This window comes from Ranitomeya imitator, chromosome 6 (assembly GCF_032444005.1).
Source record: "Ranitomeya imitator isolate aRanImi1 chromosome 6, aRanImi1.pri, whole genome shotgun sequence".
Lineage (NCBI taxonomy): Eukaryota > Metazoa > Chordata > Amphibia > Anura > Dendrobatidae > Ranitomeya > Ranitomeya imitator.
The window spans coordinates 32646621-33800053 of record NC_091287.1 but is presented as its reverse complement, the minus strand read 5'-3'; the positions used below and the strand labels follow the sequence as shown (position 1 = coordinate 33800053).

Sequence of the window (1153433 nt, the reverse complement as noted above, 5' to 3'; positions counted from 1 at the left end):
ATTGTTTTGTTTTTTTTCCCAGGATGAGTTGCAATTTTCAGTGACACCATTCATTTTACCATATAATGTACTGAGATACGGCAAAAAAAATCCAAGCAGGATGAAATGGAGAAATATATAATTCCACCATGGTTTTGGGTGTTTTGATTTTCCGTCATTCATTATGGGATATAAAACAACTGGCAATATGATTTTTTAGGTCAGTATAATATACACTGCTCAAAAAAAATAAAGGGAACACTTAAACAACAGAATCTAACTCCAAATAAATCAAACTTCTGTGAAATCAAACTGTCCACTTAGGAAGAAACAATGACTGACAATCAATTTCACATGCTGTTGTGCAAATGGAATAGACAACAGATGGAAATTATTGGCAATTATCAAGACACTCTCAATAAAGGAGTGGTTCTGCAGGTGGGGACCACAGACCACATCTCAGTACCAATGCTTTCTGGCTGATGTTTTGGTCACTTTTGAATGTTGGTTGTGCTTTCACACTCGTGGTAGCATGAGACGGACTCTACAACCCACACAAGTGGCTCAGGTAGTGCAGCTCATCCAGGATGGCACATCAATGCAAGCTGTGGCAATAAGTTTTGCTGTGTCTGTCAACATAGTGTTCAGAGGCTGAAGGCGCTACCAGGAGTCAGGCCAGTACACCAGGAGACGTGGAGGGGGCCGTAGGAGGGCAACAACAAAGCAGCAGGACCGCTACCTCAGCCTTTGTGCAAGGAGGAACAGGACGAGCACTGCCAGAACCCTGCAAAATGACCTCCAGCAGGCCACAAATGTGCAGATGTCTGCAGAAATCAACTCATGAGGATGGTCTGAGTGCCCGACGTCCACAGATGGGGGTTATGCTCACAGCCCAACACCGTGCAGAACGCTTGGCATTTGCCATAGAACACCAGGATTGGCAAATTCGCCACTGGCGCCCTGTGCTCTTCACAGATGAAAGCGGGTTCACACTGAGCACATGTGACAGAGTCTGGAGACGCCATGGAGAGCGATCTGCTGCCTGCAACATGCTCCAGCATGACCGGTTTGGCAGTGGGTCAGTAATGGTTTGGGGTGACATTTCTTTGAAGGGCCACACAGCCCTATATGTGCTCGCCAGAGGTAGCCTGACCGCCATTAAGTACCAAGATGAGATCCTCAGACCCCTTGTGAGACCATTTGCTGGTGCGGTTGGCCCTGGGTTCCTCCTAATGCAGGACAATGCCAGACCTCATGTGGCTGGAGTGTGTCAGCAGTTCCTGGAAGATGAAGGCATTGAAGCTATGGACTGGCCCACCCGTTCCCCAGACCTGAATCCAATTGAACACATCTGGGACATCATGTCTCGCACCATCCACCAACGTCATGTTGCACCAGAGACTGTCCAAGAGTTGGCGGATGCTTTAGTCCAGGTCTGGGAGGAGATCCCTCAGGAGACCATCAGCCACCTCATCAGGAGCATGCCCAGGCGTTGTAGTGAGGTCATACAGGCACGTGGAGGCCACACACACTACTGACCATAATTTCTTTGTCTTGACGTTGGATCAGCCTGTAACTTCATTTTCCACTTTGATTTTGAGCATCATTCCAACTCCAGACCTCCGTGGGATATTAGTTGTGATTTACATTGATCATTTTTAGGTTTTATTGTTCTTAACACATTCCACTATGTAATGAATAAAGATTTACAACTGGAATATATCATTCAGTGATATCGAGGATATGGAATTTTAGTGTTGCCTTTCCTTTTTTGAGCAGTGTATTTATGAGGTTTTATATAGAGCAGCTCGTACTGTTGTCCATCATGTCTATCTGATCTAATACTGAAGATACCAGGTGCTGAGGTAAGAAGAGGCTGCTCACACTGCTGTCCACACTGTGTATCTGGTCTAATACTGAAGATGTCAGGGGTGCTGAGTGAAGAAGGCTGCTCACATTGCTGCCCACCCTGCCTTTCTGATCTAATGCTGGAGATACCAGGGCTGAGGGAAGAAGAGGCTGCTCACACTGCTGTCCACCCTGTCTGTCTGATCTAATATTGGTGATACTAGGGGTGCTGAGGCAAGAAGAGACTGCTCACACTGCTGTCCACCTTGTCTATCTGATACAATACTGGAGATTCCAGGTGCTGAGGGAAGAAGAGACTGCTCACACTGCTGTCCACACTGTCTATCTGCTCTAATACTCGAGATACCAGTGGTGTTGAAGGAAGGAAATGCTGCTCACACTGCTGTCCATCTTGTCTATCAGATTTAATGCTGGAAATACCAGGTGCCGAGGGAAGAAGAGGCTGCTCACACTGCTGTCAACCATCTCTATCAGATCTAATGCTGGAGATACCAGAAGTGCTGGGGTAATAAGAGGCTGCAAACACTGCTGTCCATCATGTCTATCTGTGTTATCTACTGTACATAAACTTTTTGAATGGTGCATTCAGTGTTATCTTCTGTATATAGAGGTGTTATCAGTCATTGTACAGGAGGAGGAGGTGAGCTTTGACATCATTTTTGTGAATGGTATATCATGTGTTATCTACTGTATATAGAGGTGTTATCATTCACTGTACAGAAGGAGGAGGTGAGCTGTGACATCACCTATTGTGAATGGTGGATCCTGTGTTATCTACTGCATATAGAGGTGTTATCAGTCATTGTACAGGAGGGGGAGGTGAGCTCTGATATCACCTATTGTGAATGGTAGATCCTGTGTTATCTACTGTATATAGAGGTGTTATCAGTCATTGTACAGGAGGAGGAGGTGAGCTGCGACATGATCTATTGTGAATGGTGGATCCTGTGTTATCTACTGTATATAGAGGTGTTATCAGTCATTGTACAGGAGGAGGAGGTGAGCTGTGATATCACCTATTGTGAATGGTGGATCCTGTGTTATCTACTGTATATAGAGGTGTTATCAGTCATTGTACAGGAGGAGGAGGTGAGCTGTGACACGACCTATTGTGAATGATGGATCCTGTGTTATCTACTGTATATAGAGGTGTTATCAGTCATTGTACAGGAGGAGGAGGTGAGCTGTGACATCACCTATTGTGAATGGTGGATCCTGTGTTATCTACTGTATATAGAGGTGTTATCAGTCATTGTACAGGAGGAGTAGGTGAGCTGTGACATCACCTATTGTGAATGGTGGATCCTGTGTTATCTACTGTACATAGAGGTGTTATCAGTCATTGTACAGGAGGACGAGGTGAGCTGTGACATCATCTATTGTGAATGGTGGATCCTGTGTTATCTACTGTATATAGAGGTGTTATCAGTCATTGTACAGGAAGAGGAGGAGGTGAGCTGTGACATCACCTATTGTGAATGGTGGATCCTGTGTTATCTACTGTATATAGAGGTGGTATCAGTCATTGTACAGGAGGAGGAGGTGATCTGTGATATCACCTATTGTGAATGGTGGATCCTGTGTTATCTACTGTATATAGCGGTGTTATCAGTGACTGTACGGGAGGAGGTGAGCTGTGACATCGCCTACTGTGAACTGTGTTACCTTTAACTGTAATCATGTCTCTGATGATTATGACGAGACTACTGAAAAGGAATTATGAATCTAGGATTAGTCCTAGTGGCCAGTGTGAAAATTGCAAGATTCCTGATTTTTTTTATGATACACAAAATTGAAAAGAAAAAAAAAATAACAAATTTATAAAAAGATATATTTAATATAAACATCTTACTTAAACATTAGAATATTAGGTTATTTTCTCATAGCGGAGTATGTTTCTATATGTGGGACGTGTTCTAGAAAACAGATTTGACTGTATATCACTGTGATCACTGTGTTTCTATCTAATGAGTAATATTAACTCCAAGTGTGATAATTAGCAGCACTGACATTAGTTTCTGTGCACCTGTCTTATGCACAAGCCTCAAACAGAAAAGTGTGCTATAATTAAGAACATTGGTGGTTCGAAGCGCGTAGGAAGGAAGCCTCCTAGCATTTATATCACTGATGTGGATGTTTTTAACAAGAAGAAATCAACATTCCTGGTTTCCTTCCCAGACCAGTTGCTGGATTCTTATTTCCTTTTTGATAAAAGTATTTGACCGGCAAACCCTGGGGCAGATTTAGGTGAGATCCGTTGATGAAACCATTGAAGAAATTTTTACTTTAAAAATTTTTCAGGTACTTTTTCATTTTGGGGCCAGAGATACTGAAAAGAAGCCAGGAGTGTGGAAGTGATTCAAGGGGTCAGATCAGCGGGGGATGATTTTTTTTAAAGTCTGTTTTGGGGTCTAAATATTGAAGATTTAAATTTGTAGAGCTAATATAATAGGTCGGTAGCCCACTCTTGCACAGGGGTCCACCAAAGGATTTTTCTGCTCTCCTGTGGGCCAGTCCAAGCCTGGATAGATCATTGACATTCATGTTTGCATTGGCAAAATAAGGAGTGGGGTAAAAGCCCAGGAATGGTGAGTATAGGATACTTTTTATAATTACCCGCTTTTCTCCCATCTTTTTATTGTGCTTTGGAGTCTGGAGAGACTTCAGAAGATGATAAATGCTTTTTTATGGCAATTGGGGGCACTTTCGATTCAGAATGATTTTATTGGGTCGAAATAGAATCTGCAGATGAGCCCGCAACTCATTTTTCGAGATTTACTCACCTTTAGTTGAGCCTTTATAGTTGAACGCAATTTCCTCTTTTTACCCTGTTCTTACTTTTGGTCTAGGAGGCAGGTGTTACCTGTTGAAAATTTTTGTGTAACTATCCCCCCTTTTTAGTGATCTCACCCTAAATGTTTGATTCTGCACCTCTCCATTCTTGAGATATGGCCCCTTCTTTCCTGTATATAAATCAATTCTCGATAGCCAATTGGGTGTGGTTCTTACATCTATTTTAAGGGACCCCGCCCATTTTGATATCAAGATTAGATTTATGTACAAAGAAGAAGGAGCCATATCTAAATAAAGGAAAGCCACAGGAACAAAAGAAGAATATTACTGTATTCAGGAGAACATGCTACGTACTATACTACAAAGTGCATACTGCATTTTCTGGATAAAAAAACGCACTTTATTTTCTTCAAAATTTGAGAGGAAAATTGAGGTGCGTCTTATAATCGGAATGTAGGTAGGAGTGGGGCAATGCTGCGGACCACTGCGTCGCTATCTCCAGCTATCTGACCTCTTGCTACGTCCTGACCACCCTTTACGTCTGACCCTTTGGATTACGCTGACCTCCCGGCTTGACTTCATCACTTTCTGACTACTCTCCAGCATCTCCGGCCACAGCCGCCACTTGACGTCTGGCTCCACCTCCGGTAACTCCCCCCGGTGGTCACGTGTTTCAAGTCCAACATGGCGGCAGGTAAGCTTGCCGCAGCTCTCCGCACACACCCTCAGTCCACTTGGAACACGTGCGCAGACTCCTGCTATGAGTCTGGAGCAGGGTTCCTGATAGGTGGTAGCGGCATCATGCTATGGGGGTGTTTTTCAGCTGCAGGGAGAGGATGACTGTTTGTCATTGAAGGAAACATGAATGCAGCCAAGTACAGAGATATCCTGGATGAAAACCTCTTCCAGAGTGCTCTGGACCTCAGACTTGGCCAAAGGTTCACCTTCTAACAAGAAAATGACCCTAAGCACACAGCTAAAAAAACAAAGGAGCGGCTTCAGAACAACTCTGTGACCATTCTTGACTGGCCCAGCCAGAGCCCTGACCTAAACCCAATTGAGCATCTCTGGAGAAACCTGAAAATGGCGTCCACCAACGTTCACCATCCAACCTGATGGAACTGGAGAGGATCTGCAAGGAAGAATGGCCGAGGATCCCCAAATCCAGGTGTGAAAAACTTGTTGCATCATTCTCAAGAAAACTCATGGCTGCACTAGCTCAAAATGTTCTTCTACTCAATACTGAGCAAAGGGTCTGAATACTTATGACCATGTGATATTTCAGTTTTTCTTTTTTAATAAATTTGCAAAAATTTCTACATTTCTGTTTTTTTCAGATATCACATGGTCATAAGTATTCAGGCCATTTGCTCAGACACTCATATATAAGTCACATGCTGTCCATTTCCTTGTGATCCTCCTTGAGATGGTTCTACTCCTTTATTAGAGTCCAGCTGTGTGTAATTAAACTGATAGGACTTGATTTGGAGAGGCGCACACCTGTCTATATAAGACCTCACAGCTCACAGTGCATGTAAGACCAAATGAGAATCATGAGGTCAAAGGAACTGGCCAAGGAGCTCAGAGACAGAATTGTGGCAAGGCACAGATCTGGCCAAGGTTACAACAGAATTTCTGCAGTACTCAAGGTTCCTAAGAGCACAGTGGTCTCCATAATCCTTAAATGGAAGTTTGTGACCACCAGAAGTCTTCCTAGACCTGGCCGTCCAGCCAAACTGAGCCATCGTGGAAGAAGAGCCTTGGTGAGAGAGGTAAAGAAGAACCCCAAGATCACTGTGGATGAGCTCCATAGATGCAGCAGGGAGGTGGGAGAAAGCTCCACAAAGTCAACTATCACTGCAGCCCTCCACCAGTCGGGCCTTTATGGCAGAGTGACCCGATGGAAGCCTCTCCTCAGGGCAAGACATATGAAAGCCAGCATAGAGTTTGCTAAAAAACACATGAAGGACTCCCAGACTATGAGAAATAAGATTCTCTTATTCTCTTGTCTGATGAGATGAAGATAGACCTTTTTGGTGATAATTCTAAGCGGTATATGTGGAGAAAACCAGGCACAGAATCACCTGCCCAATACAATCCCAACAGTGAAACATGGTGGTGTCATGGTTGTGGACAGGGTTCCTTTCCTGTCCTCTCAGGGTTAATTTTGCATACCTCCTTTTGGTTTGGGGAGAGCTATATTTACCCGCCTCCATTTGGGAACCTTGTCAGTGATACATTCGTTCTTGTCTGTGAATCTGACCCCTGGTGTGCTTACAAACTGTTTCGTCCATTTGCCTTTTAGTGTATGACCTGGTCTGTTTTCTCGTCTATGTATTTTCTGGTTTTGAGTCTTGGCTTGGTACTCTTTCTTCCCGTCTGCCTGCCCCGTTTGTACTGCATCGCTATCTCTGGCTATCTGACCTCTTGCTACGTCCTGACCACCCTTTACGTCTCACCCTTTGGATTACGCTGACTTCGTCACTTTCTGACTACTCTCCAGCATCTCCGGCCACCGCCGCCACTCGACGTCTGGCTCCACCTCCGGTAACTCCCCCCGGTGGTCACGTGTTTCAGGTCCAACATGCCGGCAGGTAAGCTTGCCGCAGCTCTCCGCACACACTCTCAGTCCACTTGGAACACGTGCGCAGACTCCTGCTATAAGTCTGGAGCAGGGTTCCTGATAGGTGGTAGCGGCATCATGCTATGGGGGTGTTTTTCAGCTGCAGGGACAGGATGACTGGTTGTCATTGAAGGAAACATGAATGCAGCTGGATCGCCCCCAGACACAGGGCCACAAGTTCTCGGTACCGCGCCTCTCTGGTTCGGTTCTGAGGCTGTCACGGTGGCTAGACCCAGTCCGCGACCCTGCTAAGGGGCGTCCAATAAAGGTGGTACAGTCTATCAGGGATTCGTGACGCCACCTGTGGTGTTCGGTCAGGGTGACCGACGCTGCTGTGGGGTCCGCTGGGGTGATGGAATGGCAGCTGGATGGTATACCTTCCCACAGGTGAAGTTGTCCCCAGGGCTTCCCAGTAAGGTGATGGTGTGAGGTGCAGTCAATAACGAGGACACAAGGTTGCAGTCTCTTTACCTCTTTACTGAAGACTTCAGGATCCTCAATCCAGAGCACGCTTAACAGGGCTATCTGAGACCGGCAGGTCCGATGGACACATCCAGAGTTCCCTTTGCAGGTGGAAATCAGTGCCTACCAATAGCGCCTGTGTGTTGTAGTCCTACCCTGCTGAGCATTCGGAATAGTCCTCACAACTGCTGTTCTCGTTCGTTCGTTCTTTCTAATTTTCTCTCGCTTGTTCCAGATGTTACTAGTTTCTCGTCCCCCAGTATGTTATGGCTAGGACGCACCCGTATGACGGGAAGGCTCGGAGCTCTTCCGGGACCCTAGAGACGCCCCTCTCCACGCGTTGCCCCCTATGTCTTCGTAGGAAATTTAAGGTAGACAGGCAACCTATAATTAACTGTCCTGCGGAGTTCGAAGTAAGGCCTAGAGTCAGTTACTCCCGCGGTGTTCCAGCCACCGGCTACGCGCCTCAGTAGGATGTTGCCTCGGTCTCACGGCACAACTCCTACTGGCTCTCCTTTGTGCTTGATCTCGTTTCTCACTGTTCCACAATATCCTTCCCTTCGTGTCACTTTCTTAGGATACCGCCGCGGGGTGTGCAGGCGCGGTTCCGTAACGTTCTGCTCTGTTCGCTAGGCACCTGCCAGGTTCCCACGCCCAACAGGGACCCCCCTGTGACTTCTCCCTGCAACACCCCCTGCCACGGGATGTTGCCTGAATCCAACCCAGTCAGCTTCTGACTAACTTCCTATCCAACCCCTAGTTTTGTGTGAGGAGTGGCCCAATAAATAAAGCCTTTTTCTCCCCTTAGTGGCCGGAGTGTGAAGTGTAATGTGTGCTGGTGATACCTGGTCAGTAGAATTCCTTCAGTGCCATCAGACGTACCATCACTCCCCTTAGTGGCAGAGTGCCATACTGCAACGACCAGGTCTCTGGGGCGCTGCACAGCCAAGTACAGAGATATCCTGCATGAAAACCTCTTCCACAGTGCTCTGGACCTCAGACTTGGCCGAAGGTTCACCTTCCAACAAGACAATGACCCTAAGCACCCAGCTAAAAAAAAACAAAGGAGTGGCTTCAGAACAACTCTGTGACCATTCTTGACTGGCCCAACCAGAGCCCTGACCTAAACCCAATTGAGCATTTTTGGAGAGACCTGAAAATGGCGTCCTCCAACGTTCACCATCCAACCTCACTGAACTGGAGAGGATCTGCAAGGAAGAATGGCCGAGGATCCCCAAATCCAGGGGTGAGAAACTTGTTGCATCATTCCCAAGAAGTCTCATGGCTGTACTAGCTCTAAAGGTGCTTCTTCTCAATACTGAGCAAAGGGGCTGAAGACTTATGACCATGTGATATTTCAGTTTTTCTTTTATATTAAATTTGCAAAAATTTCTACATTTCTGTTCTATTTCAGTCAAGATGGGGTGCAGAGTGAACATTAAGGAGAAAAAAATGAACTTTTTTGAATTTACCAAATGGCTGCAATGAAACAAAGAGTGAAAAATTTAAAGGGGTCTAAATACTTTCCGTACCCACTGTATATGTCACCGTAGGAGCCTACAGTACAATAAATAATACCGCCTTTTTATACAACCTTTATTCACATGTTTGCTAAGCTGGCGTCCCACTGCCTACAGAAATCCTTCATCTGTTACTGCCATATTTACCCAATAACATAAAGACTCCAGTAATACAAAGACATCTCTAATACTAGAAGAGCCAAAACAGTTTCCAAAGCAAACACAACTTTATTGACTTGACACATTGATCTACCGTGGCATGGGACGCCGTTTCCCAGGGAATATGAACTCTGAACACCCACAAAAAAGAAACTCGTAGTTTATTAACCCCTCTTGGACCAGGCTATTTAACCCCTATGTATCCCAGAGTTTTTTTATTTGATTTTTCAAACAACTATTTATTTTCGCAAGACCATTTGATCTTCATTTTCGATTTTTTTCCACCTCGCTTTCCTAAGCTATAAATGTTTTTATTTTTAAAGTACGGGTTGTTATTTTTATTATGGCTATTTTTAAGTCCCTATGACTTTCTCGTCTCTTTTTATTCCATTTTTTAGCATGCAAATTGACTAACAAAATGCTAAATCCTGTCATTTCAATTCTTTTTTTTTCCCGCTTCGTTGAATGAGATAATTATTGTGATATTTTATTAGTTTGGACCTTTACACATGTGTCAATACCAACTAGGTTAATTTTTTATTTTCTCATTTATTTATTTTTATTTTTTCTTTACATGTTTTTTGGTATTGCCCTTTATTCATTGGATTGAACAATACATTGCAATGTTGTAATATTGCAGCGTAATGAAAAAAAAAAAAAAAACACTTAGGGCCTAATTTACCAAAAGTGTCTAAAAGGAAAACAGTATTTGTTACCCATGGCAACCAATCACAGAGCACCTTTCATTTCATAATACGGTCTGGTCAAATGAAAGCTGCTCTGTCATTGGTCGTTATTGAGTAACAAAGACCGTTTTCCTTTTAGACATTTTTGATAAATATGTCCCTTTTTTCCTATGAAGACCACATGCTTGGCTTCATAAGCGAGCACCTCAAAACTTTTGAAGAACAGAAAAAGGGACAAGTTATTGCACCCCAGCTAATGTTGGTCACGCCCCTAGCCACACCCCTTTTACCATTTATTTCTCCCCTTGCAGGAGGAGATGTCAGAGGGGCGGTGACAGTGAGGGACATTCAGAAGACGCCCGAGACTGCAGGTTGTAGAGTCACCAAAAACCCAAATCCGGGACTGTCCGCTGTATCCAGGACAGTTGGGACAAGAGAGGAGCGGATCGATTCCCGGGTCTAGTGTTACCTGGCGGCTGGACGGGAAACCGCGTATCTCTAACCGCACAGTTCAGCAGCGTCTTTAGACCACAGGGGGTGCTGTTTTCATGAAATTACATCCACTTTGTTTGGACAGTTAAGCACAGCAGAATTTTTAGCCGTTGCATTTTTAACCGCAGAATCAAAGCTTCAAAACGACACCAAAAACACATCAAATATGGGGGAAAACATGCAATCAATCAGAGAAGGTTGCTATTGGGTCGCGTGGTGCGGACACCTGCAGAAAACGTGAAGACAAAAACGCAATAGAAAAAACACAGAATTTACGCTAGATGTGAACACAGCCTTGGCGTTACAGTTTTATTACTTTTTATGGGTTTAATAGACAAAAATAGCAATGACGCCACTTTTTACCAATCTCCGTTAATATTCTGATCGCTGTGTTGTGCGGGTCATTACGTTTACGGGAACACCAAACATGTTCATGTTATTTGCTGATTTGTGATGTTTATTTATTTATTTTTTAAAAAAGCTAATTAAAACTAACATTATTGTACATGTTTTTCATTATTTATTTTTTAATTTTATGTGAATAAAAAAAATTACTTCTATTTTCCCTCTAGAATATGAGGACGTAGAAATCCACTGCTAAATACAGATGCATCTCTATGTACAAGTATAATCTACCTGTACGGAAGTGGTTGCAATGCAGATGAAGTATACAAAAGTCTCCTAGGTACTACAATAGGTTCGGCCGAACAGTTATAAAAAGTTTAGGCTCGGGTACCAGAACCCAGAACCCATTCACTTGAGTAGGGGGCCGAGACATCCAGTGTTTGCCTCTCTATTACTAATCTGTGGGCTTGATGTCACCAGACAATACAAAGGTGACATCAACCCCACAAATATTTACCCCACTTGCCACTGCTGCAGAGCAAGTGGGAAGAGCCGGGCAAAGCGCATCTAATAGATGTGCCTTTTCTGGGTGGCTGCGGGCTGCTATTTTTAGGCTGGTGGGGCAATATCCATGGCCCCTTACCAGCCTGCGAACACCAGCCCCCAGCTGTCTGCTTTAGCAAGGCTGGTTGTCAAAAACAGGGTTGACCCAACGCCTTTTTTTTTTAAATTATTTATTTAAATAATTAAAAAATACAACTTTGGGACCGCTCTATTCTTGATAACCAGCCTTGCTGAAGCTGACAGCTGAGGGATGCAGCCCCCAGGTGTGAGTTTTGCCTGTCTGGTTATTAAAAATACAGGGGAACCCACATTGGGGTTTTTTTTTTTAGTTCTTTACCTACAGCGCAGGAGCTGGCTAATCAATACTCCTATCAGCAGCGCCTGTGCTTGCTGTTATTGGCAGCAGACGTCAGATGATGGGAGCACTAGTCCCATCAGCTGACACCAGTGACTGGAGGTAAACTTTATACCTCAGGTCACAGCTGAGCGCTCACGCTGTCTTTTGACAGCTTGGAAATTGCAGGGATGATGTCACCGCCGATCAGAAGCAGTGTTTGTGGATGGATACCATGTTTTGGCATAGGTTGTTTTCCTTTTTGGATGCTGCCCTTCCCGTGGTTGTTCCTTCCCGGTGAAAGACCTGGCTATTTATTGCTTGCGTTGAGAAACACGTGATGGTGTCTCCGCAGCTTTTCTACATGCATTTGCATATTTCCCATAAGGGATGGGGGCAGTGTTCTGGATCACTGCGTTGAGAAACACGTGATGGTGTCTCCGCGGTGTTGGATGTTTTGATCTCCCCGAAGTCATTCATCCTTATGTTTATAGTCCTTTTACTAGGCACTGCTCCTAATAGCCAGTTACCTACTCCACACTGATGAGGGGCAAATACCCCGAAACAGCTGTCTGTGGATGGATACCATGTTTTGGCATAGGTGGTTGTCCTTTTTGGATGCTGCCCTTCCCGTGGTTGTTCCTTCCCGGAGAAAGACCTGGCTATTTATTGCTTGCGTTGAGAAACACGTGATGGTGTCTCCGCGGCTTTTCTACAAACACAGTGACCTTGTCACACGCTTATTAGATGATTCAGTATAAAAGATAAGGACTAAGTCAGTCTATTGCTGCTAATGTAAGTGTGGGTTTCCTAAAACAACATAAAAAGCCAGTGAGAGGAAAATTGCAAGATTTCTATTTTTTTATTTTATTTTATTACAGATTGTGGTTTAAAAAAAAATAAAAATAAATGTTGCCAAAAATAAAATAAAAATACACTTAACACAAACATCTGACTTATACAATAGGTCATTTTTTGATGATAGCTTCCCCTTAAGCTTTGCATGGTCCGAGGATCCTGCCCACCTGCCGGAGGCAAATGAGTGCAGAAGTGTCGCTAATCCTGCAGTCATTCACTGGTGAATTGACAAAGCGATATCTGCATCCACGGCGTATAGGACACGCTTCATGTGATGTCTAATTTGTTTTTAGGATGTTGGATGGATATCTCATTGTTTCCCTCATCCTGGGCGGGATGCGCTCTGCCTCTGTCCATTAGTCTTCAGGATAAATTATGGAATTGGTTGGCATGAATTGAATGGTAATTTCATGCAAAGAATCCCAATGTATCACTTTAAATAAAACATTAGTGTCGTACTTTCCCATTAGGCAGAAATCACTTTGAGAAACAAAAAAAACTTCTTGATGTGAGCGCAGATTGACATATATATTAGCTCCGCAAATCAGCAGGAACTGTTCTCAGAAGCTCTTGTGTCTCTTTTCCATAATTTCCCCGGGGATTAGCGGTGGTTTCTACTGTGCGTTTAATACAAATCTGCCTTCTGTATGATTATTATGATGTTGGTAACCCATGCCAATATGTTGTATATCAAAATAGAGGAAAAGACATGTTGTCCATATAGAACCGCAGAATGAGCAATCTCCTAGACTCGGTCACTAAAGTTGTCCCTACAGTCTAATTATCCAATGCCCAGGAATGAGAAATGTTAGGAACACACATGTACAATTGCAGGTCACATTGGACAGTGACCACACGACCTTCATTGTCAAGATCTGTGGGTGTCCCAGCCAGGGTTAGCTTCCCAAATACCGGGATCTAATGCACTTTGAGAATATTTGGCCCAAACTTTCATTGGTCACAGTCACTATACTTGTGTAATGCAGGTGATCTGAATGCAACAGCGGAGACAACGGGGGGGAGGGGGATCAACAATCTACTTTGTTCACTAAAGGTACCGTCACACTAGACGATATCGCTAGCGATCCGTGACGTTGCAGCGTCCTCGCTAGCGATATCGTCCAGTGTGACAGGCAGCAGCGATCAGGCCCCTGCTGTGCTGTCGCTGGTCGGGGAAGAAAGTCCAGAACTTTATTTGGTCACTGGACTCCCCGTAGACATCGCTGAATCGGCGTGTGTGACACCGATTCAGCGATGTCTTCACTGGTAATCAGGGTAAACATCGGGTAACTAAGCGCAGGGCCGCGCTTAGTAATCCGATGTTTACCCTGGTTACCATCCTAAAAGTAAAAAAAAACAAACACTACATACTTACCTACAGCCGTCTGTCCTCCAGCGCTGTGCTCTGCACTCCTCCTGTACTGGCTGTGAGCATCGGTCAGCCGGAAAGCAGAGCGGTGACGTCACCGCTCTGCTTTCCGGCCGCTGTGCTCAGTCAGTGCAGGAGGAGAGCAGAGCACAGCGCTGGAGGACAGACGGCTGTAGGTAAGTATGTAGTGTTTGTTTTTTTTTACTTTTAGGATGGTAACCAGGGTAAACATCGGGTTACTAAGCGCGGCCCTGCGCTTAGTTACCCGATGTTTACCCTGGTTACCGGCATCGTTGGTCGCTGGAGAGCTGTCTGTGTGACAGATCTCCAGCGACCAAACAGCGACGCTGCAGCGATCCGGATCGTTGTCGGTATCGCTGCAGCGTCGCTAAGTGTGACGGTACCTTTAGCAAGGTTAAATGCAAGAAAGATTATCACAGATAAATCGAACAAGAACAATAGTCACAGCATCATTTACATGGAACAGGCAATTATATGCATAGAGATATATTGGTTAGTACATTACGAGACGTATACAGTATCTTCAAGATCAGTTTGGGGTCTACAGTCCAACCTTGGTCTAAACTGGAAGGGGCAAACACTGTATTTAATAGCAGGGACACTCTCTAGAGCACCCTTGTACCTTTTCAGGTCCTGACAAAGTCTAATAATACTTTCTGGGACGCTGGGCCCCATCTCATCTGCAGCCTCCTCCTACCCACACTCAGTACCGTGAGTCTGTGCTGAAAGCAACAGCCCTGCTTACTCATTTCCTCCAATCACCAGCTGATGTGAGAGTCTCTGGTCCTCGACTCTTGACTAGCGTTGTCTGAGTTCCGGGTCTTGACCGGTGTTGCTCTGGTCTTCGGTACTTGACCAACATAGTCTGGATCCCGGGCCTCGACTGGAGACGTCAAAGTCTTGCCCACTGGATCACAACGTCCCGCCTGTCTTCTTCTCCAAACATGTTCCAGTAACTCGGCCACGGCCACTGGAGCAGGGCAAGGATCATCCTCACAACTCGGACCTTCTCCTGTCATCTGACCGCTCTCAGACTTTTCTGTGGCAATGGTGGCTCAAGCCCACTTTGCAGGCATACAACCTGCCCTGTTGCAGGTTCTGGCGTCAACTGCTCTCCTAAGCCTAGGTAGCCCTTTTATATTCAGGAAATTTTCCTGTATGTCACTTTTGATCAGATTCAGCAGGTTAATTCACTCCCCCTGCAAATCTCCCAGCACAATTTGGTTCCTGCTAACATAATTCTTTCTTTTTTAACTTTTACTTTCAATTTGGTCCAGCAGATGATGGTGTTTGCTTACAGTTACCCAGTCCCTCTTGACCATCTCTCTACTCATGTCGCTACACAGTGCTCTAAAATTACCTGGTAAACGGCTGCACTGACTTTGGTCTTTATTAAACGCAGTGGACCTCCACCAGCAGATGACATGGCTCCCAAAACAATCACTGATTGTGGAAACTTCACACTAGACCTTGGAAATCAAGGTCCCAGAGTCTTGAGTAAGAGTGGAGAGGCCACAATCCAAGCTGCTTAAGGTCTAGTGTGACATTTCCACAATCAGTGATGGTTTGGGGAGCCATGTCATCTGCTGGTGTAGGTGCAGCGCCCCAGGGTCCTGGTCGTTGCAGTAATACCATTCTCCTCTAGGGGGGGTGATATTACGCCTGGAGGCAAAGAAGGACAACTGAATCCAGGTATCACAAACATGCAACACATTTCATGCTCCAGGGAGCCAGGGGGAGCTCTGCTCCTATTTATTAGGGCACTCCTCACACTTAGATAAAATTGGTTGCCTGGGGAGGAAGTTATTTGCTGGCTGAGCTTCGCTCAGGTAGTTGGTCCCTGACAGGGGTGGGATCCTGTCAGAGATCGAGACAGAAGGACACGGAGCTGTGCATGCCCTGAGAGCTGCAGCTTCTAGAAAGAGACACTGAAGGAGGACTGTATTGCAGAGAGAGTGAAAGAAGTTGTAGCAAAGGAGTGGATTCCAGGAGGGGAACAGCCCTACACAGGCTGCCTCCTTCTGAAGTGCAGGATCCCGGTAGCCAGAACACCGAGGGAGCAATGATCCTTTATGCCTTGCTCCAGAGACCGGCAGGACAGCTAATTTCACGTTACCTGCCCGCCCCTACACCCAGGAGGCAAGATGGCACCCCTTAGAGGCTGGGGCATGATAGAGTCCCTGTAAACCACCTCAAGCCACCGGTCATACGGGTTTGTCCTATCCATCTGGGGGACAGAGAGAGAGACATAACATCTACAACATCTTCAACAGTTGTGAGGACCTTATGAGACGCTTAGCAGTAAGGTACTACAGCACCAAGGCACTAGAGGAAGGCTACTGATTTCTACCTGGACAAGGGGACTCTGGATTTGCCTCCAAACCGGCCAGACTCTGTCTGCCCTGTGATCTGGTCCTCTGGACTGTGGATGCTGAAGCCTTCAGTGAAGGTAAAGAGACTGCAACCTTGTGTCCTCGTTCTTCACTGCGCCTCTCACTATCCACCATTTACACACTGGGAAGCCCTGGGGACATACTTCACCTGTGGGAAGGTATACCATCTAGCTGCCATAACATCACCCCAGCGGACCCCTTAAAGCAGCGTCGGTCACCCTGACCAAATACCACAGGTGGCGTCACGAACATATCCCTTTAAAGACCTTTCCCTTTTTACACAGACGTCCCAGGGCTATAGACCTGGTCAGCAACCGTGACATCCCCCTGTGAACCGCAGGACCCGGTACCGAGTACCCCTTGGGGGCGCTCCATAGGTCCACTGTGTTTTATCAAGACCAAAGTCAGAGCAAGCTATGGTATCTCCCAGGAAATTTTAGAGCACTTCATGCTTCTGGATCGCCCCCAGACGCAGGGCCACGGGTTACTCGGTACCAGGCCTCTGCTGGCTCAGTTCTGGGGATGTCACGGTGGCTGGGCCCGGTCCGTGACCCTGCTAAGGGGCGTCCAATAAGGGGGTGATGGTGCGTAGTGCGAGGAATAACGAGGACACAGGGTTCAGTTTCTTTACCTTTTACTGAAGGTTTCAGGATCCTCAATCCAGGGCACTATCAACTGGGCTGTCTGAGATCGGCCGGTCCAAAGGCACATCCGGAGTTCCCTTTGCAGGTGGAAATCAATGTCTACCCACTAGCGCCTGTGTGTTGTGGTGCTTCCCTGCTGAGCATTCAGGATAGTCCTCACAACTTCTGTTCTCATTCTAAATCTTTCCTTTCTCCGTCCCCCAGGTATGTTATGGCTAGGACGCACATTTATGACAGGTAGGCCTGGAGTTATTCTGGAACCCTAGTGTCGCCCCTCTCCCACGATTGCCTTCTATGTCCTTCTTAGGTGTTGTATGGTAGACAGCCAACCTGTAATTAACTGTCCTGCCGCTGTTTGAAGTAATGCGTGGAGACTGTTACTTCCTCGGTGCTCCGGCCACCGCTATGCGCCTCAGTAGAATGTTGCCGTTCTCGGGGCACGACTCCTACTGGATCTCCTTTGTGCTGATTTCGTTTCTCACTGTTCCACAATAACCTTCGCTTCGTGTCTCTTTCTTAGGATACCACCACAAGGTAGTGCAGGCGCGGTTCTGTAACGTTCTGTTCTGTTCGCTAGGTACCTGCCAGATTTCCCAGTTCTGACAGGTCCTCCCTGGAGCTCTCCCAGGCTTCGTTCTGACTAACTTCCTGTCCAACCCCTAGTTTTACCAATGTGAGGAGTGGCCCAATAAATAAGCCTTTTACTCCCCCTAGTGGCCGGAGTGTGAAGTGTAATGTGTGCTGGTGATACCTGGTCAAAGAACTCCTTTAGTGCAGTCAGACGTACCATCACACCCCTTAGTGGCAGAGCGACGTTACTGCAACGACCAGATCTCTGGGGCGCTGCACTTCCCTCTTCTGACAATCTATTTGGAGATGGGAATTTCTTTCTCCAGCAGGACTTGGCACCTGTCCATACAGCCAAAAGTACCAATACCTGGTTTACAAACAACAGTATCACTGGGCTTGATTGGCAGCAAACTCGCCTGACCATAACCACGTAGAGAATCTATAGAGTACTGTCAAGAGGAAGATGAGAGACACCAGACCCAACAGTGCAGACAAGCTGAAGGCTGCTATCAAAGCAACCTGGGCTTCCAGAACCCCTCAGCAGTGCCACAGGTTGATCGACTCCATGCCACGCCGCATTGATGCAGTAATTGATGCAAAAGGAGCCCCGACCAAGTATTGAGTGCATTTACTGAATATACATTTCAGTAGGCCAACATTTCGGATTTTAATATCATTTTTCAAGCTGCTGTTTAGAAAGTAATCTAATTTACTGAGATAATGACTTTTGGGTTTTCATTGGCTGTAATCCATAATCATCAACATTAACAGAAATAAACACTTCAAATAGATCACTCTGTAATGACTCTATCTAAGGCCGGGGTCACACTAGACCGTAATACGGACGAGTGCAATGCGATAAAAAATCGCATAGCACTCGTCCCAATGTTAATCAATGGGGCAGCTCCCATCATCCGATATTTTCTCGGCCGTATTCAGGATCCGAGTGAAATCGCAGCATGCTGCGATTGTCAGTGTTTCTCGGCCGAGAATCGCCAATGAAAGTCTATGGAAGCCCCAAAAATACGGATCACACACGAACCAGCAGTGTAACTTGCGAGTAATACGCAGCGCTGTTAGAGAGAAAAGCCGGTAATTCAGTGCGGTGTACAGTAAAATCACACTGACAGCTTAGAATAGAATAGGTAGAATAAATGTGTACACATAGAATAGGTATATATATATATATATGTCAGTGAGACACATATATATATATATATATTAATATTTCTTCCAGCGCTAGACAGCTTTAAAGCCGGTAATTCAATTACCGGCTTTTGCTTTCTCCTTCCTAAACCCGACATGATATGAGACATGGTTTACATACAGTAAACCATCTCATATCCCCATTTTTTTGCATATTCCACACTACTAATGTTAGCAGTGTGAATGTGCAAAATTTGGCCGTTCTAGCTATTAAATTAAGGGGTTAAATGGCGGAAAAAATTGGCGTGGGCTCCCGCACAATTTTCTCCGCCAGAGTGGTAAAGCCAGTGACTGAGGGCAGATATTAATAGCCTGGAGAGGGTCCATGGTTATTGGCCCCCCCCTGGCTAAAAACATCTGCCCCCAGCCACCCCAGAAAAAGCACATCTGGAAGATGCGCCTATTCTGGCACTTGGCCACTCTCTTCCCATTCCCGTGTAGCGGTGGGATATGGGGTAATGAAGGGTTAATGTCACCTTGCTATTGTAAGGTGACATTAAGCCAAATTAATAATGGAGAGGCGTCAATTATGACACCTATCCATTATTAATCCAATACTAGTAAAGGGTTAAAAATACACAAACACATTATTAAAAATTATTTTAATGAAATTAAAACAAAGGTTGTTGTATTAATTTATTTAACGCCCAATCCAATCACTGAAGACCCTCGTTCTGTAATAAAAAAAACATAATAAACCAACAATATCCTTACCTTCCGCAGATCTGTAACGTCCAACGATGTAAATCCATCTGAAGGGGTTAAAATATTTTGCAGACACGAGCTTTGCTAATGCAGCAGCTCATGTCTGCAAAACCCCGGGGAATGTAGGTAAAGTAGGTCAATGACCTATATTTACCTGCATTTGCGGTGAGGCGCCCTCTGCTGGCTGTTCCTAGATCGTGGGAACTTTCCTAGAAAGCTCCCAGGCTCGAGTTCAGAAGAGGGCGCCCTCTGCTGGTTGTCCTCATATGATCTTGAGCCGGGGAGCTTTCTAGGAAAGTTCCCACGATCTAGGAACAGCCAGCAGAGGGCGCCTCACCGCAAATGCAGGTAAATATAGGTCATTGACCTACTTTACCTTCATTCTCCGGGGTTTTGCAGACATGAGCTGCTGCATTAGCAAAGCTCGTGTCTGCAAAATATTTTAACCCCTTCAGATGGATTTACATCGTTGGACGTTACAGATCTGCGGAAGGTAAAGATATTGTTGGTTTATTATGTTTTTTTTGTTACAGAACGAGGGTCTTCAGTGATTGGATTGGGCGTTAAATAAATTAATACAACAACCTTTGTTTTTATTTCATTAAAATAATTTTTAATAATGTGTTTGTGTATTTTTAACCCTTTACTAGTATTGGATTAATAATGGATAGGTGTCATAATTGACGCCTCTCCATTATTAATTTGGCTTAATGTCACCTTACAATAGCAAGGTGACATTAACCCTTCATTACCCCATATCCCACCGCTACACGGGAATGGGAAGAGAGTGGCCAAGTGCCAGAATAGGCGCATCTTCCAGATGTGCTTTTTCTGGGGTGGCTGGGGGCAGGTGTTTCTAGCCAGGGGGGGGCCAATAACCGTGGACCCTCTCCAGGCTATTAATATCTGCCCTCAGTCACTGGCTTTACTACTGTGGCGGAGAAAATTGTGTGGGAGCCCACGCCAATTTTTTTCGCCATTTAACCCCTTAATTTAATAGCTAGAACGGCCAAATTTTGCATATACACACTACTAACATTAGTAGTGTGGAATATGCAAAAAAAAGGTGATATGAGATGGTTTACTGTATGTAAACCATGTCTCATATCATGTCGGGTTTTAGGAAGGAGAAAGCAAAAGCCGGTAATTGAATTACCGGCTTTCTGCTATCTCGCGCTGTATGAAGCAATAATATATATACATATATGTGTCTACTGACATATATATAGAGAGAGAGAGAGAGAGAGAGAGAGACAGTATATATGTTTTTTTTTGTCACATGGATCCCTTGTATAGCCGTATGTCGGTTTTGCAAGCCTGCGATAAAAACACGCAGTACGGACGCCATACGGATGTCACACGGATCATTTGATGCGAGAAAATCGCATCCTCGCACTGCACACGGATCAATGTTTTGGTAACATTTGTGCGATTCTCGTCCGTCAAAAACGGTCCGTTTTTTTATACGTTGTGTGTGTCCCCGGCCTAATATAGGAGATTCACTTTTTGTATTGAACAGCTGAAATAAATTAACTTTTTGATGATATTCTAATTTTGTGAGAAGCACCTGTACCTGCCAAGTTCCTTTAAAAATGGTGCACAAGTGACAAGGGAGAATTGATGCTTTGATACTGTTTTTGTTGTACCAAATATTGATGTGATTTAGATTTCTTTTTTGTTCACTCACTTTGCATTTTGTTAATTAATAAAAATAAACTATTTATCACTTCTATATTTGTAAGTATTCTTACTTTGCAGGACTTTTTTCAAATTTGCCTAAAAAGTATGCACCGGACTGTATATTATATAAAATCCTCGTAACATTACCCATCATCCCCACGATATCTGCTTTTACACCTACGCTTCAATAAAAGAGTCTGCACACGGTGCGATTTGCCACATATAGAATATAGAGGAGAGTCACACTGGAGACCTTTGTTCTAGGGTGTTATAGCGATGATATCAGTTGGGCAAAGTGCATAATATAGAGAAAAGGATCAGGACTCACCTGTAAATCATTACATTCAGCTTCATAATGCAAGCACATTAGCAAGGGAGTATGCCATGCCGTCTGACTTTACCACCAGCCATTCTGTCATACACGATACCAGTGCGGTCCTGTAATAGACCCAATACTGAGATATTGCAGTATATAGTGTAGTAAGCAAAAAATAAACAAAAACATACCATAAAAAAAAAGTTTTTAAAGATATGAAAAAAAATTACAAAAAATGAGAAGCTATCTAAAAGTTTTTTCTACCCCAAAATGAAATAAATAAAAACGTAAATTTGCCGTGCATAAAAAGAAGCCATCAAACAGCTCAAAAAAAATGTTACAGGTGTCGGAAAAAAAAATTCACATTTTTTTCACCACTTAAAAAAAAAAAAACTATATACATTTGGTATTGCCATAATTATACCGACCTGGGAAATCACATTTCCAGTTCATTTTTAGAGCACAATGAAGGCCGTAATATCAAAACCCATCACTGCGATCAGCTAAATGCCGGTACAGCTGATCTTCCGATGACAGTGGGGGGCCCCACTGCTGGCACCGGGCCCCCGCCTGTTCAGGGGCCCCATAGCGGCCGGGCTGCAGAGCAGGCTGCGCGCGCCGATACAGTTACAGTAGCGTAGCTCCGGGTGGGCCCCCTCTGAGCACCGGGCCCGGGGCGACCGCACCCTCTGCCCCCCGGTAGCTACGCTACTGATAGTATAATGCATCATGCATTATACTATATGAAAGGCAATGTGACATCGAGGAGAAAGTGGAGGTCATTACTGTCAAGGAGAAGAAGGTAAAGGACTTTGAGGACATACAATGGGGAAAATAAGTATTTGATACACTGTCGTTTTTGCAAGTTCTCCCACCTACAAAGAATGGAGAGGTCTGTAATTTTTATCGTAGGTACACTTCAACTGTGAGAGACTGAATCTAAAAATAAAAACCAGAAAATCACATTGTATGATATTTAAATTGCATTTTATTGCATGAAATAAGTATTTGATCACCGACCAACCAGGAAGAATTCTGCCTCTCACAGACCTGTTAGTTTTTCTGTAAGAATCCCTCCTACTCTGCGCTCATTACCTGTATTAATTGCACCTGTTTGAACTTGTTACCTGTATAAAAGACACCTGTCCACACAATCAATCATACTCCAACCTCTCCACCATGGCCAAGACCAAAGAGCTGTCTAAGGACACCAGGGACACAATTGTAGACCTGCACAAGGCTGGGATGGGCTACAGGACAATGGGCAAGCAGCTTGGTGAGATGGCAACAACTGTTGGCACAATTATTAGAAAATGGAAGAAACACAAGATAACTGTCAATCTTCCTTGGTCTGGGACTCCATGCAAGATATCGCCTGGTGGGGTAAGGATGTTTCTGAGAAAGGTCAGGAATCAGCCCAGAATTACACGGGAGGACCTGGTCAAGATCTGAAGAGAGCTGGGACCACAGTCTCAGACATTACCATTAGTAACACACTATGCCATCATGGATTAATACCCTGCAGGGCACACAAGGTCCTCCTGCTCACCAGCACATGTCCAGGCCCGTTTGAAGTTTGCCAATAATGATCTGGATGATCCAGAGGAGGCATGGGAGAAGGTCATGTGGTCAGATGAGACCAAAATAGAATTTTTTGGTATCAACTCGACTCGCTGTGCTTGGAGGAAGAAGAAAACGATGAAAATTACAGAACTCTCCTTTCTTTGTAGGTGGGAAAACTTGCAAAATCGGCAGTGGATCAAATACTTATTTTCCCCACTGTAGATATTGGTAAGGAGAAGGACATTGAAGAAGCTAAGAAGGATGTGGAGGAGAACATCAGAGAAGAAGAGGAAACTCTGGAAGAGATGTGTTGTGTATCTGGAGGACGCCGTTCAAGCGTGGAAAGCAGCCGTGATTCTGAGGTAACCACTGTGACCTGGGGCTGGGACTGGAACTGTCTGGTAACTGAGAACATATAGTAGCGTAAACTACACTTTTCTGTAATATACAAATCGGCTCACAATTACTTTCTCCCCTTTCCCCCCCGGAAAACATCAAGATAAAGCATCCGCCTTAATGTTCTTATGCCCCAGCCTATAAGTCACAACAAAGTTGAATCTGGTAAAGAATAATGACCATCTTGCCTGTAGAGGTGTCAGGCATTTGGCGAATTTCAAATACAAAAGATTTTTTTATCATCGGTGATTACCATGACCAAATGAACTGCCCCTCCAAAAAACGATGCCACTCCTCAAAGGCCCACATTATTGCCAAGAGTTTCCTATTACCAATGTCATAGTTTCTATAAGTGGACGACAGTTTTTTTGAGAAGAATGCAAACGGACACCATTTACTTGGCGATGAACCCTGCGACAGTACAGTCCCAACCCCCACCTCTGACGTGTCAACCATTGAATCCCTTGAACTAGGAGCCCTCTAGTCTATCCTTGTCCCCCGGATTACTACTGAAGGTGGAGATGCCGGGGCCATGCTCCTATATTTACCCTTATCTGTTCCCTCCCCAACCCAGGGACGTGTGAGACCAAAGTGTATTGGATAACACTAACCAGACAAACAAGGGAAGACAGACAGGGATAAATGAAAACTATAATCATACAAAATATACTCGCTATACAACAGAATGGAACACAGGGGAGGTATAGGAAGGTGAAACTAAATAGGAGAGAATGAGGATAAACACACAATCTCCACGCAACTATCAATCTGTGACAGCAGCATTTAACACACGCCAGCAGGGGGCACATCATGCCACCTGCCCACCGGTGACACAATTGCGGGGCGCAGAAGGGTTTTCATGACAGCTGGAGGTCTGCAGATAAACCCAGTGCCTGTCATTACGATACTCCTGAAGAAGTAAGTCCGTGGCCGGCGTTCATAAGAGATTGAAATCTTAGCTGTACATAGCAGAGCTGAAGCATTGCTATGTACAGCACAAGAGACAGGATGATCGCAGCTTCAAATCCCCTAAGGGGACTATTATATACAACAAAAAAAGTTAAAAGTTAAAAAAAAAAAAAAAATTTTAAATATGGAAAAAAAAACAACAAAAGTTCAAATCATCAAAAATAAAACAATAAAAAATGCACATATTTGGTATAGCTGCGTTTGAAAAAGTCTGATCTACACAAATATAAAATGACGAGAGAAAAAAAACGCCAGAATTATGTATTTTAGCCGCCTAAATATTACAATAAAATACAATAAAAGGCGATCAAAACATCGTATCTACCCCAAAATTATGTCAATAAAAACATTAGCTCAGGTCACAAAAAATAAACCCTCACCAGCCCCAGATCAGGAAGAATGAGAGCGGTACGGGTCTCGGAAAATGGCGCCTCAAGAAAAGAGGGTTTTTTTTACGAATGTCCAAATTTTTTTTCACCTTTTACATAAAAAAAAAGAACCTAAACATGTTTGGTATCTGCGCACTCGCACCGACCGGGGGAATCATATTACCAGCTCAGTGAGCATGGTAAATGAAAAACCCCCCAAAACATCGTGGAATTGCATTTTTTTTGCAATTTCAACGCACTTGGAATAATTTTTCCCCCGTTTTCCAGCACATGATATGGTAAAACCAATGGCGCCATTCACAAGTACAACTAATCCCGCAACAAAGAAAAACAACAAAGCTGTGGCTCTTGGAATGAAAGGAGGAAAAAAAACAAAAAGAAAAGAAAAAACTTAAAATCGATCGAAAGGGAGAGAAAACGTGAAAAATTAAAACTTTTGGAAATGACGCTCAGGGACCCGGACGGAGGGTTTTAAATGTCCTAGAATTCGGTGGTGTAAGTTTATCCCAGTCTTCAGTTTTGGTCCCATTGACAAAATTCAGACTATCCCTTTAAGCCTGTCCTTAAGGGGTTAAAAATAACGGCGGCGGTTGTGACCATAGCAACGAACTGACGCGTGAAGAGGGCGGGGTGATGCGACACCTGTCACAATACTTTGAGGGCGGGGTTTCCGTTGCTAGCTAGTTTACGTTCTTGCCGCATTCCACCAATCACAATGGAGAGCGTGGTTTCTCTTATTATTTTACAGGCTCGAGTGGGGGCGTGGTTTCACGTTGCTGGTTAGTTTACACGCTGACAACGCTCCGCCCATTCAGGAACTTCAAAGGCGAAGAGGGCGTGCTTAATTTTACATGATAACCGCGCCCGCGCCAATCACAGCAGCCTCATAACATAACATGGGCGTGGTTTCGCTTTGGGAGCTGTCAAAAGGCTGACAGCGCCCCGCCCACGTCCGTTCCCCGGGGAGTAGTGGGCGGGGCTTCGCTTGCTGCTTTATCAGGGTGAGGCTCCGGGCAGTGCACCCAGTCCTCATCTCTCTCTCCAGCCTGCAGCTATGGCATTTCCAGGAGGAGGCTACTATCCGGCCCCGGGGGTGAGTGCTGCGCCGCGGCCTCTGTGCGCTCACTGACTGCCTGTGGTTAGTGATGAGTAGGATGGGAGGGGGGCTGGCTAGGTATAATTGCATGCGGTACCGCGTGTAGTCTGCACGGGGCGCTCACAGGGCGGTGTGCAGGGATGCACAGGGTGTGGTGCCTCACTTGGTCCCTGGAGGAGAAGTCACTTTTAGGGCAGTTCCCACATTTTGTAAATTGGACCATAGTCCTGTACAGGAGGTAATAATGCAAAAAAGGAAGTTCTAGGAGCCACGTAACGCCCTTCACTGGCACCTGTGCCAATGACAACGATAGATCGCAATGGCACAATAGTAACTAAAGGGATTCGCATGGCTCCTATAACTTCATTTTTGTGCAAAAAAAAAAAAAAACATATTTTTTATATTATATAAATTTAATTTTTTTTACAAATAATATATTATTTATTATTATTATTATTATTATACCCTGCTTGAAATGCTGGCTGATGGGCTCCAGAGTAATTGAGATGCTGTTGTCGGAGATTGACAGCAGCCATTGTGGCTAGGTAGGGGCAGGCGCTGGCTGTATAGCGCAGCTACACCCCACCCCGTCCGCTGCAGATGCAGCTTCTGCGCCCGCTCCATGTGCCTGATATTGGATGCCTCACTACATCCTAAATGGGGAAAGAAGAAAAAAAAAAAAAAAGGGATTACCGGTATTTTTTTCTTTTTTAAGTATTTGTGCAGTGATGAGGTTCTGGGATCAGATTGTAGAATTCTTGGTGCGCGCCCATTAGATCTGTCAGTACTCTTTATATAATGGGGATTGTCCACTTCCATCTGATAACCGCTGCTCTAACAGAGGATATCCAGAGAGACTGACCCTTCTTTGGGACTCCTCGCTTATTAGCCCCTGCATGAAAATACATTTTCATGCAACCTTTTATTTTAATAAATACAAAGTGGATGACCTTCCTATAGTAAAAATCTTCATGCTAATATCTGCGCGTTTCAGGAACTCGCGGCACCCGAAGTCATCACCAAGATCCTGAACCGTGTAGCTATTAGCATGAAGACTTTATTGTATGTCATCCGTCTTCGCACGTTTGTGCAGTTGGGTTCCTCCTTCCCTTGCCTATATTGTTGCGTTGTGGCGGAATCTCTGTCCGCGACCCGGACTGCGGTGGGATTTCGTAACTGAATTGGACGCTTCTTGCTACTTTATGAAAATTGAATGAATACAGGATGACCTCCCAATTTGAAAATGGCCCTTGAAGGCTTAAAAGGGGTTGTCTTGCCCTCGGCATTTATCACCTATTCAGGGCAGTGTTGATTTAAAAACATGTCTGATTGGACCGCGGCTGGTATGAGTTCGATCCCCTCCCGCACATTCTCGTTGTACACTTACAATGGGGAGGAGTTAGAATCCGGCTATTGGTCAAGCATGTGCTGCTGTATTGAAAGTCTGTGGGACTAATGAAGCTTTCGTCGGAGATTATAGTGCTAATCTTTAAGGGGAACTTTGAAAATAATCCCCCTTTATACCGATAAGGGGGGGGGGGTATTTTCAAGGTTCCCCTTAAAGATTGCTGGGGTTATTCTGAGATCCAGGCTCTGTGGAGTCCTTGACTTGAATCGAGCAGTGACTGCGCAGGCCCGACCTCCTCTCCAGTCATTGTCTACAGTGCATGTATTTCTTCTTCAGTACCATAGACAATGAATGGAGCTGAGGTTGGACACCTGTAGCCAGTGCTGGATTCATGATGTTGCTCTACAGATCCCTGTTCTGGAGATCCCAGACTCCTCAGTAAGTTATCTGCTGCTATCCTATAGATAATATATCTATTTTAGTTTTGGGAATACCGCTTTTGAATCAGGTGGCAGCGTACGTGCAGAGAGGAGGAATGGTGGGCTCGGGGCCTTTTAGTCCAATGAGAGGAGGAATGGTGGGCTCGGGGCCTTTTAGTCCAATGAGAGGAGGAATGGTGGGCTCGGGGCATTTTAGTCCAATGAGAGGAGGAATGGTGGGCTCGGGGCCTTTTAGTCCAATGAGAGGAGGAATGGTGGGCTCGGGGCCTTCTAGTCCAATGAGAGGAGGAATGGTGGGCTCGGGGCACTTTAGTCCAATGAGAGGAGGAATGGTGGGCTCGGGACCTTTTAGTCCAATGAGAGGAGGAATCGTGGGCTCGGGGCATTTTAGTCCAATGAGAGGAGGAATGGTGGGCTCGGGGCATTTTAGTCCAATGAGAGGAGGAATGGTGGGCTCGGGACCTTTTAGTCCAATGAGAGGAGGAATGGTGGGCTCGGGGCATTTTAGTCCAATGAGAGGAGGAATGGTGGGCTCGGGACCTTTTAGTCCAATGAGAGGAGGAATGGTGGGCTCGGGGCCTTCTAGTCCAATGAGAGGAGGAATGGTGGGCTCGGGGCATTTTAGTCCAATGAGAGGAGGAATGGTGGGCTCGGGGCCTTTTAGTCCAATGATCGTGGTGTTCCCGCAGTGGGAGCCCCAGCAATCGGAGATTTATCTTTTATGCTGAGTCAATTGTGGAAAAATCCCTCTTCTATTGTCTTGTTGCTAGAAACACAGTTACAAGCTCTAATCGTATTTGTCTTCATGATAATGGGTTAGTTTACATTCCAAAGGTCTATTGTCGTCACATGGGCTGTTATCAACGGCTGTAACTGTGGGGACATCATATAGGTGCGTTGTCCTACCCCTGAGCCGCACCTAGAGATCTCCTCCAGATGCCCCATAAAGCCCTGGTGGATGTGGTCACTTCCTCTAGTAATGGACCTCATACAATAAACCATAATGTCCCTTTATGGTGTTTCTCCTTATCTTCTGGAGATAAGCACAGGCTGATTCATCTGTTGGACTTTGGCTTTGGGTAGGTCCTCTTTTATAGTTTATTGGAGCCTCTCCCTATAAGTCATAGTCGGGCGTAGTTCATGCATCGGCGTATTTCAAATAACATTCATCACCTAAACTGAAAAACTTAGTAAATTATTGATTTCTGGGCTTTGAAAGTCCCAAGATTCCTCACCCCATTCCCTCACTGTATGAAGGGGACAGATGGGGATCTCCATGGTCTTCTTAAATCCCTGTGTGGACTTGGACTACAACTGTGATTGCCCCTGTTGGGCCAGGACCCGTTTTCTAGGGTGCAACTTGGAGACCACTTGACTTCTCACACCCTTGGGAGATTGGGGATCCATGTATGGTTTTTGGTCATAAAGACTCTTGACAGAGTGGGCCCTTGTCAAGGTGACGGGGAGGACCACATCTACTTGACACCCCTCAATCACTCCGCCAACCCTGGTCAAATGTTTTTTTTCAGGACTTTAATATTAACAACCGAACCTTGGGCCAGAATTATAGTTCCATGTTTCACATTTCAAGTGCGTATTGGCCACCTTTCACCTGACCTTTACTAGACAGGCGTATTTAAGGCTGTCGCATTCAGGTCAGGAGACCCTCAGCCGATCTGTGCCCGGACTGTGAAACATGGATGTAGGAGTGCAACCTTAAGGCCCCTCATAAACATTAGTCTAACATAGGTCAATCCTGCTGATATTGATGGGTTCGGCCAACGAACTAATGAATGTGGCCCTTATTATCACATGTTGGGGGGGAGATAAGGTTCTGGCATGTCACATTTTGGACCTACAAAACTTTTGTTCTCTAAGTGATAGGTCACCGGTAGAGGGGTTTGGCAGCATCTCTGAGTACAGAGAAGTCCTATTTGATCTGTGGGGGTTGAATTCCCACTGATCCGGTGCTTGAAGGGCCCTCAGCTCCTTATGGGTGGTACTACAAGTTCTCGCCCACTCATTTATTAGCAGAAGTCGTCAGTAGTAAAGTCCTAGCGCACGTTTCATATTACTGGACTTTGGATGCACTGATTGATCATTTACATTTTCTATTAGTTTAGTAGCCATAATTGGGGGAACACCAATCACATACCTTATCTCCTCGCGCAATGCTGATATGTGACACTTATGCAGTTGAGGTTCCACTGGTCAGGGTTACCATAGGGGACGTGGTGTGATTCCACCAATCTTATCCTTACCTTTTGTAGTGTTGTCTGGTATTGTGATTCAACTCCATTGAAATTAATGAGAATGACCTGCAATGCCACACACAACCTGTGGACAGTTGTAGCGCTATTTCTTGGTCAAAGTTGAGAGAGAGATATTATTTCTATTCAATTTTTTCCCTTTTGGTATCTTCCAGCAAGAGACTGATGTATGATTTAGGGTCCTGAGACCTTTGTTGCTCCCCCTGTGAGCTCCTTCAGACTTGTTATACTTGGACATGAACGTGGTGTGTATGTATGTATGTATGTATGTATGTATGTATGTATGTATGTATGTATGTATATATATATATATATATATATCTATCCTTCTCAAAAAATTAGCATATAGTGTTAAATTTCATTATTTCCCATAATGTAATGATTACAATTAAACTTTCATATATTATAGATTCATTATCCACCAACTGAAATTTGTCAGGTCTTTTATTGTTTTAATACTGATGATTTTGGCATACAACTCCTGATAACCCAAAAAACCTGTCTCAATAAATTAGCATATCAAGAAAAGGTTCTCTAAACGACCTATTACCCTAATCTTCTGAATCAACTAATTAACTCTAAACACATGCAAAAGATACCTGAGGCTTTTATAAACTCCCTGCCTGGTTCATTACTCAAAACCCCCATCATGGGTAAGACTAGCGACCTGACAGATGTCAAGAAGGCCATCATTGACACCCTCAAGCAAGAGGGTAAGACCCAGAAAGAAATTTCTCAACAAATAGGCTGTTCCCAGAGTGCTGTATCAAGGCACCTCAATGGTAAGTCTGTTGGAAGGAAACAATGTGGCAGAAAACGCTGTACAACGAGAAGAGGAGACCGGACCCTGAGGAAGATTGTGGAGAAGGACCGATTCCAGACCTTGGGGAACCTGAGGAAGCAGTGGACTGAGTCTGGTGTGGAAACATCCAGAGCCACCGTGCACAGGCGTGTGCAGGAAATGGGCTACAGGTGCCGCATTCCCCAGGTAAAGCCACTTTTGAACCATAAACAGCGGCAGAGGCGCCTGACCTGGGCTACAGAGAAGCAGCACTGGACTGTTGCTAAGTGGTCCCAAGTACTTTTTTCTGATGAAAGCAAATTTTGCATGTCATTCGGAAATCAAGGTGCCAGAGTCTGGAGGAAGACTGGGGAGAAGGAAATGCCAAAATGCCTGAAGTCCAGTGTCAAGTACCCACAGTCAGTGATGGTGTGGGGTGCCATGTCAGCTGCTGGTGTTGGTCCACTGTGTTTCATCAAGGGCAGGGTCAATGCAGCTAGCTATCAGGAGATTTTGGAGCACTTCATGCTTCCATCGGCTGAAATGCTTTATGGAGATGAAGATTTCATTTTTCAGCACGACCTGGCACCTGCTCACAGTGCCAAAACCACTGGTAAATGGTTTACTGACCATGGTATTACTGTGCTCAATTGGCCTGCCAACTCTCCTGACCTGAACCACATAGAGAATCTGTGGGATATTGTGAAGAGAAAGTTGAGAGACGCAAGACCCAACACTCTGGATGAGCTTAAGGCCGCTATTGAAGCATCCTGGGCCTCCATAACATCTCAGCAGTGTCACAGGCTGATTGCCTCCATGCCACGCCGCATTGAAGCAGTCATTTCTGCCAAAGGATTCCCGACCAAGTATTGAGTGCATAACTGAACATTATTATTTGTTGGTTTTTTGTTTGTTATTAAAAAACACTTTTATTTGATTGGATGGGTGAAATATGCTAATTTATTGAGACAGGTTTTTTGGGTTATCAGGAGTTGTATGCCAAAATCATCAGTATTAAAACAATAAAAGTGACAAAACAAAGAATATAGACGGCACCAGGCTCAAAATGCACCCAATCTTTGACGCAAAGCAGCACAATGTCTGCGCAGGATTCGTGTAGCAAGCACAGATAAAGCAGACTACGGCGGTGCTCCACATAGAAAAATCAAGTCCATTCCATATAGTAAAAAAGAAGAATATGTGGCACTCACCCAGAAAAGCTGCTGAATTAAAGTCCTTTATTCATGATGCGATAAAACAGAACACTTTTGGAGAGGCGGCTGGGATCGGGAGATGGTGCTGGGAGGAGGAGAGGTGGACGACGATCGTTTCGCGCAAATGCGCTTCAACGGGTCCAGGTGCCTGGACCCGTTGAAGCGCATTTGCGCGAAACGATCGTCGTCCACCTCTCCTCCTCCCAGCACCATCTCCCGATCCCAGCCGCCTCTCCAAAAGTGTTCTGTTTTATCGCATCATGAATAAAGGACTTTAATTCAGCAGCTTTTCTGGGTGAGTGCCACATATTCTTCTTTTTTACTATATTAAAACAATAAAAGACCTGACAAATTTCAGTTGGTGGATAATGAATCTATAATATATGAAAGTTTAATTGTAATCATTACATTATGGTAAATAATGAAATTTAACACTATATGCTAATTTTTTGAGAAGGACCTGTGTGTGTGTGTGTGTGTGTGTGTGTATATATATATATATATATATATATATATATATATATATATATATATATATATATATATATTTATTTCTCCGTTCCTAATGTGAGTTGCATGTACATCACTCATATGGAACGGGCTTTGGGGTTAAGGCAGCGCTTGCCTCTAACAGCAGCAACCGGACCTAGCTCTGATTGCTGCTGTGTAATCCTTAAATGCCACCGTCGTGCTCTGAAATAAACATTTCAGGCCGCACTACTCCACGTCCCCGCGATGTGAGCACATACACTGATGGCTGCCATCTCGGAACTTCTGTGAAGTTCAGCCACAAGTCTGTAATCTCTTCTCAATAGGAGACCCGTATTGCCGTATATAGTAGAAAATCATATCATTGCAGTATGAATGATGAGACCACTGCAAGTTTAAGTTCCCTATAAGGACTATTAAAAAAAAATGGATAATTCCAACTTTCTTTTTTTTTATATTTTGTTCTTGCAGCTTCCCAAAAAAAAATACGATAACTACTTCCTGTATGTTTCCCAAAATGCTACTCAAAAAACTACAACTTCTTGCTCAAACAAGATCTCATACATCGTCATTGATGGGGAAGGGGGGATGTTATGAGTCTCAATGTTTTTTAAAAACCTAATATTTAAAAAATAAATTAAAAAAATGGCATCGTTGCACCTGTACTGACCTGGATAATCATGCTTCTTGGGTCATTAAAAAAAGTTATGATTCTTGGTAGATGGAGGATTATTTAAAAAAAAAAAAAAAAAAAAGTGCAGAAAAATGAAAACTAGTCAAGTCTTGTTACACAGAATTCTTCCTCAAATGTCCAGATCTGTGAGAAGTCTGTGAGCACGTGCAATAGGAAGATCGGCTGCTGTGACCTAGAGATTACCTGCACCAAGTTCGGTCGATCACTGCAGCGGAGCTTCTGCACATGCTCACAGGCTCCTATCCTCTGTACTGTCCATCACTTCCTTCTGCACAGGCTCCTATCCTCTGTACTGTCCATCACTTCCTTCTGCGCACACTCGCAGGCTCCTATCCTCTGTACTGCCCATCACTTCCTTCTGCGCACACTCGCAGGCTCCTATCCTCTGTACTGCCCATCACTTCCTTCTGCACACGCTCACAGGCTCCTATCCTCTGTACTGTGGATCACTTCCTTCTGCACAGGCTCCTATCCTCTGTACTGTCCACCACTCCCTTCTGCACACGCTCACAGGCTCCTATCCTCTGTACTGACGATCACTTCCTTCTGCGCACGCTCACAGGCTCCTATCCTCTGTACTGTGGATCACTTCCTTCTGCGCACGCTCACAGGCTCCTATCCTCTGTACTGTGGATCACTTCCTTCTGCGCACGCTCACAGGCTCCTATCCTCTGTACTGTCCACCACTCCCTTCTGCACACGCTCACAGGCTCCTATCCTCTGTACTGTCCATCAGTTCCTTCTGTGCACGCTCACAGGCTCCTATCCTCTGTACTGACGATCACTTCCTTCTGCGCACGCTCACAGGCTCCTATCCTCTGTACTGTCCATCACTTCCTTCTGCGCACACTCTTGTCCTAACATTTAAGGACTGGGTTCTGTCGGTGTAACAAAGGATAGGGATGAATTTATTCATAATAACTGTATTAATAATATCCTTGCTGGGGGTGTTTTGTTAGTTGACAGCACATTAATTTCCATTATGTTCCCGTTTATTTTTGCAGTATGGCATGCCTCAGGGTGGCTACCCCCAGCAGGACCCCATGTACGGCTACTTTTTAGCTATTGCAGGCCAGGTAAGTGACTGTTCTCATCCTTTCCATGTGTGCACATGACATTCCATGTGTGATATGGGCCTCACAACCCTCCCCTCCCCCCATAATGTCCGCTGAGATGGCCACTTCAGCCGTGTCCATGCAGGGTATGACCAAGGGGGCAACGACTTCTGTATTCACTCTTAGAGGCGCCATGGAAACGGCTGTGGCTACCTATTTATCTATGTCGTGACCACATTTATTTCATTTTTAAGGACGGTCAGATTGATGCTGACGAGCTGCAGAGATGTCTGTCGCAAGCTGGCATGTCGGGAGGATATAGTCGTAAGTGTCCAGAAAAAATACAGATAATTGGAGATCTACAAAAAAACAATGAAAAGGTAAAATGGTGCAATTGCCCATAGCAACCAAATTTTTTTTAATTTTTTTTTATGCCCTTTGGAAGATGAAAGCGGCAATCTGATTGGTTGCCGTGGGTAACTGCTCCACTTTTTCTTTTTTCATCAATTCTAATACTTCTGATTTCAGTCTGGGATTTAATTCCAATTTCTCATTTTGCAGGGAAAAAAAGACGTAAGGAACCTTCATTGTTGAAATAAAACCTGTCCTAGTCATGTGAAGGACATGGGTGCACGGTTCGTGACCGTACCGTAAAGTCGCACACCGGAGCGTTGTTGCCTGTAGCGACCAATCATCACTCAGCTTTTATTTCTTAAAGGAATTGTCTCATCAGGGACAACAGCTGTAGCTCCAAAAAAATTTTTATTTTATTTTTATCTTTTTTTATTTGTTGCTGGAGAACCCCACCGATGGGCAATGTGAGAAGGACGTACACATGGCCTTTATATGGTTAAATGAAGGCTGCACCGTGATTGGTGGCTACGGGGAACAAGGCCATTTTTTGATAATTGAGGTCCACAATCTGCATGGCAGTATCTCACTGATGCCTACCGTGTTTCCACGAAAATAAGAACGGGCCTTATAAATATTTCTTGCTTCGAAAGATGGGTGAGGGTTAGTGATGAGCGAGGGTGCTCAGATAAAGTGTTATCTTGGCATGCTTGTGCGTTGAGTATCCTCAGCGTGCTTGACTACTATGTTCGAGTCCACGTGACTGCATGTCTCCTAACAAACAGGTTATCCCTGCATGTGTTGTGGCTGCGAGATATGCAGCTGCTGGGACTTCAACATATTATTTGAGCACGCTGAAGATACTCTATTGGCACACGAGCATGCTCAGATAACACCTTATATTATTTTTTTTTTTTTTTTTGAGAGGGGATTTGAAGTCATGACTGCCACATTGCGATCTCCTGTGGGGCCTGACCACGGGAGTAGTTTCATGCCCCGTGCCTGCCGTTATCACACTATCTGCACTACACGGTCATTGGGCAACAAAATCCTCCCGCTTGGCCCTACCCTTCATCCATATCTAAACACTTAAATGCCGCTAGCAGCAAAATCTAAGGGGTCCGATATTTTATTTTTTTTTTTTTTTTTTTCCCCTCTGGCATGTGATGTACATAATTGAGGTGATCTTTAATTTGCAATCCAATATACATATTAGTTGAACAAAAATCATTTCGGTCAATAACTCAAACCTTCAGGTACACGGATTGTATATAAGAGAAGCGCTGGTGGAAAGGCGGCATGACCGCAGTGGTGAATAAATGGAATCTGAAGAAGGTCTAAGTTATTGACTGAGACGATGGCGTCAAGAGGTTGTATAATTGGTGACAATTCCTTTAGAGTAAACTTTTTTTTTTTTTTTTTTTTAACTTAATCTTGCAATACCTTGAGTATAACTGAATTTTATTCTTCCTTTCTCCCAAGCACTACGATGTACTGCCAAGTCCATGCTCCTTTTAGAAGCTGCTTTCAACTGCTGCTCAGTAAGGAAATGGGGCAATTCCTGTACTCTTGATGAGTCAGAGTACAGCAGAGAGGCTCAGACAGGGAAAGACACACACACACACACACACACACACACACCTTGAATACAGTGTACAGATGTTGCTGAGCAGCAGATGAAGGCCACTTCTAAATGATCATTAACTCGACATGTGAAACACTGCAGCATAGTGTTCAGAACTGCAGAAGGCAATGGCGTATATCACACAAATTCATAACTTTGTGGTACCTGGAGGATGATTAAACATTATATCATTTAACTGCTTTCTAATTGAGTATCTTATTAATTATTAGTATTACCTTATTTTTGACAGCCTTTAACTTGGAAACCTGCAGAATTATGATCGCCATGCTGGATGTATCCTTCTATAAATGCCACCGCGATCCTCATAACTTGGGGGGTCACTGATATACATCTTTTAAGGGTGGGCATAAAATGACACTTTATTGGCCACACACCAGTCCTTTATTTCTGGTAGCAGCGGCCCATTGTGTGTTTTGACCATTCATCTGATAATCGCTCGGTGTCTGGTGTGGGAGGAGATACGTTTGTTTTCGATGGAGGTATGCCGTCGACAGTGACCCCCGAAAGGGAATGCTAGGGCAGATTGTGTCCACCAGTGATGAATATGAATAGGGGCCAATAAAGCTGGAGGTGTACTTAATTCATCCAGGAAGAGGGCAGTCCTGTATCTGCAGGTTGGTAACGATTCTTCCCCATGCCTTGGTTTTCTTCAGATACGGGTGACTTGGCGTAAAGACGCTATATAGCGGCACACAAGTCCATAATAATAACTGATAGCCGTGGCACATGTCCTGTATGGTTCCTCCATGAGGTGCTGTATTGTCCCCCTAGCAGTCGAAAAAATATTCAGAAGCAGGTGGGTAAGTATTAATGCCCCCGGGGCCCTTGTCCAAAGGCAAATCTTGCAAATGTGCAGTTCCTTAACATTGTCTTCAGAGGGACTACTCCGGCAAGTTGGGTTTTAATGAGTTTAAGGAACTGGGGATGGCATTAAATAGCTGGAGGCAGAACTTCATGACCTTCGATGTGGACAGAAGTGGGACAATTGGTCCGATGGAGCTGCACAGCGCGGTGGCGACCATGGGTGAGTATGGGAACTGGATTCTGCTAAATGACCAAGGATATTTCGTGGTTTTTTCCATCAATATGGCCATGTGAGGGCTTGTTTTCTTGCAGGACAAGTTGTACTTTTGAACGACACAATTGGTTTTATCATATCGTGTATTGGAAAATGGGGTGGGGGGATTCCAAGTGCGGTGAAATTGCAAAAAAAAGTGCAATTCCACGTGTGTGTTCACCAACTTCAAAAACTAACTTACCACTATGATTCTCCAGGTCATTACGAGTTCGTAGACACCAAACATGTATAGGTTTTTTGTTTTTGTTCAAGTGTTGAAAAAAAAATCCAAAGTTTGGTGACTAATAAAAAAAAAAAAAAAACTGTGCCACTTTTCGTGGGCTGGGTGAGGGCTGATGTTTTTATTGTAACCTTTTTGGTGAAGATATGATCTTTTGATCGCCCGTTATTGCATTTTAGTGCAATGTTGCAGCGACCAAAAAAAAAAATAAATTAATTCTGGCGTCTTGACTTTTTTTTTTCTCTCTCTCATTATGCAGTTTACCATCGGATTCTTTTTATATCTTGATTGAGGGATTATGAACGCAGTGATACCAAATATGTGTAGTTATAAACGATTATTTTTTTTTTTTTTTTTACTTTACACTTGCTTCAATAGTATCCATGGGAGATTAGAAGTTGCGATCATCTGATCCCTTGTGCTACACAGAGCAGGGCTTCACCGCTGGGCGGTGCTCATAGCTATGACAACTACAGAGGTCTGCTGCAGACCCCGTGTTGTCATGCCAACCCATCGGCGACCCGCCATCATGTGACATAGGCGGGATTAGTGACGCGCTTCAGATGGACAGCGGCATTTAACAGGTTAACAGCTGCAGGTGGATCGTGATTCCACCCGCAGCTGTTTTAAGGGCACATGTCAGCTGTTCAAAACAGCTGACATGTGCTGGGAAAGATGTGGGCTCAGCGCTGGAGCCCACAACAAAGGGAGAGACGCGACATGCGCCGTACATGTACAGTGCAAGCCGTGAAGGGGTTAAGTATGCTGTGGGAGTGTTGTTTCTGGCACTTGCGTGCCAGATGTCGAGGGCAGAACAAGGTTTGGTATGGCGCCTGCGCAATATAATGCCAAGGTCCATATATAAGTTCCTGACTTTTCAGACTGAGGTCCGAAATCGGTCGGCGCCTGTGCCGTAGTTCTAGTTTAACAGCAGGTGTCATGCGCACTGGTCCTGGGAAGTAGCAGATATCCGTCTTCTATATCTACAGCGGTGTGGATGCGAGGTATGCTAGTCACGAATGAGGATGCATGTGTCAGATCCTGAGAGGGAAAATTGTAGGGAAGCAGTTTATAGGTAATGAGATTGTATAGCTGTGGGCAGGATATGATCAATATTAGAACAACTGAGGACCCTTTGGCAAGAAAAAGAATAAAAAATAAAAAAAAAACTGAAAAAAAATGGAGTATAATTTAATGAAATGGAAAATAAAAAAAATAAAATAACAAATCTTAAAATAAATATAAATGGAGACTATTGGATCCGTATGGGTATACTTCCCCTTGGGAGGTATGGGTATCAGTGGGCCTAAAAGGGGTAAAATGAAACATACATCATTATATTCTCACACAGGAAAGAAATATATCTTGGTACCCTGTTAGCCAGTGGATAGAAAAATATTTAGAATTGAGAGTCCTCAGTGGTTGATACCTTTTAATGGCTAACTGAAAAGATGGTAACAAATTGCAGCTTTCGAGACTACATACGTCTCTTCATCAGGCAAAGACTAAAACAAATTCTGAAGAATCACATATTTATGCACAACATAGTGTAAATATGTGATTCTTCAGAATTTGTTTTGGTCTTTGCCTGATGAAGAGACCTGTGTAGTCTCGAAAGCTTGCAATTTGTTACCATCTTTTATTCGGATTCCCATGACAGCACTACGAGAGAGGGGATCCGCCCTTCAGGAACAGGAAACCTACAGATACAAAAGGGCGGCACCTCTCCCCATGCATCAGTTGGTTTCCTGTTCCTGAAGGGACAGGATCCTACAGATGAATCTCGTAGGAAAGGATCCCAGGCCGGCCGGTCGATTCAGGTAGCGGGGGGGTCTCCTACCTCGGCCGGTGCGGAAGCCCCTGGAAGACGTCACGGTGGTCCTGGCTGGACTGCACGTCAGTGACGTAGACAGCAGGGAGCAGAGTCCGGAGGATTCCTGATCTCCTTCAGCGCCGGTAAGTATAGCGCTCCTTTGGTCCATGTGGTGGTGCAGCGCGGTGGTGAGGTAGCGGTGCCAGGAGGGGAACGCTATCCGGAGCGCTGCTGAGTGCTCTTCGGCGTCCTGCATCGCTCTCAGCGTTAGCTGGAGCGTTTCCGGGTGCAGTGACGTCGAGGGGGCAGAGTCAGCAGGCGCTTCCGGGTCACTGGGGAACTGCGCATGCGCAGTTCATCCAAGATGGCGGCGCCCATCGATCCTGAACGCCGGACTCCTCACACACTGCGCTGACCCCCCAGCTGTAGCCTCATCAGCAGGAACCAATGAGAGTGGCGCCAGGCAGCCTGCTGACCGGATCTGAGGGGGATTTAAGCAGGAGCTGGATTTAGAGCTCTGCCTTTGGTCACATCCACATCATGGAGAGTGATGGTGAGCGGCAGCTTCAGCTGTCGGAGGAGGTGTGACAAAAGCCCATAGAGAATGAGCATGCCAGGAGTGACTAGTCCAGCCGTAAAAGCTCGTCCAAGCAGGGATCTAGAGCATCGACTGGCAAAGAACCCCCTCGTGTTCCGGTACCTTTTTTGGCGTACACTGGTAAGTGATCTACGTGAATGCTCTCAGTGACGCGGGCCCCTTATACTTTGTCATTCTAGGGGAAGAAAAGTGCAAAGTCGAAACATAAGGAGTGTGCCCTGTGTGAAGTCCCGTTACCAGATTCTTATACTAAAATATTATGCGCCTCCTGTATACAACAGACGGTGAGGTCTACAGGAGTGGAGGGGTTGAGTGTCATCAGGCTAGATAGATGGTATCACCCTTATTGTCCTCCCCTAGGTAGCGGAAGAATCTGCTTCTACGGCTAATCTACGTGAGATGATCCGTACAGAAGTAAGGGAATCCCTGCGGTCTATGTCCCAGGCGGGGAGTTCAAAACAGAGAACCTCGGTGATCTCTGATTCATCAGAGGAAGATAAAGAGGAAGGTTCTTATGGCTCAAATCTCTCTTCCTCGTCATCAGAAGAGGAATCTGGCCGATTCTGTCTGCCTCTGGACCGGGTGGATAAATTAGTTAAGTCGGTCAGAGGTACGATGGGCCTAGAAGAACCTAAGACTCAGCTTTCCCGTCAGCAGTTAATGTTCAGTGGCTTGGAACACAAGAAGCGTAGATCCTTCCCGGTGAATGATAAAATTCAAGACCTGATTCTCCGAGAATGGAAGAAACCGGAGAAGAAAGGCTCATTACCACCAGCTTTAAAACGCAGGTATCCCTTTGAGGATACGACTGTGGATACCTGGGACAAGGCCCCTAAATTAGATGCCGCGGTGGCAAAGGCATCAAAAAGAGCCGCATTACCTTTCGAGGACATGGGATCCCTTAACCCCTTTCTGACATCGGACGTACTATCCCGTCCATGTTGGGTGGGCCCCTATGACCATGGACGGGATAGTACGTCCAGCGCGATCGGCGGCGCTCACGGGGGGAGCGCGGCCGATCGCGGCCGGGTGTCAGCTGCCTATCGCAGCTGACATCCGGCACTATGTGCCAGGAGCGGTCACGGACCGCCCCCGGCACATTAACCCCTGGCACACCGCGATCAAAGATGATCGCGATGTGCCGGCGGTGCAGGGAAGCACCGCGCAGGGAGGGGGCTCCCTTCGGGCTTCCCTGAGCCCCCCGCAGCAACGCGATGTGATCGCGTTGCTGCGAGGGTCTTACCTCCCTCCCTCCCTGCTCGAGCCCCGGATCCAAGATGGCCGCGGATCCGGGTCCTGCAGGGAGGGAGGTGGCTTCACAGAGCCTGCTCAGAGCAGGCACTGTGAAGCAGCCTGCACTGCTATCAGATCGGTGATCTGACAGAGTGCTGTGCACACTGTCAGATCACTGATCTGTGATGTCCCCCCCTGGGACAAAGTAAAAAAGTAAAAAAAAAAATTTTCAAATGTGTAAAAAAAAATTTAAAAAAAATATTCCAAAATAATGAAAAAAAAAATAAATATTATTCCCATAAATACATTTCTTTATCTAAATAAAAAAACAAAACAATAAAAGTACACATATCTAGTATCGCCGCGTCCGTAACGACCCGACCTATAAAACTGGCCCACTAGTTAACCCCTTCAGTAAACACCGTAAGAAAAAAAACGAGGCAAAAAACGCTTTATTATCATACCGCCGAACAAAAAGTGGAATAACACGCGATCAAAAAGACAGATATAAATAACCATGGTACCGCTGAAAACGTCATCTTGTCCCGCAAAAAACGAGCCACCATACAGTATCATCAGCAAAAAAATAAAAAAGTTATAGTCCTCAGAATAAAGCGATGCCAAAATAATTATTTTTTCTATAAAATAGTTTTTATCGTATAAAAGCGCCAAAACATAAAAAAATGATATAAATGAGGTGTCGCTGTAATTGTACTGACCCGAAGAATAAAGCTGCTTTATCAATTTTACCAAACGCGGAACGGTATAAACGCCTCCCCCAAAAGAAATTCAAGAATAGCTGGTTTTTGGTCATTCTGCCTCACAAAAATTGGAATAAAAAGCGATCAAAAAATGTCACATGCCCGAAAATGTTACCAATAAAAACGTCAACTCGTCCTGCAAAAAACAAGACCTCACATGACTCTGTGGACCAAAATAAAGAAAAATTATAGCTTTCAAAATGTGGTAACGCAAAAAATATTTTTTGCAATAAAAAGCGTCTTTCAGTGTGTGACGGCTGCCAATCATGAAAATCCGCTAAAAAACCCGCTATAAAGGTAAATCAAACCCCCCTTCATCACCCCCTTAGTTAGGGAAAAATTAAAAAAATGTATTTATTTCCATTTTCCCATTAGGGCTAGGGTTAGGGCTAGGGTTAGGGCTAGGGTTAGGGCTAGGGTTAGGGCTAGGGTTAGGTTTAGGGCTAGGGTTAGGGCTAGGGTTAGGGCTAGGGTGAGGGTTAGGGCTAGGGTTAGGGCTAGGGTTAGGATTAGGGTTAGGGCTAGGGCTACAGTTTGGGTTGGGGCTAAAGTTACAGTTAGGGTTTAGATTACATTTACGGTTGGGAATAGGGTTGGGATTAGGGTTAGGGGTGTGTCTGGGTTAGAGGTGTGGTTAGGGTTACTGTTGGGATTAGGGTTAGGGATGTGTTTGGATTAGGGTTTCAGTTATAATTGGGGAGTTTCCACTGTTTCGGCACATCAGGGGCTCTCCAAACGCGACATGGCGTCCGATCTCAATTCCAGCCAATTCTGCGTTGAAAAAGTAAAACAGTGCTTCTTCCCTTCCGAGCTCTCCCGTGTGCCCAAACAGGGGTTTACCCCAACATATGGGGTATCAGCGTACTCAGGACAAATAGGACAACAACTTTTCGGGTCCAATTTCTCCTGTTACCCTTGGGAAAATACAAAACTCGGGGCTAAAACATATTTTTTGTGGGAAAAAAAAAGATTTTTTATTTTCACGGCTCTGCGTTATAAACTGTAGTGAAACACTTGGGGGTTCAAAGTTCTCACAACACATCTAGATTAGTTCCCTGGGGGGTCTAGTTTCCAATATGGGGTCACTTGTGGGGGGTTTCTACTGTTTAGGTACATTAGGGGCTCTGCAAACACAATGTGACACCTGCAGACCATTCCATCTAAGTCTGCATTCAAATGGCACTCCTTCCCTTCTGAGCCCTCCCATGTGCCCAAACAGTGGTTCCCCCCACATATGGTGTATCATCGCACTCAGGACAAATTGGGCAACAAATTTTGGGGTCCAATTTCTCCTGTTACCCTCAGGAAAATACAAAACTGGGGGCTAAAAAAATAATTTTTGTAGGAAAAAAATTTTGTTTTATTTTTACGGCTCTGCATTATAAACTTCTGTGAAGCACTTGGTGGGTCAAAGTGCTCACCACACCTCTAGATAAGTTCCTTAGGGGGTCTACTTTCCAAAATGGTGTCACTTGTGGGGGGTTTCAATGTTTAGGCACATCAGTGGCTCTTCAAACGCAACATGGCGTCCCATCTCAATTCCTGTCAATTTTGCATTGAAAAGTCAAACGGCGCTCCTTCCTTTCCGAGCTCTCCCATCCGCCCAAACAGTGGTTTACCCCCCACATATGGGCTATCAGCGTACTCAGGACAAATTGTACAACAACTTTTGGGGTCCAATTTCTTCTCTTACCCTTGGGAAAATAAAAAATTGGGGGCGAAAAGATAATTTTTGTGAAAAAATATGATTTTTTATTTTTACGGTTCTACATTATAAACTTCTGTGAAGCACTTGGTGGGTCAAAGTGCTCACCACACCTCTAGATAAGTTCCTTAGGGGGTCTACTTTCCAAAATGGTGTCACTTGTGGGGGGTTTCAATGTTTAGCCACATCAGGGGCTCTCCAAACGAAACATGGCGTCCCATCTCAATTCCAGTCAATTTTGCATTGAAAAGTCAAATGGCACTCCTTCGCTTCCGAGCTCTGCCATGCGCCCAAACAGTGGTTTACCCCCACATGTGGGGTATTGGCATACTCAGGACAAATTGTACAACAATGTTTGGGGTCCATTTTCTCCTGTTACCCTTGGTAAAATAAAACAAATTGGAGCTGAATTAAATTTTTTGTGAAAAAAAGTTAAATGTTCATTTTTATTTAAACATTCAAAAAATTCCTGTGAAGCACCAGAAGGGTTAATAAACTTCTTGAATATGGTTTTGAGCACCTTGAGGGGTGTAGTTTTTAGAATGGTGTCACACTTGGGTATTTTCTGTCATATAGACCCCTCAAAATGACTTCAAATGAGATGTGGTCCCTAAAATAAAATGGTGTTGTAGAAATGAGAAATTGCTGGTCAACTTTTAACCCTTATAACTCCCTAACAAAAAAAAATTTTGGTTCCAAAATTGTGCTGATGTAAAGTAGACATGTGGAAAATGTTACTTATTAAGTATTTTGTGTGACATATCTCTGTGATTTAATTGCATAAAAATTAAAAGTTGGAAAATTGCAAAATTTTCATAATTTTCGCCAAATTTCTGTTTTTTTCACAAATAAACGCAGGTACTATCAAAGAATTTTTACCATTGTCATGAAGTACAATATGTCACGAGAAAACAATGTCAGAATCACCAGGATCCATTGAAGCGTTCCAGAGTTATAACCTCATAAAGGGACAGTGGTCAGAATTGTAAAAATTGGCCCGGTCATTAACGTGCAAACCACCCTTGGGGGTAAAGGGGTTAAAGACCCTCTTGACAGGAAGGCGGATACCTTCCTTAAAGGTACTTGGGAGATGGCAGCCGGATCCTTGAGACCGGCAGTGGCTGCGACTTGTACAGCCAGATCCCTAATGGTCTGGCTGGAACAGTTGGAATCCCAGCTTAAAGAAGGCGCTTCCAGAAGTTCTATTCTAAGTGCGCTTCCGGTGATTCAAGATGCTGCGGCTTTCCTGTCGGTCGATTCGGTCAGAATGGCGGCCAGAGCAGCAGGACTCTCCAACGCGGCTCGTAGAGCCCTGTGGTTGAAGTGTTGGTCGGGTGACATTCAATCAAGGTCCAAATTATGCGCTATTCCATGCAAAGGGGAATATCTCTTTGGGCCAACCTTGGATTAGCTGCTTGAAAAGGCTGGAGATGACAAGAAAAAATTCCCTAGTTTGTCATCAGCCTCTTATCGGCGTCCATTCAACAGGAGGAGATTTGGTCGCGGAAGGAAGCGCTCATCCTCGCCCTCTAGAGAGAATTTTAGATGGGAGGATAGACGCAGGAGAGGTACGGGTTACATGTTCCGCCGTTCCTCAAAAGAACGTAAGAAACCGGACCAATGACTAGCAATCACTGTGGGAGGGAGATTGTCAGCCTTCTCTTCCGCATGGACTAACATCTCAAATAGTGACTGGGTCCGAGGTATTATTTCAGAAGGTCTGAAATTGGAATTTATTCACTGGCCTCGGGATAAGTTTATGTTAACCCCCTTACGCTCCTCCACTATTGAACAGACGGCTTTAGAGGCAGAAGTTGTGAGTTTATGCCTTAAGAACGTGCTGATTGAGGTCCCAGAGTCAGAAAGAGGGAGTGGATTCTACTCTCCTCTATTTCTGATTCAAAAACCAGACAGGTCATTTAGGACTATTATTAACCTTAAATCCCTTAATGAATACCTGGTTAAGGCCACATTTAAAATGGAGTCAATCGGCTCTGCAATAAAAATGTTGTTCAAACACTGCTTCATGGTAGTTGTGGACTTAAAAGATGCGTATTATCATGTTCCTATCCATGAAAACTTTCAGAGGTTTCTACGTGTGGCGGTGTCTATGGGGGGTATTGTTCGACACTTTCAATTTAGAGCCCTTCCCTTCGGCCTCTCAACGTCTCCCCGAGTATTCACTAAAGTTGTTGCGGAGGTCATGGCGCACTTACGTGAATCTGATATCCTCATAATCCCTTATCTGGATGATTTCCTGATAGTTGGAAACTCAGCAGACCATTGCCTTGCTCAGGTAAAAACAGCTATGTCTAAACTAGAACATCTGGGCTGGATTATAAACTATGAAAAATCCCGATTACAACCCCTAAAAACCCAGAGATTTCTAGGGCTGCTGTTAGATTCCGAGTCCCAACAATGCCGTCTTCCACCTGATAAACTGCTCCATATCCAACAACAGGTATTAAAAGCAATTAATAAACCAACCATGACTCTTAGACACGCTATGTCTTTATTAGGTTCCCTAACTTCCTGTATTCCCGCCGTCCGTTGGGCACAGTTCCACTCCAGACCTTTACAGTTTGAAGTACTGAATTATGATAGTCTTACAGGGTTCCTTGCAGGGTCAGATGACATTGAGTCCAGAGGTTCTGGCATCTCTTAAATGGTGGCTAGAGGAAGACAATCTGTCAGCAGGAGTTCCCTGGGTGACTCAAGTGACTCGGGTAATTACGACGGACGCCAGCCCCACGGGGTGGGGGGCACACATGGGTGACGTAGTAGTCCAGGGGTTATGGGATCCCCAAACATCAGCCTCTTCCAATCAGAAGGAGTTAATGGCAATTGAATTCTCAATTAAAGAACTCCTCGTATATCTACAGGGTCACCATGTCAAAATCCTCTCCGACAACCAGGTGGCAGTGGCCTATGTGAATCACCAGGGTGGAATACGCTCCAAGTCCCTGATGGAAGTAGCGGATCGCCTGCTCCAGACAGCAGAAAACCATTTTCTATCTTTATCCGCAGTTCACATAAGAGGGAGAGAGAATATAAGAGCAGACTTTCTAAGTCGAAGCACCTTAAAACAAGGAGAATGGTCTCTGAACACAAAGATCTTCAACCGGATTGTCCGCATGTGGGGTCATCCAGAAGTGGACTTATTTGCCACCAAGCACAACAGAAAGACGATAAATTTCTGTTCCTTAAATCCCAGGGAATATCCACTGGCAGTGGATGCCTTCCTGATCAGATGGGATTTCCGATTGGCATATGCGTTCCCCCCGCTCAATCTATTGCCGCTGGTGGTCAGAAAGATAAGGGAGAATCAAGCGAGAGTCATACTGATCGCTCCGTTCTGGCCCAGAAGAGCTTGGTTTTCCTGGCTCAGGACCATGTCCGTGAAAGACCCCTGGGTGCTGCCGGACATTCCGGACTTACTTCATCACGGTCCGATCAACCATCCACAAGTGAAGGGTCTCCATTTGACGGCATGGTTTTTGAGAGGTCATTGTTAAAAAGCAGAGGTTTTTCTCCAAACCTAATTGATACCCTTATGAAGAGTAGGAAAAACATAACAACTATGATCTACTCTAGAACTTGGAGGAAGTTTCTGGCCTCTTCAAATTTTAATATTGAAGAGGGTATACCAATCAACCAGATTCTAGAATTCCTGCAGAGGGGGCTAGAGCTAAATCTATCCACAAGTACACTAAAAGTACAAGTATCAGCCCTGGGGGCTCTATTTTCTTGTAACATTGCGGGTAATTATTGGGTATCAAGGTTTATCAAAGCATCTAGTAGATCCAGACCTATACACAGGAATAGGTCAATGCCTTGGGATCTCAATCTAGTCCTTTCAGCCTTGACTAAGGAACCATTTGAGCCCTTACATTCAGCCTCACTTAAATTACTATCCCTCAAAACAGCGTTTTTGGTGGCAATTACATCTGCTCGTAGGGTAGGAGACATACAGGCTCTTTCTAGGCTGTCCCCTTATACAGAATTTTTACAGGACAGAGTAGTCCTCAGACCAGATCCAGCTTATTTACCAAAAGTGGCCTCAGATTTTCACAGATCTCAGGAGATAGTGTTACCGTCATTTCTCCCTAATCCTTCTAATTCCAAAGAGGAGTTACTCCATACATTAGATGTTAGGAGATGTCTATTAGAATATATATCAGTCACTGATGCTTGGAAGAGAGAGGATGCGTTGTTTCTATCCTTCCAAGGTCCCAGGAAAGGTCTTAGAGTTTCAAAGTACACGCTAGCGAAGTGGATTAGGGAGGCTATCTCTCTGGCTTATACTGCAGGTGGAGGTCCAGCTCCGCAGAATCTGAGGGCACATTCCACCCGCGCCATGGCTACATCCTGGGCTGAAAGATCTGGAGTGTCGATCGACCAGATATGTAAGGCAGCTACGTGGTCATCCCCTTCCACCTTTTTCAAGCACTATAGGTTGGACTTGGGGGTTCTCTTCTGATCTCACCTTCGGGTTAAGGGTGCTGCAGGCTATAGTCCCTCCCTAAGGTAGTTTACATCTCTGTAATTCTCTCGTAGTGCTGTCATGGGAATCCGAATAAAGCATTAAGCTACTTACTGGTAGCGGCACTTTTCGGAGGCCCATGACAGCACCCTTAGTTCCCTCCCTATTCACGTGGGGGTTACACTTCCTATAGTATATATAATGAGATAGATATATCTCACGTGTGGTATATAGTTCAATATGATGGATTATTTTTGTACATAAACTGTATATAATGTATATTTGTGTGCTACTAACCGCGGTAGTCCTCTCAGGCTCTGAAATACAACTGATGCATGGGGAGAGGTGCCGCCCTTTTGTATCTGTAGGTTTCCTGTTCCTGAAGGGCGGATCCCCTCTCTCGTAGTGCTGTCATGGGCCTCCGAAAAATGCCGCTACCAGTAAATAGCTTAATGCTTTCAGGTAAGGCCCCTTCACATTAAGCGACGCTGCAGCGATACCGACAACGATCCGGATCGCTGCAGCGTCGCTGTTTGGTCGCTGGAGAGCTGTCACACAGACCGCTCTCCAGCGACCAACGATGCCGGTAACCAGGGTAAACATCGGGTAACTAAGCGCAGGGCCGCGCTTAGTAACCCGATGTTTACCCTGGTTACCTTCCTAAAAGTAAAAAAAACAAACACTACATACTTACCTACAGCCGTCTGTCCTCCAGTGCTGTGCTCTGCACTCCTCCTGTACTGTCTGTGTGAGCACAGCGGCCGGAAAGCAGAGCGGTGACGTCACCGCTCTGCTTTCCGGCTGACCGACGCTCACAGACAGCACAGGAGGAGTGCAGAGCACAGCGCTGGAGGACAGACAGCGGTAGGTAAGTATGTAGTGTTTTTTTTTTTTTTTACTTTTAGGATGGTAACCAGGGTAAACATCGGGTTACTAAGCGCGGCCCTGCGCTTAGTTACCCGATGTTTACCCTGGTTACCAGTGAAGACATCGCTGGATCAGTGTCACACACGCCGATCCAGCGATGTCAGCAGGAGTCCAGCGACGAAATAAAGTTCTGGACTTTATTCAGCGACCAACGATCTCCCAGCAGGGGCCTGATCGTTGGTCGCTGTCACACATAACGATTTCATTAACGATATCGTTGCTACGTCACAAATGGCAACGATATCGTTAACAATATCGTTATGTGTGAAGGTACCTTTAGCCATTAAAAGATATCAACCACTGAGGACTCAATTCTAAATATTTTTATATTCTCACAGGGAGTTGACTCTTGATACTCACATTTAGCTTGTGTTGCGTAGGGATCACTATTCGGTATGTATCATATAACTTAAATGCAATCAAACTCAACAGTGCAGAATCATAGAAATTAAAAATGGTTACAAAGAGGAGAGGATGTAAGCGGTTGTACCACTTTCATTAGGTTAGCGAGTCCAATTCTCTATTGACACCCAACGGTGCCAATGTTTAATGTGTGAATCCAAAAGGATTTTCTTTCTTTTGAGCAGTTTAGTATGATTGTGCGTGCGCCGCCCCCCCCCCCTTCTTGTTCTGTAAGATGAAATCTGAGTTGTGATATTGACTGGTTTGCGGCAATGGAAGCCAAACTTTTTTTTTTTTTTTTGCATCTGATGGTGGCTTTCTGTGGCTTGATATTCTGTCCCGAACGTGCTGTGTGGTTTCCCCTATGTATAAGAGACCGCAAGGGCACTGGATCGTGCATACTACAAAATTTTGTCTCGCAGGTATAGAAGCCTTTTATTGCATTTATTTTTTTCTGGTGTGTGAAAACATTTGATTATTTATTTTTTATGACATTGTACAGGAGGCACATCGTAAACAAGGGAACGTGCCAGTGCCCTCTGTTCCCAGGAAACTCTGTTTTGGCTGTTTAGTGAGGCTCCCTATATCTGCTCTTACGAGATGGTCCTTGATGTTTTTGGGTCTTGTGCAAATCACAGCTGGAGTTTTAGGCCACGTTCACACGCTGCGGATTACTCTTTCCAGACTGATTTTAGTAAATCCGCACTGCCAGCTTTTGGCGTGCCTTTTGTAGAGGTCGTTAGTGTAGATGTAATCGCCTTCAAAGGCGTCCATGTAACAATTGGCATATGCTGGTGCCACATTTGACCCCATAGCGGTTCCCCAAATCTTTAAGTAGAATTGATCAGTAGAAAATAATTCTCATGCAGTATCGATGATAGGAGATCAAGGACCATTTGTTTAGAGTTGTAGGAATGATTAGAAAGCTCCAATAACAAATGGACTACACTGATGCCCCGTTCGTGTTAGCTAGATGCCTACAGACTGTTTACGTCAAGCGTGACTAGTAAACAGTCAGGGGTAATATCAACCGTCTGTCTGATGTCCTGTGTTCAGGATAAAAGAATGGGTGCTTTTGATTAGTGGAGTGCACAATAACTTTTAGATATTTCTCTTTAAAGTTTGAGAGCAACCCAGGCTGGGTCGACGCGTAAAATAAACCGAAGCTTTATTTATTATTATATTTTTATTTTTTTTGCACCGTTCTTCCAATGCTTGTGGTGAATTATCAATGTAGTAATTAGACACTTATTTGTAAGAGACTGTACGTGAGTGCGGCTGATTTCTACTTTCTTGGTTCCTTCATGAGGCGCTGTATAGTCCCCCTAGCAGCCAAAAAAAATAAATATAAATTCAGTGGTTCCTCATGGGTCTGCGATATGGCAGTGTATATGATGAGGGAATGTATTGATGACCTTATCCAAAGTCAAATCTTGCAAAAGTGTAGCTCCTTAACATTGTCTTCAGAGGGACTACTCCGGAAAGTTGGGTTTTAATGAGTTTAAGGAACTGGGGATGGCATTAAATAGCTGGAGGCAGAACTTCATGACCTTCGATGTGGACAGAAGTGGGACAATTGGTCCGATGGAGCTACACCGTGCTGTGGCGACCATGGGTGAGTATGGGAACTGTTCGAAGCCTAGAGCAATAGAATAGGCAAACATTGACATATTACAAAGTTTCTTAATGGAGAAATGTCTTTCCTTCCCCTTTTATGAGCCGCCTCTTGCACAAAAAAAAAAAAAACAAGTCGCTATAAAGCCGCAGTCAGACATCCGTGTTCGGATTGGCCGCTGGTCTTCTTAACTGATACTCGACAGCCTCGTTTATGTCTGAGGCTGGCGAGTTTGTGTTGGGTGACCCTTGGCGTGTTTCTTAACCATTTTTTACTCTATTGGGGTTAAAAAAAAATAAAAAATACAGACAATGATTCATTCTGGATGGATAACGTTTTAATTTGGCATGTTTTTTTTTTTTTTGCCTGAAAAAAAAAAAAAAAAAAAAAAATTGTAGTGTTCAGAGATATGACATATTGTACTTTAGAGGTGGGATTTCAGCAGTTTTCTGCCTACATTCTCTCCCCCTCAGTAGTGCCTCCATATTACATAGACTTATTAATAATTGCCACCTAAAATGTCAAGCTACAGAATAAGACCCCTATAGAGAGGTCCGAGCCTTGCTAGAAATCAATCACAATATTTGTTCCAGAAATCTCACAAATCTCTAAGCTGTGCCAAAGGGGTGTAACTGCTCTTTAAAGAGGACATGTCACTTGCACCAAAAAAATAAAGCCAAGTACCTGAGCTCCCCCTGAATCTGCTGCTTTTTTCCGTTTTGTGCTGCATCGCTCCATTGCCGAGAAAATCACACTTGTTTCTTCTGTAGTACGTCATGTGAAATCTCTGCATGCGGTTCAGCTGGGTGCTTCTTCGGGCTTCTCTGAGGATTTGTGCTTTCTCCCCTCCGTCTAAGATGCTGATGTGCTTGTGTCTGGGAGGCAAGAAAGCGCAAACCCTCAGTAGAGACTCTGAAGAAACATCCAGTTGGACTGCAAAACAGAGATTTCACATGCTGCGCTCCAAAAGCAACAAATGTGAATATCTCTGTGATGGAGCGACGTGGCACAAAACAGAAAAAAGCAACAGAATCAGGGGAGCTCATGGATTATTTTTTTTTTTTTCTCAACATTTGACGGCTCCTCTTTAAGCTGCTGTCTCTGCAAAGGCTCTGGGAGCTGTGTGTCTTATGCCAGAGAGTAATACTCTCAGTATCTTCTTCCTATGAGCATTGTGAAGGGAGCATCCAGAAAAGACCTGATTATTCTATATTCTAGGATATCGGCTGAGCCCCCAAGCACTGAATATAATCGCTAAAAGATACAGCACCCACGGGAAGATAAAGTTTGACGATTACGTTTCTTGCTGTGTCAGGCTGCGAGCGATGACAGGTGAGTGGCGGCGTTATATTATAATTGGGGAAGTTATACTTCTTCATTGGTTTCTAACAAATGTCGTCTTCATTCTCTGCAGACTCCTTCAGGAGACGAGATGTTGCCCAGCAGGGGATGGTGAATTTCCAGTATGATGATGTGAGTATTGCCATACTTCTGGGTCACACCGTTGTGTAGCGCTAGTAAATACAGTAGTAGTATACAGCACAGTCACGTAGTATATAACACTGCCCACGCAGTATATAACAGTGGCCACGTAATATATAGCACAGCCCACGGAGTATATAACACTGCCTATGTAGTATACAGCACAGAGCCACACGGTATGTAACACAGCCCACGTAGTATACAGCAGTGTGGGCATCATATCCCTGTTTAAAAAAAATAAAAATAAAATAAAATAAAAAAAGTTACATCCTCACCTCGTGGGGTCCAGCGGAGCACCGGCGATAGGCGTGCGGCTGCTGCCATCTTCCGTTCCCAGGATGCATTGTGAAATTACCCAGATGACTTAGCGGTCTCGCGAGGCCGCTAAGTCTTCTGGGTAATTTCGCAATGCATCACCGGGAACGGAAGATGGCGGCCGGCTTGGCGGACAATGGAGGGTGAGTATAGCAGGTTTTTTATTTTTTTTAAATTATTTTTAACATTACATTTTTACTATTGATGCTGCATAGGCAGCATCAATAGTAAAAAGTTGGGGACACATAGGGTTAATAGCGGCGGTAATGGAATGCGTTACCCGCGGCATAACGCGGTCCGTTACCGCCGGCATTAACCCTGTGTTAGCGGTGACCGGAGGGGAGCATGCGGGAGCCGGGCAGTGACTGCGGGGAGTAAGGAGCGGCCATTTTCTTCCGGACTGTGCCCGTCGCTGATTGGTCGCTGCAAAACAGCCACGACCAATCAGCGACTTGGATTTCCATGACCGACAGAGGCTGCGACCAATGAATATCCGTGACAGACAGAAGGACAGACGGAAGTGACCCTTAGACAATTATATAGTGTGTGTGTGTATATATATATATATCTCTATCGAAGCCTTTATAGACTGCACAAGCGCCGGCGCAGTCTGGACCGCACAGTGTGACGCTCCCAGGAGATCGCGGTATGCGTAAACACTGAACGCACACCGCGATCTCCAACGGAGAGGCAGGGACGCGCCAGGAGGGTAAGTATATTCACCTGTCCCCCGTTCCAGCGCTGCGTGCGGCTCCGTCTCCCGGGTCCTCTGCTGTGACGTTCACAGTTCAGAGGGCGCGATGACGCGCTTAATGCGCGCCGCCCTCTGACTGAACAGTCACAGCCAGAGGACCCGGAACACGGAGCGGACGCAGCGCTGGAATGGGACAGAGAGGTGAGTATAGCAAGTGCTGGGGGGCCTGAGCTAGCGGCGACTCCGGCACCTGACCCCCACAGCGCGCCGGTGTCCCCGCCTGCTCAGGCCCCCCAGCACTCGGCGCCCAGCGACGATAGGTGAGTATGTTGTTTTTTTTTTTTATATATATATCGCACCAGCATATGGGGCATATAATACAATGGAGCATCTTATGGGGGGCATATAATACTATGGAGCATCTTATGGGGGCCATAAACCCTTATGGAGCAGCACATGACAGGATGGAGACCATATACCAATATAAACGCTCGCCACCCGGGCGTAGAACGGGTTCAATAGCGTATGTATATGTATGTATATATATGTGTGTGTGTGTATATATGTGTGTGTGTATATATATATATATATATATATGTGTGTATATAATTTTTTTTTTTTTTTTTTTTTTTTAATTATTGGTAAAAAAAAAAATAAATTTATAAAGTATGTATAATCTTTTCTTGGGCCAACACTGAAGATATGACAATGTACAGTAGTCGGTGTACAGGTGTGTAAATTTGCACAGAGCTGCAGCACGATGGCCGAGACCATAGAGCAGTGTAACAAGACAGGTTCTGCTCAGAACCGGCCTCCCCATGGTTGACCAAAGAAGTTGTGTGCATGTGCTCAGCGTCATATCCAGAACTTGTCTGCTCACAATGGACGTACGAGTGCTGCCTGCCTTCCTACAGAGGTTACAGGGGTGGGGGATCCACCTGATGGTGCTCAGACCATACGCCACCCTACACTGCATAAAATTAGTCGGCATGATTGTTGTCCCAGAAGGAAGTCTCTTCTAAAGATGATGCACAAGAAAGCCAACAAACACTTTGCTGTAGACTGGCTGATTTAAGGATATGGATTTCTGGAACCATGTTCTGTGGTCTGATGAGACCAAGAAACTTATTTGGGTCAGATGGTGTCAAGTGTGTGGTGTCAGCCAGATGGAGCACAAAAACTTGCCTACAGTCAAGCATGGTGGTAGCAGTGTCATGGTGTGGGGCTGCCTGAATGCTACCAGCTGTGGGGATCTATATTTCAGTTAGGGAACCATGAACCTCAACATGTAGGATTACTACGTGGAACTAGAGTTCTAGTCCCTTCCACACTGAAGAGACAATTTGTATATTTCCCAGAGGAGCATGGAGATATGTCTCCTCACCTTTGGCATGTCAGGTTTGAGGCAAGGAGAAATGTTACCCCCTTGGATCCCGGTCAGATGCCTCTCAACCAGCCAAACAAGATCTCATACTTTGCACTGATGAGGGGCAGTACCCCAAAACAGTATCTGAAAACTGAGATTATGATTTTGGCTTTTATCTTAAGTCATCTGACAAGGCTAATTAGAGGGTTGATATTGATTGACTTTTAGGATTGCTACTTCCAATAGGTGATGCTAGATTTCTAGTCCTCTTCTCTGACATGTTCTGTGACATACTGAAGCAAAGCATACCCAAGGGAAACTGAGCTGCTGGGCAGTATTCCATCATAACGAACACACACACCACTGCCTCGCTAAAGAAATGGAGTATAAAGGTGCTGAACTGGCCATGTCTAAAGACTAGTGATGAGCAAGTATACTCGTTGCTTGGGTGATCTCAGAGTATTTGTTTGTGCTCGGAGATTTCGTTTTCCTTGCCGCAGCTGGATGGCCTACAGCTAGTAGCCAGGCTGAGTACATGTGGGGGTTGCCTGGTTGCTAGGGAATCCCCACATGTATTCAAGCTGTCTAGTAGCTGCAAATCATCCAGCTGCGGCAAGGAAAACGATCTCCGAGCAGTCATAAATACTCGGAGACCACCCGAGCGTGCTCTGGAAAACCCGAGTAATGAGTATACTCGCTCATCACTACTAAAGCCCTAAACCCTATTGAATACCTGAGGGGCATCCTCAAACGGAAGGTGTAGGAGCGCAAGGTCTCGGCCATCCACCAGCTCAATTATATTGTCATGGAGGAGTGGACGAGGTTTCTAGTGACCACTCGTTGCTCAGGTGACCTCCGAGTATTTATGACTGCTCGGAGATTTAGTTCTCATCGCGGCAGCTGAATGATTTACAGCTATTAGCCAGCTTGATTACATGTGAGGATTCCCTAGCAACCAGGCAACCCCCACATGTACTCAGCCTGGCTAGTAGCTGTAAATCATTCAGCTGCCCCGATGAGAACTAATTCTCCGAATACTAACAAATACTCAGAGACCACCAGAGCATGCTCGGGAAAACCTGAGCAACGAGTATAGTCGCTCATCACTAGTGACCACCAGTGAAGCTCTAGCGCCCTGTATGGCCAAGAGAGATAAGGCACAAAAAGATGGTAGCCACTCACAATATTGACTGTTTGGGCACAATTTGGCCATTTTCAGTTAGGGGTGTACTCGCGTTCATTGCCAGCGGTTTAGACAGTGTAAATTTGTGCCCTCTAAATAACTCGCACTGTTAGTTTTAAAGCTCGTATGACTACTTTACGTTGTATCTTCGGTGTTGGCCCAAGAAAAGCTTTCATCCAAATTGCGTCACAGATAGACGGCTCCTTGAAAGGCCGTTTTCGTTTGCAGTTCCATATCAGTGACTTATCAGCCTCCAGGATGAACACAATCCACGTTATTCACTGACAGCAAGCCGAGATCCAGTAAAAGTGTGAGAATTAGAGGATGCACAACTTGGATTATGCAAAAAAAACCTGAAAATTGTGTGTGCATAAACGATACCGAATATCTCTTAATGCCGCCAACTGGATAAAGACCTGTGTTGCTAGATCATACAGTACATAGATGTTTTAGACCTGATGACACTGATGTAATTACTCTGAAAATCCATAACTGAATGACTAGTGTTTATTTTCAAAGGTTTTAAAATTAGAGCATTTTATGACTGAAGCTGAACTCTGAACATAAAGCCTCATCAGCTCTTGAGACTTATTATACCAAGCTGAAATCTGGTTGTATGGTCGCACCCCTCCAGACACTGATTAGGGGTCAAGTGATACAAAAATCTTTAATTCTAATATACAAAGGGGCTCCTGCATTGGATAACACGTTACATCTTCCAGTGCGTCCATGCACACAGCAGCGTCGGGAAGCTACGAAGTCATCATGATCTGCGTGCTCACCCCAGCGGCCATATTTAGTGAGGGCACATCCAACCCCAGGTATTTCCGTTATATTGAGTAGTACGCAGCCTAAGGACACAAGGCGCAAATGGAGACCAGAGGACGACTTGTGAGGGGTCTCGCGCTGCTCCTTGCATAACGCCGCTGTTTATTAGAAACCGGGAAAAAGAAAAAGTTCCAAACTTTCAGCAAGAATTGTGAATTGGAATCTTTGCAATGATGTCTGCAGTTTGTGTTGACTTCGCCTTTTCTTTTCTCCGCAGTTCATACAGAGCGTCATGTGCATCTGAAAAAAAAAAAAAAAAGTGAATTTCCTGAAAACGGATCCCTTAGATTCCGCCTGTACCCAGCGCCGCTCTGATTTTAGCCCTGAACACTAGTTTCTATATAAACGCCTTCTGTCTGCAGTTTTGTAACAGATTTTGTTTTTTTTTTCTATTTTAATAAATGCAAAATATTTAGAGGCGACACCGAGGATTTGATTATTTAAATACAGATTAATATAATTGGACCTGACTGTGGAGAAGTAGGAATTGCATAAACGGGCAAGAACCCTTCTGTCTGTGCTGATCAGTGTGGTGGGGGCAGTATTGTACTGCACGTGAGCAGAGTGCTTTCTGGCAGTGCTGTAAAATGGCCACGTATCTTGTTTGTATGCGATTTCTTCTTAGCTGAAAGCAAGATGGATCCTAAGCCGTATAAAGACCACATCGTATACAATTGTGTGTGTAGTTGTACTAAAAATTGGCGGTATAGCGGAATCTGTCGGACCATTTCAGAAAAGTAATGTGTATTTTTGCTGCATCAAACAAGCTTACACGATGCCTATGTTCACACGGTGCATTTTTTTTTTTCTGCAGGCAAAACCTGCTGTCTTGGAAGAAAAAAAAAAAACAGGTTTTTGCTACGTTGTCTCTTGTACGTGCCGATAAAGTTTAACGCCCCTTAAAAAAAAAATCATGATGCAAACTTCCTTAAGGTTTTTGCAGCAAAACCGGATGCCTGCAATTTGGCACTTACTCATTGCTTTCTATGGGTGGAGAAAGTGACATGCTGCAGTTTACAAAAAAAAAAAACACAGCAGTTCAAATCAGTGAGGCAATCCCTTCATGTGTTGCGGCCATCGAACATTCGTGATACATGCAGCGGCAAGAACTTTTTCGAGCGCTAAAGTCACACAGCACCCAAGCATGCTCAGATAACGCCTTATCCCAGTACGGTCGCTCATCACTAACTCAGTGAACAGGTGACCAACAATTATCTTCATTTATGAAGCAGTCGTTGTATGACTGGATACAGGAGGTGGTCTGCGTTCCTCTACGGTCTTAGTAAGAAACAAAACTACGGCCTGTGGGACAATCTACGGAAGTTCAAAAGGGTGAGGTTTTTGGAAAAATTCTTGCCATGCAACTTTCCTGGTGCACAGCAGCTCGGCAATCTTCTTAAACCTAATATATCATCAGGAGGAGGATGCCATGGAGTGAACTGGGTACGTTTTTGAGAACGTGAGCACTGAGGCCCAAAAACCGGATGAGGAGAAAACCGGCACCTTATACTGTAATCCCACTCCATCCAAAAGTAAGGGAGGGAAATAAATCCTGTCCAAATACTGTTAGGCTATGTGCACACGTTGCGGATTAGGCTTAGGAATTTCTGGTGTGGATTCTGCCTCTCCTGGCAGAAAACGCAGCTGCGGATTTGTCGTGTTTCTTGTGCGGTTCCGCAACATTTTTTATGCGTTTTTGCTGCGGTTTTTTTTACCCCTGCGGTTTTATAAAATGGAATAGGTACAAAAACGCTGCAGATTCACAAAGAAGTGACATGCTACTTCTTTTAAACCGCAGCGTTTCCCCAGCGGATTTTCCGCAAAGTGTGCACAGCATTTTTTTTTTTTCTCATTGATTTACATTGTACTGTAAATTAATCGCGGATCTGCAGCGTTTCTGCACCTTAAAAAAAAACTCTGCGGATCCGCAGAGAATCCGCAACTTGTGCACATTGCTTAAGGGTATGTGCACACGTTACGGATCCACAGCAGTTTCCCGTGCGTTTACAGTACAATGTAAACCTATGGGAAACTAAATCCGCAGTTCACATGCTGCGGAAAAAAAACGCGCGGAAACGCAGCAGTTTACATTCCGCAGCATGTCAATTCTTTGTGCGGATTCCACAGCGGTTTTACATCTGCTCCAATAGAAAACTGCTGGTGTAAACCCGCAGCGGAATCCGCAATAGAAACCGCGATAAATCCGCAGGAAAAACCGCAGCCCTCACGGATACGTGTGCACATACCCTAAAAGTCCTATTACATACAGCATTGTACATCCATCGAGAGAGACTTCTGATCACTATAAATCTTGTGTGGCCCTCCTAGATCTTGGGAGTGTGGGTCCCAAAATTCACTCCCTATGTATGTGTAAAGAGACCTATAAACTGAGGCGTGGGAAATCTGCAAGGAACCTTCTAGGACCTGGCCGTTATCTTAGCATGGTGCAAGCTGCAATAACCATGAGCCTGGGGTTCCGGAAGCATGCATATGCCAACAGCTTCTTCAAATAAGTTCTCATAAGACAACGCAACATTCTAATTTCTATCATTAAAACAACTCTGCTTCCTAGAGCAGGTGGGATTTCCAAATGTTATAGCAGCCAGTCTCTTAGGCAAGGAGCGCAGCGCTTCCAAACCCCTTTTTCTTTATCGCCTCTCATTGGGGGACACAGGAACCATGGGTGTATGCTGCTGCCACTAGGAGGCTGACACTATGCAAATAAAAAAGTTAGCTCCTCCTCTGCAGTGTACACCCTACCGACTGGCATTATACTCTTCAGTTTAGCTTAGTGTCAGTAGGAGGTGGACACGGGTCTTTCATTAGACCCTTCTCTACCTCAATGTGCGTCGTTTTTCTTTCAGGTTTTCGGATGGGATACAGGGTGAGCAGTCACACCTGTAGTCCCACATTATGGACTATGAGTACGGCGTGTACTGCCACCCCGTATCCTCATAGATCCCTATCCAGGACCAAGATCCTAGCACACAAGCGTGCTTAGAAGTCCGGTCCTGGCTCCGTCCCCCACCCACTCGCCCACCAGAGCCTGTCGGTTGTGGAGACGAGGACGTCCATCAGCTCCCTGGACGTCTCATCCCCCTTTCAAGGTTAGTACCGGCGTGGGATTTTTGAGGTAAGTATCCGGCGCCGCGGTTTCCCCCCATCCCTTCCTAGAGTTTTCTGGGGGTCTTACTAGGGGCTCCCATATCCCGGGTCGCTGCTTGCATGGATTCCCGCAGCACGACCTGGGCTTGCAGTTTTCTCTGCAGACCCTCTCTTACGGACGCGGGGCCGTTATAGGCTGCCGCGCTGTTTGCCTACCAGTGTGGGCTCCGCGTTTCTCCTCCTTCGATAGGGGCCACATCTTCTCCCCGCGGCGCAGAGGCAGTGGGTTTTCCAGGGGGCACACAGGCGCTGCGGCCCTGTCGGGCCGGCGCGCCGCAGTTTTTGCCGGGGGCTCTCCGGCGCTGCCGCCCTGACAGGTCGGCTCGCCGCGTTTTCCGGGGCACTCAGGCGCTGCGGCCCTGACAGACCGGAGCGCCTCTTCTTCCTGCGGTGCGCTGCTCTGGTGCCGCAGGGGGCTTCTCGGCAGCAGGTTTCTCTAGCGGCGCAGCCTAGTAGGCTGCTGCGCCGCCTGTGTTTATGGCGGCGCACCTTTCCAGCGCATCTTTCCGGCGCCGCGGTTATCCTCCTCAGCCGCTGGCTCCTACTTTAGGCCCCGGCTTCTCCCGGGGCCTACTTCCGGTTTGCGCGCTCCCTCTCTTCCGGTCTGCAGGCGGGCTTTTTTCCCGCCCGACATATTTGTCCTGCCCACCGGCGCCTCCGTGGCTGGCTCCGCCCACTTCCTCCAGGGATTAGTCACTCTTCTGGTGTGCACTCCGCAGCAGCACCTGCTCAGCCCCGCACGTGTTTTTTACTGTGAGCTCAGTGATCTGCGCAGAACACGGCCCCTCAGGACAGGAGTTCTCCGCGGACTTGTGGGACATCTTCCAGGACCGGGTCCGTGAGTAGCTGCACTGCAGACTGACACCCTTCTCTGCCCCACTGTCCCCTAACCCACTGGCATCTTCAGGGATCTCTCAAAATGTCTTCTAAAGGGGGCCGCTCTCGTCCCCCTACTTCTTCATCTTCTGCCTTAGTCACGTACTTTGCATGTTCGTCCTGTAACAGCAAACTTCCCTCAGGTCAGTCCTCCCCGCTGTGTCAGTCCTTCAGCAACCCAATTGTTCCCACCGCCCAGGATCCTCCGGCTGTTCCGCCCGAGAGTGATCCCCCCCATCCCAGGCTGGGCCGCCTCTCTGTCCCAATCGGTGGCCGATTTAACACGGGTATCTCAAACCCTGGTGTCCGCGCTGGATCGGTTACCCCTGCAGACCCCTGCCGTGGCCAGCGGGTCGCAGGAACCGCCGCCCGAGACCTCCTTGCTAAGCTACAAAAGGTCCAGACAGGAACGTCGGTCTGAGTCCTCTTCGCGTTCCATCTCGCCGCACGGCCCTCCCCCGCGGTTGGTGTCCCACCGATCCTCCTCCCCTGAGTCAGGCGAGGCATTATCTGATGCGCCCTCAGAGGATATTTCGGAGCTGGATCCTAACCAGATCGCCACCATGAGTGAGACGGTCCAGAACCTCATTCGGGCTATAAACCAAACCTGTGGCATTCAGGATCCCTCTACGGAACCCGCAGATCAGGCGGTTTCGTTTAGACTGGCCAAACCACCTTCAAAATTTTTCGCTCCTCATCCTGAATTCGAGGAAATCCTGGCCAGAGAGAGAGAGAGAATCCAACCAGACGTTTTCAGAGGGGTAAACGCCTGGGGGTGTTGTATCCGTTTTCACCAGAACTTACCGCTAATTGGACGGTCTCTCCCTCGGTGGATCCCCCTGTTTCCAGGCTGTCCACCAACACGGTGCTTCCACTGTCCGGCGGAGCGTCTCTGAAGGATTCTAACGACAGTTATAGAATCCTTCGCGAAATCTGCCTTTGAAGCGGCTTCAGCAGCGCTATGTCCAGCCTTTGCTTCCACTTGGGCTTCAAAATCCATCTCAAAATGGGCCAAGGATCTACGGCGAGGTATCCTGGACGGGACACCTCCCGCGCAATTAGCGGAACGTGCCAACCAGATTTCTCACGCTGGTGAATACCTGGTTTCCACCTCCCTGGATGTCGCGTCTTGTGCGGCTCAGGCTTCCAGCAATGCCGTTGCCATCCGCTGGACCGTTTGGCTCAAGGCCTGGCAGGCGGACTTGTCCTCCAAAAAGTCCCTCACTAGTCTGCCCTTCCAGGGCTCTCGTCTCTTTGGTTCCCAGCTGGACCAAATCATTAAGGACGCCACCGGGGGTACAAGTTCTCTTCTCCCCCAGGCTAAACCTCGCCGCCCTCCTCCTAGACGGCAGTTTCGCTCTTTTCGGCCTTTTCGTCGCTTCGCTGCATCAAACTCTTTTTCCCAGCAGCAGCAGAGGCCACAGGCACGTCAGGAGAAGAAGGCGGTGTCCTTCAGGCCCACTCCATCCTGGCGTCCTCGCTATTCCCAGGGTAGATCGTCCAGGCCCAGGACTGGAAGATCCACCTCCGCATGACTCGGCAAGACTCCAGCCCAACTCCCAGGTTGGGGGGCCGTCTTCTCCGTTTCAGGGACGTCTGGATTTCCGCAGTAGAGGATGCATGGGTCAGGGAAGTTGTATCCTCGGGATACAAAATAGAGTTCGCCTCCCGACCCAGGGATCGTTTCTTCCAATCCCGTCCTCCAAGAGATCCCGCTCTAGTTCCGGGCTTCTTTGCAGCCATCGCTTCTCTGCTCAAATCCGGCGTAATCGTTCCCGTCCCAGAAAAGGAACGGTACACGGGTTTCTACTCGAACCTCTTTGTGGTACCGAAAAAAGACGGCAAGGTTCGTCCCATTCTGGACCTCAAATTGCTGAACAGGAGGGTTCGCCTGAGACACTTCAGGATGGAATCCCTTCGTTCAGTAATTGTTTCCATGGAGGCTCAGGAATTTCTATGCTCTATAGATATCCAGGATGCCTACCTACATGTTCCGATATTTCCCGGACATCACCGTTTCCTGCGCTTCGCAGTGCAAGAAGATCATTTTCAGTTCGTCGCCCTGCCGTTCGGTCTCGCAACCGCGCCAAGGGTGTTCACGAAAATCATAGCGGCGCTGATGGCCATCTTGAGAGTCAGAGGCTTGGTCCTGTTTCCATAGCTCGATGACATCCTCATCAAGGCTCCGTCCTTTGCTCAGGCCCACGAAAGCCTGTCTATTGTTCTCGACACCTTATCCCGTTTCGGGTGGCTGGTCAACCGGAAGAAGTCCTGCCTTATTCCTTCTCAGCGCATCATCTTTCTGGGCATGCTTTTCGACACTCGTCAGTCCAGAGTCTTCCTTTCCAAGGACAAGAGATCCACCCTTTGTCGGGACATACGCTTGCTCCAGGGTCCTCGGCCTCCCTCCCTCCGATCGGCCATGAAGGTTCTGGGGAGGATGGTAGCTACCTTGGAAGCGATCCCCTTCGCCCAATTCCATTCTCGACCCCTTCAGCAAGCCATTCTGTCTCAGTGGGACAGGTCGGTCTTCTCCCTGGATCGGCCGATCAGACTCTCCTTTCGGGTCAAGCGGTCTCTCAACTGGTGGCTGACGTCACCTCTCATCTCCCAGGGCAGGTCCTTCCTTCCGGTTCACTGGCAGGTGGTGACAACGGACGCCAGCCTGATCGGCTGGGGTGCGGTTTTTCGCCACCTGACGGTTCAGGGCCGTTGGTCGCCGCAGGAGTCTTCTCTGCCGATCAACGTCCTCGAAATTTGGGCCATCTTTCTGTCCCTCCGCCATTGGGAAAGGATCCTCAGGGGCCTTCCAGTCCGGATCCAGACGGACAACGCCACGGCTGTGTCATATGTCAACCATCAGGGGGGGACTCGGAGCTCCTTGGCTCTTGCCGAGGTATCCAAGATCCTCCTTTGGGCAGAGGCAACGGTTCCGGTGATATCCGCGGTGCATATCCCCGGCGTGGAAAACTGGGCCGCCGACTTCCTCAGCCGCGAGGGTCTCGCAGCAGGGTATTGGTCCTTGCATCCGGAGGTCTTCCATCAGATTTGTCTTCAATGGGGAACTCCGGATGTGGATCTCACAACGTCTCGAATCAACAGGAAGGTTCCGCAGTTCGTCTCCAGGTCCCGCGATCCTCTCGCAGTGGGCGTCGATGCTCTGGCCATTCCTTGGTCACAGTTCGAACTGCCCTACCTGTTCCCACCCCTTCCATTACTTCCCAAACTGCTGAAGAAGATCAAAGCGGAAGGGGTGCCGGTCATCCTGATCGCCCCGGATTGGCCCAGGAGAGCTTGGTTCGCGGAACTCGTCAACCTTCTCGCGGACGCTCCCTGGCGCCTTCCAGACAGGCCCGATCTGCTGTCCCAGGGTCCGATCTGCCACCCGAATTCTCGGTCGCTCAGTTTAACGGCGTGGCTGTTGAGACCGCGGTTCTAAGAGCGTCCGGCCTTTCGGACCGGGTGATTCACACCATGATTCAGGCTCGGAAGCCTTCGTCTTCCGGGATCTACTACCGCACCTGGAAGGCCTACTTCCGTTGGTGCGAGTCCAACCGCGTTCCGCCTATGGTTTTTTCCCTGCCTTCTCTTTTGGCCTTCCTTCAGGCAGGACTGGATTCGGGCCTGGCTCTTAGTTCCCTGAAGGGTCAGGTCTCTGCGCTTTCCATCCTCTTTCAGAAGACCTTGGCCTCTCGGCCACAGGTTAAGACCTTCTTTCAGGGGGTAGCCCACGCCGTCCCGCCGAACAGGGCCCCTGTGGAGGCATGGGACCTAAACCTGGTACTGGACGTTTTGAAGGTTTCTCCCTTTGAACCTCTTAGGGAGATTCCTCTATCAGTTTTATCTTGGAAGGTGGCCTTTCTTGTGGCCATCACGTCCATTCGCCGCGTTTCCGAGCTGGCGGCACTGTCTTGCCGCCCTCCGTTTTTGGTCATTCACCAGGACAAGGTGGTCTTCCGACCCCCACCTTCTTTTCTTCCTAAGGTGGTTTCCACCTTCCACCTCAACGAGGACATCGTTCTACCTTCCTTTTGTCCAGCTCCGACTCATCCTCTGGAGCGATCGTTGCACAAGCTAGACCTCGTCAGGGCAGTGAGGATTTATCTGGATAGAACATCCTCTTTCCGGAAGACGGATTCCTTTTTCGTCATTCCTGATGGCACGCGCAGAGGCCAGCCGGCTTCTAAAGCGACTATTGCTCGATGGATCAGAATGGCAATTTTGGATGCTTACCGGGTCAAGAACAGAGTGCCCCCTCCTGGGATTAAGGCTCACTCTACCCGGGCAGTCGGCGCCTCCTGGGCGGTGCACCACAGGGCTTCCGCCCTACAGCTTTGCAAAGCAGCAACTTGGTCTTCCATCCACACGTTCGCCAAATTTTACAAGGTCCATACCTACGCATCGGCGGACGCCAGCCTAGGCAGAAGGATCCTGCAGGCGGCAGTGGTGAGTCCTCTGACCTGATGGAAGTCTGTTTTTCCCGCCCTTGGGACTGCTTTGGGACGTCCCATGGTTCCTGTGTCCCCCAATGAGAGGCGATAAAGAAAACAGGATTTTTGGTTGCTTACCGTAAAATCTGTTTCTTGAAGCCTCCATTGGGGGACACAGCTCCCTCCCAATGGTTTTCTGTTGTTATCTGTTCTATGACTGTTCTCATGTTACAGTTCTCAAGTTTGTGTTTATGGTTTTCAACCTTGTTTCATTATCTCCTACTGCTTTCTCACTAACTGAAGAGTATAATGCCAGTCGGTGGGGTGTACACTGCAGAGGAGGAGCTAACTTTTTTATTTGCATAGTGTCAGCCTCCTAGTGGCAGCAGCATACACCCATGGTTCCTGTGTCCCCCAATGGAGGCTTCAAGAAACAGATTTTACGGTAAGCAACCAAAAATCCTGTTTTCTCTAGAGCTTGTAAGCGCTGCTCTGAAGCTGGGTGGATCGACCTGTCTTCCTGCAATGCAGTCTCTGGAGGGTCCACCGTTTGGGCCAGCATAGCAATCAAGTCACTGGTCCAAACTGTCAATCATGCAGGAGCCCACCGCCTCCACACTGGGAAGGCAAAGAAGCGGTGCGCTCCCGAAGAGAATGAAAACGATCTGCCAACTACTCGGACAACTTGTCAATGCCTTTTTGTTTTTCCAACCAACATACTTACCTGATCGCACCGACCGCAAACACAAAAGTTTCCATTCTATGGCATCCGCGATCATTCATGAAAAGAACAACCCAATGCGAGACCTTACGTTACCGCATTCTGTCCTACAACCAGTTCTTTACCTACGTACAGACATTGCCTTCCAGTTTCAGCATCTGTAGCTTCTTGTACAAGACCGTCGTGTGGCAGACGTAGCACACCGTACCTGGTCAGACGACACTTCACGCTAAACAGCGGCGCTCGCCTTATTCCCACGCTGTGGATAGTTCCTCAACTGTCCCATTCATTGACTCTAGATGAATGCAACCGACTTTCAGAAGCAGAAGTTTCTACAACAAATTCTCTTAAACTTTTCAATATGCAATTAATAGTATCTCATGCGTCTGCAAAATCCAGATCCATAGACCCGGTTTCATTAGGGAGAAGGAGCCATGTATAACCAAAAAAACACAGAGAACACTTTGTAAGGCCTCCTCTTCTGGCTCACTCGAGCTGTTCATCTGAATGATAGGAGAAACCATATGTGAGACCCTACAAAAAATTCTGGCTACAGAAGGCTTCTCTGGGAAAAAGAGAATTCACAGCAGACAATTCTACGGCAATCAGGTCTTTCCTAGTTGGGAAAGGTTGGAAGTCATTTTCTTCAAAGGTCGGTAGTTACCAGGTGCTACCCGTGTGATGTTTAATAATAGAGAGAAAAAAAAGGTAAATGATCACCCATCCTCTGATCCTGCAGCACTGACCCAGGTATGAGCAGTTCGAGCTGTTAACATAAAGGGGTATTCCCATCCCCTATCCCAATATGTACTAGATATAATAATAGCGCCAATTAGAAATGTAGTATAGTTCTCCTGATAAGCTATGCCACTTAGGGCATGGCACTAGGTGAGGTATCCATGGTTATGACCACTAGCAACTGTCACTATATGAGTGCTCATAACCATGTAAGGCTAAGCTACTGCAATGCCCTGGACATGGGCTAAGCGACATAGCGAATCAGAAGAACTATACTACATTTCTAATTGGAGGTATTTAACCCCTTAATCACATATGACGTACTATCCCATCGAGGTGACCTGGACTTTATTCCCAGGGACGGGATAGTACATCATAGGCGATCGGCCGCACTCACGGGGGGAGCGAGGCCGGGTGTCAGCTGACTATTGCAGCTGACATCCGGCACTATGTGCCAGGAGTGGGCACGGACCGCTCCCGGCACATTAACCCCCAGAACACTGTGATCAAACATGATTGCAGCGTTCCAGCGGCATAGGGAAACATTGCGCAGGGAGGGGGCTCCTTGCGTGCTTCCCTGAGACCCTCAGAGCAACGAGATGTGATCCTGTGAAACACCTGAAGGGTTAATAAACTTCTTCAATGTGGTTTTGAGCACCTTGAGGGGTGCAGTTTTTAGAATGGTGTCACACTTCATTATTTTCTATCATATTGACCCCTCAAAGTGACTTCAAATGTGATGTGGTCCCTAAAAAAATGGTGTTGTAAAAATGAGAAATTGCTGGTCAACTTTTCACCCTTATAACTCCCTAACAAAAACAAATTTTGGTTCCAAAATTGTGCTGATGTAAAGTAGACATGTGGGAAATGTTACTTATTAAGTATTTTGTGTGACATATCTCTGTGATTAAGGCTATGTGCACACGTTCAGGAATTCATGCAGAAAATTCCTGTGGAAATCCAATGTAGCCATTAAAAGGTATCAACCACTGAGGACTCTCAATTCTAAATTAGCCATTAAAAGGTATCAACTAGAGTTGAGCGACCTTGACCTTTTTAGAGTCGAGCCGGGTTTCGCGAAACCCGACTATCTCAAAAGTCGGGTCGAGTGAAATCGGCCGATTATGACGTAAAGCCGGGATCGACCGAAACACGAAACCCAATGCAAGTCAATGGGGCAGCATAGTCGGCAGTGAGTGGGGACCAGGAAAACACCTAGAGTGCCCATTTTAATGTCAAAACCATCCATTCTTCTTAATGAAGCTTGTCAAGCGTAATTTACCTTATAATAATTGGAAGGCATTTGAAATTGGGGTTCATTTGGCTAAAGTTGTGGTGGGTAGGGCTGGTTCAAGTAATTAGTGGGCCCAGGAAATCTGGACCACGTCACGGCAGTGGAGCAGGGAGAGGTAAGTATTTCAACTTTGCAAGTGCTGTGAACCTGAGCAAGCAGGGGGGGCCCACTCGTTGGCATTGGCACTGGCACAGGGCCCCTCAAAGTACAGCGGTGTGTTTGCACGGCGGGGGCGCCTCCCACCGGCAGCAACACTTTTGCGTACTATGAGAGGCCCTGTGCCAGTGACGTCGCCAACTAGTATTCCTCCCCCCACCTGATGAAGGAACCTGCACTTTCATCTGCACCTTCCTCTTTGTCCCCGTGTAAGGTGGTATGGTATGCGGGAAGAGCAACCTGACTTTCAGCAGGGTCACAATGTTGTTGTGTAGCGTGCACGGGGAATGTTGCGTTATGGGTCAATGTACCAGCAGACTCATCTATCACTGGCTGGGCAATGGGCAGGATGAGGAGGAAACACAGATATAGGCCCAAAGAATAAAGTTGGCTAAATGCAGTTCAAAATTGGTAACACAGGAATAACCAGGGGGCATTGCAGTGGAGGACAACTGGAATGAGAGGCTGACACAGAGAGTAGGCCCAAATCAGTAAGTAGTCGAAATGCAGTTCAAAATTGGCAACCGTAGTAAACAGGCGGCACAGCTTTGTTCAGTGGAGGAGAACAGCAAGGAGTGGCAGACACCGATAGTAGGCCCCAACCCAACTAGTAGGCCAAATGCAGTCTAACATTAACAACTACTTAACGAGCGCCTGAAAACGGAATTTCAGGACAGGAAACCAGGAGAACAGCAAGGAGCGGCAGACACCGATAGTAGGCCCCAAACCAACTAGTACGCCAAATGCAGTTGTTCCGTTTAACCACAATTTAATGAGAACCTGAAGATAGAAGTTCAGGAAAGGCAACCTGGAGAACACCTTGGAGTGGAACACACCATCTCTCTACACATTACACACCATCTCTCTACAGATTACACAAGAAGGAAAACACACAGCAAGTCAGCAGGATCTAGGAGCAACATGGCAGATGTGACAACCTACATGGTGAGCTGCAGCATGTGCTACATGTTCACAGATCGACCAGAAGAAGAATCCAATTTCACCTGTCAGAAGTGTAGACTAGTGGCCCTTTTAGAAGAAAAGGTGCGGGGTCTGGAAGAAAGAATAGCAACTTTGAAACTCATCAAAGAGAATGAAGACTTTCTAGACAGAACAGAAGCATCTCTACTGGTCACAGAAGGTGCAAAAAGTGTCAGAGAACCTCCAAAAGCAGATGAGTGGAAGCATGTGACCAAAAGAAGCAAGAAGACCATGGAGAAATCACCAACCACACAACTGAAGAACCGATATCAAATCTTTGTAGAGGATGAAGATGGCACACCTAAGAATGAAGCAATACCAGCAAGCAAAAAAGAAAAGGGCACACAGCAACAAGTGACAGCAAAAAGCACAGCCAAGAAGCAACGAAGAGTGGTGGTGGTGGGAGACTCACTACTGAGAGGCACAGAAGCAGCCATCTGCAGACCGGACATAACTGCAAGAGAAGTATGCTGCCTTCCAGGTGCGATGATCAAGGATGTGACCGATAGGATACCAAAGCTCTTCAGCTCCAAGGACGTCCACCCATTTCTTCTGATACATGTTGGCACCAATGACACGGCAAGGAAGGACCTACCGACAATCTGCAAGGACTTTGAAGAGTTGGGGAAGAAAGTAAAGGAACTGGATGCACAGGTAGTTTTTTCTTCTATCCTTCCAGTAGACGGGCATGGCACCAGGAGATGGAACAGGATCCTTGATGCAAACAACTGGCTAAGACGATGGTGCAGACAACAAGGATTTGGATTCCTGGACCACGGTGTGAATTACTGGTATGATGGACTCCTCGCCAGAGACGGACTACACCTCAACAAACCTGGGAAACACACATTCGCCAGAAGACTCGCTACACTCATCAGGAGGGCGTTAAACTAGAAGAAGAGGGGACGGGAAGAAAAACATTAGACTCGAACAAAGACGACCCAGGAAAACATACTCTGAAGGGAGGTAAGAACATTTCTAAAACAATCCACAGTGAGGAGATTGGAACAAAACAAAATCCTCTAAACTGCATGCTCGCAAACGCCAGAAGCCTGACAAACAAGATGGAAGAACTAGAAGCAGAAATATCTACAGGTAACTTTAACATAGTGGGAATAACCGAGACATGGTTAGATGAAAGCTATGACTGGGCAGTTAACTTACAGGGTTACAGTCTGTTTAGAAAGGATCGTAAAAATCGGAGAGGAGGAGGGGTTTGTCTCTATGTAAAGTCTTGTCTAAAGTCCACTTTAAGGGAGGATATTAGCGAAGGGAATGAGGATGTCGAGTCCATATGGGTTGAAATTCATGGAGGGAAAAATGGTAACAAAATTCTCATTGGGGTCTGTTACAAACCCCCAAATATAACAGAAAGCATGGAAAGTCTACTTCTAAAGCAGATAGATGAAGCTGCAACCCATAATGAGGTCCTGGTTATGGGGGACTTTAACTACCCGGATATTAACTGGGAAACAGAAACCTGTGAAACCCATAAAGGCAACAGGTTTCTGCTAATAACTAAGAAAAATTATCTTTCACAATTGGTGCAGAAACCAACCAGAGGAGCAGCACTTTTAGACCTAATACTATCTAATAGACCTGACAGAATAACAAATCTGCAGGTGGTCGGGCATTTAGGAAATAGCGACCACAATATTGTGCAGTTTCACCTGTCTTTCACTAGGGGGACTTGTCAGGGAGTCACAAAAACATTGAACTTTAGGAAGGCAAAGTTTGAACAGCTTAGAGATGCCCTTAATCTGGTAGACTGGGACAATATCCTCAGAAATAAGAATACAGATAATAAATGGGAAATGTTTAAGAACATCCTAAATAGGCAGTGTAAGCGGTTTATACCTTGTGGGAATAAAAGGACTAGAAATAGGAAAAACCCAATGTGGCTAAACAAAGAAGTAAGACAGGCAATTAACAGTAAAAAGAAAGCATTTGCACTACTAAAGCAGGATGGCACCATTGAAGCTCTAAAAAACTATAGGGAGAAAAATACTTTATCTAAAAAACTAATTAAAGCTGCCAAAAAGGAAACAGAGAAGCACATTGCTAAGGAGAGTAAAACTAATCCCAAACTGTTCTTCAACTATATCAATAGTAAAAGAATAAAAACTGAAAATGTAGGCCCCTTAAAAAATAGTGAGGAAAGAATGGTTGTAGATGACGAGGAAAAAGCTAACATATTAAACACCTTCTTCTCCACGGTATTCACGGTGGAAAATGAAATGCTAGGTGAAATCCCAAGAAACAATGAAAACCCTATATTAAGGGTCACCAATCTAACCCAAGAAGAGGTGCGAAACCGGCTAAATAAGATTAAAATAGATAAATTTCCAGGTCCGGATGGCATACACCCACGAGTACTAAGAGAACTAAGTAATGTAATAGATAAACCATTATTTCTTATTTTTAGGGACTCTATAGCGACAGGGTCTGTTCCGCAGGACTGGCGCATAGCAAATGTGGTGCCAATATTCAAAAAGGGCTCTAAAAGTGAACCTGGAAATTATAGGCCAGTAAGTCTAACCTCTATTGTTGGTAAAATATTTGAAGGGTTTCTGAGGGATGTTATTCTGGATTATCTCAATGAGAATAACTGTTTAACTCCATATCAGCATGGGTTTATGAGAAATCGCTCCTGTCAAACCAATCTAATCAGTTTTTATGAAGAGGTAAGCTATAGACTGGACCACGGTGAGTCATTGGACGTGGTATATCTCGATTTTTCCAAAGCGTTTGATTCCGTGCCGCACAAGAGGTTGGTACACAAAATGAGAATGCTTGGTCTGGGGGAAAATGTGTGTAAATGGGTTAGTAACTGGCTTAGTGATAGAAAGCAGAGGGTGGTTATAAATGGTATAGTCTCTAACTGGGTCGCTGTGACCAGTGGGGTACCGCAGGGGTCAGTATTGGGACCTGTTCTCTTCAACATATTCATTAATGATCTGGTAGAAGGTTTACACAGTAAAATATCGATATTTGCAGATGATACAAAACTATGTAAAGCAGTTAATACAAGAGAAGATAGTATTCTGCTACAGATGGATCTGGATAAGTTGGAAACTTGGGCTGAAAGGTGGCAGATGAGGTTTAACAATGATAAATGTAAGGTTATACACATGGGAAGAGGGAATCAATATCACCATTACACACTGAACGGGAAACCACTGGGTAAATCTGACAGGGAGAAGGACTTGGGGATCCTAGTTAATGATAAACTTACCTGGAGCAGCCAGTGCCAGGCAGCAGCTGCCAAGGCAAACAGGATCATGGGGTGCATTAAAAGAGGTCTGGATACACATGATGAGAGCATTATACTGCCTCTGTACAAATCCCTAGTTAGACCGCACATGGAGTACTGTGTCCAGTTTTGGGCACCGGTGCTCAGGAAGGATATAATGGAACTAGAGAGAGTACAAAGGAGGGCAACAAAATTAATAAAGGGGATGGGAGAACTACAATACCCAGATAGATTAGCGAAATTAGGATTATTTAGTCTAGAAAAAAGACGACTGAGGGGCGATCTAATAACCATGTATAAGTATATAAGGGGACAATACAAATATCTCGCTGAGGATCTGTTTATACCAAGGAAGGTGACGGGCACAAGGGGGCATTCTTTGCGTCTGGAGGAGAGAAGGTTTTTCCACCAACATAGAAGAGGATTCTTTACTGTTAGGGCAGTGAGAATCTGGAATTGCTTGCCTGAGGAGGTGGTGATGGCGAACTCAGTCGAGGGGTTCAAGAGAGGCCTGGATGTCTTCCTGGAGCAGAACAATATTGTATCATACAATTATTAGGTTCTGTAGAAGGACGTAGATCTGGGTATTTATTATGATGGAATATAGGCTGAACTGGATGCACAAATGTCTTTTTTCGGCCTTACTAACTATGTTACTATGTTACACCCCATACCCAATTTGTAGGCCTAATGCAGCGTAGTTTCCAACAACTACTAAACGAGAGCCGGAAGATCGAAGCTCAGGAAAGGCAACCTGGGGAACACCTTGGAGTGGAACACACCATCTCTCTACACCCCATACCCAATTTGTAGGCCTAATGCAGTGTAGTTTCCAAGAACTACTAAACGAGAGCCGGAAGATCGAAGCTCAGGAAAGGCAACCTGGAGAACACCTTGGAGTGGAACACACCATCTCTCTACACCCCATACCCAATTTGTAGGCCTAATGCAGTGTAGTTTCCAAGAACTACTAAACGAGAGCCGGAAGATCGAAGCTCAGGAAAGGCAACCTGGAGAACACCTTGGAGTGGAACACACCATCTCTCTACACCCCATACCCAATTTGTAGGCCTAATGCAGCGTAGTTTCCAACAACTACTAAACGAGAGCATGATGATCGAAGCATTGGCGAGGAAACCTGGGGAACACCTTGGAGTGGAACACACCATCTCTCTACAGTGGAACACACCATCTCTCTACACCCCATACCCAATTTGTAGGCCTAATGCAGCGTAGTTTCCAACACCTACTAAACGAGAGCCGGAAGATCGAAGCTCAGGAAAGGCAACCTGGAGAACACCTTGGAGTGGAACACACCATCTCTCTACACCCCATACCCAATTTGTAGGCCTAATGCAGCGTAGTTTCCAACAACTACTAAACGAGAGCCAGAAGATCGAAGCTCAGGAAAGGCAACCTGGGGAACACCTTGGAGTGTAACAAACCCTCTCTCTACACCACGGAAGGGCTGATTCTTAGGAAGGAAGGCTGTCGGAAAGAAGCAGGGCGCGTCCGAGGGTGATTATATTCTTATTAGGTATACACTCACCCTCGGACGCGCCCTGCTTCTTTATTTGTAATGAATGTTTATTTGCAATGTGGTTTTGACTTACTCTATTTTTTTGGTAAATAATGATTTTATTATTTTCATTGTTTTGCATCTTCTTGGCAATAATATAAAGAAGACGCGACAGGACAACACTCGGTGGATGCCATATCTGTGTTTAAAATTGAAAAAACCTTTCAGTTAACTACTTGCAGGAGAAAGTTATTGTAGCTGGTGGCCATTTTTAGTACTGTACCAGATTTTTGTTGTATGTGTTTGTTTTTAATGTTAAAATGTCTGCATTTGATATCTCTCCAGTATTTTCTTTTTTATAAGCAAAATACTTATTTTTATATTTTCTGATGTTGGTTCCAGGGGTACACGGGCAGCAGTGGTGTGGTCAGTGGAGGCCTAGTGGAAGGAGTGACCGCAGACAGGCATCGAAGGCCTAAAATAATAACACATGGCTGTAGGCAATTTTAAATTGGTTGCAGGGGTACACGGGCAGCAGTGGTGTGGTCAGTGGAGGCCTAGTGGAAGGAGTGACCGCAGACAGGCATCGAAGGCCTAAAATAATAACACATGGCTGTAGGCAATTTTAAATTGGTTCCAGGGGTACACGGGCAGCAGTGGTGTGGTCAGTGGAGGCCTAGTGGAAGGAGTGACCGCAGACAGGCATCGAAGGCCTAAAATAATAACACATGGCTGTAGGCAATTTTAAATTGGTTCCAGGGGTACACGGGCAGCAGTGGTGTGGTCAGTGGAGGCCTAGTGGAAGGAGTGACCGCAGACAGGCATCGAAGGCCTAAAATAATAACACATGGCTGTAGGCAATTTTAAATTGGTTCCAGGGGTACATGGGCAGCAGTGGTGTGGTCAGTGGAGGCCTAGTGGAAGGAGTGACCGCAGACAGGCATCGAAGGCCTAAAATAATAACACATGGCTGTAGGCAATTTTAAATTGGTTACAGGGGTACACGGGCAGCAGTGGTGTGGTCAGTGGAGGCCTAGTGGAAGGAGTGACCGCAGACAGGCATCGAAGGCCTAAAATAATAACACATGGCTGTAGGCAATTTTAAATTGGTTCCAGGGGTACACGGGCAGCAGTGGTGTGGTCAGTGGAGGCCTAGTGGAAGGAGTGACCGCAGACAGGCATCGAAGGCCTAAAATAATAACACATGGCTGTAGGCAATTTTAAATTGGTTCCAGGGGTACACGGGCAGCAGTGGTGTGGTCAGTGGAGGCCTAGTGGAAGGAGTGACCGCAGACAGGCATCGAAGGCCTAAAATAATAACACATGGCTGTAGGCAATTTTAAATTGGTTCCAGGGGTACACGGGCAGCAGTGGTGTGGTCAGTGGAGGCCTAGTGGAAGGAGTGACCGCAGACAGGCATCGAAGGCCTAAAATAATAACACATGGCTGTAGGCAATTTTAAATTGGTTCCAGGGGTACACGGGCAGCAGTGGTGTGGTCAGTGGAGGCCTAGTGGAAGGAGTGACCGCAGACAGGCATCGAAGGCCTAAAATAATAAACACATGGCTGTAGGCAATTTTAAATTGGTTCCAGGGGTACACGGGCAGCAGTGGTGTGGTCAGTGGAGGCCTAGTGGAAGGAGTGACCGCAGACAGGCATCGAAGGCCTAAAATAATAACACATGGCTGTAGGCAATTTTAAATTGGTTCCAGGGGTACACGGGCAGCAGTGGTGTGGTCAGTGGAGGCCTAGTGGAAGGAGTGACCGCAGACAGGCATCGAAGGCCTAAAATAATAACACATGGCTGTAGGCAATTTTAAATTGGTTACAGGGGTACACGGGCAGCAGTGGTGTGGTCAGTGGAGGCCTAGTGGAAGGAGTGACCGCAGACAGGCATCGAAGGCCTAAAATAATAACAACACATGGCTGTAGGCAATTTTAAATTGGTTCCAGGGGTACACGGGCAGCAGTGGTGTGGTCAGTGGAGGCCTAGTGGAAGGAGTGACCGCAGACAGGCATCGAAGGCCTAAAATTATAACACATGGCTGTAGGCAATTTTAAATTGGTTCCAGGGGTACACGGGCAGCAGTGGTGTGGTCAGTGGAGGCCTAGTGGAAGGAGTGACCGCAGACAGGCATCGAAGGCCTAAAATAATAACACATGGCTGTAGGCAATTTTAAATTGGTTCCAGGGGTACACGGGCAGCAGAGGTGTGGTCAGTGGAGGCCTAGTGGAAGGAGTGACCGCAGACAGGCATCGAAGGCCTAAAATAATAACACATGGCTGTAGGCAATTTTAAATTGGTTACAGGGGTACACGGGCAGCAGTGGTGTGGTCAGTGGAGGCCTAGTGGAAGGAGTGACCGCAGACAGGCATCGAAGGCCTAAAATAATAACACATGGCTGTAGGCAATTTTAAATTGGTTACAGGGGTACACGGGCAGCAGTGGTGTGGTCAGTGGAGGCCTAGTGGAAGGAGTGACCGCAGACAGGCATCGAAGGCCTAAAATAATAACACATGGCTGTAGGCAATTTTAAATTGGTTACAGGGGTACACGGGCAGCAGTGGTGTGGTCAGTGGAGGCCTAGTGGAAGGAGTGACCGCAGACAGGCATCGAAGGCCTAAAATAATAACACATGGCTGTAGGCAATTTTAAATTGGTTCCAGGGGTACACGGGCAGCAGTGGTGTGGTCAGTGGAGGCCTAGTGGAAGGAGTGACCGCAGACAGGCATCGAAGGCCTAAAATAATAACACATGGCTGTAGGCAATTTTAAATTGGTTCCAGGGGTACACGGGCAGCAGTGGTGTGGTCAGTGGAGGCCTAGTGGAAGGAGTGACCGCAGACAGGCATCGAAGGCCTAAAATAATAACACATGGCTGTAGGCAATTTTAAATTGGTTACAGGGGTACACGGGCAGCAGTGGTGTGGTCAGTGGAGGCCTAGTGGAAGGAGTGACCGCAGACAGGCATCGAAGGCCTAAAATAATAACACATGGCTGTAGGCAATTTTAAATTGGTTCCAGGGGTACACGGGCAGCAGTGGTGTGGTCAGTGGAGGCCTAGTGGAAGGAGTCACCGCAGACAGGCATCGAAGGCCTAAAATAATAACACATGGCTGTAGGCAATTTTAAATTGGTTCCAGGGGTACACGGGCAGCAGTGGTGTGGTCAGTGGAGGCATAGTGGAAGGAGTGACCGCAGACAGGCATCGAAGGCCTAACATAACAAAAATGTCAATACAATGGTATTGTCAGTGGCAGGCATTGAAGGATGTCAGCGCATAGACTAAACATTGGTGGAGCTGTGAGATAATTTTGCAAGTGGTAGAGCACTGTTTGAGCTGGGGGGGGAACTGTCTTGTGGCCGGCGGTACAGGCCCAGGGCCCCTCATATTACAACGGTGTGTCTGACGTTGGGTGCGCACCACCACCGCCAGAGGCACTTTATTGTACTATGAGGGACCCAGTGGCAGTGCCGTCGACCAAAAGCGGGCACACCCACCTCTTCAGACAAACTGCACTCTCACGGGTGCTGTCGCCAAGTGTCGATACCACGGCCCCGTGTGGGGAGTTTGGCCATTTAGTGAGGTGTAAACATGTCGTATGCTGGACAATCAGGTGCAGAAAATTACGAGATTGGAAAAGGCATTCAGAATAGTCCACAGGCAAGACCTTTTCATAGGAAAGCTAGGTGTCAGCCGGGCAAGGTGGGGCAAAAGATTTCGAAATCCAGTTGTGGTTCATTTTAATGAAGGTTAGATCATCTACATTTTGGGTAGCCAGACGAGTCCTTTTTTCTGTTAGTATTGAACCTGCAGCACTGAATACTCTTTCTGATAGGACACTAGCTGCCGGGCAAGCAAGCTCCTGCAATGCATATTCTGCCAATTCTGGCCAGGTGTCTAATTTTGATGACCAGTAATCAAATGGGAATGACGGTTGAGGGAGAACATCGATAAGGGATGAAAAATAGTTTGTAACCATACTGGACAAATGTTGTCTCCTGTCACTTTGAATTGATGCTGCAGTACCTGTCCTGTCTGCGGTCATAGCAAAATCACTCCACAACCTGGTCAGAAAACCCCTCTGGCCAACGCCACTTCTGATTTCTGCCCCTCTAACTCCTCTGGTCTGCTGGCCCCTGCAGCTCGTGTGAGAACGATCACGGGCGCTGTGTGCAGGGAATGCCAGAAGCAAACGGTCAACAAGAGTTGATTGTTTGGTTGCTAATATTAGTTCCAAGTTCTCATGTGGCATTATATTTTGCAATTTGCCTTTATAGCGAGGATCAAGGAGGCAGGCCAACCAGTAATCGTCATCATTCATCATTTTAGTTAAGTTATGCGTGTGTCCCTTTTGAGGATACGTAAGGCATAATCCGCCATGTGGGCCAAAGTTCCAGTTCTCAAATCTGCGGTTGTGCTTGGTTGAGGGGCAGTTTCAGGCAAATCCACGTCACTTGTGTCCCTCCAAAAACCAGAACCCGGCCTTGCCGCGCCACCAATTTCCAGTGGCCCCGGAAAAGCTTCCTCATTAAAAATATAATCATCCCCATCATCCTCCTCGTCCTCCTCTTCGCCCGCTAACTCGTCCTGTACACTGCCCTGGCCAGACAATGGCTGTCATCAAGGCTTTCCTCTTCCTCAGCTGCAGACGCCTGATCCTTTATGTGCGTCAAACTTTGCATCAGCAGACGCATTAGGGGGATGCTCATGCTTATTATGGCGTTGTCTGCACTAACCAGCCGTGTGCATTCCTCAAAACACTGAAGGACTTGACACATGTCTTGAATCTTCGACCACTGCACACCTGACAACTCCATGTCTGCCATCCTACTGCCTGCCCGTGTATGTGTATCCTCCCACAAAAACATAACAGCCCGCCTCTGTTCGCACAGTCTCTGAAGCATGTGCAGTGTTGAGTTCCACCTTGTTGCAACGTCTATGATTAGGCGATGCTGGGGAAGGTTCAAAGAACGCTGATAGGTCTGCATACGGCTGGAGTGTACGGGCGAACGGCGGATATGTGAGCAAAGTCCACGCACTTTGAGGAGCAGGTCGGATAACCCCGGATAACTTTTCAGGAAGCACTGCACCACCAGGTTTAAGGTGTGAGCCAGGCAAGGAATGTGTTTCAGTTGGGAAAGGGAGATGGCAGCCATGAAATTCCTTCCGTTATCACTCACTACCTTGCCTGCCTCAAGATCTACAGTGCCCAGCCACGACTGCGTTTCTTTCTGCAAGAACTCGGACAGAACTTCCGCGGTGTGTCTGTTGTCGCCCAAACACTTCATAGCCAATACAGCCTGCTGACGTTTGCCAGTAGCTGCCCCATAATGGGAGACCTGGTGTGCAACAGTGGCAGCTGCGGATGGAGTGGTTGTGCGACTGCGGTCTGTGGACGAGCTCTCGCTTCTGCAAGAGGACGAAGAGGAGGAGGAGGGGGTGCGAACGGCTACAGCCAATTGTTTCCTAGACCGTGGGCTAGGCAGAACTGTCCCAAACTTGCTGTCCCCTGTGGACCCTGCATCCACCACATTTACCCAGTGTGCCGTGATGGACACGTAACGTCCCTGGCCATGCCTACTGGTCCATGCATCTGTTGTCAGGTGCACCTTTGTGCTCACAGATTGCCTGAGTGCATGGACGATGCGCTCTTTAACATGCTGGTGGAGGGCTGGGATGGCTTTTCTGGAAAAAAAGTGTCGACTGGGTAGCTCGTAGCGTGGTACAGCGTAGTCCATCAGGGCTTTGAAAGCTTCGCTTTCAACTAACCGGTAGGGCATCATCTCTAACGAGATTAGTCTAGCTATGTGTGCGTTCAAACCCTGTGTACGCGGATGCGAGGCTAAGTACTTCCTTTTTCTAACCATAGTCTCATGTAGGGTGAGTTGGACTGGAAAGCTGGAGATCGTGGAGCTAGCGGGGGTGCCGGTGGACATGGCAGACTGAGAGACGGTGGGAGATGGTATTGTTGCCGCCGGTGCCCTAGATGCAGTGTTTCCTACTACGAAACTGGTGATTCCCTGACCCTGACTGCTTTGGCCTGGCAAAGAAACCTGCACAGATACTGCAGGTGGTGCGGAAAATGGTGGCCCTACACTGCCGGAAGGGATGTTGCGTTGCTGACTAGCTTCATTGGCCGAGGGTGCTACAACCTTAAGGGACGTTTGGTAGTTAGTCCAGGCTTGCAAATGCATGGTGGTTAAATGTCTATGCATGCAACTTGTATTGAGACTTTTCAGATTCTGTCCTCTGCTTAAGGTAGTTGAACATTTTTGACAGATGACTTTGCGCTGATCAATTGGATGTTGTTTAAAAAAATGCCAGACTGCACTCTTTCTAGCATCGGATACCTTTTCAGGCATTGCAGACTGAGCTTTAACCGGATGGCCACGCTGTCCTCCAACAGGTTTTGGCTTTGCCACGCGTTTTGGGCAAGATACGGGCCCGGCAGATGGAACCTGTTGCGATGTTGATGCCTGCTGCGGCCCCTCCTCCTCCGCTTCAGAACTGCTGCCGCCTGCACCCTGTTCCCCCAATGGCTGCCAATCGGGGTCAAGAACTGGGTCATCTATTACCTCTTCTTGTAGCTCGTGTGCAACTTCGTCTGTGTCACCGTGTCGGTCGGTGGTATAGCGTTCGTGATGGGGCAACATAGTCTCATCAGGGTCTGATTCTTGATCATTACCCTGCGAGGGCAATGTTGTGGTCTGAGTCAAAGGACCAGCATAGTAGTCTGGCTGTGGCTGTGCATCAGTGCACTCCATGTCAGATTCAACTTGTAATGGGCATGGACTGTTAACTGCTTCACTTTCTAAGCCAGGGACGGTATGTGTAAAGAGCTCCATGGAGTAACCCGTTGTGTCGCCTGCTGCATTCTTCTCTGTTGTTGTTTTTGCTGAAGAGGACAAGGAAGCGACTTGTCCCTGACCGTGAACATCCACTAACGACGCGCTGCTTTGACATTTACCAGTTTCACGAGAGGAGGCAAAAGAGCTAGAGGCTGAGTCAGCAAGATAAGCCAAAACTTGCTCTTGCTGCTCCGGCTTTAAAAGCGGTTTTCCTACTCCCAGAAAAGGGAGCGTTCGAGGCCATGTGTAGCCTGACGACGAACCTGGCTCCACAGCTCCAGACTTAGGTGCAATATTTTTTTTCCCACGACCAGCTGATGCTCCACCACTACCACTACCCTCATTACCAGCTGACAATGAACGCCCCCAGCCACGACGTCTTCCACCATACTTCCTCATTGTTTTAAAAACGTAAACAAACTAACGGTATTTGTTGCTGTCACACAAATTACACGGTGAGCTATAACTTCAGTATGATTTAGCTACCCCTTTACAGGTGAGTGAGACCACAACGAAAATCAGGCACAATGTTACACACTCTGTTGTTGGTGGCAACAAATGAGAGAGATGCCACACACGCAGGACTGTCACTGAAGCACAAATGTAAATATTAATCTCCCACTGATTTGATTTTTTTTTTTTTTTTCAGGGAGACTTTAGGGAAAAAAAATAATAGAATAAAATGATTTTTTCAGGAAGAATTTAGAAACCAAATAAAATAAAATGATTTTTTCAGGGAGAATTTAGAAAACAAATAAAACAAAAAAAGGCTTTCTATGGCCCACTGAGTGAGAGATGACGCACACAGGAGTCAGGAGTGGCACACAAGCCCAAAGGCCAATATTAATCTCCCTTTTTTTTTTAAGGGAGAATTTATAAAACCAAAAAAAAATAAATAAATAGGCTTTCTATGGCCCACTATTTGTGAGAGAGATGGCACGCTCAGGACTGGCACACAAGCCCAGAGGCCAATATTAATCTCCCACTTTTTTTTTTTTTTTCCAGGGAAAATTTATAAACCCAATAAAAAATAAATAGGCTTTCTATGGCCCACTATCTGAGAGAGAGAGATGGCACGCTTAGGACTGGCACACAAGCCCAAAGGCCAATATTAATCTCCCACTGATTGATGTATTGATTTTTTCAGGTAGAATTTAGAACCCAAATAAAGCAAAAAAAAAAAAAAAAAATGGGCTTTCTATGGCCCACTATTTGTGAGAGAGATGGCACGCTCAGGACTGGCACACAAGCCCAAAGGCCAATATTTTTCTCCCACTGATTGATGTAGTGATTTTTTCAGGTAGATTTTAGAACCAAAATCAAGCAAAAAAATAAATAGGCTTTCTATGGCCCACTGAGTGAGAGATGGCACAGACAGGGATGGCACTCTAGCAGAAATGCCAATCTTAATCTCCCACAAAAAAAAAAAAAAAAAACAGGGAGTGTCCTTCAATTACTATCTCCCTGCAGTAATCTCAGCCAGGTATGGCAGGCAGCAATAAGGAGTGGACTGATGCACAAATTAAATAAAAAGTGTGGACAAACAAACAAGATAGCTGTGCAGAAAGGAAGGAACAAGAGGATTTGTGCTTTGAAAAAAGCAGTTGGTTTGCACAGCGGCGTACACACAGCAATGCAGCTATCAGGGAGCCTTCTAGGGCAGCCCAATGAGCTACAGCGCTGAGAGGGGAAAAAAAAAAAAAAAATGTAGCTTCCACTGTCCCTGCACACCGAGGGTGGTGTTGGGCAGTGGAAATCGCTACAGCACAAGCGGTTTGGTGGTTAATGGACCCTGCCTAACGCTATCCCTGCTTCTGACGAAGCGGCAGCAACCTCTCCCTAAGCTCAGATCAGCAGCAGTAACATGGCGGTCGGCGGGAACGCCCCTTTATAGCCCCTGTGACGCTGCAGAAAGCAAGCCAATCACTGCAATGCCCTTCTCTAAGATGGTGGGGACCAGGACCTATGTCATCACGCTGCCCACACTCTGCGTTTACCTTCATTGGCTGAGAAATGGCGCTTTTCGCATCATTGAAACGCGACTTTGGCGCGAAAGTCGCGTACCGCATGGCCGACCCCGCACAGGGGTCGGATCGGGTTTCATGAAACCCGACTTTGCCAAAAGTCGGCGACTTTTGAAAATGAACGACCCGTTTCGCTCAACCCTAGTATCAACCACTGAGGACTCTCAATTCTAAATATTGTGGAAATCCGGTCATTTCTGCCAGATTTCCGCATGAAATCCGCATGCGTTTTTTTGCGCGTTTTTGTAAAAATTCGCCCGGTCATTAACGTGCAAACCACCCTTGGGGGTAAAGGGGTTAATATTATTATACCTGATACATATTGGGATAAGATCTTGCCGATGGAAATACCCCTTTAAAGCCCATCACAGGGGTCTGTTCCCGATTACGGTAAAATGAGAAATAGCCGTTTCCACGGTGTTGACTCCCAATAACCAAAGTGAAGAACACGCTCCAGTAACACGTTCTAAAGGATTTATTAAAAGAAAGCAATAAAATAATCTGTTCCATGCCGCTCCCGATAACACCTCTCACTTATAGGAATTGGCTTTGTGCTTCGGCAGGAACGTGAAATTAGGAGGAACGGGACCCAGAAACATTTCACTGCAAAAGAAATAAATAAAATAAATGTCACTGAGAAAGTGATCGATGGCGGACAACTCAACAGTAAACTCAACAGTGTCAAATGGCCATATTGACGGAAAAATATAAAAAAAAAAAAAAGGTATGGCTCTGGTAGAAAGGGGAGGAAAAAATGAAAACCAAAAAATGGCCATGGCGCGAAGAAGATGAAAAAAATTGTGAACCTGGAAAATGGTGACACAAACAAAAAATGTTTTTTCCGTCAACATCTTGATTGCTTTTGAAAATGGCACTTCCTTGTTTTTCATTACTTCACGTGTTTCCTATTTTGACAGATCAGACTTTTACAGATGCGGCCGTGCTTGAATCTGCCTTTATTTTTTCCATTTAAACGCACGTACCTGATCTTTATCCAGTCATTTACATTCTGACTCGCCATTAATGTCTCCATGTAGTCTCTTCCCATATAGTACGGGGGTCTCTCGTTCAGCTTCTGAGGTACGCGTTCCAATAAACCAACCGGAATGTATCTGTAAAGAGAGGATTGACAATGTATGGATTCAGGAAAGTTCCACTTCCAAGAACTTGGGTCTGCCACCATAACACCCAACACCAAACTTTTCTAAAATACCAAGCACGTTACCTGCAGAGGAAGGAGAGCCACTCGAGCAGGAACCTCCTGGTCCTCTCCACCCCCTGCATGTCTGAGCCCCAGTGCTCGAACCCAAAGTTAGTAAAGTCTCGGAGGATGTCAAGTCGTTCTGATGAGGAGATGTCACAGTGCCGCTGCTCTTTTATCTCTGTGAACAGCCAAGGCTTTACCAGAGCCCCCCTGCAATCAAGAAACAGAACATGAGGAAGTCATCAAGAAGAGCAATTATTCCAGAAGACGCAAGATATCGGGAGGAAACTGTTAAATCCGCATAGGTCCAAGGGATCACAAGAACAGGGGGGCTGCAGACATTAGGCCAGGAGGAGTTGTGTGGTCGTGATTCGACCCTTCGGCTCAACTCAAAGGCTACGGCAATGAAGATATGAAATAGCCGTGGTGCACGGCCATCTTTCTCCGTGACATAGACTTTGACTGAAGCTGCTTCATTTGACCCAACAAGGCAAGAGAGAGTACAAAGGAGGGCAACAAAATTAATAAAGGGGATGGGAGAACTACAATACCCAGATAGATTAGCGAAATTAGGATTATTTAGTCTAGAAAAAAGACGACTGAGGGGCGATCTAATAACCATGTATAAGTATATAAGGGGACAATACAAATATCTCGCTGAGGATCTGTTTATACCAAGGAAGGTGACGGGCACAAGGGGGCATTCTTTGCGTCTGGAGGAGAGAAGGTTTTTCCACCAACATAGAAGAGGATTCTTTACTGTTAGGGCAGTGAGAATCTGGAATTGCTTGCCTGAGGAGGTGGTGATGGCGAACTCAGTCGAGGGGTTCAAGAGAGGCCTGGATGTCTTCCTGGAGCAGAACAATATTGTATCATACAATTATTAGGTTCTGTAGAAGGACGTAGATCTGGGTATTTATTATGATGGAATATAGGCTGAACTGGATGGACAAATGTCTTTTTTCGGCCTTACTAACTATGTTACTATGTTAAGGCCTCTGTCTTGCAGCCAGGGGGGATACAAGTTCCCTGTTCTGGGGATTAGTGGTCTAAAAATTATTCTTCTCTTATGGCTCAGAGATAATTTTTGGACTGCAAATTATCACTCTTCTCTTGTGGTTCGGTGATAATTTACGTAGACAGGAATAACACTTATAGGCCAAGCTGCAGAGGTTTCTACTATGGGACTTCATGACACTTAGCTCCTGGATTTACGTGAAATGTTACCAATGTCTTCCATATAAAAACCCCCTATGTACTGGTCTTTAATCATAGTGATATCTCTGATCACCCCATAATACTGACCTGGCCATCATGATCCCAGAAACGCCGGTCTCCAATGCTAAATTCGCATCCTCAAACGAGAAGATATCGCCATTCCCTGCAAGAAAATGGTTTATACCACAATTAATCGTACAAATAATCCAACTTACCGACGGCTGGCTCCACAAAACTCTCGATGTACACAATTTACGGATCCAGATTAAATATCGGAACATTAAACATCAAAACAATTATGTAATAAAGTGGTTCAGAGTAATCAGGGACCGGTACAATACTCGTCCTGAATTCGGCCCCCAATATACACCGGCACCAGGGGAGTAACTGAAACTTGTGCAGCGTCTCTGATTCCTCCGTTCTTCCTGCAATTCTGCAAATTGGAGGTGATCATTCACATTTCTCCAGCTTCCTGCAGATGTACTTTTGTAAATGCTGACGAGCCCTAGGTCGGAGATCCCCGCTACAGGGCAATCAACTAGAATCACTCACCAAAAAAGGGCAGCGGGTCGGCGATCTCAGCACATCGCTTAATATATTCCCAGTCGGCCAGTTTTGTGTATCTCTGTTCCCTGGATCTACCATGCAGCTGAAATGAAATAACAGAAAATAATTATTAGAAGAAAAAAAAAGGGAAAATAAAAAAATCTGTTCTCACAACCTGGAATTACATATTTCCTGAATTTTTGTCTATAAGGGAAATCTTTCCATTTTAACAATTGGGTCACATAGCTCTTTGGATCTTTCAATAGACCCGGAGCATCAGCAGCATTCAAGGGGTTAAACAGTGGAGATCAATGGGTCCTGGGGTGTATAAAGGCCTTTGGCCCGCTCCTCATCACAAGCCCACACCAAAATGGGCTCATCATGATAAGGCAACTGCGTGTTTAAAGATTATGGACGCCTGCCTAAAATGTGAGTATTTGTGGCTGCACAACCGGATTGGACTACACAGGGAACGGCCATGGACCTCCTGGTCTTGAGATCCCCGGCCGGTCCTTGTACAGATCACAAAAAAAAGTGTGAATCTGGCCTAAAGTATTTTTTTCAGACAGAGTTTTAGTAAAAAAAACTGTTAAAACGTTATGGCTTCTACATCCTCTTATCAGTTTACATAGACTGCAAAAATGAGTTACCAGTGAATCGGTCAGCGAGCTCATCTGATGGTTCCCGGATCTGTAACACCCGATCCCTTCTCTCAACCAATTTATGATCAAATCAAAAGATTAAACTTTGATCTTGTCATAAATGATACAATTAATATAGGGATTTTTGTGTGTACTCACCGTAAAATCCTTTTCTCCGAGCCACTCATTGGGGGACACAGGACCATGGGTTATGCTGCTGTCACTAGGAGGCTGACACTAAGCTGAGACAAAAAAAGGTTAGCTCCTCCCCTGCAGTATACACCCTCGTACTGGCTTCCAGACACCCAGTTTAGTGCAAAAGCAGAAGGATAGTAACAATATAACAAGTAACATTAGAATATAACATGTCAAACAAACAGTCAAGATCAAAAAAACAAGATCACGAGCCGAAAGGCTACCAGGGTGGGTGCTGTGTCCCCCAATGAGTGGCTCGGAGAAAAGGATTTTACGGTGAGTACACACAAAAATCCCTATTTCTCCTTCGCCTCATTGGGGGACACAGGACCATGGGACCAAAGCAGTCCCTGGGAGGGAAACAATACAACCAAACTAACTCCGTGTACCATCTGACTACAAATGCGCAACGGCCGCCTGCAGGATACGCCTGCCAAGGGCCGCGTCCGCAGAGGAGTGAATGTGAACATTGTAATGCTTTGTGAAAGTATGCAGGCTGGACCACGTTGCGGCCTTGCAAACCTGCTCCGCTGTTGCCTGGTGCCGGATGGCCCAGGAAGCACCCATCGACCGAGTGGAGTGAGCTCTAATCCCCGCCGGGATAGGACTGCCCCTGACCCGATAGGATTCCTGGATAGCAGATCGGATCCATCTGGCTATCGTGGATTTAGACGCAGCCAAACCCTTTCTGTGACCTTCCGGGAGCACGAAAAGGGCGTCCGATTTCCTGAAGTGAGCCGTTCTGGAAATGTACCTCCTGAGGGCCCTTACCACGTCCAGGGTATGGAGAGCCTTCTCGACCCTATGTTTGGGCTGCGGGCAAAAGGAGGGAAGAATGATGTCCTCATTGAGATGGAAAGATGAGACCACCTTCGGAAGAAATGCCGGAGAAGGACGTAGGACTACCTTGTCCTGATGAAAGGCAAGGAAAGGAGCCCGGCAGGATAAAGCGGCGAGCTCTGAAACCCTTCTGATGGACGTCACCGCTACCAGGAAGGCAACCTTCCAAGAGAGGACAGAGAGCGGAACGTCTTGAAGGGGTTCGAACGGAGGTTCCTGAAGAACCCCCAGAACCAAGTTGAGATCCCAGGTCTCTAGCGGCATCCTGTAGGGAGGAACCACATGGGAGACTCCCTGGATGAAAGTCTTGACCTGAAGGTTGGTGGCGATCCTACGCTGGAAAAGCACGGATAACGCTGAGATCTGACCTTTGAGGGAACTCAGGGCCAAACCGGAGTCCAGACCAGACTGAAGGAAATTCAAGATGCAAGAGATAGAGAAAACGAGCGGAGGGTGACCCCGGAGCCTGCACCATGAGAAGAAGGTTTTCCAGACGCGGTGGTAGATGGAGGCGGAAGACGCCTTGCGAGCACTTAACATGGTGGGGATGACCTGCTGAGAGAAACCGGCACGAGTTAGAATCCAGGTTTCAACAGCCACGCCGTTAAACGTAGGGCCCCTGAGCTCTGATGGTAGATCGGTCCTTGGCGAAGCAGGTCTGGGCGGTCTGGCAACCGCAAGGGAACGTCGGCTACGAGCTGAACGAACTCCGCGTACCAAGCGCGACGAGGCCAGTCTGGGGCGACCAGGATGACTGGAACTCCCTCCGTCTTGATCTTTCGGATCACCTTCGGCAGTAAGGGAAGGGGAGGGAACACGTATGGGAGCTGAAATTGATGCCACGGAGAGATCAGCGCGTCCACTCCTATGGCCTGGGGATCCCGAGATCGAGCAATGAAGTTGTGGACTTTGGCGTTCAATCTGGACGCCATCAGATCCACGTCCGGGGTCCCCCAGCGAAGACAGATCTGGTGAAAAACCTCTGGGTGGAGTTCCCACTCCCCCGAGGCAAGGCCCTGGCGGCTCAGGAAGTCCGCCGCCCAGTTCTCGACTCCCGGAATGTGCACCGCAGAGATGATGGAATGGTTGGTTTTGGCCCAACGAAGGATGAGGGAGACTTCCTGCATCGCCGCCCTGCTGCGGGTACCCCCCTGGTGGTTGATGTAAGCCACCGCCGTGACGTTGTCCGATTGGACTCGTACTGGGTGACCCGCGAGCAGGGCGTGAAAGCGACTCAGTGCAAGTCTGATAGCACGAATCTCCAGGATGTTGATGGGGAGTTTGGATTCCCGAACTGTCCAGCGGCCCTGGGCAGAGTGGTGGAGGAACACCGCCCCCCAGCCAAGGAGACTGGCGTCGGTAGATACCACTAACCAGCGGATCGGGAGGAAGGACTTCCCCTGGAGAAGAGATGGGCCCAGGGTCCACCATACGAGAGATTGTCTGACCCGCGGGGACAGGAGACAAGGGCGGTCGAGAGATGAGATACTCCTGTCCCAGATGTCCAGCAAAGCCTGTTGCAAGGGACGGAGATGGAGTTGAGCAAAAGAAACTGCTTCGATTGTGGCAACCATCTTCCCCAGAATCTTCATGGCGAACCGAATGGTTCGCGGGCGGGGATGACAGAGCGTTCGGGCTCCCTTCTGAAGTGCTTGGGCCTTGGACCGAGGAAGCAAGACCAGTCCCCTCGAAGTGTCCAGGATCATTCCCAGAAAGGAGATCCGATGGGCCGGAACGGGAGCGGATTTGTCCCAGTTGATCAACCAACCTAGGCGCGAAAGAGAATCCAGGGTAATGTGGACGCTTGACTCGCAGGCTTGAAAAGACGGGCCCTTTATGAGGAGATAGTCTAAGTAAGGTAACACGACGACTCCTCGAGAATGAAGGATGGCCATGACAGCCGCCATGACCTTGGTAAATACCCTGGGCGCCGTGGCGAGACCGAAGGGTAAGGCCGTGAACTGGAAGTGGTCCTCCCGAATGGCAAAGCGGAGGAACCTCTGATGAGACGGAAAAATCGGAATGTGAAGATTAGACATCAAGGATGCCTATCGAGGCCAGAAATTCCCCTCTTTCCATCGAAGAGATGACCGATCTGAGCGATTCCATCCTGAAGTGCCGGACTCTTACGCACTTGTTCTGGAGCTTCCGATCCAAAATGGGCCGCACTTTTCCGTCCTTCTTTGGCACGACGAAGAGGTTTGAGTAGAAACCTTTGAACCTCTCGTGTTCCGGGACCGGGACAATGACCCCGCTCTGGCGGAGGGAGTGGATGGCGCAAAGAAGGGCGTGAGACTGAGCTGCCGAGCTGGGAAGACGAGAGGGGAAAAACCGAGTTGGAGGAGGAGAGGAGAACTCTATCTTGTAGCCTGACGATACCAGATCCCTGACCCATTCGTCGTGCACGACGGAGAGCCAGGCTTGCTGAAAAAGGAGCAGGCGTCCGCCTACTCTGATGGTATCGACTGGCGCCGTTCCCGAGTCATTGAGACGGGAATCTGGGAGGTCTGGACCCTCGGGATCTGGGTTGTCTCGGTTTCCTGCGCCAGGAAGGAATAGGCCTGAAGGAGGGACGAGCGTCTCTGTCTGTGCGAGCGGAACGGTCCGATCTGGGAAGACCGGTAGGATTGGACCAGGCTGGGCTGGTACGAAAGGGCCGAAAGCGAAAGTAAGGCTGGCGCTGGAAGGCCGCCTTGGGCCTCTGTTGGGGAAGGAACTTGCCCTTTCCCCCTGTGGCGTCGGAAATAAGCTGGTCAAGCTTTTCGCTGAAAAGACGCCCGCCTTGAAAAGGGAGGGAGATCAGAGATTTCTTAGAGGAGGAATCTGCGCGCCACTCCCTGAGCCAAAGAGCCCTTCTGATAGCGACGGCGTTGGAAGCCGCGGATGCTGCGCAATTCGCCGCGTCGAGGGATGTGAACATCACATAATCGCTAGCCATGGCTAACTGCTTGGCTAGGTCTGCCATATCAGACGGGAGGTCCTGTTCGTTAATGGATTTCGCTAGAGCATCCGCCCAGGAGACCATAGCCTTGGACACCCAAGCCGCTGCGAAGGAGGGGGACAGGGAAGAGCCAGAGGCTTCATACACCGAACGAGCTAGCGAGTCTATCTGACGTTCGGTGGGGCTCTTAATTGACGCGCCCTCCGGAACTGAAAGAAGCGTTTTAGAAGCTAGGCGTGAGACCGGCGGATCTACTAAAGGAGGATCCGTCCAGTCTTTCACGAGATCCGCTGAGAAGGGGTACTTAGATAGCAGATCCTTCTTACCCGTGAACCGCTTATCTGGATGCTCCCTGTGACGCCTGACTATATCCAGAAAGGATGGATGAGAGGCAAAGGATTTGTGGGAACGTTTGGATCTGGTAAAAGAGACCGCGTGTTCCGGAGCGGAATTAGCGTCATCCTCCACCTTAAGAGCGTGATTGACTGCTACAATGAGGGAGTCGACCGTAGCTCTGAACCCCGGAGCCTCCGGGTCCAATGATACCTCGGACTCATGTTCAGAGTCGGGAACGCTGTGAGCCCCCAAAGAGGGTGAGCGAGAGGGGGAGCTGCCAGATTCTGAGCGGCGAGGAGAGCGTTCAGGAGAGGAAGGGCGGATCCGCTTTCGGTCATCCCGACCGAGCCTCTTCATGGAGAGAGCGGCCCCTGCTAACCGACGACTCCCCTGCTATGGAGGGATCTCTTAACGCCTGTAACGGGTTACCTCGTTCCCCGGGAGGATTTTGAATGGATTTGATGGCGTTGGCTAAAAAATCCACGGATTGAGAGAGAGAAGCGACCCACGGGGGGGGGGGGGGGGGGGTGGGACTAGGTACGCCAGAGTCGGTGGCGGTGGAGGGCTCCTGGGCACATGGAGCATCGCAGGCAGAACAGAGGGGGGAACTTTGAGGCCTAGGAAGAGGGGCCTGACAGGTGGTACACGCAGAAAAAAAGGTCGTATGCACCTTAGAGGATCTTTTAGATCTAGTCTGCGACATGACTCTAATGCACAAAAAGCCACAGGGGCTATAAATTGGCCTGGGAAGCAGAGGGCGGCGCTGCAGAGGAGAAGCTGACGATGTCTCCTTACCCCGGTCCTGTGTCCCGCTGTCCTGGGGAGCCGAGCTGTGAATCCAGAGATAGGGAACTAGCTGCACGTGGGCGCTGTGCCTCCGGGATGCGGCAGAGCTGGAGCTGCGGCGTGTATGTGAGGACCAAGATGGCCGCCGAGATCAGGGGAGAGATCTCGGCGGCTGCGAGAAGCGCCAGGGACTGGGGGGCGGCGCCGCCGATGACGCGCAGGAGTGGGCGGAGCCTATCGGCAGCGACCAGCGGCCAGGCCGAAGCCGGGGACTAAATTTGCGGCCCCGGCCCGGCGCGCGGCCGCAAAGGGCCGACGTCTCGGCCCATCTGCGCTGCAGCCCGCCAATGTGCCAAGTTGAGGAGGAGCCCTCCGGACCGCTGTGACCCCCCCATCCCCCACGGAACACTTACCCCTATGGAGGTGAGAGGAACCTTAGGATGGCTGGGACGGTGCAGGGATTGGGAAGCCTCAATCCACCAGCCCCTGAGAGAGAGGGGTGGAGAGGAACCGTCCACCACCTGAGTCACACAGAACATTGGTGATGCAGCGTGGTCTGCACGGACGCCACGGGGATAGGGCCACTGTACAGCCGAGGGTAGAACCTGGTGGACAGGGCTGAATGTCCGGCAATAAAAAGGCCTGGCTGCAGAGGAGGATACTGGAGGAAAACACCAGTGCTCGTCTGTATAAAAAAAAGGGGAGATCGGGGCCCTTTTAGGGGAGAAACCGTCGCCCAAAAAATGTCGCTCAGGCAGTGGCTCCCACGTCGCAGGAGAGGATACGGAGAGGTAAAACTCCCGTGCTCGCCTGTTGTTGGTTCGGGGGAGATCGGACCTAGAAAGGACCCGTCGCCCCCTTCTTCCGGAATAGATTAAAAAGAAAAAATTCGAGAAATTCAAAATCAGTGTGCCTCCTACGGACACTAAGCTTAAACTGGGTGTCTGGAAGCCAGTACGAGGGTGTATACTGCAGGGGAGGAGCTAACCTTTTTTTGTATCAGCTTAGTGTCAGCCTCCTAGTGACAGCAGCATAACCCATGGTCCTGTGTCCCCCAATGAGGCGAAGGAGAAAATGTCATTTTCTTGGGAACGCTACTATTTATTACACCAGAAATTTTCAGGTTCATACACTATAGGAACTTGGAAAAGGTTAATGGATGGGTAAGAGCAGGGCGTTAAGATTTAAACAGGGCGAGTTCCTACAAGTAAGGGTGGCATCCAGTGCCCTCAACAGCCCGTGATGAGGACGGAGTGCGAGAGATTACAAAGAATAGAAAAAACATAGCTGCCCATTTCCAAAACCAGCACCACACATCTCTACAGGTCGTGTGCGGTATTGCAGTTTAACCCTTTTCATTTCAATGGAGCTGTTCTGCAATACTGCACACAACCTGAGGACAAGTGTGGCGCTGTTTCTGAAAGTAAGAAGCCAGGTTTTGTTTTCTTTTTAATTCATGGACAGCCCCTGTAAATTCATATACTAGTTCTATAAGACCCCTTTAAATCACATTCCCGGTATTTTCTAACGGGGGGATATGATGGACGCACGGTCGCAGGGCCGTGTAATGTCCCACGCAATGTCTCGATCTGCGACCAGTATGTCTGACGCCGGGATGATAAAGAGGACTCACAGTGACCAGCGACACCCCCCAATCCCGCAGCTCCGGAATAAGTTTATGGGCCAGGTTGACTTTTTCTTGCACCCCGGTTCTGATCTTCACAGTGAGGGGAACATCCAGAACCTGCAAATATGTAAAAAAAAAAATATTAAAAAAAATTAATACATTTTAATATATCATGGTAAGATTATCTACGCCCTTATATCATAGCACTTGAGAAACAAAACAATTTAAGGACTATTGGCCATCTCTATTCATAGCCCTCAGCTCCTAATGAAGTGAATGTGATCTGAGCTGCAGTACCTTAAAACAGCCACTAGATGGCATAAGGAGCTGTGATGTTCTTCCAGCAGTAGCAGGTGATCTGAGAACCCTCACTAACCTATTCACTCCGCACCACCCCTTTAACAGCCCATTAGCTGGATTGGTCAGTCACACTACAATAATCATCTCATCGTCAGGTAAAGCTGCTGATGTGATGACCAGGATGACTGGGCAGAGTTAAGGGGGTTCACAGACTTTTAGTAATACAGTATACAGCAGAAAGTAGAGGGGGCAGGTGCAAGGGAATTTGGCTGTAGGATCTGACTACACAGAATTTCTTTGTAGTCTGTTACCATGGAGATACATAGTTATGCTTAGGAGTTGTAGCCACAGAACAGTAAAAAAAAAAATTCTAGGTATTTTTAATAAAATCATTTACAAAGCTGCTTAATTTTAGATCAACTGGAGTGGTAAGAAATAAAAAAAAAACTTCTACAGTGCGTCCCTATACACACTGTACTTATAATTCCACACACTCACCGACTTCATTCCTCTTACGATTTGCTCAAATTTGTTCATTCTCGTCATTAATCCACATCCTCCACCCTTGTAATAAAAAAAAAAAAAGGTAGAAATATTTTCCATTTTCATTTTATCAGAAACAAAAAATCATGTCAAATATTTCTATCAAGAAAAAAAAAAATTACACCCTAAAAACATTCACAAAATCCATGATGAAGTGTAAGGGCTTGTTCACACACAGACTTTTTTTTTTTCCTGTTTTTTTTTTTTGTTTGTTTTTTTAGTGCACCGTTTTATAGTAGCAGCAAAATGAACGAGATTTATAAAATCTCATTCACATGATGCATTTTTTGAATGTTTTTTTTTTCCCTGCAATAGCAGAGCGTCCATTCTTTAAGCATGTTTTGCTGCGGTTTTTATTTTTACGCATTCAATTGGATGCATAAAAAAAATTGTACATAATATATGCGCCATTTCTTGAAAAACAACATTCTGCGGTTTTCATGCAGAAAAAAAATTAAACCTGATGAAAAAAAAAACAAAAAACCTTCTGGGTTTGTTTGTTTTTTTGTGTATGGATTTTATTTACAAGATCTCTGCTTGCTGTCAGGAAATATATTGTACAGGCTCCTTTTTTTATTATTATTATTATTATTTATTTATATAGCACCATTAATTCCATGGTGCTGTACATGAGTTTTTTTTTTTTGCTTTCCCTTAGGGTTTTTGATGGGAAGATTAATGTAGGCTGGTAGTAGCCTAAAGCGCGGTGTGAACAGAGCCTTACACCTAGAGGATGAAACCGGTTACAGAACTTCTGAGGGAATCAGAAGTTTTGGTGATCGGGGGGTCCGCATCCCAATGTTTAGAAGTTTTGAGAAGTTTTGCAACTTCGGTTGCTCAGTTCCTACAGAGGTTCCGTGGACACAAATCAGAACCTCACCTTTTTATAGAACAAGTCGATCGGACACCCGACATTAATATCCACAAAGTCGACCTCGATGGTTCTGTTCAGCAGCTCTGCACATTTGATCAGTGTGTCCGGGAAGGCGCCCTCTAGCTGAAGAAAAGAAGGAAACTCGTAAATCAATGATTAACCCCTTCACCCCTGGGCAATAATCCGTTTGTCACTTTTTTTTTTCCTCCCCTTCTTCAAAGAGGCATAACTTTTGTTTTTTAATTTATTTTTCCCTTGCCCATGGCTGTATGAGGACTTCTCTTTTTTTTTTTTTTTTGCGGGAACGAGTTGTACTTTTGATCATCATTCATTCTGGCACATAGTGTACTGAAAAAGGGGAAAAAAAAAATTCTAAAAACAGTGAAATTGTTAAAAAAAAAAAAAAAAAAAAGATGCACTTCCACAATGTTTTTTTGGATTTTTTTTTATTAATCTTGTTCACTGTATGCTAAAACTGACCCAGTAATATGATTCCCCAGGTCAGTACATGTACAGATACCAAATATGTATAGGTTGTTGTTTTTTTTTTTTTACAAAAAAACAGGATTTTTGGTTGCTTACCGTAAAATCTGTTTCTCGGAGCCTTCATTGGGGGACACAGAAACCATGGGTGTATGCTGCTGCCACTAGGAGGCTGACACTATGCAAATAAAAAGTTAGCTCCTCCTCTGCAGTGTACACCCCACCGACAGGAAGTAGGATATTCAGTTAGTGAGAAAGCAGTAGGAGAAGCAACGTGTAAAAGAGAAGGATAATATAATAATAATGAACTTTATATAGCGCCAACAAAATCCATGGCGCTTCACAGATTAACAGCTTCAAACACTCAGTGTTCAAAGAACTCAAACGTAGACAGTAAACAGAGCTGTTCAACTTGGGAGGGAGCTGTGTCCCCCAATGAAGGCTCCGAGAAACAGATTTTACGGTAAGCAACCAAAAATCCTGTTTTCTCTATCGCCTTTCATTGGGGGACACAGGAACCATGGGACGTCCCAAAGCAGTCCCTGGGGTGGGAAAAAACAGACTTCCATCAGGCCAGAGGACTCACCACTGCCGCCTGCAGGATCCTTCTGCCCAGGCTGGAGTCCGCCGTAGTTCGGCGAAACGTGTGGATGGAAGACCAGGTTGCCGCTTTGCAAAGCCGTCGGCGAAAGCCCTGTGACGTACCGCACTGGAAGCGCCGACTGCCCGGGTAGAGTGAGCCTTCATCTCAGGAGGGGGCCTCCTGTGCTTGACCCGGTAAGCTTCCAAAATTGCCATTCTGATCGAGCGAGCAATCGTCGCCTTGGAAGCCGGCAGGCCTCTACGCACGCCATCAGGGATGGCGAAAAGAGAATCCATCTTTCGGAAAGCGGCCGTGCTAGCCAGGGAGATCCTCACTGCCCTGACGAGGTCCAGCCTGTTCAACGATCGCTCCAGAGGATGAGTCGGAGCTGGACAAAAGGAAGGTAGAACGAAGTCCTCGTTGAGGTGGAAAGATGAAAACCACCTCGAGAAAGGAAGGGAGGCGGAGGCCTGGGACCACCTTATCCTGGTGGAAAAATCAAGAAAGGAGGACGGCAGGAAATGGCCGTCAACTCAAAAACGCGGCGGATCGAAGAGATGGACCTGAGAAAAACCACCTTCCGAGATAGAACTGACAGGGAAAACTCCCTGAGAGGCTCAAAGGGGAGAACCCCTAAGAACAACCAACACAACCTTTAAATCCCATGAATCCACAGAGGCCCTGAACGGAGGGACAGCGTGGACTACTCCTTGAAGGAAAGTCTTAACCTGTGGCTGAGGAGATAAGTCTTCTTAAAGGGAAGAAGAGCGCAGGAACCTGGCCCTTTTGAGAACTGAGAGCGAAGCCCGAATCCAGTCCTGCCTGAAGGAAAACCAAATGGAAGGCAGGGAAAAGGGACATAGGTGAAAAGCGGTTGGACTCGCATCAGCAAAGTAAGCCTTCCAGGTACACTAGTAGATCCTGGAAGAAGACGAAGGCTTCCTAGCCTGGATTATAGTGTGACTCATCCGGGCCGAAAGGCCGTACACTCTTAAAAACAGTGGAGTCCACATCCACGCCGTTAAACTGAGCGACCGATAATTCGGGTGGCAGATCGGACCCTGAGACAGCAGATCGGGGTCCGTTTGGAAGGCACCAGGGGTGTCCGCGAGAAGATAGACGATGTCTGCAAACCAAGACCTCCAAGGTCAATCCGGGACGATCAGAATGACCGGCACCCATCCCGCCTTGATCTTTTTCGACAGTTTGGAAAGCAAGGGAAGGGGTGGGAACCGATAGGGGAGCAGGAACTGCGACCAAGGAATGGCCAAAATATCAACACCACTGTGAGAGGATCACGGGACCCTGGGCCGACCCGAGGGACCTCCTGTTCAATCGGGACGCCATGAGGTCCACCTCTGGAGTCCCCCATCGAAGAGCAATCCGACGGGAAACCTCCTGAAGTACCATTCCCCTGCCGCGAGGCCCTCGAAGCCGAGGAAGTCGGCGGCCTAAATGTCCACGCCGGGGACATGCACTGCGGAGCTCACCAGGACCGTTGCCTCTGTCCAAAGGAGGATCCTGGAATCTCGGCCGAGGCCAGAGAACGCCGAGTACACCCCTGGTGGTAGACGTATGCCACTGCTGTGTCATTGTCTGTCTGGGTTCGAATTGGCAGGCTGCTGAGAATCCTTACCCAGTGAAGGCAAGACGGAAAGATGATCCGGAACTCGAGAACATTGATCGGCAAAGAGGACTCCTGCGCCGACCAACAACCCTGAAAGAACAGGAGACAAAGCCCCGCGCCTCCGCCGAGCGGGCTGGCGCCCGTCGTCACCACCTGCCAGGGAACTGGAAGGAAGGATATGCTGAGAAGGATCTACTCTGGGATAAGAGAAGTGACCTCTGCCACCAGTCGAGGAACCATTTGACCCGGGAGAAAACCGGATCGGACGATGCAGGGAGAAGACAGACCTGTCCCCTGTGATAGAATAGCCTGCTGAAGAAGTCTTGAATGAAACGCGCGAAGGGAAAATTGCTTCCGATGTTGCAATCAACCTCCTTAGGGCCCCTAAGGCCCATCGGAAAGGAGGGGAGCCGAGAACCCTGGAGCAAGTGAACTTCCTGACAAAGGAGGGATATCTTGTCTTCGGGAAGGAAGACTCTGGTCCGACAAGTGTCGAAGAACATGCCCGGAGATACGAGGCGCTGAACAAGACGGAACTTCTTCCTGTTGACGAGCCACCCGCAACAGTTAGAATGTCGGGAAAGATGGATAGACTTTCGGGTGCCTGAAACCGAAATTCCTGAGCCTCCATGGAAGCGATTACTGAACGAGGGGATATCGTCCTGAAGTGTCTCCGACGAAACTTCTTGTTCAGCAAATTGAGATCCGGACTGGGACGACCCTTGTCGTTCTCTGTCAGTACAAAAGGATTCGAAGAGAAGCCTGTGAACCGTTCCTGTTCTGGGACGGGAACGATTACTCCGGATTTAAGGAGGGAAACAATGGCAGTAAAGAAAACCCGGGACTAGAGCGGGGTCTCTCGTAGGTTGGGATTTGAAGAAAACGATCCCAGGACCGTGAAAAGAAGATTTTGTGTCTAGAGGGAACAGGTGCCCTGGCCCATGCGACCTCTGCTGAGGAGACCCAGACGTCCCTGAGGAACAGGAGACGGTTGCCCAGTCTGAGAAACGGGCTGGGGTCTAGTCGTGGGTCATGCCTAGGTGGAACTTCCAGTCCTGGACCTGGAGAATCCACCTTAGGAGTAGCGGGCACGCCAGGGAAGAGTGAGCCGAAGAAAACCTTCTTCTCTTAACATGCCTGTGGCCTCTGCAGTTGCGAAGAAGAATCTGATGCCGCAAACTACGAGAAAGGTCGAAAAGACCAAAGTAGCCGCCTAAGGGGAACTAGGTGAGGTCTGGAGAAGGGGACTGGTGCCCCCAGTGGCGTCCTTAATAATTTGGTCCAGCTTGGAACCGAAAGGACGTGAACCTTGAAAAGGCAGGCTAGTGAGGGACTTCTTCGATGACTCTTGAGTCAAACAGTGCGACAGCTGGCAACGACATTACTGGGCGCCCGTGCGGCAGAAGACGCGACGTCCCGGGAACAAATTATTCCCCGGCATGAGTAATCTGGGTGGCAAGTTCCGCCAGCCGGCCTGACGGAGCTCCAGCTTGAATGCCCCAACGGAGTTGTTTAGCCCCTCAGATACAGACTTCGAAACCCATGAGGAAGCCAAAGCCGGGCATTGGGATGATGCGGCAGTTTCGAAGGCCGACTTCACGAAGGATTCCATGATCCTATCGATGGAATCTTTCAGAGCCGCCCACCGGACAGCGTAAGGACTGTGTTGGCGGCAAGTCTAGCGGCCGACGGATCCACAGGGGAAGAGGTTGTTCTCTAACGCCTCTCATTCCGGTTGGCAATGAGATCCGGAGGAAAGAGATATGAGCGTCTTGCTTGTCTCTTTGAGAACGTCTGGTCGAATTCGCTCTCTCTGGCCAGAAGCTCCTCGAATTCAGGATGAGGAGCAAATACCTTGGGAGGTAGTTTAGACCGTCTAAACGAAACCGCCTGATCTGCGGGTTTCGTAGAGGAATCTTCGATGCCACAGGTCTGATTGGTCGCTCCAATGAGGCTTTGAACCATATCCCTCATGTTAGCGATTTGGTTCGAATCCGGCCCCAAATTATCCGCCGAAGGCGCATCAGAGAAGCCTCGCCTGACTCAGCGGATGAGGATCGGGAGGACGCCGACCGCAGAGGAGGACCGAGTGGCGAGATGGAGCGAGAAGAGGACTCAGACCGGCGTTCCTGTCTGGACCTTTTGCAGCTAGCCTTGGAAGGCTTGGACGGAGCTTCCTGCGACCCGGTGGCTACTGCGGGGGTCTGCAGGGGTAACCGATCCAGCACGGAAACCAGGGTTTGAGACACCCATGTTAAATTGGCCACCGATTGAGACAGAGAGGAGGCCCAGCCTGGGATGGGTATCACTCTGGGGCGGATCGGCTGGGGGATCCTGGGCGGTGGGAACAATCGGGTTGCTGCAGGACAGACATAGCGGAGTGTCAGTCTGCGGTGCAGAGCTACTTACGGCAGACGAAATCCGGAGGAAGCTGTCCGGCTAGATGGTATGGACCTCCGGCGAGAAATAGACCCTTAGGCAGGAGGGTGGTAAGGCCTGCTGCCGTAATCTTGATCGATCTGCGTTGCTTAAAATTAACTTTCATTGCTGGGGTTCGAACTCACAGCTCTCTGTTTGCAAGCCTGCACACCTTACCACTGTACTATCTCACTCTCTTGTTCCGGAGGAGGGGACTCGTGGTTCAGGAGTCCCAAGATGGCGCCGGTGGGAGGAGAAAAGGCGGTTCTCAGTGAAATTGTCGGGCGGGAGAAAAGCCCGCCCGACGAACAAGGAAGGGGGGCGGAGTCCGGCACCGGAAGTAGGCCCAGGCAGAAGCCGGGGCCTAAATTAGCGATCGGTGACCGGCATGGAAGGGCCGCAGCGGAGAACCGTGCGCCGCAGAAGGCGATGGTAAGCGGCCGCCTACAGCGGCGGGAGCAGCGCAGCCGCAGGTCCCAAGCGGTGTGGCGGTCTGGCAAGCCGCCGCGCTGAGGGAGGATGAGCGGCACTGTAAGCGGCCAGAGGGACGCAGCTGCAGGGGGCCCGAAGCGATGCGGCGGCCGGCAAAGCCGCCGCGCTGAATAGAAATGAACAGCCGCATACAGCGGCCGGAGCAGGGAAGCCAGAGAGGGCCGAAGCGATGTGGCGGCTGGGAAGCCGCCGCGCTGAAAAGAACGGCCGCATACAGCGGCCAGAGCGATGCGACGGCTGGCAAAGCCACCACGCAGAAAAGAAATGAACGGCCGCAAACAGCGGCCGGAGCAGGGGAGCCACTGAGGGCCGAAGCCACCGCGCTGAAGCTGGGGCTGGGAAGCCTGCAGGACCCGAGGTGGAAATGTCCCCCCCCTGAGCAAGGCCACGCAGATAGCGTGCCTGGACAAGAAGCGGCGCGGTGGTCCGTAAAGGCAGCCGCGCCGGAACAGGGAGGCCGCATCCACGGAAGTGGCGCGGCTGAAAAGAGATGCGATTCGCATCAGAAAACCCCCCTAAATAGGATTTTTTTTTTTTTTTTCTTCTCTGGGATCCAGGGAAGCCACAGGGTGGGGCGGGAAAATACTCACCTAAAGATCCCCCGCCGGTACTAACCTGGAAGGAATGAGACGTCCACGGAGCTGATGGACGTCCTCGTCTCCTCCGACCGACAGGCTCTGGTGGGCGAGTGGGTGAGGGACGGAGCCAGGACCGGACTTCTGAGCACGCTTGTGTGCTAGGATCTTGGTCCTGGAGAGGAATCTATGAGGATACGGGGTGGCAGTACACGCCGTACTCATAGTCCGCATAGTGGGACTACAGGTGTGACTGTTCACCCTGTATCCCTCCGGAAAAACCTGAAGGGAAACGACGCACATTGAGGTAGATAAGGGTCTAATGAAAGACCCGTGTCCACCTCCTACTGACACTAAGCTAAACTGAAGAGCATGATGCCAGTCGGTGGGGTGTACACTGCAGAGGAGGAGCTAACTTTTTTATTTGCATAGTGTCAGCCTCCTAGTGGCAGCAGCATACACCCATGGTTCCTGTGTCCCCCAATGAAAGGCGATAGAGAAACCTGAAATTGGTAAAAAAAAAAATAATAATAATAATAATAATAATAAAAAATAAATAAATTTGCTTTTGTTGCCAATTTCCGAGTCCCGTAATGCAGAGGTCCCCAACTCCAGTCCTCAAGGCCCACCAACATGTCATGTTTTCAGGATTTCCTTAGTTTTGCCCAGGTAATAATTGCATCACCTGTGCAATGCAAAGGAAATCCTGAAAACATGACCTGTTGGTGGGCCTTGAGGACTGGAGTTGGGGACCCCTGCCGTAATGTTCTCATTTTTTTCAGGATCTGGGGCTGGGTGATGGATTATTTTTTTGCGCCCTGAGCTGATGTTTTTATTTTTGCCATTATGGAATAGACACAATGTATTGATCACCTTTTATTGCAATGTTGCAGTGACCAAAAATAAAAATTGCAATTCTGGAGACTTTTTTTCTCGTTACACCATTTACCAACCTGATACATTTTTATATTTAGATAGATCGGTCCTTTCTGAATGTAGCAATGTATGTGAATTTTTTTTAAAATTTTTAATGGGGCAAAAAGGGGGGTGATTTGAACGTTTGTGTGTTTATTTTTTTCTTTATTTAATCGTCCCCTTAGGGCAGAGGTCCCCAACTCCAGTCCTCAAGGCCCACCAACATGTCATGTTTTCAGGATTTCCTTAGTTTTGCCCAGGTAATAATTGCATCACCTGTGCAATGCAAAGGAAATCCTGAAAACATGACCTGTTGGTGGGCCTTGAGGACTGGAGTTGGGGACCTCTGCCTTAGGGGACTTGAAGCTGCGATCGTCTGATCGCTTGTGTTATATACATAGCAGGGTTGAAGCATTATACTTCTAGCCCCATTTCATGATTAAAATAAATGACCTATCCTTCAAATCAGATTCTTGAGTGACTATATATATATATATACATACATACATACATACACACACACACACAGGATCCACCGTTCACAATAAGTGATGTCACAGCTCACCTCCTCCTCCTGTATAATTGCTGATAACACCTCTATATACAGTAGATAACACAGGATCCACCATTCACAATAGGTGATGACACAGCTCACCTCCTCCTCCTGTACAATGACTGATAACTCCTCTATATACAGTAGGTAACACAGGATCCACCATTCACAATAGGTGATGTCACAGCTCACCTCCTCCTCCTGTACAATGACTGATAACACCTCTATATACAGTAGATAACACAGGATCCACCATTCACAATAGGTGATGTCACAGCTCACCTCCTCCTCCTGTACAATGACTGATAACATCTCTATATACAGTAGAAAACACAGGATCCACCATTCACAATAGGTGATGTCACAGCTCACCTCCTCCTCCTCCTGTACAATGACTGATAACACCTCTATATACAGTAGATAACACAGGATCCACCATTCACAATAGGTGATGTCACAGCTCACCTCCTCCTCCCTTCACAATGACCATTGCACACGCTCATTAGATGCTTCAATACAAAAGACACGGTCGGAGCCTGATCATTGTGGCTAATGTAAGTGTGCTGTTTCCTGAAACTACAGGAAGTAAAACTTTTAAAAACGCCCCAGTGGCTGGCGGGAAAATTGCAAATCCGAAATAAAAATCCATTTTCTGATTATATATTCGCTATGACCAATATAATTTGTTAAACAATTACGTTTTTACATAAGTTTAAATTACGCCCCACACTTTCTTTTCCCAATTTTTTTTTTTTTTTTTAAATAGATTTTTATTGAAAGCGAATATGAACAATACAATTTATGCATTTTCCAGTATATTACAAAATTTTTACATTTTCCAAACCCCCAACAATCCCAACAAAACCCAAACCTCCCCCTCCCCTGACAGCTCATACCCAGTTATACTTTGTTACCAGTATTGATGGCTCTTTGAGCCATTTGAATCACTTATGTCCGCTTGTTCTTTAGCACTCTCTTCCTTTCAGAGGCCCTCATCCTCCCATTTCCCATACCTACTATCCCAGCTCGAGCCACGGAGACCACATTTTGTCAAACGTTTCTATTTTCCCACGTCTTTTGTATACCCCCTTTTCCAAATTGAGACCATGTTTAACATATTTCAGGAATTCACCCCTTGTAGGCGGCTCATCCTTGATCCAGTTCCTTGCTATTACCTTCCTTGCCATGTATAATAGCCTAGCTATTGCTATCTTCCAGATGTTATCCACTCTAATTTCCTCTACATGTCCCAGTATACACACTATCGGATCTCTCGGCACTCTGCATTTATACGCCCCTTCCACACGGCTCATTACCACCAACCAGAAAGCAACCAGTCTTGGACATGTCCACATCATGTGGTATATTCCTGCATTCCCAGTCTTACATCTCGGGCATTCAGAGTCAGCACGCAACCCCGCTCTGCACAACACTTCCGGTGATTTATAGACTCTGTGCAAGATGTACAGCTGCGATAGTCTATACGGCTCGCTCAGTGACACTCGTGGAACCGACTCCAACACCGACTCCCAGGTTTCATCCTCCATTGGGCCTAAATCTCTTTCCCATTTCGCTCTCGCTTTTAGAGGGAAGTCTAGTAAATATGCATGTAGAAGGTCCTTATAAAGGGTGGTAATGACTCCCCTTGTGGACCCTTCCCCACACACGTATTCCAGAACTATGTCCTCCTGGATCTCAATACCACCGCCCTTGTTTTGCGCTTTAAAGGCATGTTTCATCTGAGCATATTGATACTCCCCAGTCGGTCTCAATCCAAACTCCCCCTGCAGCTGCGAAAAGGACTTTAATCCTTGTTGTTGAATTATCTGAGCCACCAAGTGGATTCCTTTGGCCTGCCACTCCGCCAGCACTCCAAGAGCCGCAAACTCAACCAAATTATTATTAAGCCATATCGGTGTAAATTTAGTCAGCCCCGTAACCCCCCGAATATGTCGCAGTCTGGTCCATAATTTATGTATCAAAAACATAGTTGGGTATAATTTCCCCAATACTCCCAAGGAGCCATCCTCCAGACACTGCGCCACCGGTCTTCGGTTTGTCACCCTCTCCATCAAGTGTTGTACCGCACTGGTAGACGCTCCCCGCGCCCAGCCCTTCAAATGCTGGCTCTGGGCTGCAAGAAAATATAACTCAGGATTGGGTAAAGCCAATCCTCCATCTTCCTTGGGTCGCTGAAGCGTCTCCAGGCGAATACGTGGGTACCGCCTCCCCCATATCAGGCTTCTAAAAAGAGCATTAATCTGCCGGAATTTCCCACGTGGAATCCAAACTGGCGCATTATGTAGGACGTAAAGTAATTTGGGCATCAGAACCATTTTAATGAGATTAACCCTACCCACCACCGATAGGTGTAATTTATTCCACGCATCCACTTTTGCTTTAAGGGCGCCCATGAGAGGAGTCAAATTCCTATACAAAAACTCTGTAACTGGGATCGAGATCCATATTCCCAGGTATTTGAAAAGGGATGCCACCTTAAGCCGCCCCTCCCCCAATGGCTCACTTCTGCTCTCCTCCACCCCATCCACCTCGAAGAGGACCGATTTATCCCAATTTATCCTCAATCCCGACAAGGCTCCAAATTTCCCAATGATCTCGATAGCCCCATTCAAGGCTTCATCCGGGTCCGCCAGGAACAGTAAGATGTCATCTGCATATAACGCGATCTTCTCCTCAACACTCCCATATCTGAACCCAGGAACCTCATCCGATTGTCGGATCTTAGCGGCCAGTGGCTCCACAGCTAAGGCAAACAGAAGGGGCGACAGTGGGCAACCCTGCCTCGTACCTCTGGCCAGCTTTATAGGCTGAGAAAGTTCCCCATTCACTCTAATTCTAGCTGTTGGTAGTGAATATAACAGTTGAGTCCATGCCACAAATTGCGGACCAATACCCATACACTTCAACACCCGCCAGAGATATCCCCACTCCACACTGTCAAACGCCTTATGGGCATCCAAGGATGCAATAACCCTTCGGCCACAGTTGTCAGACTTCAGCTGTAGGTTCATATGCAGCCTCCGCAGATTAACCGCTGTAGACCTGTCAGGCATAAAACCAGACTGATCCGGATGTACAAGGCTAGCAATGACGCTGGACAAACGGGTAGCTAACACCTTGGCCAAGAGTTTGACATCGATGGTTAACAGAGAGATTGGTCGATATGACTCAGGCTTCCCCAGATCCTTATCCTCCTTCGGAATAACCACTATAATAGCCTCCCTCATAGATGCTGGGAGATACCCTTGGCATCCAGCCTCCTCCAGTACTAACTTTAATCTGGGAATCAGCACTTCCTCCAAACTTTTATAGATTTCGGCTGGTAACCCATCAACCCCAGGTGCCTTCCCATTAGCCATAGACTTCAGCGCCCGACTCAGTTCCTCCTCGGTGATAGGGGCATCGAGGCTCACCCCATCCTCCTCACTCAATTTCGGAAGACCCAGACTCTCAAGGAAAGTCTCCGTATCTCCGGCTGACTCATTGACCCTGGAGGAATATAAGTCCGCGTAAAAGTCCGCAAAGACCTTTATAATTTCAGGTGTTTCAGATACCCTGCTCCCCCCATCTGAAACCAACGAATGTACATACGAGGTACCACGCTGAGCCGCGGCTACCACCGATAGCATGTGTCCCACTGTTTCTCCCTCCTGAAAATAAGCCACCCTCTGAAACTCCCGCTTCCTTTCAGCTTTTCCCAGCAGAATCTTTTCCATACAATTTTGCGCTGTTCTCAACCTTTTCTCTGCCTCAGAAGTCCCCAGCACTACCATCTCGTCCTCTGCGGCTTTCAGCTCCTCCAACGCCACTCTCTCCGCTTCCCTCGTCTTCCTCTTACACCTACTAATGTCTCTAAATAGTAACCCTCTCAGGTACGCTTTCATTGCATCCCAAACAGTCAGAGCATCAGTACTCCCATCATTTAACGCAAAGAATTCCGTCACCTCCTTCCCTATACCGTCCAAATCAATACTCTGTAACCAGTTAGGATGGATCTTCCATTCTCTCCCACTTGCGGTCCGTGTCCCCAACAACCTAACCTCCACCTCAATTGGACTGTGATCCGAAAGGGCCCTCGGCAGATAACGCACCTCTCCCACCATTGTGTCCAACAGGCGATTACCCAACGCCATATCAATTCTGGATAGCGTAGCATGAGCCGGCGAGTAGCACGAGTACCCTCTCTCCCCAACATGTCTAACTCTCCATAGATCAATCATGCCTATTTCACGCACATAGGTACCAAATGTTGTAGTGTGCCCCTCCGACCTGTTCTGGGTGTTCTTATTTTTATCCCAAAAGTCATCACAGATATTGTTCAAATCCCCAATAATTAAGAGTGGTAGTGGTTCCCATCGTTGCACCCTCTCCAACACCTCCCTGATCTTCTTACTTGAATATGGAGGTGGAATATACATTGCCGCAACACACAATCTCACTCCATACAATATACATTGTATCACCACATACTGACCCTCAGCATCCACGCATACTTTCACCTCTTCATACTGCACTCCCACCGGCACCAACACTGACACACCTCTTGAGTACGTCGAAAAGGTAGAATGATACCCTTTCTGTATCCAACGTCTATTCAGTACGTCCACTTTCTCCTGTATCAAGTGCGTCTCTAGCAAGCATATCATAGAAGCCCGTTGATCCTTCGCATACTGCAAGCTCGCAGCTCTCCTAGATTTATCCGCCAGACCTCTCACATTCCAACTCAAAATCTTAAAGCGGTCCCCTATTATGTGACTCATCATCCTTAGTTATGTCAATACTCCCCGTTCTGAGCTGTCTAACTTCCCTCCCCACCCTTACCCCTACCCCCCCTCCCCCACACCCCCCAATACTATACATTCTGCCTCTTATCAAGAGTGGGGCACCATCACCCATTGCGAACACTCTTGTTAACGTAACCTTCTCCTTCCGCCTCCCGCTACCGTTTATAACAGAATTCGGCGCAATTCTTAGAAGAACAATATAATTCAACCTGTATTAAATTACAACTGCAAGAAACTAAATAAACTTTTAGTACGCTGCACACCCTTCCTCCCTCGTACTTCTCCGCCGCATCAGCACACCCAGTACATTCCCTGAATAATACCCAGCTCCACCCTCCAACCTTCACATTTCAATTACCAATGTACTGTCAGTCCATCTCTTTTTCCCCTTTTTGAAAGAATTAAAATACCTCCCGACTAACCCACCCCACATTTTCAATCTCCTTTCCCTTTAAGCTTTTTAGCGTTAAGATCTATCCACTGGGTAGCGTCCTCCGGCGTCTGGAAAAAATGAATCTTATCCAGCGCTACCACTCTCAGTCGTGCCGGAAACATCATGGAGTATTGCACTCCCAGTTCTCTCAGCCGTCTCTTGATACCCGTGAACATCATCCGTTGTTTCTGTACCAGGGCGGAATAGTCAGGGTAAATAGCAACTCTTTGACCTCCAATTGTCAGATCCGTCATGTCTCTAGCTTTCCTCAGGATAATGTCTCTGTCTCTGTAGTTTAGGATTTTGGCAAGCATGGTACGGGGACTTGCTCCAGGGACAGGTGGTTTCGGTGGGACCCTGTGGGCTCTTTCTACCGCAAATACTTTTGTCAGTGCTGCATCACCAAAGGTCTCAAGGAGCCAGCTTTCAATATACTCCGTGGGATTCCTCCCCTCAATTTTTTCAGGGACACCCACTATACGAATGTTATTTCTTCTGGACCTATTCTCCAGATCCTCATTTTTTGCAGCCAGCTCCGATATTGCCTGAGTAAACTTCCTCTCCGCTTTCTGCAGCTGCACTATATGGTCTTCTGCCGTGCTCACTCTTTCCTCCACAGCCCCCACACGTTTGTCAATTTTCTGCAGGGCTGCATTTATCTGGGCTGTATCCCCCTTGACCTCCTGTAGCTGCTGGGTGAGGGATTGTTTGCATGCTGATACCAGTGCAAAAACATCTCTAAGGGTGGGCTCTGCTCCTGACTCCTTATCTTCAGATCCCCCTACTACCACCGCCATGTCACCATCCCTGCTCCCCTGTTGTACCTCCTGCTCCTCTGCTGGGCTTTCCTCCTCTCCTTCTGTGTCTGTGTCTGCTCCGGCATCCTCCTCTGCTTTTCCTGTGTTCCCTGCGGCCTCCACTCTAGCAAACTGCTGGAGCTTTGCCGCCGCCGCCATTCTCTTCTGGCATGCCGCGTTGTCCTTCTCCGCCTTCTCTCTGGCGTCGGCGCCATCTTGACTGATCCCAGCCTCGCCGGCTCCTGCATCTCTTTGCCTCCTCCTGGTCATATTTGTTGACCTCGAGGCCGCCTCTATTCACCGCCGCACTCCCGGGACTTTCCTGCAGCCGGTAAGCGCCTTGAATCGCCGCTCAGCTGCGGCTTATAAGGATAAATTGAGCGTTAGCAGCGGGAGCGCTCTGTCACACGTCCGCTCACATGGACGTTCAGGCCACGCCCCCTTCTTTTCCCAATTAGACAAGAGATAAAAAAAAATTCAGAGCGTCTGTAAAAGTTGCTCTGTACGGACGCTCTGAAAGTTTTTTATTTATTTTTAATCTCTATTTTCAAATTGGGAAAAGAAAGGGAGGGGTGTCATTTAAACTTATGTAAAAACGTAATTGTTTAACAAGTATTCCAACGTAATTTTTAGCTCCCTTAAGGACAAAGAAAATTAATGATCACAGACTGAGCTTCATGGGAGTATAAAGATGGCAGTATGATCGTTTGATCTCATCAACGCCCTAGATTGCAACCATTTAAAGGCGGCTGTCAGAGATCGATAGCTGCCAGAGATGAGAGAATTGATTGACAGCACCCTGTGTTGCGCCGCACACATGACGTCACGCCGGGTTGACTAATCAGAAGAGACATGGGAATGCAGGCAAGTAGTCGGAGGCTCGCCGGATTGATGTCCATGGGGTACTCTCTTGTCTGCTGCAAATCAATTCGCTCATCTTTAATAGTGGCATTGAAATGATTAAGCCACAACGATCAGCACTAGCTCCGATTACTGGTTTTAGAGGCAGGTATAACACAGTCAGCCCCTACAATCAATATAGCGAGCGCAGCTCCTGAGCCGGCGCGAAACATCAGCTAGACAGGAGACTCGTCTACGCAAGGTGCGGCAACCACAAACCTGGACGCCGAACAGATCCTCGGTATGATGCCTTTTCATCAGCGCCCATTCAGACGGCTGGCCTTGAAGGAGGTTGGTGCATATGGCCATCTCTCCACACGTGATGTCCGCTCCGTACCGCTTGCATATTCTTCGAAATGGAAGATTCCCACACTTGTAGCAAAAAAAAGAAAAAAGAAAATGATATATGCGATCTGGGAAACAGAAAAGAAAATGAAAACCCATAAAGTCCTAATAACTGTATGAGGTCTGGACAAGCCAATGTGAGGGTGCACAGCCCGGGACTCCAGACCGGCACGATCAGCGCTGGACATAGGCTGGTGCTGTTGGGACACGCAGGTCACGAAGGATTGCCTACACTGGAAGCCACTGGTGCAAACCCTCAGCTATGAGAAGTAAGACATGGGCCGCCTGTGTTAGCTGCAGGATGGAGACGAGATTTTGTAAAATCTACTCCTACACTTTGTTGGATTTGGGTTTTGTTTTGAAAGTGATATAAGTGTCAAAGTGATCTAATGTGTCCGAGTACAGCGTGGATCTATAATGGAAACACAACACTTACCGTCGTTAGTGGAGCAAGGTACAATTTGCCTCGGAAGTCAATCTGCACAGAAAAAAAAATCAGCTATTCGTGTTCTTTGGTTTAGGGATTTTTGGCATTTGAAAAGGGTTGTCCGGCGACAGTTATCCACAGGATAGGTGATAACCTAGAGATCGATGGGAGTCTGAGAGGGATGAGCGGCAGTGCACACGTTCAGCTTCTGCTCCATTTATTCCCTATTGGGCTGCTGATTGGTGCGGGTCCCACAAAGGCGAACTTTTACCCCATCGATCGAAAAGTTACCATCAATCCAAAGGATTCATTTAATTATACAACTCCTTTACAGGCTGACAAAAAAGTATTGGGGTCATGTTTTGTCCCTATACGACGTCCTGTTATCAGTAGCACATGACCCCCCTTACAAGGGGCGACGTGCTTCCGACAACGAGGCATAAAAATCATCACAAACAGCGTTTTTGCTTGTGCTCCAAGCGACCGACAATCCTAAAAACACTATTGGCGTTTCAAAATGGGCCATTAAAATAGGTAATTAATATCAGACTAGTGGGGGTCCGACTCCCCGGCAGACCCTCTGATCAGATGATAAAGGGGCCGTTTTACACTGGAAGTGACACATAATACTGGTGGATAGTATCGCCAGCTCTTTCTCAATCATGTGAGTAGTAGAAAGCTTCGGGTATCACACGGAGCCAATGTGTGAAGTGCAGACAGACCCTCTAAATACCCTACATCCCACCACAAGTGCATTTATATAAGCTAGACCATTCTTGGGATCCTCACCGTTTTTTTCTCGCACGGCCTGAGTTTTATGATATCTTCATCTGTCACTGCTCCCATAGACACCCGCCTGGCCTCCACGGAGGCCTCCTGGGCGATCGGCTCAGTTTGACCCATTGCTCCCGCTGCAGGGTCCACACACACATCATGGTCACCTCCTTTAGATGTGGCATCCTCCGGTGTGCCCACCTGGGACTCAGCCTTGACCACAGTCTTCTTTTCTTCATTCCTGTTTTTTTGGGATTGGTTTAAAAGTTTCAGGTATCCCTCAGCCTTCTCAAATAAAAACCTCTTCTTACGCAGCTGGATCTGCAGCTCTTTGCACAGATTATTCGTCACCAGTTCTTTTCCTTCCTGTTGTTCCACCAGATCCGGGTTTACTAGATTTTGGAAACTGTCACCCAAGTGAGATTTGGCGAAACGGCAGGTGACCCCGTAGGTGCATTTGCCGAAAGTCTCGTACAGATAACATTTGGGGCCGATATCTTCAAGCTTCCCGGACATATATTTCTCAATGCTGTGCAGAAATTTGCATTTGTCACCGAAAAAACATTTCCTGGGGCATTCCTGTTAGTGAAAGGAAAACTGATTAATTAGGTGTATAGAATGTACAGAAAATTTAAGGGGACCCAACAGATTATTAATGGTGCTCAAACTGCAAGAAAAACAGTCAGCTGCAGCTCAGATTCACCAAGCTGTTGCACAACTCTTAGGGTAAATAGTATATAGCAGCTAGAAGAGTATAACCCAATAATATTAAAACATAACCTTTACTGATAAGATTAAAAAATGGACAAACAAAACACAACACATATCAAAATAAAGTGCTCTTGCCGAAAACTGTGCTCTAATAAAAAACTGGTTTGATCTCACCAATTATGGACGAAGGGTACCCACAAAGGTAACATAGGGTCCCAGGGAGGGTCCAGCAATAGTAGGGTAAGGTAGAGGGGACGGCGACCTTTTTCCTAAACCTCTGTCGTGCCCCAGCAATGACTCCTGTCCTTACAAGGACAGGCCCGAATGAACCCTACTATGGACGCCCCCCACCATGTAGAATGTAGTTAACGCCTCCCTACGCATTTCTTCTCCAATCACGGAGATTCATCAGGGGAGTTTTCAGTGCCCAAGAGGCCCAAATATAAGCTCAAATGTCCATGAGCAAAAATCAGCTCAGATGTCCATTGATCAGGAGTATCAGCAGTGGCTGTATAGTATCCGACAGATGAGCAGTCCTCTGTGATGGTGTGTCACAGCAAGTGAGTCAGCTCTGTATGGCGCCCGCTGCCCCCTTGTAAGCTTTCAATGCGAGGGGCCCCTCCCCCCGGCGTCTGATGTAATTAAAAGCCACCCCTACCCACCTGTCACATCGGACCAACACCAGGCAGGCTCCGTGCTGCGCTCCACCGCTGAAACGCACGCCGCATTCCCCCATGTCACAGGGCTCCTGTACCGCTTGATCCAAGCGTGCTGGCGAAACCGGAAGTACCGACGCCATATTGGTTATGTCACTTCTGGTTCGCCGATGATACTACTATGCGCTCCATCAGTGGAACGCAAGCGCTCACAGTCCACAGAGCGCTTAGTAATGACATAGCCCATGAACAGATTCGCTCCCATACTGAAGCGCAGTACCGCCCACTCCATGCCGCACAAACATTGCGGATAAAGTAAATGACCTCAACCCATACGAATACTAAAGAAAAAACACCATTATAGATTCCAAATGATGTATAAGTGGCTGGAAGTGTCCATGCCTACATTTATTCTTCAACTACGTGATGTTTTGTGGCTGGAAGTGTCCCAACCATATATACTAATGGGGACGTCTCTCAAAAAACTAAAGTAGCGGTAGAAGGGGAGGGGGGAAAAAAAGACCACAGAGGAAGGAGGGGAAAAATGATGTACCAATATATATGCGGGAGTGCTGCTACCTAATAGTACCAGCAATAAGGCCATATTCACATAGGGCTGTAAAATTTGTCCAAATATAACAAATGCACCCCTCGTTCCAGGAAAGTCATTCAGTGGCGTTAAAATATTTAGACCCACCGATACCAGGAATAGAGTCAAGAGGGGAGCTAAGGGACAGAGTATTAACCCTGTGCCGACATATTGCAATTGTTTTGTTTACTTTGACTGTTTTCAAGGAGCGGGAATCAAGACACAGATTAGCAAACCTAAAGGTACCTTCACACTAGACGATATCGTTAACGATATCGTTGCTTTTTGTGACGTAGCAACGATATCGTTAAGGATATCGTTCTGTGTGACAGCGACCAACGATCAGGCCCCTGCTGGGAGATCGTTGGTCGCTGAACAAAGTCCAGAACTTTATTTCGTCGCTGGATCTCCCGTGGACATCGCTGGATCGGCGTGTGTGACACCGATCCAGCGATGTCTTCACTGGTAACCAGGGTAAAGATCGGGTAACTAAGCGCAGGGCCGCGCTTAGTAACCCGATGTTTACCCTGGTTACCAGCGTAAAAGTAAAAAAAAACAAACACTACATACTTACCTACCGCTGTCTGTCCCCGGCGCTGTGCTTCTCTGCACTCCTCCTGTACTGGCTGTGAGCGTCGGTCAGCCGGAAAGCAGAGCGGTGACGTCACCGCTCTGCTTTCCGGCCGCTGTGCTCACAGCCAGTACAGGAGGAGTGCAGAGAAGCAGAGCGCCGAGGACAGACAGCGTTAGGTAAGTATGTAGTGTTTGTTTTTTTCACTTTTACGCTGGTAACCAGGGTAAACATCGGGTTACTAAGCGCGGCCCTGCGCTTAGTAACCCGATGTTTACCCTAGTTACCCGGGGACCTCGGGATCGTTGGTCGCTGGAGAGCGGTCTGTGTGACAGCTCTCCAGCGACCAAACAGCGACGCTGCAGCGATCCGGATCGTTGTCGGTATCGCTGCAGCGTCGCTTAATGTGAAGGGGCCTTAAATGTATACTAGATACCAGAGAAGTGAAAAGGGAGGGAGGAAGGGGACCAACATACGTAAAGTACAAAAATAATAAAAATATAAAGAACAAAGGAGGAATAAAGGTATTAAGAGGATCTGTTTGCAATACTCAGATGGGCCTAGAGAAAACAGCTGAAATTGAGTTGGTCATTGAGTCCATGGGGATGGCAGGTGTCTAGCAAAAAGATCCACCTTGTTTCTCTCTGTAACAGGATCTTATCAAAGTCACCTCCCCTCGACGGTGGGGCGACCTTGTCTACCAAATAGACCCAGGGGGTGTTATAGATGTGGTACGTGCGTTGCGTGTGAATCAATACAGATAGGTAAGGAGTTCTGCAACACCCACACGCAGAAGACATATACCATAAAAGAGTTCATTAACTGTAAATCAAAAGGGGTTATCTACAGAGCTATCTGCACTTGTGGCATTACATATATCGGCAAGACTATTAGAGGATTCAGAAGACGAGTAGGGGAGCACCTGGGGGACATTCGAAATCGGAGAGATACCCCCATTGCAAGACATGTTAACATCAGTCATGGTGGAAATGTTAAGGTCATGAGTTTCATGGGGATTGACAAGGTCGCCCCACCGTCGAGGGGAGGTGACTTTGATAAGATCCTGTTACAGAGAGAAACAAGGTGGATCTTTTTGCCAGACACCTGCCATCCCCATGGACTCAATGACCAACTCAATTTCAGCTGTTTTCTCTAGGCCCATCCGAGTATTGCAAACAGATCCTCTTAATACCTTTATTCCTCCTTTGTTCTTTATATATTTTTATTATTTTTGTACTTTACGTATGTTGGTCCCCTTCCTCCCTCCCTTTTCACTTCTCTGGTATCTAGTATACCTTTAGGTTTGCTAATCTGTGTCTTGATTCCCGCTCCTTGAAAACAGTCAAAGTAAACAAAACAATTGCAATATGTCGGCACAGGGTTAATACTCTGTCCCTTAGCTCCCCTCTTGACTCTATTCCTGGTATCGGTGGGTCTAAATATTTTAACGCCACTGAATGACTTTCCTGGAACGAGGGGTGCATTTGTTATATTTGGACAAATTTTACAGCCCTATGTGAATATGGCCTTATTGCTGGTACTATTAGGTAGCAGCACTCCCGCATATATATTGGTACATCATTTTTCCCCTCCTTCCTCTGTGGTCTTTTTTTCCCCCCTCCCCTTCTACCGCTACTTTAGTTTTTTGAGAGACGTCCCCATTAGTATATATGGTTGGGACACTTCCAGCCACAAAACATCACGTAGTTGAAGAATAAATGTAGGCATGGACACTTCCAGCCACTTATACATCATTTGGAATCTATAATGGTGTTTTTTCTTTAGTATTCGTATGGGTTGAGGTCATTTACTTTATCCGCAATGTTTGTGCGGCATGGAGTGGGCGGTACTGCGCTTCAGTATGGGAGCGAATCTGTTCATGGGCTATGTCATTACTAAGCGCTCTGTGGACTGTGAGCGCTTGCGTTCCACTGATGGAGCGCATAGTAGTATCAACGGCGAACCAGAAGTGACATAACCAATATGGCGTCGGTACTTCCGGTTTCGCCAGCACGCTTGGATCAAGCGGTACAGGAGCCCTGTGACATGGGGGAATGTGGCGTGCGTTTCAGCGGTGGAGCGCAGCACGGAGCCTGCCTGGTGTTGGTCCGATGTGACAGGTGGGTAGGGGTGGCTTTTAATTACATCAGACGCCGGGGGAGGGGCCCCTCGCATTGAAAGCTTACAAGGGGGCAGCGGGCGCCATACAGAGCTGACTCACTTGCTGTGACACACCATCACAGAGGACTGCTCATCTGTGGGATACTATACAGCCACTGCTGATACCCCTGATCAATGGACATCTGAGCTGATTTTTGCTCATGGACATTTGAGCTTATATTTGGGCCTCTTGGGCACTGAAAACTCCCCTGATGAATCTCCGTGATTGGAGAAGAAATGCGTAGGGAGGCGTTAACTACATTCTACATGGTGGGGGGCGTCCATAGTAGGGTTCATTCGGGCCTGTCCTTGTAAGGACAGGAGTCATTGCTGGGGCACGACAGAGGTTTAGGAAAAAGGTCCCCGTCCCTTCTACCTTACCCTACTATTGCTGGACCCTCCCTGGGACCCTATGTTACCTTTGTGGGTACCCTTCGTCCATAATTGGTGAGATCAAACCAGTTTTTTATTAGAGCACAGTTTTCGGCAAGAGCACTTTATTTTGATATGTGTTGTGTTTTGTTTGTCCATTTTTTAATCTTATCAGTAAAGGTTATGTTTTAATATTATTGGGTTATACTCTTCTAGCTGCTATATGCTCAAACTGCAAGCAGCATAAATCAGAGTCTGGCCGGCTCTTGCCAGCACCAATACAGGCGACTGAGAGGTATTATCCATCATGACAGAAATATCAATCACCTCTAGCAGCGCTGAGAAGAGCCGGCCGTGGAAGTGGCAGTGTCGGACCAGTCTCGTTTAAAGCTATGGTCCCTAGCTGGACATCTAAAGTAAATATTCTCTGACATGCTGGATCTGTTGACCTTTATGAAACATTGGGAATCAGCAAAATTATTCTACATTGCCTTTCAGCCTCCACTCATTGCCCCGGCGTCACCTTGTCGCTCCTTCTCCTGGCCCCAATGTTGCCTTGCCACCACCTCTCCTTGTCCTTGCTGCCCCCCTCCATGTCGACGGCATCACCTTGCCACCCCCCCCCCCCCCCCGTCGACGGCGTCACCTTGCCGCCCCCCCCTCCTGTCAACGGCGTCACCTTGCCTCCACCTCTCCTCAACTATGGCGTTGCCTTGCCGCACCTCTCTGCCTGGTGTCACGTTACCGCATACCTCTCCCCGCCCATGCGTCAAATTGATGCACCCTTGTCCCCGCTTTGTCACACCCCTCTTCCCGCCTTGGCGTCACCTTGTCGCACCCCCCGCAATTTCAAGTACACCATATTCTGCACAGGACTCTGCATATGGAAAGTTTATTCCATTAGGCATTTTCTGCTTTTTGGGTCCATTTTTCGGCGGCTCTTCCATACCTGTATGATAGATGGACACAGCCGCTGCTGCTCTAGCTGGTGATACTTGACATAAGGACGACTCTTGTTCTGCCCTCTCGCCCTCTTCTGGTCTTGCTTGTTCTCTTCGACTTTCGTTCTTTGCTCATCCCGATTTCCTACAGCATCATCCAATTTAATTTTTTTTGCGTGAGGTCCGTCCACGGCATTGCTATTCACATCCTTGACCTCCTCCTCGGTAACAAAGGGCCCATCCGCGTGTATATGAGCGTGGAAGGCGTCCTTTGTTGTTAAAAACCTGCAGCAATAAAAGCACGAGACGCCTAGATTATTCTTAAAGTCCCAAATATTAGGTCTGAAATACTAAAGACACAACGCTCCTGTGCAAATCCTGAGGCCTCGATTAGACATCCATTTTTTCAGTCTATATGGCTGTGGTGCACACGGCGCCGCTCCAATCAAAAGGCCCATTAACGAGTGCTCATCAGCTATATACACAAGTCGATCCACACTAGGAATTATAGGCCGCACTTAAAGATCACTACTTCCACTTTCAGACCTGCCGTGATAACAAAGAAGCTTAAAGGGGTTGTCCACTACTTGACAACTCTTTATTAATAGTATAAAATAATAAGAAAAAAAAGATTATATTAACCTCCTGGCCTGGTGGTGAGCCTTCGATCTTAGTGCAGAGCATTCTGACAGTCACCAAACAATGTCAAGTGACCACTGCAGCCAGTCAGCATATTCTGATTGGCTGCAGCATTCACTTCCATTAGAGTGGTAAAATGGTGTTTCCACCTTGGAGACAAAGTTTATTTTATTTTATGCTGAACCCCGGAGTCCGGTAGTGGACAAACCTCCTAATTATGATTAGTTGCTTTGAGAAACAACTCCAGTTCTTGTCTGCACCACTTTCCATACAGGAGATCTACAGACATCAGTATAATTATACAATATAAACACTTACTGGGATTTAATAGCAGCGACTCCTCTATCAGAATTCACATTTACTACACCGTCGCTCTGCTTGCCGTCATCTGCCATTCTGGAAAAAAAACATTCAAATAATAATTTTAAAAAAATTAATTCAAGAGTAAAAAGAAAAAAATAAAAGAAAAAATAATATTTGTATCATCATTATATAATAATTGCTCAAAGTACTAAAAAAGTTGTAGGTCTAAACATTAAATTAATAATAAATACATAAACCATATTCCTAAATTAAAAAGAAAGAATTTTAAAAAAGGATGAAATCTGCAAAAGTCCGATTTATAAAAATAAAATTAACTCATAATGCAAAACACCACAGAGAAGAAAAAAAAACTGAATTATCATTTTTCAGACATCCACCATCTACCTAAAAAAAAAAAAAGGAATTAAAGCGACCAAAATGTTTTATGCACGCCCAAAACAGTACTAATATAAATAACAGCTCGCACAAAAAAAAAAAATCTAGGCCTGATAGAAGTGTACCCTCGGAAAAAAAAAAAAAGTTAAAATGTTCCATGTCTCAGAAAATGGCGAAACAAACCGAGTTATTGCGGGTTACGTGTCCTGCAAAATGAGCGGCATAGAGAGAAATAAAACAATGGTGGAATTGCAATTTTTTTTTCCATTTTTCAAAACATTAAATGGTTAAATGAAAAGAGTCATTGAAAAGCACAACTGGTCCTGCAGAAAAACAATCCCGGATATTAGGCAGAAAAATAAAAAAGGAAGAAAAAAAACAAAAGAGTAAAAATGAAGATTGGCTGCAGGGTGAAAATAATAACTACAACTCCCATCATGCCAGGAGAGCTGCTAGGGCATGCTGAGAGTTACAGTTTCACAGCAGCAGACCATCACTAATCCATTCTGTAACATATAGGAACCACATTGCACTGAATTGGGGAGACAAACACCCCCCATAACTATACCCTGCACCCAGAAATCCCCATCACACGTGTCTCTACCCTGCCACTGCGCTGCTCTCTCCACGCTCGACCAAGGAAAGGAAATATTTCCTGTGCAACCTTGAATACAATCCCCCATGCCCAGTATTGTACGTCTTAATCTTAGTCCGTGCAGCAACAGAGGCAAAACAAAACGTTCCGCGGTGGAATGTTTGTGTCCCGATGCAGCAGCTGTGGCAGGTGGCGTGTCACGTGGTGCAGCAGTGTGATCAGGAAGCAGCAGGCGCCGCCTCCCGGAAGTCAGGGGCAGTGATCGCGGCGCTGCGGAGTAGGACGGAGCCCGGATCACAGTCATCACATGACAGCCATGGAGGAGACGAGGATGCAGCATCTCTGTGCCCGGGGCGTGCTGCTCCTCCTCGGCCTGGCCATGGTGGCGACACAGACCAGTCCTCCAGTGCCGGCTCCCGTCACCAGACGTAAGAGTACGGGGCAGGGGGAGGAAAACCGTAACAAATGGTGGGATAATGCATTGATGTGCGCAGAGCTAGTGACAGGTTTACAATACAGGAGTCTGTGTGTGTGTATGTATATGTGTATATATATATCTCTATCCTGTAGTGTGGGGGTGTTGGGCGCACGTTCCTGGGGTGTTGGGCGCACGTGCCTGCCGTGTGGGGGTGTTGGGCGCACGTTCCTGCGGATTGGGGGTGTTGGGCGCACGTTCCTGCGGATTGGGGGTGTTGGGCAAACGTTCCTGGGGTGTGGGGGTGTTGGGCGCACGTGCCTGGGGTGTGGGGGTGTTGGGCGCACGCTCCTGGGGTGTGGGGGTGTTGGGCGCACGTTCCTGCGGATTGGGGGTGTTGGGCAAACGTTCCTGGGGTGTGGGGGTGTTGGGCGCACGTGCCTGGGGTGTGGGGGTGTTGGGCGCACGCTCCTGGGGTGTGGGGGTGTTGGGCGCACGTGCCTGGGGTGTGGGGGTGTTGGGCGCACGCTCCTGGGGTGTTGGGCGCACGTTCCTGGGGTGTGGGGGTGTTGGGCGCACGTTCCGGGGGTGTTGGGCGCACTTGCCTGTAATAAGGATTGTGAAGAATATTGGAGATGTAATTTCATGCCTTTAATTGGCATCGTATTTGGCCTGGGATTATAAACCCCCTTTCCTTTGTCCAGTGGGGTCAAGCCTCCAAAGGCTAGCTTGCAATATAGAGTCATGCTGAAGCTGCCAAGGAACATTCTAAAAACATAATTCCATAAGGAGTTATGCAGATACCATCTGTCCTAGCCATGCATCGTGTATATTTCCGAGACCTCCAGAACATGGCGAACGCCTTCCAGAGTCTCTCTCCATTCTAGCTCCTTAGGGACGGGTTATACGTAGAATGGCCAGTAGGAACCGGATATCAAAGATGTAAAGATGTTTAGTCTCAACGCATAGCAGGTGCCCAGCTGGATCAGATGGCGGCAAAAACGCCTCCCTAGGACCGTCCATTCAAGAGTTATGAGTCCTTCTAGGTTTTGGAGTTTTCAGCTGCTAGAGGCGAGGAGACGAGATTTAGGTTCAGCCCCAAGGGCTGGAGTTGAGTAACCCAAAGGGGATAAAGGCGAGAGTAAGGTCATGTGGTCTTTCTCTGTTATGCATGCCGTCCACTTCGAAAGGGGGGCATGTCGATTAACATGCTGTGAAGGACCTAGGAGCCAGCTGGTAGCCCATGCACCCTACGGCCCAGTCCACACATGGTCGAGCATCAACCCGTTAATGGACATGATCCATCTGCTTATGGCTTTTGTCCTACCAGTATTGTATTTGCGTATCTGACCATTGTATATGTGTAATCATAGTTTGTGTAGTGCTCTTTTCCTTCGATCCACGAATCCACACATCTTAATTATGTTTAACTTTCCATGCTACCGGGGTTGATTTCTGGCCCGATATAATCCCATTAACGGACTGGGCTTGTATCTAACGAGGAATTGGAGGCAGACTTACCGGGCTGGCAGCACTCTGTTTCACTGGTGTTAGTGAAAAGGGGGCTGTCAGGGTTGTGAGCGAGTGTGGTGCCACGTCAGTGACTGCGTGAGCAACATGCTGTCCATCCCCCGGGCTGACCTTACATGTTCCCAGGGGTGGGGAACGTCAGGTTGGTGAAAGTGGGGAGACCCCATTATGTGATCCATCTGGCATAAGTGATGTGGGCGGGGTGGCAAGGTGCGGGTTCATCACACAGATATTAGGGTATGTGTCCACGTTCAGGATTGCATCAGGATTTGGTCAGGATTTTCCATCAGTATTTGTAAGCCAAAACCAGGAGTGGGTGATAAATACAGAAGTGGAGCATATGTTTCTATTATACTTTTCTGCTAATTGTTCCACTCCTGGTTTTGGCTTACAAATACTGATGAAAAATCCTGACCAAATCCTGATGCAATCCTGAACGTGGACACATACCCTTATGTGTACTGCCTGTAATACAGATTAGTTTTGTGGTAGTGTTTGCCCCCTTCCTGATTTCCTATTCTTTTGCGTGTTTGTCACACTTTAATGTTTCAGATCACCAAATATATTTAAAAACTACACAAAGATAACACAAGTAACCATAGAATGCAGTTTATAAATGAAGGTTTTTACTAAGGGATAAAAGAAAATAAAACCTACAGGGCCCTGTGTGGGGAAAAAAAGGTTGCCCTCCCCCACCTCTTTAAAACACAAATTATCTGTGGTATATCCTATCTTTGGAAAGCTGAGTTTAAATTCTCTAGCCACACCCAGATCTGATTACTGCCACACCTGTTCTCAATCAAGAAACCACTTACATAGGACCTGCCTGACAAAGTGAAGTAGACAAGAAGTTCCTCAAAAGCTAGATATCATGCCGCAATCCAAAGAAATTCTGGAACAAATTAAAAACTAAATATTTGAGATCTAGCAGTCTGGAAAAGGTTATAAAGTCTTGGGACTCCAGCGATCCACAGTGAGAGCCATTATCCACAAATGGTGGAAACATGGAACAGTAAAGAATCTTCTAGGAGTGGCCGGCTGACCAAAATTACCCCGGGAGCGCAGAGACAACTCCTCCAAGAGGTCACAAAAGAGCCCACAAAAAATATCCAAAGAACTGCAGGCCTCAGTTAAGTCAGTGTTTGTGACTGCACCATAAGGCTATGTTCACACTTTTAGTATTTAATCAGTATCTCGCATAAGTATTTGTAGCCAAGACCATGGAGTGGTACAGTCAGAGGCAAAGTAGAATAGAAACCCGTCACCACTTCTGCATTTATCACTCACTCCTGGTTTTGGCTTGCAATACTCATGTGAAATACTGACCAAATACTGATAGTGTGAATGTTGCCTAGGAAAGAGAATGAACAAAAGTGGCCTGCTTATCAGAGTTACAAGACGAAAACCACTGCTGAGCAATAAAAACATTAACCCCTTAAGCCCCGAGGGTGGTTTGCACGTTAATGACCGGGCCAATTTTTACAATTCTGACCACTGTCCCTTTATGAGGTTATAACTCTGGAACGCTTCAACGGATCTTGGCGATTCTGACATTGTTTTCTCGTGACATATTGTACTTCATTTTAGTAGTAACATTTATTCGATATAACTTGCGTTTATTTGTGAAAAAAACGGAAATTTGGCGAAAATTTTGAAAATTTCGCAATTTTCCAACTTTAAATTTTTATGCCCTTAAATCACAGAGATATGTCACGCAAAATACTTAATAAGTAACATTTCCCACATGTCTCCTTTACATCAGCACAATTTTGGAACCAAAATTTTTTTTTGTTAGGGAGTTATAAGGGTTCAAAGTTGACCAGCAATTTCTCATTTTTACAACACCATTTTTTTTTAGGGACCACATCTCATTTGATGTCATTTTGAGGGGTCTATATGATAGAAAATACCCAAGTGTGACACCATTCTAAAAACTGCACCCCTCAAGGTGCTCAAAACCACATTCAAGAAGTTTATTAACCCTTCAGGGGTTTCACAGGAATTTTTGGAATGTTTAAATAAAAATGAATATTTAACTTTTTTTCACACAAAATTTATTTCAGCTCCAATTTGTTTTATTTTACCAAGGGTAACAGGATAAAATGGATGCCAAACATTGTTGTACAATCTGTACTGAGTACGCTGATACCCCATATGTGGGGGTAAACCACTGTTTGGGCGCATGGCAGAGCTCGGAAGGGAAGGAGCGCCATTTGACTTTTAAATGCAAAATTGACAGGAATTGAGATGGGACACCATGTTGCGTTTGGAGAGCCACTGATGTGCCTAAACATTGAAACCCCCCACAAGTGACACCATTTTGGAAAGTAGACACCCTAAGGAACTTATCTAGATGTGTGGTGACCACTTTGACCCACCAATTGCTTCACAGAAGTTTATAATGCAGAGCCGTAAAAATAAAAAATCATATTTTTTCACAAAAATGATCTTTTCGCCCCCAATTTTTTATTTTCCCAAGAGTAAGAGAAGAAATTGAACCTCAAAAATTGTTGGCCAATTTGTCCTGAGTACGCTGATACCCCGTATATGGGTGTAAACCATTGTTTGGGCGTATGGCAGAGCTCGGAAGGGAAGGAGCGCCATTTTACTTTTCAATGCAAAATTGACTGGAATTGAGATGGGATGCCATGTTGCGTTTGGAGAGCCCCTGATGTGCCTAAACATTGAAATCCCCACAAGTGACACCATTTTGGAAAGTAGACCCCTTAAGGAACTTATCTAGAGGTGTGGTGAGCACTTTGACCCAACAAGTGCTTCACAGAAGTTTATAATGCAGAGCCGTAAAAATAAAAAATCATATTTTTTCACAAAAATAATCTTTTCGCCACCAATTTTTTATTTTCCCAAGGGTAAGAGAAGAAATTAGACCACAAAAGTTGTTGTGCAATTTGTCCTGAGTGCGACGATACCCCATATGTGGGGGTAAACCACTGTTTGGGCGCATGGCAGAGCTCGGAAGGAAAGGAGCGCCATTTGACTTTTCAATGCAAAATTGACTGGAATTGAGATGGGACGCCATGTTGCGTTTGGAGAGCCCCTGATGTGCCTAAACATTGGAACCCCTCACAAGTGACACCATTTTGAAAAGTAGACCCCTTAAGGAACTTATCTAGATGTGTGGTGAGCACTTTGACCCAACAAGTGCTTCACAGAAGTTTATAATGCAGAGCCGTAAAAATAAAAAATCTTATTTTTTCACAAAAATGATCTTTTCGCCCCCAATTTTTTATTTTCCCAAGGGTAAGAGAAGAAATTAGACCACAAAAATTGTTGTGCAATTTGTCCTGAGTGCGACGATACCCCATATGTGGGGGTAAACCACTTTTTGGGTGCATAGCAGAGCTCGGAAGGGAAGGAGCGCCATTTGACTTTTCAATGCAAAATTGACTGGAATTAAGATGGGACGCCATGTTGGTTTGGAGAGCCCCTGATGTGCCTAAACATTAAAAACCCCCACAAGTGACACCATTTTGGAAACTAGACCCTCTAAGGAACTTATCTAGATGTGTTTTGAGAGCTTTGAACCCCCAAGTGTTTCACTACAGTTTATAACGCAGAGCTGTTAAAATAAATTTATTTTTTTTTCGCAAAAATTTTTTAGCCCCCAGTTTTGTATTTTCACAAGGGTAACATAATAAATTGGACCCCAAAAGTTGTTGTCCAATTTGTCCTGAGTACGCTGATACCCCATATGTGGGGGGGAACCACTGTTTGGGCGCATGGCAGAGCTCGGAAGGGAAGGAGCGCCATTTGGAATGCAGACTTAGATGGATTGGTCTGCAGGAGTCACGTTGCATTTGCAGAGCCCCTGATGTACCCAAACAGTACAAACCCCCCACAAGTGACCCCATATTAGAAACTAGACCTCCCATGGAACTTATCTAGATGTGTTGTGAGAACTTTGAACCCCTAAGTGTTTCACTACAGTTTATAACGCAGACCCGTGAAAATAAAAATTCTTTTTTTTTTCACAAAAATGATTTTTTAGCCCCCAGCTTTGTATTTTTACAAGGGTAACAGAATAAATTGGACCCCAAAAGTTGTTGTTCAATTTGTCCTGAGTACGCTGATACCCCATATGTGGGGGGGAACCACTGTTTGGGCTCATGGCAGAGCTCGGAAGGGAAGGAGCGCCATTTGGAATGCAGACTTAGATGGATTGGTCTGCAGGCGTCACGTTGCATTTGCAGAGCCCCTGATGTACCCAAACAGTAGAAACCACCCACAAGTGACCCCATATTGGAAACTAGACCTCCCATGGAACTTATCTAGATGTGTTGTGAAAACTTTGAACCCCCAAGTGTTTCACTACAGTTTACAACGCAGAGCCGTGAAAATAAAAATCCTTTTTTTTCCCACAAAAATGATTTTTAGCCCCCCAAATTTTTATTTTCCCAAGGATAACAAGAGAACTTGGACCCAAAAAGTTGTTGTCCAATTTGTCTCGAGTACGCTGATACCCCATATGTTGGGGTAAACCCCTGTTTGGGCGCACGGGAGAGCTCGGAAGTGAAGGAGCACTGTTTTACTTTTTCAATGCAGAATTGGCTGGAATTGAGATCGGACGCCATGTCGCGTTTGGAGAGCCCCTGATGTGTCTAAACAGTGGAAACCCCCCAATTATAAATGAAACCCTAATCCAAACGCACCACTAACCCTAATCCCAACTGTAACCCTAACCACACACCTAACCCAGACACACCCCTAATTCTAATCCCAACCCTAATCCCAACCGTAAATGTAATCCAAACCCTAACCCTAGCCCCAACCCTAGCCCTAACCCTAACCCTAACCGGAAAATGGAAATAAATACATTTTTTTTAATTTTATTATTTTTCCCTAAGGCTAGGTTCACATTGCGTTAGGGAAATCCGTTTAGCACTAGCGGATTGCGCTAACACAATGTCTTTTTAGGTGTCGTGTTTAGTGGTCGCGTTAACGTCCCCGCTCTGGAAGATCGGGGATCGGACCTCGGGCGCGCCGCGGACGCTGCAAGCAGCGTCTGAGGCGCGCCACAAAAGAATGGCACCTTGCTAGCGCGAGCCGAAAATGGCACGCTCTAGCGATGCGCTACACCTGAAAATCACATTGCTGTCAATGGTTGTGCTAACGGACCCGTTGCACGGCGTTAATTGTGACATTTTCGCCGTGCAACGCTGTCCGTTAGCGTTAACCCATTAACGCAATGTGAACCTAGCCTAACTAAGGGGGTGATGAAGGGGGGTTTGATTTACTTTTATAGCGAGTTTTTTAGCGGATTTTTATGATTGGCAGCCGTCACACACTAAAAGACGCTTTTTATAGCAAAAAAGTTTTTGCGTCTCCACATTTTGAGACCTATAATTTTTCCATATTTTGGTCCACAGAGTCATGTGAGGTCTTGTTTTTTGCGGGACGAGTTGACGTTTTTATCGGTTACATTTTCGGACACGTGACAGTTTTTGATCGCTTTTTATTCCGATTTTTTTGTGAGGCAGAATGACCAAAAACCAGCTATTCATGAATTTCTTTTGGGGGAGGCGTTTATACCGTTCCGCGTTTGGTAAAATTGATGAAGCAGTTTTATTCTTCGGGTCAGTACGATTACAGCGACACCTCATTTATATCATTTTTTTTATGTTTTGGCGCTTTTATACGATAAAAGCTATTTTATAGAAAAAATAATTATTTTGGCATCGCTTTATTCAGAGGACTATAACTTTTTTATTTTTTTGGTTATGATGCTATATGGCGGCTCGTTTTTTGCGGGACAAGATGACGTTTTCAGAGGTAACATGGTTATTTATATCCGTCTTTTTGATCGCGTGTTATTCCACTCTTTGTTCAGCGTTATGATAATAAAGCGTTGTTTTTTGGCTCGTTTTTTTTTTTTTTTTCTTACGGTGTTCACTGAAGGGGTTAACTAGTGGGCCAGTTTTATAGGTCGGGTCGTTACGGACGCGGCGATACTAAATATGTGTACTTTTATTGTTTTTTTGTTTTTTTTTATGTAAAGAAATGTATTTATGGGAATAATATTTTTTTTTTTCTGCTTTATTTAGGAATTTTTTTTTTATTTTTTTTTTTACAAGTGTGGAAATTTTTTTTTTTACTTTTTCACTTTGTCCCAGGGGGGGACATCACAGATCACCGATCTGACAGTGTGCACAGCACTCTGTTAGATCGGTGATCTAACATACAGCCGGGCAGGATTAGAGCTGCAGCTGCAGCCTGATCCTGACCCGGAAGTGCTCCCTGCAGGACCCGGATGCAGCCCGGCGGCCATTTTGGATCCGGGGACTGCAGGGAGAAGACGCTCGGTACACGGTGAGCACATCACCGTGTACCGATCGTCTCAGGGAAGCCCGCAGGGAGCCCCCTCCCTGCGCGATGCTTCCCTGCACCGCCGGCACACCGCGATCATCTTTGATCGCGGTGTGCCGGGGGTTAATGTGCCGGGAGCGGTCCGTGACCGCTCCTGGCACATAGTGCCGGATGTCAGCTGCGATAGGCAGCTGACACCCGGCCGCGATCGGCCGCGCTCCCCCCGTGAGCGCGGCCGATCGCATATGACGTACTATCCCGTCCATGGGAATTAAGTCCCAGGTCACCTGGACGGGATAGTACGTCATATGGGATTAAGGGGTTAAAGACTCATCTTCGTTTTGCCAGAAAACATCTTGATGATCCCCAAGACGTTTGGAAGAAGGACTGACGAGACAAAAGTTGAACTTTTTTGTAAGGGGAATGTCCCATTACATCTGGCATAGAAGTAACAGCATTTCAGAAAAGGAATATCATACCAACAGTAAACTATGGTGGTGGTAGTGTGATGGTCTGGGACTGTTCTGCTGCTTCATAACCTGGAAGATTTGCTGTGGTAAATGCAAACATGAATTCTGCGGTCTACCAAAGATCGTGAAGGAGAATGTCCGGCCATCTGTTCATGACCTCAAGCTGAAGCGCACTTGGGTTATGCAGCAGGACAATGATCCAAAACACACCAGCAAGTCCACCTCTGAATGGCTAAACAAAATTCAGACTTTGGAGTGGCCCCATCAAAGTCCTGACCTTAATCCGATTGAGATGTTGTGGGGTGACCTTAAAAAAAAAAAAAAAAAAAAAAAAAGTGGTTCATGCTCGGAAACCCTACTTCAATGTGGCTGAATTACAACAATTCTGCAAAGATGAGCGGCCAAAATTCCTCCAGCGCGTTGTAAAATACTCATTGCCGGTTTTTGCAAACGCTTGATTGTAGTTGTTGCTACTAAGGGCGGCCCAACCAGTTATTAGGTTTAGGGGGCAATCACTTTCTCACACAGGGCCCTGTAGGTTTGGATTTCTTTTTCCCTTAATAATAAAGACCTTCATGTATAAACTACATTTTGTGATTACTTGTGTTATCTTTGTCTAATATTTACATTTGTTTGGTGATCTGAAACATTTAAGTGTGACAAATATGCAAAACAATAGGAAATCAGAAAGGGGGCAAACACTTCCACAACTGTAGGTGTACTGCCTGTAATATAGATATTATCTGGTTATATTAGGAGGAGGGGTGATGTCCGATGTTGGGATACTCTATAATTGTATACCCCTTTTGTGAAAGTTTCTTTGCTATTTTAGCCGGACTTGGAGTACTTATTTTAAAACAGCCATCCACTTTAAAAGTAGGTACATCGGCCTCATCAGGTGTAAAACTGAACTGTGCGCTTTCCAGATCTACTAGCAGACTCCATTACCTCTAGAGCACAGGTACTCTGAACCTGGGCAGATCCAGCCATCTGGCTGCTGCAGAGCTTCTTGCCTAGGACACTGGCAACCACTGTAAAAACTGCAGGGTGGCCAGTAACCTATGATATTAAATGTTAAATCCCAAATCAAACAAACACCCACACTAAAATAGAAGGGGTGCCAGGATATAAATAATGAGGTCCAGTGCATATAAATACAAATAACCGAAAAAGGAAGGAAAAAAGCACCAAAAGAACCAATTACTGAAAAAGGGTAATAAATTTTATTGAGTCAAAGATTAAAACCTAACAAAACAGAGAACCACAGGAAAAATGACAGGGAACACACCATGAAAGGTGGCAACGTGGTATCACACGTGGGTGGTCCTTGGTGACGCGGTCCTCGGCCTCGCTTGACGCCCTCGGTGTCGTCCTGTCTCCTGGATGCGGCCGACTGCGCATGCGCCGATACATGGGTCTTTTTGTTACGGCTACTCTGATTGGCTACCACAGCCTTTAAAACGCTAGCTCTAATCCATGATGCCATACCCCCGGAAGAAGGCACGTAGCCGAAATGCGCGTTGGGGTGGGTGGCATCGTGGTCCCGCAGGTAAACCCTTCTTTTACTTTGATTTCTGAGTATCTATGCACGTCCTTTATGGACATAGCTATTCCTTGTTGGTGCCTTATACACTTTGTGTTTACTTAAGAACATTTACATATTTGCAGGTTTGCTTTACCTGGGTACAGACAAGCAAGGTTTTTGTGACGCTTATCTACTCTATGCATTACGGTTTGCCTGGTGGATACCACGTTGCCACCTTTCATGGTGTGTTCCCTGTCATTTTTCCTGTGGTTCTCTGTTTTGTTATGTTTTAATCTTTGACTCAATAAAATTTATTACCCTTTTTCAGTAATTGGTTCTTTTGGTGCTTTTTTCCTTCCTTTTTCGGTCATTTTTAGCTATGATGTTAAGAACATTCCTTTAATAATGAAAACGGTTCATATTGTGAATCCAGGTGTGCTTTAAACCATCAATGGGGGACGAGGGGTGTCATCCGGTGTCGATGGGGGACGAGGGGTGTCATCCGGTGTCGATGGGGGACGAGGGGTGTCATCCGGTGTCGATGGGGGACGAGGGGTGTCATCCGGTGTCGATGGGGCACGAGGGGTGTCATCCGGTGTCGATGGGGCACGAGGGGTGTCATCCGGTGTCGATGGGGGGACGAGGGGTGTCATCCGGTGTCGATGGGGGGACGAGGGGTGTCATCCGGTGTCGATGGGGGACGAGGGGTGTCATCCGGTGTCGATGGGGGACGAGGGGTGTCATCCGGTGTCGATGGGGGGGACGAGGGGTGTCATCCGGTGTCAATGGGGCACGAGGGGTGTCATCCGGTGTCGATGGGGCACGAGGGGTGTCATCCGGTGTCGATGGGGGGACGAGGGGTGTCATTATTAGCTGCAGCGCACGTTACACTGGAGGTGGGCAGGAGGTGTGCACATCGCTCCTCTGCGGTTCAGTTGTGGCATCAGACCCGGGCTCCGAGCCGGACCTGTGAATCGTGATCTATTGACCATAATGTCCCCGCAGGTTCTTGTAGCTTAGGACACTGCACTGATCCCGCAGGGCTGGCATTATCAGTGCAGACTCTGCTTTGCCTGAGCAGGCGGCCCACCAGTAATGGGGGGCTGTCTGCATGTTCCCCACACTGCAGCATTGCTTTACAGTACATCTATAAGGGACCAATCCACAGAGGCAAATTTTGCACCAAATACTGCTGTGGAATTGCCAACCCTTTAGGCTGTGTTCACACTGAGTTGCTTTTTTTTTTTTTCGTTGTTATTGTGTTTTTTTTGTTTTTTTTTTTTGGGAGCGGAAATGCCCAAATTGTTTTGAGGTTTTGGAGCCTTTCAAGTCAGTTTCTGCTCTAAAATTTTAAGTAAAAAGATTTTGTACGCATTCTCTTTATATTGACATCAATGGTGGAAGTCTGCAGTATAAGTTGACACAATGCCGACACGAAATCTGCAGCCTCGATTTACCCCTCCCCCTCGATCCCTTTAAACCACAAGCAAATTAACACAAATACCAAGGTCTCGTTTTGGCTGATGAACACATGAGATTAATTAGCGTCGTTATATTAGTCCAGCTCCGAGGACCCGGGTCATCATAGGCCGTCGGTCACATGGTGACATCTGATAAGTGGTTTCTCAGCCATCAGTGGCCGCTTGTAGATTTCCAAAAAATCCAATAAAGATTTAGAACAAGGCTCCCTTCACCGCTAATGTCACGCTTGGCTAACTTTCATTTAGGCTTCATTTCTGTGTAATTTTACATTACGGATCATTCAGGAATGAGTTCGGAGTTACACAGATGAAACTTTGTCCTTACAGGGAACAGCGCCACTTCTGTCCACAGGTGGAGTCTGGTACTGCAGGCCCATTGAGTTGAGTGGGAATGTGTTGCAGATATCGCACTGTATAAACCTGTTGACAAGTTCTGTTTCAATTCTTCGTGATTTTTCAAGATCTCTGCTTGCTTTCAGTCAACACTCAGCTTTATCATTTATTCCTAAGGACCGACACGCTGGAGTGGGGCTCGTCTTAAGACGCGCCTCAGATTACTTTACAGTATCCCGTGCACCAGGGTAAAATTCTATTACGGTACCTGGAAGTAAAATCAATGACGGCAAGATCTTAAAAAGCAGAAATAAGTGATACTAATATAATGGAAACTCACGTTTACTTTTACCAAACCCCCCCCCCCCCCCTAAAAATATTCCTTTCGGACCGTAGATCTAATGACCCAAACTGCCAACTTCATAGAGATCTTTAAATCCGTATCAAACTGCAAAGTTTCTAAAATAAACAAAGTAAATGAAAAACAATTTTGCAAAATGTGCTAAAAAAAAAATCCTGCCGTTTGATGTATACAGCTCTGATGCAGACTTAAAGGGGTTGTCCAAGTTTGGCACAATTCTTCAATTATTGTGGCTGCACACTCTCATAGGATTCAGGATTCTTCGGGTGCGGTACATCCACTTTGAGGCCAGTCTCACTTGTCCAGATAATATCGGTACCGGAGTTATCCGTGTCCGTGAGCTCACGTAGGCCATCCGTGTGGCACACGTGTGTCGCCCGTGTGCCGACTGGGTACCACACGGAGCGTGCAGGAGACAGCGCTAGAGATAAGCGCTGTCCCCTGCATCTGGTGCTGAAGCCGCCATTCATATCTTCTCTCCAGCAGTGTTCGCTGAAAAGAAGATATGAAAAATCCTTTTTTTTTTTTTTTTGTCTTTTAAATAAAGATCCCTGTCCCCACCCCCCTCCCACCTGCTGTGCGCCCGCCCGCTGTTACTAAAATACTCACCCGGCTCCCTCGCAGCGTCCTGTCCTCCCGCAGCTTCTCCTGTATGAGCGGTCACGTGGTGCCGCCCATTAGTCATGAATATGCGGCTCCACCCCTATGGGGATCTTTATTTAAAACACGAAAAAACAAAAAAAAGGATTTTTCATATCTTCTTTCCAGCGAACGCTGCTGGAGAGAAGATATGAATGGCGGCTTCAGCACCACGTGGGGGGGACAGCGCTTACTGTAGTGCTGTCTCCTGCACGGCACACGGACTGTGTTTTACACGGACCCATTGACTTTAATGGGTCCGTGTAATCTGTGCGCTCCCACGAACACTGACATGTCTCCGTGTTTTGCACACGGACACACGGTCCGTGAAAACACGCTGACATGTGCAGAGACACATTGATTTCAATGTGTCTACGTGAGTCAGTGTCTCCGGTACGTGAGGAAACTGTCACCACACGTACCGGAGCCACTGACGTGTGAAACCGGCCTTATTGAGCGAAGTTGGGCACGTCTAGTCGGAATATGGCCAAGAGCATGCATTTCACATGTGGTGCTGGAATCGCAGAGTCGTGACAACATGCACCGTGCACAATGTGAGGATTCACAAGTCTGCAATCAGAGTGGCCGCAGACTTTCTTGCCAAACCTGAACCACCCCTTTAAATTTCTCCATGGTTTTAGAGCACAAAGGAACTCCCTTGCGTTGGCCTATTCACTTTTCTCTTTTTTTTTCTTTGTAGCAGAAAAGCGAGAGAAGTACATAAATTTCTGGAGCATCTGACTACACGGGGTTTATTTGTAGTCTGTTGCCATGGAGACGCACAGGTCTACATTGTAGCAAAGTTGCTTCTCTTTTGTTTACAATGCACTGGAACAGGGAAGAAGGTGATTACAAAAGTATGCATAGCTTATTTCTGGGATTATTCTATTGCATTTTTTTTCCCCCACTAGAGGTTTTTTGGAAAATAAGTACACCCCCCACCTTAGTATTTACGTTGACCAATTTAACTGTTTTACCGTTTTGTTTACTTGGATTTATGCGACGTTGCTATTTTTTAATGCTAATTTCAAAGCCATTGATTTTAAGCCTGGAGACTAATTCCAGTGAAGAACGACCCGGGATCGGACGCCGAATAGTCACATCCATCTCCAGATGAAGCACATTATCGGAAATGTCTCTAAATGCAGAGGGTTTTTTTTGTTTTTGTTAATTCACCTCTGGAGAACGTCTTTATAAAGTCTTATAATTCACGGTAAATGTTCTTTTGTATTTTTGGCAGTCGTGTAGGTTTTTAGTTTTCACAGCTGCCATAAATCTATACTATTACGTTCCTGCGAGCGCAGAGCTGTAGATTCTGAGTTTATAATTCAATGTCTTTACTGCTCTCTACATAACCTTTCTCAATATCCTTCCTTAAAGAAAAAGTTCTTTATTATGGCGTTAACACTGCCAATTAGTTAGAAAGTTCCCCTTTTACTTCCATTTCTAGGCGTTATTAGACTGTCTGGTGTTGTCTATTTCATGGCTGGAGCACTACAAAGGGATTCATTGTTTTTCTTCCCCCTCAAACAAAATAAATAATAAAAACGTTGTTATATATCTCATCTGAGAAATCTGCTTTTCTCCATTTTTGTGCCACTTCTTCTCTTCCCCCTGCTTTCTGAACTCCTAATTCGTTATGAAGCAAAAAAAAAAGCTGAAATCCATCTTGGTCAATATGAGACTGACTGTCGTCTCACTGAGGAATCATACTACAACTGTCTATTGACGTTTTTGAAGAGGTCAGGGTGAGAAGGCAATAAAAGCTGAGTGAAAGTGAGGTACAGACACAAATGAGTGATTATAACCATGCTTCTAGTAAATGTTTTAGTTCACCTAAGCAGGATTCACAGCTACACTGCTCAGTACTGTTATGTAGTGTGCTTAATGCTGCTCTTGCTTTACAACATGCACTACACAGAGCCTGGAAAGCAGGAGTCCCTCATGTCTGTGTGTGCTATACAGACAGGAGAGCAGGAGTCCCTCATGTCTGTGTGTGCTATACAGACAGGAGAGCAGGAGTCCCTCATGTCTGTGTGTGCTATAGAGACAGGAGAGCAGGAGTCCCTCATGTCTGTGTGTGCTATACAGACAGGAGAGCAGGAGTCCCTCATGTCTGTGTGCTATACAGACAGGAGAGCAGGAGTCCCTCATGTCTGTGTGTGCTATAGAGACAGGAAAGCAGGAGTCCCTCATGTCTGTGTGTGCTATACAGACAGGAGAGCAGGAGTCCCTCATGTCTGTGTGTGCTATAGAGACAGGAGAGCAGGAGTCCCTCATGTCTGTGTGCGCTATACATACAGGAGAGCAGGAGTCCCTCATGTCTGTGTGCGCTATACATACAGGAGAGCAGGAGTCCCTCATGTCTGTGTGCTATACAGACAGGAGAGCAGGAGTCCCTCATGTCTGTGTGTGCTATACAGACAGGAGAGCAGGAGTCCCTCGTGTGTGTGTGCTATACAGACAGGAGAGCAGGAGTCCCTCATGTCTGTGTGTGCTATACAGACAGGAGAGCAGGAGTCCCTCATGTCTGTGTGTGCTATAGAGACAGGAAAGCAGGAGTCCCTCATGTCTGTGTGCGCTATACATACAGGAGAGCAGGAGTCCCTCATGTCTGTGTGCGCTATACATACAGGAGAGCAGGAGTCCCTCATGTCTGTGTGCGCTATACAGACAGGAGAGCAGGAGTCCCTCATGTCTGTGTGCTATACAGACAGGAGAGCAGGAGTCCCTCATGTCTGTGTGCTATACAGACAGGAGAGCAGGAGTCCCTCATGTCTGTGTGCTATACAGACAGGAGAGCAGGAGTCCTGCTCTCCTGTCTGTATGTGCTGTGTATGTGAAACATGATAACAGCTAGTCCATACCCACTAGCTCAAAGACCACGTAAGATTAGAGAAGGAGCCTGCAGAGGGGAAAATGGTGGAACATGCAGAATACAAGTCACTTAATGGCAATAATTAGTGTTATTATTATGTACACAGCCTGTTCTGAAGTCCCCTGAAATGACTGGTATTCGGTTTCCTTGGGATTTTCCATAAATGCTTTAGAATAAGGGTCCAGTTATTCTCCCGTAGACATCAGGTGGGAGGTGACTGTGCCCCACATTCAGGTTTATGGGACTTCCAGGCAGCTTTTTCTCACCTATCCTACATTTACAGCATCCGTCTATATGCCATCAGAGTCTGCAGGGACTGCGCTCTCGGCGTTGATAGATTGTGTATATATCAGTCTTTTATTTGGGACTGATGACCAGTAGATCGATGGCACAGCAGTGCTCCGGCGATCTCCACGGTCACTTCCCAGAGCAGTGTGAACTGTCGCCATGAAACCGACCTGACTGCAGGCCCTGACTACAGATCGTTGCTTTTGTAGTCTGTTACCATGGAGACGGTCTGTTCTATATGAATTGTAGGAAGTTTGTAATGAAATCCATTTGCATAGATTTTTCTTTTCTCGTTTCAGATGTTGAATAAATTAAAAAAAAAAAAAATAAAATAAAACCTCTAAGGCTATGTGCACATGTTCATGATTTTTCACGTTTTTTTCACCCGTTTTCCTCGGAAAAAATGCTTAAAAAACACATACATAAGCATCCCATCATTTTTAATGCATTCTGCAATTTTTGTGCTCATCGCATTTTTACCGCTATTTAATGCATTGGGAAGCTCCGGAAAACAATGCAAGAAAAACGCACAAAAAAAAAAAAACGCATGCGGATTTCTTGCAGAAAATGTCCAGTTTTGTGCAGGATATTTCTGCAAGAAATCCTGACGTGTGCACACAGCCTTAATGCGGCCTTTCCCCTTTATACTGATGTCCTTTTTTTCCAGCAGGTTTCCCTGGTTTTCATTACTAGAGGTAAAATGAGGACGTGAATAAATATCCACAACTTTGACGAATTAGTTATAATTGTGTTACAAGGGAACGGTTTATAGAAAGTGAATGATGTATGGCGGTTTCTGCAGTTTTATAATGGTCGCTAATAGACGTGCGGCAGATGTCATTACACGGCTAAGTGTTGGGGTCTTCCCACGACGTGTTTTTTTTTTTTTTTTTATAAATCAACTGTACAAATGATAAACGTTGTGATGCCTGTATTCCCACATCTGTCCCTTCCTCCTCCCATTTCATTCACTGTCAAAAAAAACTTTAAATTCTGTTCTTACTTGGGGATCAGATTACAGCCGCTTCTGTAGATGGAGAAATTGGTCCCTCTTTTCCCACATGTGTCTCTTCTTCCTCCCATTTCATTTATTGTCTAAAACTTTTCAATTCTGTCTTCACTGAGGGATCAGGTTACAGCCACTGCTGCATAAGAAGGAGGCATTGGTGTGAGACAAAGGTGGTGGACATGAAAAGGGGCTGTGACCGGACCCTTCAAGGGGGAAAACTACAGAATTTCCTGTATCTGAAGCCATAGTTTGTCCTCACTACAGACCCCGGAGCAGGGGTGACGATGCGTGACCTGATGCACTTCAGTGTTGTCATAGGGATGCTGGAATTCCTAACAGTCAATCAGACTCTCTAAGTTCTTGACCAGGAAGTGCTGTCATGGGGATACAGGGAAATCCTCATTTGCAAACAGGATTAACATTTTTCTGACATGTACAGTGGAATTTTTGTCAATTTTAATTTAATAATTATTATTTTTTTTTTTTTGCTTGTTTGCAGCTTGCAGCTTCTACTCTGGAAAGTCCTGCGAAGAATGCCTGAAAAATGTTTCTGTAAGTTTCCACAAATATTAATGTGTTGTCTGACCGGCCGGACATAGAGACAGGGGTCCATGACAGGTCTAGGACCAATTAAGGGAGGGGGGTCTCCACCCACCAATGACGGTGCTAACGGGGGGCACATTATACAAGTGATGGAATTAGGAGAGGAAAGAATGAAAGTAGAACACTTATTCTCATATGGTTACATCATTGGGAGAAAAAAAGTTTTGTATCTTGGCAAAAAGTTGTCATAAAAGTGCCTGTAAATTGAGGGGTTTAAAAAAAAAAAATAAATAAAAAAATAAAAATCTGAACTACCTTTTGCCACCACTAGATGGAGCCTATAGGTTTATTGCTGAGCTGAAGGGGAAGCAGTGTGCAGATAGCTCCCTCTAGTGGTGGCTGCAGGTAGGCTGAATATTATCATTCACTCTTACTATGCAGAGGACCTGGAACTCTGTGTCAGGAAAACAGCGAAAAATATATAATGAAATTAATCTTTACAGAATTGTCCATACTTTCATGGATTATATATATATATATATATATATATATATATATATATATATATATATATATATATATATATATATATAAATTTTTTTTATTATTTATTTTTTTTTTTTCTACATTATTGTATTTGGGGCTAAAAATCATTTTTGCAGTTGTGAAGGGTTAATTGACTGTTCCGGCTCTGCTGCATCTGGCAGCAGTGAAATGAGCTTGATTTTCTGTCATTAATGTCATTGTGTTGCTCCCCGCAGTGCCTGTGGTGTATAACAAATAGCACGTGTCTGGATTACCCCGTCAGATCCATCCTGCCCCCCGCTTCCCTCTGCGCCATGTCGGCTGCCAGGTGGGGGGCTTGTTGGAGTAAGTATACCGCTCGACGTGGCGCCACTTGTGTCCGTTTATTGGGGGGGGGGGGGGGTCGAGTGTCGTTATTGTCACAATACACAGATTTCAGGGGATTTAGCAGCTAAACGTATCAGACAAGATGCGACCACATCCCCCCCACACCCCCTTCTCCGGGGGGCTACAGGCTACACATGGGACCCAGATTGGGGGGAAGGACACGTGTTTATGCAAATGTGAGATTAACATGCAAATTGGCCGATTGATTATTCAAATTGAGCTCGCTGAATAGAAATGATGACTTATGCATATGCATGGGGGTTTATTGTTTTTTTTTATTTTATTTTTTTTTTTTACTGGTGGGCAGTAAAAAAAAAAAAAATAAATAAAATTTAAAAGGCATTGGGTAATTAGTCATTCTGAATCCCGATTGGACAAAAAGTAATTACATTTTGTATATTATTGTCCTCCCACAATTCCATACACTATTTTATCCAGTGATGCTTTTATAGTTGCTGCTCATCCTGGGCCTCCTGTTTCATTAATAGAACGCCAGAACTGCGGTGAAGACCGACACACTCCATTCACTATAACTGAGAGCTATAGGAATAATCCCTGTGGCGGTCAATGGAGCGGTGGTCACATTTAGGCTATGTGCACACGACAGGATTTCCTGCAGAATTTTCCTTAACGAAACCGGACTTTTTCTGCAGGAAATCCGCATGCGTTTTTTTCACTTTTTTTTTTTCGCGCAGTTTTTTTCGGAGCTTCCCAATGCATTAAATAGCGGGGAAACACCAAAAAATCTGCAAAATTAATGAACATGCTGCGGTTTTTTTCGCAGAAAAAAACGCAACATGTGCACAATGTATGCGTGTTTTTTTTAAGCGTTTTTCCCGTGGAAAACCGCCGAAAAACGCTAAAAATCCTGAACGTGTGCACATAGCCTTATACCTGTCCATTTGGGATTGGCGACAGTGCCAGCGCTTATACATTTATCACCTACCTAAATATATTTAGCAGCCGGTTAACCTCTTAAATGCCGCTATCAATTGTGACAGCGGCATTTAAAAGGTTTAAAACATAGGATCCGTCATTTCAGGCAAGAATCGCTGCCCCTTGTGACACGATCAATGGGCTGACCATGGCAGCAGGGGGCTTAAAGGTATAATCCCACTTCCAAGTAGTAGGTATAATAATAATTTTGGCAAATGTCTCCAAATAGAAATGTAGGATAGTTCTTCTGATTAGCTTTATGTTGCTTACCCCATTTGCAGAGCATTGCAGTAGCTTGGGTATCCATGGTGACAACCATTCATATAGTGACAGTTAGTTGTTAGCGGACGTAACCAGGGATACCTAAGCTACTGCAATGCACTGTATATGGGGTAAGCAACATAGCTAATCAGAAGAACTACACTGCATTTCGAAATGGAGGCATTTGCGAATATTATTACACCTACTACCTATTAGGATAGCATCTTGAAGATCGGAGTACCCCTTTAATGAAGATCTACCATGTTGGAACTCATAAAAGATTGACAATTGTATTGGCTATCAAGCGATCGCAAGTTCTTGTCCCCATAGGGAAGAAATAAAAAAAATAAAAATAAAAAAAAATTTTAAATATTTTTGAAAAGACAAATATAAAGTTTAAATTGTCCCCTTTTTATTCAGACGTAAAGAGCAAAGTAAAATAATGAACATATTTTGGAATTGACCCGAACTAAGGCAAAAGGAAAACCATCTATCCCATAAGGTGAATGCCAAAATCCAAACACCAGAATTGCTTCTCCATCCACTAAAAATGCAGTGAAAAGGGATCAAAACGTCGCACACACCCCACAACGGGACCAATAAAAACCACCCGTTAACATGTAAAAAGAGTCCTCAAATGGCACCATCCACATAACAGTACAAAAAGTTGTGGGTTTAAAATAATAAAAATAAAGTTTTTTTGTTTTTTTTTGACAAACTTTATAGGGCGGTGACTCTTGAGAGGTAGGGGGGGGGGGGGAAACAAAGTACAAAAGCAGATATTGTCGGCTGTGGGAAGGGGTTAATATACCAGATCAATTATGTAACGCTTGGCGGACCCTCTCTGCCTTTGGAAGGAGTCAGCACTTGTGTAATTTATGCAGAAGTTGCTGGGGTGCAAAATCGGGGCACATTGTGGTAAGTGGCTACAAGCTGTACACTATGGCAAAGGTAAAGACTAAAGTAACCACCAGATGGCGCCAGCACACCGTCTACATTCATTGCATAGGAAGGATTTCTTCCAGCAAGTAAGTGCAAAGTTTCCCCCATAATGGCACAGGGAGACCAGTAAGCCACACAATGCATCTTTGGAAATAAAATAAAAAGTAAACTCAAGATAAAAAAAAAAAAAAAAAACTACTACTCAGTACTTAGAAGTTCCACTGTGATTTTCCAAACCAGAACTTCCCTGATGCCTTTCGTTAAGCATATATTGCCCATAGACTTCCATTGGAACAAGCCTGTCCATGCGGCTGTTTCTATAATAGCGCCACACCTAGGTTGTGACTGGTATTGCCGCTCAGCTCCATTTGAAGCGAATGGGACCGGGCTTCAATCCCGCGCATAACAAGTGGCCAGGTGTGGCGCCGATTTATAAAAACAAAGCGGTCCTCTTTTCCTATTTCTAAACAACCCCTTTAAATCAAATCCTCATCATACCGTTAAACTGATTTATTTTTAATTATGGCCATAAATTACCCTAAACTGCACTAATATACCTGAAATGATGGGTGTAGAATAATAGACAGATGCGCTCCCCCCATGGGCTTCACTCCGGCACTCTCTCCGTGGCATTTGCAGTCGCTATAATATATGCAAACTATCCCGTTAAATATCTCGGCATCTTTCGGCTCTATTAGCATAAATGTCTGCTAATAATGCAAATTTACTCCGAGGCGGTGACGGATCAGTGCCATTCTGCAGACAAGTACAGTTAACCCACCAAAACAAATAAGCCCATTTACATGAAATTAACAAAACAATCCTGCAAGAAAGAATATCGCAATCTGTGCCAAATGGAAAAGCTGCAGAATTCCGACACTTGCAGTTCAGCGATCTGCCCACCAGGTGGCAGCAGAGTCCTGTCTGTCATAGCAGCAGGGGGTTTTGTTTTGCTGACAGCTGCAAAAGTCGCCCGATATTTTGAAATCATTAAGATCCTTCCTGTATAAATGTTATCGAGCGCTGGCATTCTGCAATTAGGGCTAAATTATGCTGTTAATATTGCAGGCTGCAGGATTCAAAGGCGAGGATAATGAAAGTAGAATGTGTTCTGCCTTCCCTGATATTTGCTGGATTTGCTCGTTTTGACAGACGCCCTTCACGTTTTACTAATTGCGGGACACTGGGTAAAAACGAACACTGCGTCCTCGCTTCATTATTAATGGCCAAATTACTGGCGGATGAGATTTGGCGCTATCCCTTTAATGCCGTGACCCCAATCTGCGGGTGCACAGACAGTCCATTATATCATACTAGATGAAGGCCGCACCACTTCCCTTATAGCGCTGCCTACAAATCTGAGACTGGCTTAACGAGATGTCATAATCAGCCCCTGGAGTCGAGGAAGAAGGTAATGAGAGAGTGCCCGGCGGAGACGGGAGAGCGCCACAGAGAGCATTATGGGGGATATATTGCATGTCTGGAATGATGGCAATGACTGCAGTACGAACTAAACTCCAACTGGGCAAATATTAGGACGTCTTGGGTAAAAATTTATATTGCATCTTGCTCAGTCACAGCAATGGTTGAATTCTCCAGTCCCCACGAAGACAAAATATGCCCCTTTAAGGGAGCCTGTCACATTACGCATTTAGTCCTATCTGAGGGCAGCATGTTATAGAGCTAAAAGAGCTGAACAGATTGATATATAGGTTTGTGGGAAAAGAGTCACTAGAACTTGTAGTATTCTCATTTTCTCTGTCGATGCTTAGGAGTCCAGTGGGAGGTAGCTACGGATTAGGACCGCCTACTGGACTCTTAAGCATAAAAAAAGTAAAGTTTAAAATGGATAAATGACAAATTATACTCAGTATTTTCCCACACACCTGTATATCGGTTCGCTCAGCTCCTCTTTCTCTGTAACATGCTGCCCTCGGATTGGGCTTCATATACAAGGTGACCGGATCGGACTTCATGAACAGCGGGACGGGTTTCTTTTCAGTTATGAAGAAGAAAAAAACAAATCTGCTGACTCGACCATGCAGCCCATTTTTCTTCAAGTGCCTCCTTATTGTGCATCTTGGTACAGCCACACCGCTACTTTTCAGAGAGTCCTGTATTTCAGCTGATGTTATTTGTGGGTTTTTCTTTGCATCCCGAACAATTTTCCTGGCAGTTGTTGATGACATTTTTGTTCTACCCGACCTTGGTTTTGTTTTTACAAAGCCCCTGATATTCCATTTATTAATCTCAGTTTGAACGCTTCTGACTGACATTATCAATTCCTTAGATATCTTTTTGTATCCCTTTCCTGTTTTATACAGTTCAACTACCTTTTCCCGTAGATCCGTTGATGATTCCTTTGCTTTCCCCATGACTCACAATCTAGAAACATCAGTGGCTGGATGAAAGATGCAAGAGTCTGTCTGGATCCCAGAAACTCACTCAGCTTTTATGCACACACACTGATTACAAGCAAACACATCCCACTTTTTAGCTCATAAGGTCACATCTTTCGCTAAAATGTTTTAAAATTCGCTCCCAAAAAATTTCCAACGCACATAAAATCACTGCCAGGGGGGTCGACTGAAGTACAATTGCGCAGAAATTTCTAAAGTCTTGAGAACAACTAAAATATTTTAAAATTGAGTGGTTGATACTGAAAAGATGGTAACAGATTGCAAGCTTTCGAGACTACTCAGGTCTCTTCATCAGGCATAGACTAATACAAAGTCTGAAGAATTATACCTGATGAAGAGACCTGTGTAGTCTCGAAAGCTTTCAATTTGTTGCAATCTTTTCAGTTAGCCATTAAAAATGTATTGACCACTGAGGACTCAAATACTAATATTTTTCTATGAACTGGCTAACACAGTACAAAGAAGATATCTTTCCTTTCACAACGAACACAGGAAAAAAAGACAAATTGGACATCAGTTCACACACATCCCCAAAAATGGGCCAGATAAAATTGTTGGCACCTTTCCAAAATTGTGGGTAAACCACTTTGTTTTAGCATGTGATGTTCGTTCAAACTCACCTGTGGCAAGTAACAGGTGTGGGCATTATAAAATCACTTCTGAAACCAGATAGAAAGTGGAGAAGTTGACTCAATCGTTGCATTGTGTCTGTGACACACTAAGACCTCTTTCACACTTCTGTCGGAATGTGAACGTCCAATGCGTCGTTCTGTGAAAAAAAACGCATCCTGCAAAGTTGCCCGCAGGATGCTTTTTTTTTTTCACATAGACTTGTATTACCGACGCATCGTGACGTATGGACACACGTTCCATACGTCGTGCACTGGATGCGTCGGTATTTGGCGGCCCGTCGTTACGAAAAAACATTCAATGTAACGTTTTTTCGCCCGTCGAAACCGCCATTTCCGTCCACGCATGCACGGCTGGAACTCCGCCCCCTCCTCCCCGCAACTCACAATGGGCAGCGGATGCGTCTGAAAACTGCATCCGCTGCCCACGTGCACAATTGTGCACAACGTCCATCGGTACGTGTGGCCGACGGTTTGCGACGGCCCCGTGCCGATGGAAATGTGAAAGAGGCCTAAGCAATGGGAACAAAGAGAAGAGAACTGTCTGAGGACTTGAGAACCAAAATTGTTAAACAATATCAACAATCTTAAGGTTACAAGTCCATCTCCAGAGATTTTGATGTTCCTTTGTCCAGGCGCAACATAATCAAGAAGTTTACCACCCATGGCACTGTAGCTAATCTCCCTGGATGTGGACAGCGGAGAAAAATTGCTGAAAGGTTGCAACGCAGGATAGTCCGGATGGTGGATAAGCAGAAGAAATCAAGTTCCAAAGAAATTCAAACTGTCCTGCAGGCTCAGGGTGCATCAGTGTCAACGTGAACTATCCGTCAACCCTTGAATTAAACAGTATGGCAGGAGGCCAAGGAGGACACCACTGCTGACACAGAGGCATAAAAAAGACACCAGTTTGCCAAAATGTAAAATCCTTGTAGAAAAGCGTCTTGTGGACAGATGCGACCAAGATAGAGCTTTTTGGTAAAGCACATCATTCTACTGTTTAGCGAAAACAGAATGAGGCCTACAAAGTAAAGAACACAGCACCTACAGTCAAATATGGTGGAGGTTCAAAAGTGTTTTGTGGGTGTATTGCTGCCTTTGGCACTGGGCAGGGGAAATGAATGGGCTATAATCATTTCCCCTGATGACGCTCGTGTGACTAAACATGTCAGGGAGGCTAATGCCTGCTCAATTTTACTCAGCCTATACTATGTAGGGAACATACAGTTAAATAAAATGTCCGTTTTATTTAGGGTCTTTAATAAGGGATGTTTAGTTGTCTTTGGCAAATTGTGTGTAATAATATATAATCTTATTCTGACCCTTTAACAGTATTGTTCTAGTGATCTTGGGTGAAATTATGCCCGATTTGCCTTTTTTATTTTTTCCAATACACACAAAGGAATCAAAAATGTGTATAATAAAACGTCTGATTGTAAAAATTTCCTGGGAGAAATACTTCATTTTCTGGGGCCAACACTTTTGGCCATGACTGTATAAACTATACACTTATAAGATGCACTTTAAAAAAAAAAAAAATGCACAGTACAAGAAGAAATAAGTGAAGAATAAGGGAAAAACATCAAAAAGTAAACAAACAAAAATAAAGTGCAAATTCGTTAATGGGGCCCAGAGTGTTCATATGTACAGAAATTAAACTTTTTTTTATATATATATATAAAACAGAGAAAACAAAAAGAACCTTTTTTTTTAGGTTCCGATCCCTTTTACCATAGAGCCGGCTGAGAGTTTGTAGCAGCTTTGCACCCAGGGATCCGCAGGTTGTTACCGCAGTATTCGAGATCCTGCCGGAGATCTGAGCCGAATCTGTGACCATTTCGCTCGCAGTGACATCTCGCCGATCATCACTTTCATCTTCTCTTCCTGCGCTCACTATTAGAGATTTTCCGAGTGTAACGCTGTGGACAGGGGACACTCCAGTGCTGATCTGCTGTCACTGTGTAACGGCGCATTCTCCCGGATCACATAGCTTCAGACACAATTAAACCTTCAGTTCCAGAAGTTTTTTTTTTTTTTTTTTAAACCGGAAACTGTAGAAGACTTTTCCAACTAACTTGGAATTTTTCTGTTTTGCAACAAAAAGTACCTCCATATTGATTAATATTATCAAATTGTTTTTGTTTTGTTTTTTTTTTTGCTTCTAAAATTAAAAAAAAGCACTTTACTAAGACTTAATAAAAAATCCATTTGTTTATAGCTCCTATGCAGACCCATCATGTGCCTCCATGGTGATCTAGATGTAATCTGATACTGCAGTCATATCGCTGCTCTGTCCCCTACTTTTTGCTAATGTGCCAAATGTATGTATGCAAAAAGTTGGGGTTGGTAGTTTGTCTGCAGAGTCCGACTACAGCGTGTTTGTTTTGTAGTCTGTTACCTTAGAGACGCTCGGAATTCTAGCCACATTTTCTAGTGATATTATTTTTTTTGGTTTAAGGATTCTATATTACCTTGGACGTTGTCTTCTTTATGGCTGACAGTTTGGTCACCTTTGCCCTGTACATGTGCCAGACGATCATTTTATTTTCTCTTTTTTTTAATTTCTTTTCAGTAAACTTTGAAGCTTTGATCATTGCAATAGCGGTGGTGGCAGGAGTCCTCTTACTGGGTATAATGGTTTGCTGCTGTTACTGTTGCTACTGTCGAAAGAGTTCAAGATCACGGCTGTAAGTTATTTTAGTGTGTGTATGAGTAATATGCATCCCTCTCCCTTTCCCTCTCCCTCTCCCCTCCCTCTCCCTCTCCCCTCCCCCTCCAAGGTCTTGGAGGATTGTTTGGATATACATGTATCAAGTCCTCATCTATGAGAATGTTGCAGTTCACTTACAATGTAAAAGCAGCTGCACTAGTAGTGGAATGTTTGTCAGCGCTGTGCTGACTGACTGCCAGCAGAATTTAGAATGCAGCTCTGGATTCTGCACATTCATCACTTAGGTATGAGGTTTGGTCCGACATCTTTCTTCTTTGACTTCTACAGATTTGTGCATTAATTTAAAAAAAAACCGCTCCTTAAAGGGGAACGGACATTTCTTATTCGGCCACATAAGGTTTTATTTTGTTTACTCTATTCTAGGAGACTGGAAGCTGAAGAAGAAAATCTAATCCGAGAACGTGAGAAGCGGAAACAAGAATCTCTTCAGAGGTAGAGAGTTTACTGTCATTTCACGCACTCGACTCTGACTGCATTGTCAACAGATGGGAGCTGCGTAGGGTAATTAACCTCGTCAGCTGTTGTCTCCTAGTCCTTATGTAATAATCACTGATGTAATACTGCCCCTACGTACAAGAATATAACTACTATAATACTGCCCCTATGTACAAGAATATAACTACTATAATACTGCCCCTATGTACAAGAATATAACTACTATAATACTGCCCCTATGCACAAGAATATAACTACTATAATACTGCCCCTGTGTACAAGAATAGAACTACTATAATACTGCTCCTATGCACAAGAATATAACTACTATAATACTGCTCTCATGTACAAGAATATAACTACTATAATACTGCCACTATGCACAAGAATATAACTACTATAATACTGCCCCTGTGTACAAGAATATAACTACTATAATACTGCTCTCATGTACAAGAATAGAACTACTATAATACTGCCCCTATGTACAAGAATATAACTACTATAATACTGCTCTCATGTACAAGAATAGAACTACTATAATACTGCCCCTATGTACAAGAATATAACTACTATAATACTGCCCCTATGTACAAGAATATAACTACTATAATACTGCCCCTATGTACAAGAATATAACTACTATAATACTGCTCCTATGTACAAGAATATAACTGCTATAATACTGCTCCTATGTACAAGAATATAACTGCTATAATACTGCCCCTATGTACAAGAATATAACTACTATAATACTGCTCTCATGTACAAGAATAGAACTACTATAATACTGCCCCTATGTACAAGAATATAACTACTATAATACTGCTCTCATGTACAAGAATAGAACTACTATAATACTGCCCCTATGTACAAGAATATAACTACTATAATACTGCCCCTATGTACAAGAATATAACTACTATAATACTGCCCCTAGGTACAAGAATATAACTGCTATAATACTGCTCCTATGTACAAGAATATAACTGCTATAATACTGCCCCTGTGTACAAGAATATAACTACTATAATACTGCTCTCATGTACAAGAATAGAACTACTATAATACTGCCCCTATGTACAAGAATATAACTACTATAATACTGCTCTCATGTACAAGAATAGAACTACTATAATACTGCCCCTATGTACAAGAATATAACTACTATAATACTGCCCCTATGTACAAGAATATAACTACTATAATACTGCCCCTAGGTACAAGAATATAACTGCTATAATACTGCTCCTATGTACAAGAATATAACTGCTATAATACTGCCCCTATGTACAAGAATATAACTGCTATAATACTGCTCTCATGTACAAGAATATAACTACTATAATACTGCTCTCATGTACAAGAATATAACTACTATAATACTGCCCCTAGGTACAAGAATATAACTGCTATAATACTGCTCTCATGTACAAGAATATAACTACTATAATACTGCCCCTAGGTACAAGAATATAACTGCTATAATACTGCCCCCTATGTACAAGAATATAACTACTATAATACTGCTCCTATGTACAAGAATATAACTACTATAATACTGCCCCTATGTACAAGAATATAACTACTATAATACTGCTCCTATGTACAAGAATATAACTACTATAATACTGCTCCTATGTACAAGAATATAACTACTATAATACTGCCCCTATGTACAAGAATATAACTACTATAATACTGCTCCTATGTACAAGAATATAACCACTATAATACTGCCCCTATGTACAAGAATATAACTACTATAATACTGCTCCTATGTACAAGAATATAACTACTATAATACTGCCCCTATGTACAAGAATATAACTACTATAATACTGCTCCTATGTACAAGAATATAACTACTATAATACTGCCCCTATGTACAAGAATATAACTACTATAATACTGCTCCTATGTACAAGAATATAACTACTATAATACTGCTCCTATGTACAAGAATATAACTACTATAATACTGCTCCTATGTACAAGAATATAACTACTATAATACTGCCCCTATGTACAAGAATATAACTATTATAATACTGCTCCTATGTACAAGAATATAACTACTATAATACTGCCCCCTACAAGAATATAACTACTATAATACTGCTCCTATGTACAAGAATATAACTACTATAATACTGCTCCTATGTACAAGAATATAACTACTATAATACTGCTGCTATGTACAAGAATATAACTACTATAATACTGCTCCTATGTACAAGGATATAACTGCTATAATAGCGTATTTTGACCTCCATACTAATAGTTAAAAGTAATTTGCATAAGAACATAGATATGATTCTTGCCCCTGGACCATAATGTGCCATGTTGTTCTCAGTCCAGTAATGGGCACATCTCCTAGCAGTAAATAATGCCGTTGCCTACGTATCGCCCGCTCGCCCTATCTCCTGATTACCGCTGTGCACAGTCACTTAGAGGAGCAGATGGCCGCTGCCGCGTCGTTCCCATTCTCTGTTTATTCTCGGCCCAAGTGTTAATGGAAGGAAACCATTTTCGTGCCTAATGGACTAATGTTTCAGAGTGGATTTCTCCCCCTGCGGCTTTGATCTGACGTGTGCCGGACCCTCAGAGTCCGGATAATGCATTAAATGCAATGAGCAGCATCATCAGTTAGATGCAATTTAAGCAACGTTTTATGCCCTAAATGTGCGTTAAAAAAAAAGAGTAATTCTAGAGACAGCGGGATCATTGCAGGCTATTGTTCCCTGTTATCAGTCAACTAAACCTCTGAAGTATATATGGAATATAACAGCATTTGTTTAGTATAATATTCTATGACTACGTGACACGAGTATATTCTATTCCTGACAGGTCAGTCCTGATATTGACCTTAATGTCCGCTCCTGCTTCATGTACCTGCTGTCCGGCAGACGGCGCATTCTTAGGGGTTAATGTATTTGGGCAAGCTGAATGAGCGGAGACCCTGCTGCTACTACTGGGGGGAAAAGAGGTGGGTGGGACCATGGTGCTGCTGCTATTACTGGGGGAAAGGGGTGTTGTTGCTTCAACTAATAGGAGAAGGGGTGTGAATTCTACTAGGGGGAAAAATGCGTTGTAGCTGTGCTACTCCTACTAGGAGAAATGTGCGATGGAGCTGGTACTACTGGGGGAAAGGTCTGTGCTGCTAGAACTAGGAGGAAGTGAATGCTGCTGCTACTACTGGGAGAAAGATGGGTGGGGACTGTTCGGCGGGAATGCTACTGGCTCTGTGGGAAAGTTTGTGGGTAGGACCATGGTGCTAGGGAATGGGTAGGTGGAAAACGTGCTACTGAGGGGGAGGGGGGTGGTTCTGCTGGAGAAATGGTGATGGTGCTGCTACTACTGGGGGGGAAAGGGAGGTGGAGACTGTGCTTCTACAATTACTGGGAGTAGGTGGTGTGAATGCTGCTCCTACTAGGGGAAAGATGATGGATGGGGCCATAGTGCAGCTGTTACTACTGGGGGAAAGGTGGGTGTGGACTGTGCTGCTCCTACTACTACTTGGCGGAGGAGTGAATGTTGCTACTACTAGGGGAGAAAGGCATTAGGACTATTCTACTGCTACTCGGGGAAAGGTGGTGGGTGGTACCACAGTGCTGCTGCTACTACTGGGGGGAGGTGGGTGATGACTTTCTTCAACTACTCGGAGGAGGTGGGGTAAATGCTCCTATTGGGGGGAAAGGTGGTGGGTGGGACCATAGTGCTGCTGCTACTACTGGGGGGAGGTGGGTGGTGACTTCAACTACTCGGAGGAGGTGGGGTAAATGCTCCTATTGGGGGGAAAGGTGGTGGGTGGGACCATAGTGCTGCTGCTACTACTGGGGGTAGGTGGGTGGTGACTTTCTTCAACTACTCGGAGGAGGTGGGGTAAATGCTCCTATTGGGGGGAAAGGTGGTGGGTGGGACCATAGTGCTGCTGCTACTACTGGGGGGAGGTGGGTGGTGACTTTCTTCAACTACTCGGAGGAGGTGGGGTAAATGCTCCTATTGGGGGGAAAGGTGGTGGGTGGGACCATAGTGCTGCTGCTACTACTGGGGGGAGGTGGGTGGTGACTTTCTTCAACTACTTGGAGGAGGGGTAAATGCTCCTACTGGGGGGGGGGAAGGTGGTGGGTGGGACCTTCTGGGGTAAAGGTGGATGGGGACTGCTTCTGATAAAACTACTGGAAAGAGGTGGGGTGAATGCTGCTGCTACTAGGAGGTGGTGGTGGATGGGACCATGGTGCTGCTGCCACTACTGGGGGGAGGTGGGTGGAGACTGTGCTGCTGCCACAACTACTGAGCGGAGATGGAGTGAATACCGTTGGCACTATCAAAAAACCTGGAAAAGTTGGTGAATGTTTATTTGGCGGCCATCTCGCCCAACTCCCCCATGCACAGGGGCGCTTGCTCTCCCGCGAGCTGTTGGTAGACTCCTCTCGGAAGGTGGCTGTTATCTTGTCTGGAACAAAAGTATTACTGCTCCAAAATCGGGCATGCTAAATGATGGGGGACAGTCGGGAGGCCTCATAAACAGTAGACTGTCGGCCAAGCCACCGACATCAGTGGGGTCTTCCAACATTGGTCTAATGTAAATGGGGTCCTTAATTCTCTGGGACCCTTCTGTGACTACTATAGGGAAAGTTGTTTCTTCTAGAGGAAAGATGGAGTTTGCCCACAATTCTGCCACACAGTAGCCGAGCCTTATCGAATCCACCATTGCTGTAGGAAGGAAGTTTAGAGCTTTTTGCTGCGACGTTCCCCTTTAATGCTTCCTTGGCGGACATCTAAACTAATACCGGTCCTTTATGACTATATCAGAGCGCAGTGTTCGATCCCCCCGTCTCCTCTCCACCAGCCGCTCCCGGTGGCCCGTTCTGTAGCCTCGCACAGTTATCCGCATAGATATATCAAAAGTTCATTAAAAAGCCTTTGTCGGGGGAACGTTATGGATTTGCATCCGACATAATACGTCCTGAAAATACCCAGCCGCAGTTCACTAATTCATTAGACCTGCCTTGTTCTCCGCTCCCCTTATTTACTACCAAAATCGCAGATCGCGCTCAGCAGCACCGGCGGTGAAAAATGTCTGAACGTCGGGAAGTGACAGTATTGTAAATCCCGGGCCTGAGTTATGACGGCCCCAGAGGAGCCGCTTGGTCTTTAGCCACTATGGTCCTTCGCTTTTTTTTTTTTTTTATTTATTTTTCACTAACAAATGCAAAAAGGTCTAAGAAGCAACGTAGTGATGTAGTGGATGATGTCATAATTGGGTGAAGGGTCCATGAATCAAAGATCCGATGGACACAGAGGAGTAATGTGTTTTATTTATTTATTTTTTTTTCTATTGCCTGATTGTCAAAAGAACTTCAAAAGGGTTTTTTCCAAGTTCCGCTAAACAAAAAAAAATGAGGAAAGTTGCTAAAATAATAATAAACCTGTTACACCCCCCACCGCTCCAGTGCTGCCGACATGTGCAGGGGGAATGTCAACACTGCTGCCAAGTAAACCATGTCCGGCGGAGAGCACTGGAGTGGCGGGGGATTTTACAAGCAGGTAAAGGATTTTTAATTTTTTTTTTGTTTTTTAGGTTTAAAGATAAAAACTTTATAACGTCATCACCAAACTGCAGCACACGTCACCAATTGTAAAAAAAAAAAAAAAATGTTCTGCACTGAATTTTTTTTTTTTTTTTTTTTTTATACATCCGCCCTTTAAATTGTTCCACCACACAATGCTATGAGGACGCCGTCCTCCTAAATGAATCCCAGCACACCACTCGCAAATTAATTAGATGAACAGAGAAGGACTTGACTTGCGGGATGTTTCCGGCCTCATAAAACCTCGCCAGTAGACCCGAAATTACGTTTTGTTTTAATAACCTATCTGTCACATAATGATTTGTTGTCCCTTTGTTGAGCACAGTCTCTGCAGCGGGAGGGCGACACTTCATAGGTAGAATTATTTATATATAGAGAGCGATAGAGAGAGAGCGATAGAGATATATATATATATATATATATTATATTCTCTACTAGATGGTGGCCCGATTCTAACGCATCGGGTATTCTAGAATGTATATGTATGCACGTCGCGCTGTGAGTGGGGGTTAAATTCCGCACCAGTATCGCTAATTGGTCGTGCCCGGCTGGCAGATCAGCGAAGCGTGGTTCAAATCTGGTGCCAATTCGCAGCCGGACTGCGCCTGTCACTGATTGGTTGCGGACGGCCGGGCACGACCAATGACCGAAGCAGTGTTTAAATACCGCACCAATATCGCTGATTGGTCGCGGCCAGCCGTGAGCTACCAATCACTGAAGTGGTGTTTAAATCCCGTGCCAATATCGCTGACTGGTTGCGGCCGGCCGGCCGCGACCAATCAACGAAGCTTGGTTTAAATCCCACGTCAATTCGCGGCTGGACTGCGTTTGTCGCTGATTGGTCGCAGGATGTCGGGGGTTCGGGGTGCAGGATATAGCGCAGCCCACGTAGTGTGTGTGTGTAGCGCAGCCCACATAGTGTGTAGCGCAGCCCACGTAGTGTGTGTGTGTGTAGTGCAGCCCACGTAGTGTGTGTGTGTAGCGCAGCCCACATAGTGTGTGTGTGTGTAGCGCAGCCCACGTAGTGTGTGTGTGTGTGTAGCGCAGCCCACGTAGTGTGTGTGTAGCGCAGCCCACGTAGTGTGTGTGTGTGTAGCGCAGCCCACGTAGTGTGTGTGTGTGTGTAGCGCAGCCCACGTAGTGTGTGTGTGTGTGTGTAGCGCAGCCCACGTAGTGTGTGTGTAGCGCAGCCCACGTAGTGTGTGTGTGTGTAGCGCAGCCCACGTTGTGTGTGTGTGTGTAGCGCAGCCCACGTAGTGTGTGTGTGTGGCGCAGGCCACGTAGCGTATAGCGCAGGCCACGTAGCGTATTGCAGTGTGGACACCATATCTCTATTAAAAAAAAAAAATAAAATTAAAAATAGCTTATTTTCTCACCTTCCGCCGTCCACCGATGCGTGCGAGCGGCGAGGCTGCCGCCAGCTTCCGTTTCCATTGATGCATTGCTTAATTACCCAGATGACTTAGCGGTCTCGCCCCTGGCCATGGATACCTGTATTCTTGCATCTATATTTGTTTGTGAGTCAATTTTGAGAAATAAAACTTCACAATCCCCCAAAGGGGAAATAACAAAGTAAAAACCAAACTGCCTCTTAGGCTACGTTCAGACTAGCGTTGTGCGCCGCTGCGTCGGCGACACAACGCACGCAAAAACGCTGCGTTTTGCGACGCGTGCGTAGTTTTTTGCCGAAAATCGGACGCAAGAAAAATGCAACTTGTTGCGTTTTCTTGGTCCGACGCTTGCGGCAAAAAAGACGCATGCGTCGCAAAACGCAACAAACAAAAACGCATGCGTCCCCCATGTTAAACATAGGGGCGCATGACGCGTGCGTCGCCGCTGCGTCGCCCGACGCAAACTAGCATAACGCTAGTCTGAACGTAGCCTTACCCCGCTGGAAGGGAACCGACAAGGCCAACACCCTGCACAGAATTGTTCCTGCCCCTGCAGAGCCTCACCGGAATATGATCAGGATATCTAAGAATTTACATTGTTTGTAATTATTTTTTTTACAGAAAGAACAAGAGGACCATAAAACATAATGAGATCCGGAAGAAATACGGTAAGAATTAAATATAATTAAGTACGGTAAGATATAAAATATATATATATATATATATATATATATATATATATATATATATATATATATATATATATATATATATATATATATATATATATATATATATATATATATATATATATATATATTTATTTTGTTTTGCTGTTTTGAAAGGACCACACCAAAAGCTCTTTCCCAGTGTATGAGGATTGGACAAACATTCACAGGTCCCCGATCCACTGGCTACATCAGCGTCCTGATCACCTCCTTTTACCTACAGACTCCTTGGTGCCCCTTCCGATTAGTAGGTCTGAGACGACATCAGTAATTTAAGGTGCGACAAACCTATAACGTTGCACCAGGCCTACAAGTCAGGGATGCTGCAGGCCACACAAGGTTTTGGCTGGGCTCCGGTCCAACGGCCACAGACTACCAATGTGGCCACTGGACCTGGACCCTGCAAATTGTTTTTTTTTTTTTGTTGTTGTTGTTTTTGTTTTTGTTTTTTTCCAACTCTAGTACTTGGCAACCTTATATTCCGATATGTTTTATAATTGTGATATAATTGGGTTTATGGTGGGCTGATGCTTATACACAGGAGCCTATCAGAAGAAGCAGAGCTGCAGTTTAATAAAGGTATACAGACTGAACAGCAGCTGGATGGCGGACTGCTACACATTATTGTTTGGTCTTGTGTTGGGTGGTTGTAGTTTATATACTTTTTTTTATATTATTGTACTTTCTCTGTAGTATCACCCTTGTCGTCTTGCATAGTTTCAGGTCTTCTGCGCAGGTTATTTACTTTGGAAGATTGTGATCTCCACAATCTGATGACCTTTCCTCTGTCTTCTCCGCTACCTCAGCGCTAAATGTAAAACCGCCGCTGCGCGGAGATAACGGGCCTTGTTTATTAGGTTAGGGATGGTGAATACTTTCTGGTATCTAAAGGTACCTTCACACTGAACGATATCGCTAGCGATCCGTGACGTTGCAGCGTCCTGGCTAGCGATATCGTTCAGTGTGACACGCAGCAGCGATCAGAATCCTGCTGTGATGTCGTTGGTCGGGGCTAGAAGGCCAGAACTTTATTTCGTCGCTGGATCTCCCGCTGACATCGCTGAATCGGCGTGTGTGACACCGATTCAGCGATGTCTTCACTGGTAAGCAGGGCCGCGCTTAGTAACCCGATGTTTACCCTGGTTACCATCCTAAAAGTAAAAAAAACAAACACTTCATACTTCCCTTCCGCTGTCTGTCCCCCGGTGTTCTGCTTCTCTGGTCTGGCTGTGAGCACAGCGGCCAGAAAGCAGAGCGGTGTCGTCACCGCTCTGCTTTCCGGCTGCCCGGCGCTCACAGCCAGTACAGAGAAGCACATTTTTTACTTTTACACTGGTAACCAGGGTAAACATCGGGTTACTAAGTGCGGCCCTGCGCTTATTAACCCAATGTTTACCCTGGTTACCGGCATCGTTGGTCGCTGGAGAGCGGTCTGTGTGACAGCTCTCCAGCGACCAAACAGCGACGCTGCAGCGATCCGGATCGTTGTCTGGATCGCTGCAGCGTCGTTTAGTGTGAAGGTACCTTAAGATTTTGCTGCCCTTTTTATTATATCGTGGTAATAACAATAGATTTTTTTATCTCCGAGATAAAAGTTGTAAATTTATTATTGCCTGGAGGAAATCCCCTCTTACATGTGATTGACAGGGGTGCTGCATCTAGTGTCATTATCCCGTCCTAACTCCAACATCCCCTGATGATGTCTCTGCGCATCCTGTCCCAGTCTACATAGCTCTTCAGAGGCCTTATCGGCCTCTCAATCCCTTTTGCAGTCTGCAGGTAGTGATGGAGAAAAACCCATCCTGCATGTGTTTGATAGGAGAGCTACGTACAGAACCATATGTCTGTACAGTGTTATTAAATCAAACATCGTCTGATGACATGCCTCCGCTCATCCTGTCCCAGTCTATACAGCTTCTCAGAGGCCTAATCTGCTTCGCCATCCCTTTTACCATCCTGCACAAGTGACAGGGAGCTGCATGCAGAATCTTTCTGTTAGTAGTATCATTATCTCCTCATAAATCCAACATCCTCTGATAATGAGATGTCTCCGCTCATCCTGTCCCAGTCTATACAGCTTCTCAAAAGCCTAATCTGCTGCGCCAACCCTTTTACCATCCTGCACAAGTGACAGGGAGCTGCATACAGAATCTTTATCTGTTAGTAGTATCATTATCTCCTAAATCCAACATCTTCTGATAATGAGATGTCTCCGCTCATCCTGTCCCAGTCTATACAGCTCTTCAGAACTAGTTTGCTGCTCCATCCCTTTTTACCAAGACTTAACCTGCTTGTTCTGATGGGCTTCTATGTCTACCCACCACCCACCAAAACATCGTCACGTCCCTTACATTACATGGTTTCAGCTGATGTCTATGGCTCTGGGGTGGTCTATACCAGGGGTGTCAAACTGCATTCCTCGGGGGCTGCAAACAGGTCATGTTTTCAGGATTTCCTTGTACTGCACAGGTGATAATTTAATCACCTACACAAATAATGAGTTGGTGATTAAATTATCACCTGTACAGAACAAGGAAATCCTGAAAACATGACCTGTTTGCAGCCCTCGAGGAATGCAGTTTGACACCCCTGGTCTATACTGCACCCAAACTCAATGGTCATTTTCAGAGTTCTACATTGGCTCTCCTGACATTTTTATTTTTCGTCCAAGTCTTGTTGTTCCTGTTATTCCTCCTGGAAACAAATGAATAAACTCCTAACTGGTACCACTATTCTCGATGGCAATGTGGCCCTACATGACTGCCGGATTAGTAACGCCCAGTCGTTGAGGTCTTATTTCCAGGAGGAGCAATAGAGGGATGGAATGCAAGTATTTAGCAGATGTGTCATTAGAGAGGAAATGTCCTATATAATGACTGCCCCGGTCAATACTCCATAAATCCCGTCGTAGGCATCTTTCTATAATCCGGTGTCCCCCAGTACAGAGATGGAGGCTTGGGCTGAAGTTTAATCTCTCCAGCGTGTGATAACCGTTTTGCAGACGAGCTTAATGTCTGCGCCGTGTAATCTTAGCGCGGTGTTAGCGGAGACCACGCCGTGGAGCAGCGGGGCCTTTACGCGCAGCCTATTGAAGTTTATTGCCGGATTTGTTTTCCCTCCTCGGGTTCATTTTCTGTTACTTTTTTTTTTCCCGAAAACGACGGCTGGATATAATGAATAATTTCCTTTTTATGCAGATGGGAGTCCTGCAGGATGCGACATTGTTCTTCTGGGGGCTCCTTTCCTCCATGTCCAACTTAATTCACTCTTTAATAAGGATGAGTGACAGAACGAGAAGAGATTTATTAACTCGGGCTCAGAAGATTAGACTACAGAATGTCAGCTCAGGCTCGTCTGTGGGGGATACGCTAATATGGATGCTGCCGGATTTTTTTATTTTTTATTTTTCTCATTTGTCCCATCCAGCTTTTTTTCGTATAATTTTAGATGATAATTCTGTATTGAGATTGCCTGGCATGGAGAGAAAGTGACACCGGGGAGGATAGACACTTCCTTTAAAGTTTCTTCTTATAGGGGTTGTTTGCCCCCTTTTGTCCCCCCAAAAGACAGGTAAAAGGAAAAACCACAACCAAAAGTTAACCTACTGCTCCCTCGTCACTCCGTCATATCACTGCCCAGATTCCACTCTGGTCTTCTACCTCCTTCAGCTGGCATGATGTGTGACCGCACCAGTTAATGCAATCACGAGTGATTGGCTGCAGCGGTCACATAAATTTTCATACAGAAGTGAAAGCGAGGAGATCTGCAGGGTGATGGGGAAGTACAGGACCTCTGACAGCTACCACTAAAAGCTAGTTGTGATCGCTGCTGTTAACCGTTTAGATGCTGCAGTAAGTTTCTGAAAGTGGCATTTAAACGGTTGTGTAGTGCATACACGCCTATCCCGCACGCTACATAGTTACGGAGTGGTGAAGTATTTACTATAACAGCCAGGGCCTTCTGATGACCACCGTCACCACCAATTTGGTCTATGGCCGAGCTTCAGCAAAGATTGTTAAAGGGGTTGTCAAGGTTTGAGAGGAAAGTCTGCAGTCAGAGTGACTGCAGACTTCGAAGTTCTCACAGCGTGAGCCCTGCACGCTGTCAGAATTCTCCGATGTCGGCAGTGAGAGCAGGCAGTCACATGACTAAAAGTATGTAATTTGCATACATATAGTCACAAGCCCACTAGACGTGCTCAACCTCACTCATTACACTTGTATTGAGCAAGGCCTTGAACGTCTAGTCTGAATGTGGCCATTGAGCAAGGCGATGCACGTCTAGTCTGAATGTGGCCAGAAATCGCTTGACCACCTGCTCTCGCTGCCGACACTGGAGAATCCTGACAGCGTGCAGGGCGCTTGATGTGAGGATTCTTGAGTCTGCAGTCACATGGAATGACTGCAGACTTTCATCCCGAACCTGGATAACTCCTTTAACAATCTTCTATGACATCAGGCCATAGACTGGACATTGTTAATAGGATTGGCGGTGGCCATCAGAAGGCCCACAGCTGCCGTGGTAACACAGCGGCACCCGTGATTCTGTTGCATGGGCGTGTATGCACTTCAGATCCGTTTAATTGCAGCTTGCAGTGGTCAATCTCTGAATCTAAATGGTTAAACCGCAGCGATCGGAGCTAGCTCTAGTCGCTGCCGTCACTGGTCCTATGTTGGGGAGCAGGTAATGGTGGACTTAAAGGGTTGTCCAGGTTAGAAAATCTATTTTTGAATACCTACGGTTACCACGAGAAGCTGGGATTGACACCCCTCCTATGAAGACCTATAATAAAAGGGCTGAGGGAAGGAAGTGAGCGGGTTGGGTGGCAGTGCCGACACAGGCCTGGATCAAGAGTGTCGCCCTCATCGTCGTCACACTGTTTTTGCTAATTTCCAACAATTTCTTAGTTTGTTTTTTTTTTTTTTGTTTATTAATAACTAATGAATAGAAAAAAAAATATCTCCGCTCAATGATCTGATCCATGAAAGGGCCTATTATCCGCGTCTGAATATAACTGCGATTTTTCACGGCCCTCGGTGAAGTCAACTGGTAAGAATTTCCCTTCGGCCTTTTTGCTCTTTGCCAATTACTCAATATAAAGAATTGCCGCATGGTCGATGTCGACCGCTCCTGCCGGGAACTGGAGAGCAAAGCAATTTTTAAAATGTCAGGTGCGGGGGTCTCTCGGGCGGCGGATGATACAAAAGAAAGTGAACTTCAAACAAGCGGCTTCATCTGTACAAATAGCGGGCAAGGTCTGTCTGTGTGTTCTCATAAAGCCTGGATTCAAGGCAAACACCAGGGACATAGAAATAATTACCGGCGCACCTGTTACTCCCTGCTCCCGCCGTATTATTACACTGACACCGCTCCAGGATGGAAGGGTTTTATTCACACTGTAAAGTCAGTGTCCACCCTCAAATACTATAATTTTAGCTTTAAATAGGACACATTTCTGTGCTGATTATCTTTAGCGGTCAGAAACAGAACTCCAAAACCTCGGCATAGACATGGATTTAAAAGAGAATATTTTGGCTACCTGCAGCCACCACTAGATGGAGCTCAGGAGCTTACAGCGTACAGTCATAGATTGAACTCAATTATAACCTCATGAGCTCCCCCTAGTGGTGGCTGCTGGTAGTGAGCATCGTTTTTTTTTTTTTTTTTTCTTTTTTTTTATAAACCTGTCTATGTAGGGGATTAGGAGCTTTAAATCAGAAAAAAATAGAACCTTTTTAAAAAATATTCAAAAATAATTAAAACAAATCACTAGCTGAGGAGGGTGACTGGTGTGGCCCTAGTGATTAGCTACATCGGCATTTCTGATGAGTCGAGGATAAGTACAGACCAGCAGGGAAGCAGGTGAGTGACGGAATGGGGGCTGCTGTGGATTGGTGAGAATACTTTTGAGTAGCTGGAAATCTCCTTTAAGAAATTTAGCAAAGAATACTGGACCGAAAAACCAGATGGTGGTAAAATATGGACATTAGACTTACTCAGTTTTGGGGAAAATTTGTTTTTGTGAACAAGAAATTGTGTAAAATCAGGAGATAATCATTGGTCACCAGTGCATCTGTCGCCGCCCTGGTGGTGATCACTAGTCCTGCATGCTCATCATTTACGTAACCATTCCAACAAATCACTGAGAACCCTAGGAAATGTCGTCCTAGTTATTATTTCATCGATCCAAACTCTGGGACCTCCACAGATTCTGAGAATGAAGGGGCTATGGATTAAAGGGGGTGGCTGAAGTCCCCTGCACAGAGGAAGGCATCTCATGCGGAGGGATTAATTCACCAGCATTGCTGCCCCATCATTATTAGGATCGTGGGAGTCCAAGAGGTTGGACCTTCAGATCCTACACGATGCAATATGTTAGCGTTATGAAATCGCTTTACAAGTTGGAAGTACCCCTTTAAATACAGATAGTTTACGTAAAATCTTAGTTTTGTTTTTTTGGGGGGAGAGGGGTTAAATTGTTAAAGGTTAACTATGTTTAAAGGGGTATTCCCATCTCTGACATGTTTGTAGATATGCAGGTTTTTAACATCTTAAATGAAGCAAAGTTGAAAATGATCTTTGTTCGAAAATCATTTGATTTGGGTCTATGGCTCCTATGCAGAATTGTCTCCATGGTAACAGACAACAAACAAACGTCTTGTAGTCGGATCTTGCTGTGATTCTTCCTTGCATCTGTCGCCTGCTTCTTGCTAAGAAACCCTCTCTCATAAGTCCAGGATCACACCTTCTTAATTTTTGGATTATGGCTGAACCTTTTGAAGGAGCCAGGGGTAAAGGACCTCAGAAAGTGGCCACTGGTTGCATAATATCCAATACCGCCTGCAGCATGTGGCGGTATAGCTTGTGGATAAAGAACCCATTAGTATTTTATGTAAACCTGTACTCCTGCTGTTCGCAAAACACTTGCGGGTCACGTCAGCGGGTGAAAGTAGGAAGCTGTAAAAGTTCCTTTAAAACCATCGCCCCCCGTCAAGGGTTTATGGGTGATCTGTGGAGCGCTCAATCACCGGCAACGGAATGAGCAGGAAGCCATTAATATGGATCCGTCTGTGGCATTGCCCATCTGTGACCTTCAGCACAGCAGATACTACAACTTGCAATCGTAAAACTTTCTGTACTAAATCTGAACTTTTTTTTTTTTTTGTGTATGCAGCTCCACTGCAGACTTATGTATGTCCTTAGTTACAGAATACAAACAAATCCTATGTGTAGTCTAACCCCAACACGCGCGATGTACTTAAAAGCAAAACCTCCCAAATAACAGAAAAATATTATGAACATTCTTTAGATCAGTACAATTATGACTGTACCAAACGTATATACGGTAGTTGTTCTGGTTGCTGAGGGGTAGATTTTTTTTTTTACTTTTTTTCTTGTTTTTTTGTTCCTTGGGGGACTTGAACCTGCGACCCTTTAAACACATATATTACATAACGCTATATCACAGGCAGGGCTTGTTAAGAGGAACTTCAGAACCTTGAAAATGCATCACGAAAGTGTGAGGAGCCGTTCCACAAGTAGTGACTGGCTGCAGCATCCGAATGATTGATCAGAGCGGTTAGTGACAGGTGGCGGCAGTATATCACAGCTGGCACCTACCCAGTTTGGGGCAGCTTCAAGTGTAGACTATATTTGCGTCATGGTGCATTAACAGGTTAATGTGATATGTTTGAATGGGATATTCCACGGGATAGCTGATAAAAGTACGCCGGACCCCCCAACCAATCACAAGAACAGGGGTCTCGATTCCACCATGTAAATGTAACAATAGTGTCAATACATGGCTTCTGCTCCATTCATTTCTAAGAGATTGGTAATGCGCATGTGGAAACTCCACTGGCCTCACATGTACCGTAGGTCGCCTCTGCATTCACATGGGGGACACAGGGCCTACCAGGTCTCCTGTATGGAGGATCCTAGAACACATTGATCACTTATCTTGGGATAGACCCTTGTATCCTTCAGGCTGTAGGCGCTCCGCATGAGAGCTGCAGACATGAAATGTTCAATCTTCTTCAAGACTACAGTATATAAAGGGGTTTTATCACCAAGACAACTCCTTACCAAATGCCCTTGGGGGACCGTAGTGGGGGTCAGCACCTCGCCTCTACAGCCAGTGCTGTGCTGCATGGGCAATGTGATAATCAGAGACCAGCGGGGAGCCGAGGAAGAATCGGCAGGGAAGGGGAGTATTATACTTTTGTAATTTTAGACTCCATTTGAAAAAAATTAACAACTGAAGAATAACTTAATCAAGTAAATATAATAATAAAAATTATATATATATATATATATATATATATATATATATATATATATATATATATATATATATATATATATTATATTTACTTGATCAAATTATTCTTAAAATATTTTTTTTTTCAAATAGTCTAAAATTACAAAAGTATAATACTCCCCTTCCCTGCCGATTCTTCCTATATAGATGTATACATGGGGGGTATACAGGCCTACCTTTTTTTTTAATCTACATAAAAAAATATATATATATTTTTTCTATTTAGATGATAAAACGTAGGCCTGTGTACCCCCCCCATGTATACATCTATATAAATGTGTATATATAGATACAATTTAATAAACATAATTTTTTTATAAATATATATTTGAATAAAAAATATTTATAAAAATCCCCCGAAGATGCAACACTTTGTCTATTCTGAGGTCTGATTATTTTCCCTTGTGTATATCCAGATACGCCACGGTTTATATTCCTATTGCGTCTTATTTATTTATTTTACAGGAAACCAATTTCTCCAATTAAAAAAAACCCAAACTTATTAACCCTTTGCTGAATCTCTGGCTGTGATAGAAGCTGCACGAATCATGCTGTAATTTCTAATCCTTTTTTTTTTCTTTTTTTCTTCTCCAGGTCTTCTGCAGGACACGGATCACCCCTACAGCAAATTTGACAGCGAGTAGATTTTGGCTGAGATTTGTGGACTTGCCTCCGTCCTGCCGCACGCCCTGCAGACGCCGGACTGACTGCCGATCATTATCCCGAGTGCATGAGGCTCTTGGGGTTTTAAGTTGACCATAGACTTAAGTGATCGCTGCTGACGATCGGGTGATCGGCGATCATTAGGTCTGTAGCCACTATTGTGTTGGTCGGGACATGTATCTGGACTGCTTTTTCTCTGTCATTTACGATTTAACCCTTCGATTAGCAATATCTGCAATGGTGGAAACCATAATCCCCATTGATCTAGATGTCTGCATCCACCAGCATCCCCGCGGCGAATGTTCTCATCTACAGCCGGCATACAGGGAGCCTGACACATCTGCACTTCCTATATTGTGGGGCATCTTTGTGTTACTCCTACTGGACAACCGTTTTCATACATTTCCAGGAAGAGTAACTGAGGAATAACACCAGATCCCCCAAAGTTGGAATTCTATAGGGAATGCGAGTATTTTCTAAACTGGGCACGTCAGGGGAGATGACATTTAGCATGCATTTTATTTTCTTCCTGATTATTTTTTATTTCTTTTGTTTTAATTTTTATTTCACACGTAACGTGGATATGAAACATTTCTTGTTTTTCTAGTAGTTCCTCTTTTTTTGTATTTTTTTCCTTGCACATTGTAATGTATTCACCGTACTTTGCCGCATGATTATAGGAATTTAACACTTCTGATCTTGAATATATTTTTGGGTTGTCACGATCACCATATTTTAAAAGGTCAATTTCAGCGGGTCGGTAAAAATTACTAAATGGATTCCGATCCAGCCCCACCGGAGACGGATCCACTCTTGTTCATGGGCTGTCGAATATTGCTGCAATACCCGACACAACCTACAGATAAGAGAGGCGCTGGTTCTATATAACTGGGATCTGATTGTTACTTTAAGGATGTGTCATCAGAAAATGGCCTGTTATTTATATCTGATTTTTATGTGAAATGTAGTTTTAATGGGGTTTTTTTTATAATCAATACGTAATATATATTTTTTAGAAATGTCAGTATTCACACCGGCCACTGGGAGTAATTTAGGAGTCCTAATTCCTGATGGGCACAAGGACGTTAGCAATAGACTATTTGTAGAGAAGTAAAAATTAGGCCGGCTCTAATCTTGGAAAATGTTATTGTGAAGGGAGGAGGTGAGCTGTGACATCACCTATTGTGAATGGTGGATTCTGTGTTACCTACTGTATATAGAGGTATAGAGGGGTTATCAGTCATTGTAGAGGAGGAGGAGGTGAGCTGTGACATAATCTATTGTGAATGGTGGATCCTGTGTTACCTACTGTATATAGGTGTTATCAGTCATTGTACAGGAAGAGGAGGTGAGCTGTGACATCACCTATTATGAATTGTTTTATAAAAATTACTTTTCCCGTAAAAACCTGAGATAAGCAATAGGCCATTTTCTGATGATGCTTTCTTGTAAAGCAGAGTTCTGCTCAGGTGCCCAGACAGGGATTAGCATGGGCACGATGTTAAGTGTAATTTACCCTTCAGTTGTGGGGCAGGCTCGGCTCTGCTCCATCTGTACTGGGCGGTTCTGGCTCCCTGTGTATCACCCTGTGTTACGGAGTGTCTAGATTATTACTTGTGACTCCATTCTTTGTATTGTACCATCACATGTTGCACTTTTCCCTCACTCCGTAAATCCTTGTTTTTTCGTTTAGTATTTTTTTTTTGTATTGTAACTCTATTAAAGATTAAAAAAAAATGAACCCTTAATTCTACAGTTGCTTGTACCGGCAATATGCGTCAGATTGCTGCACCATTGCAGACACGTTCATGTACGGTTTTGGCAGTGTCCAAGGTGGGGGGGGATATACTCAATCTGCCAAAGGGGGTGGCATTATATTATATTGTTTAAGGGGGTGTCCAGGGTATGAAACTATATTTTAAAAGGGATCAGACTAGATACAAAAGAAATATATGCAGAGATGGGAGCCTCGCGAACGTGAACATACAGACACACAGGATCAGTGCGGTGAGCGATTCTTCGGTTCTGCAGCTTCTGCTCATTACTGTGTGATTGTGTGCAGCGAGCGGGCGCAGCAGACAGGAGAGAGGGATGAGAGCACTGACACTGTGATTGTGTGCAGTGAGCGGGCGCAGCAGACAGGAGAGGGATGAGAGCAATGACTGTGATTGTGTGCAGAGGGCACAGGAGAGGGATGAGAGCACCGACACTGATTGTGTGCAGCGGGCGCAGCAGACAGGAGAGAGGGATGAGAGCAATGACTGTGATTGTGTGCAGAGGGCACAGGAGAGGGATGAGAGCACTGACACTGTGATTGTGTGCAGCGGGCGCAGCAGACAGGAGAGGGATGAGAGCAATGACTGTGTGATTGTGTGCAGAGGGCACAGCAGACAGGAGAGGGATGAGAGCACTGACACTGTGATTGTGTGCAGCGGGCGCAGCAGACGAGAGAGGGATGAGAGCAATGACTGTGATTGTGTGCAGAGGGCACAGCAGACAGGAGAGGGATGAGAGCACTGACACTGTGATTGTGTGCAGCGGGCGCAGCAGACGAGAGAGGGATGAGAGCAATGACTGTGATTGTGTGCAGAGGGCACAGCAGACAGGAGAGGGATGAGAGCACTGACACTGGTTGTGTGCAGCGGGCGCAGCAGACAGGAGAGAGGGATGAGAGCAATGACTGTGATTGTGTGCAGAGGGCACAGCAGACAGAGGGATGAGAGCACTGACACTGTGTGTGATTGTGTGCAGGGAGCGGGCGCAGGAGAGAGTGATGAGAGCACTGACACTGTGATTGTGTGCAGCGGGCGCAGCAGACAGGAGAGAGGGATGAGAGCACTGACACTGTGTGCCCTCATACCTTTCTCCTGTCTACAGCGCCTGCTCGCTGCACACAGAATTACAGTGATGAGCACAAGCTGCAGAACCGAAGAATCGCTGATGGCACACCCACACGGACACTATGCGCACATTTGCTGGGCTCCTGCAGTGTCAGTGTGAACTTGCATGCCCGGGAATTCAATTTATGGAGCACTTGCTTTGCGTAAGCATGTGCTGTAAGTCAAGCAAATCGAAGGTGCGTGACATGTTGATTGAGGGGGATGAGCAGAGTACTTGGCTACACCAGGGGTGCACTGGGGGTCCCTCATTTGCAATTTTCTGAAACCTATGCTGCAAGGCTAAAGCCCCTATAGGACTGAAATTTTTTTATCCTATGAACCCCCTTTTTAATAGATTTTATTTACTATCCATTATTTAATTTAAAGGGGTTGTCCACGATCATGAGATCAGTTGTCTCATAAAGGACTGACTTCTCGCACAATCTGCTGCTTTGCTACACTGCGGCTGACCTGCAATACCAGATACAACCTGCAGACCGGAAAGGCGCTGCGTCTGTCAGAAATCAAGGGATTTGTGCCCTTTTGCAAGGATGTCTCCGTAGCCTCCCCACCTCACGTACCGCTTGGATTTCTGGCCACATGTGCTTATAGGATGGCTGCTTATCAGAAACATCTGCAGAGGAGATTAGAGCGGTGCAGGGCGACCTTGCCCAAGGTGTTTCCTCAGACGCCTCTTCCCTTCTTCCTAATCTGTGTTTTTTTTTTCTTTTTTTTACATTTTCTCTTTATTGTGGATTTTCTTTATTCTTTTACACACAAACCAGATAACCAAGAAGATTCTTTCATAGCAGGAAACACTCGGCTGGAGAGGTGCAGAATATAAAACTGCCGGCTATATACGTACATGAAGGAGCTGGACCGGCTGCAAAACGCGTGGTTTCAATATAGATGTTTATTTTACCGGTCCTTTTTTTTTTTTTTTTTTTTTGTAGCCCAGGAATTTTATCCGGGTGTGTAAAATGTGGCATACAGTCATGTCCTTACCATAGACTCACACTGGTAGAAGTCGGTGTTGTACTGTAGAGCAGGGGTGTCAAACTGCATTCCTCGAGGGCTGCAAACAGGTCATGTTTTCAGGATTTCCTTGTACTGCACAGGTGATAATTTAATCACCTACACAAATAATGAGTTGGTGATTAAATTATCACCTGTGCAGTACAAGGAAATCCTAAAAACATGACCTGTTTGCAGCCCTTGAGGAATTTAGTTTGACACCCCTGCTGTAGAGATCTTTAAAGGGAACCTGACAGTAGATTCAATCATCCCGAACAACAAGCACCATGAATCAGACGCAGGAGGCGGTACTGCAGCTCGCTAATCTGAAACATGCGGCTGTGTAAACCTTGCGTAGCCCCTGGATGGTATTTCAACTCCGCCCCACTTTCCTTGATTGACAGGTCTCTCCCTGTACAGCAAAAAAAGAGCAAAGGCTTCCTGGCTGCAAAAGTAGTAACCCTCAATGCACGGACTGCTCCTCAACAAGGCTTACAGACAGGCAATATTTATCCACAAAGTTCCAGCATCAAGAGAGTAAAAATTAAGTGTTTATTGAAACATTAAACTTTTTAATGTAACCCCCCCCAAAAAAATGAGGAACTAATGCGTTTCAAAGGCATCCTTAGTCGTGACAGGTTTGCATTTAAAGCGCGTTGGCTTTTTTAAATATATTTAATGTTTTCAGTTTTTACACTCTTGAAGTCGGAACGTTTTTGGATAACTATAATTACCTCTCCCTGTAGAGATACATGAGGGAAAACAAACCGCAGCTGGTGCTCAAGAGGTTTCTGAAACCTTTTAAACTGAGCCGCTATGGACGCTTTTTGATCAAATTGTAGAAGCCCATCTGCCAATATGAGGCGTGCTCAGCAGATGGGGCTCTACACTGGAGTCTCACCTTCCCAGGCCTCCAGATTAAACTTAGGGCAGCTATGCTCTACTTAGAAAAACAGTCGGAGAACGATGGTAGGACGGTCACAATGGAGGCAGCTACTTCACCATATTCAAGAAAATGGGACACCCTGCAACACAATCTAATAAAAAAATAGATTATATACAGGTCCTTCTCAAAAAATTAGCATATAGTGTTAAATTTCATTATTTACCATAATGTAATGATTACAATTAAACTTTCATATATTATAGATTCATTATCCACCAACTGAAATTTGTCAGGTCTTTTATTGTTTTAATACTGATGATTTTGGCATACAACTCCTGATAACCCAAAAAACCTGTCTCAATAAATTAGCATATCAAGAAAAGGTTCTCTAAACGACCTATTACCCTAATCTTCTGAATCAACTAATTAACTCTAAACACATGCAAAAGATACCTGAGGCTTTTATAAACTCCCTGCCTGGTTCATTACTCAAAACCCCCATCATGGGTAAGACTAGCGACCTGACAGATGTCAAGAAGGCCATCATTGACACCCTCAAGCAAGAGGGTAAGACCCAGAAAGAAATTTCTCAACAAATAGGCTGTTCCCAGAGTGCTGTATCAAGGCACCTCAATGGTAAGTCTGTTGGAAGGAAACAATGTGGCAGAAAACGCTGTACAACGAGAAGAGGAGACCGGACCCTGAGGAAGATTGTGGAGAAGGACCGATTCCAGACCTTGGGGAACCTGAGGAAGCAGTGGACTGAGTCTGGTGTGGAAACATCCAGAGCCACCGTGCACAGGCGTGTGCAGGAAATGGGCTACAGGTGCCGCATTCCCCAGGTAAAGCCACTTTTGAACCATAAACAGCGGCAGAGGCGCCTGACCTGGGCTACAGAGAAGCAGCACTGGACTGTTGCTAAGTGGTCCCAAGTACTTTTTTCTGATGAAAGCAAATTTTGCATGTCATTCGGAAATCAAGGTGCCAGAGTCTGGAGGAAGACTGGGGAGAAGGAAATGCCAAAATGCCTGAAGTCCAGTGTCAAGTACCCACAGTCAGTGATGGTGTGGGGTGCCATGTCAGCTGCTGGTGTTGGTCCACTGTGTTTCATCAAGGGCAGGGTCAATGCAGCTAGCTATCAGGAGATTTTGGAGCACTTCATGCTTCCATCGGCTGAAATGCTTTATGGAGATGAAGATTTCATTTTTCAGCACGACCTGACACCTGCTCACAGTGCCAAAACCACTGGTAAATGGTCTACTGACCATGGTATTACTGTGCTCAATTGGCCTGCCAACTCTCCTGACCTGAACCCCATAGAGAATCTGTGGGATATTGTGAAGAGAAAGTTGAGAGACGCAAGACCCAACACTCTGGATGAGCTTAAGGCCGCTATTGAAGCATCCTGGGCCTCCATAACATCTCAGCAGTGTCACAGGCTGATTGCCTCCATGCCACGCCGCATTGAAGCAGTCATTTCTGCCAAAGGATTCCCGACCAAGTATTGAGTGCATAACTGAACATTATTATTTGATGGTTTTTTTGTTTGTTATTAAAAAACACTTTTATTTGATTGGATGGGTGAAATATGCTAATTTATTGAGACAGGTTTTTTGGGTTATCAGGAGTTGTATGCCAAAATCATCAGTATTAAAACAATAAAAGACCTGACAAATTTCAGTTGGTGGATAATGAATCTATAATATATGAAAGTTTAATTGTAATCATTACATTATGGTAAATAATGAAATTTAACACTATATGCTAATTTTTTGAGAAGGACCTGTAGATCATCCAGGGTCGGGACAAAGTATTTTGTGCCCTAGGCAGATTAAGCCAATGGTGCCCCCACCCCAAAGGAATGGGTCAGATGTGGGGCACAAGGGGCCCATTGGAGTTGATGTGCAAGGCCCGATTAGAGGAGGTGTGATGAACAAGGTTTTTTTATGGACCACTTGCACAATACAAGGGAAATGATATCGATATTAATCCATAACATCCTATATTTTAAATGTCCAAATCCAAGTCATGCAAACTAATATAGCGTAACTTGGTTTTAAACAAGGTGCCCAACATTTATCAGATACCCCAATGGAAAATAAACGGACCTCCATTATAGAAAAAAGGATATGTCGGATGGTTTTTATATCCGCCATGCAACAAATAGACCTTACACAAAACTGATGGTGGTTCTGGTAATGTATTTATGTCCTGATGGTGGTTCTGATTACATATTCCAGTTCTGGTCACAGTCATGTATTGATGGTTATTCTGGCGCTGTATTCATGTAGTCATGATAATTCTGATATAGTCATCAAAAGAACCATCATCGGTACATGAATACGAAGCCAATATTATCATCAGTACACAATTGGAGCAGTAGAGCCATCAATAGTACATGGATAATGCACCAGTAACATCAGTAAACTAGATGGTGGCCCGATTCTAACGCATCGGGTATTCTAGCATATGTATGTATGTATTTAGCACCCACATAGTATATAGCACAGGCCACGTAGTATATAGCAGACACGCAGCATACAACACAGCCCACGTAATATATAGCACAGCCCATGTAGTATATAGCAGCCACGCAATATATCACACAGCCCACGTAGTATATAGCAGTGTGGGCACCATATCCCTGTTAAAAAAAATAATTAAAATAAAAAATATTTCTATACTCACCCTCCGTTGTCCAGCGAAGCTCTGTGCCGATGTGTGCGCGCTGCTGCCGCCAGCTTCTGTTCCCAGAGATGCATTGTGAAATTACCCAGATGACTTAGCGGTCTCGTGATTATTATTTTTAACATTAGATCTTTTTATTATTGATGCTGCATAGGTAGACAAAGTACTGCAGTGCGCAGGTGCCGGGCCTCTGACCTTTCCGGCGCCTGCGCACTGCAGTACTATCCTCTGCCCTCAACAGGGCAGACAAAGTACGCCTGCGCCGGAGCCGTGGCTGAAGATCAGAAGAGGACGTCTTGTAATAAAGATGGGAGGCGCCACAGCGGACCAGAGACACCCATCCGACCGGACCAGCAGCGGGACCGCCCCTGGGTGAGTATAATCTAACGTCTTTTTCTCCTTTTTCAGGTAACATCGGGGGCTTATCTATAGCATTACAGAATGCTGTAGATAAGCCCCTGATGCCGGTGGGCTTACCTCACCCGCGATTTTCGGGGTGACAGGTTCCCTTTAACGAGAACCACAATCAGTACATGACCAGAACTGAAATACTTGTACAAAACTTGGTTCTTTTATTCAACAATCAATTGTAATGTCAAGTCAGTACCATAAACGATGTTATCGCCTGAACCTCCAACTCTTAGTATGTCCTTAATAACAACTCCCAGCATCTTCTTATCATTAACAGCCATTATCAGAATGTGGACCGCACAGGAACATAGTAATGATGAGACGCAGTCAGTTTCACAAATAAACATTTACATCCAGGTACCTTATAGGTGACGACATCTCTGCAGTCCGCTTTCTTTTCATCTCTGAACTAGAGCGAGAACAAAGGAGGGCAAGAAAATTAATAAAGGGGATGGGGGAACTACAATACCCAGAGAGATTAGCAAAACTAGGATTATTTTGCCTAGAAAAAAGACGACTGAGGGGCGATCTAATAACCATGTATAAGTATATAAGGGGACAATACAAATATCTCGCTGAGGATCTGTTTATACCAAGGAAGGTGACGGGCACAAGGGGGCATTCTTTGCATCTGGAGGAGAGAAGGTTTTTCCACCAACATAGAAGAGGATTCTTTACTGTTAGGGTATGTGCACACGTCAGGATTTCTTGCAGAAATTTTCCTGGCAAAAACTGGACATTTCAGCTAGAAATACACAAGCATTTTTATCACGTTTGACGCGTTTTTTGTGCGTTTTCTCCCAAATGCATAGAATTGCAGGAAAAATGCAGAAAATCCGCAAAAATAATGAACATGCTCCTTTTTTTACCGCGATGCGTTTTTTTTTTTCGCGGAAAAAAACGCATCCATGTGCACAAAACATGCAGAATGCATTCTAAATGATAGAATGCATAATGTATGCGTTTTTATAGCGTTTTTAGCGTGAAAAAACGCAAAAAAACTGAACGTGTGAACATAGCCTTAGGGCAGTGAGACTCTGGAATTGCTTGCCTGAGGAGGTGGTGATGGTGAACTCAGTCGAGGGGTTCAAGAGAGGCCTGGATGTCTTCCTGGAGCAGAACAATATTGTATCATACAATTATTAGGTTCTGTAGAAGGACGTAGATCTGGGGATTTATTATGATGGAATATAGGCTGAACTGGATGGACAAATGTCTTTTTTCGGCCTTGCTAACTGTGCTACTATGATGACATGATGACTTCACATCCACAGCTGTTCTCTGCAGACCTCCCTCTTCACCAGTCCTTTGTAGCACATCCCGACACAGTGCCCGTAAAACTAAGTGTTATTAAAATGCCCTCTGCATAAAAATATCAGTCCATATTGTCAGGGCTGGCATCAGCACCCGGCGCACCTGGGCAAATGCCGGGGCCCTAGAGAGAGAGGGGGGCCCACTCACGCTGTCATAGATACAGCTGGGAGAGCAGAGCAGGAGAACATGCTCTCTCCGCCCACAAAGTCACTGCTGGCTGCGTTCTCTTAACCCCTATGTGCCAGCTCTGACACAAGCATCTTCTCACTCAGTCAGTGCAGCCAGGCAGGCACACATAGGGGTTAAGAGAACGCAGCCAGTGTGACATTGTTTGTGGGCGGAGAGAGCCCCTGGCTGGCTGCAGTGCTGAACTTATTATCAGGCAGATTCCGGAGGAGCTCCTACCAGTGCCTGAGTGAGTGCAAACTAAAGTATCCAGCAGTGGTTGGACTTGTGGCTCAGTCTGCTGCTGTCTGTCTCCGCTGCCTAAAAATGTGGGTGATGTCTGGAGGAGGAGATGGTGGAGAGCAGCCTGCAACCTGCAGCCGCCCAGCTCACCCAGAATACATACATGCTGCACCAAACCTGCACCAGTGGGGTAGGAAGAAGCTTAACCCCTTCCCATCTGTATGAAGGTTATTGCTAAACCTTAAAGATAACAATCCGACCCGCATAAATGGGGTTAACCAAATGCCAGGAGGAAGGGGAGCTGCTGCCATGGATAAAACTGAGCTGTGGGCTGTAGGTTGGGCCCTGTGGCCCCAGGCTGGTGACTGGAGGGACTATGCCCAGTGCTGGCATGTGGGTGATTTCTGCTCCGGAGTCTCAGCTTCTCTCCTCCACATCACACTGTGCAGTCACAGCAACATTGGTTGTGTCTGTCCAGGTCCAGCAGCTGCCACTGCTCCCACCAAGGACATGGCATCACTTAACCCTTCCCCTGCAGCCACCGGCAACAAATCCACATTATTATTATTATCAGGTTCCAACCCAACAGAGGAGCAGACATTTCCTGCTGCCATTAGGGTCCGGGAAGGGGTGACCTGTGACATTGGCTGCTCTGCTACTCTGTAGTGGGGGGTGACAAGTGTAATATGGGGTAACGATGAAGGAGAAATGCACAGGATAATAGTGAGAGCGACAGAGGGCAGTGTATGGTATAGAGCAGTCTGGGTGGGCTGCAGGATCCCCCCATACTGTACATGACTGCTCGGGACAGGGAGGCGTTTAATGAGCTTCTAATGACGGGGCACTAATTGGGTCATTAGGGTTTGTGGAAAGGATTGAGCATCAGGTCCCTCATTAATGCCCGAGCCGCCTGTTACTTTGTAGCACAGATCTGTTAGGGCCGCAAAACCAAACAACGTTGTTTATGTAGAAAAGTCTTTGTTTCATAGAAAAACTCAAAACAGAAATGATTTTCTGATACAACAACGCCCTGCTCACGACACTGCACAGCACCTCTCCTGTATATATACACTGCACAGCACCTCTCCCCCTGTATATATACACTGCACAGTACCACTCCTCCTGTCCTGTATATATACACTGCACAGCACCTCTCCTGTATATATACACTGCACAGCACCTCTCCCCCTGTATATATACACTGCACAGTACCACTCCTCCTGTATATGTACACTGCACAGCACCTTTCCTCCTGTATATGTACACTGCACAGCACCTTTCCTACTGTATATATACACTGCACAGCACCTTTCCTCCTGTATATATACACTGCACAGCACCTTTCCTCCTGTGTATATATACACTGCACAGCACCTTTCCTCCTGTATATATACACTGCACAGCACCTTTCCTCCTGTATATATACACTGCACAGTACCGCTCCTCCTGTGTATATATACACTGCACAGTACCGCTCCTCCTGTATATATGCACTGCATAGCACCTCTCCTGTATATATACACTGCACCTTTCCTCCTGTCCTATATATACACTGCCCAGCACCTTTCCTCCTGTATGTATACACTGCACAGCACCTCTCCTGTATATATACACTGCACAGTACCACTCCTCCTGTCCTGTATATATACACTGCAGAATTTACAATAGCTGTCACTCATGTAAGAAGTGAAATCTGGCATTGTACTATACATTTCTCTGCCGTATCTGTGCATCATAAATCGGGGCCCTCGAAAACCTGGAGCCGGCCCTGCATATTGTACCCTAAATAAGTCTCCTATGGTATATGACCACCATACTGTCTACCATTATCTTCTGTATCTGCCACACCATCCGCCCTTATGAACCACAGCCTATACTGTGGCTTTCCCCTCTCTAATTTTCAATGACCATTTTTATATCTCCACACTATCCCCCCACCATAGTAACCCCTCTCCATATTGTGCCCCCATTTCATGCTTTCAACTCTTGATATCCATTCTGTGCCCTCTCTTCACAGTAGCCACTCCTCACACTGTCCCTCTACACAGTATGATGGTCACCATAGCTGCCCATATGATATATACACAACAACCCCCTAATATATAGTGTGGTGACCCACAGCCCCACATGTATACTATGATGGCCCCCGCAGCACCCCATACTGTATTGTAGCCGACAAAGCGCACCCCAAACAGTATGATATCCACCACAGCCCCCTAACCAGCATGGTCTCCACAGCCCCATATACAGTATGGTGGTCACCACAGCTCTGAATATACTTTACTGTCCCGCTGCACCACCCCTCATTGTATGCCCCCCTGCACTTATTGTATTATCCCCCTGCACAGCCCCTCATTGTAAGCCCCCCTCATTTCAAGGTGGAGGCCAGAAGTAGCCAGCATCTTGCTGGAGATCCCGGCGGAGCAGGAGAGATTACAGCTCCTCTGCTCCTGTCCCTGGCGGAGCTCACAGCAATTGTATTCACATCTGACAGACGCAAATACAATTGAGTGCAGGGAGGAGCGACAGCCGGGTCGTGGACAGAGAGAGAGGGGTGCGCAGTGTCAGTTACAGACACTGCTCACCTCTGTGCCTGCTCCCCGGCTGTTACTGTGCTGAATGCCTGCGGCCATAGGAAGGCATTGGGAGGCCGCAGGCATTCAGCAATTTTATTTCTAAGTGTGCCCTCGTTGGCTAGGCAAGATGTAGCGCTCTCAGCTTCCGTTCATCTATCCATCCATCGTTTAGCATCTCTTTCTGTAAAACTTCATAAGGTTATTTCTTGTATTATACCGGCACTTGTGAATTTTAGAAATTAGCATAATATAGAGTAGATGTTTCATGTGTAGGAGTGGAAGTAAAAAGCCATTTAATTTTGCCTTTACACAGAATAATTCATCGGGGTCAGACAATGCTGTGTTGTGGGTGGGTTAAGTAATGATCTACTGGTGGGATGAAATTCCTTCAGGTTAATCCATATAAAATCCATGAATAATTCTTCTGTAAAGAAAATCTGGGGTAAATCCTTTTCTTAAGACAATCAGAAGAGTCTGGGCCTGGAGGTCGGTGAGACGCTCAATCCCATGGAGTAAAGTGTCTCCGGTTTAGAGGTGATGTGCGGCATGGGACACCACGGATGTGACTGCCCTTGAAGGTTCGCTGCCGGCAGCCGCTGACGGAGCGCCGCTTGTCGATAAGAAGGGGGGGGTATGTACATATTTGTGAGGATGATGGAAGTATCCTCCGCAGACAATGGAAGATCGCTAGAGAGACACTGGCAACTTAATAGGAAAACATTTGTCATTTTTTGGCAGCCGACTTTTATGAAAGGTGTCAAGGACCGGATATGAAATCTGTCAGCGTGATATAAAGACACTAAACGTCTGGAGGAGACGGACGCCAACCTATTGTCTCCATTTGTTTTATTTTGTTTTGTTTGTTTTTTATTTATTTCCCACGATTGAAGCATTTTACAACAGCGGAGCTTTAACAGCCTAAATTATAGTCACAGACATGGTTATTAGCAATAGGAAGTCGGGTAGAAAGATGAGATCCTGGAGGAAAAATTCAGAAAGTAAAAAAACAGAAAACTAGAGAAAAAAAAAAGGCTAGTTTTTCCCACCAACAGCACCGCACCTGACCATAGGTCCTGTCTGGTATTGCGGATCAGCCCTTTTAAAGTGAATGACACCTGATGTACATGTAAAAAGCATGACACTGTCGGCTGAATGGAGTCCTCTCAAGGGCTTAACCTACTCTGGACGAGGCAGATGTCGGCTGTATTATACACCCCGCACCTGCCTCTCAGTTATGAGTCGTTTTGTTGAGTTCTTTGGGGTGGAAATTCTCCTCCTGCCGGTGACTGGCTTCCTCACTTCCGATTTACGGTTGGCATCATAAGCATCGGCAATTCGCGCTGCTTTCGTCACGTCTTTGGGATCTCTATCCATCACGAACTGTCGCACCTCAGCTGGGCAAAGATGTAAGAACTGGTCTTTGATCATCAGTTCCTGCAGCTGTGCAAAGGTGGTCACTAACAGTCCTTGGGTCCACTGGTCAAAGTGGGTGCCGAGTCCATACGCCACGTTGCCGTAGCTGTCGTGTGGGCCACGTTGGAGGTTCCTGAACTTTCTACGGTAAACCTCAGGTGTAAGCTTGAACTTTATCAGGGCCTGCTTGATGGCCTCGTAATCTCCATCTTGGTCTGGAGGGAGAGAAGCGTTGCTGGACTCACTGCCCCACGTTGTGGATGGTACTGCCCCAAGTTGGGCCATCTGCAGTTCATGGGCCCTCCTAGCTTGGGCTTCCCGCTCAGCTCTCTCTGCCTATTGGAATTGCAGGATAAGCTGCAGACGTCTCTCTGTGTCATCTGCGGAGCATTGTTGCAGAGCCAGCTGCAGGCGGGGGGGTCAAATCCGCCCTGGTTGCTGGTAGGGCCGTGGTTGGACCTCTGCCTCAGCACCATTTTCACTTGAGCCGAGTTCTGCATCCGCTGAGCTCTGAGCAATTTCCCGTTGCACCAGAGCCGTGATCAGTTGGCTTTTGTTTTTGCCCATGGCATCAATCTGCACCAACCGCAATGGGCAATAAGAGTGTCCTTGTTATGCGTTATGCTGCTTATACCAGCCTGTTGTGAATTCTGTAGCTGAATTCACTCCTGTGGTCACAAGTGGTACTGCAGCTTCTGGGCTTCCTCCCTCAGGTGTTCTGGTGAGCTCGTTGGCTGCCTTGTTATTTAACTCCACCTGATTCTGTCTTCCTTGCTCCTTGTCAATGTTCCAGTGTTGGATCTGAGCTTCTGGATCTTTCCTGTGGCCTGCTGCTCTGCTTAGATAAGTGCTTCTTTGCTTTTGTTGCTGTTTTTTCTGTCCAGCTTGTCTATTCGTTTTTGCTGGAAGCTCTGAGACGCAATGGGTGTACCCAGGGCCAGCTCCAGGTTTTTGACGGCCCCAGGCAAAAGAGTCTCAGTGGGCCCCCCCCTTTAACACATACCACGATTCATGATCGCATATAAACACAGCCATGTAGTATATAGCACAGCCCACATAGCATATAACACAGCCACGTAGTATATAGCACAGCCCATATAGTATATAGCACAGCCACATAGTATATAACATGGCCCACGTAGTTTATAGAACAGCCATCTAGTATATAGCACAGCTCACATAGCATAACAGCCCACGTAGTATATAACACGGCCCACGTAGTATATAGAACAGCCATGTACTATATAGAGTGCTGCACAAACGTTATGGCCCCATAGATGCTCCATACAGACACTTGCCCCATATAGTGCTGCACAAACGTTATGGCCCCATACAGACACTTGCCCCATATAGTGCTGCACAAACGTTATGGCCCCATACAGACACTTGCCCCATATAGTGCTGCACAAACGTTATGGCCCCATAAGATGCGCCATACAGACACTTTCCCATTTGCTGTTACTGCGGGAGCGGTGGTACTAGGCACTGGCAGCTGCCTGCCCTTAACGTCTGCCTTGAATGGGCCCCCCTGTCTCTCCAGGGCCCCGGCACTTGCCCGGGTACGCCGGGTGCTGACGCCGGCCCTGGGTGTACCGCCGTGCCGTTAGTTCGGCACGGTGAGTCTTTTTGCCCCCTTTGCGTGGTTTTTTGCTTTAGGGTTTTTTGTAGACTGCAAAGTTCTCTTTGCTATCCTCGCTCTATCTAGAATATCGGGCCTCACTTTGCTGAATCTATTTCATCCCTATGTTTTGTCTTTTCATCTTGCTAACAGTCATTATATGTGGGGGGCTGCCTTTTCCTTTGGGGTATTTCTCTGAGGCAAGTCAGGCTTGTATTTCTATCTTCAGGCTAGTCAGTTCCTCAGGCTGTGCCGAGTTGCATAGGTAGTGTCAGGCGCAATCCACAGCTGCCTTTAGTTGTGTTTAGGATAGGTTCAGGTATTGCGGTCTACAGAGATTCCACGTCTCAGAGCTCGTTCTATTGTTTTTGGGTTATTGTCAGATCACTGTATGTGCTCTGATTACTGGCACACTGTGTTACTGGATTGCCTTCATAACAGTACAAGGAGCCAAAACTAATGATTCTCAATAGAGGGAAAAAAGAAGTTCTGACATCATTTTTTTTCTCAGCTCTGTGTTCAGTCTTTTTTTTTCCCCTAGACATTAGGGTGCTTCAGGACACAGCTGTGGACATGGATATTCAGGCTCTGTGCTCTTCAATGGATAATCTCGTTATAAATGTACAAAAGATTCAAGATACAATTGATCAGAAATCTATGTTAGAACCAAGAATTCCTATTCCTGATTTGTTTTTTGGTGATAGAACTAAGTTTCTGAGCTTCAAAAATAATTGTAAGCTATTTCTGGCCTTGAAACCTCATTCTTCTGGTAATTCAGTTCAACAGGTTTTGATTATTATTTCTTTTTTGCGCGGCGACCCTCAGGACTGGGCATTTTCTCTTGCGCCAGGAGACCCTGCATTGAGTGGTGTCGATGCGTTTTTCCTGGCGCTCGGATTGCTGTACGATGAGCCTAATTCAGTGGATCAGGCTGAGAAAAATTTGTTGGCTTTGTGCCAGGGTCAGGATGATATAGAAGTATATTGTCAGAAATTTAGGAAGTGGTCAGTACTCACTCTGTGGAATGAATCTGCGCTGGCAGCTTTGTTCAGAAAGGGTCTCTCTGAGGCTCTTAAGGATGTCATGGTGGGTTTTCCTATGACTGCTGGTTTGAATGAGTCTATGTCTTTGGCCATTCAGATCGGTCGTCGCTTGCGCGAGCGTAAATCTGTGCACCATCTGGCGGTATTGTCTGAGATTAAACCTGAGCCTATGCAGTGCGATAGGACTATGACCAGAGTTGAACGGCAAGAACACAGACGTCTGAATGGGCTGTGTTTCTACTGTGGTGATTCCACTCATGCTATCTCTGATTGTCCTAAGCGCACTAAGCGGTTCGATAGGTCTGCCGTCATTGGTACTGTACAATCCAAATTCCTTCTGTCCATTACCTTGATATGCTCTTTGTCATCGTATTCTGTCATGGCGTTTGTGGATTCAGGCGCTGCCCTGAATCTGATGGATTTGGATTATGCTAAACGTTGTGGGTTTTTCTTGGAGCCTTTGCGGTGTCCTATTCCGTTGAGAGGAATTGATGCTACACCTTTGGCCAAGAATAAACCTCAGTACTGGGCCCAGCTGACCATGTGCATGGCTCCTGCACATCAGGAAGTTATTCGCTTTCTGGTGCTACATAATCTGCATGATGTGGTCGTGTTGGGGTTGCCATGGCTACAAACCCATAATCCAGTATTGGATTGGAACTCTATGTCGGTATCCAGCGGGGGTTGTCAGGGGGTACATGGTGATGTTCCATTTTTGTCTATTTCGTCATCCACTCCTTCTGAGGTCCCAGAGTTCTTGTCTGATTATCAGGATGTATTTGAAGAGCCCAAGTCCGATGCCCTACCTCCGCATAGGGATTGTGATTGTGCTATCAATTTGATTCCTGGTAGTAAATTCCCTAAAGGTCGATTATTTAATTTATCCGTGCCTGAACACACCGCTATGCGCAGTTATGTGAAGGAATCCCTGGAGAAGGGACATATTCGCCCATCGTCATCACCACTGGGAGCAGGGTTCTTTTTTGTAGCCAAGAAGGATGGTTCGCTGAGACCTTGTATAGATTACCGCCTTCTTAATAAGATCACTGTTAAGTTTCAGTATCCCTTGCCATTGTTATCTGACTTGTTTGCTCGGATTAAGGGGGCTAGTTGGTTCACTAAGATAGATCTTCGTGGTGCGTATAATCTGGTGAGAATCAGGCAAGGAGATGAATGGAAAACGGCATTTAATACGCCCGAGGGTCATTTTGAGTATCTAGTGATGCCGTTCGGACTTGCCAATGCTCCATCTGTTTTTCAGTCTTTTATGCATGACATCTTCCGTGAGTATCTGGATAAATTCCTGATTGTTTACTTGGATGACATTTTGATCTTCTCAGATGATTGGGAGTCTCATGTGAAGCAGGTCAGAATGGTTTTCCAGGTCCTGCGTGCTAATTCTTTGTTTGTGAAGGGATCAAAGTGTCTCTTCGGTGTGCAGAAAGTTTCATTTTTGGGGTTCATCTTTTTCCCTTCTACTATCGAGATGGATCCGGTTAAGGTCCAGGCCATCCAGGATTGGACTCAGCCGACATCTCTGAAAAGTCTGCAAAAGTTCCTGGGATTTGCTAATTTTTATCGTCGCTTCATCTGTAATTTTTCTAGCATTGCCAAACCATTGACCGATTTGACCAAGAAGGGTGCTGATTTGGTTAATTGGTCTTCTGCTGCCGTGGAAGCTTTTCAGGAGTTGAAGCGTCGTTTTTGTTCTGCCCCTGTGTTGTGTCAACCAGATGTTTCTCTTCCGTTCCAGGTCGAGGTTGATGCTTCTGAGATTGGAGCAGGGGCGGTTTTGTCACAGAGAGGTTCTGGTTGCTCAGTGTTGAAACCATGTGCTTTCTTTTCCAGGAAGTTTTCTGCTGCTGAGCGTAATTATGATGTGGGCAACCGAGAGTTGCTGGCCATGAAGTGGGCATTCGAGGAGTGGCGTCATTGGCTTGAAGGAGCTAAGCATCGCGTGGTGGTATTGACTGATCATAAGAACCTTACTTATCTCGAGTCTGCCAAGCGCTTGAATCCTAGACAGGCCCGTTGGTCGTTATTTTTTGCTCGCTTCGATTTTGTGATTTCGTACCTTCCGGGCTCTAAAAATGTGAAGGCGGATGCTCTGTCTAGGAGTTTTGTGCCCGACTCTCCGGGTTCATCTGAGCCGGCGAGTATCCTCAAGGAAGGAGTCATTGTGTCTGCCATCTCCCCTGATTTGCGGCGAGTGTTGCAAAAATTTCAGGCTAATAAACCTGATCGTTGTCCGGCCGAGAAACTGTTCGTCCCTGATAGGTGGACTAGTAAAGTTATCTCTGAACTTCATTGTTCGGTGTTGGCTGGTCATCCAGGAATCTTTGGTACCAGAGAGTTAGTGACTAGATCCTTCTGGTGGCCATCTCTGTCACGGGATGTACGTACTTTTGTGCAGTCCTGTGGGATTTGTGCTAGGGCTAAGCCCTGCTGTTCTCGTGCCAGTGGGTTGCTTTTGCCCTTGCCGGTCCCGAAGAGGCCTTGGACACATATTTCGATGGATTTCATTTCTGACCTTCCCGTTTCTCAAAAGATGTCAGTCATTTGGGTGGTCTGTGATCGCTTTTCTAAAATGGTCCATCTGGTGCCCTTGGTTAAATTGCCTTCCTCCTCTGATTTGGTGCCTTTGTTCTTCCAGCATGTGGTTCGTTTGCATGGCATTCCTGAGAATATTGTTTCTGACAGAGGTTCCCAGTTTGTTTCAAGGTTCTGGCTAGCCTTTTGTGGTAGGATGGGCATTGACCTATCTTTTTCCTCGGCTTTCCATCCTCAGACTAATGGCCAGACCGAACGAACCAATCAGACCTTGGAGACATATCTGAGATGTTTTGTTTCTGCAGACCAGGATGATTGGGTGTCCTTTTTGCCGTTGGCTGAGTTCGCCCTTAATAATCGGGCCAGCTCGGCTACCTTGGTCTCTCCATTTTTCTGCAATTCTGGGTTCCATCCTCGTTTCTCTTCAGGACAGGTTGAGTCTTCGGACTGTCCTGGTGTGGATTCTGTGGTGGACAGGTTGCAGCAGATCTGGACTCAGGTAGTGGACAATTTGACCTTGTCCCAGGAGAAGGCTCAACTTTTCGCTAATCGCAGACGCCGTGTGGGTCCCCGACTTCGTGTTGGGGATCTGGTTTGGTTATCTTCTCGTCATATTCCTATGAAGGTTTCCTCTCCTAAATTTAAACCTCGTTTTATTGGTCCGTATAGGATTTCTGAGATTCTCAATCCTGTGTCCTTTCGTCTGACCCTCCCGGACTCCTTTTCCATACATAATGTATTCCATAGGTCGTTGTTGCGGAGATACGTGGCACCTATGGTTCCATCTGTTGAGCCTCCTGCCCCTGTTTTGGTGGAGGGGGAATTGGAGTATATTGTGGAGAAAATTTTGGATTCTCGTGTCTCTAGACGGAAACTCCAGTATCTGGTTAAATGGAAGGGTTATGCTCAGGAAGATAATTCCTGGGTTTTTGCCTCTGATGTCCATGCTCCAGATCTTGTTCGTGCCTTTCATGTGGCTCATCCTGGTCGGCCTGGGGGCTCTGGTGAGGGTTCGGTGACCCCTCCTCAAGGGGGGGGTACTGTTGTGAATTCTGTGGCTGAATTCACTCCTGTGGTCACAGGTGGTACTGCAGCTTCTGGGCTTCCTCCCTCAGGTGTTCTGGTGAGCTCGTTGGCTGCCTTGTTATTTAACTCAACCTGATTCGGTCTTCCTTGCTCCTTGTCAATGTTCCAGTGTTGGATCTGAGCTTCTGGATCTTTCCTATGGCCTGCTGCTCTGCTTAGATAAGTGCTTCTTTGCTTTTGTTGCTGTTTTTTCTGTCCAGCTTGTCTATTCGTTTTTGCTGGAAGCTCTGAGACGCAATGGGTGTACCGCCGTGCCGTTAGTTCGGCACGGTGGGTCTTTTTGCCCCCTTTGCGTGGTTTTTTGCTTTAGGGTTTTTTGTAGACTGCAAAGTTCTCTTTGCTATCCTCGCTCTATCTAGAATATCGGGCCTCACTTTGCTGAATCTATTTCATCCCTACGTTTTGTCTTTTCATCTTGCTAACAGTCATTATATGTGGGGGGCTGCCTTTTCCTTTGGGGTATTTCTCTGAGGCAAGTCAGGCTTGTATTTCTATCTTCAGGCTAGTCAGTTCCTCAGGCTGTGCCGAGTTGCATAGGTAGTGTCAGGCGCAATCCACAGCTGCCTTTAGTTGTGTTTAGGATAGGTTCAGGTATTGCGGTCTACAGAGATTCCACGTCTCAGAGCTCGTTCTATTGTTTTTGGGTTATTGTCAGATCACTGTATGTGCTCTGATTACTGGCACACTGTGTTACTGGATTGCCTTCATAACACCAGCCTTTTCCTTTTGGGGCCATCATCGCCAAATAAAAGATAGGATAGAAAAACAAATAGAAAGGGAGGGGGTAATTGTTATACACACACACTTGTCTCAAGGCTAGTAAACACTGAGCTTGTTCTACAAGCGCCAAGTCCTCGCAAGAACTGTGCAAGTTTTTCGTGAGGGGAATGATTGCTCAAACCAGATCACTAATGCTCTATTATCCCACCGCTGCCACCAATATGTCAGGAATCCCACCACGCTGCCACCAATATGTCACAGTTCACGGGGAGGATACCTTTATCATCCCCACCACTCACACCAATTTGTCATGAACTGGGGTTATTTGGTTGCCCCTGGTTCTTTCTGAAGGGGATTTATCTGTATCCCACTTCCGGTTTGGAATTTTCAGCTCTCTGGTGCCCCCCCTTACCCTCAAGCCAGTCACCGTACTGCACCTAGGATAATTAGTCGCCAGAAAGGCTGCTTTACTTTGTACTGCCCAATGGGCACACTGCAGCGAGGGCGATATAACTACTCCCACTCAGGTGGGAACAATAGTTATCAACGCCGTCCGTCGCTGCAAAGCCTCCCAAACGCACAGAACAAATCCGCTGCCACCAGCTCCGATTTCTTAATTATTAACGGGTAACGTGTCCGGAGCCAACCCAGATTAGTAGCATAATTCACTTCAGAGGACGTGACAGTTCGTTATAGAGCAAGGAGAGAACAGCTAGTAATTTTATATATTTTACTCCAAAAAAGGTAGGCAGTGTTTACAGAAGTATAAAAAGATATATTATAAAGAAAACAAGTAGCATATGTATAGTACAATTACAAATAAAATGGGATTAAAGTTGAAAAGAACACTTACATTTCGTTATGTCATATCTCATGGCTGACCGTGTGCTGTGGGGGAAGGGCGAGCATATATTCAGATGCATCACCACTGTATAGCAGCTAGACCCCATACAAAAGACACGTGAAGACTGCTGCTTCACTCACTTATTTCCTAGCCTAAAACCAAGCCACTCCCCCTGTGGTGACCTCACTTAGAGACTGAATCCCCCCCCTTTCCTTAGAGTTATGGCGATCATTTTTATGACATAGCTCGCTGTATGAACCTCGTATATGGATGACACAATGATCAGGAGGTGTACCACGTCGGAGGAATTCTTTTAAGTGGAAACACGGCATAGTTACACGACCCGCTTACGGAGAAACCCGCTCTTTGCACTCATTGGGTTTAGCTTCTAGCGGTTTCAGTGAGATATAGATCTCTCGATGGACATCCGGAATATATAATCCTTATATCTCTAGCCCTAATTGGTGCCAATATACCCTTAAAAGAACAATAGAAGCCCATGCTTTGTGTACCAGTTTTAACCAGTATCGGGTGGGAGGAGGAATGAGTAGTGTAATATAAATTCTGTAAGAATAAATTCTTGAGGGGGGGAATGAGGGGTTTAGGATTACACCCACAGGCAGAGGGAGAAAGAGTGGCTCAGAATTCCAGCCTTGTGTTAGCAGGCAGAGGAAACTGCAGCTGAGAGATCTGTATGTGTAAGTGAAGTTATCAGAACTTTCCTATTTCTTGACAACAATAAAACATGGCCTGGCATGAAGGGGGAACAAAACGGTTCAATGCCAACATCCAAAAGTGGATGTGATTTCATGAATCCTGCGCCCCCTGTGGTTTAAAGATGAACTGTGCGGTTTTGGTAGCGATTTTTTTTTTTTCTCTCTTGTTTTCTATGTGGAGTCTAAAATAAAATGCATGTAACAAACAGCAGTCACTTCTTAGGTGCAAAATTTACGCTTTTCTGTAATATAAAAAAAAAACATTTAAACATGCAGCTTCACATCGGCTCCAAAAAGGCATAAAACATGCCACAAAAAAGCAATAATCAGAGAAGATTGTTATTGTGCAGTCTGGTGTGGATCCAGTGTCGGACTGGGGTGCCAATAGCCCACCAGTAAGGCCGGCGTCACACTAGCGAGTTTTACGGACGTGAAAATACAGATTGCATACGGTACAATGATTTTCTATGGCCCAGCTCCTATCTGCCGTATTTTACTGATCCGTATTATACGGTCGTCTACGGCTGTAGAAAATCCCGGCATATTGCGTTTGTCACCGTATTGCGCAAAAAAATCGCCAATGAAAGTCTATGGTGGCGAAAAAATTACGGATTACACACGTACCAACAGTGTGACTTGCGAGAAATATGCAGCGGTGTTCTATAGAAAAGCCGGCAATTCAGTGCGGTGTACAGTAAAATCACACTGACAGGTTAGAATAAAATAGCTAAAATAAATGTCTACACATAGTAGAGGGGTATATGTGTATATATATATATATGTATGTATATATATATATATATATATAATGTGTCAGTGAGACACATATATGTATATATATTAATATTTCATACAGCGCTAGATAGCTTTAAAGCCGGTAATTCAATTGCCGGCTTTTGCTATCTCCTTCCTAAACCCGACATGATATGTAACATGGTTTACATACAGTAAACCATCTCATATCCATTTTTTTTGCATATTCCACACTACTAATGTTAGTAGTGTGTATGTGCAAAATTTGAGCGCTCTAGCTATTAAATTAAAGGGTTGAATCGCGGAAAAATTGGCGTGGGCTCCCGTGCAATTTTCTCCGCCAGAGTAGTAAAGCCAGTGAATGAGGGCAGATATTAATAGCCTGGAGAGGGTCCACGGTTATTGGCCCCCCCCTGGCTAAAAACATCTGCCCCCAGCCACCCCAAAAAAGGCACATCTGGAAGATGCGCCTATTCTGGCACTTGGCCACTCTCTTCCCATTCCCGTGTAGCGGTGGGAAATGGGGTAATGAAGGGTTAATGCCACCTTGCTATTGTAAGGTGACATTAAGCCAAATTAATAATGGAGAGGCGTCAATTATGACACCTATCCATTATTAATCCAATAGCATGAAATGGTTAAAAAAAAAACACATTATTACAAAGTATTTGAATGAAATAAATACACAGGTAGTTGTAATATTTTATTACACTGGTAATCCACCTGAAGACCCTTGTCACCTGAAACAAATGTAAGCAAAACAAACAACAATATTCCATACCTTCCGACGATCAGTCTCGTCCCACGCTGTAAATCCATCTGAAAGGGTTAATTAATTTTACAAGCAGAAGCTCTGCTAATGCAGCCGCCCCTGCCTGAATGACCTGTAGTTACCTCGAGTTGCGGTGATGCACCCTCTGCTGGATGTTCTCGAGCCTGGGAAAATATTCTGAAAATCTCGCAGTACGGATGCCATACGGATTACATACGGAGGATGACATGCGCAAAATATGCTGACACACCCTGCCTACGGAGGACATACGGATCACTATTTTGGGGAGTTTTCTGTGTATTACGGCCGTAAATAACGGACCGTATTTTCATACGCTGAGTGTGACGCCGGCCTAACATTGACTTTGGGGGCTCACTTTTCACCTGCATACAAATATTACACTACCCTCATTCACAAATTTACCTTCATCTCTACATAATAATAAACTGCGTAGTTTGGTTACTGAACGATTATATGCTGCATTTTTCTGTAGAGAGTGAATCATGTGAATTATGCCAAGTACTGCCCATACAGAGGGGTTGGGGGCCCTAATCTGCACAGGGGCCCACCGGGGATTTCCCTGTTACCCTGTGGGCCAGTCCGAGCCTGTGTTGATCCTGCAGAAAATAAAAAACACAGGATTTTTTGCAAAGTGTGAACACGGCCTTATAGACACAAAAAAAGCTGGATGTCGTATAGTGAGACTATATAAAGATGAGAAAGTTCTGGCGGCTCAGACTGTGTATGAAGGAACAAAAACAATCCACAGGTCCCAATTAGAGATGAGCAGAACGCACAGATGACGTCCAGCCCGTTCTGGTTAATCAAAAGCTGCGCCAGGGAAGCTGGAAGGTAAGAGATACATGGCCTCCCGCCCATCCACCAGGTAACACTGACCTGGACGCTGGGTCGGAGAACCATGACTCCATCCGCTCATCTCTAATCTAATCTGTTCGGCCCTGCAGTCTCCAGCGTTTTCTGAATGTCCCTCACTGTCTCCACCATTTATATAGATCAAAAGTGGAAAATCTGCATAAAAATGGTGGTCTGGTCAAAATACCCAATGGTTCAGCCGACAAGCTTTTTGGAGACGGAAATGTCATTCTTTAGCAGGACTTGGCACCTGTCCACACGGCCAAAAGTACCAATACCTGGTTTACAGACAACAGTATAACTATGAGTGATTGGCAGCAAACTCACCTGACCTTAACCCCATAGAGAATCTATGGAGTATTGTCAAGAGGAAGATGAGAGACATCGGACCCAACAATGCAGATGAGCTGAATGCTGCTATCAAAGCAACCTGGGCTTCCATAACCCCTCAGCAGTGCCACAGGCTGATTGCCTCCATGTCACACTGCATTGATGCAGTAATTGATGCCAAAGGAGCCCGACCAAGTATTGAGTGCATTTACTGAATATACATTTCAGGAGGCCAACATTTCAAATTTTAAAATCATTTTTTCAAGCTGGTGTTATAAAGTATTCTAATTTACTGAGATAATGACTTTTGGGTTTTCATTGGCTGTAAGCCATAATCATCAACATTAACAGAAATACACACGTGAAATAGATCACTCTGTGTGTAATGACTATATATAATATGAGTTTCACTTTTTGCATTGAAGAACTAAAATAAATTAACTTTTTGGTGATCTTCTAATTTAGTGAGAAGCACCTGTATGTCTTGCTGTGTCGGCCAAGTGCAGAATGCCTGTGTCTGTAGCCATTGTGAAATCATATGTTGTGTTAATGGTTTCCAGCCTCATTCGTAGAGAACGATGCCAGGTCTCAGACAGGTAGTCTGCGGTGCGCGGAGCCTACTGGACAGCTTCTGCTCTTAATGGATTTTTATTGCTCCGTCTTCATGAAGTTTGTGGCAAAGATTTCACTTCCAAACAGCGCTACGCTCCATCGTGACTTGGAGATTTTTTTTTTTTTATGGAAATTGTTTCCTACGCTCAGAGGACAAACAAGTCTTTGAGCAGGAAATGAACAATCTGCGTCGTCCACACTGATATTTTCCCATGCACGGGGCATCCTATGTAGAACGTCAGGGATGCAGCTGTAGATAATAGGAGTTATAATCTCACTTAGGCCTAGCGGTGTACATAGAAGCTTGAGCTCCATTTCCTGATACAAAGCTCCAAATTCCCTCTATAGCCATAAAGTACACCGATAAAATTGTGGCTCCCTGCAGCCGCCACTAGAGGGCGCTTACTGCATACAAATTCATTGCTGAGTTCAATCTATAATCTTATTTATTATTATTATTCATTTTTATAGCGCCATTTATTGCATGGCGCTTTACATGTGAAAAAGGGCAAATATAGACAAATACAATTAAACATGAGCAAAAAAAAACGAGGCATACAGGTACATAAGGAGGGAGGACCATGCTTGCTCATATGCTTTACAGGCATTTTCATCGCAATCCAAGTTCTCTATCAATGTGACTTTAATAATGTAAAAGGAAACTAGAACAAACCCCCAGAGATCATGCAAATTCCTTGCAGATGTTGTCCTCGGTGGGATTTGAACGAGGGCTGCAAAGCATCACCACTAACCACTGAGCCACCGTGCATTAAACTCCAAAGCTCCCTCTAGAGGCGGCTGCAGGCAACCAATTTTTATCATTTCTTTGTCAAAAAAAATCAGAACCAGCTCAGAACTTTGAAATTATAAACTTTTTTTTGTTGCACTCTTGTTTTTTTACAATTAATTATTTACTTTTTTCAGCCTCCTTTGGATGTTTACAATCAGTGATCTGTTGTCTTCCACTGAATTCAACGGCAGGAAATCAATAATAGATTTAAATCCAGTTTTGTTTTTTTTAATTTTTATTTTGGGCAATACAGAATGCTAATGAAAGAAAACAACCCCTGGCAAAAATTATGGAATCACCAGCCTTGGAGGATGCTCATTCAGTTGTTTAATTTTGTAGAAAAAAAGCCGATCACAGACATGGCACAAAACTGCAGTCATTTCAGATGGCAACTTTCTGGCTATTAAGGCTATGTGCACACGTTCAGGATTTCTTGCAGAAATTTCCTGAGCAAAACCGGACATTTTGTTCAAGAAATCCGCATGCGTTTTTTTTTGCTTTTTTACCACTTTTTTTTGCGGATTTTTCCAGAGGTTCCCAATGCAATAACCAATAACATAGTGGGAAATCCGCAAAATTAATGAACCTGCTGCGTTTTTTACCGCGATGCGTTTTTTTCCTGGAAAAAAATGCATCATGTGCACAAAAAATGCGGAATGCATTCTAAATGATGGGATGCATAATGTATGCTTTTTTTTGCATTTTTATAGCGGAAAAACACGAAAAAAACCGCGAAAAACCTGCAACGTGTGCACACAGCCTAAAAAATGTGGTAGTCAGTAATGGTTACTTTTTTATCCAAGCATAGGGAAAAAACTATGGAATCACTAAATTCTGAGGAAAAAATTATGGAATCACCCTGTAAATTTTCATTCCCAAAACTAACACCTGCATCAAATTAGATCTGCTCGTTAGTCTGCATCTAAAAATGAGCGATCACACCTTGGAGAGCTGTTACACCAAGTGGACTGACATGAATCATGGCTCCAACACGAGAGATATCAATTGAAGCAAAGGAGAGGATTATCAAACTCTTAAAAAAGGCAAATCATCAGGCAATGTTGTAAAAAATGTTGGTTGTTAACAGTCAGCTGTGTCTAAAATCTGGACCAAAAACAAACAACATGGGAAGGTTGTTAAAGGCAAACATACTGGTAGACCAAGGAAGACATCTAAGCATCAAGACCGGAAACTTAAAGCAATATGTCTCCAAAACAGGAAATGCACAACAAAACAAATGAGGAACGAAGGGGTGGAAACTGGAGTCAACGTCTGTAACCGAACTGTAAGAAACCGCCTAAAGGAAATGGGATTTACATACAGAAAGGCAAAACAAAAGCCATCATTAACACCTACACAGAAAAAAAACAAGGTTACAATGGGCTAAGGAAAAGCAATCGTGGACTGTGGATGACTGGATGAAAGTCATATTCAGTGATGAATAGCGAATCTGCATTGGGCGAGGTGATGATGCTGGAACTTTTGTTTGGTGCCGTTCCAATGAGATTTATAAAGATGACTCCCTGAAGAGAACATGCAGATTTCCACAGTCATTGATGATATGGGGCTGCATGTCAGGTAAAGGCACTGGGGAGATGGCTGTCATTACATCTTCAATAAATGCACAAGTTTATGTTGATATTTTGGACACTTTTCTTATCCCAGCAATTGAAAGGATGTTTGGGGATAATTAAATAATTTTTCAAGATGATAACGCATCCTGCCATAGAGCAAAAACTGTGCAAACATTCCTTGAAAATAGACACATAAGGTCAATGTCATGGCTGCAAATAGTCCAGATCTCAGTCCAATTGAAAATCTTTGGTGGAAGTTGAAGAAAATGGTCCATGACAAGAATCCAACCTGCAAAGCTGATCTGGCAACAGCAATCAGAGAAAGTTGGGTCCAGATTGATGAAGAGTCCTGTGTGGCACTCATTAAGTCCAGGACTCAGAGACTGCAAGCTGTTAGAAAAGCCGGAGGTGGTGCAACAAAATACTAGTGATAAGTTACAGTGTTTGTTTGCTTGTTTGTTTTTCATGATTCCATAATTTTTTCCTCAGAATGGAGTGATTCCATAATTTTTCCCCTATGCTTGGATAAAAAAAATGAACAAATATTGACTACCACATTTTTTGTTCTTGATTTCTTTTCTTAAAGCCAGAAAGTTGCATTTGAAATGACTTTAGTTTGGTGCCATGTTTGTGATCTTCTTTTTTCTACAAAATTAAACAATTGAAGGAACATCCTCCAAGGACGGTGATTCCATAATTGTTGCCAGAGGTTCTATAACCAAGCTTTCCAAAGTAAAAAAATGACTGTCAGAGAGCAATTGTTCCTTTCATCCTTCTACCCTGAAAAGGGCAGAACCCAGTGGTGCGGTGTGGAGGGGCTGGAGGTGCGATTACCCCAAGACCTAAACTTGACTCCCACTGTTAGTTCTTGGAACAGCACAGGGGCGCAGTGATCCTGCGCAGACACAGGCGAGCTACATTAGTAATGCAGGCAGTTTGTGCTGCAGGTTCTGACGCAGAATGCAGCAGAGACGAGAAGTTTATCATCGGCTGCTGCACTCTGTACAATGACATGGGCTGCACTCAGTGTTGCCAGCCATCCAGAAATTCCAGGACAGTCCATAAAAGTTGAGCACTTTTTTCCCCCTATCCGTAAATAAAATTTGAGGTGTCCGGTGACACTTTATTGACTGTAATTATCATAATTTTACAGTGACTGCAGCTGATTTCTTCATATTAGAATTACGGGCTGCAGACATGAATCAGTTATCATAAAAATTTATTATGGTTGCCGATAAAAAACTTTGTCTGGCAATGATTTTTTGATGAGTCATCCAAAAAAAAAAAAAAAAAAAAATAGATGGCAACTCTTGTCTGGACTGTGAGAGAAGAGGCAGAGATCTTCTGGGAGAACTGTCAATTAAAATTTTTTCTTTAAAGTGTCTCATATTAAAAAAAAAATCCTAAAATTGTAATATTAAGTTTTAGATACTCTTTCTAACCCTAACTACGGTTCAGACTAGGGTTAGTAGGCATTGTACCAGGATGGGGGTCAGAATGGAGGACATTATTCCAGGAAGGTGCCCAGAATGGAGGACATTACACCAGGAACAGGTTCAGAATGGGGAACATTCTACCAGGAAGGTGCCCAGAATGGAGCAGGACATTGCACCAGGAACAGGCTCAGGATGGGGAACATTCTACCAGGAAGGTGCCCAGAATGGAGGACATTACACCAGGAACAGGTTCAGAATGGGGAACATTCTACCAGGAAGGTGCCCAGAATGGAGCAGGACATTGCACCAGGAACAGGCTCAGGATGGGGAACATTCTACCAGGAAGGTGCCCAGAATGGAGGACATTACACCAGGAACAGGCTCAGAATGGGGAACATTCTACCAGGAAGGTGCCCAGAATGGAGCAGGACATTGCACCAGGAACAGGCTCAGGATGGGGAACATTCTACCAGGAAGGTGCCCAGAATGGAGGACATTACACCAGGAACAGGCTCAGGATGGGGAACATTCTACCAGGAAGGTGCCCAGAATGGAGGAGGACATTACACCAGGAACAGGCTCAGGATGGGGAACATTCTACCAGGAAGGTGCCCAGAATGGAGCAGGACATTGCACCAGGAACAGGCTCAGAATGGGGGACATTCTACAGGCTCAGGATGGGGAACATTCTACCAGGAAGGTGCCCAGAATGGAGGACATTACACCAGGAACAGGCTCAGAATGGGGAACATTCTACCAGGAAGGTGCCCAGAATGGAGGAGGACATTACACCAGGAACAGGCTCAGGATGGGGAACATTCTACCAGGAAGGTGCCCAGAATGGAGGACATTACACCAGGAACAGGCTCAGAATGGGGAACATTCTACCAGGAAGGTGCCCAGAATGGAGGACATTACACCAGGAACAGGCTCAGAATGGGGGACATTCTACCAGGAAGGTGCCCAGAATGGAGGACATTATACCAGGAACAGGCTCAGGATGGGGAACATTCTACCAGGAAGGTGCCCAGAATGGAGGACATTATACCAGGAACAGGTTCAGAATGGGGAACATTCTACCAGGAAGGTGCCCAGAATGGGGAACATTCTACCAGGAAGGTGTCCAGAATGGAGCAGGACATTACACCAGGAATAGGCTCAGGATGAGGGACATTCTACCAGGAAGGTGCCCAGAATGGGGGACATTCTACCAGGAAGGTGCCCAGAATGGGGAACATTATACCAGGAACAGGCTCAGGATGAGGGACATTCTACCAGGAAGGTGCCCAGAATGGAGGACATTATACCAGGAACAGGTTCAGAATGGGGGACATTCTACCAGGAAGGTGCCCAGAATGGAGGACATTATACCAGGAACAGGTTCAGAATGGGGAACATTCTACCAGGAAGGTGCCCAGAATGGAGCAGGACATTACACCAGGAACAGGCTCAGGATGGGAAACATTCTACTCGGAAGGTGTCCAGAATGGAGCAGGACATTACACCAGGAACAGGCTCAGGATGGGAAACATTCTACTAGGAAGGTGCCCAGAATGGGGAACATTCTACCAGGAAGGTGTCCAGAATGGAGCAGGACATTACACCAGGAACAGGCTCAGAATGGGGGACATTCTACCAGGAAGGTGCCCAGAATGGAGGACATTATACCAGGAACAGGCTCAAGATGGGGAACATTCTACCAGGAAGGTGCCCAGAATGGAAGACATTATACCAGGAACAGGTTCAAAATGGGGAACATTCTACCAGGAAGGTGCCCAGAATGGGGAACATTCTACCAGGAAGGTGACCAGAATGGAGCAGGACATTACACCAGGAACAGGCTCAGGATGGGGAACATTCTACTAGGAAGGTGCCCAGAATGGAGGACATTGCACCAGGAACAGGCCCAGGATGGGGGACATTCTACCAGGAAGGTCCCCAGAATGGAGGACATTAAACCAGGAACAGGCTCAGAATGGGGAACATTCTACCAGGAAGGTGCCCAGAATGGAGGACATTAAACCAGGAACAGGCCCAGGATGGGGGACATTCTACCAGGAAGGTGCCCAGAATGGAAGACATTATACCAGGAACAGGTTCAAAATGGGGAACATTCTACCAGGAAGGTGCCCAGAATGGGGAACATTCTACCAGGAAGGTGACCAGAATGGAGCAGGACATTACACCAGGAACAGGCTCAGGATGGGGAACATTCTACTAGGAAGGTGCCCAGAATGGAGGACATTGCACCAGGAACAGGCCCAGGATGGGGGACATTCTACCAGGAAGGTGCCCAGAATGGAGGACATTATACCAGGAACAGGCTCAAGATGGGGAACATTCTACCAGGAAGGTGCCCAGAATGGAAGACATTATACCAGGAACAGGTTCAAAATGGGGAACATTCTACCAGGAAGGTGCCCAGAATGGGGAACATTCTACCAGGAAGGTGACCAGAATGGAGCAGGACATTACACCAGGAACAGGCTCAGGATGGGGAACATTCTACTAGGAAGGTGCCCAGAATGGAGGACATTGCACCAGGAACAGGCCCAGGATGGGGGACATTCTACCAGGAAGGTCCCCAGAATGGAGGACATTAAACCAGGAACAGGCTCAGAATGGGGAACATTCTACCAGGAAGGTGCCCAGAATGGAGGACATTAAACCAGGAACAGGCCCAGGATGGGGGACATTCTACCAGGAAGGTGCCCAGAATGGAGGACATTACACCAGGAACAGGCCCAGGATGGGGGACATTCTACCAGGAAGGTGCCCAGAATGGAGGACATTACACCAGGAACAGGCTCAGGATGGGGAACATTCTACCAGGAAGGTGCCCAGAATGGAGGACATTACACCAGGAACAGGCCCAGGATGGGGGACATTCTACCAGGAAGGTGCCCAGAATGGAGGACATTACACCAGGAACAGGCTCAGGATGGGGGACATTCTACCAGGAAGGTGCCCAGAATGGAGGACATTATACCAGGAACAGGCTCAAGATGGGGAACATTCTACCAGGAAGGTGCCCAGAATGGAAGACATTATACCAGGAACAGGTTCAAAATGGGGAACATTCTACCAGGAAGGTGCCCAGAATGGGGAACATTCTACCAGGAAGGTGCCCAGAATGGAGGACATTAAACCAGGAACAGGCCCAGGATGGGGGACATTCTACCAGGAAGGTGCCCAGAATGGAGGACATTACACCAGGAACAGGCCCAGGATGGGGGACATTCTACCAGGAAGGTGCCCAGAATGGAGGACATTACACCAGGAACAGGCTCAGGATGGGGAACATTCTACCAGGAAGGTGCCCAGAATGGAGGACATTACACCAGGAACAGGCTCAGGATGGGGAACATTCTACCAGGAAGGTGCCCAGAATGGAGGACATTAAACCAGGAACAGGCTCAGAATGGGGGACATTCTACCAGGAAGGTGCCCAGAATGGAGGACATTATACCAGGAACAAGCTCAGGATGGGGAACATTCTACCAGGAAGGTGCCCAGAATGGAGGACATTATACCAGGAACAGGTTCAGAATGGGGAACATTCTACCAGGAAGGTGCCCAGAATGGAGCAGGACATTACACAAGGAACCGGCTCAGGATGGGAAACATTCTACTAGGAAGGTGCCCAGAATGGGGAACATTCTACCAGGAAGATGTCCAGAATGGAGGACATTACACCAGGAACAGGCTCAGGATGTGGAACATTCTACTAGGAAGGTGCCCAGAATGGAGGACATTGCACCAGGAACAGGCCCAGGATGGGGGACATTCTACCAGGAAGGTGCCCAGAATGGAGGACATTACACCAGGAACAGGCTCAGGATGGGGGACATTACACCAGGAACAGGCCCAAGATGGGGGACATTCTACCAGGAAGGTGCCCAGAATTGAGGACATTATTCCAGGAAGGTGACCAGGATGGGAGACATTATACCAGGATGGGGGGGGGGGGGGGATGGGCATTGTTACAAGAAGGAACCAGGATGGGGAACATTATTCCAGGAAGAAGCCCAGGATGGAGGACATTACACCAGGAACAGGCCCAGGACAGGGGACAGTATACCAAGAAGGGACCCAGGATGGAGGACATTATTACAGGAAGTGGCTTAAAATGGGGGTCATTTATACCAGGAATGGGCCCATAATAGGGGACATAATACCAGGAACAGGCTCAGTTTTGGGACATTCTACCAGGACAGTGCCCAGAATGGAGGACATAACACCAGGAACAGGCTCAGGATGAGGGACATTATTCCAGGAAGGGGACCATGATGGGGGGCATTATACCAGGATGGGGATCCTTATTCCAGGAAGATGCCCAGTATGGAGGACATTACAATGGGAACAGTCTCAGGACAGGGGACATTATACCAAGAATGGTCCCATAATGGGGGAAATTATACCAGGAAGGGGCTTATTATACCAGAAAGGTGCCCATGATGGGGGACCTTATAACTGGGACAGGCCCAAGACAGAGGACACTATAACATGAAAGGGCACAAGATGGAGGACATTATACCAGAAAGGGGCCGGGGATGAGGGAAAATGTTGCAGGATGGGGGGCAAGACAGGAGAAATTATCACAGAAATGGGACAGAAAGAGGGACATTATTACAGAGAAGGACCAAGACAGGGGACATTATTACAGAAAGGGGCCCAGGATGGGAGACATTATTACAGGAAGGGGCCAGGATGGTGACCATTATTACAGGAAGGGGCCAAGACGGGGGACACTATTACAAGAAGGTGCCAGGTTAGGGGCATTACTACATGGAGGGCGAACATGTATGTCTTTATAGGATCTAGACCTCTCCCAATGCTCATAAATCTGACCAAGATGAAGGTTGGGGCCCTGGTCCAAATTTTGCACTGGGGACCATTGGACTCTAGTTATGCTACTGATTACCAGGCTAAGGGATAGTGATAGAGTTAGGGTAATAAAATAGTTGCATTATTTAAAAAAAAACACAAAAATGTAATAAAAAAGAATATATATATATATATATATATATATATTCTTTTTTATTACATTTTTGTTTATATATATATATATATATATATATATATATATAATTTTTATTTATATAGCGCCAACATATTCCGCAGCGCTTTACAAATTATAGAGGGGACTTGTACAGACAGATATATATATATATATATATATACACATACAATGTATTACTTTTTATTTTCAAAAAGGAATGCTAAATAATTATCCATGGATTAGGTGGTGCAAAGTACTTGCCCGGCCCCAGGCTCTCTCAACCTATAATGAACTGCCTGAACCATTTTGCTTTAAAACATCGATAAATTGTATTATTTTTTTTTTCATTATTTTGTAAGCAGTTTGACTCTTTGGAACATAAGGATTGATTGCTATCTGCTGACTTGTAGGTAAGATCACATATTTGCATCCCCCCCTTTTTTCGTTTTTTTAATTGGACCCATGTGGAAAGCCTACCCAGAAATAGGTTTATTCAGTTCCACTCGGTGCCTCCTGCATTATATTGATCATCCACTGACTCAATTAAATGTAAGATGACCACATCTCCATTTTAATGCAATGCTATAATGAAGGCTCATCAAAATCCTGATAGACCCTAGTCCTGTTCTCACAGCTGAGCTCCATAATGGTGATTTACTGCACAGGTTAGGAGCTGCGTTTACCTACAACCACCACTAGATGGCTCCCCGGAGCTATGACAATCCCCATTGTACAGGCTGAGACCACAGAGCAAATACCCTTCTCCTCTGTAGTTAAAAGCCCCATCCTGGATGTGCTTCATCAGCCTGCTAAGAATATAAACACTACAATGACGAGGCCAGGGGTGGGACAGAACAGAGCTCAGACACAGAACTGGGCTGTCTAAAGAAGCTGCTGCATGTCCACCAGGGCTTCCCTGCATCCTGATCATTTTACCCCCTTTGCAAACTCCTCTTGGATTTTTGTTTACAAATACACAAACTATTGTAGCAATATTTTCTTAAATTTTTTTTTTCTATTTATTTTATTTTTTTGGCTTTTTGCAAAACAGATCCAAAAATGAGTCAGATCCTCTGGGCACAGCAGTGCAAAACCTAAAGTCTCTGCTGCTTTTTTTTTTTTTTTTTAACTGGCTGAAGATCCAAGGAGGGAGCACAGCTCCTGGCTACATTGTATCTGGGGATTGTTCTTCTTATTTCCTGCTGCATTTTGGGACCAGGAGCTTGCCATCTAAATGTGTGACATGATTGGACCTCAGCCCCCTCAGAAGCTGAGCAAGATGAAAAAGTTGAGAAGAACTTTGTCCGAGAGTTTCAGCAGAATAGGTGAGTGGTGATGGGCCGCTCTGGGGGACAAGCTGCAGCTCTGTGTGGAGGGAGCAGAACTTTATTCTGGGCAGCAGGCTCTTTGGTATGCAGCAGAGCAGATGTTTCTGTGCACTGGAGACTGGATCTGCTGACATGCACAGTGGAGGGATGGCTGAGTGCTGCAGATGTAGCAGAGCTGGACCTGTGCAACCACATCCTGTATTGCAGGCTTATCTGCATACAACTCCCATTAACCAGGTGAGCTCTGCTTTATCTGCAGCTCTACCCTGAGCTAGGCTTTGTATGCAAGTAGACCACATACTATGTGACAAACTCCTCTTATATACCCACTGAATCTGTATATTCACATACTGCATGACAAGCTCAGCTCTGTTTCTCACACATGTAACCTGATTAGCTCTGCTTCATCTGCATAGTGATTTGCATATATGACAAGCTCATCTCTTCTGCTCCTGCATGCAACCCACATTATAACCAGATTGGCTCTGCTTCATCTGCATATTGACCACAGATAACAGGTTCTTCTGCATTATATGCAAATAGACCGCAGACTGTATGACAAGCTCATCTCTGCTTCTTATGCATAAGATGATGCACCTATAACCAGATTAGCTCTGCTATTTTACAATATTGGCCACCTATGGTAAGGCAGTTCTGCTTTTACTGTGTACAGGACAACATCCTCTCTGCTGCTCCTGCATAATACACAGACCATAGAGCTAAAAGCTGGTTATCAGTGTACATGACAAGCACATCTCTGCAGCTCCTGTGTATATATACTTGTATACATGACAAGCACATCTCTTCAGCTCCTGTATATATACTTGTATACATGACAAGCACATCTCTGCAGCTCCTGTGTATATATACTTGTATGCATGACAACAAGCTCATCTCTGCAGCTCCTGTATATATACTTGTATACATGGCCAGCTCATCTCTGCTGCTCTTATATACAGAACACATACCATCCTAGTAGCTCTGCTTTATTTGTATATATTACAAACTCCTCTCTGCTGCTCCTTCTCCATAACATGCAGAGCTCTAGTTTATCTTCCCATACATTACATGTGACAAACTTAGCTCTGCCATACCTGCACACTGACCATATCCAATGCTCTTGGCTCTGCTTCATCTGCACATAGGCTACACATGACAAGCTTGATTCTGCTGATGATAACCTATGACCAGTTTAGCCCTGTTTTCTCTGCAATGAGACTACATAGGACAAGTAGGTATTTGGTACAGCTGAAACCAGCTAATCCTGATCTGCATATATGACAGGCTCAACTCTGCTGCATCTGCATAAAACACGCACGCACACCTTTAATAATTAGTTCAGCTCTGCATATACCACAAGCTCATCTGTGTTGTTTCAGCATGCTGTGTTTCATCTGCAAATGACAAACTCATCTTTGCTTTTTCTGCATATTGACCTCATGACAAGCTCATCTCTGCATATATCCCATGTACTTTATACATAGCTCAGCTCTGCTTTATCTGCATATATGACAGGCCACATATATACATTTCAGCTCTGCTTTATCTACATATTGACCACAAATGACAAGCTCATCTCTGCATATAAAGTACATGGGCTATACATAGCTCAGCTCTGCTTTATCTGCATATGACAAGCTCATCTAGGCAGTATCGGAATATATTGACCACATATGACAAGCGCACCCCTGCATATAACCCATAAATATATACTCAGATATATACATCTTACTTTTCTTGCACCAATTTCAGCTCTGCTTTATCAACTACAAATGCAAACTCATCTCTGCTGTATTGCATATAGAGCAGGAAAATGGGGAGATATATATATATATATATATATATCTCATTTCAGCTCTGCCTTATCAACTACCAATGACAAGCTCATCTCTGCATATCGCCCATGTACTGTATACACGGTGCAGCTCTGCTTTATCTGCATACATGACAAGCTCCTCTTTTCTGCTTCTATATATTCACCGCCTATATCAAGCTCCGTCCTCTTTTGTCACCATATACACCACACAGGACCTGCTTGGCTCTGCTACATCTACATTTTGGCTCTGCTACATCTGCATTTTGAGCATAGCCTTCTGCTGCATAGTGACCCCATATAATGATCCTAGCCCTGGATAATCTTAGCTCTGCTTCATCATGATACCAGCTGCCCCTGACACACTCGGCTCTGCTGCATTGATCCTGACCATTCAGTTTATTCCGCATTATGTAGTGGGATCTCTCTGGTGACCTCATATCTGGAGACATTCCTTGTTTTACCACTTCCTGTGTGATCTGGTACATGCTCCAAATACCCTGGAAAAGTTTTCAGTTCCTCTTAAAGAGCCGCAGTCCTATTATTATTGCTGCAATGTGAATCCCTATCGGAACCGTTGCCAAATGCATTGTAACAACCGGCGACCGCCTCATAAATGTTCCCTGAAATGTATTTTATTTCAAGCTATAGCCCTGACCGTAATCATTAGCCCTCCGGCCATGACGGCGATCCTAGACGTGATCATTTCTTAAAACTGTCTTTGTTGTCCATAGCAACCAATCAGAGCTCGGCTTTCATCTTGTAAACAGCTCTGTTAAAATGAAAGCTGCGCTGTGATTGGTTGCGATGGACAACAGAGTTTTGCTTGTAGACGTTTTTTTGATCGATCTGCCCCATTATGTCTGCCGTACCGAGACAGATGTTCTAATCTGAGGGAGGGGCCGTGTATCCAAACTGTCACAAAGGAAAGTGGAGTAGTCGCCCTCGGTTACCCGTAGTATTCTACTTCCTGTTTTTCCTCAAAGGCCTCAATCAAATTTGTTGCCATGGGCAACTGCTCCATTGACATCTCCCTTATTCTCTGTACCAGAGGTTTTGTGACCCACGTCCATGTTGTCTTCTGACGTGTCTGTATGGCTATAGTTGGGTCATCATTGTCAGTAACTTTTATTAGAATATGAGTTGGCGACTCTGCTGATTAGGTTCGTTCTGGTCAGATGTGCTGCATGACAGACTCGGCTCTGCTACAATTCTCCTCGATGCGTCCTCAGTGACTTTCCATAAGATTTAGGAAACACCTATAGTGTTGTCAGCCATCATCACAGCGTAGAGAAGAAACGGTTCCCTGACCAATTCAGCTCTGCTACATCAGGCTGCCCTCTACAGCTGGATTATTGGGGAATGAGCCTTATGTAGTTGTTAGGGCGACAGAGTTGCAGCCATTGTTGGTGTCCTTATGAAAGTGTCTCAAGAAGCGTCCCCATCTGACAGCCGCCAGACAGGGTTTTATCCGGCAACGGGTCCATGATGTCTACTCCACCCAGGTCCCCATTGGTCTACTCACCTGAAAAAAGCACCGAAGAGAATGAACTTTTATACGTAAAAATGAGCTGCTGTCCACGGGTTTGGTGACCCGACCGACAACGGAGCGGCCCGACCATAGTTCAGGCGGTTTTCTCTCTGGAGACGCTCTGTGTACTTTACAATAGTAGTCAATGGCTAAGGTCAAAAGATGTTGAGGTGACTACTTTGAGCGTTTTGCTTGAAAAGCAGGTAGTGGTTTCTTCATTGTTGAATGTAGTAAAAAAAAAAAAAATCCGGAAAAGCGCTGGTTAAATGATTACAAAAATAAAATAAAACCCGTCAGCAAAAATCGTCTGAAAAAGCTCAAAAGAATGAACATGGCATTTCTACATAAAATCGATTCGCATGTTCAGGCTTTTGAGCATATAACCGCTTCAGGTTTCTAAAAAACGCCAAGTGGTTAAAAGAAGTGATGTGTCCATGCATCTGGCATTTTCCGTTCATAAGACACTCTGTACTTTAAATAGTCGGTACGGAAAGTATTCAGACCCCTTTACATTTGTCACTTTGTTTAATTGCAGCCATTTGGTAAATTCAAAAAAAGTTAGTTTTTCTCATTAATGTACACTCTGCACCCCATCTTGACTGAAAAAAACAAAACACAGGAATGTAGTAATTTTTGCAAATTTATTAAAAATGAAAAACTGAAATATCACATGGTCATAAGTATTCAGACACTTTGCTTAGTATTGAGTAGAAGCCCCTTTTGATCTAGTACAGCCATGAGTCTTCTTGGGAATGATGCAACAAGTTTCTCACACCTGGATTTGGGGATCCTCGGCCATTCTTCCTTGCAGATCCTCTCCAGTTCCGTTAGGTTGGATGGTGAACGTTGGTGGACAGCCATTTTCAGGTCTCTCCAGAGAAGCTCAATTGGGTTTAGGTCAGGGCTCCGGCTGGGCCCGTCAAGAATAGTCAGAGTCAGGGCCGGACTGGCAATTCTGGCAAATGCCAGAAGGGCCTGTCTGGTCGTGGGCTGCCTTGTCTGCCACGTTGTTAACCGAATCGGTGTTCTCAAGATACCCATACTCTTAAGAGCTGTGATGGAGCACAAAGTCTCTGACTCCGTCACTTACCCCAGTAGCCCAGGGGTATCATTAGACATATTGGTCTTGTAGAAAATCTTCCTTTCCTCCATCCAAGGTAATATTAGTAATATATCCCATCTGGTTCTTGGGGACGGGGACAACATGGGCCTGTGTGACTTCAAATGCCAGAGCTGAATTTCAGCCCCAGTCCGTACCTGGTCAGAGTTGTTCTGAAGCCACTCCTTTGTTATTTTAGCTGTGTGCTTAGGGGTCATTGTCTTGCTGGAAGGTGAACCTTCGGCCAAGTCTGAGGTCCATAGCACTCTGGAAGAGGTTTTCATCCAGGATATCTCTGCACTTCGCCGCATTCATGTTTCTTTCAATGACAACCATTCATCATGTCCCTGCAGCTGAAAAACACCCCATAGCGTGATGCGGCCACCACCATGTTTCACTGTTGGGATTGTATTGGGCAGGTGATGAGCAGTGCCTAGTTTTCTCCACACATACCGCTTAGAATTATCACCAAAAAGGTCTATCTTCATCTCATCAGACCAGAGAATCTTATTTCTCATAGTCTGGGAGTCCTTCATGTGTTTTTTAGCAAACTCTATGCGGGCTTTCATATGTCTTGCACTGAGGAGAGGCTTCTATCAGGCCACTCTGCCATAAAGGCCCGACTGGTGGAGGGCTGCAGTGATAGTTGACTTTGTGGAACTTTCTCCCATCTCCCTACTGCATCTCTGGAACTCAGCCACAGTGATCTTGGGGTTCTTCTTTACCTCTCACCAAGGCTCTTCTCCCATGATTGCTCAGTGTGGCTGGACGGCCAGGTCTAGGAAGACTTCTGGTGGTCACAAACTAATTCCATTTAAGGATTATGGAGGCCACTGTGCTCTTAGGAACCTTGAGTACTGCAGAAATTCTGTTGTAACCTTGGCCAGATCTGTGCCTTGCCACAATTCTGTCTCTGAGCTCCTTGGCCAGTTCCTTTGACCTCATGATTCTCATTTGGTCTGACATGCACTGTGAGCTGTGAGGTCTTATATAGACAGGTGTGCGCCGCTCCAAATCAAGTCCTATCAGTTTAATTAAACACAGCTGGACTCCAGTGAAGGAGTAGAAGCATCTCAAGGAGGATCACAAGGAAATGGACAGCATGTGACTTAAATATAAGTGTCTGAGCAAAGGAGATGAATACTTATGACCATGTGATATTTCAGTTTGTCTTTTTTAATAAATTTGCAAAATGTCTACATTTGTTGTTTTTCAGTCAAGATGGGGTGCAGAGTGTACATTAATGTGAAAAAAAAATAAACTTTTTGAATTTGCCAAATGGCTACAATGAAAGAGTGAAAAATTTAAAGGGGTCAGAATACTTTCTGTATTCACTGTAACAGTAAAAGTCAATGGGAAAGCTCACAAAATGCCTGTAAGACAACTGGAGATTGCTTTAAAATTAGTGGCTATGTGCAAACTATGGCTTTTTTAGCCCCTAAAATAAGTCCAAAAATAGATTCTATATGAAAAAAAACGTGGGGAAAAACTCTCCAAAAAGCTACCTTTGGCTAAAACTGTCAGGAAAAAAAGGCTCAGAAATGGACTTAAAAAAAAACCACAAGATGCTTCAGGAAAAAAAAAAAACTCCAGAGTTTCCTCAAACTCCTTTTGGTTGAAAAAACTTTGACGGTTCGGCTGAGTTTCAAATATGTGGTGTGCATATTCGTGTAAGTACACACTGAGACCCATATTTATCAGGACGCTGTGGGTTGAAGGACAACCTCCTTCCCTCCGCCAGGACACTAAAAATAGGTTGTGGCTGGGTCTTCCAGCAAGACAATGACCCAAAGCATACAGCCAGGGCAACAAAAGAGTGGCTCAAAAAGAAGCACATTAAGGTCATTAAGTGGCCTAGCCAGTCTCCAGACCTTATTCCCAAAGAAAACTTATGGAGTTGAAGCTCTGAGTTGCCAAGCGACAGTCTCAAAATCTTAATGATTTAGAGATGATCTGGAAAGAGGAGTGGACCAAAATTCCTCCTGACATGTGCGCAAACCTCATCATCAACTACAAAAAACGTCTGACTGCTGTGCTTGCCAGCAAGGGTTTTACCACCCAGTATTAAGTCCTGTTTGCCAGATGGATCAAATACTTATTTCTCACTACAAAATGCAAATAAATTTATATAATTGATACAATGTGATTTTTCTGTATTTTATTTTTGATATTCTATTTCTCAATGGTAAAATTAACCTACCATTAAAATTATAGACTGTTCATGTGTTTGCCAGTGGGCAAACTTACAGAATCAGCAAGGGATCAAATACTTATTTCCCCCTCTGTGTATACCAGGATGGAGGACATCTATACTTGGATGGGGCCAGGTTGAGGGACATATATACCAGGATCGGGGACTTTACTACATAATGGGGGGGGGGGGAGACAACTACAAGGCCCATACATCTCATCAACATGCAGGGGGTCTTGTGTATGGTGGGGGAGTGGGCCCAGGTCCAAGTTTTGCATCGGGGCTCATCAGATAGTTATGCTTGCATCCATGAGTGCAATCAGCATCGGAACAGAGCAACAGAATTTAAAGAAAAAAGACAGTCCTGGAGGACTGGGGCCATGGGGGAGGCGGCAGAATACGTGAGGTCAGTTGAGTATAAGGTGTGTGTTTTTTTTTTTTTTTTTTGTTTTGTTTTGTTTTGTTTTTTTTATTTAAATATTCCCTTTCCCCACCCTCTAAAGAATCAAACAAATTGGTGGCCTGCTGGATTAATCCAATCCCCAAAATTTCAGATTCAGGCGAATCCAACGTTTTGGATGAAAGTTGTAACTTATTTGATTCACTTCTCCATTCTACGGGCGAGTATTGCAGCTAATTAAATTGGGGCTGATCTGCAATACCACACTCTGCCTGCGTACAAGTATGGCGCTATTTCGAGCCCCTTTCCTTGTATTGTCACCCATATTTAGGAAATCAAATCTATAATGTGCAGTCCTATGTAACCAAAATGATTCCTCTCGCGTATGTATCCTCCATCGTTGTAGTAAAGTGCAGCAGCGTGGTCATCCTTACAAATGTGCAGCGCCGGATCGATTCTGATATTTAAAAGGGTGGAGGGGTATTAAACACCAGCTGGCGTTGCGCGGCGTGCCGAGAGAAGGACGTTCATTTGTAAGGCGATACAGCTTGCGTTAACTCTTTGCCGGCACGCTGTCAGCTGTTTCATTCTCTCTATGGATTCGCATGTACAGATGGCGAAACTTTATTTAATTTTTTTTTAAATTTTTTTTCTTTTTTAATTTAAACACAATGGGTATTGCCTGGAAAAAGAATCAAAGGCAAAAAGTGCAACAATTGCTCGAAGCAACGTATTTTAATTTTGCCTTTTAATTAGAGTAGTAAGAAAAAAACACAATTGGATGAAACACTCCTTCATCTACAGTGGGGAAGATGGATCAAAAATGATGCAAAGCAAAAGAGAAGGAGTTAAATAGAAGATACAGATCCCTTAATTGTGTTTCAATATTTTCTTTAAAAAAATTTTTGCAGGCATCCATTGTCTGTTTGTAGGTAGACAGATAAAGATGTTGGTTGATTTTTTTTTTTTTTTATTTTTTTTTATTTATTTAATTTTATTTTTTTTTTACTTTTTTTTTTCTTGTATATCTCAGCAGTATCGATTTAAGAGAAATAAGGGCAAATTGGATGTATTTTGTATTAAAGCAAGTTTATCGGTCTTGGCTTTTCTGCACACTGGAAGTCGCAACCTCTAGTGGCAGTCAAGTCACATGACTTACATTGCGGTCTGTCATTGCAAAGGTGCATGCAACTTACTACCTGCAACCAGATATTCCCAAATCAGAATTTGAGACCAAGGGTAAGAAAAAAAAAAAAAAAACCTTGAATATTCTAGCAACATGATCAGGTGTTTTCATTTAACTTTTTTTAATGCACCTAATTTTAGGTTGTCCGAGGAATACACCATAATTTTTCTAGCCTTTGTCCTCCAGGGGTGCGGTTTCATTCCTTAAAGAAAACCTGCCATTTGCCATAAATATGTAATTATTTTCTCTGGTGTAAATGCCGCTGTTCTCCTGAATCCGGCGTTGTTTTTCTTTTGTTCCTACTCCTCTCCATTCCCGAGATATGGCCCCCTCTTCCCTGTACATAAATCTAGTCTTGTTAGCCAAGCGGGTGTGATCTTCCGCTCTTTGTGGGCGTTTCTGGATGACCACGCCCACTCGGAACAGGAATAGATTTATATACAGGGAATACAAGGTTATATCTCAGGAACGGAGAGGAGCAGGAACAAAAGAAAAACATCGCCGGACTCAGGAGAACAGCGGCATTTAAAAAAAAAAAACAACAAAACATGAATTTATAGCAAGTGACACGTTTTCTTTAACTATACATCTATAGACAATATAATATTAATATTGAATATCAGTTTTGCATCTGGCACAATAAATTGCTGAAATTAGATATAGAATGGGGGCTATCAATTCAGAAAGACCAGACAAACCAGCCATTACAGAACATTAAAATCCTATTGGGCTTTGCCAGCTAACAGCTGAGGCCCTGTGACCGGTCGTCTACCCCTCATCTATCTGTCTCGTCAGTGGCAGATTTGCCATTATTTTACATTAAATTTTAATGTTGCGTCGCTTTTTTTTTTTTATTTTTTTTTTAGATATTTTATATATTTAATACAAAAAGCATTAAAATGAAAGTAAAACGTAAAAATATTCAATAAAAATGTAAAATGAAAATAAAAAAATCGTTAAAATAAAAGTAACGTTCATGTAAAATATAAAGTAAATCTGAAATGAAAATATAGATGTAATATATGCAACGTGTAATTAAAATAAAAATGTATTTTGATTTTATAATAATTTTCCTGTGTGTGTGTGTTGGTTTTTTTTTTTTTTGTTTTTTTTATCGGGGGGGGTGTAAAGTTTCGAAAATTGTCAGCAAAATATGACTGCGAAAATTCAGCCAGCTACACGTTTTCTGTATCCTCAGGAAGAAATTGTCAATCATCTGCTGTCTGCCGACACTTCACAGCGGCTCTTCCTTCACATCATATCTGACTGCACCTGTGTGACATTCTTGTGGATGTAGCTGATCTGTTATTCATTTATCCCTTGGTTGCAGAATCTGAAGAGTATTTTAGCTCTTTTATGATGTAAAATAGTTGAACTTTTAGTTTTAAAAGGAACCTATCAGAGATATTTCTGTATTGGTCGTAGAATAAAGCTAAAAAGTGATACATGTCTTGTAGGAATCCGTTGTGCCGACGCTGAAAAATCTCCCTTTAGGCCAGTCTCACACGTCCAGATAATTCCGGTACCGGAATTATCCGTGTCCGTGTGCTCACGTGGCACACGTGCGGCATCCATGTGCCGCCGGTGTGCCGACTGTGGACCACACGCACCGTGCAGGAGACAGCGCTAGAGTTAAGCGCTGTCCCCTGCATCTCGTGCTGAAGCCGCTAATCATTTCTTCTCTCCAGCATCGTTCGCTGGAGAGAAGATATAAAAAACTCTTTTTTAAACACACACAAAAAAAAAAAAAAAAATCCTGTCCCCAACTCCCTCCCACCCCCTGTGCGCTTCCCCGCTGTTAATAAAATACTTACCCGGCTCCCTCACTGGCACTGCTTCCTTCTCTCGCCGCAGCTTCTCCTGTATGAGCGGTCACGTGGTGCCGCCTATTACAGTGACGAATATGCGGCTCCACCTCCCATAGGGGTGGAGCCGCATATTCATCACTGTAATGGGCGGCACCACGTGACCGCTCATGCAGGAGAAGCTGCAGCGAGGACAGGAAGCAGCGCCAGCGAGGGAGCCGGGTAAGTATTTTATGAACAGCGGGGGAAGGGGTGGGGCACACAGGGGGTGGGAGGGAGTTGGGGACAGGAATCTTTTTTTTAAAACACAAAAAGAGTTTTCATATCTTCTCTCCAGCGAACGATGCTGGAGAGATGAAATGATTAGTGGCTTCAGCACCACGCGGGGTGGACAGCGCTTACAGTAGCGCTGTCTCCTGCACGGCACACGGACAGTGTGCGGTACGTGTTTTACACGGACCCATTGACTTTAATGGGTCCGTGTAATACGTGCGCTCCCACGAACACTGACATGTCTCCGTGTTTTCCAAACGGACACACGGTCCGTGAATACACGCTGACATGTGCAGAGACACATTGATTTTAATGTGTCTACGTGAGTTAGTGTCTCCGGTACGTGAGGAAACTGTCACCTCACGTACCGGAGACACTGACGTGTGAAACCGGCCTTAGGCAGTGTTCACACGCTGCATACTTGGTGAGGATATTTTGTATGTAAAACCTGCAGCCTTTTACAGTACCAGCGATGCTGACGAGTTTAAATTCAGTCTTATCCACATGCTGGTTCATTTATATATTATATATATTATATATTTTTCATGCAAAATCTGTACAGAAATGGGTTTTTAATTAAAAACTGAAGCATGTTATCACTGTTGCTTAAAAAGGTACTTTTTAAAAAAAAATTTATGTTTTATTTTGTATCTGTTAATTTTAATGAGGACTCTGAAATCTGTTGGTTAAACTACTGGTCTGGGGATCATTTTTTAATTTTTTTTTTTTTTATTTTTTTTTAGTTTTTCTTTTATACGATTTCTGCACACAAAAAAAACATAGAAAAATGCATAAATTAATTGCAGAATATATACGTCTGTTGCATAATGAGTTTTGATTTCAGTGTGAACATCGCCTAAAAGCCAATCACCGGCATGCTTTCTTTTCCAGATCGATAAACATCAGAAAAGTTTTTGTGGTGTCAAGAACTGAAATTAAAGTTAAGGAAGCTCTGTGTTTAGCTAACGCAATGTGTTCGAGCACAGCTTATAGAAAACATAATCGCTCTGCTTTTCCTTCTCGTAACCTTGGCAGTTCGATGTTTACTCCATGTAATGTAAATGGCGTGGTCATTGACACACATGTTCTGCACCTGCTTGTTTGTGCAACAACATGAAAAACATAACAAGAATGTGACTCGATCACTTGCAGATTGTCAAGAAACCATATGGAAACGCAATGTAAAATGTTGCTGATGTAATTGTTCCTGGGAGGCATAAACGCCCAGGTGCACCGCTGATCAGCTACAGTTCTGCACTTGAAGGTCTACCCCAATATTGGATGTCGTACTGATAGTGATATATTTTTTAAAGAATTTCTTTAAGGAAAAAATTGTGTGCTCTTTCATACATTCTCTGATGTATAACTTGTGCCCACCACCAACTTTTCTTGAACCTTTAATTGAATCCATCAGCAGGTTATTGCTATTTAATCTGCGAGCAGCATGATTTTAGGGGTTGAGAACCTGATTCCAGTGATGTCACTTGCTTGGTTGTGTTTTGCTTTTTCAATTAAATCAGTGTTTTATCAGCAGAAGATTCTCACTACAGGACTAGGTGCCTCGTGCCTCCTGGTCCAACCTCACCTCCAGCACTCATTAGCAGCTTTCTGTCAATATGCAGTATACAGAGAAAGCTGCCAATCAGTTTTTTTGGGTAGTGAGTAAAAACTGTACTGTCATACAAGAATAGCCAGGGCTGCCACTAGGAATTTCGGGCAAAATGTTCGGGGCCCCCTTGAGAGTCCATCTCAGACCCGCCTCCACCCCTCGAACCGTCCACAGTCCCACCGCCCTCTCTTGGAAAAACCCCGCTTCTGCACCACATCCTCACCAATCGCACATTTACAATTCCCATCACCACATACATAATCGGCAGCTTTTTTTTTTTGGCCAAAAGATTTTTTAAGCCGCCACTATGACAAGGTAGACTCTTTTGTTTGTTAAAATATACAATACAATTTAGGTATATTATTTATTTTTTAAATTTTTAAAATGACCAATTAATATCACAAACTAGAAACAAATACCACCAGACCACAAATTACCACCACATAGTGACCAAATAGCACATACAAGGAACAAATACCGCCAGACCATGATCAGATCACATATTACTACAACATAATGCCATTATACACAGGAATTCTGTACATAGCATACAGTGTCCGTGTACAGTTAATACAGTGATCATTGGTGACATTATATATACACAGGAGTTCTGTATATAGTGTGTTGTGAATTCCGCTCTTGGGCTCCCTCCGGTGGTTGTAAGTGGCACTTTTGTGAGTTCTGCTCTTGGGCTCCCTCTTGTGGTTTCTAGTGGTATGGCTGCTTCTTGGAGTTAGCTGTCATCAGCTGCCTTCACTTATCGTCTCTTCTGCTCAGCTTTTTAAGTCTGGCTCTATCTTCTGCCAGTGCCACTTGTAAATGGTTCCTGGTTGGATTCACTTCTCTTTGGAGCTCCCTGACCAGTTCTGCTAAGCTAAGTTTTTGCTTGCCCTTTTCTGTCCATAGATTGTGGACTTATCCATTCTGTGCTTTCTGTGTTTGTCCAGCTTATCAGTGTGAATTGATTCTGTCTTGCTGGAAGCTCTGGGAGGCAGATTTGCCCTCCACACCTTTAGTCAGGTGTGGAGATTTTTTGTAAACTCTGCGTGGATTTTTGTAGTGTTTTATACTGACCGCACAGTATTCCATCCTGTCCGATCTATCAAGCTAGACTGGCCTCCTGTGCTCATCCTGGTTTCATTCTGTGTATGTCTTTTCCCTCTCCACTCACAGTCATTATTTGTGGGGGGCTAATCTATCCTTTGGGGATTTTCTCTGAGGCAAGATAGTTTTCCTGCTTCTATCTTTAGGGGTTGTTAGCTCTTAGGCTGTGACGAGATGCCTAGGGAGAGTTAGGAGCATTCCACGGCTACTTTTAGTGTTGTGTTGAGCTTAGGGACTGCGGTCAGTACAGTTACCACTTCCTTCAGAGCTCGTTCCATGTTGCTCCTAGACCACCGTATCATAACAATAGTGTGTGTACAGGTAATACAGTGATAATCAGTGACATTATACACATGAGCTCTGTATATAGTGTCAGTGTACAGTTAATACAGTGATCACTGGTGACATTATACACAGGATCTCTGTATATAGTGTACAGATAACACACTGACTCACCGGTGATGATGCTAATTGAAATTCTTCATCTTCGCTTTTCATCTTCATCCAGCACACACCGCCATCACTACTTCCAGCCAGGACTCGTCTCTGCAGAAAATAAGTTATCTAGAGCAGTGAGCCCCCTCTGCTCATCGAGACCCATACTCCAGTAAGGGCAGTTGCAGCGCCCCAGAGTCCTGGTCATTGCAGTAATGTCGTTCTTCTACCAGGGGGAGCGATGTTACGTCTAATGGCACCAAAGGAGTTCACCCTGCCAGGTATCACAGCTGCACACACACTTCACACGCTGGCCACCAGGGGGAGCAAAAGGTTCTATCTATTAGGCCACTCCTCACACTTGGGTAAAACTGGGGGTTTGGTTAGGAAGTTGGGCAGTAGGAGTAGGGAGTCCTGACTGGAGGGAGTAGGAGATAGTCAGGAGGAGAGGAGCAGACTGGGCTCGGCCCAGGAAGGAAAAGAAGGACACGGAGCTGCGCCTGCAACCCATGCGGCAGACTCCTAAGACAGGACAAGAAAGGAAGTGTGCCGTAGTGAGTGAGCACCGAAGTCATAGCAACAGGAGTAAAACACCAGTGGGAGACCAGCTAGAAGCAGGCTGCCTCCCACTGAGCGCAGATCCGGTAGCCGGAACACCGAGGGAGTAATAGACTCTATGCTTTACTTCAGAGAGCGGCAGGACAGTCAATTCCAAGCTGGCTGCCCGACCTAAGAACCTAAGCAGACAAGGTGGCAATGTGGAGGAGGGGCGACGCTAGGGTCCATATAAAATAGCCTCAGGCCACCACCATTATACAGGTTTGTCCTATCCATCTGGGGGACAGAGAGAAGAGTAACAAGAGTGAGGACCCTATGGGAGCTAATGCACGTAGGGACCTACTACGTTACTGTGCGCAAGGAGAAGGCTACCGATTTCCACCTGGATAGGGGGACTCTGGAATTGCCATCAGATCGGCTGGACTCTGCCTGCCCTGTCATCCGGCACCCTGGACTGTGGATGCTGAAGCCTTCAGTAAAGATAAAGAGACTACACCCATTGTGTCCTCGTTATTCACCGCGCCTTGCACCATCCACCATCACCCATCTACACTTCTGGGAAGCCCTGGGGATATACTTCACCTGTGGGAAGGTATACCATCTAGCTGCCATTCTATCACCCCAGCAGACCCCTAAGCAGCGTCGGTCACCCTGACCGAATACCACAGGTGGCGTCACGAACTTTACCGTAAACTACAAACTAAAACCCCTTTTATTGGGCACCCCTCATAGGGCCACGGTCCGGGTCGGGCCACCGTGACATCCCAGCTGAGGGAACTGAAGGACCCGGTACAGAGTACCCCATTGCCCTTATGTGGGGGCGCTACACAGTAATGCCCTGATGGCAGCCCTGAGAACAGCTATATCATTGTGGCACAAGACCTACAATGTACTAGATGCATCACCGTATCTAACGTTAGGTACAAGACCCCAGCCCCCTCTGACTGCTTGCACCAAAGATCTCCTCCTTGTCAATCTGTATTATAGACTCCGTAAGGAGAAGTCTGCAGACTGGGCACTCCTCAGAAGAGGGCCTTTTGCCGAAGAGCTTACTAGTCTAGAAATCTAGATGTATATTTTATTCCAGAGACTCCTGCGCATTCTAGGAGAAAACTTTGGGTGCCGCCCTTAAAGGGGTTGTCCGATCTTAAGATGGAAAGCGCACTGTGAGGTTTTTCCGGCGTGACGTGAGCAGCCATCATGTGAGTGAACACATTCTAACTAAACTGATTCAGGCCTTGCTCAGTACATTTGAATTGAGTGAGGCTCCGCCCATTTAGTCGAAATGTGGCGGGAGTATGCAAATCGCATACTTGCGGTCACATGGCTGCCACTTCCCACGTAGACACCAGACAATCCTTGCAGCGCACGAAATGTGATGAGTCACATAGTTCAATTTTAGACCAGACAATCCCTTTAATTAAACCTGTATACTGGTCTCCTCTTCTTTGTGTGCGATGACCACACTCCAGCCGACACTGCTGACTAGGGTTGAGCGAAACGGGTCGAACATTTTCAAAAGTCGCCGACTTTTGGCGAAGTCGAGTTTCATGAAACCCGATCCGACCCCTGTGCGTGGTCGGCCATGCGGTACGCGACTTTCGCGCCAAAGTCGCGTTTCAATGACGCGAAAAGCGCCATTTCTCAGCCAATGAAGGTAAACGCAGAGTGTGGGCAGCGTGATGACATAGGTCCTGGTCCCCACCATCTTAGAGAAGGGCATTGCAGTGATTGGCTTGCTGTCTGCGGCGTCACAGGGGCTATAAAGGGGCGTTCCCGCCGACCGCCATGTTACTGCTGCTGATCTGAGCTTAGGGAGAGGTTGCTGCCGCTTCGTCAGAAGCAGGGATAGCGTTAGGCAGGGTCCATTAACCACCAAACCGCTTGTGCTGTAGCGATTTCCACTGCCCAACACCACCTTCGGTGTGCAGGGACAGTGGAAGCTCCTTTTTTTTTTTTTTCCTCAGCGCTGTAGCTCATTGGGCTGCCCTAGAAGGCTCCCTGATAGCTGCATTGCTGTGTGTACGCCGCTGTGCAAACCAACTGCTTTTTTCAAAGCACAAATCCTCTTGTTCCTTCCTTTCTGCACAGCTATCTTGTTTGTTTGTCCACACTTTTTATTTAATTTGTGCATCAGTCCACTCCTTATTGCTGCCTGCCATACCTGGCTGAGATTACTGCAGGGAGATAGTAATTGAAGGACAGTTCCTTTTTTTTTTTTTTTTGTGGGAGATTAAGATTGACATTTCTGCTAGAGTGCCATCCCTGTGTGTGCCATCTCTCACTCAGTGGGCCATAGAAAGCCTATTTATTTTTTTGCTTGATTTGGGTTCCAAAATCTACCAGAAAAAAATCACAACGTCAATCAGTGGGAGAAAAATATTGGCCTCAGGGCTTGTGTGCCACTCCTGACTCCTGTGTGTGCCATCTCTCACTCAGTGGGCCATAGAAAGCCTATTAATTTTTTTGCTTGATTTGGGTTCTAAATTCTACCTGAAAAAATCAATAAATCAATCAGTGGGAGATTAATATTGGCCTTTGGGCTTGTGTGCCAGTCCTAAGCGTGCCATCTCTCTCTCTCAGATAGTGGGCCATAGAAAGCCTATTTATTATTATTTTTTTTATTGGGTTTATAAATTTTCCCTGGAAAAAAAAAAAAATGGGAGATTAATATTGGCCTCTGGGCTTGTGTGCCAGTCCTGAGCGTGCCATCTCTCTCACAAATAGTGGGCCATAGAAAGCCTATTTATTTTTTTGGTTGATTTGGGTTCATAATTCTACCTGAAAAAATCAATCAATCAGTGGGAGAAAAATATTGGCCTCAGGGCTTGTGTGCCACTCCTTACTCCTGTGTGTGCCATCTCTCACTAAGTGGGCCATAGAAAGCCTATTAATTTTTTTGCTTGATTTGGGTTCCAAAATCTACCAAAAAAAATAACTAAATCAATCAGTGGGAGATTAATATTGGCCTCTGGGCTTGTGTGCCACTCCTGACTCCTGTGTGCGTCATCTGTCACTCAGTGGGCCCTAGAAAGCCTATTTTTTGTTTTATTTGTTTTCTAAATTCTCCCTGAAAAAATCATTTTATTTTCTTTGGTTTCTAAATTATTCCTGAAAAAAATCATTTTTTTTGTATTTTTTTTTCCTAAATTCTCCCTGAAACAATCATTTCATTTTATTTGTTTTATAAATTCTTCTGTAAAAAATAATTTTTTTTTAATTTTTTTTTTTTCTGAAGTCTCCCTTTTAAAAAAAACAAACACAAATCAGTGGGAGATAAATATTTACATTTGCGCTTCAGTGACAGTCCTGCGTGTGTGCCATCTCATTTGTTGCCACCAACAACAGAGTGTGTAACATTGTGCCTGATTTTCGTTGTGGTCTCACCCACCTGTAAAGGGGTAGCTAAATCATACTGAAGTTATAGCTCACCGTGTAAGTTGTGTGACAGCAACAAATACCGTTCGTTTGGTAACGTTTTTAAAACAATGAGGAAGTCTGGTGGAAGAGGTCGTGGCCGGGGGCGTTCATTGTCAGCTGGTAATGAGGGTAGTGGTAGTGGTGGAGCATCAGGTGGTCGTGGGAAAAAAAATATTGCACCTAAGTCTGGAGCTGTGGAGCCAGGTTCGTCGTCTGGCTACACAAGGCCTCGAACCCTCCCTTTTCTGGGAGTAGGAAAACCGCTTTTAAAGCCGGAGCATCAAGAGCAAGTTTTGGCTTATCTTGCTGACTCAGCCTCTAGCTCTTTTGCCTCCTCTCGTGAAACTGGTAAATGTCAAAGCAGCGCGTCGTTAGTGGATGTTCACGGTCAGGGACAAGTCGCTTCCTTGTCCTCTTCAGCAAAAACAACAACAGAGAAGAATGCAGCAGGCGACACAACGGGTTACTCCATGGAGCTCTTTACACATACCGTCCCTGGCTTAGAAAGTGAAGCAGTTAACAGTCCATGCCCATTACAAGTTGAATCTGACATGGAGTGCACTGATGCACAGCCACAGCCAGACTACTATGCTGGTCCTTTGACTCAGACCACAACATTGCCCTCGCAGGGTGCTGATCAAGAATCAGACCCTGATGAGACTATGTTGCCCCATCACGAACGCTATACCACCGACCGACACGGTGACACAGACGAAGTTGCACACGAGCTACAAGAAGAGGTAATAGATGACCCAGTTCTTGACCCCGATTGGCAGCCATTGGGGGAACAGGGTGCAGGCGGCAGCAGTTCTGAAGCGGAGGAGGAGGGGCCGCAGCAGGCATCAACATCGCAACAGGTTCCATCTGCCGGGCCCGTATCTTGGCCAAAACGCGTGGCAAAGTCAAAACCTGTTGGAGGACAGCGTGGCCATCCGGTTAAAGCTCAGTCTGCAATGCCTGAAAAGGTATCCGATGCTAGAAAGAGTGCAGTCTGGCATTTTTTTAAACAACATCCAATTGATCAGCACAAAGTAATCTGTCAAAAATGTTCAACTACCTTAAGCAGAGGGCAGAATCTGAAAAGTCTCAATACAAGTTGCATGCATAGACATTTAACCACCATGCATTTGCAAGCTTGGACTAACTACCAAACGTCCCTTAAGGTTGTAGCACCCTCGGCCAATGAAGCTACTCATCAACGCAACATCCCTTCCGGCAGTGTAGGGCCACCATTTTCCGCACCACCTGCAGTATCTGTGCAGGTTTCTTTGCCAGGCCAAAGCAGTCAGGGTCAGGGAATCTCCAGTTTCGTAGTAGGAAACACTGCATCTAGGGCACCGGCGGCAACAATACCATCTCCCACCGTCTCTCAGTCTGCCATGTCCACCGGCACCCCCGCTAGTTCCACGATCTCCAGCTGTCCAGTCCAGCTCACCCTACATGAGACTATGGTTAGAAAAAGGAAGTACTTGGCCTCGCATCCGCGTACACAGGGTTTGAACGCCCACATAGCTAGACTAATCTCGTTAGAGATGATGCCCTACCGGTTAGTTGAAAGCGAAGCTTTCAAAGACCTGATGGACTACGCTGTACCACGCTACGAGCTACCCAGTCGACACTTTTTTTCCAGAAAAGCCATCCCAGCCCTCCACCAGCATGTTAAAGAGCGCATTGTCCATGCACTCAGGCAATCTGTGAGCACAAAGGTGCACCTGACAACAGATGCATGGACCAGTAGGCATGGCCAGGGACGTTACGTGTCCATCACGGCACACTGGGTAAATGTGGTGGATTCAGGGTCCACAGGGGACAGCAAGTTTGGGACAGTTCTGCCTAGCCCACGGTCTAGGAAACAGTTGGCTGTAGCCGTTCGCACCCCCTCCTCCTCCTCCTCCTCCTCCTCCTCGTCCTCCTGCAGAAGCGAGAGCTCGTCCACAGACCGCAGTCGCACAACCACTCCATCCGCAGCTGCCACTGTTGCACACCAGGTCTCCCATTATGGGGCAGCTACTGGCAAACGTCAGCAGGCTGTATTGGCTATGAAGTGTTTGGGCGACAACAGACACACCGCGGAAGTTCTGTCCGAGTTCTTGCAGCAAGAAACGCAGTCGTGGCTGGGCACTGTAGATCTTGAGGCAGGCAAGGTAGTGAGTGATAACGGAAGGAATTTCATGGCTGCCATCTCCCTTTCCCAACTGAAACACATTCCTTGCCTGGCTCACACCTTAAACCTGGTGGTGCAGTGCTTCCTGAAAAGTTATCCGGGGTTATCCGACCTGCTCCTCAAAGTGCGTGGACTTTGCGCACATATCCGCCGTTCGCCTGTACACTCCAGCCGTATGCAGACCTATCGGCGTTCTTTGAACCTTCCCCAGCATCGCCTAATCATAGACGTTGCAACAAGGTGGAACTCAACACTGCACATGCTTCAGAGACTGTGCGAACAGAGGCGGGCTGTTATGTTTTTGTGGGAGGTCTACTACACTGACCAGGCCACTGCTGGCCGTGTTCCCCTGGAACCAATTTAAACTTGCCTACAGCCAGCCCAATTTTGTTATATTAGGTCACCTTTTTCTACCACACTTTTTCCTTCCACTCAACTTTCCATTAGTATGCTTGGATACAGCACTGTGTGAACAGCCGGCTTCTTTAGCAATGACCTTTTGTGGCTTTCCCTCTTTCCCTCCTTGTGGAGTGTGTCAATGACTCCTTCTGGACATCTGTCAGGTCAGCAGTCTTCCGCATGATTGTGGAGCTACTGAAACAGACTAAGGGACCTTTTGAAACGCTTAGGAAGCCTTTGCAGGTGTTTTTGTTAATTATTCTAATTTACTGAGGTAATGACTTTTGGGTTTTCATTGTCTGTAAGCCATAATTATCAACATTAACTGAAATAAACACTTGACAAAGATCACTGTATGTAATTGCAGCGCCCCAGAGTCCTGGTCGTTGCAGTAATGTCGCTCTGCCACTAAGGGGAGTGATGTTATGTCTGATTGCACTAAAGGAGTTCACCTGACCAGGTATCACAGTCACACATTACACTTCACACTCCGGCCACCAGGGGGAGCAAAAGGCACTATGTATTAGGCCACTCCTCACACTCTGGTAAAACTGGGGGTTGGATAGGAAGTTAGTGAGAAAGCAACCTGGGAGAGCTCCAGGGAGGACCTGTCAGGGGTGGGTTCCTGGCAGGGACCTAGCAGAAAGGACAGATCGTTACGGAGCAGCGCCTGCACTACCTTGCAGCGGCATTCTAAGGAAGGACACGAAACGAAGTATATTGTGGAGAAGTGAGAAACGAGATCACAGCACAAAGGCGATAGAGCCAGTAAGAGTCGTGCCCCAAGATCGGCAACATCCTACTGAGGCGCGTAGCCGGTGGCCGGAACGCCGAGGAAGTAACAGACTTCAAGCATTACTTCAAACAGCGGCAGGACAGTTGATTATAGGTTGGCTGTCTGACCTTAAATCACCTGAGCAGACATAGGAGGCAATTGTGGGAGAGGGTTGTCTCTAGGGTCCCAGAATAACTCCAGGCCTACCTGTCATACGGGTGCGTCCTAGCCAGATAAACTGGGGGACGGAGAAGAGAAAGAACAGATACGACAGTTGTGAGGACTATCCCGTGGTGCTCAGCAGGGAAGGACTACAACACACAGGCGCTTGTTGGTAAACACTGATTTCCACCTGCAAAGGGAACTCTGGATGTGCCTTCGGACCGGCCGGTCTCAGACAGCCCTGTTAGCAGTGCTCTGGATTGCGGATCCCGAAGCCTTCGGTAAAAAGACTGCAACCCTGCGTCCTCGTTATTAACCGCGCCTCACACCATTGCCACCTACACTACTGGGAAGCCCTGGGGATATACTTCACCTGTGGGAAGGTATACCATCCAGCGGCCATTCCATCACCCCAGTGGACCCCAAGCAGCGTCGGTCACCCTGACCGAATACCACAGGTGGCGTCACGAACCCTTGACAAACTTTCATCACCTTTCATTGGACGCCCCTTAGCAGGGTCCAGGACCTGGTCCAGCCACCGTGACAACCCCAGAACTGAGACAGAGAGGACCGGTACCGAGTAACCCGCGGCCCTGCGTCTGGGGGTGCTCCATAATGACTCTATCTAATGAGTTTCACTTTTTGTATTGAAGAACTGAAATTAACTTTTTGATGATATTCTAATTTTGTGAGAAGCATTTGTATTAGGATACACAAAACAATAGATTTCTATTAAAGACTTAGAGTAATGATGATTTTTTTTTACTTTTTTTTTTTTTCCTCCATAAATCAATAGTGCACATAAAAACTAAGGTAAGATATATTACCGTATATACTCGAGTATAAGAGGAGATTTTCAGCCCATTTTTTTGGGGGGCTGAAAGTCCCCCTCTCGGCTTATACTCGAGTCATACCCAGGGGTCGGCAGGGGAGGGGAGCGGGGGCTGTGTAATAATACTCACCTGCTCCGGCGCGGTCCCTGCAGTCCCTGCTTCTTCCAGCGCTGCAGCTTCTTCCTGTACTGAGCGGTAATATGGTACCGCTCATTATAGTAATGAATATGTGGCTCCACCTCCCATAGAGGTGGAGCCGCATATTCATGACTGTAATGAGCGGTAACTGTGACCGCTCAATTCAGGAAGAAGATGCAGCGGTGGAAGAAGCGGGGACTGCAGGGACCGCGTCGGAGCAGGTAAGTATACGGGGAGGGGAGCGCTGCACGATATTTACCTGCTCCTCGCTCCGGTGCGGCTCCGTCTCCAGCGTCCTCTAGCTGTGATGCTCAGGTTAGAGGGCGCTGTGACGTAGTCAGTGCGCGCCCTCTGCTGAGCGTCAGTGCTGGAGATGGAGCCGCACGAGGAGCAGATAAATATTGAAAGCGCCGGCGTCCTGAGCGAAGAGAGGAGTATGTGTGTTGTGTTTTGTTTTGTTTTTTTTGTTTTTTTTAATTGCAGCAGCATTATTTATGGCACAGCTTTATATGGAGCATCTACGGGGCAATAATCAATGTTATGGAGCATTATATATGGCACAGCTTTATATGGAGCATCTATGGGGCCATAATGAACGATGCAGAGCATTATATATGGGGCACAGCTTTATATGGAGCATCTATGGGGCCATAATGAACGGTGCAGAGCATTATATATGGGGCACAGCTTTATATGGAGCATCTATGGGGCCATAATGAACGGTGCAGAGCATTATATATGGGGCACAGCTTTACATGGAGCATCTATGGGGCCATAATGATCAGTGCAGAGCATTATATATGGGGCACAGCTTTACATGGAGCATCTATGGGGCCATAATGAACGGTGCAGAGCATTATATATGGGGCACAGCTTTATAAGGAGCATCTATGGGGCCATAATGAACGGTGCAGAGCATTATATATGGGGCACAGCTTTATATGGAGCATCTATGGGGCCATAATGAACGGTGCAGAGCATTATATATGGGGCACAGCTTTATATGGATCATCTATGGGGCCGCTACGTCATCTCCGGTCATTACCGCAATGCATTCTTGGGACCGGAGTGTCGCGAGGAGCGGGAAAGGCGCCGGAAGGTGAGAATATAATGATTTTTTAATTATTTTTAACATTAGATCTTTTTACTATTGATGCTGCATAGACCGCATCAATAGTAAAAAAGTTGGTCACACAGGGTTAATAGCAGCGTTAACGGACTGCGTTACACCGCGGTGTAACGCAGTCCATTTAACGGACTGCTAAACCGCAATGGGGGCACTGACTGGAGGGAAGTAGGGACAGGGCACTGACGGGAGGGGAGTAGGGAAGAGCAAATTTGCAGCCGGACTGTGTCCGTCGCTGATTGGTGGCAGCCGGCCGCGACCAATCAGCGATGCGGGATTTCCGTAACAGACAAACAGACGGAAGTGACCTTTAGATGATTATATAGATAGATGACAGTTGGTGGTCATAAAGTTGTATGGAGTAGTGTATCTGTCATTTCTGGAGAACTTGAAACAGAATGTCTGCCCCAGATCCTCCCTCCTCCATAGATGACAGTTGAGGCTTTTGAAATTTATATAAAGGAGCGAGGAGGAGCTAGAGGCAGACACAGGCATTCTGGGAAGGAGCTAGCGGCACACAGGCATTCTAGGGAAGAGAGGGCTAGAGGCAGACAGGCATTCTAGGAAGGAGCTAGAGGCAGACACAGGCATTCTAGGGAGGAGGAGCTAGAGGCAGACAGGCATTCTAGGAAGGAGCTAGAGGCAGACATAGGCATTCTAGGGAGGAGGAGCTAGAGGCACACAAGCATTCTAGGAAGGAGCTAGAGGCAGACACAGGTATTCTAGGAAGGAGCTAGAGGCAGACACAGGCATTCTAGGAAGGAGCTAGAGGCACACAGGCATTCTAGGGAGGAGGACCTAGAGGCAGGCACAGGCATTCTAGGGAGGAGCTAGCGGCACACAGGCATTCTAGGGAAGAGAGGGCTAGAGGCAGACAGGCATTCTAGGAAGGAGCTAGAGGCAGACACAGGCATTCTAGGGAGGAGGAGCTAGAGGCAGACACAGGCATTCTAGGAAGGAGCTAGAGGCAGACACAGGCATTCTAGAGAGGAGGAGCTAGAGGCAGATACAGGCATTCTAGGAAGGAGCTAGAGGCAGACACAGGCATTCTAGGAAGGAGCTAGAGGCACACAGGCATTCTAGGGAGGAGGAGCTAGAGGCAGACACAGGCATTCTAGGGAGGAGGAGCTAGAGGCAGACACAGGCATTCTAGGAAGGAGCTAGAGGCAGACACAGGCATTCTAGGGTGGAGGAGCTAGAGGCAGACACAGGCATTCTAGGGCGGAGGAGCTAGAGGCAGACACAGGCATTCTAGGGCGGAGGAGCTAAAGGCAGACACAGGCATTCTAGGGCGGAGGAGCTAGAGGCAGACACAGGCATTCTAGGGCGGAGGAGCTAGAGGCAGACACAGGCATTCTAGGGCGGAGGAGCTAGAGGCAGACACAGGCATTCTAGGGCGGAGGAGCTAGAGGCAGACACAGGCATTCTAGGGCGGAGGAGCTAGAGGCAGACACAGGCATTCTAGGGCGGAGGAGCTAGAGGCAGACACAGGCATTCTAGGGCGGAGGAGCTAGAGGCAGACACAGGCATTCTAGGGCGGAGGAGCTAGAGGCAGACACAGGCATTCTAGGGAGGAGGAGCTAGAGGCAGACACAGGCATTCTAGGGCGGAGGAGCTAGAGGCAGACACAGGCATTCTAGGGAGGAGGAGCTAGAGGCAGACACAGGCATTCTGCTGCAAGTTCTGATTCTGATAAGGAAATTAATGAAATGACAGTTTCACGTCTTCATTGAACGTTATGATCACTGTCATCTCCTATCTCAGTAATTGGGAAAATCTGTCTTGACTGAATTCAGGTTTTGCCCCTGAATTGACAGTGAAAAGCCAATCCAGGAGGAGAAAGAAGCAAACTTGTCTGATAATTGATTTCTAAAATTAAAACGAAAACAATGGGTACTCGCTAATCAAGTTTAATTTAGATGCTTTGGAACATTACACAATGTTGTTTCAAATGTGGATATAGCCTGGGTAATGTTTTAATTGTAATTTATTTTTTAGTAATGTAAAAAAAATGTAATAATGTAAAAAAAAAAAAAAAAAGTTGGCCTCAAAAGAAATCCTTCAGAAAGCCTTAGCACCATTTCTGTAAATGTTTATTGCCCCAGAACTTGTTACGTTCCCTCCATGTATGTGAATTGTCAGATGCTGTTTTGTTTATATAGAGGAAACAATGGTTATTATTATTATTATTTTCAGCGCAGCGATAGAAGAGCTGTGTGCAGAACAGATGGCTCGTCTACCTAATGCAGAGGCATTGGGAAGATGGGGGTGAGAAGGTTAAGTGGCTGCCACATTCCATAATGTCCTGCGTCCTATGGGCCGTAGTGATCTCAGGGCCATTTTTTAATCTGTGCCAAAACCTTTTATCCAGGTTGCTGGCTGCCCCCTTCCCTGCATGGACACAATTCTGTCATTATTTAGCTTGGCTCTTCATCACATGCTAACTAGCCCCAGTTGCTGCTGTCACTGTTCCAGGGCGTTTTTTTTTGCTCTGGAAAATTCACTGTATTAAGGGAGGAAATTCCAGCGGTGTCATCAATGAAACAGAACAGTATTCTCATGCATGCAAATGTGAAGTATTTGATGCCTATTATTACCCTGTAAGGAGAAAAGGAGGAGACCCTTCAGGGCCAAAAAAAAAAAAAAAGTTGGGTTTATCCAAATGTAACGGAGTGATGCAAACGCTGCTCCTCTCCACTTACATTTGGAAAATGTGAGGCGGCTCCGGTGCCAGAGGCCGGCTGCCAAAATGTTCCAACATACCGGCTGCTGCGTCCAAGACACTGTTCTCCGACATGAAAGGCTGAACTACTTTAAGGCCATGTTCCCACATCACGGAAATGATGCAGTTTTCTTTATGCAGAAAATCTGTATTTAACAGTCCAAGAAGAGTGGATGGGATTTCATAGAAATTCGTGCACGGCGTCCGCATGAAGACGCCGTTCAACTGGGCTTCTATTTCTCTGTAGGCTTTTATGGGGAGCCTGAAAAGAACACATGCAAAAAAAAAAAGTGGGTTTTTAAGTGTAGAAGCCCAGCTTTTCTGTACTAAAAGAATAAAAAAATATATAAAAATATCCAGTACAATTAGAGTATATGGTGTCATTAGGGGTGGGGGAGATTCTCTGCTTAGGACCCCCCATTTTTGACCTGCAACAGGGACCACCTACGCCGGTGGGCTATAGCTTACCGAATAAGCTGCAGAGGGAACCGGGACACCTGGAGCGCGCCGGCTGATCCGCAGCTGCTGTGTCACTGTCAGAACACATGCATGGAGAGCCTGTGTGTTGTGACTATGAAAGAGCCGCGACACATGAAGCTGCGGTGCCGGACAGCTGACCAGCCGGCACGCTCCATGTATCCGGGTTCCCTCTGCAGCTTATTCGGTAAGCGCTATAGCTTGCCGAATAAGCAGGGACCCGATCTAATTCGCTCACCTCTAATCCTAGGAATCAGACTTGTAGCAAAAATCTGCCCCACCAGAACTTCTGTGATGAGGCCATCTCTGAAATATGTGATACGAGTTATCCTTTGAGGACAGAATGTCGAACTTTTCAAAAAGATTTCAAAATTTTGATCTGGGCAATCGGAGAGCTGATGGTAATGCAGACATGCCACTATGCCTGTGCAAACGATGAAGGGGATGTGACACGGGTAGGATCTCCGTGATCGTGACATGATCCTGGTGGCAAATGTGTGTTTTTTGTTCAACCTATGCCCCAATGTAAAAATTCAGAATTTTTTTTTTTTATTATTTCAACAATTTTACAGTTCTGTTTTTTTTTTTTTTTTTTTTTTAAATACAAATTGACATAAATGTGAGAGTTGGCAGTCCATTTCTCAGTACTATTCCCCAAAACGGCACACATCCCAACTTTGGAAGTCAAGAAAGAAGTACAAATACTGCGTGCCACCAATCAACAATTCTTATTTTCGCCAAGCAACATGCAAAACCTCTGTCATTACTGTGTGCCTACACCGAAATATTTCACCAGGTAAAGTCCATTAGTGTTCCCACACAGTATGAGACCCTTTCTCTCTCACACACACACACACACACACACACACACACACACACACACACACACACACACACACACACACACACACACACACACACACACCTACCTTCATGGTATATTGCCCCAACACAGACCATTAGTTCTCCCTACTCAGTATGACGCCCCTAGTGTCCCCCACATACAGGATGATGCCCCTAGTGTACCCCACACAGTAGGCTGCTCCCAGTGCCCTCCACAGTACAGTGCCTAACAGTATAAGACTATGTTTCCCCATACTCAGTATGATGCCCCTAATGTACTCCACAAAATCTTAAATAAAAAAAATAGTAACCTCGGGTAGCAATTAGTGAGAAAATCATACAATACCCCTTAAAAAATTGTTACTTTATTAATTTATGTTAAAAAGCCACCAACCTGTGACCATCCCACACACAACAAAAACCACCGTGAAAAAAACTGGTATAGGGTGGATATGCCCTAAATGATACCTATACTGGTACCTGCCTAACTGCGGGGGATGGCGCCCCCGCTCCCCGATGACTGACCCTGGGGTCCCTAGATACACCCTATGTTTCCAATCGGGTCCCTCTACCCAGACAATAATAATATATCGCCTCAACGCGTTTCGCTCCTCTGGCTCATCAGGAGGCCTGATTTCATGACATGTATCCCGATGGCAGATGATAGATCTAGTGCACTCCACACAGTAAGCTGCTCCCATTGCTCTCCACAATAGTGCCTAACCGTATAAGACCATTAGTTTCCCCCTACTCAGTATGATGCCCCTTGTGTCCCCCACATACAGTATGATGTCCCTAGTGTACCCCACACAGTAAGCTGCTCCCATTGCTCTCCACAGTACAGTGCCTAACAGTATAAGACCATTAATTCCCCCTACTCAGTACGATGCCCCTTGTGTCCCCCACATACAATATGATGCCCCTAGTGTACCCCACACAGTAAGCTGCTGCCATTGCTCTCCACATTACAGTGCCCAAAAGTTTAAGACTATTAGTTTCCCCCATACGCAGTACGATGCCCTTAGTGTCCCCCATTTACACTATTCCACCCCCTTTCCTCATACACACAAGCATCCCACTTTTTTGTGTACCCTGATTCTTTGCTGACCTGGTCTCTGGTGCCTGTAATGTGCCCTGAGAATGACACATGACCTCATATTCAGACATATCAACAGGGGCCCTTGAGGTAAAGGGGCCCAATTCCACCTCCAAAATGTGCGGAATTGTGCATTATGATGAGCTATGGGACCACAATGGGCCCATGTACTGTTCTTGGATGGGGGCCCTTCTGTTGCCTGTGTCGGCCAGTGCTTGACCTATAGGTCCTTGCAGTTCCGTCAGTCTCCACCCAGACTGATCAGCGGAGTAGGGACCGGATGGCTCTCTGCTCCATTGTTGTATTCATCTGTGTCCTGCAGACATACCCCTGACCTCCAGTGGTAACGCCCCAAACTCATGACTGTTCTGCCGGATCTGGGTCAGTTTGGATGTATTGGGGGGGGGGGGAAGCAAGTTTTTGGGATTTATCAAGCACTGCTCTTAGTAAAACACTTTTGGTGATGTACAACAAAGTGCCAGAGAGTGCGGTAAATGCATCCACCAAAGACGTAATATTAATTTAAACCAAATTAAAATAATATGAAAATCAAATTATGGGAAAAAAAGCAAAAAATTATATTAATATAGTATATAAAATATATCTATTATCATTTTTATTAATGGCGCTCACACCTCCCTCCTAAATTAAATTATGAAAAATTGGTAACATATACCTGCTACTCAATACATTAAAAAAAACAGAATACATGTGAAAAAACTTGCAAAAAGTAGACTGGATATTACTGTGTTGTAAAAGTAAAAAAAATAAAAATTTCTTTTGGACCTAAGGCCAGAATAGTTTACTTCCTAATTAGTTAATTGAGGAGCAGGGGTTAGTCCTGATGGCACAGCTATTATGTTAAATTGTACCCCAGGTATAAATGTGTTTCTTATTTGTCTGTTTTGCAGCCCGGGAGCTATGCTACCACTTGTAGGGACTTATTTGTCACGGTCGTTACCTTGGAAGGTCAGTGATGGACCCTCCAGTTGCACACAAAAATGAGTCCCATAAATCCAGAGGTGCTGAGTTTATGAGTGCGGATAATGAAGTCCTGCTTCTGTCCCCGATTTCACTCCAGCTGTCACCTCGGGGTGACCTCAGACTTATTACCTGTGCGCTGCCATTCTGTAGCCAGGCATGGTGCCCCCCTGTCCTTTTGTGAGTGAGAAGAAATAACATGGCCTCCCTCCCTCACCCACTTGCTCTTTATCGCGGTTCTGGCTGTGTGATCGCCCTCTATTTACCCTCCTCTTAAAATAAACGGTGTAGTTTTGAAAAGTTCACATTGTAGGTAATGGGAGAAAAAATGAGCAGTTTTCTTATTGTTACTGTACATAGAACAGTAATGTACAGTAACTGTATTACATAGAACATAATGTACATAGAACCGCACAGCTACACTGCTCAGTAATGCTGTATAATATCCTTCGTCCTGGTGCTTTCTCAGTTTTAGCTCACTCCAGTACTGGAGTCACAGCAACACTGCTCAGTAGTGCTGTATAACATCCCTGATGCTGTCGCTTTCCCATTTTTTTTTTTCTAACCCCAGTACTGGACTCACAGCTATACTGCTTAGTATTGCTGTATAATATTCTCTGTGCAGCTGTTTTCTCTTTTATCTCACCCCAGTGCTAGATTCACATTTACGCTATTCTGCTTTAAAGGGAACCTGTTACCCCCCAAAATCAAAGATGAGCTAAGCCCACCAGCATCAGGGGCTTATCTACAGCATTCTGGAATGCTGTAGATAAGCCCCCGATGTATCCTGAAAGATGAGAAAGCGGTTAGATTATACTCACCCAGGGGCGTTCCGATTCGATGGGCGTCGTGGTCTGGTCCTGGGCCTCCCATCTTCATTCCATGACGTCCTCTAATTATCTTCACGCTGCGGCTCTGGCACAGGCGTACATTGTCTGTCCTGTTGAGGGCAGAGCAAAGTACTGCAGTGCGCTGGGGCTGACCTTTCCCAGCGCCTGCGCACTGCAGTACGGAGCCACAGCGTGACTACAAGAAGAGGACGTCATCGTAAGAAGATGGGAGGCCCCGGACCGGACCGTGACGCCCGCCGCAGCGGGAGCGCCCCTAGGTGAGTATAATCTAAGCTCTTTTTCTCATCTTTCAGGATACATTAGGGGTTTATCTACAGCATTCCAGAATGCTGTAGATTAGCCCCTGATGCTGGTGGGCTTAGCTCACCTTCGATTTTGGGGGTGACAGGTTCCCTTTTAAATAATGGCTTCCATTGTGCTGCTGTTGCTGCTTTCATGTGTTTAATCTCCCTCAATTGCTGGACACACAGTTACAATGTTTTGTACTACTATATAACGTCTTCCTTGCTGCTGCTTTCTAGTACATGTTTTATTTACCACATTGTTGGATTCACAGCTAAACAATTCGATTATGCCATATAAAGCTGTCCATGTTGCTGATGCCTTCCAATGTTTTAACTTATCCCAGCGCTGGATTCACAGCTATACTGCTCTGTAACGCTGTATAAAGTCCTACTAAACATATACTACATAGAAACAGGAGAGCATGAATCCCTTATGTCTGTGTATGCTAGGTATAGGAGACTTCACAGCAGCTAGTGTCAACGCATTACATCTCAGACAACTGAAAACTAAAGGTAGAAACTGCAGATGTGAAAACTGGGAGAAAATGCAATCCTAGAATGGGCAGAAACTGTGTTTGTCTCATGTGTACACACACGACAGCTCACTTTGAACAGTCACCTGTTACGTGTGTGTACACATGAGACTTTCAACGTATGCTATTCTTCCTGCCTATTGCCACCACTAGAGGGAGCTAACGCTATGCTGAGTATACATTGAGGATTTAAAGGGACACTGTCACCTGAATTTGGAGGGAAGGCAATCTTGCCTTGCGCAGGCGTGTACTATGGAGGACAGAGAATGAACTTCAATCCAATATTGCAGCCAGCATGCAGCCAGCGGGTAAGGAAAGGGTGAATCAAAAACCCAAAAACCCCGCCTCCATGGCTGAAGATTGTTCCCTTCAAATTCAGGTGACAGTGTCCCTTTAAGTCTTTTTATTATTTAGAAATATAATTATAAGTAATGGGCTCAAAAAACAAATAGCACCAATATCCTAACTCCAATCCTCACTGGATAAAAAGTTGTATTATGTTTTTTTTGTACTATTTATTGCATTTTATACTTTTGCTATAATTTTAGATGTATATAATGTAAACAACATTTTCTTAGTGTGATCAATATTGAAGATAGATCATTATGAGCAGCTCCTCATGTCGTCTTGTCTTATTTTGGGGGATTATAGAACTCAAGTGTCCCGGAATAGTTAACAGAAGTAATAACCCGGCCATTCTCCTAGTGTTAGTGACGCTCTTGTGTATCTCTACTGTTATAAATAGTATCCGCGGCCCGGGATGCTTACAAGGATTGTGCTGGGGCCTGGCCTCTCTGTGGAATAGTGTTGATGTTACTAATTCCTTAGTTATTTCATTCCTGGTCTGAGTGACGAGCAGACCTTTTTGGGACTGTACCGAAATGTGTTTTTATACTGGGGGCTGGAAATTGCACTAACGGTGCAGTTACACATGTTTTCTATAGAATATTGCCTAATAAAGGGGATATGCACAAAAAGTATGGGAATCCATAGCATGTAAATCTCACTTTTACAGCTATTTGGCGCTGTATACATTGGTATATGGTGAGCTCCCCCTAGTGGTCGCAACAGGTAAACTGATTCTTGCAATCAAATGAGACGAGCAGCAGAATAGCGGCACCATCCATAGGATGATCTGTCTCCACAGGGTGTGTGCTTCGAACTGTGATAAAAGTGCTTCATTCTGACGATTGACACAGGTCTCAGACCCCACTGATCAACACAATCACTAATTATCACTAATGAGGTTGAGAGGTGATGACATATTTTTGTCAAACAACCTCTCTAAAATTTATTTTAGAGCACATATCTGCCTAATATGTCCAGGAACTGTCCTGATTCGACTGCTCTGTAACTTGCCATCTAAACATTTTAAGTGAGTGGTTACTCTTCATTAGCTTTCTACCAGCACCTTAGGTACTGTAACTTCCATACCCTCTCTTCTCGGTATGTATTACTTCTACCATTGTACAACAGATTTCCTGTCCAGAACTGGAAGTCCATTCTCTGTTATGTCTGTATGCAGTTTGACAGGCAGGAGAGCAGAAGCTGGGAGTCAAAGGGCCGACCCGCTTTCTGTGGAAGGTCAAAAAGATCCCTCCACTTTCTGTAGAGGGTCGTAAGAGCCGCCGCTGATTTCTGTAGAGGGTCATAAGGGCTGCCCACACTTTCTATAAAGGCTCAGAGTTGCCCCAGCTTTCTGTGGAGGATCAAATAGCTGCCCCCGCTCATAAGAGCTGCCCATGATTTCTGTGGAAGGTTCTAAGTGTTGCCCCTGCTTTCTGTAGGGGGTCATTAGAGCCACCCCTGCTTTCTGTAGAGGGTCATTAGAGCCACCCCTGCTTTCTGTAGAGGGTCATAAGAGCCACCCCTGCTTTCTGTAGAGGGTCATAAGTGTTGCCCCTGCTTTCTGTAGAGGGTCATAAGTGTTGCCCCTGCTTTCTGTAGAGGGTCATAAGAGCCACCCCTGCTTTCTGTAGAGGGTCATAAGTGTTGCCCCTGCTTTCTGTAGAGGGTCATAAGTGCCGCCCCTGCTTTCTGTAGAGGGTCATAAGTGCCGCCCCTGCTTTCTGTAGAGGGTCATAAGTGCCGCCCCTGCTTTCTGTAGAGGGTCATAAGTGCCGCCCCTGCTTTCTGTAGAGGGTCATAAGTGCCGCCCCTGCTTTCTGTAGAGGGTCATAAGTGCCGCCCCTGCTTTCTGTAGAGGGTCATAAGTGCCGCCCCTGCTTTCTGTAGAGGGATAGCTGGCAGCAGACAGTTAGTTATACAGAAAGGAAGCACTTGGTGGCCAACACTTTGGAGGGATTCTTCAGGGATGAAAAAAAAATGTAAGCTGTGAAAAAATTGCTCAGAAATTAAAGGCTTACCAGTCTCATGACAACATCAGTATCACTGTTGAGCCAAGTGATTGGCTGCAGCGGTCACATACACAAACATTGTTAGCAGTGGGGGAAAGCTGGCGCTGGAGCAGGCGATGGTCAGTATAGTTGATTTTATTTACTGGAAGCTGATAAGGTTTTTAAAAAAAATGTATTGATGGGGAAAACCCCTTTAATGATTGGCCACTGATATACAAAGGGAACATTTTGTTTTCTTCCAGTGTGTAAGACTGTAACGTGACACAGGAGCACGCACTGCGTTTTCATGCTGTCAGGCTTGTTGTACAGTCTCAGTGGGATCACACACATTATCTATTATCTGGTCCTGCTGAGACCATGAACAATGCAGTGATACGGCTGTAAATGAAGAATCCGCAGTGACGTTACATGGATGACATTCATTTATCAGGCTAGCAACCCCCGCACTAATTACACAGGATTTACACACTAGTTTTATGTCTTTTCACTATTTGTGTCAAAAAGTCTTTTTCGGCACAACTGACCAAACCCTATTAATAAGCAGTTTCCATTGAGAATACATCCACTGAGTGGGAGCCTGTTTCCAGCAGCAAGTAGCAGAATAGTGAGTGCAGCTCTGGAGTACAATACAGGATGTAACTAAGGATCAGTAATGTAATGTATGTACACAGTGACTGCACCAGCAGAATAGTGAGTGCAGCTCTGGGGTACAATACAGGATGTAACTAAGGATCAGTAATGTAATGTATGTACACAGTGACTGCTCCAGCAGAATAGTGAGTGCAGCTCTGGAGTATAATACAGGATATAACTCAGGATCAGTAATGTAATGTATGTACACAGTGACTGCACCAGCAGAATAGTGAGTGCAGCTCTGGGGTATAATACAGGATGTAACTCGGGATCAGTAATGTAATGTGTGTACACAGTGACTGCACCAGCAGAATAGTGAGTGCAGCTCTGGGGTATAATACAGGATGTAACTCAGGATTAGTAATGTAATGTATGTACACAGTGACTGCACTAGCAGAATAGTGAGTGCATCTCTGGACTATAATACAGGATGTAACTCAGGGTCAGTGATGTAATGTATGTACACAGTGACTGCACCAGCAGAATAGTGAGTGCAGCTCTGGAGTATAATACAGGATGTAACTCAGGATCAGTAATGTATGTACACAGTGACTGCACCAGCAGAATAGTGAGCGCAGCTCTGGAGTATAATACAGGATGTAACTCGGGATCAGTAATATAATGTATGTACACAGTGACTGCACCAGCAGAATAGTGAGTGCAGCTCTGGAGTATAATACAGGATGTAACTCAGGATCAGTAATGTATGTACACAGTGACTGCACCAGCAGAATAGTGAGTGCAGCTCTGGAGTATAATACAGGATGTAACTCAGGATCAGTAATGTAATGTATGTACACAGTGACTGCACCAGCTCTGGGGTATAATACAGAATGTAACTCAGGATCAGTAATGTATGTACACAGTGACTGCAGCGGCAGAATAGTGAGTGCAGCTCTGGAGTATAATACAGGATGTAACTCAGGATCAGTACAGGATCAGTAGTGCACCCTGTGTAACAGATTATGTACTGCCATGGGTAAATATATATTTGCATTTTAAAACTGCAGGAAAGGTAAATGACGACCAACTATGATGCACGGATGTCCCTCAACTTTCCCAGCATTTAAGAAACAGCTGAACAGAACTTTTAATAACTTGATAGATGATGACGTTTTATGGACTAAAAAGGGAAAAGCTCTTCAATATTTAATATTTCAAAATGGCGCACTGTGGATTTGTGATTTCCCATAACTACTTAGTATTTATAGCCCCTATAAAGGGGGAAATAAATAAATCTTGTGTATTGGGTCCACAATCCTGAATAGCTAAATGCGTGCTGTACCGTGACCGATTTAAACATGGTGAAGTTTCAGCGCTCGCCTTGTCCAGAGTAATGTGCGATGTATCATTTATTCATCCAACGCACTAAGCAGTAAATTCCAACATCCCTAATTGCAAGTTAATGCAGATATTGATCAGTGCTCTTTAAAAGCCATCCAGATCCATAGCTCCGTAATGGTCAGGGCCGGTTCACAATACTGATGCACATTTGGGGTGCTCTGTATCTTGGAGGAACGGACACTTATAGGTAATACCACAATCCTTTTTTTATTTTCACCATCAATATATTTACTGCTATTCCTTTCAGGTTATACTCTGTCCAGTGTGACTTTTTTCAATTTACCACGGCATAGCGTGCACTTTGGTGCACCTAGGTTTATCTATATTGCCATATTATGCACGTTTACATATTCAGTTATATTGTGTAACCTGACTCTATTCAGGTATAGTGTGCTTTCTTTTCCTGCACACATTTGTATCATGTGGTGCACCTGCATCTGCCATAAGTTGTTCTAGACCACTATATTACATTGTTTCACTATTGTATTCATTTACCTTTCATAATATATATATATATATACATTATTTATTTATTTTTTATATATTGCCAGACACTTGGTTTTTTTATATATATATTTTTTCATATATTCATATATATATTTTTTCACTTTTTTCTTCAAATATTTACACTATATTTGTGCCCCCTTTTTTTCACTATTATTATTTTTTCTTTATTCATTATTATTATTTTTTTATATTTTTGTTTTTATGCACTTTGTTGCATGGCTGCACATATTTTAATATCAGTTTTTGTCTAGACCTTGGTGGATATCGGTATAACCTTATGGTATAATGAGATAGTGTATATGGTATACCTAGTGATCTGTTATTTTCTGTTGTCCGTTTATATATTTTATTAGTATTATTTTATCTATATTATTTTCCTCCAAGTACAGGCACATTGTTAGTGCCATTGCCATATATTTGAATAAAGGCATTTTTATACACATTACTTTGTCCCTTTATTATTCTTATATCATATTTATCATCATTTTTTTTAGGGTTCTGTTTGTTGTGCTCTGATGCACATTGGGGGAGGGGTGGGGGATCTCCTGCAGTCAGGTCATGTGGCCCTGCAGCACTAATGTCAGGACAATCGCAACCGTTTTCTGTAACGCTACATTCATAACCATCAGGTCTGGAAAATGGCATTTATATAGGAAGTTTTAACACTGTTGTTGCCAGATTGAGAAATTCTGGGCTATTGGATACTTCAAGAAGCAGAAACTGCAGCATAACCGCTGCTTTTCTACTGCAACATTGTAGCAGCGAAAACAATGCATTAGTAAATGTATGTGTGAATGTAGCCTCGATTGAAGAGAAGACCTGCTAACAAGCCACATTCCTGGATTTCGAAGACATGGTCTGTCCATGTAAGACCAGGTTCCCACTAAAAGGGGAGACCTACAGAACCATGAGAAAACTACCGGGCTTTCCTGAATCCCACCCAAACTCTCCAGTAGGAAAGTGATTCAGGCATGGAGGAGATGGAGCAATGGATACAGGGTCAACATTGTTTGCTCAGCATTTTCTTTATCCACTTGGAAGCGCTTATCTAAAAGTTGGCGACTTTTTGAAATTTCCGAACACCCCCCACTTCCCCCCCGATACTAAACTTTTGCACCCCCCCCCCCTTTTTCCAAATTAGGGCTCAATTTATCATAAACTTTTTTCAAGTCCTTTTTTTTTTTTTTTTGTCTTGTTGTATTCATTGTCATTTGTTGCTCCAAATTGTGCGAACTGTTCATGACCATTGCTTGAAATTGAAAATGTGCTTTATTCTTTGTCTTTGATCCGTTTTTTCAACATGATGGTGCGAAATGTCACACGTTTGGCTAAATGGTGCAAAATTTGCCCCCCAAAATAACTGCTGTACATAAAACTATTCCTGTGGGACGGGGATGGATTACATTAGCGCCAAGTTTTGAATATAAAATGGACATATGAAAAAGGAGCAAATTTACAAGATGAATTGGGTGCAAATGGGAAAAAAAAAAAACAATAGAAAAGCGCCCCAAAAAACAGGGTAAAAAAAAACACCTGATACAAATGCAATAACTTGGCCCTAAATTCTGACCTCGCTCCAGACCCCATTATTTATTCAATTATTTACTACTCCACATGCCCAGGGATTCTTCAATTTTTGGCACACTATATGCATGGTCCTGAAGGGGCCGGTATCAGAACCCCATGTGTTTAAGATCCGTTATGATGGACAACTCTTTGGGGTAAATCGGGCCCATTGGCTACAATTGGGCATGCTCCAGGAGCTCCTACTGCTGCACCATATAAGTGAGGATCCCCTTTTATTAAAGGGTTATTCCCTTCGTAGATGGATATTGTCAGATCGGATTTGTAAAAGCAATTTTGCAATTTACTGCTCATTCAAATTTCCAGTCACTTTTGAGATATTAACATTTTTTTTTTTTTCTTTTACAACTCGTTGCCTTGAAGACCGACCACCGCTGCTGGACAGCGGAACACGCACAGCTCTTACAAGCTTTTCCTTTTCTATTGAGCTTTTGAACTGTTTTTTTTACGCGCGCCAGGGTCACTGACGCGCGCTGTTGCATTCTAATCCTGATCAACTTACAGGCTAGACAGCAGCGGTGGTCGGTCTCCAAGGCAACAAGCTGTAAACAAAAGAAAAATTATAATATTTCAAGAACGGCTGCAAATTTTAATAAGGAGTAAATTGCAAATGTGCCTATTTTTACAAGCTCTATCCGAAAATACCCATCTATGTAATACTTTGTATGCAGCTCTTCCTAATAGACTGGAGTACTTGGCAGAGGATAGTCTTTGCTGATTGTATGTCTATGTTCATCTAGATTTATTACTCCCTAACGATTTTTTTTTTGTTTGTTTTTTCCAGCTTTGAAGAAAGACGAGAACACCATTGACGAGGTACGGACATATTGCTCTGCATTGACAGTCATGTAATTGATCCTGGTAAAACTCTTCTGTCGGTAATTACTTTCCTATAGTTTAGAATATTAGGAAATCCCAGAAACTGCATTTAACCAGAGATCCATATTATATAGGTGTAACGGCAGTGAATGTTAACCCCTGCTGTCCCTGGAGCGCAGCCTTTTGGGACAGTAATTTCACATTGCGTTTAGCGGCCCCGTCGGGGCTTATGTCTGACACCCCTCCCTGCAAGTAATGTGATAGAGGCGGGATAGCTATGGGCTCCACCGCTAAGACCCCTCTTATTACTAAAACTGGGAGTCCGTTTTTTTTTTTTTTTACTACCAGACTACTGTTCTTTGTTTGTTTTTTTTAATTAATTTTTGGCTCATTTTACTTCCCAAAAACATATAGAGAAAAAAATCATTGAAACTTTAATTGTATTCTAAAAGAAAACTATTGAAATCGGCAACTCGACGCGCAGAAAACAAGCGCTGGCAAAGCTCCGTTAACCAAAAAGTAATGGAAGTTAAATCTCTTATAGTATGGGGGCATAAAAATCTCGCAGTATCTTTAAAAAAAAAAAAAGTTTTGGCAAAAAACTTTCCATAGCTCAAAACTTCCCAACTTTTCAAGCAGCTAAAAACTTTATCACACAACTTCATCATGTTCGTGACTATGGCTGAACTCCAAAACGCATAGGGCAGCTGAGCTTATCCTTGCGGGGGGTGTACATATACGATAGAATTTTTATCTACATGAATAAATGTGACATTCTAGGCTACGGAAGGATTTTTTTTGTTGGACTACTTTTTTTTTTTTTTTTGTTGCTGGTTTGGCACTGACCGGTAAATACCATATGTAATTGTAATCCTGCCTGCGATGATAATGAGGTTGCTGAAAAGTCTACTGTGTGAAGAAGCAGAATTCAGAGTCTCGAATTACCTCGCTGTCAAAATTAAAATATTTCTATCTTTTAATATAGAATGTGAATTGATATAAAAATAATGATAATTACAACCCCTAAAAACCTGATTAAAGCAGTGGGTCATTTTCTGATGAGACAATATCTAAGGGATCTTTTACAGTGATGTTAAACAGCTACCGATCGTCTCCCTGTTTGCTGATTGATTAATGTCCTGTTCAGACGAGCAGTCCGCGCTTACGATGCACACAGAACGATGAGTAATAGATTGTTCTGTGCGCCTGGGCTGCCTTGGCGTAACTTGGAGCTTGTGGGTCTTTAACCCCTTCCCGACCTTTGACGCCACGTAGGCGTCATGAAAGTCAGTGCCAATCCGACCCATGACGCCTATGTGGCGTCATGGAAAGATCACGTCCCTGCAGATCGGGTGAAAGGGTTAACTCCCATTTCACCCGATCTGCAGGGACAGGGGGAGTGGTAGTTTAGCCCAGGGGGGGTGGCTTCACCCCCCCCTTCCCCCGTGGCTACGATCGTGGCTGTTTCACTTTCAACAGCCAATCAGAGCGAATTGTAATATTTCACCTATTAAAACTGGTGAAATATTACAATCCAGCCATGGCCGATGCTGCAATATCATCGGCCATGGCTGGAAACACTAATGTGCCCCCACCCCACCGATCGCCCCCCCCCAGCCCTTCGATCTGTCCGGTACACTGCTCCGGCTCCCCTCCGTCCTGTGCTCCGCTCCCCTCGTGCTCTTGTCCGCTCACCCCCGTGATCCAACCCCCCGCGCTCCGATCCACCCCCCCATGCTCCGATCCCCCCCGTGCTCCCCCCCACCCCATCATACTTACCGATCCTGCCGGGGTCCGTCCGTCTTCTCCCTGGGCGCCGCCATCTTCCAAAATGGCGGGCGCATGCGCAGTGCGCCCGCCGAATCTGCCGGCCGGCAGATTTGTTCCAAAGTACATTTTGATCACTGAGATAGATTATATCACAGTGATCAAAATAAAAAAAATAATAAATGACCCCCCCCCCCCCCCTTTGTCACCCCCATAGGTAGGGACAATAAAAAAATAAAGAATTTTTTTTTTCCACTAATGTTAGGGTTAGGGGTAGGGCTAAGGTTAGGGCTAGGGTTAGGGGTAGGGCTAAGGTTAGGGCTAGGGTTAGGGGTAGGGGTAGGGTTAGGGGTAGGGTTTCGGTATGTGCACACGTATTCTGGTCCTCTGCGGATTTTTCCGCTGCGGATTTGATAAATCCGCAGTGCTAAACCGCTGCGGATTTATGGCGGATTTACCGCGTCTTTTCTGCGCATTTCACTGCGGTTTTACAACTGCGATTTTCTATTGGAGCAGTTGTAAAACCGCTGTGGAATCCGCAGAAAGAAGCGACATGCTGCGGAATGTAAACCGCTGCGTTTCCGTGCAGTTTTTCTGCAGCATGTGTACAGCGATTTTTGTTTCCCATAGGTTTACATTGAACTGTAAACTCGTGGGAAACTGCTGCGGATCCGCAGCGTTTTCCGCAGCGTGTGCACATACCTTTAGAATTAGGCTATGTGCACACGGTGCGGATTTGGCTGCGGATCCGCAGCGGATTGACCGCTGCGGATCCGCAGCAGTGTTCCATCAGGTTTACAGTACCATGTAAACCTATGGAAAACCAAATCCGCTGTGCCCATGGTGCGGAAAATACCGCACGGAAACGCTGCGTTGTATTTTCCGCAGCATGTCAATTCTTTGTGCGGATTCCGCAGCATTTTACACCTGTTCCTCAATAGGAATCCGCAGGTGAAATCCGCACAAAAAACACTGGAAATCCGCAATAAATCCGCAGGTAAAACGCAGTGCCTTTTTACCCGCGGATTTTTCAAAAATGATGCTGAAAAATCTCACACGAATCCGCAATGTGGGCACATAGCCTTAGGGTTAGGGTTGGAATTAGGGTTGTGGTTAGGGGTGTGTTGGGGTTAGTGTTGTGGTTAGGGGTGTGTTGGGGTTAGGGTTGTGATTAGGGTTATGGCTACAGATGGGATTAGGGTTAGGGGTGTGTTGGGGTTAGTGTTGTTGGAGGTAGAATTGAGGGATTTCCATTGTTTAGGCACATCAGGGGTCTCCAAACGCAACATGGCGCCACCATTGATTCCAGCCAATCTTGTATTCAAAAAGTCAAATGGTGCTCCCTCAATTCCGAGCCCCGACGTGTGCCCAAACAGTGGTTTACCCCCACATATGGGGTACCAGCATACTCAGGTGTTGTGAATTCTGTGGCAGAGCTCCCTCCTGTGGTCACAAGTGGTACTTCGGCTGGTTCTCTCTGTGAGCTTCCGTTGGTGGAGGAAAGTGGTACTGCGGCTTCTGAGTTTCCTTCCTCAGGTGATGTGGTGAAGTCGTTAGGTGCTGCTCTATTTAACTCCACCTAGTGCTTTGATCCTGGCCTCCAGTCAATGTTCTAGTATTGGACCTGTTTCCTCCTGGATCGTTCCTGTGGCCTGCTGCTCTGCATAGCTAAGTTCCTCTTTGCTATTTGTTTGCTGTTTTTTTTCTGTCCAGCTTGTCAATTTGTTTTTTTCTGCTTGCTGGAAGCTCTGGGACGCAGATGGTGTACCTCCGTGCCGTTAGTTCGGTACGGAGGGTCTTTTTGCCCTCTTTGCGTGGTTTTTGTAGGGTTTTGTGTTGACCGCAAAGTTACCTTTCCTATCCTCGCTCTGTTCAGAAAGTTGGGCCTCACTTTGCTAAATCTATTTCATCTCTACGTTTGTCTTTTCATCTTAACTCAGTCATTATATGTGGGGGCTGCCTTTTCCTTTGGGGTATTTCTCTGAGGCAAGGTAGGCTTATTTTCTATCTTCAGGCTAGCTAGTTTCTCAGGCCGTGCCGAGTTGCATAGGGAGCATTAGGCGCAATCCACGGCTGCCTTTAATGTGGTTGGAGAGGATTAGGGATTGCGGTCAACAGAGTTCCCACGTCTCAGAGCTCGTTCTTGTTTTTTGAGTTATTGCCAGGTCACTGTATGTGCGCTGACCTCTATGTCCATTGTGGTACTGAATTACCTCTCATAACACTCAGGATAAACTGTGCAACAATTACTGGGGTCCAATTTCTCCTGTTACCCTTGTGAAAATAAAAAAATGCTTGCTAAAACCTCATTTTTGAGGAAAGAAAAATTATTTTTTATTTTCACGGCTCTGCGTTGTAAACGTCTGTGAAGCACTTGGGGGTTCAAAGTGCTCACCACACATCTAGATAAGTTCCTTGGGGGGTCTAGTTTCTAAAATGGGGTCACTTGTGGGGGGTTTCTACTGTTTAGCCACATCAGGGGCTCTGCAAACGCAACGTGACGCCCGCAGACCATTCCATCAAAGTCTGCATTTCAAAACGTCACTACTTCAATTCCGAGCCCCGGCATGTGCCCAAACAGTGGTTTACCCCCACATATGGGGTATCACCGTACTCAGGAGAAACTGGACAACAACTTTTGGGGTCAAATTTATCCTGTTACCCTTGGGAAAATAAAAAATTGCAGGCTAAAAGATCATTTTTGAGAAAATAAATTTTTTATTTTATTTTCATGGCTCTGCGTTATAAACTTCTGTGAAGCACTTGGGGGTTCAAAGTCCTCACCACACATCTAGATTAGTTTCTTTGGGGGTCTAGTTTCCAAAATGGGGTCATTTGTGGGGGATCTCCAATGTTTAGGCACACAGGGGCTCTCCAAACGTGACATGGTGTCCGCTAATGATTGGAGCTAATTTTCCATTTAAAAAGCCAAATGGCGTGCCTTCCCTTCCGAGCCCTGCCGTGCGCCCAAACAGTGGTTTACCCCCACATATGGGGTATCAGCGTACTCAGGAATAACTGTACAACAACATTTGGGGTCCAATTTCTCCTATTACCCTTGGCAAAATAGGAAATTCCAGGCTAAAAAATTATTTTTGAGGAAAGAAAAATTATTTTTTATTTTCATGGCTCTGCGTTATAAACTTCTGTGAAGCACCTGAGGGTTTAAAGTGCTCACTAGGCATCTAGATGAGTTCCTTGTGGGGTCTAGTTTCCAAAATGGGGTCACTTGTGGGGGAGCGCCAATGTTTAGGCACACAGGGGCTCTCCAAACGCGACATGGTGTCCGCTAACGATGGAGATAATTTTTGATTCAAAAAGTCAAATGGCGCTCCTTCCCTTCCGAGCCTTACCATGTGCCCAAACAGTGGTTTACCCCCACATGTGAGGTATTGGTGTGCTCAGGAGAAATTGCCCAACAAATTTTAGGATCCATTTTATCCTGTTCCCCATGTGAAAATAAAAAAATTGAGGCTAAAATAATTTTTTTGTGAAAAAAAAAAAGTACTTTTTATTTTTTTATTTTTACGGATCAATTTGTGAAGCACCTGGGGGTTCAAAGTGCTCACTATGCATCTAGATAAGTTCCTTGGGGCGTCTAGTTTCCAAAATGGGGTCACTTGTGGGGGAGCTCCAATTTTTAGGCACAAGGGGGCTCTCCAAACGTGACATGGTGTCCGCTAAAGAGTGCAGCCAATTTTTCATTCAAAAAGTCAAATGGCGCTCCTTCCCTTCCAAGCCCTGCCGTGCGCCCAAACAGTGGTTTACCCCCACATATGAGGTATCAGCGTACTCAGGACAAATTGGACAATAACTTTCGTGGTTCAGTTTCTCCTTTTACCATTGGGAAAAGAAAAAAATTGTTGCTAAAAGATCATTTTTGTGACTAAAAAGTTAAATGTTCATTTTTTCCTTCCATGTTGCTTCTGCTGCTGTGAAGTACCTGAAGGGTTAATAAACTTCTTGAATGTGGTTTTGAGTACCTTGAGGGGTGCAGTTTTTAGAATAGTGTCACTTTTGGGTATTTTCAGCCATATAGACCCCTCAAACTGACTTCAAATGTGAGGTGGTCCCTAAAAAAAATGGTTTTGTAAATTTCATTGTAAAAATGAGAAATCGCTGGTCAAATTTTAACCCTTATAACTTCCTAGCAAAAAAAAATTTTGTTTCCAAAATTGTGCTGATTCAAAGTATATATGTGGGAAATGTTATTTATTAACTATTTTGTGTCACATAACTCTCTGGTTTAACAGAATAAAAATTAAAAATGTGAAAATTGCGAAATTTTCAAAATTTTCACCAAATTTCCGTTTTTATCACAAATAAACGCAGAATTTATTGACCTAAATTTACCACTAACATGAAGCCCAATATGTCACGAAAAAACAATCTCAGAACCGCTAGGATCCATTGAAGCGTTCCTGAGTTATTACCTCATAAAGGGACACTGGTCAGAATTGCAAAAAACGGCAAGGTCTTTAAGGTCAAAATAGGCTGGGTCATGAAGGGGTTAATTGTATTGGTCTTCTAATATTGGCCAAAGGAAGCCATTGGGTCCACTTGGGCTATAGGGCTCAAGTGCAACCCATGCACCCAGTATAGCTACGCCCTCCAATGTGCCACAGACTATGCGAGCCATGCTTAAGATGATTTATCCCCCGGTTAAAATTGACTAGTTCATTTTTATTTTTTAAATCTGCAATATGGCTCCAGAGATATGGACAGCTAACTTCTCTGGTCTTAACTAGGTGGGTGTTGCTCACAGGATACTCTGGGGCGGGTCTTTTATGTATTATTACCCTGTTAGACATGCCCCCTAGTGAAGATTGGAACAAACGGCGCTAAATTTTTAAAAAAGCCCTTATGGTGGATTTAACTAAAAAAAAAAAAAAAAAGAAATACTCGGGAGGAACGGGTAAGGTTAACGGTGTGGGGCAGTACTTTCTACAGAATTGGTGCAGCACTGGAGAAGTCCTGCAGACAGGAATGTGAGGATTAATTTCATAGGTCCTTGGCTGAGGGAGGAACGCATTGTTTATTAGTCGCCTCTGAGCGATGGGAATCTTGGGACCAGGCTTGGCACACCCAATCATCATTCCTCCACTTGGGGTTTGGCATGGATGTTGTCTCCTACGCCAGCCACACCGCCGGATAAGTCTCGCACCTGCCCAGTAAAGCTGAGGGTTTGCACATTCGCAATGTGACAGATGGGGAAGGGGACCCTTGTCAGAGAGGGTGGTCCGGACAGGGTGGTCCGGAGAGAGGGTGATCCAGAGATGCCCATCGGAACTCTTGGCAGCAAACGGCATACAGTGCAGGACAAGTATAAAGCTTCAGACAGACGGGCTTTAGGGAGAGATTCACAACGTGGTGCGCCCGGCCGGTTTATATTTGGGAAACACGTTCCCTTTAAGAATAAGTCCTAAAATAAAAAAAGTTGCTAATGGGATCACAAATATTCCCCTTTAAAAAAAAATAAATAAAGTGTCACCGATTAGTTTCCTCACACTTGGGCGGATGCATTACATCACAGGGCCCGGCCTTCAGTGCTTACATTGTAACCTCATCCTCTCATATCCTGTAAGTAATCCCCGCACAGCAGCAGGAGCGCTGGAAGCACATTCCCATGGCCGCACATTCCCCACAGTTACAGCCTATTTGTGGGTCACCATGATGCAGCCTGAACGCCGGTCTTATTCTAAGCATTCAGTGGGGGAAGGAATGCGTTAATGATCAGAGTGCAGACTTGTGAGAGTTTCTCTTCCTGCAAACTATTTCCTAAGGGTTAAATAATTCAGGACATGAGTAGTTATCCTAGACGCGCGTCCTCAGCCCAAGACTGGCACCGATCACCGGATGTCAACACAGAACATCATACTTGAGCCTCATATGACCAGGTGGAATATATTATTTATATTTTGGAGCTGTTGATACTTAAAGATAAAGAAGGTAGAAAATGACCAGCAGAAAGGTGAATAAGATGTAGACCGAGTGCAAGAAAATCTGGAGAAACTTCAAGTATATGGTCAATAGGACTCCAAGTCCAAAGCACTTTAGGTAGCCCTGTCACTTGCCATAACTATGTAATAAATCGTGTAAATGCTGCTGTTGTCCCGATTCTGGTGATGTCTTTATTTTGTTCCTACGCCTCTCCATTCCTGAGATATGGCCCTATGTTCCCTAGATGGCAATTCTTTCTTTTTTTTTAGCCAAATGGGCGTGGTTTTCAACTCCTCCATGTGGAGTTCCATCTTTTACATGTGGAGTATTATAACATATGTGCACGGCAAGATGTCTGGCTGATAAAACCTTCGCTGATCAGCTGTGTTTGTCCACAGTGCTCCTACAGGGGAAAGCAAGCATTACACCGTGCACAGTGAGATTACTGGACTGTCCGTATTATATGTGGATTTGCAGGGTTCTCCAAAGTCAGAAAATTAGTTTGAATCCACTCCAGTATGGCAAGTAGACTTGATTCTGAACCATATAACGCTTGTTCATTCTCTAAAAGGGCAGCCTATTTAAATAGGTTGCACATAATAAGGAAAAAATTGGCTTTTATGTTTTTTGTAAAAAAAAAAGTCATGCCTTTTCCACAGGTTGCATGTGATATTGCTATTTGACCCAATTTAGTTCAAAAGGGGTGCTAAGCTGCAATTCCTGACAGAACCTATGGACAGGTGTGGTGCTGGTCCATGAAATGAAGCAGGCAGGTTTTCTGATCCTATATAGCACTCCTATAAATATAACTTTTTATTTTGTGTAAAAGCCATCGTTCTCCTGAATTTGTCGCTGTTTGCCTTCTGTTCATGCATCTCTCTACTCCTGGGATATGGCCACCTCTTTCTTGTACTTTTAGCCAGCCGGCTCCACAAGGAGGAGTTGAGGACCATGCCTTCTTGGCTCACAAGACTACATTGACATACAGGAGATTAAGTTTAATGACACGAGTGAATATGAGAAAAGATATTAAGACCTATTGGAGAAATATGCTTTTTTTTCCCTCCACTTATGAGCCACTTCTACTTCCCCCTGAGCTTCTTATTCATTTTGAAAAACGGAGTGCAATCTCACTGAGGATTCTGAATTTCGCTGCCTACTATCAAAGTTTTATGGAGAGGGAGGAGACCCCAGGCACTTGCAGATCCCTGCTACCATCTAGTACATGTTTATCTAATTTCAGTGCCGGATTCACAGCTACACTGCTCAGTATTGTTGAATAATGTTCTCCATACTGCTGCTTTGGAACATGTACTACATAATCACTGGAGAGCAGGATTCCCTCATGTCTATATCTGATGTGTATGGAAGACATCATGACAACTCATTTCCACCCATCAACTGAAAGCCATCTGAAAATTAGAGATGTATCCTACTGAGGTGTAGACTGGTGAAAAATGCAGGATACAAGTCATATAATGGCCAGAAATAATGTTATTCTTTATGTACACAAACATTAATGATGTTATACTCTTATCACACACGGGTAAAGCGAGTAAAGAAGACTTGCTACTGAGAGAAGCTGCACCTACGTCCAACTGGACCCTGTACAGACTAGTAAATCCCTAACTGCAACAACTAAAAACACCACTAAAAGGCCGTGGAAGGGTTTTTCGTGTCTCCTTAGAAACCAGAGAGGCGGCTGCAACACATTGCTAACATGCAGGGAAGGAATGTGTGCAGGTGGACATGAAGACCCAAGGTGAGAAACTTAAAGCACGTTCATAAAAGGGAAAGAAAGAATAATGAGAACAAAGGTTGATGAAATGAAAATGACCTCCCAGAAACTTAAATGATAAAAAAGGGTGCTGGGAAGGTAGACAAACAGCTACACAGCAAGAATATAAGCTGTGTTAGTGTAGCAGGGTAAATCCCTTCGATTAAGGGCACAAATCCACTTTGAAGTATAGCCAGCAAGGAAGTGCAGTGAAGGGAGAATATATAAAGCCCCACTCAGAACGTGATGGGTAGAATAAAGACCATAGCAACAATCAGCATGTGAACAAGGAATGAAAAGAGCAATAGCTCAACAGCCAGAAGAAACTACCATGGAGCAACAGGTCCCCTGATGGAATCCTCAAACCGAGCCCTTACAGAGACTAATTCTGAACTGAAATGATTAGTGCACTTTAAGAGTATGTGCACACGCTGCGGATTACTCTGCAGATTTTTCCAGACTGATTTTAGTAAAACTGTAGGGAAACCGCACTGAGGATTTCCTGTGGATTTACCGCGATTTTATTTTTTGCGGATTTTGTGCGGATTCCACCTGCGGTTTTACACCTGCTGATTCCTATTATGGAGCAGGTGTGAACCGCTGTGGAATCCGCACAAAGAATTGACATGCTGCGGAATAAACAACGCTACGTTTCCGCGCGTTTTTTTCTGCAGCATGTGCACTGCAGACTTTGTTTTCCACAAAATCCGCAACGTGTGCACATACCCTCAATTCTGGGCAACTATATGCTGTATAGGGTATAATTATATATAAAAGAAATATGCTTTCTCCACTTATGAGCCATGTCTCCCCACTGCATGTTTAAGCTCACCATCCACTTTGAAAAACACACTGCTATCCCATTAAGGATTCTGGCTATAGCTGCCTATCAAAGTCGATAGAAAAAGAGGTGCAGAATAAAGCAGAGGCACTTCCAGACTTCTGCTTCTTTTTAGCACATGTTTTGTCTTGTCCCAGTGCTGGATTCACAGTTACGCTGCTCAGTACTGTTCTATAATGTCATCTATGCTGCTGTTTGTGTCCACCTACAAGCTCTGAGACAACTAATATTAGAGATCGATTCTGCAAAGGGAAAAAATATAGAAAATTACATAATGCAAGTCATATATTGGGCAGAAATATTATTTATCCTCAAGTCAACACACATGACTGCTTATTCTGAACTGGGATAGACAAGAATACGTTAAGTCCCAAGCAACTCCTTTAAGTACCAAACTACTGGATACCAGATTAAAGGAATTATTTAAGCACCTGAGGAATTACCGTAAGAGGGAGAAACGCTTTGTCACTGGTTGTTGTTGGTTCTTTTGATTTGTTTTCTTGTCGTGTGTTACATTACGCACTGGCTCCTCGCCCGCCCGCAGTAGATTCAGTCTGTGGCCGTTTTATTCCAGCCATGAACTAGACCACATTCCTTGTCAATGTCACAGAAGGAGAAACTAACCTCATCCGCTGTTTTCAGGACATTTCAGTAGGTAACCACAACACCCATCATTCTTCATGATGAAAAACCAAATAAGGAATGTATCAGCAGATAAGGAAACTAATGAAGGGCAAGACCCCCGAGGAAGAATCCGCATTCCTCCGCACTAAGCTTAATTATGTTGTCAGTAAGGACATCGCCTCCAGCCTCCCTACAGACCTCCCTAATCAGGGCCATTTTTGGAGGTTAAGCAAGTGTTAGTCATTATGTTGGGTGTTATTAGCAGGAAATCCTGTTACAGGTCTGTGGAACAGAAAACCTTAAGTGCTAAATTGTAATCCCCTTATAATTAAACATTTACCTCTGTAAATGATTGATAATTGTATAAACTACTAATATAATTATTTTTAATTGTAGCTGCAATACCACTTATGACCAATAGGTGTCAGAACAGAAAGTTATTTCCTTTACAAACTATATATAATTTTCTATTTTAATACACCTCGTCATAAAATTCAAAGTTGCCTTTTTTTCCCTTCTTTTTATTCCCACCGCCACCCTGACTGAGTATTCCTTTATTTTCTATTTTCCAAAAAAAATCTATTTTTTGATTTCAGAAATATGGGCCTTTTTATTCAGTTTAGTTTTTGTCAAATTTTTACCAAATGGGCCAGGCTCACAGGGTAATAATACAGAACAGTCAAGAAACATGCGCCCTCCCCCCCCCCCCCCCCCCCACCCCTTGGAAAAACAAAACAACAAAACAAACATTATGGGCCTTTTTTATTTAGTGCCAATTTTTATGGTCGTTATAAGGGGGAACCTCTGGGGCGTGTCCTTTAAGCTGCTTGGCATTATTGGGGTGAACCACACCCCCTTGGAAAAAACATCTAAAAATTAGTACTGAATAAAAAGATCATTATCTTTTTGAACCATATATAGGGGATTTAAAAAAATAAAGAAATAAAAAGATAACTTCTTAGGGGAGCAGCGAGAAAAAGCAAAAACTGACCAATTTTGACCTGATGAGATCCCGTTCAAAGGAGGGGGATTTCTGAAATTTCCCATTGCAGTCATTCTGCAGATCCCCCCGCCCCCCCCCTACCCCCCCCCCCGACAGATCAAACATCGATGCACAATCATTTTTAAACCCCCCCCCCTTTTTAAAATATGGAAGATATCTTGTGGAATGGAGAAGGCCCACCCCCGAGGAACCCCACCAATCCAGAGAATAGGGCTCCAACATGGCACCTCTGTGAGGGAAAGATGGGGGGGGGGATCCTTGCAGTCAGATTCTCCCTCGAATCACCACAGCGGTTATCACCTATCTGGCTGTTTTCTGGCTTGGTGGGGGGTAGAGGAGCTTGAAGTTGCTGTTATAGGGCACTGAAAACTGTATTTTCTATACTGGACACCGCCTTTAAGTTGTCTCCATATACGCAGGCTATGGACTGTCTGTAAGTATATATTCCCATTATTGGAAAAGTGATTAAAGTGCAATTCCATAATGCACTCAACCATATATGCAAGTAGCAAAAACTTTTTGTAATATACCATAAAAAAGGAGTTGCCTGGGACTTAATGTATTCTTGTCTATCCCAGTTCAGAATAAGCAGTCATGTGTGTTGACTTGAGGATAAATAATATTTCTGGCAAATATATGACTTGCATTATGTATTTTTCTATATTTTTTTCCCTTTGCAGAATCGATCTCTAATATTAAGTTGTCTCAGAGCTTGTAGGTGGACACAAACAGCAGCATAGATGACATTATGGAACAGTACTGAGCAGCGTAACTGTGAATCCAGCACTAGGACAAGACAAAACATGTGCTAAAAAGAAGCAGAAGTCTGGAAGTGCCTCTGCTTTATTCTGCACCTCTTTTTCTATCGACTTTGATAGGCAGCTATAGCCAGAATCCTTAATGGGATAGCAGTGTGTTTTTCAAAGTGGATGGTGAGCTTAAACATGCAGTGGGGAGACATGGCTCATAAGTGGAGAAAGCATACTTCTTTTATATATAATTATACCCTATACAGCATATAGTTGCCCAGAATTGAGGGTATGTGCACACGTTGCGGATTTTGTGGAAAACAAAATCCATAAAAGACAGGACAAATTGGGACAAGGCGTAGCACCAGGGCATCGGCGTTCCCCTGGAGGTCCAGCTATTACCAGAGCTGTTATCGGCCTCATTGTGTAAGCAGACTTTTCATACGTAGGCCCTAATTCCGCTGCTGTGAACCCTTCGCTGCACATTACGGCCACGTTACGGTAGGTAATTCCCGGCCGGCAGACTGGTGCAGAGCACAGGTCCGCAGTGATGGATTTCTATTCTGCTGCCGTATTAAGTCGCTGCTGTCTCCGGGCTTTGTGACCTCGGTGAAGAAATGCCAAGATTGACAGTTTTTGGTTTCTAAAGGGAATTCATTGCGCTTTTCGACTGTGAACTTGTCATCTTGATTCTTTGTGTCAAATATTCCCCAAACTAAAGAGCTCCACGTTGGGAAAAAAAAAAAAAATCCATATATCATTGCCGTTAACACTTTCTTTGGTCTAGAGTCTTAAACGGATTATCTTGTCTTGTCTAAAGAAAAGATCAGTCTGTACAATGAAAAGTTTTTTTTGCAGTTTCCATTTTACCTTTTTAGTTTTTCCATTCCGCACCATATTCACTGCTTGTTGCCAGTAAAAGGAAATGTTCATGTTACTTGGGTCTCATAGCTGTGGCATTTAAAGGGGTTGTTCGGGACTTTAACATTGATCACCCGTCCTTAGGAAAAGTCATCAATGTCTGATCGGTGGGGATGCGACACCCGGGACCCCGGTTGATCAGATGTTCTTGGTGTCGGTGGCATCCGGAACTGATCAGTGAGGAGCTGCACGGCACAGGTCCGTCTCCAGAATGGTGGCCTGGCCCTATTGGTTTGAATAGGGGGCGGATGTGCAGTTCCTGGTCGTGGCCACTATACAGTTGAGGGAGCTGTGCTGTGCAGCTCCCATACAGAGCAGTTCCAGCTGCTCCCGACACCAGGATCATCTGGTCGGTGAGCGTTCCGGGTGTCGCTGACATGGATAAGCCATCCTAAGGATAGGTCATCAATGTTTAAAAGTCCCGGACAACCTCATTAATAGGAGCTGAGATGCAGTACCTGAGAACGGCCACTGCATAGCATAGGGAGCTGTGGAGTTCTGTGTATTTCCTGCCACCGCAGGAACTGATAGCAGCTGATTGGTGGCGGTGTGTCCCACAATCTGGTATTGATGACCTATCAATATCTCAGCCCTGAACCACACTTTTAAACCCTTCCCGACATGCTGCGTTTGTGTCTGTTTTTCATAGATCATTAATTTCCCAGAAATATTGCAGTGTATAGTACAATCAATCACAGGTTCAAGTCCCCTAGAGAAAATAAAGAAATCGTAAAAAATTGGGGTAAAAAATAAAGTTTTATATATCTAAAAAAACAGTTTGAAACAATTAAAAAAATAAACAAGTAATTTCAAAATATATTTGGTATCACCGCACCCACAAAAGAATGAACACGTAAGTTACATTCCATAAAGAAATAAAAAAAGGTCAGAATTTCTGGGTTTTTTTGGTCACCACCACCTTTCCACAAAAAAAAATTGCCACACAGGATCACAAACCCTCATAGTTACATCAACAGAAAATTAACAAAATTCAGATTTTTTTTTCACCAATAAATCTCTATAAAAAAAAATCTGACTTGGATCATGATAATTGTACTGACCTGAAGAATGTCGCTGGGTCCTTTTTACTAGACTCTGAATGCATAAAACCCCACTGAGGACAACTCTGCAAGCAATTTGTATGTTCTCCCCATAGTTGTAGTTTTGAATTACACCATTCACTTTACCATATAATGTACTGAAAAAATAACATAAAATCACAAGTGTGACAAAATGGTGAAACAAAACAAACCCAAACGTTCCACCATTTTGGGTTTTTAGTATTAATTTGTGTTTTTTATATAGTGCCATCATATTCTGCAGCGTTTTATAGATGTTATCATCACTGACCCCGATGGGGCTCACAATCTAAATTCCCTACCAGTATGTCTTTGGCATGTGGGAGGACTCAGAGGAAACCTACACAGAGCATACAAATTCCTTGCAGATGTCATCCTTGATGGGATTTGAACCCAGGACACCAGCGCTGCAAGGCTGCAGTGCTAACCACTGAGCCACCATCCTGTCCAATTCTCTCAGTGAAAAAAGGTACAATATTTTTTTTTTCTTCTTTCTGAGCACACATGCATTTTTCTTTGACATGGAGAAAAAAAAGATTCTCCAATTTGTCCATTCTGTCATTTCGTAAAAATCAGATTGCACTCGGCTGTCATCTGAGTGCAGTCCCATTCCCCCCCCCCCATAGATTTTGTTGATTTTCATCTAACACTTAGATTAAAATGAAACATGTCTTTGATTTTTTTTTTTTTTTTTTCCACAGAGCACACGGTCCAAGGAAAAAATTGGACATTTGCACAGTCCCATGAAATATCATGGGTACGAGTGCTATCCTTGAAAAGGGCAGATAGCAGTCGTCCGAGAAAATCGGTCATGTGCATGAACCCTTATGCAGACTCTGACAAGACGGTGCAGTTAACTACCATTTTCTTTGTTGAAATAACAGAGACCATTTCAATGTATTTGCAGCACAAACTTGTACTTGTCAGAATGGCAATCTCACCCCTAGTAAAAGTACAATATCATTTCTTAACCAAAAATATTTTTTGGCTGAGACATTGCTTTAAAGTTTTGGGGATACTTTACTTACAATTTGGTGTCCACTGCCTGTTGCCAAGACTTATCCAACAATAGTTACAGACCTGCAGGAAAAATTACAGGACGGGTCCTTGCAAGCACGCAGACATGTACGATATGTAACGACCTAATTTCTGCGCTGAGCTCAGCACAGGACTCCGTAGTGAACTGTTGGACTTTTTATCATACTTGGATCAGACTTTTTCTGTGATCCTCTTGTTATTTTCACTTGTCGGCTCGTTTATCAAGTCCTATCATCACTTCTCTTCTCTCCGCCTAAATTTGCTTTCCATGACTAAAGCTTCCTCCTTTCGGATTTCACTTGCCTCTTTCTTCGGTATGGCACATATGCAGTGTAAATTCCGCAGTGCATTGTAGGATGTGCAGACCTTGCTTTTGAGAGAGCTGCAAGAAATAAGGAAAGTGGGAATACTAACAAAAAGGACTAAGGATTATTGTTTTCAACCAAATCTGATACCTTTTTAAGTGTACTTGTCAATTCAGATGACTTTTTGCCTTAAGCTGTCGAGCGTGTACATGAGGAATAATATAATCCTGGTCATTATATGACTTGTATCGTGCTCATATCACTAATTTTTCCCTTAGCAGGCTCTATCTTTAATTTTCAGTTGTCGCTGAGCTAGTGGGTGGAGAATAGGTGCTATGATGACTCCCAAATACAGACATGCTCTCCTGCCTCTACATAGCAAATGTTCAGAATCAGCAACAGCATAAAGGACATTCTACAAAAGTACTGAGTGGTGTAGCTGTGATTCCAGCACTGGATAAACACATACTGGAAACCAACAGCGCCATCATCATCTGTGTATGTCTCTTTCTTTATGTTCCCCCTCCATCCCCTCACCTACATAACAATCTCTATAAGCTTTAGTAGGTATAATCTATCAATCCACTGTAATGTAATCTCTCCGTGAGTTGGCAGTCTGGTTTTAAGCAAGATGGATTTTAGCTGTTTTTCAGAGTGAATTATTGTGCTTGAGAAGTGGCTCATAAGTGGAGATAGAAGCCTATCTCTCTGATAAGATATTACAAAGTTTCTTAGATTTGCTTGTACTATCGATTTACACCAAATTTGTTAAAATGATGGCGACCATTTGAAAATTGCAACCAGCAATAAATGTACGACAGGATCACGGTCTACAGATGAAGCATTACTATTTGTATAATCTGGCTGAACAGACCAGTTAATGGATCTCTAGTCATAGCCTGTACTAACATGGTAGGTAAAAATCTAAAGACTAAAGGTACCTTCACACTGAACGATATTGCTAGCGATCCGTGACGTTGCAGCGTCCTGGCTAGTGATATCGTTCAGTTTGACAGGCAGCAGCGATCAGGATCCTGCTGTGATGTCGTTTGTCGCTGCAGAAAGTCCAGAACTTTATTTCGTCACTAGACTCCCCACAGATATTGCTGAATCGGTGTGTGTGACGCCGATTCAGCGATGTCTTCACTGGTAACCAGGGTAAACATCGGGTTACTAAGCGCAGGGCCGCGCTTAGTAACCCGATGTTTACCCTGGTTACCAGCGTAAAAGTAAAAAAAAAAAAAAAATTCCATACTTACATTCCGCTGTCTGTCCCCGGCGCTGTGCTTCTCTGCACTGTGAGCGCCGGCCAGCCGGAAAGCAGAGCACAGCGGTGACGTCACCGCTCTGCTTTACGGCTGGCTGGCGCTCACAGTCAGTGCAGAGAAGCACAGCGCCGGGGGACAGACAGCGGAAGGTAAGTATGTAGTGTTTGTTTTTTTTTACTTTTACGCTGGTAGCCAGGGTAAACATCGGGTTACTAAGCGCGGCCCTAATGAAAAAACTTTTGCGAAGATTATCAGTCTCTTAGCAGGGTTACCTGGGATATCTATCAATTATCATCTACAGTGATCTGCTGCATCACACTGGGTTGGGAGATGGAGACAATCTGTCCTGATTGCTAGTGATCCTGTTGATGCAACAGGTGATTATTTTTATTTATTTGTTTTTTTTTACCCAGATGTTGCTTGATTCTGTACAATAGTCATTTTTTTTTGTTTGTTTTTGCAACCAGAACTAGATTTATAGGAGACGTCTGCCTCCCAGGATATCAACCACCCACCAAATAAACATGCTGACCACTCACTTGGAAGAGTGTGCCAGCTATTGAACTGTCCCCTCTTCATCATAACTGTTCCTAAAAAAAAAAAAAAACATCTCTTGCTCTTGGGTGCCGGTCTTTTTGTGTTAGTCTGACCGCTATTCCTCCTGACTCTCCCATGCACATGCATGACTGTTTTTAGCAGGAATAAGGAAATCCAATATGTCCGACCCTTCTTTCCCAGACATCTGCGATCGAGGGACAATCGGGAGACCCCCCACACACACACACACATAGGTAAACTTGGTTGCAACTGGGACCAGACATTAGAGGAAGTACACAGTTATTTCCACTTAGAAGATTACTAAAAACAAGACTGAAGTTATTCCTGTTGTCATGAGAATAATTCTCCATCTTGGAGTTTTCATCTAGTTAAAGCCCAAAGCCGCTTGCAATCAAGTGAGAGCATCTTGGCTGCCGTCCATGGAGCGAAGCGGCCATCTCTGCCTGACAGTGAAATATGAAATATCAATAATGGGTTCCTCTTAGTAAAATGATATTCTGTCTCCCTGTTGCTTTATGTATTTCTCAGAATGCATTAATTTTTTAATTCGTTCCTATACAGTCTATCTGATGTCCTCCTGCCAGCTCGGGTTGTGGAGGCTTCTCTCCTTTATAAAGCTCAGTCGGGAAAGAAAATGATTCACTGGGGGGAAAAAAAAGCAAGCAAACTCGTTTACTAGTGTTGTCATAGTAGCTAAATAAAGGATTAGCTTCTGCATTAGTGGCACCAGAACTGTGGACCTTACATGGCGGCTTATAGAGTACCTACAGGTGTGGTTTCCAGAGCCATAGGCACCATGTGCGTTGCTGTTTTGTTCTTCCTAAAATCTGCGGCATATAAAGGTACAGCATGGACCTATAGCAGGGCCTGACTGGCCATCTGGCAATTCTGGCAAATGCCAGATGGGCCGGTCCGACCATGGACCACATTGTCTGCAGTGCTGTTAACAGTATCCGTGTCCTCAGGACGTCGATGCTGTTAACAGTTGAAACTGGGCCTAGAGCTACTGGCTTCATGCTCTATCACTTATTCCGGAAGGCCTCCTTTCTGACCTTCTACCTGCGGTCAGCCGGAGGTCAACACCGCTCTGGGGTCATGGGCTGCGCAATAACATCACTGGGTCACACCGCAAACGACCACTTTGAGACTGGATAAAAGAAAAGGCTGCGGAGAACGAGGAGTGTGGATTAGGGGAGCTGTGGGGTGGACCATCATACTATATCTATATAGGTAGCTGGGGTGGACCATTAAACTATTTAGGAGGCTATTGGGGAAAACCTTATACTATATAGGGGGCTGTGGGGTGGTCCATCAAACAATATAGAGGGCTGTTGGAGACCATCATATTATATAGGGGTCTGTGAGGTGGATCGTCACATTACTGTATATGATGTACTGTGAGGTGGACCATCATACTATATAGGTGGCTGTTGGGGGGACCATCATACTATATAGGGGTCTGTGAGGTGGACCGTCACATTATATGATGTGCAGTGAGGTGGACAATCATACTATATAGGTGGCTGCTGAGGGGACCATCATACTATATAGTGAGCTAGGAAGTGGAATATTAGGGTTATCAACACCATATATGCTAGTAATATTTGATTATGGTTTGTTGGTATTTGTCTGATATATTGCTATATTACTATTGTAGTATTATTGAACCTTTTATATAGTGGTATTATAAATTTGGAGTAATTCTGGATTACCTCCAAGCATGCCTCTACCCTGTGCCAGTCATTACACTGGCTACCCATCCACTCCAGAATCCAGTACAAAACTACTACCCTCATCCACAAAGCACTCCATGGCTCAGCACCACCCTACATCTCCTCCCTGGTATCAGTCTACCACCCTACCCGTGCCCTCCGCTCCGCTAATGACCTCAGGTTAGCATCCTCAATAATCAGAACCTCCCACTCCCGTCTCCAAGACTTTACACGTGCTGTGCCGATTCTTTGGAATGCACTACCTAGGTTAATACGATTAATCCCCAATCCCCACAGTTTTAAGCGTACCCTAAAAACTCATTTGTTCAGACTGGCCTACCGCCTCAATGCATTAACCTAACGATCCCTGTGTGGCCTATTTATAATAAAAAAAAAAAAAAAAAAAAGGTTCCTCGCATCATGTTCTCATACACTTTATGCAGTATTAGCCCTCTGTGTCTGTACTGCTACATACTTAGGCAGGTAACTGGTTCATGCAGCTTTACATGAACACCTGAGCCTTACACTATAGCTGGCCCGAATAACTAAAGCAATTGTTACCATCCACCTCTCGTGTCTCCCTTTTTCCCCATAGTTTGTAAGCTTGCGAGCAGGGCCCTCACTCCTCCTGGTATCTGTTTTGAACTGTATTTCTGTTATGCTGTAATGTTTATTGTCTGTACAAGTCCCCTCTATAATTTGTAAAGCGCTGCGGAATATGTTGGCGCTATATAAATAAAATTATTATTATTATTATTATAAGCATGGTAATATTAGTTACATATAATCCTATTCAAGTATCTGGTGCGGGGACAGCATGGGCCTGTGTGCTTTTAAATTCGGGACTGAATTTCAGTGCCAGTCTGTCCCTGACCTATAGAATTGTCCTGGAACCATTTTATGGAGTCACACCATATGGATCACTAGTGTCTGTACTTGTACTTGCTGTTGGTTTTTTTAGATTGGGATTCAGGGTACTTGCCTGCTGTCGAACTTTTAGCAAACTAGTGGGCAACATCTATCTCTGTTTGTCTCTTGTTTGAATTATCAATTCTATTACAAAACTCGTCTACAGTGATGTTTTAAGGTTCTTTAATGGGCCAGACATTCATTTATGGAGCAGCTACTTGGCTGTCTATAGAGAGGTTTTCTTCCTTCTGGAGGAGAGCTAATAGATATATTTTTCATAGAGAGCATTTCCTTTAAGACTTTCTAAAACAACTACCTGTAGATCTCCTGATGGAGAATCGGTACTCCCAAAACCTACTTGTTAGGTTCTCATGGGCCGTTCTATATGTAAGGGATTGTTCATTCTCTACCCTCACCTACTGTATTCTCACCCATCCCTTGTAGATTGTGAGCTCTCGCGGGCAGGGTCCTCATTCCTCCTGTACCAGTTATGACTTGTATTGTTTAAGATTATTGTACTTGTTTTCATTATGTATACCCCTCCTCACATGTAAAGCGCCATGGAATAAATGGCGCTATAACAATAAATAATAATAATAATAATAATTCATGCCAACCTCATTAAAACCTTAATATATTCCAGTTTACCCTTACGTGGAACTTGGCAAAGGACCACCATATAGATAATGTTCCTCTAGATTGTCCAGCCTATCATTGAGGTTTTTGGTTCCATCAAGGCAATGTTTCTGGTTTCGCGCTGGGTGTCCATCCATTGTGTAGGTGTTTGAAGATGAAGATAACACTCATTCTGAAGCCTAGTCATTGTTCCCTTTTTCTGAATGCGGCGGCCCTAAACATTTTCATATTCAGGCAAGTGGTCATTGTGAATCCAACACTTAGTATTTTGCCTGTTCTGTAATATGGAGGTAGCATTTGGACAAAGTTTCCTAGAAATTCGACAGCCCCGTTATCTAACAGAACTGGGATCTTTTTGTATGTCCTCCCAAGTTTGGGTAGGTTCCCTCTTGGTTTTCTCCCATACTTCATAAACATACAGATAACATTCACTGGGGGACTGACCGCCAGAACCATCGAATGTTCAGCAGAATGAGGCTCCAAGCCTCATTAAGCATTGTTAAGCCCATCTACTCTACTCATCTTTTTGGATCCTGGGCATTGGGTGTCCATCAATCCTAGGGAAGATAAATTGTGAGCCCCAGTGGCAACAGAGACTGATGTAAGTGGTGATAGCCTCTGTATGGTCCAGTTCATATCTTTGGACCAGGAGAAGGGAGGCACTGCTGACATATCATCCATCAGCCACTTGCCAGGATGGCTTAGCCAGTAGCTACCATGCACGTGTTTTACTAAATAGAATAGTATGCATGCACAATACTTGTGTCATGTGGCTGATGAGCATCACCTGTTGTAAAAAAATATTTTCAGTTCTGCCATAAGAGCAGAAATACCATTCACTCTTTGACCGATCCATCAAGTGATGGACACCAGCAGTGCCTGACAGACCCCACTAACCTATAATTAGGTGCCTTTGACTTTCGTCATGTTGTTGTCCATTTTACCAGTGAGAAATGTAGTGCTATATCCTGTACTCCTTTTTCGACAAATGTGGCACAATCCTCGAAAGACTCCTGGAGCTTTCAACTCCAATGTGAACAGTCTATGGTTCTGGGGAATATGTTGACATTTTATTATTGTAACGCTAATCACTACTCCCAGATTAGCAGTGAGGCTGGGTTGTCAAGCGGTCAGAGGTCAAAAGCCAGGAGGGTACGTAATTGACAGAGGGGTGAGACAAAGGCGCAGTCTGATAACGGTCCGATGTAACAATTCTGAGAAAGTAATGGATTATGGCAAAAGGGCAAGGCAAACGGATGGTCAAGACAACTCCAAGGTCGAGCCTCAAAGATCAGAGTAACAGACTAGGAGCACAGAGCAAACACACACCTCATAAGCAAAGCTACAACTGACAGCAATGTAAGGCAGAGAGGCTAAATAACCAAGTAAACAGTCCGAACAGGAGACACCTTGAGGAAGCCCAGGTACACCTTGGTCCTGATTGGAGGGCTAAACTATCACTCCAGACACTGACAGATCAGCAGGTCCCAGCATCTGATTGGATGGCTGAGCTGTCCATCAATCATCCTTAAAACCCATCCTGCGCGATAATATAGGTGAATTTAATGAAAATGTAGAATCCCTGTGGGTGGAGATAAGGGGAGGGGGAAAAAATAATAAATTACTGATAGGGGTTTGTTATAAATCTCCAAAAATAATGGAAGCAATGGAGAATATCCTCGTAAAGCAAATAGATGAAGCTGCGACTCAAGGAGAAGTCATTATTATGGGGGACTTCAACTACCCTGAAATAGATTGGGGAACAGAAACCTGCAGTTCCAGCAAAGGTAATCGGTTTTTGACAATTATGAGAGACAATTACCTTTCACAACTGGTTCAGGACCCAACAAGAAGGGGAGCACTGCTAGACCTAATATTAACCAACAGGCCAGACCGCATATCAAATATAAGGGTTGGGGGTTACTTGGGACATAGCGATCACAAAATAATAAGTTTTCATGTATCCTTTAAAAAGATGTGTAGTAGAGGGGTTACAAGGACACTAAACTTCAGGAGGGCAAATTTCCAACGGATGAGAGAGGATCTTGGTGCAATTAACTGGGACGATATCCTGAGACACAAAAATACACAGAGAAAATGGGAGACGTTTATTAGCATCCTGGATAGGACCTGTGCACAGTATATACTGTATGGGAATAAACATACTAGAAATAGGAGGAAACCAATATGGCTAAATAGAGCTGTAAGGGGCGCAATAAGGGACAAAAAGAAAGCATTTAGAGAATTAAAGGAAGTAGGTAGTGATGAGGCAATAAATAAATACAGAACATTAACTAAATTCTGTAAAAAGCAAATCAAGGCAGCAAAGATTGAGACAGAGAGACTCATTGCCAGAGAGAGTAAAAATAATCCTAAAATATTCTTTAACTACATAAATAGTAAGAAACTAAAAAATGATAGTGTTGGCCCCCTTAAAAATAGTCTGGGTGAGATGGTGGATGAGGATGAGGAAAAAGCCAATATGCTAAATGACTTTTTTTCATCAGTATTTACACAAGAAAATCCCATGGCAGACAAAATGTCTAGTGATAAAAATTCCCAATTAAATGTCACCTGCTTAACCCAGCAGGAAGTGCGGCGGCGTCTAAAAATCACTAAAATTGACAAATCTCCGGGCCCGGATGGGATACACCCTCGAGTACTGCAGGAATTAAGTACAGTCATTGATAGACCATTATTTTTAATCTTTAAAGACTCCATAATAACAGGGTCTGTGCCACAGGACTGGCGTATAGCAAATGTGGTGCCAATATTCAAAAAGGGAACAAAAACTGAACTCGGAAACTATAGGCCAGTAAGCTTAACCTCTACTGTGGGTAAAATCCTGGAGGGCATTCTAAGGGACGCTATACTGGAGTATCTGAAGAGGAATAACCTCATGACCCAGTATCAGCACGGGTTTACTAGGGACCGTTCATGTCAGACTAATTTGATCAGTTTCTATGAAGAGGTAAGTTCCGGATTGGACCAAGGGAACCCAGTGGATGTAGTGTATATGGACTTTTCAAAAGCTTTTGATACGGTGCCACACAAAAGGTTGATACATAAAATGAGAATAATGGGGATAGGGGAAAATATGTGCAAGTGGGTTGAGAGCTGGCTCAGGGATAGGAAACAAAGGGTGGTTATTAATGGAGCACACTCGGACTGGGTAGCGGTTAGCAGTGGGGTACCACAGGGGTCAGTATTGGGCCCTCTTCTTTTTAACATATTTATTAATGACCTTGTAGGGGGCATTCAGAGTAGAATTTCAATATTTGCAGATGACACTAAACTCTGCAGGGTAATCAATACAGAGGAGGACAATTTTATATTACAGGATGATTTATGTAAACTAGAAGCTTGGGCTGATAAATGGCAAATGAGCTTTAATGGGGATAAATGTAAGGTCATGCACTTGGGTAGAAGTAATAAGATGTATAATTATGTGCTTAATTCTAAAACTCTGGGCAAAACCGTCAATGAAAAAGACCTGGGTGTATGGGTGGATGACAAACTTAAATTCAGTGGCCAGTGTCAGGCAGCTGCTACAAAGGCAAATAAAATAATGGGATGCATTAAAAGAGGCATAGATGCTCATGAGGAGAACATAATTTTACTTCTATACAAGGCACTAGTTCGACCACACTTAGAATACTGTGCACAGTTCTGGTCTATAAGAAAGACATAGCTGAACTGGAGCGGGTGCAGAGAAGAGCGACCAAGGTTATTAGAGGACTGGGGGGTCTGCAATACCAAGATAGGTTATTACACTTGGGGCTATTTAGTTTGGAAAAACGAAGACTAAGGGGTGATCTCATTTTAATGTATAAATATATGAGGGGACAGTACAAAGACCTTTCTGATGATCTTTTTAATCATAGACCTGAAACAGGGACAAGGGGGCATCCTCTGCGGTTGGAGGAAAAAAGGTTTAAGCATAATAACAGACACGGATTCTTTACTGTAAGAGCAGTGAGACTATGGAACTCTCTGCCGTATGATGTTGTAATGAGTGATTCATTACTTAAATTTAAGAGGGGACTGGATACCTTTCTGGAAAAGTATAATGTTACAGGGTATATACACTAGATTCCTTGATAGGGCGTTGATCCAGGGAACTAGTCTGATTGCCGTATGTGGAGTCGGGAAGGAATTTTTTTCCCCAATGTGGAGCTTACTCTTTGCACATGGGTTTTTTTTGCCTTTCTCTGGATCAACATGTTAGGGCATGTTAGGTTAGGCTATGGGTTGAACTAGATGGACATATAGTCTTCCTTCAACCTTAATAACTATGTAACTATGTAAATACTGACAGCTCAGCATGTGCCTGTCCTACATTGGACAACAAAACTGTCATTCACTGCGTCTAGACACTCTGATAGGAGGAATTGTGAGAATTATCTTTGGGAATATATAGGAATAATTTTGCTTCAGATCTGTTATTCAGGCCTCCACGTTTTCTCACTGGTGTCTTCTAAATCCCTGCACTGCGTTCACCTCTTTTGGGTGTTGATGTTGGAAAAGTTTTTGAAGTAGAATGAAGAACTACTTCCCGTTGGCCATCACTTTGCTGACATAGGGAGCAGGATATGTATGTGACTGTCATAGCGATTTCCTGCTGGCGGCGGGTATGGCTTAGCTGTCAGAAAAACTTGATTGAGTGAAATGAATGTGCGTTTTTTTTCTGGTTATGGATTTATTACGTTATTGACTTTTTCCCTTCCTCTGCAGTGATGGGGCACTCGCTTTATTAACTGAAACTCATTTCATGCTTCCTAATCAGCTGAGAAATGTGTGACTTTTAGGTTCAGCTCTGATCACCGTTGACTAAAATTGACCATGTTACTCAAAATTGGCTTAAAATACACCTCACAAGTTAAGGGGAACCTAACAGGAGATTCATGATGCCTACAAAATGGCCAGTGTGAAGCGAACACTGACTGCGGTACTCCAGCCTTGTATGGTTTACTCTGAAATGCCATGGGGTTTCAGTGACGACATCCTTTGACATGACCGGCAGGGACCATAGGTCTCGGATAACTAGTCCAAGGCAGATCCTTTGCCACTTCTCACCGTCTCGCTTCTCTGGACTGACAGATGTCCTCCCATGGGTGTGTATAGTCAAGGCTAGTAGGGCAGGGAGAAGCCACCGGGGACCAGCCTCTGACTAGTCTGTTCCTATTCGGTGTATAGCAGTCTGGTTTGAGGGCACTTGGCTGAACTACTGGTTCTTCATAAAAGTGACCAGCTGAGTATGTCTTACAGACCATGCCTCATGGGAGATAAGTATGCAAATTGTCTCTTTCGTTCTGCAAATATCAAGTGAATCTCGCAATTACCACCTCTGAGAAGTAACCACTAATGCTAATGGAGAATTGCCATTAAGACTCCATACTCAGTTGACCTCTTTCAAGAGAGCCAGTACCTTCTCCCACGTTTCTTCTAGGGCGTCTCACTCCACTACTGATGAGGGGCAAACCCCAAGCGTAACAGTGGTTTTTAGAGGAGCCTCTGGTTTTGGCATGTATTCCTGGTCATGATAGTGTCGGACGTACAGGGTGTCTTCCTCACCCAGATCTTTTCTTCTGGTCTGTGAGAGCGCTAGTTTGCATGGTGTACAGTATGAGTATGTCTACATCGAGTTTTCCTTTTGTGTGGAATTTGGAGCAGATACTGCAACAAAATCCACATTAAAAAAAAATTAAGGACTTTTGACTTGGTTTCATATTGATTTTAGTGGTAAAACACCCCCTTAGTGCACATGACGCTGTTTTGGGTTGTTTTTTTTTTTCATACGTGGATGAAGCAACATATCCATCTTTTGACAATGCTGTAGAAAAAAAGACAAGGACCGGACCACACATCCAAAAATCATGCGTTGATCTATTGCGGCTATGGAGAAATTTACAAAACTGTGAATAAGGTTCTTAGCTTAGTATTCCGATCATAGTGTATGAAGCCCCCTGCCACGTCACGGCGAACCTCTCAGCGGGTCCCTAACTTTTCATTGCCTTAAAGATGCAGCACTATACGCCAGCTACAGCCTTAGCAACCGTGCGCAAGCAAAGTGCCGACCATTTTTGATGCCTTTCTTCTTTGAAATAAACCCTTCATATTTACCTATTGGAGCAGAAAAAAAAACAATCCTCCACACAAAAACAATAAGAAATACCCCAAAAAAACAAAGTGTTTTACTGACATGGATTTTTCGGTCAGCAAAATCAAAAAGTAAAAAAAAAACTTCATAGGACATACTTTTGGGCTATGTGCACACCACGTCTTATAAACTGAGGCGGACCCGACGAGTTGTCAACAAAAGAATCTTCATGAAACTTCAAGGTTTTTTTTGTTTTTTTTTTTAACCTGGAGCTTCTTTTGTTTTTGTTTTTTTTTTGTTTCCTGAGTGTTTTTTGGTAGTTTTTTTTTGGAGGGTTTTTGTGACTTTTTTTTATGGTTGTTTTTTTCACTCTATTGAATAGTGAAGAAACCTCCTAGCTTTTTTAAAAAAAAAAAAAAAAATGACCAGATGTTCCAAAAAATGTCTACCTTTCTTCCTGGCATCTTTAAAACTTTCCCATTGACTTGAAGTGTAAAGTACAGAGCGTCTTCCGAGTGGAAAACCCCGCAAGGATGGACATGTCCTGGCTTTTTACCTGCACCGCCATTTTTATGCTCGTTTTCACGTTTGCACCTTTCGCCTTTATCTTCTATTATAAAGAGCAGGCAATGTCCGAATAAAACCGCCTGAAAATGGACACGTTACTTCTTTTTTGGTGTTTTTTTTCAGGTGGATTCAAGGCTTATTTCATTCAGATCTAAAACATTAGAATTCTGCAGCAGATTTGTGAAGGATGTTAAAAAGATGCCTGGTACTTGCAGGGTGTTCAGTGCCCATACACCGACTAACCCATGGCAGCTGGTTGATGTTTGCCTGCCGGTAATTAAGAATAGTTTGGCTCACGGCCAGTTACTTTGACGGGATTTAGTTAGCTGCCAAGATGGCACCTCCCGCCTCACTGCTGGGGAGGTTTGCAGAGATTTGTCTGATGCTACTGTAATTGCATTGCACTCTGACCAATGTTATTCAATGGGTAACATCTCGTCTGCGATATTTTTTTTTTTTTTTTCTCAGCTGAAATCAGATTGAGAAAAAAAATTACAGCAGCTGCGATTTGCCGTGTATATCGGACGAGACTCGCCAATGGAAATCAATGGGTATGATCAGGGCCGGCTCCCGGTTTTCATGGGCCCTGGGCGAAAGAGTCCCGGTGGGCCCCTTTAACACAAACCACAATTCATAATGTACGGATACGGCAGAGAAATATAGGTATAGTACAATGCCAAAGATTTCACTTACTTCTTACATTACATGAGTGATATCTATTGTGCATTCTACATTAGCTCAGAAACCGGACAGTATAGTCCTCTATACACAATAATGAGCCCCATATATTGCTCCATACAGTATAATGGCCCCATATAGTGCTCCATACAGTATAATGGGCACCACAGAGTACTCCATACAGAATAATGAGCCCCATATATTGCTCCAAACAGAATAATGAGCCCAATATTGTGCTCCATACAGTATTATTGGCACCACAGAGTGCTCCATACAGAATGAGCCGCATATATTGCTCCATACGGAATTGACCCCATATAATGCTCCATACAGTATAGTGAGCCACATATAATTCTCCATACAGTATATGATGGGCCCCATCTATTGCTCCATATATAATGGGCTTCATATAATGCTCCATACAGTATATGATCGGCCCCATACAGTATACTGAGTCCCATACAATACTCCTTACAGAATGGGTCCCATATAATGCTCCAAAAATAATTGGCCCCATAAGATGCTCCATGTATGATGGGGCCCATATAATGCTCTATGGCCATATAAAATGCTCCATATATAATTAGTCCCATAAGATGCTTCATATAGTGCTCCATATTGAATTGGCCACATATAATGCTCCCTATAGAATTGGCTTCATAAGATGCTCCCTATATTATTGACTTTATTATAACAATATGTCTAAAAACATACACCAACCCAGTGCTATATATGGCAGAAAAAAATGCCTGCCTAAAAATTGACCAAGGTCTTGCGCATACCCTACAATAACCTCTCCTGCCCCCTGCCTGGCTGTGGAGGTTGGCAGGTTTTTTTTTTTTGTTTTATGTGGCATATCTGGCAACATACCCATTGCAAACTGGCAATATTGATTGGCTGGCTATCAAAAAAGGTTTGGGCTTCTGTTTAATTGCAGTATTTGTCCTGCACCTGCCTCCCCCTTTTTTTGCTGATTTCATTATATTGTGTTTTTTGATATTTGTTTTGACCATTTTTTGCTTTCTTCATCTCTGTTCTTATATTATTGTTTTCTCACCTGCATTGTAGGGTGAGACAGGGCAGTGAGGGTCAGTCCACGTTGAGTGGGGGCGCCAAAAAATCGTTATTAGGGTGCCAACCTCCACAGCCAGGCAGGGGGCAGGAGAGGTTATTGTAGGGTATGCGCTAGACCTTGGTCAATTTTTAGGCAGACATTTTTTTTTTCTGCCATATATAGCACTGGGTTGGTGTATGTTTTTAGACATATTGTTATAATAAAGTTTGTTTTAAGGGGATTTATGTTCACTAAGTCTGATTCTAGTTCCCAATATGATACGTAAGTTTCCCTATATTATTGGCCCCATAAGATACTCCATATAGAATTAGCCGCATATAATGCTCCATATATGGGGCCCTTCTGAGGGTCCCCATATATTGCTTGTCGCTGCTCTGCTTCTTGACTCCTCAGCGTCTTCCTGCGCTCTGTGCTGTGATTGCTCAGGCAGAGGGTGCGCATTGGTGACGTCATCGCGCCCTCTGACCTCAACGTCAGTCAGAGGATGGAAGACGCTGCAACGCTGGAACCGAAAGAGGTAAGTATCGCAAGTGCCGGGGCGTGGAGCAGGCGGGGGTCCACTCGCGGGGGCCGGCACTATAGCGCGCCAGTGTCCCCGACGGCGAGTGGGCCCCCTGCCTGCTCAGGGCCCCGGCACTTGCCCGGGTGCTGACGCCGGCCCTGGGTGTGATAAAAAAAAAATTGCATGGCACTCGGATCATGTGAGTGTTGTCCGATTTTTACACACCCGTGTCCTTTGAAAAGCTGGCAATTTAGTAGCCGCGTACAGTAAAATCACAGCGTGACACGACCGGATAGAATAGATAAATTACATACAGTATATTCACATAGAATAAATATAAAGATGTCAGATATATAATTAGTACAGTCAATGTGTAGCTTACTGTACATGTATTTAATTATTAAAAGATTATTTTTCATAAAAAAATTGCGTGGGCTCCCGCGTAATTTTTCAAACCAGCAGAGGGAAAGCTGACGGCTGGAAAGGGTGTAATACCCATGGAGCTTCCCAGGCTATTAATATCCGCTCACATCTGCATGCTTAGCCTTTACTGGTTATTGAAATGGGGGACCCCCCAAAAAAAAATCACGTAGGGTCCCTGTCTAATTAATAACCAGCAAAGGCTATGCAGACAGCTGCGGGCGGATATTTATAGCCTTGTAAAGGGCCATGGATATTTGCCTCCCCCAGGCTAAAGACATAAGCGAGGTGGTGGTGCGGTGCATGTGCAGCATATTTCCAGTGTGTGAATGGTGCATGTGAAGCCGTTATCAAATTTGCGAGTGGTGTGTGTGCAGCTTATCTCCAGCATGAGCGTGGTGGGTGCGCGGTATATGTCCTACCTAGAGTATAAGACCTATCCGCCTAAAGTCCAACATTTGGGTGAAACCTTTCTTTTCATTGACTTCAAGCAGAGGTCCAGGAAATGGTGAGAAAATGAAGCACCATGAATTGTAGAGTTTGCAGAACGTTTCATTATACATTATGCAAAAATTCCTCCCTTTTAAGAAGTTACTCATCATCAGCGAAGCCGCTCATACTGAGTTCAGCAGTGACTTTCTCTATTGTATGGAAACAGCTGCACGTTGAATAACATTGGGCTCGGCAAGCCCAGAATTAGCAGTGATCCAGCTGATTACTCCGTGCCAAATGCTAACGATAAAATTGTAATTGAAAGAATAAGTGCATAAACTTAGCAGCCAGCCTGGGGCAGTGCGCCAAATAAGTGAGACGTCTCTACAGAGGATCTCGTTACTGTAAAATCGGAGTCTGAAGGAGATCTCCAAAGACCCTCTATAAAGCTGGGAGAAAATCCAAATTCTCCATTTCTCAAAGCTCCAGTAAGGCTACGTTCACATTAGCGTTGCGCGTCGGTGCGTCGGCGACGCGACGCACAAAAAACGCGCGCAAAACGCGCGCAAAAACGCTGCGTTTTGCGACGCGTGCTTCGTTTTTTGACGAAAATCGGACGCACGAAAAATGCAACTTGTTGCATTTTCTTGCGTCCGACGCTAGCGTCGGAAACGACGCACGTGTCGAAAAACGCCACCCAAAAAACGCACGCGTCCCCTATGTTAAACATAGGGGCGCGTCGCCGCTGCGTCGCCGACGCAACAGCGACGCACATTATCGGAACGCTAATGTGAACGTAGCCTGACCTTTTCTCCTGAGCCCCAATACAGACTGTGTAACGGCCCACACTTACCATGTGCCATTTAGAATACTGGTGTCTTCTGCTCAGCTGCTATGGGATGTAATACTTTTATAAAAGCGTGTGAAACCATACACAAAAATCTCGTAGTAATGCCCCCATCCTTGTCCCCTTCTTGTAGTAATGCCCCCATCCTTGTCCCCTTCTTGTAGTAATGCCCCCATCCTTGTCCCCTTCTTGTAGTAATGTGCACATCCTTGTCCCCTTCTTGTAGTAATGCCCCCATCCTTGTCCCCTTCTTGTAGTAATGTGCACATCCTTGTCCCCTTCTTGTAGTAATGTGCACATCCTTGTCCCCTTCTTGTAGTAATGCCCCCATCCTTGTCCCCTTCTTGTAGTAATGTGCACATCCTTGTCCCCTTCTTGTAGTAATGTCCACATCCTTGTCCCCTTCTTGTAGTAATGCCCCATCCTTGTCTCCTTCTTGTAGTAATGTCCACATCCTTGTCCCCTTCTTGTAGTAATGTCCACATCCTTGTCCCCTTCTTGTAGTAATGCCCCATCCTTGTCCCCTTCTTGTAGTAATGTGCACATCGTTGTCCCCTTCTTGTAGTAATGTCCACATCCTTGTCCCCTTCTTGTAGTAATGCCCCATCCTTGTCCTCTTCTTGTAGTAATGTCCACATCCTTGTGCCCTTCTTGTAGTAATGCCCCCATCCTTGTCCCCATCTTTTAATTATAACAACAATGTCCCACATTCTGTCGCTCTTTATATATATATATATATATACACACACACACACACACACACACACACACACACACACACACACACAATCTTCTCACTTTACCTCAATCCCTCGGCGAACAGCGTCCCCTTTATTCTCCCCATCCAGGGCGGCACATGGCAGTGACGTCAAGTGCGGCCATGAGAGATGCCAACATCAGTCATCGACCTCTTGACTGGTCGATGGCCACTTCAAGTATTGTGGCGCAGAACTGGTCCAAGGACGCACGTTCAGTTGAAATGGAACACTAACATCGGTGGCCCCTATACTGGGCTGCAATCGTCTCAGGGACCCAAGCGTCACACAGTGGAGCCTCGGGGGCCGTATGTTTGAGACCCCTGACCTAGAGAAACAAGGGACCATCACCATTACCTGCCCTTCTAGATCTTTCTCAAAGAACCCCCAATCCCTTCATTCAAATAAAAAAAAAATAAAAAAAGTTAACATACCGTAAATGTGGCTCTGTATTAAACAATATGCCACCTCCAAGGCAAATTTTATATATGTCTGCCCACAAAGCGCTAAATACTGATGCATTGTGAGATCTGTCATCACCATCTAGGCTGCTTGTTGACAGGTTCTGTAAATATTTAACGCACATTAATTAAACAGATGCAGAGGTGCACATTCATGTTAACACATTGCGTTATTTTTTAATTCAAATTTTAAGCTGAGTTTTACTGTACCAGCAAAAGCTATGAGATTTCTGAAATCAGAAAGCGTTTTTACAGCGTTTTTTTTTTTTTTTTTTTTTTTTTCACCAATAGAAAGCAATGAGGAAGTGGGTTTTGTTGTGTTTTTGGTGCAAAAACCTAAGGAAGTTGTATCATGTTTTTTTTGGGGGGAGCTAAAGTTTATCAGCATGCACAAGAGACAATAAAAACGCAACAACAAAAAATGCACAAGTACGCAGCAAAACCTGGTTTTCGTAAGGAGCTTCTTTACTGCCAGGAGAGCAGGTTTTGCCTGCATAAAAAAAAGCAGCAAAAAACGTAACGTGTGAACATAACCTTAGTGTGATTTTTACGGCGCCCAGAAGTCCACTCTGCATAGTAAATCTTCTGTCCATGATCTCAGAACCAGAATCCACCCTTGTGATCAGGGTTTTTGGAATAGGATTCTCTTCAACTATTCACAGCTGATTTCTCTTTGTGGTTTTATTAAAGGAGTAATAGCTTTAGAATTAAATTGTCTCATGTCCTCTTTTTCTGATGACCCACGATGTGAAGTTTCTAAAAAAAAATAAATAAAAAATAAATGAATAAATAAAACCGCCCCCCAAAAAAGAAAAAAACACAACATGACTGACACTGTGAGGCTGGAAACACACTTGTGTTTTAAAAATTGGTTTAATTTTGATCCAGAAAAGTGGCATGCGATTTGCATGCGAGTACAAGGTAATTTTTCTCACCTAGGGACTGAATGACATGCAAATGCAATACGTCTGCAATGAGATTTTAACATGAGCTTTTTACATAGAGCAGTTCTGTCATTTAAAGATAGTTTTGAAAGGAAATATTCTTCAATTGATAGCTAGAAATATGTGAGTGAGAAATATAGTCAGTGCTTTGCGTGTGTACTGTACATGTGTTTTTGTAAGTAAATATATTTCTGGAAAAAAAAATGCCGTGGGATCCCCTGAACTTTTATTAACCAGTAGAGGGAAAGCAGACACCTGTGGACAGATGTTTATAGCTAGGGAAGGGGTTAATACACATGGAGCTTCCCAGACTATTAATATTCGCTCACAGCTGTATACTTAGCTTTTACTGGTTATTAAAATTGTGGATGCCCCCCAAAAAATTATGTAGAATCCCCCTATAATTGATAACCAGAAAAGGCTAGGCAGACAGCTGCAGGCTGATATTAATAGCCAAGGAATGGACCATGGATATTTGCCCCTTCCTAGACTAAAAACATCAGCTCTCAGCCGCCCCAGAAAAGACGCATGCATAAAATGCACCAATTCTGGGGCTTAGCTTCTCTCTTCCCAATTACTTTGGTGCATTGGCAAATGGGGTAATAGCATTTTGGTTGATGTCAGCTTTGTATTAGCAGCTGACCCAAAGCCCAGGGATTCGTAATGGAGAGGGGTCTAATAGACGCCCCATTGCTAACGCCATAGTCATATTGTAAATTAAATAAACACCCTGAATAAAGTCCTTTATTTGAAATAAACACAATTATGCCTTTTGTTTAATTAAAAATAAAAAAGCAAAGTTATACTCACCTTTACATCTATTCCACTGAAGCCCATGTCACTTGTAAAAAAAAAATAAATAATAATAAACAACTATATTCCTCATCTCTCCAATGACAAGATAATAATCCAGCTAGCTGGCTCCCAGTGAACAATTGTAAAATTTAAGTTCTGACTGCATGATTGGGTCACGTGATTAAGCTTCTGACATCACTCACCAGTGCGTGGAGGCGTGAGGGCATTGGTGGCAAGTGGACCAGTGGAGCTACAGACACCAAAGATTTTGTATGAAGGTGGAGATGTAGTGTGTGTGGGGGGAGATTTAGTGTGGAGAGACTTAATGTGGAGGGGGGTGTTGAAATCTAGTGTGTGGGGAGATTTAATGTGAAGGGGGAGATTTAGTGTAACGGGTGGGGAAAATTTAGTGTAACGGCAAAATTTAAGGACACAAGTTTGGGGGCAAGAAAGGGATAGGTGCAGATATAATAAGGGGAGCGGGATAAATTTTAAGACTGTATGAGGAGCAAGGGGTGAGAAAACATTATGGAGGGATGGGTGCAGACACAGTATGGTAAGTGGGGGAGATGGGTGCAGACACAAAATCCTGAGATAGGGGGTGGGTGCAAACAGTATGAGGAACACAGTATGAAGGGTAGATGGGTGCAGATACAGTATGGTGAGTGGGGAGATTGGTGCAGACACAGAATGGAGAGGATGGCTGTGAACGCAGCATTCTGGGCCAGTGGGGGATTAGTGCAGCTTGTCGGCAGGTGACTAAGGGTGCAAATCGCATATGTGCTTGGGGGACGTCATACTCAATCCTACTCCAGGTGCCGTAAAACATAGATACCTCTATCGGGTAGCAGATTGCTCTATGCTGTTTAAGCCTGCCGTACACATGAGATGGCTACTAGTTGAATTATACTTTGGCCAATTGTTCGACCAACAGATATATTGGCTGGCTCTCTCATACAGAGGAGTGCTCGATCTTTTGTGTTCTCTTTCAGAGTACTGATGGCAGACAAGTCTGGTGGCGGCTAAGAACAGTCCAAAATCAGATATCCTAAATCAATATCTATCCAGAAAATAAATTGTCCAGAGTTCCCATACACATTGCATCTCCAGCTAAAAAATATGTCGATATTAGTGGGTACTGCTCACATTAGTCTAATGTGTATGTGGGCCTATAGAGTTTTGTCTATACTGGATTGTATGACCTCTCAGTTTTGTCATTCTTTACTCCATGCTCTGCTGTACCAGATACTGGCTGTAGTAAGACACAATGTCCTAGTGCCGATGAATCGCCTGAAATTCTGCAACAGCATTGACATAGGGTATACGTGAGTTCCGTGACCTGGAAAAAATTACCCCAACCCCCTTAAACAGATCTCTTAACAATCTAAAGAATAAACTTCTAACATACTCAAAACAGCAGACGGAGACATATGTTGGATTTAATTGGCCACAGCAGCCATTTTATTAAATAAAAGATAACAGAACTTTTATGACAACCCAGAATAGGAGGGGCGGTCCTCGAAGCCCCAAAGTTATAAAAAACTCAGTATCCCAAAAACTCCACAATGTTCAGCCCAGGATGAGTCTTACCCCCAGCCGTAAAGCACCAGCTCAGGGATAGATAACAACCAATCCTGGTCCACCGAACCCACCCCCATGCCAGGGGTCCATAAATCCACCTCACGCGGAATAACCGTACCGCGCCTTGTTAAATTCTCTCATGGGGTGTCCAGGACCTCTCAAGATCCCCACCCCATTGAACCACGATTTACCATTTCCACCGACTTCGAGGACCTCCACCCCCGCCAACTGCCGTGACAATACCCTGACAGCATTCACATAACAAAATAAATACATTTAGACGCCTCTTAAAACAATACTCCAAAAGCCCACATATGCCGACTTCACCCCCCCCCATTACCCTAACTAAAAAAGGGAGGGTGGGCGGGAGATTCCTCACTTGTCACGCAGGCACCTAAAATGGATGCCTGCGTGAGGAGCGTGCCCCTTTTTATGTGCCCCCTCCCCACAGTCCCCTAGTTCCACCCCTTATTTTCAAAAAATGCCCCTAAAGCCACCCCTCAAGTTCCCAGTTAACCCCTTACCACCGTATCCCTTCTAACTGCTCCAGCTCCCCAGGTCCCACGTAACCCCGTCATGGCGGCCTCCCTTTACGTGCCGTGGGCCCCCAGTACGGCCTTTCTTGACATAGGGTATACGTGAGTTCCGTGACCTGGAAAAAATTACCCCAACCCCCTTAAACAGATCTCTTAACAATCTAAAGAATAAACTTCTAACATACTCAAAACAGCAGACGGAGACATATGTTGGATTTAATTGGCCACAGCAGCCATTTTATTAAATAAAAGATAACAGAACTTTTATGACAACCCAGAATAGGAGGGGCGGTCCTCGAAGCCCCAAAGTTATAAAAAACTCAGTATCCCAAAAACTCCACAATGTTCAGCCCAGGATGAGTCTTACCCCCAGCCGTAAAGCACCAGCTCAGGGATAGATAACAACCAATCCTGGTCCACCGAACCCACCCCCATGCCAGGGGTCCATATATCCACCTCACGCGGAATAACCGTACCGCGCCTTGTTAAATTCTCTCATGGGGTGTCCAGGACCTCTCAAGATCCCCACCCCATTGAACCACGATTTACCATTTCCACCGACTTCGAGGACCTCCACCCCCGCCACGAACACGAATGGCCTGACACCTTAGCCATTCATGTCCCTCCACACCTTCAAGCTTAATTCAATGCCACTACGGATAGCCAAACACCACATATCATTACCCACCGCGTTCAGGTGCACGCCATCAGCTCTCCAGTAAGCTCCTTGACCCGATTCCAAGTCCACATGTCTCACGGCCAACGCGCCATTCCTCACCATAAACCGAGATATGGCCCTGTTTATTTTAATCCGGGCCCTGTTCACCCCCTCGTGTGATCTAGCACCTCTCCATCTTTTACGGGGAATGATGTCGGACCACACCAACAACACTTTTGGAAACATGATCCAGAACCTCAGGATATCGAATTTGATATCCTTAATCAGCTCCCTACAAGACCGTTTAGCCAAATCATTCCCCCCTAAATGTATCACCACGATCTCCGGCACTCTATCCAGTCTAACAAAACGATGAAATTCAGGTAACCATTCCTTCCACACCATCCCCCTTTTACCGATCCATCGTAAAGTCACTGTCTCTCGAGAAAGACCCAACTGACGACCGTCCGGACGAACCGCAGCACGCAACGCAGCCCATACAACATACGAATGCCCCATGATCCAGACGAGCATCGGATCAGGCCCTGCAACACAGAAAGAAAGGCAACAAACAATTAACTTAACACAGCTTCTAACTCACAATAGGTTTGGGCGAACATACGACTGGAATCTTGAAGATTCCCACCTACCAATTCTCCGAACCACATCCTCACCAAGGCCCCACCTAGCGGCCTCAGTCGCTGCCCCGATCCTGAAGGAGTGACCACTATATTGTGTTGCAGGTAAGCCCGCTGCCGCCAAACATTTCCTAAAAACAGAAATAAACTGAAAACGGGACAAGAAAGACCCATTTTCGTGCACCAAGAATGGCTCGTCTAACACCCCGCCCTTTGCCATGTACTTCTTCACGGATGCCACCGGGCACACCGGGGATCCTTCAACATTGAACAACACCACTTTGCACCCTTTCCCATACACGTCCGTTTTGGAAGCCTTAATAAACACTACCACCTTATTCCCTTCGACATCCACGTTTTCTCTTAACAAAATACCTTTTTTACTAACGGACGGGCTAACCAACTCACCTAACCGAAATGCCCCAAAGAAGGCCAAAGAAAAGGCTGCACAGAACAGAACCACTTCCCATTCGGAAAAACACACCTCTTGCAACTTCCGCTCAATGGCTGAGAGCACCTCATAAGATACGGGTCGGCGACCGTCCGAAGCCTTCCAGCCTTTCTTCCAACCCCGAACAACTTGCCGAACCAAGAAGGATTTTGTTATATCCTTACCCCCCCTCCATTTAAGGTTGAAGGCTAGCCCCACCAGAAACTTATTCAAACGTGTCACAGACCAACCTGCCTCCCAATGATGACCTAAGAACAACAACAAACCATACTCCTCCTCCATATCCTGGTCCATACTTGACATCCAGGATTCCCACAAGCTCCAAGCCTGATTATAATGAGACAAAGATGAATCCGCGAGCGATTTGGTAAATAACTCTGTTACGGCCCTCGCGGCAGGTTCCACAACTCCACTGGACAATCCCGGCCCGCGCTCTCCGCCTGTGGTGCCAAATCCCGGAAAAGCTGCCACTGAAATTGAGAAAGAGCAACAACTATTGGATCAGGCGCTGACAAGCTAACTTCAGATACAATCCATAAGTTAAACTTAAGACCCAGGAAAACCAAGTGCTGCAAGACCTTCACTACTGCAGGCGTAGCCGCTGACAACGAGTTTACTGCCGTCACCGTTCCAACATGCTCACAATGAAAAGAAATCTTCAAATTCCTCAATTTGTCACCCCACAGGGCCAACGCAACTACCCTGGGGAACAAATGCAACAGTAGCCGGTTGTTTGTTAACCCCTCCTCCTTCCATTCTTCCGGCCAAGCCGCTGCTGACCAGCTACCATGAAAGAAAAGACCAAAGCCACTCATTTCAACGACATGCACCAAAATTCCCAAGGAGGTAGCATCTGCCACCGGCTGAATCCACAGAGATCTGCCATTGTACTCGTCCAGAAAATCCGCCCACATCTTCAAATCGTCCCGAAACTCTTTCTTTATCCTGATGAAATGCAAAGGGGACTTTACCCCTACTGTTGCCAAGGATAGGCGGCGGCAGAACGCTCGACCCATCGGCATGATCCTACATGCAAAGTTCAGTTTCCCTAACAACGATTGCAAACTGCGCAAATTTATCTTCTTCAAACCAATCGTATTAACCACATCTTGGCGCAACGCGGTAACCTTGTCTGCAGGTAGCCTACATTCCATTGCTACCGTGTCGATTTCAATGCCTAGGAAGCTCAACACTGTCACCGGACCAACTGTTTTATCCTCCGCCAAAGGCACCCCGAAGTTTTTTGTCACACTCTCCATTGTATGCAACAAAATCGAACAATCTGCTGATTCCGCTGGCCCTATAAACAGAAAGTCATCCAGATAGTGCGAAAATGAGCGTATCCCAGACACATCTTTCACCACCCATTCTAGGAACGTGCTGAAGGCCTCAAAGTAAGCACATGAAATCGAGCAACCCATGGGAAGACAACGATCAACAAAGAAGCCGCCATCCCAAAAACAACCCAATAAATGCAAACTGTCAGGATGAACTGGCAACAAACGAAAGGCCGCTTCGATGTCGGTCTTAGCCAGCTTAGCCCCCTTTCCACATGCTCTAACCCACTCCATCGCTGAATCGAATGATAAGTACGACACCGAACTCAACTCGGGATCAATACCATCATTAACCGAAGATCCCTTCGGAAATGACAGGTGATGGATTAACCTAAATTTATTAGGTTCTTTCTTAGGGACCACGCCAAGAGGTGACACCCTCAGATTTGCAATCGGAGGGGCGACAAACGGGCCTGCCATTCTTCCCAGAGCAACTTCCTTATTCAATTTCTCCGACACGACCTCCGGGAATTGTAACGCCGATTTCAAATTTTTTCTTTTTAAACTAACATCCTGCTCAACATAAGGGATTTTGAAACCCTCCTTAAAACCGTCGCGCAATAAAACTGCAGCTGACCTATCAGGGTATCTACTTAGAAAGGCCTCCATCACGACCCACTGCACCGGAGTCACCCCTTTTGTCAGCTGAATCTCCAACTTTTTGCCTGTTACCCCTGAAACATTTTGAAGCGCTATGCACCCCCCCCGCAGGTTGAACACTCGTGCCTATATTTACACTTGCTCCCGAATCTGCATATGCCATCATTGAAGGCGAAACACAGTCCCTTCTGCAAAGCCGCCGAGTGTCCTGACTGCCCTGAACTCCCGGCGCCCCCGTGAAAAGGCTGGCTAGTCTGACCTAAACGGGACGGGACCATAACTCTCATCCACAACGCTATGTCCTTGTGATCCCACCTGATACTTGGCCTAAAAGCCTTACGCTGACGAAACTGTTCGTCATAGCGTAACCAACCCTGTCCCCCATAGGTCCTGTAAGCCTCCCCTATGGCATCTAAGTAACAAAATAATGCCAAGCAATTTTCCGGGGCCTTCTCCCCGATTACGCTAGCCATAATAGCGAAAGCTTGCAGCCAATTTGAAAATGATCTGGGAATCAGCCTATATCTCCGTTTCTCCTCATCTTCTTTTTTAGAGTCCTCCCTTCTAGGTCTATCCAAATTAAATCTCTCTAGGGGTAAAAGAGAAAATATTTCTATGTACTCCCCTTTCCAGATTTTTTCCCTAACCTCTTGTTTTAAATGTGCCCCTAACGGGCCCTCGAAGCAGACATAGACCTCCCCCCTAGCCGCATCGTCTAGTTGCGGTACATCCTCCTTTTCCTTATCCTGCAAAGCTCCCTCACCTGGTGCATCAATTCCTGACCCAGGCCCTGGTGCTGTTCCGTCCTTCTCCCTTGATGAGCTCCCCGTGTCTGCCGCAGGACCCGCACTGCTGGATGTACCCGTAACTTCAGACAACTGTCTAGACCCCTCAAACGACCCCGTATTTCCCAACCAAGCAGCTGACGGCAAAGACCCCCTGCTAAGACCGGACCCCCACAAGCCCGCTAGCTCCCCTAAACCTCTAAGGATTAAACCCATACCCCCGCTAGCAACTCCCGAAGTAATGTCAGTATTCCTAGCTTCAGGGGAAACTATGCCTGGCAAATTAAAGATAGGGAAAATGTTCTCACCTAGCTGCTTGGGTGCTGTGAGCCCAGCAGCCGAAGATCCAGCTCCCAGCCGAAGGTGTCCTGCATCCCGACCGGCTTGATCCGCGATGTTGCCCGCCGAACTCCTGGCGGCCGTATCCGTGTCCTGGCGACTCGGTGATGCCGTCGACTGCCCTGGTGCTGCGGAAAGGGAAAAGGCCGAGCCAGCATCCTGCCGCCCGATGGAAGATGTGCGGCTCCTTGCCACGGATACGTCCCCGGCACTGCGTACCGAAGCGACGGAATGTCGCCTGCCGGAATCCGGAAAATTTCCGCCACCACCAGCAGAGGACGCAGATCCAGGAAAGTTCCGGCCATCACCAGCAGAGGGCGCAGATCCAGGAAAATCCCGGCCATCACCAGCAGAGGGCGCAGCTGCAGGAAAATCCCGGCCAACACCAGCAGAGGGCGCAGAACTTGCAATATCCAGGCCACCACCAGCAGAGGGCGCTGCTGCGTTGAAGACTCCAGAGCTGTGCACTGCAGAAGGCCGCACGCTGATGCCAGGGCCAGCCGACTGCCGCCCGCATAATCCTCGGCGCTGAGGGGCCACCGCACCTGACCCCCGTCTCCTCGGCTGTCGCTGCCTCCCACGCTGAGCGGCGCCAGCGGGCATGCTGGCGGCCGCCGTACCGGCTCCTGCTCCTGCCGCCCCACGTCGCCCGGACACTGAAGGAGGGGAGGAAGGATCCACCCCCCGTTGTAGGCCCCGCCGCACTGGAGGATTCCTCCCGGCGCCGCGCTGTGAGGTGGAGGGAACAGCGCTGCTTACCGGAGGGTCCGCAGAGGGGCTCCTATTTCGGCGCCGGGCCCTGGGGATGATGTCCGGGCTTAGGCGCGCCGGAGGCCTAGTCCTCCGCGGCCGGCGCCCGTCCTGCGGTGCCTGCGATGGTGCTCCCGATGTCCCCTGGAGAAGGCTGTTAACGGATGCATTCAGCCAATCTGTCCCCTGGGAGCTGGCTGCCGTCCGGAGACGCTGGAGGATCGCTTCAACGTCCATTCTGGTAAGTGTGACAGAGATTCCTCACTTGTCACGCAGGCACCTAAAATGGATGCCTGCGTGAGGAGCGTGCCCCTTTTTATGTGCCCCCTCCCCACAGTCCCCTAGTTCCACCCCTTATTTTCAAAAAATGCCCCTAAAGCCACCCCTCAAGTTCCCAGTTAACCCCTTACCACCGTATCCCTTCTAACTGCTCCAGCTCCCCAGGTCCCACGTAACCCCGTCATGGCGGCCTCCCTTTACGTGCCGTGGGCCCCCAGTACGGCCTTTCTGGACCGTATACTTTCTATGGATCTGCTCAGAGCTTCCATCTCCGTGAAGAACCGGGCAAAGTTTCATAGCGTTCATCTGAGAATTCCTTGTGATTCAGAAATTTGTGAGGGGGTCTCTATAACTGGATCCCAAATTATCAAAACTATTTCAAACCATTTTTTTGTTTTCAAACTTTAGTTACCCTTTGATAAAATCCAGTTATTAATTTATTATTTGAGTGGTGTTACTTTTTTTTTTTTTTTCTTTTGTTTTGTTACTTTTTCTAATCTGATTATTTTTTTTTCTCGCCTTTTAATTATACTGCTAAATATTAGTAGATTTTCTCCTTTTTGAGAGCAGTTACACTGAACCATTTTTTCCAAGACTTTTACAAGTTACATTTATTTTAATATCTGTTTCCTTGGATACAAACTGCACAGTAAAAAACCTGAGTAATGTGGATGATGTAAGCGTCTCGCTGGACTGGGTGGTTATGTTATTTTTGCCTATTTAATAATTGTTTAATACTTGACGTATGGTTTCTCTCTGGATCTGATCCGCGATTTTTTACAGAACTCTTGAGTAGTATTTGGAACTTTTACTGCCTGGAGATTGGGAGAGAGGCTGATGTAACTTGGGTAATGATGGACTATGGATCCATCGATCCGCCAGGGAAATTTATTTTGAGGGTCCACCCTCCACCCACATCCAATATAAGATCTGCTCCAAAGACCTCAAAGGAGGTAGCCCAAACCTCCGCAATGTTCCAAGTCTCCTTCATGGTCATGGTCACCTCTAACAGGACTAAACAGGAAAATAATGGTGAAAAAAGGGTGGTGGAATGGTGACCACTAGGGTTGAGCGAAACGAGTCGGCCAGATTCAGAAGTCGCCGACTTTTGGCAAAGTCTGGTTTCATGAAACCCGACCCGCCCCTGTGTGGGGTCGGCCATGAGGTCTTCTGATCTGGAATCGGAATTCCGATACCGAGTTCCGATATGTTTAAGATATCGGGAATCGGTATCGGAATAAATATTTAAGTGTAAAATAAAGAATAAAAATAAAAAAATATTGATATACTCACCCTCGGACGCGCCCTGGTTCTCACCGGCAGCCTTCCTTCCTAAGAATGAGCGCCTGAAGGGCCTACGATGACGTCGCGGCTTGTGATTGGTCGCGTGAGCGGTCACATGGGCGTCACGCGACCAATCACAAGCCGCAACGTCATCTAAGGTCCTTCAGGCGCTAATTCTTAGGAAGGAAGCGTCCGAGGGCGCGTCCGAGGGTGAGTATATTCCTAATAGGTATATACTCACCCTCGGACGCGCCCTGGTTCTAACCCTCAGCCTTCCTTCCTAAAAATCAGCGCCTGAAGGACCTTAGATGACGTCGCGGCTTGTGATTGGTCGCGTGATGCCCATGTGACCGCTCACGCGACCAATCACAAGCCGCAACGTCATCGAAGGTCCTTCAGGCGCTCATTCTTAGGAAGGAAGGCTGCCGGTGAGAACCAGGGAGCGTCCGAGGGTAAGTATATCAATATTTTTTATTTTGATTCTTTATTTTACACTTAAATATGGATCCCAGGGCCTGAAGGAGAGTTTCCTCTCCTTCAGACCCTGGGAACCATTAGAAACCCAATGCACTGCATTGGGTTTCGTGTTTCGGCCGACCCCGACTTTTCTATAGGATCGGCCGATTTCACTCGACCCGACTTTTGAAAAAGTCGGGTTTCGTGAAACCCGACCCGATCCTATAAAAAGAAAAGTCGCTCAACCCTAGTGACCACAAACAAAATAAAACCATTCTGCCATTCTGTTTTAGATTTTAATTGTGTGGCATTCATAGTTGCCATTTTTTTTTTTAAATCTGAAATTTGTAAAATTAAATAAAAAATTTGGTTTGTCGCCTTTTCTCAATGCTTAAACTTTATATTTTTCTGTTGATGGACCTGTGTGACAATTATTGGGGTAGCTAAGAAATTTTGATCATTTTACTTTTGGGTGGCGGGGTTATTGAATAATGGCAAGTTTGGTATCTCAACTTTTTTTTTTTACTTAGTTTGCTATTGGGGTTAATACATTTTGTATTCTCATAATATGAACCTTTAAGCGATGATGCCAACGTGTTTTTTTTTTTTTTTTTTTTTTTTTTTTTACATTTGTTTATTTAGAATTTGGAAAAGTGGTGAGAGTTAAACTTTTACAATTTTATATCTTTTTAAGTATTTTTTAAAGTGTTTTTTTTTTATATATTTTTTTTATTTTTATTCCTTATACAGATTGTTTGATAGCATGTACTGCAGTATTTTCATTTATAGTGAAAAATTGACTATATTGTCATCCATACAGTTTAACATTCTTTGTGTTACATTACGGTGGTTTTAATCTAGGGGGGAAAAAAACGCTTTGCCAGCTGCAGGTGAACAACTTTTTTTTAAAATTTAAAATAACTTGGTTTCAGGAAACTTGGCAATTAGAAAATTAGGAAGGCGTGCGGTAAGGGATGATGATGGTGCACGCACACACAGAGGATGTGGGGCAGGTGCGATTACATCTGTTCCTGGAGAAAAATGCCCATCCATGAAACATAGCTTCCTGTCCTATTTTGCAGAGTGGCACGGGACACCACTTCTGAAACCACACCAATGTGAACAGGTGGTCAGTTGGATAGCAGACAATGCTTCCATCATGCTTGCTAGCACCACCTAGTCTTCCACACGATCCAGTCTCAGCAGCCGAGAGTTTGGATCACCTACTTCTCATCCTGATCCTCCTTCCTCCCACCATGTCAACTCCCAGGACACCAGTGAGACTACTCTAGGACACTTCGAGGAGCTCTTCACATCATCATTCCTTGATTGTAGCCTCTCACCCTGCATGTTCAAACAGGGACAGGAGAACATTCTGTTTAGTGATGCACAAAACTTAGGGCAGCCACGGTCACAAGAAGATAATGGTGGGGAACTGCAAACTTTGTCTAAAGTGGTAGATGATGAGGAGACAGAGTTGCCAATAAGTGAGGTTGTTGTTGCTAAGTCACCAAGTCAGGAGGACCAGGGTGTGGCGGTGGAAGATGGTTATGGGTGGCCAAAACAAGGGTTGATTGATCACCAGGAAAATTATCAAGGTGCAACAATCTGGAGGATATGATGCAGATGCAGGGAGAGGATGGTCTATGGCTCAAGAACAATGGGATCCAGGTGACAAATGTAAAGAATGAGACAAAAGCGGAGTCAAAAAAACAAGCCAAAGGTTAGGATCTGAGCCAAACAAATGGGAACAAGAGTCAAACAGAAGTTGTACTATATTTTGCATACACAGTGGTTACTGGACTGATCGCCCCTTTAAATAGGTCATTAAGCAGCGTTGGTTGCCCCGGCAACCTAATACGGTTTTATAATAAAGGTATAAAACAGTATTACGAGCTGCGCACAAAATCCAAAGCAAAAAATAAATAAATACCAGCGTTCATATAAAAGTCTTGCGCACATTTCTGCCGTGCTATAAATGTAGACACACAAGGGGGTTCATTCCTCTGGGACGTGTGCCACGCAGACCCAGCTGTGCTGGTAGGAAACAGCTGACTGGCATTGCTGACTGACGGGTGAAGAAGTCTGTATTTTCACCATGAATATAAATGAGTCTCCACATGGAAAACGTAGCTTATCTAATGGCCCGAGACAGTAAGTGCGCCCCGACGCAGGCAGGGATCACACTCATATTACAGATTTATTTATTTTTTGTGTGGGTCAGTAATACAACTTTGTGGGCCCCTGCTGGACCTCTGTGTGCCCCCAGTTTTTTGCCGAGGCCCGCAATGAAGCAGATATAGGAAAGTCGTCTTTCGTTGTCCATAGCAACCAATCTCGGCGCAGTTTACATTTCTCAAGAACAGAAAATGAAAGCTGCACTGTGATTTGTTGCTATGGGCAACAGACACTGTTTTCATTTTTAGATGCTTTCACAAATGACTTCCATTATTATTTTTAACCGATTTCTCAAAAATCTGGGGGGAAAAAAAATAGTTTCCACCCCTGGAACATTCCCCCAAAAGCAGGTAATGCCACTGGCTTGTGAACGGGGTTTACATAAATCCCATTGTTTTGTTTTTGTGACGGGATCGCATTGATTAGAGATGAACATATTGGTTCTAAATGATTCTATTCCGCTGTGTTTTCTAACAAATCCAAATTTGGGATTCAATTAGTGTGAATTCTGAGGGCCGGGAAATATTAATGACCTGCGTCAACACCTACTTGACCACATTGGGGTCTAATCAATTGCTGAAAATCCGGAGATGGGCGGAAGGAGAAGAGGGCAATATAGATGCTGATAGGGAGGTCTGGATGGTGGCAGGAGAGGTAGAGGGAAAACTCACGTTGCCTTGTCCATTTTTTTTTTTGGGGGGGGGGGCAGCACAGATAACAAGGTCCAACACAAGTCTATGGGTCCATGAAAACACGTACAGCACATGGATTACATCTGTTTGCCATCCTGTGCTGTCTGTGTTTACATTGCAAAGTATAGGATAAGCTTTGTCATTTATTTAGTTATCCATCCAGGAGAAACGCTGATGACACACTGGCCGAACACTAATGACTCATGGATCCAAAACACTGATGTCTCATGGATCCAAAACGCTGATGACACACTGGTCGAACGCTGATGACACACTGGCCAAACGCTGATGACACACTGGCCAAACACTGATGACTCATGGATCCAAAACACTGATGACACACTGGCCGAACACCGATGACACACTGGTCAAACACCGATGACACACTGGCCAAACGCTGATGACACACTGGCCAAACGCTGATGACACACTGGCCAAACACTGATGACTCATGGATCCAAAACACTGATGACACACTGGCCGAACACCGATGACACACTGGTCAAACACCGATGACACACTGGCCAAACACTGATGACTCATGGATCCAAAACACTGATGACTCATGGATCCAAAACACTGATGACTCATGGATCCAAAACACTGATGACTCATGGATCCAAAACACGGATGACTCATGGATCCAAAACACTGATGACTCATGGATCCATGAGTCATCAGTGTTTTGGATCCATGAGTCATCAGTGTTTTGGATCCATGAGTCATCAGTGTTTTGGATCCATGAGTCATCAGTGTTTTGGATCCATGAGTCATCAGTGTTTTGGATCCATGAGTCATCAGTGTTTTGGATCCATGAGTCATCAGTGTTTTGGATCCATGAGTCATCAGTGTTTTGGATCCATGAGTCATCAGTGTTTTGGATCCATGAGTCATCAGTGTTTTGGATCCATCAGTCATCAGTGTTTTGGATCCATGAGTCATCAGTGTTTTGGATCCATGAGTCATCAGTGTTTTGGATCCATGAGTCATCAGTAGTGTTGAGCATTCCGATACTGCAAGTATCGGAATTCCGATACCGAGTTCCGATATTTTTGTGATATCGGAAATCGGAAGTGTTCCCAGTCATCTTCGGCGTGTGCGGTGCGTGTGGTTCCCAGGGTCTGGAGGAGAGGAAACTCTCCTTCAGGCCCTGGGATCCATATTCATGTAAAAAATAAAGAATAAAAATAAAAAATATGGATATACTCACCCCTCCGGCGAACCCTAGCTGTCACCACTGCTAGCGTCTGCCTCCGTTGCTGAGAATGCAGTGAGTGAAGGACCTTCGATGACGTTGCGGTCACATGAGCGGTCAGGTGAGCGGTCACCTGACCGTGACGTCATCAAAGGTCCTTCACTCGCTACATTCTCAGGGACGGAGGCAGACGCTAGCAGTGGTGACAGCCAGGGTTCGCCGGAGGGGTGAGTTTATCCATATTTTTTATTTTTATTCTTTATTTTTTACATGAATATGGATCCCAGGGCCTGAAGGAGAGTTTCCTCTCCTCCAGACCCTGGGAACCACACGCACCGCACACGCCGAAGATGACTGGGAACACTTCCGATTTCCGATATCACAAAAATATCGGAACTCGGTATCGGAATTCCGATACAGCAAATATCAGCCGATACCCGATACTTGCAGTATCGGAATGCTCAACACTACTGATGACTCATGGATCCAAAACACTGATGACTCATGGATCCAAAACACTGATGACTCATGGATCCAAAACACTGATGACTCATGGATCCAAAACACTGATGACTCATGGATCCAAAACACTGATGACTCATGGATCCAAAACGCTGATGACTCATGGATCCAAAACACTGATGACTCATGGATCCAAAACACTGATGACTCATGGATCCAAAACACTGATAACACCTGTAACCTTTTTTTTGCTTGTGAAATCATGGTTATCTGATTGGGGCTTTAGAGTTATTTTTTTTAACCCCTTTGATTCGTACCAAATTTATTTGTTAGAAGTCGAAGTAGTGGACAACGGCTTTTAAGGTTGGTTATCCTATACTTTAGTTGCTCTTGGATTTGGCCAACATACAGCCGGACAGTGCCGAAAGCTAGTATTGCAGAATTAGAACATTCTAGCTGTTGTCAGGAGCTGAAAATCATAGACTGCATCTGGATTCAAGCAAGTAAGTTAAAGGGGTATGCCCATCTCTAAGAATCTATCCCAATATATAGTAGGCATAATAATATTAGTGAATACCTCCAATTCGAAATGTAGAACAGTTCTTCTGATTAGTTATGTTGATTACCCCATTGCATTACATTGCAATAACTTGGGTATCAATGGTGACGACCACTCAGTGTCAGTTAGTTGTTAGTGGTCATAACCATGGCTATCTAAGCTACTGCAAAGCCCTGCAATTGGGGTAAGTGACATAGCGTATCAGACAAACTACTCTAGATTTCTTAATGGAGGTATTTTCTAATATCATTGCACCTATTACATATTGAGATAGGACCTTGGCTTGGAGATGGGAATACCCCTTTAATCTGTAACACATTCAATTAGTCACAAATTTCCCAAAAAGTTTTGATCCTGGTGAATCCAAGTTTTTGAGGATTCTGTTGACATAAATTCGGCAAAATGGTGATTAGCCAGTCATCATTTTAATGGATTCTGAGTGCAGTGAAGGGGTTAAATTAATATAATTCATTCTATTCACCTCTCCTAGATTTTCGTGTCATAACGTCACCCTTCCACGTGATTGCGTGAGGTCAATCATTGGCCTTAGGACGGACGAGGCAGTGCCGGAAAAACCTCTCCTCGCTTTATGTTGCTTTGTTGTCTGGAGAGACAAATTTTCATGGCAATCGGGGACTTTTGATTCAGATCGAATCTGATGGCAAAATCGAGTGAATCTTGGTAGCTTTGCTCATTTCTACTTCTGGGTACAATATACTGTTATTGTTTGGGCTTCTGAAGGCAATGTTATAAGGATACTGTCACAGGGTTACCGCGACAGAGAGGTTCCAGAGAACCGCAGCGCTCTGGGCCTCGTGCACACACAGTGAACAGAAGCTCTTCTCCTATATTTTGACCTGGCTGCTTTGTGCCAGCAGTGCAGGAGTTAACCTTATTTGCTAAGTTGCTGTGAGCTGGGTCTCTCAGCTGAAGTGGATTTTTGTAATCTCCTCCTCTATATAGACCCAGTCCTGACTTCAGCTATTGTCAGTGATCAGTTCTGCTGCCTGGTTTGGAGGTTGAAGGAGAGTGATATTTGGAGCTTGGAGGTTTATTACAGAGATTGGTGTCTGCTGTTTTGGTTGCTTGTTAAACCTGTTTTCCTTCCTAGTTTCTCCTTCTCTTCCCTTCTATGTGTACCCTCTGTGGTTGTGTGAGCATTTGGTGAGTTTGAGACTTTTAGTTACCTTGTCTGTATACCCTGTTTATTGTTGTGTTTATACACTGGTGCAGTCCTCCTCCCTGGGGGGGAGAGGGGGCCACTGATGGGGCCTGCACAGGAGACAGGGATACGCTGGTGGCTCAGGCCTCCTAACCATCATAGGTACCCCCGAGAAAAGGGAAAGCCAGGGCCCCATTATAGTGGCAGGGACAGGTGCGGGTCCCAGTATGCAGTCCTGCCCCTTTATCGCCGTTTACGGCGTGACATATACTATATTATATGGGTCCAATTATTCTATTTTTAATTGTTTTTTTCCGTATAAAAAAAAAATTGCCGGCACATTAAAAAAACAAAAACAAACTGTAGCCGCAGCAAAAAAAGGGACTTGTCTATAAAACGTACGGAAGGAAGGCTCCTTACAAAGTGTAATCTAAGGATCTGTAAGAGTGTGGCCATTGACTCGTACTGTCCTCTGACTTCATATTAAGTAGATGATACATATATCGTAAATGGATAGACATAGACTTCTTTTTGCTTGTTTTCCGAAGGGGTCATTAAAGGTTTTTTTTTTCTTTTTCCTCCCAACCTATCCGTCATTAATTAACGTTGCGAGCCCAGTTGTAAGCATAGATAGAGTTGCTTTCAATTAAAGTAAACTGCTGTAATAATCCCACACCTGTCGCAGCTGCCGTTCCCCTATGTGAAGTGTATTAATAGGCTTTATGTGCTGATAGACATCTCTGCAGCATGGAGGAAAAGAAGAGATACTCAACCAAGATGAATAATCCCCACACTACTTAAGATATATTTACTGGAGAGGGTTTGTGCTAAGAATGGTTTCATGGTCATCATCAGTCTTTCTTAAGATTTGCTGTTTAATGTTGGCCAACTGTGGGAAATCCGATGGTTGGGAAGATAAAAGCATTCCTTGTCTGTAACGAGTGAACAAAGGAAAATATGACTTTATTCGAAGAGTAAAAATGTCTTTCCAAAGAAATGTTCTACGTTAACTTATTCTATCAAAGGTAATAGGAACTGTTTTTTTTATATGGTGCTTCGAAAAGGTATTCGTACCCCGTGAACCTTTCACCATTTTTTAACGTTATACCCACAAACCTAGATGTATTTTATTGAGATTTTATAGTATGTGATAAGTCAACACAAAGTAGAAAGTAACTGTGAAGTGTAAAGGAAATGATTAGTTATTGATTTCATAATTATTTAAACATTATAAATCTGAAAATTGTGACGTACATTTGTATTCAGCCCCCCTGACTCAGTACTTTGTAGGACCACCTTATGCTGCAATTATAGTTGCAGGTCTTTTGGGGTCTGTCTCTGCATTTCTGATATTAAAACAAAAAAAAAAATCTCAGTGATCAGTATAGTAATATGGCCACCCATCTTCTCAATAAGCTCCAGCCATGGAGTCTCAGTTCCTTCATCTGTTGACTATCAACTATTTGGCCCTCACCAACCACAGCCCAGACACTGATCAGAGAAGTGGCTGTTCTCCTTCACCATAAATCTGCCATATAAGAAGCGCTCACAAGTTCTCACTAGGGTTTAGGTCCAAGGGGAAGGGGTTGTGTCATTATTCTTCATCTTTAAGGCCTTTTCTTGCTCAAAGCAGTGGAGACTTTAGTGTTGCAATGGAGCATTATCCTGAAGAAAAACTCTGGTTTTCATGAAAGATGTGAGTCGCCCGCCAGGGCCGTGGGGTACTCTGTACCGGGCCCAGTCAGCTTACAGCGGGATGTCACAGTGGCGGCGACCCGGTCCCTGGCTCTGAGCTCCCATGTTAATGGGAATATCTTTAAAGGGGTTTTAGGAATAAAGTTTGCTCGTGACGCCACCTGTGGCTTTCGATCATTAGGGACCAACGCTGCTAAAAGGGGTCCTCTGGGGTGATGGTATGGCAGCAAGATGGTGTAACTTCCCACAGGTGAAGTAGGTCCCCAGGGCTTCCCAGGTGTAGGGCACTGATGGTGTGATGGATTGTATGGCAAAGAACGAGGACACAGGTTTGCAGTCTTTACCTGGTTTACTGATGGTAGCAGTAGCCTCAGTCCAGGGTACCAAGTGCAGGGTATATAATGAGCGTGGTGTACTTATCCAATAGAATTAATACCGTATTTAGCAACTGGATAAAAATTAACCTTTATTAGGTATATTTAAAAAGCCAATAATTGGCACATTTGTATAGACCAAAAATAATAAGCAAACAAATAGGAACCCTAATGTGATACGTGCGAAATAGGTCTATCAAAAGTTATTAGATATCTTGCAAGGGCAAGTGTAGGTTCAAGGTTAATATGGATTGTCCCTGTAGACATAACCCTACCTGTCGCGGGGGTTGGCACCCTAAAAACCTTCGCATATGGCGCCCCCACTCCACGACGACTAGCCCTATTCAGTGACCCTACCAAATTTAGCGCCATAGGGGTGCTTTTTGTGTCCATACACCGATGCTTTGTTGAACTCTACTATTGTTGGCCCACATTCGGTGAGCCTATGGGAACAATTGTGGATTGGAAGTGACTTCTAACACTGGCAGTGCTGTCTGGTATCTGTTATCTGTTATTTGTTTTTATTTTGTTTCCCCATTCTGTGTAGGTAATAGGGCATGTATCACATTAGGGTTCCTATTTGTTTATTATTTTTGGTCTATACAAATGTGCCAATTATTGGCTTTTTAAATATACCTAATAAAGGTTAATTTTTATCCAGTTGCTAAATACGGTACCAAGTGCAGGGGTAGCTGTGGTCCGCCTGGCTTGGAGGCAATAGGGGATCCCTATCCCAGGTGGGGTCCATAAGCCTTTCCTTCTTGCGCTAGTTGGCGAGGTACCTGCTGCTTGTAGCTTGCTGGCAAAGTCCTCTCTCTCCTGTCCTGAGACAGATGTCTGCACAGTAGGCAGTGTGAGCCGTTTTACAGGGTCTCTATCATGACCCGGGCTTTCAGGTTACTGCTTCATCTCAGACTTGATGTGAGCAATTAACATACAGTCCTATGCCCTCTGGTTCTGCCGTGCGTCCTAGAGAACAACACAACATCGGGCTCCAGGTGCCCGGTTACTACGCTCTGGCTCTGAGGGTGTCCGGTGGTGTTTCCCCTCTGAGCCTCTTCCTCCACTGTGCTCCTTTCCTCTAAGTTCCTCTACGATTCATCCTCTCGGGTTCTGCTCCTTTCCTGGAGCTGCAGCTCGGTCCTGGAATTTTGGGAAAAGGGTGCCTCTTATAATCTGAAAAATACGGTAATGGCTTCCTGATCACTTCAGGTTTAATTCTTTATCTTTGGCAGATAATGTGCAACTCTTTTTCCAACTCTGTCACTGTAGGAGTTCCTCACTAACACAGTACAGTATGCTGCCACCAGTTCTTCATTCTATATGCCCCATCCGACAACAGGCTTATGTCGGTTCAGAAACCAACCCCGGGTAGCGTATATTAACCAACCGAGTATGTGGACACAGGGATTCGTGAATCGAGACAAAAGAGCAGCCCAAGATTAATTTGAGATTTAATTGCCGAAAGGAACACTAGAAGATACATCTGGCCGCGTCAGCGAACGGGCCTCCTGCCAGTAGAAGAACTGAGTCCAAAATGAGGAGCTGCCTATTATACCCTAGGCTGCACCCTCCCACATGCTATGCCAACCCCTGGGCTGTGCAGCCTCTTTCCTGCCATATCTGAGAGCATGGTTTTCCGGCTAGAACCATGAAAGCCAATAACTTTCCGTCCAACGCTCTAAATTGGATGGCGGTGGTGCCACTGGGTTCTGCTGGATTTTCTGTGCATGGAGACCTAATACGGCTACCGTATTTAATTCCTGGTAGCTATGCTTTATAAGTCAACAATGCTTAGATCTAGAGGTGGCTGCATGGTATGGGCTTGTGGGGAAAGGAATGCAGATTCTGATTATGTGCTCAGCTAGGTTCAGAGATATTGCCTTCTTTTATTATAGGTAATTTTCAAGATTCAATATCTGAGCCCTGTGCTCTTGAACCTGGGGTCTGCGGTGCCAATATCTGAGTCCAACAAAAGAAGCCAGTTGGCTGGTAACTGCACAAGAGTTTACACCCCTGTGATAATTGCTGGACTTGATGAAGGGGGCACAGGGTCTATTCCTTTTGCTAACAAACCCCAAACCCCTCCCCCCCCTTCCCGATAGCGTTTCAAAGGCCTATTTGCTTGAGCTAATAAAATAAAAAAAAAACATTAGTCAGCCTTCTCCAAGCAAGTGCCTTCACTGGATAATGAGGTGCCATTGTTTGATGTGTATTTGACTTCCCTTTTGGCCTGGGGGGATTTCCAAAGTTGGGGGGGCCGCCCGAGGTGGAGCAAGTATTTTGGGCCAAACTGTATCTGATAGGGAATTCCAAAAGATATCAAAATGATATCAATTGGATATAATTTTCCCATATCTCTCACAGGGGGCATCCTACTATGTGTGGGGGGAATGTACTGTGGGGGCATCATGCTGTGTTGGTTATTTTCTTGTGTGGGAACACAAGGGCTTCACTACGGACACTTTGACACATGTCCCTGTTTCCAGTTGGGAGATGCATTCGTATAGCTGACCCAATGTTTTGCTATGTTTATCTGTTCCTGGGAAAGCCGGGTGAAAACAATATGGCTGCAATTACTGCTCCTCCGTGAAGAATTATTTTACTTTTCCAGGCTCATGCTGTTTTATCCAGTCATTAATCCTGGCTGCAGTGATTATGCGAATCTGGAAATACCGGATGATGCCCACCCCCCTATTTTTATACCATCCTAGTGCCTTGTATATTGTCACTCTGTATATACGTCTCCCGGCTGCTTTCCTACTGCAGGCAGCAGTGCTGGCTGATTCCTTGCTGCTCCATAGGAAGGTGCATCCTTTCCTCTTTTCGTAGAAGCCTTGCAGTACAGTAAGGTGGCACGGCAGGGAAGTCTCGGGCAGCGGGCTATTATTTTGTCTCTGCTCATCTAGACGTGATGCCGGGGAGTCCTATGAGAATATAATCTGCCTGTTGAGATTTCCCTGTTTGCTGCCTGTGATTCCCCCTCTCTCTGCGCGGTGTAGTACGTCCTTCCCATTCCAGCTCGCTCCAGCACTAACATGTTGTGAATTCATTTGCTGAATGACACCGGCCTGGCTGCAATCTCCGTGCCCCGCCGGCGACCACAGACGGAGACATGACCAGGAGTTGTAGATGAAGCAGCCAGTTCCGAGATCGGCACAACGGTGAGTCAGTAATTATTACCGTGCATATTTATCTGTACACACCGCTCCCTATAGACATCACACGCCTTCTCCATATCTCACAGCCGCTGCCATGCAAGCCTCATTGTAAATTATGCAAAACGCAAATGTGCTACATTTCCAAGCTAGAGGGTCCCATCGGACTACACCTCACGGAAACCTTACATCGAAGGAACAACCATTTCTTGCCCTTTATCTCATACACCTTGATATAGTTGCCTCATCCCCTAGGTGGATGTGAGAAACCACTTTAATCTCTGCAACCCAAGTGATTGAATGCAGGAGATGATGGGAGTGTTGCCTCTCACCACCACCACCATCACCACCACTGTCACCACCACCACCACCACCACCACCACTGTCACCACCACCACCACCATCACCACCACCACCACTGTCATCACCACCACCACCACCACTGTCATCACCACCACCACCACCACTGTCATCACCACCACCACCACCACCACCACCACCACCACTGTCACCACCACCACCACCACTGTCACCACCACCACCACCACTGTCACCACCACCACCACTGTCACCACCACCACCACCACTGTCACCACCACCACCACCACTGTCACCACCACCACCACCACCATCACCACCACCACCACCATCACCACCACCACGATCGGGCTTGAAAAACAGAGTGTGCATGAATTTTTTTTCCTGTTTTCCCAACATTAGTGTTGCCATTGCCTTTTGTAGGAGTTTTTTTTTTTTACCAGGGACTTGAGGTGCACATAAGATTAAACGTGTAGGAAAATGGTGTCAACCTGGCCCACCGTCTCTCACCCTTAAGGTAGCATCATCGTGGTCATTCGTTAAAAACTCTAAATGGGTTCACGAAGAGTTAATCAGATTTCGATTTAGAGTATGAACCCCCCCAACTTGGTGCACGATGTAATGGACCCAACTTTAGGGCTCAGATTTGTGATTATGGGGCCAGTGCTTTGATATGACCCCCCAAAATGTTAGGGTTCCTTGGGGAGCTTCACTCCTAAACTTATTAGACCTAGGATCATCAGTCATCAAAGTCTCGTTTAAGTGGCAGCCCAGAAAAAAAGTCGTGGATCGCTGGTGTTAAGTGGAACGGTCATGAAGGCGCGACTTGTGGTGTCAGTCAATTATGAAGCGCCACCCTGTGACTTGGCAACACCCGATGCTGCAGTTTATCCTTGGTCCAAAGATTCGGGAACCAATAGAAATTTGTAAATGTCATCCTAATGCCAATCATCTAAGAAGTTGGTTATTGCCAGGAGCAAAGGAATAACCTAAGATGTTGGCCATCTGCATATCTTGGGCCAATATTGATTGCCGCAGCTCTCCAGTTTATGAAGTTGTCCGCCCCCTTGATATATTGAGTCAAGAACATTATAAGTAATGGTTTTATGGGAAGCCGATGTTAGTCTGAGCCATAAATATAGGGCGATGGATGAATATGGAGGAAGAGGCGGTCATCTCCGGTTCATCCTAATCTATGATACATACGATATACAAGTTTTTACAATTATTATAGGTGCAATAAAACTCAGGCAATTTCATAAAGTAAACATAAACTCGATCTTTTCCATCTTATAGGAGGAAACATATCCACACATTGACATTTTCACCAGTTTACATTTTTAGGGATTTTTAACGGCAGTCTGTAACACTATTCCTGCTGCCAAAAAACACCGAACCTTTAACGTTGAATTATAAGTCAACATCGTCATTCAGGATTTGGCAGGAACCAGCAGAATTCCTTTATGTAACAGGTGGCTATAATTATAAGACCTCCTATTGTTATGGTTTGGTTATGTAGCACCTTTAATTCCACAGCATTTTACAGACATTATCTTTGCTGTCCGCAATGGGGCTCACAATCTAAATTCCCTATCAGTATGTCTTTGGAGAGTGGCAGGAAACCGGAGAACCCGGAGGAAACCCACGCAAACACGGGAAGACCATACAAACTCTTTGCATATATTGTCCTTGGTGGAATTTGAACCCAGGACCCCAGTGCTGCAAAGCAACTGTGCTAACCACTGAGCCACCGTGCTGCATATGGTATTTTACCCCATTGTGATCCCAGTTCTCATTGACCCCTATGATGATCTTTGTGATGATCAAACTCTAAGATGATGCTTGTGACAGCTGAATCCCGTATTGATCCTAGTGGGTATTGACTACTGATCCCTATGATGATCCTAGTAACCACTGAACCCTATGAAGAATCTAGCTACCATTAAACCATATGGTAATTTTGGGCACCATTGAACTCCATAATGATCCTAGACATCATTGAACTCTATGGTGGTCCTAGTGACCATTGAACCGTATGGTGATCCTAGTGACCATTGAACCGTATGGTGATCCTAGTGACCATTGAACCGTATGGTGATCCTAGTGACCATTGAACCGTATGGTGATCCTACTGACCATTGAATCGTATGGTGATCCTAGTGACCATTGAACCCAATGTTGATTCTTGTGATCATTGAACTGTTTGATGATCCTAGTAACCATTGAACCGTATGGTGATCCTAATGATCATTGAACCCTATGGTGATCCTAGTAACCATTAAACCCTATAGTGAACCCAGTGTCCATTGACCCCTGTGAAGTTCCTAGTACCCACTGAACCCTATGAAGATTCTAGGTAATGTTAAACTTTATGATGATATTGGGGACCACATAACAGTATGATTTCTCTAGTGATCATTGAACCCTATGGTGCTCCTAATGACCATTGAACCATATGGTGCTCCTAGTGATTAGTGAACCCTATGGTGCTCCTAATGACCATCGAACCCTATGGTAACCTAGTGACCATTGAACCCTATGGTAACCTAGTGACCATTGAACCCTATGGTGCTCCTAATGACCATTGAACCCTATGGTGCTCCTAATGACCATTGAACCCTATGGTGCTCCTAATGACCATTGAACCCTATGGTGCTCCTAATGACCATTGAACCCTATGGTGCTCCTAATGACCATTGAACCCTATGGTGCTCCTAATGACTATTGAACCCTATGGTAACCTAGTGACCATTGAACCCTATGGTGCTCCTAATGACCATTGAACCCTATGGTGCGCCTAATGACCATTGAACCCTATGGTAACCTAGTGATCATTGAACCCTATGGTGCTCCTAATGACCATTGAACCGTGTGATGATGCATTTGATCATTGAACCGTATGGTGATCCAGGTTGGTTTTATGGAAAAGTCCCACATAGGATTGGGGCTGTTGGCAGCGAGGAGTTAAGCTATAGCCGAAAAAATATAACTTAAAAATAAAATCTACTCCAGATCAGCACTAAAGGTAGCACTTTCCATTCAACATTTCGAATTAAAGGGTTTGTAACGGATTAGAAAAAAACTGACTGCTTTCTTCCAAAAACAGCGCCACACCTGTCTACAGGCTGTGTCTGGTATTGCAGCTCTTCCCTATTCACTTGAGTTGAACTGAGCTGGAGTCCTTATTGCAAACTCACGGACAGTTTGTAGATGATGGTTTTCTAATCCAGTACAACCCTTTTTATATCTCCTGTCTTTAAATGATCCGTATTGATCGACTGGGGTCACGATGCGTCATCAGATCACACTGACCACGATGCCATTAAGAAGTATGAAATTTTAAGATTGTGTCGCAAATGTAATAAATGTGTGCGAAACAGGGGGCGCCATGTGCGCCGGCAGCGACCTCGAGCTATAAGAAATAATTAAGAATTCATTATAAGTAAAGATGGAATTTAATTACGCTCATGGATTTCCTTCAGGGGCAGTGACCAAAATAATCTGTGTCAACAGGACGTGCGGGGTCTGTCTCGGCGTTATGTGCGGTCGCTCGGGCTCGGAGGGAGAAGGAAAGGTTACATTCACATGGAATAATGGATACAATGTAACAAAGCTACAGCTACAGTCTCTCTTTACACATCCTTACACCCTGAGTAATTCTGCATCTTACATTATCACCTTGGGGGAGAGGTATTGGCAAGAAAGGTATTAAAGGGGATGTGTTAGAAGAACATGACCTGTTGTTTAAATTGGATTTTTGTTTTGCGTTTATTGTTTTTTTGTTTGTTTGTTTTTTTAATTTTGGCACTGTTTGTTTATTTTATAACACGATCTTGCACTACTCACTGGGGCTATTTTAGACTTGTACATCCTGACCTTCCAGGAAGAGATTTCAGCAGACTCATTATATCACAGACAGAATTATAATGACGGATAACACAGGACCCATCAATCACAATAGGTGGTTTCACAGCTCACCTCCTCCTCCTGTACAATGATTGATAACACTTCTATATACAGTAGATAACACAGGATCCATCAATGACAATAGGTGATGTCACAGCTCACCTCCTCCTCCTGTACAATGACTGATAACACCTCTATATGCAGTAGATAACACAGGATCCACCATTCACAATAGGTGATGTCACAGCTCACCTCCTCCTCCTGTACAATGACTGATAACACCTCTATATACAGTAGATAACACAGGATCCACCATTCACAATAGGTGATGACACAGCTCACCTCCTCCTCCTGTACAATGACTGATAACACCTTTATATACAGTAGATAACACAGGATCCACCATTCACAATAGGCGATGTCACAGCTCACCTCCTCCTCCTGTACAATGACTGATAACACCTCTATATGCAGTAGATTACACAGGATCCATCAATGACAATAGGCGATGTCACCGTTGACCCTGCTCCCCCTCCCTTTACAGTGACCGTTGCACAGGCGCATTAGGTGCCTCGGTACAAAACAGATTGCTGCTAATGTACATGTGTATTTCCTGAAATGAGAAGTTAAAGTATAAAAAGGCTCCAGTGGCCAGATTTGGAGAATTTCAAGATTACTTTTTTTTTTTTTACATTTTTAATACAGATTGTGATTTCGGGAAAAACATTGCTTAAATCAGGTTTTTGAGTTAAATGTAACTTTCGGTCAATTGTTAATTTTCTGATAACCTATTCCCTTTAAATAGTTGGGATTTTCTTCCTGTCCCTTGTACACCGTGAGGAGGCCCAGCAGTCATCTTCTTATCAGATGACGGGATTAATATGAAATGCGACTCTCTTATTATATAGCTAGAGGCCGATAAAGCAGGATCACAGCACTGACTACTGAGGATGATGACGGCTCCTCCTTCCCCCCTCTCACTGCACAGGTTGCACAGCATGCTCATTATAGGTCTTACTACCATATCCTCAGCTACTGTTCATGCCGCCCCAGCAATATGTCTGCCATTAAAATCATGTAACGAAAACATGGACAAAGATGAGAAAGATGTTCTCATGTATTTTAACCATTTGGAGATGGAAATATTTTTTTTTTTCATTTTTTTCACCCTAAAGATCCATCCCTTATTATTCATTCTGCAGACGCAGTTGTATGACGTCTTGTTCTTTTGATGGACGGGTTGTAGTTTCGAGTGACTTCATAAATTTAAAAAAAGTTAAAAAAAAAAAAAAAAATCAGCGTAGAATGAAATTGGAAATACACTGAAACATTGGTGATTTTACAATCGTAAAACTTACTTTGCAAAGTTTGATTATTACTTAAAAAAATAACCTTTCATAAATTTTTTAATTTCCTTCTCTCTGAGAGGTAGAACTTTTTTTTTTCCTTTTATGGTGTGCATCCTCAGCCCCACCCCTCTTGCTCAGCCCCACCCCTCTTGCTCAGCCCCACCCCTCTTGCTCAGCCCCACCCCTCTTGCTAAACCCCACCCCCTCACTAAGCCGCCAAGTTGAAAAATGTAGCATTACACAGTTCCAAAGTAATCAATGGTCTTTCCATGTATTGCATGAAGGTGCTAGGTGGAGAACACACTGAGATCAGTCCTGGATGGGAGAACCTTCACTCTTTTAACTCCGAAATCTCTGATAAGTTCTCTAAAAATGTGTTTCCTAAACCAGGCGAATCCTTTAACCTCATTGTCCGGTGTTTTTCTCACTGACCCTATAATACGTGGCCCCCACTGTGTGCGTAATTCTAGGTCCTCCACGTTTATGGCTCTAGCTTTGCCGTGGCGGTCTATAGAGGAGCTTCTGACACCGCGAACATCCTACTGGAATTACTGCTTAGATCTGAGAGGAGGAGGAGGGCAAAAAAGTGGCGTCTGATGCTCCAGATAGATTCTCTAATTCCCGGTTACCTCTCATGTGAACTCAGCCGCACATTTTTTATTTTTTATGCCTGGGTTGATGATAATGTAATGTGCGGTTCGTTATTTTTCTGCTATATTTGTTCTATGACAACATGTGATCGGTTACGGAAGTAAAAATCTGGGCTGACGTACAAGTGGCGCTTTTCACTCAATAATTTTCCCAGGTACGGGAGACGGTGTGCAAACCTGAATTTTGATGTTTGGAGGTGTACTTAAATTTTGCTTATTTTAAGTTTTAAAGAGAGTTTTTTTTTTTTGTTTTTTTTTTACATATATAATCAATGGCCTGACTGTATTTGTACTTGTCCCCCAATAAAAATGAGACCTTTTTTGTAGAGGTGCAATATACCAGTAATGAGAAATCTAGTGTAGTAGTCATATGCAAATAAGGCTGGAAGGGCACTGGGGGCGTGTCAATGCAGTCACTCTGCTAGTGCACTTCCTACCTAATTTGCATATTACTTCTACACTAGATTTCTCATGACTGGTACAGCAGATGCCTACAGAAAAGGTCTCATTCTAACGGGGGGATCGGCGTCTACAAAGCCTATACCACTACTGTTATATGTGAAAACTTCCTGACTGGTTCCCTTTAACTAAGTACACAAGCCCTAATGACCATTCTAGCCACTTTTCTGCTGACAATTGTGCCCAGTGGGGCCCCATTCTCTTAGTATGCAGGCTGCATTGGTGGAACATGAATATACTATACTTTTATCGCCTATCCTTTGGATAGGACATCCAATGTGCAAGAGGAGAATATCCCTTTAAGGAACCTTGCTGTGATAGGACTTCGCACCCAGGGTCTTCATCAACCGTCAACTGAATGTGGGTTCAGCTCATGGCTATCATCACCATCTTCCCCATACACATGTATGCTCAACTCAGCCAAGCGTGCACGTGTCTTCAGCAGAGAAAGAAGCGCAAACTGCTTGGGGACACCTCACCACATTGCTGATCCGGACATCATCCAAAATCATTTGGTCTGTTTATCCTTGTATAGTTATCTGAACCTGCTCTAATATAAGGGAGGGTCATGTACAGGAGGAGGAGGAGGTGAGCTGTGACATCTATAGTGAATGGTGGATCATGTGTTATCTACTGTATATAGAGGTGTTATCAGTCATTGTATATAGAGGTGTTATCAGTCAGTGTTATCAGTCATTGTGGATCCTGTGTTATCTACTGTATATAGAGGTGTTCTCAGTCATTGTACAGGAGGAGGAGGTGAGCTGTGACATCACCTATTGTGAATGGTGGATCCTGTGTTATCTCCTGTTTATAGAGGTGTTATCAGTCATTGTACAGGAGGAGGAGGTGAGCTGTGACATCACCTATTGTGAATGGTGGATCCTGTGTTATCTATTGTATATAGAGGTGTTATCAGTCATTGTACAGGAGGGGGAGGTGAGCTGTGACATCACCTATTGTGAATGGTGGATCCTGTGATATCTACTGTATATAGAGGTGTTATCAGTCATTGTACAGGAGGGGGAGGTGAGCTGTGACATCACCTATTGTGAATGGTGGATCCTGTGTTATCTCCTGTTTATAGAGGTGTTATCAGTCATTGTACAGGAGGAGGAGGTGAGCTGTGACATCATCTATAGTGAATGGTGGATTCTGTGTTATCTACTGTATATAGAGGTGTTATCAGTCATTGTATATAGAGGTGTTATCAGTCAGTGTTATCAGTCATTGTGGATCCTGTGTTATCCACTGTATATAGAGGTGCTCTCAGTCATTGTACAGGAGGAGGAGGTGAGCTGTGACATATATATATATATATATATATATATATATATATATATATATATATATATATAATGTCACAGCTCACCTCCTCCTCCTGTACAATGACTGAGAGCACCTCTATATACAGTGGATAACACAGGATCCACCATTCACAATAGGGGATGTCACAGCTCACCTCCTCCTCTAGGCAGTGGGCCGCCCCTTTAAATCTTGCCACCCCTCATGCAATTTTAGCTCAATACATGGTTTGCTTAGGTAAGTTTTCTGTTTTCTGTGCCCGGATTGCGGTTACCAGGAGGATCTGCTTATTTTATGCCTGCGGTTATTAGATTTATTTGCTGCCTCTGAATTCAGTGAAAACAAACAAATCTGTCGCCTGATATAATCCGAGACTTGTGAGCAAACGAAGCATTTCCGGCTGCCCATAGACCTACCAATTCTGCAAACAATACCACAAGGGGAACATGATTAGTTGTGTGGTGCCGAATCTATCTTATAAGATGATCGGAACCCGTGGATTTCTAATTTGTGTTTGATCATTTGATCGATTCACCAATTTGAGCATTGTAATTCTTGAGATCCAACTCCAGGGCAGTGCTTGCAAGGTCTATAGGAAAGAGCTTGTAAGCGCTGTGCTCCATGCTTAGGAGTTCAGCCACCGCTGGCAGTCTGCAGAGGTGGCTGGTAGTCTTGGCACAGAGCAGTAAACTATATAATGAATAATCCATCTGTTCTTGAGAAGAATAAGAAATAAATTGCAGAGTTGATTGATTTTTACAAGCATTTTGCAAACGTAACCATTTATCATGTTTCACCAGTGGGACGAGAACGCTTGTGGTAGAATGTGCCAGAACCTAGTTGGCGGCACATTTTGACATTTACTCTCCAAGCCACTTATTTCACATCATTTTGTAACAGACAATTAAAAGTAAACCTTAAAGAATTTTACAAACTTTTTTTATAATCTTTTTTTTTTTTACTTTTGGAGGGCGATGGTTGTTAATACCGTTATGTTATGTTGGAGAACTTGGATCTTGGGTTGTATTCCGACTTCTGTAAAAGTACTCCTATTCAAACTTTTATCCTCTTACTATATTGTGATCCTTTTATATAGCACTGTGTATTTACAATTTCCTTTTTTGCATTTCTACCCAGATAATTCTTCTCTTTCCCATTAGGTCTATGACATCAACTGACTAGCTGATTCCTTCTAAGCTCTATGTAGAAACAGGTCCGTTTTCCCTGTATGACTCATCAGTCACTAAAAAAGTCCCTGGCAGAGGGACAAGAAACTTTCTCTTTCTACATAGAGCAGAGAGAAGAGGAGAATTGGCTGGGTAGAAAGAAAAAATGAGCAATTGTATGTACACAGTGCTATATAATATGATGATTGTAATATACGAAGAGGACACAAATTTTGATGGCAGGCGGAGGAGGGCTTCTTTAATATCCTTTTAAGACACTGGTTTTAGCAAGGAGCCGTCATGAAGATTTCCCAAGAAAAGAGAAGCAGCAGCATCCAGCTCCTTGATAGTCGTCTCTCGGCCCCAAAATGCCAAATTCCATCATGTGAGCGCCATGACAGTTGGAAGAATACAAAATGAAGTCCATCCATCCAGCCAAGAGGTGGACTTCCAGGCAAAATGTCAGTCAACAAGTCGGCTCATCCCAAGGTTTTATCAGTTCTGGCGCGACAATGATGGCAGTGGAGGAGGCTCTTATGAATCATAATAGTGAATTCACAGACGTCCATGCAAGCACTGTGGGACGCACATTGCACAAGTCTGGAATGGTGGCCCGGAAAAAGGTGAAGAAGCCTCAACTTTAATATCATCATAAGAAGCGTCGGCTGAAGTTTGGGAAAAAAAGGGCGAAAAGTAGACAGGAGAAGATTGGAAATGGATGATTTGGAGCGATGACTCAAAAGTCAATAGACTAGGCTCTGATGGGTGGAAATGGGTCTGGAAGAATCAAGGGGAAAAAGGGGCTAATGGATTAAGAAATCGAAGGAACTTTCAAGTTTGGTGGAGGAGGAAGCCTGATGATATGGGGTTGTTTCACAGCCAAAGGCGTTGGATACTTGACCAGGATCGATGGTGGTCTCCATGCTGAGCTATATGAGAGTGTCCTACAAGACGAGTTACTTCGCGCACTTGAGTACTATGGGTATGAAATGGAAGACATGGTGGTCCGGCAGGACAACGACCTGAAGCATACATCGAGATTGGGTTCAATAACAATGTAGAGGTGCTGGATTGGCCTCCACCGTCCCCAGACCTCGACCCACTCGAACACTTGGGAGTAGAGGTGAAGAAAAATCTGTATACAGACCCAAGTGAGGAGAAGAGTGCACCAACATGGGGAACGTGAAGAGGAGACCTGGGATCAGATTTCGGTTGAGACATGCTTGAATCTGATCAAGAGCAGCCCAGAAGGATTCGGGCAGTGGTGAAGGTGGATTTACAAAATACTAACAACATAATAAAAATTAAAATTTAGATGTTTTGGACAATGCAGCGACATGACAAGAATCTGCATAACTAATCACATGCTAAATCGTTGCAAGTCAAACTTATGTATGAGATAGCCAAGATGATTGTCTATAAAATGATGGTGGTCTCACGTTCAGAGCAGTAGTGGAAGGTGAGATATGGAGCCTGAAAGTCAGAAGCTCTAAATAGTTATCATACACTGATGAGCAAAAGGGTAACTGTCTCTCACACAGCACACAGACATGAGGGATTCCTGCCCTGCTGAGCAGTGTAGCTGTGAAACCAGCACTGGGGTGGGATAAAATCCTTTTTAATCTTTCCCAAAGTGGCCCCACTTTGCGTGTTTCTTTTACAAAAATAAAAAATTCTAGCCCTTTTAATTCCTGTAGTCGTTTATAATGAGTACTTTGAAACTGATGCAAAGGGAGAAGATAAGAAGAAGAAGAGTGTCTAATACAGATATTCCCTGCTCTCATTGCTAAGCAACAGGATAAAAGTATGAAAAATAGGACAGTGTGAATTGCGGAACGGCATGGTTTCGGTAGACTAATATTAATGTTTCCAATTTAAGCCAGTAGACGGATTAAGCAATTATTCATGTTGATAGCTTATGCGTTTTATATGTATTTGATGTTAGTCATTTAAAGGGGACGTACCTATTAAAAAAAAAAACCAAACTGCTTTCTTCCAGAAATAGCGCCACACTTGTCCGTGGTTTATATGTTGTATTGCAGCTCATTTCCATTCATGTGAATAGGACTGAGTTGCAATACCACACATAACCAGGTGTGGCACTGTTTTTGGAACAAATCAGCCATATTTTTCTACTTATTTTCCCCCTCTTTAATTGTTCTCTCTTTAATTGTTATATCACTCCCCCTTTCTAGTGGAACATTCTGCAAATCAAGTTCAGAAAGGAGGTCTGACTAGTTCATCTCAACCATGCTATTGAAATAAAGTGTACTTGTCTTTTCACAATGCCTGCCAAAAAGAGTGTTCTTGCTGCCATCATCCCCCACAACAAGTTGAAATTGCATTTTAGGCAAATAAAATGTCCAAGAACTGTCCTGACTCATACTCTATAATTTACCATCCACTCCTTTCGAGTTGGTGCTTCCTCTGCATCCTGTCGGCACTATAGGTGCTGGAACCTACCTTCACCTCACGTATAAGCATGCATTGCTCATGCCATTTTCCAATGACTTGTCTGGCTTGTTTCTATTTTAGGCCTACATGTAGTTTACAGACAGGAAATGGCAGGAGGAGAGGGACAAAGACCTAACCCCACTTTAAAGGCAAACATACACCCCCACTTTATGTAACATAGTAACATAGTAACATAGTTAGTAAGGCCGAAAAAAGACATTTGTCCATCCAGTTCAGCCTATATTCCATCATAATAAATACCCAGATCTACGTCCTTCTACAGAACCTAATAATTGTATGATACAATATTGTTCTGCTCCAGGAAGACATCCAGGCCTCTCTTGAACCCCTCGACTGAGTTCGCCATCACCACCTCCTCAGGCAAGCAATTCCAGATTCTCACTGCCCTAACAGTAAAGAATCCTCTTCTATGTTGGTGGAAAAACCTTCTCTCCTCCAGACGCAAAGAATGCCCCCTTGTGCCCGTCACCTTCCTTGGTATAAACAGATCCTCAGCGAGATATTTGTATTGTCCCCTTATATACTTATACATGGTTATTAGATCGCCCCTCAGTCGTCTTTTTTCTAGACTAAATAATCCTAATTTCGCTAATCTATCTGGGTATTGTAGTTCTCCCATCCCCTTTATTAATTTTGTTGCCCTCCTTTGTACTCTCTCTAGTTCCATTATATCCTTCCTGAGCACCGGTGCCCAAAACTGGACACAGTACTCCATGTGCGGTCTAACTAGGGATTTGTACAGAGGCAGTATAATGCTCTCATCATGTGTATCCAGACCTCTTTTAATGCACCCCATGATCCTGTTTGCCTTGGCAGCTGCTGCCTGGCACTGGCTGCTCCAGGTAAGTTTATCATTAACTAGGATCCCCAAGTCCTTCTCCCTGTCAGATTTACCCAGTGGTTTCCCGTTCAGTGTGTAATGGTGATATTGATTCCCTCTTCCCATGTGTATAACCTTACATTTATCATTGTTAAACCTCATCTGCCACCTTTCAGCCCAAGTTTCCAACTTATCCAGATCCATCTGTAGCAGAATACTATCTTCTCTTGTATTAACTGCTTTACATAGTTTTGTATCATCTGCAAATATCGATATTTTACTGTGTAAACCTTCTACCAGATCATTAATGAATATGTTGAAGAGAACAGGTCCCAATACTGACCCCTGCGGTACCCCACTGGTCACAGCGACCCAGTTAGAGACTATACCATTTATAACCACCCTCTGCTTTCTATCACTAAGCCAGTTACTAACCCATTTACACACATTTTCCCCCAGACCAAGCATTCTCATTTTGTGTACCAACCTCTTGTGCGGCACGGTATCAAACGCTTTGGAAAAATCGAGATATACCACGTCCAATGACTCACCGTGGTCCAGTCTATAGCTTACCTCTTCATAAAAACTGATTAGATTGGTTTGACAGGAGCGATTTCTCATAAACCCATGCTGATATGGAGTTAAACAGTTATTCTCATTGAGATAATCCAGAATAACATCCCTCAGAAACCCTTCAAATATTTTACCAACAATAGAGGTTAGACTTACTGGCCTATAATTTCCAGGTTCACTTTTAGAGCCCTTTTTGAATATTGGCACCACATTTGCTATGCGCCAGTCCTGCGGAACAGACCCTGTCGCTATAGAGTCACTAAAAATAAGAAATAATGGTTTATCTATTACATTACTTAGTTCTCTTAGTACTCGTGGGTGTATGCCATCCGGACCCGGAGATTTATCTATTTTAATCTTATTTAGCCGGTTTCGCACCTCTTCTTGGGTTAGATTGGTGACCCTTAATATAGGGTTTTCATTGTTTCTTGGGATTTCACCTAGCATTTCATTTTCCACCGTGAATACCGTGGAGAAGAAGGTGTTTAATATGTTAGCTTTTTCCTCGTCATCTACAACCATTCTTTCCTCACTATTTTTTAAGGGGCCTACATTTTCAGTTTTTATTCTTTTACTATTGATATAGTTGAAGAACAGTTTGGGATTAGTTTTACTCTCCTTAGCAATGTGCTTCTCTGTTTCCTTTTTGGCAGCTTTAATTAGTTTTTTAGATAAAGTATTTTTCTCCCTATAGTTTTTTAGAGCTTCAATGGTGCCATCCTGCTTTAGTAGTGCAAATGCTTTCTTTTTACTGTTAATTGCCTGTCTTACTTCTTTGTTTAGCCACATTGGGTTTTTCCTATTTCTAGTCCTTTTATTCCCACAAGGTATAAACCGCTTACACTGCCTATTTAGGATGTTCTTAAACATTTCCCATTTATTATCTGTATTCTCATTTCTGAGGATATTGTCCCAGTCTACCAGATTAAGGGCATCTCTAAGCTGTTCAAACTTTGCCTTCCTAAAGTTCAATGTTTTTGTGACTCCCTGACAAGTCCCCCTAGTGAAAGACAGGTGAAACTGTATAATATTGTGGTCGCTATTTCCTAGGTGCCCGACCACCTGCAGATTTGTTATTCTGTCAGGTCTATTAGATAGTATTAGGTCTAAAAGTGCTGATCCTCTGGTTGGATTCTGCACCAATTGTGAAAGATAATTTTTCTTGGTTATTAGCAGAAACCTGTTGCCTTTATGGGTTTCACAGGTTTCTGTTTCCCAGTTAATATCCGGGTAGTTAAAGTCCCCCATAACCAGGACCTCATTATGGGTTGCAGCTTCATCTATCTGCTTTAGAAGTAGACTTTCCATGCTTTCTGTTATATTTGGGGGTTTGTAACAGACCCCAATGAGAATTTTGTTACCATTTTTCCCTCCATGAATTTCAACCCATATGGACTCGACATCCTCATTCCCTTCGCTAATATCCTCCCTTAAAGTGGACTTTAGACAAGACTTTACATAGAGACAAACCCCTCCTCCTCTCCGATTTTTACGATCCTTTCTAAACAGACTGTAACCCTGTAAGTTAACTGCCCAGTCATAGCTTTCATCTAACCATGTCTCGGTTATTCCCACTATGTCAAAGTTACCTGTAGATATTTCTGCTTCTAGTTCTTCCATCTTGTTTGTCAGGCTTCTGGCGTTTGCGAGCATGCAGTTTAGAGGATTTTGTTTTGTTCCAATCTCCTCACTGTGGATTGTTTTAGAAATGTTCTTAACTCCCTTCTGAGTATGTTTTCCTGGGTCGTCTTTGTTCGAGTCTAATGTTTTTCTTCCCGTCCCCTCTTCTTCTAGTTTAACGCCCTCCTGATGAGTGTAGCGAGTCTTCTGGCGAATGTGTGTTTCCCAGGTTTGTTGAGGTGTAGTCCGTCTCTGGCGAGGAGTCCATCATACCAGTAATTCACACCGTGGTCCAGGAATCCAAATCCTTGTTGTCTGCACCATCGTCTTAGCCAGTTGTTTGCATCAAGGATCCTGTTCCATCTCCTGGTGCCATGCCCGTCTACTGGAAGGATAGAAGAAAAAACTACCTGTGCATCCAGTTCCTTTACTTTCTTCCCCAACTCTTCAAAGTCCTTGCAGATTGTCGGTAGGTCCTTCCTTGCCGTGTCATTGGTGCCAACATGTATCAGAAGAAATGGGTGGACGTCCTTGGAGCTGAAGAGCTTTGGTATCCTATCGGTCACATCCTTGATCATCGCACCTGGAAGGCAGCATACTTCTCTTGCAGTTATGTCCGGTCTGCAGATGGCTGCTTCGGTGCCTCTCAGTAGTGAGTCTCCCACCACCACCACTCTTCGTTGCTTCTTGGCTGTATTTTTTGCTGTCACTTGTTGCTGTGTGCCCTTTTCTTTTTTGCTTGCTAGTATTGCTTCATTCTTAGGTGTGCCATCTACATCCTCTACAAAGATTTGATATCGGTTCTTCAGTTGTGTGGTTGGTGATTTCTCCATGGTCTTCTTGCTTCTTTTGGTCACATGCTTCCACTCATCTGCTTTTGGAGGTTCTCTGACACTTTTTGCACCTTCTGTGACCAGTAGAGATGCTTCTGTTCTGTCTAGAAAGTCTTCATTCTCTTTGATGAGTTCCAAAGTTGCTATTCTTTCTTCCAGACCCCGCACCTTTTCTTCTAAAAGGGCCACTAGTCTACACTTCTGACAGGTGAAATTGGATTCTTCTTCTGGTCGATCTGTGAACATGTAGCACATGCTGCAGCTCACCATGTAGGTTGTCACATCTGCCATGTTGCTCCTAGATCCTGCTGACTTGCTGTGTGTTTTCCTTCTTGTGTAATCTACTCAGCCAAGCTCTCTTGCAATAATGTCCTACAGGCAAAAATTCGGCGCGCGGTTTGGTGATGCTTTCGAAGCAGCTGGTCCCGGCTGTACCCAACGATCTTCTAGCTTAGGGAGACTTCGCTTCTCCCAGAAGGCACCTGGAATATGCAAATTAGCCTCCTGAAGCTTGAATCCCTGGTTTGGTGATGCTTTCGAAGCAGCTGGTCCCGGCTGTACCCAACGATCTTCTAGCTTAGGGAGACTTCGCTTCTCCCAGAAGGCACCTGGAATATGCAAATTAGCCTCCTGAAGCTTGAATCCCTGGTTTGGTGATGCTTTCGAAGCAGCTGGTCCCGGCTGTACCCAACGATCTTCTAGCTTAGGGAGACTTCGCTTCTCCCAGAAGGCACCTGGAATATGCAAATTAGCCTCCTGAAGCTTGAATCCCTGGTTTGGTGATGCTTTCGAAGCAGCTGGTCCCGGCTGTACCCAACGATCTTCTAGCTTAGGGAGACTTCGCTTCTCCCAGAAGGCACCTGGAATATGCAAATTAGCCTCCTGAAGCTTGAATCCCTGGTTTGGTGATGCTTTCGAAGCAGCTGGTCCCGGCTGTACCCAACGATCTTCTAGCTTAGGGAGACTTCGCTTCTCCCAGAAGGCACCTGGAATATGCAAATTAGCCTCCTGAAGCTTGAATCCCTGGTTTGGTGATGCTTTCGAAGCAGCTGGTCCCGGCTGTACCCAACGATCTTCTAGCTTAGGGAGACTTCGCTTCTCCCAGAAGGCACCTGGAATATGCAAATTAGCCTCCTGAAGCTTGAATCCCTGGTTTGGTGATGCTTTCGAAGCAGCTGGTCCCGGCTGTACCCAACGATCTTCTAGCTTAGGGAGACTTCGCTTCTCCCAGAAGGCACCTGGAATATGCAAATTAGCCTCCTGAAGCTTGAATCCCTGGTTTGGTGATGCTTTCGAAGCAGCTGGTCCCGGCTGTACCCAACGATCTTCTAGCTTAGGGAGACTTCGCTTCTCCCAGAAGGCACCTGGAATATGCAAATTAGCCTCCTGAAGCTTGAATCCCTGGTTTGGTGATGCTTTCGAAGCAGCTGGTCCCGGCTGTACCCAACGATCTTCTAGCTTAGGGAGACTTCGCTTCTCCCAGAAGGCACCTGGAATATGCAAATTAGCCTCCTGAAGCTTGAATCCCTGGTTTGGTGATGCTTTCGAAGCAGCTGGTCCCGGCTGTACCCAACGATCTTCTAGCTTAGGGAGACTTCGCTTCTCCCAGAAGGCACCTGGAATATGCAAATTAGCCTCCTGAAGCTTGAATCCCTGGTTTGGTGATGCTTTCGAAGCAGCTGGTCCCGGCTGTACCCAACGATCTTCTAGCTTAGGGAGACTTCGCTTCTCCCAGAAGGCACCTGGAATATGCAAATTAGCCTCCTGAAGCTTGAATCCCTGGTTTGGTGATGCTTTCGAAGCAGCTGGAGAGACAAAAAACAGCCCTCATTACAGAAAAAAAAATTCTAAAGACCTACCCGTCTTCCAGTGGAGAGATAAAAGGCTTCCCCCACTTACTGTAGTCTCGGCACCTCTGCTGCTACAGACAGATGGCACCTGACAACAGGCAGTGAATAGCAGGTTAGACAGAAGGGAGACACCTTTTTCGAGGGTAAGACCATCTAATTTTCATATAAAATGATTGGTAGATTATCTATTTCTCGCATTGTTTATTACATGAGATCATGTTGTCTGATAGTTCATGGGCCCTTTAAATCCCATTCCCTCTGCTGGTCACCAGCTGAAAATAAAAGGGGACCAGTAAGTCCTGGACCAGTGTTTCTCTGACCCCGGTAGCTGCTTTTGTCAGCATTTCTTAATTTTATTCCAGCACAAAAGCAATGATGTACAGAAGTTTGTCGAGACTCCATTAATTGGTGCAAACTCCTGGAAGTTCATGTAAATTGCTGCTATTCTAAGCGATGGTGTCATCCTTTACATACATTTGTCTGGTGTTTGATTCTGCCCAATGTGTGAACCTCGCATTTAATTATTAGCACTCAAAATAAACTTAATGTTTTCTCATCCATGTTGGGAAACTATATACAGTGGTGTGAAAAAATGTTTGCCTCCCTCCTGATTTCTTATTCTTTTGCATGTTTGTCACAATTAAATGTTTCAGATCAAAAAAACAAATGTAAATATTAGACAAAGATAACCTAAGTAATCACAAAATGCAGTTTATAAATGAAGGTCTTTATTATTAAGGGAAAAAGAAATCCAAACCTACAGGGCCCTGTGTGAAAAAGTGATTGCCCCCTCCCAAAAAAAAAAAATTTAAATGTGGGTTATCAAATCTTTAGAAAGTCGAGTTCAAATTCGCTAGCCACATCCAGGCCTGATTAGGGCCACACCTGTTCTCAATCAAGAAATCACTTAAAGAGGACCTGCCTGAAAAAGTAAAGGAGACCTAAAGTTCTTCATTCCAGCAATTTAAAGAAGTTCGGGAACAATTGAGAAACAAAGTAATTGAGATCTATCAGTCCGGAAAAGGTTATAAAGCCCTTTCTCAAGCTTTGGGACTCCAGTGAACCACAGTATGAGCCATTATCCACAAATGGGGAAAGCATGGAACAGTGGTGAATCTTCCCAGGAGTGGCTGGCTGCCAAAATTACCTCAAAATGGCAGCAACGACTTAGCCAAGAGGTCAGAAAAGACCCCACAACAAAATCCAAAGAACTCCGGGCTTCACTTGCCTCAGTTAAGGTCAGTGTTCATGACTCCACCGTAAGAAAGAAACTGGGCAAAAATGGCCTGCAAGGCAGAGTTCCAAGATGAGAACCACTGCTGAGCATTAAGAATATAAATGCTTGTCTCTGTTTTGCCAGAAAACATCTTGATGATCCCCAAGACCTTTGAGTGAATACTCTGGACTGACCAGACAAAAGTTGAGCTTTTTGGAAGGTGTATGTCCTATTTCATCTGGCATAGAAGTAACAGCCTTTCAGAAAATGAACCTCATACCAACAGTAAACTATGGTGGTGGTGGTTGTGTGATGGTCTGAGGCTGTTTTGCTGCTTCATGACCTGGAAGACTTGCTGTGGTAAATGGAACCATAAATTCTGCTGTCTCCCAAAAGTCCTGAAGATGAATGTCTGGCCATCTTTGTGACCTCAAGCTTAAGCGCTCTTGGGTTATACAGCAGGACAATGATCCAAAACGCCCCAGCAAGTCCACCTCTGGCTTAACAAAAACAAAATTAAGACTTTTGAGTGGCCTAGCCAAAGTCCTAACGTTAATCCCATTGAGATGTTGAGGCATGACCTTAAAAAAGCGGTTCATACTTGGAAACCCTCCAATGTGGCTGAATTACAGCAATTCTGAAAAGATGAGCTGCCCAAATTCCTCCAGAGCGTTGTAAACGCCTCATTGCCAGTTATTGCAAACGCTTGATTGCAGTTATTGCTGCTAAGGGCGGCCCAAGCAGTTATTAGGTTTAGCGTGCAATCACTTCTACACACAGGGCCCTGTAGGTTTGGATTTCTTTTTCCCTTTAATAAAAAAGACCTCCATGTATAAACTGCATTTTATGTTTTCTTTTGTTATCTTTGTCTAATGTTTAAATTTTTTTGTTGACCTGAAACACTTAAGTTTGACAAACATGTAGAAGAATTGGAAATCGGGAAGCGGGCAAACACTTTTTCACACAACTGTAGCTTCAGTAGTACTCTTCAGTATGTATATGGTACATGTAGTGTATCTATTTGCAGGTATAGAAAAATGGCCTTTGTACTTTCATAGAACCATCTCATTTAATAGTTAAAATTATTTGCAGATTGTCTATTTATTACTTCATATAACAATGATGCTGTCTTACCCATGAAAAATTCCTTAAAGCATGCAGGCAACTAGATCTCTCTTTTCTGTCTTACTAGCTGTGCAATCTCTGTTGTCGGGCGTAATCAGTCTCTAGCAATGGAGGCAGATTATAGGAAGAGGGGGCGAGTCTGTCTCTCTATAGGAAGGGAGGGTGGGTCTTTCTATAGGAGGTATAGGGCGAGACTGTGTATCTCTACAAGAAGTGAGAAGAGGTCTTTAACTTTCTACAGTAAGCGGTGGGGGGTCTTTGTCTCTATAGGAAGTGAGGGTGGGTCTTCCACTTTCTGTGGGAGGTGTTGGACTGGACTGTGTGTCTCTACAAGAAGGGACGGTGGGTCTTTATTTCCACAGGACATGGGGGCAGATCTTTGCCTCTATTGGAAGTGGAGGTGGGTGTTGTGAATTCTGCTTTTGGGCTCCCTCCGGTGGTTGTAGGTGGTAATGCAGTTGTCCCTGGATTGCAGTCCTGGTCAGGTGTATCAGCTGATTGCAGTTCTGACTGGGGTATTTAGGTGTGCAGGATTCATTAGTCCTTGCCAGTTGTCCATGGTTGTCTGGAGGTGTTGGACCTTTGTCTGGTTCCTCCTGCCTTGCTGCCAAATCAAAGATAAGTGTCTGGTTTTTGTTTCTGTGGCACACATGCTGTGTGCTTGATAATTCAGTGCTATTCATTTGTTTTTTCTTGTCCAGCTTAGATTGTGTCAGTATTTTCTCAGTCTTGTTGGATTCTCTGGAGTTGCAGATATACGCTCCACATCTTTAGTTAGATGGTGGAATTTTTTGTATTATCTGCTGTGGATATTTTTGGAAGGGTTTTAATACTGACCGCTTAGTATTCTGTCCTATCCTTTTCTATTTAGCTAGAGTGGCCTCTTTTGCTAAATCCCGTTTTCTGCCTGCGTGTGTCTCTCCTCTCCAACTCACAGTCAAATTTGTGGGGGGCTGCTTATCCTTTGGGGTTCTGCTCTGAGGCAAGGTAGAATTCCTATTTCCATCTATAGGGGTATCTAGTCCTCCGGCTGTGTCGAGGTGTCTAGGGTTTGTTAGGCACACCCCACGGCTACTTCTAGTTGCGTTGTTAGTTCAGGATTTGCTGTCAGTACAGTTTCCACCTACTCCAGAGAAAGTTTCATGCAGCTCCAAGGTCACCGGATCATAACAAGTGGGGCGTTGTCTCTTTACGGGAAGTGGAGGAGGGACTTTGTCTCTTTACAGGAAGTGGAGGTGGGACTTTTTCTCTTTACGGGAAGTGGAGGTGGGACTTTTTCTCTTTACAGGAAGTGGAGGTGGGACTTTGTCTCTTTACAATTGGGGCTGGATTTTTGCCCCTCTAAAGGAAATGGTGTTCAACCTGTTTTTCTCCAGAGGATGTGGGGGCAGATTTTTGTTTCTCCAGCAGTGCTTCCCGAACTCCAGTCCTGCCGGACCTCAACAGGTCATGTTTTCAGGATTTCCTTAGTATTACACAGGTGATGGAAGTATCAGGAATTCTCTCACTTGTTTAGCACTATGGAAACCCTGAAAACATGACCTGTTGGGGTCCGACAGGACTGCAGTTTGGGAAGCACCGCTCTAGAGGAAGTGGGTGCAACCTGTTTCTCTTTTCAGGAAGCTGTGGTGGATCTTTTGTCTCTTTGCTCCTGCTCTCCTTTCTGTCAACCTGCACACAGGTATAATAGGCTGATTCTCAGTTTAGGACTGGCAGAGGCAATGCATAATGGGAATTGAGGAAAAGGATGTTCCTGCACATATAATGCAGGTTGAATAATAATTCATAGGAATCACTCACATAAAAGATAGCAAGCAACAGCGCATGAGAATCGGGGCAGTTCCCGTATATATCATACTGGTATATGCACCAAAAGCAGTTTTACCTTTCTGTGGATCAGACTTTTGTACATGTTTTGTGTAAAAGAACAGGTACACATTAGGACAGTAAGTTTCCAAATGAATTAATTGTAAGCCAGCAAAGATTCCACAGATGATCCATGACCCATGGAAAACATGTGCCGAGACTATGGCAGTTATGTAATTTATGGTAACGCCTCTGCTGGGGGCCATTATTGGCCACTTTGACCCGGTGACGTGTTGTCAGTATGTGGGTAATAGATAGGTGGGGTGCGGCTGCACTAAGCAATAACTAGTAATGCAATACACCTATATATAATTACTGAGCAGGGTATTTTCCAACACGGCCCAAGGTGATTGAGGAGTACAGTTCTTCATCCCAAGTGAATAGCATTGGGCTGTAATACCAGGCACAGCCAATATATAGTAGAGGCGCTGTTTCATAAAAAAATAAAAACAAACCTTTTTTTCTAATCCTGGATATTTCCTTTTAAAAAGGACATGTCAGATGGTTGTAAAAATCAATTTCTCTGTTAATTTGGGTATTAATTTAATCATAAAGCAAATTTAATAGACGTTTGCTAACTGATTTTTCTGCAGGAAACTGCTGTATATACAAAGTTTCACAGACTTCCTGGGTTCTGGCATTGCAGTTATCTCCTGTTTTCTATAAATGGCTGAAAATGTTACTTATGACACAGAATGGTATATCATACTGGAGAATGGGCCTTAAAGGGGAACTCCATGTATTGATTACGCACCACAAGTTCAATGGAGCACGGTTACTAGACGCCATAAGTGGTCGCAGGGGTTAAATATTTTTTCACTTTACAGTTTTTATGGAGAACCCAAGAAATTCTTGCTGCAATGTCCAGGATCAGTGTTCACTCCGATCCTGGCCAACGAACCCTGCAGGCCGTGGTCAATAGGAAGAAGCTTTCTCTGTTACCAACAAGCCTCAGAAAATATTACCCGGGTCAAGTAAGCTATAAAACAGGATGTAAAATGTGAAAATTAAAAATAATTCAAATTTTAAAAAAATAGTAAAAAAAAAAAAGTAATAATAAAAAAATAGTTTACTTATGTTTTTTTTTTTTTTTTTAGAAATAAAAAAATATATAGAAATAACTAGTATTTTTTACTTGCGTAATTACTTGTACTATAACATCAGCGTTTCACAAGGCAAATGCTGTAAAAAATAAAAAAATAAAAAACGTTTCAAAATACATTACCAATGATATTTAAAAGTAATTAATAAAAAGTCTTCTGTTCTCCTAAATGGCACCAAGGAAAACTAAAAGTCAATCTGCAGAAAAGAAACCGTCTCCTAGGAAAATTAGTAAAGTTCTGCCACTTAGAATACAGCGAAACACACAAAAATCATTTTTAAGATAAAGAAAAATTAACAAAATAAATTTAGTTAACGAAACATACGTAATGACTCGCAGACAAAAGTCTGCATAGAAGATAGTCACTGTGCTGTGTAAATAAAGAACAAAACCCTAAGGCTGTGTGCACACGTTGCGGTTTTTTCGTGTTTTTTTTCGCGGTTTTTCCCGATAAAAACGCTATAAAACCGCAAAAAAAAAAATGCATACAATAAGCATCCCATCATTTAGAATGAATTCCGCATGTTTTGTGCACATGATGCGTTTTTTTCCGCGAAAAAAATGCATCGCGGTAAAAAACGCAGCATGTTCATTAATTTTGCGTTTTTTTTGCAGATTTCCCACTACAAAATGCATTGGGAAGTGTCCGGAAAAAAACGCGTCAAAAACGCATGCGGTTTTCTTGCGGATTTCTTGTAGAAAATGTCCGGTTTTTCACAGGAATTATCTGCATGAATTCCTGAACGTGTGCACATAGCCTAAAAGAAACAATAATGGAATTGCTGTTCTTTTCCATTCCAACCTCAATAAATGAAAGGATTTTTCCTAGAATCGTAAAATACATAGGAAAGGCGATGAACCTTGATGATAACTGGGGGTCCGGCCAGAAGTGGAGGTTTGCATACTCCATCTCTGCTCCATTCATGGTTCATAGCCCGCTACGGCTCTTGTTTTTCTCTGGCAGTCCCACGAACAATGAATGGAGCGGAGATCGAACATTAGAACCTCTCATACGATTTTCCCAGAATTTACACCCCCATTCTTGATGTTTTTGGGGGTTCCAGCAGTCGGACCCCTTAGTTATTTCCTTTTTATACAGATAAGGGAGGGACTTACAAATTTGGAATTTATTCTGTTAATAAAAGTGGAACATTTATTTTCAGCCATTGTTAATTATTGGAACATTCTGCTCTAATGATATGATTCCAATTTTAAGAAAAAAAAAATTCCATGGACCATACATCTCAAACACGTCTGAAATGATTGAATATATGCACTTTGCTTCCGCTTCCAGGCAGCTGAGAGTTAAAGCGGTATTTCCATCTCCAAGATCGTATCCCATTGTATATTAATAATCCTATCCCAATGTATAGTAGGTGTATTAAAAATAATAGCTAGTACCTACAATTGGAAATGGTGTATAGTTCTTCTGATTAGCTATATCTTGCTTATCCCATGTGCAGGGCATTGCAGTAGCTTAGATATCCATGGTTATAACCACTAACAACTAATTGTCACTATATGATTGGTCGTAACCATGGATACCTCAGCAACTGCTCATGAGAAAAAAGATATGGTGAATCAGGAGAACTATACTACATTTCTAATTGGAAGTATTTGCTAATATTCTTATTGCTATACCTACTACATATCAGGATAGGATCTTGGACATGGAAATACTCCTTTTTAAAGCCCCTTTATATGGAACACTGGTTGTTTGAAAGTTGGTTCTTACAAGCGTTCCTTTTGTATAAACATCTCCACCCATCAGTCGCATCTGTTGTGCGGATGTCCTTGCGGGCCACATATCTCCTTGTATTAATAGGACGTCCTGCCGACAATAATTCCAATAACTATATGGGAGTGATCGGCTGTACGAGCGCTTGTTCATCCGCACACACCGCGTGGAAATAAACCTTCATTATTCCGAGCTGCAGCCATATCGCCCTCCACTATAAGCTGACCTGTTTTGTGTCCGGACCCCTTGTGTCTTGACCCTTTGATGAACGGACTGCAGCCATTGGTTTAATGAATAACTCCAGTGCATGGCACTCTAATGAACAAGGACTGAAGTTTTCCTGTACAGGAGCACTGGGGATAATAAGTAATGGAGTAATCCATTGAGTCCGTTCCATATTTTCTATATGTGACCTGTCCAGGCTGATCTGTGTCCACCCATCATCCTTCTGCCAGCCGAAGTCACGGGCTGCACCTACACCATGTGCAGAAGTAATGTGCAGTCCCAGATGGTCCTGCCCTGCAAATTGTATGTGCCGCCATCTGTTCTAGGATTTCTCTACTGTAGGAAAAAGAAAGAAAACTGCATTTATCATGTATCATCTCGCCCTTTCATGGGTGGATGAAGAATATGACCCGAAACAGAGCTGTCCCTGTCCAGGTTCTCATCTCTTGGCCAAAGAAAAGAGGATCTTAGAGCGCGTCTCTCACCTTGGAGGACTCGTCCAGGCCTCCGTTACACAGACAAGCTATTGATTTGATTGGACACTATGTAATGCTTCTTTTTTTCCCAGTGGTGGCGCTGTCGCCAGGTTTTTCTATGTAATCTGAGAGCAGCATAAATTAGGTGCTGAGATCCTGATTCCAGTGATGTTATTTACTGGACGCTTGATAGTGTTAATAACATCCCTGTTTTCTCTGCTACAGATCTACCAGTTCACTGAATGTGGAGCCCTGTATAACCCCACCCACATCACGGATTGGCTGCTTTTGTTGTATACTGTGCATAGGCAGAAAGCTGCCTATCAGTGGTGGTGGGGCTATGCAAGGCAAGAGGACTAAATCACACAGACACCTAGTCCTGCAGATCGATATTGTTATATGAAATAGGATATAAGGAAATGACATTTTGGACCAGAAGTTGATTTTGCGCCATATGAAGTCACTAATACTAGAAATAACACATTATGATGGAGGTCCCTGGTAAGGATTTGCGTTGGGATCATCAGGTGGCGCCTGTGTGTGGCTCAGCAATACACGGTACAGTTACATCCATCATTGCCGTCATTTCTCGGTATCTTGTATCTTTTTTTGCGTTATGGATCTGTTATTCAAATGTAATTTCCACCGACTTTCTATAAAATTGCATATTCAGATTTGGTATTCAGCAGATGCGCTGAGCAGACTCTGCAACGTCTGGATCTCTGTCCAAACCGTATTATATCTCCCAGATAATGGCGCGGCGCGCAGCCGGGGCCGCTGTGGATGGATCTTTCTTTGGAAAGCTCTCAGTGATGATGTAAGAGCAGGCACTCTGCAGAAATGAATTTATTCAATAAGTGCAATGTATTAGATTAAGTGCATCCAGTCTTGGCCGTGTTTATGCTGCATTACTTGATTCCTGGCGCAAGGAAACGCTTTATACTCTTGGCTTTCAAAGTGGGAAGATTAAAGTTTTTTTTTAATTTTTTTTTTATGGTTGTGCTGAGTAATGGTAAAGATGTAATGGGCCTGTTATGACATTATTGTACTGTTCAATGTGCGGGAGGCCTGAGACAACACCGGGGTTAATAATGGATTAGAAGTGTTCCTTTCTGGGAGGTTTCATCAGGAGTCTTTCGCTATAACCAGAAGATTTTCCAACTCTTCCAAGAGTCCAGGAGGCCTCATCTTGTGCCAGGAGGCCTCATGTGGACATTTTTGGGAAGTTGTAAACATCGGGGTCGGGCCACCACGACAGCAAACACATAAATACATAGTTGGTATACGGTATATTATTTGTGGCAGAACCTGCCATCCTTTTGTCTTGCCCCTTTCCACTAGGATTCATTTAGGGAGTGCAGAAGTAGCAGTCATGCCCAGGTTCTCTGCCTTAGGAACCCTATGTAAGATAACACCACCAATATTACTAATGGCCCACATCAGTTCTCTACCTTTCACTCATAATAATTTACTGTACACATCCTCTAAATCCTCCTTTTCATATTCTGCTTTCAGCCAAGAGGTGGGAACGGGCCGACAATCTATTACAACTAAATGTTTCATAGGTCAACAGTTGTACCCAATTGTTCAAGTTTTTGCCTTTGCACCACATTTCTGGAAACCAGACAAGGAAGTTATTTATTTTTTTTAGATTTCCATATTGATGTAGTGAAATTTTAATAATTCAGTTTGAAATTGTTATGAAAATTGTTCGCATCCGCCTTATCTAGAAGGTCCTCATGTTTGGTGGACCACTACTGACATCAGAAGACCTTCACCTGGATCTTCTTGGTTCTTATGGCTTCAGAACCTCTGGGTATCTGAAATTATTACTGCTCCTGTATTATTCCGAACTTCATGGATAAATTAGGAAATGGGTACATTGCAGTAACTTTGAGAAGAACATTCAAGTTCTGAACATAGAGAGGTGCAACTTGAAGCGCATAGATCCTGGTGCCAAATCTTCAGCTATCTGTGAAATTTTCATAAAAGGTCAAAGCGAAATAATGAGAAAAAAATTATTTTGGTATTTTTGGAGAAATAATTTTACAACTTCTGTAAGCTGGTATTATAGGTGGCGCCGTATGAAAGATAAATATGAGCTTGTCACTTGATGCTTGTGTTTTTTTTGTTTTTTTTTACCCAGGATGGGGAGAAATAATGTTGGTTTCTTACAACCTATTTATGATAACTTGCAAATCACTGGGGGTCCAACTGTTGTGACTTCTGCTCCATTCACGTGAGTCTCTAAAGAACTCATGATCAGTTTGGGTTGCAGCGGCGGACCACCAGCAATCGGGAAGTAACTTCCAAACTTGACAATACCCCTTTAAGTACCCCATACACATTAAGTCTAGAAAACTAACGGATTTCAGCAGGATCTGCTGCCCATCTATTGGGTCCTTCCACCTCACTCCTAACAGAAGATATTCGGGGAGAGAAAGCTTTGTCCTGTTGAATTTCGCCAGCCAATCCTTTTGTTTGGTGCAGCTATAAGCCACGTCGAGCGGAGTCTGGCAGCGGCTCTCTCATACGGAACACAGTATCGTTCGGCCGAGAGTCCCCAGGCATAGGAGGATTGGGAGAGATACTGTCAGCAGAACTATCATTCTCTTGACAAACATCTTGTGTATGGCCAACTTTAGACTAATCGCCCAGTTCCTTGGGAGACCGGTTGGTTCTTCCAACTCATTTGCCAAAGGGATGATACCAACGAGAGCCCCGTGGTAGCAGCATTGTCTTTCCATATTAAATGTTTGACTTCTTTGATCATCTTTAAGTTTCTCCTTTTTTTTTTTTTTCCCTTACTACACAAATGGATGCTCAGACTCCCACCGACTGTCGTTTAGAAAGACCCCAGATGGCCTTTTCAGCATTTTCCTCATTTTGAGGTGGAATTTTACTTTAGCAGACACCATTCTGTGCAAACATGAGCGTGTTAAGCCAAATCTGGGTCATCGGAAACAATTTGTTTAATTTTTCATTTCTTTCCAGTGTGTTGAATAAATCTGAAAAATGATTATTTATATTTTTTTTAAATGGAAAAGCAAAGTCGGGTCTCCTCAAAAGAGAAGAAATGTATGCTCTTGTTGTTCTGAGCAGCAACACATTTACTATTGATTTCTCCTTTTATTATGACATGAGACGTGCTGCTGCCGCCTTAGTTCACCGACCGCCATAATCCTCCTTCCTATCAGCCTTGTTCTTTTTTTATTTTATTTTTTATTTTACAGCTCTAATGTGGAAACTTGGTCTGCATATACAGCTAAAGGACCATAACGTGGCTTTAAATGGACCTTGCTTTGCTTATCTTATTCCCATTTTGTGCATACCATAGTGATCCAGAGATGAATTTAAGATAATGCTGCTTTCCTGTTAGCTCTCGGGTTTGTAGTGCAGCGGGATTGGTGCAGTGTGACACAGGCAGTGACCCAGGAAAGTTCAAAACAAAGTCTCTTTTAATGGCCAGCGTACTCCCAAACAGGAAAGCAAATAGTATCCTCTGGATCACAGGAAACAAGATAGTCCGTATCCGAGACCGGTTGCCGTGGGCAACTGCACCGCCTTGTACGCTGAGCAGTGCGAGGGGCGCCAGGCCTTTTGGCTCCATGTTGCTTCACACATGCTAACGCTTTGGCATAGCCTCTTGCTATGCAGGTTTGCAAAACAAGACTGACACTCCCAACCATTTGCAGCAGGGTTTTGCAAGGAACCTGTGGCCATTGGCCACTTGTATGACCTGGCCGGGAGGAAACGGACTGCCCTACTACCATCCTGTATTCCGCTTCAAAAATAAAAGCCCATGGTGGGTTTTCTTAAATCTGCCTTGGGCAAATAGCTCACCCAAGACCAACACTTACTTTTATTTTGCATTGCAATCACAGCTATACCTGTGACTGCAATGCTCTCCAGCTGTCTCAATACGCTTCTGTGTGCATTCTGAGGGACACATAGTGACCCTTGCATATAACACCGGTCACTGCCTCACAGGTTGCATGATTGGAAATTATTCTTGCTTCCCTTGCTGGTACACTTGTGACCTTGTGCCTCTTTTGTGGAGTACGTTGTTTGTTACATCCTAAACTTGTATTCTTTGTCACACATTTGTCTAGATTTCAGCACATTTATTTGGCGCTGTTGTTTACTATATGGCGCTATTATCGAGACTTTATATGGCCACACTATGAGGAAACTGTGCCTAATGTACGGAAAAGAATTGAGCAAAAACGCCAGCGGTGCATTTCTTGAAGTGTTGTCTTTGCTGTCTTATTGGGCATTTTTGCATTGGTTTTGCCGCTGGCGCCTTTTTTTTTTAAACTTTATAGAAACTATTGAGGGGCTTCCAAGTGGAAGCCACTATAAAAATGGTCATGTGACTTTTTCACTTCTTCACGACTTTCAAAGTGGCTTAAGGAAGATCAAAAAGGTCGGAACATGTGCACAAGGACTCCTTTTGACACTGCAGTGAATATGTTCAATTTTTTTTTAGAATTTTGCAAGCACTTTTTTCATGTAGATTTTAGGATTTATGTGCATATACCCTTATTTGGTACTAATGGTGGAATAATAAAGGCAAAATATGTCAGTTCATTGAGAAGAAAAAAATGTAAGCCATAATTGTTTTTTTTTCCAAGAGGCCATCCCCAATTTTTTCTCAATGGCTCCAGCAAGCTTCTTGAAAGGAGGCAAAAAAGTTACCTTATGTTCTGTATGGACACATTAAAAAAGAAAAAAGCAAAAAAAAAAAAAGCAAGTAAACCTCACTATGAGAGGGCCCATAGTGAGTAGATAAGCCTCTCCGTAAGCAGAAACCTGACCCCTTAGACCCCAGTCCAGATCCTTTAACCTAGCCAAATAAGATCTCATACTTTGCACTGATGAGTTAAAATAGCCCGAAACACCGTGTCTGCAAATTGAGATTCTGATTTGGCTATTTATCCGAAGTCCTATTGCAAGACTCGTTAAAGGGTTGATTGTGACTAGTAGGATCGCGAATTCCAACAGGTGGCGCTATAGAGTTAAAGTCCTCTTTCTCTCTGAAGAGGCAATTTGCATATAGATGAGGCTCTGCATCACGTGCGTAAAAGAAATGGACCAACTCCTAGCAATGTGCCGGATCAGGTTTTCACCAGTGTTTGGGTCAGTGTGTCAGATCCACCATCTGTGATTTTTGTCGTGTGCCAAAAAAAACAATTAAAAAAAAAAAATTGCAAAGCTTCTACCCATTACAATGTTATAATCAGACGGCACACTGTTGACATCCGTGTGCTGTCTGTGATTTTCACTGACTTTTATACTTAGAATTAGATTTCCTTTATTCAAGTCAAGGATTAAAATTACCCATCTCCTTGACATTTTTACAGACATATGAACAGCCCCATAGATTGGTGCATTTTCTACATGTGAAAAATGGAAGTCTGAATGGGGTCTTACTGCAAGAATAGTGGCGAATGTGTTCATTCATGAGGACAAGTGAGGCCCACTCATTACTGGCTAGATGGAGCCAGTGTCCATCCCCTCCCTGGCATTTCTAGAGAACCTCCCCCTGGGCTGTCCTTCTTCCCCTAAGCTTCACTGTCACAGGTATATTGCTACAGAGAAGGGTCCAAAAGATGGCGGCTCCTGGTTTCACAAACTCCTGCACTGGTTAGAAGTATGTCAACATTGTATTGAACAGTGCAGGTTTTTCACTTAGCAATGCAAGGGTTAATCTGTTCAGTTGAGCTGCTGAATCTTTCCTACTTGGATTGTCTCATTTGCTCAGTGTTGGGCACTCCCCCTCTGCTATACATGCCCGCCTCTTGCACTTGGGGATTGCCAGTGTTAGTTCTTACTGCCTTGTTAAGGAGCTGGGAGTGAAATTTGTGGTTTGAGTTAGTTTGGAGATTGGTCTGGAGATTGTTGCTTGGAGTTTTTGTCTGTGTACACAGCCTCTTCCTCTCCTGTTTAATTTATCCTTCCTTTATCTCCCCTGTGTCCCACTCTGTTGTTTGATGTGTGTATTTTGTATGCTTGGTATTTTCATTCATCCCTGTCCGTCTCTCCTTGTTTGTCTGGTTAATGTGTTCCTATACAGTTCACCTTTCCTTTACCCTGGGTTGAGGAGGGGATGTATCTGGGTAGATATAGGAGCATAGCAAGGGACAAGATCCCGGCACCTCCATCTTCAGGAATAATTGGGGGACAGGGATAAATGAGGATGCCCCAAGTAATAGCGAACTGGTTAGTTACCAAAGTCCCAACACCAACTCGATACTCGGGAGAAGTGAGGCCCACACATTACTGTCTAGATGGAGCCAGTGTCCCCTCCCTTGCGCTTTTCTAGAGAACCTCCTCCTGGGCTGTCCTTTCTATCTCCAGGCCTCAGGATGACAATTTAAATCCACTCATTACTGACTGTATGGAGCCTGTGTCCCCTGCCTTGCTTTTCTAGAGGACCACCTCCTGGGCAGTTCTAGCTCCTTGAAGACTCAGGAAAACGAGGTGATCTCCACCTTCCCCCATTTCCTTAAAGGGAACCTGTCACCAGGTTTTCAAATGTAATCTAATCATTTGTGCTTCTTTTACAGCAGTCTAGCAACTCATAAGTGCTAAAACGCCTCAGCGTAGTCCGATGAGCCTCTCTGGTCTTGCTCGGTGTTTTTTCTCTTTCGTGGTCCTCCTAACCCACTTCATGTGGATGACGCATCCTATGTCATCCACACAGCGCCCCCAGTCGCGCTCCTGCGCAGGCAAACATCGCTCTGCCTTGTTGAGTGCAGATCAAAGTATCTAATGTGCATGTGCTGCTCTTACTTCTGGGCACCGGCGCTTTGTGTCCTCCCCTGGCGCATGTAAGTTTCTATTGTGAAAACCAGGTGACCACTGCCCTTTAAATTTTTTTTTTACGAATCATTTACCTGTTTTATTTTCTGCCATACTGACCATGACCATACTGTTGGATAACTGGTCATGGGCAAACACCATCAGTGGTGGTTCTCTTTTGGTCTACAACCACCCCTCAACTATTATAAGCGTAAATTATGTCTTTACTGACTGTGGTACATGTCGGGGCCTGGTTTGGTTGGTTTGGGGGTATTCACTGGCTCTCCCCGTGGTGGAGCAGTGACATCAGGGTTGGCGTGGTACCTTTTTACATAATCTTAACGTAGTTGTTGCTACTTGTCCATAACCTGCAGCTTTCTACTTTTGGTCGATTACTAATATATCATAATTTTAGTGATTAGAGTAATTATAATTGTTCAGGAACGCACTGTCCGCTCTGGTAATGGAAATGTTAGCGCAAGTGATAGAAAAGCTCATAAATGTTCTCTCTGTACTTACATAACATCTCACAATGTATTATTAGTCTCGCTGCTGGCATTATTCATGTTGGGTTTTTTGTTTTTCTTTTGCTTAAATAAAATGTAGAGTACAACATGTCTGTACCGGTCTGTCACCTATCACCTACAGTATTTTTAATTTTTTTTTACTTGTGCCAAGATAATAATACATATTATTTTTCCTAATCTGTTTTTATTTTCTAAATACAAATGCTAGATCCTGTGTTAGCTATCAATATAGAGGGGTTATTCGTAATTGTACTTCAGGTTGATGAGGTGAGCTGTGATATCACCTATTGTGAATGGTGGATCCTGTGTTATCTACTGTATATAAAGATGTTATCAGTCATTGTACAGGAAGAGGAGGAGGTGAGCTGTGACATCACCTATTGTGAATGGTGGATCCTGTGTTATCTACTGTATATAGAGGTGTTATCAGTCATTGTACAGGAAGATGAGGAGGTGAGCTGTGACATCACCTATTGTGAATGGTGGATCCTGTGTTATCTACTGTATATAGAAGTGTTATCAATCATTGCACAGGAGGAGGAGGTGAGCTGTGACATCGCCTATTGTGAATGGTGGATCCTGTGTTATCTACTGTATATAGAGGTGTTATCAGTCATTGTACAGGAAGAGGAGGAGGTGAGCTGTGACATCACCTATTGTGAATGGTGGATCCTGTGTTATCTACTGTATATAGAGGTGTTATCAGTCATTGTACAGGAGGAGGAGGTGAGCTGTGACATCACCTATTGTGAATGGTGGATCCTGTGTTATCTACTGTATATAGAGGTGTTATCAATCATTGTACAGGAGGGGAAAGAGGTGAGCTGTGACATCACCTATTGTGAATGGTGGATCCTGTGTTATCTACTGTATATAGAGGTGTTATCAATCATTGTACAGGAGGGGAAAGAGGTGAGCTGTGACAGTGGAGCAGGGGACAGTGATGTGATTTATCTTCAGCACCCAGCTCTGGTGAACACCGCAAACAGTACTGCTGATTCCCCAGAGCCGGTACGTGTCACAACGATGACACAGGGATTACATCAGTGTGTGTGTGCGGGACGTTTTATGGACCAAGTTACTACAGAAAACACTGACATCTCAAAGAGCCCTTAGTGGAAACTCAATGATTTACCAAGCTTTTGTCGAACTCTCAACCATTTTTAGGAAAAATGCTCGGGAATCCAAACACGAATCTGAATGTGCTACGTTCGTGCTAAATTTTAGGTTGGCAAACACTTTCTGACCAAGTTCGCTCATGTCTAGTTGCAAGCTAATTTGAAGTTTGTTTTTTTTTTAAATGAATTTTTGCACTGAATCCGTGCCCAAAAAAAAATATATATTTGTGAACATATTCTAAGATGACATATATGAGAAGATCTGTAAAATCTGTAGAATAATGTTAAGTCAGACTACACGAGCATAATGGCAAGGCATTGTAGATGTTTTGCTGCAGTTGGTCAGGACTTTTGTGCCTCAGCGGGTGGAGCGTCACTGTTTGCCACAGCGGGTGGAGCGTCACAGGTTGCCGCAGCAGGTGGAGCGTCACAGGTTGCCGCAGCAGGTGGAGCATCACAGGTTGCCGCAGCGGGTGGAGCATCACAGGTTGCCTCAGCGGGTGGAGCGTCACAGGTTGCCTCAGCGGGTGGAGCATCACAGGTAGCCGCAGTGGGTGGAACGTCGCTGGCTGCCGCAGCGGGTGGAGCGTCACAGGCTGCCGTAGCGGCTGGAGCATCACAGGTTGCCGCAGCGGGTGGAGCATCACAGGTTGCCTCAGCGGGTGGAGCGTCACAGGTTGCCTCAGCGGGTGGAGCATCACAGGTAGCCGCAGTGGGTGGAACGTCGCTGGCTGCCGCAGCGGGTGGAGCGTCACAGGCTGCCGTAGCGGGTGGAGCATCACAGGTTGCCGCAGCGGGTGGAGCGTCACAGGTTGCCTTTACTTACAATTTATCAGCAGCCGAAGACCTCTATGCCTCATTTTGAGATGCTGTCAGGAACCTGCGCTTTATTACCATATTCTAATTTTGTTCACATGTTTCTTGCTGCTAAATACACTTACTAATGCAGCCATCTGTCTGTGAAATGTCTGCTCGGAAGACGACTAGATGTATTATATGTGATATTCTCAACCTTAGACGTTATTATCTCCACTTTTCCTGTAGTTCTGTCGATTGTTCCGGCCGTCGTAAACCTGTAAAATTTCGAGCTTTCGATGTTGCGGACTCGGTAGGGACTTGTTCACACTGGGATATTTTGTATCTGTTCCTTCTGGTTTAATCTTTGAACTCTTGAGATGATTTATAAGTTGATTGATTGTGACGGGTGGCTTCAAAGAACATGTAGGAAATGAACTACGTCACTCTAAGGCTACTTTCACACTAGCGTCGGATTCGGCCCGTCGCATTGCGTCGGGCCGAGATTCCGACGCTAGCTTTGGATGCGCTGCACAACGGGTGCAGCGGATGCATTTCTCCGGCGCATCCGCTGCCCCATTGTGAGGTGCGGGGAGGTGGGGGGCGGAGTTCTGACCGCGCATGCGCGGTCGGAAAAAGCAGTCCGTCGGCAGCAAAAAACATTACATTTAACGTTTTTTGCTCCCGGCGGTCCGCCACAACACGGCGCAACCGTCACACAACGGTTGTGATGTGTGTCAATACGTCGCAATGCGTCGGTAATGTTACTCTATGGGGCAAAAACGCATCCTGCAAACAACTTTGCAGGATGCGTTTTTTCCCCTAAACGACGCATTGCGACGTATTCAAAAAAACGCCAGTGTGAAAGTAGCCTTAGGCTGATATCACAGCTCACCTCCTCCTCCTGTACAATGACTGATAACAACTCTATATACTGTAGATAACACGGGATCCACCATTCACAATAGGTGATGTCACAGCTCTCCTCCTCCTCCTTTACAATGACTGATAACTCTATATACAGTAGATAACACAGGATCCACCATTCACAATAGGTGATGTCACAGCTCACCTCCTCCTCCTGTACAATGACCTATGCCCAGTTCAGACTTGCCTAGAAAATAAGAAAATATGTTAATGAGTCAGAGCCAGTCTATTGCTGCTTATGTCCAGGTGGCTGCTTAAAAGAACCAGACATATCCGTTAACTCTCAGACCCAGTGGCCAGTGTAAACATTTTAATATTTCTGACTTTTTTCATTTAATATAGCTAGTCATATGTAAAATAAAAAAAAATAAATTAAAATTATGTTTTACATAAGAAACCTGTCGTAACCAACAGGTCATTTTATGATGACACATTCCCTTTAAAAGTTTTTTTCTTCACCTAGTCACTTGATCGTGTGCTGATGATTGTAGTAATGTTTCTCGTGTAATCATCAGTCTTTGTTGTGGATGTGACTTTGGTTGGACGTGATGGACTCATGCGGTACAACCTTCAGGTAAACTCTGCAAACAAAGCAAAATGTTGGCCGTACTATTTATTGAGTCGGCTCAATCTTTTCCGAATGAGCAGTTCTCACACACCGGACACACAGGACACAGTGTCCGCGGGCGGGCGGCATAAGTCTTATTTCGGTGCTCAGTGTCGGTTATTACGTTGTATATCCTAGGGTAACTGCTCGGCTGGGAACAGTGACAATTTGTTAATGCGAACCATAATCTGCAACATGTCAAAATGTAAAAGAAGTATAGATGTAGCTATAATAATAATAATTTTTATTTATGTAGCGCCAACATATTCCGCAGCGCTTTACAAATTATAGAGGGGACTTGTACAGACAATAGACATTACAGCATAACAGAAATACAGTTCAAAACAGATACCAGGAGGAATGAGGGCCCTGCTGCTCGCAAGCTACAAACTATGGGGAAAAGGGGAGACACGAGAGGTGGATGGTAACTATTGCTTTAGTTATTCGGACCAGCCATAGTGTAAGGCTCGGGTGTTCATGTAAAGCTGCATGAACCAGTTACCTGCCTAAGTATGTAGCAGTGCAGACACAGAGGGCTAATAACTGCATAAAGTGAATGAGAACATGATGCGAGGAACCTGATTTTTTTTTTTTTTTTTTAATGGGCCACACAGGGATATTTAGGTTAATGTGTTGAGGCGGTAGGCCAATCTGAACAAATGCGTTTTTAGGGCACGCTTAAAACTCTGGGGATTGGGGATTAATCGTATTAACCTAGGTAGTGCATTCCAAAGAATCGGCGCAGCACGTGTAAAGTCTTGGAGACGGGAGTGGGAGGTTCTGATTATTGAGGATGCTAACCTGAGGTCATTAGCGGAGCGGAGGGCACGGGTAGGGTGGTAGACTGAGACCAGGCAGGAGATGTAAGGTGGTGCTGAGCCATGGAGTGCTTTGTGGATGAGGGTAGTAGTTTTGTACTGGATTCTGGAGTGGATGGGTAGCCAGTGTAATGACTGGCACAGGGTAGAGGCATCGGTGTAACGGTTGGTGAGGAATATGATCCTGGCTGCAGCATTCAGGACAGATTGGAGCGGGGAGAGTTTGGTAAGAGGGAGGCCAATTAGTAGAGAGTTACAATAGTCCAGACGAGAATGAATAAGTGAAACAGTCAGAGTTTTTGCAGAGTCGAAAGTAAGAAAAGGGCGAATTCTAGAAATGTTTTTGAGATGCAGATAAGAAGAGCGAGCCAGTTTGTGGGGGGTGAATGAAAACTCGGAATCAAAGATGACCCCAAGGCAGCGGGCATGTTGCTTTGGAGTAATGGTGGAACCGCACACGGAGATGGCAATGTCAGGTAAAGGTAGGTTAGTAGAGGGAGAGAACACGAGGAGTTCAGTTTTTGACAGGTTCAGTTTCAGATAGAGGGAGGACATGATGTTAGAAACAGCGGTAAGACAATCACTGGTGTTTTCTAAAAAGGTCGGTGTGATATCAGGAGAAGAAGTGTATAATTGGGTGTCGTCAGCATAGAGATGGTACTGGAAACCAAATCTACTGATTGTTTGTCCAATAGGGGCAGTATACAACGAGAAGAGGAGGGGGCCTAGGACTGATCCTTGAGGAACCCAAACAGTAAGGGGAAGGTGAGAGGAGGAGGAACCAGCAAAAGATACAGTGAAGGATCGGTCAGAGAGATAGGAGGAGAACCAGGAGAGAACGGTGTCTTTGAGGCCGATGGAGCGGAGCATAGTGAGGAGGAGCTGATGATCCACAGTGTCGAATGCTGCAGAGAGATCCAAGAGAATTAGCATGGAGTAGTGACCATTAGATTTAGCTGTTAGTAGGTCATTAGAGACTTTTAGTGAGGGCAGTTTCAGTAGAGTGTAAAGAGCGGAAGCCAGATTGAAGAGGGTCGAGAAGAGAGTTATCTGAGAGATAGCGGGTAAGACGGGAGTGGACCAGGCGTTCGAGGAGTTTAGAGATGAAGGGAAGATTAGAGACAGGACTATAATTAGCGGCACAGTTTTGATCGAGGGATAGTTTTTTAAGTAATGGATGTATGATGGCATGCTTAAAGGGAACCTGTCACCCCGTTTTTTGAGATTGAGATATAAATACTGTTAAATAGGGCCTGCGCTGTGCGTTACTATAGTGTATGTAGTGTACCCTGATTCCCCATGTATGCCGAGAAATACATTACCAAAGTCGGCGTTTTCGCCTGTCAATCAGGCTGGTCTGGTCAGGTGGGCGTGTTCACAGCGTTCTTTTCTTCCCCAGGTTTCCGTTGGTGGCGTAGTGGTGTGCGCATGTCCAAGGTCCGGATTCCCTGTGCCCACGTGAAGACACAGCGCGCGATCTGCGCTGTCATTCCTTTCATCGGTGCGGGCGGCCATCTTCCTGGGGCCGCGCGTGCGCAGATGTAGTGCTCTGCTGCACGGGGCTTCAGGAAAATGGCCGCGGGATGCCGCGCATGCGCAGAAGAGATCGCGGCGGCCATTTTCCCAAAGCCGAGTTTGCATCTCGGCTTTGGGAAAATGGCCGCCGCGATCTCTTCTGCGCACGCGCGGCATCCCGCGGCCATTTTCCTGAAGCCCCGTGCAGCAGAGCACTACATCTGCGCACGCGCGGCCCCAGGAAGATGGCCGCCCGCACCGATGAAAGGAATGACAGCGCAGATCGCGCGCTGTGTCTTCACGTGGGCACAGGGAATCCGGACCTTGGACATGCGCACACCACTACGCCACCAACGGAAACCTGGGGAAGAAAAGAACGCTGTGAACACGCCCACCTGACCAGACCAGCCTGATTGACAGGCGAAAACGCCGACTTTGGTAATGTATTTCTCGGCATACATGGGGAATCAGGGTACACTACATACACCATAGTAACGCACAGCACAGGCCCTATTTAACAGTATTTATATCTCAATCTCAAAAAACGGGGTGACAGGTTCCCTTTAAATGAGGAGGGAAAAATACCGGAAGTGAGGGAAAGGTTGAATATTTTTGTTAGGTGAGAGGTGACAGCCGGGGAAAAGGACTGGAGGAGATGTGAAGGAATGGGGTCACTGGTGCAGGTGGTCGGGCGAGAAGATGCAAGGAGCCTGCTTACTTCTTCTTCTGTAACTGCTTCAAAGTCAGAGAGTGAACTAGATGCAGTGGGGGAGGGAGGAGAGTGCATGGTATGAAGAGATTGGGAGATGATTTCCTATATGATTTCCTATACAGATTTACATTTTTTGTATGTGCAATGTGTTGTTTAGGGGCGAGTTATATTATCTCAACCCTCAGCAATTGGGAATTACTGCTGCATTTTAATTTTTTATCCATAGGTCGATCTGCACTTTAAGGGGGACCTTTCACCAGGTCATAATTGGGCAGTGTTTGCTCTTATTTTATTCTTGCCGCTTTTCTGAATATTTCACTTTTTGTTTTTTAATAATCGGTCATACGGTTCCAGAGATATGGTCCGTTATATTTTTTACGTTAATTTTTATTTATGGTCTTTACCAAGGGGCGGGGCTCAGTGTAACCTAAGGACACGCCCCTATAATATCTTATAAGTCACGCCCCTTTGTAAAAACCATTAAAAAAATAACATTAAGTTAAAAGGTCTATAGCTCTGGAACCGTATGGCGGATTTACAAAAAACGAAAACCGGATTACTCAGGGGAAAGGCGAGAATAAAATCAAAGCAATAACTGGCCACGTTTGACCTGATGACAGGTCCACTTTAATTTTGAGATGTTTATTATAAGGCATTACATAGGCTTAGCTAGCTGTGAACATTTCCTTCAGGGCTGTAGAACAGACAGATGCGGCTTGTATTAGGTGACGGTCGATGGTTCTGTTTGGGTTACACCAGGCAGATAGAGTGTCTCGTGTTTCTGTAACTTAGGGATTGATTACCGAAGTCATTGTTGAGTCTTCCACAAACAATGCATCATCCTGAAAGGAGCATGTTCGCGGTATCAAACAAAAGCAATTTTTCTCTCCGACCTCGAGGATACGATGTACGTCTGCTTATTGCTTAGCTGGAATCTATGTTGACTTATTTTCTACATTTAAGCGTTTTTTTTTGCTTCTCACCCCCTTGTAGATATGTGTCACCAAGATGTCCACACGGAACTGTCAGGGAATGGACTCTGTGATCAAACCATTGGACACCATTCCTGAAGACAAGAAAGTCCGGGTTCAGAGGACTCAGAGCAGTTTTGACCCTTTCGAAAAATCAGCAAACCAGGTGAAGAGAGTGCACTCTGAAAACAATGCATGCATTAACTTTAAGAGTGCCTCCGTGGGCAAGGAGTCTCCCAAAGTCCGACGTCATTCAAGCCCCAGCTCGGTAAGAGTGCACAGTGTCAAAGCCTGGGGGGGGGGGGGGGGTCAGGAAGACTTGGATTTAGTTTAGTTTCCCCTGTTGGGGGTGGGGGGGACCTAGAGCCATACTTTTCTATAAGTTAACTAGTGTAACTTTTTATGGTCATATGACTGTAGAAATAATGTTTTAGGACTGGAAACCCAAGTCATAACATTTTGTAATGGAGGCCTTTGCGTGACTGTGTAACACATAGTTGTGCTGAGCAAAAACAGCACTCAGTGATGATGGAGGTGGGGATAATTAATGTAAAACCATTCATATGTCCTTAAAGGGTTGTCCTACTTTATAAAAAGGTTGTTTTAATGTGTGTAATACGGAAATAAGTAAATTCTGCTAATATATTTGCATTAAATTATCTGCCCCGATCTCCAGATGCCAGAACTTCAAGTTTGTTTTGACACAGAAAATAGTGTGATCAGTGATGAGAGCAAAGGGGAATGGCTGTCTGGCTCATTTCAATAGCTAAGCCAGCCCCCCTTTTCTGTCTTGGGTAATGCAGGGGGCTATCTTAGCTTATGAAATTGTGGGACTGTTGATTATTATAAGCGGTCTGTCTAGCTCTTTTCAATAGGTACACCAGCTCTTTTTTTTCTGTTATGGCTAATGTAGAGTGAAAAAAGGGGTGCCCGGCTATTTAAATGATCCTTACAGACCGCCTCCAGTAGTCATCAATTCTTAACTTTTAAAAGCTAATCCAGTCCCCTTTTTGATCTCTGTATCAGCCATGTCAGAAAAGTCGGCTGGCTACTTAAATGATCCGTACAGAACACCAGCAATAGTCATCAATTCTTCAAATTGAAAAAGCTAAGCCAGCCCCCTTATAGGTCTCTGCATCATCCATGACACAGAAGAGGGCTGGCTTAGCTCAGAGGGGTTGTCCCATCATCACTTATTCCTCATGTGATTTGCATACTTGCAGTCAAGTACCGACTAGCTTTTTTCGATATCGCCAGGATTCCCGGGAAATCATGACCCCGCGCGCACCAAATACTTTCACATTCCACCAGTCACGTAGAACGCCGAGGTTTCGTTCTGGTCACTTTTCATAGCGAGTGGGCAGGTGAAACTGGGTCCTCAACAGAATCCCAACACATCCCATTTTGAATCTATGGGATGAGTGTGATCCGGGTTCATTATTTTCAAACCATATATATTTTATGTACTTTAAGGCCAGACTAAATGGTTTTTTTCCTGGAATATAAATGTTTTATAGGGTACAGACTGCTTACAAAATAAAAGAAGTTCTAGTCCCCTTCCTTTCCTGATCGGGCGTTTATTTGGTCCCCGCTGGTCTGTAATTTCTGCTGCTGTCTCACATTGGAAATGGCCAGAAAGGACCTCTTTGTCCACCACTGACTATAGTGGTGGAAAAATCATTTTTATTCCCTGGAAAACCCCTTAAAAGGAGAATTCCCAATATTTAAAGTTCATAGGGTATGTGATAACTTGCTGATTGTGGGGGTCCATGTGCTGGGATTCCCACCAACTCTCAAAACAGAATTCTGAGCAGCGTGGGGGTCGAAGTGCTGAAACGCTCACTGATCCCCAAAGCTCAGGTCTGAAATACCCTGTCTGCACTCGATTCATTGTCCATGGGACTGATGTAGTCTAGCAAAGTCCAGTGCACTGCTTTCTTCAACAGTTCCCCGGGTTTAATGAGGTCTGACCCCACCGATAAGATGAGTAATAAACTTTGAATGTTGTGAATGACCCTTTAAGCTTGGTGATTGCTCTTTGGCCAAACAATACTGTGGAGGGGCTAAATCCTACCTCCCCAGACACCAGGACCAAGAGGATGATTGGTAGAGATCACATAGGGTTTTATGGTGATGGTAACCCATTGAGATGGTGAGTTTGGAGAGCACCGAGGTCTGTGGTGGTGACCTCTAGAAAGGTGAGTGGTGAAGATATTAAAAGTCTTGGTGGTAGTGGTGGCACTGAGTGAGTGGTGGAGATCCTCTACATCTTGATGGTGGTAGTATTAGCCTTAAAAAGGGTGAATGATGGAGATCTCATAGATTACAATGGAAGTGGTGGGGCTTAGAGGGGGTAATTGGCGGTGGCGATCCACTAGATCTCTTTGGTGGTGGCGACCCCAGCAGTGGTGCAGATACACTAGGTCTTGGTGGCGACCCCTAGAGAGCGTGAGTGGTGGTGATCTCATAGGACTCAGTGATAGTAGTGGCCCCTAGAAAGTGAGTGGCAGAGATCCTCTACATCAGTGTTTCCCAAACTCCAGTCCTCATGGACCCCACGGTTGGGTTTCAGGATTTCCATAGCGTTGCACAGATGAGACAATTCCTGATGCCTTGATGATACTTCCACTACTTGAGCAATACTAAGGAAATCCTGAAAACATGACCCGTGAGGACTGGAGTTTGGGAAACACAGCTCTACATCCTAGTGGTGGTTCTTGTGTGACCCTTAGAGAAGGAAAGTGGTGGAGATCCCATAGATCTCGGTGGAAGTGGTGACCTCTACAGAGGATGAGTGGTGTTGATATCATAGGTCTTAGTGGTAGTGGTCTCTAAATAGTGAGTGGTGGAAATCCTCTACATCTCGGTGGTGGTGGTAGTGTAGCTTTTAGGGATGGTGAGTGCTTAAGATCCCATGTGTCTCGGTGATAGTGGTGGCCCCTAGATAGGGTGAGTGGTGGAGAAGATATAATTTGTCTCAGTGGTAGTGTTGACCATTAGACAGGTTGAGTGGTGGAAATCCTCTAGATCTGTGATGGTGGCCATAGGACACATCCTTTCTGCTTATTATACCTTCCAGCCCTGAGAATAGTGTATATTTTGTCTTTGCTGATGGCCCAACATGCCAGCACATGGCACATACACATATGCTTTATATGAATAGTATCTACAGGCTGTCCATTTTTGCTTTGGTTTTATTGAAAATACATGTAAAATAAATCTAAACTATCTTATACATTACATAATTTACGCAAAAATACCTTAATGGGTTATGCATATAAATAACATATTTATTAGAAATACACTAAAATTCAGCCGATCAATGATAAAAACAGAGGCAGATAAGTCCAAATGTGCACACGGTCAAATAAGTCCAAATGCAATCCTGAGCGCTTGGTGCATTAACTCCAGATGCATTAAAATGTATATTCGGCCGATCAAAAATAAACAAAAAATAGAGTCCGATAAGTCCAAATCTAAGAGGTCCAATAGGTCCAGATACAATCCTGAATGCCTGGTGCATTGACGCCAGAACGTGTCCTGTTTTAACAACTACAACACAGAGTTCCCGAAGTTAATAGGCTTGCAGATAAACCTGCATAAAAGTGCATGAAGTCGAGATTACCTCTCTCACCGTGGTACTTGAATCCACAATACGGGGTTCTTCTCCAAAGATAAATATTGCAGCAGAAAGCGTTATTTCAGGAGCGTGGTCCTGGCCGGTGACACACTCCTTGAGCCTTCTTCCCAGCGGCATGCGGGCCTGATTCAGCTCGTGGTTGAGGTCCGCGGTACTCAGACCGGCAGGACCTTCCGTGACATCGACTGTCACGTGATCAGCGAGGGTAAGGGGCGTCGTTAGGACCAATTCCTACGCGTTTCGGAGATCGCTGTCTCCTTCGTCAGGGATGGTCCTTTGAGATACAAAGCTGCTTCATATACGGTTTTCTCATTTGCTGCCGAATGGGTACCAGCGTAAGCAGCAGTGGAGCTTATGCCTAGGTAATCCTGTGTGGAATAAGTGGGGCTGAGCAGGGTGGGATGGAGACTCGTCACAGGCTTCCTCCTCTGTAACTGGCCTCGGCTGCTCAGTGCTGTGATTGCAGAGGGATCATCATCAGTAGTTGATGTGACAATCCAGTCCTCCAGCATTCACTGGACTGTGACCCTGACAAAGGAGACCGCGATCTCCGAAACGAGTAGGAATTGGTTCTAACGACGACTCTTACCCTCGCTGATCACGTGACAGTCGACGTCACGGAAGGTCCTGCCGGTCTGAGTACCGCGGACCTCAACCACGAGCTGAATCAGGCCCGCACGCCGCTGGGAAGAAGGCTCAAGGAGCGCGTGTCACCGGCCGGGACCACGCTCCTGAAATAACGCTTTCTGCTGCAATATTTATCTTTGGAGAAGAACCCCGTATTGTGGATTCAAGTACCACGGTGAGAGAGGTCATCTCGACTTCATGCACTTTTATGCAGGTTTATCTGCAAGCTTATTAACTTCGGGGAACTCTGTGTAGTAGTTGTTAAAACAGGACACGTTCTGGCGTTAATGCACCAGGCATTCAGGATTGTATCTGGACCTATTGGACCTCTTAGATTTGGACTTATCTGACTCTGTTTTTTGTTTTTTGTTTATTTTTGATCTGCCGAATATAGATTTTAATGCATCTGGAGTTAAAGCACCAAGCGCTCAGGATTGCATTTGGACTTATTTGACCGTGTGCACATTATATATATATATATATATATATATATATATATATATATATATATATATATATATATATATATATATATATATATATTACATACATACATACATACATACATACATACATACATACATACATACATAAAAAAAAGGAACAGCACAGTATAAATACTTACCGTATCTTCGGGTGCAAGGCCCCTAGACAACCTGTCCAATGATTATCCAAGCTTCATATAGTTCCAAAAAAAGAGGCAGCACTCCATTGTTTCAGTGGAAAAACGTGCAGGATTTTAATCAAACCACATGTCTGGATGACGTTTCGGCTACAAATGAGCCTTTCTCAAGGCTTGAGAAAGGCTCATTTGTAGCCGAAACGTCGCCCAGCCATGTGGGTTGATTAAAATCCTGCACGTTTTTCCACTGAAACAATGGAGTGCTGCCTCTTTTTTTTGGAACTATAATATAACTCTAAACTATGATCGATGTATGCAACAATATTGTCAGGGAGCACTGACATGTAGTGAATTGGAATGACCTTTAATTAAAGGTTTGTCCCACGTACAAAATTAATTTTTAATCAACATTTTAATTAATAGATCTTTGAATAATAATAAGTTCCACATTTAGATGTGTTTAAAGAAAATGTTCCTATGCTGAGATGATCTTCTACATGTGCCCCTGCTGTGTGCTGTGTATCTCCCGGTCAGACACGGCCATTACACAGTACACAGCAGGGACACATGTATAAGATTATCTCAGCACAGGAACATTTTATTTTTTTTAAACATATCCATTGTGGAACTTATTACTAATCATAGATCGATTAATTCAAATGTACTTTTGTTCTTGGAAAAATCTTTATAACAATTATTTAATTAAATATTCTCCGAAACATATAACATTTTATTTCGACTCTGAACCATGCGATGCATTAAACTGGAATGAATCTGCAGCGCTCGTGTATTTCTGTAGAGCTGAAATCAATGCTTTAACAATGCTTAATGGTGCAGGATAGAGCAGTTCTCCTGCTGGTTATATGAACACGGAAGATATAAAAATAAAAAGCTTTAAACTTGTCTGCTGATCTCTTGTTTAAGACTTAAAGGGATATTCTGCAATATCAAACGGTATTTTAGCTTATTCATTGGAATGGACAGTAAGTCTGTAGAAAAGAAATGATGCCTGAAAAATTGAAGCTATTGATTATTTTTTTTATTTCTGCAAGTAAATGGTGTCTCACTGTGACCCAAAATATATAATGACCACGACAAGCAAGGCACAAAAATGCGGATTCATTTTGATTGTTTGTGACTTGCTTGTCGTTGTACCTTGTGGGATCTCTGTGCAATCCCTTTTGTTTTGCATTGTGCTGTGATGTAGCAGCGGCATGAAGCATTCTTTGCCCGTACGGTATGTGTCATGGCTAAAGTCACCACGTAGCCCCAGCAGCAGCCATGAATGGGCATCAATTGACAGAAAAATGTCAGATTTTATTACAGTTTCTAGGAAGTGATTGACTACAAACCTGAGACTAGGGAGCTAGGAGTCTTATAGTATTGCTATTCTCTAAGTCTAGACCTCCATCTGTATGATAGAGCTGTAATTAGATTGCATGCTTCCTAATCATAGCGAGATGCCTCTGGTCATTCTGCCGCAGCCTGTACAGTAAAGCTGACAAAAAAAAGGGTGTCCGTTTATTGTTGCTGCTCTAGTGGCCAGTACTAAAAATGCTTAATTTCTAGACATTTTTTTTTTTAAATACAGTAGATTGCCAAAAGGTTAAAATGCCAAAATTGAATTATCGGGTGATGATCGAGAAGTGATAACTAGGCTTTCCTTTTAGGCTAACTTCTCACATCCATGAAACACTAACCATTCTCGGATTGAAGATTGAAAGCTCCCTCCTGACCACCAGGTCTTCTGACCATTCTCTGATTAAAGATTGAAAGCTCCCTCCTGACCGCCGGGTCTTCTGACCATTCTCGGATTAAAGATTGAAAGCTCCCTCCTGACCACCAGGTCTTCTGACCATTCTCTGATTAAAGATTGAAAGCTCCCTCCTGACCACCAGGTCTTCTGGCCATTCTCGGATTAAAGATTGAAAGCTCCCTCCTGACCGCCGGGTCTTCTGGCCATTCTCGGATTGAAGACTGAAAGCTCCCTCCTGACCACCAGGTCTTCTGACCATTCTCTGATTAAAGATTGAAAGCTCCCTCCTGACCGCCGGGTCTTCTGACCATTCTCGGATTAAAGATTGAAGGCTCCCTCCTGACCACCAGGTCTTCTGACCATTCTCGGATTAAAGATTGAAAGCTCCCTCCTGACCGCCGGGTCTTCTGGCCATTCTCGGATTGAAGACTGAAAGCTCCCTCCTGACCGCCGGGTCTTCTGGCCATTTTCGGATTGAAGACTGAAAGCTCCCTCCTGACCGCCGGGTCTTCTGACCATTCTCGGATTAAAGATTGAAAGCTCCCTCCTGACCACCGGGTCTTCTGACCTGAGCTAGCTGCTTCAGATACATGTGTGAAGCACCTAGCTCAGGTCGGGAGATCCGAAGGTTGGGCTGCGCTTTCCGATCACAGTATGGTTTGTGTTTCATGAACGTGTGAATCCGGCCTTACCAAAGGCAAATATTTATTTTTGCTCACTGCTTTAGCCCTGTATGTAAATATCATGGCCAAGACCAAGTCATTTGTGTCCTGGGCTCATGGGGTTGAGAACAAATAAAATCCCCCAAGATCATCAGCATTTCTGTATTTGAAAGAGCTAATTCCCATCATGTATGCCATCATTTATTGATTACTGGGAACCTCTACTTTGGGAACCTCAATGATTAGGAGAATAAAGGGGTCACAGTGCTGGTCTTTGTATAGAACCACACTGTATCAGGTGACCAGGTAGGAGAATAAAGGGGTCACAGTACTGGTCTTTGTATAGAACCACACTGTAGCGGGTGACCAGGTAGGAGAATAAAGGGGTCACAGTGCTGGTCTTTGTATGGAATCACACTGTATCGGGTGACCAGGTAGGAGAATAAAGGGGTCACAGTGCTGGTCTTTGTATGGAATCACACTGTATCGGGTGACCAGGTAGGAGAATAAAGGGGTCACAGTGCTGGTCTTTGTATGGAATCACACTGTATCGGGTGACCAGGTAGGAGAATAAAGGGGTCACAGTGCTGGTCTTTGTATGGAATCACACTGTATCGGGTGACCAGGTAGGAGAATAAAGGGGTCACAGTACTGGTCTTTGTATAGAACCACACTGTAGCGGGTGACCAGGTAGGAGAATAAAGGGGTCACAGTGCTGGTCTTTGTATGGAATCACACTGTATCGGGTGACCAGGTAGGAGAATAAAGGGGTCACAGTGCTGGTCTTTGTATGGAATCACACTGTATCGGGTGACCAGGTAGGAGAATAAAGGGGTCACAGTGCTGGTCTTTGTATAGAACCACACTGTATCAGGTGACCAGGTAGGAGAATAAAGGGGTCACAGTGCTGGTCTTTGTATGGAATCACACTGTATCGGGTGACCAGGTAGGAGAATAAAGGGGTCACAGTGCTGGTTTTTGTATGGAATCACACTGTATCGGGTGACCAGGTAGGAGAATAAAGGGGTCACAGTACTGGTCTTTGTATAGAACCACACTGTATCAGGTGACCAGGTAGGAGAATAAAGGGGTCACAGTGCTGGTCTTTGTATAGAACCACGCTGTAGCGGGTGAGCAGGTAGTCCCATGTGCAGAGGAAAGCCACCATGTCTGACCTTTTGTCAAGATGCCCTCCGGGGCTTTAGTCTGAATCCTCCAAAAAAAATGAACTCCGACCTGCCCCCATGGAGCTATTGGCTTGAATTCAGCAAACTAAAGCCATCCATTCACCATCTGCAGGTCGATTGTCCCATACAGTTAGGGCCAGAAATATTTGGACAGTGACACAATTTTCGCGATTTGGTCTCTGCATGCCACCACATTGGATTTGAAATGAAACCTCTACAACAGAATTCAAGTGCAGATTGTAACGTTTAATTTGAAGGGTTGAACAAAAATATCTGATAGAAAATGTAGGAATTGTACACATTTCTTTACAAATACTCCACATTTTAGGAGGTCAAAAGTAATTGGACAAATAAACATAACCCAAACAAAATATTTTTATTTTCAATATTTTGTTGCAAATCCTTTGGAGGCACTCACTGCCTTAAGTCTGGAACCCATGGACATCACCAAACGCTGGGTTTCCTCCTTCTTAATGCTTTGCCAGGCCTTTACAGCCGCAGCCTTCAGGTCTTGCTTGTTTGTGGGTCTTTCCGTCTTAAGTCTGGATTTGAGCAAGTGAAATGCATGCTCAATTGGGTTTAGATCTGGAGATTGACTTGGCCATTGCAGAATGTTCCACTTTTTGGCACTCATGAACTCCTGGGTAGCTTTGGCTGTATGCTTGGGGTCATTGTCCATCTGTACTATGAAGCGCCGTCCAATCAACTTTGCAGCATTTGGCTGAATCTGGGCTGAAAGTATATCCCGGTACACTTCAGAATTCATCTGGCTACTCTTGTCTGCTCTTATGTCATCAATAAACACAAGTGACCCAGTGCCATTGAAAGCCATGCATGCCCATGCCATCACGTTGCCTCCACCATGTTTTACAGAGGATGTGGTGTGCCTTGGATCATGTGCCGTTCCCTTTCTTCTCCAAACTTTTTTCTTCCCATCATTCTGGTACAGGTTGATCTTTGTCTCATCTGTCCATAGAATACTTTTCCAGAACTGAGCTGGCTTCTTGAGGTGTTTTTCTGCAAATTTAACTCTGGCCTGTCTATTTTTGGTATTGATGAATGGTTTGCATCTAGATGTGAACCCTTTGTATTTACTGTCATGGAGTCTTCTCTTTACTGTTGACTTAGAGACAGATACACCTACTTCACTGAGAGTGTTCTTGACTTCAGTTGATGTTGTGAACGGGTTCTTCTTCACCAAATTAAGTATGCGGCGATCATCCACCACTGTTGTCATCCGTGGATGCCCAGGCCTTTTTGAGTTCCCAAGCTCACCAGTCAATTCCTTTTTTCTCAGAATGTACCCAACTGTTGATTTTGCTACTCCAAGCATGTCTATCTCTCTGATGGATTTTTTCTTTTTTTTCAGCCTCGGGATGTTCTGCTTCACCTCAATTGAGAGTTCCTTTGACCGCATGTTGTCTGCTCACAGCAACAGCTTCCAAATGCAAAACCACACACCTGGAATCCACCCCTGACCTTTTAACTACTTCATTGATTACAGGTTAACGAGGGAGACGCCTTCAGAGTTAATTGCAGCCCTTAGAGTCCATTGTCCAATTACTTTTGGTCCCTTGAAAAAGAGGACGCTATGCATTACAGAGCTATGATTCCTAAACCCTTTCTCCGATTTGGATGTGGAAACTATCATATTGCAGCTGGGAGTGTGCACTTTCAGCCCATATTATATATATAATTGTATTTCTGAACATGTTTTTGTAAACATCTAAAATAACAAAACTTGTGTCACTGTCCAAATATTTCTGGCCCTAACTGTATATGAGAGCGGTCACTATGCGGAGTTCTTGTGTCCTCTGAGAGAGCCGCTATCGGACATCTCTGGTGGTGGCCTATCTTTTAGAGAACAAAAGGGTCTTCAGTCCGGAATCAGACATGTCAGATGTTTATCTCACCCGAGACCCCCATACACATTAGTCTGTCAGCCAAGTCAATGAATATCGGTGGGGGTGTGGTTGGGCGACATTATGCTAATGTGGATGCGGGCTCAAGTTCTGATCATGAAGCTTTGGACTCCGGTAGTCCTCTTTTCTGGCGGTTTTGGTCTTTTTATCCCTTTGAGCTCCCCCATTCCTACTGCACGGTCTCTGCTGAAATATTACCGCATTGTGTGTCGGAGAATGGTTTGTCACAGTGACAGAATACAAATGTAGTGTTCCAAGGCTGGACGTTGGCATTTTGATGTAGGACTGAACAGCTTTGTATAATGTATTCGCTAAGGATGACAGCAGGTGGTATAATAACCTACGGAGACATTTTACTGTATTCAGTGCTATTCTGGAAAATTGTCCAATTTTAGCATAATTTTAATTCCATGAAAAAATCCTGGATCATTTAAGAAAGCTATAGAAAAAAAAATCCTTCAATTGTGCAATTTTCTTATTGAAATGACTTGTGATCAATGGAAATCAAATCACATCCGATTAATATTCCTCGGAGCCATGGCCGGGCCGTGTGTTGGTGATTCTCCATAGACTGCTGTCGTCACGCAGTCATAGACTTCTTTTTGTGCCACCTTACTATGAAGAGTATTACCTTGTCAGCCAGATGTGGACGCGGGACTTAAAAAAATGGTGCATGCGGTTCATGAATTTGGCGCAAAATAAAAAATGTTCTTTTTTTAAATCTTTAACCAGTTTTTGCGACTTTTCGGTTTCCGAAAATTTGCCAACTCTTTAAAACGTCGCACGTTTATCGAAAGATGATCCGAATTGAACAAAGTCGGTCTGCGTTGGGGGTCAGTAAACAGGGGAGTGGTAATGGGGTCTGTATATACAGCTGGTTCTCAGAGTGGTGGTCTGGCCTCTCGAAACAAGAGTGAGGGGTCTGATCTGAGATCGGTAAATTGGGGGGCTGTACTAGGGTCTGTATATACAGACAATACTTGGATTGGTTGGGGGGTGTAAATGAAAGGGGTATGGTTTGGGGTCTAGACTTTTATGGTGTCTGTAGTTTTTAGTTTTTATTCTGCATTTATTTGGGGAGATTTTGGAATCTGTATTTTAGGAGGTCTTGGGGCAATTTTATTAAGCAAGACATTAGAAAAATAATTTTGAATGATGTAGTGGGAGGCCGCTGCGACATTTAGGAAGCCGTTTTCTAGGAGATCCACCTCAGATGCATTATCAAGTGCCATGTGTGACTCCAGCCTAATTGAAGTGTTCTCCTCCCTCCCCCACATACAAAAAAAAACAAGAGGAAAAAATAAATCAAACTGACGCAACAGAAAGGGTTCTTTACTGTAAGAGCAGTGAACCTGTGAAATAACCTGCAACGAGAGCTGGTTCCAGAAGAATCTTGAGATTTCTATGCAAAAGGTTTTGGGTTATTATCATCCACAGTTAAAATCTCAAAATCTCAATCTTAAAAAGAAAAACAACCAAAAGATAAATGAATAGAAACATGAAATATACAAAATATTGTACGTTTTAGCATTACGTTTAAACTGAAACCGTGTTAACTGTGACACTTTTAATTAATTTAAAATTTGCTTTGTCACCAAGATTCCAAATGAAATTTTAGAAATTTTGGGGAAAATGTTACCACTATCCATTTAAAAAAAAAAAAAAAAAAAAACCTATTACCAGGTGGGAAGTGACCAATTTTTGATGTTCTTCTATTCTCGCCATTCCCCTAAGGATTCAAATTTTAATTTTATAAATTCTCAGAGAGATCGGCTTTTTTATTTTGTGCTAATATTTTGTGATCTTTACCATTGAAGAGAAGCCATAAGACACGCCCCTGAGGATCTTGTGAGCCACGCCCCCTTATAGAGACAATACAAAATTAGCAGTAGAAAAAAATTGCCTGGAATAGTATGTTGGATCTGAAAAAGGGGGAAAAAAAAAAAAAACTTAATGGAACAGTGGACGTAAAATAAGAGCAGAAACAGGAGATTGGTCCTCTTTATTATTTTTTCTTCCGTATCAACGAGTTCTAATTAGTCCCAATTTTCATAGGGTAGTCTCCCAAACATGATCAAAAAGGGGGGGATCACTTCTAGGAGCTTTACCTGAGTGGCTCAGGGTTGCACTGGCTCTTTATTTTATTTTCTATTTATTTTTTTCTGTTCTCCCCAATGCTCTTAACTATAAATGTGACATTTTGCTAATCTCTTGTACATCACTTACGGCTGGCATTTTATTGGAAATGTAGATTATAATTTTAGAGTGATTTATTCTTTGTGACAGACACAGACCAGGAACGGACAAGAGTTGACATTTAAAAAATAAAAATAAATAAGCTTACAGTAAAATATCTAATAATCCTAATATGACATGTGACATGCCGTGGATGGTGATATTGTCCTCGCTGCTTCCAGAAGTGAAATATGGTACTTGGAAAACGGAGGATTTAGTGCAAGGCGAGCAGTTTCTCTCTTTATCTCCTATCTGTGGTCACTTATTATTATGGTCGGGGATGCAGCCATTGACATGGCGTCATAAATCTCTCTTCTTGCTATAAGTCTAATGTCCGGTGACAGGGCAGCAATGTTTTATCACTAGATTTATCCAATTACCCTTGGTTTTGGAAGGGGTGCTGTCCTTGGGCTACGTTCACATTAGCGTTATGCATGTTTGCGTCGGGTTTGCGTCAGGCGACGCATGCGTCATGCGCCCCTATATTTAACATGGGGGACGCATGCGTCTTTTTGTGATGCGTTGTGCGATGCATGCGTTTTTTTTGCCGCAAGCGTCGGGCCAAGAAACCGCAACAAGTTGCATTTTTCTTGCGTCCAAATTTCGGCAAAAAACGACGCATGCGTCGCAAAACGCAGCGTTTTTGCGTGCGTTTTTGTTTGCGTTGTGCGTTGCGTCGCCGACGCAGCGGCGCACAACGCAAATGTGAACGTAGCCTTAGAGGGGTTCAAGTCTGCAGTCACTCTGTGACTACAGACCTCTGAATCCTCACAGTGCGCACTATACACACTGTCAGGATTCTACATTGCCGGTGTAGGGAGCTGGTAGTCGCCGTACCGAATGTATATGATATGCGTACATGCGGTCACATGCCAACTAGATATGCAACACATCACTCAATATAGGTGAAATGAACAATGCTGGATATGTCTAGTCAAAATGACCATCCGCTCCCGGCACAAGCACATTTTGACAGCGCTCACTGTGCGCACTGTGAAGAACCACAAGTCTGCAGTCACATATTGTCTTATTACCAATATTCCTAGGGAAACAATTTGCAAATTTTCCGTCTTCCAGAAGAAAAGAATAAATGAAGTAACTACCCAGGTAAGATGATTATGCCCAAGCCTTACAACATGACCGGTGATATTAACCAAGCCAAACAAGTCAAACTATAGAACAACTAGTTGCACACAGGAACTAATCAGTTGAACTGTTATTTTTAAGCCTGATTTTTTTTCCTTTGTTTTTTTTTTTTTTAAAGTAAAATTTAAAGGGCTTGTCTACTAATGGACAATTATTATTAGTAGCCTTAAAGGGGTGGTCCGAAACTAAAGTTTATTGTATTCCTATATCTCTATTTAATCTAATCTTAATCTAATCTCTTTTCTAATATTGTGTAATTATCAAATCCCTACCATTCCCTAACTACACTATTTAACTTCTTCATGCTTAGATGGAGAATCCTACTGCATGCTGGTATAGTCAAACGAGTTGTCATCTGCGTCACTGCCGCAATCTCTGCCCCCACCCTAAAACTAGCGTCATCAGTGATGTCCGTTTCAGGGGCTGGGCTAATCCCTGCACTACTGAAAATGAGCCGGTTGTCAGTTCCAATGTATGCTCAGCAGATTCTTGCCACAGTGCAATATGCGCAGTGACAGTTCGCTCCCTTGCGGCCTCTGAAGTGACAAATCGGCTAGAGAGCGCACTGTCAGTATGCGTTGGTAAAATAATATCCGGTGTACAGGAAAAGCGGAGATCAGCCAAACGCCCGCAAGTGACGCCACTTGACTTTTCATTTCAGGATAGGGGCAGAGGCTGCTGCTCTACCTCCTTATAACCGCTCATTTGAGTATCCCAGCATGCACCGGGATTCTCAAGCAAAGTGTCATCAAAGAGGAAGTAGTAAAAAAATAAAATAAAGTAGTTCAAGAGTGTAGTGATGGAGCAATAAGGACTTTTTAATTAAGGTATATTAGAAAATAGTAGTTTATGACATTAAATAGAAAGGATTAATATAAATATTAGTTTGGGACCAGCATAAAATGAGGTATAGAGGTGTTTTTTGTTTTTTTTTTTAATGTCATGCTGCACCCTCTGCCTCTCAGCCAATCACAGCAGATAACGTTTGTCTACTGTGGCTGGCTGACCAATCACAGTACAGTGTTCTTTGCACTCTCTCTATTGAGCAGCAGAGTGCTGAGGGCACTCTGCGGTGATTGCTTCCCTGGTAATAACAGGAGTTAGACTCTGTTCGGATCAGGATATTTGTTCACTTTCAGATTAATGTGAATTTTATACTTTTTGTTATACAGTTTTGATAAATCGGGTCCAAAAAGTTTTGTACTCTGTTCTTATGGAAGTTTCTTATGTAAATGTAGAGCTTTGAAAATAAAAAAAATAAAATAAAATAATGCCCTTCCTTCGGTAAATTTATTTCTGAGGAATAAAAGTGCAGGAAGCCTGGGGGTATACAGATATCACACTGTGGAGAACACACCTTTCCCAAACGCTGCAAAATGTATTTTACTGCAGTACAGCTACTTTATGGAATGTCCTCCCGGGGGATTGTGGGAACTTCATGATTATATTTAAAGGGGTATTCCCCACTTAGTATATTTATGTGCCGTATATGTGTAGTATGACCTCTGCTTATTTATCTGGAAATTCCCATTTATTGATTTGGCTCATTACGTACTGTGGGTATGCTATAAATGTATGAGATGGGAATATCCCTTTAAAAATGATGATGCTATTGGCAATTTTTAATCATCTCCCCAGCTTGATTTTTTTCCATGGCACAATTTTACCAGTTGGGACTGTTGCTAACATTTGCACTGCAGCTGGAGGGAGGTGAGGAACCACAAACCCATCTAGCATTTACGAACTATCTGGTGGTTAGGTGATAAACTAATTCCAACCTAAATAACTTATCTCCAATATATAATTGAAGAGGCAGTTCCTGATAATGAAAATTCCAGTAGCCACCACTAGAAGGAGCTTAAGAGCTAAATACAGACTGTGTACAATAAGCTCCCCCTAGTGGTCGCTACAGGTAGACAGAAGCTTACCAGTTAACTTTAAGGCTACACAGCAGATGTGGTGCTGTTTCTATGAATTAGAGTAGATTTGTGCTGCAATTTATGAAATAGTCAATCTTTTAAATTGCAGTTGGCCATTATTCTTCCTCAGAACTTTATCGCATTTTTTGTCATTTTTGCAAAGTAGAGAGACTGGTAAAATGTTGCAGATTTCCTTGCAAAGAGGGTGTGCACTAAAATAAGCAGCATTTTTTTAGACCTTTTCACACTTTGATGAAATCCAACCAAGACTGATTATTACCCTATGGAGGGGCAGCATATTGCATGTATAGCTTTGTTCTTCTGTTAGCTAAAGTGGCACAAACAATGATTGTGCTTTATGGCTAAAGTAAGCGATTTAAATAATTTTCAGGAGATACTGAGGCATGTATAAAAAAATGGATTTCAGGAAATGGGGCTGTCCTTTCTCTTTCTACAGGAAGTGGGGGTGGATCTTTGTCTCTCTACAGGAAGTGGGGGTGGATCTTTGTCTCTCTACAGGAAGTGGGGGTGGATCTTCGTCTCTCTACAGGAAGTGGGATGAGTCTTTGCCTCTCTATAGGAAGTGGGGGTGGATCTTCATCTCTCTACAGGAAGTGGGGTGGGTCTTTGTCTCTATAGGAAGTGGGGGTGGGTTTTTGTCGCTACAGGAAGTGGAAAGCGCATCTCTGTTCTACAGGATGTGGAAGGCAGGTCTTTTTCTTTACATAAAGTGGGGGTGGGTCTTTCTTTCTACAGGAAGTGAGGGTGGATCTTCATCTCTGTACAGGAAGTGGGGGTGGGTCTTTGTCTCTCTACAGGAAGTGGAAGGCATGTCTTTACATAAAGTGGGGGTGGGTCTTTATTTCTCCAGGAAGTGAGGGTAAGTCTTTATCTGGCTACATAAAGTGGGGCGCGGGTCTTTGTCTCTACAGGATATGGAAGTCAGGTCTTTGTTGCGCTACTGAAAGTGGGAGTGGGTCTTTGTGCACATGAAGTCAGGTGTGGAGTCTTTATCTCGCCACAGAAAATGAAGTGGGTCTTAATCTGGCTACATGGTTTGTAGGACGGGTTTTTATCTGGCTACTTGAAGTGGCAGGCAGGTCCTTGTCTCTACAGGAAGGGGGTGGGTCTTTGTCTCTCTACAGGAAGTGGGGGCAGGTCTTTGTCTCTCTACAGGAAGTGGGGCGGGTCTTTGTCTCTCTACAGGAAGTGGGGGCAGGTCTTTGTCTCTCTACAGGAAGTGGGGGCAGGTCTTTGTCTCTACAGGAAGTGGGGGCAGGTCTTTGTCTCTCTACAGGAAGTGGGGGCAGGTCTTTGTCTCTACAGGAAGTGGGGGCAGGTCTTTGTCTCTACATGAAGTGGGGGCAAGTCTTTGTCTCTCTACAGGAAGTGGGGGCAGGTCTTTGTCTTTCTACAGGAAGTGGGGGCAGGTCTTTGTCTCTACAGGAAGTGGGGGCAGGTCTTTGTCTCTCTACAGGAAGTGGGGGCAGGTCTTTGTCTCTACAGGAAGTGGGGGCAGGTCTTTGTCTCTCTACAGGAAGTGGGGGCAGGTCTTTGTCTCTCTACAGGAAGTGGGGGCAGGTCTTTGTCTCTCTACAGGAAGTGGGGGCAGGTCTTTGTCTCTCTACAGGAAGTGGGGCGGGTCTTTGTCTCTGCTCCTGCTCTCCTGTCTCCCAAGGCACATAGAGACATAACAGACAAGTCCACTTTTGTTTCAGGAAAGGCAAGTTATTGTACAATGGCAGAATAAATTCATGCTTAGAAGTGATGGACTGGAAGTTCCAGCATTGGCTGTGCTGGCAGATCGCTGATAAAGAGGAGCCACTCCCTGGAAAAAAAAGTGGATGGCACTTTACTGACCACAAGAATAAGGACAGTTCCTCTACATATTAGATAGGTATGTGCACCAAAGGCAGTTTTAACTCGTTGACAGGGTGACGACAGCAAGACCAAGGTTTTCTATAGCTTTGGAGTAAAATGACAGGTATGCTGTAAAGCAGCTGTAAAGGTGACATTTTTCTGTAAGACGTCTTACAAAATGAGAATAATTGCTCTTAAATTAATATTTACACTTCACATAATTAACAATAAGTGTCCCCTGTGGGATACTGTTCTTTCAGAGTAGATTTCAGTAAAAATGAAAAAAAAAAGTTTCCCAAAACGTACATGTAGTGATAAAGAACGACATTTTCAAGCTGTTTTCTGCCATAAAAAATTTATGAGACATATAATCCCCACAGAGGCGTCAGGTAGTTCTGGATTTAATCTTCCATTAAAGCTCCATTTTATTGTCTCTCTAGACTTTCCTGAAAAAGTAGCAGGTGTTATGATACTTTGTGAAGATGAATTACACCGCGGGGATAGAACAATATAACTTTATACTTTTGGAAAAAAAATAAAAAAAATCTTTATATACACTTACTAACGGTAATGGTATACATTTATTATTTTATTTTAGTTTTTTCTTTTTGATCTATTTGCTATAATTTTTTATGATATTTTGGGGGGTTTAGCTTAGGTTCACTTTATTTTATTCTGTTTTTTAGGTTTAATTTACACAAGAGGAAATATTTGTTTTTTTATGAATTAAACATGAAATTATTCCGGAGTGCAGGCTTAACACAAGGGTTTTCTCCAATTAAATTAACATTAATGTAACACGGTCACAGCTTGTGCGTTTTATTGATGTGACAGCTATTTCCGGGCTTTAATCTGAAAATTACTGTTCTGGATGGTAAAATACGTAAAAAAAATTTAGCTTTGGGTTACGTCGGAATATGCTGGGGTGAAAAACTTGGTATATTTTGTTTAGGGGAACTGCAAAAACAAGAGAAAAGTATCAAAAGAAACCCCACACATTAGAAGTGAACTGACCATTTCAATAGTTGAGCAGTACGGACTGTACCAAGAGATGAAGTGCTAAACTATAAGACTGGCAAAAAAAAAAGATGAAAAGATGTGGGTCTGATATTGTAGTTGGCAAAATGTAGGGAAGGTGACACAAGGGCGTTTGCTCCAGACGCAACATTCTTAGAGAGGCCAAATTCACTCTGTGACTGCAGACTTGTCAATCCTCACATCTCACGTAGTGCGCTCTGTCATGATTCTCCAGTGCCGGCGCTGGGAGAAGGCGGGCACATGACCACAAGTGTGTGATTTGCATACATGCGGTCACATGCGGACTAGACATGTGCGTCATCTCTCAATATAAATGTATCGAGTGAGGCCGGATATGTCTAGTCGGAATGCGGCCAGAAGTTTGCAAATTGCATACTTGCAATCACATGACCTCCCGGCGCCGGCATCAGAAGATGCTCACAGTGCGCGCGTTGTGAGGACTCACAAGTCTGCAGTCACCTAGAGTGGCTGCAGGCTTTTACCCCAAGGCCAGAAAATCCCTTTAACATCATTTTTTTTTTTTTAATCTTTTCAAATCTTGTACCTCTAAGAAATTTTGTTATAAACGCCATAGATCCAGGGTAGTGCAATTTCCCCAGACTTCTGACCTAATGCACCAGAACTCCAGCGAGGACCACTTTCAACTGTTCCAGAATTAACATGATGCCAGTACCGTTCTATTGTGTGGTAGAGCAGGGAGCCATAGGTCCCACCACTCCATCCTCTATAACGCAGGCTGCAGCCTAAATTACGTCAACGTCCTGCGCCGTGACTCCCATTCTAGCCTGCTCGTTGCGCATGGTGAATGGGGCGCTTGCAACACGTGCTACCCTGCTGGCTCCGTTGAACAGAATAGGACTGATCTGCAATACCAGACGCAGCCTGTGGATGGGTGTGGTGCTGTTTTTTTGAAGAAAGCAGCCATGTTTTTCTAATCAAGCACAACTCCTTTTAAACTGAACTAAAGGTAGTATGGTAATGGTGGTTGATAAGCAGCCAGCGATCCTTAAAAATGGTATATATATTCTTCATGATGGACTGGTTCGCCAACAGTGATTTGAAGTCTCCCAAGAAAGTGATAAACTCCGGCTTCGTGCTGCAGGGCGCAGACGTGGCTCCTGGAATTCCCGTGAAGGAAAGAGTACGGGTTTCTCAAAACTGGAAAAATGGACGTTGTCGGCGGGATGTCCTACTCAAGTGGAAATGCAATTTGATGCCCTGGCTGCAACTAGACGGGAACGTGTTATATTTTACTCAGGCTGAAGAAATCCGAGCCCACCAGCTGCACACCAATGGCGGCCAACTTCACAAAAGACCCTTTTTCAATGTTCTTGGGTCATCAGGAAGATGTCTGTCGCTTTGTTATCTCCGATTCTCATATAATCAGTGGCGGAAGGGAAGGAAAGATCGCCCTTCATAATCTTCACAGCACTGCCAGCATCCAGTTCTCCGCACACGAGCAAGATGTGAACTGCGTGGATTGTCACGGAAGAATTATAGTCAGCGGCTCCAGGGACCGGACTGCCAGGGTGTGGTCTCTTTCCTCCAGCACAGACGGTCGATGGCTGCACACCATTCCGACAGAAGACAGAATTTGGTCGGTTGCCATAAACCCTGTTTTGAGCTCCTTCGTTACCGGGACAGTCTGCTGCCAGCATACATCACCGCTCAGGATTTGGGACCTTCAGAGGGTCACCTACCATCGAAAAGACTCTCGCCTACCATCGAAACCTTCAAAAAGAGCCTGAAAACCCACCTCTTCCGACAAGCCTACAACCTGCAGTAACCACCGATCGACCAAACCGCTGCATGACCAGCTCTACCCTCGCCTACTGTATCCTCCCCCATCCCTTGTAGATTGTGAGCCTTCGCGGGCAGGGTCCTCACTCCTTCTGTACCAGTTATGACTTGTATTGTTTAAGATTATTGTACTTTATTTTTATTATGTATACCCCTCCTTACATGTAAAGCGCCATGGAATAAATGGCGCAATAACAATAAATAATAATAATAATAATGGGGGTTGTACAAGGTTTGACGCAGCAAGGTTTCTTTCCGGAAGCAGCATTGGTCTCGTCTATTGACTATGTCTGGCATTGCGGTACAACCCTATTCTCAAAGCCCATACACAAGAGTGGTGCCATCATGCTTCTAATACCATACACCTATATAATACAGCTTTAAAGGGTTATTCTCATGGCATATTCCTAGGATGTCCTGAAAATTAAGGAGCCTCGAGAGCATGACCACGTGTGCTACTTAGAAGAATTGCAGCCCTATCAATCCCAACATTCAGACCTCCCTGACCAGAAAATAATGACACCATATCATAGTTAGCTTTGTGGTGGCTTACCAAGCTAAAGGGAACAGAATACTGGCTCAATTTTGCACCACATGTTATATATTTTAGACACTTTTTCTGGTTCGTATGACCAAGGGTGTGACTTAGAGGAAAGGGTTGTGGCCTGGTAGAAAAGGGGTTGGCCTAAAACATGGTAAGAAGTGACCACATTATGGTACAAAATACTGGAACAACCAATAGGCAAACAAGTAGGTGATCTAAGGTTATGTACTGATAAATGCACTGATACATTTACTGCATCTTCAAACTTCTTAGCCTAAGAATAAGATAGGATACATAAATCTGCCCCTGTGGGTGTAGTTTGTCTTGTCACATTGGGTCCAAAAATATTTCTCAGCATGGAAATCATTTTTTACTAAAATTTTGAAACCCACTCCAACCCTCCAGTGTATTGGCAAGTGAGAGCTGATGTTATCATGACATTTTTCCCTTATGTATCCAGAGCTCACTTTGTTCTAGGAGTCATGGACCTTTTGACCTTAATTTGAGACTGCTTCTGGACAGGACCTACTAATAATGCAAAAGAGGTCATAGTATAAAAGTAGGTCTGGTGGATTGGTGGACTAGTTCTCGTATTATTTAGCGCTTTGGATAAACAGCAGGTCATTTAATAAATCTTTTTTAATGTTGAAACCTATTTGTGTCTTCTGGTATAGTAAAAAAAAAAGATATTAATGTGAGTAGGACTCTACCATGGGAATCCTGGGGATTCTTTTTATGTACGTGTGCCATTTGTACTATAAAAGTAATCGTATTGCCTTTCAAAAGGTATCCAGGACTTTAAGTTTTAGTTTCTACAGACACTTCCACCATGAATATATTTTTTAAAAATTACTTGTGTCTCAATAGAGGTCTGTTGGTGAATTTTCGTGGCTCCTGGTTGAACCCAATTTTGGAACCGTGATGGGCATCGGACAAAGGCCATGCCCAAGATTTAATGGGTCTTCCATTTTCTTCTGTGTAGGGAAACAGAAATAGCAACAATTCAATCAACCTACAATGTTGTCTGGTGGCCAACTGTTACCTAGAAATTAAAATGGGGAGACCTACACTTTTACGACAAAAAAGTTCAAGATCATTCTTTCCAAAATTAAAAAAAAATTGGGTAAAAATTGCTAAAATGTATGCAAACTAAAGGAACAGCAAGTATCTGGACCCAGAAAGGCTTTGGATGGAGTGTTACAAAAAACTCTCTCTTCTCAATAATATGAGTGATAGCCATATTTGCAAGGCGAGGTATCTGGGCCATGTTTTATTATAGTATTTGGGGCCTTCCATTCTCTTCATGGGTACAAAACAAAACAAACACATCATTGATTCAAGTTCATACTGCATGTGAATGGTCATTGCGCTTTTGGTTTGGTAACATTGACTAATCACATCTATTCATTTACCACTTATCGTATCATTGACTTTTTCTGGAATGTTTTGGTGATTTTTGTGTTTTTTCTTTTTTTTTCTTCTAGCCAACAAGTCCTAAATTTGGGAAGGCTGACTCCTATGAGAAACTAGAAAAATTAGGAGAAGGCTCGTACGCTACCGTTTATAAAGGCAAAAGCAAGTAAGTATTTCTGAGTGATCGGGGGCGTAACTGTAATAGGTGCAAAGGGTGCAGACCCTGGGATTATGGGGTTAAGTGGCATAATGTACAATAGCCAAACCCGTCTATTCTTCATTCCAGGTACAGTAACAGCGTCAGCGTTACATTGATTTGTTTGTGGAACCAGTGTTACAGCCATTTCTTCCAAAGTGTACCAGGAGCTGTTTTCAACATTTTTTTTTTTTACTAGCTGCATGTTGCTCGTGCTACTATGAGCAGCCTACATGCTCTGAATGTGCTACCGTGACCTCAAGCGGACTTGTCTTCCATATTCACATCTGGGATGTCAATTGTGACCAATTTCAAAGAGAGAACCAAAAGAAAAAGAAGCTGCTCAATAGAATGCACACCCAAGGCTAATAAAACACAATCATGAATAATAACACAAGAATTTTATTGGCAAACAACAACTTCAAAAACATAAAACATAATTAAAAACAACGGTACTGAATACATATGGTCCACATGTAGATATAACATATACAGTCCATATATCCATAATAACAATAGTCTGCAAACCTCAATATAAATAATGATAAACGTAACCCTCTGGCTCATGGAGCTAAATGCAAAACATGGGTAACTCTACACGGCCTAATGATAGACAGAGGCACCTACTGAACCTAGGGAGTAACCCCTCAGACATAATGGCACAAGATGCAATGTTGAAAAACCATCATAAGGCCCAGAGGCACCTTATGCCCCTAATAAGGCGGCCAAGTGTAACATACCCACGTAGCCAAAGTGAGAGGGGGAGACAGACCGTCCCCAAGAGCAGACCCGTGTGGACCAAAGCGATGCAGCCCAACGCGTATCGCCCTGCTACAGAGGGCTTCGTCAGGGGAAGGTATTGTCCGCCAAATGCCCCCTGCTTAAATAGTGTACAAACGACCCACCTGATATGAAGCCGGTGAGCAAAATGCCGGCGAAACCGGAAGTCCGGCGCTAAGAAGAAACGCCCACAGCCAGAGAGGCAGAGACGCAGAACCGACACGCCTCCCCATTGGAATAGACAGTGCGCAGGCGCGAGCTGCCTGCCTGAAGGAGCAACGCTCCAAGATTACCGGCCATGTATCTGGCCGACACAGAACAGACCCAGCCATGTAGGGTACAGAAAGACAAGATCGCCGCAGTACGCCAGGTGGAATCAACTGAATGTACACCCTCCCAAAGACCGGACCCACCCCAATAGGTGGCGCAATGCCAAATCCCGCATATGTACTGCCGTCATGATATGGCAGAGTGCACCCTAGAAGACCCCATTTGTGTGCTGCATAGAAGGCACTAGAGAATGCGCCTACCTAAATAAATAAATAAATAAATGAATAAATGTATAAAATAGGCGCGAAACCCCCTCCATGAAGCCCAGACAATAGGTGAAGCCACCCTTAGTACAGGGAAAGCCACCAAATCGACGGTCAAAATGTATCAAGCCATATAATAGTGGCCAACCGAAGGGCTTAACATGAAGAGGGCCATAAAAAGAGGTCCACCACAAGTGCCTATAGGCAATCATATCACCATACTCTGACATCCATACGGCAGACAGGCCTTGTGGTGGACCTCTTTTTATGGCCCTCTTCATGTTAAGCCCTTCGGTTGGCCACTATTATATGGCTTGATACATTTTGACCGTCGATTTGGTGGCTTTCCCTGTACTAAGGGTGGCTTCACCTATTGTCTGGGCTTCATGGAGGGGGTTTCGCGCCTATTTTATACATTTATTCATTTATTTATTTATTTATTTAGGTAGGCGCATTCTCTAGTGCCTTCTATGCAGCACACAAATGGGGTCTTCTAGGGTGCACTCTGCCATATCATGACGGCAGTACATATGCGGGATTTGGCATTGCGCCACCTATTGGGGTGGGTCCGGTCTTTGGGAGGGTGTACATTCAGTTGATTCCACCTGGCGTACTGCGGCGATCTTGTCTTTCTGTACCCTACATGGCTGGGTCTGTTCTGTGTCGGCCAGATACATGGCCGGTAATCTTGGAGCGTTGCTCCTTCAGGCAGGCAGCTCGCGCCTGCGCACTGTCTATTCCAATGGGGAGGCGTGTCGGTTCTGCGTCTCTGCCTCTCTGGCTGTGGGCGTTTCTTCTTAGCGCCGGACTTCCGGTTTCGCCGGCATTTTGCTCACCGGCTTCATATCAGGTGGGTCGTTTGTACACTATTTAAGCAGGGGGCATTTGGCGGACAATACCTTCCCCTGACGAAGCCCTCTGTAGCAGGGCGATACGCGTTGGGCTGCATCGCTTTGGTCCACACGGGTCTGCTCTTGGGGACGGTCTGTCTCCCCCTCTCACTTTGGCTACGTGGGTATGTTACACTTGGCCGCCTTATTAGGGGCATAAGGTGCCTCTGGGCCTTATGATGGTTTTTCAACATTGCATCTTGTGCCATTATGTCTGAGGGGTTACTCCCTAGGTTCAGTAGGTGCCTCTGTCTATCATTAGGCCGTGTAGAGTTACCCATGTTTTGCATTTAGCTCCATGAGCCAGAGGGTTACGTTTATCATTATTTATATTGAGGTTTGCAGACTATTGTTATTATGGATATATGGACTGTATATGTTATATCTACATGTGGACCATATGTATTCAGTACCGTTGTTTTTAATTATGTTTTATGTTTTTGAAGTTGTTGTTTGCCAATAAAATTCTTGTGTTATTATTCATGATTGTGATTTATTAGCCTTGGGTGTGCATTCTATTGAGCAGCTTCTTTTTCTTTTGGTTCTAGCTTTAGTAGTTTGGCTGCTTGTTTGCACCCCGTTTGGCATCCTATATTTTTTGGTACTAGTAGTGCGCTCTATTTTTTGTATTTCGCCCAATTTCAAAGAGAGACGCCAGCTGCGGATCTTGATGATTTGTCCAATTGCATTCAGTCTGACAGAACATTCCTCAGGCAAATATTAACACACTCCTTGGTTGCGATCAGTAAGGTTAAGTGCAGGGATCTCTGACCATGAGGCTCATGCTTGATACTGATTAAATTCAGATTTATTTTTTTTACATTTTATTTCAACTTTCCTTTTCACCATTTGCACATCATTAACCTGTCTATCCATCCTGTGGTTTCCATAATCCCATGAATTTTCTTTCTTGGTGTTGCAATTTTAATGTTGAGGAATATATACAGATATGGATAAATGGATGGTATCTGTATTGTCAGACATTATCCGTACAGTTTCTTCAACCCTTTATGATTAAGTTGTGACGTCCTTTCAATATCCCGATTCAGTTCTAAATATCTGCTGCATTCCCTGCCTCGGCTTTTAAACAAGTCTATCATAGTCTATCCTTACTGGCTACAAACCTGAGCTCATGTTAGCCTTCTCTGGTTGATGCAATATTGAGCTTTGTGTAGAATGGTGGTGGACATTTTTTTTTGGGTGGGGGGGGAGGAATTTGCCCATTGTTTGGATTCCCCTACAATCTGTGAATTTCATAAAATTTGGATTGAATTAAAATTTGCATCTGATCAATTCACTAAATGTAGAGACAGCTGGACGGCACCACTGCTCTCAAACACAGTGAGAACTGCTCACCTGCAATGGAGGTTCAGACTTCTGATCACGGGTAGAAAAGAAATCCTATATAGAAAAGAAATACCAAAATATAATATGTGACCAATTTAGTAAATATTACTCAAAAGATATCTTCTTATCACGGGTGCCTTCGCAGAAACAGCAAACAGTCAATGCAGTATAAAGAAGAAAAGAGCCGGCACTCACCGATCGTCCGGAACAGATACCTTTATTGAAGTGCGGTTAAAACCTCTTCACGGCCGGGGGTGCTAAACAAGGAGAGCGGCAAGCATGACGACGGCCGCTTCGCGCCAAGTGTGCGCTTCTACGGGTCAATCATTGAAGATGTTTTAACCGCACTTCAATAAAGGTACCTGTTCCGGACGATCGGTGAGTGCCGGCTCTTTTCTTCTTTATACCGCATTGATCAATTCACTAATCTCTATTGTTTAGCATCAACTGATAGCAATGTATCACTTTCCTAGCCACGTTGGCAGGATTAGAGGTTCTTTTCACAAGACCATGAGTATGTGTCAAGCCAATGTGTCCACTTGATGTTCCAATGCCCAGATTGTTGAGTACTGGATCTGTACAACCATCTACTCTTCAATATTGAGGCTAGGTAGAGATGTAAATGGTGAGCCCTATCCTATGCCGACACATCCTGCCCAATATCGGTCTCCAGATGATCACGTTAGATGAAGATTTCACCATACTATGTCAGGAAATGTTTGTTCTATACGTGGCCACTCGATGATCGTGATGCGAATTGCAGCCTCTTGTGAGTTTTGCCACCAAGTCGCGATAATGTAATGGATTTGTACTGTGAGACAATGAAATCCTCGATGAAATTTAAGGCAATGGTTGGACAAATCTGCAATTCTGTACATTTTTGCATCAGTCACTTAGATTTTCGCCTCCCTTTAAAAAATAAATCCCATAACTTTTTCGATGGCATCAAACCAGAAGCTAAGTGGTGGAACCTATGGCATGTTTCTGATAGGCGGAGAAAATATCAAGTAGGTGTTAAATTGTTGGTCCACCACTAAATGTTCTAGAATTTCCATAAACTGAGTATAAATACTGTATTTTATCTAAAAGTTGAGTAAGGCATCATTCAGATGTCCGATTTTCATGTATGAGTGCTGTCCGTGTTTTTCACCAATAGCACTCATACCTGTGATACTTTGTGGCCATTACATGTCCGTGATTTTTCCCCTGCGGAAAATCGCATAGTCACGTGTGATTTTGATCCGAGCGTCGGATCAAAATCTGGAATGCAAGTCTATAGATCCGTGAAAAATCGGACCACACTCATATGACATGTTGGAAAGGAGAAGACGGAGAAACTTTTCTTCTCAACATACAAGAAAAACTGGTGACACTCGGACCAAACTCTGATCAAAACAATCATGGTATGTGCACACGTTGCGGATTCCACTGCGGAATTTTCCTCGCGGATTCTCAAAAATCCGCAGGTAAAACACACTGCGTTTTACCTGCGGATTTACTGCGGATTTCACATGCGTTTTTACATCTACTGATTCCAATTATGGAACAGGTGTAAAACGCTGTGGAATCCACACAATCCCACGAGGAATTTTCCGCAGCATGTGCACTGCGGATTTGGTTTTCCATAGGTTTACTTGGTACAGTACAACCCATGGAAAACTGCTGCGAATCCGCAGCCAAATCCGCAACGTGTGCACATACCCTCAGTCTGTTTTTCTCGCACTTGGATTTCTGAACGAGACCTAACTTGAACCAGTCCCTAAATACAATCCACATTGACTCCAGAGCTGTATTCATAATTCTGCATCCTTTCAATTGAAGGTGGGAATTACTTATAACTTATGGATTATTTTGCTCAGGCAGGAAGAAAAGCCCAATTCTGTTTTGCCCAAGTTCAGTGTTTCGAAAATGCTTCTTGCTACACAATATAATTTTTTGACATTTGTTAGTAAAAATTCCATTCATTTACTTTTCAGTCATTTTTGCATAAATAGCAGTAAAGACTGTGCTGAAATCAGTATTTTAGTGTCGCCTATCTTATCCTCTTCAATGGCTGTGGATGAATTTGAACCTTGAAAAAAGAGGTCTCCTATTAGTGATGGAGATGAGGGTGGGACAGGAAGGGAAGGCGTCCATCGTTCTGGATCTGAGGTCCCCTACTGGAACCACTGAAGGAAAGCAGGAAATAAATGTGACATCCCCACATACTAATATGAAATATATACAGGTAATTGTCAAGGATCTTAACAGTGGAATCGTCTTGTCTTGGTAGAGGACTTTTTTCATGGTGAAGGATAGTGGGGCCATGACCCATCAGCCGCTCCTTCGAATAAGAGTGGGGCCATGACTGAGCCCGTGAACCATATCGATGTCTGTTCATCAGCATCCAGGGACTTCTGTGTATTATTTTATACAGTTTATTCCACCACTGTACAACTGCTGACTCCTAAAACTCCCGTAATATCTGATATCTTTCCAACTGGGAAATAAAATCCTGAAGCGACCGACCCTAGAGATACAGTGCTGTGCAGGTTCTTTCATCGGCTTCGTTCACCTCTTGTTCTTGGCTTTGTTGGAGATGGAACTCGGGAGAATTCCTTGATGAGTGACTCCAATGAAAAGTGTATATTCACATGTGGTGTTTTTGCTGCATATTTTACGCAGCGCATTTGGAAGCAGCATTTTACAGCAGTGGCATGATCGATGACCTTTCTGAAATCTCATGCACATACTGCTTTTTTTTTTAAATTCACATTTTTGATAACATTTATACTTTTTTTTTTTTTAATTCACATTTTTGATTAAAAAAAAAAAGTATAAATGTTATCCCACCAACGTCAAGGTGTACCCATCGGGGTGATCCTAATGGTCCTCCCAGTCTGGCTCTGTCCTACTCTGCCCTTATTCACATCAGTATAAAACCTGTGAGGGAACAAAAAGTGAACACGACCATCGGGTAATACCCTTTTAGATACAAAGGAAAGTAAAAGGAAGGAGCTCACCCGAGCTGGTTGGGTGCAGGCACATCTCCTTTGACCACCTGATGATATCCGCTGCCGCTGCCTCATTCAAATTGATGTCGTTTGACACATGATGAGGTTTTAATACTAGACAGGTTAGGACCGTCCCCATGGGTGCTCATTATCGCAGTGGGATGGCTTTTATGCCTTTTTGAGCAAAATAGCGTTAACTAAGTACCCTGTGTTATTTATATGTACTATTACTGTTAACTGACTTACTTTCTGTAGGGTACATGCTTATTTTTTGAGGTGGGGGGGGTCTTGTCTATTGAATGGCTGCAGTGTGAATGCGCTCTTACACTTGTACACTTGGCACGTGTGTGTATATATATGTGAGCGGCAGCCAGGGCCGTAGTTATGGCCTGCACAGCTGTCTGTTTTAGCGCACCCTGGCCACTCTCACCACATACACACAGTCCCACTGTCTCACTTGCCTGGTTCTCAGGGTCCTCTCGGAGTCGCAGAGAAACTTCTTCCTTTACTTTAATGCATAAAGAGACAGAGTCCAGTTCTAACTTTAAATGAACAACTTTACTTCATTCCATATGCAGCACATCCAGATCAGTTACAGCATTGACATGAAATTACACACAGTACACATCCTTGACTTTCCCTGTGTTCCTCCTCACATCTCCGGGTATGCTCTCGGGTCGTACCGTCTCGCTCAGTACTGCAGCGTACTCCCTGTATGGCATAACTACTTTCAGGAGTTCCCCTGTCCATTTCCCACCAGACATAAGGGCATCTGCCCAAGTAGAAAGCTGCCACATCTTGGAGCGACCTGCGTTTCTATTCTGCTGTAACTTCTGCGGTAGCCTTCTCCTGTAGCTTCTGGCCACTATAGACCCTGGACGGTCAGGCTCCTAGCTTCACAATGTTGCGGGGTCACTATGCTGTCCCAGGGCTCTATAGCCCGTCTGGACTGTTTGGGCTCCCTGGCCCTACAGGACTCTGATCAGGAAATGCTCCTGGCTTACCCACAGTAGCTTCCTCCTATGAAAACAATGTACACTAATCTACCCCCATCTAGTGTCCACCGTGAAGTACTGCACTTACCCTGAACTACAGCATAATATCGTACAATACATTAATGCAGAGGGGTGGGGTACACGTCAGTCCTGGTACACCCCTTACATTTACTTAAATCCTAGCTCTGCAGGGTGTGATTAGATACCCCTGCCTTGCTTTTTTACTAAGAACTAAGGCCTGTGTTCACTAGGTGTGTCAGTCTGCTGGATGGAGCAGAGTCGAGTGTGCGGTTTGATGAATGTCCAGCCAAAATGTGAGCTGTAGCTTGGAGAGAGACATGCCAGAGTCTCTCTCTGACTGGAGACTGCATGGGCCAGCTAGGAAAGCCAAAGCAGTCTGTGTGTTAGAGCTGCAGAGTAATGTGTGGAAACTGCAGCCTGTTGAGTGTGAACTACGCATAGAGTAGAACAGTTCTGCTTGGTGCTGAAAGCTGCTGGAGCTCAGGCTGAAGGGAATACTGCGACTGGTAGTGATCATACCTCTGTGTATGAAGTTTGCTTCCTGAGAATGGACTGTAATCTGTTCAGGTGAGCCCGCACTGACATATGTGCCCTGCCAAGGGTTTATTTGCTGTGATATCTTTGTGCCCAGAAGAGGCTGTTTTTGGTTTTTGAATCCCTTGGAGTTTTCTGAAAACAATAAAACTGCACATTTTTGGACCAAACCACACGGCAGTGAAAAAAATTGCAAACCGCTATGATGACGCATAATGGCTGAGCATATCCCAAAAGGTCTCTCCTTTGGTGCATGGAGATCTATGGATGCGTCAAAGGTATATTATAATTATTATAATATTTACCTCCACTATGCCAAACCCATATGTGAGCATAGCCTCAGACATGTCCGTGATCCTCGGAGATATCTCCTGGTGATGTTAATTAGGGGCTGCGTCCCCACCAAGTGGGTGTAGAGCTCTGAGATGAAGCCCCAGTAGACATCGCGGACTGCACACATCCTTTATTATCGCACATTGCTTGTTTGCAGGGGAAGTTATTTAAGGTCAACGCTATGTGGCTGATAAATGGATGGTAATGGGAGAGCGTCAGTAAATCTCTATTCTGAATATTTCATAGCAATTCAGGGAAAGTCAAATATTTGCTTTCCAAAACACGACTTTCATAAATAAATATATATTTATTTTGTGGTCAAGAAGGATTTTTTCCTTTTATGATTTAGAATTCCAATGTTTTCTTTGAAGTTTCCCTGTATGTTCTGCCGTGTGATGTGGGAAACCATCGTGTAATAGCATTCGGTGTCATTTCTTATTACCATTGCTTTGTTCTCCATGTTCTCACGATGACTACAGTTCTCACTTAGGCCTCATGCACACAGCTGAATTAAAGAGGCTTCCTTTTTATTTTGTTAGAAAACCTTGCTCCACGGGCTATAGGTTTTTTTTTTTCTTTTAAACAAGCTAAACTGTGCTTTACTCTCCCTCCCCAGGTCCGTCACTGAGTCTCCGCCGCTGCTTCCAGTGTCTGTTATTGTCTGCAGTGCTGACGTCATGTTCATAGCGCTGCTGTCAATCGATGAACTCATCAGCTCTGCTCAAGTAGACGACGTGAGCCAGTTGCTGAGCTCAATGATTGGCTGCAGCGCTGTCGAGGGGAGCAGCGGCAGAAACTCGACGGATTCGGTACCTGGTAAAGGTGAGTAAAGCACAGAAAAAAGAAAAGGAAATTGTTGCTGACTCCAAATAAATCTCTGGATCAATGTCTGATATCTATAACCTGTAATATTTTTACTCCCATCCAGGCCCCTTTTGATTACCATTTCTCTGGCATAGTCCCACTGCTTTTACAGTAAAGAATCCCCTTCCATGTTCGTGTAGAATCCTTCTTTCTCCCAGACACAGTTTATGTCCCCTTGGTACAACTCTGTGAGAGGGAGCAATCTACTCTGGTTATATTTATCTACGGTATATTTATTAGGCCGCTGGCTTTCAGTTATACAGGCGTGCCCGGAGCAATTACGGTCACCGCTCAGTCCGGAGAACAGCAGCTATAAGCACAGCCCATCTCAGAAATGGTTCAGTATGGAACCAACTGTCAGTAGTCATCAGTCTCAGTACTGTGATCGGTGACTGCAACCATACCGACTTGCCTGCATAACTGAAAGCCGGCGGCCTATTTTAAATCCACTATAAAAAGCGCTAGTTTTGGTGCTCTTTCTGCATAACTGAAAGCTGGCGGCCTATTTTAAATCCACTATAAAAAGCGCTAGTTTTGGTGCTCTTTCTGCATAACTGAAAGCCGGCGGCTCCTGTGAAAACTCAAATTCATTTGAACTGATAGTGCAGCACCCAGGAATCTTCATAAACACTATTAACCTGCAGAATAGCCCTATACCTGCAGGTTAATAGCGTGATTGGAGCTGACAAGTTCCCTTTAATATCTTTCTTGTACACTGGTGCCCAAAACCGTATAAAGTATTCCATATGTTTCCCAGCTAGTAAATTGTAAAGTAAAACTATGTTGTCCTTGGTGGGATTTGAACCCAGGACCCCAGCGCAGTGCTAACCACTGAGCCACCGTGCCGCCCCTGCAGCCAATCGGCAGCCTCAACGGTCATATCACCAGCGGTTATGATGTCAACACTACCGTTCCGGCACAGATCATTGTTGCGGCAGCTATCCACGGTTCTGGCCGCATTATTAATCCGCTTTTTCTTTAATCAGTTATTGTCATTTTACTTTACAACACCATAAACATTACAGCAAAAAGAACGTCGACCAGTTTACGATTTGTCTCTGTAATCGTGTCTCCTCCTGTTTCAGAGTGAATGGAAAGTTGGTGGCGCTGAAGGTGATAAGACTTCAAGAAGAGGAGGGAACTCCGTTTACTGCCATCAGGGAAGGTAAGATAACGCCTCCGTCTTTTCAGAGGCAAATATTCTACAACTCCGTAATAAATTTGCCACTTGACGAATGTCCAAAATTCCGCGATGACACAATAGTCTGCCTTTTATCTCTTCTGTAGGGGTTTGACAATGGTAATCGATGGTAATCTATGTTGACGGCCACCATTTCACTACTTTTGGCTACGTATGGTGCAGAAGTGACTGCATTTATAGAGGGTTTATATACAATAAAGCTTCTAGTTGGGGGTCGTCCGTCAAAATAATTTAGGCAACGTAACTGAAATCATCATGATGTCTTTAGATAAAAAAAAATAAGATATGCAAAATTTTGGAAGTTTGCAGGATGAATTTGAAATTGAAAATTGGTTAAAAACCCTTTCAAATACCTTGTCCTGAATTTGGTATAAGTTATTCTTTTGCCATAATTGTATGTTTAATTCTATGATTAAAAGGAAGCTGTCAGCCGGTTTTTGCTTAGTAATTTGAGAGCAGCATGATGTAGGGGCAGGGAACCTGATTCCAGCAATGTGTCACTTAATTGTTTGTGTTTTGATGTTTCAATACAATCAGTGTTTTATCAGCAGGAGATTATCTCTATAGGGCTAGGTGCCTTGTGCCTCCTGGTCCAACCCTGTCCCCACTACTGATTGACAGCTTTCTGTCAATATACAATGTATACAGAAAGCAGCCAATCAGTGGTGTGGGCGGGGTTATACACAGCCCAGCATTCCAAGCTCTGCTAAATAAGCAGAGGAGAAAACTGTAATGGTTTCACAACTGCTGCACCTTGTAAACTAAGTGATACATAACTGGAATCAGGGTCTCTGCCCCTACATCATGCCGTTGTCCGATTACATAGCAAAAAACAGGCTGACTGATTCCTTTTAAAGGGCCTCTTAACAAAGTGTCTCCTTGATGGGACCCCTAACATTAATCTGTAGGGAAACCTGATCGTAATTGTTCAATTTCCTTGTAGCACCAATACAAGCAAAATTTAGCATTGCAAAGTGCTGATTCAAATCAATGAATTGTCTGTGGAGTTCAGGACAGCACAAGTCCTTCCGAGTGAGAGATACTCCTTATTAAGGTCCTAATGGACCACTATAGGCTTTAGCACGCTGCTCTATTTCTTACTATATAAATGACAATTCTAATAAATGACCTCTTCCTCTCTGAAGAGACAATTTGCATATTTCCAAGAGGAGCATTGCGGCTTTAAGTCTCCTCACCTCGACATGCTTATCATGTCACTCTCCACAAGGAGAAACGATACTTCTTGGATCCCTATATAAATGACAGAATTTTGCCTAAAAACTGAATGGTCTCAACCCTTGTCAAGAAGAGGGAACTTCATACTTCCATACTGTGTGTGGAACTGAGGGGTCATCATACTGTGTGTGGAACTGAGGGGGTTATCATACTGTGTGTGGAACTGAGGGGTCATCATACTGTATGTGGAACTGAGGGGTCATCATACTGTATGTGGAACTGAGGGGTCATCATACTGTGTGTGGAACTGAGGGGTCATCATACTGTGTGTGGAACTGAGGGGTCATCATACTGTATGTGGAACTGAGGGGGTCATCATACTGTGTGTGGAACTGAGGGGTCATCATACTGTATGTGGAACTGAGGGGTTATCATACTGTGTGTGGAACTGAGGGGGTTATCGTACTGTGTGTGGAACTGAGGGGTCATCGTACTGTGTGTGGAACTGAGGGGGTTATCGTACTGTGTGTGGAACTGAGGGGTCATCGTACTGTGTGTGGAACTGAGGGGTCACCGTACTGTGTGGAACTGAGGGGTCATCGTACTGTGTGTGGAACTGAGGGGTCACCGTACTGTGTGTGGAACTGAGGGGTCATTGTACTGTGTGTGGAACTGAGGGGTCATCGTACTGTGTGTGGAACTGAGGGGTCATCGTACTGTGTGTGGAACTGAGGGGTCATCGTACTGTGTGTGGAACTGAGGGGTCATCGTACTGTGTGCGGAACTGAGGGGTCATCGTACTGTGTATGGAACAGGAGCGCCCGCCAGGGCCGTGTGGTACTCTGTACCGGATCGGTCGGTCCTCAAAGGGGAGGTTGTCACGGCAGCAGTGACCCTATCCGTGGCCCTGGGTGTCTAATAAAAGTGTGATGATGAAGGGGAATAAAGTTTATGGGAAAAGGGGAATTGTTCATGACGCCACATGTGGTATTCGGCAAATAGGAGATGTTAGCCGACGCTGCTTGAAGAGACCGCTGGGGTTGATGGTGATGCAGCAGTGTTGATACAGCTCTCCACAGGTAGAGCTACACCCCAGGGCAGTGATGGTGTTAAAGGTGATGGATGTTGTGGTGCAGGGCATGTGACGCAGTAATAATTCAGAGGACACAGCAGGGTGCAGTTTCCATATGTTTACTTACTGTTCTTAGATGTAGTCCCCAGCCGGGGTGCGGTGTCCTTCAGGTCTGTGGTCCAGCCAGCTCTCGGATAAATTGGGTGCACCTTCCAGAACCCCCTTTCTATGTTCCTTTCCTGGTCGTCTCGCTGCGCTGGCTTTCTCCCTCCTGCCCTGCGCCTTCACACACAGTGTAACAATTCAGCAGCCTCGGATCTTGTCGGGTGACGTTCTCTGAGTCCCCTGGATCCTATCCGGCTGCCTTTTCAGCGAATGTGTTGATGTGGCTGCAGCACAGCTGCAGCCTCCGGTTAGGTAGCCGAGTCCTTAGTTTCTCCACTAGTTTGAGGGCTGGTCCCCCACTGTGACTACGGTCGGCGTGGATGTGGGCCCCATGGATGGATTCCTCACTACCCGTGCCCCTAGGACCCCTTCTTTCTGTAACTTTACTTTTCTCTAACTCCCTCTGACAAGTGAGCTCCTTTCTGCATGTCTCATTTCGTCTTTTCCTCCCCACACTCTGACTACTTTCCCTCCTAATTAGCTCCTCCCTTAACTACTGTCTCCACCCACACCCTCTACCTAGTTATCCTCCCAGACTGAAATGAGGCCATCATCCCATAGGGTACACCCAGATGCCCTGACTGGAGTGTCCCCTGACTGGAGTGCCCCTTCCTTACCCGTAAGCAGAGTCCCACAGCTCTGGATGAGGTGCAGTACCTCTGTCGTCACCAGACCTCAGGGGTGGTACAGAACTGCGGGTACATCATACTGTGTGTGGAACTAATGGGGCATCGTACTGTGTTGGGGACTTTGTGGGGTATTATACTATGTTGGGGGCACTGTGTTGTGGGTCACTGTGGGGGACATCATACTATATGTTTAGGGGTACTGTGTAGACCAAATTGTAAGGAGGCATTCATGGTGAGGGTATCATACTGTGTGTGGAGGGATTTTTAGGGACATCATACTCTATCGGGGGCATGTAAGGGGAATCTTACTGGGTGAGAACAATAATTACCGTATTATAATTATATATTATAAATATAATGGGCTTGAGTAGGGGCACAATTGCGTTGTACATACTGCACTACAGGTCCCTTTACATGTTTGTAAAAGTTGGGAGGCCGCCCTTTTGTGACTGCGCTTATGTGTTGTAACTCCATCTATTATGCCAAATTTTTTTTGGGGGGTGAGGGTGAGAAGGGGGCCTATTTTAGGACTTTTGCTATGGGGAGCCATAATTCCTATGTATGCATTTTCTGTTTCTAACTTATATTTTCCCATCTCTACTTTGTAGTCTGTGGTGCTACATTTCTGTGTGCAAAGTAGCAGGACACAATACAGAGATCCAGGCTTTCAGATATTTTCTGATCCTTGTTGCCTTCTGTGGAAAAACACGAATCTTTGAAGTTTATTTAAAAAAAATAAAATACCTGCACAGCAGTGGAGCTGTCGGACATCTTCTTCCTCTTGTTGTTTTTTGTTACCGTGTGTCTGTGTGTATGCAAACCTCAGAAAGTCGTCTAATCATCGCCGCTATTGTGCTCCTGTCTTTTATTCTGTGTTGCATTGTTTTAATAAAGTCAACTTAATTAAAAAAAGAAAACCACTCGATTTTCCCCCCCACCACCAGGAAACTTTCTGGTTTACATCGAGTAACCAGCCGAGTTATCCTATGGCTCTCTTTGTTAGACTGCAATTATCGGTTGAACAGAACAAAACTCGAGAAGAAAGCTGTAAAATACCTCTGTAGCAGCATAAAGGATGTCAGAGGCCCATTCTTGTCTGAGATTTACTTATTCTGGTCTGTGATAAAACCTGCACTACCTGGAGTGTTTTAGAAATGCGAAAAATAACAGAAAAACTCACTATTGATAAAAAAAAAAAAAAAACTTGCGTATTTATGGACCTATGTTTCAAAGACAACGGAAAGATGACAAAAGCGAGTAAGACGAACACATTATGTTCCATTTATCGGAGGTCGGTGGATTCCGTGATGAAGCAAAAACTGAAGAGATGTTTTGATGATGATTGTACAGGCATTGTGTGACGGAGCGTTCCCGCAGTTATGTGCCATATGGTTTGGATAAAAAGGAAAGAAATCTTTCATTTACGTATTGTTAGGTCCTATAATGAGGTGGACTTCTCGAAAAAAAATAAAGGGAACACTAAAATCCCACATCCTAGATATCACTGAATGAAATATTCCAGTTGCAAATTTTTATTCATTACATAGTGACATGCATTGAGAACCATAAAACCTAAAAATGATCCATGTAAATCCAAAATTGATGTCCCATGGAGGTCTGGAGTTGGAATGATGCTCAAACTCAAAGTGAAAAATCAAATTACAGGCCGATCCAACTTCATTGGAAATGCCTCAAGACAAGGAAATGATGCTCAGCAGTGTGTGTGGCCTCCACGTGCCTGTATGACCTCACTACAACGCCTGGGCATGTTCCTGATGAGGCGGTGGATGGTCTCCTGAGGGATCTCTTTCCAGACTTGTATTAAAGGGAACCTGTCACCCCCGTTTTTTGAGATTGAGATATAAATACTGTTAAATAGGGCCTGTGCTGTGCGTTACTATGGTGTATGTAGTGTACCCTGATTCCCCATGTATGCCGAGAAATACATTACCAAAGTCGGCGTTTTCGCCTGTCAATCAGGCTGGTCTGGTCAGGTGGGCGTGTTCACAGCGTTCTTTTCTTCCCCAGGTTTCCGTTGGTGGCGTAGTGGTGTGCGCATGTCCAAGGTCCGGATTTCCTGTGCCCACGTGAAGACACAGCGCGCGATCTGCGCTGTCATTCCTTTCATCGGTGCGGGCGGCCATCTTCCTGGGGCCGCGCGTGCGCAGATGTAGTGCTCTGCTGCACGGGGCTTCAGGAAAATGGCCGCGGGATGCCGCGCGTGCGCAGAAGAGATCGCGGCGGCCATTTTCCCAAAGCCGAGTTTGCATCTCGGCTTTGGGAAAATGGCCGGCGCGATCTCTTCTGCGCACGCGCGGCATCCCGCGGCCATTTTCCTGAAGCCCCGTGCAGCAGAGCACTACATCTGCGCACGCGCGGCCCCAGGAAGATGGCCGCCCGCACCGATGAAAGGAATGACAGCGCAGATCGCGCGCTGTGTCTTCACGTGGGCACAGGGAATCCGGACCTTGGACATGCGCACACCACTACGCCACCAACGGAAACCTGGGGAAGAAAAGAACACTGTGAACACGCCCACCTGACCAGACCAGCCTGATTGACAGGCGAAAACGCCGACTTTGGTAATGTATTTCTCGGCATACATGGGGAATCAGGGTACACTACATACACCATAGTAACGCACAGCACAGGCCCTATTTAACAGTATTTATATCTCAATCTCAAAAAACGGGGTGACAGGTTCCCTTTAAAGCATCAGTCAACTCCTGGACAGTCTGTGTTGCAGCGTGGCGTTGGTGGATGGAATGAGACATGATGTCCCAGATGTGCTCAATCGGATTCAGTCATATCTAGGATGTGGTATATTAGTGTTCCCTTTATTTTTTCGAGCAGTGTATATCCCCAATACTAGTATATATGTCCCTTATTCTGCTATTGCTCTTTAATGCATAGAATAAAAAAAAAAAAAAAAAAAGATTCTGCTCACTTTCCCTCCAGTCTCCCACCGGGTGGCATCCTCTTCTGATGGCGGCAGCTGACTTATCGCGCAAGCGACGGGAGCGCATCATGAGCCCCCAGTTATGTACACGCCGATGTCCGCTTCTGGCCCCTGATTGGTCGGCAGCGATTATTGCAGCGCACAGATCTGTCGGGTCTCGGTGCCACAATACACTTCAACTGAATGTGCATCTGAGCATGCACATCCAGTTGAAGTTTGCACTGACGTCTGTGGGCCCCTCACCCTCACGGGACTGGTTGATCGTTACGCTCCTTGTCCAAACTCTACTCTGACCATGGTTCTGGAGGAGAGAACGATTGAGAATGTTACATTTCAACATTCCCTATTCCTTCTGACGTCACTTCATTTCCCCTTTTCTGCTGCAATAAACTATTCAATGTTATGTTTATGGTTAATGCCTTGCAGAAGCGCAGAATATGGCGCATTATTCCTGGTCATGTTCCCCAGGATTTTTGTGTTATGCAGAAAGAAGCGACGGCTTTAACACAAGCGCTGGCAGGGTATTTTATCTATGTAATTCTTATCTGAAGTGCTCCTTGGATGTACTATTACAGGATGACAAATAGAGCCGCTGAATGCAGGGACGCCGGCACGTTCAGGAACGGTATACAGAATACCCGATAACCTCCTATAAGGCGCGAGCGATGGAATGGAAAAATGTTTATCCCCCCATTTACATCAATGATTTGTGTCAGTGGATAAAAAGACTCAATCTATTATCTTAACATAAAGGTATGCTGCATGTGTAAGCTGCAATACCATGCACGGCCTATAACCGAGAGTGGCGCTGTTTCTGGGGAAAAGTATATAACAGAGCTTATTTTTAAATTTAACATTTCACTCTAAATAATTCTTTAAAGGGTTAGTTCCAATATCAGACGTTATCCCCTATCCGCAGGTTCACTAGGGGTCTGACCTCATCAAGCAATGCTGAAAGCAGGGCTCGGAATGGACCATAAGTCTCGCACCTCCGCGCGCTATTCATTCTCTTCGGAAGCATTGGAGATGGCTGCACTCGCCAGTGACCACATCTACAGTGGCTTGCGAAAGTATTCCCCCCTTTCCTTTGGCTTTTTACCTATGTTGTTAAATAATTTTGTAATCCGATTTGTGTGTGATCCATCAGCGCTAAATAGTCTAGAGTTGGTGAAGTGAGAAAAATATTCGCATAAATTTAAATTTATGGGATAAAATAAATAAATATTGGCATATGCATAGGTATTCACCCCTTTTGCCATGAAGCACCCCCAAAAAAAAAAATTCTGGTGCAACATGTATTAGCCTAAAGGAAGTAGGAGTCTAATATTCGGTTTAGCGGTTAGTGTGAAAATTGCAATGTTTTATTTAAATTGAGTTATTTTGAAAAAAAAAATTTCTATTATTGAAAAAAAAAAAAAAAAAATACAAACAAAACCTGACTTAAACAATTCACTTTTTTTCTACCAATTTAGATAAGGAAAATAAGAGTTAAAGGGTGGACGTTAGCTTTTAGATCTATGGATTTGGGCATTAATTTTAAACTTCTAAAACTTAATCCAAATTTTTGCTAATGTGTTCAGTGTCATTAAACACGTTTCTCCCAGATAGAACTTACAGTATACCTGCAGGTTTCCCAGCAGAAGTGCAAAGTGCTGACGGGGATGTGAAACTTCTCGCTGACTGTGCCGACAGTGACGATAATCGCTGCATATGTTTCTATCTTTTTGTCTATTTTCAGCCATAGATTTAGTTCATTATAGATGTCATTAGATTTGCAGAGATGATGGGATATCTTTTTTGGAAGCCATTGTTATATATTTTATAATTTGTTTCTATGGTTTTCGTTAATGATTACATTGTAGTGATGAGCGAGCGTGCTCGGATAAGGTGTCGGTTGACACTCGGTTAGCACCCGAGCATGCTCAGATAACACCTTTTCAAATTTCCAATGCTCTTTTACTACTTAAATTAAAAAAAACAACCTATTCATATTTGGTTCTGCATAATCGTACTGAGAACCATATTGCCAGGTCCGTTTTACCATATCTATTTCAAAAAACTGACCGTCACATCCAAACATAGACTAGGTGTGAACAGGTGCTGACTTAGTCACCAACTCATATACAATCAAATAAATAAGGCAGCACTCTGTAGCGCCAAAACTTACAAACAAGAAATATGAAAATTGTTTACTGCACTAGAAATATGAAAAAATTGAGAAAGCTTGGCGCATAAATTTGCCAATTCATGTGTACCGGGAAGCCACGTTAAGGCGATTCTCGTTACCAGGGCCTAACAATGCCAATCCTCTCTTAGAATAAAGTCTTCATCTGTATGGGAACCTGTGAGTCTTCTCTTAGACTGAAATCTATAGCTCTGTGGAGGGGTAGGCTCCTGCTGTCTCCTGGGAACAGTGCACTAGCATCTCACTATGTGTAAGCTATACTGACCTGATCATGGAGACTATATGACTTTTGCATTATGCACTTTATCGTTTTATATATGGTTAGTTACTCTGAATTTGTTGGATACTAGATTATATATTACTTGTTCTCTGGCCCCTTATCAATATGGTCCCAGTGTGTTTATAGGAATCTTGCTTTGCTCACCTCTGTTCCATTAGGTTTCTTATTTTTAAATGTATTGTTCTCACTAAATGAAATTTTTGTGTATTATATTTTGAAGTAAGGCTCTCCTCTCTTTTTGTAAAAAAAAAAAACATTTATATGGAGTTTCTTCTAGGTTTATTCTTCGGGGTGTAATTTGTCCTGGTAATAACTATGCGACTAGCAGTGTTAACCAATTTATTTATTTTCTTTGTTCCTGTGATTTACTTAGTAACACTCCGAAATTTGTTTCCTGCTCTCCAGTGCATTGCATAATAAAATGAATGGTCTCATTCAAAAGTACAACTTGTCTTGCAAAAAAAAAATAAAGACCGCGTATGACTATGGGGGTGAAAAAAAAAAAAAAAAAAAAAGTTATGGCTTTTGGAAGGGGAGGAAAAAAACAGAAAATGGCCCTGTCGTGAAGGGGTTAATACAGATCCTGATTTATATAAATAAAGATACAGCAGATATATAAAAAATAAGTTGAACAGATTTAAGAAGTAGGTCATTTTTTTGTGGATACATTTCCTTTGTATAAGGATAAGGAACAATACATTTTCATTTCCTCTGCAGTGCCTCCAGTGGTGAAGAAAAGTATTACACAGTTCTCAGTCGAAACAGTACATGTAACGCATTAGTGTTCTGAGTCGTCCAGATTGAGGGACACTTTTTGTAAGTGCTCTCTGCTTGTTTAAAAAAAGAAAAAATCTATTTGTCATATTTGTAGAGTGCCACCCAATTGCCTGAAAGCAGCACTTCCAAAATGGTTCCTATGGATGAGAATAAGAGACATAAGGGTGTCACCTTAAAAGGAGGCATGGCTATAAGGAGGAGGACGGAAGAGGAGGAGAGTACAGTTTATGCCTAACTGAGTTACTGCAAGCGAACACCGCCATCTGCTGGTCAAAGGCGACAGTAAAGAAAAAATTGTAGTAGGAACCACAAAGTGGAATTATGTGCTCCCGGAGAAGATATTGAAGAGGGCACCAGGTCAGGTGACACGTGTGTCGCGGTTACTAATTATGAAAGGCTTCGCCCGGCCGAGAAGGGAAAAGTTGGCGAAAGAACCTGTACCAGGACATGTTGTGTGGCTGCGAGGTGAGCTTACAGCCGCCATCGCCACAGTAGGGTCCAAGAGTAGTCAGATGCCAGAGAAGGTCTGAGCTGTGTGGAAGATCAGTGAGCATAGCCAGTAGAGGACCGCGACCAGATCCGAACCAGACTCTGGAGACATGCCATTACTTCCAGCGTAGACCTAGAGTACAGGGTGTGGGCTGGGGCTGTGCTTCAGGTAATTGAGGCTGCCGGTGCGACAAGCACGCTGTGTAGCCAGTGACTGGCGTATCTAAGACTTACGACCTAGTGGGAAATACTGGTGACCCCCTGCTAGGGCCAGTGTAGCGTTCATAGGAGACCACAGAGGTTACGACGAGGACGGGCCTAGTACCGAGTGGTGCCCGTTAAGCTGAGATATGACATCATCAGCTGTGGTTTATCCGCTAGAGAATTAAGGACCGTGTACATAGATAGGACGTGGAGAAGATATCGTATTCAGTCGCGTCGCTGTGTTCTGATAGGGTCATAATATATTGTATTGACCCTGTTACTGGCACCTGCAATATTCACGCATGGGTGTGAATGACCTGAGAAGCTTTGCTTGTAAGTTGTGGCCTTTTAATAATGCAACCTAATTACAAATATTGTGGGAAGAAAGAAATCAGAGCCCAGTCCATTCCCCTGATGAGGTCCATGAAGCCAGCGCACAATGTACCGGTGTCGGCATTGTTGCTCTGTGATACGTTTCATATACATGAAGGAGGGCAGGAACAATGGCCGAATCCCTGTGCAGGAAGCCGCTGTCATTTATAGGAAGCCGAGAAGTTTGGCCTCTGAATGTAATTAAGATAAACGTGAACTTAGAATGAAAAAAAAACGAACCTAAACTTTTTCTCTGTTTTTTCACTAAGGGAAGTGTCTGTACAAAGTGGATAAGCAGTTGGCTACAAATGTCCTGTTTTAAGTCTTTTAGGGAACATTTAAACTCCCCTTCACGACCTTGTCCATTTCTGTTTTTGTGTTCTCATATTTCGCTCCCCTTCTTCCCAGAGCCATGACTTTATTTTTCCGTCAGTATGGCCATGTGAGGGCTTGTTTTTTGCTGGACAAGCTGCACTTTTGAACGACATCATTGGTTCTAGCATGTCGTGTACTATAAAATGGGGAAAAAATTCCAAGTGCAGTGAAATTGCAAAAAAAGTGTAATCCCACACTTGTTTCTTGTTTGGCTTTTTTTCTAGGTTCACTAAATGCTAAAACTGACCTGACATTTTAATTCTCCAGTTCATTACGAGTTCATAGACACCAAATATGTCTAGGTTACGCTTTATCGATAAAAAATAATAATAAAAAATTGCACAATTTTCTAATACCCGTAGCGTCTCCATTTTTCATGATCTCGGGTCAGGTGAGGGCTTATTTTTTGCGTGCCGAGCTGGCGTTTTTAATGATACCATTTTGGTGCAGATACGTTCATTTGATTGCCCGTTATTACATTTTAATGCAATGTCGCGGCGACCAAAAAAACGTAATTCTGGAGTTTCAAATTTTTTCTCGCTGTTTAGCGATCAGGTTAATCCTTTTTTTTATTGATAGATCGGGCGATTCTGAACGCGACGATACCAAATATGTGTAGGTTTGATTTTTTTTTTTTATTGTTTTATTTTGAATGGGGCGAAGCTGACATGTCCCGGCTTTAAAGTGGGCTCAGCGCCGGAGCCCACATCAAAGCAAGGGATCCAACCTCCGCAGTAATAGTACAGCGGAGGTCAGTAAGGGGTTAAGAGAACATTTAAATTGGGATGTCCTATGAAAAAAAGTATATTTTAATCAATAGATCTTTGAATAATAATAGTTTCCACAATTGGATGCGTTTTAAAAAAATGTTCCTTTGATGAGATAATCTTATAGATATGCTCCTGCTGTGTACTGTGTAATGGCTGTGTCTTACTATGCAGAGCAGCTCCAGTTCAGGGTCAGCACATACCACATCTCCTAGCCAAGAGATGATCCATCATTCCTAGCCCTATTGATTAAAATATACAGTGTTCATGGGACAACCCCGGTAAGCCATTTTCCTATATAGCGTAAATGCTGCATTTTTTGGGGGGAGGGGGAGGGCAGAAAATCTGTGTTAAAGAGAAGTGGACGTGATTTAATAAAAATTCATGCCCTCGGTGCATTTATAGATTTTATTTAATTGCGTGTTTTTTAGTGGGTTGTTATTTTTTTTGCTTATATGCGTATGATATATATATATATATATATATATATATATATATATATATATATATATATATATATATATATATATATATATATATATATATATATATATATATACACACACACAGTGGAGAAAATAAGTATTTGATCCCTTGCTGATTTTGTAGCTTTGCACACTGACAGACATGAATAATCTATGATTTTAAGCGTAAGTAGTAGTGTAGGTTTCTTTTAGCACTGCAGGGGTTAATCTGCTCACTTGAGAGCTCCTGGAAGCTTTCCTGCATTAAGGCTCTCAGCTGTGCACTGTTAGCCACTCCCATCTCCTATATAATCTGGTCCCTGGCTAGCACTCATTGTCAGAGTTAGCTTATGCTGCATGACTGTTGTTGGTTATTATTGGAGAAGGTGTTTGGTGGATTTATCTGAGACTGGTTGCTAGGTTTTGTGTGTGTGTGTTCTAATTCCCCTTTTTTTCCTACTTTGGTTTAACACCATCCTCAACTCCCCGGTGTATGATTGGTATTTTCCATTATCCCTGTTTGTATTACCTTGTTAGTCTAGTTGGTGTATTACGGTACACTACTACTCCCTTCTTCCCTGGGTTGGGGAGGGTTAAAGACTGAGGGCAGATTCAGGAGCTTGGGCAAGGTAGGGTGGCCCTAGCATCTTCACCATCAGAAGTAATCCGGGGAACAGGGCGAGCTAGGGCACCACTAGCGTTAGGGACAGGGAAGGAACCTCTGGTCCCGAGACACCCAACAAGTCGTGACACTATAGGACTGTTGGCAATAACTGATCGCTGTACTCTTTTTCCTTCAGTCCCATAGACAATGATTGCTGGAAATGAACCAAATACTGGCTAAAAACTCCCCAGTACACTAGGAATACTTTTTAGGTTTGCTAACCTTTACCAACCCCCCAGTGATATCTGATGATGATAACATTTACTTCCAGAATCCTTCTTTTTTTCCCTAGAGAGATATGTGCGATGTTTCAACCCTAACATAACTCCCATTACCTCAGCCTGTACGGTTGTATTAACGCCACGGAGTTTAATCATCAGTTTTAAAGAGCGAATGAAGCTTCATGGTGGCCTGAGCAGCCGAAATGTCAGCAGCGTAATATAGCTGCGCAATACACGAATTGGACGATGATTCTAATTTAAGTCTCCGTTCTCTAGGCGACCATATTATTTCTATGTTATCATCACGCTTGGCTATGAAAAGTCCGGTGCCTAGTAAAAACCTAGATAAAGAATACCAAAATAATGCAAATACCACCTCACAACAAAAGAAAAGTCAAATAATGTGAATGTACTCACTTTATTTGACTTTTTTGCGGGGGGTAGTGGGGTGGTATTTGCACTATTTCCGTGGCGTTAATGCAACCGTAGAGGCTGAGGTAAAGGGAGTTATGTTAGGGTTCATATCTCACTAGGGAAAAAAAAAAGGATTCTGGAAGTAAATGTTATCATCATCACATATCACTGGGGGTTTGGTAAAGGTTGGCAAACCTAAAAAGTCTTCCTAGTGTCCTGGGGAGTATTTAGCCAGTATTTGGGTTATTGTCTACGGCAGAGGTCCCCAACTCCAGTCCTCAAGGCCCACCAACAGGTCATGTTTTCAGGATTTCCTTTGCATTGCACAGGTGATGCAATTATTACCTGGGCAAGACTAAGGAAATCCTGAAAACATGACATGTTGGTGGGCCTTGAGGACTGGAGTTGGGGACCCCTGATCTACGGGACTAAAGGAGAAAGTCGAGTACATCGATCAGTTATTGCCAGCAGTCCCATAGTGTCACGACTCTCTTGTTGGGTGTATAGGACCAGGGGCTCCTTCTCTGTCCCTAACGTTAGGGGTGCCGTAGCTTGCCCTGTTCCCCGGATTACTTCTGATGGTGAAGATGCAAGGGCCACCTACCTTGCCCAAGCTCCTGAATCCGCCCTCAGTCTTCACCCCTTCCCAACCCAGGGAAGAGGGGAGTAGTAGACCAACAATATCAAATTGATGAAAGTGAAAGTAACCCTTTAAGGGGTTAGAGCTGAAGCTTACTTCACCAGCAATACTGTACATATAGTAATTGCAGATCGGGCCATAGTCTTTGTGGGCAAGTTGACAGAAATTATATACTGCATTAGGCTGCAGAAGCTTCGAAGACAGGAAAAAAGATATAAAAAGTCATTGAGTAAGATGTATAATATAATAAATCATGACGCCTATTGACAGACCATTAAATATACATTAGTACGAAAAATGACTGAAAGCGGGCAGACTCGCCTAAACTTGATTTTAATAAAGTTCTGTCATTTAAAATGCGGCAAGCAGAATTATAAATTGGTTTTAAAATTACCTTTTCATTTTCTCCTAATTACAGCTGCCCGGCATTGTGTGTCATGATCATTATTTCATTAGAGATCTATAACATTGTGTGGACATGACGAATGATGGGGGCAGAGATGATGAAATGAACATTAGAGCCTTCCAAATATTGAAGGACACATGTTATCCCAGCTGGATAAAGGGACGTACTACATCAATACACACACTGGGTACAAGGAAGCTTTAAGGAGTTTTTTTCTCATTGTTATTATATTAAGAAAAAATGCAAAGTACTCATAAAACAAACAACTTTGCCATTTACTTGCCATTAAAAATTCTTTCCCTTCTCGAGAACTGAGGGATTTTACATTTTATTTTTTGAGAATATAACTTGTATCACATTATATGACCTGTATATTTCACCAGTTTCCCCTCTGCAGGCTTTACTTCTAATTTTCAGTTGTCTCCGAGCTACTGGGTTGAGCCTAGCTGCCTTTGTTTCCCATACCCATCACGCACAGAGGGATTCCTGTTCTTCTATCTCTATGTAGCACATCTTGAGCATCAGCATGGATGACATTATAGAGCTGTGTAGCTGTGAATCCAGCACTCGGATGAGATAAACACTTACTAGAACAGACACAGACATGAGGGATTCCTGCTCTTCTATCTCTATGTAGCACATCTTCAGCAGCAGCAGCAGCAGCAGCATGGATGACATTATAGAGCTGAGTAGCTGTGAATCCCGCACTGGGGTGAGATAAATACTTACTAGAACACGCACAGACATGAGGGATTCCTGCTCTTCTATCTCTATGTAGCACATGTTCAGAAGCAGCAGCAGCATGGATGACATTATAGAGCTGAGTAGCTGTGAATCCAGCACTCGGATGAGATAAACACTTACTAGAACAGACACAGACATGAGGGATCCCTGCTCTTCTATCTCTATGTAGCACATGTTCAACAACAGCATGGATGACATTATAGAGAGCTGTGAATCCAGCACTGGGGTGAGATAAACACTTACTAGAAAGTCGTGAAAAGAGTGAATGACCAGATCAGTAGATCAGAAAGGAGGTGAGAGGAGGACAAGTGGCTTATAAGTGGAGAAAAGCAAATTTCTCTTAAGATATGTTACATAGTTTATGACATTGTTTAGCTGGGTTGCTGTGAATCCAGCACTGGGGTGAAATAAACACTTACTAGAAAGTCGTGAAAAGAGTGAATTACGAGTTCAGTAGATCCGAAAGAAGGAGAGAGGAGGAGAAGTGGCTAATAAGTGGAGAAAAGCAAATTTCTCTATTAAGATATGTTATATACCGCAGTTTCTTTTTTACTTGATTTAGGAAAAGTTTGTTCAAGCGACAGTGAACAGTGTTTGACAATGTCGTCCTGACTTTAGCAGATATTACCTGCAAAAAGCAGATGGTCGATACTAAAGATTCTAAATCCCAGGATTATTTGTAGTAAACCTGTGCTGAATATCAATGTCACTGCAGATTCTACATGGGGCCTTCCTATTGCTTCTACATTTATAAGCCTCAACTATAGAAACCCTGAATACAGCCTGCGAGGAATGATGTCTGCAGGCCTCGTCCTTCATCCACAGAAATTACAAATGCGAGCAATTAAAACTAATTAAAATAATGGCTGTATTACACAATGCTGATTATCCGTGTGTGATGTCAGTGTGTATGACCTCACCACGTAGGGAGCTAGGAGCATGCTATGATGTGCAGGGAGATGCAGATCTGGATATTCTCCACTTGTAAGAAGGGATTTATTATTGAAACTCGAGTTCAAACGAGAGAATTATAGCAAAGTTTATAAAGAGATCAGGAAATCCTAAAAATTGCCTATCTAATGTGGCATGCAAAAGTTTGGGCACCCCTGGTCAAAATTACTGTGAACAGTTAAACAAGTTGAAGATGAAATTATCTCTAAAAGGCTTAAAGTTAAAGGTGACACATTTCCTTTTGTATTTTAGGCAAGGAAAAAAAAATAAATAAAAAAAAAATATATATATATATATATATATATATATATATATACATATACAGTGGGGCAAAAAAGTATTTAGTCAGTCAGCAATAGTGCAAGTTCCACCACTTAAAAAGATGAGAGGCGTCTGTAATTTACATCATAGGTAGACCTCAACTATGGGAGACAAACTGAGAAAAAAAAATCCAGAAAATCACATTGTCTGTTTTTTTTAACATTTTATTTGCATATTATGGTGGAAAATAAGTATTTGGTCAGAAACAAACAATCAAGATTTCTGTCTCTCACAGACCTGTAACTTCTTCTTTAAGAGTCTCCTCTTTCCTCCACTCATTACCTGTAGTAATGGCACCTGTTTAAACTTGTTATCAGTATAAAAAGACACCTGTGCACACCCTCAAACAGTCTGACTCCAAACTCCACTATGGTGAAGACCAAAGAGCTGTCAAAGGACACCAGAAACAAAATTGTAGCCCTGCACCAGGCTGGGAAGACTGAATCTGCAATAGCCAACCAGCTTGGAGTGAAGAAATCAACAGTGGGAGTAATAATTAGAAAATGGAAGACATACAAGACCACTGATAATCTCTCTCGATCTGGGGCTCCACGCAAAATCCCACCCCGTGGGGTCAGAATGATCACAAGAACGGTGAGCCAAAATCCCAGATCCACGCGGGGGGACCTAGTGAATGAACTGCAGAGAGCTGGGACCAATGTAACAAGGCCTACCATAAGTAACACACTACGCCACCATGGACTCAGATCCTGCAGTGCCAGACGTGTCCCACTGCTTAAGCCAGTACATGTCCGGGCCCGTCTGAAGTTTGCTAGAGAGCATTTGGATGATCTAGAGGAGTTTTGGGAGAATGTCCTATGGTCTGATGAAACCAAACTGGAACTGTTTGGTAGAAACACAACTTGTCGTGTTTGGAGGAAAAATAATACTTAGTTGCATCCATCAAACACCATACCTACTGTAAAGCATGGTGGTGGAAACATCATGCTTTGGGGCTGTTTCTCTACAAAGGGGCCAGGACGACTGATCCGGGTACATGAAAGAATGAATGGGGCCACGTATCGTGAGATTTTGAGTGCAAACCTCCTTCCATCAGCAAGGGCATTGAAGATGAAACGTGGCTGGGTCTTTCAACATGACAATGATCCAAAACACACCGCCAGGGCAACGAAGGAGTGGCTTCGTAAGAAGAATTTCAAGGTCCTGGAGTGGCCTAGCCAGTCTCCAGATCTCAACCCTATAGAAAACCTTTGGAGGGAGTTGAAAGTCCGTGTTGCCAAGCGAAAAGCCAAAAACATCAGTGCTCTAGAGGAGATCTGCATGGAGGAATGGGCCAACATACCAAAAACAGTGTGTGGCAACCTTGTGAAGACTTACAGAAAGCGTTTGACCTCTGTCATTGCCAACAAAGGATATATTACAAAGTATTGAGATGAAATTTTGTTTCTGACCAAATACTTATTTTCCACCATAATATGCAAATAAAATGTTAAAAAAACAGACAATGTGATTTTCTGGATTTTTTTTTCTCAGTTTGTCTCCCATAGTTGAGGTCTACCTATGATGTAAATTACAGACGCCTCTCATCTTTTTAAGTGGTGGAACTTGCACTATTGGTGACTGACTAAATACTTTTTTGCCCCACTCTATATATATATATATATATATATATATTTTCATCTTTTACATTTTAAAAATTATAAAAAGAAAGTGGGCCTATGCAAAAGTTTGGGCGCCCTGCATGGCTAGTATCTAGTAGCGCCCTCTTTTGAAAGTATCACAGCTTGTAAACGCTTTTTGTATCCACCCAAGCAGGGCCGGCTCCAGGTTTTTGAGAGCCCCGGGCGAAAGAGTCTCAGTGGGCCCCCCCTTTAACACATACCCCGATTCATGATCGCATATAAACACAGCCATGTAGTATATAACACTGCCCACGTAGTATATAGCAGCCCATGTAGTATATAGCAGCCCACGCAGCATATAGCAGCCCATGTAGTATATAGCACAGCCCACGTAGTATATAGCAGCGCAGCCCACGTAGTATATAGCAGAGCAGCCCACGTAGTATATAGCAGCGCAGCCCACGTAGTATATAGCAGCGCAGCCCACGTAGTATATAGCAGCGCAGCCCACGTAGTATATAGCAGCGCAGCCCACGTAGTATATAGCAGCGCAGCCCACATAGTATATAGCATCGCAGCCCACGTAGTATATAGCAGCGCAGCCCACGTAGTATATAGCAGCGCCACTCACTCAGGCACTGATAGGAGCTCCTCCTGAATCTGCCTCATAACTTCAGCAGCACGGCAGCCAGCCAGGGGCGGAGAGCATGTTATCTCCTGCTCTGCTCTCTCAGCTGTATCTATGACAGCGTGAGTGGGCCCCCCTCTCTCCCCAGGGCCCCGGCATTTGCCCAGGTGCGCCGGGTGCTGACGCCGGCCCTGCACCCAAGAGTCTTTCAAATCTTGTTTGAGGGATTTTCCTCCATTCTTCCTTGGAGAATTCCTCCAGTTCTGTGAGATTCCTGGGTCGTCTTCCATCTTCTGCTATTTTGAGGTCTGGCCACAGATTTTCAATGATATTTAGATCAAGGGACTGTGAGGGCCATTGTAAAACCTTCAGCTCGCACCTTTTGAGGTCGTCTATTGTGGATTTTGATGTGTGTTTAGGGTCATTATCCATTTGTGGAAGCCATCCTCTCTTCACCTTCAGCTTTTTTACAGATAGTGTTGTTTGCATCAAGAATTTTGTTGAAATTTCATTGAATCCATTCTTTCCATTAACCATGAAATGTTCCCTATGCCATTGGCTGCAACACTACCCTGTTATGATAAGGCAATTCAGTACCACAATGGACATAGAGGTCAGAGCACATACAGTGACCTGACAATAACCCAAAAACATTGAACGAGCTCTGAGACGTGGGAACTCTGCTGACCGCAATCCATAATCCTCTCCAACCACACTAGAGGCAGCCGTGGATTGCGCCTAACGCTCCCTATGCAACTCGGCACAGCCTGAGAAACTAGCTAGCCTGAAGATAGAAAATAAGCCTACCTTGCCTCAGAGAAATACCCCAAAGGAAAAGGCAGCCCCCACATATAATGACTGTGAGTTAAGATGAATAGACAAACGTAGAGATGAAATAGATTTAGCAAAGTGAGGCCCGACTTTCTGAACAGAGCGAGGATAGGAAACGTAACTTTGCGGTCAACACAAAACCCTACAAAAACCACGCAAAGGGGGCAAAAAGACCCTCCGTACCGAACTAACGGCACGGAGGTACACCCTCTGCGTCCCAGAGCTTCCAGCAAGTAGGAAAAAACAAATAGACAAGCTGGACAGAAAAAAACAGCAAACAAAATAGCAAAGCGGAACTTAGCTATGCAGAGCAGCAGGCCACAGGAACGATCCAGGAGGAAACAGGTCCAATACTAGAACATTGACTGGAGGCCAGGATCAAAGCACTAGGTGGAGTTAAATAGAGCAGCACCTAACAACTTCACCACATCACCTGAGGAAGGAAACTCAGAAGCCGCAGTACCACTTTCCTCCACCAACGGAAGCTCACAGAGAGAATCAGCCGAAGTACCACTTGTGACCACAGGAGGGAGCTCTGCCACAGAATTCACAACACTACCCCAAAGCATGATTGAACCACCCCTATGCTTAATGGTTGGCGAAATGTTCCTTTCCTGAAATTCTGTGTCCTTTTTTTCTCCACATATGCCTTTGATCATTGTGGCCAAAGAGTTATATTTTACCCTCATCAGTCCACAAGACTAGTTTCCAAAATGCATCAGGCTTGTTTAGATGTTCTTTTGCATACTTCTGACTCTGAAGTTTATGATGAGTATGCAGGAGAGGTTTTCTTCTGATGACTCTTCCATGAAGGCCACATATTTTGCAGGTGTCTCTGAGCAGTAGCACAACGTACCACAGCCCCAAAGTCTGCTAAATCTTTTAATTAAAAAAATATTAATGCATATGTTTTATCATCTGTAAACCTCCTTTAAGTAAGACGAAACCTTGGACAATCACTGCTTTCTGTTTTTTTGCAGCATCGCTGTTGAAGGGGCTGAAGCATGCAAACATAGTGCTGCTGCACGATATCATCCACACCAAGGAGACCCTCACCCTGGTCTTTGAATATGTGGTAGGTAATTCTTAATTGCATATATTGTACTGTCAGCTAATTGCATGTAAAAGTGCCAATGTAGCGACTCCACTTTATTGGTAATATATTTGCAAGCTTTCAGATCACAGGGGATCCTTCTTCAGGTCAGGTTTTTTCTGGTTAGTCAATAAAGGTATCGCTCCGAGAATTACTTTTGCCATTTGTGGGCATAAAAGTATTTACATCTATTTTTGTGGCTAACACCGTACCACAATATAATTAATTTTATATTTTATGTCTTTCATGAATGTTATTAGGGAATAAAGATTACTATATAGTTATTTATTTATTGGAGTTTGCTAGAAGATTTTTTTTTTTTTTACTGGTGTATCTTTTTTGTTTTCTAAATATAGAATATAAACGCTATAAATCATTACACAGATCTGTTGGACCTCATGGGGATATTGTACTTACGGTATTTTAAAAATGCGTGTCAGCATGGCTGTATTCTTATGCTAAAATTATATGTATCTAGCTATAGAGTGAGAGAGCTCATGGCTAGTGATGAGCGAGTATGCTCGTTGCTCGGGTATTCACGAGCATGCTCAGGTGTCCTCCGAGTATTTTGGGTGTGCTCAAAGATTGTTTATGTCTCCGCAGCTGCATGATTTGTGGCTGCTAGACAGCCTGAACACATGCAAGGATTGCCTGTTTGTTATGGAATCCCCACATGTATTCAGGCTGTCTAGCAGCCACAAATCATGAAGCTGCAGAGACACAAACATAATCTCTGAGTACCCCCAAAATACTCAGAGAACACCCGAGCATGCTCGTGAAAACCCGAATAACGAGCATACTTGCTTTTCCCTACTTATGACTCCAAATGTATTGTCTCTGCACACACTTTCCAACAGGTGCAGCTTGCTCTGAGCATAGTGAGATCTCAGTAGCAGGGAGGAGGGACAGTGAGGAGCTGTCAGTCAGATTAGGTGGGTAGAGATTCTGCAGCAGCAGTATGGAAGAGGGACAGTGAGGAGCTGTCAATCAGTCTAAGTGGGTGGAGAGTCAGTACGGAGAAGGGACACCAAGGGTCTGTTAATCAGACTAGGTGGGTGGAGATTCTGCAGCAGCAGTAGGGAAGTGGGACAGTGAGTAGCTGTCAGTCAGACTAGGTGGGTGGAGATTCTGCAGCAGCAGTAGGGAAGAGGGACAGTGAGTAGCTGTCAGTCAGACTAGGTGGGTGGAGATTCTGCAGCAGCAGTAGGGAAGAGGGACAGTGAGGATCTGTCAGACTAGGTGGGTGGAGATTCTGCAGCAGCAGTAGGGAAGAGGGACAGTGAGGATCTGTCAGACTAGGTGGGTGGAGATTCTGCAGCAGCAGTAGGGAAGTGGGACAGTGAGGAGCTGTCAGTCAGACTAGGTGGGTGGAGATTCTGCAGCAGCAGAAGGGAAGAGGGACAGTGAGGATCTGTCAGACTAGGTGGGTGGAGATTCTGCAGCAGCAGTAGGGAAGTGGGACAGTGAGGAGCTGTCAGACTAGGTGGGTGGAGATTCTGCAGCAGCAGTAGGGAAGTGGGACAGTGAGGAGCTGTCAGACTAGGTGGGTGGAGATTCTGCAGCAGCAGTAGGGAAGTGGGACAGTGAGGAGCTGTCAGACTAGGTGGGTGGAGATTCTGCAGCAGCAGTAGGGAAGTGGGACAGTGAGGAGCTGTCAGACTAGGTGGGTGGAGATTCTGCAGCAGCAGTAGGGAAGTGGGACAGTGAGGAGCTGTCAGTCAGACTAAGTGGGTGGAGATTCTGCAGCAGCAGTAAGGAAGAGGGACAGTGAGGAGCTGTCAATCAGTCTGTGGGTGGAGAGTCCGTAGGGAGGAAGGACACTGAGGGTCCATTAATCAGACTAGGTGAGTAGAGATTTAGCAGCATGGAGGAGGGACAATGAGGAGCTGTTAAATCAAGCTAGTTGGGTGGGTGAAAATTCAGCAGCTGCAGGGAGGAGAGGCACTGAGGAACTGTAAATCAGGTTAGGTGTTCAGAGATGCAGTAGGGGGGACAATAAGGAGCTGGTGTGTTAATCCAGTTGGGTGGACGGAAATTCAGCAGCAGCAACAGGGAGGAGAAACACTGAGGAACTGTCAATCAAAAGAAGTGGGTGGATTTTGAGTTTAAGCAAGTACACCAGCCTCTTCCAGTCTGAAAAGTCTGCTTTAAGGGGATGTCCAATGCTTGTATATTGATGGCTTATTCTTAGGATAGGTCATTAATATCAGATCAGTGGGGTTTTGACTGATCAGTTGTTCCCAGTGCTGGAGGCAACCAAATGTGATCAATTTCTGGGTGGAACAGCACAACTCCATCAACTGTACGGATCTGCTATTGATGACGTCTCCTAAGGATGGGCCATCAATATAAAGTACCAGATAACCCCTTTAGTAATGTTTTTGCATTATTTGGCCATTTTTCTTAGGAATCCCATCGTCTTGCAAAAACAATATGGCTCTGCTGTAATACAAATTGCGGATTAGTCAAAGTGGTATCTGTGTTTATTGCGAGTGCATTGCGAAAAAAAAAACCCCTTTTCTTACTTTTGAGAAGTTCTAAAACCCAAGATTATAGGATTTCTTTTCCCAAGAGATGAACTAGGATGCGGCCTATTAAGCTGCTGTCTGGATGTGTCGATACTGCCTGGTGCGAAGACCGTGCCCAGCATGGCGTCCTGACAACACGGATCTCATACATATAATTTCGGGATCATTCTTACCTAGCTTTTGTTGTGCTTTTACACTTTAGCTAATAATTAAAACCTCTCTGGCTTGTACAGACAGTGCAGTAATTTCCACTTTATCCAGCTGTAATTGTAAAAGAACGTAAAGAAGCCCCGGAACACATAATTAATCTCTCTGCAATTTCTTTTGGAAAACATATGGTATTTCTACAAAAATACCCTCGCTCTCAGCCGTAAAAATCATGGGACGTTCGCATAATAATTAAACTCTGGAACGTGCCAGATGGATTGAAGGAGGTGGAATTGATACAGGGAGAAAATTACCTTGGGTAGAGAACATTTCCAGCTAGATTAGTCCCACACGGGCAGGCATGTGTCAGAAAACAACGTTTGCACTCAGATTGCACTTCATTTCTTTCACCTTTTTCCGTCTGGTTTGCCAGAATTGATTTAAAGGGGCACTAAACCGAAAAAAAAAAAAAAAAAAAAAACGTTCGCCAACAGAAATATTATGTTAATGGAAACAATTATCTGCTCCCCCGTCCTCCCCGAATATCTCCAATTGTGTAATCTCCGCAGCATTGATACGGACGGGTCTGTGTCCAGACTGCGAATGATGCGGCTCACTCCCTCGCTCAGCAGGAACTCGCAGCAGGTCTTTCTGCCTGACCGAAAATATAACCTACATGCAGTAATCACATCCTGCACAATACAAGATTTATCGATGATGTGAAGGCAGCCAATACTTTGTAACGTAGAACTCACAAACTTCTTTGATTAGGAACCCATATGCTGTAGAAAAGAGAATCCGGAGTTTCCTAAACATCATGAATGGGTAAAAGTGCAAAATGTTTGCAAAATCTGCAACTTTTCATTAAAAAGTTATCAGAGGTGGCCAGTTTTCCAAGCAAGGAGCACAGCGCTTACAAGCTCTTTATTACAAAGCTTGCAAGGGTGGCTCTGAAGCTAGCTGGAAGGCTGGATTTTGCCAGAATCAACCGCTGCGCTCAGACAATGTTGCAGGGGCAAAGTGACCTCTGCAAGCAACAGTGATGAACACACAGTTGGGACGAGCATCTCATTCGTGCCATATCCCGAACTATTAATCTTCAGGAGCGCAACGAGCCTGCAAGTGCTGCTCTGATGCTGACCAAATTTCGGGATCTTGCCATCTTTAGTGCCCCTGTACTTCTACCAAGCTGCAGGGGCAAAGTGACCTCTGCAAGCAGCACTGAAGAACACACAGGTCGGACCTATAGCTCAGTCATATCCCTAGCCTCAACGGCCAATCTTCAGGAGCACAATGAGCCTGCAGGCGCAGCGCTGATGCTGACCGAATTTCTGGATCTTGCCAGCTTTAGTGCCCCTGTACTTCTACCAAGCTGTAGGGTCAATGCTACCTCTGCAAGCAGCACTGAAGAACACGCAGTTTGGACCAGCATCTCAGTCATGCCCCTAGCCTGAACAGCCAATCTTCAGGAACGCAATGAGCCTGCAAGCTCAGCGCTGATGCTGAAAAAATTTCTGGATCTTGCCGGCTTTCGTGCCCTTGCGCTCCTCCAAGCTGCAGGGTCAATGCTACCTCTGCAAGCAGCACTGAAGAACACGCAGTTTGGACCAGCATCTCAGTCATGCCCCTAGCCTGAACAGCCAATCTTCAGGAGCGCAACGAGTCTGCAAGCGCAGCGCTGATGCTGACAAAATTTCTGGATCTTGCCAGCTTTCGTGCCCCTGTACTCCTACCAAGCTGCAGGGTCAATGCTACCTCTGCAAGCGGCACTGAAGAACACGCAGTTTGGACCAGCATCTCAGTCATGCCCCTAGCCTGAACAGCCAATCTTCAGGAGCGCAACAAGCTTGCTGAAGCTAGCCAGATTACTGGATGCCGGTCAGCTTCACTGTCCCTGTGATTCTTCCATGTTGCAGAGGTATAGTTACCTCTGTAAGCATCATGGCAGGGCTGTCAATTTTTAGGCGTGCAATAATCCCTGACAAACGGGAGGCAGTGGAGCGGTCAGTTCCTGAGGGAAACACCATGAGAAAACTCCATTGAATAGGACTTGTTAGCTTTCCTGACATGTTTGCATTAGTAAATGCTTATCTGTCCCATTCGAATCAAGTTTTGAGAAACTTTTCTTACAGATCAGTTTCTCTATAATTTCTCCTGGAAAATGTAGGAATAAATTGACAACTGGTCGTTACCATTAAAGTTGTGTGTCCTACAGTCTGAGTTTTGCATTTCTCCAACTCTCTTTTTAGGAGAATATCCCTGCAGATTATTGGGCAACTAAATGAGAAATGGAAATTTTCCATCTCAATTCTTTATTTTTATCTGTTACATTAAGAACAAGGACCAAGCAACTGAAAATGTACAAAATACAATTCTGACTTTTCCATTAAAAAATCTCAATGACAATATAGTAATACTAGCTATTGAACCCGTTCTACGCCCGGGTGTCGAGCATTTATATTGGTATATGGTCTCCATCCTGTCATGTGCTGCTCCATCCTGCGTCCCCATCCTGTCATGTGCTGCTCCATCCTGCGTCCCCATCCTGTCATGTGCTGCTCCCATCCTGCTTCCCCATCCTGTCATGTGCTGCTCCCATCCTGCATCCCCATCCTGTCATGTGCTGCTCCCATCCTGTGCCCCCGTTCTGTCATGTGCTGCTCCCATCCTGCGCCTCCATTCTGTCATTTGCTGCTCCCATCCTGTCATGTGCTGCTCCCATCCTGCGCCCCCGTTCTGTCATGTGCTGCTCCCATCCTGCGCCCCCGTTCTGTCATGTGCTGCTCCCATCCTGCGCCCCCGTTCTGTCATGTGCTGCTCCCATCCTGCTCCCGTTCTGTCATGTGCTGCTGCCATCCTGCGCCCGTTCTGTCATGTGCTGCTCCCATCCTGCGCCTCCATTCTGTCATTTGCTGCCCATCCTGTCATGTTCTGCACCCATCCTGCGCCCCCGTTCTGTCATGTGCTGCTCCCATCCTGTGCCCCCGTTCTGTCATGTGCTGCTCCCATCCTGCGCCCCCGTTCTGTCATGTGCTGCTCCCATCCTGCACCCGTTCTGTCATGTGCTGCTGCCATCCTGCGCCCGTTCTGTCATGTGCTGCTGCCATCCTGCGCCCGTTCTGTCATGTGCTGCTCCCATCCTGCTCCCCTGTTCTGTCATGTGCTGCTCCCATCCTGCACCCGTTCTGTCATGTGCTGCTCCCATCCTGCACCCGTTCTGTCATGTGCTGCTCCCATCCTGCTCCCCTGTTCTGTCATGTGCTGCTCCCATCCTGCGCCCGTTCTGTCATGTGCTGCTGCCATCCTGCGCCCGTTCTGTCATGTGCTGCTGCCATCCTGCGCCCGTTCTGTCATGTGCTGCTCCCATCCTGCGCCTCCATTCTGTCATTTGCTGCTCCCATCCTGTCATGTTCTGCACCCATCCTGCGCCCCCGTTCTGTCATGTGCTGCTCCCATCCTGTGCCCCCGTTCTGTCATGTGCTGCTCCCATCCTGCGCCCGTTCTGTCATGTGCTGCTGCCATCCTGCGCCCGTTCTGTCATGTGCTGCTGCCATCCTGCCCCCGTTCTGTCATGTGCTGCTCCCATCCTGCGCCACCATTGTATTATATGCCCCCCATAAGACGCTCCATTGTGTATGCCCCCGTATGCTGCTGCCATATAAAAAAAAAAAAAAACATACTCACCTATCGTCCGGCTCCACTGCAGGTGTGTCTTCAAGAAAATGGCGCCGGAAAGCGCGGACTGCGCAGGCGCTGATTCCGGCAGCAGGAATCGGCGCCTGCGCAGTCCGCGCTTTCCGGCGCCATTTTCTTGAAGACACACCTGCAGTGGAGCCGGAGTGTGTCTTCAAGAAAATGGCGCCGGAAAGCGCGGACTGCGCAGGCGCCGATTCCGGCAGCAGGAATCGGCGCCTGCGCAGTCCGCGCTTTCCGGCGCCATTTTGTTGAAGACACACTCCGGCTCCTCTGCCTGTGACTGGTAAGTCAGAGGGCGGCGCCGGCGCGCATTAAGCGCGTCATCACACCCTCTGAACTGTCACAGCAGAGGAGCCGGGAGACTGAGCCGCACGCAGCGCTGGAACGGGGAAAGGTGAATATACTTACCCTCCTGGCGGTCCCTGACTCTCCGGTGGAGATCGCGGTATGCGTTCAGTGCTTACGCATACCGCGATCTCCTGGGAGCGTCACTCTGTGGGGGCCAGACTGCGCCAGCGCTTGCGCCTGCGCAGTCTATAAAGGCTTCGGACAGAGTGACGCTCCCAGCGTTATATTATAGATGGCCGCCCTTCTTCTCAATAACAGCCATAGGCTCCATCCATGGAGTCTGTCGTTTTCTTCATCTTGTTGGGCAGCACCAACCACAGCCGCAGACCCTGATCAGAGAGGAGACTGTTCTCCTTCACCGTAAATGTCCCGTATAAGAAGAGTCCACATGTTCTCAGTAGGGTTTAGGTCGGGTCAGGACGGGTCCAGGTCATTATTCTTCCGTCTTTAAGGCCTTTCCTGGCCCCGATCAGTGGAGACTGCGATGGAGCAAAGTCCTGCAGAAAAATGATCTGAAGATTCGTCCTGATCTCACAAAGGGCATTTGTTGTGTAGGCACCAGACTAGAGCTGTGTGAGAAGGGGGCTGGCTGACTACTTCAGTAGCTGAACAAGCCCCCTTCTCTGTCATCGCTAATGTAAAGATGGCGGAGAGGACAGTGCTAAGTCAGTGCTGTTTTCTTCCACACTTGATGTACAGACAATGAATGGGGGCTAGCTTACCTTTTAAAGGGTAACAGGAACACATGGGCTACTTGCACAGTGAACAAGTCTGTATGATCATGTTCACACACCACCAAGAAACCTGAAGACACAAAAGAGAATAGTAAAACCAAAAACACTCAGTTTGAAAAAATGTTGCAGTAATCCGCAAGTGCTAGTAAAAGATGTAAAAAACAGGGTATTTGGTTGATACATTTTTTGCAAAAAACGTATCAACCAAATACCCTGTTTTTTACATCTTTTACTAGCACTTGCGGATTACTGCAACATTTTTTCAAACTGAGTGTTTTTGGTTTTACTATTCTCTTTTGTGTCTTTACCTTTTAAACGGTGTTGGCTTAGGTGTTAAAAAAAAAAAAAAAAAAAAAAAAAGTTGGTTTAGCTATTATAAAGCACAAGCTTAGCAATTAAAGGGGATGGGCTTAGCTTTTGAAAATGGCTAATTTAGCTATTAAAGGGAATTGCCTTGTGTATTAAAGAGGGCTGGCTTAGCTATTAAAAAGGGCTGGTTTAGCTATTAAAGGGAGTTGACTTAGCTGTTAAAGGGAACTAATTTGGCTATTAAAGGGGGCTGGCTTAGCTAGTAAAGGGAGCTTGCTAAGCAGTTAAACGAGGCTGGCTAAGCTATTCAAGGGGCTTTGACATTGTTATTGAAAGGGGCTGGCTTAGCTATTAAAATAAGCCATCAGCAGCCCCTGTGACATAGTCAGGTGCAGACACGGGAAACCTTGTTAATTCTGTGATCTTTATTCCATATATATTGATAAGATCCCCTAAATATTAAATTCTTATGTCTTGTCCATGGAGCTTGTGTTATCCGGTGATATTCCTGGGTGGCCGGTGATGTGAACTGGAGCTTTGATGGATGTGTTACAATCAGACAACACACCTTCAACTAATAACTTCTTTTTTTTTTGTAAATTTTTATCATTTTTTTGTTGCTATTTTACAGTTCAGATATTAAATCCCGTATGTATCGACAACGCGGAAAGCAAAGATTCATAAAGTCTTTTCAAAGACAATGTCACTTAAATAAATGATGAAGCGTTCCTGCTGGGGAAAAGTCAGGAATTAGTGCTAGAGGCGAGGATCTACTGCGGGTAATAAATGAGCCTGCGTTATGAATATTGATAGGACGGTGTTATTATCATTTGTCTTTTCACTCTCACTTATAGCGGTGGAATGTGGCGATTCACTGCACATTTACAATAGTCGTAAAGAGCTGTTCCCATCGCCAATAGTGTTCGTCTCTTCCAAATTAAATTCAAAATATAATGATAAACGTTTTTCTGTTCGGATGGATTTTAGCCGAGCATGTGCTGTAGGTGTAGCGGAGATTTTCCATAGGAAAATAACTTTTTTTTTTTATTTTTTTTATTGATCATTTTATTTCACAAGAATTTAGAGATGAGAAACCGCTTGTATTATTACTTCGTTAGTTTCTTTTTACAAACAAACCTGGGACCTTTCTACTAGTATTACTAGTCCAAGGGGCGGGTCCCTGATGGCTTCTCTCCACCCTTTTCTCTATGATTGACAGGTCTCTCTCTATACATATACATAGAGAATGACCTAACGTGGAGGGGAAGAAGCCGCCAAGCACCGGCCTTGGACTAGTTATCTGAGAACCATAGCCGGTATCTGAGTAATGCTGCTTGAACTACGTCAAGTTTCCCATAATTCTCAAGCTGGTAGGAGTTCTAGCATCAGACCCTACGGGACATACATTTTATAACTTATTTTTACACCATAAATGTATGTTTAATTTTGTGATTAAAGGGAATCTGTCAGCAGGTTTTTGCTATGTAATCTGACAGGAGCATAATGTAGGGGCTGAGACCCTGATTCCAGCGATGTATCACTTAGTTTACTGGGTGCAGAAGTTGTGATAGAATCCCTGTTTTCTTTGCTGCAGAGCTCGGAATGTTGAGCCTTATATAACCCGGCCCCACTACTGATTAGCAGCTTTCTGGCAATATACAGTTTACGCAGAAAGCAGCCAATCAGTAGTGGGGAGAAGTTGGACCGGGAGGCACGAGACACCTAGTCCTGTACTGATAATCTCCTGCTAATAAAACACTAGTTGTATTCAAACACCAAAATACAGCCTAGTAAAAGTGCCACATCACTGGAATCAGGGTCTCTGCCCCTACATCATGCAGCTGTCAGATTTCATAGCATAAACCTTCCGAAAGATCCTTTTTATCAATTTTGTATCTAAAGCATAGACAAAATATTTCAATGTTTTAAGAGCAAAAAATACATAATCTACATTTGTAATAATAATAGTTAGAAAATGTAGAACAAAACTAATACACAATATAAAGAATTTACAGTTTACTTTAAAAACCAAACAAACAAAACAAAACAATAAAAAAACCTTAAACAGGTGGAAAGAAAAATTCCTTCCAGTGAGTATAGAACATTGTGTTATTCCTGTAGCTGGAGCTTCTGGTGTTTGTCTTGTACTCTCCATAAGGCTGCCGTCACACTATCAGTATTCGGTCAGTATTTTACATCAGTATTTGTAAGCTAAATGCAGTAGTGGAACAATTACAGGAAAAGTATAATAGAAACATATGCACCACTTCTGCATTTATCACCCACTCCTTGTTTTTTGCTTACAAATACTGATGTAAAATACTGACCAAATACTGCTAGTATTTCTGGGGGGGAAGGGGGAGGGGACAGAAGTGTTTAGCGGCCGCTATCTATCCAAGATTCCAGACATCAGATTCTCATCACACAGACCATAAAAGACTGCGGTCGTCCCTCCACATGTGAGCGCGCGCCGGGGCCGGTAGCCATAGACGCCTCTGTGTATTAACATGGATTCAGTGTTTAGATTTCCAGAACTTCTGATTTTTTTTTTTTTTTTTTTCTGCACTGCATCCTCAGTGTCTCGTTTTATGTATGTTTTATTGAGGAAGCCCCTCATTTATATTTTCATCTTTTAAAGAGATTCTGTCATCATTGGTACTTATTGTTTATATAAGGTTTGTAAGTTAATTTTTTTTATTTGATTTATAAAAAAAAATCCTAATTTTTCACACTGGCCACTGGTATGTATATTAGACTCCTACTTTCTGTTCTTATCATGGACAGTAACAGACTGACTCAGACCCTATTTATTTGTATAGAAGCATCTGAGTATGCTCTAATCTGGGCTAAGGTCATTGTGAAGTGAGGAGGAGGTGAGCTGTGACATCACCTATTGTGAATGGTGGATCCTATGTTATCTACTGAATATAGAGGTGTTATCCGTCATTGTACAGGAGGAGAAGGTGAGCTGTGACATCACCTACTATTATCTACTGTATATAGGTGTTATCAGTCATTGTACAGGAGGAGGTGAGCTGTGACATCACCTATTGTGAATGGTGGATCCTGTGTTATTTACTGTATATAGAGGTGTTATCAGTCATTGTACAGGAGGAGGGGGTGAGCTGTGGCATCACCTATTGTGAATGGTGGATCCTGTGTTATCTACTGTATATAGAGGTGTTATCAGTCATTGTACAGGAGGAGGAGGTGAGCTGTGACATCACCTATTGTGAATGGTGGATCCTGTGTTATCTACTGTATATAGAGGTGTTATCAGTCATTGTACAGGAGGAGGGGGTGAGCTGTGGCATCACCTATTGTGAATGGTGGATCCTGTGTTATCTACTGTACTAGATGGTGGCCCGATTCTAACGCATCGGGTATTCTACAACATGTATGTATTTATATAGCAGCCACATAATATATAGCACAGGCCACATAGTATATAAGAGTACTACGTGGCCTGTGCTATATACCATGTGGCTGCTATATACATACATACATATTGTAGAATACCCGATGCATTAATATAGGCCACGCAGTAAATAACACAGCCCACACAGTATATAGCAGCCTCGCAGTATATTGCAGCCACGCAGTATATAACACAGCCCACGTAGTATGTAAAACAGGCCACGTAATATATAGCACAGCCCACATAGTATATAACACTGCCCACGTAGTATATAGCAGCCATGTAGTATATAACGCAGCCCACGCAGTATAGAACACAGCCCACATAGTATCTAACACTGGCCAGGTAGTATATAGCAGACACGCGGTATCTAACACAGCCCACGTAGTATACAGCAGTGTGGGCACCATATCCCTGTTAAAAAAAATTAATTAAAATAAAAAATAGTTATATACTCACCCGCCGGCGGGATCCAGCGAACCTCTGGCGATGCGCGGCTGCCGCCATCTTTCGTTCCCAGGATGCGTTGCAAAATTACCGAGATCACTTAGCGGACTCGTGAGACTGCTAAGTCTTTTGGGTAATTTCCCAATGCATCTCTGGGAACCGGAAGCAGGTGGCAGTCTCGAGCGCATCGTCGGATTACAGAAGGTGAGAATAGCAGGTTTTTCATTTTTTTAATTAGTTTTAACATTAGATCTTTTTACTTAAAGGCATAGGCAGCATCAATAGTAAAAACTTGGTCACACAGGGTTAATAGCGGCGGTAACGGAGTGAGTTACCTGCGGCATAACGCGGTCCGTTACCACTGGCATTAACCCTGTGTGAGCGGTGACTGGAGGAGAGTATGGAGCAGGCGCCGGGCACTGACTGCAGGGGAGTAGGGAGGGACTAACCAGACTGTGGCCGTCGCTGATTGGTCGCGGCAGCCATGAAAGGCAGCTGGCGAGACCAATCAGCAACTTGCATTTCCATGACAGACAGAGGCCGCGACCAATGAATATCCGGGACAGACAGACAGATGGAAGTGACCCTTAGACAATTATATAGTAGATATGGAGGTGTTATCATTCATTGTACAGGAGGAGGAGGAGGTGAGCTGTGACATCACCTATTGTTTTTTTTTTAATTCGTTTATTGACAATAAAATAAATTGTTACAAACATATTTGCATCCAAGGTTATCAAGCATAGTATGCAATACATATAAACTGCGTATGATTAAACATGTAATAAAATGCAATCTTCGTTTATAGCCAATGTTATCTTGTGATTATTATTATGCTTGTTTTCCAATAGTAACATATGAGTCATTTACGTAAATAGAACATAAAGAAAACCATAACTCTTGAGTTACAACTATATCTATTCTAACCTCTAATACGCTGCATTACCTCGCGTCTGTCCTCCTGTGTGACATCTCCTGTCCCCAACAAGTCTGTAGAGTAAGATGGGAAGCATTCCATCTACCCCAAATTTTTTCAAATTTGCCCGGGCAGCATCTATTTTGATATAGCGTGCGTTCATATGGAATTGACATCACCTATTGTGAATGGTGGATCCTGTGTTATCGACTGTATATAGAGGTGTTATCAGTCATTGCACAGGAGGAGGAGGTGAGCTGTGACATCACCTATTGTGAATAGTGGATCCTGTGTTATCTACTGTATATAGAGGTGTTATCAGTCATTGTACAGGAGGAGGAGGTGAGCTATGACATCACCTATTGTGAATGGTGGATCCTGTGTTATCGACTGTATATAGAGGTGTTATCAGTCATTGTACAGGAGGAGGAGGTGAGCTGTGACATCATCTATTGTGAATGGTGGATCCTGTGTTATCTACTGTATATAGAGATGTTATCAGTCATTGTACAGGAGGAGGAGGTGAGCTATGACATCATCTATTGTGAATGGTGGATCCTGTGTTATCGACTGCATATAGAGGTGTTATCAGTCATTGTACAGGAGGAGGAGGTGAGCTATGACATCATCTATTGTGAATGGTGGATCCTGTGTTATCTACTGTATATAGAGATGTTATCAGTCATTGTACAGGAGGAGGAGGTGAGCTATGACATCATCTATTGTGAATGGTGGATCCTGTGTTATCGACTGCATATAGAGGTGTTATCAGTCATTGTACAGGAGGAGGAGGTGAGCTGTGACATCACCTATTGTGAATGGTGGATCATGTGTTAACTACAGTATAAAGAGGTGTTATTTACATAGATTTTTATTTTTAGTGTATACATAGTGATTTAAAAAATTGAAAATAATATAAATGTATATATACATAATTAATATGGAAATCTGATTTATACAATTTTTAATTACACATTTAGGTTGGTTCTGATTGACAATACTACAACATAAAACATGCTATACAATGTAACAAAACATAACAGAATACATGGGGTAAATGTAGGCTTTATACTTGATGGCTCTTATGTTTTAATTACTTTTTTAATTAGCATATTGTACTATAAATTGGAGGTTGGGATGGATTTCTGTGGTTGTGGTTTATCTCCATTTTTATTCATTGTGGCATGAGGAAGGGCAGGAGACGAGTAATACGGAAGTCATGACTGGTTTGTGGTCACCTCATCATGAAAATGTTTTGCATTCCATACAGAAGGATTCAATTAGAGTCAAATAAAATTGACTTTGGAAGCAGAAGGGACAATTAAAAAAAAAAAAAAAGAATCTAAAGTTTCTTAAGTTGTTTAGGGCTATAGATTTAAAAAAAAGTTTGCTTATTCCCCTGCCCCTATGAGAATCTAAGCCACTCTTGCCCATTGGCCATGTCTGAAATTACAGCTTACATATAACATAGAAGTCTAGCACTCAACTTCAGTAACCGTAGAAACGATTTTTATTGGTAGCACAAGAAACGTTTCAGTCCCTTGGGACTTTCATCAGTCACTACAACAACATAAAAAGGGAATTTAACAAAAAAAAGGCAGTACATCCTGTACAAAAATAACTAAAGTATATACAAAAAGAGATACAAATAAACAGACAAGGTAAACTTGAAGTTTAGGTCATAACTGGAAGCAATGCAAAATATCATTTGTGGATGTGTAAACGAGGAAATGATAGCAAATAACCCCGCTGGGTGTCAATATGCTAAAAGAACGTGACTAGGCCCGGGGACGGGACAAGGCAGATGAATAGATTGAAGCCAGGATAAACATATTGTGCCTATAAGAGCCAATCTGGAAGGTGGAACGGAGCTGAGTCAGAGAGCAACCAGGCAGGGTGTGGACACAACGAGCAATAGAGAAAGAGCCAGTAGGCTGAGCAGAGCAAATAGGTACAATCAATACATCCAGAAGATGGACACACATACCGTGCCTATGAAGGCCAAGAGGGTCAGTAGGAGTAAACTGAAAAACTGTCGCTGTATATGGCGCCTGAAATAAGAGAGGAGCAAGAAGGCATATGAGGGCCAGATGACGGCAGGGTATGGGGAAACCGGGGGAGACCCCCTAATACTTACATAGGTAAAACGCCCTAGTAGCATAGATACAAGGCTGTAGAAAAGACACAAAAGTGAATATACAAAACGTATACGGATAAAGGAAGAGTGGTAAAAAGTGAGTATGGCTAGTAATAGTACCTTGAGAGCACAGGAAATGTGGTAGGGAATGATCGCCTGTCGGGTAGAACACCCGTAATGCTACAGGAGAACAAGGAGAGAGGAGATAAGAATGGACCAGGGAGAGAGGTATACCGGTGGAGCAGAGAAAGTTTACCTGAGGATGCTGGATGGGGAGGGGAAGACGAACCACCTCTATACCCTGCCGTCATCTGGCCCTCATATGCCTTCTTGCTCCTCTCTTATTTCAGGCGCCATATACAGCGACAGTTTTTCAGTTTACTCCTACTGACCCTCTTGGCCTTCATAGGCACGGTATGTGTGTCCATCTTCTGGATGTATTGATTGTACCTATTTGCTCTGCTCAGCCTACTGGCTCTTTCTCTATTGCTCGTTGTGTCCACACCCTGCCTGGTTGCTCTCTGACTCAGCTCCGTTCCACCTTCCAGATTGGCTCTTATAGGCACAATATGTTTATCCTGGCTTCAATCTATTCATCTGCCTTGTCCCGTCCCCGGGCCTAGTCACGTTCTTTTAGCATATTGACACCCAGCGGGGTTATTTGCTATCATTTCCTCGTTTACACATCCACAAATGATATTTTGCATTGCTTCCAGTTATGACCTAAACTTCAAGTTTACCTTGTCTGTTTATTTGTATCTCTTTTTGTATATACTTTAGTTATTTTTGTACAGGATGTACTGCCTTTTTTTTGTTAAATTCCCTTTTTATGTTGTTGTAGTGACTGATGAAAGTCCCAAGGGACTGAAACGTTTCTTGTGCTACCAATAAAAATCGTTTCTACGGTTACTGAAGTTGAGTGCTAGACTTCTATGTTATATGTATATTGATGGTTTGGGAACCTAAGTCTTAGCACCAGTTTTGTAGCAGTGCACACGGTGTTTTCTCTCCACTGAAATTACAGCTTAGACACCCTAAATAAATGGGGCTGTCCTTCAATACCCGATACAGCCCATGGACAGTTCCTTTAAATGATTCCCTTAATTCCATCTTTAAAATGTTGGATTGACTAGTATGGTAATTCTTTCTTCTTCTCTGCACGAAGACCTCTGCACAGATCACAGGGCATGCACACAACACCTCTCTGGTCCAGGTGGCTGCTATAAAGGGAATCTCTAAATGCCATTAACAAAATATTAAAGCCGGTCCCGGCAATAATCATGTACCGAAAAGAAAATGAGAAGAAAATCAACAATAAAAATATAAATATGTAGCAGTTTCTAGCTTTAATTATTAAAAAAAAAATTATAGGTGATATATTTCTCTTATAGGGGACCTGTCACGTACGATGCATATAGAACTATATTTCTAACTTGGTCCGAATGCCCGTTTTCTCCTGAATCCGGCGATGTTTTTCTCTTGTTCCTGCTCTTCTCCATTCCTGAGATATGGCCCACTCTTCCCATTTGTGTAGATCTACTCTTTTTTTTTTTTTTTTTTTATTAGCCAATTGGGAGTGGTGCTGACAAGCACACCCACAGAGAAAAATTGAGGACCACTCCCACTTGGTTAAAAAGACAAGAATTACATTCAGGAAAAAGAAGCCATATCTCAGGAACGGAGATGAGTCTGATCAAAAGTAATATGTCGCCGAATTCAGGAGAACTGCGGCATTTACGCCAAATAAAAAAAAATTACGGTATGTATTTATGGCGAGTTACATCCTCATTTGGAACGGTCCTTAATAAAGGTGTTATATTAGGTACTCCTTGAACTTGCTCATTTTACCTCTGGCCTTTCCACTGTTGGCTTCTGAGACTTTCCGATCAGTTTTTCACTGTAATTGGCCAATTATTTAAGGCACAATGGGGAAAATGACCGTTTCACAATGATGTGATATCTGCGTGCAGAGTCAGTGGAGCTGATGTCGGACATTTGCCATCGTGTCCCTATGCGCGTAACGGGGCTGGAACCTCGGTGAAATGTGACCGTGAGCTTTTCACTCGCTCTTCTGTGAGCATTTCCCATCACAGTTGTGTTTCACGGAGCTCGTTGCTGTGAAAAGAGAAGTTGTCATCGTCAGTGGGGCTACTGATGCATACCAAATGTCCGCCCTCGCCTCTCCAGAAGAAGAATGGCGGGCTCACTGCCGTGTCATAGGCGCACAATGCCGGGGGTCTGCCCCATGATGTCACCCCCCAACAGCCAGAGAGCGCACTTTTTGTTATAACTCGAGAGCGGCTTTAGAAGTGTTGTGGCACCATGGGAATGTGGTTGGGTCAGCTTCACGTCCCGTTCCAGAGGCCTCCGTCCCTTTCAGATTCCGGAAAAAGGAACAGCACATATCAGATGCACTGACGGAACAGTATAAGGGCCCTGTACAGTCCAATAGCTCCTCATAATGCCAAATTCCGCCTGCTTTGGAGGTGGATGTGGCCCCCTACCTCTTGGGCCCCTTTGCAGCCGTACCAATAATATGTCCACACCTTTTGACTGTGAGCCACATTGTTGCCTGCAATGGTGGAATGGACCAGACTACACAATTCCTCTGTAGTCTGTTACCACGGAGACGCATAGATTTGCGATGGGAATTGCATACACAAAATGTCAGGAAAATATGAATCAATTTTTGCAGAGTTGCTAGACTTATTTGAACAGCGAAAAAAAAACAACAACAGACTTTAAAGGATTTGTCTACTACTTGGTTTAAATGTTCGGCCCTGATAAAATAAATAACCTATACTCTCCTCCCGTGCCGGTGCTGTTTCAGTGGTGTCGGCACTCGCGGTCCTGGGACTCTCATGAGGCTGTTGTGACACGTGACCCCAGTGCCCAATCAACGCTGGCATCACAGCACGAGAGCCCCGAAACTGTGAGTGCCGACCACGCTGAAGCGGTGCCCACTTGGGAGGTGAGTATGTGTTTTTTGTTTTATTTTATTGTGGCCAAGCATTTAAATCAAGAAGGCATTGTCCAAGTAGTGGACATCCCCTATAAAGATTGTTGTATAACTTTTTTCTTTATACTCCTCTCCCGAGCCGGCACCATTCCAGCACTCGCTGTACTGGAGCTCTCGTGCTGTTGTTTTGACATGTGACCCCGGTGCCCAATCGGCGCTGGCGTCGCTGTCTCTGCCTTTGGATACCTTGAACATGAAGAGGAAGTCCGGGCTGCAGCTGCTCTCTCTCTTCCACTTCATGTTCAGTTCGACAGGAGGCGGAGACAGGGATGCCAGAGCTGATTGGATGCTGTGGTCACATGTCACAGTAACTGCACGAGAGTCCCAGAACCGCGAGTGCCGGCAAGGGAGGTGAGAGTAGGTTTTTTTTTTTATTTTATCGGGGCCAAACCTTTAGATGAAGAAGGGGTTGTCCAAGTAGTAGACCGCTTCTTACAAATACTTTGGACACAAAGCAAAAACTGGTAGAAGAATTGAAAAGTAAAAATACTGCATAACTGTCATTGTCCTTGAGCAATGAGAAGGTAGACATAGTCCGCAGGTCTTCACGGGAGCTGCAAATACAAAATGGTTGGACAGATTTTCTTGAGAATATTTGAAAAATTGCTTTAGTTTTAAGCTTTAAATGCAGTGAAATAATAATAATAAAAAATAGGTTGCAAAAGTGGACGCCCCCTATTGAATGCTCATCTTCGCCATAGTAGGAGCAATCGGTGAGTTAGGATAATGCTCATGATTCGCTCCATCCAAACCTTTTTTCTTTGTTCATTAAATTAACTTTTCGATGAACTCTCGAAATCTTCCTCATAAACCCACTCCTACGTACCCGGCTGATGATCCGCGAGATGATCCAACGTGTTTAATACCGAGATCATTGCTTCTTGCTTCCAGAGATTGCATCTTAATGAAATCTTCACGTGTTTCCTCCACCTTGAAAACAACAAAAAAACAAAAACGACACGAAGGACAATTTCATCTTAGAATTTTGCAAATTCCTATTCCGGAACTGACAACTTCTCATCGGGGATAATCACTTTACAGCACGGAGTCCAAGTATGCGGCATTTTCTTGCGCTTAGTCGCGGCGTTCATTAGTGCCGAGCGCCATGTAGCAGGGGAGCGTTGTCGTTTTTTGCTGTTATGCGCGCAGCGATGGGATGCACTCCATCTGAACCCTATAAATTATTATGCTCCGTCAGTTCGAGTCTTTGTTGGATTTTTTTTTTTTTTGACGGCACCTCAGCTGGTTAATTATAATATTTTCTAATATGAATCATGTTCTGCCAAAAGGGTTTTCTAGCTGTGTTTGATACAATTCTCGCCCCGGGGCTTCCAGGAGCGGAGGGTGCACAATCCGATTTTAATGGCATTCTTAAATTGAAATGTTTCCCGTCCGGCATTAGAAAGGTGAAGAAGATTGATAGCGCCCGGTCTTGTTCGTCTTGTGACCACGTCAATGTCATCATCGTGGGCTCAGTCTAATGACTTTACGCTTTTGGAGGAGAACGTACTGCAGCCTAATTAATTGGTTGTTAAATGGAATATTTTCTAATTATATATTCCATTCTTTAGAGGGAATCCGTCATCCCATCTTGGAGCTACATGATACAGGGGCAGAGACCCTGATTCCAGGAATGTGTCGCTTACTTTACGGCTAAATTCCCACGATGAGCTTTTCGTGATGTTGCAGATTTTCTGCACCCATTAAGCAAAATAGGTTACTTGCATTTTTTTTTCGAAAATACGCAACATAAAAAACTCACCCAAAGCTCATCATGGGAATGTAATCTAATGGTTACTGCAGGTTTGACAGAATCTCTTTATTTTATCTGCTGCAGATCTATCACTTTTCTGAATTCTGTAGGGCCCCACCCTCACTGCTGATTGGCAGCTTTCTGTGTACACTGTGCATAGGCAGAAAACTGCCAATCAGTCATGGAGACTAAGTTTTACAGAGCTCATGAATATGGATGAGTACATGGCAGCAGGTTTATTAGTCCTCTAGTGATCATCTCCTGCTGATAAAGCTGTGATTTAATCAAAGCTACAGCAAACAGACGAGTAAGTGGAATATCGTTGGAAACTGGGTCCTCTTATATACCTATGTCAGCGGTGTAGCATCGGTTGTCAGTACGGGGGGAAGGCAAATATTGCGTTTTCTACCCCAGTAATATTGCCCACTGAGTGCCCCTACAAAACAAACTTAGGGAAGTTTTGGTGCACCCTAAAAAAAGTAAGCGTGCCTGTTCCGATAGTAATAATTCTTCCTGTGGCCAGCTCTTCCAAAAACTAAAGTTCCTACTCACCTAATCCGACTGATGAAGTCTTCTTCTTCCTTGATCACACAGCGAGTCAGCACTGGTGGTGCAATGCAGTGATGTCGTTGTGCCGCCTGTCCTGGGACGCTGATGTCTTGTGGTCCTCAGGCCGCCAGCAGTTTGCGGTTTACAAGTTGAAAAGTCCTTTATGGCTTTCTGCTCCATACAGTTCAAAGTTTTGCTTGCCTGAAGAACCGGGTCAACCGAATAAAAGTCCATGACATCTGCCCTGTCTTGGATCTTTTGCCTTACTAATGCCACTTATACATTTCGGTTTTTCTTATTTGAAATTTTGCACCTCAAAAATGTTAGGCCTAAGACCAGGGATGTGGAGTCGGTAAGCCAAACCTCGGACTCCCTACTCCTCAATTTCCATGACTCCACCAAAATGGGCTACAACTCTACGACTCCACGACTCCGACTACACAGCCCTGCCAGGGCTGTGAAGTTGGTAAGCCAAACCTCTGATTCCTCAATTTCCACGACTCCACCAAAATGGGCTACGACTCTACGACTCCACGACTCCAACTACACAGCCCTGCTAGGGCTGTGAAGTTGGTAAGCCAAACCTCCGACTCCTCAATTTCCACGACTCCAACTGCACCAAAATGGGCTACAACTCTACGACTCCACGACTCCGACTACACAGCCCTGCTAGGGCTGTGAAGTTGGTAAGCCAAACCTCTGATTCCTCAATTTCCACGACTTCGACTCCACCAAAATGGGCTACGACTCTACGACTCCACGATTCCGACTACACAGTCCTGCCAGAGCTGTGAAGTTGGTAAGCCAAACCTCTGATTCCTCAATTTCCACGACTCCGACTCCACCAAAATGGGCTACGACTCTACGACTCCACGACTCCGACTACACAGCCCTGCTAGGGCTGTGAAGTTGGTAAGCCAAACCTCTGATTCCTCAATTTCCACGACTCCAACTGCACCAAAATGGGCTACAACTCTACGACTCCACGACTCCGACTACACAGCCCTGCTAGGGCTGTGAAGTTGGTAAGCCAAACCTCTGATTCCTCAATTTCCACGACTTCGACTCCACCAAAATGGGCTACGACTCTACGACTCCACGATTCCGACTACACAGTCCTGCCAGAGCTGTGAAGTTGGTAAGCCAAACCTCTGATTCCTCAATTTCCACGACTTCGACTCCACCAAAATGGGCTACAACTCTACGACTCCACGATTCCGACTACACAGTCCTGCCAGAGCTGTGAAGTTGGTAAGCCAAACCTCCAACTCCTCAATTTCCATGGCTCCGACTTCGACTCCACGACTCCGACTACACAGCCCTGCCAGAGCTGTGAAGTTGGTAAGCCAAACCTCCAACTCCTCAATTTCCATGGCTCCGACTTCGACTCCACGACTCCGACTACACAGCCCTGCCAGAGCTGTGAAGTCGGTAAGCCAAACCTCCGACTCCTCAATTTCCACGACTCCGACTCCACCAAAATGGGCTCCGACTCCACAGCCCTGCCTAAGACAACAACCCCATCGTCCTCCTATGGGGACAGTATAAGGCTCACCCATGTAGGAGACGGTGCCCTGATTATTTCCTTCCTTTCTTTCTATCCCCGTTTGGTTACTATAATAAGATGTTTTTATGTGGTAGTATTGTGTCCCCCCACCCCGCTGCCGGAGCCCCACTACCCTCGCTCTTGTCACACAGTTATCGGAGGAATGCGGCAGCATTTTCGTCTTGTAATTTCCCTGTGTGAAGTGGTGAAAGCGCCTCATTCACAGCTCCAGATTAGGCCACTTTCATCCGAGGAAATCACTAACCTCATGGAAAACCTGACTCATGATACCGGTTCCCCAGAGGAGCGGGCCGCCTCTCTGCATTTCATTTTCACATCGCCTTTCGTAGTTGCCTTTCATAAAAAGAAAAAAGTTATATATATGTATAAGACAATTTTGCACATAAAAATGGAAATGATAAAAGATTGTGTAATTTTCTGGGAGAAGACTGGAACATGCGGGTCACAAGGCTGCTCATATTTTAGGGGAATTTTTCTGCAAAAGCGTAAATGAATGTTGCATAGAGTCCATGCTTAGTTCTATTTTTTTTTTTTTAAAGCTGTACACATGTATTTCACAAAACATTTCATGCTAATTTACATTATTCTAAAAGGAATAGTTAAAGACAGGGCAGCATGGTGGCTCAGTGGTTAAATTGTGAGCCCCATCGGGGACAGCGATGATAATGTGTGCAAACTGTAAAGTGCTGCGGAATGTGTTAGCGCTATATAAAATTTTTTTTATTATTATTAATAAAGACGACCTGTCACCAGCTCAATTGTGTCCAGATTTTGCTCTCATTTCTCATTTTTTTTTCTCCTCATTTTTATATTGTACATGGTAATGCCTCATTTTCCCTCTGGGGGTGCTGCAGGCAAACTGAACACTTTACCAACTGATTACAGCTGATCCCTCGAGTCACAGGGCAGGGATCATCTTCATCAATGCACCCTTCAAATTAGTTAGGATTGTCCAAATTGGAAAAATAAATGGATAAAGCCAGTGAATACCTATAGTATCAGTGTATTGGGTCTTGTTCTAATATATGCAAATCATAACCACATTTTTTTTTGCAATATAGTTAATGTATAGCAATGCAGATATGATATACCAGTTGCTGTAGACACTAATGTTTTTTGGTAATTTTTTTTTTTTTTTCTTTTTATATATTGATTAATGAATAGAAGCAGGCAGTCCGATTGCGGAGGTCCATTGAGGACACCTCTGCTCTGCCATGAATATGCGTCTTTGTATGCCTGTCTGTGTCCACCTGACATTCCTAGCACATGGTGAACCGCTTGTCATCGCTGCGGGTTCTGAACTTGGGATGGATCAGTTTTTATTCGAAACTCTACAATCTTATACGGGGTTCAGGAGGCAAAAAAGTAAAATTAAAGCGAACCTGTCAGTTGCTCAGAAAAGTTGAGTTAAATACGTTGTAAAAATGACTGAGTTCCCCTGATTCTGATGCTCTTTTCCATTTTCTGCTGGGTCACTCCATTGTAGAGATATTCACACTTGTTGCTTTTAGAGCACAGTATTTGGAATCTCTTTTTCCAGTCCAACCGCACATATTTTCAGAGCTTTCTCTGGGGGCAAGCACTTTCACCCCTCCCTGCCAGATGCTGCTAATAACAGCTTGTCAATGTCTGTGAATGAGGGGTGAAAGCGCATGCCCCAGAGAAAATTCTAGAGACACGTGCAGATGGACTGCAAGCAGAGATTCCAAATGCTGCGCTCCAAAAGCAACAAGTGTGAATATCTCTGCAATGGAGTGATGCAGCACAAAATGGAAAAGAGCATCAGAGTCAAGGGAGTTTAGAGGTTTGTACAAGAGAACCGGTCACTTTCTAAAAAAAAACCAAAAAACTGAGTCAAACACTTTGCACACGAGTGCAATTAGTGTGCAGAGGTCAAAGAAATACACATGGACCTGGGTGGCCCTGTACCAAGAAGGTAAAATTAACAAATTTGTCCTGTTGTTCATCTGTAACGTTTCTCACTAGCATTGTGCCGCCATCCATAACCATAAACAATGTGCCTGTATTGTGCAGAAGAAAATATCAAGCTTTATTCTTGCTACCCTCTGTACATAAGTTTTATCGTTGGTAAAAAAAGGTCTTTATTTTTGCAAACTTGTCTGGTTTCTTCACCTTGAGTTTAATCGGGTCCGATGCTGCGTAATTGTAAATCCTGAAGGTGTCCACCAAAGAACCACAATCACACACACGCCCTAGTACCCCTATGTAATTTGTTTAGGGGCGCGGTTATAGATATCGGCCGAAATCCCCCCTTACACGCGAGTGATGGTAGTGTATTCTCTTTCACTATAGAGCAGTAGATCTGTGAATTCATGAAGCCATCAGTGAAATGTAGCTTCCCGACAACAGCACGCCCATGCAGCCCCACATAAGGACACTGCTACCACCATGTCTCACTGTAGGCATCATGCACTTTTCTTTGTACTCCTCACCTTAGTGACCCAAAATAGTTTTGAAACCAGCAGTTCCAAAAAAATATTTATCTTGGTCCCATCACTCCACAGTATAGAGTCTCCGTAGTCTTCATATTTTTCAGAATGGGCATGTGCTTTAGGAGAGGCATCCTTCATGGTGGACACCCATGCATGCCTTTCCTGTGCAGTGTACGCCCTGTTAGGTCATGGTAAACCTTACGCTATTTTGGCTTTCTACTACTTCAGATGGGTGCAGTGAAATTGCATTTTGGTTTTCTATAACCCTTCTCATCGGAAGATGCTCCTGTTTAGGTGTTAACTTCTGTGGTCGACCTCGACGTCTATGTGAGATGCTGCAGTTCCTCCTTCGTTAAATTTTGGACCACGTGCACTTTAGGTGTGTTTCTTATTTTTTATGCTGCTCCTAACATTACTTTACAGTGCTGTTCCATGTGCTATCTTTCAGACACAGCAATCTTGTAGATTTGAGTACGTTAAGGGAATGGAAAAATAAAAATAATAAAATTAGTCCAAGTACCAAAGCACCAGGTTTATTAAAAGAGGCCGTCAAATTACAGGATTCTTTGGCTGTAAGATTTCGTACAATATAATAGATCTCAGTTAGTAAGCGAGCTCGCATTTATATTATAATTGTACAGTCGGCATTACGGCAGATTATGCTCTCCGCTCCATTGCAATGTCATGTGCAGCGCCGGGGTACGATTCTGCACCCATATGCAATGCGGTCTCATTTCCCTTCCAGATGACTACATTTCACTTCTTTATTATTACCTTCATGTTCCTATGTATTCAGCCAGAGCTGAAATCCCTCAGGAGCTGCCTGCTGCGAGCACTAGAGATGAGGATTTTAGTGAGATATTGATATAAAACCATGGCATGAATTCCTGTGAAATTACTCCTCGTAGGAGGTATCCATTAGAAGGAGATGGAGACTCCCTGTAGTGAAATTGCTGGTATCAAAACAAAAATTGCACAGCCTGGTTTTCAGAAATGTGTTTTGTTTTTTTTTAAATATCTACAAAAAATAAAATAAACAAAAAACCTCAAAATTTTACGATGTTTACTCTCCAAATATTTTAGTAATGTTAACATATTAAAGAGATTATCCAGGATTAGGAAAAACGTGGGTGATTTCTTCCAAAAACAGCACCAAACTTGTCTAGAGGTTTTGGATGTTATTGCAGCTCAACCCTAAAAAGCAGTCATTGCTTTCTAATGCCGGATTAATGGCAGTTGTTCAATTAGGTAACGGATAAAAATGTTTTTGTTTAAAAAGGGGTTAAAGAACTTGTCCAATTTTGAGGACTTTTTTTTCTTGAGTTTAATAATAATTTTTGCAATTGGTCGTCTTTAGAAAACTATTGCACAATTTGCCATCTAAAGCCTCTGTGTTGTACTGTCTTTTGCTGGATGCAGAATGAGTTACCTGAAAATTCGTCAGTGAGCTTGCTAAGAAGGGAGAGTTTGTAACTATTTTGTCTTTTTGTTTGCTGTCCTTTTGCTGATTTAAGACCACAGACCACAGACAAGTTGTATGTGCACAAAAACAAAGAGTCTGTAAAAGCCAAATGATCAACAATTTTTAATCAAACCCACTTGTTAAAAATGAGCCTCAAATACCTGTTTAGTAAAAAAAAGAAGGGGACAACACTTCATAAAAAAAGTAATAGTCGCCCTTGCAGAACAGTCATTTTCCTCTCTGATTCTTACATGGTCCCCACAGTTCCCGGAAATGTGTTCAGCCAATCACTGGCTACAGTGGTGACCATCCTCTGACATTTTTTGTCTAAGACCATTGGGCATCAGTTAATCATCAGAACGGGAGATTAGTTAGATCAGAAAGGTTAAACTTTTATGTTTTTCATATCATAGGTCGACACTTATTCTTTAGCCCTGATTGGGTATATTGACGACGTCACTTGAGCAAAACGCCAAAGACGATTGTTTCACACTTTTTTGTTAAGTATATAATTCCACATGTGTTAATTCATAGTTTTGATGCCTTCAGCATGAATTTACAATTTTCATAGTCATGAATATACAGAAAAATCTTTAAATGAGAAGGTGCGTCCAAACTTTTGCTCTGTACTGTATAGTGTCAATGTATTGGGTCTTGTTCTAATAAATGCAAACCATAACCACATTTTTTTTTACAATATAGTTAATGTATAGCAATGCAGATATGATATACCAGTTGCTGTAGACAATAATGTTTTTTGGTAAATTTTTGTTCTTTTTATATATTGATTAATGAATAGAAGCAGGCAGTCCGATTGAGGTCCATTGAGGACACCTCTGCTTTGCCATGAATACGCGTCTTTGTATTCCTGTCTGTGTCCACCTGACATTCCTGGCACACTGTGAACCGCTTGTCATCGCTGCAGATTCTGAACTTGGGATTGATCAGTTTTTATTCTACATGCTACAATGTTAGACGGCGTTCAGGAAACAAAAAAAGGAAAATTAAAGAGAACCTGTCACTTGCTCAGGAAAGTTGAGTTAAATACATTGTAAAAATCACTGAGTTCCCCTGATTCTGATGCTCTTTTCCATTTTGTGCTGGATCACTCCATTGCAGATATATTCACACCTGTTACTTGTGGAGCGCAGTATTTGGAATCTCTTCTTCCAGTCCAACTGCACATTTCTTCAGGGCTTTCTCTGGGGGCATGCACTTTTTCCACTCCCTGCCAGATGCTGCCAATAACAGCTTGGCAATGTCTGTGAATGAGGGGTGAAAGTGCTTGCCCCCAGAGAAAATTCTAAAGACACGTCCAGATGGACTGCAAGCAAAGATTCCAAATACTGCGCTCCAAAAGCAACAAGTGTGAATATCTCTGCAATGGAGTGATGCAGCACAAAATGGAAAAGAGCATCAGAGTCAAGAGAGTTTGGGGGTTTGTACCACAGAACCAGTCACTTTCTAAGAAAAAAAAAAAAAACCTGAGTTAAACATTAGTGTGCAGTGGTCAAAGAAATACACATTGACCTGGGTGGCCCTGTACCAAGAAGATGAAATTAACAAATTTGTCCTGTTGTTCATCTGTAACGTTTTTCACTAGCATTGTGCCGCCATCCATAACCACTAACAATGTGCCTGTATTGTGCAGAAGAAAATATCAAGCTTTATTCTTGCTACCCTCTGTACATAAGTTTTATCGTTGGTAAAAAATGTCTTTATTTTTGCAAACTTGTCTGGTTTCTTCACCTTGAGTTTAATCGGGTCCGATGCTGCACAATTGTAAATCCTGAAGGTATCCAGCACAGAACCACAATCACACACACACCCTAGGACCCCTATGTAAGTTGTACAGGGGAGTGGATATAGATATTGGCCGAAATCCCCCCTTACACGCGAGTGATGGTAGTGTATTCTTTCACTATAGCGCAGTACATCTGTGAATTCATGAAGGCATCAGTGAAATGTAGCTTCCCGACACCAGCACGCTCATGCAGCCCCACATAAGGACACTGCTACCACCATGTCTCACTGTAGGCATCGTGCACTTTTCTTTGTACTCCTCACCTTAGTGACCCAAAATAGTTTTGAAACCAGCAGTTCCAAAAAAATATTTATCTTGGTCCCATCACGCCACAGTATAGAGCCTCAGTAGTCTTCATATTTTTCAGAATGGGTATGTGGGTATATTGACGACGTCACTTGAGCAAAACGCCAAAGACTGTGTTTCCATTGGGCTTAGACTTTGACCTGGGTCAGTAAGATCAAAGTTTTGATGGTAAATTGGTCACCGGACCAATTCCTAAAAACAGCCCATACTTTTATACCCTATTAGGTTATACAGATGGCGTTACATAACCAAGATGCCACTGGCGGTGGTTGCACCTGACACAGACCATTGAGAGCAGCGTGTGGCGGTACACGGGCCACCTGACAGGCTAATAAAGAATGTTTTGGTTAAATCTCCATTTCATAATTTGACCCTTAATTCACTGATTATGGGGAGAGAGATAAGTAAAAATCATTAAACCCGCAGTTGTGGATAGCATCGATTTATTGAGACGTGTGTTTGCTCAGTGAAGCAGTGAGATGTGATTTTCAGAGATGGTAACTCTGGTTTCTATTTCTGTCTTTCAGCATACAGATCTGTGTCAGTACATGGACAAATACCCCGGGGGTCTGCATCCTGATAATGTGAAGGTAAGGCTTAATGAACAACTGAGATTATTAGGTAAAAGTTGGACAAACCCACTAATTTCAGCGGGATTGGATGTGTATGCGACTCTTCCCCAAAGATGATGTCATGGGAGAGAAGGATCCGGCAGTTGGAATTTCAGTGGCCAATTCTCTTATTTGGCGATAATGTTGGCTGATATGCAATTGAAGTGTATGTGTATGGGGAGGTGGGAGAGATGGCCGAATTATGAGCTGACTTCTATTTTACGTGAATGGCCTGCTTTAATATATGCGTCCTGATGGCCAGGGGGTACATACTACATTAGCAGGGGTCTATTAATACATGTAGGTGATGATGTATCAGACAGAACTCAACACGACTATATGTATTGTTGACGTAGCCACTAGAGATGAGCGAATCTATTTGCAGGACCCTGGTCCAGCAGCTACGTCAGTGGCTGCCGGACGGTAGTTTTAGGCAAGAGTTGCTTGGCCCCAGAAATGATTTTGAGGTTCAACTTATCTACACCAAATATTGCACATGATCTCTATAAAACACATCCTAATTTTTACTGTTATTCTTGTACACACAGAATGGTGGTGTGTGGAGTGCAGGTTGAGCAACCCAATTAGACAGCCCCATTTTCAGGGTCCATGGGGGGTCCTAGTAGTCAGACCCCAAATCGACTCAGCTTGTTAACACCTATCCGATCGGTAGAGGATAACTCATGTACTTGGTACAACCCCTTTAATGTACATAATAGAAATAAGGTATGAAATTAGTATTCGTATTAAAAGGGTTATACTCAACTTCTTTAATAGGTTAAAAATGCTTGTAAAAGACAAGAAACTTTACAAATCACTTTTTACTAAAATTCCTGTTCGTTTTCAAGAGTGAATGGAATTTAATTTCTACTTTGCTACGGTCCTCGGCCATCTCTACAGTCCATCAGAGGTGGGTGGTTTTGTAGACAAGAATCGGAGCGCTTACAAGCCCTTTGTCTTAGAGCTTGTAAGTGCTGTTCTGAACCTTGTTTCATAGAGATGGAGCTCAGCGCTTGCAAGCCCTTTTTTAGAACTTACAAGTGCTGTTCTGAACCACTTTTTTTCTAGGGATGGAGTGCAGCGTATGCAAGCTCTTTGCTTTGAAGCTTGTAAGCACTTCACTGAATCTGGCCAGATTGTCTGAATGTATGTGTTTTAGTGTCTCCTTGCTCCTCCGAAGCTGCCTGTGCTATCCGTATCGGAGAGGGCACAGTTTGGGCTAGCAGCTCAGCCATGTTGCCAGGCCAAGCTGCCAATCTTCAGGAGCACACCGCCCCTCTGCAAAAAGGAAGCCGGGAGGTAGTGGAGCAGTGCGCTCCTGAAACAAAATATTCAGACTACCCTGTTGATCATCTTTATTTAGAAAGTGCCAATATGTTACGCAGCATTTTACAAATTTAAGAGATAAAAAATAATAGTAATATATTTCACCATTAAATTTTCTTTGTTTTCCGCTGCTATTTTGTAACAGCCTCCAACCTTCTGACCCCTTATTAATGTTTTCCATAACATTAGATGGTCTCAGGCCTCTTTTTAGAATTTTCCATAATGCCTTTCTAAAATTAGCAGTCGTACAGATCTTTCCGGTGGTGGCCGCAGATGATAAATGGGATGAATCGGGTTGATATTAACATAGCGGAGACAATACTGGCTTGTGTCCAGAGTCTGGGGGAGCCCGTATTAATTATGCCGTCCGCACAACATCTCTGTTTTCAGACTGAATGGGCAAAGGCAGCAAGACCCTTAATAAAGCTGTCTGAATCAATAGCGGGTGTCACGTAGGATACGATCCAGGCCAGCGCTCTCTTGTCTAATCCATCTATTTAAATTAGACGATCCGTCGACAAGTTACTGATATGAGTTGCTTCCACTTGTTTTGGTGCTTTTATGCTGACATTCACATCACAAGGTCATTGTAAATTGCATTTTTTTTATATACCGTATATATATATTTTTGCATGCCTGGTTGCTAGGACCCACCGTGATCTGCTGTAATGTATGGTAGGGAATGTTCAATATTATTGCAGAGCCACCACTGGGGAAATTATCTATTACAGACTGCAGAACAGGACAGGTCCTGCCCAGAGTGAGGGACGATCGTTGTAATCAAGGACCCTGACCAGAGGGCCTCTGAAATTGTCCGACCCCATAACTGTAGTGAATGCCATAGATTCAACAAAGTCGATTGGAATGCCAGTCGGAATTAATTGGCCCCATAATCAAAAATATATATATGTATGTATTTATGTATGTTTGTATGTATATATATGTGTGTATATATATATATATATATATATATATATATATATATATATATATATATATCGTAGCTGTTTTCGTTCTGACCCAATGTCAGACATGACAGATCACCAGTGAGGCCAAATCAGGAGGTTATGCCCGTCATTTTACAAGCGCGCTTGGAGACAAAGGACACCTCACACATATTCTGTGAGCAAGTCACTTATCTCCAAGCGCGCTTGTAAAATGACGGGCATAACCTCCTGATTTGGCCTCACTGGTGGAAGGCTGTAATCCAGTGATCATGGAAAAGGATCCAGTAAGCAAAAATACTGAATTATTTTCAAACTAATGCAATTTATAAGGCCTCATTCACACATCTGTTTTTTGCATACACTTTCCATGTTTTTCACGAATAGCACTCGTACGTGTGATAGTCTATGTGGCTATTCACATGTCCGTGATATTTCATGGCCCAAGTTGTTGAAAATCGCGGTGACCCATCCAATTTTGATGCAAGGGTCGGATCAAAATCCCCAATGCAACTCTTGTGGTTCCGCTAAGATGACATCCAGTGTTCTACTTTCATGAACTGTCAAAACGGAGTAAGTGGAGAAACTTTTTTATTTCCCTACACATACGAGAAAAACTTTATAAAACTCGGATCAAACTATGATCAAAGTCTGATCAAAAAATACTCTCGTTTTTCTAATACGGGGAAAATACCGACGTGTGGATGAGGCCTAGCTGATCCTTTCGGGGATGATTAAAGGACATGTGAACTTACCTTGTTTTTATGCCTTTGCCGCGCTAGAGTCCGTCTATATCGAGGACTGCTAGGTAGGCAGTAGTTCAGGTGTGTCATCGAGCACATGTGAAATCTTCGTTAGGCTCCTCTCTTCTTGCGGTAAAAAAGGTTTTGCCTGTTTGTTTGTAGCGTAAGATAAGTAAGAGGTGCTGAAGTCTGGTAAGAAGAGAGGAGAACCATCCGGTGCCTGAGCTTGTGGGAAAGTGGAGGCAAGCGCTAAACATGTTTTAGCTCCCTGGTGATCTTTGCAGGCAAAATCCGTAATCCTGCCAGGACGTGGTGACTGGGGAACATGTAGCATGACCGGCAATGGGGCGGCCTGAAGCCGTCTGCGTGCCATTAGATAACTGCTCAGCTGCCCGTTAGCTTTCGCAATTTCCCCTTGTTCTCCATGAGAGAGCCGCTGTCACAATCGCTTTGTAGCGGCTTATCCCCCAGCCTAAAAAAAAAGTTAATCCGACTAGATTCTAACCACCCAATCCTTGTGTCCCCCAACACATTCTGTCAGGAGGCAATCCCTACACATTAGATGGTCGGCCGGGAGCGATTCCTCAATCTTTCACGTGATGATCACCACGGTCAACAGTCAGTACTGCGGTGTCCAGACACATTCAGGGGGCGGGAAATGGGTTAAAAGTGTCATGGTGTAAAAATGGGGGCACACAGTTTTTGGTAATGTTCTACACGCAACGCTCTCCTGCCTATTTCAAACAAATCTTAAGAAATTGTGATAATCTTATATTTTTGTATAGTACCGGTATTTTTTTTTTTTTTTTTTTTGATGGGGTTAATAGCGCTGCAGGGTGCACAATTGTTGGAAAACTAATGAGTGGATCAAAAGCATCTTCTACTGCCGTGACCTCCCACGATCACTTGTGATTACCTGGGGAACGTGGTAGTAAATGTTTAAGTCTCTTGCAGCTCCACCAAAGGAGAAATTGGGCATTACAGCGTTTATTACACAATAGTAACGAGATTTTCAGAAACACTTTGGGCTCGATTCATGGTTCCAATTGCGCCTCTTTTTTTTTTGGTCTAGTTTCTGGTGTTTTTTTTTTCACCTATTATTTGAAACTTAATTTAACTATTTTATATATGTTCAACTTGTGTGTTTTTTTTTTTTTTTGTTTTTGTTTTTTTAATGCACACGCTTTTTTTTTTTTTTTTTTTTTTTTTAGTTTGGGGGCTGCCAGACATTTTTGGCTGATTCAACAGTTTCAACTTTTCAAAGAGTAACAAAACTTCTTGCAAATGTAATTCACCTCCACCCCTGAGAGATTTTATGTATGGCAGATCTATTGGTACAAATGTTGAGTCATTTGTGAAAAGTAAAACTTTTTCAACTAAAAAAAAGGAGCAAAACCGGTAAAGGCAAAAATATATAGAGCATGTGTTATTTGGTGTAGAATTCGCAAAATACATGAAGTATTTTGAAGAATTTGGTCAACAAATACTTTAAGACAAAAAAAAGGAAAGGGACTTACCCCTCCCCTGAAACCATGAATCATATGGTTAATATGTCCCATTGATCTAAAGATAATTCTACCAGACCACACAATACAACAGACAGATGTTACTGAAGAGCAGAAATCAATAGTCTATAGATTATCTTTGACTTGACTTTTTGGGCTTTGTATGTGATGGTGTCATCGCCATTGTCTGATCACGACCCATGTTCCTTTTCCGTCGATCTATTATGATCTGCGTCTCTCCTCGGATCCACCTGTCACTTCTGTTTGGTATTTCTGTCATTTTAAGTATTGAGCTGTTCATGAAAATTATAGTGAATTTTCTTTTAAACTGTCATTTAGGTTTTTATCCTTTTTATGGATATATTTTAGGCACAGTGGATGGAAAATGCTTGTCGGCCATGATTCTTAGAATCTGATTGATTCTGTTTTTTTTTTTTCTTTTCAATATTTTACAAGCGATAACCAGGATTCTGAATCTGCCACGTGTTACATAACATGCGCTGCTGATTTAGACACAATCCAAAAGATCTCAGGAAAAAGTGATCTAATTTCGATGCGTTTCAGAGTCCATCTGACTCCGCAGGACAACCACAAAATCTTGAGCTCTTTTGGATTGTGTCTAAATCAGCAGCAAGTATCAAAAAATCCACTCTACTCTGGTGTCTGAAAACACTCGTTGATATTGCAGGCCTGACATTTTCACCTCATCGGGGATTGTGATTTACACAACCCTTTCAGGTGAGCTTAGTTCTTTATCCCCACTAATTGATTTGGATAAGACCATATTGCACTTCCTATTTTTTCATTTAACTTGATACATTACCTACAGAATGCCAGCATGGTATGGGGGAAAAAATTCAATTGTATCAAAATTTGTGAATTTTTGTTTACAGTTGGCACTTAAGTAAAGCGATCCGAGCCTCCCATAGCTGACACATTTACCTGTTTTTGGATTTATTATGAATGAATAGGTGGGTGGATGAATGGATGGGTAGACGGAAGGATGGGTAGACTGGAAGGATGGGTAGACTGGAAGGATGGGTATACTGAAGGATGGGTAGACTGGAAGGATGGGTAGATGGGAAGGATGAGTAGACGGAAGGTTGGGTAGGCGGAAGGTTGGGTAGGCGGAAGGTTGGGTAGGCGGAAGGTTGGGTAGGCGGAAGGATGGGTAGGCGGATGGATGGGTAGACGGAGGGGTGGGTAGATGGATGGATAATAATATCTGCATTTCCAGGTTATTATAATACCCAAAACAAATGGAAGCAGATGCGACTAAGTAAATTACATATAAGAATAAATCTTTATTGAAGAATATTAAGATTTAAAGCCATTAAAAAGGATGGGTAGATAGACCTGAGCTAGAGGTGTAGATACATTAATAGAGAATTGGATAGAAATATGATAAATGGGAAGATAAATAGATGGGTAAATGGATAGGTAGATGTGCTATATATAGATGAATGGATGGATAGATGGATGGATAGAAATGATAAACAGACATTAGATCAGAGGTGGTAATAGCACTAGTGCAATCTGTGCGGCCGCACAAGGGCCCAAGAGGTTAAGGGGCCCATAACTATGTCCAAAGCAGGTAGGATTTCACATTATGAGGAGCTATTGGACTGTAATCGGCCCATATATTGTTCTTGCACAGGGGCCTTATTCTGCCTGTGTCCTCACCTGCATGAGATAGATAGATATGGGGTAGGTAGATAGATGGCTGCAAAAATGAAAGCAGCACTTCATCAAGAATTTAGGAAAAACTGCGATTTAACAGCCTATTGGGGCACAGCAACGTTTTGGTTCTTTTAAGAACCGTTCTCTACAGAACTCAAATGCTGCTGAGCCCCAATGAGCTATTAAATCGCAGTTTTTCCTAAATTCTTGATGGAGTGCGGCTTTCTTTTTTTCTAAGCAATCTGGAGGTTTTGTAATTGCCTGAATGATTTTGCACCCGTACTGGCTTTATATTGTCTGCTAGTGCTGCTTCTTTTTTTAATTTTCTAGATCGAGCGATAGATATGAGAGAGAGAGATAGATAGATAGATGATAGATAGATGATAGATAGATGATAGATAGATGATAGATAGATGATAGATAATAGATAGATGATAGATAAAAATAGATAGATAATAGATAAAAATAGATAGATAATAGATAGATGATAGATAAAAATAGATAGATGATAGATAGATAATAGATAGATAGATATGAGATAGTTGAATATAGGTAGGTATGTATTAGATGGATATGAGATAAATAGGTTTATTTTTCTTTTGTTCCGGTGACACATTGCAGAATGTTGACATTTTGGTGGATTGTGGACGGTGGAGTTTGTACAACGTCATTAAATTTGAAAAATGTGCATATTAGGAGCCGTTCGAGTTGATGGAGCTGAGAGAGAGGTAATATTATGTCGTTCACAGTCCGCGGAGCAGGCAGGTGTGCACAAGTCCCAGTAATATTACACCAAATTAAGGCCGCCTGTCACAGCCGCCATAGAGAATCAATTATCCAGGTTGACATTTGTTCATTTTGTATTCCCCCATTTTACACCGTCGTTTGTTCACTCTCCAGACCCTTAATATTCTGTATGATCACACGCGGTCGGGTGAGCGGCGGCAGCTGCGGGCGCAGATTGGATTTTTAGCCCTTTGTGCCATTCTCATATCCATACAATGGTGCGTGGGGGGCTTTGCTGTGCGGACCCCAGAGATATTCCTCTACAGCAATGCTAGAATAAATGTGGTTTATCCGGATATGTGGCAGGACAGGCTGTTCATTTTCCAGTCCTTTGATCTATTTTCATGGCTTTCATGTATATCCGAAACAAAAATTAATATGCAAAAGGAAGGGATTGTCTAATTTTGATGGATCTGATGGTTTTGCAAACACAGCGCCAATTTTTGTTCCCTGAGCTGATGTTGGTAGTGCGTTTCTGCTCTATTTCCTTGTACGAGTAACCGTACAGCGTGCACCATAATTTCGGAGCAGTGCCGGCGTGATGTTCCAACATTCTATGAAAATAAATATTATAAACCCTCTTTGTGCCCCTTTGAAGGCTATAATTTCCTGAGTGCTGCCTAATAAAGCGCAAGTGCTGCCTAATAATACTGCAAGTGCCCCCTTATAAAGTAGTAAGGGGTTTGAGTGCTGCATTGTCAAGTAATAATGCAGTGAGAGCCCCCTAAAATGTAAGAGCGTCCCTTTATAAAGTAGTGATGACCTAATCCCCCTGAGCGGCCACTTCACAAGTATCAATGCCACTTTACCCCCTGTGGACGCTGATAGTGAGCGTGGCCACCTCCTGAGTGCAAAACCATGAGGCACTTGTTGGGGATCCCTGCCATAGGGGGACATTTAAATATTATTTTTTTTACCGGTTTCCCCATTTTCCCAGTTTCTGCACAGACACAATAGCCCTGGCGGAACAGACAGCATGAAGACTCAGCTCATCGTGATGGGACCACTGCCAGGGGCCTTTCTCTTTAATGGGTTGATCCATTGCCCTTAATCGTGTGCCGTTTGGTAGTATGTAAAATACGAATATAATACTCATTATACCAAGATGGTGGGAAGTTTGAAAGCAGCACCGTAAATGAGAAGTTGGGGGAAGCACAGAGATTTTGGACAAAACCAAACCTCTAAATTTTGGAAAGGATAACTTCTGTTTCTTTTTTTTTTTTTTAAAGATTGTGCTTGGCATTTACTGGCCTGTAGACCGCACTTCCAAACTATCCAGAATTTACAGACGCAATCCAAGCAAAATATTGGGTTTTCCTGGGCCGAGAGAAGCTTGTGGGGAACCTTTTGTGGACCAAGGTAGTGCTCAGATGGAGCTTTTTTTCCCACCCACTATGTGGGTCCATTCCATCCAATTAGGCATCAAAGCCCAGGACCACTGCTACTTCCATGACCCCTACAACTACTTCCGGGAACCATATTACCCTTCAGCACAGATCTATCACCCATTATGGTGCACAATATTGTCCTGTATGTCACATCATGGATCAGTGGTGTAGCGAGGCTTGCCATCTCCCAGGGCAAGGCAAGTATTTTGGGCCACCTAACCCATGGATTGTTAGTGCTCCTTGAGTTCCTTCCTTCTTCCAGTCCAGTAATGAACTTCTTTGGTAATGTTGACGTTCTGTAATTATAGTTTGTGCTTTAAATTCCTATTTTTTTCTGCTTTTTGCTTAAACCAGAAATATAATTTTTAAAAAAGTTATTTTTCTTTTTTTTATTACATATTTTGTTACGCAACAACAATTTTTTATCATTTTATCCCTATTCCTAAAACTATTCCTAAAACTACCCCTAAGCCTAGCCCATACCTGAGCCCTAAATCTGAGCCTAACCATAGACAAGTCTCTAACCCTAGGGTTAGAAAAAGTTGAAAAATATATAAGAAGCAGCTCTTAGTAATGAATGAAGACCGCATTGGATCCACATGCGCTGCTCATGATTAAATAAGGTCTTCATTAATTTTGTTTTCATTTTCCTTCTTCGTTTTGTTGATGCAGAGCGCAGCAATGGAGATGAGGTTTTTTTTTCCATTGGCTGTTGCGCTTTGCGTAGGCAGCAATCGAGATGACAAAGCTCACTTTATTGTCCCGAGCTTTTCCACGTTAGTAGGCGCCTATGTTGAGCGCAGCAGATATTGGCAAACTCCTCTCCATTGCTGCGCTCTGCATAAACAAAAACAAAGGGGGGGGGGGGAGATTAAAACAAAATAATTTTGCACCCCCTTAGACTGAGACAGCCAGGGTAACCGACCCTCCTTCTCCTACACTCCCACCCACGCTGTGGCCCTGCAACCGAGGTCAATATCTGCATGGACGTTTCTTCAATGGTTAAATGGACCAGAAGTGATGACTATCTCTGTACAACACTGCAGAATATGTTGGCACTTAATAAATACGCACAAATGACAGATCCAGACTGTATCGTTATATATACTTTTTTTTTTCACTGCACCCGGATGGCTAATGATCTAAACTAATGACATTTGTTGTAAATCTCCCGACTGTTACTTTGCCGCCAGTCACTTTGTCATTTTTCGAGCATTCCATAAGAACCTTTTGACAATTCTTCTAGTATCCAAGAGCTCTTCGGCACATTACAGAAGGCTAAGCTCTCAGCACTGTGAAAAGAGACGCAGGGCTGATTACGGCACCTAAGACATGCTCCTGCCTCCTGCTGCTGGGAGCCCCGAGCCCCACAAAAGAGCTAATTCAAGTAGTTGTGAAAGGTTTTCCATGTACCAGACCTCCTCTCCGTATATACTGGAACAGTGGGACATTGTGAACTGCCCTCGTTGGTTGATGGGAAAGAATTGTAGTTATTTGGGTCTGTATCCTAGTGTACAATGCTTCTTATAGTTAGCATCCAAGGCCATATGTATCATGGAAGCCAACCATGAGCTATGGAAGAGCAGCACCCAGCCCTTGTTGGTCCTATCTCCGCGCTAATAAAGGTCCTGTCCCATAGTACAAATGGCCACTGGTAGTGATGAGCAAACGAGCTCGGATAAGGTGTTATCTGAGCATGTTCGGGTGCTAACCGAGTGTCTTCAGTGTGCTCAAATACTATGTTCGAGTCCCCGCGGCTGCATGTCTCGTGGTTGTTCGACATCCACAACACAGGCAGGGATTGCCTAACAGACAGGCCATCCATGCATGTGTTGCGGCTGTCAAACAATCACAAGAAATGCAGCCGTGGAGACTCGAACATATTTTTCGAGCACTCGGAAGACACTTGGTTAGATCCCAAGCATGCTTGGATAATCCCTTATCCGAGCTCGACCGCTCATCACTAGTCACTAGGAGTCTGACCCTTGGGACGTCCACTGATCACAAGATTGAAGGTTCTGTGTCCCCTCTTTGAATGGTGCACAGGTCCTATGAATGGTGTGGCACCACCTGATTCAAAGTTCATGGGACTATCAGTGATAGCTGAGTACAGTTGGCGCCTTTGTCAGTCCCATTAAAATATGTTCGGCTTGGTTCACCTTCTCATTGGTTCTCCAGCTTCCACTGATGAATCCATCCTAAATTCCCTGCTCCTCCAAATAAGTATTGTAAACTAACAAATAAAAACTGAATTTTAATGATACCAGTAACCAACTAGGTAACCTTCCCAAAGTGTCTATTAGTCTGCAAAAGCGTCTGCAGTTCGTGATCACCGTTTCCAGCCTAAGTGGGAAGTCTTGATGTACCTGATGGCTTATAGAAGATAGCGCTGTAGGGGCGTCTCCTAATAATGTCAGTTGCCTTACAGCCAAGCAGAGATGTGCTTTACAGAAGACCTGTTAACAGTTTAAATTAACAGGTTTCTTCTTTTATTTTATTCCCCCTGCTCCCTTGAATATGCGTTTAATTGTTTGTTTGTTTTTTTTAAATCTGACTGTGAGTCGCCCGCCAGGGCCATGGGGTACTCGGTACTGAAAGGGAATGTTACGGTGGCTGCAACCCGGTCCGTGGCCCTGGGCGCCCAAATAAAGGGAAAGGTCTTTTAAGGGATTTGTAATAAAGTTTGTTCGTGATGCCACCTGTGGTATTTGGTCTGTAGGGACTGACGCTGCTTAAAGGGGTCCTGTGGGGTGATAGTATGGCAGCTAGATGGTATAACTTCCCACAGATGAAGTGTATCCCCGGGGCTCCCGTGTATAGATGAACATCGTGAATGGTGCAGTAAGGAAGGAGGACACAGGTTTGCAGTCTCTTTACCTGGTTTACTGTAGGCTTCAGGCAACCGCAGTCCAGGGCACCAGATCACAGGTACAGGCAGGGTCTGGCCGGCTTGGAAGCGAATCCAGAGTCCCCTTTACCAGGTGGAGATGAAAGCCTTCCTCATAGCACGCTGGAGTTGTAGTCCCTTACTGCTTATGGCTTCTGGCAAAGTCCTCTCAGTTCTCTCTGTCCTCCATATAGGTTAGGACACAAACCCGTATGGCAGGTGGCTCGAGCCTTTTTTATAGGGTCTCTATCTCGACCCAACTCTATGCGCCACTGTGCCTCCTGGGTATTAGGGCCGGTTTCTACTGTGCCTCTTAGTCCGACACAACCTCGGTCTTCCGGCTACCGGTATCTGCGCTCTCCAGGGAGGTAGCCCAGTTGCAGCTGTTCCCTGGTGTCTCTCACCTGTGCTTTGCTCTCCTGCACACTTTCTACAAACTGTCCTTTCCTTCTCAGTTCTCTTTCTCTAGGAGCTGCAGCAACTCTGACTACACGGCCCCTTCAGTCCTTCCGACACTCAATGTCCGACTGCTCTCTCCTCTGTCCTCTGACAGACTGCTCACTAACTTCGCCTACAGCCAGAATCTATGTCTAGAGCAGCTCCCCGGAAAACCGGGTTCAGAACTCCCCCTTCTGGCCTGGAGTGTGAATGTGTTGTGTGCTTTGTGGTTACCTGGTGAAAGATATCCTTCCTTACTTCCAAGAATGACATCACTCTCCTCGGGAGGAAAGCAATGCCACTGTGTTGACCAGGACCCTGGGGCGTCACACCCAACGTTGGACCCACTGTGCCACAGGGCCGGGCCTGCCTCCTAGGAAGGGGTGTAGCTAAGCAGCCACCTGCTGTTCACTGGAGCTCATGATGGTGGAGTCAGGCTTGGCTGCAGGTAACAGCCAGGTACCACTCTTAGGCAGTCTCCGGAACTGTAGTTTCTGACCCCAGGGGTCAGGTTTGCTGAAACACTGTATAAGAAGTAAGGCTCAGTCCACACTAATAAGTTCTGGCTCCTCCACAGAACAGTTGCTGACACAGATTTGGGATACCTTCAGACCAGGGACTGGCTGTAGCAGTCCGGATAAACATGGAATTTTTAAAGACACACTAGTCTCTGGAAACGGTTTAGGCACCGGCTGCATTACTGGCTGGTGATTTTTTTTTTGCAATTTTACAGCACTTTGCAATTTTTTCTCATTTTCCAGTACACTTTATGGTAAAACCAATGTTGTCTTTCAAAAGTACAACTTGTCCTCCAAAAAAACAAGCCCTCACATGGCCATATTGACGGAAAAATAAAAAACAAACGTATGGCTCTGCGAGTAAACAAAAACTCAAAAATGTAATATCTCAGTGTGGTAAAGGGATTAAGCGTGCCCAAAAAATGCATTTATTCAGATTGGCAATTCCTGCTTCTTTTTATTTTCTGAGATAACGCCCCCTCTACATTGTATTTAGATCTGGTTTGTTATCCAACTGGGCGTGGTCAAGTATACGCCCACTGAGCAAAGTTAATGACCACACCCTTTTGCCTAGATTTATACACTGGGAAGTTGGGGTCGTATCTCAGGAATGGAGAGGCGTAGGAAGAAATGGAAAACAGCGCCGGATTCAGGAGAATGGCGACATTTACACCAGATATAAAACATATATATTTATGGCACTGGACAGGTTTTCTTTAAAATAATTTTTAATGTGAAAAGTGATGTCATTGTGATAATAATGACATTCGACAATGTAGAAACCATATTGTAACAGTTAGAGAAAACCTATAGATAGGGAGGGGGGTCTGACTTTTCCAGGTTGGGGTTATGTTTGCGTTTTATATTGGAAAAATTTTGGCAAAGAAAATAGAAAATTAGGGTTTCCCGTCTCTTCGGAATTCAGAACATATCAGTAAAGACGATCAATGTGGATTGCCACAAGGAAGAACCGGTTTATTATGGCTGCTCTCAAATTCCTTCCTCGCTCTCGTGTTATCTGGTATTTCATAAGATTGTGGGATATTTTCGGAAAGAACAATGTCCATAACCGTTGAGGGGAGCAGACGGCTGGATGTGACCGATCCTTCACATTACCGGTGTAAACGAGATAGCCGATGATGATTCCTAGGCACAGAATCAATAACGCGCTCGGCCCCGACCTGCGGTTATGGACGCCTCTCTCTGCAGTAGAGTAATTAATCCCAGAAACCAATATGATTTTAGCTTTATTGAGAATGATTTTTTTTTTTTTTATTTAAAAAGGGGAGGGGGGGAAAGTAATAAAACTGTAAAATTAAATATATACGGTATATATTTATAAATAAAAACAAATACACCTTATGGCTCTCAAGGATAAGGTTTCTAGCTCCGGGGTGCTGCAAAATTAGATATTTTACTGTGTTCATAGTCATAGGTTTTGATGTCTCTGATATACCAGTGTGAACTCTTGAGACTAGGCTTCTTCCTGGGAAACGGCGCCACTCCTGTCTATGGGCTGTGCTTGGTATTGCAGCTCGGTGAGCAACACACTACTTGATTTATGTCTAAATTTGAGCACATTTCTAAATTGCTGGGCTGTAAACTGTCTGAATTTCTTATGTAAATGTATTTGAGTTCTTGACATTTTTCATGGTTTTCCCATACCGTATGTGACTAATTTAATTCCGCATTTGCACGGCGCCCATATATTTATAGGTATGCACCAAGCGTTTACTCTCTAGGTATGGTTGATGTGTGTGTAGGGAGCACAGACAAGTCACTACGGATCTGCATCCACTCCGTGTGCCGCCACATGGTGCATCTGCATAGTACTGTATTACAATATACCTCTATACTCAGTATCTGACTGTACATGCCATGATGGAAAACTGGAAATCTATGGAAGCACATAAGGACCCAGAGTGACTAAATAAACTGGATATAATGTAACTTTGCAGGAAATAAATTGTTTTGCTCTCATACATAAATATTTATAGGACCGCAGCCTTACCAAGTGACTGTGCAGGAGTCTTAAATCAAATCTCTCTGGCGTTATCCTCCAAAATGTGCCAAAAAAGTAAAATCTACAGAAAATACCGTACTTCCTTATGCCGGTTTGCATGTATCAAAGTCAAGGAACTTGTTGCCTAAAGATTGATTGTTTATCGTCTGTCTCCTTGTATCTCTAAGAATCATCTTTCCGAAATGCAATCTGCAATACATCTTTTTTTTTTTTCATGTGTTTTTATTTATTATAAGAAGTCACATGATTGCCATGGAGCTAAAACAAGTCTGTGAAACCTATACAGGCAGTTTGTGGTATAGCAGAAAGAAGTTTGTGGCTTCCTCAGTCACTATTGATATATGTTCTGGACATAAGTAGATTTCCTAAGTGGTCACTCACTAGGCAATTACCGGAAATAACCAAAAAAAAAAGGACAAAGTTCGTTGGACGTTTGACCACAAGTATGCGATGTGAATATTTTCGGCCACATTCAGACTAGACGTGACCGACCTCTGTCGATACACTTGTACTGAGCAAGGCCGCACAAGTCTAGTCGGCACATGCATGCAAATCATATGCTTGCAGTCACGCGCCTGCCATTCCTGGCGCGACACCGGAGGAACCTCACAGCGATCAGTGCATGCAACGTGAAGATCAGAGTGACTGCAGACTTGTACCCTAAAGCCGGACAACCCCTAGCAATAGGTCAAATGTGTCCAGTTTTTGCTCTTTTATTTTAATTCCACTGCTCCCCTAATTTTTTTTTTTTTTGTAAATCTGCCATACTGTTCCAGAGTTATGAGATGCCTCCAGAGAATCCTTGGAGGAACGCCTCCTTGGAAAAGACTGTAAGATTAGCATATTGGATACACTAAATATAAAGGTCCATAACTCTGGAACCAGATGACAAATTTAAATAAAAAAACAAAAACTCGGGGGAGAAGCGGGAATAGAACGAGGTAAAACGGCCCCGTCTGACCTGGTGACAAGTCCAGGCCAGTGATTGTCATCTGCAAGAGCAAAACCGTCCATGAAGCCCCTCCAACCATGAAGGCCGTCACGACTAAGGGGGGGCGAGTGCAGGCTTATTGGTCAAACAGATGCGGGATTACATAATCCTGGATTTTTGTATCTCATATTTTACTTTTCATCTATGGAACTGAATTCGGGAGTGTACACACTTTACATTTTTGATGCATTTTTTTTTTTCATGCAGAAAAACGCCACATTTTACACTGACGTCAGAATGAATGAAATTTCTAAAAGCTCATTCACATGGTGCTTTATTTTTTTTAATGCAGTATGTCAATTTTTTCATCCGTATTTACAGCAATTTTTTTGCCATTGAGATTAAAATGTCATAGCAGCAAAATTTTCATAAAAAATACCCCAAATATATATATTTTTTTTCTGGCAGAAAAAAATGCATTAAAAACAGTGTCCGGTTGAGCTGTAATACCATAAACAACCTGTTGACAAGTGTGGCACTGTTTAAAAAAAAAAAAAAAATTCTGTTTTTCTAACCCTGGTGGTCCTTTAATTATGTCTTGAATAGCGGTGTTCTTATGGGCACTGGTTTGTCACTTTGACCTGCGTCTCTTATCTATGTTACTTATGAGCGGAGGGGTGAACATTTATTAACAAAAGTTTTTCCTCTTTAAGAAAAATGTTTCCTGTAATTTAAGCGGCTGTGAAATGAATTCTTACTACAGTGCAGACGGAAGTGTATGAAAAATGGAATATTTCCTGTTATTTTTAAAAAAAACCTGTAAAGTCAGTGATTTATTGGAGCGGGAATATTACTGCGCCGACGTTTTCCTACACTATGAAAGCTGAGTAATACAATAATGTGGAGCCGAGAGACAGCGAGAAAAAAGAACCTTCCGTAACCTCCGACGGGATTTGTGATCATGTTGAAAATAATACTTGTTACAATGTATCAATATTTATATTTACTTCTTGTGTATTTAAACTGGTTTTCATTTAGCAGAAAATGTAGCATTTTTTCTTTTATGTACATTTATTTCAAAGTTTTTCCAGTTTCCAAAAACCGTATTCACTCGCAGCCATTGTGGTAATCTGCAGGTAAAATACTGTTTTAAATATACGCATAGTGCAGCTGCAGGGAGAAAATGAAGCTATATTTACCCTGCAGCCGCTCCATCCCAGTCATTGGGCGAACGTCAAGGTCTGGAAAAAGTCAGCAATCCCTGAACATTATGTGTGCTGTAGTCTCTCCTCTCTGCTGCTGGAGTGACAGCCTGCCCCGCAGCATGCGTGCAGCGTAAGTGCAGATCAAGATGTCAGAATAGGTGCAGAGAAAATACCACAGGGAACTCGCTCTGTAGTGAGCGCTGACTACTCTCCGATCTTGGTGAAAGCAGCTGCAGGGAGAATCTAGCTTCATTTTCTCACTGCAGCTGCATTTCCTGTTAGAAAACCACATATACAGTGTGTCTGTAAAGTCATGGTGCACTTTTGATCAGTCACTGGAAAGCAACAAAAAATGATAGAAATGTGAAATATGCTCCAAATAAAAGAAAAACTCTCCCAGTTTCATACCTATTCAGTACAGTATGATGTGGGCTCCATTTGTTGCCCTACACACATCTAAGCGATAGCATAAGCTTGTGGTTACATGATGTCACAGACCTGGCAGGTATCAATCAGAGTTCAGTTTATCAGGGGTTAATCTCACTGGGGGCTCAGCAACAGCTTAAATGAGTTTGTGTTGTTTGATTGGTTCTTGTTATCTCTCCTCATCAACAGGTCTGATATGATTGGGCCAGAGAAAGGGCGCCAAAATATAAACTATAAAAGTGCACTATGACTTTACAGACACACTGTATTTAAAGCGTATATTCACTGCAGATTCTTACTATGGCTGCAATTAAATACCATTTTTTTAAGACTGGTTCCCTTTAAATTAGGAGTACATATTATTTAGGGGGGTATTGTAAAAAAAAAAAAGTCATGGACCCTGCAGAATATGAAATGACTGTCCAATTCTGAACTGCGTTTTACATTGATCGCAATAATGATTCTGTATGCAGACTGCTCCCTCTTGTGGCAGTTGCAGGCTATCAGACTTTTATCATTTTAAGGGGTGTTCCCAGAATTAAAGTGTATCGCCTATAGGATCTGAACAATGGGATTGATCATTAATCACAAGAACTTGAGTTCTTCGTCCTCTATGAAATGAGAGCGGTGGCCATCCTTGATTCATGCGCTCCATTGGGAACACATTCTTGGAAGTGGTGGGGATCCCAGCAGTCAGAAAGTTATTACCTGGGACCACCCTTTTAACTATGTTTATGCAGGGGAAATAGAGCACAGACCACTAGAAAGATTTAATAAAATTGTATTCAGCTCAGAATGTTGGACCTAAAAGTGCAGCGATGATTAGTAAGAGGCAGAACGTCATTGTTTACTTAAAGTTTTTGTGTTCCTACTTGTTAATTCACATTGTGAAATTTTAGATATTTTTAATCGCAGACTTTTATATCTTTTTGTACGCTTAGAAGCTTTACAGACTCTGCTCCTCTTTCTCTCTTGCAGTTATTTTTATTTCAATTGCTGCGAGGACTGTCCTACATTCACCAAGGCCACATACTGCACCGGGACCTGAAGCCGCAGAACCTTCTAATCAGCGATACAGGGGAGCTGAAGCTGGCTGACTTTGGTAAGGAGACTTTACAACACATGAAATAAAAAATGCCTTTTTACTTAAGGTGGTTTTGCATCAAACTATCTATCTATCTATCTATCTATCTATCTATCTATCTATCTATCTATCTGATATCTATCTAATATATATCTATTATCTATCTATTATCTATGTATTATCTATCTATCTAATATATATCTACGGTATCTATTATCTATCTATTATCTATCTATCTTCTATCTATCTACCACCACAAGGTGACCTTCTTTGCTGCGAGCCTACCCTAATATGATACCTATCCAGGGCAGATAGCCTACAATTATATGGGAAAATAGGATCCTACCAATATAATTGGAGGCTATCCACCCAGGAGAGGTATCCTATTATGGTAGGTTCCCAGCAAAGAAGGTCACCTTGTGGTGGCTGCTGGACACACTTGAATTGTCCAATTTATGCTCTAAGTATCTTCATTTTTTCATATTTTCTAGAGCAGTAATGCAATTCACATTTCATATTTCATGTTTCCATGCTATAGCGTTACAGAATGCAGCTTTATTGGTTAGTTACATATGGAGATGGCTACTCTTAGTAAGCATCTGTACACACCTGTTTTCTGATTGGAAGTGACGGTCGGTCTTTAATATTGTAACAAAAAAATAGAAGCTGCTCACCGCACTGTTCCACCACTAAATAGTAAAGTGTTTTTTTTTTTTTTAGTATATCATTATCGCATTCTTTTATTGACACATTATTATCATTATTATTATTATTATTACTTTTTTTAAGTTGGAGCAGTTTTGTAAAAAAACGATTCCTTTCGGACCCGCTGTCCCAGACTGATTTATTTCATCTATTAGCATTTATAAATCTCTATTTGGAGTAACCCCTCCGGTCACATGTGGGATTTGTGGCTCCTTATTGGTTTTTTTGCTTTGTGTGTTTACACTGTACGGCGGTGTCAGATGTAATGACCTGGGACAAGCTTAATGGCCGTTTATTGACCGCGTATATTTAAAGGTCTCGCGCAGCGTTCAGGTCTTGTGGGATTATAGAACAGTCCGTATACAATGATCACTCTCCATACATGCAGAACAGGCTAATCTACATGGCGAAGAGACTCCTCGGAGCATATTCTCTGCCATTGTCTCCAAACCCCACAGGACTCTTGTGTTGATCGCACCATTATTTCCTGCCTGCTATATTGAAAAATGGATGAAGGAAATTATTTTTTACGTTGCTATGTTTTGGGTTTTTTTTTAAGGAGAGACTAAAGTCTGACTACCAGCCTTAACGATGGGGCCACCAATGATTTGTGTGTGTCACCTGGAGAATGGCCAATCTCTAGGAAATCATTTTGGTGAGATTTGGGCCATGGTTCAAATGGTTTGATGTGGTCGAATAAAAATCAATCCAAATTGAAGGCGTCTATTATTCTCCAAAGTCTCTCCAAACCTCGAAGCAAAAAAACAAAACAAAAAAACAAACAAAAACGAGGCCAGGAAGGGGTTAAAAATACTAGAATATTATACTCTCCTGTCCTATGGTCGCTCTTCACTTGTCCTGTCACGCAGCTCTCTGCCTGCCTAATTCTTGATATTAGCGAATCAATTTGTAAAGAGTCGAATTTGTTATGAATTTCCCCTAAAATTTGGAGTGCCTGAACTATAAAAATTTTGGTGGGGCATTTGGTTCATACAAATCCATCAGTACGCCATAACCATAACCCTGTCGGTCACCATTTTACTGGATTCTTTATAGGGCCATGAAAGGGTGAAAACATAATTAACGATTATACTTGTCTGTCATAGGCTCATCCCTTACCTGACCTGCCACTGGAGCTCACTGCCTGGTCCTCCTCTTACCTTGGGTCTTCAGTCTTCTGTCTGGGATCAGCTGGCTATGACCGGGCTGGACAACATGGGCATGTAAGCGGGCGACACACATCATGACGAACGTCGCTCCTCACATGACCATGTTGTGAGGCCTAGACCGCTTTTATTTAGTGCAAATTTTATAGTCTTTGCAATGGAGCATGGTTCAGAGGATCCTCTGGGGTGTGTCTTTAGGTTGCTCTGCATTATTAACCTGTGAACACGCCCCTTGAATGAAGACCACAGAAAGTAGCACTAAATAAAAGGATCCTTAAATCTGTAACTGATGAATTAAAATGGTCTTTTATGGTCTTTTAAAGGGGGCGCGGTTCACAGGATCCTCTGGGGCGTGTCTATATAGCCTGCTTATCATCATTACCTTGTGAATGACACCCCCTTGTACCATAGAAAGTAGTTCTGAGTAACAAGGCCCATGTCTCTGGAATTGTATCATAAATGTACAAGGGGGCGTGGCTCACAGGATCCTTTAGCCAGGTCAACATTATCACCCTGTGAATCACGCCTCCTTTGTACCATAGAAAGTAGTTCTGAATAATATTTAGCCTGGTACATGCTATGCTGAAAATGTCTGCCATGCATTAGCGGGTATACATGGTCTAGAATTGACCCTAGTTAAGCAGGCTAATCCATATAAGCAGAGCTGGTTAGATTATTGCTTACCCATGGTGCAATCACAAGACCACCACGACTGCCAGCTGTGAACTGCGGTAACCTTACTGATGTCACCACACGTCTATGCCCGTCGGGCGGTGGTGGGATCTTCGCCAGTTAATTACATTTCGTGCACAGATTTCCTGCGCTTTATTCCAGCTTCAATAGCAGGTAACATATTATATGAATTGTACCATATGAACTATTCCTCTTTCTTTTGGACGGGGTCTTTTCTACTCCCTCCGTTGTTGAAGGTAGTATTGTTTAGTGTTGTAATCACTTCCCAGCATTACATAGTAACATAGTAACATAGTTAGTAAGGCCGAAAAAAGACATTTGTCCATCCAGTTCAGCCTATATTCCATCATAATAAATCCCCAGATCTACGTCCTTCTACAGAACCTAATAATTGTATGATACAATATTGTTCTGCTCCAGGAAGACATCCAGGCCTCTCTTGAACCCCTCGACTGAGTTCGCCATCACCACCTCCTCAGGCAAGCAATTCCAGATTCTCACCGCCCTAACAGTAAAGAATCCTCTTCTATGTTGGTGGAAAAACCTTCTCTCCTCCAGACGCAAAGAATGCCCCCTTGTGCCCGTCACCTTCCTTGGTATAAACAGATCCTCAGCGAGATATTTGTATTGTCCCCTTATATACTTATACATGGTTATTAGATCGCCCCTCAGTCGTCTTTTTTCTAGACTAAATAATCCTAATTTCGCTAATCTATCTGGGTATTGTAGTTCTCCCATCCCCTTTATTAATTTTGTTGCCCTCCTTTGTACTCTCTCTAGTTCCATTATATCCTTCCTGAGCACCGGTGCCCAAAACTGGACACAGTACTCCATGTGCGGTCTAACTAGGGATTTGTACAGAGGCAGTATAATGCTCTCATCATGTGTATCCAGACCTCTTTTAATGCACCCCATGATCCTGTTTGCCTTGGCAGCTGCTGCCTGGCACTGGCTGCTCCAGGTAAGTTTATCATTAACTAGGATCCCCAAGTCCTTCTCCCTGTCAGATTTACCCAGTGGTTTCCCGTTCAGTGTGTAATGGTGATATTGATTCCCTCTTCCCATGTGTATAACCTTACATTTATCATTGTTAAACCTCATCTGCCACCTTTCAGCCCAAGTTTCCAACTTATCCAGATCCATCTGTAGCAGAATACTATCTTCTCTTGTATTAACTGCTTTACATAGTTTTGTATCATCTGCAAATATCGATATTTTACTGTGTAAACCTTCTACCAGATCATTAATGAATATGTTGAAGAGAACAGGTCCCAATACCGACCCCTGCGGTACCCCACTGGTCACAGCGACCCAGTTAGAGACTATACCATTTATAACCACCCTCTGCTTTCTATCACTAAGCCAGTTACTAACCCATTTACACACATTTTCCCCCAGACCAAGCATTCTCATTTTGTGTACCAACCTCTTGTGCGGCACGGTATCAAACGCTTTGGAAAAATCGAGATATACCACGTCCAATGACTCACCGTGGTCCAGTCTATAGCTTACCTCTTCATAAAAACTGATTAGATTGGTTTGACAGGAGCGATTTCTCATAAACCCATGCTGATATGGAGTTAAACAGTTATTCTCATTGAGATAATCCAGAATAACATCCCTCAGAAACCCTTCAAATATTTTACCAACAATAGAGGTTAGACTTACTGGCCTATAATTTCCAGGTTCACTTTTAGAGCCCTTTTTGAATATTGGCACCACATTTGCTATGCGCCAGTCCTGCGGAACAGACCCTGTCGCTATAGAGTCACTAAAAATAAGAAATAATGGTTTATCTATTACATTACTTAGTTCTCTTAGTACTCGTGGGTGTATGCCATCCGGACCCGGAGATTTATCTATTTTAATCTTATTTAGCCGGTTTCGCACCTCTTCTTGGGTTAGATTGGTGACCCTTAATATAGGGTTTTCATTGTTTCTTGGGATTTCACCTAGCATTTCATTTTCCACCGTGAATACCGTGGAGAAGAAGGTGTTTAATATGTTAGCTTTTTCCTCGTCATCTACAACCATTCTTTCCTCACTATTTTTTAAGGGGCCTACATTTTCAGTTTTTATTCTTTTACTATTGATATAGTTGAAGAACAGTTTGGGATTAGTTTTACTCTCCTTAGCAATGTGCTTCTCTGTTTCCTTTTTGGCAGCTTTAATTAGTTTTTTAGATAAAGTATTTTTCTCCTTATAGTTTTTTAGAGCTTCAATGGTGCCATCCTGCTTTAGTAGTGCAAATGCTTTCTTTTTACTGTTAATTGCCTGTCTTACTTCTTTGTTTAGCCACATTGGGTTTTTCCTATTTCTAGTCCTTTTATTCCCACAAGGTATAAACCGCTTACACTGCCTATTTAGGATGTTCTTAAACATTTCCCATTTATTATCTGTATTCTTATTTCTGAGGATATTGTCCCAGTCTACCAGATTAAGGGCATCTCTAAGCTGGTCAAACTTTGCCTTCCTAAAGTTCAGTGTTTTTGTGACTCCCTGACAAGTCCCCCTAGTGAAAGACAGGTGAAACTGCACAATATTGTGGTCGCTATTTCCTAAATGCCCAACCACCTGCAGATTTGTTATTCTGTCAGGTCTATTAGATAGTATTAGGTCTAAAAGTGCTGCTCCTCTGGTTGGATTCTGCACCAATTGTGAAAGATAATTTTTCTTGGTTATTAGCAGAAACCTGTTGCCTTTATGGGTTTCACAGGTTTCTGTTTCCCAGTTAATATCCGGGTAGTTAAAGTCCCCCATAACCAGGACCTCATTATGAGTTGCAGCTTCATCTATCTGCTTTAGAAGTAGACTTTCCATGGTTTCTGTTATATTTGGGGGTTTGTAACAGACCCCAATGAGAATTTTGTTACCATTTTTCCCTCCATGAATTTCAACCCATATGGACTCGACATCCTCATTTCCTTCACTAATATCCTCCCTTAAAGTGGACTTTAGACAAGACTTTACATAGAGACAAACCCCTCCTCCTCTCCGATTTTTACGATCCTTTCTAAACAGACTGTAACCCTGTAAGTTAACTGCCCAGTCATAGCTTTCATCTAACCATGTCTCGGTTATTCCCACTATGTCAAAGTTACCTGTAGATATTTCTGCTTCTAGTTCTTCCATCTTGTTTGTCAGGCTTCTGGCGTTTGCGAGCATGCAGTTTAGAGGATTTTGTTTTGTTCCAATCTCCTCACTGTGGATTGTTTTAGAAATGTTCTTACCTCCCTTCTGAGTATGTTTTCCTGGGTCGTCTTTGTTCGAGTCTAATGTTTTTCTTCCCGTCCCCTCTTCTTCTAGTTTAACGCCCTCCTGATGAGTGTAGCGAGTCTTCTGGCGAATGTGTGTTTCCCAGGTTTGTTGAGGTGTAGTCCGTCTCTGGCGAGGAGTCCATCATACCAGTAATTCACACCGTGGTCCAGGAATCCAAATCCTTGTTGTCTGCACCATCGTCTTAGCCAGTTGTTTGCATCAAGGATCCTGTTCCATCTCCTGGTGCCATGCCCGTCTACTGGAAGGATAGAAGAAAAAACTACCTGTGCATCCAGTTCCTTTACTTTCTTCCCCAACTCTTCAAAGTCCTTGCAGATTGTCGGTAGGTCCTTCCTTGCCGTGTCATTGGTGCCAACATGTATCAGAAGAAATGGGTGGACGTCCTTGGAGCTGAAGAGCTTTGGTATCCTATCGGTCACATCCTTGATCATCGCACCTGGAAGGCAGCATACTTCTCTTGCAGTTATGTCCGGTCTGCAGATGGCTGCTTCGGTGCCTCTCAGTAGTGAGTCTCCCACCACCACCACTCTTCGTTGCTTCTTGGCTGTACTTTTTGCTGTCACTTGTTGCTGTGTGCCCTTTTCTTTTTTGCTTGCTGGTATTGCTTCATCCTTAGGTGTGCCATCTTCATCCTCTACAAAGATTTGATATCGGTTCTTCAGTTGTGTGGTTGGTGATTTCTCCATGGTCTTCTTGCTTCTTTTGGTCACATGCTTCCACTCATCTGCTTTTGGAGGTTCTCTGACACTTTTTGCACCTTCTGTGACCAGTAGAGATGCTTCTGTTCTGTCTAGAAAGTCTTCATTCTCTTTGATGAGTTTCAAAGTTGCTATTCTTTCTTCCAGACCCCGCACCTTTTCTTCTAAAAGGGCCACTAGTCTACACTTCTGACAGGTGAAATTGGATTCTTCTTCTGGTCGATCTGTGAACATGTAGCACATGCTGCAGCTCACCATGTAGGTTGTCACATCTGCCATGTTGCTCCTAGATCCTGCTGACTTGCTGTGTGTTTTCCTTCTTGTGTAATCTACTCAGCCAAGCTCTCTTGCAATAATGTCCTACAGGCAAAAATTACGGCGCGCGGTTTAAAATTACGGCGCGCGTAGCATTCAATAGCAAGATATTTGCATTGCTGGATACATACCTACTGAGCTTTCTCCTTAGGGAGCCCAGAAACCCTTGACCCCTTGATCCTAATTAACCTGTTTTCCCTTTTTTGTAGCATTTTTTTTACTGTGCACCTTATGTATTTATATATCTATTAAGCCCTTTCTGACCTCGGACGGGATAGTACGTCCGAGGCCAGAACCCCCGCTTTGATGCGGGCTCCGACGGTGAGCCCGCATCAAAGCCGGGACAGGTCAGCTGTTTTGAACAGCTGACGTGCCCGCAATAGCGGCGGGTGAAATCGCGATGCACCCACCGCTATTAACTAGTTAAATGCTGCGGCATTTAACCGGCGCTTCCGGCCATCGGGCCGGAAATGAGCGCATCGCCGACCCCCGTCACATGATCGGGGGTCAACGATGCTTCTGTATAGTAACCATAGAGGTCCTTGAGACCTCTATGGTTACTGATCTCGGCTAGCTGTGAGCGCCACCCTGTGGTCGGCGCTCACAGCACACCTGCACTTCAGCTACATAGCAGCGATCTGATGATCACTGCTATGTAGCAGAGGTGATCGAGTTGTGCCAGCTTCTAGCCTACCATGGAGGCTATTGAAGCATGGGAAAAGTAAAAAAAAAAAAAAAAAAAAACGTGAAAAAAATATATATAAAAGTTTAAATCACCCCCCTTTCTCCCCATTCAAAATAAAACAATTAAAAAAAATCAAACCTACACATATTTGGTATCGCCGCGTTCAGAATCGCCCAATCTATCAATAAAAAAAGCATTATCCTGATCGCTAAACAGCATAGCGCAAAAAAATTCGAAATGCCAGAATAACATTTTTTTTTTGTCTCCGCGACATTGTATTAAAATGTAATAACGGGCGATCAGAAGATCATATCTGCACAAAAGTGGTATCAATAAAAATGCCAGCTCGGCACACAAAAAAAATAAGCTCTCACCTGATCCCAGATCATGACAAATGGAGACGCTACGCGTATCGGAAAATGGCGCAATTTATTTTTTATTTTTCTTAGCAAAGTTTGGAATTTTTTTCACCACTTAGATAAAAGAGAACCTAGACATGTTTGGTGTCTATGAACTCGTAATGGAGAATCATAATGGCAGGTCAATTTTAGCATATATTGAACCTAGCAAAAAAAAGCCAAACAAAAAAACAAGTGTGGGATTGCACTTTTTTTTTTGCAATTTCACCCCACTTGGAATTTTTTTCCCATTTTCTAGTACACGACATGGTTAATCCAATGATGTCGTTCAAAAGACCAACTCGTCCCACAAAAAATAAGCCCTCACATGGCCATATTGATGGAAAAATAAAAACGTTATGGCTCTGGGAAGGAGGGGAGCGAAAAACGAACACTGAAAATCCCAAGGTCATGAAGGGGTTAATGACTATACTGCAGTCAAAATTATTAATGTGTATTTCTTAATACTGGCTGACCTACCGCTATGATTGGAGGTCCCCTTTATGTCTATTTTTATTATTTCCCAAATTTAAATTATTTATCAATAAAAATTCACTATTTTAATTGTATCTCTCCCTTCACTTCTTTTTCTCTGATGGCACCATACCGTAATTGATTATGTTGTGAAATGATGTCACCACACACAGTGTGAGAAATTGTCATGCTGCGAGCGGAGACATCAGTAAGGTTACCGCGGTTCACCGGCCGGCTCACACAGAGGTTACCGTGAAACCCCTGGCTGTGACCTGCGGTAACCTTAATGACCGTTTGTCACTGGTGCCAGGTTCTCACGCGACTTTCCGTGTGTTCCGGCTGCTGTGGTGAGCGGTCACGTTACTGATGTCACCGCTCGCCACAACATCCGGATGTAGCAGAATCGGGATCGTCATGGGGCCTTCTTATTATGGATTTGCGGGAGACAGTTGAGGATTACTTTTATTTTTTTGGTAATGAATGGGTAAATGAGGGTAATTGTCGGGGATTGATTTTCACAATTAGAGGACTTTGCTCTGTGCACGTATTTATGTCTGTTCCCTGCAGAGTTAATAATGGTGGTGTCTGACTGACAACTCTCCATTACTAACCCCAGGGCTTGATGGTAGCTGTGATTTTTAACAAATCGCAGCTGTCATCAAACCCACATATTACCCCAATTACCAAGGCACCAGGATGAGCCTGGAAAGTGCCAGAATTGGCGCAGCTAATGTGATATTTTGATTCTGGGGTGGCTGCGGCCTCCTATTTTTTGGCACGGAACAGGCCATTAGCCATGGACCATTCCAGCCTGATAGTAGAAGACCACGGCTGTCTGCTTTATCTGAGCTGGTTTTAAAACATAGGGGGGACCCCAACCGTTTCTGTTATTTATTTATTTAATGCGCTGGCTACAACTATTATCAGCGTCACCTGGTCTCGCTGATCGCAGGGAGACCAAGCGAGGAGGATGATAAGAGTTGTAGTCAGCACCTGGCGCTCGGGAACAGCGCTAACTGCTTTTCCCAGTCACCGGTGAGTGTCATACAGAGAGCGCACAGATGTCAGTGTGCAGGTGTACAGGATGTATTGCAGACCGCGCTGCTGGGAAAAAAAACGGACATGTCAGCGTATTGTGAGCAGATCCATAGACTTGAATGGGGCTATGTGTGTAAGTGTCTCCATTACTTGTGAAACCTGTCACCACACGCACCGGAGACTGATCTGTAAAAGGGGCCTAAGGGTGGGGACTGGTGTACATTTTGTGCCCAAGTTTTGTGACTTTTTTTCGAAAAGTCACAAATGATGAATCGGGCAGAAATACCTGGAAAACCTAATAATAATAATTTAATAATCATAATACATTATTTTCTTATTTTTAATATTTGTGTATTAAATAAGTTAAACGTATCAATATATACAGTATATAATATAATATATTATAATATATTATATGTATATTTACCATTTACATTTTTTTTGAATCCTGCACATTTTTTAAGGTCCATAATAATTATAATAATAATAAATATAATCCTAGACCTTATACATGAAGAGCTGTTGATAGGCATATACACTGACAACAAGGGTATATTCTAGGTGGTCTCCTTAAATAAGAGGTCATATATCAAATCATGACAGGTTGTAGAAGTGCTCGGTGCCGCAGAGGGACCCGCCGAGTTCTGCTAACGACGGCCCCTCAATATCACACAAAGGTTAAATTTATTATTTAGCGCTCTCATGAATACGGCACGGGATGTCTACTGGTCATGTCACATACACTCATCATTTCATTTTTATTTCCTATAAGAAAAGCTATAGTGTGTATATGTATATGTATATATATGTATATGTATATGTATATGTATATATATATATATATATATATATATATATATATATATATATATATATATATATATATATATATATATAATTTTTTTTTTTTTTTTTTATTAAATATATGTTTTTGGATATGTTGCTGTAACGATATTTTTGGAAACTTTTTACAGACATATTTTCAGTGTGAAGGCAGTCATTTATTGAATTATGTTTCTGTCTAACAAAAAAAGTTTAATTTTTTTACATTTAAATGTAAATAAAAAAATTCAAAGTGTAAAAAGAATTTTTTTTTTTTTTACAGTTTTTACATTTTACCTTTTTTATGTTCATGTTTCTTTAAAAACATTTAATGATCAATATTATAAAACATCAATGTTCTATTTTGAATTTCTGAAGTGTACCTGTTATCACCAGGAAATAATAATTGGAGAGTATAGGTTTGGTTTGCTATTGTCTCATTTTTTTATTATTATTATTTTTTTTTCATTATTTTTGACAGTCTTTTAAATCAACTTTAAAAACCAGAGAGGCGAATAATTGAATGTCACATTTCAAGGATTTTCTTAAGTGCTGTTCTGGTTCTGGTGCAGTCCTCTTCAGAATTGTTGACTTCCGATGAGAATTGACAGCGGCTATTGCCGTATTGTGTTGCGCGCTCTCCTTTTTTTGTGTGTTGTGCCCATTGTAGTATCATGTAATTGGCTAGAATGTGTTATCATCTAGGAGGCCAATTCATGCAAAAATCGTACTACCCGTAATATAAAGGTTGCAGAGGTGTAAAAAAGACTGGATAATTGGTTTGGTAGCTCATTGTTCGTATCTAAGTCTTGGCAGCTGCGAAGGTGGAAGAAGTCTAGCATGTGTATGATGAGTGACAATCAGGTTATTATATTGTCTGCCGCCTGGAGCGGAAATCTCAAACAAAATTAACTTTTCACATAAAAATATGTTTTTCTTTCCCCTTTGGTTTCCAATAAAGTAATGAACTCTAGTTCTGTTTTACCTTCATGTTTTTTTTTCCCCCCAATTATTGAACATGTTACTTTTTATTAAACAAATTTAATGTTACACATCAGATTGGTTTTATTTGTTTGGAAACTTTTTTTTTTTTTACAAGAAAAGGTTAATTTTCCATAAAAATAATTGTGTAAGTGAATTATGAGAATTAAAGGGTTTGTCCAGTTGTAGGGTTGGGTTGAAGTGCGTGTTTGCTGTGGGCCGAAACGGAGTTCTGGTGGCCCTAAAACCCCTCTTGTAATCAGATGTCTGGGTGGAGTGTGTGGGGTGGTGGAGTACGTTCCTTACTCATTTTTGCTTCGGGAGTCATCATCACCTCAATGGGACAGGATCCGGCTACAAACAAGGCAGAAGACCTTGGGTAAGGGTTAACAGGTCCGACTTTACTGTGCAATTCATTTACCTGTGGCTGCAGAATACAGATGAAGACAAAGTCTCTTTTTAGTGATGTTCCCTTGGTTTTGTGTTCCATCAGTCCTTGTCCCCGTCCTGCCCTGAGACCCATCATCCTCACCCAAGTCCGCGACCCTGTTGACACTTACCTCATCAGAGAGACAGAGGCATGACTCTCTATACCTCTCCTGAACCTTGGGTCCAAGGCTGTCCCGGAGTCCAGACTTGGCCGATGATGTGCCCTCATTCTTCTAGGAGACCCGCACTGACTAAATACATTCTTCTCTGCTGTACCTTCATTGCACTGGAACCTGCTAACTCTATGTTAGCCTTGCTCTCCACTCCACCCAGAACTTGCATTTGTACTTGATTGAGTCCTGGACTCTGACTCAGTCTCTAACTACTGTAACCCGGAAACATTTTCTATAACCCCTCCCCAACCGTGGGCTAATCCCAACACTATTAACGGTCTAATCCCAAGTGCAACTCTATCCTTACCTATAGTATGGTTCTCCTTGTGGACAGACCTCCCGCGTTTCCGGGGATAGCCTTAAGCATAACCTGTAGGAGAATGAAACACACAACACCGGCCATAGGGATAAAATCTAACATTACTTTATCACGCAATAATGTATAAAACTAAACAACACCGTTACAAACCCACCTTTTGCCATGGCGTCTTCTTCATCCCAGCCTCCCCCCTACACAGTCACAATATATTGATGACCTTTCCTATAGGTTTAGGCATCAATATCCGATAGTTAAGAGTCCGACACCTGGAACCTCAACTGATCCGCTGTTACAAGCTCCGGTGACCAGATGTAAACACATTGAAAGAAGCTCCTCTCCGTAGATCCATTCCTTGTGTAGTGGCTGCTGCCGGGTACTGCAGAACAGCTCCTATCTTCAAAGAATGCTGTCAATCAGTATATTCTTTACCTGCAGACCTTGGGTAGCCTCTTCCCTTCTTACTACAGATTGGCTTTCTCTAAAGTATTCGCAACACGCCCATCCACCGGCATGTCTAACACTGTGCTAATCCGAGGGGTAGAGCAGAGAGAGTATGCTCTCAATGAGGCGGACAGATGACAATATCCCTGAGCTGAGAACAAGTAGCAGAAGCAGCAGCACAGCCAGCTATGTAAAGCAGTTGCACAGTTGGAATTTTAGCGGAAGACTTATTTTAAAAAAAAAAAGTTGATTAACAATAAAAAATTGTACAAAAGCAAAAAACTCTTTACATTTTATCCTAGAAACGTGAATGTTTTCTTTGTTCTATCATGTCTAATTATCCATCTACAACTTTTTACTATGGACCATCCTTACTATTATTGTTCCCAGGCATCTTGGCAATACCTTAGGTAATTATTTAAAGATAATTTGCGTAACACAGATTAATTTTGTCTTCTAGGTCTCGCTCGAGCCAAATCAGTCCCGAGCCACACATACTCTAATGAAGTAGTAACTCTTTGGTATCGACCTCCCGATGTCCTACTGGGCTCCACAGAATACTCCACCTGTCTGGACATGTGGTAAGTCTCGCTAGAAAGTTAATTTGTTGCAAAATTGCCAAGTTTTTATTGATTTAATACATACATAATTCAAATTTTATTTTTTTATAGGCAGCTAATATTGTATCTCTCGTCAATAATAATAAAAAAAATGCGTAATTAAATTTCCCACATCTCTTTCCACACCTGCTCCAGTGACGTCCGCCTCTGTCACCAGGAGCTGGAGTATTCATTCTGCAGGCACTGCTGATTGTGAAGACTTCACAGCCGGTATCTCTGGGAAGTGCAGACGTTGTCCTGCCATTGAAACTGGTGTGGCTAGACCCTGTGGTTGGACTTAGCCAGGCCGAATGGTCATGTGTGTGGTCCAGCAACTCGGCAGGAATAATCAGCTCCCTGCTGTGGCCAGACCCTTCTTAAACTCCTTGTATACTGCTTGAAGTTGCCAGATGTTGAGCTCAGGGTGCTGTCCCTATGGATATCCTGTTACTGACCCGACTTTATACTGACCTTGCCTTATCGTTTATCCCTCTTGGCTTTGACCCTAGTTTTTTTCTGCCTTTGTTTTTGTCTGACCGTCTAGTATTTCAACTCCGTTTTTCAGTTGAATACGGCTTTGCCTTATGACTCTGGCCAAGTTCTCCCTCCTTAAAATGGTCAACTTTGTTTGACCATCCTTGCCTCAGGATTGCTTCTCCTGCTGCAGCCACTCCGTTGACACAACCCAGGGGCCCCCGTTAGAAGTCCAAATCCTCATTTAAAGTTTGAAGGCTGGAATTCTTCTGGGAACTGCTGGCCAGAGGGGTTAACGACAAGTGTGTCTGATGTGTGATGCGCTTTCCACAATTTATTTAACATGCTCCATATATACCAGGCAAGCGATGGCTGTGAATTACAACCAGGACCTGCCGCTAACTACCTGTTAAACCAGTTAAGTGCCGCTATCAATTTCTGTCAGCGGCATTTAACTCCTACCGATGCGCGCTCGTGTGCTTACTTGCCCCCATTGGCACACCCGTGACATTATCGCGGGTCGTTGATTTGTTGTCATGACAGCTAGGGGTCAGCCGATGACCCCAGTGGCTGTCATTAAAAACCCTGCCTGTGGCAGAGCGTCAAAGGAGACTCTGATTTCTGTTATATGCAGTGATGATGACGCATCTCTGCACGTATCACAAGCGATCGGATCATCACATCTTCAAGACCTCTAAGGGGGGCTAACCAGATCAGTAAAAAGTACAAAAAGAAAAAAAGGTTTTAAAAAAAATATATGAAAAAAAAAATTAAAAGTTCAAATCACCCCCCTTTCCCCTCAGTGAAAATAAAGATATTAAAAAATACACATATTTGCTATCTATCACAGTATACAAACAATTAACCCGATTAGAAAACTCTGTAAACGGAAAACATTTAGAATGCCAAAATTACGTTTTTTTTGGTCGCCATGATTCCAGAAAAATTACTGTAACAAGTGATCAAAAAGTTACATCTATCCCAAAATGATGCTAACGAAAACTTTGTCTCTCCCCCCCCCAAAAAAATAAGCTAATATACAACTCCATCAAATGAAAACTAAAAATGTTATGGGTCTCGAGAAAATGGTGACACATCTCCAAAATTTTTTGTTTGCAAACTTCACATTTTTTTTCCCACCACTGAAATAATAAAAAAAAAACTGGACATGTTGGGTATTGCCGTAATCCTTTTGATGAGGAGAATCATATTGCAAGGTCTTTTTTACCATTAAAATATACACTGTAAAAACAATTCCTAAAAAAACAATGTCAGAATTTAGTTTTTTTCACAATCTCATCGCACATGGATTTTTTTTCCTGTTTTTTGAGAACACTTTGTGGTAAAATGAATGGTGTCATTCAAAAGTGCAACTCGTTCCGTCTATGGACGGAAAAATAAAAGAACTATGGCTCCGGGAGGAAGAAATGGAAATGAAAAAATGAAAATGGGCTGTGGCGTGAAAGAGTTAAGCTTGTATCCTAGACATACTTTTTTTGTTGTTTTACAAAGGCGTAATATTTTAGAATTTTAGATATTTTCATATTGTAAATAAAGATAAGAGAATCTTTTGAAATTTAAATTCGCCCGCTCTTTTGAATTTTACCCAAAAATGTGATTTGCAGCTAATTAAAGGGACTTTTTTTTTTTTTTGCATTTTTTTTTTTATCGAATCAAAAATTGTTTAAATTCACCGGGACCTATGAATTTTTGGAAATTCAGATCAAACTTCACATCGATCCACTCATCTCTATTAGTAAGTCATGCCTTTTTAAGGTGGCAGACCATGTGAAATTCTACTACAACTTCTCTTAAAGGGGTTGTCCACTGTCTCAATCAGCATGTTTGCACCAGTTAAATAACAACCCTTACACTTGCCTCCGGTGCCGGCGGCGTTTCAGTGATTTTGGTGCTCGCTCCCCTGGGGCTCACCTCACATTATGTCATGAGAGCCCCTGTGCCCAGTCAGCGCTGGCTTCACTTTCTTTGCCTTTGGGTGAATCAAACATCAAGAGGAGCTGCTGCTCTCGCTTCCTTTTGAGTGTTAGATCAAAATCCGCAATGCAAGTCTATGGAGCCAATGACATCCGAGTGCGGTCCGATTTTCACGGACCGACAGGAATGTAGAGGTTGGAGAAACTTTATTTTTTCCCCTCTCGACCTCCAAGAAAAACTTATGCCACTCTGATCAAACTCTGATCAAACTCTAATCAGATCATTTTTCCTAGATGTAGAGAAAACGTTCGTGTGCAACCAACTGGGAGAAACACAGGGGATCAGACGGGGTTGTCCGAGAAATGCACAACCCCTTTAACTGTTATTGTAAGTAGGGTATGATGTTTTTTTTAATATTGATATTATTTCATAGGGTTTTTCACATATTTTTTTAAAAAAATTTCTGCTTTTTGGACAATTTTTTACTTTAGTAATAAGTAGTGCACTCATTATTACCACTAAATCCCTAGCAATACACACTGCTCAAAAACATAAAGGGAACACTTAAACAATAGAATATAACTCCCAGTAAATCAAACTTCTGTGAAATCAAACTGTCCACTTAGGAAGCAACACTGATTGACAATCAATTTCACATGCTGTTGTGCAAATGGAATAGACAACAGATGGAAATTATTGGCAATTATCAAGACACCCTCAATAAAGGAGTGGTTCTGCAGGTGGGGACCACAGACCACATCTCAGTACCAATGCTTTCTGGCTGATGGTTTGGTCACTTTTGAATGTTGGTTGTGCTTTCACACTCGTGGTAGCATGAGACGGTCTCTACAACCCACACAAGTGGCTCAGGTATTGCAGCTCATCCAGGATGGCACATCAATGCGAGCTGTGGCAAGAAGGTTTGCGGTGTTTGTCAGCGTAGTGTCCAGAGGCTGGAGGCGCTACCAGGAGACAGGCCAGTACACCAGGAGACGTGGAGGGGGCCGTAGGAGGGCAACAACCCAGCAGCAGGACCGCTACCTCAGCCTTTGTGCAAGGAGGAGCAGGAGGAGCACTGCCAGAGCTCTGCAAAATGACCTCCAGCAGGCCACAAATGTGCATGTGTCTGCACAAATGGTTAGAAACCGACTCCATGAGGATGGAATGAGTGCCCGACGTCCACAGGTGGGCGTTGTGCTCACAGCCCAACACCATGCAGGACACTTGCCATTTGCCACAGAACAACAGGATTGGCAAATTCGCCACTGGCGCCCTGTGCTCGTCACAGATGAAAGCAGGTTCACATTGAGCACATGTGACAGACATGACAGAGTCTGGAGACACCGTGGAGAGCGATCTACTGCCTGCAACATCCTTCAGCATGACCGGTTTGGCACTGGGTCAGTAATGGTGTGGGGTGGCATTTCTTTGCAGGACCGCACAGCCCTCCATGTGCTCGCCAGAGGTAGCCTGACGGCCATTAGGTACCGAGATGAGATCCTCAGACCCCTTGTGAGACGATGTGCTGGTGCGGTTGGCCCTGGGTTCCTCCTAATGCAGGACAATGCCAGACCTCATGTGGCTGGAGTGTGTCAGCCGTTCCTGCAAGATGAAGGCATTGAAGCTATGGACTGGCCCGCCCGTTCCCCAGACCTGAATCCGATTGAACACATCTGGGACATCGTGTCTCGCTGCATCCACCAACGTCACGTTGTACCACAGACTGTCCAGGAGTTGGCAGATGCTTTAGTCCAGGACTGGGAGGAGATCCCTCAGGAGACCATCCGCCGCCTCATCAGGAGCATGCCCAGGCGTTGTAGTGAGGTCATACAGGCACGTAGAGGCCACACACACTACTGAGCATCTTTTCCTTATCATCAGGCAATTCCACTGAAGTTGGATCAGCCTGTAATTTGATTTTCAACTTTGATTTTGAGTATCATTCCAAATCCAGACCTCCATGACATATTACCGTAGTTGTGATTTACATTGATAATTGTTATGTTTTATTGTTCTGAACACATTCCACTATAAAATGAATGAAAATTTGCAACTGGAATATTTCATTCAGAGATATCTAGGATGTGGTATTTTAGTGTTCCCTTTTTTTTTTTTTTGAGCAGTGTATTTGGTTCCTCGGCAGAAATTCCGATCACATCCTATATCTTATTAAGGCCGCATTTTTTTTCACTTGGAGAAATTAAGACGGCTATTACCATTGTCTATATGATGAATGTTACACCCCGGACCTTTTGTGGCTCTGGTACTGAAGTTTCACAAATACACGTTGACTCTTCCTGAGGTCTAAACAAGTGACAAATGACACTATTAGGATTGTGTTTTATTTTTCTACCTCCTCGCTGATGTCTACTGATGGAGATAAAATAGAACGTATCACACTGTATGTCTATGGTCGACCGGTTACCGCGAGTTTTTTTTTTTTTTTTTAGTTTTCTGCTTGGAAAAGATCTAGAAGTGTCTACCAGATAACACAAGCCCCTTATGTTTCCACAAGTAGCACCCAACAAAACAGATGATGAGAATAAACGGCCCGATATTGTAATGAATGAGGCTCGGGGAGGATTCCGCTCAAGCGGAGGAAGGAAACGGCCCCACAATTGAGGGGGACCAGCTGCACTTAAATGGCTGCACTAACATTGTCGTTTCGGGACTGCAGGTGTCCTGTCTGAACACTATTTTTACACTTCATTTGCTATTGTAGAACATTAGGGATGTAAGTAAAAGCTAATGACTCCAGTGCAGTCCCACATCAGACCTTCCTTGTTTGTGGCTGCGGCGACTCCTGAGCCTCTTGGGTGACGGCATCTCACCAGCCCGGATGGACACGGACGTTACTTATGTTATTACTGGGTGAAATTAATGTCTTCTAAATACCTTCAAAGAGTAATAAAAGCATAAACATTGCCCTGAAACATAATACATAAACTAAAATGATCATTTCCATTTTAAGAGTATTTAAATTTTATAAAGTGGTGGCGTATCGCTAGGATATCACATCACATTATAATCAATGGGGGTCTAACCTCTGAGAGTGAAGGGGATGATGTGCTAATGCTTAATCAATCATAATTAATCAAGCTTTCAGCTATCTGGAGGTTATGTAATAATTGATTGATAATTGATCGGTGGAGGTCTAATCAGCAGTCAGCAGAACAAGGCACTTTTTTCCTTGTTACAAAATTGAGTGGTAAGTCTGACCGCCACTGCATTCGTTCTGTATGGAGCTGCATGAATGGAGTGGTGATAGTGCATCTTCCTGCCGATCGATGCAGGACCTCCACCGATCAATAAGTTATCACTTATTCTTAGGGCTTGTGCTCACGGCTGTGTTATCAGTCCGAGTACGATCTGCCAAAATATCAGATTACACTTGGACAAAGGTTATTCTGTGGGGTTGTACACATTTCCGATTTACTTAACTATATACGAGTTGGCGACTCTAGGTTCAGCACCTGTTCACACTGAGTCTATGTTTGGATGTGCCGGTCAGGTTTTTGAAATGTATTCTCTAGCCTTCTGATCGTGCACTCCGCCTCCTAGCCACAGGTGTTTTAATTACAGCAGGTCCAATACCCCTCCACAGAGAGAGAGAATTTTAGTCTAGGAAGAGGTTTCACATGTACCCATTCAGATGGAGACGTTTATTCTCAGCGAGGTAATGCAAGCGTAGGACCTGGTATAAGAGAGATGCCGTAAAGGGGCTACCAGGTACACATAAAATTGGCCATTTTTATGCGCTAAATGCTCTCATTTTTCATATTTCTAGTGCAGTAATGCAGTTCAAATTTCGTGTTTTTCAAGTTTGTATGTTCTAGCGCTGCAGTGTGCTGCCTTATTTACTTAACTATATACGAGTTGGTGACTCTAGGTTCAGCACCTGTTCACACTGAGTCTATGTTTGGATGTGCCGGTCAGGTTTTTGAAATGATTTAGATAATCGACCCGATTCTCTTCGATGACAGAATATACACTGGTGTAACATTAGCCCTAGGATAACTTGTTTTCACCAGACAACCCCTTTTAATTCTACCTCCTCTACCTAACAATTCTTCTGTGCGTATAGAAGTGCGGTCGGCCCGTCTAAACAGACCATTAAATGACCGCCAATAGGCAGTCATTTATCAACCATAGTCGGTCAGCTAAATGCAGCCTGCGTCATGGTCGGGATAGATGGTGTCACGGCTCATATAGTCTAGGATTAAAGTACACTTTTACAAAAAAAAAAGTTCTAATATTGGAAACCTGACCTTCCATTGGTCAACTGAATATTGAAAATAAAAAATCTATATATAATTTTCCATGTAATTTTTTTTCAAATTCTTAATTGTTTGAATTAAAAAAAAAAACTGGTTTCTAGGACAGCTTTGATTAATGTGATCATACAAGTTAATAAAAAATGTAATTTTTATTTTTTTTGTGGGATGCTAAATATATTTTAATTTAGAAAATGGAACAGAAAAAAATCATATTCGTTCAGAATCTGAAAGGGACCTGGCTGATGCGTTTTAGAAGTCCAAGTGCGGACGTGTCCTGTGTCCTATGTGCTTTCGGCCCTGTGATAGTATTGTTTCACCTTTTTTTTTTTTTTTTATAGCCGGTAAGAAAATCACAATTGGAGCGTTTTTTGATTGACAGCCGTTCCCATGAGAAACGTATGCTACATGTTTTGTTTTTTGTTTAAAATAAAGATCCCTAAGGTAAAGATGTTCTGTTTCCATAGTAACACATTCGGAACTCTGTTGTAATCCATAGGTTTTCCAAGGCTCCGACAGAGTGGGATATATATCTAAGCTCTAGTGGAGCCTCCTGGACGCTGTAGGGCGTCTGAATGACGGAACAAAGCCATTAATTGCAAAGTAGTCCAAGCTTGACCTTTAAGAATGTCCACTGGGCTACAAGTGGTATGTGTCAAACCAATTTATTTGAGCATGTACTCGGATCTAGGGAAGAAAAGTCTCCTTGTACCTCAATGACTTTCACCTTGATGCACTATATGCGCTAATATTCTCCGGCTCACCACCGTAGTTAAGAAAGTTTTTACGTAAAATGGTAGCTGTCATTTGACGAGCATCTAGGTCTCTTTTTGTTACTTAATTTTATTTTTTTAAGATTTTTTTTTTTCTAACCTCCTCTAATTGCCACCGCACCCCTGATTCTGGATCAATTTTTCTTTTTCTTCTGTGCCCCTCTGTTCTTAAGTTATGTCCCCTGTTAATAAAGTTTAAAATTTTCCCTTCAACCAACTGGGCGTGTACCCCAGAACTTCTCCCTGGGGGTTTGCTGTTTCTCCTCTGATGCTGGCCAATCAAAAAAACAGCCCGGGCCACATAGAATTTTTATTGTATACACCCAGTTGGTTAAAGGGAAAAAAATTGCATGATTATCAACAAGGGGTATAACTTTGGAATGGAGGGGCACGGAAAAATAATAAAAAACGGTTCCGTATTCAGTAGACCAGCGGCAATTAGAGGAGGAGGTACTCAGTCTATATTATATACCGGTAAGTCAGTGACATTTTCTTTTAAAGAGTGTTTTAAATATCCTGACATACCATCTCTCAATTCTTCTTGGTGACTGAGAACTCCATCACTTGTTGGACAACTATGAAGACATCTTAGCCCAAGTAGAAAACTTTCCTCAATTCCAAACTCAACTTATTAGAGGGACGTTATTTCTAACACTGTGGCCCCTAGGTGTGAAGGGTCCAATGCAAATATTTTCTATGACAAGTGGGGATCCCAGATTTCCGAATTGTTAGTGGGGAAGATTAACAAATGTCCTCCCACCCCACTCGGGGCGCCATCGAGTTTGGTGGCTAAATCCATGAAAACACTTTTGTATTCGGCATCACTTGGCGTAGACATTTGTTTTCTATCTCCAGATAAAAGTGGACACTTCCATTTGTTTTATTGAATTTTAATAAAATGAATAACGGTACATATTTTTATTGAAAAATAAAAAATCCATAAATTTACTTACGAAAATATTAGATTCTGTAGAAGAAAAGATTAATAATCCGAATGTAAAGTCTGAAAACTCCGATATCCTCTTATAAATTTTATTATTTTTTTCATAGTTTTTTTTTTTTTTGTCTTTGTGTTTGGCTATTTAATTCTGCCGATCAATGGCTGACATCTTCCTGGTAATTATATTTATCTCCCCCGAGAGATCGGCTTAAATTATTAGGATGTTTATCAGCAGGGGTAGAACAAAACATATGAAGAATGCAAGTCAGGTTTTAATCAATGTCACTTCCAAAGAGGAGCCGAAGCCGCGGGTTTGTGTCCGGGAGACGGCGCGTGTTCAATTAGAGGGACGGTTTATTGGGAATACGCTGCTGAATTATAATACTTCTGTCATGATGAAATTGTTCTAGAAATATTTACTAAATGTCATTTACATCTTCAGACTGAAGATTCGAAGAGAAATCAGTTAAAAGGTCCTTGAAGGAAAACTAAATACCCCAAAAAATGCACACACAAAATCAATGCAGCACTTCCTCCGTTAATCTCTTCCCTTTCTTTAATCCTATTAATTTCAAAATTAAAAATTAAAATTGATTGGAAAATATATAAAGAAATCTTCACGGTGTCTCATGAGATCAGCCATATTCCCCATGTTTCTCCTCACTCGTCCTGTGTGTGCCTGCAAGACTCCAGGCAGCAGCAGGAGCCTCCCCCCATTCCCCGATTAAGATTAAGCCCCCCCCTATTGGCCAAGGGGGCTGGGCTTCAATAGACCACCAGCCAATGATGGATCATCAGATTGAAATTGCCCTTTTTATGCAAAAATTTTAGGGAGTGTTGTTCTTCCGTACCTGACTTTTCATAATCCAGAGTAATGGCAATCAGCGTGTACGGTTCCATGGTGGCCTCAATGCTGAGAAATACGGGCAGATACTTACACATCATATAGTATGGAGGCATCTGAATGGCTCGAAATTTATTCTATAGCAGGACAACAACCCCAAACATCCTGCCGATGTCATTAAGAAGAACAAGGAGTCCTGGAAGTGATGATCCGGCCCTGATCTCACATCATCCAGTCTGTCTGGCATCACATGAAGAGACAGAAGGATTTGCGCGAGCCTCATCCACAGAAGATCTGGGGTCAGGTCTCCAAGATGTTTGTAACAACCTCCTGCCGAGTTCCTTAAAAAACTGTGCGCACGTACCGAGAAATAATGGAGGCAAAAGGCGGTCACCAAATATTGATGGGATTTAGATTTCTCTTTCGTTCATTCACTTTTCATTTTGTTAATAAATAAAAATAAACTATTAACACTTCTATCTTTAAAAGCTTTCTGACTTTGCAGCATTGTTTGCACACATACCTCAATATATGTATCCGGGTTCTCCAGTTTCCTCCCACACTCCAAAGACATACTGATTGGGATTCTAGATTGTGAGCCCCATCGGGGACAGCGATGATAATGTTTGTAAAGCGCCGCGGAATTAATGTTGCTATATAAGTGAGTAAAATTAAATAAATAAAATTATGAATATGAAATTAGAACCTAGGGAAAAATTGCTGAAGTAGTAACCATCCTTATACTGAGATAGTGGACCCATTCCTGATTCCATCTAAAATTGGGTTCATTATACAAAATGTCTGAATGTCGGAAGAACGAGGTTTCAAATGTTTGAAAAATAATATTTTCCAGCTAATCTTCTTGCCTGGTTCAGACGCTCACGTTTCTCTCACTGTCCCATTATCGACTTGTTTTCACTAAGGTTTTGTGTGTGTCTGGTGTGATGGAGCGTCCGGGTCATCAGAGGATCGAATACACATTACCTGACAATCACCCACAATCTCCAGAGAGCAAACACTGGAAGCTAATCTGTGCTGGTGCGCATACTCATTATCTATCTATATATCATCTGTTTATTATCTATTTATTATCTATCATCTATCATCTATCTATTATCTGTAGTCTATCTTTTATCTATCTATTATCTATCATCTATTATCTATTATCTATCTATTTATCTATCTATCTTCTATCTATTATCTATCATCTATTATCTATTATCTATCTATTTATCTATCTATCTTCTATCATCTATCTGTAGTCTATCTTTTATCTATCTATCTATCTTCTATCTATTTATCTATCTTCTATCTATTATCTATCATCTATCTATTATCTGTAGTCTATCTTTTATCTATCTATCTTCTATCTATTTATCTATCTATCTTCTATCTATTATCTATCATCTATCATCTATCTATTATCTGTAGTCTATCTTTTATCTATCTATTATCTATCATCTATTATCTATCTTCTATCTATTATCTATCATCTATCTATCTTCTATCTATCTATCTATTATCTATCTATCATTTATCTATTATCTATCTATTATCTATCATCTGTTCTATCTATCGTCTATCTATTATCTATCATCTATCTATTATCTATCACATATATCTATCTATTTATCTGTCTTCTATCTATCAATCATTTATCTATCTATTATCTGTCTATCATCTATTATCTATCTGTCTTCTATCTATTATCTATCATCTATTTATTATCTATGTCTTCTATTTATTTATTATCTATCTCTTTATCAACATACATTATATCTCATAAATATCAGACTATCAATTAAAGGGAACCTGTCAGCAGATTTTTGCCGCTAAAAGATGTGGCCACCACCTTTCAGGGCATTCTATAATACTTAACATAACAAACAAGAAAAAAGACGATCATCAAGCCCAAATTTATATGAAAGTATAGAAAACCACTGGCGTTCCCCCTCTCTGCCCCTCCGGTGGTCCACAGGCCATTTGATATAGGTATGTTAATCTGTGACATTCGCTTTCTTTGATGCTGTTGCCTTATGCATTCTGTTCTTGTGATTACCATGTGTTATACCTTTTTTTACCATGCATATGTGACATTAACCCACTATTAAGGGATTACTTTGCTTGGGGGTAATATATTTATATCATATATCTATTAATGGTTTGTTAACCAAGACAATGGAAATGTTAAATTTTTGATAACTCTGCCAGCGTCCCCACGTCCCACGCTTGTACATTGTACATATGCCCCGTGGTTGTATCCACCGTCCTAACCTGGTTTTTGTATCGATTTTCAATAAAGGTTTTCTGTAGTTTCATATAAATTTGGGCTTGATGATCGTCTTTTTTTCTTGTTTCTTATGTTATTTATGATATCGACGATCGGTCCAGGATTTTGGTCCATTATTTGGGGCATTAAAATGAATAGTATAATTCTGATCAAAAATGCTCTTGACTACTGATAATGATGCCAGTGTATTTGTTGAGCTACCTTAGCATTCTATAATACTGTAGATAAGCCTCAACCTACTGAACAGCCGCACAGCCAGCTCTTCCCTCTCCTAGTGTATCCTCACCCACCCCCTGCAGACTGTGAGCCCTCGCGGGCAGGGTCCTCCCTCCTTATGTACTCGTGTGCCTTGTTATCTGCTCATGTTTAATGTATTTGTCTATATTTGCCCCGTATTCACATGTAAAGCGCCATGGAATAAATGGCGCTATAAAAATGTATAATAATAATAATAATAATAATAATAAGCCCCCGGTCCGATCTGCAAGTGAAGAAAAATAAGTTTTATTGTACTCACCCTGGAAGGCGGTCCGAGCCAATGAGTGTTGCAGGTCCGGTCCGGTGCCTCCCATCTTCTTGCGGCGACGCCGCCCTCCTGCTTCTTCATCGCTTCCTGGCATCGGCGCTCCTGCGCAGGCGTACTTATCTGTCATGTTGAGGGCAGAGCAAAGTACTGCAGTGCGCAGGCGCTGGGCCTCTCGGACCTTTCACGGCGCCTGCGCACTGCAGTACTTTGCTCTGCCCTCAACATGACATAAGTACGCCTGCGCAGGAGCGCCGATGCCGGGGAGCGATGAAGAAGCAGGAGGGCGGTGTCGCAAGAAGATGGGAGGCGCCGGACCACGACCTGTGACATCCATCGGACCGGACCGCCTTCCAGGGTGAGTATAATAAAACATATTTTTCTCATCTTTCAGGATACATCGGGGGCTTATCTACAGCATCACAGAATGCATCACAGAATGCTGTAGATAAGCCCTGGAAGGCAGTGGCAGCATCTTATAGCGGCAAAATTTGCTGACAGGTTCCCTTTAATTTTTTCCCTTCTTCTTTCTTTCTTCTTCCAGTCTTTTTCCTCTTTATTTTTTTCTTTCCTTTCCTTTTCTCTGTTATTTTCTTTGTTTCCTTCCTTTCAGTCCTTTTTTTTTTAATTTTTCTTTCACTTTCGTTTTTTCCTTCCTTTTCTCTCTTTAGCTCTCTTTTCATCATTTGACACATTGCCTGCCTTTCTTTTTCTTTCTTTCTTTCTTTCTTTCTTTCTTTCTTTCTTTCTTTCTTTCTTTCTTTCTTTCTTTCTTTCTTTCTTTCTTTTTTTCTTCTTTCTATCTTCTTCTCTTTCATTTTCTTTTTTTCCTTCCTTCTTTCTTTCTTTCTTTCTTTCTTTCTTTCTTTCTTTCTTTCTTTCTTTCTTTCTTTCTTTCTTTCTTTTTTCTTCTTTCTTTTTCTCTTTCATTTTCTTTTTTTCCTTCTTCCTTTCTTTCTTTCTTTCTTTCTTTCTTTCTTTCTTTCTTTCTTTCTTTCTTTCTTTCTTTCTTTCTATTCTCTCTTTATCTTTTCCTTTGTCCTTCTTTTTTACTTTCTAAGTTTTATATCTGTTTGCTTCCTATCTTTTTCATTTAGTTCTATCTTTTCCTCTAATTGCTATAGTGATACATTCCACCACATTAAGGTCCTGTAATGTAGGAGACGCAGCCTGCTTGCCGGCCATTGGGGATTTCTCCTGTACACAGAAAGAATAGGAGCGAGAACATGTAAATAATTAGAGCGAATTCTTCTGTGAATTTTAGAATCTTGTCTTTAGCTTTTGTGTCCCTTTATTAAGTCTGACCTGGTATTTTGGTATTTATAGTCCGTGTGACAACATTCTGCTCCTGTTAGACCTGGACAGTGACTGCAGAAAGTCTCTCTGGGAAATTACAATTCCATCTGGTAATGAAAGTTTTAGAACTTGATTTTTTTTTTACTGAACTTGTTTTCATTCCTGATTATATAAGCCATTGACGAAGATTTATTGTGGCTCTTGCTGTGTAATAGACCTCTAAGGAGCGTAAATTATGACTGGCAGTTTAATCAATGCGGCTTCTCTAGTAATCAGCCGGGACAGATGGAACATTATATATAATCACCTGCTTTTCCAATTTACTGTACTCATAGCACGTGATTAGTAATTTTTTTTTTTTTTTATCTTACCATCTATCAAAATATTTGGAGAGAAATAAATTAAAGATATTTTTTTCAGTTTCGGAAAAACCCTCTCTCCGGGCTGCAGTTTTTTATATATACTTTACTTACCCTCCCCAGGTCCAACGCTGAGTCTCCACTGCTCCTTTCAGTATCTTTTATTATCTGTACTGCTGCAGTCAATCACTGACTTTAGCGTTGCTGCGCCAGTTGACGTTGTCAATGGTTGGCGTGACATCAGTGCTGCAGACACTGTGAGTATTGGTGGGAACTCAGCACTTAGACCTGGGGAGGGTGAGCAAAGTAATGTTTTTTTTATGTATATATAAACTGCATCCAGGGAGCAGGGATTTTATCAAACGCAAATACCCCTTTGCTGTTTTTTTTTCTCCCAAAATATGCATGGTCTCATAGGTATGACTGTGACATGCTTTGCGCCCCATTGGTTTTGTGGTACGCCAAAAATGTAATTGATATCAATGATGTGCAATGCTCCCATGCATCCCTGTCACAGGTTTATCGTGACAGAGAGGTGCCATAAGATCACAGCATCTGATTTTTCCTACTCCTGTACTGACTAGAAGCTCTTCACCTTCATATTAAACTGTGTGTTTCTTTTAGCAGTGCAGGGGTTAATATGCTCAGTTGAGAGCTCCTGGAAGCTTTCCTACATTAAGGCTCTCAGCTGTGCACTGTTGGCCATGCCCATCTCCTATATAATCTGGACCCTGGCTAGCACTAATTGTCAGAGTTAGCGTTTGCTGCATGGCTGGAAGTTGTTGGTGTTTTTTGGAGAAGGTGTTTGGTGGATTTATCTGTGACTGTTGCTAGGTTTTGAGTGTGTGATAATTTTCCTTCTTCTCGTACTTTGGTTTTCCCCCATCCTCCACTCCCTGGTGTTTACCTCCGTTGTTTGTGAGAGTACATTTGTATGATTGGTATTTTCCTTTATCCTCGTTCGTATTATCTGGATAATCTTGTTGGTGTATTATAGTACACTACTACTCCGCTCTTCCTTGCGTGTGAGAAGGGTACTGCCTGAGGGCGGATTTAGGAGCTAAGGCAAGGTACGGGGCACCCCGGCGTCTTCACCATCAGAAGTAATCCGGGTAACAGGACAAGCTAGGGCGCCTCCTACCCAGGGCCGTATTTAGAGTTTCTGCTGCCCTAGGCACTTTTAGTGCTGCCTCCCCCATTGGTGAGTATGACACTATCGGCAGTGACTTTGGCAAGAATCGCTGATGTGAAAGTCGCCTTTTGCAGCAGATCCGGCAGTTTTTCTGCATCTGCCATGTAACGGATCACTTACAGCAACACTGCGTTCGGCCTCATTCATTCCTTATGGGATTTGCGGCACTTGCCGTGATCTGGCAAATGTGGTACCATACCTCCCAACTTTTGAAGAAGGGAAGGAGGTATAAAGTTTGCGGCATGCGTAGTGCGCAGCGGCAAATTTTAGGCCACGCCTCGGACTACACCCATTTCACAACCAGTCACACCCATATCCACGTCCCAACCACAGCCATTTAGCACTGCTGATCACACTGTTTTATATACAATAATTATAAACAAAAAAAAATATGGCCACACATAATAGCCACACATGATGCTCAATACTGTATAACAGCCACCACACATGGTGCTCCATACTGTATAATGGCCACACACAGTTTTCCATACTGTATAATGGCCCCACATGATGCTCAATACCGTATAATGGCCACAAATGATGCTCCATACTGTATAATGGCCACACATGATCCATACTGTATAAAGGCCACACATGATGCTCCATACTGTATAAAGGCCACACATGATGCTCCATACTGTATAATGGCCACATATGATGCTCCACGCATAATGTATAATGGCCCACCCCCCTCCCATCCTGTATGCATGGCTCATCTCCCTTCCATGCATGGCTCATCGGCTCCCCGCTCCCATCATGCACGAAACATCTCTCCCCCCATGTATGCATGGCTCATCTCCCCCCCTCCAATCCTGTATGCATGGCTCATCTCCCCCTCCTCCCTGTATGCATGGCTCATCTCCCCCTCCTCCCTGTATGCATGGCTCATCGGCTCCCCGCTCCCATCATGCATGGCTCATCTCTCCCCCTCCTGTATGCATGGGTGGCGCTGGTTCATCTCACATCCCCCCTATGCGTGGCTCATGTCCCCCTCACTGTATGCAGGGGTGGCTCAGCCTCTGGCTCATCTCCCATCCCCCCTATCATTGGCTCATGTCCCCCTCCCTGTATGCAGGGGTGGCTCAGCTCAGCCTCTGGCTCATCTCCCGTCTCCCCTATGTGTGGCTCATGTCCCCCCACTGTATGCAGGGGTGGCTCTGGCTCATCTCCCATCCCCCCCCCCCCATGCGTGGCTCATGTCCCCCTCACTGTATGCAGGGGTGGCTCAGCCTCTGGCTCATCTCCCATCCACCCCTATGCGTGGCTCATGTCACATGAGCGATGCATAGGGGGGAATGGGAGATGAGCCAGAGGCTGAGCTGAGCCACCCCTGCATACAGGGAGGGGGTCATGAGCCACGCATAGGTGGGATGGGAGATGAGCCAGAGCCACCCCTGCATACAGTGAGGGGGACATGAGCCAGGCGTACATGGGGGGATGGGAGATGAGCTAGAGCCACCCCCTGCATACAGGGAGGGGGACATGGGTGGCTCTGGCTCATCTCCCATACCCCCCCTGTAGGCGTGGCTCATCGCCGGCCCCGCTCCCATCTTGCATGGCTCGTCATCTCTCCCCTCTGGCCAGCCGCCCCCAGGCTCCATGCATGGGCGTCATCATCTCCCCCCCCCCCCCCGGTCATCTTCATCTCCCCCCCTGGCCAGCCGCCCCCAGGCTCCATGCATGGGCGTGGAGCCTGGGGGCAGCTGGCCGGGGGGGGGAGATGATGACGCCGCATCATCATCATCTCTCCCCCCCCCTGGCCAGCCGCCCCCAGGCTGCTCCATCATGGCTCATCTTCATCTCTCTCCCCCCCTGGCCAGCCGCCCCCAGGCTGCTCCATCATGGCTCATCTTCATCTCTCTCCCCCCCCCTGGCCATCCGCCCCCAGGCTGCTCCATCATGGCTCATCTTCATCTCCCCCCCCCCCTGGCCAGCCGCCCCCAGGCTGCTCCATCATGGCTCATCTTCATCTCTCCCCCCCCTGGCCAGCCGCCCCCAGGCTGCTCCATCATGGCTCATCTTCATCTCTCTCCCCCCCCCTGGCCATCCGCCCCCAGGCTGCTCCATCATGGCTCATCTTCATCTCCCCCCCCCCTGGCCAGCCGCCCCCAGGCTGCTCCATCATGGCTTATCTTCATCTCTCCCCCCCCCCCTGGCCAGCCGCCCCCAGGCTGCTCCATCATGGCTCATCTTCATCTCTTCCCCCCCCCCCCTGGCCAGCCGCCCCCAGGCTGCTCCATCATGGCTTATCTTCATCTCTCTCCCCCCCTGGCCAGCCGCCCCCAGGCTGCTCCATCATGGCTCATCTTCATCTCTCCCCCCCCCTGGCCAGCCGCCCCCAGGCTGCTCCATCATGGCTCATCTTCATCTCTCCCCCCCCCTGGCCAGCCGCCCCCAGGCTGCTCCATCCTGGCTCATCTTCATCTCTCCCCCCCTGGCCAGCCGCCCCCAGGCTGCTCCATCATGGCTCATCTCAATCTCTCCCCCCCCCTGGCCAGCCGCCCCCAGGCTGCTCCATCATGGCTCATCTTCATCTCTCCCCCCCTGGCCTGCCGCCCCCAGGCTGCTCCATCATGGCTCATCTTCATCTCTCTCCCCCCCTGGCCAGCCGCCCCCAGGCTGCTCCATCATGGCTCATCTTCATCTCTCTCCCCCCCTGGCCTGCCGCCCCCAAGCTGCTCCATCATGGCTCATCTTCATCTCTCCCCCCCTGGCCAGCCGCCCCCAGGCTGCTCCATCATGGCTCATCTTCATCTCTCCCCCCCCTGGCCAGCCGCCCCCAGGCTGCTCCATCATGGCTTATCTTCATCTCTTCCCCACTGGCCAGCCGCCCCCAGGCTCCATGCATGGGCGTGGAGCCTGGGGGCGGCTGGCCAGGGCAGGGGGGGGAGAGATGATGATGCGGCGTCATCATCTCTCTCCCCCCCCCCTTGCCAGCCGCCCCCAGGCTGCTCCATCATTTATGGCTCATCTTCGGCTGTCGGCTGAGGCTCCCCGCCGCTCCGCGCTCCCATGCCTCGCTGCTCCTTGTCTGTCCACGCCGGTCCTCCTTCACGGTCTCCCCCTGCCGTCCTCCCACCCTGGCTGTGTGTCACAATACTCACCGACTCCGACTAACCGTCCGACTCCTTGCCATACCGCGCGCGCAGGAACTCTCTCTTCACGTCTGTGTCCCGCCGGCGGCAGCTCGTCCTGTGAGAGCGGTCAGGTGGTACTGCTCATTAAAGGTCATGAATATGTGCATATTCATGACCTTAATGTAGCGGTACCACCTGACCGCTCTCATAGGACGAGCTGCCGCCGGCGGACGCGGAGACCAGACCAGGCATCGCTGGAGCCAGCTAGGTGAGTATAAATAATGTACCTACTACCTACCATGATAATAACTCTACATGACCACTCTACATACAAACATGTATGATGGCAAGGGTGGGCGGGCGGAGGGGGGGTTTAGTGACCCGGCCGCCGGACTTTAGAAAGAAAAAAAAAAAAACCTGCTCTGGTGCCGCCCCCCCCGCATCGTCACCGCCCTAGGCACGTGCCCTCGAGTGCCTAGTGGCAAATACGGCCCTGCTCCTACCGTTAAAGGCAAGGAAGGAGCCCCTGGTCCCGGGACACCCGACAATAGAGTTTGGACAAACCCTTGAAGTTCTAGACCAAAGACCAATCCGTAGAGAGCAGAGTAACAGGCTGGGTTCTGCAGGGGCAGGACCAGTGAAGGGTGGGCCAAAAAGAAGGTCATTATAAAGAGACCTCAGATCCTAATAATCCTTTCAGGGCAGATTTTATTCGGATCAAGTAAAATCTTCCGGGCGATTTGAGCAGATCTGTCCTAAATGAATTTTAAGGAGTTTTTCTCATGTAGGATTTGTCCAGTTTTATGCACTTGATATAAATGTATTTTACTTGCTATTTCTTCCAGCAGATCACATAGGGCAGTGACAATAACCCACTAGCCCCCGCGTGCTGATGCTGCGCCGCCGTTTTTGACAAACCGCAATTGACAATTACCTATTTCTTTTTTCAATGACAGGGGAGTAGGATGCATATTCATAGAGATGATCCAGGGCGTCGCGGCCTTTCCAGGAATGAAAGACATACAGGACCAACTGGAAAGAATATTTCTGGTGAGTTTTTTTTATTAATTTTTTTTTTTATCGTGTGTTGATGACATTTATTATTCATGAGATATAAGATTGACATTTTTCCGTAAATGCAGATTTTTTTATTTTTCCATATAGATACATTCATGGGGTTCCTGGAAATGTATTCCTCCCGTGCCCTTGTTGCTGTCATATTAAGTATGATATGCAATAAATAATACATATCTGAGTCTGTGGATCCTGCCACGATTGGGAATGAATATGGGTTTCATTTTGCATTTGGGGAAGGGAAGAGGGATTATTTGGGATATGATAACTGCCATCAGCCGAGAGAGTAGTCCCAGGCGTTATTTTGGCTGGACACTTTTTCCCTTGCTGATAGGCTCTCTGCCATCCTGCCCGAAACTAGAGCATAAATTTCAGATTTTTCTGTTATTGGTGGACCATCATTAGGCTAAGCCTGAGACCTGGGACCAATATAGATCAGCTGGTAACAGGTCTTCTTACAGCTGGGATGTTCAGACTCCATAAACCGTTCACTTCCAGCCAACACAGGACCTGCTCTAAATGATGATCTGTGGTGATCCTGGATGTCGAACCTCCTCTGATCTGAAATGGAAGACCCATCATGAGGAATATTGCAATTCCCCCACTGGCCACTGGGGCTTTTCTTAAACTCTAACTTCCTGTTGTTTCAGGAAATGCACATGCACATTAGCAGCAATGAACAGACTCTGATAATATCCTTTGTATTGAAGCGTCTAATGAGCGTGTTCTAATGTAATTGTGAAGGACAGGAGATAAGAGTCTAAAAAAGCCCTAGTTCACTAGGCATAGCTTCATACACCTTGCAAAGACTGGACATACCCTTTAATTTTTTTTAACCAGTATAGTGGTCCAAGCCATTTTCCTGAAACAGAGCTCCAAATCTCCATCTGTAACATCTGTCATTTATATATGGTGGAAGGCACCATCAAATTTACGGAGCGGGCCCAGTATCTGAGCTTGATCCATGCGCAGCGGATGGCACCTGACGTGTGAACCCCTTTAGGTGCTGCAGTCCAGTATTAGTATCGGTCACAGCGGCACCTGTGCGCCTAATGAAAGTGTATTATACATGTTCGAGTCCCCTGGTGGGACAAATAAAAAATCAATGTTCCAAAATTTATTAGAAAAGCAATTAAACAATAAAAGTGAAAAAATCAACACTTTTTCAACTGATTGTATAAAAAGATATAAAATGTACAAACAATATGCATAACTGCTGTTGCTGCCTGTAACAGTCCGAAGTATTGAAATGTTAAGTTATTTAATATAAGACCATAACCCGTGGACAAGAGTGGCGCGGTTTCTGGAAAAAAAAACCTCATAAAGCTGATTTCCAACTGCTTTTAAACTTAAAGGGAGTGTGTCCTTAGAAATTGAACTGTTTAAACCCGGTGTATACTTTCTGGAAGACAGTCTTATTATCAACAGAGGCAGGATTACAATGACTAATAGCACCTCTATATACAGTAGATAACACAGGATCCACCATTCACAATAGGTGATGTCACAGCTCACCTCCTCCTCCTGTACAATGACTGATAACACCTCTATATACAGTAGATAACACAGGATCCACCATTCACAATAGATGTCACAACTCACCTCCTCCTCCTCCTCCTGTACAATGACTGATAACACCTCTATATACAGTAGATAACACAGGATCCATCATTCACAATAGGTGATGTCACAGCTCACCTCCTCCTCCTGTACAATGACTGATAACACCTCTATATACAGTAGATAACACAGGATCCACCATTCACAATAGATGTCACAACTCACCTCCTCCTCCTCCTGTACAATGACTGATAACACCTCTATATACAATAGATAACACAGGATCCACCAATACAAAAGATAAGGACAGAGCCAGTTCATTGCTGCTAACGTCCGTGTGAATTTGCTGAAATAAGAAGTTAGAGTCTGAAAAAGTTTTCACACCGGCAACTGAGACTATCAGGTTTCTATATTTTTTTTTTATTTTTAATAAAAAATTATAATATTGAAAAGAAAAAAAAAATTATTGTTAAATAAAAAAATAATAATTTGAAAATTTGGAAAAAAAAAATTTAACAGGTAATTTTCTGAGGACACATACCCTGTAAAGGGATTGTATAGAAAACCATGACTGCTTTGTCTTAGTTGTAGAGTATTACACCTCTGCTTCATTAAAGTTAGTAGAACTGAACTGTACAGGGACAGATGGGGCGCCAATTTTGGAAGAAAGCAGCCATGTTTTTCGCTTCTTGCAAAAGCCCTTTAATTTGGAGAGAACAATATAACACGTATCCCGTTGAGTAATTGTGATTCTACAAAGCCTAAGAAATGTCAAACATATGAATAATCTGTGATTTGTGCTATTAGTCCGGCTCATCCTCGGGGGGTGATGCTGCCGCCCCTCTGTAGTTCTTAGTGGGATTTGCAGGCGACGTTTGGCCGCACGTCCGTCGGTGACACCTTCGTCCTGAAATGATTTATTCTCTGCTGATTCTCATAACGCGTCTCATCCGTCAATCGCTCCGCGTCCCGACCTCGGAGAATTCGGTTGTGTTGGCTCTTTATGTCTCACGCACCATTTACTATCCAACAACAGCCATGAGCGAGGAGCGTGCAGCAGTCCGCCAGATGATGGCGGCGGCGGCGGGGCGAGGGGTGATGGTGTAATCACTGCTAGGACTGGAGAGGGGGCGACCTATAATGACGCCGCTCCAGGTAACGGCGCAGGTTCTGCTCTCAGCCAAAGCAACCTCTGTCCATGTCCTGTGTTCAATAGAATGTTTTATCAGAAAACAACATATTGTTTAAATCGGGTTTTTCTGTTAAATGTATTTTTCTTTTTTACATTTTGACCATTTTTTTTTTTTGCTTCCTTTTCACAATGTGTATGAAAATTAAAAAATAGAAATATTGCAATTCCCACACCGGCCAGATGAGTTTGACATTCGCTGCTGTGCTCTACATAGAAAGTGAGTGAGATGGAATATCTCCCGGTACAGTGAATGGAGATGTCATCTCACTCTCTGCCTATGCGGAGCGCAGCAGCCGATAATAACTAACCAATCTCGGCTTCTGCGCTCTGTATAGGCAGCAACCAAAATAACAGAGGTTGAGCCGCTAATTTGTGAACGAAGACAATACTGAATCACGTGCACTGCACTGCGCTCTCCCACAACCTCCAACAGCTGCCCCAAATAATAAAAAAAAAATGATCCCATGTAAAAATAAACATTAAAAAATAATAAAAATGCACAAATGTTAAAATACTTTTTCTAATCTTAATTTGGGGTTGAATGGGATAAAAAATTTTTTTTTAGAATACATCACTTTATTTTACAAATGTTATTGCAACAGAAAGCAGAACAAATAGAACTATAATACATATGTTTGAGAGATGAGGGGTTCAATCTGTACTGGTAGAAGAGAGTACTAAAGGGCCACAGGTTAAGGGGCACAAAATACTTGCCTTGCCCCACTGATAGTGACAAGGGACATATGGATCGCCCCCAGACACAGGGCCACGAGTTCTCGGTACCGGGCCTCTCTGGTTCGGTGCTGAGGCTGTCACGGTGGCTAGACCCGGTCCGCGACCCTGCTAAGGGGCGTCCAGTAAAGGTGATATGAGTCTGTCAGGGGTTCGTGACGTCACCTGTGGTGTTCGATCAGGGTGACCGACGCTGCTATGGGGTCCGCTGGGGTGATGGAATGGCAGCTGGATGGTATACCTTCCCACAGGTGAAGTGTGTCCCCAGGGCTTCCCAGTAAGGTGGATGGTGATGGTGTGAGGTGCAGTCAATAACGAGGACACAAGGTTGCAGTCTCTTTACCTCTTTAATGTAGGCTTCAGAATCCTCAATCCAGAGCACGCTTAACAGGGCTATCTGAGACTGGCCGGTCCGATGGGCACTTCCAGAGTTTCCTTCGCAGATGGAAATCGTTGCCCACCACTAGCGCCTGTGTGTTGTAGTCCTACCCTGCTGAGCATTCGGAATAGTCCTCACAACTGCTGTTCTCGTTCGTTCGTTCTCTACAGCTCTCTCTCGTTCTTTGGTTCCAGATGTTGCTAGTTTCTAACGTCCCCCAGGTATGTTATGGCTAGGACGCACCCCTATGACGGGAAGGCTCGGAGCTCTTCCGGACCCTAGAGACGCACCTCTCCACGCGTTGCCCCCTATGTCTTCGTAGGTAACATAGTAACATAGTAACATAGTTAGTAAGGCCGAAAAAAGACATTTGTCCATCCAGTTCAGCCTATATTCCATCATAATAAATCCCCAGATCTACGTCCTTCTACAGAACCTAATTGTATGATACAATATTGTTCTGCTCCAGGAAGACATCCAGGCCTCTCTTGAACCCCTCGACTGAGTTCGCCATCACCACCTCCTCAGGCAAGCAATTCCAGATTCTCACTGCCCTAACAGTAAAGAATCCTCTTCTATGTTGGTGGAAAAACCTTCTCTCCTCCAGACGCAAAGAATGCCCCCTTGTGCCCGTCACCTTCCTTGGTATAAACAGATCCTCAGCGAGATATTTGTATTGTCCCCTTATATACTTATACATGGTTATTAGATCGCCCCTCAGTCGTCTTTTTTCTAGACTAAATAATCCTAATTTCGCTAATCTATCTGGGTATTGTAGTTCTCCCATCCCCTTTATTAATTTTGTTGCCCTCCTTTGTACTCTCTCTAGTTCCATTATATCCTTCCTGAGCACCGGTGCCCAAAACTGGACACAGTACTCCATGTGCGGTCTAACTAGGGATTTGTACAGAGGCAGTATAATGCTCTCATCATGTGTATCCAGACCTCTTTTAATGCACCCCATGATCCTGTTTGCCTTGGCAGCTGCTGCCTGGCACTGGCTGCTCCAGGTAAGTTTATCATTAACTAGGATCCCCAAGTCCTTCTCCCTGTCAGATTTACCCAGTGGTTTCCCGTTCAGTGTGTAATGGTGACATTGATTCCTTCTTCCCATGTGTATAACCTTACATTTATCATTGTTAAACCTCATCTGCCACCTTTCAGCCCAAGTTTCCAACTTATCCAGATCCATCTGTAGCAGAATACTATCTTCTCTTGTATTAACTGCTTTACATAGTTTTGTATCATCTGCAAATATCGATATTTTACTGTGTAAACCTTCTACCAGATCATTAATGAATATGTTGAAGAGAACAGGTCCCAATACTGACCCCTGCGGTACCCCACTGGTCACAGCGACCCAGTTAGAGACTATACCATTTATAACCACCCTCTGCTTTCTATCACTAAGCCAGTTACTAACCCATTTACACACATTTTCCCCCAGACCAAGCATTCTCATTTTGTGTACCAACCTCTTGTGCGGCACGGTATCAAACGCTTTGGAAAAATCGAGATATACCACGTCCAATGACTCACCGTGTAGTACGGTAGACAGCCAACCTATAATTAACTGTCCGGCGGAGTTTGAAGTAAGGCCTGAAGTCAGTTACTCCTGTGGTGTTCCGGCCACCGACTACGCGCCTCAGTAAGATGTTGCCTCTCTCTCTCTCGGCACGACTCTTACTGGCTCTTCTTTGTGCTTGATCTCGTTTACACTGTTCCACAATATCCTTCCCTTCGTGTCTCTCTCCTGGATACCGCCGCAGGGTGTGCAGGCGCGGTTCCGTTACGTTCTGTTCGCTAGGCACCTGCCAGGTTCCCACGCCTGACAGGGACCCCCCTGTGTCTTCTCCCTGCAACACCCCCTGCCACAGGATGTTGCCTGAATCCAACCCAGTCAGCTTCTGACTAACTTCCTCCCCAGCCCCTAGTTTTACCAGTGTGAGGAGGGGCCCAATAAATAAAGCCTTTCTCCCCCTAGTGGCCGGAGTGTGAAGTGTAATGTGTTCTGGTGATACCTGGTCAGGAGAACTCCTTAGTGCCATCAGACGTACCATCACTCCCCTTAGTGGCAGAGTGCCATACTGCAACGACCAGGTCTCTGGGGCGCTGCAACATACACCTGTCAATTTTGGCAGGAACGGCTGACCATCGAATTTTCATGGTGGTCGCCCGACTCTCCCTAATGGAAGATACCATGAGAAAGAAGGAGCATGCACGTCAGAATTCAATATATCATATCCTTTGTTATATGGAAGGTAATTTGCCGCCATAGGCAGTGGCTTGTTTGTATCTCCCCGTTAAGCATTCAGCTATCGGTTATCTCCACCTTTAGCGCCATGCCTCTGTACCTTTCAGCCTGTAAGGGCAGAGAGCACAACAGTTTGCTTATGTAGCTTTCTTGTTGGCTAAAACCATTTTCACAGTAAATAATGTGCTTACCATCAGGTATACACTGGGGAATTCTGAGTTACCAGTGAGGAGTCCTCTGTTCAGGATACTAATTTGTTTGTAGGAGTGAAGAGAGGTTATAAAGAGCGTCTCTCCCCCTGGAGGACTCGTCCTTTACTCCATTATATAGATTTGAATGAGCATTGTGTGTAATACGTCATCTCCCCTCCGGGGGCACTGCAGGGAGACGGAACTCTTTTTGTCAATGTCTACACAGATTACAGCTGGTTTCTGCGGGGTCTCAGCATACATGGTTCTCGTGTGCGTAGAAGACAGAACATTAAAAAATGCTCTTTCAAGTGTTTTTTTGTTTTTTTAATAGATCTGTTCTGAAATTTTTAATGCTGGGTTCTCATAAGTAAGGAGGATTTGTACAAATTATCAAATTACCATCAAGGTCTTTCCTTATGAACTCATTAACCCTCACTATTCCCACTGTATAATATCATTTTATAGGGTTTTTTTTTCTCCCACTAAATATATTAATCACCAAAGGATAGGTGATAGTTCATTGCTAGCTGTCCTAGAACTGGGACGCCCATTGACACGAAGGCCTCATTCACATGTCAGTATTTGGTCAGTACTTTGCATCAGTGTATGTGGGACAAAACCAGGAGTGGCGGTTATAGAGAAAAACTATGATTGAAAGATTGACCTCTGTTCTGCGTTTTGGAAACACTTCTGATTTTTTATTATTTTTTTATTATTATTATTATACATTTTTTTAGCGCCATTTATTCCATGGCGCTTTACATGTGAATACGGGGCAAATATAGACAAATACATTAAACATGAGCAGATAACAAGGCACACGAGTACATAAGGAGGGAGGACCCTGCCCGCGAGGGCTCACAGTCTGCAGGGGGTGGGTGAGGATACACGAGGAGAGGGAAGAGCTGGTTGTGCGGCAGTTCAGTAACTTCAGGATCACTGCAGGCTGTAGGCTTGTCGGAAGAGGTGGGTCTTCAGGTTCTTTTTGAAGGTTTCTATGGTAGGCGAGAGTCTGATGTGTTGGGGTAGAGAGTTCCAGAGTATGGGGGAAGCACGGGAGAAGTCTTGGATGCGGTTGTGGGAAGAAGAGATGAGAGGGGAGTAGAGAAGGAGGTCTTGAGAGGATTGGAGGTTGCGTGTAGGTAGGTACTGGGAGACGAGGTCACAGATGTATGGAGGAAACAGGTTGTGGATGGCTTTGTATGTCATTGTGAGGGTTTTGAACTGGAGTCTCTGGGCGATAGGAAGCCAGTGAAGGGCTTGACATAGGGGAGAGGCTGGGGAATAGCGGGGAGACAGGTAGATTAGTCGGGCAGCAGAGTGTAGGATGGATTGGAGTGGTGCCAGAGTGCTAGAGGGGAGTCCAGAGAATAGGAGGTTGCAGTAGTCGAGGCGGGAGATGATAAGGGAATGCACTAGCGTTTTAGCGGTGTCGCGGTCAAGGATTTTGGCAGACAAATGCTGATGAAATACTGATCAAAAACATTGATGTGTGAATGAGGCCTAAGGTGTCATTCAGATGTCTGTTTTTTTACATATAAGAAACAGTCCTAGTTTCATCAGTAATTTTGTTCCGAGTTTCATCCGAGTTTCATCCGAGTTTCATCCGAGTTTCATCCGAGTTTCATCCGAGTTTCATCCGAGTTTCATCCGAGTTTCATCCGAGTTTCATCCGAGTTTCATCCGAGTTTCATCCGAGTTTCATCCGAGCTTCTTCCGAGCTTCTTCCGAGCTTCAACCGAGCTTCATCCGTGTTTCATCCACGTTTGGTCAGCGTTTCATCAGTTTTTCTCAGACGAGAAAGAAAAAAAAAAGTTTTTCCATTTTCTCATATCTATCAGTCTTTTAAAAGTAAACAGCACACAGATGGCAATTGAAGCCTGTCCTAATTTCTGACGGACTCATAGACTTGCATTCCCAATTTTAATTGGGCACTCCGATCAATATCGGTCATATCTCCGCAATTTTAAAATTGATCATGTGAACTACTTCATAAACTATACTAGATCCGGGTTCTATCTGTGAAAAACACGGACATATCCCATCCACAAAAAATGGACGTTCAATGAGCCCTGAAGATGGGGATCCCAAAGTCCCCTGTGTGAATGGAGTGGCAGCGCGCATGATCAACCAAAGGTCCATTTACTTCTGAGATTGACAAAGAAAGCTTGTAAAATCAGTCCTGTAGAAGTGGTCAAGCATGCGTTTCAGCAAAACCTTAGACGTAATGGAGAGGTGGTCAATCATGCACACTACAACTTCATTTCTAAGGGACATTGAGATCCCCATACTCAGGACCCCCGGGAATCATACATTTATCAGTTGTCCTTTTGGATAGATAGGTGATAAATGTATGTAATTTTGAAAACACAAATCTAAGAACCTTAAGGCTATGTGCACACGTTCAGGATTTCTTGCAGAAATTTCCTGAGCAAAACCGGACATTTTCTGCAAGAAATCCACATGCATTTTTTGTGTTTTTCTCGCGTTTTTTGTGCGTTTTTTGCGGATTTTTCCGGAGGTTTCCAATGCAATAAGATAGTGGGAAATCCGCAAAAAATCCGCAAAATTAATGAACATGCTGCGTTTTTTTACCGCGATGCGGTTTTTTTTCACAGAAAAAAACGCATCATGTGCACAAAAATTGCGGAATGCATTCTAAATGATGGGAGGCATAATGTATGCGTTTTTTTTTCGCGTTTTTATAGCGAAAAAAACGCGAAAAATCTGCAACGTGTGCACACAGCCTAAAAATCATATTTTCTAATATACTTACTCTTTGTTCAGTAGTCATACATATTTGATCCATATTTTCCAATGAATAATGATATCACCATGTCAGCATGGGTTTATGAGAAATCGCTCCTGTCAAACCAATCTAATCAGTTTTTATGAAGAGGTAAGCTATAGGCTGGACCACGGTGAGTCATTGGACGTGGTATATCTTGATTTTTCCAATGCGTTTGATACCGTGCCGCACAAGAGGTTGGTACACAAAATGAGAATGCTTGGTCTGGGGGAAATTGTGTGTAAATGGGTTAGTAACTGGCTTAGTGATAGAAAGCAGAGGGTGGTTATAAATGGTATAGTCTCTAACTGGGTCGCTGTGACCAGTGGGGTACCGCAGGGGTCAGTATTGGGACCTGTTCTCTTCAACATATTCATTAATGATCTGGTAGAGGGTTTACACAGTAAAATATCGATATTTGCAGATGATACAAAACTATGTAAAGCAGTTAATACAAGAGAAGATAGTATTCTGCTACAGATGGATCTGGATAAGTTGGAAACTTGGGCTGAAAGGTGGCAGATGAGGTTTAACAATGATAAATGTAAGGTTATACACATGGGAAGAAGGAATCAATGTCACCATTACACACTGAACGGGAAACCACTGGGTAAATCTGACAGGGAGAAGGACTTGGGGATCCTAGTTAATGATAAACTTACCTGGAGCAGCCAGTGCCAGGCAGCAGCTGCCAAGGCAAACAGGATCATGGGGTGCATTAAAAGAGGTCTGGATACACATGATGAGAGCATTATACTGCCTCTGTACAAATCCCTAGTTAGACCGCACATGGAGTACTGTGTCCAGTTTTGGGCACCGGTGCTCAGGAAGGATATAATGGAACTACAGAGAGTACAAAGGAGGGCAACAAAATTAATAAAGGGGATGGGAGAACTACAATACCCAGATAGATTAGCAAAATTAGGATTATTTAGTCTAGAAAAAAGACGACTGAGGGGCGATCTAATAACCATGTATAAGTATATAAGGGGACAATACAAATATCTCGCCGAGGATCTGTTTATACCAAGAAAGGTGACGGGCACAAGGGGGCATTCTTTGCGTCTGGAGGAGAGAAGGTTTATTCGGTCGTCCATGACAGCACTACGGAGAGAGGGGATCCGCCCTTCAGGAACAGGAAACCTACAGATATATAAGGGCGGCACCTCTCCCCACGCATCAGTTGGTTTCCTGTTCCTGGAGGACAGGATTCCCTACAGATTTTCTTCCGTTTCTCCTATCAAGCACCCAGGCCGGCTGTCCGACCCAGGTAGCGAGGGGGTCTCCTACCTCGGGCAGTGCGGGTCCCTGGAAGCGCCACGGTGGGCCCGGGTAGGGCTCCACGTCAGTGAGCGATGCAGAGGCGAGCGGCGTCCAGAGGAGGCTGTCTCTGCGGTCAGAAGGTGAGTATGTTCCCCCCCTTCCCCCCGGGCTCCGTTCGCTCTCGTGCCCTGACTCCCTACCTCGGGTCCCATCCGGGCGGCGCAGGCTCCGGCAACGCCCTCCGCACTCCTCTGGGATCGGAGCGGATTCGGTTGCCGGCTTCCGCCGCGATCGCCGCACTGCTGGGGCCACGTGGGCGTCGGTATGGCGGCGTGCGGCTGGAGGATCCGGCGACGCCGTCCCCGGCTTCCAGGAGCGTCGCTCACCGCTCTAGCCGGTTCCGGAAGTGATGCGGCGAGGGGGCACAGCCGGGACCGGAAGTCGGACGCCGGCCGGCTTCAGCTGAAAGCACTGCGTCCTGCTTGTGATGGGAGCGGAGGGGGGGGAGCGCTCAGGGGCGGGGGAGGATGGAGCAGGGTCAGGTGCAGGGGGGAGAGTAATTACTGACCATATGCACCTGCACATGTTCCGGCGGGGGAAGGCTATATATAGCTAATCAAGATTGCTGCAGAGCTGCTTATGGCCATCTGCAGCTATGGAGGTACCAGAAGCTGCCGTTGGTCTGCTGGAGCAGGAGCAGGACAGATCCTCAGAGACCCTTGCAAACCCCCAGCAGAAGACCCGCGGACGCAGCAATCAGGCCAGTCGCAGATTAAGACAGAAGGATCTGGACCGACCCCCCAGTGAACCGGTACCTACCGCTACTGCCTGGGTAAGAGATCTTCGTGAATGTACCCTGATGCAGTCTTTTCCTATGTTTATTTCCGTAGGGGAAAAAAAGCGCTGGTAAATCAAAAAACAAGGAGTGCGCGCTATGCGCTTGCCCTTTGCCAGACGCCTACCCTAAAAGACTTTGTCAGTCGTGTGTGCGGCAGACGGTAGGAAATAGTTAAATAGGATACTATATAGCGGTAGCACTGGATAAGTGACATAGCCTTTTCTCCGCTCCCATAGGTGGCGGAGGAGTCTCCCGATTTCACTTCAAATCTTAGGGAGATTATCAGGAAGGAGGTGAAGGATTCCCTGAAATCCCTATCCCGGGCAGAGCCTTCCAAGAGAAGAAGGGAGCCTAGCGCCTCAAATTCAGATTCGTCCGCTGGCCCAAGTAGGGAGATTGATTCAGACGCCTCTGTCTCCTCAGCGTCCTCTTCCGAAGAAGAGTCTAATCGTTTCTGTTTCCCGTTGGACCAAATGGACAAACTAATTAGATCAGTTAGATCCACTATGGGGGTGGCGGACGAAAGGCCAGAGCGTTCAACACAGGACCTAATGTTTGGCGGTCTAGACCCTAAAAAACGAAGGTCTTTTCCGCTTAACGACAAGGTGCAGAACCTCATTAAACGAGAATGGAAGAAGCCGGAGAAAAAAGGCTCTTTTCCACCGGCCTTTAAACGAAGGTACCCCTTTGAGGACCCCATGGTGAACACCTGGGATAAGGCGCCAAAATTAGACGCAGCAGTGTCTAAGGCATCTAAGAAATCATCTATCCCCTTTGATGACATGGCTTCCCTAAAAGATCCTCTGGATAAAAAGGCGTACTCGTTCCTGAAAGGGACTTGGGAAATGTCGGCTGGTGCCTTGAGACCTGCTGTGGCTGCGACATGCGCAGCCAGATCGATGATGGTCTGGCTGGATCAGCTAGGGTCTAAATTAGAAGAAGGTGTTTCCAGAGATTCCATGCTGAAATTCCTGCCAACAATCCAAAATGCCGCTGCCTTTCTCGCAGACGCTTCTGCGGATTCAGCAAGAATGGCGGCTAGAGCGGCAGGATTATCGAACGCAGCGCGGAGGGCCCTATGGCTGAAATGTTGGCCGGGTGACCTTCAATCCAGATCCCGTCTGTGCTCTATCCCATGCGAAGGGGAATACCTGTTTGGGCCAGTCCTAGATGAGCTACTAGAGAAAGCCGGAGATGAAAAGAAGAAGTTTCCTAATCTTCCAACTACCTCTTACAGGCGCCCCTTCGCAGGGAAAAGATTCTTTCGGAAGAGACCGGCCAGAGATCAGAGCAGATGGGACGAAAAAAAGAAGAGAGGTACGGGGTTCATGTTTGGTGGAGCACGTCAGGAGCCACCCCGTGAAATCAAAAAACCACCCCAATGACTAGTCGCCCCGGTGGGAGGTAGACTATCTGCCTTCTACCCGGCCTGGTCCAAGATCTCCAGCAGTGATTGGATTTTGGGGTTGGTTGCTACGGGTCTGCGGCTAGAATTCTCCTCTATCCCTCAGAACTTCTTCAGAATCACCCCTCTCAGATCCTCTCCAGCAGAACAGGCAGCCCTGGAAGCGGAAGTTCACGATCTGCTCAATAAAAATGTCCTATCTGAGGTTCCGGAAGGAGAACAGGGTAGTGGATTCTACTCTCCTCTATTCCTGATAAGTAAACCAGACGGCTCCTTCAGAACAATCATTAACCTTAGAGCACTGAATAAATTTCTGACCGTGCAACCATTTAAAATGGAAACTATAAACACCGCAATAAAACTGCTGTTTAAAAACTGCTTTATGGTAGTATTGGATTTGAAGGACGCCTATTACCATATCCCTATTTATGCAGGTCACCAACGATACCTGAGGGTGGCGGTACGGTTGGATGGGGTAGTAAAACACTTCCAGTATAGGGCCCTTCCCTTTGGGATTTCGGTCGCCCCTCGGGTATTTACCAAAGTAATGGCGGAAGTTATGGCGCACCTGCATGAGTCCAACATTCTAATAATCCCCTACCTGGACGATCTCCTTATCGTAGGTAAAACGGCGGATCACTGTCTGGAACAGTTACATAAAGTGATGTCGGCTCTAGAGCGTCTGGGGTGGATGCTAAACATTAAAAAATCACGGTTACAGCCCATGACGGTGCAGCGATTTTTGGGCCTGACCCTGGATTCCCAGGTTCAGGAATGCCGTTTGCCTCAAGAAAAAATTGATCGCCTGCACCTTCAAGTGCTGAATACCTCTAAAAACCCCACCATGTCCCTACGAAAAGCCATGTCTCTGCTAGGCTCTCTCTCGTCCTGTATTCCAGCAGTCCGATGGGCTCAGTATCATACGAGGATACTTCAGGGCGAGGTGCTGTTGCATCAAAAAAGGTTGGGGGGGGTGTATAGAAAGTCTGCTGACCCTATCCCAAGACGCTATTGTATCCCTCGGTTGGTGGTTGGACCAAGAGAATCTGTCCACAGGGGTCCCCTGGGAATATAATATAACTCGCGTGGTCACCTCGGACGCTAGCCCTTCTGGGTGGGGGGCTCACATGGGGGATACATTGGTCCAGGGGCTGTGGGATTGTAATCAGATAGAGATGTCTTCCAATCTAAAGGAGTTGACGGCTGTGGAGCAGGCGGTTAAAACACTCCTTGTCTGTCTACAAGGCCACCACGTGCGAGTATTCTCGGACAATCGAGTCACCGTGGCATACATAAATCACCAAGGCGGGACTCGTTCCAGATCCCTGATGTGTGTAGCAGATCGTCTGTTTCATCTAGCAGAGCAACATCTTCTCTCGTTGACGGCTCTACACATAAAGGGGGCAGAAAACACTACAGCGGATTTCTTAAGTCGCAACACATTAAGGCAGGGAGAGTGGTCCCTGAACGGCACCATCTTCGACCTTATCGTGGAAAGGTGGGGACAACCAGAGGTAGACCTGTTTGCCACAAAAGAAAACAGGAAAGTGGCACAATTCTGCTCTCTGAACCCCAGAGAAAATCCCCTGTCAGTAGACGCCCTCCTCATAGACTGGAACTTCAGGCTAGCCTACGCCTTTCCTCCCCTGTCTCTACTTCCTCTGGTGGTGAGGAAAATCAGGAAGGACAAAGCCACAGTAGTATTAATTGCCCCCTTCTGGCCCAGAAGGACGTGGTTTCCATGCCTGAGGGCTATGTCGATGTCCGATCCATGGGTCTTGCCAGACATTCCGGATCTCCTATCCCAGGGTCCAGTCTACCATCCTCGGGCGGTTGGCCTTCATCTGACGGCGTGGATTTTGAGCGGGCGCTACTAAAAGATAGGGGGTTCTCACCGGCCCTCATTAACACACTGCTGAAAAGCAGGAAAGTGATAACCACAAAAATCTATGTCAGAATCTGGAAGAGATTTCTTCAGAACTCGGGGGTAATAGCTGGTCAGTCAATACCAATAGACCAGATCTTGGAGTTCTTACAAAGGGGGTTAGATATGGGGTTATCCCCAAATACTCTTAAGGTGCAGGTATCAGCCTTGGGGGCCCTCTTTGGCTGCAACATCGCTGAGAATCACTGGATCAGCAGATTCATCAGGGCAACAAAACGGTCTAGGCCAATTGTGAAGAATAGAGTCATGCCATGGGACCTGAACCTAGTCCTCTCAGCCATGACAGAGGCCCCATTTGAGCCAATTACTTCAGCCTCTATTAAACATCTATCCCTTAAAGTAGCCTTCCTGGTGGCCATAACATCGGCGCGTAGGATAGGTGACATACAAGCATTATCCAGGGTTCCCCCTTACATGCAGCTTAGGGATGATAGAGTGATACTGTCCCCTGATCCAGCATATCTTCCTAAGGTAGTGTCCAGTTTCCACAGAACACAGGAAATAGTTCTTCCATCTTTCCTCCCCAATCCTACTAACGATAAGGAAAGGAAGTTACACACTTTAGATGTAAGAAGATGTATCCTGCAGTATCTAGCGGTAACTGATCCCTGGAAGTTAGATAATGCCCTATTCGTGTCCTAGCAGGGTAGTAGGAAAGGGCATAGAGCATCAAAGTCTACTCTAGCTAGATGGATCAGGGAGGCTATCTCGCTGGCTTATATCTCAAAGGGCAAGCCGGCGCCTGAAGGTCTTAAAGCGCATTCCACTAGAGCTATGGCGGCTTCGTGGGCGGAAAGATTGGAGGTGTCGATCGACCAGATTTGTAAGGCTGCTACTTGGTCTTCTCCAAACACTTTCTATAACCATTATAGATTGAACCTGGGTGCCTCATCTGACCTCTCTTTTGGTGTAAGGGTGCTGCAAGCTGTAGTCCCTCCCTAGTTAGTTACTCTCTGTAATTCTCTCCGTAGTGCTGTCATGGACGACCGAATAAAGTCTTAGTTACTCACCGGTTAACGGTGTTTTTCGGAGTCCATGACAGCACCTGTACATACCCTCCCGTCTTCTTAAGTTCTGGGTGTACACCTCTTCCTTTACTTATATATAATTCACGGGTAGTGAATAGTTAATATTGTATTATTGTTTATTTTGTATGCTATTAACCTTGGTGGTCCTCTTGTGCTCTGTAAACCAACTGATGCGTGGGGAGAGGTGCCGCCCTTATATATCTGTAGGTTTCCTGTTCCTGAAGGGCGGATCCCCTCTCTCCGTAGTGCTGTCATGGACTCCGAAAAACACCGTTAACCGGTGAGTAACTAAGACTTTTTCCACCAACATAGAAGAGGATTCTTTACTGTTAGGGCAGTGAGAATCTGGAATTGCTTGCCTGAGGAGGTGGTGATGGCGAACTCAGTCGAGGGGTTCAAGAGAGGCCTGGATGTCTTCTTGGAGCAGAACAATATTGTATCATACAATTATTAGGTTCTGTAGAAGGACGTAGATCTGGGGATTTATTATGATGGAATATAGGCTGAACTGGATGGACAAATGTCTTTTTTCGGCCTTAATAACTATGTTACTATGTTACCTGGTTGTACCTGTGCGCTATCTTCTGTGCAGGGAAGTTTATTCCTATTTGGCCGACACATTTCCTCTTGTGAAAGTAATCTAACATAGGGACAATGGCTGTGTGTTGCCATAATGTAGAAACAGTACTCTAACAATGAACGCAGTGAGCCACAAAGCTGCAGTGCATCATTGCCCGTTTCTTAATTGTGACCGGAGCGTTTCCTTGCCGCACAGAATTCCTGTAGTCTGATGGCAATGCAGATTTGTCGCTGATCTGTGGATATCGCGGGAAGTGCTGACTCCGCAGATGGTTTAACTCAATTGAACAATAGTGCTTTCTTTATAAGAACGTTAATGAAATCTGGAGCCGCAGACCCTCGCCTGTGCGGCTGCTAAACCTCTTCTTCCGGGCTGTTGGTTTGATAGTTAAACTTCATATATCGTAAAATTGAAATGTATATTTTTTACGCTTCTTTAAAAATGTTAAAAACTTTTCTCCTAAAAGTGTAAAATCAAGGAGAATGCTGGATGATAATTTTTTGTCTCCCAAGCTTTGTTGCAAGTTCAGAATTTGATGAAAATTTTGATCAAATCTGGTAATATTGTGCATTCTGTACAAGTGAAGAGCGCATTTTGTGCCTCTTCGGAAAAGATGCTACAAATGCAAATGTTTGTCCCTAAGGTTAAATCTCAATATGAGATCATTAGGGGTTCAACATCGGCAAATGCAACACTCAGCCGATCTCTGGAGTCCCAGGTGCTGGAACGTCACAATTTGGAGAGTTGCAAACACGTCGTTGCCATAACTTTTGCAATGACCATTCTCAGAACTGCAGCCCAGATCACATCGACTTCAGTAGGATCGGATGTTCAGTGTGGTTTTTGATGGTTGGTTTAACAATATGTGGCATAGCAACAAAGTGTGTTTTCGAGGCAAAACTTTGGACAAAAAAATGCATCAAAGACTGACCAAACCACACTTTGGCATGATTTAGAAGAATTGATATGACACTTTCTACCATGCATTAAAAATGTGTAGAAAAAGAAGAGCTACGTGACGTAGAAGTGTGTTTCCCACTCAAATAAATTGGATTGTTGTTGCAAGTGGATTTGGAGTGTTTTTTTTTACGAGGATTTTGGTGCTGAATATGCACCAAAAAGCTTCACTTTGATGTATGTTTGCACCAAGGTTTTTTGGTTGGGGATTTCGGAGAGGATTCTACTCTAAAATCCACATCATAAACCGCTTCAAATATTAATTAAATAAACTTCTAAATGAAGTCAATGGGAAAATCTGAGATTAGTGCACAGAGCTGTTTTTTTTCCATGTGGAAAAAGAAGCAACATGTTAGGCTACGTTCACATTTGCGTTGTTGTGTGCTGTGTCGGCAACGCATGCAAAAACGCATGCAAAACGCTGCATTTTGTGACGCATGCGTTCATTTTTATAGCGCAAAAAAATGCAACAAGCAGCGTCCTCTGCGCCCTGACGCTTGCGCCCAAAAAAACGCATGCGTCACAAAACGCAACAAAACGCATGTCCATGCGCCCCCCATGTTAAATATAGGGGCGCATGCGTCGCCGCAGTTGCGCCCGACGCACCACAAATGTGAACGTAGCCTTAATTCTACAAAGCGGTACTGCTTGAAAAATGGACCAAATTTGACCACTTAATCAACAAAGTAGAAAAAAAATTACTCCCGATCAAAGTTGCATCAAAAAACGCACAAAAAAAAAAGCCTCCAAAAACCCTAAGGCTACGTGCACACGGCATCTTTTCGACACCGGTGTACCAACATCTTTTACTCTGAGTTCCTTGCGCTTTTCTTTGTGTGATACACCAGAAAGGACATGATGGAAGGAATATACTTGGACCTACTCAAAGGCTTATTCCAGGTGTGAAACCTTATCATCAATTTTCGCCTATCCACTAAATATTGATAACTATGAGTTCAACCGGTCGTGCATGTGGTTGACCAATGCTCCATTCCTATGGGAGACTGAAGTCCATTCTGTCCATCAATGGGGTCTCCACGCTCAACCTCCCCAAGATCTAGCAGTCATCCCCTGTCTCTTTTTACCGGAATATCCCTTTACGTTTATCTCAATTCTCGTTGCACTCGCACATATGCCACAAATTCTACATCTTTACACAAGGATCACAACGAAATGTTGTATATTTTCCCCGTAGTTTATAAATCTATATGAATTTGGGCTCAGGGAGCTGCAGCTTTAGTCTGGACTCTAGACACAAAGGATTAGCAAATGTAAACTTGAGCTTGCTGACTGAGCAACAAGCTAACACGTCGGACAATTACCGGGCAATGATCGTAATACGCTGGGAATCAGAGGACGACATCCACATTTCTAGATGGTCTAATGGCAGATGGATCAGACAGCTCTAGTGTGATTAGGATCAGGACTGCGATGCACACAGTCATGTATGATGTCTAACTGTGCACATTGGCACATGCACCATTAGGGAATTTAGACTTGGACTCCTCGGTTCAGAATCCTCAATTCTTGGCCAAACTGGAGAATGGTTGCAAAGAACATCACTTTCTCTCTCTGGAGGACTTATCATGTAATGCTTAGTTTCCCCTGTGGAGGCGCTGCAGGAAAACAAAACACTTAACGGTACTTCCAGGATTCTACAGCTGATCACAGGAGATAATTTTTGCTATCCGCTATTGTGATCCCTGGGGATTGTCCCATCTTTCAGCCACACTAGAACATATGTGGATTCTTTTGTACCACCTGCATTAATACCACAACATTACAATTAATACCTTAATGTTTTTACTGTTAATTGATTGGTATGGGGTTTATCCTTTTTTTTTTTTACTTTATATATAGTACAAAAAAACTAATAATTTTAAAAATCTTAGCTTAGTTTTTTTTTTTATATATTTTGGAGCGGTAATGTACTTTTTTCAGATTTATAACTGTGTGTAAAAACTAAACCAACACTCTGGCCCTTGGAAACCCCTGGGGATCAATGGAAATCTCAAGTCTGTATATTTCTTATGTTCTCTCCGGCCAGAAACTGAATCTAAGAAACTTCTAAGTTGGAGTTTGGGCAGTTCCAACAAGGCACACTTAAAGAGAGTTTCTATTGTTTTATGAAAATTAATCACCAATATAAAAAAGGTATTAAATAAAAAAGCAGCCCATACTCATGGATGTAATCCCTTACTGGTCTTCCTACAATGATGAACATGCAACGTCTGCAGCCAATCACTTGCCTCACTGATGCATGTATGACATGAGACAAATCCGTGATTGGCGGCAGCAGTAAGAGAGACTGTCGGGGACAACTGGAACTGCAATGCTACAGCAAGGGGTGATTATACATGGGTCAGTAAAGGGCAATTTCTTCTTCATGGCCATTATCAAGTAATACTAGAAATGTCCTAACAGGAAATTAAAACTGAACAGCTAAGGTGGGAACAAAGAGGGTTAGTGTTCCTAGGAAGGATCTTCATAATCGGGCAGTGAAAACAGACTGCAGTAGATAACAAAGGATCCAACATTCAAAATATGTGCTGTCACAGCTCACCTCCTCCTCCTCCTGTACAATGACTGATAACACCTCTATATACAGTAGATAACACAGGATCCACCATTCACAATAGATGATGTCACAGCTCACCTCCTCCTCCTGTACAATGACTGATAACACTTCTATATAGAGTAGATAACACAGGATCCACCATTCACAATAGATGATGTCACAGCTCACCTCCGCCTCCTGTACAATGACTGATAACACCTCTATATACAGTAGATAACACAGGATCCACCATTCACAATAGGTGATGTCACAGCTCACCTCCTCCTGTACAATGACTGATAACACCTCTATATACAGTAGATAACACAGGATCCACCATTCACAATAGGTGATGTCACAGCTCACCTCCTCCTCCTGTACAATGACTGATAACACCTCTATATACAGTAGATAACACAGGATCCACCATTCACAATAGGTGAGGTCACAGATTACCTCCTCCTCCTGTACAATGACTGATAACACCTCTATATACAGTAGGTAACACAGGATTCACCATTCACAATAAGCAATGTCACAGCTCACCACCTCCTGTACAATGACTGATAATGGAGCGCCCCCAAGGGCTGTGGGGTACTCGGATCTGGGCCCCTTCGGTTCTCAGTGGGGATGTCACGGTGGCGGACCCGGTCCGAGGCCCTCGGGACGTCCGTTGATGAAATGGGGGGAAAGGTCTTTAAAGGGATAATGTTCATGACGCCACCTGTGGTATTCGGTCAGGGTGACCGACGCTGCTTAAGGGTCCGCTGGGGTGAAGTTATGGCAGCTAGATGGTATACCTTCCCACAGGTGAAGTATGTCCCCAGGGCTTCCCAGAGTGTAGATGGTGGATGGTGAAAGGCGCAGTGAAGAACGAGAACACAAGGTTGCAGTCTCTTTACCTTTACTGAAGGCTTCAGCATCCACAGTCCAGGGTAGGGATCACGGGGTAGGCAGAGTCCGGCCGGTCTGAAGGCAAATCCAGAGTCCCCTTATCCAGGTGGAATTCAATAGCCTTTCTCTAGCGCCTGGGCGTTGTAGTACCTCCCTGCTGAGCAACTCTGTAAGGTCCTCACAACTATTGTAGATGTTAAGTCTCTCTCTGTCCCCCTGACGGATAGGACAAACCTGTATGACTGGTGGCCTGAGGCTTTTTATAGGGACCCTAGAGACGCTCCGGCCCCCACAAGTTGCCACCCTGCCTCCTGGGTATATGGTCGGGAAGTCAACGTGGAATCAACTGTCCTGCCAGTCTCTGAAGTAACGGCATAGAGATCCTTACTCCCTCGGTGTTCTGGCTACCGGTAGTGTGCTTCTTTTGCTATGACTTCGTTGCTCACTCACTGCAACACAATTCCTTTCGTGTCCTTTCTTAGGTTGCTGCCGCATGGGATGCAGGCGCAGCTCCGTGTACCTTCGTCTTCCACAGGCCGCAGTCTGGAGCTGGCTGGAACCCACTCCCACCAGCCTCTGCCAAACTCGGTCGGGACTCACTGACTATCTCCTACTCCCTCCAGTCAGCTTCTGTCTAACTTCCTAACCAACCCACCAGTTTTACATAAGTGTGAGGAGTGCCCTAATAGATAGAAGCATGGCTCCCCCTGGCGGCTGAAGTGTGAAGTGTGTTTTGTGGTTGTGATACCTGGACAGAAGATCTCCTTCATTGCCTTCAGACGTAACATCACTCCCCCTGGTGGAAGAACAACATTACTGCAACGACCAGGACTCTGGGGCGCTGCAATAACACCTCTATATACAGTAGATAACACAGGATCCACCATTCACAATAGGTGATGTCACAGCTCACCTCCTCCTGTACAATGACTGATAACACCTCTATATACAGTAGATAACACAGGATCCACCATTCACAATAGGTGGTCACAGCTCACCTCCTCCTCCTGTACAATGACTGATAACACCTCTACACACAGTAGATAACACAGGATCCACCATTCACAATAGGTGATGTCACAGCTCACCTCCTCCTCCTGTATGATGACTGATAACACCTCAATATACAGTAGATAACACAGGATCCACCATTCACAAAAGGTGATGTCACAGCTCTCCTCCTCCTCCTATACAATGACTGATAACACCTCTATATACAGGACATTAGACAGGATCCACCATTCACAATAGGTGATGTCACAGTTCACCTCCTCCTCCTCCTGTATGATGACTGATAACACCTCTATATATAGTAGATAACACAGCATCCACCATTCACAATAGGTGATATCACAGCTCACCTCCTCCTCTTGTACAATGACTGATGACACCTCAATATAGAGTAGATAACACAGAATCCACCATTCACAATAGGTGATGTCACAGCTCACCTCCTCCTCCTGTACAATGACTGATAACACCTCTATATACAGTAGATAACACAGAATCCAGCATTCACAATAGGTGATGTTACAGCTCACCTCCTCCTCCTGTACAATGACTGATAACACCTCTATATACAGTAGATAACACAGAATCCAGCATTCACAATAGGTGATGTCACAGCTCACCTTCTCCTCCTGTACAATGACTGATAACACCTCTATATACAGTAGATAACACAGGATCCATCATTCACAATAGGTGATGTCACAGCTCACCTTCTCCTCCTGTACAATGACTGATAACACATCTATATACAGTAGATAACACAGGATCCACCATTCACAATAGGTGATGTCACAGCTCACCTTCTCCTCCTGTACAATGACTGATAACACCTCTATATACAGGACATAACACAGGATCCACCATTCACAATAGGTGATGTCACAGTTCACCTCCTCCTCCTCCTGTATGATGACTGATAACACCTCTATATATAGTAGATAACACAGCATCCACCATTCACAATAGGTGATGTCACAGCTCACCTCCTCCTGTACAATGACTGATAACCTCTATATACAGTAGATAACACAGGATCTACCATTCACAATAGGTGATGTCACAGCTCACCTCCTCCCCCTCCTGTAAAATGACCTTTACAAATGCTTATTAGATCATTTGATACAAAAGATGGGGTCTAAAGGCCCCGTCACACATAGCGACGCTTAAGCGATCCCGACAACGATACGACCTGTCAGGGATCGTTGCTGCGTCGCTATGTGGTCGCTGGTGAGATGTCACACAGTGAGATCTCCCCAACGAGGCAGCAGCGATGCGGCGACCTGTAGCGACCTGTACAACGATGCTATTTCATGACGATTCAATGGGACGTCCTGTCTACGAGGTCATTGGTAAGGTGTCAAACACAGCGATGTGTGCTACCCAGCGGGACCTCAACGATCAAAAAACGGTCCAGGCCATTCCGACACAACCAGCGATCTCACAGCAGGGGCCTGGTCGCTGCTACGTGTCACACATAGCGAGATCGCTACTGAGGTCGCTGTTGCGTCACAAAACTTGTGACTCATCAGCGATCTCGCTAGCGATCTCGCCATGTGTGACGGGGGCTTCAGTCAGTCTATTGCTGTTAATGTATCTATCCCATCAGCCAGTGTGAAATTTACATGGCTTCTAGATTTTTCGTCTTAATACAGATTGTAATATGGAAAAAAAATGCCCAAGATTTTGTTAAATAAATGTAACAAAAAAAATCGAATTTATAAATCTAGTTCTGAATTTTAATTTGTGCAATTTTCTTTTTTTAATTTAAACCAAACTCTGTGACCGTCCCCAGTGCAGCGGGTGCAGAGAACGCTGACATCATACAACGTATAAAAAGCTTGATGGAATCAAATAAATTCAGAACCTAAATCACAACATTCCACAATTGAGGATCTGCAGAGCCGTGCGCCCGATAATTGGCAATTTGTAGATCATATACAACATTTGGCAGCTGAATGGATCTCTGTTGGCGGATGGGGCCGTCTTGACCAATTCTTAAATATCCTTTCTTTTTTTGAGATGCGCTCGACAATAAGACGCATCCATCTATCCAATTCAGTGTTATTTTCTGCCAATAAAGACTGATAAGCCGAGGACAGAAATAAAGGGGGCGAGAGAATGAGAGGAATTGTGAAGATTTCAGTTTATTGTTGCGGGGAAAATATTCCGTGATGGAGTCGCAATTGTTCCATTTTATTATATTCCGACAGTTCTTTTATTTCGAGGTGACAAACCTCCGTGAGCCGGTGACCTCTCCGATTTATCTCCAATCTGATAGACGTGAAGATGAGCTGCGGCTTCCGAAAGCCTAAATTCTTTACTGATGCAGAATTTTGTATGGAAGCACAAGATGTAGGGAGTCATCAAGATTTTTGCCGATACTGTCATGCCTGCCATTGTGTTAGCATTTCAATCCTCTGAGGGGAGATTGTAGGTCGACACATCGGGGTGGAGGCTTTTGTTTACTTTTCTTATGGTGCAACAGTATTCATGTTGTAAATCATGAACCTTGTCGAGTCGTCTTCTTCTTATAACCGTGCATGTTTTTTTTTCCAAAGAGGAATCTTCCCAAACTCAACATCTTCCAACATCAAAGGGGTTGTCCAGTTATTGATGACTTTAGTAAAGGTCAATAATATCCGATCAGCTGTTTTCAGGACCTGTGGTGGCTGGATAAACCCCACGTCATTAGCCAGGATGCCAGAGTTTTCAAAACTTGGTAGTGGCTGTTGCGTTGCGAGTCCAGGGTCTGTCTGCATTAAAGAGATTGCCCACTACTTTTTGATTTTTGACACATCCTTGGGATAGCTCATCAACGTCTGATTGACCGGGGTCCAACACCTCGTACCCCTGCTGATCAACTCTTATCGGTGGCAGTGGCCATAAGTGCTCACTTGTGGAGCTGGCCGTCTTCTGATAGTGGCCACCACAGGGGACTGCACATCCGCCTTCTATTGATTTTGGATGTGTAGTTCCAAGCAGAAGACGGCTAGCTCTGCAAGTGAGTACTTTCGGCCGCCAGTAACAGCTGATCCGCATGGGTGCCGGGTGTCGGACATTGATGACCTATCCTAAGGAAAGGTCATCAATCATAAAGTAGTGGACAGCCTTGTTAATCCTTTTGCTCACTTTGATGTAACTCTACATCATCAGGGTGCATGTACATGGAGCAGAGCTCACTCCATATGGGGCAGGTGCCGGTTACGTTACATAGACAACATCTGTCTCTAGCAGCAGCGACCAGAGCTAGCTCCGATCTCTGCTGTTTGACCAGTTAAATGTAGCTGTCAATTGTTGAACGACCCCATCGCTGCCATATTGGACCTCCTATGAAGCCCAGAGACACTCATGAATATCAGATAAACTAAATATTACAGTACTCTAGTATTACAGTACTCTAGTATTGCTATATATATATATATATATATATATATATATATATATATATATATGTATATATATTATAAGCGATCACATGATCATGATGAGTTAAAAAATGAAGAAAAATGTAAAAAAATTTATAATTTGCTCACTTTTTCCCAATTGAAAAAAGAAGTAAGAAAGAAGTAAAAATAAGCAGTTTGTGTCTATATCAGTCCGTTCTATCAATATATTAAATTGTGGTTTCTTCATTGTTAAAAGGAGGTAAAAAAAAACTACCTAAGAACGCCAGCAAAAAATAAAAAATAAAGTAAAATAAAATGACACCTAAAAATCACTGAAAAAAATGCTCAAAAATTCAGTTGCTTCATGAAACGCTTAAGAAATAACCCAAAACAATGATTAAAAAAAAAAAGACCCTTGAGGAAAAAATGCCGGCATTTCTCCAAGAGTCTTGATCTTGAATCTTCAGCAGGTCCACCGTCTTGGAAATTACGACATGTGCATATAGCAGTTCTTAGGTGGAACTTGGAGCAGGTTGCGCTCCACAATCCAAGCAACAAAAAAACCCTTTGTGTGAACATACACTAACCATTGGAAAGGATGAAATCTGGGCAGAATCCGCACAGAGATGTGACGTCCTGGAGATTTACCAATCTGCACCACTGGGCAGATTTATGGACAGAAAATAGCCGCAATGTGCAGGAGAGATTTGTGGAAATCTCACCTACTTAGCCAAGACTTTATTTTCTGCACCAAATGAGCAAGGGGGTCAGCTGTAGCCTAAAGGGGCTTTGGTATTGATTGCCTATCCTTATGGAAGGGTTAGACGCCGTATAAACCGGAGTGAGATCAGAACGCGGCACACGGACTGGCCGGCGGCCCTCCCCACCTGAGCATGGCAGCCGCATGTGCTTCTATGCAGCTTTCCTGCTTGGGTCCGAATAGCCGATGGCCAGTCCATGCGCTGCGTTATCTCCGATTTATACGGAATTGATCGGTATCAGATCGGTGGAATCTGAACCCCCCAGGATCCTCCCTGAGCCGCGGTGGTCGGAAGTGACCGTGTACAGAGTTGGAATAGCACAACGCACAAGTCCGCACACTGTGTAGTTGCCGTTCTCTGGTCCCATTGAAGTCAATAACAGGATTAGTCGTTAATATCATGGACAACGCCTTTTAAGAAAAAATATTGTTTAAGGGTTGACAAGCTCCTAAAGTTGGGGTCACACCATCATGGCGCCAAGCTACAAACTCTAAGGCCGTGGTCTCCGTCAGTTGTGCATTTTCTCATCACATTCTCGGTGCCGTCTTCCGAGGGTGGATCACGGTAATGTAGTGCAAGGAGCGGAGTTCTGCTTTACCCTTCTGCCTCTTCTCCATATTTCTACCCCCTTCTCATGTAATGTGTGTGACCGGCAGCTGTGTGATGTGGAGGCTTTCCTGCAGGGTGAGGCGGCCATGCTGACATTCACACAGCGCGCTCCGCGGGTCGGCGGCGGACTCTACACGTCTTTTGATGAATCTTTCCCTTTGGATGAGGTGACGCGCGGCCGCTGTAACCTTTCCCCTACACGGCACTGTCACATCTATTAATATCTGGGGCACAGCGGAGAGATTGGCATTTATCAGACTTTTTGTGCTGGCAGGGTAAAACGGATGAAAGGGAAGAATCAGCCCTGCACCCGCCGCTCCAGGTGTCCGCCGCTCCAGGGGTCCGCCGCATAATACAAAGTATCAGAGGGTGGTAGAAATGGTGGAATTCTGCAGGGGATGCAGCCAAAAAGCAATGGTGAGGGGTCCAGGGTGCAGATATTAGGGCACAGAGGTGCGGGGTCTGATGCCTAGGGGGGCCAAGGACCCCTCTGCTAATAAGGGGATGGCAGGTTTGCACTGAGCTCTGCTGGAGGTTCGTGGCTGTGCCCACATATATAAGGGGCATTGATTGATTAAGAGTGAGACGCTACACAGCCCGATAATGCCGGAGTGTATGACTTGGCACATTGATGGAAATACCGAAACACATTCACATGCAGCCAGACCGCCGACAATTAGTATTAGAGCTGTGGATGTAGCAGAGCTGAAGTCCCTGCTGGGGAGTCGTTTGCTTTACGCAAATTAAAGAAGTTCTGATTTACAGAAGTAGCAGAGCCGAGTTCCCAGTTGCTGATGTAGCAGAGTTCCCCCGTTGCAGATGTAGCAGAGCAGAGTTCCCAGTTGCAGATGTAGCAGAGCTGTGTTCTCAGTTGCTGATGTAGCAGAGTTCACCAGATGCAGATGTAGCAGAGCAGAGTTCCCCAGATGCAGCAGGGTTATGGTGTCAGTTGCTCATGTAGCAGAGCTGTGTTCTCAGTTGCAGATGTAGCAGAGCAGAGTTCTTAGTTGCAGATGTAGCACAGCTGTGTGCTCAGTTGCTGATGTAGCAGAGCAGAGTTTCCCAGATGCAGATGTAGCAGAGCTGTGTTCTCAGTTGCTGATGTAGCAGAGTTCACCAGATGCAGATGTAGCAGAGCAGAGTTCCCCAGATGCAGCAGTTATGGTGTCAGTTGCTGATGTAGCAGAGCTGTGTTCTCAGTTGCAGATGTAGCAGAGCAGAGTTCTTAGTTGCAGATGTAGCAGAGCTGTGTTCTCAGTTGCAGATGTAGCAGAGCAGAGTTCTTAGTTGCAGATGTAGCACAGCTGTGTGCTCAGTTGCTGATGTAGCAGAGCAGAGTTTCCCAGATGCAGATGTAGCAGAGCTGTGTTCTCAGTTGCTGATGTAGCAGAGTTCCCCAGATGCAGATGTAGCAAAGCAGAGTTCCCCAGATGCAGATGTAGCAGAGCTGTGTTCTTAGTTGCTGATGTAGCAGAGTTCCCCAGATGCAGATGTAGCAAAGCTGTGTTCTCAGTTGCTGATGTAGCAGAGTTCCCCAGATGCAGATGTAGCAGAGCAGAGTTCCCCAGATGCAGATGTAGCAGAGCTGTGTTCTCAGTTGCTGATGTAGCAGAGTTCCCCAGATGCAGATGTAGCAGAGCAGAGTTCCCCAGATGCAGATGTAGCAAAGCTGTGTTCTCAGTTGCTGATGTAGCAGAGTTCCCCAGATGCAGATGTAGCAGAGCAGAGTTCCCCAGATGCAGATGTAGCAGAGCTGTGTTCTTAGTTGCTGATGTAGCAGAGTTCCCCAGATGCAGATGTAGCAGAGCAGAGTTCCCCAGATGCAGATGTAGCAGAGCTGTGTTCTCAGTTGCTGATGTAGCAGAGCAGAGTTCCGCAGATGTAGCAAAGCTGTGTTCTCAGTTGCTGATGTAGCAGAGCAGAGTTCCCCAGATGCAGATGTAGCAAAGCTGTGTTCTCAGTTGCTGATGTAGCAGAGCAGAGTTCCCCAGATGCAGATGTAGCAAAGCTGTGTTCTCAGTTGCTGATGTAGCAGAGTTCACCAGATGCAGATGTAGCAAAGCAGAGTTCCCCAGATGCAGATGTAGCAGAGCTGTGTTCTTAGTTGCTGATGTAGCAGAGTTCCCCAGATGCAGATGTAGCAAAGCTGTGTTCTCAGTTGCTGATGTAGCAGAGTTCCCCAGATGCAGATGTAGCAGAGCAGAGTTCCCCAGATGCAGATGTAGCAGAGCTGTGTTCTCAGTTGCTGATGTAGCAGAGCAGAGTTCCGCAGATGTAGCAAAGCTGTGTTCTCAGTTGCTGATGTAGCAGAGCAGAGTTCCCCAGATGCAGATGTAGCAAAGCTGTGTTCTCAGTTGCTGATGCAGCAGAGCAGAGTTCCCCAGATGCAGATGTAGCAAAGCTGTGTTCTCAGTTGCTGATGTAGCAGGGTTCACCAGATGCAGATGTAGCAGAGCAGAGTTCCCCAGATGCAGATGTAGCAGAGCTGTGTTCTTAGTTGCTGATGTAGCAGAGTTCCCCAGATGCAGATGTAGCAGAGTTCCCCAGATGCAGATGTAGCAAAGCTGTGTTCTCAGTTGCTGATGTAGCAGAGTTCCCCAGATGCAGATGTAGCAGAGCAGAGTTCCCCAGATGCAGATGTAGCAGAGCTGTGTTCTCAGTTGCTGATGTAGCAGAGCAGAGTTCCCCAGATGCAGATGTAGCAAAGCTGTGTTCTCAGTTGCTGATGTAGCAGAGCAGAGTTCCCCAGATGCAAATGTAGCAAAGCTGTGTTCTCAGTTGCTGATGTAGCAGAGTTCACCAGATGCAGATGTAGCAGAGCAGAGTTCCCCAGATGTAGCAGAGCTGTGTTCTCAATTGCTGATGTAGCAGAGTTCCCCAGATGCAGATGTAGCAGAGCAGAGTTCCCCAGATGCAGATTTAGCAGAGCTGTGTTCTTAGTTGCTGATGTAGCAGAGTTCCCCAGATGCAGATGTAGCAGAGTTGTGTTCTTAGTTGCTGATGTAGCAGAGTTTCCCAGATGCAGATGTAGCAGAGCTGTGTTCAGTTGCTGATGTAGCAGAGTTCCCCAGATGCAGATGTAGCAGTGCTGTTCTCAGATGCAGATGTAGCAGAGCAGAGTTCCCCAGATGCAGATGTAGCAGAGCAGAGTTCCCCAGATGCAGATGTAGCAGAGCTGTATTCTCAGTTGCTGATGTAGCAGAGTTCCCCCGTTGCAGATGTAGCAGAGCTGTGTTCTCAGTTGCAGATGTAGCAGAGCAGAGTTCCCCAGATGTAGCAGAGCTGTGTTCTCAGTTATTGATGTAGCAGAGTTCCCCAGATGCAGATGTAGCAGAGCAGTGTTCCCCAGATGTAGCAGAGCTGTGTTCTCAGTTGCTGATGTAGCAGAGTTCCCCAGATGCAGATGTAGCAGAGCAGTGTTCCCCAGATGTAGCAGAGCTGTGTTCTCAGTTGCTGATGTAGCAGAGTTCCCCCCCGATGCAGATGTAGCAGAGCTGTGTTCTCAGTTGCTGATGTAGCAGAGTTCCCCCCGATGCAGATGTAGCAGAGCTGTGTTCTCAGTTGCTGATGTAGCAGAGTTCCCCCCGATGCAGATGTAGCAGAGCTGTGTTCTCAGTTGCTGATGTAGCAGAGTTCCCCAGATGCAGATGTAGCAGAGCTGTGTTCTCAGTTGCTGATGTAGCAGAGTTCCCCCCGATGCAGATGTAGCAGAGCTGTGTTCTTAGTTGCTGATGTAGCAGAGTTCCCTAGATGCAGATGTAGCAGAGCAGAGTTCCCCAGATGTAGCAGAGCTGTGTTCTCAGTTGCTGATGTAGCAGAGTTCCCCCTGATGCAGATGTAGCAGAGCAGAGTTCCCCAGATGTAGCAGAGCTGTGTTCTCAGTTGCTGATGTAGCAGAGTTCCCCCTGATGCAGATGTAGCAGAGCAGAGTTCCCCAGATGTAGCAGAGCTGTGTTCTCAGTTGCTGATGTAGCAGAGGTCCCCCTGATGCAGATGTAGCAGAGCAGAGTTCCCCAGATGTAGCAGAGCTGTGTTCTCAGTTGCTGATGTAGCAGAGTTCCCCCGATGCAGATGTAGCAGAGCTGTGTTGTCAGTTGTAGGTTTAGTAAAGCTGAGTTTTCAGATGCAGATGGAGTAAAATTAACTCCTGAGTTGCAGATGCAGCAGAGCTGAGTTTCCAGATGTGGATATAGCAGAATGCTCGCAGGTGCAGATGCAGCAGAGCTGAGGTAACGGATGCAGATGTAGTGGTGATGTGTTGATCATTTCATACATACTTTATGGAATATATATTTTTTTTAACTTTGAGCCTTCATGACCCGTGAACCGTCACCCCTAAATTTCAAGAACAACCTGTAACCTGCAGACTTCCCTGCCCCCATAATCCCGGCGGTTGCCCCCCACACTGTGATGACACACTGTAACGACCCAGCTGCTCTTTATTTGGGTAGAAAATTCTTTATGAGCTGAAATCTTCCCCGAACAGAAGACAGGAATGTTGGATTGGGTTTCCGCCCCGTTCTCTGTGGGGTCTGGAGCGCGGCCACCGGCAGCCACTCATCTCCAATAAGGGGCCGCCCTAATGATAGGTTCTGACAGCCGATTAACCCTTCCCCTGCCGCCTCTGCGTCCAGATGTACATCTGATTCTATTTAATATCCAATCTACAGTTCAGAGCCGTAGGCGGGGGACGGCGTGCGGTTATTGGCGGGGACGGCGTGCGGTTATTGGGGGCGGCTTTGTGCTATTCCTACTTTCTCTTATTATATTGTGGTGGAACCCTAAGTTTCACGTTCCATTTATTGGGTTCACATGGCAGGACCCATGGACACATGCTAAAAAACGGAGGGCGGAGGGGTGTCCGCTGCCGAGAGTCGCCGAGATAAATGCATTACCGCGCTCAGATCAATAGATGCCAATTGATTCCAGTGGATGGCGGTGACCCGCACAGGCCCTAATAGAGCATAAAGCAAGACAATGTCTGCAGTGTAAAGCAAATTTTACATTTAAACTATTTTATGTCTTGTCCTACTTGAAAAAAAAAACAACTAATTTTTAAGGCTCTGATACGTTTATAGGAATTTATGATTTTAGCGCAGAATTATGCTGACTAATAGTCATTAGTACGAGATATTAACTGTCCTGTGCCGCCCTCTTGTGGTGACTAAGCGGTACTGCACACTGCAATGTGACACTGAGTGAGAGATAAGAGACTGGAGAGGTGTCAGAGCGGAGGGTGACAAGAAGAAGAAAGTGAGCATGGGGTGACACGCAGGAAATGATTGCGTCCAGTAACTGGAAGTGCCCTAGGGACCCTCCTAATATACAAACTATACATATCTATAGGGTGGCACACGCATGCCCCAAGTGTCAGTCACAGACCCTTACTTATGAAGTAACAGTCACATGTATGGGGCTAAAGGGAACCTGCCATGTCCAGAAAAACTATTCCCTGCTGATATAGGGTTAATCTGCAAGTAAATATCATGTATACCCCGTGTAGCCGGCTGACTGGAGCAGCGGTTGCAGAGAGAAAGTGAAGTGTTATTCTCCCTGCAGCCTCTCTGTAGCCGGACGGGACTGTGCAGGCAGCGGTTATAATTACTTCTCACTGCACCGTGAGGCTGTAATCGCCCCCGACACATTGATTGACCGCTCGCTCACATTTACGTTCGGGAGGGCTGTGTACTTCCTCCCTTCTTCCTCCCTGAAGCTCCGCCTACTTCTGTATGCGTCCTGCGTTTCCCTGCGTACCTATGTTTAAAGTCACCGCCAGTAGCGTAGCTACTGGGGGGGCAGAGGGGGCCGTCGCCCCGGGCCCAGTCACCTGAAGGGGCCCACCAGGAGCCAAGGCCACTTCTGTGACAAGGCAGAACATAGATAGGAGCACTGCAGACATTATACTGCTCTGCTCCTATGCTGACGGAGACTCTGCACGCTGCTAGCACAGTGGCCGGCTGCAGTCTCCCCCCTGCAGTGAATGGTTTCGCCTGTCTCTGACCTGATCATGAAGCTTTTCCCAGGCTGCAGTTTTCTTCACTCTGTGCAGTGCACGCTGGGATTGGCTCAGGTACGCTGGGTCCTAGTGCTCACACCTTGCATTTCACCTAGATGCTTCCTGGTCTGCCTGCAAATTTTATCAGTAAGTGGGGATGGAACATTTTAGGTCTATTAGATTCAGGTATGTCACTATGATGTGAATGTGAGACCATTGGGGTATTGTGGGTGCTGAAAGTGGGTGAGGGGGGGTAGGGTACTGAGGGGGTGGATGTGAGATGATGGGGGTATTGGGTACTGAAGTGGGGGAGGGAAGACAGGGCACTGGGGGTAAATGTGAGACCATGGGGGTGTTGTGGTGGGTGAAGATGGGTGAAGGGGGACAGGGCACTGAGGGGGTGGATGTGAGATGATGGGGGTATTGGGTACTGAAGTGGGGGAGGGAAGACAGGGCACTGGGGGTAAATGTGAGACCATGGGGGTGTTGTGGTGGGTGAAGATGGGTGAGGGGGGACAGGGCACTGAGGGGGTGGATGTGAGATGATGGGGTATTGGGTACTGAAGTGGGGGAGGGAAGACAGGGCACTGGGGGTAAATGTGAGACCATGGGGGCTTTGTGGTGGGTGAAGATGGGTGAAGGGGGACAGGGCACTGAGGGGGTGGATGTGAGATGATGGGGGTATTGGGTACTGAAGTGGGGGAGGGAAGACAGGGCACTGGGGGTAAATGTGAGACCATGGGGGTGTTGTGGTGGGTGAAGATGGGTGAAGGGGGACAGGGCACTGAGGGGGTGGATGTGAGATGATGGGGGTATTGGGTACTGAAGTGGGGGAGGGAAGACAGGGCACTGGGGGTAAATGTGAGACCATGGGGGTGTTGTGGTGGGTGAAGATGGGTGAAGGGGGACAGGGCACTGAGGGGGTGGATGTGAGTTGATGGGGGCATTGGGGCTGAAGTGGGGGAGGGGGGACAGGGCACTGGGGGCTGAATATTATAGTATTTTGTTATGATATTATATGTACTCCATCACGTAATATTTGCTGTCTGAGGGGGCTGGAGATGGGGAGGGGGTAGGGGGCTTTTGATACATGCCACCTGGGTCTTTTATGAGTATTATTATACGAAGCCCCCATATAGTAACCAAGAACTGCATCACATTTACAGCACCACTCCAGCGTCTTTTTTTTAATTTCACTGCTGGAGCGGTGTTGAAAATCCGTGTCCCCTGCCCCCAGTCTGATACTCATCTTCTGGCGTTTTCATCTGTTGTTGTCTCCGCTCAGCTCCGTCTCCTGCAGTTTGTGGCCTGTCCGCGGCTCCAGTGTTTCATGGAGCAGTGCAGAGGTCACTAATCAATGTGAGTCTATGGGAGCCTCGTTCTGGCCTCTTTCTCACTCTCAGGGTATGTGCACACATTGCGGATTTGGCTGCGGATCCGCAGCAGATTTCCATGCGTTTACAGTACCATGTAATTGTATGGAAAACCAAATCCGCAGTGCACATGGTGCAGAAAATACCACACACAAACGCTGCGTTGTATTTTCCGCAGCATGTCAATTCTTTGTGCGGATTCTGCAGCGTTTTACACCTGCTCCTGTATAGGAATCCACAGGTGTAAAAACGCAGGTAAAATCCTCACAAAAAATGCAGTAAATCCACAGGTAAAACACAGCACGTTTTACCTGTGGATTTGGCAAAAACAGTGTGGAAAAATCCACAACGTGTGCGTGAGCCGTGGGACTGCAGCAGTGCCACAAAATAGTGAATACGCCGGAGGATGAGTACGGTAAATGTCCAGGGCAGGGGACTTGCGCTTAAAACACCACTCCAACGGTGGAAAAAAAACCCTGCTAGAGTGGTGCTTTAATAATAAACAATTTATTACTATAAAGTTGATAAAGGTTTGGAATAAATGTCTGCAGTCACTTTATGTGACTGCAGACTGCCAAATCATGACAAGGAGCTGCGGGCCCATCATACTGTGCATAAGGAAGCTGTGGGCCCCATCATACTGTGTATAGAGGAGCTGTGGGCCCATCATACTGTGCATAAGGAAGCTGTGGGCCCCATCATACTGTGTATAGAGGAGCTGTGGGCCCATCATACTGTGTATAAGGGAGCTGCGGGCCCATCATACTGTGTATAAGGGAGCTGCGGGCCCATCATACTGTGTATAGAGGAGCTGCGGGCCCATCATACTGTGTATAAGGAAGCTGTGGGCCCATCATACTGTGTATAAGGAAGCTGTGGGCCCATCATACTGTGTATAAGGGAGCTGCGGGCCCATCATACTGTGTATAAGGGAGCTGTGGGTCCATCATACTGTGTATAAGGGAGCTGTGAGCCCATCATACTATGTATAAGGGAGCTGCGGGCCCATCATACTGTGTATAAGGGAGCTGCAGGCCCATCATACTGTGTATAGAGGAGCTGCGGGCCCATCATACTGTGTATAGAGGAGCTGTGGGCCCATCATACTGTGTATAGAGGAGCTGTGGGCCCATCATACTGTGTATAAGGAAGCTGTGGGCCCATCATACTGTGTATAAGGGAGCTGCGGGCCCATCATACTGTGTATAAGGAAGCTGTGGGCCCATCATACTGTGTATAAGGGAGCTGCGGGCCCATTATACTGTGTATAAGGGAGCTGTGAGCCCATCATACTATGTATAAGGGAGCTGCGGGCCCATCATACTGTGTATAAGGGAGCTGCAGGCCCATCATACTGTGTATAGAGGAGCTGCGGGCCCATCATACTGTGTATAGAGGAGCTGTGGGCCCATCATACTGTGTATAGAGGAGCTGTGGGCCCATCATACTGTGTATAAGGAAGCTGTGGGCCCATCATACTGTGTATAAGGGAGCTGCGGGCCCATCATACTGTGTATAAGGGAGCTGCGGGCCCATCATACTGTGTATAATGGAGCTGCGGGCCCATCATACTGTGTATAAGGGAGCTGCGGGCCCATCATACTGTGTATAAGGGAGCTGCGGGCCCATCATACTGTGTATAAGGGAGCTGTGGGCCCATCATACTGTGTATAGGGGAGCTGCGGGCCCATCATACTGTGTATAATGGAGCTGCGGGCCCATCATACTGTGTATAAGGGAGCTGCGGGCCCATCATACTGTGTATAATGGAGCTGCGGGCCCATCATACTGTGTATAAGGGAGCTGCGGGCCCATCATACTGTGTATAAGGGAGCTGTGGGCCCCATCATACTGTGTATAGGGGAGCTGCGGGCCCATCATACTGTGTATAAGAAAGCTGTGAAGGTATATTGTGCGTATGGGAGCTGTTAGCCCATTACACTGTATATTGGGGAGCTCTGAGGGGCATTATACTTTGTATAGTGGAGCTCTGTCAGCATTATACTGTGTATAGGGGAGCAGTGGGAACATCATACGGTGTATCGGGGAGTTATAGAATCATCATACTGTGTATAGGGGAGCTGTGGGGCCTTATACTGTGTATAATGGAGCAGTACATGGGGGAACTTAGGGGACATTATTAAATGTAAAGTGGGCATTTAAGCATTACTGTATTGTTATAGGGGCACTCAGAGTATTGCGACCATCAAAGTTGCATATCGTCACAATATGGCGGTAATATCAATGTTCGTTTTTGTATATAGATTTATTTTCAATAACAGAGCAGTCATATTCTGAGGTTCCACTATAGTCATAATTAGAGTGCGCAACCATAGCTGTAGTCAGGGTTAGCTGGTTAGGGGCCCACTCAGATGTTTCGCCCCCCCTAAGTTGAAACCCTAGCTACGCCTCTGGTCACCGCACACCTCAAATCGCCACATCCGCATACAACGCATGTCCCTGCGTACCCAATGTTAAAGATAGGAACGCAGGACGCATGCAGAAGTAGGCGGAGCTTCAGGGAGGAAGTACAGTAGGCGGAGCTTCAAGGAGGAAGTACACAGCCATCCGCCGCCCTCCCGAACGCAAATGTGTAGCCAGCCTAGCACACACCTACAGCACACAAACACTGCAGAGAAGGCTGTCAGTCAGTGTGCAGAGAAGGCTGTCAGTCAGCGTGCCGGGGCGTGCTCACAGTGTATAAACCCGCTGGCGAGATCTACATGATGCCATGATGGGGTTATAACATTTGTACTGTAGACTGACTTTATGTAACATGTCGATGGTCCTGCTTCTGCCATCTTGTCTATCACATTTGTATTTTTTACTTTCCTGTCATTGTTAATTGCAGATTCTCGGGACTCCCAATGAAGATTCGTGGCCCGGCGTCCATTCATTACCACATTTTAAGCCAGGTAAGCTGGAAAGCCGTGATTGGTGGTCATCGATGTGTGATCGGTGGGGGTCAGACCTCCAGGACCTCCTCTGTTCTGCAGGATTAGGGTACCTGTCATTTTATAAAACTTTCTACGAGTCTCACAGTAACATGCTCGGAGGTGTTTTCCTGCAGAGGAAACCCCCGTAGATTGCTAAAACTCCGCATTGGAAGTGAGCTACGCCGATGGTGTTACCTCGCGGAGTCCTTTGGTGTCGCGCATGGGTCCTGATTATTGGACTAGAATATATGCATGTGTCTCAGCAGGTTTGGAAAAGAATGCACAAGAGAAAATCCTGATGTTTATATGTTAAAGATGTGCAAAAAATGGATAGAGATAGATATGAGATAGATAAATAGATATTCTGATAACCAGCCAAGGTAAAGCCGACAGCTTAGAGCTGATATTATCTGATTACCTGATTATTGGGCCCTTCCCTGCCTAAAAATACAACCCCCTCAGCCACTCCAGAGGTGTCACATCACATGAGATGCGCCAATTCTGGCACTTTGCCAGGCTCTTCAGGATTGCCATGTTGCAGTGCCAATCAGGGTAATGGTAGTTGGGGTTGATGTCAGCTGTGACTTTTCAAAAATCGCATCTGTCATCAAGCCCAGGGGTTAGTAATGGATTACAGAGGTGTCTATCAGACACCCCCATTACTAACCCAGTAATAAAAAAATAACACACAAAAATCCTTTATTTGAATAAAGACTCCCCCACATTATCCCTCATTCACCAATTTATTGGGGAAAAGACAAAGCAGGCAGGTCCGACGTAGTCCAGCAATGTATACCTGAAAGACAAAAAAAGAGAGAAAGAAACACGAGAGACAGACCCTCGTTCACCAATTTATTAGCAAAAATGTTTCCATGCAGGTCCGATGTAGTCCATCCACGTTCCCCGAATCCAGGTCTAGCGCCTGTGAATAGCAGTAAAGATACCGGTATTCACAGGCGCCGGGTTCTGACGACAACGTAAAATGTGTCCTCAGTGAATACAGATTATTACATTACTGAGATGTGAGATGACATATTTCACAGCACAGACGTGTAGCGCTACTGACTCGTTCCCAGAATTCTGTGCTGTAGAATATATCTTTTGGTGCGTATTTAGGCTGCACACTCCGGCTGGCATCACCTGTGGACTCAGATCATGTGACCCTGATGACATCATCACAGGTCCTTCTACACTTCTATGTAGCTGACTGCTTATGATTGGTCAGTGTCATACAGGAGGCAGAAGTACACGCCCCCCCAGTGAAAACTATCTAATAACACCCACTTGGATTCAAGTAATGTTAACTCATTGGGTGCCAAATATTTGATTGCTAATATCTCCGCAATGGAGAAGGAAAAAAATTAAATAAAATTGTATTACACTCTGCAGCGTGTGAAGTTCATCATGAAAAATTTGACGAAAGATCCTCTTTAAACCTGATACATTAAATTATTATACCAATTCAGTGCAACCTCTCTCCATCTAGAAAAAAAAACACATTTATTTATTTATTTTTTTAAGATGGCAGCCAATGGCTGACGGATGGTGTCTGTGGATGCACCATCGGGCGAATACGTTTTTTTATTTTCTATATTTGTTTAACATATGGTGGCATATGCCATTGCCATGTCTTGATGCGCAGAACCGAGAGTAGTAAGAAGACAAAAAATACCTACAGGGGTGAAAAATATGGTTGTTCACGGCCAAATGGATTTATCAGTATACAGTTGTGTTGTCATTAAAATTTGTACAGATTCTATGGAAACAGAAATATTGTATATGTGTAAAGTTGCAGGATTCCACCAGGGGGCAGCAAAATGACACAAATGATTAAATGCAACCACAGACAGACACAGACAATGCAAAGACCATAACATTCATTATCAGTAAATCAAACAATGCTTTTAATTATTTTACCTCCATCAGAAGATCGATTATGAAAAAGAGACCAGTCACTTTTATTTTGTACCCGCTGCTCCCCTAAATATAAATTTTTTTCATTTTTAAATACACATTTGTTATGCGGTTCAAGAGACAAAGGCCTTTCTTGTATTTGGTGCATATGTGTATGGTCTTTACGAGTGGGTGTGAGTAACCGGATTCTCGGAGGGCGTATCATTAGGCTGGTCTCCATTATTTTCATGTGAGGAGCGTTCCCTGGAAAACGGAATAACCATTAACACTATATACAAAAGCCCATATCTCCGGAATGGGAAAAAAAGGAAAACTCTGGGGGGCAGCAAGAATAAAATAAGGGGAAAAATTGGCCACGTTTGACCTGATGGCCAGTCCTTAAGTAAAGATACAGCAAGCAGTCAAATCATATAGTTTATTTCTTTTGAAAATATTAATATAAGTATTAAGATGTAAGAATAGAAATAAAGCCACAAGTCACCAAAAAGAAAAAATCCACATGGCAGCTATAATGGAGCAGGGGTCGGTGTTGGGACCTCTTCTTTTCAACATATTTATTAATGATCTGGTAGAAGGTTTACACAGTAAAATATCGATATTTGCAGATGATACAAAACTATGTAAAGCAGTCAATACAAAAGAAGATAGTATGCTGCTACAGATGGATCTGGATACGTTGGAAACTTGGGCTGAAAGGTGGCAGATGAGGTTTAACAATGATAAATGTAAGGTTATACACATGGGAAGAAGGAATCAATATCACCATTACACACTGAACGGGAAACCACTGGGTAAATCTGACAGGGAGAAGGACTTGGGGATCCAAGTTAATGATAAACTTACCTGGAGCAGCCAGTGCCAGGCAGCAGCTGCCAAGGCAAACAGGATCATGGGGTGCATTAAAAGAGGTCTGGATACACATGATGAGAGCATTATACTGCCTCTGTACAAATCCCTAGTTAGACCGCACATGGAGTACTGTGTCCAGTTTTGGGCACCGGTGCTCAGGAAAGATATAATGGAACTAGAGAGAGTACAAAGGAGGGCAACAAAATTAATAAAGGGGATGGGAGAACTACAATACCCAGATAGATTAGCGAAATTAGGATTATTTAGTCTAGAAAAAAGACGACTGAGGGGCGATCTAATAACCATGTATAAGTAAGTAAATAAGGGGCGGTGAGAATCTGGAATTCCTTGCCTGAGGAGGTGGTGATGGCGAACTCAGTCAAGGGGTACAAGAGAGGCCTGGATGTCTTCCTGGAGCGTAACAATATTGTAGAAGGACGTAGATCTGGGGATTTATTCTTGCGGAATATAGGCTGAACAGGATGGACAAATGTCTTTTTTCGGGCTTGCTAACTATGAGACTATGTATGGCAAATAGAGGCAGCCTACAATAGAGCAGCTACAGTTACATTTTTCACTCTTTGTTTCATTGCAGCCATTTGGTAAATTCAAAAACGTTCATTTTTTTTTCTCATTAACCCCTTTACCCCCAAGGGTGGTTTGCACGTTAATGACCGGGCCAATTTTTACAATTCTGACCACTGTCCCTTTATGAGGTTATAACTCTGGAACGCTTCAATGGATCCTGGTGATTCTGACATTGTTTTCTCGTGACATATTGTACTTCATGACAATGGTAAAAATTCTTTGATAGTACCTGCGTTTATTTGTGAAAAAAACGGAAATTTGGCAAAAATTATGAAAATTTTGCAATTTTCCAACTTTGAATTTTTATGCAATTAAATCACAGAGATATGTCACACAAAATACTTAATAAGTAACATTTCCACATGTCTACTTTACATCAGCACAATTTTGGAACCAAAATTTTTTTTTGTTAGGGAGTTATAAGGGTTAAAAGTTGACCAGCAATTTCTCATTTCTACAACACCATTTTATTTTAGGGACCACATCTCATTTGAAGTCATTTTGAGGGGTCTATATGATAGAAAATACCCAAGTGTGACACCATTCTAAAAACTACACCCCTCAAGGTGCTCAAAACCATATTCAAGAAGTTTATTAACCCTTCTGGTGCTTCACAGGAATTTTTTGAATGTTTAAATAAAAATGAACATTTAACTTTTTTTCACAAAAAATTTAATTCAGCTCCAATTTGTTTTATTTTACCAAGGGTAACAGGAGAAAATGGACCCCAAACATTGTTGTACAATTTGTCCTGAGTATGCCAATACCCCACATGTGGGGGTAAACCACTGTTTGGGCGCATGGCAGAGCTCGGAAGCGAAGGAGTGCCATTTGACTTTTCAATGCAAAATTGACTGGAATTGAGATGGGACGTCATGTTGCGTTTGAAGAGCCACTGATGTGCCTAAACATTGAAACCCCCCACAGGTGACATAATTTTGGAAAGTAGACCCCCTAAGGAACTTATCTAGAGGTGTGGTGAGCACTTTGACCCACCAAGTGCTTCACAGAAGTTTATAATGCAGAGCCATAAAAATAAAACAAAATTTTTTTCCCACAAAAATTATTTTTTTTAGCCCCCAGTTTTGTATTTTCCTGAGGGTAACAGGAGAAATTCGACCCCACAATTTGTTGTCCAATTTGTCCTGAGTGCGCTGATACCCCATATGTGGGGGGGAACCACTGTTTGGGCGCATGGGAGGGCTCGGAAGGGAAGGAGCTCCATTTGGAATGAGGACTTAGATGGAATGGTCTGCAGGTGTCACATTGCATTTGCAGAGCCCCTAATGTACCTAAACAGTAGAAACCTCCCACAAGTGACACCATTTTGGAAACTAGACCCCCTAAGGAACTCATCTAGATGTGTTGTGATAGCTTTGAACCCCCAAGTGTTTCATTACAGTTTGTAACGCAGAGCCGTGAAAATTAAAAAAAAAAATCTTTCCCCCCAAAATTATTTTTTAGCCCCCAGTTTTATATTTTCCCGAGGGTAAGAGGAGAAATTCGACCCCAAAAGTTGTTGTCCAATTTGTCCTGAGTACGCTGATACCCAGTATGTTGGGGGAAACCACCGTTTGAGCGCATGGCAGAGCTCGGAAGGGATGGAGCGCCATTTGGAATGCAGACTTAGATGGAATGGTCTGCAGACGTCACATTGCGTTTGCAGAACCCCTAATGTACCTAAACAGTAGAAACCCCCCACAAGTGACCCCATATTGGAAACTAAACCCCCCAGGGAACTAATCTAGATGTGTTGTGAGAACTTTGAACCCCCAAGTGTTTCACTACAGTTTATAACGCAGAGCCGTGAAAATAAAAAATCTTTTTTTTTCCCACAAAATATGTTTTAGCCCCGAGTTTTGTATTTTCCCAAGGGTAACAGGAGAAATTGGACCCCAAAAGTTGTTGTCCTATTTGTCCTGAGTACGCTGATACCCCATATGTTGGGGTAAACCCCTGTTTGGGCACACGGGAGAGCTCGGAAGGGAAGAAGCACTGTTTTACTTTTTCAACGCAGAATTGGCTGGAATTGAGATCGGACGCCATGTCGCGTTTGGAGAGCCCCTGATGTGCCTAAACAGTGGAAACCCCCCAATTTTAACTGAAACCCTAATCCAAACACACCCCTAACCCTAATCCCAACAGTAACCCTAACCACACCTCTAACCCTGACACACCCCTAACCCTAATCCCAACCCTATTCCCAACCGTAAATGTAATCTAACCCCTAACTGTAACTTTAGCCCCAACCCAAACTGTAGCCCTAGCCCTAACCCTAGCCCTAACCCTAATCCTAACCCTAACCTTAACCCTAGCCCTAACCCTAGCCCTAACCCTAGCCCTAGCCCTAGCCCTAACCCTAGCCCTAGCCCTAGCCCTAACCCTAACCCTAGCCCTAACCCTAGCCCTAACCCTAGCCCTAACCCTAGCCCTAACTCTAACCCTAGCCCTAATGGGAAAATGGAAATAAATACATTTTTTAACTTTTTCCCTAACTAAGGGGGTGATGAAGGGGGGTTTGATTTACTTTTATAGCGGGTTTTTTAGCGGATTTTTATGATTGGCAGCCGTCACACACTGAAAGACGCTTTTTATTGCAAAAAATATTTTTTGCGTTACCACATTTTGAGAGCTATAATTTTTCTATATTTTGGTCCACAGAGTCATGTGAGGTCTTGTTTTTTGCGGGACGAGTTGACGTTTTTATTGGTAACATTTTCGGGCACGTGACATTTTTTGATCGCTTTTTATTCCGATTTTTGTGAGGCAGAATGACCAAAAACCAGCTATTCATGAATTTCTTTTGGAGGAGGCGTTTATACCGTTCCGCGTTTGGTAAAATTGATAAAGCAGTTTTATTCTTCGGGTCAGTACAATTACAGCGACACCTCATTTATATCATTTTTTTATGTTTTGGCGCTTTTATACGATAAAAACTATTTTATAGAAAAAATAATTATTTTGGCATCACTTTATTCTCAGGACTATAACTTTTTTATTTTTTTGCTGATGATGCCGTATGATGGCTCGTTTTTTGCGGGACAAGATGACGTTTTCAGCGGTACCATGGTTATTTATATCTGTCTTTTTGATCGCGTGTTATTCCACTTTTTGTTCGGCGGTATGCTAATAAAGCGTTGTTTTTTGCCTCGTTTTTTTTTTTTTTTTCTTACGGTGTTTACTGAAGGGGTTAACTAGTGGGCCAGTTTTATAGGTCGGGCCGTTACGGACGCGGCGATACTAAATATGTGTACTTTTATTGTTTTTTTTTTTATTTAGATAAAGAAATGTATTTATGGGAATAATATTTTTTTTTTTTTCATTATTTTGGAATATTTTTTTTTATTTTTTTTTACACATTTGAAATTTTTTTTTTTTACTTTTTTACTTTGTCCCAGGGGGGGACATCACAGATCAGTGATCTGACAGTTTGCACAGCACTCTGTCAGATCACTGATCTGACATGCAGCGCTGCAGGCTTCACAGTGCCTGCTCTGAGCAGGCTCTGTGAAGCCACCTCCCTCCCTGCAGGACCCGGATCCGCGGCCATCTTAGATCCGGGGCTGGAGGGAGCAGGGAGGGAGGTGAGACCCTCGCAGCAACGCGATCACATCGCGTTGCTGCGGGGGGCTCAGGGAAGCCCGCAGGGAGCCCCCTCCCTGCGGGAAGCTTCCCTGTACCGCCGGCACATCGCGATCATCTTTGATCGCGGTGTGCCGGGGGTTAATGTGCCGGGGGCGGTCCGTGACCGCTCCTGGCACATAGTGCTGGATGTCAGCTGCGATAGGCAGCTGACACCCGGCCGCGATCGGCGGCGCTCCCCCCGTGAGCGCCGCCGATCGTGCTGGACGTACTATCCCGTCCATGGTCATGGGGGCCCACCCCACCTCGACGGGATAGTACGTCCGATATCAGAAAGGGGTTAATGAGCACACCATCTTAACGAAAAAAAACTGAAATGTAGAAATATTTGCAAATTTAATAAAGAAAAATTGAAATATCACATGGTCATAAGTATTCAGACCCTTTGCTCAGTATTGGGTAGAAGCCCCTTTTGAGCTCGTACAGCCATGAGTCTTCTTGGGAATGATGCAACAAGTTTTTCACCCCTGGATTTGGGATCCTCGGCCATTCCTCCTTGCAGATCCTCTCCAGTTCCGTCAGGTTGGATGGTGAACGTTGGTGGACGCCATTTTCAGGTCTCTCCAGAGATGCTCCATTGGGTTTAGGTCAGGGCTCTGGCTGGGTCGGTCAAGAATGGTCACAGAGTTGTTCTGAAGCCACTCCTTTGTTATTTTAGTTGTGTGCTTAGGGGTCATTGTCTTGTTGGAAGGTGAACCATCGGCCAAGTCTGAGGTCCTCCGCACTCTGGAAGAGGTTTTCATCCAGGATAGCTCTGTACTTGGTCGCATTCATGTTACCTTCAATGACAACCAGCCGTCCTGACCTTGTAGCTGAAAAACACCCCCATAGCATGATGCTGCCACCACGTTTCACTGTTGGGATTGTATTGGGCAGGTGATGAGCAGTGCCTGGTTTTCTCCACACATACCACTTAGAATTATCACCAAAAAGGTCTATCTTCATCTCATCAGACCAGAGAATCTTCTTTCTCATAGTCTGGGAGTCCTTCATGTGTTTTTTAGCAAACTCTATGCAGGTTTTCATATGTCTTGCACTGAGGAGAGACTTACATCGGGCCACTCTGCCATAAACGCCGGACTGGTGGAGGGCTGCAGTGATAGTTGACTTTGTGGAACTTTCTCCCATCTCCCTACTGCATCTCTGGAGCTCAGCCACAGTGATCTTGGGGTTCTTCTTTACCTCTCACCGAGGCTCTTCTCCCACGATTGCTCAGTTTGGCTGGACGGCCAGGTCTAGGAAGACTTCTGGTGGTCCCAAACTTCTTCCACTTAAGGATTATGGAGGCCACTGTGCTCTTAGGAACCTTGAGTACTGCAGAAATTCTGCTGTAACCTTGGCCAGATCTGTGCCTTGCCACAATTCTGTCTCTGAGCTCCTTGGCCAGTTCCTTTGGCCTCATGATTCTCATTTGGTCTGACATGCACTGTGAGCTGTGAGGTCTTATATAGACAGGTGTGCGCCGCTCCAAATCAAGTCCTATCAGTTTAATTAAACACAGCTGGACTCCAATGAAGGAGTAGAAGCATCTCAAGGAAGATCACAAGGAAATGGACAGCATGTGACTTATATATGTGTCTGAGCAAAGGGTCTGAAAACTTATGACCATGTGATATTTCAGTTTTTCTTTTTTATTAAATTTGCAAAAAATGTCTACATTTCTGTTTTTTTACAGTCAAGATGGGGTGCAGATTGTACATTAATGGGGGGAAAATGAGCTTTTTTTAAAATTACCAAATGGCTGCAATGAAGCAAAGAGTGAAAAATGTAAAGGGGTCTGAATACTTTCTGTACCCGCTGTATAGTAGATCAGCTATAACAGAGACAGTATGAAAATGTGCAGCACTAACTGCCTGCAGCTTACCCTTATGGCAGAGCGAGGATGAGACCGTGCACCTGTGTTCCAGGCCGTCTATGTGCAGCTATATCACATCAAGCACAGGAAACACTGATAACAGCGAGCATGTGCGAGCGTCTCCATAATGGAAGCATCAGGAAACTGTACACCGCCGGTATAACCCAGCAGGCCGGCAATATGCAGCTATCAGTGCCAGCATGGCAGATCAGCCTAATTAGTTAGGCTATAACAGAGCATGCAGCAGTGTTTTATGAGGGACAGAAAAAAAACAGATTGAAGTCATTTGTGCTGCTGGTTCCTTAGATAAAAAAGTGTTATTACTCTATATAGAGTATATGTATCCTGCACTTTCACTTTTTAATGAATCATTATAGGATCACACAATAACTTGTGAGGGGGCTGTGTTAATGTTTCTGACATAGGCACCCCCAAATGTCATAAATTCCAAGTCGCAGTGTTCTGATTCCAACACTAGATGGCAACAGAGGCATGGTTGATTTTCATTAGCACCAAAGTCTTCAACAGCTGAGAATAATAAATAGTGCCCCTATAATGAGCGCAGATAACTTGTACTAAGCGATAGGGATAATGGCAGTAAAATGAATCATTAAAGGGAATGTGTTATCAAATAGATAAAAATGTATTCAACAATTGGAAAAAAATAGTGGGAATAGGAAACATTACTGAACTATAGTCCTTTATTCTGATCCTAAGTTACATCCTGTATTATACCCCAGAGCTGCACTCACTATTCTGCTGGTGCAATCACTGTGTACATACATTACATTACTGATCCTGAGTTACATCCTGTATTATACTCCAGAGCTGCACTCACTATTCTGCTGGTGCAGTCACTGTGTACATGCATTACTGATCCTGAGTTACATCCTGTATTATACTCCAGAGCTGCACTCACTATTCTGCTGGTGCAATCACTGTGTACATACATTACATTACTGATCCTGAGTTACATCCTGTATTATACCCCAGAGCTGTGCTCACTATTCTGCTGGAGCAGTCACTGTGTACATACATTACATTACTGATCCTGAGTTACATCCTGTGTTATACTCCAGAGCTGTGCTCACTATTCTGCTGGTGCAGTCACTGTGTACATACATTACATTACAGATCCTGAGTTACATCCTGTATTATACTCCAGAGCTGCACTCACTATTCTGCTGGTGCAGTCACTGTTTACATACATTACATTACTGATCCTGAGTTACATCCTGTATTATACCCCAGAGCTGCACTCACTATTCTGCTGGTGCAGTCACTGTGTACATGCATTACATTACTGATCCTGAGTTACATCCTGTGTTATACTCCAGAGCTGTGCTCACTATTCTGCTGGTGCAGTCACTGTGTACATACATTACATTACTGATCCTGAGTTACATCCTGTGTTATACTCCAGAGCTGTGCTCACTATTCTGCTGGTGCAGTCACTGTGTACATACATTACACTACTGATCCTGAGTTACCTCCTGTATTATACCCCAGAGCTGCACTCACTATTCTGCTGGTGCAGTCACTGTGTACATGCATTACATTACTGATCCTGAGTTACATCCTGTATTATATTCGCAGTCACTGTGTACATACATTACATTACTGATCCTGGGTTACATCCTGTATTATACTCCAGAGCTGCACTCACTATTCTGCTGGTGCAGTCACTGTGTACATACATTACATTACTGATCCTGAGTTACATCCTGTATGATAATCCAGGGCTGCACTCACTATTCTGCTGGTGCAGTCACTGTGTACATACATTACATTACTGATCCTGGGTTACATCCTGTATTATACTCCAGAGCTGTACTCACTATTCTGCTGGTGCAGTCACTGTGTACATACATTACATTACTGATCCTGAGTTACATCCTGTATTATACCCCAGAGCTGCACTCACTATTCTGCTGGTGCAGTCACTGTGTACATACAATACTGATCCTGAGTTACCTCCTGTATTATACTCCAGAGCTGCACTCACTATTCTGCTGGTGCAGTCACTGTGTACATAAATTACATTACTGATCCTGAGTTACATCCTGTATTATACTCCAGAGCTGCACTCACTATTCTGCTGGTGCAGTCACTGTGTACATACATTACTGATCCTGAGTTACATCCTGTATTATACCCCAGAGCTGCACTCACTATTCTGCTGGTGCAGTCACTGTGCACATACATTACATTACTGATCCTGTACTGATCCTGAGTTACATCCTGTATTATAATCCAGAGCTGCACTTTACATTTATGACTGAAGCTCTGAAGTATTATACATTATATTGAGTGCGAGCAAATATATAGTGTGGAGGTTTGGGTGGAGGCCACAATTCTGTGTGGAGTGTTATTTGGGGCCATTATACAATGTGGAGGGTTATCTGGGGCAATTATGCTGTGTGTAGGGTTTTGTGGGGCCATTATACAATGTGGAAGGTTGTGTGGGGCTATTATGCTATGTAGAGGCCATTATACAGTGTGCAGGGATGTGTGGGGCCATTATGCTGTGTAGGGTTATCTGGGGCAATTATGCTGTGTGTAGGGTTTTGTGGGGCCATTATACAATGTGGAAGGTTGTGTGGGGCTATTATGCTATGGGAAGGCCATTATACAGTGTGCAGGGATGTGTGGGGCCATTGTGCTGTGTATAGGGTTATCTGGGGCCATTATTCTGTGTGAAGGGTTATGTGGGGCCATTATACAGTGTGGAGGGCTGTGTGGGGCCATTATACAGTGTGGAGGGCTGTGTGGGACCATTATGCTGTGTGTAGGGTTATGTTGGGCCATTATTCTATGTGGAGGGTTGTGTGCGGCCATTATACAGTGTGGATGGTTTTGTGGGGGCAATTATACAGTGCTGAGGGTTGTGTGGGGCATAATCCTGTGAAGGGGGTCACCATACTTTTGCAGGGGATACAGTAGGGTCATTATACAGTGCGTGTGCAGGGTGCTATGGAGGAAATCACCGTGGACACTTTTTGGCATCATACTTTATGGGGGCAATAAAAGGGGCTTCAGTAGGAGGAAAATTACTTTGTAAAGGCTACAAAATTGGGACACACGCTCTTCTGTGATCCCACTGAATATATATATATATTTTTTATTTGTGAGTGGGCAACATTAGGACTTCTTTTATGGGGTTCCATAATCTCTATGATTTTGGAATAGGGGCATCATTGACTTAGAAGAACAGGTAGAGGACATGCAGGGGGGGGGATGCGGAGTGTTTCATGCAAAGTGGTTCTGTCTTCTGTGTTGTGGCTGCAGAGTTATGTTGTAGTGAGGAGAATTATTACAGTGCATTAATGAAACGGTTAAACCGAAATCTCAGCTCTGCTACATCTGAATAGTGTGGGATGGATTTATAACCTTAAGGGGGTTTGACAGCCAAGCTTTTGCTCGAGGCCTTCTGAGGTTTGGCTTCACGAACGCTCGATGCCCACGGCAAAGTAAACTAGAAGCGTTGTTCGGGGGAAAAGAAACACCACTGTCAGCAAAGCTATTTACTAGCTGAGCAAAGTAGCCACTTCCAAGCAATTTAGTTCACAATCCCGCACCGTGTTTCTATGTTTTGTAAGCCTTAAAGGGGCTGTTCAGTTTATAAAATGCATTCTAATGTCATGGAATTCTGAGTTATCCGAGAATCCGCAGTTTTTTTTAATTAGCCGATTACCCTTTTAAACTCCTTGTTATGCAGCTGGAGGGTGGTAGTTCCCACATGGCTCTATAAATCTAGACGGCAAGGATGGTGCAGACGTTGTCAGCTCTTACAGGAGCCAAGATCCTAGCAAAATATAAGATAGGACAAAATACAATAAAATCTAATTATTACAGCCCCAGAATTTAGAAAGTGTTTTTGTTATGGAAATGTAGTAAACCATTCAAAATTATTAATTGTATCCACCCAAAAATGGTCCTCCTAGTACTTTATTTTGGCACCCCAAAAGCTACACAACCTCCGCCAAAAATAAATAAATAAATAAATAAAAACAAGGTCAAAATTGCTGTTTTTTATCCCTTCAAAATAATTAAAGGTATTTTAATAGTAGTAATTAAATTAAAGTTATATAATACATGTAGCAGCCAAATTATTGATATTAGAAAAAATCAGCTAAAAAATTTTATTTAAATAAAAAAAAATTAAAATACTGATAACTGTGCCTATTTCAGCTGGATGTGAATCTGAGGATGCACATTCATCTAAAGTGTATTGTGGCGCAAAGACCCGCTGACTCCCTGCACTGTAATACATGCCGCCAGCCAATCAGAGGCCGGCAGCTGACGTCATCGTACCCTCCAAGGTCTGCGCATAGCAGTTATGCCATGTGCTGCCCCTAACTGGCCTACCTACGTCAGCTGCAAACTATAGAAGAGGATAGAGGGGGAAGGTAAGAAGAATCGTTCATTAGTTTTACTACGTTGGAAAAGATTGGCAGAACGGACATTATTCCAGGAAGGGGCCCAGGATGGAGGTCACTATACTTGGATGGGATCCAGGATGGGGGACATTATACAAGGAAGTGGGACATTTTACCGGGAAGGGGCCAAGGATGGAGGTCACTATACCTGGATGGGATCCAGGATGGAGGTCATTTAACCAGGAATGGGGACATTATAACAGGAAGGGGCCCAGGATGAAGGTCACTATACCTGGATGGGGGTACATTATACCAAGAAGTGGCCCAGGATGAAGGTCACTATACCTGATTGGGATCCAGGATGGGGGTCATTATACCAGGAAAGGGGGCATTATACCAGGAAGGGGCCCAGGACAGGGAGGATTATAACAGGAAGGGGCACAGGATGAGGGACATCAGTACAGGATGGGAACCAGGAGGGGGGACATTAGTACAGAAAGGAACGACGATAGGGACGTTATTACAGAAAGGAGCCACAATAGGGATATTATTACAGAAAGGAGCCACAATAGGGACATTATTACAGAAAGGAGCCATGATAGGGACATTATTACAGAAAGGAGCCACTATCACTATCCTGTCACCAGTTTTATACCTTATAAATCCTGCTCATCACCTAAAGCATGCACACAGAGTTCCTACAACCCCCATATATCTTCATAGGTGCCCCTGCATGCCTACGAAAAAGTATTTTATTCTTGTCCAATGCTGCATGCAAACTGCGTAATCCGGACTGATGGCGCGTCCTCCAGTCCCGGTAATCACCACCACTTCTATCATGATGAAAGTGTATCTCCTATGTCATCACACAGTGTTCCAAGTCTTCTGTCTGCGCAGTTGTATCAGGGACCGCCAATGGCGCTCCTAGAGAATGAGGAGGCGCCGAGCACGATCTTGAGACACCCATCACACCGAGCCTTATACTTTGCGTGTAGCGCGGGGTGTGATTGAAAATCTTTTTCGTCAGAGAAGAAACTTAGACTCCCCTGTTAGAGGCCTGTCACAACAGCCAAAGCAGATCTTTTACTTTGCCCTGATGAGGGGCAAACACCCCAAAACATGTGTCTGCAAATGGAGTTTGTGGTTCGGCTTTGTATGCGAAGTCATCTGCACGGCTCCTTAAAGGGGTCGATATTGACTTTTAGGATTGTTACGTCCAATAGGTGGAGCTAGAGGTTGAGTCCTAATTTCTGAGATTGGAGGGGGTTAGTCAGTCACATGGACACTGCAATGTTCTGCACCTTTCCAATTTATGCCATGACTCAGTTTCTGTCCCATTTTTAAGTCTTTTCTTCACTTTTTTTATTTTCAGAAGCATATCCCAAAAATAATTGTGCGCTCACTTAAGGTTTTCATGCTCGGTTAGCGTTTACTGGAAGCGCTTAGACGGAGCTCAGCCGGGCAGCGCGCTCCCGCTGGGGTATTTTAGTTTCTTGCACTGAATAGAGTGATTCATTGGACTCGTATCTTTCCAGAATTTGTTCTCTTCTGGGAATATTCTTACATTATTTTCGGGATTTGAGTAATGTCATGTTTTGGCCGCTCTGCACTTATAGTATGATTACTATGGTCTTTATAGAGGATTTTGGGAAGTTACATTTACCTTGGTCCTGTGCTCGTTATCATTAACCCTCTGTTCCCATACACGTCTGTACCGGAGGACGGTGCCAGGTGCATCTACATGGTGTATGAAAAGCCATGGGGTTTCTATCGATCTATCGATGTGTCGTCAAAAAATAACCTAAGTTTTTGTGCTAAATGCATTTTATAAACATTTTTGGCAAAAAAATAAATATATATATATATATATATATATGTATGTGTTTCATATCACGATCTTTAGTCAAAAATTAGGAATCTTGCTATTTTCACACTGGCCACTAGGGCTTTTTTAGACTCTTATTTTCTGAACGTTCAGGAAGTGTTATCAGCAGTCTCATTATCAGCAGAGGCAGGATTGCAATGACAAATAACACCCCTATACACAGCTACTAGCAATCACAATAGGTGATGTCGCAGCTCACCTCCTCCCCCTCCCTTCACAGTGACATTTGCACACGGTCATTAGATGCTTCAGTACAGACGATAGGGTTGGAGTCTGTTCATTGCTGCTAATGTACATGTGCATTTCCTGAAACAGGAAGTTAGTTTTAAAAAGCCCCAGTGGCCGATGCAGAAATCGCAATATGTCTATTTTTTTTAGTTTTAATAAAAAGATTTAAAAAAAAAAATGACACATTCCTTTTTAAATTTCATCAATTACCAGATTCACAGTATAAACTGTACTTATTATTAATAGAGCTCTTACACCTCATGAGGCTGGTGGGATGGAGACTGAACTGAATAGCTGAATAAACTTAGATTCATGAGAAATGTCATTCTATAGCTAGACTCATTACAAAAGCTTACCTTATTATCAGAATTTTACTGACATTCTGACATATATACATTTTCAAAATAAGTACACCAGGCTCATCAGATCTGGGTGACGATTTAATAGCGTATATATACGGTAGTTTTATTGTGAAATCTAGTGTCCGATCCACTTTAAATGGAGAAAGTCATCATTGGTAATAGAAAGGTTGAACTTGATGGCCCTAGGGCTTTTTTTCAACCTATGTAACTATATAAAAGTGAAACCACGCATGGCGATGCATGTAGGAGGCAAAAAAAAGGCAATTGGTGGTTAAAAAACAAAAAAAAAAAAAAAAAAAAAACAACAACCCCAAAACACGGGCCCACCCCCCCATAAAGGCTGAAATACATCTTCAATCTTGTATTACACGATTGATTATCACATTTTAAGATCAATTCAAAGCTTCAAGATTATATTAAAGAAACATTCTATAACCTACATAATGTTACAATTTTTCACTATTTTCATGATCTCTGTTTGCTGGTAGTGAATATGAACGTTCTCCTGTACACAACTAGTCCTTCTGTCGTGGATACAATTGTATCCAGTCTATACAATGCTCTGTGAGCTAATCATCCTGATACATTGTAGCAAACTAGCAGAGATTGTGCAGCTGCTGCTGGTGTGTTTAGCTCACAGAGCATGGTCTAGAGTGGATACAATTGTATACAGTCTATACAATGCTCTGTGAGCTAAACCGCCTGATACATTGTAGCAAACTAGCAGAGATTGTGCAGCTGCTGCTGGTGTGTTTAGCTCACAGAGCATGGTCTAGAGTGGATACAATTGTATACAGTCTAAACAATGCTCTGTGAGCTAAACCGCCTGATACATTATAGCAAACTAGCAGAGATTGTGCAGCTGCTGCTGGTGAGTTTAACTCACAGAGCACGGTCTACAGTGGATACAATTGTATACAGTCTAAACAATGCTCTGTGAGCTAAACCACCTGATACATTGTAGCAAACTAGCAGAGATTGTGCAGTTGCCGCTGGTGTGTTTAGCTCACAGAGCACGGTCTAGATTGGATACAATTGTATACAGTCTATACAATGCTCTGTGAGCTAAACCGCCTGATACATTGTAGCAAACTAGCAGAGATTGTGTAGCTGCTGCTGGTGTGTTTAGCTCACAGAGCACTGTCTACACTGGATACAATTGTATACAGTCTATACAATGCTCTGTGAGCTAAACCGCCTGATACATTGTAGCAAACTAGCAGAGATTGTGCAGTTGCCGCTGGTGTGTTTAGCTCACAGAGCACGGTCTAGAGTGGATACAATTGTATACAGTCTAAACAATGCTCTGTGAGCTAAACCACCTGATCTATGTAGCAAACTAGTAGAAATTATGCAGCTGCTGAGCATGTGTTTAGCTCACAGAGCATTGTCTACAGTGGATACAGTTTATACAATGCTCTGTGTGCTAAATAGCCTGATACAACTAGCAGAGATTATGCAGCTGCTGTTGAGCATGTGTTTGTGTTTAGCTCACAGAGCATTGTCTACCCTGGCTACAGTGGTATTCTCAGCTAATTCTCATTCATTAAGTGTCCTGATTCATTGACGGCAAGTTGCGATCTGGAAAATAATGAAAAATTGTAGCAAAGGAAAGAAAGTTGCAGGACTTTATTTACGCAGGCATGAATCATTATTAAAGAAAAATTAAAGACTCTTGAAGAGTTCCGTGCTGGAGTTGGTGTCACCCTTCTCTAACCTTATACGTCCATGTGGGATGAATCTCAATGTCCCGTTCAGTATAACTAATCTTTTTGCTCCAAAGATATCCCAGTGTGTATAAATCCTTTTGCATGTGCCAAATGTGTGTTTGGAAATGCTGTCAGAAGTTTAGAAACATCTCAAAGCGCCGAGCCAATGGCCTTCCTCAGTGACATCCGTGACACTTCACATTTCAGATCTAATGACTTCACACTGGGAGGAAGAAATTTTCAGATTCTCTGTAATGAATATATTTAAATCCTCCGCTCTGCGCCTTTTACATCCCAACAGAATGGTTTAAGCTCCCCAAACTGCAAAATAGTGTGGCTTTTTAAAGAGCGCCGCACCCTACACCGGACTGGCGGTGTCCAAACTTAACCACTTCCCAACTGCGCATTTTTCTTTTCTCTGTCTTTTTTTTTTTTTTTTGCAGTTACGTTTTTTTTTTCTCCCCTTCTTACAAGAGTCATTTATCTTTTTTTATTTTTCTGCTGGCACAGCCATATGGGGGCTTTTACCATATAATGTACTGAAAAATTGGAAAAAAAATATTCCAAGTGCGATAAAATGACAATCCCCCTCACAATTCTACCATTGTTTTTTAGTTACATTTTTACTGTGTTCATAGTCTGCTATAAATGATGTGACACCATGGTCACAGGTCACAGGTTGGTATGATTATGGCGATACCAAGCTTGTATGTTTTACTTTATAATGTAAATGTTAAATATATATATATATATATATATATATATATATATATATATATATATATATATATATATACAAATGTTTAACATGTTAAAAAAAAACATAACAAGATATACTTCATTAATATGATTAAAAGTAGACAAAAAGACAATACTCCTGATTAAATAATCTCTTAACTGGCAAAAAGGTAACAAAAAGTTGTAGTTATTACCAGTACAAAGCAGGATGATAAATTAGGGAATACATGGAGGAAACGGAGAGATAGATAATTAGATAATCCCTACAGATCATCCTACCTGACCATGGAGTTTAGCACACTAAAGATCCTCTCAAGATAGGCACCCCCTTTCACTGTCATCTCAATGACTCTGTAGTGATAGGAGAGCAGGAGTCCCTCGTGTCTGTGTGTGCTATAGAGACAGGAGAGCAGGAGTCCCTCATGTCTGGGTGTGCTGTAGAGACAGGAGAGCAGGAGTCCCTCATGTCTGTGTGTGCTATAGAGACAGGAGAGCAGGAGTCCCTCATGTCTGTGTGTGCTATAGAGACAGGAGAGCAGGAGTCGCTCATGTGTGTGTGTACTATAGAGATAGGAGAGCAGGAGTCCCTCATGTCTGTGTGTGCTATAGAGACAGGAGAGCAGGAGTCCCTCATGTCTGTGTGTGCTATACAGACAGGAGAGCAGGAGTCCCTCATGTCTGTGTGTGCTATAGAGATAGGAGAGCAGGAGTCCCTCATGTCTGTGTGTGCTATAGAGACAGGAGAGCAGGAGTCCCTCATGTCTGTGTGCTATACAGACAGGAGAGCAGGAGTCCCTCATGTCTGTGTGTGCTATAGAGACAGGAGAGCAGGAGTCCCTCATGTCTGTGTGTGCTATACAGACAGGAGAGCAGGAGTCCCTCATGTCTGTGTGCTATACAGACAGGAGAGCAGGAGTCCCTCATGTCTGTGTGTGCTATAGAGACAGGAGAGCAGGAGTCCCTCATGTCTGTGTGTGCTATAGAGACAGGAGAGCAGGAGTCCTTCATGATTGTGTGTGCTATACAGACAGGAGAGCAGGAGTCCCTCATGTCTGTGTGTGCTATAGAGACAGGAGAGCAGGAGTCCCTCATGTCTGTGTGTGCTATACAGACAGGAGAGCAGGAGTCCCTCATGTCTGTGTGCTATACAGACAGGAGAGCAGGAGTCCCTCATGTCTGTGTGTGCTATAGAGACAGGAGAGCAGGAATCCCTCATGTCTGTGTGTGCTATAGAGACAGGAGAGCAGGAGTCCCTCATGTCTGTGTGTGCTATAGAGACAGGAGAGCAGGAGTCCCTCATGTCTGTGTGTGCTATAGAGACAGGAGAGCAGGAGTCCCTCATGTCTGTGTGTGCTATAGAGACAGGAGAGCAGGAGTCCCTCATGTCTGTGTGTGCTATAGAGACAGGAGAGCAGGGGAAAAACTGGTGAAAGATGCAGGATACAAGTCATACAATTGTAGGGGTGTGGTGCTGTTTTGGACAGTAAGGAACACGCTGCCACTTTAAGAGACAGCACCCCCTTGTCTGGTGTGATGGAATGTTCTGCTCCCCCTGCAATAGACTGTGTGAATTAACTTCCCTGTGCTGAGGGGAGGGGTTGAGCCTTTAGAGCATGTGAGCAAAAGCTGCTGCGGAGGATGTCTGTGCTCGTAGCTGTGAAAGAGGACCCACAGCCTGGGATGGAGTGGACTCATAAAATTGGACAGACTCTTTGGGTGCAGCAAGGGTGGCTGTCCTGTGCTAGTTAAAGAAGCCATGAAGATACTGAGAAAGGGATTTACAGTGTCCAGGAGCACCTCCCGGACCCAGAATCAAGGAAAAGACCACTTTTCACAAAGCTGGCAGAGCGCACCACCGTACTAGACTGTTGGGGGCCCCCATGGGACTGGATCTGAGTCCCCAACATCACCGTGAGTTTGTTCTTGTTTTGTGCACATCAGGACCTAGTGTAGGCTTCAACAGACAGAACACGGCAGCCGTGTGTCCTGCTTAGGGAGGCCGGGGAGGCTATATGTAGAGTAGCGTCATTCTGCATTTATTGTTTGCATTTGCTCGTGTACGTATTTTGATTCCGTAATAGTTGGGGCACCTTGCTATTTGACGGCCCAGCTAAAGACTACAACTCTTGTAAATTTTCTTTTGCCATTGCATACCCGTTTGCACCTTCCTCATCCACTTCATTCCTTGCCTTCCAATAAAATTACCCTTTGTTGTTTGCACCTCATCTTGTGTACGGTAGTCTCTCTGCACCGTGGTGATTCCCCGTCCATCGCTTTACAATCTCTAGAAATAATGTCATTCTTCATGTACAAAAAATAACAGTTAAATCACCTGAAATGATGGGTGCACTTGAAAGTGAACCTGAAAGGAGATCCATGCTGCTTGAGTCAAAAGCAGCATGAACCAGTATCTGGCTGCATTATTATGGTCAGGCATAATTTTAGTCTGCAGTGTTTCTAAAGAAAAATACTTTGAAAAACCATCATTCTCCATGTGTTTTTCTAGGGAGAGTTCTCTCAATCTGGAGGAGCGAGGTGGTGAGAAGCTGCTCGGGACTTACCTTGGACTAGTTTCCTGAGATACAAGGTCATCAGCCGGTTTTTCAAAGTCTGTTTTGCCAGGGTTTTCAGAGTTCCCTCCCCACACTTTGTTCTCACCTCAGTTACAAATTTTCTTCATTGTAAAACCTTTGCTTTTGTATGAGACATTTTATCGTCTCGTAGACCCCGAGGCTCTCAAAGATCCACATTTCCTTTCATTGCGGTATTTTTTTTGTGGTCGAAGGGGCAAACAACCAAATAAGAAGCTGGAAATGGCAGCCACTAAGCTTTGCTACTTGGCCGCTATTATTGTTTGGTGCAATTTCACACTTCTATGTAATTGCAGTTCTCAATAAGCAGACGCAGCCCCCAAAAACACTCAGCCATCAGTGGTCAAGAAGAATCTAAGGAATAGGCAAACCCTAAGAGCATGGTGGGCACTAGATGGTTTTGCGGCTAGGACACGAATCAATGCCGATCATTGTACATAGACGCAGCTCCCCGGAGCAATATGAGAAAAAGTAGCAAAAGAGGAAATTGCATTCTGGATCTCGTTGCCAAAAGAAAGCCAAAGGAATGGATATTAAAAAAAAAAAAAAAGGAATAAGCAGAATTCACTATTTTTTTTGACACAAGACGTCTTAAATCCGGGTAGGTCTGTAAAGACCCTCCGCCAGGGAAACAAGCCGAGGTTTGTACCTTGCCTCCTAAATTATATAAGAAGGTGAATATGTGAAGAAATACAGCAATAAGCAAAGCATCTGGCAGAGAAAGTTACTCTTCAGTGTTTACTGGAGGGTCTTTTTTTTTTGTGCATTTGAAGGGAGGGGGGGAACCACGACTGACAAGCCCTCCCAGAAATCTAGATTTTTAGTCTGCTGGAGCCAAAAGTATCTCCTGTGAAAGAGATTTTATTCCTTGGCCGAGCAAAGTCGTTAGTCATCTGTGAAAACTGCGGAGTCAATGATGTACGCGGAATAGTGCAATGTAACAGTCGCCACCATTGTACCCATCGCGGGCACTGCCAGGTGTACAGTAATATGGAGACCGCATGCTACAAATGTGTGAAGTATCCATTGATGCATATTTTGGTGATTAATGGTATTTTTCTAGGCGGTAGACAAGGTATCGAGAGTTGTCACTGATGTTGGTCCTTTCTTTTCTTTTGATGGGGTAGACCAGATGAGTATGGAGCCTTCACGACCACGCTCCATGGTAAAAAAAAAAAAAACAAAACAAACAACAATATGGAAATTATCTTTCTCCTTGAAGTGCAACCCAAAGTAGCTATGCTATAAATCAGGCTACTTAACTGGGCTGTTACTCCCAGACCTCTGCCAGGCATACATTCAGCTTTTGTGTGTCTCGTCTCTCTGTGCCATGTGTTCTGTTTATTGATCTTTTGTTGCCTGACCTTGGAACTCATTCTGACCATCCGTTTAACCCTTTTTCTCTGATCCACTATCCTCCTGGTATTTTGCCTTCGGACCCTTACCTGACTACGTCTTTGTTTTTTACTTCTGTTTATGACATACTCTACTGATGTTTGACCTCGGACTCTTTGACTATCCTGACTCCTGGCTTGTCCATGACAAGTGACTCAGTGTCACAATAATTATACAAAGTAACATAAAGACACACCCCTGGGGATCTTGTGAGTGAAGACAGTAAAAATTAGCACAAAATAAAAATGCACATATCTCTGGAACTGTATGGTGGATTTGTAAAACAATTGTATAATTAGGGGAGTAGTGGGAATAAAATAGGAGCAAAAACTATCCACTTTTGACCTGGTAAGAGGCCTACTTTAAAGAGAACCTGTCACCCCCAAAATCGAAGCTGAGCTAAGCCCACCGGCATCAGGGGCTTATCTACAGCATTCTGTAATTCTGTAGATAAGCCCCTGATGTATCCTGAAAGATGAGAAAAAGAGGTTAGATTATACTCACCCAGGGGCGTTCCCGCTGCGGTCCGGTCCGATGGGCGTCGCGGTCCGGGTCCAGCGCCTCCTTTCTTCATAGAATGATGTCCTCTTCTGGTCTTCACGCTGCGACTCTGGCACAGGTGTACTTTGTCTGTCCTGTTGAGGGTAGAGCAAAGTACTGCAGTGCGCAGGTGCCGGGCCTCTCTGACCTTTCCCGGTGCCTGCGCACTGCAGTACTTAGCACTGCCCTCAACAGGACAGATAAAGCACGCCTGCACCGGAGCCACAGCGTGAAGAACAGAAGAGGACGTCATCGTAAGAAGATGGGAGGCCCCGGACCGGACCGCGATCCCCATCGAATCAGACCGCCCCCCAGGTGAGTATAATCTAACCTCTTTTTCTCATCTTTCAGGATGCATTACAGAATGCTGTAGATAAGCCCCTGATGCTGGTGGGCTTAGCTCATCTTCGATTTTGGGAGTGACAGGTTCCCTTTAAATGACATGCTGCATATAACCTGTAGCCATTGTCTCCCATGTCATAAACATAGCACTATTACATCCTGTGCCCTCCACTACGTTAGGGCCCGTATGACTTGTGGACTTGCAGATGCCGACAAAGATTTCGGAAGCCATTTTGAATATCTGGACAATCTGGTTGTAATAAATATATTTCCTCCGGATTTTTATATTAACTTTCACTGATTAATAAGTGAAATTAGTTGGATGTGAAGTAGGAGGCTCCAAAGTTGTTACCACGAAATCTCCGTCCGACTCCAGAGTAATCTGTAATGGCGTCTGGGAATCTTACCTTGTCCTCGAGTGACTGTCAGCAGCTCCGTATGATGAGCGAGCCTCACGTGACAGCAGACGTGGACCAAGTTTCTCAACCGCCGCTGGCACTGAATTGTGGAGGACAGACCTTCTCTTTGTTCTACAAGTGACAGGCCTTGCCAACAAAAATGCCAACTGGCATCCCGGCAGACCACACATTAGAGCTCGTATTGGAATTTAATCAACTTAAAAACAGCGTAATAGTAATTTTCTCACAACTATAACTTCTGATCAATTAAAAGGATGTGTGTAGAGTAAGTACCCCAGATCAGGGGACCCCAACCCACTGGCTGCGGGCTCATGATATGTGGCTCACGGCTGTCTGCTCAGGTGAGAGAAGCTCTCGTCTCTATTGGTGTCCACTTGGACTAAAAGAAACATTCTCACCTGGTGGGAAGGACCAAGGTTGGGTGAGAATATTTATTTTCTGGGGCATTGTTGCTTTTAAAAGTAATGTGTCATCAGGAAATGACCTAGTGTTTACGTCAGGTTTTATGCTGAATGCATTTTTTTAAAATGTCATAATTTTTTTTCATGTCACTATTGAAAAAGTAACACAGAAATATTCTTGCTTTTCTGTACAGATGACTTTTAAGCCATCTCTTTATCATAACAGACATGATAACACCTCTATATACAGTAGTTAACACAGGATCCACCATTCACAATAGGTGATATCACAGCTCACCTCCTCCTCCTGTACAATGACTGATAACACCTCTATATACAGTAGATAACACAGGATCCACCATTCACAATAGGTGATATCACAGCTCACCTCCTCCTGTACAATGACTTATAACACCTCTATATACAGTAGATAACACAGGATCCACCATTCACAATAGGGGATGTCACAGCTCACCTCCTCCTGTACAATGACTTATAACACCTCTATATACAGTACATAACACAGGATCCACCATTCACAATAGGTGATGTCACAGCTCACCTCCTCCTCCTGTACAATGACAGATAACACCTCTATATACAGTAGATAACACAGGATCCACCATTCACAATAGGTGATGTCACAGCTCACCTCCTCCTCCTGTACAATGACAGATAACACCTCTATATACAGTAAGGGTACCGTCACACTAAAATGACGCTGCAGCGATACGACAACGATGTCGATCGCTGCAGCGTCGCTGTTTGGTCGCTGGAGAGCTGTCACACAGACAGCTCTCCAGCGACCAACGATCCCGAAGTCCCCGGTAACCAGGGTAAACATCGGGTTACTAAGCGCAGGGCCGCGCTTAGTAACCCGATGTTTACCCTGGTTACCAGCGTAAATGTAAAAAAACCCAAACACTACATACTTACATTCCTGTTGCGTCCCTCGGCGCTGTGCTTCTCTGCACTGACAGTGAGCGCCGGAAAGCACAGCGGTGACGTCACCGCTGTACTTTACGGCTGGCCGGCACTCACCAGTCAGTGCGGGAAGCTGAAGGCGAGGGACATGACCAGACACCGGAATGTAAGTATGTAGTGTTTTGTTTTTTTTTAATACATTTACACTAGTAACCAGGGTAAATATCGGGTTACTAAGCGCGGCCCTGCGCTTAGTAACCCGATATTTACCCTGGTTACCAGTGAAGACATCGCTGGATCGGCGTCACACACGCCGATTCAGCGATGTCAGCGGGAGATCAAGCGACGAAATAAAGTTTCAAACGATCTGCTACGACGTACGATTCTCAGTGGGGTCCCTGGTCGCAGTAGCGTGTCAGACACAGCGAGATCGTAAAGATATCGCTGGAACGTCACGGATCGTGCCGTCCTAGCGATCAAAGTGCCACTGTGTGACGGTACCCTTAGTCTTTGACAACCTGCATAATGCGCTAACAAGATGGACAGATCCAGACCGAGAGATGATAAGTCAGAATTTAAGTGAATGTGTCAGCAATAACTTTTTTGGGCAGGATCGGTCAGCTCTCTTGTCTTAGTAAATATTTTAACTGCTGTTCCTCTCTACCTCCTTGTGGAAATCTAAATATACATTGGCAGCTGGGTACTAATGTTATCCTAATCAACATGGGGACTAAAAAATATACTGAAAAGTTAAAAAATTAAATAAAAAAATAAGCAAATTAAATTGTTTAATGTATAAGGTAAATGCTGAAAAGAAAAAAAGAAATAATCCAAAAAACAGAATTGTTGAAAAAAAAAAAAAAAATTATATATATACAGAGGCAGAAAATGTCAGCGTGGCGAGATGCCCGTGCAGTACCCCGCCGTACGTTAGGGGTCTCTCACCGCCCAACTTCCGACAGGAGCCACGGAAATCCACTGCAGAGAGCGGCAGCTCATGAGGCTTATGGCTGATGAAAGAAAAAAAATCTCTTATTCAGTGTTACTTAAAATGCAAGCACTTATTTTTTCAATTCTCACAGCAGACCAACAGCTCCTTCAGCGCTCCGCTAATAAGCTCACTTGTGATTTCAGCTGAAATTCTCTGCTTTTTGAACCTGTCCTTGACACAACGCTGTCAAAAATAGCCTATTTATTAGGCAGATAATGATGTTTGGGAAAGATATAATTTAGTCATATAGGAAAATCCTCATAAAGAATCCATCAGCTCACATTTCTGGTTTTCTCTAGTTAGTGGCTCTTCCGTCTGCATTAGTGGAGGAGCGACTGCGCCAATGGTGGGCATATGATTAATTCAGATTCACATTGGCAGGAAAGGTAGAGAACTTATTAGACCTCATTTAATGCAGATAGGTCTCCACTATATATTGCCAACAGCAGATCTTACATTCAGCTTAAGAAATACGCGAGATTACAGAAAAATGGATAATTTCTCCTAGAAACAGCGCCACTTCAGACCATGGGTCGGGTCAGTTACTGCAGCTTAGGTTCAATCGTTAAATGTCATTTCATCCAAGAAGAGAGGTCAAGATATTTTATTTTCCACCCTCCTTCCTCACCTCAAATTAAAGAGAATCTGTCACCAGGTTTTTGCCATTTAACTTGAGATCAGCATAATATAGGGACAGAGATCCTGATTCCAGTGATGTATCACTTACTGGGTTGCTTAGTGTATGTTTTATAAAATCACAGTTTTAACAGCAGGAGATTATCTCTAGAGGACTAGTAAACCTACTACCAGGTAGTCCAACCCCGCCCCCACCACTGATTGGCAGATTTCTGCCTTTGCACAGTGTACACAGCTGCCAATCAGTGATGTGGGCGGAGGTTATACAGAGCTCAGCATTCTGAAAACTGGTAGATCTGCAGCAGATGAAACAGAGATTTTATTAAGACTACATGAACGCAGCCCTGTATGTGACACATCACTGGAATCGGGATCTCTGCACCTATATTATGCAAAAACCCGATGACTGCCTTTAAAACTGCTTTTGGGGCACATACCACAGTCTAAAGTTTCCAGGAACTGCCGCAATTATTATACTGTGCAATTTTCCATTTAATCTTTTTTTCAGCATGGGGTTCCCTTTCTGCAGCATTTTGACAGCACTATAGGGGCTGGAGCTTCTAGTTTCTAACTGTTTCTCCATTGCAGCATTTTGACAGCACTATAGGTGCTGGACCTTCTCTTTTCTAATTTTGTTCCTTTTCTGCAGCATTTTGACAGCACTATAGGTGCTGGACCTTCTCTTTTCTAATTTTGTTCCCTTTCTGCAGCATTTTGACAGCACTATAGGTGCTGGACCTTCTCTTTTCTAATTTTGTTCCTTTTCTGCAGCATTTTGACAGCACTATAGGTGCTGGACCTTCTCTTTTCTAATTTTGTTCCCTTTCTGCAGCATTTTGACAGCACTATAGGAGCTGGACCTTCTCTTTTCTAATTTTGTTCCTTTTCTGCAGCATTTTGACAGCACTATAGGTGCTGGACCTTCTCTTTTCTAATTTTGTTCCCTTTCTGCAGCATTTTGACAGCACTATAGGTGCTGGACCTTCTCTTTTCTAATTTTGTTCCCTTTCTGCAGCATTTTGACAGCACTATAGGTGCTGGACCTTCTCTTTTCTAATTTTGTTCCCTTTCTGCAGCATTTTGCCAGCACTATAGGGGCTGGACCTTCTCTTTTCTAATTTTGTTCCTCTTCTGCAGCATTTTGACAGCACTATAGATGCTGGAGCTTTACTTTCCTAACTTTGTAGCTTGCATCACTCTTGCTGTTATTCAAAGACCACCCCGGTTTCCTGCAGAGAGCCAAAGACCCCCTCACTTCCTGTAAAGTGGCAAAGACCCATCTTGCTTTCAGTATAGAGACAAAAACTCTCCAACTTTCCCTTTAGAGAGGCTAAAACCTGCCCCCACTTTCTGCAGAAAGGCAAAGACCCCCCTCACACTTCCTGTAGCCTGTACATACAGTGATTTAAAGGGCTACTCCATAGATTGCAGCATTAATTGCTGATGGCATTAGACCATTTTTTTTTTTAATTTTTGATCATCTATTTTTATCATTTAAACTCTGTTTTATTTTATTTAAATGTCCACAGTGCATTGCAGAACAATATGGAACACAGAGCTTTAATTTATCAAACTAAATGCATCAGATTTATGGCAACATTTTTGGCAAAAGAAAAACTGTCTTTCCTAACTTGCACCATAATTATGATGCGTTTTAGATACTTTTTACGACTTGTCCAACTGAGGAGCAAAGCGGCAAAATGCCCAAAACAAGGCACCCAAAACATGTGGAATCTGCTTCTTTCTCCTCCTGGACTGATCTCACTCTCAATTTATGGTTAAAATCTGTATTCAGTGAAGACAGATTTTATCATTACCGGGATAAGAGATGACAGTTGGTGCCTGTGAGATTCTATGGAGGAGGGAGGAGCTACCGGCAAAAACTGACATTCTACTGCAAATTCCGAGAACAACTGGTTGCTATGGATATTCTACCTGACAACAGCAATTCAAATCTGCAACTGTTACACTGTACCCATAGCAACCAGCCGCTCCGGCATTCTGCTGATCACTGGGCCGGCTTTGTGACAGTGCACCACCCTGTAATCAGAATTCTCTTTACTGTTCGGGAACACGCAATTATTAATATTACCAACTGTTCTACTCCGTCTTTACATGCCATCACTAGGTCAGCAAAAGACAGAGATGTACTTGTTGCCGGGCACGTCGTTCAGTCCGGGACCAGATTATATTTTGGCGTTCAGAAGGGGTCTGGACTTGACTAGCCTCCGGCAGCTGCCTGCAGAGAGCGAGCTCTGACATTTTTGTAATTGTCACGCTGAGCAGAGCATCAATTATGAGCAATGTGACTATCTGTCTGTAATTATGTTAATGCAGTCATAAAAACACAACAGGGGTAGGATGTGCCGCATCCAGCGCGAGAAGGGCATGTTGTGCTAGCCGTGCCAAACTCCGCACAGGATCTGATGTATTCCAATGTCTGTGTTTTCTGCAGACGGCCCACAAGGCATGCCGTGCTGCAGCTGTCTATGCTGTGTATTATGCGGTATGCTTTATAAAAAAATATTAATATCCTCAGTCAGGTGTTTATGGGAGGTCAAGCACCGAGTGTCAATATTACATATGGATCAATGCTCATCAATCACCATCATTGGATCGCTAGATTGTTAATGCCGGCTTATAAATTCTCTCTGCCAACAGTATATGGTGATAGATATACAGTGGGTACGGAAAGTATTCAGACCCTTTTAAATGTTTCACTCTTTGTCTCATTGCAGCTATTTGGTAAATTCAAAAAAGTTCATTTTTTTCTCATTAATGTACACTCTGCACCCCATCTTGACTGCAAAAAAAAAACAGAAATGTAGAAATTTTTGCAAATTTATAAAAAAAGGAAATCTGAAATATCACATGGTCATAAGTCTTCAGCCCCTTTGCTCAGTGTTGAGTAGAAGCCCCTTTTGAGCTAGTGCAGCCATGAGTCTTCTTGGGAATGATGCAACAAGTTTTTCTCCCTGGATTTGGGATCCTCTGCTATTCTTCCTTGCAGATCCTCTCCAGTTCCGTCAGGTTGGATGGTGAACGTTGGTGGACGCCATTTTCAGGTCTCTCCAGAGATGCTCCATTGGGTTTAGGTCAGGGCTCTGGCTGGGCCAGTCAAGAATGGTCACATAGTTGTTTTGAAGCCACTGCTTTGTTATTTTAGCTAGGTGCTTAGGGTCATTGTCTTGTTGGAAGGTGAACCTTTGGCCAAGTCTGAGGTCCTCAGCTCTCTGGAAGAGGTTTTCATCCAGGATATCTCTGCACTTGTCCGCATTCATGTTTCCTTCAATGACAACCAGTCGTCCTGTTCCTACAGCTGAAAAACACCCCCATAGGAAATATGAAAATTGAATTGCATTACTGTACTAGAGATATGAAAAATTGAGAATGCTTAGCGCATAAATTGGCCAATTCATGTTTACCCGGCAGCCACGATAAGGTGATTCTCGTTACCAGGACCTAATGCCAATCCTCTCTTCGACTGAAGTCTATATCTCTATGGAGGGGTAGGATACTGCTGCAATTAGCTAAGGGGCGGAGTGCTCAGTCAGGTGACTACCAGGTACACATGAATTGGCCAACTTGTGCGCTAAGCATTCTCAATTTTTCATATTTCTAGTGCAGTAATGCAACTCAATTTTCATATTTCATGTTTTAGCATTACAGTATGCTGCTTTTTGTGTGAATGTATATGAGTTAGCGACTCTAGGTAAGCACCTGTTCAGACCTAATTTATTTATGTTTGGATGTGACGGTCAGTCTTTTATTTATCCACACACACTGGCGCCCTGGGACCGCGAGTGCCAACACCGCGGGAACAGTGCCAAAACGGGAGTGGAGTATAAGCTTTTTTATTTTATGGGGGCCAAGTGAGGGGTATGAGAAGAAGTTGTCCAAGTAGTGGACCACTTCTTTAAGGGGTTAGTATAAACCTCAAATAAATTAAATCGGCTCCTAGTGCGTTTTTATTTGGTTGGTGAAATGGACATGTCCTTGTAGAACACACAGGAGCAGACATCGCTTCTCATAATTGAATGTTTGCAAACCTTGTGCAATAATGAATGAAGGAAAAGCAGCGGTGATTATTGGTAATGTCTGTGTTATCTGCCGAGTCTTCATCTCCCGCTGTTTGACTTGTACGGCACCTGGAGGTTTAAATTAATTGGGCCATGCTGAACTGATGTCCTGACATTGTGAAAGCCGCTAATGGGAAAGCTGCAAAGTTTACACGGCAAAAGTTGATTTGGGAAACAGTCATTTATTTTCATGTGATGTGTGCGGATATTCTGCTGTATTTTACAGGTTTTTGGTAATGTCCCCTGAAAATCCAGGTCTAACTTATCTAGAGAAACCAAAATGTACACATGTATACCACCTATAACAGCAGTCCGGAGCCCCCTATAACAGCAGTCTGGATGTGTAGTCTGGAGCCCCCTATAACAGCAGTCTGGGTGTGTAGTTTGGAGCCCCCTATAACAGCAGTCTGGAGCCCCCCTATAACAGCAGTCTGGAGGTGTAGTCTGGAGCCCCCCTATAACAGCAGTCTGGATGTGTAGTCTGGAGCCCCCCTATAACAGCAGTCTGGATGTGTAGTCTAGAGCCCCCCTATAACAGCAGTCTGGATGTGTAGTTTGGAGCCCCCAATAACAGCAGTCTGGAGCCCCCCTATATCAGCAGTCTGGATGTGTAGTCTAGAGCCCCCCTATAACAGCAGTCTGGAGGTGTAGTCTGGAGCCCCCCTATAACAGCAGTCTGGATGTGTAGTCTGGAGCCCCCCTATAACAGCAGTCTGGATGTGTAGTCTGGAGCCCCCCTATAACAGCAGTCTGGATGTGTAGTTTGGAGCCCCCTATAACAGCAGTCTGGAGCCCCCCTATAACAGCAGTCTGGAGGTGTAGTCTGGAGCCCCCCTATAACAGCAGTCTGGATGTGTAGTCTGGAGCCCCCTATATCAGCAGTCTGGATGTGTAGTCTAGAGCCCCCCTATAACAGCAGTCTGGATGTGTAGTCTGGAGCCCCCCTATAACAGCAGTCTGGATGTGTAGTTTGGAGCCCCCAATAACAGCAGTCTGGAGCCCCCCTATAACAGCAGTCTGGATGTGTAGTCTGGAGCCCCCTATATCAGCAGTCTGGATGTGTAGTCTAGAGCCCCCCTATAACAGCAGTCTGGAGCCCCCCTATATCAGCAGTCTGGATGTGTAGTCTAGAGCCCCCCTATAACAGCAGTCTGGATGTGTAGTCTGGAGCCCCCCTATAACAGCAGTCTGGATGTGTAGTTTGGAGCCCCCAATAACAGCAGTCTGGAGCCCCCCTATAACAGCAGTCTGGATGTGTAGTCTGGAGCCCCCTATATCAGCAGTCTGGATGTGTAGTCTAGAGCCCCCCTATAACAGCAGTCTGGATGTGTAGTCTGGAGCCCCCTATAACAGCAGTCTGGATGTGTAGTCTAGAGCCCCCCTATAACAGCAGTCTGGATGTGTAGTCTGGAGCCCCCTATATCAGCAGTCTGGATGTGTAGTCTGGAGCCCCCCTATAACAGCAGTCTGGATGTGTAGTCTGGAGCCCCCTATATCAGCAGTCTGGATGTGTAGTCTAGAGCCCCCCTATAACAGCAGTCTGGATGTGTAGTCTGGAGCCCCCTATATCAGCAGTCTGGATGTGTAGTCTAGAGCCCCCCTATAACAGCAGTCTGGATGTGTAGTCTGGAGCCCCCCTATAACAGCAGTCTGGATGTGTAGTTTGGAGCCCCCAATAACAGCAGTCTGGAGCCCCCCTATAACAGCAGTCTGGATGTGTAGTCTGGAGCCCCCTATATCAGCAGTCTGGATGTGTAGTCTAGAGCCCCCCTATAACAGCAGTCTGGAGCCCCCCTATAACAGCAGTCTGGATGTGTAGTCTAGAGCCCCCCTATAACAGCAGTCTGGAGCCCCCTATATCAGCAGTCTGGATGTGTAGTCTAGAGCCCCCCTATAACAGCAGTCTGGAGCCCCCCTATATCAGCAGTCTGGATGTGTAGTCTAGAGCCCCCCTATAACAGCAGTGACCTCTATCCCCGGAGATCCTGTGTGCAGTTTACAATTTTCTGTATTATCCAGTTATTTGCAGTTACATCTCCACTTTGTGATTGATCTCATGATCTGTTTGTGTCTTACAGACCGGTTTACACAATACGGCCCGAAGAATCTGCGACAAGCTTGGAACAAGTAAGTCTCCTCCTAGAACCTTCTGGGACCATGATGGCCAAATGTCCGTACATCTGAATGTAGCGCCTAGTGGAAACCATCACTTTGGTCATTGTATGATTTTGCCGAGTCTCCTCTTTTCAAGTACCTAATTGTTAGAAGAGCTGTTACTATGCCACAATCCATCACAACAGTGCCTGCCACTATCCATCACACCAGTGCCTGCCACTATCCATCACAACAGTGCCTGCCACTATCCATCACACCAGTGCCTGCCACTATCCATCACAACAGTGCCTGCCGCTATCCATCACACCAGTGCCTGCCACAATCCATCACAACAGTGCCTGCCACTATCCATCACACCAGTGCCTGCCACTATCCATCACACCAGTGCCTGCCACTATCCATCACACCAGTGCCTGCCACTATCCATCACAACAGTGCCTGCCGCTATCCATCACACCAGTGCCTGCCGCTATCCATCACACCAGTGCCTGCCACTATCCATCACACCAGTGCCTGCCACTATCCATCACAACAGTGCCTGCCACTATCCATCACACCAGTGCCTGCCACTATCCATCACACCAGTGCCTGCCACTATCCATCACACCAGTGCCTGCCACTATCCATCACAACAGTGCCTGCCACTATCCATCACACCAGTGCCTGCCACTATCCATCACACCAGTGCCTGCCACTATCCATCACACCAGTGCCTGCCACTATCCATCACACCAGTGCCTGCCACTATCCATCACACCAGTGCCTGCCACTATCCATCACACCAGTGCCTGCCACTATCCATCACAACAGTGCCTGCCACTATCCATCACAACAGTGCCTGCCACTATCCATCACAACAGTGCCTGCCACTATCCATCACACCAGTGCCTGCCACTATCCATCACACCAGTGCTTGCCACTATCCATCACACCAGTGCCTGCCACTATCCATCACACCAGTGCCTGCCACTATCCATCACACCAGTGCCTGCCACTATCCATCACACCAGTGCCTGCCACTATCCATCACACCAGTGCCTGCCACTATCCATCACACCAGTGCCTGCCACTATCCATCACACCAGTGCCTGCCACTATCCATCACACCAGTGCCTGCCACTATCCATCACACCAGTGCCTGCCACTATCCATCACACCAGTGCTTGCCACTATCCATCACACCAGTGCCTGCCACTATCCATCACACCAGTGCCTGCCACTATCCATCACACCAGTGCCTGCCACTATCCATCACACCAGTGCCTGCCACTATCCATCACACCAGTGCCTGCCACTATCCATCACAACAGTGCCTGTCACTATCCATCACAACAGTGCCTGCCACTATCCATCACACCAGTGCCTGCCACTATCCATCACACCAGTGCTTGCCACTATCCATCACACCAGTGCCTGCCACTATCCATCACACCAGTGCCTGCCACTATCCATCACACCAGTGCCTGCCACTATCCATCACACCAGTGCCTGCCACTATCCATCACACCAGTGCCTGCCACTATCCATCACACCAGTGCCTGCCACTATCCATCACACCAGTGCCTGCCACTATCCATCACACCAGTGCCTGCCACTATCCATCACACCAGTGCTTGCCACTATCCATCACACCAGTGCCTGCCACTATCCATCACACCAGTGCCTGCCACTATCCATCACACCAGTGCCTGCCACTATCCATCACACCAGTGCCTGCTACTATCCATCACACCAGTGCCTGCCACTATCCATCACACCAGTGCCTGCCACTATCCATCACAACAGTGCCTGCCACTATCCATCACAACAGTGCCTGCCACTATCCATCATAACAGTGCCTGCCACTATCCAGCACAGCAGTGCCTGCCAAGTCATGGCCACCAGGACACCATATTAGTGGCCATAGCGCCTTCACAGCAATGACTGCTACTTTTCCTTGATATGACGGGTGTTGCTCTAATGTCTTCGTGGGGTAAAACATTTCTTATTACAGCGACCCTCCATATGTGCTAACATCGGCCCACATTGATTAGTGAGTGAGCAGAACCTACTTTATTGGAAGAATGGAATGGAATGTATTAGTTTTCATCAAATCCATAATTTCCAGTAGGCGTAACTGAAGGACGGAACAATACAAAGTTCTAAGATGAAATCTGCCCATGAATTGTTATTCTGTCAGGAAAATTTGCAAAGTCGTTAAAAAGCCAAATTACTAAGGCTATGACTTCCTGTGACGTCTACGTTTGCTCAGCGTCACAAATATCAGTTTATGAAATTGAGACGACAGAATTATTATCTGACAGATATAACAGGATGATCTTCCCCCACAAAGTTGTCGGGAAGCAATTTATAAGAGCAGCGCTCCCTGGGCGCCTCTCTCGTTGACTTCTTATTAATTGTGTCATTCCACAATGTCGCAAACAATGCTTCCCCTCGTCGCCCCTTAGTCAGATTAGTCACTGCCGGTAACGGAATATAAAGTGACCGGTAATTGACGCGGCCGGCTGCTCTGGCAAGTGCCTACGTCTGCCGGGATGGAAGCGGCGGCATCGCAGTCACATCATAATGACTTTGAGTTTAGGCAACAGGATTCGATTCTCATGTTCTTCAAACACGAGCAAAATCCAGATGTAACATTTCCAGAATTGCCGAATCCTTTCCCCCACTGCGTTCTGCTTTAACGGATTTTGTGCTCATTACCGGTTATTGACAACTGTGTTGTGGATCTCGCTGTGTGTACAGCGATAGATGGATTCCACTCGGTTTCAAAGCCTCTTCCAGCCGGTTAGCACGGATTTAGCATAGGACGACGTGGCAGAGCTACAAACGATGTGTGTCAGTGTCAGTGTGAGACATAAGATCTCATCCTGCCGACTCCTCTAGTTAAAGTGCACACTCGGGGACATAATTAAATGGCCCCTGTACCACGGCTATTCGGGTTTTTGAAGACTATTCCCATTTATTGCCATCTGCCCATCAGTTTCCTTCTCCATTGTGCACAAGCGGTTAATTATGGGACAATAAATGGTTCAGTGGGTAAATGCTCTGTATGCAATATCTATAATAAAGTCTCCGACGCTGACCATGTGCATCTTTGTGCTTCTTCAGTCATCAAGTCTTGGGTGTGACTGCTGCAATTTGCACCTAGTTATTTTAGATTATCAGCTGTAGATCGGTGGGGGTTAGAATGCGATTCCCTGACAGTTTGTGTGGTCCCACTGATATGTAGTTATCACCTATCTGTTGGGAAAGTGGTAACGAAGGCTTTCCGAAACGCGCGTCGGGGCGGATGCACACGACTCTGGAGCCCCTGTACACATTGGTATCTGTCTATGGTAAAATATTGGTATTATCCTCCTTGGACAATTGTTCTGTGTTCATACATGGACCTTGATGCCAAACCACTTGGTGATAATTACAGGGTTAGCCATAGCAATGCACAATACATGTGATGAGTATACTAGATTTCTTTGGTTGGTTGCTACTAAATATGACATATGCTCCTATTTTGTGTGTTCCGTGCATCCTAGTCTCACATATTCGTAGGTTTCCTGCTTCCTATGCCTTTATTTATTATGAAATAAAGTTTTTTTATATATATTTTTTCAATACTATTAGACTTTTTTTCTTGTTCTTTCCCATTGATATGTAGTTTTACACCTATCTAGTGGGAAAGTGGTAATTTTAGTAGCTAAAATAATACGTCTGATATTCACCCTCTTCTCAGGGCAACAACTTTATGCAACCTCTATCCTTTCACTCACCGTGCACCTACGATGTTTTGCTGAAAATCAGAAAGGGTCTTATGCTCCAAAAGATGGGTTTAGGGCTTATTTTCAGGGGATGTCTTACTTTTTTGGAAACATCATGGTCACATGATCATGATTATTTCAGCAACAGTCCTTAGGCAGTCTTAACCTCAGAATAGAAACACTGAGGGCCCCTAAGAGAGTGGTGCCCCCCTAAGAGAGTGGTGCCCCCCCAACACTGGCCTTGACTGTCACTAGGGCTTATTTTTGGAGTAGGGCTCATATTTCGAGCCCTGTAAAAATCCTGTAAAATCATGCTATGGCTTATTTTTGGAGGACGTCGTCTTTTTAGGGAAACACGATAGCGTTTCCAAGATCTACATTTTTCCTTACCCTAGATATAGTTGGAGACTCACTTAAAAAGTAACTAAACTTTGAGTATGTTTTTTTTCTTCAGATTTGGCAGGTACTTTAATTGCCTGTAGATTGGTGGGGGTCTGGGTCCCGAAAACTCCACCGCTTGCTTAATAGACCCCCCGGACAGTGCTCGGCCCAGTAGACAGTAGCGCGCAACTATGAAACCTATGCTTTCTATTGAATCCGTACTCCGTATAATAGATAATAATACGTATTTCTAGATATATTGGTACATATAAAGTGCACAGTGCATGAAAATAATGTTATATATCCATTAAATATCATTAATGATCAGATCCCATGTAGATTATACTGCCACTAAATCAACCACTCAGTCAATATGTTTATAAATAATAATTATAATCTATGAACCTAAGAACTAGGCGTACAATATCATGCCCCCAGGAAGAAGCCATAGTGATGAAACGCGCGTCGGGGTTCTGAAGAGCACAAACCAAAACAGCTCCATTCTCTACATGAGGTGATATAACCAAAGTTAATATCTTCATTTTAAGATTTGATGGTACTTATTTATCTCCGTTACCATTGTACTGAACTGTGCACTTTATATGTACTAATATATCTAGAAATACTTATTATTATCTATTTCTTTGTTTGTGATTATGGTTCCCATTGAATGTGGATGTTTATGGTCTGTTGCTCCTCTTTTCTGAGGTATCCTTGTTTTCATATGTAGTTTGTATGCACAAACCTGTTCCACTAATAACATTCACAACCATCTGTTAGGCTCACTAGGTAAAGTGGATCCTCAAAGCCCCAAGGTCCGGTTGGGTACAAGGGCCATGGACGTTGGTGCAGCAGGCAGATGAAGCAGACAGGAAACAGGTAGCAGAGGAATGAGAGACCGCAGAGCGGTTGCAGAGGTCCTAGAAGCAGCAGGCAGACAGGTAGCATAGGTCTTGGAAGCCGAAGATGGGCAGGAGATGTCCTGGAAGCTGCAGGTGGACACATAGGAGAGGTCCTGGAAGATCACGAACAGGTAGCATAGGTCTTGGAAGCTGAAGATGGACAGGAGATGTCCTGGAAGCTGCAGGTGGACACATAGTAGAGGTCCTGGAAGACCAGGAACAGGTAGCATAGGTCTTGGAAGACAAACAACAGGTAGCAGATATTGTGGAAGCCGAATGCACAAGGAGATGTCCTGGAAGTCAAATGTGGACGTGTAGTAGAGGTCCTGGAAGACCGGGACAAGGGAGCAGAGGTCCTGGAAGCTGCAGGCGGATAGGACACATCCTGGAAGCTACAGGCGGACAGGTAGCAGAGGTCCTGGATCTGGGAAGAGGTAGAACAGGGGAACAGGTAGTAGAGCTCCTGAAAGAACGCAGACAGGTGGCAGAAGTCCTGGATGACCTGGAAAAGGTAGCAGAGATCCTGGTAGATCGGGAACAGGTAGCAGACAGAACTCCAGAGCAACTAGAAATTCCTAATATGTAGACACAGGTATTTGTCTTTATGTAGACCCAGGTAGATGATCACATGGGATCACGTTGAGCCATCTGCAAAGCCCGATGTGGAACAGAACAGAGATCAGCAGATTGGGGTTAGGGGGGCAAAGTCCGGATTTGGGACAGGTGCGTAACACCAACACAGTGAAATAAATGATTAATCAGGGAGCATGAACCCTCTCAATGGTCCATTGTCTGCATAAAATTGGGAAATGCAGCTTTGCATTTTGATGGAAACTTCACAGTCCCTCCTACATCTTCTGCCATTTCCATCGTCTCATACCCTGTCCAAAAGTCAACATATTGTGTGATGGCGGCAGATCTAGGGTAGGGCACCCAAAGTTACCCTTTATTTTGGGTGGCATTCCTCTTTAATATCATTGACTTAAAGTTTTTCATTAACCCTTCCAGCACTAGGGGGGAAGTGCATCAGAGACCTCCCGGCACCCTACAGTCTTCCTGGAGATAAAATATTTGTGAATTCAGGGAGATGTTTTGTGTTGTATCTGGTACAAGTTGTCATCTCCATCATGAATATTGCATAACAAAGCTTCGTAATGTATCACTTCATTAGCCGGAGCTGCATGAACTGTGAGTTTTCTTCAGATAATTAAGATGCTTTTTTGCTTTTACGTAGGGAAATACTTTAATCAGTTGGGCGTCTTGGGACTGTGTATTAACTACTTGCTTCTGCTTTATCAATCTGGAGGCAAACATCTTAAAAACTTATACAGAGCCACTTCAGGTGGGAAAGATTGCTAAAATAGTCTGTATCAGGGGCAGGAAGGGGGTCCGGTGTGTAAAGGTGAGAGACCGGTACTCGCCCTGTACTGTGACGCAACCTGATGATCACTTATAACGAGTTACATCAAGTGTATGAGCAAGAGATGGATTCAGATAATTAGGCTAATAAGGAATTCATCTACTGCCTGGAGTAAACCAACCGATATAGGCAGGTCTGGAATATGTATTAGACTTAAAGGCTATGGACACTTTTTTATCATGGAGAAAAATATTTTTACATATGTTAGTAGATAACTTCGTTAAAAAAATTGCATTCTGTTTCAGTCTGCAATCTTCACTTCTTCATTAGTTTTCAGACCGACCTCTTATATACAGTTTCCAAACTAATCCAAGTTTCAGATTTTCCTCTTGTAGGAGTATCTCTTCCTGTAATACAGGTTGGATGTGAACTCCAGGAGACTGCTGTCTGCAATAGCTAATATATCAGCACAGCTTCTATCCTGAAAATATTTAATCTTCATGTGCTTCCCTCCATATATGTAGCATTTTTTCCTCTTACCTTCCCGAGACTATAGCTGCTTTCTCACTGTGACATAAATGGAGTCCTAAATTTGAACCTGTGTCTCCTCTCACCATCACTAAAAACGTTGCTCAGTGCCGCCCGGGCAATATCTCTTGGCTTAAATGCCGCTGCGTAGCTCTGGTTGCTGCAGATGCTAGCTGTATAACACAGTCGGCATCTGTCTTGTGTGGAGCAGGTTCAGCTACTGAGCCTGCTCCGTACACCCACACCCTCCCCTCTGTCCCTACATCATGCTGCTCTCAGATTGCATAACAAAAGCCTGCTGATGGATTCCCTTTAAGGGATGTTTAAATAGCAATCACTACTATTTTTTGCAAAACTGTCCAGCAAAATAGACTCCAAAGAGTCTTATTATATCTTAATGAATTTTTTTTTTTTAAATGTGCTTTCCTGTTTTAGGAGAAGGCAAAAATGTGGCACAAAATCCATAAACAAAAGATTAATGTCGGCCGAACCCAAGATTTTTGGTGAGACTGGTCAACCCTCAAATGCGTATTAAGTGTCCGCCCGACTATCGTCCAGGAGATGTTGCGAAGAGAAAAGGATGGGACATGTTGAATTACATTATGTCCAATCCATTGTTCTCAAAGGCAAAAAACCCAGCAACTTACATCCATCTCCCCTCTTATGAGCAGATCAGTACACAGAGAAGGCGGAGGGGTGTCAGACAATATGTTGCATAGTGATGTTAAAGTGATTGTTCAGGGTTAAAGAAAAAAAAAAATAAAACCTATAATAAAACAGCGCCACAACTGTCTGCAGGTTGTGTGTGGTATTGCAACTCGTCTTTCTTAAAGTAAATGGAGCTGTAATACTGAACACAACCTGTGAACAGAGGGTTTTGATGAAGATTATTTTTTTTCTAATTTCTCCTTTAAATATTGAACTAATAAAAATTAAAAATAAATAAATAAAATTGTTGCATCATTCACCAATGATGAATTGGAAATTCAAGTTACTTTTTAAAAAAAATTAATTATTTTTTTTTACTTCGAGATGTTTGCTCAGTCGTTGCCAAAAGATAATCCCAGCGCCAGATTGGCATTATTAGCAGCAGGTAAACAGCCGCGCTGAGATTTCGGATGTTCCAACGTGTCCCATTTAACCCTTTGAGGTACCGTCGTCTCACCGTTCCGATATATTTAATCTAGCGTTCGTTAATAGGGGCGAGCAGAGTGCATCGCATCCCGTCCACCTTTATAGCCCCCCCCACCCACCGCATGCATTTCCTTCAATCTAATCCCTAATGATTTAATTCCAAAACATCATATAACCAAATACAGACTTTCCCCCATTAAATTATTCAAATCTGGCAATAATTGATCTGCGGCTGCCCTCGCACGGTGGAATATTTGATTAGCAATTCAATGCAATCAGCTATCTTCTTTGTGATGTTTGTCCAGCTAAATCCTTCAGCGACCAAACAGACGTGCGCGCGCCCATACAAAGGATGCCAGCTGTGTTTGTTTTATGTTCACGTCGTTGTAGAGGTAGAAGAATGAGCGCGGAATTTCACGTTTCGCTAACTTTAATTACAGCCTTCCAGATTTCACATATAATATTCATAACCCTCATAAGAAATAAGAAAATATACAAGAAAAAAAAAAAAGCAACAGAGCGAGAAGGATTTCGGGGTAAATTTCCTCCGAAAAGATACAATGTATTTGTAAACAGAATTCAAATTTCAGAAATTGATCCTGTAATACGGCAGCTGGGGAACAAGAGGTTAAAAAAAATACTATTGTTGAAGCAAAATATTGGCAACAACAAAAATGAACATCTTTAACATGGATTTTTTTTTTTTTTTTTTTTTTACATACGATGGGGGTTACCTTTAGTAAATAGAATTGCAGTAAGTTTCAGTCTGCAATCTTTATTGATTCACTCATTTACAGAGCCTCTAATATGTAAATTGCAGCCTGATTTTTTTTTTTCTCTTGTGGGAATGATTCTCCCAGTACAATATGTTGGATGTGAGGTCTGGACATAGCAGCACAGCTTCTATTCTGCTCTCGTTTCTTCTTCACACGCTTTCCTTCTTTTCTAGAGACCATTTTCTCTGCCCTTCCTGAGACTGTAACTACTTTTCCATGACCCCTTCCTAGGCTATTAATATCAGCCCGCAGCTGTCTGCATAGCCTTTGCTGGTTATTAATTATGGGAGGACCCCACGTTATTTTTTTGGGGGGTCCCCTATTTTAATAGCCAGTAAAGACTAAGTATACAGTTTGTGAGCTGATATTAGTAGCCTGGGAAGCTCCATGGGCATTACCCCCTTCCCAGGCTATAAACATCTGCCCCCAGTCGCTGGCTTTCCCTCTGCTGGTTGCAAAAATTGCGCGGGAGCCCACGCCATTTTTTTTTCATAAAGTTATCTTTTATTACGGTAATTAAATACATGTCCAGTAATTGGCACGCACACTATACTAATTATATTTGTCACAGACCTTTATACATCTACCTATTCTATATGTATTTACTGTATGCCCAGAGAGTATGCAAACCAAATAGGAGGCGCAGAGAGGGTCAGACCCTCCATTTTTGGCAATACATGCCATTCGCTTGTTTGTTTAGCTATGATGCATATGCCATATAGAGTAATCCGGCTGGTCATTTTCTATTGCATTTCTGTCTGAGTGATTTCTATATCCCTGAAACAATAATTGATTTTGCTGTACATGCTGCCACCTGTGTCCATAATTATTACAGGATCATATATCTTTTACAGTGGAGTGCTATCAGTGCTTCCTTAGGGAATTTGTATGATTCTTTGCTAAACATGTTTATAATCACAGCAGATCTTTCCATATAAAGTTAATTTCTATGTGACCAGCACTCGTTTAACATATGCGGCCTGTTATGCACTGTATACATTTCTGTTATGGATTATATCCTTGTAATGTCCATCTGCTATAAGCATTAGCCTTGAGCATAGTCATTTGGGTATTGCAATACCACTATCATCGATACTCCATTCTTTGGTTTGGTTCTTGGAGGGTCCACTGGGGTTGTTTGTTTGTTTTTAAATGTTTTTATTCATTGTTGTTGTGTGTTTTGGACTCTAAGAAATAATATACCGTATATACTCGAGAATAAGCGGGGCCCGGAATGAGGAAAGGTGAATATCGCGCAGCGCTCCTCCTCCTCGTATGCTCACCTGGTCCTGGCGCTGTGCAGTCCCTGGTTCCCCGACGCCGCAGCTTCATCCTGTACTGAGCGGCCACCGTTACCGCTCATTACAGTAATGAATATGCAGCTCCACCTCTATGGGAGGTGGAGCCGCATATTCATTCCTGTAATGAGCGGTACCATGTGACCGCTCAGTACAGGAAGAAGCTGAAGCTGCTGCTGCCGGCGCTGGGGAAGCCAGGGACCAGCAGGGACCGCCGCGCCTGGAGTAGGTGAGTATTATTAGACAGCCCCCGCTCCCCCTCCCCTGCCGACCCCTGGGTATGACTAGAGTATAAGCCGAGAGGGGGACTTTCAGCCCCAAAAAAGTGGGCTGAAAATCTCGGCTTATACTCGAGTATATACGGTATATAAAATATTAAGTGATACATTATATATTTAGGGTGTTCCCCAGTTTTTGGTATGTCTCTTTCTTCTCTAGTTGAATTCATGCTTGTCATACCTTGGGCAGATCCCCTCCTATTCTTTCTTATTGTGGCTGGTGCCCTCCATCCCTGTTTTATTGCTGTATATGTAATCCATCTCTTCTATACTGTCGGCTCCCGCAGTAATTTTACAGAACAGAGAAGATCATTTACTTCTATCTTTCTGTGCAATATAAATACACACACACACACACACACACACATAGATAGATATATATATATATATATATATATATATATCTATCTATGTGTGTGTGTGTTACTGACGTGTGTGTGTATACACCATGTTCCAAATTATTATGCAGATGACATTTTTCTCGGATTTTCCTAAATGGTCGGTGCAAATGACATTCAGTCTAATAAAAGTCATCACCCGTTAGATTATACATCGAATTTTACTGAAGAAACCTCCCGATGATAACAGTATAATCTCCAAAATGAATAAAAACTCAATATGCACTGTTCCAAATTATTAGGCACAGTAGAATTTCTATACATTTGATATGTTTTAAAGAAGTGAAAATGCTCATTTGTGGAATTTGCAGCATTAGGAGGTCACATTCACTGAACAAAAAAGCTATTTAACTCCAAAACCTCCTAACAGGCCAAGTTACATGTTAACATAGGACCCTTCTTTGATATCACCTTCACAATTCTTGCATCCAGTGAACATGTGAGTTTTTGGAGAGTTTCTGCTTGTGTTTCTTTGCCTCCCAGAGCCGCTGTTTTGATGTGAACGGCCTCCCACCCTCATAGATCTTTGGCTTGATGATCCTCCAAAGCTTCTCTGTACGGTTGAGGTCAGGGGAAGATGGTGGCCACACCATGAGTTTATCTCCTTTTATGCCCATAGCAGCCAATGATTCAGAGGTGGTATTTGCAGCATGAGATGGTGCATTGTCAGCATGAAGAGGATTTTGCTCCTGAAGGCACGTTTCTGCTTTTTAGACCATGGAAGAAAGTTGTCAGTCAGAAACTCTATATTATTATTATTATTATTTATTTATATAGCACCATTGATTCCATGGTGCTGTACATGAGAAGGGGTTACATACAAGTTACAAATATCACATACAGTAAACAAACTAACAATGACGGACTGATACAGAGGGGCGAGGACCCTGCCCTTGCGGGCTTACATTTTACAGGATTATAGGGAAGGAGACAGTAGGTTGAGGGTTGCAGGAGCTCCGGTGTTGGTGAGGCGGTAGCTCCGGCGTCGGTGAGGCGGTAGCTCGGGTGTTGGTGAGGTGGTAGCTCCGGTGTCGGTGAGGTGGTAGCTCCGGTGTTGGTGAGGCGGTAGCTCCGGTGTTGGTGAGGCGGTAGCTTCGATAGTGATGAGGCAGCAGCGGGGTCAGTGCAGGCTGTAGGCTTTCCTGAAGAGATGAGTTTTCAGGTTCCGTCATATACTTTGCAGAGGTCATTTTCACACCTTCAGGAACCTTAAAGGGCCCTACCAGCTGTTTCCCCATGATTCCGGCCCAAAACATGACTCCTCCACCTTGCTGACGTCGCAGCCTTGTTGGGACATGGTGGCCATCCACCAACCATCCACTACTCCATCCATCTGGACCATCCAAGGTTGCTTGACACTCATCAGTAAACAAGACTGTTTGGAAATTAGTCTTCATGTATGTCTGGACCCACTGCAACCATTTCTGCTTGTGAACACTGTTTATGGGTGGCCGAATAGTAGGTTTATGCACCACAGCAAGCCTTTGAAGGATCATACACCTTGAGGTTCGAGGGACTCCAGAGGCACCAGCAGCTTCAAATAACTGTTCGCTGCTTTGGAATGGTATTTTGGCAGCTGCTCTCTTAATCCAATGAATTTGTCTGGCAGAAACCTTCCTCATTATGCCTTTATCTGCATGAACTCTGTCTGTGCTCTGTTTCAGTCACAAATCTCTTCACAGTATGATGATCACAAAGTTTTTGTGAAGTATCTAATTTTTTCATACCTTGTCCAAGGCATTGCACTTTAACGCTTTTCAGCAGCAGAGAGATCATTTTTATTTCTCTTATTGCTTGAAACCTGTGGCCTGCTTAATAATGTGAAACATCATTTTAAAGTAGTTTTCCTTTAATTAGAATCACCTGGAAAACTAATTATCACATGTGTTTAAGATTGATTTCAGTTATCTATTGAGCCCTGAGACACAATACCATCCACAAGTTTATTTGAAAAACAAAACATTTAAATTTAAATCTTTGACACTTAAATCCAATTTGCATAATAATTTGGAACACATTGTGTGTATGTATGTATGTGTGTGTGTGTGTGTATATATATATATATATATATATTTATTTCTATTCTTTGTATTCTATTATTATTATTATTATTATTATTATTATTATTATACATTTTTATAGCGCCATTTATTCCATGGTGCTTTACATGTGAATACGAGGCAAATATAGACAAATACATTAAACATGAGCAGATAACAAGGCACACGAGTACATAAGGAGGGAGGACCCTGCCCGCGAGGGCTCACAGTCTGCAGGGGGTGGGTGAGGATACACTAGGAGAGGGAAGAGCTGGCTGTGCGGCTGTTCAGTAGGTTGAGGATCACTGCAGGCTGTAGGCTTGTCGGAAGAGATGAGTCTTCAGGTTCTTTTTGAAGGATTCTATGGTAGGCGCAAGTCTGATGTGTTGGGGTAGAGAGTTCCAGAGTATGGGGGAAGCACGGGAGAAGTCTTGGATGCGGTTATGGGAAGAAGAGATGAGAGGGGAGTAGAGAAGGAGGTCTTGGGAGGATCGGAGGTCGCGTGTAGGTAGGTACCGGGAGACCATGTCACAGATGTATGGAGGAGACAGGTTGTGGATGGCTTTGTATGTCATTGTGAGGGTTTTGAACTGGAGTCTCTGGGCGATAGGAAGCCAGTGAAGGGCTTGACACAGGGGAGAGGCTGGGGAATAGCGGGGGGACAGGTGGATTAGTCGGGCAGCAGAGTGTAGGATGGATTGGAGTGGTGCCAGAGTGCTAGAGGGGAGTCCAGAGAGTAGGAGGTTGCAGTAGTCGAGGCGGGAGATGATAAGGGCATGCACTAGCATTTTTGCAGTGTTGCGGTCAAGGAAAGCACGGATCCGGGAAATATTTTTGAGTTTGAGACGACAGGAGGAGGCAAGGGCTTGGATATGTGGCTTGAAAGAGAGGGCAGAGTCGAGGATCACCCCGAGGCACCGGGCGTGTGGGACTGGGGATAGTGAGCAGCCATTGACATTGATGGATAGGTCTGGTGGAGGGGTAGAGTGAGATGGGGGAAAGATGATGAATTCTGTTTTGTCCATGTTCAGTTGTAGAAAGCGAGCAGAAAAGAAGGCTGAAATGGCAGACAGACAGTGCGGGATTTTGGTAAGCAAGGAGGAGAGGTCAGGTCCGGAGAGGTAGATCTGCGTGTCGTCAGCGTAGAGATGGTACTGCATACCGTGGGATTCTATGAGCTGTCCCAGGCCGAAAGTGTAGATGGAGAAGAGTAGGGGTCCTAGAACAGAGCCTTGAGGAACACCGACTGACAAGGGGCGAAGTGAGGAGGTGGTGTGGGGGAGGGAGACACTGAATGTTCGGTCTGTCAGATATGACGAGATCCAGGAAAGGGCCAAGTCTGTGATGCCAAGGGATGAGAGGATTTGTAGCAAAAGGGAGTGGTCTACAGTGTCAAAGGCAGAAGACAAGTCCAGGAGAAGGAGGACAGAGTAGTGTCGCTTGCTCCTGGCAGTTAGTAGGTCATTGGTGACTTTAGTTAGGGCAGTTTCAGTTGAGTGATGGGAACGGAAGCCTGATTGTAACCGATCAAAGAGGGAGCAGGAGGAGAAGTGGGAGGACAGTTCAAGATGGACGTGTTGCTCCAGCAATTTGGAGGCATAAGGGAGAAGAGATATTGGGCGATAGCTAGACACAGAGGATGGGTCGAGGGAGGGCTTTTTGAGGATGGGTGTGATCTTGGCATGCTTGAAGGATGAGGGAAAGACACCTGTTGTGAGTGAGAGGTTGAAGAGGTGCGTTAGGGTTGGGATGAAGACCGTGGAAAGGTTAGGGATGAGGTGGGATGGGAGCGGGTCAAGCGTGCAGGTGGTGAGGTGTGATCTTGACAGGAGGGTGGAGAGCTGATCTTCTGTCATGGTGGAGAAGCTGGTTTTGGAGGAGCAGGGTTGAGCAGCTAAGAGGGGCAGTGGGCGCTGTGGGCCAAAGCTTTCTCTGATCGTATCGATCTTCTGTTTAAAGAAAGAGGCGAAGTCATCAGCAGAAATTAGGGGGGAGGGAGGAGGTGCGGGGGGACGGAGTAGAGAATTGAAAGTGTTGAAAAGCTGTTTAGGGTTGTGGGACAGGGAGGATATGAGGGATGAGAAGTAAGTTTGTTTTGCGGCAGTGAGCGCAGACTTGAAGCTGGCGAGGGACTGCTTGTATGCAGTGAAGTGGTCGGCAGAGTGGGATCGCTTCCATCTCCGCTCAGCAATCCTGGAAGCCCGTCTCAATTCTTTGGTCAGGCTGGTCAGCCAGGGCTGCCTGTTAATTGTACGAGTTTTACTATGCATGAGTGGGGCGGCCGAATCGAGTGTTGTTGTTATTGTGGTGTTATAAAAAGTGGCAGCAGCATCTGTGTCATGAAGGGAAGCTATGTCTGTGAGAGGGAGAAGGGACTCAGAGAGTGATTGTAAGTTGAGATGTTTGAGATTTCTGCGAGGGTGAGTGAGTTTGTGGAGTGGGGGTTGCACACTAGGAGAGGAGAGGGACGAGAATGTCAGTAGGTTGTGGTCAGACAGGGGGAGGGGTGTGTTAGTGAGATTAGTAAGGGAGCAGAGGCGGGTGAAGATGAGGTCCAGCGTGTGGCCATCTTTGTGAGTGGCCTCAGAGGACCATTGAGTGAGGCCAAAGGAGGCAGTCAGTGATAAAAGTTTAGAGGTAGCTGAGGTGAAAGTGTCAATGGGGACATTGAAATCACCCATGATGATAGTGGGGATGTCAACAGAGAGGAAATGAAGTAGCCAGGTGGTGAAGTGGTCGAGAAAGGTGGAGATGGCTAGTTCTGGGGGGCGGTAGATGACAGCCAGCTGGAGGTTGGAGGGGGAATAGATGCAGACAGAGTGCACCTCAAACGAGGGAAGAGTAGTGGAGGGTGGTTCATGTCAGTGTGATTTTTCTGTACACCGCCCTAAATTACTGGCTTATCGAAGGACACCAGTGCGTAAAAAATGAAAAAATGGACAGCACCCGCATGGTGCAAGCGCTGTGCGGGTTTTTTTACTTGCATTGGTGAGTTTCGTCCGAGATACGCAGCAAATCGCAGCGTGCTGCGATTTTTTTTTTTCTCAGTCCGATCTGAGCTGAGAAAAAAAAATCACAGATGAGATGTCACCCATTGAATAACATTGGTCTGAGTGCAATCCGATTTTTTTTTCGGATCGCACTCGTCCGTTTTTCTCACAAATGAGTATGAGCCCCAACACTGAGAGAAGGGAGGGCAGAGAGCTATCAGGAGCAGGAGCTGTGATGGATTTGTAACATTTTTACAGATCGCTCAGCTACATGAAGAACTTACAGACGCTCTGCGGCAGGAAAATGGTCCAAAAAATATAGAGAATTGAATGTAAAAGGGATGGGATAACTTTAAAGAAATGTGTGCTAATTACCAAAAGCAGCATCACACCTTTCCTCATGGTGTTTAGTATTGCAGCCGGTCACTTCAGTGAAGCAGCCACATGTACTTCTTTGGGGTTGTTCAGAACTTATTTTTGTTTCCAACATGGTCAAAAAGTAGAAAAACAATTGCATAATTACCTGCAGACCCTCCCTGTATATCTTTGCCAGGTCCCTCTCCGATCTCTGAGTCTTCACGGCGGATCTGTGGATAGGGTCTTCGCGGCAGAGCTGAAGACTCTTCCCACAGTTCCGCCTCAATGCACGAAGCTATAAGAAAACTTTAATCCCTGACTACACAAAATACATAAACCGGATTTCTTCACCACAGGTATTGATTTAATCAGTTTTACTGCGTCAATATGGCCATGCTGCACTCCCCCTTTCCAGGCACATGACAGCTGATCTATACAGCTGACATGTGCCTTCAACAGCCGCGGGTGGAATCGCGATCCACACGCCGTTAACTAGTTAAATGCCGCTGTCAATCTCTTACCGCAGCATTTAACTGGCACTTACAGGAAGCGTGTCGCTAATCCTGCCCATCGGTGACCTCGTCACATGAAGCGGGTCACCGATGGGTCGGCATGACAACCAGAGGTCTGCAGCAGACCTCTATTGCTGTCATTGCCTGATTGCTATGAGTGCTGCCCCGTGGTCTGCTCTCATAGCAGCTGAGTATTTCTGCTACACACAGGCGATCTGGATGACAAAAAAAAAAAAAAGGTTTTAAGAATATGTATATATGTGTGTATATATATATATATATATATATATATATATATATATATATATATAAATATCTGAAAGTTCAAATCACACCTCCCTTTCACCCCATTCAAAAGAAAACAAAAAAAGTAACATACTGTATATACTCAAGTATAAGCCGAGATTTTCAGCCCATTTTTGGGGGCTAAAAGTCCTCCTCTCGGCTTATACTCGAGTCATACCCAGGGGTCAGCAGGGGAGGGGGAGCGGGGGCTGTCTAGTTATACTCACCTGCTCCTGGCGTGGTCCCTGCAGGTCCCTGCTTCCCCGGCGCCCCAGCTTCTTCCTGTACTGAGCGGTCACATGGTACCGCTCATTACACTAATGAATATGTGGCTCCACCTCTATGGAAGGTGGAGCCGCATATTCATTACTGTAATGAGCGGTAACGTTGACCGCTCAGTACAGGATCAAACTGCGGCGTCAGGGAAGCAGGGACTGCACAGCGCCAGGAGCAGGTGAGTATAACGTGGAGGGGAGCGCAGCGCTGCGCAATATTCACCTGCTCCCCGTTCCGGCGCCGCTCCATCTTCAGCGTCTTCTGCAGTGACGCTCAGGTCAGAGGGCGCGGTGACGTGGTTAGTGCACGACCTCTGCCTGAACGTCAGTGCAGAAGATGCTGAAGACGGAGCGGCGCCGGAACGAAGTCAGGTGAATATTGAAAGTGCCGGGGACCTGAGCGACGAGAGGTGACTATGTGAATTTTTTTTTTTTATCGCAGCAACAGCAAATAGGGCAAGTGTCTGTATGGAGCATCTTATGGGGCCATAATTAACGTTTGTGGAGCATTACGGTATATGGGGCAAATATCTTTATGGAGCATCTTATGGGGCCATTATTAACTTTTATGCAGGATTATATGGGGCATATTTTAATATGAAGCATCTTATGGGGCTATCATGAACTTTATGGAGCATTATATGGGGCTCCTGATTCAATATGGATATTCAAAAACACTTAATCTACTGATGTCTCAATTAATTTTACTTTTATTGGTATCTATTTTTACCTTTGACATTTACCGGTAGCTGCTGCATTTCCCACCCTAGGCTTATACTCGAGTCATTAAGTCTTCCCAGTTTTTTGTGGCAAAATTAGGGGGGTCGGCTTATACTCGAGTATATACGGTATACACATATTTGGTATCGCCGCCTTCAGAATCGCCCGATCTATCAATATAAATATGGATTAACCCGATCGCTAAATGGCGTAACGAGAAAAAAAATTCAGAATTACTTTTTTTGGTCACTACTACATAGCAATAAAATGCAATAACGGGAGATCAAAAGATCGTATCTAACCCAAAATTGTATAATTAAAAACGTCAGCTCGGCACACAAGAAATAAGCCCTTACCCAGCCCTAGATCAGGAAAAATGGAGATGCTACGGGTCTCGGAAAATGGCGCTTTTTTTTTTTTTTTTTTTATAACAAATTTTGGATTTTTTTTTCACCACTTAAGTAAAAAAAAACCTAGACATGTTTAATGTCTGTGAACTCGAAATGACCTGGAGAATCATAATAGCAGGTCAGTTTTGGCATTTAGCTAACATGGTAAAAAAAAAACAACAACTGCACTTTGTTTTGCAATTTCACCACACTTGGAATTTTTTTCCCGTTTTCCAGTGCACGACATGTTAAAACCAGTGATGTCGTTCAAAAATACAACTCGTCCCGCAAAAAAACAAGCCCTCACATGGCTATATTGACCAAAAAATAAAAAAAGTTGTGGCTCTAGGAAGAAGGGGAGCAAAAAAAGCGTAAATTGAAAAACTTAAATACCCCTGGTCGTTAAGGGGTTAAAGTTGGGACATCATGTGTCCACTGCAGCCAGTCATATCTGTGGCCTGTGATTGCCTGCAGCGGTCACATGTCCAAAGTACCGGAATCGCATGCAAAAAAGGAGCAACTTGTGTAATATTGTTGTATTACATAGATATGATCCATGAATAAATATGGCATGACGTAAAAAAAAAAGAAAATACAAACATTTTGGACTTTAATACCTATATTGTCATTTTTAGTGGCTCTTCTTCACCCACATACCTTACACAGAAGGTGATAGGACCATATTAGGGAAGTGCTGCATGTGCAGTACCTTAAAGGGGTATATTAAACTGCTGTATTATTTAACAACACCACTAAAAAGTATCTATGTAGCTTATGCCGTGAAAAGTTAGCACTTGCATAGCAGATTTAAAAGGACTGTACACCATTTCAAATCCCAAGAAACACAGCCACACCTGTCCATGGGTTGTATCTGCTGTTGCAACTCATCATTATTGTATATAGATGAGCTTGCAGTACCACACACAACCTGCGCAGACAAGTGTGGCGCTGTTTTTTCTTTGTTTTTTTTTGGGGGGGAGCCATAATTTCAAATCCTTTGCATCCCCTTAACTGCAGTTCTTGGGTTCTGGGTTTGAATCTAAAGCAGGAAAAAAATCAGAATCAAGTGTGTAAGTTCTTCCTATGTTTCTGTTGGTTTTATCTAGGTTCACTTGTTTCATTCTGACACATCCAAAAAAACCCTACTAGGGCATTAATTAATTTGTTTAAAGAGTATACTAAACTTTGAATGTATGTTTTTCATGTTGGGCGGTTATTTTTGAAAATCGATGGGAATCTGGGTCCTGAGGCCACCGCCGATCGCTCAATAGACCCTTCTGTATTGAGCATGTGCCCTGCCCTGGCTAGAAGCTATGAGCCTCTGTTGGCTAAGCTGCACCCTACTTGGGGGTCTATTGAGCGTTAGTTGGGGGTGTTAGTACCTTACGCAGCAGACAGGAGCCGAGCACCAAGTCATCGCTGTGTGCTCCTGTCTGCTGTTCGGGGGTTCTTTAAGCAATTGGTGAACGTGCTGGGATAAGGTGTTATCCTCCATGCTCGTGTGTTATCCTCCATGCTCGTGTGTTATCCTCCATGCTCGTGTGTTATCCTCCATGCTCGTGTGTTATCCTCGATTCTCATGTGTTATCCTCCATGCTCGGGTGTTATCCTCCATGCTCGTGTGTTATCCTCCATTCTCATGTGTTATCCTCCATGCTCGGGTGTTATCCTCCATGCTCGGATGTTATCCTCCATGCTCGGGTGTTATCCTCCATGCTCGGGTGTTATCCTCCATGCTCGGGTGTTATCCTCCATGCTCGGGTGTTATCCTCCATGCTCGGGTGTTATCCTCCATGCTCGGGTGTTATCCTCCATGCTCGGGTATTATCCTCCATGCTCGGGTGTTATCCTCCATGCTCGGGTGCTAACTGAGTGTCTTCGGCGTGCTCGAAAAATATGTTCGAGTCCCCGCGGCTGCATGTCTTGCGGCTGTTTGACAGGGGCAACATATGGAGGGACTGCCTGTTTGTTAGACAATCCCTGCGTGTGTTGCGGCTATCGAACAGCCACGAGACATGGAGCCGCGGGGACTTGGAACATATTTTTCGAGCAACCCGAAGACACTCTGTTAGCACCTGAGCATGCTCAGATAACACCTTATCCCAGCACTCTCACTCATCACTTGTGACAATCTTTGTACTGCGCTACGGAATATGTTGGAATAAAAACGCATACACACAGGATATGGAAGACCCAATGAGCAAATCCTTTCTCTTCCCCCTGCATTATTTCCGCGTGCAGTGATATAAGCATAGCCAATGTGTGCGCTATTTACTATGTGATGCAGAAATGTGAGAGCATTTACGGGGAAAATCTGCCCGAACTCCCTCGTCACTATTTGGATTAGAAGAAACTGTGAAACTAGTAGGAAAAAATAAAAAAGAACAAGAAATGTTGTTTACAAAATGAGCTTTAGCAAAATCTCGGCCACAAAATGTTTGTTGTGTAAGAAAAAAAAAAAGTATTTCTAAGTTAGCGGCTCCTTCTGTTCCGGGAGTCTTTTATCTCCCGCGATTCATCTGCTCCACCAGATGTAAACAGCAACAACAAAGATGGGTTTTGTGCTAAATTCCGAGCACAACTTTCTGTGTTTGCTTTTTGATTCTCACAGGTAAAATGCGAGCGTCGTTATTCTGCGCGGGCTCGGAGTACAGATAATTGGTCGGGTTTTTTTTAATGACTCCCATGGTTTTCTTTATGTATAAGTGAAAATGGGGTAAACTATAACATAATATTGTGTGGACAGAAAGCTATAAAAAATTGGACTTCAACGTTCCATGTTCGGAGCAGTCGTGGTCATTCATGACCGGGCACATTTTATTTATTTTATTTTTTTAGGCTTTAAAATGTTTTTGTTCATTTATAAAAAATAATTTTTGCTAACTTTTTTTTATGATACTTGTAGTCTAATTTTTGTTGTTTTAATATTCCTTTTTTTCTGATATTAGGAAAACTGTAAAGGAAAAAAAATGAAATTCCTATTTTATTTTTCACATTTTTTTTTTCTTTCCGACAATAATTTGAAATTGTGCTCCTCTTTCCATAGAAATTAATTTATATATCAGATCGTTATTATTATTGTTTTTTTTTCAAAGGGGAAAGGGAGGGTGGCCTTAGAAAGAGGAATTTGGCAGTGTCCATTTTTTTCTGGATAATTTTTTTTTATTTATGCCCCCACATAAGGTCATAAAAAAACTTTTGGGGGGTATTACAACAGGAAACCGCCTGAAGAACCTATTGGAAGCACTAAAAAGAATGAACATATGCATTTCTATAAATAAAAATAAAAAAAAAACTTGATGAGCATAGGGTGAAATGGAGTGAATATAAAAAACTACCGGAATATGACAGTAGAAAAAGACGCCACAAAAACCATGTGGAAACCCTCAAAAAAATAAAAAAAATAAAAAACACTGGCTGACAAAACCCACTGAAAATCCATCAGAAAATGACCGGAGAAATAACACAAAAGAGGCTTTAGGGGAAAAAAAATCCAGAGTTTCCTGAAGCATCTTTGGCTTGAAAAACTCCACCGGTTCGATTAGTGACGTTGTATCCACATACCCTTCCATTGCTGGTTTCCCCTGTAACTGAGGCTGAAATATTAGCCCCAGTTACAGGGATTATTCAGCCTTATGTCTGCAATGCAGAACTCGTCAGGATCTGCCATGATCCAACAGTCCTGCTCCTTCTCGGCACACACACATAATCACTTGGTCTGGAGGAGGAAAAATATATTCTGGAATCTTTAAACTTTTTGTAAAGCTGGAAAAAGTTAAATGATATGTTTAAGAATATTAAACAAAAAATACAATAAAAAATGCTTTATTTTTTCAAAGAAAAATTATATAACATATTATTGCTCATAAAGTCCAAAGTATCTGAAAATGGTACCAATTAGAACTGTAAATCCCACAAAAAGACAAAAGTTAAATTAAAAAAAACTACCGTATTTTTCGGACTATAAGACGCACCGGACCATAAGACGCACCCCAAATTTGGGGTGAAAATTGCAGAAAAAAAGATTTTTTATAACCTAGTATCTTATGGCGGTGGCAGAGCAGGGTCACAGGAGGCAAGGTGTCGGCAGAGGTGGGGTGATGCTGGGATGAGGAGGTGCTGGGATGAGAAGGTGCTGGGATGAGAAGGTGCTGGGATCAGGAGGTGCTGGGATCAGGAGGTGCTGGGATCCAGGAGGTGCTGGGATCAGGAGGTGCAGTGAGAGGTATGGCGTGAGAGGGGTCCCTGGCGTACCATGCAGGCTTACCTAGGTGGCAGAGGTGCGGTGGCAGAGGTCCGGTGGCAGAGGTGCGGTGGCGGGGTGTGGCGGCAGAGGAGGCGCAGTAAGCGGGGTCCCTTTCCCTGGTATGGTGATGCAGCAGGCCCGGTATGCAGCAGAGCCGGGTGAATCCTCTTGTTATCGGTGGGCGCGGCCATCTTCCTGAGGCCGCGCGTGTGCAGATGAAGCGCTCTGCTCCCGGGGCTTCAGGAAAATGGCCGCGGGAGGCCGTGCGTGCGCAGATGGAGATCGCGGCGGCCATTTTCCTGAAGCCCCGGGAAGCAGAGCGCTCCATCTGCGCACGCGCGGCCTCCGGAAAATGGCCGCCACCACCGATAACAAGAGGATTCACCCGGCTCTGCTGCATACCGGGCCTGCTGCATCACCATACCGGGGAAAGGGACCCCGCTTACTGCGCCTCCTCTGCCGCCACACCCCCGCAACCGCACCTCTGCCACCGGACCTCTGCCACAGCACCTCTGCCACCTAGGTAAGCCTGCATTGCGACTATTAGACGCACCCCCCATTTTCCCCCCTTTTTTGGGGGGGAAAAAGTGCGTCTTTTAGTCCGAAAAATACGGTATATACATTTCGTATCACCACAATATGAATTTACATGTCACGTGGATAAATACAAACTGCTGCCCTATCTCCGTACCAAGTTTAAGTGTGGTCAAATCTGATTTCCCACCCGAGACACTACTTGAAGCGTTGCTAGAAAATCCCATCTGTGGGGGTGTTTGAGTTGGGACCCTTATGGATTTTCTAATCAAATGGCCATAAGTGTAGATTAATGCCGCCATCATTGTAAATTTTTAAAGAAGACACTATCATACCATTCAAATAAGTGGTAGTACAGTTGAAGTTTGGGATTGCAGATTTACAATCAATCAGAACTGGTATGGAACCAGCCACCATGAAAATGCCGTCCAATCTGGTGTCATGTAACAGGTGAGTTAAGCAAACGTCCTAAAATTTGATTCGGGCAGATTTGCTAAATTCAGGAGAAAAATTAGATTTACCGTACATGGATTAAATTTAACGCCAATTTAATTGGCCGGGAAGAGCGTAAGAAAAATCTTACATTTGCCTCTCCTCAACCCTCTCCATGGTCCTGTCCTGACACCTGTTGGTCTTCTGATCATTTCGAGCATCTGTTTTCTATCTTCTATTTTCCTACTGAATGGATCATCAATTCAATAAGCCCCACATCGTCACTTGGGACGCAACCCGTCATTAACTTGTGCTGCACCCCATGTCAAGGCGTGGGGTCTAGTGAATTCAAGTCCCACCGAGAAGGAAGATAGAAGAGGCGATCAGAGGACCAGTGGCGATGAGACCGGTACGGGCAGGGTTGACGAGAGGTGCGTATACATTTTTTTGTTTTACTCTTTCCTTGCTCCCTATAATCCAACCAAATGGGGACTGACAATTTCCTGCATTTGCCCGAAATGAATAGGTGCACAATTGGTTTCCAGTATATTGGTGTGAATCAACACTCAGGACTTTGTCCATCAGCTATGTTAATAATCTGTGGCCTCCTACCTCTCGGCATCCACGGCTCTTCTTGTGATTAGCCAGGAGGTGGTATTCCGAATTCCCATCTAGAGAAGATTACTTACGTGGCCGATGGACCGGGTCCTGCAAATAAATTCGCACCAACCCTAGTTTCCAGTAATTTAGAAAAAATTTTTGTAAAAATTTGACTAATTTGATTCAACTTGTCACCTTCTCCGTGATGTCACTTATTCATCACGTGCCTGCTCTCACACGTGACTTGGGGTTGTGCCTGCAAGGGTTAATCTATCTCCCCACTCTCAGTCCAGCATTCAACTTCTGTAATATGCTGTAATGGGAGCATAAATCACACACTGACCCAGGCCACACACCTGCTCATACATGCTGCCACCACTCATCGAATACATGGGCGATGAGTCCCGGAAATAATAATACTAATAAAATATGTCTAACACTCATAAGGCTCACACACCTTAGGCTATGGATTCTTTTAGAACATTCAAGGTTCAGCTTGTTAAAGTTTTATACTTTAATAACAAAAGGTTCAATGCTTACAATAACAAAAGGTATAACAATATGATAATAAAAAGACATACAACTTATGCAAAACAGTATCAAAATAAACAGGAGAAAACCTACAGAAATCATCTAACTGGTAGTTGCTTCTGCTCCCTGAGGGTAGGACGAATGTAGATTGGATCACACCAGCTTCTCAGGCTGCCCCCCATCATGTGAACACAATTCTCTGTCTGCAGCCTAAATTTATAACTTTGGTCTGGAGGTCAAAATCATATTGTGAAGTAATTTTTACCATAAAATGTACAACATAAAAACAATTCACAAAAACCAATGTCAGAATTGAAGGGGTTTTTTTCAAAATTTTTCCCCACTTGGATTTTCTTTCCCGTTTTCCAGTACACTACATGGTAAAATGAATGTGTCATTCAAAATCACGACTTGTCATGCAAAGACAAGCCCTCAAATGTTGACAGAAAAATGTGGGCAGAAAAATAAAAAAGTTATGGCTCTGAGAAGGAGAGGAAAAAACGGAAACGCAAAAACGGAAATTGGCCACGTCATGAAGGGTTTCAAAGATTCAATCTGACTTGATACCGTATTGATTGAAATCCCTGCTCGTTCTGGGTTTAGGAGTCCTGTTGGTGGTCTCTACATAATGATCAAGTATGAGTATACATATGGAGATAGGTGTCAGTCACTGATTAGGACCGTCCATTGGACTCCTAACCCTAGATCGAGCAGGGATTGGCTAAATTACAAGTTATACTGAATCTTTTTTCTATATAACTATATATCAATAGGCTCCGCTCATCCGGCTCTGTGCCATGTTGTCTGCAGATCAGATTGCTCGTTCCCTTTAAAAAGGTTGCAAAATTTGCCCGTGGATTTCATACATGGTGATCTATGTGGATCATGGCGTAAGAATCTTATTGGGAGGACTAACCCTCAATTTATTTTTCCTATGCCGACCTCTGGACAGCTTATTATTTCTGTCCGGCTAACAAATGATGTACAAATCTACAGATTAAACAGATGTCTGCCAAAAGCAGAACATTCCTCCAGCCGGAATCCTCCTACATTCGTTTTGCCGACCATTCCGAGGCTACTTTTTTTTTTTTTTTTTTCCTTTTCCATTGCCGTTTTATTTTTAGTTGCCATTTTAAACAAGTAAACTCAATCCAAAAATATAAAATGTACAACCAGGTTTGCTCAATTTTTTTTTCATTTTTTTATGCTTATTTTTAACTTTTGGGCTTTATTTTACTTGTTCCTTTTTATGTTGGTTTTGCTCCAGGAAAGCAAGGAAATAAATATGAGCAGGAAGAATGCTGCACAATGTTAACTACACCCGTGCTTCTATTTTTCTTTTATCATTTGCCAAGATACAGTAGAGATGAGATAAATGCACTGTGCAGTTTGCTTAAAAAAAAAAAAAAACGAAAGAAAACCTTAAGAAAAAAATCAAATTTTTTTTTCACTTAGGAGTCATACTGTAAAAGGTAATTTTCTCCACGCTCGGTTTAGTTTAAGCCTTTGAAAAGCATTACACGAAAAAATCTGATAGGTTTGTTAAAAAGCATATTGCACCTCTATCGCATATTTTCAGCTTTCAGATAAGTTTATGGAGAACGCGAACCTTAAAGAGCTTGTGCTGGGATTATGCATTATTAAATTGTATAGTATATAGGGCATATTACCATCTTGCTTTGCCTGTCTTTTGACATCTTCCAAATCATCACGGACTGATGGGCTGAATGCTTATTTCATTTTCTGGATCATTTTTTTTCAAAATTCCTATATATATATATATATATATATATATATATATATATATATATATATATTACTTCTATAGATACAAAACATGTATTATATGAATTAAAATCTGACTCTGATAAGTTAAGATTTTTTTTATCCATATTGAAATGTAGTGCATATATTGAATTTAAGTTGAAACATTTTTTTTCAGATTTTTTTTCCCCAATTTTTTTTAATTTTTTTTTTACCCCTTTACCTCCAAGGGTAGTTTGCACCTTAATGACCAGGCCAATTTTTACAATTCTGACCACTGTCCCTTTATGAGGTTATAACTCTGGAACACTTCAACGGATCCTGGTGATTCTGAAACTGTTTTCTCGTGACAAATTGAACTTCATGATAGTGGTAAAATTTCCTCAATAATACTTGCGTTTCTTTGTGAAAAAAAAAACGGACATTTGGCAAAAACTTTGAAAATTTCGCAATTTTCCAACTCTGATTTTTCATGCCCTTAAATCACAGAGATATGCCACCAAAAAAATACTTAAAAAGTAACATTTCCCACATGTATACTTCACATCAGCACAATTTTGGAACCAAAATTATTTTTTGTTAGGAAGGGTTAAAAGTTTACCAGCAATTTCTCATTTTTCGAACACCATTTTGTTTTAGGGAACACATCACATTTGAAGTCACTTTGAGGGGTCTATATGATAGAAAATACCCAAAAGTGACACCATTCTAAAAACTGCACCCCCCAAGGTGCTCAAAACGACATTCAACCCTTCAGGTGCTTCACAGGAATTTTTGGAATGTTTAAAAAAAAAAAAATGAACATTTAACTTTTTTTCTCAAAAAATTAACTTCAGATCCAATTTGTTTTATTTTCCCAAGGGTAACAGGAGAAATTGGACCCCAAAAGTTGTACAATTTTGTCCTGAGTATGTTGATACCACATATGTGGGGGGAAACCACTGTTTGGGCGCATGGCAGAGCTGGGAAGGGAAGCAGCGCCGTTTGACTTTTCAATGCAAAATTCACTGGAATTGAGATAGGATGCCATGTCACGTTTGGAGAGCCCCTAATGTGCCAAAACAGTGGAAACCCCCCACAAGTGGCACTTTTTTGGAAAGTAGACTAACGAAGAAACTTATCTAGATGTGTGGTGAGCACTTTGAACCCCCAAGTGCTTCACAGAAGTTGATAATGTAGAGCCATAAAAATAAAAAATCATATTTTTTCACAAAAGTGATCTTTTCGCCCCCAATTTTTTATTTCTCCAAGGGTAACAGAAGAAATTTGACCCCAAAAGTTGTTGTACAATTTGTCCTGAGTACGTTGATACCCCATATGTGGGGGGAAAACACTGTTTGGGCGCATTGCAGAGCTCGGAAGGGAAGGAGTGCCGTTTGGCTTTTCAATGCAAAATTGACTGGAATTGAGATAGGACGCCATGTCACGCTTGGAGAGCCCCTGATGTGCCTAAACATTGAAACCCCCCACAAGTGACACCATTTAGGAAAGTAGACCCCCTAAGAAACGTAACTAGATGTGTTATAAGAACGTTGAACCCCCAAGTGTTTCACTACAGTTTATAACGTAGTCGTGAAAATAAAAAATAATTTTTTTTCCACAAAAATTATTTTTAGCCTCCAGTTTTGTATTTTCCCAAGGGTAACAGGAGAAATTGGACCGCAAAAGTTGTCCAATTTATCCTGAGTACGCTGATACCACTTATGTGGGGGGAACCACCGTTTGGGCGCATGGCAGAGCTCAGAAGGGAAGGAGTGCCGTTTGGAATGTATACTTAGATGGAATGGTCTGCGGGCGTCACATTGAGGGTCTCAGGGAAGCACTCGGGAAGTCCTCTCCCTGCGCGAAGCTTCCCTATCTTGTTTTATCGCAGTGTTTCGGGGTTAAAGTGCCGGAAGCAGTCCGTGAGCGCACATGGCACATAGTGCCGAATGTCAGCTGTGGTAATTAGCTGACACCCGGCCGCCATCGGCTGCACTCCCCCCGAGAGTGCAGCTGATCGCGTTGGACGTACTATTCCGTCCATGGGAATTAGGGCCCGGGTCACATGGACGGAATAGTACATCTGATGGCAGAAAGGGGTTAAAATATTTTTTTTCTTTACTCCGCACACACACAGTGTTTTAAGGTTAAAGTAGAGTGCTCAACTTAAAATTCTACTATTTTCAAGAGCCGATCTACCAGGAAACTTGCATTAGTGTTGGTTTACTATAAAGTTGAACTTGCTTTTCTATCCTGAAACATCTTGCAAAAAATGTACACCTAGCAGGATACTTTTTTTCCCAATGGACGTCAATATTTTATAAACCTTGACTGTACTTGCCAACAGTCCTGATTTTGCTGGGACAATCCTACGACCAATCTAAAGAAAGACAGGGTTTGTGCTCTGTGGGGGCGTTACCTGACTGTATTGAAGGTGGGGCTTAAATTTAAAGCGAGGTGGAGTTCATGCCCTTCTGGGGCATTACCTGGCTGTATTCAGGATGGAGCTTAAATCTAAATAAAGCATATGCTTTTTGCGAGTGCGGCACCCCAGGGTCCTGGTCGTCGCAGTGGTATTGATTTCCTTTCGGGGAGAGTGATGCTACGTTTGGAGGCAAACAAAAGATAACTGCATCCAGGTATCACAAACTTGCAACACATTTCACACTCAAGGCCACCAGGGGGAGCGTCTGCTCCTATTTATTAGGTCACTCCCCATATACAGTTAAGTCCATATATATTTGGACAGAGACAACATTTTTCTACTTTTGGTTATAGACATTACCACAATGAATTTTAAGCAAAACAATTCAGATGCAGTTGAAGTTCAGACTTTCAGCTTCCATTTGAGGGTATCCACATTAAAATTGGATGAAGGGTTTAGGAGTTTCAGCTCCTTTAACATGTGCCACCCTTTTTTTAAAGGTACCAAAAGTAATTGGACAGATTCAATAATTTTAAATAAAATGTTCATTTCTAGTACTTGGTTGAAAACCCTTTGTTGGGAATGACTGTCTGAAGACTTGAACTCATGGGCATCACCAGACGCTGTGTTTCCTCCTTTTTAATGCTCTGCCAGGCCTTCACTGCAGTGGTTTTCAGTTGCTGTGTGTTTGTGGCCTTTCTGTCCGAAGTTTAGTCTTTAACAAGTGAAATGCTGCTCAATTGGGTTGAGATCAGGTGACTGACTTGGCCATTCAAGAATATTCCACTTCTTTGCTTTAATAAACTCCTGGGTTGCTTTAGCTTTATGTTTTGGGTCATTGTCCATCTGTAGTATGAAACGACGACCAATCAGTTTGGCTGCATTTGGCAGGATCTGAGCACACAGTATGGCAGCTCTGAAGACCTCAGAATTCATTCGGCTGCTTCTGTCCTGTGTCACATCAGCAATAAACACTAGTGACCCAGTGCCACTGGCAGCCATGCATGCCCAAGCCATCACACTGCCTCCGCTGTGTTTTACAGATGATGCGGTATGCTTTGGATCATGAGCTGTACCACACCTTCACCATACTTTTCTCTTTCCATCATTCTGGTAGAGGTTGATCTTGGTTTCATCTGTCCAAAGAATGTTCTTCCAGAACTGTGCGGCTTTTTTAGATGTTTTTTAGCCTTTTTATTCTTGATGCTTATGAGTGGCTGCACCGTGCAGTGAACCCTCTGTATTTACTTTCATGCAGTCTTCTCTTTATGGTAGATTTGGATATTGATACGCCGACCTCCTGGAGAGTGCTGGTCACTTGGTTGGCTGTTGTGAAGGGGTTTCTCTTCACCATGGAGATTATTCTGCGATCATCCACCACTGTTGTCTTCCGTGGGCGCCCAGGTCTTTTTGCATTGATGAGTTCACCAGTGCTTTCTTTCTCAGGACGCACCAAACTGTAGATTTTGCCACTCCTAATATTGTAGCAATTTCTCGGATGGGTTTTTTCTGTTTTCGCAGCTTAAGGATGGCTTGTTTCACCTGCATGGAGAGCTCCTTTGACCGCATGTTTACTTCACAGCAAAACCTTCCAAATGCAAGCACCACCCCTCAAATCAACTCGAGGCCTTTTATCTGCTTAATTGAAAATGACATGATGAAGGGATTGCCCGCACCTGTCCATGAAATAGCCCTGGAGTCAATTGTCCAATTACTTTTGGTCTCTTTAAAAACAGGGTGGCACATGTTAAGGAGCTGAAACCTCTAAACCCGTCATCCAATTTTAATGTGGATACCCTCAAATGAAAGCTGAAAGTCTGAACTTCAACTGCATCTGAATTGTTTTGTTTAAAATTCATTGTGGTAATGTCTATAACCAAAATTAGAAAAATGTTGTCTCTGTCCAAATATATATGGACTTAACTGTATATATAACTGGTAGCCTGTAGGGAAAGTCAGTTCCTGACAGAGCTCCAGACAGGAGTTCTGGAGGGAGTTCCAGACCAGATTCTAAGGAGGACAGAAGGCTAAAGGAGCTGTGCATGCCCTCAGAGCTGCAGCTCCCAGAAAGAGACATTGAAAAGCAGAATTGTATTGCAGCGAGCGTGAAGGAAGTCGAAGCAAAGGAGAGGATACCAGAAGGGGACCAGCCCCGCTCAGGCTGCCTCCTTCTGAGGCGCAACATCCCAGTAGCTGGAACACCGAGGGAGTAAGGACCTATACGCCTTATTTCAGAGACCGGCAGGACAGCTAATTGCAGGTTACCTGTCCGCACCTACACCCAGGAGGCTGTTATGATCTGGTGGTTTAGGAACAATATGAGACAAGCTCTGAAGGAGGTGGTATCTGTACTGACCGCAAACCCTGAACCTAGCAGCGCAACTAAAAATAGCCGTGGGGGGTACCTGACGCTCCCTAGACCCCTCGGCACAGCCTAAGATCTAACTTCCCCTAAAGATGGAAACAGGAAACCTATCTTGCCTCAGAGAAAATCCCCAAAGGAAAGATAGCCCCCCACAAATATTGACGGTGAGAGGAGGGGAAAATAACATACGCAGAAATCAAATCAGATTTTAGCATAGGAGGCCAGTCTAGCTTGATAGATAGGACAGGAAAGGATACTGTGCGGTCAGTATAAAAACTACAAAACAATCCACACAGAGTTTACAAAAAATCTCCACACCTGACTAAAGGTGTGGAGGGTAAATCTGCTTCCCAGAGCTTTCAGCTAACAGAAATAATCCATACTGACAAGCTGGACAAATATAGAATGCACAGAACAATAAGTCCACAACATGTGGACTGAAATGAGCAAAGCCAGAACTTATCTTTGCAAAACTGGTCAGGAAACCAGGAGAATCCAAGCAGAGATGTGAATCCAGCCAGGAAACATTGACAAGTGGCACAGGCTGAAGAAAGTGCCAGACTTAAATAGCCGAGCAGAAGAGACGATAAGTGGAGGCAGCTGATGACAGCTAACTCCAAGGAGCAGCCATACCACTAGAAACCACAAGAGGGAGCCCAAGAGCGGAATTTACCACAGGAGGCACGGTGACACCTATTGAGCCGGGTTATCTAAGAGACCCTATAAACAGGCTCAAGTCACCAGTCATACAAGTTTTGTCCTATCCTATACGGGGGACAGGGAGAGCACATCTGTGAGACCCTTATGTGAAGCCATAGGCAGTAAGGGACTACACCACCGCAGCGCAAGGGAAGGCTACTGATTTCCACCTGGACAAGGAAACTTTGGACTTGCCTCCAAACCGGCCGGACTCTGCCTGCCCCATGATCTGGTGCTCTGGACTGTGGATGCTGAAGTCTTCAGTAAAGGTAAAGAGACTGCAACCTTGTGTCCTCGTTCTTCTCTGCGACTTTCACCATACCACCATCTACACACCGGGAAGCCCTGGGGATATACTTCACCTGTGGGAAGGTATACCATCTAGCTGCCATAACATCACCCCAGAGGACCCCCTTAAAGCAGCGTCGGTCACACTGACCGAATACCACAGGTGGCATCACAAACATTCCCCTTAAAGACCTTTCCCTTTTACACGGACGTCCCAGAGCCACGGACCGGGTCAGCCACCGTGAGATCCCCCTGTGAACCGAAGGTCCCGGTACCGAGTACCCCACGGCCCTTGGGGGGCGATCCACGAGCATTGCCTGGCTGTATTGAGGATGGGGCTTAAATCTAAAGAGAGACAGGGTTTATGCTCTTCAGGGGCATTACCTAGCTTTATTGAGAGTGAGGCTTAAATCTGAAGAGAGGCCGAGTTTATGCTCTCTGGGGAATTACCTGGCTGTATTGAGGATGTGGCTTAAATCTAAAGAGAGAGTTTATGGTCTTCGGGGGCATTACCTGGCTGTATTGAGAGTGAGGCTTAAATCTGAAGAGAGAGTTTATGCTCTTCGGGAGCATTACCTGGCTGTATTGCGGGTGGGGCCTAAATCTAAAGGGAGGCAGAGTTCATGCCCTTCAGGGCATTATCTGGCTGTATTCAGGATGGAGCTTAACTCCTAAAGAGAGACTGGGTTTATGCATTTTGCAAGCATTGCCTTGTTGTATTGAGGATGGGGCTTAAATCTAGAGAGGCACGTTTTATACTCTTCGGGGGCATTGCCTGGCTGTATTAAGGGAAAAGCTTAAATACTGTATATCAATATTGTGCATTAATTGATGGTAAGCATGCCAACAACATGTGCTATACAATGACTAGGCAATACTTCATTCTGAGGCTCTAAAAAAAGAAATACAGAGAATCCAATAAATGAAAACAATATATGCAAGTCAAGAAATCTATCTGTAGTTGTGGATGTTTTTTTCTTTTACATAACATTTAGACATTCCTTGCATTTACTTAATTTATGTTGTGCAATTAAAAATATAACCAAGAAGTCTGACTTGGTTAAAATGAAAAGCATAAAAAAATTTTATTTAGTAAATTTAAAGGGACTTTAAACCCCCAATTATGAAAATGGTTGTTGATTAAACAAATAGATAGCGAGCAAATCTAGACAGCGTGTGTCTCCTGTAATGTCACACTGCCTTTCCCCAAGACCAGCAAATATTGGGCTTGGCAAATGTGGGTTAGTTTTACTGTAAATGAGAAAAAAAAAGGTCACGGCCATGAAGAAATCTTTCTACGAATGTAATAATTAAACATCTCTAACCAGTTAGAATTGTTTGCTGGAAATTACAAAATACATGTGTATATATTTGTGCTGAAGTGTTACTCAACGCTTTTCTCATTGCTATTACTTTTATTAATAGTTGTTCTACATTTTTAATATGTAATGTCAATGTTATTATTTTATCTTTACCAAATTTTTTAAATAGTTTCTAAGAACTTTTGTAGTATTTTGCTGGTGTATCGGAACACATTTATATAGAGAAATTGCATAATTATAAAAGCCTTCAACAATATGCCGCTTTGGCAGTGGTTCAATTGCCATTGAAAGGATTCCAGTGTCATGTCTTTAGTACCTTGCAGTTCTCTAGGACATAAAGACATATGTACCGTAAAGGGAATTTGTTAGCAGATTTTTGCTATGTAATCTGAGAGCAGCATGATGTAGGACAGGGGTGTCAAACTGCATTCCTCGAGGGCCTCAAACCATGCGTGTTTTCAGGATTGCCTTAGCATTGCACAAGGTGCTGGAATCATTCTCTGCAGGTGATTAAATTATCACCTGTGCAATGCAAGGATATCCTGAAAACATGACCTGTTTGCAGCCCTCGAGGAATGCAGTTTGACATCCCTGATGTAGGGGCAGAGACCATTATTCCAGCGAGATGTCACCTACTAGGCTGTGTGTTGCCGTTTCAAGAAAATCACTCTTATATGAGCAGGAGATTATCACTACAGGACCAGGTGTCTGATGCCTCCTAGTCAACTGCTGTTGTGTAACCCCGCCCCCCACCACTGATTGACAGCTTTCTGCTTGTGCTCCAGATATTCTGAATGATGGCCCCGCTAAGGCACCATGTGACCACCATACTTGCTCTCAAGATACCGTACCTCCTCTGACAATATATTTCTCCAGGATTTTCCCTTGCTAATTATTTTTAGGGGATTATTATTTTTCCCCAAATGAGTGCAGTGCTATTTGACAACAGATGTGCTTAAAGGGGGTTCTAGGATGTGATGATTGGCGGGAGCGCAGCCTTTAGAACCCGACCGCTCCGGTGATGTTTTAGTGCTGGATCCCCTTAATGGTTTTCTCACTGGATAGTGGCCCTTGACCATCCAGCTCTACAGATTACGTCAGCATGGACCATTGTAAGTGAAAGGGGTCAGGTAGCTTTTTCATGGCAAAATGGTTGTGCTGCTCTACAGGAAAAAATTGGAAAGTTATGCATCACGGCACCCGCAATATGTCCCCTTCATTCTCAGGATTGGTAACGATTTAGAGGTCAGATTACACCCCCCTATATAGAGTGTGACTCTGCACACAGCCACACCTATATACAATATGGGCCCTCACACACAGCCCCCTATATAAAGCAGGATCCCACCGATAGCCCCCTACATATAGTAAGCATCCTTTCATATGCAGTATGAGCCCACATAGTTCAACTATGTATGGTATGAACCCACAAAAAGCACCCTATATACAGTATGAGCCCCCTAAATATAGTGTGAACCCCTACATAGCCTCCAATATACAGTATGAGAGTCTCCACATAGCCTCTCTATATACAGTGAGCCCCCACATAGCCTCCTTTATACAGTGAGTCCCCATGTAGCCTTCAATATACAGTATGAGTCCCCACATAGCCTGCTAAATATAGAGTATGATCCCCCTGATAAACTCCTTTATACAGTGAGGCCCACATAGCCTGTCTATATATACAGTGTGAGCCCCCACATAGCCTCCTTTATACAGTATGAGTCCCACATAGCCTCCATATATACAGTGTGAGCCCCCACATAGCCTCCTTTATACAGTATGAGTCCCACATAGCCTCCTATGTACAGTATGAACCCCCACATAGCCTCCTTTATACAGTATGAGCCCCACATAACCTATGTACAGTATGAACCCCCACATAGCCTCCTTTATACAGTATGAGCCCCACATAGCCTCCTTTATACAGTATAAGTCCCACATAGCCTCCCATGTACAGTATGAGCCCCCACATAGCCTCCTATGTACAGTATGAGCCCCCACATAGCCTCCTTTGTACAGTATGAGCCCCCACATAGCCTCCTTTATACAGTGAGTCCCACATAGCCTCCCATGTACAGTATGAGCCCCCACATAGCCTCCTATGTACAGTGAGTCCCACATAGCCTCCCATGTACAGTATGAGCCCCCACATAGCCTCCTATGTACAGTATGAGCCCCCACATAGCCTCCTATGTACAGTATGAACCCCCCACATAGCCTCCTATGTACAGTATGACCCCCACATAGCCTCCTTTATACAGTATGAACCCCACATAATCACCGTATTTATAAACAAATATCTTATATATATATATATATATATATATATATATATATATATATATATATAATTATTGCGTATGCTATCTAAGTGGCACACACCGAATGGCGGCAGAAGGTGCTGACGGCTCCCTCCTGCACCATTATATTCACCGCTATTTGCATCCTAAAGATGCGGATAGTGGTGAAATTGGGAAGCAGGGTGGGGAGGGCGGCTGCATAGTGCTGTTTGTGGCCCACTGTTTTTTTTTATCTCGATCCTCCGGCCGGTCCAAGGCATTTATTTGCACCAATTAAAATCCCAAAGATTGAAAAAAATAGCATTAATAACATTTCTAAAGTCCAATAATTGCTCCATTGAGTTCCCTGTGTGAACGGTGAGCGCTGGCATTCGTGCATTTATTCCATTAGTCCTGGATTACGATCTGTTAGAGACATATTATTGAGTTGTTTGTCAAGCATAGAATTTCTGGAAAGTTTACATGTTTCCAACTGATCCCCGTTTTAGCCCACAATTAATAAGAACATAGAATTGGAAACCTTTACTGGATGAAACTTACACCGATCCTAAAGACACAAGTGTCTATTGGAAGAATTGCCATACAGATACTTATTTGTGGAGTTGGTGGCGAGTGTTAGGTCTTGGACTATATACAAGATATACAAGGCGCCGCCTGTAAAGTGACATCGGATCCCAGGTTACATGATCGAATGCGAAATGTAGACACTGGGATGTATTTACCTGGTTAATCCTCATTCACTAATCACAGGGGCAGAGAGCAGACTAATCTGTTTATTTAAAGGGTTCCGTTACTAATGATTAGATGAAGTCTTGTTGGGGACTACAAGCTCCGAGTTCAGAAGTTCATGACATTAACAAAAGCTAAAAAATTGAATTATTTTCCCTCGTTTTCAGCACACCAGCAGAGACATAGTTACTTAAGAGTAAACTGAATCAGAGTTGAGGATTTATTTAACAAAATGTAATTGTCTGTCCGCTGTACTTAAGACATAGATGTGACACTAGGTCCAAAACCTTAAGCTACCTAAGTGTCTGGAGTCATTTTTCTTTTTTTTTTCCTTAACTTTTATCATATTCTATTCATCATTAGTAAGCAACTAATTACTACTCAATAATTTTTGTTTTAACTAAATTACATTTTATAATACTCCTAAATTGTAACTTTTATATTTATTCACATTTTTATTTTCATTAAATTTCATTTTATTTTTATTTCATTTTTTTTAACTGAATTCTATTTTTTTGTTTAAGTGCCCCAAATTGCAAATAGTTTAGATATATTTTTTTAGTAAACTATTCCATTTTCTCTCCTAGGTTAAGCTATGTGGATCATGCTGAAGATCTTGCCTTCAAATTCCTCCAGTGTTTTCCCAAAAACCGATTATCTGCCCAAGCTGCTTTGAACCATGACTACTTCAGCGATCTTCCCCCACGGCTCTTTGAGTTGAGCGATAGTAAGTACTGGCAGCATGCAGAATAAAGTCCACACATTTTCAAGCCTGTGGTTTTACATATCATAACATTATTAACATTCATTACTAGGTGTGATAACTAGATAAACCGATTCTTGCCTATTTAGAAATTTAACCAATACATGGCTCATTGGCATTGGCCATGGGTTAGATTGACATACCCTATAGTATCTTCTTAGATAATCATTGTATATAGTAAAGATGGCAACACACATTAAATTAACATCAGCTGAACCCTCTAATTCGTCGAGACTTGTTGACCATCTGATATGTGTTTGATGTTTGACAAGCGTTCGTCCTAAAGGTACCGTCACACTAGACGATATCACTAGTGATCCGTGACGTTGCAGCGTCCTCGCTAGCGATATCGTCCAGTGTGACAGGCAGCAGCGATCAGGCCCCTGCTGTGCTGTCACTGGTCGGGGAAGAAAGTCCAGAACTTTATTTGGTCGCTGGACTCCCCGCAGACATCGCTGAATCGGCGTGTGTGACACCGATTCAGCAATGTCTTCACTGGTAACCAGGGTAAACATCGGGTAACTAAGCGCAGGGCCGCGCTTAGTAACCCGATGTTTACCCTGGTTACCATCCTAAAAGTAAAAAAAAACAAACACCACATACTTACCTACCGCTGTCTGTCCTCCAGCGCTGTGCTCTGCACTCCTCCTGCTCTGGCTGTGAGCGTCGGTCAGCCGGAAAGCAGAGCGGTGACGTCATTGCTCTGCTTTCCGGCCGCTGTGCTCACAGCCAGTACAGGAGGAGTGCAGAGCACAGCGCTGGAGGACAGACAGTGGTAGGTAAGTATGTAGTGTTTGTTTTTTTTTACTTTTAGGATGGTAACCAGGGTAAACATCGGGTTACTAAGCACGGCCCTGCGCTTAGTTACCCGATGTTTACCCTGGTTACCAGCATCGTTGGTCGCTGGAGAGCTGTCTGTGTGACAGCTCTCCAGCGACCAAACAGCGACGCTGCAGCGATCCGGATCGTTGTCGGTATCGCTGCAGCGTCGCTAAGTGTGACGGTACCTTAAGTCAAGGATAGTAGATCTGGGCATGTTGCCTATTTTTTTGTTCTCCAGGGATATAAGCCACCACTAGAAGTATTTGGCAGCCACTTAAGACTTCCATACAAAATAATATTGGCAGAACTTGCCAATATTGATGGAACTGCCCGACAGTCAAATGTGTATGGAGGCTACCAACTCTCTCCCAGAGGAGAGAAGGATCCGGCAAGTCAGATTTCCAGTGGCCGATACTTTTTTTCCTCTGGGAGATAAGTCGCTGATAAAGGAGTCCCGCAGGTAGTCTCTCAAGGAGAACACAGGAACCCTCTGCACAGCCGAGTGTTCCTGTGTATTGAGGGAGAATTAGCTGTTGGCTGAATGTTTATTTGGTTGACATCTATCTATTCTGTACCGGGAAGCTTAACTTCTCTCTTCCAAGTCATAAAACAAATATGCATGGCCGAGTTAAACGTATGTGTTTATGGAGAGGCCGGGAGGAATAACTGTTGGTCAACACTTAATGAATGTCTTTGACCACCTCAAATTTTGTATTCTAAACCATATCAAGGAAGAAGCTTTAAGTTCATAGGCCTACTGAACTCACCTTCTGGAATAGCAACCACTATGGGTGAATTTCTATTAATCAGTAGGAGACCCATCCATCCAGCAATGCCAGAAGGTATTTTCAGTTCTATGATTTCCATCTTTGTACTCATGTAATGTTCCCACCATGTGTTCCCTAATGGATGCCAAAACGAGGCCAACGAGCCAGATTCGAGGAATGATGCGAACTGCCAACTCATTCTTGGCCAGGATAATTAGATACAAGACGAGGACAGTCTAGCTTCAACTGTTTTTTTGTATTAAGATATAAAGTTATAAGCGTAGACCTTCTTGACTCTTATACAATCTATTGAGATAATCAAAAAAACTTTACAAGAGGAGACCCCAGTTAGTCCATTGGCTTTGACCAACCTCAACCACAATAAATCAAACTAAACTTGTACAAATTGTTTTCCTTTTGAGGTGGCAACTGGAGTCAAGATGATGCCATGTAGATGTTCGTCTTTGACTTTGAATTTTCTTCTGTGTTTGGATGGTTGGTCTACAGCAGGGAAACTGTGCCCATAATTTTATTCTTCACAGTCCTCATACTTTTTAAAGTCCTGTTTGTTCAAAAAGACACTCTTATTCTTATGGAGGGCCTGTCCGGTTAGCACTGTTATAGAGTGGGGCAGTATGGCTATATGATCACAATGGCGTTTGTGTCAAACACAAGTGTCACCTTGTCTTTTTTTCCACTGTCAATCGGTAGTAGAGGACTCCTGATAAGTGGAGACTTTGTTTTTGAGACTCCTATCTTTTAAGACATTCATGGCTTATGCTGTTGATATGCCATAAATATGTTAAACGTGAATGCCTTTTATGTTTTAATATAACTCTTGGGCATAGTGTTATCTGACAAGGAGGACCTTGGACCAAAAAAGGGTCCAATTGCACCCATGTCTAGAGTATTTCTGATTTTCTATCACACATTTCTGATTTACTGTCCTATTGTCAACATAAGTGATTTTTTTTCCCTCCTGTTTTTCACAAATGATGAAGACATACTTACAATTTGACTTGTTTGAGAAACTGAAGTTCTCCATAATGTGTGCGGAGAAAAAATAACTTTTTCCATTTCTGGTCTCATTCTCTCATGACGAATATGTCATCGAGAAAAACAATTTAGAAAAAAGCGAGAACTGTGATTATTCCGAAGTAAATGGAAAGTCTTGTACATCATCCCCGAAGCAATGAAAAACACAAATATAGAAAGAAGTATCAAGCATTTCACATTCTTTGAATTTTCAATGAAAAATCGTATCCCTCTTGATTTAACACAGTATGACATCCAGAAAATGTAAAGATATTTCAAATGTTCCTTTTTAGCTCTTTAGAATTTTCAACATCTTATTCTTACTTGGAACATCTCTCTATAATAAACAGCTGCCTAGCAACAGGATAAAACAAAATAGAAAGAAAAAAAAAAGAATTGTTGCAATAACTCCCCAGATCTGATATGAGAAGAATGCGTCCTGGTGGGTCCGGCTTGCTGAAACCAGTCAAATATAACAGAGAATGATGACAAATTAATGATGAGAAAATGCCTGCAGTCTCGCGGGGTAAATTGTTTAAGTGCTCATCCTGATGTTGATGTCCTTTTGTGTTCTACACTTATGTGTCCTAAACTCTGTTCACTAGAATTGGGCATCTTTGTCCAGGGTTCTGTGGAGATTTTTTCTTTTTTTAGGGGATAAATGTAGCTTTCAGATACAGCTGATATCAACACACAACCTTTAGCGCAGCACAGTTGGACAAACTACACAGGATGCCTGCTTTTACACATTGTCTAATTTATCCTATAAAGGTAGTTAGTGTAGAGGCCTTACAGTTATTCCGACGGGCTTATAGGATGCATCTATATATCCAGTTAGGATTTTTTTTTTTTAAACCAGGTCCCATTTTGGAGATGTTGGAGAGGCAGAAACACTAACAGTGAGCCAGAGGCTACACTGTTTTCTGTTAGAGGAGTTTCTCTTCCTAAAAACCTGTGTAGCTTTCTTCTTTACTTTCACAATATGCTGGGATATTGAAACTTCTCTTTTATATGCTGGTAAAATGTAGGAGAAGAAAAAAAATTAAGTTAAGTTTTCTTAAGTTGTTTTAAAAAAATACTAAAAACATATTCAGATCACAATAAACACATTTTTATTACATTTTACTAATAAACTGCTATTCCCATAAATGTATGTTTACTTAAAAAAAAGTTGAGGCATAGTAGGTGTCCACTGCGGCATTACTACCCAAGGGCGCACATAATCTCTTTGAGCCAACCCTGCATGCCACCATCAAAGGAACTACACAACCTTGATGAAAATATGATGGTGTGGTGTCAGGTTGGATGCTCTACCACCACCCTATTCAATCTCTAGTCGAGATCCACCCGCGACTGTTAAATAGTAAGATTCAGCTGTCAATCACTGACAGCGGCATTTAACACACGCCGGTTGGAAGCCCGTCACTGGTCCCACCTGTCAGCGCCACTGTCGCGTGATCTTGGGATACCGATGGGCTGTCATGACAGCCGGTGGTCTGCAGAAGATCCTCCTCTGGCCGACGTTCATAGAAGATCGTAATTTTTGCTATACATAGCAGGGCTGTTGCACTTCTATGTGTAGTAAAGGCGATCAGAAAAATGTGTTTAAAGTCTCCTAAAGAAACTATTGAACGCACTAAAAGGTATTTAAAAAAAAGTTTAAAAAAATATAAAAATAAAAACCCACAAGTTGAAATCACCCCCCTTTTACACCACTAAAAATAAAACAGTGAAAAAATATTAAAGATACGCATATTTGCTATTGCTGCTTTTAGAAATGTACAATCTATCAAAATATAAAGTAAATGCAATCGGTAAACGGTGTAACTATAAAAAAAAATAAAACCTCTAGAATTATGTTTTTGCAATAGAATGTAATAAGAGGTGATCAACATATCGTATCTACCCCAAAATGGTAAAAAGAAAACAAGCCTTCATATGGGTTTATTGACGAAAAAATAAAAAACAATTATGGCTAAAGTAGGGGAGGAGAAAATGAAAAACTGAAAAATGCCTGGAGGTGAAGGGGTTGATATCAGACATACCTTGGCCATTCCTGCAGATTTGGACAGAATTGGGCCAATGATCAAATGGAGACCACCCAAGTCTCCTATGGCAACAAATGGCAGCATTAAAATAATCATGCATGTTTATAGGCAAGGAAGGAGCCTGTGGGCTGTGCGGCTTTGTTGCGTATGGCCTCAACAAGTTTCTCCTCTGTCAGTCACATGGAGAATTACCCTTTAATATTATTATCCTACCTTATAACTAAATTACTGCAGTTTGCAGACAGATGACCCCACATTATCCTTACTGCCTAAGGTCAGACACAGGGTACCATGTACCACAACTGCAGTCATGTTCTTGCATAATGCTCCCACTTGCTGCCAAAGATGTTCTCCTGTCCGCAGCTACCGATGACATGACCTCACGTCTGGTCTCAGTAGTCCTGGTCCTAATTGCCATCATCACATATGACTATTGGTGGGATGTTTTCATTATTCACTGATGTATTAAGTTTAGACCAGACATGGTGGAACCTGATGTTCCTTCTCCCCCATCCATATTACATGAGGACCATGTGTTTTTGAAATAAGGGATAGACATTGGTATTACTCTTGCATAAGAGTTTTCTTCAAGATACTTTCTCATAAATACCAAGGGTCAGCCCAAGGTTGGATGGTTCCCCAGGCATAGACTTCTATTGATGCCCTTTATAGTGCTCAAATAATGCAGTCATAAAGTTCCCTAATAACATTTCCATAAAGTGTTCATATAATAGTGCCAAATCAATAAACTAGGGAATAACACCACATCGTGTATAGCTGCATTTCCATTGTATTGAATCCCAATGGTGGGATGAAGGTTGCAAGTTCCGAGTGTTCACCACACCAAGGTCAATAGTGCCTGTCATTACTAAAGGGGCTCAGGATGAAGGTTCCGAGTTCCGAGTGTTCACCACACCATGGCCAAGGTGCCTGTCATTACTAAAGGGGCTCAGGATGAAGGTTCCGAGTGTTCACCACACCAAGGCCAATGGTGCCTGTCATTATTAAAGGGGCTCAGAATGAAGGTTACGAGTTACGAGTGTTCACCACACCACGGCCAATGGTGGCCGTCATTACTAAAGGGACTCAGGATGAAGGTTACAAGTTCCGAGTGTTCATCACACTAAGGCCAATGGTGCCTGTCATTACTAAAGGGACTCAGGATGAAGGTTACAAGTTCTGGGTGTTTACCACACCAAGGCCAATGGTGCATGTCATTACTAAAGGACCTCAGGATAAAGGTTACAAAATCCGAGTGTTCACCACACCAAGGCCAATGGTGCCTGTCATTACTAAAGGAGCTCAGGATGAAGGTTCCAAGTGTTCACCACATCAAGGCCAATGGTGCCGTGCCTGTCATTACTAAAGGGGCTCAGGATAAAGGTTACGAGTTGCGAGTGTTCACCACACCAAGGACAATGGTGCCTGTCATTACTAAAGGAGCTCAGGATGAAGGTTCCAAGTGTTCACCACATCAAGGCCAATGGTGCCGTGCCTGTCATTACGAAAGGGGCTCAGGATAAAGGTTACGAGTTGCGAGTGTTCACCACACCAAGGCCAATGGTGCCTGTCATTACTAAAGGAGCTCAGGATGAAGGTTCCAAGTGTTCACCACATCAAGGCCAATGGTGCCGTGCCTGTCATTACTAAAGGGGCTCAGGATAAAGGTTACGAGTTGTGAGTGTTCACCACACCAAGGACAATGGTGCCTGTCATTACTAAAGGGGCTCAGCCCTGTGAATATCATTTGTGTCAAATCTCTTTCCTATTGTTGAATGGGACAACGTCTCAGTACCTTGCATGGCCAACTATGAGCAGTACGACATTTGCTAGTGTGATACGACATGAGACACGATGTAAGAACAAAAGTCAACCCCCCACAATCTAATATTGATGTCCTATCTCAAGATTAGGCCCTCGATTTTAAAAGGCTTAGATAAACCCTTTATGTATTCCAACTGGGATTGGCTACTTTTCTATCACTTTTTCTCAATGTAGATTGTGAGCTATTAAGGGTCATAGACCTTGAAAGGAATAAGAAAAGTAAATTATAGGGAATGGATCATCAGGTAAGTAACTATTACTAAATTCAGGATTTTTTCTTAACCCCTTCATAACCCAGCCTATTTTGACCTTAATGACCTGGCCGTTTTTTGCAATTCTGACCAGTGTCCCTTTATGAGGTAATAACTCAGGAACGCTTCAACGGATCCTAGCGGTTCTGAGACTGTTTTTTCGTGACATACTGGACTTCATGTTAGTGGTAAATTTAGGTCAATAAATTATGCGTTTATTTGTGATAAAAACGGAAATTTGGCGAAAATTTTGAAAATTTCGCAATTTTCACAATTTGAATTTTTATTCTGTTAAACCAGAGAGTTATGTGACACAAAATAGTTAATAAATAACATTTCCCACATGTATACTTTACATCAGCACAATTTTGGAAACAACATTTTTTTTTGCTAGGAAGTTATAAGGGTTAAGATTTGACCAGCGATTTCTCATTTTTACAACGAAATTTACAAAACCATTTTTTTTAGGGACCACCTCACATTCGAAGTCAGTTTACGGGGTCTATATGGCTGAAAATACCCAAAAGTGACACCATTCTAAAAACTGAACCCCTCAAGGTGCACAAAACCACATTCAAGAAGTTTATTAACCCTTCAGGTGCTTCACAGCAGCAGAAGCAACATGGAAAGAAAAAATTAACATTTAACTTTTTAGTCACAAAAATTATCTTTTAGCAACAATTTTTTTTATTTCACAATGGTAAAAGGAGAAACTGAACCACGAAAGTTGTTGTCCAATTTGTCCTGAGTACGCTGATACCTCATATGTAGGGGTAAACCACTGTTGGGCGCACGGCAGGGCTTGGAAGGGAAGGAGCGCCATTTGACTTTTTGAATGAAAAATTGGCTCCACTCTTTAGCGGACACCATGTCACGTTTGGAGAGCCCCCGTGTGCCTAAAAATTGGAGCTCCCCCACAAGTGACCACATTTTGGAAACTAGACACCCCAAGGAACTTATCTAGATGCCTAGTGAGCACTTTAAACCCTCAGGTGCTTCACAAATTGATCTGTAAAAATGAAAAAGCACTTTTTTTTCACAAAAAAATTCTTTTAGCCTCATTTTTTTTCATTTTCACATGGGCAACAGGATAAAATGGATCCTAAAATTTGTTGGGCAATTTCTCCTGAGTACACCGATACCTCACATGTGGGGGTAAACCACTGTTTGGGCACATGGCAAGGCTCGGAAGGGAAGGAGTGCCATTAGACTTTTTGAATGAAAAATTATCTCCATCGTTAGCGGACACCATGTCGCGTTTGGAGAGCCCCTGTGTGCCTAAACATTGGAGCTCCCCCACAAGCGACCCCATTTTGGAAACTAGACCGCCCAAGGAACTTATCTAGATGCCTAGTGAGCACTTTAAACCCTCAGGTGCTTCACAAATTGATCTGTAAAAATGAAAAAGCACTTTTTTTTCACAAAAAACTTCTTTTCGCCTCAATTTTTTCATTTTTACATGGGCAATAGGATAAAATGGATCATAAAATTTGTTGGGCAATTTCTCCCAAGTACGCCGATACCTCATATGTGGGGGTAAACTACTGTTTGGGCACACGGCAGGGCTCGGAAGGGAAGGCGCGCCATTTGACTTTTTGAATGGAAAATTAGCTCCAATTGTTAGCGGACACCATGTCGCGTTTGGAGAGCCCCTGTGTGCCTAAACATTGGAGCTCCCCCACAAGTGACCCCATTTTGGAAACTAGACCCCCCAAGGAACTTATCTAGATGCATATTGAGCACTTTAAACCCCCAGGTGCTTCACAGAAGTTTATAACGCAGAGCCATGAAAATAAAAAATAACTTTTCTTTCCTCAAAAATGATTTTTTAGCCTGGAGTTTCCTATTTTGCCAAGGGTATTAGGAGAAATTGGACCCCAAATGTTGTTGTCCAGTTTGTCCTGAGTACGCTGATACCCCATATGTGGGGGTAAACCACTGTTTGGGCGCACGGCAGGGCTCAGAAGGGAAGGCACGCCATTTGGCTTTTTAAATGGAAAATTAGCTCCAATCATTAGCGGACACCATGTCACGTTTGGAGAGCCCTTGTGTGCCTAAACATTGGAGATCCCCCACAAATGACCCCATTTTGGAAACTAGACCCCCAAAGGAACTAATCTAGATGTGTGGTGAGGACTTTGAACCCCCAAGTGCTTCACAGAAGTTTATAACGCAGAGCCATGAAAATAAAAAAAAAAATTATTTTCTCAAAAATGATCTTTTAGCCTGCAATTTTTTATTTTCCCAAGGGTAACAGGAGAAATTTGACCCCAAAAGTTGTTGTCCAGTTTCTCCTGAGTACGGTGATACCCCATATGTGGGGGTAAACTACTGTTTGGGCACATGCCGGGGCTCGGAAGTGAAGTAGTGACGTTTTGAAATGCAGACTTTTATGGAATGCTCTGCGGGCATCACGTTGCGTTTGCAGAGCCCTTGATGTGGCTAAACAGTAGAAACCCCCCACATGTGACCCCATTTTGGAAACTAGACCCCGAAAGGAACTTATCTAGATGTGTGGTGAGCACTTTGAACCCCCAAGTGCTTCACAGAAGTTTATAACGCAGAGCCGTGAAAATAATAAATACGTTTTCTTTCCTCAAAAATAATTATTTAGCCCAGAATTTTTTATTTTCCCAAGGGTTACAGGAGAAATTGGACCCCAAAAGTTGTTGTCCAGTTTCTCCTGAGTATGCTGATACCCCATGTGTGGGGGTAAACCACTGTTTGGGCACACGTCGGGGCTCAGAAGCGAAGTAGTGACTTTTGAAATGCAGACTTTGATGGAATGGTCTGCGGGTGTCACGTTGCGTTTGCAGAGCCCCTGGTGTACCTAAACAGTAGAAACCCCCCACAAGTGACCCCATTTTAGAAACTAGACCCCCCCAAGGAACTTATCTAGATATGTGGTGAGCACTTTGAACCCCCAAATGCTTCACAGACATTTACAACGCAGAGCCGTGAAAATAAAAAATCATTTTTCTTTCCTCAAAAATGATGTTTTAGCAAGAATTTTTTTATTTTCACAAGGGTAACAGGAGAAATTGGACCCCAGTAATTGTTGCGCAGTTTGTCCTGAGTATGCTGGTACCCCATATGTGGGGGTAAACCACTGTTTGGGCACACGTCGGGGCTCGGAAGTGAGGGAGCACCATTTGACTTTTTGAATACGAGATTGGCTGGAATCAATGGTGGCGCCATGTTGCGTTTGGAGACCCCTGATGTGCCTAAACAGTGGAAACCCCTCAATTCTACCTCCAACACTAACCCCAACACACCCCTAACCCTAATCCCAACTGTATCCATAACCCTAATCACAACCCTAACCGCAACACACCCCTAACCACAACCCTAACCCCAACACACCCCTAACCCTAACCACAACCCTAATTCCAACCCTAACCCTAAGGCTATGTGCCCACGTTGCGGATTCGTGTGAGATTTTTCAGCATCATTTTTGAAAAATCCGCAGGTAAAAGGCACTGCGTTTTACCTGCGGATTTACCGTGGATTTCCAGTGTTTTTTGTGCGGATTTCACCTGCGGATTCCTATTGAGGAACAGGTGTAAAACGCCGTGGAATCCGCACAAAGAATTGACATGCTGTGGAAAATACAACGCAGCGTTTCCGCGTGGTATTTTCCGCACCATGGGCACAGCGGATTTGGTTTTCCATAGGTATACTTGGTACTGTAAACCTGATGGAACACTGCTGTGGATCCGCAGCCAAATCCGCACCGTGTGCACATGGCCTAATTCTAAAGGTATGTGCACACGCTGCGGATCCGCAGCAGTTTCCCATGAGTTTACAGTTCAATGTAAACCTATGGAAAACAAAAATCGCTGTACACATGCTGCAGAAAAACTTCACGGAAACGCAGCGGTTTACATTCCGCAACATGTCACATCTTTCTGCGGATTCCACAGTGGTTTTACAACTGCTCCAATAAAAAATCGCAGTTGTAAAACTGCAGTGAAATGCGCAGAAAAACCGCGGTAAATCTGCTATAAATCCGCAGTGGTTTAGCACTGCGGATTTATCAAATCCGCAGCGGAAATATCCGCAGAGGACCAGAATACGTGTGCACATACCGAAACCCAAACCCTAACCCTAACCCTACCCCTAAACCTAACCCTAACCCTAGTTCTTACCCCAACCTTAGTGGAAGAAAAAAAAAAATCTTTATTTTATTATTGTCCCTACCTATGGGGGTGACAAAGGGGGGGGGTCATTCAGTATTTTTTTTATTTTGATCACTGCGATAGGTTTTATCGCAGTGATCAAAATGCACTTGAAACGAATCTGCCGGCCGGCAGATTCGGCGGGCGCACTGCGCCCGCCATTTTGGAAGATGGCGGCGCCCAGGAAAGAAGACGGACGGACCACGGGAGGCTCGGTAAGTATGATGGGGTGGGGAGGGAGCACGGGGGGGGGGATCGGAGCATGGGGGGGTGGATCGGAGCATGGGGGGTAAATCGGAGCACGGGGGGTGGATCGGAGCACGGGGGGGTGCATTGGAGCGGTGGGGTGGTTGGAGCACAGGGGGGTGATTGGAGCACGGGGGTGAGAGGACAAGAGCACGGGGGGGAGCGGACAGGAGGACGGAGGGGAGCGGAGCAGTGTAAAGGACAGATCGGAGGGCTGGGGGGGCGATCGGTGGGGTGGGGGCACATCAGTGTTTCCAGCCATGGCCGATGATATTGCAGCATCGGCCATGGCTGGATTGTAATATTTCACCAGTTATAATAGGTGAAATATTACAAATCGCTCTGATTGGCAGTTTCACTTTCAACAGCCAATCAGAGCGATCGTAGCCACGGGGGGGTGAAGCCACCCCCCCGGGCTAAACTACCACTCCCCCTGTCCCTGCAGATCGGGTGAAATGGGAGTTAACCCTTTCACCGGATCTGCAGGGACGCGATCATTCTGTGACACAGCATATGCGTCACAAGTCGGATTGGCACCGACTTTCATGATGCATACGCTGTGTCACAGGTCGGGAAGGGGTTAAATGTATTTATTTTTTTACATTTCAACATTTTTTTATTAAAAGTAAGAAATAGAATTCTTGTAATATTCACATCGGCCACTAGGGCTTTTTTTTAGCCTATAACGTCCTGTTGTTTCAGGAAATGCAGGAAATGGAAATTAGCCACAATGGTCAGACCCCTGACCCTATTTTTTGTATTGAAATAACTAATCATTGTGTGCAAATGTCATTGTGAAATGAGGGGGAGGAGGTGAGCTGTGACATCCCTAGTTGTGATTGATGGAACCTGTGTTATGAACTGTGTATAGAGGTGTTACCTATCATGGTAATCCTGCCATTGATGATAAGGAAAATTCTGTAAACTCTTCCTGAAAGGACAGGAAGTATGTATAAGTGTAAAAAAGCCCCAGTTAACATTTTAAAAAAATTCAAGATTTTTTTTTATTTGGGCTTGTGATATGAAAAATAAAACCATTGGAAAAATGTTTCAAAAATACATGTAAGGCCGGTTTCACATGTCCTGATATTTCCAGTACCTGTAAACACGGTACAGGAGACATCCGTGTCTGTGTGCTTCCTACATGCAGCACATGTGTGGCAACCGCGTGCCGCATCAGTACCATTTTCCCACGCTGAAGAGTTCATTTTAATTCATGCCGACAGGGAGCACAGCTTCGGTGACGTCACCGCTAGTCACTGAAGCTCTGCTCCCAGCTTTTCATTCATTACCCAGAAGTTTACAGCCAGGAGCGGTCGCAATAGCAGCGCTTCTGGTTGTAAACTGTATATACCCCAGATATGGATTACTCAGTGAGATTGACTGTACGACAGACAGGTATGGGTATATTGTTGGTTTATTGTTTTGACATTTTTTACAGGAGATCGAGGGCTTCGCTTGGAATGGTGGCCTAATAAAGATGGAAAAACTGTGTATATTGTTCTATTTCATTAAAATACTTTTTACTTGCTGTGTGGTGTTTGATTAACCCTTTACATACTATAGGATTAGTAATTGATAGGTGTCTTAACACCTCTTCATTACTAAGCCGGCTTAATGTCACCTTACAATAGGAAGGTGACATTAACCCCTCATTACCCCACTTGCCACCAGTACAGGGCAAGTGGGAAGAATCCGGCAAAGCTCCAGAATTGGCACATCTAATAGATGCACGTATTCTGGGCAGCTGTGGGCTGCTGTTTTTAGGCTGGGGGGCCCATATCCATGTCCCTTTACCGGCCTGAGAATAGCAGCCCGCACCTGTGAGTTTTTCCGGGTTGGTTTTAAAATATAGGGGGGACCCCACGCCTATTTTTCTTTCATATCTTCTCCACTGAGAAGGGATGACAGCCGGCTTCAGCACCACACGCAGGGAAACAGCGCTTACAGTAGCGCTGCTTCCCCCGCCGCTGTCCGTGCACACGGAGGACAATAGATTCTTCTATTTAAGGTTACCAACCTCAGTTGAGAGGTCTATAAGGGTGCTTCCCATTTAAGGTAGCTAGTCTATAAGGATTTTCCATATTTAAAGCAACCATCCTAAGGAGAAGGGTGTTTAAGGATTTTCCCAATTTAAGGTAACCGACAAGTATTCTAACGATTCTCCCCATTTATGGTAAACAGACTAAGAAGAGGGGATCTAAAAGGATTCTCCCTAATTAAAATAACTAGTTTCAGGGTAGGGCATGTAATGTTTCTCCCCATTTACGGTAACCAGCCTCAGGGCAGGGGCATATAAGTTCTCCCCATTTAAGGTAGCCAACCTCAGGGGAGGGGCCTATAAGGATTTTCTCCATTTTCGATAAACAGCCTCAAGGCAGGGGCCTTTAATGATTCTTTCTAATTAACGTTACCAACCTCAGGATGGATCTGCTAGATTCCTCCCAACCAACCTCAGAGGAGAAACCTAGAAGGACTTTTCCTATATAAGGTTATTGACCTCAGAGAAGGGGTCTATAAGAATTCTCCTCATTTAAGAAAACCAGTCTCAGGAATGGGTCCTATAAAGATTCTTCCTATTTAAAGTAACCCGCCTCAGGGGAGGGGCATATAAGGATTCTCCAAATTTAAGGTTACCAATCTCAGGGAATGAGCATATAAGGATTCTCCTAATTTAAGGTTATCAATCTCAGGAAATGAGCATATAAGGATTCTCCTAATTTAAGGTTACCAATCTCAAGGAATGAGCATATAAGGATTCTCCTAATTTAAGGTTATCAATCTCAGGGAATGAGCATATAAGGATTCTCCCAATTTAAGGTTACCAACCTCAGGGGAGGGGCATATAAGGATTCTCCCAATTTAAGGTTGCCAACCTTGGGGGGGCAAATAACAATGCTCCCCATTTTTGGTTGCCAGCCTCAGGTGAGGGGCATATAAAGGTTCTCTCCATTTAAGGTTATCCCATTAGGTATATTTATGTAATTTTACAAATGGTTTCTACATTGTGTGCCAAATACTAAAAAAAAATGTTTTCACTTTAAAGGCTGGTTTAATAGGTAAATCCATCAATGCGTGAAGATTGATTACTTCGGCAGTTTCGCGGATCATAGGCTAGAAGTATAATCTCTTTGTACAGGAGATACGGTCAGCCCATGTCTTAAACCTCCCATATTTTGCATTATTAATATTTGTAGTGTCATTTGCCCTTGGAATTACCGTGGCTTATAAATAAGAGCTTTCATTGGTACCGATGAAAAAAAATTCCAAAAAATGAATTAATCTTTTTTTTAATTCTCTCCCTCCCCCAACACCGATTCCATCCCTCTATGATCATTCTCCATTTATGACATCTCAATCCGATCTGAATGAATGATTAAGCACAGCCAGGATTTTGATAGGCTATACATTCTGTATTCTGTAGTAGCACTTTTCACTTAATATTGAGTTATTACCCAGTTGCCACTTAGTTTATCAGCCAGTGGTTAAATCCAAGCTCTATCAGCAAAGTAAATGCCAACACACTATCGCTCCGCAGCAGCCTGCCAGCAGAGAAGACTTGTCGTAGTCATTAACAAGCACAATGTATGCAGAACACCAGAGGGGAATTAAAACCACAAAAAATACCTCAGGGTGGTATTTTTAATATGAGAATTTAATTTGTAATTTCACAGATTAAGAATTTTGGCAGCATTAATCCTTTTATCAGCTCACAGCAGGTAATTTACAGAAGCATAACCATAAGGAGATATTCACTGGCAGAAACACGTCTTTGCATAACGTTAAACATCGGAGCAGTGAAACCTTTTGAAGGGGGGTAGAATAAAGATGAAAAATCATTATATTTTAAAGGAAGGTTTTTTTTTGTTTTTTTTTTTTCATTAAATGCCTCCAGTGAAATTTTTAAGTTAGACGAATATGGTTTCTGCGTCTGGAAGATAATCATTATGAAACACAAATCCAGTTGCAAGAGAGAGAGAGAGAGAAAGTCCGGTTACGTAGGCAGAGAGCTCAGCTTTGAATATCTTCTGAAAACAAAGATATGCTCAGGCTTGGATGTCTCATGCGTCTGAAAATAAATTGTGCCGCCTGACACAACACAGAAGACGAAGTCATTTGGTGGGCTGAACGTCTAGTGGCAGGAATGCAGCCAGTCATCCCACTAGGAAGCAGTGACATCAAGGAAAGTCAAGACCCGAGGCACTTGGTGTTAAGAAATAATATTCACGGGAACTGTCCTATAAATGCACAGGGAACAAATTTCCACCTTAAAAATTTAACCAGTTGCCTAAATCATTTTTGAAAAGCTGAAATGCAACCAGTAGAGCCATAATTAAAACTAAACTTTGTTATAAAGCTTTTCTAAGAAACTCTCTAAATGTGAAATAAAAATACACAATATAAATAGCTTTTCAAAATCTTTGGGTTTCTAATTTTTTTGTTTTCCCAAATCTTTGGGTTGCCCATCTTTTTTGTTTTCCAAAATCTTTGGGTTGCTCATTTTTTTGTTTTCTAAAATCTTTGGGTTGCCCATCTTTGTTTGTTTTCCGAAATCTTTGGGTTGTCCATCTTTTTTGTTTTCTGAAATCTTTGGGTTGCTCATCTATTTTTTCCCCCCCCTCAAATCTTTGGGTTGCCCATCTTTTTTTTTTTCCAAAATCTTTGGGTTGCTCATCTTTTTTTGTTTTCCCAAATCTTTGGGTTGCCCATCTTTTTTGTTTTCCAATATCTTTGGGTTGTCCATCTTTTTTGTTTTGCCAAAATCTTTAGGTTGCCCATCTTTTTTGTTTTCCCAAATCTTTGGGTTGCCCATCTTTTTTTGTTTTCCAAAATCTTTGGGTTGCTCATCTTTTTTTTGTTTTCCCAAATCTGTGGGTTGCTCATCTATTTTGATACCCAAAATCTTTGCGTTGCCCATCTTTGTTGTTTTCCAAAATCTTTGGGTTGCCCATCTTTTTTGTTTTCCAATATCTTTGGGTTGCCGATCTTTTGTTTGCCAAAATCTTTGGGTTGCCCATCTTTTTTGTTTTCCAAAATCTTTGGGTTGCCCATCTTTTTTGTTTTCCTATATCTTTGGGTTGCCGATCTTTTGTTTGCCAAAATCTTTGGGTTGCCCATCTTTTTTTGTTTTCCAAAATCTTTGGGTTGCGCATCTTTTTTGTTTTTCAAAATCTTTGGATTGCCCATCTTTGTGTTTTCCCAAATCTTTAGATTGCCCATCTTTGTGTTTTCCCAAATCTTTAGATTGCCCATCTTTTTTTGTTTTCCAAAATCTTTGGGTTGTCCATCTTTTTTTGTTTTCCAAAATCTTTGGATTGCCCATCTTTTTTGTTTTCCAAAATCTTTGGGTTGCGCATCTTTTTTGTTTTTCAAAATCTTTGGATTGCCCATCTTTGTGTTTTCCCAAATCTTTAGATTGCCCATCTTTGTGTTTTCCCAAATCTTTAGATTGCCCATCTTTTTTTTGTTTTCCAAAATCTTTGGATTGCCCATCTTTTTGTTTTCCAAAATCTTTGGGTTGCCCATTTTTGGGGGCATATTTTTCTTACATGATTAACAATCATTTTTGTACAAAAACTTCCTCTGTGTTGCACTGGCTTTTTCTGGTTGCTGAAATGAGAATCCATCAATGAGCTCATCCCAGAGGTCCAGTCAGAGAATTTCTAACCCTTTTTTCTGTCTTTCTTTTGCTCCTCTCAGCTAATTTATGACCACAGACCACATCAAAGTTGAACGCTGCGGCATTTCAGAGAATATATTTTAAGAGCAGCCAGAGAAAAAGCTGCATAGGTTACTAGTCAGAAAGGTGGGTCCCCAGTGGATTCTCCATCCCCACTCCCCTTGTGTGATGGGTCTCTCCCTGCATATGTGTATAGGAAGAGACCTGTCAGCCATTCGCAATGGGTGGGGAGAAGCCACCATGGACATCACTTTTCTGACTAGTCACCCATATGGCTTAGTCCCTGGCTGCTTCTAAAGCATGTTTTTCTCTGGAATCCCAGAGAGTTGAAGACTCAAAAATACCTGGCTAAAATCATTCAGTCAATGCCTGATACATGTTGCCTGTGGATCAGCTGTCTTCCCTTTTAAGAAAAAAAAAAAAAAGTAAAAATTGTCCTCAGAGGTGGACAACAAAATGTTCCCATTTCTGTTTGTGATCCATTTACATAGCAGATGTGCCAATGCCTGCCTGTCCCCACTATTCCTGGTTCGATTGTTGGCCAACGCAAGGTGTACACCTGTTTCATTCTTGAGACTTGTGGCTCTGGCCTGTCCAGAAGCTGTAGGGTTAAATTCTGTTTGTCTGTTGTATTAGAAAAACAAAACTACTCTCTCTTAGAAAACAGTGCCACACCTGTCCACAGGTCATGTGTGGTATTGCTTCTCAGCCCAATTCACTTCAGTAGAGCTGACTGCGACATTTACATCCTATAGACATGTGTAGAGCTATTTTAGGTAGACTGCTGCCATACTTTTCTATTTATGCAGTCATTCGGAAAAATCACACAACCTCTAAGAATGTGGCAGTCTGTTTACATCAAGGACAGGCATACCACATGTGCATCCAGTTCAGCTGCACATGGGGGCGAGTAAGATCTGTAGCAATACCTACACTGATTGCACTGCATGTTTCGCATACAGGAGCTGCTGTGTTCATTCTGTTTTCTCCTCTTGCTGATCTCCTCATGATTCCTGGCATGTGCCAGTGCTCAGTAAATGTTTTCATATATGAAGTTGATTATTTGATATTGGAACAAGAAAAAATGCAAATTGTTCATAATGTCACACAAAACTCCAAAATAGGCCGGGCAAAAATTGTTGGCACCTTTCCAAAATTGTGGGTAAACAACTTTGTTTTAAGGCTCGTTCATACTCGCGTAATATGAAAATCACACCTGATACCAGATAAAAAGGAGAGAAGTTGACTCAATCTTTGTCTGTGTGTGCCACGCAAAGCATGGAGAACAGAAAGAGGAGAAGAGAACTGTCTGAGGACTTGAGAACCAAAATTGTTGAACAATATCAACAATCTTAAAGATACAAGTTCATCTCCAGAGATCTTGATGTTCCTTTGTCCACAGTGCGCAACTTAATCAAGAAGTTTACAACCCATGGCACTGTAGCTAATCTCCCAGGTCGTGGACGACAGAGAAAAATTAATGAAAGGTTGCAACACAGGATAGTCTCGATGGTGGATAAGCAGCAGAAATCAAGTTCTAAAAAACCTCAAGCTGTCCTGCAGACTCAGGGTTCATCAGTGTCAGCGTAAACTATCCAACAACATTTGAATGAAATTAAATTATATGGCAGGAGACCCAGAAGGATCCCACTGTTGACACAGAGACATGAAAAAGCTAGACTGCAGTTTGCCAAAATGTATGTGAGTAAGCCAAAATCCTTCTGGGAAAACACCTTATTGACAGAGATGAGACCAAGATAGAATGATGTGCTTTACCAAAAAGCTCTATTGTTTACCTAAAGTAAAAGGTGGTGATAAATGAAATTAAGTGGTTTTATATACAGTGTAATAGTACAATTTTGAAGTTTCGGTTGGCAAGGACCTTCATCAGAGTAGTAGAAGAAACAATTGTAACAAAATAATATGAGAGTCATGTATGTTACAACCATTCATGATAATATAGTTTAAATTCTGTATCATACGTGACTCTCTTATATTGTTTTGTTACAATTGTTTCCTCTAGTACTCTGATGAAGGTCCTTGCCGACCGAAACGTCAAAATTGTACTGTTAGATGAAATTAAGTGGTTTTATTTACAGTCTATCACCTGAGTGGCAAGTCTTTCTATTGACTGTGTGCAAGGTATCCTGAAATCTGAAGATTATTGTGCATATTTTATATATGCTTGTGTGTGTAATGTATAAAGGACATCTATCGATATGGTCATCTATATGTGCATGCCAGTCATAGAAAGTTAAACAAAATGATACCTTGATATCTGTGATCCGATGTTTTATTCCAGAGAAATCCACGTTTTTCTTAATATGTAAGTGAGCTGTTAAGATCTATGGGCCGGACATAGATCTCCCCGAGAATCTTTTTTTTCTTTAATTATTTGCAAACTGCAAGAGAACCTGGAAGCAAGTGTTCCATTTCCCTGCAGCGCCTCTGCAGGAGGAAGCAGGTACTACATACTTGAAATCAGTGGGTGGCCTTTGTAATTTCCGTGTGTTGTACGACGACTGCACCTATTATGGGTCCATTTTTCATTACCTTGTTTTATGAGCAGGTTTAATGTGGCTTTTTTTTTTCTTGCAGTGTCTTCCATTTTTACTGTACCGAATGTGAAGTTACAGCCAGAAGCTGGAGATAGCATGCGGATGTTTGGAAAAAATAATAGTTTCAGTAAAAGCCTCTCAATCAGCAAACACTGATGATCTGGCGTCACGTGGCGGGATTTAGGTGCGTGCACAGTACAATGTTCTGGAAAAAGATGAAATATGTATATGGCTCCTTGTCTATGAATCATAAATGCAGTTTTTTTTTGGTTATGGTTATATTACTGAGTGTGAGAGATGGCGCATGGGTGGGAGATGTACTCTAATATTCAGGATGGCAATAGTCACATAAGTTGCAGCAGCTGTATAAAAAGTGTTCATTAATTAAAGGGTTATCCAGTTGCTTATTCTACTGTTTTTTATTAGTTCCATTGAGAAAATCCATATTATGTTTATTAAAAAAAAAAAAAGAAAATATTGCAATTTTCTCCCTGGCCACTAAGCTTAAATCTCCTACTTCCTTTTCAGCAGCCACATGGGTATAGGCAGCAGTATACTGTTTCTGAATCAATTACTTCTATAGGGGAGCTTTCTGGGCATGCTTTGATCTTTCAGGGGAAGGAGAAGGTGAGCTATCTTGATGGTGGATCCTGTGTTATCTACTGTATATAGAGGTGTTATCAGTCATTGTACAGGAGGAGGTGAGCTGTGACATCCCCTATTGTGAATGGTGGATCCTGTGTTATCTACTGTATATAGAGGTGTTATCAGTCATTGTACAGGGGGAGGAGGTGAGCTGTGACATCACCTATTGTGAATGGTGGATCCTGTGTTATCTACTGTATATAGAGGTGTTATCAGTCATTGTACAGGAGGAGGAGGTGAGCTGTGACATCACCTATTGTGAATGGTGGATCCTGTGTTATCTACTGTATATAGAGGTGTTATCAGTCATTGTACAGGAGGAGGAGGTGAGCTGTGACATCACCTATTGTGAATGGTGGATCCTGTGTTATCTACTGTATATAGAGGTGTTATCAGTCATTGTACAGGAGGAGGAGGTGAGTTGTGACATCACCTATTGTGAATGGTGAATCCTGTGTTATCTGTTATGAACTGGTGATTCAGAACCACAATGGACCTGGTGGTTAAGAGCACACAAAGTGACCTGATAGTTACTAATAACATAGGACGAGCTCTGAGACGTGGGAACTCTGCTGACCGCAATCCCTAATCCTATCACACCACACTAGAGGTAGCCGTGGAGCGCTCCTGACCAGACCTAGGCGCTTCGGGCACAGCCTGAGAAACTAGCTAGCCCTGAAGATAGAAAAATAAGCCTACCTTGCCTCAGAGAAATTCCCCAAAGGAAAAGGCAGCCCCCCACATATAATGACTGTGAGTAAAGATGAAAATACAAACACAGAGATGAAATAGATTTTAGCAAAGTGAGGCCCGACTTACTGAATAGACCGAGGATAGGAAAGATAGCTTTGCAGTCAGCACAAAAACCTACAAACAACCACGCAGAGAGCGCAAAAAGACCCTCCGCACCGACTAACGGTACGGAGGTGCTTCCTCTGCGTCCCAGAGCTTCCAGCAAGCAAGACAAACTAAAATAGCAAGCTGGACAGAAAAAATAGCAAACCAAGAAACACAAGCAGAACTTAGCTTATGCAGGCCACAAGGACGATCCAGGAGAGAGCAAGACCAATACTGGAACATTCACTGGAGGCCAGGAACAAAGAACTAGGTGGAGTTAAATTGTTATGTAGGCAATCCAGTGACACAGTGTGCCAGCAATCAGAGCACATACAGTGATCTGACAATAACCCAAAAACAATAGAACGAGCTCTGAGACGTGGAATCTCTGTAGACCGCAATACCTGAACATAACCTAAACACAACTAAAGGCAGCTGTGGATTGCGCCTGACACTACCTATGCAACTCGGCACAGCCTGAGGAGCTGACTAGCCTGAAGATAGAAAAACAAGCCTGACTTGCCTCAGAGAAATACCCCAAAGGAAAAGGCAGCCCCCCACATATAATGACTGTTAGCAAGATGAAAAGACAAACGTAGGGATGAAATAGATTCAGCAAAGTGAGGCCCGATATTGTAGATAGAGCGAGGATAGCAAAGAGAACTTTGCAGTCTACAAAAAACCCTAAAGCAAAAAACCACGCAAAGGGGCAAAAAGACCCACCGTGCCGAACTAACGGCACGGCGGTACACCCTTTGCGTCTCAGAGCTTCCAGCAAAACGAAAAGACAAGCTGGACAGAAAAAGTAGCAACAAAAGCAAAAAGCACTTATCTAAGCAGAGCAGCAGGCCACAGGAAAGATCCAGAAGCTCAGATCCAACACTGGAACATTGACAAGGAGCAAGGAAGACAGAATCAGGTGGAGTTAAATAACAAAGCAGCCAACGAGCTCACCAGAACACCCGAGGGAGGAAGCTCAGCAGCTGCAGTACCACTTGTGACCACAGGAGTGAATTCAGCCACAGAATTCACAACAGTACCCCCCTTGAGGAGGGGTCACCTGAAAGGCACGAACAAGATCTGGAGCATGGACATCAGAGGCAAAAACCCAGGAATTATCTTCCTGAGCATAACCCTTCCATTTAACCAGATACTGGAGTTTCCATCTAGAAACACGAGAATCCAAAATTTTCTCCACAATATACTCCAATTCCCCCTCCACCAAAACCGGGGCAGGAGGCTCAACAGATGGAACCATAGGTGCCACGTATCTCCGCAACAACGACCTATGGAATACATTATGTATGGAAAAGGAGTCTGGGAGGGTCAGACGAAAAGACACAGGAATGAGAATCTCAGAAATTCTATACGGACCAATAAAACGAGGTTTAAATTTAGGAGAGGAAACCTTCATAGGAATATGACGAGAAGATAACCAAACCAGATCCCCAACACGAAGTCGGGGACCCACACGGCGTCTGCGATTAGCGAAAAGTTGAGCCTTCTCCTGGGACAAGGTCAAATTGTCCACTACCTGAGTCCAGATATGCTGCAACCTGTCCACCACAGAATCCACACCAGGACAGTCCGAAGACTCAACCTGTCCTGAAGAGAAACGAGGATGGAACCCAGAATTGCAGAAAAATGGAGAGACCAAGGTAGCCGAGCTGGCCCGATTATTAAGGGCGAACTCAGCCAACGGCAAAAAGGACACCCAATCATCCTGGTCTGCAGAAACAAAACATCTCAGATATGTTTCCAAGGTCTGATTGGTTCGTTCGGTCTGGCCATTAGTCTGAGGATGGAAAGCCGAGGAAAAAGATAGGTCAATGCCCATCCTACCACAAAAGGCTCGCCAAAACCTTGAAACAAACTGGGAACCTCTGTCAGAAACAATATTCTCAGGAATGCCATGCAAACGAACCACATGCTGGAAGAACAAAGGCACCAAATCAGAGGAGGAAGGCAATTTAACCAAGGGCACCAGATGGACCATTTTAGAAAAGCGATCACAGACCACCCAAATGACTGACATCTTTTGAGAAACGGGAAGGTCAGAAATGAAATCCATCAAAATATGTGTCCAAGGCCTCTTTGGGACCGGCAAGGGCAAAAGCAACCCACTGGCACGTGAACAGCAGGGCTTAGCCCTAGCACAAATCCCACAGGACTGCACAAAAATACGTACATCCCGTGACAGAGATGGCCACCAGAAGGATCTAGCCACTAACTCTCTGGTACCAAAGATTCCAGGATGACCAGCCAACACCGAACAATGAAGTTCAGAGATAACTTTACTAGTCCACCTATCGGGGACGAACAGTTTCTCCGCCGGACAACGATCAGGTTTATTCGCCTGAAATTTTTGCAACACTCGCCGCAAATCAGGGGAGATGGCAGACACAATGACTCCTTCCTTGAGGATACTCGCCGGCTCAGATGAACCCGGAGAGTCGGGCAAAAAACTCCTAGACAGAGCATCCGCCTTCACATTTTTAGAGCCCGGAAGGTACGAAATTACAAAATCGAAGCGGGCAAAAAATAACGACCAACGGGCCTGTCTAGGATTCAAGCGCTTGGCAGACTCGAGATAAGTAAGGTTCTTATGATCAGTCAATACCACCACGCGATGCTTAGCTCCTTCAAGCCAATGACGCCATTCCTCGAATGCCCACTTCATGGCCAGCAACTCTCGGTTGCCCACATCATAATTACGCTAAGCAGCCGAAAAGTTCCTGGAAAAGAAAGCACATGGTTTCAACACTGAGCAACCAGAACCTCTCTGTGACAAAACCGCCCCTGCTCCAATCTCAGAAGCATCAACCTCGACCTGGAACGGAAGAGAAACATCTGGTTGACACAACACAGGGGCAGAACAAAAACGATGCTTCAACTCCTGAAAAGCTTCCACAGCAGCAGGAGACCAATTAACCAAATCAGCACCCTTCTTGGTCAAATCGGTCAATGGTTTGGCAATGCTAGAAAAATTACAGATGAAGCGACGATAAAAATTAGCAAAGCCCAGGAATTTTTGCAGACTTTTCAGAGATGTCGGCTGAGTCCAATCCCGGATTGCTTGGACCTTAACCGGATCCATCTCGATAGTAGAAGGGGAAAAGATGAACCCCAAAAATGAAACTTTCTGCACACCGAAGAGACACTTTGATCCCTTCACAAACAAAGAATTAGCACGCAGGACCTGGAAAACCATTCTGACCTGCTTCACATGAGAGTCCCAATCATTTGAGAAGATCAAAATGTCATCCAAGTAAACAATTAGGAATTTATCCAGATACTCACGGAAGATGTCATGCATAAAAGACTGAAACACAGATGGAGCATTGGCAAGTCCGAACGGCATCACTAGATACTCAAAATGACCCTCGGGCGTATTAAATGCAGTTTTCCATTCATCTCCTTGCCTGATTCTCACCAGATTATACGCACCACGAAGATCTATCTTAGTGAACCAACTAGCCCCCTTAATCCGAGCAAACAAGTCAGATAACAATGGCAAGGGATACTGAAATTTCACAGTGATCTTATTAAGAAGGCGGTAATCAATACACGGTCTCAGCGAACCATCCTTCTTGGCTACAAAAAAGAACCCTGCTCCCAGTGGTGATGACGATGGGCGAATATGTCCCTTCTCCAGGGATTCCTTCACATAACTGCGCATAGCGGCGTGTTCAGGCACGGATAAATTAAATAATCGACCTTTAGGGAATTTACTACCAGGAATCAAATTGATAGCACAATCACAATCCCTATGCGGAGGTAGGGCATCGGACTTGGGCTCTTCAAATACATCCTGATAATCAGACAAGAACTCTGGGACCTCAGAAGGAGTGGATGACGAAATAGACAAAAATGGAACATCACCATGTACCCCCTGACAACCCCAGCTGGATACCGACATAGAGTTCCAATCCAATACTGGATTATGGGTTTGCAGCCATGGCAACCCCAACACGACCACATCATGCAGATTATGTAGCACCAGAAAGCGAATAACTTCCTGATGTGCAGGAGCCATGCACATGGTCAGCTGGGCCCAGTATTGAGGCTTATTCTTGGCCAAAGGTGTAGCATCAATTCCTCTCAACGGAATAGGACACCGCAAAGGCTCCAAGAAAAACCCACAACGTTTAGCATAATCCAAATCCATCAGATTCAGGGCAGCGCCTGAATCCACAAACGCCATGACAATACGATGACAAAGAGCATATCAAGGTAATGGACAGAAGGAATTTGGATTGTACAATACCAATGACGGCAGACCTATCGAACCGCTTAGTGCGCTTAGGACAATCAGAAATAGCATGAGTGGAATCACCACAGTAGAAACACAGACCATTCAGACGTCTGTGTTCTTGCCGTTCAACTCTGGTCATAGTCCTATCGCACTGCATAGGCTCAGGTTTAATCTTAGACAATACCGCCAAATGGTGCACAGATTTACGCTCGCGCAAGCGTCGACCGATCTGAATGGCCAAAGACATAGACTCATTCAAACCAGCAGGCATAGGAAAACCCACCATGACATCCTTAAGAGCCTCAGAGAGACCCTTTCTGAACAAAGCTGCCAGCGCAGATTCATTCCACAGAGTGAGTACTGACTACTTCCTAAATTTCTGACAATATACTTCTATATCATCCTGACCCTGGCACAAAGCCAGCAAATTTTTCTCAGCCTGATCCACTGAATTAGGCTCATCGTAAAGTAATCCGAGCGCCAGGAAAAACGCATTGACATTACTCAATGCAGGGTCTCCTGGCGCAAGAGAAAATGCCCAGTCCTGAGGGTCGTCGCGCAAAAAAGAAATAATAATCAAAACCTGTTGAATAGGATTACCAGAAGAATGAGGTTTCAAGGCCAGAAATGGCTTACAATTATTTTTGAAATTAAGAAACTTAGTTCTATCACCAAAAAACAAATCAGGAATAGGAATTCTTGGTTCTAACATAGATTTCTGATCAATAGTATCTTGAATCCTTTGTACATGTGTAACGAGATTATCCATTGAAGAGCACAGACCCTGAATATCCATGTCCACACCTGTGTCCTGAAACACCCAAATGTCTAGGGGAAAAAAAAGACTGAACACAGAGCTGAGAAAAAAAAATGATGTCAGAACTTCTTTTTTCTATTCGCCACGACAGCACCCACTAGAGAGAGGGGATCCGCCCCTAGGAACAGGAAACCTACAAAGAGATAAAAGGGGCGGCCCCCCCTCGCTCCTCAGTTGGTTTCCTGTTCCTAGATGGAGACCCACAGAGAAGACTCTATGGATTTAGGAAGAGGAAGACCTGCCTGGACTACCGCCTGTACGACTCTGCTGAGCGGCAGGGGTTCCAGAGCAGGTAGACAGAGTCGGGGGAAGGATCCTGCGGGCTCCCCCCTCATCTGGTGCGGCTGACAGGCAGCCTGAAGATATCCAACGGTCTCCCTGCTGGGACACCGTTGTGGAGACGCCGACAGTGCGGGTACCTGGTGCGGCCGGTAATAGAGGATGTCCTCCGGTGTGCGTCTGAGCAGCGGTGAGACGGTTCCGCGATCCGAGGCCCTCCTGTCCCTCCAAGGTAAGAGGTGACATGGTGGGATGCAGCAGGCAGCGGCGTCTCCCGGCATACAGGACGCGGGCGCATGCGCAGTAGCGTCGGCGTCCCGGAAATGGAGATGAACTTCCGGGGCACGGTGTTGGAGATCATTTCCGGGGGAACCGCCATATTGGATTTCCCCATGCGGTGCCATTACTCTGAACGCCAGATTTGTAAGTAAAAAAAAAAAAAAGACAGCAAGGGGTGTGTACATTGCTACACTATAAAGTGTAGTCAGTAAGTGCAGTCAGTGTGCCATTATGTCGTCCCAAGAGGAGGTCAGGGTGCACCCTATGGAAGAGCCATTAATCCCTAGTGGTGAAGCCAGGAAAAGGAATAGTGGACACTCTAAAATAAGTGACTCCACTGATAAGTCAGGAAGAAAATCCTCCCGTTCCACACCCCAGGCTAAGACATCTCCGCAGCCGGTATAAATATTACGCTGGGTGAGTGCGTATATAGCTTCACTGAAGCTTATATTGATTCCTTTGCTTATATTATTTCTAGGCAAAGAGGACGGGGAAGAGTAAGCACAAACAATGTGCCATATGTACCGAACCCCTGCCTGACTCCTATCTTAAAAATCTGTGTCAGGCATGTATAGACAACACCTTACGGCAGGAGGAATCGGTTAAAATGAATGAGATACGGCTCATAATTCGGGAAGAACTTCAGTCGTTTACTTCTTCAGTAAATATGGAGAAACGAAGGAGAAAAACATCCTCTCCTAGAGCTGACACATCAGCAGAGAGTGGGGAGGTCGACTCTGATATTTCTCAGCAATCTAATTCCTCAGAGGAAGAGGACTTCGTCTGTTTTCCAACTGAGGGCATAAACAACCTAGTAAAATCAGTGAGAAATACGATGGGGGTGTCTGAATCAAAAGAACCCCAGACGCCACAAGAAGTTATGTTCGCTGGTCTTTCTCAGAAGAAAGGCCACGTATTTCCAATAAATCAGGCCATAAAAGATCTCGTTAAAAAAAGAATGGAGTAGAGGTCAAAAGGGGTTGGTCCCAATATCCTGTAAGAGACGCTACCCCTTTGACGATGAGGATTTGAATACCTGGGCCAAGATACCAAAAGTCGATGCGGCAGTTGCGTCTACATCTCGCCGTTTCTCCTTACCAGTGGAGGATGCAGGTTCCTTATCAGATCCTATGGACCGGAAATCAGATGCACTCCTTAAAAAATCGTGGGAGGCCTGTGTCACGGCATTCAAGCCGGCTATTTCAGCCACATGTACTGGCAGATCAATGCTAGTATGGCTGGATCAGCTGGATCAAAAGATTAAGAATGGCGTATCCAGAGAAAAATTAAGGGCATCTATCCCTTTGATTAAAGGTGCTGCGGCTTTTATATCAGATGCCTCAATTGATTCCCTCCGCCTGGCGGCCAGAACAGCTAATCTCGCTAATACGGCTCGGCGGGCTTTATGGTTAAAAAACTGGAAGGGGGATGCCCAGTCAAGATCCAAATTATGTTCCATACCCTGTCAGGGTGAGTACCTGGTTTGGAACAGTCCTTGATGATATTCTCACTAAGGCGGGCGAGAGGAAGAAAGGATTCCCTAATCCCTTTATTCCGTCTTACAGAAGGGCGTTCAGGAAGCCACCATTCGGAAGAAAGGGAGGCTTCAGAGACAGGTGGAATAATAAAGATTTCAAACAAAAAGGAAATCTGTTTAATAAACGCCCCTTCAAGCCAACCGATAAATTCCATCAGTGATATTTCTCCGGTGGGTGGAAGACTAAAACAATTCAGTCATCAATGGAAAGAAATAACAACTAATCAATGGGCTATTAAATTAACATCCTCAGGCCTCACACTAGACTTTATTAAAATTCCTCCGGATTCTTTCCTTCTTACCACCTTAAGATCCAAGCCTCAGCAAGAGGCACTTGAAACCGAGGTTAAATCCCTCCTACGCAAACATGTCCTAGTAGAGGTTCCATCTTCCCAGATAGGGAGAGGCTTTTACTCTCCCTTGTTTCTGATTAGTAAGCCGGATGGCTCTTTCAGAACTATAATCAATTTGAGGAAGCTGAATTCCTTTATAAAACCTAAAACATTCAAAATGGAATCCATTCGTTCAGCTATAAAAAAATCTATTTCCAAATTGTTACATGGTAGTATTGGATCTTAAAGATGCTTACTACCATATTCCCATTCATAATTCACACCAACAATTTCTTCGGGTAGCAGTTTGTATAGAGGGGCAAATTCGTCATCTACAATATAGAGCAATGCCCTTCGGGTTATCTATGGCCCCAAGGATTTTTACTAAGTTACTATCAGAAGTAATGTCTTTTTTACGGGTAAAGGATACTTTGGTCATCCCATATCTAGATGACCTGTTGATTGTAGGAAAGAGCCCCCTACAGTGTGAGCAGAGATTACAGGAAGTAGTGATATCCTTACAATCCCTGGGTTGGCTAGTTAATTGGGAAAAATCTAGACTTCAGCCTGTAACGTGTCAGAAATTCCCTGGGCTCCTTCTAGATTCGGTCGACCAGATTTGTAAACTGCCTGAGGATAAGAAATTCTCCATAGTTGATAAGGTGTCCTCAGCAATAAAAAGACGTAGTATGTCACTAAGACAGGTCATGTCATTGCTAGGCTCTCTAACATCGTGCATTCCTGCGGTACAGTGGGCACAGTTCCATACTAGGCAGCTACAAAAATTTGTATTGGAGGAGGACATTAAGAATAGAGGATGTCTGGATAGAACAGTTTTCCTAACATCGGAAGTATTACACTCCCTTAGGTGGTGGTTGGATCAGAATAATCTTTCAAAGGGGGTTCTATGGGTAATCACTCCTTCTAGTGTTGTGACCACAGATGCTAGTCCTGAAGGCTGGGGGGCTCATTTTCAGGATCAATGGGTTCAGGATCTTTGGTCCAGCTCAGATCTTAATAATTCCTTGAATGTCAAGGAGTTGAGGGCGGTATATTACTCCCTTCTCCACTTTCTTCCCCAGCTCAGTGGCTCTCATACAAGAGTATTCTCCGACAACACCACTGCGGTGGCTTATCTGAACCATCAGGGAGGTACAAGGTCGGACAAACTCAGGGAGGTGGCATCAGACATCATGGAGTTAGCCGAAGATCATCTACTATCACTATCGGCAGTACACATCAGAGGCACAGACAACTTTCGTGCCGATTTCCTGAGCCGTCATACTCTTCATCAAGGGGAATGGATGCTGAGCAGGAAAATTTTCAAAGCAATAACAGCTCGATGGGGTGTTCCTCAAATAGACTTGTTTGCCACAAGAGCCAACCGTCAAGTCAAGATGTTTGCCTCTCTAAACAGGGAGGACAAGCCAGACATACTCGATGCCCTCCAGATGCCATGGACATTCGATCTGGCTTAGGCTTTCCCTCCATGGAATCTATTACCTATAGTAATAAGAAAAATAAGGGAGGAGGGAGCAAAAGTTCTGTTGATAGCCCCATTCTGGCCCAAGAGGCCATGGTTCTCATGGCTGAGGGCGATGTCAGTGTCAGATCCATGGATTCTGCCTCAGTCCAAGGACCTACTCTCTCAAGGTCCATTCCTCCATCCTCAGGCAAAGGGCATGAACTTAACTGCCTGGAGTTTGAGAGGCGGTTACTAAATCTCAGGGGGTTTTCTAATGGATTAATCGATACTCTTATGAAGAGCAGAAAACCTTCAACTACCAGGATTTATGTTAGAATTTGGAGGAAATTCCTTCAATTTCATACTACACAATTTTCCTCTGAGATTCCTATATTTGCAATGTTAGAATTTCTACAAAAAGGGCTGGAATTAGGGCTCTCCGTGAGCACTCTGAAGGTGCAGGTTTCAGCATTAGGAGCTCTTTTAATCATAACATTGCAGGAAATAAATGGATATCCCGGTTTATATCCGCTTGTGAAAGATCAAAACCAATTAACATTCCTCGGGTTCCTCAGTGGGATCTTTCGATAGTTTTAAATGCATTAACACAACCACCTTTTGAGCCTCTCCATACAGCCTCACTAAAGAATATTTCTTTGAAGACGGTTTTGTTAGTGGCTTTAGTCTCTGCCAGAAGAGTGAGCGATCTCCATGCATTATCTATAGATCCTCCCTTTTTAACGGTAACATCAGATAGGATACTTTTAAAAACAGATCCATGTTATCTCCCTAAGGTGGCTTCTACCTTTCATAGATACCAGGAGATCTTGTTACCCACCTTTTATGAGAACCACTCAACTCCAGAAGAAGAAAGACTTCACACCCTAGATGTAAAAAGGTCTGTCCTAGCCTATTTAGAGAGAACTAGGGACTGGAGGAAGAGTAGGGCTCTCTTTGTGTCTTTCCAGGGTAAAACCAAGGGTGCCGGAGTCACAAAGAACACATTATCTCGCTGGATCAGAGAGGCCATAATCTTGGCGTATAAAGCTGGAGGGAGAGATCCTCCAATGCATGTCGGTGCGTCGACTTCCTGGGCAGAAAGGGCGAATGTGCCAATAGACCTTAGATGTAAGGCTGCAACTTGGTCTTCACCAAATACCTTTTATAAACATTATAGATTAGATCTATCCTCTACTTCTGATCTAACTTTTGGTGTATCGGTCCTTGACTCAGTAAACCCACCTAGTCTATAGTCTCTGCAATTCTCTCTAGTGGGTGCTGTCGTGGCGAATAGAAAATACCGGATTACGTACCGGTAATGCTCTTTTATAGAGCCCACGACAGCACCCGTTCACATCCCTCCCTTTTCTGTATATAGTTGCACATGGTGCTTGTTTGGTGAGGTGTAAATATTAGAAAGATATAATGAGGTTGTAAATATGTATATATATGTATATACCTGAACCTGTTCACTAAAACTTGGCGGCGGTTCCTCCTATTCTCTGTAAAACAACTGAGGAGCGAGGGGGGGGCCGCCCCTTTTATCTCTCTGTAGGTTTCCTGTTCCTAGGGGCGGATCCCCTCTCTCTAGTGGGTGCTGTCGTGGGCTCTATAAAAGAGCATTACCGGTACGTAATCTGGTATTTTCCCTCTATTGAGAATCATTAGGTAGGCTCCTTGTACTGTTATGTAGGCAATCCAGTGACACAGTGTGCCAGCAATCAGAGCACATACAGTGATCTGACAATAACCCAAAAACAATAGAACGAGCTCTGAGACGTGGAATCTCTGTAGACCGCAATACCTGAACCTAACCTAAACACAACTAAAGGCAGCTGTGGATTGCGCCTGACACTACCTATGCAACTCGGCACAGCCTGAGGAGCTGACTAGCCTGAAGATAGAAAAACAAGCCTGACTTGCCTCAGAGAAATACCCCAAAGGAAAAGGCAGCCCCCCACATATAATGACTGTTAGCAAGATGAAAAGACAAACGTAGGGATGAAATAGATTCAGCAAAGTGAGGCCCGATATTCTAGATAGAGCGAGGATAGCAAAGAGAACTTTGCAGTCTACAAAAAACCCTAAAGCAAAAAACCACGCAAAGGGGCAAAAAGACCCACCGTGCCGAACTAACGGCACGGCGGTACACCCTTTGCGTCTCAAAGCTTCCAGCAAAACGAAAAGACAAGCTGGACAGAAAAAGTAGCAACAAAAGCAAAAAGCACTTATCTAAGCAGAGCAGCAGGCCACAGGAAAGATCCAGAAGCTCAGATCCAACACTGGAACATTGACAAGGAGCAAGGAAGACAGAATCAGGTGGAGTTAAATAACAAAGCAGCCAACGAGCTCACCAGAACACCTGAGGGAGGAAGCTCAGCAGCTGCAGTACCACTTGTGACCACAGGAGTGAATTCAGCCACAGAATTCACAACATTAAATAGAGCAGCACCTAACGACTTAACCTCGTCACCTGAGGAAGGAAACTCAGAAGCCGCAGCCCCACTCACATCCACCAGAGGAAGCTTATGGACAGAACCAGCCGAAGTACCACTCATGACCACAGGAGGGAGCTTGACCACAGAATTCACAACAGTTATCTACTGTATATAGAGGTGTTATCAGTCATTGTACAGGAGGAGGAGGTGAGCTGTGACATCACCCATTGTGAATGGTGGATCCTGTGTTATCTACTGTATATAGAGGTGTTATCAGTCATTGTACAGGAGGAGGAGGTGAGCTGTGACATCACCTATTGTGAATGGTGGATCCTGTATTATCTACTGTATATAGAGGTGTTATCAGTCATTTTACAGGAGGAGGAGGTGAGCTGTGACATCTCCTATTGTGAATGGTGGATCCTGTGTTATCTACTGTATATAGAGGTCTTATCAGTCATTGTACAGGAGGAGGAGGTGAGCTGTGACATCACCTATTGTGAATGGTGGATCCTGTGTTATCTACTGTATATAGAGGTGTTATCAGTCATTGTACAGGAGGAGGAGGTGAGCTGTGACATCACCTAAAAGGTGACATCACCTAAAAAAAAAAGTTATGTTCAGTTACCAGAACAGTACCCAAATCCATAACCCATTGAATAGGGGGGGCCTGAACATCCAGTTTTTGCCATGTTGTCATGTGCGTGACAGCGCGGCAAACACTGCCTGATCGGCAGTAAAATCATTGCCGCCAGTCAGAGAGCAGTGATTCCCACGCTGTCAAATGACAGCATGAGCCCGCAGCTGTGATCGGAGGTAAAAAGTTTACCTCCGGTCACTGGTGTTGGGTAGTGGGACCACTACTCACATCAGCTTATGCCTGCTAATAGCGAGAGCAGGCAGCAGCTGATGGGAGTATTTATCAACTGTCGCTTGCGCTCTAAATAAATAAAAAAAATTCAGTGTGGATTCCACTGTATTTTTGCTAACCAGCCAGGCAAAACTGGCGGCTGCGAGTTGCAACCCTGTTGTGAATTCTGTTGTCAAGCTCCCTCCTGTGGTCATGAATGGTACTTCGGCTGGTTCTGTCCATGGGCTTCCTCTGGTGGTGGTGAGTGGGGCTGCGGCTTCTGAGGTTCCTTCCACAGGTGACGAGGTTAATTCGTTAGCTGGCTGCTCTATTTAACTCCACCTAGATCATTGCTCCATGCCACCTGTCAATGTTCCAGTATTGGTCTAGTTCACTCCTGGATCGTTCTTGTGACCTGTCTTCCCAGCAGAAGCTAAGTTCCTGCTTGTTTTTCTCTGGTTTGCTATTTTTCTGTCCAGCTTGCTATTTTGATTGTTGTCTTGCTTGCTGGAAGCTCTGGGACGCAGAGGGAGCGCCTCCGCACCGTGAGTCGGTGCGGAGGGTCTTTTTGCGCCCTCTGCGTGGTCTTTTTGTAGTTTTTTGTGCTGACCGCATAGCTACCTTTCCTATCCTCTGTCTGTTCAGTAAGTCGGGCCTCACTTTGCTAAATCTATTTAATCTCTGTGTTTGTAATTTTCATCTTTACTCACAGTCATTATATGTGGGGGGCTGCCTTTTCCTTTGGGGAATTTCTCTAAGGCAAGGTAGGCTTATTTTTCTATCTTTAGGGCTAGCTAGTTCCTTAGGCTGTGTCGAGTTGCATAGGGAGCGTTAGGAGCAATCCACGGCTATTTCTAGTGTGTGTGATAGGATTAGGGATTGCGGTCAGCAGAGTTCCCACGTCTCAGAGCTCGTCCTATATTATCAGTAACTATCAGGTCATTCCGTGTGCTCTTAACCACCAGGTCCATTATTGTCCTGACCACCAGGTCATAACAGAACAGGTGGCCCAAAGTACTAATGCATCTCAATAGAGGGATAAGAGAAGTTCTGAGACCATTTTTTTTTCTTTGCAGTGTGTTTTGTCTCTCTTTTCCCCTTTACCTCTGGGTGGTTCAGGATACAGGTGTAGATATGGACATTCAAGGTCTGTCCTCTTGTATGGATAATCTCACTGCAAGGGTACAAAACATTCAAGATTTTGTGGTTCAGAATCCTATGTTAGAGCCTAGGATTCCAATTCCTGATTTGTTTTTTGGGGATAGATCTAAGTTTCTGAATTTCAAAAATAATTGTAAATTGTTTCTTGCTTTGAAACCTCGCTCCTCAGGTGACCCTGTTCAACAAGTGAAAATTATTATTTCTTTGTTGCGTGGTGACCCTCAAGACTGGGCATTTTCCCTTGCTCCAGGAGATCCGGCATTGCGTGATGTTGATGCGTTTTTTCTGGCGCTCGGATTGCTTTATGATGAACCTAATTCAGTGGTTCAGGCAGAGAAAATCTTGCTGGCTCTGTGTCAGGGTCAGGATGAGGTAGAGATATATTGTCAGAAGTTTAGGAAGTGGTCTGTACTCACTCAGTGGAATGAATGTGCCCTGGCAGCAATTTTCAGAAAGGGTCTCTCTGAAGCCCTTAAGGATGTCATGGTGGGATTTCCCATGCCTGCTGGTCTGAATGAGTTTGTCTTTGGCCATTCAGATCGATCAACGCTTACGTGAGCGTAAAGCTGTGCACCATTTGGCGGTATTATCTGAGCATAGACCAGAGCCTATGCAATGTGATATGACTTTGACCAGAGCTGAACGGCAAGAACACAGACGTCGGAATGGGCTGTGTTTTTACTCTGGTGATTCCACTCATGCTATCTCCGATTGACCTAAGCGCACTAAGCGTTTCGCTAGGTCTGCCACCATTGGTACGGTACAGTCGAAATTTCTTTTGTCCGTTACTCTGATCTGCTCTTTGTCATCCTATTCTGTTATGGCATTTGTGGATTCAGGCGCTGCCCTGAATTTGATAGACTTGGAGTTTGCTAGGCGCTGTGGTTTTTTTCTTGGAGCCCTTGCAGTATCCTATTCCATTGAGAGGAATTGATGCTACGCCTTTGGCCAAGAATAAGCCTCAGTACTGGACCCAATTGACCATGTGCATGGCTCCTGCACATCAGGAGGATATTCGCTTTTTGGTGTTGCATAATCTGCATGATGTGGTCGTTTTGGGGTTGCCATGGCTACAGGTCCATAATCCAGTATTGGATTGGAAATCTATGTCTGTGTCCAGCTGGGGTTGTCAGGGAGTACATGGTGATGTTCCATTTTTGTCTATTTCGTCATCCACCCCTTCTGAAGTCCCGGAGTTTTTGTCGGATTACCGAGATGTATTTGATGAGCCCAAATCCAGTGCCCTACCTCCTCATAGGGATTGCGATTGTGCTATCAATTTGATTCCTGGTAGTAAGTTTCCTAAGGGCCGACTGTTCAATTTATCTGTGCCAGAGCACGCCGCTATGCGGAGTTATGTAAAGGAATCCTTGGAGAAGGGTCATATTCGCCCGTCGTCGTCACCATTGGGAGCAGGGTTCTTTTTTGTGGCCAAGAAGGATGGTTCTTTGAGACCTTGTATTGATTACCGCCTTCTTAATAAGATCACAGTCAAATTTCAGTACCCTTTGCCGCTGCTGTCTGATTTATTTGCTCGGATTAAGGGGGCTAGTTGGTTCACCAAGATAGATCTTCGTGGTGCATATAATCTTGTGCGTATTAAACAGGGCGATGAATGGAAAACAGCATTTAATACGCCCGAGGGCCATTTTGAGTACCTGGTTATGCCATTCGGGCTTTCCAATGCTCCATCAGTATTTCAGTCCTTTATGCATGACATCTTCCGAGAGTACCTGGATAAATTCCTGATTGTATATTTGGATGATATTTTGGTCTTCTCGGATGATTGGGAGTCTCACGTGAAGCAGGTCAGAATGGTGTTCCAGGTCCTTCGTGCGAATTCTTTGTTTGTGAAGGGGTCAAAGTGTCTCTTTTAAGTTCAGAAGGTTTCATTTTTGGGTTTCATTTTTTCCCCTTCTATTATCGAGATGGACCCTGTTAAAGTCCAGGCCATTTATGATTGGACTCAGCCGACATCTGTGAAGAGTCTGCAAAAGTTCCTGGGCTTTGCTAATTTTTATCGTCACTTCATCAGTAATTTTTCTAGTGTTGCTAAACCGTTGACTGATTTGACCAAGAAGGGTGCTGATGTGGTCAATTGGTCTTCTGCGGCTGTGGAAGCTTTTCAGGAGTTGAAGCGTCGTTTTTCTTCTACCCCTGTGTTGTGCCAGCCAGATGTTTCTCTTCCATTTCAGGTCGAGGTTGATGCTTCTGAGATTGGAGCAGGGGCTGTTTTGTCGCAAAGAAGTTCTGATGGCTCGGTGATGAAACCATGTGCCTTCTTTTCTAGAAAGTTTTCGCCTGCTGAGCGCAATTATGATGTTGGCAATCGAGAGTTGTTGGCCATGTAGTGGGCATTCGAGGAGTGGCGTCATTGGCTTGAAGGAGCCAAGCATCGCGTGGTGATCTTGACGGATCACAAGAATTTGACTTATCTCGAGTCTGCCAAACGGTTGAATCCTAGACAGGCTCGTTGGTCGCTATTTTTCTCCCGTTTTGATTTTGTGGTTTCGTACCTTCCAGGCTCTAAGAATGTGAAGGCTGATGCCCTGTCAAGGAGTTTTGTGCCTGACTCTCCGGGTGTTCCTGAGCCGGCGGGTATTCTCAAAGAGGGGGTAATTTTGTCTGCCATCTCCCCTGATTTGCGGCGGGTGCTGCAAAAATTTCAGGCTGATAGACCTGACCGTTGCCCAGCAGAGAAACTGTTTGTCCCTGATAAATGGACTAGTAGAGTTATCTCTGAGGTTCATTGTTCGGTGTTGGCTGGTCATCCGGGAATCTTTGGTACCAGAGATTTGGTGGCTAGATCCTTTTGGTGGCCGTCTTTGTCACGGGATTTGCGTTCTTTTGTGCAGTCCTGTGGGACTTGTGCTCGGGCTAAGCCCTGCTGTTCTCGTGCCAGTGGGTTGCTTTTGCCCTTGCCGGTCCCAAAGAGGCCCTGGACGCATATCTCTATGGATTTTATTTTGGATCTCCCTGTCTCTCAAAAGATGTCGGTCATTTGGTTGGTTTGTGATCGCTTCTCTAAGATGGTCCATTTGGTACCCTTGTCTAAATTGCCTTCCTCCTCTGATTTGGTGCCATTGTTTTTCCTGCATGTGGTTCGTTTACATGGCATTCCGGAGAACATCGTTTCGGACAGAGGTTCCCAGTTTGTTTCGAGGTTTTGGCGAGCCTTTTGTGCTAGGATGGGCATTGATTTGTCTTTTTCCTCGGCTTTCCATCCTCAGACAAATGGCCAAACCGAACGATCTAATCAGACTTTGGAAACATATCTGAGATGCTTTGTTTCTGCTGATCAGGATGATTGGGTGTCCTTTTTGCCTTTGGCTGAGTTCGCCCTTAATAATCGGGCCAGCTCGGCTACTTTGGTTTCGCCGTTTTTCTGCAATTCTGGTTTCCATCCTCATTTCTCTTCAGGGCAGGTTGAGTCTTCGGACTGTCCTGGTGTAGATACTGTGGTGGATAGGTTGCAGCAGATTTGGACTCATGTGGTGGACAATTTGACATTGTCCCAGGAGAAGGCTCAACGTTTCGCTAACCGCCGGCGCTGTGTGGGTCCCCGACTTCGTTTTGGGGATTTGGTTTGGTTGTCGTCTCGTTATGTTCCTATGAAAGTTTCCTCTCCTAAGTTTAAGCCTCGTTTCATTGGTCCGTATAAGATTTCTGAGGTTCTCAATCCTGTCTCGTTTCGTTTGACCCTTCCAGCTTCTTTTGCCATCCATAATGTATTCCATAGGTCATTGTTGCGGAGATACGTGGCGCCTGTGGTTCCATCTGTTGATCCTCCTGCCCCGGTGTTGGTTGAGGGGGAGTTGGAGTATGTGGTGGAGAAGATTTTGGATTCTCGTATTTCGAGTCGGAAACTCCAGTACCTGGTCAAATTGAAGGGTTATGGTCAGGAAGATAATTCCTGGGTCTTTGCCTCCGATGTTCATGCTGCCGATCTGGTTCGTGCCTTTCATTTGGCCCGTCCTGGTCGGCCTGGGGGCTCTGGTGAGGGTTCGGTGACCCCTCCTCAAGGGGGGGGTACTGTTGTGAATTCTGTTGTCAAGCTCCCTCCTGTGGTCATAAATGGTACTTCGGCTGGTTCTGTCCATGGGCTTCCTCTGGTGGTGGTGAGTGGGGCTGCGGCTTCTGAGGGTCCTTCCACAGGTGACGAGGTTAATTCGTTAGCTGGCTGCTCTATTTAACTCCACCTAGATCATTGCTCCATGCCACCTGTCAATGTTCCAGTATTGGTCAAGTTCACTCCTGGATCGTTCTTGTGACCTGTCTTCCCAGCAGAAGCTAAGTTCCTGCTTGTTTTTCTCTGGTTTGCTATTTTTCTGTCCAGCTTGCTATTTTGATTGTTGTCTTGCTTGCTGGAAGCTCTGGGACGCAGAGGGAGCGCCTCCGCACCGTGAGTCGGTGCGGAGGGTCTTTTTGCGCCCTCTGGGTGGTCTTTTTGTAGTTTTTTGTGCTGACCGCATAGCTAGCTTTCCTATCCTCTGTCTGTTCAGTAAGTCGGGCTTCACTTTGCTAAATCTATTTAATCTCTGTGTTTGTAATTTTCATCTTTACTCAGTCATTATATGTGGGGGGCTGCCTTTTCCTTTGGGGAATTTCTCTGAGGCAAGGTAGGCTTATTTTTCTATCTTTAGGGCTAGCTAGTTCCTTAGGCTGTGTCGAGTTGCATAGGGAGCGTTAGGAGCAATCCACGGCTATTTCTAATGTGTGTGATAGGATTAGGGATTGCGGTCAGCAGAGTTCCCACGTCTCAGAGCTCGTCCTATATTATCAGTAACTATCAGTAACTATCAGGTCATTCCGTGTGCTCTTAACCACCAGGTCCATTATTGTCCTGACCACCAGTTCATAACACAACCCTCAACTGTCAGCTCTAGCAAGGCTGGATCTCTATCAAGAATAGAGGGGTTTCCATACTGTTTTTTTACAATTATTTAAATAATTGCCACCACAGCCTAAAATAGCAGCCTGCAGCATCCAGAAAAGGCACATCTATTAGATGCGCCAATTGTGGCGCTTTGCCCGGCTCTTCCCACTGGCCTTGTGGCGGTGGCAAGTGTGGTTCATATTTGTGGGGTTGATGTCACCTTTGTGTTGTCCGGTGACATTAGGCCCTTTTCTTAGTAATGGAGAGGCGTCTATAAAACACCTATGCATTACTAATCCTATAGTTCTTTGGTAAATAAACACACAACCAGAATAAAGTCTTGCATTTGAAATAAAAAAAAATATTTTTACTTTTTTATTTAAAAATTACAAACACTATTATACTCACCTAACGCCCATTCCATTGAAGCCATGGTCTCCTGTGAAAAAAAAAAACAAAAATTAAAAACAACCATATCCCTCACCCGTCCATCGTTCTGTCTCACACCGTAATCCATGTGTGGCGATTAACAGTTTTCAACCTGAACGGTGCCAAGATGCGACCGTCCAGGCTGAAAACCACTGGGGAATGAGCTGCAGCGAGCGCAGCATCAGTGACTAGCGCCACAGGGCCATTGGGAATAGTCGGGAAAAGCGCCAGAATTGGCGCATCTATTACATGCGCCTTTTCTGGGTGTCTGCGGGCTGTTTTTTTTTAGGCTGAGGGGGGGGAAGGGTTCAATATCCATGGCCCCTTACAAGCCTGAAAATACCTGCCCCCAGATGTCTGCTTTATCTTGCCTGGTTGTCAAAAATAGGGGGGACTCATGCAATTTTTTTAAATTATTTATTTAAATACTTAAAAAAATATGGCGTGGGAAGTCGGAACTCCTCTATTTTTGACAACCAGCTTTGCTAACACTGACAGCTGCGGGTTTCAGCTGTTAGTTTTGCCTGGCTGGTTGTCAAAATTACAGGGGAACCTTCTCGTTTTTTTTTCTTTTTAATTATTTATTTAGATTGCAGGCACCAGTTGATGAATACTTCCATCAGCCGCCGCCTGCTCTCGCTGTTATTAGCAGCAGCAGGTGTAAGCTGATGGGCGTAGTAGTCCCATCACCCGACGCCCTTGACCAGAGGGAAACTTTTTACCTCTGATCACAGCTGCAGGCTCATGCTGTCCTCTGACAGCGTGGGAACCGCAGCTGCCGGAGAAACACCCAGTGTTCGGGGTGCCAAACCTGAACGGTTACATGGAGTTCCTGGTGAAGTCCGTGTTCTTAGTCCATGCCTGAACAGTAGGCGTTCGGTACGGACCCAGAACATTACTGTTTGGGTTCACCCACCTTTACTCTTGGACATTCTCATTTGTTTTCAAAATTCTCAGTTCGAGCGTAGGAGATGACAGTTGGTGCTAATAAAGTTTTATGAGTAGAGAACGTGCAACCAAATGTCTATAGTGCCTCACTCCCTCCATAGAATTTTAAAAGCACCAACTGCCATCTCCTATCTCAGTAATAGGAAAATCTGCCTTACCTGAATACAGATTTTTTACCTATGAACTGAGAATGAAAGATCAGTTCAGGAGCAGAATGAAGCAGATTTCTCTGATAAGATATATTAGATCATTGCTTATTTTCATGTTTACTATTGATTTATGAACTAAAAATGAACTCTTTATAAACATTTCTATTCTAAAGCTTGAGTGTTTCTCATTTGTACTATTGGGATGAACATCTTTTTTTTGTGATGTCTAGCTGATAGACGAGATAAATTTCACCTCCTCAGGGCAAAATAATACTGCTAAAAATTAATTTAAATATTTGCTTTTGGCAATTTCTGCTAAAGGGGAGCAAATTTAAATACATGAATGTGGCTGAAATATTAAGTATCATATTTGCATAAAATTGATTTCAATTACTGTCGGGTCAAAAAATGAAGCAAATTGTTAATTTCTACAAATGTAGATATTTTCTGTGTTAGAAAGCAAAACTAATTCACTGTGTTATTTGTCATGAAGGGCTTCAGGTGGTGGAGCTTAATACAGGGATTTAAAATATGCAAATTAAAACTCCTCCAGAAGGGAAGAACATGTTGGTTGCCAACACTGGCTAGGAGAGTATTATGCATGCTTCGCCCCTGGACCGCACAGTGCAGGTGCAGAATTTTAGATCCAGGCAGGACTTTGCCTCCATGCATCATTAATCAGCACAAGGAGGAGTTGATGGGTAAAGTTGAAGTACCCACAAAGAATTTGCCACCTAATTTGCTTAAAAAAAACATTTTCCCAGGAGGTAGGACCAATATCCCAATAATATACCATGTATTAATAGTATTGGAATATCCCTTTAAATTTTAATGGCTTTATCCACCGATGCGTCCATTATTGCTCTAATACATGTAACATAAGGAATAAAGGGACTTTGTTTGATGCCTATATGGCTACAGACTAGAATGTCTGCAGTATCTGATCCACATGTGACCATATTGCTCTGGACAAGAGCTGTAGACACAAAACAGAGCAATAATAATACATTGGTTTTAAAAGTGTACAGACCTCTTTAAAGAGGACCTGTCACTTGCTCAAAAAATTGAACTATATACATTGATAAAATCCCCGAGCTCCCATGGTTCTTCTGCTTTTTTTTGTTTTGCACTGCAACGCTCCATTGCAGAGATATTCACATTTGTTAATTTGCTACTTCTGGAGCACACTATGTGAAATCTCTGCTTGTAGAGCAACTGCGCATTTTTTCAGAGTCTTCTCTGGGGGCACGTCCTTTCACCCCTTCCAAATACTGCCAATCACAGTTCAGCAGCGTCTGAGACTTATAAACTGCTAGTTTAGCTGCTGAACTGTGATTGGCAGCAACTAAAAGGGAGGGATGAAAGTGCACACTCCCAGAGAAGACGCTCAACAAACGCCCAGTTGCTCTACAAGGAGAGATTTCACATACCATGCTGCAAAAACAATAAATGTGAATATCTCTGTAATGGAGCGATGCAACACAAAACGAAAAAGTGCGTTAGAATCAGTGGAACTTAGGGAATTTTTACAATGTATTTGACTCAATTTGTAGGGGGCAAGTGACAGGTCCTCTTTAAGTAAATGACGAGTTGATTTTTATCTTTTTTTTTCCCTGCATAGATTAGTTTCAACAGCTCTCGTTTCTATGATGTTTCCCGTCATGACTGTGATTTACAGACCTTTTTTTTTTCTTTTTTTCTTGTGGTCGGTGTTTATTAATGTAGATTCCCTTGTTTGTTTTGATGTTTGTTTTGTCTGGATTTTTTGTTTATATTTGTTTTTATTTTTTTGAAAGGTGCTTTCTAACATGTCATATGTGCTACATTATTAATACCAGGACAGCAGCCAAGTCCCACTAGACAGTCTTTATGCGCTTCCAACATTCCATGAAGTGTCTTAACATGAAAGCGTGTTTGAGTTGAAGTGGCTGATAGCCTGTTATGACATTTGTATTCACAGCGGACAATGCAAAAATGACAATGACTACGAAGGGAAGCATTAAATTGATTAATTTATTTTCACTTGAAAATGGGAAATACAATAATGTGGTATATCGAATTTTTTTTTTTTTTTTTAGTGGTGGCCCACATTGTTTTTTTTTTTTTTTCACTAAATCCCATGCATGGACATACAAGTATATAATTCATTTCCCTCAGCTAAAGTTCAATGAGCTGCACAAGATGAAAAGTTTTAAAAGGGTCTTCTGGGAAAATACAAAATTGGTCCTAATATGGAAAATGTTCTAAAAATAAATATATCCCCTGCTTTATTCCCCCTGCGGCTCTACCACCGCCGCTCAGTTAGTTCCTTCTGTCAGTCACCTGACTACCCCAGCCAATGGTTGGCCACAAGCTGTACATGCAAACTCTGGGATTGATTGCAGCAGTCAAGTGGCTGATGAGCATGATGTCCTCCTGTGTCTGTCTCTTTGGCGATTCAGCAGCTTATGAGCTGATCTGTACTCCTTTCTTGTCTATTCTGGAGCAGCTTCAGCCAGCATACATTTCGAGCCCCTTTTGGAAGCTATTCTCTCGGTCCCAGCTCTGAACTCTATAGAATGTGGTGCTTCTGGTGCTGCAGAGGTGGCCAGAGGACCTGTAGTCCCTCCGGTCTTCAAACTCTGCTCCCAGGATTTGCAGTCCCTGCTAGCCTAGGGCTCTGGTGTCCTGTTCTCATTGTAATCCTAGGGTGAGCTTTCCATAGCTCCAACTCCTGGAAACTCCATGTGTTCTCTCTTCCCTTCCTTACACTACACTGCACCAATCTGCTCTTACTCCTCCCCCCAGCCAGAAAGGACAGTCACCCTACAATCTAGGGGCTTGTGCTCCCCCTTCTGGTCAGGGATCAGACTTGTGTGTGGATGTGCGGTTTACTCAGTGTAGGGAGCTCCGTTTACTTCCAGACACGATACCACCACCGGTTAGGGAGGCGATACCATTGTGGCAGCCGAACCGCAGGGGCGCCACATTCGCTCATCATTACTAGTTATAACATAACTATCATACCTTGAGTCATTTCGGACTGCGAGGAGGCAAGAGACTCATCCCACACTCATGGAAAAGTTGGGACATCTTCCAGGTCACTGGCAAAATCTCTTGGAAAGTATTGGCTCTGGAATGTTTCTTATACGTGAAGTTTGTCGGACGTGGTTAAAACGATGCACAGCTTTGAGTAAATTTGTTGGCTGTCCTCCCAGATAAACAACCCCAAGTCTACGTTCCCACGATAAGTTTTTGGTGAGTTTTTCATGCTGCTTATTTTTGAAAAAATGTAAGTGATCTATATCGGACTTCATCCGAGTGCAGTCCGATATACACCGACTCAAACAATGTAGAAGATGGAGAAAATAAGCTTTCCCTCTTCTCCACACCTAGGATATGATTTTGGTATGTGAGAGGATCGGAGCACTGACACTTGGCTCCCGCTTGCAGAAGAGTTTGAGACAAGTGTCATTAGCATATCGCATCCGATGCTTTTCCATGAGAGAATCATCGAATCCTGTGCGTTACTGTGAGCGAGCTTTTAGGGTGAGTTCCTCATAAGGAAGAAGGCGCTTCAGGAAATGCCATATTTTTTTATTATAGTTTTCTGAGAATTTTTTTCAATATCTTTGAAGGGTTTTTTTTAGCAGTGTTTTTCCAGCATTATGGCATATTCTTGGGTGTTCCATAAAAAAAAAAATGAAACCACCCAGGTGTCTTCCAGACATCTTTTGAGCCTTCCAATTGACTTCTATTGCAAAATATTAAGGATCTCCAGCTTGGTAAATGCCTGAAGAATGGACCGGTCTCTTCTTTTTATTGATTGGTGTCTTTTAGTTTTTCATTTTCAGATTTAGAAGACTGAATATATGAAAAGCGAGTCATTTTACCAAATAAATGTATACGTTCATTTTTTTCGGAGCATTTTCAGGCCTCTTTTTCAGGAGGGTTTCGGAGAGGAAAAAGATATCCTGTGTACATTCCCTCTGGTAAAAACAAACCGTTATAGGCACAATTGACGCTTCTGGTAGGTCCTGTCCATCGGGTTTTCTTTCTTTTTGATGGACTGACTACGTGCTGCTTTATTCTGTACAGTAGAAAGCAAAGCACAAGGAAACCTGTTGGAGTCCATCGTGGTGGAGTTGAGCAAAAAGAACCCTGAAGAACCCTGGTCCAAAGGACCCATCATTAATGTATGCCAGAAATTGAGTCCTATGAACCTCCTCCTACCTGCCGGAATCTCTGACTCCTCTTCTGATTAATAGTCACATCATGAAATCATCATTACGGAGTGACACTTGCATAGCGATGAACAGGGTCTACTAATGAGTAGAGCAGTCCTCAAGAGCCACCAACAGGCCATGTTTTCAGGATTTCCTTAGTATTGCCCAGGTGATGGAATTATTGCCTGTGCAGGTGAAGCAACGATCACCTGGGAAATACTAAGGAAATCCTGAAAACATGACCTGTTGGTGGCTCTTGAGGACTGGACTTGGGGAACACTGGAGTAGAGCGACAGATATGCCGTCTGGTCGAAAAAGGCTCAAAGGGCTCTGGTCTCGTGGTCATGGACTACTCATGTGGCCGGAGTCCTCCAAATCATTTTTCCTCATCTCTACATCAAAGATGTGGTTCCAAAGTGGACGTAGCCCAATATATGTCAATCTATGAGAGGGCACAGCTGACCGCACCACTGCTTAAGAAGGTAGCTGAGCCTGCTCACCTGCGATGGGAGTGTGGCCGCCGGATCTTGGGTGCTTCAGCCGAAACAACATGCCAACAAGTTCAACAACGAAGAAAAGAAGAGGCAGCACTCACCGATCCTTCCGAGACAGGTATCTTTATTTTCTCACAATAAAATCTTCACGGCCGGGGGTGCAGATAGACAGAGTGCGGCAAGCCTGAGCTTGCCGCACTCTGTCTATCTGCACCCCCGGCCGTGAAGATTTTATTGTGAGAAAATAAAGATACGGTACCTGTCACGGAAGGATCGGTGAGTGCTGCCTCTTCTTTTCTTCGTTGTTGGACTTGTAGCCTAATATATTCCAAAAAGGCCTACAATAAATTGTGGTAATATGATAAAAAAACAAAAGACAAAGCATCTTATCAGCTCATCTTGTCATCTCATGATTTGTATTGCATCTTAAGACTACTAAGGACTTGATTCATTACTGCATTTGCGCCTTTTTTCTTTAGTTTTTGGTGTTTTCCAATTGCGCCTTATTCTTTTTTTAATTTGAGCCTTTTATAAAGTCTATTTTAGGTGTTTGCCTGTTATTTTTTATGGTCATCATTTGGGGGGCAGGACTTGAGGGTTATCAGATATTTTTGGCTGTTTTCATCAATTTTAACGTTTCAAAAACTCTCAATTTTTGCGCAAATGTTCTACAGCCCTTCCCCCTGGATTAGTTTTATTTACGTATTCATTTTTTGCGCAAATTATGCACAAGAAAAGTTCGAGAACATAAATATATATCATTTTTGATTTTGCACAAAATTCATGAACCGCATCCGCCATATTGAAGAAACTTCATCGAATATGTACCTTAAAAAAAGAATGCAAATGTAGAATTGGGTGCTTTGATTAAAAAAAGAAGTAATATTTTTTGTGCAGGCCAGTGGGGTGCACATAGAACGTAGGATTTCTATGTTCCATTACGTTACTGCATTTATTATTTTTTTTTACTAAAAATGTATTTTCTACCAGTACCTTGATGTTCTTCCGTATTCTGTTGTCATGGTGTTTAAAAAAAAAAAAAAAAAAAAAATCTTCCCCTTGAAGGAAATATAAAATGTTCTCCTGTATAACCTATTTACAGCTCAGATTTTTCTTCTTTCCTATTACGATCACACACACGTAAAAAAAATAAAATATGTCTTTTTTTTTTTTTTTTTTGTACCCAGGCCTGATGACAAGACAGATGTTTTTCTGGGGCGACGTTTTTTTTTTTTTATTTTGCACCATTTTGTAATACACAGTTTATCTTTTGAAAAAGATCTGCTACTGAACAGAGGCATAAATTGTTAAAATTAATTACCAAACCGGCTGCATCTCCTTTGGGAATTTAACCAAAAGGATCAGGGGCTGTATTATAAACGGAACTGTGACTGTGTTTAAGGAGGTGGAGGGGGAAGGGCTCGAGAATAATAAAAAAAAATAAAAAAAAGAAAGAAAAAAGAAAAAAAAAATCTGTCATTTTTTTAAATATATTTTTTTCAGTTTAGAAAACAAATAAATTGATAAAACAAACGTAAATAAAAATAATAATAATAGAAAAAAAATAATTAAAAAAAAAATGGGAAGAAATAAATGAATATTTCAAAGGTGTTTGTTTGCAGAATAATCTGTGTTTGGGAAGAAATCTGTAATTACCAAGCCAAGCCAGGCATTCAGTCCTGTCCTAATTTTCCCACCAGCCTTTCAATACATCAGCTGCCTCAGAGACTAAAGTATTCTCATTAGATGGAGGCAGAAGCGGCTAAGCTCGGTATCCTACTTCATATTCCCTCTCTCACTGGCTTTTCCTTTTCTATTCTGCCTTGGGAGTGACTGTGAAGATCATTTGCCGGAATGATTGGCAGGTTAGAAGATTCGATCAGATGAGTTGTTCTTAGCGCGGGTCAAAAAGGCTAGTTAGCAGGAGCTGTCGAAAAATGCCAGCAGCATTCGAAATGGGAAATGTCATGACTTCCAGGCAGGGGGTGCCACCTGGAACAAGAAAGCCCCCAGCTCATTAGCAACTTGCAGGATGCAAACTTAACTATGGGGAGCAGGAGAAGGAAAAGATAATACCCAATGGGGAAAATTATTGTGAAGTGGAATTGATTTCATGTATAATTTGTTTATCACTGGAGGGAACAAACGTTGTCCTCTCGACGCGCGGAGGAGCCCGGACTGCGAATGAAGCGATTTAGCATAATCTCCAGATTGGGCTAACATTCAGCAAAAAAAAATATGCCTACCCCTCTTGTCTTATCCACAGCAATGATGGGCGCACGTTGTATTAATTAGTGTTGACGTTAATGCAAATGTATCATCTAGGAAGCTGAACGGCCGCCGTGCCGGAGCTAAATAAAAGGACAATTGATCATGAGATGGGTTAAGGGACTGCGGTGAATTTAGCATTACTGGCTGTTTTCTGCTTCCAATGCTTTATGTAATTATGAGTATATACGGTATATCATGAATGTTATTAATGGCAAGTCCATGCTCCATTTCTCATTTGTTCAGCCATTGTTCTTTTTGGTATGTTGGGAGAGGCTCGGACTGGCACATGGGAGAACAGGTAAATTCACCGGTGGGCCCCCACCCTCTATATGGGCACAATCCACTTGATTCACTAAGTACAGACAAAAGCAGCAAACTCATCGTTTATTTAACAAACTGCTCAGCTTACTAATATATAGAAACGCATATAAATTTGTGAATGAGGGCCAAGTAATATTTGCATGTCGCAGAACAGTAGGGCCCACCAGGATTAATGTTACCGGTGGGCCTTTGGCATTCCTGTCCGACACTGTATTTGGACCACTCCTATCTTCTGGAAAACCTGGCAGTAAGTGTTTAATAACTGTGTGCATCATTGACATGGGAAAATTATTTTTATATATGATAGTAGTTGCTTTTTGGTTATCAATTTTCATACTCCTTTAGGCCGATTTCACACGTCAGTGGCTCCGGTACGTGAGGTGACAGTTTCCTCACGTACCGGAGCCACTGACTCACGTAGACACAATAAAATCAATGCATCTGTGCAAATGTCATTGATTTTTTGCGGACCGTGTCTCCGTGTGCCAAACACAGAGACATGTCAGTGTTCGTGGGAGCGCACGTATTACACGGACCCATTAAAGTCAATGGGTCCGTGTAAAACACGTACCGCACACGGACGTTGTCCGTGTGCAGTCCGTGTGCCGTGCAGGAGACAGCGCTACTGTAAGCGCTGTCCCCCCCACATGGTGCTGAAGCCGCGATTCATATCTTCCCTGCAGCAGCGTTTGCTGTAGAGAAGATATGAATAATCGTGTTTAAAATAAAGCTTCATGTGCCCCCCGCCCTCCCACCCCCTATGCGTCCCCCCGCTGTTATTAAAATACTCACCCGGCTCCCTCGCTGGCTGGCGCTGCTTCCTGTCCTGGCCGCACCTTCTACTGTATGAGCGGTCACGTGGGGCCCCCCATTACAATCATGAATATGCGGCTCCACCTCCCATAGGGGTGGAGCCGCATATTCATTACTGTAAATGAGCGGCCCCACGTGACCGCTCATACAGTAGAATGTGCGGCCAGGACAGGAAGCAGCGCCAGCCAGCGAGGGAGCCGGGTGGGAGGGTGGGGTTCACATGGAGCTTTATTTTAAACACGATTATTCATATCTTCTCTACAGCAAACGCTGCTGCAGGGAAGATATGAATCGCGGCTTCAGCACCAGATGCTGGGGACAGCGCTAAACTTTAGCGCTTTCTCCTGCACGGTGCGTGTGGTACCCAGTGGGCACACGTGTGCCGCACGTGTGCCACACTGATGTGCCACAGAAACGCACCGGCACACGGACACGGATAATTCCGGCACCGATTTTTCCGGTACCGGAATTATCTGGACGTGTGAGACTGCCCTTATATGCAGTTTGCAGCCTGATCCCACGTTTCAGGTTTTTCTCTTGTGTTAAGTGTCTCTCCCAGTAATACAGGCTGGATGTGAAGTCTGCGTGTGTCCAAGGTGTTGCTGCCTTCACTGCTCAAATATTAGTACAGCTTCTATCCTGCACTAATTTCTACTACATTTGCTTTCTTTTTGTGTAGCCTGTTTTCTCTGCCCTCCTTGAGACTATAGATGCTTTCCCCTATCTTCACACTGTGCATAACTTTGTACAACCCGGTCATTGTTGCTATTTCCTACATTTAGCGAAAGGAGGGGGAGAGCAGAAAGAGCAGTCAGAAATAAGCAGGGGCTCTGATTACTCAGCTAATTAAAGGACTTTACTGACGCTTTATAGCAGCAAAATGATTGATCATTTTAAATGAAGACCATTGAGAAATTTGCATTACTGTGCACATGATTCTGGGTGGGCTGGAGCCAGGGTTTACAGCTGCGAGCAAGAGGATAGTTCTGCTGTTTTGACAACTAAGTTTGGTCCATGCATGTTATGTCAGTCTGTCGCTTACTTGATTAGCGCTCTCCTGGGTGATGGGGTCTAGTAAACCGACCCTCTATCTCTAGAGACCATTTGTACATTTTGTAAGGAAATAACTATTGTGGCGGATCTGACTAATTCAATCTGACAAATTTGACCCAACTTTATCAAACTCTATGTAAGATTAGAAACCTTCAGAACTTAAATGTTTTGTATCGCAGATTAGTCTATTAACCCATTACTTGCCAAATTAAAATTTTTACAAGTACAGATTTTTCAGAAAAGGGCGTCCCAATATTCAATTAAAAATGACAATGACATGATTTCCTATTTTGAGAACATTCATTTTACAAACACAACACAAAAAATTGGACCTAATTATAAAAATTATAAAATCTTAGTTGCTAGAAGCTAAAGATTAGGCGTCCCAAAAAAAGGACATTGGTAGATAATGGGTTAACTACTCCTGCACTGTTTTCACCCAAAATATAGTATTTTAATCTTTTGCTTTCCTTCACAGTATCTTCCCAAGCACCACTGCAAATGTATGTTACTGTGGGTGCCCAGTTGGGTAGTGCTGTGTGATCCTTTTTTCTACTTTTTGCTACTTCTCCTAAAACTCTTTGCAATCACTTTGTCTGTCCTTCTCAATATGCCCAATAGTCAGTCTCCTCCTCACTATTTATATTTGCTAGTCAGTCTCCTTCCCTCTCTGGCAGCTGTAACTATAATCCCCGTTAAAGGGAACCTGTCACCCCGTTTTTTGAGATTGAGATATAAATACTGTTAAATAGGGCCTGCGCTGTGTGTTACTATAGTGTATGTAGTGTACCCCGATTCCCCACCTACGCTGAGAAATAACTTACCAAAGTCGCCGTTTTCGCCTGTCAATCAGGCTGGTCAGGTCGGGAGGTCCACTGTGGGCACGTGAACAAGCAGCGCGCGATCTGCGCTGTCATCCCTTTCGTTTCATCTCGGCTTTGGGAAAATGGCCGCCGCGATCTCTAATGCGCATGCGCGGCATCCCGCGGCCATTTTCCTGAAGCCCTGTGCAGCAGAGCACTCGATCTGCGCACGCGCGGCCCCAGGAAGATGGCCGCCCCCACCGACGAAAGGGATGACAGCGCAGATCGCGCACTGCTTGTTCACGTGCCCACAGTGGATTAGTCACCTCAACATGCGGACACCACTACGCCACCAACGTAAAGCTGAGGAAGAACCAGCGCTGTGAACACGCCCTCCCGACCTGACCAGCCTGATTGACAGGCGAAAACGGCGACTTTGGTAAGTTATTTCTCAGCATAGGTGAGGAATCGGGGTACACTACATACACTATAGTAACACACAGCGCAGGCCCTATTTAACAGTATTTATATCTCAATCTCAAAAAACGGGGTGACAGGTTCCCTTTAAGTTCCTTAATCAGTCTCCTCCACCCTCTGGCAGTCATAAGTAAAAAGTAAAGTTCCCTTGAAGAAAGTTTCACAATTATTGCACCTGGACCAAGAAAGGAATTGTACTTGATTGCTTACAAGTCAATCGACAAATGAAGTCTTCTTAGCCTTGCTTTATGCTTGTATATTGCTGTGCACAGGCTCAGGGCCTTCTCTGACAAGCTGCTACGGAATGATTGAGCATACATGTTCACCATTTCTCAGTGCCTGTAGATATACATGCACGTTGCTTTAGATTTAGAACCCCAGGTTGTGCCATGCAGCGGCCAGAAGTGGATTGTCACATGCGTGAGACTTCGGCTGGAGTCATAGATGACGCCGCTTGTCAGTAGGAATCCCTGCACCACTACAACAGCTCAAGTCCTTCTAATTAAGGACTATCCACTTGGTCGTTCACTACAGGAACTAAAATCCGTTTTCCAAGGCAAAAACTTTCTTTATTGAATCCTTATGAAAAAATTACAAACATGGCAAAACATCTCAGCGACTCTTCGCCCAAAAACTGCTTTTTTTTCAAACTAAATAATGAAGTAGTGATGTTCTTTTTATTATTTGGGTTGAAAAAGGCCTTTTGTGGTCGAAACGTTGCTGCGCTAGTTTGATATGTTTGTAATTTTTTTTTCATGAGGATTCAATAAAGGAGGTTTGGGAAATATCTGGTGCCTTGGAAAACTGTTTGGCACTGGCTGAGGAACCATGAACTGCAAGTGCATCTATACGCCACCCAGTGCACTTGCAGTTTAGTTGACATATGGATAAAAAGATGAATTTTGTTGCAAAGGATGCTTCTAATTGGGCTAATTGCCGTGTCTCTGCAACGTGGAACTTTTTGAAGAAGATTTTGAAGGGGAGCTGCTTCAAAATCCTCCTAAAAAATCTCAACTACTTTCCCGTTTCAGCTCAATGGAAAATCATTTTTGCTGTTCGTGCAACTTTTTTAATCTTTTTTTTTTTTCCCGGACAAATTTTTGAAAACCTCGCTGAAGTAAAAGAAATGTCACTCAGATTCGTTTACATGAATTTTAAACCAAATCCACTTCAAACTTCAAATCAAAGGATATGTTGGCAAAGAATTTTTTTTACATGGATTTTTCTGGCTAAAAAAAAACCACACCAAAAAAGCCCTCCTTCTATAAACACATTTTTTGACATGATTTTTGGTGCATTTTTTAATGCTTTTTATTTTTGGCTATAGGACATTGTTTTCTTCATCAATTGATTGAGGAGTCAAATTTGGTGCATTTTTTCAAACAGTAAAGCCTCAAAAATTGACACTTATTTTTCTATGTGGAAAAACAGCATTATAGGCTTGTTTTGAATTGAATAGGAAGCTCATTCAATGAGTATTTGCTGCATTTTTCATGTGAAAACGAAATCTGTTCCAAAATCCACATTAAAAAAATGCAGTGTGAATACCCCTGGGGTAAGTACAGAGTTTGTTCTGCTATAAAAATCTGCCTTGGAAGAACCTGTACCGTTTTTAGTGCTTTATTTATGCTGCTTATACATGAATTTTGCGCATCATTCTATTTTCTTTTCTTATTCCATTCAGTTGAACCTTTGTCAAGGCGGAAAAAATGTAGACGGAAATTGGCATCATGTGAATATATTCTCATTCACTCAATGGCCAAATTTGGAGTGCTATTTTTTTAACGCAGAAAAAAAGGAAATGTCATGACACAGCTGTCGGGTGACCTAGGACCAGGGGCTCCTTCCTTGTCCCTAACACTAGGGGGTGCCGTAGCTCTCCCTACTCCCCGGGATACATCTGAAGGTGAAGATGCCAGGGTCTCCACCCTTGCCTTATCTCCTGAGTTAGCCCTCCGTCTGTACTCTTCTCCCAGGGAAGAGGGGCACTACTGTGCACCGTAGTACACCAACCCGACAAACAAGGCAACACAAACAAGGGTTAACAGAAAACTCCAGACATACAAAATATTCCTTCATATATAACAGAGGAATGCATCGGGGCATGGAGGATGGGGAATAAACCAAAATAGAGAAGGAAAGGGAATTACCACACATACAAACCAGACAACAGTCACAGATAACTCCTCCAACTCTCATATAAACTCCTCTCCCTCCATTAGCCATGCAGCAAATGCTAGCTCTGACAAGGGTTAGTATCAGAGCCCAGATTACAAATGGGAAAGGAGTGGCTAACCAAGCTCAGCTGTGAGCAAAGGGATTTCCAACATGGCCAATTATCCCCTGTTCTGCCAGAAGAAATAAACACATGGAAAATGAAGGAGTAGTGTTTCTTCTTAGCGCCGGAGTAGGAGCAATCAGACACTGCGATCTTCTGGCTCCACACTGTCGTGGTAACCCCGTGACAGGAAATTAGTCAGATCCTGTCCTCTACCATGATGGATCCGCTGCATAATCATGATGGATCTGTTGTACAATTGTGATCAATCTGATGCACAACTGTGATGGACCTTGCTACACAACTGTGATGGACCCTGCTGCACAACTGTGATGGACCCTGCTGCACAACTGTGATGGTCCTGCTGCACAATCCTGATGGTCCTGCTGCACATCTGTGATGGATCTGCTGCACAACCCTGATGGATCTGCTGCACATCTGTGATGAATCTGCTGCACAACCCTGATAGATAAGCTGCACAACCCTTATGGGCCAGCTGCACAACCCTTATGGACCTGCTGCACAACTGTGAAGAATCCACTGTACAACCCTAATAGATCTGCTGCACAACTGTGATAGTTCTAATGCACAGCTGTTTTAGATTGGTACACGTTTCAACAGTGTACCATTGATGATCACATTATAGGGGTCACCTACTGCAGCTCTGTGCACATGGATACCATAGAGGAGACCTTCCACCCTCTTACTGCTTGGGACCCCCTTTTATGAACCATAGCAGAAAAATGCTACTGCAAAAAATCACTCCACCTGCAAACAACTTATCACAATCATATATCGTGTCGGCCCATTCAGTTGGAGGTATGTCGAGGTTCCAAAAAGGTAACTTTAGGCTCCTGTACTCTACCTCCATGACAATCTATTCCAGGATCCATATGAAGCAATGCCTTCACATTATACAGGATATATGCAAAGACGTATTTATACAGTGAGGTAGCGCACTGCTGTCGCCTCATGTTGCAGAGGGGCGTTCAGCCCCCCTGAGGCATCAAGGCCACTCAACTGCAACCTCTGCACCCCATCTAGCGACATCCGATAATTTCAGTGGCATAAATCTGCTCCAGTCCTATCCTTTAATGAATATATCATCTCGTGTGCATGGAAGATCTCAGTGTCTCGGAAAGACAGACAGCAGCGCCTAAATTACAAGGAGTAAGGAGCAGGAAGACCCAACATCCTTCATTATTTTTGCTTCTGCGCGGTACTAATGTTTAATTGAAAGGCAGTATGAGTTGTGTTTTGACATTCTTATCTTTTAGTACCAGGCTAGAACCTGTCAGGGTGAGCTCCTGAATCAAGCAGCCGCGTTCTTGGCTCTCGTAGAATCGTGCATCTGGTTGGGAAAAGCTGCTCTTCTTAGCCAAGAAACCGGCAGCCTCCCTACTGAGCGGAGATGAAGGCCGGGTCACTTCTTTGGCAAGAAGTCACAGCATAACTATTTATAATTGGTCGTAAGTTTTGTATTGCCGCTGATCTTGTTGCAGAACAGCAATGATGGAACATTTCCGTACAGATATAACAAGCAGCCAAAAATAAAGAAGGAATACAGTACTTTTTTTTCCCTCACCCACATTAGACATTTATGATGTATCCTGTAAATGTGCCGTAAATGTCTCAGCAGAGTGAGTGCCAGGGTGGGACCCACATCTTTCTCCAAAAAGGGTCCCCTGACCCTTCTCCAGAATGGATGCTAATGTCTATTCACTTTTATGGGAGTGGATGATATAGAATCATGGAATGTTAGAGTTGGGAGGGACCTCCAGGGTCATACTCAATGCAGATTTCACTAAACCATCTCAGACCGATGTCTGTCCAGCCTCTGTTTGAAGACTTCCATTGAAGGAGAACTCACCACCTCTCGTGGCACCCTGTTCCACTCATTGATCACCCTCACAGTCAAAAAGTTTTTTCTAATATCTACTCTTTATCTTCCCCCTTCAGTTTCATTCCATTGCTTCTCATGATTCTGTTTGCAAATGAGAATATTGATGATCCCTCTACACTGTGACATTCCTTCAGATATTTATAGACCGCTATTAAGTCTCCTCTTATCATCTTTTTTGCAAACTAAACATTCCCACATCCAGCAACCAGTCCTCGTAGGACTTAGTTTGCAGTCCACTCACCATCCTGGTAGCTCTTCTCTGAATTTGCTCCAGTTTTTCAATGGCTTATTTAAAATTTGGTGCCCAAAACTGGACACAGTATTCCATGTGAGGCCTGACCGGGGAGGAGTAGAGGGGCATAGTTACTTCACGTAATCTAGACTCTATGCTTCTCTTAATACATCCTACAACTGTGTTCGCTTTTTTTGCTGCTGCATCACACTGTTGACTCATGTGTAGTCTTTGATCTTTTAGTATGCCCAAGTCTTTTTGACACATGCTGTTGCTTACTTCTATTCCTCCCATTCTATAGATGTAATCAGAGGCATAGCTAGAGCTTTTGCCGCCCGGGGCTGTTCCCGAGTTTGGCGCCCTCCCCCCCGGCTCAATACACACAAAGGTTACCAAAAATGGTTTTCCTGTTTTGTAGAACTTAAACTGGGCCTAATGGTGTCACCCCCACATGCCAAACCTGTGACTTAATACCACCACACCATGACCAGACCACATAGTGACCGAATAATACTACATACAAGGGACAAATACCACAACACCATTTCCAGACCACATATTACCACTACATAGTGACTGAATACTACAATACTGATCAGTAATAAAAAAAAACCCCACAATACTATCACCATAAGTGCCAGTATTCACAGGAGATCTGTACTTAGTATGCAGTGTCTGTGTAGAGGTAATACAGAGATCACTGGTGGTATTATACACAGGAACTCTGTATATAATGTATAGATAATACAGTGATCACTGGTGACATTGTACACAGGACCTCTGTATATAGTATACAGTGTATAGTGTCAGTGTATAGGTAACACTGACTCACCAGTGACGTCTCTAGGTGAAGTCCTTCATCTTTCATCCAGCACAGACCGCCATCATTCCTTCCAGCCAGGACTCGTTTCTGCAGGAAATAACACAGTTATCTCGAGCTCCGCTTGCAGAACACATTACTTAATTTTTCACAACTTCTACATTACAACACGAAGAAAAAGGCGATATAGTGTCACTCTGCACAGTAACAGGACCCCCCCCCCCCCCCCATTTAAAACAGTATACTCAAAAAATAAAATAAATACATCACTGCAGTAATAATATCCCTTAATTAGCCCCTATGGTAATAATATTCCCCACCCTGGCCCTGTTTATCTCATTCCTGGCTCCAGCTATATGTTCTCGCATCCTGCCCTCATGAGTATCCATTCTACCCCATATGATCTCCCCATCCTGCCCCACCAGCCTCCATCGTATCCGTCCTGCCCCATGATCCAATCCTGCCCCATGATCCAATCCTGCCCCGTGTCTCCAATCATGCCCCATATCTACATTCTGCCCATGCCTCAAGTCCTGCCCCCAGTGTGTCCAGCAATCTGCCCCAGTATGTCCAGCATATTACCCCCAGTGTGTCCAGCAATCTGCCCCAGTGTGTCCAGCATATTACCCCCAGGTTGTCCAGCAATCTGCCCCAGTGTGTCCAGCATATTACCCCCAGTGTGTCCAGCAATCTGCCCCAGTGTGTCCAGCATATTACCCCCAGTGTGTCCAGCATATTACCCCCAGTGTGTCCAGCAATCTGCCCCAGTATGTCCAGCACTGCCCCCAGTGTGTCCAGCAATCTGCCCCAGTGTCCAGCATTGGCCCAGTGTGTCCAGCAATCTGCCCCAGTGTCCAGCATTGGCCCAGTGTGTCCAGAAATCTGCCCCAGGGTCTCCAGCATTGGCCCCAGTGTGCACAGCAATCTGCCCCAGTGTGCACAGCAATCTGCCCCAGTGTGCACAGCAATCTGCCCCAGTGTGCACAGCAATCTGCCCCAGTGTGCACAGCAATCTGCCCCAGTGTGCACAGCAATCTGCCCCAGTGTGCACAGCAATCTGCCCCAGTGTCCAGCATTGCCCCAGCGTGTCCAGCAATCTGCCCCAGTGTCCAGAAATCTGCCCCAGGGTCTCCAGCATTGCCCCAGTATATCCAGAAATCTGCCCCAGTGTGTCCAGAAATCTGCCCCAGAGTCTCCAGCATTGCCTCAATGTGTCCAGAAATCTGCTCCAGGGTCTCCAGTATTGCCCCAGTGTGTCCAGCAATCTGCCCCAGTGTCCAGCATTGCCCCAGTGTGTCCAGCAATCTGCCCCAGTGTCCAGCATTGCCCCAGTGTGTCCAGAAATCTGCCCCAGGTCTCCAGCATTGCCCCAGTGTGCACAGCAATCTGCCCCAGTGTGCACAGCAATCTGCCCCAGTGTGCACAGCAATCTGCCCCAGTGTGCACAGCAATCTGCCCCAGTGTGCACAGCAATCTGCCCCAGTGTGCACAGCAATCTGCCCCAGTGTGTCCAGCAATCTGCCCCAGTGTCCAGCATTGCCCCAGTGTCCAGAAATCTGCCCCAGGGTCTCCAGCATTGCCCCAGTATGTCCAGCAATCTGCCCCATGGTCTCCTGTATTGCCTCAATGTGTCCAGAAATCTGCCCCAGGGTCTCCAGTATTGCCCCAGTGTGTCCAGCAATCTTCCCCATGGTCTCCTGTATTGCCCCAGTGTGTCCAGCATTCTGCCCCATGGTCTCCAGTACTGCCCCAGTGTGTCCAGCATTCTGCCCCATGGTCTCCAGTATTGCCCCAGTGTGTCCAGCAATCTGCCCCATGGTCTCCAGTATTGCCCCAGTGTGTCCAGCAATCTGCCCCATGGTCTCCAGTATTGCCCCAGTGTGTCCAGCATTGCCCCCAGACAGAGTCAGACATAAAGAAAAAAAAAAAACGTAAAATCCTCACCTCTCCCGTTCCCAGCGAAGGTCCAGTGCACTCGGCGTCCCTCCGGCATCTGCAACGCTCAGGACAGAGAGGCTGAGCGGCGCGCACAGTGATGACGTCATCGCGCCCTCTACCCTGAGACGTCGCAGAGTCAGAGGGCGCTGAAGACGCTGCAGCTGCCGCAGGAACCAGGAAAGGTGAGTATTAGAGCGGGGGCCAGGGGGCAAGGGGTGAGGGGAGCCTGGTCGTGGCGGCGGACGGCGCCGCCCGAAGATTTAAAGGGCCCGCGTCTTTTTTTTTTTTTTTTCCTTTCTCCTCCTGCAGCGCCGGCCGCCCCCCGCATTGTGCCGCCCGGGGCGACCCGCCCCCCCCCCCCGCACCCCTCTTCCTACGCCACTGGATGTAATTTTCATTTTTCTTGCCCATATGTAGAATCTTGGATTTCTCCCTGTTAAATACTATTCTGTTAGTTACTGCCCATTGTTCAAGCTTATCTCGATCCTTCTGAATCCTTTCTCTGTCTTCTCTAGTGTAAAGGTACCGTCACACTGAGCAACTTTCAAACGATCACGACCAGCGATACGACCTGGCCGTGATCGTTGGAAAGTCCTTGTGTGGTCACTGGGGAGGTGTCACACAGACAGCTCCCCAGCGACCAACGATGCCGAAGTCCCCGGGTAACCCGCACTGTCTGTGAGCGCCGGCCGGCCGTAAAGCAGCTGTGCTTTACGGCCGGCGCTCACAGTCAGTGCGGGAAGCTGAGGGCGAGGGACGTGACAGACACCGGAATGTAAGTATGTAGTGTTTTTTTTTTTTTTTACTTTTACAAAGGTAACCAGGGTAAACATCGGGTTACTAAGCGCGGCCCTGCGCTTAGTAACCCGATGTTTACCCTGGTTACCTGGGGACTCATCACTGGATCGGCATCACACGCGCCGATCCAACGATGACAGCGGGTGACCTGACGACAAAATAAAGTTCTGGCCTTCTAGCTCCGACCAGCGGTGTCACAGCAGGATCCTGATCGCTGCTGCGTGTCAAACACAACGATATCACTATCCAGGATGCTGCAACGTCACGGATTGCTATCGTTGTCATTCTAAAGTTGCTCAGTGTGAAGGTACCTTTAGCTATCCCTCCTAGCTTTGCATAATCTGCAAATGTCATTAGTTTACCTTCAGTTGCCTTGTCTAGATCATTTATAAAAATGTTGAACAACACTTGGGCCAAGACACAGTCTTGTGGTACCCCACTTGAATCACTCTTCCAATTGGATGTGCAACCATTTTTTACTACTCTTTGAGTATGATCACTGAGCCAGTTATGAATCCACCTAACTGTAGCCTTGTCATTCCCATACTTGGTCATTAAGGATAGTATGAGATACTTTATCGAATGCTTTGCTGAAGTCGAGATATACTGTATCTACCACATTTCCCTGATCCACCCAGTCAGTGATTCCATCATAGAAGGAAATTAGATTAGTCTAGCATGACTTGTTTACTACAAACCCATGCTGGTTAATTGCTGTATTCTTATTCAAGTACTTACATACATGCTGTTTAACAACTTGTTCAAAGATCTCTCCTGGTGAAGAAGTAAGGCTCACTGACCTGTAATTTCCTGGCTCCATCTTCTTTCCTTTTTTGAAGACTGCGATATTTGCCCGTCTCCAATTTTCTGGGACATCTCCTGTTCTACAAGTTTTTTTTAATGATTCTGGCTAGTGGTTCTGCAATTTCCTCTGCTAACTTTCAGTTCCCTAAGATGTAATTCATCTGGACCCAGAGATTTAAATTCATGTAATTTAACAGTGTTCCCTCACCATCTCTCTATTTATAGATAGTGTGGATTCTTTTATTCCTTTGATGGCACCGTGAAGATCAGTTGATGTTACAATTGTTTTCTTAGAGAACACAGATGCAAAATAGGAATTCAAAAGTTTGGCCTTCTCAACATCATTTTTGGCCACTTCACCCTTTTCATCCTGTAAAAATCCTATAGCTTCTTTGACTTTTCTTTTCCTTTTGACATACCCCCAAAATCCTTTTTCTGGTTTTTGGTCTCCCTTGCAAGCCTTACTTCATTACTGGCTTTAGCTCTGCTACCTCTTGCCCTGCATTCCCTGCAGACATAATAATATTCTTCTTTAGATATGCCACTTACTTTTCATTTAATATACATTTCTTTTTTCCTTTTTAGCAAGTGATTAAGTTCTGTGTTCATCCTTCCTGATCTCTTTAAATGCTTCCAATTCTTTTTTCTTTTTGGGATTGTTACCAATTGTGCAGTGAGAATTTAATTTAGCAAAACCTCCCATCCCTTGGATTCTTCTTTCCTTAGAACATCCCGCCATTGGACCTTTCCCACCCTCTTTCTGAGTCCATTAAAATCTGCCTTTCTGAAGTCCAACCTTAAAGTCGGAGTCTTCGCTGGTCTTCCTCCTCTTGTAATCCAATATTCGAGGATGGCATGATCGTTGCCTCCTAAATTCCCAGCGACCTTTACTTCCTCAACCATTTCCTCCCTGTTGGTAAGAATTAGGTCCAAGATTGCAGATCCTCTTGTTCTCTCTTCTACCATTTGAAAGACAATTTGTCAGCAAGAGAAGATTAAGAATTTTCTATGTATATACAGAATGGTGGATCTCTAAGGTGGGAATACCCCTTTAAGTACCTCTATTTCTATTGAGTCTGTACACCAATGCGCTTTTCTGCACAGTGGTTTGGGCAGTTGGTTGGGGGCTCAGGATCAGGACTCGGCCATTTAAGCTGTGCCAAAACATTATCACAAAAGCTTAGTTTTTGAGAAATCTCCTTATCCAAGCACCTACGCTTTCCTGTGTCTCAGACATTGATTTTGTTGCCTTAACCTACATCTGATTTCTCTGACACACAAAATGTGACTTGTGAGACCCCCTTCTTGTTACCCAGCATATGTGGCACATGCTCCAACAGCCTCCATGCGATACCCTTGCCCAAGACGTTTCCTTTTTTCTTCTTCAAGGTACTAACAGTCACACAGAACAATTCCATCAACTGGATCACAATAAGGACAGTTTTTGGCAAAACCCTGTCCAAAAATGGTTCTTTGTCACATCTCAGGGGGCACAACATCTGGCATTCTACTCGTTGGTATGTCAGCTTCAGTTCTCCCCGATTCTTACTTTGTAGTTACTTTAGCAATGAGCAAGGCAAATATCACACTATACCTCCCTAAGAAAAAAATAGAAAAATATTTAGAATTGAGAGTCGTCAGTGGTTGATACCTTTTAATGGCCAACTGAAAAGATGGTAATAAATTGCAAGCTTTCCAGACTACATACGTCTCTTCATCAGGCAAAAACTAAAACAAAATCCTCAATAAATCTGTCCTCCCTTAGTGTCCAGATAAATGGCATCATACAGTGCCCAGATAAGGTATCTGTATTCATATGCCAGATAAATGGTACTGTACTTACAGTGTCCAGATAAAAACTGTCATATAGCATTCAAATAATATGTACAAGATTGTGATACACCATACCGAATCCAGATAAAATATACAGCAGCCGAACAAGCTGTGGACACAGAGTCCAGATAAAAAAATGCACAAAGTGTCCAGATAAACAAAATGTTTAATGCATATAATGCACAAGAAGTAGCACCGTGCGGAGGTTTCCTCTGCAGTTCCTGCAGATTTTGGATAGATGTAATTAGTACCTTCGTTATCAGTAGAAATTCTTCACCAACTGTAGCCGTTGGGACATGGCACAAAGACTCTACACATATATGGTGACTGAAGGACGGATAGCTGGAGTGGGTTTGGTTCATTCGGGGAAGGAGAGGAAGAGAGACAAAGTCAGGGAGTCTGCACGGTCACACATTTTCCATGAGTGGATAGATTGGGAATACCGGCGACATCATCATTGTAATAACTGCAACCATAATTAAGTTTACTACTGTAAAATAACCATTAAAAAATAGCTGGCCCGTCACAAAAAATCGTTAGAGAGTCACGTTCTTCCTGCACTTATCCAGCACAACAAATTAAAACTGCTCTTGATGCACCTACCAGTGTAATATTCCCAGGAACTGCTCTGATTTTCCGGCTGTGTCACTGGCCATCTACTATTTGTTAACAATTTGCCAGGACTCTAGGTGGTTGAACTTCCTTTCCTTGTTTTCCCAGCATGCATTTTTACATATATTTGTATATAGTCATTGTCTAGTATCAGTATATTTTCTTTTTTTCTTTTTTTTGCTTTAGGAATAATTGATAGGTATTTTCTATTGTTTCGGTCTTCTTTAAATGCTTTCTATACCTGGGAAGTTATTATGAGTCTTTTTGTCCAGATTTGGTTATTCATTGTTCATGCCCTCATTTTTATGATCACTATACCGGACGGGAGAGCAGGAGCAGAGAGACAAAGAACTGCCCCACGTCCTGTAGAGAGACAAAGACCCAACTGCACTTCCTTTAGACAGAGCCACCACCACTTCCCTTAGAGAGACAATGATCCGACTCCACTTCCTGTAGAGAGATAAAGACCTGTCACTGCTTATTATAGACAGACAAAGACCCTCTCTTCTTTTAGAGATACACTTTACCTAATTTATTGTAGAGAGGCACAGACTCGCCTCACTTCCTTTAGAGAACCCAAACGCCTCTTGCTTTATAGAGAGTAAAAGGCCTAATCCCACTTGTTGTAGATACACGAATGCCTGACCCATCTTCTTCTATAGAGACAAAGACCTGATCACACTTCATGTAGAGAGAATAACATAGTAACATAGTAACATAGTTAGTAAGGCCGAAAAAAGACATTTGTCCATCCAGTTCAGCCTATATTCCATCATAATAAATCCCCAGATCTACGTCCTTCTACAGAACCTAATAATTGTATGATACAATATTGTTCTGCTCCAGGAAGACATCCAGGCCTCTCTTGAACCCCCCGACTGAGTTCGCCATCACCACCTCCTCAGGCAAGCAATTCCAGATTCTCACTGCCCTAACAGTAAAGAATCCTCTTCTATGTTGGTGGAAAAACCTTCTCTCCTCCAGACACAAAGAATGCCCCCTTGTGCCCGTCACCTTCCTTGGTATAAACAGATCCTCAGCGAGATATTTGTATTGTCCCCTTATATACTTATACATGGTTATTAGATCACCCCTCAGTCGTCTTTTTTCTAGACTAAATAATCCTAATTTCGCTAATCTATCTGGGTATTGTAGTTCTCCCATCCCCTTTATTAATTTTGTTGCCCTCCTTTGTACTCTCTCTAGTTCCATTATATCCTTCCTGAGCACCGGTGCCCAAAACTGGACACAGTACTCCATGTGCGGTCTAACTAGGGATTTGTACAGAGGCAGTATAATGCTCTCATCATGTGTATCCAGACCTCTTTTAATGCACCCCATGATCCTGTTTGCCTTGGCAGCTGCTGCCTGGCACTGGCTGCTCCAGGTAAGTTTATCATTAACTAGGATCCACAAGTCCTTCTCCCTGTCAGATTTACCCAGTGGTTTCCCATTCAGTGTGTAATGGTGACATTGATTCCTTCTTCCCATGTGTATAACCTTACATTTATCATTATTAAACCTCATCTGCCACCTTTCAGCCCAAGTTTCCAACTTATCCAGATCCATCTGTAGCAGAATACTATCTTCTCTTGTGTTAACTGCTTTACATAGTTTTGTATCATCTGCAAATATCGATATTTTACTGTGTAAACCTTCTACCAGATCATTAATGAATATGTTGAAGAGAACAGGTCCCAATACTGACCCCTGCGGTACCCCACTGGTCACAGCGACCCAGTTAGAGACTATACCATTTATAACCACCCTCTGCTTTCTATCACTAAGCCAGTTACTAACCCATTTACACACATTTTCCCCCAGACCAAGCATTCTCATTTTGTGTACCAACCTCTTGTGCGGCACGGTATCAAACGCTTTGGAAAAATCGAGATATACCACGTCCAATGACTCACCGTGGTCCAGTCTATAGCTTACCTCTTCATAAAAACTGATTAGATTGGTTTGACAGGAGCGATTTCTCATAAACCCATGCTGATATGGAGTTAAACAGTTATTCTCATTGAGATAATCCAGAATAACATCCCTCAGAAACCCTTCAAATATTTTACCAACAATAGAGGTTAGACTTACTGGCCTATAATTTCCAGGTTCACTTTTAGAGCCCTTTTTGAATATTGGCACCACATTTGCTATGCGCCAATCCTGCGGAACAGACCCTGTCGCTATAGAGTCCCTAAAAATAAGAAATAATGGTTTATCTATTACATTACTTAGTTCTCTTAGTACTCGTGGGTGTATGCCATCCGGACCCGGAGATTTATCTATTTTAATCTTATTTAGCCGGTTTCGCACCTCTTCTTGGGTTAGATTGGTGACCCTTAATATAGGGTTTTCATTGTTTCTTGGGATTTCACCTAGCATTTCATTTTCCACCGTGAATACCGTGGAGAAGAAGGTGTTTAATATGTTAGCTTTTTCCTCGTCATCTACAACCATTCTTTCCTCACTATTTTTTAAGGGGCCTACATTTTCAGTTTTTATTCTTTTACTATTGATATAGTTGAAGAACAGTTTGGGATTAGTTTTACTCTCCTTAGCAATGTGCTTCTCTGTTTCCTTTTTGGCAGCTTTAATTAGTTTTTAAGATAAAGTATTTTTCTCCCTATAGTTTTTTAGAGCTTCAATGGTGCCATCCTGCTTTAGTAGTGCAAATGCTTTCTTTTTACTGTTAATTGCCTGTCTTACTTCTTTGTTTAGCCACATTGGGTTTTTCCTATTTCTAGTCCTTTTATTCCCACAAGCTATAAACCGCTTACAGTGCCTATTTAGGATGTTCTTAAACATTTTCCATTTATTATCTGTATTCTTATTTCTGAGGATATTGTCCCAGTCTACCAGATTAAGGGCATCTCTAAGCTGGTCAAACTTTGCCTTCCTAAAGTTCAGTGTTTTTGTGACTTCCTGTAGATTCAGTGACCCAACCCAACTAGCTGTAAAGAGACAAAGACCTTATCCCACTTGTTATACCGACACTACAGTACTTCTAATGTAGACAATGACCCGATTGCACTTCCTGAGTATAAGGCCCAAACCCTTATCCTGTAGAGGAAAAAAGACTCCACCCCACTTCCTGTGGAGAGACAAAAACCTGTCCTCACTTCCTGTAATGACAAAAATCTACTGCCACTTCCTGTAAAATGACAACAAGTCAATACCATTTCTTTTAGAGGCAAGGCCCTCCCCCACTTCATATAGTGAAACAAGGTTCATCCCCACTTTCTGTAGAGACAAACATCCGCTCTACTTCCTGTACAGAAGCAAAATCACACCCCCACTTCCTGTAGAGATGCAAAGTTCCATCCCACTTCCATTACAGAAACAAAGGCCCATCACCTTTTCTGTAGAGAAACAAAGATCTGCCCTACTTCCATTACAGAAACAAAGTCCCGCCTCCACTTCCTGTAGAGAAGCAAAGTTCCCACCTTCCTGCACAGAAACGAAGGCCCACCCCACTTCCTATAGAAAGACATAGATCCACCCTACTTCCTGTACAGAAACAATGGCTAGCCCCACTTCCTGTAGAGAGGCAAAGTTCTCCCCTACTTCCTGTACAGAAACATAGGCCTGCCCCACTTCCTGTAGAGGCAAAGTTCCCCCCTACTTCCTGTACAGAAACATAGGCCCGCCCCACTTCCTGTAGAAAGGCAAAGTTCCGCCCTACTTCCTGCACAGAAACAAAGTCCCACCCCCACTTCCTATGGATTATATTGGCTTCTCTGTTGCTAGGAATGGATTACATTTGACAACTAGCAGTGAACAGCAAACTAGATAAATGGACGACAACAAGTGGCCAGCAATTTAGAGGGATTTTTCAGGGGCAACGTGTAGGCAGTTACCAGCAATCACATGTTCAGGCTAATTATTTTTATACATACATGTGACTGGTTACTAAGTATTGCTGTAGAAAGTAATATTCAGGCTTTTAGGAAACTATATTTGACTACTATAAAGTTATATTTTGTAGACCTGATAGAAGGTAGTCAGAGAGTTTTCATTAATCACGTTTTGTATCCAGTTATTTTTATTTAAAAAAGAAGAAAATCATTAAATCTTGAGCTCTAATGATAAAAACGCCATTTCTCTAAGGCCACAGATAAAGCTTCTCCCCTGTGAACATAATATTATTCTCTTTTATCATATCCTTCCACTTCTAAGGTTTGCTTCTCTCCTAGGTCACCTTGTATAAAACTGAAATATTCAATAGAGTAGTAATGATGATACTGGGGACGAGCCAGGAGTATTCCAAGGTCTCCTGACATCTCTGCTCTTCGTGGAAGGAGGGGGAATATTACTTATTGACTACCCCGAGCGCTCTGTTATATATTGGTTGTAGGTTATGAAAAGGGTAAAAACTAGAATGGAAACTACATATTCATTACTTCTAAGGGATTACTATGCTTTAAGTGGAATGCAGGGGTTAAACTGTACACCAGGAGCTAATTTCTCACTCCTTTTGTGGGGGGCTTTTATATATAACTTTATATAGGGGTTCTCATATCATACCAGTCGCTGCACGGATTATTCTTTTTGTGGTTTCCCTGTGCACATACAGTACCGACCAAAAGTTTGTAATTTAAAGATTCTTCTGTATTTTCATGACTATGAAAATTGTACATTCACACTGAAGGCATCAAAACTATGAATTAACACATGTGGAATTATATACTTAACAAACAAGCGTGAAACAACTGAAATTATGTCTTATATTCTAGGTTCTTCAAAGTAGCCACCTTTTTGCTTTGATGACTGTTTTGCACACTCTTGGCATTCTCTTGATGAGCTTCAAGTGGTAGTCACCGGGAATGGTTTTCACTTCACAGGTGTGCCCTGTCTGGTTTAATTAGTGGGATTTCTTGCCTTATAAATGGGGTTGGGACCATCAGTTGTGTTGAGCAGAAGTCTGGTGGATACACAGCTGATAGTCCTACTGAATAGACTGTTAGAATTTGTATTACGGCAAGAAAAAAGCAGCTAAAGAAAAACGAGTGGCCATCATTACTTTAAGAAATGAAGGTCAGTCAGTCCGAAAAATTGGGAAAACTTTGAAAGTGTCCCCAAGTGCAGTGGCAAAAACCATCAAACACTACAAAGAAACTGGCTCACATGAGGACCGCCCCAGGAAAGGAAGACCAAGAGTCACCTAGAGTGTGCAAAGCAGTCATCAAAGCAAAAGGTGGCTACTTTGAAGAACCTAGAATATAAGACATAATTTCAGTTGTTTCACACTTTTTTGTTAAGTATATAATCCAACATGTGTTAATTCATAGTTTTGATGCCTTCAGTGTGATTTTACAATTTTCATAGTCATGAAAATACAGAAAAATCTTTAAATGAGAAGGAGCGTCCAAACTTTTGGTCTGTACTGTACATTAGTGATCCTGAGTACCATTTTGTATTATACTCCAGAGCTGCACTCAGTATCCTGCTGGTGCAGTCACTGTATGTATACATTACATTACTGATCCTGAGTTACATCCTGTATTATACTCCAGAGCTGCACTCACTATTCTGCTGGTGCAGTCACTGTGTACATACATTACATTACTGACCCTGAGTTACATCCTGTATTATACCCCAGAGCTGCACTCACTATTCTGCTGGTACAGTCACTGTGTACATACATTACATTACTGATCCTGAGTTACATACTGTATTATACCCCAGGGCTGCACTCACTATTCTGCTGGTGCAGTCACTGTGTACATACATTACATTACTGACCCTGAGTTACATCCTGTATTATACCCCAGAGCTGCTCTCACTATTCTGCTGGTGCAGTCACTGTGTACATACATTACAATAATGATCCTGTACTGATCCTGAGTTATATCCTAAATTATACTCCAGAGCTGCAATCACTATTCTGCTTGCACAGGATCAGTAATGTAATACACAGTGAATAGTGAGCGCAGCTCTGGAGTATGAAACAGGATGTAACTCAGGATCAGTAATGTAATGTATGTACACAGTGACTGCACCAGCAGAATAGTGAGTGCAGCTCTGGAGTATTATACAGGATGTAACTCAAGAACAGTAATGTAATGTATGTACACGGTGACTGCACCAGCAGAATAGTGAGTGCAGCTCTGTAGTATAATACAGGATGTAACTCAGTATCAGTAATGCAATGTATGTACACAGTGACTGCACCAGCAGAATAGTGAGTGCAGCTCTGGCGTATAATACAAGATGTAACTCAGGATCAGTAATGTAATGTATGTACACAGTGACTGCACCAGCAGAATAGTGAGTGCAGCTCTGGGGTATAATACAGGATGTAACTCAGGATCAGTAATGTAATGTATGTACACAGTGACTGCACCAGCAGAATAGTGAGTGCAGCCCTGGGGTATAATACAGGATATAACTCAGGATCAGTAGTGTAATGTATGTACACAGTGACTGCACCACAGGATGTAACTCAGGATCAGTAATGTATGTACACAGTGACTGCACCAGCAGAATAGTGAGTGCAGCTCTGGGGTATAATACAGCATGTAACTCAGGATCAGTAATGTAATGTATGTACACAGTGACTGCACCAGCAGAATAGTGAGTGCAGCTCTGGGGTATAATACAGGATATAACTCAGGATCAGTAATGTAATGTATGTACACAGTGACTGCACCAGCAGAATAGTGAGTGCAGCTCTGGGGTATAATACAGGATGTAACTCAGGATCAGTAATGTAATGTATGTACACAGTGACTGCACCAGCAGAATAGTGAGTGCAGCTCTGGGGTATAATACAGGATGTAACTCAGGATCAGTAATGTAATGTATGTACACAGTGACTGCACCAGCAGAATAGTGAGTGCAGCTCTGGAGTTTAAGGCATGATGTAATTCAGGATCAGCACAGGTTAATTCAATTTGTTTGCAAAAGTAATTAAACATATTATATAGATTATTTTAGTTTATAAACTTCACATTTCATTTTCTTTCAAGTGCTGTAGATGGATGACAGATTTTGGCATGAACAAGTGTGATCAACAGTCTTATGATTTTTGCTGCTGGATTAAAAGATTTATCCTAATTAATAATCTATATGTGCACACACTCGGATATATGTATTTGTAATATATAATGTTCCAAATTTCTGACTTATAACTCACTGGAAACATTTTTAATCTTCCTGAGATTTCTCCAAATGCTCAAGGGCTCAGGTCATAGAGAACATTTTAGAATGAAAACTTACATTAACCACCAGAGCTGCGCATTACAGAAGTAGTTCGAGTTAGTTAAGCGAGCACGATTGCCCAAAGGCTGGAATACAGCAGATTAAACTTTGCTAAAATCATCTGGGATTTTTTTTTTCTTATGTGAAGATTTTATTTTTCTGCTTTTTTTCACATGCACAAATTCAAGGGGTGGCTGTTGATGCCTGAAGTCTGGAGCAGGATTTGGAAGATATACATTTTTTTTTTACCAGCCAAATGATCAAATGTTTGCATTTAAGGAGAAGAAAATAATAACGGAGTCACATAAGGAGACTTTTTGAGGATGGGTTGTCATTCTGCTTTTCACTATAAATAATTGTGGCTTGTATTATGGGCTGTTTAGCATATTTTGCTTCTGATGTCCTACCTTTTTTCTAGCATGTTATATCAGCACATTATGTTGCTTATAGCGCTGGAGGGCAAAGGTAATGCTGGTGGATGTGGACCCACTGCACCACGCACCGGGCTTACCCTGGAGCGGCGTGACTAAGTGACTACCCAGTGCTCACTAGAGCCTCTGGTGATGAGGTTGTTTGGCCACAGGTATTCGCCAGGTACCACTCCATGGCAGTGTCCGAGTCTGCAGCAACTGACCAGAGGGTCAGAGTCACGGTACAGGAGGGCAAGGACAAAGTGTGGTCAGAGGGAGAAGATTGGGGCAGGCAGCACATGATCAGTATGAATAGTGGGGGTGAGGAGAGGTCAGACAGAGCGGAGTACATGAGCTGGGTCAGTACCTAGAGAAACAGACAACGCACAAGCAGGAACCTAAGGAACCAATGTTTCGGCCAGAAGTGGTGGGAAGAGCTTCCAGATATAGAGCCTGCTGACACACGTTACAGGCCGGGCAACCTAATCTCCACAGGACACAGCAGGGTTCAATTCCTGCAGAGGGTGGTTTCCATTTTGCCTTAGGGGTCTAAGGCCTCTTTCACACTTCAGTTGTTTGGCGTCAGTCTAAAACCGCCATTTTCCTCAAATAATGGATCCGTCATTTTTTTTTTGACGGATCCGCTATTTTCCCATAGACTTGCATTAGCGATGGATTGTGACGGATGGTCGTCCGTTCCATCCGCCATGCGACGGATCCGTCGAAATTTGGCGGACGTCTGGACAATGACTGACATCGAAACGTTTTTTGTCAACGCCGAAATGGCGGATCGCGATGGATCCGTCGCGTCCGCCATTCCATAGAATGGCCGCCTATGGGCGACGGATCCGTCGCGACCGCCATTTCGGCGGATACGTCGCCCCAATCCGCTTTTTCAATTGCGCATGCTCCAAAAAGTAGATACTTTTCCCAGACAACCTCCAAGTAACGGATCCATCAAAAAAACGGATCCGTTAGAACCGTTTTCTCAACAATTGTGACGGATCCATCGATCCTTCACTATGTCGGAAGTGACTGACGCCAAACAACTGAAGTGTGAAAGAAGCCTAAGATGCAGCAGTGCTGCAAGAGGCAAAACTCAGCGAGCCATGTAATGACCACAGTGAGTAGGGCGGCGCTGAGGAGGCATACAGGTTACCACCGTGACAGGATCCCGCCTTATGTTCCCCCTTTTCAGGTCGGGCCGTTGAGGAAACGTCAAAGGGAAGGTAGGGGAGCAGGCAGTTTTGGCAGGTTTGCTCCTGGACTGGATTCTCCTCCTCCGATCTTAACCGGAAAGATGCCTCTTACAGGAATCAATAATAATATTTATTTTTATATAGCGCTAACATATTCTGCAGCGTTTTACAGTTTGCACACGTTATAATCGCTGTCCCCGATGTGGCTCACAGTCTAAATTCCGTATCAGTATGTCTTTGGATTGTGGCAGGAAACCGGAGAACCCAGGGGAAACCCACACAACATGGGAAGAACATACAAACTCCTTGCAGATGTTGTCCTTGGTGGGATTTGAACCCAGGACTGCAGCGCTATGCTAACCACTGAGCACCACTTCAATAACCTTTACCCGGATTATAGATATGCAGTTATTCCTCCTCCGAATCAGACGCATCAGAACTCTCAGGCAGGGAAGGCAGGTCTGAAGGCATCGGCGGCAGGGATTTGGGTGAGACCTTGGCAAGGCAGTTGGTAGCACACAACAATACCCATTGAACCACCTGACCGGTGGTCCAGTCAACATCCATTCGCCCTACGTGCATCGTCTCTACAGCAGGAGGTGAAGCTTGTGGCATCAAAGGATACTGAAAGGTTGAAATCGACCTAATAGGTTCCCAGAAAAAATACTCTCTAGCCTGTTGTAGAGCTTCCTAATGGAAGCAGGCATCAATCCTAGTATTGAGATGGTAGATCCTTGCCTGCCAAATCATCTGTGCGCAGGTGCTCGGGGGAATTTGCTGGGCAGGCTTGATCATTAAGCTGAAAAAGTGCCAGCTGGGTATTAGTGAGGTCCACTACCTGGGATGGGGGGGTTCTAAAGCCCGGGAAGGTTAATGCCATCGCATCCTTGTCCACCTCCATGAACAAAAAAACAGGTAATGTCCTTCCTGGACGTCACCGGGTACTATAGGAGGTTAGTTCCCCACTGTAGTAGCAGTCGATTATATTAATAACTGTGAGACGGCATTCCGGGCGCTGAAGACCGCCCATTCCAGTTTCCTGGTACTAGAAACAGTCAACTTTACATGGCCGTTTGTAGTACAGACCGTTGCTAGTGACTTTAGCCTCAGTGCTGTTCTCAGCCAAGTTGACTCTACGAACCAAGAACACCCTATTTACATCTGAGCCGGCAGCTCCTGCCAAGGAAGGTGGCCTTTTGCATGATGGAGAATGAATGTTGGGCAATTGTGTGGGCCCTGCAGAGTCTGCAGCCATACTTGTACAGACGCTAATTCACCATGGAAATGCACCACAATCCTGTCATCTGGTTACATACCGTATCCGCGACGAATGGCAGGTTGTTACTCTGGAGCCACGCTCCAGCAGAACCACTTTGCCATTCACCACAAGAAAGGCCGTGACCATGATAACACCGATGGGTCATCCCATGGGGGAACACCAGAAAGTGCTGCCCCTAGCACCCTCTAAAGGGGTAGGTGTGAAGAATATAAAATATATAATTTCATGCCAATCATTTGTATTTTATTTGACCTGGTATTATAAAAACCCTTCCTTTGTCCAGCACTGACAGGAAACTGGGATCAGCAGGAAGCCCACATTCTCAATGCCTCAACTAGAAAGCTGGCACCTAGCTCATTAGGGGGGCCAAGCCTCAAAGCCTGTGAGTGACAGATCTCATACCTTGACCAGTTCTGAACAGGACAAAGTCCTACCTACCATACAGAGTCCTGCTGAAGCTGCAGACTCCTTCTAGAACATTCCAGAAACACAATTCCGTAAGGCGTTATGTAGATACTATACATCCTAGCTGTACATCATATATATTTCTGAGATCCCCAGATCATGGCGAATGCCCACCTGGGTCTTGACCTGTTCTAGCACCCAGAGGTATGGCGTTACATAGAACAGCCAGGAGAAACCAGATATCAAATTTGTGTTTCATCTCAATGCATAGCAGGGGCCTGGCAGGATCCTATAGCACAAAAAAAGCCTCTCTAGGTCCGTCCATTAAGGAGTTGTGACACATCTTAGGTTGTGGAGATTTTATCTGCCAGAAGCAAGGGCAGGGGATTTAGGTTCAGCCCAGTGGGCAAGAAGAGAGTGGCGTGGAGTTAAATGCTCGTGTAAAGCATGGCTTAAGGTACCTTCACACTAAGCGACGCTGCAGCGATACCGACAACGATGTCACACTGCAGCGTCGCTGTTTGGTCGCTGGAGAGCTGTCATACAGACAGTTCTCCAGCGACCAACGATGCCGGTAACCAGGGTAAACATCGGGTTACTAAGCGCAGGGCCGAGCCTAGTAACCCGATGTTTACCATGGTTACCATCGTAAAAGTAAAAAAAACAAACACTACATACTTACCTTCAGCTGTCTGACCCCGGCGCTCTGCTTTCCTGCACTCACTGTGAGCACAGCGGCCGGAAAGCACAGCGGTGACGTCACCGCTCTGCTTTCCGGCTGACCGGCGCTCACGGCCAGTGCAGGAAGCAGAGCGCCGGGGACAGTCAGCTGAAGGTAAGTATGTAGTGTTTGTTTTTTTTACTTTTACCCTGGTAACCAGGATAAACATCGGGTTACTAAGCGCGGCCCTGCGCTTAGTAACCCGATGTTTACCCTGGTTACCAGTGAAGACATCGCTGAATCGGCGTGACACACGCCGATTCAGCGATGTCTGCAGGAAGTCCAGCGACGAAATAAAGTTCTGGACTTTCTGCAGCGACCAACGATGGCACAGCAGGGGCCTGATCGCTGCTGCGTGTCAAACACAACGATATCGCTAGCCAGGACGCTGCAACGTCACGGATCGCTAGCGATATCGTTGTGAAGTTGTTTAGTGTGAAGGTACCTTTATTGCTTTTTTTTCTCTGGGGAGGTCGCAACAACGTATCGTGTGAGGATAAGTAACGGAACAGAGGGACCACAAACCTCCCATGTGGAAGCCCTTCTCCTGAAAGTCAGGTATTTCATCCACTGGTAACTGATCCATCTATTCTGCTTATATCTTTTGTCCTACCACTATCTGTATTTGCATATCTGACCATTGTTTATGTATAACTATCGTGTATATAGTATATTGTCTAGTGTGCCCCTAAGGCTCGTAATTATATAATTTAACCTTGGGCTGCTCTTTTATCTCATTTCACGAATCCACACGTCCATTTCTGATTTTAAATTTCCATGCTACTGGGGCTGGTTTCTGGCCCAATATAATCCTGTTAATGGACCGGACTTATATCTTACAAGGAACTGGTGGCAGTCTTATCGGGCTGACCAGGTGCTGTTTCACTGGTGTTAGTGAAAAGGGCCTCTCAACCTGTCAGGGTTGTGAGCGAGTGTGGCGCCACGTCAGTGACTGCGTGGTCCACATCCTCTCACTTCCTATGCCTCCCTGGGCTTGTGTAGACATTGGTCGTTCGTATGTGGAAAACAGTACCAAGCTGACCTTATGTGTCCCCAGGGTGTGCGGAAAGGCACATTGGTGAAAGTGGGGAGACCACATTATGTGATCCGTCTGATGTAATAGTGACGTCAGGCAGGGTGGAGAGGTGTGGGTTCATCACAGTATCGGTCCATAATTTGAGTGATTTGCAATTTGGGATTATATATAAATGCTTCCTAACTGTCCTAATACAGTAGGATGTACCTAGAATTAGGGAGCTGATCCTGTCCCTGGATGTCAGCAGTATGTTCCACTTTGATGTGTGTCTGCATCTTTAGGAATTGGAAGCGGTTGAATAATATGGTGGAGCGGGGTGCTAACTACATTCCCCCGATCCATCTGAAGGAGAACAATGTCGTCAGTACATCGCGCCTGCTGTGCCTGACCACACAGCACAGAGCGGTGATCTGCTTCTTTATTTGCCAGTGTGTTGGAGTGAACGGGCATCATTCTCTTTGACAATCTACAATCTGATTTCCGCCCCCATCACTCAACTGAGACAGCCCTGACCAAAATCACTAATGACCTACTTACAGCCAAAGCTAACGGACAATACTCTGTACTCCTCCTTCTAGACCTGTCCTCTGCTTTCGACACAGTTGACCACTGCCTCCTACTACAGATCCTATCCTCCTTTGGCATCAAAGATGCCCTATCCTGGATCTCCTCGTACCTTTCCAACCACACATCCAGCGCCTCCCACTCCCACACTACCTCCTCATCTCACCCTCTCTCTGTTGGAATCCCCCAAGGCTCTGTTCTAGGACCCCTACTCTTCTCAGTCTATACACTTGGCCTAGGACAACTCCTAAAGTCTCATGGTTTCAAGTACCACCTTTATGCTGATGACACTCAGATCTACCTTTCTAACCCAGACGTCATCTCGCTGCTGTCCAGAATCCCGGAGTGTCTATCAGCTATATCTTCCTTCTTCTCCTCTCGCTTCCTCAAACTCAATGTGGACAAATCTGAACTTATCATCTTCCCTCCATCCCATAGATCTTTCTTACCTGACCTATCTATCACAATTAACATCATGCTTTCCCCGTACCAGAAGTCCACTGCCTCGGAGTAACCTTTGACTCTGCCCTGTCCTTCAAACCGCACATCCAAGCTCTTTCCACCTCCTGTCGCCTCCAGCTCAAAAATATCTCCAGAACCCGTCCTTTCCTCAACCGTCAATCTACTAAAATGCTTGTGCATGCCCTCATCATCTCCCGCCTTGACTACTGCAACATCCTTTTCTGTGGCCTCCCTGCTAACACCCTTGCACCTCTCCAGTCCATCCTTAACTCTGCTGCCCGACTAATTCATCTCTCTCCTCGCTACTCCTCCGCTTCCCCCTTCTGCAAATCTCTTCACTGGCTCCCATTCCCTCAGCGTATCCAGTTCAAATGACGAATACTGACCTACAAAGCAATCCATAACCTGTCTCCTCAATATATCTCTGAACTAATCTCCTAATATCTTCCCTCACGTAATCTCTGGTCCTCCCAAGAACTCCTTCTCTCCTCCACACTTATTCGCTCCTCATCCAACCACCTCCAAGACTTCTCCGGAATGTCCCCCATCCTCTGGAATTCTTTGCCCCAACACCTCCGACTATCAACCACATTCGGATCCTTCAGACAGAACCTGAAAACCCATCTCTTCAGGAAAGCTTACAGCCTGCGCTGACCCGCTGCCTCCTCATCACTACCGGAGATACTGCCTCACCAACACCGGAGCTCCTGCAACCCTCAACCTATTGTCTCCTTCCCCATAATCCTGTAGAATGTAAGCCCGCAAGGGCAGGGTCCTCACCACTTTGTATCAGTCTGTCATTGTTATTTTGTTTACTGTAAGTGATATCTGTAACTTGTATGTAACCCCTTCTCATGTACAGCACCATGGAATTAATGGTACTATATAAATAAATAATAATAATAAAAAAAATAATTCTGGGGCATGAAGAAGACACTGTTGGACATGATACTATGTCTGTGATGGTAATGTGGGGCTATCATATTTAGTACTATGAGGACACTGGGTGTATCACAATATGTTGGGGCATTATGGGGGCATAATACTGTCTGGGGTTTATCATTGTGTTGGGGGACACTGTGGAGGCACCATATAGTGGTAGGGGGACATTAGGGGAGTCACGGTATATGGGGGCACTGTTGGGTATCATTGTATGGGGTATATTGTTAAGGCATCATAATGTGTGTGGGGTGGCATCATGCTTTGGAGACATTATGCTATGTGGGGGCACTGTATGGGCACCATAATGTGTGGTGGATACTCTATGTAGGGGGTATTATGCGTATGGGGGTTTCTTTGGGACATCATAGTTTGTGTAGAAGCATTATGGTGGCATCTCTCCTTATGTATAGGCATTATTGGGACATCACACTGTGTGTACAGTCATTATGGGGGCATCATGGGGATCATAATAGTGGTACTACACTATGTTTGCAGAGTCTTACAGATTTTGCGTTAGAGACTTCTAAGCATTTTTTTTTTAGAGGTCAATTGTTTTAAAAAAAATATTGTCCATACCAACGTGGCTTGTGGGACAAATTGCAGGAGAGATGGAGAAGCACGTTTCTGACTTTTATTTGGAAACTTCCATGTAATTTGCATGTTGGATATTTTATTTTTGATTGACTTTACCCGTCTCGTGTACACAGCCCCCATTTAACGGGCGTCCTTTGAACATTTGACATATTTGTTCTTTTGTTGGAACACTTGATCTTGGTTTCCATTCCTTTCCTTTGCCAGTAACGTTACTAGGGAGGAGGCAAGCGAGGAAAGAAAAAGTATCAGGAGAAAAAAAAAGGGAGAGAGAAAGCTCCGAATGAATGCTCCAGTTGTTGCCTTTTAGTACAATTACCATACCTTTGGGGATATGTAGAGAATAGTTAATTATGACTAAATGAGTTCTTTTAAGGGGAGAGGAAAGCTCCGAGATCCAAGTGTCAGTGCCGTGAAGGGGAGTGAATGGGTGGGCCGGCTTTCCTGTCAATCTGGTAGGATGGTCGACTTGATTGCAATAGACATTGAAATGAAAGCTAGCTGGTTCTGAGCCATTCCTGACAAGCCGGGGACGGCCCACATTTACATCGCTGCCTTTTTTTTTATTCCAGGAGGAAATTGATTATGCAAAAATGGTTTTCTTTTCTGCTTTAGTTTGGAAAAAACAGTAACAAAAATATTGCTATTTTTAAGCCCCTCTGTCAACACTGCCTTATCTACACTATCCTTTGTATTTTGTATCTAGTGATGATATACACAGGTGCATCTCACAAAATTAGAATATCATCAAAAAGTTCATTTATTTCAATTCTTCAGTAAAGAAAGTGAAGCTCATATATTGTATAGTCATTACAAACAGAGTGATCTATTTTCTGTTTATTTCTGTTAATGTTGATGATTATGGCTTACAGCAAATGGAAACCCAAAAGTCATTATCTCAGTAAATTAGAATACTTTCTAACACCAGCTTGAAAAATGATTTTAAAATCTGAAATGTATGTTCAGTAAATCCACTCAATACTTGGTCGGGATCCTTTTGCATCAATTACTGCATCAATGCGGCGTGGCATGGAGGCGATCAGCCTGTGGCACTGCTGAGGGGTTATGGAAGCCCAGGTTGCTTTGATAGCAGCCTTCAGCACGTCTGCCTTGTTGGGTCTGGTGTCTCTCATCTTCTTCTTGACAATACCCCTATATTCTCTATGGGGTTAAGGTCAGGTGAGTTTGCTGCCAATCAAGCCCAGTGATACTGTTGTTTGTAAACCAGGTATTGGCACTTTTGGCCGTGTAGACAGGTGCCAAATTCTTCTGGAGAATGAAATTTCCATCTCCAAAAAGCTTGTCGACAGAGGGAAGCATGAAGTGCTCTAAAATGTCCTAGACTTTGGTCTTGATAAAACACAGTGGAGCTACACCAGCAGATGACATGACTCCCCAAACCAGGACCCACCATGCAGAATAGGTGATGTCACAGCTCACCTACTCCTCCTCCTGTACAATGACTGATAACACCTCTATATAGAGTAGATAACACAGGATCCACCATTCACAATAGGTGATGTCACAGCTCACCACCTCCTCCTGTACAATGACTGATAACACCTCTGTATACAGTAGATAACACAGGATCCACCATTTACAATAGATATCACAGCTCACCTCCTCCTGTACAATGACAGATAACACCTCTATATACAGTAGATAACACAGGATCCACCATTCACAATAGGTGATGTCACAGCTCACCTCCTCCTCCTGTACAATGACTGATAACACCTCTATATACAGTAGATAACACAGGACCCACCATTCACAATAGGTGATGTCACAGCTCACCTCCTCCTCCTGTACAATGACTGATAACACCTCTATATACAGTAGATAACACAGGATCCACCATTTACAATAGATGATATCACAGCTCACCTCCTCCTGTACAATGACAGACAACACCTCTATATACAGTAGATAACACAGGATCCACCATTCACAATAGGTGATGTCACAGCTCACCTCCTCCTCCTGTACAATGACTGATAACACCTCTATATACAGTAGATAACACAGGATCCACCATTCACAATAGGTGATGTCACAGCTCACCTCCTCCTCCTGTACAATGACTGATAACACCTCTATATACAGTAGATAACACAGGATCCACCATTCACAATAGGTGATGTCACAGCTCTTTGGTGCATGTCTATCCTCCAGTGTCTCTGCTGTCATCGATAGTGATATTTGTGCTCGGTTCCCACCGTTCAGCGTTATAACTGAGCTGCCATGTTAGAGACAGCCCAGGGAAAGAGAGGAGTTATTTCTGAAAAAGCTGTCCCATCTTTTTAATAGTGGACAAATCTTTAAAACTTAACAAACAATTGTCAAATTTTGGTTAAAAATACCACTGTAATGTACCCATATAGAAAATACATAAATAGCTATATAATAGTGCCATATAGTGAACATACAGTGCTGCCTTGTAGTCGTTTGATAATAATGCTCTCCACTGGTTTGGAGCAGTTGAGACAAAAGGGTCCCATACTTTAGGGAAAAGTCAGCTGAACCTGCCAATTTGAGCGGTAGCTCAATTTTTTTTCATTTTTTTTTCGATCAGTTCTTTTTCCGATACGAAAGATATTTCTGGAAAAAATAGCCATCCATGTAATAATAATAATAATTATCCAACAGTAATCCATCAGCCGCCTTCATTGATCTCCCCAGGTAGATCGCCCCATCGTTACTGTATATTATGCCTTTAATGTATCATCTGTGAACTTCATGATGATCTATGTGTCATAAATATTGATATTATTAAAAATAACGACCAGCGTCAACATGAAACATCGCCCCCGAAAGGAGCTTTTCTCAGGCAGAGGACGTTCTCAGCGGCTGCTGGGTCTCTCCTTTCACGCCGAGACGTTGAGTTGTGCTATGAGCCATTTTCATGACAATGGATGACCACGACGGTCAACTATGTAATGAATCTGGAACAGCTTTTCTTTGAACTAAAACACATTTCTTTTCTAAATAAATTGCTTTAATGTCGGTGTGAATAATAGTGAGTCTCAATGGGGGTGAGATATAAAGGTCTGCAGTCTTTTATAGAGGTGGGTGGGGGCCAGCGTCCGCTTCATAAAGATTTTTTTTTTCAGGCAACTTTCTCTAGCTTTGTACTCTTGGCGCCAATGTTCTTTTTTTACTTTCCATCCCCTGATCGTTCACAATTTCTGATAAAGGATTGATTAGAAATTCAAATTGATTAATACTAGTATTCATAATATTTAATTGTATAGCTGTATTACTATAGGCATTTATGAATACAGTATGTAATATTTAAAGTTAATACAAAGTATGGCATTTTGTTTACATTTTCATACAATATTTGACTACACTGGTGCTGGTATATATTGGGCTGGTGTATATACAATATAGGAGACATTGGGACTGGTGAATATACATTTTATAAGAGATACTAGGGCTGGTGTATACACATCACATTAGAGAAGCTGAGACTGGTATATATACATTATATAGGAGACACTGGGACTGGTGTATATACATTATATAGGAGACACTGGGTCTGGCGTATATACATTATATAGGAGACACTGGGGCTGTAGTGTATATATTTATCACATAGGAGACACTGGGGCTGGTGTATATGTATTATATAGGAGACACTGAGGCTGGTGTATATGCATCACATAGGAGACACTGGGGCTGGTATATATGCATCACATAGGAGATACTGGGGCTGGTGTATATACATTATATAGGAGACACTGAGGCTGGTGTATATGCATCACATAGGAGACACTGAGGCTGGTGTATATGCATCACATAGGAGACACTGGGGCTGGTATATATGCATCACATAGGAGATACTGGGGCTGGTGTATATACATTATATAGGAGACACTGGGGCTGGTGTATATGCATCACATAGGAGATAGTGGGGCTGGTGTATATGCATCACATAGGAGACACTGGGGCTGGTGTATATGCATCACATAGGAGATACTGGGGCTGGTGTATATACATTATATAGGAGACACTGGGGCTGGTGTATATGCATCACATAGGAGACAGTGGGGCTGGTGTATATGCATCACATAGGAGATACTGGGGCTGGTGTACATGCATTACATAGGAGACACTCTGCCCGCAATTATCGTCCTGATGCTCACACTGGCCAGTGTCAGAACGCAATCCAGTGTTGTGTGCACTGCAGAATTCAATAGTCTATGTTGAGTGCACCACCGCATTCAGTAGTCCATGTTGAGTGCACCTCTGCATTCAGTAGTCCAGTGTTGTGGGCACCGTCTCATTCAGTAGTCCTTGAGTGAACTGCAGCATTCAGTAGTCCATGTTGAGTGCACTGTAGCATTCAGTCGTCCAGTGTTGTGTGCTCCACAGCATTCAGTAGTCCATGTTGAGTGCACTGTAGCATTCAGTCGTCCAGTGTTGTGTGCTCCACAGCATTCAGTAGTCCATGTTGAGTGCACCTACAAAAGAAAAAAAATGAGCAAAAACCCTGCTGTAAATAAGTAAAAAGCAAAACATGCATCTAAATAAGAGTTTTCAGTAATACTGTTTTTGATCAGTGTGAATAAGGGCAGACAAAAAAACTGGCAACTACAGCGCCAGCAGCAGAGGTGGAACAGCGCTGCTGCAACAGCGCCAGCACCAGAGATGGAACAGCGCTGCTGCAACAGCACCAGCACCAGAGGTGGAACAGCGCTGCTGCAACAGCGCCAGCACCAGCACCAGAGGTGGAACAGCACTGCTGCAACAGTGCCAGCACCAGAGGTGGAACAGCGCTGCTGCAACAGCACCAGCACCAGAGGTGGAACAGCGCTGCTGCAACAGCGCCAGCACCAGCACCAGAGGTGGAACAGCGCTGCTGCAACAGTGCCAGCACCAGAGGTGGAACAGCACTGCTGCAACAGCGCCAGCATCAGAGGTGGAGATTTAGTTTTCATCTCGGCAGCTGAATGATTTACAGCTACTAGCCTGCTTAATTACATGTGGGAATTCCCTAGCAACCAGGCAACCCCCACATGTACCTGGCTAGTAGCTGTAAATCATTCAGTTGCCACAATGAAAACTAAATCTCCGAGCAGTCATAAATACTCGGAGACCACCCGAGCGTGCTCAGGAAAACCCGAGCAACGAGTACACTCGCTCATCACTAATAAAAACGCTTAAAAACCGCATTCCCATGCAATCCTATGGGATTCCACAGTTGCTGTGCCCATGCTGCGGATTTTGAAGCTGCGGAATCGCATAGCGGTAAAATCCGCAGCATGTTCATTATTTTAGCGGAATCGTGGCGATTCCGCCACCATAGGATTGCATTGAAACGCTCACTTTACGCATGTGGCTATGCCCACCATGCGTAAAGCGAGCACTTCATGTGCAGATGGTACCCGGGTCTGGAGGAGAGGAGACTTCTTCAGGCCCTGGGTGCAAAATTCCTGTAAAAAAAAACGAAAGTAAAAAATAGGGATATAATTACCTTCTGATGGCCCCCAGGAGTCCTCCCGGCTCTCAGCGGTGCACGCGGCGGCTTCCGTTCCCAGGGATGCATTGTGCAAATCACCTGGGATGACATTGTGGACAAGCGACCGTGACGTCACAAAGGTTCTTCACGCACAACATCCCTGGGGACGGAACGTACCGGGAGCGCCGCTGAGGAGATCGAGGGCCGTCGGAGGGTGAGAATAACCATATTTTTTTATTTTTTTCAGTATTTTTAACATTCTATCTTTTACTATTGATGCTGCATAGGCTGCATCAATAGTAAAAAGTTGGTCACACTTGTCAAGCACTATGCTAAGTGTGACCAACCTGTCAATCACTTTTCCAAACAAAGCTTGGAAAACGCAAGCATCCTGCAAACTAAAACCGCTAGTGTTTTGTGGGAAAACGCATGCGAATTCCGCATGCGTTTTACCCATGGCAGGGAAATTTCCGCAGCATTTCTGCAACGTGGGCACATAGCCTAAGTGTTATTATTTTACTGGAGGGGAAACATAGGGGTTAAGAAGACGTTGCCCAAGTAGTGGACAACCCCTTCAACTCAAAATTCCCTAACTGGGTGTTTGAAAATAGGTTCTCCAAACTAATCTTCCCCTTTTAAGCCCCATATCGTATAATGGATAGCGATAGCCATGCTGCAATTGAGATACAAGCCGGATATTGGCAGTTTGCTCTTCGTGGCGGTCTCGTATTTTTTGGTAAGAGCTTGAGTAGAGGAACCTTTCGATGGACCTTTTCACCACTTGTAACTTGAGGTATCTAAAAAGCCGGCAAAGAAATTAGCACATTAAGAATAGCCTAAACCTCCAGATAATTGAAGTAATTAAATCTTAACCAACATTAACACAAGTTTCACATTCCTTCGACAGTGGTTAATTACCGCATGAGCATGCCCGCTATAGAGTGCACAGATGAAAACCGTTTGGAGGAATGGGGAAGGAAAGCTGGATTTCTTTTTTTTTTTTTTTCTTCTTCTTCTCTTGTATTCATCTTTTGATAAGGTTTAATTAAAACTGTCCCTGCATTGTCGTGAGAATGAATGTGCTTGTTTTTTCTGCGAAAGCCAAATTATTCACTTGAGCCATGGTTGAGTAATCAAAGCCATTGAAAAGTTTGGGGGTGCATTGTAATTCGTGAGATATAATTACCAACATTCCCTGTGAACTGGTTTTTTTGTTATTATTATTATTGTTTTAATGTAATTTTGCTGCTAATGTGACTCATTCACGAAACATTCTGTGCTCTGCACTGAGGGAGGCAGCGACATAGTGAACTTTGTATAGCTCTGGCCGTTTAGTTCTAGATAATAAGGAGGTTTTCATATGGTTCTGCCATTACACATGATTATCAGCTCTAAAGAGGAAGGACGTAACCTCATAAAGACTACATTACATTCTGGTTTAGTATTATTGTAGTTGTAATTTTACATCTATAGGCAGTATTATAGTAGTCATATTCTTGTACATAGGAGCAGTATTATAGTAGTTATATTCTTGTACATAGGGGCAGTATTATAGTAGTCATATTCTTGTACATAGGAGCAGTATTATAGTAGTTATATTCTTGTACATAGGAGCAGTATTATAGTAGTTATATTCTTGTACATAGGAGCAGTATTATAGTAGTTATATTCCTGTACATAGGGGCAGTATTATAGTAGTTATATTCTTGTACATAGGGAGCAGTATTATAGTAGTTATATTCTTGTACATAGGGGCAGTATTATAGTAGTCATTCTTGTACATAGGGGGCAGTATTATAGTAGTTATATTCTTGTACATAGGAGCAGTATTATAGTAGTTATATTCTTGTACATAGGAGCAGTATTATTGTAGTTATATTCTTGCACTTAGGGGCAGTATTATAGTAGTTATATTCTTGTACATAGGGGCAGTATTATAGTAGTTATATTCTTGTACATAGGGGCAGTATTATAGTAGTTACATTCTTGTACATAGGAGCAGTATTATAGTAGTTATATTCTTGTACATAGGAGCAGTATTATAGTAGTTATATTCTTGTACATAGGGGTAGTATTATAGTAGTTATATTCATGTACATAGGAGCAGTATTATAGTAGTTATATTCTTGTACATAGGAGCAGCATTATTGTAGTTATATTCTTGCACTTAGGGGCAGTATTATAGTAGTTATATACTTGTACATAGGAGCAGTATTATAGTAGTTATATTCTTGTAGATAGGGGCAGTATTATAGTAGTTATATTCTTGTACATAGGGGCAGTATTATAGTAGTTATATTCTTGTACATAGGAGCAGTATTATAGTAGTTATATTCTTGTACATAGGGGCAGTATTATAGTAGTCATATTCTTGTACATAGGAGCAGTATTATAGTAGTAATATTCTTGTACATAGGAGCAGTATTATAGTAGTTATATTCTTGTACATAGGGGCAGTATTATAGTAGTTATATTCTTGTACATAGGAGCAGTATTATAGTAGTTATATTCTTGTACATAGGGGCAGTATTATAGTAGTTACATTCTTGTACATAGGGGCAGTATTATAGTAGTTATATTCTTGTACATAGGGAGCAGTATTATAGTATATTCTTATACATTAGAGCAGTATTATAGTAGTTATATTCTTGTACATAGGGGCAGTATTATAGTAGTTATTTTCTTCTACATAGGGAGCAGTATTATAGTATATTCTTATACATTAGAGCAGTATTATGCACAACTAAATACATTTCCTCTCTATATTTTTCCAAAGTATATAAAATGTATTTTCTTTGTTTCTGTTTTTCTTTTTTTTTACATTGAAGTAAATAAAGTGACTGTGGCATTGTGAGGATCTTCAAGCAGATGAATGTCTTGTGCGCATGTTTGGTTGTGTAAGGAATACAGACAAAGCAAAATGTAATTCAATGTGGCCTGATTAGACATGCACTAATGCCTGATGGGGCTGAACAAAAGTTTTCCCACTGCAATGTGCGCTACCCATCATCTGCTCTTTGCAACAAAAAAAATCACTACCATTCCAGGTCGCACAGATCCTACATAAAAAAAAAATATATATATATATTTTTTTAAGTATCTTTAGTTCTTTTGGTGGAAAAAAAGTTAGCTATGTAAATAATTGCACGAGTTGTTTTTTTATTAATTTATCATTTACTTTTCTAATTATAATTATTTTAGAGTTTTTTTGCATCTTATTTTTCTTTGCTGTTTTTTTTTTTCCCCCCGCTCTGCAAAGCTTTGAATATTATTTTGAATGTTTGATTGACTCTAAAAGTGTTGCACGGCGGTGTAATGATTTCACGCTCAGTAGTTGGTTAATAAGACCCACGGTTATTATTTGGTGAGCCCAAGTTGCGGAGAAGAAAAAAAAAGAAAATAAAGAATTGTGTTAGGCCAAGCAGCTTAAAGGGTTTCGGGCCCCTGAGTGAGAAGACAATTGTTTCTGCACAGCAGGTAAGGAACGGATCTAGACATTCGCTGTTGTATGCAATATGCTGACTGGCCCGAGCCATTCCTTCATTTTGCACATAACCGCATTTGGCTTTTCGGAAGTTGATCAAACACAAATCTTTTTTTTTTAATTTTGACTTGTAGGATCGCTCCTTCCAACAGGTGGCGCTATAGAGTTTAAGTCCCCTTTTTCTCAGAAGAGGCAATTTGCATATTTTTTTTTTTTTAATTAACGCTTATTTGTGTTTTAATGTTAATTCTGGTTGACAATCCCGGCAGTGAATCCAGTGATCTTGCTTTTAATTATTATTTTTTTTATTTTTCAAATAAAAAGAAAATAATTCTCAAATTCATTTTTTAGCATGCGATAGATTGTGATTTATTTTTTTATTTTTTTTATTTTTTTTAATTTAATCCAATAAAGGTGTTTTCTAGAAATTTTTATTGAAGACCTACTCTAAGCGTGGCTCATCAATGTGTAATTATTGGCCCAAAAATAAGGTGATGTTCCAACTCCTTAAAAAATTGAAACTTTATTAGTCCTGGTTAAAAAATATTTTGCAGCCGTGAAAAAAAAACTCCCTGTACGATGTGATTCCAAGGGGGTTAAAGCGACGCGTTTCGATCTGAGACCGGATCTTTATCAAAGCTTTATTTTTGTTTCATACATCCTGTCCCATCAAGGCGAAGTTCCGTGGTTGGTGAGCTGGCTGTGGTTTCTAACCACGGTGCTTCTGTTCTATTCATGTAATTATTGACCCACGATGTAGATGGAACCACCGTGAATGATCTATGGCGCTATAGCAGCTCCTGTCTTCTGTTGATTGCTATAGGTCCCACACCCCCGCCAATCGCACATTTACAGCCAATCCAAATGCTCACAATACAGTTTTTAGAAAATAAAAAATAGAGCGCACAAAGGGTAATGATGAAATTTAAAAATTAAATCGGGGGTGAGGAAGTTGCTCACTTCATTGTATCGTGTATGTCACAACTCCCAATAAATGCCGGTAGATTATTCAGCTGATTATTGAGAGGATCTTCATCTGGAAGGAGATTGAGGAGAAGTAGGGTATAGATGTTCCGGAAGACCGCACTGCTGTGAAAAGGAGTAGTTCCACGTGTGGTGGTAATATTTCAAGTAGCTTTTATTAACGCGTTTCAGCTTTCTCCAAACTCAACTACATATGAAGAACAGTAACACAAGGAGGGGTTTAAATCAACAAGAGGGGCGTAAATATATATAAAAAGGAACAGATGGCACTCACCGGTTAAAAAAACTTCTTTATTCCAATACTTTAAAACATCGGTATCGGGAGGATGGGAGCAGGAGTGCAATGGACGACAGCCGTTTAGCGCTGCAGTGGCGCTTCTACTGGTCATATATATATATAAAAAAAAATGAGTATACTGTGATTTCTTAAAAAAAAATTAAAAAGCCTATAATTACATAAAATAAAATAACAGAATAGACTTTCAAATATATGGTCATTACTGTCGTGCCTAAGATGTAATATGAATGAATATTGACACCCCTTTTCTATCATTAAACCCCTCCTTGTTGTATTGATCTTTATATGTAGTTCAGGTTTCGGTACGAGCTTGAAACGCGTTAATAAAAGCTACTTTAAGTATTATCACACATGGAATTACTCTTTTTCACAACCAGCGCGGTCTACCAGAACACGAGAAAGAAGAAAAAAGAGACATACCCAACTGGGGAACACCCAAGAAGTCTGTATCAAGGGTCATTGAATTTTAGAATATTAATTTATTTGTTGGAGTCCAAAACACACGAAATACAAATAAAACCATTTAAAAACAATGAAAAACAAGCCCCATAATGAGGTGGACCACCCCTGGATGGAAAGCTGCAATGTCAATAATTTTACAATATCAAAAATAATACAGGCAATATGTGCTAGAACGCAGACCTTATAACATGAGCAAGTGCAAGCTAAATTTATGGGCAATCTTAACAGGAGGACCAATATACCTGTATCATGCCAGCAGAGCTATATATAAACCCATACAGAGTCACTAGAAGTTCACAAGGCACAAATAACGGCAAATATAGTCAAATAAATCAGTATTGTAAAGCGAAGACCAGACCTAGTGCAATACTGGATAATGGCAGGACCAGCCGGATTCCCCTGTCTAGCATATCCGTCTATGACCCCTCTGGTCCCTCATTTCAGGTCTCAAATATTTTACTGGGGCAGGCCTAATTGACTATTTTTGCATGTGAGTGGGATCCTTTTGAGCATGAGGTTCTATTTTTTGGGTGTGCAGTTGTACGGATATGCTAGACAGGGGAATCCGGCTGGTCCTCCCATTATCCACCTTCTGTTGTCTACCAGAACATCTATCGCCTACTTCTCCTTAATCAGAATACAGTTTTAGTGTAAAGAGTTATTTCCGTCTTCATACATGGGTATTGTTGGTTAGGGCCTTCAAATATAAGCAATTTTGCAATTTACTGCTTGTTAAAATTTCCATCCCTTCTTGAAATATTAACAGTTTTGTTTACTGCTCGTTGCCTTGGAGACTGACCACCGCTGGAGCAGAACATACATGGCGCTTACAAACCCTGTTCTGTTGAGCTTGTCGGCCCTTTTTGTGAAACTGGCTAGTATCGCTAAAGCTCACCGTTACCCCGCACAGTGCTGGCAATCTAGAAAGAAGTGGTGGTCGGTCTCCCAGACAACGCGTTGTAAAGTAAAACAAAAATAAAGTATTAATATCTAAATAACGGCTGCAAATTTTAATAAGCTGTAAACTGCAACAGTGTTTGTTTTTACAAGCTCTATCCGACAATATCCATTTATGAAGATGGAAGAATAACCCTTTATGGAATATTCTCATCTGAGGCAGTTATGGACTATCCACATGAAGCTTCACCACCAATTCCATTAATTGGTAAATTAGGGTGGTTGGAACCTCCAGTGTTCAGACATTTATCAACAATCCTACTTTCAGGTAATAGATGTTTTTTGTAGTACAACCTCTTTAAAGTCTCCATACACATTAGATATTGGCCAATTTCTGCACAACCAGCGGAATAAATAGTGTACGAAGAGAACTGTCTCTTCTCTAAAAGCAGGTATTGATGGAAAGTCATCATATTATATAGCACTGTGTACTTACAATTGCTCATTTTCCCTTTCTACCCAGCTAATTCTTCTCTTTTCCATTAGATCTATGACATCAACTGACAAGCTGATTCCTTGTGTGCTCTATGTAGAAACAGGAGGTCAATTTTTCCTGTATGAGTCATTACTGTAAAAGCCCCTGGCAGAGAAGAGGAGCTGAACAGTCAGGAAGGTAAAGAGGGGAATGACTCATGCAGGAAAACAGAGACTTCCTGTTTCTACATAGAGCAGAGAAAAGAGAATTATTATCTGGGTAGAAAGACAAAATGAGCAATTGTAAGTAAACAGCGCTAAATAATATGATGATTGCAGTATATTAAGAGGATAAAGTTTTTGATGGGAGAGATTCTTTAAACAACTCAATTTTACCGTTGGAGATGTTTGTAGGTTTGCTTTGGATCCAACAATGTTCTAAGATCGGAATCCATCGCTGTTTTTAGGAAACCCATTTTAACAGAGGGAGAATTCACAATCTTCTCTTAGAAGTTCCTCTGGTAGAGTTCCGAACAATGTCCTACAAAACAATTGTTAGAATTAACTAAATAGCGGACTCGATAAGAAGCGTTCACTTTGTAGTCCGAAGACTCGAGCTTGAATCCTCTGTACAGATGTGCCCCTCTAATTCCGTATTGTTGGTTTCTGCATGAATGGCCAGAAAAGGAAAAGGTTGAGAAAAGGGAAATACAATGAGGGTGGTGTTCTATAGGTCTAATAAGTATCATAGCAAAGATGAGAGGCTATCGGAGATTACACGGGGCAGGGGGATATTTTGGATCATCTTCGCTAGCTGCATTAGATACTTCTAGTTGTTTCCTATTTATATGGAGGGATATTTCTATGGATGTGCACTTACTATAGTTCATGGGAGTTGTATGAGATTAAAAACAAACGTGCAGGTTTTTGAAAATTATTTTAGTGATAAAAAAAAAATCAGGACTTTTAAAAAAAAAAATTCAGTGGTTGCCACCATTTTCTGAAACCTGTTACGTTTTCATTTTAAGGTTGACAGAGCCAAGTGATGGCTTATTTTTTGCACGACAACATGGGTTTTTTTTTATTGACATTTTGATCACTTGTTGCAACATTTTTGTAATGTTGCAGCGACAAAAAAAAAACGGACTTTTGGCGTTCTCGAATTTTTTTCCCATTTATGTCGTTTACTGGTGGGGTTAATTACACTGGTCTACAAAAAAAAATTCTGGCATGGACTTTAACAACAGTTTTAGGCTACTGTATATACTCGAGTATAAGCCGACCCGAGTATAAGCCGACCCCCCTAATTTTGCCACAAAAAACTGGGAAAACTTATTGACTCGAGTATAAGCCTAGGGTGGGAAATGTAGCAGCTACCGGTGAATTTCAAAAATAAAAATAGATGCTCCATACCGTTCATTATTGCCCCATAGGATGCTTCATATAAAGCTCTGCCACATATAATGCTCCATACTGTTCATTATTTCCCCATAGATGTGCCATATAGTGCCCTGCACTGTTCATCATTGCCCCATAGATGTACTATATAGTGCTCTGCACCGTTCATTATTTCCCCATAGATGTGCCATATAGTGCTCTGCACCGTTCATCATTGCCCCATAGATGTGCCATATAAAGCTGTGCCATATAGTGCTTTGCACCGTTCATTATTGCCCCATAGATGTGCCATATAGTGCTCTGCACCGTTCATTATTGCCCCATAGCTGCCATATAGTGCTCTGCGACGTTCATTATTGCCCCATAGCTGTGCCATATAGTGCTCTGCGCCGTTCATTATTGCCTCATAGCTGTGCCATATAGTGCTCTGCGCCGTTCAGTATTGCCCCATAGCTGCCATATAGTGCTCTGCGCCGTTCAGTATTGCCCCATAGCTGCCATATAGTGCTCTGCGCCGTTCAGTATTGCCCCATAGCTGCCATATAGTGCTCTGCACCATTCAGTATTGCCCCATAGCTGCCATATAGTGCTTTGCATCGTTCATTATTGCCCCATAGCTGCCATATAGTGCTCTGCGCCGTTCATTATTGCCCCATAGCTGTGCCATATAGTGCTCTGCACCGTTCAGTATTGCCCCATAGCTGCCATATAGTGCTCTGCGCCGTTCATTATTGCCCCATAGCTGCCATATAGTGCTCTGCACCATTCAGTATTGCCCCATAGCTGTGCCATATAGTGCTCTGCGCCGTTCAGTATTGCCCCATAGCTGCCATATAGTGCTCTGCACCGTTCAGTATTGCCCCATAGCTGCCATATAGTGCTTTGCACCGTTCATTATTGCCCCATAGCTGCCATATAGTGCTCTGCGCCGTTCAGTATTGCCCCATAGCTGTGCCATATAGTGCTCTGCGCCGTTCAGTATTGCCCCATAGCTGCCATATAGTGCTCTGCGCCGTTCATTATTGCCCCATAGCTGCCATATAGTGCTCTGCACTGTTCAGTATTGCCCCATAGCTGTGCCATATAGTGCTCTGCGCCGTTCATTATTGCCCCATAGCTGCCATATAGTGCTCTGCGCCATTCATTATTGCCCTATAGCTGCCATATAGTGCTCTGCACCGTTCATTATTTCCCCATAGCTGCCATATAGTGCTCTGCGCCGTTCATTATTGCCCCATAGCTGCCATATAGTGCTCTGCGCCGTTCATTATTGCCCCATAGCTGCCATATAGTGCTCTGCGCCGTTCATTATTTCCCCATAGCTGCCATATAGTGCTCTGCACCGTTCATTATTTCCCCATAGCTGCCATATAGTGCTCTGCACCGTTCATTATTGCCCCATAGCTGCCATATAGTGCTCTGCGCCGTTCATTATTGCCCCATAGCTGCCATATAGTGCTCTGCGCCGTTCAGTATTGCCCCCTAGCTGTGCCATATAGTGCTCTGCACCGTTCATTATTGCCCCATAGCTGTGCCATATAGTGCTCTGCACCGTTCATTATTGCCCCATAGCTGTGCCATATAGTGCTCTGCACCGTTCAGTATTGCCCCATAGCTGTGCCATATAGTGCTCTGCACCGTTCAGTATTGCCCCATAGCTGTGCCATATAGTGCTCTGCACCGTTCAGTATTGCCCCATAGCTGTGCCATAGAAAGCTGTGCCATTGCTGCTGCTGCAATAAAATAAAAAAATGCCATACTCACCTCTCTTGCTTGCAGCTCCCAGCGTCCGGTCCCGGCGTCTCTCCGCACTGACTGATCAGGCAGAGGGCGCCGCGCACACTATATGCGTCATCGCGCCCTCTGACCTGCACAGTCAGAGCGGAGAGACGTCGGGAAGATGGAGCGACGCCGGGAAGATGGAGCGGCGCCCGGCGTGTGGAACGCGGACAGGTGAATATTACATACTTACCTGCTCCCGGCGTCCTGCTCCCTCTGCCTGTCACACGGTCTTCTGTGCCGCAGCCTCTTCCTCTATCAGCGTTCACCGGCACCGCTGATTAGAGAAATGAATATGCGGCTCCACCCCAATGTGAGGTGGAGCCGCGTATTCATTTCTCTAATGAGCGGTCCCACGTGACCGCTGAAGAGAAGAACAACTGCAGCACCGAAGACCGTGTGACAGGCAGAGGGAGCGCCGGGACTAGGTAAGTATGCCTCAGCGCCCTCTCCCCCTCACCCGCCGACCCTGCCGCCCACCGTGACTTGAGTATAAGCCGAGAGGGGCACTTTCAGCCCAAAATTTTGGGCTGAAAATCTCGGCTTATACTTGAGTATATACGGTAATTTGAGGGTGCTGAATTCAAATCTGATGTTATAATTTCTCTATCACATCACGTTTTTGCGCTACAGGTATATAGCCCATTTTCATGAATTCCATGATAAATATAAGTAGTGTATGAAAAGTGCCGGTATATACGGTTCACTAAGGTAAATTTAGTTTTCATTTAGTCTCCCAATAAATGTGAGAATATCTTTGTTTTCTTTGAACATGCATAATTCCCATTTGTTATGATAACCCCCTTGTTTTCTGTGCTACTGGGATAGTAGAGCTACAGCAGAGCATTGGGTGAAAACTGAATGGCCTCAGCGACAGAGTTTGGCATCTGGCGATAAGAATGTCATCCATGATCCTCTAGTGGATGGGAAGGACATTGTCTTTCCTCCCCTACACATAAAACTTGGATTGATGAAGCAGTTCGTCAAAGCTCTCAATCACAGTGGAGAATGCTTTAACTATATATGTTCAACTCTTCCTGGTCTTAGTGAAGAGAAGAAAAAGGCTGGAATATTTGATGGACCTCAAATAAGAACACTTATGAGAGACCCAAATTTTATCACCTCAATGAATGAGACAGAAGAAAGAGCTTGGAATGCATTTTGTAATGTGGTGCAGAATTTTCTAGGGAATAAGAAAGCCGACAACTATGAAGAGATTGTGGAAGAGCTACTAATGAGTCTGCGAAATCTTGGATGGAGAATGAGATTCACTATTTACACAGCCATTTGGACTTTTTTCCAGAGAACCTTGGGGATGTGAGCGAGGAACAAGGGGAGCGTTTTCATCAGGGCATTAAAACAATGGAAGAACGGTATCAAGGTCGGTGGGACTCACATATGATGGCCGACTATTGCTGGAGCTTGATGAGAGACAGCCCAGAAGCCGTACATCACAGATCAGCCAAGAAAAGAAAGTTCCAATATCTGCCATTTGTCATTCATCTGTGTGCCATATATATGTGTTTTTATATTTTGTAGTTTAATTCTGTAGGTATATTTGATTTGCTGTACATAGACTTTGTAATCTTTGTTATTCCTTGATTAAAAATATACAAAATGTAGTACCGAAAATCATGTGTTTTTGTCATAAAATATTAAGAGTAATTTTCATCAAAAATTGAAAATATCTCGAAATCCTGATGTGGTAGCCAAAAACGGAGTTGATATTCGTAATCAGCAGCCAAAATTGACTTAAAATATGTTTTAAAACCTTTTGCCAGAAAAATTGCGTTGACCAGTGATATTCTCATTCTTTGATAGATCGGTCTCTTCGGAACACACCGATACCACATATGTGTAATTTTTTTTTTACATATTCTTTTATTATCTTTATTTTTAATGAGTTTAAAGGAGGTGATTTGCACTTTTATGGGTTTTTTTTTAAATTTTCGAAATCTTTTTCTTAATTTTTCACTGTATTTATCAGACTCCTACTGGACTTGAGGCTGCAATTGTCCGAATCGCCTGTGCTATATACAGTGATGTCACAAAATTTGGGGCATATAGAAAAAAAAAATCACGGTCTCCTTTGAAGCTTGGCCACAAGGGAGCTCCGTAATGACAAGCACTGGGGTCTTCAACAGACCCCTGGCTGTCAAAGTAACCCATTGGCGACCTGTGATCACACCTTGAGCGCTTAGAATGACTCGCCCCCATGCTGGCAGACAGCGGCATTTAACAGGTTAATAATCGCGGTTGAAGCTTGGCGCCGCCTGTAGTTATTCGAGGCAGATCCCGGCTGTAACACAGTCATCACCTGCCGGGTATGTTGGAGCTCACCCCGTGCTACCAACATGTATGGTGGATGTCAGTAAGGGGTTAAGGTGCAGGGTCATCCCAACCTTCCTATCCCCTCCACCCATGGACAGAATAAAAAAAAAAAATGATGTCTGATTCCTTCCTAAATCAGCACCACTCCAAGTCCTCAGGTTGTGCGTGGTATTACAGGTGATTGAGCGGAGTTGCAATACCACGCACCACCAGCGGACAGGTGTGGCGCCATTCTTGTATGTGTGATGTTCCACGTATATAAATTCTCCCTCCTCTCTATATGTGGTGACATAATGAATGCAAGCCTAACAAGCCCGGAGATTATTCCCTTGTATTATTTTTCGTCCTCGTCGGGGATCCTTTTGTTTAGGAGGACAGCTGTTCAGCTCATCTTTTTTTCCGCCAGCTGCCTACAATGTGGGTGGGCAGTCACACAAAGACAGAAAATGTCACACTGCTGGGAGTTCTAGACCAAATATTGATTTTTTTTTCTTTTTAGCAGTAATAACTGTAAAGCCGTCGTATAAAATATACAGAAGTAAGATAATGGGTAAAATTTAGGAATAAGCGTTTCCGGAACATCGGTGACGTGATGATATCGCGCATTATTACATATGTCTGTGTGTTTGTTGCAATGTTACAGTTTGTGTATTTGTGCAACGTTGTCGATGGAATACATCTATAAAGTGACCGGACATAAGACGACCTGCTTAAAAAGTAAGGGGGGCATCTACTTGGGGATCATTCGCCCTTGTGAACATCTGTCCGAATGTGTTTGTTAGTAGGAGTCACCTTGGTGGTTTAACAAATGATTTTCTTCAATGCCGCCTATCCGCAGATGACACTTTTTTTTTATTTGTTTTTTTACTTTTTTTTTGTTGTTGCTTTTTTTTTTACGTTCAACGATTTTAGACTTTAATATTCATCTTTTTCTATGCCTTTAATAATCCAGTGAACAGTTATATCATTTACTGGTGTCCCACCTGGTCTTCACAATGTATAGCAATGTGCACGTCCACCTTGCGGGCCGAGTTCTGGTGGTCGCACATGCTCAGTCGCTCTTCCCGGAGTCGGGAGTTTTTGTTCACTGCAGATCAACCAATAGAAATGGCTTTCTGTTCTGCATGTCAGGGAAGGCGCAAAGTCTCAGTAGTACATGGCAGCCTGGCTGAAAAGACTCATAAGAAAGGACTATGTTATCAGCTGCCAGAGGGGGAAGGAGACTGATTCTGTCCAGTGGGAACCTTCCAGTAGCACAAATTTGCAGCATCAAAGGAAATAAAAAAAATGATGATATTGAGCTGCTGATATAAAAACCATGCTCTGTACAGTGTGGATAAAGTATGTGTTGCATTTATGTATATACCAAACTGGTTGTGCTAAAGATAGTGATGTGCACTAAGCACAACTCCAACATGTTTTCCATAATTACAGCCCTTTTTACAGGTTGTTCCCCTTGTACATCTATGAATTTCTACCACCTGAATGTGCGTCTGGACAAACAGAACTCAGACCAAAGATGAAGCGCCCTGGACTCGAGCACAATAAGGCTATGTTCACACCTTGCGTCGGGTCCCTGCGGGTTCTCCCGCAGCGGATTTGATAAATCTGCAGGGCAAAACAACTGCGGTTCTCCCTGCAGATTTATCGCGGTTTGTTCCGCGTTTTCCGCTGCGGGTTTCCGCCTATACTATTGATGTTGCATATGCAGCAATATGCAGCATCAATAGTAATGTTAAAAATAATAAAAATTGGTTATACTCACCCTCTGAAGTCCCGATCCCTCGGCGCTGCACCCGGCGGTCCGGTTCCAGAGATGCTGTGCGAGAAGGACCCTTCTTGACGTCACGGTCATGTGACCGCGACGTCACCACAGGTCCTGGTCGCACAGCAACTCTGACCGGACGGCCGCGTGCAGCGCCCAGGAGCTCCGGACATCAGAGGGTGAGTATAACCAGATTTTATTATTTTTTTAACCCCAAATATGGTTCCCAGGGCCTGGAGGAGAGTCTCCTCTCCTCCACCCCGGGTACCACCCGCACATTATCCGCTTACTTCCCGCAACGTGGGCACAGCCCCATGCGGGAAGTAAGCGGTTCAATGTATTCCTATGGGTGCAGAATCGCAGCGATTCTGCACAAAGAAGTGACATGCTGCGGGTTGTAAACCGCTGCGTTCCCGCGCGGTTTTTCCCGCAGCATGTGCACAGCGGTTTGCGGTTTCCATAGGGTTTACATGTTACTGTAAACGCTATGGAAACTGCTGCGGACCCGCAGCATCAAAATCGCGGCGGTTCCGCGGTAAAAACCGCTAAGTGTGAATATAGCCTAAGCGCTACTTTCCAGGAGGATTTGATGCTTCTTCTACTCCTCCTTTAGTTGGAGATGTCTCCCAGTTATGTGAGGATTCTGGACATTCCTGGAATTTTTACTTATGGTATATACAGTACAGATCAAAAGTTTGGACACACCTTCTCATTTAAAGATTTTTCTGTGTTTTCATGACTATGAAAATTGCAAATTCACACTGAAGGCATCAAAACTATGAATTAACACATGTGGAATTATATACTTAACAAAAAAGTGTGAAACAACTGAAAATATGTCTTATATTCTAGGTTCTTCAAAGTAGCCACCTTTTGCTTTGATGACTGCTTTGCACACTCTTGGCATTCTCTTGATGAGCTTCAAGAGGTAGTCACCGGGAATGGTCTTCCAACAATCTAGAAGGAGTTCCCAGAGATGCTTAGCACTTGTTGGCCCTTTTGCCTTCACTCTGCGGTCCAGCTCACCGCAAACCATCTCAATTAGGTTCAGGTCTGGTGACTGTGGTGGTCAGGTCATCTGGCGTAGCCCCCATCACTCTCCTTCTTGGTCTAACAGCCCTTACACAGCCTGGAGGTGTGTTTGGGGTCATTGTCCTGTTGAAAAATAAATGATGGTCCAACTAAACGCAAACCAGATATTATATCATGCCGCTTCAAGATGCTGTGATAGCCATTCTGGTTCAGTATGCCTTCAATTTTGGAATAAATCCCCAACAGTGTCACCAACAAAGCACCCCCACACCATCACACCTCCTCCTCCATGCTTCACGGTGGGAACTAGGCATGTAGAGTCCATCCGTTCACCTTTTCTGCGTCACACAAAGACACGGTGGTTGGAACGAAAGATCTCAAATTTGGACTCATCAGACCAAAGCACAGATTTCCACTGGTCTAATGTCCATTCCTTGTGTTCTTTAGCCCAAACAAGTCTCTTCTGCTTGTTGCCTGTCCTTAGCAGTGGTTTCCTAGCAGCTATTTTACCATGAAGGCCTGCTGCACAAAGTCTCCTCTTAACAGTTGTTGTAGAGATGTGTCTGCTGCTAGAACTCTGTGTGGCATTGACCTGGTCTCTAATCTGAGCTGCTGTTAACCTGCGATTTCTGAGGCTGGTGACTCGGATAAACTTATCCTCAGAAGCAGAGGTGACTCTTGGTCTTCCTTTCCTGGGGCGGTCCTCATGTGAGACAGTTTCTTTGTAGCGCTTGATGGTTTTTGCAACTGCACTTGGGGAAACTTTCAAAGTTTTCCCAATTTTTTGGACTTACTGACCTTCATTTCTTAAAGTAATTATGGCCACTCGTTTTTCTTTACTTAGCTGCTTTTTTCTTGCCATAATACAAATTCGAACAGTCTATTCAGTAGGACTATCAGCTGTGTATCCACCAGACTTCTGCTTAACACAACTGATGGTCCCAACCCCATTTATAAGGCAAGAAATCCCACTTATTAAACCTGACAGGTCACACCTGTGAAGTGAAAACCATTCCCGGTGACTACCTCTTGAAGCTCATCGAGAGAATGCCAAGAGTGTGCAAAGCAGTCATCAAAGCAAAAGGTGGCTACTTTGAAGAACCTAGAATACAAGACATATTTTCAGTTGTTTCACACTTTTTTGTTAAGTATATAATTGCAAATGTGTTAATTCATAGTTTTGATGCCTTCAGTGTGAATTTACAATTTTCATAGTCATGAAAATACAGAAAAATATCTCTAAATGAGGTGTGTCCAAACTTTTGGTCTGTACTGTACATATACAGTATATGGAGATAAGTATGTGCCCCCTCCACATTACACCTACAGAAGATTTTATGATATCCCATTATATATGCAGCACCCCAGGTGGCAGGTTGCTGCAGTGATGTTGCCTTCCCATCGGGGAGGGTGATGTCACACTTGGAGGCAGTGGGCATTCTTTCTATCAGGTAAGGCACTTACATTCAACACATCTGAATCTAGGCCAGGAGGGGGAGCTCAGGACCCGGATTCAGGGGAGCGTCCCTTAGCTATATGGATCCTGGCCTGGAGGAGGAGCTAATCAGTCTTAGAGAGTTGTAGAGGAGTGAGGAGAGGAGAAGGACGTTTGGAGCAGATGTGGGGGCCGAGCAGCCACGAGGGAGCTGCTACCCCTGGAAAGTGTGAAAAGCAGAAGAGAGAGTTGAATTGTGAAGGAGCTTAGAGGGTGGTGGAAAGGGCTCAGGAGGGGAACAGCGTAAGGACGCCCTCAGAGCCAGAGCGCAGAAGTCGGGTACCGGGAGCCCGAGGTCGTGTTGTTCTCCAGGACGCATGACAGAACTAGAGGGCATAGTACTATATGTCAACTGCCTGTAACAAGTCTGAGGTGAAGCAGTAACCCTAAGAGCCGGGTCATCTAAGAGATAAAAAAAAAAAAAAGGCTCAAACTGCCTATAGCCGCAGGGACCTCGCCATCTGGCGCAACTAGGAAAGGCTTACGGACCTCACCTGAAGTGGAATCCCTTATTGCCTCCAAGCCGGCCGGACTACGACTACCCTATACCTGGTACCCTGGACTGAGGACTGCTACCATCTGTAAACCAGGTAAAAGACTGCAAACTCTGTGTCCTCCACTTATTTGTCGTCATACATCATCTTTGCCACACACCTTGGGAGCCCCGGGGACCCCGCTTCACCTTTGAGAAGCGTTACCATCTTGCTGCAACAACATCACCCCAGAGGACCCCTTTAAGCAGCGTCGGTGCCTACTGACCGAATACCACAGGTGGCGTCACAAACAATAGACATTACAAATCCCTTTAAAGACCTTTCCCTTTAATTGGGCACCCAGGGCCACGGACCGGTTCACAGCCACCGTGACATCCCCTTTAAGACTGGACCCAGTACCGAGTACCCCGCTACCCTGGTGGGGCGCTCCATATATCCATGTGGAGTCGGTCCCTCTGCAGGTAAAACGGTTCCCTCTCTTCTGGGAAGGATTCCTACAATATTTTGGAGCTGTCGATGGAAACTTTTGCCCATTTATCCAGAAGAGATTTCTGAGGTCAGACCCCAATGTTGGGGTGAGGTCGGGCTCACACTCTCTCTTATTACAGGACTGCGCTGGTATCAGTGAGCTCTGGACCACCAGCAGACAGTATGGCGGGGGGCTGGAGGTTATACACCGGGGAAGAGGGGCTAGATGTTATACACCAGAGGCAATGGGGCCAGAAATGGGGCCAAGAAATGATGGGGCGAATGTCATGCATGGGGGCCAGATGTTATATGTTGTACACAGGGGGGGGGGGGGGGGCGAAGGGCTGGGTGTACTATACCGGAGATGATGGGGCGTATATCGTACACGGGGTGGGGGTGAGGGGATGTATGTTATATACCGGAGATGATGGGGCGTATATTGTGCACGGGGGGGCGCGAGGGGCTGGATGTTATATACCAGAGATGATGGGGCGTATATTGTACACAGGGGGGTGAGGGGCTGTATGTTATATACCGGAGATGATGGGGCGGATGTCGGACACGGGGGACAAGGGGCTGGATGTTATATACCGGAGATGATGGGGCGGACGTCGTACACGGGGGGGGTGAGGGGCTGGATGTTATATACCGGAGATGATGGGGAGGATGTCGTACACAGGGGGGTGATGGGCTGGATGTTATATACCGGAGATGATGGGGCGGATGTCGTACACGGGGGGGGAGGAGGAGGGAGGGGGGTGAGGGGCCACTGTTATATACCGGAGACGATGGGGAGGATGTCGTACACGGGGGGGCGAGAGGCTGGATGTTATATACCGGAGATGATGGAGCAGATGTCGGACACAGGGGGGGGGCAAGGGGCTGGATGTTATATGCCGGAGATGATGGGGCGGATATCGTACACGGGGGGGGGGGGGGATGAGGGGCTAGATGTTATATACCGGAGATGATGGGGAGGATGTTGTACACGGGGGGGGGGGGGTGAGGGGCTGGATGTTATATACCGGAGACGATGGGGAGGATGTCGTACACGGGGGGGGGGGGGCGAGGGGCTGGATGTTATATACCGGAGATGATGGGGCGGATGTCGTACACGGGGGGGTGAGGGGCTGGATGTTATATACCGGAGATGATGGGGCGGATGTCGTACACGGGGGGGGGGGGGGTGAGGGGCCACTGTTATATACCGGAGATGATGGGGAGGATGTCGTACACAGGGGGGGGCGAGAGGCTGGATGTTATATACCGGAGATGATGGGGCGGATGTCGTACACGGGGGGGTGAGGGGCTGGATGCAATATATCGGAGATGTTGGGGCGGATGTCGTACACGGGGGGGGGTGAGGGGCTGGATGTCATATACCGGAGATGATGGGGCGGATATCGTACACGGGGGGGGGGGGGGGGGGTGAGGGGCTGGATGTTATATACCGGAGATGATGGGGCGGATTTCGTACACGGGGGGAGGGGGGGTGAGGGGCCACTGTTATATACCGGAGACGATGGGGGGGATGTCGTACACGGGGGGGTGAGAGGCTGGATGTTATACACCGGAGAGATGGTGCAGATGTCGGACACAGGGGGGGGGCAAGGGGCTGGATGTTATATGCCGGAGATGATGGGGCGGATATCGTACACGGGGGGGGGGGGTGAGGGGCTGGATGTTATATACCGGAGATGATGGGGCGGATGTCGTACACGAGGGGGTGAGGGGCTGTATGTCATATACCGGAGATGATGGGGCGGATGTCGTACACGAGGGGGTGAGGGGCTGGATGTTATATACCGGAGATGATGGGGCGGATGTCGTACACGGGGGGGGTGAGGGGCTGGATGTTATATACCGGAGACGATGGGGAGGATGTCGTACACGGGGGGGGGGGGGGTGAGGGGCTGGATGTTATATACCGGAGATGATGGGGAGGATGTCGTACACGGGGGGGGTGAGGGGCTGGATGTTATATACCGGAGATGATGGGGAGGATATCGTACACGGGGGGGGGGTGAGGGGCTGGATGTATATACCGGAGATGATGGGGCGGATGTCGTACACGGGGGGGGTGAGGGGCTGGATGTTATATACCGGAGATGATGGGGCGGATGTCGTACACGGGGGGGGGGGGGGTGAGGGGCTGGATGTCATATACCGGAGATGATGGGGCGGATATCGTACACGGGGGGGGGGGTGAGGGGCTGGATGTTATATACTGGAGATGATGGGGCGGATGTCGTACACGGGGGGGGGGGTGAGGGGCCACTGTTATATACCGGAGACGATGGGGGGGATGTCGTACACGGGGGGGGCGAGAGGCTGGATGTTATACACCGGAGATGATGGAGCAGATGTCGGACACAGGGGGGGGGGGCAAGGGGCTGGATGTTATATACCGGAGATGATGGGGTGGATGTCGTACACGGGGGGGGTGAGGGGCTGGATGCTATATACCGGAGATGATGGGGCGGATATCGTACACGGGGGGGGGGGGGTGAGGGGCTGGATGTTATATACCGGAGATGATGGGGCGGATGTCGTACACGGGGGGGTGAGGGGCTGGATGCTATATACCGGAGATGATGGGGCGGATGTCGTACACGGGGGGGTGAGGGGCTGGATGCTATATACCGGAGATGTTGGGGCGGATGTCGTACACGGGGGGGGGGCGAGAGGCTGGATGTTATATACAGGAGATGATGGAGCAGATGTCGGACACAGGGGGGGGGCGAGAGGCTGGATGTTATATACCGGAGATGATGGAGCAGATGTCGGACACGGGGGGGGGGGGGGCAAGGGGCTGGATGTTATATACGGGAGATGATGGGGTGGATGTTGTACACAGGGGGGGGGCGAGAGGCTGGATGTTATATACCGGAGATGATGGAGCAGATGTCGGACACAGGGGGGGGGTGAGGGGCTGGATGTTATATACGGGAGATGATGGGGTGGATGTCGTACACGGGGGGGGGGGGGTGAGGGGCTGGATGTTATATGCCGGAGATGATGGGGTGGATGTCGTACACGGGGGGGGGCGAGAGGCTGGATGTTATATACAGGAGATGATGGAGCAGATGTCGGACACGGGGGGGGGGCAAGGGGCTGGATGTTATATATCGGAGATGATGGGGCGGATATCGTACACGGGGGGGTGAGGGGCTGGATGTTATATACCGGAGATGATGGGGCGGATGTCGTACACGGGGGGGGGGGGGGGGTGAGGGGCTGGATGTTATATACCAGAGATGATGGAGCAGATGTCGTACACTGGGGGGGGGGGGGGTGAGGGGCTGGATGTTATACAGTGGGGCAAAAAAGTATTTAGTCAGTCAGCAATAGTGCAAGTTCCACCACTTAAAAAGATGAGAGGCGTCTGTAATTTACATCATAGGTAGACCTCAACTATGGGAGACAAACTGAGAAAAAAAAATCCAGAAAATCACATTGTCTGTTTTTTTACCAATTTATTTGCATATTATGGTGGAAAATAAGTATTTGGTCAGAAACAAAATGTCATCTCAATACTTTGTAATATATCCTTTGTTGGCAATGACAGAGGTCAAATGTTTTCTGTAAGTATTCACAAGGTTGCCACACACTGTTGTTGGTATTGTGGCCCATTCCTCCATGCAGATCTCCTCTAGAGCAGTGATGTTTTTGGCTTTTTGCTTGGCAACACGGACTTTCAACTCCCTCCAAAGGTTTTCTATAGGGTTGAGATCTGGAGACTGGCTAGGCCACTCCAGGACCTTGAAATGCTTCTTACGAAGCCACTCCTTCGTTGCCCTGGCGGTGTGCTTTGGATCATTGTCATGTTGAAAGACCCAGCCACGTTTCATCTTCAATGCCCTTGCTGATGGAAGGAGGTTTGCACTCAAAATCTCACGATACATGGCCCCATTCATTCTTTCATGTACCCGGATCAGTCGTCCTGGCCCCTTTGCAGAGAAACAGCCCCAAAGCATGATGTTTCCACCACCATGCTTTACAGTAGGTATGGTGTTTGATGGATGCAACTCAGTATTCTTTTTCCTCCAAACACGACAAGTTGTGTTTCTACCAAACAATTCCAGTTTGGTTTCATCAGACCATAGGACATTCTCCCAAAACTCCTCTGGATCATCCAAATGCTCTCTAGTAAACTTCAGACGGGCCCGGACATGTACTGGCTTAAGCAGTGGGACACGTCTGGCACTGCAGGATCTGAGTCCATGGTGGCGTAGTGTGTTACTTATGATAGGCCTTGTTACATTGGTCCCAGCTCTCTGCAGTTCATTCACTAGGTCCCCCCGCGTGGTTCTGGGATTTTTGCTCACCGTTCTTGTGATCATTCTGACCCCACGGGGTGGGATTTTGCGTGGAGCCCCAGATCGAGGGAGATTATCAGTGGTCTTGTATGTCTTCCATTTTCTAATTACTGCTCCCACTGTTGATTTCTTCACTCCAAGCTGGTTGGCCATTGCAGATTCAGTCTTCCCAGCCTGGTGCAGGGCTACAATTTTGTTTCTGGTGTCCTTTGACAGCTCTTTGGTCTTCACCATAGTGGAGTTTGGAGTCAGACTGTTTGAGGGTGTGCACAGGTGTCTTTTTATACTGATAACAAGTTTAAACAGGTGCCATTACTACAGGTAATGAGTGGAGGAAAGAGGAGACTCTTAAAGAAGAAGTTACAGGTCTGTGAGAGCCAGAAATCTTGATTGTTTGTTTCTGACCAAATACTTATTTTCCACCATAATATGCAAATAAATTGGTAAAAAAACAGACAATGTGATTTTCTGGATTTTTTTTTCTCAGTTTGTCTCCCATAGTTGAGGTCTACCTATGATGTAAATTACAGACGCCTCTCATCTTTTTAAGTGGTGGAACTTGCACTATTGCTGACTGACTAAATACTTTTTTGCCCCACTGTATACCGGAGATGATGGGGCGGATGTCGTACACGGGGGCAGGGGCTGGATGTTATATACCGGAGATGATGGGGCGGATGTCGGACACGGGGTGAGGGGCTGGATGTTATATACCGGAGATGATGGGCCGGATGTCGTACACGGGGGGGGGGTGAGGGGCTGGATGTTATATACCGGAGATGATGGGGCAGATATCGTACACGGGGGGAGGAGCTGGATGTTATACTCCCGAGATGATGGGGTGTATATCGTACACGGGGAGGGCGAGGGGCCACTGTTATACCATAGGAAATGGAACCGAATGAGAACCCGGAATTGGCTGATTCCGAGCCGTCCCGATACTTCTCTCCATACGAACAGATCTTTGAAGGAATCCCATCCAAGTTACTCGGAGACGTTTCCCTGGTGTGATTCTTGGCATCGGTGCTGCAGGCAGAATTCGCCCCCGTGCAGTCTGATTTTGACTTTTTAATCATTAGACCCCGTGTTTTTTATGTTTGCACACAGGAACACTGTTGTCTCATTGTGCTGGAAAACGAGGCATAAAGGGAAATATTTAACATGCACCTGCAGACAGACATGAAGCTGCAGAAATTCCTGCTGGAGATCAATATGCCACTCTTCATTGTACTTTATGCTAATTCATTCTGTTCACATACTGTAGACTTGAGTTATCATTGATAAAGTTTTCCTGTGGTGCTGCCATAGTCTTTTGTCTGGCTGTCATAGAATCAAATTGATGCCTTCCACATTTGGGTAGAGGTCATTATCCCGTTGCCTGGTTGCATTGCCTCCGCTGAGTAGGTTAACCGCTTGTGGTCTTTTATCTGGATAAATGTTTTTGCCTGCACTTTATGCTCGACGACGACACAAGACTTTCCTCTGAGATACAATGGAGCTGAATTAGGGAAGACAAAATTGCTCGTTTCTTGCACAATCACAGAAATCCACAGGAGCCCACATTCTAAACTCCTTATCGGAAATAAAAATAGTGATAAAAAGGAAACGACGGGGAAACTTTTCTCCGCCAGCCTGTTCTTCACAATACAATCCGGTGCTTTAGCGGAAGATTGACGCGCTGCAGTGCATATCAAAAATGTGCCGTCTGTCATCCTTATATATTCTTAAAAGGGTTAAATACAAAAAATGACCACCTAGGGAAAAGAAATGCCCACGCATGGAATGTCTTCATCTAGTTTTCCTACTTTTTATATTATATATCTAAGGTATAACTTTGCAGGAGCGGCCTGAACAGCCCAGGGCTTAGAAATGGAATGAAGCTGCTCTCTCTTCCTCTAGCACAGCAGGAAGTCACAGCAGGTTGCCGAGCACCAATCAGGAGCTGAGTTGAGTTTCTTCCAACCAATCAGCTGAGTGTAGACAATGCCTTGACTCTAAAGCTGGGGAAATTGCTGTGGTATTAAAAGGGCTGTGCACCTATTAGGGACTTTTTTTTTTCCCCCTTACTTAAATGTTATTATTTTGGGCCAAAAATAATTTTTGCAATTGAGTATCATAAAATAATTCTGTACCATTTGACTGTTAAATTTTTTTTTTCTACATTCAACTTTGATGTGGTCATAAATCAGCTGAGAAGAGCGCAGAAAAAGACAGACTAAAGCGATATAAACTCTGCCGTCATGCAATTTGAATGAGCTCGCTTTTGGAATCTCAGTTAACTCATTCTGCAGGCAGAAACTCGGAGGCTATAGAAGGCAAAACAGAATTTTTAATGAAACCCAATGAGTTTTAGCCCTAATTTTATTGATTTAAAAAAAAAAAAAAAAAAGGTCTCCATCCTCTTTGATGGGGATGTCTCAGACATCAATTTTATGGCAATTTCTCTCCTGGAAATACATAAAAGAACTGTCAATGGGCGCGCCCCTTCACCGTCTGACATTATCAGCCCTGATTGAATAATGGCTCAGTGCATAGAGACACTCTCCTTTGACAATAAGAATAACTTGCACTTGTTTTACATTTCCAGGAGGAATAACGGGGGGTCAGCATAACGCAGAGTTGCTAATATAAAAATGCCAGGAGAGTTGAAAAGTTTTCGATAAATAATTTGCACAACCTTAACCCCTTTACCCCCAAGGGTGGTTTGCACGTTAATGACCAGGCCAATTTTTACAATTCTGACCACTGTCCCTTTATGAGGTTATAACTCCGAAACGCTTCAACGGATCCTGGTGATTCTGACATTGTTTTCTCGTGACATATTGTACTTCATGTTAGTGGTAAAATTTCTTTGATAGTACCTGCGTTTATTTGTGAAAAAAACGGAAATTTGGCGAAAATTTTGAAAATTTCGCAATTTTCAAACTTTGAATTTTTATGCAATTAAATCACAGAGATATGTCACACAAAATACTTAATAAGTAACATTTCCCACATGTCTCCTTTACATCAGCATAATTTTGGAACCAATTTTTTTTTTTGTTAGGGAGTTATAAGGGTTAAAAGTTGACCAGCAATTTCTCATTTTTACAACACCATTTTTTTTTAGGGACCACGTCTCATTTGAAGTCATTTTAAGGGGTCTATATGATAGAAAATGCCCAAGTGTGACACCATTCTAAAAACTGCACCCCTCAAGGTGCTCAAAACCACATTCAAGAAGTTTATTAACCCTTCAGGTGTTTAATAGGAATTTTTGGAATGTTTAAATAAAAATGAACATTTAACTTTTTTACACAAAAAATTTACTTCAGCTCCAATTTGTTTTATTTTACCAAGGGTAACAGGAGAAATTGGACCCAAAAAGTTGTTGTCCAATTTGTCCTGAGTACGCTGATACCCCATATGTGGCAGTAAACCACTGTTTGGGCACATGGGAGAGCTCGGAAGGGAAGGAGCGCTATTTGACTTTTCAATGCAAAATTGACAGGAATTGAGATGGGACGCCATGTTGCGTTTGGAGAGCCACTGATGTGCCTAAACATTGAAATACCCCACAAGTGACACCATTTTGGAAAGTAGACCCCCTAAGGAACTTATCTGGATGTGTGGTGAGCACTTTGACCCACCAAGTGCTTCACAGAAGTTTATAATGCAGAACCGTAAAAATAAAAAATCATATTTTTTCACAAAAATTATATTTTTGCCCCCAATTTTTTATTTTTCCAAGGGTAAGAGAAGAAATTGGACCTCAAAAGTTGTTGTCCAATTTGTCCTGAGTACGCTGATACCCCATATGTGGCAGTAAACCACTGTTTGGGCGCATGGGAGAGCTCGGAAGGGAAGGAGCGCAGTTTGACTTTTCAATGCAAAATTGACAGAAATTGAGATGGGACGCCATGTTGCGTTTGGAGAGCCACTGATGTGCCTAAACATTGAAACCCCCCACAAGTGACACCATTTTGGAAAGTAGACCCCCTAAGGAACTTATCTGGATGTGTGGTGAGCACTTTGACCCACCAAGGGCTTCACAGAAGTTTATAATGCAGAGCCATAAAAATAAAACAAAATTTTTTTCCGACAAAAATTATTTTTTAGCCCCCAGTTTTGTATTTTCCCTAGGGTAACAGGAGAAATTGGACCCCAAAAGTTGTTGTCCAATTTGTCCTGAGTACGCTGATACCCCATATGTGGGGGGGAACCACCGTTTGGGCGCATGGGAGGGTTCGGAAGGGAAGGAGCGCCATTTGGAATGCAGACTTAGATGGAATGGTCTGCAGGCGTCACATTGCGTTTGCAGAGCCCCTAATGTACCTAAACAGTAGAAACCCCCCACAAGTGACACCATTTTGGAAAGTAGACCCCCTAAGGAACTCATCTTGATGTGTTGTGAGAGCTTTGAACCCCCAAGTATTTCACTACAGTTTATAACGCAGAGCCATGCAAATAAAAAATATTATTTTTTCCACAAAAATTATATTTTAGCCCCCAGTTTTGTATTTTTCCAAGGTTAGCAGGAGAAATTGGACCCTAAATGTTGTTGTCCAATTTGTCCTGAGTACGCTGATACCCGATATGTGGGGGGGAACCACCGTTTGGGCGCATGGGAGGGCTCGGAAGGGAAGGAGCATCATTTGGAATGCAGACTTAGATGGATTGGTCTGCAGGCGTCACATTGCGTTTGCAGAGCCCCTAATGTACCTAAACAGTAGAAACCCCCCACAAGTGACCCCATATTGGAAACTAGACCCCTCAATGAACTTATCTAGATGTGTTGTGAGAACTTTGAACTCCCAAGTGTTTCACTACAGTTTATAACGCAGAGCCGTGAAAATAAAAAATCTTTTTGTTTTCCCACAAAAATTATTTTTTAGCCCCCAGTTTTGTATTTTCCCAAGGGTAACAGGAGAAATTGGTCCACAAAAGTTGTTGTCCAATTTGTCCTGAGTACGCTGATACCCCATATGTTGGGGTAAACCCCTGTTTGGGCACACAGGAGAGCTCGGAAGGGAAGGAGCACTGTTTTACTTTTTCAACGCAGAATTGGCTGGAATTGAGATCGGACGCCATGTCGTGTTTGGAGAGCCCCTGATGTGCCTAAACAGTGGAAACCCCCCAATTATAACTGAAACCCTAATCTAAACACACCCCTAACCCTAATTCCAACGGTAACCCTAACCACACCTCTAACCCTGACACACCCCTAACCCTAATCCCAACCCTATTCCCAACTGTAAATGTAATCTAAACCCTAACCCTAACTTTAGCCCCAACCCTAACCCTAGCCCTAACCCTAGCCCTAGCCCTAACCCTAGCCCTAACCCTAGCCCTAACCCTAGCCCTAGCCCTAACCCTAGCCCTAACCCTAGCCCTAACCCTAGCCCTAACCCTAGCCCTAGCCCTAACCCTAGCCCTAACCCTAGCCCTAATGGGAAAATGGAAATAAATACATTTTTTTTTATTTTTCCCTAACTAAGGGGGTGATGAAGGGGGGTTTGATTTACTTTTATAGCGAGTTTTTTAGCGGATTTTTATGATTGGCAGCCGTCACACACTGAAAGACCCTTTTTATTGCAAAAAATATTTTTTGCAATACCACATTTTGAGAGCTATAATTTTTCCATATTTTGGTCCACAGAGTCATGTGAGGTCTTGTTTTTTGCGGGACGAGTTGACGTTTTTATTGAAAACATTTTTGGGCACGTGACATTTTTTTATCGCTTTTTATTCCGATTTTTGTGAGGAAGAATGACCAAAAGCCAGCTATTCATGAATTTCTATTGGGGGAGGCGTTTATACCGTTCCGCGTTTGGTAAAATTGATAAATCAGTTTTATTCTTCGGGTCAGTACGATTACAGCGATACCTCATTTATATCATTTTTTTATGGTTTGGTGCTTTTATACGATAAAAACTATTATACAGAAAAAATAATTATTTTTGCATCGCTTTATTCTCAGGACTATAACTTTTTTATTTTTTTGCTGATGATGCTGTATGGCGGCTCTTTTTTTGCGGGACAATATGACGCTTTCAGCGGTACCATGGTTATTTATATCTGTCCTTTTGATCGCGTGTTATTCAACTTTTTGTTCGGCGGTATGATAATAAAGCGTTGTTTTTTGCCTCGTTTTTTTTTTTTTTTTTCTTACGGTGTTTACTGAAGGGGTTAACTAGTGGGACAGTTTTATAGGTCGGGTCGTTACGGACGCGGCGATACTAAATATGTGTACTTTTATTGGTTTTTTTTTTTTATTTAGATGAAGAAATGTATTTATGGGAATAATATTTTTTTTTTTTTTCATTATTTTGGAATATTTTTTTTTATTTTTTTTACACATTTGGAAAATTTTTTTTTTACTTTTTTACTTTGTCCCAGGGGGGGACATCACAGATCAGTGATCTGACAGTTTGCACAGCACTCTGTCAGATCACTGATCTGACATGCAGCGCTGCAGCCTTCACAGTGCCTGCTCTGAGCAGGCTCTGTGAAGCCACCTCCCTCCCTGCAGGACCCGGATCCGCGGCCATCTTGGATCCGGGGCTTGAGCAGGGAGGGAGGTGAGGAGACCCTCGCAGCAACGCGATCACATCGCGTTGCTGCGGGGGGCTCAGGGAAGCCCGCAGGGAGCCCCCTCCCTGCGCGGTGCTTCCCTGCACCGCCGGCACATCGCGATCATCTTTGATCGCGGTGTGCCAGGGGTTAATGTGCCGGGGGCGGTCCGTGACCGCTCCTGGCACATAGTGCCGGATGTCAGCTGCGATAAGCAGCTGACACCCGGCCGCGATCGGCCGCGCTCCCCCCGTGAGCGCGGCCGATCGGCTATGACGTACTATCCCGTCCAGGGTCAGATAAGCCCAGGGCACCTCGACGGGATAGTACGTCTAAGGTCACAGAGGGGTTAATGAGCTTTTGTGTCCTCCCCATGCTTTCCATTGGACAGACGGGTTCAGAAACCTTTATTAAATGGAACCTGTCACTTATCATAAATATGTAATATTTGTACCTGGTGTAAATGCCGCTGTTCTCACGAATCCGGCGATGCTTTTCTTTTGCTCCTGTGCCTCTCCGTTCCTGAGATATGGCCTTCTCTTTCCTGTAAATCAATCTTGTATTTTTATCTAATTGGGCGTAATCCTCAAACTCTACTCTAGGGATGTCCTCTTTACAACCACGCCCACTTGGCTGAAAATACAATTTGCATTCAGAGAATAGGAGGCCATATCTCAAGAATGGAGAGTCGCAGGAACAAAAGAAAAATGTCGCCGGATTCAGGAGAACAGCGGCATTTATACCAGATGAAAAAAAAATTACATATTTATAGCAAGTGACAGGTCCTCTTTTAGATATTACATTCAGTTCCCAAAAGAAGATGCAGAAAATTTTGGGGGAATTTTATAGCTACCCTAAGAAGAATTGGTAATTTATACTTGCGGTTGGCACTGTTTAAAGCAGAGGTCTCAAACTGCATTCCTCAAGGGCCGCAAACAGGTCATGTTTTCAGGATTTCCTTGTGCTGCACAGGTGATCATTTCATCCCCTGCACAGATAATGATTCCAGCTCCTTCAATGCTAAGGAAATCTTGAAAACATGCATGGTTTGCGGCCCTCGAGGAATGCAGTTTGAGACCCCTGATTTAAAGCTACCCTGTGGACTACAGGAACTGTGGACTCAAGAGGTTCATTGACTTCTATGTGAGAGTGTAGTGGGCATGCTCTTTGATCTGTGCAGAGGTCATTGTGCAGAGAGGAGGAGGAGGTGAACTATGACTATTGTGAATCCTGCTCTACAAATACGAGTGTACAGCTATGTTACTGGCAAGATCACATTTAATTTATATATATATGCATTCAATGTCAGTGGTTAGCACTGCAGCCTTGTTTCACTGGGGGTCCTGGGTTCAAATCCCACCCAGGACGACAACATCTGCAAGGAGTTTGTATGTTCTCCCCGTGTTCCCGTGGTTTTCCTCCGAGTTCTCCAGTTTCCTCCCACACTCCAAAGACTGATAGGGAATTTAGATTGTGAGCCCCAATGGGGACAGCGATAATAATGTCTGTAAAGTGCTGTGGATCAGTAGAGTAAAATAAATAAATGAAATAAATGTTATCCTGCATCTGATAATGACTACTGAGAAACTTCCTCTGCTGACAAGTCTAGGTTCCCTTTTGTGTATAGGACATGCAGCGTATAAAGGACTCTTACCAGAAGCAATAGTCACAGGTATTAGTTTGCAAATTGGTGCACATAGGTCTCCATAGGAGCTGCGTACACAAAACGGGTGGCCGTTTTTAATAAATACCTTTTTCCATTTTTGTTTTTTTAATGTGGCCATCCACCTTGCTTATCCCTCATCCTGACTCTCAATATACCTTATAATACTCCAGAACTTCTTGAAAAGCCTTAGATCCTGCAGCGACTCTTTCATCTCAACAAGAGCTTCCGCAGCAGCCGATTTACATACTTCAAATAAGCCGGACTATTAAAAGTATACAAAATGCTTAAATTATCGTCTAATTTACAGCCAAGGGCTATGCTTTGTCTTATAGTGCAGACTCAAGCTTGCTGCAGAACCTCTTTAACAAACTTACACCAGTACATTGTCTCATTTTTTGCTTTCTGTTCAATAGATTTTCCTGCTGCAGAACCTCTTTATCTGCATCCAACAGTACACCTATCCCCTTCATGCATCATGTCCAATTGTCTTACCTGAAATCCTTATGGAAAAACCTCAATCGCTCATGATTTTATGGCGTAAAGTCGCCTCTATCGCACCTGCTAAAAATCCGAAACACGACTTTTGACTGCAGCGGGGCACTTGAATAGTTAACTATTGTATGTTTAGCATTATTTTAATACTTTTCTTCCTTCCAGAGAGAAGAACGTGACTTTCTTAACAAGCAGCTAATATTTTAAACGCCGGCACGTCTTCCCCCCCACATTAGTGCATTCACTTCTTTTTTTGTGGAGCAATCATTATTTCTCGCACTATAACCCATGCAGTATACAAGTCTTGGGAATTTGCATCTGGTTTCCTTTAGCGGGCTTTGCCGCAAGCTGCCGGCTTTGTAACTTCTTGTATTTTGTGGCCCCTAATGAGGGAACTTGTACAAGTTCCTCCTGGATTTTTCCATCTGGGAGTTGTCACTTCTTTCCTTTCTGCAGCATGATTGCGACGTCTTGGTCTCCGTAATTACGTGTTGTAGGTGGCCGACTGACACGTCTATTTATAAGATGACATGTCGCATCTATCAGCTCTCAATTTGGCACAAGTCCCCCACTTCATGATGTGCACTCGTTAGCTATGGGAAAATAACAACCGATTAAGGACGGCTGGTTGAGAACTTTCCCGTAAATCTAGACCCATCCGCATGCAGAAAAAAAAAAGTGTCAGAACCCTAAGTAATGCGCATCTCTATATTTTCTTATGTATGTCGGTGTGTGCACTTACTTTCAAAAGGAAAAAGAGTAGAAACCGATGATCAGCGGCGGGTAATTGCTTAAAGGTTATCGCGGGTCACTGAAAATACATGGTTAGGAGTTAAAGCCCGTCACATCGCTAAGGAAATAATCGCTCGGCATGATGCCTTGTCACTTAATTGGGATTTTACTGGAGTTTATGCCAACAAGAAAAGTCTCAAAAGATGTTTGTAGCATATTGTGAGGACGTGCCATCAGTTGCGACCCCCGGTGAACCCGACAACAAAGTGGTTTGGGGATGCTAGAAATGGTTTCATGGTCAACCATTGACTTCTGCGGGTCAACCATGTAGCTATCGAAAAAAGGCTGGGAGTGGTATAGTATTCTGTGGGGGTCACGGTGGATGCATAATTGCAATAGAAATGTCTAAATCGCAACGATAGAACCGCCCAGTGATGCCCAAAACTGGCTAAATATCTCCACTTTTGGGAAAGGTTTACGTAAACTTTGGACCCCCTCCAATCTAAAAGTCATCGCTTCTCTTAGGTTCCCCTTAGAGAGGCAGCGCGTATGCGTCACCCCCTCTCAATTCGTTCCCTTTTGTACTCTGCTTTCTCCGGTAGCCCCATAGAAAAAGAATGAGGCAGCGGTCGAGCTAGTGCACTGCCTCTCCGAAAAGTGCCCTGTGTTTACAATCGGAGAGGTTCCAGTGGTTAGACCCTGCCCTATCTAGAAATTACCTATATTATTCTGTAGATGGAAGATCATTTCTACCAACGGATTACCTCTTTATTGAGGATGGTTTTGCTGAGGTTAGATTTAATTATTACAGCTAGCTCAAGCCAAGGCTACGTAGTAATTTTTAATATAAGTTGTCCAGCCATGGAACGTTTTACAACTTTTTTCCACTAAATTGTTGTGTCTTTTAACCTCCACACTTTAGAAAACTTTGTGTTGGCCCATAGGGTTATTACCATACACCAAGCATTAGCAGAAGTCATTGTCTTATCTATGGTTATTAGAGTTCCAGATAATTCTCCACTGGACCTCAAAGGTCCAGTCGAAGACAACCTCATTTGTACTTGACTTTGGAGCCAATTAGTTGCCACTCTTGACCCACCATCTATATAATAATCATCGTAATAATAATAATAATTGTTAAGAGGGGACCTGTACTATCACCTATTCACATGATAGTAATAAGTTGCTGATTGCTAAGAATCCAACCTCTGAAACCACCACCAACCCTGAGATTCTCAAGAGTTCCCTGTTTGGTTGGCGTCATCGATGAACCTACGCACCACTACAGATGGAAACATCCGAGTACAAGGAGTTATTCTAGCTAGTCTCATGGGCAACGATTGAAGCAGTGATAGTGTTGTACATGCTCAACCAAAGAGGTGCTCCAGAGCATTTTTTCTGGTATCATAAGGGTTCCGGTGGTCAGACCCTCACCATTCAGCACCAATCTATTCAAGGACCAACCTCATCACTATCTGGTGGGCTCAAAAGCCCTAGTCTGGCACTGGCCCATAGGCAGATAACAGATGGTTGTGTATTGATAGATGTCCATTATTGGACATAAGTGAATCGATTCAAGGCAAATCGAATTTTCCACAAATTTTAGAAAATATTTGAATTGGCCAGAATATTTGCGATTCGCCTCAGTTGAATACAGCCGGTAAACCACCCTTTTGCTTAATTATAGAGATAGAAAAGGGTTAAAAAAAAAATCTTGGATGCATTTCTCTTCGGCTCTTTTGTACTTGTCCCACCTCTGCTGGCCCTCAGCTTTTCTGTCTTCTGGCTTCAATCCAGCCTGGTCATCCCTGCCATCACACGTCGCACAAAATACACCCCATGAATGGAAAATCTCACTGGAGTAATGATGGTAGAGCAATTGATGATGGGACAAGTATGGGTCAGGCCAAGGAGAGTATTCATTTTTTTTTTTAACCCCTTTCCTAGCCGATTTAATTTAGATCAATTTTATTCATTGCGAATCTAATTCCTTTCCCCCATGTATTGAGCAAATATTTCTTGAATCGCATTTTTGGACATTCTCGCCATTCCATAAGTTATGTGCCAGAAAAAAAGGGTTTAAAAAGTAATTATTAAAACTAAAAAAAAAAAACCTTGAGCGAGTACAAGCATGCCTTTCAGGGATTGTGTTTCTCTTCCATACCGAGCACTATTATTTTAATGCTTAGGGAATAATGGACTTTCCCCGCCACGTCCTATAAAATACATTATCCCGGAAAGTTCTCATGTTTCTGGTAGCATGCAGCTAAATTATACCATCCCGAGGAATGTGTGCTCACGCTGCTGCTGCCCCACGCACATAGGCAGTAGACGACGTATGCGGAGCGTGCTCAGGCCTGTCCCGAATGCTTGGCCCAGGCTTTAAAGTATCATGTGGATTAGGAAGAATATGTATAAATCCGTTCGGCTTATTGCTACAAGCGGCAGTTTATGGGCTTTGCTAACAAATAAATACAAGACATTTCTTGTACCCAGAAGATGAGCTAAATCCCAGTTCCTTGTATTGGACCATTTATGGGATTTTGCTTTTTTTTTTTTCTTCGTTTCTAGGTTTGGAAAACCATTTTAGGAAATTTTGAGTTTGGCGTTGGAAGTGGAAAAAGGTCATATATCATAGAGTGTCTCCCACTCTGAAGGGCCTGTTCTGTCCTATATGACGGTCAACCCATGACTTACTATAGACACTGTGCAATACTTAATATCACCTGCAGTGGCGCTACAGGATAATGCAGCACTTAATACCAGGCTTCCTGAAAGATTAGAGCTGATCCCTGCAGATTACAACATTTGTGGGACACTTGTCTTACCATGTATGCCTGTGCACTCCATTGACATGGATGTAAACCCTAAGAAAAGAGGCTTGCATTGTAAGCTCCTAAAATGAAGATGGACTGTCATGTGTGTATTCTTTTTTTACAGAGCCCCATTAATATTTAGTTTCCTTTTTGGTCAGGCCTCTTATTTTCTTGCTGGTTCAGTTTCTTGCTGGACATCATGGCTCCATTGTGTCAAGGGCCAATTAGAGTCAGAAGAGCCTCACTGCTTAACAAGTGCTAGAACTAGAACCGGCATGTGGGAATGATGGGTGCACTATAAAGATTTGGATATGTGAGCAACATGGTGGCTTAGTGGTTAGCACCAATATTTTGCATTGTTCGAGTCACACTAAGGTCAACGTCTGCAAGGAGTTTCTATGTTCTCTCCATGTTTGCGTGAGTTTCCTCCGGGTTCTCAGGTTTCCTCCAATACTCCAAAGACATACTGATAGGGAAATTAAATTGTAATTCTTTAATGGATTCCGTTTTGGTAACTAAAATATATATCCTAATAAGTAAGGTATGGAGTGGCAGGAGGACTGTTAAATTGGTTGTCATTCAGTTAGGTGATAGCTTACTGATCTGTAGGGGGCTATGGTTATAACAACTAGAACCCGCACCAATCAACAGAACAGGGAAGATTTAAACTCGAAGGGGCACGTTTATCCCTATGACAAAATGGAGCAGCAGGCTGGACGCCCAACCACGAGCTATGGTTCTCTCTGGCGTTGCAAGAAAAAGCCAAGCGCAGCACCCAGCAGCCCCATATGGAATGAATGGATCGATGGTTGAGCATGTGCACTTCCACTTCCATGTTCCACTCCACCCTAATGGGGATCTGCCAATTAGTGCGAATCCCAACAACAACTACCTCACCCGACTTCATACATTGGAACGCTTGACCAGGAGTTCTCTATATGGAGAGCAAAGTATACATCTCTCTCGACTTCACGTTAGTTGGAAGCTTGTCGTCAAATGAGAAGTGTCACCATCACGTTAGACTTGTGGAGCCATTCATGACAGCAAATGCATAGTCATACTGTAGGTATTTGTTTTGCTGACTACATGGTGAAGATTAAAGTTCCATCACTCACTTAGATTGGGAGAAACAAAGGGTATCATATTTTGCCATCAGAAATAGCGGAAATCTCTTGGACTCCTGGAAAACCAAGGAAATAAGGCTGTTCGCAGCTGACACTAGAACATTGACACTGTAACGTTCGGGAAACTTCCCTTCAAAATATGAGAGTTCTTGGACTTTCAGTAAAGTTGGCAAATCTCCAGAGCATCCCGGAAGTCTCCCAGAAAGTGGTAATTGCTGAAGTGTGTGCCCCTGAAATTATTTGTCATGATATCAAACATTGGCATCCAGTCGCACATTCATGATGCGAAACAAGTACTGGGAATCGAGTGGTTTCTGTAAAAGGGGCATTTTTATGCAAAGAAACATTTCTGTGGCCAACTTTTGTGTCCCACACTCACACGTTTCCTACAGACACATTTTAAAAATTCGAGTGTAGGATTTATAATAACACGAAAAAAATAACACTGCTCACCTGCCTGAAGTCTTCAGGTAGTCCACCAATCTGTATTTTCTCCCTCTTTATATTACTTACTGGACCTCCATTTTTTAATGGTTGTGTTACATTTATATGTAGAGATCAAAAGAACCTGGCACTCAACTTAGGTTTCTGATGCAATTCAATTTATTCGTAGTACCAACAAAACGTTTCGGTCAAAGGAGACCTTCATCAGTTGCGTACTAGCGTAGTATAGGCAGAGTAGTAGAAATAAGTGGTAAATCCGTTACAGCGTAGTCTGATTAATCAATGGAATATGGCCATGAAGCCAGATAGAAAGATCCATGCTTCTGATTAGGCAGCTGTGTCCCAAGGGAAAGACGCAGCTTCCACCGCTTGTCTGTGAGGATGTTGTGTACATTTATATGTAGAGCACAAGGGAAATAAAACTGAACAAGTATTCCAAGGAATAGGATATGCGGTTTACAGTCAGATAATTTTCTTCAAGAAACGGGACCCAGAAGCAATTGAGGTTATAAGAAGAGTGGAAAAGCACTCGAGGGCTGCAGGAACGGCCTCACGGATGTGAATTTGTATACCAAAACTCTCACTTTTTAACTATAGGAAAGTAGACAGCTGCTGGAGTTTGCTGTGGTTTTCTGCGAAGGGAAAAAGTAAACCAGCCTAGTTTTATTGGACATCGTCTATTGACTGACTTACGTCAGATGGAGCTTTCCTTACATGTGTTACTGTTGTAAACCACACCAGTGAGATGTAAGACCAACGAATACTTTCCTTAAGATTAGCATTACGGGACCTTCTCATCCTAGAGAAGAGCTGACCATGGAAATTATGCAAAACATCAGATAAATAGGATTAAATGAAAAGACCATTGGCGGCGTATGACTCTGACTCAATATCGAAAGACGTCTGTTAAATGTTCCTCTAAGACCGAGTTCTCATGTTCTCACAGTGATGGAGTAAAGAGCCTGAAGTCCATGTAGCTTCTTTTTTTTACAGTTGACTTTTTGAACTTTTGCGGACTGTTTATGCATCTCATATTCAGTTTCGCACATCTGGGCTACCAGATCACCAGCACTTCCCTGATGTCCTAGGATGCAAATCCTCCATCCTAGCAGAAGCAATCTATCACAGATCTGGACAGGAGACTACGGGATCAAGCATGTAACTTTTGGCTTTCATTAGAGGCATTGTGGTTGGAACATTTATAGGGTACTGTACAAAATTTGCAGACGGCATCCTGTTTCACCTTTTTTTTTTTTTCAACTATCTCCTAAATAAGGATGGTGATGTGAAGGAGTGGTTGTTGGGTGGTGCCATTCAGCATCGGGTCCTCCCAATCCATGGTCCCTATAGTAGCCGCATGGTCTGCTGCTATTTTCATTATGCCATTGCCCACCACCTAGTCCTAGGTATCGGATTCTAAAGAGCCTTCTTAGTAAGTCTAAAAGTACAAAAGGACTGACTAAAATTGGAATTTGACATTCTATTATTCTACTTCTTCGTGGAGCCCTTCGCTGTTCAAGGCGCAATACAAATATGTATCCCAATAAACATATCGGCAACTGAACGTTGTCACAGAATACAATGGTGGAGAAATATTTTGCTTCTTCCTAATGTCATGTAATGTGAATGTTGCTGATAACTAGATTCAAGCCTCCTGTGAACATTGATGCACACTGGTATTTTATTGGTGCGTGACGTGGACCCATATTTAAGTTGGGTATTCGCCACCTTGTAATATGTACAAATTTTTCCACTGTTGATTCACTGGAAATATATGTTGGTGACGGATCCTCACTGCAGGTTCTCACAACTGCTTTTGTGGTTTTAAAGTGACAGTCTAAGGCTAGGTTCACATTGCGTTAGTGCAGTCCTTTTAGCGCATACGCTAACGGACTTCGTTAACGCAATGTCTAAAAAGGGATCGCGCTAGCGCAGATGCCCGATCTGCGCTAGCGAGAATGGACCCAAAAACGCTGCAGACAGCGTTTGAGGTCTGTCTTAAAATAACGGAACATTGCTAACGCATGCCAAAAATGGCATGCGTTAGGGATGCGTTACATACATTGCGGTCAATGGGTGCGCTAACGGATCCGTTACATTGCGTTAGTGGCGCTATGTAACGGATTCTGTTAGCGGATACCCACTAACGCAATGTGAACCTAGCCTAAGGGGGAAAAAGGAGAAACTTTTCCCACCAGGAGTCGTAGATCCAGAGAGAAGGAACAGGACTACAACTCAGAGGAAGAGTGAGAGCAGCTTCGCCAGCCCGTGTTGAAACAGAAGTGGACTATATTCTCACAGTAGTGGTGTCCCCAAAAAGGAGAAGCTATATTAAGAGTCAAGGTTCGACAAGAAGGGTAGTAGATTTGAGTAAAAAAAAAAAAAATTCACAGGACCCACATACATAGACCATGATTGCCAGACCTATGCCATGACCCTCCTCATAGTTTCAGCATCCCCGTCTCCTCTTCTGATTAGAAGGTCCGGCGCAAAGTTATCATTGCATCATGACTCAAGTGTGATGTTGCACCGAACAACTGATTAGAAGAGGTGCCAAGGATGCCGTCAAGTAGGATGTTTTCAGAGCTCTGGTCCTGCGGTCTCAGACTGCTAACGTGGCCCCTGGCTAGGGTCTCATTTTTGCTCATCTCAAACTAATATAGATCACCCAATCAGGTCTCCAGAACTGAGGATCATTTAAGGTGAGGGGATTGTGGATTGGGGGGGGGGGGGTGTTCATTCCACTCACTGAACAAAACAAGAACTCTCTCTTTGAATCAGCTGTACTTATTTTCTGTAAATCCGTTCCATCGCTCACAATATCCACTCTGGATGACAAGAGATGGATGAGCTTTAAAATTCCACTTCTTCACAGCCCCAGGATCCCCGGCCACGATGTAAAATGATATGAATGCGGTTATTGCTGTGATTGAAGGCATGTGCTTCAGAATTTAGGGATGTGCTGTAATAGATCTGCTTAAAGATGACATTAATATATTGCGATACGCCAGCTATTTATTCCGCAAAGCCATTTGAGTTTAAGAATATTATCAGAATTTTAAAGGATTGGCCCTTAGTGTTGGTAATGACGGGAATCCCAATTATCACGAAGATGAAGGAGCCTCAGCGAACGCATACAGCTTGGGTTGCATTCACATGTCCATTGTTCATGGTCGGTGATTTCCGATCTATGAGTCTCCGTATCCGAACTCGACATGCATATTGAGCAGACAAACAGATGGAAATACAGTATGACCCGGTGCATTCATGTTTCAGACGGCAGCAGACAGGCTCCTAAAACAGCATCGGTTTTCCATTTGGTGTCCTTTTTTTTAGAATGGAATGAAAGTCCTGGACGCAGAAACTTGTCTCCTTTTCTCAAAAAAATACCCCAACAAACCAAAGGCAGACTGTCCCCATATAAATCAATGGGGCCCTTCACTTCCGTCTGGAAAGAGCCTTTATTATACTCCCTTACGGCGAGGTCCGGCCCGATGGGGGTCACTGGTCTTGATCTGGTGCCTCCGCTCTTCTTACGGTCGGCGTCTTCCTTCCTTGCTTCATTAGGATGATGCGTCCTACATCAGAAAATCAGTGAATTAGACTCGCAGACTCTATGGCCCCCGATTCATCACTGTGGTTTCTCCAGTTTTCCCGGAGTACTTTTCTCTTTCGTGCCTTATTCTCTATATACAGTTAGGGCCAGAAATATTTGGACAGTGACACAAGTTTTGTTATTTTAGCTGTTTACAAAAACATGTTCAGAAATACAATTATATATATATAATATGGGCTGAAAGTGCACACTCCCAGCTGCAATATGATAGTTTCCACATCCAAATCGGAGAAAGGGTTTAGGAATCATAGCTCTGTAATGCATAGCGTCCTCTTTTTCAAGGGACCAAAAGTAATTGGACAATGGACTCTAAGGGCTGCAATTAACTCTGAAGGCGTCTCCCTCGTTAACCTGTAATCAATGAAGTAGTTAAAAGGTCAGGGGTGGATTCCAGGTGTGTGGTTTTGCATTTGGAAGCTGTTGCTGTGAGCAGACAACATGCGGTCAAAGGAACTCTCAATTGAGGTGAAGCAGAACATCCTGAGGCTGAAAAAAAAGAAAAAATCCATCAGAGAGATAGCAGACATGCTTGGAGTAGCAAAATCAACAGTTGGGTACATTCTGAGAAAAAAGGAATTGACTGGTGAGCTTGGGAACTCAAAAAGGCCTGGGCGTCCACGGATGACAACAGTGGTGGATGATCGCCGCATACTTAATTTGGTGAAGAAGAACCCGTTCACAACATCAACTGAAGTCCAGAACACTCTCAGTGAAGTAGGTGTATCTGTCTCTAAGTCAACAGTAAAGAGAAGACTCCATGACAGTAAATACAAAGGGTTCACATCTAGATGCAAACCATTCATCAATACCAAAAATAGACAGGCCAGAGTTAAATTTGCAGAAAAACACCTCAAGAAGCCAGCTCAGTTCTGGAAAAGTATTCTATGGACAGATGAGACAAAGATCAACCTGTACCAGAATGATGGGAAGAAAAAAGTTTGGAGAAGAAAGGGAACGGCACATGATCCAAGGCACACCACATCCTCTGTAAAACATGGTGGAGGCAACGTGATGGCATGGGCATGCATGGCTTTCAATGGCACTGGGTCACTTGTGTTTATTGATGACATAAGAGCAGACAAGAGTAGCCGGATGAATTCTGAAGTGTACCGGGATATACTTTCAGCCCAGATTCAGCCAAATGCTGCAAAGTTGATTGGACGGCGCTTCATAGTACAGATGGACAATGACCCCAAGCATACAGCCAAAGCTACCCAGGAGTTCATGAGTGCCAAAAAGTGGAACATTCTGCAATGGCCAAGTCAATCTCCAGATCTAAACCCAATTGAGCATGCATTTCACTTGCTCAAATCCAGACTTAAGACGGAAAGACCCACAAACAAGCAAGACCTGAAGGCTGCAGCTGTAAAGGCCTGGCAAAGCATTAAGAAGGAGGAAACCCAGCGTTTGGTGATGTCCATGGGTTCCAGACTTAAGGCAGTGATTGCCTCCAAAGGATTTGCAACAAAATATTGAAAATAAAAATATTTTGTTTGGGTTATGTTTATTTGTCCAATTACTTTTGACCTCCTAAAATGTGGAGTGTTTGTAAAGAAATGTGTACAATTCCTACATTTTCTATCAGATATTTTTGTTCAACCCTTCAAATTAAACGTTACAATCTGCACTTGAATTCTGTTGTAGAGGTTTCATTTCAAATCCAATGTGGTGGCATGCAGAGCCCAACTCGCGAAAATTGTGTCACTGTCCAAATATTTCTGGCCCTAACTGTATGTTGTGCCACTTTTTAAGTTGTCTTTCTTTTTGTAAGTCTTTATTTTTTTTTCCTCAACTACTTAGCTTGTCCAAATATTTTAGACCGTTTTATGAAATGACACTTACCAAATGTCACATTTTCTTTTTGAGGCGCCCCTGACTCCAGTTCTTGCCTGAAGTAAGTCAGAGTCGCCATTTTGAAGAGTTTAGATATAGATAGATAGATAATAGATGATAGATAATAGAGAGATATAGATAATGGATAGATAGACATAAGTCCATCGAGTTCAACTTATAGCCCAACATGTTGATCCAGAGGAAATGAAAAAAAATTCAAGCTTCAGATGCTAATAGCTCTCTAATAGGGGAAAATGTCTTCTCGACTACGTATATCAGACTAGTTCCTTGGATCAACGTCCCATCACAGAATCAACCATTACAATGTGGCACAGAGTTCCATAATCTCACTGCTTGTACAGTAAAGAATCCATAGTCTCTCTCCTCTTAAGGTAAGTAATCTATAGTCTCACTGCTCTTACAGTAAAGAATTTTTGCCTTTGATTCTGATTAAACCTTCTTTCCTCTAGACATAGAGGATGCTCCCTTGTCCCCATCGCAGGCCTAAGTTTAAAAAGATCACTGTGCTGTCCCCTGGTATAGTTGTACATTGTAAAACTCGCCCCTAAGCTTTCGTTTTTCTAAAATGAATAACCCCAAGTTTGATAACCCGTCTTCTGCAGACTAGAGTTGAGCGACCTTGACCTTTTTAGAGTCGAGCCGGGTTTTGCGAAACCCGACTATGTCCAAAGTCGGGTCGAGTGAAATCGGCCGATTATGACGTAAAGTCGGGATCGACCGAAACACGAAACCCAATGCAAGTCAATGGGGCAGCATAGTCGGCAGTGAGTGGGGGCCAGGAAAACACCTAGAGTGCCCATTTTAATGTCAAAACCATCCATTCTTCTTAATGAAGCTTGTCAAGCGTAATTTACCTTATAATAATTGGAAGGCATTTGAAATTGGGGGTCATTTGGCTAAAGTTGTGGGGGGTAGGGCTGGTTCAAGTAATTAGTGGGCCCAGGAAATCTGGACCACGTCACGGCAGTGGAGCAGGGAGAGGTAAGTATTTCAACTTTGCAAGTGCTGTGAACCTGAGCAAGCAGGGGGGGCCCACTCGTTGGCATTGGCACTGGCACAGGGCCCCTCAAAGTACAGCGGTGTGTTTGCACGGCGGGGGCGCCTCCCACCGGCAGCAACACTTTTGCGTACTATGAGAGGCCCTGTGCCAGTGACGTCGCCAACTAGTATTCCTCCCCCCACCTGATGAAGGAACCTGCACTTTCATCTGCACCTTCCTCTTTGTCCCCGTGTAAGGTGGTATGGTATGCGGGAAGAGCAACCTGACTTTCAGCAGGGTCACAATGTTGTTGTGTAGCGTGCACGGGGAATGTTGCGTTATGGGTCAATGTACCAGCAGACTCATCTATCACTGGCTGGGCAATGGGCACGATGAAGTGGAAACACAGATATAGGCCCAAAGAAGAAAGTGGGCTAAATGCAGTTCAAAATTGGTAACACAGGAATAACCAGGGGGCATTGCAGTGGAGGACAACTGGAATGAGAGGCTGACACAGAGAGTAGGGCCAAATCAGTAAGTAGTCGAAATGCAGTTCAAAATTGGCAACCGTAGTAAACAGGCGGCACAGCTTTGTTCAGTGGAGGAGAACAGCAAGGAGTGGCAGACACCGATAGTAGGCCCCAACCCAACTAGTAGGCCAAATGCAGTCTAACATTAACAACTACTTAACGAGAGGCTGAAAATGGTATTTCAGGACAGGAAACCAGGAGAACAGCAAGGAGTGGCAGACACCGATAGTAGGCCCCAAACCAACTAGTACGCCAAATGCAGTTGTTCCATTTAACCACAATTTAATGAGAGCCTGAAGATAGAAGCTCAGGAAAGGCAACCTGGGGAACACCTTGGAGTGTAACACACCATCTCTCTCCACCCCATACCCATTTTGTAGGCCTAATGCTGTGTACTTTTCTACAACTACTAAACGAGAGTCGGAAGACCGAAGCAATGGCAAGGAAACCTGGGGAACACCTTGGAGTGTAACACACCATCTCTCTCCACCCCATACCCAATTTGTAGGCCTAATGCAGCCTACTTTCCGACACCTACTAAACGAGAGCATGAAGATCGAAGCTCTGGAAAGGCTACCTGGTGAAAACCTTGGAGTGTAACACAACCTGTCTCTACACCCCATACCAAATTTGTAGGCCTAATGCAGCGTAGTTTCCACCAACTACTAAACGAGAGCCGGAAGATCGAAGCTCATGAAAGGCAACCCGGGGAACACCTTGGAGTGTAACACAACCTCTCTCTACACCACGAAAGGGCTGATTCTTAGGAAGGAAGGCTGTTGTAAATAAGCATTGCGCGTCCGAGGGTGATTATATTCTTATTCGGTATCTACTCACCCTCGGACGCGCCATGCTTCTTGATTTGTAATTAATGTTTATTTGCAATGTGCTTTTGACTTACTCAATTATTTTTTTAATTATTGATTTTATTAAATTAATAGTTTAACATCTTATTGGAAATAATTTAAAGGAGACGCGACAGGACAACACTCGGTGGATGCCATATCTGTGTTAACAACTCCAAAAAACTTTCAGTTAACTTCTTGCAGGAGAAAGAAATTGTAGCTGTTGGACCTTTGTAGTACAGTTCCAGATATTTGTTGTGTGTTTGTTTTGATTGTTAAAATGTCTGCATTTGAGATCTCAACACGATCTTATTTTTTATAATCAAATTAATTTTTTAAATATTTTATTAGGTTGGTTCAAGGGGTACACGGGCCGCAGTAGACAGGTCAGTGGAGGCCTAGTGGAAGGAGGGACCGCAGATGCGCCACTGTTTCACCCATACACAATTAGTAGGCCTAATGCAGCGTAGTTTCCAACAGCTACTAAACGAGAGCCGGAAGATCGAAGCTCAGGAAAGGCAACCTGGGGAACACCTTGGAGTGTAACACAACCTCTCTCTACACCACGGAAGGGCTGATTCTTAGGAAGGAAGGCTGTTGTAAATAAGCATTGCGCGTCCGAGGGTGATTATATTCTTATTCGGTATCTACTCACCCTCGGACGCGCCATGCTTCTTGATTTGTAATTAATGTTTATTTGCAATGTGCTTTTGACTTACTCAATTATTTTTTTAATTATTGATTTTATTAAATTAATAGTTTAACATCTTATTGGAAATAATTTAAAGGAGACGCGACAGGACAACACTCGGTGGATGCCATATCTGTGTTAACAACTCCAAAAAACTTTCAGTTAACTTCTTGCAGGAGAAAGAAATTGTAGCTGTTGGACCTTTGTAGTACAGTTCCAGATATTTGTTGTGTGTTTGTTTTGATTGTTAAAATGTCTGCATTTGAGATCTCAACACGATCTTATTTTTTATAATCAAATTAATTTTTTTTATATTTAATGATGTTGGTTCAAGGGGTACACGGGCAGCAATAGACAGGTCAGTGGAGGCCTAGTGGAAGGAGTGACGGCAGACAGGCATCAAAGGCCTAACATTGGGCTGGCTGTAGGCAAGTTAAAATTGGTTCCAGGGGAACACGGCCATCAGTGGCCTGGTCAGTGTAGTTGTAGTTGAAAGAACGGGACGCAGACAGGCTTCGAAGGCCTAACATAATAACATAGGGCTGGCTGTAGGCAAGTTAAAATTGGTTCCAAGGGAACACGGCCATCAGTGGCCTGGTCAGTGTAGTTGTAGTTGAAAGAACGGGACGCAGACAGGCTTCGAAGGCCTAACATAACAAACTTGGGCTGGCTGTAGGCACTTTTAAATTTGTTCCAGGGGTACATGGGCAGCAGTGTATGGTCAGTGGAAGTCTAGTGGAAGGAGTGACCGCAGACAGGCTTCCAAGGCCTAACATAACAAACTTGGGCTGGCTGTAGGCACTTTTAAATTGGTTCCAGGGGTACACGGGCAGCAGTGGTCTGGTCAGTGGAAGTCTAGTGGAAGGAGTGACCGCAGACAGGCTTCCAAGGCCTAACATAACAAACTTGGGCTGGCTGTAGGCACTTTTAAATTGGTTCCAGGGGTACACGGGCAGCAGTGGTCTGGTCTGTGGAAGTCTAGTGGAAGGAGTGACCGCAGACAGGCTTCGAAGGCCTAACATAACAAACTTGGGCTGGCTGTAGGCACTTTTAAATTGGTTCCAGGGGTACACGGGCAGCAGTGGTCTGGTCAGTGGAAGTCAAGTGGAAGGAGTGACCGCAGACAGGCTTCCAAGGCCTAACATAACAAACTTGGGCTGGCTGTAGGCACTTTTAAATTGGTTGCAGGGGTACACGGGCAGCAGTGGTCTGGTCAGTGGAAGTCTAGTGGAAGGAGTGACCGCAGACAGGCTTCGAAGGCCTAACATAACAAAATTGGGCTGGCTGTAGGCACTTTAAATTGGTTCCAGGGGTACATGGGCAGCAGTGTATGGTCAGTGGAAGTCTAGTGGAAGGAGTGACGGCAGACAGTCTTCGAAGGCCTAACATAACAAAATTGGGCTGACTGTAGGCACTTTTAAATTGGTTCCAGGGTAACACGGCCAGCAGTGGCCTGGTCAGTGTAGTAGTTGTAGAAAGAAGGGACCGCAGACAGGCTTCGAAGGCCTAACATAACAAAAATGTCAAAACAATGGTATTGTCAGTGCCAGGCATTGAAGGATGTCAGCGCCTAGACTACACATTGGTGAAGCTGTGAGAGATAATTTTGCTAGTGGTAGAGCACTGTTTGAGCTGGGGGGGAGAACTGTCTTGTGGCCGGCGGTACAGGCACAGGGCCCCTCATATTACAACGGTGTGTCTGACGTTGGGTGCGCACCACCACCGCCAGAGACACTTTATTGTACTATGAGGGACCCAGTGGCAGTGCCGTCGACCAAAAGCGGCCACACCCACCTCTTCAGACAAACAGCACTCTCAAGGGTCCAAGCGCAAAGTGGCGATAGCACGGCCCCGTGTGGGGAGTTTGGCCATTTCGTGAGGTGGAAACATGTCGTATGCTGGACAATCAGGTGAAGAAAATTACGAGATTGGAAAAGTCATTCAGAATAGTCCACAGGCAAGACCTTTTCATAGGAAAGCTAGGTGTCAGCCGGGCAGGGTGGGGCAAAAGATTTTGAAATCCAGTTGTGGTTCATTTTAATGAAGGTTAGATCATCTACATTTTGGGTAGCCAGACGAGTCCTTTTTTCTGTTAGTATTGAACCTGCAGCACTGAATACTCTTTCTGATAGGACACTAGCTGCCGGGCAAGCAAGCTCCTGCAATGCATATTCTGCCAATTCTGGCCAGGTGTCTAATTTGGATGCCCAGTAATCAAATGGGAATGACGGTTGAGGGAGAACGTCGATAAGGGATGAAAAATAGTTTGTAACCATACTGGACAAATGTTGTCTCCTGTCACTTTGAATTGATGCTGCAGTACCTGTCCTGTCTGCGGTCATAGAAAAATCACTCCACAACCTGGTCAGAAAACCCCTCTGGCCAACGCCACTTCTGATTTCTGCCCCTCTAACACCTCTGGTCTGCTGGCCCCTGGAGCTCGTGTGAGAACGATCACGGGCGCTGTGTGCAGGGAATGCCAGAAGCAAACGGTCAACAAGAGTTGATTGTTTTGTTGCTAATATTAGTTCCAAGTTCTCATGTGGCATAATATTTTGCAATTTGCCTTGATAGCGAGGATCAAGGAGGCAGGCCAACCAGTAATCGTCATCGTTCATCATTTTTGTAATGCGTGTGTCCCTTTTGAGGATACGCAAGGCATAATCCGCCATGTGGGCCAAAGTTCCCGTTGTCAAATCTGCGGTTGTGCTTGGTTGAGGGGCAGTTGCAGGCAAATCTACGTCACTTGTGTCCCTCAAAAAACCAGAACCCGGCCTTGCCACGCCACCAATTTCCCATGCCCCCGGGAAAGCTTCCTCATTAAAAATATACTCATCCCCATCATCCTCCTCATCCTCCACCTCCTCTTCGCCCGGTACCTCGTCATGTACACTGCCCTGACCAGACAATCGCTGACTGTCATCAAGGCTTTCCTCTTCCTCTGGTGCAGACGCCTGATCCTTTATGTGCGTCAAACTTTGCATCAGCAGACGCATTAGGGGGATGCTCATGCTTATTATGGCGTTGTCTGCACTGAAGGACTTGACACATGTCTTGAATCTTCGACCACTGCACACCTGACAACTCCATGTCTGCCATCCTACTGCCTGCCCGTGTATGTGTATCCTCCCACAAAAACATAACAGCCCGCCTCTGTTCGCACAGTCTCTGAAGCATGTGCAGTGTTGAGTTCCACCTTGTTGCAACGTCTATGATTAGGCGATGCTGGGGAAGGTTCAAAGAACGCTGATAGGTCTGCATACGGCTGGAGTGTACAGGCGAACGGCGGATATGTGCGCAAAGTCCACGCACTTTGAGGAGCAGGTCGGATAACCCCGGATAACTTTTCAGGAAGCACTGCACCACCAGGTTTAAGGTGTGAGCCAGGCAAGGAATGTGTTTCAGTTGGGAAAGGGAGATGGCAGCCATGAAATTCCTTCCGTTATCACTCACTACCTTGCCTGCCTCAAGATCTACAGTGCCCAGCCACGACTGCGTTTCTTGCTGCAAGAACTCGGACAGAACTTCCGCGGTGTGTCTATTGTCGCCCAAACACTTCATAGCCAATACAGCCTGCTGACGTATGCCAGTAGCTGCCCCATAATGGGAGACCTGGTGTGCAACAGTGGCAGGTGCGGATGGAGTGTTTGTGCGACTGCGGTCTGTGGACGAGCTCTTGCTTCTGCAGGAGGACGAGGAGGAGGAGGAGGAGGGGGTGCGAACGGCTACAGACAACTGTTTACTAGACCGTGGGCTAGGCAGAACTGTCCCAAACTTGCTGTCCCCTGTGGACCCTGAATCCACCACATTTACCCAGTGTGCCGTGATGGACACGTAACGTCCCTGGCCATGCCTACTGGTCCATGCATCTGTTGTCAGGTGCACCTTTGTGCTCACAGATTGCCTGAGTGCATGGACGATGCGCTCTTTAACATGCTGGTGGAGGGCTGGGATGGCTTTTCTGGAAAAAAAGTGTCGACTGGGTAGCTCGTAGCGTGGTACAGCGTAGTCCATCAGGTCTTTGAAAGCTTCGCTTTCAACTAACCGGTAGGGCATCATCTCTAACGAGATTAGTCTAGCTATGTGGGCGTTCAAACCCTGTGTACGCGGATGCGAGGCTAAGTATTTCCTTTTTCTAACCATAGTCTCATGTAGGGTGAGCTGGACTGGAGAGCTGGAGATCGTGGAACTAGCGGGGGTGCCGGTGGACATGGCAGACTGAGAGACGGTGGGAGATGGTATTGTTGCCGCCGGTGCCCTAGATGCAGTGTTTCCTACTACGAAACTGGTGATTCCCTGACCCTGACTGCTTTGGCCTGGCAAAGATACCTGCACAGATACAGCAGGTGGTGCGCTAAATGGTGGTCCTACACTGCCGGAAGGGATGTTCCGTTGATGACTAGCTTCATTGGCCGAGGGTGCAACAACCTTAAGGGACGTTTGGTAGTTAGTCCAAGCTTTCAAATGCATGGTGGTTAAATGTCTATGCATGCAACTAGTATTGAGACTTTTCAGATTCTGACCTCTGCTTAAGGAAGTAGAACATTTTTGACAGATGACTTTGCGCTGATCAGTTGGATGTTGTTTAAAAAAATGCCAGACTGCACTCTTTCTAGCATCGGATACCTTTTCAGGCATTGCAGACTGAGCTTTAACCGGATGGCCACGCTGTCCTCCACCAGGTTTTGGCTTTGCCACGCGTTTTGGGCAAGATACGGGCCCGGCAGATGGAACCTGTGGCGATGTTGATGCCTGCTGCGGCCCCTCCTCCTCCTCTGCTTCAGAACTGCTGCCGCCTGCACCCTGTTCCCCCAATGGCTGCCAATCGGGGTCAAGAACTGGGTCATCTAATAACTCTTCTTGTACCTCCTGCGCAACTTCGTCTGTGTCACCGTGTCGTTCGGTGGTATAGCGTTCGTGATGGGGCAACATAGTCTCATCAGGGTCTGATTCTTGATCAGCACCCTGCGAGGGCAATGTTGTGGTCTGAGTCAAAGGACCAGCATAGTAGTCTGGCTGTGGCTGTGCGTCAGTGCACTCCATGTCAGATTCAATTTGTAATGGGCATGGACTGTTAACTGCTTCACTTTCTAAGCCAGGGACGGTATGTGTAAAGAGCTCCATGGAGTAACCCGTTGTGTCGCCTGCTGCATTCTTCTCTGTTGTTGTTTTTGCTGAAGAGGACAAGGAAGTGACTTGTCCCTGACCGTGAACATCCACTAACGACGCGCTGCTTTTACTTTTACCAGTTTCACGAGAGGAGGCAAAAGAGCTAGAGGCTGAGTCAGCAAGATAAGCCAAAACTTGCTCTTGCTGCTCCGGCTTTAAAAGCGGTTTTCCTAATCCCAGAAAAGGGAGCGTTCGAGGCCTTGTGTAGCCGGACGACGAACCTGGCTCCACAGCTCCAGACTTAGGTGCAATATTTTTTTCCCCACGACCACCTGATGCTCCACCACTACCACTACCCTCATTACCAGCTGACAATGAACGCCCCCGGCCACGACCTCTTCCACTAGACTTCCTCATTGTTTTAAAAACGTAACCAAACTAACGTTATTTGTTGCAGTCACACAACTTACACGGTGAGCTATAACTTCAGTATGATTTAGCTACCCCTTTACAGGTTGGTGAGACCACAGCGAAAATCAGGCCCAATGTTACACACTCTTTTTTTGGTGGCTGCAAATTAGAGAGATGCCCCACACGCAGGACTGTCACTGAAGCACAAATGTTAATATTAATGTCACACTATTATTTTTTTTTTATTTTTATTTTTTTCAGGAACACTTTAGAAACCCCCCAAAAAAAAAAAAATAGATTTTTGCAGGGAGAATTTAGAAAACAAATGTAACAAACTATATGCTTTCTATGGGCCACTGAGTGAGAGATGACGCACACAGGAATCAGGAGTGGCACACAAGCCCAGAGGCCAATATTTTTCTACCAATGATTGATGGAGTTATTTTCTCTGGTAGATTTTGGAACCCAAATCAAGGAAAAAAAATATAGGCTTTCTATGGACCACAATTGGAGAGAGAGAGAGAGAGAGAGAGAGAGAGAGAGATGGCACACCCAGGAGTCAAGACTGGCACACAAGCAGAAAGGCCAATATTAATCTCCCATTTTTTGGGGGGGTTTGTTTTTTTTTGTTTTTTTTTTTTTTTTTTCAGGGAGACTTTAGAAAAAAAAATAATAAAAAAAATATGATTTTATCAGGAAGAATTTAGAAACCAAATAAAATAAAATGATTTTTTCAGGGAGAATTTAGAAAACAAATAAAACCAAAAATAGGCGTTCTATGGCCCACTGACTGAGAGAGAGAGAGAGATGGAACGCTTAGTACTGGCACACAAGCCCAAAGGGCAATATTAATCTCCCTTTTTTTTTCCAGGGAGAATTTCTAAAACCCAAAAAAAAAAAAAAATAGGCTTTCTATGGCCCACTATTTGTGAGAGAGATGGGACGCTCAGGACTGGCACAGATGGCACGCTCAGGACTGGCACAGAAGCCCAGAGGCCAATATTAATCTCCCTTTTTTTCTGGGAGAATTTATAAAACCAAAAAAATATTTAAATAGGCTTTCTATGGCCCACTATTTGTGAGAGAGATGGCACGCTCAGGACTGGCACAGATGGCACGCTCACAACTGGCACACAAGCCCAGAGGCCAATATTAATCTCCCTTTTTTCAGGGAAAATTTATAAAACCAAAAAAAAAATTAAATAGGCTTTCTATGGCCCACTATTTGTGAGAGAGATGGCACGCTCAGGACTGGCACAGATGGCACGCTCACAACTGGCACACAAGCCCAGAGGCCAATATTAATCTCCCTTTTTTCAGGGAAAATTTATAAAACAAAAAAAAAAATTAAATAGGCTTTCTATGGCCCACTATTTGTGAGAGAGATGGCACGCTCAGGGCTGGCACAGATGGCACGCTCAGGACTGGCACACAAGCCCAGAGGCCAATATTAATCTCCCTTTTTTTCAGGGAGAATTTATAAAACCAAAAAAAAAATTAAATAGGCTTTCTATGGCCCACTATTTGTGAGAGAGATGGCACGCTCAGGGCTGGCACAGATGGCACGCTCAGGACTGGCACACAAGCCCAGAGGCCAATATTAATCTCCCTTTTTTTCAGGGAGAATTTATAAAACCCAAAAAAAAATAAAATAGGCTTTCTATGGCCCACTATTTGTGAGAGAGATGGCACACTCAGGACTGGCACACAAGCCCAAAGGCCAATATTAATCTCCCACTGTATTTTTATCAGGGAGAATTTATACACCCCACAAAAAAAAATACAGAAAAATGAAAAGGCTTTCTATGGCCCACTATGTGAGAGAGATGGCACACACAGGGATGGCACTCTAGCAGAAATGCCAAATTGCCAATCTTAATCTCCCACCAAAAAAAAAAAAAAAAAAAAAACAGGGAATGTCCTACAATTACTATCTCCCTGCCTGCAGTAATCTCAGCCAGGTATGGCAGGCAGCTACTATCTCCCTGCCTGCAGTAATCTCAGCCAGGTATGGCAGGCAGCAATAAGGAGTGGACTGATGCACAAATGAAATAAAAAGTGTGGACAAACAAAAAAGATAGCTGTGCAGAAAGGAAGGAACAAGAGGATTTGTGCTTTGAAAAAAGCAGTTGGTTTGCACAGCGGCGTATACACAGCAATGCAGCTATCAGGGAGCCTTCTAGGGCAGCCCAATGAGCTACAGCGCTGAGGGGAAAAAAAAAAAAAAAAAAACTTCCACTGTCCCTGCACACCGAGGGTGGTGTTGGACAGTGCAAATCGCTGCAGCACAAGCGGTTTTGTGGTTAATGGACCCTGCCTAACGCTATCCCTGCTTCTGACAAAGCGGCAGCAACCTCTCCCTAAGCTCAGATCAGCAGCAGTAACATGGCGGTCGGCGGGAACGCCTCTTTATAGCCCCTGTGACGTCGCAGACAGCAAGCCAATCACTGCAATGCCCTTCTCTAAGATGGTGGGGACCAGGACCTATGTCATCACGCTGCCCACACTCTGCGTTTACCTTCATTGGCTGAGAAATGGCGCTTTTCGCGTCATTGAAACGCGACTTTGGCGCGAAAGTCGCGTACCGCATGGCCGACCCCGCACAGGGGTCGGATCGGGTTTCATGAAACCCCGACTTAGCCAAAAGTCGGCGACTTTTGAAAATGTTCGACCCGTTTCGCTCAACCCTACTGCAGACCCACCATTCTCTTAATAACCTTGGTCGCTCTTCTCTGCACCCGCTCAATTTCAGCTTTGTCCTTCTTATACTCTGAAGACCAGAACTGTGCACAGTATTCTAAGTGTGGTCGCACTAGTGACTTATATAGAGGCGAACTATGTTCTCGTCATCAGCATCTATGCCTCTTTTAATGCATCCCATTATTTTATTTGCCTTTAGCAGCAGCTGCCTGACACTGGCCACTAAAGTAGGGTTTATCGCATACACCCAGGTCTTTTTCAGTCACATTTTTACCCAGTGTTTTACAATTTTGCCCATGATTATACGTTTTATTTCCTCTGCCTAAGTGCGTGACCTTACATTTACGGTATCTACATTAAATTTCAGTTTCTTAGCCCAAGTTTCCAGGTTCTATAAACCCCTCTGTAATATTAGATTATCCTCCTCTGTGTTGATTAATATCATCTGCAAATATTGAAATTCTACTCTGTATGCCCCCTACAATGTGATAGAGTTTGGTATCTACAAAAATACTACTTTGATTAAAAAATAAAATGATTAACGTATTAGTTGTATTTTATGTTTTCCTGTTTGGTAAATAACATTTCCGACAAATGATTAAAATCAGACTCTTCCCTCCGTCCTCCTCGCTGCCCAATGGAGGCCGGGTTCTCTTACTGAGAGATTCATATTGGAAATCTCACCATTCTTTGTGCTGTGAAAGCTGATTCAAATGGTAATTGCAAAAGGCTTGGGAGACTTTGTTCTTTGCACAGCAAATCTCCTTAGACAATGTAAGGGGGTAAGAGAGAGGTTCTGCCGGAGTGTCAAAGTAAAAAAAGAGTTTAGAAAATAAATGACACGATTCTCTAGAGAGAGGTAAAGGACTGTGAAAAAAAAATGGCAGCACACAGCAAATCTCCAAGGTGTTTAAATATGGATAAATGATACTGAGCTTTTAAAGTTCTGGAAGAAGCCGTGTAAAGATTTCCTTTATATTTATGGGGTATATTTTACACCAACGATTTAAATCTTTTGGCTCTAGGACATTTCATTCCACCATTGTATTTCACAATCACAGGCGATCTCATGCTGTGATTTAATTATAGATGGAAAATTAAATACAATGTGCGTGTGTGTATGTGTATGTATGTGTATATATATATATATATATATATATACATATATATATATATATATATTCTGTGACTTTTTAACATATTTACTTGGATAGGATGGAGCTATGTATGGCGCTGTGCCGTGCAAACAGCAAAGTGCACTCGTTACTCTGATAGGTGATCGAGTCTTGGAAAACCACAGTTTTTGACCACATAAGTAGTGGTAGAAAGGATCAGTTGTCTCTCCCAGAATCAACACTTCTTGAAAGCGGTCGTCTTATCTTCATAAATGGGTACAATTGCAAAATGTTTGTAAAATTAAGCAACTTTGCAATTTACTTTTCAAGAACGGAGGGATTTTTATTTTTGTTTACTGCTCCTTTTCATAGGGAAGGAGTGCAGCGCTTACAGGCTCTCTCCCTTAGAGCTTGCAAGCGATGCTGTCGATCCAGCCTGCCTTATTGCCACTGCAATCAACTGCCAAACTGCAAAAACAAAGTTTCTTCTGATTGCAGAATCGGAGCTCATACATTTCAGGCCAGCAGTGTCACAATGCTACTTGTCCAAATTGTTAATCAGGAGTGCATTGCTCCCCCCCAGCAAACAGGAAGCCGGGAGGCAGGGGAGATGTGCGCTCCTGAAGACAGCATGAGACAACTTCTTTTAAGTCTTGTCAAGGCTCTTGCTGCTAAGGAGATGATTCGTGATACTTCATCATGCAGGGGTGAACTTATAGTGATATGGACCCCTCACGGTCCTCTCTAGGTCTGGGGCCCTTTGTGACTGCCCTAATGGTCATTTTGCTCTTGATATCAAGAGCAGAAACTTCCAACTGTTGGCTCTGATGACTTCATCTGGAGAAGGGTTTTAGGTCAACACTGGTTTAGAAGGCAATCTCTGCCAACAGGATCCATGGATCCTTATCTTACCCCTATAAAGAACTCTCGATGACGCCCTGACTCTCTTGGATAGTGCCTGCTTGCCTGCCATGATGAGAGAGCTGTTATTGGTAGAGTTCGTGCTTTGGAGTCTCAGAATACGGTTCATCCTGCCACCACGTAGCCCGCATGGACGTAGCGTTGAGTACCTGAAATTTTAGACTACATGCTGATGGAAGGCATCGTTGACATAGTAACATAGTAACATAGTAACATAGTTAGTAAGGCCGAAAAAAGACATTTGTCCATCCAGTTCAGCCTATATTCCATCATAATAAATCCCCAGATCTACGTCCTTCTACAGAACCTAATAATTGTATGATACAATATTGTTCTGCTCCAGGAAGACATCCAGGCCTCTCTTGAACCCCTCGACTGAGTTCGCCATCACCACCTCCTCAGGCAAGCAATTCCAGATTCTCACTGCCCTAACAGTAAAGAATCCTCTTCTATTGACACAAAAGTCTTTTTTTTTTTCTTTTACTCTTGAAATGTTTTTAGTTCCTTAACCCCTTCCCGACCTTTGACGCATACGCTGCGTCATGAAAGTCGATGCCATTCCGACCCATGACGCAGCATATGCGTCATGGAAAGATCGCGTCCCTGCAGATCGGGTGAAAGGGTTAACTCCCATTTCGCCCGATCTGCAGGGACAGGGGGAGTGGTAGTTTAGCCCAGGGGGGGCTTCACCCCCCCCCCCCCCGTGGCTACGATCGCTCTGATTGGCAGTTTCACTTTCAACAGCCAATCAGAGCGATTTGTAATATTTCACCTAAAAAACTGGTGAAATATTACAATCCAGCCATGGCCGATGCTGCAATATCATCGGCCATGGCTGGAAACACTAATGTGCCCCCACCCCACCCCACCGATCGCCCCCCCAGCCCACCGATCTGTGGTCCGCTCCCCTCCGTCCTGTGCTCCGCTCCCCCGTCCTCCTGTCCGCTCCCCCCGTGCTCCAATCACACCCCCGTGCTCCAATCACACCCCCCGTGCTCCGATCCCCCCCCGCACAGCGATCCCCCCGCACAGTGATCCCCCCCCCGTGCTCCGATCCACCCCCCCGCACAACGATCCCCCACCCCGTGCTCCAATCCACCCCCCCGTGCTCCAATCCACCCCCCCGTGTTCCGATCCACCCCCCCGTGCTCCGACGCCCCCCCCCGTGCCCTAATCTCCCCCCCCATGCCCTAATCCCCCCCCCTTATACTTACCTAGCCTCCCGGGGTCCGTCCGTCTTCTTTCCTGGGCGCCGCCATCTTCCAAAATGGCGGGCGCATGTGCAGTGCGCCCGCCGAATCTGCCGGCCGGCAGATTCGTTCCAGAGTGAATTTTGATCACTGAGATAGGTTTTATCTCAGTGATCAAAATAAAAAAAATAGTAAATGACCCCCCCCCCCCCGCTTTGTCACCCCCATAGGTAGGGACAATAAAAAAAATAAAGAATTTATTTTTTTTCCACTAAGGTTGGGGTAAGAACTAGGGTTAGGGGTAGGGATGTGCACACGTATTCTGGTCCTCTGCGGATTTTTCCACAGAGGATTTGATAAATCCGCAGTGCTAAACCGCTGTGGATTTACCGCGGTTTTTCTGTGCATTTCACTGCGGTTTTACAACTGCGATTTTCTATTGGAGCAGTTGTAAAACCGCTGCGGAATCCGCAGAAAGAAGTGACATGGTGCGGAATGTAAACCGCTGCGTTTCCGTGCAGTTTTTCTGCAGCATATGTACAGCGATTTTTGTTTCCCATAGGTTTACATTGAACTGTAAACTCATGGGAAACTGCTGCGGATCCGCAGCGTTTTCCGCAGCGTGTGCACATACCTTTAGAATTAGGCTATGTGCACACGGTGCAGATTGGCCGCTGAGGATTCGCAGCAGTGTTCCATCATGTTTACAGTACCATGGAAACCTATGGAAAACCAAATCCGCTGTGCCCATGGTGCGGAAAATACCACGCGGGATCGCTGCGTTGTATTTTCCGCAGCATGTCAATTCTTTGTGCGGATTCCGCAGCGTTTTACACCTGATCCTCAATAGGAATCCACAGGTGAAATCCGCACAAAAAACACTGGCAATCCGCGGTAAATCCGCAGGTAAAACGCAGTGCCTTTTACCCGCGGATTTTTCAAAAATGGTGCTGAAAAATCTCATACGAATCCGCAACGTTGGCACATAGCCTTAGGGTTAGGGTTGGGTTGGAATTAGGGTTGTGGTTAGGGGTGTGTTGGGGTTAGGGTTGTGGTTAGGGTTACGGCTACAGTTGGGATAAGTGTTAGGGGTGTGTTGGAGTTAGAATTGAGGGGTTTCCACTGTTTAGGCACATCAGGGGGTCTCCAAACGCAACATGGCGCCACCAATGGTGCTCCCTCACTTCCGAGCCCCGACGTGTGCCCAAACAGTGGTTTACCCCCACATATGGGGTACCAGCATACTCAGGACAAACTGCGCAACAATTACTGGGGTCCAATTTCTCCTGTTACCCTTGAGAAAATAAAAAATTGCTTGCTAAAACATAATTTTTGATGAAAGAAAAATGATTTTTTATTTTCACGGCTCTGCATTGTAAACGTATGTGAAGCACTTGGGGGTTCAAAGTGCTCACCACACATCTAGATAAGTTCCTTGGGGGGTCTAGTTTCCAAAATGGGGTCACTTGTGTGGGGTTTCTACTGTTTAGGCACACCAGGGGCTCTGCAAACGCAACGTGACGTCCGCAGACCATTCCATCAAAGTCTGCATTTCAAAAGTCACTACTTCCCTTCTGAGCCCCGACGTGTGCCCAAACAGTGGTTTACCCCCACACATGGGGTATCAGCGTACTCAGGAGAAACTGGACAACAACTTTTGGGGTCCAATTTTTCCTGTAACCCTTGGGAAAATAAAAAATTCTGGGCTAAAAAAATTATTTTTGAGGAAAGAAAACATATTTATTATTTTCACTGCTCTGTGTTAGGAACTTCTGTGAAGCACTTGGGATTCAAAGTGCTCACCACACATCTAGATAAGTTCCTTTCGGGGTCTAGTTTCCAAAATGGGGTCACTTGTGGGGGGTTTCTACTGTTTAGCCACATCAGGGGCTCTGCAAACGCAACGTGACGCCCACAGAGCATTCCATCAAAGTCTGCATTTCAAAACGTCACTACTTCACTTCCGAGCCCCAGCATGTGCCTAAACAGTGGTTTACCCCCACATATGGGGTATCAGCGTACTCAGGAGAAACTGGACAACAACTTTTGGGGTCAAATTTCTCCTGTTACCCTTGGGAAAATAAAAAATTGCGGGCTAAAAAATCATTTTTGAGAAAAGAATTTTTTTTTTTATTTTCATGGCTCTGCGTTATAAACTTCTGTGAAGCACTTGAGGGTTCAAAGTGCTCACCACACACCTAGATTAGTTCCTTTGGGGGTCTAGTTTCCAAAATGGGGTCATTTGTGGGGGATCTCCAATGTTTAGTCACACAGGGGCTCTCCAAACGCGACATGGTGTCCGCTAATGATTGGAGCTAATTTTCCATTTAAAAAGCCAAATGGCGTGCCTTCCCTTCTGAGCCCTGCCGTGCGCCCAAACAGTGGTTTACCCCCACATATGGGGTATCTGCGTACTCAGGACAAACTAGACAACAACATTTGTGGTCCAATTTCTCCTATTACCATTGGCAAAATAGGAAATTCCAGGCTAAAAAATCATTTTTGAGAAAAGAAAAATTATTTTTTATTTTCATGGCTCTGCATTATAAACTTCTGTGAAGCACCTGGGGGTTTAAAGTGCTCAGTATGCATCTAGATAAGTTCCTTGGGGGGTCTAGTTTCCAAAATGGGGTCACTTGTGGGGGAGCTCCAATGCATAGGTACACAGGGGCTCTCCAAACGCGACATGGTGTCCGCTAACAATTGAAGCTAATTTTCCATTCAAAAAGTCAAAAGGCGCGCCTTCCCTTCCGAGCCCTGCCGTGTGCCCAAACAGTGGTTTACCCCCACATATGAGGTATCGGCGTACTCGGGAGAAATTGCTCAACAAATTTTAGGATCCATTTTATCCTATTGCTCATGTGAAAATGAAAAAATTGAGGCGAAAAGAAATTTTTTGTGAAAAAAAGTACTTTTTCATTTTTACGGATCAATTTGTGAAGCACCTGAGGGTTTAAAGTGCTCACTAGGCATCTAGATAAGTTCCTTGGGGGTTCCAGTTTCCAAAATGGGGTCACTTGTGGGGGAGCTCCAATCTTTAGGCACACAGGGTCTCTCCAAACGCGACATGGTGTCCGCTAACGATGGAGATAATTTTTCATTCAAAAAGTCAAATGGCGCTCCTTCCCTTCCGAGCCTTACCATGTGCCCAAACAGTGGTTTACCCCCACATGTGAGGTATCGGTGTACTCAGGAGAAATTGCCCAACAAATTTTAGGATCCATTTTATCCTGTTGTCCATGTGAAAATGAAAAAATTGAGGCGAAAAGAATTTTTTTGTGAAAAACAAGTACTTTTTCATTTTTACGGATCCATTTGTGAAGCACCTGGGGGTTTAAAGGGCTCACTATGCATCTAGATAAGTTCATTGGGGCGTCTAGTTTCCAAAATGGGGTCACTTGTGGGGGAGCTCCAATTTTTAGGCACACGGGGGCTCTCCAAACGTGACATGGTGTCCGCTAAAGAGTGCAGCCAATTTTTCATTCAAAAAGTCAAATGGCGCTCCTTCCCTTCCAAGCCCTGCCGTGCACCCAAACAGTGGTTTACCCCCACATATGAGGTATCAGCGTACTCAGGACAAATTGGACAACAACTTTCGTTGTTCAGTTTTTCCTTACCATTGGGAAAATAAAAAAATTGTTGCTGAAAAATCATTTTTGTGACTGAAAAGTTAAATGTACCATTTTTTCCTTCCATGTTGCTTCTGCTGCTGTGAAGCACCTGAAGGGTTAATAAACTTCTTGAATGTGGTTTTGTGCACCTTGAGGGGTGCAGTTTTTAGAATGGTGTCACTTTTGGGTATTTTCAGCCATATAGACCCCTCAAACTGACTTCAAATGTGAGGTGGTCCCTAAAAAAAATGGTTTTGTAAATTTCGTTGTAAAAATGAGAAATTGCTGGTCAAATTTTAACCCTTATAACTTCCTAGCAAAAAAAAATTTTGTTTCCAAAATTGTGCTGATGTAAAGTAGACGTGTGGGAGATGTTATTTATTAACTATTTTGTGTCACATAACTCTCTGGTTTAACAGAATAAAAATTCAAAATGTGAAAATTGCGAAATTTTCAAAATTTTCGCCAAATTTCCGTTTTTATCACAAATAAACACAGAATTTATTGACCTAAATTTACCACTAACATGAAGCCCAATATGTCCCGAAAAAACAATCTCAGAACCGCTAGGATCCATTGAAGCGTTCCTGAGTTATTACCTCATAAAGGGACACTGGTCAGAATTGCAAAAAACGGCAAGGTCTTTAAGGTCAAAATAGGCTGGGTCATGAAGGGGTTAAAGGGAAAATGAGAATGTAAAAGAGGACAATGCGGAGATACTGAAGAGGACAAATGCAGCACATGTATAAGTATAGTAAAAACAAGCGATATGTGAAAAAATGGAGAAGAGGTATAAAGAAACGGAAGGAGGGGGGAGGTGAAGGATGACACCCCACCTGCCTAATCCCATAATAGAGAAAGAGGTTTAGGAAGTGACCCTGCTACATCTGCCAGGAGGGCACCTAGATAAGCCCCACCAGATCTCTAGTATGAGGAGGTCGATAATAGCCTGATATTGTAACAACGGGATGGCATTGCTCCTTAGGATACAGATATAGAACAAAAGGGCATTAACAATTGGACATTTTTGATTTTTTTGGTATGATGGGTGGTTGCATTCATGCGACTTTATCAAACTAATCAGTGAAAGTATTTAGAAGTGGATGGCTTATTTGCTTTTTACTAATGATATGGTGCCAACATATTCTTCAGTACATAGAATATATTTGCCTACAGTACGTAATTTCGCATCTGCCATGGTAACACATGGATTTTCATTTTTGTGTTACTGATGAACCTCTAAACTTGTAGGATTGGAGGACTTAGTGCTGGTTTGTCCCTATTGTTCTGTGATCTTTAATTAAAAGGGATCTTACAGTTAATAAGAGGTCGGCAGAATGAAGATCCGATTACTGGAGCGCTGTGGCCCCATCACTGTTTATCAGTCATAATAATGTCTATACAAAAGTGACTGTGACTGGTAACTGTGGCTTAATGAGGACCTTTCATTAGATCCCAAGTGTCCCGTTTTATTCTTATTTTCATCCTACTGCTCTCCCGAGTGTGTCATTTTTTGTTTTTCTGAAATCCACCATACGGTTCCAAAGATATGGACCGTTTGATTTTTCATAGCCTTTACCCAGGAGGTGCCGTTCACAGGATCCTCAGGGGCGTGTCTTATGGCTGCTCTACATAGTGATCCTGTGAGCCACACCCCTTTGTTAAAACCAGAAAAATAAGCACTTAATAAAAAGGCCCATATCTCTGGAGCCATATGGTAGTTTTCAGAAAACAAAAAAAAATGCAAGAAACCAAATACTCGGGAATAAAAGAAGAGCAAAAACTGGACTGTTGACTGGGATGAGCAGCAGTACCAGGCACAGTCACACATCTTACGTAATTATAGATTAATAGCCTGAGATTTGTTTTTAATTATTTTTTTTAGCAGAAAAAAAAATTGCATAGAAGATCAGCACAAACTATAAATCTTAAAAAAAATTAAATTAACTCAAACAATAGCAAAATACTAAAAGCAATAGCAGTATATATTGCGTACATTTTTTTTTTCAATTTCGTGAGAAAAATCTCTGAACAAGGGCATGGCAGCCTCTGGATTATTTTATTTTCTCTGTGTATGTGTGCATTTCTCAGAATGTCATTGTGCCAGAGAGGGCCTTATTGTTCTTCGTAGAACTGGTTTGCTTATGTCTAAATTCAGTAAGGCAGAAAGCGCAGCTGCACAGATAATACATTCTCCCCAAGGGCTTTGGCTGAGCAAATTAGGTGTCAATGGGGTGCCTGTGCAGGCAGTACTTCCTCTAATTAGTCTCTCGAGCCTAGTCGGTGGCAGGTAGAAGATGATCTAATCAGTTACTCTCCGTCTGATGCTTGCAATGTAGAGAAATCCTAGCAGGCATGGTCTGCTCCCACAGGTCATTCACCTGCACAGCAAGAGTCCTTGTTTTCCTTTTTCATCTTTTTATTTTTCTATAGCATGATGCATTTTTGGAATCGTGATTCACCCAAAATGTCCGCTTTGTCCTGTGCAAAACCATCGAGCTTTTCATTTTACTTCTTTATATTAACTCCGGGCCGAGATTTGTTGCAAAGCGACTATTATTTGACAATGAGATATCAAGATGTGTGAGCTTAAATCAATATGCAAGGAAATATGGAAAGACCGTACCATGGTTCTGCTGATTAAACATCCACTTGCCGATTTTTTCCAACCCAGAAAAAGGGAAGATGTCGCTGACTCCCGGAAGATTCAACAAAATTCGTCCTATGAGTCCTATGAAAACAACCAAACCTTTCTGTTACTGAAGGTTTTTGTTTTTTGTGTGCCCAGGTGTCTCAGGGAGGCAGGTACTAAAGCACGGAGGTGGGATAGTCTGAAACTAGCCATACACATTAGATGGCTGTCGGCCGAACTTTGGCTGGCAGCCATCTCAGCCGACTTTTCTGGTGCTCCTATGTTCTCTATGAGAAAGCCGTAACCCTGAGAACCGGAGAACAATGAGATTGGGTGTCCGAAATCAGACATGTGCAATTTACATCTCCCCTGACCATCAGTTGGCCACGTCAAGCATATCCATTTTGCCCCAACCGCTGTTTTTTTGTCAATGGCCAGTAACGACAAGAATGCCAAGGGTAGAGAACGAAGTTGAAGTTCCAAATTGTAACAGTCTTTATAAAATGGGTTGTCCACTATCCAGAAAACCTGTTTCCCTCTAATAAAATAACAGCCCTTATGCTCACCTCGGTGGCAGGCGCCATTTCAGTGGTGTCGGCACTGGCTCTCCCGGAGCTCATATGACTTCAGCGGTGGCTTGACTCTCCTCTCCTATGGATGTAATCGACATCCGGAGGAAGTGGGAGGGCAGCAGCAGCTCTCACTTCCTCTGGATGTCTAGATTTATCCGGAGGAGGTGAGAGTGAAGTCAGCACTGATTGGCTGCAAGGATTATGTGACATAATGTCTCGTGAGCCCCGAGAGAGCCACTGCTGACACCACTGGAATGGCGCCGGCACTGGAGGAAAGTATTATTATTTTGCTGGGTGGAAATATAGGGATTCAGTAGGGGTTGTCCTAGTAGTAGGCAACCCCTTTAACCATCAGACCATTGAGGCCAAATAAGCACCAGAACCTGGCTCTGATTCCAACCTGTGCGCCCACCTACAATTGCGCCGATAGAAGGAGAGACATAGGAGCAGAGTCAGATTGGGGTGCCAAGGGCCCACCAGTAACGTTGACTTTGGGGGAGCCCACTTTTCACCTGCACACAAGTATTACACAACCATCGTTCACAAATTTACCAATATCTCTATATAATAAACTGGGTAGTTTGGTTAATGAATGATGAGATGCTGCTTTATGGAGTGAATCAAGTGAATTGTGCCAAGTACTGCCCATACAGTGGGGTTGGGGGCCCACTGGGGTATTGCCCTGTTGCGCTATGGGCCAGTCCGAGCCTGCATAGGAGCAACTACAAGGAGCTTGGGAGGCTCAGTCGGAAGCAGTAGACCATTTCTTAGTTGGCTTACATGTTCCATCACTATGGTGTGTAACGATATCCGAATGTGCAGATTATTGTGGTATTTTTTGCATTTTTAATATGAATCGGTAAAAAAATGGCACTAGATTCTTTACAGATGAAGATTTTGGTATCTAGTCACTTTTTGGAATGAAGAATTCTTCCACGGTTCCTGCTCTTATTTCTATAACTTATGTTCAGTTCTACAAGAATTTTGTTTTAAAAGTGCTGAAAATCCATTTATCGCCTGAAATGTTTAAGATTTGCAAAACTTTATAAAAAAAAATTGCCGAGCTTGGTTCTTCAGACTATATAATGGAAAGTCAGCACTTAATGGTCTAAGTGTGTGATGGTCTTCAAGGACATGATCTCCTTAAAATATATATACGCATGCACTGAAGCCATCAAACGAGTCTTTAACAGACGATCTACGATAATGGTCCCCAACCTTGTGTAGCTTACCAGTCACTTTCAAGTAGACAAGATGTACTGAGCCACGATGAACATATAACCCCTTCCATTCCCGTGATGCGTAAATTAAAAGGCAGATGGCACTGAGCCTGTGCAAGACGCCTGTTATCCTACGCGTCGAGGCTTTGATGGTGCGACCAGGATATCACACTTACAACCTAATCCTAGACCGGGAACTAAAATAATCAGTTCCAAGTTACTAAAGAAAAAAAAACTAAAAACCTCTAAATACGGCTCTCATTATGTTGGAATTTGGAGATGATTTGATAATCAAGGGCTGGGTTCTACTACTAAGGAACGATGGAGACATCTCCCTTGATGCAGGTTCTTGTAGGGTTAGTATTGACTAGAGTATGCAATACAGTGTTAAAAAAATTTTGGTAAACAAAAAATTTGTTTGGTCACAGATGGGTAATATCAACAGAATGACTTGCATGGAGACCTGAGTGTTTGGGGCCAGGAGAAGGTGACCCTTTAGATACCATTCTAGGACAGCTTCACCACGGATGAAGGAATGAAGCAATCCAGTGATGTGTTAATGCTATCTGAATATGCATGTAGAGGGCTATTCATCCACAATGAAAGTGCATATCAAATGCTCAGAAAGTGACTGGTGCATTAAAAAAGCGATCAGTGCAAATCCTTACAAAAGATGTTGTTCAAAATAAACCTGAGAATCATGAAGTTTGATCAAAGTTTAGAGATGGTACTTACAAAGTGTACGTGTCATGTGCATAACTTCCGGCTACGCCGTGTTTCTACCCCGACAGCCCCATTTCGCTAAAGAGCTTCCTCTTCCCCTCGTGTTGCTATTAGTCTCCCCACACTGTGACAATGACCGTTACGGTTTAAGGACTTAATGCATCTAAATGTATTACTAAGCCTACATATAAGGCCAAGGATAAGATTAGGAACACTTTTTTAGCCCCATGTAATTTTTCCCCAAAACTTCCAAGGGTGATACAGATCTAATCAAAATTTTGTTTTGGTAAATTACTAAACAGAATGGGAATTGGAACATATTCCTCCCTAAGAAATCAGGAAAAGATGTTCCAAAAACTCTCAGTAGGGATTATTCCAACCCAACCCAAAAGGTGCATTTCCGTTGCAGTATTATAGGCAATGAGCATTCCTAGAAATGTTTATTTCCCAAAAACAGTGCCGTTTAAACAGGTTGCCGATCACCTGAAGAACGAGCAAAATGATCATTCATCCCATGAAAGTTTTCCTTAAAGATCCGGAACCGTGCTGCTGAGAGCAAATTCAACCTAATCGCACAGAAAGATCAACTACAGATCATTCTGTGAACACCTAAAACACTTTCTGCCTATCAAAACAGACCAACAACCGCCGACCTGAAAACATGTTGCCGATCGGCAGTTGTTTAACGCCGCTCATCAACTGGTGTACAAGTACCTTTATGGTGATTGGAAATAGTAGAACCATTTGGTTCTTGTATTTTCGTAGATCTGAATGGTCTAACGTTGAAGCAGAATGGTTTTGACGGAGCATTACTGGTTGAACTTGCACAGCCGTGATTCTTCGTAAGTTAGTGGGAGTTGGGCAGTTATGGAGCGTTCCCACTGAGTTTATTCTGCAGAGTTTACGAGTTTTCAAAATCACGAGGCGTTATCAAAACATGAGTTGATTAGACAGTTGGGGAGCTTCTGCTCCAAAAACTCAACAAACAAAACCTCACACCCTTTCAAGTTACACCTCGGAACCAAATGGGTCAACTATTTACTTCTTGGTTCCATTGAATGAGCATTGAGTTCTGACTCCTAAAACTTTAAAAAACCCTAATGATTAAGAAAAATATATTTTTTTTGATATTTTAGCTCTTTCGATGGCCATTGGTCAAACTTTTTTATTTACCCATCATGTTGACTTTGTGTTTTCTTCCTTTCCAGGAGAAAAAAAAGTCAAAAATTGCAGAAATTCATGGAAGGAGAAGACATTTGCCTTATGGAGAGAACTTTTGGCGGTTGATCATCAACCATAAGCTGACTCATCACTCAAAACAATATTCCACCCACTTATTTGCTTCAAGCCTTGCACGCAGTTTGCTACCTTGTGATTTATATGAAGATTAAAATGTAATATCTACATGGCATTTTTTAAATGTTATTTTATTTCTCCTATTTCATTTAAGACAGCACATACGTATATGCTCATGTCTCTAAACCTTCCTAAGTTTTTCCTACAAGGCTGTGAGCCTAGAATACGACTATTTATTGGTTTGCAAGACTTTTCTTAGTGAAAAGCGAAAAAAGAAAAAAATCTTGTTTGCAATAAATGTTTGAAGCAAATTCATACTGGATCATTTAGTATACATTTCTATACAAGGACTTTAATATCATTGGGCGCTGGGACCTGTTCTTATAATTAGCAATATTTTGTTGAACATTCAAGCTGTTAATACGAGGCTTTGGATGAGAAAACATTGACATTTGTACTTCGCTATAACAATGTGTAATGTATTCATGGTTTTTAGAATAAAGCATATATAGAATATGAATGGAAACGCGCGGGGGACGGTTGTAATTTTTTTTCACTTTTGGAGCTATGGTCAATTTCAAAGCGAATTATTATTATTTTTTTTTTTAATTTGCATTCCATTTTATTCTGATGGTTCACACTGATATTCAAAGGGACCATAAAAACAAAAACATCAAATCCACTACATAAACTTCTATTACCCATTTGTAATACTCAGGTTTCTTTTTACAAGTTTATTACTCACTCTTCACCTACATGAAGCAGCTCTGCCTTCCTGTATCCCAGCACGAGCTGATGTATTAGTGTGAGAGATGTATTGAGCCGAAATTCTGTGCAGAACCCTTGAGACAAATTTTGTTGGAGGGCAGTGTCATTTTTCATAAAGAGGTAAATACCCACAAAATCAAAATGTCTATCTATATCGATAAAAAAAACTCTCCCCTTTATTGTTATTTTATAGCGGAACTGTCACTTACCAAAAAAAAAAAAATTATATATATATATTTATATATATATATTTCTGACCTGGTGAAAATGCCACTGTTCTTCTGAATCCGGGGATGTTTTTCTTTTGTTCCTGCGCCTCTCTATTCCTGAGATATGGCCCTGTTTTCCCTGTACATAAATCTTGCATTTTTATTGGTGGGCGTGGTCATCAGGGAAACTTAGTTGAGGACCACGCCCACTTGACTTAAAAAAAAAAAAACGAAATTACTTGCAAGGAAGAGGAGGCCATATCTCAGGAAAAGAGAGGCACAGGAACAAAAGAAAAACAACACCGGATTCAGAAGAACAGCAGCATTGATAGCAGATCATAAAAATTACATATTTATGGCAAGTGACAGGTCGCCTTTAAATTTGCATTTTTAGTTGACCTTGAGGCCTGGTTTTACGCTAATGTCCCCATCATCATATTCTCTTTCTTTGTGCCATTATAAAACATGGCAGTCCTTTAAATAATGGATGTCCTTGTTCCAGGAACTCCATAGTCTAGATCGGAGTAGGAAGGAGTTCCTGATTGTGGCATATAAAGCAAGATCCCGCAATGATCTTTATTGAAGTCTTTCATAGTAGAATTGCAAATGTAAATTAGGGGAAAAAAATCACTTATTGTGAAAGGGGTGGCCCATCTCTGGCAATGACACAATGGTACCCCCAAGAATGAAATAGTCAATGGCTGTCTCACTACTAAGATTACAAATCACTTGTAATCGATGTTGGAATCCAAGAGCAAGTGTACAATTTCTCTGCAGTGCCACCACAGGAGGAATAAGGAACTGCATGGTGCAATCAGTGTGCTGTAGTTTATCTCCATTCGAGGTAATTACTCTGAATTCCCCTAAAAAATATATATTTTTCATTTCAAAATGGCTACTTCTTTCTGGAAACCTCCTTTCCATATTCCATATGGGCAGTAATCTACTAAAAAGAAAAACACTGTTTCTTAGCTGGAGCAAAGAGCTGTGACAAAAAGGTTGGCTTTGGCTTCTGATGTGTTCTCAGGTCAACCATGCTTTCCATAGTCGCCCAGTAGAGATGAGCTATTTGATTTGAGCTGCCTTTGGTCTAGTGTCCAGTCCGGTTCTTTGCCGCAGCCGGTCATACTTCTGCATGATCAGGTTGATGATGGGCGTCTCCAGTGCTCACTGGGTCCCGCGACATCATGGTGTTGTGGTGCAACTCACACATGATGTTGTGTGATGTCTAGTATCGAAGTCTCACTTGACGTCTTAAATGCCAGAGACGCCCAAGGATGACGGATTCATAAGTGAGGATCGGCTGTCTCGGAGGACCAGACCACAGCAGCATAAATCGAATTGCCCATCTCTATCACCCAATGTTTTCAATGGTCACCATGTCGTAATACATTTTTTCCTGCAGTGGCCGCAGGAGACAGAAAAGAAAACTTGCAAAAAATGTAAAAGGATTCCTTGCAGCCTGTAGCCTCATGATCATGGTGTGCACTTCTGCATTTTGAGAGATTAAATACAGGGATAATTTATATTACATATCATTTCACAAACCAAAGCAGTTTCCAATTTTCTGTCTTTTATACATTCCATACCGATTGCATAATGTGCATTATGTCTATTTTTTGGCCTTATTGAGTCGTTCCAGTTCCAACTTGAAAGGCAATAAGCCTAGAACATTTGATAGAATATTTGCAGGATGTCCTTGGTGTAAGAGGGAAGTAAAGGCCGCCTCTTCATACATTGGCTGCCATCACATTCTCGATTTTCCTAGGAAGAAGGAGGCGGCTGTAAATATTTCTCAATATCCCGTTTTTTAGCTTGGTTTTCTGACTATAGACTTTAGTTTAATTCATAGACATTTAGAAATTTAGGATATTGCCCAGGTGGGAGGGTAAAAAAAGCCATAATTGGATCCAAATTAGGATCGAGCAGGGTCCATTCCTGGTGCTGATCCATTCTTGGTTCTGGACCATTCCATCTCAGGACAGTGGGGCTCTGACACTAGTCTTATTCTACCTAACTTTTATGGAAGAGGTCAGTGTTTTCTCCCTTCCATTCAGTTCCTAATTCAGCAGTAGATGCAGAAGACAAAGATAAGGTCCACAGGATCTCATTGCTTACTGGAAATGGAGAACTTCCTGACCTTCAGTGCTGCATTTAGATTGACCTTACAAAAGACAAAGGGCAGAATCCTTTATACTTTTCCATTATTTAATTTATTCCAGAGATGAACAGAATGGTAGATCCCAAATTATGGATATCTCTTACTGGCTCTAGAGTGATTTGGGAGCCAACTACAGTGGGGCAAAAAAGTATTTAGTCAGTCAGCAATAGTGCAAGTTCCACCACTTAAAAAGATGAGAGGCGTCTGTAATTTACATCATAGGTAGACCTCAACTATGGGAGACAAACTGAGAAAAAAAAATCCAGAAAATCACATTGTCTGTTTTTTTAACAATTTATTTGCATATTATGGTGGAAAATAAGTATTTGGTCAGAAACAAACAATCAAGATTTCTGGCTCTCACAGACCTGTAACTTCTTCTTTAAGAGTCTCCTCTTTCCTCCACTGATTACCTGTAGTAATGGCACCTGTTTAAACTTGTTATCAGTATAAAAAGACACCTGTGCACACCCTCAAGCAGTCTGACTCCAAACTCCACTATGGTGAAGACCAAAGAGCTGTCAAAGGACACCAGAAACAAAATTGTAGCCCTGCACCAGGCTGGGAAGACTGAATCTGCAATAGCCAACCAGCTTGGAGTGAAGAAATCAACAGTGGGAGCAATAATTAGAAAATGGAAGACATACAAGACCACTGATAATCTCCCTCGATCTGGGGCTCCACGCAAAATCCCACCCCGTGGGGTCAGAATGATCACAAGAACGGTGAGCAAAAATCCCAGAACCACGCGGGGGGACCTAGTGAATGAACTGCAGAGAGCTGGGACCAATGTAACAAGGCCTACCATAAGTAACACACTACGCCACCATGGACTCAGATCCTGCAGTGCCAGACGTGTCCCACTGCTTAAGCCAGTACATGTCCAGGCCCGTCTGAAGTTTGCTAGAGAGCATTTGGATGATCCAGAGGAGTTTTGGGAGAATGTCCTATGGTCTGATGAAACCAAACTGGAACTGTTTGGTAGAAACACAACTTGTCGTATTTGGAGGAAAAAGAATACTGAGTTGCATCCATCAAACACCATACCTACTGTAAACATGGTGGTGGAAACATCATGCTTTGGGGCTGTTTCTCTGCAAAGGGGCCAGGACGACTGATCCGGGTACATGAAAGAATGAATGGGGCCATGTATCGTGAGATTTTGAGTGCAAACCTCCTTCCATCAGCAAGGGCATTGAAGATGAAACGTGGCTGGGTCTTTCAACATGACAATGATCCAAAGCACACCGCCAGGGCAACGAAGGAGTGGCTTCGTAAGAAGCATTTCAAGGTCCTGGAGTGGCCTAGCCAGTCTCCAGATCTCAACCCTATAGAAAACCTTTGGAGGGAGTTGAAAGTCCGTGTTGCCAAGCGAAAAGCCAAAAACATCACTGCTCTAGAGGAGATCTGCATGGAGGAATGGGCCAACATACCAACAACAGTGTGTGGCAACCTTGTGAAGACTTACAGAAAACGTTTGACCTCTGTCATTGCCAACAAAGGATATATTACAAAGTATTGAGATGAAATTTTTTTTCTGACCAAATACTTATTTTCCTCCATAATATGCAAATAAAATGTTAAAAAACAGACAATGTGATTTTCTAGATTTTTTTTTTCTCAGTTTGTCTCCCATAGTTGATGTCTACCTATGATGTAAATTACAGACGCCTCTCATCTTTTTAAGTGGTGGAACTTGCACTATTGCTGACTGACTAAATACTTTTTTGCCCCACTGTATGTTTCCCCTTTTCCTGCTAGTACATTTAGTGTTGATCCCAACAGCTAAGGTCATGTTTGATTGTTTAGTTATTCTTGGTCAAGCAACCATTGTATGGTTTTGAGAAGATAACTTTATTGCATCTTAATAGGAGATGCCATATTTTTCCAATCGATGCGGCACCCAGATCTACCTCGAGAATAGAGCTCCGTGGTGCACCACTATCAGAGGAGAGGTGGCCGCATATCTTCGACTTGGTCCATTAACTTGTGTGGAAGTTTCACAGCTTCCAGAACAAACATACATATCCTGTTGATAGGCCACATGTGTCCCAAATGGGACAACCCCTTTAATTCAATAACAAAGGGCTACAGGGAAACGTCAAGTTTCCCCAAGTTGTTTTACAAGTTCAACCCAGTAAGTGGCTTCCAAAGCCCTGCTATTCCTCAGTCTATAAACCTGCCTTTATCTGCATTTATAACAGAACGTTCTCATTAGGAGTACAGCTGATGGCAGTGAAAGGTCAGCAATGCTCCTATCTCCTCCTCTTAGAGTTGTGCTCATCAGAACAATCTCCTGTATCAGCTTATCCCCAGAGATGGGGCTTTTTCGAATGTCCGTGTTCATCGGCCTGATCGCAATGCACAAAGTGGCCGTGTGTCTCAAGACACAGAGCGCGATCGGAGATCAGAGCGATGATCATCTGAAAGAGTCCTTCATGAGACACCGATACTGAGCTGACTCTTTCACCGCCAGCATCTGTACTCCAAATGAGTAATCCCTCAATAAAGTAATATGAAAAGTTTCATAATTTTCCATGCTGGACAAAATTATAAAATATAAATAAAAGGTTTCTTTTTAAGTTCTAGTAGGACATGAGGCTTCACATTGGAGATTAGATTTGCTGATGGAAACTTACAATGCCTCAGCTTCTTCAGCATGGATCCTCGCCTAAGGCGGCCCTACCCTTTCCCGATGACTGTACAACCCAACATCCTGGCCAAATCTTGTGTTACGTCAAACTTTGGATGGTAGGTGCAGAGATGGAGAAATTATAGAATGATAGTGACCATTTTTGGAAAACAACTTGCCACAGAGGCCCCTCGCTTCCAACCAGAAAACCTTGGGGGGAGAGAGGTGTAACCTTGACTCTTAAGATACCGGAAAAGTCCTTACAGGAAACACATGCAATAGTTACCTTTTCTGGCCAAGGGCAAAAAATTCTTAACAAATGCCATATCAAGAGGCAATTGCACTAAGGGGGACACATTGGTCTCCAAATATTTGGGTAAACACATCATCATCACTGTGATACTATCATTATAGCTGAGTCTCCTATATTAATATATTTATTTCATCCCGTAACTGAACTAGAAATGGGTAAAATTATCTGTACAATTTCCTGACTCCAAAGTAAGAACACACACACACAAAATTCCAAATGTATTTTTTTTTTCAGGATCAATTCTATAATTTTTTTAAGCCGAGGTGATGTTTATAACCGGTTATAAAAAAAAAAAAAAAAAAAAAGGTTAAATAAACAAAACCTTTCTTTTTTTTGCCAGAACTTTTTAACTTTCCATCACAAGGAGGTGCACATTATTTTCTGGTTGTACCATGATTATTTTGTTCACATTTAATGAAAATTATTTTTTATTATTTAATTCTATAGTACAAAGAGATTGAAAAAAAAAAAAAAAAAACACCGGAAAAGTGAATGGGGTCCTTATCGGTGCTCCAGAATGGCTTACGTGCTTTGATTAAACAGTATTCGACCCTCACCAGTACGGGGGTCAGAATAATTCATGAACTGATGCACTTATAAGATTGCATCTTTGCATTTGCAATCAGAACATGGTGATCGCAGCCTTTCATAGTTTTTCGTAAAATGCACTCGTTTTTTGATATAAGTAAAATACAGACTTGCAAAAATGGTGCCAGTGTTGATAAACCCTCAAAAACTGGGTTGGGTCATTGCTTTGGGGGTAGCAGCACATTTGGCCTATTTCGTATTACATTAGTCTGTTTCCTTAGCCCAGCGATTCTCAAACTGAAGACCTAGTACCCTTATGACCCAGGGGTGAGAGATTTTGAGTTTGCAAATTCTGTCAAAATACCAAAAATGGGAGTGTTTTTTCCCCCATAAAAAAAGCCAAAGACTTCCTATTCTTTCTTTAGACTGTGTGCACATGGTGCTATCTGTTTGGAGCAAAAAACTGAGCAGAAACTCAAAAGTTTTTGAGAAGTTTTGAGACTTGGAGAGTTTCTTCTCCAAAAACTCTTCCAAAAACCTCCGTGTGCCCATAGCCTTAGACTAGATTTTAGCATCTACACAATTTTATCAATGAGCCAGATATGAATAGATATTTTTATAAAATCTGCACTAACCTATGGCTTTACTTAAAGTAATGCTTGCCAACTTGTCCAGGAAAGAATACCTCCCAGAAAGACATGAGGTGGCAATTCTCCCTGGTGAAAATCAGCAATTTCAGAAGGATTCTTGTGTCCCAGCATCCTGCACATGATGTTGGGACCAAAGATAGAGGAGGTCGGAGAATTGGCAGCATTGAGCGGACATGGACTTTAACAGAGTCCGTGACTGCAACCCATATTTTCGTTGACAAGTACGTCTAAAATGGTCCTAGTGGTCGTGTAAAATGGACCCAATATCTAAGGACTGTCCAGATTTGTGGGTGGGTGGCTATAGAGTAATCCTACCCCTTTTTGGCCCAAGATCCAAAAGTCAAAATTGTTTGGAATTCAACACACATACTACAAGATGTTAAAAGAGCATTACTATGAGAAACCTTTACGGCAAAATTGGTAGTATGTGTCATAAATGCCTGATCTTTGAGGAGAGGTGTGGGAAATCCAGGTGATTTCAAGCGCTAGGTGTAAAAATGTCCTAGTTTGTTCCTGCAACGCGTTTTGGAGTAGCTTTGACTCTTTCCTCGGGCCCTCCGAAACATGTTGCAGGAACAAAATTTTTTATACTCACCGCTTGGAATCACATTTGACTATGGGAAGGCCCAGACCTTTCCTCTCCTTTACGTGATATGTCCTCCACCCATCGGGTGTGAGTACAGCGGCTGGAGAGGCAGCCACCAATGGGTTTTAACTAACTCTTTCACGAAATTAGGCCGCACACAACCTACCCAAGTGAGCGACAAACCCTCCGACCTATCCTCATCTGCAGATAGCGGCGTTACCCATTTCTCTCCACAGCTGATCTATTTCCATGGAATTCAAGGGGGAAGTAGCCAAACCAAAGTCTAATAAACCGAGTAATTCTAACAAAAAGTGGTGACCTCCTATGGGTGCCTAGAAGGTCACAGAAAGTTTGAGAATTGCTGGCTTAGTGCATAATAGTAGTCAGATTTTATCTTCATGGTCTTGTAGGTAGCAGCGTATATTGATGCTTTACTTGTTACTATATGTATTTTGTGCAAAAATAAATAAAGATGTATTTGTGCCTCATCTGACTTTTGTCTTCTTCATGGTCCTGGATCTTCATTCCATTCTTCTACATTGCACCACATGTAGGAGAAAAAACACCACATCTGCCGGTATTAGGAAATCTGAATCACATGAAATGATCCGAGTATCTGCAAATTATAGTAATCCGTATGTGAAATCAATGGACAAAAAAAATAACATTCTCCTTCAGACATGGAAGCCCTGATTCATCATTGCCTTTGTATGTGCTTTTTGTCTAATTTTATGTTTTGAGCCTTTCTTTTTGTTTGCGCACAATTCATTATCATAGTTGTAGCTTTTTTTTTTTTAAAGTTATTTTTATATGTGCTCTCCTGTTATTTTTTTGTTTTCCACATTTTGAATGGAGTTTACTGATTCTATATGTTTTCGGCTGATTCATAAACTGCAATTTTTTGAAAAGTTGCAAAACACTGGTACAGTTTCACGCCCGTCTTCCTTGGTGTATTTTTTTAAAATACCAATATTTTGGCACAATAAGGTGTAAAATCAGTTCTAAACAGGAAGAAAAACAATTTTTTTAAAACTCAAAATAGACTGTACATGATTTATGAATTTGGAGCCAAAAACGACAACTAATACAAAAAGACAAATAAGGAAAGTAACTTAAAACGAATGAGTCGGGGCCAAAAAAGTTTTCATGTGTTTTATAGAAGTTATATTCTTCTACATAGAAGCAGTATTATAGTAGTTATATTCTTGTACATAGGAGCAGTATTATAGTAGTTATATTCTTGTACATAGGGGCATTATTATAGTAGTTATATTCTTGTACATAGGGGCAGTATTATAGTAGTTATATTCTTGTACATAGGAGCAGTATTATAGTAGTTATATTCTTGTACATAGGAGCAGTATTATAGTAGTTATATTCTTGCACATAGGAGCATTATTATAGTAGTTATATTCTTGTACATAGGAGCAGTATTATAGTAGTTATATTCTTGTACATAGGAGCAGTATTATAGTAGTTATATTCTTGTACATAGGAGCAGTATTATAGTAGTTATATTCTTGTACATAGGAGGCAGTATTATAGTAGTTATATTCTTGTACATAGGGGGCAGTATTATAGCAGTTATATTCTTGTACATAGGAGCAGTATTATAGTAGTTATATTCTTGTACATAGGGGCAGTATTATAGTAGTTATATTCTTGTACATAGGATCAGTATTATAGTAGTTATATTCTTGTACATAGGGGGCAGTATTATAATAGTTATATTCTTGTACATAGGGGCAGTATTATAGTAGTTATATTCTTGTACATAGGAGCAGTATTATAGTAGTTATATTCTTGTACATAGGAGCAGTATTATAGTAGTTATATTCTTGTACATAGGAGCAGTATTATAGTAGTTATATTCTTGTACATAGGGGGCAGTATTATAGTAGTTATATTCTTGTACATAGGGGCAGTATTATAGTAGTTATCTTCTTGTACATAAGGGGCAGTATTTTAGTAGATATATTCTTGTACATAGGAGCAGTATTATAGTAGATATATTCTTGTACATAGGAGCATTATTATAGTAGTTATATTCTTGTACATAGGAGCAGTATTATAGTAGTTATATTCTTGTACATAGGAGCAGTATTATAGTAGTTATATTCTTGTACATAGGAGCAGTATTATAGTAGTTATATTCTTGTACATAGGGGGCAGTATTATAGTAGTTATATTCTTGTACATAGCGGCAGTATTATAGTAGTTATATTATTGTACATAGTGGGCAGTATTATAGTAGTTATATTCTTGTACATAGGGGCAGTATTATAGTAGTTATATTGTACATAAGGGGCAGTATTTTAGTAGTTATATTCTTGTACATAGGAGGCAGTATTATAGTAGTTATATTCTTGTACATAGGGGCAGTATTATAGTAGTTATATTCTTGTACATAGGGGGCAGTATTATAGTAGTTATATTATTGTACATAGTGGGCAGTATTATAGTAGTTATCTTCTTGTACATAGGAGCAGTATTATAGTAGTTATATTCTTGTACATAGGGGGCAGTATTATAGTAGTTATGTTCTTGTACATAGGGGCAGTATTATAGTAGTTATCTTCTTGTACATAGGAGCAGTATTATAGTAGTTATATTCTTGTACATAGGAGGCAGTATTATAGTAGTTATGTTCTTGTACATGGGGCAGAATTATAGTAGTTATATTCTTGTACATAGGAGCAGTATTATAGTAGTTATATTCTTGTACATAGTGGGCAGTATTATAGTAGTTATATTCTTGTACATAGGAGCAGTATTATAGTAGTTATATTCTTGTACATAGGAGCAGTATTATAGTACTTATATTCTTGTACATAGTGGGCAGTATTATAGTAGTTATATTCTTGTACATAGTGGGCAGTATTATAGTAGTTATCTTCTTGTACATAGGAGCAGTATTATAGTAGTTATATTCTTGTACATAGGGGGCAGTATTATAGTAGTTATATTGTACATAGGAGCAGTATTATAGTAGTTATATTCTTGTACATAGTGGGCAGTATTATAGTAGTTATATTATTGTACATAGTGGGCAGTATTATAGTAGTTATCTTCTTGTACATAGGAGCAGTATTATAGTAGTTATATTCTTGTACATAGGAGCAGTATTATAGTAGTTATATTATTGTACATAGTGGGCAGTATTATAGTAGTTATGTTCTTGTACATAGGGGGCAGTATTATAGTAGTTATATTCTTGTACATAGGAGCAGTATTATAGTAGTTATATTCTTGTACATAGGAGCAGTATTATAGTAGTTATATTCTTGTACATAGGAGGCAGTATTATAGTAGTTATGTTCTTGTACATAGGGGCAGTATTATAGTAGTTATCTTCTTGTACATAGGGGGCAGTATTTTAGTAGTTATATTCTTGTACATAGGAGACAGTATTATAGTAGTTATATTCTTGTACATAGGGGCAGTATTATAGTAGTTATATTCTTGTACATAGGAGGCAGTATTATAGTAGTTATATTCTTGTACATAGGAGCAGTATTATAGTAGTTATATCTCGGCTTTGGGAAAGTTTGCAAAGCCGAGTTTGCTCGGCTTTGGGAAAATGGCCGCCGCGATCTCTAATGCGCACGCGCGGCATCCCGCGGCCATTTTCCTGAAGCCCCGTGCAGCAGAGCACTCGATCTGCGCACGCGCGGCCCCAGGAAGATGGCCGCCCCCACCGATGCAAGGGATTACAGCGCAGATCGCGCGCTGCTTGTTCACCACTACGCCACTACGCCACCAACGTAAAGCTGAGGAAGAACCAGCGATGTCACCACGCCCTCCCGACCTGACCAGCCTGATTGACAGGCGAAAACGGCGACTTTGGTAAGTTATTTCTCAGCATAGGTGGGGAATCGGGGTACACTACATACACTATAGGAACACACAGCGCAGGCCCTATTTAACAGTATTTATAGCTCAATCTCAAAAAACGGGGTGACAGGTTCCCTTTAAGGTAAGTTATATTAAGGTGCAAACTATATGTTAAAAGCTGAGGAATATGGAAAGGGTCATTAACTTGAGAGTGATGACCCAGAAAGATCTCCCCAGGCCCGTTCGGATGGCTCTCTTTGGTTCTTTATAATGATGTGAGATTGTCTCAAGCGAGTTTTAACATGTGGCGTGATGGATTGAAGTGTGCGGATACAATTACAGAAAGTTAACTTTGACAGAACAGCTGGTGGTGAGGTTGAATGAATAGGGAAAGTTTCCGCTACCTTCTGGTGTCACACCACCTCCGCTGGCCTTGACCTGCTGCTGGTTGGCTGCAAACAGAGCGTGATTTAAAGGGAATGGATATCCCGGCCAAATCATGTTATTTAACGTGATGGACTGAGAGGCAGCAGCGGGAAAACCTGGCTGAAACAGATGTCACATTGCTGGATTTGAGCTGTTCACTTGAAGTTCACGTCTCTACATGTGGCGTCCTCTTCTGTCAAGCCTCCCAGTCAGTCAATAAAAGCTATGTCCAATCAAAACATGCTGGAGATGAAGTTGGATGGACAGAAAAAAATGAAAACTATATATATAAAAAGATGTTAAAAAAAACTAAATGTTTTTGGAAAATATAGGTCACAAAAATAGAGGAACAAAAAACAATATTGTAACATTCTTGGTTTCTTCATATTCAGCGAAAAAGTTTCATTAGACCAAATATTTCAACCTTACGATGCCTTAGGAAAGCCGCAACCGGCGAGGTGGAAATACTATAATATGGTGTCTCCGTTTTCTCGCTGTCCATAGAAGGGGGTCCCAAGCTGAGGACCCACCTATATAACTTCCACATCACATAAGAAGGCATATGCATAAGGGGGTTATCCTAACAAGACCCCTTTAAATGTGTGTTGGTTTTGGGGTAATTGATTTTTTTGGGTCGGAGATAGAAATAGTTCAGTAAATGCTTCTCTTCCAATAACAAATGGGAGTCTTGTAGACAATGAGATTTATCAGGGTTGTCCCAACAGAATGTGGAAAAAATATCAACAACCCTGGGCAACCCCCAAAAATTATTTGGGGCCAAACTCTACTTCATTGTGCCTCTAATTTTAAGTTGAAAGGGTCTACATGATAGATATCATTCAATAATATGTCATGGAGGAAAAGTCTTGCAGTCCTCCTGCCGATCATCTGCTGAAGAACCACAGTGTCTACAATCTGCTGACTTGGCAGGGTGCTGTGAGGTGGCCCCCCAAACTATTTGATGCTGATGGACTAATCTAACAATAGGTTATTCATGTTGAAAGCCTGAAGAATCTCTTCCCCCCAAAAAAAATAATCTACCGTATTCCCTAATCTTATAGGGAATAACTGTTTCAGCTCACCTGGTGAGGTGGATCGCCCAAGCCCTATGTCTGGATGTGTACACTGTGCACGGTAAGCAAACAAGTAGGGATGAGCGGAACCGTGGACGTTCGGGTTCTGGTACTCAACCCGAGCTTTATTCCAAAGTTTGGTTCAGGTACCAGAACTCCGTTGAAAAGCATGGGGACACGAACGTTTGAGCTGGAAAATCTCTCTCCTTCCAGACTTACTCCAGAACTTTGAACATTGCAACGGACTTCAGTGAGAAGACAGAGTTCGACGTGTAGCACCGGAAACCAAGTATCCAGTACGAACCCCAAACTTTTAAGTTCAAGTTTGTTCATCTCTAGAAACAAGTACAGGAAGCACTGGACTCCGCAGGCAGTCAGGACACAGGAGAACTAAGAGTCTTAATACCAAGACAGGTGGGTGTCTTCGTGGGCCTTATATAGGCCAAGTCGGACAATCACATCAGAGCTCACCGAGCCACTTATAAAGCCTGATGTGGAGCACAACAGAGCTCAGTGGACCGGGTCGAAAGAAGGAAGAAACAGGACAGGTATGTAACAATAATTTGCTGATTCCTTGAGGTCTGAGTGCTGGAAACCCCAGCGATTCCTTCGGCAATCCCATGGACAATAAATGGAGCATGGGACCTCTGCTCTATTCAGGATGGAGATACAGAGCCTTCTCTTAGGAATTTAAGATGTCAAAATCAGTCCCATGGGAAGGGGATAACATTTTTTATAGGGTAATACCCTGTCACATGTTTTACAAAGACTAATAATCTGTACTTAAAGCAGATACCCGACACAGATATACATGCTCGTTTTTAATGTATGGTTAAACATTACACTACAATGTAATACTTCCTTGTGATGCCCACAAATACCTCTATTCAGTGCATAAATAATGCCGTCATACCATGCCTAAATACTACGGTTATATAGTGTTCCCCATAACATGTTACTACAAAGTGTCCTTTAGCTGTTGTGAATTCTGCTTCTGGGCTCCCTCTGGTGGTTGTAGGTGGTAATGCAGTTGTCCCTGGGCTGCAGTCTTGGACAGGTGTATCTGCTGATTACAATTCTGACTGGGGTATTTAGGTTTGCAGGACTCATTAGTCCTTGCCAGTGCTCAATGTTTCTTGTGAAGTGTTGGATCACTTTCTGGCTTCTCCTGTTTAGCTGCCAATTCAGCAAAGATAAGTGTCTGCTTCTTTTTCTGTGGCACACATGCAGTGTGCTTATATTCTGAGCTATTTGTTAGTTTTTCTCTTGTCCAGCTTAGACTGTTTCAGTGTTTTCTTAGTCTTGTGGATTCCCTGGAGTTGCAGATATACGCTCCACATCTTTAGTTAGATGGTGGAGTTTTTGTATTTTCTGCTGTGGTTAATTTTGGAAGGATTTTTAATACTGACCGCTTAGTATCCTGTCCTATTCTTTCCTATTTAGCTAGAAGTGGCCTCTTTTGCTAAATCCTGTTTCCTGCCTGTGTGTGTCTTTTCCTCTACTACTCACAGTCAATATTTGTGGGGGGCTGCCTATCCTTTGGGGTTCTGCTCTGAGGCAAGATAGTATTCCTATTTCCATCTATAGGGGAATTTAGTCCTCCGGCTGTGACGAGGTGTCTAGGTTTTGTTAGGCACACCCCACGGCTACTTCTAGTTGCAGTGTTAAGATCAGGGTTTGCGGTCAGTATAGTTACCACCTACTCCAGGGAAAGTTTTCATGCTGCTCCAAGGTCACCTGATCATAGCATTAGCGCTGCCATATATTTCCCACACTATGCCATCATTCAATGCCTAAATAATACTGCCATACATGATAATGCATGTAAAGCACTGCGGAATATGATGGCGCTATGTAAGCAATGCATAATAAATAAATAATACAATACCATTTTTCGGCAAGACCTGCAACTTAGTGGATCCTATCGGTCGGCATGAGATTGCAAATATGCAATTTGTATAGTGTTGGTTAAATGCCGCCTAGACAGAAGAACATGGTCCCATGAGGACCGCTGGCATCGGTATGCAAAGCTGAATCCTAATGGTGTGTTTAATACTCACCCCTCGGATTCGCTAAGCTGAAATCTCCTCATGGGTGGGCAATACTTTTTAGGCATTGTATGGCAGTATTATTAGGAATTGCTTGTAAAGTCCAAAATGGTCTTCAATATTCCCTGAAAATTCACACGCTCAGCAGAGAAGAGCATTTTGATTCACGTTGCCTTCGTCAACATCCAGTCCATTCCTCCATGGCAGCTGGTGTTCACTTCTGCAGCACCTGGGCGCATCTTGCTTCTTCTACTACGTCTCCCAAAATGTCATGATGTTTTGGGCATTAATTACTGCTTGAAGACCCCGGGATGCAATTCCTGGTGCAAAAGTGAAGATCGGCTGTCGTAGAGGAGCGCACTCGTTGCCGTAACAGGATAGAGCAAATCGAATTGCTCTTCTCTCAAGAGCTGCCTGGAAACTGAGCATGGAAGTTCATTCCAAAAGTAAATGGTGGACAATGGTAATTGCAAATCGCGTTCCCAAAATACTCTCCCAAAAGGAGTCAATGAACATCTCCAGTCTAATGCTTCCTATGGTCCTCGAAATGCTGATATCAGCGGCTCAGGCAAAATGACCGCTCCAATAATCATGTTGCACAGCCAATAAATTAAAATCTAGCTGTAAATTAGTAATTAGAATCTAAACGATACGTCCCTTTGAGGAGAAATTGCACTGTAGTGAGTCTACATGTCTTCCTGGATGTCTTCCTGGAGCAGAACAATATTGTATCATACAATTATTAGGTTCTGTAGAAGGACGTAGATCTGGGTATTTATTATGATGGAATATAGGCTGAACTGGATGGACAAATGTCTTTTTTCGGCCTTACTAACTATGTTACTATGTTACTATGTTAATGTACTATGATTGTTGTAATCGGATCATCAATAAGTCCATACACTTAAGACCCGGATGTGGGTCCATCCACATTGCTATTAACAAAGCAGTTGGAGATGGACCTGCCGTCAGCGAGAAGTTTAATCTGTTAATAACCTATTCTTTCTAAATGTGATTAATTTACGTCTTAATTTATCCTATCCACGCTGAGGCTAATAATCAGCAACAGGAAAATGCCTCCTAATGCACAAAACATCACAATGGAAACTTAATGAAAATTTTCCCAGTGTTTCATAGGGTTCACGTTTTTGAGCATTTAACTATTTATCTCTCGGGTTTTTTTTTCCCAAAAATTTTGCTCACCTGTAGGCCAGGAGTTTCCAAATGGTTTCAGCATGGGATATGTTGTTGGACGACTTGTGCAGAAGTTACTTGGAAGTTCTTGAGGCATTTATTATTATTTATTTTTAGAGCACCATTTATTCCATGGTTCTGTACATGAGAAGGGGTTACCTACAAAACCCAAATATATATTACAGTGAACAAGCTAACAATGACAGAACGGTATAGAAATGAGAGGGCCCTGCCCTCGCGGCTTTACAGACTACAGGATAATGGGGAAAGAGACTACTTTGTGGGAGGTCCTTTGGTGGTGAGGTGGCAGCTCCAATGGTGGTGACGAGGTGACAACAGGGTCAGTGCAGGCTGTTAGCTTTCTTGTAGAGATGGGTTTTTAAGTTTCATCAGAAAGTTCTGAATGTGTCAGATCTTTGGTCATGTTAAGGAACTAAATTCCTGAAGATGAGGGATACTTGGGAGAAGACTTTGAGGTGATTGGGTGAGGAACCAATGAGTGTTGAGGAGAGAACGTCTTCTGAGGTCCGGAGGTTGCGTGTTGGAAGATATCAGAAGATTAGATGGAGGTATACGGAGGAGATAGATTATAGATGGCTTTGTAGGTCAGCGTTAGTAGCTTGAACTGGATACGCTTGGGAATTTCGAACCAATAAAGGGATTTGCAGAGGGGACAAATGGTAGAGTAGGGAGAAGAGAGGTGGATTAGTTGGGCAGCAGAGTCAAAGACAGACTGGAGAGGTGCGAGAGTGTTAGCAGGGAGGCCACAGAGGAGGATATTGCAGTAGTTTAGGCGGAATACGATGAGGGCATGCACTGACATTTTAGTAGATTCAGGATATCAGAAAAAAACACTAGGCCTAGATATATGGCACTTCCAATATTAATCTAACCAAAAAAGAACTATTAAGGAAGTCAAATGCCCAATATAAAATTTAAACAAATTTTATTCCTATATAATATATAATATAGACATACATATATAAAAAGGAACACAGACAAAGACACTGCCAACACTGGCATGCACCAGAAAATAGCACCTTACAGTATAATTGTACAATATACATAGAAAAAAGCCACTATCATGGATGAATCTACCATTAATAAATAAGATAAAAAAAAGTGCATAAACAATGCTACCAACTTGTAATCATCATACTCAAATATAAATATACGAGCAAAAAAGTTTCACGAATAATTAATCTAAATGAGTATAGTAACTCAATAGAAATACACAAATAGATAGATATAATTGGTAAGTCATCATATATAGATCAGATATTTATAAAGGCATATATACCCTATGCAGGATTGTCCTGCCTATGTCTGCAAAAAGTGCTAAGTATTACCTGAGTCTATCAAAGTGCTTAGTGCCCCTATAGGTATTATCTGCTAACCTACAAAGTGTCTAGTGCATGCGTGCTAATAGCCTCACAGCGGTATAAGGTGCTTCAGTGTGACACCAAATAGGAAGCAAGTATAGGCATAATAACAGGACTAATGAAGCAGAAGGCTTAAGGTGCTAAACGATACATGACCTGTGCGTGCAGCTGGTCCCCGACGCGCGTTTCGCGACTTGCTTCTTCCTGGGGGGTTGTCGTGTGTCTTTGTCTGTGTTGCTTTTTATATATGTATGTCTATATTATATATTATATTGGAATACAATTTGTTTAAATTTTATATTAGTAGATTCAGGGTTGAGTAAAGGATGGATTTTGGAAATATTTTTGAGTTGGAGGTGGCAAGAGCACGGATGTGCGGTATGAAGGACAAGACAGAGTCAAGGGTTACTTCGAGGCAGTGGATTTCTGGTACAAGGGAAAGAGTGATGTCATTTGCTGTGATAGATCGGGAAGGGAAGATACATGAGATGGAGGTAAGATGATGAGTTCAGATTTGTCCACTCTCAGCAAGAGGAGAAGAATAAGGAAAATATGTCTTATAGGCACTCTGGGATTCTGGAGAGCAGAGAGGTGAGGTATGTCCCAGAGACGTAGATCTGAAAGTCACCAGCATATAGGTGGTAATGGAAGCCATGGGACTTTGAGATGTCCCAGGCCAAAAAGGTATTAATGGAGAAGAGTAGGGGTACCAAGCCCAGGGTTGCCAACCTCATATTCGATTTTTCCTGTACAACTGGACCAAATTCACGGACAGTCCAATTTTTTAAGAACATATCCATGCCTCTTCATAAAGCCATCCTTGCCCCTTGATAAAGCTGCATGCCCTCTTGATGAAACCACGTACACTGAGCATATCTATGCAGCAGCCAGGTAGCAAAATATCCTAGACACAGCAGGCACACGGGACTCCAGAGCACTTAGAAGTCTTAAGGGGGTTGTCTACTACTTGAACAATTAGAGCTGATGTCACTGTCCCCACCTTCGGAGAAATCAAACATGAAGAGGAAGTCCGGGCTGCAGCTGCTCTCTCACTTCCTTTTCATGGTCAAGGAAGTGGGGACAGAGATGCCAGCGCTGATTGGGCGCTGTGGTCACGTGTCACAACACCGCACGGGAGAGCAAGTGTCGCCACCACGGCAAAGGCGCCAGCATGGGAGGCGAGTAAAAGATTTTTTTATTTTAGTTGGGGCCAAGCGAGGGGCATGAAAAAGAGTTGTCCAAGTAGTGGACAACTTCTTGAATATTCCCCACAAGGCAGTGTACTTGTTATAAAAAGTAACTTCAGGCTGACAAAATCCCTTTAAAGCAAGCTGTGAGCCGACACAATAAAGATAAGAACTAAGCTTATTGCTCATTAAAATTATTGTCAATAAAGTTGATGTAAAACATCAATGTGCAGCGAATATAGCAGATCTATCAATAAGGGTGAGAGGGCGGTTGATTTTCTGTCTCAAACAATTCATTCATTAGCAGTTTGTGTGGGAAAATGTTTGCTATCTATATGAAGGAAAATAAAATCCTGCTGCAGTATACTGGTTCAATACCTGAATATTCTACATGTTTAAAATACATCCCAGCATCCAGAGAAATAGAAATAATTTTCTTTAAATATACTAATTACATTCATAAGGTTGTTCATAAGGGACAGTATTATTGTAGTTATATTCTTGTACATAGGAGCAGTATTATAGTAGTTATATTCTTGTACATAGGGGCGGTATTATAGTAGTTATATTCTTGTACATAGGGGCAGTATTATAGTAGTTATATTCTTGTACATAGGGGGCAGTATTATAGTAGTTATATTCTTGTACATAGGGGCAGTATTATAGTAGTTATATTCTTGTACATAGGGGCAGTATTATAGTAGTTATATTCTTGTACATAGGAGCAGTATTATAGTAGTTATATTCTTGTACATAGGGGCAGTATTATAGTAGTTATATTCTTGTACATAGGGGCAGTATTATAGTAGTTATATTCTTGTACATAGGGGCATTATTATAGTAGTTATATTCTTGTACATAGGGGCATTATTATAGTAGTTATATTCTTGTACATAGGGGCAGTATTATAGTAGTTATATTCTTGTACATAGGGGCATTATTATAGTAGTTATATTCTTGTACATAGGGGCAGTATTATAGTAGTTATATTCTTGTACATAGGGGCATTATTATAGTAGTTATATTCTTGTACATAGGAGCAGTATTATAGTAGTTATATTCTTGTACATAGGAGCAGTATTATAGTAGCTATATTCTTGTACATAGGGGCATTATTATAGTAGTTATATTCTTGTACATAGGGAGCAGTATTGTAGCTGTTATATTCTTGTACATAGGGAGCAGTATTGTAGCTATATTCTTGTACATAAGGGCAGTATGATAGTAAATATATTCTTGTACAAAGGGGCAGTATTATAGTAGTTATATTCTTGTACATAGGGACAGTATTATAGTAGTTATATTCTTGTACATAGGAGCAGTATTATAGTAGTTATATTCTTGTACATAGGAGCAGTATTATAGTAGATATATTCTTGTACATAGAAGCAGTATAATAGTAGTTATATTCTTGTACATTGGGCCAGTATTATAGCAGTTATATCCATACTCTATATTAACATTGCAACACCAGGAAGGAAAATGTGTGGAATTATGGAAACCGCATGATGGATAGCCATGTTACTAATCTGCAAAAGGTGAAAAAATGTGAACTAAAATTTACAAAACATCTATATTTATTTAGTATGGAGTGCCAGGTACAGAAATCCCGGAAGGTTCTGCTGCGCTCAATGCACTTGACATACAAATCAAGATCCACTGCTGGCAGCTCCCTTTGCATTTGTTGACCAGAGACATTCTAGTGCTCGATTTAAGATATGGAGATGCTGCAAGCCATTAGAAAAAGTTTAGGTCATGCGGACTGCTCACAGTAACATGAGGAATATGTTGTTTTAAGAAAAAAAAAAATACACACTGTCCTTTAACACTTCCACATTCCCTTGCATTTGATGGTGCCAGCTGACTAGGCAGGCCAAACACTTTAGAGTTGACTGTTTATATTTATTAAGCACTAGATGGTGGCCCGATTCTAGCGCATCGGGTATTCTAGAATATGTATGTATGTATGTATGTACGTCGCGCTGTGAGTGGGTGTTAAATTCCACGCCAATATCGCTGTTTGGTCGCGCCCGGGTGGCCGATCAGCGAAGCGTGGTTCAAATCTGGCGCCAATTTGCGGCCGGACTGTGCCTGTCGCTGACTGGTCGCGGCCGGCCAGGCATGACCAATGACCGAAGCGGTGTTTAAATCCCGTGCCAATATCGCTGATTGGTCGCGGCTGGCCAGGCGTGACCAATTAGTAAAGAGTGGTTTAAATCCCATGTCAATTTGCCGCTGGACTTCGTCTGTTGCTGATTGGTCGCAGGATGTCGGGGGTTCGGGGTGCAGGATATAGTACAACCACATAGTATATAGCACAGCCACGTAGTATATAGCACAGCTCGTAGTATATAGCAGCCATGTAGTATATAGCACAGCCACGTAGTATATAACACAGCCACATAGTATATAACACAGCCACGTAGTCTATAGCACAGCCACGTAGTATTTAGCAGCCACGTAGTATATAACAGCCACGTAGTATAAAGCACAGCCACGTACTATATAGCACAGCCACGTAGTATATAGCAGCCGCATAGTAAATAGCAGCCACGTAGTATATAGCACAGCCACATAGTATATATCACAGCCCACGTACTATATAAGACAGACGCTGGCTGAGACCAACCAGTGATGCGGGATTTCCATGACAGACAGACGGACAGACAAACAGATGGAAGTGCCCCTTAGACAATTATATATATAGATTTCTCAACCATCTTCATATTTCTTAATAGAGTGGGTGGATCACAGCAAAAGGAACCTCCCATGCGGAGCCATAAATGGAATCTTCTGGTATCAAGATACAAGATCTGCAATCTGATCTCCCAACCATCATGTCTAACATTACTGGTTTATATATAGGGGGCCGAACCCCTGCTCTCAGTCAGATGTAGAGCCACTGGACAGGTGGGCTCCCTCTGATAAATTTTATTGGAAACCGATGAGTCGAGCGTTGGCATGAGCCAAGTTAGGGGACTTCCATTCTGCATGTAAGTGGGGACATCAGAGATGGGATATGGATTTGCATCTACAATAAATGTCTATGATAGCTTTATATTTAATGTACGACATATCGAAATACAAGTTAAAAGGATATGATTAAAGGTAACCTGTCCCATAACATAACATTTTTTTATTGAATATTCCTGAAAAGGGAATAAAAAAAACTCCCAAAAAAACAGCTTTTAATTCCTTTCTGCCAAATGTATCCAGAACTGATGACCAGACATGCCGAGTAGCTCAGTCCTATCACTAAATCCTCTTGCATATGGACAAAGTGGTGATTTCTGCTATTGAATGGACTAATAACAAAACAAAAAATGGAATAGAGGCCAGATACCATCGGTGGACATTCTGAGCGCAAGTGAAACGGGAGGTGCCATAACTATTGCAAAAATTGCAACATCTAGACTTGTGATCATTTTTATTAAATCATTCCAATTGGAAAATTAGTTTATTTTGCATAATTTAACGAGAAAATATAATTTAATTGCGAAAGAAGAAGAAGAAAAAAAAAAGTTTAGTTTGAAAGGCAAATACCAAAGAAATCGACCGGACCGGAGCAGTTGTCAGGATGGAAAACAAACATTTGTGTCTCTGTTAGAAGGTAACCGGAGCCTCCTGCTCTACTAAAGCAGTTCCATTGATGAAATGTCATCGGAGCCAGATTCAGCCATCGTCTGTGTGCGAAGAGAATGAAGTCATTGAAGGAAAGTACAAGATAGAACAGATAGACGGACTGCGAGTCAGATGACGGCGGACATGAGGACGATAAAGTTACTGTATACGGAACGTTTATCCTAGAAGAAGGAATGCCGGCCTTTTAATTTAAGGTGTTCTGCGACTTGCCGCATACCACCGAAATACGACCCCACTAATGTTTCCTGGGAACGGGTTTTTATTTTTTTTTTATTTTTTATAATGCCAGATACAAAGAATCTGCAAATTAATCTTAGGGTGAAATGCATCAAGGACACAGAATAGTATCTACAATCTGCTATTTGAGTACACAGGACACACAACTCTATAAATATTTTTGCTGAAAATGGTGGTATTTAAAGGGAATGTATATCCTCTGATGAAAATGCTAATGCTGCGCCTCTTGCTGATGAAAGCCGTGTCTTTCCAGTATCAGAGCAAATTATAGTTGCACATTTTAGTTGCAGTACCTTTTTCTACCATTGTAAGTGTGGAATACATTCCCCAGACACCAATACAACGGCGCCCCCAATAAGAATGTAAAAAAAAAAAATAATTGAAGAATCTTCCAGAAAGGAATAAAATATATTCGAGAATTAAAAGTATCAGTAGTGTACAAGGGATAAGAACAAATATAGAAATGTTAGCAAATGTAAAAAAACCAAACAAGCAAAAAACACGCCCCAAATGCTTACTGCAAACATGCAACCAGAAGGTGATCTTGGGATTAAAAACAAAACATGTTGCTCTTCACAGCAGGAGTCATCCAGAAGACATCTCCTTTGCATAAATTGATTACACTTAAAAAAAAAAAAAAAAATACACATCACATAGGAGGCCCTGACACTGCTTTATAAACATCACATAGGAGACACAGACTGCTGTATATACATCACATAGGAGACACAGACTGCTGAATATACATCACATAGGAGACACAGACAGCTGTATATCCATCACATAGGAGACACAAACTGCTGTATATACATCACATAGCAGACGCTGAGGCTGATGTTTATACAACACATAGGAGACACGGAAACACTGAGATTGCTGTGGGCATCAGGGCAGCGGTGGCTCAGTGGTTAGCACCACATCCGGACATACTGATACGGAATTTAGATTGTGAGCCCCATTGGGGACAGCATAATAATGTGTGCAAACTGTGAAGCGCTGTGGAATATGTTAGCACTATATAAAAATAAGGATTATTATTATTATTATCATCACATAGGAGACACTGAGACTGCTGTATATACATCACACAGCAGACGCTGAGGCTGATGTTTATACAACACATAGGAGACACAGACTGCTGTATATACTTCACATAGGAGACACAGACTGCTGTATATACATCACATAGGAGACACAGACTGCTGTATATACATCACATAGGTAAAACAGAGACAGCTGTATATACTTCTCATAAGAGATAATGACTGATGAATATATCACAAGGAGCGGGCTGATTCCAGAACGTGCACACTCCGCTAGAGAATGCCAGTGTCAGGACATAATTCAGTGTTGCAAACGTCAGTAATGAAGCTTCAGTAGTGAGCACATTCTAAGTAAGCACTGCAGCTCATCGAGACTCTGCCCAAAGGCTAGAAAAAAAATGATGTTTCCCAACCCATGTCTGAATATGTGAACATAGAGGGTTTTTTAAATGAATTTTTGGAGCAGAATCTCTGCTCAGGTTCTGCTCTGAAAACCTTGCAAAAAGACTCCATGTGCACATAACATCCCCTTAGGGTGTGTTCACACAGTCTTTTTACGCCAAGTTTTTTTTTAGGAGGATTTTGGAGAGTTTCCACTTTAAAAACGCAAAGCATCAACACTCAGCAAGTAACGTTAGTGAAAAATTCAGGAGGTAAATGCCCACATGCTCCTGGACCCCTGCAAATTTGACACGGAAAGTAGGAGCAGTTACCTGCTGTCAGATTTAGGTCTTGAAGATCTAGGATTCTCATAGCATGTGTCGGTATCAGATGTCATTGTCCCTCGAAGCTACAATTCACACAATACCCGTGGGGCGAGCTGAAATTTTACCAGCGAGGATCAGATTTCATAATATTAGTCATCTTTACTGTTCTGATGACAGCGGGAATGTAAGGACAGACTTCACAAGCCAAAGAATGCGGCAACTCCATTTTTTATAATGACAAGTGTTAACGCACCGGCAAAAGAGACGTTATCTCAGCAAAGCAAAAATAAGGGTAAAATGCCGGCAGGAGCCCTGGATGGGGCGACGCGTCCCGGGAAATGTCTCATGTCACTTTAGTATATAGTGAAGAGTCACAGAAGAAATTCACTTAAGATAATGCTATTAAAGGAGTTTCCTGTATTAGAAAAACATGGCCACTTTCTGGCAGAAACAGCGCCACCCCGGTTCACTGGAAATACAGCCACATGAAAACAAAACCTATTACAGACTGCAGTTCATATTACCACCACTGCGTATCAACAGACACATATAGCATAAAGATCTCCTGACCAGGGCCGGCGTTAGCGGCAGGCAGACCAGGCCCCAATGGCCCCCAGCCAGTTGCCTGCCGCCAGCGCTAACTTTCATGCCAGCGCCGACTCATTCAACTATACCGGCGTCTAAGACACCAGTACAGTTCAATGCAATGATGGAGGAGAGAGCGTCAGCTGACGCTCCCTCTCCCATCATTCCCCTCTGCCTCTGACACTGTGGGTGCATGATGACGTCACATCATCGCGTACCTGCTGTGTGCCGGGCAGACTGCAGCCACTGAGACTGGAGCCGAGCCCGGAGCAGCGTGGGGCAAAAGGAGAGGTGAGGATTGGGGGTAGGCTACATTATATTCTATGGGGGGGCTGTATTAGATTCTATGGGGGCTGTATTAGATTCTATGGGGGGCTGTATTAGATTCTATGGGGGCTACATTATATTCTATGAGGGGCTGTATTACATTCTATGGGAGCTGTATTAGATTCTATGCAAGCTTACATTATATTCTATGGGGAGGATGTATTAGGTTCTATGGGGGCCCACATTATATTCTATGGGGGGCTGTATTAGATTCTATGGGGCCTACATTATATTCTATGGGGGGCTGTATTAGATTCTATGGGGGCCTACATTATATTCTATGGGGGGCTGTATTAGATTCTATGGGGGCCCACATTATATTCTATGGGGGGTTGTATTAGAATCTATGGGGCCTACATTATATTCTATGGGGGGCTGTATTAGATTCTATGGGGGCTGTATTAGATTCTATGCAAGCTTACATTATATTCTATGGGGAGGATGTATTAGGTTCTATGGGGGCCCACATTATATTCTATGGGGGGCTGTATTAGATTCTATGGGGCCTACATTATATTCTATGGGGGGCTGTATTAGATTCTATGGGGGCCTACATTATATTCTATGGGACGGCTGTATTAGATTCTATGGGGGCCCACATTATATTCTATGGGGGGCTGTATTAGAATCTATGGGGCCTACATTATATTCTATGGGGGGCTGTATTAGATTCTATCGGGGCCTACATTATATTCTATGGGGCAGCTATATTAGATTCTATGGGGGCCCACATTATATTCTATGGGGGGGCTGTATTAGATTCTATGGGGCCTACATTATATTCTATGGGGGGCTGTATTAGATTCTATGGGGGCCATATTCTATGGGGGCTGTATTTGATTCTATGGGGGCCTACATTATATTCTATGGGGGGCTGTATTAGATTCTATGGGGGCCTACATTATATTTTATGGGGGCCTACATTATATTTTATGGGGGGCTGGATTATATCCTATGGGGGCTGCATTATACTCTATGAGGTGGCTACCATATATTCTATGGAGGGGCTGCATTATACTATATGAGTGGGCTGCATTATATTCTATGGGGGTTACTGTTGTGAATTCTGTGGTCAAGCTCCCTCCTGTGGTCATGAGTGGTACTTCGGCTGGTTCTGTCCATGAGCTTCCTCTGGTGGATGTGAGTGGGGCTGTGGCTTCTGAGTTTCCTTCCTCAGGTGACGAGGTTAAGTCATTAGGTGCTGCTCTATTTAACTCCACCTAGTTCTTTGTTCCTGGCCTCCAGTCAATGTTCCAGTATTGGTCTTGCTCTCTCCTGGATCGTTCTTGTGACCTGTCTACCCTGCATAAGCTAAGTTCTGCTTGTGTTACTTTTGTTTGCTATTTTTTCTGTCCAGCTTGCTATATTGGTTTGTCTTGCTTGCTGGAAGCTCTGGGACGCAGAGGGAGCACCTCCGTGCCGTTAGTCGGTACGGAGGGTCTTTTTGCGCCCTCTGCGTGGTTGTTTGTAGGTTTTTGTGCTGACCGCAAAGCTATCTTTCCTATCCTCGGTCTATTCAGTAAGTCGGGCCTCACTTTGCTAAAATCTATTTCATCTCTGTGTTTGTATTTTCATCTTTACTCACAGTCATTATATGTGGGGGGCTGCCTTTTCCTTTGGGGAATTTCTCTGAGGCAAGGTAGGCTTATTTTTCTATCTTCAGGGCTAGCTAGTTTCTCAGGCTGTGCCCGAGGCGCCTAGGTCTGGTCAGGAGCGCTCCACGGCTACTTCTAGTGTGGTGTGATAGGATTAGTGATTGCGGTCAGCAGAGTTCCCACGTCTCAGAGCTCGTCCTATGTTATTAGTAACTATCAGGTCACTTTGTGTGCTCTTACCCACCAGGTCCATTGTGTTTCTGAACCACCAGTTCATAACAGGTTACATTATATTGTATGGTGGGGCTGCATTATACTCAGGGGGCTACATTGTATTCTGTGGGGTGGCTGCATTATACTATATGTGGGCTACATTATACTGTATTGAGGACTATGGAGAATACATTATACTATATGAAGAACTATGGGGTACATTATACTATGGGAAGTGAATTGTACTACGTGGATGACTATGGCAGTGCATTATACTATATAGAGCACTATGAGGAGTGTATTATACTATATGGAGGACTGAGCAGTGTATTTTAATATATGGAGGATTATGAGAAGTGTATTATACTATATGGAGGACTGAGGAGTGTATTAGACTATATGGAGGACTGAGGAGTGTATTATACTATATGGAGGACTGAGGAGTGTATTATATTATATGGAGGACTGAGCAGTGTATTTTAATATATGGAGGACTATGAGGAGTGTATTATACCATATGAAGAACTGAGTAGTGTATTATACTATATGGAGGACTGAGTGTATTTTAATATATGGAGGACTATGAGGAGTGTATTATACTATATGGAGGACTGAGTAGTGTATTATACTATATGGAGGACTGAGGAGTGTATTATACTATATGGAGGACTGAGCAGTGTATTTTAATATATGGAATACTATGAGGAGTGTATTATACTATATGGAGGACTGAGAAATGTATTCTAATATATGGAGGACTATGAGGAGTGAATTATACTATATGGAGGACCGAGTAGTGTATTATATTATATGAAGGACTGAGTAGTGCATTATACTATATGGAGGACTGAGGAGTGTATTTTAATATATGGAGGACTATGAGGAGTGTATTATACTATATGAAGAACTGAGTAGTGTATTATACTATATGGAGGACTGAGTGTATTTTAATATATGGAGGACTATGAGGAGTGTATTATACTATATGGAGGACTATGAGGAGTGTATTATACTATATGGAGGACTGAGTAGTGTATTATACTATATGGAGGACTGAGGAGTGTATTATACTATATGGAGGACCGAGGAGTGTATTATACTATATGGAGGACTATGAGGAGTGTATAATACTATATGGAGGACTGAGGAGTGTATTATACTATATGGAGGACTATGAGGAGTGTATTATACTATATGGAGGACCGAGGAGTGTATTATACTATATGGAGGACTATGAGGAGTGTATTATACTATATGGAGGACTGAGCAGTGTATTTTAATATATGAGGACTATGAGGAGTGTATTATACTATATGGAGGACTATGAGGAGTGTATTATACTATATGGAGGATTGAGCAGTGTATTTTAATATATGGAATACTATGAGGAGTGTATTATATTATATGGAGGACTGAGCAATGTATTCTAATATATGGAGAACTATGAGGAGTGAATTATACTATATGGAGGACCGAGTAGTGTATTATATTATATGAAGGACTGAGTAGTGCATTATACTATATGGAGGACTGAGGAGTGTATTTTAATATATGGAGGACTATGAGGAGTGTATTATTCTATATGAAGAACTGAGTAGTGTATTATATTATATGGAGGACTGAGTGTATTTTAATATATGGAGGACTATGAGGCGTGCATTATACTAAATGGAGACTATGAAGTGTGTACTATACTATATAGAGGACTGAACAGCATATTTTAATATATGGAATACTATGAGGAGTGTATTATACTATATGGAGGACTGAGCATGTATTCTAATATATGGAGGACTATGAGGAGTGTATTATACTATATGGAGGACTGAGTAGTGTATTATACTATATGGAGGACTGAGTATTTTAATATATAGAGGACTATGAGGAGTGTATTATACTATATGGAGGACTGAGTATTTTAATATATGGAATACTATGAGGAGTGTATTATACTATATGGAGGACTATGAGAAGTGTATTATATTATATGGAGGACTATGAGAAGTGTATTATATTATATGGAGGACTGAGGAGTGTATTATACTATATGGAGGACTATGGGGAGTGTATAATACTATATGGAGGACTGAGGAGTGTATTTTAATATATGGAAGACTATGAGGAGTGTATAATACTATAGGGAGGACTGAGGAGTGGATTTTAATATATGGAGGACTACGAGGAGTGTATAATTCTATAGGGAGGACTGAGGAGTAGATTTTAATATATGGAGGACTATAGGGTGTGTATTATACTATATTGAGGACTATTGGGAATGTATTATACTATATGGAGGACTATAGGGAGTGTATTATACTATATGTAGGGCTATGGGGCACATTATATTATATGGAGGACTATGTAGTGTGCATTTTACAATATGGAGGACTGTGGTGCACATTATACTATGTGGAGGACTATGGGGTGTATTATACTAAACAAGCAAAATGCTGCCTATTCATCGAGTGATTGGATTGTTTATGTGGGAACAGAAATCCTTGTTCTCATCAGCACATTGCCGATGTAAACTGTAGATGTGCTGCTGATAACATGATACTGTATGGGGACAGATTGATCTAATAGTGAGTGTTCTGTTCCCATCATTCTTTCTCACTTGGTGGAAAGAGGCCGGGAAATAAGTGAACGACTTCAATATTGTCGATCACACTCATTTAGTGGCCTGAGATCAGCGCATGTAAATACAGCAGAAATGCTTCTGTGTGATGTGCAATATGTTAGCATTTGGGGCCCCATTTTAAACTTTTGCGTAGGGCCCCACTTTGCCTAAAACCGGCCCTGATCCTGACAGAATATCAAAAATATATTTATTTATATATTATAAATCTGGTCATTTCAGGATGTGTCTAGCCAAGAGGTATATATAATCTCGCCCCCTTTCCCACCCTAAATTGACATGTTGCAGATTACAAACATGAACCGCAGGTCATTTTACGCAGCTTTAAAAAAAACAAACTAAAAACAAGAGTGGGCACGAGATTTGTATAAAGCCCATACATTTTGCACTGACATGTATATTCTTGTTAGGTCATTTTCACTGCACAACGAATGCTGTCAAAAACTATACGCAGCAAACAGTAGCAAATTTGGGCTGTGAACACAAGGTCATTTTGCTGAGTTTTTGGAGAAACAAAGCACAAACTCAACTATTTTTGAGATTTGAAGGTGGAAAATTTGGTGAAAAAAAAAATATATATTTGGCTATTGGAAAGAGAGGAGAGAGAGAAAAAAAAAAACAAAAAACGAAAAGCAGAAAAATAGCCAAATCATGAAATGGTTAAAAAGCAAAGCTATTCATAAATAGTGCACACATATTGACAATGTATACACACCACCATAATATATAGATAGATACAACTTGAGGAAATCTATACTGTCCTGTTCCGCCACATGCAGTATATATATATTCCGAGTCTGTACTATAGGATATCTGTAGACAACTCTTTTGATTTGGAGCCTCTAGGAATTGCGCTCCTTCCGCCTGTTCCTTTCCCCCCTGACCGGCATCGTTCCATGTTGCATCCACATAAATAGCGCATCGCTCTGATACTCGCTGCCGTTTATTACTTTTCTCTTTTTGTTTTACCTCCTTTGGCCAATGTCCCCCAGGGTGCAATATGGCCGCACAGACAAGATGGGAGGAGGAGAAGACAACTCCCTGCTGCTCGCTCACTTAGAACTTTGTGTCGATCTTTCAACTCCTGGCACAAGTGTTTCCAATCTTCCCATCATTTTTTCTACCATTACTGGGGAGTTTTACTTTTAAACTGGTATGGTGAGGCTCCATAAAAGAAAGCAGCACATTTTATGTAATGTCTAAGGCTATGTTCCCACGATGAGTTTTTGGTGAGTTTTTTTTACTCTGCGTATTTTCGAAAAATTGCCTATACCATTTCGGAACTCGTTAAGTAGAATAGGTCTATGTTACTTAACGAGTTCCGAAATGGTGCAACCTCAAAAACTCACCAAAATCTCATCATGGGGTCGTATGGAAATCAGAAAAATACTCAGGAAAAACATTCGCTTTGTGTTCTCATATTACATACTGACTTAGAGCAAAGTTCACATGGTGATTTTCATCAGATTTTCATCTGTTTCATCAGTGATTTTTATCAGAAATTCATCAGTTTCATCAGTGAGTTTCACCAGCGATTTTCATTAGATTTTTATCAGCATCATCAGTGATTTTCATCAGATTTTCCTTAGTTTCACCAGTGATTCTCATCAGATTTTCACCAGTTTCATCAGTGAGTTTCACCAGTGATTTTCCTCATATTTTCCTCAGTTTCACCAGTGATTTTCATTAGAGAATTATCAGTTTCATCAGTGATTTTCATCAGTTTCACCAGTGATTTTCATCAGATTTTCTTTAGTTTCACCAGTGATTTTCATCAGAATTTCCTTAGTTTCACCAGTGATTTTCATCCGATTTTCCTTAGTTTCACCAGTGATTTTCATCAGATTTTCATTAGTTTCATCAGTGATTTTCATCAGATTTTCTTCAGTTTCATAAGTGATTTTCATCAGATTTTCTTTAGTTTCACCAGTGATTTTCATCAGAATTTCTTTAGTTTCACCAGTGATTTTCATCAGAATTTCCTTAGTTTCACCAGTGATTTTCATCCGATTTTCCTTAGTTTCACCAGTGATTTTCATCAGATTTTCATTAGTTTCACCAGTGATTTTCATCAGATTTTCATCAGTTTCTCCAGTGATTTTCCTCATATTTTCCTCAGTTTCACCAGTGATTTTCATCAGAGAATTATCAGTTTCATCAGTGATTTTCATCAGTTTCACCAGTGATTTTCATCAGATTTTCTTTAGTTTCACCAGTGATTTTCATCAGAATTTCTTTAGTTTCACCAGTGATTTTCATCAGATTTTCCTTAGTTTCACCAGTGATTTTCATCAGATTTTCTTTAGTTTCACCAGTGATTTTCATCAGAATTTCCTTAGTTTCACCAGTGATTTTCATCAGATTTTCATCAGTTTCACCAGTGATTTTCATCAGAATTTCCTTAGTTTCACCAGTGATTTTCATCAGATTTTCATCAGTTTCTCCAGTGATTTTCCTCATATTTTCCTCAGTTTCACCAGTGATTTTCATCAGAGAATTATCAGTTTCATCAGTGATTTTCATCAGTTTCACCAGTGATTTTCATCAGATTTTCTTTAGTTTCACCAGTGATTTTCATCAGAATTTCTTTAGTTTCACCAGTGATTTTCCTCATATTTTCCTCAGTTTCACCAGTGATTTTCATTAGAGAATTATCAGTTTCATCAGTGATTTTCATCAGTTTCACCAGTGATTTTCATCAGTTTCACCAGTGATTTTCATCAGAATTTCCTTAGTTTCACCAGTGATTTTCATCCGATTTTCCTTAGTTTCACCAGTGATTTTCATCAGATTTTCATTAGTTTCATCAGTGATTTTCATCAGATTTTCTTCAGTTTCATAAGTGATTTTCATCAGAATTTCTTTAGTTTCACCAGTGATTTTCATCAGAATTTCCTTAGTTTCACCAGTGATTTTCATCCGATTTTCCTTAGTTTCACCAGTGATTTTCATCAGATTTTCATTAGTTTCACCAGTGATTTTCATCAGATTTTCATCAGTTTCTCCAGTGATTTTCCTCATATTTTCCTCAGTTTCACCAGTGATTTTCATCAGAGAATTATCAGTTTCATCAGTGATTTTCATCAGTTTCACCAGTGATTTTCATCAGAATTTCCTTAGTTTCACCAGTGATTTTCATCAGATTTTCATCAGTTTCACCAGTGATTTTCATCAGAATTTCCTTAGTTTCACCAGTGATTTTCATCAGATTTTCCTTAGTTTCACCAGTGATTTTCATCAGAATTTCCTTAGTTTCACCAGTGATTTTCATCAGATTTTCATCAGTTTCTCCAGTGATTTTCCTCATATTTTCCTCAGTTTCACCAGTGATTTTCATCAGAGAATTATCAGTTTCATCAGTGATTTTCATCAGTTTCACCAGTGATTTTCATCAGATTTTCTTTAGTTTCACCAGTGATTTTCATCAGAATTTCTTTAGTTTCACCAGTGATTTTCATCAGATTTTCTTTAGTTTCACCAGTGATTTTCATCAGAATTTCCTTAGTTCCATGTTGCATCCACATAAATAGCGCATCGCTCTGATACTCGCTGCCGTTTATTACTTTTCTCTTTTTGTTTTACCTCCTTTGGCCAATGTCCCCCAGGGTGCAATATGGCCGCACAGACAAGATGGGAGGAGGAGAAGACAACTCCCTGCTGCTCGCTCACTTAGAACTTTGTGTCGATCTTTCAACTCCTGGCACAAGTGTTTCCAATCTTCCCATCATTTTTTCTACCATTACTGGGGAGTTTTACTTCTAAACTGGTATGGTGAGGCTCCATAAAAGAAAGCAGCACATTTTATGTAATGTCTAAGGCTATGTTCCCACGATGAGTTTTTGGTGAGTTTTTTTTACTCTGCGTATTTTCGAAAAATTGCCTATACCATTTCGGAACTCGTTAAGTAGAATAGGTCTATGTTACTTAACGAGTTCCGAAATGGTGCAACCTCAAAAACTCACCAAAATCTCATCATGGGGTCGTATGGAAATCAGAAAAATACTCAGGAAAAACATTCGCTTTGTGTTCTCATATTACATACTGACTTAGAGCAAAGTTCACATGGTGATTTTCATCAGATTTTCATCTGTTTCATCAGTGATTTTTATCAGAAATTCATCAGTTTCATCAGTGAGTTTCACCAGCGATTTTCATTAGATTTTTATCAGCATCATCAGTGATTTTCATCAGATTTTCCTTAGTTTCACCAGTGATTCTCATCAGATTTTCACCAGTTTCATCAGTGAGTTTCACCAGTGATTTTCCTCATATTTTCCTCAGTTTCACCAGTGATTTTCATTAGAGAATTATCAGTTTCATCAGTGATTTTCATCAGTTTCACCAGTGATTTTCATCAGATTTTCTTTAGTTTCACCAGTGATTTTCATCAGAATTTCCTTAGTTTCACCAGTGATTTTCATCCGATTTTCCTTAGTTTCACCAGTGATTTTCATCAGATTTTCATTAGTTTCATCAGTGATTTTCATCAGATTTTCTTCAGTTTCATAAGTGATTTTCATCAGATTTTCTTTAGTTTCACCAGTGATTTTCATCAGAATTTCTTTAGTTTCACCAGTGATTTTCATCAGAATTTCCTTAGTTTCACCAGTGATTTTCATCCGATTTTCCTTAGTTTCACCAGTGATTTTCATCAGATTTTCATTAGTTTCACCAGTGATTTTCATCAGATTTTCATCAGTTTCTCCAGTGATTTTCCTCATATTTTCCTCAGTTTCACCAGTGATTTTCATCAGAGAATTATCAGTTTCATCAGTGATTTTCATCAGTTTCACCAGTGATTTTCATCAGATTTTCCTTAGTTTCACCAGTGATTTTCATCAGATTTTCATTAGTTTCACCAGTGATTTTCATCAGATTTTCATCAGTTTCTCCAGTGATTTTCCTCATATTTTCCTCAGTTTCACCAGTGATTTTCATCAGAGAATTATCAGTTTCATCAGTGATTTTCATCATTTTCACCAGTGATTTTCATCAGAATTTCTTTAGTTTCACCAGTGATTTTCATCAGATTTTCATTAGTTTCACCAGTGATTTTCATCAGATTTTCATCAGTTTCTCCAGTGATTTTCCTCATATTTTCCTCAGTTTCACCAGTGATTTTCATCAGAGAATTATCAGTTTCACCAGTGATTTTCATCAGATTTTCCTTAGTTTCACCAGTGATTTTCATCAGATTTTCATCAGTTTCACCAGTGATTTTCATCAGAATTTCCTTAGTTTCACCAGTGATTTTCATCAGATTTTCATCAGTTTCTCCAGTGATTTTCCTCATATTTTCCTCAGTTTCACCAGTGATTTTCATCAGAGAATTATCAGTTTCATCAGTGATTTTCATCAGTTTCACCAGTGATTTTCATCAGATTTTCTTTAGTTTCACCAGTGATTTTCATCAGAATTTCTTTAGTTTCACCAGTGATTTTCATCAGATTTTCCTTAGTTTCACCAGTGATTTTCATCAGATTTTCTTTAGTTTCACCAGTGATTTTCATCAGAATTTCCTTAGTTTCACCAGTGATTTTCATCAGATTTTCCTTAGTTTCACCAGTGATTTTCATCAGAATTTCTTTAGTTTCACCAGTGATTTTCATCAGATTTTCATCAGTTTCTCCAGTGATTTTCCTCATATTTTCCTCAGTTTCACCAGTGATTTTCATCAGAGAATTATCAGTTTCATCAGTGATTTTCATCAGTTTCACCAGTGATTTTCATCAGATTTTCTTTAGTTTCACCAGTGATTTTCATCAGAATTTCTTTAGTTTCACCAGTGATTTTCATCAGAATTTCTTTAGTTTCACCAGTGATTTTCATCAGATTTTCTTTAGTTTCACCAGTGACTTTCATCAGATTTTCATCAGTTTCACCAGTGATTTTCATCAGATTTTCATCAATTTCACCAGTGATTTTCATCAGATTTTCATTAGTTTCATTAGTGATTTTCATCAGTTTCATCAGTGATTTTCCTCAGTTTCACCAGCGATTTTCATCAGATTTTCATCAGTTTCACCAGAGATTTTGATCAGATTTTCATCAGTGATTTTCATCAGATTTTCATTAGTTTCATAATATTAAAAGTTTCTCCACCTTCTCCTATTAGTCCATCGTTAGACTTGCACTGCCGATTTTTCTCTCACAGACTCAGATCAACATCAGACATGTTGCCGCGATTTTGCACGGACCAGTCGGTTCAAGAAAAAAAATCAGACCTGTGTTCGGCCCCATAGAATATCATAGGTAACAGCGCTGTCCGCGATAAAAACAAATAGTGTGAATGTGTGAAGTGACAGCAGGCGGTAGCCATGGCCGAGTTGCTGCTCTATTTTGCCCCGGGCACTTTTTGGGAAAATCGTTTCCCAGTCCCAATGTGCTGTCAGGTGTGGGGTCCATCACACTCACTTGTAGGCCGCAGGCCTCTGCTTTCACCAGGCCTCCATCTTCAGGAGCCGACGCACATAACTCAGGGGACACACAATACATTTCAACAAGCAAAGGTTTACAGGACGGTTCAAGTTCATCAGATTGTAGCAGGAAGTATTGGGCACAACACTTCTTATCCCTTGTTTCCTTAGCACAGCACGCCCTCAACATCGCTATCCGTTCTTCTTGGACTATCCCCATGTTGACTGACTCCCTCTGCCCTTGGGGTTTCTTGTCCAGCACCGCAGTGCACACGGGATCCTGTACCTTCCCATCTTGCGGTTCCACGTCCATCATCCCCTGTACACCAGAGGATAAGGCACTCTTCATAGTGCCTGTACCGAGCCTTGAGCTCCGGACATTGCAGGAATGTCCGCAAGGGATTCTGGCAATGACTCCCGCTGCTCGAAAAGATATGTACTCACCCACTGCAACTTGAACTTTACCTTACTGTACTTCCCTAACTGACTAAGGCCGGGATCACACATACGCGAGATACGGCCGAGTCTCGCAGGTGAAAACCCAGCTCTGGCGCCGGCACTCCAGAGCGGAGCGTGCAGCCGCACAGCAATACATGGAGCTGCGTGCTCTGCACCGGAGTACCGGCGCCAGAGTTGGGTTTTCACCTGCGAGACTTGGCCGTATCTCGCATATGTGTGATCCTGGTCTCACTATCAGGACGTGCCTGCTTAGCAGTAGAAGGACCCACGCCCACTGTGGGCTAGTACCAAACATTAACTCTATCTTATCCTATAACACTAAACCTATTATCCTTATAATGTGTCCGAGATTCTTATCTACATCTCTACCCTATGCTGTACACTACCATATCACAGTCTATTTACAATATACACTAATACCACAGTACCTTGTACACAATATTTGTATAAAACGCATAACAGTATCTACATGACGTGATTGGTGTCTTCTGGGGTAGGAACGTGACAGTACAGTCCACCACTCTTACAAATGATGTGAACACAAGGTCGGTTACGATTAAATCCTTGAATTTTTTGTTCGCCATCGAAGAGGAAACTTGCATTTTTTAGGGTATGTTTCCACGTGCAGGAAACGCTGCGTGTCTGACGCTGCATAGAGCCGCAGCGTCAGACACGCAGCGTCCAGATGTTACAGCATAGTGGAGGGGATTTAATGAAATCCCGTCTCCACTATGTGTGGTAACACGCACGCGGCGGCCCTGCGACTCCGGACATGCTGCGCGTCTTTTCAGATCGCAGCATGTCCGTATATCTTGCGGCGACGCTGCGTCGCCGCAAGATATAGCACAGGGCCCTATGCGATGGGTGCGATGATGCCGGATGTGTGCTGTGAACACATCCGGCATCATCGCATCCCAGAAGGGGGCGGGGCTTAGCGCAGAGCGGCAAAGCCGCTCCGACGATACCGCCGGCCATCCTGATCGTGGACACGCAGCCTTATTGTCAAACAGCAAAAGAAAAGAAACAGCTCAGGTTTGTTGAAGGCTGAAAAAATAAAAACTTAACATGAGGCAGAAAACCCAGTGGCTCCTGCCAAAAAGGAGATTCTTCGCCCAAGGCCTCATTCACATCATTCAGTATTTAGCACATATGAGAAAAACAGAACAACTTTTTTGATCAACGTTCGGTCCGAGGGTCATCAGTTTTTCTCGTACATGGAAAGAAAAAAAAAAAGTTTCCCATCCTTCTACTTTCTGACAGTCCATGACAATCGGAACGACTCTCGGATGTCTGATTTTTTTTCACGGACCCATATTTTTGCTTTGCCAATTTTGAGCCCATCCTCGGAACAAAAACAGACTTGTCCAAGAAAAATCCCAGATATGAGAATGGCCCATTAGACTGTGACAGGTACGACTGCAGTCCGTGAAAACCAAGGCTGGCGCTCGTATGTGAAAACTGGATGTGTGAATGAGGCCTAAATAGCAGCAGCCGAAATCGATGCAATCCAGACAGCGCAGTTATCTTAGCAAATCTGCCAAGCAAGCCAACATTAGCCATGTTCACACGTGGAATATTTGCTGCAGATTTTCCTGCAGCGGAAACCCGAGTGTTGGCAGAGAGTATGCTGCATAAAATAAGCCTGTTTTTGCCACATTTTGTACGTGTTTTTGCCGCATTTTGTGTTTTTGCTACTTTTTTATGTGTTTTTGCTGCATCTTTATGTATTTTTACCACATTTTTTATGTTTTTGTCGCATTTTTTGTGTGCTTTGGCTGCATTTTTTATGTGCTTTTGCCACATTTTTTAATGTGTTTTTGCTGCATTTTTTGTGTTTTTGTCACATTTTTTGTGTTTTGGCCACTTTTTTTTATGTTTTGGTTGTATTTTTTATGTGTTTTTGCCACTTTTTTTGTGCTTTTGAGTTTTGACGCATTTTTTATGTGTTTTTGCCACATTTTTTATGCTTTTTTGCCACACTTTTTAATGTGTTTTTACCACATTTTTATGTGTTTTTGACACACTTTTTGCCGCATTTTTCATGCGTTTTTACATCATTCCTCCATTTATTTGACTAGGTGAAAAATGCCGCAAAAATGCTAAAGGACTTGAAAAGCTGAGGAGGATTCGTTAAAAAAAAAAAAAGTTTTGATAGTTCAAATGTGCAAGGAAAATATAAGCAGAATGTGTCGGAGAATACAGAAATCATATTCACTTTGCCGATACTGTAAAATGATGCATTCTTTCCTTGGCAAAAACGCAGCGTGTGAACAAGCCCGTATTCCAAGCAATCAATGCATGCAAATGTAAAAAAATGTATGTCTGCACATTAAATGTAGAAACTGAAAAAATCGTAGGATTATATTTTATAGATGAAAGACCAAAAAAACAACTTAGTACATCTCCACATTCATATACTGTCAATTTATAAAAGCAAAACACGCAACCACCCCAGAAAAAATACAAAAATAAAAAATGGAGAATGCCGCATGGTTACTCATCAGGTGGTGACAGGACCTTTGGAGATAGATGATCAGTACTAATTTTTAACCCCTTCACAACATGCACTTGTGGCACCCCTAGGGGTATTTGCCACAAAAATAGTTACTGACAGTAAGTACAAATACTAAAATAGCAAGACTGCACTACCACCTCCGGCCAGAAGGGGGAGCTCCAGAGACTCCCCTTGATCCATTCTGGTCTGAGAGAAGAAATGGCAGTTGGGCCAAGGAGCTGATAGTGAGAGGTCATACAGTTGAATCTCTAACAGCCCTGTGACTGTTACCAGGCCTAAATCACCGGCCTGAGGAGAAGAGGGATAGAGAAAAAGGACATTGTGAGAACCGGGTAGCATTAATCACTACCCAGAACAGGCGCAAAGACGGATACCGGATCCGTGGCTGTATTCATTATATATAATACAGCAACCGGAAAAACGTGAGGTGATATCAGCTTCACTAGGGTCGGATGCAGCAACAGACACAGAGGTCAGCGGTACTCCCAGAGGGGGTAAACCGATAAAAGGACTCGGGTTGCCCGTCGAACCAGGACCCGGAGGGGACAGATTGGGCCGGCAGCCAGTTCACATACAGCAGCAGGGCCACACAGAAATTGCGCACAATAAGAGGCGAAGACCCCGGCAGGGTCAAAGTAACTCAGAGTTCCCATACAGACTCCGGTGACAGGACTGGTTGTAAATCCTTTTATGTTAAAGTAAACTGGTTAAACGTTTCAGTGCCTCAGTCTTTCATTTGGACAATAGCCATCTATCCAGGATCGAGATCGTCACCGCTGGGAGAACCTGCTGCTGATCAAGTAAGTGCCTGTCCCCTCATGATACCCCTTACACTGTGCATTGCCTGAGGCCACAGCACCGGGTCAAGCCACCCGTGACATCCCCCTCAAGAGACAGACTCCATTGGTCCGGTGCTGGGTATCCCGGTCTCCTGGGCGTCACAATTGGCGTCACGAACAGGATCTAGCCAGCCCGTATGCCGGGTATTGTGTGCCGTGATTGGAGCCCAAAACTGTGAAAACTGGGATGAAAAATCTTGAAAATTGACTTTATTAAAGAAAAATCCATTCCCCATTGAAAACTATTGAAAGTGACTTTTCCCCATTGGTTATAATGGAGTAAAGATGGCCGCCATCCCCTGAGGTAATCACTTCATAACCGTTAGGCACGAGACTGTTAATTGAGCTACGCCATCACCTGAGCCCCAGTCTAACTGAAAAACTTCAGAATCCGCCATTACAGAGCGCGGTGGGTGGGAGCAGCAGGGGGCGTGTCATTGTGGGCGGCACCAAGCTGAGCGCTCTGACATCAGAGCAAGGGGAAAATCGATCCTGCTGCACAGCGGAACGAATCTACACTATCCCGACAGAAGCGGAGGACCGGAAGGGTCCGGATTAACTAAGGGGGCACAGTATGTCGCAGCACGGAGACGCCGCAGCACCTGGCAACGCTAATGCAGCTGAAAGACAGAGTATCAATAGAGAGTCCGGCAGCGCAGCGGTGCAAGGAGTGGCGCCCATCATGCCGGTGCTGATGCCATATACCCCGGGTGGCCCGTGGCTTCCAATGTATGAAGGTGAGCCTAATACCCTTGACGATTTCAGAGAAAAGATGCTGGCCCATTTTGACATGTTCCCTGTGGGTGAAGTTCAGCGTGTTAGTCTCCTGATGATGCAGTTAAGTGGCCATGCTAAGCGAGAAGTCACAGCATGGGCAGCTGATCTAAAAGGCACTGTTGAACGCATATTTGCTGGATTAAAAGCTACATTTGAAACCACGGCCAGCAGCAAAGCTAAAATACGATTCTTTAGTTGCAAACAAAAAGTTAATGAGTGCGTGAGAGACTTTGCCTTAAACCTGCAGGAAGCCCTTAAATCACTTACACTGGCTGAACCCATTTTTAACACCGGAGCGGATAAACTGCTAAGAGATCAATTTATTGAGGGACTCTACACCCCTTCTCACCGGGGGCATGTGAGCATGCTTGTTTTTAAGAACCCTGAATTGACATTTGCCCAATTAAAGGAGAGCGCTATACGTCTCCAGCTGGCAGAGGCACCTCGGGATCAGGATCCTGCGCAACCCATGGCAGAGGCACCTCAACAACATGGAGTGCCAGTGACATCAGCTATGTCTGGGGCCATTGCTAAGCCCCTGGGGCCCAGTACTAATGAGGCTCTTCAACAAAAGCTTGACTCTTTAGCTGATGTTGTTGCTTCAATGGCTAAAACCATGCAGGAGATGAGAGGACACAAGATGGAGTTGGCAAACTGTAGAGAGGATGTTCCATGGATGAGACCCCGGAGATACCCGACATGGAGAGGACGACCCCGCGACCGCTACCAACCGGATGGACAGCCCATTTGCCGCCGTTGCCAGCAGCCGGGCCACTTTGCACGAGATTGTGATTTAAACGGGAATCCCCTGGGAATGCGGGCCGCTTCGCAGGAATGAACTTTCAAGGCCCAACACCCTGGCACGACAGGTACATCGGAGGACGACCCATTATCCCTATCGTGCTGGACGGAATTCCCCTCAACGCTTTGCTGGACACAGGTTCCCAGATTTCATCTATACCGTATATCCTTTATAAGAGGTACTGAGCTGATGCAGATATTGATAAAGGGCCCTCTGATGTTGAACTAGATATATGGGCCAGTAATGGTAAGTTGGTACCGAAACTAGGATTCAGGGAGATGACCATAAAGATTGGTAAAGTAGAACTGAAGAAACAGGGTATAGTTGTTGTTGATGTTGACCGGCGGAACTGTGAACCAACTGTATTGATAGGAATGAATGTGTTAGAGAACTGCTTTTCCGAAGTCATTTCTGTCTTACAGCAAATTGCTGAAACCGCCCAATCCTGCCAGCAGAGAGTTCTCCGGAGGGAAATAAAAGTATTGATGTTAAGGCAACAGGTAGAAGTTGCAGGTGGAGAAATCGGCAGTGTGAGGGTAAGTGATCCAACGTCTATTGTAATCCCACCAAAAACAGAAATGCTGGTATGGTGTAGAGCAGCCATTGGTACTAAGGGACGAGATTATCAAGCCTTAATAGAACCAGTGTACACCGACAGCAGGCCCACTATACTCACAGCACGAGGGATAGTCGAGGTACACCGGGGACGAGTGCCGGTACGACTTTTGAACTGTGGAGAGGAAGAGGTCACTTTGCCAAGGTATGCTACAATGGCAAAGCTATATACTGTTGACAACAATGCCATCACAACCATTGAGCCCTTAGAACCAACCTGTCAGGTGGAAGGCAATGGCTCAGATGGAGAAATGGAGGATTGGTGCCAACAGCTACACGTGGGCATAAATTCAACACCTACCCATCAAAAACAAGGGGTGTATAGGCTAGTGACGGAATATGAACAAGTCTTCAGTAAACACCCATTGGACTTCGGACGGATAGAAGGGGTAGAACACACAATCCCCACAGGTGACCATCCCCCAATAAAAGAAAGATATAGACCCATACCGCCCGCTCACTATCAATGTGCAAAAGATATGCTGAGGGAAATGAAACAGGCCGGGGTAATAAGAGACAGCTGTAGCCCCTGGGCGGCCCCTCTAGTGATTGTCAAAAAAAAGGACGGAACCATGAGAATGTGCGTAGACTACCGGAAGATTAATAACATCACCCATAAAGATGCCTACCCCTTGCCTAGGATAGAAGAGTCCTTAACTGCTTTGAAATCTGCTAATTATTTTTCCACCTTAGACTTAACAAGCGGGTATTGGCAAGTCCCTGTGGCTGAGGGAGATAAGGAAAAGACGGCATTCACCACACCAATGGGTCTATGTGAATTTAATCGCATGCCGTTCGGACTCTGCAACGCATCCGGTACCTTCCAGCGGCTGATAGAATGCTGCCTCGGACACAAGAACTTCGAGACCGTCCTCCTGTACCTAGATGATGTGATCGTCTACTCAAAGACTTACGAACAACACTTAATAGACCTGGCAGAAGTGTTCGAAGCCTTATCCAGGTATGGCATGAAAGTCAAGCCATCCAAATGTCACCTTCTCAAGCCAAAGGTACAGTACCTGGGACACATCGTGAGTTCGGAGGGAGTAGCACCAGATCCCGAGAAAATAAGCGCCATAAGGGATTGGCCAAGACCTACCAGCGCAAAAGAAGTGAGACAATTCCTGGGATTGGTGGGTTACTATCGCAGATTTATAAAAGGATTTACCAAGTTGGCAGCACCCTTGCAAGACACCTTGGTAGGGCAGACGAAGAAACCTTCAAACCGAAACCCTCCTTTTCAGTGGAACGACGAAAGGGAAGACTCCTTTGAACAACTAAAGAAGGCACTAACCGGAGAAGAGGTTCTGGTATACCCAGATTACCATAAACCTTTCATCCTCTACACCGATGCCAGTAATGTGGGACTAGGAGCGGTGCTGTCACAAAAGCAAGAAGGTCGGGAGAAAGTCATCGCCTTTGCAAGTAGAAAGCTCCGGCCTACTGAAAGAAATTCAGAAAATTACAGCTCCTTCAAATTGGAACTACTGGCAGTAGTTTGGGCTGTGACGGAGCGTTTCAAACACTATCTGGCCGCTGCAGAATTTATTGTCTATACTGACAACAATCCGTTGACCCACCTGGACACAGCCAAATTAGGTGCGTTAGAACAGCGATGGATAGCCCGGTTATCTAATTACAACTTCATAATCAAGTATCGAGCAGGTCGCAAGAATGGAAATGCCGATGCCCTATCCCGGATGCCACACTTGAGAGATGTAGAAGAGGAAACGGGGGAGCTTGAAGAAATTGAACTACCAGCCTTCCATCGTCCCAAGGCAAAACATCATCAGTCAAGTACCTATCAGAAACAACAAGAGGTGAATTTTAATCCGTTAGCACACCATAGATGGGCTGACACCCAAGACAGCAATCCGGCTGTGAAGTTGGTGAAGGAACTGTTGACTGAGCAAAGTGCATATCCCTATGAGGATGCCCCAGAAGAGACGCATCAACTCTGGAAAGAGAGAGGCAAAATGTTCCTGTATCAAGGGAAGCTCTGTAGAAGATACACCAATCCGAAAACACATGAATTGGTTTGGCAGATTATTGTGCCTAAACAAGATGTGAAGATGGTCCTCGAAGCTTACCATAATGGTGCTGGTCACTTCGGTTGGAAAAAGTTAGAAGTACTTCTAAGAGAAAGATTTTATTGGGTCGGGATGAGAAAATCAATCGAACAGTGGTGCACAAATTGTGGCCCGTGCAACCTCAGAAGAAACGATCAAAAGAACCAAAGAGCACCACTGCAGCCCATAATCACCAAACAACCACTTGAACTTGTAGCCATGGACCACGTGAAGTTGACACCAAGCCGGTCCGGCTATGTCTATGCCTTGACCATCGTGGACCATTATTCACGTTTCTTGGTAGTAGTACCCGTAAAAGATCTGACAGCAAAAACAGCAGCCAAAGCGTTCCAAACGTACTTTTGTAGACCCCATGGATATCCGGAACAGGTTCTCACCGACCAAGGTACAGCCTTTGAATCAGAGATCTTCAGAGAATTCTGTAATATGTATGGTTGCAAAAAGATCCGGACGACGGCCTATCATCCACAAACAAACGGCTTATGCGAGAAGATGAACCATATTGTAATAGACCTACTAAAGACTTTACCTGAGACAGAAAGGAATCAATGGCCAGAGAAATTGCCTGACTTGGTGGATCTGTATAATCATGTCCCGGTGAGCTCCACCAACTGCACCCCAGCTTACCTTATGCGTGCAAGACCCGGCCAATTACCAATCGATCTAGAAATGGGAATTCTGAAACCAGACGCAGAAGTTCAAGACTCCAATTGGGATATCATACGGCAAAAGCAGTATCGCCAAGTGCAAGAGAGTGTGGAAAGAAGCCTTCAGCAAACTAGAGAAAGACAAGAGCGAACTTTCAACCAGAATGCTCTAGCGACCCCATTAAGACCGGGTGACCAAGTGCTCAAGAGAAATCGTCGAACCAATAAACTGGACAATCAGTGGGAAGCCGTACCCTACACAGTTTTACCAACAAGAGTGGATAATCCTAAAATGTGTCTCATTAGCAAAAACGGAGGCTTAACATCTGTACTAGTGTCAAGAGACAATCTTAAATTATGTCCGGAAGCATTGAAAGAGCCAGACGTTGTCCAGCCAGAACCAGAAGTTATTCAACCCATACAGGTTCAACCAGTAAAGGAAAAAGAAGAGGAAGTGTATCACACCTGTATAGGAGACTTTCCCAAAACTCTACTAACATACCATGGTGCAGTAGTGGTTCCCATGGTGGCCTTTTATCCAACACCGAACCCAATACCAGAAGTCCCAAGACAGGAAGAGGCTGACCCCGTACTACAGGAGATTCCAGGCCAGGAAGAACAGATTCCTGGTCAGAGTAATCCCATTCACGGTGGACTTGCCAACTCCATAGTCGTGGAATTATCTTTAGCAGAGCGGGCAGATACTACATCCGCAGTAGACAGTAGTACACCACATGAAGAGACACCGCTATTACGTAGATCACAGCGTAGTACCCAGGGTCAATTACCGGCCAGGTATGCATATTACCAACTATAAAGCTCATAATGTGAATTGTATATATGTTATGCCGTATATAGTTAAACAGAAAATGTAGTATAGTCATTGCTATCAGTCTGCAACGTTTAAGCCCAGTGCCTACAGAGACTTGTCTGTATGAACTTATTGCATATTCTTGAACTTTTTATCAGCCCGGAGGCACTAAATCAAAGCTCCGGAAAGACTGCTTTTTGAACTTTGCTTTTTGCTCTTTTTGAACTTTCTTTAGACTTTATATTGATAACTCCGTTGGAAAAATGGAACTAAATTCCTGGACACTAAGTACAGTGCCGTTCCTAATGCCTTCAAGGATAGAACTGTATTAATGGACGCTATTTGAAGTGACTTTTTACAGAACTCTATTTTTGTTTCCTTGAGTGGTTTTTGTAACTTTTCATTTTTAAGACTCTGTACATATTAATTGTTATTTCAAAATGTTATTGTCCCACAGTCCCGGAGTACTGTTCTTAACTAAGGGGGAATGTGGCACCCCTAGGGGTATTTGCCACAAAAATAGTTACTGACAGTAAGTACAAATACTAAAATAGCAAGACTGCACTACCACCTCCGGCCAGAAGGGGGAGCTCCAGAGACTCCCCTTGATCCATTCTGGTCTGAGAGAAGAAATGGCAGTTGGGCCAAGGAGCTGATAGTGAGAGGTCATACAGTTGAATCTCTAACAGCCCTGTGACTGTTACCAGGCCTAAATCACCGGCCTGAGGAGAAGAGGGATAGAGAAAAAGGACATTGTGAGAACCGGGTAGCATTAATCACTACCCAGAACAGGCGCAAAGACGGATACCGGATCCGTGGCTGTATTCATTATATATAATACAGCAACCGGAAAAACGTGAGGTGATATCAGCTTCACTAGGGTCGGATGCAGCAACAGACACAGAGGTCAGCGGTACTCCCAGAGGGGGTAAACCGATAAAAGGACTCGGGTTGCCCGTCGAACCAGGACCCGGAGGGGACAGATTGGGCCGGCAGCCAGTTCACATACAGCAGCAGGGCCACACAGAAATTGCGCACAATAAGAGGCGAAGACCCCGGCAGGGTCAAAGTAACTCAGAGTTCCCATACAGACTCCGGTGACAGGACTGGTTGTAAATCCTTTTATGTTAAAGTAAACTGGTTAAACGTTTCAGTGCCTCAGTCTTTCATTTGGACAATAGCCATCTATCCAGGATCGAGATCGTCACCGCTGGGAGAACCTGCTGCTGATCAAGTAAGTGCCTGTCCCCTCATGATACCCCTTACACTGTGCATTGCCTGAGGCCACAGCACCGGGTCAAGCCACCCGTGACATCCCCCTCAAGAGACAGACTCCATTGGTCCGGTGCTGGGTATCCCGGTCTCCTGGGCGTCACACACTGTACATGTACGGCTCAAGTCAGAGGAAGCCAGGAAGGTGTATTGTGAAAGCGCCGCATGCGATTGTTAACCTGTCGCTGTCAAACTCCGACTGCAGCATTTAACACGTGCAAGCATGGGGGCCCGCGTCATTACATACGTCCATCACCGCACCCATGATTACGGATCGCTGATGGATTGCTATGACAGCTCGGGGTCTGTTGAAGACACCCCCCTCCCCGTTCTTGTCATTACAGAGCTCCCTTGAGACCCTGCTATGGCTGAGCTTCAAAGGAGACCATGAGTTCTGCTATATGCAGTGATCAGAAGATCACATCATAAAGTCCCCTAAGGGGACTAACAAGAACAGTGAAAAGTAGAAAAAAAATGTTTAAAAAACGAAAAAAAATCTAAAAAATAAAAGTTCAAATCATCCCATTTTTTTGCCCCATTAAAAATAAAGATAATAAAAAAAATACACATATGTGATATCGCCGCATTCACAAAAGTCCAATCTATCAAAATATACAGATAACACTGTAAATGAAAAAAAATGTAAGGCGGCCAAAAACACCACAAAAAATGCTGTAAAAAGTTATCAAAATGCCATATCTATTCCAAAACGGTACCAATAAATACGTTGTCTCGCTTTGAAAAAAACAAACCCCAAACACTCAGATATATCGACCGAAAAATGAAAATGTTACGGTTCTCAGAAAATATAGAAACAACAAAAAAATGTTGTTGTTTTTTTGTAAGCTTCTGATTTTTTTTCACCACTAAAATAATTAAAAAAAAAATAGACCTGTTTGGTATCGCCGTAATTGTGCTAATGAGTAGAATCATATTGCAAGGTCAATTTTACCATAAAATGTATAACGTAAAAACAATTCCCTAAAAAAAATGTCAGAATTGCGGGTTTTCTTTTCACTTTTTTTCCCCATTTTTCAGTACACTATGTGGTAAAATGAATGATGCCGTTCAAAAGTACAACTTGTCCTGCAAAAAACAAGCCCCCATGTGTCTATATGTACAGAAGAACAGTCATAGTATTGTGGGGGAGAAAGAAAATGACCTGTCATAAGCCATACAGATGCATATGTAAGCAGAGCACCACATAAAGCCCCGCCCACAGCCCCACCCACAGACTGCCACAGCCCCGCCCCAGAGCACGAGAATCTCGTTAACTGAAAACTGAAAATAAAGATTACACAACAACCACAAGACGGATTTAATCAACCAAAGTATCATTTTAATCAGTATAACGGCGCCGACCTGACACTGTCTGTAGGTTACTGAGCACAATCCTGCTGACAGGTTCCCTTTAAGGCCGATGTATCGGGAAACATTCACTAGACCCTACTGTCTTTTGGTAGCAAATCTGTTCCCCATAAAGGGACTTATTTTAACACTTGCTGTGGCGCCTCCATCCTGACCATGGACAGGACTAATATGACCTATGAACCCCAGGTGACGCAGTTCGGCGTAGCATCCTCCGTGGGACGCCTTTGCAGCCTTTTCTCCTTTTAGCTCACTACAGGCACTTTGTGCGCTCAAAGCGTTCACTGCTCGATGCTTTCTTTTTTTTCTCTATCATTTCATATAAAAAGAAAGAAGACAAATTGGCACAAAATGTAGCGATTGAAATTCCTGATTAATGTAATATGTTCAATGAATTTTGATGAACCAAGGTTAAAAGAGCTGCACTCAGACGCCGATCACAAGCCAACAAGTCGGGTACTAGAAAGCACTCGTTATATTCTCTGTAGTACAGAGGTCGCCCCGAATATATACTTCCTGCGCATCGCATCAATAACTCCTTTACACTTCTCATACTTTATCTCTTTGATATATGGAACAAAGATTGATTCTGACTGAGCTTTTACATAGGACTGCAGGTAAATCCAGTGATTTACCCGAGAGGGTTTTCTAGGGATTTCCACTTAAGATGGGGCAAGTCTGGGTCGCATTGGACCCACGTTGCGCCTCTGTTACCTCCTCACAGTATTTTATTTTTGTGTATAGCGGTGAGGCACTGTATGGCGGTGTTACGTAGAGCAATGTATGCAAGAGTCATTTGGTCAGCATTTGGCGCTGAAATTTGGGCACCATCCAGTACAATCCATGGGTGCAAAGGTTCCTGTTGACCCTAGGAGGGGCCGAAAAGGATCGTATGAGAAGACTATTACAGACGTGACACTTGGGGGTCGTGCCGTGCATATGCAGCTGAGTGGAGAATGCTGTGTATAAGCAGCTAAGTGGAGAGTGCCATGCATGCGCAGCTAAGTGGAGAGTGCCATGCATGCGCAGCTAAGTGGAGAGTGCCATGCATGCGCAGCTAAGTGGAGAGTGCCATGCATGCGCAGCTAAGTGGAGAGTGCCATGCATGCGCAGCTGAGTGGAGAGTGCAATGCATAAGCAGCTAAGTGGAGAGTGCCATGCATGCACAGCTGAATGGAGAGTGCCATGCATGAGCAGCTGAGTGGAGAATGCTGTGTATAAGCAGCTAAGTGGAGAGTGCCATGCATGCACAGATGAGTCGAGAATGCCATGCATACGCAGCTGAGTGGAGAGTGCCATGCATACGCAGCTGAGTGGAGAGTGCCATGCATGCACAGCTGAATGGAGAGTGCCATGCATGAGCAGCTGAGTGGAGAGTGCCATGCATGCACAGCTGATTGGAGAGTGCCTTGCATGCGCAGCTGAATGGAGAGTGCCATGCATGAGCAGCTGAATGGAGAGTGCCATGCATGAGCAGCTGATTGGAGAGTGCCATGCATGAGCAGCTGAATGGAGAGTGCCATGCATGCGCAGCTGAATGGAGAGTGCCATGCATGCACTGTTGAGTGGAGAGTGCCATGCATGAGCAGCTGAGTGGAGAGTGCCATGCATGCGCAGCTGAGTGGAGAGTGCCAAGCATGCACTGTTGAGTGGAGATCCATGCATGAGCAGCTGAGTGGAGAGTGCCATGCATGCGCAGCTGAGTGGAGAGTGCCAAGCATGCACTGTTGAGTAGAGAGTGCCATGCATGAGCAGCTGAGTGGAGAGTGCCATGCATGCGCAGCTGAGTGGAGAGTGCCAAGCATGCACTGTTGAGTGGAGATCCATGCATGAGCAGCTGAGTGGAGAGTGCCATGCATGAGCAGCTGATTGGAGAGTGCCATGCATGAGCAGCTGAGTGGAGAGTCCCATGCATGCGCAGTTGAGTGGAGAGTGCCAGGCATGCGCAGCTGAATGGAGAGTGTGATGCATACACAGCTGAGTGGAGAGTGCCATGCATGCGCAGCTGAGTAGAGAGTGCCGCGCATGTGCAGCCACCTCTCTAAGGGACCTGTTCTCATGGTGCAGGTCCCACATCTCTCAGACATTGATGCCACGTTTTGGGGATGTCTGAGATGGTAATACCCATTTACCAACTCTAAGCCATAAAATGAAAATCCAGATAGTTGTTGGGATTTCTTCCGGGTGTTGCCTCCTGCTCCTTCTCCTCTCCTTGTCTCCTTGTCTCAGTCTTTCCATGGAGCTCCAGCTAAATATAATTTTATTGTTAGGAAAGAAAGAAAAAAGAAGAAAAAGTGTCAGATCTGGAAATTCCTTGTAAAGATCATCTAATTAAAGGTTAAGAAATCACACAATAAGTAGAGGTTAATGGAGAGAGCTGACAAGTGCGGCCCCGTGAAGAGTTAATAGTGGTGGCAGACGGGAATCTCTGGCAGACAGAGAATTATTTTATGTTCCTAATTCTTGCTGCTTCTTGGCAAACAAGGGGCGGCTTTCTTATTCCGCCTAATGAAGGTTTCTGATGCTTCAATGACCCATCTTGTATTTCAAAGTTCTTGTCTCTCCATTTCGTAAAAAGAAAGTCGGGGTAATGCGATATTGTCAGCAGCAGCGCCAGACAAGACAATGCACGATCTAAGCTGCAATGTACATATCGTAATGTGCACCACTATGATTGGCTTAAATCCATATATTCGCGGCTAAAAACAATTTTTGCAATTGGGTTCTATTAAACATTTTGCACCGTTTGTCTTCTATAGTCCTTTGCTGGCTGCAGAATGAGTTAACTGGGAATCCACCAGTGAGCTCATTCTGACAGTAAGTTTTTAACTCTTTTATCTCTCTTTTTTTGAGCTCCTCTCAAATGATTTATGACCATAGACCACATCAAAGTTGACTACCCTAGGAAACAAAGAACCTGGAAAAGCAAAACGGTGCAACATTTTTAATAAAACCCAATTGCCAAAACTATTTTTACCCTAAAACAGATGCATTTATATTTTCTTTAGACGATCCCTACTTGCTACAAATAAGCTGATCATAAAAGCCTCAATGGGGCTTTTTTGGGGGGGTGCTGCTAGACCCTCCTAGGTAAGTTGAGCAAACTAGTCAAAAATGTAATCTGGACTGGTGTAAAAACTCCATTAGTTCCACAATTTTTGGATAGTGATGAAAAAATAAATTTAAAAAAATAAATCGTCATCAAAGTTGTGCCATGTTTAATTTCTGTGCAGCGCCCCCACAGGGGAAATGAAGTATTACACTATTCTCATTGAAATCAATGGGTTCTCTGAATAATGAGGCACAAGACAGGTCCTCCGAGGTGGGTAATGCTCTTTCTAACCACTGATTATTCTGACCAAGCGATGAGGATCCTGAACGGAGGACCCCCTGTAAAAACTCAGAATCCCCTATTTGGGTGTAAAAAAATGGATTTTCTGGAGCAGAGGACCCCTGTATAAATAGATGCTCTTCTAGGTCTGGGGGCTTGTAGGCCATTGATGCAGACCATATAACTACTATAAGAGGGGTTGCTCTTCTTATGCCCCCCACTGGGTAAATTAATGGGTCCACTCCTCATAGAAAAGGATTGTTGTATTTGGGGGGCGCTCTATCATATTGGTGCAAAGAAAATCGACTTTGACATTTTTCCCGTACATGGTTCTTCCAAGAAGGGTTGGGATGAAAAAAAAAAAATCAAAGAAAGAAAATTATTAAAATTATAACCAATTTACACAAAAGGAGTTTACAGAAAGTGTCCGGCTCCTCCAGACTCAACAACCCTTTCTTTTCAGAGCCGTCCCCGCCCCGATACATGTAGGAACATCGATCCGAAAAAATTGCATTTCGTCAATTCTTTCTTCTGCAATAATGAAGGATTAGCGCACATGTCATCCGGGTGCGTTCCCTTCCTCGGATTCAAGCCATTAATTGCGAAGATCCAACTTCCGCGACAATAGAACAAAGTCGCAAACTTCTCAAAAAGTTTATTAAAGTGAATAAATTCTGCGCTTTACTTTGCGATATCGGTGATCTGCAAACCTGCGACTTCCAGGCTGGAGAAGAACTACAACTCTCAGCATGTCCTGAAAGACGCATACATAGATGGTGGACCTCGGCAAGGGCCCCCCAAATATGTGGCTAGAACCTTCAAGCCTCTTTCATAAACTTTTGGTTCAATTCTCGCCAGCAGCAAAGAGAAGAAAACCTACCTACCCGGGCCCTTTCTCTCCAAGGGCCACTTGGCCTCTGTGTTAGGCCGGTTTCACACGTCAGTGGCTCCGGTACGTGAGGTGACAGTTTCCTCACGTACCGGAGACACTGACTCACGTAGACACATTGAAATCAATGTGTCTCTGCACATGTCAGCGTGTTTTCACGGACCGTGTGTCCGTGTGCAAAACACAGAGACATGTCAGTGTTCGTGGGAGCGCACGGATTACACGGACCCATTAAAGTCAATGGGTCCGTGTAAAACACGTACCGCACACGGACGCTGTCCGTGTGCAGTCCGTGTGTCGTGCAGGAGACAGCGCTACAGTAAGCGCTGTCCCCCCAGCGTGGTGCTGAAGCCGCCATTCATATCTTCTCTCCAGCAGCGTTCGCTGGAGAGAAGATATGAAAAATCCTTTTTTTTTCGTGTTTAAAATAAAGATCCTTGTCCCCACCTCCCTCCCACCCCCTGTGCGCCCGCCCGCTGTTAATACTCACCCGGCTCCCTCGCAGCTTCCTCTCAGCGCCAGTTTCTCCTGTATGAGCGGTCACGTGGTGCCGCCGATTACAGTAATGAATATGCGGCTCCACCTCCCATAGGGGTGGAGCCGCATATTCATGACTGTAATGGGCGGCACCACGTGATCGCTCATACTGGAGAAGGTGCGGCGCGGAGAGGACGCTTCGAGGGAGCCGGGTGAGTATTTTAGTAACAGCGGGCGGGCGCACAGGGGGTGGGAGGTGGGAGGGGACAGGGATCTTTATTTTAAACAAGAAAAAAAAAAAAGGATTTTTCATATCTTCTCTCCAGCGAACGCTGCTGGAGAGAAGATATGAATGGCGGCTTCAGCACCAGATGCAGGGGACAGCGCTTATCTCTAGCGCTGTCTCCTGCACGCTCAGTGTGGTACCCAGTCGGCACACGGCTGCCGCACATGTACCACACTGATGTTCAAGGTAAGCACACGGATACGGATAATTCCGGTACCGATTTTTCCAGTACCGGAATTATCTGGACGTGTGAGACTGGCCTTACGTGCGTCCTTGACCTTTCACTGCTGAGAATCATCTACAATGTTTACAATCCAGACTCCTCTGCAGGACAATATTTACCTTTTGCCTCGATAGTTTGATACAATGTATCAGCGCATGAAACTGTATAAAAAAATGCAAAAAAAAAAGCAAACCCTAGAGTTGGTTTTAGTGTTTCTTTTTGTTGCATTTCCTCCAAAAAACTATAAATTAATAAACAAATTCAACCCCAAATGTTCCCCTTAAAAACACCTCTTCTTCTCCTTATTTATTATACAGGGTGGGCCATTTATATGGATACACCTAAATAAAGTGGGAATGGTTGGTGATATCAACTTCCTGCTTGTGGCACATTAGTATACGGGAGGGGGAAAACTTTTCAAGATGGGCGGTGACCATGGCGGCCATTTTGAAGTCGGCCATTTTGGATCCATCTTTATTTTTTCCAGTGGGAAGAGGGTCATCAAACTTATCGAGAATGACCACTTATAAAATGTGTTCAAAGTGCTGCCCATTGCGCTGGATTGTCAATGCAACCCTCTTCTCCCACTCTTGACAAACTGATAGCAACACCGCAGAAGAAATGCTAGCACAGGCTTCCAGTATCCGTTGTTTCAGATGCTGCACATCTCGTATCTTCACAGTATTAACAATTGCCTTCAGATGACCCCAGAGATAAAAGTCTAAGGGGTCAGATCGGGAGACCTTGGCGGCCATTCAACTGGCCCACAATGACCAAGTTGGGAAACTGGGTGTGGTTACTATAAGGGGTGTGTCCAAAAACTTTTAGAAAGCGTTATTTCACTTTAAAATTGAAATTGCTCCAAATTTTTTTAAAGGGTTGACTTTAGGACAGTCCAAAGGGCACCAAGTTTATTGAAAGACAGCGCGCCCTTTAGATGCAATTCTCTCCAAAAATGTTTTTTTTTTTTTTTTAAAACCGGCCTAAGAAACACCAATCTTATTGTCCCTTCTATATACTTTAACTATGCAAAGTGCCAATTTAAAAAAAAAAAAAAAATCTTATATTTATTTGCTATTTCTGTATTTCTACCATGAAATAAAAACAGAGTGAAAAAAAATGCAAAATTTAATCGCTAAAATCGCTATTTAAAAATCGCTTATATCCTACCGTTTCCCCCCTGAAAAAAAATAAAAATAAATAAAATTAATAAAAAAAATAACAGTGAACGGCCATTCGTCATAATAAATGTTTCCAACAAGACCCCACTATTTAAAAAAAAAAAAAAAAAAAAAAAAAAAAATTCTTCATATAAGTATTGACATAAAAATGTGACCATTAAAAAAAAAAACAGATGATGTATTAAGGGGTTAAAATACTACTGTATCCCCAGTGCAATAAAAATGATCCTTTCGATCAATGCGAATTCTGACAAAACCTCTTCCAATCCAGACTTCTTCTGTTCTGTCCTCATGTTTCCTATCTGCTGGTGTTCTATGGCGCTTCCTACTCTTTTGCCTCTTATTTTTCATACATGATAAGTAACATTTCCGGTACAGGGGGTTGTTGCCTGGAAAGGGTTAATGGTCTTGTCTTCCCTGTTTTCCCAAAAAGAGAAAAAAATTAAAAAAATAAGTCTGTGCATTCAGCCCCCAGATTTCTGTTCCTCCCTGGTCTTTCCTGCAGCCAATCAGAGGCCAGAGCCCAAGAACCAGGATTAAACTTTGTAAGGGAGCGTCTGCATTTTACTGTCAAACCCCAAAAACGCAAAGTCTCTATGGAAAGAAGGAAACATGTGACTATAATATTCGGGATGTATCCGAAATCTGAGCTTTACATTTAAAAGAGGAAAAGAAAGACATTTTTTTTAAAGATTACCACTAAATTGCCAGTAATCGTAACTAGGTCGGTATCAGTCTGGAAGTGAATGAGTTAACGGAAAGTTTTTGAACTTTTTAAACTTTTATTTTAAGTGAGATTGAAAGAAACCTAAAGTAGAGAAGTTGAGAATTTTTAGAGGGATCTTACCACCAGATTTCACTATATTCAGTATTAAATAGATCTCTTAGACCTGATGAGGCTGATGTACTTACTTTAAAAAAAAAATCCATGATGGCTGGATATTCCTGATATTAAAAATCAACATTTTATGAGACCAACTAGAGCTAAAAAGGAAAAACAATGCACATTTGAATATCAGGATTATACATCTATTCTGGCAGTGATTTTCAGAGTGATTACTCCAGCCTCCTCAGGACTAAGACATCTATGTAAGAATGGTTGCAGTTCAAATTTTGAAAACTTGTGACAAATCCACATGTATCAGTCACTGTGAGCCAAAGTGCGCCCGTGAATATTAGAAAAAAAAACACACGGATTTGTGGCTTTATATTAAGTCGGTGCGGTTTTCAATTGCCTGTTTATGTGAAATGCGGTTTTATGGGGGTTTTTTCTTACAGGATGGGGAATCATTGGGTCCAGAATTTTTTGGGACTCAGATGGCATCACTATGGGGGTCACCTCTGCCTATGGTGTCCCTCAACAGTATATTAATTGGAAAATCCGCAAATTATAATGTACCTAGATGGTGGCCCCAATTCTAACGCATCGGGTATTCTAGAATATGTATGTATGTATGTACGTCGCGCTGTGAGTGGGGGTTAAATTCCGCGCCAATATCGCTGATTGGTCGCGCCCGCCTGGCCAATCAGTGAAGCATGGTTCAAATCTGGCGCCTGTCGCTGATTGATTGCGGCCGGCCGGGCACGACCAATGACCGAAGCACTGATTAAATATCGCACCAATATCGCTGATTGGTCGCGGCCGGCCGGGCGCGACCAATCAGCGAAGTGTGGTTAAAATCCCGCGTCAATTCGTGGCTGGACTGCGTCTGTCACTGATCGGTCACAGGATGTCGGGGGTTCGGGGTGCAGGATGTAGCACAGCCACGTAGTATATAGCACAGCCATGTAGTATATAGCACAGCCACGTAGTATATAGCACAGCCATGTAGTATATAGCACAGCCACGTAGTATGTAGTATATAGCACAGCCACGTAGTATATAGCACAGCCACGTAGTATATAGCACAGCCATGTAGTATATAGCAACCACGTAATATATAGCAGCCACATAGTATATAGTACAGCCACGTAGTATATAGCACAGCCACATAGTATATAGCACAGTCACGTAGTATATAGCAACCACGTAGTATATAGCAGCCATATAATATATAGCAGCCACGTAGTATATAGCAGCCACGCAGTATATAGCACATCCACGTGGTATATAGCAGCCACATAGTATATAGCACAGCCACGTAGTATATAGCACAGCCCACGTAGTATATAGCAGCCACGCAGTATATAGCACATCCATGTAGTATATAGCAGCCACGTAGTATGTAGCACAGCCACGTAGTATATAGCACAGCCCACGTAGTATATAGTACAGGCAGTAGTATATAGCACAGCCACATAGTATATAGCACAGCCACGTAGTATATAGCACAGCCACATAGTATATACCACAGCCACATAGTATATAGCAACCACATAGTATATAGCAGCCACATAGTATATAGCAGCCATATAGTATATAGCAGCTACGTAGTATATAGCACAGCCACGCAGTATATAGCACATCCACGTAGTATAAAGCACAGCCACATAGTATATAACACAGCCCAAGCAGTAAATAACACAGGCCACGCAGTATATAACACTGCCCACGTAGTATATGTCAGTCACGCAGTATATAACACAGCCCACGTAGTATATATCAGTCACGCAGTATATAACACAGCCCACGTAGTATATATCAGTCAGGCAGTATATAACACTGCCCACGTAGTATATATCAGTCACACAGTATATAACACAGCCCACATAGTATATATCAGTCACGCAGTATATAACACAGCCCACGTAGTATACAGCAGTGTGGGCACCATATCTCTGTTAAAAAAAAGAATTAAAATAAAAAATAGTTATATACTCACCCTCCGGGATCCATCGATGCGCGCGAGACCGCTAAGTCATCTGGATAATTTCACAATGCATCTCTGGGAACAGAAGCTGGCAGCAGCCTCGCCGCTCGCGCGCATCGGTGGACGACAGAAGATGAGAATAGCAGATTTTTTATTTTTTTCTATTATTTTTAACATTATATCTTTTTACTATTGATGCTGCATGGGCAGCATCAATAGTAAAAAGTTTGTCACACAGGGTTAATAGCAGCGTTAGCAGACTGCGTTGCACCGCGTTATGCCACGGTGTAACGCAGTCGGTTTAACGGACTGCTAAGACACTATGTGGGCGGCGGGCGCTGACTGGGGGGGAGTATGGAGGGGGCACTGACTGCAGGGGAGTAGGGAGCGGCCATTTCGCGGCCGGACTGTGCCCTTCGCTGATTGGTCGCGGCCACTGGCTGCGACCAGTCAGCGACTTGGGATTTCCGTGACAGACAGACAGACAGACAGACAGATGGAAGTGCCCCTTAGACAATTTTATACAGTATATAGATTATCAACAAATTCTGAAAACTGTTGCTGTCATATTCAGTGCAATATTGAGGAATCATCACATGTAAATACATTTCATTCATTTTTTTTCTGATAAATAGCTGCAATTGCATTAAATTGCAATATTTGACTTGCAATTAATGTAAAAATTAAAGGCGATTTAAAGGGGATTTCCACTTTTTTTTTTTTACTAAAATTCATGTAATAATTTTTGTTATTTAGTTTAATGAAAAATGTTGGAATAGGAATTTCAACATCCTTTTATTTTTAGGGGGGTGAAGCTGCTGCCAGAAGAATCTAGAAGCGTCTTTCTCTTCGCTCCGAGAGTAAAACACATGCACGCTCAGTCCAGCCGAGCACTCGTGTATTGGGGGAGTCAGTAAGAAAGCCGTCTGCTAAGGAAACAAACGGCAGATTGAATTTACAGAAAGTGTAGAAAGGAAATATTTAGGTTATTGTTAAGTGGAAAATCACAGGTGTGACCAAACTGGATAAGACGCTGACAACCAGAAGATGATCCAATCTGGTAAGTTGTTTGGTAAGGCCTCATTCAGACTTCCATATATTTTTTTGTGTACTAGAAAATCAGAGCGATTACTCTGATCAGAGGTTGTTCCAACTTCCTCATACGTGGAGAATTTTATTTTAAATTCTCCATTCTTAAAGTGCATGAAAATCGGACTGCACTCGGATGTCATCCGAGTGCAGTCCGATTTTTTTTCCAGGACCCATTAACTTACGTTTCTCATTTTGATCCGACCCTCAAAATCAGACATATTTTTCATGGATCATTCGATATGAGGAAAAATACGGACACATGAAAACCACTGATGGCGATGAAGCCTAAGGGTAAGTGGATAAGCAGCTGACTACTGATCAGCTTCCGATACTTTATGAATCCAACTTTTCTGTTTCCCTACTGAAAAAAAACAAAATATTGCAACCATTGCAACTAATTTTCCGAAAGACACGCATATATGATGTTCTGCGCACACATAAAGTGCAAGATACACGTGGACACAGCCGGACCAAAGAGGAAGAAATCTGTATTTGTGTCCACTGAAGATTTGTCATTTCCTCCACATAAATCCCGCCATTAATAATAATAATAATAATCTTTATCTATATAGCGCCGACATATTCCGCAGCGCTTTGCAGTTTTTACATTGGTCGCACTCCGCTTTTGCCCCCGTTTGCAGTAATGCGACACAAACAGCAGACTGATAAATTACCGGCCGTATATCCGGCGGGCGGAAACTTCAGTAACAACCGTATAAGGGCCCGTTTACTCGGTGACTTTCATTTTTTTATGAATTCTGGAATTTCTCAGAATTCCTAAAATATAATATCAGCAGCGGCGATCTCACAGTAAACGAGTCAACGAGGGAGATTAACGAAGCGCCTCGCGCCGTAATGAGGAGGGCGCCAAAGTTAGGATGGGCTCTGGATTATTTTAACATTTACTATTTGTTTTATCAAATTATTATATAATAGTTTTTTGGGGCTGTAAATAAAAGAGTGCAATATTTAATAATAAAAGGAAACACTTGTTTGTGAAAATGTTGGAGGGGACAAAGGAAAAGCGTCTTCATCCAAACTTAGTGTTCTGCCATTTTGATACATTTGGTGCAATTTGATCACTTTTTTCCAATTCATGAATTAAAGGGATTGTCCCAATTTAGCAAATTGTCATCTGTACACAGAGACAGGTGCAATAAGAATTGCTGGTTTCTGGGGGGTCTCACCATTGAGATCTCATCCAAAGTGGCCAAAATTTGAATGGAGCGATGGCCGTCATCGGGGGCGACATAGACAAGAATTTGTTCATCACCGATCCTTTCTATGCTCAAACTGCAGTAAAAATAAAACAATGAATGGAGTGTTCAGGATTTACCCAATTTATGACATGGCCGTTCAACCACTCTACGGCATGATGGGGTTTCTTGCTGCGCGCTCCATAAGGGATTTTTAAGTCAAAATTTTCCTAGAATTTTGCATGTAATCTCTGTCCTTGTTTATTAGCTTCATTCACACCTGCAGTAAATTTCAAAATATTGTTACAAGGTATCTGGCCAAAATTGCGCATAAAAGGGTAAATAAAAGTATAAAATTGGCAAAAGTGTTGGCAGCCCAACGCCAGATTTTCACGTCACCACTGGTACGATTTTAAAAGTGAGTGCACCCTGGGCACAACGCGGCACCAGCCTAACAGTAAGAGGTGATCATTTATTTACCCCATGACAAGTTTGTGTCCAGGTGCAAAAACAAGGAAATGTTAGTTGTGCTCCATGGAGGGCAGTGGATTTTCCTGCATGTTTCCGTCTGCCAGGGTGTGAGTCGTGTGCTCCACTGCTAGGAGTCATCAAATATGGCAGGAGGCCCACTGACAGACCCCCATCCCACTAATAGTGCATTCTATTAATTTTGACTTATATGCATTCTAGTATCTTATGGGAAGAAGCTGGATTTAAATCTGCTAGAACCTTGAAGATAACGTTGAGATACTACTTGTGTACGGTGGTTCAGTGGTTAGCGCTGTACGGTGGCTCAGTGGTTATCACTGTACGGTGGCTCAGTGGTTAGCGCTGTACGGTGGCTCAGTGGTTAGCGCTGTACGGTGGCTCAGTGGTTATCACTGTACGGTGGCTCAGTGGTTATCACTGTACGGTGGCTCAGTGGTTATCACTGTACGGTGGCTCAGTGGTTATCACTGTACGGTGGCTCAGTGGTTATCACTGTACGGTGGCTCAGTGGTTAGCGCTGTACGGTGGCTCAGTGGTTATCACTGTACGGTGGCTCAGTGGTTAGCGCTGTACGGTGGCTCAGTGGTTATCACTGTACGGTGGCTCAGTGGTTATCACTGTACGGTGGCTCAGTGGTTATCACTGTACGGTGGCTCAGTGGTTAGCACTGTACGGTGGCTTAGTGGTTAGCACTGTACGGTGGCTCAGTGGTTAGCACTGTATGGTGGCTCAGTGGTTAGTGCTGTATGGTGGCTTAGTGGTTAGTGTTGTACGGTGGCTCAGTGGTTACCGCTGTACGTTGGCTCAGTGGTTATCACTGTACGGTGGCTCAGTGGTTAGCACTGTATGGTGTCTCAGTGGTTAGTGCTGTACGGTGGCTTAGTGGTTAGCGTTGTACGGTGGCTCAGTGGTTATCACTGTACGGTGGCTCAGTGGTTAGCACTGTACGGTGGCTCAGTGGTTATCACTGTATGGTGTCTCAGTGGTTAGTGCTGTACGGTGGCTTAGTGGTTAGCGTTGTACGGTGGCTCAGTGGTTATCACTGTACGGTGGCTCAGTGGTTACCGCTGTACGGTGGCTCAGTGGTTATCACTGTACGGTGGCTCAGTGGTTATCACTGTACGGTGGCTCAGTGGTTAGCACTGTATGGTGTCTCAGTGGTTAGTGCTGTACGGTGGCTTAGTGGTTAGCGTTGTACGGTGGCTCAGTGGTTATCACTGTACGGTGGCTCAGTGGTTAGCGCTGTACGGTGGCTCAGTGATTATCACTGTACGGTGGCTCAGTGGTTAGCACTGTATGGTGGCTCAGTGGTTAGTGCTGTACGGTGGCTTAGTGGTTAGCATTGTACGGTGGCTCAGTGGTTAACGCTGTACGGTGGCTCAGTGGTTATCACTGTACGGTGGCTCAGTGGTTAGCACTGTATGGTGTCTCAGTGGTTAGTGCTGTAAGGTCGCTCAGTGGTTAGCACTGTACAGTGGCTCAGTGGTTAGCGCTGTACGGTGGCTCAGTGGTTAGCACTGTATGGTGTCTCAGTGGTTAGTGCTGTAAGGTCGCTCAGTGGTTAGCACTGTACAGTGGCTCAGTGGTTAGCACTGTACGGTGGCTCAGTGGTTAGCGCTGTACGGTGGCTCAGTGGTTAGCGCTGTACGGTGGCTCAGTGGTTAGCACTGTACGGTGGCTCAGTGGTTAGCACTGTACGGTGGCTCAGTGGTTAGCACTGTACGGTGGCTCAGTGGTTAGCACTGTATGGTGGCTCAGTGGTTAGTGCTGTACACTGGCTCAGTGGTTAGCACTGTACAGTGGCTCAGTGGTTAGCGCTGGGTCCTGTGTTCAAATCCCACCAAGGACAACATCTGCAGTTTGTATGTTCTCCCTGTATTTGTGTGAGTTTCCTCCGGTTTCCTCCCGCACTCTAAAGACTGATAGGGAATGTAGATTGTGAGCCCCAATGGGGACAGCGATGATAATATATCTGCAGAATAGGATGTCGCTTCTATGGAATTCTGCTTGACTTTCTGTTAGAATCTTGCAGCTAAAAATAAAGAAATGGTGAAGTGCACCATCGGGTGGCGCTCTACCTGGTCATACCATGGTGGCACATGGTCTCCCCCATACATAACACACCAGCATCACATGGTAGTCACTCCTATGGAGCCATGCATGAAATGAGGCTATAGGGGCAGCTATTCTCCGCTGCTGCCACCACTCAGGCTGTGCTGCTGCTTCTGCCATGGGAAGGGAGTAAAGAAGAGACAAACTTCCACTTGTGTGCGGATCCCTTAGTTTCAGCAGCAGACAAGTTCGCCTCGGTTTCAAGGCTCCTCCCTCCCGCTGGAGAGGAGGGCAGCGGGGAGCCTGGAAACAGCCCCGATGAGTTGAAGGATTGATACAAATGTATCAGAGTGAGTTCCGCTCTTGTGCCGACTGCAGCCGCAGAGGAGAGCAGCTCCGGACTGTACCCAGGCAGGCGGCGGGCACACAGCTCCTCCGAGGCTTCATGCTGCACCCACACAACTCCCATGGCAAGGGATCCTGGCAGCAGCATGGCACAGCGGGGCTCCCATAAACTTTGCGGTCTGCTGGCGCTGCTGCTGTGTGCCAGCCTGGCGGTGCAGGCGCAGTATAATGGAGAGAAGGGCATCTCCATCCCGGACCACGGGTACTGCCAGCCCATCTCCATCCCCCTCTGCACGGACATCGCCTACAACCAGACCATCATGCCCAATCTGCTGGGGCACACCAACCAGGAGGATGCGGGGCTGGAGGTGCACCAGTTCTACCCCCTGGTGAAGGTGCAGTGCTCCCCAGAGCTGAAGTTCTTCCTGTGCTCCATGTATGCCCCCGTGTGCACCGTGCTGGAGCAGGCGCTGCCCCCATGTAGGTCCCTATGTGAGAGGGCACGGCAGGGCTGCGAGGCGCTCATGAATAAATTCGGCTTCCAGTGGCCTGAGAGCCTGAGATGTGAGAAGTTCCCAGTGAATGGGGCAGGGGAGCTGTGTGTGGGGCAGAACACCTCCGACAAGGGCACCCCGACCCCAGCCGTGCCCGTCCTATGGACCAGCAACCCCAACATCAGATCCTCCCACCGGGACAAATTCACCTGCCCCAGGGCACTCAAGGTACCAGCTTACGTCAACTACCACTTTTTGGGGGAGAAGGACTGTGGTGCCCCTTGTGAAGCTGGCAAGGTCCATGGGCTGATGTATTTTGCCCCAGAGGAATTGCGCTTTTCCCGCATATGGATAGGGATCTGGTCAGTACTTTGTTGCGCCTCCACCCTCTTCACGGTCCTCACCTACCTGGTGGACATGAAGCGCTTCAGCTACCCAGAAAGACCCATCATCTTCCTCTCTGGGTGCTACACCATGGTGGCCATCGCCTACATCGCTGGGTTCCTCCTAGAAGACAAAGTGGTGTGCAACGAGAGGTTCTCGGAGGATGGCTACAAGACGGTGGTCCAAGGCACCAAGAAAGAGGCCTGCACCTTCCTCTTCATGATGCTTTACTTCTTCAGCATGGCCAGTTCCATCTGGTGGGTCATACTCTCCCTCACTTGGTTTTTAGCAGCTGGCATGAAATGGGGACATGAAGCCATAGAAGCCAATTCTCAATACTTCCACTTGGCAGCTTGGGCAGTGCCAGCTATCAAAACCATCACCATCTTGGCGGTGGGACAAGTGGACGGGGATATTCTCAGCGGCGTGTGCTTTGTTGGAATAAACAACGTGGATGCCCTGCGTGGATTTGTCTTGGCCCCGCTTTTTGTTTACTTATTCATTGGCACTTCCTTTCTCCTGGCTGGTTTTGTGTCCCTTTTTAGGATCAGAACCATTATGAAACATGATGGCACCAAAACCGAGAAGTTGGAGAAGCTCATGGTGAGGATAGGGATCTTCAGTGTCCTCTACACTGTTCCGGCCACCATCGTCATCGCCTGTTATTTTTACGAACAGGCTTTTAGGGAACAGTGGGAAAAAAGTTGGGTGAGCCAAAATTGCAAGACCTATGCTGTGCAGTGCCCCAACCCCATCCATCCGCCCATGACGCCGGATTTTACCGTCTTCATGATCAAATATCTCATGACCTTAATTGTAGGGATAACCTCTGGTTTTTGGATTTGGTCTGGCAAAACTCTTAACTCTTGGAGAAAGTTTTATACAAGACTCACCAACAGCAAACATGGAGAAACAACAGTGTGACCCCCCTGGGGCCATGGCTCCTTCCTTCTCTGACTTGTACACTGTATATGTTTTCTTGTAAATAACAAACCTGTAACATTTTGTAAGTATATTTTGTATTTAAATGACAACAGATCATACCTTTTTTAATGTAGGATGTTCTAACTATTGCTTTAGGGGATCTAAGGCTGCTGGGTTTCGAAAAGGAAAAAACATTTTTTTTCTTGTCTCTTTCAAAGCCATCATCTTGGATAAAATAAGAAGAAAAAAATGCTTTATTTTTATGGGGCGGGTGGAGGGATGGGTCTAAGAATAAGGACTTTGATAGCACTTGTAAGCAGCTTCTTATTCTAGCTTAATAAGATACCTCTGTCTCAGCTCATTACCCCACCACCACCAGTTAAAAGACCTTTGGCCTTCTTTAGACCAATTTTTATTTTATTTTTTTTGCATCAGTAACAAGTAACAATCCAGACTATGGCCATTAAAGCTGGAAATGACAATGAAAGCTGGTTGAATGTATTTTTTTAGTATTTTTTTTTTATGTAGATACATTTTCAAAGATCCTTTTATAATGTTTTTTGGGTTTTTTTTTTTAAACATTTTCAGCCACTTATTTTGCAACATAAGTGGTAATAGACCAACCTACATTGAACAGCTTGGTCAATTGTATTCAACATTAAAAAAAAAAGAAAAAAAAAGTTGGGAACCAGATTTTCTTGTGGGGGTAAATCTCCCTATAAGCACTTGTGTTCTGGATCAATCCAACAAAAAAAAAAAAAAAAGGCTTCTCCCTATTGATTCATTCACTGCAGTCTGGAAGTTGAGCCTTTTGTTGAATGCACTCTTTAGACCCGCCTTTGTTAACCTTGTCAACCCCTGCTAAAAATCTGCTTGGAAGATTGACTTAACTAGATAATTGCCAGTGCAGACCTAATTAATTGTGCAGGGGGGGAGAGTGAGGGAAATTTAGAGTCCGTGAAGCCAGATAACAATGGCCTAAAATAATGTATTATGCAGACATCTCCCTTCCTGCAAAGCTGTGTGATAATTGCAACAGGGTGTGGAGCAAATTTGCCAGGGAATGAATGCAATTTTGCTTTTGTTTGTGGTTAAAAGCTCGTAACGTGCGCTTTAAAATCGGCTGAAACTATACAAAGCAGCCAGTAAAGTCAACAGAATACTTTTTTTTACTCCTCTAAAATAAGCTAAATGATTACTATTTTTTATTTTTTTTTTTTTGCTCTTTTTTAACACAAAACTGGGGGCGATTCCTCATTTCTATATGTGTTTTCTTTAATAAAATTGCTTCAGGATGATAATGTTCAACTTTCTGACTTTATTTCCAGACAGGTCTTTTTTTTTTTGTTTGTTTGTTTGTTTATTTATCACAAAGAGCTGATGTCGTGCTGTATTGGTCTCCAAAATTTCAATAAGTAACTCTGATTTTTTTATTTATTTTTAATTTTTTTTTTTACTATCCAATTTGTATGTTTTCATGTTGCCCTGAACGAAAATGCAATGTGTTTTTGTTTTTTCTCTTTCTTATAGTATTTTTTTTTTTTTGGTTTGCTTTCGAAAAGATCATTTATATTTATAGAGAAATAGTTTATATATATAAATATATACATATATCATTTTTAATTTCTTTGCAATAAATACAGAATCAAGGACTGGTTCTTCTAAGTGCATTTTATTTCTCATTGGAAGCTTTCATTGAGCCTAATAAGTGATTTCTGAGAAACGTGGCAGATTTGGTCATGTTTAGGTTGTCTATCTGAAATAGTTGACATTTTCTTTAAAAATGGCATATCTTCTCATAGTAGAAGAAATACACTGCTCCCTCTCTTTAATTTACTGGTGACAATAAAATAGACCCCCCACTCCCTAAAAATATACTACTAATAATATCAATAATAATAAAATTATATATATATATATATATATATATATATATATATATATATATATATATATATATACTATTTGGGTTATGTATTCACATGTTATATGTGATTCACGTTTCTTCATATTATTGTTAGTATAACGTACAGTATATACCTTTTAATATTAATAGGTATATATGTATAAAACACCTAATAATATTAACAATAGTAATAACATTCTTAATATTAATATATTAATTTTATAAGGTTAAATAGTTATTTAAGTATATATATATATATATATATATATTAGCTAGCAAAAATATGAATAAATATGAGCCACATATAACATATGAATACATAAACCAAATAGTATAGTATATTAAAAAAAAAAAATTTTTCCACAATACTGCACTCATATATACATTATATATATATATATATATATATATATATATATATATGGTGTATATATATATATATATATATATATATATATATATATATATATATATATCTAAATAAAAAATAAGATTACATAGTAGCAAAATAAATATGTTATGATAGTAAATAAATAATATATAAGCATTCTTTATTTACTATCATATATAACAGATTTATTTTGATACTATATAACCTTGTTTCTTAGTTTTATATATATATGTATATATATATATATATATATACTGGTATATATATTTATATTTATGTTATTTATATTGTGGTTGCCACCAAGTATTTGTTTTTCGCTTTTATTTTTTTCTATCATGAACTTAACGTTTTATTAGACTTTAATGGAAAAAAAATGGAATGAAACTATAATTCACACGTTATCTTGTTTTAGTGACTCAGTTCTGAGTAATTCTGACATCCTGCACCCAGAACTCTGCCCTGTGTGACTTATACATACACTCTATGTCTGTCACTTTTTGTCATGGGTGTACATGGCGTCTTAGTCACCAGATCTGTCTGGACTCAGTGGCGGAATCCCTTCCCCACTATGGCCAGGAGGGAGGAATGCCCCCCAGACTAACCTGAGTCTTGACAGAGCAGATAAGTGTCCATCATAGCACTCAGTATAATAAATTATGCTAGTGATTCTTTTGGATGTGTAACTGTCAGTTTCTCCTGAGTTCCTCATCCTGTGCCCAAGGCTTTACAAACCGAAGTAGTTGACAGCTTGTCCTCCATGTATTACGCGCAGCATTGTGGAAACTTTACATACACTACACATAAGTATCCCAAACTCTTTATTAATCTTCATATTTTCCCAAAATTTTATATTTATTTTAACCATTTCTAAAACTTTATTTTATACCTTTTTAAATTTATTTTTTAAACTTTTTGAATTACCGTACATTTACAACCGGACGGTTCCAGGGATCACATTTGCACCATATACCGTAGTCTATGGTTATTCTAAAATGTGTCCAGTTTTTACAAAATTCCATAACAAAATACATTTAATTACGATACAAATAACTTAATGCATTTACAGTTCTATTTTATATTTTTATTGATTTCATTAAAGAAATCACAAGGTGACAATGTTGCATATTATGTATGTACTAGAATGTATTATTGTGTCATTTTATTTTAGAATTTTTGTGTATATAGATATAGTAGCTAGATTTTAATTTTTCAGCTGGGTCTCAAACGCAATGGGCAATGTAGTAAGTGTATAGTACGGGGCTAGTAATTATTGGAGACATGGTTGGTTGTAGCAGTTCTTCCATTGAAGTTCTGGTAAGCACAACAACTGTTTGCGGCATTCTTAGCCTTCATGTTATGAATTTTCGCCATATCACAAATGTGTTGCATTTTTTATTTCAACTTGTTTTTTTTTAAATCTCAAAATAAGTAAAAAATTTTTAAAAAAGTGATATTCACCTCCCCGATCCCCCATTGGTCCCATTCCGAAGCTGCCTGGTGCCCCGCCGGTCTCTACTTCCTGGTACATGAATGATGGGCCGTGTCATGGACATGTGACTGTAACGGGTCATGGCATCAGTGGTGTTCAGTAATGTTACTTTTATTTGTTTTTAACCCATTTTAGGCCCTTTTAAAAAAAAAAAAAAAAAATATATATATATATATATATATATATATATATATATATATATATATATATATATATAATAAAATAATAACTCGCCAGACAACACCTTTAAGGCTGTGTTCACACATCAGTATTTTTAATCAGTATTTGTAGGCCAAAACCAGGCGTGTCTCCAAAACACAGAACAGGCCAAATTTTTCAATTATAGTTTTTTTCTGTAATTTCCACTCCTGGTTTTTGCCTACAAATACTGATGAAAATTACTGACTAAGGCCTTATACAATATTATGCGATCGACATAAATACTGATTTTTAAAGCCCAAATATTAAAATATCAATTGTCCATAGAAGCTGGACATAGACCTGGTGTAAAGCCAACTCTAGGGGGGCGACATTCCGTCTTCCTCTTGTGCCGATGGAGAGAATTTTGCCAATTTTTCACGTGTAGGAAAAGGGCCTTGAATGATATTTAAAGGGTTTTTCCACTTTCAGGTTCTCTCCTTTAACATGAAAATAATAAAATCAGATGATACTTACCCTACCGCCAACTCTCCCTCGCTCCTAGTGTTTTCGGCTGCAGCGGTCACAACACAGCTGCAACCAATCAGAGTGCTCAGTGACTTGTGATGTCTACATCAGCAGCGCCGCTAAGCTAAGTGATTGGCTGCAGTGGTGAGGACATCACCGCTGCAACCAAAAGACACTGAAGCAGCAGAGGAGAGCTGGCGTTGGACCAGGGGAGGGCAAATTAGACCATTAAAGGGAGCAGGGTTGAATAACAAAAAAAATTCTGTCTGATTCTTAAATAAAATATTTTAAAAAAACTTTTCTTCCGTATCGTAAAAATGGCCTCAGGTCACAGTAAATCCAAGCCTGATTTCATTTCCCACGCGTTTCAGACTATGAAAAAGTTCTCAATTATGATTTTTTTTCTTTTTTAAGTCTGAAATGCGTTGGAAATGACATCATTCTTGGATTTACTGCGAAAGGCAATTTTTACGATATAGAATAAAAGTTTTTTTTTTTAAATATTTTAATTAAGAATCGGCTGGAAAAGTTCTTCTTTGGAATTTCTGTGCTGAAAATCATTCAAAGCCTGAACTAAGGTGAGCTGGACTGTATCCACTTTTAAAGGGTCCAATTTAACATAAAAAAAAATAATACAGCAAATAGTCTCAATAGAAAATTTTCGACTGTTTTGTGTATACAGTTCCTCTGCAGAGCAATGTGTCTCCATGGATGCAAACAAATTATTATATTATTCCACTTTCATAGAAAGTAGAAGAGAATAAAATATTTACAGAACACACAGGGTTTTTTTATACTCTGTAACCGGGGAGAAACAAAGGTCTGCATAGGAGCAGCGTGCATAAAACGGGAGGATATTTTTAATGCCGAATTTTTGTTTTGGGGCCTTTTTTTAGATTTTAAATACATTGACACAATTAAACGCAAAGGTTAATTAAGCTTTCAAATACTTTCTATAGAGGGCACCTACTTTCTATGTACTGTAACGCGTCCTCCGGAAATAAGGGCTCAATGCAGTCAGTTATATAAGGGGTAGACATAGAAGACCCAGGTCCGGTCCATACATGGTTGGATTTATTGGCCCAAAGTAAAGATCAATCGCGACTAATTGGAGCCCATGGGACTAGATATTGACTGTTTCTTGAGTTCACTATGGGCCAAGAAAATTCATGTTTCTACATTCCGAGACCCCCCGCTGTGCTGCCAGAGGCATTAGTACGGCGGGGAGCTGTGAACTTCAGTAGGTGCTCTTGAGACATCTTATACGGTTGGTATTGGCTTTATTGACACTAAGCGTAGAGGATGTGTAGGACGTATGTGATCTTGGTGCCGACATCAAATGTGTATGTAGACTCCCAATCACTCGATGGAAGCCTATGGAGAGTGCTTTATTAGCATCCTTTGGACTGGTATATGACTATACAGCTTTATTATTACCATCAACTATGCTTTTTCTATGGAGAAGTATCCTTTTTTTGAACATTTGCTGCCTATGGGCCTCCAAACATGGAGTTGTCCACCATGGACAACATCTCCAAGGAGTTTGTATGTTCTCCCCATGTTTGCGTGGGTTTCCTCTGGATTCTCCTGTTGCGGCTCACACTCCAAAGACATACTAATAGGGAATTTAGGGTCTGATACATCAAGACCAGTTTTGTTCACTCGCTTGTCTTGATGAGGTTTGCTGGAATCGGCGCTCATAATTTATAAAGAGGAATATCGGATGAGTGCCATGTACCTTGCCACAAATCCTACTCCTGTTGTTCCTATAGTAAGATTTGTGGTGTAGCGAACGCTGCCGCTGATGGTGAACATGATAAGCAGCAGTCTCCATGCCCCTGGTCCCGGCAGAGCTGGTTGACAATGGGGTGAGAATACCAAAAGTTGCAAAATTTTAGCACAGACTTGAATGGAACCCAAAATTTTACGCCTTTCCAAAGCTTTTTACGCCAGAATACTTTGATGAATTCGCCCTTAGATTGTGAGACCAAATGAGCACAGTGTTCAAAATGTTTGCGGAATAAGCGAGTTAATTAAATTGGCGGAGCAACCCCTTTAAAAGGGTTCTCTGACACAATAGCAATGGCAGAGGTCCCGTGGGTTAATCCTTTGCCAATTAAAGGAAAGACCAATTTTAAGGGTCCGGAAAAAAAAACCCTACAATAAATTTGAGGCTTAGTGAACACATTCTTAGAGGAAGTAAAAAAAAACAGCGCCATACCTGCCCAACTGGACGACTGTGATATTGCAGCTCAGCTTGCCTTCTTTTTTAATGGAGCTACAGCACCAGACTCAAACCCTGTACAGATCTGGCGTTGATTTTAGAACAAAGCAGCCATGTTTTATTAATGGATCAGTAGGGCATTAGGAAACTATAGCGGTGTGCGTGCTGTCATGATGAGATAAGGGTCCGAATATTGACTGGGCGGTAAATGTGGTTTGGAAAATGAATACAGAAAGCCACTTTGATATTTATTTTCATGGGTGGTTAAACCCTCTTGTTAACCAAAGAGTTGTGGACCCTGGCAGCATTTGGGCCGTACATACTTATCTACGTGGTAAGCCCTGCCGGTACTGATACTGTGACTGGTCCTGGTGCTGTGTGTGAACAAGGCTTGATTCTGTTACTGTACTGAGTACTGAGCTTGGATCTATAAAAGTTATAGTTTTGATAGAAAACTAATCCTGTGCAATATTTAGACCATACAAACTCGACTGTCTAATCACAGTGCCTCGTGATGGCTGGTAAATGTGCTGCTAAACAAGTCAAAATTAAGCACCAAAATAAGCAAAATTTTGGCAAATTTCAGGCAGACATCCAGATGCCAACACATTGGTAAACTCAATGCAAGATTAAGGTTTGAACTCAAAGCAATATAGCACTAAAATAGGCAACTTTTTAGCACATTTCTGGCAGAGAACCAGATGCCAACTTATTAGTAAACTCAGTGCAAAATTTAACTCCAAAGTAGTCAAAAATTTTGGCAAATTTTTAGCCGAGATCTAGATGCCAACACATTAGTGAACTCAATGTAAAATTAAGGTTTAAACTTGATGCCAAATTACACACCAAAAAAGGCAAAATTTTGGCAAATTTTTAGCTGAGATCTAGATGCCAACACATTAGTGAACTCAATGTAAAATTAAGGTTTAAACTTGATGCCAAATTACACACCAAAAAAGGCAAAATTTTGGCAAATTTTTAGCCGAGATCTAGATGCCAACACATGAGTGAACTCAATGTAAAATTAAGGTTTAAACTTGATGCCAAATTACACACCAAAAAAGGCAAAATTTTGGCAAATTTTTCGCAAAGGTCTAGGTTCCAGCACATTAATAAATGTGCTTCATGTGCCCATTTTGTAGATAGCGCAGTGTTGCCCACGTGCTTGATGGTAAATGTGGTGCAGCCTAGTTCGTGCCACTTGTCTAAAACACATAAATAGGTTTAAACTCAATGCAAAATTAAACATCAAAATAGGCAATATTCTGGCCATTTTTTCACCAACATTTAGGTGTCACTACATTAGTAAACATGATGCAAAATTAAGGTCTAAGCTCGATGCAAGATTAAGCACCAAAATCGGCAAAATTTGGCAAATATATCGCAAATATCCAAATGCCAATACACCTGTGTTCAACGAGACTGTGCCCACTAATCGGCTTCTGCCCAGGAGTATGTATATTGCATACGTCATCATCATTCCAGATTTTAGATTAATACTTTCTGTCTTTTCAGGAGAGTTTTCAGCAGGCTCCTTATCATCAGTGGCAGAGTTAAAATGATATGTAACGACACATTTCACAGCTGAACCACCAATCACAATAGGCGATGTCACAGCTGAACCTTCACAATGACTTTTTCACACGCTCATTAGATGCTTCAGTACAAAAGATAGGGTCCGTTCATTGTGGCTAATGTGCATGTGATTTTCCTGAAACAACGGGAAGTTAGAGCAGAAAAATATCCCAGTGGCCGGTGTTAGAATTGCAAGATGTTTAATACAGATTATTACATGTAAACAAAAGAAAATTTCCAATTAAAAAAAAAACCCCATACATTAAACACAAAACTCTTATTTAAACAATAGGTTGTTTTCTAATGATAGCTTCGCTTTAAAGAACCCGGTCAGGTGTGACTCTCATGTTTTGATATCTGCAGGTACGTAGTGGCTGAAAGATGTGCGGGGAGTGGCACATAAGTGATGGTTCCTGCAGTGTTCATAGGTGATATTGAGGTCTTTTAGCAGTTGGATCTTCTTCAAAAGGCTTCTGGGGGACACCACACATTAAAGGACAGTCGGACTAGTGGAGGAGAGTTGCAAGTTTTTAATTTTTAATTGGGTGTTACAAGTAATTATCGAATAGCGCCACTGATTCTGGGACATAATGTCATTATTAGCATTTTTATTCAGAACTGCATTAAGTCGAGGAAACCTCTGTAGCATTTTACTGAAGCCTGGAATGAGAAGAATGACCGGAATGAAGAAATTATAAGATACATTACTCCTGATTCCATGAATGCCTCTTTGTTCTGTGACATTTAAATTGATTTATGACCTCGCATGAACTTTTGGTTCTCAAAGTTTTCTGATGGTGCCACCCGAATAAAAGGTTCTTCACTTACGGAATATTTTATTTCAAGAGGTTTTTCACTTTGGCCAATTTTCTTTTTTTTTGTTAAAAAATAAGCGGATTGCAGGGAATCTCACCGATGGAACCTCCGGTGATCGGCCAGGAGCTTCAGTGTTACTACCATCTCCATAATAGGCAAAACAGTATAATGGTTTGTAGTAACAGTACCACAGTTCTCAACTCCCAATTATTGGATTTTGGGGCAGGAAAGAGTTAAAGTGAGAATTTTTTTTTTTTTTTTACAAAAGTAGTAAGCAATAAATAAAGCCCAAAAAATCAGTGCCAAAAAATGAAGGGGGCCTTTAAAGAGTTAAAGGAACACTGAACAGTGCAATTAACACGGTAAAATTATTAAAAAAAAAATCTAAACACCTCATGGGAGGTACCCAATAAGCATTCTTCTATTTGCTGAGCTTAGATTTAACCATTCTCTATCTGAGAGGTTGCTTGCTACAGAAGAAACCTGACAACGTTTTTTCTTTTCTGCAATATATACTGGAAAAGGGAACTTGTTGGCAGCGTTTTTGCTAATAAACTATTGACATAATATAACAGTGCTGATTGATATCTTTATTAGTGTGATGCTAAGTCACTTCTCACGGACAAGCCGTCAGTTAGGGTAGTCAAGGAGTCTGAGGTCAATAGCCAGGAGTGTACATCATAAACAGAGGGAAGAGACAAAGGTGTAGAGAGATCACAGTCCGAGGTCAGAATACCAGGAGGATAGTGGATCAGAGAAAAAGGGATTATACAAATGGGTAGCCAATAGGAAAGTCAAGGGTCCGGGAACCAAGTATCAGAAAGTTATAATGCTGAGAACAAGGCGCAGATGAACAAGCCACACGGAGCTGAAAGCTATGAGTGGCAGCTATCTGGGCCAGACAGCTCAGTTAAGTAGCTAAGCAATCACTAGAACAGGGAACACCTGAAGAGAGCTCAGCACCTCCCAGACTCAGACTGGATGGCTAAGTTGTCAACAAAGACAGCTCAGCATTCCCCTGCACCAGACTGGATGACTGAGCTGTCAATCACTGCACAGACAGCTCAGCACGCCCGGGCACCAAATGGAAAATGGAGCAGTAAATCACTACTTCCTAAGACACACTGAGGGGTGAAATGATTACAGTACCCACTCCTTCAAGGGCAGGCACTGGAACCAAAGGCTTTCCAGGAAACTTCAGATGGAAGGCCCTGACTAACCGCTCGGCCTTCACATCTCGAGCCGAGACCCAGGATCTCTCCTCATGTTCGGTTCCCCTCCAGTATATGAGGTACTGTAAGGAATTTCAGACCATACGAGAGTCCACAACTCTGCACCTCATACTCTAAACTAATTAACAGCAACCGGAGGAGGCAGGGACGAGGGCAACACCACGAATAGGACGAACTCTTTCAACAGGGTTTTATCGAAGATGCGGAGAGATGGGGGAAGCTTAAACCAAAAGGCCACCGGATTGACCACTTTCAGAATTTCATAGGGACCAATGAACTTTGAATCCAACTTCACCAATAGTACCTTAAGTTTACTGTTTCTGAATGACAGCCAAACCTATCCCCAATCTTAAAAATAGGACCCACCATCTTCTATCAGCCTTCCGTTTTTGGCAAATCTGAGCTGTCCCAATAATCTTTTGAACGTCCCTTTAGACCTCCCCAAATCTCTGTATGGTGACCTCCACCCCAGGACATTCTGAACTAATCTTAAAAAACTCACCAAAATGGGGATAAAACCATAATTACAGAAAAACGATGAGGTTTCAGTGGACTGATTTACATGACTATTAAAGGCAAACTTGGCAAGAGGTAAAAATAAAAAACAGTTCTGCTGCCGAGCTACCACAAAGCACCTTAGAGTTTGTTTCAAAAATTGGTTTCTCCTCTCAGTCTGACTGTTGGTTTCAGGGTGGTATACAGATGAAAATGACAAGTCAGTCCCCAATGTACAACAAAAAGCTCTCCAGAATTTAGAGACAAAATGCACTCCCCTATCAGACACAATGTTAAGATCGATCCCATGTAACCTAACAATATGAGAAGGTGTTCCTGACAAAAGAACAAAATTAGCTTATTTGCTGAAATCGGTCAACTACCACCCAAATAGTAGTTTTCCACCAGACAAAGGCAAATCTGTGATGAAATCCATGGACAGATGAGTCCATGGTCTTAATGGAATTGGCAATGGAGTCAATTCCCGACCGGACGGTTATGACAGACTTTATCATGTGCTCAGACTTCAGAAGCGGATACAAAATCTTTAATTCCATTATGCACAAACGACCACCAAAAACATCTAGCGTTAGCTTTCCGTGTAGCGGTAACCACAGGATGACCATTCAAGATGGAATCATGAAACTCCTGTAAGAGATTTTATCTTAGATACACAGGCACAAATAATTTGGACCCTGGAGTACGGGAAGGAACCAACTCCTGGCCTCTTCCAACGCCAAGATTACCATAGAAACCATAATACCCTGAAGAAGAATGGAGTATAGAGGTTCTGGGAGAGAAACTGAATCGAGCCTGCTAGATAATGTGTCAGCTTTCACATTCTTGGACCCCGGCCTGAATTGATAGAGAAATTAAACCTAGAGAACAAGGACTATCAAACGCATCTGATGGTTAATCGTTTAGCTGATTCAATGTAAGCTAGATTCTTACGATCAGTGACCACAGTAACACAATGAACTGCTCCCTCCAAAAAAAGCCTCCAATCCTCAAAGGCTAAATTCACAACAGGTTGCTCACGATTCCCAACATTGCAGTTTCTTTTTGCAGAAGATAATTTTTTAGAAAAAAAAGCACATGGACGCAGGTTAGTCAGAGTTTTGGGTTTCTGCAAGAAAACGGTCCCGACCCCGACCTCTGAAGCATCAACCTCCACAATGAATTGTTCTTAGAGATCAGGTTGGGTTAGAATGGGAGCAGACATTAAATACTCTTTAATTTCTCAAAACATTGATAGCATCCGGCATCCAAACCTTGAGATTCGCCCCTTTACGTGTAAGGTTAGTAAGATGTTTGAGAAAAACCCTTGATAAATTTCCTATAATGGTTGGTGAATCCAAGAAAATGTAAAGCTTTAAGGTTATGAGGTTGAACCCAATCAATTATGGCCTGCACCTTCCCAGGGTCCACCTTAAACCTTTCTGGTAACAAGATAAACTCTAAAGGTACCGTCACACTTAGCGACGCTGCAGCGATACCGACAATGATCCGGATCGCTGCAGCGTCGCTGTTTGGTCGCTGGAGAGCTGTCACACGGACCGCTCTCCAGCGACCAACGATGCCGGTAACCAGGGTAAACATCGGGTAACTAAGCGCAGGGCCGCGCTTAGTAACCCGATGTTTACCCTGGTTACCATCCTAAAAGTAAAAAAAAACAAATGCTACATACTTACCTACAGCCGTCTGTCCTCCAGCGCTGTGCTCTGCACTCCTCCTGTACTGGCTGTGAGCACAGCGGCCGGAAAGCAGAGCGGTGACGTCACCGCTCTGCTTTCCGGCTGACCGACGCTCACAGCCAGTACAGGAGGAGAGCAGAGCACAGCGCTGGAGGACAGACGGCTGTAGGTAAGTATGTAGCGTTTGTTTTTTTTACTTTTAGGATGGTAACCAGGGTAAACATCGGGTTACTAAGCGCGGCCCTGCGCTTAGTTACCCGATGTTTACCCTGGTTACCAGGGAAGACATCGCTGAATCGGTGTCACACACGCCGATTCAGCGATGTCTACGGGGAGTCCAGCGACGAAATAAAGTTCTGGACTTTCTTCACCCGACCAGCGACAGCACAGCAGGGGCCTGATCGCTGCTGCCTGTCACACTGGACGATATCGCTAGCGAGGACGCTGCAACGTCACGGATCGCTAGCGATATCGTCTAGTGTGACGGTACCTTAAGGCCAGCATCACACATAACATATAAAAATACGGTCCGTTTTTTAAGGCCGAGATACGCAGAAATGTTCTTGAACAGTGATCCGTGTGTCCTCCATGTGCAATGCGAGGATGCGATTTTTTCTCAAAAAAGTATCCGTGTGTCATCCATATGGCATCCGTATGGTGAAATTTTCTCGCCGGCTTGCAAAATGGACATATAATAGATCCATGGGCTCAAATATTCGTGAAAACATATATATAGTCTCTCTCTCTCTCTCTCTCTATATATATATATACACACACACAGTACAGACCAAAAGTTTGGACACACCTTTTCATTTAAAGATTTTTCTATATTTTTATGACTATAAAAATTGTACATTCACACTGAAGGCATCAAAACTATGATTTAAGACATGTGGAATTATATACTTAACAAAAAAGTGTGAAACAACTGAAATTATGTCTTATATTCTAGGTTCTCCAAAGTAGCCACCTTTTTCTTTGATGACTGCTTTGCACACTCTTGGCATTCTCTTGATGAGCTTCAAGAGGTAGTCACCGGGAATGGTCTTCCAACAATCTTGAAGGAGTTCCCAGAGATGCTTAGCACTTGTTGGCCCTTTTGCCTTCACTCTGCGGTCCAGCTCACCCCAAACCATCTCGATTGGGTTCAGGTCTGGTGACTGTGGAGGCCAGGTCATCTGGCGTAGCACCCCATCACTCTCCTTCTTGGTCAAATAGCCCTTACACAGCCTGGAGGTGTGTTTGGGGTCATTGTCCTGTTGAAAAATAAATGATGGTCCAACTAAACGCAAACCGGATGAAATAGAATGCCGCTGCAAGATGCTGTGGTAGCCATGCTGGTTCAGTATGCCTTTGCAGCGCCCCAGAGTCCTGGTCGTTGCATTAATGTCGCTCTGCCACTAAGGGGAGTGATGTTATGTCTGATTGCACTAAAGGAGTTCACCTGACCAGGTATCGCAAGCACACATTACACTTCACACTCCGGCCATCAGGGGGAGCAAAAGGCACTATGTATTAGGCCACTCCTCACACTGGTAAAACTGGGGGTCGGACAGGAAGTTAGAACAGAATGCAGCCTGGGAGAGCTCCAGGGAGGACCTGTCAGGGGTGGGTTCCTGACAGGGGCCTAGCAGAAAGGATAGAGAGTGACGGAACAGCACCTGCACTACCTTGCGGCGGTATCCCAAGGAAGGACACGAAGAGAAGGATATTGTGGAAAAGTGAGAAACGAGATCAAAGCACAAAGGAGAGCCAGTAGGAGTCGTGCCCCAAGAACGGCAACATCCTACTGAGGCGCATAGCCGGTGACCGGAACACCGAGGGAGTAACTGACTTCAAGCATTACTTCAAATACCGCAGGACAGTTGATTATAGGTTGGCTGTCTACCATACATCACCTAAGAAGACATAGGGGGCAAGCGTGGAGAAGGGCGTCTCTAGGGTCCCAGAATAGCTCCGAGCCTTCCCGTCAAACGGGTGCATCCTATCCAGATAAACTTTGGGGACGGAGAGAGAGAGATAGAGAGAGAAAGAACGACACTAGAGTTGTGAGGACTATCCCGAATGCTCAGCAGGGAAGAACTACAACACACAGGCGCTAGTGGTAGGCACTGATTTCCACCTGCAAAGGGAACTCTGGATGTGCCTTCGGACCGGCCAGTCTCAGACAGCCCTGTTAACAGTGCTCTGGATTGAGGATCCCGAAGTCTTCAGTAAAAGGTAAAGAGACTGCAACCCTGTGTCCTTGTTATTAACTGCGCCTCACACCATCACCACCTACACTATTGGGAAGCCCTGGGGACACACTTCACCTGTGGGAAGCTATACCATCTAGCTGCCATTCCATCACCCCAGCGGACCCCTAAGCAGCGTCGGTCACCCTGACCGAATACCACAGGTGGCGTCACGAACCCTTGACAAACTACCATCACCCCTTTTATTGGGCGCCCCTTAGCAGGGTCACGGACCGGGTCCAGCCACCGTGACATCCCCAGCACCGAGACAGAGGACCGGTACCGAGTAACCTGTGGCCCTGTGTCTGGGGGCGCTCCAACTTGGTGTCATGAACAGGATGTACTTAAGCCTGACGAATCAGGTCATGTGTGCCTCGGAACTGCGATTGAATTGTGCTTGAACTGTGATTTATTGCAAAGACTGTGTATTGCTAACTGCCGCAAAGATTCCTGCCAAAACCGCCGCCATTACCGCGCCACGAGGAGCGCAGGAGAAGAAGAATGGCGTGGAGTTGTGGGCGTGAACGAACTGAGAAGTGCGAAAAGTAATGGCCGCCCAGTCTAAATATTTCTGTACCTTGAGGACGTGTCCGTCAGCAGCCGAGATCCACCTCCTGATCCTCAATGGGGGGCGGAAACCAAAGAAACGAAACCGCCCACGAAGGAGAGAGCGGGAAAAGGACAAGGAGGGATAAGAAGTGAGCCATGTGGGAGATGCCATGACCAGCCGCCCGGGATCGGAGCGTGGGGTCGGAGCCAAGGACTCCCCCAGCTACCCAGAGAGATACCGCGGCCAGGCGTCACCTGTTGGCCCCGACTTCCTGCAGACCGGAGTGGACGAGCTCAGCGATCAACTCCGGCGGACGCAGCTGAGCACTGAGGCCGGGTGGAAGGAGACTGTCATCGGGGGCCTCACCAGACGTCTGTCGGCAGCCTCGTCTGGTCCGGAGAAAGAAATAAGTTCCAGCGCTCCGAAGCCAGAAAGCAAGGCCCTGCCGGAAAGCGAGATACTGCAAACAGAGATGACAACGCTGCAGCGCAAGGTCCCGCAGTCAGCGTTCCAGATCCCAGCGGAGACGGAGCAGGCCGGCACCGGAGGGACCGCATCTGAAGCAGGTATGAAGAGCGACCCTGCCCCAGTGACAGAAGACCTACTGGTAGGCCCCGTTGCAGCGCCACCTGCTGCCATGACTAAGACTAACTCTGAACTGACAAATCCTAATACTACTACCACAGTGGGCATTATTGCCGCTACTGAACCTACTACCAAAATTGACATTCGAACCCAGATTATACCTGAAAAACCGATTAGTGACATTGATACCGCATTGGATGAGAAGTCGAACACAGATCTTCCCAGGCCAGGAAGTGTTCGTTACCAACTGATGCCTTGCAACATACCGTTGCAGAAATAAACCTCGAAACCCCGACAGATGTAAATAGTTAACTGTTTGTTTCCTGCTCTTTTGGCTGCTAAACCCGTCTAGGGTTAACCCTTAAAGGGATCCCTTTGTTGACCCGGGATCCCTATTGTTTTATGTTTTCTTTTGCACAAGGTTATCAGTGTTTCAAAAGACTGCCGAATCATGGACGGTGAATGATTCACAAACTGGCTTTGTAAAAAGCTTGCACCTTCTTAAAGGTGCTCCCTACTGGTTTTACAAGGAAAGAAGACTTTGCGAAGAAATGATTCCTGATGACGACGTGGAAGTTTCTTGAGTCTTGCAGTTCCTTAGTGACTTGATGATTGTTGCACTACCTCGGAGAAGACTGATTTTCTCCTCTTAAAGGAAATGTTATTTGTTGCTTTTTGATAATGATGCCTTAAGTAGTAAGATAGTGATAATGTTTGCATAGTAGATGCCATGTAGCTAGAGAGCTAGAAAGTGAACCCGTAGGGGTTAGTGAGTCTGAGAACCATAGAGATATGGTTGCTGTGAACCAAGAAGAAGAAAGGCAGTAGGCCCGGACGAATAGCCAGGCGGTCCTGCATCTGTGTGAAGTTAGAAGAAATAAAGAAAACGTTAGATTTGTACTGTAATGTTTTATAGTAAGCCTTTAGTGGGTTCAGCTTATAAGCCCTTAAAGGAGAAGTTAAATTATTGTTCAAAGAGTTGCACTTAGTAGAATGCCCGGCTGGGTAATAGGAATTATTTATAGTTCATAGGAAAGAATGTTATTTAAAATATTTAAACATGTTTCCGTTTGTAACGTTCAAATGACCTCACCTCCCATAAAGGGAAGCATTATAATGTTTACATTGTTCATAGCATTTCAAAATTTTGTATGTCTTTTTTTCTAACATGTATTGTTGTTCTTCTTTTCCCAGTCCGGGAGTACTGGATTTAACCGGGGGGCAGTGCAGCGCCCCAGAGTCCTGGTCGTTTCAGTAATGTCGCTCTGCCACTAAGGGGAGTGATGTTATGTCTGATTGCACTAAAGGAGTTCTCCTGACCAGGTATCACAAGCACACATTACACTTCACACTCCGGCCACCAGGGGGAGCAAAAGGCACTATGTATTAGGCCACTCCTCACACTGGTAAAAGGGGGGGGGCAAGCGTGGAGAGGGGTGTCTCTAGGGTCCTAGAATAGCTCCGAGCCTTCCTGTCAAACGGGTGCGTCCTATCCAGATAAACTTGGGGGACGGAGAGAGAGAGAAAGAATGAACACGAGAGTTGTGAGGACTATCCCGAATGCTCAGCAGGGAAGAACTACAACACACAGGCGCTAGTTGGTAGGCACTGATTTCCACCTGCAAAGGGAACTCTGGATGTGCCTTCGGACCGGCCGGTCTCATACAGCCCTGTTAACTGTGCTCTGGATTGAGGATCCCGAAGTCTTCAGTAAAAGGTAAAGAGACTGCAACCCTGTGTCCTCGCTATTAACTGCGCCTCACACCATCACCACCTACACTACTGGGAAGCCCTGGGGACACACTTCACCTGTGGGAAGGTATACCATCTAGCTGCCATTCCATCACCCCAGCGGACCCCTATGCAGCGTCGATCACCCTGACCGAATACCACAGGTGGCGTCACGAACCCTTGACAAACTACCATCACCCCTTTTATTGGACGACCCTTAGCAGGGTCACGGACCGGGTCCAGCCACCGTGACATCCCCAGCACCGAGACAGAGGACCGGTCCCGAGTAACCTGTGGCCCTGTGTCTGGGGGCGCTCCACCTTCAATTTTGAATGAATCCCCAACAGTGTCACCAGCAAAGCACCCCCACACCATCACACCTCCTCCTCCATGCTTCACGGTGGGAACCAGGCATGTAGACAGTGGCGTATCTAGGGGGGGGCAGCCGGGGCATGTGCCCCGGGCGCAGCTGGCAGGGGGGCGCAGTTGGGCCGCCAAATGTCTCCCCTGGCAGCTGCATTCTGCCGCCCCTGCACTCGGAGTCAGCTGTTCTCTGTGTCGGACTGTCAAGCTGACATCCGGCACAGAGACGCTGCAGCGCGCGGCTCCCAGTGTTCAATTGTACTCGTATCTTACGGACATGAGTACAATTGAACATCTGACTGCAGGGCCTGTCTAGAATGGAGCTGAGGTAAGATGTCACCGGAAGGGGCGGGGCCTCCTTCAGTCCAGTGAAGACAGATAGCAGGAGCCAGGAAGCTGCTGGAGTCGTGAGGAGGACTGAGGGTCTGCAGCATGCAGCCATGTGAGGAGATTACCGAGGTGTGTGGGGATTGGAGGGATAATGATGAGGGGCTGTGTAGTGGATGATGAGAAGCTGTGGGGATTGGAGGGATAATGATGAGGGGCTGTGTAGTGGATGATGAGACGCTGTGGGGAATGGAGGGATAATGATGAGGGGCTGTGTAGTGGATGATGAGAAGCTGTGGGGATTGGAGGGATAATGATGAGGGGCTGTGTAGTGGATGATGAGACGCTGTGGGGAATGGAGGGATAATGATGAGGGGCTGTGTAGTGGATGATGAGAAGCTGTGGGGATTGGAGGGATAATGATGAGGGGCTGTGTAGTGGATGATGAGAAGCTGTGGGGATTGGAGGGATAATGATGAGGGGCTGTGTAGTGGATGATGAGAAGCTGTGGGGAATGGAGGGATAATGATGAGGGGCTGTGTAGTGGATGATGAGAAGCTGTGGGGAATGGAGGGATAATGATGAGGGGCTGTGTAGTGGATGATGAGAAGCTGTGGGGAATGGAGGGATAATGATGAGGGGCTGTGTAGTGGATGATGAGAGGCTGTGGGGAATGGAGGGATAATGATGAGGGGCTGTGTAGTGGATGATGAGAGGCTGTGGGGAATGGAGGGATAATGATGAGGGGCTGTGTAGTGGATGATGAGAAGCTGTGGGGATTGGAGGGATAATGATGAGGGGCTGTGTAGTGGATGATGAGACGCTGTGGGGAATGGAGGGATAATGATGAGGGGCTGTGTAGTGGATGATGAGAAGCTGTGGGGATTGGAGGGATAATGATGAGGGGCTGTGTAGTGGATGATGAGAAGCTGTGGGGAATGGAGGGATAATGATGAGGGGCTGTGTAGTGGATGATGAGAAGCTGTGGGGAATGGAGGGATAATGATGAGGGGCTGTGTAGTGGATGATGAGAAGCTGTGGGGAATGGAGGGATAATGATGAGGGGCTGTGTAGTGGATGATGAGAGGCTGTGGGGAATGGAGGGATAATGATGAGGGGCTGTGTAGTGGATGATGAGAGGCTGTGGGGAATGGAGGGATAATGATGAGGGGCTGTGTAGTGGATGATGAGAAGCTGTGGGGATTGGAGGGATAATGATGAGGGGCTGTGTAGTGGATGATGAGACGCTGTGGGGAATGGAGGGATAATGATGAGGGGCTGTGTAGTGGATGATGAGAAGCTGTGGGGATTGGAGGGATAATGATGAGGGGCTGTGTAGTGGATGATGAGAAGCTGTGGGGATTGGAGGGATAATGATGAGGGGCTGTGTAGTGGATGATGAGACGCTGTGGGGAATGGAGGGATAATGATGAGGGGCTGTGTAGTGGATGATGAGAAGCTGTGGGGATTGGAGGGATAATGATGAGGGGCTGTGTAGTGGATGATGAGAAGCTGTGGGGATTGGAGGGATAATGATGAGGGGCTGTGTAGTGGATGATGAGAAGCTGTGGGGAATGGAGGGATAATGATGAGGGGCTGTGTAGTGGATGATGAGAAGCTGTGGGGAATGGAGGGATAATGATGAGGGGCTGTGTAGTGGATGATGAGACGCTGTGGGGATTGGAGGGATAATGATGAGGGGCTGTGTAGTGGATGATGAGAAGCTGTGGGGATTGGAGGGATAATGATGAGGGGCTGTGTAGTGGATGATGAGAAGCTGTGTGGAATGGAGGGATAATGATGAGGGGCTGTGTAGTGGATGATGAGACGCTGTGGGGATTGGAGGGATAATGATGAGGGGCTGTGTAGTGGATGATGAGAAGCTGTGGGGAATGGAGGGATAATGATGAGGGGCTGTGTAGTGGATGATGAGAAGCTGTGGGGAATGGAGGGATAATGATGAGGGGCTGTGTAGTGGATGATGAGAAGCTGTGGGGAATGGAGGGATAATGATGAGGGGCTGTGTAGTGGATGATGAGACGCTGTGGGGATTGGAGGGATAATGATGAGGGGCTGTGTAGTGGATGATGAGAAGCTGTGGGGATTGGAGGGATAATGATGAGGGGCTGTGTAGTGGATGATGAGAAGCTGTGTGGAATGGAGGGATAATGATGAGGGGCTGTGTAGTGGATGATGAGACGCTGTGGGGATTGGAGGGATAATGATGAGGGGCTGTGTAGTGGATGATGAGAAGCTGTGGGGAATGGAGGGATAATGATGAGGGGCTGTGTAGTGGATGATGAGAAGCTGTGGGGAATGGAGGGATAATGATGAGGGGCTGTGTAGTGGATGATGAGAAGCTGTGGGGAATGGAGGGATAATGATGAGGGGCTGTGTAGTGGATGATGAGACGCTGTGGGGAATGGAGGGATAATGATGAGGGGCTGTGTAGTGGATGATGAGACGCTGTGGGGATTGGAGGGATAATGATGAGGGGCTGTGTAGTGGATGATGAGAAGCTGTGGGGAATGGAGGGATAATGATGAGGGGCTGTGTAGTGGATGATGAGAAGCTGTGGGGATTGGAGGGATAATGATGAGGGGCTGTGTAGTGGATGATGAGAAGCTGTGGGGAATGGAGGGATAATGATGAGGGGCTGTGTAGTGGATGATGAGACGCTGTGGGGAATGGAGGAATAATGATGAGGGGCTGTGTAGTGGATGATGAGAAGCTGTGGGGATTGGAGGGATAATGATGAGGGGCTGTGTAGTGGATGATGAGACGCTGTGGGGATTGGAGGGATAATGATGAGGGGCTGTGTAGTGGATGATGAGACGCTGTGGGGATTGGAGGGATAATGATGAGGGGCTGTGTAGTGGATGATGAGACGCTGTGGGGAATGGAGGGATAATGATGAGGGGCTGTGTAGTGGATGATGAGAAGCTGTCTGGGGAATGGAGGGATAATGATGAGGGGCTGTGTAGTTGATGATGAGACGCTGTGGGGAATGGAGGGATAATGATGAGGGGCTGTGTAGTGGATGATGAGACGCTGTGGGGAATGGAGGGATAATGATGAGGGGCTGTGTAGTGGATGATGAGAGGCTGTGGGGAATGGAGGGATAATGATGAGGGGCTGTGTAGTGGATGATGAGAAGCTGTGTGGGGAATGATGATGGGCTGTGAAGTGGATGATGAGGGGCTGTGTGGGGAATGGAGCATGATGAGGGGCAGTGTGGAAAAAGAAGGAATGATGAGGGGCTGTGTGGGAGAAGGGGGGTGATGAGGGGCTTTGGGGGAGAAGGGGGGTGATGAGGGGCTGTATGGGGGTGATGGGCTGTGTGGGGAATGGGGGATGAGAGGCTGTGTGGGTGATAATGAGGGCCTGTGGGGAATGGGGGGATGATGAGGGGCTCTGTGGAGAAGCGGGGTGATGAGGGCCTTTTTGGGGAATGATGAGGGCCTGTGGGGAATGGGAGGATGATGAGGGACTGTGTAGGGGTGATGAGGGGGAGATGGGGTTGATGAGGGGCTGTGTGGGGGATCAGGAGATGGGGGTGATGAGGGGCTGTGTGGGTAATGGGGGGATTTATTGTGTGGGGTTGAATTGGAGTGGAGATGGGAGATTTGAGGACACAAAATGAACAGCAAAGGGGGTGATGGGGCACAGAATAGAAACTGAGTAGTGGGTTCGTAGCATGGGGGCAGTGTAAGGGCACAGCCAGGAGGGGACAGTATACCAAGGAGGGGGAGTGTGATGAGAGAGTACAGTATAAATACTGGGCCCTATATGGGGGACACAGTGTGAGAGGACAGTGTGAAGAGGGGACCGGTATGGAAAGGAGAGGTCAGTGTGAAGAGCATGTACCATAAGAGGGACAGTGTGGGGGTCATATTTTGTGAAGACAATATAGTGAGGGGCAATTTTTCATTCAGGAGCATTATAATGACACTTGTATCTTTAAGGGCATCGTGAAGATGAAGAAAAGAAGAACGACTCCAGAGACGACATCATCTATAAGGTACCTGGATGTAAATGTTAATTGTGATACTGACTAACTCTCATGTTTTTATTTATGTTAGGAGCATTAAAGGGGATGTCCAGGTTTGTAATGAGTCTGCAGTCATTCTTCGTGACTGCAGACTTCTGAGTTCTCACAGTGCTCATTGCACGCTGTCAGGATTCTCTCGTGCTGGCAATTTACATACATGTGGTCACGTGCTGACTAGACATGTGTGGCCTCCGTCAATGAAAATGAACTGAGCGAGGCCGGGCACGTCTAGTCGGAATGTGTTCAGAATTATACAAATCACATGCTTGTACTGACATGACCGTCCACCAGCAAGGGAGAATCCTAAAAGTGTCCAGTGCATTCGTTGTGAGAATTCAGAAGTCTGCGATGTCAGAATTCAGGTCAGCAGGTTCCAGTAGTCGTCACATGGACACCTCACTCATATGTGACTTTCACACTTATGGTCTGGTGACAACGAGCTTTTCTTCTGCTTCTCAGTTTTTCACTGAACATTGAGAGCATTAGGGAGAGGAGCTTGTGGGTACATGACTAAGTGCGCAAATCGCATATGTGCTGGGGGCAGGGGGGGGGAGAGGGGGGGGCGCCAAAATGAATTCTTGCCCCGGGTGCCAGAAACCCTAGATACGCCTCTGCATGTAGAGTCCATCCGTTCACCTTTTCTGCATCGCACAAAGACACGGTAGTTGGAACCAAAGATCTCAAATTTGGACTCATCAGACCAAAGCACAGATTTCCACTGGTCTAACGTCCATTCCTTGTGTTCTTTAGCCCAAACAAGTCTCTTCTGCTTGTTGCCTGTCCTTAGCAGTGGTTTCCTAGCAGCTACTTTACCATGAAGGCCTGCTGCACAAAGTCTCCTCTTAACAGTTGTTGTAGAGATGTGTCTGCTGCTAGAACTCTGTGTGGCATTGACTTGGTATCTAATCTGAGCTGCTGTTAACCTGCGATTCCTGAGGCTGCTGACTGGGATAAACTTATCCTCAGAAGCAGAGGTGTCTCTTGGTCTTCCTTTCCTGGGGCGGTCCTCATGTGAGGCAGTGTCTTTGTGGCGCTTGATGGTTTTTGCAACTGCACTTGGGGACACTTTCAAAGTTTTCCCAATTTTTCGGACTGACTGACCTTCATTTCTTAAAGTAATGATGGCCACTCGTTTTTCTTTACTTAGCTGCTTTTTTCTTGCCTTAATACAAAGTCTAACAGTCTATTCAGTAGGACTATCAGCTGTGTATCTACCAGACTTCTGCAAAACCCCATTTATAAGGCAAGAAATCCCACTTATTAAACCTGACAGGGCACACCTGTGAAGTGAAAACCATTCCCGGTGACTACCTCTTGAAGCTCATCAAGAGAATGCCAAGAGTGTACAAAGCAGTCATCAAAGCAATAGGTGGCTACTTTGAAGAACCTAGAATATAAGACATAATTTCAGTTGTTTCACACTTTTTTGTTAAGTATATAATTCCACATGTGTTAATTCATAGGTTTGATGCCTTCAGTGTGAATGTACAATTTTCATAGTCATGAAAATATAGAAAAATCTTTAAATGAGAAGGTGTGTCCAAACTTTTGGTCTGTACTGTATATATATGTTAGTGAGACACATATATATATTTATATTTCATACAGAGCTAGATGGCAGAAAAGCCGGTAATTCAATTTTTGCTAAATCATTACCGAACCCGACAGGATATGAGACATGGTTTACATACAGTCAACCATTGCATATCCGTTAGATTTTTATATGTCTCTCACTAATAATGTTATGTTAGAAGTGTGTAAAAGTTTGGAGCTGTAGGTGTTAAATTAAAGGATTAATTCATGGAAAAAACTGGTGTGGGCTCCCGCGCAGCTTTCTTCGCCAGAGAGGGAAAGCCAGTGAGTGAAGACAGATATTAATAGCCTGGAGAGGGTCCATGGTTATTGCCCCCCCCCCGGCTAAAAACATCTGCCCCCAGCCACCCCAGTAAAGGCGCATCTGCAAGATGCGCCTATTCTGGCACTTGGCCACTTTCTTCCCACTGCCCTGTAGCGGTGGGATATGCGGTAATAAGGGGTTAATGTCACCTTGCTATTGTAAGGTGACATTAAGTCTGGTTAATAATAGAGAGGTGGAGAAAATTGCGCAGGAGCCCACGCCAGTTTTTTCCATCAATTAACCCTTTAATTTAGCACCTACAGCTCCAAATTTTTACACACACACTACTAACATTATTAGTGAGGGATATATAAAAATCTAATGGATATGCAATGGTTTATGTGTGTCAATGACATACTGTATATATATACAGTTGGGCAAAAAAGTATTTAGTCAGTCAGCAATAGTGCAAGTTCCACCACTTAAAAAGATGAGAGGCGTCTGTAATTTACATCATAGGTAGACCTCAACTATGGGAGACAAACTGAGAAAAAAAATCCAGAAAATCACATTGTCTGTTTTTTTAACATTTTATTTGCATATTATGGTGGAAAATAAGTATTTGGTCAGAAACAAAATTTCATCTCAATACTTTGTAATATATCCTTTGTTGGCAATGGCAGAGGTCAAACGTTTTCTGTAAGTCTTCACAAGGTTGCCACACACTGTTGTTGGTATGTTGGCCCATTCCTCCATGCAGATCTCCTCTAGAGCAGTGATGTTTTTGGCTTTTCGCTTGGCAATACGGACTTTCAACTCCCTCCAAAGGTTTTCTATAGGGTTGAGATCTGGAGACTGGCTAGGCCACTCCAGGACCTTGAAATGCTTCTTACGAAGCCACTCCTTCGTTGCCCTGGCGGTGTGCTTTGGATCATTGTCATGTTGAAAGACCCAGCCACGTTTCATCTTCAATGCCCTTGCTGATGGAAGGAGGTTTACACTCAAAATCTCACGATACATGGCCCCATTCATTCTTTCATGTACCCGGATCAGTCGTCCTGGCCCCTTTGCAGAGAAACAGCCCCAAAGCATGATGTTTCCACCACCATGCTTTACAGTAGGTATGGTGTTTGATGGATGCAACTCAGTATTCTTTTTCCTCCAAACACGACAAGTTGTGTTTCTACCAAACAGTTCCAGTTTGGTTTCATCAGACCATAGGACATTCTCCCAAAACTCCTCTGGATCATCCAAATGCTCTCTAGCAAACTTCAGACGGGCCCGGACATGTACTGGCTTAAGCAGTGGGACACGTCTGGCACTGCAGGATCTGAGTCCATGGTGGCGTAGTGTGTTACTTATGGTAGGCCTTGTTACATTGGTCCCAACTCTCTGCAGTTCATTCACTAGGTCCCCCCGCGTGGTTCTGGGATTTTTGCTCACCGTTCTTGTGATCATTCTGACCCCACGGGGTGGGATTTTGCGTGGAGCCCCAGATCGAGGGAGATTATCAGTGGTCTTGTATGTCTTCCATTTTCTAATTATTGCTCCCACTGTTGATTTCTTCACTCCAAGCTGGTTGGCTATTGCAGATTCAGTCTTCCCAGCCTGGTACAGGGCTACAATTTTGTTTCTGGTGTCCTTTGACAGCTCTTTGGTCTTCACCATAGTGGAGTTTGGAGTCAGACTGTTTGAGGGTGTGCACAGGTGTCTTTTTATACTGATAACAAGTTTAAACAGGTGCCATTACTACAGGTAATGAGTGGAGGAAAGAGGAGACTCTTAAAGAAGAAGTTACAGCTCTGTGAGAGCCAGAAATCTTGATTGTTTGTTTCTGACCAAATACTTATTTTCCACCATAATATGCAAAAAAAATGATAAAAAAAAACAGACAATGTGATTTTCTGGATTTTTTTTTTCTCAGTTTGTCTCCCATAGTTGAGGTCTACCTATGATGTAAATTACAGACGCCTCTCATCTTTTTAAGTGGTGGAACTTGCACTATTGCTGACTGACTAAATACTTTTTTGCCCCACTGTGTATATATATATATATATATATATATATATATATATATATATACCTATACTATGTGTAGACATATATTTCATCTATTCTATTCTAACCTGTCAGTGTGATTTTACATTACATTATTTCGTACGCACGTATAATACGGCCGAGAAAATTACGCCTGATGCGAGCTGCCCCATAGATTAACATTGGTCCGAGTGCTATGCGATTTTTTATTGCATAGCACTCATCCGTATTATGCTCTAGTGTGACTCCAACCTAAGAATGAAATTTCCTGAGCAAAAAAGCACATTTCTCTAATTTCACAAACAAGGAGTTCTCCCTCAACCTTTGTACTATTGCACAGACATGTTCCTGCTGGGTGTCCAAATGGGGCAAGAAATTTTGAATATAATCCAGGTAAATCACAACAAATCTTTCAATATAATCAGGAAAATATAATTCATAAAATTTTGAAAAACAGCATCATATAAACCATTAGACGTTAATAACGCCTTTTTCCACTTATCACCCTTCTGGATGTGTATCAAACTCTAAGCCCATCTAAGAACAAGTTTAGGAAACACTTAAGGGGGAGTCACACATAACGATATCGTTAACGATATCGTTGCAATGTCATGCTTTTGGTGACGTAGCAACGATCCCGCTAACGATCTCGTTATGTGTGACAGCGACCAACGATCAGGCCCCTGCTGGGAGATCGTTGGTCGTTGGGGAATGATCAGGACCATTTTTTGGTCGCTGATCACCCGCTGTCATCGCTGGATCGGCGTGTGTGACGCCGATCCAGCGATGTGTTCACTTGTAACCAGGGTAAATATCGGGTTACTAAGCGCAGGGCCGCGCTTAGTAACCCGATATTTACCCTGGTTACCATTGTAAAAGTTAAAAAAAAAACAGTACATACTCACATTCTGATGTCTGTCACGTCCCCCGGCGTCCAGAGGATTAAAACTGCTTTCGGCAGTGTCAGCACCGGCAGTAACAGCGGTGACGTCACCGCTGTGCTCTGCTTTACGGCCGGCGCTGACACAGTGCAGGGAAGCTCTCGGCAGCAGCGCGTGCATTAGCAACGCTCTTGCCGAAAGCAGTTTTAACCCTGTGGACGCCGGCGGGGGACGTGACAGACATCAGAATGTGAGTATGTTGTGTTTTTTTTTTTTCTTTTACAATGGTAACCAGGGTAAATATCGTGTTACTAAGCGCAGGCCTGCACTTAGTAACCCAATGTTTACCCTGGTTACCCGGGTGCTGCAGGGGGACTTCGGCATCATTGAAGACAGTTTCAACGATGCTGAAGTCGTTCCCCTGATCGTTGGTCGCTGGAGAGAGCTGTCTGTGTGACAGCTCCCCAGCAACCACACAACGACTTACCAACGATCACGGCCAGGTCGTATCGCTGGTCGTGATTGTTGGTAAGTCGTTTAGTGTGACTATTTAGCTTTAGCCCCGAGAAGCTGATTATATAGGTCAGGAATGAGTGGAAGTAGGTAAACATTTTTATTTGTGATCTTGTTTTAATCTTGGAAATAAGGCAAGGGTGAAGGCCATCATCTTTCTTTTTCACAAAGTAAAATACAGCAGCTGCAGGGAGGAGGAAAGATGAATATGATCCCTCGATAACATGTTCTTTCATGGTGGTCCATTTAGGCCCAAACAAATTGTAAAGGCGAGCTTTAGGTAATTTGGCACCAGGGCCAAGATTAATAGCCCAATCATAGGGACGATGGAGAGGTGGTATCTCTATTATTTTTCAGAGAAAACATCCCGGAAATCTTTCAGTTACCCCGGCAGACCCTTCATACTAGCCCAGCATTTTTGTACCAACTTTAGACATTTCTTGAAGCAATTGGGGCTCTATTTAATAATTACCCTTTGACACCATTCAATAACAGGATTGTGAAGAAGCAGCCATGGAAACCCCAGTACCAACCCAGCAGGTAAATTATCTAAAACAGGAGATGTGTTCAGAGTGGAGTGCTCCTACTTGGAGAGTGAAATCCACCGTTACCCTCTTGATCAAATTCCAGGCTAATGGTGTCTTGTCAATGGCGATAATTTGAAAGTGTCTTTCTAATCTGTCCCTAATCCTAACTTTAGACCCAGTCCCGAATCAATAAAGTTAGACCTACAGTCAATGAATGCCAATGCTGGTAATACCTGGTCCTTGAAGGATAACACTGTATTCATCAGTACTTTATTCGAGGAAGAAAAATGGTACCTGGGAGTCTGGGTGACCTTCTTGGCCATCACCCAGACTGAGATGTTCTCCCGACGGTTCACCTGCCTGAAGATGAGTTGGGCAATTCTTGAGAAAATGTCCAGAGAGGCCACAGTATAGACAGAGTCCAAGATCTTTTTTCTCTCCACAACACAAAGACTGGCAATTGTACCTTCTAATGGATCCCCCTCTGGTAAATGGACCTGCTCCGGTGAAGTATAATGGGCAGCCTGGTGTTTACCACGTTTCTCATGGATTCCGAGATTCATTCGTATGGCCTGGGTCATGGCCTCCACCAGAGGACAAGGGACTCTGTATATAGAGCTATGCATGAGAATGTTAAAATAATATGGCTTAAAGGGAACCTGTCACCAGGTTTGTCCCATATGAGATAAGACCAGTGCCTTTCAGCCCTCATTTGCAAACAATACTTCTTGGATCCCGGTCAGACGGCTCTCACACAGCTGATCCAGATCTCACATTTTGCACTGACGAGGGGCAGTACCCCGAAACACAGGTTCTGCAAATTGAGATTCTGGTTTGGCTTTTATCCTAAGTCATGTGACAAGGCTCGTTAAAGGGTCGACATTGACTTTTAGGATTGCTACTTCCTATAGGTGGCGCTAGAGTTCTAGTCCTCTTTCTCTCTGAAGAGACAATTTGCATATTTCCCAGAGGAGCATTGTGGCTTTAAGTCTCCTCATCTTGGCATGCTTAACATGTCATGGATCCCTCATTTACAGCATTTTAATATGCTGTATAAATGTTCACAATTAGGCCAGAAGCAAAAGAAAAAGACCTTTTATTATGCTCACCTACGGGGCTGTCGGGTCCTGTGGAAGTCGCTGGTCTGGGTCCGATGTTTCCCTTCTCCTTGCACTGCTGTCCTCCTTCTGGGCTTCACGTGGATGACATGTCCTACGCGATCCACAGTCTTCACGGCATCGTGTTCCTGGGCAGGCTTACTTCTTTGCCCTGTCGAGGGCAGAGCAAAATACTGCAGTACGCATGCTCTGTGAAGGGTCAAAGAGACCCGGCGCATGCTCAATGCAGTACTCTGCTTTAATCAGGGTAGAGAAGTGCGATTCATGGGAGACTGTGTGGATGACGTAGGATGTGTCATCCACACGAAACCCAGAAGGAGGAAAGATGGCATCGCGAGAAGAGGGGAGACTTTGGACCAAGACCAGCGACTCCCATAGGACCCGACAGCCCCATAGGTGAGCATAATAAAAGGTCTTTTTCTTTTAGTGCTGTCCGGATTGGGGGCAGATATACAGTGTTATGGAATATGAGGGCTGAAAACCGGTGGCCATATCTCACATGAGGAAAACCTGGTGACAGGACCCCTTTAAAAAGAACAAATAAGAACAATGGATGATATTTCAGCCTTTTTTATTTTATGAAGAGATGAAATTCCGTAAAGAATTGGGTCCAGCTGCCGTCCATGAAAAAAAAAATGTCCTGGCTAATTATAGTTAAGTTCACTTTAAACAGATTTTCTCCGGTGGACACAAGGTCTGGTGTTATGCGGCTCGTTGGGCGGTTTACTCTACAAACCATATTTCCAAACATATATTTAAAAGCAAATTCATGGTGTGCCAACTTCACGAAGCAACTCAGTAAATACGAATAACCCAAATAAAACAAATAAAACAAACCGGGATACCGTAACGGATGTGTATAGTCCAGGACAGTGACATGACCCGGCTTAAAAAGAGGAATCGCCTTAAAACTCTCCACTCAGATGAAACTGGATATTTCCAGTAGGTCAGCAAATTTTTGATTTTTGTGGAGATTTTGTTTAACGTGGTGCAAGAGACACTCGGTTGCAGTTTCTTAAAGCGAATGTCCACCATTGAAGACCACTTTTAGGTTTTAAATTGTACTAATTTCTTAACCTTAATATCTTATTTTTTCTGATACAGAGCTCCAAATACCCTGCATAGACGGCTAAATGTTAGCAGGCCGACTGCCTGTAGCCACCTGTAGAGGGAGCTGTAGAGCGTACTGCATATACATTGAAGGGGTTTTCTACTACTTTGATACTAATGACCTATCTGTATATTGGCCATTCTCTGGTCCTGCAGCTCAACTCCTATTCAACTCTATAGAAGCTGAGCTTCAGTTCTGGCAGATCCAGTAGATTGGGGTACTAAATGCTGGACAACCACTGATCCAATATTGATGACACATCCAACGATCTGTCAGCAATATCAAAGTTGTGCCGATACTTAAGAGAAATGAATATTCACAATATTCATTTCTCTTATGCATTGGCACACGTGACCGCCACAGCTGGAGGCTGACAGTGCGCACTACTGAAGAGGAATGGATACTCACCGCGATCTCTGATGAACTCCCGGTGAGTATTCCGGGAGCTGTGCTCTGCTTGTGAGCAGAGCATGATGTCCCCGCCATACGCTGCTTACAAGCACTAAGCAGCTGCTGGCATCGGATCAGGGCACTGCGACTGCGAGGGAGCGGAGGAAGATAAGAGTAAAGTTTTTGTTTTTTTTAATCTTTTCAGATGGGGCCATGGATTCCAGGAGTGGGGTGGGGCCAATCAATCATACCAGGAACTGGATGGGGCCAATCAATCATACCAGGAACTGGATGGGGCCAATCAATCATACCAGAAACTGGATGGGGCCAATCAATCATACCAGGAACAGGATGGGGCCAATCAATCATACCAGGAACTGGATGGGGCCAATCAATCATACCAGGAACTGGATGGGGCCAATCAATCATACCAGAAACTGGATGGGGCCAATCAATCATACCAGGAACAGGATGGGGACAATCAATCATACCAGGAATGCGATGGGGCCAATCATACCAGGAACTGGATGGGGCCAATCAATCATACCAGGAACTGTATGGCGCCAATCAATCATACCAGGAACGGGATGGGGACAATCAATCATACCAGGAACTGTATGGCGCCAATCAATCATACCAGGAACTGGATGGGGCCAATCAATCATATCAGGAACTGGATGGGGCCAATCAATCATACCAGGAACAGGATGTGGCCAATCAATCATACCAGGAACTGGATGGGGCCAATCAATCATACCAGGAACAGGATGGGGACAATCAATCATACCAGGAATGCGATGGGGCCAATCATACCAGGAACTGGATGGGGCCAATCAATCATACCAGGAACTGGATGGCGCCAATCAATCATACCAGGAACGGGATGGGGCCAATCAATCATACCAGGAACTGTATGGCGCCAATCAATCATACCAGGAACTGGATGGGGCCAATCAATCATACCAGGAACTGTATGGCGCCAATCAATCATACCAGGAACTGTATGGCGCCAATCAATCATACCAGGAATGGGATGGGGCCAATCAATCATACCAGGAATGGGATGGGGCCAATCAATCATACCAGGAACGGGATGGGGCCAATCAATCATACCAGGAATGGGATGGGGCCAATCAATCATACCAGGAATGGGATGGGGCCAATCAATCATACCAGGAACGGGATGGGGCCAATCATTCATACCAGGAACGGGATGGGGCCAATCAATCATACCAGGAATGGGATGGGGCCAATCAATCATACCAGGAACGGGATGGGGCCAATCAATCATACCAGGAACGGGATGGGGCCAATCAATCATACCAGGAACTGGATGGGGCCAATCAATCATACCAGGGACTGTATGGCGCCAATCAATCATATCAGGAACGGGATGGGGCCAATCAATCATACCAGGAACGGGATGGGGCCAATCAATCATACCAGGAATGGGATGGGGCCAATCAATCATACCAGGAACGGGATGGGGCCAATCAATCATACCAGGAACGGGATGGGGCCAATCAATCATACCAGGAACGGGATGGGGCCAATCAATCATACCAGGAATGGGATGGGGCCAATCAATCATACCAGGAACGGGATGGGGCCAATCAATCATACCAGGAACCGTATGGGGCCAATCAATCATACCAGGAATGGGATGGGGCCAATCAATCATACCAGGAACGGGATGGGGCCAATCAATCATACCAGGAACCGTATGGGGCCAATCAATCATACCAGGAACTGGATGGGGCCAATCAATCATACCAGGAACTGTATGGTGCCAATCAATCATACCAGGAACGGGATGGGGCCAATCAATCATACCAGGGACTGTATGGCGCCAATCAATCATACCAGGAACGGGATGGGGCCAATCAATCATACCAGGAACTATATGGCGCCAATCAATCACACCAGGAACTGGATGGGGCCAATCAATCATACCAGGAACTGGATGGGGCCATTCATACCCGGAACTGGATGGGGCCAATCAATCTTACCAGGAACAGGATGGGGCCAATCAATCATACCAGGAACGGGATGGGGCCAATCAATCATACCAGGAACTGTATGGGGCCAATCAATCATACCAGCAAGGGGATGGGGCCAATCAATCATACCAGCAAGGGGATGGGGCCAATCAATCATACCAGCAAGGGGATGGGGCCAATCAATCATATCAGAATGTGACCATGCATACCAGAATAAGAATGGGGCTATGCATACCAGGTTGGGGATGAGGGGACCATATTTGTCAGGATAGGTGATCTTAAATACAGAATTGACCACATTTTTTGCTTCAGTTTTTTTTCCCTAATTTCCTCCTCTAAAACCTAGGTGCGTCTTATGATCCAGTGCATCTTATAGTCCGAAAAATATAAAAATGTCAGACCTGAGTCCCTTCATTAGACCTTCAGCTGCCATGCCATCCATTGTCACTCTACAATTAAGGGGCAGGGGTACTGATAGTGGTTACAAGCACTGTGTCAAACCCCTTAGATGCTGCGGTCGCTACTGATCATGTCATCTAAGCGTTTAAGATTAAGAAGTAATGTTGAGTGTAAGCTATGCATAACGTCTGACATCCACTGCTGATGTCCCAGGCTCAGGTAATTAAGTTTTACGGTATGAAAAAGACCCAAATCCTTTGAGTTCAACCTAAATCGTGGAGGGTCAATAGAAAGGCAGAAACCCATTAGGAAAATGCTAATTGTCCCATACAAAAAGAAAAATTTTCCTCAACTCCATGTACGTCCCATCACATAAATATTATATTTTTTAAGAACGATATCCAGGCCCTCCTTGAATTTGTTTAGTGAATCAACCATGAAAGCTTCATAGTGCGCCTGATCTTAAAGTAAAGATTCCATAATCTCACTGATAATTTAAATATCCATAGTAACACTGTTTATACAGTAAAAAATGCAGTCTTACTGCTCTTATGATAAATAATCCATCAGTTTCAAAGCTTATACAGTAAAGAAACTACATTCTCACTGCTCGTACAGTAAAGAATCCACAGTCTCACTGTTCAAACAGTAAATAATCCACAGTCTCACTGTTCATACAGTAAATAATCCACAGTCTCACTGTTCAAACAGTAAAGAATCCACAGTCTCACTGCTCAAACAGTAAAGAATCCACAGTCTTACTGCTCAAACAGTAAATAATCCACAGTCTCACTGCTCATACAGTAAAGAATCCACAGTCTCACTGCTCATGCAGTAAAGAATCCACAGTCTCACTGCTCATGCAGTAAAGAATCCACAGTCTCACTGCTCATACAGTAAAGAATCCACAGTCTCACTGCTCAAAAAGGAAAGAATCCACAGTCTCACTGCTCATTCAGTAAAGAATCCACAGTCTCACTGCTCATGCAGTAAAAAATCCACAGTCTCACTGCTCATACAGTAAAAAATCCACAGTCTCACTGCTCATACAGTAAAGAATCTACAGTCTCACTGCTCAAAAAGTAAAGAATCCACAGTCTCACTGCTCAAACAGTAAAGAATCCACAGTCTCACTGCTCATACAGTAAATAATCCACAGTCTCACTGCTCTTACAGTAAAGAATCCACAGTCTCACTGCTCAAACAGTAAAGAATCCACAGTCTCACTGCTCATGCAGTAAAGAATCCACAGTCTCACTGCCCATACAGTAAAGAATCCACAGTCTCACTGCTCAAACAGTAAACAATCTGTAGTCTTACTGCTTGTACAGTGGAGAATCACTTAATAAACATTGTTTCTATTAAATATTGATGATGCCTCCTCGTAATCGTTGTAGAAATAATAAAGATAACATTTATATAAATATAGATAATTAGTGATTGGCTTAGGCATCAGATAAAATGTAAGGAAGATTCCTTTTTTCTGCACTTTCTGCCAAAATTTAAATAAATCTAAATTAGTATCAGATCAACCATAGGCAACAAGTGGACAGTAAGTTAATATTTCTCTCAGAAAATTATTGCAATTACGCGTATTTTGTTATACTCATGTTTACTTCCTTTGTATATGTTGAAACGACCCAACAAAACTGTAAAAAAAAAGCCAAATTAAACATAATTTCACACAAACCCCCCAAAATTGACCAGACAAATTTGTTGACACCTTTCCTTGTGGAAAGATTGTGGGTAAACAACTTTGCTTCAAACATGTGATGCTCGTTCAAACTCATCTGTGGCAAGTAACAGGTGTGGGCAATATGAAAATCACACCTGAAACCAGAAAAAAGGGGAAAAGTCAACTCAATCTTTGAATTGTATGTGCCATAGTAAGGATGGAGAACAGAAAGAGGATAAGAGAACTGTCTGAGGACTTGAGAACCAAAATTGTTGAACGATATTAACAATCTCAAGGTTATAAGTCCATCTCCAGGGATCTTGATGTACCTTTGTCCATGATGTGCAACATAATCAAGAAGTTTACAACCCATGGCACTGTGGCTAATCTACCAGGACGTGAACGGCAGAAAAAAATTGCTGAAAGTTTGTAATGCAGAATAGACCGGATGGTGGATAAGCAGCCCCAATTTAGTTCCAAAGAAACTCAAGCTGTCCTGCAGGCTCAGAGTGCATCAGTGTCATTGTGAACTATCCATCGATGGATAAATTAAATTAAACTCTATGGCAGGAGACCCCTGAGGACCCCACTGCTGACACAGAGACATAAACAAGCTAGACTGCAGTTTGCCAAAATGTATGTGAGTAAGCCAAATTCCTTCTAGGAAAGTGTCTTATGGACAGATGAGACCAAGATATAGCTTTTTGGTAAAGCACATCAGTCTACTGTTTACCAAAAGCAGAATGAAACCTACAAAGAAAAGAACACAGTACCTACAGTGAAATATGGTGGAAGTTCAAAGAGGTTTTGTGGTTGTTTTGCTGCCTCTGACACTGAGTGCCTTGACTGCGTGCAAGGCATCATGAAATCTGAGGATTACCAAAGGATTTGGGGTTGCAGTATAGCGCCCAGTGTCAGAAAGCTGGATTTGTGTCCTAGGTCATGAGTCTTCCAGCAGGATAATCACCCCAAACATACTTCAAGAAGCCCCCAGAAATGGATGGAAACAAAGCGCTGGAGAGTTCTGAAGTGTCAGCAATGAGTCGGGATCCCATTGATCACCTGTGGAGGGATCTTACAATTGCTGACAGGAGAAGGCGCCTTCACATATGAGAGATCGGGAGCAGTTTGCAAAAGAAGAAGAGTGCCAACACTTTCGTCCATGACTGTATATAGACAGACAATAAATAGACAATAGATAACAAATAGACAATAGATAATTGATAGACTTTAGTGTAAAGGGTCCTTTAAGATCCTTGCGTTGCTGAGGCATGGCAGATAATGTTCCTTTTTGGAGCGCAGCATCTGGGAGGGTTTTTATCTCAGTTTTCGCTCGCTGTGATTTTCCTTCCATCTGTCCTGTTCCCATCATAACCATCACCTCAAACAATGTTCTCCTCATTGAAAGGTTTAAAATTGATTTCAAAGGATTTCACGTTCTGCGGTTTCATGTTTTTGTCTCATTTCTTTCCTGTGGATTATACGGATGTGTGGATTTCGTACTGTTTGGTCTATAAGAAATGAAATCAATATTTATTTAAGTTGGAAAACTCATTTCGAAGACATTGAAATCAGACGAACAGGTCTGGTCTGGACTCCAAATATTTTTTTTTTTTTTACATATGTCAGCCAGTGGCCTAATAGATTGAGCAGTCAGTGTAAATCCGAGGACAGTGATGACATGAAATACTCAGTATCTCATAATATAATAACAATTATCCAATCATCGCTCTTTCAGGTCACCTAAGGCTACAAAAAAAGTAAAATTACGTTTATGAAAGCTTTAACCCCTTAATCCCATATGACGTACTATCCCGTCCAGGTGACCTGGGACTTAATTCCCATGGACGGGATAGTACGTCATATGCGATCGGCCGCGCTCACGGGGGGAGCGCGGCCGATCGCGGCCGGGTGTCAGCTGCCTATCGCAGCTGACATCCGGCACTATGTGCCAGGAGCGGTCACGGACCGCTCCCGGCACATTAACCCCCGGCACACCGCGATCAAAGATGATCGCGGTGTGCCGGCGGTGCAGGGAAGCATCGCGCAGGGAGAGGGCTCCCTGCGGGCTTTCCTGAGACGATCGGTACACGGTGATGTGCTCACCGTGTACCGAGCGTCTTCTCCCTGCAGTCCCTGGATCCAAAATGGCCGCCGGGCTGCATCCGGGTCCTGCAGGGAGCACTTCCGGGTCAGGATCAGGCTGCAGCTGCAGCTCTAATCCTGCCCGGCTGTATGTCAGATCACCGATCTAACAGAGTGCTGTGCACACTGTCAGATCGGTGATCTGTGATGTCCCCCCCTGGGACAAAGTGAAAAAGTAAAAAAAAAAATTTCCACACTTGTAAAAAAAAATAAAAAAAAAATTCCTAAATAAAGCAGAAAAAAAAAATATTATTCCCATAAATACATTTCTTTACATAAAAAAAAACAAAAAAAACAATAAAAGTACACATATTTAGTATCGCCGCATCCGTAACGACCCGACCTATAAAACTGGCCCACTAGTTAACCCCTTCAGTGAACACCGTAAGAAAAAAAAAAAAAAAACGAGCCAAAAAACAACGCTTTATTATCATAACGCTGAACAAAAAGTGGAATAACACGCGATCAAAAAGACGGATATAAATAACCATGGTACCTCTGAAAACGTCATCTTGTCCCGCAAAAAACGAGCCGCCATATAGCATCATAACCAAAAAAATAAAAAAGTTATAGTCCTGAGAATAAAGCGATGCCAAAATAATTATTTTTTCTATAAAATAGCTTTTATCGTATAAAAGCGCCAAAACATAAAAAAAATGATATAAATGAGGTATCGCTGTAATCGTACTGACCCGAAGAATAAAACTGCTTCATCAATTTTACCAAACGCGGAACGGTATAAACGCCTCCCCCAAAAGAAATTCATGAATAGCTGGTTTTTGGTCATTCTGCCTCACAAAAAATCGGAATAAAAAGCGATCAAAAACTGTCACATGTCCGAAAATGTAACCGATAAAAACGTCAACTCGTCCCGCAAAAAACAAGACCTCACATGACTCTGTGGACCAAAATATGGAAAAATTATAGGTCTCAAAATGTGGAGACGCAAAAACTTTTTTGCTATAAAAAGCGTCTTTTAGTGTGTGACGGCTGCCAATCATAAAAATCCGATATAAAAAACTCGCTATAAAAGTAAATCAAACCCCCCTTCATCACCCCCTTAGTTAGGCTAGGTTCACATTGCGTTAATGGGTTAACGCTAACGGACAGCGTTGCACGGCGAAAATGTCACAATTAACGCCGTGCAACGGGTCCGTTAGCACAACCATTGACAGCAATGTGATTTTCGGGTGTAGCGCATCGCTAGAGCGTGCCATTTTCGGCTCGCGCTAGCAAGGTGCCGTTCTTTTGTGGCGCGCCTCAGACGCTGCTTGCAGCGTCCGCGGCGCGCCCGAGGTCCGATCCCCGATCTTCCAGAGCGGGGACGTTAACGCGACCACTAAACACGACACCTAAAAAGACATTGCGTTAGCGCAATCCGCTAGTGCTAAACGGATTTCCCTAATGCAATGTGAACCTAGCCTTAGGGAAAAATAATAAAATTAAAAAAAATGTATTTATTTCCATTTTCCCGTTAGGGTTAGGGCTAGGGTTAGGGCTAGGGTTAGGGTTAGGGTTTGTATTACATTTACGGTTGGGATTAGGGTTGGGATTAGAATTAGGGGTGTGTCAGGGTTAGGTGTGTGGTTAGGGTTACAGTTGGGATTAGGGTTAGGGGTGCGTTTGGATTAGGGTTTCAGTTATAATTGGGGGTTTCCACTGTTTAGACACATCAGGGGCTCTCCAAACGCGACATGGCATCCGATCTCAATTCCAGCCAATTCTGCATTGAAAAAGTAAAACAGTGCTCCTTCACTTCCGAGCTCTCCCGTGCGCCCAAACAGGGGTTTACCCCAACATATGGGGTATCATCGTACTCGAGACAAATTGGACAACAACTTTTTGGGTCCAAGTTCTCTTGTTATCCTTGGGAAAATAAAAATTTGGGGGGCTAAAAATCATTTTTGTGGGAAAAAAAAGGATTTTTTATTTTCACGGCTCTGCGTTGTAAACTGTAGTGAAACACTTGGGGGTTCAAAGTTTTCACAACACATCTAGATAAGTTCCATGGGAGGTCTAGTTTCAATATGGGGTCACTTGTGGGTGGTTTCTACTGTTTGGGTACATCAGGGGCTCTGCAAATGCAACGTGACGCCTGCAGACCAATCCATCTAAGTCTGCATTCCAAATGGCGCTCCTTCCCTTCCGAGCTCTGCCATGCGCCCAAACAGTGGTTCCCCCCCACATACGGGGTATCAGCGTACTCAGGACAAATTGAACAACAACTTTTGGGGTCCAATTTATTCTGTTACCCTTGTAAAAATACAAAGCTGGGGGCTAAAAAATCATTTTTGTGAAAAAAAAAAAGAATTTTTATTTTCACGGCTCTGCGTTATAAACTGTAGTGAAACACTTAGGGGTTCAAAGTTCTCACAACACATCTAGATAAGTTCCTTGGGAGGTCTAGTTTCTAATATGGGGTCACTTGTGGGGGGTTTGTACTGTTTGGGTACATCAGGGGCTCTGCAAATGCAACGTGACTCCTGCAGACCAATCCATCTAAGTCTGCATTCCAAATGGCGCTCCTTCCCTTCCGAGCTCTGCCATGCGCCCAAACAGTGGTTCCCCCCCACATATGGGGTATCAGCGTACTCAGGACAAATTGGACAACAACTTTTGGGGTCCAATTTATTATGTTACCCTTGTGAAAATACAAAACTGGGGGCTAAAAAATAATTTTTGCGAAAAAAAAAAAAAAATTATTTTAACGGCTCTGCGTTATAAACTGTAGTGAAACATTTGGGGGTTCAAAGCTCTCAAAACACATCTAGATAAGTTCCTTATGGGGTCTAGTTTCCAAAATGGTGTCACTTGTGGGGGGTTTTAATGTTTAGGCACATCAGGGGCTCTCCAAACCAACATGGCGTCCCAACTTAATTCCAGTCAATTTTGCATTGAAAAGTCAAATGGCGCTCCTTCCCTTCCGAGCTCTGCTATGCACCCAAAAAGTGGTTTACCCCCACATATGGGGTATCGTCGCACTCAGGACAAATTGCACAACAACTTTTGTGGTCTAATTTCTTCTCTTACCCTTGGGAAAATAAAAAATTGGGGGCGAAAAGATCATTTTTGTGAAAAAATAAGATTTTTTATTTTTACGGCTCTGCATTATAAACTTCTGTGAAGCACTTGTTGGGTCAAAGTGCTCACCACACATCTAGATAAGTTCCTTAAGGGGTCTACTTTTCAAAATGGTGTCACTTGTGAGGGGTTCCAATGTTTAGGCACATCAGGGGCTCTCCAAACGCAACATGGCGTCCCATCTCAATTCCAGTCAATTTTGCATTGAAAAGTCAAATGGCGCTCCTTCCCTTCCGAGCTCTGCCATACGCCCAAACAATGGTTTACACCCATATATGGGGTATCAGCGTACTCAGGACAAATTGGCCAACAATTTTTGAGGTCCAATTTCTTCTCTTACTCTTGGGAAAATAAAAAATTGGGGGCGAAAAGATCATTTTTGTGAAAAAATATGATTTTTTATTTTTACGGCTCTGCATTATAAACTTCTGTGAAGCAATTGGTGGGTCAAAGTGGTCACCACACATCTAGATAAGTTCCTTAGGGTGTCTACTTTCCAAAATGGTGTCACTTGTGGGGGGGTTTCAATGTTTAGGCACATCAGTGGCTCTCCAAACGCAACATGGCGTCCCATCTCAATTCCTGTCAATTTTGCATTTAAAAGTCAAATGGCGCTCCTTCCCTTCCGAGCTCTGCCATGCGCCCAAACAGTGGTTTACTCCCACATATGGGCTATCAGCGTACTCAGTACAGATTGTACAACAATGTTTGGCATCCATTTTATCCTGTTACCCTTGGTAAAATAAAACAAATTGGAGCTGAAATAAATTTTGTGTGAAAAAAAGTTAAATATTCATTCTTATTTAAACATTCCAAAAATTCCTGTGAAACCCCTGAAGGGTTAATAAACTTCTTGAATGTGGTTTTGAGCACCTTGAGGGGTGCAGTTTTTAGAATGGTCTCACACTTGGGTATTTTCTATCATATAGACCCCTCAAAATGACATCAAATGAGATGTGGTCCCTAAAAAAAAATGGTGTTGTAAAAATGAGAAATTGCTGGTCAACTTTTAACCCTTATAACTCCCTAACAAAAAAAAATTTTGGTTCCAAAATTGTGCTGATGTAAAGTAGACATGTGGGAAATGTTACTTATTAAGTATTTTGCGTGAGATATCTCTGTGATTTAAGGGCATAAAAATTTAAAGTTGGAAAATTGCGAAACTTTCTAAATTTTCGCCAAATTTCCGTTTTTTTCACAAATAAACGCAAGTTATATCGAATAAATGTTACTACTAAAATGAAGTACAATATGTCACGAGAAAACAGTGTCAGAATCGCCAAGATCCGTTGAAGCGTTCCAGAGTTATAACCTCATAAAGGGACAGTGGTCAGAATTGTAAAAATTGGCCCGGTCATTAACGTGCAAACCACCCTCGGGGCTTAAGGGGTTAAAAAAACTTTGTAAGTTTAAGTTAAAATTCTACAGCAATTTAGTAAAAAAAAGGTTAACTAATCTATCTATATAATCATCTAAGGTCCACTTCCGTCTGTTTGTCTGTCTTTCTGTCTGTTTGTCTGTCTTTCTGTCTGTTTGTCACGGAAATCCCACGTCGCTGATTGGTCGCGGCCGGCAGGCGACGGGCACAGTCCGGCCGTGAATTGGCCCCTCCATACTCCCCCACAGTCAGCGCCCACATAGCGTTAAAAGGACTGCCTTACACCGCGGCATAACGCGGTGTAACTCACTCCGTTAACGCTGCCATTAACCCTGTGTGACCAACTTTTTACTATTGATGCTGCCAATGCAGCATCAATAGTAAAAACATATAATGTTAAAAATAATAAAACAAAATTAAAAAAATCATTATATTCTCACCCTCCGACGGCTCCCGGATCCAGCCCAGGCCTTTCCCGCTCCTCGCGCGCTGCTCCAGTCCCCAGAATGCATTGCGGCAATGACCGGTGATGACGTAGCGGTCTCGCGAGACCGTTACATCATCACGTGTTATTGCCGCCTGGGACCGGAGCAGCGCGTGAGGAGCAGGAAAGACCTGGGCTGGACCTGGAGGCCGGCGGAGGGTGAGTATATAATGATTTTTTATTTTAATTATTTTTTTTAACAGTGATATGGTACCCACATTGCTATATACTGCATGGGCTGTGTTATATACTACATCGGCTGTGCAATATACTACGTGGCTGTGTTATATGGGCTGTGCAATATACTACGTGGGCTGTGCTATATACTGCGTGGGCTGTGTTATATACTGCGTCGGCTCTGCAATATACTGCGTCGGCTCTGCAATGTACTGCGTTGGCTGTGCAATATACTACGTGGGCTGTGCTATATACTACGTGGCTGTGCAATATACTACATAGCTGTGCAGTATACTTCGTGGCTGTGCAATATACTACTTGGCTGTGCTATATAGTACGTGGGCTGTGCTATATAGTACGTGGGCTGCGCAATATACTACGTGGCTGTGCAATATATTACGTGGATGTGCAATATACTATGTGGGCTGTGCAATATACTACTTGGGCTTTGCAATATACTACGTGGGCTGTGCTACATACTACGTGGCTGTGCAATATACTACGTGGGCTGTGTTATATACTAAGTGGCTGTGTTATACACTACGTGGGCTGTGTTATATACTGCGTGGGCTGTTATATACTGCGTGAGCTGTGTTATATACTACGTGGCTGTGTTATATGCTATGTGGGCTGCTATATACTACGTGGCTGTGCTATATACTACGTGGCCGGCCACGAACAATCAGCGACAGGCGCACTCCGGACGCAAATTGGCACAGGATTTGAACCACGCTTCGCTGATTGATCGCGCCCAGCCAGCCGAATTCTGTGTATTCATTGTATTATTCTAAAATCTTCATAAATAAACTATGATACAGGAAAGAAATATATCTTGGTTCCGTGTTAGCCAGTAGATAGGAAAATAATTCATAAATAAACTACATACATATTCTAGAGTACCCTATGCGTTAGAATCGGGCCACCATCTAGTAAATGATATAAAACCCCAAATGGTGCAATTATTAAGCAAAACTCCTCATTTCTAATAATCACTATAAATATGGCTGTGGTATAGAAGGAAATTAATCCAGCTGCTTTCCACCACCACTAGGGGCAGAATAATGCTTTATAATAAAAGTGTCTCCAGGGCGCTCTCCTGCTCCCTCTAGAGGTGGCTGCAGGCAGCTAAAATGTTTTGGTTTTTCTACGTGAAAATGTGAAAAATGTCTCAATCCTTTCACAAATTACACATATCTGCCAACAATATTCATACAAGCCAGAAAACCAGACTGCAAAAAGAGTTTAGCTTTAGCAAAACTGCACCTATAGGAGGTTATTATTGTGATATAAGAATTCCAACCACTTCTCCACTGAAAGCAGCAGGCAACAGGACCCCAGGGGCACTTGCTTGGGAATACCCCTTTAAATATCTAAAATTTGGCATTCTAAATATTGATAAATATTAGAAATCTACGAATCCATAAAAATTCGAATTTGCCAGTTTTACAAAATTTTCAGTTTTAAAAAAAATTTGATTCACAATTAATCGATACACATCAAATCTCATATAATTCAACTGCCCTGTAAAGGCGTGTATGACACTCTGGGATCTCATAGGACTGAATCCAACAAATTTCAAGCTCCTTAACGTCAACACAGCCTTGGTAATGAAAAAGTGACCTCAATCCATATGGCTGTTGGTAAACAGATGGTAACCGTTCTTCACTGCTGTGCTATCACACAACATCAGTGTGTTTTCTCTCCTTATCTCTTTGGCTACTCTGTGACGTTCGTTCACTATACAGATTCACCACAATATGGCAGCTGCATTCCCAGCCTCAGCTTTTATACTGGCTATGATAGTCCTTCCTGATTAGCTACGCTATACCTGTCACACCTGAGATTATGTGAGTCTTCTCTGGCTGTTGTGATCTTCTGCAATATGTGAAATGGGAGCAGTCATTTTAGGTGGTTCATGCGATAATTTCGACACTTTCACTCATATCTTGTACGAGGCTTACAATGGTGGCCAAGGGGTGACAAACACACGGAAGAAGCATCCATTGGAAGTACAGTATGTTGGGAGTATTAACTCACACACAGTATGTATTGAAGAGATTCCTTAAATGCAATGAATATAAAACCTAAGAGTTTTTTTGCAACTACCCGACATGTTTTCTTAAAAAAAAGTGGCACCACTTTTAGCACAAAATATGTGCTGTATAATCACATTCTCTGGATTCTGTCTCACTATTGCTAGATGTATCAGGTGTCTTGTGAGTTTTCTGCATAGAACATAAACTTTATCAGTTAAAGAGCAGTGTTAATAGATAGCAGATTATCCACAACCTCTTATGTCCTCCCTACGGCCACAGCTGGTACTTTTTTCCATGTCTTATCAATCACAGCGATAAAATAGAGTGTTTCTATTGCATAACTTTACATTTGATATGGATGTCCTCATCATAGGTGCTATGATCACCATTGGAACAGTTTTAATTTTTACTCCAATGTGTCAAAAATATACAATAAATATCATTTTTGATCAGTGGCATATCCACTGATGAAAACAGGCGACAGTAGGTGAATGATTACGGTATACTACTGCTTGTCAATGGAAATAGAAGGAAGACCAATTAGCCTGCTATACCGTCGATACAACCTCATTATCGGCCCCGGTAAAGGTGCACATGTGCCTTATGTAGCTGATGGCCAAACGAGCCAAGAACAAGTATTCTCTATAGGGAGAGCAAAACTGTCTACCTGGAGAACAAATGGACGGTGTGATTCAAGTCAAGCCACCCGATCCTTTTCCGGAGGTCCCTATCTGCACATATGTAAAGATCCTTTTCCGGAGGTCTCCATCTACACATATGTAAAGATCCTTGTCCGGAGGTCCCTATCTGCACATATGTAAGGTTGACTTTATTTTAATGCATATGGGGCATTAAATAGACCCTTGAGTGAGATCAGATTTATCGTGCTTCATGGATGTACAGGGTGGGCCATGTATATGGATGCACCTAAATCAAATGGGAATAGTTGGTGATATCAACTTCCTATTTGTGGCACATTAGTATATGGGAGGGGGAAAACTTTTCAAGATGGGTGTTGACCATGGTGGCCATTTTGAAGCCAGCCATTTTGGATCCAACTTTATTTTTTTCCAATGGGAAGAAGGTCATGTGACGCATCAAACTTATCGAGAATTTCACAAGAAAAACAATGGTGTGCTTGGTTTTAACGTAACTTTATTCTTTCATGAGTTATTTACAAGTTTCTCTTTGTTTACAGCCATTGACATGTCGCAGAGGTTAGCACGTGAGGAACGGATAGAAATTGTATTGATGTCTGGTGAACGCAGTACCCGGGTCATTGCAGTAGATTTCAATGCAAGACACCCTACGCAAGAAAACTGTCACCATTCCCATGTTATTTAGGTGTATCCATATAAATGGCCCACCCAAAAATTTTGCCTCATCACTGAACATAATGTTCTGTGTAAACTGAGGGTCCTGTTCCAATTTTTGTTTTGCCCATTCTGCAAATTCAGCGCGCCGATCTGGGTCATCCTTGTTGAGATGCTGCAGCAGCTGGATTTTGTAAGGGTGCCATTTGTGAGTGGCTAATATCCGCCGAAGGGATGTTCACCTGATGCCAGATAGGCGTGATGAATTTGCAGAATGGGCAAAACAAAACTTTTTGCAGATATGATATGATTTTTTATTTTTGAAAACTTTTCTGGGGGGGAAGGGGGCAGCCATACTGGAAACACTCACTTCCTCCCAGTATTGTCAGCATGATATGTGTGCTTTACGAAACCTGACATGAATGGGAGTCAATTGATAGAGAAATTTCATGCAAATTCCAGCCCAGCCACCCACTGATCCCAAAGTCCAATTTCGATATGGAGAGATTCTCCTTAAATGAAAGTGGGAGACTGTGCTCATACTAGTGTTGAATTGAGGATTGAATGAAATCCTCATCTTGGGTGGTTGTGCAATCTAGGGCACAACTGCATGTAGCGTATGGGGGAGATGTGGCATCCAAGTGCAACCAACCCGGTGAGATGCTGGAGTCTCTTTGGAGGAAACAATCATAGAAAGTGAAACCCGGTGATCGACGTTCCTATAGGCAGCACCTGATGAAGGCTGGATACAGCCGAAACACATTGAGATATTGTTTTTATAAATACTTTTTCATTTTCGTTGTGTCTACCCCTGTCCACTTTATCCATATAGAAACCATCTAGTTTTAAATTTCTTTAAGTAGTGAAAGTCACTTTGCATACATTGTCCTATCTATGTGTCTTGTATAATGTTACTATCCTGTCATATGTAGGCCTTGGGAAGTACAATAGAACATTATTTAATCTTCTTTAGTCTGCTGACTCTGCCTCGGTCTACACAGTAAAGCTGCCAAAACAGGAAAAAAAAAACAGAAAACAGGAAATCAAACAAATTAAAGTTTACCATTCATGGCAAAGGATGAATTGTTTCCCTTGAGGACAACTGTTATGATCCGGTGACCTTGGAGCAGCATGAAAACTTTCACTGGAGTAGGTGGTAACTATACTGACCGCAAACCCTGATCTTAACACCGCAACTAGAAGTAGCCGTGGGGTGTGCCTAACAAAACCTAGACACCTCGTCACAGCCGGAGGACTAAAAACCCCTAAAGATGGAAATAGGAATACTACCTTGCCTCAGAGCAGAACCCCAAAGGATAGGCAGCCCCCCACAAATATTGGCTGTGAGTAGGAGAGGAAAGACAAACACAGGCAGAAAACAGGATTTAGCACAAGAGGCCACTCTAGCTAAAATAGGAAAGGATAGGACAGAGTTCTGTGCGGTCAGTATTAAAACCCTTCCAAAAATATCCACAGCAGATTATACAAAAAATTCCTCCATCTAACTAAAGACGTGGAACGTATATCTGCAACTCCAGAAACTCCTACACTCAGAGCAGGAATACAATAAAAAAACAAGCACACAGCTTGTGTGCCATAGAAAATGAAACAGACACTTATCTTTGCTGAATTGGCAGCTAAGCAGGAGAAGCCAGAAAGTGATCCAACACTTCCCAAGAAACATTGACAACTGGAAAGGACTAATGAGTCCTGCAAACCTAAATACCCCAGTCAGAATTGCAATCAGCAGATACACCTGTCCAAGACTGCAGCCCAGGGACAACTGCATTACCACCTACAACCACCGGAGGGAGCCGAAAAGCAGAATTCACAACAGACAACCTTCACTAGAAAAACAACAAGTTTGGGTAAAAGACTTGTGCCCCATAGACTATACTTGTGATTTGCTTAGTATTGATTTTATGTCTTGTGAGTACAATCACGTTGTGTTTGGATAATGGGGTAGGTGCACAAAACAAAGAATCGCAATGTACCGGAGATATTAAAGAAACATCGGATGCTGGAAGAAACATCAGATGCTGATACGGCCTGATACTGTCCTCCTGGGTTATCGGTATATTTACGACTGTCTGGAAAACTTCTCCTTATTTGTAAGATATCATATCTTTTACACACTTTACTACTGAGTTGTCTTCACATTTATCATGTCTTATCCGCGATGACATTAATATCTGCTGCCTCTTTCCAATGTGATTTTACATCCTTAATATAAGAGCTGGTATTTGTAGGCCGGTGGAGGCCATCTTGATCACCCACTGTAGGACTGGAGCATGGTTTCCAACAGGACAAGTTTTCGAGGACGTGACCAGTAAACTAGTCTGCATTGAGTTTTTCTTTGCAGGGGATCAGGGCATTGTTAAATGCCATATGATTAGGTTTTGAAATACTGGGAATTATCAACATTCTCCTCTTCCCTTAATCCAATGGGCTGGTTCCTAAGATCTCTTTTCTGAGACAAGAAGTAACTAAAAGACCGCCATGGGATCAGTGATGGTGGAAAAAAAAGTCAACAATGATTGGGAAGAAAAAGTGTTATGGTACCGTTAGACTAAACGACTTACCAATGATCACGACCAGCGATACGACCTGGCCTCGATCGTTGGTAAGTCGTTGTGTGGTCGCTGGGGAGCTGTCACACAGACCGCTCTCCAGCGACCAACGATCAGGGGAAAGACTTCGGCATCGTTGAAACTGTCTTCAACGATGCCGAAGTCCCCGGGTAACCAGGGTAAACATCGGGTTACTAAGCAGAGGGCCGCGCTTAGTAACCCGATATTTACCCTGGTTACCATTGTAAAAGTAAAAAAAAAAAAACAGTACATACTCACATTCCGATGTCTATCACGTCCCCCGCCGTCAGCTTCCCGCACTGACTGTGTCAGCGCCGGCCGTAAAGCAGAGCACAGCGGTGACGTCACTGCTGTGCTCTGCTTTACGGCCGATGCTGACAGTCAGTGCAGGGAAGCTGACGGCGGGGAACATGACAGACATCGGAATGTGAGTATGTAGTGTTTTTTTTTTTTTACTTTTACAATGGTAACCAGGGTAAATATCGGGTTACTAAGCGCGGCCCTGCGCTTAGTAACCCGATATTTACCCTGGTTACAAGTGAACACATCACTGGATCGGCGTCACACACGCCGATCCAGCGATGACAGCGGGTGATCAGCAACCAAAAAAAGGTCCTGATCATTCCCCAGCGACCAACGATCTCCCAGCAGGGGCCTGATCGTTGGTCGCTGCCACACATAACGAGATCGTTAGCGGGATCGTTGCTACATCACAAAAAGTGTGACATTGCAACGATATTAGCGAAATCGTTATGTGTGAAGGTACCTTTAGTGGCGAAGTTGAAGTAGGGTCTTGTTTGCAGGTGTTGGAAGGGAGTCAGCCATCTCATTACACAAAAATAGAGAACCGACGTCAGCTCACGTATATACGGGCTTTTTTCCTCATCTGTTCCGGCAGGGATGAAAAGTTGAGCAACTAGTCCAAGAGAAGAAAAAATAGTAGAATCCAGCAGGAACAAAAAATGCTAAAAATTCCAACATTTATTAATCCATATTATTAAAAATATATATAACTTTAGGTATAGGTATTAGCATTATGCACATAGAGCAGCGTTTAACCAACGCGTTTCGACAAACGTCTTAATCGTGGCATCCACTCTACTATTTTTTAGCCATTTTATTAGTTGTAGAAAAATATAATTTTCAATCTTTTTTGAGCTAAGGGGTCATTGGGATTTGAATATTATGGCATGAGTTTGTTACTGTAGCAGACATTTTTGGTTAAGATATAGATGGGATTTACAGCAGGAAGTATAAAACTCCAGGTGCCTCTTCCGTATTATACACTCATGTCCTAGTATTGCGGTATATAGTGAAAATCGGGGCTCGTCATGAGGGTCTGTTGGGAGGCACTGTGCACTCCTTTTAGATGCCACTGGTGGAGATTAACAGCAGAATTTGAATGGTTAATGACTGTGGACGGATTTTCGATACTGTGTAATATATTTTATATCTGCTGAATTTGGAGGGAGCTCATTTACTGAGCCTCATGCACTCATGCTTTGCAGGAGAGCGTTAGTTAAAAAGGAACCGGTTGATGATCACTACAGGACCAGGCGTCTCGTGCCTACTAGTCCAACCACACCCCCATCACTGATTGTAAATATACAGTGTGCACAGAAAGCAGCCAATCAGAGGTGTGGGCGGGGTTATAGAGTGCTCAGCATTCTTAGCTCTGCTCAATCTGCAGCAGAGAAAACTGGGATTGTATCACAACTGCTACACCCAGTATATTAAGTGATACATCACTGGATCACGCCGCTGTCGGATTATTTAGCAAAGAAACTGCTGACATAATCCCTTTTAAAAAATATATTGGAGACATTTCTTTTAACAAATTCTGTAGAATTGTAATACGTGTCTCACGCCGATGACTGCTGTAGCGCAGCAAATGAGGTCAAAGCGACTCCGACTGTGTGTGCAGCACACACCGTCATACTAAGCGGAAAGCGATGGCTCGTTAAGATTACAACCGTCAGCCGTCCTTCATACAACTGGATGCAATAATGACTGCTAATTAAACCCTTGGTGTATTGAGCGCGAGCGTGTGAGATACAGGCAGGCATGGCGGTCTATTTAGCTAGACGGAATCCGATGGACTCTGCAGCGTGGAATAAATGTATCCCTTTGTATTGCAATTCTCAATGTTATTTCCATGCGCCGCTCTGTTGTCAGTGCCAAGCCTGGGAATACTGCTGTTTTTTTTTTTCTGTCTAGGTATACAGGGTTTCTGTTAAATAATGAATGTGCAGCAGAAAACCCGCTGCGATGTAATACAATCTTTCCATAAAGTTCTTTTCATTGCAGGTAGGTGTTGGTTCAATTCCCATCAGAGACCAATCTGCTACATTTGCAAGCGGGGCGCTCTACAAGTACAATCCACATCTGCATCGTGTTCCGGTTACCGTACACTCCGCTGCTTACGCCGAAAACATTACAGCATTGTCAGCGCGTTTCCATTCATCTTCATAGGAGGAGAAATCAATACCAAGCGCGGAATTACTCCGCAAATACATCTCCAATTTATGTAGTACGACAGCGATAAAGGAGGATCTGTCATTGGGGTTCTTACCGCGTCGTTAAGGAATTTTCCAGTCCATTGTGCGCTCATATAATGTTTCCTTCACTTCCCTTTTTAAGATATTTCACTGTCCTGTAGTTGGAAAAGATAGAAGGGTTTTCTGGCTCATTGAATTGGGCGCACCCTGGGACACTATTGTATTATGTTACTTTGACATTTTTGTATTTTTTTTACTTAATAAATATGAAGCTGCTATACTGGGCTGAACTGGTCTGCTAGTGGGTGCGATGGTCCTTAAAGATGTCACCAGGTGAAAAGTGGCCAATTTTTGCACTCATTTTATTCCCACTCCTTTCCTGAATTATTTATTTAATGGACCTCTTTAATTTAATGCTAATATTTACGGTCTTTACACGAAAGTATTCGTCTCCCTGGAACTTTTCAACCTTTTCCCACATATCATGCTTCAAACATAAAGATATCAAATTTTTGGTGAAGAATCAACCACAAGTGGAACACAATTGTGAAGTTGAACGAAATTTATTGGTTATTTTACATTTTTGTGGAAATTCAAAAACTGAAAAGTGGGGCGTGCAATATTTTTCGGCCCCTTTAACTTAATACTTTGTTGCGCCACCTTTTGCTGCGCTTGGGGTATGTGTCTATCAGTTTTGTACATAGAGAGACTGAAATTCTTGCCTATTCTTCCTTGGCAAACAGCTCGAGCTCAGTGACGTTTGATGGAGATCGTTTGTGAACAGCAGTTTTCAGCTCTTTCCACAGATTCTCGATTGGATTGAGGTCTGGACTTTGACTTGGCCATTCTAACACCTGGACACGTTTATTTGTGAACCGTTCCATTGTAGATTTTGCTTTTTTATGTTTGGGATCATTGTCTTGTTGGAAGACAAATCTCCGTCCCAGTCTCAGGTGTTTTGCAGACTCCAACAGGTTTTCTTCAAGATTGCTCCTGTTTTTGGCTCCATCCATCTTCCCATCAATTTTAACCATCTTCCCTGACCCTGCTGAAGAAAAGCAGGCCCAAACCATGATGCTGCCACCACCATGTTTGACAGTGGGGATGGTGTGTTCAGGGTGATGAGCTGTGTTGCCTTTACGCCAAACATATCGTTTGGCATTGTTGCCAAAAAGTTCGATTTTGGTTTCATCTGACCAGAGCACCTTCTTCCACATGTTTGGTGTGTCTCGCAGGTGGCTTGTTGCAAACTTTAAACAACACTTTTTATGGATATCTTTGAGAAATGGCTTTCTCCTTGCCACTCTTCCATAAAGGCCAGATTTGTGCAGTGTACGACTGATTGTTGTCCTATGGACAGACTGTCCCACCTCAGCTGTAGATCTCTGCAGTTCATCCAGAGTGCTCATGGGCCTCTTGGCTGCATCTCTGATCAGTCTTCTCTTGTTTGAGATGAAAGTTTAGAGGGACGGCCGGGTCTTGGTAGATTTGCAGTGGTAGGATACTCCTTCCATTTCAATATGATCGCTTGCACAGCGCTCCTTGGAATGTTTAAAGTTTTGGAAATCATTTTGTATCCAAATCCGGCTTTAAACTTCTCCACAACAGTATCACGGACCTGCCTGTTGTGTTCCTTGGTCTTCAGGATGCTCTTTGTGCTTCAGACAGAACCCTGAGACTATCACAGAGCAGGTGCATTTATACGGAGACTTGATTACACACAGGTGGATTATATTTATCATCATTAGGCATTTAGGACAACATTGGATCATTCAGAGATCCACAATGAACTTCTGGAGTGAGTTTGCTGCACTGAAAGAAAAGGAGCCGAATAATATTGCACGCCCCACTGTTCAGTTTTTCAATTTCCACAAAAATTTAAAATAACCAAAAAATTTTGTTCAACTTCACAATTGTGTTCCACTTGTTGTTGATTCTTCACCAAAAATTTACATTTGGTATATTTATGTTTTAATCATGATATGTGGGAAAATGTTGAAAAGTTCAAAGGAGCCGAATACTTTCGAAAGGCACTGTACCTAGGAGTCGTGGCTCACAGGGTAATAATACAAAGTAGCCTAAAGACACGCCCCTGAGGATCCTAACAGCCACACTCTCTTCTATAGACCTTAAAAATTAGCACTATTTAAAAAGGCCCATATCTCTGGAACCCCTTTACTTCCTTAGATGTCCAACAGTGCCATCAGATCAGAACTGGTAGAACCAGCTGCACCCATCTACTGTTCGGAGGAAGATATTTATACCCTCATTCTGCACCCATTCCTGGTATATATGTCCCCATCTTTATATATATGTTCCCCATCACGTGGCCCTTCCGGAAATACAGTACAGACCAAAAGTTTGGACACACCTTCTCATTTAAAGATTTTTCTGTATTTTCATGACTATGAAAATTGTACATTCACACTGAAGGCATCAAAACTATGAATTAACACATGTGGAATTATATACTTAACAAAAGAGTGTGAATCAACTGAAATTATGTCTTATATTCTAGGTTCTTCAAAGTAGCCATCTTATGCTTTGATGACTGTTTTACACACTCTTGGCATTTTCTTGATGAGCTTCAAGAGGTAGTCACCGGGAATGGTTGTCACTTCACAGGTGTGCCCTGTCAGGTTTAATAAGTGGGATTTCTTGCCTTATAAACTTATAAATGGGGTTGGGACCATCAGGTGTGTTGTGCAGAAGTCTGGTGGATACAAAGCTGATAGTCCTACTGAATAGTCTGTTAGAATTTGTATTATGGCAAGAAAAAAGCAGCTAAGTAAAGAAAAACAAGTGGCTATCATTACTTTAAGAAATGAAGGTCAGTCAGTCTGAAAAATTGGGAAAACTTTGAAAGTGTCTCCAAGTGCAGTGGCAAAAACCAAAAAAACTGGCTCACATGAGGACCGTCCCAGAAAAGGAAGACCAAGAGCCACCTCTGCTTCTGAGGATAAGTTTATCCGAGTCACCAGCCTCAGAAATCGCAGGTTAACAGCAGCTCAGATTAGAGACCAGGTCAATGCCACATAGAGTTCTAGCAGCAGATACATCTCTACAACTGTTAAAAGGAGACTTTGTGCAGCAGGCCTTCATGGTAAAACAGCTGCTAGGAAACCACTGCTAAGGACAGGCAACAAGCAGAAGACACTAGTTTGGGCTAAAGAACACAAGGAATGGACATTAGACCAGTGGAAATCTGTGCTGGTCTGATGAGTCCAAATTTGAGATCTTTGGTTCCAACCACCATGTCTTTGTGCGATGCAGAAAAGGTGAACGGATGGACTCTACATGCCTGGTTCCCACCGTGAAGCATGGGGGAGGAGGTGTGATGGTGTGGGGGGGCTTTGCTGGTGACACTGTTGGGGATTTATTCAAAACTGAAGACATACTGAACCAGCATGGCTACCACAGCATCTTGCAGCAGAATGGTATTCCATCCGGTTTGCGTTTAGTTGGACCATCATTTATTTTTCAACAGGACAATGACCCCAAACACACCTCCAGGCTGTGTAAGGGCTATTTGACCAAGAACGAGAGTGATGGGGTGCTACGCCAGATGACCTGGCCTCTATAGATGGTTGGGGTGAGCTGGACCGCAGAGTGAAGGCAAAAGGGCCAACAAGTGCTAAGCATCTCTGGGAACTCCTTCAAGATTGTTGGAAGACCATTCCTGAAGACCTCTTGAAGCTCATAAAGAGAATGCCAAGAGTGTGCAAAGCAGTCATCAAAGCAAAAGGTGGCTACTTTGAAGAACCTAGAATATAAGATATAATTTCAGTTGTTTCACACTTTTTTGTTAAGTATATAATTCCACATGTGTTAATTCATAGTTTTGATGCCTTCAGTGTGAATGTACAATTTTCATAGTCATGAAAATACAGAAAAATCTTTAAATGAGAAGGAGTGTCCAAACTTTTGGTCTGTACTGTATATGTCCCCCAATCTTGGTATACATGTTCCCTATCATGTGTTTCTTTCTGGCATATATGCCCGCTATCCTGGTATATAGGTCTCTCCATCCTGGGCCCCTTCCTAGTATGTTTGTCCCTCATTCTGATATATATGCCACCCATCCTGGGTTCTTTCCTGCTATATATGTCCCCAATCCTGGTATATATTTCCCTGATCTTGAGCCCCTTTCTATTATATATGTTCCCCATCCTGGTATAAATGCCATGCCACCCATCCTGGGTTCCTTCCTGGTATATGTTCCCCCTTCTGGGGCCCTTTCTTGTATATATGCCCGCTATCCTGGTATATATGTCTCTCCATCATGGGCCCCTTCCTAGTATGTTTGCCCCTCATCCTGGTATATATGCCACCCATCCTGGGTTCTTTCCTGCTATATATGTCCCCTGATCTTGAGCCCCTTTCTATTATATATGTTCCCCATCCTGGTATATATGCCATGCCACCCATCCTGGGTTCCTTCCTGGTATATGTTCCCCCTTTGGGGCCCTTTCTTGTATATATGTCCACTATCCTGGTATATATGTTCCCCAACATGTGCTCCTTTCTGGTATATATGTCCCGCATCCTGGTATATATGCCACCCATCCTGGATCTTTCCTGTTATGTATGTGTTCCATCCTGGTATATATGGCCCTCATTCTGGTATATATGCCATGCCAACCATCCTAGGGTCTTTCCTGGTATGTATGTCCCCTCATCCTGGTATATATGCCACCCATCCTGGATCTTTCCTGGTTTATATTTCCCCCATCCTGGTATATATGTCCCTCACCCTGGTCTCCTTTTTGGTATGTACATGTATGTCCCCCATCCTGGTAGATACAGTGGGGCAAAAAAGTATTTAGTCAGTCAGCAATAGTGCAAGTTCCACCACTTAAAAAGATGAGAGGCGTCTGTAATTTACATCATAGGTAGACCTCAACTATGGGAGACAAACTGAGAAAAAAAAATCCAGAAAATCACATTGTCTGTTTTTTTAACATTTTATTTGCATATTATGGTGGAAAATAAGTATTTGGTCAGAAACAAACAATCAAGATTTCTGGCTCTCACAGACCTGTAACTTCTTCTTTAAGAGTCTCCTCTTTCCTCCACTCATTACCTGTAGTAATGGCACCTGTCTAAACTTGTTATCAGTATAAAAAGACACCTGTGCACACCCTCAAACAGTTTGACTCTAAACTCCACTATGGTGAAGACCAAAGAGCTGTCAAAGGACACCAGAAACAAAATTGTAGCCCTGCACCAGGCTGGGAAGACTGAATCTGCAATAGCCAACCAGCTTGGAGTGAAGAAATCAACAGTGGGAACAATAATTAGAAAATGGAAGACATACAAGACCACTGATAATCTCCCTCGTTCTGTGGCTCCACGCAAAATCGCACCCCGTGGGGTCAGAATGATCACAAGAACGGGGAGCAAAAATCCCAGAACCACGCGGGGGGACCTAGTGAATGAACTGCAGAGAGCTGGGAGCAATGTAACAAGGCCTACCATAAGTAACACACTACGCCACCATGGACTCAGATCCTGCAGTGCCAGACGTGTCCCACTGCTTAAACCAGTACATGTCCGGGCCCGTCTGAAGTTTGCTAGAGAGCATTTGGATGATCCAGAGGAGTTTTGGGAGAATGTCCTATGGTCTGATGAAACCAAACTGGAACTGTTTGGTAGAAACACAACTTGTCGTGTTTGGAGGAAAAAGAATACTGAGTTGAATCCATCAAACACCATACCTACTGTAAAGCATGGTGGTGGAAACATCATGCTTTGGAGCTGTTTCTCTGCAAAGGGGCCAGGACGACTGATCCGGGTACATGAAAGAATGAATGGGGCCATGTATCGTGAGATTTTGAGTGCAAACCTCCTTCCATCAGCAAGGGCATTGAAGATGAAACGTGGCTGGGTCTTTCAACATGACAGTGATCCAAAGCACACCGCCAGGGCAACGAAGGAGTGGCTTCGTAAGAAGCATTTCAAGGTCCTGGAGTGGCTTAGCCAGTCTCCAGATCTCAACCCTATAGAAAACCTTTGGAGGGAGTTGAAAGTCCGTGTTGCCAAGCGAAAAGCCAAAAACATCACTGCTCTAGAGGAGATCTGCATGGAGGAATGGGCCAACATACCAACAACAGTGTGTGGCAACCTTGTGAAGACTTACAGAAAACGTTTGACCTCTGTCATTGCCAACAAAGGATATCTTATAAAGTATTGAGATGAAATTTTGTTTCTGACCAAATACTTATTTTCCACCATAATATGCAAATAAAATGTTAAAAAAACAGACAATGTGATTTTCTGGATTTTTTTTTCTCAGTTTGTCTCCCATAGTTGAGGTCTACCTATGATGTAAATTACAGACGCCTCTCATCTTTTTAAGTGGTGGAACTTGCACTATTGCTGACTGACTAAATACTTTTTTGCCCCACTGTATGTACCCCATCCCAGGTCCCTTCCTAGCATTTATGTCCCCCATCCTGGTATATATGCCACCCAGCCTGGATTCCTTCCTGATATATATATGTCCCCCATCCTGGTATATATATCCTCCATCCTGGCCCTTTTCATGTTATGTATGTCTCCCATCCTGACCCCCTTCCTAGTATATACAGTGGGTACAGAAAGTATTCAGACCTCTTTAAATTTTTCACTCTTTGTTTCATTGCAGCCATTTGGTAAATTCATTAAATTCTACATTTCAGTTTTTTTTCTGTCTAGATGGGGTGCAGAGTGTACATTAATGTGAAAAAAATGAACTTTTTTGAATTTAACAAATGGTTGCAATGAAAAAAGAGTGAAAAATGTAAAGGGGTCTGAATACTTTCCGTACCCACTGTATGATCCCCGTTCTGCCTCAGCATATAAAAAAAAAAATGGTGTCATCCTTGGATGCATGTCATGCTGAAGTAGATGCTGGGGTCGACGGTCCTCCCTCTCGCGTGGTAGCACCCACTGCGACAGTGATCTTTACGTCTCCAGTCTGCATCTATATACTGTATATATTGAACACAAATGGCTTAGAAATATATTTCTATCATTTCTATAAAAAAAGTCACAAAAACCACTTTGTACCCTAAAATGTTAAAAAGTTTGCAATGTAATCCTTTTCCTGGTGGAAATGTTGACATTTATGTAAAAAAGTGTATTACAAAATGTTTATCATAATTGTTTTTATACTCTTTTTAAGCGTATTCGTATATATCAGTACAATATGCCTAGAAAGTAGAATAATAACATTTAGATCTTTAGGCAGAAAAGATTGTCTTATCCACGTTAGTTCTGCAGGTATTTCTGCCTTCCACACTATAGGTCCTGAGTTTAAGGAGGTCGTCCACTACTTTTACATTGATTACCTATCCTTAATATATCGATAGCTGAACGGCGGGGTGCCGGATGTCGGACCCCGGACGTTCAGACATTGATGACCTATCCTAAGGATAGCTCAACAATTTAAAAGTAGTGGACAACCTCTTTAAGTCGTTCTGCAAATAACATGAAGAAAAAAAAAAGCAAAGAATTAATTATATTTCTAGCGAAACCTTCTGAGCACAGTCAGATTGCCGTGGGCAATTGTGACGTAGAAGGAGAAGAATTTACTCAGGCAGATGACAACCGGTCTTGTGTCAGAAGCTAAATAGTGCACATAATGCAATATAAGAGAAGTCAGCGTTCAGGTATAGAACTTTTACTGGCTGGGAATCCGTGCAGCTGAACTATGCATTATGTCCTCCTCTGGTCCATGCACACCATGATTGTGAAGGTGGCAGATGGACACCATTAGCACAGAGGCGTAGCTAGGGTTCAGGGGGTGGTGAAACTTCTGAGTGGGCTCTTAACCAGGTATCCTTGATTGCAACTGGGTGACGCACCCTAATAGTGGAGGAGAACCTCAGCAGATGACCGCGATGTTACTGAAAATAATCTCTATAGAACGACCAATATGGATATTACCACCATATGGTCAGTGGTAGATACCAGTCCTACAGAACATATAAGAGATTACAGCACAGTTATAGATAGTAACTTACTGCTGACGTTCTTTCTCATGGAATCTTTCACTTTTTCCATCTTTTCCATCTGCCCCAGACTGTCACTTGGACCCATTGAAGCGTCAAGCCCTCGAAACGGCCTTCGTCCGTCTGTGTTCTCCGCATCCCTCCATGTACCTGCCCACACGCCTGGTGTCCTTGTCCGGATTTTGGATGGTGCAATAAAGACCTTTAATTAACGGCAATTTGGTGAGTGTTACAAATATCTTCTGCAAAGACTCTATAGTATAATGCACTCCCCATAGGCAAATTCTATAGTGTAATGCACCCCCCATAGGCAGACTCTATGGTATAATGCACTCCCCATATGCAAATTCTATAGTATAATGCACCCCCCATAGGCAGACTCTATAGTATAATGCACCCGATAGGCATACTCTATATTGTATAATTCTTTTCCCATAGGCAGACTTTATAGTATAATGCACTTCATAGGCAGACTCTATATTGTATAATGCACCCCTCATAGGCCTCTATAGTATGATTCACTCCTCATAGGCAAACTCTATAGTATAATGCACTCCCCATAGGCAAATTCTATAGTGTAATGCACCCCCCATAGGCAGACTCTATGGTATAATGCACTCCCCATATGCAAATTCTATAGTATAATGCACCCCCCATAGGCAGACTCTATAGTATAATGCACCCGATAGGCAGACTCTATATTGTATAATTCTTTTCCCATAGGCAGACTCTATAGAATAATGCACCTCATAGGCAGACTCTATATTGTATAATGCACCCCTCATAGGCCTCTATAGTATGATGCACTCCTCATAGGCAAACTCTATAGTATAATGCACCCCCATAGGCAGACTCTATAGTATAATGCACCCCATGGGCAGACTCTATATTTTATAATGCTTTTCCCATAGGCAGACTCTATAGTATAATGCACTCCCCATAGATAGATTCTATAGTATAATGTACTTCCCATTGTCAGACTCTATATAGTATAATGCACTCTCCATAGACAGACTCTATAGTATAACGCACCCCCCGTAGGCAGACTCTATTGTTACAAACCCCCAAATATAACAGAAAGCATGGAAAGTCTACTTCTAAAGCAGATAGATGAAGCTGCAACCCATAATGAGGTCCTGGTTATGGGGGACTTTAACTACCCGGATATTAACTGGGAAACAGAAACCTGTGAAACCCATAAAGGCAACAGGTTTCTGCTAATAACCAAGAAAAATTATCTTTCACAATTGGTGCAGAATCCAACCAGAGGAGCAGCACTTTTAGACCTAATACTATCTAATAGACCTGACAGAATAACAAATCTGCAGGTGGTTGGGCATTTAGGAAATAGCGACCACAATATTGTGCAGTTTCACCTGTCTTTCACTAGGGGGACTTGTCAGGGAGTCACAAAAACATTGAACTTTAGGAAGGCAAAGTTTGAACAGCTTAGAGATGCCCTTAATCTGGTAGACTGGGACAATATCCTCAGAAATGAGAATACAGATAATAAATGGGAAATGTTTAAGAACATCCTAAATAGGCAGTGTAAGCGGTTTATACCTTGTGGGAATAAAAGGACTAGAAATAGGAAAAACCCAATGTGGCTAAACAAAGAAGTAAGACAGGCAATTAACAGTAAAAAGAAAGCATTTGCACTACTAAAGCAGGATGGCACCATTGAAGCTCTAAAAAACTATAGGGAGAAAAATACTTTATCTAAAAAACTAATTAAAGCTGCCAAAAAGGAAACAGAGAAGCACATTGCTAAGGAGAGTAAAACTAATCCCAAACTGTTCTTCAACTATATCAATAGTAAAAGAATAAAAACTGAAAATGTAGGCCCCTTAAAAAATAGTGAGGAAAGAATGGTTGTAGATGACGAGGAAAAAGCTAACATATTAAACACCTTCTTCTCCACGGTATTCACGGTGGAAAATGAAATGCTAGGTGAAATCCCAAGAAACAATGAAAACCCTATATTAAGGGTCACCAATCTAACCCAAGAAGAGGTGCGAAACCGGCTAAATAAGATTAAAATAGATAAATCTCCGGGTCCGGATGGCATACACCCACGAGTACTAAGAGAACTAAGTAATGTAATAGATAAACCATTATTTCTTATTTTTAGTGACTCTATAGCGACAGGGTCTGTTCCGCAGGACTGGCGCATAGCAAATGTGGTGCCAATATTCAAAAAGGGCTCTAAAAGTGAACCTGGAAATTATAGGCCAGTAAGTCTAACCTCTATTGTTGGTAAAATATTTGAAGGGTTTCTGAGGGATGTTATTCTGGATTATCTCAATGAGAATAACTGTTTAACTCCATATCAGCATGGGTTTATGAGAAATCGCTCCTGTCAAACCAATCTAATCAGTTTTTATGAAGAGGTAAGCTATAGACTGGACCACGGTGAGTCATTGGACGTGGTATATCTCGATTTTTCCAAAGCGTTTGATACCGTGCCGCACAAGAGGTTGGTACACAAAATGAGAATGCTTGGTCTGGGGGAAAATGTGTGTAAATGGGTTAGTAACTGGCTTAGTGATAGAAAGCAGAGGGTGGTTATAAATGGTATAGTCTCTAACTGGGTCGCTGTGACCAGTGGGGTACCGCAGGGGTCAGTATTGGGACCTGTTCTCTTCAACATATTCATTAATGATCTGGTAGAAGGTTTACACAGTAAAATATCGATATTTGCAGATGATACAAAACTATGTAAAGCAGTTAATACAAGAGAAGATAGTATTCTGCTACAGATGGATCTGGATAAGTTGGAAACTTGGGCTGAAAGGTGGCAGATGAGGTTTAACAATGATAAATGTAAGGTTATACACATGGGAAGAAGGAATCAATATCACCATTACACACTGAATGGGAAACCACTGGGTAAATCTGACAGGGAGAAGGACTTGGGGATCCTAGTTAATGATAAACTTACCTGGAGCAGCCAGTGCCAGGCAGCAGCTGCCAAGGCAAACAGGATTATGGGGTGCATTAAAAGAGGTCTGGATACACATGATGAGAGCATTATACTGCCTCTGTACAAATCCCTAGTTAGACCGCACATGGAGTACTGTGTCCAGTTTTGGGCACCGGTGCTCAGGAAGGATATAATGGAACTAGAGAGAGTACAAAGGAGGGCAACAAAATTAATAAAGGGGATGGGAGAACTACAATACCCAGATAGATTAGCGAAATTAGGATTATTTAGTCTAGAAAAAAGACGACTGAGGGGCGATCTAATAACCATGTATAAGTATATAAGGGGACAATACAAATATCTCGCTGAGGATCTGTTTATACCAAGGAAGGTGACGGGCACAAGGGGGCATTCTTTGCGTCTGGAGGAGAGAAGGTTTTTCCACCAACATAGAAGAGGATTCTTTACTGTTAGGGCAGTGAGAATCTGGAATTGCTTGCCTGAGGAGGTGGTGATGGCGAATTCAGTCGAGGGGTTCAAGAGAGGCCTGGATGTCTTCCTGGAGCAGAACAATATTGTATCATACAATTATTAGGTTCTGTAGAAGGACGTAGATCTGGGTATTTATTATGATGGAATATAGGCTGAACTGGATGGACAAATGTCTTTTTTCGGCCTTACTAACTATGTTACTATGTTACTATAGTATAACGCACCCCTCATAGGCAGACTCTATAGTATAATGCACCCCCCATAGGCAGACTCTAAAGTATAATGCACTCCCCATAAAAAAATACAATGCTCACCTCTCTTCCTCCTCGTTCCACTGCTGCTCCGAGCTCCTCCACATATCCTTACAGCGGATGTCAGGTAACGACGTCATGGTGCCCGCTGTCAGTGTCTGCGTCAGAGATGTCAGACACTTAGGCCGGCGTCACACATGCGAGTTTTACGGACGTAAGAGCGCAGAATCTACGTCCGTAAAACTCGCAAAAAATACGGCACAATTATTCTCTATGCCCCTGCTCCTATCTGCCGTATTTTACTGATCAGTATTATACGGCTTTCTACGGCCGTACAAAATCGCAGCATGCTGCGTTTGTCACCGTACTGCGCAAGAAATACGCCAATGAAAGTCTATGGAAGCGTGAAAAATACGGATTACACACGGACAAGCAGTGTGACTTGCGAGAAATACGCAGCGCTGTTAGAGAGAAAAGCCGGTAATTCAGTGCGGTGTACAGTAAAATCACACTGACAGCTTACAGTAGAATAGGTAGAATAAATGTGTACACATAGAATAGGTATATATATATATATATGTCAGTGAGACACATATATGTATATATATTAATATTTATTCCAGCGCTAGACAGCTTGAAAGCCGGTAATTCAATTACCGGCTTTTTCCTTCTCCTTCCTAAAACCCGACATGATTTGAGACATGGTTTACATACAGTAAACCATGTCTTCTCTCCATTTTTTTTGCAGATTCCACACTACTAATGTCAGTAGTGTGTATCTGCAAAATTTGGCCGTTCTAGCTCTTAAAATAAAGGGTTAAATGGCGGAAAAAATTGGCGTGGGCTCCCGCGCAATTTTCTCCGCCAGAGTAGTAAAGCCAGTGACTGAGGGCAGATATTAATAGCCTGGAGAGGGTCCATGGTTATTGGCCCCCTCCTGGCTAAAAATATCTGCCCCCAGCCACCCCAGAAAAGGCACATCTGGAAGATGCGCCTATTCTGGCACTTGGCCACTCTCTTCCCATTCCCGTGTAGCGGTGGGATATGGGGTAATGAAGGGTTAATGCCACCTTGCTATTGTAAGGGGACATTAAGCCTAATTAATAATGGAGAGGCGTCAATTATGACACCTATCCATTATTAATCCAATTGTAGTGAAGGGTTAAATAAAACACAAACACATTATTTAAAATTATTTTAATGAAATAAAAACAATGGGTGTTGCAGTATTTTATTCAACGCCCAATCCAGTCACTGAAGACCCTCGTTCTGTGAGTAAAAAAACATAATAAACCAACAATATACTTACCCTCCGCAGATCTGTAACGTCCAACGATGTAAATCCTTCTGAAGGGGTTAAAACATTTTGCAGCAAGGAGCTGTGCTAATGCAGGCTGCTCCTCGCTGCAAAACCCCAGGGAATAAGGCTAAAAATAGATCAATGATCTATATTTAGCTTTATTTGCGGTGAGGCGCCCTCTGCTGGCTGTTCATAGATCGTGGGAAATTACCTAGAAAGCCAGGGAGCTTTCCGCCATTTAACCCTTTATTTTAAGAGCTAGAACGGCCAAATTTTGCAGATACACACTACTGACATTAGTAGTGTGGAATCTGCAAAAAAAATGGAGAGAAGACATGGTTTACTGTATGTAAACCATGTCTCAAATCATGTCGGGTTTTAGGAAGGAGAAGGAAAAAGCCGGTAATTGAATTACCGGCTTTCAAGCTGTCTAGCGCTGGAATAAATATTAATATATATACATATATGTGTCTCACTGACATATATATATATATATACCTATTCTATGTGTACACATTTATTCTACCTATTCTACTGTAAGCTGTCAGTGTGATTTTACTGTACACCGCACTGAATTACCGGCTTTTCTCTCTAATATATGTGTCTACTGACATATATATATATATATATATATATATATATATATATATATATAGACAGTATATATATATTTTCTTTTCTTTTTGGGACACATGGATCACTTCTATAGCGGTATGTTGGTTTTGCTAGCCTGCGAGAAAACCACGCAGTACGGATGCCATACGGATTACATACGGAGGATGCCATGCGCAAAAAACGCTGACACACCCTGCCTACGGAGGAGCTACGGACCACTTTTTTCGGGACTTTTCAGTGTATTACGGCCGTAATATACGGACCGTATTGTTTTACGCTGTGTGTGACGCCGGCCTTAGAGGGAGATGATGGGAGAGGGAGCGTAACACTCCCGTTCTCATCAATGTGGTCAGTTGTATCAGAATCTAGCCGATACTGTTGAACTTGCGATGACAGGCGCTGGCGCCCACTGCTAGTACCGGGCCCCCTTCCTGCTCAGGTGCCTCACAGTGAGCCTCCCTGCACTGCTGCAGAGTGTAACTGTATGGACCCGATGTGCACGCCGATACAGTTACAGTAGGGGGGCTCCGGGTGGGCCCCCTCAGAGCATGAGGCCAGGGGAGGCCACCCCCTCTGCCCCCTTGTAGCTATGCATTTATTTGGAGCAAAGGAACTTGCCTGAAAATGAAAAAAAATAATAATATAGCGCATCAAAAACTAATTTAAACAATTTCTGATGGCACATTTCCTAACAAGCGCTCTATGAAATGTATAACAATTTGGAGTTTGGCTTTTTTTTCCCGACGAACTGTTTTTTTCAGGTTGAACCTAACGATTCTCCTCTGAATAACGCTGACTGTTCTCCTCTAGCTTCCAGCATGTGGATGGATGCCTTCTGCATCGGGGAAAGCTCTTGCTGTCTAATTACCTTGGGTTAATTCATGAGTGCAGATCCACTTTAATTGCAGGCGCGGTGGAAAAAAAAAAAAAAACACAATGCAGACATAATTGGAGGCGATTAATCCAGTGCAAATATTTGCTCGCTCCTCTGTCATCCCTCTTCCATGCAGGTTGGGAACGAAGAGCGGAACATCTGGACGACATTTGGGTTCCATCTCGCAAGGACGAGGTCTGTTCCCCTCTGGTTAATTTAAACTTTCAACATCCTCCTTCCTCTAATACATATTTTATACCTTCTGACTGTCAGGAATAAGAACATCCAGCTACCTACTGGGTTCGAATGAAAAAAAAAAATGTCTCGTGGAAAGACGATTTTGTCTTTTTTTAATCGTGTACCAGAAAGGAAAAAAAAAATCTGTGACAGGAACGTTCCCGGGAGATCTGCAGCTTATTGTACTTATTGCATAAGAATAATTAAGCTGGATAATTACAGTGGTGGCGTACAGTGTGGTTCCTTTATAAAGTGTCTGGAAAGGACTCCTCCTTCACATCGCCGGTGGTGGCAATCATTGGGTTTGGAGCCCCTTGGGTTTCGAATACAAACGTGCCCTTTTTTTTTTTTTTCAATATTCTGATGTTGTGAGTTCCGTATTCACTGATATTCTTCTCCATGCAAATCAGACAGTAATCACGTGTAAGCTGTGCCCCTCTAATAGGAACATGCGGCGATTTTCGCTCTCTCTTCAAAAACTACCACGGGGAGTTCTCTCGCAGAACATAATTATATCTCTCATTTAAATTCCATTACAGGTTAAGTCATTAAGACAGACGAATATGTCTCTAATACCTCGGATTCTGGGAACCCCGTCTAAAGGCTCCAGATTGGATCTTTGGGTTACAGCGCTCTCCCGGAGAGGCACACAGCGCCAAGAACTTTCATTGACTAAATTATGATTTTTTTTATTTCTGCTGGATTTCTTTTTGGTCCTGGAAGTTCGCAGTTGGGGACCCCCCGATATGATATCTCCGTTATCCCCACCAGCTTTTGTGTTTTGTAAGTTTGCTATAGGTAATTACATGATTCAAATATGGCCGTGTAAATTATCTCGCAGGTTGTATCGTTGCTTTATATACCCTTTTAATGAGATTTCTTCTTGTTAGCTATTTTTTTTTTTTTTTTATTATTATTTTTCTTGCCGTCGTTACAAATTGACAATCATCGTCATTCGGCAGGATGCACTGCTGTGCCGTGTCTCTGGGTTTTGCATAGATTAAAAATGTTTTTACCCAAATCGCTTTTTATCATTTTTTAATGTGACGTTTTTATTTGTATAATGTTGTTTTTTTTCTTCTTCTTTTTGCCTTTCTTATTGCACTAATGGCTCATTTATTTATCACGAGAAAAGGGAAAGTTTGGAACTCTCCAGCTGAGCGATATATATTATTTTATTTACACGGTTTGCTTTTAAAGTTAAATTTGTCTGATATTTTTGATACCGGTGTGGAACAAAGATCCATGAGGACCGTGTTCTAGCAACAATGGGAAAATGTTAATTAAAACATAACTTTTACTATGCAATTAAAAACACGTTGAGACTAGTGATGGGGGAGTGTACTCATTGCTCGGGTTTTCCAGAACACGCTCGGGTGATCTCTGAGTATTTGTAAGTGCTCGTAGATTTAGTTTTCATCGCCACAGCTGAATGATTTACAGCTACTAGCCAGGCTGAATACATGTGGGTATTCCCTAACAATCAGGCAACTACCACATGTACTCAGGCTGGCTAGCAGCTGTAAATCATTCAGTTGCGGTGATGAAAACTAAATCTCCGAACACTAACAAATACTAAGAGATCACCCGAGCGTGCTGGGTAAAACCCGAGCTACGAGTACACTCGCTCATCACTAGTTGAGACACAACAAAAATAGATTTAAAAATATAAACAAACCATAACTTGCGCGTTTGAGATTAGCAACCCACATTGATAGCTGTGAATTCCCATTGCTGATGGAGCCCAGTCATTATAGACCTTTCTTCCATTTCTGACTTGGATACCCGCCTGATGTGTTCCTACACTTCCCGCATCACACCCTGACCAAACAAGGTCTATGGGGTTCCTATATGAATACAAGTGGTTTTCACAGTGAATTGTCCTCCCTGGAAGGTGAGCTGATTATCTTTTTTCCTTCCCTAAGACACCGGTATGGCTGAGCTCGGATCCTCAGATGCATCCAAAAATACCATGCTGTATGCTGCGCTATTTTGTCCAGTAAAATGATAGAAACCAGACGAAGTCCAATAGGTAAAAGGTTTCGTTGGGTGTTGTTGACCGCTTTCATTCTTCCTATCCAATAAGCGGAGCCAGCATTAGCTCTCGGTGAATCCAGTAAAGTGAAGGTGCTCGTTGTGCCTGTGGAGGGGCCCACTTGGCCAGATTTCCATTCACAACATCCACTATACATCTACAGCCAATGTGTGCACTCTATGTATCGAGAAGACTCAGGAGCTGAGCCCACTCCATGCGGCGTGGGTTCCCACAGTGTCATACAGTCGGCACCTGAGTCTATCTGCTTCATTTCGAATTTGCTCCAATTGCACCAGTTTAACCTTTTAGATGTCACTGTCAATCATGATACAAAGGTATTTAAAAAATTAGAAATGGGGTGTGGGGGGAAGTGTCCATTATTATTAACATTAATATTTATTTATATAGCACCATTGATTCCATGGTGCTGTACATGAGAAGGGGTTACATACAAATTACAGATATCACTTACAGTAAGCAAACTAACAATTACAGACTGATACAGAGGGTTGACAACCCTGCCCTTGCGGGCTTACATTCTACAGGATGGTGGGGATGGAGACAATAGGTTGAGGGTGAGGCGGTAGCTTTGGTAGTGGTGAGGAGGCAGCAGGGTCAGTGCAGGCTGTAGGCTTTCCTGAAAAGGTGGGTTTTCATTTTCCGTCTGAAGGATCCGAATGTGTTTGATAGTCGGACGTGTTGGGGCAAAGAATTCCAGAGGATATTCTGGAAAAGTCTTGGAGGCGGTTGGGTGAGGAGCGAATAAGAGGAGAGAAGAAGGTCTTTGGAGGACCGGACATTACGTGAGGGAAGATATCGGGAGATTAGTTCAGAGATATATGGAGTAGGCAGGTTATGGATGGCGTTGTGGGTCAGTATTAGAAAATTTGAACTGGATACGCTGAGGGAATGGGAGCCAGTGAAGAGATTTGCAGAGGGAGGAAGCGGAGGAGCAGTGAGGAGAGAGATGAATTAGTCGGGCAGCAGAGTTAAGGATGGACTGGAGACTGGAGAGGTGCAAGGGTGTTACCAGGGAGGCTACAGAAAAGGATGTTGCAGTAGTCAAGGCGGGAGATGATGAGGGCATACACAATTATTTTAGTAGATTGACGGTTGAGGAAAGGACGGATTCTGGAGATATTTTTGAGCTGGAGGCGACAGGAGGTGGAAAGAGTTTAGATGTGCGGTTTGAAGGACAGGGCAGAGTCAAGGGTTACTCCGAGGCAGCGGACTTCCGGTATGGGGGAAAGCGTGATGTCGTTAATTGCGATAGATGGGTCAGGTAAGGAAGATCTATGAGATTGAGGAAAGATGATGAGTTCAGATTTGTCCACATTGAGTTTGAGGAAGCGAGAGGAGAAGAAGGAGGATATGGATGATAGACACTCCGGGATTCTGGACAGCAGGGAGGTGACATCTGGGCCAGAAAGGTAGATCTGAGTGTCATCAGCATAAAGGTGGTACTGGAATCCATGAGACTTTCTGAGTTGTCCCAGGCCAAGTGTATAGATTGAGAAAATTGGGGTCCTAGAACAGAGCCTTGGGGACTCCCACAGAAAGAGGGTGGGATGAGGAGGTAGTGTGGGAGCTGAATGTGCGGTTGGAAAGGTATGAGGAGATCCAGGATAGGGTGAGATCTTTGATGCCAAAGGAGGAGAGGATCTGTAGTAGGAGGCAGTGGTTAACTGTGTCAAAAGCAGAGGGCAGGTCTAGAAGGAGGAGTACAGAGTATTGTCTGTTAGCTTTGGCTGTAAGTAGGTCATTAGTGATTGTGGTCTGGGCTGTCTCAGTTGAGTGATGGGGGCGGAAACCAGATTGTAGATTGTCAAAGAGGTGGGAGGAAAGTTCAGCATGGACGTGCTGCTCCAGGAGTTTGGAAGTGAATGGGAGCAGCGATATTGGGCAATAGCTGGACATAGCTGTTGGATCAAGTTTTGGCTTTTTAAGGATAGGTGTGATTGTGGCATGTTTGAAAGCAGAAGGGAAGGTGCCAGAAGTATAGTGATAGGTTGAAGAGGTGGGTTAGGGATGGGATAAGTGTGGTGGTGAGGATGGGGAAGATGTGGGATGGGATGGGGTCGAGCGCACAGATGGTGAGGTGCAATTTGGAGAGAAGACAATTAAGCCCCCCTTCAGTGATGTTGGATAGGGAGGTTATGGGGTTTGGGCATTGGTCTGGTTTACAAAGGGGTTGTGGTGGTTGAACAATGAAGACTTGCCTTGTTTGGTCGATCTTATTTTTAAAATGTGTGGCAAAGTCCTCAGCAGAGATGAGGGAGGTTGGAGGGGGCAGTGGGGGTGGAGGAGGGAGTTAAAGGTTTTGAATAACTGTTTGGGGTTGTAGGATAGGGAGGATACGAGGGTTGTGAAGTAGGCCTGTTCAGCAGAGGTGAGAGAAGATTTAAAAGCAAGTGTTGCCTGTTTGAATGCAGTGAAGTCATCTTGCGAATGTGTTTTCTTCCAATGCCGCTCTGCAACCCTGGACACTTGCCGGAGGTTTTTAGTGAACATCACCTCTCTCAATGTCAATGGCATGTGGTTACTTCCCAAGGAAACGCGTCGAATAAACCACAGGTATTCTATTACATCTCGTTTGGACTGACATCTCTATAAACTCAGCAGAGCGGAACTACTCCACAAAAATTTGTAAATTTTGTCAATGGCATTGTCATGGCATCTAGGGTCTTACAGAAATCAGAAGTGACGGTGGCCAGGCTTCATAGAAGATCAATAGTTTTACAATACTCTGCAATATTACAGTAGTGCAGTGTATTTTACAAGTAATTAATAGATCGCTGGTTTAAGCCCTCTAAAAAATATAATTAAAAAAAGTGAAAAATATAAAAACAACCCATAGACGGTCATATTACTACCTATTTCAAAAAACGTAAAATGTGAAAAAATAACATATGTGGTATTGCTGAGTACATAACTGTCCAAACTAATAAAATATGATACGATTTAGTTTCCGTATGGTGAACACCAAAATTAAAAATAAAATTGAAAGGGCAGAATTGCTGTTTTTTGATCACTTTACCTAGAAAAAAAATTAAATAAAAGAGTCCAGAAAGTCGTAGGGAGTCCAAAATTATAATTATTCATCATATGACTCTACCGACTGGGAAAAAAGTTATAGCTCATGGAAGGAAAGGACTCTGTCTTTTTGCTGAGTTTTTGGAACAGAAACTGAGCAGAAGATCCCAAATTTTCAAGCAGTTTTTAGTTTTTGAGGAGGATTGGGAGAGTTTCTGCTTCCTTGTGGAATTTGCACCAAACCTAACATTAAAGTAAAGAAGACTGCATATAGATACACAGAGTAAATGGACTGTTCACCACAAGCACCAGACACCTCCATGAAATCACAAAAATGCAGTTATTTCCGCATAAAATATAAAAAAAAGTAAAAAAAAAAAACAGCAAAAGTAACTGTTAATCTTTGTAGGATTTGTGATATGGAGTTAGCATCATTATCTCCATTTTTTTTTTCTCCGAAAAGCAATTAGGTAAAACTTTTGCGGTCATGACATTTAGGGATTAAGAATATCCAGGAAAAGATGCACAACAGGAAAGACAAATGATCTCCTTGTACATGACTCTAAAGTAAGCACATCAAGAAGAGTCTATGGGTTCCCGGAGAAGATGACCCCAGCTATTAGCAATTAATAATGAGTTGTTAGCGGCATAAAACTGGTAACGTTATTATTCCATTTCCCTTTTTGTGGTTTCTTCATGTGGTCATTATTCTCTATTCCGCAAGAAAAAATACCATCTGGATGCATTGATGTGGAATGTGGCGTTTTTACAAAAAAAAATGAAATGACGTTACTCTTAAATACCAAGATGCCGCAGTCATCGATGATGTGTATTAATGATTTCTGGCTTTAGTTTGTTAAGTTTATTATAGTCAAAAAATTTAAAAAATGTTTTATCAATTTTATTACAAGAATATATTTTTGGATTTAATTTTTTTACTATTTTTTTAGAGGTTCTTTTTCCTTGCTGTCTCAAAGAGATATTTCCATTTTAACAATTTAAGAAAATGTGTTGAGACCGTCATTAACAAAGTTAGGGTCCCATTCTTTGTCCAACTTTTCATGTAGCTTTATTAACAGGGACCCTCTTTTCATTTTTCTATCGAGTGAGCGGCAGTCTTTAACAGGTGATTTCAAGACTCAATGGAAACCATTCTGTACGTAGGCAAGGACAAACTTAACAATTCTACCGGAATATCTGGAGGCTCCTGGAGTTTGGCAAATCTACCGGGCACTGACAAAACTTTCTAGAAAACTCTTCCGGAAGTCTTCTTGTACAGAACATGAGACTGAACCTCAATGTCCAATCTCACATTCAACGGTTGACCTCAGCCTATTTTCTTCTTCCCCCCTGAAACCCTTTTGTTTCAATACAGCACCAATCTTTCTTTTACCCAACGACTGAATAAACCACCATTATGGGCTCAGATTTGTACACATATTACATCATAAATCTTCTTAATGGATTCCATTGACTTGAGTAGGTTGGTTACACATCATCAGGTATGGGGAAGCTGGTAACTGGTCTCTGCTATTCAGAGAAGCTACACCCATCTACTGTCTGGAGAAGTCCTGCTCCGCAAGCAATGGGCGCGTGTGATTTACATACATATAGTTTACATTATTATTATTATGCATGCCGACTAGACGTGAGCAGTCTCGCTCAATGCATGTGTATTGAGCGAGGCCAGACAAATCTAATCAGAGTGTGGCCAAAAGTATGAAAATCACACACTTGTGGTCATCTGACCACCGGCTCCAGCACCAGAGTGACTGCAGAGTTGTAACCTAAGGCCAGACAACTCCTTTAACCAGTGGTACCCAACTAAACTCACCTACTATTCAGAGAAGCTACACCCATCTACTGTTCAGAGAAGTTCTGCTTTGGGAGCGATGATCATGTGAACACAATTATGTGATTTACATACATGCAGGTTACATGCCAACTACACATGAGCAGCCTCGCTCAACACAAGTGTATTGAGCCAGGCTAGACACGTCTAGTCGGAATGTGGCCAGAAGTATGCAAATCACACACTTGCGGTCATTACATATGACTGCCCAGTTCTCAGTGTCGGAGAATCCTTGCAGTGCGAAGTCGCAGTCACAAAGAGAGACTGGAGACTTGTAGCTTTAGGCCAGACAACCCCTTTAACTATGCTATGCATAAAAACATAGGAAAAATAGGTGCAGAAAATTGGCAGCAGATGTTCTGGACTGAAGTCAACATGTGAAATATTTGGCTGTAGCTGAAGGGCTGGAGAGCGGCAAAATAATGATTGTCTATAAGAAAAATGAAGCGCTGAGGTGGGTCCTGCAGGTTTGGGGTTACATTTCAGCAAATCAAGTGTTAGATTTGGTGGATTGCACAAAATGAATTTAAAAGTAAAGTGAAATCACAACCCGGGGTCCACCGTGCAGAGATGTTAAACTGCAGCTAGGGTGAACAGTGACGGAACACACAGCGAGCGATTGCTGGCACACACTGAGTTAAACGCCACTCAGTGTGAAAAGCACATGGACTGAACTCACACGCAGAGACAAAACAGATGCGCTCTGCAACTGAGCTGTGTCACTCGTACACAGAAACGGAACAGATGCTCTGCAACTGAGCTGTGTCACTTGCACACAGAAGCGAAAGAGGTATGGCGCTAGATACGACCCCTGCTAACTTCACAGGGGAACGTAGCCCGCTAACGGGGTAAAGAGCAAAAGTGTTCACACAAACAGCAAATGCACGCAACCAACTCCTCTCCGGAGGTGCAGGAATTCTAATGGCTAGACGCTAGCCCTGAATGCACACAGACAATCTCCTCTCCAGAGAACCGGAATTCTAACGACTTACCGCCGACCCTGAGCACATGCTGGTAAAGACCACACTGGTGCAATGTCCCATACACACACATAATGGGAATGATACTAGCGTGCCCATGTGTGCCTCTGAGACCCTTTTATATGTTCAGCTAATGTCAAGTCGGACAAAACCTTGCTCGTGGACCAATCTGGAGCTGCCACATGACCAGAGCAGCTGACAACCCACCACCAATGAGACGTGCCACATCACGAGCATGCTCAGTAGGGTGATTTCTGGACTTAGCCACCAGAGCGTCCGTTTGTCATTGCCTATCGCTGGTTACCATAGACTTGGCTGAAGAGCCAGCAGTAACTAGACGAACAGCACGAGCATGAGCAAGATGCTGGGACCGATGTCTATGCTCAGCAGCACCCGCAGCGGCCAAAGCTGAATGGGAGACCGCAGATGCAACAAGGCTTGGGATCTACCCAGTGCAGCGGGAGAATCCCGGTGCCTAACATCAAGTTAGGGATTTGGTCAGAATTAATGGTGCCCTCAATATTGAGAAATACAGGCATTTACTTGTTCATCATGTAATACCATCAGGGAGGCGTCTGATTGGCCCCAAATTTATTCTGCAGCCAAACAACAACCCCAAATATCCAGCCAATGTCATTAGCAACTATCACTAGAAGAACAAGAAGTCCTAGAGGTGATAATCCGGCCCCCAAAGAGCCCTGATCTCACATGCTCCACTCTGTCTGGGAGCACATGAAGAGACAGAAGGATTTGCACCTAGATCAATTGATGAAAGCAAAGGGCGGTCACCAAATATTGATCTGATTTAGATTCATCTTTTGTTCATTCACTTTGCATTTTCTTAATTGATAAAAATAATATAATAACACTTCTACTTGTGAAAACATTCCTACTGTGCAGCATTTTTTTCACACCTGCATAAAAACTTTGCACAGTGCTATATATCACCTATCCACAAGATTGGTGAGAAATGTCTGCTTCATTTACTGTATAGAGGGGTGATGGTCACACTTGTTCACTACCTCTGCATTTACATAAGGGATTTTAAGTGCTCCTGGTCTAAGGATTGGTGGTCATCTCATCTGCCAGACCTCCACCAATCATAACTTTAGCATCTATTCTATAGATAGGTGCTAAATATTGTTTATGGGAGAACTCCTGTAAGGCAGTAGACAACCCCTTTAGGAAAGAATAAGTAAGATTTCGGTGTCACTTACTAGACTGTGTGTGTTATGATAGTGTAGCAACTCACTCGGAAAAACATGTAACACACTAAAAACTGCAACTGACCCTGCCAGTTCCTGTACAGACTAGCGATACTGACCCCGCAGTTCCTAGTCGTGCCTGTGAAAGCGGAGATAGCCCTAACCACTCAAACCTGAAAAGCTGTTTAGCGCTTCATATTCCTCCTAAAGATCCAGAGGGCAGAGCAGAGTGCAAATTACCTACAAAAGGGAAAGTGTGCTGAAGTAGAAAGAGATCCCAGAGTGAGTAAAATAAACCACGAAATACAAAATATTGGATTAGGCATGTAGTGTTAGAGAATATGCTGCCTAATTCCTAAAAAGAAACAGAAGATAGGTGCAGGGTAAAGAACATCAACAGCTAGCAGAGAGATAAACCCTAGCTGGTCTTTCACTGACTGGCTTAAACTACAGCAGTATGGCAAAACATACAAATGAGACTATCACCAGCAGGAAATACCAGCAGGGGGAAAGTATATAAAGTTGCACCCGAAAGGTGATAGGACAGACAAATTAGTAAATGAAAACACGTGTTACTTGAAAAAAGACTAATGTGAAGATTACAGTAATTATACACGCGGAGGAAAGGTGTATCTGCTGTGGCTCTGCTGACAGAGAAACCGACCACAAAGCACAGGCTCAAGAGTTCAGACCCAGATGCATGACAGCGTCTTTCTCTTTCAATTTAATCATGTTTTATCAGCACGAGATTGTTACTACAGGACTAGTTGCTTGTGCCAGCTCTGATAGATCTGCAGCAGAGAAAACTGTGATTGTATGACAGCAAGCAGACCAGCAAGTGACACACTGTTGGAATCAGGGTCTAGGCCCACATATCATGCTGCTCTCAGATTACATAGCAAAAACCTGGTAACAGCTTCACTTTAAAAAGTGTTCAGAAATTTCTTTGCTAGGAATCTTTATTTTTTAGGGTTTGAAAAATCTTCACCGGTACTGATAGTGTAAATGCATGACTGGTTTGGTTTCCTTACATTTTATCCTCCTTTATTTAGGGTCGAAGATGAATTTAAATTAGGTTCCATAAAGGACCGATTGCCTTGAAGTTTCTTTAAGACGCCTTTGTATTGGTGACTGGTGAAATACTTGAGATTACTGCAAGTCAATAAAATCCTTCAAAGCCTTGGAAAAAGCAAGCCACAACGAGATACTGTCCAAGTGATTTCATGTATATGTATTTTTCTACACAGCTGTGAGATCTTTGAGGAAACCTTGTGAGATTATTCTATGTACAGATTCTGTGGAAAGGGACTTTCTCCTTTTTATCTTCTAAGAAACATCTGGAACCAGAGAAACAGAATAGGGTTTGTAATGACTCTTGTGGGGGTTGTTGTAGGGTATTGTTCGAAATCTTTCCGCACATGCTTGTGACGGATACTTCATTTTCATTTTTCAACTCGTATACTTGTGTTTTTGAGTGGAAATTTAATTTTTGAAGCCTACAGCCCAATGGAACGTTCATACCCATTGTCTTAAAAGAACTTGTCCGGCCACTTAAAATTTCCCCTGGGTGGCACATGTGCTGTAAGGTCTTGATGATGTTGCAAGAGCCAGACTATCGATCTGCACATGTACTGCCCACAGGAATGCCCGTACCGGCACGAGATCTCGGACTGGGGAGCTGATCAAAGACAAGAGTGACCTGTCAGTCACTGACAAGAGGCCGGTGGTAGGAGGAGAGAAAGGGAGAGTGGCTGAAAAGCTGTAAGTGCAAGTTAAGGTCGTGCAACTATCAAGCTCATTTTGCATAAACATACGTCAATGGATTTCTAGAAAACAGGAGGACGGACTTATAATACAAAGGTATGGATGTCATCAAAATTTCAGATGCATTTAGGGTCTAGAAACTAGCTGGCAGGTTCCCTTTAAACAATAATAGAGGTAATACATGTTGGACACACGTGTACACCTTGTACCGGAGTTGGCTTCTCAGGGTACTGCAAAGCCGCGAACAAGGAAAACAGCCATGACCAAACTTGCCAGATTAACTTTTCTGACAAATTTAGATCAAAGACTTTTCCAACAAAAAAACTGCACCAAGTTAACTCACATACACCCAGCCAAGACTCACCAGGACCATTGTGCTGCACAACTCCGTAGGCCTGGAAGTAGTAACTATGATGCAATAATTTACCTAATCGGGCACACGCCTATTACGGTCTCTGCACGTTTGCCTAGAATTCTGGAACAATCGGATGAATGTCAGTAATGGCCTATTGGTGGTGCAGCACAGCAGCTCACAAAGTTAATGAAATGACTATAAACCCACTTCTCCCCATCCGATGGGTAAGTAAGCACTCCTCAACTGGAGCGGTCAGGCGTGGTGGAGTGGGATCCTTGTAGGTGGAATCCAGTTATTGATTTAGTTCTGCACTGAACTGTGCAGGACATTGATGCTATCAAGTGCCTGTTTCTGCCTGTGTGAGTTCGACGCTGAACTGTGTGTGCGTGCACGCTCCTACCGTGATCCCTGTGGTGGGCCTGAGCTCAGGACTTACCGACATGGATCTGGTCGCTGTGATGCTGCAGAGTTGTGTCCGCCTGGTCAATGACTACGTGAGCAGGGGATGGCAAGTCTCCAACAGGTGTGTGACCCCACTGCTGGCTTGCTGGAGGGCATGCCAGCTGTGTCACTGATACCGTCTCCCAGGGATTTTGACTCCGCTTCGTACTGTCGATGTGGTCACTAGAAACTGTAATGGGACATTATCCTCTGTTATCCGGGGCAGCCTTTGTCTCCCTAGGACACACAGCTCTACGTACGGCTCTGGATGGAGATGCAACACATCCTCCCTCTTCTGGCTCTCACGTTCTTCTCCTCAAGATTGCCGCAATCCATCCCTTCCTGTGATGAACTTCCCCTTAGTTGCTTGCATCGCCCCACGACCCAGGCTTTGTCTGGTGCTGTCAAAGTGCAGTCCCAACCAACAGAACAGAGTCTGTTTAAAATGGCACAAGTCTCTGCCAACAGAGGAGCTGTCTTTACGTCTCTCCTCACTGAACTGGATAAATAGTGGACCTCTGGTGTTCTCAGTGTCCATGCAGTGCACTGCTATATACTGTACTAAATGAAAAACAGTCTGATTTAAAACACCAATGTTATTGGCGCTGTTCCCGTCGTCTTCTACAGGCTGTAACCTGTCAGATTGCTTCACTGTTTGCTGAGTGAGAAGGAAGTCACTACTCAGTGTAAGTCGATGAGAGACAGAATTCCTGGTTGTTAGTGGCATTGCTTTCCTCACGGGGAGAGTGATGCCATGCTTGGAAGCGAGGAAGGATCCCTTTAACAGGTATTAACACACATGCAACATGTTCTGACTCCAGGCCGGAAGGAGGAGCTTTGAACCCGGTTTCAGGGGAACTTCCCTAGAAAATATATATCCTGGTATGGAGGAGGAGTTGGGTAGTCTGTAGGAGGGAGAGACAGAGAGAGGAGTCTGTCAGAAGGACAGAGCAGAGTGGAGGCAGACGGAAAGGAAAGTCAGGAAGAGAGTGGCTCTGTGCATCCACGTGAGGTGCTGCAGCTGCTGCAAAGAAAGAGAAATGAACAGTTGTAGAAACAGTGAAGGAGGAAGAGAAGCAAAGGAGAGTGAAGAGCTGGAGGGAAGCTGCGACTGAGCTTCCTCCATGCTGAAGCGCAGATACCAGTAGCCGGAAGACCAAGGTGTGGGGGTAACTGTTATGACCTGGTGGTTAGGAGCACCCGGAATGACCTGATAGTTAAACCTCATACAGGACGAGCTCTGGGATGTGGAAGCTCTGCTGACCGCAAGCCCTAATCCTATCACACACACTAGAAATAGCCGTGGAGCGCTCCTGACCAGACCTAGGCGCCTCGTCACAGCCTAAGAACTATCTAGCCCTAGAGATAGAAAATAAAGCCTACCTTGCCTCAGAGAAATTCCCCAAAGGTAAAGGAAGCCCCCCACATATATTGACTGTGAGTAAAGATGAAAGTCACAAACGCAGAAATGAAACAGGTTTCAGCAAAGGGAGGCCAGACTTACTAAATAGACAGAGGATAGGAAAGGTAACTTTGCGATCAGCACAAAAACCTAAAGAAGACCACGCAGAGTGTGCAAAAAAAAGACCTCCGCACCAACTCACGGTGCGGAGGTGCCACTCTGCATCCCAGAGCTTCCAGCTAGCAAGACAATATCATGAAAACCAGCTGGACAAGAAAACAATGAACAAATAATGACTATCAGGAACTTAGCTTCTGCAGGAGAAGGCAGGTCACCAGAGAGATCCAGGAGCGAACTGAAGCAATGCAAAAACATTGACAGCTGGCATGGAGTAACGATCTGAGAGGAGTTAAATAGAGCAGTCAACCAAAGGACAAACCACGTCACCTGTGTAAGGAACCTCAGAAGCAGCAGCTTCACTCACAGCCACCAGAGGGAGCCCATAGACAGAACTCGCCGAAGTACCATTCACGACCACAGGAGGGAGTTCGACAACAGAATTCACAACAGGTAACTTCATGCCCCACGGCAGAAACCGGTGGACAGCAAGATTTCAAGTCACCTGCCCACCATTAACACCCGAAGGCACAATAACAGATAGAGCCTGGAGTCATCCTGAGAGACCCTGTAAAAAGGCTCGATTTACCTGTCATGTGGGTTAGTGTCCTACCTAAAGGGCGACAGAGAGAAAGTGAGGACCTTGTGAGACGCCTAAGGCAGCAAGGGACTACAACACAGTGCACAGAGGAAGGCTTCCAACCCCACCTGGTTAGGGGGATTCCTGAATCGCTTCCAAGCCGGCCGGACCATACCAGTACCTGTGATCCAGTACCCTGTGCCTTACACCAGTAAAGAGGTAAAGAGACTGCAACTCTGTGTCCTCTATTTCTTTCTACAGCATCCACCATCTGTCCCTACTACTTCGGGAGCCCTGGGGACTCCAGCTTCACCTGTGGGAAGCCAAAACATCCTTGCTGCAGTACCATCACTCCCCAGAGGACCCCTTTTAAGCAGTGTCGGTCACCTCTGACCGAATACCACAGGTGGCGTCGCGAACAAACTTTATTCAACATTCCCTTTAAAAGACCTTTCCCTTTTTCTTGGACACCCAGGGCCACGGACCAGGTCACTGCCACCGTGACACATCCCTTTAAGTACCAGCCCAGTACTGAGTACCCCTAGGCCCTGGCACGCGCTCCACTTGCATTGAGAGCTTGTGATCGTTACCTCTGATGTCCAGTCAATCAGACGTTGCAGTCACAAGATGGCGGAGTGAGATCGGGAAGAGCTGAAGATGGCGGCTGGTGAGTATAATACTAGGGTCAGGGAACTCACATTAGTGGCGCCAATCCAGTGCTGCAGTAAAAAAAAAAACCGGCTGGAGTGGAGCTTTAAGTGTTGGGGTTGAAGGGTCTAATTTGGACAGTTACCGTATATACTCGAGTATAAGCCGAGATTTTCAGCCCAAATTTTTGGGCTGAAAGTGCCCCTCTCGGCTTATACTCGAGTCACGGTGGGTGGCAGGGTCGGCGGGTGAGGGGGTGAGGGCGCTGAGGTATACTCACCTAGTCCCAGCGATCCTCGCACTGTCCCTGCCGTCCCACGGTCTTCTGTGCTGCAGCTTCTTTCCCTGTTCAGCAGTCACGTGGGACCGCTCATTACAGAAATGAATAGGCGGCTCCACCTCCCATAGGGGTGGAGCCGCGTATTCATTTCTCTAATCAGCGGTGCCGGTGACCGCTGATAGAGAAAGAATCTGCGGCACCGAAGACAGCTGTGACAGGCAGGGGGAGCCGGACGTCGGGACCAGGTAAGTATGTAATATTCACCTGTCCGCGTTCCAGCTGCCGGGCGCCGCTCCATCTTCCCAGCGTCGCTCCATCTTCCCTGCGTCTGCGCTCTGAATGTTCAGGTCAGAGGGCGCGATGACGCATATAGTGTGCGCGGCGCCCTCTGCCTGATCAGTCAGAGCGGGGAGACGCCGGGACCGGACGCTGGGAGCTGCAAGCAAGAGAGGTGAGTATGGCTTTTTTTTTTTTTATTGCAGCAGCAGCGGCCATGGCACAGATTTATGTGGAGCATCTGTGGGACAAAATGAACGCTGCAGAGCACTATATGGGGCACAGCCAAGGGGGAATATGGACAGTGCAGAGCACTATATGGGGCACAGCCAAGGGGGAATATGGACAGTGCAGAGCACTATATGGGGCACAGCCAAGGGGGAATATGAACAGTGCATAGCACTATATGGGGCACAGCCAAGGGGGAATATGGACAGTGCAGAGCACTATATGGGGCACAGCCAAGGGGGAATATGAACAGTGCATAGCACTATATGGCACAGCTATGGGGCAATATGAACAGTGCAGAGCACTATATGGGGCACAGCCAAGGGGGAATATGGACAGTGCAGAGCACTATATGGGGCACAGTCAAGGGGGAATATGGACAGTGCAGAGCACTATATGGGGCACAGCCAAGGGGGAATATGGACAGTGCAGAGCACTATATGGGGCACAGCCAAGGGGGAATATGGACAGTGCAGAGCACTGTATGGGGCACAGCCAAGGGGGAATATGGACAGTGTAGAGCACTTTATGGGACACAGCCAAGGGGGAATATGGACAGTGTAGAGCACTTTATGGGACACAGCCAAGGGGGAATATGAACGCTGCAGAGCACTATATGGGGCACAGCCAAGGGGGAATATGAACGCTGCAGAGCACTATATGGGGCACAGCCAAGGGGGAATATGAACAGTGCAGAGCACTATATGGCACAGCTATGGGGCAATATGAACAGTGCAGAGCACTATATGGGGCACAGCCAAGGGGGAATATGGACAGTGCAGAGCACTATATGGGGCACAGCCAAGGGGGAATATGAACAGTGCAGAGCACTATATGGCACAGCTATGGGGCAATATGAACAGTGCAGAGCACTATATGGGGCACAGCCAAGGGGGAATATGGACAGTGCAGAGCACTGTATGGGGCACAGCCAAGGGGGAATATGAACAGTGCAGAGCACTATATGGGGCACAGCCAAGGGGGAATATGAACAGTGCAGAGCACTGTATGGGGCACAGCCAAGGCGGGAATATGAACGGTGCAGAGCACTGTATGGGGCACAGCCAAGGGGGAATATGAACAGTGCAGAGCACTATATGGCACAGCTATGGGGCAATATGAACGGTGCAGAGCACTATATGGCACAGCTATGGGGAAATAATGATCTATTTTTGTTTTTGAAATTCACCGGTAAATGCTGCATTTCCACCCTAGGCTTATACTCGAGTCAATAGGTTTTCCCAGTTTTTTGTGGCAAAATTAGGGGGTCGGCTTATACTCGGGTCGGCTTATACTCGAGTATATCCGGTATATCAAATACATGGCTTCTGCTTTTCTGCTTTCCTATAATTCAGGGTCATCATTTTTCTTGCAAAAAAGGCAATAGTGCCCAGTAATGTTTTGCATTTCAAGAGTACCTAATTGCTTCAGAGAACTCCTGGCCTGTCACATCAGAAGTTTTTGATCTGTGAGGATCTGAGTGTTGAGATCCCCAACAATTACTGATATTAAGTACAAGTACTAACGAGGCGAAGATGAAAAAAATTGAGTAGAGAGTAATGTATGGATTCATATGAAGCCTGCGGCCCCGATTCCTCAAGTCCGGCTATTTTCTCTCGGGTATTGCTGAGGGGGTATGTAAGAGTCAGACACTCCAGATTCATTAGGAAGCACACACTTCTTCATGAATGAGGAGCATCTAACGAGTGTTGTTCACCTAGGTGCACTGGAGTAAGATTTCTGGTGTAAGGAATGCCACCGCTCACCATGAGTTAAATAAGCTGTGGTGTCATACACCCTCAATGCTTATTTTGGCAGACCTGGGAGAAACTGGTGTGAAAATACCAAAAGTCATAACATTTTGCACAACTCCACTGACAAAATTACTTTGTTGACTTCATACACTGGTAACCCAACCTCTCCGAGAAGAGCCGAGCATGGTCGATGTCAGCAGAATGGTCACTCACCTAAGCACCTCTCCCTTTTTGTTTTGATGATCGGTGGGTTCTCAACATCCAAATCTCCACTGATGAAAAATTTCAGGCATCCATTTTTTCTGAAAATTATATTTTGAAGATAAACTTTAGTGGATCCTTCAATTTATAGGAGCTTTGACCTTAATGGGTCAAGATTGAAAGCATTGCCGAAGTGAATACTTGTGGGCTGCAAAATTTAGGCTCAACGAATGGATAGGATTGACGCAATTTCTAGGGGAAAAAGAAGTAGACCATTTATTCTAGCCTCTTAAAAACTACTTCAGAAGTTAATGTATTTGACAACATCCCCCATTGTGACTGTCGGAGTTAGGATAAATTGTTGCGCAACATGTTGAAAAAAACATCAATTGTACTCGTCCTTGATAAAAAAAAACTTTCATAAACTTTGACGCCTGAGAGCCATAAATATTGCCCTAAACCACTTGTCTTGATTTAGCCTGCAATGCAATATGGTTTTCAACAATTACAGAGGTTGCATGGTACAGAAAAAATGTTTTCCAACATATTAATAGGAAATAATTATAAAGGGGTGCCATATTTAGGACCCTCATTAGCCCGAGAGGACATCGTCTAAACAGGATCTTTGTTCTGAAGGACCAGGCATGTCTTTGTGTTCCATAATCTACCCATTGATTTCAGTAGACACTGTAATTTTTGTTTCCCCTGGAATTGAAAACTTGTGATCAATGGCTTGGGTGGGCATATCATTGTTGCAACCTGTGTAGCCTACGTCCACCCCCAAAGGAAGTGGAATTGTGTATTATTTTGAGCTTATGTATTATTTCTGTCTGTGTCCGTCAGTGGTCAATGGGTTCTGGAGGTTGGCCGTCATGCAATCAGCAAATTATTCATTGGATAGATGATAAATTACGGAGTTGGGACAACTCGTTTAGGCTACTTTCACACATCAGGTGTTCGCCATCAGGCTTAATCCGGCGGTGTGGCAAATAGCCAGATCCGTCTAAAGTAGTGAAAAACCTGATGCGATGGATCCGGTTTTCTGCTGGATCCGAATAGCTGTTCTGGCCAATTGGATCAGGTATGTTTCTGGAGAGAGAGAGACCAGAATGGAAAATGCTAAAAAAAATTGGCATGCTCAGTTTCAAAACTGGAATCCGTAGCCGGATTCCTGCATTTGACAGATCCGGCGCCATAGGCTTCCATTAGAGGAAAAGCCGGACGGCGCCAAATCAGGTGCTGTCCGGTTTTTCGCCGGACACAAAAAACGTTCCTCTGTCCGTTTTGTTCGGCCGCCGGAATGGCAATTTTTGCTGGATCCGGCGAAAAACGGACGAAACGTAAGGCCATCTGACGCAAAACGGCGCTAATACAAGTCTATGGGAAAAAAAACAATCTGGCGGCATCATTCGCCGGATTAGTTTTTAACAAAATTCGCCGGATTGCGCTGGACGGCAAAAACCTGATGTGTGAAAGTAGCCTTAAGCAGCTGAAGTCCAGAAGTGCTCAGGCCTAGAAGAAGAAAAGAAGAAAGAAAGTTTTACCCCAAAAAAAGTTTTAAAGTTTTACATAAAAATATACAAAAAGTCCAATTTCAGTCAATAACACATAGAGCTTCGAAGGTTTTGCCGAGTTCACGATGATGGAACACCTGTACCATTACAGTTGTCTCTGTAATATATTCAGAAAGTGATTTTCTCATTCATTATACGCATTCATGCTGGCACCAGATGAGTGAACACAGATGGTCCAAATAATTATATTTCATTTTTTTGACCCGTGGCATGTTTTTATAGGTCAAATTAATAGTGTGCGAATTCCCCTACCCACTGACAAATATTCAACCCATCACTGATCTACCCGACATGACAGATTATTAGGAATGGAGTAACAGTCAGGATATTGAGCATTGTGCTATACCCTGGGGTGTGAGGAATTATTATTATAGTGAAACTAACGTGGAAGAAAAAATTCCGAGCAAAATGATTGAAAGGGTGCAGGAATCAGTAGGGTCAAAGAATCTGAACATCTGTTCATCAAAAATAATTCAAATCCATATAGGGAATATATCTGAAAAGACGTGGGTAGAATTGTATTTTTACAATTTAGATTTTTTTTTTTTCTATGATAGAACTGATAAAGGGTAACTGCAGGGATTCCAAAATTATGAATTTTTGGAATATACTTCATTACCTTATTTTGCTTCCTTTTATCACAGTCCATATTCTGAAGTGCTGTACAATTCCCAGTTCATGCTCCTTTAGAAGCTGCTTTTAGCTGCTGATCAGTCAGAATCCATATAGTGTATTTAAACAGTCAGAGTCAGACAATTTGCCCGTCATGGATAATCTGTTGGACAGGCATCAGATAGGGAAAGTCCTGTACACAGACTGAATACAATGTAGGGATCTTACTGAGCAGCAGATAAAAGCAGCTTTTAAAGTTGCCTGAACTGAGCAATAAAACATCACTGCAACAAAGTGAAAGCAGAAAAATAAAGTAGTGAAGGATGTTACAAAAAGTAATAATTTTTCAGTACTTGTGAATAAGTTTAGCTACCATTTAAAGGGCTGGTTTTAACCCCTTCATGCCACAGTGGTTTTTGCGTTTCTGTTTTTCGCTCCTCTCCTTTCCAGAGCCATAACGTTTTGACTTTTCCATCAATATGGCCATGTGAGGGCTTGTTTTTGCAAGATGAGCTGTACTTTTGAATGACACCATTATTTTTACTATATCATGTACTGGAAAATGGGGGAAAAAAATCCAAGTTCGGTGAAATTGCAAAAAAAAGTGCAATTTCCCAATGGGTTTTTGGGTTTCTTTTTGACCATGTTCACCAAATGCTAAAACTGACCTGCAATTATGATTCTCCAGGTCATTATGAGTTCATAGATACCAAATATATAGGTTATTTATTTAAGTGGTGAAAAAATATTCCGAAGCTTGTTAAAAAAAAGTTTCATTTTCCAAGACCCGTAGCGTCTCCATTTTTCATGATCGGTGGCCAGGTGAGGGCTTATTTTTTGCGTGTTGAGCTGACGTTTTTTAATGATACAATTTTGGTGTGGATACAACCTTTTGATCGCCAGTTATTGCAATTTAATGCAATGTTGCGGCAACCAAAAAAACATAATTCTGTCATTTTGACTTTTTTTTTGCTACACTGTTTGCCGATCGTGTTAATTCTTTTTATATCTTGATAGATCGGACAATTCTAAAAGCGGCAATACCAAATATGTATTTTTTTGTTAAATTATTTTATTTTGAATAGGGCAAAAGGGGGTGATTTAAGCTTTTATATATTTTTATTTTTTTAAATATTTTTAAAAACTTCTTTTTGCTTTTCACTTACTTCAAGAGTCTCCATGGAAGACTAGAAACTTCAATTATCCGATCGCCTCTGCTACACACAGGCGATGAATAGATCACCTGTGTTTAGCAGAAATGCTTACTTGGTATGAACACCGACCGCTGGGCGGCGCTCATAGCAATCCGGCAATGACAACCACAGGGGTCACCGGCAGGCCAAGTGCATGCTGGGATATTTAAAAGAGACATCATCAAGCGTCATCACTGCCGCAGCTGCAGTCCCCACCCTGAAGCGAAGTGTTATCAGTGACGTCCGCTTCAGGGGCTGAGTTGATCCCTGATTTCCCTGTTTGCTGCTTTCTCTCCTTTTCAATGCACACTGACAGTGCCCTTTCTTGCCGACATGTCACTTCATACTTAACCTGGCGAGGGAGCGCACTGTCACTGCACATTCAAAGGAATATAGAACTGTGAGAATGGAACACGTACTGAACATGTGTCAGAATTGACAAGCGGCACATGCTCAGTAGAGCAGGGACTAGATCAGCCCCTGAAACAGATGTCACTGATGATGATGCATTTCAGGGTGGGGATTCTCAAATGAAAAGTCATCGGAACTGAAGTTTAAAAAATTAAAAAGCAGAAAGATAGATTAGAGAGAGAACAGTGCACAGAGAATGGTAACAGTACCCAGAAAATTACTTTACGCTGTGTCTGGATACTGCCACATAGTGCCCCGATAAATAATGCTATATGTGACACAAATTTGAATCACGGCACCAAAACAGTTAGAATGAACATTTTGGATAGAGATTTGTCATAATGTGGTGATAGAAAAATCTGGAATTAAAAAGTAACAGTTAATAGATTAATTTACAACTATATTATGCTCCTCATATCATATGTGTGTCATTTTATTTGCCTTGTAATAGGGAGGCTGAAAACCAAACTATCCCTACAGTCTATAACTCAATGTCGTACAAAGCAAGAACAAACACACAACAAATGAACCAAAATGGACATTTTTGCTCAGGAAAGATGCATGCTGGGAGGAACCTTATAAAGCCTGTGGTACTTGGGCATTAGCTGGTGTTAGGGGCATTACTTATAGTCACTTTATAGAAAAAAGTTGTGGGCAATTTGCACTGCAATTTTACCATAACTTCAATTTATGCAAGTCTAGCCTTTATTTGTAGGAATCTTTTCATAATGTGTAACACACCTCTAATGGGTAACCTGAGCTTCGCCCCCTTCTCCTATCTCCGATGCCCTCTGTTGTGCTCCACATCCGGGATTCCTGGCATCGATCAATGACATCATCCTCCTAGACCTGTTTAAGGCCCATTAACACACACTTGTGTTGGGATTGAATCTCTGGACATCTATGTTTCATGTCCTCCACTTCTTCCGTCCTGCTACTCCTGAGATTCCTGAGTATGCCAAGTACTCGCTGCCCATGTGCCTTCCAGCTTGTCACACCAACGCCCAAGGTCCGTGTTGCCCAGCCAGACCTGGAGATTAGAGGATCCATCTCACATGGTGAGGCTTGACATAATGTATCATGAGTATCATGGCAGAAGGACCTTTTTATAGATGAAGCTTGGAATTTTATTTTCTTTACTCTCTTGTTAGACGGTTCCCTTTTGCCTTGTTCAAATTGTATTCAATAAAGAATAGGGAATTTTAATTTATACTATTCTTTTTTTTTTACCCATATCGATTCACATATTGGTCTTGGATTCATCAATGGAGCACAAAACATAGAACATACACAAAATCAAACGACTGATTAAGGGTGGTTTCACACTTGCGTTTTTGTCTGCAGCGTTTTTTGCACAAAAAAACGCATGCGTTTTTTTCCCTATATTTAACATTGAAAACGTATGTGTTTTTTGTTGTACGCGTTTGTCGCGTTTTGAAACGCATGCATTTTTTTGCTGCATGCGTTCTTTTTCAGAAATGCAACTTGTAGTATTTTTGAGAGGCGTTTTTTTGACACATAAAAACGCATGCGTTTTCATGCGTTTTTTTGTGTCAAAAATACATTGGAGTCAATGGAAACGCATGCGTTTTTAAGCACATGCGTTTGTTTGCTTTAAAAACGCATGCGTTTTTATTCAAAAAAACAGAAAACACACTGATATGCCACCCCCCACCATAAAGGTGATAAAGGGATCCTAACCCTAACCCTAAAGGGATCCTAACCCTAACCCTAAAGGGATCCTAACCCTAACCCTAACGGGATCCTAACACTATCCCTAACCTTATCCCTAACCCTAACCCTAAAGGGATCCTAACCCTAACCCTACCCCTAACCCTAACCCTAACCCTAAAGGGATCCTAACCCTAACCCTACCCCTAACCCTAACCCTAACCCTAAAGGGATCCTAACCCTAACCCTACCCCTAACCCTAATCCCTTTAGGGTTAGGGTTAGGATCCCTTTAGGCTTAGGGGTAGGGTTAGGATCCCTTTAGGGTTAGGGTTATGATCCCTACCCCTAACCCTACCCCTAACCCTAACCCTAACTATTTCTGTTTAAAGTGGGTTTTTTACTTTATTTTGATGATTGGCAGCTGTCATACATTTCTCAGCATGCGTTTAAAAAACGCAAACGCATGAAAAATCGCATGTAAACGCGTCAAAACGCTGCGTTTTTTTCACCACATGCAAAAATGCATGCGTAAAAAAAAAACGCAGCATTTGCGCGCGTTTACATGCGTTTTTTCACCATGCGTTTTTTTTTTAAACGCATGCGTTTTGAAACGCAAGTGTGAAACCTGGAAATTATAGGCCAGTAAGTCTAACCTCTATTGTTGGTAAAATATTTGAAGGGTTTCTGAGGGATGTTATTCTGGATTATCTCAATGAGAATAACTGTTTAACTCCATATCAGCATGGGTTTATGAGAAATCGCTCCTGTCAAACCAATCTAATCAGTTTTTATGAAGAGGTAAGCTATAGACTGGACCACGGTGAGTCATTGGACGTGGTATATCTCGATTTTTCCAAAGCGTTTGATACCGTGCCGCACAAGAGGTTGGTACACAAAATGAGAATGCTTGGTCTGGGGGAAAATGTGTGTAAATGGGTTAGTAACTGGCTTAGTGATAGAAAGCAGAGGGTGGTTATAAATGGTATAGTCTCTAACTGGGTCGCTGTGACCAGTGGGGTACCGCAGGGGTCAGTATTGGGACCTGTTCTCTTCAACATATTCATTAATGATCTGGTAGAAGGTTTACACAGTAAAATATCGATATTTGCAGATGATACAAAACTATGTAAAGCAGTTAATACAAGAGAAGATAGTATTCTGCTACAGATGGATCTGGATAAGTTGGAAACTTGGGCTGAAAGGTGGCAGATGAGGTTTAACAATGATAAATGTAAGGTTATACACATGGGAAGAGGGAATCAATATCACCATTACACACTGAACGGGAAACCACTGGGTAAATCTGACAGGGAGAAGGACTTGGGGATCCTAGTTAATGATAAACTTACCTGGAGCAGCCAGTGCCAGGCAGCAGCTGCCAAGGCAAACAGGATCATGGGGTGCATTAAAAGAGGTCTGGATACACATGATGAGAGCATTATACTGCCTCTGTACAAATCCCTAGTTAGACCGCACATGGAGTACTGTGTCCAGTTTTGGGCACCGGTGCTCAGGAAGGATATAATGGAACTAGAGAGAGTACAAAGGAGGGCAACAAAATTAATAAAGGGGATGGGAGAACTACAATACCCAGATAGATTAGCGAAATTAGGATTATTTAGTCTAGAAAAAAGACGACTAAGGGGCGATCTAATAACCATGTATAAGTATATAAGGGGACAATACAAATATCTCGCTGAGGATCTGTTTATACCAAGGAAGGTGACGGGCACAAGGGGGCATTCTTTGCGTCTGGAGGAGAGAAGGTTTTTCCACCAACATAGAAGAGGATTCTTTACTGTTAGGGCAGTGAGAATCTGGAATTGCTTGCCTGAGGAGGTGGTGATGGCGAACTCAGTCGAGGGGTTCAAGAGAGGCCTGGATGTCTTCCTGGAGCAGAACAATATTGTATCATACAATTATTAGGTTCTGTAGAAGGACGTAGATCTGGGTATTTATTATGATGGAATATAGGCTGAACTGGATGGACAAATGTCTTTTTTCGGCCTTACTAACTATGTTACTATGTTACTATAAACCAGCCTAAAAAAAGCATATTTTTCCTTATTGATCCAAATCTAATCAAAACAAAAAAAAGTGTTAAGAATTCTTGTATTTGCGTCCTAGGAGATTAGCCTTGTCATCCCCTCGTCCTTCTAACAATCCTACATTTGAATGTAAGACAACTGGCTGCAGCAGGAGCCTCACCCCAATGTGGAATCTGCAATAAGGATACAAATAATATTAAACTCCACCCTTTTCACTGAAACCTTTCCCCTTCACCTGGCTGCAAGACAAAAATGAACTAGAGCAGAAGGAACTTAACCCTCATTCTACATTTCTACAAGACAAGTTTTCCAGCAACCTCGTATTTCAAAATTTTGGCAAATTTTTCATGAGTACAATTTTCACCAGAATTGATAAAACACATCTGATTTCTTGGAGAGACGACTCCGGTCCAAGGGCAATGTTTGGTATTGCACCTCAATCCCATCGAAGTGAACGGAGGTGAGTTTCGATCCCAAACACAACGAATAAACAGGTATCAAGGCAAATATATTTTTCAAAATGTGCAGAACCCAATAAATTTCTAGATTTAATGTTCTTTTAGACTTACGGGAAGTAAATGTCGCACGTAGCACTAAGCACTATTTGTCGGTGTTGATTTGCATCTATATACATGGAACTAGTTTACTTATCTGAAATTATTATTTCCAGCCGTGACATTTGCAGAAATCGAATGACTGAAGAAGAAGAATGTATACATTGCAGCCTAATACCTAACTTAGCGCTGAACGGTAGATGGACTGCGAAGATTACCCACAGTAATTTACAATAATAAAGTTAAAAGGACTCGATGGCTCCATCATTTCAGCCATAGAGGAAAGTAAAATGGAAAGGGATCGAGCATCGGACTCTAGTCATTAAGGCTAGTTTCACATTTGCGTTTAAAAATGCAGTGTTTAAAACGCATCCGCAGGTGGTGAAAAAAACGCATGTAAACGCGTACAAACGCTGCGTTTTTAAGACGCATGCGTTTTCACATGCGGTTAAAAAAATGCCACGTTTTTACGCGTTTACATGCTTTTTTTCCCTGCGTTTGCGTTTTTGATACGCATGATGAGAAATTTCACAAGAGAAAAATCAAGATCCAGACACCGCCAATGGGACTACAGAGGGCGTGTGACATGACTCTGTGGACCAAAATATGGAAAAATTTTAGCTCTCAAAATGTGGTAACGCAAAAAATATTTTTTGGAATAAAAAGCATCTTTCGTGTGTGACAGCTGCCAATCATAAAAATCAACTAGAAAACCCACTATAAATAGAAATGGCTAGGGTTAGGGTTAGGGTTTGGATCCCTAGGGTTAGGGTTAGGGTTTGGATCCCTAGGGTTAGGGTTAGGGTTTGGATCCCTAGGGTTAGGGTTTGGATCCCTACGGTTAGGGTTAGGGTTTGGATCCCTAGGGTTAGGGTTTGGATCCCTATGGTTAGGGTTAGGGTTTGGATCCATAGGGTTAGGGTTAGGGTTAGGGTTTGGATCCCTAGGGTTAGGGTTAGGGTTTGGATCCCTAGGGTTAGGGTTTGGATCCCTTTATCACCTTGATGGTGGGGGGTGGCTTATCAGTGTCTAGACTTGTTTTTCTCTATTGAAACGCATGCGTTCAAAAACGCAACCAAACGCATGTGCTTAAAAATGCATGCGTTTACATAGACAGCAATACTTTTTTTTGCAAAAAAAGCCTCTAGAAATTACTACATGTTGCAATTCCGCAACAAAACGCAAGCATAGAAACGACGCATGCGTCGTCAAACGTGGCCAAACACATACAAAAAAAACGCATGCGTTTTTAATGTTAAATATAGGAAAAAAACGCATGCGTTTATATGCGTTAAAACGCAGCAACAAAAAACGCAAATGTGAAACCAGCCTAACATAATAAATGAGAAACTTACCAAAAATGGTAAAAAGTAAGAAGAAAAAAAACACGTACAAAGTATTCCAAAACGATTAAAAAATTTACAAAAAAATACAAAATAGAAAAATGCAAACACAGTAAAATTAAAAAATAAGTAACATGCAAAAATCATTAAGTTATGAATATCTCCTCTGAACTCATATAAATAATGAATGTAGGAGCCAATAAACATTTCTGGTCCAATTAATTATTGAATTTGCACTTATTTTTGGTCTAATTGTTTTTTTTTTTCAGCCTGATTTTTATTTGTCCCTTATTATTCTTTTAATTTGCACCTTTTTTGAAGTCTATTTTATAAGTATTTTCCTGTTTTATTTTATTTTATCATTATGGGCAGGGTTTGGAGTTTCCATATAATTTTGGCTTATTCATCAATATTTGTATGACTGTACTTTAGTCCTCCCGTAGAGTGTTTTCATGTGTCTCCACAATTTGTGCCCAAATTTTCAGACATTTGTGAGATACATTTGATTTTATTTGCGCTAAAAAAAAATCAAAAATGCTTAAAAAGTGAAAACATCTCAGCGTCACAGGACTTCTGTATTGCACAGCCGTCACCTGTGAACGCCGCCTTAGGTCAGAAATTTTTTTTGCATTTGCGGCTATGTGGGTACCGCGCACAAGCAATGTTCTTCTCTTTGTGTGTGTATGTGTCATGCCTCATAACTCATCTCTGTTGCCTTTAAGATACATTCGGGCAAATATTAACAAAACTTTGGAACTAAAAGAACTTGCAGGAGTTTAGACTAGAAGTCAAGGTTTCGATTGGCCCGTCTGACCCCTTATATTACACTGATGTGCTCCCTGGTTGACACGCTGGAAGCTATTTACTCCTCTATAAACAATGGCCTTCATAAGGTTAACGCTCGGTTTTTGGAACAAAAAAGGATTTCAATCAATAACCGCAATTGCTCTACAATATTGTATCTTGCCTGAATCAAAAAGGGCGAGAGTGCAGCGCACGCAGGACCTCGAAATCTTCCTTCCTATAAAAATAAATTGGCACTGACAGTTCATCCCAAAATGATTTTCACAGTTTCTACAGATATCGCACGGAGGAACGGCATCTTGTTATTAGTCTTTCTATAAAAACATCAGTGATGAGATCCGACTCTACCAAAAGGGGACCTTCCAACCTGAAAGAGCAGCGAAACCTCCTCCATTGCCCATGACGTGGTTAAATGGGTATTCCCAGAGATAAGTGGATCAGGCAAAATTTGATTTCACATTTTTGCACGTTTTTTCCCTGGGAAATTCGATTTGTGGAAAAGTAATTATCCACGAACTTAATGTCCCTTATGCTCTGGGGTCTCTGCTGAAAATACAAATGTAAAAAAAAAATGCTTTTACTCACCTTACCGCTCACCTCACCGTCAACTTTCTGGTCCACGTCCGATCTTCTGATGTGGGAAGGTTCTGCTCATGAACTTGCACATACATGTGCAGAACCCTCCCACATCAGAACGGATGTGGACCAAATGGGTGACGTGAGGAGCGAAGCGGCCAGAGAGGTGAGCGGTAAGGTGAGACGTTTTTTTTTTCTTTTGATGATATTTCGGCCCAGAAAAATTATGGGCAGCAGGAACCCTTTTGCTAAATCCGAAGCGAATAACTAAAAATCTGCATGGTGGGAGTCACAGCAATCGAACCTTCAACTACCCACAAGTTATCACCCTTTATTCTGGCACTGTAGACTACAAGAAATCTGCAAAGTCTGATCTGGGGTCTACATTGGATTTGGGGGGGTCTGACTTGGATTTCTATTTTTCTTAGGGGTCTGAGTCTGTCCTTATTGAAAAAAGCTTTCTGAGATTTATATTAGTTTAGTATGTCTGGTCTTAATAAATTAAGGGGTTTAAATTAAATTTAGAGGCTTGGTTTGGATTCTGAATTAATATAGGAGCCTGGCTTGGATGACTGCATTTATTTAAGGGGTCTGGCTTGGGATTTGCATTTATTAAGTGAGTCTCGACGATAATGGAGTTTAATCTGGACGGTTGTAGCTACATGGGTGGGATCCGGTCTGGCAGGGCCGGACTGGCCATCGGGCAGTTCTGGCAATTGCCAGAAGGGCCGGTGGCAGTAGTGGGCCGCTCGAGTGTGCCGCTGTCAACACACTCCCCCCCCGCTGTCGGCACACTCCCCCCGCTGTCGGCACACTCCCGGCCCCGCATTCAACTATACCGACGTCATAGACGCCGGAACAGTTGAATGCAATGATGCGGAGAGAGCGTCTGCTGTCGCTCTCTCTCCCATCATTCCCCGCTCTGCCTGCCGCTGACACTGCGGGTGCACGATGACGTCATATCATCGCGCACCTGCTGTGTGACCGGACGGGCAGAATGCAGCTGCTGAGACCGGAGGCTGGAGCAGCGCGGGGCAAGAGGAAAGGTGAGTAGAGTGTTTTTTTTTATTATTATATATCAATGAGTGATAGCTGGATTGTGGGGCTATTGGGGGGGGGGCTGCATTACATTCTATGGGGCTGTGCTGCATTACATTCTATGGGGGCTGTGCTGTATTACATTCTATGGGGCTGTGTTGTATTACATTCTATGGGGCTGGCTGCATTATATTGTATGGTGACTGTGCTGCATTACATCCTATGGGAACTGGCTGCATTACATTCTATGGGGGCTGTGCTGTATTACATTCTATGGGGGCTGTGCTGCATTACATTCTATGGGGCTGGCTGCATTATATTGTATGGTGGCTGTGCTGCATTACATTCTATGGGAACTGGCTGCATTACATTCTATGGGGGCTGTGCTGCATTACATTCTATGGGGCTGGCTGCATTATATTGTATGGTGGCTGTGCTGCATTACATCCTATGGGAACTGGCTGCATTACATTCTATGGGGGCTGTGCTGTATTACATTCTATGGGGCTGTGCTGTATTACATTCTATGGGGGGCTGTGCTGCATTACTTTCTATGGGGGCTGTGCTGCATTACATTCTATGGGGCTGGCTGCATTATATTGCATGGTGGCTGTGCTGCATTACATCCTATGGGAACTGGCTGCATTACATTCTATGGGGGCTGTGCTGTATTACATTCTATGGGGCTGTGCTGTATTACATTCTATGGGGGCTGTGCTGCATTACATTCTATGGGGCTGTGCTGCATTACATTCTATGGTGGCTGTGCTGCATTACATCCTATGGGAACTGGCTGCATTACATTCTATGAGGGCTGTGCTGCATTACGTTCTATGGGGGCTGGCTGCATTACATTCTATGGGGCAGGGCTGCATTACATTCTATGGGGCTGGGCTGCATTACATTCTATGGGGCTGTGCTGCATCACATTCTATGGGGGCTGGCAGCATTACATTCTATGGGGGACTGGCTGCATTACATTCTATGGAGGCTGTGCTGCATTACGTTCTATGGGGGCTGGCTGCATTACATTCTATGGGGCAGGGCTGCATTACATTCTATGGGGCTGGGCTGCATTACATTCTATGGGGCTGTGCTGCATTACATTCTATGGGGGCTGGCAGCATTACATTTTATGGGGGCTGGCTGCATTACATTCTATGGGGACTGGCTGCATTACATTCTATGGGGGCTGGCTGCATTACATTCTATGGGGACTGGCTGCATTACATTCTATGGGGGTTGTGCTGCATTACATTCTATGGGGCTGTGCTGCATTACATTCTATGGGGGCTGGCAGCATTACATTTTATGGGGGCTGGCTGCATTACATTCTATGGGGGCTGGCTGCATTACATTCTATGGGGGCTGGCTGCATTACATTCTATGGGGACTGGCTGCATTACATTCTATGGGGGCTGTGCTGCATTACATTCTATGAGGCCTGTGCTGTATTACATTCTATGGGGCTGGGCTGCATTACATTCTATGGGGCTGTGCTGCATTACATTCTGTGGGGGCTGGCTGCATTACATTCTATGGGGCTGGGCTGCATTACATTCTATGGGGCTGGGCTGCATTACATTCTATGGGGTCTGGGCTGCTTACATTCTATGGGGGCTGTGCTGCATTACATTCTGTGGGGGCTGGCTGCATTACATTCTATGGGGCTGGGCTGCATTACATTCTATGGGGCTGGGCTGCATTACATTCTATGGGGTCTGGGCTGCATTACATTCTATGAGGTCTGTGCTGCGTTACATTCTATGGGGTCTGTGCTGCATTACATTCTATGGGGGCTGTGCTGTATTACATTCTATGGGGCTGTGCTGTATTACATTCTATGGGGCTGTGCTGTATTACATTCTATGGGGCTGGGCTGCATTACATTCTATGGGGCTGTGCTGCATTACATTCTATGGGGCTGGGCTGTATTACATTCTATGGGGGCTGTGCTGCATTACATTCTATGGGGCTGGGCTGCATTACATTCTATGGGGCTGTGCTGCATTACATTCTATGGGGGCTGTGCTGTATTACATTCTATGGGGGCTGGCTGCATTACATTCTATGGGGCTGTGCTGTATTACATTCTATGGGGGCTGAGCTGTAATGCTGGATACAGCTGTAATTATATGTTATATAGTCGTGTTACACTCCCCTCACTTCTTGTAACCTACAAGTGTACAAAGATATTATACAGTCACCATGTGACAAGTGGGCCTGTGTAACTTCAAAAGCCAGGGCTGAATTTTAGTCCCAGTCCGGCCCTGCGGTCTGGGGTCTGATCTGAGGTTTGTATTTATTTAGGGAGTATAGTCTGGGGTCTGTATTAGTATAGGTGGTCTGAATGTGTATTTATATAAAGGACTTTTCCATATATGGATATTTTAAACTCATCGGCTTGTTGTAGATTAAAGCAGTGAAATCAGCTATATTCACTGACCCCTAATCTAGCTCTCGATGCTGCTCCCGGTCTCTGTTGACAGACTGCAGCGGTGACGGCTTCACTACAGTGCAGGTAGATCGATAGATAGAAGATAGATAAGGAAACAAATTGATACAAGGATGAGAGGTGCATATACTGCATATTCAGGAGGTGAGCGGTCAGCAGATATCAGGGTGTATCGTGAAGGTTCTCCTTGTAGACGGGTTCTGGCTGCCGTATACTTTGTCCATAGTGTTTATTTGCTCTCTGTGTCTGTGCACAGCCCTCGTCACTCATCGCTATCACATTAAAAGACGTCCTAAGAAAGTTCACGTTTCTTGCACCCACCACATGTCCTTGGCTTCATTTCCTTCCTTTGCCACAGAACTGTTTATGCTGCCAAAGGAAATAAGCATGGTGGCCGGGCATAGGAAGAGCCTCTTTATCCCTCTTAGTGCTTTCTAACAACAAGTAGGTTGTAAATTAAAGCAAAATAAAAAGCTGTGACGCCCAGGAGACCGGGATACCCAGCACCGGACCAATGGGGTCTGTCTCTTGAGGGGGATGTCACAGGTGGCTTGACCCGGTGCTGTGGCCTCAGGCGATGCACAGTGTAAGGGGTATCATGAGGGGACAGGCACTTACTTGATCAGCAGCAGGTTCTCCCAGCGGTGACGATCTCGATCCTGGATAGATGGCTATTGTCCAAATGAAAGACTGAGGCACTGAAACGTTTAACCAGTTTACTTTAACATAAAAGGATTTACAACCAGTCCTGTCACCGGAGTCTGTATGGGAACTCTGAGTTACTTTGACCCTGCCGGGGTCTTCGCCTCTTATTGTGCGCAATATCTGTGTGGCCCTGCTGCTGTATGTGAACTGGCTGCCGGCCCAATCTGTCCCCTCCGGGTCCTGGTTCGACGGGCAACCCGAGTCCTTTTATCGGTTTACCCCCTCTGGGAGTACCGCTGAACTCTGTGTCTGTTGCTGCGTCCGACCCTAGTGAAGCTGATATCACCTCACGTTTTTCCGGTTGCTGTATTATATATAATGAATACAGCCACGGATCCGGTATCCGTCTTTGCGCCTGTTCTGGGTAGTGATTAATGCTACCCGGTTCTCACAATGTCCTTTTTCTCTATCCCTCTTCTCCTCAGGCCGGTGATTTAGGCCTGGTAACAGTCACAGGGCTGTTAGAGATTCAACTGTATGACCTCTCACTTTCAGCTCCTTAGCCCAACTGCCATTTCTTCTCTCAGACCAGAATGGATCAAGGGGAGTCTCTGGAGCTCCCCCTTCTGGCCGGAGGTGGTAGTGCAGTCTTGCTATTTTAGTATTTGTACTTACTGTCAGTAACTATTTTTGTGGCAAATACCCCTAGGGGTGCCACATTCCCCCTTAGTTAAGAACAGTACTCCGGGACTGTGGGACAATAACATTTTGAAATAACAATTAATATGTACAGAGTCTTAAAAATGAAAAGTTACAAAAACCACTCAAGGAAACAAAAATAGAGTTCTGTAAAAAAGTCACTTCAAATAGCGTCAATTAATACAGTTCTATCCTTGAAGGTATTAGGAAAGGCACTGTACTTAGTGTCCAGGAATTTAGTTCCATTTTTCCAACGGAGTTATCAATATAAAGTCTAAAGAAAGTTCAAAAAGAGCAAAAAGCAAAGTTCAAAAAGCAGTCTTTCCGGAGCTTTGATTTAGTGCCTCCGGGCTGATAAAAAGTTCAAGAATATGCAATAAGTTCATACAGACAAGTCTCTGTAGGCACTGGGCTTAAACGTTGCAGACTGATAACAATGACTATACTACATTTTCTGTTTAACTATATACGGCATAACATATATACAATTCACATTATGAGCTTTATAGTTGGTAATCTGCATACCTGGCCGGTAATTGACCCTGGGTACTACGCTGTGATCTACGTAATAGCGGTGTCTCTTCATGTGGTGTACTACTGTCTACTGCGGATGTAGTATCTGCCCGCTCTGCTAAAGATAATTCCACGACTATGGAGTTGGCAAGTCCACCGTGAATGGGATTACTCTGACCAGGAATCTGTTCTTCCTGGCCTGGAACCTCCTGTAGTACGGGGTCAGCCTCTTCCTGTCTTGGGACTTCTGGTATTGGGTTCGGTGTTGGGTAAAAGGCCACCATGGGAACCACTACTGCACCATGGTATGTTAGTAGGGTTTGGGGAAAGTCTCCTATACAGGTGTGATACACTTCCTCTTCTTTTTCCTTTACTGGTTGAACCTGTATGGGTTGAACAACTTCTGGTTCTGGCTGGACAACGTCTGGCTCTTTCAATGCTTCCGGACACAATTTAAGATTGTCTCTTGACACTAGTACAGATGTTAACCCTCCGTTTTTGCTAATGAGACACATTTTAGGATTATCCACTCTTGTTGGTAAAACTGTGTAGGGTACGGCTTCCCACTGATTGTCCAGTTTATTGGTTCGACGATTTCTCTTGAGCACTTGGTCACCCGGTCTTAATGGGGTCGCTAGAGCATTCTGGTTGAAAGTTCGCTCTTGTCTTTCTCTAGTTTGCTGAAGGCTTCTTTCCACACTCTCTTGCACTTGGCGATACTGCTTTTGCCGTATGATATCCCAATTGGAGTCTTGAACTTCTGCGTCTGGTTTCAGAATTCCCATTTCTAGATCGATTGGTAATTGGCCGGGTCTTGCACGCATAAGGTAAGCTGGGGTGCAGTTGGTGGAGCTCACCGGGACATGATTATACAGATCCACCAAGTCAGGCAATTTCTCTGGCCATTGATTCCTTTCTGTCTCAGGTAAAGTCTTTAGTAGGTCTATTACAATATGGTTCATCTTCTCGCATAAGCCGTTTGTTTGTGGATGATAGGCCGTCGTCCGGATCTTTTTGCAACCATACATATTACAGAATTCTCTGAAGATCTCTGATTCAAAGGCTGTACCTTGGTCGGTGAGAACCTGTTCCGGATATCCATGGGGTCTACAAAAGTACGTTTGGAACGCTTTGGCTGCTGTTTTTGCTGTCAGATCTTTTACGGGTACTACTACCAAGAAACGTGAATAATGGTCCACGATGGTCAAGGCATAGACATAGCCGGACCGGCTTGGTGTCAACTTCACGTGGTCCATGGCTACAAGTTCAAGTGGTTGTTTGGTGATTATGGGCTGCAGTGGTGCTCTTTGGTTCTTTTGATCGTTTCTTCTGAGGTTGCACGGGCCACAATTTCTGCACCACTGTTCGATTGATTTTCTCATCCCGACCCAATAAAATCTTTCTCTTAGAAGTACTTCTAACTTTTTCCAACCGAAGTGACCAGCACCATTATGGTAAGCTTCGAGGACCATCTTCACATCTTGTTTAGGCACAATAATCTGCCAAACCAATTCATGTGTTTTCGGATTGGTGTATCTTCTACAGAGCTTCCCTTGATACAGGAACATTTTGCCTCTCTCTTTCCAGGGTTGATGCGTCTCTTCTGGGGCATCCTCATCGGGATATGCACTTTGCTCAGTCAACAGTTCCTTCACCAACTTCACAGCCGGATTGCTGTCTTGGGTGTCAGCCCATCTATGGTGTGCTAACGGATTAAAATTCACCTCTTGTTGTTTCTGATAGGTACTTGACTGATGATGTTTTGCCTTGGGACGATGGAAGGCTGGTAGTTCAATTTCTTCAAGCTCCCCCGTTTCCTCTTCTACATCTCTCAAGTGTGGCATCCGGGATAGGGCATCGGCATTTCCATTCTTGCGACCTGCTCGATACTTGATTATGAAGTTGTAATTAGATAACCGGGCTATCCATCGCTGTTCTAACGCACCTAATTTGGCTGTGTCCAGGTGGGTCAACGGATTGTTGTCAGTATAGACAATAAATTCTGCAGCGGCCAGATAGTGTTTGAAACGCTCCGTCACAGCCCAAACTACTGCCAGTAGTTCCAATTTGAAGGAGCTGTAATTTTCTGAATTTCTTTCAGTAGGCCGGAGCTTTCTACTTGCAAAGGCGATGACTTTCTCCCGACCTTCTTGCTTTTGTGACAGCACCGCTCCTAGTCCTACATTACTGGCATCGGTGTAGAGGATGAAAGGTTGATGGTAATCTGGGTATGCCAGAACCTCTTCTCCAGTTAGTGCCTTCTTTAGTTGTTCAAAGGAGTCTTCCCTTTCGTCGTTCCACTGAAAAGGAGGGTTTCGGTTTGAAGGTTTCTTCGTCTGCCCTACCAAGGTGTCTTGCAAGGGTGCTGCCAACTTGGTAAATCCTTTTATAAATCTGCGATAGTAACCCACCAATCCCAGGAATTGTCTCACTTCTTTTGCGCTGGTAGGTCTTGGCCAATCCCTTATGGCGCTTATTTTCTCGGGATCTGGTGCTACTCCCTCCGAACTCACGATGTGTCCCAGGTACTGTACCTTTGGCTTGAGAAGGTGACATTTGGATGGCTTGACTTTCATGCCATACCTGGATATGGCTTCGAACACTTCTGCCAGGTCTATTAAGTGTTGTTCGTAAGTCTTTGAGTAGACGATCACATCATCTAGGTACAGGAGGACGGTCTCGAAGTTCTTGTGTCCGAGGCAGCATTCCATCAGCCGCTGGAAGGTACCGGATGCGTTGCAGAGTCCGAACGGCATGCGATTAAATTCACATAGACCCATTGGTGTGGTGAATGCCGTCTTTTCCTTATCTCTCTCAGCCACAGGGACTTGCCAATACCCGCTTGTTAAGTCTAAGGTGGAAAAATAATTAGCAGATTTCAAAGCAGTTAAGGACTCTTCTATCCTAGGCAAGGGGTAGGCGTCTTTATGGGTGATGTTATTAATCTTCCGGTAGTCTACGCACATTCTCATGGTTCCGTCCTTTTTTTTGACAATCACTAGAGCCCAGGGGCTACAGCTGTCTCTTATTACCCCGGCCTGTTTCATTTCCCTCAGCATATCTTTTGCACATTGATAGTGAGCGGGCGGTATGGGTCTATATCTTTCTTTTATTGGGGGATGGTCACCTGTGGGGATTGTGTGTTCTACCCCTTCTATCCGTCCGAAGTCCAATGGGTGTTTACTGAAGACTTGTTCATATTCCGTCACTAGCCTATACACCCCTTGTTTTTGATGGGTAGGTGTTGAATTTATGCCCACGTGTAGCTGTTGGCACCAATCCTCCATTTCTCCATCTGAGCCATTGCCTTCCACCTGACAGGTTGGTTCTAAGGGCTCAATGGTTGTGATGGCATTGTTGTCAACAGTATATAGCTTTGCCATTGTAGCATACCTTGGCAAAGTGACCTCTTCCTCTCCACAGTTCAAAAGTCGTACCGGCACTCGTCCCCGGTGTACCTCGACTATCCCTCGTGCTGTGAGTATAGTGGGCCTGCTGTCGGTGTACACTGGTTCTATTAAGGCTTGATAATCTCGTCCCTTAGTACCAATGGCTGCTCTACACCATACCAGCATTTCTGTTTTTGGTGGGATTACAATAGACGTTGGATCACTTACCCTCACACTGCCGATTTCTCCACCTGCAACTTCTACCTGTTGCCTTAACATCAATACTTTTATTTCCCTCCGGAGAACTCTCTGCTGGCAGGATTGGGCAGTTTCAGCAATTTGCTGTAAGACAGAAATGACTTCGGAAAAGCAGTTCTCTAACACATTCATTCCTATCAATACAGTTGGTTCACAGTTCCGCCGGTCAACATCAACAACAATTATACCCTGTTTCTTCAGTTCTACTTTACCAATCTTTATGGTCATCTCCCTGAATCCTAGTTTCGGTACCAACTTACCATTACTGGCCCATATATCTAGTTCAACATCAGAGGGCCCTTTATCAATATCTGCATCAGCCCAGTACCTCTTATAAAGGATATACGGTATAGATGAAATCTGGGAACCTGTGTCCAGCAAAGCGTTGAGGGGAATTCCGTCCAGCACGATAGGGATAATGGGTCGTCCTCCGATGTACCTGTCGTGCCAGGGTGTTGGGCCTTGAAAGTTCATTCCTGCGAAGCGGCCCGCATTCCCAGGGGATTCCCGTTTAAATCACAATCTCGTGCAAAGTGGCCCGGCTGCTGGCAACGGCGGCAAATGGGCTGTCCATCCGGTTGGTAGCGGTCGCGGGGTCGTCCTCTCCATGTCGGGTATCTCCGGGGTCTCATCCATGGAACATCCTCTCTACAGTTTGCCAACTCCATCTTGTGTCCTCTCATCTCCTGCATGGTTTTAGCCATTGAAGCAACAACATCAGCTAAAGAGTCAAGCTTTTGTTGAAGAGCCTCATTAGTACTGGGCCCCAGGGGCTTAGCAATGGCCCCAGACATAGCTGATGTCACTGGCACTCCCTGTTGTTGAGGTGCCTCTGCCATGGGTTGCGCAGGATCCTGATCCCGAGGTGCCTCTGCCAGCTGGAGACGTATAGCGCTCTCCTTTAATTGGGCAAATGTCAATTCAGGGTTCTTAAAAACAAGCATGCTCACATGCCCCCGGTGAGAAGGGGTGTAGAGTCCCTCAATAAATTGATCTCTTAGCAGTTTATCCGCTCCGGTGTTAAAAATGGGTTCAGCCAGTGTAAGTGATTTAAGGGCTTCCTGCAGGTTTAAGGCAAAGTCTCTCACGCCCTCATTAGCTTTTTGTTTGCAATTAAAGAATCGTATTTTAGCTTTGCTGCTGGCCGTGGTTTCAAATGTAGCTTTTAATCCAGCAAATATGCGTTCAACAGTGCCTTTTAGATCAGCTGCCCATGCTGTGACTTCTCGCTTAGCATGGCCACTTAACTGCATCATCAGGAGACTAACACGCTGAACTTCACCCACAGGGAACATGTCAAAATGGGCCAGCATCTTTTCTCTGAAATCGTCAAGGGTATTAGGCTCACCTTCATACATTGGAAGCCATGGGCCACCCGGGGTATATGGCATCAGCACCGGCATGATGGGCGCCACTCCTTGCACCGCTGCGCTACCGGACTCTCTATCGACACTCTGTCTTTCAGCTGCATTAGCGTCGCCGGGTGCTGCGGCGTCTCCGTGCTGCGACATACTGTGCCCCCTTAGTTAATCCGGACCCTTCTGGACCTCCGCTTCCGTCAGGATAGTGTAGATTCGTTCCGCTGTGCAGCAGGATCGATTTTCCCCTTGCTCTGATGTCAGAGCGCTCAGCTTGGTGCCGCCCACAATGACACGCCCCCTGCTGCTCCCACCCACCGCGCTCTGTAATGGCGGATTCTGAAGTTTTTCAGTTACACTGGGGCTCAGGTGATGGCGTAGCTCAATTAACAGTCTCGTGCCTAACGGTTATGAGGTGATGGCGGCCATCTTTACTCCATTATAACCAATGGGGAAAAGTCACTTTCAATAGTTTTCAATGGGGAATGGATTTTTCTTTAATAAAGTCAATTTTCAAGATTTTTCATCCCAGTTTTCACAGTTTTGGGCTCCAATCACGGCACACAATACCCGGTATACGGGCTGGCTAGATCCTGTTCGTGACGCCAATTGTGACGCCCAGGAGACCGGGATACCCAGCACCGGACCAATGGGGTCTGTCTCTTGAGGGGGATGTCACAGGTGGCTTGACCCGGTGCTGTGGCCTCAGGCGATGCACAGTGTAAGGGGTATCATGAGGGGACAGGCACTTACTTGATCAGCAGCAGGTTCTCCCAGCGGTGACGATCTCGATCCTGGATAGATGGCTATTGTCCAAATGAAAGACTGAGGCACTGAAACGTTTAACCAGTTTACTTTAACATAAAAGGATTTACAACCAGTCCTGTCACCGGAGTCTGTATGGGAACTCTGAGTTACTTTGACCCTGCCGGGGTCTTCGCCTCTTATTGTGCGCAATATCTGTGTGGCCCTGCTGCTGTATGTGAACTGGCTGCCGGCCCAATCTGTCCCCTCCGGGTCCTGGTTCGACGGGCAACCCGAGTCCTTTTATCGGTTTACCCCCTCTGGGAGTACCGCTGAACTCTGTGTCTGTTGCTGCGTCCGACCCTAGTGAAGCTGATATCACCTCACGTTTTTCCGGTTGCTGTATTATATATAATGAATACAGCCACGGATCCGGTATCCGTCTTTGCGCCTGTTCTGGGTAGTGATTAATGCTACCCGGTTCTCACAATGTCCTTTTTCTCTATCCCTCTTCTCCTCAGGCCGGTGATTTAGGCCTGGTAACAGTCACAGGGCTGTTAGAGATTCAACTGTATGACCTCTCACTTTCAGCTCCTTAGCCCAACTGCCATTTCTTCTCTCAGACCAGAATGGATCAAGGGGAGTCTCTGGAGCTCCCCCTTCTGGCCGGAGGTGGTAGTGCAGTCTTGCTATTTTAGTATTTGTACTTACTGTCAGTAACTATTTTTGTGGCAAATACCCCTAGGGGTGCCACAAAGCCAAAATCCTTGTATGAAGGAGTCATCTGCTTATTGCACTGCAATACAAAATCTCTCACTTAAAGGGACACTACCAACAAATGAAATGTGACCTTGGCACATCCAATTTGCAAAATTCAAGTTTCGATGGCACCATTGCGGTTTGACAACTTTTCCAGACGTTCAGGAGGCCTTGTCTTATACTAGGAGCCAACCAGATGTTCCTAGAGAATTGGCACGCATCTACATGGTAACAGACTACACACCCATGTCTCTCCATGGTAACAGACTACATACTCATGTCTCTCCATGGTAACAGGCTACACACCCATGTCTCTCCATGGTAACAGACTACACACCCATGTCTCTCCATGGTAACAGACTACATACTCATGTCTCTCCATGGTAACAGGCTACACACCCATGTCTCTCCATGGTAACAGACTACATACTCATGTCTCTCCATGGTAACAGGCTACACACCCATGTCTCTCCATGGTAACAGACTACACACCCATGTCTCTCCATGGTAACAGACTACATACTCATGTCTCTCCATGGTAACAGGCTACACACCCATGTCTCTCCATGGTAACAGACTACACACCCATGTCTCTCCATGGTAACAGACTACATACTCATGTCTCTCCATGGTAACAGACTACATACTCATGCCTCTCCATGGTAACAGGTTACACACCCATGTCTCTCCATGGTAACAGACTACACACCCATGTCTCTTCATGTAACAGACTACACACCTTTGTCTTTCCATGGTAACAGACTGCATATTCATGTCTCTCTATGTTAACAGACTACACACCCATGTCTCTTCATGGTAACAGACTACACACCCATGTCTCTTCATGGTAACAGACTACACACCCATGTCTCTTTGTGGTGATAGACTACACACCCATGTCTCCCCATGGTAACAGTCTACACACCCATGTCTCCCCATGGTAACAGTCTACACACCCATGTCTCTCCATGGTAACAGACTACACACCAAAATCTCTTCCTGGTAACAGATTACACACCCATGTCTCTCCATGGTAACAGCCTACAAGCCCATGTACAGTATCTTCATGGTAACAGACTACACATGTCTCCTCATGGTAACAGACTACACACCCAAGTTTCTTCATTTCTTCAGTGGTCAGACTCCGACCCTTTCTTTTGTATTGAAAGGTACCGTCACATTAAGCGACGCTGCAGCGATATAGACAACGAGCCGATCGCTGCAGCGTCGCTGTTTAGGTCGCTGTAGAGACGTCAAACACCGGCAACAGCAGAATGATGCAGGAGCGATCCAGTGACGTACTTATCGTTCTCGCTGGTTGTTGCTCCATGAAAAAACATTGCTGGCATCGTTGCTTTTGCTGTCAAACATGACGATACACGCCGACCTGACGACCAAATAAAGTTCCGGACTTTCAGCGACGACCAGCGATGTCACAGCGGGATCCTGATCGCTGCTGCGTGTCAAACACCACGAGATCGCTATACAGGACACTGCAACGTCACGGATCGCTGTCGTTCTCGTTGGAAAGTTGTTCAGTGTGAAGGTACCTTAAGTGTGTAATGAGTGTCTGAAGCTGTGTATCGAGGTGTTACCTGTCATGATAATTCTGCCTATGATGATAAAGAAACTGCTGAAAATTCTTCCTGAAAAGATAGGAAGTATGAGTCTAAAAGAAGCCCCAGTGGCCAGTGTAAAAATCACAAGATCTCAATTTTTTTTATGAAATGAAAGGGAAAAGATTCTATGAATACACAGAATCTGAATAACTATGAGTCCGCTGTATTTTCTTGTGCTTCTATTAACCAAAGAATATCTAGCTGTTTTGGCTATCAGTATCTTATTATCGTATCTTATTGGCTATCAGCTATCAGTACCTTATTACGTTAACCTCTTCTAAAGGGGTATTTGTAACCATGCTGCTGCATTACGGCCTCAACTCAGGTGACTAAAAATGAGGGATCGCGATCAGGACCACAATTCTCGCGATTGGTGGGAGCTCCAGTAATCACATATTTACTACCTGCTATTTTTCACCCGTAAGGTCATATGAAGACAACGTTTTTTTAAACCCAGTCAAACCTGTCGAATTGTTAAAGCAGGAGATACTTCAGGATTTTTTTCCTAAAACATCTTTTGTGTCATTTTTTCAGTTGTTTCTTGCTTGTTTTAACTGCTGTTTCTGTTTTCTCCTTATTTTTTCACTGTAGTTTTCTGGTCGATATTCTTTTAATCGATTGAACTTTTAGCAAAAGTGGTGGCAAAACGCTCTAAAAGACATCCGGCCATCTTCCTGGGGAATCTTTTGAGCCTTCCCATTGACTTTTGAGCATTTTATGACATTTTTTTCAGGTGGTTTCCATGCTTAAAAAAAACAAAAACCGTTGTGTGCACATACTCCACAGATCGTAACAGTGTTCATTGAATAATGTCCTGCGCATGCAGTTTTGCAGCACAAATCTTGGGTTCAGCCTTAAATTTTTGACTTTTTTTTTTACTGCACAGGAAAAGTCAGTCATGTGAATGAACCCTAAAGTGTTAAAAAAATGACGTAGCCCGGAGGATAGATAAATATATTTTATTTAACGATTTGCTATGGAAAATCCAGTTTATAAGTCGGGAATTTAGAAGAGGGTATCGCATTGAGCAGCTGCCGGAGACCCGGACGGTTCTGACGCTTCTTATCTCCCCATTTCAGATACAATACATGCGTCTTGTGCTGAACACAGTAACCTTGCCTCGCTGATTGCCTCTAATTTCTATTACTTTTCATTACCCAGAATAACTCATTTGTTTTCAATCAAGCTCCTGGCGGCTGGAAGAGATAATGAGAGGAGATAATCTGGGCCCTTGTGTCTGTTTACAGACCGAGCGACCTTTTAAAACAAACAGATCACTAATCTGCATGGTCATTTAATAGAATCAGCAGACAGAGTAGTCTGGCCATTTAATATTACTGATTACGGGGGAGCGTGTCATTGAAAGATGCAAACGAGTAGCCCACTCATTTAAAGGCAAAGGAGTTCATTTGCAAACGGTCTCAAATTGCCTGCTAAGGTGTGGCTGCTGCTCCCTAATGCTTTAACATATTTTGCATACTGTACATCTGATGATGGGTTGTCAGTGCCCCACCATCTATCAGGCCCCATATAATCTGTTTCAGTGCCCAAGTGAAAAAAAATCCTAAATGAAAAAGATGAAAAACTGATCATTTATGTTATTTACAGAGCAGGCCCTGCAGGGGTGGAGCATGTTCTCCGAATCGGTGTGTCACGTCCCGCCTCTGAGGATCCTGCTTTAAGCATAACACAGTGTGTAGATTATTCAGTTGCTATTGCACAATCTTCTCTCTTCTCTGTTCCTGTTAGCAGTGACAGGAGTGATGCTGTGAGCTCAGGTTGATTTATTCTTACCCTGGTTATTCAGATGATCATTGAGATTGCCAATCAGGGAATCGGTTTAGTGGACCAATCAGAGAGATGACTTGGCTGTCTTTTTGCCAGTTATTGTAAGGTTGAGTGGTACCCGGTGGGTATTTATTGACCTTTATTAAATACTCTGCGGAATTAACCCCTTACGTCTCGCTGGTTTTGACCTCGGATTGTGTGAACCTGTGTTCACCTTTTTGTTCTGCCTGTCTCTCCAAGATTCTGACCAAGCTTTCCCCTACTTAGCAATGAATTTGTCATTGACAAGTTATTTTCTGGTTTTGACCCTGGCTGGCTTCTTTGGTTAATGTATTAAATGGGTTGTCACATCTTTGGCATCTTTGGCAGGAGCTCCTCGGGCTTCCTGCTAGATGGGGGCGTTGCTCTCCTGCTTGATTGACAGTTCAGACCATCTGCATCATTGCCCAGCTGGCCCAGACTTTGCTCTCTGATGCTGCAAGCAGAGGCAGTTTTACCTCTGTAGCCGATGAGCACAGGACAGGAGCACTGAAACTAACCTGAGCGGGAGCTAACAGTGTGCTCCAGCGGTCCTGGCCATCTTCAGAGCAGCACTTTCAGCCTGTACACCAAAGAGCTTGTATCACTGTCCATGTCTGGCTAGTGTTGCTGCACTGGTCTTTAAACAATGACATTAGAAATTCGTCCACCCCTTTAAAAATTGCAAAGTTGCTCGTTTTATAAGAACTTTGCAATTTTAGCCATCATGAAACATGAGAGTAACCAGGTAATGCAGGGTCTGTGCCATTGATCATGTGCAACCATGCAGGGTCTCTGTGCAGATGCTCAAGTGCAACCATGCAGGGGGGTGCAAATGATCATGTGCAACCATGCAGGGGGGTGCAAATGATTCCTTGGGTTTACTTAGTTTAAAAATTTGCATCTTTCCAATTTTTTAAAAACTTTTAGCATGACCTAACAGCCTGTTTCTCATCAACTGGAATCCAACAGGTGTACACAGGCATCCGTATTACATTAGTGCACTGTCCCTTTAATATACCACACTATACACCAGGGAGGTGTTGAGAGATAGATAAAATGCATCGACAGATATAATATCACATATTAGTTTTGCCCGGCTGGATATAATGCTGAGGATGAAAGATTTCTCATCACTAATTATGCATATATATTCACGTTATTATTATTATTTTTTTTTTCCATAGACCCAATTAAATAGGAACATCTGGGAATATAGAAAAAACAATGCAGCAAGTGCAGCGGAGGGAAGACAGCATGGCGTATTATTGTAGGAAGAAGGAGACGCACTTCAGAAAAGTTGCAATCTGTTTGGAGATAACAGCGCCAGCTCTCCGCTCCCCGTGGACATTGGGCCTCCACATCACAAGGAATCTTCTGTGAGTGATGGGCACTGCGTGTGTTTCCATGGGAAATCGGAAATCGCGTTCCTTTTCTATTTCTGCAGTTTATTTGCATATTTGCATGATGAAGTGAAGCTCCGCCCACAGATCATTATAAGGAATTGCATAAATGGGTTTTATTGGTAAAATATAATTGTCTGGATTCTAAAAAAGGGCTCATAGACACAGCAGAGCTCTGTGCTCTGTACTGTGCCGCACTGTGGCCTGTACTGTGGTGCTCAGAGGTTGTGTCACTTCTAGATACAGTGCTGCCATATAGTCTCTGTGAAAGGTCGTATGTATAGATATTCTCCCCTGGAAGTGAAGTTTGGTGGGGCATGGGTATAATTATATTTAGCATTTTTTCTGCACTATGACATCACGATGTTTATTATCTTTGTACTGTGACATCATTGGGTGTATTACCTCTGCTGTACTGTGACATCACTCTCTACTATCTCTGTACTGTGACATCACTGTCTACTATCTCTGTACTGTGACATCACTGTCTACTATCTCTGTACTGTGACATCACTGTCTACTATCTCTGTACTGTGACATCACTGTGTTTATTAACCTTCTACTTTGACATCACTGCGTGTATTATCCCTGTACTGTGCCAACATTATTTATTATCTCTACTGTGGCATTACTGTGTGTATTATCACTGTACTGTGACATTTTATGTTTATTATTCCTGTACTGTGACATCACTGGGCGTATTACCCTGTATTGTGACATCACTGTGTATTATCTCTGTACTGTAACATCACTGGTTGCATTTTCCCTCTACTGTGACATCACTGTGTGTATTATCCCTGTACTGTGACATCATTGTGTGTATTATCCCTGTACTGTGACATCACTGTGTGTATTATCCCTGTACTGTGACATCATTGTGTGTATTATCCCTGTACTGTGACATCACTGTGTGTATTATCCCTGTACTGTGACATCACTGTGTGTATTATCCCTGTACTGTGACATCACTGTGTGTATTATCCCTGTACTGTGACATCATTGTGTGTATTATCCCTGTACTGTGACATCATTGTGTGTATTATCCCTGTACTGTGACATCACTGTGTGTATTATCCCTGTACTGTGACATCACTGTGTGTATTATCACTGTACTGTGACATCACTGTGTGTATTATCCCTGTACTGTGACATCACTGTGTGTATTATCACTGTACTGTGACATCACTGTGTGTATTATCCCTGTACTGTGACATCACTGTGTGTATTATCACTGTACTGTGACATCACTGTGTGTATTATCTCTGTACTGTGACATCATTGTGTATTATCTCTGTATTGTGACATCACTGGTTCCATTTTCCCTGTACTGTGACATCACTGTGTGTATTATCCCTTAACTGTGATCCCCCATCTGTGCACTCAAACCATCCTCATGGAGTCAGTTTCTAACCGTTTGTGCAGACACATGCACATTTGTGGCCTGCTGGAGGTCATTTTGCAGGGCTCTGGCAGTGCTCCTCCTGTTCCTCCTTGCACAAAGGCTGAGGTAGCGGTCCTGCTGCTGGGTTGTTGCCCTCCCTCGGCCCCCTCCACATCTCCCCGTATACTGGCCTGTCTCCTGATAGCGCCTCCAGCCTCTGGACACTACGCAGACAGACACAGCAAACCTTCTTGCCACAGCTCGCATTGATGTGCCATCCTGGATGAGCTGCACTACCTGAGCCACTTGTGTGGGTTGTAGAGTCTGTCTCATGCTACCACGAGTGTGAAAGCACAACCAACATCCAAAAGTGACTAAAACATCAGCCAGAAAGCATTGGTACTGAGATGTAGTCTGTGGTCCCCACCTGCAGAACCGCTCCTTTACTTATGGTGTCTTGATAATTGGCAATAATTTCCATCTGTTGTCTATTCCATTTGCACAACAGCATGTGAAACTGATTGTCAATCAGTGTTGCTTTCTAAGTTTGATTTCACAGAAGTTAGATTTACTTGGAGTTATATTCTGTTGTTTAAGTGTTCCCTTTATTTTTTTGAGCAGTGTATATAGATCTCTGTACTGTGGGATCCCTATACTGTGACTCAATTGTGTTTATTATCCCTACACCGTGACTTCACTGTGTGTATTACCCTGCATTGTAACATCACTGTGTGTATTGTCCCTGTTCTGTGACATCACTGTGTGTGTTAATCCCTGTTCTGTGACATCACTGTGTATTATCCCTGTATTGTGACATCACTGTGTATTATCCCTGTACTGTGACATCACTGTGTGTATTATCCCTCTATTGTGACATCACTGTGTGTATTATCTCTGTACTGTGACATTACTGTGTGTATAATCCCTGTACTGTGACATCACTGTGTATTATCCCTGTATTGTGACATCACTGTGTATTATCCCTGTACTGTGACATCACTGTGTGTATTATCCCTGTACTGTGACATCACTGTGTGTATTATCCCTGTATTGTGACAACACTGTGTATATTTTCCCTGTACTGTGACATCACTGTGTGTATGTTCCCTGTACTGTGACATCACTGTGTGTATTATCCCTGTACTGTGACATCACTGTGTGTATTATCCCTGTACTGTGACATCACTGTGTGTATCATCCCTGTACTGTGACATCACTGTGTGTATTATCCCTGTACTGTGACATCACTGTGTGTATTATCCCTGTACTGTGACATCACTGTGTGTATTATCCTTGTACTGTGACATCACTGTGTGTATTTTCCCTGTACTGTGACATCACTGTTTATTATCCCTGTACTGTGACATCACTGTGTATATTATCCCTGTACTGTGACATCACTGTGTGTATTATCCCTGTACTGTGACATCACTGTGTGTATTATCCTTGTACTGTGACATCACTGTGTGTATTTTCCCTGTACTGTGACATCACTGTTTATTATCCCTGTACTGTGACATCACTGTGTATATTATCCCTGTACTGTGACATCACTGTGTGTATTATCCCTGTACTGTGACATCACTGTGTGTATTATCTCTGTACTGTGACATCACTGTGTATATTATCCCTGTACTGTGACATCAGTGTGTGTATTATCCCTGTACTGTGACATCACTGTGTGTATTATCCCTGTACTGTGACATCACTGTGTATGTTATCCCTGTACTGTGACATCACTGTGTGTATTATCCCTGTACTGTGACATCAGTGTGTGTATTATCTCTGTACTGTGACATCACTGTGTGTATTATCTCTGTACTGTGACATCACTGTGTATGTTATCCCTGTACTGTGACATCACTGTGTGTATTATCCCTGTACTGTGACATCACTGTGTGTATTATCCCTGTACTGTGACATCACTGTGTGTATTATCTCTGTACTGTGACATCACTGTGTTTATTATCCCTGTACTGTGACATCAGTGTGTGTATTATCCCTGTACTGTGACATCACTGTATGTATTATCTCTGTACTGTGACATCACTGTGTATATTATCCCTGTACTGTGACATCAGTGTGTGTATTATCCCTGTACTGTGACATCACTGTGTGTATTATCTCTGTACTGTGACATCACTGTGTATATTATCCCTGTACTGTGACATCACTGTGTGTATTATCCCTGTACTGTGACATCACTGTGTGTATTATCCCTGTACTGTGACATCACTGTGTGTATTATCCTTGTACTGTGACATCACTGTGTATTTTCCCTGTACTGTGACATCACTGTTTATTATCCCTGTACTGTGACATCACTGTGTGTATTATCCCTGTACTGTGACATCACTGTGTGTATTATCCCTGTACTGTGACATCACTGTGTGTATTATCCCTGTACTGTGACATCACTGTGTGTATTATCTCTGTACTGTGACATCACTGTGTATATTATCCCTGTACTGTGACATCAGTGTGTGTATTATCCCTGTACTGTGACATCAGTGTGTGTATTATCCCTGTATTGTGACATCACTGTGTATATTTTCCCTGTACTGTGACATCACTGTGTATATTATCCCTGTACTGTGACATCACTGTGTGTATTATCCCTGTACTGTGACATCACTGTGTGTATTATCCCTGTACTGTGACATCACTGTGTGTATTATCCCTGTACTGTGACATCACTGTTTATTATCTCTGTACTGTGACATCATTGTGTGTTTGATCCCCATACTGTGACATCACCTTGTGTATTATCCATGTCCTGTGACATCACTGTGTGTAATATCTTTGTACTATGACATCCCTGTGTTTATTAACCCTGTACTGTGACATTGAATAGAAACCTTCATTTTTACTTCTAGTGATTAATCAGTCAAGGCCGTCTGACGGATAGGTGCAAACTTAACAGCTAGCTAGGGTGTGTTCACATGCAGCAGATTTGTTTTCAAAATTTCTACAATTAAAAATTAGTTCTATTTCTATTGAGTGACAGCAAACAGTGATCTTGAAAAACAGAGAATTGAGGAATTGATAAAGAAATTCTATTAGGCTAGGTTCCCATTGCGTTAGGGCAATCCGTTAAGCGCATAGCGCTTGCGGATTGCGCTAATGCAATCTTTATTTTGTGGCAGCGCTCGCCGTCCCCGCTAGCGCAGATCCCCGATCTGCGGTAGTGAGGGACGGACCTTGGATGCGCCTCTGACGCTGCAAGCAGCGTCCGAGGTCCGTCACAAAAGAACGGCACATCGCTAGCGCGTGCCAAAAATGGCACGCGCTAGCGATGTGCTACAGGCAGAAATAACATTGCTGTCAATGGGTGCGCTAACGGACCCGTTGCACGGCGTTAATTGCGACATTTTCGCTGTGCAACGCTGTCCGTTAGCGTTAACCCATTAACGCAATGGGAACCTAGCCTTAGAAAACGTTCTAGAATACAAAAAAGAATCTGTATTTGTTGTAAGTGGAATATTTACATCTAAATTTATAATGTAGAATCTTTGCTTTTTTTTGAGATATGAATATATAAGATTTTACCTGGGACCATTTATTGATTCTATTAGACAAGCTCAGGCAAGAAATCGTTCCCATATCAAAGAGTAATCTGCAAGAGGAATACCACAGGCTACAAATTGACTAATCCCTATGCAGTGCAGGCAGCGCAGTCTGTTCATGTCTGGGCCGCGTATTCATTGCCGGCTGCTTGAACACCGCACAATGCACAGAATACTAATCAATTATTCCCAGATCTCCCATATTTTATTTGCTGTCTTGAATCGTTTGGAAAATGAGGTGTATTATATTCCATGGAGGAATGAGAATTTTTTTTTTTTGTTAAAAAGGCATTAACTTGATTTAGTAGTTCCACAGTCTTACTTTGGGTAATACTTCATTTCCCCTGCGGAGGCGCTGCAGGAAAATAGAACGCTAGCTAGCTAGATCCTCATAATCTACAGCTGATCACTCGGGCTCCCAGCAGCAGGACAACCTGCAATTGTCAAGGGATTGGAGATGATTAAATCGATTCACAACAAATCAAATTTATTAAAAATTCTGATTCAACAGAATCCAAAACTTTCACAATTCAATTCACAAGAATTCCAGCAAAATGACAGCGGGAAAGGTTAATAAACTCTTAAATATTCTCCTCGGTGGTCTCCATACCTCTCCCACCTCCGCCAATCCTCCTATCGGCTCCTCTGCCTTCGATGGTCTACTCTCTCTATTTTTCACTAGGCTCCATTATTTTTAACCCCTCTCTTGCTGATTTGATCTGTACCGAATTGTTTTTCTACGCATTTTTTGAGTTTGAGCGAATCTGCTCAATTTGAAATTCTGCATATTCACGTATTTCTACGAGGGATCTTTCTGACGAGACTGGATTTTTAAAGTAAATGACCAAAAAAATATAAATTCTGGAGACATCTTCTATCTGCTTTATTACATCTCTTCCTTATGAAGTTTGAGGGGGGAAACCGTTCGAGAGACATTTTAAAAAATGGCGTACAAAGCAGGGTGCCGCCTATTACTATCGGATATGCTCCTATAAATAAATACAGATAACCCCAGAATTTCATGTCTAAAATTAAGCACAGATCATACCCCATAGTGAAATATAAAACTCAGATCACACCACTAAAAATTATAGACCTCACATTAGGTCCTGTAAATGAATAGTTACCGTGTCCTCCAAATATACAGACCCCAGACCAGACTCCCTGTCTACACACTGAGGCTAGACCCCTATACACAAGCTATAGACCGGAATTTACAGACTCTAGACCACCATCTATTCAAACTATAGATCAGACCCCTATCTTTAAGACCTCTTTTTTGACAGACCCCCATTTATACGGACTCCAGAGCAGACCCACATATTTACAGACTGCAGTATAGACCCCCATCTATTCTGACTCCAGTCCAGAGCCCATATATAAGACCTCCTTTATGACAGACCGTGAACCAGACTCCATCAAGACTTCAGACGAGACCCCTGTCTATACAGTCCCTAAACCAGACCCTCTTTATCAGACCCACATCTATACAGACCCATCACCAGATTCTCTGGTCAAACCCCAGTCTATACAGATCTATACAAATCCCTGATCTTTACAGTCCCAGGCCCCAACTAAACAATTCCCAGAACTTCGCTCTTATTTATACAGGCAAACCCAACACTTAAGACCACAGACCATTTAATTGTTTAACTGGTCCCAGCCAACCTTAATTGGACTCTGACAAGACTGCAACCATTACATATCCCATTGAGATTGTCAACTTCAAATGTTCCATCACTACTATAAGTGATACATCTTCTACTTCCATGTCGCACCCTAAGTAGGCAAGTGTACTCACCAGAGATCCGTACAAGCTGTCACTCTCTCCTTGGCTGGTTACAGAGAACAAGCAATCATGCATATGGAAGAGTTCTAATGATAAGGTGATTTCTAAGTAAGGCGGCGTGCACTGTATATTAATAAAAGTTCATTTGCGTTCACATTCGGGACTCGAACATATTTTTCGAGCACGCCGAAGACACTCGGTTAGCACACGGGCATGGTCAGATAACACCTTATCCCAGCACGTCTGCTCATCACTAACATTGAAAATCATTCTCATGATTTGCCCTTATCGGTAAATATCAAACACAACATCAGTTTGCTATTGTTGCAACCCTGTTGTACGCTTACCTTTCTTGTAAATACAATACTTGATTTCATGTCCCTCAAGTTTTCAGCACCTTTTCTGATTTTAATGATTTTTTTTTAAAGAAACATTGATTTCATAAAATATTAGTTTTAGAAGTTATTAAGATTCCATTTCTTTATTTACAGGCCATACCGTACATCTTTTTTTTGTTAATTCTAGTCACTCAGAAGTGTTTACCCTAGATATAGGTGTATGTGATTAATGTAAGGACTTTAATTTTCATTGTAAGATAGACTTAATGTATATTGTCCCTTTAATAGTCTCAGCGCATTTCAGAACTGCTCAGTGGGACAGCAGCGGATCACAGAGATAATTTGATGTTCTGCTTGCTGTTACTCAGCCCTACCATTATTTCAACTGTGCAATGTTGATACCCAGGAATTACTGTAATGACTTTAAGCAAAGCCTGTTGTGGTACAGTTCCTCAGCAGCTGCAGAACACGACTTAAAGCGTACCTCTCGTCTTGCACAAAACCTGCAGAAGAGCATGGTCTTGATACCCACATGCCCCACAATAAGGTAAAATGCATTTGGTGCACATACCAGTATGATTTATATGTAAAGGAGCTGCCATGATTCCCATGCTCTCTATCTTGCTATCTACTCTTTTTAGAGGTCATTTCTTCTTAATCAGTATTCTATGTTGGACTTACTTTCGCTCACTTTCCAGTGTCTATTGCTTCTACCATTGTCCAATGGCTTGCTTGCCTGATCCAAAAGTCCACCTCTCTGTTACACCTCTATGCTTATTGCAGACAGGAAAGGAGGAGCAGAGACAAAGATCCTCCCTTACTTCCTGTACAGAGACAAAGACCCACCAATACTTCCTGTAGTGAGACAAAGACCCACCCCCACTTCCTGTAGAGAAGCAAACACTTTTCCACGCTTCCTGTAAAAAGACAGACCCGCCCCAACTTACCAAAGAGAGATAAAGACCCACCATGACTTCTAGTAGAGAGACAAAGACCCGCCACTCACATCCTGTAGAGCATCAAAGACTGACCCCCATTTTCTGTAAAAATACAAAGACCTTCCTGTAGACAAAGACCAGCCTCCTCTTCCTGTAGAGGCAAAGACCTGCCCATGCTTCCTATAGAGAGGCAAAGATCAGCCCCCACTTCCTATAAAGTGGCCCTAAGCCCTAGGCCCTAAGCCCGAGGCTGCAAAACTGATGCATTATAATGACAGCATGCATTTTATCAAGGAGACTTCACATGTCAACTAAATATTTAAATCCTACCTATCTAAATCACGGTCTCATGATCCCGAGCTCAGCCATCCTATGCATTGCAGGGGCATGCTGGACTGTCAGAATTGTGAATGACAGCTCAGTCATCCTATAGTATGCAGACGTGTTGGGCTGTCATTTTTTTGTATGTGATTTCTTTGCAGCCCAATTAGGTCGGGCTTGCTGGAAATCCTCTTGCTGTCGCCTTGTCATAGAGTGATTTCTGGCCATTTAGCTGGCTGGTTATGCTGGGACTATTGCCAGTTGTAGCTTTCAGCTCAGTGGCTTGATTGCCCCTTTGCTCTGTACTCTTATATCCTGATCTTTTTTGCTGGACCTTGGATTTGCCTTTTGACAAACCGTTTATATTACCTCTTTTGCCTTGAAGCACTTGGAATTCTGACCCCAGACTGTGACCTGACTGCGCCTTTGTCTCTCCCCTCTGTTTAGGACGTACTCTCCTGACTCCTGATCTTGGACTCCTTGACTACCCCAACTCATGGCTTGTCTGTAAGAAGTGACACAGCATCACACAGGGCAGTGAGATTGTAATTCAATAACAGATCAATAATCCATGTCAGATAAAGTTGTATTGGAGCCCTTGTAGATATTCAACATCTGCTCCTGAGACCTGAATCACTCCATATAGTATAATGGTGTAAACCTGCACAATCATTATTAATACAGAAACTGGAGACAGTGAAGAGAAAGAAGGAGTAGGAGAGGGAAATGAATCTGCAGTTTGTGTGCGAGACTCATGCTATCAGAAATAAGATGAGGAAGAGAGGGCTATAGAATCTGATTTGCACATCTTTTACATCGTATCTCTAATGAAGGCGGCGGGAAATCAGAAAGTTGTATACCAATACATACATATACACTACATTTACCTCTATGTCTAAGGAGACAATTTGGAGCTCTGTATCAGAAAATCTTGGCTACAGACGTTATAAGAATATTTGGCAACTGGCTCAAAACATTGAGTTGGCTCCATGAAAGTGAGATGGTCTCTGAGAAAGTCAACACATTTCTTGGGCCCTGATCAAAGAGCCTGAAACCTCCTTGTGTTTAGTAATTATGGAAGGTTTCTTATGCCCGATGTCTTAGAGAGCCAAGGACCATAGTATGGAGGGTCAGAGCATGGGCACAGTGTGTGGGTTTATCAAAAAGGACATGGCTAGAGCTCCCAAAAAATCTACCAATCTTCTGAATGCTAATAGTCTTAATTTGGTAAAGGTACCCTCACACATAACGATATCGTTAACGATATCATTGCTTTTTGTGACATAGCAACAATATCGTTAAGGAAATCGTTCTGTGTGACAGCGACCAACGATCAGGCCCCTGCTGGGAGATCGTTGGTTGCTGCAGAAAGTCCAGAACTTTATATCGTCGCTGGACTCCCTGCAGACATCGCTGAATCGGCGTGTGTGACACCGATCCAGCGATGTCTTCACTGGTAACCAGGGTAAACATCAGGTTACTAAGCACAGGGCCGCGCTTAGTAACCCAATGTTTACCCTGGTTACCATCGTAAAAGTAAAAAAACCAAACACTACATACTTACCTACCGCTGTCTGTCCCCGGCGCTCTGCTTCCTGCACTGGCAGTGAGCGCCGGTCAGCCGGAAAGCAGAGCGGTGACGTCACCGCTCTGCTTTCCGGCCGCTGTGCTCACAGTCAATGCAGGAGGAGTGCAGAGAAGCACAGCGCCGGGGACAGACAGCGTTAGGTAAGTATGTAGTGTTTGTTTTTTTTACTTTTACGATGGTAACCATGGTAAACATCGGGTTACTAAGCGCGGCTCTGCGCTTAGTAACCCGATGTTTACCCTGGTTACCCGTGGACTTCGGGATCGTTGGTCGCTGGAGAGCTGTCTGTGTGACAGCTCTCCAGCGACCAAACAGCGACGCTGCAGCGATCGACATCGTTGTCGGTATCGCTGCAGCGTCGCTTAGTGTGAAGGTACCTTTAGTCGGATCATGCTTACCATTTGTTTACCTGTAGCCATATATGTCAAGGTCACTTTGACATTCCTGCTTGCTATCAAGAGCTTCAAACACATTCAATAAAGCCCTAAAAGACCTCACTGTGTCATAGACTTCTTTTTAGGACAATTGGTAGTTTCGGAGGATCTTTGGCTCGTGCCGAATGAAATTGGCAAATTTTCAGCCCAAATGGACAAATCGAACCTGAAACAAATTTCATGATTTGCTCATCTCTATACTCCGAACTGTATGTAATTACTGATTCATAGAGTTAAGCAGATTGGCTAGGCTTATAGGATTCTTGGTAGCGGTCATTGATCATTAAAGATAAAAGTGGGGGTCCTGGAGAAGTCACCCCTAGTGACGAGCGAGGATGCTCGTTGCTTGGGTTTTCCGGAGCATGCTCGGGTTGTCTCCGAGTATATGTAACTGCTCGGGGATTTAGTTTATGTCGACACAGCTGCATGATTTGCAGCTGCTAGACAGCCTGAATATATGTGGGGGTTGCCTGTTTGTTAGGGAATCTCCACGTGTATTCAAGCTGTCTAGCAGCTGTAAATCATGCAGCTGCATCGACATAAACTAAATCCCCGCGCATGCCGAAATACTCGGAGACCACCCGAGCATGCTCGGGAAAAGCCGAGCAACGAGTATACTCGCTCATCACTAGTCACCCCCTATCAATGTGCTTCACATTCTTCAAATGAAGAAAACCCAATTAAAAGACATTTCTTCTATGTCTTCCTTATATAAACAGAGCCGAGACCATGAAAGACAATATATACAGTATATACAGACACACCAAACATATATACAGTATATACAGACACACCAAACATGTGGAAGAAGGTGCTCTCGTCAGATGAAACCAAAATTGAACGGCAACAATGCCAAATGATATGTATGACATAAAGGCAACACAGCTCATCACCCTGAACACACCATCCCCACTGTCAAACATGGTGGTGGCAGCATCATGGTTTGGACCTGCTTTTCTTCAGCAGGGACAGGGACAATGGTTAAAATTGATGGGAAGATGGATGGAGCCAAATACAGGACCGTTCTTGAAGAAAACCTGTTGGAGTCTGCAAAAGACCTGAGACTGGGACGGAGATTTGTCTTCCAACAAGACAATGATCCCAAACATAAAGCAAAATCTACAATGGAATGGTTCACAAATAAACGTATCCAGGTGTTAGAATGGCCAAGTCAAAGTCCAGAGCTTAGTCCAATGGAGAATCTGTGGAAAGAGCAGAAAACTGCTGTTCACAAACGATCTCCATCAAACCTCACTGAGCTCGAGCTGTTTGCCAAGGAAGAATGGGCAAGAATTTCAGTCTCTCGATCTACAAAACTGATAGAGACATACCCCAAGAGACTTGTAATCGCAGCAAAAGGAGGCGCAACAAAGTATTAAGTTACAGGGACCGAATAATATTGCACGCCCCACTTTTCAGTTTTTGAATTTCCACAAAGATGTAAAATAACCAATAAATTTCGTTCAACTACACAATTGTGTTCCACTTGTTGTTGATTCTTCACCAAAAATTTACATTTGGTATCTTTATGTTTGAAGCATGATATGTGGGAAAAGGTTGAAAAGTTCCAGGGGGGCGAATACTTTCGCTAGGCACTGTATATATTGTGAGGCAGTGAGGGGAATTTTATGTGAGCGGCATTATGTATTCCCCAGGACAAAAGTAAGTGTGGATTTGGTGAAGCTATTTGACCAGGTCAGGCTTACGAAAAACCTGACATGGACTTTTATTTTTGGAGAGATCTATAGGATTGGTAGTTTGACGGCTCACGTCCACCATCCCATTTAAACTTTCAGTTTATCTTTGGGTTTGTCAGCGTGTTGTTTTGCAAACATCTGATCAGGGAACTCTCTGCAGGACAGGTCTGTGTGAAGTCAGAACACAGGCCAGAGAAGGCAACACCATTGATGCACCCAATACGGAGATGTAGTTGATTTGGTATAGGCTGTATTGGATGACCCGGCTGAGGTCCATAGGATAACGTTTTGAAAATAAAGACTTAAGTTGGACTGACCTGGGTCACTGCCTCTTTACAGCACTGTGTGAACACCGCTGCAGTACAATATATATATATATAATGTATGTATCTATGTATACCACCACCATTAAATATTCTCTCTAGGTTCAGACTACAAGTGGAGGAAAATTCTATTTCTGATGTGCGTTAATTTGAAATAGCTTATTATTATTATCATAATGTAAGGATATAGAAAGAAAAAAAACCCATTTGCCATGTCGAGGAAAAAAAAGCAATTATCCATGATGAAGTGTTTCACTGACCTACATATGCCACAATACTTTTTGAAATCGCATTCATGTCTTAGGGTGGTCTAATGCATCCTATGAATTAATTGAGTCCTACACTGTAATTAAATAATTTATTCATAGCATTTGTACACATCTCTGCGGGGTGTTGGTTTTTTAACATAAGGCCTTTTTTTATGATAAAGGTTTCCTTAAAAAGAAAAAAAAAGTACAAAGTCATTCTGATTTGTGAACATTAATCTATGAATATAGATCAGCTTCTTCCTTCAGCGGCGGCTGTCAGAAATTAGACAGCATCCACTTTATAATGAGATTCCTAAAAAAACTCAATTGTCTGCGGCCGGCCCATTAATATGGAGGCTGCGGTACCTCCCTGCTTACCGGATTGAAGAGGGACTAAAAAATTCTGAAAAATATTTCAAATTTTAGACTATAAGATGCCCCCAGCGATGCAGACTGAGACTTCATTATTAGACTTACGGGTTTTCTGACCACAAGCAATTGTGATTTTTTCAAAATTTTTCTCTGCATATAGATATTTATTCGCATAATCAGACCCCCTTTGTGACAGGCCAGGCCCCATCCACACCCGGCTGCGCCTCTTGAATGCGAATCTGTGTGACGGGTCTCGGTGTAAGGGCAATAAAAATGGTGGAAAACTGCTGCAAAAAAGGTTTTCCCATCCTTCCATTCCATGAGAGTTGAAAAAATTTGCCTATGTCAAATAGATGAGAGGTCATATCCTCGGAAATTGACACTTTAGGAGAAACAGCGGTCCTCTAATTTCTATATTACATCCATGCCTGTGCTCACTTTCCATTCTTCTGCTTCTTCATTGCCGGTGATGCTGGGCGACAGAGCTACAGCTGTTTGATTTGTAAGACTCATGGTGTCGTCCATGCAGGAAGCTTGGGGGTTAATTCCTGAACATTGTTATCATTAACTTCCTTCAGTGAGCCTTGGGCAGGGCTCCTTGCCTCCACTTGCCAGTTATAGGTTATACCTGACCTGGTTCCTTCCCTATGCCTCTGCTGCCTTGTCTGCTATTCAGTTGTTGACCACGGATTGTTTTGACTTTTGCATCTGCCTGATGATTCCATTTTTTGATTTTTCTGATCTTGACCTGGCTTGATCTTGACCCTTTTCTGCCAGTTCGCTCAACGGGCCAGCAGCCACTCAATAGACCCAACCCAGGGTACAATGTGTAAGTTCAGATCCCTGAACAAGTGCTAAAGGCCAGAGTTCTTCTGTGACCAGCTTAATCGATCATGCGGGGTCTACGAACTTGGACCCTCTCTGATTAAGACTACTGTTGGTTGGCTACTACATATCAAAAGGATTTTTTAAAGGTTTTGTTGTCTTTTATCCAGTTTATTGTCTACAGGCATAAAGGATGTCCTCTATGATGAGTCATTACAGATCAAAGGGCCCATACACTTTTCTTACACAGGGACCCTCTCCTGTCCAAGGCTTGGCTTTGGGTGAGAGCTTCATGGACACACCAACATGGGTAGGCTAGCCTAATAAATGGCAGCATATAACATTCACTGATCCTTTCTTTTTTAGTCAAATTGGAAAAATAATGTTGTTTAGTTTAGCTCATGGGCATACAGAGAAATCAAGGGGCTCCATTGCAAAAGTCCAAATTGTTCCCCCACACAGTATGATGGCGCTCACAGTGCCCACCACAAGAACTGACTAACAAAATACAAAAATCCACTTTTGTAGCCCTGTTACCCTGATGTGTTGCTCTGGTCTGTGCTGTGTGAGGACTGAGGATCCGTGCAGCAGGCGTGATCTAGTGATGCAGTTGCGCCTGCTGCACCATGACTCAGATGCACAGAGCTGGAGCCGAGAGCCAATGCTTTCTGTTCCTCTATTGTATACAACTGTATTTGTATCACGGGGATGTATATTCCGTTGACACTGAGAAACCCGGTGGAGTGGGGAGGTGGTGCTGTATAGTATTGGCCCGAGCCCCCAAAGTTATTGGCCTCATAGTAGCCAATGGTCTGCCACTATTAGTGTTACGCCACTAATTTATGAAAGAATATAGTAGGCTCAAACTTAGTCACTTTTATATGACAGATTTAAAGGCATTGTCTTGTTTTAAAACAGTCTGATAGAAGAAAGTAGAGCGCACTCACCGGAGTAAAAAGCGTCAATCCTTTATTCGGACATACAAAAAATCCAGCAGGGAGAACAGTGGAGACAGATGGACGACGGCCGTTTCAACAGGACCCGTTGAAGTGCTAGTTACGCACGAAACGGCTGTCGTCCATCTGTCTCCACTGTTCTCCCTGCTGGATTTTTTGTATGTCCGAATAAAGGATTGACGCTTTTTACTCTGGTGAGTGCGCTCTACTTTCTTCTATCAGACTGCTTTATGGACTTGTATTTTTTGAGCTGCACCCGAAGGATATATGGGGCTATAGTAATACGGCTTGGTGTGGATTGAAAGGGTTGGAGGTATTTGGATTTGACATATAACAGCTGTGCGGTAGTGCTTTCCTTCTTTTTTTGCCATTGTCTTGTTTTATCATATTGATGAGGGTCTTCAAAATCAAAATCGGTGGGGGTTTAACAGCTGGTGCGCCAAGGATCGGCTCCAGAGACAGATGGATGTAAACAGTGAATGGAGGTGAAATGGCCCACCGGCATGACAAGTCCCACATATTGATGAACATCCCTTTAAAGTAACCTCTTAGTAAGGAAATTATGAGTGATTATAGCCTCTATTCTGGATCTCACATTGGAGGACCCAGCCTGTCTTGGCAGACAATCCCTTGATTTGAAGCAGCACTGTGTAATTTTCTATCTAGCCTATGGGGGCGCTGCAGGGAATTTGAACTGTTAGTACCAGGTTTCACTGTGGTCAAGTAACCCTTCTAACCATGGTCTAAAGCAGTGGATCCTTTTACACTTGGACCTGTCTGGTGATGCAACAATGTATTTTACCAGTATGACAGTGGGATCATAGGGCATGTGGAAGCAATGGTTATGCTGCTGTCTATCAGTATGTTGGGGTGATACTCCCATTTGTCAATTGACCTCAAATTTTTTTATTCTTTTTTTAAGATAATCCAAGATGACAGCAAGCACCTTTTTTTTTCATTTGCTCATAAAACCTTCCATTGTTTTGTGTGATATCTAATTTTGTGGGGTTCTATATTTTTCCTTGTTCATTGTCTTGATCAACAATAGATTTTCCCATAGGCAAAGTTTGAAGGAAACACAGAACGCCGTGTGCTTTGAAGAGTAAGACTTCCCTGAAGGTAGAAATGTCTTGCCAATTATTTGTGACTGAAGCATTTTACTCAAATAAAGTATTGGCAGATGCAACCCTCAATTCAAAAGGAGAATGCCGCACACCCGGAGACCCAAAATAAACATTTGTCTTCTCCAAACAATGATATTAACCATTAAGAAGAACCTGCACTTTTGCCACGTGATATCTGTATCTCTGGAAGGAGACAAAAGACGTGACTTCAGTCTGTGGTTTGTACATGGCTATCTTTTCATGCTCCTTTAATGTGTAGTTCTTCTTTTGTGGCTCCTTTAAATAGGACCTGTCACTGCCAATAGATGTTTTTTTCAATCCTGGTGTAAATGCCGCTGTTTTCCTGAATCCGGCGAGGTTTTTCTTTTGTTCCTGCTCCTCTCCAGTCCTAAGATACGGCCATTTCTTCCCTGAATATAAATCCAGTCTTTTTAGCCAACAGGGTGTTGTCCTGATGAGAAGAGTTTAGGGCTACGCCCCCTAGGTTCCAAATACTTGATTTGTATACAAAGAAAAGAGGGCCGTATCTCAGGATTGGAAAGGAGCAGGAACGAAAGGAAAAGAATCTCAGGTTCAGGAGAACTGTGGCATTTACATCAGGCAAAAAAATACATATTTATGGCAAGTGACAGATCCCCTTTAAATAGGTAATTTACATATAGCGGCTGTGTATCTAACCATATATGTTGCATTTGGCCCTATATCCAGGTTGGGAGCCTTGAACATCTGTGTAGGGGTGTGAAAAATAAACAAAGGCTATGAATTCTGTACCAGTACCACAAGGGACTGTCCCTCAACTCACATATTACCCCTTAAGTGATGATTTATTGCATTACCTGTCAATGTGTAGTTCATGGACACAGTCTCCAGTTATAATTCTGACTATTCTTGGTGAAAAAAGTTAAGCAATGATTTTGCTAAAACTTACACTCAAGAAATAGAGGTGCCAAACGCAGATAAATTGTTTGGTTTAACAAGTCACTATCATTTCAACAGCATAAATCAATAGAAACACAAATATAAGAAACATTATAATTTTTCATATCAGGGAAATATGTGTCCTTCTCCAAATATGAGCCATGAGAGATCAGATAACATCTTCCTATTAAAGTCCATAGAGAGGGGAAAGTGAGAGGAGCAGCGTTAACCAGAGACATCAAAGAGCAGCTGCAGTTTCTAGTGAATGTTTTATCTCATCCCAGAGCAGGATTCACAGCAACCCTGTTCAGTACTGCTGCACAATATTCCCCACGCTGTCGCTTCTCAATAGGTTCTACGTAGAAACAGGAAAGCAGAAATCCCTCATGTCTGTGTGTGCAGAGAGTATTAATGACATCATCGCAGGTAGTCTCCACACACCAGCTCAGATTTCCACACACCAGCTCAGAGTTCCACACACCAGCTCAGAGACAACTGAAAAGTAGATATAGAGCCTGAAGAGGGGAAAACTAGTGAAAAATTCAGTTCTCATTAATAAGGTCTGATTTGCATAGGTAACTTCACCCAAAAATAAGATTATATAGCTGTGTTCTTTACCCTTCCTCTTGGCGTCGGATATTGCAAGATAAAAAAATGTATGTTACTTAGCAACCTGAAAGAGTAATGCACAACTTTTTAATTTTTTTCTAAACTGGGCACCTTAAAGAGAATATCGCATCTCTTTTCTTCAGGAGTACACCGCTCCTTAGCCTCCCACTCAGGGCCGCCATCAGGGCATTACAGCCGTGACTGGCGTAAGGGGCCCGGTGAGCAGAGGGGGCCCGCATCGGGCCCCCTCTTACCTGCTCACCGGGCCCCTACCGGCAGCCGCAGGCTGAACCGGGCCCTTAGCGGCGGCCGGCGCTGCAGCTGTACGCTATTGACATGCGGGCCCGCGCCCGCACGTCAATAGTTAACACAGCCGCCAGCCGCAGCGTGCAGGTCGCCGGCGTCTGACGTCATTGTCAGTCGCCGGCGAGTGCACAGTGCAGCTGCGTGGAGAGATCAGGAGCGCGGCAGGTAAGTAGAACTTTTTTTTTTTCTATTAAGAGCGGAGAGCGGCGATCGGGGGGGGGGAGGAGGTTTGGGCAGAAGGCAGCTGGACACAGGGGGGCAGAAGGCAGCTGGACACAGAGGGGGCAGAAGTCAGCTGGACACAGAGGGGGCAGAAGGCAGCTGGACACAGAGGGGGCAGAAGGCAGCTGGACACAGGGGGGCAGAAGGCAGCTGGACACAGAGGGGGCAGAAGGCAGCTGGACACAGGGGGGCAGAAGGCAGCTGGACACAGAGGGGGCAGAAGGCAGCTGGACACAGAGGGGGCAGAAGGCAGCTGGACACAGAGGGGGCAGTAAAGCTGGACACGGGGCAGTAAAGCTGGACACGGGGCAGTAAATCTGGACACAGAGGGGGCAGTAAATCTGGACACAGGGGGCAGTAAATCTGGACACAGAGGGGGCAGTAAATCTGGACACAGAGGGGGCAGTAAATCTGGACACAGAGGGGGCAGTAAATCTGGATACAGAGGGGGCAGTAAATCTGGACACAGAGGGGGCAGTAAATCTGGACACAGAGGGGGCAGTAAATCTGGACACAGAGGGGGCAGTAAATCTGGACACAGAGGGGGCAGTAAATCTGGACACAGAGGGGGCAGTAAATCTGGACACGGGGGGGGCAGAAAGCTGGACACGGGGGGGGCGGGGCAGAAAGCTGGACACGGGGGGGGCAGAAAGCTGGACACATGGGGGGCAGAAAGCTGGACACATGGGGGGCAGAAAGCTGGACACGGGGCAGAGTGCTGGACAGAGATGGGGCAGAGTGCTGGACAGAGATGGGGCAGAGTGCTGGACAGAGATGGGGCAGAGTGCTGGACAGAGATGGTGCAGGATTGGAAACAGATGGGGCAGGATGGATACGATGGAGACAGATGGGGCAGGATGGGGAGATCATATGGGGTAGAATGGATACTCATGAGGGCAGGATGAGAGAACATATGGCTGGAGCCTGAAATGAGACACACGGTGGCCAGGATGGCGAATATTACCATAGGGGCTAATTAAGGGATATTATTATTGCAGTGATGTATTTATTTTATTTTTTGAGTATACTGTTTTAAATGGGGGGGCGGTCCTGTTACTGTGTAGAGTGATACTATGTTGCCTTCTTCATGTGGTGTAATGTAGAAGTTGGGAAAATTAAGTAATGTGTTCTACAAGCGGAACTCGAGATAACTGTTTTATTTCCTGCAGAGACGAGTCCTGGCTGGATAAAGTGATGGCGGTCTGTGCTGGATGAAAGATGAAGGACTTCACCTAGAGACGTCACTGGTGAGTCAGTGTTACCTATACACTTACACTATACACTGTATACTATATACAGAGGTCCTGTGTACAATGTCACCAGTGATCACTGTATTATCTATACATTATATACAGAGCTCCTGTGTGTAATGTCACCAGTGATCACTGTATTACCTGTACACAGACACTGCTTACTAATTACAGATCTCCTGTGCATAATGGCACTGATGGTGATAGTATTGTGGTTTTTTTTTGTATTACTGATCAGTATTGTAGTATTCAGTCATTGTTGGTAATATGTGGTCTGGTCATGATGTGGAGGTAATATGCGGTCTGGTCATGGTGTAGCGGTATTTGTTCCTTGTATTTTATATTATTCGATCACTGTGGTGGTAATATGTCATCTGGTCATAGTGCTGTGGTATTTGTTCCTTGTATGTAGTATTATAGGTCATTTTAAAAATTGAAAAATAAATAAAAATATACCTAAATTGTATTGCATATTTTAACAAATATTTAGTAGGTTACAGTAGAGTAGGGCCCGGCCAAAAGTGTCTACCTTGTTGTGGTGGCGGCTTAAAAAATCTTTTGGCCAAAACAAAAGCTGCCGGCTATATGTGTGATCTGGTGATGGGAACTGTTAATGTGTGATAGGTGAGAAGTGGAGATTTTCCAAGAGAGAGTGGTGGGACTGTGGACAGTTCGTGGGGTGGAGCCTGGAGGCGGGGCTGGGGTGGAGCCTGGGCGGAGTTTCAAGGGGGCCCCGAAAATTTTGCCAGTATGGGGCCCCGAAATTTCTAGTGGCAGCCCTGCTCCCACTTACCGGGAAGCGATGTGCTCCCGATGATTGACAGCTTTCTGATGTCCACACTCTGTCCACTCTTTGTCTCTACAGCAGTGTTCCCCAACTTTGGTCCTCAAGAGCCACCAACAGGTCATGTTTTCAGGATTTCCATAGTATTGCACAAGTGATGGAATTGATGCCTGTGCAGGTGATGGAATTATCACCTGTGCAATACTAAGGAAATACTGAAAACATGACCTGTTGGAGGCTCTTGAGGACCGGAGTTGGGGAGCACTGCTCTACAGCATCATAAGAGCGCAGGGACACTGAAGCTGGCCGGATCCAGCAATCTCTCAGCTTGTAAGCTCTGTGCACTTTGCATAGGAGACCAATCACTGATGATAGACTGCATCGGTAAAAAATAAAAATTAAAAATCCCATAGTAAATTTTCCTATATATCCATTTCAGGTGGTATACAAAACCATCCAGATTTGGCTGAAATTATTACCCACAAAGCTGGGTCAGGCTGAGACATGAATACGTTGAATTACCTGTCGAAATAATAAAGGAACCGGTTACATACAATGTGCTAGATCTGTGCTAGAAGTGGCTGATAGACTGTGCACTCAATGCCAGTAGGGTGCCAACAAGCCACTCTGCCTTGGCTTGGTATATTTATGTCTATATCTAGGCTACAGACAAAATCTTTGCTCAAGGTAAAAAAAAAAAAAAGAAGCCTGATGATATATTGTATATAAATTAATTATAGTGTAAAATCCATAATATGGGATGCAGAATCAATTTGATAATAAGAATTAAACCCTCAGGTCCATTGTAGAAAGACAGAACTTTAAAAAATTAATTGGAAGTCCGTAAGGAGTTTTCTTTATAAATAAGTAAATAACGCTGGTAATCTGGTGCATTAAATTATCGCATATAATATGTTAAATTCATACACATATAAATATTCATTACTCTACATTGTGCATGCCGCTTTATCATCTATATATCACTGGACTCGTTATATCGCTTCCTTCCCGTAATAAAACTTGATTTAAGGAATCCAGATCCAGACTGTTGGTGGATAAGGTGGGGGGCTCAGAATCGGATGCAGTACAATAGGGGTATATAGGAGAAAGCCGCGCTAATAGGGTCATTAATAATTTATTAACAATTTATGATATGCTGCATGGATGGACGACTCCCATGACATTTCGTTGTGGAGCACGGGCGGAATATGTTGGCGCTTTAAGTAAATAAATTATAACTTAAATTATAAATTATTATTATTTTAATAATTTAATTCATTCTTTATGTAACTAATGACATTAAAATTATTTTTTTTTCTTAAAGAGGTTCTGCAGTGGCAACGTTTTTTTTTTTGTAAACTACACTTATCCAGTTTCTGCTCAGTGTTATTATACATATTCAGCTGCTGCAGAAACTCTTTGAGAAGCAAATGTGGAACTTCAACTTCAATGTTAGTTCCTATCCACTTAAAGGGTTTGTCTTCTGTCTTCGGCACCACGCCTCTGCCTCGTGGTTTACTGATTGCTGGGTGTGGTACGCTCCTGATGAATGACCAGCAGCATAGTGGCACTGTTGGCTTAAACTGTGTGCTCGCCCATGCAGCAAGCAGAGGCAGGGGCATTAGGCATCCATCGATCTGGCCAGCTTCAGAGTAGCGCTTGCAAGCTCTATAGCCTTGACAAGGAGAGCTGCCACTTTTGACTGCAGCGGTGGCCGATAACCAAGACAACAAGTAGTAAATTATAGCATTAATTCCTTTTGTTTTTTAGGTCGGAGAGGATTTTTAATAAGTGCTAAACTGGAAAGTATATTGTTGTTGCAATTTTACCCACTTATGAAGATGAGGCAACCCCTTTAACTTACTTATTAAAGGAGTTATCTTCTTAGAAGATGATTCCCCTCCTCCCACCATGAGGGGATTCCGGTTTACTCACCGCCCGGGCCGCAGCAGTGTCCTCCTGTGCTGCCTCCTTCATTCCTGTGCATGCCGCACTGTGTTCCGGTGGTGCACCTAGTACGCGCAAGCGCGTGCTCACCTGCTATTAAAGGGAGAGCGCATGCACATGGTAAAATGACCTCAGATAACAGCTGGAAGGCATTTAGTTAAAGTTATCATCTGCAACGTGTCTCTCAGCCAATAGCTGGGAGGCATCTTGTATAATGGACTCCCTCCCCAGTAGAGAGGTGCCTGGGCAACCCTTATAGTTAGTCTTATGGTGTTGGTGTGTGCAGCTGTATGTTGCCGGGAACCCATGTCCTTAGTCTGTTAAAGTTATTCCCATATCCTGTGTTCCCTTTAGTGCATTATGTTTAAGTTTGTCTATGTTCCTGTGACCGCTTCAGCGGTATCCTAATCCTGAAACCACGTCTGTGGTACCTATACTTGGGCCCCTGGTCCTAGTGCAGCCAGTCCTGTTTACGTTGTCTCTGGTCCTAGTGCAGCCAGTCCTGTTTACGTTGTCCCTGGTCCTAGTGCAGCCAGTCCTGTTTACGTTGTCTCTGGTCCTAGTGCAGCCAGTCCTGTTTACGCTGTCCCTGGTCCTAGTGCAGCCAGTCCTTTTTCTGTTGTCCCTGGTCCTAGTGCAGCCAGTCCTTTTTCTGTTGTCCCTGGTCGTAGTGCGGCCAGTTCCAGAACTGTCTCCTGATATCTACTAGTGTGAATAAGAACCCACCTTTAACATCCAAGCTGTCTGTACAGTCCGGCAGTCTCCATATCCTGCTAGTCAGTGACCTCGGTCAAGTCTCCCTGTGTCAGCGAACCCGACCCCTGGGATCGGCAGCTGCAGTACTGGTGTCGGCCTAGAATTGGTACCTGGCGGCTACCTGCAGTCGAGTCTGTCTCCCCCATCAGGAGCTCCAGCGAACACCAGGAAGCGGCTTAGCTAGGCCCTATCCTAGGCAGGTCCGGCCCTGTGGCACAGTGGGTTCCCGAACCACGTGCCCCTCCTCCAGGCGTGACATCAATCTTGGCAACACCTGACAAAAAATACTCCCTTCCATCTGTCCACTACTTTTCACCAAAGAAGAAGGACTTCATATATTAGGCAGTATGACGGGTGGATCAAACTGCAGAAAGTTTGCTTGTAGTTTGTATTTGTAGAGAGACACATAAGTTTGCATGAGAGCTGTATACACAAAACACTAGGAGATTTTTAATCATGAAAATTTGCGGTTTCTTTCTATGTTAAAAAGAATCTGTCACCAGGATTTCACACCCCACATTATTTATATGCACATGTAGCTCATTCAAACGTGAGTCCAGCAATACCTTTACATGGTCGGTTCAATCCTCCATTACTGAGAAATCAGCGATTGTGTTTATATGCAAATGAGCCTGAAGAGCTATGGTAGATCTGAAGCCTCTGTCACTCCAGCTCTATTCCCCGCCCAGTGTTGCCTACTACTGCTTGACTGACAGCCTCGATTTACTGTGGCTTCAGTCAATGGAGCCGCCACACAAGTAGGACACGGTGCTGGGTGAAGAAAAGAGCTGGAGTGACAGAAGCTTCAGATCTACCATAGCCCTTCAGCCTCATTTGCATATCAATTCAATAGCTGATTTTTTTTAGTAAAGGAGGCACGGATTGGCCATGTAAAGGTATTGCTGGACTTGTCTTTAAAAGGGCTACAAGCACATATATATTATTTAGGGGTTAAATCCTGCTGATAGATACCCTTCAATTTCTGATACACTGGGCCAAAAATTTTTTTTTGCCATATATAGTCATTAACAGAATCAAAATGTATCATTGACAATGTGGTTGGAAAAGATTAGAATTTGAAACCTAATAGAGGATAACATTTTGCATTTTTTTAATCTAAGAACCTATATTAATATTAGCAGGCACACATGATGATTTGATATTGGACTCCCCGCTCATACCGAGAGCTGAACAAGAGGCAATGCAGCTGTGATCTAATACGGGCAAGCAATCTCCACTGGGCATGTATCGGCCTGCCCATCTGGGCAAATTCACATCAATTTTTCACGAGTTTTATGAAATATAAAATTGCTTTCCATTTAACCTCTTAATGGCCAGAAAGGATTGATCCTAAATGACTAGACCCTTTTTAGCAAAATTACTGAAAAAGACCATAACTTTTTTCAAATAATTTTGTACCTTTTTTTGAGACACATAAAGGGTTGGGGAAAAAGTGCACAAAGTAAAAATATTTATTTTAGTAACTAATTGTTATATTTTTTATTTATAGGCCCTAATTGATAAAGATTGGTGTATATTACTGTCGTAATTTATAACACTTTTGTGGTGTAAATTATGATGAAGTTGCAGGTGCATGCTTCAGCACAGTCTGTTTGGCCTGAGCTCAGCTTATTTTTCTATAAGTTGGCAGGACTTTTCTATAAGTTGGCATAAAAAGGAGAAAAGTTTAAAAAATTTTATGCACCTTCAAGTTGGGACATCTCAAGCAGTTTCATGCTAGAATTCTGGTGAAAAAATGTTTGGTGAATCGGCCTGATAGATCTTTTCAAATTTGCAATAAAATAAAGTGATGGGTTCCCTTTTTCCTATTGCACCCTGTTAATATGTATTGTGAATAGTTTAGAGTGAAGAGGACAGCCATGGCGATGTTTTGGCTTATTGTGGGTGATTTTTTCCCCCCTATTTTTTTACCTTTTGTATATTTTTGTAGGATTTATGAAGAGCACCCTGGAGACACGAGGGTCAGTGAGAGATCTAGTCCGATGGCCTTGTTGTCTTTAGAAAGACTTCATGGACCAGGGCTCATCCCACTGAACGCCCACTCTCCTTTCCAGTGGTCAGAATACTACTCAGACAACAGAGGGTGAGGGCAGCACAGTGGGGTGATACTTTATTGGATCACCAACAGTCAATAACATATAGTACAGTCCCAGAAAGTACATAAGATAATGCAAATGAGAAAGTCTCACCTTTCTGCTGGCTCACCAGGAATTAGAACATTTGTGACTTCAGAGCTTCCAGGGCCAGCTACCTCAACCAGTAGCAGTAGCTTTTGGCGGGCATCCACAGAGAGGAGATAGCAGCAAGCTTAAAAAGCTGACAGAATCCAGTGAGGTCTGTAGCCAGGTGGCCTGATTGTCCCAACTTAGGTTCTTAAAAAGTCTCCATGGGTTCTGTGATGGGCAGTAGATCAAATCTGTATTTTTCTGGTTGGAGTCATTGTGCCTTGGCTGCTGTCCTCTAGAGTCTCTTTGTAGAAGAAGAGAGGTCCCTTTTATACCCACAACTGTCCTTCAGGTCATTATCCACAGGTTTGGGGGAAGGTGTGAAGGACTTAATCTCTCATTGCTCAAGTGTTCAATTAACTTGCATATTTTGTCCTTCGATGTTTGCAGAACAGCAAGCTGCATGGACTGATACGGTAGGTAGTAAGCACTCTTTCACCAATTTAACAAACATCGAATGTTCAATTAACCTGCGTCTCAAGGATAGAAGAGCAAAAATCTGCAGGGACTAATACAATAGGTAATCAGCAGCTATTCAACAAATATCAATTCAACCTACAACAAGAGTCAAAGTTCACGCTCATACAGTTAGGGCCAGAAATATTTGGACAGTGACACAAGTTTTGTTATTTTAGCTGTTTACAAAAACATGTTCAGAAATACAATTATATATATAATATGGGCTGAAAGTGCACACTCCCAGCTGCAATATGATAGTTTCCACATCCAAATTGGAGAAAGGGTTTAGGAATCATAGCTCTGTAATGCATAGCGTCCTCTTTTTCAAGGGACCAAAAGTAATTGGACAATGGACTCTAAGGGCTGCAATTAACTCTGAAGGCGTCTCCCTCGTTAACCTGTTATCAATGAAGTAGTTAAAAGGTCAGGGGTGGATTCCAGGTGTGTGGTTTTGCATTTGGAAGCTGTTGCTGTGAGCAGACAACATGCGGTCAAAGGAACTCTCAATTGAGGTGAAGCAGAACATCCTGAGGCTGAAAAAAAAGAAAAAATCCATCAGAGAGATAGCAGACATGCTTGGAGTAGCAAAATCAACAGTTGGGTACATTCTGAGAAAAAAAGGAATTGACTGGTGAGCTTGGGAACTCAAAAAGGCCTGGGCGTCCACGGATGACAACAGTGGTGGATGATCGCCGCATACTTAATTTGGTGAAGAAGAACCCGTTCACAACATCAACTGAAGTCCAGAACACTCTCAGTGAAGTAGGTGTATCTGTCTCTAAGTCAACAGTAAAGAGAAGACTCCATGACAGTAAATACAAAGGGTTCACATCTAGATGCAAACCATTCATCAATACCAAAAATAGACAGGCCAGAGTTAAATTTGCAGAAAAACACCTCAAGAAGCCAGCTCAGTTCTGGAAAAGTATTCTATGGACAGATGAGACAAAGATCAACCTGTACCAGAATGATGGGAAGAAAAAAGTTTGGAGAAGAAAGGGAACGGCACATCATCCAAGGCACACCACATCCTCTGTAAAACATGGTGGAGGCAACGTGATGGCATGGGCATGCATGGCTTTCAATGGCACTGGGTCACTTGTGTTTATTGATGACATAAGAGCAGACAAGAGTAGCCGGATGAATTCTGAAGTGTACCGGGATATACTTTCAGCCCAGATTCAGCCAAATGCTGCAAAGTTGATTGGACGGCGCTTCATAGTACAGATGGACAATGACCCCAAGCATACAGCCAAAGCTACCCAGGAGTTCATGAGTGCCAAAAAGTGGAACATTCTGCAATGGCCAAGTCAATCTCCAGATCTAAACCCAATTGAGCATGCATTTCACTTGCTTAAATCCAGACTTAAGACGGAAAGACCCACAAACAAGCAAGACCTGAAGGCTGCGGCTGTAAAGGCCTGGCAAAGCATTAAGAAGGAGGAAACCCAGCGTTTGGTGATGTCCATGGGTTCTAGACTTAAGGCAGTGATTGCCTCCAAAGGATTTGCAACAAAATATTGAAAATAAAAATATTTTGTTTGGGTTATGTTTATTTGTCCAATTACTTTTGACCTCCTAAAATGTGGAGTGTTTGTAAAGAAATGTGTACAATTCCTACATTTTCTATCAGATATTTTTGTTCAACCCTTCAAATTAAACGTTACAATCTGCACTTGAATTCTGTTGTAGAGGTTTCATTTCAAATCCAATGTGGTGGCATGCAGAGCCCAAATCGCGAAAATTGTGTCACTGTCCAAATATTTCTGGCCCTAACTGTATGAACAATACCTCATGTCCCAGAGCCAGTTGAATAATACGTCTGGCATAATTAAGAATAAACGCGGTGTCGTCACATTCCTCCTCTTCTTAATTAGCCAGACAAGGTAGGCTTCCGATCATCCTTCTCTACTTGTTGGGGACTGTCCATCAGCATTCCTTTTAGCACAGACACGAATGTAAAAAATTGAACCTTCATGAGAACAAAACTTTATATCATCCAGTTTCTTCAAAACATATTCCATGTTTTTCTTGCAAATAAGGCCTCTTTCACACACGTGTTTTTTGCCATCAGTCACAATCCGTCGTTTTTAGAAAAAGACACATCCAGCAAATATTTATGTTGGATCCGTTTTTTTCTCAGACTTGTATTAGCGACAGATTGTGATGGATGGTCTTCCGTTTCATCCGTCGTTTGACGGATCCGTCGTAAAGTCGGTGTCCGTCGGCCAGAGACAACGGACATAGAAACGTTTTTTGTGTACGTCAAAAAGTCGGACAGCGACGTATCCTGTGGCGTCCGTCATTGGCTATAATGGAAGCCTATGGGTGCAGGATCCGTCGCTGTCCGTCAAAAGACGGAATCCAGCAACAGGTTCCGTCTTTTGAAACTGAGTATGCCTGGAAGAATTTCTATTCAATGTAAAAACCCATTTTTCCAGTCAGGGAAATTCTCTCTCTCTTTTTACTATTGATGCTGCCTATGCAGCATCAATAGTAAAAAGATATGTTGAAAAAAAAGAAAAATCATGATATTCTCACCTTCCGGCGGCCCCCGCAGCCTACCCGATCCTCGCGATGCTCCCGGCAGCTCCTGTTCCCAGTGATGCCTCGTGACAATGACCCCCGATGATGTAGCATCACGCGAGACCGCTACGTCATTACAGCTCATTGTCGCAAGGCATCACTGGGAACGGGAGTTGCCGGAAGCAAAACTAAGACCTGGGATGGATCCGGGGGCCGCCAGAAGGTGAGTATCCCATTGGGTTGTGTCGTGCAGGCGTTTTTGCGGTAAAAGATTGCGGCGAAAACGCATACAATCCACAACATGTGCACATAGCCTTAAATTCCGGCAACAACTGCGTCGACAGATCCGTAAAAAAAAACAGTCCAGTGCATCAGTTTTTTACAATCTGCACAGGATCTGTCTTTTCAACATTTTGACAGATTGTGACTGATTGAAAAAAGGGTTGTGTGAAAGAAGCCTAAACTCCACAATCACCATTCTGTCCTTGTGTACATGAGCATAGCAGACATCTCCAGCTTCTCTCATATTATCTTTCAGATCCTGCCAACTCCCTGATGGGGGAAGCACTAAGACGAGGACTCTGTACTCAGTTTGCTGAGACGGGGGTCCATTCCTCCTGTGTGGTAATCCGTATCCTTCCCCTGATCCCCAGTTTGACATGGGAAATGCCACACTTAACCAACAAGAACCGGATCCATTGCATTCATACATGGCACCCTCCACATCCCGTGGATCCTGGAAGCAGATGAAGGTGTGGCACCACCTTACCTGCAATTCTTCAGCTCGATGGTATGGATCCACCTGTGCCGATGGAACAACACCCCCAGCTCCTTCTCCCACTTGAGGCTCTGGGTCCCAATGCAACCAACAACCCCTGGATTTGGGCTGCTTAGGACTGGATATTTTATTCCAGTCTGCCACTGGATCCTTGATCCTTGATTTGGCGGGCAGTTCAATTACATCTATCTGCCTCCCTGGTTGTGGAGCCCCTGGACAGTGTTTACAAACAGCGGTCCTATGCAGCTCCCCTGAAACCGCTGGCCACCAAGTGTGGAGACATGGGGGTCAGTGGGAGCTCTCGTCCGCTGGCTCGACTGTCTTTAGAAAGACCACATGGACCAGTGCTCTTTCCATTGAAAGCCCGCAGTTCTTTCCCCTGTGCAGAATACTACTCAGACATCACAGGGTGAGGATACCGCAGATAACAGATCAAGGATAGCAGAACAATAAGCTGCAGGGACTGCTACAATAGGTAATCATCAGCGGCCATTCAACAAACATCAATTCAACCTACAACAAGAGTCAACTTTCAGGTTCATATTCACAATAGTTCCTGTCTCTTGGTCTGCTGAATAATACGTCTGGCATAATTAAGGACAAACATAGTGTCTTCATAGGTGCTTTCAACTTTTGCCTATGTGTATGCGTTGATGGGACCATTGGCTGTAATGGTGCTGACAGAGTCAACATGCGCTTTGACGTCTATCATTTTCAGGCATATATGCCTACTGGAGGCGGACATCAACACAAACTCTACTAGGACTGAGTATCCTCCTCCAATAGAGATATTCTCCAGAAAATAATGCACGTCAGAGTACACGTTAACTTATAATCAATGGCCCCATCGATGCATACACATCTGCATCTGCAGAGATTCGTAGATATTGAATTTGCATCTATCAATTTGCCTTAAAAATCACAGGGTAAAAAAAATATTCACCTCTTCGCCACCCTTACTTGTTGCTTCCTGAGATCCAGTCTTCTCTTCCCGCATTTCCGGAGGTAAAAATTCCAGAAGAGAAGAAACAACTGGAAGAAGTGAAATGTGAGGGTTGGTGGAGAGGTGAGAATTAAAAAAATATATATATATATTTTTTCCCCTTCCCGACCCTTTGTAATCCAGCAATATGGCGAATGGCAAAAAAAATGGATATTGTTGAGGTTAATTGTATTCTGCCATCTGTAACCAAAGCCAATCCCCTTCAGTCCAACCCCAGTTAAATCAGAAAGTTTGATAATCGATCACAGAACTGCGCAATGCTAGATGTAATCAGTCCAGAATCCGAAATCTGATCAGAGAAAGCCAATTGTAGTATTCAAAGTAAAAGTTTAATATTTTCGATTAGTATTTTATAGAAATGGTGGCCACCCAATAATCCAGAGCGTTTGGTAATCTGTCATCATTCCCTATTAATGCTGGATTTAGACAATTTACTTTACATTGTTTTGCATATCAATTTGATTAATTGCTATCACAATTGATAAGAGATCCCTCCTCCCACAAAAGAAAAAGCTGAAGATTGAAAAATAATTAAGTCTGACTTTTTATAGCTGATATACAACAAATCTGGCAAAAACCCCACAGGCTTTGAACCCGGCTGGGATAGTAACAAAAAAAAAAGTAGCCTGTAAGAGCAAAGATAATTCTTCTGGAAAGCGGGGGTCATATAACATTAATGTTATCGATGACACGATGGAAATCTCGGAATGTGCATAACTGAATAATAACGAGCGTACCAGAATGATATTAATTTTTAATTGGAGCATGGTCAGAATTCTCGCACCGCTGCATACCAATTAATTGTTAGCAAAGGAGGGAAAGCTGGCACGGCTGAGATGTCTGGGTGACACAAAGCAGGTCAAATAGCTCTCTCTTCGCTCGCAGGATCTAAGAGGTGCGAAAAATATAAAAGGCTGGTGAAAAAAATAACGAAAATGTTTGTTATCTGTAAAAATGTCTTGTAAATTGTACATAAAATAGGTATAAGGAAATATTCAATGATTCTGCTATAAGCCAGGGGGCAAGATACTATTAGGATCCATTTTACCTAAAGCAAAAAAAACATTATTTGCCCGTGTATCTATACTGCACCAATTATATGACCATGGATGGGGGACCTGAACCCTACTGCATGTTGCGATCTATACAGAAAGAATATATGATAGAGAATACAGGTTGTGGTATTAATATGCAGTAGAGATGGTGCAAATTGCTTTGCTGGATCCGGTCCAGCAACCAGGTCATTATTCTATGGCCCTGAGAACAGTAAGGTTTTTGCTCTCTTTCCTTAAAAAAAATATACTGCAATGGTTTACTGATGACAATGTTTTGGTTGTAGGGCAGCTTTGGTTAGCACTAGTGATGAGCGAGTATCCTTGTTGCTCTGGTTTTCCCAGCATGCTCGGATGGTCTCCGGTTATTTCGGCATGCTCGGAGATTTATTTTTTGTTGACGCAGCTGCATGATTTGCGGCTGCTAGACAGCCTGAATACGTGTGGGGATTGCCTGGTTGTACACATGCATTCAGGCTGTCTAGCAGCTGCGTTGACAAAAACTAAATCTCCGAGCACGCTGAAATACTTAGAGACCATCCGAGCTTGCTCCGGAAAACCCGAGCAACGAGTATACTCGCTCATCACTAATTAGCACCATAAGAGCTTCCATGCTCCCTAGTAGTGTTCCATAGATCTTAAAAGTTTCTGTGCTCCCTCCTGTAGGGACCAGACACAAACAGAAGGAGATGTGTTGTGAATTCTGTTGTTAAGCTCCCTCCTGTGGTCATGAATGGTACTTTGGCTGGTTCTGTCCATGGGCTTCCTCTGGTGGTTGTGAGTGGGGCTGCGGCTTCTGAGGTTCCTTCCACAGGTGACGAGGTTAATTCGTTAGCTGGCTGCTCTATTTAACTCCACCTAGATCATTGCTCCATGCCACCTGTCAATGTTCCAGTATTGGTCTAGTTCGCTCCTGGATCGTTCTTGTGACCTGTCTTCCCAGCAGAAGCTAAGTTCCTGCTTGTATTTCTTTAGTTTGCTATTTTTCTGTCCAGCTTGCTATTTTGATTTTTGTCTTGCTTGCTGGAAGCTCTGGGACGCAGAGGGAGCGCCTCCGCACCGTGAGTCGGTGCGGAGGGTCTTTTTGCGCCCTCTGCGTGGTCTTTTTGTAGTTTTTTGTGCTGACCGCAAAGTTACCTTTCCTATCCTCTGTCTGTTCAGTAAGTCGGGCCTCAATTTGCTAAATCTATTTCATCTCTGTGTTTGTAATTTTCATCTTAACTCACAGTCATTATATGTGGGGGGCTGCCTGTTCCTTTGGGGAATTTCTCTGAGGCAAGGTAGGCTTTATTTTTCTATCTTCAGGGCTAGCTAGTTCCTTAGGCTGTGACGAGTTGCATAGGGAGCGTTAGGAGCAATCCACGGCTATTTCTAGTGTGTGTGATAGGATTATGGATTGCGGTCAGCAGAGTTCCCACGTCTCAGAGCTTGTCCTGTATTATTAGTAACTATCAGGTCATTCCATGTGCTCTTAACCACCAGGTCCATTATTGTCCTCACCACCAGGTCATAACAGAGATGTGTGCAATTGCAGTAAAAGACCTGTACTAATGCTATCTAGTAGGTAGGGGTGAGTAGCACCTAGCATAAAGGTGGCTATCCCAGGGTTAGTGAGCACGAACTGCGGTCAGGTCAATGTTGATTGTCCCAGGTGAAGGAAATAAGTTCACCTATATGAGAGAGAGTCCTGCCATTAGGATGTGAGGTCAAATACTGATAGAGTGCCAGCACACAAGAAAGCCAAAAAGGCTCATTCCTGCATGCAACTGCAATATGAGAGAGAAGATAGCCACCAGAGCCAGAGATGGTGAAGACACTGGTGCTCGTGCTTGAGCCTGCAAAAGCCGACAAATTCCCAGATAGGCAGTGAATGGTAAGAGGAGCTTTGATCACCATGGTGAATGTGTTCTGCATTGCAATGACACAAACTGTTGACTAGCAGACTCTCTCCAGTGACGCAAATGTCAGACCACCGTTTTGTAAGATAATGATGTCCTAGGTGCAGAATTTTTAGAATTTCCTAACACTGTTTGCCAATCTAGCTGACTTAAGTTTTTCATCTGGCGTAACTCCTTAAACTAAATCTAATTTGAGGTTCCACATTTAAGATGGCATATAAACCTACTGAGTTCCTAAGTGCGTATTTATTGCCATTGATTCCACAGCGCTTTACAGACACCATCTCTGTCCCCATTGGGGCTCACAATCTAAATTCCCTTTCACTGTGTTTGGAGTGTGGGAGGAAAGTGGAGATCTCGGAGGAAACTCATGCAACCATGGGGAGAGCATACAAGCTCCTTGTAGATGTGAGATTTGAACCCTGGACCTTAGCGAAGGAAAGCAACAGTGCTAACCACCGATCCAGCGTGTTGCCCCAATACTCAGCAGTAGCGCCACTCTGCTACGTTAGCATCGAGCACCGTGTATATTGGCCCCTTCCCTATAACTTTCTAATGTTATCATGCTGTCTCCTGTCAGGTTCGGGAGTCCACAAAATCATCCTTTTTCGATACTTGGGAATCAAAGATGATCTTTAAACCTTTTGACAGACGTCCATATCTAATGCTTCAATATGATCAAGGGCACCGGCTAGTAAGAGCATTACAGGTGCAATTGGAAATAGCACAGCAAATAGCTCGGAGTAAATTTCTTGCAATGCCCTTGATACAAAGGAAAAATTGTATTTGGATTACGTTAAGTCTTCTTTGCTTTTTTTTACCTATGCGAGACCTCTCCAGTCTCCCCGCTCGCTCCGCATCCGGCTTTCATTTGCCGTGTATCCAGAGACGCCTGCGTTATGAATCATTACTGCCGTGTTTAAATTGGAAGAGCGGCTTTTGGTTTTTTTTTTTAAGGGGGCAGCGGAGACTCGTAAATGGGGATGATTCATTTTTCAAATGGCTGTTACGTCTCGAGGAGCCGCTCAATCGGATCTTGGATGCAGCTCTTAGAGCGAGAGGGAAGGGGACCCTAAAACAATTTGCCATCACTAGGTATGAGAAATTATAGAAACATCTGGAAAACCCATTCCTAATACATATGAGTCTATGAATTTACGGCGGGCGCTGATGTATGGATCTTTTCTGTGCATTAGGTAATGTTGGGAGATAATGGTAAGTTTTAGTATTTGCTTTACGCCTGCCCAATACAATGGCGCCAAATATAACAGGGAGTGTAATTACATCTGACTTCCCCTTCTTTCCAAGGAGAATTATTGTACGACACTTTGGGGCTCGTCTCTTATTCCGTTAATGGCAGGAAAATACGACGCTCGAAATATGTATCACGGGGCAGTGATGAATTTCATTAAAAAATGGGGACATGGCAGGCACCCATCTAAGACCCATTAGTATAAGCAATAAGTTCAGATGTTTAATTTCTTACCTTTCCTCTTGTCTTGACATATCCTGACACAAGTTGACCAACGTGATATCAATCCGCTCTGTAGAGAGAAGTTTATGATATATGTGTCTATATATGGCCACCCAATGGTTGTAGTGGGTGTTACAGCCTATTAAATGGCCGCGGTCATTCCAAAAAACCTTGTATAAATCAATAAAACAAATACATTTCTAATATAACTTATCAGAGAAGTTTGCTTCTTTTTCCACTTATCAGCCTTTTCATCTCCTTCTCTCTAACTCATCATCATCATTCATTCTGAGAAGCTGCTAATATATGTCTTGGTCAAAACAAGATGGGCTGACAGCTCACTGAGGAATCAGGTTATAGTTGCCCAAGGAAGCCTATGTAGAGGGACAAGGGGGAGCAGAGAAGTGGCAAAAACCCAGGTGTCTCAGCTTTCTAGTAAGTGGTTATCTCATCTCATCTCAGTGCTGGATTCACAGCTACACTGCTTAGCACTGCTGGGGAATATTTTGTTTGCTGCTTATAATCATGTGCTCCATAGAGACAAAAAAAAGCAAGAATCACTCATGTCTGTGTGTGCTGTGTATGGGAGACATCATAACAGCTAGTCTCCACTCCACTGTTCAGGGACATCTGAAAAACAGAGATGGAGCCTGCAGAGAGGAAAATGGGTGAAAAATGCCAGTCAAGTCATATAATGAGCAGATGCAGTGCTATTTTTTTCAGTACACATGACAGCTTCTTAAAAGTCAGAAGAAATGACAGGTATGCTCTACTCGACTGCAAACTGCCAAATCATGACAGTGTGCCGTGCACACGTTGTCATGATTCCATAGTTTTCCAAGTTGAGAGTCATATGACCGCATATGTGCAGTTTGCATACTTGTAGTCATGTGGTCGACTTCCCTCAGTAGAAAAGAATTAAGAAAAGCTGGATGAGTCTAGCTGAGACATGACCACCGGTATATAAATCACATACTGTACATGTCATCACATCACCACCCACAAGAGGTAATTGGGAATAATGGGGGAGTTATGACAGTGTGCATACCACACGCTGTCACTATTCAGCAGATTTTTGTTCTGAGCCCAGACAACCCCTTTAATGACCACATCATTTCGGCTCCTCTACTCTCAGCCTGGTGCCCCCTATGTCTGAAGTCTTCACATTTCAGTCTGAGCAGAAGAAACACTTTTCTGCTCGGATGGAAATGTAAAGGCTGCAGCCAATCAGCGGCCACTCATTGAGTGCGGCAATCACAAACCACAAGACCGGTGGGGATCACATGGCTGAGAGTTGAGGAGCGGTACCAGTGCGGCAGATGAATATAGATTTATTTTTAATTTATGCAGCACCCTTGGACCAATAATTACAGGATGCCCATTACTGAACGAAACCTTTAAAGATGCTCAATGGTAACAGTTAAAACAGTTGTGGAATTTGGAATTGGCCTAAATGGATTGTCGTCATACATATAATATATTTGAGGGTATGGACATCATACATGATGCTCTCTTGATCCTCTACAAGCCAAAATGTAGAGCCGCTTTGTACAAGCTCCTAGTTTGGTGGACAAGTGAGACCACCTTGTATTGTATGATCAGACGTCCATCTGATGATGATAGAATAACAGAACATTAGAGTTAGTTGGAAGGGACCTCCAGCGTCATCATGTCCAACCCCCTGCTCAATGCAGGATTCACTAAACCATCTCAGACAGATGTCTGTCCAGCCTCTGAAGACTTCCATTGAAGGAGAACTCACCACCTCTCGTGGCCGCCTGTTCCGCTCATTGATCACTCGACACTGTCAAAAAGTTTTTTCTAATATCTAATCTGTAGACAGCTATTAAGTCTCCTCTTAGCCTTCTTTTTTGCAAGCTAAATATTGCCAGATCCTTTAAACCGTTCCTCGTAGGACATAGTTTGCAGTCACCATTCTGGTGATGGCAGCCATGGAGGTGGTGTGAGAAAGAGAAAAATGTCTAACATTGCTTGCTAGTAAGTTTCACCAAATTTGTCATTTTTGTTTTGCACAATTGTGATACAGTTAGGGCCAGAAACATTTGGACAGTTACACAATTTTCGCGAGTTGGGCTCTGCATGCCACCACATTGGATTTGAAATGAAACCTCTACAACAGAATTCAAGTGCAGATTGTAACGTTTAATTTGAAGGGTTGAACAAAAATATCTGATAGAAAATGTAGGAATTGTACACATTTCTTTACAAACACTCCACATTTTAGGAGGTCAAAAGTAATTGGACAAATAAACATAACCCAAACAAAATATTTTTATTTTCAATATTTTGTTGCAAATCCTTTGGAGGCAATCACTGCCTTAAGTCTGGAACCCATGGACATCACCAAACGCTGGGTTTCCTCCTTCTTAATGCTTTGCCAGGCCTTTACAGCCGCAGCCTTCAGGTCTTGCTTGTTTGTGGGTCTTTCCGTCTTAAGTCTGGATTTGAGCAAGTGAAATGCATGCTCAATTGGGTTTAGATCTGGAGATTGACTTGGCCATTGCAGAATGTTCCACTTTTTGGCACTCATGAACTCCTGGGTAGCTTTGGCTGTATGCTTGGGGTCATTGTCCATCTGTACTATGAAGCGCCGTCCAATCAACTTTGCAGCATTTGGCTGAATCTGGGCTGAAAGTATATCCCGGTACATTTCAGAATTCATCCGGCTACTCTTGTCTGCTCTTATGTCATCAATAAACACAAGTGACCCAGTGCCATTGAAAGCCATGCATGCCCATGCCATCACGTTGCCTCCACCATGTCTTACAGAGGATGTGGTGTGCCTTGGATCATGTGCCGTTCCCTTTCTTCTCCAAACGTTTTTCTTCCCATCATTCTGGTACAGGTTGATCTTTGTCTCATCTGTCCATAGAATACTTTTCCAGAACTGAGCTGGCTTCTTGAGGTGTTTTTCTGCAAATTTAACTCTGGCCTGTCTATTTTTGGTATTGATGAATGGTTTGCATCTAGATGTGAACCCTTTGTATTTACTGTCATGGAGTCTTCTCTTTACTGTTGACTTAGAGACAGATACACCTACTTCACTGAGAGTGTTCTGGACTTCAGTTGATGTTGTGAACGGGTTCTTCTTCACCAAATTAAGTATGCGGCGATCATCCACCACTGTTGTCATCCGTGGACGCCCAGGCCTTTTTGAGTTCCCAAGCTCACCAGTCAATTCCTTTTTTCTCAGAATGTACCCAACTGTTGATTTTGCTACTCCAAGCATGTCTGCTATCTCTCTGATGGATTTTTTCTTTTTTTTCAGCCTCAGGATGTTCTGCTTCACCTCAATTGAGAGTTCCTTTGACCGCATGTTGTCTGCTCACAGCAACAGCTTCCAAATGCAAAACCACACACCTGGAATCCACCCCTGACCTTTTAACTACTTCATTGATTACAGGTTAACGAGGGAGACGCCTTCAGAGTTAATTGCAGCCCTTAGAGTCCATTGTCCAATTACTTTTGGTCCCTTGAAAAAGAGGACGCTATGCATTACAGAGCTATGATTCCTAAACCCTTTCTCCGATTTGGATGTGGAAACTATCATATTGCAGCTGGGAGTGTGCACTTTCAGCCCATATTATATATATAATTGTATTTCTGAACATGTTTTTGTAAACAGCTAAAATAGCAAAACTTGTGTCACTGTCCAAATATTTCTGGCCCTAACTGTATATTTTGGGTGAAATCACCCTTGATATGATACAGTTGACAATGATTATGAGTAATCCACAGCAAAGTAAACAAAATATGATATTTTAGGCGATTAGATAATCCTCATTTTCAAAAATTTTTAAAGAAAAGCGAAACTTCAAAATAACTTTTTTTGTGCTTTTTGCATAAAATATTTTCGACCTCGACTCTCCACTTTCGTGTCCTATGAACATAACTCGTCCTTGGTGTTTCCGCTTTTGCATCACTTATTACGTTCTTCCTAACGATTTTAGCTACTTCTTTCAAGTTTTTGAGTCATCTGTGCGTCTTAGAACGATACCCTAACATGACAGAATCCGTCCCCCCCTTTAATGAAATCATCTCTGTGAAGTTATCCCATCACCAGGAAGCTCGTCAGACATCATCAAAGTCATTTTTGCTTAAATCAATTAAAGGCAATTTCATGATGACTCTGTGTCTGCTCTTTTGGTAATAAGTCAGACCAAAGTTTTTTTTTTAGGGCGTAAATCTTCCTAAGAATTATTAAACTTGGTAAGTGGCCGAATCTGTTTTTTTGCTTACACAGATCTAATGACATTTTATTCTAAAATCTACACGAGCATAATGAAAGAACGGGCACATGGGGAAACACTGAGTAGAAAGCTTGAGGAATGATCTCATCTTATGTCCTCTCCGCTCGATGGTGGAACCTAAATCCTCGGAGTGGTGGTGGTCACAAAGTCAGCGCCAGTCAAACTTGGCAGATATCAGTGCACTCGTGGCTTTCAGGATCAATTATGAATAAATTAAATATACACTTTTCTTTTTAAGTAAAGCGTGGTGTTAAAGGGGACGGCTCCTCAATTCAAACCAGTGACTTTTCGCTTGAGAATCAACCCAATAACACACTGAGCTATTAGGGAATGGGAGAACAGGTTGTAATTTATAGTATTCAGAAAGAACAAGATTTTTCCACCTCCAGGAGCAAAACAGTAACAATGCAGTGAAATGACAAGAATTTGCATAACTAATCATATGCTAAATAGGAGCAAGTCACATTTATGTATGAGATAGCCAAGAAGTCTGTCTATAAAATGATGGTGGTCTCACGTTCGGAGCAGTAGTGGATGGTGAGATATGGAATCTAAAAGTCGAAAGTTCAAAACATTGTTACTAGTGATACTCGTTGCTCGGGTTTTCCAGGGCACGCTCGGGTGGTCTCCGAGTATTTGTGACTGCTTGGCGATTTAGTTTTCTTCGCCTCAGCTGCATGATTTACGGCTGCTAGCCAGCTTGATTACATGTGGGGATTGCCTAGCAACCAGGCAACCCCCACATGTACTCAGGCTGGGTAGCAGCCGTAAATCATGCAGCTGCGTCAACAAAAACTAAATCTCTGAGCACAAACAAATACTCGGAGACCACCCGAGTGTGCTTGGCAACACCCGAGCAACAAGTATACTCGCTCATCACTAATTGTTACACCTTTACTTGTCTGTGAAGAGCTTGGGGTTAATAGATTAAAAAAGGGTATCCCCTACTTATGATGCAAACGTTTTCAGTGGTTGTGGGCACCCAACCCAAACCAGGTGAACAAAATTGTGCTATCTCCTACATATTTGTTTTCCCCAGAAAAAGACCCTCTTTGCGCTTTGTCTCCTTCCAGTCTTTCTCTCTTGGGCAATGGCAGTGTCAACAATGGTGCATCGAAGTGTCTACTCTGTCTCTTTGCGGATTGTGGCTGCTACATCTGCCATCATTGCTCAGCTACCTCTATTGTAGCTGTTGCAGACCAGCTACTCCAGTTGTCGTTTTTGCAGCTCTGCCACATCTGAACCTCTTAAGAGTTCGCTCCATTGCAGCTACACCACATGTCCTGCTGTATTAGAACTGTTCATTTGGATCAATGGCTTCGAAGACCCACTACTTCCCAGGTAAGACCTAACAGACCCAAACAACCCATAGGAGTGTAAAAGTAGAAGGAGGGCACAAGAAAAAACATATGTGAAGCTACAGTACATAAAACCTTCAACATCTATTAAAATAGCTAAAGGCTAAATACTTTTACAGCATAACTAGGTAAACTTTACAAAGTTTTAAGCAATTTGACCACTTTAGAGGAAATTAGACTGGGAGAAGAAATCAGCCATTTTACACCAAATGAATAAGAAAGAAATTGTAAAAAACTCAGGAATTCCTACAGTACCATAAAAGTGATGATTGACATTAAATGAAAGGAATGCTGGGAAATATTAGAAAGACCCCCATCCCCTCCCGTTACTTTACAACATTGGTTACATTCTCCACTTGCTCAGGAATTTCATTTTTCCTGTGTCTTTTGCTGTTTCAACTGATAGCGCTGCCTGTCCAGCCCAGTCACCTAAGGCCTCTTTCACACTTCAGTCTTTTGGCGTCAGTCACTACCGACATAGTGACGGATTGACGGATCCGTCACAATTGTTGCGAAAACGGTTCTAACGGATCCGTTTTTTTGACGGATCCGTTACTTGGGGGTTGTCTGGGAGAAGTATCTACTTTTTGGAGCATGCGCAATTGAAAAAACGGATTGGGGCGACGGATCCGCCGAAAAAACGGTTGCGGCGGATCCGTCGCCCATAGGCAGCCATTCTATGGAATGGCGGACGCGACGGATCCGTCGCGATCCGCCATTTCGGCGTTGACAAAAAACGTTGCAATGTCCGTCTATTTTCAGAAAACGTCCGCCAAATTTCGACGGATCCGTCGCATGGCGGATGGAATGGACGACCATCCGTCACAATCCGTCACTAATGCAAGTCTATGGGAAAATAACGGATCCGTCAAAAAAAAATGACGGATCCGTTATTTGAGGAAAATGGCGGTTTTAGACTGACGCCAAATAACTGAAGTGTGAAAGAGGCCTTATATGTTCAGATATGTTTTATGCCAAGCTTTCCGTGATGTCAGAAAATACAAAGAACAAGTCAACCAACTAGTGATTATGGTGGGGGATTAAAGACACCAATCAAACACTCTCTGTAAAACGGCCACACTGTATAATGCCAAATGCAAGGCCCCTAGTGGGTGGGACATGACATAAGAGCTTTTTATTGGTGTTCCTTAATTTATGCTCCACCCCCAAAGAGCTGTGCTGGCATTATACAGTATATCAACTTTACCTGGATTTTTTTTGTTAATTTAAAGGTGCTATTCACCATTAAAGTAGCTATATATTTTAAAAGCATTTCTCTGAACCGAATATTTTTTCAACCATGGCTGGGATAACAAGTAGGCAGTTGCTTAAACCTTAATTAGAAGGGTGGATGCATTTCAAGAGTTAGAGAAAAAAGTTCTTACACATTTCTTAACTTAGAAAATATGTAACGAAGGGGAAGGACAATGGACATTTCAAAATTAAAAAAAATATTGACAACATACAATACTGAACTTCTAGGACCCCTTGTGGTGCATATTAAAGGGAACCTGTCACCCCGAAAATCGCGGGTGATGTCTACAAGAGTCATTTTCATTAAAGCGCGATGAAGCATCAGTCAAAAATGCCATATAGCCTAATGGTACCAAGCAAACAGTAAGGGCCCAGATCTCGTTATCTCCCCTGAATGGGGGTGGGTAGGCTTAAAGGGAACCTGTCACCCGGAAAATCACGGGTGAGGTAAGCCCACCGGCATCAGGGGCTTATCTGCAGCATTCTGTAATGCTATAGATAAGCCCCCGATGTTACCTGAAAAAGGAGAAAAAGACGTTAGATTATACTCACCCAGGGGCGGTCCCGCTGCTGGTCCGGTTGGATGGGCGTCTCTGGTCCGCTGCGGCGCCTCCCATCTTCATTACAAGACGTCCTCTTCTGATCTTCAGCCATGGCTCCGGCGCAGGCGTACTTTGCTCTGCCCTCTTGAGGGCAGAGGATAGTACTGCATTGCGCAGGCGCCAGAAAGGTCAGAGGCCCGGCACCTGTGCACTGCAGTACTTTGTCTGCCCTCAACAGGGCAGACAAAGTACGCCTGCGCCGGAGCCGTGGCTGAAGATCAGAAGAGGACGTCTTGTAATGAAGATGGGAGGCAGCTGCAGATAAGCCCCTGATGCCGGTGGGCTTACCTCACCCGCGATTTTCCGAGTGACAGGTTCCCTTTAAGCCTACCCACCCCCATTCAGGGGAGATAACGAGATCTGGGCCCTTACTGTTTGCTTGGTACCATTATGCTATATGGCATTTTTGACTGATGCTTCATCGCGCTTTAATGAAAATGACTCTTGTAGACATCCACAATTTTGGAATTTGAATTGAATTATTTCTATGTTTGTGTAGCTTTTTTTCCTACAAGTTCTTTTTCCCACACCGAAAAATCCATGTACAACTGCTCAATTATTAATGAGTGTTAAATGCCTTTCCACTTTCCACACCATATAAATACAGGTGTGGCTTTCTACAGGAAGGGGATGCAATGACACAGGAGCAGGAGGGTCACAAAAAAACAAGAAAAAAACACTGGTAAAAAAAAGAAATATAACAAAAATTATTTTATAGGCAGAAAAAAAAAATCGCATCAAGGCCATATTCCCAAGTGTGGTAGCGGTGTTTTTTTTTCCATCGCTGTTTTTCAGCCTGTTTTTTTTTTGCAACTGCTTGCACCAAAATACATAATATCATTCCGCTCTGTTTATAATGTTTCGATAACTTTATTTTATGCGTTTTTCTCGTGGATTTTATGCAGCAGCTTTTTTTTTTTGCATTTGCAGTGCAGAAATGCTGTAATTCTGCTGTTACAAATGCAATTGCAATTTTAGTTGAAGTTTTCAGTACTCCCATACAAGTCTATAAGAGAAAAAGTGCACCAAAAAGCACAGTTCCAAAACGCACAATGGGAGTGAATTTTGCTTGAACTGTTAAATGCAGGAGATTTTCCCCGCGCTAAAAAAAAAGGGAGGAGGTAAAAAATACAGCAGCGTTTAGGCTAAGTGGGAAGATCCCCTAAGGGCTCTCTTACAATGGCACGGTCGCTGCTGTCTCTTCTATTGCATGCAGTGTAGACGTCTCGGCGACAGGTTGTAGAGTAAGCGTTCATTGACTGGCTGCTCCAGGTCTCCGACAGTGAGACTGTTCATGTACGGACTAGTACTCACCCCAGGGCCATGAACACACCGAGTGAACAAACAACACAAATATTTCCCAAATTGTCAACTGCTGATTGACTTTGACTTTTGTTCTTGTATTTCCGGTATTGATATCTGAGACTTGAAACCTCTCATATTGTTTGTGCATTTTACAATATTCTAAATCATTAGAAGTAAAAGTAAGCTCAGCCTTAAACATTTTTTGACACTTTATACCGTACATAGCAATTTAATTAACAATCAGCCTTAACAATCAAACCGCAAACTCCCTGCCGGAATGTTCGATCCCACAGAAGAGATACTGTAGTCAGAAGAACACACGGAACATCACAGCTTGGGAAGTCTGGTCATGCTGACACCTGTCCTCTGCCAAAGATGCCTATAATGGCTCCATATGAGAATGAAAATTAGACCACGGAGTAATAAAATAAAAAAGCCAGGTCTGTTGATTCGCTTTTCTTTTCCATCATGCGGACGGACCGGTGCAGGTGTGTCACTTACCTGGTGAAGACATGGCAGCGGAGGTGGGGTGGTGGCAATATTCTTCTGGTAAGCCTTGTGTTCTGGCATCATGTGGAACTGTAACAGAGATTGATGAATTTATTAGGCTAAGTTCACACTGCGTTAGTGCAGTCCGTTCAACATATCCGTTAAACGGACTGCACTAACGCAAGTGCCGGCGCTTGCACAGCGCTAGCGCAGATGGAGCATCTGCTAGCTCCATCTGCGCTAGCAGTGACGGACCCGGAAACGCTGCAGCCCGCATCTCGGGTCCGTCACTGAATGACGGCACATCGCTAGCGCACGCCCATTGTGGGCGTGCACTAGCGATGCGTCCGCCATTGACAGTAATGGCGGCGTTAACGGACTACGTTAGACCGCGTTATGCTGTGGTGTAACGTAGTCCGTTAAACGGGTCACACTAGCGCAGTGTGAACCCAGCCTTAGAGTGAAATAGAATTTTACTTGAATTCTATAAAAATTATTTTCAAATTTGCTACGTGCAAATTCATCAAAATGGTGACCAGCTGACCATCATTTTGCTGAACGGTAGAACTGGCTAAAAGTGATAAAAAAAAAGATCTAATACCTTACTGATTACCTCTGGCCTCTTTTGCTGCTTGCTGTCCCTATACGGTTCTCAGCACCTCCTCTACCATCATCATGCACCGAAATCCCAGACCTCTTCACACTAAGCTGGGACTTCTGACCTCGACCAGGTCAGAGACATCTTTTTGCCTCCATTTCATAAGGTCGCAACGTCATGGTGTCACTGCTTGTGCTTCCCCCTTAAAGCACGCATGCGACGGGACATCTTGGAAGTCTTAGCCTACCATGAATTGGTCTGGGTTTTTAACTTGGTGGCAGTAAAAAGAGGTGGAGAGGATCTTACGGTGGACAGCAATCAGCAGAGGTGGCCGGAGAGGGGAGCAGAGAGGTGAGTATTAGTTGTTCTTTTTCTTTCTATATCTTATGTTTATTATGATTTGTAGTCCCTCCAGACTCAGGAGCATGATAATGATATTCAATTCATGGAGAATTAATTTGCTTCAAATCATTGGCTTGTCAAGTACATTTCATTACTTGTCTTGAACTAATCCTGAGTTATGACATCTGTTGCATTCACCATTTCATTTAAAAGAAACCTCATTTATAAATTGATCTAAAAAAAAAAATTGGGACGTGTTTTACAAAAGGCTGGCAAAGTAAGTGGCCCTAATGCAAAACAGAAAGTCAATTTTAACCCAAGCCACATGACTGTATAAAAAGAGCATGTTAGAGAGGCAGAGTCTCTCAGAAGCAAAGATGGTCAGAGGACACCAATCTGTGAAAAACAGCCTCTAAAAACTGTGGAACTATTTCAGAGAAATTTAAATTCAGTCGTTAACATTTTATTTGTGCACTGAATGAAAAGTGCCAAATTTAGAAAGTCAAAATACAAGATTTATTTACTACATGAGTTCACAAAAGATTGGTATTAGGTTGTGTGTACCCAAAAATGTTTCCTCTGACAAATACAGGTCATCCTGCAAAAAAAAAAGCTATTTCAATGAAAAAAATAAAATAAAATCATGGCTCTTGGAATGTATGTATGGAAAAAAAATGTATGGACAGTAATGGGGTGTTCTCAAGTTTGAAAATTATCTTCTGTACAAAGGGTAGGGGATCAGTTTGCGACTGCTGAGGTTCTGACCACCATGGCCTTGACCAATCCCAAGAACTCATAGAGCCCTGGATGAATGGAGCCGAGGTCAATGTTGAGCACTTGCTTCTCCATCATTCTAATAGGAGAGCCAAGGATCAGACGAGTGCTGCATTCGGCAATTGTCGGCGCTCTTATAAAAAACGATTGGACTCAATTCCATTCAGCCAGGGCTCTTCAGGGCGTCAGTTCTTGTAAAACACCCATTTAAAGCCAATTTAGGTCTGGTCCTCAAGGGATTAAAGAAGTTGCCTCAAGAGCACAACCTTTGTCCATACGTTTTAATTGGGCTTGGAACCTTCCTCTTTAAGACTGAATAGAATGCCACACTGATTGGTCCAGAAGGTTAATGTACTACTACTTCCACTTTCCATACCAGAGAAGTTGGGTCTACCACTGCATAAGTGGACAATTCCTTTAAATCTAAAATTTTGGTAACCATAGTTTTTATAGTCATGCACATAACTCACCCATCACAACCATATCACGTTGAAGCGCTTATTATTTCAGCATTATCTAGGTTAAGATGTAAATCTGGATTTTGAGGCTACATTTTAAAATGAGATTAGATGCCTGTTTAACTAGCTCTGCATAATTATCTCAGATTTTGTGATAAAGGCTGTATTGCAGAAGTTCAGACATGGGTCAGGGACACTCATTTCACTGTGCTCGTATAAATGATCCGAATTGTTCTTTCACAAAGCAGGGAAAAGTACAACCTCAGTCACAAGATTGTGCTGCGTTCCTGCTGTTAAGACACGCAGAGCGAGGCCCAAGAAATAGTAAATAGTTTTTCTGCCAGGGCTATATATGCAGTGAGCATGGAAAGTATTCAGAACCCTTTACATTTTTCACTATCTGTTTCACTGCAGCCATTTGGTAAAAAAGTTCATTTTTTCTCATTATTGTACACTCTGCACCCCAATGTAGAAATTTTTGCAAATTTAATAAAAAAAGAAAACTGAAATATCACATGGTCATAAGTATTCAGACCCTTTGCTCAGTATTGAGTAGAAGCACCTTTGGAGCTAGTACAGCCATGAGTCTTCTTGAGAATGACGCAACAAGTTTTTCACCCCTGGATTTGGGGATCCTCGGCCATTCTTCCTTGCAGATCCTCTCAAGTTTCGTCAGATTGGATGGTGAACGTTGGTGGACAGCCATTTTTAGGTTTCTCCAGAGATGCTCAGTTTGGTTTAGGTCAGGGCTCTGGCTGGGCCCGTCAAGAATAGTCACAAAGTTGTTCTGAAGCCGCTCCTTTCTTATTTTAGCTGTGCGCTTAGGGTCATTGTCTTGTTGGAAGGTGAACCTTCGGCCAAGTCTGAGGTCCAAACCACTCTGGAAGAGGTTTTCATCCAGGATATCCCAAACAATTTTCCTGCCAGTTGTGGACGACATTTTTGTTGGTCTATCTGACCATGGTTTTATTTTTACAGAGCCCGCGATTTTCCATTTGTTAGTTACAGTTTGAACGCTGCTGACTGGCATTATCAATTCCTTGGATATCTTTTTGTATCCCTTTCCTGTTTTATACAGTTCAACTACTTTTTCCCATAGATCCGTTGACAATTCTTTTGCGTTCCCCATGACTCACAATCCAGAAACGTCAGTGGCTGGATGAAAGATGCAAGAGTCTGTCTGGATCCCAGAAACTCACTCGGCTTTTATGCACACACACTGATTATGAGCAAACAAGTCACAGGTGAGGATGTTACCTTTAGCAGCCATTCATACCCATTTGTGTCAGCTTCTGTGTATGTTATCAGGCCAAAATCACCAGGGTATGTCAACTTTTGATTAGGGTCATTTGGATATTTTGGGGTGTCATTTTTTTTTTAAAAAGAGAAAACACAGTACCGTAGTTTGACAGTAAATGGCTTCACCCAACCACTAACCATGAGTGGAGAAAAAGTTTTTGTGTTATTCATATTCTCTGAAAAAAGGCCAATAAAGCAAAAATTCTGCTGGGGTATGTAAACTTTTGAGCATAACTGTACATTAGGGTTCGGCCAACGTTAATCTAATGTGTTTGGGGTCTTAACAAGTGCTCAGATAAATTCTTGCCCGGGGATCAATACTGTTTCTCACATGTTCAAAAAATGTAAATAATAGAAACCAAATTCATAGTCCTTGATGTGGGGTAAATGTTAAATGCAGACCATATAGTGGGGTGCCTGGAGGAGGAGGTTTGCATCTGATGGCCATGAACTACCAACTGTGGCACTAGTCCTGCAAATCTAATACAGTATATACAGCATATATATATTTCTATATTTGTGCTATTTTGGGGGGGGGGGAGGTCTATACCTTTAAAGACCCTAGCAGGCCCATGGGTTCCATGTGTCCAATCTCTAAGCTGTTGGTTGTAAAGAAACCATGATCCGATGGTTGTCCTGGGACTCAGTGTAACACCCCTAAGAGCTTAGATTCCATATTCATTGCTCCATATATCTGTGCTATTTTGGGGGGTGAGGTCTATACATTTAAAGACCCCAGCAGTCCCTCATGTCCCACGGGTCCAAGCACCAAGCTGGTGAGTGTGAGGAAGCCTCAATCTAATGGTTGTTCTTGAGCTCATAAAACTCTAGTTACACCTCAGAGGTCTCAGATTCCATATTCATTACTCCATATATTTCTGCTAATTTTGGGGGGAGGGCTATAGCTTTAAAGACCCCTGCAGGCCAACGGGGCTCATGTGTCCAAGCACCAAGCTGGGGATTGTGTGCAAGCCCCAATCTAATGGTTGTCCTGGAGCTCATTGAACTTTACTTATACCCATGAGGGCTCAGATTCCAGATTTATTGCTCCATATACAGTATTTGTGCTATGCCTTTATAGATCTCAGCAGCCCCTTGGGTCCCACGTGTCCAAGCACCAAGCTGGCGATGGTGGGGAAGCCCTGATTCAGTGGTTGTCCTTGGGCTCAAAGGACTCTAGTTACACCTCGGAGGACTTGGACTCCATATTCTTCACTCCATAGATTCTGAGCCTATATATTATCTGCATCTGAAGGCCACATATAGTGCCGTGATACGGTGCGGTCATCGGCTGTATCCTCAGGTAACAATGTACTGTATGTTCCTGGCAGCAGTGTCAGCTCTTCCTGAGCCAATATGATCTTGGTATGTTCTGATTTGACTTTCCGAAGGATTTCTTTCTGAAGAGATAAGAAAAAATAACAAAGATATCAAGAGGCAGGACTCCTGGCGGCAGTCTTAGCCAACACGCTGCTTAGATTCAATGAATAAGAAGCCGCCTAGAGCAGAGGAATATAAAGCTGGGAGCATTGTTTTCAACACATATTCAGACTGAAACATCAGACTATGCATCACCGATTGAAAATGAAAGCCATCGCTGTGCCACATTATAAATTAAGCAGCTTCCTTGGAGCTTGTCAGATTTATTATAGTGAGAGAAAATTCCCAACCATGTGGGCAAATCAACCGGATTCGCTGAAATTAACCATTTCCCTTGCACCGTACGCTCCACAGCTCTTGACTTGTCTTCTCTTCAAGTGTGTACTATAATTTAGGGAAGCGAGATTTTGTCACTAGACAATGACAAACACACAAATGGAATGGCACCTTGTGGGCACCAATACTGCATGTAACTAAAAATTGTATACCTCAAAACTGATGGCATTACTGCTATTTTTACTGACAGGTTCATTGCACATATTATGTACAAGTGGCATGGACTTCCATGGGTTATATCACTGATGCAGGGCCTTTCCTTCTTATGACCATACATGTTGCGTGTACGCCGCTATGTTCAGATAGGGCCGGGACAGGTCTCATGATTTCTTTGGAACTCTGGGGGAACTGTTACTCAGGGCGACCATGTACTGCAGCTTCCTCAGGTACAAGATGTTGCGTTTGACGCAGGTCAGCGCAGCATCAAAATGACGCATGCGGAGGCATCCACATACATCTGCATGGCCTGCATACCCAATGTTAAAGATAGGTTACGCAGGACGCATGCAGACGTAGGCGGAGCTGAAGGAAGAAGCGTGGCAGTGGGCAGGGCTTAACGGAGGAAGAAGGCTGCTGTCCGCAGCCCTGCCAAACGCTAGTGTGAAGCTAGCCTAACAGTCTCTTTTGATAGCACAGTTCAGCACAGATCAAGACTCTTTACAAACGCACAGTAGTACACAGCATTCCTTCTAGTGAGGGTTTGCTGAGGGAGATTATCCCTGAGACACAATTTCTTTGAGTACTTATCTTCCTGCTCCTGATAGAATTTCTCAACTAGCAGTACAGGTTAGCCCAGCTCCACTCTGTGATGGAATCCAGTGTCCCTATGGTTCACTTGCCTAAATATTTGTGAGACAGATCACAGAAGCACACCACTCATCCCTTTGGCTGCTGCCAGAACAGTAAACAAGCTTCCCACAATCACCCTGGGGCTCTGCTAACCACTCCCTGTCTCCTGTGACTGTGTTAACCCCTCTAGTTGCTGGAAGCTTTTGAAGCAACAGCAGTTAGCACTATTTCTGCATGTCACAAACATATTGGGGCATAGTGGCCAATGCAGGAGGAGGGCCCACTGCTGCCAGAATCTATTTCAGTTGGATGTGTGTCTGAGGACACTTACCTTCAGTTGAAATGTATAGTGGTGCAGAAACCTGCTGGGTCCCTGCACTGCATGCATGCTTTTTTTATATTTGTTGGAACAAAGACATTATTACTGGAAGAGTCTCAGGATGGGAGATATTATGCTAGGATAGGGGACATATATTACTGGAAGGGGGCATTACATCAGGATGGGGGCATATATTACTGAAAGGGCCCAGGATGGGAGACATTATACCAGTATGTGGGACATATACTACTGGAAGGGGCCCAGGATGGGGGCATTATACTAGGATGGTGTCCATATATTACTGCAAGGGGCCCAGAATGGGAGATATTATACTAGGATGGGAGAGTTATATTAGTCGAAGGGGCCCAGGTTGAGGGGTATTACATCAGCTTGGGGGACATACATTACTGAAAGGGGCCAAGGATGGGGTGTCATTATATCAGAATGGGGGATATATACTGTATTTCTGAAAGGGGTCCAAGATAAGGTGCATTATACCAGTATGGGGGACATATAATACTGAAAGGGTTCCAGGATGGGGTACATTATACCAAGAACTGGGACATATATTACTGGAAGGGGACCAGGATGGAAAGCATTATACCAGGGTGGGGGATATATATTAATGGAAAGGGCCCAGGATAGGGGGCATTACACAACAATGGGGGATAGATATTATTGAAAGGGTCCCAGGATGGAGGACATTATAACAGGAAGGGGCCCAGGATGGAGGACATTATGCCAAGAAAGGGTGACATTATACCAAAAAGGGGCCCAGAATGGAGGACATTAAACAAAAGAGTGGAGACATTATACCAGGAAGGGGCCAAGGATGGAGACATTATACCTGGAAGGGGGCTTTAATGGGGAGCTATATTGCAGGAAGGGGGTGGAATAAAATATATAATTACAAGAAGGGGCCAGAATTGGGTATTTTAGTACAGGAAAGGGGGACAGGATGAGGGACAATATTACAGGAAGGGGACAGGATTGGGGACATTATTACAGGATTGGAGACATTGCTACATGGATCTGGAACGCTACAAAGGCTCATACATCTGACGATCATGCAGATGGAGGCCCAGGTCCAAATTTTTGCAGTAGGATCCATCTAACTCTAGTTACGCCACTGATTGGGGAATCAACAGTACTGCACTGAGGAACAGCAATCCCATTTAGGCTCTAGGTTTCAACGGTGACTGCAACCTCTGCGCCTCTGAAAGCTACCACCCCTATAGTTATATCACTATAGAGTGTAAACTCTTATGGTCAGTAGGGTCCTCTCTCTTCTCCTGTAGAGTGTAAGCTCTTATGGTCAGTGGGGTCCTCTCTCTCCTGTAGAGTGGGTTCCTCTCTTTACTGTAGAGTGTAAGATCTTATGGTCAGCAGGGTCCTCTCTCTCCTGTAGAGTGGGTTCCTCTCTTTACTGTAGAGTGTAAGCTCTTATGGTCAGCAGGGTCCTCTCTCTCCTGTAGAGTGGGTTCCTCTCTTTACTGTAGAGCATAAGCTCTTATGGTCAGTGGGGTCCTCGCTCTCCCTCCTGTACTGTGCAAGCTCTTATGATTAGCAAGGTCCTCTCTTTCTCCTGTAGAGTGTAAGCTCTTATGGTCAGCGGGGTCCTCTCTCTCTCTCCTGTACAGTGTAAGCTCTTATGGTCAGTGAGGTCCTCTCTCTCCTGTAGAGTGTAAGCTCTTATGGTCAGCGGGGTCATCTCTCTCTCCTGTAGAGTGTAAGCTCTTATGGTCAGCGGGGTCCTCTCTCTCCTGTAGAGAGTAAGCTCTTATGGTCAGCGGGGTCCTCTCTCTATCTCCTGTCGAGTGTAAGTTCTTATGGTCAGCGGGGTCCTCTCTCTCCCGTAGAGTGTAAGCTCTTATGGTAAGCCGGGTCCTCACTCTCTCCTGTAGAGAGTAAGCTCTTATAGTCAGTGGAGTCCTCTCTCTCTCTCTCCTGTAGAGTGTAAGCTCTTATGGTCAGCGGGGTCCTCTCTCTATCTCCTGTCGAGTGTAAACTCTTATGGTCAGTGGGGTCCTCTCTTTCTCCTGTAGAGTGTAAGCTCTTATGGTCAGTGGGGTCCTCCCTCTCTCTCCTGTAGAGTGTAAGCTCTTATGGTCAGTGGGGTCCTCTCTTTCTCCTGTAGAGTGTAAGCTCTTATGGTCAGTGGGGTCCTCTCTTTCTCCTGTAGAGTGTAAGCTCTTATGGTTATTGGGGTCCTCTCCCTCTCCTGTAGAATGTAAGCTCTTATGGTCAGCGGGGTCCTCTCTCTCCTGTAGAGTGTAAGCTCTTATGGTCAGCGGGGTCCTCTCTCTCCTGTAGAGTGTAAGCTCTTATGGTCAGCGGGGTCCTCTCTCTATCCTGTTGAGTGTAAGCTCTTATGGTCAGTAGGGTCCTCTCTATCTCCTGTAGAGTGTAAGCTCTAATGGTCAGTGGGGTCCTCTCTCTCCTGTAGAGTGTAAGTTCTTATGGTCAGCGGGGTCCTCTCTCTCCTGTAGAGTGTAAGCTCTTATGGCCAGTGGGGTCCTCTCTCTCCTGTAGAATGTAAGCTCTTATGGTCAGTGGGGTCCTCTCTCCTGTAGAGTGTAAGCTCTTATGGTCAGCGGGGTCCTTTCTCTCCTGTAGAGTGTAAGCTCTTATGGTCAGTGGGGTCCTCTCTCCTGTAGAGTGTAAGCTCTTATGGTCAGCGGTGTCCTCTCTCTCCTGTAGAGTGTAAGTTCTTATGGTCAGTGGGGTCCTCTCTCTCTCCTGTAGAGTGTAAGCTCCTATGGTCAGTGGGGTCCTCTCTTTCTCCTGTAGAGTGTAAGCTCTTATGGTCAGTGGGGTCCTCTCTCCTGTAGAGTGTAAGCTCCTATGGTCAGTGGGGTCCTCTCTCTCCCTCTCCTGTAGAGTGTAAGCTCTAATGGTCAGTGGGGTCCTCTCTTTCTCCTGTAGAGTGTAAGCTCTTATGGTCAGCGGTGTCCTCTCTCTCCTGTAGAGTGTAAGTTCTTATGGTCAGTGGGGTCCTCTCTCTCTCCTGTAGAGTGTAAGCTCTTATGATCAGTGGGGTCCTCTCTTTCTCCTGTAGAGTGTAAGCTCCTATGGTCAGTGGGGTCCTCTCTTTCTCCTGTAGAGTGTAAGCTCTTATGATCAGTGGGGTCCTCTCTCCTGTAGAGTGTAAGCTCCTATGGTCAGTGGGGTCCTCTCTCTCCCTCTCCTGTAGAGTGTAAGCTCTAATGGTCAGTGGGGTCCTCTCTTTCTCCTGTAGAGTGTAAGCTCTTATGATCAGCGGGGTCCTCTCTCTTTCTTCTGTAGAGTGGAAGCGCTTATGTTCTGCAAAGTTCTTTACCTCTCTCCTCTACCCGAGTAGAGTATTTTCTGAGCAATTGCAAGCTTTTCATTATTGAGGTTTGCGCAAATTGTTTTGGGAAAGCTTGGTCAAGACGGGCAAATTCGAATTTCAAAAGAACCGCTTATCTCTACCCCAGAACTGTAAAACACTCCACTACCACTTTTGTGCAAAGTTGAAAATCAGAACTTTGGTACAGATGGAAAGAAAACAACATTTTGGGGATGATGGTATATATGTTTAATGTGATTTTTCACATATATTGTATTTACAAAGATAATAATTAAAAAAAAAATCTATTTTAAAGCTGCGTATATTCAGGAAACACATGTACGCTGGTGACCGATCCCATTAGGTGAGTTAATATAAAATTATTACAGGCCGTAATGTTCAGGATTTGCACAGTATTCCTAACAGATAGTGATGTCATGTATTTTTTTTCCGCTGCGAGCAGATGGCTTACCTTTAAGTCATTTCCAATATGTTAGGAGATCAAAAGCCACTCGAATACCAGTGGAGAAGTAATCGTCCCTCACCGCTGGGGGTTCTTGGGCGTTGTGGTGGCACTATGCAAAGACTCCTGGCATTTCCAAAGATAGAAGAGGCGACATTTCTCTATACTTTGAAGATAATAATCTTTGATTTATTTTTATACTTTGCATTTTTTCAAATCAGTTTCTTATAATGTTCAATATGTGATGTAGTGTAACTGCAAGTAGAGGATGATAAGATATGACGATATAAGTGCTAGTTTTATATGGTAAAAATGCAGGTTTATTACAGAGAAACTATAGTTTTAAAAAAAGGTCTGTGCTGCAGTATCAGACAAATCCTATGGCTAAGAGTGGCGCTGTTTCCGAAAAAAAAAAGCAGATCCTATTTTCTAAGCTCCTTCTTTCTGGTTGTTTCTGCAGTGATGACACTGATAATAACTGGCCCCAGTAGTCAGTAACCACACATGCAAACCAAACCATGGAGGCCGGTAACTAGCTGCAAATTGATGATGTCTGTGATGATATAGCTGCAGGACCGGTGGCGTAACTAGATTCCTGTGGGTCAAGAACCAAATTTGGACCTTGGCCCTTCACCTCCAACTCACACAAACACTAGAATGTGGCTCAGCTACGTGGATCTAGTAGCGTAGAGTCTCTGTTAGCCCCCATAAAAAATAAGACAAATGCAATATATAACAGGGGGCATCCTCTATGTCTGGAGGAAAGAAGGTTTAAGCATAATAACAGACGCGGATTCTTTACTGTAAGAGCAGTGAGACTATGGAACTCTCTGCCGTATGATGTTGTAATGAGTGATTCATTACTTAAATTTAAGAGGGGACTGGATACCTTTCTGGAAAAGTATAATGTTACAGGGTATATACACTAGATTCCTTGATAGGGCGTTGATCCAGGGAACTAGTCTGATTGCCGTATGTGGAGTCGGGAAGGAATTTTTTTCCCCAATGTGGAGCTTACTCTTTGCCACATGGTTTTTTTTTGCCTTCCTCTGGATCAACATGTTAGGGCAAGTTAGGTTAGGCTATGGGTTGAACTAGATGGACATATAGTCTTCCTTCAACCTTAATAACTATGTAACTATGTAACATATATATATATATATATATATATATATATATATATGTGTGTCGCCTGCCAGGGCCTTGGGGTACCTGGTACCGGGTCCAGTATTCACAGGGGGATGTCATGGTGGCGACCCGGTCCGTGGCCCTGGGCGCCCATGTAAAAAGGGAAATTGAAGAAAGTTTATGTGACGCCACCTGTGGTATTCGGTCAGTGGGGACCGACACTGCTTTAAGGGGTCCTCTGGGGTGATGTTAAGGCAGCTAGATGGTATAACTTCCCACAGGTGAAGTATGTCCCCAGGGTTCCCAATGTGTAGATGGAAGATGGTGAATGGCGCAGTAAAGAACGAGGACACTGGTTTGCAGTCTCTTTACCTTGTTTACTGAAGACTTCAGGCAGCCACAGTCCAGGGTACCAGATCACAGGACAGGCAGGGTCCGGCCGGCTTGGAAGCGAATTCCCTTTACCAGGTGGAGTTAAAAGCCTTCCTCAAAGTGTGGTGGTGTTGTAGTCCCTTACTGCCTATGGCTTCTGATAAGGTCCTCACAGTTCTCTCTGTCCTCCATAAAGGTGGGACATAAACCCGTATGACAGGTGACTCGAGCCTTTTTACAGGATTTCTATCATGACCCGGGCTCTATGCGTCACTGTGCCTCCTGGGTATTAGAGCGGACAGGTGATGTGTAATCCAGCTGTCCTGCCAGTTTCTGCTTTCAGTCTTAGAGTCCCTCACAACCTCGGTGTTTCGGCTACCGGTAATCTGCGCCAGCCAGGGAGGTAGCTAATTCACTGCTCTGCTCCACTGGTGTCCCTCTCCTGTGCTTCCCTCTCCCACACGCTCACTACAATCTGTTCGGCTTTCGGTGTTATCTCTGTCCAGGAGCTGCAGCACTTTCTCGTGGCTGCACGGCTCCTCATATGTTCTTCCTGCCTCAGACTGCTCCAGTCTGCTCTCCAGCACTATCTGACTAACTTTCCCTCCAAACCACAATATATCTCTATATGCAGGGGAGTCACCCTATAGGATCCAAAGCTTCGCCTTGTGGACTGGAGTGTGAACATGTTGCATGTTTGTGTTACCTGGTGAGAGTTATCCTTCATCGTTTCCAAGCGTGACATCGCTCTCCCTGTGAGGAAAGCAATGCTACTGTGACGACCAGGACCCTGGGGTGACACATATACACTGCTCAAAAACATAAAGGGAACACATAGGCTACGATCCCATGATTAGGAAGTAGCAGTGTAGAAGAAGCGCTGTATTCTAATCACGAACGTAATTCCGCAGGTGTTCACTGAACAATGCGATTTACCGCGTCAAGAGCTGTGACATCATCTATTGTGAATGGTGGATCCTGTGTTATCTACTGTATATAGAGGTGTTATCAGTCATTGCACAGGAGGAGGAGGTGAGCTGTGACATCACCTATTGTGAATGGTGGATCCTGTGTTATCTACTGTATATAGAGATGTTATCAGTCATTGTACAGGAGGAGGAGGTGAGCTGTGACATCATCTATTGTGAATGGTGGATCCTGTGTTATCTACTGTGTATAGAGGTGTTATCAGTGATTGTACAGGAGGAGGAGGTGAGCTGTGATATCACCTATTGTGAATGGTGGATCCTGTGTTATCTACTGTATACAGAAGTGTTATCAGTCATTGTACAGGAGGAGGAGGTGAGCTGTGACATCATCTATTGTGAATGGTGGATCCTGTGTTATCTACTGTATACAGAAGTGTTATCAGTCATTGTACAGGAGGAGGAGGTGAGCTGTGATATCACCTATTGTGAATGGTGGATCCTGTGTTATCTACTGTATATAGAGATGTTATCAGTCATTGTACAGGAGGAGGAGGTGAGGTGTGATATCACCTATTGTGAATGGTGGATCCTGTGTTATCTACTGTATATAGAGGTGTTATCAGTCATTGTACAGGAGGAGGAGGAGGTGAGCTGTGACATCACGATATTGTGAATGGTGGATCCTGTGTTATCCACTGTATATAGAGGTGTTATCAGTCATTGTACAGGAGGAGGAAGTGAGCTGTGACATCATCTATTGTGAATGGTAGATCCTGTGTTATATAGTGTATACAGAAGTGTTATCAGTCATTGTGCAGGAGGAGGAGGTGAGCTGTGACATCATCTATTGTGAATGGGGGATCCTGTGTTATATAGTGTATACAGAGGTGTTATCATTCATTGTAAGTCACCATCTGTTCCTGTACTGTGATTTCTTATATATTCTGCAGGACTGGTATCTACCACTATATGGTCATTGTATGGCGGTAATATTAGTGTTGGTCTTTGTGTACTGATTTATTTTCAGTTACAGCAGGATCATCTGTGGAGGTTCCCTATACCTATGATTAAAGTGTGCCACCATAGTTGTAATCAAGGGTTGGGGTCCCACTCAGATGTTTCGCCCCCCCTTCCCCCCGAGCTGATCCCCCTAACTACACCTCTGCCTTTAACATTTACTGCACATCAAGGTCTATGAATTTGGTTTGTAGCATTTACATTTTTGGAACGTGTGAGAAACAGTATTGATCCCTGGGGGTAAGGATTGTTAAGACCCCAAAGACATTAGATTAACATTGGCCGAACCCTAAAGTATTTGAGGGCAACTCTACCCAAACAGACAGATGATGCCAGGAAAGACAAGGATCCAGAATGTCTGATTCGGGATTGTCGATCCTCTTGTTCTTATCTACAAAAGCCACCAGCAGAGGAGTCTGGCAGCGACTCTTTCTGAGAGAACACTGATGCGGTTGGCACAGCGAGTGCTCCTGTGTACTGAGGAATCGGGAGAGACAGATGCTGACTGAACGATTGGTCGAACCATCACTTGGCTGTATATATTGTCTATAGGGGTGCTTTAGTCTCCCCCCCAATCTGAAATGGCTGATAACAGAGACTAGTAGATTGCATTCAACTGTATATCATGGGGAGATTACATAGAGTTAAAGCCATACAATTCCCTTAAGATACATTATTGTGTTTTTAGGTTTTCCGCTAATGAACATATAACAAAGTGGTGTGCAATTAAGAATATTGATCCGGTGTCTGGAAAATACTCAACCTAGAAGATAAATGCATATGGTTAAGTGTTACTCAGCAAAACTGTCAAGCAACATCCTACAAGATCAGAGAAGAACATTGGCTATACTTCCCTCTCTCCTCTCTGCATTATTAATACTGGATCAATTCAGGGACCAATAGCGGATAAATAATGCAGCACTACGAGTGCAAATAGCATACTCCTTCACATAAGTATGGTATAAAAGGCAAAGCATTCCTGTCCACGTAAGGAAATCCAAGTCAAGTTAAGTAAAATAGAGGAACCGAGAATGCAATAAAAGATTCATGCTGATACTTGATCTTCGTCCAACAACTACACAACGTATAGCCAAGCAACATATTCGCGTCTTAAAAAGGCTTCTAGGGACAATGTGTTATTTTGGAGCGGCTTGATAGACCACTTTTCTACACATATGCAGTGGAGGTACCAAGAATTTTGTGAAGAATGTTGTGGGGATACATGTAAAATATGTAAAAATTATTATTTTAAGTTTTAGATAACTTTTGATTAATGGGGTTGTCCGTTCAAAACCAATAAGTCTGCAGTCCCAATGTGTGACTGCAGACTTATGATTCCCCCCAGTGCACACACTGTGCGCTGCTGGCGTTTGCCGGTTTAAGACTGGGGAGCGGAGGGTATGTATGAGTTATACATACCCCCGGCCAGAGTGACTGCAGACTTATTGGTTTTGACCGGACAACCCCTTTAAGGTGATTTAAAAAAAAAAGTTTGCAGCATTAGTTTTCAACTTTCATACAGCCCTATCCAAATAAGCTGATCGCAAATACACCACGTGGCCAATATGCCAACCTATATACATCCGCTATGTGCCCGCACACTGCGACTAATGTATACATGAGCTCCACTATTGCTGCAAGAGTTAAAAACGTAAGGTGCTTAGTTAACATTTTTTTAATCATAAAGCACAACAGCCATCCAACTACTTCAAGGTTTACCTAAACATGGATGGTCCCTATCGCTTGTGCCTCACCTTGCACCTCAGAGACAGTGAAAGGAAGCCAGGCATGGCTTGTAAATAAAACTATGTCAGTCCTGGAGGGGCTCACCAACCTCATGGCCCAAAAACCCTGTGGCCCCCCCATCCCCCGGAATCCACCTTCAGGTCCACCCACCCTGAGGCCCAACTACCCCACAGACATCAGTGATATGGACCGTCCATATAAAAGGTACACCTTGACGTGGTTGGATAGCTTTTGCTCTTTTTGATCATGAGCTTTGCTTTGTTTCTCTTCACTTTCCCAGTTTAGATAAGGCCTTGCTTGGCACGTAGAGAAGTGAGACACAAGTGGTAGAGGCCATACTTAATAAAGGTGCAGCCTGACGTGGTTGGATGGGTTTTGCACTTTTTGACCATCAGCTAAGTACCTTACGTTTGGCACTATTTCAGCAACATCAGCACCTTGTTACGTGAGGTCTCCTGCCACTTCACTCTTACTTTCATCAGGCATAACTGACATTTGGAGGTAGTCTGATAGCAGCAGCAGCTCCCACTTTTTTTAGGTTTTGTCCAAACGAAGTGAGAGTAAAGTGGCTTATTGGCTGCAGGGCGCACGTGACATAACAATGTCACGCAAGCACAGGCCCCGATCTCTCTTGATTGGCATCTTTATCATTGCTCTCCAGATGCTGATCCAGTTGGAACAACAGAGACATAAGCGACAGAACTGGGACAACAGCAACTGATGTATCAGCGATGGCGTAACAGGCGATAGGAATAGCAGTCTTATTTGCAATGGAGATTCTAAGGCAAGATTGGCCTAGTAATGCAGCAAAAGTTGCAAAACCATCTCATTGATGAGGTACTGGAATGGCAGAGCTAAGTTGCACAGGAGGTTGCAACATGGCAGGGCTGATACAGCGATAAGACAAGGCTGAGTCTGCGATGTAGCAGGGCCAAGTGTATAAAGCAGAATTAACTCATCGTTATAGAGGAGCTGAGTTTGTAGCAGAACCAACTCAGTGATGATGGGATGGAACAGCAGAGCTAGTACAGTGATAAGGCAGAGCTGACTCAGTGATGCAGCAGAGCAGAGTTTGTTCAATAATGCTGAGCTGGCACAGGAAAATGAAAGAGGAGATCATTGTAGCAGAGGTGAAATGTTGAGAATAAAACCCCTACATTCTGCCATTATTTTTGTTTTTTATTTTTACGGCGTTCATTGTGCAGTTAAAATAACCTGGCAACATGAATCTCCAGTTCAGTAAGATTATGACGATATCAAACATACATCCTTTTTTTTTACTATTGTATAACCTTAAAAAAATTGCAAACTTTTGAAAAACATTTTTTTACAGTCAATGGAGCTGTATAAGAGCTCAAATGGGGCCCACAAACAACATTAGATGGTTAGCTAGTCCCCATAAAATTGGTGGGTTTGGCTGAAATTAATCTAATGTGTATGGCCATCTTAGGATCAAAACCTTCAGAACACTGCTGATTTTACATCAGAGGAAATGCGATGGTAAATGACGACCATTGTGATAAATATATGGGGGATCAAGCATGGAATCCTCCTCTGGGATATCTATGTCCTCTAATAAGGTCGCAGTCAGACGGCCATATAAATCGGGCCAAGATCGGAACGCAGTGCACGGACTGGCCGACGGCTCTCCCGGCTCAAGCATGACAGCTTAATATATTTCTATGATGATGTCATGCTCGGATTGAAAGAGCAACGGCCCGTCTGTGCATTGCGGTCCGATCTTGGTCCAATGCTAAGGCACATGGACAGCGGTAGTTTTGATTGGACAACCCTATAAATGTACACATTTAAATTAGCGCCCTTTTTCTGACAACCTGAGCATGAAACCTAGTGACTTGTAGCATACGACACTCTCCAGCAGTCATTGCTTGGTGGTCATTGAACGGCCATCTCATGTCCATATGTGCATTCTTTTCCGTCCAAGGCTAGGAAAAAACATAGCAGAATATCCAATTTATACATTTTTCGAAATTTATTGGAGTCATATACTAAAAAAAGAATCAACGTTTAGTGTGTTGGTTTTCAGAACTCAGGGTTCTCATTATTTTTAATGGGATACAAAAAAACCCCTAAAATTTTGAAGCGAAAACGAGGAAAACAAAAAGCGCACAAATGAGGATGCCGGAAACGGCGTAATAGTTACAGATATTCCTTCAGTTCAGTTTTTCCTTATCAGCTCAAATACAAGATTTGTTTTCCATCCTAACAATATCCTAAAGAAACGAGCTGTTTGTAGAGATAGGAACGTTCTTGTGAACGGAGACATTTTCCCCTTCTTATTAAGTAAAGTGGTCACCCATGGGGACACAGCAGGCTGTATATTCCGGCATAAAGCTGCATTATTACTTTAATAAGGGTGATTATAGGAGGCTTTAACTGTACGAGTAAAGCTGAGATAAAATGACTTCTATACAGCAACAATGGGCTCTCTGTGCGCACACAGTCATATGTTTTACAACATTAACAAACTGGAATGCATATTGTACAGCAGAATTTGCTACCACATGGCGGCTGGGTGAGGGTCAATTTATGCACAGACTTAGTATCGTGTAGAAAAAGGAAGATGTATGAGTTACAATAATGAAAAGATTGAATAGCTTGTATAGACCAATCAGGGCTCAGCTCTCATTTCTTACAGTGCTTAATAGAATTCTAAACTGCACTGTGATTGGTTGCTATGAGCAACCGGGCCTAGATTTTCCTCCTAGGCTGTTTTCTTAAATTACGGTCTAACCTTCTAGCCTAAAATCTTGCTATAAACATGCAACAGTAGTCAGGGAAATGCTGATTTTGTCTACAGCTATCTCTTCCAAGTTCACCACACACATGAACACTCGTAGTTATCGGTCTCGGGATAGTCGAGAAGCCCCACCATACATACTAGAGATCATAAAATCCCGTCAATATTGGTGTGTAAAGACGATGTTAAGGGATATGGGGGCATTCACTGCTGCCTAAAGAATAAATGAAGCTGGGAATCCTTAACTCAGTGTCACACATGCTGTGAATGGAGAGATGGCTCATGCATGCACCACTCTCTGCAGTTACTTCTTCTATGGGAGTTCCGAAAATAGCTGTCAGAGCCGAAACCCATATATAAAGCATTTCCTGTATGGTAGATCCTTGTGCAGGGCTAGCTTCTGAGCTATGCAGCAGCTCTTAGGCCCCCCGTTTTTGGGTCCGTGTGCTGTCTATTTTTGAAGGGCTAGTGCAGCACCCCAGAGTCCTGGTCGTTGCAGTAATGTCGTTCTTCCACCAGGGGGAGCGATGTTACGTCTGATGGCACCAAAGGAGTTCACCCTGCCAGGTATCACAGCCACACACACACTTCCCACGCCGGCCACCAGGGGGAGCAAAAGATTCTATCTATTAGGCCACTCCTCACACTTGGGTAAAACTGGGGGTTGGTTAGGAAGTGAGGTCAGTCAGAGTTGGGGGAGAAGTTGACTGGAGGGAGAAGGAGATAGTCAGTAGGAAAGGAGAGGAGCAGACTGGGCTCGGCCCAGGAGTCGGAAAGAAGGATACGGAGCTGCGCCTGCAACCCATGCGGAAGCCTCCTAGGAAAGGACAAGAAAGGAAGTGTGCCGTAGTGAGTGAGCACAGAAGTCTTAGCAACAGGAGTAAAACACCTGTGGGAGACCAGCTAGAAGCAGGCTGCCTCCCACTGAGCGCAGAACCGGTGGCCGGACCACCGAGGGAGTAATAGACTCTACGCTTTACTTCAGAGACCGGCAGGACAGTCGATTCCAAGTTGGCTGTCCGACCTAAGAACCTAAGCAGACAAGGTGGCATCACGAAAACACCACTATTGTCTACAAACTATTTCCCCCTTTTATTTGGGTGCCCCTCATAGGGCCACGGTCCGTGTCGGGCCACCGTGACATCCCAGCTGAGGGAACTGAAAGACCCGGTACCAAGTACCCTGTTGTGAATTCTGTGGCTGAATTCACTCCTGTGGTCACAAGTGGTACTGCAGCTTCTGAGCTTCCTCCCTCAGGTGTTCTGGTGAGCTCGTTAACTGCTTCATTACTTAACTCCGCCTGATGCTGCTATCCTTGCTCCTTGTCAATGTTTCAGTGTTGGATCTGAGCTTCTCCTGATTGTTCCTGTGACCTGCTGCTCTGTATAGCTAAGTGCTTTTTGGTTTTTTTCTGTCCAGCTTGTCTTTTGTTTTGCTGAAGCTCTGAGACGCAAAGGGTGTACCGCCGTGCCGTTAGTTCGGCACGGTGGGTTTTTTTTTTTGCCCCCTTTGCGTGGTTTTGCTTTAGGGTTTTTTGTAGACTGCAAAGTTCGCTTTACTGTCCTCGCTCTGTCCTAGAATATCGGGCCCCACTTTGCTGAATCTATTTCATCCCTACGTTTTGTCTTTTCATCTTACTCACAGTCATTATATGTGGGGGGCTGCCTTTTCCTTTGGGGAATTTCTCTGGGGCAAGTCAGGCCTATTTTTCTATCTTCAGGCTAGCTAGTTTCTTAGGCTGTGCCGAGTTGCCTAGGTAGTTGTTAGGCGCAATCCACAGCCGCTTTTAGTTGTGTTTAGGATAGGATCAGGTGTGCAGTCTACAGAGTTTCCACGTCTCAGAGCTCGTTCTTGTATTTTTGGGTATTTGTCAGATCACTGTGTGCGCTCTGATCGCTAAGCACACTGTGTTTCTGGATTGCCTTCATAACACCTGTCATTAGCAAACATAACAGTACAAGGAGCCATCTAATGATTCTCAATAGAGGGAAAGAAAAAGTTCTGACATCATTTTTTTTTTTTTTTCTGCTCTGTGTTCACTTTTTTTTTTCCCCTAGACATTTGGGTGATTCTGGACACAGGTGTGGACATGGATATTCAGGGTCTGTGCTCTTCAATGGATAATCTCGTTATAAATGTACAAAAAATTCAAGATACTATTGATCAGAAATCTATGTTAGAACCAAGAATTCCTATTCCTGATTTGTTTTTTGGAGATAGAACTAAGTTTCTAAGTTTCAAAAATAATTGTAAGCTATTTCTGGCCTTGAAACCTCATTCTTCTGGTAATCCTATTCAACAGGTTTTGATTATTATTTCTTTTTTGCGCGGCGACCCTCAAGACTGGGCATTTTCTCTTGCGGCAGGAGATCCTGCATTGAGTAGTGTCGATGCGTTTTTCCTGGCGCTCGGATTGCTGTACGATGAGCCTAATTCAGTGGATCAGGCTGAGAAAAATTTGCTGGCTTTGTGCCAGGGTCAGGATGATATAGAAGTATATTGTCAGAAATTTAGGAAATGGTGAGTACTCACTCAGTGGAATGAATCTGCGCTGGCAGCTTTGTTCAGAAAGGGTCTCTCTGAGGCTCTTAAGGATGTCATGGTGGGATTTCCTATGCCTGCTGGTTTGAATGAGTCTTTGTCTTTGGCCATTCAGATCGGTCGACGCTTGCGCGAGCGTAAATCTGTGCACCATTTGGCGGTACTGCCTGAGGTTAAACCTGAGCCTATGTAGTGCGATAGGACTATGACTAGAGTTGAACGGCAGGAATACAGACGTCTGAATGGTCTGTGTTTCTACTGTGGTGATTCCACTCATGCTATTTCTGATTGTCCTAAGCGCACTAAGCGGTCCGCTAGGTCTGCCGTCATTGGTACTGTACAGTCCAAATTCCTTCTGTCCATTACCTTGATATGCTCTTTGTCGTCGTTTTCTGTCATGGCGTTTGTGGATTCGGGCGCTGCCCTGAATCTGATGGATTTGGATTATGCTAAACGTTGTGGGTTTTTCTTGGAGCCTTTGCGGTGTCCTATTCCATTGAGAAGAATTGATGCTACACCTTTGGCCAAGAATAAACCTCAATACTGGGCCCAGCTGACCATGTGCATGGCTCCTGCACATCAGGAAGTTATTCGCTTTCTGGTGTTGCATAATCTGCATGATGTGGTCGTGTTGGGGTTGCCATGGCTACAAACCCATAATCCAGTATTGGATTGGAATTCCATGTCGGTATCCAGCTGGGGTTGTCAGGGGGTACATAGTGATGTTCCATTTTTGTCGATTTCGTCATCCACCCCTTCTGAGGTCCCAGAGTTCTTGTCTGATTATCAGGATGTATTTGAAGAGTCCAAGTCCGATGCTCTACCTCCGCATAGGGATTGTGATTGTGCTATCAATTTGATTCCTGGTAGTAAATTCCCTAAAGGTCGATTATTTAATTTATCCGTGCCCGAACACGCCGCTATGCGCAGTTATGTGAAGGAATCCCTGGAGAAGGGACATATTCGCCCATCGTCATCACCACTGGGAGCAGGGTTCTTCTTTGTAGCCAAGAAGGATGGTTCGCTGAGACCGTGTATTGATTACCGCCTTCTTAATAAGATCACTGTTACATTTCAGTATCCCTTGCCATTGTTATCTGACTTGTTTGCTCGGATTAAGGGGGCTAGTTGGTTCACTAAGATAGATCTTCGTGGTGCGTATAATCTGGTGAGAATCAGGCAAGGAGATGAATGGAAAACTGCATTCAATACGCCCGAGGGTCATTTTGAGTATCTAGTGATGCCGTTCGGACTTGCCAATGCTCCATCTGTGTTTCAGTCTTTTATGCATGACATCTTTCGTGAGTATCTGGATAAATTCCTGATTGTTTACTTGGATGACATTTTGATCTTCTCAGATGATTGGGAGTCTCATGTGAAGCAGGTCAGAATGGTTTTTCAGGTCCTGCGTGCTAACTCTTTGTTTGTGAAGGGATCAAAGTGTCTCTTCGGTGTGCAGAAAGTTTCATTTTTGGGGTTCATCTTTACCCCTTCTACTATCGAGATGGATCCAGTTAAGGTCCAAGCCATCCAGGATTGGATTCAGCCGACATCTCTGAAAAGTCTGCAAAAGTTCCTGGGCTTTGCTAATTTTTATCGTCGATTCATCTGTAATTTTTCTAGCATTGCCAAACCATTGACCGATTTGACCAAGAAGGGTGCTGATTTGGTTAATTGGTCTTCTGCTGCTGTGGAAGCTTTTCAGGAGTTGAAGCGTCGTTTTTGTTCTGCCCCTGTGTTGTGTCAGCCAGATGTTTCTCTTCCATTCCAGGTCGAGGTTGATGCTTCTGAGATTGGAGCAGGGGCGGTTTTGTCACAGAGAGGTTCTGATTGCTCAGTGATGAAACCATGTGCTTTCTTTTCCAGGAAGTTTTCGCCCGCTGAGCGTAATTATGATGTGGGCAATCGAGAGTTGCTGGCCATGAAGTGGGCATTCGAGGAGTGGCGTCATTGGCTTGAAGGAGCTAAGCATCGCGTGGTGGTATTGACTGATCATAAGAACTTGACTTATCTCGAGTCTGCCAAGCGCTTGAATCCTAGACAGGCCCGTTGGTCGTTATTTTTTGCCCGCTTCGACTTTGTGATTTCGTACCTTCCGGGCTCTAAAAATGTGAAGGCGGATGCTCTGTCTAGGAGTTTTGTGCCCGACTCTCCGGGTTTATCTGAGCCAGCGGGTATCCTCAAGGAAGGAGTCATTGTGTCTGCCATCTCCCCTGATTTGCGGCGGGTGCTGCAAAAATTTCAGGCGAATAAACCTGATCGTTGTCCAGCAGAGAAACTGTTCGTCCCTGATAGGTGGACTAATAAACTTATCTCTGAACTTCATTGTTCGGTGTTGGCTGGTCATCCTGGAATCTTTGGTACCAGAGAGTTAGTGGCTAGATCCTTCTGGTGGCCATCTCCGTCACGGGATGTACGTACTTTTGTGCAGTCCTGTGGGATTTGTGCTAGGGCTAAGCCCTGCTGTTCTCGTGCCAGTGGGTTGCTTTTGCCCTTGCCGGTCCCAAAGAGGCCTTGGACACATATTTCGATGGATTTCATTTCTGACCTTCCCGTTTCTCAAAAGATGTCAGTCATTTGGGTGGTCTGTGATCGCTTTTCTAAAATGGTCCATCTGGTGCCCTTGGCTAAATTGCCTTCCTCCTCTGATTTGGTACCTTTGTTCTTTCAGCATGTGGTTCGGTTGCATGGCATTCCTGAGAATATTGTTTCTGACAGAGGTTCCCAGTTTGTTTCAAGGTTTTGGCGAGCCTTTTGTGGTAGGATGGGCATTGACCTATCCTTTTCCTCGGCTTTCCATCCTCAGACTAATGGCCAGACCGAACGAACCAATCAGACCTTGGAAACATATCTGAGATGTTTTGTTTCTGCAGACCAGGATGATTGGGTGTCCTTTTTGCCGTTGGCTAAGTTCGCCCTTAATAATCGGGCCAGCTCGGCTACCTTGGTTTCTCCATTTTTTTGCAATTCTGGGTTCCATCCTCGTTTCTCTTCAGGACAGGTTGAGTCTTCGGACTGTCCTGGTGTGGATTCTGTGGTGGATAGGTTGCAGCAGATCTGGACTCAGGTAGTGGACAATTTGATCTTGTCCCAGGAGAAAGCTCAACTTTTCGCTAATCGCAGACGCCGTGTGGGTCCCCGACTTCGTGTTGGGGATCTGGTTTGGTTATCTTCTCGTCATATTCCTATGAAGGTTTCCTCTCCTAAATTTAAACCTCGTTTTATTGGTCCGTATAGGATTTCTGAGGTTCTCAATCCTGTGTCTTTTCGTTTGACCCTCCCAGACTCCTTTTCCATACATAATGTATTCCATAGGTCGTTGTTGCGGAGATACGTGGCACCTATGGTTCCATCTGTTGAGCCTCCTGCCCCGGTTTTGGTGGAGGGGGAATTGGAGTATATTGTGGAGAAGATTTTGGATTCTCGTGTTTCTAGACGGAAACTCCAGTATCTGGTTAAATGGAAGGGTTATGCTCAGGAAGATAATTCCTGGGTTTTTGCCTCTGATGTTCATGCTTCCGATCTTGTTCATGCCTTTCATGCGGCTCATCCTGGTCGGCCTGGGGGCTCTGGTGAGGGTTCGGTGACCCCTCCTCAAGGGGGGGGTACTGTTGTGAATTCTGTGGCTGAATTCACTCCTGTGGTCACAAGTGGTACTGCAGCTTCTGAGCTTCCTCCCTCAGGTGTTCTGGTGAGCTCGTTAACTGCTTCATTACTTAACTCCGCCTGATGCTGCTATCCTTGCTCCTTGTCAATGTTTCAGTGTTGGATCTGAGCTTCTCCTGATTGTTCTTGTGACCTGCTGCTCTGTATAGCTAAGTGCTTTTTGTTTTTTTTCTGTCCAGCTTGTCTTTTGTTTTGCTGAAGCTCTGAGACGCAAAGGGTGTACCGCCGTGCCGTTAGTTCGGCACGGTGGGTTTTTTTTTTTGCCCCCTTTGCGTGGTTTTGCTTTAGGGTTTTTTGTAGACTGCAAAGTTCGCTTTACTGTCCTCGCTCTGTCCTAGAATATTGGGCCCCACTTTGCTGAATCTATTTCATCCCTACGTTTTGTCTTTTCATCTTACTCACAGTCATTATATGTGGGGGGCTGCCTTTTCCTTTGGGGAATTTCTCTGGGGCAAGTCAGGCCTATTTTTCTATCTTCAGGCTAGCTAGTTTCTTAGGCTGTGCCGAGTTGCCTAGGTAGTTGTTAGGCGCAATCCACAGCCGCTTTTAGTTGTGTTTAGGATAGGATCAGGTGTGCAGTCTACAGAGTTTCCACGTCTCAGAGCTCGTTCTTGTATTTTTGGGTATTTGTCAGATCACTGTGTGCGCTCTGATCGCTAAGCACACTGTGTTTCTGGATTGCCTTCATAACACCTGTCATTAGCAAACATAACAGTACCCCATTGCCCTTACGTGGGGGCACGGCACTGTAAATACGGGCACACCCATACCCATTATACTCAATGGTGATGCGCACATGTTGGGTTTTGCACAACCGTGTGTCCATATGAAAAACCCACAGACATGTCAGTTTTTTTTTATCAGCAACATGGACAAAATGCGTGCATCACATCTGCACATTGAAGATACACCGTTGACATCTGTGTGTCATCAGCGTGACATGTACCAGCACCTGGGAAGAAGTGGTACAGTTGCTGAAGACAGGCGACAAGGAAACAATGATGGGAGTTGTATTCAGCACCCGCTGTGTCCCTCCTGTGTAAAGTAAACAATTAAATAAGAAAACGGCTTGTGCTTCTCGGCAATTTTCATAAATAGCAGAGGGAAAGCCAATGGCTGGGGGCTGATGTTAATAACCTGGAAATAGGGTCAATTTTCCAAAATGTTTCCAGACTATTAACAGCTCATAGTTGTTTGCTTAGCCTATCCTGGGGAATTATCAAGGGCAGAAAAAAATTACTTAAGGTATGTGTACACGTTCAGGAATTGACAGCGCCTTGGACGCAGCACATGTCCGCTGCCGGCTATTGAACGCAGGTAAATCCGCAAATGTTCATTGAACCGTGCGGATTCACCGTGCCCAATATATTGTACAGGTGAAACTTATGTTGCGGAGGCTTGCATCTCCGCAAGATAAATTGATATGCTGTGGTCTGTAGAGATGCGCCACATGCCTGTCTCCGTAGGTAAGCCATGGGCGTCTGTGCACGCATAGTGTTCTGTAACATCTGGACACTGCAGGTTGGACAATGCGCAAGTACGCAGCACTAATAATCGTGTGCACATACCCTTAAGGTCCCCCTATTAATTCAAACCAGCAAAGGCTAAACAGAAAGTTGTGGGGTGATATTAATAGCCTGACAAGGGGCCAGAGATACCCCTCCCAGGCTACCAACATCAGCCCTCAGGCTCCCCAGAAATGGCACATCCACAAGATGCCCCAAATCTGGTACTTAACCTCGCTCTTCCCACTTTTCCTGTGGCAGTGGCAAGTAGGGTAATAGGGTTGGGGATCATGTCACCTTTGTGTTGTCAGGTGACATCAAGCCCAGGGGCTAGTAATGCAGAGGCATCAATAAGACGCTTCAATTACTAAACCCCATAGTAAGTATTGAAATAAACACATAGCAAGAATAAAATCTTTCTTTGAAATAAAACTCAACACCCTGTTTTCACATTTATTTAAAAATAAAAAACACAGTTATACTCACCTTTACACCTAATCCTTTGAATCCCATGTCCCCTGTAAATAATCTAAAATAAACAACCATATCCATCAACTGTCAGACGTGAAGATAATCCTTTGATGCCCATGTCCCCTGTAAAAAAGCAAAAACAATAAACTACCATTTCCTTCACCTGTCTGAAGTGTAGATAATCCATACTGTTCCATGCCGTGATCCATCTCTGGAGCATCTGATTATCAAAATGAATTGTGCCATGATGTGATCATGACAACGGGTATCCGTGACTCCTGTGAGCTCCAATGTAAACCATTTACCTTACCTTATAACACCCCGGGATAACGGCCACCTCCCCCCTTTCTTGCGACATAGGAATACCCCCTATTAAACACACGACAAATAAGTTGGATTAATTGGCCACAGCAGCCGTTTATTAACATTTAACATACAACAATTTAAATAACAGTAAAACCCCGGAAGTGGATGATCCTCGAAGCCCGAAACCAGTATTAACATTTTCCAGCCAACCGTCCCACCTATTTTGGCCTTATAACCGCCTTACCCCCAGCCGCTAAGCACCAGCTCGGAGGCAAACTCCACCCGCCAGGCCAGAACCGCACACCAGTTTGTGGGTCCCCTAATAATCCCCTCCATGGGATTATCTATACCCCTTTTACCATTCCAAATCACCCCGGGGAGTCCAGGACCTATTGAGATCCCCCCCCCACCAATCCGCCATTTTCCACTTCCACCAACTTCGAGGACCACCACCCCAGCCATGCTGCCACGACATACGATCTTCCATATCTACATGTACATAAATACATTCCTCATGTTAAGCATCCTGGCTCTACCTCATACTAACAACAGTTAATTCTACCCTTAAACCTTAACTACAAAAAGGGAGGGTGGGTGGGAGCTTCTCTTCTGTGGCTGGTGAGTACCCAAATGGTTGCCCCCTCCACGTGGCCACCCCCTTTTATACAGCCCCCCCCCTGCCCTATCCCCGACCCCTCCTTCCTTTTCAAATTCAAAAAACTCCGTCCCTCCCCTTATCTCCTGTTAACCCTATAACCCCCCAGCTTCCTATGAGCTCCTTTTTGTCCCATGTCACCCTGTCATGGCGGCCTCCCCCAAGGGCCAGGGGCCCAGTACGGCCTTTCTTTCACACTAAGTGTAGTTTCAATGATGAGTGGTGACATCATAGAGTTTACTGACGATCACTGAAGCTGTTCTCCCACGGATAGTTCACTATGAGAGTCCTCATGAACTGCAGTGACCTCAATGAGATCACCGCTAGCACCCTGAAAATAACCCTATTACCCCACTAGCTGCCACCACAGGGCCAGTGGGAAGAGCGAAGCTAAGTGCCAGAATTGGTGCATTTTATGGATGCGCCATTTCTGGGGCGGCTGACGGCTGATGTTGGTAGCCTAAGGAGGACCAATATCTCTGGCCCCTTTCCAGGCTATTAATATCAGCCTACAGCTGTCTGCTTAGCCTTTGCTGGTTTGAATTTATAGGGGGACCCTGTGTCATTTTTTTTCTGGGGTTCCCTGTAAATGCCCAAGGAAAGGCTAAGCAAACAGCTGTGAGCCTTGGAACCTTTTGGGATATTGTCCCTTTTTCCAGATTATTAACATTAGCTCCCAGCCGTGGGCTTTCCCTCTGTTATTAAAATAGCATAGGCCGTAGCAAGCCGCCCCTCCCCCACGGCGTTAAGTGAAGGCCAACATGACAGGGGTGTGGAGGGGGGGGGATATACCTTAAGGGGGGTGGCATATGTAAAAATGGGGGGTTTATAAGGCTAGATGGGGGAGGAGTTGGGCAGTTTCCCGCTCAGAACCGCAGCGAGCAGTCCCGCCCGCCCTTGTGTACTTGTTTTCTGGGTGGGTTTTTTAGTTTTGTTTTGGTCATGGTGGCTAGCAGTTGGGGGGTCCTTGAAGTTGGTGCTAAATTGATCTGGGGGGTCAGTGGGTATATGGATTCCTCAGTTGGTGTTATGTTTTGGTTCTCTGGTCTGGTGATTTTGGGGAGGTTTTGCCTAGTTTTGGCCTGATCCTCAGGGGTTGAGTGGACAGTGGCACCCTTCGGGGTTATTTGGTGCTCTCGAGCCAGGGGGTAACGGCTTGGAGTAAGTTATGGTTGGTTTGTCCACTGCTTTTCCGGTATGTTTAATCACCAGATTTCAAACTTCAAGGACCCATCCCCGGCTATTTATTTATGGTTATTTATGTAATGTTAAATATTGTTTGTTATAATAAAAGTCTGCAGTGGCCAGTTTTATCCAACATTGGCACGCGTGGCCTCACAAAGATGGCCGCGCCCACTGATAAACGGCTGAATAGCGCAGATCGCGCTATTTTCCTTGAAGCTGCGCAGTGGATTCGCCACTTGAACATGCGCACACCACTACGCCACCAACGGAGATCTGGGGGAGAAACAGCGCTGTCACCACGCCCATATGACCTGACCAGCGTGAGTGTGTCCAGTTTTGGGCACCGGTGCTCAGGAAGGATATAATGGAACTAGAGAGAGTACAAAGGAGGGCAACAAAATTAATAAAGGGGATGGGAGAACTACAATACCCAGATAGATTAGCGAAATTAGGATTATTTAGTCTAGAAAAAAGACGACTGAGGGGCGATCTAATAACCATGTATAAGTATATAAGGGGACAATACAAATATCTCGCTGAGGATCTGTTTATACCAAGGAAGGTGACGGGCACAAGGGGGCATTCTTTGCGTCTGGAGGAGAGAAGGTTTTTCCACCAACATAGAAGAGGATTCTTTACTGTTAGGGCAGTGAGAATCTGGAATTGATTGCCTGAGGAGGTGGTGATGGCGAACTCAGTCGAGGGGTTCAAGAGAGGCCTGGATGTCTTCCTGGAGCAGAACAATATTGTATCATACAATTATTAGGTTCTGTAGAAGGACGTAGATCTGGGGATTTATTATGATGGAATATAGGCTGAACTGGATGGACAAATGTCTTTTTTCGGCCTTACTAACTATGTTACTATGTTACTATGTTAGTGACAGCCCAAAACGGTGACTTTACAAAGGTATTTCGGCAGCATAGGTGGGGAATAAAGGCTCCAAAATACACTAATGTAAAGCCCAGCTCTGCCCCTATTTAACGCTATTTTTAGCTCTTCTTGAAAAAACGGGGTGACAGGTTCCCTTTAAATAATAGATAGATAGATAATAGATTAATAGATAGATAGATAGGTTGAAAAAACGGGGTGACAGGTTCCATTTATCTCTCTATTATCTAGCTATCTATCTATCTGTCCATCTATTATCTACCTATTATCTATCTGTTATCTATCTTTATGTTATCTATCTATTATCTATCTATATTCATCTAAATATATATCATAAATCTATCTATCTATCTATCTATCTATCCATCCATCTATCTGTCTTTCTCCGTATATATTTATGGTCTAAATAATTAAGGCTACGCTGTACATTGAGAGTAGCACTAGTCAAGTGAATCTCCTGCAGACACGAAATAACCACTAGAAGATACTCTAGGCTTCATTTATCTATGGGATTTATACAGCAATTGTTTGTTCTGCGCAGTATTCAACAGTGTTTTATTAATCATCATTTTCCCATTGTCACCGTGCCAAGGAGCATGAAGAACATTGCAGACTCCTGCAGATAACAATGCCGCCTTTTCACTTGAAAGCTTTATTATTGCTATTAGAGGCCTCCAGAAATCACCATGATGAAAGGAAAAACAGGGTTATTTTCAGATGTCCAGGGTAAACTATTACACTGTAAATCGGAATTGCTGCGGAGCTTGTGAAAAAGACCCACAGCAGAAAACGTGTCCCAGATGCGAGGAATAACAATGAGCTTTGTTTTTTTCATCAACCCGGCTGAAAGGTATTCTACATTTTAGAAAATTCAAAAGAAATTTGACATTCCGCCGACATAATAGCCCCATTATTTACTGACGTGGGTAAGTAAGTGATGACTAAATTGTAATTGTTATGTAGCTAGCATGGGAAAATGGATAAGTATCTGCACTCCAGAAAAATCTGGGATAGTTTGGGTAAGGAATAAGCAAAAAAAATTGCACTTTGTAGCGATAAAGCTACATTACAGAGTGTATTGTATATGGAGGTAGCTACTCCTAGCTGGCACCTGTTCACACTAGCTTGGAAGTGCCAGTTAGTCTTTCTGTCATTGTATATTAGCTCACTCCGCCCTTCAGCACGTGGTGGATTTTAATTGCAGCAGGGTCCTGCCTACCCATAAAATCAGACTTGGAAGAGAGGTGTTCACATCTACCCAGGAATTCAGACTTCAGTCTTAGAGAGGTATTCACATTAGACACGTTAGGACCCATCAGTTTTGAGACCACCTTGACGTTGGTTGATGGGCATGCATGAACTGGCCAAATTATGTTCTAAGCGTCTCATTTTTTCCTAGTATCCAGAAGCAGTATTGCTATTCATATGTTTCACATTGACATGCTTTAGCACTACAGAGTGCAACTTTTTTTGTTTATTGTACATGAAGGTAGCTGCTCCTAGTTAGCACCTGTTCACATTAGGCCGGTTTCACACATGCGTGTGTCCAGTACGTGTGGTGACAGTTTTCTCACTTACCGGAGACACTGACACACATAGACAGACTCATTCAAGTGAATGGGACTGTGCACATGTCAGTGTGTTTTCACGGACCGTGTGTCCGTGTGCAAAACACGCAGACATGTCTGTTTTCACCCGGACACACGGGCCGCAAAACGTGCCACACACATGCAGAGAACAGTGCATACCGTCCTCCGTGTGCACGGACGGCCGCCGGGGAAGAAACGCTACTGTAAACTGTACATTCCCCAGACATTGATTACGGCATGGGACTGACTGTACGCCGGACAGGTATGGGTATATTGTTTGTTTTTTATTTATTTTCTTTTTTTACAGGAGATCGAGGGCTTCGCTTGGATTGGCAGACTAATAAAGATGGAAAAACTGTGTTTATTATTTTATTTCATGAAAAGACTTTATTCTTACTGCGTGGTGTTTTGTTAACCCTTTAACAACTATAGGATTAGTAATGGAGAGGTGTCTTGTTGACACCTCTCCATTGAAAAGCCGGCTTAATGTCACCTTACAATAGGAAGGTGACATTAACCCCTCTTTACCCCACTTTCTACCACTACAGAGTGGGAAGAATGGGGCAAAGATCCAGAATTGGCACATCTAATAGGTGCGCCTTTTCAGGGCAGCTGCGGGCTGCTGTTTTTAGGCTGGGGGGCCCATATCCATGGCCCTTTAAAAGCCTGAGAATAGCAGCCCGCACCTGTGAGTTTTGCCAGGTGGGTTTAAAAACATAGGGGGACCACACGTCGGGTTTTTCTTTCATTTATTCTCCCCTTCTCACGCTGCTCGCCGGCCGAGCAGGGGAGAACGGATGACAGCCGTCTTCAGCACCCTTGTATGGACCCTTGTAGCATTCGAAATCCTATAACAACATGCTTGTTTGTCCCCTCGGTAATAATTCCCCCCGTCCTGGTTACTTCCTGTAATTACCTTCCCCATTCTGGCCCCTTTCTGTAATAATGTCCCCCATCCTATGACCCATACTATAACAATGTCCCCCATCCTGGACCCATTTCTGATATAGTGCACCCCATCCGTTACCCTTCCATTAATAATGTTCCCCATCCAGGGCCCCACCTATAACAATGTCCCCCATACCAGGCCACTTCCTGGTATAATGTTCCCCGTCATTTAATAATGTTGCCCTCACTGGGCCCTTTATTTAATAATGTCCCCCATCCTCGATGCCTTCCTATAATAATGTCCTCCATCCTGGGCAACTTCAAGTAATAATGTCCCAATCTGGCCCCTTCCAGTAATAATGTCCCCCATCCTGAACACTTTTAGTAATAATGCCTTCCATTCTGGGCTCTATCCTGTAACAATGTCCCCCATCATGGGTCCCTCCTTGGTATAATGTCCCCATCCTTGATCCCTTTCTGGTATAATGTCCCCATCCTGGTACAATGGCCCTCATCCCGGGCCCTATTCTATAACAATGTCCCCCACCCCAGGCCCCTTCCTGTTATAATGCCTCAAGCAATGAGAAATTATTCTTTTCATTTAAGAGCTCTGAAGCCCATCAAATGATCTGTGGTCACAGCTACATAATTGTGTGGCTTATTATTACAGACAATGAAACTGTTTATTTGATTCATAGTCTGCACAGCGCCAGATTTATTACATTGATGATATTAATATTAGTGTGTGAGTAAATAATTATACCTTATATAACGTAGGCTTCCACCAACATAACATCTTATATTTACTCAATAAAGAATAGAATTGCACAATAATAATTTTCTGAGACTTTTCCTTTTTTCATTCTGTTTTCTCTCTTGCCCTTATTTCCTTCTCTTTCATTCTTTCTTTCTCCTTCACACACTATTTCTATCACTCTCATTCTCTTTCGTTCTCTTTCTCATTCGTTCTTTCATTCTCTTTCTCGTAAGGATTATTCTGAAGTAGACTTTTGAGCAGAACACAACTCTGCAGTCTCCTTGCAGTTTCCTTACTTTATGGTTTCTGGCAGGGTGGTCACTTCATCTTGAGAATCATTTTTGGGGAGTAGCAGAAGTATTAGTAGAACTATAAAGCTCAGCACAAGTTCTGCTATAACACATTCAGCTACCAATGATTTGTTCATTCCAGTCTTACACTGTTATCACTATATTTTCATATAGAGATAACAGGGCATTTGAACAAGCACACAGCTCTGAACAGTGAGAGAAGTGATGTTGGGCGCCAGAGATTGTGATCTACAAGAGCAGATCGTCAAGGGGCTGAGAGTGAGGGCCAAGGAGGTGAGTAGTTATAGATGAAGCTGTATATAAATCAATATGCTGGAGAGAGCTGGCTGATATGTTAAGAGTTAACCCCTCTACTGGAATATAACTAACGGGTACTCGACCAGAGTTTGGGCTGAGCTCCATGGAAACCAGCTGTGCACTATGAAAGATAAAAGCTGTCATTGCAGGAGAATCAAATCACTGTCTAATTAGAGCAATTTAATCACTTAAGAATACCCTCTTTAAGCTGCATTTACACTGGCAAAAAATCCATCAAATTCTGAAGTTAGCAATCCATCGTTCACGATAATTATGTAATATGAACGGCTTGAGCGACTGCATGATGTGTATAAAAATGCTCTTTCATTGTATATGTGTTCATGGTACATTGCAAATTGTTTAGGAAATTGAAAAAAATCTCATTCAACTTTTAAAAAATGTGTTTTGTAAATGGAGATTGTTCATTCGCTCAATGATTTGACCAACAAAAATTGGAAATTTTAGTACTATATAGGGCTGATTGTGTTTCAAGGCAATAAATAATTCAGTAGTCGTTGGAGCAAGTACATATTCGTGATTATCGAAAATGTTTTCGCTTTGACAATTCCATTACAGCAGTGGGGTAACTTGAATTTCATGACTCTCAATGCAAAATGTACAACTGGGCCCCTGAATATCATTGGTATGTAATACTATAGGGCTTCTAATATGGGCCAAAGGGACCAATGGGGCCTTTTAGGTTCCAAAGCCTGGGTGCAACTGCAACCCCTGTACCTATTGTATTTACAACCATTTCAATCACGATTCTCGTCCTGTCTACACATTTGTCTGACATCTTTTGTAGTTGTGAGTTACGAACGCATCTTTCATCATTTAAAGGGAACCCGTCACCCCATTTTTTCAATATGAGATAAAAATATGGTTCAATAGGGCCTGAACTCTGCGTTACATCAGTACCTTTAATATCCCCCGATTCCCCACCTTTGCTGAGAAAATGCCTTAGTAATCTCTCCATTTTTGTATGTCAATCACCCCGGTCCAGTCCGATGGGCGGGGCCTAATCGCTGTCTCTCCCCCAGCTCCTCGGCATGTCTGACGTAACTAGATCTGTGAATACCACAGATCCCGGTCAGTTTCTGCTTGTGCGCATTGAATTAGCCTCTAGCGCCTGCGCAGTATGCTTTGACTAACGTTGAGGAAAATGCCGGCGCATGCGCAATAATGAGCTGTATGCTTTGCCCACTGTTGGACAAAACATACTGCGCACGCGTGAGACGCCACTTGAATGCGCAGGTGCAGAAAACAACACCAACACAGGAAAGAAGATTCTTAGAGCAAGGCAGGAGGTGGGGAGAAACGGCAATTAGTCACTGCCCATCGGACCGGATCGGGGTGAAAAAAGTGGATGGTGGTTACAATGAAGGTCTCATGATCTGGAGAATCTGTCCTGTCCAGCATGACAACGATGACATATTGCTTTGAATGGGCACTGTGTAATGCTTTATTTCACCTGTGGAGGTGCTGCAGGGAAATTGAACACTTACTCCCAGATGATTGTAAGGGTCTCAGCAACTTTTTGCAAATTGACCCTTTCTTGAGATTATATGAAGTGTTTGATATGGAGAATACCTTCAAGACGGTGCAGAGAAGTAAATATCAGCCTGGTATGGCGGGGTCTTTACTTTGGATGTCAGTATTTGTTCAGCAGGTAGGTGAAGGTTCTCCTATTAGTTTGAGACATGGATTGGGACGCTGAGATACATTTTTTTATTTGACCCAGGTCATCCAATACGCCCCTCTGATGCCAGGAGTTAGTAGATGCCATCGTCACTCTATGTGGAGAGCCAAGATGCTTCCTCATTCTCCGATACCGCTGGAAATCTTCTGTTCTGTGATGCCCATAAGTTCTGAACAAGACTCCACACATACTTTTGGTTGTGGATCCCATCCAGTAAGTGTGGGCACACGTAGTTCTTGGCTACAGCTGACATCAATAAATAGTTCTGAAATGAAATCTTCAACTGGCATAGGTTCATAGACGTTAGTCTAGAACAATAAATTGGGCAATCTACAAAGGATCAAAGGTTATAAATATCTTTTTTTGCTATATCTAATTCTGAAAAATCTGGGTGCCAACCTATAGTCCCACCTGTACAAATTCAGACGTTTGAGATGGCTGGGTGACCACCCTTGTGAGAGCTATAATGGCTGCCATACTGGTTGTCATCCAACTTTGCCCCAAAAGCAGAATCTCTGATTTTTATTCCATTTCATGATGCCTATCTTTGAGATAATCATAGTCAACAGAAGACAAAGTAAGTGGCTCAATGTTTTCCTAGCGCCTGCCATGACTTTGTCCTCGCAAAAGCAAAGCCTCACTGTGTTCAGTCCCCGAACAGATTATTGGACATTCATGCCATCAAGGTGTGTTAAGAAGATCCTAAAAAGCAAATTAATTTGGTGGCTGCTTTTTAAAGGACATCCAAAGGCGGCCACATTGGTCTACACTCAGGTTTTCAAGAAAAGCTGCAATTAAAAAATACGTAAAAGATGATCTATAGTTAATGGTATCATCACAGATGATACCCATGGTAATAATGATAAATCACCAATGACTGATTGTTAAAAGGAAGTGGCAGGAATGTAAGCAAAATATAGTGCTACTTACATATATATAATTGTCTAAGGGTCACTTCCGTCTTTCTGTCTGTCTTTCTGTATGCCACAGGGGACAACGGAGGGTAAGTATATAACTATTTTTTATTTTAATTCTTATTTTTAACAGGGATATGATGCCCACATTGCTATATACTACGTGGGCTGTGCAATATATTACGTGGGCTTTGCAATATACTACGTGGGCTGGGCAATATACTACGTGGGCTGTGCAATATACTACATGGCTGGGCAATATACTACGCGGGCTGTGCAATATACTACGTGGGCTGTGCAATATACTACGCGGGCTGTGCAATATACTACGTGGGCTGGGCAATATACTACGTGGGCTGTGCAATATACTACGCGGGCTGTGCAATATACTACATGGCTGGGCAATATACTATGTGGGCTGTGCGCGAAATGGCCGCTCCCTACTCCCCTGCAGTCAGTGCCCCCTCCATACTCCCCCTCTAGTCAGCGCCCGCCGCCCAAGTAGCATTTTAGCAGTCCGTTAAACCGACTGCGTTACACCATTGCATAACGCAAAATTACCCAGATGATTTAGCGATCTCCCGAGACCGCTAAGTCATCTGGGTAATTTCGCAATGCATCACTGGGAACGGAAGCTGGCGGCAGCCTCACCGCTCGTGCACATCGGTGGACGCCGGAGGGTGAGTATATAACTATTTTTTATTTTATTTCTTTTTTTTTTAACAGAGATATGGTGCCTACACTGCTGTATACTAAGTGGGCTATGTTATATACTGCGTGACTCATATATACTACGTGGGCAGTGTTATATACTGCGTGGGCTGTGTTATTTACTGCATGGGCTGTGCTATATACTACATGTCTGCTATATACTACGTGGCTGCTATATACTACGTGGCTGCTATATACCACGTGGCTGTGCTATATACTATGTGGCTGCTATATACTATGTGGCTGCTACATAATATGTGACTGCTATATACTATGTGGCTGTGCTATATACTACGTGGCTGTGCTATATACTACGTGGCTCTGCTATATACTGCATGGCTGTCTGTGTTATATAGTACGTGGGCTGTGTTATATACTACGTGGCTGTGCTATATACTACATGGCTGCTATATAATACATGGCTGTGCTATAAACTATGTGGTTGCTATATACTATGTGGCTGCTATATAATACGTGGCTGCTACATACTATGTGGCTGTGCTATATACTACGTGGCTGCTTTATACTATGTGGCTGTGCTATATACTATGTGGCTGCTATATACTATGTGACTGCTATATACTACGTGGCTGCTATTACTATGTGGCTGTGCTATATGCTACGTGGCTGCTATATACTACGTGGCTGTGCTATATACTACGTGGCTGTGCTATATACTACATATACCACGTGGCTATGCTATATACTACATACTATGTGGCTATGCTATATACTACGTGGCTGTGTTATATACTACGTAGCTGTACTATATCCTGCACCCCGAACCCCCGACATCCAGTGCCCCGAACCCCTGACATCCTGCAACCAATCAGTGACAGACGCAGTCCAACCGTGAATTGATGCGGGATTTAAACCACGCTTAGCTGATTGGTCGCGCCTGGCCGGCCGCGACCAATCAGCAATATTGGCATGGGATTTAAACACCACTTCAGTGATTGGTCGCGCACAGCCGGCCCCGACAAATCAGCGATATTGGCGTGGTATTTAAACACCGCTTCGGTCATTGGTCGCGGCCGGCTGCGACCAATCAGCGATATTGGCGCGGGATTTAAATACCGCTTCAGTGATTGGTAGCTCATGGCTGGCCGCGACCAGCGATATTGGCCCGGTATTTAAACATCGCTTCCGGCATTGGTCGTGCCTGGCCGGCTGCAACCAATCAGCGACAGGCGCAGTCCAGCTGTGAATTGGCGCCAGATTTGAACCACGCTTCGCTGATCGGCCAGCCGGGCACGACCCATCAGCGATATTGCTGAATACAGCGGAATTTAACCCCCACTCACAGCGCCACGTACATACCTACATACATATTCTAGAATACCCGATGCGTTAGAATCGGGCCACCATCTAGTGTACATATATACACGTACGGGCCATCCACGCAGCTGTTTTAGAATAGCCAAAGAAAACGGCAAACGCCAGGAGACAAGGTGAAACATTACATTCCTAGCACAACTACGATTCTTTATATACAGTTCAGGAGAATTTGGGGCTGTCTGGAGCAGAAAAAAAGTAGCGTACCAAAAAGCGAGGGCAGTTTTGAGTGGGATAGAGGGGCTCAAAAGTGGAATTAGGGGTAGAACTTAACTGCCCCTATTACACTACCAGTCATTTTGGTAAGTATGCTTTACCACTTTCATTTCTAAATTATTGACAATTGGGCCACCAACTTTTGGGCATTAATAGTGTCCTAGGGATATGCCCGCAATGAGTAGAAAGCAGAAACCCTTCACTGTGTAGAAAGGAGAAACCTTTCAATGTGTAGAAAGGAGAAACCCTTCAATGTGCTACTAGACACAACGGTTTCCTAGGGCTGTTACTACTTCATTCTAGCAATCAGCTGACCTAGGGTCATGATTAGAGGCGTAAGTGCTCTTGGCCAACCTCCTCATTTGTCCTTGTGCTAGGTTTTGGAGAAGGGAGGGCGCCAATACGGCATTTGGAATGGATGGGGCATTTAGGTACAGGGTGAGGGCAGCACATTGCTGAGAATTCATAAAAGCTAAGACTCTGCTGTGGCCATGACGGTCAAACATAGTGTATCCCAGTATTATGCCACCAATGTGTATGATTCCACAACTCTTTTGGTAGGTTTTTAAATATGGAGGCTGCTAGTTAAAGAGGATCTGTTGCTTGCCATACATACATTTTTAAAAAAAATCTTGTCTGAATCCGGTGATGTTTTTTTATTTGTTCCTGCACCTTTCCTTTCCAGAGATATGGCCTCCTATTCCTTGTTTATAAATCTGGTCTTTTTAGCCAACTGGTAGTGATCCTCATGAAGACACCCACAGGGAGCAGTTGAGGACCAAGCCCACCCACTTTGCTAGTATATTAGATTTATACACCGGGTAGAGGAGGCCATTTTTCTAAGAGAGAAACAACGTCGGATTCAGGAGAACAGCGGAATTTACACCAAATAAAATAAAAATAATTTAAAAAGTGATAGCCTTAGGTCTTGTTTAAAAATAATTTAGATTTTTATATTTTTCTGTACCTCAACAGTAAAGCCGTTTTCTAAAAGATATGCGCATTTGCTTACCTTCCTCGTGGGCACTTGCCTGCCTGAGGCCACAATCCCGGCGTAGTATGACTATAGTGACAACATGCTATGTCTGCAGTAAAAGTTTACCGAGAGTTCATCAGACTCGTTGTCACTCGAGAAGGTAAATGTAAAATACAGTAAACACCATAATATCTATAACGTTCTGCTCAGTTTCAACCGCACCACATGTAAAGTCAGCAAACAAGCCAGGAGAAACACTAACATAGGGCAGAATTACACAACACGCCTACCACAACTGCAGCACTTCAAAGGGAAGCTTCAGAAACAGGTCCGCTTCCCTTTTGTTTGGATATTCCTGTTTAGTTTGGCGCGGGAACCTATCGTTTAATCTAACTGCCTCTTCTTTTATTTAGCATTTTTAAGGTTTTTTTTTTCCCCCCTTATTAAAAGGTCCGATTTCTGAATCAACTATTTGACTTGGACCGCTCGTATCGCCATTGTTTATCTCCGTGTATACGATTGCAAGGAAAAGAATATTTTCGGTGTGTTTTAGATTACGTAGCGCACGGCCATTTAGGCGGTCTTTAGTGCAACTTTGTCAAGCAGCTACTGCTACTGCCAAATGCAATGTCTGAGAAGGCTGTCAGGGCATGATAGGAGTTGTAGTTTGGCAGGGGTTATATACCTTACAGAACAGACAAAAAAGAATAAAATGCAAGAAACTGAACCAGCAGTTGAGATCTTAGAGAATGGAGCATTTCAGAGCCATGTTCCCTGGATCGGCGGGACCCTAGTGGTCGGACTCTCATCAATGGACAAGTTATCACCTGTCCCCTGTAGGTCGGCATTAACTTGCATTAACCCTTTAATAATTGTAAGTCTGTAGTTATATGGGCTGGCTCTTCTTTTATGCTTCTTTTATGCTTTCAGATATTACTAATCTAACCAGTGACACAGCTGTGTAGGTCGTAGAACAACAATCAAGATGACACCTCTCTTGTCCTAATCTGATGTGCCAGCGCTGAGAAATCAAGAATTAAATCCACATGCAGATTAACCTTAAAGTGCAATGGGGGCGTCAATACAAAATAAATGCACACACCTACATTGCACTTTCAGGATAATTTGCATGTGACTTGAAAGGTTGATTACTCAGAACTGTCATACTGAATTACTACAAGACAATGATACATTTTTATTGCACTATGATCCTTCATTATTAGTGTAGGGTAAGATAGGGTTACACGACCTTTTTCTCTCCATCCCAGAAAAAAAGGTTTGATTACTCTGATCAGTCTTTGATCAGAGTGACTCTGATCAGTCTTTGATCAGAGTGACATCAGGTTTTCTCAAGCATGGAGAGAAAAAAAACAAAGTTTCTCGATCTTCTCCATTATATTGGTCTGTGAAAATCGAACTGGCCTCCGATGTCATCCCAATGTTGTCTGATGTTTTCCACGGACCCATAGACTTTCAAAGCCGATTTTCATTCAACACTCAGATAAAAATCAGATATATCTCCAATTTTTTTATCCAGGATCACTCTGTCTGATGAAAAAAATGCGACATGCAAAGCCCCGTTGAATATCATGGGTGCAAGTGCTGTCTATCATAACTAATAGAATATGTCATAGGCATGAGCCCTTACAGAAAGGACGGCCATCACAAGGAGCTTTGATGGATTTGTAACATTTTTGCAAAAGTGTTCAGTTTGACATAAGACATACAGAAATTTTGTAATGAAAACTGTTTAGTTTAGTTGCTTAAAGTGGATATCCGGGACTTTAGAAAAAAAGGCATGTTGTTGCTAACAGAGGCAACTACTTGTCTGTTTCTCTTGGTGCCGGTCATTGACCACTCCTGCCAGAGATTCAGTTGCTCAACAGATCAGCAGTGTCTCTTCCAGGGTGGGACTACTGGTGTCATCCTGATTGACAGCCAGATTACCCAATTAGGCAGCCGGGGCCAGCTGTCAATCAACATGACATCAGTAGTCCCACCCTGTTGAGCAGCTGAATCTCTGGCAAGAGCGGTCAACGACCGGCACCAAGTACAATACTCAGGTAGTTGCCTATGTTTGCAATTGCATGCCTTTTTTCTGAAGTCCTGGATATCCTCTTTAACTTTGCATTTAGGAAGCCAATGAGCAAGTTTTAGAATATATCATTTTTCGGATTGTACACTCGCTTTAAGTTACCCAAAGATATACTTCGAATACATTTCCAAGGAATTTTGTTGATTAATGTAATGGTGCTGGGATGTCTCTTAACGGTCTACAAAATGGAACAATGCGCGGCGGTCCTACAGAAATAACAACGCGAAGGGCTGCAGAGCCAGCTATGTGACATCAACAAGAACAGATCCTAAATATTGTTCTAGGAAGATTACTACTAATGGACGGTCACAACACGACGTGCATCTGTACAGAATGAGCTGTTTAATTACTGTGCGGTTATCTGCAGAAACGTATTCAGTGCATTGAGCTCCGGGGCAGAATACTAACCGAGCTCTGGAACATTTCTAACCACAAAGTGACATCAACGAGCCGAATACAAACAATGAATTACTGTTATCGAGCGTTCAGATACTGACATCATGTAAATCATTTAACTCTTTGGCCCCAAGATGCAAGATTTAAAGATAATCTTACCTAAACCTATGTAGTATGGGAGAATGGGGGAGGCACTTATTATTTTGTGAACATTCGCCGGATTGTGCCTGATGCAAAAAACCTGATGTGTGAAAGTAGCCTTAGGAACACCTGCACTATTACTATTTACTTATTTACTTACTATAAGGTATATGCTCATTTTGTTTGGATCATGTCTGTGAAATGGCCACAGTGTGAACGTACTTTTACACATTGCACCTATACCAACTCCGGCTCATTTCTTTGGTTTTGCTGTACTTTCTTGTACTTTGTACATAGGTTTGCCCCTTCCTTTCGAGGTAGGCATTTCATCTACAGTATACAGCTTCCCATAGACTGGTGTCTGGAAGGTCGGACCACTGTTCTGTGCTGCCCTTATCTACATTGAAGTCGACTGACACAAGGTGAGGTTTTGATACCAGAGACAAGATAGGTCTGTCTTGACGGGTCACCTTGTCGAGGTGGATCAAAATAATATTAAAGTACCCTATGTTATTTGCATGTACCATTACTATTTACTTATTTAATTACTATAGGGTATATGCTCATTTTGTGTTTTGGGGGGTTTTGTCTATGAAATGGTCACAGTGTGAACATGCTCTTACACATTGGAAAACCAAAAAAGAAAAAAAGCACCAAGCGAACCAAATAATATAAAAATAACAATTTTGTTAAATCAAAGATAAAAAATGACAACAAAGACCACAGGAAAATGACAGGGAACACACCAGAAAAGGTGGCAAAGTGGTAACCGACAGGCAGACCGCCATACATAGAGTAAATGGTCAGCACAAATAAGCTTATGTATCTTGCCAAGAAAAAGCTAAGAGCAGGCATGCACATACAGTGGGGCAAAAAAGTATTTAGTCAGTCAGCAATAGTGCAAGTTCCACCACTTAAAAAGATGAGAGGCGTCTGTAATTTACATCATAGGTAGACCTCAACTATGGGAGACAAACTGAGAAAAAAAAATCCAGAAAATCACATTGTCTGTTTTTTTAACAATTTATTTGCATATTATGGTGGAAAATAAGTATTTGGTCAGAAACAAACAATCAAGATTTCTGGCTCTCACAGACCTGTAACTTCTTCTTTAAGAGTCTCCTCTTTCCTCCACTCATTACCTGTAGTAATGGCACCTGTTTAAACTTGTTATCAGTATAAAAAGACACCTGTGCACACCCTCAAACAGTCTGACTCCAAACTCCACTATGGTGAAGACCAAAGAGCTGTCAAAGGACACCAGAAACAAAATTGTAGCCCTGCACCAGGGTGGGAAGACTGAATCTGCAATAGCCAACCAGCTTGGAGTGAAGAAATCAACAGTGGGAGCAATAATTAGAAAATGGAAGACATACAAGACCACTGATAATCTCCCTCGATCTGGGGCTCCATGCAAAATCCCACCCCGTGGGGTCAGAATGATCACAAGAACGGTGAGCAAAAGTCCCAGAACCACGCGGGGGGGCATAGTGAATGAACTGCAGAGAGCTGGGACCAATGTAACAAGGCCTACCATAAGTAACACACTACGCCACCATGGACTCCGATCCTGCAGTGCCAGACGTGTCCCACTGCTTAAGCCAGTACATGTCCGGGCCCGTCTGAAGTTTGCTAGAGAGCATTTGGATGATCCAGAGGAGTTTTGGGAGAATGTCCTATGGTCTGATGAAACCAAACTGGAACTGTTTGGTAGAAACACAACTTGTCGTGTTTGGAGGAAAAAGAATACTGAGTTGCATCCATCAAACACCATACCTACTGTAAAGCATGGTGGTGGAAACATCATGCTTTGGGGCTGTTTCTCTGCAAAGGGGCCAGGACGACTGATCCGGGTACATGAAAGAATGAATGGGGCCATGTATCGTGAGATTTTGAGTGCAAACCTCCTTCCATCAGCAAGGGCATTGAAGATGAAACATGGCTGGGTCTTTCAACATGACAATGATCCAAAGCATACCGCCAGGGCAACGAAGGAGTGGCTTCGTAAGAAGCATTTCAAGGTCCTGGAGTGGCCTAGCCAGTCTCCAGATCTCAACCCTATAGAAAACCTTTGGAGTTGAAAGTCCGTGTTGCCAAGCGAAAAGCCAAAAACATCACTGCTCTAGAGGAGATCTGCATGGAGGAATGGGCCAACATACCAACAACAGTGTGTGGCAACCTTGTGAAGACTTACAGAAAACGTTTGACCTCTGTCATTGCCAACAAAGGATATATTACAAAGTGTTGAGATGAAATTTTGTTTCTGACCAAATACTTATTTTCCACCATAATATGCAAATAAATTGTTAAAAAAACCAGACAATGTGATTTTCTGGATTTTTTTTTCTCAGTTTGTCTCCCATAGTTGAGGTCTACCTATGATGTAAATTACAGACGCCTCTCATCTTTTTAAGTGGTGGAACTTGCACTATTGCTGACTGACTAAATACTTTTTTGCCCCACTGTATGTATATGTGCACAGGTCACTACACAGTGTATAAGACAGCATACAAGCTTTAAGTAGAAGTGTCCATAGAAAATGTGCAAAGATGCTAGCGCATTACCAGTTGAAATCTAGAAGGGTTTACCTGCGAGACCACGATGCCACCCACCCCAACGCGCGTTTCGGCTACGTGCCTTCTTCCGGGGGTATCACTCTTACACATTGCAACTTATGCTCCGGCTCTTTTCTTTGGTTTTGCTGGACATACTATAAATGCCTGCATTAGGATCACCTTTTCAAAGAGGACTTATCATCTCTTTGGCCAGGTCTGCTAAAGCAATAATCATGGCGGCAGTGTTCTGGATCACTGCGTTGAGAAACACGTGATGGTGTCTCCGCGGTGTTGGATGTTTTGATCTCCCCGAGGTCATTCATCCTTATGTTTATAAGCAATAATCATATGCTTGATAAAATAACAATTTTGGAAAATGTTTTCTCGAAAATCTACTATTCCTTTGCTACTCCTCCTAAAAAATTGATGAATATATTGTCAAAGAGGTGTGACCAGTTGAAGTGGGTTCCTATACAGTCCGACACTGGCAGGGACCTGCTCCTTTGACAAACGAAGCTTCAATATATTCAGAATATTCTTATAATGTCACAATGAAAAGTTGTAAAAAGATGGGGCAGAATTGATACTTTTAGGTATACAAGTAATTAATAAAACAGAAGTGTCGGGAAAGACCACAGATTCTCATTAATGACAAAAAATAGTTTTTACCTTCTTGCAGATGCAGCTTAATGAAGATTTCTTTTCCTGCAGTAAATTGTATTTTTTTTTAATGTCACCATTTGGGGGAATTTATTGTATATTTTATTCTTTCTTTTTTATCTTTCGGAGGGGTAGATGATAAACAACAGCAATTCTTCCATTTTTTTCACAATACTGCACAAATTTCCTGTTAATTTTATTCTGTGGGTCTTGTAAATTTTATTTGTCCTTCCACTTTTGTACACTGATAATTTGTTTTTATGTCTCCCCATAACATCTTTATTATGAGGGTTTGTTTTTTTGTTGGACGACTTGTAGCTTTCATTGGTACCATTTTGGGGTCCATATAAGTTGTTGATCATTTATTCTTCCTTTTTTAGGAGGTGGAATGCAAAAAAACTTACTTTTTTCACTTTTTTTCCCCAAAGGATTTTTTCGTTTTCAAATTATTTTACTTTTTAAAGAGTAAGCGTTGTTTTAATTTTTATTTCATATATCAATAGTACAAATGAAAAGAAGCAAATTTGAAAAATATCTTATCAGAGAAATCTGCTCTTTTCTCCTCCTGGACTAATCATTCTCTCACAATTTATGAGTCAAATCTGTGTTAAATGAAGAAATATTTACATTACTGAGATAGGAGATGACAGTTAGTGCTTGTAAAATGCTATGGAGGGGAGGTCTTATAACAACAGTTATAGTTCTCCATAGAACTTTATGAGCACCAACTGTTATGTCCTATCTGAGTAATGGGAACGTCTCTAAATTCAGTGAAGGAAGATTTTAAGCAGATCAGTCCTAAGTGGAAAAAAGAAGCAGATTTCTCATATATCAAAGATATATTACAAAGTTTTGTATTTTCATGTATACTATTGCTTTCTGGGGGAAAATAAAGTAAAAAATGGTTACTCTTTAACATCTGCTCTACAGTACTTATCACATACATATACATACATGAAAAGACATACCAATACTTCTGCATTGCAGTGTTGCCTTTCAAAGTCAAATAGGCTTCCAGACATGGCAGACATGGAGTCATTCTCTAAAAACTTAGATTATGCAATCCATTGGCAAAAAAGCCATGCAGACACAACTTTTTTGTTGCTTTTTTAAAAAAAACTGATTTCTGTTGGATCCTTTTTTTTCCAACACTGAAGTCTATGGAAAACGGGTCCATTACATAGCCATCCGTTTTCTTCCATTTGAAACAGATACAGTAAGTAAAAAATGGATTCTTTTGTAAATGAAAGAAAAAAACAGATGGCTATTTTACCAATATGTTTTTCCATTGATTTCAATGTAAAAAAAAAAAAAAACAGATCCGATTGAAATCATTAAAAAAAAACAGACAAAAATGTGTCTGCACGACTTTTTTTGTCCACAGATTGCTGCTGGATCTGTTCTAATGGATGATTACTGGACATGTGAACATAGCCTTAGATGCTGTGGTCACCTGTTATGATAAGGTAATTCAGTACCACAATGGACATAGAGGTCAGAGCACATACAGTGACCTGACAATAACCCAAAAACATAGAACGAGCTCTGAGACGTGGGAACTCTGCTGACCGCAATCCCTAATCCTCTCCAACAACACTAGAGGCAGCCGTGGATTGCGCCTAACGCTCCCTATGCAACTCAGCACAGCCTGAGAAACTAGCTAGCCTGAAGATAGAAAATAAGCCTATCTTGCCTCAGAGAAATACCCCAAAGGAAAAGGCAGCCCCTACATATAATGACTGTGAGTTAAGATGAAAAGACAAACGTAGAGATGAAATAGATTTAGCAAAGTGAGGCCCGACTTTCTGAACAGAACGAGGATAGGAAAGGTAACTTTGCGGTCAACACAAAACCCTACAAAAACCACGCAAAGGGGGCAAAAAGACCCTCCGTACCGAACTAACGGCACGGAGGTACACCCTCTGCATCCCAGAGCTTCCAGCAAGCAGGAAAAAACAAATAGACAAGCTGGACAGAAAAAAACAGCAAACAAACTAGCAAAGCAGAACTTAGCTATGCAGAGCAGCAGGCCACAGGAACGATCCAGGAGGAAACAGGTCCAATACTAGAACATTGACTGGAGGCCAGGATCAAAGCACTAGGTGGAGTTAAATAGAGCAGCACCTAACGACTTCACCACATCACCTGAGGAAGGAAACTCAGAAGCCGCAGTACCACTTTCCTCCACCAACGGAAGCTCACAGAGAGAATCAGCCGAAGTACCACTTGTGACCACAGGAGGGAGCTCTGCCACAGAATTCACAACAGTCACCATTGATTATGGCATGCAAGGGGTTACATGGCTAGGAATCAAGTTGTTTGTGTCATGATCCAGGTCAGTGTTTGCTTCTTGCTTTTCTTTCCCCAGCCTGGATATAGTGAGGTTAACCTTTCCTGCCTCTCTTTGGTTCATTTGGCTATTTATTGGTGCCATTTCTGGTAGCATTTGTCAGTGATAGTTCCAGTCTCTGGCTTGAGCAGTTGACCCGAATACCCTAGTGATCCTTCTGCCTCTGACTACCTGTATTTGTGCCTGACCCGTTCCCTATCCCTGACTTGATGTGTGTTTGGTGGTTTCCTACAGTGTATGACTCGTCTTGAATTCTGAACCCTGCCTCCTGCTTTTCGTCTCTGTTACTACGTTTTCCTGTCCCTGTCTGGCTTTGACTCTTTGGCTCGTATCCTGACTACATCTTCTGTCTCACTTTTTGGATCCCGCGCTCCTGTCTGGTTTCGATTTTTTACTTTGTCTCTGACCACGTGCATGGCTGGGACCTCTGGTACTTCATTTTCCTGTTTGTTGCTGCCCGGCCTGTGTAACTTCTCTGCCGCCTCCTAGTGGCGCTCTGTGCTTTGCACTGTGGTGCTACTTTTCTCCCCTTACGTGGCCCCCTGGTGTAGGTTGCGTACAATTGCGTTTCAGTTGCCTTACATTTTCTCCTTAAGTTTCTTTCTCTTATTATCTTTCCCATCTCTGGTGTCAGTATAGTATACTGTAGAGCAGTGTTCCCCAAGTCCGGTCCTCAAGAGCCACCAACAGGTCATGTTTTGAGGATTTCCTTAGTATTGCACAGGTGATAATTGCATCACCTGGACAAGCAAGCATTCAATGACCTGTGCAATACTAAGGAAATCCTCAAAACATGACCTGTTGGTGGCTCTTGAGGACCGGAGTTGGGAAACACTGCTGTAGCGTATAAACCTAGCAAAAAGGTCATAGAACCTAATGCACAAACAGGATGCAGCAGATCCCCTTAATAAAGGAGGTAACACAAGTGCAAAATAATAAGGAAACAACATCCACAGCCTACAAGTGTTTGAGTCCTCGCGGTTTTCCTGAGGTTGTGATTTACAAAACATGTGGGTATCTCAGACAGGATTTCTGCTGCAGACAGTTGCCTTACAGCCAGTCAAAAGATTGGAAGAGGAGGAAATCACTAACTTTTTAAGAATTTTTTCTAATTTTCTTATATTGTTTATGCATAGTGCTCCTTTAAGACGGTCAGAGTATCATCCAAGATCTCCTCCTCTGCTTTGTATCCAAGGTCCTGAGAATTTCCTGCAAAGAGCATATAAAGTAACCCGCAGATTAAGAGACTTCACCTTTTTTACAACTTTAATGAAATGTCTAATTTAGCCGATATATATCATTTTCAGATGGTTTGAGGCAAAAGGCAACAGACAATTATTTTCTTTAAATGTAGTCATAAAGTTGCATCGCAGCTACTTTCCTTTTTTCTTGACCTTAAAACATCCAACATCTCCAAATTTGGAAGCAGGGGCTTAAATTTTCTCTTTCACGTTAATAATCTCTTCCATGTGTTTCAAACAGAAAGTCACTTTTTTTTTTTTTAAGAAAACCCATTGAGACTATTATGGATATTTTACCCTAATTTCCGGGTTTTGTAACAAAGTTAATATAAAAGGAGATGATAGGAAAACACTCATCGATCTCTGCATTTTAACTCTTCTTGAGGTTGCTATGGAGATACAATTCTATGGAATTTTCTGCACATTTTAAAATTTAAATGTATCAGCTTATTATTTATTAATAAATAAACTGTATAAAACATATTATTCTCTATTACATTTGTTTTCAATTATTATTGTATAATTTATTGTAATGGACACATTCACTTCTATTAAAACGAATCTTACAGTAGGATTGTCCCTCCTAAGTCATCTATATGGGCATGTAGGTCATAGGAAGCTGAAAAAAATTATGCCTTGATGTGTATGATCGGACGTCTTATTCCAGAGAAATCCACACTTTTCTTAATATGTAAATGAGCTGTTAAGATCTATGGGCTGGACATAGCTCTCCCTGAGAATATGCCTAATTTTAAATAAAAGGACAGTTACCAATGTGAGACATGTAACGACTGACAGTCTGCTCTCCCAATCTACATGTCTCACATTGGTAATGCCTCTGATCATTTACAATTTTTTTTAATGATAACCTCCGGAGGCATTTTCTGAGACATTTTTTACTTTTTTGTCTAGTTTTTTTAGGGTATATTTTTTTGAGTGGTGAGCTGTATTTTACATTGTTAACATTTTGATCACTTTTTGTTAGAATCGATTCACAGAACCCTAGTCCAGTTGTCAGGTCACAATTTCATGGCCGCTGGGCAGTAACCCTGCAACCACTTACCGCCTTCCGGCATCTCCAGCTCCTCTTCTTATTAGCCAGCCTGATGGAATGTCATCATTGAAGTGTAATAAACTCATGATGCCGCGCCATGGCGGCTAACCTAAAAGGAGCTGGAGATGTCGACAGGTAGGAGGCAGTTCGTAGGGCTCCCATTCAGCAACCATGGGATGCTGAACTGACCCCTGGATCAGGGTCCTGCAAATTTATTCACTCATCTCCACTCTTTATAGTATTTTTGGTGGACAATTCTAATCTTTCAATATTTTTTCTTCATGGCATTAACTTACAAATGAAATAATTGTATATGTTCCCAGATTTCTGCAGATGCAGTGATATCAGATATGTTTATTTGATGTTTTTTATTTCCTTATTTTTCATTTAAAAAAATTGGGGTGATTTAATTTATTTTTTTTTTAACTTTTTTTTAACTTTTTTTTGTAGATTTTTTAGTCCCCATAAGGCACTGCAACCTGTGATAGTTTGATTACTTATACCGCATACTGCAATATCACATTATTACAGTATATAGAGGAAACCACTGGCTGATTCTCACAAGAGTATCTATATGGCAGCGAAGTGCAACTTTAGTACCGCTTCAGTTGCAATGACAGCCCATTAGTGATGAGCGAACATGCTCGAATAAGGTGTTATCCGAGCATGCGTTGGTGCTAGCCGAGTGTCTTCAGCGTGCTCAAAAAATATATTTGAGTCCCAGCAGCTGTGCGACAGTTGCAACACATGCAACTGTTGAACAGTCATGAGACATGCAGCCGCAGGCACTCAAACAAATTTATCGAGTGCGCCGAAGACACTCAGCACCTGAGCATGCACTGAAAGCACAGTTTTTTTGCTGGATCCTTTTCTGTGCTTTTTTTCAACCAAGGATAAAGTTTGGATGTCCTATTGCGGGGAGAGAGAGAGAGAGAGAGAAAATGCAGCTACGGGGCATGCTCAGTAAGAGAGACTCCAGAATGGAAAATGCAGTTATGGGGCATGCTCAGTGTGAAAAATTCAGATTCGGTAGCCGGGTTCATCCATTTCGTCTCCCTTTTCATCCATTTATCACCGGAACCGTCGCTGGGTGTTTTTTTCGCCGGATCCGTTTTTTGCACATTTCGCCTTATTGTGCCTGACGGCAAAAACCTGAAGTGTGAAAATAGCCTGAGAAATTAAAATGTTGTGATCGGAGCTAACTCTGATCACAGCAGTTACTCTGTTGGTTGCACAACACAGCTGAGGCACACATTACACACTTTATGATGCAGGCTCAGCTCCTGAGCCCGCTCCATGCAGTGATGTGTAATCCCTTTCAATGTTTCAATGTAACCTCGCACTCCAATGAGAATGAAATAACTCTGCTGACCCTACCCCAGCCTACACAGCACAGCAGGAACAGACAGACAGAAGAGGGCTCCTGCGCAAGAACAATACATGGGCTCTTTGCAGTCTAATAACTCATCATAATGCATCTGCTTTGGAGGTAGAGTGGCCTCCTTACTTCTTGGGCCCCTGTGCGTCTGCTCAGGTTCCACCAATGGTATATCTGCTTCTGCAGTACAGACTGTGGGTGCAAGTGTGAAGCTTAATTGGCAATGTGAAAATTGCTGAATTTTAGTTTTTTGACATGAAAAACTAAAAACAGAAACACCAACATGTTTACTATGTATAATTATTATTTATCTATATATATATATAATTGTCTAAGGGGTACTTCCGTCTGTTTGTATGTCTGTCTGCAACTTCCGTAACGGAAATCCCGCGTTGCTGATTCAGCGACAGGCTTAGTCCGGCTGCGAATTGGCCCCTCTCTCCTCTCCTCAAGTCAGTGCCCCATCCCTACTCCCTTCCAGTAAGCGCCAGTGTGTTGCCCCATCCCGGACCAACTTTTTACTATTGATGCTGGCTATGCAGCATCAATAGTAAAAAGATGTAATGTTAAAAATAATTTAAAAAAAATAAAAAATCATGCTATTCTCACCTTCCGTTGCCTCCACAGCTTTCCCGATCCTCGCGATGCGGCCGGCAGCTTCCGTTCCCAGAGATGCATTGCGAAATTACCCAGATGACTTAGCGGTCTCGCGAGGGTGAGTATATAACTATTTTTTATTTTAATTTTTTTTAACAGGGATATGGTGCCCACACTGCTATATACTACGTGGGCTGTATTATATACTGCGTGGGCTGTTATATACTACGTGGGCTGTGTTATATTCTGAATGGGCAGTGTTATATACTGCGTGGGCTGTGCTATATATTACATGGGCTGATTTATATACTTCGTGGCTGTCTGTGTTACATGGGCTGTGCTATATACTATGTGGCTGCTATATATTATGTGGCTGCTATATACTACGTGGCTGTGCTATATACTATGTGGCTATGTTATATACTACATGGCTGTGCTAAGCGCGACATTCATACATACATACATATTCTAGAATACCCGATGCATTAGAATCGGGCCACCATCTAGTATGACATATGCACACTGTGGAAACATCTATTGGATGCAACCACTAGGGGGAGCTCACCGACTCAGACCACAGATTCATACAACTTCCACTGAGTTCAATGCTACCTTTATTATTATTATTATTATTTATTGTTATAGCGCCATTTATTCCATGGCGCTTTACATGTAAGGAGGGGTATACATAAAAAAAACAAGTACAATAATCTTAAACAATACAAGTCATAACTGGTACATGAGGAGTGAGGACCCTGCCCGCGAAGGCTCACAATCTACAAGGGATGGGTGAGAATACAGTAGGTGAGGATAGAGCTGGTCATGCAGCGGTTTGGTCGATCGGTGGTTACTGCAGGTTGTAGGCTTGTCGGAAGAGGTGGGTCTTCAGGCTCTTTTTGAAGGTTTCGATGGTAGGTGAGAGTCTGATGTGTTGTGGTAGAGGGTTCCAGAGTAGGGGTGATACGCGAGAGAAATCTTGTATACGATTGTGGGAAGAGGAGATAAGAGGGGAGTAGAGTAGGAGATCTTGTGAGGATCGGAGGTTGCATGTAGGTAAGTACCGGGAGACGAGGTCACAGATGTATGGAGGACACAGGTTGTGGATGGCTTTGTATGTCATGGTTAGGGTTTTGTACTGGAGTCTCTGGGCAATGGGGAGCCAGTGAAGGGATTGACAGAGGGGAGAGGCCGGGGAATAGCGGTGGGACAGGTGGATTAGTCGGGCAGCAGAGTTTAGAATAGATTGGAGGGGTGCGAGAGTGTTAGAGGGGAGGCCACAGAGCAGGAGGTTGCAGTAGTCAAGGCGAGAGATGATGAGGGCATGGACTAGGGTTTTTGCAGATTCATGGTTGAGGAATGAACAGATCCGTGAAATTTTTTTGAGTTGAAGTCGACAGGAAGTGGAAAGGTCTTGGATATGTGGTTTGAAGGAGAGATCAGCGTCAAGGATTACCCCGAGGCAGCGGGCTTGTGGGACTGGGGAGAGTGGGCAGCCATTTACTGTAATGGATAGGTTTGTTGGGGGGGTCGCGTGAGATGGGGGTAAGATGATGAATTCTGTTTTGTCCATGTTAAGTTTCAGAAATCTAGCGGAGAAGAAGGATGAAATAGTGGACAGACATTGAGGGATTCTGGTTAGAAGGGAGGTGATATCTGGTCCAGAGATGTAGATCTGTGTATCGTCAGCATAGAGGTGATACTGAAAGCCATGAGATTCTATGAGCTGTCCCAGGCCAAAGGTGTAAATGGAGAAGAGCAGGGGCCCAAGGACTGAACCTTGTGGGACTCCGACAGATAGAGGGCGAGGTGAGGAGGTGGTGTGTGAGTGGGAGACGCTGAATGTCCGGTCTGTTAGGTATGATGAGATTCAGGATAGGGCCAAGTCTGTGATGCCAAGGGATGAGAGGGTCTGTAATAATAGGGAATGGTCCACTGTGTCAAAGGCAGCCGACAGGTCGAGGAGGAGGAGGACAGAGTAGTGTCGCTTGCTCTTGGCGGTTAAGAGGTCATTGGTGACTTTAGTTAGGGCAGTTTCACTGGAATGGTGTGACCGGAAGCCAGATTGTAAGCGGTCAAAGAGGGAGCAAGAAGAGAGATGGGAGGACAGTTCAAGGTAAACGTGTTGTTCCGGTAGTTTGGAGGCATAGGGGAGAAGTGATATAGGGCGATAGCTAGATACAGAGGATGGGTCAAGAGAAGGCTTTTTGAGGATAGGTGTGATGGAGGCATGTTTAAAGCTTGAGGGGAAAACACCAGTTGTTAGTGATAGGTTGAAGAGATGGGTTAGGGTTGGGATGAAGACTGTGGTGAGGTTTGGTATGAGGTGGGATGGGAGAGGGTCAAGTGCACAGGTGGTGAGATGCGATCTTGAGAGTAGAGTGGAGAGTTGATCTTCTGTAATGGTAATAAATCTGTATGCAGGCAGCTCCCTCTAGTGGCGGCATCATGAAGCCAGAATTATAAAACCTATTAAGTCAGAAGAACTAAAGCTTCCACATAGGGGGTCAATTGATATTCTATCATCTTCTTAATTTTCATGGCATCTTTCGCAATCATTTTCACATCTGAGCACATCCATATCTGCCGCGTTAAATACGACATCGCTTATCACTGCATCCTCGAAAGAGCTGACCCCTCGCCAGATGCTCTGTAGATCTATTTAGTGTGACTGCTATTTTTGCTTCATTGCGTGGAGACCCCTCTGCTGTAACTATTGTGAAGCTGGCGGTATAAAACACCTTCACGAGTGCCATTAATACCACCTTGTTGAATAATTTAACGGAATATGATAATGAGACTACATGGACGTTGCCAAACACCGAGGTGAATAAAGAATTCACTTTATGTTGACTCCCTGCTAGCAGCCGGTCGCTCGGCCCTGGCAGCCGCTTTAAACAACATTCAATGACTTAATTTGTTCCCTGTTCGGAGCCTTCGGTTTGTTTAAATGGAGGAATTTGTCAGATTTATGAAATATCATGCAGGCAGTCAATATTTTATAACATTGTATAATTACCTCTTTTTTCAGATTTATTAAGATCTAATTGCAGAATGCTGAGAAAAGTGTTCATTTGGTGCATGGTATCCACCTTTAATAGAAGATAAGAAAACATTAGATGGTCACAGAGAGAAAACTGTGCTTAAACTGTAAAAAAAAAAATATCTGTACAGTCAAAAAGGCTGAAGTATAAATAAAGAAAGAGAAGATCCATGCAACGATAAAAATGCCGCCCCTTTCAAGAGCTGCTTGACACCAGAACACTCATCCCTTTTCCTGTAGCTTGAAAGCATTTTCTGCTTTCTTGTTTGCTATCATGGCAGCACCTGCCAAGATTACTGTCCTGTTCTGGCCCTTACCACCCTTTAACATGTAGACATGGATAGAGTGGGCCCATCTGATCTTCACGGGCCCTATAGCATCCGCATGGGCTGAATCTATTGTGAACGATCTTACCAGAAAACCAATTATCAAAGCAGCTCTCTACAGACAGGAGAGAATTTTGGCAAATACGAGCTTGGAAAGCTTCAGAACAGTGAATGCTGCTCTGAAGTATATCATAAGCTGTAACTCATGATCAGTACAGGATCAGTAATGTATGTACACAGTGACTGCACCAGCAGAATAGTGAGTGCAGCTCTGGAGTATAATACAGGATGTAACTCAGGATCAGTAATGTATGTACACAGTGACTGTACCAGCAGAATAGTGAGTGCAGCTCTGGAGTATAATACAGGATGTAACTCCGGATCAGTAATGTAATGTATGTACACAGTGACTGCACCAGCAGAATAGTGAGTGCAGCTCTGGAGTATAATACAGGATGTAACTCAGGATCAGTAATGTATGTACACAGTGACTGTACCAGCAGAATAGTGAGTGCAGCTCTGGAGTATAATACAGCATGTAACTCAGGATCAGTAATGTAATGTATGTACACAGTGACTGCACCAGCAGAATAGTGAGTGCAGCTCTGGGGTATAATACAGGATGCAACTCAGGATCAGTAATGTAATGTATGTACATAGTGACTGCACCAGCAGAATAGTGAGTGCAGCTCTGGAGTATAATAGAGGATGTAACTCAGGATCAGTAATGTAATGTATGTACACAGTGACTGCACCAGCAGAATAGTGAGTGCAGCTCTGGAGTATAATAGAAGATGTAACTCAGGATCAGTAATGTAATGTATGTACACAGTGACTGCACCAGCAGAATAGTGAGTGCAGCTCTGGAGTACAGCTACATGTCCTCCCCCAATTCATTAAATTTACATACCCCCAATTCTTAATTTCTTCCTCACACCCCATCCTCAATTCATCTACTATATAATTGTCTAAGGGTCACTTCCGTCTGTCTGTCTTTCTGTCTGTCTGTCATGGATATTCATTGGTCACGGCCTCTGTCTGTCATGGAAATCCAAGTCGCTGATTGGTCGCTGCATATATACTATGTGACTGGGCAATATACTACGTAGCTGGGCAATATACTATGTGGCTGGGCAATATACTACGTGGCTGGGCAATATACTACGTGACTGTGTTATATACTATGTGGCTGGGCAATATACTACATGACTGTGTTATATACTATGTGGCTGGGCAATATACTACATGACTGTGTTATATACTACGTGGCTGGGCAATATACTACGTGACTGTGTTATATACTATGTGGCTGGGCAATATACTACATGACTGTGTTATATACTACGTGGCTGGGCAATATACTACGTGGACATGCATATTCTAGAATACCCGATGCATTAGAATCGGGCCACCATCAAGTTATAATATAGCATCCTTTCTCCCACCCCCCAATTAATTGTATATTATGTTCCTAACTCCACTTCCCACCCCCAATTTATTTACTTTAAAGTAAAAAAATAATAATAATTGCTTACCTTTCCTAGCGATCCTCTGCAGCTGTTTGTCCTTCCTCTTGTGGTTAGCTCGTACATGATAAAAGACACAGATGATGACGTCAATGCATCAGCTGAGCCATAGAGAAGGCAACACTCCATCTCTCTATTGCTGGCAACGACGCAACAGCAATGGCTTCATGCCCACCCATATGCACCGCCAAAGGTGCCGCAAAAAATATTATGAGGGCAATCTGGCCCCGGGAAGTAGCACAGAATGCCCTCATTATAATCCGTTTCTGAGTGTAAGAATACCTAATGTCACAGCTTTGTGCAGTAAAATAATCCCGCTCGCTCGTGTAGAGTTGGATCAGTAAACCAGCTAAAGATTAATTGCTTGGAGATTGTAAAGTCTGAATGTCAGCCCGCGATTTATACCAGTCTTCATGTAACTTTTTCTGGACTGGCTGAAGCTTATTCAAACCCGCTGCGCTATACAACTAATGGTCCCAAGAGCCTTGGATTGTTCAGAGTGCTTAAAATTTAGCAAAGTACACGCACCACTTTATGTTCAATTCAGCAGGAGGCTATTATCTGCATTTTATATTCTGTATCCTACTGTGTTTTATAAGTCTCGCTACAATAGGAATTTATAATTTTCATCCAACCTACAATTATATATCTAGGACACATATGGAAATATTATTTTTGAGACGCTTATAAATCCACACAACTGTCAAACAAAGGAAAAGCATAACAAGAACATTTTTGTCTATGTGACTAATGGGGATATTCTTCATTTCTTTTGTGTTCCTAAATCAAAAATAATTCCGTCTAAATAATCTTTATAGGTTACACCTAATTAAGATTCCGTAAAATAATATATCATTTACCAGTTCTCTCCATAATGCGACATCCGACCCCATCAAATTCACTTTGATTGAACACAATACAGAAAATGTCTAGAAAATCCACCCCGCAGACCCATGTAGTGGTATAGATAAGCCCATTTAGACCTCTTTTAAACATAAAGCACTTGTGGCTTGCTGCCCTCATTCTCTACAACCAGTTAAAACTGTTGTTCTCTCACATACCAGTCTAATATGTACAGGAACTATCTCAAGTAGCAAGTTCTTTAACTGGCCATTCACTCTTTTGGAGTGGGTGGTTCCTTTTAGTTGGAATTCTACCAGCACTATGGGTTCTAGGAGCTCCTTCCCTACAGTCTTCTTAGCATGCATTGCTCCTGCCATTCTCCAATAGCTTCTTTGCCCTGGAATGCCTTTTTTGCTGATTAAAACACAATTTTGAATGAATATTTTTGTTATCGATTTTTCTTTTCTGATTGGATAATTTTGTTAGTTTACTTTCTTCCCATTCAGAGATATGCTTTACTTCATTCACAAAGATAATAGGGAACAATAGACTAATAGGTGATAGGGCAGAGGCAATTGTACATTGAAAGGGAGGAAGCGAGCTGTGTCCATCATGTATTGTGAGTGGTGGATCCTGTGCTTTCTATATCTAGGTTTTACCTTTTATTGTAATTCTACCAGTGATAATAATGAGATGTCTGCAGAGAATTGATCTCTACATAATAGGAACAATCAAGCTCAGCGATTAAAAATAAAACTGCAAAAGCCTTTTAAAAAAAAAGTATATTTAGAAATTAAAGAGGACATATCACTTCCTACGAAAATTTATCACCTAAAAGGAGAGCAAAATATAACCTTTTCTCAAATATATGCATATTATATAATTAGGACAAGTAAAACATTTCCTCATTAATTTTACCATAAAATCTCCAGGCATTTAAGAGGAGACTGAAATCGGCTCACCACTGTCTCACCATGTTGAAGGCTTTGTGAGACTTCATGTTTCTGAGCAGAGAAATGCCGCTGAGTGGGATTGAATATTTGCAGCATGTAAAACACATAGATGATTTGTGCTACTGTTTATGCTGGATATGGTGAAATATGAAGCATTATATGATGGGTTCCTGTGTATTATGGGTCAGCAGGAAGAAGAATCTAGAAGAAACACCTGTCTCATCTTTTCCTCAATGTGTCAGCTGTGGGATCCATGTGTCTGTAGTGAGCGACTGTGACTAACCATATGTAGTAAGAGATTTAGATCAATTCTTTAGAAGCAGCTATGTTCTCCCTAGGAGATTAAACTGTTAGAAGCAGCTATGTCCTCCATAGGAGATTAAACTTTTAGAAACAGCTATTTCTTCTTCTAGTAGATAAACCTTTTAACGTTCTCCTTTATCTAAGCTTCATAATACACAGAGACATTATGGCATGAAGTAAACTTCAGTTTCAGGTTTACTTTTTGAAAATTTACGAGAAAAATGGGCTAATCGATTCCCTCTTTGTATTCTATGAAGCAGCATCTCAAGAAGATAGTGAAACAGGCAAATTTGTTTCACTCTGAAGCCTATACAACTGAGCACAAGGCATTGTTAACCATTCAGATGCTATTACAGCTGGTACCTCCCAGAAAGAAAAAAGGCTTGGAAGTTAAACCCTTTTTGTTGTAATATTGAGGGAAATAATCTGATTTGATAATGGTATGCATTTCAAAAAAGTCTAAAAATTTCATCTTCTTAAGCTTTTTGAGTTTTTCTCAGAAACAATCAGGCAAAAATTATTTTTAGCTTAAAATATATTAATTTAAATACTTATTCTCAAAAGAAATTATTCTGAAAGTATGCCATATTCAGATTAAGGCAATCTATTTAAAAATCCATAAGAAAGACTATAGTGGTACATGACTTGCTTCACAATCAGCCATTGTCTTGGGATTGCGTTCTGTTGCAGCTTTGGGTCCTAATTGTTGTCACTGCACTGCAATGGTAAATGCAAGCTCCACTAAATGGCAATAGAGTGGAGGGAGGACTGCACACAACAAGGCCAGACATGCAATGTAGCGGCGAGGCCACCACAAGGTGGCAGCAGAATAGTCAAACAAGCTGGGTCAATATAACACTGTAGCGCAGTACAAAAGGAATAAGCAAACACAGTGTCAAAAACAAGCCAAATGGGTCAGTACCGGTCAGGAACAGATATACCAAAGACAAGAGACAAAACAGTTAGGACAGGGTCCAAGCCAAGTCAAAACCAGGGAGTCAATACACGTAAGGAGAACACTGATTCGGGAAGGGAAGAGGGGATAAACAGACATGGGTTCAGTAAGCAAGCAGCAGGACAGCTGCACACGCCATAGGCAGAAAATATAACTGACATGGTCTGCAGGACGCAGCAAAGATAAATAGCAAACTTTAGACCAGACTGAGGCTGAGAAATTTAACCCATAGCACGTCCAGACCAGAAAAAGGGGAAAACAGGACTCAAAACCCGGTGTGGATCGTGACAATTGTAGGTCAAATTTTGGGCCCTCGAGGGATTCCTAGGGGACTCTGGTGATCCAGTCCAACTCTGAACCTTAGGAGACCCAACTAACATAGAAAAATGGAGAACGATACTAAGAATAGAGGTCATGCAAAAATATTTCCAGAGAATATTTTGAAATTTTATAAGTTTCTCATTCAACCGGAGAATGTTTAACGTTTCTAGGCAGCAGTAGGAACATCACGTAACATTAATAATAAGCCTTCTTGGCCTCAGGAAAGCTTGCTTCAAAGCTGCAGATTCTGTAACTTGAGCACGGGAATGGTTTAGCTAATTTGCAGTTAACTGCAGCAAACACTTAAAGATTAAAACTCTCTCCTTTACTTTATAGGCAACCAGCCGAATTTCAATTTTTTTTTCAATTTAGAATGGGCACCACAGTGTCAAGAAGATTCCTGCCCATAAAATAAACTTAAAACACTTTATACTCATTTCTCTGAAAAACGACAGGAGGTAAAATTCCGAAAACACAACTTGAACCTAATGATACACGGTATTAAATATGATAAGGATTCCAACTTTACATTTGTACGCCTTGATGGAACCTCCTAAAGCTACACTCGCTGGTAACTACTTCTAGCACTGTGCCAGTCACTCTGCGTTGACCCACAATGAATGTTCTCCTTAACTTGTTTCAGGACACTCTTTTATGATTTAGTGACACATTGCCATCGCCTAATATTGAAAAATTAACATTTCAACCAGAAGGCTGTATTTTTTTCCCCATTAATAACCCATTATCTACCAATGTCCTTTTTTTGGGACGCCTAATCTTTAACTTCTAGCAACTAAGATTTTATAATTTTTATAATTAGGTCCAATTTTTTGTGTTGTGTTTGTAAAATGAATGTTTTCAAAATAGGAAATCATGTCATTGTCATTTTTAATTGAATATTGGGACGCCCTTTTCTGAAAAATCCGTACTTGTAAAAATTTTAATTTGGCAAGTAATGGGTTAAAATAAAAATCCCACTTATTATTACATTTGTGTCTTTTTTTTGTCTAGTTTTTGTGGTTCTTCACCTTTCATTTTTGCCTTATTCATCTTTTAATTTGCACCTTTTGTAAAATCTATTTTATAAGCATTTGCCTCATTTTTTTTTTAATGATCGTCATTGCGTTTGGGGTTTGAGTTTTCTAGATGCTTTCAGCTGATTTATTAGCTGCAAAAAAGAGTTGGGAAAAATGTTGCAAAAAGCTGGAAATTGTTGGCCCAAATTTTGCGCTGTTTTGTGAAGCATAAGAATTTTCTTATTAGTCATAAAGTAAATCAAAGAGAAAAATAAACCCTATTTTCAACTTTGTAGAGAATTCACGAACTGAGGGTTCTAGGTTGAAGAATTTGGCAGAAAAAAAGGCAAAAGGAATAGCACAAGACAAAAAAAAGAAAGACGACTTTAAGTTTGTAAGGTGACTAACTGCCCAGTAGAAGAGCAGAGCTGGGTATGACAAGAGGCTCATTTGTAGTGATGCAGCAGAGCCCAGCAGAACAGCAGAGCTGGTTATGTCAGGAAGCCCACATGTAACAATGTAGTAGAATGCAGCAGAACAGTTGAACTGGGAATGTCACAAGACTCACTTTTAGCATTGTGGCAGAGTCCAGCAGAACAGCAGAGCTGAGTATGTCAAAATACTCACTTTTACCATTGTAGCAGAGCCCAGCAGAATAACAGAGCTTGGTTTGTTAGGTGAATCAAGAAAGGAAAGTTATAATAGTATAGTAATGTGGTCATGATACCACAACTATACGAATAATCTGGTTTCTAAGGCCTTAGGTTGGGATCCCAAAGGTTCATCAAGGATCAGGGACGACCATCCAAAGTAGAGGGCGGACAGACAGCCTGATGCTGGAGTAGCACCTGTATTACACAACCAATTGATATGAATGAGATCTATGTAAAGCTTAGTTTCACCTTACAATAGGGGCATCTGGCATAACTGAAATAAATTAATAAGATATACAATTTTTAATTTTGCTAAAAAGTTCTATTAAGAAATTAGCGCAGACGTTTGAATATAAGTATGAATATAGTAGGTGGAAATTTTCTATAAGAATGAGGAATCCAAACGGGTTTTCTAAATCAGACATCCACACAAGTCTATGTATGTGCACAAGCTTTTTTTCATCAGACAGTGGTTCAGCAAACTTTCCTTCTTTGGGTCATGTGCACATGGTGTCTTTTCTATGCCGACATACCATCATAGATCTTGCTCTAGGAAGTCGCTTTAGGAAAATTCCATCTGAGTTTTTCCTAAAGTGTCTTTCTTGACTTCTTTTGCATCGTTTTTGCAATAGCTTTTTCGTTTCCTGAAGCAGTTTTGAAGACTTTTTTTTGTTCTTTTGATTGGACGGCATCTAGTTTGGAGAGGTTTCCTTAACCAGTTCCAGACCGGGATATTTACCCCCATTCCTCACCAGGCATATATTCTGGGGGTTTTCGTACATGTGTTTTAAAGAGCGGCAAACATTTTTCTTGTTCGGACATTCAAGGTATCTTCGCATCTTTGTTTTTATGACTGTTGTATTCTCTCCTTTTTTGCTGTTTTTTCCATTATTCTATGATCACAAAAGGCCATTAAAATACGTAAAAAAAAAGTGTTCCTCATTTTGTAACAATTATTTTTGTACAGTGGGTACGGAAAGTATTCAGACCCCTTTAAATCTTTCACTCTTTGTTTCATTGCAGCCTTTTGGTAAATGAAAAAAAAAGTTATTTTTTTTCTCATTAATGTACACTGTGCACCCCATCTTGACTGAGAAAAAAAACAGAAATGTAGAAATATTTGCAATTTTATTAAAAAGGAAAAACTGAAATATCTCATGGTCATAAGTCTTCAGCCCCTTTGCTCAGTATTGAATAGGAGCCCCTTTTGAGCTAGTACAGCCATGAGTCTTCTTGGGAATGATGCAACAAGCTTTTCACACCTGGATTTGGGGATCCTTTTGCATTCTTCCTTGCAGATCCTCTCCAGTTCTTTCAGGTTGGATGGTAACATTGGTTGATGCCATTTTCAGGTCTCTCCAGAGATCCCCAATTGGGTTTAGGTCAGGGCTCTGGCTGGGCCAGTCAGGAATGGTCACAGAGTTGTTCTGAAGCCACTCCTTTGTTATTTTCGCTGTGTGCTTAGGGTCATTGTCTTGTTGGAAGGTGAACCTTTGGCCAAGTCTGAGGTCCAGAGCACTCTGGAAGAGGTTTTCATCCAGGATATCTCTGTACTTCATGTTTCCTTCAATGACAACCAGTCGTCCTGTTCCTGCAGCTGAAAAACACCCCCATAGCATGATGCTGCCACCGCCATGTTTCACTTTTGGGATTGTATTGGGCAGGTGATGAGCAGTGCCTGGTTTTCACCAATTATCACTTAGAATTGTCACCAAAAAGGTCTATCTTCATCTCATCAGACCAGAGAATCTTATTTCTCATAGTCTGGGAGTCCTACATGTGTTTTCTTTTTAGCAAACTCTATGCGGACTTTCATACGTCTTGCACTGAGGAGAAGCTTCCGTCGGGCCACTCTGCCATAAAGGCCCGACTGGTGGAGGGCTGCAGTGATAGTTGACTTTGTGGAACTTTCTCCCATTTCCCTACTGCATCTCTGGAGCTCAGCCACAGTGATCTTGGGGTTCTTCTTTACCTCTCTCACCAAGGCTCTTCTTCCACAATTGCTCAGTTTGGCTGGACGGCCAGCTCTTGGAAGACTTCTGGGGGTCCCAAACTTCTTCCATTTAAGGATTATGGAGACCACTGTGCTCTTAGGAACCTTGAGTACTGCAGAAATTATGTTGTAACCTTGGCCAGATCTGTGCCTCTCCACAATTCTGTCTCTGAACTCCTTGGCCAGTTCCTTTGACCTCATGATTCTCCTTTGGTCTGACATGCACTGTGAGCTGTGAGGTCTTATATAGACAGGTGGGCGCCTTTCCAAATCAAGTCCTATCAGTTTAATTAAACACAGCTGGACTCCAATGAAGGAGTAGAACCATATCAAGGAGGATCACAAGGAAATGGACAGCATGTGACTTAAATATGAGTGTCTGAGCAAAGGGTCTGAATACTTACAGTGAGAAAAAAGTATTTAGTCAGCCACCAATTGTGCAAGTTCTCCCACTTAAAAAGATGAGAGAGGCCTTGTATTCCAGAATGAGTCCAGGATGGGGGGCATTATTACATAATGAGGGAGAGGAGAGCAAAGTATAAGTCCTTATAGGATCTTTCCCATTAGTTCTAACTGGATTGATGAAGAATCTTGCAAGATAGTCGGAAAACATGATGTTTTGTAATGAAACGTTCGATATAACAAAATAAGGACAATTTGGTTCATCTAGAATATTTTAAAACTTATTTTCACCTTTGCTCCGTGCTGGAAGATGAAGGCCAAGACCTTTATGAAAGAAGGAAATTTGACTTTTAATTCTCCTGCAATCTGCTTAGTAGAATTTACAGGCGGACTAGGAAGGGCGCTTAATTAGTTCAGTCTGGTTAATGAATTCCGCGGATTCAGGGTAGCCGCTCTCACTCTCTTCAATCTTGTAGTAAAGAAATGTTCAAGGCCTGTAGTTATCTTAAATGACTTTCTAATCCTCTTGTCCCATATCCTTATCATTTACAAACCTTAAAGCCCTAAATAATGTTGGAGTATCCTAATAATGCCCGTTATCTCAGGACACAGTCTACAAGGATTGAAAGCTATTGAAATATTGTTCCAAAGATAGAGTCGAAGAAAATTCCTTCTCATGCCTGGAAAGATAAATACCTCACTGGAATGGATCAGTATGGAACCATCTCTAGAAATAAATGCAATTTGTGCCCCCCACATGCATATATCCTCCCCCCTAAAGCAGCCAGGATCTAGCAGAGTAAGTCATAATGTTTTTGTTTTTAAAGGGGAAATTCACTTCACAAACACATCAATTTAATATATGTAAATAAACTACATTGCAACCTATTTGAATAAATTTCTTACTATTCCTCATCCATACGATATATATACACTGCTCACAAAAATAAAGGGAACACTTAACACAGTGTAACTCATCAATCACACTTCTGTGAAATCAACCTGTCCAGTAATGAAGCAACATTGATTGTGAATCAATTTCTCCTGTGGTTGTGCAAATGGAAAAGAAAACAGGCAGAAATGATCGGCAATTAGCAAGACAACCCCTATTAAGGAGTGGTTCTGCAGGAGATGACCACAGACCTTTTCTCTGTTATCATCCTTTTTGACTGTTGTTTTGGTCACTTTTGCATTTTGTCATTGCTCTCACCCCTAGGGTCACTGTACAAGTAGCATGAGGCGGTGTCTACAACCCACAAAAGTTGCTCAGGTACTGCAGCTCATCCAGGATGGCACATCATTGCGAGCTGTGGCAAGAAGGGTCTGTCAGCACAGTGTCCAGAAAAGGCAGTAGATACCAGGAGACAGGCCAGTACACCAGGAGATGCGGAGGGGGCCATAGAAGGGCAACAACCCAGCAGCAGGACCGCTAACTCCTCCTTTGTGCATGGAGGAACAGGTGGAACAGTGACAGAGCACTGCAAATTGATCTCTAGCAGGCCACTAACATCCATGTGTCTGCTCAGACTGTCAGAAACAGACTCCATGAGGGTGGTATGAGGGCCCGACGTCCACAAGTGTGTGTGGTGTTTACAGCTCAACACTATGCAGGGTGATTGACATTTGCCTGAGAATGCCATTGCTGGCAGATTCGACATTGGCGCCCTGTGCTCTTCACAGATGATAGCAGGTTCACACTGAGCACATGTGACAGATGTGACAGAGTCTGGAGACGCCGTGGAGAGCGATCTGCTGCCTGCAACATCCTTCAGCATGACCAGTTTGGCAGTGGGTCAGTAATAGTGTGGTGAGGCATTTCTTTGGAGAGCCGCACAGCTCTCCATGTGCTCGCCAGAGGTAGCCTGACTGCCACTAGGTACCGGAATGAAATCCTCAGAACCATTGTGAGACCATATGCTGGTGCACTGGGCCCTGGGTTCCTCCTAATGCAGGACTGTGTCAGCAGTTCCTGCATCATGAAGGAATTGACGCCCATTCCCCAGACCTGAATCCAATCAAGCACATCTGGGAATCATATCTCGCTCCATCCACCAATGCCATATTGCAACATATACTGTCCAGGAGTTGACTGATGCTTTAATCCAGGTCTGGAAGGAGACCCCTCAGGAGAATGCTAAACCACCACCAAAGGTGTCTGACAGCGGCTTACTCATTTCTCCCCTTTAAGTAGACACATGACCATTAGTCGTGTGTGTGCACAAGAGGGTGTAAAATAGAGACAGCTGTTGGCCAATCGCTCTCTATTTATCTATAAGCCATCAAAATCAGCTCCTCCCCCACTGAGCCCATCAGCTTTCCAGAGGGCATTAAGGAGACACAGAAGATCAATAGACCTACATGTTGGTACAGGAGCCCTCTAATGGCTAATAAAAGTAGGTGTATATATATATAGTACAGGCCAAAAGTTTGGACTCACCTTCTCATTTAAAGATTTTTCTGTATTTTCATGACTATGAAAATTGTACATTCACACTGAAGGCATCAAAACTATGAATTAACACATGTGGAATTATATACTTAACAAAAAAGTGTGAAACAACTGAAATTATGTCTTATATTCTAGGTTCTTCAAAGTAGGCACCTTTTGCTTTGATGACTGCTTTGCACACTCTTGGCATTCTCTTTATGAGCTTCAAGAGGTAGTCACCAGGAATGGTTTTCACTTCACAGGTGTGTCTTGTCAGGTTTAATAAGTGTGATTTCTTGGATTTATTAAACCTGACAAGACACACCTGTGGGGTTGGGACTATCTGTTGTGTTGTGCAGAAGTCTGGTGGATACACAGCTGATAGTCCTACTGAATAGACTGTTAGAATTTGTATTATGGCAAGAAAAAAGCACCTAAGTAATGAAAAACGAGTGGCCATCATTACTTTAAGAGACGAAGGTCAGTCAGTCCGAAAACTTGGGAAAACTTTGAAAGTGTCCCCAAGTGCAGTGGCAAAAACCATCAAGCGCTACAAAGAAACTGGCTCACATGAGGACCGCCCCAGGAAACGGAGACCAAGAGTCACTTCTGCTTCTGAGGACAAGTTTATCTGAGTCACCAGCCTCAGAAATCGCAGGTTAACAGCAGCTCAGATTAGAGACCAGGTCAATGCCACATAGAGTTCTAGCAACAGACACATCTCTACAGCAACTGTTAAGAGGAGACTTTGTGCAGCAGGCCTTCATGGTAAAATAGCTGCTAGGAAACCTCTGCTAAGGACAGGCAACAAGCAGAAGAGACTTGTTTGGGCCAAAGAACACAAGGAATGGACATTAGACCAGTGGAAATCTGTGCTTTGGTCTGATGAGTCCAAAATTGAGATCTTTGGTTCCAACCACCGTGTCTTTGTGCGACGCAGAAAAGGTGAATGGATGGACTCTACATGCCTGGTTCCCAGCATGAAGCATGGAGGAGGAGGTGTGATGGTATGGGGGTGCTTTGCTGGTGACACTGTTGTGGATTTATTCAAAATTGAAGGCATACTGAACCAGCATGGCTACCACAGCATCTTCCAGCGGCATGCTATTCCATCCGGTTTGCATTTAGTTGGACCATCATTTATTTTTCAACAGGACAATGACCCCAAACACACCTCCAGGCTGTGTAAGGGCTATTTGACCAAGAAGGAGAGTGATGGGGTGCTACACCAGATGACCTGGCCTCCACAGTCACCAGACCTGAACCCAATCTAAATGGTTTGGGGTGAGCTGGACCGCATAGTGAAGGCAAAAGAGCCAACAAGTGCTAAGCATCTCTGGGAACTCCTTCAAGATTGTTGGAAGACCATTCACTATCTCTTGAAACTCATCAAGAGAATGCCCAGAGTGTGCAAAGCAGTCATCAAAGCAAAAGGTGGCTACTTTGAAGAACCTAGAATATAAGACATATTTTCAGTTGTTTCACACTTTTTTGTTAAGTATATAATTCCACATGTGTTAATTCATAGTTTTGATGCCTTCAGTGTGAATGTACAACTCTCATAGTCATGAAAATACAGAAAACTCTTTAAATGAGAAGGTGTGTCCAAACTTTGGTCTGTAGTGTATATGTACAGATTTATATATATATATATATCTATATATATAATTGCCTAAGGGTTTTTCCGTCTGTCTGTCTGTCTATCTGTCTTTCTGTCTGTCTGTCTGTCCTGGAAATCCCGCGTCTCTGATTGGTCGAGGCCGCCAGGCATTGACCAATCAGCGACGGGCACAGCGACGATGATGTCATAAAGGACGTAGAAATCCCACGTTTCTGATTCAGCGACGGGCACAGTATCGACGTAGATGTCATAATGGTTGCCATGGCGATGATGATGTCATAAAGGTTGCCTCGACCAATCAGCGACGGGCACAGTCTGCCGCGAATTCTGGAATCATCATTGTCCATATACTACGGGGACATGCATATTCTAGAATACTCGATGCATTAGAATCGGGCCACAATCTAGTATATATATATGTATAAAAAGCTGAATGTGTGTGCATGTCCGGGATTGGCATCTGCACCGTCGCAGCTGCAGCCACAAAATTTTGCACAGTCACACGTCTGGACCTCGAGAGCATCATAGGCTATGTTGTGAGTTGAAATTTTAACCCCGCTCGTTCCAATTCACGAAACAATTTTGCCCCTATCTACATAATGGGGAAAAAGTGAAAGGAAAAGTGTTGGAGGCAAATTGACAGCTGCCAGATGTGATCAAGTGGGAATTAAAGAGTGAGAGCGATGGCGCCAAAGAGTATATACTGTACAGTTGCTAAGGTGGGGCCCCGACATGAGATACTCACCACACACGGGGATATGAACACACACACAAAATGCACCACATACTACCACGTGCTTGAACACATATACCACCCTCAGCACACATTTCTCCACACATACACCAACCTCGCCACATAAAAGTCGAAACACAAAAGTCGCCGTTCAAAACTCGCCACGCACAAAACTCGCCACATGCAAAACTCGCCACATCCAAAACTAGGCTCCCACAAAAAAATCATCACATGGAAAACTCACCACACGCAAAACTTGCACACGCGGAAAAATTGCCACATGCACAAAAGTTGCAACACATGCAAAAGTTGCCTCACACAAAACTTGCACATACTCAAAACGCACCACACATAAAACTCACCACGCGCAATACTCGCCATGCGCAAAACTTGCTGCACACAACTTGCTACACTAACCTGTCACATGCAACTCGACACACAAAAAGTTGCTACACGCATGTCGCCACACAAAACTCATCTCACAAAAGTCGCTACATGCATGTTGCCACACACAACTTGACACATGAAACTCACCCTAAAACACACACAAGTCTGGTATTATCCTTCAAAAATAAAAATCTGATTAATAAGCAAAGCAACAAAGAGCAACAAATGTGCCACATAGGAAATACGGCAGCTGTCAGTCACATGACCTGTCTATTATGTGTATGTGTGAGCTAATATATACTGCCAGGGGGAGGGCTTCCTGTTGGCTGGGGAATTATCAGGCTGCCAATAGCAACCAATCACAGCTTCTATTTTGCTACAGTCAATTATTCTGAGCTCTGATTGGTTAATATAGGCAACAAAGGACATTCTCAGTATAACAAAGCTTGTGTGAGATAATAGCATGTCAGTTAGGGAGTGTTGGTGGAAAGGCTGATGTCAGTCACATTACCTCTATGTGAGAGGATATAGAAACTGCCAGTTGCAGACTATTTTACCACAATAATGCCTCATAAGAAAAGGAAATCCATGGCACGAATGTCAGCTGATGCGAAAAGAAAAGCTGCATTACGTGCCAATGAAAAATGTGAAGACCGAGAAACAAGGCTGACACACATGAGAACAGCAGCTGCTTCCTCAAGAGCCTTACCCAGCTGAGTTCATCAATTCCTTGGAGCCACAAGGACTTCCTCCTCACAACCTCTTTCTTAAACCTGGAGCACCTATTCTGCTATTGAGAAATTTGGATCCACCAAAGTTGTGTAATGGAACAAGACTCTTGATTAAGAACCTGTTTCCACATGTAATTGAGGCAACCATTTTGACAGTATGTGCCACAGGAGAAGATGTTTTCATTCCAACAATTCCTCTCATTCCATTTGATTTGCCTTTTGATTTTAAACGCCTCCAGTTTCCTGTTCGACTGGCATTTGCTATGTCCATCAACAAGGCTCAGGGACAGTCCTTGAAAGTAGTTGGAATCGATTTACAATCTCCATGCTTTTCTCATGGTCAACTTTATGTGGCCTGTTCAAGAGTTGGAACAGCCAAAAATCTGTTCGTCTTTGCATCTGAAGGAAAAACTAAGAATGTTGTTTATCAAAAGGCTCTCGAATAAGTAGTAGAAGATTACTTCACATTACTTGGCCAATTTAGTTAAATCTGTGTGGAATATCTCTGGTGTTGAAATATATGTTGTGAAATGCTTCTATTAGCTTAGTTTTTGCCTTTTAATAATTACATTTCTATCTATTCGTTTTGTGGTTTTTGTGTGCAGAATACATTTTTGTTAACACATTCTATTTTGCTAACAGCAGTTATTAACCCGGGCGAAGCCGGGTAGTACAGCTAGTAGTCTAATAAAAGGTCACACATGCCATCCAATACAGCTATTGGTTACTGTCTGTTTTCCAATAGCCAGATAGAATGAAGATACCTGGACATTGCTAAGGCTGTGTTTGCATAAAAGAGCATAAAAAAGGTTTAATACAGTCCTAGGAGACCTGAGTGTGTTCTATACGTTTTTTTCCAGGCAAATAGAGGTTTTGCGATGATAAATTGGCAGAGGTTCAAATTTTAAGGGAATATTTCGCTTAGCTAGTATATATATATATATATATATATATATATATATATATATAATTTGAACCTCTGCCAGTATATAATATATATATTATATGGATAAGGAATAGCAAGAAATATATTTAAATAAGTTGCAATGATATTTATTTAAACCCATTAAATTGATTTGTTGGTTAAGAGAACCGCTGCCACAGGGGGACACAAATAACATTGATATCTTTTTACAACTTACAGAGATCTGCGAAAAATTAAAAGCTTTGGATTGAATGAGAATCACAATTTGACAGAAGGAGAAATTATGGCATTGGAAACATTAAGAAGTAATGACTACTTAGTAATCAATTCATCTGACAAAGGTGGTAACTTGGTCATTATGGACCACAAAGGTATACCGGGAAATGTGCAATGCCATCCTCCAAGACAAGAGTATTTATGAGGTATTAAGATCAAACCTAATGGAAATTTATAAAGTGCAATTGAAAGAACTGCTTGATGTAGCTTTTGTACAAGGCCTGATCTCTAAGAGTGAATATGATTTTTTGTTTCCTAGGTTCCCCCTAGCGGCCACCTTCTATTCATTGCCAAATATACACAAGGGGTTAAACCCCCTAAAAGGACGACTACTTGTGTCTGGTATAAATTCACTTATGCAGAATTGCAGCCTCTATATAGACGAAATTCTTCGTCCATTTGTGACTTCTATCCCCTCGTACTTGGGAGATACAGCAGACCTATTGAGAAAACATGAGGGCTTGCATGTTGATGGGGATTCATGGTTGGCATCAATTGATGTGGAGGCGTTGTATAGCAACATACCGCATGGTGCAGGGATTGGGGTGTCCAGCATTTTCTTAAACAAAGATCGGTAGCCTGAAGTGATCATAATGAATTTGGGATGTCTCTTCTAAGCTTTACCCTTTCCCATAATACATTTAAGTTCGATGGCAAATACTACCACCAGCTCTGGGGCACTGCGATGGGGAGTCCCTGTGCCCCATCGTACGCAAACTTGTTCCTGGGCTGGTGGGAGAAAACCATTGTGTTTGGGGAGGGTCAGAAATGGTGGCATGAATCTGTAGCCACTTGCTATAGATTCATAGATGATATCTTTGTGATTTGGACAGGTGCAGAGGATGAGTTTAAATTGTTTATAGAGGAATTGAATGTCAACAATGTTGGTTTTGGATTTACCTCAAAGATCCACAAGGAAGAAATAGCGTTCCTGGATGTTAAAATTAAAAAGGAACGAAATGGGGGTTTAACAACCAGCATATATCATAAACCTACCAGTACAAACAGTCTTCTGAACTGGAATAGCCATCATCCGACACCTCTAAAAAGGGGGATCCCCAAGGGCCAGTTCCTAAGACTGAGAAGGAACTGTTCGGATACAAGGACCTTCCACAGTCAGGTCGGAGATATGTACAACAGATTTAGGGAGAAGGGCTATCCCGGATATGTCCTAGACACAGCATATCAATTTGCAATGAATGAGGATGGACAAAATCTGTTGCACAAACGGGAGGTTCTAAGTGAAACCGAAAATGAGGTCGTTAGAATTATAAGGACTTTTGATAATCAACATCATAAGGTCAGAGAGATAATTAATAGACATTGGGACATCCTTAAAATGGACCCTGAATTAAGGGAAATTGTATGTTCACGCCTGGACATTACCTTCAGGAAAGGGAAGTCACTGAAAGATCTGCTTGTACATAGCCACTACATTAGACCAACAAATAAAGGGACATGGTTGGATAGAAAACCGTGTGGTTTCTATAGATGTGGCAATTGCCAGATGTGCAGGTGGATAAAACTAAACAAGTCATTCATAAGCTCTACAGGGAAAGTTTTCTATCAGAGGGATTTCTCTAACTGTAAAACAATGGGTGTTGTTTACATGGCAACATGTCCCTGCCTGAAGGATTATATTGGGAAGACAAAGAGAGAATTCCATAGAAGGGTAGGTGAGCATATGGGGGATATTAGGAACAACAGGGACACCCCCATAGCTATACATATGCGGACAAAACATCAGGATGACATGATAACATCAAATTCGCGGTTATTGAAGTGGTAAAATCTAATCCTAGAGGTGGAAATCTAGATAGGGCAATCCTACAAAGAGAATGTGAATGGACATTTCGGATGGATACAATGACCCCGAGGGGTATTAATGAACAAATGTCGTTTGCATGCTTTTTATAGCTCATGTATATAGGTCTTGACTCTTCCTTCACCCATTTCCTGTTCTTCTTTGTTGTTTATAAAGGGACTATGATTACGATGAATCTGGCGGTGCTTTACTCTAGTGAAATTCCCTTTGGATAGAGGGATGCACAGATTACTGTGAAAAAATTTTCTCATAAAAAGATAATCCTTGGTCTATGGACCCGCTGTTCGTTTAGGTAGCTTAATTGAATTGCATAGATATATATTTTTAGATCAGCTGAGAAATAAGTGCTCCGTAACAGTATAATGTCTATAAATATATATAGGTGAGGGGCCTTTTGATATTGTAGAAATCTGTTGGAGGAGCGATGATCCTTATTGGAGTATAAAAGTGAGAGACGCACCCGATTTAAGGTTGAGTGCAATAAGCGAGTATTACCTAAAGATAGTCAAGTGATATGGTTTATGATGAGAAACGCAATAGCATAAGTGGGGTCCCACTGGGAGTGTGCGCAATAATCACCTACAAACTATTTATTTATGAATGATTTACTAGGAGACACACTCCCACAGAGGGATTTGGAAGTTAGAGATGATAGAGTTAAATTCCACCTAACGCATGCGCAGTATGAGGAAAGGGATCTATGAGTAGCCCCTGTTTGGAATGCAGTGGATAGAAGAGCGCTCCATAGGGAATATGCGCAGTGTAACTTTAATCTAGTGCGCACTTCTGGGGCAAAAAGAAGGAAGATCTAGTTACGTTCCTTCCGGCGCAGGCGCAGTTAATAGCTAATGAGATACGAGCCGCATCTTAGTGGAACGCAGAGGATAGAGGTGCGTTCCATATGGAACATGCGCAAAACATATCCTGCACCCATGGTGCATTTGGTAAGGCGCTCTTCTTGCTAATTAACAGGAAGTGGGGCGGTATCACATAGAACGGAGCCAAGGTTAGTGGATACAATGCAAACATATCACACTCTATCGAAACACATGTTAAGAAATCGGGCCTCCTGATGAGCCAGAGGGGCGAAACGCGTTGATGCGGAGTATGAAAGGCAGACGGTATACGTTTTTACGATGAGTACCTTGCTTTTGTGAAATTCTATCTGATAATGTATGACAACTATTGAGGAGCATATCATAAAAAGAGCATTTTTTTGTGCATAAATTTTGATGATGTCTAGGTGCTGATAAAATTGGGGGTACAGGAGTCTATATATCGGTGTTATGTATATATAAATGCAGACCAGCACTGTGTAATCTGTGACAGCTACCTGGGAGCATGAAAGCAAGTTTGGTACACATCTTGATGATATATAGGTGCTGATAAAATTGGAGGCACAGAAGTTTATGTACTGGGGTTGTATCACAGTCGAGTATTGTGTAAAATCTATATGTATTGCCGTTTTCTGCCAAGATACATGTTCTCCATTGTTTTTAATATGATTGGGAGATCAGGTTTTCCTTAGTTATATGTTATGATCAGGTGACCTTAGAGCAGCATGAAAACTTTCACTGGAGTAGGTGGTAACTGTACTGACCGCAAACCCTGATCTTATCACCGCAACTAGAAGTAGCCGTGGGGTGTGCCTAACAAAACCTAGACACCTCGACACAGCCGGAGGACTAAATACCCCTATAGATGGAAATAGGAATTTCTACCTTGCCTCAGAGCAGAACCCCAAAGGATAGGCAGCCCCCCACAAATATTGACTGTGAGTAGTAGAGGAAAAGACACACGCAGGCAGGAAACAGGATTAGCAAATGAGGCACACACTAGCTAAATAGGAAAGGATAGGACAGGATACTAAGCGGTCAGTATTAAAAATCCTTCCAAAAATATCCACAGCAGAAAATACAAAAACTCCACCATCTAACTAAAGATGTGGAGCGTATATCTGCATCTCCAGAGAATCCAACAAGACTGAGAAAACACTGACACAGTCTAAGCTGGACAAGAGAAAAACAAATGAATAGCACAGAATATAAGCACACTGCATGTGTGCCACAGAAACAAAAACCAGACACTTATCTTTGCTGAATTGACAGCTAAGCAGGAGAAGCCAGAAAGTGATCTAACACTTCAGAAGAAACATTGACAACTGACAAGGACTAATGAATCCTGCACACCTAAATATCCCAGTCAGAACTGCAATCAGCAGATACACCTGGCCAGGACTGCGACTCAGAGACAACTGCATTCCCACCTACAACCACTGGAGGGAACCCAATAGCAGAATTCACAACAGTTATAGGTGTGATCTTTGTCTAGCTACCAGAGGATCCTTCAGTTTGCATCTTGGGTAGAGGGGTCCACATATCTTGTAGGGTATATATAGGGACCCTAGGGTAAGCCATCGTTGAGCGGGGGCGCCACAATGCTCCCCCTAGGGTGCCAACCCCCGCAGCTCGAAAGGTATCAGTGTAGGCACCATAGTAGAAAAGATTATCTCTTCATCAGTGTTTGTTCACAGTAGTTGTAGCACGGTGTTTGTGTTTTTTGTGTGTCGGTAGCCACAGGTTTGGTGGCATTTTTAAACAAAGAATAAAATTTGGTTTTTATGGGTTTTCTTATGATTTACATAAAGAGAACGTCCCCTTTAAATACAAAAATATGACTTATTCCGCTGGATCCTGGCTGCTTCAGGTTGGAGTATATATGCATTTAGGGGTCACAAATGTATCTGACAGTGGTTTCCTCATCTCTCCCCCATTCTCAAGACACATGAACATTGGCCGTGCATGCGAACAGGGGGAGTGACACAGCTCCATTTACAAATTTGCACCAGAAACTAATATTAATGCATAAAAAAAAAGATGAACAAAAGGAGCACATAAAAATTCAAGACAGATATGTCACAAGCCCAAAAGGTGAAGCCTAAAAAAAGCCAAAAAAATGAGTCATAAAGATAAAGAAAACCCTGATGTGCCGCAATTACCTAAACAAATAATACACATACATAAACGTGTCTACAAGGACGTCTACAACGCCGCAGCGCACACTTTAGACATTAGTATCTCCGCTCATTGACAGTATAGAAGCAGAAGAGAACAAGTGCAAACAAAATGTGACTGTTTTCTCTTGCAGAAGAATTTTTATGACAGCGTCTGATAAGATATTAGTTGTTATTACAGTTTATACCACATCGTATAAGCAGATACACACATCATTTTCCATTAGGAAGCGGCATAAGCAAAGTCTATTATCACCCGATAACAGTAAAGGTTGCAATTTGCTGCCATAAAATCATACGTGCTCGTCCGTCGTCTGACATCTGCAGCCGTTCTGAGGCTGTAAAATCCTACATGAAGAAAAGAAGATGATAAAAATAGATAAAGGATAAAAAAAAAAGTCTTCTCGTAGAGTACAATGCGATCCAGAATACCACTACACATCACAGAGAGAAGAGGGCCTGCGCCCAAAGTGGTATGTTTATTCCCTGAAGAGCTGCAACCTAGAAAAAAGGGAAATTCATGGGTCCTGATCATTTTAATTATTCTTTTATGGTATCATCTCCTTTAATGTAAGCTTGTCTTCACATTTAACATTCCTGTATGTTTATGGGAATATTTTTCTTTTTTTTTTAAGCACAAAATCCCCTTAAAATCAAGGAGGTACTATTTCTGTACCATTTCTGCATCTCTTGGCAGGAAAACCACTGGGGGTAAAATAGGCATGTTTTTACTGTGTTTTTTTTTTTTTACAATGAGTTTTTGTTGCAGATTTTTCCCCACTTATTAGTATGGGTGATATTTGCTGCAAAAACACTGAGGGTATGTGCACACGTTGCGGATTTTGCTGCGGATCCGCAGCAGTTTCCCATGAGTTTACAGTACAATGTAAACTTATGGGAAAGCGAAAACGCCGTGCCCATGCTGCAGAAAAAACACGCGCGGAAACGCAGCGTTTTATTTTCCGCAGCATGTCAATTCTTTGTGCGGAATCCGCAGCGTTTTTTACATCTGCTCCAATAGAAAACTGCAGATGTAAAACCGCAGCGGAGTCCGCAATAGAAACCGCGATAAATCCACAGTAAAAACCGCAGCGGTTTTGCACTGCGGATTTATCAAATGCCGATCTTTCTACGTGTGCACATACCCTGAAAGAATTGACATGCTGCAGATTTAAATCTGCTGCAAATCTGCAAGAAAAAATAAGCAACGTGCGCATGAGACTTCAAGAATCTCATTCATTTTTGCTGGTATCAGGAAACTCTTCAGGTTTTGTGATAAATCTGCGCAGGAAAAAAAAACGCAACAAAAACCTTCCAAAACTGCAAAGTATGCACACAGACCACATAAGTATCTTGACGTACTCGAGGAGTATGCTCTGCTGAAAATCCAGCTCATCCTTTGGTGTACGGAGCACAGGAAACGTTGCGTCAGAGCGTGGGGCAATCACATAAATAGGAGAAAATCCAGTTCAACAAACTTGTGAACAAACTTTTCTTCATTCACCAAAGTGCTCAATAGTGGATAAAACAGAATCAGCGATGAAAGTTACATGATATGGGACATCGACGCGTTTCAGGTAACTCCGCACCTTAATCATGATGTCAGCACTTTGATGGATAAAGAAAAGTTTGTTCACAAGTCCGTTGAGCTGGAATTTCCCCTGTTTAGGAGAATGCTCTGCTACTTCGCTACATACAGTCTCCTGATCTACCCTGCTCTGCTGCATCGCTGGGTTCCGCTTACTCTACATGTCTTTGTTGCCTTGCCATTCTTTGCTTCATCCACCGGTCTCTCTTCACTTGGTCTCCAGCTACTACATGGTTTACTATTCTAATCCTTTAGTTACTTAACAGCCACCATTGCTCCAGCCTCTCTGTCTTACTGACCCAACGAGAATGTGAAACGTAACAGGTAATGAATGTAGACACAACACTGAAAGGTATATTTGTCAACCTCCCCAGAACGCCTGTGAATCTCCCCCCAAAAAAGGGTGCACCTTTCAGACTCCCAAAACTCCACGTTCAGACCTTCAGTATTTGGTCCGTATTTTACATCAGTATTTGTAAGTCAAAACCAGGAGTGGAACAATCAGAGGAAAAGTATAATAGAAAAATGTCACCACTTCTGTATTTATCACCCACTCCTGGTTTTGGTTTACAAATACTGAAGTAAAATACTGACCAAATACTGAAGTGTGAACATCGTCGAAGAGTTGGCAAAACTTCCGGATGCCACCAATTCTCCCAGGAAGCAGTACTTCTTGGATGGTTCATCTTCAAGATGCAGAAAATAGGGGTATGGGATGGGTTGTGCCTGTAGGAGGGTATGCAAAAAAATTTGTTTTACAAAATTTGGTCAATTTGCTGAAGTTGGTGAGTGGCAACTAGTGCCGCATGTTATATGGATGTGTTTTTTCTGAATTAACCCCAAAAAATGCAACCGTGTGAACACAGCCTAATACTGCAGGGAGTCACTTTATTCTACTACACGAACAACAGTCGGGGCTGAGGTCTTGCCAAAATCGTAACAGTTGGCAACTATTGGCCGGAGCGCACCTGAAACTGGTCACTTCTTGGCTCCCCTTGCTGCGAGATAGCGCCTATATCTGATATGTAGGATTTTGGTGGTAACTCATGAGTGCATTGTGCTCCTTATTGGCCTCCTTGTGGACGTAATTGCCCAGTGATGACTGGAATGATAATATTACAGACATGCCGGAGGCCGCGGCTGTTATCGCCAGATCTTTCACCTTAGCCTTTCATAAAAGTCATTGCTATTATTTCTGCCAGGATACATGTCCTAACTTGCTCTCTGGCTTGTCACATTCTCGACACTGCAAAACAGGAGCAATAAAGGCAATATATCAGAGTCTGCTCATTATGGACTTGTGGGTCCATGGCCCCGGTAAATGGTGCAGAAAAGTGACACCGCACATACGGAGGGGCATGTGACGCGTGCACAGGGCAGTGGGGTACTCGGTACCGGGTCCGGTCACAAAGGGGGATGTCACGGTGGCTGAGACCTGGTCCGTCGCCCTGGGCATCAACGTTAAAGGGGGTTAAATGTTCAAAGTTTGTCGTGACGCCACTTGTGGAGTTTGGTCAATAGGGAGACCGACGCTGCATTAAAGGAGTCCCCTGGGGGATGTTGCTGCAGCCCAGATGTTACACTTCCCACAGGTGAAGCGGGGTCCCCAGGGATCCTATGGTATGTGGTGTAGATGGTGTAGATGGTGCAGCTGGTGAATAAATGGAGGAGACAAGTGATAAGTCTTTACCTGGTTTACTTGTGTGTGACAGGCCACAGTCCAGGGTACCAGCAACAGGTTGGTTAAGAGTCTGGGCAGTCCAGAGACAAGCAGGTTCCCTTGGGTAGATCAGGTAGGGGCCTTCCACTCTGCCCTCACTGTCTCTGAGGTCCCTGCTGCCACTAAGTGTCTCAAACAAGGTCCTTATTCATTCTCCTGTTCTGGGACAGGTACCTGTATGGCAGGGAGCTTGAGCCGTGCCTACCGGGGTCCTTTCACGGTGACTCCAGGCTCCAAGGTGCTGCTGTGCCACAGGTAAACATGGGCAAAGTCCATGTAATTCCGGTTCTGCTCTGTGTATTATAATCCACAAAAATCTCGGGCTCCCGGTTCCCGGATTCTCTGCACACTGACTCCCTGGGGGCCTACTCCTGGCCTCCTGGAGTCCTGTATTTCCACTGTGCTCCATCCCTGTCTGTCCTCGCACACAGACTGTCTGTACTAACTGAACTTGCTCCTCCTCCAAACCAGGATCTTTATTCAGGGAAGCTGCCCTAAAACAGGGTTTTCAGCTCCCCCTCCTGGCCTGGATTTGGAAGGTGTTGTGTGTGTCATAACCTACCGAAGGGAATCTCACTTGTCTCCAGACATAGCAATACCCTCCCCGAGAGGAAGGCAACACTACTGTGGTACCCGAACTCCTGGGGTGCCACACCTTCTCAGCAAGGTCAGATACAGAGAGGTGTAGAAAAGACCCTAGACTTATCCTGGGTTTATACGGCACAATCATGGCCATTAAACTCTAATCAAATTGCTTATTCTTTGCACATAGAATATCCCGTTATCGGCAGCACATTACAGAGGATGATGTGCTGCCGAGAATAATGCTTTAAAATTCAGCTTACAAAGCACTGCATTCAAGAAATAGACATTTTCCAGATTCAATAAGACAAACTATTTACTAAGCAAAGAAGTGAACCAAAATTCTAGCTTACATTGACAATCAAAATTACAAATATACTAAGTGCCATTTTTATTATGTGTTTTAGACACTTTTTATGCCTCATTAAACATTGTCAAAAAATGTATTAAAAAAAAAGTCTGTTGTGGGAAAACATTTTATTTTTTTAATTAAAAAAAAGTTCTTATTTTCTGGGGAGTGGAAATTATTTTATAGAATGTAAAGCACTAATTTTAAAAAAACAAATATTTTTTTTGTTCCACTAAATTACAAAAGCATAAATGCTTTGGATTAGATAATTTGCTAAACATTATAGCGTATCACTGGTACACAAATAGGCAGATGGTAACCCATCGTCTCCCCATGATTTTATTGCCAGGGTTGACGAGCTGACAAGAGGGAGACTTTATTAAACACCTTAGACGCTGCTGTCCCTATTGACCACAGCATCATTCTAAGGGAGTAAACTGTTAGGACCAGAGCTTTAGCTGAACCCATCAGTTGCAGAAGCCCTGCTGTTTTATTATACATGAGAATGTTGTTAATCACATAGCTGCAGTGACAGTGACCAGTGATCAACGCGCCAAAATAGTACGGGGCAGGTCCTCAGCGGTCTCCTGCTATACACTCTATAGCGAAATGGGTTGTCATAGGGTTAGTTGCTCTAAATAGGAGTAACAAACAGATTGCAAAGGCACCATGCGGATCAGGAAGGGACATTGGGGGTGAAAAGGAAGCAGTCATACCTAGACCCTGAAAATTGAGGAGGCCCAATGGTGGCACCTCTGCAACATAGTGAAGCCAGCATTAGAAATATTTTATGCTGATTTTGAAACAGCAAATTTCCCAGTCCTGTGTTGGTATGGAATATGCATGTAAGTATATCTACATAAATTATATGTAGATATATATATGTATATATATATATATATGTATATATATATATATATATATATCCAAAAAATGGAGACCTCACACCAATTAAATGAAAATCATGTGTAATTTAATTGCCAAAATTTCAGTGCAGAAGTGTAGACCTTTCTCAAGCTTGAGAAAGGTCCACACTTCTGGACCGAAACGTCGCCATCGCCATATGGGCAATTAAATCGCAAGGGATTTTCATCTAATTGGTCTGCTGCCTCCATTTTTTTTAATATATTTACAAGGCTTGGTACGTACCTGGGAGGCTTTTACAACCTACAATTTTTTGGTACTGCTTTTTGTTCTTTATTTACAGCTCTGTCAAAAATTAAGAGACCACCACATCAAACCCCTGTCATGGGCAGCCCAATCTCCAGACCTGAATCCCATTGAAAACCTCTGAAATGTAATCAAATGGATGATGGATAGTCACAAGCCATCAAACAAAGAACAACTGCTTACATTTTTGCGCCAGAAGCTGTGTGAAAGACTGGTGGAAAGCATGCCAAGACGCATGAAAGCTGTGATTAAAAATCATGGGTATTCCACAAAATATTGAATTCTGAACTCTTCCATTAATATTGTTGTTTTTAAATGATTATGAACTTGTTTTCTTTGCATTATTTGAGGTCTGAAAGCACTGTTTTTTTTTTAATTTTGCCAATTTTTCTTGGCCAGAAAAAAAAACAAAATTTATTGCTAGGAAATTCGGAGATGTGTTGTCCGAAGTTTATAGAATTAAAGAACAATTTATATTTTACTTAAAAATATACCTATAAAGAGAAAAATCAGACAAACTGAACAGAGCTTTATATATATATATATATATATATATATATATATATATATATATATATATATATATATATATATATATACAAAAATAAGCAAATGAAGGCAGCACTCCAACTCCTCTTGAAGGTGAAAAAATGTGACTTTATTGAACCCACATCTCTGTGCGACGTTTCGGCTCACACTGAGCCTTTCTCAAGCAGTGAGTGTCATTAACAAGGGTGTTTTTATAGGCATAATCTACATACATTTACATATTACATTGATCATTAGGTATAAATATGTGTTTACATACATTGGACAACAATTGTGTAAAAATCCTCATTTGTGCAATCCATATCTTATAAAGTGCATTGTGCTAAGGTGCTAATAAATTCCAGCATCTCCACTGTTATTTTAATTACTTTCCACGTATTACTTTATGATAACATACATCTCTCTCCTAACACATGTTGTATTTATTTACACTCCTTACCCCGCCACACACAGGTCAGACCACATGGAGGACGCTGTATCTGCCATAATCGGCGTTCTCTGCGCTCTACTGCGCATGTCCTGACGTCATTTCTCTCTGTCATACGTTGCCAGCTAATCAGCGTCCCTCTCTGGTCAATTCCTCTTGGCGCATGCGCACTAGCCACTTGTCAGTGCCGCGGCGCCATCTTGGATGTGGCACAAAAGCATCTTCACGCCCCCTGCTCCCAGAAACTACTAAGTTTCAATCTCTATACTGCGGTACATCTATATTTAAGTAATATCATTTATAGATTATATATCTAGCAATATTAATGGTGAATAACCTCTGGTTATACGGCATTCGTTCACACTCTGACATAATGGACAACGCCTTCTTCAGGCTATCTCCATCTGTCAATGTCCCTCCCATTTGACACACAGCCCTTCAAGGCCATATTGTCATCCTAGGGGGGGTCCATATAAGTGTTTTTTTTGCCAACCATCCTATTCCCATAATGAACTACCGTGCACCACAGACTTATATTATGCATACTTTATTTATATTACTGAGACAGTACGACCAGCTGACAGCCATGACAGAATACTTATGATTAGTAAGCAAAATTGTTTTTTAGATTAAATAGTAAACAAAATTAAACAATAAAATTATATAAAGGAAAACAATTAGATAATCTGTTTTTTCATCCTCCATGTGGTTATGTCCATTGGTAGGCGGGCCAAGGACTGCTTGTAAGCTGCTGGATATGAAGATATCACTAAAATGATATAAAAATGTCAGAGTGTGAACGAATGCCGTATAACCAGAGGTTATTCACCATTAATATTGCTAGATATATAATCTATAAATGATATTACTTAAATATAGATGTACCGCAGTATAGAGATTGAAACTTAGTAGTTTCTGGGAGCAGGGGGCGTGAAGACGCTTTTGTGCCACATCCAAGATGGCGCCGCGGCACTGACAAGTGGCTAGTGCGCATGCGCCAAGAGGAATTGACCAGAGAGGGACGCTGATTAGCTGGCAACGTATGACAGAGAGAAATGACGTCAGGACATGCGCAGTAGAGCGCAGAGAACGCCGATTATGGCAGATACAGCGTCCTCCATGTGGTCTGACCTGTGTGTGGCGGGGTAAGGAGTGTAAATAAATACAACATGTGTTAGGAGAGAGATGTATGTTATCATAAAGTAATACGTGGAAAGTAATTAAAATAACAGTGGAGATGCTGGAATTTATTAGCACCTTAGCACAATGCACTTTATAAGATATGGATTGCATAAATGAGGATTTTTACACAATTGGTGTCCAATGTATGTAAACACATATTTATACCTAATGATCAATGTAATATGTAAATGTATGTAGATTATGCCTATAAAAACACCCTTGTTAATGACACTCACTGCTTGAGAAAGGCTCAGTGTGAGCCGAAACGTCGCACAGAGATGTGGGTTCAATAAAGTCACATTTTTTCACCTTCAAGAGGATTTGGAGTGCTGCCTTCATTTGCTTATTTTTGTATACATGTGGGCAGATGAGTGGACCATCTTGCCCAGGAGGCCAGGCACCCACCGGTGAGCATTGTGCTGTTCCAATTTTTATGGTTTATATATATATATACATATATATATATATATACAGTATATACATACATTTTTTACCTGTATGTTTAACCATTCCTGACGCTTCGTGTATTTCCAGGCTCAGTACGGCATGATCCTAATGATAAAAATGACATGCTGGTTTTAATGGTGATCCGTCCTTCTTTTAACATTATTTGCAGGAAGGGTTAGAAGACATCAATGGAGCATTGAGGTGGATTTTGTAATCTTATCAGCGGAGCACACATACTCTCCTAACATTATGGGAGCTAAGTATCACCATCGAGATTTACATCATTCCTAGCAATTGGTGTCCATTCAGAGCGGAATTCTCTTCCAAAACTTTCACTTATCTGTTCAACCACAGACCTTTTCATGTCTCAACCTCCCTCACACCAGGTGACTAAGTCATTAAATCATCCCCTCTGTGGAGTTGTTTTCACCATTCTTAATCTGAAAGAACACAGACCATTCTCATTCCCGTGACTTGCAGGTTATATGGTGACGTATTTTAATGCCGTTGCAATGAAAAAAAATCATGTGGAGATTTTTTTAATACTGGACATATTTTATTTTTCATTCAAATAACGATTATTTCGGGATTCAACAGTAATACCGTAAACTATAAAAAAGATGTGTTTTTCGTAAGGTGCGCCCGCATATTTATATAATGGTTTATGGTACAATTTTTGCTAAACTGTGGCAAAAAGAGCAAAAAGACTCCTATAATAATATAGTAATACACAAGTATAATAAATAGAGATTATTGAATCTTTTTAAATTCATATTCACCAGGTTTAACAAAATTGTTCCCCAAAATTTAATTTGCAACGAATCAATTTGCAGAAAGATGTAGTCCTGTAAAGCCTCCACTTTCCCATGAAAGACATTGTCTAACACTCTTAGGTCTGCTAGACCAGAGGTGTCAAACTGCATTCCTCAAGGGCCGCAAACAGGTCATGTTTTCAGGATTTCCTTGTACTGCACAGGTGATAATTTAATCACCTACACACATAATGATTACAGCACCTTGTGCAATGCTAAGGAAATCCTGAAAACATGACCTGTTTGCGGCCCTTGAGGAATGCAGTTTGACACCCCTGTGCTAGACACATCTCCTAGGAGGTCTCCTAGGTTTCTATCAAACCCCTTTTCATCACTTCAACACAAGCACAGTCTTAGTAATGTTGTCACTTTTCAAAAGTAACAGATGGTAACCCAGTAGTAATCAATAGCCCATTTAATAATGACTTTTCTTGTTTTTAAAAATAAAAAGTTAGCCAAAATGTAGCAGTTTTTGTCATTTGTGATTAGAAAGACTGTTCTGTGCAGACACTGATTCAAACTGAAGGTGTCGCTGTCAGAGGTAACATCATCCCCTGCAGTGACTGAGATGAGTGATATGTCATATATTTCATAAGACCCTCCACTTCATCCCCACTAATACACTGTCCAGATGCAAAGGAGACCAATTGTGACCTATTGCCCAAACAGCTGGTGCCAATGGAGATGGTGCTTATTCTACTGCTAGAGGATGCTACATTTTTACCCTTGATATGTTTCTTTCTCTTTTACATTTCCTCGTGCACTGCCATTGCTACTTATTCTCTTTTTCAATTACTATACATTTCCTAATTAACTTTTAGCAAGTTTTTAATGCATATTATTTGGCCCTTGTCAAAAAGTAACAAGAAATATTAGTTAGGTACACGTACAGAGAGCAAAATGTTGCAGTATACAGTAGGTGTGCTGCATATTGTCAAATAGGACTAATAAAATCTGAAATGTATTGTTAAATGTCTAGTTTTTTTTTTAAATGTTCATTTTTTAAGCAAAATTCAACACCCTTAACAAAAATGACAGAATAAAAAGCTAGCTAGGTATACATCCAAAAAACTAGTACCTGTCACAGGGCACTGTATTAGGCCGGTTTCACACGTCAGTGGCTCCGGTACGTAAGGTGACAGTTTCCCCACGTACCGGAGCCACTGACACACGTAGACACATTAACATCAATGCATCTGTGCAGATGTCATTGATTTTTTGCGGACCATGTCTCCGTGTGCCAAACACGGAGAAATGTCAGTGTTCGTGGGAGCGCACGTATTACACGGACCCATTAAAGTCAATGGATCCGTGTAAAACACGTACCGCACACGGACGTGGTCCGTGTGCAGTCCGTGTGCCGTGCAGGAGACAGCGCTACATTAAGCGCTGTCCCCCCCACTGGTGCTGAAGCCCCATTCATATCTTCCCTGCAGCAGCGTTTGCTTTAGGGAAGATATGAATAATCGTGTTTAAAATAAAGATCTATGTGCCCACCGCCTTCCCACCCCCTGTGCGCCCCCCGCTGTTCTTAAAATACTCACCCGGCTCGCTCCCTCGCCGACGCTGCTTCCTGTCCTGGACGCACCTTCTACTGTATGTGGTCATGTGGGGCCGCTCATTTACAGTAATGAATATGTGGCTCTACCTCCCATAGGGGTGGAGCCGCATATTAATTAATCTACTAAAAGGATAGTGCATTCCTTCATCGTCTCCCACTTAGACTATTGCAATATCCTCCTTTTGGCCTCCCAGCTTACACTCTCACACCCCTACATTCTACTTCTCCCTTGCTACTCCTCCACCTTTTCCCTCTGACAACCTCTACATTGGCTTCCAATTTCCATAGTGAATCCAGGTTAAACTACTAGAAATGACCTACAAGGCCATCCATATTCCGTCTCCTAAACTAATCTCCCTATAGTTTCCCATATGTAATCTCTGATCCTTACAAGTCCTCCTTCTCGCCTCCAGTCTCATACATTCCTTATATAACTGTGTAACATGGGCCAGGGCTGTAGTCGTGGCTTTCAATGGTGGCTGCTTTAGCGCACCCTGGCCCTCTGTCACATATACACAATGTCCCAGCGGTAGCGAACCTTTTTGTCCGCTTTCCTGTCCATCTGGGTCCTCTCTGATTCGCTGGGGGTTTCTTTTTTGGGATTCCATATAAAGAGAGAGAGAGTCAAGTTCCAACTTAAAAACAAACGATTTTACTTAGTTCCTTTCTCAGCTTGTCTAGTTCATATTTAGGTACAGCACAAGATACTTCACAAGACACGTCATTTTCTGTCCCTGTGCTGTCCCTCTCTTCTTTAGGAATATCACCGGGTCGCACCGTTGTTCCCGGTATCGTAGCATTCGGTCTGACCAGTCTGACTAACTGTAGACGTTCCCGGTCCATTTCGCACCAGACACGCAGGCGTCTTCCTAAGTAGCTGACCGCCATCATGACAAAGCTGTCCTGTATTCCTCTGCTTCACCAGCAATCATTACTCCTAGGCCCTGGACGAGCTGGGCCCTTTGACTTGAGAAATGTTACGTGGCTCAACTGCCCTGTATGGGCTCTGAGGTCCTTCTGACTAAATGCAGGAAGCTCCCTACACCTTATACAGTTGCCCCCTCCTAATTATCTAGTTCCTATCCCATTGCTACCCTACACCATTGTGCCCCCCTCTAGTGGTCTAATCTGGACATTACACTTTCACTACCCAATTACATTTAACAGTCATATATAATCTAGCAGAATTATACAGTTCGCAGCATAATGTATTAAATATACCAGCTTGTCAGGGACGTAAAAACACAGGCGGGTGGGCACAACTAGTCCTTGTACCCCCTTACAACTGCCTCCAAGATTTTTCCCAAGCATCCCTCATCCTCTAGAATTTAGTACCCTTAGACGTCCAATTGCCTCCCACATTTGGAAAGTTCAGATATTACCTAAAAACTCATCTCTTCAGGAAAACCTACAGCCTGCAATGATGCCATTTTCACCGGACTACCACCGGAGCTGCTCCAACCCACCCACCTACTGTTTCTTTCCCCATTACACTGTAGATTATAAGCCACAAGGACAGAGTCCTCTTCCTTCTGTACCAGTCTACCAAATGCTAAATTCAAGTTCAGGAGACCATGCTTTAGTTCCTTCCACATGGGATGGCTCTCTGACTCCTTCACTCTCAGGATCATAGGTCTCAGAAATCAATCTCTCACCAATCAGAAAGCCCTGGACCATACACCATATATTTACAGCACACGGGCCTAAACTGGTTAATCGGACATACCACCTGCATTACATGCTCCATAACATCTTGTAGTGTTGTTGCTCCCATCTCGAGGGTCCGCATTCATACCTTATTCCTCTGCACTTCATTTTCTCGATAATAGCCTCGGAGATTCATTTCTTGAACGCGATTCTATGAATACTTATGTTTTACTTTTCCGAACAATATAAAAATGAATTGCGTAAACAGAATTTCTTCGGTATGAGTATAAATATTCCCGAGGGCTTGATTTTATTTTTTTTTTATACAAAAATGAAATCAGGTCAGACAGTTTTACATGTTACTCCACAATCTACTTTCTCCTCGTTAGTAGAAAATTTCCCAAGCGCTGCAGCCCGAGTTACACGACGCGGAATCATTATCTGCAACTTGATCGTCAAACTGTTTTGTCTTGCAGGCAATGTACTGTGGTTTTTGGCCAATATTAGCTGCACTTTGCTTGACTTGAATGAATTGAAAAAAAAAATTACATTTTAAAAGAAAATTAACATCGAAGAAAGCTAGTCATTTACATGTGATATGTCAGCAGGAATTACGCTAGAATTTTTTTTTTCTCGAGAAGTCAATTAATGCAAATATGTTTCCCAATAGCGTCAGTAACGTGTTGTGTTAATTTGAGTTAATATCACAAGTTTGTTTACAGGCGATGTCCTCTACTTGCATCTTTATACTGTTATTGGGAGAAGATACAGCAGTACAAATGCCCATGTAATATGATAATGCGATTTGCATGTGTTGTCTGTTAAGTAGAACAGTTCTGTCTCACTCTTGCCAACATTGCTAGCGATATCTCCGGGAAAGAGCTTGTATTTCTTTCCCTCTTTGCTCACAAAAACAGCATTAACTAAATATATTCAAAACAAATGCTGTACACGGGCTACTAATACAACAACGTTTTGTTGACAGTGCCGTGTCAGCTTGCCGAGACGTCCATGCTTTGGAATACAGATTACTGTTCTTATCAGCTTAGGGCATAGTATCCAATCTATAAAACAAGAGGAAGATATTAAAAATGGAAAAGACAGTTTGAAAGTGGCTATAAATTATAACAATTTTTGGACAATTTCAACAGTTGCGCTAGAAATGGGGCAATACATGGAAAGCTATCGAAAGCACCAAATTATCAGAGACCTGAAGGATCAAACCTGAACTCGCTCCAAAGCCTGTACCCACTGCCAAAAATAAATTAATATTCACTGCACTTGCAGGGAACATTCATTTCTCTTAAAGCGCGCACACAGTGTCAGCAGCAATCTCCGGCTTCAAAGCAGCTGCCAGGCTATCAAGGGTGCCCAAGCATTAAGGTAATGAATATTCACCTCTCTCCACTCCCATATTCATTACCTTAATGAGCGGTGACACATGATCTCCCAGCCAAAAGGGCTGCTGGCACCAGAACGAGATGCTGCGAGGGTGCACAGGGAAGGTAAGTAGGATGGTTTTTTTATGCGCTTTTCTCATGGGGGCCATACATAGAAGGATGGGGATAAAGTACCATGCAGACAAGGATGGAAATAAGGAGCCATGCATATAAGGATAGGGATAAGGAGCCATGCATACAAGGATGGGGATAAGGAGCCATGCATACAAGGATGGGGATGAGGAGCCATGCATACCAGAATAGGGATTAGGGGACACTGCATATCCGGCTTATACTCGAGTCAATAATTCTTCACAGTTTTTCGAGGCAAAATTAGGTGCATCGGCTTATACTCGGGTCAGCTTATAACACGAGTATATACGGTAATTAAATTAATTACTAACAAAGTTGGGTTTGACAGAATCCGCAGCTCTCTTTCTAGTCCTCCAGACTTTGCCTTGGATCTTCTGACCTGGAGGACGGGCCCAGGACAATTGAGTAAAATCTCACATAGTTTTTAAACCCCTTTCTTCCCCTCATCTTATTTTGACTTTGGTTCTGGACAAATTAAAAGACTTTTGGGGACTCATTTGATTTGATTCAAATCAAATTTTTTCAGATGATTCTTACTAATCATCCCTGAAACATTTTTTTTTTAAATGTACTCTTTTTTTAGAGGCGATAAGATGGACTTCCATCATCAATAAGATCTTAGTTTGTAGAAAATGGGCAGATGGTATATTTAATGGATGGTCCAAAGTGATGATCCTCCTTAATCACTATCTATTTAGTGCCATAATCTAATCTATTTTCTAATATACTTGCCTCGACGCAGAGCTATGTGTTTTCATGGTAACAGACTACAAGCAAACCCTTTGTAGTCTGATCCTGCAGCAATACTCCATATCTTCTACTTATTGAAAATCTACTGACTACAAATTAGCAGAATTCAGTAAAATCAACAACATACATACCAACCAGGAAGACACATAGATCTACCTATGAACTGTAGACCCAAACTCTATTTTTTAATCTATTTTATTGAAAATGCATTAGATCATTAAAAAGCATTAACTGGCTACAAAAGTTTACATGCCCTTTAAGTTATTTTCAGCTGTAGAGTTCTTGTTGGGATGAAATTCAAACTAAAAGTCAATTTACATTCATGTGAAATTAAACCTTTTTGTATGTAGAACGTTTAATTTAATTATGTTATAAAAACGGAGATATCGTGTATTTCTACCTTTCCACTGGATAGTAAATAAATAATCTCAGGGAGAGAGATGACATCTTGGGCGGTCTGGCCGAGCAATGACTTGGAGGGAAATTTCTGGAGAAAGTCGTCAATGTGTTTTTCATTTGATTTTTAGATATCCTGAAATTAGTTTTCCTAGAGAAAGCAGATTGTCTATTCGAGGCTTAAAGGGAGCGATCATCAAAAAATGACCTATTGTTGTAATCAGGTTTTTTGGGTTACTTGTAGTTTTAAAAACCTTTTAGCAATGTTTTTTTTCCACATAGCATCACATTTAATTTAATAAAAAATACAAATTTTACATGACATTGGGTATTCGTGATGCCCGTGAGTTTCACTTAAAACGACCATTAACTCTAAACTCTTCTAAAATCCACCCCAAAACACTCTTTTAACCCATACCCCAATGACTACTCATCAAACATTTATTTGGATAAATTGGCAACAGCAGCCTTTTATTGACATTCAAACATAACAGTTTAATTGCTTAACATTAAACCCCAGGGAAGGCGGTTCTCGAAGCCCCAACAATTAACCAACTCATGTCCAATCTCCATAATTTGGCCTCCAGGTCGTGTCTTTGCCTCTAGCCGCTAGGCACCAGCTCAGTGACGCTTAAAAGAATCGCCCGGCCAATATCCGCCAGAATCCCACGGCCCCAGTCATCTCGACTGTATAACCACCAATTTCCTTTCCATTTTAAACCACAAAAGGGGGAGTTCAGGATCTTAACCACCCCTCCAAGTCACCATTTCTTAGCCCCACCAACTTGTTCTATTGCTAAGAGGGCACCAAAATGGTTGCTCATCTAAGATGGGTGCCCCCCTTTATAATCGTCCCCCCCCCGTCGCCCCCTTTTACCCACCTACTTCCCCTTCTAACCAATCCGTGAGCCCTGATTCAAATCAAATCACCTCTTTACTTTACACTATTACCCCCTCCCTTCTGTTCACTCCCTATAGGCCCACTCAACCCTGTCATGTTGTCCTCCCTTAAGGGCCTGCGGCCCAGTACGTCCTCACTGTCTTCACACTGGCCAATAGTGCTCTTTTAGATGCACCCTTCCAGTCTTTTCATAAAGAGTTTTCAGTAAAGCTCCTTATCATCAGAGGCAGGATTACAATGACTGATTACACCTCTGTATACAGCTGATAACACAGGATCTACCAATCACAATAGGTGAGTTCACAGCTGTCCCTGCTCCTCCTCTTTTTGCAATGACTTTTGCATATGCTTCAGTACAAAAGATAAAGTATAAGTCAGTCTTTTGGAGGGCTAGTGGGGCCATTATACAGTATGTGGGTCATTATACAGTGTGGAGGGTTGTGTGGGGTCCATCATACTATGTGAAGAGTTGTGTGGGGGGCCATTATACTGTTTTGACGGCTATGTGGGAGGCCATTATACTTTTTGGAGGGCTATGTGTGGGGAAATAATACTGTTTGGAGAGTTAGTGGGGGCAATCATAGTATATGTGGGCCATTATACAGTATGCAAAGATGTGTGGGGTCCATTATGCTGTGTGAAGGGTTGTATGGGGGCCATTCTACCATTTGGAGGGCAAAGTAGGGGCCTATATAGTGTGTACGGACCATTATATAGTGTAGAGGGTTGTGATGTAGTCCTCATACTGCGTGGAGGGTTGTGTTGTGGCCATTATACTGTATGGGCCTGTAAAATGGTTCCATAAAATTGGAAAAGTACACCTTCATTGTAACAATCCATCTGCTCAAAAATGGTTTCCATGGGCAGGCTTGGCACTTCCATCATTCCACTTGAAGGGGTCTAGACTCTCCATTTATCACATTATATTCCCTAATAAAAAACTTCATTTCACTTCAGGGTCCCTTAGGTTGTAGTTGCAGAGTAGAACGGTGGAGCAAAATGAACAACTCAAAGAAGGTGCAGAACCAGATAAATGGGGGCAAGGACAAAATTGAATCCAAATGTTTAGTCCAGGGCAGTGGGATCAAATGAAGGAAGATAGGCAGGATAAAAGACACAGTGGGCTTAGGCAGTCAAAGGGTAAAACCAATGAAGACATCTAGTCCTTTATGGCCATCTGCTGTGATTGGCCAGTCAGCTAGATCACCTAATTGACCCTTAGCAATGACAACCATTTTGGTTGGGTGGCGTTTGTGCAATTCAGTGCCTCTGTTAGTGCCTCAACCAGAAAAGAAGCATCAGTGCCTGACAGACACGATCATTGTTGGAGTCAGTGCTCCCAGAACAGTCAAAAAAAGTGACCAGCTTCTCCAAATTAAAGCTACACTACTTGTCAAAATTGAGGATGGCGGCTATCCATTCCTTTCCTTCTACTCTGACTTGTAGACATGTTTCTATTGCAGATTTTTCACTGATAGTATGGCATTATTTAGTCTCATGTAGTCAATCTTTCTCATCTTCTAGCTTTGCAAACTGTTGGAAAAGTTCTTAATGAACTTAGTAAACATAACATGACCGATCTGTGGTATATGGTCTCCACCCAAATCATCATGTTTCTAGCTTTGCAAACTTTTGAAAAACTTTCTAAAGAACTTAGTAAATAACATGACATATCCATAGTAAGAGATCATCACATGTCCCAATTTTACATTGTAAAACAACATTATCACTTTTTTTCAGCTGGAGAGGTTATATAGGGGGCAAAGAAAAAATCAAATTTACATTTTTAAAGATCAGCATATTTGAGGCCTGTAAACACCAGACCTACTCATAGGGTGTAACACGTCAGCTACTGGATGATTGTCCTTACTGGGATTTATTGTTCTATGGACAGATGGCTTTACTTTAGACGCGACAGAATAAGAATCACGCTGACATCCAAAGACCGGATTCAGAACAGCCCTGTTACTATAAACAGCTAACATGCGTTTTCGTTCAGATCTCAGATTAAACTTTCTCTGTATGTTTCAAAAATAATATTTTTTCTAGTTTTCGATGTCTTATTTTTGTGGACTCGCTTCCTTTTTCAAAGACGTAAGATGGAGAGTAATAATGGCAAAATGCTATAGAAACTCCGCAAATCCTGAGATACAGTGCATACGATAGTGCCACACATTAAACATATAACAGTCCCAAATAAGACAGCCAAGGACATACATAGAAATCATGGGGCGCCATAGTAGAAATCCTAATTGGGCCGAAAAAAATAAAAATTCGACAAGGTCACAGAAGAGCATATCTCACAACTTTGCAGCCTCAACAAAGTAATTGTGCTCCTATTGAATCCCCTGAGTTTTCCCACACATTATGATAATCCTTTCATGGCCCCCATAAACTACGATGCTGACAAAAGTGTCCCCAAACCACAGTATGGTACCCCCACAGTGAATTCATCCACAGTACCTTCCAGAGGGTGGCGGGCCCATATTATACCCCCACATTATACCCGTGAGGTACCCCTACAGTGAATTAATGCATTGTACCCTCCAGACACCCTCCATACAGTATAATGGCCCTCCATTCAGTATAATGGCCCCCACACCCATCCACACACTGTGATGGCCCCTAAACAACCCTCCATATACAGTAGAATGATGACCCCAACACAACTCTCCACACAGCATGATTATGGACCAAACACAATCATCCACACTGTGGCCCTCATAGTATAATGGCCCCACACAGCCCTCCAAACAGTACAATGCCCACCACGTAGACCTCCAAACAGTATAATGGCCACCATACAACCATCCATATACTATAATGGACCTCACACAACCCTCCACACTGTATAATGGCCTGCAAACAGTATAATGGTCCCTCACATAGCCCTCCAAACAGTATAATGGCAACCACACAGTATGATGGCCCCACAAAGCTCTCCAAATAGCATAATGGTCATCACATAGCCCTTCCAACATTATAATGATCACCACATAGCTTTCCATACAGTATAATGATGCCCACACAGCCCTCCAAACAGTATAATGGCCACCACACAGTATGATGGCCCCCACAACCCCATAAAGCTCTCAAAATAGCATAATGGCCCCTACATTGCCCTTTAAACAGTATAATTGACCCCCACATAGCCCTCCAAACAGCTTATTTGGCTCCCACACAGCTATATAAGCAATATAATTTTATGTAAACATTTTACATGCCCATACAGTATAATGGCCTCAACACAACCCTCCACACTGTATAATGGCCCGTACATACTATATTGGCCCCTACATAGCACTCCAAAGAAAAGAGGAGGACACAGGAGTATGTAGGTTAAAAAGTAGTAATACAGTTAAGTCCATATATATTTGGACAGGGACAACATTTTTTTAATTTTGGTTATAGACATTTTTTTTTTTTTTTTTTTTTTTTTATTAAGGTTGAAGGAAGACTATATGTCCATCTAGTTCAACCCATAGCCTAACCTAACATGCCCTAACATGGCACAATGAATTTTAAACAAAACAATTCATATGTAGTTGAAGTTCAGACTTTCAACTTTCATTTGAGGGTTTCCACATTAAAATTGGATGAAGGGTTTAGGAGTTTCAGCTCCTTAACATGTGCCACCCTGTTTTTAAAGGGACCAAAAGTAATTGGACAGATTAAATAATTTTAAATAAAATGTTCATTTCTAGTACTTGGTTGAAAACCCTTTGTTGGCAATGACTGCCTGAAGTCTTGAACTTATGGACATCACCAGACGCTGTGTTTCCTCCTTTTTGATGCTCTGCCAGACCTTCACTGTGGTGGTTTTCAGTTGCGGTTTGTTTGTGGGCCTTTCTGTCTGAAGTTTAGTCTTTAACAAGTGAAATACATGCTCAATTGGGTTGAGATCAGGTGACTGACTTGGCCATTCAAGAATATTCCACTTCTTTGCTTTAATAAACTCCTGGGTTGCTTTGGCTTTATGTTTTGGGTCATTGTCCATCTGTAGTATGAAACGACGACCAATCAGTTTGGCTGCATTTGGCTGATCTGAGCACACAGTATGGCTCTGAATACCTCAGAATGCATTCGGCTGCTTCTGTCCTGTGTCACATCATCAATAAACACTAGTGACCCAGTGCCACTGGCAGCCATGCATGCCCAAGCCATCACACTGCCTCCGCCGTGTTTTACAGATGATGTGGTATGCTTTGGATCATGAGTTGTACCACGCCTTCACCATACTTTTCTCTTTCCATCATTCTGGTAGAGGTTGATCTTGGCTTCATCTGTCCAAAGACTGTTCTTCCAGAACCGTGCTGGCTTTTTTAGATGTTTTTTAGCAAAGTCCAGTCTAGCCTTTTTATTCTTGATGCTTATGAGTGGCTGCACCGTGCAGTGAACCCTCTGTATTTACTTTCATGCAGTCTTCTCTTTATGGTAGATGTGGATATTGATACGCCTACCTCCTGGAGAGTGTTGCTCACTTGGTTGGCTGTTGTGAAGGGGTTTCTCTTCACCATGGAAAATTATTCTGCGATCATCCACCACTGTTGTCTTCCGTGGGAGCCCAGGTCTTTTTGCATTGATGAGTTCACCAGTGCTTTCTTTCTTTCTCAGGATGTACCAAACTGTAGATTTTGCCACTCCTAATATTGTAGCAATTTCTTGGATGGGTTTTTTCTGTTTTCGCAGCTTAAGGATGGCTTGTTTCACCTGCATGGAGAGCTCCTTTGACCGCATGTTTACTTCACAGCAAAACCTTCCAAATGCAAGCAACACACCTCAAATCAACTCCAGGCCTTTTATCTGCTTAATTGACAATGACATAACAAAAGGAATTGCCCACACCTGTCCATGAAATAGCCTTGGAATCAATAGTCCAATTACTTTTGGTCCCTTTAAAAACAGGGTGGCACATGTTAAGGAGCTGAAACTCCTAAACCCTTCATCCAATTTTAATGTGGATACCCTCAAATGAAAGCTGAAAGTCTGAACTTCAACTGCATCTGAATTGTTTTGTTTAAAATTCATTGTGGTAATGTCTATAACCAAAATTAGAAAAATGTTGTCTCTGTCCAAATATATATGGACTTAACTGTATTTTATTTAACATACAAAATATCATTAAATTGTGCATATAATTACGTACAAAAGATTAAAGTGCATCAGGATAGTTAAAAGAGAATGGACATTCCCCGGTGTGTACAGCCTATTGTGTAAGTGCAAGTAATGGCAGTGAGCTGCTATGATTAATAACCATGACCACCAGAATTGTCAGGTATGTCGGCAGTGCTTACCAGTAAACAGGGCAGTAAAACACAGGGTTGGATCCAGGAGAAGAGACCACCCGACGCGCATGTCGCTTCTTGTAATTAGCTTTCTCAAGGGGAAGTAGGTAACAGTGTCACAAGGACCTTAAAATATGATTGGACGGCATGTGTTGTGAATTCTGCTCTTGGGCTCCCTCCGGTGGTTGAGTGGTAGTGCTGCTGTCTTTGGATCGCAGCATTTATCAGGTGTGTCCACTTATTGCATTTTGGACTGGGCTATTTAGTCTTGCTTGATCCTTTAGTCAGTGCCAGTTGTCCATTGTTTTTGGAGGATTCACATCTCTACCTGGTCTCTCCTGTTTTGCTGTTCTTTTCAACAAAGATAAGTTCTGGCTTGTTTTTGCTGTCCACATGCTGTGGGCCTTATAGTTCTGTGCATTTACATGTTTTGGCTTGTCCAGCTTTGTCTGTGTAGGGATTTTTTGCAGCCAAGCTGTATCTCTGGAGATGCAGATATACCCTCCATGTCTTTAGTCAGATGTGGATATTTGTATTTTCTGTGGTGGATATTTTCTAGTGTTTTAATACTGACCGCATAGTACTCTGTCCTATTCTTTCTTTTTAGCTAGAAAGGCCTCCTTTGCTAAATCCTGATTTCAGTCTGCGTATGTTATTTCCCTCTCCTTTCACAGTCAATATTTGTGGGGGGCTGTCTATCCTTTGGGGATTTCCTCTGAGGCAAGATAGTCTTCCCGTTTCTATCTTTAGGGGAAGTTAGTTCTTAGGCTGTGTCGAGGTGTCTAGGGAGTGTTAGGTACATCCCACGGCTACTTCTAGTTGCGGTGCTAAGTTCAGGGTCTGCGTTCAGTACAGGTGCCACCTTCTCCAGAGTACGTCTCATGCTGCTCCTAGGCCACCAGATCATAACAGGCATGCATGTGACCAATCACATGCTCGATCTCAGCCAATGAGAGCGGCACTCCCAGCGCATACGCATGCAGAACCCCAGGTCCTACGTCAGGCGACGGCGTCATGCATCACCGCACATGAGCAAGGAGAGGAAAGCCCCAGTCATGTGCGGGAAGCAAGAGAGGCGCCGCCCCGACGCAGAGCGAGGACACCACACACACCGCATGCACACAGCCGCTCAGGTTTATCAGGGTGTCACTAAAGTAAAAACGCCACCAATGTAGCACAATCAAATACCAGCAAATAATATAAAAATTTGTATGTCTATAAAATGCATAACTTAAATACATTACCAGCCCAAGGAGGTAAGTCCCATGTACACGATAGATGGCCATATAGATTCCTATGTAATAGCATGCAGTCCAATCCCGCCGTAGATGGAAGATGCGAAATGGGTCCAGTGTGACTTGAATAATTAATAGATGAAAACTACAATAGACAAAAATAATAAGAATAACACAAAAAATATTATTAAAAACAAAAATTTAAAGTAAAAGTATAAATAACAATAAAAAGGATCCACAGGAAAAAGAATGCCCACACCTTAGGGGCATGTATGGATAGAATGGGCGGGAACAAGCAGAGAGAATACCATACCAACAAAAACCAAGGTATCCTCACAAAAATGAAGAGAAACTGAGGGACTCATTCAATCCCTTGGGTGTCATGGTGTTAAGTCGCACAATCCAGCTGGCTGTTATGGCTGGCAATCAGGCAACACAGCGTGCAGTAATCAGCGCACATACAGAGATCTGGCAATAACCAAAAACAATAGGACGAGCTCTGAGACGTGGAATCTCTGTAGACTGCAGTACCTGATCTATCCTCACACAACTATAAGCAGCAGTGGATTGCGCCTATCACTACCTATGCAACTCGGCACTGCCTGAGGAGCTGACTAGCCTGAAGATAGAAATACAAGCCTGACTTACCTCAGAGAAATACCCCAAAGGAATAGGCAGCCCCCCACATATAATGACTGTTAGCAAGATGAAAAGACAAACGTAGGAATGAAATAGATTCAGCAAAGTGAGGCCCGATATTCTAGACAGAGCGAGGATAGCAAAGAGAACTATGCAGTCTACAAAAAACCCTAAAACGAAAACCACGCAAAGGGGCAAAAAGACCCACCGTGCCGAACTAACAGCACGGCGGTGCACCCCTTTGCTTCTCAGAGCTTCCAGCAAAAGTTAATAGCAAGCTGGACAGCAAAAACAGAAAACAAACTAGAAGCACTTATCTAGCAGAGCAGCAGGCCCAAGGAAAGATGCAGTAGCTCAGATCCAACACTGGAACATTGACAAGGAGCAAGGAAGACAGACTCAGGTGGAGCTAAATAGCAAGGCAGCCAACGAGCTCCCCAAAACACCTGAGGGAGGAAGCCCAGAGACTGCAATACCACTTGTGACCACAGAAGTGAACTCAGCCACAGAATTCACAACAGTACCCCCCCCTTGAGGAGGGGTCACCGAACCCTCACCAGAACCCCCAGGCCGACCAGGATGAGCCACATGAAAGGCACGAACAAGATCTGGGGCATGGACATCAGAGGCAAAAACCCAGGAATTATCTTCCTGAGCATAACCCTTCCATTTGACCAGATACTGGAGTTTCCGTCTAGAGACACGAGAATCCAAAATCTTCTCCACAATATACTCCAATTCCCCCTCCACCAAAACAGGGGCAGGAGGCTCCACAGATGGAACCATAGGTGCCACGTATCTCCTCAACAACGACCTATGGAATACATTATGTATGGAAAAGGAGTCTGGGAGGGTCAGACGAAAAGACACCGGATTGAGAATCTCAGAAATCCTATACGGACCAATAAAACGAGGTTTAAATTTAGGAGAGGAAACCTTCATAGGAATATGACGAGAAGATAACCAAACCAGATCCCCAACACGAAGTCGGGGTCCCACACGGCGTCTGCGATTAGCGAAAAGCTGAGCCTTCTCCTGGGACAAGGTCAAATTGTCCACTACCTGAGTCCAGATCTGCTGCAACCTGTCCACCACAGAATCCACACCAGGACAGTCCGAAGACTCAACCTGTCCTGAAGAGAAACGAGGATGGAACCCAGAATTGCAGAAAAATGGAGAGACCAAGGTAGCCGAGCTGGCCCGATTATTAAGGGCGAACTCAGCCAACGGCAAAAATGACACCCAATCATCCTGGTCAGCGGAAACAAAACATCTCAGATATGTTTCCAAGGTCTGATTGGTTCGTTCGGTCTGGCCATTAGTCTGAGGATGGAAGGCCGAGGAGAAAGATAGGTCAATGCCCATCCTACCACAAAAGGCTCGCCAGAACCTCGAGACAAACTGGGAACCTCTGTCAGAAACAATATTCTCAGGAATGCCATGTAAACGAACCACATGCTGGAAGAACAAAGGCACCAAATCAGAGGAGGAAGGCAATTTAACCAAGGGCACCAGATGGACCATTTTAGAAAAGCGATCACAGACCACCCAAATGACCGACATTTTTTGAGAAACGGGAAGGTCAGAAATGAAATCCATCGAAATATGTGTCCAAGGCCTCTTCGGGACCGGCAAGGGCAAAAGCAACCCACTGGCACGTGAACAGCAGGGCTTAGCCCTAGCACAAATTCCACAGGACTGCACAAAAGCACGCACATCCCGTGACAGAGATGGCCACCAGAAGGATCTAGCAACCAACTCCCTGGTACCAAAGATTCCTGGATGACCGGCCAGCACCGAACAATGAAGTTCAGAGATAACTTTACTAGTCCACCTATCAGGGACGAACAGTTTCTCGGCCGGACAACGATCAGGTTTATTAGCCTGAAATTTCTGCAACACTCTCCGCAAATCAGGGGAGATGGCAGACACAATGACTCCTTCCTTGAGGATACTCGCCGGCTCAGATAACCCCGGAGAGTCGGGCACAAAACTCCTAGACAGAGCATCCGCCTTCACATTTTTAGAGCCCGGAAGGTATGAAATCACAAAATCAAAACGAGCAAAAAATAACGACCAACGGGCCTGTCTAGGATTCAAGCGCTTGGCAGACTCAAGATAAGTAAGGTTCTTATGATCAGTCAATACCACCACGCGATGCTTAGCACCCTCAAGCCAATGACGCCACTCCTCGAATGCCCACTTCATGGCCAGCAACTCTCGGTTGCCCACATCATAATTACGCTCAGCAGCAGAAAATTTCCTGGAAAAGAAAGCACATGGTTTGAACACTGAGCAACCAGAACCTCTCTGTGACAAAACCGCCCCTGCACCAATCTCAGAAGCATCAACCTCGACCTGGAACGGAAGAGAAACATCAGGTTGACACAACACAGGGGCACAGCAAAAACGACGCTTCAACTCCTGAAAAGCTTCCACGGCAGCAGAAGACCAATTAACCAAATCAGCACCCTTCTTGGTCAAATCGGTCAATGGTCTGGCAATGCTAGAAAAATTACAGATGAAGCGACGATAAAAATTAGCAAAGCCCAGGAATTTCTGCAGACTTTTTAGAGATGTCGGCTGAGTCCAATCCTGGATGGCCTGAACCTTAACCGGATCCATCTCGATAGTAGAAGGGGAAAAGATGAACCCCAAAAATGAAACTTTCTGCACACCGAAGAGACACTTTGATCCCTTCACGAATAAGGAATTAGCACGCAGTACCTGGAAAACCATTCTGACTTGCTTCACATGAGACTCCCAATCATCTGAGAAGATCAAAATGTCATCCAAGTAAACAATCAAGAATTTATCCAGATACTCACGGAAAATGTCATGCATAAAAGACTGAAAAACAGATGGAGCATTGGCAAGTCCGAACGGCATCACCAGATACTCAAAATGACCCTCGGGCGTATTAAATGCCGTTTTCCATTCATCTCCCTGCCTGATTCTCACCAGATTATACGCACCACGAAGATCAATCTTAGTAAACCAACTAGCCCCCTTAATCCGAGCAAACAAGTCAGAAATCAATGGCAAGGGATACTGAAACTTAACAGTGATCTTATTAAGAAGGCGGTAATCAATACACGGTCTTAGCGAACCATCCTTCTTGGCTACAAAAAAGAACCCCGCTCCCAATGGTGACGACGATGGGCGAACATGTCCCTTCTCCAGGGACTCCTTCACATAACTGCGCATAGCGGTGTGTTCAGGTACGGACAAATTAAATAAACGACCCTTAGGGAATTTACTACCAGGAATCAAATCGATAGCACAATCACAATTCCTATGCGGAGGTAGGGCATCAGACTTGGACTCTTCAAATACATCCTGAAAGTCAGACAAGAACTCTGGGATGTCAGAAGGAATGGATGACGAAATAGACAAAAATGGAACATCACCATGTACTCCCTGACAACCCCAGCTGGTTACCGACATAGAGTTCCAATCCAATACTGGATTATGGGTTTGTAGCCATGGCAACCCCAACACGACCACATCATGCAAATTATGCAGTACCAGAAAGCGAATAACTTCCTGATGTGCAGGAGCCATGCACATGGTCAGCTGGGCCCAGTACTGAGGCTTATTCTTGGCCAAAGGTGTAGCATCAATTCCTCTCAACGGAATAGGACACCGCAAAGGCTCCAAGAAAAATCCACAACGTTTAGCATAATCCAAATCCATCAGATTCAGGGCAGCGCCTGAATCCACAAACGCCATGACAGAATACGATGACAAAGAGCACATTAAGGTAATGGACAAAAGGAATTTGGACTGTACAGTACCAATAACGGCAGAGCTATCGAACCGCCTAGTGCGTTTAGGACAATTAGAAATAGCATGAGTAGAATCACCACAATAGAAACACAGTCTGTTCAGACGTCTGTGTTCTTGCCGTTCTACTTTAGTCATCGTCCTGTCGCACTGCATAGGCTCAGGTTTACTCTCAGACAATACTGCCAGATGGTGCACAGATTTACGCTCGCGCAAGCGACGACCGATCTGAATGGCCAAGGACATAGACTCTGTTATGGCTGGCAATCAGGCAACACAGCGTGCAGTAATCAGCGCACATACAGAGATCTGGCAAAAACCCAAAACAATAGGACGAGCTCTGAGACGTGGAATCTCTGTAGACTGCAGTACCTGAACTGTCCTCACACAACTGGAAGCAGCAGTGGATTGCGCCTATCACTACCTATGCAACTCGGCACTGCCTGAGGAGCTGACTAGCCTGAAGATAGAAATACAAGCCTGACTTACCTCAGAGAAATACCCCAAAGGAATAGGCAGCCCCCACATATAATGACTGTTAGCAAGATGAAAAGACAAACGTAGGAATGAAATAGATTCAGCAAAGTGAGGCCCGATATTCTAGACAGAGCGAGGATAGCAAAGAGAACTATGCAGTCTACAAAAAACCCTAAAACGAAAACCACGCAAAGGGGCAAAAAAGACCCACCGTGCCGAACTAACAGCACGGCGGTGCACCCCTTTGCTTCTCAGAGCTTCCAGCAAAAGATAATAACAAGCTGGACAGAAAAAACAGAAAATAAACTAGAAGCACTTATCTAGCAGAGCAGCAGGCCCAAGGAAAGATGCAGTAGCTCAGATCCAACACTGGAACATTGACAAGGAGCAAGGAAGACAGACTCAGGTGGAGCTAAATAGCAAGGCAGCCAACGAGCACACCAAAACACCTGAGGGAGGACGCCCAGAGACTGCAATACCACTTGTGACCACAGAATTCACAACAGTACCCCCCCCTTGAGGAGGGGTCACCGAACCCTCACCAGAACCCCCAGGCCGACCAGGATGAGCCACATGAAAGGCACGAACAAGATCTGGGGCATGGACATCAGAGGCAAAAACCCAGGAATTATCTTCCTGAGCATAACCCTTCCATTTGACCAGATACTGGAGTTTCCGTCTAGAGACACGAGAATCCAAAATCTTCTCCACAATATACTCCAATTCCCCCTCCACCAAAACAGGGGCAGGAGGCTCCACAGATGGAACCATAGGTGCCACGTATCTCCTCAACAACGACCTATGGAATACATTATGTATGGAAAAGGAGTCTGGGAGGGTCAGACGAAAAGACACCGGATTGAGAATCTCAGAAATCCTATACGGACCAATAAAACGAGGTTTAAATTTAGGAGAGGAAACCTTCATAGGTATATGACGAGAAGATAACCAAACCAGATCCCCAACACGAAGTCGGGGTCCCACACGGCGTCTGCGATTAGCGAAAAGCTGAGCCTTCTCCTGGGACAAGGTCAAATTGTCCACTACCTGAGTCCAGATCTGCTGCAACCTGTCCACCACATAATCCACACCAGGACAGTCCGAAGACTCAACCTGTCCTGAAGAGAAACGAGGATGGAACCCAGAATTGCAGAAAAATGGAGAGACCAAGGTAGCCGAGCTGGCCCGATTATTAAGGGCGAACTCAGCCAACGGCAAAAATGACACCCAATCATCCTGGTCAGCGGAAACAAAACATCTCAGATATGTTTCCAAGGTCTGATTGGTTCGTTCGGTCTGGCCATTAGTCTGAGGATGGAAGGCCGAGGAAAAAGATAGGTCAATGCCCATCCTACCACAAAAGGCTCGCCAGAACCTTGAGACAAACTGGGAACCTCTGTCAGAAACAATATTCTCAGGAATGCCATGTAAACGAACCACATGCTGGAAGAACAAAGGCACCAAATCAGAGGAGGAAGGCAATTTAACCAAGGGCACCAGATGGACCATTTTAGAAAAGCGATCACAGACCACCCAAATGACAGACATCTTTTGAGAAACGGGAAGGTCAGAAATGAAATCCATCGAAATATGTGTCCAAGGCCTCTTCGGGACCGGCAAGGGCAAAAGCAACCCACTGGCACGTAAACAGCAGGGCTTAGCCCTAGCACAAATTCCACAGGACTGCACAAAAGCACGCACATCCCGCGACAGAGACGGCCACCAAAAGGATCTAGCAACCAACTCCCTGGTACCAAAGATTCCTGGATGACCGGCCAGCACCGAACAATGAAGTTCAGAGATAACTTTACTAGTCCACCTATCAGGGACGAACAGTTTCTCGGCCGGACAACGATCAGGTTTATTAGCCTGAAATTTCTGCAACACTCTCCGCAAATCAGGGGAGATGGCAGACACAATGACTCCTTCCTTGAGGATACTCGCCGGCTCAGATAACCCCGGAGAGTCGGGCACAAAACTCCTAGACAGAGCATCCGCCTTCACATTTTTAGAGCCCGGAAGGTATGAAATCACAAAATCAAAACGAGCAAAAAATAACGACCAACGGGCCTGTCTAGGATTCAAGCGCTTGGCAGACTCAAGATAAGTAAGGTTCTTATGATCAGTCAAAACCACCACGCGATGCTTAGCACCCTCAAGCCAATGACGCCACTCCTCGAATGCCCACTTCATGGCCAGCAACTCTCGGTTGCCCACATCATAATTACGCTCAGCAGCAGAAAATTTCCTGGAAAAGAAAGCACATGGTTTGAACACTGAGCAACCAGAACCTCTCTGTGACAAAACCGCCCCTGCACCAATCTCAGAAGCATCAACCTCGACCTGGAACGGAAGAGAAACATCAGGTTGACACAACACAGGGGCACAGCAAAAACGACGCTTCAACTCCTGAAAAGCTTCCACGGCAGCAGAAGACCAATTAACCAAATCAGCACCCTTCTTGGTCAAATCGGTCAATGGTCTGGCAATGCTAGAAAAATTACAGATGAAGCGACGATAAAAATTAGCAAAGCCCAGGAATTTCTGCAAACTTTTTAGAGATGTCGGCTGAGTCCAATCCTGGATGGCCTGAACCTTAACCGGATCCATCTCGATAGTAGAAGGGGAAAAGATGAACCCCAAAAATGAAACTTTCTGCACACCGAAGAGACACTTTGATCCCTTCACAAACAAGGAATTAGCACGCAGTACCTGGAAAACCATTCTGACTTGCTTTACATGAGACTCCCAATCATCTGAGAAGATCAAAATGTCATCCAAGTAAACAATCAAGAATTTATCCAGATACTCACGAAAAATGTCATGCATAAAAGACTGAAAAACAGATGGAGCATTGGCAAGTCCGAACGGCATCACCAGATACTCAAAATGACCCTCGGGCGTATTAAATGCCGTTTTCCATTCATCTCCCTGCCTGATTCTCACCAGATTATACGCACCACGAAGATCAATCTTAGTAAACCAACTAGCCCCCTTAATCCGAGCAAACAAGTCAGAAATCAATGGCAAGGGATACTGAAACTTAACAGTGATCTTATTAAGAAGGCGGTAATCAATACACGGTCTTAGCGAACCATCCTTCTTGGCTACAAAAAAGAACCCTGCTCCCAATGGTGACGACGATGGGCGAATATGTCCCTTCTCCAGGGACTCCTTCACATAACTGCGCATAGCGGTGTGTTCAGGTACGGACAAATTAAATAAACGACCCTTAGGGAATTTACTACCAGGAATCAAATCGATAGCACAATCACAATTCCTATGCGGAGGAAGGGCATCAGACTTGGACTCTTCAAATACATCCTGAAAGTCCGACAAGAACTCTGGGATGTCAGAAGGAATGGATGACGAAATAGACAAAAATGGAACATCACCATGTACTCCCTGACAACCCCAGCTGGTTACCGACATAGAGTTCCAATCCAATACTGGATTATGGGTTTGTAGCCATGGCAACCCCAACACGACCACATCATGCAAATTATGCAGTACCAAAAAGCGAATAACTTCCTGATGTGCAGGAGCCATGCACATGGTCAGCTGGGCCCAGTACTGAGGCTTATTCTTGGCCAGAGGTGTAGCATCAATTCCTCTCAACGGAATAGGACACCGCAAAGGCTCCAAGAAAAATCCACAACGTTTAGCATAATCCAAATCCATCAGATTCAGGGCAGCGCCTGAATCCACAAACGCCATGACAGAATATGATGACAAAGAGCACATTAAGGTAATGGACAAAAGGAATTTGGACTGTACAGTACCAATAACGGCAGAGCTATCGAACCGCCTAGTGCGTTTAGGACAATTAGAAATAGCATGAGTAGAATCACCACAATAGAAACACAGTCTGTTCAGACGTCTGTGTTCGTGCCGTTCTACTTTAGTCATAGTCCTGTTGCACTGCATAGGCTCAGGCTTACTCTCAGACAATACCGCCAGATGGTGCACAGATTTACGCTCGCGCAAGCGACGACCGATCTGAATGGCCAAGGACATAGACTCATTCAAACCAGCAGGCATAGGAAATCCCACCATTACATCCTTAAGAGCTTCAGAGAGACCCTTTCTGAACAAAGCCGCTAGTGCAGATTCATTCCACAGAGTGAGTACTGACCATTTTCTAAATTTCTGACAATATAGTTCTACATCATCCTGACCCTGGCATAAAGCCAGCAGATTTTTCTCAGCTTGATCCACTGAATTAGGCTCATCGTAAAGCAATCCCAGCGCCTGGAAAAATGCATCAATATTACTCAATGCAGAATCTCCTGGTGCAAGAGAAAACGCCCAGTCCTGTGGGTCGCCGCGCAAAAAAGAAATAATAATCAAAACCTGTTGAATAGGATTACCAGAAGAATGAGGTTTCAAGGCCAAAAATAGCTTACAATTATTTCTGAAGCTCAGGAACTTAGTTCTGTCACCAAAAAACAAATCAGGAATCGGAATTCTTGGTTCTAGCATCGATTTCTGATCAATAGTATCTTGAATCTTTTGTACATTTACAACGAGATTATCCATTGAGGAGCACAGAGCCTGAATATCCATGTCCACAGCTGTGTCCTGAAGCACTCTAATGTCTAGGGGAAAAAAAAAGACTGAAGACAGAGCTAAGAAAAAAAAATGATGTCAGGATTTCTTTTTTCCCTCTATTGGAAATCATTGAATTGGCTCCTTGTACTGTTATGGCTGGCAATCAGGCAACACAGCGTGCAGTAATCAGCGCACATACAGAGATCTGGCAAAAACCCAAAACAATAGGACGAGCTCTGAGACGTGGAATCTCTGTAGACTGCAGTACCTGAACTGTCCTCACACAACTGGAAGCAGCAGTGGATTGCGCCTATCACTACCTATGCAACTCGGCACTGCCTGAGGAGCTGACTAGCCTGAAGATAGAAATACAAGCCTGACTTACCTCAGAGAAATACCCCAAAGGAATAGGCAGCCCCCACATATAATGACTGTTAGCAAGATGAAAAGACAAACGTAGGAATGAAATAGATTCAGCAAAGTGAGGCCCGATATTCTAGACAGAGCGAGGATAGCAAAGAGAACTATGCAGTCTACAAAAAACCCTAAAACGAAAACCACGCAAAGGGGCAAAAAAGACCCACCGTGCCGAACTAACAGCACGGCGGTGCACCCCTTTGCTTCTCAGAGCTTCCAGCAAAAGATAATAACAAGCTGGACAGAAAAAACAGAAAATAAACTAGAAGCACTTATCTAGCAGAGCAGCAGGCCCAAGGAAAGATGCAGTAGCTCAGATCCAACACTGGAACATTGACAAGGAGCAAGGAAGACAGACTCAGGTGGAGCTAAATAGCAAGGCAGCCAACGAGCACACCAAAACACCTGAGGGAGGACGCCCAGAGACTGCAATACCACTTGTGACCACAGAATTCACAACAAGACTCATTCAAACCAGCAGGCATAGGAAATCCCACCATTACATCCTTAAGAGCTTCAGAGAGACCCTTTCTGAACAAAGCCGCTAGTGCAGATTCATTCCACAGAGTGAGTACTGACCACTTCCTAAATTTCTGACAATATACTTCTACATCATCCTGACCCTGGCATAAAGCCAGCAGATTTTTCTCAGCCCGATCCACTGAATTAGGCTCATCGTAAAGCAATCCCAGCGCCTGGAAAAATGCATCAACATTACTCAATGCAGAATCTCCTGGTGCAAGAGAAAACGCCCAGTCCTGTGGGTCGCCGCGCAAAAAAGAAATAATAATCAAAACCTGTTGAATAGGATTACCAGAAGAATGAGGTTTCAAGGCCAAAAATAGCTTACAATTATTTCTGAAGCTCAGGAACTTAGTTCTGTCACCAAAAAACAAATCAGGAATCGGAATTCTTGGTTCTAGCATCGATTTCTGATCAATAGTATCTTGAATCTTTTGTACATTTACAACGAGATTATCCATTGAGGAGCACAGAGCCTGAATATCCATGTCCACAGCTGTGTCCTGAAGCACTCTAATGTCTAGGGGGAAAAAAAGACTGAAGACAGAGCTAAGAAAAAAAAATGATGTCAGGATATCTTTTTTCCCTCTATTGGGAATCATTGGTATGTCTCCTTGTACTGTTATGGCTGGCAATCAGGCAACACAGCGTGCAGTAATCAGCGCACATACAGAGATCTGGCAATAACCAAAAACAATAGGACGAGCTCTGAGACGTGGAATCTCTGTAGACTGCAGTACCTGATCTATCCTCACACAACTATAAGCAGCAGTGGATTGCGCCTATCACTACCTATGCAACTCGGCACTGCCTGAGGAGCTGACTAGCCTGAAGATAGAAATACAAGCCTGACTTACCTCAGAGAAATACCCCAAAGGAATAGGCAGCCCCCCACATATAATGACTGTTAGCAAGATGAAAAGACAAACGTAGGAATGAAATAGATTCAGCAAAGTGAGGCCCGATATTCTAGACAGAGCGAGGATAGCAAAGAGAACTATGCAGTCTACAAAAAACCCTAAAACGAAAACCACGCAAAGGGGCAAAAAGACCCACCGTGCCGAACTAACAGCACGGCGGTGCACCCCTTTGCTTCTCAGAGCTTCCAGCAAAAGTTAATAGCAAGCTGGACAGAAAAAACAGAAAACAAACTAGAAGCACTTATCTAGCAGAGCAGCAGGCCCAAGGAAAGATGCAGTAGCTCAGATCCAACACTGGAACATTGACAAGGAGCAAGGAAGACAGACTCAGGTGGAGCTAAATAGCAAGGCAGCCAACGAGCTCCCCAAAACACCTGAGGGAGGAAGCCCAGAGACTGCAATACCACTTAGTAACATAGTAACATAGTTAGTAAGGCCGAAAAAAGACATTTGTCCATCCAGTTCAGCCTATATTCCATCATAATATAACTTACTTACATAATATAATCACTTGTGACCACAGAAGTGAACTCAGCCACAGAATTCACAACAGCTGGCCTCCCGTTGTGCTAGTACTTTTTTGTAATTACCACCCCTCACTCCTAAATGTATACTCTCGATCCCTCTGACACGAAAAGACCCTGCATCACAATTGTGAAAAAGTTTGAAATGGCGCGGGATCGTCTTCAAGTCAGAAGAATCGACCACAGTTCTTGCCGCACAAATGTCCTGGACAGGGGTGGATTAAGGGTAGCCAGGGCCCCGGGCTGTTCAGACACTGTGGGCCCCCCAGGTCATTTGACGGATCATGCGACGGGGTCATGCAATGGGTTCATCATATACCTGAACCAGATTATTCAAGAAAAATAGTTTCTGTGTGAAACTATAATCTGTCAAACATCCATTGATCTAGTCAATTTACCCTTCCGTTAGGAAGAAAAAAAAACACAATACTATCACCATAAGTGCCAGTATTCACAGCAGATCTGTACTTAGTATGCAGTGTCTGTGTAGAGGTAATACAGTGATCACCAGTGACATTATACACAGGAGCTCTGTATATAGTATACAGTGTATAGTGTCAGTGTATAGGTAATACTGACTCACCAGTGACATCTCTAGGTGAAGTCCTTCATCTTTCATCCAGCACAGACCGCCATCACTTCATCCAGCCAGGACTTATCTCTGCAGGAAATAACACAGTTATCTTGAGCTCCACTTGCAGAACACATTACTTAATTTTTCACAACTTCTACATTATACCACATGAAGAAAAAGAGGCGACATACTGTCACTCTACACAGTAACAGGACAACCCCCCATTTAAAACAGTGTCCTCAAAAAATAAAATAAATACATCACTGCAGTAATAATATCCCTTAATTAGCTCCTATGGTAATAATAATATCCCCCATCCTGGCCCCGTGTATCTCATTCCTGGCTTCAGCCATATGTTCTCCCACCCTGCCCTCATGAGAATCAATTCTGCCCCATATGATCTCCCCATCCTGCCCCATCGGTCTCCATTGTATCCATCCTGCCCCATGATCCTGCATGATCTGTCTCCAATCCTGCCCCATGTTTTTCATTCTGCCTCGTGTCTCCAATCCTGCCCCATCTGTCTCCAGTCCTGCCTCCAGTGTGTCCAGCATCTCTGCTCCCAGTGTCCAGCATCTCTGCCCCAGAGTCCAGCTTCTATGCCCCCTGTGTCCAGCATCTCTGCCCCCCAGTGTCCAGCATCTCTGCCCCCAATGTATCCAGCATCCTGCCCCCAATGTGTCCAGCATCCTGCCCACATTGTGTCCAGCATCTCTGCCCCCAGTGTCCAGCATCTCTGCCCCCAGTGTCCAGCATCTCTGCCCCAGTGTGTCCAGCATATTGCCCCCAGTGTGTCCAGCATATTGCCCCCAGTGTGTTCTGCATCTCTGCCCCCAGTGTGTCCAGCATTCAGCCCCCACTGTGTCCAGCATTCTGCCCCCAGTGTGTCCAGCATTCTGGCCCAGGCCCCCAGGATTGCCGTTCGCAATAAAAAACAAAACAATGACATCAGAAGCCGGTGACGTGCGCGCTGCGGCTGACTTCCTCCCTCGAAGTCAATCCTATATACTGTATATCAGAGAGCATCCGCACATAGCATAATGGATGACATTTGTGGTGCCGCACAAAATATGCTGTATGATATCAAATGTCTTAGATCCATTGGTTGGGGTCCGTAGGACATTTGCGCAGGCAAGGCATGAAAGCATCCCAAGAGGGGGCCCCTGGTGCCAAATTAATTTGTGGCAGGAGGGATATAGTCGCTCCGGACAAGCAAATTACCCAAATTCGGAGACAATAGGCTGTACACACCGGGGAATGTCTATTCTCTTTTAACTATCATGATGCACTTTAACCTTTTGTATGTAATTATATGCACAATTTAATGATATTTTGTATGTTAAATAAAATATTACTACATACTCCTGTGTCCTCCTCTTTTGATTTAGATATGGAGTTGGTTGCCTTTTTTGCTTTTGGCTTTGGGTTTCTTTGCACTATATAGTGTTAAAACTCCCATTTTTACAATATGTTTCCTGGTTTTGTTATTATAGAACTCCAAACAGAATAATGGCCTCCACACTGCCCTCCAAACAGTATAATGGCCCCACACAGTCCTTTAAACAATGACCACCACATAGCCCTCCTTATAATATAATGATGCCCACCCAGCCCTCCAAACAGTATCATGGCCCCAAACAGCTCTTCAAACATTATAATGAAACCCACACAGGCCTCCAAACAGTATAATGGCCCCCCTCAAAGCTCTGCAAATAGCATAATGGCCCCCACATAGACCTTCAAAAATCACATTGCCCGACACATAGCCTTCCAAAAAGCATAATGGTCCCGGTCCCCAAAACGTACTCATTGTTTAAAAAAGCAGTCTCTGCAGCATGTGGTCTGCAGGCACAAAGTAGTGAGTGACGTCTTGACATCCACTGAGCTGAGACATCAGAAATGAGACGCACAAGGAGAGTGATGGAGGAGGCAGCTTTTTGTGGTATTCCACAGAATATGCCATAAAAGTCAGATTAATGTGCACCTTTCTAAAGAAAAGAGGTCCACTTTACACCACTGGGAATGTAGAGGTGAGTGTGCATGTGTGAGTCCCAGATGCGAGGATCTTTTTCTACTATGGATATAATAAATGTCCAAGGTGGGAATACCCCTTTAATATCTAATACCAATGTTATGCTTTGCAGGAAACATATAGGATCCTCAGACTTCAGCCAGTCATGAATCCTACAACCTAAAATCACTATATTTTCCCCGTTAAATGCAAAGCACCATTTTTTACTAATCCCCGGCTTGCACAGACCTAGAAATTCCAGAAACTTTTTCTTTCTCCTAATCTGCCCCTCCCTGCAGAATAGCTGAATCCTATTGATTGCCAAACCATAAAAGGCTTTTGCATCTCGTCCAGCTGAAGTCTAAAAACTCTCCTGCCAAAGCACCAGGCCAGCAATGAGGAATGTTTCTTAATATCCATTGTTTCTCATCTACAAAGCGTAATTGCTAATACGTTGCATGTGTTATTACAAAGCACCGCCTTTAAGACGGTGCCAGCTTCCAGAAAATATCACATCAATATAGGATTTCTTTTCTTTTCTGAGTGTGAGCCGGGCCCGGAAGGGTGTAAGATTTCTATGCGAGAGTAAATGTTATTTTTCTTCTCCGTCATCTTCCTTAGCCCACACACATACTTGATCATAGAACAGATACCTTCCTTTGGGGCTTCCTCTGGGGCTCTTAGACAAAAGTTAGAAATGATTCCGCGGCTGGCCGTCAGTCTCTGCGGTAATTACGGCCTTTTAAGCCTCTAAGTCTTCAGCTGCAGTTTATGGCCTGCGTTGGTCGATGGGTCATTATTTAGTAGGATATAAATATGGAGTGCTGTAAATAAAACTAATGATTCATATAACCCAAAGCCACCGGATGAAGCTCGCGAACCCTGACGGAACGCACAGCGCCCTGTGTGGCTAAGGGGTTCAAGTGTACCCTACAATTACCGACATTCAGACTTTCCCTAAACGCTTTGGGCTATCTAGTTTAGTGTTTACTAATTACACAGCGTTATTGCCTTTATTTCGCCGTGGATAGACCCTTCATGGCTCGGCTTTCTCTCCGAAGTGCCATTGAACCGAAATAAATTATGTGCTGCGTAATGTCTCACTGCCCCCCTAGGCATTCAGAAACGGTGTAAAACCACACTAAAGGGAGGCACAATAGTCTGACGAGTGCATACTCTGTGCTTTGTTTGTGTACACAGGATCTTTATACACTCAGCTCAGAACAAAAGCCGCGTCTGTTTCACGTTACATAAGAGGATAATAGAAATCTCTTTACGGGCTTTTGTTGGGAGCCCTTCCGATGGCCAATAAACTCCCAGAGGGTCTATGATGGTGATATATGAGTGTGACATTTCATGTCACACTTATAGAATACTCTGTGAACACTGAAACGGCAACAAAACTTTATGCAAACGTTTGATATGCTATACCCATATGTTTGATGTTTTGATCGGTGGCGGTCCAGATTCCGAGATCCAATCCAATCACTAAAGCAAAAGGTCCATACACCTCTCTGATTGTGTATCGTAGCGTAGATCATCCATTTTCTTCTGATGCTTTATGGTGATCTCCGGATCTGGACTGCCACCAATCAAAATTTGAGGTCTGATGGGGAGAAGAAAAAGGAATTTTTCGCAACAAAAGTAGAGCAATGTGAAGAAGTATGAAGTGGGTCTTGGACATGCTACCGATGTAGCCCTGACCGGGAAGTTCCTGCCATCAGGGCTTAATTATACCCGTACCTTGAAGACCCCACTGTTATTGAAAGCTGAGAAGTTCAACTTCAACTTAGGGGTCAGCAAAGTGCAGCCACCTGGGAGACATCTTGGATCCCTAATCAGGTGGCCACCTCCTAGATATGCCTCTGTCTCCTCAACATCAGTATCTGACCTCACAAATCCTCTTTTGGATGAAGGGGAAATAATTTCCATAGACTCCTCCAAAATCTTGTAGAAAACCTTCCCAGAAGAGTGAAGATACAAAGTGGGATCAGTTCCATATTATTCCCTTTACCCCCTGGCCATTTTTTCTTTTTTTCATTTTTGTTTTTTCCTCCCCTTATTTCAAAATCCATAACTGTCAATATAGGCATATGAGGGCTTGTTTTTTACGGGACGAGTTGTACTACTGAATGAGCACCATTGATTTTAGCGCATAGTGTACTGTAAAACGGGAAAAAAATTCCAAGTAAAGTTTAATTGATAAAAAAAAAGTTAAATTCCACAATTTGTTGGGGTCTTTAATTTACCATATTAACTATATGGAAAAACTGACCTGGAAATATGATTCCCCAGGTCAGTACTACAATGCAGGTACCAAACTTGTATAGTTTATTTTTTATTTAAGTGGTGAAACAAAATTCGGAATTTTGTATGAAAAAAAAGTTTGCATATCGTTTTTATTTTTCTGTATCTGGGGCTTTTTTTGCTCCCTGAGCTGAAATTTTTATGGGTAGATACAATGTTTTAGTTGTCTCTTATTGCAATGTTGGGGTGGCCAAAAAATTTAATTCTGGAGTTTTGCTTTTTTTTCTCCTTATGTCATTCACTGATCGGATTATTTTAATTTATATTTTGATAGATTGAAAACTTCTAAACACAGCAATACTAAATATGTGTATATTTTTTAATTGTTTTATTTTTAATGAGGTAAAAGGGGGGTGGAATTGCATTTTTCTGTATTTTTTTTTTTTCATTTGTTTAAAAACTTTTTTTCAATTTTTACTGTGTTTTATAGTCTCCTTAGGAGACTTGAAGCTGCGATCATCCGATCGCCTGTGCTATACATAACAGGGCTTCAGTACTGCTAAGTATAGTAGAAATAATGATCTCCTATCAATGCCGGCCATGAGCTGGAGTTCACGGGAGTATCGTAATGACAGGCACGTGGGGCCATCAGCAGACCTCTGGTTGTCATGATAATTTATCGGCCCCCAGCAATCACGTCACTTGCGTGCCGATGGGAGCATGGAATGATGCGCACCCCAAAGTGAGGGACACGACCTATGACATAAATGTACGTCATATGTCATGAAGGGGTTAATATTTATGGATATAGAATGGAAGGTCATAAATCTGCTGTAGCTGGAATGTGTAGGTGCCTTAGTGCATTCTACATTTAAAGGTTTTCTGCAGTATCCTCCTTCCGATGCTCTATTATGCCCCAGGTAACTTCATAGATTGCCAGCACCCCGGTTGAAATTATACAACTAAATGAAACATATACAGTACGCACCAAAAGTTTGGACACACCTTCTCATTTAAAGATTTTTCTGTATTTTCATGACTGTGAAAATTGTACATTCGCACTGAATGCATCAAAACTATGAATTAACACATGTGGAATTATATACTTAACAAAAAAGTGTGAAACAACTGAAATTATGTCTTATATTCTAGGTTCTTCAAAGTAGATACCTTTTGCTTTGATGACTGCTTTGCACACTCTTGGCATTCTCTTGATGAGCTTCAAGAGGTAGTCACCGGGAATGGTCTTCCAACAATCTTGAACAACAATCCAACAATTTTCATAGTCATGAAAATACAGAAAAATCTTTAAATGAGAAGGTGTGTCCAAACTTTTGGTCTGTACTGTATATCTTGGTACCGTTTTAGCCAGTAGATAGAAAAATATTTAGAATTGACAGTCCTCAGTGGTTGATACCTTTTAATGGCTAACTGAAAAGATGGTAATGAATTGCAAGCTAGTCTCGAAAGCTTGCAATTTGTTACCATCTTTTCACTTAGCCATTAAAAGGTATCAACCACTGAGGACTCTCAATTCTAATTTTTTTTCTACAATTAAACATGAATAAAATGAAATGCCTTTTTGACAAAATAGTGTAATTCCCTAACTGAACAAAAATCTAATTCAACACTGCTGTATCTGCACTGCGGAACTACTGTAAACCATTCCTTATATCTTCATAATACACATTGGACTAGATTATATTTCTGCAAATCTGTGTCTGCGTGATCATATAAAGGTGTTTTGCTTTATGTCATTCGTCAGGTGCCATCACCCATAAACGGCAATAAATTAAAAAAAGCAGTAAAGTCAGAGAAAAAGCCAATAAAAGCTGCATAAATAGGTTACAGACTATGACTGTACCTATTGTCTAAAAGTAGTCTGTCCCTAACTTGTCATCGTACACCCTCTCAGCAGAAGACCAGGAGACATCTCATATGGCTCTGATTCTACACACACCGCTCCTCTGTGACTCACTACATCATCAGATAGGAAATGAAAGCACAATGTGCTTCTCATGTGTCCTGACTCTACACCCTACTCCTGCCTTGGACTGCTCCCTCTGCTCTTTTGTGTTCCTAGGCCTTGGTCCCAGGCTTTATATACTGGCTCAGGCAGTGGGGCATTGCATATTCAGGCAGTTCGACTGCTACAATGCACCTCTTTAGCCACAGACACTCCTGGCCAACACAGCTTAGCTTCATTGCTGGGTTACTCTGATATGCCGCAGGCCAGCTCTGTTTTGGACAATGTGACAGACCTAGCTCTGCTACACTGTCTTGGAAGTCTGCTACATCACTCCTCAGTAATGCCTGAACTCTGTGACAAACCATGCCCTGTTATATCACTGAGTAACTCTAGCTACACCACTGGCCAGCTTTGCCTAAACTCTGTGACAAACAATGCCCTGCTATATCACTGACCGCTGATATTAATAATCTGGAAAGGGGCCAATAGCCCTAAATATTCCGAGGCTATTAATAAGAGCTCACCGCTGTTTGCTTAGCCTTTACTGGTTAGTTCATAGGTAACCACAGAAAAAAAAAGAAGTTGGTTCACCCTATAAATTCTAACCAGCAAATGCTAAACAGACAGCTGTGGGCTGATATTAATAGCCAGGGAAGGGGCCATGGATATTGGCTTGCTCTGCTTTGTACTAAAAAAATATATTAATGGTCTCTCAAAACTGATGTAATATTAATCCCAAAGTTTATAGGTATTTAATAGTTAATTCAGTCCCATGGCCATCAAATAATGGCCAATAAATCTTATATACTGTAGGTCAAATGCACAGCTTAAAATGGACACTTATAATGCCCTGGATTCATCAATGAATATCCTATTGGATACACACGAAGCTGAAGTTCATCGTCAAAAGATAAGATGAATATTGTCTATAATGATTCTTCAGATTATCAACAGCACGTTGCTACAAAATATGACGCACTGTTATAATGTGAAGAAATGCTCCATTTCAGTTTGACAATTTTTTTACATTTATAGACCACTTTTTTCTACATAATCAGGGCACCGCAATGGGTGCGGCCTGTACGCCATCATATGCAAACCTTTTCCTGGGGTTCTAGAAGAAGGTTGTCGTCTTCAGTGGTGCACAGGCAGCGTCCAATATCCAGGGTTGGTATTAATATATTGGTGATCTATTAATTATATGGCAGGGTACTGAAGATGAACTTCATTCATTTATGTCTGAGTTGAATTACAACAGTCTCATCATCTGACCCACATACAAGTTCCATGGGCAACAGATTGGCTTATCGTTGTCGGATATCAAACTGATGGTTCAGAGGGAAGGCTCTATTCACACAGATGTGTTTAGCAAAGAGACTTCTATCAACTCACTACTCCATTCCTCATCAGGTTACACAAGATCTACTATTTGAGCTGTCCCTACAGGACAGTTCTTTAGGACAAGGCTTATCTCTTCCTCTAGAGAACCATTTGAAATACAGGCATTAGACCTCAAAGAGAAGTTTAGGGCATGAGGATATAGTAAGAGAAATATCAAGGAAGGGTATAGGCAGTTAACTGGTTAACATTTATATCTGCTGATGGGAAAAAGAAGTATAAGATTGCTAATTATATTTCATGCAGTACCACCTTTTCCGTGTACTGCGTCATATGCACTTTTAGTTTGATCTATTTGGGACTTACATCACGAGAATTACGAATACAAACTAGTGAACATGTTAGGGACATTCTGGTGGCTCGTAGCATTGATCATTTTTCATCACTTGACACCATTCTGAAGCATTTTAAACCGTGTCATGGCTGCAATCCTAATGAACTAAAAGTATGTGGCATTGATAGATTTACATGTGGCTCTTTGGGTGGGGATGCCACTGGATGGCTGCGTCACTAGTCCGGTCGCGACCTCTGCTCAATACAAGTGTATGGATCGAAGCCGTGCCCACTGGCCAGGGGTATGTATATCTCATACATACCCTCCAGTCCTGGGTCAGAAATCCGGAAAATCCCTGCAGCGCACAGTACATGCGGTGGGGGATTCATAAGTCAATTTGGACCGGACAACCCCTTTACCTGATGCCTTTATGTGTAATGGGTTTACTATCCGTTTATTTAACTGCTCCTATTTAACATGGCCACTGCTTGTGCACATGCTTTCCAGCTCTCATCAGCTCTGTGCATTTTTCCCGCCATCATACAGGGAGATGGGCGGGTTTATGACATCACAGGAAGTTAATCCTTTGACCCATCGCATCACCCAGACTGCCGGAAGCAATGTATACAGAGTGTGGGGGCTGAAATGCCTGTGCCGCTCTTTGGGATTGGATTGTCTTCAGCTATTGGGTAGGGCATATTAGACTGACTCAAATGTCTGTGTATATAGCCCCCTGAGGAAACCCATGCGAAACGCGTATTGGGACTGTTGGACTTTCATTCTGACACAGAGCTATGGGTAAGCATCCACTGCTGGTACCATTATTATGTACTATTTAATACTTACCTTTCTGTGACTTCTCAGTATTGCATCTTATATCCTGGGACTTCTCATAAACTATATAAATGCATATATTCATGGGCACCGATATGTGTATGTAATGTGAGCAGTAGCCTTGGGTGAGGTACTCATCTCTTGTGTTGTGTCGGTCCCCCGCCAATTTATAAGTTACCTCTTGTACTATGGATAGGTAACTACTTCTTTTAAAAGAGACAACCCCTTTAAATGATAAAATTATTGCTGCATATTGTTGCCAGTAGTGGGACTTTGGAAGCTAAAGCTTAAAGGGATATTCCCATGTCCAAGAGCCTATCCCAAAGATGTAGTATGTATAATAATAATATTAGCAAATGTAGAAATATAGTAGAGTTTTTCTGATTTGCTATGTCTCTTGCCTCATGTACAGGCATTGCAGGACCTTGGGTATCCATAGCTACCACCACTAGCAGCTAGCTAATTAACTGTCACTATATCAGTGGTCGTAACCATGGATACCTAAGGTCCTGAAATATCTGCACATGAGGAAAGAGACAAAGAGAATCAGAAAAACTATACTGTATTTCTAATTGGAGGTATTTGCTAATATTATTATTACACCTACTACATATTGGGATAGGATCTTGGATATGGGAAAACCCCTTTAATAATAAAATAGTTTGCACTAAACTCCTATGTTGCTGTCCCTAAAGACCCATTCACACGTGTTGAATTTTACATTGATTTTTTTCAAGGATTTTGCCTCTAAATCCACATGAAATGTGTTAACTTTCCACATCGCATGCATGGAAATGGGGTTTCAACAAACCACGTGTAATTACTAACTTAATTTATATCTGTGAACTGGGGGGGGGGGGGGGGAAATGCAAAGGAAATACTGTAAGTGCCATGTCTGTATTTTAGGAGGACCCTATTAAATCCCACATAAATTCCAAATATTGCCAGCTTTGTCCCTTTTCGCGCCTCGATCCTCCAATGCCTCTTTGCCAAGATAACCTTGCAAATCGGCACACAAAAGAGGCAGAGACTAACAAAATCCCACTCCAAAGGGGACAATCCTATGGTGTAAATTACCCAAATTTGGCGCTCTAAATGTTGGTTTGCATGTGCGCACTTCAGAAAACATTGATGTATTTGAGCCTATTGATCAATATGGGCAAAATGGTGATTTTTTTTTGTTTTTTTATAAATGTTTGCAGTAAAGTTTACGCTTTGTCTGGAGCAGTTCTCAGAGCTGAAATACAATAAATGATCTAGCAAAAGAATAGCAATCTATAGAAATCTCCTGAACAGATGTGTAATCAGCACATGGAGATATCGGCGTGATGAACTTTATGATGCCGCATGGGAAAAATAAAGACAAGCGAGAAGGATATTGTGCGGCTTAACAGGTGCTGATGTCCAAATTGGTAGAAAATAATAAATTATGTTCATTTCTACCACACACATTGTGTTCCCCAATGTGACGACTCAAGGGGGAATCAACGGAAGAAGGAAAGTTCTGCACTTCCTCCAGCTGTATTAACTCTGTGAGCCATTAATTTACCTTATCAACAAAGTCTTAAAAGGGAGTGTCCAGGTTTCGAAAAAGGGCATCATTCTTCCAAAAACTGCTCCCCACCAGTCCATAACCTGTCAAATTTCATTGCCCTTACATTGAAGCTGAACTGTAATATCAGACACAACCCAATGATAAGTGTGGCGGCGGCACTCTTTTTTTAAAACATCATGGTCTTTAAAAAAAGAGGCTAATTCCTACGTCTAACCTATTGCCCTGATTAAAACTGACGTTTCGTATTCCAGTCTTAATGATCGGCATGCAGGAATAAGATATGTTGACTTCTTTAAGAGGAAGACCCCACTTACTGAATTCTGTGCATCTTATCAGCAGTGTGGACCTTCGTGCATCTTCTCAGAAATCAGGGCCGCCCCGAACGTATAGGCGAACTAGGCGGCCGCCTAGGGCGCCGACCCAAAGGGGGCGCCAGAGAAAACATAGAAAAAATTATAAAAAAATCTTTTCAAAAGGCAAAAAGTTTTAGGGATGGAAAGAAAAGTGTACATAAATACAGCTGAAAGAACTGGAAAGAAATGGAATTGAAATTTGTATTTTTGTACCACATCCGTTCACTTGAGGGAAAACCAAGCAAATTTGTTCTGGATAAGTGTAAAGCTCTGGAAAAGTCTCTTACACACAACGAAGTAAAAGACATCGATGCCATAGAGCCATGTGGTGAACTGCAGGCAATGTCAAGACGTGTTCCAGAAGATTCATCACCAAAAGAGGTTCTTGAACTTTTGCTTAAATCTGACTTGAAAGAAAGTGTCCCCAACCTGGTGGTGGCTCTAAGAATTCTTTTGACTCTGCCTGTGTCCGTGGCCTTAGGAGTGAGAAGCTTCTCAAAACTAAAGCTAATTAAAACATATTTACGGGCAAATATGACGCAAGAGAGGTTGGTTGGGTTGGCAACAATTTCGATAGAATCTGAAGTTGCTAAACAAATTAATCTCGGTGACTTAGTGTCATCCTTTTAAAAAAAAAGGCAAGGAAACAAAAATTTTAATTACCTATGGTCGTTTTTGTTTTGTGTTATTAATTACTTTGTATATATTTGTCCTATACAACTTCTCAGAAGATTAAAGAGATAGGAGAGAGTTAATTAATCATTGTTGTTGTGGTTTATTTTGCTCCTAAATTTATATCCCAAGTTTTCATCTACTGCCAAGAATAGTAGGGGCGCAACAAAATAGTTTTGCCTAGGGCGCAGTAATCTCTCGGGCCGGGCCTGCCAGAAATGTGAGTAATATTTCCAGCTTAAGAAACGCCGACCATGCTGAGTTTGAGGGGCAGGCGTACCCAGGCCCAGTTCCGCAATGTCACCTCCCCGGTTCTGTCCATTTTGTCAGAGCTGTCAAAACTGTCATGAAAAACGCCCAAAAAATTTTCACAACTACACATTGCACAAAAAAAATTGCAACTTTTCAAAGTGTTTTACGACAGTTTTCTCATGGAAACACTTTGACAAATTGAAGCCTAAACCTTTTTTTCCGCTGGCACTGTTGTCTACGGAGAACTGAAGCTCCTCATTATTTTGATAGAGTCACACGACCATTTTCTGCACATCTGAGAAAACATATTATTTTGATCAGGCTTTGATCAGAGTGGCATCATTTTTTCTTGGATATGGAGAGAAAAAAAAAAAAGTTTACCTACCTTCTGTAATCGATTTTTTTTTTTCACGGACCCAAAATATTGCATTGCCGACTTTGATCCGACACTCGGATCACAGTTGGACATGTCTCCATTTTTTTTCCGTGGACCACTCGATCCGAGAAAAAAATCAATCATACATGTGTACAACCCCATAAATATAATAGATACGAGTGCTATCTGTGGAAACCAAGGAAATTCCACATTCGAGAAAATTGGCTAAAAGAAACTTGTGACATTAAATATGGTGTCTAAACTTCTAGGAAGGCGGTTAAGGAACAGCCAGAGATGAGCAGATTGATATATACTGTAGTTTTTTGGGGGAAAACATGAGTATGGTTGGGTCTACATGGTGACTTTGACCGTGGCCATAGATCCCTCTGTGTAGCTAATACTGTACATCACAGTGTTACTAGGGTGAATGGAGTCACACTGTGAATTCTAGGGCACCACTACAAGTAGGTTGGAAAATAGTCAAAACCAGTCGGATTTATTATTACTAGCATGTCATGGTCATGGCACCCTAGGGAAGACCTCACATACATGCAATGATGCAATGTAACAGCTGATAAGTGCAACCTTTAGAACTTGTGTCCCGCTTGGAAGCCACTCACTATTTTATACATAAAAGAAAAAATAAAAATGCCAACAGCAAAGCAAAGAGTGGCTGAAGAGATGCCAGGAAAAACACTGTCAGCCTTATCCTTAAACGTTTTCCTCTTGCAAAAATTGGGTAAAATGCATAGTGCGCACATACCCTAATACAATGGCGGACATAGAACAGGGTCCATGTGCAACAACAATAAATATAAAGGCCCTTTGGAGTCGAATAGTTCCTCATCATGCACAATTCCACCTGCTTTGGAGGTGGTATTGGCCCCCTTATCTCTTGGGCCCCTGTGCAGCTGCGCAGGCTGCTATAATGGTATGTCCGCCCAGGCCCTAATAGTCCTAAGGATGTGTATGGAATTGAAAGTGGCGATTGCTGGTGCCGAGGCTTAGCGACACCACTGCTAGACAGTGCTAAAATCATCATATAACCATGAATTTCTCTATTCATAGACAGTGAGCAATAAGCTCTGGAAATAACGAGGTGATTCTACCTAGAAATATGTGTATGTTTTTTAAGAAATGAGCTAATTTTGTCTGGTTTAGATCCTTCACTTTGCACCTGCAAATATCTTTTGCAGGAGCAAAAAAAAAAAGTCGATTTTAATTGCCTGGAGACCTGTCAGACTTTGGTGAATAAGATATCGCTAGGTAACGAAGTGTGAATAGAAAATGCGTAGATGTACTTAATTACACACCGTGAAATGAAATCCACATAATTCATATTTTTGGCTGTGTCTCAAGTTCTTTTCCCTGGCCAGAGAGGGAATGGTTTGGTCATCAAATGAGCAAATTCCAGCTGGGCATTATGGATTGTGTATTGCCGTTCTGTAAAGCGTAGCTGGCTGGGGAATTTGAATAAAACCCCTTTTGAAATGTCAGAATGTTTTTATGTCTCTGCTTAATGTATTAGCTTCATGCACATCAGACTTTCCACATGGTTTGTTGGTATAAGAAACATTTTACTGTGCCACTTAAATCACCAGGGATCAAGATTTGCTTAGGTGATCAACTTCTTGTCAATGGTAGGCTGGCAATTGTCAGTCCATGGTTGAGACAAAAAAAAAACCCGGTACCCTACACTTCTGTGTATGTTCCAACAAATGTTCCATGCAAAAAAGAGGCCATCACTAAGGCTGGGGTCACATTGCGTTTTGGTCAGAGCGCTAACGGACAGCGTTGCACGGCGAAATTAACGCCATGCAACGCGTTAGCGCTCCCATTGCCCGCAATGTACCAGCGCATTGCTAGCGCGTGTCATTTTCGGCACGCGCTAGCGACGCGCCGGTCTTTCGTAGCGCGCCTCGGACGCTGCTTGCAGCGTCCGCGGCGCGCCCGAGGTCCGTTCCCCGCTCTCGCAGATCGGGGATCTGCGAGAGCGGGGACGTTAACGCGACCCCGAAACGCGACCCTTTAAAAACATTGCGTTAGCGCAATCCGCTAGCGCTAGCGCTAAACGGATTGCACTAACGCAATGTGACCCTAGCCTTAAATGAAAATGTCCCAATTATTGTTTTGATCCCCACTCCAATTTACCTACTAAATATATCGGAAGGGCATTGGTGGCTACAAAAGTAATCATATTATTTTCCTTAATTTCAGAACCAGTGAAGTATGAAAGTCTTCCTCAAGTGCTCACCAAGGTAGAAGATGGGCACAAGGACACAAGTGTAGAAGGCCTTAACTATGCACCCATATTGCGCCTAGACATATTCGATGCCATCATTGGCATGTTCAAGGCCTCCACCAGAAATGGTTCCAAAATCGGCTTACTATCCCTGTCTGAAGCCAGTAGCTTGGGGATCACCAAGGATGAACAAGGAAGGTGATATAGTTATCTGGGTAACCGAAAAGAGCAGAAGCTCAGAATTCAATCTCGCTTTCTTGTCTTTGGATGGACATGAAGGAAACTAATCGTAATACAAACTTACTGTTATTTTACCACACTGGTATGCATTTATACCATAACAGTAGGAAGTGACCCAGAGAAAAATGATAAAAATTAAATCTTTATTTTGTTACATGTATAAAAGCAAGAAATAAAATATGAAAGGCAGGGGAGTGAAGAAATTACCTCCAATAAAATTGGGAAGGAGACAGCAAAATATCCAATAAAGGCCTGCACCGAGACACAGTTATTCAAAAGGATTACAAGTATCCGAAGGTATAGAAGGGCAAATAGCAGTGGAGACTATGCCGCCGTGGGTCCCAAATAAACCTCCTTACTTGTGGTGCATTTAGGACAAAGTTATGCAAGTAGTTATGTAAATAGATAAGGAGGGTACAAGGGCTAGTGAGTATCCAATTGCCATATATAGCCTCATAAATATTGCCTTAGCAATATCTCCCTCCAGCAAACACAGTCCAGATATATTCTGTGACTAAATAGTATATAAAGGCACAGATGATTGGCCTCGGGGAGACCAAAACATCCAACACCGCGGAGATGCCATCACGTGTTTCTCAACGCAGTGATTCCAGAACACTGCCCCCATCCCTTATGGGAAATATGCAGATTCATGTAAAGAAGCTGCGGAGACACCATCACGTGTTTCTCAATGCAAGCAGTGAATAGCCAGGCCTTTCCCCGGGAAGGAACAACCACGGGAAGGGCAGCATCCTATGAAGGAAAGCCACCTATGCCAAGCATGGTATCCATCCACAGACAGCTGTTTCGGGGTTTTTGCCCCTCATCAGTGTGGAGTAGGAATCTGGCTATTAGGAGCAGTGCCTAGTAAAAAGGCTATAAAGGCACAGATGATTGGCCTCGGGGAGACCAAAACATCCAACACCGCGGAGACACCATCACGTGTTTCTCAACGCAGTGATTCCAGAACACTGCCCCCATCCCTTATGGGAAATATGCAGATGCATGTAAAGAAGCTGCGGAGACACCATCACGTGTTTCTCGACGCAAGCAGTGAATAGCCAGGCCTTTCCCCGGGAAGGAACAACCACGGGAAGGGCAGCATCCTATGAAGGAAAGCCACCTATGCCAAGCATGGTATCCATCCACAGACAGCTGTTTCGGGGTTTTTGCCCCTCATCAGTGTGGAGTAGGAATCTGGCTATTAGGAGCAGTGCCTAGTAAAAAGGCTATAAAGGCACAGATGATTGGCCTCGGGGAGACCAAAACATCCAACACCGCGGAGACACCATCACGTGTTTCTCAACGCAGTGATTCCAGAACACTGCCCCCATCCCTTATGGGAAATATGCAGATGCATGTAAAGAAGCTGCGGAGACACCATCACGTGTTTCTCGACGCAAGCAGTGAATAGCCAGGCCTTTCCCCGGGAAGGAACAACCACGGGAAGGGCAGCATCTTATGAAGGAAAGCCACCTATGCCAAGCAAGGTATCCATCCACAGACAGCTGTTTCGGGGTTTTTGCCCCTCATCAGTGTGGAGTAAGAATCTGGCTATTAGGAGCAGTGCCTAGTAAAAAGGCTATAAAGGCACAGATGATTGGTCTCGGGGAGACCAAAACATCCAACACCGCGGAGACACCATCACGTGTTTTTCACTGCGTTTTACCACTGTTATGGTATAAATGCATACCAGTGTGGTAAAATAACTAATATATTGAAGTGCTTTTTGGCCTATCTCACTAAGGACTATGGGAATCACAAACTTACTGTTATGTCAATTACCAGTCAATTAAAATTCCAATAGGCTGTCGTTTAGTCATCATTTGTTGCAAAACAACAAGACGGACCATAAATGGGCTCTACCTCATGATTTAAATGTTTTTGAGCTTATATTATTTCTTGACAATGGAACTTATGTCATAGACGTAGACTATATAGCTCCTAAGGAGAACCTGGTGTGAACAGGGGTCTATTTATGATGTGTCATGTGCCTATGTTAGTAGGACGTGAGAACCTGGGATGTGGCACCATGACAGTATTTCTCAGGTGGTTGGGAGTTTGGTGGAGAAGCTGCTGAAATGGGACTAATTTTCCTCTTCAATTTACTTTAATTGTCCCTTGACACATTTTAATTACTTTAGAAAAAGTAAAGATTAATTAAAATAACCTTAATTAACCAGATATGGATAACTCTGGTCTGTACAGAGATTTTTTTTTTAGTTGTCATGGGCTCAGTACTTCATCAGTCATCATACCATTAGTGCATACAGATCTGGTCTTCTTCAGGCACACCCATTACTGTGACAGTCTTCATATCTTCAACCTCAAGGTCAGAAGAAACCTGCTCCACAAGACCATGGCTATTTTTAACACTACAGTACATATTTTTTTACATTGACATATGACCAGGTTCTCAGCCAGATCTTTCCTTATCAAGTAGTTTTCTAAAATGTTGAAGACAGAATATTTGGAGGGGAGGTTGTTTTTTCGATGTGGCTGCTTCTGTCCTCTCGTTTGTAACGTTCATGAGAATCATTTAGTCAATCACATCAGTATTAATAGCAGCTTTATGTATCATGAAAAAAAATACAAAAATTATGTTACATTTTTTTTGCAGCCCAAAACATGAAAGTAAAAGGGTAGTTAAAGGGAATCTGTCACCCCAAAATTTGCCTATAAGCTGGGACCACCGACATTAGGGGCTTATCTACAGCATTCTGTAATAAATGTAATTACAGAATGCTGTAGATAAGCCCCTGATACCAGTGGCCGCAGCTTACAGGCGAATTTTGGGGTGACAGATTCCCTCTAATAGGGAGTCTCAAGATAGCATTTTAATCCCAAATAGTCCAAATATGACCCGTTCATTGTTTTACAGAATAAATATATACCTCCAAATCAAAACAGTGCTGCAGATCACCTAAACAAATACAGACCCCTTAAATAAATGTATATAAAAATGGATGATCATAAAACCCTGAACCAGACTCCTCTGTAACACAGACCATTCTTTCATATGATAATGACCCTAGATATCCACTTATTCTAGACCCCAGACCAAGGACGTACATAGAAAACATGACATAGCAGAAGTTCTAATTGCCCCCACCCCTCCCAACAAAAAAAATAAAATAATATTCGGCGGGGTCACAGAAGAGCATATCTCGCAACTTTGCAGACTTTACAAAGTCATTTTCCTTCTAATAAAGCTCTACATTCTCCTTTCATGACACTAATAAAGTATGATGCCAACAAAAGTCCCCCTCAAATGCAGTATGATACCCCCATGGTGAGTTCCTTCTCATTACCATCCACATGCACAGCATGATGACCCTACTGTACCCCACCTTAATTCCCCCGGCAAGATATGATCCCCAACTGTGACCCCTGCATAGTCCTACATGCAGTATAATGCTCCAGCTCCTCTCCATACTGTACAATGGTCCCCACTAGCCCTACTTACAGTATAATAGCCCCCAAACGCAGCCCTCCACGCAGTATGATGGACCCCTCACAAACCTTCACACTGTATAATTGCTTGCATACTATAATATAATGGCCCCCTCATAGCCCTCCATACAGTATATAAGCTCCTACATAGTCCTCCAAATATTATAATCCACCTCACATAGTCCTATCAAATACTATAATGGCCCTTACATAGCCCTACAATTATTAAAATAGCACTCACATAGTACAATGGGCCCCATAATCCGATATATAGTATACTGCACTTCATAATCCTCCATACAGTATAATACGCTCCCCATAGTCATCCATATAGTATAATGCACCTCCATAGTCCTCCATATAGTATAATGCACTCCCCATAGTCCTCCAGATAGTATAATGCACCCTACATAATCCTCCACACAGTATAATACACTCCCCATAATCCTCCATCTATATATATAATTGTCTAAGGGTTTTTCCGTCTGTCTGTCTGTCTGTCTGTCTGTCCTGGAAATCCCGCATCTCTGATTGGTCGAGGCCACCAGGCCTCGACCAATCAGCGACGGGCACAGCATGGCGACGATGATGTCATAAAGGTTGCCTCGACCAATCAGCGACGGGCACAGTCTGCCGCGAATTCGCCTCGACCAATCAGCGACGGGCACAGTATCGACGTAGATGTCATAATGGTTGCCATGGCGACGATGATGTCATAAAGGTTGCCTCGACCAATCAGCGACGGGCACAGTCTGCCGCGAATTCAGGAATCATCATTGTCCATATACTACGGACATATGCATATTCTAGAATACCCGATGCGTTAGAATCGGGCCACAATCTAGTATCTATATATATAATTGTCTAAGGGTTTTTCCGTCTGTCTGTCTGTCTGTCTGTCTGTCTGTCCTGGAAATCCTGGCTCTCTGATTGGTCGAGGCCGCCAGCGACGATGATGTCATAAAGGACGTAGACATCTCACGTTTCTGATTCAGCGACGGGCACAGTATCGACGTAGATGTCATAATGGTTGCCATGGCGACGATGATGTCATAAAGGTTGCCTCGACCAATCAGCGACGGGCACAGTGTGCCGCGAATTCTGGAATCATCATTGTCCATATACTACGGGGACATGCATATTCTAGAATACCCGATGCGTTAGAATCGGGCCACAATCTAGTCTATATATATAATTGTCTAAGGGTTTTTCCATCTGTCTGTCTGTCTGTCTGTCTTTCTGTCTTTCTGTCTGTCTGTCCTGGAAATCCCGCATCTCTGATTGGTCGAGGCCGCCAGGCCTCGACCAATCAGCGACGGGCACAGTATCGACGTAGAAACCCGCGTCTCTGATTGGTCGAGGCTGCCAGGCCTCGACCAATCAGCGACGGGCACAGCAACGATGATGTCATAAAGGACGTAGACATCCCACATCTGATTGGTCGAGGCCTGGCAGCCGCGAATTCGCCTCGACCAATCAGCGACGGGCACAGTATCGACGTAGATGTCATAATGGTTGCCATGGCGACAATGATATAAAGGTTGCCTCAACCAATCAGCGACGGGCACAGTCTGCCGCGAATTCTGGAATAATCATTTTCCATATACTACGGGGACATGCATATTCTAAAATACCCGATGCGTTAGAATCGGGCCACAATCTAGTATATTATAATGCGCTACCTATAGTCCTCCATATAGTATAATGCACTCCCCATAGTCCTCCATATAGTATAATGCACCCTCCATAATCCTCAATACAGTAGAATCCAATCCCCATAGTACTCCATACAGCATAACGCACTCCTCATAGTTCTCCACACAGTATAATGCATTCCCCATAGTCCTCTATACAGTATAATGCACTCCCCATAGTCCTCCATATAGTATAATGCGCTACCTATAGTCCTCCATATAGTATAATGCACTCCCCATAGTCCTCCATACAGTATAATGCACCCTCCATAATCCTCAATACAGTACAATCCAATCCTCATAGTCCTCTAACCCTGACTTGTTCTTCTCAACAACTTTGACCCTGACTTGTTTTGAGATCTCCTTGGTCTTCATGGTGTTGTTTGGAGATCTCCTTGGTCTTCATGGTGTTGTTTGGAGATCTCCTTGGTCTTCATGGTGTTGTTTGGAGATCTCCTTGGTCTTCATGGTGTTGTTTGGAGATCTCCTTGGTCTTCATGGTGTTGTTTGGAGATCTCCTTGGTCTTCATGGTGTTGTTTGGAGATCTCCTTGGTCTTAATGGTGGTGTTTGGTTAGTGGTGTCTTTTGTTAATGGTGTTGCAGCCTCTGTGGCCTTTCAGAAAATGTAAAGTGTATATACTGACAGACATGTGACACTTAGATCACACACAGGGAGATGTCCTGTCACTAAGCCTGTGACTTATGAAGGTAATTGATTGGACTCAACTTTTCTAGGGGCTTTATCGCAAAAGGGGTGAATACATATGCACATGCCAATTTTTAGTTATTTGATCCCATAAATTTAATTTATATCTATGTATTTCACATTTAACTTTACCAACGTAGACTATTTAGTGCTGATGGATCACACACGAATCGGATTACAAAAGTATTTTAACACAAGTTGTAACGTAACAAAATAGGTAAAATGCCAAGGGGGTGAATACTTTTACAACCTACTGCAATACAACCACCAAACCATATAGATGCAAGTCCAGACTGGACATAAATTAGACAATAAATTAAACTACCCTAAAATACAGACGCCTGACCAGACTACTCTTAAGTACAGTCCACAGACCAGAATACCCCAAAATACAGGCCCTAGATTAGACTTCCTTAAGTGCAGGAAAGCATCCAAAAAATAACAAGAGCCTAAAAGATACTAACCAGACTGGAACATAGTATAAACCTGAACCACCAGCTCAAACACTGGGTTGTTCCATCATTTCACTCATTTTGTGAATATTTTTTTAACTTTATTCATAGGAGTAGATATAATTCTACTACATAACCAGACTGTATTATATTATTGGTGCATTTAATTTATGGCTAGATTAGTAATGGCACTTAGGTGAGTTTGCACTTTACATTTTTTTCTCATTCTGTTTTTTTTTGTTGCTCTTTTCTTCTGATTCTTGTGCTGCATTTCTTCTAATTTTTTTCTGTTTCTTCTGTTCTGTTTCTTCTATTTTTTTAATTATGCCTCAGTCGTGATCTATTTGTAAGCATCTGGAATATGAATTGAATAGAGTTGTTTCATTTATATTCTTACATACCATCTGTGCCTGTTTGGACTGTTTTTTGTGTTTTGGTCTTTTATATTGATGCCTCAAGAAGGACATTGTGTACATTTTATATTAATTTATTTTACTGGACTATTTTGTATTATATTGGATCTATTTTGTCATAATTTACCCATTAGTACAGACCCCCAGATCAGACTACCCCAAAACAAAGATGTGAAGATCAAACTACTATCTTCAGAACAGACTATCTTCAATATACGGATTCCATGTCAGACTACCCATTAGTATAGACCTCAAGACCAAACTATTAGTGAGGAGTGATGCTTGGATAACATCTTATCTTAGCACGCTCCGGTGTTATCCGAGTATCTTGGGCGTGCTCGTATATTATTTTCGAGTCCCTGGGGCTCCATGATTTGCAGTTGTTAGACAGCCTGAACACATCTGGGGATTCCCTAACAAACAGGTAATCCGAGCACATAATAAGTGCTCGGACAATAAACCGAACTGCCCCAAAATATAGACCCCTGACCAGACTATGCCTAAATACAGACCCCAGACTAGTTTCCACAGTAGCAAAAACCCCTGACCAGACTATTTCTAAATACAGACCACAGACAAGATTCAAAGGGTACAGACCCTAAAAAAAACTATCATTAGATACCAAATTACCCCAAAATATAGAAAAGAGTCTCCCTTAGTACAGACTCTAAACAAAACTACTCCTATATAAACATCACAAGCCAAACTACACCAAAATACAGACCCCAGATCAGACTACCAAAACCTCATATAAAAGCCTACCCTTAGATAAAGACCCCTGACCAGACTTCTCCACATAATTCACACTTCATTCTCCAGCCATGCCACAGACAATGCACTTCCAAGACTGCCGAAATCCCTTTTTTCGGGAGTTAACTGGAAATTCCATGAATGTTGTCAAGTATAAAATATACACCATTGTCTAACCATAGAGGGTGCAAAGGTAGCTGTCGCAGCTGGGCCTTGGTGTCTGTGGGGGCCCAAGGACCCCTCTGCCATATAAGAGGACATCCCTGTTATACATGGCACATGGCAGGTGGGGCCCTGATGCAGATTTTACATTAGGCCCCAGGAGCGCCATGTTACACCCCTGTGGCTATAGTACGCACAGTAGTGAGATCCCGGATATTAGTCACTGTTGTCACGCTTAGTGTTGGCATTTTCGTCTGTATTTGAAGAGAACCAAATAGAAATGTTGTCTCCCTCCTTCAGCTGTGCATATGAAAATCTTCTGCATAGTAATGTTTCATTTAAATGCAAGATAAGAGAAGCATGGTTAATTAAAAACAAATGACTTATCAGCGAATGTCACTCAGCCCCGGCGTCACCCAACCGGCAGACTGCAGTCAATTACTTTTTGTTGTGCGGCGATTGTTTAAAAACAAATTATATTAACGTGCCCACGTTATATTAATTCCCTGTAACAAAGGAACAGAGTTTCAGCACACAAAACCAGAGATGTTACTATTCTAATCCTTACCCAGACATAACGAGCTGAGCACCATAATGAGTGAGAATTGCCAAGTTCTACAAAGTCCTAGTACTCATCCTCACAGCAAAACCCCACCACATTCATGGCATTAGCCAGGATTTCCTGCACACTGGGCCATATACAGTCATGGCCGAAAGTGTTGGGACCCTTGAAATTGTTCCAGAAAATGAAGTATTTCTCCGAGAAAGTTATTAACCCCTTAAGTCCCGAGGGCGGTTTGCACGTTAATGACCGGGCCAATTTTTACAATTCTGACTACTATCCCTTTATGAGGTTATAATTCTGGAACGCTTCAACGGATCCCGGTGATTCTGACATTGTTTTCTCAAGACATATTGTACTTCATGATAGTGATAAAATTTATTTGATATTACCTGCGTTTATTTGTGAAAATAACGGAAATTTGGCAAAAATTTAGAAAATTTCACAATTTTCCAACTTTGAATTTTTATGCCCTTAAATCACAGAGATAGGTTACACAAAATACTTAATAAGTAACATTTCCCACATGTCTACTTTACATTGGCACAATTTTGGAACCAACATTTTTTTTTTGTTAGGGAGTTATAAGGGTTAAAAGTTGACCAGCAATTTCTCTGTCATGCTGTTAACGGCGATAAAGGGGCAGGACGGCGTACTGGGACCCGCACCTGTCCCTGCCACTATAATGGGGCCCTGGCTTTCCCTTATCTCAGGGGTACCTATAATGGTTAGGGGGCCTGAGCCGCCAGCGTATCCCTGTCTCCTGTGCATGCCCTATCTGTGGCCCCTTCTCCCCCCAAGGGAGGTGGACTGCACCAGTGTATAAATACGACAATTAAACAGGGTATGCAGACAAGGTAACTAAAAGTCTCAAACTCACTAAATGCTCACACAACCACAAAGAAAACACAGAGAAGGGAAGAGAAGGAAAAAACTAGGAAGGAAAACAGGTTTAACATGCAACCAAAACAGCAGACACCAATCTCTGTAAATAAACCTCAAAGCTCCTAATACCACGCTCCTTCACACTCCAAGCCAGGCAGAAGAACTGATCACTGACAACAGTTGTAGACAAAGCTGAGTCTATATAGGAGCGGAGATTACCAAAACCAAATCAGCTGAGAGACATAGCGCTCAGTAACTTCAGTAACAAGGTTTAACTCTTGTCCTGCTGGCACAAGACAGCCAGGTCAGAATTCAGGAGAAGAGCTTCTGTTCATCGTGTGTGAACAAGGCCCAGAGCGCTGCGGTTCTCTGGAACCTCTCTGTCGCGGTAGCCCCGTGACATTCTCATTTTTACAACACCATTTTTTTTTTGGGACCACATCACATTTGAAGTCATTTTGAGGGGTCTATATGATAGAAAATAACCAAGTGTGACACCATTCTAAAAACTGCACCCCTCAAGGTGCTCAAAACCACATTCAAGAAGTTTATTAACCCTTCAGGTGTTTCACAGGAATTTTTGGAATGTTTAAAAAAAGGAACATTTAATTTTTTTTCACAAAAAAATTACTTCAGCTCCAATTTTGTTTTATTTTACCAAGGGTAACAGGAGAAAATGGACCCCAAAAGTTGTTGTACAATTTGTTCTGAGTACCCTGATACCCCATATGTGGGGGTAAATCACTGTTTGGGCGCATGGCAGAGCTCAGAAGGGAAAGAGCGCCATTTGACTTTTCAATGCAAAATTGGCTGGAATTGAGATGGGACACCATGTTGCGTTTGGAGAGCCACTAATGTGCCTAAACATTGAAACCCCCCACAAGTGACACCATTTTGGAAAGTAGACCCCCTAAGGAACTTATCTAGAAGTGTTGAGAGCACTTTGACCCACCAAGTGCTTCACAGAAGTTTATAATGTGGAGCCGTAAAAATAAAAAATAATATTTATTCACAAAAATGAACTTTTCGCCCCCAATTTTTTATTTTCCCAAGGTTACCAGAAGAAATTGTACCCCAAATGTTGTTGTGCAATTTGTCCTGAGTACACTGATACCCCATATGTGGAGGTAAACCACTGTTTGGGTGCATGGCAGAGCTCGTAAGGGAAGGAGCGCCATTTGACTTTTCAATACAAAATTGGCTGGAATTGAGATGGGACGCCATGTTGCGTTGGAGAGCCCCTGATGTACCTAAACATTGAAACCCCCCACAAGTGACACCATTTTGGAAAGTAGACCCCCTAAGGAACTTATCTAGATGTGTGGTGAGAACTTTGACCCATCAAGTGCTTCACAGAAGTTTATAATGTAGAGCCGTAAAAATAAAAAATAATATTTTTTCATAAAAATGAACTTTTCACCCCCAATTTTTTATTTTCCCAAGGGTACCAGAAGAAATTGTACCCCAAATGTTGCTGTGCAATTTGTCCTAAGTAAGCTTATACCCCATATGTGGGGGTAAACCACTGTTTAGGTGCATGGCAGAGCTCGGAAGGGAAGGAGTGCCGTTTGACTTTTCAATGCAAAATTGGCTGGAATTGAGATGGGATGCCATGTTGCATTTGGAGAGCCCCTGATGTGCCTAAACATTGAAACCCCCCACAAGTGACACCATTTTGGAAAGTAGACCCCCGAAGGATCTTATCTAGATGTGTTGTGAGAGCTTTGAACCCCCAAGTGTTTCACTACAGTTTATAACACAGAGCCGTGAAAATAAAAATTCTTTTTTTTTCCACAAAAATTATTTTTTAGCCCCAAGTTTTGTATTTTCCCAAGGGTAACAGGAGATATTGGACCACAAAAGTTGTTGTGCAATTTGTCCTGAGTACGCTGATACCCCATATGTGGGGGTAACCACCGTTTGGGTGCATGGCAGAGCTGGAAAGGGAAGGAGCGCCATTTGGAATGCAGACTTAGATGGAATGGTCTGCAGGCATCACATTGCGTTTGCAGAGCCCCTAATGTACCTAAATAGTAGAAACCCCCCACAAGTGACCCCATATTGGAAACTAGACCCACCAAGGAACTTATCTAGATGTGTTGTGAGAACTTTGAACCCCAAGTATTTCACTACAGTTTATAACGCAGAGCCGTGAAAATAAAAAATCATTTTTTTCCCACAAAAATGTTTTTTAGCCCCACAAATTTTTATTTTCTCAAGGATAACAAGAGAAATTGGACCCCAGAAGTTGTTGTCCAATTTGTCCTGAGTACGCTGATACCCCATATGTTGTGGTAAACCCCTGTTTGGGCGCACGGGAGAGCTCAGAAGGGAAGGAGCACTGTTTTACTTTTTCAACGCAGAGTTGGCTGGAATTGAGATCGGACGCATGCCGCGTTTGGAGAGCCCTGATGTGCCTACACAGTGGAAACCCCCAATTCTAACAGAAACCCAAACTCACCCCTAATCCCAACCACACCCCTAACCCCAACCCTAACTACACCCCTAACTCCCACACACCCCTAACCCTAATCCCAACCATAACCCTAACCACACCTCTAACCTTGACACACCCATAACCCTAATCCCAACCGTAAATGTAATCCAAACCCTAACCCTAGCCCCCACCCTAACCCTAGCCCCAACCCTAACCCTAGCCCCAACCCTAACCCCAGCCCCAACCCTAATCCTAGCCCTAACCCTAGCCCTAACCCTAACCCTAGCCCTAACCCTAGCCCTAACCCTAATTGGAAAATGGAAATAAATACATTTTTTTTATTTTTTTATTTTTCCCTAACTAAGGGGGTGATGAAGGGGGGTTTGATTTAGTTTTATAGTGGATTTTTATGATTGGCACTGTCACACACTAAAAGACGCTTTTTATTGCAAAAAATATTTTTTTGCGTTACCACATTTTGAGAGCTATAATTTTTCCATATTTTGGTCCACAGAGTCATGTGAGGTCTTGTTTTTTGTGGGACGAGTTAACGTTTTTATTGGTAACATTTTCAGGCACGTGACATTTTTTGATTGCTTTTTATTCTGATTTTTGAGAGGCAGTATGACCAAAAACAGCTATTCATGAATTTCTTTTGGGAGGGGGGCGTTTATACCGTTCCGCGTTTGGTAAAATGGATAAAGCAGTTTTATTCTTCGGGTCAGTATGATTACAGCAATTCCTCATTTATATCTTTTTTTATGTTTTGGCGCTTTTATACGATAAAAACTATTTTATAGAAAAAATAATTATTTTTGCATCGCTTTATTCTGAGGACTATAACTTTTTTATTTTGTCGCTGATCATGCTGCATGGCAGCTCTTTTTTTGCGGGACAAGATGACGTTTTCAGCGGTACCATGGTTATTTATATTTGTGCTTTTGATCGCGTGTTATTCCATTTTTTGTTTGGCGGTATGATAATAAAGCGTTGTTTTTTGCCTCGGTTTTTTTTTTTTACGGTGTTCACTGAAGGGGTCAGTTTTATAGGTTGGGTTGTTATGGATGCGGCGATACTAAATATGTGTACTTTTATTGTTTTGTTTTTTTTATTTAGATAAAGGAATGTATTTATGGGAACAATATTTTTTTTTCTTTATTTAGGATTTTTTTTTTTGCAATGCACTATGTCAGATCAGCGATCTGACGTGCACTGCTCCTGGCTTACCAGCGACTGCTCTCAGCAAGCGCTTGGTAAGCCACCTCTCTGCAGGACCCGGATGCAGCCTCACAGCCATTTTGGATCTGGAGCCTGCAGGGAGGAGACGCTCGTTACAAGGTGAGCACATCGCCTTGTACCGAGCGTCTCAGGGAAGCATGCAGGGAGCCCCCTCCCTGCGCGATGCTTCCCTATACCCCTGGAACGCTGTGATCATGTTTGATCGCAGTGTGCTGGGGGTTAATGTGCCGGTGGTGGTCCGTGACCGCTCCTGGCACATAGTGCCGGATGTCAGCTGCGATAGTCAGCTGACACCCCGCCGCGATCGGCCGTGCTCCCCCTGTGAGCACAGCCGATCGCTATGACGTACTATCCTGTCTCTGGGAATTAAGTCCCAGGTCACCTTGACGGGATGGTACGTCATATGGGATTAAGGGGTTAATTACGCATGTTATATTACACACGTTTATTTCCTTTGTGTGTATTGGAACAACACAAAAAAAAACAAATAGGACATAATTTCACACAAAACCCCTAAAGTGGTCCAGACAAAATTGTAGGCACCTTTCTAAAATTGTGCATAAACAACTATGTTTCTAGCATGCATTGCTTGTCGAGGGGGTTCAGAAGCTTCCAGCTACCCCTCTGGTCATGTACAGAGGTGTATCTAGCGTTTCTGGCACCCGGGGCAAGAATTCATTTTGGCGCCCCCCCCCTCCAAGTGCATATGCCCCCCGTCAGCCCCATCATTGCCCTCTCCTCCCCCGCCCACACACACACCATTCACTTCTCTGCACATTCCCCTGCAGCGCGATACACACACACACACAATACTGAGACACACACATACGCACACACTCACATACACACATTCACACACACACACATACATTCACACACACATTCACACACACACATACATTCACACACATACACACACATACACACTCACATTCACACACATACACACACTCAAATACACACACACATACACACACTCCTCTCACCTCTCCTCGCGCTGTGCACAGCAGCTCCATCGCCTTCCTCTGACACAGCCGGCCGCTGAATGATGACATCATCCAGCGGCGCGTCTGTGTGAGAGGAAGCAGGAAGAAGACAGATCGTGCGGCTGGGCAGTGGAGCTGCAGGGATTTCTCCCTGCCCGCCGCAGCCACTCTGCAGGGGCTCCCCTCCCCCTCTGCACACACTGGGAGCCGGCACTCTGCAGCTTCTCTCTGCCGGCTGTCAGCTTGACAGTCGGCACAGAGAACAGCTGACTCCCAGTGCGGCGGGCGGCAGAATGCAGCTGCCGGGGGAGATACTGCGGACCGCCGAATTAGGCGGCCCGACTGTGCCCCCCTGCCGGCTGCGCCCGGGGCAAATGCCCTGGCTGCCCCCCCCTAGATACGCCACTGGTCATGTAGAACCTCACTAAATTACCTTCCCCGTCATAAAATATTCACTGAATTTCATTAGAAAATACTTTTTATTTCGCATGTTAAGTAGCCTGTTAAGTAAATATGAACTTAAAAAGCCCCGGGATTATGAGTGGGTGGTCAGGATAGATTTTAGAGCAGTGAACAAGGGATACTCTGTCAATACGGACAAACCTGTAATACCAGAGGCCTTCCTTGAAGATTTTGGGAAAATTTGCAACTATGTCTTCTACCTTTAGCTGGCATTGCAGCAAGGATCTCCCGTCAACTGAGATTATTCCTAAATTCTAAATGTGCCTAGATTCCCACCCGAAAAAAAAAGTTTACGTTTTCTTATGTCAGTCTTGTGCCAAACACAACTTTGCAATATGTGAGGCCCCCGTGAATGCCCTTCCTTTCTAGAATAACAAATATACATTTCCTTTTACCGAGGCTATACCGCGCTGCCGTCTGGGCCATCCTCGTCTCTAAGGTTGTGTGACTTGGGATGTAATTTGTTTTATTTTCTTACAGTAAAGAGAAACGCGGAAAGCCATAAGTGTTTTTATTTCTTACCGTTTCGCAAATCGTAGAAAGAGCATAGGTGGCGGGTGAAGGGTAGTAAACATGTTGCTCCCTTTTTAAAGGGAAATGACTTTGGCTCCGAAGGGCATATTGTCAACAATTTGACAGCGGTTAGAATTAATAGCAGGTAACCGTGAAGAACAGTGTCTGCTTTTAATACCGGGTCTGTGTGACCACAGTAGACATAATAGTCATTTAGCCAAAGCACTGGGGGAACGGAGCTCCTGTTTTAAGACGGGAGAACTATGCGAGTCTTGCTTTCTCTGCTTCATCTGGCAAGAGCATGAAAAATATTTATGAATTATTAATACAGAATGAGAACTTTAACGCTAAGAACTTGAAACTCTGTCTTGAGCAGGTCAATATTCCAGATGGTTATACATGAGGCTTAGGTTAATTCACATTATGGAAAGTTCTGACTTTTGCTATAGCTTCTACTAAACTTCTATCGATATGCCATGTTAGAATTGCTTATTAAAGGGGTTTTCTGCTACGGACAGTACTAGGAGGTTCCTTTAACAATAAGCTGATCACAGAATGCCCCCCCTGCTGGGAGCCCCATTGATAAGTTGTGATCTGTGGAGAAACCTGGCAGAACGTGTTAATTTTTTTTCTCCAGGTTAAAAGAAGTGAGAGATGCTTTTTCAAACCACTCTCCAAACTGGTTAGAAGATATTGACAGTTTATCGGTAGACCTCCCCACTTCAACTTCACTGTTGCTAAATTTTTGGTCCCCAGGATCATCCAAACCTGGGCAAGAATGAACACTTTTGGGCAGGGTTTATGCAAATCTCACCCCTTTTCAGCCTGGGTTATGCTCAAATTTGACAAACCATCAGTAGATTTGGTTTCCAGTACCATCTCCATGCTGATAATACCTAATTATACATACCTTCGCCTGACATCGCCCCATCTTAATACAAAATACCAGGGAATGTCTGTCCACTGTCTCTAACGTCAATTTTCTGTCCAGTCACTACACCGATGCCTCCACTTGGTGCCAGTCATTGCACTGGTTGCCCATCTACTACAGAGTACCATATACACTTATCACTCTCACCCACAAAGCTCTCCACAGTTCTGCAGCACCCTACATCTCTTCCCTCATCTTTGTCTATCACCCTACCCGTGCTCTCTGTTCTGCAACTGATCTAACACTAATAGCCTCCGAACCTGTGTCCCATTTCTTAATAGACTGTAAGCTGGAGAGCTTCACTCCTCCTGTAACTGTAACTCTGTTTTACTTGGTCATGTCTCTGTTGTCTGCACACGTCCCCGCTTAATTGTAAAATGCTGCGGAATATCTTGACGCTATATAAAAAAATTATCATTGTTCTGAGTGGCCTATAAGCCTCATTTTTAGGGTATGCAAAAATTGAAGGTAGACGTTCCAGCTCCTAAAGCAATTTCTTTATTCTTCCAAACGTTAGAATATGACAGACGGCAGTGTCCTCTTTACATATGGATAGGCACACCATGCACTGGCGGCCAAGCGACGCGTTTCGATCCTAGTGTGGATCTTTGCCTGGTGTGCCTATCCACAGGTAAAAAGGACACAGCCGTCTGTCATGTTTTAACTTTTGGAAGAATAAAGAAATTGTTTTAGGAGCTGGAACGTCTACCTTCATATTTTGCTGATCCACGTCAGATACTGACAGAGTTCCGTGCACCTGGGGCAGTCGGTGAGCTGGCTAGGGCGTCAAGCCCAAATTCTCTCTTTTTTATACATTTATGCAAAAATTGTCCTATTATCATCAATGTTTTTGATCCGATTTTCATGAGTGTTTGCTCAGTTGTAACTTTTTTACCATTAGTCTTTCATCAGAGATTTTCCCGCATAAAATAATAAACTGCAAAGATTCTGCTACACATTGTAATGTTAATCATGGACAGCACATTTTTCAGTGACCCGGAACAAAATCAGACACGTCTCTGTGATTTCTTGCAGACAAGGGATTCTACAACGCACTGCAAGGAGGTAATTGTGGTAGGGCTTGTGACCAGCACAGAAAGTATCACAGAGACCTCAACATTGTGACTGCGGTGCTGCTGAAGTGATTGCCAGCAAATGGTAGCATGTTTCAGTCATTTTGTTCGTGTCAGCACACAGTTACAAAAACTTTGTTTGCATCTATTAACGTTAACCTGTTGCCTCTTCCTTAGCTTGTTGAAACCTTCACATTTGCTGCCTCAAGTACAACTGCATAATTATCAAATTTGTTGACTCTGTGGGTTCGTGCATACAACCGTACAACCAATTTTCTCGCACAAGTGCTATCCATGGTTTTCATGGAGAGAAACTCATAATTTTAATATTCTATGGCGCTGTGCGCATGTCAGATTTTTTCCTTGGACCAAGTGGTCAGAAAAAAATCAGAAACATGTCCATTTTTGGTCCGAGTGTTGCATGAAAATTGGCAATACAAGTCTATTGGTCCATGAACAAAATCGGACTGCACTCAGATGGCATATGTGGGGAACTTCTCCACGACCAACGGTCCCTACATTCTTTATTTTATTTAAAGGGGCACACCACCACCATCCACAACCACCTTTTACAAAACTATGCAACGATCTCAGACAATTATCAGTTCCTAAACAGCATTAACAGGCAGTTTTTAACACCTGCTATGCACATTTTCTAATATTTATCCATTGTGACACACTTGGGACGTCTGCAGCTTTTAACTGGAATGACACAGTCGTGTTGTCGGTACGCCAGGTGCCCCCATAACTACAATAGTTACAGAGGCCCAATTAGCTCTTACACCAATGATATGGGGAACATTTTCTATGGATTTACATTTAGGCCATTCCCAAACTCCTGCTACACACTGGAGTTAAAAAAAAAAAAGGTTCTCCACCTCGCCCAGGTCAGCTTCTGTCTGCCTACTCAAGGGGATCTGTTTTCTTTCACAATTTCATTGGAAAGGACTTGGACGCAGAAGAAGAAAACATATATTTCTAGTCAAAATGCATTAAACTAAAAGGATTTTTGTGCGGCTCATTCACCAGGGGACCTCAGGATATTTGCACTGGGTTATTTCATACGACCTCGCGGGGTTATACTTCATTGGTTTTCACTTAACATATTCTTTAGTTAAGTGCAAGGCGAATTCCTTCTGCCTTTAATTGCCTCCTTCAAGTATTATAAATGCAAACATGATTTACGTCTAGCATTAGCTTCCCTCTAATCCCTACATATTGTCACTATAGATTACTACCTACTCCGCCATAATTGTTTGCACAGCTGAAATTGCCAGCCAGTTATAGCAGGTCACCTTTTCCACCGTACGTCTGTGATAAACCCGCACCTTCCCCCTCACCCCCAGATGGAACATAAAATCATTTTACGCATACAGTGGATATAAAACGTTTACACACCCCTATCAAAATGCCAGGTTTTTGTCACGTAAGACATCACACCAAGAAAAATAATTTCACGCCTTTCTCTATTTTAAGGTCACCTATAACCTGTACAATTTCATTGAAAAAGAAAAAAAGGTTCAATTTTATTGGGTGGAAGAAGAAAAATAGAGAACGAGAATAATGTGGTTGCGTAAATTTGCACATGCTTAAACTAAGTCCCCTTTGATTTTGTGATAGCAATCAGTATTGTTGGGCAGAAGTCTATCGGCATGCCACATTTAGTCTGGCAATATTTGATCACTTTTCCTTGCAGTAGACCTCAACGAAGTCTAGACCACATAATGTTACTGAGCGGAGTCACTAAGTGCTGAGGAGGAGAGGGCAGAAAAGTGACCAACGCCCTGATGACCCCATAAATGCAGACCTCCTCTGGTATTAACATCAGCACAAGCACACCGCCCCCGATGAGAGCCGTACATCACCAAGCACAATGCCGAGAGTCGGATTGGGTGGTGTAAAGCCATCACCACTGGACTCTGGGGTAGAAGTGAACTGTGCAGTGACGGATTACATTTTTCTATTTGGAATCTGATGGAGGATGTTATGAACAGGTAATTCAGAACCACAATGGACCTTGAAGTTCAGAGCACACAAGGTGACCTGACATTTACCAAAAACATAGGACGAGCTCTGAGACGTGGAAACTCTGCTGACCGCAATCCCTAATCCTATCACACCACACTAGAGGTAGCCGTGGATTGCGCCTAACGCTCCCTATGCAACTCGGCACAGCCTGAGAAACTAACTAGCCCTGAAGATAGAAAAATAAGCCTACCTTGCCTCAGAGAAATTCCCCAAAGGAAAAGGCAGCCCCCCACATATAATGACTGTGAGTAAAGATGAAATACAAACACAGAGATGAAATAGATTTAGCAAAGTGAGGCCCGACTTACTGAATAGACCGAGGATAGGAAAGATAGCTTTGCGGTCAACACAAAACCCTACAAAAAACCACGCAGAGGGGCAAAAAGACCCTCCGCACCGACTAACGGTACGGAGGTGCTCCCTCTGCGTCTCAGAGCTTCCAGCAAGCAAGAAAAACCAATATAGCAAGCTGGACAGAAAATATAGCAAACAAAAATAACATAAGCAGAACTTAGCTTATGCAGGATAGACAGGCCACAGGAACGATCCAGGAGGAAGCAAGACCAATACTAGAACATTGACTGGAGGCCAGGATAAAAGCACCAGGTGGAGTTAAATAGAGCAGCACCTAACGACTTAACCTCATCACCTGAGGAAGGAAACTCAGAAGCCGCAGTACCACTCTCATCCACCAAAGGAAGCTTATAGACAGAACCAGCCGCAGTACCACTCACGACCACAGGAGGGAGCTTGGCCACAGAATTCACAACAGGAGGAGTCTTGGTGATTTAATGAGGATGTTACCCCGTAAGTACATTTTTCCCGCTGTACAGTTTGGTGGAGGATAATGCTATGGGCTTGTTATCAGGAGTTGACCACAGCCCATTACGTCTAGTAAAGGGAAATCTTACTGCTTCAACACAAGTCATTTTGGACAATTGTAGCTTAGAGCTTTGTGGGAGCAGTTTGGGGTAGGCCCTTTTTCCATGCACAAGGTCCATAACATCATGGTGGAGGAGTTTGTTGGAAAGAACATGAGCCCGGACCTCAACGTATCCAAAACCTTTAGGATGAACTAGAACAGAGATTGTGATCCCGGCTTCTCCCCAACATCAGGGTCTGACCTCACAAATGTTTTTCTGGATCAAAGGGTAGAAATTCCCACAAATCCCCCCAAAATCTTGTAGAAATCCTTCCCAGAAGAGTGGGGACTATTATAACTGCAAATTGATCGAATCCATATTGATAACTAAAACTGTAACTAGAACTAGAAGTTTAGTCAACCTGGCATGATATCTCAAGTGCTTCAAGCTGCAACATTGATATCCCGCCAGGCCGGCCAGTCAAAAGAAAAGTGGCCGATGCCATCAGGAAAGAGGTGCTTCACAAGGCTTCCATTCGGTTGTAACCGATCACTGGCGGGCTACTGGACCAGGTCCTCCAAATTGATTTGCCGCATCGTAACTTAGCCTGAAATGCAACAGAGTGCACTAAAATTGCCCCCAAAATCTGACCAATTTATCCACCATGAGCTTTTGTGATAAATCCATACCTATGCTTCCTAATCTCAAATTACTCAAAAATTTATATTTTCTTAAACCCCCTGAGATTTTTTTTTTTTAGATAATCCTTGTATCATTTCCTAAACAGTCAGGACCAGGCCCGGTTTCCCATCTTCATCAAAGAACCTCTTAGGCTGGTTTCACATTTGCGTTTTTTTGGGTGCGTTTTTGCGGTAAAAAACGCAAAAAAACGCATGGTGAAAAAACGCATGTAAACGCATGCAAACGCTGCGTTTTTTTGACGCATGCGTTTTTGCATGTGGTGTAAAAAACGCGGCGTTTTACCGCGTTTACATGCGTTTTTTCATGCGTTTGCGTTTTTTAAACGCATGCTGAGAAATGTGTGACAGCTGCCAATCATTAAAAAAAAGTAAAAAACCCACTATAAACAGAAATAGTTAGGGTTAGGGGTAGGGGTAGGGTTAGGGGTAGGGATCATAACCCTAACCCTAAAGAGATCCTAACCCTAACCCTACCCCTAACCCTAACCCTAACCCTACCCCTAACCCTAACCCTAAGGGATCCTAACCCTACCCCTAACCCTAACCCTAACCCTACCCCTAACCCTAACCCTAAGGGATCCTAACCCTACCCCTAACCCTACCCCTAACCCTACCCCTAACCCTAACCCTACCCCTAACCCTAAGGGATCCTAACCCTACCCCTAACCCTACCCCTAACCCTACCCCTAACCCTAACCCTACCCCTAACCCTAAGGGATCCTAACCCTACCCCTAACCCTAACCCTAACCCTACCCCTAACCATAAAGGGGTTAGGGTTAGGGTTAGGGGTAGGGTTAGGGGTAGGGTTAGGATCCCTTAGGGTTAGGGTTAGGGGTAGGGTTAGGGTTAGGGTTAGGGGTAGGGTTAGGGTTAGGGGTAGGGTTAGGATCCCTTTATCACCTTTACGTTGGGTGGTGGCATATTAGTGTGTTTTAAGTGTTTTTAATAAAAAAACGCATGCGTTTTTTAACGCAAAAAACGCATGCACCAAAAAACGCATGCGTCCCCATTGACTCCAATGCATTTTTTGACACAAAAAAAACGCATGAAAACGCATGCGTTTTTTTTTGGTCCAAAAAACGCTTCTAAAAATACTACAAGTAGCATTTTAGAAAAAAAACGCATGCAGTAAAAAAACGCATGCGTTGCAAAACGCGACCAAACGCATACACAAAAAAACGCATGCGTTTTCAATGTTAAATATAGGAGTAAAAAACGCATGCGTTTTTTTGAAAAAAAACGCAGCAGACAAAAACGCAAGTGTGAAACCAGCCTTAGCGTCTTCCTTGTTCTTCCTCATAGATGGCACTAACAAAAATCCGTCCGTTTTCACCTGTATAAAAATAACCTGAAAATTGAATTTTGAAATAATTAAAACATGAATAATTACTGTAATGGGCACCAATTCCACATGCATATTTTATGAAATCGTAAGATTTTTTTTTGTTGAGCCTGATCCTAATCCACCTTTGAAGTCCTGGAGTCAGCAATATGGCCTATAAGTTTAAAGAAATTTAGAAAGAATTGGAAAGTTGAAAGCTACTTTTGATGTTGTTCTTTCTGCTATAACACAAGGGCATTTGAAACTGTAAAAAGTAACTAAGTCGGAAAATAAAATATGGATGGAATTTTGTAATATCTAAGTAAAGCTTAATAGCTCCTGTGTTACCAACTCGCGTTATGCGGGAACATTTCTGTAATTATTGCGATATATTACTATTGTTTCTTTTTTCTATTATTGTTAAGATTGATATAAAAGTAAAATTAATTTAATTTAACAACTGATAGTCCAAAACTTCTATATAAATATTAATTTATAATATTAATATGAACTTTTAAGGTCCCCTAACCACCACCATAATGTAATAGGGGTTTTCTGGTTTTAGAAAAACTCTATTCCCTCTTTTCATTTTGTTTGAAAAAATGCAAATTGTACTTTACTCACCCTCCCTGGGTGCATTTATGAGACACCCAGCATCTAGAATTGTCTGCTGCATTAATGTCACATGGACAGCGCTGCAGTAAATCAGTGAGGTCAGTAGTTACGAGCAGCTCGAGCCAACTAATCAGGCAGGTCTGCTGAGCTCACCGATTGGATGTTGCGCTGTTAACATTACGTTAGTGCGATAATAATAGACAATAGGAGCAGTGGAGGAGACTATGTGCTGGGACCCAGGGAGTGTGAGTAAAACACAGTTTGCTTTGTTAAAAGTAACTGCGCCAGGGGAGAAGAATTTTTCCGAAACTTGAAAGCAATGACCCATTAGTTTAGTCCTGGCTAGTTATGGGCGAGGCTAGCAGTAAAGTTCGGTGTCCATACCGAACACCTACAGTTCGGGTACGGACACCGAACATGGACTTCACCTAGAAGTCCGTGTTACTGTTCAGGTTCTCCCCCCAACACTGGTGCCAGTGACACTGGTGACAGTGCGGCAAACACCGCTTTTGATCATGGGTAAAAGCATCATCGCCAGTCAGACAGCATCGGTTCCCACGCTGTCAAATGACAGCATGACCCCACAGCTATGATCGGAGGTATAAAGTTTATCACCGGTCATTGGTCTTGGCTGAGGGAACTACTGCTCCCATCAGCTGACGCCTGCTGCCATTAATAAGAGTGCGAGCAGATGTGGCTGATGTGAGTATTCATCAGCCATTGCCTGCGCTATAAACAATTTAAAAAAAAATGGTGTGGGTTCCACTGTATTTTTGATAACCAGCCATGCAAAGCTGACAGCTGAGGGCTGCATCCTTCAGTTGTCAGCTTCAGCAAAGCTGGTTGTCAGGAAAAGAGGGGTCCCCACTCCAATTTTTTAAATGATTTAAATAAATAATTTTTAAAAACTACGTGGGGTCCCCCACACAATTTTTGACAACCATCCAAGCTAAAGCAGACAGCTGAGGGCTGGTATTTTCTGGCTGTGACTTTTGTCTGGCTGTTTATGAGAAATACAGAGGAACCCATGCCAGTTTTTTTTTTTAATTATTTATTTACATCGCAGGCGGCGGCTGATGAATACTCACATTAGTCGCTCCTGCTCGAACTGTTATTAGCGACAGCAGGCGTCAGCTGATGGGAGCAGTAGTCCCATTAGCTGACACCAGTGACCGGAGGCAAACTTTATACCTCCGATTATAGCTGCGCACTCATGCTGTCTTTTGACAGCGTAGGAACCGCGGCTGTCTGACCAGCAGTGATGATTTTACTGCCGATCATAAGCGATAACCCGAACCTGAATTTTTTGTAACTGTTCGGCCGAACCCAAACATCCAGGTGTCCGCCCATCTCTACACTTGTCTCATTATTAGGCGCACCATCAGCAACGTGCTACTATTAAGTACTTATGAGGTGGGGCAAACACTACCTAATAGTAGCACATTGCTGGTGGTACGTATAATAATGAACCATCGTGGTGTGACATCAGGTGGGAGGTGGTTCATAGGGTTCTTGTCGAGTGGCCACAGAATACTGAACGGCTGCCCGAGTAGAGTGCTGCTAATCATTTTGGCTCATCTCTACTGGCAGAATTCCTGATTAAGTCCTTTCTCTACAGTGAACAGTGACAGGTGAAACTAGTAGCGATCTACTTGCTGATAGAGTTGGTTGTCACTAAGCCCGTCTGTCTGTGTCAATTCCCCAAAACAAACATGATCCCACGAATTACCGATACATTAAACATTAATCCATTAAAATAACTGAGCAAGTGTTGAAAGGGATTACTTAATGGGTGTGTAGGGAGACGTATTCCAAAAGACCAGTGCCGACTAGTCATATAGAGAGGTGCAGCAATCATTTTGTAAATGGATAGAGACAGGTATTTGTCACTCAGCCCAAATCTATTGTCAACGTCTTTATCTACAGGAGCCTCTTGATGCTTCACAATACGATCTATCCTGTTATGATACGGACCAAGTTGTAGTTGGAACAGTAAAATTCCAAAACACAACTTACGTATATGCTCTATAAAGTTGGTGTGAATCGATTTGCAGGACCTGGTCCATTGGCCACATACGTGATCTGATCTGGAGACTTGAGAACCACCTCCTACCTCTTGGCATCCATGGCTCTTCTTTTGATCATGTGGTCTGGCGCAACATAATATATGTGCATCACTCCGCAACGATGACATTATGCTAAGCCGACAAATCAAAAGCAGAGCAGCAGATGGCAGTAGGTAGGAGACAGTTCTCAGGGCTCAGGGTCACCACAGATTCCTCAGGTTACCGATGAACTTGGTCCTTCAAATCAATTCGTAACAACTCTATCAGCAAGTAAAAGTTTAAGAATTTTCAAACAAAACTGTGAAAATCAGAAGGATCAGAACTGTTAACTTCTACTAATAGCTAGAGCAAGGGAATGATAGAGCAACACGGTGAAATAGAGCGGAAATAAAGCAGAAGAAAATGCAACCACTTAAGGACCGAGCCACTTTATACGTTAATGACTGAGCCTCACTTTTAAAATTTGACCAGCATCACTTTATGTGGTAATAACTCTGGAACACTTCATCATATCACAGTAATTATTATTATTATTATTTATATAGCACCATTAATTCCATGGTGCTGTACGTTAGACGGGGTTGCATCAAAATACAAGCTAAGCTTCTTTCAAGAGATGGGTTTTCAGGTTCCGTTTGAGAGATCCAAATGTGGTGGATAACCGGACGTGTTGGGGCAGAGAATTCCAGAGGATGGGGGATATTCGGGAGAAGTCTTGGAGGCGATTGGGTGAGAAGCGAATAAGCGTGGAGGAGAGGAGGAGGTCTTGGGAGGACCAGAGATTACGTGAGGGAAGATATTGAGAGATTAGTTCTGAAATATACAAAGGAGAAAGGTTATGGATGGCTTTGTAGGTCAGTGTTAGTAGTTTAAACAGGATATGCTGGGAAATTGGGAGCCAGTGAAAGGATTTGCAAAGAGGGGAATCCAGAGTGTAGTGAGGAGAGAGATGAATTAGTCGAGCAGCAGAGTTAACCTCTTCATGACCTTGGGATTATCAGTTTTTCCGTGTTTGTTTTTCGCTCCCCTCCTTCCCAGAGTCATAACTTTTTTATTTTTCCGTCAATATGGCCATGTGAGGGCTTATTTTTTGCGAAACAAGTTGTACTTTTGAACGACATCATTGGTTTTAGCATGTCGTGTACTAGAAAACGGGGAAAAAATTCCAAGTGCGGTGAAATTGCAGAAAAAGTGCAATCCCAGACTTGTTTTTTTGGTTGGCTTTTTTGCTAGGTTCACTAAATGCTAAAACTGACCTGCGATTATGATTTTCCAGGTCATTACGAGTTCATAGACACCTAACATGACTAGGTTATTTTTTATCTAAGTGGTGAAAAAAAATTCCAAACTTTGCTAAAAAAAATAAAAAAATAAAATTGCGCCATTTTCCGATACTCGTAGCGTCTCCATTTTCCGTGATCTGGGGTCGGTTGAGAGCTTATTTTTTGCATGCCGAGCTGGCGTTTTTAATGATACCATTTCGGTGCAGATACGTTCTTTTGATCGTCCGTTATTACATTTTAATGCAATGTCGCGGCGACCAAAAAAACGTAATTCTGGCGTTTCAAAATTTTTTATCACTACGCTGTTTAGCGATTAGGTTAATCCTTTTTTTTGTTGATAGATCGGGCAATTTTGAACGTGGCGATACCAAATATGTGTAGGTTTGATTTTTCTTTAATTGATTTATTTTGAATGGGGCGAAAGGGGGGTGATTTAAACTTTTATATTTTTTTTAATTTTTTTTTCACATTTTTTTTTTCCTTTTGCCATGCTTCAATAGCCTCCATGGAAGGCTAGAAGCTGGCACCACTCGATCGCCTCTGCTACATAGCAGCGATCATCAGATTGCTGCTATGCAGCAGAAATGCAGGTGTGCTATGAGCGCCGACCACAGGGGGGTGCTCACAGCAGGCCGGGATCAGTAACCATAGAGGTCTCAAGGACCTCTATGGTTATTATGGAGAAGCATCGCTGACCCCCAATCATGTGTCGGGGTCAGCGATGCGCTCATTTCCGGCCGCCCGGCCAGAAGCGCTGGTGAAATGCCGCTGTCAGCATTTGACAGCGGCATTTAACTAGTTAATAGCGGCGGGTGAATTGCTGTTCAAAACAGCCGGAGCCCGCATCAAAGCGGGGGATCTGACCTCGAACGTACTAGCCCGTCCGAGGTCAGAAATGGGTTAAGGACATACTAGAGGGGTGCGAGAGTGTTAGAGGGTAGGCCACAGAGGAGGATGTTGCAATAGTCAAGGCGGGAGATGATGAGGGCGTGCACAAGCATTTTGGTAGAGGGTTGAGGAAAGGACGGATTCTGTAAATATTTTTGAGCTGGAGGCAACAGGAGGTGGCGAGAGCTTGGATGTGCGGTTTAAAGGACAGGACAGAGTCAAGGGGTGCTCCGAGGCAGCGGATTACTGAGACGGGAAAGTGTGAATTCATTTATTGTGATAGAGAGATCAGGTAGGGAAGGTGTGCGAGATGGAGGAAAGATAATTAGTTCAGATATGTCCACATTGAGACCGCTACGTCATCTGGGTAATTTCGCAATGCATCCTGGGAACGGAAGCTGGCGGCAGCCGCGCGCACGCATCGACAGAGCTTCGCTGGACAACGGAGGGTGAGTATATAACTATTTTTTATTTTAACCCCTTTCTGCCATCAGACGTACTATTGCGTCCATGGGGGGTGGGCCCTACTTCCCAAGGACGCAATAGTACGTCATATGCGATCGGCAGCGCTCACGGGGGGAGCGGCGCCGATCGCGGCCGGGTGTCAGCTGCCTATCGCAGCTGACATCCGGCACTATGTGCCAGGAGCGGTCACGGACCGCCCCCGGCACATTAACCCCCGGCACACCGCGATCAAAGATGATCGCGATGTGCCGGCGGTGCAGGGAAGCACCGCGCAGGGAGGGGGCTCCCTGCGGGCTTCCCTGAGACCCCCGCAGCAACGCGATGTAATCGCGTTGCTGCGAGGGTCTTGCCGCCCTCCCTCCCTGCTCCAGGTCCCGGATCCAAGATGGCCGCGGATCCGGGTCCTGCAGGGAGGGAGGTGGCTTCACAGAGCCTGCTTAGAGCAGGCACTGTGAAGGCTGCAGCGCTGCATGTCAGATCAGTGATCTGACAGAGTGCTGTGCAAACTGTCAGATCACTGATCTGTGATGTCCCCCCCTGGGACAAAGTAAAAAAGTAAAAAAAAAAATTTCCAAATGTTTAAAAAAAATTAAAAAAAAATATTCCTAAATAATGAAAAAAAAAAAAAAATATTCCCATAAATACATTTCTTCATCTAAATAAAAAAAAAAAAAAAACAATAAAAGTACACATATTTAGTATCGCCGCATCCGTATCGACTCGCCCTATAAAATTGGCACACTAGTTAACCCCTTCAGTAAACACCGTAAGAAAAAAAAAAAAAAAACGAGGCAAAAAACGACGCTTTATTATCATACCGCCGAACAAAAAGTGGAATAACACGTGATCAAAAAGACAGATATAAATAACCATGGTACCGCTGAAAGCGTCATCTTGTCCCGCAAAAAACGAGCCACCATACAGCATCATCAGCAAAAAAATGAAAAAGTTATAGTCCTGAGAATAAAGCGATGCCAAAATAATTATTTTTTCTATAAAATAGTTTTTATCGTATAAAAGCGCCAAAACATAAAAAAATGATATAAATGAGATGTCGCTGTAATCGTACTGACCCGAAGAATAAAACTGCTTTATCAATTTTACCAAACGCGGAACGGTATAAACGCCTCCCCCAAAAGAAATTCATGAATAGCTGGTTTTTGGTCATTCTGTCTCACAAAAATCGGAATAAAAAGCGATCAAAAAATGTCACGTGCCCGAAAATGTTACCAATAAAAACGTCAACTCGTCGCGCAAAAAACAAGACCTCACATGACTGTGTGGACCAAAATATGGAAAAATTATAGCTCTCAAAATGTGGTAACGCAAAAAATATTTTTTGCAATAAAAAGCGTCTTTCAGTGTGTGACGGCTGCCAATCATAAAAATCCGCTAAAAAACCCGCTATAAAAGTAAATCAAACCCCCCTTCATCACCCCCTTAGTTAGGGAAAAATAAAAAAATGTATTTATTTCCATTTTCCCATTAGGGCTAGGGTTAGGGCTAGGGTTAGGGCTAGGGTTAGGGTTAGGGCTAGGGTTAGGGCTAGGGTTAGGGTTAGGGCTAGGGCTAGGGCTAGGGTTAGGGCTAGGGTTAGGGCTAGGGTTAGGGTTAGGGCTAGGGCTAGGGTTAGGGTTAGGGCTAGGGTTAGGGCTAGGGTTAGGGCTAGGGTTAGGGCTAGGGCTAGGGTTAGGGTTGGGGCTAGGGTTCGGGCTAGGGTTAGGGCTAGGGTTAGGGCTAGGGTTAGGGCTACAGTTAGGGTTGGGGCTAAAGTTACAGTTAGGGTTTAGATTACATTTACAGTTGGGAATAGGGTTGGGATTAGGGTTAGGGGTGTGTCAGGGTTAGAGGTGTGGTTAGGGTTACCGTTGGAATTAGGGTTAGGGGAGTGTTTGGATTAGGGTTTCAGTTATAATTGGGGGGTTTCCACTGTTTAGGCACATCAGGGGCTCTCCAAAAGCGACATGGCGTCCGATCTCAATTCCAGCCAATTCTGCGTTGAAAAAGTAAAACAGTGCTTCTTTCCTTCCGAGCTCACCCGTGTGCCCAAACAGGGGTTTACCCCAACATATGGGGTATCAGCGTACTCAGGACAAATAGGACAACAACTGTTGGGGTCCAATTTCTCCTGTTACCCTTGGGAAAATACAAAACTGGGGGCTAAAAAATAATTTTTGTGGGAAAAAAAAGATTTTTTATTTTTACGGCTCTGCGTTATAAACTGTAGTGAAACACTTGGGGTTCAAAGTTCTCACAACACATCTAGATAAGTTCCCGGGGGGGTCTAGTTTCCAATATGGGGTCACTTGTGGGGGGTTTCTACTGTTTAGGTACATTAGGGGCTCTGCAAACGCAATGTGACGCCTGCAGACCATTCCATCTAAGTCTGCATTCTAATGGCACTCCTTCCCTTCCGAGCCCTCCCATGCGCCCAAACAGTGGTTTCCGCCCACATATGGGGTATCAGCGCACTCAGGACAAATTGGACAACACATTTTTGGGTCCAATTTCTCCTGTTACCCTCGGGAAAATACAAAACTGGGGGCTAAAAAATAATTTTTGTGGGAAAAAATTTTTGTTTTATTTTTACGGCTCTCCATTATAAACCTCTGTGAAGCCCTTGGTGGGTCAAAGCGCTCACCACACATCTAGATAAGTTCCTTAGGGGGTCTACTTTCCAAAATGGTGTCACTTGTGGGGGGTTTCAATGTTTAGGCACATCAGTGGCTTTCCAAACGCAACATGGCATCCCATCTCAATTCCTGTCAATTTTGCATTGAAAAGTCAAACGGCGCTCCTTCCCTTCCGAGCTCTCCCATCCGCCCAAACAGTGGTTTACCCCCACATATGGGATATCAGCTTACTTAGGACAAATTGTACAACAACTATTGGGGTCCAATTTCTTCTCTTACCCTTGGAAAAATAAAAAATTGGGGGCGAAAATATAATTTTTGTGAAAAAATATGATTTTTTATTTTTACGGTTCTACATTATAAACTTCTGTGAAGCACTTGGTGGGTGAAAGAGCTCACCACACCTCTAGATAAGTTCCTTAGGGGGTCTACTTTCCAAAATGGTGTCACTTGTGGGGGGTTTCAATGTTTAGGCACATCAGGGGCTCTCCAAACGAAACATGGCGTCCCATCTCAATTCCAGTCAATTTTGCATTGAAAAGTCAAATGGCGCTCCTTCGCTTCCGAGCTGTGCCATGCGCCCAAACAGTGGTTTACCCCCACATGTGGGGTATTGGCGTACTCAGGACAAATTGTACAACAATGATTGCGGTCCATTTTCTCCTGTTACCCTTGGTAAAATAAAACAAATTGGAGCTGAATTAAATTTTTTGTGAAAAAAAGTTAAATGTTCATTTTTATTTAAACATTCAAAAAATTCCTGTGAAGCACCAGAAGGGTTAATAAACTTCTTGAATGTGGTTTTAAGCACCTTGAGGGGTGTAGTTTTTAGAATGGTGTCACACTTGGGTATTTTCTATCATATAGACCCCTCAAAATGACTTCAAATGAGATGTGGTCCCTAAAAAAAAATGGTGTTGTAGAAATGAGAAATTGCTGGTCAACTTTTCACCCTTATAACTCCCTAACAAAAAAAAATTTTGGTTCCAAAATTGTGCTGATGTAAAGTAGACATGTGGGAAATGTTACTTATTAAGTATTTTGTGTGACATATCTCTGTGATTTAATTGCATAAAAATTCAAAGTTGGAAAATTGCGAAATTTTCATAATTTTCGCCAAATTTCCGTTTTTTTCACAAATAAACGCAGGTACTATCAAAGAATTTTTACCATTGTCATGAAGTACAATATGTCACGAGAAAACAATGTCAGATTCACTGGGATCCGTTGAAGCGTTCCAGAGTTATAACCTCATAAAGGGTCAGTGGTCAGAATTGTAAAAATTGGCCCGGTCATTAACGTGCAAACCACCCTTGGGGGTAAAGGGGTTAATTATTTTTTTTAACAGGGATATGGTGCCCACACTGCTAAATACTACATGGGCTGTGTTATATACTGTGTGGGCTGTTATATACTACGTGGCCAGTGGTATATACTGCGTGGGCTGCGTTATATACTACATGGCTGCTATATACTATGTGGGCAGTGTTATATACTATATGGGCTGTGTTATATACTGCGTGGGCTGCGTTATATACTACATGGCTGCTATATACTGCGTGGGCTGTGCTATATACTATGTGGACAATGTTATATACTGCGTGGGCTGTGTTATATACTGTTTGGGCTGTGTTATATACTACGTTGGCTGTGTTATATACTGCGTGGCTGCTATATACTAAGTGGGCAATGTTATATACTACGTGGGCAATGTTATATACTGTTTCGGCTGTGTTATATACTGCGTGGCCACTGTTATATACTGCGTGGCCTGTATTAACGCATCGGGTATTCTAGAAGATGTCGTGGCCTGTGCTATATACTATGTGGCTGCTATATACATACATATTCTAGAATACCTGATGCGGTAGAATCGGGCCACCATCTAGTACAACATAAACATCTCCCCACTGACTATCACAAAATATTTTACTTTTGTTAATGCTAATTATCTCAAGATATGTATATATGGCTAATTGATTATTCAAACTGCTGTATATGACACTAATCAGGTACAAATAATTCTGCATTAAAGTAAATTAAATTTTTATTCTAAAAATAAAGGGCACCGCCAAAAGTTTTACTTAGAGCAGTGTACCACTTTCTTCCAGCGCTATAAGGAGTAGTACTGCTCAATACTCACCTCTAGTGTATCCAGAACTGGGCTCTCTGTCTTCCTCCTGCTTACGCTTGCTTATGACTACCCGTTACCTGGCCATATAGGCTGGCTCAGGTGGCAGAACAGTGCCTGAGTTTTTGGGTAGTTGGTATCCATGCTCTTTCTGTGGACAACTTCCTTATACGAGCTGTGCATGAACCTCCTAAGAAACCCTGCTCTGCTACAACACTTTATATCTCTGCTATACAGTTCTGCCTTGGACCTTTGCTACATTGCTAAGCTAACTTTGCAGTAACTCTGCATTTGGACTGTGTGACAAACTCAGCTGTGCTATATCGCTGAGTCAACCCTGCCATACCCCTATCAGCTAGGTATTGGACTCCATGTCGAACTCAGTTCTGCTATATTTCTGAGTAATCTCTGCCCTACCACAGCTAGCACTGTATTGGACTCTGTGGCAAACTCAGCTCTACTTTATTACCGAGTTATCTGTACCATATTATTATGCAACTGAGCTCTGCTCGCATCTGGACGCACTCAGTTGCATCAGTTTCTGTGATTTCCAGTTGCTGTTTTACCACTGAAGTTTCCATTGTTCCATCTGGATGTCCCTGCTGCATCAGCGTCACCTGTCCGTGCTTCATAATAACTGCTAGAGAATCCACCTCAGGGGGTGAAACAAACACTGCTTAGTCGAATGGACCATTTTTCCTTCACTTCCCCTTTAAATAAGTGCCGAGAGCAATGTAACTGGCTGTCAGAGATATGAAGCCATTGTGGGGCCCGGTTTCTCAGGGAGAAACGTCCTGTATGTGATGAGGCGCATCGTGTCTGATGATGATTCACAGCTGGTGCCTTGTAAGCTTTTAACACCAGTAATCTATATAAAACCAGTCTCCTATAGTCTTTGCACCACAAAATGAACCCATTGGAAGGCCGCGCGGTGTTCGGTAATATTTTGCCGTGTTGACTGATACATACACATTACCTCAATAACCCTATGCACGCCCACGTCACTCAGCACTCGCCCACTTATCTCGACTCTCAATAATGTATCCGGCATAAATAAATGCAGCAGAGATAAATGTGACTCTCAGACTGCGGTTGACAGCGTGAGAAGAGCTCGGAGCGGTGTTATCAATTTTTTACACTTAAATTCTTCAATATATTAAGAATTATTTTCCCCTAGAATAAAAAAGGACTTAATATAAACAGGCTTTTGCAAAACTGATATTAGATGATATTGGCCACTAGAGAGCACACAAAGGAGTAATGGCTCCTATAGCTCACTTAATAACTTTACTGTATAGACTGAGGCAGGATGAGCAGAGATATCTCACTACAATTAGATAGGGAAGTCTACTAGTTGGACAACCGCTTCTCAGTTCCAATAATTCCCCATGTAGAATAAAAACGTCTTAACCCTACTTCCGATGCCGTTTCAGCATTGTTGGCACCAGTCTCCTGGGGCTCGTGTGATGTTGTTAGGTCATGTGAGCCCTGCAGCCAATCAGCAGCCGCCAATGGGCCGCTTCGCTCTAAATTTCTTCAGGTGAAACTCACAATCGGAGGGTCTGTTTTGTTTGAAGAGAGGGAGAGTGAAGCAGCCCATTAGTATCCTTTGCAGGGCTCACGTGAGATAGTAAAGTCACACAAGTCCCGTAACACTCGACACCGATGTGTCAAGGATGGCGCCAGCACCGGACATGAGTTTAATGTGTTTTTATTCTACACGGGGAAATATTGTAACTGAGATGGGGCTGTCCGGGTAGTCCAACCCCTTTAAATACTTAATAATTAATTTAATGCACTGTGAAGCAATTAAAGATATTTTTCCAAGATCATCATTTATTGCCGATAAATGTCTATTCTCTGGTATTTCCCCCAATCACTAGAACAAGGGTCTTGAAAATGTACGAATACATTAACAAGTGGGCATTACCATTTCCATTGGTAATGGACCTGTTTCCAATACACTCTGATACTGTGTTATCAGGGTTGCCATACTGTCTATGGTCACTCCCTACTGACTAAGGACTTGCTATGCCCAGTCATGGGGACTACAAGTTTTTGCCAGAACAGACGTGTCAGGATAGAAGACAGTCCTCCTTATGAGTTGCCCTTGTTTTTCCTCTGAAGTCTAAAGGATGACATTTCTCCTTGTGGAGAGTGGTAAGTCAGGCCTGGCATGTCAGAGTGAGGAGACTTATAAGCCATGCATGCTCCTCGGCGAAAGTAAATATGCAAATTACCTCTTTATAGAGAAAGAGGACCAAACTCTAGTGCCATCTATCGGAAGCAGCGATCTTAAAAGTAAATATCGACCCCTTAATGAGTCTTGCCACATGATTTAGGATAAAAGCCAAACAATAATCTCAATTTGCAGACAGAGTGCTTTGCGGTATTGTCCCGCCCACACCCTGGCATATAAGTCTCCTCACTCTGACATGTCAGGTTTGGCTTGTCACACTCCACGAGGAGAAACGTCACACTTGACGCCGGGGGTATCTAGATGGATTTAATTTTCAGAAGGGGCTGTCTTCATCAGATTAGAGTACCGTCACACTATACGATTTACCTACGATCACGACCAGCGATATGACCTGGCCGTGATCGTAGGTAAATCGTAGTGTGGTCGCTGGGGAGCTGTCACACAGACAGCTCTCCAGCGACCAACGATGCCGAGGTCCCTGGGTAACCAGGGTAAACATCGGGTAACTAAGCGCAGGACCGCGCTTAGTTACCCGATGTTTACCCTGGTTACAAGTGTAAAACTAAAAAAAAACAAACAGCACATACTTACATCTGGTGTCCGTCACGTCCCTTGCAGTCTCTGCTTCCCGCACTGTGACTGCCGGCCGTAAAGTGAAAGTGAAAGCACAGCCGCTGTGCTCTGCTTTCACTTTACGGCCGGCAGTCACAGTGCTGGAAGCAGAGACGGCAAGGGACCTGACGGACACCAGAATGTAAGTATGTGCTGTTTGTTTTTTTTTAGTTTAACGCTTGTAACCAGGGTAAACATCGGGTAACTAAGTGCGGTCCTGCGCTTAGTTACCCGATGTTTACCCTGGTTACAAGCTAACGCATCGCTGGTTCGCATCGCTAGATCACTAGATCGGTGTCACACACACCGATCTAGCGATGACAGCGGGAGATCCAGCGATGAAAGAAAGTTCTAAACGATCTGCTACGACGTACGATTCTCAGCAGGATCCCTGATCGCTGCTGCGTGTCAGACACAGCGATATCGTAACGATATCGCTGGAACGTCACGAATCGTACCGTCGTAGCGATCGAAATGTTATAGTGTGACGGTACCCTTACACTTTTGAGAAGACTAAAACTGGCCATACATGTTAGATTACATGTTAGATTACTGTCGGCCAAACGATCATTTAGCTGACAGCCATCTCTCCTGGCTCAGCTGACGTTCCAGCTGGTAGCAGTTTATGTGCAAAAACAAAGGATCAACTATTGAAATTCAATCTGCCTGAGTCTTCTGTCGCCTGATACCATCTCTCAGGGGAGAGTCGGGATTAGAGTTGTCACCCTTCCAGAGATTCCTGGACAGTCCGTAATGATCAATCAAATGTTTTCCCTGTTCATTAAAATTAAAAAAATTATGCATCACAGTAAATGAAGTGTCTTCATATCAGGAAAAAAGGCAATAAGGAGCGGCAGACACCGTTAGTAGGCCCTACCGAAGGACTGTGGAGGCATCATACTGTGCGGGGGCAACTGTGGGGTCATCATTCTGTGTGGGTGGCTGTCAGGCATCACACTGTGTATGTGATGCATTTTACTGTGTGCTTGGTTGCTGTGAGGACGTCATACTGTGTGGAGGGAATGGATTGTAGGGGCCTTATACTGTGAGAATCATTTTACTATGGAGGGGGACATGAAGGGTACCATAATGTATGCGAACATCAATGGTCCTCACCAGGGCTGCCACTAGAAATTTCGGGGCCCCATACTGGCAAAATTTTCGGGGCCCCCTTGAAACTCCGCCAGGCTCCACCCCAGCCCCGCCTCCAGGCTCCACCCCTCGAACTGTCCACAGTCCCACCGCTCTCTCTTGGAAAATCTCCACTTCTCACCTATCACACATTAACAGTTCCCATCGCCAGATCACACATATAGCCGGCAGATTTTGTTTTGGCCAAAAGATTTTTTAAGCCGACACCATAACACGGTAGACACTTTTGGCCGGGCCCTACTCTACTGTAACCTACTAAATATTTGTTAAAATATGCAATACAATTTAGGTATATTTTTATTTATTTTTCAATTTTTAAAATGACCTATAATACTATATACAAGGAACAAATACCACAGCACTATGACCAGATGACATATTACCACCACAGTGATCGAATAATATAAAATACAAAGAACAAATACCGCTACACCATGACCAGACCGCATATTACCACAAATGACTGAATACTACAATACTGATCAGTAATAAAAAAAACACAATACTATCACCATCAGTGCCATTATGCACAGGAGATCTGTAATTAGTAAGCAGTGTCTGTGTACAGGTAATACAGTGATCATCGGTGACATTACACACAGGAGCTCTGTATATAATGTATAGGTCATACAGTGATCACTGGTGACATTGTACCCAGGACCTCTGTATATAGTATACAGTGTATAGTGTCAGTGTATAGGTAACACTGACTCACCAGTGACGTCTCTAGGTGAAGTCCTTCATCTTTCATCCAGCAGAGACCGCCATCACTTCATCCAGCCAGGACTCGTCTCTGCAGGAAATAAAACAGTTATCTCGAGTTCCGCTTGTAGAACACATTACTTAATTTTCCCAACTTCTACATTACACCACATGAAGAAGGCAACATAGTATCACTCTACACAGTAACAGGACCGCCCCCCCATTTAAAACAGTATACTCAAAAAATAAAATAAATACATCACTGCAATAATAATATCCCTTAATTAGCCCCTATGGTAATATTCGCCATCCTAGCCCCCGTGTGTCTCATTCCAGGCTCCAGCCATATGTTCTCCCATCCTGCCCTCATGAGTATCCATTCTGCCCCATATAATCTCCCCATCCTGCCCCATCTGTCTCCATTGTATCCATCCTGCCCCATCTGCCTCCAATCTTGCCCCATCTGTCTCCATTCTGCCCCATCTGTTTCCAATCCTGCCCTATTTGTGTCCAGCACTCTGCCCCATCTGTGTCCAGCACTCTGCCCCATCTGTGTCCAGCACTCTGCCCCATCTGTGTTCAGCACTCTGCCCCATCTGTGTTCAGCACTCTGCCCATCTGTGTCCAGCACTCTGCCCCATCTGTGTCCAGCACTCTGCCCCATCTGTGTCTAGCACTCTGCCCCATCTGTGTTCAGCACTCTGCCCCATCTGTGTTCAGCACTCTGCCCATCTGTGTTCAGCACTCTGCCCCATCTGTGTCCAGCACTCTGCCCCATCTGTGTCCAGCACTCTGCCCCATCTGTGTCCAGCACTCTGCCCCATCTGTGTCCAATCCTGCCCCATCTCTGTCCAGCACTCTGCCCCATCTCTGTCCAGCACTCTGCCCCATCTCTGTCCAACACTCTGCCCCATCTCTGTCCAACACTCTGCCCATCTCTGTCCAACACTCTGCCCCATCTCTGTCCAGCACTCTGCCCCATCTCTGTCCAGCACTCTGCCCCATCTCTGTCCAGCACTCTGCCCCATCTCTGTCCAGCACTCTGCCCCATCTCTGTCCAGCACTCTGCCCCATCTCTGTCCAGCACTCTGCCCCATCAGTGTCCAGCACTCTGCCCCATCTGTGTCCAGTACTCTGCCCCATCTGTGTCCAGCACTCTGCCCCATCTGTGTCCAGCACTCTTCCCCATCTGTGTCCAGCACTCTGCCCCATCTATGTCCAGCACTCTGCCCCATCTCTGTCCAGCACTCTGCCCCATCTCTGTCCAACACTCTGCCCATCTCTGTCCAACACTCTGCCCCATCTCTGTCCAGCACTCTGCCCCATCTGTGTCCAGCACTCTGCCCCATCTGTGTTCAGCACTCTGCCCCATCTGTGTTCAGCACTCTGCCCATCTGTGTCCAGCACTCTGCCCCATCTGTGTCCAGCACTCTGCCCCATCTGTGTCCAGCACTCTGCCCCATCTGTGTTCAGCACTCTGCCCCATCTGTGTTCAGCACTCTGCCCATCTGTGTTCAGCACTCTGCCCCATCTGTGTCCAGCACTCTGCCCCATCTGTGTCCAGCACTCTGCCCCATCTGTGTCCAGCACTCTGCCCCATCTGTGTCCAATCCTGCCCCATCTCTGTCCAGCACTCTGCCCCATCTCTGTCCAGCACTCTGCCCCATCTCTGTCCAACACTCTGCCCCATCTCTGTCCAACACTCTGCCCATCTCTGTCCAACACTCTGCCCCATCTCTGTCCAGCACTCTGCCCCATCTCTGTCCAGCACTCTGCCCCATCTCTGTCCAGCACTCTGCCCCATCTCTGTCCAGCACTCTGCCCCATCTCTGTCCAGCACTCTGCCCCATCAGTGTCCAGCACTCTGCCCCATCTGTGTCCAATACTCTGCCCCATCTGTGTCCAGCACTCTGCCCCATCTGTGTCCAGCACTCTTCCCCATCTGTGTCCAGCACTCTGCCCCATCTATGTCCAGCACTCTGCCCCATCTCTGTCCAGCACTCTGCCCCATCTCTGTCCAGCACTCTGCCCCATCTCTGTCCAGCACTCTGCTGTTGTGAATTCTGTGGCAGAGCTCCCTCCTGTGGTCACAAGTGGTACTTCGGCTGATTCTCTCTATGAGCTTCCGTTGGTGGAGGAGAGTGGTACTGCGGCTTCTGAGTTTCCTTCCTCAGGTGTTGTGGTGAAGTCGTTAGGTGCTGCTCTATTTAACTCCACCTAGTGCTTTGATCCTGGCCTCCAGTCAATGTTCTAGTATTGGACCTGTTTCCTCCTGGATCGTTCCTGTGGCCTGCTGCTCTGCATAGCTAAGTTCCGCTTTTGTTATTTTGTTTGCTGTTTTTTCTGTCCAGCTTGCTTATTTGTTTTTTCTTGCTTGCTGGAAGCTCTGGGACGCAGAGGGTGTACCTCCGTGCCGTTAGTTCGGTACGGAGGGTCTTTTTGCCCCCTTTGCGTGGTTGTTTGTAGGGTTTTGTGTTGACCGCAAAGTTACCTTTCCTATCCTCGCTCTGTTCAGAAAGTCGGGCCTCACTTTGCTAAATCTATTTCATCTCTACGTTTGTCTTTTCATCTTAACTCACAGTCATTATATGTGGGGGCTGCCTTTTCCTTTGGGGTATTTCTCTGAGGCAAGGTAGGCTTATTTTCTATCTTCAGGCTAGCTAGTTTCTCAGGCTGTGCCGAGTTGCATAGGGAGCGTTAGGCGCAATCCACGGCTGCCTCTAGTGTGGTTTGAGAGGATTAGGGATTGCGGTCAGCAGAGTTCCCACGTCTCAGAGCTCGTTCTATGTTTTTGGGTTATTGTCAGGTCACTGTATGTGCTCTGACTTCTATGTCCATTGTGGTACTGAATTACCTCATCATAACACTCTGCCCCATCTCTGTCCAGCACTCTGCCCCATCTCTGTCCAGCACTCTGCCCCATCTCTGTCCAGCACTCTGCCCCATCTCTGTCCAGCACTCTGCCCCATCTCTGTCCAGCACTCTGCCCCATCTCTGTCCAGCACTCTGCCCCATCTGTGTCCAATCCTGCCCCATCTCTGTCCAGCACTCTGCCCCATCTCTGTCCAGCACTCTTCCCCATCTCTGTCCAGCACTCTGCCCCATCTCAGTCCAGCACTCTGCCCCATCTCTGTCCAGCACTCTGCCCCATCTCTGTCCAGCACTCTGCCCCATCTCTGTCCAGCACTCTGCCCCATCTCTGTCCAGCACTCTGCCCCATCTCTGTCCAGCACTCTGCCCCCTGTGTCCAGCTTTCTGCCCCCCATGTGTCCAGCTTTCTGCCCCCCATGTGTCCAGCTTTCTGCCCCCCCCCCTGTGTCCAGCTTTCTGCCCCCCCTGTGTCCAGCTTTACTGCCCCCTCTGTGTCCAGCTTTACTGCCCCCTCTGTGTCCAGCTTTCTGCCCCCCCCCTGTGTCCAGCTTTACTGCCCCCCCCTGTGTCCAGCTTTACTGCCCTGGAACCCACCCCCCCTCCCCCCCGGATCGCCGCTCTCAATAAAATAAAAAAAAAGTTCTGCTTACCTGCCGCGCTCCTGCTCTCTCCACGCAGCTGCAGCTTGCACTCGCCGGCGACTGACAATGACGTCAGACGCCGGCGACCTGCACACTGCGGCTGGCGGCTGTTAACTATTGACGTGCGGGCGCGGGCCCGCACGTCAATAGCGTTAAACAGCTGTAGCGCCGGCCGCCGCTAAGGGCCCGGTTCAGCCTGCGGCTGCCGGTAGGGGCCCGGTGAGCAGGTAAGAGGGGGCCCGATGTGGGCCCCCTCTGCTCACCGGGCCCCATACGCCAGTCACGGCTGTAATACCCTGATGGCGGCCCTGGTCTCACTAGGAGTGATATTTCTGTGTGGGTATTTATAAAGGACTGGGCGAGGTTAGGGTACTGGCTTAGCATTAAATAAAAAGTCTTGCTGAGCATTATGTGCGCTGCAGTATGTGTCCTCTTCTTATTTTTCAAAGCTGGGAGGCATACATGAACCCTGGGCCAAGCTGAGACTTCATGAAAGTCATGAGAGTCATAAAAGTGTCACGATCCATTTTTGGATTAGTGGCAGCTCTGGTTCCACTATTTTTTAAATTAAGCTTTTTTCATTTCAGGACCAGCGGGGGTTAATGTCAGTTTCCCCCCCGCTGGCAATCTGTTGTAACTGCAGAGTTGATAGGTCAGCTGATGTGGGTGGTGACCACTCCCACCATCCTTTAAATGGCCACCTGATGCATCAGCTGTCTGTTGGTAATAGAGTTTCTCTATGGAGACGAGCCTTGCAGTCACAGCTCTCTGGAGTTTGGAGTCTGGCTTCTGTGTCATCTGCAATGTGGAGCTTGGCAGCTAAGTGTGGTGTTTTATCTTCGTCCCTTTCGTGTTTGTCATTGTCTCCTGTGTGATACTATCGGCAAGTGGTGAGGCAAGTGCCCCTTGCCAGCCAGTGCACTATCCAAGGCAGTGCTAGGTGACAGCGAGGAATGAGGTTCCTGACGGCAGTGGGGGAAGGACCCACTTAGGGCGTTAGAGGAGTTTGGACACAGGCTCAGGTTTGAGCTCAGGTGGTGACCATCCCCCATTTCCCTATCAGTAGGGCCTTCTTCTCCCCATTTCCATCCCGTTGTGTGTGTGCTGTGCCATCCATTGACCGACCCCGTTGGGTCAAGTCACATCGTGACAAAAAGGTATCTATCTTATCTGTATGGGCACCTTTAGAGCAGCGCTATTTGTCATGACTTACTATTGCTGGATTTAGGTTGGTGGTTGCGTAGACATTGGTTAGTAACTTGTAGAGCATTGAGAAGCCAGCCAGAGGAAAATGTAATGGCCATGGAGGAATGGCCATATATTCCAAGTTCGGCTACGGGGCCCCATGGTCACATGTAACACTCCTGGCCCTGTATTTCCGTACAAGCTGGTTTTTAGACTTTATTGTACAAATTCCGTTACACTAAGTCCTCCTCAGTATATTATTGAACACACAGAGGAATCACAATTGTCCAAAAATAACATGGAATTAGAAGTCGGAGATGATTTAAGAGGGCGTCTTTGGATAAATAGATTTACTGTACATGGAAATGATTTAATGCTTTATTGCATTTCTTTTAGGGAGTTAAAATTAAGCCGTCTTGATTTTATCCTTCCACCATGGTTTCCATACCACACACATTATGCACATATTTGTCAAGTTCCAAAACCCAAAATTATTTTTGATATTTTGAGTAACTGTGTATTTTTCTCGCATTCTTGGAGTCATTGGTCTTTCCAATACACTCTTTCTCATAGCAGCTTCATAAATGAATGCGGATTTAACAGTTGCTGAAAAGTTCATGTCTGAAAAAATAATTTAGGCTGATTGTGAACTTTCACGGAAGAATAAAGAATAAAAAAAAAAAGAAATTTTCAACTAAGCTTCTTCTGTATGTACCCAAGTGGTTGCAAGCATGGGGAGACTGTAACAGTGATGGATTCATTGTTGGCCAGGGGATAATTAGGATACGGAAGACCCAGAAATCACTGGAGCTGATGGGCCACTCCATTGTTAAGCGGCCATTTTCTGGATGTTATAGAGGAGATATATGGGTTTACTTCTACCAAACTGGACGATGAAGTAATGAATAAAGCAGCCTGGTCAGAATAATCTCGTTTTACATTATGTGTATAGTCAGGTGTGTCACTTACCTGGGGAATAGATGTCACCAGGATGCACAATTGGAAGAAGACGAGCTGGCCGGGTCAGTGTGATGGAGCAATGTTCTGCTGGGAAACCTTACATCCAGACATCACGCGGATATGACATGTATATCCTACCTACCAGTTAGATTACTTAATAGCTGTGGTCTCACAATATCGCCCCTATCACACTGAAAAAATTGTTCAGGAATGGTTTGAGAAACATGACAAAGAGTTCAAGCTGATGACTTGTCTTCAAATATGACTTGTCTTCAAATTCTCCAGATTTGAATCTGATCAATCATCTGTGAAAGTTTCTGGAAAAACAAGTCCAACTTACTGATGCCGCAACTGGCAACTTACAGGACACTAAGGATCTGCTTCTAGTTTCTTAGTGGGGAAACCTTCCAAGGTTTTACAAAGTCCATGCTTTGATGGGTCAGAGCTGTTTGGTGATACAAAGCGGTTTTACCTAATATTTGACCTGTGGTTTTAATGTTATGACTGATCTGGTATGTTCCCAAGACACAGTTACTGTATATAAACCCATGCGTAAACAAACCATCTGTGCTACCACAATGGTAATTATCCCTGGTCAACAAGCTTCATCGGTAATGGGTACCGTGAGGACTACTGATGACAAGGATGTACATGATGGTATGAATATCCCATAATAATGTGTGTATATTTTATGTCTCACTCAGAGAGTTGGATCCTTGAAGCCCTTTGCCGGATGAGCAATACTAATGCAACACAAACAGGTAGAATCATAGAATCAAAGAATCATAGAACATTACAGTTGGAAGGGAGCTCTAGAATAATCGTGTCCAACCCCCTGCTCCATACAGGATTCACTAAACGATATCTGTGAAGAAGTATATCTCATATAAGTTTTTGGTGTTTTTAGCTGCCCGAGGCAAGGGGAGGGGATTTAGGTTCAGCCCAGAGGGCAGGAGGGGAGTGACAAAAAGGGAATAAAGGCTAGTGTAAGGCCATGTGGTCCCTCTCTCTGTGATGCATGCGGTTCACTTTGGAAGTGAGGGGCGAGTTGAGTAACGGGCAGAGAAAGGACCCAGGAGACAGCTGGCAGACCATGTCCCCTGTGGCCCAGTGCACCCATGATCTAAAATCACCACTGCTTATATCTTTTGTCCTACCTATATCTGTATTTCCATATGTGACTATTGTATATGTGTATTATCTTGCATGCCCTTCAGACAATTAAATAAATATTTTAACTTTGGGCTGCTCTTTTATCTCAATCCACACTTCTATTTCTCGGTTTAACTTCTCATGCTACCGGGACTGATTTCTGCCCCAATATAATCCAGTTAATAGACCGGGCTCATATCTAACGATGAACTGGTGGCAGTCCTTCACTGGTGTTGGTGAAAGGGGCCCTCTCAGCCTGTCAGGATTGTGAGTGTGGTGACATGTCAGTGACTGCATGGACCACATGCTCTGACTCCCTGTGCCTCCCTGGATCCGTGTGGACAGGGGGAGTGTGTGTAAAACTGCACCAAGCTGACCTTACTTGTCTCCAGGGGGTGAGGAATGTCACGATGGTACAAGTGAGGAGACCATACCACGTGATTTTGGTGATGTAATGCTGATGTCAAGCGAAGTTGCGAGGTGCAGATTAATCATATGTGGTGGCAGCAGAGGGATTCTGCGTGATCTCTCTGGTGTCATCGTTCACAATCTCAGACAGATGTCTGTCCAGCCTCTGTTTGAAGACTTCTAATGAAGGAGAACGCACCACTAGTGATGAGCGAGTGTACTCGCTGCTCGGATTTTCCCGAGCACGCTCGGTTTGTCTCCGAGCATTTGTTAGTGTTCAGAGATTTAGTTTTCATCGCCGGCAGCTGAATGATTTACAGGTACTAGCCAGCCTGAGTACATGTGGGGGTTGCCTGGTTGCAAGGGAATCCCCACATGTAATCAAGCTGTCTAGTAGCCGCAAATCATTCAGCTGCAGCAAGGAAAACTAAATCTCAGAGCAGTCATAAATACTCGGAGACCACCTGAGCATGCTCAGGAAAACCCGAGCAATGAGTATACTCGCACATCACTACTCACTACCTCTCATGGCACCCTGTTCCACTCATTGATCACCCTCACTGTCTAAAAGTTTTTTTCTAATATCTAATCTGTATCTTCCCCCTTTCCGTTTCATTCCATTGCTTCTCGTATTTCCATGTGCAAATGAGAATAATGATGATCCCTCTACACCGTGACAGCCCTTCAGATATTTGTAGACAACTATAAAGTCTCCTCTTAGCCTTATTTTTCACAAGCTAAACATTCCCAGATCCTTTAACCGTTCCTCGTAGGACATACTTTGCAGTCTGCTCACCATCCTGGTAGTGTTGTGCCCAGAACTGTAAAAAAAATTCCAGATGTGGTCTGACCAAGGAGAAGTAAAGGGAATTAATTACTTAACATGATCTAGACTCTTTGCTACTCTCAATAATACATCCTAGAACTGTGCTTGCCTTTTTTGCTGCTGCATCACACTGTTTACTCCTGTGCAGTCGGTGATCTATTAGTATACCCAAGTCTTTTTCACATGCTGTTGCTTAGTTCTATTCCTCCCATTCTGTAGATGTACCGTATATACTCGAGTATAAGCCGAGATTTTCAGCCCACTTTTTTGGGCTGAAAGTCCCCCTCTCGGGGTACTTTCTACTACAATCTACTATACTATATAATCTACTATACTATAATCTACTATCTACTATAGTAGATTATATGAGCACAATATTATGTTTGGACACTCTGATTGGATGGTTTGGTCCCCTTACCGTACACCATAGCAGGGCCCTGTCACCTACCATCTCCCATTTGGAGAGGCTGATAGATTACTGCTGTCATTGTAATGTTTTTCTTATAGTTCTGATTTATCGCATTGTTTAATAAAACTTTAATTATATAATAAGCGCCAGAATTTAAAAAAAAAAAAAAAAAAAAACAAGGGAGCTGCCGAAAAGTTTGTTACTTGGAACCTTCTCGGATGCTCTGGACCGAGACCAAGATGGGTTCCTTTTAATATGAGCACGCTGTGAAGTGTGCGAGCTAGATCAACTTCTTTTTACGCCAAAATGCCTACCGAAAATTGGCAAGCGCTCACAAAGAGATCAGTTAACGGTGGGAAAGTTAAACAGTAAATTCTGTGTTATGTTAACTGCTGTATAAACAGACTTATAGCATAATAAACATTTATGTTCCATTACACAGTATGAAGTCACTTCAACGCGTTTCCAAAAATGATGGGGGGGGGAGGTTCGCGCCACCCCAAATCCATGGAAAAAAAGCAAAATTTAGAGGGACCTTGGACACGGAGCATACATGCTACATTTCCTAGTACATGCTAGTATATAAGGATCACATGGTCTTGTACATTCTGTCTCCTCATGCATAGACTGTGCAAAGATGGTAAATTGCAAAAAATCCTTCCATACCAAAAGTTCAGCGTCAAAAATTGGTCCACTCCAAGTAATTGGTGGCAAATAATTAAAAAGAGGGTTTCTGCCTTTGGAGACTTTTTTTTAATTATATGCATGTATTTGGGGCTTAATTTGTGCCTTCTATAGCCTCTGCCTATTGGTGAGTCAACTAAGAAACCATCAGTGAGCCTGCTATCTCAGTGTGACATGAAGTTTGCGACTCTTTTATCTATGCTTTCCTGAGCTCCTCTCAGCTGATTTATGACTATCGAGCACATCAAAGTTGAATGTGCAGAGAAGAAAAAAAGCTTCTCAAAGTTAAACGTTGCAACATTTTTAATGAAACCTATCTGCAAAAATTATTTTTATTTTAGGCCCAACTACATATATACATATACACTGCTCAAAAAATAAAGGTAACACTAAGATCCAACATCATAGATATCACTGAATGAAATATTCCAGTTGTAAATCTTTATTCATTACATAGTGGAATGTGTTAAGAACAATAAAACCTAAAAATGATCAACATAAATCACAACTAATATCTCACGGAGGTTTGGAGTTGGAATGATGTTCAAAATCAAACTGGAAAATGAAGTTACAGGCTGATCCAACTTCAGTGGAAATGCCTCAAGACAAGGAAAAGATGCTCAGTAGTGTGTATGGCCTCCACGTGCCTGTATGACTTTCCTACAATGCCTGGGCATGCTCCTGATGAGGAGGCGGATTGTCTCCTGAGGGATCTCCTCCCAGACCTGGACTAAAGCATCCGCCAACTCCTGGACAGTCTGTGGTGCAACGTGATGTTGGTGGATGGAGCGAGACATGATGTCCCAGATGTGCTCAATCGGATTCAGGTCTGGGGAACGGGCGGGCCAGTCCATAGCTTCAATGCCTTCATCTTGCATGAACTGCTGACACAACCCAGCCACATGAGGTCTGGCATTGTCCTACATTAGGAGAACCCAGGGTTAGCCGCACCAGCATATGGTCTCACAAGGGGCCTGAGGATCTCATCTCGGTACCTAATGGCAGTCAGGCTACCTCTGGCGAGCACATGGAGTGCTGTGTGGCCCTCCAAAGAAATGCCACCCCACACCATTACTGACCCACTGCCAAACCGGTCATGCTGAAGGATGTTGCAGGCAGCAGATCGCTCTCCACGGCGTCTCCAGACTCTGTCACGTCTGTCACATGTGCTCAATGTGAATCTGCTTTCATTTGTGAAGAGCACAGGGTGCCAGTGGCGAATTTGCCAATCCTGGTGTTCTGTGAAAAATGGCAAGCATCCTGCATGGTGTTGGGCTGTGAGCACAACCCCCATCTCTGGACGACGGGCACCACTCAGACCATCCTCATGGAGTCGGTTTCTAACTGTTTGTGCAGACACATGCACATTTGTGGCCTGCTGGAGGTCATTTTGCAGGGCTCTGGCAGTGCTCCTCCTGTTCCTCCTTGCACAAAGGCTGAGGTAGTGGTCCTGCTGCTGAGTTGTTGCCCTCCTACGGCCCCTCCACGTTTCCTGGTATACTGGCCTGTCTCCTGGTAGCGCCTCCAGCCTCTGGATACTACACTGACAGACACAGCAAACTTTCTTGCCACAGCTCGCATTGATGTGCCATCCTGGATGAGCTGCACTACCTGAGCCACTTGTGTGGGTTGTAGAGTCGGTTTCATGCTACCACGAGTGTGAAAGCACAACCAACATTTAAAAGTGACCAAACCATCAGCCAGAAAGCATTGGTACAGAGATGTGGTCTGTGGTCCCCACCTGCAGAACCACTCCTTTATTGAGGGTGGCTTTATAATTGCCAATAATTTCCATCTGTTGTCTATTCCATTTGCACAACAGCATGTAAAATTGATTGTCAATCAGAGTTGCTTCCTAAGTGGACAGTTTTATTTCACAGAAGTTTGATTTACTTGAAGTTATATTCTGTTGTTTAAGTGTTCCCTTTAAGTTCCCTTAATGGTCTTCCAACAATCTTGAAGGAGTTCCCAGAGATGCTCAGCACTTGTTGGCCCTTTTGCCTTCACTATAAATATAAAAAACTCTACGGTCCAGCTCACTCCAAACCATCTCGATTGGGTTCAGGTCTGGTGACTGTGGAGGCCAGGTCATCTGGCGTAGCACCCCATCACTCTCCTTCTTAGTCAAATAGCCCTTACACAGCCTGGGGGTGTGTTTGGGGTCATTGTCCTGTTGAAAAATAAATGATGGTCCAACTAAACGCAAACCTGATGGAATAGCATGCTGCTGCAAGATGCTGTGGTAGCCACGCTGGTTCAGTATGCCTTTAATTTTTAATAAATCCCCAACAGTGTCACCAGCAAAGCACCCCCACACCATCACACCTCCTCCTCCATGCTTCACGGGGGGAACCAGGCATGTAGAGTCCATCCGTTCACCTTTCCTGCGTCGCACAAAGACACGGTGGTTGAAACCTAAGATCTCAAATTTGGACTGATTTCCACTGGTCTAATATCCATTCCATGTGTTCTTTAGCGCAAACAAGTCTCTTCTGCTTGTTGCCTGTCCTTAGCAGTGGTTTCCTAGCAGCTATTTTACCATGAAGGCCTGCTGCACAAAGTCTCCTCTTAACAGTTGTTGTAGAGATGTGTCTGCTGCTAGAACTCTGCGTGGCATTGACCTGGTCTTTAATCTGAACTGCTGTTAACCTGCGATTTCTGAGGTTGGTGACTCGGATAAACTTATCCTCAGAAGCAGAGGTGACTCTTGGTCTTCCTTTCCTGGGGCGGTCCTCATGTGAGCCAGTTTCTTTGTAGCGCTTGATGGTTTTTGCCACTGCACTTGGGGACACTTTCAAAGTTTTCCCAATTTTTCGGACTGACTGACCTTCATTTCTTAAAATAATGATGGCCATTCGTTTTTCTTTACTTAGCTGCTTTTTTCTTGCCTTAATACAAATTCTAACAGTCTATTCAGTAGGACTATCAGCTGTGTATCCACCAGACTTCTGCTCAACACAACTGATGGTCCCAACCCCATTTATAAGGCAAGAAATCCCACTTATTAAACCTGACAGGGCACATCTGTGAAGTGAAAACCATTCCCGGTGACTACCTCTTGAAGCTCATCAAGAGAATGCCAAGAGTGTGCAAAGCAGTCATCAAAGCAAAAGGTGGCTACTTTGAAGAACCTAGGATATAAGACATAATTTCAGTTTTTCACACTTTTTTGTTAAGTATATAATTCCACATGTGTTAATTTATAGTTTTGATGCCTTCAGTGTGAATGTACAATTTTCATAGTCATGAAAATACAGAAAAATCTTGAAATGAAGTATATCCAAACTTTTGGTCTGTACTGTATATATATATATATATATATATATATATATATATATATATATATATATCTCCCCCGAAAGGTAGACAATTCCTGTAAGACATTCATCAATTTAGTTTAGATATGTTAGGTCTAAAGGTCCTGATGACTTTTCTTCAAAATGATCCCAGAGGTAGAGACAGTGATGAATTGTGCCCAAAAATGAAATCCCGTTCCATCCTGTGGGAGCGCAAAATGTTACTGATGCTATTAAAGTGAATGTAATGTACACAGCTAGACTTATAACTACACACAAACCGTTCTCATGGCTATCTAGTCAGGGGGGACCAGAGGGTCATTTTAAGTAAAAGTCCTCGATCATATTTTCTGTATTTTAAAGGGATTGTCTGGCCTTAGGCTACTCTACACTCTGAGGATTTTTCTCGGGGCAGGAAGACGCATGACTGCAAGTATGTGAGTTTCATATATGCAGTCACATCCCGACTAGACGTGTGCAGCCTCGATCAGTGTAAGTGTATTGTGCAAGGTCAGATACGTCTAGTCGGAATGTGGCGGGATGTATGCAAATCGCACAGTGCACAGATTACGCGAAGTGAATATTCACCTGTCATTTTACGTTTTTGTTTTCCTTTTTTCCTCCTCTTCTTCCGAGAGTCAAAACTTTTTTTATTTTTTTATTGTACTTGTGAATGACATCATTGTTTATGCTTTATTTTAGTGGGTCAAAGGGATTCGTTTTTGCTTTCATTTTATATTTTTAAACTATTTTTTTCACTTTTTACTGTATTTATTAGTCCCCTTAGGAGATTTGATGCTGCTGATTACTTGTACAATATAAATACAGTAGCAGTTTGTCAGCCCTGCTATGAATAGCAAAAATCACGACCTGCTCTTAACGCCGGTCACGGGCTGGCTTTCACAGCAGGATAATGATGATAGCATGGGGATCTTCAGTAGACCTCCGACTGTCATGGCAACTCATCGGCACCCCTCGGTCACGTCATGGGCACGCTGATGGGAGCGTGGAATGAAATAGCCCCTGCCAGTGCAGGTTAAATGCAGCTGTCAGAGATTGACGGAGAGATTTAACATGTTAACAGCCACTGGCGGCGCTCTGCTCCAACTGCAATTATTAAAGGCACATGATGACTGTTTAAATCAGCTATCAGGTGCCGGGTAAGATGCGGGCTCATCGTGCGAGCCCGCATCAAAGGCAGGGACACAACCTCTATTGTCGTGCAAATACATCAAAGGTTGTAAGGAGAGGAGGAGGGGTTTGTCTCTATGTAAAGTCTTGTCTAAAGTCCACTTTAAGGGAGGATATTAGCGAAGGGAATGAGGATGTCGAGTCCATATGGGTCGAAATTCATGGAGGGAAAAATGGTAACAAAATTCTCATTGGGGTCTGTTACAAACCCCCAAATATAACAGAAACCATGGAAAGTCTACTTCTAAAGCAGATAGATGAAGCTGCAACCCATAATGAGGTCCTGGTTATGGGGGACTTTAACTACCCGGATATTAACTGGGAAACAGAAACCTGTGAAACCCATAAAGGCAACAGGTTTCTGCTAATAACCAAGAAAAATTATCTTTCACAATTGGTGCAGAATCCAACCAGAGGAGCAGCACTTTTAGACCTAATACTATCTAATAGACCTGACAGAATAACAAATCTGCAGGTGGTCGGGCATCTAGGAAATAGCGACCACAATATTGTACAGTTTCACCTGTCTTTCACTAGGGGGACTTGTCAGGGAGTCACAAAAACATTGAACTTTAGGAAGGCAAAGTTTGACCAGCTTAGAGATGCCCTTAATCTGGTAGACTGGGACAATATCCTCAGAAATAAGAATACAGATAATAAATCGGAAATGTTTAAGAACATCCTAAATAGGCAGTGTAAGCGGTTTATACCTTGTGGGAATAAAAGGACTAGAAATAGGAAAAACCCAATGTGGCTAAACAAAGAAGTAAGACAGGCAATTAACAGTAAAAAGAAAGCATTTGCACTACTAAAGCAGGATGGCACCATTGAAGCTCTAAAAAAACTATAGGGAGAAAAATACTTTATCTAAAAAACTAATTAAAGCTGCCAAAAAGGAAACAGAGAAGCACATTGCTAAGGAGAGTAAAACTAATCCCAAACTGTTCTTCAACTATATCAATAGTAAAAGAATAAAAACTGAAAATGTAGGCCCCTTAAAAAATAGTGAGGAAAGAATGGTTGTAGATGACGAGGAAAAAGCTAACATATTAAACACCTTCTTCTCCACGGTATTCACGGTGGAAAATGAAATGCTAGGTGAAATCCCAAGAAACAATGAAAACCCTATATTAAGGGTCACCAATCTAACCCAAGAAGAGGTGCGAAACCGGCTAAATAAGATTAAAATAGATAAATCTCCGGGTCCGGATGGCATACACCCACGAGTACTAAGAGAACTAAGTAATGTAATAGATAAACCATTATTTCTTATTTTTAGGGACTCTATAGCGACGGGGTCTGTTCCGCAGGACTGGCGCATAGCAAATGTGGTGCCAATATTCAAAAAGGGCTCTAAAAGTGAACCTGGAAATTATAGGCCAGTAAGTCTAACCTCTATTGTTGGTAAAATATTTGAAGGGTTTCTGAAGGATGTTATTCTGGATTATCTCAATGAGAATAACTGTTTAACTCCATATCAGCATGGGTTTATGAGAAATCGCTCCTGTCAAACCAATCTAATCAGTTTTTATGAAGAGGTAAGCTATAGGCTGGACCACGGTGAGTCATTGGACGTGGTATATCTCGATTTTTCCAAAGCGTTTGATACCGTGCCGCACAAGAGGTTGGTACACAAAATGAGAATGCTTGGTCTGGGGGAAAATGTGTGTAAATGGGTTAGTAACTGGCTTAGTGATAGAAAGCAGAGGGTGGTTATAAATGGTATAGTCTCTAACTGGGTCGCTGTGACCAGTGGGGTACCGCAGGGGTCAGTATTGGGACCTGTTCTCTTCAACATATTCATTAATGATCTGGTAGAAGGTTTACACAGTAAAATATCGATATTTGCAGATGATACAAAACTATGTAAAGCAGTTAATACAAGAGAAGATAGTATTCTGCTACAGATGGATCTGGATAAGTTGGAAACTTGGGCTGAAAGGTGGCAGATGAGGTTTAACAATGATAAATGTAAGGTTATACACATGGGAAGAAGGAATCAATATCACCATTACACACTGAATGGGAAACCACTGGGTAAATCTGACAGGGAGAAGGACTTGGGGATCCTAGTTAATGATAAACTTACCTGGAGCAGCCAGTGCCAGGCAGCAGCTGCCAAGGCAAACAGGATCATGGGGTGCATTAAAAGAGGTCTGGATACACATGATGAGAGCATTATACTGCCTCTGTACAAATCCCTAGTTAGACCGCACATGCAGTACTGTGTCCAGTTTTGGGCACCGGTGCTCAGGAAGGATATAATGGAACTAGAGAGAGTACAAAGGAGGGCAACAAAATTAATAAAGGGGATGGGAGAACTACAATACCTAGATAGATTAGCAAAATTAGGATTATTTAGTCTAGAAAAAAGACGACTGAGGGGCGATCTAATAACCATGTATAAGTATATAAGGGGACAATACAAATATCTCGCTGAGGATTTGTTTATACCAAGGAAGGTGACGGGCACAAGGGGGCATTCTTTGCGTCTGGAGGAGAGAAGGTTTTTCCACCAACATAGAAGAGGATTCTTTACTGTTAGGGCGGTGAGAATCTGGAATTGCTTGCCTGAGGAGGTGGTTATGGCGAACTCAGTCGAGGGGTTCAAGAGAGGCCTGGATGTCTTCCTGGAGCAGAACAATATTGTATCATACAATTATTAGGTTCTGTAGAAGGACGTAAATCTGGGGATTTATTATGATGGAATATAGGCTGAACTGGATGGACAAACGTCTTTTTTCGGCCTTACTAACTATGTTACTATGTTACTATGTAAAGGAATTAAACTCTTAAAAAAGTTAATTGAAAAGTAACCCTTACAAAATGGCACTTGAAAGAAAAAATATGGTTCGCCTTCTAAGAAAAAAGGGCTCACATAGTGAAGATTACATGAAAATAAAAATGTTCTGACTGCTACAACTATGAATGAACGAACAAAAAAAAGTTGTGTGGTCATCTGAACAAGTGCATGAAGAAGATGTGCTTGTGCGCATGTTTGCACTATGTGTATGTGTGTATTATAGGAAAAAACAAAATCCAGCTCACCATACCGACATTCCCAAGAGCTCGGAGCACGGAACCGCTGTGTCAGGGCGTGGACGAACAGGAAAGAGAAGGAGATCCAGCTCAACGAAATAGTGAAAAATCCATAATTTATTTCACTTAAAATATAGTGAAAGGACAAAACATCAGCATACAAAAAAATTTTAAAACCAAGGTCAACGCGTTTCCGGTGACTAAGCACCCTTAATCATGATCAAGGGTGCTTAGTCACCGGAAACGCGTTGACCTTGGTTTTAAAAAATTTTTGTATGCTGATGTTTTGTCCTTTCACTATATTTTAAGTGAAATAAATTATGGATTTTTCACTATTTCGTTGAGCTGGATCTCCTTCTCTTTCATGTGTGTATTATACAGTATACGTATGCTTGTGCGTATGTTTGCACTATGTATATATGTTTGTTATATACGTATGCTTGTGCGTATGTTTACACTATGTATATGTGTCTTAAATCCTCCAAAGAAAAGCAGAGAGCACTCACCGATCTTTTGTAGAAATTCAGCTCTTTATTTTTTAGTAAAAAGCTTGTTGGCCAGGGGAGTGAGGACGGGAGTGGCCAGAAGCTTGACATGTATATGTGTGTGTTATATACGTATGCTTGTGCACATGTTTGCACTATGAATATGTGTGTAATATACATATATGCTTGCATGTTTGCACTATGTATGTGTGTGTGTTATATACATATGCTTGTGTGTTTGTTTGCACTATGTATGTGTGTGTTATATATGTATGCTTGTGCATATGTTTGCACTATGTATATGTGTGTTATATACGTATGCTTGTGTGTTTGTTTGCACTATGTATGTGTGTGCTATATACGTATGCTTGTGCACATGTTTGCACTATGTATATGTGTGTGTTATATACGTATGCTTGTGCATATGTTTGCACGATGTATATGTGATTATTATATACGTATGCTTGTGCACATGTTTGCACTATGTATATATGTGTGCTTTATACGTATGCTTGTGCACATGTTTGCACTATGTATATGTGTGTGTTATATACGTATGCTTGTGTGCGTTTGCACAATGTATATACGTGTGTACATTTCTTAGACAGTTGTAACTCTTTTACGGTAATTATCCTGAAAAATCAATTAGTCGTGTCATTTGAACACAAATATTTGCTGATTTACTTTCCCACCAATCATTTTATTAGTTTAAAAACAATCTGGGTAATGTGATATTTTAACATTACTATCTTGACTTTTGTGTAAGACCACTGGGAAACTGATATTTTTATAACACAGGAAAATATTTTCTCTTGATAACAGTGGAGGAGCAATGATTACATAACCCAAGAATTTAACTATTAAACTGCAGTGTACTGTACATTCAGCCGTAACCAAGCCCTGGGTATCCCTCTGGGACCTCTGGTAACAGTATTCCACAATGTGCTGTTTTATCCAGAAGAAGCGCCACTCTTGTCTTTGGATTGTGTCTGGTATTGCAGCTTAATACCATTGCAGTGAAAGGTTCTAAGGTGCAATACCAGGAACAGCCTGTAAACAAGAGGAGTGCTGTTTCATGTAAAAAAAACTTTATTGGACAACCTCTTTAAAGAACACTCATCAAAGATGTCCAGTTTTTGCTCTTATTCCCGTTGCTCTCCTTAGTATTCTGATTTTTGTTCTTTTTAAATCCATCATATGGTTCCAGAGATATGGGCTTTTTTATTTTGTGATACTTTTTTATAGCTTTTACTAAGGGGGCATGGTTCAAAGGGTAATAAGGCAGTGCAGTCTAAAGACACACCCCAGAGGATCCTGTGAGCCATACCCCCTTAATAAAAACCATAGAAATTAGAACTAAATAGAAAAGCTTGACAATGAGTTTTCTGCAATAAGCAGGAACGTCATTGGAGAATTGGAACTGCAAACAAAAAAAAAAGAGTTCTGGATCATGTTGGATCCGAGTGGTCCTGGCCATGAGACATAGCTCCTTCTGTCCTCTCTACAACTCAGCTTCAATGGACACTTACACCGCTTTGCGTGCACCCTCCTGCTTCCTGAGCAGCCCGTATGTCATTAGTGTTTTGAGCAAAATCTCCACCAAATTCCTTGACCTGTCACATCATTCTATTTCTATCCTCCTACCGAGAGTGGTAGTCATGACCAAGCTGCTGTCCGGTTACACTCTGGCACTCTACAGTGTCAGAGGAAGCAAAGAGCCTGTGCATGGTGTGGCATTAGTGAGGAAAGACTGCCATCTGCAGGCTGGACAAAATCAAGCGAAACCAATCGGTACCAATGGAGTTGAAGGTGGAGCAAGTTCATGTGCTGGACCTGATCAGGTGCCTTGCATGACAGAGTTCCTGTATCTGAAAGCCCTGAGCACCAAATGACCGGGAGATTTGGCACCAAGGAAAAGAGCAGGGCAGATGCGGACCAGAGACGTGTTGAGGCCAGCCAGATAGGCTGCAGTCGAAAGCGTACGCCACGAAGGTTCAGGTTATCATCAGACAAGGTCCAGATGATGCTCCGTGAGACCCAACTACACCGGTCAAGACCCAGAGTCCAGACGGCGCCGGTCAAGACCAGAACTGTCACCTTATACCGGTTAAGTCCCAATGGCCAGACGTCAACCGTCAAGAGTCGGGACCAAGTCTTTTACGCCCTATGCCTAGGTGACACCCAACAACGGTCAAGCACCGAAAATTCAGAGACGACGATCAGAGGAGCATGCCTATGGTTACAGAAGAAGAGCACGAGTGAGCAGGCCTATCACTCGGTTGGACAACAGCTGAGACGGGGGCTGGTTGGTGCACGGGAGGCTAAATGCTCTCTGATAGACTTCTTTAGAACGATTTGCAGCCTAGTGGGAAATGCCAGTGACCCCTGCTAGGGTTAGGATTTCAGGAAGAGCTTACATAGTAGCTCCCATGAATGGGCGTACCACCCTTGCAAGGAGAACATTAGCATAACAGAATGAGAAGCTTTCCCTGTTATCACAATTATATTGTTGCATGGTCTATTGTTGATTTACATTGTTTTATGTCTTTAATTGTTTCTTAACTACTGTAAATATCCGCTGCATTTGAAAGATTTAAAACGTTCATTGACTTTTGCCGCCTCCGGCGAGTTGCATTCGGTCCCTGCTTTACACAGGAAAACTGTGTCCCAGTCCCAGTGTGCTGTCAGGTGTGGGGTCCATCACACTCACTCAGGCCCCCGCTGCCTCCAGGCTTCCATCCTCAGGAGCCGCCACACAGAATTCAGGGAACACCAAGTTCATTGCAACTAGCAACCGTTTACTGGTCAGTTCAAGTTCATCAAGTTGTATCATGTGGGATAGCGCACAACATTTTCTTTGCTTCCTTAGCTCAACACATCTTCAACCCTACCACTCGTTCCTCCTGGACTATCCCTAAGAACACTGACTCCGTCATCCCCAGGAATTTCCTCTCCAGTTCCGCAGTGCATCCAGGGTCATCCACTGTCCTTCACACGGTTATGCTTTTATGTTCCACTGTGTGCTATAGGACACGATGCGTCCATCAGGCCCCATGCTGGACCTTGGACTCCTGATGTTGCCAGAATGTTTGCACGGGATATCAGTAGGGTCTTCCAGTGCCTTGAACGATTGGTACATGCTGGTCCTAGCTTTCACTGCACTTGAACTTGACCTTGTTGCTGTACTTCCCTGTCTAACAACTACCAGGAAGTGAGTCCCTTTTCTAATCTCACTGACCTCCTCCCACTGTGGGCAAGTCCCAAACATATATCAGTATGTACTAAACAAATTGTCCATATTTTATGCTGTGCACTACCAACATTATACATGGCTACACATCATAGATATTATACTTCACATTACCATATTAGTATTTATACTGCACCATATCATATTATACACTAGACGCATAGACACGCACGACACTATTCACACTTTGCGATTGTTGTCTTCAGGGACAGGAACAGGGCAAGACAGTCCACACCCTTGCGTCTTCATGCCAGAAAACTGAGGAAATAAAGTGAATCGAAAATCTGCCCATGTCACATGAGAATCATGATGTTTCTGCTTGTGTATCTATTACTATGGGGGTGCGTCATTGCTGTCAATACATTCTGAACGGCACCACCCGCTTTGAAAGACATCAACAGGTAACTGCAGTAGTTGTCATCAAAACTTCAGATTATCAGATAATACAAGGTGAAACATGGCTGAGTATCACATTACTCAACAGAAAGGTATGTAAGAGACAGTAAAACAAGTCAATAGAGATGAATGCATAATATAAATTTATAAATGTGTAATTATTAGCTAAGGCTTAACCCCATGTCCACAAGCCTCTGCCCCATGCACAATTCGAAACTGTCCAAAATACACCAAAAATACATATACTACATACCTATAATTTATATGTCTGGCACTAGTGGTGGTAGCCATCTTCATCAGAATATGATAGTACTGCTTCAATAAAAACCAGAAGAATTTCTGTAGTTAGCTTCTTCTTCAAAGCCCCCACCATGGGCCCACCCAAAACCCAAGACAAAAATAAAATGGGCATAAACCCTATAGTCGGTAAATAAGTAAACAGAAATAGTACATGTAAAAACATGGGGTACTTAGTTAACACTATTTTGATAAAAAAAAATTATAAAAGCCATCCCACCACGACAAGGTGTACCCCAATCGGGATGGTCCTATCTCATTTTGAGTAGTAAAACCTTACCTTGTGTCATCCAACCTCATTGCGAATAAGGGCAGAGCAGGATCTTGTCCATGACATCCTTATAAAGTTCTTTGGTCTTGCCCATGTTGTAGAGGTTAGAGTCCGACTGATTAATTGAGTCTGTGGACAGGAGTCTTTTATAAAGGTGACTATGTAAGACAGCTGTCTATAATGCAGGTAACGAGTTGCTTAGGAGCGTCTAACTGGTCGGGGATCAAATACTTATTTCTCACTGCAAAATGCAAAGAAATTTATATAATTTTTACAATGTGATTTTCTGGATTTTATTTTTGATATTCTATCTCTCAACGTTAAAATTAACCTATCCTTAAAATTATAGACTGTTCATGTCTTTGTCAGTGGGCAAACTTACAAAATCAGCAAAGGATCAAATACCGTACTTATTTCCTTCACTGTGTATGGTGTCATGTGAAATTTTGCAGATGAATGTAGACTTTCACAAGATTCGCAGAAAAATCATAAATAGATCCCAGCTTTTTTATAAAATATGTACAAAAAAAACTAAAAATATGAACTACTTGAAAAAAAAAAGAATAGCGATCAACATCCTCTTTATCCTGAAGAACATCTCGCAACCACCCATTAATGCACGATGTGTGGTCCACATCGTAGTCTGGGGGTCTATACTGTTTTGTAGCTGGCCTTCAACCCAAGCTGGATGCACTGATTGATATATGGAAAAAACTCTCTTGCACTGTCATTTTTAAAATTGTAGAAATATTTCTACTGACACTCATTTATGGGATAGCGTGATTTATGGGATTTCAGAAAAATGCAAGTCATGTAGGCCATACTGTGTAACATAGTAACATAGTAACAGAGTTAGTAAGGCCGAAAAAAGACATTTGTCCATCCAGTTCAGCCTATATTCCATCATAATAAATCCCCAGATCTACGTCCTTCTACAGAACCTAATAATTGTATGATACAATATTGTTCTGCTCCAGGAAGACATCCAGGCCTCTCTTGAACCCCTCGACTGAGTTCGCCATCACCACCTCCTCAGGCAAGCAATTCCAGATTCTCACTGCCCTAACAGTAAAGAATCCTCTTCTATGTTGGTGGAAAAACCTTCTCTCCTCCAGACGCAAAGAATGCCCCCTTGTGCCCGTCACCTTCCTTGGTATAAACAGATCCTCAGCGAGATATTTGTATTGTCCCCTTATATACTTATACATGGTTATACATGGTTTAAAGAGTCAGACTAGCATTACATTTTAGTTACTAAAACTTGTCTATTGATGAACAAAAAAAAAAAATGGATGTCCACAGCAAAGATCAAAATGGGCCCCCATTATGTTTTACTGGAGGTAGACAGAAGAACCAAGTGCTTGCCATTTCCATGAACATTAGGCCAGCCCCACCCTTCTTTCCAACCACTACTGAAAAGCTCAACTCAGATCTTAGGTTCCCTCTAACTCTTAAGGTACCGTCACACATAACGATATCGTTAACGAAATCGTTATGCGTGACAGCGACCAACGATCAGGCCCCTGCTGGGAGATCGTTGGTCTCTGGGGAATGATCAGGACTTTATTTCGTCGCTGGATCACCCGCTGACATCGCTGAATCGGCGTGTGTGACGCCGATCCAGCAATGTCTTCACTGGTAACCAGGTTAAATATCGGGTTACTAAGCGCAGGGCCGCACTTAGTAACCCGATGTTTACCCTGGTTACCATTGTAAAAGTTAAAAAAAAACACTACATACTTACATTCCTGTCACGTCCTTCAGCGTCAGTTTCCCTGCGTCCCCCAGTGTCAGCGCCGGCCAGCCGTAAAGCAGAGCACAGCGGTGACGTCACCGCTCTGCTTTCCGGCCAGCGCTTACACAGTGCAGGGAAGGTCGTAACGCTGGTCGTGATCGTTGGTAAATCGTTAAGTGTAACGGTACCTTTAGCTTCTTGTACAACCACTTTGGGAAGCTTTTTCATAGCAGCTGACCACAGCTTCCTACTATGAGATGTTGTCCTGAAGACCACAACCTGCGAGTCATGATGTGTTGTAGGGTCCCTTATCTCTGTGAAGATATGAGGCTCCACACCTCAGTCCTGTCCAGTGTCATTCCCAGGGAGGATCACTAGTGATGCACAGGATCCCTTTACAAGTCAACCCAGACCGCTAAGTCTTCTGGGTAATTTCACAATGCATCGCTGGGAACGGAAGATGGCGGCTCGTCAGACAACGGAAGGTGAGTATAGCAGGTTTTTTGTTTTTTTTATTATTTTTAACATTACATTTACATAGGCAGCATCAATAGTAAAAGGTTGGGGACACACAGGGTTAATAGCGGCGGTAACGGAGTGCGTTACCCGCGGCATAACGCGGTCCGTTACCGCCGGCATTAACCCTGTGTGAGCGGTGACCGAAGGGGAGTATGCGCGCGACAGGCACTGACTGCGGGGAGTAAGGAGCGGCCATTTTCTTCCGGACTGAGGCCGTCACTGATTGGTCGTGGCTGTTTTGCTGCGACCAATCAGCGACTTGGATTTCCATGACAGACAGAGGCCGCGACCAATGAATATCCATGACAGACAGACAGACAGAAAGACAGACAGACAGACGGAAGTGACCCTTAGACTATTATATAGTAAATAAGCGACTATACTCGTTGCTCAGGTTTTCCCAAGCACGCTCGAGTGGTCTCCGAGTATTTGTTAGTGTTCGGAGATTTAGGTTTCATCGCCTCAGCTAAATGATTTAAAGCTACTAGGCAGGCTGAGTACATGCGAGGGATTGCCTGGTTGCTATGGAATCCCCACATGTAATCAAGCTGGCTAATAGCTGTAAATCATTCAGTTACCACGATGAAAACTAAATCTCCGAACACTAACAAATACTAGGAGACCACCCGAGCGTGCTCTGGAAAACCCGAGCAATGAGTACACTCGCTCATCACTAATAACTATCTATATATGTTATAATTAAAGGAGAACAAAAGGAGCATTAAACATACCAACGTAAAAAAGTACAAAATTTATTGAAACATAAACAAAAGACAAATACAAACACATACATGAAATTAAGGACACTAAAAAACACCCCTAACACCCACACTGGTCCTCAAAGGTATAAGGCGTGTACATGGTACCAGAAAAAATGTGTCACGCAAGTGGTACAAAATGGACAACCGTGTCCATATAGAGCATAATGGACCCTAGACGGAGCCCCTATGGTCCAGAGTTATAGACCTAAAATGGGGCTTACAGACAGTGCTGCAATACAAACAGTCTATGATCCCGGACACACTCTAAGCAACCGATAACACCGCCGGTATAAAGCATGCATATAGCGTCATAGACGCAGTGAAATCAGTAGCCAAAACGTACCTCTTACCCGGGTGAAGGGATTAAAAGAGTTGGGCGACACCCCTGACGCGCGTTTCGCTCTTGCGTTCTCTTTGCTTTCTCAAGGGGAATATAGAGAGAGAGACTTACATATCCTGAATTACATAGAAGACTTTTCAACAATCTCATTACCATTACATGAACAATTTCAATGATAGGTAACACCTTTGTACAGAATAGCTCCACCATTCACAATAGTTGTCACAGCTCACCTCCCCCTCCTGTACAATGACTGATAACACCTCTATATACAGTAGATAACACAGGATCCACCATTCACAATAGTTGTCACAGCTCACCTCCCCCTCCTGTACAATGACTGATAACACCTCTATATACAGTAGATAACACACGATCCACCATTCACAATAGATGATGTCACAGCTCACCTCCCCCTTCCTGTACAATGACTGATAACACCTCTATATACAGTAGATAACACAGGATCCACCATTCACAATAGATGATGTCACAGCTCACCTCCTCCTCCTGTACAATGACTGATAGCACCTCTGTATACAGTAGATAACACAGGATCCACCATTCACAATAGGTGATGTCGCAACTCACCTCCTCCTCCTGTACAATAACTGATAACATCTCTATATACAGAAGATAACACAGGATCCACCATTCACAATAGGTGATGTCACAGCTCACCTCCTCGTCCTCCTGTACAATGACTGATAACACCTCTATATACAGTAGATAACAAAGGATCCACCATTCACAATAGGTGATGTCACAGCTCACCTCCTCCTCTTCCTGTGCAATGACTGATGGCACCTCTATATACAGTAGATAACACAGGATCCACCATTCACAATAGGTGATGTCATAGCTCACCTCCTCCTCCTGTACAATGGCTGATAACAGCTCTATATACAGTAGATAACAGATGATCCACCATTCACAATAGGTGATGTCACAGCTCACCTCCTCCCCCTGTACAATGACTGATAACACCTCTATATACAGTAGATAACACAGGATCCACCATTCACAATAGGTGATGTCACAGCTCACCTCCTCCTTCTGTACAGTGACTGATAACACCTCTATATGCAGTAGATAACACATGATCCACCATTCACAATAGGTGATGTCACAGCTCACTTCCTCCTCTTCTTGTGCAATCACTGATGGCACCTCTATATACAGTAGATAACACAGGACCCCAATTCACCAGACGGAGGCCAAAATGTGGTGCTGGAGAAGGATGTTATAAATACCATGTTGTCATGCTGCTGCAATGCAAATAGGTGCAGGCTTCACTAGATGGCAGCAGAGAGGAATCAGGTCTGCACCTAACAGAGCTAACCTGCAGTGCAACAGTGAGGATACCACAGGTAGCAGCAGAATGGTCAAAACAAGCCAGGTAAAATCCTAGACTGTAGCGCAGTACCAAAGGAATAAGCAAACTCACGGTCAGAGACAAGGCAGGGTGTCAGTAACAGTCAGGAGCGGATAAGCCAAAAGACAAAGGGCAGAAACAGGTCAGGATACATGCCAAGTCAAACCGGGGAGTCTGCATACTAAAGGGAAACACTGAGTCAAGACAGGATCAGGGGAAAACAGAGACACGAGTTCAGACAGCAAACGCAGCAGGGCAAATCGGAGCAATCAAAGTCAGCTACAGCAGCACTAGGCAGAAACTATAACCGACATGATCTGCACGACACAGCAGGGCTAAATAGCAAACCTGAGACCAGACTGAGGCTGAGAAAAGTTAACCCTTTACATGATCAGACCGAGAAAAGGGAAGACAGGACTCAAAACCTGATGTGGATCATGACACGTGCCAATACTACCTCCTGTGTCGTCGGCATTCCACAGTCTCACTGCTCTAACTGTAAAGAACCCTTTCTTATGTAGCTGCCGGAATCGCCTTTCTTCCACCTGTAATGAGTGCCACCTGGTCCTTAGTATGGTCCTTGGAAGGAATAAGTCATGTTCCCGTCCTCGGTACTGACCACACATATTTATACATGCAAATGAGCTCTCCTCTTAGGCGTCTTTTTTCTAAACTAACCAAGTCCAGCTCTTGGGATCGCAGGATTTTAGCTCTCTGTTTATACATCCTAAAGTGTTGTTTGCTGCTGCCTGACATTGAGCACTGCTACTCAAATTACTTGTTATGAGAATCCCCAAGCCCTTCTCCTGTTCTGTAGTCTGGAATATTCTCCCATCTAATGTACTGGTGCTTTTCACAACATTAGAATATCATCAAAAAGTTAATGTATTTCAGTTCTTCAATACAAAAAGTGAAACTCATAAAGTATATAGAGTCATTACAAACAGAGTGATTTATTTCAAGTGTTTATTTCTGTTAATGTTGATGATTATGACTTACAGCCAATGAAAACCCAAAAGTCATTATCTCAGTAAAACAGAGTAATTAACAAAACACCTGCAAAGACTTCATAAACATTTAATACACCTCAGCTGCTGCAGAACCTCATCATACACCTCAGCTGCTGCAGAACCTCATAATACAGCTCAGCTGCTGCAGAACCTCATCATACACCTCAGCTGTTGCAGAACCTCATCATACACCTCAGCTGCTGCAGAACCTCATAATTCACCTCAGCAATTGAATAACCTCATAATACACCTCAGCTGCTGCAGAACCTCATATTACATCTCTGCTGCTGCAGAACCACATAACACACACTTCAGCTGCTGCAGCACCTCATAACACATACCTCAGCTGCTGCAGAACCTCATGACACCCACTTCAGACTGCAGTCGGATGACATCTGAGTGCAGTCTAATTTCCGCGCACTGACAGAGACTGCGTCAACTGTATTTTGGTGCCGGACTGAAGTAGGCAGATACGACCGAATATGATGATGAATATGATACAGTGACGCGGTCTGCATCATTAAGGTAAATGGTCCTGTCTGCACTTATGCCCAAATCCATGTTACCAGGGCTTCAGACATAAGCTCCGACTCAGTCACAAACATAATGTGAACCTGGCCTTAGACAAGGGACTTATGGGTACCTTGATACTATCAAAATAATGGCAGAGAAGACCCTGGTGGATCTATGTAGGTTTGCACAAGACCAATTACCCTACATATTGTTTATCTATCAAATCTCCATAACTAGAGGCTGTGCCGAAGGCTGTTAAAATAAAAATTAAAGACAGAGGAGTGCAGCAGATTGCCATGCGGTATATGTTTCTTTACAGTGGGTCCAAATGGTGGATGGATGCCTTGGCATCCATCCTGACAGTGGCCACCATCAGGCGCATTCCTCCCGAGCGTATGCCCCCGACACTGGCTGCAAACACAATGTGTTCCCAGCCTCAGAGATACAAGGTTATGTTAGTAAATGTTTTCCATTCCGCCACTGGTAGAGCTTGGACCCCAATGCTAAAGCAAAATGCCTTAGTGACCCTAAATAACCTAAATTGACCCCACTCCTCAGTTCTAGTCCTGGGGGCATTGAACTAGGAGATGACTGAAAAACAAAAGAGAAGATGCACACCATGTGCACTGGTTGACACTGGTTGAGGTCTGTTTACTAGTCCCCTCATAATGTCGTGATGTCAAGGACCTAGTAATGGCCAGAAACACACAGGATTTCAGGTTGAGAGTGCCGGGGGATGCAGAAGTAAAGGACCCCTGCCACAAAGGACTGGACTGAACATTGGACCAGGGTAGTACAAATCGAATTGTTCATCTCTAGTAACACCCAATGCCCGGCAGCTGCTGCAAAGCCGAATATGATTATGAGATGCTTCCAAAAACATACTAATAGACCATATGTGGAAGATTTTGGCTACTAATGTACACACTGCATAAACATATACTGTAGTTACTTTGCCATTATTGTCACTTTGCTTGGTTGTCGACAATGTAAAAGGAAAAGTGTAAGTTTTTTTACTTTTTACAAAACTTAGTAATTTTGTGGTTCTTCTTGACAAGTGCACTTTTCTGTTAAACATGGTCCCCGCATTGTTCTGCACGCCTCAGCTTTAACGTACTTAAGTGCTAATGATTTATATCAATTGTCATGAGTGGTATAATATAATGACTCTACTCAGCAAGAAAACATTTCCTCTCTTTCTCTTTTTGAAGATTGCCTGCAGCATTTAACTATCAGCCGGTCCAATCACGCAGACTGGAACTTGACTTAAGGAATGTGCGAAGAAAGATTACGCTGCAATACTCAAGTTTGATTTCATTTATTATATTCTATCTTTCTTGGCGGAGAGAATGTCATGTGTTATGGTTTGTGCAATCATTTTTGCCTTATCTGATATTGAAAACTCCTCCAACAGATGCTGAACGAGAGGAAAGAAGGGATGTCATGACATTATCTTGGGGATACGAAATGGAAAATAATTGAATAAGCTGCTTGTTCTCCAGCTTTGGGTTGTCTCTGGAATATTCATAATTTTTTTATAGAATTTGGATATTGTTTCCAAAGATACACACATTTATGGTAAGCTCATCACGGTGGCCCCTCGCAAAACTGTTCTTTAACCCCTTCACTCTGAAGCCTGTTTTCACTTTGCTGACCAAGCTAATTTTTTAAATTCTGACCAGTGTCACTTTATAATTTAATAACTTCAACGGATCCCACCGATTCTGACTATTTTCTTGTAACATATTGTACTTCATGATATTGGTAAAATTTGTTTGATATGACGCGTTTATTTGTGAAAACATCGGAAATTTGATGAATTTGTGAGACAGAGGAAAGTGTGATGTCATTTACCGATACAGATAAATTGGGTAAGGGGTTGATTGAAATGCAGGAAAGATGATGAGTGCGATTTTGTCCACTTTGAGTGTTAGAAAGCACGATAAGAAGAAGGAGGATATGGCTGGATATGGCTGAGAGACACTCTGGGATTTTGGACAGCAGAGAGGTGACATCTGGGCTAGAAAGGTATAATTGAGTGTCATCAGCGTATAGGTGATACTGGAAGTCATGAGACTTTGTGAGTTGTCCCAGACCAATGGTATAGACAGGGCCGGCGTTTGGCACAGGCAGACCAGGCAGATGCCTGGGGCCCCCACCTACAAGGGGCCCCCTGCATCTGCAATCCTGTATGAAGTGCCCAGAGGGTTTTCAGCAGTGAATAATGCTGTGCATTGTTCTGTAGTCCCAGAGCGTGTCTCCCAAACCCCCCTTGAGACCCCCTCAGTGCAGTGATTTACTCATGTGGTCCTGGAGCTCTGTGCTGATTGCTGTAGGATCAGGTTTCACAGTCACATACATAGATGGAGAAGAGTAGGTATCTGAAGACAGACTCTTGAGAGACTCCAACAGAGAGAGGGTAAAATGAGGAGGTAGTGTGGGCATGGGAGACGCTAGATGTGCACATAGTGACGTATGAGGAGATCCATGAGAGGGCAACATCTTTGATCTCAAGGGAAGAGAGGATCTGCAGTAGGAGTTGAGTGGTCAATTGTGTAGAAGGCAGAAGACAGGTCTAGAAGGAGAAGTATAGAATATTGTTTATTAACTTTGATGGTTAGTAAGTCGATGGTAATGTTGGTTAGGGCAGTTTCAGTGGAGTGATATGGACAGTAGCCTGATTGTAGGTTGTCGAACAGTGAGTTGGATGATAGCAGGGAAGAAAGCTCAATGTGGAAGTGCTTTTCAAGTTTTGAGGTGAAAGGGAATAGAAATATGGGGCGATGGTTGAGCCAAAGGTTCTTCAGGATTATTGAATGTTTGAAAGCGGAAGGGAAGACATCAGAGGTTAATAATAAATTGAAGAGATGGGTTAAAAAATAATTCTTATACTCAACTCTCCTCATCCCTCCCCACACCTCTCCCGACAGTCCTCCGATCAGCTCCTTTGTCTTCTGTGTTCCTTGTGTCATGTTCCACCCCACAACACGGCGTGCAGTGCTGATGCATATCATTATGTTATGGTGTGGGGCCAAGTGTAGTAGGAACTAAAGCTCAGGAAGCAGAAGAAGAAAGAAGACAGGAGGGAGGAAAAAGTGGAGCTGCTCAAAGAGTATCAAACGATCCTCCAATGTGCCAAGGCGCCAACATAAAAATAGGCACCAAAGGTGCAGAAGACAACTTTATTTGGAGATTTTTGTTGTGACAATCGCATACCACCAGGGTTTATTTCTCATGGGATGATCTAATTATAACATGTTAGATCTTAGTGTCTTCAATGAGGAAAACAAAGATGACTGTGAAATTAGAATTGTACATGATTTGTAGAGAAAGGGTTACCCTCAGAATCAACTGGTGCACCCAAAGAACAACAGTCTAACACTGCCTCCGGCCTATTCCCTGATCTCCAGATGAACTTATGGATCACACCTAATGAACTACTTAGCACATTGTCTACATAGTCCTTGCCGATCCCAGTGAGTAATACTGTATGTTCTCTAAAAGTTGGAAAAGGTTGGAGAAAGTTTCCATCCCCCCATCTGTTGTGTTCTTCATGTTTCGGGAGGGTCCAATACATTACTGGAAAAGGTCAAGAGGATCAAGAATGAATACCAAGCGATAGCATCTGCATTGTACAAAAGTCATTAGAAAGTTCTGCGATTTCCTGTTTATCTGAACAAAACGCACATTAGACTGGAAGAATATTCCACCATACCACAAGAAAGAGTCTGACAGTGAAAGTGACAAGAGTGTTACCATTTTGAGAAGGTTCCAGACAAAAACAAGGTCTGATCCGGCCATGATGAGTAACATTTATAGTCACTATGACTTGGGGCTAAACTATGAGATTCCATCAAGAAGCAAAAAAATAGTAATGACTTAATTTTGCAAGTATACAGTACAATGTTTCAACATACTGATTAACCCCTTCCCAAGCTTAATTTTTCCTTCTTATTTTTTCCGTCCTCTTTGTCCAAGAGGAGCACAACTTTTTTATTCGGTGATATGAGGACTCTTTTTGTTTGCAGGAGATGTTGAGGTTTGGAATAACACTATTAAATTTTTCTTATAATGTAATGAAAAATTGGAAAAAAAAATCCAAGTGAATTGAAACAGTGAAAAAAAAAACTATTCCATTTTTGTATCTTTTGGATTTTGCTTTAAGATCATTTAGTGACGATACCAAACTTTTATACTGTTTTTATATTATGGTGGTTAACAAAAATCAGATATTTTTTGAAACAAAACAACTTTATTTTCTGAGATCGGTAACTTTTTTATTTTTCTGTTGAGGGAGCTGTATCAGGAATTTTTTTTTCTGAATGGGGAGCTAAGATCATGAACTGAAATATTGCTGTAATTTGTCACAATGTGTCAGCACTAATCTATTTCTTGTTCTGATCTTCTGGGTAATAGTTTTTAATCTTACTTGAGAAAAACAAAAGATCTGATTCATTACTGTAATTGCGCCTTTTTTTTTCGAGTTTTTAGTGCTTTTCACCTGTTTTTCATTTGCACCTTATTCTTTTTTTAATTTACACCTTTTTTATGTCTATTTTCTATGTGTTCACCTGTTGTTTTTATGTTGTGAGTGAATTTTGGGGTTACCAGATGTTTTCATTAATTGTGACTTGCACATTTTTGTTGCAAATGTACGAAAGTCCCCCACCAGGAGTGATTTTATGTATGTCCGACAATTTTCAGCAAATTTTGCAACACTTCAGATGAACATGCAACTTTTTGTGCCAAGAAGTTATGAAAAAAACTTAAAGACAAAACTAAACAGAATTTTTTATTTTGCACAAAATTCATGAACTGCATACACAATTTTGAAATGTTTAGCACAAAAAGTCACAGACCCCAAAACAAATAAATAAAAGTTATTTAAAAGTGCAAATAATAAAGACTAAGACCCTACCCACCTACAATCCAAACCTGGATGATAGACATGAAATTGTGGTATTGAAAGGAAACTTCACATCCTAGAGAGACAGAAGAATGTGGAAATACAAACTTATGATGACCTGTGATACATTCTGTGCAAGAATTAATGTGTCACATGGATTTATGGCTTTTTTTACATCAGCTAAGGAATGAAAGAAGGTTTACACTTAAAATCTCACGATACATGGCCCCATTCATTCTTTCATGTACATGGATCAGTTGTCCTGGTCCTTTTGCAGAGAAACAGTCCCAAAGCATGATGTTGCCACCCTCATGCTTCACAGTAGGTATGGCGTTCTTTGGATGCAACTCAGCATTCTGTCTCCTCCAAACACGACGAGTTTTGTTTCTACCAAACAGTTCTACTTTGGTTTCATCAGACCACATGACATTCTCCCAATACTCTTCTGGATAATCCAAATGCTCTCTAGCAAACTTCAGATGAGCCCAGACATGTACTGGCTTAAGCAGGGGGACACGTCTGGCACTGCAGGATATGAGTCCCTGGCGGCTTAGTGTGTTCCTGATGGTAGCCTTTGTTACGGTGGTCCCAGCTCTATGCAGGTCATTCACTAGGTCCCCCCGTGTGGTTCTGGGATTTTTGCTAACCGTTCTTGTGATCATTTTGATCCCACGGGGTGAAATCTTGCATGGAGCCCCAGATCGAGGGAGATTATCAGTGGTCTTGTATGTCTTCAATTTTCTTATTATTGCTCACACAGTTGATTTAATCACACCAAGCTGCTTGCCTATTGCAGATTCAGTCTTCCTAGCCTGGTACAGTACTACATTTTTGTTTCTGGTGTCCTTTGACAGCTCTTTGGTCTTCACCATAGTGGAGTTTGGAGTCAGACTGTTTGAGGTTATGGACAGGTGTCTTTTATACTGATAACAAGTTCAAGCAGGTGCCATTAGTACAGGTAATGACTGCAGGACAGAGGAGCCTCTTAAAGAAGTTACAGGTCTCTGAGAGACTGAAATCTTGCATGTTTTTAGGTGACCAAATACTTATTCTCCACTATAATTTGCTAAATAAATCTTGCCAAATCAGACAAGGTGATTGTTCTCTCATGTTGACTCTCATAGTTGTGGTCTACCTATGTCAATTACAGGCCTCTCTCATCCTTTTAAGTGGGAGAACTTGCACAATTGGTCACTCACAAAATACTTTTTTCCCCCACTGTATTATAAAATTTGGACTTCAATATGGAATGTTGGACAAAGTTCTTGGAAATTTTGGAAGAAAGTAGGTCCCATTCCGAATCAGCTATTATCAATTTATAATGTATGGATATCATAATGTTCTGTTCATTTCTATTTTATTGCTCAATTAATATTTTGCTATTGGAAAACAATAGGATGAGGGATGTTGGATCCTTGAGCTTTGCAACTACTGGAAGATTACTCAAAGGGCATGTTCTGGCCACCAGGACTCCTGCAGCATCTGTAGAGGAAGCTGGAGAAGATCTGGGGTCAAATATCTGAGCCAAGGAGACAAATAGTGAAATATTGGAGAGGAAGAGGAATGGAATAATCTTATCTCCAGATGCCTGGGCTGTTTCACAGAATTAAGGATCGGCCAGTAGAAACAAGTAGGAGGCAAGCATCTGCAGAAATATATTACAGAGTAGTGTTAAAGTCAATAACCTATTTTAAAAGGACATTCAACCATCAAGCTTAGAGGAAAACTAAACCTATAAATGAATGCATAAATAAATCAAGAAATATAGCTGTTCTTTTCAGCATCACGCGTAAAATGTTGTTTTTACCTAAGAGTCAGTCCTGTAGAAATCCTGCAGAAAACATGACAGTCAACATCAACATTAGGGCAGGGCAAACTAGGCATTTGCCCAGGACCCCACTCCACCAGGAGCCTGAAGCCACTGGCATGCTTCTAATAGCGGGGGACCACATGGACGCTATGGGGCCTGTGAGTGGGGGGGGACGGTGCCAGGCATCGGGCATTCAACTGTAGCAGCATCGTAGGACTATGGGGCACAGTATGCTACATGGAGAACTATGGGGCACATTATACCATATAGAGGACTATGGGGTGTGTATTATACTATATGGAGGACTATGGAGTGTGCATTATTCAATATAAAGGACTATGGGGCGCATTATACTATATGGAGGACTATGGGGTGTGTATTATACTATATGGAGGACTATGGAGTGTGCATTATTCAATATGAAGGACTATGGGGCGCATTATACTATATGGAGGACTATGGAGTGTGCATTATTCAATATGAAGGACTATGGGGCGCATTATACTATATGGAGGACTTTGGGGTGCATTATACTATATGGAGGACTATGGGGCGCATTATACTATATGGAGGACTATGGAGTGTGCATTATTCAATATGAAGGACTATGGGGCGCATTATACTATATGGAGGACTATGGGGTGTGTATTATACTATATGGAGGACTATGGGGTGTGTATTATACTATATGAAGGACTATGGGGTGCATTATATTATGTGGAGGACTATGGGGTGTATTATACTAAATGAGCAAAATGCTGCCTATTCATCGAGTGATTGGATTATTTATGCAGGAATAAAAATTATTGTTCTCAGCAGCACATTATCAGGTGAAAACTGCAGGTATACTGCTGATCACATGATGCTGTTCTATTAGTGATCATTCTGTCACCATCCTTCTTTCTAAGCCGGTGTAAAGAGGCCGGAAAACAAGCGTCGAACGACTTCAATATTGTCAATCACGCCCTTTTAACGGCCTTGTAAATATAACTAAAATGCTTCTGTGTGATGGAGCAATATGTGAGCATTCGGGCCCCATTTTAAACTTTTGTCCAGGGGATCACTTTGTCTACACACATGATGCTCAATACTATATAACGGCCACGCATGATGCTCAATACTGTATAATGGCCACACATGATGCTCCATACTGTATAATGGCCACACACAGTTCTCCATGCTGTATAATGATCCCACATGATGCTCAATACTGTATAATGGCCACACATGATGCTCCATACTGTATAATGGCCACACATGATGCTCTATACTGTATAATGGCCACACATGATGCTCCATACTGTATAATGGCCACACATGATGCTTCATACTGTATAATGACCCCACATGATGTTCAATACTGTATAATGCCCCCACATGATGCTCCATACTGTATAATGACCCCACATGATGCTCAATACTGTATAATGGCCACACATGATGCTCCATATTGTATAATGGCCACACATGATGCTCCATACTGTGTAATGGCCACACATGATACTCCATACGGTATAATGGCCACACATGATGCTCCATTCTGTATAATGGCCACACATGATGCTCCATTCTGTATAATGGCCACACATGATGCTCCATATTGTATAATGGCCACACATGATGCTCCATACTGTGTAATGGCCACACTTGATGCTGCATACGGTATAATGGCCACACATGATGCTCCATACTGTATAATGGCCACACATGATGCTCCATACTGTATAATGGCCACACATGATGCTCCATACTGTATAATGCCCCCCTCCCATCCCATATGCATGGCTCATATCCCCCCCTCCTGTGTGCATGGATCATATCCCCCCCTGTGTGCATGGCTCATCCCATATGCATGACCCCGGACTTTATTAAAAAAACGAAAGAAAAAACCTTGCGCCCCCCACATCTGCCGCCCTAGGCGCCCTCGAGTGCCTAGTGGCAAATACGGCCCTGCCCATGATTATTACTTTATATCTGAGAACATACACATACTGCAGGTGTGACATGAGTGATATTAGGGGGTCATTTATGAGATGATGACTTTAGGTTGTACGGTTCTTAAGACATATACAACATACCATACTTGTTACAGGAACATTCCTTACCAAGCCTGACAATAAATATAGACCATGATAAAAAATATGTTACATTGTAATCTCGTAATCACCTAGTTCTACATATCACGTGCTGGTCATTGCTGGTCTAGAGAGGGGTCCTGGACAATGTATCCTTCAGTTATGTCAATTTTCCCTACTTGAACATTTGGGAAAGCAGGGGGGACACAGAAAGCAAAGGTCCCACCATGCAAGAAAAGTATATGAACCCCTTGATCTCTTTTGGGCTTGTAATCTTGAGAAGAAGGTGGCCATGTTGAGGGTTCCACCGCTAGCACCACCATCGTTCACGAAAACAGGCATTAAGAGGGGTGGCAAATTGGCAATAACTTTTACATAGTTTTGCTCAATTCCAATTCCAAGGGACTGATACAGCAGCCAAATACAGTTCTTGGGTATCTTCATCAGCCCGATAAGAGTTCATCAAATGCCCACAGGATCAGCCCTACTCATATATTTCTTGTGCCATTTTGTCACTATTGTCACAGCTCTGCCCCCAATGCCTGACATCCCAGAAAAGAATTGTGATATCATTTATGACACGATACATTATGATTCTTTTTGTTTCTCATTTTCTAATTTATTCTTTTTAAGGAAAATTCCACTTCTGATGGGAAATCAGCGGGAATTTGTAGATTATTGGAAGGACACAAACTAGGAGGAGTAGGAGAGGCAATTTTTCTGACGGGATGGTGAAGGATAATGGGCTGTGGTCATGTTACATAATGAAATGTGGGAGTAGATACATTGGGGAGACATTCGGAATGAAATAAGTGTAAATCCAGATGCCCAATCACTTATAAACAAGAGCAAAGGGCAGACCACAGATCTACAGATATCAAGAGAATCCAAGGATTAAATTGGGTTTCCAGCTTTATGGAAAGAAGGATATTATATGATGTCAATGAAAAGTTCTGCAAGTTTCTAATCTGCTTTGTGTCTCGATTCTTCACCATTTTCAAGATCTCAGTTTTGGTGAGAACGTTATCTGTCTACACAATGCTCTGTGAGCTAAACACATCCGTGGCGGGTGGACAATCTCTGCAAGTTTGCTACAATGTATCAGTCTTGAGGCCAGAATGTTTAGGTCACAGAGCATTGTGTAGACTGATACAATTGAATCCATTTCTCAGAAGAGAACAGGCAGAAAGGAATCTGTCAGTAGGTTTTTGTCATACAACCTGAGAGCAGCACAATGTAGGGACGGAGACCCTGATTCAAGTGATGTGTCACTTAATAAGTCGTTTTAATGAAAATCAGAGTTTTATCAGCAGGAGATTATCACTAGAGGACTAGGGTTTGTTTGCTTCCTAGTCCTGCTCTGTGTAACCCCGCCCCTAACGCAGTGTACACAGAAAGCTGCCAATCAGTGGAGTGGGCGTGGTTATACATATCTCAGCATTTGAGTTCTGCTATATCCACAGTAGAGAAAACTGTGATTGTATCAAAATGACAGCAAGCAGCCCTACGAATAGCACATCACTGGAATAAGGGTCTCAGTTTCAACATCGTGTTGCTGTCAGATTAATGAGAAAAATCCTGCTGACGGATTTTCTTAACTGTGTACAGGATTACAGTTTATGAATATTATCATTCTCAGCAAGCAAAAATCTTGAAATGGTGAATAATTGAAAGACAATGCATAATAGAAAGTTGCAGAACTTTTCTTTTGTTTATTGATTAAAGGGGCTGCCTACTAATAATATATTGATCACCTATTCTTAATATAGATCATCATTATCAGATCAATGGGGACAGTGGCGTAACTAGAGTCTGATGTGCCCCAGTGCAAAATCTGGACCTGGGCCCTCATCTACATGTTGGTCAGATGTATGGACCCTTGTAGCATTCTAGATCCTATATAGACATACATGTTCGCCCCAACGTGATAATGTCCCATATTCTGGGTCCTTCTCTTCCCCATCCAGGTCTCTTCCTGTAATTATGTCACCCATCCTGGACGCCTTCCAGTAATAATGCCCCCCATCTTGGGCCCTTTCCAGTAATAATGTCCTACGCTGGGCTCTTTTCAGTAATAATGCCTCCATTCTGGCCCCTTCAGTAATAATGTCCCCCATACTGGTCCCATTCAGTAATAATGCCCTCTATGCTGGGCCCATCCAGTAATAGTGTCCCACTCATCCTGGACCCCATCCTATAACAATGTCTCCATCCTGGTCACCCTTCCTGGTATAATGCCCCCAATCTTGGGTAATTTCCTGTTATAATGTCCCCAATCCTGAGCACCTTCCTGGTATAATGTCCCCCCATCCTGGTCCACTTCCTGGTAAATGACCCTAATCTTGGGCCCTTTCCTGGTATAATGACCCGGATCCTGGGCACCTTTCTGGTATAATGTCCCCCATCCTGGTCCCCTTCCTGGTATAATGACCCCAATCTTGGGCTCTTTCCTGGTATAATGTCCTCCATCCTGGGCACCTTCCTGGTATAATGTCCCCCATCCTGGTCCTCTCCCTGGTATAATGTCCCCCATCCTGGGCACCTTCATGGTATAATGTCCCCATCCTGGTCCCCTTCCTAGTATAATGACTCCAATCTTGGACTCTTTCCTGATATAATGTCCCCCATCCTTGGCACCTTCCTGATATACTGTCCCCCATCCTGGTCCCCTTCCTGGTATAATGACCTCAATCTTGGGCCCTTTCCTGGTATAATGTCACCCATCCTGGTCTCCTCCCTGGTATATTGTCCCCATCTTGGTACCATTCCTGGTATAATGTCACCCATCCTCTTCCCCTTCCTGGTATTATGTCCCTATCCTGGTCCCCTTCCTGGTATAATGACCCCAATCTTGGACCCTTTCCTCATATAATGCTTCCCATCCTGGTCCCCTTCCTGATATAATGTCCCCCATCCTGGTCCCCTCCCTGGTATACTGTCCCCCATCGTGGTCCCCTTCCTAGTGTAATGACCTCAATCTTGGGCCCTTTCCTGGTATAATGTCACCCATCCTGTTCCCCTTCCTGGTGTAATGTCCCTATCCTGGTCCCCTTCCTGGTATAATTACCCCAATCTTGGGTCCTTTCCTGATATAATGTCCCCCATCCTGGTCCCCTTCCTGATATAATGTCCCCCATCCTGGTCCCCTTCCTGGTATAATATCCTTTGTTTTTATCAAACACATTTAAAAAAAATGATTATTCTCACTTTTCGCGGCTCCCACGACTTCGGCATGCCAGTATGGGGAGGGTATGACATCACTGCCATATGCTGCCCCTCACTGGCAAGCCGACATGTGCTGCTGGCCTTTCACTGGCCAGCAGAGTGTATTGCAGTGTAGGGACCCGGCGGGTCCATGTGCCGCAACATGTTTCGCCTGCAATACACACACCCAGGGGAAATAGCTGCATGGGCCCGGTCCTGTTTGCTCCCTTTATTACTGCGATTATTATGCCCTTGGATGGGAATCCGACACCTGGCAGCTCCACAGGTGGGAGAGGAGCTGCAGTATTTCAGTCCAACCACTACCCTGTGTATAAATGGCCGCAGCGGGAGCTATAAGCTTTTGATTGGTGTTGGACCCCACCGATCTGATGTTGATGACCTGTATGATTCTATTAGTTAGGAACATCCTCGTGATAGCCCACATGTGCATTTTGCACTAGGTTTTCGCTCACTTCGATGGAAGTTACAGGCTATGCAAAAAAAAAAAAAGTTATAAAATGAAGCTAAAGATAAAACTAGTATATAACAATGCTGCAATGGTGCGGCCTGAGGCTTTGTGCTAATGTAAGCAGCATACCACACGAATGAGAAAAATGAGCGAAGATAGAGATCTGACTGCAGCAGGGAGAAGTAAACCAAATGCATCGCCAGACCTTAAATCAGGGGAGGTTACGATCCCCAAATATTTACCGGACACGTCATAATATTATCCTCCTCTGACACATTAATTAACCATTAAGAGCTTTGTTTACGGAAAAATGATGCAGAGGCTCAAAGTATAACTCTCATCGGATTCCTGTTTTTCGTAAGTCTGGAAGGTCTGAGCGACATAAATTATTACTGCCGTACGGAAAGTCACGTATAAGACTGAGATAGTTTATATGGACAAGAGCCCATGGACTCGCACCACTTAGCCCTGATGTTGGGAAACTTTTGTGTTTCAGTGAGGTTAGTGTCAGCCAATATGGCCGCTATTAAAGGTTTGTTTTTCCTCTTTGAACAATTCTTTGTGCCCCGTGGCAATAAGTCAATTTGCTTGAAATTTAAGACTCTTCACGTTTCGTGCAGTAAAAATAGGCAACATCAAAAACTCACCAAAAACTCATCGTGGGGACTTAACCTTACTATACTGTTTTTGATATTATTTTTTTTCTTTGTATTTATGTAGTAAGTTATGCATATTTGTAGCTCAGAATTGGTCAGGTTACCCAAGCTCTAAAAAAAGACGGCGCAGAGTTATAAAACAAAACTAACAAAAATACCACTACTCGTCTTACCAATCCCGCGCAGAAGCTCCAAATCTTGCACTAGGTTTGTTTAGGAAAAGTCGCCATGTGATCCCTGCAGCCAATCATTGGCCTCTCCAGCTATATGTAACACTGTAGGCATAACTTCTAATCAATGGGAGCAATAATGTCAGTAGTGCATCTTCTGGATCCAGCACCAAGAGATCCGTCTTCCATTGCAGCAACTAGTTCTTTCTGCTGCTCTGAACCGATGCTCTCCTGGGACATCAATCTCTTGGACCATTTGTGCTGGCTCAGACATCCTTACAATTACTCATTTGTGATATCGCTCTTTCAGATATGCATAAGGACTCTGTGACAAACTCAGCTCTGCCGCAGAGTCAACTCTGCTATAAAATTGTGCCACATCTGCCTGGACTCTATGACAAACTTAGCTCTCCCATTAAGTCAACGCTGCTATTTTGTTGTGCCAGTTCTGCCTGGATCCTATGACAAACTCAGCTCTGCCTCAGAGCGAACACTTCTATAACGTTGTGCCAGTTCTGCCTGCACTCTAAGACAAACTCAGCTCTGCCTCAGAGCCAACACTTCTATAACGTTGTGCCAGTTCTGCCTGCACTCTAAGACAAACTCAGCTCTGCCTCAGAGCCAACACTTCTATAACGTGCCAGTTCTGCCTGCACTCTAAGACAAACTCAGCTCTGCCTCAGAGCCAACACTTCTATAACGTTGTGCAAGTTCTGCCTGCACTCTAAGGCAAACTCAGCTCTGCCTCAGAGCCAACACTTCTATAACGTTGTGCCAGTTCTGCCTGCACTCTAAGACAAACTCAGCTCTGCCGCAGAGTCAACCCTGTTATAACCTTGTGCCAGTTTTGCCTGGACTCCATTACAAACTCAGCACTGCCACTGAGTTAACACTGCTATTTTCTTGTGTCAGTTCTGCCTGGACTCTGTGACAAACTCAGCTCTGCCGCAGAGTCAACTCTGTTATAGCATTATATCGACTCTGCTTGAGATTCTACAGCAAATTCAGCTCAACTACATCACTAAGTCTACCCTATCTCCTTCTGGATTAAAACCCAGCTTTGTCTGCTACCATTGCTTAAAATCTGCTTCATCGTTACACTTGGATCCAGTTCTGCTCCTCCAGTTGCCGACCAGTCACTACAGCCTCTGATGTTCCCATTGTGTCCTCCTGCTGCTGCATCAACACCACCTGTCCATGTGGCATAACTGCTGCTCATCCAAAGACTTTGAAGATCCACCTAAAAGGATGAGGCATAACACTGGAGACAGTGATCGACTGCAGTGGTCACATGCTTTTACCTTTTGTAAACAGTGACCTGGGGGAAACATTAGTGCTGTTATGCTGAGAGGATTGGAGAAGTATTTTTATCATTTTATACAATTTGCCTCTTTTTTAAATAAAAAAAATAAAATCCTCCAAAAAGAAAAATAAAGTAAAGAATAAATTTAAAAAAAAAATGCTAACAAACTAGAATACAAAATACCCCCCTCCCTCAACTATTCCCAAAAGCCCCCAGCCCCGGTGTGACCCTATAATTAGGGCATAATATATCTAATAAACTACAGTTAAAGGTGGGCAAAACTATACAGTTTGTTTTATGGAGTACTTTAAAGATATTTCAAACACTAAAGGTGAATCCACATGGATGGGAATGCTGCAGGATTTCTACGGACAACTTATTCACAGTGGCCGAATCCGCGCTGAACTGTGACGGAACCACTATGGTTTCCACTGCACCGATGGTATCTTCAGTATAAGGGCTCGTGCACATGACTGATTTTCCCTTACGAGGCGCGTAATTCCGTGGGCTCACCCATGACGTGATCGCAGGTGGCTGATGGGTTGCTATGACAGCCGGGGGTCTGCTGAAGACCCCCATGCTTGTCATTACAGAGAAACCCAGTCTGTGGCTGGACTTCATTGGAGACTGTGATTTCTGCTATAGTCCCCCTAAGGCCGGTTTCGCACGTCAGTGGCTCCGGTACGTGAGGTGACAGTTTCCTCACGTACCGGACACTGACTCACGTAGACATATTAAAATCAATGTGTCTCTGCACATGTCAGCGTGTTTTCACGGACCGTGTGTCCGTTTGGAAAACACGGAGACATGTCAGTGTTTGTGGGAGCGCACGGATCACACGGACCCATTAAAGTCAATGGGTCCGTGTAAAACACATACCGCACATGGATGCTGTCCGTGTGCCGTGCAGGAGACAGCGCTACTGTAAGCGCTGTCCCCCCAGCTTGTGGTGCTGAAGCCCCATTCATTTCTTCTCTCCAGCAGCGTTCACTGGAGAGAAGGAATGAAAAATCTTTTTTTTTAAATTTTTTTGTTTTTAAAATAAAGTTCCCGGTAATCTCCCCCCTTCCGCCCCCTGTGCGCTCACCCGCTGGCATTAAAATACTTACCCAGCTCTCTCGGCGCTTCCATCCTCTCAGCGTCGCAGCTCTTCCTGTATGAGCGGTCACGTGGTGCCGCACATTACAGTGATGAATATGCGGCTCCACCTCCCATAGGGGTGGAGCCGCATATTCATCGCTGTAATAAGCGGCACCACGTGACCGCTCATACAGGAGAAGCAGCAATGCTGAGAGGAGAGAGGAGACATCGCGGGAGCTAGGTGAGTATTTCTATGCAAGGGGCCGGGCGGCGCACGGGGGATGGGAGGTGGGAGCTCACCAGCAAACTTTATTTTTAACAAAAAATGTCTCTCCTGCACGGTCCGTGTGGTCCTCAGGCGGCACACGGGCGGCACACGGATGCCACACGTGTGCCACACTGATGTGCCACGTGAGCACACGGACACACGGACATGGATAATTCCGGTAACGATTTTTCCGGTATCGGAATTATCTGGACGTGTGGGACAGGCCTAAGGGGACTAAAAAAGAAACAATGAAAAGTTAAAAAAAAAAGAAAAGAAAAATCAAATCACACCTCTTTTACCTCATTAAAATATTAAAATAATTGAAAATACACGTGTGGTATTGCCATGTTCAGAAAAGTAAAATCTATCAAAATATAAAAATAATTAACCCGATTGGTATACGTAAAAAGAAATCAACAACATCAAAATTACTTTTTTTTTCACAATTTCTTGGATTTTTTTTTGTCCTGCTTTCCATTATACTATGTGGTAAAATGAATGTTGTTCAAAAGTACAACTCGTCCTGCAAAAAAAAAAAAAGCCATCATATGTCTACGACTCTACGTGGATAGAAAAATAAGAGAGTTATGGCTCTGGGGAGAAGGGAAGGAAAAAACAGAAATGCACAAATGGAAAGTGGCCCCGTCGTGAATAAAATTAATTAAGTTAATTAATTTGATAAATAAAATAAATAAAATATTTAGTTAAATAAATAAATAAAATAAAGTAATTAAATAAATAAACAAATAACTAAATAAAATAAATTAATTAGTTAAATAAATAAAATTAATTAAATAAATTAATTAATTAAATAAATAAATTAATTCATTAAATAAATAAATTAACTAATTAATTAAATAGATAAATAAAATAGCCTGCTATATTATAACAAATGATATTTTTTAGATAAATTCTCAAACGTATCAACGGACAATCTGAAAATTGTATCAACCCGCGGAAGTGAAGTGGTAAGATATTTCTATATTTTATTAGGATGTGATTCCTTTAGGTTTTCAGCCTGGAACATCCTTGGACTTAAATAATACATATATACAGTATATTTCCATATTAACTCAATAAGACAGAATATCCTGAAGAAAAATGAGCAGTGAAGAGTAAATCTCCCCACAATGAAGATTTAAGAGAGCAGGAATCGCTGCACAATGCGACCTCGGCCTTTTCACACAGTACTATTATCAAGTTACTGAAAGTTGCAGTCTGGATCCTATTGAGCTGATCCTCCTATATGGAGTTTTTATTCACGGCTTTGAACTGCCAATTCAAAGTGCACGTTTTATAAAGCCGGAAGCAGATTTGAGAAATTTCTTTGTGCAGTGTGTAAGATGATTAAGGAGTGGTGATGGGCAGGACACGTGACCTTTCCGACAGCGGCAATGCCAGGGAAAGGTCTACAAAAAATATATATATATATATCTCCTGAGTTACCATCCCGCTCGTTCCCCCTCTTCCGCTCTCTGGTTGCATTCGATAAACAAGAGAGGCGCTAACTTTTTTTATGTTGGTGACACGAGGGGGTCAGGCAATCAGCCATTGCGTATCGATTTCATTCTGGAAGGAAGTGGGAAAGGCCAGATATCAAGGCGTTATTTGCAGATTGCTTTTCTTTTTCTCTGTGATGATTCAATACGGAGAGAATTAAATCTCGCACAAAGCCTGCGGTGCTCGGTGAAGCAAATTTAATATTAATATGATAGGATGCCGCTCGCCTGTATTAAACCGAGCGCGTCTTCTTCTTCCTTCCTGATTTGGGTCGTCCGCTGTCCTCGTAGAATGTCAGCCCCTTTATTTGCAGTTTATTTTTTATTGTATTGATACATATATAAGGTTTTGTTTTTGTTTGATTGGTCTGGATGTTCAAAGATGTAATATATGTGGAATAATCACTAGGATTTCACAGAAGATGAGGATGTGGGCTGATAAAAGAGAGTAATATAGGAATGGTAGCATTGGAAGTGAATGTGTCGCCTTGCTTATACTATTTTTCATAAAAGTTTCAGTACAGAAACAGATTTTTATTCTATAACTTTTATTTTGATTTGATACTTTTTTAAAGCGAACGTCTCCTCTTATGCCAAACCTGTAAAGAAGCAAATTACAACAGATTTTGTTGCGCACACCAGTCTGATATATGCCCCAAAACTCTGTAATTGGCCAACTATTATCTAAAAGGCCTAGTAAGACCTCATAACTTCTTATTCTAGTCTCTATTTCCTTATTTATTTGTTTGTTTTTTTGCTATATGTACAGTTGTGTGAAAAAGTGGTCTACTTCACTTTGTCAGGCAGGTCCTATTTAAGTGATTTCTTGATTGGATTTATTTTTCCATTAATAATTAAGACCTTCATTTATAAACTACATTTTGTGATTACTTTTGTTATCTTTGTGTAATATTTACACTTGTTTGGTGATTGGAAAAAATTAAGTTTGATAAGCATGCAAAAGAATAGGAAATCAGGAAGGGGCAAATACTTTTTCACACAACTATATGTAATAAAAATAAATTATGACAAAATCAAATTTTACTTATTTTATTTGGGGCTTTTTTTTAGGTGTGTAACTTTTTAATAAATGTTTAAACTGTTTTATAGAAACTAATTTTTTTACATAATTTGTCCCCCAAAACATTATGAAAAATCACCCCCCAGGGCCAGCCACCACCTTCTTTGACCACTTTACCACCTGGCTACTTCATTTCTTTTCCACGGACATCCCCACTATCATCATTGGTGACTTGAACATCCCCATTGACACTTCCCTCTCACTTCCTCCTTCGGCCTCGCTCAATGGTCTTCTGCAGCCACCCACAAAGATGGCCACACACTGGACCTCATCTTCGCTCGCCTCTGCTCCCTATCTAACCTCTTTAACTCCCCTCTCCCTCTTTCGGACCACAACCTACTCAAATTCTCTTCCCTCTCCTTGTCTACAATCCCCACCCCACAAACTTGCACACCTTCGCAGAAATCTTAAACACCTCAATCTACACTCACTGTCTGAATCCCCCCTCCCTCTTTCAGATATAAGTTCCATACACAATGCGAATGCCGCTGCCGCTCTATATAACACCACAATAGCTGTAGCTTTGGAATCTGTTGCCCCTCTCACACATACCAAAGCTCACAAAATCAACAGACAGCCCTGGCACACCAGCCTGACCAAAGAAATGAGGCGAGTTTCCAGGGCTGCTGAGTGGAGATGGAAAAGATCCCACTCCAATGAGCACTTCATCGCATTCAAACAGTCCCTCACGACTTTCAAGGCCTCACTCGCTGCAGCAAAACAAACCTACTTCTAATCTCTCATATCCTCCCTGTCTCTCAACCCTAAACAATTATTCAACACCTTCAATTGTCTCCTCCGTCCCCCAGCACCTCCTCCCTCTCCACTCATCTCAGCGGAAGACTTCAAGCAGAAGATTGATAACATCAGAGACAGTTTTGGTCAACAACCACCAGAGCCCTTTCTCCTAACTGCCCAGCCCTCCTCCTCCAAAACCAACTTGTCCACCATTACAGAAGATCGACTCTCCACTCTAATCACAGGATCGCATCTCATCACCTGTGTACTTAACCCTATTCCATCCCTCTTCATCCCAAACCTCACCACAGTCTTCATCCCAACCCTAACCCATCTCTTCAACCTATCACTAACAACCGGTGTTTTCCCCTCAAGCTTTAAACATGCCTCAATCACACCTATCTTCAAAAAGCCCTCTCTTGACCCATCCTCTGTATCTCCAAAAAAAGAAGAAAACAGAATGGACTATGAAACAGGCCCGCACAACCATAGAAAGTAGAAAAATAACACAATGTTTATTGAACATCACAGCAAAACATAAAAACATTTAAAATGTACCAATAGTGTACAAAAACACCCCTATTCAAATGCCCTACAAATAAATATGAAGTCGACATGAAACATAATACAATGGGTCAGCATAATATATGTCACCTTATATATATGAAATAATACCCCCTAGTTGAAAGGGAAACGCATCCATATATGCTTAGGGCATAAGAGGTCATAGGTAGGGTTGAGCGAAACGGGTCGTTCATTTTCAAAAGTCGCCGACTTTTGGCAAAGTCGGGTTTCATGAAACCCGATCCGACCCCTGTGCGGGGTCGGCCATGCGGTACGCGACTTTCGCGCCAAAGTCGCGTTTCAATGACGCGAAAAGCGCCATTTCTCAGCCAATGAAGGTAAACGCAGAGTGTGGGCAGCGTGATGACATAGGTCCTGGTCCCCACCATCTTAGAGAAGGGCATTGCAGTGATTGGCTTGCTGTCTGCGGCGTCACAGGGGCTATAAAGGGGCGTTCCCGCCGACCGCCATGTTACTGCTGCTGATCTGAGCTTAGGGAGAGGTTGCTGCCGCTTCGTCAGAAGCAGGGATAGCGTTAGGCAGGGTCCATTAACCACCAAACCGCTTGTGCTGTAGCGATTTCCACTGCCCAACACCACCTTCGGTGTGCAGGGACAGTGGAAGCTACATTTTTTTTTTTTTTCCCCTCAGCGCTGTAGCTCATTGGGCTGCCCTAGAAGGCTCCCTGATGGCTGCATTGCTGTGTGTACGCCGCTGTGCAAACCAACTGCTTTTTTCAAAGCACAAATCCTCTTGTTCCTTCCTTTCTGCACAGCTATCTTTTTGGTTTGTACACACTTTTTATTTAATTTGTGCATCAGTCCACTCCTTATTGCTGCCTGCCATACCTGGCTGAGATTACTGCAGGGAGATAGTAATTGTAGGACACTCCCTGTTTTTTGTTTGTTTTTTTGTGGGAGATTAAGATTGGCATTTCTGCTAGAGTGTCATCCCTGTCTGTGTCATCTCTCACTCAGTGGGCCATAGAAAGCCTATTTATTTTTTGCTTGATTTTGGTTCTAAAATCTACCTGAAAAAATCACTACATCAATCAGTGGGAGAAAAATATTGGCCTCAGGGCTTGTGTGCCACTCCTGACTCCTGTGTGCATCATCACTCACTCAGTGGGCCATAGAAAGCCCTTTTTTTTTTGCTTTATTTGGGTTCTAAATTCTACCTGAAAAAATCAATAAATCAATCAGTGGGAGATTAATATTGGCCTTTGGGCTTGTGTGCCAGTCCTAAGCGTGCCATCTCTCTCTCTCAGATAGTGGGCCATAGAAAGCCTATTTATTTATTTTTTTTTTTATTGGGTTTATAAGTTTTCCCTGGAAAAAAAAAAAAAAGTGGGAGATTAATATTGGCCTCTGGGCTTGTGTGCCAGTCCTGAGCGTGCCATCTCTCTCACAAATAGTGGGCCATAGAAAGCCTATTTATTTTTTTTTTTTTGGTTTTATAAATTCTCCCTTACAAAAAAAAGGGAGATTAATATTGGCCTTTGGGCTTGTGTGCCAGTCCTAAGCGTGCCATCTCTCTCTGTCTCTCAGATAGTGGGCCATAGAAAGCCTATTTATTATTTTTTTTATTGGGTTTATAAATTTTCCCTGGAACAAAAAAAAAAAAGTGGGAGATAAATATTGGCCTCTGGGCTTGTGTGCCACTCCTGACTCCTGTGTGCGTCATCTCTCACTCAGTGGGCCATAGAAAGCCTTTTTTTGTTTTATTTGTTTTCTAAATTCTCCCTGAAAAAATCATTTTATTTTCTTTGGTTTCTAAATTCTTCCTGAAAAAATCATTTTATTCTATTTTTTTTTTTCCTAAAGTCTCCCTGAAAAAACAAAAAACAAAAAACAAATCAGTGGGAGATTAATATTGCCCTTTCTGCTTGTGTGCCAGTCTTGACTCCTGGGTGTGCCATCTCTCTCTCTCTCTCCAATTGTGGGCCATAGAAAGCCTATTATTTTTTTAGCTTGATTTGGGTTCCAAAATCTACCTGAAAAAATCACTACATCAATCAGTGGGAGATAAATATTGGCCTCTGGGCTTGTGTGCCACTCCTGACTCCTGTGTGCGTCATCTCTCACTCAGTGGGCCATAGAAAGCCTTTTTTTGTTTTATTTGTTTTCTAAATTCTCCCTGAAAAAATCATTTTATTTTATTTGGTTTCTAAATTCTTCCTGAAAAAATCATTTTATTCTATTTTTTTTTTCCTAAAGTCTCCCTGAAAAAAAAAAAAAAAAAAAACAAATCAGTGGGAGATTAATATTGCCCTTTCTGCTTGTGTGCCAGTCTTGACTCCTGGGTGTGCCATCTATCTCTCTCTCTCCAATTGTGGGCCATAGAAAGCCTATTATTTTTTTAGCTTGATTTGGGTTCCAAAATCTACCTGAAAAAATCACTACATCAATCAGTGGGAGATAAATATTGGCCTCTGGGCTTGTGTGCCACTCCTGACTCCTGTGTGCGTCATCTCTCACTCAGTGGGCCATAGAAAGCCTTTTTTTGTTTTATTTGTTTTTTAAATTCTCCCTGAAAAAATCATTTTATTTTATTTGGTTTCTAAATTCTTCCTGAAAAAATCATTTTATTCTATTTTTTTTTTCCTAAAGTCTCCCTGAAAAAAAAAAAAAAAATCAAATCAGTGGGAGATTAATATTTACATTTGTGCTTCAGTGACAGTCCTGCGTGTGTGGCATCTCTCTCATTTGTTGCCACCAACAACAGAGTGTGTAACATTGTGCCTGATTTTCGTTGTGGTCTCACTCACCTGTAAATGGGTAGCTAAATCATACTGAAGTTATAGCTCACCGTGTAATTTGTGTGACAGCAACAAATACCGTTAGTTTGTTTACGTTTTTAAAACAATGAGGAAGTATGGTGGAAGAGGTCGTGGCCGGGGGCGTTCATTGTCAGCTGGTAATGAGGGTAGTGGTAGTGGTGGAGCATCAGCTGGTCGTGGGAAAAAAAATATTGCACCTAAGTCTGGAGCTGTGGAGCCAGGTTCGTCGTCTGGCTACACATGGCCTCGAACGCTCCATTTTCTGGGAGTAGGAAAACCGCTTTTAAAGCCGGAGCAGCAAGAGCAAGTTTTGGCTTATCTTGCTGACTCAGCCTCTAGCTCTTTTGCCTCCTCTCGTGAAACTGGTAAATGTCAAAGCAGCGCGTCGTTAGTGGATGTTCACGGTCAGGGACAAGTCGCTTCCTTGTCCTCTTCAGCAAAAACAACAACAGAGAAGAATGCAGCAGGCGACACAACGGGTTACTCCATGGAGCTCTTTACACATACCGTCCCTGGCTTAGAAAGTGAAGCAGTTAACAGTCCATGCCCATTACAAGTTGAATCTGACATGGAGTGCACTGATGCACAGCCACAGCCAGACTACTATGCTGGTCCTTTGACTCAGACCACAACATTGCCCTCGCAGGGTGCTGATCAAGAATCAGACCCTGATGAGACTATGTTGCCCCATCACGAACGCTATACCACCGACCGACACGGTGACACAGACGAAGTTGCACACGAGCTACAAGAAGAGGTAATAGATGACCCAGTTCTTGACCCCGATTGGCAGCCATTGGGGGAACAGGGTGCAGGCGGCAGCAGTTCTGAAGCGGAGGAGGAGGGGCCGCAGCAGGCATCAACATCGCAACAGGTTCCATCTGCCGGGCCCGTTTCTTGCCCAAAACGCGTGGCAAAGCTAAAACCTGTTGGAGGACAGCGTGGCCATCCGGTTAAAGCTCAGTCTGCAATGCCTGAAAAGGTATCCGATGCTAGAAAGAGTGCAGTCTGGCATTTTTTTAAACAACATCCAATTGATCAGCGCAAAGTCATCTGTCAAAAATGTTCAACTACCTTAAGCAGAGGACAGAATCTGAAAAGTCTCAATACAAGTTGCATGCATAGACATTTAACCACCATGCATTTGCAAGCCTGGACTAACTACCAAACGTCCCTTAAGGTTGTAGCACCCTCGGCCAATGAAGCTAGTCAGCAACGCAACATCCCTTCCGGCAGTGTAGGGCCACCATTTTCCGCACCACCTGCAGTATCTGTGCAGGTTTCTTTGCCAGGCCAAAGCCGTCAGGGTCAGGGAATCACCAGTTTCGTAGTAGGAAACACTGCATCTAGGGCACCGGTGGCAACAATACCATCTCCCACCGTCTCTCAGTCTGCCATGTCCACCGGCACCCCCGCTAGTTCCACGATCTCCAGCTCTCCAGTCCAGCTCACCCTACATGAGACTATGGTTAGAAAAAGGAAGTACTTAGCCTCGCATCCGCGTACACAGGGTTTGAATGCACACATAGCTAGACTAATCTCGTTAGAGATGATGCCCTACCGGTTAGTTGAAAGCGAAGCTTTCAAAGCCCTGATGGACTACGCTGTACCACGCTACGAGCTACCCAGTCGACACTTTTTTTCCAGAAAAGCCATCCCAGCCCTCCACCAGCATGTTAAAGAGCGCATCGTCCATGCACTCAGGCAATCTGTGAGCACAAAGGTGCACCTGACAACAGATGCATGGACCAGTAGGCATGGCCAGGGACGTTACGTGTCCATCACGGCACACTGGGTAAATGTGGTGGATGCAGGGTCCACAGGGGACAGCAAGTTTGGGACAGTTCTGCCTAGCCCACGGTCTAGGAAACAATTGGCTGTAGCCGTTCGCACCCCCTCCTCCTCCTCTTCGTCCTCCTGCAGAAGCGAGAGCTCGTCCACAGACCGCAGTCGCACAACCACTCCATCCGCAGCTGCCACTGTTGCACACCAGGTCTCCCATTATGGGGCAGCTACTGGCAAACGTCAGCAGGCTGTATTGGCTATGAAGTGTTTGGGCGACAACAGACACACCGCGGAAGTTCTGTCCGAGTTCTTGCAGAAAGAAACGCAGTCGTGGCTGGGCACTGTAGATCTTGAGGCAGGCAAGGTAGTGAGTGATAACGGAAGGAATTTCATGGCTGCCATCTCCCTTTCCCAACTGAAACACATTCCTTGCCTGGCTCACACCTTAAACCTGGTGGTGCAGTGCTTCCTGAAAAGTTATCCGGGGTTATCCGACCTGCTCCTCAAAGTGCGTGGACTTTGCTCACATATCCGCCGTTCGCCCGTACACTCCAGCCGTATGCAGACCTATCAGCGTTCTTTGAACCTTCCCCAGCATCGCCTAATCATAGACGTTGCAACAAGGTGGAACTCAACACTGCACATGCTTCAGAGACTGTGTGAACAGAGGCGGGCTGTTATGTTTTTGTGGGAGGATACACATACACGGGCAGGCAGTAGGATGGCAGACATGGAGTTGTCAGGTGTGCAGTGGTCGAAGATTCAAGACATGTGTCAAGTCCTTCAGTGTTTTGAGGAATGCACACGGCTGGTTAGTGCAGACAACGCCATAATAAGCATGAGCATCCCCCTAATGCGTCTGCTGATGCAAAGTTTGACGCACATAAAGGATCAGGCGTCTGCAGCTGAGGAAGAGGAAAGCCTTGATGACAGTCAGCCATTGTCTGGCCAGGGCAGTGTACAGGACGAGGTAGCGGGCGAAGAGGAGGAGGAGGACGAGGAGGATGATGGGGATGATTATATTTTTAATGAGGAAGCTTTTCCGGGGCCACTGGAAATTGGTGGCGCGGCAAGGCCGGGTTCTGGTTTTTTGAGGGACACAAGTGACGTTGATTTGCCTGAAACTGCCCCTCAACCAAGCACAACCGCAGATTTGAGAACTGGAACTTTGGCCCACATGGCGGATTATGCCTTACGTATCCTCAAAAGGGACACACGCATAACTAAAATGATGAATGATGACGATTACTGGTTGGCCTGCCTCCTTGATCCTCGCTATAAAGGCAAATTGCAAAATATAATGCCACATGAGAACTTGGAACTAATATTAGCAACCAAACAATCAACTCTTGTTGACCGTTTGCTTCTGGCATTCCCTGCACACAGCGCCCGTGATCGTTCTCACACGAGCTGCAGGGGCCAGCAGACCAGAGGAGTTAGAGGGGCAGAAATCAGAAGTGGCGTTGGCCAGAGGGGTTTTCTGACCAGGTTGTGGAGTGATTTTGCTATGACCGCAGACAGGACAGGTACTGCAGCATCAATTCAAAGTGACAGGAGACAACATTTGTCCAGTATGGTTACAAACTATTTTTCATCCCTTATCGATGTTCTCCCTCAACCGTCATTCCCATTTGATTACTGGGCATCAAAATTAGACACCTGGCCAGAATTGGCAGAATATGCATTGCAGGAGCTTGCTTGCCCGGCAGCTAGTGTCCTATCAGAAAGAGTATTCAGTGCTGCAGGTTCAATACTAACAGAAAAAAGGACTCGTCTGGCTACCCAAAATGTAGATGATCTAACCTTCATTAAAATGAACCACAACTGGATTTCGAAATCTTTTGCCCCACCTTGCCCAGCTGACACCTAGCTTTCCTATGAAAAGGTCTTGCCTGTGGACTATTCTGAATGCCTTTTCCAATCTCGTAATTTTCTGCACCTGATTGTCCAGCATACGACATGTTTACACCTCACTAAATGGCCAAACTCCCCACACGGGGCCGTGGTATCGACACTTGGCGACAGCACCCGTGAGAGTGCAGTTTGTCTGAAGAGGTGGGTGAGCCCGCTTTTGGTCGACGGCACTGCCACTGGGTCCCTCCTAGTACAATAAAGTGTCTCTGGCGGTGGTGGTGCGCACCCAACGTCAGACACACCGTTGTAATATGAGGGGCCCTGGGCCTGTACCGCCGGCCACAAGACAGTTTCCCCCCACCCCAGCTCAAACAGTGCTCTACCACTTGCAAAATTATCTCACAGCTCCACCAATGTTTAGTCTATGCGCTGACATCCTTCAATGCCTGCCACTGACAATACCATTGTATTGACATTTTTGTTATGTTAGGCCTTCGATGCCTGTCTGTGGTCACTCCTTCCACTAGGCCTCCACTGACCACACCACTGCTGCCCGTGTACCCCTGTAACCAATTTAAAATTGCCTACAGCCATGTGTTATTATTTTAGGCCTTCGATGCCTGTCTGCGGTCACTCCTTCCACTAGGCCTCCACTGACCACACCACTGCTGCCCGTGTACCCCTGGAACCAATTTAAAATTGCCTACAGCCATGTGTTATTATTTTAGGCCTTCGATGCCTGTCTGCGGTCACTCCTTCCACTAGGCCTCCACTGACCACACCACTGCTGCCCGTGTACCCCTGGAACCAATTTAAAATTGCCTACAGCCAGCCCAATTTTTTTATTTTAGGCCTTCGATGCCTGTCTGCGGTCCATTCTTTCAACTACTACTACACTGACCAGGGCACTGCTGCCCGTGTACCCCTGGAACCAATTTAAAATTGCCTACAGCCATGTGTTATTATTTTAGGCCTTCGATGCCTGTCTGTGGTCACTCCTTCCACTAGGCCTCCACTGACCACACCACTGCTGCCCGTGTACCCCTGGAACCAATTTAAAATTGCCTACAGCCATGTGTTATTATTGTAGGCCTTCGATGCCTGTCTGCGGTGACTCCTTCCACTAGGCCTCCACTGACCACACCACTGCTGCCCGTGTACCCCTGGAACCAATTTAAAATTGCCTACAGCCATGTGTTATTATTTTAGGCCTTCGATGCCTGTCTGCGGTCACTCCTTCCACTAGGCCTCCACTGACCACACCACTGCTGCTCGTGTACCCCTGGAACCAATTTAAAATTGCCTACAGCCAGCCCAATTTTTTTATTTTAGGCCTTCGATGCCTGTCTGCGGTCCATTCTTTCAACTACTACTACACTGACCACACCACTGCTGCCCGTGTACCCCTGGAACCAATTTAAAATTGCCTACAGCCATGTGTTATTATTTTAGGCCTTCGATGCCTGTCTGCGGTCACTCCTTCCACTAGGCCTCCACTGACCACACCACTGCTGCCCGTGTACCCCTGGAACCAATTTAAAATTGCCTACAGCCAGCCCAATTTTTTTATTTTAGGCCTTCGATGCCTGTCTGTGGTCCATTCTTTCAACTACTACTACACTGACCAGGGCACTGCTGCCCGTGTACCCCTGGAACCAATTTAAAATTGCCTACAGCCATGTGTTATTATTTTAGGCCTTCGATGCCTGTCTG

General features: G+C 43.8%; 5 protein-coding genes, 1 long non-coding RNA gene and 1 pseudogene across 13 annotated transcripts; 6 read left to right on the top strand and 1 right to left on the bottom strand.

Annotated features, from left to right (window-relative positions):
- Positions 1-25864: 25864 nt before the first annotated feature.
- Positions 25865-57413, top strand: SRI (sorcin). Of its 2 annotated transcripts, none has more exons than XM_069729440.1 (8): positions 25865-25998; positions 34242-34313; positions 34547-34616; positions 36518-36561; positions 50976-51123; positions 52342-52455; positions 52538-52596; positions 57209-57413. In XM_069729440.1, the coding sequence occupies exons 1-8, from the start codon at positions 25960-25962 to the stop codon at positions 57233-57235; spliced, it is 573 nt and encodes a 190-aa protein (XP_069585541.1). In that variant the 5' UTR covers positions 25865-25959; the 3' UTR covers positions 57236-57413. The 2 variants fall into 2 exon arrangements, with proteins under 2 accessions (XP_069585541.1, XP_069585540.1); XM_069729439.1 differs by lacking the exon at positions 50976-51123 and adding an exon at positions 37165-37312.
- Positions 57414-83457: 26044 nt separating this feature from the next.
- On the bottom strand, positions 83458-119290 carry DUS3L (dihydrouridine synthase 3 like). The gene is made up of 14 exons (XM_069729437.1): positions 119121-119290; positions 118136-118213; positions 117187-117463; positions 111194-111757; positions 110414-110455; positions 109852-110004; positions 95058-95174; positions 94133-94198; positions 93341-93451; positions 85975-86071; positions 85510-85585; positions 84226-84414; positions 83984-84112; positions 83458-83603 (listed from the first exon to the last, which is right to left on the bottom strand). The coding sequence occupies exons 2-14, from the start codon at positions 118210-118212 to the stop codon at positions 83531-83533; spliced, it is 1971 nt and encodes a 656-aa protein (XP_069585538.1). The 5' UTR covers position 118213; positions 119121-119290; the 3' UTR covers positions 83458-83530.
- Positions 119291-119347: 57 nt separating this feature from the next.
- PTTG1IP2 (PTTG1IP family member 2) lies at positions 119348-164620 on the top strand. The gene is made up of 7 exons (XM_069729438.1): positions 119348-119539; positions 136864-136916; positions 137669-137777; positions 145580-145694; positions 146102-146170; positions 153783-153829; positions 162804-164620. Exons 1-7 carry the CDS (start codon positions 119419-119421, stop codon positions 162851-162853), a joined length of 564 nt encoding a protein of 187 aa, XP_069585539.1. The 5' UTR covers positions 119348-119418; the 3' UTR covers positions 162854-164620.
- A 33277-nt stretch (positions 164621-197897) lies between these two features.
- On the top strand, positions 197898-719377 carry CDK14 (cyclin dependent kinase 14). 5 transcript variants are annotated; one of them, XM_069729432.1, is made up of 15 exons: positions 197898-198505; positions 236526-236557; positions 332321-332464; positions 354741-354835; positions 365241-365320; positions 385654-385748; positions 413887-413949; positions 431749-431872; positions 444931-445051; positions 464003-464096; positions 500670-500733; positions 533300-533348; positions 570518-570657; positions 590143-590286; positions 718764-719377. In XM_069729432.1, the coding sequence occupies exons 1-14, from the start codon at positions 198415-198417 to the stop codon at positions 590256-590258; spliced, it is 1308 nt and encodes a 435-aa protein (XP_069585533.1). In that variant the 5' UTR covers positions 197898-198414; the 3' UTR covers positions 590259-590286; positions 718764-719377. The 5 variants fall into 5 exon arrangements, with proteins under 5 accessions (XP_069585533.1, XP_069585532.1, XP_069585536.1 ...); XM_069729431.1 differs by having other exon boundaries at positions 198023-198505; positions 332321-332566; XM_069729435.1 differs by lacking the exon at positions 197898-198505 and adding an exon at positions 198578-198745 and having other exon boundaries at positions 332321-332566.
- LOC138642251 (F-box/WD repeat-containing protein 4 pseudogene) lies at positions 351946-352660 on the top strand (annotated as a pseudogene).
- Positions 719378-781785: 62408 nt separating the features above from the next.
- Positions 781786-785260, top strand: FZD1 (frizzled class receptor 1). Its single transcript, XM_069729430.1, has one exon. The coding sequence runs from the start codon at positions 781931-781933 to the stop codon at positions 783608-783610; it is 1680 nt and encodes a 559-aa protein (XP_069585531.1). The 5' UTR covers positions 781786-781930; the 3' UTR covers positions 783611-785260.
- Positions 785261-841695: 56435 nt separating this feature from the next.
- On the top strand, positions 841696-849827 carry LOC138641784 (uncharacterized). 3 transcript variants are annotated; one of them, XR_011313946.1, is made up of 4 exons: positions 841696-841782; positions 842195-842346; positions 848716-848774; positions 849356-849827. It is a non-coding gene; the product is annotated as an uncharacterized lncRNA (long non-coding RNA). The 3 variants fall into 3 exon arrangements; XR_011313945.1 differs by having other exon boundaries at positions 848614-848774; XR_011313947.1 differs by lacking the exon at positions 841696-841782 and adding an exon at positions 841790-842068 and having other exon boundaries at positions 848614-848774.
- Positions 849828-1153433: the final 303606 nt, after the last annotated feature.

Bases quoted from the DNA above. Each gene is read 5' to 3' on its own strand.
- SRI (XM_069729440.1), top strand. From the start codon at position 25,960: ATGGCATTTCCAGGAGGAGGCTACTATCCGGCCCCGGGG. The intron at 51,124-52,341 runs GTGAGTATGGGA...TCTATATTCTAG, and splicing joins CCGTGCTGTGGCGACCATGG to GATATCGGCTGAGCCCCCAA. The intron at 52,456-52,537 runs GTGAGTGGCGGC...CATTCTCTGCAG, and splicing joins CAGGCTGCGAGCGATGACAG to ACTCCTTCAGGAGACGAGAT.
- DUS3L (XM_069729437.1), bottom strand. From the start codon at position 118,212: ATGGCAGATGACGGCAAGCAGAGCGACGGTGTAGTAAATGTGAATTCT. The intron at 110,005-110,413 runs GTAAGTGTTGTG...TTTTGCTACAAG, and splicing joins ACCTTGCTCCACTAACGACG to TGTGGGAATCTTCCATTTCG. The intron at 83,604-83,983 runs GTACGTGCGTTT...TTTCTTTTGCAG, and splicing joins AATGACTGGATAAAGATCAG to TGAAATGTTTCTGGGTCCCG.
- PTTG1IP2 (XM_069729438.1), top strand. From the start codon at position 119,419: ATGACAGCCATGGAGGAGACGAGGATGCAGCATCTCTGTGCCCGGGGC. The intron at 145,695-146,101 runs GTAAGTTATTTT...ACTCTATTCTAG, and splicing joins AAGAGTTCAAGATCACGGCT to GAGACTGGAAGCTGAAGAAG. The intron at 153,830-162,803 runs GTAAGAATTAAA...TTTCTTCTCCAG, and splicing joins TGAGATCCGGAAGAAATACG to GTCTTCTGCAGGACACGGAT.
- CDK14 (XM_069729431.1), top strand. From the start codon at position 198,415: ATGTGTGACATGATTGGACCTCAGCCCCCTCAGAAGCTGAGCAAGATG. The intron at 332,567-354,740 runs GTAAGAGTGCAC...TTTTTCTTCTAG, and splicing joins GTCATTCAAGCCCCAGCTCG to CCAACAAGTCCTAAATTTGG. The intron at 413,950-431,748 runs GTAAGGCTTAAT...TCTCTCTTGCAG, and splicing joins TGCATCCTGATAATGTGAAG to TTATTTTTATTTCAATTGCT.
- FZD1 (XM_069729430.1), top strand. From the start codon at position 781,931: ATGGCAAGGGATCCTGGCAGCAGCATGGCACAGCGGGGCTCCCATAAA.